This window comes from Lepidochelys kempii, chromosome 4, assembly GCF_965140285.1.
Source record: "Lepidochelys kempii isolate rLepKem1 chromosome 4, rLepKem1.hap1, whole genome shotgun sequence".
Lineage (NCBI taxonomy): Eukaryota > Metazoa > Chordata > Testudines > Cheloniidae > Lepidochelys > Lepidochelys kempii.
Window position 1 is genome coordinate 107,935,838 of NC_136383.1, and position 1,002,795 is coordinate 108,938,632.

At 42.2% G+C, this 1,002,795-nt stretch overlaps 2 protein-coding genes across 10 annotated transcripts; one reads left to right on the top strand and one right to left on the bottom strand.

The window, feature by feature from the left end:
• Positions 1-69,047: 69,047 nt before the first annotated feature.
• On the top strand, positions 69,048-930,563 carry KCNIP4 (potassium voltage-gated channel interacting protein 4). Of its 6 annotated transcripts, none has more exons than XM_073342395.2 (9): positions 69,048-69,385; positions 802,002-802,103; positions 818,151-818,275; positions 893,788-893,857; positions 904,264-904,334; positions 921,355-921,462; positions 922,692-922,796; positions 923,121-923,183; positions 928,385-930,563. In XM_073342395.2, exons 1-9 carry the CDS (start codon positions 69,325-69,327, stop codon positions 928,430-928,432), a joined length of 753 nt encoding a protein of 250 aa, XP_073198496.1. In that variant the 5' UTR covers positions 69,048-69,324; the 3' UTR covers positions 928,433-930,563. The 6 variants fall into 6 exon arrangements, with proteins under 6 accessions (XP_073198496.1, XP_078708703.1, XP_078708704.1 ...); XM_073342391.2 differs by lacking the exons at positions 69,048-69,385; positions 802,002-802,103 and adding exons at positions 814,286-814,717; positions 817,252-817,293; XM_078852577.1 differs by lacking the exon at positions 802,002-802,103 and having other exon boundaries at positions 69,060-69,385.
• Positions 928,072-962,545, bottom strand: PACRGL (parkin coregulated like). 4 transcript variants are annotated; one of them, XR_013635728.1, is made up of 9 exons: positions 962,371-962,538; positions 956,153-956,313; positions 951,629-951,696; positions 946,140-946,230; positions 941,626-941,760; positions 938,280-938,387; positions 932,581-932,661; positions 930,688-930,831; positions 928,072-929,422 (listed from the first exon to the last, which is right to left on the bottom strand). XR_013635728.1 is itself a non-coding variant. In XM_073342397.2 (8 exons), exons 2-8 carry the CDS (start codon positions 956,294-956,296, stop codon positions 930,775-930,777), a joined length of 642 nt encoding a protein of 213 aa, XP_073198498.1. In that variant the 5' UTR covers positions 956,297-956,313; positions 962,371-962,542; the 3' UTR covers positions 930,029-930,774. The 4 variants fall into 4 exon arrangements, 3 of the variants coding, with proteins under 3 accessions (XP_073198498.1, XP_073198497.1, XP_073198499.1); XM_073342397.2 differs by lacking the exon at positions 928,072-929,422 and having other exon boundaries at positions 930,029-930,831; positions 941,626-941,718; positions 962,371-962,542; XM_073342396.2 differs by lacking the exon at positions 928,072-929,422 and having other exon boundaries at positions 930,029-930,831.
• Positions 962,546-1,002,795: the final 40,250 nt, after the last annotated feature.

A 1,002,795-nucleotide genomic window follows, 5' to 3' on the forward strand; every position in this document is an offset into this window, starting at 1 on the left:
GAGGTAGATACGCTGGAGGGTAGGGTTAGGCTACAGAGGGCCCTAGACAAATTGGAGGATTGGGCCAAAAGACATCTGATGAGGTTCAACAAGGACAAGTGCAGAGTCCTGCACTTAGGACGGAAGAACCCCATGCACCGCTGCAGACTAGGGACCGAATGGCTCGGCAGATATTTTTTATTTATATTTATTTATATTTTTTCGATATTTTTAAGGTCAGGCTTGACAAAGCCCTGGCTGGGATGATTTAGTTGGGGACTGGTCCTGCTTTGAGCAGGGGGTTGGACTAGATGACCTCCTGAGGTCCCTTCCAACCCTGATATTCTATGATTCTATGATTTTTGGTGACAAAGGCTGAAGACAAAGCACATGACCCCAATGTTTCAGTCTTGTCTTTGGCTCCTAAGTAAATATTTGGTCAAATGAAAAGCAAAAGTTTGGTCTTCAGCAATAAAGTGGGTCTCAGGATTGGCCAAAGTTACCTGAAAGACTGCTTCAACTTTTATAATCACAATGTCAAGCTACATGCTGATGGGACAGTGGAACCCAACTGTGAAACTCTTATGTGCAGAAGATAGAGCTGTCTTAGCAACTGGCCCATGGTTTAGGATTCTCTCTCAGAAGATAACCAGGGCCTGGTTTTCAGAAGTGCAGCAGCTCCCATTGCTCAACATTTCTGAATATCAGGCCCCAAATGTCAGCATCTTGATTGTAAGCTACAATACCCCCCTTTTTTCAGGCTAGCCCTCTCACAAACACACTGTTACCAATGAATACATAAAGTCCAGCCTGTGCAGACTTGAAGGAACAGAGAGAGTGAAAATATATTTTTATGTGTATACAGGTGAAACCCTAGCCCCATGAAGTCAATGGCAAAATTCCCTCTGATTTCAGTAAGTCCAAGATTTTATTTTGACAGGGAATTGGCTACCACAATGAACTGAGACCACTTGAGCATCTAAAATACACACATTTGCTTGCAGATTTCATTCTCCTGACTGGAGGTAGAGATCACACTATATATTTAGGATTGCTTTATGTTTTATGTTGATGAACCAAAACTGAATACTTAATAATATACAAAGGGATAGGAGATGGAAACCGTTTGTTGCTGATTAGATTTTTTTTTTAAAGGATAGATACAATGGGCTAATCCTCCATTCCACCAGTTTTATGTTGGTATAGCCCCACTGAAATCAACGAAGTTACATCAGCATAGAATTGAAGTGAAGAATCAGATCAGCTAGGTCAAAGCAGTCATTAATTCTATATGGAGCAATATAACTTCCTTCACTGGTACAGAGATATAGACTGTATGTGATGCTGATTATGCATTTCATCTGATTATTTGAAAAAAATGCTTTCTCTTTTATCTCTTATATCTGATTCTCCTGTTTTCATTATATAAATTGTCTTGAATTAAAGCCATACACTGAAGAAAAGAAAAAGCTGAATCAATAATATTGATATTTTATACCGCAATTGTAGCCAAGTGTTTTAATAGAATTAAAAATAGGCTTGGTAAGGTTACTGCAGAAGGGACAGCTTGGATGATTTTTTTCCAACAGAACAGTCTGTAAAGGGCACTGCAAAGAGGACAGTAAAACAACTTCAAAAAGAAAAGCAGGTTAGAAAAGTTCCAGCTAAGTAGTTATTTAACTATGTAGAATAAGCGTTGACTGTCTACGTTTTGGTAATGGGTAATACATTTCTACAGCCAGAAGGGATTGTTAGATCATCTAGTCTGACCTCCACATATAATGGGCCCTAGAATTTCCCCCAATTACCCTTGTTTTATGACTTGTGTTTGGTTAAATTACATTTTACAGAAAGATATCCAGACAGGCCCTATATCTAAACTTTTGTCAATGTCATAGGGCTAAATTTTTACTTTAGGCACAGGCTTGAGCAAGATACAAGCTTAACTGTTCCAGAAGCAGTGCTAGAAGGTGCTGTGACTCAGACAGCCACCACAGCTTCTTCCTTGCTCCAGGAAATAGGAGTTTGCTGCTGGCCTATGCAACAGCCCCTGTGCTGGCCAGCAAACAGGAGAGATGGAGTCAAGGCTTCACCCATTCCCCACCCTTCTCTCCCTGCTTCCTGCTCCAAGAGCATAGGGAGGCAGGTCTGGATAGGCAGTATAATGCTATAAGAGGGGTGGGGGTTCTTACTTCCCCTTCTCTCCTGGACTGGCATGTAATCCAAGTCACAGTCTAGACCATAATTTAAAAATCTCTGGCACTGGCATCCCAAGGCATTGCATATATTCTGTTCTACAAACCAGAATACAGAAAGCAGCTTTTAAAGCAAGTATCCAGCTGTGGAATTGGTCTATACTGTTTTATTTCCTAAAAATTAATTGTATCACATCTTATTCAAGAATGCTTGGAAACAAAAGAAAGCATCTTGCATTTCACATTTGATTATAGAATAGTTTTACACCATGTTGCTGTGGAGTAGGGTTAAATAGTCGTGTTTTAGAAAACTCATTACACCTTATAGGAGATATTTTGACACAGATCTCATAGCTTGTTCCATCTTGAGTAATTATAAAGGTCTTGTTCCATCCAGCTAAAAAGGCAATTGTGATGCAGGAGCATCACAGAATACATTGGAAGACCTCTGTGGGCCGAGGGATGTATAGGGTCCAGCTGAGAATAGGGAGCACAGTCCAGCTTAGTCAGCACAGAGTATCAGAGTGTGGGCAAGAGTGGAATCCTCCTGGCAGTTCCCTAGCCCTGTTCTGTTTTATGACTCTGAGCAGCACTTGTTTTAAAATACAGGGAAGAACCAATATTAAAATGCATACAGCTCACCTACAATAATTTCTACTTTGGACTCTGCTTACGTTTCTATTGTAGTCAAAGGCAAAGTCTCATTGACTTTAGTGGTACCGGATTGATATTTATAAATAAATGTGAACCATGTTTGTCATAAGTTATGTGTAATATGTATGATAAAAAATTATAAATGTCCAAAGCTTTCTTTTGGAAGAGAAAACAAAGCAGTGGTGCTCACTGCTCCTCAGGTATCTATAGGGACATGTAGCATAGAAAGTACTGTAGGAAAATGTTCCCCAGATAAGTAAAGGGATACTCTGCCTAACACAATAGGACCCTAGGCATTACCATAATAAAAATGATTAATAATAAGAAATAGATCTTCCATTTTTTGAATGGTAAATACATCTCTCCTATTCATTCTTTACCCAGTCATTCAGTAGGTGATTACTAATGTCTGCTATGTAATTGCACTATAGAATGCCAGCAGTAGAAGTGGGTTATCCTGAAGAGACCTTGAAATTATGCTCAGTCCAAATTGGGCTGAAACACTGCATTTCCATGGTACTGGTGGGCCAGACAGCAGGCAGCCTGTTCACACTCTACAGTCCACTGTTTTCTATGGAAAAAAACCCTAGTAAATCTTAATATGGCACAGTGAGGTAGAGGGTGGGAGGCAAGGAATTGGGCATGCTGGAACCACAGGCATTGGTTCATGCATGGTGTGACTCCACAAACCCAACTGCACACTGTCAGTGGGGTTCCGCATAGCCACAGGGGTTGGTTCATGGGGATCTTATTGCAGAGCCTTGGAACGTAAGCCTTCCTCTCTGTGTGTAGAGATTGAGTCCTTTTAGACTACAAATTACTAATAATAATGGTACTGAAATTTTTCTGATGGCACTTCAGTGATCTAGGTGGAAAAAAGTTGTGGTGTTGCTCCTACTCTGTATGGGCATCTACCCACATCAAAACTAGCACCATAGTCAATAGTCTCAGCACAGAGGCAAAGAAATTAATGGCTAAACTACCCTTGTACTGCTAGAGGTGGTCTCTCTTCGTCAGGACTGAGACGCATTTGGAATGGGAAGGTAGAAAAGCTTGTACTCTTTCTTGTGCCACCAGTCAGACACTAATCAAAAGAAAAAAATAAAAAGTTTTAAAAAGTAGAATGAAACATTTCTGTAAACAAAATAAAATGATGGCAAGTGATAGAAAGAATGTTCGTACACCATTTCAGCTCTTGAATGTTGTTCTGTTAGAGGGAGAGCTACTGACTGTCTATCACCATAGTGGCTGAGAGATTTCTTGAATTACTGTTACTTCAGTTACAGTGTTGTGGACTACAGCTGATATCTGTTCTCTTTCACAGTAAGCATCTCATTCTACTAATTTATAAATTAAGACAGTGTGACTTGAGGAAAGGCTCTTGATTGGGACATAGGACCACTTGTGTTCTAATATTGGCTCTGCTGTGAACTTGATTTGGGCAAGTTACTTAATATTGCTGTGTCTACGTATCCCTGCCTGATGCTGTGATTTTCTTAATATGGATGTTACTTATTATTTTGATATAATAATTGATATTACTGAAGGTAATATTGCTCAAATTTTATTAATGAAATGAACTACCAAGATGTGTATGCAACATAAGTATCTCCCGATCTTTCATTTTTCCACCCCATAGGTTTCCACCTCTGGTTAATTGTTGTTATCCCTTGCTGGTCATGTCTGAATGAAGCCCTAGTATTGCAACTTGCATGTGCATGGGTGGACTTTTGTGTCCCTCCAGAACCCAGTGAAGTCAATGGAGGGTGGTCTGTGTGAGTACTAAATTCTATCTGCATACATGCATTTACAGGATTAGAACCTTTGCAAGATTTGCTGGGGAGGGACCCTTCTTTCTCACTGCAAAGGACCCTGATTACCTGGGCCCTATTTAAATAAATAATTGTAATACTTACCTATATCACAAGGGTATCTCAAGGGTTAATTATAACATCTGTATAGCACATTTAAGGTATGAAGTACTAGCTGGTCTACCAAATGAATGGTTTCTTCTTTCTTGCCCCTTCAAATTAAATAAAGTTTAGATTGTTTCATGGACTTTTCTCTTATATTAGATCCCTGCTAAAACTGAAACAGGACAGAGTACACTAACTACTTTGAAGCATTAATAACTTAGCCTGGATTTTTTCCAATAGGCTTTGTCCATGAGTCCTTTCATATGATTTTCATTGTCCTTCAGTTTTCAGAGGTTTGAAAGTTGACATTTATATCAATGATCATTAAACATTTTTGTGGTTTTGTTTTATTTTGTCGGTTCTCTCAAAGTCCACTGAACTTTTTTTCAGTTAAGATCTCTTCAGTTTAAACCCATGTTTTGGTTAATCTGCAGTCTTTGACTGGTTTGTCCCTGTTCCTTCAGGGTATTTATTCTGTTAATTAACCCCATGAACAGTGATTCCCCTGCTCTTTTTTGCCCATGTCTAAGTGCAGATTTGGCAGTGTGTGTGCATGCCCTTCATATAGATGCTAAACACCTCCTCACAAAAAATTTTTTCAGCAGGATTAACTATTGAACATATTCGTTTGTTTGTTCTGATGCATTCTATCCCATCTTGTTTCTGATAACTAGTACATTCATCCTTTGCATTTCCCTCAAGACCTGCATTTGTGGTTCTCATCTGTCATGTATTATTTGGTTCTGCATGAGAAACTAACTTGCTGGGCCTCACTTCTACTGGAAAAAATGGATTGGTTCTGAACCCCTCGGAGTGCAAGGAGTTCCCCAAAGTATTGAAAAAAATTATGTTCCAGACCAGTACTTAGCTACTTAGCACAGAAACCAGGTTATCAGGCAATGCAACAAGAGAGAAGAACCTTGTAAAGTTTACTAAGGATAGAGGGGAGAAGTGGAACCGACAATACCCTTCAACAAAACCACTATTTGTGCCTTTTCCCAAGGAAAGTCAAGAATAAGAGGTGGTTACTAATTTTCTGTAAAACTTTTTCAATGGAAAATTGGGTTTTTGACTAAATAATATTTTTTGCAAGAAGTATCTGCTTTCCATGGAAAATATCAAGTTTTCATCAAAAACTGGATACCAAACACAGAAAGTTTGGGGTTATCACTAAAAAGTTGAAATTTTCTGCAGAAAATTTCAGTGAAAATTATCTTTTTCATGGAACTTTTCAGTGGATAAAATCTCCAGCTCTAGTCAGGGAGAGGGAACATTTAAAATTTTTAAGTATTTTGTTCCAGCTTATAGCATTGACAGAAGTTTGGTTTAACTCTCATTTTATCCAAACTTATTCACCAGACCCTGTCAAGAACTTGTTCTGGGGCTAGAATGAATAACTGAATTAATTTATTTTCATCCCTGGTGGAAGTCAATGGACTCTATTGGGGATATACAAAAGATTAATTTGGCTCAGTCATATGTAATTTCATAGTATTCATATCATTTCAATTCTCCTCAAAAGCCTGGTCTGTCATATAGCCTGGTTTCAACAGATTAAGTACAATTATTCAGCTTTAAACAAAGGAAAGTTAATTGCAGTTGCTGTATTAGTTCTCTGGTATAAGTCTGGTCTTGTATAAATCTTTTGAAATTCATTGCTTGTGATTGTGAATAATTGTTTAGTTTGTAGTTTCACAGAAAAAAAATTACAAAATGCTATATAAGCCCTTATTAACGCCAGAAATGTCACCAACATAATTTTTCTGCTATGAATAAAGGAGACGAATATGTAACCAGATGCAGTAAAAATAGTCACTTTTTTGAGGGGTGAGGTGTCTATTTCTGAATTGGTGAGCTCATACCACACTGTCACTTTTTGTAGTACAGTTGTGAAGAATGACCTAGTTCTGTCGTCTTTCTGGTATCATCGTTTTGTAACAAGGACTAAAAACCATGAGTTATTGTATTAACTTACATTACATTTTTTCCCAGTGTGTACTTTTTGTGATTGATAGAAAAAAACCCAAATGTCTGTGAACTTTGAAGGAATTGGTTGTTTTTTTGTTGTTAAAAATTCCTACCCTGTTGTGTAACCGTTTTCAGCATTTACGCTGCAAAAAATCTCTTCAAAGCTACACTTGCAAAAATTGTATCTCCTTTAATCATTGGTGCTTCCAGCATTCCATAGCTACACCATCTGCTGCTAATGAGGGTATGAATGGAAATTTTCCAACAACAGAACTCGTACAGAAAGACAACATATGTCCAGGCTCTATTCCTTTCCTTGAGAATGTGGGTGTGCAGTGCGGTTGGGGCTGGCTTGCCATAAGGTGGTGCAGAGTAGACTTAAAGCAGCTGGAGAAGGCCACTGAAAAATGCTAGTTCAGAGAAACTCTACTGGCATAAGTCTGGTGGAAGCTGCTTTGGTGCTAACTACACCAGCCACCCCCAATGTATAGGGAATGAGGGGACTTGGGGGAACAAAGAGGACCATGGGAATTATAAACCAGTCAGTTTAACTTCTATACCTGGAAAGACACTGGAAGAAATTATTAAATAATTGATTTGTAAGCACCTAGAGTATAATAGGATTATAAGGAATAGCCAGCATGGTTTTGTCAAGAACAAATCATGCCATACCAATCTTATTTCCTTCTTTGACAGGGTTACTGGCCTAGTGGATAGTGGGAAGCATTAGACGTGATATATCTTGATTTTGGTAAGGCTTTTGACACAGTCCCATATGACATTCTTATAAACAAATTAGGGAAATGTATTCTAGATAAATTTACTATAAGGAGGGTGCACAATTGGTGGAAAGATCAGATCAGTCATATTAAAACACACATTATTTGCTTGCACCCCTCTTACCAAACTATCCAAGTTACCCTCTGTATCAGTGACCTGTCCTCTTCATTATTTATTTACCACTCTTGCAATTTTTGTGACATCAGCAGACATTATCAGTGACGAATAAAGATCAATCCTTAAGTGCATAGGTTGCCCTACAGTGGTTGGCCCTCAGAAAATAAGACCCCTGGAACCTCAGATAGCCAGTTGAACGCCTATAAAAGAGACCTACGTTTCTGGAGCCAAAGGTCATGGGTACTCTCTGAGCTGGTGACTCATCTTTGTTTTGCAAAATTAAGTAGGAACATTTGGATGAAATGATCAGAAGAACCCAGTGAAAGGGGAAGAGGAAAGTCTGTCAGACCAGTCAGGAGAAATTGGGTGAAGAGGAAGGGTGGAATCAGGATAGAACAATCAGCAAAATCTTTCCTCTTGGTAGGGTAATCTCCTGAGTAGGGTCGTGGGAGATCCAGACTTTGCGATATTTAAAGTAGACTATACAAATTGTCAAAGAAAATACAGTAGTAAATAATCCCACAGTAGCCATAGTGAATAGACAAAATCCCTCTAATTTCCATTACATATACTGGGATTGGATAAATGGATTAGCTGTGTGTTTCAGCAAACCTCATGCATAATTAAATAGTTAACAGGGTTTCTATTTATATGATCACAGAAAGGCTTCAGAGAAAGTAGCCCTCTAAGGTGGACTGGGAGTAGTTCACAACTGTCCTAGAATTGTTTCACACTGTCTGTATGCAGAATCAGGAAGACATCATTCAATTTGTGCACATTCAGTACATGTTTGGATGCTTATCTTCATGAGGGCTAGAAACGTACTAAAAAAAAGTTATCTGTAGAAAGTGATGGAGCCAATTAAGGAATGCTGGAATGATAAACTGTCCTGTTCTCTGAGTCCTTGATTTTTCTAGAGTAATCTAAACCACCCTATTAAGTGCTGTTTTAGGAATACTCAAATGATTTCCTTGGAAATTAATAGGTTTTAATGCCATTTAGAAAAATGACCAAAATTTATCATGCTGCAGTGGGCAGACTGAGGCTTATGGTAAACAATTTACCGTTTGTATGCAAATACTTTGACATTTCATTTTCTACCCTAATAGAATTTATATACACTACAGAGTAATAATGTATGTTCTAATCTGCTCTGAAATAGTTGTTAATGATTTTGGGTCTGGGAACCTAGTATTCTGGAATTAAATGGTTTCCTGAGTTACTGTTACTGTTAGGAATATTGATTTATGTTTTCCTGCAGAGTCTGGTGGTTGCTAAGGAACCAGCTTGCATTATTTCTGTGACTGTAGTGTTGACTCAATCTACAAAAAGAAAACAAAAGACAAATGTTTGATTATCGTGTTGTCACCTGGAAAGAAGGTAACTGACAAATCTCAATAGAAAATCTGTATTAATCTATTTAATTATTTTTAACTCAACATACATTCTTGTCATAAGTACTTTTCAGGAGGTTATATGGATAGTTAATATTTTCTAGCATTTGAGAGCGTGACTAAAGCTATCCTCTCATCTTTCATAAATTAAGGAGGGTCAGTCTGGTTCAGTGTTTGGGTGGGATGCCTAGGGGATGCTAGTAGTAGTCTAGGTGATCTAATACTTGACACTTTTCCATTTGAGTCTCTGTTAAGGATGACAAAGCGCTGTATTGCTAGAGGTATCATATTTTGGAGGAGAGATAAAACCAAGGTCCTTAATACTTGATCCCTTGGCACTCTTTGGAAGATTAACTCTAGGGTCCTGGACAAATTTCAATCTTGATTAATTACAGTCTGTCTACCTAAAATCCTTCTAATGGTCTTCTTCACTTTGTGCTCTAAACTGTTGTATAGAATGGCTCTGTACTGTGAGGGCCTGATCCAAAGCCCATTAAAGTTATGTGAGCCTTTCCACTGACTAAGAACTTTGGATTAGACTCTTGAACAGCTACTGCGATTCATCCTAGAGGTGGCTGCATTTATGTGATGAGCAAAGCGATTAATGAGTATAGATATGCTGTGCAATCAATTAGTAAAAGTTTGAAACAGGCTTGGATGTATCCACTTGGATAAAAGATGCTAACTCAATAAAATATCATTTTTATTATCATTAAACAGTTTGCAATTCTAAAATTAGGCTTAAAGTGGTGTTTGTAACCTAACTAGAAAAGGAGTACTTGTGGCACCTTGGAGACTAACCAATTTATTTGAGCATAAGCTTTCGTGAGCTACAGCTCACTTCATTGGATGCTCAAATAAATTGGTTAGTCTCTAAGGTGCCACAAGTACTCCTTTTCTTTTTGTGAATACAGACTAACACAGCTGTTACTCTGAAACCTGTAACCTAACTGCTGATCTGATGGCAATCCAATAGTTTACACTTCACCTTCTGGTGGCTCACCTAACTGCGTGCAGCCTTTTACTCAAAACAGAACTCTCCAGATCCAAATGCAGCTGCTCTTCTAATTAATTGAAAAGGAAACCTCTCTGATAGCGTGGCTTGCATTAAACTCAAGTTATTTGGACCCTTTAGTGGTCATAGTGGACAAGCACTCAACATGAGCTTCAAGTGTGATGCTGTGGCAAAAAAGGGAGATTGTGATCTTTGGATGTACAAACACAGGATTTGCAAATAGGAGTAGGAAGGTAATTTTACCTCTACATATGGCGTTGGTGAGACCAATACTAGAATATTCTCACCTATGCTGGTGTTTGAAAAGGATGTTGGAAAAACTGGAGAGAGTGCAGAACAGAAACACAAAAATGATTCAAGGCCTTTCTAGAAGATATGCTTTCAACACATTATGGGCTCAATGCAGTGGTAACTAGGTGAAATTGCATGGCCTGTGTTATACAGGAGATCAGACTGGGTGATCTAATGGTTCCTTCTGGCCTTAAAAATCTATGATATCCTTCAGAAACAATGACTGTACTTACTTATGTCCAACCCCTAGACAAGCTGACATACAGTATGCAATATGAGTTCCCTCATATGTAACTTATATTCAACAGATATCTCCCTCATCCTTCATCTCCATCTTCAGCTCCCCAGCTAATCTTTCTTGTTCATTTAATGTCAGAAAATATATAAAATGTGGGATTTTCTAATTTTTCAGTAGTGTTTATGTGGTGCTGGCAGACCCCAGTCAGTAGCGGCCAGTATTAGAAGACCGGCCTCTGGAGCTTAATGCATGAGCTTCTACTGCATGAGCTAAAAGACATATGTCTCTTAGACAAGGCTATAGCAGACTCATCAATCTCTAGCTAATCTCGCTGCCACTAGAGGGGGACAGAGTGCAAAACCAAGCAAGCGTAGGTTGCAATACACTTATAACTGAACTTCTCTGTACAGAAGTGGTTCTCAAACTTTTGTACTGGTGACCCCTTTCATATAGCAAGCTTTTGAGTGTGACCCCCCCCTTATAAATTAAAAACACTTTTTTATATATTTAACACCATTATAAATGCTGGATGCAAAGCAGAGCTTGGGGTGGAGGCTGACAGCTCACGACCCCCCATGTAATAACCTCACGACTCCCTGAGGGGTCCTGAGCCCCAGTTTGAGAACCCCTGCTGTATAGTATCATTTGGAATAGGCTCAGAAGAAGGGAATGTATGGGTGTTTTCATTTCAAATGCTATAGCAAGGATGGTGCTTATGGTGGTAAAATAGAATCTACCTTCAGATACTGCACATCACTTCATCTATCTAGGTTGAGTACTTATCTGGCTCCCATTACCATAGTGTCTGAGCATCTCACATTCTTTAATGTGTTTTATCCTCTGAACACTCCTGTGAGGTGGGGAAGTACTTTTATCCCCATTTTACAGGTGGGGAAGTGAAGCACAGGAAGGCTAAGTGGCTTGCCCAATGTCACAAAAAAAGGGCCTTGAACCCAGCTTTCCCAGATTCTAGGCCACTGAAACGTCCTTCTTTTTGATGCTATCGTAAATTAACTTCAGTCTTTTGAGGGTTTGCTCTCTTTAGGGCAGGGATTTGTGTGTGTTGATGCAGGAAATCCCACACCTCTTTCAGAGACCATTTCAGTAATATTTTCTGTTGTGTGTTTAACTTTGGTCAACGGAAAACTTAAAATTAACATGTTCCATTTTAATTGGCTATTCAAATAAATGTAGCGATTTAAATAATGGTTTTGTTTTGAGATTAGTTCTTTAAAGAGCACTTTCTGAACTCTGTTCTATCAGAGAGATGCCAATGTCTAATTTTCTTACTCTTTCTTTTAGCTGAGTATTAATTTATAGATGACTATAATAGGAAATGAATGTGATAATGTACAAACAAACACAGGTATTTCTGAGAAGGGTCTCGTGAACTAAGGATTTCTACACTACATAGACACATGTTATTTTCAAATGTGTCCTGATGTTCATGAAAACAGTAAAGAAAAGCAGAACTCTTCCAATTACACAGTCTAGCATTGAGGATAGCGTGGCTCTGTGCTGTTCCAGGCTAGCTCCGAGGGGTTTAGGGCTGTAGTTCTGGACGACACGCCCCACTAAGTCAGTAGAGTATACTCATTGCTCTGCTCTTTAGAATGGTGTATCCTGCTCCCCCTTGGTAGACAGCTCACTCTATGGGAGTGTTCTCACTTCCTCCCCATCCTCTCTGGGATAATTTGCAGTCCCTGTACCCCCTTCAAGCACAGTGATGGTGACTGTCCTCGGAGATGAAGGGTGGTCCAGTGGTCAAACCACTAGCCTGGGACTTGGGAAACTAAAGTTCAGTTCCTAGCACTGCCTCAGACTTCCTGTGTGATCTTAAGCAAAATCATTTAGTCTCCCTCTCTGCGTCAGATCCCTAGTGTAAAATGGGGAGAATAGTAAGTACTTCCCCACCTCACAAGAGTGTCATGAGGATAAATATATTAGACTGTGATGCACTCAGATATCCTGGTAATGGGGGCCATGAAAGCCTAAGATAGCTCTAATAATGTGGCATGTGGCTGGGAGGGCCCTTTGGCCCACCCCCAGTGCATCTCAGGGCCGAAGAGAAACTGGCTCCCCCCTATGATTTACTTGAAACCAAAATGAGCAAAGTGCATCCCATTGATTCGAAATAATTGTGAATGGAGCGTAAGTATGCAAATTTCAACACAAGAGGGGAAGATGCCATTTGCTGATGCACTGTGGAAGCCGGGCTCTTCTGCCCAGCAAAACTGAGAGATCATCACAGCAGGAAGTTTTATTCAAAATCTTCTGAGAGTTTACTGCATCTGAAAGGCGCCTTAACAACTTGGAAGATGCTGAATAACAGGATTATTTGGTAACTTCATGCTTTTCTTCCATGCCATCAAATACACATGAGAGATGTTCCTCATAAAAATCCTTAAAGCCACTGTCCCTCTAATGATTCCTGAACATTTATATAGCTCACTAGATTGTGAGCATTGCTGCATACTGTATCAAATACATTTGTTTCACCATTAGCTTGTATTCCCTCCACCTTACTTATCTGCTCCTGTAATCTCATCATATGTTCAGACTTTAAAGGCTTTGGAGCAAGGTTGTCTCTTTTTTTTTTTAACTGTGTGTGTGTACAGTGCCTAGCACAATAGGGGCCTGATCCCTGTCTGGGGTCTCTAGGTAGTACTACCATACAAATAATTAAAATAAAATTTCTGATATATAACAGGTGGCACAGCATATATGTGCTACTTTCCACCTTGCTCTGCTCAATGGTCCTATATGCTACTGGTTAGCCTCCCTCCTGGAGGAGTCTATGCCATTGAGAGGACACTTTGAAAGGAGACAACACTAGATCTGAGTGAACTCCATTGAGGCCCCTCCTACCCAGCCAGTAAATAAAGCTGAAATCACTATAGCTGGGTTAGGGGGCAAAGCCTCAGGAGAGGACCAGGCAGCACTACCCAAGGGACTGGAGACAGACATGCCTGATTCCCCCCAGGACTACACTGCATGCTGGGAGTGGAGTTTAGCGAATGAGGAAGGAGTATGTGTTGTAGCAAAGGGACATTTGCCTGTTAGATGTTCACACTGGCATGTGGGGAACCAAGTTAATGGACTCCTGCCACAGTTACTGTGGGAGAATGTGTATCATTCATTTAGATATGTGGGTGCTGTTGTTTCCCAAACTGACACTGTGTTCCTTTGTCCCAATAAAGTTTTCTTTGTTTCATACTCAGAGTGAGTGCTGGTAAGTGGGGAAATATTGCCAGTTAAGGACACCTAGGGCAGTGGTTCTCTCCCCTGGGGGGCCACAAACAGTTTTCAGGGGGTCCGCCAAGCAGGGTCACTGTTAGACTCACTGGGGCCCAGGGCAGAAAGCCAAAGCCCCGCCATATGGGGCTGAAGCCCGGGGCCCTGAACCCTGCCACCTGGGGCTGAAGTCAAAGCCTGAGCAACTTAGCTTTGCAGGGCCCACTGTGGTGTGGGGCCCTGGGCAATAGCCCAGCTTGCTACTCCCAAATGCTGGCCCTGGCTTTTATATGCAGAAAAAAGTTGTTGTGGCACAGGTGGGCCACGAAGTTTTTATAACATGTTGGTGGGGGAGGGGAGGGGGTGGCTCAGAAAGAAAAAAGTTGAGAACGCCTGACCTAGAGAACATATTTTGTGATCCCAGGAGTTCTGGGTGGGAGCTCAAGCCAGTGGGCTTTGTTAGTTTTGAGAGGCACCCCTTAGCTATTTGAACATGGTCCTTGTTTCTGCCCAGCTGACAGAAGGGTTACGAAAGAACAAAAACTCCCATGTCAACTCGCCCTCATTCACACCCTAAAAGCCTGCAAGTAAGTTTGCCTTCACATTTATAAGCAACTTTTTCACAGCTCAGCTGATTCATGCTTTCCCTTTGCTTTGTTCCTATGAATTTGAATTCCTTTCCAGTTTCTCCCTCTGCTTTCCACAGTCCCCCCTGCTCACTCCCCTCTTCTTCCTGCAGAAACAAAAGAAAACCTTTCCTTTTAAAGAGCCTGCCTGTGGAGCTGAGGGCATTGACTACATGGAAAAATGTGGGCAAGCCAGTACTCTACAAAAATCTGCTGGCACATGGTGTAAAGTACACCCAAGTCATGACTCTATAGACAGCAAGCAGTTATTTCTATTTCAATATGGCACCTTGGTTCCCTCTTGTTAAAGAGGCTCACGGGTATGCTAGATAGCTTGCTTTTGTGGTAAGGAGGGCCTTTATAGCTCTCTGTTTTCAATTCAGGCAGTCATCTTACCTAGAAGCCTTTATACTGACATAGACTAGTGTAACCACCTCTGTCCATGCAGCTTTGGGCAGCTGGAATATGTATCCTATATTTGTTACATTGAAATTTGTCTGGGTACAGTTGAACTTCATTATTGGAGCTGATCCTGTGCCACTGAAGTCAATAGAAGTTTTTCCATTGGCTTCAGTGAATCCAGGCTCAAGCCCTAGTGCCAAGCTAATGAGCTAGCTAACATATACTCTGATTATTCTTACCTTTGAGATGTCTGGTGACTCTTCTAGTTTGTAGCCTGTCCAAATCATTCTAGTAGCACTCAGTCAATACATAGATTTAACTTTCATACAGAGTAATGTAACTCATCCCCTCAAAAAGGCATCTTGTAGGCTTTTTTTAACCTTTGAGCCATTGCTTTGTCCTCATTGATTGAGAATAATTTATCCTTATTTATATCACCCCTTTACGTAGCTGTGGACAGTTATGCCTCCTTTCAGCCTTCTTTTCTCCAGCCCAAACATGGCTAATTCTTTCAATAGTTGCTTATAGATCTTATTTCACTTCAAAGATACAGAGGTAAAAAAGAAAAAAAAAATCAGGCCATAAAAAGACATGGTTGCTGTTTCATTTGCTCCCATGAGTGAGCAAAGATCAGTAGATAAAATGAAACCCACTAAGTGAGGTTTATAGCAGCAGTTTGTACTTAATACATTGAGTAGGAGTAAGAATAATTTTGTTGGCATTTTTAGAGTAAATCTTACCAAAGGATCCAATCCTTGGTACAAGCTACACCCTTAAACATCAGTGAAAAAGTGATAATATAACTTGGAACCACACAGCATGCAATTCCTTGCTATATTTTTGGAGGGCGGGGTATCTCACTCTAGCCAAAGGGATGAGTTTTGAAAGCTGCATGTTGAATATCCCTAGAGTATCCTTTGTTTTGTTTTCTAGGGGGCCCTCCAAACCCCTGAGGATTCCCAGCTATTGTTTTTTCCATCCAGACATTTTCTGCACTTGCAGCCTTAAGGCAAATCCACCATCTTTGCAGCCAAGGCAAACTCTAAGTAGCCTCACACCCTATATGAAGTGGGAGGCACCTTCCCCTTTGCAGGGACTGAACACAAAGCTTCTCCAGTGCGCAGAAACCCAGTGGTCAGACTAGCAATAATTTGTGCCTAATTCTGGAAGTATTGCACTTTCACTAGTTTTAAAGACTAGACGTGTAGTGTGTTTGCAATGAGACGTTGCTTAGATGAAGCCGCCCTTCTCCAGCCATCTTTAGAAGCACTAAATCTCCCACTACCTATTCTGACTCTCACAGTGGAACAAACTGGCGGTCTTTGTCCTGATGTGGGAGCATTTTAATCCTCCTAAATCTGGAGGAGAGTGGGTGGCTGAGGGGCTCAAATTCTATTTCACTCACAGCCTTTTGTAGATAAATGTAGACAAAGATGCCTTTACAGCTTTATGGAAAGAGGTCCATGAATGCCTAGAATCAGAGGATTTGGAAGATGTGACCACTGAAGAAGCAACATCAGAAGAGTTCCTAAAGCTGCATGTCACAGCCACAGTTCACTGGCTAATAACTCTGGTGTCTCTAATAAATGTAGATAGTATGTTGTGATTGGCTGGTTGGTGTCGCAGCTGGGCACTACTGTGAAGAAGTACACAGCTGGGACCTCATCATGAAAAGAAGAGAGGGGAAGCTGCCTGCTCATTATGTTAAATGGGTAAAACAAAAGTGAAGTTGGGGAGGGAGAAATGCTTTCCTACACTCCACCCTATTTCCCTTCCCATTTAAAGCACCCAGGCTGAAGTGTCCCTCCGCTAGGCTTCCTCTTCTGCCAATACTTTCCTTCCTTTCTCTGTCCCCTAAATTGTTAAGAAACTGAACTGGGAGCTTTAAACTAGTTCCCAATTCAGGTCCCTAAAGTAACTTTAATCTTCAAAGTTGCCAAACTGCCTCTATAGCTCAGCAGCAGGGCTCACGGGGGGCGGGTGGGGGGGGCGAGAAACCAGTGACTTCTCTTGTTCATAGTCGGTGGTTGCACAGTTAAGGCCCCTCTGAATAGGGAAAGGGCTTCAAGCTTTGTGCACTAGGGATCTCTAGCCCTCAGCTGACAATTCTTAAAGGTATAGGTTTACACTTGTAAACTAAGTTGTCATCATCCCTGTCATAAACATACAGCTAAGGGTAGCCTAGAATTCCTCCTTACCTGTAAGGGGTTAAGAAGCTCAAATAACCTGGTTGGCACCTGACCAAAAGGACCAATGGGGAAAGAAGATACTTTCAAATCTTGGGGGAGTGGGAGGCTTTGTTGTTGTGTTCTCTGGGGAAAGCAGAGAAGCATCAGGTCAAAAAACTCCTTCTATAAACCATCCTGTACAAGTCTCTGATATTACAAAAAGATTAAGTAAATAAGGCAAGGCACATTAGATTACCTTTTTTTTTCAACTTGTGAATTTTCCTTTTGCTAGAGGGAGGTTTATCCCAGTTTTCTGTAACTTTAAGATTTTACCTAGAGGGGAATCCTCTGTGTTTTGAATCTGATTACCCTGTAAAGTATTTACCATCCTAATTTTACAGAGGTGATTCTTTTACCTTTTCTTTAAATAAAATTATTCTATTAAGAACCTGATTGATTTTCCATTGTTCTTAAGATCCAAGGTTTTGGGCCTGTGTTCACCTGTACCAATTGGTGAGGATATTGTTCTCAAGCCTTCTCCAGGAAAGGGGGTGTAGGACTTGGGGGAATATTTTGGGGGAACAGGACTCCAAGTGGTCCTTTCCCCGGTTCTTTGTCTAAATCACTTGGTGGTAGCAGCATACTATTCAAGGACAAGGTGGAATTTGTGCCTTGGGCATGTGCAGGAGTAAGTTCATTAACATCTGGAGCAGAGATTCGCATGGTGCAATGCATCCCTGCTTTTCTGGTCCCAGAGTTCAGTGCGGTTCTCCGTTCTCCATTCTGTATGCAAATTGAGATGTCTCCCTGTCCCATCTTTCATGCAGATGAGGCTAGGGGAGTTGTCTCTGTTCTTCATTCTGTATGCTAATGGAGATGTCTTAATCTTGTCACCTTTGTCAGGAGGGGTCTAGGTGTGTCTCCCAATGCCCTTCCTTCATTGCTCTCTGCAAGTTTTTTTCTCTGATGGATTTTGGTTTAAACAAAGGCTGGTGGGGGAAGGTGTCTTTCATGAGTCAGACAGGCTGGATACTGCACCCTGGTTCCCCAAGAACACAGAGCTGAGTGGTATCAATATACACAATAAGATGCATTGGAGTCATTCAAAAATATTCTGTTTTAATTATAAACTAGTATGCAGATAGCTGGGTGATGTTAGTGGCCTGTGATATACAGGAAGTCAGAAGCATGGCGATCCCTCCTGGCCTTAAACTCAATGATTCTAACATACTGTAACCCATTATGAAATAGTACATATCTGCTTGCTATGGCTCCATGAATGCTTGGATGCTGTCAGTATGTAGCTCACTGTTCAGAGTGTATTATGCATTCCCAGCTTGGAGAATTTCCACCTTTAGATCAAGCTGTAGAGCTCTGAAGGTTCTTGTTCAGTCCCCAGGTGGTGACCAGCATGATGACCTGTCTTCACCAATTTGCTCCCAGAATTAGATTTCTACTTTCTTCCCTTAGAAACAGCAGAGTGGGAGGTCCACACGGAAACATCTTATACCAAATGTGTTTAGATTCCCCCTCACCCAGAGGTGGAAAGGGATATTCTGGCATTTCAATTCAACCTCTTCATCAGACCATTTTTGCCTGGTCTTCCACCTTAAATTTTCTCTTTTCAGCTATATTTCTAGTTTAATTCAAAAGCAGCCAGAGCACAGCTCACAAAAGCAATACACTAAAGAGCAGGAGAAAAACAAACAGAGAAAAGACAGCCTTTTCAATGGTAAGTGATTAAACCCAGCCTTAGGTGGAAACTGGTGCTGTGTACAAAGATTTCTTTTCACAGCAGTTCAACACAAAATATTGATTTAATAGCTTTTGTAACTTGTCTCAAATTTTAATTTTCCTAGCTGGTGCCCAAATGAGTGGTATTCTGGATGGTATAGTTACAATCTGCAAAGACCTACATTGAACAGTGTAATACTGAGACAGGGTGCTCTAGTCACCACTGGGCATCATCTCCTCCTGGCAACTAGCTCCAGCCAGTTCAGCACCCCCTTTCTTCTCTGCCACCATTGCTCTTCCAGCTCATGGAGTCACAGTACAGCCGCTTAATGACCTGGCCCTCCAGCTAGGTCATTCTGTGTTTTCCCCTTCTGGAATAGTCTTTTGAAGTCCCTCTGCAACAGCAGTGCCAGGCAGTCCTTACACCTGCTGCCCTGTCACTCCTGCAATGACTCAGCCAGTCTTCCTGTTCACTGCCCCATGCCATAACACTCTTCTACTCTGGAGTCCAGTCCAGGGCCCTATAGTGAGCAATTAAGGTCTGCAGCTATTCCAGCCTTACTGCTGTCCCCAGGACTACTTCCTACCATCCTTCTCCAAGCTTTTCCTTCTCCAGCCTTCCTAGTCCGACTCCTCTCTCTTAGGTCTACTAGGTAAATTTTGTCAGGCATTCCTATCACCTCTTTACCACAGGGAGAGAGACATCAGGCTTCCTCCCTGCCACCTCCCACACTGTTGCCAGCCTCCTGATTTTATAGAAGCCTTGGCTGTTCCCTCACAGGTGACATTCCCTCTGATTAGAATCATCAGCTCCACCTACATCTCCCCCATTTGCCGTTTACTTGGCTTACTGGGCCCACCTGGCCAGTGCTTAATTTGTAATGAAAGAGGTGCTGGGGCTCAAGAATTTTCTTTTTACTGTCATAACTGACACAGCAAGCCCAGAGGTGCCAGGTCTAGAAACTGCCAAGTCTAGACACTGCACCTGGCCTAATTCAACTCTCTCAGGAATGGTGTAGGGAGCACACCACATCCCAAACACCAAGGTTTGACCTTAGAAATCAGCTCAGTTTTAGGGGCTATGTTAGAGTAAAAGAAAAAAACAGCATCAAAATTATGACAATCCAAATCCTAATTAGATTTTTCCAGTCTTTGTTACAGTACATCAGCTATAAATCATACCAGAGGAAAGTGTACGGAAGGCACCTATTATTACCATCACTTTCTTTCTTGAGTTTAAATTACCAGCATTTCTCTTCAGTAAAATATCTGCAAGCTCACATGAACTCATTCATTTATTTCACTGTTGTAACAAAGTTAGCATCTGTGAGGAAGATCTTCTACATTTGTGAGATTTCTCCTCACAATAATTCTCTCTAATGGTATTTTCAGAGTTGATGCACTTACCATGCCCCTTCCCCTTGTTTAATATTAGGGAAATAAATCATATTATTGATTTAATTGAATGAAATAATGACTATCCATGCCAGTGCTAACATGTGTAAAGCCCTCACTCCAGCAAATGCAATATATGATGAGTTTAACTGCTTTAGCACAAACCTGTTATACTGGTTCTGTGGATGAAGGGAAAGCAGTGGATGTATTGTTTCTTGACTTTAGCAAAGCTTTTGACACAGTCTCCCACAGTATTCTTGTCAGCAAGTTAAGGAAGTATGGGCTGGATGAATGCACTATAAGGTGGGTAGAAAGCTGGCTAGATTGTCGGGCTCAACGGGTAGTGATCAATGGCTCCATGTCTAGTTGGCAGCCGGTATCAAGTGGAGTGCCCCAAGAGTTGTTCCTGGGGCCGGTTTTGTTCAATATCTTCATAAATGATCTGGAGGATGGTGTGGATTGCACTCTCAGCAAATTTGCGGATGATACTAAACTGGGAGGAGTGGTAGATACGCTGGAGGGGAGGGATAGGATACAGAAGGACCTAGACAAATTGGAGGATTGGGCCAAAAGAAATCTGATGAGGTTCAATAAGGATAAGTGCAGGGTCCTGCACTTAGGACGGAAGAACCCAATGCACAGCTACAGACTAGGGACCGAATGGCTAGGCAGCAGTTCTGCGGAAAAGGACCTAGGGGTGACAGTGGACGAGAAGCTGGATATGAGTCAGCAGTGTGCCCTTGTTGCCAAGAAGGCCAATGGCATTTTGGGATGTATAAGTAGGGGCATAGCGAGCAGATCGAGGGACGTGATCGTTCCCCTCTATTCGACATTGGTGAGGCCTCATCTGGAGTACTGTGTCCAGTTTTGGGCCCCACACTACAAGAAGGATGTGGATAAATTGGAGAGAGTCCAGCGAAGGGCAACAAAAATGATTAGGGGTCTGGAACACATGACTTATGAGGAGAGGCTGAGGGAGCTGGGATTGTTTAGCCTGCAGAAGAGAAGAATGAGGGGGGATTTGATAGCTGCTTTCAACTACCTGAAAGGGGGTTCCAAAGAGGATGGCTCTAGACTGTTCTCAATGGTAGCAGATGACAGAACGAGGAGTAATGGTCTCAAGTTGCAGTGGGGGAGGTTTAGATTGGATATTAGGAAAAACTTTTTCACTAAGAGGGTGGTGAAACACTGGAATGCGTTACCTAGGGAGGTGGTAGAATCTCCTTCCTTAGAGGTTTTTAAGGTCAGGCTTGACAAAGCCCTGGCTGGGATGATTTAACTGGGAATTGGTCCTGCTTCGAGCAGGGGGTTGGACTAGATGACCTTCTGGGGTCCCTTCCAACCCTGATATTCTATGATTCTATGACAAACTCAACTTCATCTTGCTCACTGGGCTGTCAGTTTAATATTTTATTATATTGCACATAGCAGAAAAATACACGCTTGTCTTATCTTCATCTCTTCTATTTTTCGTGTCAACTCAGAATCACAAAATTATTGGATTTCTCTCTATGGATTTGGGAAGAAAAAAATACTACTTGTCTAAAAAGGACAAGCTTAATAAATCAAGATTGGCCTGATTCTACTTCCATAAAGTCAGTGACATAACTCCCACTAATTTCAAGGTGCTGGATCATGTTCTAGAGCTGTAGAAATCACACCTTTCAGATCTAAGGTCCCAGTTCTGCAAATCACTTTACAAGAGTAATCCTTTTGCAAATGGTTTGACTTCACTATGACTACTGTGAGTAAGGACCACTCATGAGCAAGAGATGCAGGATAGAGACTAATTCAGTCTAATCTAATTCTACACTCAGGCCATGGCTACACTAGAGAGCTCCGCCACTGTAAATTCTCTAGTGTAGCAGCTCCAAGCCACTGGGTGAGACCTCTCCCGTCAGCTTAATTAATCCCCCTCCACTGAGCGGGTGACAGCTTTGTTGGTGGGAAAGCTCTCCAACCAACATAGCACTGTTCACATCGGCACTTAGGTTGGTGGAACATCTCTCACGCAGGGGATAGCTTATTCACACCCCTGAAAGACAGAATTGGTAGTGTACATATAGCCATTAATTTTCTAGAGTGAAGCGCTGTTAGCTTCTGTGTAAAGAACAGCTTCAATTTTTTGTAATCTGGGTGACATAATTCAGCTGATACCTGGCATTTTCTTCATCAGCAGTATTATAAGGACATAAAGGGCTCTGATGAGTCGACCAAATATGTGACAGACTGTAAGGCTTGAAGGTTTTTCCTTCAGATTCTTTAGCAAAAGTTCAAGTTAAATAGGGAACTGGAAGTGATCATTTACTCAGTCAGAACATTAATGTAGGTTTGCTTTTCCTTCGTAGTATCCCTTCTGCTCCTGCTTCATTGGCAAACTCACTACAAAATGGTTTAATGCAAAGTACACCAACCCTAGCAGATATGTTCAAAGATCTCATTTACACGTTGAATTGAAATGGTCCAGTAGGCTTTTATCACTACTGGTGTCACTAATTTATTAAATAGTGCAGTATTTCCCTGCACATACAGTATTACCAGACTGATTACTAAATCTACAATTTCCACACTTTTGGGAAGCACTCTAGTGTAAGCAAAGGATCTCAAAGTGATTTACAAATTATAAAGAGCAGCACGAGGTGGAGATGCACATTCCAACTAGGCTTTGTGGTGGTAGAGTCTTAAGCCAATCACTATGTCATGATTAGTGGAATGGGAGCGAGAGGGCCCAGGTTCCCTGCAGGGGCTACTATTGAGGGAACATCAGGGGAACAGGAAATGAGAGGAGTCAAGCTGGACATGACTGAGCAATATTTAATAAAGTTCCACTTGTTTAGCTTAACGGGCATTCAGCTTCACTCTTTGTTAATGAAACCTGGTGACAGTGTCTGCAGTGTGAGTTCTCTGAAGTGCAGCAGCTGGTAGCATGAGCATGGAATGTGATCTGAAGCCCCCTAAAGCCCTGGATTTTGCAGACAATGGACAGCAATGGACCTGATGGAAGGAGGAGTTCCAGCTGAATACAGACCTGGCCATGCAGAAGGACAACAGCAGCAGGAAAGAGCTCTGAAGCTCTTTACTGCCTCAAGCGTCACAGCAGTCCCAGAAGTGCTGGGACTGATCCCCAAAGGAGAATGAAACTGGGGAGTGACACAGGTTTTTCACTAAGGACCTATCTGTCTACAATGCATACCCTACAAGCTGCCACAAGAAGTATGTGTAGCTACATTCTGCAGCAAAAAGCAGGCTGCACCCATGCTGCAATGTGTAGCTACATGCCAGAGCCTCTCACTGATAGGGATGGCAGCAGGGAAAGGCTTGGCAGCAGGGAACTGCCAGAGCCTTTCCCCACTGCTGGAGCCTTTCCTTTCCCTGCCGTCAGAGCCTTTTCATGTGGGGGAGAAAGACTCCAGCAGTGGGGCACTACACTGATAAAAATAGCAGTGTAGGTCAGGAAGCACTGCTAGGGTGAGTAGAGAGCCTGTAAGGTACGTATCCAGGTACATACCCACCAGGTTCAAGAGTGTCTTTATTCCATTCAGCTAAATAGTGCCTCACTTCTACCTGGGCTGGGGGTGGGTGCAGTGTATGTACTCAACACACCACCAAAAGGTGGCTGATGTGATTAGGCTCTATTATGGCGTCCCCTGAATAGATATGTGGACACAATTGGCAACGGGCTTTGTTGCAAGGATAGGTTCCTGGGTTAGTGTTTTTGTTGTGTGGTGTGTAGTTGCTGGTGAGTATTTGCTTCAGGTTGTGGGGCTGTCTATAAGCAAGGACTGGCCTGTCTCCCAAGATCTGTGAGAGTGATGGGTCGTCCTTCAGGATAGGTTGTAGATCCTTGATGATGCGTTGGAGAGGTTTTAGTTGGGGGCTGAAGGTGATGGCTAGTGGCTTTCTGTTATTTGATTTGTTGGGCCTGTCCTGTAGTAGGTAACTTCTGGGTACTCTTCTGGCTCTGTCAGTCTGTTTCTTCACTTTCCCAGGTGGGTATTGTAGTTGTAAGAACGCTTGATAGAGATCTTGTAGGTGTTTGTCTCTGTCTGAGGGGTTGGAGCAAATGTGGTTGTATTGTAGAGCTTGGCTGTAGACAACGGATCGTGTGGTGTGGTCTGGATGAAAGCTGGAGGCATCTAGGTAAGTATAGCGGTCAGTAGGGTTTCAGGTATAGGATGGTGTTTATGTGATCATCGCTTATTAGTACTGTAGTGTCCAGGAAGTGGATCTCTTGTGTGGACTGGTCCAGGCTGAGGTTGATGGTGGGATGGAAATTGTTGAAATCATGGTGGAATTCCTCAAGGGCTTCTTTTCCATGGGTCCAGATGATGAAGATGTCATCAATGTAGCGCAAGTAGAGTAGGGGCATTAGGGGACGAGAGCTGAGGAAACGTTGTTCTAAGTCCACCATAAAAATGTTGGCATACTGTGGGGCCATGCGGGTACCCATATCAGTGCCACTGATTTGAAGGTATACATTGTCCCCAAATGTGAAATAGTTATGGGTGAGAACAAAGTCACAAAGTTCAGCCACCAGGTTTGCCGTGACATTATCAGGGATACTGTTCCAACATGACAAGTTGAACCATTTTAGCAGTGTGTGCAAGAGCAGAGGAAGATTCCAGAAAGATTCAGTCAGACTTGTAAAAGATGGGGAAGACACATAAGACAGCAGTCGTGACTCTCCTTGAGCATATGCAAGAGCATGTCAGGTTCAGGCAGTCAGAATAAGAAAGCAACAAGGAATAATGCCAACCTCTGTGTATGCAACAATGTTAATAGGGAAACAGACATACAAGTCATGGATCTGACCACAGTGCAATGTCAGAATCTACAGTGCAAGACGCAAAAGGGAAAGTCCTAATGACAGTGGAGACCATTTTAAAAGCATATGGGGATGTTTTCAAAAGCGACAAGTGCCTTGAAGGGAAGCTGCGCCTCGAAGTAGGTCCCAGGGTGGAACCTACGTACTTACCACAAAGGAAAATTCCAGTGTCACTACACAATCTGATACACGAGGAGCTTAGAAGTCTGCAGAGCAGGGGTGTTATAGCACCTGTAGAGGCCAGTGCACCCTGGGTAATCAGCCTGGTGGTGGTAAAAAAAACATCAGGCAAATTACATATTTGCATAGACTCAAAGCTACTGAACTGGGCATTGAAAAGATTCCACTATCCAAAATTGATGACTTCTTGCCAATGGAACAGTTTTTAGCACATAAGCCTGGATAAAGAGTCTACCATGCTGACAACCTTTGCAACACCATTTGGTCACTACAATGTGTGCATGTGCTGATGGAAAAAAACACAGCACCAGAGGTGTTCCAAAAATGATTCACACAAGCACTGGAAGGACTGCCGAGGGTGCAACAAGATAATTGCAGATGATATCTTCATTGTAGGTGAAGGTAACAGTGATAGAAAAGCTGAACAAGACCATGACAGAAAGCAACAAGCTTTTTTTACAGCAGTGCAGGGACAAGAACATAAAACTCAACACAGAAAAAATGTAACTCAAACAATATAAGGTAAGAAAAACTGGACATCTGATCACCACAGTGGGACTGAAAGCAGAGCCCAACAAGACCAAGGCAGTCAGAGACATGCCCACTCCAATAAATGTGAAAAGAGCACAGCACACTGAAGGAATGACACATTTTATGCCCAAGTTCTGTCCTCACCCAGCTGCAGGAGCAGAATCCATAAATTGGCTAACAAGGCAGGACATTTGAGTGGGACTGGGCAGGTCCCCAACAGCCAGCATTTCATGTGCTGAAACAAATGATAAATGATGCCCCCCTCTCCTGACATACTACCAGCCAGAAGAACCATTGACACGCCAGTAGTGTGATGCATTGTTGAAAGGATTGCAGGAGCAGCCAGTTCCTTATGCCAGCAGAGCCATGTTAGAGACTGAACGGGGAACATCCAGCTAGAACAGGGGTGGGCAAACTATGGCCCGTGGGCCAGATCTGGCCTGTCGGGGCTTTGGATCTGGCCCATGGACTTGCCACCTCTGTGGCGCTGCGGGCCCCACACCACTCCTGGAAGCGGCCGGCACCATGTCCCTGCAGCCCATGGGGGAGAGTGGGGGCAAAGGGCTCTGTGCACTGCCCTCGCCTGCAGGCACCTCCTCCCGTAGCTCCCATTGGCTGGGAATGGGGAACCGCAGCCAGTGGGAGCTTTGGGGGAGGTACCCGCAGGCGAGGGCAGCACGTGGAGCCCTCTGCCCCCCCTCCAGGGGTCGCAGGGACGTGGTGCCGGCCGCTTCTGGGAGCAGCGTGGCATGGGGCCAGGGCAAGGAGGGAGCCCACCTTAGCCCCGCTGCACGCCGCTGCCACCCCAGAGCCATTTCAGGTAAGCGGCACCAGGCTGGAGCCTGCACCCCGAACCCCTCCTGCACTCCACACCCCAGCCCTCTGCCCTGAGCCCCCTAACCCCCTGTCGTACCACTCATGGACCCCGCACCACAACCCCCTGCCCTGACCCCCCGCCACACCCCAACCCGTCCTGAGCCCCCGCCACACCCTGCTGCACCCCAACCCCCTGCCCTGAGCCCCCTCCCACACCCCCTCCTGCACCCCAACCCCTTGCCCTGCACTCCCTCCTGCACCCCAACCCCCTGCCCCAGCCCTGCATGCAATTTCCCCACCCAGATGTGGACCTCGGGCCAAAAAGCTTACCCACTTCTGAACTAGAAAAAGAGCTTCTGGCGGTAGTATTTGGAGTGGAGCAATTCCATTAGTACATCTGTGGCCACCCAGTAATAGTGCAATCAGGCCACACATCCTTAGATAATATATATGTGGCAAAGCCCCTTTTTAGTGCTCCAGAGAGATTGCAGCACACACAGATGTGACTCCAGATAGAGATCAGATATTTTTCCAGGACAGTTACTGGTGTTAGCTGACACTCTGAGCAGGGCATATTACCCAGCATCAGTGGGTCAGGAGAAGGAGATCTAGACACTGAATCCATTAACATGCTGCATTATCTCCCAGTTTCAATGGCAAAGTTGGGGGAAATCACAGAAGCTATGGGAAAGGGGAAAGGATATCCAACTACAGGCAGTGAAGGAGAGTGATACTAGCAGGGCAACTACAAGACATAAGCGAAGTAGGGGTAGGAGCATACTTATATTTTCAAATTAAGGATGAGCTGAGTATGCAGACAGGAATGCTATTTTAAGGACAGAGAGCGGCTGTTCCCACCTTGTTACATAGGGGTGTCATGCAAAAATTACATGGCTCACACCTGCGTATTGACAGCTGTCATAGATGAACTTGAGGCAGAGGCTCTGGAACAATTTGTATAGTGGGGTTGCTGAGAACCATTGAAACATATAATGGAAACCACTTCAAGCCAGGGGGTGCTGCACCTATGCTTGAGTGTGTGTTTGCTGGCTGGGAGTGAATACTCATCTCCATTCCTTGATAAAAGGGTACAACATCTGTGGCATGTATGATAACCACTAGCATAAAGAGTCTTGTTTCCACATGAGCTGCCCACCTCACCACGGAAAAAGTAGAAGTAGACTTACTTACCTTCATGGAAAAGCAGTAACTGATTACAGATGACTACTAATGTTTTTGGGAGGTCAATACTCCTCCTCATACAAGAAGCCAGTCCGTGAGTGGCAAACTGAAGGCCCACTTTGTGAAAGATATGGCAACCTTGACACTTCATTCTGTGAGAACAGACCCCAGTTGCCTCAGAAGAATTCAAGGAATTTCCACACAAATGGGAGTTTGCCCACCACACTTCCTCCCCAGCCTATCCACAGAGTAATGGTAAAGTGGGATCAGCTGTGAAAACAGTTAAGACCCTGATACACAAGGCTGCTTCTTGTGGTTCAGATCCCTTGTTAGCATTTTTGACACATAGGAATACCTCATCTCGGGGGTTGGGGGGGGGGCAAAACAGTCCAGAGCAGGCACCAATGGGGCAAAGGACCAAAACTCCAGGCAGACCTGTTGCAGCCAGAAGGATGGAGATACCGTTGAGAAGAGAGAGGCAACAATCAGAGAAAGCAGGCTCTAGTGCATGACAGGTCAGCCAAGAACCTATTGGCCCTTGAGACACACTGGAGGATCCAGTCATTAGAGACACACCAGAAGGAGCAGACCAAAGGAGTCATAAGCAGAGCACTGGCACCAGAGTCGTACGAGGTGACTATGCAAGAGTGACGAGTGATCTGAAGGAACAGGAGACGCTACCGCACACAATATCCAGAGAGAGCCTAAGGAGATAATCACAGAATGAGAGTGTGAGCCAAAGAGAACCCTAGTGCCAGAGGGCCAGGGGCTCCCTGGTATATACCAGTGGGTCACAACTGGCCTGACCAGCTCACGCACTGTTGTAAATATTTATTTAAAAGGTGTCTTGTAATATATCATTGGAAAACTAGTAAGTCACTAATCATTAATATTCTCATGAGATGTATGTATGGTTAACATGCAAAGAACTACACAGATGTGCCGGAAATAGGTGACTACAATGTGTTTAAACCCAGGCATGGCAGGAAAAGTTGATATACAGGTTTTTCTTAGACTGAGGGTTGTGAATTCTGACCTTGCGTGGTATGGACAATGGGTATAAATCAGCAATAGACAAAGCAATCAGCTAGCAGTCTGGGGGTGGGAATTAATTTGCATTATAAAATTGCAACAGGAAATATCACATCTGAGCTCATCGGGAGGGGATACTTCGATCAAGATGGCCTCACCCCCCTGCATGAGACAGGAGACTATATCCCCTAGGGGACCTTCCCGGCTCTTGAAATCAGGACAATGAAATTTGCACAAATATATGGAATTGGAAAAGGACTTTGAGTCATAGCCGCCAACTTACGGAATTGCCAGGGGTTCTCGACCTCCCCGCCCCCCGCTCTGCCCCAGGCCCAGGCCTCACCCCCACTCCATCCCTTTCTCTAAGCCCCCACCCTGCTCTGCCTCTTCCTGCTCTTGTTCTGCTCCAGGCCTTGCCCCCACTCCGCCCATTCCTCTAAGCCCCGACCCGCCTCTTTCCGATCCCTTCCCCCTGCCTCTTCCTGACCCCACTTCTCTCTCTCCCCCCAATGCCTCCTGCATGCCACAGAACAGCTGATCTGCGGCAGGGGGGGAGGCAGTGGAAGGGAAGGGGAGGAGCCAATGGGCAGGGCTGTTGGTGGGTGGGAGGCGCTGGGGAGAGGGGGAGGTGCTGATCCATGGGGGTATGGGAAGTATGGGCTGGATGAATGCACTATAAGGTGGGTAGAAAGCTGGCTAGATTGTCGGGCTCAACGGGTAGTGATCAATGGCTCCATGTCTAGTTGGCAGCCGGTATCAAGTGGAGTGCCCCAAGGGTCGGTCCTGGGGCCGGTTTTGTTCAATATCTTCATAAATGATCTGGAGGATGGTGTGGATTGCACTCTCAGCAAATTTGCGGATGATACTAAACTGGGAGGAGTGGTAGATACGCTGGAGGGGAGGGATAGGATACAGAAGGACCTAGACAAATTGGAGGATTGGGCCAAAAGAAATCTGATGAGGTTCAATAAGGATAAGTGCAGGGTCCTGCACTTAGGACAGAAGAACCCAATGCACAGCTACAGACTAGGGACCGAATGGCTAGGCAGCAGTTCTGCGGAAAAGGACCTAGGGGTGACAGTGGACGAGAAGCTGGATATGAGTCAGCAGTGTGCCCTTGTTGCCAAGAAGGCCAATGGCATTTTGGGATGTATAAGTAGGGGCATAGCGAGCAGATCGAGGGACGTGATCGTTCCCCTCTATTCGACATTGGTGAGGCCTCATCTGGAGTACTGTGTCCAGTTTTGGGCCCCACACTACAAGAAGGATGTGGATAAATTGGAGAGAGTCCAGCGAAGGGCAACAAAAATGATTAGGGGTCTAGAACACATGACTTATGAGGAGAGGCTGAGGGAGCTGGGATTGTTTAGCCTGCAGAAGAGAAGAATGAGGGGGGATTTGATAGCTGCTTTCAACTACCTGAAAGGGGGTTCCAAAGAGGATGGCTCTAGACTGTTCTCAATGGTAGCAGATGACAGAACAAGGAGTAATGGTCTCAAGTTGCAGTGGGGGAGGTTTAGATTGGATATTAGGAAAAACTTTTTCACTAAGAGGGTGGTGAAACACTGGAATGCGTTACCTAGGGAGGTGGTAGAATCTCCTTCCTTAGAGGTTTTTAAGGTCAGGCTTGACAAAGCCCTGGCTGGGATGATTTAACTGGGAATTGGTCCTGCTTCGAGCAGGGGGTTGGACTAGATGACCTTCTGGGGTCCCTTCCAACCCTGATATTCTATGATTCTATGATTCCAATGGGTGCAGAGCATGCACTGTTTTTTCCCCATCAGAGTTCCAGTCCTGGAACACCCTCAGAGTCGGCACCTATGCTTTGCGTTATCCTTCACCTGAGGAGACAAAGAAACCAGGCACTGAGGGCTCTGTGTTGGATCCTAGCTAAAGACTGGCCAACCAGGCTGAAAAAATGACTGTGGTGAGAAGACTACTTTGAACAAAAGACTCGAGTTCGTTAAGTTGCATTTTAGTCTGAGAAGCATTATTCACCCTGTTTGTTTGTAACCATTTTGATCCCTATACCCACTTAAATCGAGGTTCTATTGTTCATAAGCTTGTTTCACTTTTACAAAACCATCTCAGTGCCGTATATTAAATGAATGGGTAAAATCTTCAGCTGATCTAGCAGGCTGGTGTGCATTCTGGCTCTTTGGAAGCAGTAAACTTGATAACTTCTCCGAGGGTCCAGTGAGAGGGACTGGACACTGCAGGGGAGACAGGTTCGGTGAGAATGGAAGGGATGTCAGTGTCACCCTGTGGCAGTAACCAAGCAGGTTGGTAGAAAGTGTGAGGCCACTGTGCTGTGAACATGCTACCGCAGCTGTCAGGGCTTTGGGCCAAAGCTGCACAGAACAGAAGCACCCAAGGTTACAGGGCAGGTAGTGACACAATCCCTTGCATGTGTGGGTGAACCCCCAAAGGGTCACACAGAAACAAAGAGAAAAGGAGGACTTGTGGCACCTTAGCGACTAACCAATTTATTTGCGCATAAGCTTTCGTGAGCTACAGCTCACTTCATTGGATGCATCCAATGAAGTGAGCTGTAGCTCACGAAAGCTTATGCTCAAATAAATTGGTTAGTCGCTAAGGTGTCACAAGTCCTCCTTTTCTTTTTGCGAATACAGACTAACACGGCTGCTACTCTGAAACAGAAACAAAGGACCATCTAGAGGCCAACCCCACCGGGAGGGAGGATACTCCACAGACAGCTTGCTCAACTCAGAGAGAGGTGACAGGGAGTCAAAGACACTCACAATGTGGTCACCTATTGAGGAGACCAAACTATCTCAAAGATTACATGACCAGTTGAATCTATGTTAAAGGCAAGGCTTCAACTCAGCAATGTACTAGCAACCTCTGGCCAAAGGAACTCAGCTGGGGGATCTGGGCATCAATTATTTACTTTTAAGGTTTATATTAAAATGTTTGTAAAATAGGGGAGGAGGATGGAAATGGAGTCAGACGGCCATGTTCCCTGGAGGAGCTGTTATTGAGAGAATAGCCGAGGAACAAGGTGAAGTTAGGCTAGAAGCACCCCAGGCACATGGACAGAGCTGGGCCCAGGGTTCAATAAAGTTCCATTTGTTCAACTTCACTAGCAACGAGCTCCACTCTTTGCTGATGTAATAATCACAGAGGAGGAAATACCTCTTGGCCGTTTGGTAGCTATGTGCTGTTTTATTGTGGAAGAGAGCTGAAGTTCTGTAGTTGCTGCATTTTCCAGTATTCTGCAATACCGCCCTGTAACTGCATTGCTGGGATAGTGCCCCCTGGTGGTCTGTCAGGACACAATTCACATGACCACAGGTCTCCATTGCTAGTCTCCATTTCTGTAGGGTGCAGCGTAGTGGTGCTTTGGACCTGTAGCCAAAATACCCATCAGGCCTACCCCTTTTGGAGCATTAAGGTTCAAAGGTAGTAAGGAACAAAACCAACAGAACTCAAAACAGGGTCACAGATAGTCTGAGCTCCTGTCAATTCTGCCTCCAGACCTTGTTGCCTTTCTAGCAGAGTTGAGGGGCAACCAGGCTTTTCTCCCTTCAAGCAAGGCAAAGCTCTGTCCTCCTTCCTGGTCAGCCCCAAACTGGGCTAGCTCTCCTCCTTTTTAGTTCTCCTCACTGCACCTGACACTGGCTGCAGGTGTAGCAGGGTGGGGCCAATGGGGTCCACAGGCTTTCCGTGACCTTTTCATTGCTAGCGGAGAGCCTGTTAGCCTCCTTTACCCCATCATCAAAGCCGTACCTAGGATGAGGCGAGAGGGGCAGCCATCCAGGGCACAGAGCCAGTGGGGGCACAAAAATGGGGCAGGGTAGGATCAGGCCCAGTGGCGTCAGCCCCTTCCTGCAGGATTGGGCCTAGCAGCCTTGGCCAAAGTCAATGGGTGTAGTTTGAAGTACGGAGGCACTGAATCCCCAAACAGAGGCCTGGGCTGGGAGCGGAGGGTGCATGGATCTGTTTCTCCGGTCAACTGTACCTCTGCAGCTGGATGCCGCCTCCTGGGTCCTAGTGCTGCTTGTCTTCCCCTTCTACACATGTTGGGCACCCTACATAGCTAGTATCCTGTTTTCTGTATTAGGGTGAGTGCCCATGATGGGGGGGAATGGTGGTGAAGGGGGAAGAGGCAGTGGGGTAGGAAGAGGGATGGGATAGGGCAAGGGGAGGGGCATGTGGCAGTGGGGAGAGGTAGGGGTAGGTGACAATGGGGAAGAGGGATGGGATGGGGAAGAGAAGGGGATGGGGAATGGTGAGGAAGCGGAAGCCCCATATGCAGCATCCCTTCAGCAGCTGGGGCTACCCCTTTAAGCCAGCCCATCCCTCCCCAGCATTGGCAGCCCACCTCCAGTGGGTACCTCTGTCGCACGTACCTTCTGCAAATACCACCTCCAATACCCTCCAAATATTCCGCCTGGTACATAGACATCCACTCCAGTAACCCCCTATGTGCCCTCTCCAGTTTCTCCTCCCCCTCCCTTTGGCAGTGTCCTCTATTTGGGAACTTGAAATATGGTATCCCTAGAGGTCGCTCCATTCTCGCAGCCTTGGTTTCTGGAGCTGGCGGGAGCAAGTTCCCACTGCCAGCAGCCCTCCTGCACCCAGTTCTTGGGCTGGGCACCAGGCTCTCATGGCAGAGCTCAGGCTGTGTGACCCCAAGCCCGGAAGCCATGGGGCAGGGCAGCCAAGGGGAGCAAGGGGTGGTTCTGCTCTGCACTCAGGGAGTGTGGGGAGAGTGACCCCGCTGCAATGGCAGGTCTCTGGGCAGTGAGCAGAGTGTGACCAGGCTGCTGAGAGGCAGGTGGCCAAGGGGGATGAGTACTGCAGGGAGCATATCATAGTAACCAAGCTCCATGGGCAGAGCCTGGCTCTAGGAGGTGTCACCAGCCAGTGCCAGGCTCCTTCGGGACAGAGGCAAAAGCATGTCGGCGCAGCCTTGGGAGCATCTGGCCGTGCAGAGGCAGACGGCTTGGGGAACAGGGCAGGGGGGGCTGCTGGGAAGCCAACCAGCACCCCGGCTCCCACAGCACACAGAGCCAGGGGCCTGATGGCTCCCACCAGCTTCTGATCTGCCGGCTCCTTGCAGGAGGCGATGGTTTTCAAACTGTGGGGCACGTCCCCCTAGGGAGGCACTCCCCACAGTTTGAAAACCTCTGTGCTAAATGGGAGGCAGAAAACTGCAGCGGAGTGTGGGGGGAGGCCATATGACCCTGCATGCTCCCCCAGTGTTGCTTCTAGGGGGCACAAATAGGATTGCTCACCCCGGATGCTAAAATGCCTAATTACTGCTCTACCCATCGTTGCCAATGTAGGGTCTCTCTGCCCCATCACACCCTCATTTGTATAGCAGCTGGGATAGTTACAATTTGAGACAAGTAACAAAATCTCTTAAATCAACATTGTAAGTTGTTGAATAGCTCTGCACGGGTGGGGGGGGGGTTGGAATCCTAGTAACAGTTTGCACACGCTGCTTTGTATACGGTATTAGTTTGCGCCAAAACTTCACTCGTGGCTTTTGGGTTTCATGTGGAGAAAATGTGAGCACTGCCGGTTTAGAAGATGCTCATCTACACATATTTGTTGAAGTGCTGTGATAGCAGCTGCTGCAGGCTGCAGTTGTGCTGCTCTGCCCACAAAGTTATTGCTGAAGACTTCTTGCAATCTTTTGTCTGCTTTGAAATTTCCATCCTTGGAAATTATGATTTTCCAATGAATGAAAAATACATTTTTTTGCTTTTAATTTTGATTTACTGGATTTAGTCAACTTGTCTCTTCTTATTTCCACAGTTTAATCAAATTAAGTTTTCAAAATTCCCTTTCTCTGCTGCACTGACACTTAAATGTCTTTACTTTGACACGTCAACTGCTCTAATTCAGTTACATTTCCTTATATTGTTCTCTTCCTTCTTTCTCTCTTGTTATTCTGTTTCTCCTCATCCTGTAAATTTCTCTCTGTAGCTTGTTCTCTTCTAACCCCCTAGCCCAAATGCTAAAAAGACTGAAACCTAAGATCTCGTTGCCCATCAGTGCCCATTCACCACAAGTAAAATTAATTCAAATTAATTTGAATAATGAGAGTGATCACCTCAAGGTTCCACCAGAATGCATAAGGTATCTTTTCTATCTCTGTAACTGACAGCTCCCAGGCCAAGTTAGGACTTTCTTCTCTGCCTAGCCGGAGAAATAGGACTTCCTTCTCCTTGACCCTATTCTGATCAGGGTCTTTTCTGGGGATCTGTGGCTCCCTACTTATACCCAGCCTTTAAAAGCGATGAAGAAAAATGACCAGTGAGCTAATACAATTTTAATTTACTCCTGTATCTGATGGAGAAACTGGCGACAGATAGGTCAGGAATAAAGAGAATGTCAAAACCAGACCATATCTCAGGGGGCAATGTTAAGTTTAGGTGGGCGGTGTACTTCCAGGAGCGTGATAATGACTGATAGGGATTACATAGATCTTTTCTCTTTTCATTTCCAAGGGAAAGGACTAATTTTTACTGTGTCCCTCAATATCTAGAGCAATAGAAGCTTGATCTTGATTGGAGGCTTGTGGTTCTACCATAACACAAATAATACATAGTTGCTAATAAAAACTGTTAACATGGAGTTAAGGTGGAGAGAACGTATCTGTAATTTATGAGTATAAACCTGAGAGGGATGTTGCAATTATCCCTCAAACAAGCATTAAAAACTTGGTAAATTCAGACTTAAGATAAAAATTAAAATAAATCCATAAAATATTAAAATATTATTTTATGGAAATCCACAGTTCAGTTAAGGCTGAACTCTACCCTGTAGTGATGCCGTGCAATAAGCATACAATTATGATTAGTGCATAATAGTGTTTGTACCTAGCTTAGGTGAAACTGAATTTTAAAGATGTTTGATTTTTTTTCATTTGTATTCCCTCCTGGGTCACTACAGGGTTCTATTCCCTGCTCTGTCATTGATCTCTGTGTGACCTTTTCCTCTGTACAGCTGTTTTTCCTCCCACATTTTGTCAGACATCTTTATTTAGCTTGTAAGCTCTTCAGTGCAGAGACTCTCTCTTTTACTAAATGTTTGCACCGTGTCTAGCACAATGAGGCCCACATGTCCTTGGAGCCTCTAGCTCAGGGGTCGGCAACCTAGGGCACGCGTGCCAAAGACGGCACTCAAGCCAATTTTTAATGGCATGCTGCTGCCTGCCGGGGTCCCAGCCGCCAGCCCCACTCAGCCTGCTGCCGAACCCAGGCTGGGACCCCAGCAGGCAGCAGCGTGACATTAAAAATCCTGCCCGCCCCGGCCCACTCTTCTCTGCCTCCCCCGCCCCACCCCCGCGGGGGCAGGGTGAAGAAGCTTGGTCCTGCTGGAGGCTGCTGCAGAACAAGCAAGGTCCCCCCTCCCCGCCTCTCCCCACAGCCTGCTGGGTTCCTGCCCCTCCTCCACTCCCTCCCTGCTGCTGATCAGCTGATGGCCCTTGCGAGGGAGGGGGAGAAGTGGAGCCGGAGCGCGCTCGCTGCTCTGGGGAGGAGGCAGAGAAGAGGTGGGGATGGGGCCTTGGGGAAGAGGAGTGGAATCAGGGCATATCCCCTCCAGCCCCCTGCAATGAGCTGCTCAGGGCAGGGGGCTGGGAGCACCCCCACAACCCCAGCCCACACCCCCAGCCCTCTGCCCTGACCCCTGCACCCCCTCACATGCCCCCAGCCCCCTGCCCTGACTCTTGCATCCCCTACATTCCCAACCCCACCCTGAGCACAAAACAGGAGCTCCTGCGCCCCACCCCCACATTCCCACCTGCACCCCTTGCACCAAATAGGAGCTGCCCAGGTAAGCACTCCACCCCAAACCTCCTGCCCCAACCCTGAGCCCCCTCCCTCATTCTAGCTCCTGGCCCGACCCTACACCCCAACCCCCAGCCTGCTCCTTCACCCCCAGCCCTCTGCTCAGTGCACTCCCACCCTCAGCTCAGTGCAGAGAGAGAGGAAGAGAATGGGCTAGAACCAGGGAGAAGGTAGGTATCTACTTTATGTGGGCATGGCCGGGATCCCAGACTGGCAGCGGGCTGAGCAGGGCCAGCAGCGGGAACCCTGGCTGGCAGGAGCTGGCAGACGGAACCCCAGACCGGCAGCGGGCTGAGTGGCAGCAGGCTGAGCCGCTCAGCCCACTGACGGTCTGGGGTCCCGGCTGCCAGCCCCACTCAGCCCGCTGCCAGTCTGGGGTTCTGGCTACCGGCCCCTTGCCAGCCGGGGTTCCAGCTACTTGCCACGCTCAGCCTGCTGCCGGCCTAGGTGAACGGAACCCCAGGCTGGCAGCGGGCTGAGCGGGCTGGTGGCATAAGATCAGCATTTTAATTTAATTTTAAATGAAGCTTCTTAAACATTTTGAAAACCTTGTTTACATATGACAATAGTTTAGTTATATAATATGTAGACATAGAGAGAGACCTTCTAAAAACGTTAAAATGCATTACTGGCACGCAAAACCTTTATTTAAAGTGAGTAAATGAAGACTTGGCACAACACTTCTGAAAGGTTGCCGACCCCTGCTCTAGCTTTTCTGTAATAATTAAACATAATTAATTAGAGAAGAACAGTGGGCAGAATAGAGTGAATGCAGAATCAAAGCAACTGCATATAAAGTCGTACACCTAGACAGAGGAAATAAACAACATGCCTACAAAGGGGGACAATTATATGAAAAGCAGGGAGTCTGACACAGGTACAATGCCTGACTTTCTTTTCTTTTTAAAAGAAAAAGTCCTGCTGTCCCCTCTGTGGGTGTGGAGGGCTCTGCATGCAGTAGAACCAGTGTGATTCCGATGAAGTGAGCTGTAGCTCACGAAAGCTTATGCTCAAATAAATTGGTTAGTCTCTAAGGTGCCACAAGTACTCCTTTTTTTTTCTGTTATGTAGGAGCCGCAGGCTTTGTCAAGTCCCCAGGGGAGTCCACACACCCTGTGTTCTACAGAGCCTAGCTGAGCAGCGGGATTTAAGCACAGAGTATGGCTTGGCTGATAGGGTTGATGTATCCACAGCATTGCCTCCTACCGAGCAAGCTGCATAGACACAGCAGGGTCTATGATACTGTCAAACTGCAGTTGCAGCCACGGAGGGGTTCCACTGAGAGTTGAATTAATTCTAGGACAGTTTAAATTACTGGCTGATTTTTTCCCCCTCTCAGTTTTGTGACCTGCGGGATGCTTCTGCTGCTGGATGGCCACCCTCAGTATATGCTAACTAATTATTAGGGCACCTACAGATGGGGACAAGCTTGTTTTGTTTTGTTCAATTCAAAACATCACTGGTCCGACACCAGACAGTGTTTTATAGGAAATACCCCCAAGATCATTCCTAGCCTTTTCGCAGTATTTTCAAAACGTTCTGGGAACAGTTAGAAGAGGTTGTGCTCAGAAGCCTTAGCAAACAGATTACCTGTGCAGAGTACGCTAAAGATCCAGAATAGAACTGGTTGGAAATTTTCCAACAAAAAAGTTTTGTTGGCTAATAATGATTCATTGAACCTGAAATGTTTCACGGAGCATGTGGGGTTTAATTAACTTTTGAATCACAGGCATGGTTTCTAGTGGGTTGCCAGGGATACCAGGCCTTTCAGGGTCCATGGCTCCACCATGCAGATATCCCCAGGACCAGAGACCCCAAGCTCCCAGGCTCCTTGTCACAGAGCTGGGAGCCTGGAAGCCCTGTGAGTTCTGGCTGTGATTGGGAATCAGCTCCCAGCTCTACAGCCAGGACCCTGAAACCCCTGAGAACCCCAGCTGCAGCCAGACCTTGCAAGGCATTCAGGGAAGCCAGGAACCTAGAAACCCTTTGGTGCCTCAGGGCTTCCAAGCTCCTTGCACGGAGCTTGAAGCCCTGGAATCTACTGGGGCTTGGCTCTAGGCTCAGTGTCAGGGGGGCCTGGAAGCCCTGAGAACCCACAGGGTTTTCAGGCTCCCAGCTCCACAGCAGGAGGGGGAAGGTCTCAGAGCTTCTAGGTTCCCTGCTGTGGAGGCTGGAACTTGGAAGTCTTGGGATAGGTTTCCAAGGTCTGCAGCTCTGGGGCAATCCTCCAGTGCAGACTGACCCAGGCTGGTTTCAGAGTAGCAGCCATGTTAGTCTGTATCCGCAAAAAAGAAAAGAAGTACCTGTGGCACCTTAGAGACTAACTAATTTATTTGAGCATAAGCTTTCGTGAGCTACAGCTCACTTCATCGGATGCATGCAGTGGAAAATACAGTGGGGAGATTTATATACACAGAGAACGTGAAACAATGGTTGTTACCATACACACTGTAACAAGAGTGATCAGGTAAGGTGAGCTATTACCCGCAGGAGAGGGGAAAAAAAAACCAAAAAAAAAAAAAACCCAGGCTGGGGACTCCTGAGCTTCCAGCGTCCTGGACCAGCTGGCTCTCCAAGCTGCTCAACTCCTTCAGCCTGCTGAGCCAGCTGTCCTGCAAGGTGGGCAGGCAAGGGAACTGGCAGGTCTAGGAGTGCTGAAGGCCCAAGATCCTCCGGGACAGCCAGCATGGCAGGGCTGCCCCATAGCCACAGACCCTAGGAGTCCAGGCAGCTGCATGATTCTTGTCAGTTTTACTTCTGCCTATCATTGGTCTTCAGCAGCAGTAAAACTGGCAAGAATCATGTCATCACTCCACAGCTGCCAGGGATCTGGGAAGCATTTTTTGTTTTAGAAACACCATAAACAATAGGGTTTTTTTTATTTTCTAGTTCCTGGGAAATTTCAAAATGTTGAAATTTCTCATGAACTGGAAATTCCAAGTTTAGGCCAGCTCTAGTCTAGATGAGCCAAGTGGCCTTTTCTTGTCTTACTACCTATGATACTCTGCTACTATTCTACTAAATCAGCATTAGCCCATTAATTAGTTACATGTATTAAAGTATTTGTATTTCCTTTGCAATTCTATTGCTGATTGTAAAATGATGTTAGTTAATGAACTTGAATTCAAACAATCAATTATTTTCTGTGTGTAATAGCACCATTATGTCTCCCAATGGTGCATCAAATTAATGTATTTACATGGTTATTGGATTTTCTTCATTATTTTCCTACTTCATATTAGATTCCTGATTATTATCATTATTGTTATTGTCTTCATTATTATATGTATCATTATTAATATCAGGCAATCAACTTCTCTCTCTACTCTGCTACATTGTTTGTATTGCTAAGTGGTTCCTAATTGTCTGATAATTGCCCCCATAATAGTTCACTATTCTGTTTTAGGATTTTCTGTGTCTGAAGACCTTGGACTTCTTAAGAAGCCTTACTCTGTGTCAATGATATATGTGACTGATGTCAAATGATTGTCTTTGTTCTAGATCAGATTCACTCAATCTTTCCATATAAGATTATCTTTTTCATCCTTCCACTTCTCTATGCAGATTCTCTATTTATTCACAGTATGAGAATATCTATGATGAGACTCTGAAAGTTCATAGTTTCTTCACAAAAGTGGAGTCTGGACTTGCCCTGAGCATTTTGCTGCTCTAGACAAACTTCAGCATATGATCCCCATCCATTGATCTCTCATCCCATATTCCTACTGTTTATTGTATTGTTTAACTTAACAGGGTTGTCATTAACCTATTAAACAATGAAAGTGTTTAATTGAACTGAATTGTTCTCTCTTTTCCTCAGTCCCACTCCTTCCCCTCCTTTTGTGTTGCATTCTCTCTTCCTTTTCCCCATCCCATCAATTTCAAGGTAGTTCTTCCCTCCTCAGTATTTCTCTCCACCCACACCCCACATAGTCTCATCATTCACTCTGCAACCCTCTCCCCATTCCATCTAAACATAGTTGGTAAGTCTAATTGTAGACCTCCCACCATTGCTAGTGTCCCTAGAGATCTACCATCATTCAAAATGCAACATTTTCACATATATTCAGGGAACAATCCAACTTTGTAATGATCAAAAAAAATAAAACTAGGGCTAACCGTTACATTTACATTACATTAATCTTATGACGTTTTAATCTTTCTCAGCACATTTAATGGAAGCACTGTATATCATGTGGCCTTGTTTGTTGGTTCTCAATCCTCACTCGAACTACACTCGAAAATTAGATTTAAGAAATATCCAGGTACCTGAGTGAAGTAATTAAGCTGACCTAAGTGCCCGTGTAGACAGTGCTAGGTCACTGGAAGAATTCTTTCACTAATCAGGGAGGTGGATAAACTACAGCGATAGGAGAACCCCTTCTGTCAGCATAGTTAGTGTCTATGCTGACGTGCCACAGCAGTGCAGCTGCAGCTGTACTGATGGAGGGTTTTAGACAAGCCTTGAGTAAGCATGCTAAAGAAACAGTTTGATAATAGGTCTTAGGGCAGAATAAAGAAAGGTGTAGGGAGTCCATGGGTTTTTCCTTTAATAAAAATTGTTTTCTTGAACCTATTACTTGGGAAAGTTCCTATTTAATAGTTGCTTTTCAATATAATTGTTAGAGGGCTTTCCCTCCACCCACCCACTTCCCTGGTTCTTGTCACGCAGGCAGCAAGCAGCAAAAGACCAGAAGTCTGAAGTTCAGACAATACGATGTTTATTGGGGTTAATTTCCAGCAATCATGATTCTAATTTTTCTGCCTACTTCCCGTTTGATCCCAGTTTATATAGTAATATTCTCAGCTATGCCTTAACCAATCATTTTACTGAAACCAATCCTAACATATTGTAACATAATTCTCTAACCAAGTATATCCCACTACCCTAATTAACTTACACCTAGCAAAATTAATTATACAGCTAGGGTGACCAGGCAGCAAATGTGAAAAATCAGGACAGGGGGTGGGGGTAACAGGAGCCTATATAAGAAAAAGACTCAAAAATCAGGACTGTCCCTATAAAATCGGGCCATCTGGTCACCCTATACACAGCAGACAGAAACAATTAGATGCGGTTGCATCCGATGGAGTGAGCTGTAGCTCATGAAAGCTCATGCTCAAACAAATTGGTTAGTCTCTAAGGTGCCACAAGTACTCCTTTTCTTTTTGCGAAGACAGACTAACACGGCTGTTACTCTGAAACCTTAGATGCGACAGTATCTGCTGTGCCTTCATGTTTTGGACTTTTGATATACTTCATCATCATCCTCTCTTATGATGATTTGTAAGAAGTCCTGTACATATATTTGTCATAGAAACCTTTAACTTCTGCAAACAACACTTTTTTGCTGAAAATCTAAGAATTATAGGTTTGCAGTGAATTGTTACAGCTACAGAGAACAACAGCAATAAAGAACTGTAACTAAGATTGCAAAGAAGTTTCATTAATAACCTCCTGTTTTCACAGGTTGTTAAATTTCTGAAACATTCACCTTTGGGCTGAAATTTTCCATGGTCAAATGTTTGTTTGTTTGTTTATATTTAATTTTGAGCAGAATTCCATCAATCTTGCAAGATTGTCATGAAATTTAATCAGACCAGGTACAAAATCTGCTCTCCTGCCCTTGATCATCAATAATCACAGTAATGAAATAATATGACTAATGATATTTTACTTGACTATCCGAAATAACTCATCCTAGGCAAGTAGAATTTTACAAGGCCACTTCTGAGTTCTCCGATGGCATTAAAGACATCGAGGGCCAGACTGCTTCCTTCTGGGAGAAAATCTGCAATTAAGGCAGAGGAATTCTACTCCATTCTCTCCACATGGAGATCACTCCACAATTGTTCTATTTTTGAGGAGGAAAAAATTTGCCCTTCTCCCAAGAAACGGTTCAGGGGTGAAGGTCCACTGATTCACTGGGATCTGGGAGATCAGTGGGAGGTCTTCTGCAGCTTTGCATTTAATTATAAAAAAAGATAGTGGAGTCTGCAAAAAGACCATTGTATCTAATTTTGGAATCTTCATTATGATATTATTGCTACTATTTATTATCCAGACAAAGAAAATGTAGTACAAAATGATAATGTTTACAGTAGGCCACAGCTGTTTGTATCCATTAAATCCTTGCCATTTAAATCAAGTAATTGAATCATATGAAAAAAGTAATATTAATAGAGTCACTGGCCCTTCTCTTGGTGTTGGGATCACCAAACCTGTAAGCAAGGATGGAAGGGAAACATAAAAACAAGCTCACCTCTCAGACATGTTCCCTTCTGCTTTTTTTATAGGGCCTAATCCAGGCCTATATTTCCTTTGGTCATAGTGACCTAACGACAAACAATAAAGATTCTCCTGCTGGTTTAGTGGCTAAACAGCCCCATTCTACTCAGGGAAGGGGGGGCAAGGGGAAGAGAGAGACCTTCTTCTTTTCCCAAGCACCACCCCGTCTTCTCATTTTGAGTGGAAATTGCCCAGCGAAGAGCATGTCTCAGCCAAGGATGGGGTTCAAACACTCCATCTCAGTATTGTTCTTCTATCAAAAACATGTAGCAAAAGCTTTCTTTTCTGTGTTCTTGCTTTAAGTCAAGTAAAAGAAGGCAAGCTAGTAGAGGACTGACAAGAAGATTATAACTTTGATCTGCCAAACAGTTTCACCACTACACCCCCATTATTAATTGTTGTTATTTCTGCTACATTATGGCTCTATCTTCAAAAGTGTTATTCCACAAAAAGAGGGAAGGGCTGAGAGGAATAAGATTTATAGAAACGTTTTTCTGTTTTGAAGATATTGTACACACAAAAGCTAGTTTCCAAACATGGACATCTGGGGTATATAACCTAAAAATAGCTAAAGCCTGAGAAAAAGGGAAACATTATTTTCATAGAAATTAGATTATTCTCATCGAATAAAATGTTCACAGTTTGAAATAAGTCCTGACATAATGTGGTACAATGGTGAAAACAGGGTAGTAGCATTCTTTACTGCACCGCTTACCCTATTTCAGTAGACAATGCCTTCTTAGCAGAGCTAATTACATACTGAATGAGTCAAGTAGAAACACTGTAGATGCTGCAGAATTTTCAAATAAAGTTATTTTATAAATTAAACCTAATTTTTTTTCCAAATTACTACATTTCTCTATGAAGGTCTGCAAGCATGGATCACGTAATGTCAGTGAAGTAAATGGACTGATGCACTCTTAATTAAAAAAAAATCAATCAGGAGAAAGTATTTGTAGAGGAGAGAACTGGATTAGTTTTTAAAAGGATTGCTTTAAGTGTAAGGCCCTGATTCTGCAATCAGTTCTGGCTGGGGTTTTCAAAAAAGCCTGAGAGAGTTAGGGGCCTGCTCCTGTTCCCATTGAAATCATTGGCAAAAATCATATCAGCTTCAATGGTGCAGGATCAAGCAATCGGGTAAAAGTTTCAAAGGTGCCTAAGGACCAGATATTTAAAAGGTATTTAGGCACTTAAAGAAGCAGATAGATGTTTCTGAAAATCCCACTAGATGCCTAGTCTTCTGTCAACCTAACATTGTCTACACTGGGGGGTTAGATTGGCATATGGGGTACGGAATTTTCACACAGCAAGAGACGTAGCTATGCCAATGAAAGTTCTCAGTATAAAGCAGTCTACAAGCTTTTGAGCTTACATAGAACTCCTCTTTTTCTTTGGATCAAAGACTCACTTGGTGGCAGTTAACATTTTTCAGTGTATCAGCCCCAAACATACCCTGCTGAAGTTAACTACCTAGTCAAACACTTCTTAGCTGTTCTTTGCCTACATTTCCCATGATTCATTTTCACATCATTTTACAAACCTTAATTTTCAATATCGACTAGAGAGTTTCAGAAAACAGACTGACTTTTAGAAATTGTCAAAGACAGTTTGAGTTGCATAAAATCTGTTGATTGCTCTAAACCCCATAATCACGATAAAAATATTTTAAAACCATGACACACTGGCCTATTGTATGTCTTCAGGAAAGCATCAGCTATCTAGTTTGTCAGCTATTTTGGGTGGGGTACCTGTCTTCCTATGGGTCTGTAAAGCTGTTGGTGCTATATAAATAATTCTTAAATCGTGCACTTTAGAACACAACTGAGGGCAGGAAGTGAAGACTATTCTGTCCAGTTGAAATTGGAGGAAAATTTAGTTCCTGTAGACAGAAGGCAATTACACAAGTTAAAATCTGGGCCATTAAATTGGGGCAAATTCTCTCTATTCTTGCAAATAATGTCATGAGAATGTTACAGTCAAATTTCAAAGTCACCTCATCCTGTTCTCCGTTTACATATGAACAACTTCGCACGTGCCTTGAAGATGTTAGTAGAGTTTGCTTGTGCAAATCCTGTCAATTGTACACATGTAAAACAAAATAAACAGAAATATAATGTACAAGAGACTGCACATATTATGAAAACTTGATCTCAAATTACAAATAGACAAGACCTCCGTTTTACATCTTGTTCCAAAAAGGCACCTGAATCAGCATAGTTCCCAGAGTTTTCCCTACCCGACTTTCATCCAGATATCAACCTGGTCCTGACCTTGTTTACCCTATGAGATTTAATGAAATGACAGCTTGAGTTGGTATGGCTACATATGAAATGGCTGCCTAAAGTATGCCTACACAACCATAGTACTGTACTGAGTCACACATCTTCCTTGATTCATCTTAGCAGGATGCTTCACTTTTATGCAATTGTGCAATTTCATGAACCTTCTTCTATCTGTTTAAAAAGATCCCTTGTTGAGATGTTCATCTCTATGCTGCCTGAATAAGTAAAACTTCTTATAAGGGAGGCAAGTTTCTTGGTTAATTACAAATAAGCCTCATTTACATTGAAACAGTCCAGACAATGGTCTTTGTGCTTGTTCCTGCATAAATTATACAGAAATGGAACTTTTCTTGGTGGAATGAGTCTCTATTGAATAACTACTGATTTTGGAGGGTGGTAATTAATGTTTTTCCCCCACTGAATATTAAGTGGCATACTTTATTAGGATAAACAAACTTATTGCCTGTCCCCAGATCCACGCTATGTAGAGTAAAATGATGTGGACTTCAGGAAGTTGCATTATATTTTCATATTTGGAAGCTATCAATTTTTAATTGCTAAACCCAGATTTGTAGAGGAAGCAAAAAATTTGTAGAGGATATGTGAAAATGCAAAAACTCTTAACCTTCTAACTAGTAAAATATACCTTAGTTATAACACAGATTTTACTTTTTATAAAACTTTCACTTTTGATTAAATCTAGCCCAGGGAATAATGGCACCTTTTCTAGTCCAAAGCACAATAAGAACATATTAAAATATCTGTTGATCTAGGTTCTTATAGCATCTATCGCCAAACTGTTGAGCATCTTCTTCGAATACATTTGAAGCAATGTCAGCTCAACCAACAAGGAGAGTCCAATATCACAGTCGTAGCTGAAATACTAAAGCAATAGGAAAGAAGATATCCTGTCATCCAAGATTTTCTTTAAGGCCCAGTGATGAGGTGTTTACCCCATATTTGCCCAGAAAGGGTTAATGCAGAGTGAGCAGGGGGCTTATTAATCCAATTGGCCACAGCTGAGGGGAATCAGGTGGCCAGGTAATCCCCTGACTGAGTGAGGGAGGCTAGCTAAGAAGGAACAAGTTGGGATGGGACTAAAAAGACAGGAAATTGGAAGCAGAAGGGTCAACTTGGAAACCTCCCTGGGAGAAGGGAGGTATATTTGGGCTAGCAAACCCTAAGAGGGAAGGGTGGAAGTCAGGAAGATAGGAAAGGTAGTAAGGTCTAAGAGGGAACAGATCTTGATTGCTGGTTAGAGGATCCCTGAGATGGAACCCAGAGTAGAGGGCTGGCCTGGGTTCCCCTGCCAGCCACTGAGGGAGTGGCACTACAAGGCAGGGAACAGGAAAACTGACTGAGCCTGTTTATGGTAAGAGATTTTCCAACCCCAGAAGCAGAAACCATTCGGTGATCTGGCTGGAGGGCTAAGTCATGAAGAGGCAGCAGCAGCTTGTGGAGTGAGAAAGACGCTGCAGATCAGCAGAGAGTGATGGCATGCAACCCCGGGAAGGGGTGTTGACCTGGCAAGCTAATCTCCGAAGCAACTAGGAGAAGGTGCCATTCTAGCAGTGAGTGGAGCACCCCATCACAGGCTGTGGTTCTCAGCCTTCCTTTGACTGGGGGTTAACTTTGAACTGCTTATTAATTTTAAGTCTTATTGTTCTAATTTTTAAAATCTCCTTTCTTATGCATTTGTGGGGGAGATGAAACTGTCTTGTTGAACAGAGCCATTTGAGTCAGGGTTTGATGGTGGATAGCACAATTCTAAGTTCCTTTTATATTGACTTCAGATAATAAAGTCTCTCCTATTTTACTAAGAGCTTAGGCTGTACTGAGGAAAGAATGTTCTTTCAGGTCTTCCTCTTTCCCCCCCCCCCCCACCACTTAATCTAATGATTTTGGTGGCAACAATGGTACACTCAGCATAGGTAGATGTCTAAGATGTATATAACAGTCTGAACATTGTTTGAAAATTGAGAACCAACAGTTAACTTTAAACCAATACATAGCCTATTTGTTCTCTGTTATCGTGGAGCTTCTACAGATCAAATGAATAAACTCATCACAGGAGATATAACTTCCATTGCGTGGGCCAAATTACTGCCAGCAGCATATATAGTTTGTGCAGAGGTCTGAGCAAAATGGAGGCATAATGGTATAAATAGGCATCAAATGCCTTCTTTCCATTAAGTACCACCCCACAGCACCCCTCTGCAGCACATTTCAAGAAAAGTCTGTCAAGAAGACTGCCTGGATTTGGGGAGAGGCAGAATAGGGATGTCCAATCTGCCCAATGCTCTGTTTTTGGAGGGATTATTGTGGAGCTCAGGCCAGAATTTGGCTCAATGTATCTATAACATCTCAATAAACTTAGCCTCCGGGAATGATAAACATAGTATATTATTACAATGTGCCTAAAAATGAAAGGAAAACTCCAAGTGCTAATTATAATATATCAGTATAACATTGACTGCTACTGCTTTAACAATTACATTCAGCTACACTCTTATGTGGCACGTTTATTCTTCCTTTAGAACGGTCATACTGGAGGAAAAGGCTTTGAATTCTGAAGCCATATGATGTCCTCAATTAGCTATGGAAATCCCATACTGGAATGGGGAACTTGATTTAGGACTGCGTTTGTCTGATGCTCCTGAGATACTGTTGCTGTCACTTCTAACTCCTGCAAAAAGCTTGTTGAATCTACCATATGCCAAGTTTTGAAGTATGCAGATAAAACAGAAGCACAGTGAAATGCTGTGAAGAGAAAAGTGCTGTTGAAAATAAGCCATTCAATGAAATACAGTTTCTTCTTTATCTCTTTATCAGCACTTACAAAAGATCCAGTAGCTGATAATTCTATATAGCTATGCAATACATAACTCTCGTGGTCACCTTAAGAGCTTGAAAATTGCTTTAAATAATTAAATAAACTACCTCAAATCCTGAGCTACCACTATTTATTTAAAGCCAAACTGTCAAGTTTCTAAGGAGACCACTGCAACAGGCCATCCGTTTTCAGTAAGAGTGTATTTCATTCTTATATGATATCTGGCTAAAAGAAGTAGTATTCTGCTTTACTGATCACTCTAATAAAGTGATTCTATTTTGAGTACACTGTGATAATCAAAATAGCAGCCTGAGAGATACAAAAATTATCTTTAAATGTCATAAAGATAATAAAACCACAATGTCAATTGATTATGTTCAGCACTGAAGAGTTTATACGGAAACACACTGGAAAAAATTGTGCAGCAATTATATATCTCGATCCTGCAGTCCTGATTCAGGCAAAAGACCCATTGAAGTCAATAGTTTTATCTGGTTTAGGACTGCAGGATTGGCAGCACATAAGTTAAAGGTAGCATAAAAATACACACAGAAGGATAATGTCCAATATTAATATATTCCTCTATTTAAAAATGAAGTATTTTGTTAAATGGAATACTAGTTCACTCTGAGATTCTGGGTTTAATTGAACTGAACACAATTGTGCTGTGAAATAAGCTTTAAAATTACATTTGCTTTAAACTAAAGAAGTATTTACAGTTCGGAATCTAAAAAGAAAAGGAGGACTTGTGGCACCTTAGAGACTAATACATTTATTTGAGCATAAGCTTTTGTGAGTACAGCTCACTTCATCGGATTCATGCAGTTAGGTACCTGGATCACTGCAAATGGAAAGGTTATTTGCAAAAAATGTATTAAAGCACAAGGGACTGCAGCAGAAAGCAAGGTAGCCATATTTATTTATAATGGGTAAAACAGGCAATTTTTAAGGAGATGTCTGGATAGAAATGATAGGTAAATTTAAAGAATGGGAAATAACTGTTAGTTATTTCATTTATTCTAAAAGTTATCTGTTGACTAGCCTGACCACATGGTTGTAAAATGCAGATCAGAAGTACATTCACAAAGAGCAGAGCCTATTTTTAAAAACTGTCAAATACTTTTATTGAAATGCTACTTATTTCTAGCAATCTCACGCATTCACTTGACTGCAAATCAGGAACTCCAAATGCAAGATTACCCTTATTGTTGCACTGACTCCATTTCCTTGTCAAATGAATGTTACTCCTGTTCTGAACAACCTGAAAGGCCCTGATCATGAAGAAATGTAGGTACATGCATAATTTACTCATGTGAGCAGTCCCACTGAAGTCCTCTCTCTTGTACTTCTTCTTACTTTAGCAATTGCGTGTACTATTGAATATATTCAAGGTTATCTAACAGCAAAGTGAAGCCAATGGGACTATGCATGAGTGAAGTTAGGCACATGTCGAAGGATTTACAGGACTAAGGCAAAGTGTGCATGGGTGTTTTTAATAATAGATTAAGCAGTAGGTCAAAGTGCACTATGGAGTTTTATTGCACAGTGGCAGGATCCAGATGGCCAGTTACTGTGTGGCACACTAGAGTGCTGTAGACTTACACCAGCTTGCTCTAGATTAATGCTACACATAGACATGTCCTAAAGTCCTCTGTGGATAAGGATTTCTCCCCTAATGTCTGACTGGGGAATGTGGCAATACTTTCAGCAAACACAAGGCAAACCATCCGCAGATATTGGGTTTCATACATGATCTACTGCTCACCCACAAGAGCATTCAGGTTCCTAAAATATGGCTTAGTTCATAGAATATCAGGGTTGGAAGAGACCTCAGGAGGTCATCTAGTCCAACCCCCTGCTCAAAGCAGGACCAATCCCCAATTTTTGCCCCAGATCCCAAATGGCCCCCTCAAGGATTGGCTTGAATCTTTCTGCACTGGGATAAAGGAGTAGGGTCACAGTTTTCTAGTAGAGATGTGATTTCAGTATGACAAGTTGTCTTCATTCATTTTCTTTGCTTGGATTGAGTTATTTAACTTTTTAAAACACTAAGCCAAATCTTGCAGTTGTCATGGGGACAAAATACCCACTGAAGTCAATAGAAGTTTTCCTTTCATAAGGCCAAGTAAGGACTGCAGGAATGGACTAACTAAACTGAGTTTATTTTGAAGTTCTTCATTTTATACCAGTAAGTCAGGGTTGTTGGGTTTTGTTTTTTTGTAGCTGTACATTTTCTTATGGTACCCACTGTACTGCATTTTAAAACCTTTAGCACTTGGCATGTTCAAAGTTTAGAACACCCACTGGAGTAATCATGTTAAGAATGATTGGATTCTGATTCTGCTCCGACTTACACCAATATAGCTCCATTGAGTTTAGTAGAGTTCCATTTATTGCAATAGAGAGATTTTAAGGGGTGGGAGAATAGATCCAAGTGAAAATATAATGTTCAAATAAAAAATAAGGCAATTTGGATACACTGTTTCAAATGTCACTTTCTAATGCATTTAAACCTAAACATTATTTGTCACTACTGCAGCAATTACTGATTCATCTGACAAAAATGGAGATTTCACTGCATCCTTTGTTATGTAATGCTGTACACGTTGCCTCCTTAGCTTGTCAAACTTCTACACCTATTACAGAATTCATTTTCTTCAAAAAATACAAGAAAATGCACAATTATAATGACTTCTCCATTTGAATCAGCATGTTGCAGGTAGTTATCACATTGCATTGCCTGTCAGGGAAGCTGCACTCCTATTGATGCTGCTTTCCAGTTACTATGTAGAATGCGCATTGTGTACACTGAAACCAATGTTTTTTGAACTCCTTTCTCAAATAGACAGCCCTAGATGCAAATATACAAGCTGGGACTACAGGTGCTTTTTGTAAATGTCTATTTTTAAAATTCTAGTGATGATAAACCCAAAACAAATAAGCGAAAACACAAGAGGGGATACATTTATCTTAATCCTTGGGCCTAGTTTCTGAAGTTAATAAGCATAAACGACAAGTAGAAATGCAACATACATTTTTCATTCTAAATCCTCTTTTGAGAAATACAGAAGAACAGCACCTATACTTTTATTTATTGTATTGATTGGTACAGAATCTATTTCCAGGGCAGCTAGGTGACGTAGAAAATTGAAGTAAACCTACTTTAGTTTTTACTCCTACAGGCAGGGAAGAAAAAGAGAATTTATTTTGTAATTGTTACCTCATGATAATGAGGGTCAGATAAGTATTTAGAAATGTTCACAGTGTTAGGACTTGTATTTTGGCATCTTCAGTCGATCCATTTTTTTCTAAATAGAAAATGTTCGGAATGTTTATTTTTTGTTTTGTTACTTCATACCACTCTCGATCTTGAGGTTTGACTGGATTTGGTTGGTGGGATGGAGATTACACCCAACAATTTCTTTATCCAGTTTATTTGGATGTGTACCAGGGCTCTACAGGTGGATGCTCTTTGGCTGACAAACCACTCTATCAATAGCCTGTATTGAGAAAGTGGCCCCTAAACATCCTCTTTCCCAGCTTCAAGCACGTAGGTCACCCTGGTTTATAGATGACTTGCAACAGATGGAGTGAGAAGGAAGTCAGCTAGAGTCTCTGTTTGAATCAGCAGCAGAATTCTTAGGCAAAGTCTGCCCAAACACTTTAGAAAGATTTCCTGATGCCTTTCCCCATGACTGTGAAGGAGAGGAAGAAAGGTTTTCAGAGTTTCCAACAGCAACCCAGTTCTGCATGACAGAGAGGCTGGTTAATCTAGGATGTTTCCACTCAGTTACAGAATTGAGTTTTTCTCTCTGGAATTTTCATGTTTACAGGTAAAATTGTTCTGATCTGGACTCAGCTGTCTCCTTCTGGGGTGGGAGAGAAATGTCTTGAGCGGACAAATGCTAATTCTTCTTTGCCGGGGTTTCAGCCAGGGTCACTCACTGATGAGTTTGGGGAACTACAGGCTGCCACCTGTGAGTTGGACCTATGGTCTCCTTGACTGGTGAAAGGCAGAGGAGAATCACTGGTCATGCTGTCGATAGAGACAATGAACTTCACTGTGCCATTTGTTCTTAAGGAAACATTATGAAGCTTCTACTGTTATGTTTGAGTATCTTGCCAACTATCAATATCTTCTCATTTATTCCAAATTTCCTTTTTTGAGAAGATCTGCACAGAATACAGAAACAGTGCTAGTTGCATTAGACAATAATCTCTTTTGGGGGATGGCAGAGTATCAAATGCCCATGCTATTTCTTTAGGTCTGTCAGCTGCCTTTTGATACCATTGATCAAGAGGGACTGTTGAAACATCAGTGGTCCATTACACAGGTAGATGGAGTTCCTTTGAGTGACTCTGATTTTTGTAAAGAAATTTACAAATTTAGTTAACCATCTGTTCAGAAGGTTCTCTTATGTGGTGTACAACAGGCTTCTAATTTGTCATTCCTCCTGTTCAACATGTGTGGTGCCACTAGAAGGGATGGTGAAGAGATACAAGCTTTAGTATGTTGATGAAATCTAGCAATGTGTCTCCATGGCATCTGACCCATCTGGTACAGTTGAGCAATTTACCCAGTGCTGGCTGAATTTGCATCTTGGAGCAAAGCTGACTGATGAGGCTTAACTCAGCATATTCTGAGATAATATTGATAGGCTGGGATGAAGCAACTGAAAGGAATAGTAGTGATTTCCTGAATGAGATTGCACCTGTTGCTAGCTATTCATGTTTATGCTTTATGCTTTGTGGGATTTATTCCATCCTTTGCTTTTCTTGGATGTTCAGGTAGCAGCAATAGCCAATACTGTAATTTGTCTACATTACTGGCAAGGTCTACCCTGGGCTTATGCGGTAGCAATGATGGGAGTGCTAGTGCAGACAAGGCTTCAGGTTGCCTCTAGTGTTTTAAAAACCATATCGTCTAAACTTGCTGAGAGCAGGTCTACATTAACGCCGTGGTAAAAAAAACCCAACTGCTTCAAACAACATTTTATCTACACAAGGGCTCCTGTCATTGGTGGAACTGCACTGGTGTTAACAATGTGCCTTGTTCGTATACCATAACAGACATACTACTTTAAAGGGACCCTACCACTTTGCCAATAGTTTGTTTTCCATGCTCTGTAATAGCAACAGCAGTCAATTTCTGAGGTAATGCTTTTTTAATACAGTTCTGCTCTGGGGATTCTTGTGCTGTGTACGTGTATTTGCAGGCAAAAGCCCATGACAGATTCCAATGTTCTCATAAACTAAGATCACATTCACTCTCTAGGCACCTTGCTCTCACCCTGTCTCATTAGTAGATCCAGAATACCATGCTGCTGTATCCCAGACAACAGTTTAAAAGAAGAAAGCCCTATGGGAAACTGTGAAACTTCTCAGATTGCAAATAATAGATAGGGAAGGAAATTGTCCCAATGGCTGGCTTCGATGGTCATAAATTTGCACAGCATTCCTTTGAATTGCAAAAGGTGACATGTAACATAGTTAACCCAAGCTGCTTATCTCTACTTCTTCTTCTACCTTCCCTGTTTATTGACATGTTAAACATGTACCTATACCACTTTTAAAAATCATGTTGCAGTAACCATTTCCCCCTTATTAAAACAGGATTGGAGAGATGAGACCATCTATAACAGATTTTTTAAAAATACAAAACGGTAACTTTTATCTCTGAATCAATAGTTCAAGTGTATCCTCATGCTATTAAAATCAAATGCACTTAGTAGTTTTAGGTCAATTCAGCCCTAACGGGTGGCTGTCTCCTTCATCACACACCTGTCACTCATACAATGAAAACAAACCTTGTCAGTTTATACTCAAGGAGCCCAAGAGTCGGCTTTCATGGAGAAATAATTGCCTTTTGCTTGACACTTGTTGTTACTTTTGCGTCAAAACTGAAGTGACTGATGTGACAGGGCAATGTGGTGACTAACCATGTGCCTTCAGGCTCACTAGAAAAAGGGATAACATATAAAACCAGGAGATATATTTAGCTTATTCTCTTAAAAATTGTTTTACTCCACCATGCTATACAGAAGCCCTTACTGAGTGACCATGTAAACCACGTGGATCCAGCCAAGGAATTCTTGGCATAAGTTGGATGGAAGCTGCAATGGTTTTCCTTTGCCATCCAGCATCTCCTGGGACACTTGGATGCTGGGCCAGCCCCTGGCATAACTTACAGCATCTGAAAGCTACTCAAAGGCTTGGCAGCTGCCTCTAGCCTTTAGGAGACTTTGTAGCTGTTGGATATCACCAGGGTGGAAGGATGCCCTGACCATGTCATCTTAGCCTATCTTGAGAAGTTTGTGGTGCAGTAGCAGGGGGAATCCTCCAGGGACTGGGCAAACCGGCTTTACTCTGTTCAGCCAGAGGAGCAGAGAATGAGACCAGTTATCTTATTTACATTACCCCTTTCCCTCCTCCTTCTAACCCTGCCCTACTCTTATTACTTATATAACCCCTGCTGGAGCAACCTCTGATTCCCACGTGTGGAGAAGTCCACTTGCTCCTTCCTTCTATGTTGCTCAGTATTCCACCTTTGAACTAATAGCTGTTGGGTTCTTTGCTCCTTGGGTTGATGGCAGGTCTCAGTCAGGGCCGGATTTCCAATTAGGCACAGTAAGCATGTGCCTAGGGGTGCCTAAAAGTTTAAAAGTGGGTTAAAAATGGTTAATGTAAGCTTATCTTAAAAATTATAAACAACCCAGTTCTAATATTACATGGGAAACCGTGGCAACGCTACATCAGGATTTTGTATTGTGTGTGGTATGGCCTCTGCTTGTTTGTGATTGACTAACATTGTCACTGTCTTTAGACGCTCGTGTGTATGCGCTACACTTAGTTACCAGCCTGCATCTGTGCTTGCAGCTCTGTTCATGGGCACATGCAAATGCTATTGTTACCTTTACCATAGTATATTGGGGGCGGCACGGCATGGGGGGGACTGAAGATGCTGTGCCTAGAGGCGGGTAAGATGTAAATCCAGCTACAGTCTCAGCCATCGGTTTACTGGTTGTTGGAGCTAAATTAGATTCTCAGTGAGCAGTGCCTCCACCCAGTGGCTGGATGAATAATTTAATATACAGCCCCTCCAGTCTCTATCACATTGAAAATTAGAAGAAATCAAGGGCCAGCCAATTTAAAAAGAACACTTAATTAGAGGAAGGATAGAATTAAACTAAGAAAGAGGTAAATGAAAAGGCAGGGAAATTAAAGAGAAGAGGTAAATGAACAAAAAAGTGACCTCCTCCTCCCCCCAAAGTCCCATCTAATAACCAAATATAAACAAACCCACCCAGGAAGTGGGCGCAACCCCAGAATGTGTCCAAAGGTCCAGGGCACTGTTCCCTTTAAGTTGTGCACGTGTGCGCACGCACACAGATCCTAAATCCCACGCACACAGCGAAACACCGTGCACACAATTTGCACAGAAGCACAACAATTTGCACAGAACAATTTTTTTGTGCATACGGCCTGTCAAAAATTAGAGGGAACATTGGTCCCAGGTAATCAGTGCACCTGTAGATACTGAACAAACTTAAGTTTGAACAATCAATTAATCAAATACACATTACAAGCCTGTCACTTGTGTGCATTGTGGTACCAACACCTTCCTTCAGGTGAGCCTTCATCTGGTTGTCCACCCATGGACCAGGACTTTCCTTACCTTGGAGCCCTTTCCTAACTAGCTTTGTGAAGTACCCCAGTACTCAGTATAATGACCCAGAACAAGGCAGATCTCTCCCTGGATGGAGCAAGTCCCAGGTGACTCAAACCCTGGCATTCCCTTGACTCCAGCGAGAAACTGCTGAATTGGAATTCATTTGCAAATTGGATACTATTAATTTAGGCTTAAATAGAGACTTGGAGTGGCTAAGTCATTATGCAAGGTAGCCTGTTTCCTCTTGTTTTTTCCTACCCCCCCCCAGATGTTCTGGTTTAACTTGGATTTAAACTTGAAGAGTGGTCAGTTTGGATGAGCTATTACCAGCAGGAGAGTGAGTTTGTGTGTGTATGGGGGTGGGGGGGATGTGAGAAAACCTGGATTTGTGCAGGAAATAGCCCAACTTGATTGTCATGCACATTGTGTAAAGAGTTGTCACTTTGGATGGGCTATCACCAGCAGGAGAGTGAATTTGTGTGGGGGGGTGGAGGGTGAGAAAACCTGGATTTGTGCTGGAAATGGCCCACCTGATGATCACTTTAGATAAGCTATTACCAGCAGGACAGTGGGGTGGGAGGAGGTATTGGTTCATATTCTCTGTGTATATATAAAGTCTGCTGCAGTTTCCACGATATGCATCTGATGAAGTGAGCTGTAGCTCACGAAAGCTTATGCTGTAATAAATTGGTTAGTCTCTAAGGTGCCACAAGTACTCCTTTTCTTTTTGCGAATACAGACTAACACGGCTGTTACTCTGAAACCTGTAATGTATATAGTTTACCATGCAACAGTGAGATGCTTAGGTTTGAAGGAGAAGAGCTACAAAAATTAGAGTGGTTGGTTAATCATCCTCATTGCCCTGTCACATCAGCTACCTTAATTCCAACACAAAATAGTCTCCAATCTTCAGTGAAACTCAATTGTGGTGGTATACTCTTACTTTTTATAATGGAAATTAAATAATTGTGTACCATGGAATTTTACTGTAAGGGAACTAATTAATTATGGGATATAATTCTGGAATATAGCCTAGGAGATCACATGGGGGGATAAATTGAGGGTAGAAACTGGAAGAAAGAGTGCTTCCTCGTCTATAAAGTCATAAATGAAAGTGGGGTCAGATTCACTGATTTATTATGCTTCTAGCTATTTAATTAATCAAGATGCATATGTGTATATGAGGCTATTGAGAGGGTTAGTGAATTGACATTGGTTGGCAGTTTTCAGATGACACAGCTTTATATCTCCATCTCTACTGATGTTATGAAAGAAATCAATTGCTTTACTTGCTGTCTGGGGCAGTTTGAAGGCCTGGATAAAGGCAAGCTGGCTGATACTCCATCTAGATCAAACTGAGAGTGATGTTGGACAAAACAAATGAAAAAGAAGGCACGAATAACTTCTGTCCCTTTAAGCATGTGTGCCTGCCTTTTGCTGACATAGTGCATAGTTTGGGGGTCTGGTCCCAGCAGCTTCACAAGGTCCAGTAGCACCTACCGCTAGATCAACTTTTATTCCATCTACATATGGCCAGGTGGTTTTGATTTTGTTTTTGAGCTAAATCTTTTGTCAACCTTGCCTTTCTCACCTTGAAATTAAGCTACTACAATGTTCTTTACATGGGGCTACTTCTTAAATGCACCCAGAAACTGTAGCTGGTGCAGAATTTGGTGTCTTGCTTGTTTAAATGGTGTTTCTTTCTGTAAGTATATTAATCCTGTGCTTCTGCTCTCTACATGAGCTGCCTATTGGTTTCCAAGATTTTAAGGTGTTCGTTTTAACCTATAAAGCCTCTATAGGTTATTTAAGTCCTATATAAAGCTTACTTTTCCTATCTAAGAAATCTCTCTTCCCATGACATGCTACCATGCTTGTAGTTAGTGGAGGCATCTGACCTGATCCACGTCACTATGAGAGAAGGGAGGCACTGACACAGGATTCTTCATTAGCACCCCTAGCCTTTAGCATTTCCCTCTGCTGGCTTATAATAACCCAAGTTTATTAGCTTTCAGGGCATGCTGGAAGACCCATCTTTTCTCCCTCGCTCCACCTGTAAGAAGATGGGTAGTGATGGGAAGGGCTAGGTAGTAAAGGGGTGGGACTCCAGTGTGGATTCTGTTTTAAATTTTGTTGTAACTATGTTGCCAGGCTTCTTGATCTTGGAGTAATTGATGGGTCTGGCTGTTTTGGTGTATTTTTAAAAGATTGTCCAAGGTGCTGGTTGGATGGACTCTTTTATTGAGAAGTGGTTGAAACCTGAATGAACAGTAGAAAACAAACAACATGATCCTAGATTTACTATTTTAGACTTCTGCTTGTGTCCCAGTCACTGTCTGATTTATCTATATTTCACTTATATATTTTCTGCTACATTTCAAAGTGTTTTGAGATAATGGGAATGAAATGAACAATGTAAATCAATTGGTTCATTGAAATATTTGCCAAATGTTAACATGACAATGGCTAAACAGGTATCAAGTTGAGATTACTGCCCCTGTTTGGCTAAGAATTGCCCACCCCTGTTTTTGTTACTCTGTCTTTTCCACCCATCACACTGGACCACTTGTTTGCCTCATCCACCTGGTAGGTCTTGTCTTTTGCACTGTAAGCAGTTTGGGGCATGGACTGTCATTTTCTATGTTTGTGCAATGGGGCCCCACCCTTGTTGGTTTCTAAGTGCTACCACAATATACATATTAAATAATTGGGGTGCTATTGAAAGATCCTTCAGCAGAAGCTTTCAAAAAATGAGACTGTCACAGGAGTTCAACATATTAACAGCTCAAGAGACACATGGCTACCTGTTCACAGACAATAGCCCCTTCATTCTCTAAGACCATGTCTGCACTGTAGGTGCTATCACTATAGGTATTGTACCATAGCTATGCTGCTGTAACCTCATAGTGTAGATGCAGACTAAATTTTTTTCCATTGCTGTAGGAATTCCATCTCTGAGTGACAGTAGCTAGGCTGGCAGAAGCATTCCTCTGTCAACCTAGCTGTGTCTACACCAGGGATTAGGTCAGCACTGCTACGGCACTCAGGGGTATAGATTTTTCACACCCCATGTGTGTTGTAACTGTCAATCTAAGTTTTAAATGTAGACCAGACCTAAATATTCCATTTACTTCTATGCCCATTAGGCAATCATTGTATACATTAGAATTTCAAAAGGAGGGAAACCATACATATAGAGCATCTGTATTAAGTAAATAAGAACATCAGAATGGCCATATCAGGTCAAACCAATGGTCCATCTAGCCCTGTATCCTATCTTCTGCTGACAGTTGCCATTGCCAGATGCTTCAGAGGGCAGTTAACAAGTGATCCATCCCTGGGTACCCAGAGGATGGGGTTGCATTCCTGACCAACTTGACAAATAGCCATTCATGGACCTATCCTCCATGAACTCATCAAAAAGCTTTTTTGAACCCATTTATACTTTTGGCCTTCACTGAGGCTTCCTAATATTCTATTAGCCTTTTTAATTGCTGCTGCACATTGAGTGGATATTTTCAGAGAACTATCCACAATGACTCCAAGATCTTTTTCTTGAGTGGTAAGTTTATTTAGACCCCGTCATTTTGTATGGACAGCTTGGATTGTTTTCCAATGTGCATTACTTTGCAATTATCAACAATGAATTTCCTCTGACAATTTGTTGCCCAGTCACTCAGTTATCTGAGGTCCCTTTGTAACCCTTTGCAGTCAGCTTTGCAGCATGATCTACAAAGTTCACCACCTTACTAGTTACCCCTTTTTCAAGATCATTTATAAATATGTTCAACAGTACTGGTTCCAATACAGATTTTGTAGGACCCCACTATTTCTCTTTCCACTGTGAAAACTGACCATTTATTCCTATCCTTTGTTTCCTATCTTAACCAGTTACTGACCCATGAGGACCTTCTCTCATCCCATGATGGCTTAGTTTGCACAAGAGCCTTGTCAAAGGCTCTCTGAAAGTTCAAGTACACAATATCTGCTGCATCATACTTATCCATGTTTGTTTGACCCCCCTCAAAGAATTCTAATTGGTGGGGCACAGTTTCCCTTTACAAAAGCCATGTTGGTTCTTCCCCAACATATTGTGTTCATCTGTGTCTGATTCTGTTATTTATATATTTTCAACCAATTTGCCTAGTACTGAAGTTAGGCTTACTGGCCTGTAATTGTCAGGATCATCTCTGATCAAATTAGCGTTACATTAGCTATCTTCCAGTCATCTTGTACAGCGGCTGATTTAACCAATAGGTTACGTCCCACAGTATTTCTGCAATTTCATATTTTTGTTCCTTCATGAGAATTAGCTTCCTCATTTGTTTTGTAGTTCCCCTTATTGAAGTTATTTATGCTGGGTTTCTTTGGTATTTTCCCCCCTACAAGGATGTTAAATTTAATTAGATTATGGTTGCTATTACCGAGCAGTTCAGCTATATTCAGCTCTTGGACCAGATCCTGTGTGTCACTTAGGATTAAATCAAGAATTGCTTCTCCCCTTGTGAGTTCCAGGGCTAGCTGGGTTCCAGAATCAGTTAATAGTCTCTAGAAATTTTATAACCACTTACTGTCCTGAGGTGACATGTCCCCAGTCAATATGGGAATAGTTAAAATCCCCCATTATGAAAACATAAAATCAATAATAGCCTCTAATCTCCCTAAGCATTTCATAGTCACCACCACCATCCTGGACAGGTGGTCAATAGTTTGTTCCTACTGCTAAACTTACTGTCCTACAGATTATCCTACTGCTATATTTTTATTAATTTAGGTAGTTGCAGATGATCCATAGGAGGTTCAATTTTTCAAAAGAAATCCCTTCTGAAAATTGGTGTGGGTTTTTCTGTAGTGTTTATCTTCTAAGGATCAAACTGCATAGGGATCTGGCACAAGTTAGGGCTATCTCCCTTAGATGTGGTGGGAAGATGTATGGGGAACATGAAGAAAGCAGTGAAATTAGTAGATATAGTATTTGGAAACACTGATTAAGTCAGAGCTGGTCTTCAAGGATTTTATGAAGAAGATGATTTTCCATGATAACAGCGTACTTACTTTTTTCTCTCTCAATTTGAATAACTATCTTAAAAAATCAGGAAATATGCCTAAAATTCATAGAATAAATTCAGCCAATCTGAAAGCATTGACTGTGCAGGTGAAATGAGGAAAACTTCTATCTTGACTCAAGTCACTTCTCACATACCAATGCCATTCTGTTTACTTCAAAGAGGTTGGACTGTTCTCACTGAGAGAAGACTTCTGGCCTCATGTCTTCTTATAGACAAACATTAACAAACATGTGACTCCTGTTCCTAAGATGTCCATAGCTGAATCATAAGCACAATACTTGGCATGACTACAGCATCTTTATCTGTAGGATCTTAAAATGCTTTGTAAACATTCTGAAATAGGATGCTATTAATCTACATATATGTGTGAATTATGGGCATGTGTTTGTTTATATAGCCACATATACAGCTATATGTCCTTGTGATGAAGTGCGCACCCCACAACAGCTCTGATAGAGTTAATGAGGGCTTGAGAAACTGATTAGGTTACCTGGCATCACCTGGGAGAGGGAGGCCCCGGCTAAGAGTGAAGCCCACCTGGGAAGAGCTAGACAGTACTATAATGCCAGGAGGCTGAAAGCAGAAGGGGACTGTAGAGGAAGGAGGCTGCTATCACTCCCTGGGGTGAGGGAGGGGATCAGGGACAAGGAGGAAGTCCAGAGGGAGAATATGTCCTGAGATCCTGTCCTGGAGTAAGGAGTCTAGCAAGAGGCTAGAAGAGGGTGAAGTAGCCATAGGGAGTACAGCAGGTTCCTGTGATAAGCCCAGAAACAGGTAAGAGAAGAGTGACTGGGTAGGAAGGAGCCCAGGAAAACAGTAACAGGGAAGGGGACTGAGCAGGCCCGGATTGCTGGTTATAGGGTCCCTGGGCCAGAACCTGGTGTAGTGATAGGGCCAAGGTTCCTCTGCCAGCCACTGGTAATAGTGGCACAGAGCCTTGAGCTGGGGCTGAATACTGTCTGGAGAAGGCATTTGCACAGTGGCCCTGTTTGACTTTTTAACCCTGGAAGGATAAATGGGGACTTGGTCAGAGGCCCAAGTTACCAAAAGAGACTATCACAGAGAGCAGAAGAGGATACATAATGTCAGGAAAGCTACTTTCCCAGATCTAAACACAAGGAGGCACCCTAGCGGTGAGTGGGTACTCTGTTACAGTCCTGTATATATGCATGTCATATGCAATACATATAGCTAGATTTTGCCTGAAAGAGATGGTTTGGGAGCCTAAGAAGTGAGTTTGAAATACCTTGAACTCCCTAGATTTTTGCTCCTCAAACTCTAGCTCTGGTCTCCAGCTCAGCACTAGAAATGAAAACAAATATGCAGTATTGCTTTCCAGTTATTATGCAGTAGCAGTTGTCTTTATAGAAGACTGGGTGCAAATGGCTTCTTTATTTCTGATAAGCTCAATTTTCTGCCAGTCATTGTGCCCGCTCCCACCCCCACTCCAAAGCACTAATGGGTGGAGGCAGCTAGGACAGGGAAATGGGTTGACATGTCAGGCTGGGGTATACTGGACTACAGTGCTGGACTGAAGCACTGATGAGAGCGGGAGAGCAGAAAGCAGTGGAGAGCCAACACATGGCTGAATGGCAAGCTGCCAGAAGAAGTGCTGAGATGCCATGCTGCCACAGAGTGTCTCCATTTGAATGCTGTCCAAATACCAGCAGGGTCAGCTCAGCACTTTTTCCTTCAGAGGTTTATAAACTGAGCTCCTTGCGGACTACTTTGTGTGGGTGTTTCAGATGAGTCCTTAAAACTCAAGGTCCTGTCTGTTCTGGAGCAACATTACAAATCCCATTCATCTTTTCTCAAGACCAGGGGTCTGCCACAGCATCGCTAGCCAAGATTTTCCTAACATCCATGACTGTACAGTGTGCTCTGATCCGGTTGTTTCATGTTGCATTTCAGTAGCACAGGCAACTACTTCATCCATTTATGTATTTATGTTTAAAGTGTTTTGTGATCCATCCAGATGAGGATGAGATGTTAAATAAATACGGTATGTGAAATGATAGTATTGTATCTGTAAATATGAAACGTTACATTGAATAAGATTTACTCACGAAATAACTTCAGTGACAGCCTAATAATGACAGTAAATGATACAGTTTATATTAAGTGATACAGATTACCTCATTATACCTTCAAGCAGCACTGCAGACTGGTGCTGGATCATATGCAATGTTATATTTAAAAAGCATGCATGATTTTGAAATGACATTTTTTAAAATTCATTTCATCTGAACTTTGGATATTAAAGTTTACAGCACTGACAAAAGAAATTAAAAATACATAATTCTGCATAAACTGAAAAACAAACACACAAGTCACCACCACACCATGAACAAAATAGTTAATATGTAGCGGGGCAACTCCACTCAGCAGGCGAATGTATTTCACCAAAGGAAAGCCCACTAACCTGGATTTGGGGGAGGAAACTGAAGCTGGGTGTTTGAGTACCTACGGTAATTAAGCACTCAGATTCCATTGAAATTCAGTGAGGGCTGGGTGCCTATCTGCCTAGGATCCTTTGAAAATCTCATCTTGTAAGAATAAGAAGTAAATCTCTCTCCTAGCTGAGTTATTTGGCGTATCTGGTACATAACTGTAAAGCTGAAGTTTTAATAAAACCATTTGCTGGTCACCACCTTTAAATTCTGATTTGCATACCCATTTATGCTAAGTGGGAACTCTCCTGACCCCTACAGAAATGATTAAAGATGTTAATTTTAGACATGCAATGAATTACACATAGATAGACTTATACTAAAATCCTTCCCCCAGTAAGTAACAAAGCGTAAATGCTATTCAACAGCATAGGACTAGATCCTCTGCTTACACCAGTTCAGGTTGTAGTCCGTATTGTTTATCACCAAATCTTGCTGTACAAGAGTATTGATGCACAATTAAATGCAAAATATTACATTAATATAATGTTACGCTTGAGATTTAACATTCACAGGCAGCAGAACATTCAAAGTTTTTTTTCCTAACCACCAAGACTCTTAAAATATTTTAATATATGCTGTCCTGAGTAGGGAAACTTCTTGAATCAGGGCTGTGTATGATAACTTTTCTGTTTTTAGCCCCAGTCCTGCAAACCGATCAGGATCATTCAACTCATACCCACACTAAATCCCATTAAAGTAAACAGGGCTCCAAATGGGTATAGGAGTCCAACTGTTTGGATCGGATTCAGTTCTTAATATATATGAATTTAGGCCAAATTATGACTAAGAAACTTCCCGACTGTATTGTATATAAACTGTTATCCATAAACACGAATGCAGTGCATTTATTGTAACAAGATTCATCTTCAAATTACTTCATTGGACTATGGAATCATTTAAATCAAATGTAGGTGCAGCATCATAACATTGATTTCAATATTTGGATCTCTAAACACATGTTTCTGTGTTCCTATATATGGAAAACAGCACTCTGGGCCCGAGTCTGATGTCCATACTCCTTAGGAGTTTTGCCTGAGAAAGGCTTTGCAGAAGTGAGGCAAAAATGCAATGACTCTTAAATTGGCTCATGATGGCTGGTGTAAACACACTGAACCATTTGTGCTTAAACTGGTTCTATCTAACCTGTTAAATTACAAATGATTCAGTTCTCTAGTGTAGGTACTGCTTGGGTCTCTGCCCCAAAGCCTCAGCACTTTGCAGCTATCCCAAGCTCAGCAGGGATTTCCCCCTAGAGCTTTGTACATCCCTGTGGATCATTGAGTTTAGAAGGCTAAACCCTTCTGATTCCATAAGTGGGAGTACAAACCATGCCCTCTTTGATAGGATGACACCACTGGAACACCACAAGCTGTAACTCACTCTTATTTTTTCCAGTTTTTTACTCGTGGAAAGGATGATTTGGTCCTGAATTTGTTCTTACAATAAAAATGTCTTCTCAGCCGTAAGTCTAGCTTCATGATACAATTTATTTTACAGTGCATTTTAAACAGGAGTGGCAAAATCATGGTAGCTGGTTTAATCTTAAGGCTAGGGGAAATACATTAATTCAACTTCTAGAAGAAGAAATCAGCCAGGAACCAGAATGACCAATTGTACTAAAAAATAATTAAAAGGGAAGAAATCCCAAGGATATATGTACCTTTCTAAATGATAGCACAGTGTTATTAGTACAAAGGTCCAAAATATAACTATTTGAAATGATCAAGTAGGCATAAGGAAATTGGAAGAGAAATGGACCTCAGATGTTTTAGAAACTGGAAAACACAATACACTTTTGTATTGGTAAAAATGTAATTATGTCAAAAAGAAGTTCTGCCTCTTAATACTGAATAGAATTCTATATCACCAGATATATCAATACCAATTCTATATCATCATCTATATCTTGGTTCTCTGCCAAGAAAACCAAGTACCTTCTGTGTAAAAGGTTCACTAAACATGACCTAGAGCAGAGATACAGAGACTTGAAAAGCTAGCAGAAAGTCAATGGACACTGGAGAAAAATGGATGCTATTTGGGAAATGGTAGATAATTTAGTCTTTAAGAGCAACTGTAAACACACCAAACTTTGAGGTACAAACTTTTGACATATAGGTTCATTTATTAACACTTAACCATTGTAACTGTCTCACATCCCATATTGGTGTCAAGGCTTTCTATAGTCTCAGGCTAGATAAGATTGGATCAGATGCTCAACAGGTATAAATCTTCAGAGTTCTACTATCTGTGTATCTCTAAGAAATCAAGGACGCTACATCCATTTACACCAGGTGAGGGTTTTTCCCAATATGTTTCAGTGCTTTTTCTATTTATATTTATATAACTGTTTCCCTATGTTTTTAAGTTAACAGTATTTTGGACCTGATTGCTAACACTGGTGAGACAAGAAAATCTTCAAATCGGAAGAGAAAACAAGTACGGTTAAATAATCCAGAGAGAGATAAAATCCAAAAAAGTTTGGAAGAGGTTGCAGTCCCAAAGAACTGCCATACATGTAGATGGAGTCTCTTGTGGGCATAGAGTGAGTTCTCATACCTTATAGCTCCTAAGGTCCAGGTACCTGCTATTATAATATAATATTGCAAAGTGCTTGGTTCCCATTTACTTACACACAACTGTAGCTACAGATTAGGAAAGCAAATTGGAGAACACAGTAGTATGAAGCAGATAGCTATGGAATTTGTTTACATACTGAGCACTGTGACCAGTCACAATTTTGGGGATTAGTGTTTGAAGTAGTCACAGTTTGGAGATCATAGGGTAGAGTCAAAGAAGGAATTTGATTATATATGGGCCATTAGTATAAGGAATTAGCTGACAATAGTTGGAGCCAATGAGCTTTTAAATAGATGGTCATAGCAGTGACTGAGGATAGTCTTAAACTCTTTCAATCTTGATTTAAAACTTATCTGCAAGATGTAGTTCAAAGGAAGACTTTTGCAGAGGAAATTGATCGAGTGACTTCAAGTTCCACCAAGAACAGCAGACAAAGGGAGAGTAGGTGGGTGAAAGGAGACAGAGCAAGTAGTAGAAGAGATGGTTGGAGGGAGAAGGTAAAAAGTTGTAGATTTACAGACACAATTTCATTTATCTGGGTCATTTGTGTTTTAATTTATAATCAATTGGGTATGAGGCAGGGTTTTTTTTCCTCTGAATCATGCGATCTTATCTGTACAAGTTTTGTTCACTTTCTAAAAGTTAAACTCTATATTATGCTAATTTGTAATTTTTCAAAAGTCTCTGGCTTAAACTAACAAATCCAAAGGCATTTTGATTTGATTGCCATACTTTCTTTAGCTCACTCTGTATATGCTGCAACAGCTGGTCATAATAGTGTTTTCATAACTCTCTCAGTTCTGAGACAACACTGACATACTGCAATGTGAGCAAAGTAAAGTGGCAGCTGAAGATCAGTATTGCCTTGCTTTTGGTTCATGTAAGATGACTAGCTTTATTGAATAATTTTGGTATACAATAGTCAACAGTTGGACAAGTTTTCTGGCAATGCTAGTAGTATCTGAGTTCAAATCCTGATTATAGGGCCAGAATGGTGCCTGCCCTGTCTGTATACTAGTCTAGTGCTGTAAAGCCCACTTCCACCTACCTGAGAATTCTCATTACATAGGTGAATCTCTAGCTGGGATCGAGCCAGCATATCCGCTCCCCCCTAGTCTTATGTACAGAGGCCATATCTAGAGAAATGGTCAGTTGGCAGGAGTGCCTCTGCACACCAACTGTCTCTGGCTGCCAGTGCGTTAGTAGACTGTAGAATCTCTTCCTATCCTGACCATGCAGTGCTCGGGAAAGCCCTCAACCATTCCATCATCTTAGGCCAATATCCATTTTATCTCTATCTCCATGTACTTGAAGAAGAAAGGAGGATTTTCCTTAAAGGACTTAGCAATTAGGAAGGAGCGAAGTACTGTCCCTTCTCTCTCAGCTGCAATGAGGAGGGAGGAATTGTTCAAAAGTTCCAGTTAGGAAATCCAATGAAGAAGACAACATAATTAATGTTTTAGGTGACTTAGTCTATGCCTGAGTCCTTTCTGCTCCCTAACAAAAAAAAATATAAAAATGGTTGGGATAAGGAGAGAAAGACAATGCATAGGGAGAAAGTCACTGTGGACCCTAAAACAAGTCATATTAATTTAAAGAATAAAAAGAAATAATCAGAAAATCCTACTGGGAAATTTGCCATACTGGAAAGATCTTCTGGTGATGTTTCACTGCGCTGTTTTTTAAATTAGAGGATACCTTAAGCTGCCCCTTTGCATTTAAAAACAAAAAGGAAAGGCTAAATCCAACCTTTGAATACCATGCCCTGGCTGGTCATGTTGACAGTTTGAGCCATATCCAACCCTGGAGCAGCTGATTGGAATGCCACTGATTAATGAACTTGCTCCCACTTACACAAAGTGTCTAAGAGATTTCTTTTGTGTGGTGATATATTATTGCTGTCCTTCTGAGGTGACATGTAATTCCCAAGGACTTCATATTCTGTGGTGGAGCTTGCCATATTTTGATCAAACAAAGGGATTTTGAAGCAAAATGGGGTTCATGTGTGATGGGTCTGATCTTCTAGGTCAAGAACTGGGTTAGTGCCTTGCCTTTGCACGTTACAATTGTTCTTTTGGATTGCACAGAGTTCTGTGCACAGTCTGATCTCCAAACTACATATCTGTTTTGCAGTAGGACTTAGGGTATGCAATAAAACTCCCGCGGCTGGCCTGTGTCAGCCAGATTGGGCTGTGGGGTTATAAAATTGTAGTGTAGACGTCTGGTCTTGGTGTGGAGTCTGGGCCTCTCTGCTCACAGGACCCTGTGAGCGGTGAGTCCCAGACCAGAGCCCGGGCCCAATCATCTGCAATTTGATAGCCCCAAAACCAGAGTCAGCTGACACAGACCAGCTACAGGTTATGTCTAATCAGGGATAAAAAGCCCACAGCTAGCTTGAGTCAGCTGACTCGGCCTTGCAGGGCTCAGGCTCTGGGACTGAAAAATTGCTTTGTAGACATTTGGACTGGAGCCCAAGCTCTAGGACCCTGCAAGTGTGGAGGGTCTGAGCCTGAACATTTAACCAGGGATCTTTGTAGGCCCAGCAGCCCAAGTCTGAGTCAGTTGACCCAGGACAGCCACAGCCATGCTTCAGGGCTTTTATCCTTGTGTAGACATACCCATAGAGAGCCTGACTGATATGGAGGTCCCACGTACAATCTCTCAATAAGAGGGCTCCTGTTCTAAACAGTTTGCTGCCTAGATAGACAAGACAAATGGTGGGAGGGAAACAACTTGCCTAAAGTCAGTGGCAGAGCTGGGAAGAGAGCGCAGGTCTCCTAGATCCTAGTCAAGAGCCCAATGCATCAGCCCACGCTGACTTGAGGTAAGAATGGCAAAGGGGTGTTTCCTTTTAGCTCTGTGGATACCTGCACTAGACTTCTGTGGACTCCTGCATTCCCTGGGTGGGCCCTGTGCTAAATTCAGTTTTATGCTGTTGGCTGATGGTCTCAGGCCAGTTCCTAGGAGCAAGGTGTCTACCCCGGCCTTGCTGGCCAGGGTCAGTAACTGGCTTTCTTGTTGGCAGCCTCTAAGAAGGCAGGGAGCCACGGGACATGGAACCTAAACTAGCCTTTCCCCTCCTCGAGGTGCCGGCTCCCGAGAGCCAAGGTATGGGACAGGGCAGCCACACACAGCGGCTGCCTACTCCCTAGATAGTCTAGCACCGGTCCCTGCACTGGGGTGGAGCCCAGGGCTCCATGTCCTGGGCCGGGCGTGGGAGAGGGGTAGATGCTTTTTGTGCAGCAGCGTTGGCACCAAGGGCCCCCGGGCAGCCATGAAGGGGGCCCTCAGGGAGCTCCAGGCAGCCCAACACGGAGCTCCCAGAACCATCCCAGGGATCCAGCGGGACCGCGAGCTCGCCGCCCGCCCCGCTCTGGGACCCAGCAGCAGGTTGCAGGGGGAGGTGCCCGCGCAGGCTAGGCTGGGGGTGCCACGGTCCCGCTCCGTGGCTGGCTTTGGCGCGTCCGCCCTTGCGCCTCCCTCTAAGGTGAGCGGGCTGGCTCCCGCGCGGCTGCGGCTCGGCTCCGGCACACAGGCGCACGGCGGAGCCTACCCAGCGCGGCCGCTCGCTCTCTGCGCTGGCTGGGGGAACACCGTGTCGCCTTTTTCTTCTCCAGCCCCGACGAGACTTTAGGCGAGCCCACCCCTCTCGGCATGAATGCGAGGAGAGTGGAGAGCATCTCGGCGCAGCTGGAGGAGGCCAGCTCTACAGGCGGTAGGACTGGGCGAGCATGTTGGGCTTTGATTCGTGTTAAGCAGAAACCTTGCAACTTGTCGAGGGACTCCCCCTCTTTGCCGCTTGGCATGAGAGGAATAAACCTGCGCTGGCTTGAGAGAGGGAGGCGATTAATGCATGAGATCCGGGTCAGAGAAATGTTCAATGCCGAGGAAAGTCTATCCTAAGGTGTCCACTGGGAACCTTGCTGGTGCTCTTGCCTTTCCTGAAATTAATGGAGGCTAGGTATGAAACTGCCAAATGCAACCTGCACACGTTCTTTCCGATCGCTAACTCTCACATGACGTTATTTTGATCAGTCACACTTGAACTTCCCTGCGTGTGTTATGTCCGAGTAAAAAACAAAACTATCTAGCTGGAGACAGTGACACTCTTTATAACAGAAACACCAGCTGGCCGATCTCTTCTTGTTTTTCTTGTGTTTTGCAGTTCAGCATATTCCAAAGAAACTGCATGGAGTAACTTGCGTTTTAGAAAAGAAACCAGGGCGTAAGGGTTACAGTTTACACCCACCGTACACAGGAAACTGATTTTATTTAGATATGATGGCTAGAGAGAATGTATTTTTATTTAAATTGCTGGTATTATGGATGATGCCCACTTCTTAACAGCCTGCTGGCTATGGAGAGACGTGAGAATTCATGTAGAACTCTTGCAAAATAACATTCCCTGATCCTTTTGACATGTATTTGTCAAGGAAAGAGGCAAATGTGTTAATATTTCCTGCTGTATTCTTAGACTCCTGCTTGCAAACTGCTTGGTGCCAAGCGTAGAAGAGCATTGGCCTTGAAGTGAGGTTACATAAAGAAAGGCAGCAGAGTCCTAGCCTCTTCCTGCTGCTTCAAAGTAGTCTTCTAAGCAAAAGTCTCTGAGCCACGTGCACTCTATAGGATTGTACCCACCATCCACTCACTGGCCTAGTCCCCAGGCCATGTTCTGCTTTCATCTACTTTTCTCCCGTTCAAAAATCAGGGCTTGCAGTTTTACAGACAGGATATTAGGGCACTTGAACTTTATAAAGGAATCTTGATCATTGTGTGTGTGTGTGTGTAATCCTGTTTTTTAGGCTATATTGTTAAACTGTACATTTGTATTGTATGACAGAAAAAATAAGCTGTGCTTAAAAACAAAGGGTCTTTTTAGTCTGAGAAGTAACTCTGTAGAAGTGATGCTGTGATACTCTATTTCTTGTAAGCTGTGGAAACTTGGCCTGTTAACCACTGAGACACAAGTAAAGACTTTTTCCTGTAAGCATTAGTCTCTACTTGGAATCTAAAAATCAAGTTGGTTTCTTTCTTTCTCATAGTATCTCCTGTAGTAAATATTCTACATGCCACATGATTCCCTCAGTTACACCTGTGAAATCCCCATTCAAGGCTCATAGGGTTAAACAGGTGGAACTGAGGTCATAATTTGGAGGCAGTGGGGTTTCACAGCTGTTACTGAGGCATAATTTGGCCTATGGATTGTTACTAGAAGTGATGTGTAAGAAGGGGTGAATGCAGGTAGAGTTTTCAGAGTTAGCATTAAGGGGAAAATGTTTGCATGTAAACTGAGGAAATAATAAACATGAAATGACTAGATGCTGTTTTTACAGAAATACTTTTTTTAGTTGAACCTGCACTTTAAAATTTTAACATGTATGTTCAGCAGAATTACTCTTTTGGTTCACTTGACATGAATCCTGCTTGCTCATAGAATTTTTAATGGGTATCTTTTTAAGATACATGGTTGACATGGATAAAATTAGTAAACTGCATTTTCACTACTTAATTACAAAAAGAAAAGTGTGAATTTTTACAAAAATATAAGGCACTCAGTGTACACTATTTTGCCAGGAAATCTTAGAGGGAAAAAAGTTGTTGATCACATCTACTTTATTGTAATTACAAGGCTCAAAATAAATGGTTCCTTTTTATATAGGACTATTGTACCTTGGCTCACTGCTCATAATAATTAAGGTGATTTTTCTTGCCCCTGATTGTGCAAATATTACACATGTGTATTACTGTACTCAGCTGGACTTCACTGGGACTATTTATAAGTAAAGTAATGCATGTGTATCAGTCTCTGCTGGATTTTGGTCTTTACCTTTAAAACTCAAAATATCGTAGTAACCAAAGATAAAGCATAGCGTGATATTTGTACTTACAATATTAGGATTTAATGTTGTTTAGAGTAGAATCTTGTAAAACTATTTTGGATAAATATTGTTCAGCATTGCTAAGGGTCTTACAACTTCACCATTTAAAGGGGCAGTGTCCAATCAATTTAGGCCCTTTTTGTAAAACTTCGTTTACCACAAACCGTTTTCAAGAGTTGTTTCCATGATTTCTTTTTTCAAGTTCCAGTGAAAACAGCTTTTTAAATGTAAGTATATTTGTATTGCAGTGCCTGTACCATGAACACTTCAGCATTTTGCTACTAGGGCATGAGAATCAGAAACTGAAACTGTCCACAAAAGTGCTACTGTTCCTCTGCATCACTTTCTAAGCTGAATATAATGTGAAAAGTAAACAAACTGCATTAATGATAAGTCTGTTAGGTTTTAAACTGTTTTAGTGATGTTAACAACAGAGATAAGGACATCTATGTTATGTTTTTCAAACTGACAGTGCCTTTCCATATTTTATTTGGTGGGAAGTTACCACGTTGAATCTTAAAGGCCACATTTTACAACAGATTGCCTACAATGGGAGCAACACTGATTGCTAATGCAGTCAGGAAATGCCCTCACAACTAGAGATTGATACAGATTAAGATTGAGCCATATTGGTAGGGCAGTGTCCATTCCTGTGTTACAGATGTTCTACTGATGAATAGGTTACACTGGTTGTAGCGTTGGAATTCTGGTGTTTTCACGAACAAAACCTTTACAAAATCCATGTGTCTCTTATATAAGATTTTTTTTTAAAAAAAGCTAAATGGAGAGAGAGGACTATGGTTTCTTTTGCAGTTCTCTCTCTCCACCCCAAAATCTATTTTACAATTCAAGAAAGCAGCTATTATGCATATTTAAATATATAGTAGATTCCACAAGAAATATTATGAAGATGTATTTACACGACTTTAAAATTTGGTTAAGGGATCATCTTGTCTGTTTTTTGCTCCCCTCCACGCTTATGGGAGATTCTTGTGCAGTAGTGCTAAGTAAGTAGTATTAACACTTTTTCCATCAAGACCTGATTTCAGCACCTGAAGGCATCTCTGGACAAAGACATTAGAAGAAATTTAAATGAGAGACAGGCAGAGAAAGGGGAAGGAGAAGCTACATGGGGAGAAAGATGAAAAGAGACTTCCTAGGAAAGACAGTTGCAGAGAAAGGAGAAAAGAAGGTAAAGGAGGCCTTCGCAAAGCCCTTCAACTAATACCGTAAGTACAAGACGTCTTGAAAAAGATAGGGACCCAGTTTGGTAGTGCTGGAGCAGGGAGCTGTAAATTACACCCACTGATGCCAGTCCATTCCCCTTGTATCCCAGACTGGATTCACCCCCTGTGGAGGGCAGGCAGTGATGCTGTCAGTATCTTCCATTGATCTTCCCAACAGGGTGGCTGCTAGAGTTTGTTCTGGGCTCTAGGAATTCTGCAGTGGGGAGGAACTGAACCAATTTCTCCCAGGAATCCTTGGTCAGTCTTTCTGCTCCAATTCTCCCACTTTTTTGGGTGCGCAAGACCTCCTTCCAGGATAAGGAAGATTGTGGCTATTTTGTGCTGCTGCAGTCTTGTTCCAGTGGACTTTTACCTTTGGGATCTTCTGCCATGTTAACCTGAGCCTGGAGGAAATCTAGCCCTTTGTGTAGTGGTTTTTATGCTCCCTTTATGGGCACTGAATTGACTTAAATATGCTATTTCCAAGCTGTGCACATTCCTGCAGACATTATGAATACACAAGCAAAGGAACAAATGAAATGGACTCATGACCTGAAATGTGAGGGAGGAAAATCAGTATTTTAAATGGAAAAGTATGCAATCTACAAGGGAAAGTGACATAACATTTAAGGGAGAATGGCAAACAATGTAAATTAATATATAATACTGAACTTGTCTCCTTTTGCTACTGTATAGCAGATATTTCAAAAGCGGGCGATGTTGTACACAATCCTGTGTTTGGCAAACACCTCGAACTCCAGTTGACTTCATGAAGATTTGGCATTCCTTGTGCACCCAAAAATCAGGCTCCAAAAACACTGCAGTAACTACATATTCCATTGAAGAGAAGATGTTTAGTCTTTAGTTTGAATATCCTTTTGTTGGCATAGGTCATAATCTCATGTCTAAGTAACTAACTACTTTTGGATTAATTATGTGCAAAATTCTGTAGAGATCCTCACTTCACATTATACAGTTAAAGTATCTTGGCTTCCCTCTGAAGAGCAATTTTACAGAGTTTGTTTCCTGTCTATTTTGCATTGTTGAGCAGTTACTATGCAAGCTAAGGGTATTGATGAATAAGCAAATATACTTGAAGTTTCTCCAGACATACAAGGTTTGATGCAGTTACTCCTTTCCCAGAGTTTATTCAACTGTTGTAAAATATATTGAGGCAGATCATGTCTATCAGTTAATGCAGCTATAAAAAGACAAAATTGCACACATCATGGAAAGCTTTTATATTTGAATCAGATGTACACTTAAGATTGTCTTTTGGTTAGAGCTGAATATTTGATATGTACAACATTTAGCTGTATTTTATCCAGTCTCAGCCATTCTCTTTACCATTATGATTTATGCTTTGTGTTTGGTGCATGACAAAGAGAGCCACTAAAAATACCATGAAGGCTGGTGATTTTGTTTAATTTCATGGATGTGCATATTCTTGTCATGCTGCCCCCTCCCTTTCTGCTTGTCTCCTCTTTCTTGTGAGCACAAAGTGTATTGAAATACATTGTAGAAAGATCTTGCTCTCCAAATCATTCAGATTGAGGTTTTCCTCTCTTTCACCATCCTCACTTCATACAGAATGGAACAGGCAATAGGGACAGCTATGAGCACAAAGCATGTGTCTGCTTCGGGATCTGCATCAAATGCAAACTCTGCAACTCCCAGGCTCGTCCCGGGTCCCTTTCTATGAATAGGACTCAAGTGGGAGGAGCCACTTATTGCTATACCTTCTTAACCCACCTCCAGCAATAGCACTGAAAGGGAAAGCCCTAACTTCTTCTTTTTCACCACCAAACACTCCTGTCTTGCAGCAGGGATCTCCACAAATAGCAAATTGATGTTGGCAGGCAGGTAGATTACATGGATGCTGTGACCTGGATCTGGAGTTGTTACCACATAATAATGGACCCTGCAGTAACGGTAGTAAATATTTTTAGTGGTAACTCACTGTATGTTTTTTTTTATACCACAACTGCAGTAAAACTCTATTCCTTGGATTTACTGTTGGTGGGTTTCCTTACAGAATAATGTTTCCTCTGCCCCTTCCAAAATGGCTCAATTGCTCACAAGGAAACAATCAACAAAGAGGTGGGTGCAAAACTCTCTGCTTGTCTGAAGAAATAGTTTTCATAAGCAGCACTGTTCATTTAATATTTGGTATTAGTAGTGGCTTCTGCTTTTACTTGACATGAATGAAAAATAGCCCGCTTCACAACCTTGTGCGCCAAAAGTCAACTGTGTTTTAATAACAGCTACAGTCAATACAGCACTCTTATTTATTGGCATGCATTCTGACTGATAGACATGGCGCTCACTCTGGGGAGGCAAGGAGAACATCTGTGAGGCACCTCATCCTTTTCAGTGGGGCAGGATCTGTCTCTGTTTCAAAGCTGTGCAGTAGGAGGTAGGCCTGGCTAAAAACTTGCATGGGCACCAAGTCGCCACAGAATTTGACCTGTGATTTAGCTGGCTACTCTGTACGGTGCTACCAGGAGGTCTGATGATCTGCATATGTTTTTGTTTTTGTTCTAGCCATCCCTGCAGAATCCTACCCTAACTAGCAGGATCTCTGCTTGCCACTGCTGTGCTCGCTAGGGCCAAATTTGGCCCATAGTCTATAGAGTTGGGCAGTGATGAGCTGCCAAAATCTTAACAACCGGTTCCCTCCTCACCCCACGAGGGGGTCGTGGCCCATCCAACCCCCCACATTCTTTGATCTCCCCCTGACCCCCGCCCCATCCACCCCCCTCCCCTGTCCCCTGACTGCCCTGGAACCAGGTAGGAGGTCTCGTAGGCCACCGTAGTGGGTGCCCACCCCGCCCCTAAGAGACAGAGGGACCTGCTGGGGGGTGAGGTGGGGAGTCCCAGCGGGGCTTACCTGGGGCTGCTCCCGGGAAGCTTCCGGCAGGTCCCTCTGGCTCCTAGGGGCAGGGTAGCGAAGCTAGCGGGGGAACAGAGGGAGCAACCAACTCCGTGGGTGCTCCGGGGCTGGAGCGCACAAGGGGAAAATTTGGTGGGTGTAGAGCACTCACCGGCAGCTCCCCGCCCGGACCCAGCTCACCTCATCTCCGCCTCCGCCTCCTCCCCTGAACGCACCACCCCACTCTGCTTCTCCGCCCCCCGGCTTCCCGCGAATCAGCTGTTCACGTGGGAAGCCGGGGAGGGCTGAGAAGCAAGCAGCGGCTTCACACTCAGGTCCAGAGAGGACGAGCTTGGGCCAGGAGCAATTCCCCTGCATGTCCCCCGGGTTACTTGCTGCAGCATGAGTGGCCCTCCTCGTGCTCCCCCGCCTCAGCTTGCCTCCTCTCCGCCTCCCTGGGCCTGAGCGCAAAGCCGCCGCCTGCTTCTCAGCTGTCCCAGGCTTCCCGCATAAACAGCTGATTCGCAGGAAGTCGGGGGGGCGGGGAGAGAAGCAGAGCGGGGCAGGGCGTTTAGGGGAGGAGGCGGAGCTGGGGCGGGGAGCTGCTGGTGAGTGCTCTGCACCCACCAAATTTTCCCTGTAGGTGCTCCAGCCCTGGAGTAAGATCCCCACAGACCAGGACACACCAACTCAAAGTGGCACCAGACCCTGCCAGAACAAAGGATGCAAAATCTGCAGACACATGTCCTCTACTACAATGATAAACACCCCCCACAATACACCTTTTCAGGTCCTACACATGCCTATCACAACATGTGGTGTACCTCATCCAGTGCACCAAATGCCCCAATAACAATTATGTGGATGAAACTAGATAATCACTATGCACTCCAATGAACTCATACAAGCAAATGATTAAAGACAAAAACACCACATCTACCCTTTTCCCCAAAGTGATCACTCTATGTCTGACCCCTGTCCTCATCCTCAAAGGAAACCTGCATAACACTTTCAAAAGATAAGCCTGGAAGCTTACATTCAAAACTCTTCTAGATTACTAAAAATCATGGATTGAATAGAGAATGGATTTATGCCTTATTACAGCAATCTGTAACCTGCTCTGTGTCCTAAAACTGCAGATATTAATGGCCTGCTCTACCTCAAACAGTCTCTTAAAACATGTGCTAGCTACTTATGCTGAAAAATCTGCTCCACCTTGCATGCAGCTGTGACACATGCAGTATCTTTCCCAGACCTGAAGAGCTGTGTGTGGCTCAAAAGCTTGTCTCTCACCAACAGAAGTTGGTCCAATAAAATATATTGCCTCACCCACCTTGTCTCTGTAGGATTGGAGTCATTTGACTTCAGTGAGACTACTTGTGTGACTGTAGGCTTGTCTACACATCAAAATGAGGGTGACTTAAGCTAGGTCAACCTACGGTCACCACAGCAATTAAATTGGCTGTTTGGTGTCCGCACTGACTGAAGTGGGGCATTGTGGTGCAAGGCTGACCACACAGGGCTCACAGCTGGAGCCCCCAGCCCTGGGGCTGACAGCTGGAGCAGAAATGTGAAATAATAGCAGCTGTGAAACTGGTAGGCTCCCTGCTGTGAAATGGAGCCCCAGGCTGGTGGGCTGACAGCTCAGGCTGTCAGCCCCAGGGTGGGGAGCTCCTGCAGTGAGTCTCACATGGAGCTAACAGCCAACAGGTGATGTAAGTAACAGTCTCTACAGACACTGCATCGCTCTAACGACATTGACCTAAGCGCTATGCCTCTCAGGGAGGTGGATCTTAACGTCGACTTAACTCTGTAGCACAGACCAGGCCTAAGCATTTGGAGGCTTGGTTGCCCATTGCTCAGATTGTTAGAATTATGGTCCAGCATATGGATTTTTAGTAACCTTTGTTCACAGGAGATGTGTTTTTATAATACATAGGCCCAAGGTAAAAAAGTCAGGAAAACCAAGGTTTAAAAGAGACTAGAATTAATATCATGTGGGAGAAATGAGGGATTGAAACAAAAAGCATAAGGTTGAGGACTTGAAAGAGTGACATTTAGAGTTTAAGAGTTCAGTTGGATCAGTTGACAGTTTGTGTTTTTCAACAAACTATCTTTTTAATTTCATTTTTTTCTTGGCTTCTATACCAGCTAGCTTAAGTGAGCTCATAGGTGTAATTGTAATGGGTACTTATTTCAAATGTGCTGCATTGCAATTATTTTTAATTAATACTATCGCTTTTTATCTTTCAGTTAAGCCTGGCAAAGTCCATTATAGACCATTAGTAAAAAGTGAAAGAAAAACAGTGTCCATTAAATCAAAAGAATGTAAATGTAGACTGTATATATTCTTACAATAATCACTATTTTGTATTTTTAGGACTCCCTGTTTATTTTCCCATAGGATTTTTATGGGTCTCCATATTTTCCCTGTATGTTTTATGCATGTTTAAGGGATATAATCCCCAACACTGCTATCAGAATTCTGAAGTGAATTTCTTTTTGCTGTTTTGCACTCATATTTCACTTGCAATCTAGAGTTTCTTTAGAGATGCTTTTCACAGTCATGACCCCTCTTATATATGCCTATAATTAACGGTACGGCTGCATAGCATCAATATGAAAGCAATGGTTGTATGTCCATTGAGAAGAATGAGCTATCAGCTGAAAGAGGTTGTCATGCATAATATGGCAGCTAAGGTTAAGATTTGCCCTGTAAAGAAATATTCTTTCTTGTTTAAAAGTTAGCATTGTTTTCACTATTCTCATTTTATACGGAAATAAAACAAACCATAGGCCAGATCCTCAACTGGTTAAATTAGCATAGCTCCATTAAGGCCAATGGAAGTCTGGCCTGGTAAAACACATTACAATAATAATTGTAATTTAATAATTACATAATTAATTTAATGTAATATAATAATAATTATTAAATAGTATGACGTGATAAGGTGCAATGATAAAATAGTATGACGTGATAAGGTGCTTTGTGACACAAGATGACCAGCTGGTCACCTTATCTGTTTCACATGATAACTATGTAAAGGAGGATGTTGCTGCTAATATTAAATTTAGTGGTAGAAAAACCAAAATCTTTTATTTTGTTAAATATTTTTCTTGTTGTTCAATCTCCTCACCATAAGCTCTCAAGCGAAGGTAATTGTGTCTATTATCAGAGTCATGAATTTTTTATTGACCAATCAAATCCGTAGTTGCTAACAAAAGTAAACTTGCATTTACTGAACTGAACAAAGGTATCTAGGGATTCTTTGAAAATACAACAGGGGTACTAAAGCTCCATGGGTTTTATTATGCGCTGCTATACATCTTGTGAAGACATTTACTCCCGTGCAAAGTGAGAGCAAACAGTGTAAAATACTACCAAGCAGAATTGTTCTCCATTATGGGAAGTTGTGAAATCATGAAGTTTTCAAGGCTTATTTCCTTATTCAACCTAAGGGACTAAACCTGCAACACTTACTTGAATCAAGTACAGTCCCACAGGCATCAATGAGACAAGGACAAGTGAATAAGGGTTGTAGGATTTGGTCCTACTATTTGTAAGAAGTAAGAAAGTACACTAAAGTTAGGACTGATACGTGATGGGTGTGAAGGCTAGGTACTGTATATTATTACTAGATACACAAATTTATAACTGGTTTCAGAGTAACAGCCGTGTTAGTCTGTATTCGCAAAAAGAAAAGGAGTACTTGTGGCACCTTAGAGACTAACCAATTTATTTGAGCATAAGCTTTCGTGAGCTACAGCTCACTTCGTCGGATGCATACTGTGGAAAGTGTAGAAGATCTTTTTATACACACAACGCATGAAAAAATACCTCCCCCCACCCCACTCTCCTGCTGGTAATAGCTTATCTAAAGTGATCACTCTCCTTATAATGTGTATGATAATCAAGGTGGGCCATTTCCAGCTCAAATCCAGGGTTTAACAAGAACGTCGGGGGGGGGGGGTAGGAAAAAGCAAGGGGAAATAGGTTACCTTGCATAATGACTTAGCCACTCCCAGTCTCTATTCAAGCCTATTTCCCTTGCTTTTTCCTACCTCCCCCCATTCTTGTTAAACCCTGGATTTGTGCTGGAAATGGCCCACCTTGATTATCATACACATTATAAGGAGAGTGATCACTTTAGATAAGCTATTACCAGCAGGAGAGTGGGGTGGGGGGAGGTATTTTTTTATGCATTGTGTGTATAAAAAGATCTTCTACACTTTCCACAGTATGCATCCGACGAAGTGAGCTGTAGCTCACGAAAGCTTATGCTCAGATAAATTGGTTAGTCTTTAAGGTGCCACAAGTACTCCTTTTCTTTTTAAGTTTATAACTGCAGCTTTTGTATATTGTCATGCTTTCTTGTCTGCATTGACACACGGGGCCAGATTCTTGCATGCATCCATTTTGTGCTCAGTGCAGTAGACAGAGAAGACAGATAACTTGCACCTGCACTGGACAGTCTTCCACACCCTAACCAGGGGTGCAGGGCATAGTAATCAGAATGTTCCCCTAATGTGCACCAGCAGGCTACTGTTTCATAGACCTGGATCCAAAAGATACTTAGATGCTGCAATGCTGAGTGTTGCAACACCTAATTTTTAGGTGCCTAGGAAATCACTGGAACAATAGCAGGATCAACAAAGCCCAAGTTAAGTGCTTGGGTTTCCTATACAATGAATGGGGAGACAGGCTCAGAACAGGAAGGATCCGCAAAAGCCAGCATACACCCCTTTTGTTCGCATCTCCAATGGGAAACTCCTCTTTTGGAGTCGGGTGGTTTAGATGCCTAAGTCAGCTCTTGTGAGAATGAGTTCAGCGCCTGCTTCATTCCACACAAAACAGCTGGATGAGGAGAAGATGGTGCTGGTGCCCAGCTTATGCCTTTTAGCCCAGTGATTAGAGCATTGGCCTGGGATGTGGAACACCTGGGTGCAGTTGCCCCCTGTGGTTTGTGGGGAGAGAATTTGAATAGGGGTCTCCCTTCTCTCAGTAGCGTGCTCTAACCACAGCGCTACTGAACATATTGAGGTGGGGCTCCCTCACTCTCCTCTTGAAACTGTTCCACTTTCAATAATTGAGTCACTGGAATAGGGGGACTGGACCTTAGGTCTACCACCACACAAGTGGGTGCCCTAAGTACTAGGCTGTAGTTACTCTTATGTCTGTCTGGCCCAATGACTTCTTAAGTAGTTATCCGATGGAGAACAGCTTCAGTAGGAGAGACTGAAAGCACCCCATGCTCTCCCCCACAAGAATATCCTATGGCTTAGTGATTAGAGCCCAAACCCCTGAGAGGTGGGAGCCCCCTGTTCAAGTCCTTTCTTCTCCATCAAAACGGGGTTTGAACCTGAGTCTCCCACATCCCAGGTGAGTGTGGTAACCACTGAGTTAAAAGTTATAAGTGGGCTCACATCTCCCAGCCAGATTTTAAATGGGACTTGATGTGGTAGGCAGCCTCTGAGCACACCTTGCAGATGGGGTCTGCAAGTGAGATAGGCTCTCCTTTTTCTACCTTCCCCCAGTTTGTGGGTTGTGCTGGGGCTTAGGTGAGAGATAGGTGTGCAGACGTCTAGAGTGAGGCTGCAGTGCTGTGCCTGGAGGCATAAACATGGGCACCTAGAGAACTTTTACACTCCTAATTTAGATGCTGAGTGAGTTTAAGCGCCTACAGATTTAGGCAGCAGCCAAGTGAGGGTCTTGTGTAGCCAAAAATTGGGACATAGGTGCCTAAAGCTGGGGTTTAGACACCTAAATCTCTTTGTGGATCTAGGCCCTAGGGACTACATACCATCTGGGTATTGCTGTAGTACATTGTATTCTGGACACTCCCCTACATGTACATCACTGCCCCAGTGGCAATAATGAAGAATGCACAGGAGCCAGTTCTGTTGACTCTTTTTTTCTTCTGGAAACTCCTCCTTTCAGGAGCATATCCCCAGCAAGAAACTTGCCAGAGGTTTCTACCCCCTTTTTGCTGCTCAGTGGCAAAATGGGTCTGAGCATCTGGCCCAAAAGGTTGTGAAGTCTTTGAACAGTTTTGCAAAACAGAAAGGAAAGGCTGTGATTTAACCAAAGACGTTGAGTCACTGTGAAGATGGACAGAATGTATGACAAACAATCCTGGGTATATACAGAAGGTGATGAAATTGCTTTTGGTTTCTGCCAAAAAATAACTTCAAAAGTAATAACTTAAAAGTACACCTATGTAACAAAATCTTCTGTTCCATTTCTTTTATTACTAGACTGCACCCTCCTTGAGTGAGACTTTGGATTCCAGGGTGTATTTGTCTAAAACAAATCACTTTTTATTGCTCGAACACATTGGCGGTTATGAAATTCGGTATATTACTATAGCATTTCAGTTCGGGTTGTTCAGTATGCCAGAAGTCCAGAGGAAGACTAAAGCTACACAAAGTTTAAATAGTTTTTATTTTTTTCAGATTAAATATTTAAATATCACCAAAGCTTAAAATATCATGGAATGTTTAATGAAAAACACATCATAAGACAGCACGGGGCCCCACAGTGTAAATATGTAACATGATTAATAGATTTGTACTGAGTTTGCAATCAGCTTTAGATAATGATGTAACTGTTCAAAATGAGTCAGAGGGAATCAAGAAAAAATGCACAAGAGGGACTCAAACACGTACTTTATCTGACAGTGATTGTAATCTAGTTTGGGAGTATGTAAATAAATGTTCTTTTTCTTCTGGGAAGAAATGAAAATGTAAGATGGTTCTCAGCATGTCTATAATATCTGTCAAATACAATCAACGTTGCTTTGAAATAATGTTGAGAACTGGATTTTTCCTGTATTTATGGTGTCATGTCCATGAAATACAGAAATTAGCAATATACATGGTTAAATCTTCAACACAACAGGACTGGTACTATTTTAATACTTACTCTTTCTGCTTGGGCTGTTCCCTTTGATATTACTATGACCCACTGCAGGTATTTATGTAATAATCAGACATGAACATTATTGCTCATGCTTTGAAGAGCAATATTCTTCCAGCAGAGACTGAGTATACGGAGATGGTCTAGTTCATTTTAATCAGGGATAAATATCCACCAACAACAACCTAAAAAATGCTCATCCAGAGCTGTAGTGTTTCCTTTTATTGAATGCTGTTACCAACATGATTGTTTGTTTCCTAAGATCAATCCAACTCTTGGGCTTTGACTGTTTAGCTGACTTTAAAATGAAATAGGCCAGATCCTGATGTCCTTAATCATTTTTTGGTCACTCAAAACTTTAATTGACATTGGTGGAATTTTGCTAGAGTGAGGACTGAATAAATATGTGCTACTCAAAGTGACTGAGTGACATCCTATGTGTGTAACGATTCATCTTTGTGTTTATTTTCCTTTTTTGTTTTGACTCTTCCTGTTGATTTGTGGGCTTATTGATATTGTTTTTTCTCTGTTATGAGATGTAATGCTGTAACAGGAATTGTATGTTCCAATGTTGCCAATAGGGAAAGATAAATGGTTTTCCTGCAATACTGTTTGCTTGCAGCATTCACCTGCCGCCCTATAACTGAAATGTGTATTCAAAGTTCATATTGTCTTTTGAGAAAAGAAATTCTGTAATTGAACACACACATACAACTGAGTGCAGAAGCCAGTGACAGCTGTTAAAACAGAGTGCTGTAGTCTAATGGTTGTCATAGAGTGGGTCGCAGGAAGGTTGTAGTTGGGTCACAGGCTCAGTGCAAAGTGGAGGACCTGGGGTAGGGCGTGGACGAGTAAGCCCGCTTTGCACGCACCCCGCAGCAGCAGCTCCTTTCCCATGGGGCTGGCCTGGCTCCTTACGCTGGGCGTTGTGACTTGGCATGCAGGTTGCAGCACCACTCAGGTTTGGCCTGACTGCAGGGCGTGTGTAGGGATTGGCTCCCTCTCCACCCCACCCTCCTGCTCACTGGGCCAGGATTACAGTTGTGGTGCTGGAGCAGAGGGCGCTACAGTGGGTAATCAGGGCTCTCTTGGCAGGGCGAGGAGCAGGAGGCGGTAGAGGAGGAACAGAATGATGCTGGCCTACGATGTTAAGTCTACTTAAACCAAATGTTCTCTGAAAAGCTGAGAGAGAGAACCAACTCCATGGGTAGGAGCTGTTCCGCTTCCTAGACATCACTACTACTTTCCCACCTGTTGGCCTTTCATACTCTGATCTCTGTTGTATGTGGCTGTGGGAAGCGTCCTGCCCTTGACTGCTGGAAGTGATGAAGCCTCCAACATGACAGAAGTGGTAGCTCCCTGCTTTTCCTTCTCCTTGGGTGAAAATCTTTAGCTAGGTAGATCCCAACTCTTCTGCCTGATAAATTACATCCTGGAGCTCAAAACGACATCAGTTTTAGGCTATGCAATTCTTTCCTAGCCAGTTGATTGTCAGTCAGCAAGGGAAGGACCTGCTATGCCTCCAGTCACCTGTGGGGCCATTATGCACCTTCAATAAAACTAATTTCAACTGGACTAGAGAAAAAAAACAAAGCACAGAAAAACAACACATAATCTGAGCACAGTGGTAGAGCTTCTTGTTACTGCTGCCACCCATGTACTTAAGCATGTGTATAACTTTAAGCACGTGATTAGTCCCATTAATCAGTGGACCAAAGTTACTTAAATACTTTGCTATATCAGTAGCTAAGTACATAGCTTGCAAGGCTCACGTAGCTCATTTAGGAGCATAGAGTTCCTAGAAATTATTGCTTCAGTTGCACCTGCGTGTACAAAATAGAGTAAAATCATTCTATATCTCAAAGTATATTTATCAGAATTGTTTCTGCTCCTAAAGGCTTTGGAATTATCCAACACTCTTTCAAAGTTGAAATTAATGGCTGTTGTGTGGCTAAATTCTCTATTTACAAACAAATAATCTCAACCATAATTAAAAAAAATAGTCATACACACATTTTCACTCTAGCACAGTGAAAATACTATTATACATATTCGGAAAGTGTTGACATGGTTCAAAAGCTAATATCAAGCAAGTTGTGAAACTCCCATAGAACAAAATTTACAGTGATCAGAAAGAGAATAATGAGTTTCTAAGTTATTATTCAAATACGCTTGTCGCTAATTGTCAATCTCTTCATGATTCTTTTTTCCACTAATTAAAGAAATTAGATGTTTATTTCCCATTCTTTCCTCCCTAGCTCTGGAGACAGTACTACTTGCAGGAACACCTAATTGTGAACAACGTGTGCAGTAGCAATTGCCAATTTAAACAGCCTAATTCCTCACCTAAATGAAGATAGTATTATCAAGTAGCTATCTGGCAAGTTTCAGTTTAAAGTGCTGATTATATAGATGTATAACTCATTTTACAAGTACAATATTAGAACAAATTTGTACACAAGAAGCTTACAGTTAATTAGATGAACTAACATCAACTTGTTGGTGTAACAGTAAGACAATACATTGTGTTCCGAGGGAACATGCATTGATTAAGAAGTTTAAGCAATTACTATGAACCTTCTTGATTTTTCCAGTTCCTGTTTAGATGCAAATTAAAGGCCTGATCCTGCAACACCTTCTACTAACAGTAATACTTACTACTATGACTAGTTCCATTAACCTTAAACAATATACTAATTAATAAGTGTTTACAGGTTTACCCTCGCACTTCAGGTTCTGAAATCTGACCTAAAAGGAACAAATGGCAGTAGAACAGGAAGTTTGCCTCTTTCGTAACAAGGTGCACATTTTCTTATAACAAAGGATCAGATTGTGGCTGGGAGCCACTTACTGCACTAAAGATTATGAAGTGCCTTGAGATCTATTGATGTAAAGTGCTATATAAGAACTAGGTATTATTTATCATTAGTACTACCTTGTGCAGACTGTCTGTACTGCTACTCACAGTGCAGAAGGAAAAAGTCTCTTCAGATCTTCTGTATCCCTCCCTGTGTGGGTGGATGGGAGCGGGCAAGAGGGGGTGGAGTCAAGGCTCCACTCAAACCCAATGCATTGGACAGTTGTGCCAGCCCCAAGCATTCCAAAATCATGAGATTTTGAAAAAAATAATAAAATGTGTGGGTGACTCATTTGCCTTCTGATTCTTGAGCCTTTAGGGTTCACATCTTCAAGCCTTTCTTTGCAATCACAAGGGCTAGATTCTCATTTCATCCCATCACTCTAGGAGCAGCGGCTTTAAGAAGAGCCTCAAGCATTTGTGAGACTCGCAATAGACTCGGCAGACGTACATTGTGCTGGCTATAGACCCAGTGCAGTTCACTCCCTCCCCTGAGGAATGGGGAGATAGACTCACAGAGCTGCTTACTCACAACTGCCTACTCAAGGCAGATCGCTGATGCACAATCTAGCCCAAAATGTTTTGAGAGCACAAGTTGCATTTAATTTTTTTTTTCTCAGATCAAGGTAATGCACTTTTCTCCAGGATAACAGACTATGTTAGAACTAGATTTGTGCTGTTTACTCACACTGACCACTACCTTAAGCCATGAGATAGGCCTAGGTGTGGCCTCGGGGTGTACTCAGAATGTATGGTGCTATTCAGTGTGAGTAAGGGTAGAGAACTTAAGCCCTTCATGTTACAGATCTGGAGGTGGAGCTGGAACTGGGCATTTTGAGATGGAAAGAAAAATTCCACTCTCCAGCATTTCTTGCAAACCTTGTCTCTTTTGGTGATATGAGTAGAGTGAGATTCTAGACAACCAGAATACACAGGAGCTGGCTAGAGCCATCAGCCCCTGAAGGATATTGTTTTTCAGAGTATATGAACTTTCCCTTTATAAAGTAGTTAGTTATTTTTTCTGGTATCTAAAATGAGTTAAGGATCATCTCTTGTGATAAATATCTTACCAGTGACCTTGTTTGTTGCCTTTTGTGTTTATTGGTATTCCTTTGTTCTAGAATATCCAGTATGGAGTATTTTAGTGGTTGCTCTTGCTTCTAAAAATAAAGAAACCATTACTTTAAACATATTTTAGAACAGAACATGAAAAACGAATGTCATAGGCAATAGTGGATCTGTTAGAATTTTCAAATGCTGCTTCATATTCAGAATATCATTTTGTGTAAAGTGTTGCAGCAAATGTATGCACTTCAAAAGATGCTGCTTATGTCTTTACAACATTTGTTTACTATCACTTTATTAAATATCATAAAGTGTATCAACCTTGTAGAGCTTTTCTCTTTTCGCTCCTTTTTTTTTTTTTTTTTTTGCAAGAATGATGTATTTAGAAAGTATTTACCAGGCAAATGTGTTATATACTATAGCTTGCTGAGTATTTATTTTAGCTTTTGTTTGCATATATAATACAATTTTATTTTTATGCCCAAGCAAAATTATAGTTAGAAGAATGAGCTTTACAGCATAAGAGACAATAGACTTACGGATTTCTCCCACACCCAACTTATTTCTAGAAGAGGAAGATAATTATTATTAATGCCTAGCTCTTGGTAGTTCAGTAACATTGTCATTTAGGGTGACAGTTCCAGAAAGGCTGTTATCTGCATCTGTAACAAGCCATCTGTTAAACTCATTGGGCTGGAGCCACGTGGTGTATAGCACTGAAGTGATTTGTCCATTAAACCCATTTTAACTGGCCCAAGCCAGGGCCCTGTTATTAGAGTGACCCTTCAGTGGTACAGCACTGATGTAGGGACTCTTACATCACATCCCCTCTCTAGTGCTGGCATAGCTGGAAATGGAGTCTGTTGGAGAAAGCTGGCACAACTCTATGCTGCATTTTTGCCCCTTGTGGCTGTAACAGTCCCACATAAATTAGGTTAGCCCTTACGATGCTTTAACATCCCAAGGAAAATGCCTATACAGAGCAGCACAAGGATTAGGGCAGTGCAAAGGAACACTTTTATGCCTTCATTTACATACACTGTGCATTTTGGCTGTACCTGTGGATCTGGCCCATTGTGTTCAACTTCCAGGATTTTTTTAATTCAGGTACTCTGAACCTTTACCTGTAGTGCTCTGTCAGTGACCATATCATCAGATTTATTTGGGCATAAGCTTTCGTGCGCTGTAACCCACTTCATCAGATGCATGGAATGGAAAATACAGTAAGCAAGTATAAATATACAGCACATGAAAAGATGGGAGTTGCCTTACAAGTCGGGGAGGGGGGGAGGCTCAGTACTAACGAGGCCAATTCAATCATGGTGGATGTGGCCCATTCACACTTCTTGTCAACTGTTGGGAGTATCAACAGAGGGAAAATTATTTTTTGGAGTGACCCGGCCACTCCTAGTCTTTATTCAGGCCTAATTTGATGGTGTCAAGTTTGCAAATTAATTCCAGTTCTGCAGTTTTTCGTTGAAGTCTGTTTTGAAGGTTTTTTGTTGAAGAATGGCCACTTTTAAGTCTGTTATTGAGTGTCCAGGGAGATTGAAGTGCTACCTACTGGTTTTTGAACGTTACAATTCTTGATGTCTGATTTGTGTCCATTTATTCTTTTGCATAGAGACTGTCCGGTTTGGCCAATGTACATGGCAGAGGGGCATTACTGGCACATGATGGCATATATCACATTGGTAGATGTGCAGGTGAACAATTCCCTGATGGTGTGGCTGATGTGGTTACGTCCTATGGTAGTGTCACTTAAATAGATATGCAGACAGAGTTTGCAACAGGATTTGTTGCAGGGGTTGGTTCCTGGGTTAATGTTTCTGTTCTATGGTGTGTAGTTGCTGGTGAGTATTTGCGTCAGGTTGGGAGGCTGTCTGTAAGTGAGGACTGGCCTGTCTCCCAAAGTCTTTGAGAGTGAGGGATCGTCCTTCAGGATAGGTTGTAAATCCTTTGATGCGCTGGAGAGGTTTTAGTTGGGGGTTGTAGGTGATGGCTAGTGGCAGTTCTTTTACAGTCTGTTTCTTCACTTTCACTTTACCCAGGTGGGTATTGTAGTTTTAAGAATGCTTGATAGAGATCCTGTAGGTGTTTCTCTGTGTGAGAAATTGGAGCAAATGGGGGTTATCTTAGGGCTTGGCTGTAGCCAATGGATCATTTGATGTGGTCTGGATGAAAGCTGGAGGCATGTAGGTAAGTGTAATGGTCAGTAGGTTTCTTGTATAGGGTTTATGTGACCATCACTTATTTATACTGTAGTGTCCAGCAAGTGGATCTCTTGTGTGGACTGGTCTAGGTTGGAGTTGATGGTGGGTGGAAATTATTGAAATCTAGGTGGAATTCTTCAAGGGCCTCCTTCCCATGCAGCCAAATGTCTGACCACTTCCTTGTGGCAAAGGTTAGGGGAGACCTGGGCCCGCCCACTACTCTGGGTCCCAGCCCAGGAACCCTGTAGATGGCCACCACTTACTGCATCCCCTCCGACTCCTCAGTTCGTTTCCCTGGGTCACTTCCCCATGGCCCCAGCACCCTCTTCTCCCTTGCCTCAGGGCCCCAGCCTGTGAGTCCCTGCAGCCAACCAGGAGCCATCTTTAGTCTCCCAGGTCACTGCTATCGGCACTGATCAGTCCAGGGTGCTGGTGCTCCTTCCTCCTACTAGGAGCCTGATTTTCCCTCCTCTAGCTCCAGGCAGTTACTGAACTTGATCTGCCCTGCAGCTCTTCTTGTATGGGCCTGATTGGCTGTGCCTCGCAGTCCCTTTCCTACTGGCTGCTTTTCATACCACTGCTCTAGGGCTCTATTAACCCATAACAGGAAGAGGCGCCCCATCACACTAACCCATAGGAGTAATTAATATCAGACCAATGCTAATTTCTGGCTTGCTTACAATCCATTCTATCTTGACTTTGTGCTAAGTCCAGAAAATGCTTTATACTCATTTGATGGATTTTTTAAATTTTTGTTTATTGGGGATTGGGATCAAATATGGAAACAAATAGTGTATTATTTTGCAGTATTGAAATACGTATTTGAGGCACATTAATATACAAATTATTTTTCTTCCTGGTGTGAATGTGCTTCAGCATAGACTTAAACATCTGGACAGTTACTTGCAATAACATTCATACAACGATACATAGGTTTCATAGCTATACCTTTATACTTGTAACTCCTTTCCAATTTCATTTTAGTGTCCTAATAAGTATATAGCTGTCACGTAAGGTATATAATATATATGAATCTGTCAGACAGGGAATGTTTGTTGGAATCGTGGCCACATCTGGGTATTTCAATGAATGCTCTGTTTATAGTGCCTCTTCAGGTATGTCATACCTAATGAGCAAATTACATACACCTGGAAGTGCTATTTAAAATTAGGGAAAGCAAAACAATGCTGGTGCATAGGCTCTAACACTGTAGTTCTCTCAATCAAGGTTTATTACCTTGCCAGATAAAACCACTGGACATTTAGAAGAATAGCCTAGGAGTATATCTAGTGGAGAGATGGGGAAACTGAGTGGAAAAGCCCTGGCAGACAGACCGTTCAGTTCAATCACTCAGGATATGTCTAACCGTCATCACTGGGTGTGATTATCGCTTGAGCTGATATACCTGAGCTAGTTTTAATCTCTCTTGCTTGGGTCCCATGGCAGTGAAGCTGCAGCAACATGAGCATCAGTGTTAGCTGTACAAATATGTCCAGAACCCTGGGAAATTACTTGTGGGGCTAACCTGTGCTGAAGCTCATGCTGCCACAGTTTCACTGTTCTGGGACCTGAGCTATCTAGAGTAAAGCTAGCTTGGGTATATTACCTTGAGCTGTAGCCACACGCAGTGACTGTTGTCTAGACATACCCTTAGATACCGCCCTGAGATCCAGGGAATTTCCTCATGGACTTCAGGAAATTGGCAAGTTGGATGGCTTTTAATCCTGCCTGCTTTGCAGGGTTTGAATCCTGTCCACCCCAGCAGAATGTACTGCAAGAAATGGGAGAAGAAACTCAGGGAATGTCCTGACCCTTGATGGGTATTTACCACCAAATGTTGGACCTATGCATTTAAGATATTTATTTAAAAACGTGCAAAATCATTAAGAATAGATACTATTACCAGAACCACATTCAGTCTAGAATACTAGGGGCCAAATTCTCCTTCAGTGATGATGAAGGGGGTACATGTCATGCCAGAAATTGCCCCTGGCTATTCTAAAGGGGCTGTTTACCAAGTAAGACTAAGTCTGCTTAGCAATTAAAATCAGATGAGATTAAACATATTCAAACAAGTTTGGTCACCTAGTTTTAAACAACCAATCACCATCCATAAGTGTACAACTTCTATAATTTTTTGTTTTTCCCCTTTGCATCAAGGTGAAATTCTGTACTAACCTTACTGCCACTGCAATTGCACTAAAAATCGAGAGAGAAATAAATCAATGTCATTACAAAGAGTGTAAATCCAATGCAGATATTGGCCCTTTTACACCAGTACTTGAGATTGTTATGCCAATTGCATTAAAATTATGTAAACCATTGTGCTGGTGATGTGTGGTCCACCTGAACCTGTTTTGAGCAGGGGGTTGGACTAGATAACCTCCTGAGGTCCCTTCAAATCCTGATATTCTATGAGAAGATCTCTGCTATTTTAAGGATACTAGCATATAAACATACCATACGAATGCCGCAATGGGGGCAGGATCTCCACAGTCTGATTGTAAAGCCTAATAGAATCCCTTGTAGTTGTAGAAATGATCACAAAATCATACGCGCACAAGCACAGTCTTTGTAATATTCTTACTTGCAGATGTTCCAAAGATGACACCTTGGGGTGTCTTTCTGAAGTTAAAGAAGCACATGTAATGTTCTTGCTAAATATGCTATTTTTAACATCCATAACTTTTGTTATTTCAAAACCAAGTTCTTTTGGACATGACAAAACTATTTGTCTCTCTTCAAGGCTCATGGAAGTGCCAAATTTTAACTTTTAAAACTGATATCATCCTAGGGCAAAAGTTTTTAAACCTGTTAACAGGTGCAAGTCTCTTTTCTCCCCTACTGAGAACTATATAAAACACTGTAAAAGATCTTTGTAGGGAAAAAATTACTCCCAAGTGGAAGCCGATCATGGAGAACTTTAGTCACGAAATAATTTCTGTGAAGATTAGAAAGTGACTGAAAACAAAGCTTTCTTTGAAAATGCCATCTTTCATTATAGCCAGGCTCCTGTGTATAATGTGATTTTTTTTTTTTTGGTGGCCATATAAATTGCTGCATATGTTTGCTTCTTTTTAAAATTTGACACACAGTTTTGTTCCCGAATGTTAACTTTATTTAAAAAAAAAAAAAAAAAAAAAAAAAGAAAAGGAGTACTTGTGGCACCTTAGAGACTAGCCACAAGTACTCCTTTTCTTTTTGCGAATACAGACTAACACGGCTGTTCCTCTGAAACCTGTCTTTATTTTTAAAAGAAAGCTAAGCCTTTCCCTTATGGCTGCAAAGGCAACTTCCAAAATGCAAACTGATGCAGTATGTACATGAGTCTATAGACAGCTTGAAAAAATAGCTCTGAGAGAACTATGAACTCCTTCCATTCTCAGTCTTGCTTTAACTGTTCGACCTAATGAGGACGTTTTAAATGTCAAAGTGGTTAAGTTTGTCACCACTAAGTAGTTTAGGGGAAACATCCAGTTAGTGTACTTCATTGTCGTTGCCTGTAGTGAAATTAGATATTTGGATTGCAGCTGGGCAGTAATTTCTGATTAAAGTTTTTTCCCTCAGAAAAAATTGATTTGTAAAAACCAATCTCTAGGAATGTGTTGGTTTAGACAAAACTTTCATCAGGAAAGGTTTCTCAGGTCCAGGATGAAATGTTTGGTCAAGACAGTCCCCAGAATAGCCAGTGGTTAGGACATTCATCTGGAATGTGGAAGACTAAGGTTCAAATCCCGGATCTGAATGAGGCTATTCCAGGATGGGTCTCTCTCAGCCTGTTCCCGAGGAAGAGCAGAAAGCTGAACCTGGTTCTTCAACCTCCCAAGTGAGGGCCCCAACCAGTGGGCTGTTGGCTGTCCTGGGATGCTGCTTTGTCAGGATCTCCTGTTCAATCTTGAGCCAGTGGGTATAAATTCAATTTTCATTGGGGGGAGAGAGAGGCTGACTCTATAGCCCTGTGGTTAAGACACTAATGAGAGAGATGCAGAGACTTGAACCTGGTACCTACATCACTTGTATCAAAATCTGTTACACAGCACATGGAGCTATGGAGGAAAGAGGGGTGCAGAGTGACATAATTTTGTCCCCCAAATTACTAAAATGTATAGGCTAGAGAAGCATGAAATGGTAGGTCAAATCTTAATCCCTTTTTCTCATTGCCAATTTAGGGATGTGAGGGATCATAATCTCCATATAGCGTGTTTGAAAATTACTGTATTTTAAGAGAGACAGTTAAGATGGAGGCAAGATTATAATAACCTATATTTATAATAATTTTAATTTTGTTAACCATTTTTGCATTAATATTGAGTTTTTCTACCCAGCAGGACTGAGAACTTTTCACATCTATGTCACCGTGTAATGTGCTGGCCTGTAGGTATTTCTGTTTACTGTTTCGTATGTTAAAATTGCTCAAAAATATCTGACCCATCTAATCTAGTGAAGTTACCTTACAGCTCACTTGGTAAAAGTCTGCAGTTTTGGAGCCAACTGTCATGAGTTATTTTTCCCCATGCTGTAAACATGTAGATAGTTGATGGCCACCTGTCAGGAGCCGTGGTAATAACTTTTAGTCCCTACAAGAATGTTTAACTATCAAAATGGAAAGTACCATAAAGTGGTTTTGTGTGAAACTGAACGTGAAAGAATGAGGATTCTTAAATTTATGGTAATAGAAGATAGCGCAGTATGGAATTTATATCCCTTAAATGAGAAATGTTTACATAATTTTCTAATAGCTATGCCACTTATGACTTAATAGATGGTTGCTAATTTTACAAATAGGTACATATTTTATTATTGGCCATTATCTCTGCCAGTGTGGTAAAGTAACTGTAATTTACTCAGTATTTAAAAATATGAAAACTGCTGTGACTAATAATTTCCTTTAACATATTTCTTTTGTTTTTGTTTTAAAGTACTCTGCTCTTAAGTGGTCTTCCATTGCACAGGCATGCATCCACACGTTTATCACCTGGGGCGAGTGTTCCATTTTTTATTAGTAATTCAGAATCTAAAGTTACTTTTGTATTTCTGGTCTATTGAAGATCTTAGGTCAAACTCTCTACAGAAGTAGACTTGCAAAACTCCATTTGAGTCAATGGAGCTGTGACATTTACAGCACTAGGGAATTTGTCCTGAAGAGTTGTCTTATGTCATCTCTTTATGAAAGTGGTAACATAGGCCCCAGCATTGCAAATGGGTTTGTCTGGGAAGACTTTTGCAACCACATGGTCTACTTTGGTGGGACTTCATGTGGATGTAAGATTCCAACTACACAGAGCTGATTGCGGGATCAGGGCTATAACAGGTAAATTTACTGGTTTTCTTTATCAGTTTGTCAGTTTTTATAGAAATTGTTCCATTTCTAGTGGGCCAGTAATTGCCTAAGCAGGTATAAATAGAATATTTTTCTTCTATTTACTGAAGATTTGTTTGCCCACTTGAGGTAGCAGAGGGAGGTTTACTGCACCTGTTGAATGTAACCTATTTAAGAAATGTACTGAAAAACAGATGCTGTGAAGATTAATAATTAACTTAGGTGAATAAAATACCTCCAGTCAAATCTCCACTAAGAGATGTGCATAGTAATAGACAAAACCAAGAACAGACTTTGTATTTGAATTTGGGGTGGGGGAATGGGGTGATGTTAAGAAGAATGCTTGATACCTGCATCATAATATAAACTAGAACACTGTCTTTAGAGTTAAAGTATTCTCTTCTGAGTCTGCATTTTGAACTACAGAAATATGGACTACTTACAGCAAAAACAAAGTCCTTGTGTATTCTGGAGCTTGATTTTTATGCTAGGTTACATACTTGCATCTTCTTAAATGTGTCTTTGTTTCCGTTTCTTGCAGACTTAATTCACGGTATGAAAAAAGGGAGATGTAACAATCTTTCTTACAAGTAACTGTTACCAAAAGGGATTTTAAAATGGCTTAAGTACTGTTACTTAAATGGAGAAGAGTGTGGAACATGATTTGAGCATGTTTTTGTTATTCAGTAAAACATCTTCTCTTAGATGCAGAAAGGACACTTCACAGTAATATACCTTCAAGAGTGATGTTCTTTTCTAAAACAGTAATTGGCACAACCTTGTTTCCACGTGTTACTACGTAATCACTTATGAAAAACCCACCCACAGAGTTGACACAAAGTTGTATCTTTAAGTGGAGAGTATTGCCATCCCCAAACATTCAAAACGTCATTAATGAGGCACCACAAAATCATGAGATTTAAAAAGTAATGAATGGAATTCTGTGCTGCACCTCACAGAACTCACAGCCTAGGAGAAGTGGGGATCTTGATAGTTTTAAAGCTACCTTTACATCTCCCAGTTCTGGGCCTCTTCCAGGGATGGAACATACTCCAGCCTAACAACCCACAGGGTGGTTTAAATTAGGGCTGTGATGGTGCCCCCCATAAGGCTTTATGGAAATATGCTTATGAATGTATATATGACATAACTAGAATGTTTTATGCTACATAAGTCATGTAACATATAAGGTTATGATCTACTGAATCTATTAATCCTATTTGTATGCATGTATCATTTTTGTATTCAAAGTTATGAATATCGGGTGTGTACTGGCTTGATTTTTAAGTAGCCTTTGTAAAGCATTTGGTCAGCTTCTTGAGAAAGAAATGTGCAAGTTAAGTGCCCTATCAAGAAGCACTTAAGGGACAATGGATCTTGGAATGCTCCAATCCACATAAGGAGTCTACTTGAGAACGTTCAAGGTAGCATGTGACCCATGGCTGCTAACTGAAAGTTCTGAGTCATGCATGGACATGTGACTGGCCCATATGACTCCAAAACTCCATATTGTAGCTGGGATTCTACACAGGGGGGTGAGGGGTGTCCACCCACCAGATAAAGTCTGTCTAAACCCCGGGGAGACCGCTCCATTTTGTCTTCAGCTGGCTCAAGAGATAGCCTCTCCACCTCCAAGGATATCTGAAAGAAACTGAAAAAAAGGACAGTAACCACAGGGAGTATGAGTGATTGCTGGACCCAGACTAGAAGGAGACTAGTCTGTAAAAGGAAGCTTACTGGGTGAGCTGTTTATTTGTATTCAGTTTTCTTAGACATAGACTTGTGTGTTCTATTTTATTTTGTTTGGTAATTCACTTTATTCTGTCTGTTACTACTTGGAACCACTTAAATCCTACTTTCAGTATTTAATAAAATGACTTTTTACCTATTAATTAACCCAGAGTATGTATTAATACCTGGGGGGGGGCAAACAGCTGTGCATATCTCTCTATCAGTGTTATAGAGGGCAAACAATTTATGAGCTTACCCTGTATACGCTTTATACAGCTTTAAACAGGGTAAAACATATGTATTTGGGGTTTGGACCCCATTGGGAGTTGGGCATCTGAGTGTCAAAGACAGGAACATTTCTTAAGCTGCTTTCAGTTAAGTCTGCAGCTTTGGGGCACGTGGTTCAGACCCTGGGTCTGTGTTGGAACAGACTGGCATGTCTGGCTCAACAAGACAGGGTGCTGGAGTCCCAAGCTGGCAGGGAAAGCAGGGGAAGAAGTAGTCTTGGCACATCAGTTGGCAGCCCCAAGGGGGTTTCTGTGATCCAACCCATCAAAAGGGCATCTTGTCTCCTGGCTGCTAATGGGCTGCAGCATTATCTAAAATCTTTGCAGCACCAAGTGCTGTGGCCCTGCCCTCAACCACTGCTCTGGCACACTCCTTATGCCAGGGCTTACCGGGGGTCCTTGGAAGATGGCTTAGTAAGGGAATCCTTCTTGGGCCTGATCCAGGGTTTTTAGAGCCCCTTTACACCATGCCAGCTCTTTTTTTTAAAAGCATAAAAGGATGGGAGCAGGGATGAGGATCTCATCCAGTAAACTCTGGGGGATTTTTTTTGTCCTTTAATTTTTGAGCATTTAAGGTTCATGTTTTCAAACTTTGCTCTGAAACATACTTTTAATTTTAAATAATCACATGGCTCCAGCCGCTGGGACTTTAAGTAAAACACCAAATATGGTGAGACTTGTGTTAAAATCACGAAGCTTGGTAACACTAAATGGGGGATGCGGAGAATATAGAAATAATCAATTTCAAATGTGTTATCATTTTCTCTACTATGGTCTTTTTCCAGTTTTATATATTACAGGCAGAATTGTGCTAATGGGAATATTGCATTTACTGCTGTAAAGAGTAATACATTGAGCAAACTGTCATAACTATCCACAATCTAGTAAATTTCTGCTGTTTTCAGAATGTTTCAGTATTTTTCAATAGAATTTGCTCTTTTGATTATGAAAACTTTGGGAGAACATGGGTTGTTTGTCTGTGCCTAAAAACTGACTGAGGTTGATGCTACATCCTACAGTCTTTTCTGTGAAAACAATAAAACTGTTATGAAATTCTAAGGTTTAGCTTGTGGAGCTGGGGTCCCCTCAAGGGCATGTTGTGCAGATAGAGGGGAATATAATCTACAACCGTTCATAGATATTGTGCTGTCCGCGAGGATGGCTTTCCCCTTTACACTGCTTCATGGTGTCTCAGCAGCCACCTTATCATTTATCATTGATACTAGAGGCCTCACCATGCTTTGCACTGTACAAACTTATAATGAACGATGTTCCCCGCCCCAAAGAGTTACACTTTAAATTGTAGCAACATAGCTTTCTTTGGAGGTAGCCATTGGCTACTCTGCTGAAAGGTGTACTGGGCTTCATGGGCAGGAATAAGACAGAATATTAAAGGAACTAGCACATGAAATTGCAAGCAAAATAGCAGGGATTTTTAATTAATCTAAATTTGGGGACATACCCTACAACTGGAGAATTGGTAACATAGTACCTGTTTATAAGAGGGGGTGGGGGAAGTGATCTGGGAAACTACAGGCCTGTTACTTTGATCTCAGTTGTATGTAAGGTCTTGAACAAATTTAGAAAGAGAAAGTAGTTAAGGACATAGAGGTAAATGGTAATTGAGGAAAAAATACAACATGGTTTTAAATAAGATATATTGTCCCAGACCAACTTGATCTCTTTGAGAAGATACCGCATATACCCGTTCATAAGCCAAATATTTTTGGTTAAAAAGTGACACATCAAAGAGCAGGGTTCGGCATATAAACGGGTCTACACCAAAATTTCATCATTTAAAACTCTATGGAATCATTGAATTGAATAGCTAATACATTGTCGTTTTGTTTACCTGGAGCATCCATAGGTACAGAGCCCCTCAGCTCCCAGTGGCCACGGTTTGTCGTTCCCAGCAAATGGGAGCTGCGGGAAGTGGCACCACTTCCCGCAGCTGGGAACAACACCTCATCTGGAATGCTGTGTGCAATTCTGAGCTCCCACTTTGAATTCGTCTTTCTTAAACATGGAACAGGTGCAGCTCTGGGTCCTGGTTCGATGGGAAGATCACTCTGCCTCTCCTCACACTCAGACTCAGTCTCTCAGCTCTGTCCCTTCCGTTGCAAGTACTTTCCCAAACAACAGCAGAGGTTACTCAGTTCCCTCACTGCAGGCCCACCTCAGTCAGCTCTAGGCACAGCAACAGTCTCTGCTCCGGCTCCAGTGGAGCCACCAGTAGCCTCTGAGGCTCCCAGCTAGATCAAAGTCCCTGCAGGCTCTCAGCAGCAGCTCCTGGTATGGACAGAGCTCCACGCCAGCAATCTCACTCCTTTTCCCAAATTGGTGTTCACCGCCTCTCTGCTTGCTCTGCCTGGAAGAGAAAGTGTCTCCCTTTTCCCCAAGACATCATGGGACTTGTACTCTCTAAAGCTAGATTGCAGCACACAGGATCTTCCCAACTGGAACACTCCCAGTAAAATTCAGAGGACCCTCTAGTAAAGGGTGCCTATAGTAATATTAATATACTCGCCTGATTTAAGGAAAGCAAAAACATGGTCTGGATACACACTGGTGTAAAACTAGGGTCTGCAGAATGTTCCCTTTCCTGCAGTCCTGAGAAGGCCCCTCCATATGAAGTCCTGACAATCAATCATTCTTTCAGTGGACTAGGGAGAGAGAGAGACTGGAAGGGTTAGACACACAGCATTCCAGGATCCAGAGCTGCTGATATTTGGTGGGGCCAGCTACAATCATCAGAGAGGTTATGCAGCTTGTTGCCTTTTCAGCAGGCAGCAGAGTTGAAATATTTCAAAGGTTCTGCATAGAGTAGCAGAGTGCCTGAAAGTGAAATACTGCTTTTCTTAAAAGCACTTACAGACTCTAGGATCCAATGAGCTCCTACTGTCTCTAATGAATTTTCCATTTTTTAAAATAAATTGAAAAGTAAATTCTGGGATTTTTCAATATTTTTTACAAGAGGAACTTTTTAAAACAAAGAAATCTGCTGCCATGTGCAATGGAGGGATTTGTACCCTCTGCTTGGTAAGGAACTTCAACAATATCTGTGACTAGTACATCAGTTTTTGCAACCTGAGGTAACCTGGAAAATATCTGTTCTTTGCCGTGAGTGTAAAATATTTGCCAGACTGACCAAGGTCTTAACATGATTCATTTATGAAGAGAATGAACATTTTAATAGGGCAGATGATGGCTTTGTTACTGTGGTGAAGGTCTTTTGAAGTAGATCCCCAAAAAGGACCATTAAGTGTGTGAAAAATCTGTATCGTGTCCCCTTCACCAGACTTCCCATTTTTGTCAGAGAGCTTGTAAAGCCCCCTGAAAATCAGTCAGTTCACAGCAAACAGATCTTGTCCTGACTAGGCACAACACAAATTCTACACTTATGGTAGCCCTTGTTCTCCTGGTGGTGCATGTCTTAGCTTGCTTCAGATTGGAGAACCACAAGCAGGATCTGTTGGTCTCCTGACTGTACTACCTTTGCTGCATAGCCTGCCCCTTTTAAAGAATCAGGAGAAGAATCTTGAAAATGCATTTTAAAATCTAAAGAGACACTGTCAGGGACTACAGGTCTTGAAGCCTAGTCCTCAGGGCTTTTAGGAGTTAGGCAATTCTGACCTAACTGCTGCCTGCTCTGGGGAACACTGACAGAAGACTCCACTCCTGGGATCTGATTAGTGGAACACTGGCAGTCCTGCTTGGTTTCCAAGCCTTATTTAAACAAGGAACAGGAAGTTGTCCAAGCAGTGGGGTTCCTCCTGCTTAAGACTGCCTCACTTGTACTACCTTCCTGACTCTGATCTCCTGGTACTTGACCTTGCCTGACTCAGACACCTTACTCTCAGTTTGCTCTCGGGCCTGTCTTGGTATCTGCCCTGGCCTAGTTTCTGACTCCTGCTCCGACCACTAGGTCTGACTGCCCATGTCCCAGTCATGACAGGGCAGTGGAATGGGCTAGCTGCTTGAGTACATAGGCAAATCAAATAAATTGATTTGAGCATAAGTGAAGTGAAGTGAGCTGTAGCTCACGAAAGCTTATGCTCAAATAAATTGGTTAGTCTCTAAGGTGCCACAAGTACTCCTTTTCTTTTTGCGAATACAGACTAACACGACTGTTACTCTGAATCCTATTTGAAAGGTATTGTTCAGTAGACAGATATTTGTATCTGTGATTTTTGTGGTGTGGAAAGCTTTTTTTTCACACAGAACATCTTAACAACTCTTTGGAGTTCTCATGCACTGACATGTTTGTGTTTTTGTTTCTGCAATATATACTTAGTAATATTCCTACAACATGGCAGTGTTCATCTTGCTGAATGTGAAGAGGGGTGTTGGGATGAAGCCCTTGTAAAAGAGCAATAAGCTCTCTTCTGGGAATATCTTTAAAATATCTGTTTCGTGGAGCCCAGTTATCCCAAGGCAAGAAGAATTATTTGTTTATAAATCAGCTCTGAAAAGAATGAATTTAGATGTTTCTAAAGCAGGATGAATTTCCCCTGAGGCAGTTAGTTTTTTTAAATCAGGTGCCAGAATTTTCACAAGGGGTTCCTGAGCTTCCAAGATCTCCTTCCAGCATACCAGTGAATGGATAATTGCAATTGGTTAATATTAGCTTTCTGATTTTTACATGGTTGTGTTGATGCACTGGATTGTTTAGTAATTCTATCCATCTATCGTTTGTCTAGGTTCTTATATGGGCACTCATCACAGAAGTATGTGAGTGCCAGTTAACAAAAGGCATTCAATAGCCATCTAATGGACACAATGTGAATAGGTTTTAATAATGTACATTATGTGAACTAGTACAAGATGATTTTTCTTTGAACTCCACTTATTTTTATGACTATCCTAAATGTATTCAAGCATTAAAAAACATCACTGTCCCTTTGTAAGTCACTTAAAAGGAAAGCTTTGTCCCAGCATCAGACAGTTGGCACAAAGTTAAATGAGTGTGAAATAATAAAGAGCTGACTCTGTGCTCAGATCCATTATGCATATTGCCAAAAGATGAAAAAGCTCCTCCTACTTATTTTCCATCCTTGTAGATCTTTTTTAGATACTAAATTGTACTAAGACCCCAATTCATCAAAGCATTTAAGTACATGCTTAACTTCAGAAACATGCTTACACCCCACTTACCTTATGTAACTTTAAGCACATACTTACCTGCTTTGCTGTGCTGAACAGGAATGGACTCCTGAACTGGTGTCTAATGCTCTAATTCTTAATATATTTGTCTTTACTTTGTGACACAAATCAAAGCATCCTAACCAGTCTAAGTGTGAATATGAGGCTGAAGGTGGAAAGATCCAAAATGTGTGGTGCAGCACTTTCAATGCATGTACAACGAGCACTCTTTTCATGAATTTACGTTAATATTAATTACTTTGTTTAAAAATCACTTTATTCATAGTTTGAAATGTTTGAATTGACTTCATTTTCATAACTCTTTCAATGGGCTTATATTTGAAACATAACATTTGCATTGAAATAGATTTCATTGAAGAACAGAGGAAACTGAGCCTCGGTGTATTGGGTTTTTTTAGCTTCTGGAAAATTGTGCGTTGAGCAGACACACTTTCTTCCCTGAGGCCCTGATTCAGGAAAGCACTTACGCATGTGTTTTGCATGTGGCTTCTATGGGACTTAAGCACATTCTTAAAAAATTAAAATTAAGCATGTGCTTAAGTGAATAGTAATGCTTTCCTGAATCAGGACCTAAGACTGTAAAATGTGAGCTCAGGAAGGTGGCCCATGCTTGCATGTGTAGCTTGGCTAATGTGGAACCTTCCTAAGGTGAACCTCCCTAAGGGGTGTGTGTGTGTGGGTGGAGGAAGTTCATCCTCTTCCCCGCACAAAGCCATAAATCCTCCTGAGGCTTCCGGAAGAGGGTCTCATTGCAGAAGATCTTCAAGCTACATTGGAGGGAGCTTAAATTCTATGACACTTCAAAAGTTAATGGGACTTACACATGTGCTTAAAACTGAGTGTGTGCTTAAATGTTTTGCTGAGTTGGAGCCTATGTGAATAAAACTGAAAAATCAAGTCTTAAGGAGCAAAACTTGAGAAAGTATCTCAAAAAAAGCTCATATTAGTAATAAATTTGAGATGTCATCAGAGCTCATCCAATTAGAAAAGTCTGGAACTCTTTAAAATATTTATTGCAGCAGCAATACTGTTTCATGATGACCATCTAAAGTTTAGCAGATGATGATGATATGACTTTCTTTTGGTAGTTTTATTTATTGCTGAACATTGGTCATTCTAAGTGTCCATGTGTCTCTGCAGAGCATGAGAATAAATCGTTTTTTTTTCTCATGTCCTATACAATTGATTTTCCTCAGACTGCAAAGACAGGCATTGTTTGTTCACAGATAATTTAACCATATTAGTTTAATACACTTTCCATATTATAGAAGAGATTTTTAACTTGAGTGTCAGTGTATAAATTCTTCAGTGGCTCAGATATTAAAACTACTATTTAGTATAATGAAACTGAGACCCAGATAATTACTCCAGTGTAATTACTCTAATCTAAAAGCTTGCCATGATTCTTCTATTTTCAACTTCCAGTAATCAAATGCATCTCTGCTGATGTTGCTGAGACTAATAAATTGAAATGGAAATCTTCCATTCTACTCATAACTTCCTAAAACATGCACCTACCAGGATGAAACTTTACAGGCCTGTTTGCTGCACAATGATGATTCCTTTTAGAAAGTATCAGGGGGGAAACAGTCCAGCCATTAACATTCTCTCATTAATCAAAGATTCTTGCACTGTTTTTTTGACTAGGTCTAGTGCCAAAGTGGGATAGGGAAGAAAGTTGAATTTTTTTTTATGTGAATTATTTTCTATTGCCCGGTACTAGCAATGACTGGATTAAGGAGGCTGACAGGCTCCTCACTGGCAATGAAAATTAAAATAAGTCTGTAGATCCAGTTGACCCTGCAGCCAATGTCAGGCATGAAGGACGGAGACAAAAAGAGGGCCTAGCCCTGTTGAGTGCTGACCAGGAAGGAGGACAGGGTTCTGCTCTTCCTGATAGGAGAGAAGCCTGGTTGAAGCTCTGAGATGAGCTTGCTTGCCAGTTGGCTCTACCCTTCTGGAATGGATGATCAGGTCCTGAGAAGGGAATTGTGGAAGTACGGACTATGTTGGAAACAAACCCTTAATAGAAGGGTGGGGCCCTGCTGATGGTTTGTGTCATTGGCCCTGGATTTCAGTTTTGTTTTTTTGTTCTTGATTACCTTTGAACTTCAGTGCCATGCGCGGGATAGCACTGGAGGGCCAAAGCATCACTGCCTTGACCTCTGAGGGTGTATCTACACTGCAACTAAAAAACAGTGGGTGCCCTGTGCCCGCTGACTCGGGATTGCAGGGCTCAGGCTAAGGGACTGTTTAACTGTGGTGTAGACTTCAGAGCTCAGACTGGAGCCCAGGCTCTAGGACCCTACAAGGTGGGAGAGTCCCAGAGCTTGGGCTATAGCCTGAGCCGGAATGTCTACACTGCAGTTAAACAGTCCCTTAGCCCGAGCCGCATGAGCCAGCTGGCATGGGACAGCCTTGGGTGTCTAATTGCCATGTAGACACACCCTGAGAGACAGAAACATTCCAATTGAGATCAACAGAGGGGTGAGTTGTGCCTTGAAGAGACAGCAAAGGGTTACGGCCCTCACAATCTGGTTACAGTCTAGGAAGTAAATCTCACTGGCAGTAAGTGCATTTAAATATTCTGGTAAAATTGGTTTTAATTTGATTGAATTATGGGCCCCTGAAAATTATACTTTGCCTATGTGCCGTAGAGTCTTGATCCTGCAAGATCCCATTGACTTCAGTGGTGCAACTCATCAGCTTAAGTTAAGCATTTGTTCAGTGCTTTGCTGGGTGCTCAGCACCTTACAGAATGGAACCCTAGATTTTTAACATAGGGTTACCATATTTGAACATTCAAAACAGAGGACTCTCCACGGGGGGGGATTTGCTCACACCCCTGGCCCCACTGCAACTCTACCTCTTCCCTGCCCCCATTCCTACCCTCTCCCCAAAGTTCCTGCCCCAAATCTGCCCCCTCCCTGCCCCATTGGACCTTCCCCAAATCCCCGCCCCAGCCCCGCCTCCTCCCCTGAGCATTCCGTGATCCCCCTCCTTTCCCCTCCCTCCCAGCTGTGCAAAACAGCTGTTTCATGGTGCAAGCGCTGGGAGCTGGGAGGGAAAGCGGACACTCTCTCGAGTGATCAACATTCACTTTCTTTCTTGAATGATCAACTCTTCTTTGGGGAAAAATAATAATGGCAAAATCCCGGACGTTTTTAGATATTTAAAAATTCCTCCCAGACGGCGATTTAAGAACCAAAAAGCTGGACTTGTCTGGAAAAATACGTATGTATGGTAACCCTGTTTAACAATGACAGCCTGCAAATGTACCTAATTTGCAAATGTACCTAATTTGGCATTCCAGTGAAAGCTAGAATGAGCTCTGCCGCCTTCGCTGCACAGAGACATATGTGCATTTTCTGAAGGCAGCAAGGGCTACTTTTGCAAGGATCATGCATGGAACATGCAAGTGTCCTTTATAGGGATGATCCTGATAAGCTCCTTGCATTTAAAGTTTTAAATAATTGATCCTTTCATTCATTGCAACATTCATGTGTATCCCTTGAAGTTTTGTAGTTAGACACTTGCCTCTCAGACCTCCAGCCACCCAGTTAGGCAAGAAGGGCTGCAAAGGGCTGCACTTCTCCTGACCCTTGCTGTTGGAGCAGGCCACGAATTGCAATGGCCCCAAGGGAAGGGGAAGAGCATAGCAGCAGCATTAGGCCTTGCAGGGCTTGTCTCTTTGGAATCCTGAACCATTTTTCATCTGCCCTCCACTCCACTGATATTTCCGTACCTCTTCCCTGAAAGGATGTATAGTATTTCCAAGGTGATCCTTGTCTTCCTACAATGATATTCTGCTGGCTAGAGACTGAAAAATTGTTCACTGATCGGCAGACAAATATCTTTTAATAATCTTTAATTTAAAATTGTATATGCCTATCTATAGATCTGGCTAAATAGTGGGAAAATTTATTCATGAATTTATTCCCTGAAAGTTGGCCAAGAATGGCAATGTATATTATTTGCAGCAAATTATTGGCCCTGCTCCACTCCTGATCCAGTCTTTATCCAGCCGCCCTGCATTATTGCATGGCCTAGCCTCTTTTTTTAGCTCTCATGAAAGGTGCTAGAGTAACAGCACTAGAGATTTGAAATGGACACTTTTGTCACAAGGCTTCTTCTGGCTCTGTTATAAATAGAAGGTATCTGGAGGTTATTTTTCCCCCTCCTATTTTGGGTTTTCCTATTCAGGATGTTTCCTTAACATTTCTTATTTCCAGCATAAATTTGCCTGTAATATGCAGTCTATATGCAGAGCCAGCACTTGTAACTTTGACTAGGAGCTTGACACTTTTGCAGTGATAGCAAGTTGCCTTTTTTTAGGCCTCAGCAGTGCAAACAATGAACATGTAGTAAATAGGGTGTCCTTTCTAGGACTTGCTTTTGAAAATGCTTGGAGCCTAGTAGATTCCATAAGCTCTTCTTCTGGGCTGCCTCACTGTTGCTCCTTTCCGATTATGAGGCTACTTTGCAGCCTCAACAGTAGTGGAACCTCAGAGTACGTCTACGCTGCAATGAAAGGACACTAGCAGCAAGCCTCAGAGTCTGGGTCAAGTGACTTGGGCTTGTGGTGCTTGGGCTGTGGGGCTAAAAACAGCAGTTTGGGGTCAGACAAGAGCCTGGATTGTGAGACCTCTCCCTGTCCTCCTTCCTCCCCCCCCTCAACCCCCCCCGCCGGGTTTCAGATCCTGTATTGACTTACTTCCGTGGGTTTGGGGTTTTGTTTTCTGTGTAGACATACACACCAATTGCGCTGTGTGGCTCTGAATTCTCCAGACAAGTTACATGAATAGGATGGGCAAGAGGGGAAACCAATAATACTTTGTGCTTTTGTGACACCCCCTCTACCCTCTGCTTCCTTCTGAGGCTCTCATAGAAATTGATAGAATAGTACTTGATAGAAATTGAAATGATGAATTAGGAAATTCACATGCTAGATCTTTGACCCTATTGATTGAGAAACATATTATCTGATATCTGCTGGGAGAGCAATACAGCGGTGCATAGACAATCCAGGAAGTTTTTGGAAAGTGTAGGGGACAATTTCCTGGTGCAAGTGCTAGAGGAGCCAACTAGGGGGAGAGCTTTTCTTGACCTGCTGCTCACAAACTGGGAAGAATTAGTAGGGGAAGCAAAAGTGGATGGGAATCTGGGAGGCAGTGACCATGAGCTGGTTGAGTTCAGGATCCTGACACAGGGAAGAAAGGTAAGCAGCAGGATACGGACCCTGGACTTCAGGAAAGCAGACTTCGACACCCTCAGGGAACGGATGGGTAGGATCCCCTGGGGGACTAACATGAAGGGGAAAGGAGTCCAGGAGAGCTGGCTGTATTTCAAGGAATCCCTGTTGAGGTTACAGGGACAAACCATCCTGATGTGTCGAAAGAATAGTAAATATGGCAGGCGACCAGCTTGGCTTAATGGTGAAATCCTAGCGGATCTCAAACATAAAAAAGAAGCTTACAAGAAGTGGAAGGTTGGACATATGACCAGGGAAGAGTATAAAAATATTGCTCAGGCATGTAGGAATGAAATCAGGAGGGCCAAATCACACCTGGAGCTGCAGCTAGCGAGAGATGTCAAGAGTAACAAGAAGGGTTTCTTCAGGTATGTTGGCAACAAGAAGAAAGCGAAGGAAAGTGTGGGCCCCTTAATGAATGAGGGAGGCAACCTAGTGACAGAGGATGTGGAAAAAGCTAATGTACTCAATGCTTTTTTTGCCTCTGTCTTCACGAACAAGGTCAGCTCCCAGACTGCTGCGCTGGGCATCGCTGCATGGGGAGTAGATGGCCAGCCCTCTGTGGAGAAAGAGGTGGTTAGGCACTATTTAGAAAAGCTGGACGTGCTCAAATCCATGGGGCTGGACTAGTTACATCCGAGAGTGCTAAAGGAATTGACGGCTGTGATTGCAGAGCCATTGGCCATTATCTTTGAAAACTCGTGGCGAACGAGGGAAGTCCCGGATGACTGGAAAAAGGCTAATGTAGTGCCAATCTTTAAAAAAGGGAAGAAGGAGGATCCTGGGAACTACAGGCCAGTCAGCCTCACTTCAGTCCCCAGAAAAATCATGGAGCAGGTCCTCAAAGAATCAATCCTGAAGCATTTACATGAGAGGAAAGTGATCAGGAACAGTCAGCATGGATTCACCAAGGGAAGGTCATGCCTGACTAATCTAATCGCCTTCTATAATGAGATTACTGGTTCTGTGGATGAAGGGAAAGCAGTGGATGTATTGTTTCTTGACTTTAGCAAAGCTTTTGACACGGTCTCCCACAGTATTCTTGTCAGCAAGTTAAAGAAGTATGGGCTGGCTGAATGCACTATAAGGTGGGTAGAAAGTTGGCTAGATTGTCGGGCTCAACAGGTAGTGATCAATGGCTCTATGTCTAGTTGGCAGCCGGTGTCAAGTGGAGTGCCCCAGGGGTTGGTCCTGGGGCCGGTTTTGTTCAATATCTTCATAAATGATCTGGAGGATGATGTGGTTTGCACTCTCAGCAAATTTGCGGATGATACTAAACTGGGAGGAGTGGTAGATACGCTGGAGGGCAGGGATAGGATACAGAAAGACCTAGACAAATTGGAGGATTGGGCCAAAAGAAATCTGATGAGGTTTAATAAGGATAAGCGCAGGGTCCTGCACTTAGGACGGAAGAACCCAATGCACAGCTGCAGACTAGGGACCGAATGGCTAGGCAGCAGTTCTGCGGAAAAGGACCTAGGGGCGACAGTGGATGAGAAGCTGGATATGAGTTAGCAGTGTGCCCTTGTTGCCAAGAAGGCCAATGGCATTTTGGGATGTATAAGTAGGGGCATAGCGAGCAGATCGAGGGACGTGATCGTCCCCCTCTATTCGACATTGGTGAGGCCTCATCTGGAGTACTGTGTCCAGTTTTGGGCCCCACACTTCAAGAAGGATGTGGATAAATTGGAGAGAGTCCAGCGAAGGGCAACAAAAATGATTAGGGGTCTGGAACACATGACTTATGAGGAGAGGCTGAGGGAACTGGGATTGTTTAGTCTGCAGAAGAGAAGAATGAGGCGGGATTTGATAGCTGCTTTCAACTACCTGAGAGGTGGTTCCAGAGAGGATGGTTCTAGACTATTCTCAGTGGTAGAAGAGGACAGGACAAGGAGTAATGGTCTCAAGTTGCAGTGGGGGAGGTTTAGGTTGGATATTAGGAAAATCTTTTTCACTAGGAGGGTGGTGAAACACTGGAATGCGTTACCTAGGGAGGTGGTAGAATCTCCTTCCTTAGAAGTTTTTAAGGTCAGGCTTGACAAAGCCCTGGCTGGGATGATTTAATTGGGGATTGGTCCTGCTTTGAGCTGGGGGTTGGACTAGATGACCTCCTGAGGTCCCTTCCCACCCTGATATTCTATGATTCTATGATTACCCAACTCATGAAACTCTAATCACTATCATGTTGAAAGGCAGAACTATCTTTGAATAGATGCAGATGAGTTAGAGAATAGGACTTGCATTATAAACATTATGGTGTTTCATGTCTCATTTATTTCTCGTTGAAGCTCCTTCTGAAATGGTCCCTAAAATGATATTGATACTATTTCTGTTACGTGGAAGGAGTGATTTGTCAAGGTGCTAAGATCTATATATACCCAGACTACTGTGCCACTTAAAATGGAAAGGAGAACTGATAACAATTTGTCAAGAAATTAGTGAGATAGGAATTCAGTCAGTGGTACTCTAGCTAGCTCTGTTTAACTTGAATTGGGATGAATATATTTCTTAACCTTTTCCATGACAGAAAAATCATGGGTATGTCTTAAAAGGAAGTGGAGGATAAATTGGGACCAAAACCAATAGGAGTATCAGATAAGGGTTAATTAAATTCTTATTTTTCTTAAAATAAAAAAAATCACTTCCGTAGCACCATTCATCTCAGCACACTGTATAGATCTTCAGTAATTAAGATTCTCATGCCTCTAGGTCAGTGGTGGGCAACCTGCGGTCCGTGGGTTGCACACGGCCCATCAAGGTAATCTGCAGGCCGCAAGACAGTTTGTTTACACTGACAGTCCACAGGCCCGGCTGCCCACAGCTCCCATTGGCCAAGAACAGCAAACCACGGGCGGCCAGGCCTGTGGATGGCCAATGTAAACAAACTGTCTCCTGGCCCACCAGTGGATTACCCTGATGGACCGCGGGCTGCACGGTACCTAGCACTGCCCTAGGTAGTGTGCTTTGGGTATATAAAGATAATTTCATCCACCTCTTAACATAGCCACCTCTTGAAGTGCAAGGGGAATTAATGTAGGAAAAATGTAGATACCAGAGTTGGAATTTGTCCAGGATTCTATACTTAATATCCCAACTTTTATGAAAATTCCCAGGGCTATTTTAACTACTATAAATTATCAAGGTATCACCGTGCACCTTCATCTGTATACTGCCCACTGACACTTAAGAGGAAGATTGGTTCAGTACTAACTCAAAGGTGTCCACCAAATGAAATCACCCACACCACTTCCTGTAACCCATGTGTGTTTCTCAAAGATCTCCCATTCAAGGACTGATTGGCATAACTCTACTTGTCTTAGGTTTGACAGGGTAACAGCACAGACTGGTGTGGCTACACAACTGGCCTATTACTCGAAAGGGACCATAGATTTTAGTGCTCTCTTGCACAGTATAACATGTAAAATAAACAGCAGATTGTTAATACCACATGTCCTGAATGAGCTCCCTTCTAGGTCTCATCCCTGTTCATATTACCTTTACTGTTTCTCATTGTCATATTCTCATGGTTGTATTTTAATGGTGGAAGGGGGCAGCTTTCTTCACAGGACTGTAGCTAAGCTTGGAATTAACTGAAAGATTCCCGTCTTCTGTTATTGTCAGAGTTAAGACAAGGAATGATCTGTCACAGGAACTGTGAAAACAAGACAAACTTAAAACCAAATAAAGATACCATAAATCAAATGACAGTTTGCCAGAATCAGACACCTCTAGCTCAGCCCATGGTGAGATAACAAAAGTAAGACAACATCCCTCTCGATCACTATATGCCAGTAGCATGAGTCCTCTATTGAGGAACAAACGTACCATTTTAGCAGGAATCTCCATAGTCCTTTGGTACAATAAAAACATTTTAATAACAATAAAGATCTTTAGCAGTGAAATAAAAATTGTTTAATATATTTCCAGTTATCCTCAGCTGGTATCTCAGCTGAAGTTCAAATTCACAGAGCCTAAATCTGAAAGTTATGACAGTTGGAAAATAAATAAATCTGCCAGATGTCAGAACTTCAAGAGGGATCAGAGAAGAGCCACAGTGGTTAAAAGATTAGAAAACCTGTCTTATACTGAAAGATTCAAGGTCATCAATCTATTTAGCTTATTAAAGAGAATGTTACGGGGCGACTTGATTATGATCTATAAATACCTTCATGGGGAACAGGAATTTGAGTCAGTCCATCAGACAAAGGTATAACAAGATCCAGAGACTGGAAGTTTAAACTAGATAAATTCAGAATAGGAATAAGGTGCACATTTTTAGCAATGAGGGTAATTAATTATTGGACTAACTTAACAAGGGTTGTGGTGGATTCTCCGTCAATGGGTCTTTTAAAATCAAGACTGGATGTTTTTCAAAGAGAGATGCTGCAGTTTAACCACAGTTATTGGACTTGAGTCAGGAATTAATTCAGTGTAGTCCAATCGTCTATTAAGCAGGAGGTCAGACTAGATGATCACAATGGTCTCTTCTGGCCTTAAAATCTATGAATTTATCAATCTATTATGTTGAAGAATTGTGAGAAGATGTTAGCTTCAGAATTTTGGTAGGACCCATCAATTTGCTTAGATTGAAGATGGAAAGGGATTGTATCGATTTCTTTACTTTCTCCCTACTTTTTTCAGCCAGTAGCAGGGAGAAGTAGGGGTATGGCATACCTGCCTGCATCCACAGAGTGGATTTCACTTCTTATGATATCCTTTTATATCCATGTCACATGCAAGAAATTAATTACTGGTTATCCATGTACTGTAGTTAAGATATGAATGTTTCTTGGACAGGAATGATCTAAATCTTTGGGATATATAATCTCACCACACACAGTCTTGCACAGGTGCCTATCTATGAAGATGGAGTGTCGTCAAATGGTCACTGGACTGAGAGTCAGGAGACCTTATTTCTTTTTCCAAGTCTGCCATTGACATAGCGTGTGACTTCGGGCAAGTCACTTAACTTTATATCTCCATTTCCTCATCTTTAAAATGGGATTAATAGTACTTACCCACCTTTGTAAAGCATGTTGAAATATATTGTTGACTGTGCTGAGTATTATTACAAAAGGAACAATTGAGATTCATGATTGCTTTACTTCACAGAACATATGTTCTGTACCAGAAGGTGACCACAGGGAGAGAACATTTCTATTTCAATCAGTGGACTTGGACATTCTATCTTCATCTGCTGAGAATTAGGAATTACCCTTCAGACAAAAAGAGAGAAAATATTTCTCATGAGAGACTGCGAAGCAAACGGTATGAATGAATATTTTATAATTGGCTTTTGTCTTAAATCTAAAATGCCGTATATGAGACTCCTTATCATCCTCTTCCTGCACCATCAAGTACATACAGCAAACCAGTGCCAATCATCCTTATCCTGGGCTCTTTTTCCTAGTCTTTTATTTTGCAATGTTGTAATGCTGCTTCAGCAACTATTGTGCTATGGAGTGTGCCTCTACATCAGCCTCTCCGGCTCTTGCCCTAATGTCATCAAATAAATGCTTGTTTAGGTAGCCTCTCAGGCACTCTTAAAACATCATATCCCAAATATGTCAGTTTCTTTTTCCATGCACCTTGTATCGTTGAAGGTAGTTGTGCCCAGTTCTAGGCCCTCTTCATTACTTATTCTATCAGTCTATTTTACTTTGACTAGTCTGTGCAGACACTGTCATTGAAAGCTGTTCAATTTGCATTGGTTGGACTTATTTTTCCAGAACTCTGCTCCATGTTGGAGGACACCAAGCACATCAGAGAATAACATTAGCGAAAATACAGCTGTTTTGCTACACATGCTGATATTTTCCAGTGTGCATCATGCACTGTTTAATATAAAAACATTGAACAGAGAAATCATGATCATTGCAGTTTTGCAAGAGCTGGAGAAAAATATTTATTTCTGAAAAGGAATATCAAAATGTTTTACTCTATTTTGCCTGGCTTCACTCTCCTTCTTCAGTCTCCTTTATACTCCCCATACCTAATTACAAGAGTGAGATGATGACAAAACTGACTGCTTTATGAGTTTAGCAGCAAACTCTGCCTGTGTCAGCCACTCATCAATCTTCATGACACTAGAAGGTCCAAAAACTGATTATTTGCAGTGTTTATGATTACCTTCCTAACCACTAGCTTTAAGAACTGAACTACGGTTGCTTCTACCATCTGATGTATGAGACAGTTTATTAATTTAAACTCAGATATTGCCCTAAGCTGTGAAAAATAGGCATATGCTAACAGAACACTTCTGTCGTTGATTATTCCATTAAGAATCACTTCAATTATTCAGGCATTTAAATCATACTGAGCATTGAATACAGCGATGGATGATGATCTTTTCATCAGATTAAAATATGGTGTGAATCTTGATTCCATATCATTGCTGAAGGACATTGTAGAAATACAAACAAGTAACCATGATCTGAGAATGAACTTCTCTAGAATTAGTTCTTAAAAATTGAAATGTTATCTTGCTAATATAGTTAGAGCCTCATGTATTCTGGAATTTGCTGTGGAATCCACACCAGCTTTTCCTGCAGAATTGTGCTCCAGAATTCACTTTTAAAAATTGTTTCTAGTCTTAATGGTTGTGAAAATAACACTGAAAACACAAATGGAGAGAAACAATGTAGACTGCAAACAACTGACAACTGTTTCTCTGTAAGGTGTGAACTGTGCCATTCATCTAACACGGCTACCGCTCTGAAACCTATATGGAATGTTAACTTTGAATCATATCAATGAACACACAATTAGTTAGCAACATTGACGTTTTAGGTTATGATGCTAGCAAAAATATCTAACTAATGTGCCTATCTTAAATGCTATGATACTACAGTGAGGGGGGCCATAAGTACCCAGAGGTACGATAGAACATACAATTCAAAACTGCCTCCCAAAAAACCTCTTATGCCAAATGTCCTAATTGTTCACTACCCGCCTTTCAAATCTGAACTTTACCATTATACAGCATGAAGGATAAATAGTCTGGGGGGTCTGCCACATCCATCACAAGGACATAAAAACTACATACTACTTGCTTCCGCTTTCTCATTTCCTAGACCATATTATTACAATCTAACTTCAGTTTCACTTCAGTGGAGAAAATAATTAAGTAAAAATAATCTTAGAGTATGGATTGTCCAAATCCATGTTCTGATTGGCTAGAATGGGCCACTTTGATATCACAACTCAGTTCACAGTTGGAACCTCCTTAGCAGAGAAAAATTAAAAACTTTATCCCCATTGAGTCATACCCTGGAGTAGGTGGCTGCATTGAACTCCATTGCAATCAACAATTATGTTTAATGAATGAGAAGATCTTTTTTAACTGGTCCAGTTAGGAAGGTTTCCAAAGCATATAACCCTTCCTCTGCCTCTCCCTCCCCTGCCCGAACCTGACTATCTGTCCCCTCAGCGCACCTATATTGCCTGTCTGGCTAGAAGCAGAAAACTTGAAAGCATGACTCCTGCCCTTAAGCACCTGAGAAACAATCTGTTTTATTTTTCTCTCCATGAACTCCTTGACTTGTGAGACTGCTTTATGGGTCCCAGTTCAGCCTTTTAAATTAGATAAGTAACTGCCTGCTAATTAGATTCTTGCCTACTGATGGGTCAAAGTGACAAAAGCTTTACGCTACCCCTCCCATTCTTGCCAGAGCACAGGTGCCTTTTATGGCCCACTGGGGACTTTCAACTCTAATTTTTCATTATGAAACCTAAGGGTGACAACACTTTTCAGGTGCACAGAGAAGGTGCAAGAATCATCCCCCTTTTTTATTCCCTGTGTACCATCCAGGCACAATTGCAGTCCTTGCCCTCCCTGCAGTACAGACATTGTTCCCCATCAGTCTCTCCAGTGTGTAACACCTCAAGTGGGCCTGGAAGGAAACCAAGCTATGGCCCTGGCTGCCTTCCACTTCGGCCTGTGGAGCTGACCAAGAATGGAGACAAATCTTGAATTTTTAATGGTGACCACTAATTACTTCTGTATATATATGATAGGAAAACTTAAAGGGCAGCTTTAGATGATGTAGTAAGCACATACTTAAAAATGGCATGTGCACAGATAGGAGGAACAGAACATGGTATAAATGCTGCATCTGGAGTTGATGTGACATTTACAATATTTATACTGAAATGGGTTTATCTTAGTTATTCTGAGGGCAAGTCCCCAACCCAAATGTAGATGGGTCAGTAAATACATCCTTTAATTCTAAATGCCTGAGGGGCTATTTAATGACTGCAAATCCATGTGGTCTCACTGGTTACTGTCCTAAGAACTTGATTGATTTGAACTCCTGACTCCTTCCTTGGCACAGCCTGATTGGTCCTGACTCCTTCCTTGGCACAGCCTTTACACTGGGGCTTGATGAAGAGCCAGCACCGGACATACTGTTTACAGCTCCTATATGCAACTGGAGCAATGTCTAAGGGCTAATGCAGTGGTCAGAATCTCTCCCCTAGTTGTGTAGACTCTTCACTGTGGCAGTTCAATTATGAGACAGAACACAGCTTTATGCAAGCAAGCAGGCTGGTCAGCTGAGATGGGCTGTTCTGCCCCCCCCCGCCTTCCACCTTCTCCTTTTATTTCTCCCCCCTAAGCATTACACACTGCTACCGCAAAAAGATACACAAAGGAATGTATGACGTTGATTAATATACTTATTTACCATCCTTTATCTACTACAATCCTGGTTCTCAGGCCTTGAGCCCAGGCTAAGAAAGCTTCCCACAGTCGCTGTCCCAACAATCAAGTTCTCATGGTTCATATCTAGCCCTTGTCCTTGGATAGAGCAATGTGTGCATTGCTTCTACAAAACAGTCAGGGTGTGCCCTGCCTGCTTCCAGGTGGAATAGCTAAACATGAACCCTTCACTTCACACTGAAGTTAGGTCTTAGTTCGAGTTAGCTGTTGCTAATGGGTTGCCAGTCCCTACAAAGTGGCAGTCAGTCAAGAGAATTGATATACAGGAGTTTATTGTTCTGCCTAAGTGAACCAGAAGGCGGTGTGGAGGAATGGTTCCCCAGCACAGAACTGGCTTCAAGTGGCTTCAGCTGCTTTTCAGCATTGAGGGACAGTAGTATTAAGGCAGCACACAGGCCCAGTTATTCATTTTTTCTGGGTAGAGCAGCTGTCCTTCAATAAGAATAACCAATAACCATGTCTAGTTGGCAGCCGGTATCAAGTGGAGTGCCCCAAGGGTCGGTCCTGGGGCCATTTTTGTTCAATATCTTCATAAATGATCTGGAGGATGGTGTGGATTGCACTCTCAGCAAATTTGCGGATGATACTAAACTGGGAGGAGTGGTAGATACGCTGGAGGGGAGGGATAGGATACAGAAGGACCTAGACAAATTGGAGGATTGGGCCAAAAGAAATCTGATGAGATTCAATAAGGATAAGTGCAGGGTCCTGCACTTAGGATGGAAGAATCCAATGCACCGCTACAGACTAGAGACCGAATGGCTAGGCAGCAGTTCTGTGGAAAAGGACCTAGGGGTGACAGTGGACGAGAAGCTGGATATGAGTCAGCAGTGTGCCCTTGTTGCCAAGAAGGCCAATGGCATTTTGGGATGTATAAGTAGGGGCATAGCGAGCAGATCGAGGGACGTGATCATTCCCCTCTATTCGACATTGGTGAGGCCTCATCTGGAGTATTGTGTCCAGTTTTGGGCCCCACACTACAAGAAGGATGTGGATAAATTGGAGAGAGTCCAGCGAAGGGCAGCAAAAATGATTAGGGGTCTAGAACACATGACTTATGAGGAGAGGCTGAGGGAGCTGGGATTGTTTAGCCTGCAGAAGAGAAGAATGAGGGGGGATTTGATAGCTGCTTTCAACTACCTGAAAGGGTGTTCCAAAGAGGATGGCTCTAGACTGTTCTCAATGGTAGCAGATGACAGAACGAGGAGTAATGGTCTCAAGTTGCAGTGGGGGAGGTTTAGATTGGATATTAGGAAAAACTTTTTCACTAAGAGGGTGGTGAAACACTGGAATGCGTTACCTAGGGAGGTGGTAGAATCTCCTTCCTTAGAGGTTTTTAAGGTCAGGCTTGACAAAGCCCTGGCTGGGATGATTTAACTGGGAATTGGTCCTGCTTTGAGCAGGGGGTTGGACTAGATGACCTTCAGGGGTCCCTTCCAACCCTGATATTCTATGATTCTAAGAGCTAGAAGTGGGTAACTCTCCTTTATGACACTAATCTAAAGAACAGCTAAGAGAGGAAGAATAATAAATACATCCATAGAGGATGAACATTTTTTACCTAAACAACAAATCAAGGTAAGAGGTAATGATTTTTACTTATAATCAAAATAGGTTGTAGAATTATTCATGTCATTTTAAGCAAAATAGATAAAGCTGATGAAAATAAGTTAAAACCTGGGGAGTTATTCAGTATGTATTGATTTCTATGCATGTTACAAATAAGAATTTTATTAATATACCAGGTAAATAACTCCAATTAAAAGGGTGTGAATAAAATAATTCCATTTAATTTATTTAATACGAAAGTTTATGTCAGCTGAGCCTAATGGTTAGTGAGACCTTAGCGCTTACCTAAAAAAAACTAACAATTCTGGCAACATGGATATGTTTCAGTAAAATCTAAACCTATCCTAAAGGTTAAGTTGTTGCTTAGTATGAAAATAGGGTGACCAGATACCCTGATTTTATAGGGACAGTCCTGATTTTTGGGTCTTATATAGGCTCCTATTACTCCCACCCCATCCTGCTTTTTCACACTTGCTGTCTGGTCACTCTAGATGGAAACAATAATTCCCGAGAAGAGAAACTGCAAGAGGATGGAAGATTTGCAACAATATCACAAAAACTTGATAACTTTAAGAAACTGCTTAGAAACTGCTGCTTGGCAACGCAAATTATTGCCTGGACAAGCTTAAGATCTAAAAATACATTTCTTATTGAAATTCTTAATGTAGAAGCACCAGTCAACTTATGTATACAGGGCCTGATTTGCCACTGCCTGGTACCTTTTCTGCTAAATGACTATAAAACAGAACTATTTTGCTCTCATGTTGCAAAATAACTGCACAAAGTGAGCATCATTATTTCAAGACCTTGGGCCTCAATCCTGCAACCCATCCTGAGGCAAAATTGCCACTGACCACAATGACATTTTGCCTCAATAATTACAGGATCAGGTCCTTTTTGTAGAAGCTGGAAAAAAAAGGCACCATTGTAAATATTGCTTTATATAGCGAAGTGGTAGTTTATACTGTAATTAACAGCAAACTTTTGCAAGCGTTGTATTGTCTAACTGGAATGGGACAGTTAAATCTCTTGCAACACCTTGAAAATATAAAGATTACTTTAATGAATAATAAATTAAATAGCTTAATCTTACTTCAGCAAAGTCAGTGACAAAATTCTTGACTTCAACAGAAACAGAACTGTCTGCTTCACATTATTTAACCACAGAACATTTTCACTAAGCTACACAACATAAAGGCCCTGATTCTGCACCTTGTGCAGTCACATACATCTATACAGTGTGATGTAAAACACTATCATTCTGATTTGGCAGCTTTTTACTTTCACTTTTCACAGATGTAAATTATTATCCAAGGTGTAAGGCTGTGAAGCATAAGGCTCTAAGTATACTGAATATGTATTTAAGTGGATAACATAGTGGTCTTTAAAAACGGCATGCTGCTGTTTTTGCTTCTTGTAAAGAAACAGTGATGTTACCATGCCAAGAGTGAACTCTTGTTTTGTTTTTTATATATGAATTATTAAGAAAAATGCTCTAATGGCTTAGCTTCAGAATTCTGAAAAAGGAGACAGACACCGTCTACCTCTCTGTGTAAACAATCCTCTTCATTGTACTATCCATTTGTCTAAACATTGGTAAGAAAATATGCTTTTTAAACTAAGCTGAATTGTTTAATTTTCCTTGACCAACTCATTTTTAATGCTTCAGGGGAATATCTCCCATGAATGGCTCCTTTAATCACCACAGAATGTGCTTCACTAAAGATATAATGTTTGATTTGTGATTACTATATCAATTTGAACCTATAGCTGTCTTCAGGTTGTGAAGCATGCACTTTCATTTATTTTCTTGCTTATTACTAAAGTTAATGGAGCAAAAAACAAATTTGCTGTAACGCTTTCAACACTCATCCTTTTGTTTAAAGGAATTTTAGATTTTCTCCCCTCCACTTGTGGTATGAATATGCCTAATCAACAACAATCTGTACAGATTTACTAAGTCTAGGGTTACCAGATAGCAACTGTGAAAAAATGGGACAGGGGGTGAGGGGTAATAGGTGCCTATATAAGAAAAAGTCCCAAAAAACAGGACATCTGGTCACCCTACCTAAGTCAGAATATAAATCTAGAGCAGTGATGGGCAACTTTAGGTCCTGGAGGGCCACACAATCCACTGAAAGCCTTTGGTGGGCCTTGGGGTATAAGATGGAGGGAGGTCCTGGGAAAGTTGTGGTTTGGAGAATGATCCTGCCCTCACTCACATCACAGTGGCAGTTCCTAGCCTGCAGGGCTGGACCTGACTTCCCATTCTGGCCCATTGGCTCTCAGCACAGCATCTTGTCACATGCACATCCCCTAAGATGTCTCTTCTGCCCCATTCCTGACCCTGGCCCCACCAGACTACCTGCCTCAGAGTGGACTGTGGCAGGCCAAATAAAATCATGGATATGGCCCCCAGACCACCAGTTGCCCATCCCATGTCTAGAGTAACTCTACTGCAGTTAATAGGCCTGATTCTTCATAGCTTCAACTTGTCTAGTCATTTGCATCTGTGCAAAATGGGTATGAAATGCTACTGATTCAGAATTGTTGAAATTTTGTACTGCTGTAGTGTTTAGATGATTTAACCACAGGTTCAGAATACAGAATCTTTAATCTTGATAAAACCTTACAATGTCCTGACCCTGAGATTTAATTCATTCCATTAAACATTTCCAGAATTGGAATTGGAAAAGAGTTTTACAGCCTGAATACTATTCTGGTTGCTCAAGCCAATGAATAAACATTTTTAACAAGCATCAAGTGATAGAGATATTGAAAGAGTGACAAATCTGTTACAGTATATAATGCCTTGGAATTATATATCCCGGAGTTCTTGGAGTGGCACCTACTGACCTCAGCTTTGAACATGATTCCTCTGACTTTACGGTAATGTGCATATGGGTTTTTTGAGATTTCAAACACTTTTCATGCTCTACATCTGGTTGAAACTGGGGCCTTTTGAAATTTTACATGGGAAAACAAACACATACAGCCCCCAAAATAGCCAATAGTCCAGAGGTTAGTACGCTCACTGAGAGGTTGGAGACCCAGGATCAAGATTTGGAGCAGTGTCTTCAACGTAAGTCTCCCCATGGCAGATGAGTGGCTTCAAGACTGGGCTATGGAATCTCTCTGGACCAATGAATACTTATTTATAGAAAGTGGAAAAGCTCCATCAAAGAGAGTGAAAAAAAGCCTAGATCAGAATAGCCAATAGCCCAGCAGTCAGGGCACTCACATGGGAGTTAGGAGACCCAAGTTCAAGTCCCTGTTCTACATCAGACATAGGTTTATTCTTCTCCTCACGTATCTTTTTGGTTCTCAGGCCTAATCGGAGTAGTCTTTGTAGTCTCTGCTTTCATTCTGGTTTCCAGCTCTTCCTTCTCCTAACAGAAATGGAGAGCCCCTTTTACTCCCGGCCACAACTTCTTCCACCTTAGAGCAAATGAGATCCTCTCCAACTTGATCGAGTTCACATGGGCACTGACTAGGTTCTCCTATGAAGGAAGGTTTATCCTGTGCCTCTGCAGAACTAGAACCTCATCTGCACAGCCCTGGCTACTGCAAAGTTGCAGCTTATTCAGAAGGTTTTGAAGAGAGACTTCCCCCTGCCAGAATAGCTGTCAGACCCCTAGGTCTCTCTGTGGTGTGCTCCCAGCATGTACAGGAATGTCAAAGTTAGACCGAAGACTAAATTTGCTATCCTTCCCTTCAAAAGACTGAAACTCTTTGGGGAGGATTTAGACCACATTAGGTATTCTGATAGGTCTTGCCATCTTCCATGGGCTCTTCCTACTTGTCTTTCTGCAGATCTCACAGGAGGGGTTTCCCTAGTACTTTGCATGCTCATCCTCCTTGTCCTTGTGTTGTGGGGGCAGCTCTTGCCAGGGTAAATCCCATGCTGGGAGGATTTGTTTCCCTGTTGTAAGGTGGCTGGTCCAGGGTCCCTCTGTCAGGTTCCAGTCGGGTCCACCTTTGGTTCTTTGAGGTGGCTCAGGAACCACTTCTTCAGATGCCTGGGGGATTGGTGATAGCATATGCTGATTATGCCCATTGATCCCTTGCAGGACCTTGCTGCCTGCGATAGGAAATGGAAAACTTCACAAGCCAGTCATTTGCATCCATTTCTTCCTTTTCCCCAACCAGAAAGAATGGGGATTCTGTTCCTGATATTAATAACTATGGAAACTCCCAGGTCCACCCTGCAAGTCATCTACTGGTAGGCCTGAATTCCTACCTTTGTACCGCATTCGCTTATCCTGTCTCTGCTACCTGCATTTCACTCTGGGCAATCTTCATTGACAAATCTTCACCATTATCTTTGGGTTCTCCCTCTCTGTGTATTTGTGTCTTTGCTAGGACACTCATTGTTCTTATAGGCCACTTGGATAACCTCTTGATCCTGCTCCCCATGCCTGTGCTCTTGTCCAGGCCTGGGATAGTGTCATTCAGTAATAAATGCTCATGGCCCATAAGATAAATTGTTAAACATTCCAGCTGTCTCTCTCCCAGGAGGTAACCGATTTGGGCTGGAGAACAGTCTCCAGAGTAGGATTGACACTGAGCTCTGATTTGCCCTGAACCGCTTTCCAGTGGACATTGTTTGGGGGCTATGACCATGCCAGGCTGAATGAACCCGTTTTCAGGAGCAAATCTATCTTGAGCAAGTTTACTTGTATGGGAGCTCATCACTTTATAGTGTGACCACGTCTGTTGTCCTGGACCCAAATTAAACTCCATTGACTGGAGTGTCCTCCTCCAGCAATGCTTTCTTCTTTGGCAGCATTCAGGATAACAGAAAAGAGAATACCACTCCACATTGAAATCAGGATTGAATCCAAGGCATTTTGGTAACCCACAGGTAGGTAATTCACTAAATATTAATTTGTGCACCACTAGGCTCATTTTTGTTTATCCAGTGCCTAGCACAATACTTGTACACCTTCACAATGACAGAAATGTGGTTCCAAACCTTAAGTGAAACAACAGTAGTTTAATAGGGCTGAGAATTTACATACACATTACAAATTATATAGTGCTGATCAATAGCTCAGAAGTCACATGAAATTAAGCACTTAGGTGTATTACCTCTGGTGCCCTTGTCAGTTTTACCTCACATATTTATATTTATTGATATTCTTTGTTTAATCCTGCTTGTTTAATTCAATCCTTAGGACTGATTCTGCTCTGGTGTAAATAGGAGTAAATCTGTGGAGATCTGTCTGTGGCTCCTTTAAATCAGAATCTGGTCATACAAATCTATAAACTGGTGCTAAATTACTCTTCATACATTGATTCCAGGATCACTAATTATACTCCTTCCTTATGCATAAATACTTGCAGGGAAAGATACATAAAATTCCAGCCCCATTCAAACAGGTGAAAATGCACAATTTGTAATAATCCGTTAAAATATGAATTGATAAGACACCAGGAAGCTGGAGATTTTTCACTGAGCTTTGATCTTGGTGTAATCCACACTTACATTGTGTGACTTTTCGTGCCCCTCATAAACCTCCAGCCACTAAAGTCTTTATAGTTCTTGAGCCAAACACAGCAGAGCTATGGAATTCCCCAGAGAGGTTATATAATGTAACAGCAAAATAGGTACAATTCTAAACAAATAGAGAATGTGGTGGGTATGTTATGTCTCCAGGCCATAGGTGAGCTTTTATCAGGTTTTTTTGAAGGACTAGAGAGGAGGAGCTTATCTATGGGGAGTCCGAGAACGTTTTAGTCAAAAACTGGTATTATGAAAGAATGCATGACTCCAGAGTAAGGAAAGGAGGCAGTCATGAGTCAGTCATTTTTTTTTAATTATTATTCTTTGTGTGAAATCCTGGTCCCTAATGAAGTCAATGGCAAAATTCCTATTGAACTCAAGGCGGACAAGATGTCACCTTTTGTGTCTAAGATATTGGTGAATGTGATTGATGTTGGGCTTTTTAGGAATGTGTTTTGGATACATGTTAGCTCTTTAAGCCAGCATAAAACACTAAGCACCTGAAAGTGTTATATTAAGTGCAACCAGAGATTCTTATACTCTAAGTAACTGTACTATATCTCTTAATAGGTGTCTCAGGAGAAAATGAACAGTACTCTGGATCTTTGACTCTTGTGGTTCTACAAACTTGTTTGCTTGAATATGATTTTAATAAACCTTGGAGAAATGTGAGTTCTTGCCTCAGATTCCCTCTCTGGAGTCATTCAGTGGTTCATGAGAATATTGTGAGTGTATTTTGTGAATGGCAGCTGTTTCATTTATCAAGCTCTAGCTAATAAAGCAAAAAGCTGTACAGTATCAAAACACTATAAAATGTTCCATTTTGTTATGAAAGGTTGAAACCAAGAGAAAATGTTTATGCATTTTATTGGACAGAACATATTTTATCTGGCTGAGGTTGTGTGTCAGGTGAAAATTCTGATGAATTGGATTTATTCATAAGGAAGGATGATGCTATTAAATGTCTGCTTTGCTTTATTTGTTTTAGATTTTATTTTCAAAGTAAGTTTAGGACTCTATTCTTGGGCAATAATTCTTCAATATTAAAATGTTTTGTTTCCTTGAATTTATTAATTGTGCCTATCAAATACACAATTTAAAAAAACAACAATAATCAAATGTGATGAAAAGACCATAAACAATCTTCCCTGAAAAGATTAAGGGCTTGTCTAGATGGGGAGTTATTCCAGAATAGTTGTTCCTGATTAATTCTGAGCGTGGATGCTCTCATTACATATGAGTGGCTTTGTCAGGAGTATGGCCCTCAGCTGTGCCTGCTCACTACTTCTGATGCCCTAATGAGTCAGCTAAGCTGCCTGATGGACTGCAGGCTGGTTAAACCTAGCTGCAGCAGTAGCTCATTGGCTGCTCAGTGCACATGCCTATAGAGACTCTGCCTCTGTGTGCTTCTCTCTCCAAGCCCTGTTCCTGCTTTGCTCCTTCACTGCTCCAGCCCAGATCCTGCCCTGAACCCAGCCTTGTTCCCATCCTGTTCCAGCCTTGGTCCTGCCTCAGAACCAGCCCTGCTGCAGCCTTCCCTGACTCCAGATAATCTGGGTCCGATCCTCAGCTCCGATTCCTGACTCTGTCTCTACCTTTGGCTCTGAATGTCTGACTCTGAACGTCATTAAGAGTGCAACTGGAAAAACATGGATTCCCACAATTTAGAATTATTTGGGTGATTTGTTTTAAAAGGAGCTTTTAACGTGTGATTATAAAATGGACTGGGCAAAGTGAGCAATGTATGTAGCTGCCAAGAGTCTGAGCAGTTGCAAGTACTTATGAAATTAATGTAGCATCATTCTGTCGCTGGAACTAGTTTGCCACATCACCCTCCTGTATAAATTTGTGCAAGGACATGAAAACATCCTTGATACTTTTTCCTGATTAATTTTTAAAATTTTCGTTGTAAATATACAAGCAGTAATGTCCAGAAGCCATGGCTGGGATAAAAGGCCCCATGTTCTAGGTTCAGCACAAACAAACACGAAGGCACTGAATAAACATTACATATAAAGAACCAGCACAAAGGCGACTTGGTATAACCATTGCTTTTAAAGCTTAGGGACAACTGTCACATAAGTCTTGATAGCATTTCAATTAAAAAGTGCATTAATAATAAAAAAGATTATTGCCACAAAACCATATAACACAAATAATTGTGTACTTTTAAAATATGCTTACTACAAAGGCGGCAACTGGAGAAGTGCAACCTGGGAGCTCAGATCACCTTAGATTTAAAGTGCAGGGAGCATAGGAATTAAGATCTCCCAAGGTTATAAATGGTCTAAAGGGTTAAAGGCTCCCAACAGAATGTCTCCAGGAAAGATGGCTCAAAAATATCTGTATGCAGAAACTCAGAGTTGCCGCTTTGCTCTTCTCTGGTTAAGAGGGCCTCACACAGAAGGCCTGTCTCACTACATTTCTGAGTCTTGAATCCCTATGGACTTCTGAGCAGCCTGCTGCCATTGTCTCCCTTGCCATTTCTGCACCTCTCTGAATGAGGTTGGACGTTGGCAGATGCAGCATTAACTTGCATGCATGTTGCTTCCTGGAAATCTGTCCAGTTTGGAGGAGAATATGCTATCTAGTACAGCTGCTTCCCACAGGGCTGGCTCTAGGTTTTTTGCTGCCCCAAACTCCGAAAGCGCAACTGCAAAAGCAAAAATGGCCAGCGCTGGAATGCCGCCTCTGGAATTATGCCGCCCCAAGCACATGCTTGCTTTGCTAGTGCCTAGAGCCAGTCCGGCTTCCCAACTCTTATCTTCTGGCCTAACATTCCCAACCTTTCCCCATTCAGCAGAGTTAGCATAAAGCAACTTCCACAAGCTTCCTGGAAGGCAAAAAGCATTATTCAGCTAACTCTAATCGAGAGCTAAATAGAGACCCTCCCACCAATTGTTTGCCTTCGGAGAGGCTTTTTCATAGTGAATGTGTTTATTCTTTCTTTGATGTAATCTGGAAGGGCTGGTTCCAGCAGGGCGTGGAGCCATTAACCTAGACAGTGGAGATATGTAGATCCTTGATGATGCGTTGGAGAGGTTTTAGTTGGGGGCTGAAGGTGATGGTTTGTGGTGTTCTGTTATTTTCTTTGTTGGGCCTGTCCTGTAGTAGGTAACTTCTGGGTACTCTTCTGGCTCTGTCAATCTTCCTGGACACTACGGTGCTAATAAGCGATGGTCACATAAACACCACCCTATACCGGAAACCTGCTGACCACTATGCCTACCTGCATGCCTCCAGCTTTCATCCAGACCACACCACACGATCCATCGTCTACAGCCAAGCTCTACGATACAACCGCATTTGCTCCAACCCCTCAGACAGAGACAAACACCTACAAGATCTCTATCAAGCGTTCTTACAACTACAGTACCCACCTGCTGAAGTGAAGAAACAGATTGACAGAGCCAGAAGAGTACCCAGAAGTCACCTACTACAGGATAGGCCCAACAAAGAAAATAACAGAACGCCACTAGCCATCACCTTCAGCCCCCAACTAAAACCTCTCCAACGCATCATCAAGGATCTACAACCTATCCTGAAGGACGACCCATCACTCTCACAAATCTTGGGAGGCAGGCCAGTCCTTGCTTACAGACAGCCCCCCAACCTGAAGGAAATACTCACCAGCAACCACACAACAGAACCTCTAACCCAGGAACCTATCTTTGCAACAAAGCCCGTTGCCAACTGTGTCCACATATCTATTCAGGGGACACCATCATAGGGCTTAATGACATCAGCCACACTATCAGAGCCTCATTCACCTGCGCATCTACCAATGTGATATATGCCATCATGTGCCAACAATGCCCCTCTGCCATGTACATTGGCCAAACTGGACAGTCTCTATGTAAAAGAACAAATAGACACAAATTAGACTTCAAGAATTATAACATTAAAAAAAAAAACAGTCGGAGAACACTTCAATCTCTTTGGTCACTCGATTACAGACCTAAAAGTGGCAATTTTTCAACAAAAAAACTTCAAAACCAGACTCCAACGAGAGACTGCTAGATTGGAATTAATTTGCAAACTAGATACAATTAATTTAGGCTTGAATAAAGACTGGGAGTGGATGTGTCATTACACAAAGTAAAACTAATCTCTCCCCCCCCACTGTTCCTCATGCGTTCTTGTCAACTGCTGGAAATGGCCCACCTTGCTTATCACTACAAGAGGTTCCCCCCGCCCCCGCTCTCCTGCTGATAATAGCTCACCTTACCTGATCACTCTGCTTACAGTGTGTATGGCAACACCCATTGTTTTATGTTCTCTGTGTATATAAATCTCCCCACTGTATTTTCCACTGAATGCATCCTATGAAGTGAGCTGTAGCTCACGAAAGCTTGTGCTCAAATAAATTTGTTAGTCTCTAAGGTGCCACAAGTACTCCTTTTCTTTTTGTGAAAATTCTAAGCATCTTTGAGAGGATCAAATATTTGTAGAGAGTACGGAGGATCACTGCTTTTAGGAAACTGGGGAGGAGGTGAAACCAAAATAGATATTTATCCTATCTCTGTACTCACAGTATCTTTCAATTCTAGTCAAAGTGCTGCTTTTTAAAAAAGATCTCAGTCAAAAAGTAATACTACAACTTAATGTATTGTATTAAGTGGAGGGATTCTTTTATTCATGGGACACTTAGCAAACTGAATCAATCTTTACATATCTTGCCACTTTCTGTCTGGGCATTACTCTAGCAATTTAAACTGCTAAATATATTGAGAGTATTCAAAATTCCGTTTCTGAATGTCTGTAAATGGTACAGCACATAAAGAACTGATGTTGTTAATGATACTGTACTTGCATTTTCTTTACTGAAGTATGTAGAACACAGACTATTAGTGCATTATAATACAATTGTATTTTCAAGTGCTTTGTGCCAGAAGTTGACTAAGGATAGAAGAACCAGTTCAATATCAAAAGAACCCGACAAAAACAGTGGGTATAAGGAAGGCAAAAGCTATCCAGATTTTTTTTACTTGTTACAAGGAGAGGCAGAGTGACTAGGAGACTTTTAGGTTGCTTTAAAAAAAAAAAGTAGAAGCAAGGGGTTAAGGACCAGTGAAACCAGTACAATTCAAAGAATGAATTGCTGTCTGTTTTGCTTTCTCTGGGTTAGGTCTCCTCTTTTTTTCCTAACCGAATTTGCTTTTCTTTTAGCCTTCCTTGAATAAGTCTCTTCCATCTGTCTATTTCGTAGGCCTAATGGGTCTTGAAGCAGGCAAGCCATCTCAGGGTAGAATCCTCTTGCACAGCTGTTCAGTCAGAAACTGGGAACCTGTGAGGACTCAGCACTTTGTACCATGCAAGCGCAGAAAGCTTTCACAATGTTGTTTTGCTGGGACCTCCCTGCTGTGCCTGTGAGCAGTCTCATCTTATTTGCAAGAAAATCTGTTCTGTGTATTCCCACTTGTTCTGATTTCCCTCACTAGTCGTGTGTGTGTGTGTGTGTGTGGGAGGGAGGGGAATCTATGTGAAAATGGAACCTTTCATTGTGTGGTATAAAGGTTTTGTGGGGGGGCATGAGTTCAGGATGGCTGTATTACTACGTTTATGGCATAGACATTGTCAAGGCTGATTCCCCACTCTGGGACTTTGAGTGCAGAAGGTGGGGGCCTGCAAGGATTCTAAAAATTAATACTGGCCACTCCCAGGGTTACAGCTTCTCTTTGACCTTGGATGGGTAGATGCTGCCACCACCCAAATGCAAACCCCAGGAAGGCGCACTTGGGAATTCCTTCCTGTGGGGTACCCTCAAGCCCTTTCACCGCCCCCCGCCCTACCAGGGAAAAGCTGAGAAAGGAAAACAAAGAAATCGGCTGTTGCCACCAGCTAACTAAAAAACATGTGCCCAAACCTCTTAAGACACAAAACCCCCAATCCTGTTCTTAAAAAAGGTAAATGTTATTAAAAACAAAAAGAAAGAAAATACATCTGAAAACTCAGACTAGTGCTAGATTTTTAAAAGAGCAATTCCAAAAATTAAGCACCCAAAATAGTTTTCTGGGGGGTTCAGCTTAAAAGGTTACAGCAACAAAAGCATCTGGGGTTAGCACAGAGGAATCCGCAAGCCATAAAAATTAAACAAAATAAACCTAATTGCATCTTCCTATACATTTTTTGATCTACTTACATATCTAGGTTCCAAATAAGCAATTCTAGGTATAATTCTGATGATTTTTATACCTGGCCTTCAGCTTCTCACAGCATAACTGATACCCTGTTCCCCTCTTCCCTGGAGAACCACAATAGACAAATTGTTCCCCAATTGTAAGAAGTTCTAGCCCTCCCATTGGCTCTTTTGGTCAGATGCCCACTCACTTCCCTTTACCTGGGCTGCAGTCAGACTTTTTAACCCTTTACAGGTAAAGCAAGTAGAGAACAGCTATGAAGAGGGATTCTAAAGCTAACTGGCTGGCTGGGTGTCCACAAAAGGGAGCTATTCCCTCCCCCCCCCGCATTTATCACAGAGATCATAGAAGTCACGGAATCAGGAATCCGTGACTTCCAGAGACTGCCGTGACAGTCTCTGCTTCTGCCCCAGGGGCTGCAGGACTCTGGAGCTGGCAGCCAGCAGGGCCCTGGCAGGGTTCCATCAACTGGCGACAGGGGGCCCCATGTAAGGTTCCAGTGACAGGTGACAGACTCCTGAGGGGGGCCTTCTCAGGGTTCCAGTGACAGGAGACCTTGCGCACGGGGGGAACGCCTCAGGCGAGCGGCTGGGGGGCATCCCGTTTTCTCTTTGGAAAATGTGGTCACCCTGCAGCTTACAGCTGCTGTGAACGGAGGGGGAATGCCACAGCTCCCAGCCACCACGGTGGCGGGGGAAACCATGGAGCTGCAGCAGCAAGTCCCAGAAAGGTCATGGCTTCTGTAGATTTTTGTTTATTGCCCTTGACAATCCGTGACTTTTACTAAAAATAACCATGAACAAATCTTAGCCGTACTCATAAGTAGCAAAGATTCAATTTAATTATGCAGCTGAACCCAGCCAAATGCCAATTAAAACCTTTATTTCACAGCAAACCAGTTGGTATCCTCTGTTTACTACATATGTCATAGCAAATGACGCTAGAAATATTTTAGGTGGTTTCAATAGTTTTCAGTACTGTTCTCCATATCCCTCCACCTGTGAAGCCAAGATATTCTTCTTACTACGGGTCCAAATGTACAAGCTGTGCAGAGGAAAATTAAAATTAATGCATATGTGGGACCCCTGATAATACCAAAAATCACATAAACATATTGTGATTCTAAGATCTGATCATGGAAACTGTCTAGGCTAGAAACAAGTTCTGTGCATCCCATGGGAAAGCTGGGACCTCCAGTAAATAGTAAACTCTTCTTGCCATAGGTCAATGTTCTCTACATCTGGATTCACTTGGGGCAGCAGAGTGAGGGTAATGCCAGTGGGCTGGTTATAGCTCCCTGATTCCCTGCGTGGCTCTGTGCTAGCCGTCACCTGGGTACAGGGTAAAGTACCATGGTAGCTGCTTTAACCTACGCCAGCTGGCAACACTCATAAGTGCTGAAAGTGGGGTGCTGGGGGTGCTGCCACACCCTCTGGCTTGAAGGAGCAATCACCCAAATACATAGTTTCTGCCTTCAGCATCCCGCATTATAAAAGCTGTTCCAGCACCATTGGCAACAGACCCCATGGGACCAAGTGGAGCAACAAAAGCAACTAATATCAGGATGGAAGAACGTGTAGATTAAAATGGGCCACCTGCTACATTAGTTTACACCTTTGTACACCATCCATATCTTCAGTACATAAGTAACATCAAACCATCTGACTCACTACACTCACTTAGGCTATGTCTTCATTGCAGTTAGAGGTGTAACTGCAGCTTGGTTAGGCATACAAGTGCAAGCTTTAATCTAGCTACCATGGCTAAGAATAGCAGTGAAGATGCATCAGTACAGGGTGCTTTGCCATTAACTTTAGTGGGGCCAGGATTTCACCCGAAATGTGTCTTTTAAAAGTATTAGGGCAAAGTAAAGTAAACCTTAGATGTTATACTGTAAATAAAAGATCACTGTTCTGTTAAATTTAACTTTCTCTAATGAATCTTCAGATTTGGATGGAAACATAAATGGGTTCTGCTTCTATTGTTGTACAGGGATCTGCCAATATTTGCTAACTCCAAGTAGTACCTTAATCTGTAAGCGGTCCTAATGCTTTCAGTGGGACTACTTGTGAAGTAAGTGGAGAACCCATTGCTTTTATACAAAGCAAAGCATGAAGCCTCTAAATAATGGGGGGGATTTTTTTTGTTTTGTTTTCATTATGAAAATCAACTCACAAATAGCAGAAGAGGTTTTTATTTTTATAATTCAGTTAAGTTACAATTGATTTTGTACTAAAAACTAATCAGTATACTATAATTGAAGGGATATTTTTGGAGCATCAGACCAGCTGGCAGCACAGATGGTACAGATGGCATACGACACTCTAATGGGATAAAGATAATGTGTTGGCACAAAGAGATTTAAGTGTATGAACGTGTGAACTTTCTTCCATTTCAAACTATCCAATCAGTTTTACCCTAATTGATACATAATCAACAAATTTGTAAACCACATATCTAGATAAATATTAACAGCAATAGTGTGCAATCAAACTTCATGAAAAAATAATATAGCAGTAATTCACTCTGGAAAAGGTCATGTGCTAAAGCATGGGTGAGCAAAATATTGGTCCGCGGGCCGGATCTAGCCCACCAGCCGTTTTAATCCGGCCCTTGAGCTCCCACTGGGGAGCGGGGTCTGGGGCTTGCCCCGCTCCAGCGTTCCATACGGGGAGCAGGGTCGTGAGCCGCTCCACATGGCTCCCAGAAGCAGCGGCATGGCCACCGGCACTCTAGCCAGGAAGCGGAGTTGGGGGCTGCGCCACGCAGCTCCCGGAATCAGAACCCCCCACCCCCGCCTCCGGTTCCTATGCGTAGGGGCAGCCAGGGGCTTCCACTCTGCATGCTGCCACTACCCCAAGCACTGCCCCTGCCACTCCCATTGGCCAGGAAGTGTAGCCAATGGGAGCTGAAGGGGCAGTGCCTGCGAACAGGGCAACATGCAGAGCTGCCGGGTTGCCCCTTGCATAGAAGCCGGAGAAGGGACATGCCGCTGCTTCTGGGAGCTGCTTGAGGTAAGTACCGCACAGAGCCTACATCCCTGACCTCCCTCTCACCCCCCAACCCCTTCCCCAGCCCTGATCCCCCTTCCACCCTTTGAACCCCTCAATCCCAGCCCATAGCACCCTCCTGCACCCCAAACTCCTCATCCCCAGCCCCACCCTAGAGCCCGCATCCCTCCGCAACCCTCACCCCCCCCCACTTCCCCACCCCAGCCTGGAGCCCCCTCTCACACCCTGAACTCCTCATTTCTGCCCCACCCCAGAGACAGCACACCCAGCCAGAGCCCTCACCTCCTCCCATACCCCAACCCCAATTTTGTGAGCGTTCATGGTCCGCCATACATTTTCTATTCCCAGATATGGCCCTCGGGCCTTGCCCACCCCTGTGCTAAATTGTGTGACTGCCCATATATTAATATGTACTATAATCATCTATGGTATTGTTTTGTAATTTAAGAGAAGAGTTGCAGGATGAGGTTAGTATTAAATACTTTTCTGTCATTTATAGAGAAAATGAGGAAGGGTGTGGTGATAGCTGGACAACTCACACCTCTGATCCTGATTTATGCTTGGGCACAGCAAAGAAACTATGCTGGTTTTATTGGTCATTGATCCTCTTCTGGTGATAGATGATCAGGTATCCATGTTAATTTGTCATTAGTTCTATCAGCTGGCTTAATATCATTTGACTGTTTGCTGTTATTGCTCCTCCAGACCCTTTTGGGAGTAGCACATATCCTTCTTGTGTTGCTCTTTGTTGCTTTTTCTTTTTCATTTTCCTGCGAGATCCTAGAGGGTAGAGTTGGGCAGCTAATTATCAGCCATAGGGGTTCTCTGTTGTGTTCCATCCAGACAACTCATCACCCCTCCTACTTAATGCATACAGTGATGAGATACAGGCTGAACTCTCATCAGTATACAGTGTCACTCAAGTATTTATCTCCAATCTTCTGACCAAACAGTGTGGTTTATCAAGTGCCTGATAGAGATTACATTTTGGATGAGGGCTAGTGAGCTAAAAGTCATTCCTGGAGGCAGTGCTTGTAGTCTGGAGAGCAAACTTGGCCAGAAGAGAGGTTTCTGTTCTCTTGGTTGGGACATGCCATGCCTTACAATATTTCCCACCTGGATGTCTTGCTGAATTCCTAGATGATCCTGGGTACCCTAGGCATTGGCTTCTGGATGCCCATCTTCTTGGGCACCCAAGACGGCTTCATTTCATCAGTCTGGTTAGGAGGTTGCAATTTTTTAATATGGGTAGTCTTCACTACAGTTATCCATGCTTTTGTTACACATAGTTGGATAACTGCAGCACACTTTATATGGTACTCTAGACCATAAAGACAGGTTTTAGAGTAGCAGCTGTGTTAGTCTGTATCCACAAAAAGAAAAGGAGTACTTGTGGCACCTTAGAGACTAACAAATTTATCTGAGCGTAAGCTTTCATGAGCTACAGCTCACTTCATCGGATATGTACAGTGGAAAATACAGTGGGGAGATTTATATACACAGAGAACATGAAACAATGGGTGTTACCATACACACTGTAAGGAGAGTGATCAGGTAAGGTCAGCTATTACCAGCAGGAGAGCGGGGGGTGAGGGGGAACCTTTTGTAGTAATAATCAAGGTGGGCCATTTCCAGCAGTTGACAAGAACCTTTGAGGAACAGTGGGGGGCGGGGGAATAAACATGGGGAAATAGTTTTACTTTGTGTAATGACCCATCCCAGTCTTTATTCAAGCCTAAGTTAAATTGTATCCAGTTTGCAAATTAATTCCAATTCAGCAGTCTCTCATTGGAGTCTGGTTTTGAAGTTTTGTTGAAGAATTGCCACTTTTAGGTCTGTAATTGAGTGACCAAAGAGATTGAAGTGTTCTCCGACTAGTTTTTGAATGTTATAATTCTTGACGTCTGATTTGTGTCCGTCCAAATCACTTGCAAGTGCCATTCGGGATGCTAGTTTGGACTACTTATGTGCTGAAAGGCCTGGGCTCTAGCATTTTGAGAGTCCATCTGTCCCCTCATGTGATACCATCAGAGATAAGATGATCTGAGATACTGGGGCTGATTTAATTATGAGGAGGGGATGCCTTCAGGACATTCTCAGTGAAGGTCTTTTGATTCTGAAATTCACTTCCCACCATGGTTCAGAGCCTGAGTCTGACTGTCAGGTATGATGCAAGGTCCATCTGTTTTCCCAGACTTCTGATAAAATCAAGAGGTATTGAAACAGGATGGCTTGTTCCTTAGGGCCTGGGGCCAGCCAACTCCTGATTACTAAAGAGACCCACTACCTCACAACCTTAATGTTACATTACTGATAGGGGTTTTGAGGAGGGTTGGAAGGTGGGGGGGGGGGGGGGGATTGAGGAGGTGGGAAGGTTACATCTTTCATTCATAATGGTAATCTGGTTATCTATAATTTGAACTGTGAGATGAACTTTGGTTTGAATTTTGCTACCAGAAGGATATTTTATTTCCCCTCATAATTGTGAAGATCTCGGCATTCTAATCTTGATTCAGTCAAGGTTCAAATTAAGAGATGTTTGATATAAATGTTCCAGTGGCATTCCCCTGAAGAGACCACATATCTACAAGATTATCATTTAAAAAAATATAAGGTACCTACTGAGACTGCTGTTTGTACAGAAATTCAAGTGCTTTGACCTAGGCTGAAACATTACTGCCATCTATATGAGAAAGAACTGAATAGCACTGGGATTGTCTTCTTTTCCTGCCCCTGAAAAGTGAAAAGAGAAACATGGTTCCAGATCATCTTATTTAAACATAAGTTTTCTCTACTGCCTGTTGAACCGTTAGCTCTTTTGGGGAGCTTTCATATTTGCATATTATAGTTTGACAGCTTGCTGCAGTTTTGTGTTACATAAATGCAAAGTAAACTCTTGATTGTAGCTTATTTAAACTGCATAGTATTCTTTTGTATGTATGTCTAAGAATACATAGCAAAATGTGAGGTATTTTATTTTTTATATACATTTTGGTTAGGCTCAGCAAGTATGGTTTCAGAAGGTTTGCTCTTTTACCGGATGATTTGATAACTGGATTTCACTGTGTTTGATTCTTTCTGTTATTTCAGTCATGTATGTAACAAAGTATTCAAATAATATGTAAACATCTATCTAAGGAAAAAGATTAGGGCTGTCAAGCGATTAAAAAAATTAATCTCGATTAATTGCGTGACTAAAAAAATTATCTTGATTAATTGCGTGATTAAACAAGAATAAAATACCATTTATTTAAATATTTGTGGATATTTTCTATATTTGCAAATATATTGATTTCAATTACAACACAGAATACAAAGTGTTTTTATTACAAATACTTGCACGGTAAAAAACAAAAGAAATAGTATTTTTCAATTCACCTCATACAAGTACTGTAGTGCAATCTCTTTATCATGAAAGTTGAACTTACAAATGTAGAATTATGTACAAAAAATAACTGCATTCAAAAATAAAACAATGTAAAACTGTAGAGCCTACAAGTCCACTCAGTCCTACGTCAGCCAATCACTCAGACAAACAAGTTTGGTTACAATTTTGCAGGAGATAATGCTTCCAGTTCCCTGTTTACAGGGTCACCTGAAAGTGAGAACAGGCATTCACATGGCACTGTTGTAGCTGGCGTTGCAAGATATTTACAAGGCCAATATTTAAAGATTCATATAGTAATTCCTCATTTAAAGTTGTCCCGGTTAACGTTGTTTCATTATTACGTTGCTGATCAATTAGGGACCATGCTCGTTTAAAGTTGTGCAATGCTCCCTTATAACGGTTGTTTGGCAGCTGCCTGCTTTGTCCACTGGTTGCAGGAAGAGCAGCCCGTTGCAGCTAGCTGGTGGGGGCTTGGAACCAGGGTGGACCGGCAGCCCCGCCATTAGCTCCCCATTCCCCTAAGTTCCCAGCAGGCTATCAATTGCCAGCAGTTCAGCTGTCCCTCCCCCCCACTGCCCTGTGCTGCTCCTGCCCTCTGCCTTGGAGCTGCTCCCCGAGCCTCCTGCTTGCTGAGGGGGGCTAATGTCAGGGTGTCCCCCTCCCTCCTGCATCCCGCTTCCCCATCTTCCATAGAGCAGGCAGGACACACAACAGGGCTCAGGATGGAGGGAGCTTCTTGGCAGCAGCTGTCTCCGCTTGCTGATTAACTTAAAAAGGCAGTGTACATAAGAGTAGGGTCAGCGTACTTAAAGGAGCAATGCGTATCTCTCTCTCACACACACGGTGTGTGTCTCTGCCATGCTGTCTCCCCTCCCTCCATTTGTGCTGCCTTGTTGAGTGTGAGGCTACCTTAACAACGAGTTAACCTTTGAGGGCTCAGCCAATTGCTAGTTCATCATTTAGCACTAAGGTATCCCCTGGGAAATATCCCACCCTCTGACTTCACCACCTCAACCAAGCTTCACAATTATCATCGCTGTGTACCAGTATTAAATTGTTTGTTTAAAACTTATACTCTGTGAGTGTATATAGGTTCCAGGGAAATTATTTATATATTGTGTATGTATACATATACATACACAATATAGTCTTTTGTCTGGTGAAAATAATTTCCCTGGAACCTAACCCCCCCACATTTACATTAATTCTTATGGGGAAATTGGATTCACTTAACATCATTTTGATTAAAGTCGCATTTTTCAGGAACATAACTACAATGTTAAGTGAGGAGTTACTGTATGTCCCTTCATCTTCAACCATCATTCCACAGGACGTGCAGCCATGCTGATGACAGGTTCTGCTCGATAATGATCCAAAGCAGAGCAGACCGATGCATGTTCATTTTCATCATCTGAGTCAGATGCCACCAGTGGAAGGTTGATTTTCTTTTTTGCTGGTTTGGGTTCTGTAGTTTCCACATCAGAGTGTTGCTCTTTTAAGACTTCTGAAAGCATGCTCCACACCTCGTTCCTCTCAGAGTTTTGGACAGCACGTCAGAGTCTTAAACCTTGGGTCGAGTGCTGTAGCTCTTTTTTGAAATCTCACATTGGTACCTTCTTTGTGTTTTGTCAAATCTGCTGTGAAAGTGTTCTTAAAACGAATGTTCTAGGTCATCATCTCAGACTGCTAGAACACGAATATATGGTAGAATGCAGGTAAAACAGAACAGGAGACATACAATTCTCCTCCAAGGAATTCAGTCACAAATCTAATTAACGCATTCTTTTTTTTACGAGCATCATCAGAATGGAAGCATGCTGGACCACCTCTGGAATGGTGGCCGAAGCATGAAGGGGCATATGAATATTTAGCATACCTGGCATGTAAATACCTTGAAATGCTGGCTACAAAAGTTCCATGCAAACACCTGTTCTCACTTTCAGGTGACATTGCAAATAAGAAGCAGGCAGAAGTATCTCCCATATATGTCTTAGCGATTGGCTGAACAAGAAGTAGGACTGAGTGGACTTGTAGGCTCTAAAGTTTTACATTGTTTTGTGTTTGAGTGCAGTTATGTAACCAAAAAAATCTACATTTGTAAGTTACACTTTCACGATAAAGAGATTGCACTACAGTACTTGTATGAGGTGAATTGAAAAATACTATTTCTTTTGTTTTCCATTTTTACAGTGCAAATATTTGTAATAAAAATAACATAAAGTGAGCATTGTACACTTTGTATTCTGTCTCGAAATAGAAATCAATATATTTGAAAATGTAGAAAAGCATCCAAAATATTTAATAAATTTCAATTGGTATTCTATTGTTTAACAGTGCAATTAATCACAATTAATTTTTTGAGTTAATTATGTGAGTTAACTGTGATTGACAACCCTAGAAAAAATGGCTATATCAAGCTCACAATATTAAAATGCTCAGTTAGGAATGGAGCCTTATAGAGCATGCAGCTGTAACCCATAGGGCTAGCTTGCCTTTATTGTATTCACTGCCTTGCTTTTATTATATTATATTCAGCAGTAATGTAAGGAACCTACAGGCCTGTATCCTGTAAAACATTGGCTTCAACACTTAGCGTAAGGCTTGAGGCCTATGAACTTTGGCACAGATAAATGACCTAACAGTCATGCCTAACCTTAGAGGAACTGGAAATAGAGTGTAAGGGGGAATTCTGTCCATAATGACATGAGCTAACACCAGCTTGTTGGATGTTTTTTCCAACACAAGAGTGCCACGGCAATGCATTGACATATATGATGATAAGCTGAGATCATTAATATACTAACCTATAGAAGAAGAACACTTCACTTCAACATTAATAGGGTCAGGAAATACAAATAAGGAAGAGGGGAGAAACCCCTACTGAATATGCATGGACATAGTCGTGTCAGTATAACATATTATGAAAGTTGTATCCCAGCCTGTGGGCAGTGGGAGAGAAAGATATAGCCCTTGGGAGGTACCAGAATGATGGTGTCCTTGGGCAACCTCTCTGTGCTGGGAATAACACAGTGAAGGCAGGGAACAGTGAGCTTGGACGTACCCCAGTCAGAACGTGGAGAGGTGCAGGTCTCCACCCAAGCGAGGCAACAGCTGGGGAGCTGGAAGCCTGAGAGTGGGTGCCTTTGCTAGACCTCTGAGAGGAAATACAGCTGCAGTTTCCCTGAACTGTGACACTGAGTTCTTTGGAAAATCTGGTCGGAAGTATCACTATGCAAACTGTTGGGTGCTGGAACACTTTGGAAATTGGCTCTTACTTAGTGGTGCTCTCAACAGTTGTCTCACTTAGGAGACATATTGCACAAGTTGAAGTCTCTGTTTATTCATTAAAATAGGCTTTGAAGCTCCTTGTTAGACTAGAATAAGTTTATGGAAAATTTTATCTGAGTTAATGACTGGATGGTCTAATGTGATGTATTCACATTACAATGTCTTTGCACCACTGGTTTATGTAAGTTATACCCAAAACTGCCCATTGTCCTCTATTATACAATCCCACTAAGCATCTTTCCTACAAGTTGATCCCATAATACTGTACAAAATAAAGTATTGTGTTATATCACCTCTTTACAATCTGGCTTACTGATTTATTTAGATGTTATGAGTTGAAAAATGATAAAGCTAAAATCATTGGTATCAAATAGCTAGTGTGGACATTTTGGGGTTGGGTCTCAGTCTCAAAGCAAGTAATGTATTTACTTTATCTTTGACTTCAATTTCCTCTTCTGAATTTCAGGCCTCAGGTTTACACTTGTGCATTTCCATTTATAAACAAAATCTCACCACTTGAAGTAATCATATCTATTCCATCTTTGCAGCCCTAAACACTTACTAGAAAAAATAATAGCCTCTTAGGGCCTTTTGTGCCAAACCTATTCAATCTCAATCTAATAATCATAAACTGCAGATAGAATTGCTGCCTGAAGGATTTCCCTGACTAGTTTTCACTTTATCTTCCTGGTATGAAAGCTGAGAGAAGGCAAAGAAAGAGGATCTCTAACTATTGCCCTTCAAGCCACTACATCTCTTGCTTTCTTCTATGCTTGATCGGTGATGATGGAGGCAGTGATTCCTCTCTCTAACCCACAGGATTCAGTGATCATCATGCCCAATCTTAAGAGGTGCTGCGCACCCTCTTTCCTCCTGTCAATGGGAACACAGCATTCAGCTTCTTAGTCTGAGGCAGCAGTAGTCTGACTCTAAATTGCATATTCAGTGAGGTTATTGACATAAGAACAGCCATAGTGGGTCAGACCAATGGTCCATCTAGCCCAGTATCCCATCTTCCAACAGTCGTCAATGCAAGATGCTTCAGATGCAAGATGCTTTTTGAATCTTATTATAGTCTAGCTTTCACAACATCCTCCAACACAGTTCCACATGATGACTGTGCATTGTGCAAAGAAATACCGCCTTTTGTTTTTAAAGCTACTGCTTATTAATTTCATTTGGTGACTCCTAGTTCTTGTGTTATGAGAAGGAGTAAATAACACTTCCTTATTAACTTTCTCCAGACCAGTCATGATTTTATAGACCTCTATCATATCCCCCACTCAGTCATCTCTTTTCTAAGCCCACAAGTCCCAGTTTTATTAGTCTGTCCTCATTTGGAAGCTGTTCCATACCCCGAATCATTTTTTTGCCATTTCCTGTACCGTTTCCAATTCCAATATATCTTTTCGAGATAGGGCAACCAGATCTGCACACAGTATTCAAGATGAGGGCACACCATGGATTTATATAGAGGCAATATGATATTTTCTGTTTTATTATCTATCCCTTTCTTAATGATTCCCAACATTCTGTTCGCTTTTTTGACTGCTACTACACATTGAGTGGATGTTTTCAGAGAACTATCCATAATGACTCCAAAATCTTTCTTGAATGGTAACAGCTAATATAGACCCCATCATTTTATGTGAATAGATTGGGATTATGTTTTCTAATGTGCATTACTTTGCATTCATCAACATTGAATTTCATCTGCCGTTTTGTTGCCTGGTCACCCAATTTTGTGAGATTCCTTTGTAACTCTTCACAGTCTCCTTTGGGCTTAACTATCTTGAGTAATTTTGTATCATCTGCAAATTTTGAAACCTTGCTGTTTACCCCTTTTTCCAGATCATTTATGATGTTGAGTAGGACTGGTCCGAGTACAGACCCCTGGGGGACACCACAATTTACCTCTCACCATTCTGAAAACTGACCACTTATCCTACCCTTTGTCTCCTATCTTTTTAACCAGTTGATCCATGAGAGAACCTTCCCTCTTATCCCATGATAGCTTACTTTGCTTAAGAGCCTTCGGTGAAGGTCCTTGTCAAAGGCTTTCAGAAAATCTAAGTATACTATATCCAGTGGATCACCCTTGTCCACATGCTTGTTGATCCCCTAAAAGAATTCTAGTAGATTGGTAAGGCATGATTTTCCTTTACTAAACCATGTTAATTCTTCCCCAACAATCATGTTCATCTATGCATCTGATAATTCTGTTCTTTATTGTAGTTTCAACCAGTTTGCCTGGTACTGAAGTTAAGCTTACTGGCCTGTAACCCTCTGGAGCCTTTTTTAAAAATTGGTCTCACATTCACTATCCTAAAATCATCTGGTATGGAAGCTGTTAGTACATACCGCAGTTAGTATTTCTGCCATTTCACATTTGAATTCCTTCAGAACTCCTGGGTGAAGACCATCTGGTCCTGGGGACTTACTGTTGAAGTTATCAGTTTGTTCCAAAACCTCCTTTAATGACATCTCAATCTGGGACAGTTCCTCAGATTTGTCACCTAAAAAGAATGGCTCAGGTTTGGGAATCCCCCTCACATCCTCAGCCATGAAGACCGATGCAAGAATTCATTTAGTTTCTCTGCAATGGCTTTATTTTCTTTGAGTGCTCTTTTAGCATCTCGATCATCCAGTGGCCTCACTGGTTGTTTAGCCAGCTTCCTGCTTCTGAGGGTTTTTTTTCGTTTGTTTGTTTGTTTTTAAAAATTCTGTTACTTTTTTGAGTCTTTGGCTAGCTGTTCTTCAAATTCTTTTTTGTCCTTTCTAATTATATTTTCACACTTCATTTGCCAGAGTTTATGCTCCTTTCTATTTTCCTCAATAGAATTTAACTTCTACCTTTTAAAGGATGCCTTTTTGCCTCTAACTGCGTCTTTTACTTTGGTTAGCTACAGTGGCACTTTTTTTTGGTCCTCTTGCTACGTTTTTTAATTTGGGGTATACATTTAAGTTGAGCCTCTATTATGATGTCTTTTTTAAAAAAAAGGCTTCCATGCAGCTTGCAGAAATTTCATTTTTGGCACTATACCTTTTAATTTCTGTGTAAGTAACTTCCTCATTTTTGTCTAGTTCCCCTTTGTGAAATTAAATACTACTGTGGTGGGCTGCAATGGTGTGTCTCCCGCAGGGATTTTTATTGGATTTTGATGAATTTTATTATATTATGGTCACTATTACCAAGCAGTTCAGCTGTATTCACCTCTTGGACCAGATCCTGTGCTCCACTTAGGACTAAATCAAGAATTGCCTTTCCTCTTGTAGGTTCCAGGACTAGCTATCCAAGAAGCAGTCATTTAAGGTGTCAAGAAACTTTTATCTCTGCATCCTGTCCTGAGGTGACATGTACCCAGTCAATATGGGGATAGTTAAAATCCCCCATTATTACTGAGTTTTTTTATTTTTATAGTCTCTCTCATCTCCCTGAGCATTTCACAGTCACTATCACTGTCCTGGTCGGTAGTATATCCCTACTGCTATATTCTTATTATTCAAGCATGGAATTACTATCCATACAGATTCTCTAATATATTTAAGATTTTCATTTCATTTGACTCTACACTTTCTTTCACATGTAGTGCCACTCCTCCACCAGCATGACCTATTCTGTCCTTCCAATATATTTTGTATGCTGTTATTACTGTGTACCATTGATTATCCTCATTCTATCAGGTTTCCGTGATGCCTATTATATTAATATCCTCCTTTAATACGAGGCACTCAAGTTCACCCATCTTAGTATTTAGACTTCTGGCATTTATATATAAGCACTTAAAATGTCACTTTTTAGCTGTCTGCCATTATGTGATCTAGTTGAATAGGACTCCCTTTCATTTCTGTTTCTCATCAGATCCTACCCATATTTTATCATCTTCCATCTTCTCCTCCTTACTAGGATATAGAGAATCTCCATTAATAAATCCTCTTCTAAGGGATGTCTCTGTCCAAACCATGTGGTCCTCCTGTAAAAACACAGGACAAATGACTGACACAGTTTTTAGGTAATGAATTATAGGTATCACTGGTCAGCATGGATTTCCAGTTACTCCCATTTGCAGTTTAAAAAAAGAGTTTTGTTTAATGCAAGAGAAAACAAGTCACGACTATATTGTCTGAAAAAAGGGGGGAAAGTGGGGAAAGAATAATCTCTAGGACATTCTTGAGTAATATTGAATAGGCAAATGTGCTATTATTCTGTCTTTGCTTTTCCTCCCCTTACCACTTATTCATGTTAATAATAGGATTCTGCAGAGTAAAAACAGGTAGGATGTCTGCATTTTGTCCATGGGAAATGAGAGATTAGCCTCAGCCCTTACATCTCCCTTCCTCTTTGTTTCCCACTTCCTTTAGTACATTCTTTATCCCTACTCAGTTAACTAAATGTTTCAATCTCTTCTTATAAGTTCTCTCTTCAGTATTCTAAAAGCTCCTTGATCCACCTTTCACAGTGCGTTTCTTCTAGCTTTGATGTGTCAGTTCTACATTCCAAGCATCTGTAACAGTCTAGTTTTTAGTATATTAAATGGGTCAGAACAAGCAGCTGTTAACTTTCTCTTTTTTTTGTGAGACTAGTAATACAAGTGAATTGAACAAGTAAGTCCATTCCAGACTCGTCAGAGGGACTGAAATACATTCAAAAGTTTATTCTCAGATAACAATGTGGCTTTTTCAAATGAATGTAAATTACTTGCAGCTTTTCAACTTAGTAGCTATGGCTTTAATAGCTGCATAATGGCCTGTAGCCATAACACCTCTAGCTGTAAAAACAATGAGGAGTCCTTGTGGAACCTTAAAGACTAACAAATTTATTTGGGCATAAGCTTTCGTGGGCTATAACCCACTTCATCAGATGCATGGAGTGGAAAATACAGTAAGCATGTATAAATATACAGTACATGAAAGTTGGGAGTTGCCTTACCAAGTGGGGGGTCAGTGCTAACGAGGCAAATTAAATTAGGGTGGATGTGGCCCATTCCCAACAGTTGACAAGAAGGGGTGAATATCAACAGAGGGAAAAATACTTTTTGTAGTGACCCAGCCACTCCCAGTCTTTATTCAGGCCTAATTTGATGGTGTCCAGTTTGCAAATTAATTCCAGTTCTGCAGTTTCTTGTTGAACTCTGTTTTTGAAGTTTTTTTGTTGAAGAATGGCCACTTTTAAGTCTATTATTGAGTGTCCAGGGAGATTGAAGTGCTCTCCTACTGGTTTTTGAATGTTACAATTCTTGATGTCTGATTTGTGTCCATTTATTCTTTTGCATAGAGACTGTCCGGTTTGGCCAATGTACATGGTGGAGGGGCATTGCTGGCACATCTACCAATGTGATATATGCCATCATGTACCAGCAATTAGTCCATACACAAGCATGGTGTAGGCTGGGCACCGCATTGGTGGAGGAGTAATTTTCTGCATGAAACCTAAAATTGAGCCTCTAACCACGTGTGATCATCTAAGTTCCTGTTTCACTGTACGCAAGAGCAGGATGCAGTTTGTTAGAGCCAGTGTTCTGTTCACAGTTATGAACTCCAGTGGCCATTGAGGCTGGAATGACGCTCCTACCCTCCTTTAAAAACCCTGTGAATTTTTTAAATACTTTTCCTGATTGCCCAGTTTGGTGAGCACACCAACAGCTCTCCACTGTTGGGTTCAACGGCCCAACTGACTGCCGGCTACATGTTCCAGACTTGCTCCTGTCTTGCTGGATCTCCTGAGTAGGGAGAAGAGGCTGTGCAGGCACAGATGAGAAGCAATTGTGGAAACCTGGACATCTACGAGCAGATTGCCTGGGGGATGAAGGAGTACAACAGGGATCAGTGCCATGTGGAAGAGAAGGAACTGCAGCAGGCATATCAGAAGGCCAACAGTAAATTCGGTGTGAAGCTGCAGAATGCTGCTTTTACAGTGAGATGCTTGGCAGAGACTGCACCACCACCCCACTGATCACCATGGCTACCTGACTTGGGAGCCCTTGGCACAAACAGCAAGCAGGAGGACATGGATGGGGAACATGTAATCAGGAGGTCCAGCTAAGCCATGGGCCAAGACTTGTTTGAGACTCCACCGCAATCCAGTCAGAATGTTCTTTCCCCTTAAGTTCTGGTCCTTTAATTTATTTCAGAAGTTTGTATTGTATTTGTTTTTTAATTGCACATAGTTCCTGTGCACTTGTTTTGGGACACAATCAAATCTATTTGTTGAGAAATGATTTATCTTTATTACTTCACAACATATGCTACAGAATGCATAGTGCTGCTGAAAGCTCCCTCTGCTTGTTACTGTGCAGGGCAACAGAACTCGTGGGACAAACACAGTGACATGAACAGTGTGATCATTATAAAGATACAGTATGCACTGCAAAATGAATAGGTGCACTAACGGAGTTATTGTCATAAATGTACACCAAGCACCACACAATTCCTAACACCTCCAAAACTTCAGTGCCAGGTGGTCCATCACACCACATTACTGTGTCTGGCTCTTTCAAAGCCTCTCTCAGCTGCTTAGCTCCATGTTGAGCTCGGTTAATAGCCCCTGTGTCTGGCTGTTCAAACTCAGCAGACAGCTGTTCCACCTCCACCCTGGCAGTAACTTTTTCCTCTTTGCCTCATAGCTATTATAGTTGCCTGTTGTATCCTGCATAGCTATTGGCTTATTTTTGCCACTGAGATCCAATCTTATAAGTAAACAACGCCTGTGTCCCTTCTGTCTACCAAAAGTGTATTCAGCTGTCATTCTGCACCTGCTGAGCCAGTAATTGAATCTTTCCTTGGTGCTGTTGAGGCGGCTGGTGTACAGCTTCATGAGCCATAGAAGTAAGAGGTGATCTGGGTCCCCCAGGATCATCACTGGCATTTCAACATCACCAATGGTAATCTGCCGGTTGGGAAAATATCCCTGCTTGCAGCTTTCAGAGCTGTCTTGTCTACTGAAAGATGCAAGCATCATGAATCTTCCCTGACCAGCAACACTGATGACCATGAAACATCTCTGGTGAGCCATAGGAAAATAGCCACAGAGTAAATCAACAGAAAGGGCCAGGTGGGCTTGTGCTAAAATAGGGATGTGTGTGCCATCTATCACCTCACTGCAGTTTAGGAACCCCATTGCTACAAATCCATCCACTCTGTCCTGCACATTGCCAAGAGTCCCAGTCATGAGTAGCAGGAGACTATTGGTGACCCTGCATACTTGTATGACAGTGGTCCTCACTGTGGATTTTCCAGCTCCCAAATGATTTTGCACTGACTGGCAGCAATCTGGTACAGCAAGCTTCCACAATGTGCTCACCACTTGCTTCTTGACTGTCAGTGCAGCTCTATTTTTACAGAGGATCATGTGTCCTTTGTTTGCAATGATCATGACAATAGTCCAGAGTTGTGTAAGCTCCATGCTTCTGTCAGAGATGGCAGACAGTAACAAGTCTCTCACAGTTGTGAGATTTTAAAAAAGGCATGAAAATTATGAGCTAAGGATGGCATTATGGTATGGAGAAAGCTGCATGAAAAGAATACTAAGATTTTTAAAAAAATACACTACTCTACAGGGAGCAAATTTATAAACAGTGTTTGGCTTTAGACAATGAAAATATAGTGTAAACTGAAAATTCAAACAACTGAAGTGATACACCTGAGTAATACACATTTATATATTTACAAATGTATATCCCTGTTTAATTGTGATGTGTGAATTTGTTTGACATCTCAACATGGGGACAAATTCTCTTCCCTCTCCTGGTCCTTATATGCCTCTAAGACTGGGTATAGCAGCCAAAGTTCGAGTTGGAACAAGTCCTGTTATGGGGGACATGCCAGACATAGGAAGTGGCAGCTTGGTGGAGTTTCTATAGTGCATACTGCTGTGGAGATTCTGGGCTGCTCCAGATTGCGGAGTGGTTCACAGGCAGTGCTTGGGAGGCTGCTGTAAACTAGAATCACTCCCCCACACCCAGCTACTCATGCTAGGAGCCATTTATGCCCTTTGAACAGCCCAGAATATTGAGGGTATGTAATGGTGGCCAGAGTGCAATCCAAACCTGTAAGACATTGTCACCACTTGCCCTGCAACCCTAAGTGCTTCACAACCTTCTGCTGTTGTAACTCCCAAGCTGGAAATGACCCCCACCGCACTCCCAATTCTGAATTTCCCCAAAACCGTGTTACTTCTCCTGGACAATTCAGAGAAGTAATATGTTTTGTTTCTCTAAAAACATCCAAACACATCACAACTTATTAACTGGGATAAATACACCCTTCCATTTAAACACAACACTGAGCTGGTTTATAATAAGAATAAAATAAATTTATTATCAATAGGGCATAGGTTAAGTGATGCCAAGTAAACGGAATAAAATAAGAAAGGGTTACAAGTGAAAACATGCACCTGAAAGTCTAAAGCTTAATACAGCAAGGTACAATCTCTGTGTAAGCAGGTTTCTCACCTATATTCAGTTCCCAGAGACTTCAACCCCACCTGCCCTTGGTTGAAGGTCCCATCTTTCCCAGCTTGCAAAAGTTCTGGCCTCTTTTGTCTGTCCAGTGACTGATGCCAAAGATGGCTTCTGTCCTTGCTTCAAGAGGTAGGATGAACTCATCATACTATTTTTCCCTTCCTGTAGGCTTCATAGAACCATAGACTTTAAGGTCGAAAAGGACCATTATGATCGTCTAGTCTGACCTCCTGCACAATTCAGGCCACAGAATCTCACCCACCCACTGCTGTAACAAACCCCTAACCTACGCCTGAGCTTTTGAAGTCCTCAAATCATGGTTTAAAGACTTCAAGGTGCAGAGAATCCTCCAGCAAGTGACCCGTGCTCCACGCTGCAGAGGATGGCGAAAAGCCCCCAGGGCCTCTGCCAGTCTGCCCTGGAGGAAAATTTCTTCCTGACCCAAATATGGCAATCAGCTAAACCCTGAGCATGTGGACAAGACTCACTAGCCAGACACCAAGGAAAGAATTCTCTGTAGTAACTCAGATCCCACTCCATCTAACATCCCATCACAGGCCATTGGGCATATCTACCGATAATAGTCAAAGATCAATTAATTGCCAAAATTAGGCTATCCCATCAAACCATCTCCTCTATAAACTTATCAAGCTTAGTCTTGAAGCCAGATGTCTTTTGCCCCCACTGCTCCCCTCTGAAGACTGTTCCAGAACCTCACTCCTCTGATGGTTAGAAACATTCATCTAATTTCAAGTTTAAACTTCCTAATGGCCAGTTTATATCCATTTGTTCTTGTGTCCACATCGGTACTGAGCTTAAATAATTCCTCTCCCTCCCTGGTATTTATACCTCTGTTATATTTATAGATAGCAATCATATCTCCCCTCAGCCTTCTTTTGGTTAGACTAAACAAGCCAAGCTCTTTGAGTCTCCTTTCATAAAACAGGTTTTCCATTCCTCGGATCATCCTAGTAGCCCTTCTCTGTACCTGTTCCAGTTTGAATTCATCTTTCTTAAACATGGGAGACCAGGACTGCACACACTATTCCAGATGAGGTCTCACCAGTGCCTTGTATAACTGTACTAACACTTCCTTATCTCTACTGGAAATACCTCGCCTGATACACCCCAAGACCACATTAGCTTTTTTCACGGCCATATCACATTGGTGGCTCCTAGTCATCCTGTGATCAGCCAATACTCCGAGGTCCTTCTCCTCCTCTGTTACTTCCAAGTGATGCATCCCCAGTTTATAGCAAAAATTATTCTTCTTAATCCCTAAATTCATGACCTTGCACTTTTCACTATTAAATTTCATCCTATTACTATTACTCCATTTTATAAGGTCATCCAGATCTTCCTGTATGATATCCCAGTCCTTCTCTGTATTGGCAATACCTCCCCAATACCTCCATCTGTATGTCTGTGGATCTTCCACTGTTTTGATATCACTATGCTTAATTTACTGAGTCAGGTAAATCTGGAAGGGAACCTATTTCTCCCTGTTTGGCCACAGACTTTGAAACATATCCATATTTCCTCATATCATTGTGAATTATATGTATTAACACTAAATTAATCACCAGTGTGTCATGAGCTTTCAGAAAAGACCTCACTCTATACACTTTGTATACTACATTACTGTATTATAAATCAGTTGATTCAATTGGTATCGCTTGAGGTTCAAGCCCTTTGTGTTCATAGCCCAGAAAACCTTTGCTGTGTATTCTTTGAAAGGTAAAACCCAGACCAACCATCTGTCTCTTGCTGGGTGTAGATGCCATCCTGTCTTCTCCTGCACTTGCTAGTGTGAGATTTGCTTCCACCCCTTGTTAACTTGATGGTAACACACTATGTAAATATATTCTCATTGTTTTTCAGGGTGCTTTAGAAATAATTCCCAGGTGGGGAAAATATTCCTTTGTCTAGTACAGACTAGTTTACCAGCTCCGCAAGGCATGCCCTGGTTTAAACTCAGTGTAGTCATAACTCTAGCATATATTCGTAACTCTTTATATCCATCACATACGTCCATCCCAAAAGAGTATTAATGATCAGTGAGTTATTCATTTTCAAATGATACCTCATGAGGCATATTTTGTACAAAGCATATAGCATTTATATAATACAATAGCATGTAGGGTCTGAACACAGGGGTGCTAACTGTAACAGGATGCAAGTTGGTTTTAAGCAAAGGTGTCTTTACAGTTTAAGATAGATTAAACAATTAATGGGGATGTGGTCAGCAGCAGATGTTCAGAGCAGGTCAGCTTCCTACTCAAAGATATGATTTTATGTATTACTGCATTCTCTGTAGGCAAATCCTTCCTTCCCTCTGTGACTGGATGGAGGGGGACATGCGCACAGGATCCATAATCCCTCTGTACCACTGAGTGCCTCAGCTTCAAAGAGGCAGATCTCGGAAGTGATGCCATTGGATACCCAACTACATGGGTCTCATGGCTCTTACTCCATGTGGGGGTCGTGCAAAAGTTGTGGACACCAGTATAGCCCTGAGTCTGGAACAGCAGCTGCAATGTAGCCCTTGGGAAGATTTGATCTTCTTTACAAAACCTCCTGTACTGAGCCTGAATGGTTTGCCCTTATTGGGTAATATACACTTTGCTTTCTCCACATCGCTTTTTTTTCCTGAACTATCCTTCATTTATCACTTCCAGGAAAGTATTTTCATGACTTGTGAGAGGTCAGGAAGCTTTGGAAATAAATAAATGGAAACAGACCCATGATTAATAACTTATCTTTGTCTACCTTCATTTGTAGCATGTACTGCACATATTAAAGGTGCTACACAATCAATAAATAATAATGTGAACGGTTCTCACAGAAAGCTGCTTTGAACAAAGATAAATACTAATTAGCAAGAAAGCACAGTGGAGATTTACTGACTCAGACTCGCAGTAAGTCTGTTAGGAGAAACTTTTGGAATGGAATCCTGGTTCCACTGAAGTCCAGAGCCAATGGGGCCAGGATTTCACCCTCTGTTCTCTTAGCCAGCACAAATTTGCACATTCTAAAAATCAGTCTTCTTCAATTGCACTCCGTTATATAACTGTTCCCATTTACTCTTCCAAATGTGAAATACATTTTAAAAAATCTTTTTGTTCTTAATGTTTATATGCTCCAGGTGTGACTCAATGTTGGGGTACATGGCTCAAGTGTTAGACCAGAGGTGGGCAAACTATGGCTAAAGGGACACATCTGGCCCACGGGACCATCCTGCCCAGCCCTTGAGCTCCCAGCCGGGTTGGCTAGCCCCCGGCCCCTCCCCTGTTGTCCCCCCTCCCCTGCAGCCTCAGCACGCCACGCCACCAGCAATCTGGCCCGTCAGTCCTGCCTGGCAGTGTGGGCGGTGTGGCTGGCTCCGGCCAGGCAGCATGACTGCAAGCTCCTGCTGCTCTGAGCAGCATGGTAAGGGGGCGGGGAGCGGGGAGGTTGGATAAGGGGCAGGGAGTCCTGGGGGCAGTCAGGGGACAGGGAGCAGGGGGCGGTTGGATAGGCATGGGAGTCCCGGGGGTCTGTCTGGGGGCGGAGGTGTGGATAGGGGTTAGGGCAGTCAGGGGAAAGGGAGTGAGCGGGGCGGGGAGGGTTGGATAGGGGGTGAGGTCCTGGGGAGCAGTTAGGGGCGGGGGTGTGGATAGGGGTCGGGGCAGTCAGAGGACAGGGAGCAGGGGGAGGTCGGATGAGGTGGGGTACTGGGGGTGGTGGTCGGGGCAGGGGTCCCAGCAGGGGACAAGGAGTGGGGGTGTTGGATGGGTCAGGGGTTCTGAGGGGGGTGTAAAGCGGGAGGGGGTGGATAGGGGGCAGAGGCCAGGCTGTTTGGGAAGGCACAGCCTTCCCTAGCTGGCCCTCCATACAGTTTCACAACGCCGATGTGGCTCTCAGGCCAAAAAGTTTGCCCATCCTTGTGTTAGACCCATAGGATCTCAACTTTTCTTGCTGTGAAAAATAAGACACTCCTGTCATAAATATAAAGGGAAGGGTAAACCCCTTTGAAATCCCTCCTGGCCAGGGGAAAGTTCCTCTCACCTGTAAAGGGTTAAGAAGCTAAAGGTAACCTCGCTGGCACCTGACCAAAATGACCAATGAGGAGACAAGATACTTTCAAAAGCTGGGAGGAGGGAGATAAACAAAGGGTCTGTGTCTGTCTGTAGTCGTCTTGGCCAGGGACAGAACAGGAATGGAGTCTTAGAACTTTTAGTAAGTAATCTAGCTAGGTATGTGTTAGATTATGATTTCTTTAAATGGCTGAGAAAAGAATTGTGCTGAATAGAATAACTATTTCTGTCTGTGTATCTTTTTTGTAACTTAAGGTTTTGCCTAGAGGGGTTCTCTATGTTTTTGAATCTAATTACCCTGTAAGATATCTACCATCCTGATTTTACAGGGGGGATTTCTTTATTTCTATTTACTTCTATTTTTTATTAAAAGTCTTCTTGTAAAACACTGAATGCTTTTTCATTGTTCTCAGATCCAAGGGTTTGGGTCTGTGGTCACCTATGCAAATTGGTGAGGCTTTTTATCCAACATTTCCCAGGAAAGGGGGGGTGCAAGTGTTGGGAGGATTGTTCAGTGTTCTTAAGATCCAAGGGTCTGGGTCTGTAGTCACCTAGGCAAATTGGTGAGGCTTTTTACCAAACCTTGTCCAGGAAGTGGGGTGCAAGGTTTTGGGAAGTATTTTGGGGGGAAGGACGCGTCCAAACAGCTCTTCCCCAGTAACCAGTATTAGTTTGGTGGTGGTAGCGGCCAGTCCAAGGTGTAATATTTTGTACCTTGGGGAAGTTTTGACCTAAGCTGGTAAAGATAAGCTTAGGAGGTTTTTCATGCAGGTCCCCACATCTGTACCCTAGAGTTCAGAGTGGGGGAGGAACTGTGACATGGTGGCACAGTGGTGGGATTAACCTGAAATCATTTTGAGATCCAGTTGAGATTTTTTGAACTAGAAATACAGATTTTAAAAAGGAATTTTTAGGAAGTCCAGAAGCAGCTTTGAAACTGAAAGCAGCTTGGTTTCTCTCTGCTTTGTGGCCAAGCAGAGACAAAAGGGGATTATCTTGTGAATTGCAGGTTTTCTTTGCCTGGAGGCAGGGTACTTAACTCCTGCAGGGAAATTCACAGTCTTCCAACCCAGAGGTTTTTTTTTTCTTTTCTTCCTAAAAGTAAATAGGGGGTGTGTGCTCTACCCATTTGCCTGGAGACAAAAGTGGCAGGGGTTTTTTTTAGGATTTTGATTTTTTTTTGTTTTACAAGGAGCACAGGTTTGAAAAGAATTTTTTTTTCTTTGGGCTGGGTAAGCAGGTTTCCAAGTAGTTGGAGGTTTTTTGCTTTAATTTGGGCCCAGAGCAGAGACAAGGGAATTGTCTTTTTCTGTAGGCTGACAATCACTATCAGAGAATAGGTATTCTATTCCAGCACAGCAAAATTTTACAGCCAAGTTTTGTTTGTTTATTTCTAAACCTCGGGTGTAAAGTTAGTTAAAAACAGAGAGGTTAGAATGGCCAAATCCTCGGCTCGACTACAGCTGGAATTAGCCAAATTTCAGGCTGAGGAAAAACAAAGGGAACATGAAAGACAGATAGAACTCATGCGGCTGGAGAAGGAGGTACAGGAGGCTGCCCACAAGAGGGAAATGGAGGCAAGGAAGCATGTGGAGGAGATGGAGAGGATAAAGGCCCAGCAGAATATACCAACAAACCCTAGCAATCCTTCTCCAGGTACCACTTCCCATCCCAGAAAGTTCCCCACCTACAAGGCAGGTGATGATACTGAGGCCTTCTTAGAAAACTTCGAAAGGGCCTGCCTTGGGTACAACATCTCTACTGACCAATACATGGTAGAGCTGAGGCCGCAGCTCAGTGGACCCTTAGCTGAGGTGGCAGCTGAAATGCCTAAAGAACATATGAACAAGTATGAACTGTTTAAATCCAAGGCGAGAGTCAGAATGGGGATAACACCCGAGCAGTCTCGTCGGAGGTTCCGAGCCCTAAGGTGGAAACCAGACATGTCATTTACCCGACATGCCTACCACATTGTGAAACATTGGGATGCCTGGATATCAGGAGCAAGTGTTGAATCTCCAGTAAATTTGCCCTTCCTAATGCAAATGGAACAATTCTTAGAGGGTGTTCCTGAGGAAATAGAAAGATACATCCTAGATGGGAAACCCAAAACTGTAATTGAGGCAGGAGAGATTGGAGCCAGATGGGTGGAGGTAGCAGAGAAGAAGAAAACTGGTCGCAGTTGGAGCGGAGACCAGAAGGGACCACCCCAGACCACACCCTATTACCGGGGGCCGCCCAAAGCCCCACCTACCTCCCAAAGAACCCTCCAGACCCCTTATTGTCCCACCACCCCGTTCTCCAGCAACCCACCTCGCCCCGGTGACCCGTCAGCTGGACGATGTTTTAAATGTAACGAGCTGGGGCATGTAAAGGCCAACTGCCCCAAGAACCCCAACAGATTACAGTTCATTGCACCGGAATCACACCAGAGGTCCACAGGCCCAGATACCTCCCAGATACCCTTGGAGCGGAGGGAAACTGTGAGTGTGGGCGGGAAGAAGGTCACCGCGTGGAGGGACACCGGAGCACAAGTGTCAGCTATCCATGCTTCCTTAGTGGACCCCAATTTAATCAACCCAGAGATCCAAGTGACGATTCAACCCTTCAAGTCCAACTCTTTCAATTTGCCTACAGCCAAGTTGCCTGTCCAGTACAAGGGCTGGTCAGGAATGTGGACTTTTGCAGTCTATGATGATTATCCCATCCCCATGCTGTTGGGGGAAGACTTGGCCAATCACGTGAAGCAGGCCAAGAGGGTGGGAACGGTCACCCGCAGCCAGGCTAAACAAGCCGTGGGGCCTAGCTCTGTTCCGGAAACTTCTATCAGGGCCCGGTCAGAGGTGATGGACCCGGACCCCAGGCCAATGTCTGCAACAGCAGTAGTGGATCCAATCCCAGATACCCAGACGGAACCAGTCCCAGAACCGGAACCAGCCAAACAACCAACACCAGACCCCGTGCCAGCACTGAATCCAGTACTTGCAACCTCAACACCAGAGGGCCCCACCGAACCTGAACTGGCAGCAGCCGATAACCCTACACAAGAGGCTCAGCCGGAGCCTGAATCCCAACATAGTGCACCAGCGGAGAGCGGTTCACAGTCAACAGAAACAGCTCCATCCCCTATATCGCTTCCAGAGGGACCAAGCCTATGTCCCCAATCCAATGAGGAACTGATGTCTCCAGCATCAAGGGAACAGTTCCAGACCGAACAGGAAGCAGATGAAAGCCTCCAGAGAGCGTGGACGGTGGCACGGAGCAACCCACCGCCTCTCAGCTCTTCTAATCAATCCAGGTTTGTTGTAGAAAGAGGACTTTTATACAAGGAAACTCTTTCTGGGGGACACCAGGAAGACTGGCATCCTCAGAGACAGTTGGTAGTTCCAACTAAATATCGGGCCAAGCTCTTGAGCTTAGCCCATGATCACCCTAGTGGCCATGCTGGGGTGAACAGGACCAAAGACCGTTTGGGGGGGTCATTCCACTGGGAGGGAATGGGCAAGGATGTTTCTACCTATGTCCAGTCTTGTGAGGTGTGCCAAAGAGTGGGAAAACCCCAAGACCAGGTCAAAGCTCCTCTCCAGCCACTCCCCATCATTGAAGTTCCATTTCAGCGAGTAGCTGTGGATATTCTGGGTCCTTTTCCGAAAAAGACACCCAGAGGAAAGCAGTACATACTGACTTTCATGGATTTTGCCACCCGATGGCCGGAAGCAGTAGCTCTAAGCAACACCAGGGCTAAAAGTGTGTGCCAGGCACTAGCAGACATTTTTGCCAGGGTAGGTTGGCCCTCCGACATCCTCACAGATGCAGGGACTAATTTCCTGGCAGGAACTATGAAAAACCTTTGGGAAGCTCATGGGGTAAATCACTTGGTTGCCACTCCTTACCATCATCAAACAAATGGCATGGTGGAGAAGTTTAATGGAACTTTGGGGGCCATGATACGTAAATTCGTAAATGAGCACTCCAATGATTGGGACCTAGTATTGCAGCAGTTGCTCTTTGCCTACAGAGCTGTACCACATCCCAGTTTAGGGTTTTCCCCATTTGAACTTGTATATGGCCGTGAGGTTAAGGGGTCATTGCAGTTGGTGAAGCAGCAATGGGAGGGATTTACACCTTCTCCAGGAACTAACATTCTGGACTTTGTAACCAACCTACAAAACACCCTCCGAACCTCTTTAGCCCTTGCTAGAGAAAACTTACAGGATGCTCAAAAAGAGCAAAAAGCCTGGTATGATAAACATGCCAGAGAGCGTTCCTTCAAAGTAGGAGACCAGGTCATGGTCTTAAAGGCGCTCCAGGCCCATAAAATGGAAGCATCGTGGGAAGGGCCATTCGTGGTCCAGGAGCGCCTGGGAGCTGTTAATTATCTCCTAGCATTCCCCACCTCCAACCGAAAGCCTAAGGTGTATCATATTAATTCTCTAAAGCCCTTTTATTCCAGAGAATTAAAGGTTTGTCAGTTTACAGCCCAGGGAGGAGACGACGCTGAGTGGCCTGAAGGTGTCTATTTCGAAGGGAAATGTGCTGGTGGTGTGGAAGAGGTGAACCTCTCCATGACCCTTGGGCGTATGCAGCGACAGCAGATCCAGGAGCTGTGCACTAGCTACGCGCCAACGTTCTCAGCCACCCCAGGACTGACTGAACGGGCATACCACTCCATTGACACAGGTAATGCTCACCCAATTAGGGTCCACCCTTACCGGGTGTCTCCTCAAGCTAAAACTGCTATAGAACGGGAGATCCAGGATATGTTACAGATGGGTGTAATCCGCCCCTCTGAAAGTGCATGGGCATCTCCAGTGGTTCTAGTTCCCAAACCAGATGGGGAAATACGTTTTTGCGTGGACTACCGTAAGCTAAATGCTGTAACTCGCCCACACAACTATCCCATGCCACGCACAGATGAACTATTAGAGAAACTGGGACGGGCCCAGTTCATCTCTACCTTGGACTTAACCAAGGGGTACTGGCAGGTACCGCTAGATGAATCTGCCAAGGAAAGCTCAGCCTTCATCACACATCTCGGGCTGTATGAATTTAATGTACTCCCTTTCGGGCTGCGAAATGCACCCACCACTTTCCAAAGACTTGTAGATGGTCTCCTAGCGGGATTAGGAGAATATGCAGTCGCCTACCTTGACGATGTGGCCATATTTTCGGATTCCTGGGCAGACCACCTGGAACATCTACAAAAAGTCCTTGAGCGCATAAGGGAGGCAGGACTAACTGTTAAGGCTAAGAAGTGTCAAATAGGCCTAAACAGAGTGACTTACCTTGGACACCAGGTGGGTCAAGGAACTATCAGCCCCCTACAGGCCAAAGTGGATGCTATCCAAAAGTGGCCTGTCCCAAAGTCAAAGAAACAGGTTCAATCCTTCTTAGGCTTGGCCGGTTATTACAGACGATTTGTACCGCACTACAGCCAAATCGCTGCCCCACTGACAGACCTAACCAAAAAGAAACAGCCAAATGCTGTTCAGTGGACCGGAAAGTGTCAGAAGGCCTTTAACAAGCTTAAAGCGACACTCATGTCTGACCCTGTACTAAGGGCCCCAGACTTTGACAAACCGTTCCTAGTAACCACAGATGCATCCGAGCGTGGTGTGGGAGCAGTTTTAATGCAGAAAGGACCTGATCAAGAATTCCACCCTGTAGTGTTTCTCAGCAAAAAACTGTCTGAGAGGGAAAGCAACTGGTCAGTCACTGAAAAAGAATGTTATGCCATTGTCTACGCTCTGGAAAAGCTACGCCCATATGTTTGGGGACGGCGTTTCCACCTGCAAACCGACCATGCTGCACTAAAGTGGCTTCACACCGTCAAGGAAACTAACAAAAAACTTCTTCGGTGGAGTTTAGCTCTCCAAGATTTTGATTTCGACATCCAACACATCTCAGGAGCTTCTAACAAAGTGGCTGATGCACTCTCCCGTGAAAGTTTCCCAGAATCAACTGGTTAAAATCGTCCTTGAGATGTGGAAAATATTGTTAGTCTTTATGTACTTGGTAGTATATTTAGAGATGCATGTGTCTTAACTCTGTTTTCCTAGAGCTCCAGGAAGAAATCCCAGCCAGTGTTTCACCCTAGCTGAGATTTGGGGGGCGTGTCATAAATATAAAGGGAAGGGTAAACCCCTTTGAAATCCCTCCTGGCCAGGGGAAAGTTCCTCTCACCTGTAAAGGGTTAAGAAGCTAAAGGTAACCTCGCTGGCACCTGACCAAAATGACCAATGAGGAGACAAGATACTTTCAAAAGCTGGGAGGAGGGAGATAAACAAAGGGTCTGTGTCTGTCTGTAGTCGTCTTGGCCAGGGACAGAACAGGAATGGAGTCTTAGAACTTTTAGTAAGTAATCTAGCTAGGTATGTGTTAGATTATGATTTCTTTAAATGGCTGAGAAAAGAATTGTGCTGAATAGAATAACTATTTCTGTCTGTGTATCTTTTTTGTAACTTAAGGTTTTGCCTAGAGGGGTTCTCTATGTTTTTGAATCTAATTACCCTGTAAGATATCTACCATCCTGATTTTACAGGGGGGGTTTCTTTATTTCTATTTACTTCTATTTTTTATTAAAAGTCTTCTTGTAAAACACTGAATGCTTTTTCATTGTTCTCAGATCCAAGGGTTTGGGTCTGTGGTCACCTATGCAAATTGGTGAGGCTTTTTATCCAACATTTCCCAGGAAAGGGGGGGTGCAAGTGTTGGGAGGATTGTTCAGTGTTCTTAAGATCCAAGGGTCTGGGTCTGTAGTCACCTAGGCAAATTGGTGAGGCTTTTTACCAAACCTTGTCCAGGAAGTGGGGTGCAAGGTTTTGGGAAGTATTTTGGGGGGAAGGACGCGTCCAAACAGCTCTTCCCCAGTAACCAGTATTAGTTTGGTGGTGGTAGTGGCCAGTCCAAGGTGTAATATTTTGTACCTTGGGGAAGTTTTGACCTAAGCTGGTAAAGATAAGCTTAGGAGGTTTTTCATGCAGGTCCCCACATCTGTACCCTAGAGTTCAGAGTGGGGGAGGAACCGTGACAACTCCCATTAGCTCAAGGACTTATTTTTAACTTACGTGGCTGGAAAGAAAAAAGGTCTACGGCTCAGTTGTATGCTTAACAAAAAACTGAGACTTGTATTAACGGAGACAAAAAAAATCAAAATACATTTCTAATAAAAATGCACTTTTATCGGGTATCAACAATGGTGTCAGTACATCTTGGTTTGCACTAATTATCAGGGCCTGTCCAGGTGATGCTGCTAAACCTGCAGTCACAAAGGGCCTCCAAGTCATATGGGCCCCAGCTCACTGTAGGCAGGTTGTGATGTTAATAAGATGGTTTTTTGTTGGCTCCATTGTCATCTGATGAAGAACACAAGTTGCTTAGTTCTGACTGACTGCTCTGTGGAGATAACTTGAGTGTCTTATTAGTGAAAAACACACAAATCACTTCTGGACATATTCCGGCCCCCCCCCGTCCTTCCCTGGTTTGAGATAGGGGAAGGGTAAGATAAAGCTGCTCTCTGAACTGCGCACCCTCTGGAGAAAGGCCTAGCTGAATGACTTTGCAAGGGGCCAGTTTTGTTAAACTAGCCCTCTCCCTTCTATTTGAAATGGTTCAGAAAGTGCATGCTTGAAGTCTGAATCCGTAGTAGTTCATATGTCTTAGAATTATTCTTTCAGGTTGTTTGCAAACTCATGCAGACATCCTCTTTTTTGAGATCCATGCAGTTCCAAAGCCATGAACATTATCCCCACACCAAGTTCTGAAATCGGTGGATGTGATGGCTAAGAATCTATATGATTGGGTTTCCCTGCACATTTGACCCTGCTTTGGGATTTCTCATTGGAAGGACTGATCAGTTTGTCAGTTAAAATGATCTTGCACAGATCCGGACAAATCTTAAAAACTGTAATACTTATGCTGCAAGGGCCTGTTGTATGGTGCATAGTTTTCCACCTGTGTTGTCTTCAGTGGGAGATGAGGGTTTTCAACATTTTACAGGATCAAGCCATGTGAGGTTTTTGTGGGGAAGTTTCATACAACATAAAATACTTTTTATAGTGTACTATGTATACATTTTTCATAACTGGATGGAAAAGCTCTGTGTTATGGTTCTTCATCTTAGAATGTGCTGTTCCAAACTCCTATTAATGTTTGGAAATATAGTGGGTAGTCTAAAAGAATCCATTGGTGAGTGGAACTGGCCACCACCAGGCATGCTCCAAGGCAGGACCTTTAGGGGAGTTGTTTTCAGCCTCATCTGTGCCTCATTTAACTAGCTCCCAAGTGATATGATTTAGAGGCCAGGTGGTGATAGTGTGGTCAGATTACAAGGTACAAGGAAAAGGCTGGGGGTGAAGTATAGAGGTTAGGGCAGTCTGCTGCTGAGAGGGTAAGTAGAGTGGAAATGACTCTCCAGAACCCTCAGGTAAAAAGGCCTAGGAAGAGAGACCCGCATGAGTCTGCTGGGGGAGGGAAATCCTCGGTGAGAGACTTTTTGGGAGGCAAGAGCCTGCTGGGGAGAAGCCTCAATTTAAAGGTCTGTAACAAACTGTTAGGTATAGCCCTAGAAGAAGGGCTGTGGGGAGACTCTGCACCAGTGGTGGAAATGTAACATGGGCAGATGACGGTTGTCAGCGGGTGGGATTGAATCTGGGACCTCTGGAACTTAGTGCATGAGCCTCTACCACGTGAGCTAACTGCTAACTGGCTGTTAGTTAAGGCTGTAGAGCAGACTCAGTCTGTGTGTGTGTCTCTCTCTCTCTCACCTCCCCACTAGATGGGACAGAACACCACACCCAGAAGGTGTGTGGGTTACAGAAGAATGCTTTAAGCCCAAAGATAGGGCTAAAAGACTTTCAAATGCAACACTTAAAGCAGGGCTACAAAGTATCCTGCACCCAGGGTGGCAACCTGGCAGGGGAAAGACTTGCTTAGAGAAACTTTTTTTTTTAATGTTAATTTAGGAAGGAGAGAGTTAATGTGAAAGAACCTGTGGTGGCAGCTTGATCGATGGGGAAGGAGACAAACTGAGGCAGTTTGCCCCTTGCTACAGGGAGTTATTCAGCCAAAAGAGAAAAGTGTTTCTCTAATATACTCAGAGTGTGTGATTATTTTAAGCTATATTGCCAATTTTACAGTTCACATTTACTTTGGAAGTCAAGAAGCTAATCTGTGTTGAGCTATCACCATCTAGTGGTGTAACCTCTAGAAAATGAGTATGATAAAGAAATTACTGTTTTTCTTTCAGTTTTCTGAAAGAGACCAGGTGGATGAGTTAATATCTTTTACTGGACCAGCTTCTGTCGGTGGAAGAGACTATCTTTTGAGCTTCACAGAGCTCCACTTCCAGGTCTGGGAAAAGTACCGAGTGACACTCTGAAGAAAAAGTTGGTTTTTTTTCTGGACTGGTAGTGTACACTTTATTGACTGGCATAGGCAGATCAATTCAATCAGTGTTGTCTTCAAAGAGCTTGTTATTGCTGTTAACTGTGCTTTTGAATAAGGCTATCCAACTACGATGTTTTACAGAGTTAATGGAACTTTCCCTGTGAAAATAAAATTAGATTATTGGTTCTGTCTAACAAAAAGATGCTGCATATAGTGGGGGGGAAAATGTTTCTGGGGGAAAAAAGTGAACACTTCTTAGTTGTAGTTTTTAAAATATGGTAAAATTAATCATATAGCTGGGATGACATTAAATTTTAAAGAATAAGTTGTACAGAAGGCATGTTGCTGTTTTCAGAATGGACCCAAAGAAAGCAGTGGAGGGTAGGAGTTCATATTTAGAAGGGAAGCCTGCTAAACAAAGATAATAGTGTCAGAGCTGCTTTACCAGGGAATCACAAAAGGAAACAAAGGTCTTGTCTATACACTGCCAGGAAAGTGAGCTAGAGGGGTTTGATTTGTAACGTGCTATTGTGTGGTGCGCTCTAACTGCCCCATATCGACCCTGCTGGCATGCTCTAAAAGGTACCTAGTTCCCCTTAACAACTGTTAACATGAATTAGGTACCTTTTAGAGCATGCCAGCAGGGTCGATATGGGGCAGTTAGAGCACAACACGTTCCAACTCTTTGCAAATCAAGCCTCTTCTAGTGCACTTTGGTGTTCAGAGTTCTAGACTGTCAATCAAAGCCTGAGCTGGCCTCTACTGTCAAGAGTAGAAACCAGGAAATAGCCAGTACTCTGACAACATAGGGATCTATAACTTAAAGCTAATAGAATGAGTTGCATCCAGAAGAAAAGACTGCTAGTGCAGGATTGCTGATTACTTATTTGTTCATAAAAATTTCTCAAAAATAGAATGGGGCAAAAAAGCAATTGGGTGGATTTTTTTTTTAAAATTTCCCCTTAAAATAAAAATTCCCTTTAAAAGATTTTGCTTTTTGTTGGGGTTGTGGGGAGAGAAGGGTAAGGAATGAAAACAAAATCCAAACAATTTTCAGTTTGGTGGTGGTTTTTTTTAATCTTTGATTCTATTTGTTAATCAAAAATATAGTAAACTCTGGCCAAAAAGAAACATTGAAAAACTATTTTTGTGGCATGTTTGTCAAAATATTTTCATCTAATCTCTGTAAAATCATCAAGTTGTACGTAAGGCAAATGTGTAACTGTGATCTCTCTCTCTCAATCTTCATCCTCCCTCTCACTTTCCTGTTGTCTGTTACACTCACTGCTTGTGTCTTGCTGTAAGTTAGAATCTAAAGTTTTGAGAAGTGGGATCATGTGTCAATGTAGCACCTAGCCTGATGCGGCTCTGAACCTCTCAGGAGTTTTGGCTGTTACCATGATATAAATAATAGTGCAACAAACAAAATATTAGCACAACATGCTCAGCACATTCTACATCACTGCACAAGTAAGTTTTCACATTTTACACTAGTGAAACTCCATAGTGGTCTTCGGACAAAGTTCATTGCAGTTATATCATGTTCAGGCTGGATGAACACGGAAAGATCTACATCCTCGAGGGAAGAACCTAGGGTGGTGGCAGCAGGAGGCAAAATGGCACCCTGGGCGATTTTGCATTTTGGTGCCCCTGGCCCCCGTGGGCATTACTTACACACACACACACACACACCATTGCCCCTGGCCCCCATGGGGTCCCCAGGCTCCCCACCAGCCACTGCACTGTGCCCCCTTTGTCCCTAATGCCTGCTCCCCCTCTTGCACTCCTAATCCCTAAACCCCCTTCACTCCCAACCTCTGCACCCCTTCACTCCTACCCTGTACACCTCCCTCCTGAGCCCCTAACCCGTGCACCTCCTGCGCCCCTAACCCCTGTACTGCCTCCTCACCCCAACCCCTGCCCTCCTCTTGCACTCCAGCGCCTGCCCCCTTCTGGGCCCCTAACTGCTGTACTGTGCCCCCTTCACTCCTAACCCCTGCACGGTGCCCCCTTTGCTCGTAACCCTTGCATCCCCCTCCTGCACCCACATGGGGAGACTGACCTGGATGCACAAAGCAGGTGGCATTGCTGCTCACACCCCCACTGGACTGCTGCTCCTTCGCCCCACGCAGCCCTAGGGGGTGGGGGCAGGGGAAGCAAGGAGTGATGTCAGGACTCCCTGCTTCCAGGTCACTTTCCCTGAGGGCTGTGTAAGGGGAGGACAGGAGAGCAGCAGCTCTTGATGCCTCAGTGCAGCCCTGGTGGGGAAGTGACCTGGATGCAGGGAGCCCTGGTGTGTGTCTTGGGGGGGACTGTGTGAAGGAGAGAGAGAGAGTGTGTGTAGAGGGGAGTGTGTGACGGTGTGTGTTGTGTTGAGGGGAGTGCGTGTGTGCCTGATGGAGTGAGTGCTGTCTGTTTAAGAAAGGATTCGGGGTCAGGAGCCTGAACTAGGCTTGTCAGACACAAGCAGCTGCCAGCAGCTCCAGACCCAGAGAGGCAGCAGCATACGCCGATTCCCCCTGTGCCGTCAGCCCAGCTTAGTGGAAATCGGGTACACAGGTTGGGGGGAGGGGGACCCCCTGCCATAAGCCCGCTCACCCCGCAGAGCAGACGGGAGGATGCTCCCAGTCCGGAGGGGCCAGGGACGAATGGAGGGTGCGGGGGTGGAGGGGTCGGGAGGACAGGAACAGCAGCAGCTGCGCATGTGGAGGAGGGGCATCCCTGTTCCTGAGGAGTCACCTGGCTCCGACGGCCGGTCGTCCAACTGCCTCCTGCAGCCCGGGTCTCTCCCCCTCCCACACGCCGCTGCTCGCCTGCCTGCCCTGCCACCTCGGCAGCCCAGCTGGCGCTCGGCAGCCGGTCAGGTGGGAATCCAAACCCTGCGCACGGCGTCCCGTTGGGTGCGCGGCCCTGGGCGGGGGCCCATGCAGCCCACCCCAACAGCCGGGCCTGAACAGGATGTAGATGGAAGTACACTCCTGGAGACACCAGACTGCAAGCTACTCTCTCCCACAGCCATGTGGCCTAGGAGGAAGTAGTGCAGGAGCAGAGCATGACCCTTGGAGCAAAGGACTCGCCTCTCTCATTGCCCTAACTCCTGGCAGGGCCCAAATAGTGCCTGCACACCAATGGTGATAACACCTTAAAATGTGGACTTCTAATGACTAGTTGTCTTTTCCAACCTCTTCCTGCCTTCTCCTTTAGCTTTTGCTCCCCCTGCCAACATCACTGTGTCAGCCTTCTAAACTTCATTCAATGCCTTTATATACCTTTTTCCTTTCTATTGCCTTAAGCTTATTAACTTCCCACTAACTCTGCCAATTTAAATAGATGATGATACCCAAAGAACATAGCTAAACAGAAACTTGCCTGTCATCTCCTCAATCTTTGACTTGTGTTTATATCCTCTTCTCCCACCATTCATCTGTTTGTGTGGCAAACCCTTTTGGGTAGGGACTGGACTGTTCATAGATCACCAATTATATAAGGCGCAGATCGTTAAAAGATTTTCTGTGTAAAACACTGGCAGAAAGAGAAAGTTCTATGACTGAGCTATTGCCAAGGAGGAGAGAAATACTATGCTGGTGCTGTTACTTCACCAGAAACAGCTGAAATTGTCAAGGCTACAATAGGTTTCCCACCTGGGGAGATGGTGAAGGTGATTAGGGAAGCATGGCATCCCAGCACCTCCCTGTAGTGATGTGACTTGGGTTCAACTATAGGTAAGCTGCAAGGCACTCATCAGGCCATAACGTGCGGATGCCTAATCCAACAGAGGGTTGCACTGACAATTTTCCAGAAGCTTGGAACTTGCACCTAGTTTGCATAAAATTGAGCAGATCACAGCTATTCCTAGCACGACCAGGAAGGTCTCACCTGCAGAGATTATAGGTCCCAACACGGAGTCTACCATCTATTGTGCCAATTATATACTTCTTGGGGAGGCCCTAAGTATGCATTGAAAGGACTTGAGTTTATAGGACACTCTTCTCGTAATGTATGACTATAACAACATCCTGATGCTTTGATTAGTAATTTCATTATTTTAATGAATTTAAGTTGTAGTTTTGGAACCTTAAACGTATTAGTAGCCAAACTTTCCGGAAGCAGATGTGACCAGTAGCTGCATTTAGCTTTGGAAACAGAATACAAATGTAGGTCAGCGTATGACAAACGAAAGCCCTTCAGGTGGCCGCCAGTAGCACTGTGTACCATCTGGTAAATTATATATTTCTATTTGAAGCTGTTATAATTTCATCTGATGTCTCAAGTGAAAATTTGTCTGTAGGGATAATTGTCTGGCCTACTGCTTCTATTTCTGACATTTATTACTTCTAGTTATTATGTGACTTTCCCCAGACACGCTGACCTATGCAGTTTCTGCAAGGTCTGTCTACACAAGACTGCTATTGCGTGATAAATATTCTAGCAGGTCAGACGTCAACCTATCAAGTTAGTTAGGACAAAGCTACCCACTGCATGGCTAAAATGGCTTGGTCTTCTCCAGTGTCATTGCTTTTTAGTGTCATTGAGGTTTTATGATAAAACAGAACAACTCAATTGTCTTGGCACTCTAAGGTAGCAAAGGTTTTTTCAGCTCTGGATTAAATAAATTTAAGCCTGTGTATTGATTCTATGTGAGCCCAGAGGTTCACCCACACAGAGTGGCTTCCAGGAGCAATGACTTAGTTTCCCCTAGACCATGTATTCTAATAGTATTTGCATAGTATGGGGTATGTCAATATCAAATTATGAACTCCATTTTATGCTGAACCCAAGTCTCTGCTTTCCTGAGGGCAGCTTATTGTATTACATGCTAGAGAGTGCTCTGCCCAGGGAAGGTGCTTGACACCTCCTGTAAGGATTATCATTGAGAAGCCATCAATACTGAGAAGCCATCAATAGGGCCAATGACTTTGAATGCTTCTCAAATGCAGGCCCACACCATGCAGCAATGTTTTTTTCTACACAGGGCTCTGTAGATGAGGCAAGCATGACTGGTGGAGGAGGCTGGAGTATCCCAGTGGAACATATGGCAAAGAGACAGACTCAACTTAAAACCACAATGCGCTCTGAGCAGTGGGGAGCAACCATTGCCACAACAAGTTATTGAAGGACAGAGTGGGCAGGATGGACTCTGCCAGCCTGAAATACATACAAACTCAATGCAGACAAGTGCAAAGAACAACGCTTAGGAAGGAAAAAATCAACTGTATAACTACACAATGGGGAATAACTGGCTAAGTGGTTGTACTGTTGAAAAGGATTTGGGGGTGATAGTAGATCTTCAATTGAATATGAGTCAGTGTGATGCAGCTGAAAAAAAAGGCTAATATTATTCTGGGATGTATGGGCTGAAGTATTTTATGTAAGACTTGGGAAATGCTTGGTAATAGCAACCATAATGTAATTAAATGTAACATCCTTGTAGGGGGAGAAATGCCCAAGAAATGCAACACAGTAGCACTTAGCTTCAAAAAGGGGAGCTAGACAAAAACGAGAGAGCTAGTTTAATGGAACAGTTACAAGGGTGAAATGCCTTCAAACTGTATGGAGACTATTTCAAAACACCATAAAGAGGCTCAGACTAAATGTATATCCCAATTTTTTTTTAAAAAAGTAAGAGGGCCAACAAAATACTACCATGGTAAAACAGCATAGTAAAAAAAGAGGCAAAGTCAAATCCAGGTGAGGAAAATAAAAAAAGTATGAACTCTGGCAAATCAAGCATAAAAGTATAATTAGGCAGACCAAAAAATGAATTTATTTGGGCATAAGCTTTCGTGGGCTAAAACCCACTTCATCAGGTGCATGCAGTAGGAAGATATATATACACAGAGAACATGAAAAAATGGGTGTTGCCATACCAACTGTAACGAGACCAATTAATTAAGGTGGGCTATTATCAGCAAGAGAAAAAAATCCTTTTGTAGTGATAATCAGGATGGCCCATTTCAAACAGTTGACAAGAAGGTGTGAGTAACAGTAGGGGGGAAATATTAGCATGGAGAAATAGTTTTTACTTTGTAATGACCCATCCACTCCCAGTCTTTATTCAAGCCTAATTTAATGGTGTTAAATAGTTAACACATATTTCAAAGGACCATTCAAGGTGAAATGGCCCATTAACACCACTCCAATCATTGTGAGGAGGGGAGAGGAGTGGCCGGGCGGGGAAGGGGTTGTTAGTGGGTTATAGATTGTTGGAATAGGCCATAAATCCAGTATCTTTATTCATTCCATGATTTTTAGTGTTTAGAAAAGTTATGAATTTAAGCTCCCTGTCTCATCTTTTGAAGGTGTTGTGCAGGTTTCCTTTGAGAATGAGGGCTGAGGGGTCAAATATAGAGTGCTTGTTTTGTGAAGTGTTCACCCACAGGTGATCTGATGCTTTTATCTTTTGTCATTTTTCTGTGAGAGTTCATTCAAGAGTGGCCTGGTTTCATCCCCATAGTTGTTGAGGCATTTAGTGTACTGGATGAGGTACCTACACTCTTGAATGAATTCACACAGGAAAATGATAAAGGACAGAAACATCAGATCACCTGTGGGTGAACACTTTTCATTTTTCTGTGAGAGTTCATTCAAGAGTGGCCTGGTTTCATCCCCATAGTTGTTGAGGCATTTAGTGTACTGGATGAGGTACCTACACTCTTGAATGAATTCACACAGGAAAATGATAAAGGACAGAAACATCAGATCACCTGTGGGTGAACAGTTTTCACAAAACAAGCACTCTATATCTGACCTCTCAGTCCTCATTCTGAAAGGAAATCTGCACAATACCTTCAAAAGATGAGCCTTAGAGCTTAAATTCATAACTTTGCTAGATACTAAACATCATGGACTTAGCAGAGACACTGGATTTATGGCTTATTACAACAAACTATAAACTACTAACAACCCTCCCCCTCTCTTACCCCATGATTGGAGGAGTGTTAAGGGACCACTTCACCTTGAAAGGTGTCTTGAAATATGTGTTAACTACTTATGCTAAACCATCTGTTCCACCTTGTATTTAGTTGTGACCCTCTGAGTATGTTTCCCAGACCTGAAGAAAAGTTGTGTGTAAGCCTGAAACCTTCTCTCGCTGAACAACAGATGTTGGTTCAGTAAAAGAGATTACTTCACCCATCTTGTGTCTCTAAATTAAACAATAAGAAGTTGCCAGGATCAGATGGCATTCACCCAAGAGTTCTGAAACAACTCAGATATGAAATTGCAGACCTACTAACTGGGGCATGTAACTTATTGTTTAAATCAGCCTCTGTACCAGACGACTGGAGGTGAGCTAATGTGCCACCAATTTTTAAAAAAGGTTGTAGAGGCAATCCTTGCAGTGACAGATCTGTAAACTTGTCTCTCTCACCAACGTGTAAGCCTAACTCCAGTGCCAGGCAGATTGGTTGAAACTGTAATAAAGAACAGAATTATCAGGCCCATCGATACGTTGGGGAACAGTCAACACAGCTTTTGTAAAGGGAAATAATGCCTCAATCTATTAGAATTCTCTGAGGGTATCAACAAGCATGTGGACGAGAGAGATCCAGTGAATTTCAAGTACTTGGACTTTCAGAAAGCCTTTGACAAGGTCTCTGAAAATCTCTTAAGCAAAGTAAGTAGTCGTGGGATAAGAGGGAATGTCTTCTCATGGATCAGTGACTGGTTAAAATACAGGAAACACAGGGTAGGAATAAATGGTCAATTTTCACAAAGGAGAGAAGTAAATAACAGGGTTCCCCAGGATCTGTATTGGGACCAATGCTGTTCAATATATTCATAAATGATGTGAAAGAACGGGGCAAACAGTGAGATGGCAAAAATTTCAGATGATATAAAATTACTCAAAATAGCTAAGTCCAAATTAATTGTAGGTTAAACACACTGAGTTATTAATAGATGTTTTAATTTTACTGTATATTATTTAAAACACTAATCTGAAATGACTTCTTTCTCTGCTTGTTTTGATATTGTCTAGTTAGTACTACTAACTAATACTACTTTTCTCCTTATTCAGTTCTGCTCTGTTCACTTTCTCGGTGTCACCAGCCTAACCCAACACCATAGCTCTAGAAACAGAGTTGGATTAACTTGTGAATTTAATACCCTTTTTTTCTGCACGAGGTAGAACACAACAGTTTCCTGCCCTTGAGCCCCACAAAATCCCCCTTCCACATCAGCTCTGCACATTCCTGGACCAGTAGTTCTGGGAACTTTGCTGGGCAGAGAGCCCCTCACCACTGTATCATTCTGAGGTAAATCCTTGGGCACTTCCTTAAATAAGTTAAGATTGCTGCCTTTGGAGTGGGGAGCTAGGTGTTAGGAGTGAGGTATTGGATCTCTATGCAAATGGTTTAGGCCTTTGTGGATGTACCCTCTTCCCCACACATTTCAGGACACCTACAAGTTAGGAGAGCCACGGCCTCTGCTCACTCTTCATGGGTGGGAGCAAACCCTGCCCCCACCCCTCTAGTAAAGTGATACAGAGGAAACTTCCTGTTTTTCTGCATAACATCGGTGTCCTATTGCACACAAGAGATTCATTCAAAGTGTCAGCACTAACACACACTTGCTCAAGAACATCTAAGCGCTCTGTCTACATTTAATCTTTAACTTCTAATGTACAAGACACTCCTTTCACACTGTGTGGTGTGCTGAGGACAGGAGCACTTCTGATACTGGTTAAGTAAGGCCTGGTCTATGCTACAGAAGTAGGTCTCTATAAGGCAGCTTACAATTACCTAACTCTGTAAGTGTCTACACTACACATTGCTCCCACGGATGTAAGTTGCCCACTACACCAATCTAATAGCTCCACCTCCACAAAAGGCACAGTGCTTAGGTCAACGTAGTTAAGGCGATGCAGTGTCTGTGTAGACACTGCATTACTTACATTGCCTGTAGGCTGGCAGCACTCTGAGGGACTCCCAACTGCAGCCCCCCAGCCCCAGGGCTGACAGCTCTGCTGTCAGCGCCGGGCAGCATGGGTGCTGCAGCTGTGAGCCCTGTGGGAGGCTGACAGCTCAGATTTTCAGCCCTAGGGTGGGAGGGACTCCAGCTGTCAGTGCCCCACACAGTTAAGTCAGGGGAAGCGCTTCTGTTGAGGATGAGCACCACCTATAGGGGGCATAGTGTGAACATGAACCACCGCAGTAATTACTACAGTGGCTGTATGTCGACTTCATTTTGTAGTGTAGACTTGCCCTAAGTCAGCAAGAGGTTTACCTGGGGCAGGGATGCTCCTATCCAGGGCTCTTCAGTGGTTGCGAAGCAACAAGAAGTCATCATTTTACCTTCTAATTTCAAAGCTGCTTTCCATCATGTTAAAACTATATTTAAGCTGTTTGTAATGTTTCACACTGTATTATACCAGGCAAGTTGGGGAGAGGGAAGTTAAAAAGAACAAACTTCCTGTGGCAGGGTCAATGGGCTGTACCCTCAGCATGGGAAGTGCAGGGTTTGTAAACTTCATTGCAAGGAATTGAACCCTGTCAGAGCATGTGACAAGCTGTCAGTCCTGACAGAAGGGCTGACACTGCGGCTTTGTTTAAAAATAAGGCCTTTGAAAAGGAAGGGTTCTCAAAGGGAGAGACTGTTTCTCCTACCCTTTTCATTGCAGTCCTCTTTGCCTTTAAATTTGTTCCCCATTCTGCTTCCCCTGAGCTCAATCAGTTTCTCCTTGAAGTACCCATCAGTGATTATTTGCCACTGAAAACTACTCCAGATCCACTTGCAAGTGTTTTATAAGCAGATTTTATTGGCACACAATAGAAATAGAGAAAGGTGATTAGGAAATGAAACTAAACAAAATATATCCATCCAGCAGAGATGCTACAGAAAGCTCCATTCAGAGGAGCCACAACATACATTACAAGGCATGGCTTTAAGATACCTTTGCAATCTCTTATAGTAGAAAAATCTTTGCTCTCACCTCTACAACTTTAGTGATTCTCAGCTCAATGTTGCAAGGAAGTGCCAAGGCCCAAAATGTCTCTCATTTCTGTACCCAACTCCTTTTTTGTGCCTTTGTTTGGTGTGTCAGCATATGCTATAGGGGTGTGTGTGCACTGTTGCTGTTTACTAAGGAAATTTTAGCATTATATCACCTACCAAATCCAGTTGTGCTTGACTTCTATTTGGATTTGCCCCCTCCTTTCCTGACTTTCATCACCTCCTCCAATCACTGCCAAACAAAGTAGGTATGAACATTAGGCAATATCCTCTGTGAGCATCAGCTTGTTGTATAAAACTATAAACCTGAATTATTTCCAATCTCACTCTAAGATAGGCCTTTTGTTAGAAACTTGGAGCTCTCTGTTCCAGACCAATGTTAATTGGGGGGAAAAAAGTGATTCACTCATGTTTGCTATTTTTATTTATACTGTGTTAGCCCCCTAAGGACACAGTCAGGATCAAGATCCATTGGGCAGGGCACTGTATGAATACATAGAAATACACAGTGCCTGACCTGAAGAGTATACAATTGAATATTTAAAATCATTAACAGTAAACTAGCTATTTGGATAAATAACTCTGCCTCGTATCTGCATAGTTAAACTTCCCAATAGCTCAGAATGCCTCTATCCTGTTAGAGCTCTTTTTCACGTTTTAGTTATGATTATTTGGATGATTTCACATATTAGGTGAATTCATGTAAATGGCTCTGTTCACAAAAGCTCTGTGTATGCAGACTACATCATCTTTCACCTTAACCTACTAAAGTCCCTTTCTTCTGGATTTAATTGAAAAATTGTTTTTTGGGGGGACAGAGAGGATACAAATTAAACCGAGTTAAATTTAGATGGTAGAGATTCACTTTATTTCCTGATCAACATCACTTCTCATTTACTCTTCCTATAAAATCACTTGGGATGGACTTTTTAATAGTTAGATATTAAAATCTAGTATAACCCATTTTGAAAAATAACATTACACGGTGTTAGTAAATACTCTGCTTTCTTTTTTTTAAAAAAAGTTAGAGATGAACAGCCTGAGGATAAATTATCATCTTTACATGCTGTAGCTAAGGATTATGGCTAAAGCTTTTAAGGCGATAAAGTTATCCATGAACTTCATATGGAATGGAAAGCATGTCTCTTACAAAAGGTAATGAATACTAGCTGGTGTCTAGGGTGCCTGAATCTGACAGGTGTATATTTATTCTTATTCCTACCTGCTGGTGAAATTATTTTTATTGTTGTGGGAGGAATATGTACCCCAGGCTTATAATAATACGTGATGGAGCATTCGCCTCTGGTTCAGTTGAAAATCTTACTATAGTCAAAACGATTGTTGTCTATGTTATAGAGGAATCCAATATTTACATATTCCCTTTTGGGAATAAAGTTCTTGCTATTTCAGGATCCAAGCTATAGAGATTCCTAAAAATCATATCTGAAATAATATATAGGATAAAATTATTGCTTAAAACATCCTTTTTAAAAGGAAATTTAACATACGTTAGAAAAGCAAGCATATTCTTTTTTGAGATCTCGTTAATGGACAATCAAAAATAAGTTTAGGGAAGCCGTCTTTAAAAAAAAAAAAAAGTCTGGCTTTTCAGATTTCTTCTCAACTGTGTAATTATGTGATCAGTTAATACATTATTAAAAAGCTATTTTGACCTGGATGGGAATATGATAGAAATGTTGCCTGTGGAAGATTTCTTGGATAGTGTGCCATCAAAATTGTATCTGAAAGGGAAATGTACAGATGACTAAATAGTCTAGTGTATCATTCAGTTACCAAAATTAAATTCAAATTGCAGAATGACCTATAAATGACTTTCTCTGAGGTTGAATGAAAAATATGGTTTTATGTTTAAAAAAAATCATATATAAATCTTTACTCAGATTCCTCCCTCACAATGCTTGACTAGTGTTACTGGGCCTATGAAAACTTGTCCAAGGCTGACCTTTCTATACACTAAATTTTTGAGATGTCATTCCCAAAAGAAGGCTGCAGATATAACAACACGTTCTGTTCTTTTGCCCAAAGCTGAAGAAATACTGAAATGACATTTGCAAAAATCTATAGAACATAATCTTCTTTTGAGTATAAAGAAGATTCTTGACAACATGGGTCATAATTTACGTCCCACCTCATTTCCCCCTAGGCAGTTGTATATTGCCTTAAACATTGCCCAGGACATGTTCTTAAGAAAATGGAAAAGCTCTGTATATCTAATCTATATGGAATAGTTTTCCTAACAGTTTACACTTCTTTTACTAGAAGAAATAATGGAAATATTTTCAATGCAAACTGGTTTCATTACAGTAAGTTAACTGAGGCTATTGCATAAGTCTTTCCATTCTTTCTAATTTGTTAATTCCATTGACTAACTATTAGAACAGTATTATTTTTCTTCTTTCTACAGGATAGATACTTTTGTCTGTCCCCTTTGTCTCTTTCTAAATGAAAAACTCAAATAAAACAGTGGTTTAATGCTTTATTTATTAAGAATACAGGGTATAAGGCACAGTTAATGGGGGAGTGGGCAAGGAGGAAAAGCGTGGGGCTGAAGGAAGAATGAGATGAGAGGGGATTAAAGTGGAAGCGGTGGGCTGTGTTGAAGGTGGAGGTGAATGAGGCTTTGGAGGGATTCAGGGGTCTTGAGTGAGTAGCAGATTTATATCCCACTAATACATACACAGCTGAAGCTATCTCTATAGAGAGATGGACACTCACTCTGTTGTTTTCTGGTAGTGTGGTGCATTCTGGGACAGTTTCCTTGTTGGGGAGGATGCTGTGTTGCTCCCTGGATCCCTTGTGTGCTGAGTTGTACACTGGCCTGCTCCCTCAGGATCCCTTTTATTGAGCTGCTCCCCCTTCCTCACCTGCAACTTCCCTCCTCTGTAGGGTTGTCAACTTCCTAATTTTTGAAAACCGGACACCCATGCTCCACCTATTTCCCCAAGGCCCTGCTCCGTTCCACTTCTTCCCTTGAGGCCCTCCCCCTTTCTCGATATTTGATCCTCTCCACCTCTCTCCCCTGCAGCTCGGCTCCCTCTGTCCCAGGGGTGGGACAGGAGCTTCAGCCTGACACAGAGTCTGCTGCCCACCCACGAGATGCAGGTAGGACGTGGCCATGGCTGAGCAGAGGCTGGTGCGGGTTGATGACCCAGTGCCTCCCCGCTCCCTGCCCATGGTAACTGGACTTGCTGTCCAGTCAGATGTACTGACTGGACACTACCAGGTCTCCTTTTTGACTGGACTTTCTGGTTGAAAATTGGACACCTGGCAACCCTACTCCTCTGGCCATCACTGAAGCTGCTGCTTCCTGTCCCAGTAGTTCAGGCAAGGAAGGAGCCTTTTACAATGTTGTTACCTGGGGACTGTACAGAAGACCTCTGCCCTGAGTGGATTTCAGGCCCTGAAAATAGATGGATGCCAGGCTGTCAGGCGGGTTTGGGAGTGGGATGAGAGAGATCTGGGGAATGGGAGGAGGATTCTGCATTAATATGCGACAAAGGTAAATAATCACAGAAAGAGTCACTTTCTTCTAAAGTAGAACAAGACTAATAAGGGCAGGTCTTCACTACCCGCTGGATCAGCTGGTAGTGATCGATCTATCGGGGATCAATTTATCGCATCTCATCTAGATGCAATAAATTGATCCCTGAACGTGCTCCCCGTCGACTCCAGAACTCAAGCTAGCAAGAGGCTGAAGCGGAGTTGATGGGGGAGCAGCAGCGGTCGACTTGCTGCCGTCCTTACGGCCAGGTAAGTCGACCTAAGATACGACCTATTCGCGTAGCTGAAGTTGTGTATCTTAGGTCAACACCCACTCCCGCCCCAGCGTAGACTAGGACTAAGGAGTAAGAAGTATTCCTAAAGATATTTTCTCCCTGCTGAAGATGAGTGAGATGATAGTTTGTGATGAGGTATATGGGAGTGGAGAATAGGTTGGGTCCCTTAGCTATTTATTTCCAGACAGTTTAATTTTGGAGTTGATTAAAACTTGCAGAATTTTTATAAAGAAAGTGTAATGTCATACTTTGGGTGTTAGCAGGACTCAAATGAGAAACTTACAAGCTTAACTCTCATTAACAAAGCTTTGCAAATTTAGGTTGAAGTGAGTTAAAAATAGTGTAGTTGTTTTTAATCTCGTTTTTGCTCTTCTCACTGAAAATGATCACTGGAGGAGAGAGTTTTTTAAGTGGAATTGAATTACAGTTTTAAGGTGCTTTAGTTAAAAAATATTTGTTTATAACTGTTGCTTTGTTTGTCTTAAGTTATCCATCTATTAATTTAGTCAAGAATCTTCAAATTAAAGAGTCTCAGGCTATATGACCCTACTATAGACATAGTAGTTTAGGCTATCTTGTTAATATCCATAATAGATTCAACTGGTAGAAATTTACATGTTAAATGGTAATGGCTCCAAAGGAGCCATTACTGTCGTAATGCATTAATGATCCATGTATTATGGATTCCCTAAGTACTCACTGACAAGTATCATAATCTTCAGTAGGAAAAAAATTGACACAGAACACTGCTTTTATATCAGCTGGGATCATACATTTTTTAAAATGTAAGGTGAAACTCAGCTGTAAATTAAAAAAAAATAAATGAAACCAGAAATATTAAAATTAAATGTATGGGCAAGGAAAACAGGTTGGTAGTTTTGGAGTAGCTTTACATTTAACAAACCTAACCCAACTGAAATGTTTTCATAAAATTGTAAAAATGAAAACTTTGGGTGGGTGTTTTGTTTTGTTTTACATTTTGCTAAAGGGTTTGTAGCACAACCAAACATGTCAGTGTTTTAGTACAGAGTAAACAAAGTGAAACTAACTAGAAACCAGTGTGTGAAAATTACTGGTCTAGTTTTGTTTTCCAAGGTAAATGAAAGATTAAAAAAAATGTCTTAAATAGAGAAGTAAATTATATTATTGGAACATTAAATCAGACTGATTTTTTAAAAAAATCCTTACTTCTGTCACAGATAATACTGGAAAAATTTTGAAGTTTAAAGTCCAGCAGTGTTCCCTTAACTTGTCCTTATTGTGTACACTCAGGCACTGCAGGGGTCTGTAAACCCAAGAATGAGAGATGACTATACAATAAGCTAGAATACCTAAATGCACTCCACTATACGAGTGACCATAAACTTCAATGGAAGCTTTGCCTACATGGGAAGTATGGGGCATGGGAGCAAGCACACAGTGGCAATTTTAAATTTAAAAGGTTAATGTTGTAATCCTTCAGGTTGCTCCATACAGGAGGACACCTGCCCCCTATAGAGCCCCATGCAGAGCAGCTTGCAGGATTAGGGCCTAAAATTGTATTTCTGGATTTTTCTGCTGACAGTCATTTAAGTGAATACTGTTTTTATGGCATACTGGCTGGATGATGTAAGAATTGCTTGGTACTCCCTCAGACACTTGGCCTTCCGTGCTCCCTTGCTATTTCTCAGGTTTGAGTTCATTTCCCCCAGAAGCGTCTGAACTTCATTTCAGAGAATGAATGGTCAGATATCCCACTTCGTTAAGTCATGAAAAGTATTAATTCTGGAGAGTTTTACATATTAGTAAAAGAAATGGAAATCAAAAGGACTGTAAGTTCATACATCTCTAAATACTATGGCAATAAAGGCATTAAACTGAATTATTGAAATTGCGTTTAAAAAAAATCAGTACTGTACCTGGATACGTTGCTAGTGGCCAGCAGATGGCATTATCAACAAGTATTATTTAAGCACAAGGAGAAATAGTATAGGTTTGCTTCTATACATTTATTATGAAGATTTGAATTTCATTCCCCCAGCTCTGTGGCCCCTTCTGGTTCATGTCCAATATTCCTAAAATCTCACACTTCAGGGCTTCAGCCAGTCACCTGCAGGGGTCAGGAAGAGATTTCCCCCTCCATGCCGATGTTTTCTTGTTTTTTGGTTTTTTTTTTCTTTCCTTGCTCTGAAGCATTAGAGATGACCATGGCTGCAGATGGAATATCAGACAGGTTAGGCCCGGGCACGGAGGTGACGCTGAACGTTCTCTCTCAAGTGCTTGGCTAGCTGGTACTTGCTCAGATGCTTAGCATTTAACTGATTGTCGTATGTGGAGTTGCGGGGGAATTTCCCCAGTCAAATTAGCAGTGACCTTGAAGTATTTTTTGCCTACCTGTGTGGTGTGGGTCACTCACCAAGATCGTATATCTTAATTAATTATTCCCTGCCATTGGTGCACCTCAGTCCCTCCTATTCTCTGCCTGTGGAACATAATAGTGTAGTCTCTTGTGAGCTGTAACATTTTGGTCTAATTTTGGTTGTTGGGTTTACTGTGCAGGTGCTGGGTGGTGTTGGTAATCTGTGATATACAGGAGGTCAGACTAGAGCAGGGGTTCTCAAACTTCGTTGCACTGCGACCCCCTTCTGACAACCAGAATTACTACACGACCCCAGGAGGGGGGACTGAAGCCTGAGCCTGCCCAAGCCCTCCCCCTTGGATGAGGGGCCAAAGCCCAAGGGCTTCAGTCCCAGGCAGGGGGCTTGTAATCAACCCCAATGCCCAGGGCTGAAGACTTCGGGCTTCATCTTCAGCCCTGGATGGTGGGGCTCGGGCTTTGGTTTCAGCCTCAGGCCCCAGCAAGTTTAAGCCAGCCCAGGTGACCCCATTAAAAGAGGGTCACGACTCATGTTGGGATCCCGACCCACAGTTTGAGAACTGCTGGACTAGAGGATCTGGTGGTCCTTTCTGGCCTTAAACTCCATGGTTGTGACTTTTTTCTTATGATGTGACATGTATGTGGTGGACATTTAAAATCATATCATTATTCAGACCAATATTGATCTCCTTTTCTAATTATAAAAAGTTCTACTGTTTAAACTATGTGGAAAGCTCTTAATCGTAAAAGTATTGCTTTAAAGCTGTAAAATGACTGCAGAAAGCAGGGATTAAAATACAACTTTTAGTCCATCTTTTTCATTTACAGGTTATTCAGGAAATGAAATATTGTTCATGTTTGTCACAATAACATCTTTGAATATTTGTATAATGCACCTGATATTCCAGGAAAACATTGCAATTATAGATGTAATCTTATACTGTAGTATAAAAACCTGAAGTCTTAATCATGTCTGGGAGCTTTAGGTCTTTTATTGTTTTTTGAGTTCTAGTAACTGGAAATTAAATGTTTCATTTTTTGTGCATGAAAAATGTTTATGGCCTGTGAATTAACATTGGTATTGTTCAATAGGCTACCAAGACTTACAAAGAACATAGCCATTCTGTTATAAAGCATGCATTTTAGATACAAAATTTTCCAAAGCTTTTGGCTCCTCTGTGTGACAGATCCTCAGTTGATCCCAATAGTCATAGTTCCATTAAAGTCAATGACAATTTACACCGGCTGATTTTGGATTGCAATGTAAAATGGGTACTATATCTGCACTGCAGTGGATAAAACGCTGTGTAAATTAGTCTGGAACACCTCTCTGAATCTCCATATTTACACTCCAGACTACAATGGGGTATGACTGGGATAGACTGGTGACCAAAACACCATGTGGTGTCCTGCTCTACTATAGGGTACAGCATGGGAGCTACTCTCACTGTGTATTCCCTTGCCTGTCCTTCCTGATGTATTACACAGGGGCTGCAGAGTCACAGACCTAGCTACTATTTCAGCAATTCTAGAGAAACACACTGATCACCTCAGTGGGAAGAATAATCTTGATGTACCCTACGTTCACTAGTAGAGGAGTTAACCATCCCAGAAACTGATACTTTAGCCCATACAGAAGAAATGTGTTGAATAAATAATTGTATATAATATGAAAAGTATATTTTCAACAATTAAAATATTTCGTATTCTCAGATGGACCCATTTCTTACTTAAATATATATCATATAAGGCTGATATTCACAGGTTTTTGTAAAAGTTGCTTATAATGTGTATATATGTTTTTATTGAAGGATTGCAAGGCTTTTGAAACTTTTTAACTTTTAAAAGCTTTTTAAACTAGGGCTGCTATGGTTTACACCAGTTGCTTATGACAATCTATTGAAATGCTCGTGCTGTGAGTTGGAGCTGGTGTTTTATGATGCAATAGTGCCTAGAAGTCTCAGTCAGGTTTATCTGGTGCTAAGCACCATCTAAATACGTGATAGTATGTCCTCAGATGGCTCATAATCCTAGATTATGACAAAATCACATAGGAGGATAATCACACTGGGAAGTGGTGGCCATGATGGGTGCATTGCATAAAATAATGGCCATAGCACTAAGACACTAAGCAAGTAGACATTAAGCATCCATTTCTCAGTTTTCACAGAGCCAATATAACTCTACTTTCACAAAGTTTAAAACAAGTGTGTAGTCACTACACTTGGACTCAGATTGTGGTAGCTTTTTAAATCCACTTTGCTCAGATTTCATTGATTACACAAGATACAAGTTAGTGGAGAATTGTTCCCACTTCTTGCAAAGTCATTTTGGCAATGAGGTCTGTGTTTAGACATCACTTGTCAGATCCAACTATTTATTCACTAATGTTATTTTTAAAACTGCCATTTTCCTGTTTTCTTTCCCTTATTTACCATAACAGATTATTACTATTAATCAATTTGCTTTGGTGTTTGCATCAGCTGTTATAACAAAATAAGAGATGTCTTGGGCCATAATTTTCTTAGGTGGACACATTCAGAACCTGATGAGATGAGACAGTTTCTGTCAAGGACAGGTATTGAATAGCATCAGCTACTCTTTACGAATTTGTCTGACTTACTAAAAATGCTCTTTTTCTTGTTAGAGGTGAAAGTATTGTACTGGGTTTAGAAAGGATACAGTAGAAGCAGAAGTATTGAGACAGAGTTGTTTGTTCAAAGGCAGTGGATGTTGGGTGGTTTGAGTATTTGTTCGCAAACCTCTTTCACAGTTCTGTATAGTCCATCTCAGTGTGCTTTATTCTTTGTTATAGCATTGGCTGCATCTCACCTTTTTAAATTTAATTTGGATTAACCCACTGAACTCAATGCATCAAAAATGGGACATGATCAGAAACCCTCCTGCTACTGCCTCTCCTTGATTTGTGATTATTTATAGTGCAGTGACACTCAACCTCCCCTCTAAGGATTGTGAGTCCACTCTGTTAGGCACAGTATAAACTTGTAGAAAGGCAAAGAATTTACAATTTAGTTTGAAACAAAATAAAACAAGTCAGGTGAAAGTGTTGTACTGGATTTAGAAAGGATACAATAAAAGCAAAATATTGAGACAGAGTTGTTTGTTCAAAGGCAGCGGATGTTGGGTGGTTCCAGTATTGGTTCTCAATTCTAGTTTTGGTTAGGGTTGCCGGGTGTCCAGTTTCTGACCACAACACCCAGTTGAAAAGGGACCTTGGTGGCTCTGGTCAGCACTGGTGACTGAGCTGTTAAAAGTCTGGTTGGAGGTACAGCAGGGCTAAGGCAGGCTCTCTGCCTGTCCTGGCTCTGTGCAGCTCCCAGAAGTAGCCAGCATGTCCCTGTGGCCCGTAGGCTCAGGGGTGGCCAGGAAGGCTCCGTGTTCTGCACTGAGCACTGGCTCCGCAGCTCCATTGGCCAGGAACCACACCTCAAACCCCCCTCCCACACCTTAACCCCCAGCCCTGAGCCCTGTCTTGCACCCAAACTCCCTCCCAGAGCCTGCACGCTGCACTCCCTCCTGCACCCCTGCCCCAGTCCTGAGCCTTCTCTCGCACCCTGAAATCCTCATTTCTTGCCCCAGCCCAGAGCCCAGAGCCCCCTCCCACATCCCAACCTCAGCCCCCTCCCGTGCTCCAAACCCCTGCCCCAGCCCGGTGAACATGAGCGAGTGAGCAAGGGTGGAGGAGAGCAAGCGACGGAGGGATGGAATGAGCCAGGGGCAGAGCCTCAGAGAAGGGGTGGGGCCTCGCCACCCTAGTTCTAGTAATAAGACCACTGTTACATAAATGGGATATTGCACAACTTGATGGCTCCAAGTTCTTGGAAAACTTAAGTATTGTTTCTGATTAAAATATCAGCTACCTCCAACTAACCTGCAGCCTTTCCAGCCATAGTTGGGGGATTTTTATAGGCATCCTGGCAGTAGTGGGCCTGCAGGTGAGACTTGAAGGAAAAGAGGCTGGTGGATATATTAACTATCTTGGGGAAGGTGTCTCATGTATAAGGCATAAAGTGGAAGATAATGATAAGGGACAGCTGGCCAGCACAGGGGTGGAGGGAAGCCAGCTTGAGTCTCCCTTACTCATGGAGTGTGAGGTTGGTGCAGTCTCTAGCACAGGCTATGGAGCCTTGGGGCCTGCTTTAATCTGTGCCGCTGTGACAAAGCTCCTATGGCTCATAGCATGAGTAGAATCACCTAGGTGTGCCATGTCTGCCTTGGCCTCACCACTTCCTGAAACATGCACATCATCATTTCCAGAGTGCTTTTTTTATTGAAGGATTGCAAGGCTTTTGCAGAGAAGTGTCAAGCAGTAGCAAGAGGAGTTGGCTGAGTCATGATTGGCAGCTAGACTTGTTGAGGCAGCTGCTGGCTGGCCCTCTGAAGGCAGGGACTGCCTTTGTAGGTCAGCTGTGCAAAGTAAAAGTGGGACTTGCTCACTCAGCTTATGTCTACACTGCACACAGAGCCCAGGCTCTGACTCAGTTTGAGCCCAAGTCCCCATTTCATTCATATGCATACACGGGGATGCACACTTGCACCAGTCTGACTTGGGTCAGCAAGTACTTAGGGACCAGGGACCAGGGACCCTGGGGTGCGGGGTCAGAGCCCAAATTCCACTGTGACTTGGGTCCAGCCCCTGTCATTTTGCAATGTGGATGCAGTTGAAGCCACAGACCTGAGTCAGAATGTCTGCATAGTGCAGTATGGATGGGCTGTGAGGCCCAGGTCCAGCAACTGTAAGCCCAGGTTTACAATGCAGTCTGGACACTCAAATGCAAACACTAACTCCACACACCCGGGTTTACAAGGCAATGTAGACATACTCTCAAGGACCAGAGTGAAGGAGGCCATGCAGGGAGGAGCAGCAAAGCAGGGAGGAGGCCATGCAGGGAGGAGCAGCAAAGCAAAAGAGCATTGCGATCACCAGAATTTTACAGTCTTTTGATCTGAGTGATAATATTGGGATTAAGAATAAAGATTAAATTCCCAAACGTTTAGGGTCCATGGTCAGGCTTTGGGCTGATCGTGTCCAACGCGTCATATACTCTGCCTCCCACCGCTGGAAGATATCCCAGGCCCACCTCTTGACCTATCCAGCCCTACTTCTGTCACTTTCTCTCCTCATCCCTTGGATGTGATGTGATGTACACTGACCTATACATCCTACTCCATTGACATCGCCCTGTCTGTTCATTGGAAATGAACACTACCTCCCAGTGGCTGGAGCACCTTGGCTCTCCAACACCCTTTCTGGGGATTTAGGGTTCAAGGAATTAATTGCAGGTATTTAAAATGCTTTCACTCCTCCAGTCCATAAAGCTTGATCTGATAATGTTGACTTTGCTTTTCCTATGGCTAAAACATACATCCCATCCATTCCCAACAAATACAATTAGTACATAATTATCGGATTGCATGAAAGCAATCTGAAGGAGTGTTCCTTGAATGCAAACTCTTTCCTAGCACACAAATTATAAGACCCTTTCAGATGTAAAGCACTTTCTTATGGGAAAACAAACCCATCCTTGCAATGTTAATATTTGGGATGAAAATCCTGACCTACTTTAAAATCAATGGGAGTTTTGCCATTGACTTCAGTGGGGCCAGGATTTCACCTTTGGAGTATTTAAAATGATTTTGCAAATATTTTGTTGTTTGCTTTCTCAGGATTTTCTCCTCATTTGCAGAGAGCAGACCTTAACAGGACAATGAAATAATAGGTTTAAGAGGGAAAATATTAAGCATCACAATAGTAATGGGTGAGGTCCAACAACGCTGCATGCAATGTTAATAGGTGTGAGGCAGCATTTATCACATCTGCTGCCATTTTTATTTTATCTTTGAAAAAAGGACAAAGTGGTATGTTCTATTGTTCTGCCAGGTTATGCGTAGATGGAAAATGTCTTCAAGTTTGATACAAATAAAATTCAGAAAAGTTATTTTCACTTTTAGATTTTGGGGGAGTAGTCCATGGACATAAGGAAAGCTTATTTCAACAAAACCAACAAATAAATTACACTTCTACATTCTTTTAACATTAGGGGATATATTCTGTTGGGGCTGTATAACTACATTGTTCAGATGTGTGAAAAGTCCACACCTCTGATTGATGTAATTATACCGACCTAACCCCCAGTGTAGACAGTGCTATGTCAATGGAAGAGCTTCTCCCATCGGTGTAACTACTGGCTCTTGCAGAAGTGCATTAATTATGCCAACGGGAAAAGGTCTCCCATCAGCATACTGGTGCCTTCAGTAAAGCACTACAATGGCGCAGCTGCACCATACAAGTAGACAAGGCCTCAGTTTCTTACACCATGCCTTTTCCCTGGTATCCGACACTTTCCAACGATGTATTATGTAGTCCTCTAAATCCCCTTGGAGAAAAATAAGAGCAACTTTCAGCTTAGCTTCTTCCCTGAGCAGATGTCAGTTGGGAGGCAGATTATCTTGTTTATCACTTTTCATCCTCAAAGCACTTAAAAGTTAGCTAGCTAATTGTCACAACTCCCTGTAAGGCCGATAAGTAATTTTTCCATATTACTGTGGGGAAACAGAGGCAGGGAATTTAAGGGCCAAGCAAACTTTGGAGAAAGCTAAAACTCGTTGAGAAAGTACTTCAAAATCCTCAAAAGGGGTTGGAGAAGCTACGAAGTACTATTAATTTGGTACCCAGAATTGAAATTTAATTGTAATACAGGAAGGGACATTAAATATACCAGATATGTTCAAACTAAACCGCCCTGTAAACTATTATGCAGTTGTTACACACCAGAAAAGTATAACCAACCCATACCTGAAAGTGCCTTGGAGAAAACTAGCCACATCCTTCATTTTATATTAAATTGTGAATGTGTGGGAAAGCTATTTCAAGAGAAGAATGAGAGCAATCCAAGGGAGCGGTAAGGAACTGTACACACCGAAGACAATAACTTCTCTCTCATTTATTTTTCTGAGCTTTCATATAGTTTTCTATTCAAGCCACTTATAACTCTCATTATCTCCTAAATATCCTAATAACAGTAGCCTGTCAGAAAACGGAAAATAGAAAATAAAAACTTGATGCCAAAAAAAAAAATCCCCCAAACCCCACAATTCTGAAGAGACACTTAAACTTGCTTTCAGGTCATCTTGTCACTTGGTACTGGCTTTTTATTTTAGTCTTTATATTAATATAAACTAGGAAGCTATGCTGGTCCTATGCCTACTGCTCTGAATTTGATAATCTCTGGGTCTAGGACCTCGTCTTTACTAGGATAACACAAGGTAAAATTCTAGTAAAGGCAAGGCATTTGCAATTTTAACACGGTAAACCCTAGGATTCCCCATAGTTTTTATTGAGACTGGCTAACACTTAAATGGTTTAGTTTAAACAGTTAAAAACACAAACCACCTCATCTTTACTAGTGTTAATTTGTGTTAGCATCATTTAGTAGGACTATTTTTGGTGACAACACAGTCTGAGTCTGAGGATAATTAGCACTTCATGTTATTCTGAGGAGGTTCCACTGACTAATACAATATCTTTCAGAGTTGGGGTATGATGTAGAAGCCCCTCCCAGCCCTGTCCACTGGGCTCTTTGCACAGCACACACCACTCAGACGTGCTGTCTCCACACCTACGCTCTGGCTTGGAATGTTGACAAGCAAGGCAGGAAATGGGAGCGGTTGAGAGGCTTGCGGAATTCCGGATGCCTAACAGGTGGGACAGAGCTGTATGAGGCAGGGTGGCAGAGTAGGGTGTCTTGGCTAGGTGAGAGGGCTCCCTTCCTGGTCTGGGACAGGGCTAAGGAGTTGCAGATTCCTGCCCCTTCCTCCCCCACATGGAGCCATTGGAGAAAGGCGATTTAACAGGCATTCTGGTGATTTCCTGTTGGAGTCTCAGTGCTGCCAACTCTTGTGATTTTTATCATAAAACTTGTGCTATTTGGTGTTTTGCTTAAAGTCCATAGGACCATGTGAAAATCTCAGCTTTCAATTTTAAAAGATAAGTCTCTAGTCTTTATGGTTGTGGGACCGAGTGGGGAGAGGGAAGCATAAAAATAGAATAATAGAAATGTAGGGCTAGAAAGGACTGTGAGAGGTTATCTAGACCCATCCCCTATTCTGATGAACAGAGGCAGCGAGTTGTATGAGCCCATAGTGCCCAGGCTCCATGAATATTCAAGGCCCGGGGGCCCAGCTCCACCAATGTTCGAGGCTGGGTCTTTTCCCCCGACCCTGCCTGCCACCCCCACGTGCCCGGGGGCCCCCAGCTGCCGCCACCACCACCAGCAGCGTAGCAGGACGGCCCATGTTACAGCACAGCCACACTGTGATGTGGGAAGTGTAGTCACGCTTTATTGCCGGGGGAAAGCTCTCCCGGCGATAAAAAAATAACCATTCCAAACGAGGGCTGGTAGCTTAGCGCTGTCTATGCTGGCGCTTCTCAGCACTAAAACTTTTGTCGCTCAGGGGTGTGTTTTTTCATCCCCCTAAATGACTAAAGTTTTAGCGCTGAAAGTGGCAGTGTAGACACAGCCTAAGGCAGCTTCCTGCCCGCCCGCTCTGGGAAGCAGCCGGCACATCCCTGCGACCCCAGTGTGTGTGTGTGTCTCCACGCGCTGCCCTTACCCCAAGTGCCAAGCTGCTGCCAGAGGGGTGTGCAGGTCACTTTCAGGAGTTGGCGCCACCTGAGCTAAGCGCTGATCTGCCTCCTGCACCCCAACCTCCTGCCCCATCCCAGAGCCCACACCCAAACTCCCTCCCAGAGCCCGAACCCCCTCCTGCACCCTAACCCCCTGCCCTATTCCAGATCCTGCTCCCAAACTCCCTCCCAGAGCCTTAGGTGGGGTGGCGAGGGGGGGGGGACTCGGACCCATTCTGGACACCACCAAAAATTATCCAAACCTGTCGATAGTGCTGATAAAGGACCAAGTAAACCTAGACCATCTCTGATAGCTGTTTAGCCTCTTCTTAAAAACCTCCAGTGATTGGAATTCCACAATCTTCCTGTTTCAGTACTTAACTGTTCTTACAGTTAGAAAGTTTCCCCCTAATACAGTGGTCCCCAACCTTTCTGTGGGAACAGCCTATTCCTATTCCCAGAAGACTGTGGCGGGCACCAGATACCTCGCCGCCGAAATGCTGCTGAGAAATGGCAACGCTTCTCCGCGGCAGCATTTCAGAGGCATGGTGTTCTGCGGGTGCACACAACTGCCCCGGCGGCTGCCATTGCACCTGCGGGCATCCCGTTGGGGACCCCTGCCCTAATATCTAACCTAAATTTCCCTTGCAGCAAATTAAGCCCATTACATCATGTCTTACCTTCAGTGGACATGGAGAACAATTGATCATCGTCTTTATAATAGCCTTTAACTTATCTGAAGACTGTAATAAGGTCCTTCTTCCAATCCCCAGTCATCTTTTCTTAAGAGTAAACATACCTGATTTTTTTAAATCTTTCCTCATCGGTCAGGTTTTCTAAACCGTTTATCTTTTTTGTTGCTCTCCTTTGGACTCTCTCCAGTTTCTTCTCATCTTTCTTAAAGTGAGATGCCCAGAACTGGACATAGTACTCCAGCTGAGGCCTCGACAGTGGACAGTACAGCAAGACAATTACCTCCAGTCTCTTACTTACGACATTCCAATTAATATACCCCACAATGATATTAGCCTCTTTCTCAACTGCACTGTTACCTCATGTTTAAATTGTGATCCACTGTAATCCCCATATCTTTTCCAGCAATACTACTGCCTGACTGCTTATGCAGCATTTTGTAGTTGTGGACTTGATTTTTCCTTTCTAAGTGTAGTACTTGTCTTCGTCAAATTTCATCTTGTTGATTTCAGACCAAGTCTTAAATTTGTCAAGATTGTTTTGAATTCAAATCCTGTCCTCCAAAGTGCTTGTAACATCTCCCACCTTGGTGTTGTCTGGAAACTGTAAAAGTATACTCTCCACTCCATTATCAAAGTCATTAATGAAATATTGACTAGCATCAGACCCAGGACAGACCCCAGCAGGATTGCTCTAGATACATCCCTGTGAAGGAGAACACTCACCAGCAGTGTCACCTAATGGTCAGGCTGGGGTGTGGCATGTTGCCTTGCTCCTAGACATTCCCTTTTCTCACTATACATTCACCATGTGGGCTGTGTCCTTTTTGCGACTCAGTCATACAGCCAGGTCACATGTTTGAGTCCACTCCTTTCGGGGCACACAAAGATTCTAAAGATATGAAAATCTTCAGAAGTCAGCAAGGGCTTTGGACCCTCCCCCTTGGTTTGGGCTCTGGAGCCTTGCACCTTCAGGGGTTTCCCCACCAAGAGATAGACTTCTGTCTTTGTCCTCTCTTTAGGTGTTGGTAGGGGACCTTGGGCTCATGATCTCCACCAGGCTCCAATCCAGGGTCTAAGAGTAGCCCTTGGGGTGCTGTGTAGCTGCCTCCCTGGATCACTTCCAATCAGTGTTTCCTCTTCCCACAGGGAAAAATAAAGAACCTAACACAAAATTAAAGTTTGTAATCTCAAAAGTCACCAGTCCCTCTGTTGATGGCTTGGTCATATCAGTATCTGCAAGCCTCAAGCAGCAAGAGCTCCTGGGGTACTCCTTCCCAAGAGCACAAGTCTGCTCCCTTCCACTACCTGCTGCCAGCTGAGCTGCTCTGCTTCCCTATTTAAGCTCCACCTCCAACCTGTTCAGGCTTTAGAGATGTGGCTGGGCCAGGCCACCTGGACTGAGAGCTGCTCCTTAACTCCTTCTCCAGTGTGGGGTTTGTATAACCCATCACATCCTCCCTCTCCCCATCTCCTTCTCCCCCCACCCCATTTCACATCAAACCATTGATAACTACTTTTTGAGTACAGTGTTTCAACCACTTATGCACCTCTCTCATAGTAATTTCATCTAGACCACATTTTCCCGGATTGGTTTTGAGAATGTCACGTGGGGCTGTGTCAAAAGCTATATTAAAATCAAGATATATCACATATGCAGCTTTCCCCCTGTTCATTTGGTCAGTAACCCTGTCAAAGAAGGGAAAATAGGTTGGTTTGGCATGATTTATTCTTGGCAAATCCATGTTGGCTATTCCTGATTACCTCATTAACCTCCAGGTGCTTACAAACTGATTATTTAATTATTTGTTCCAGTGTTTTTCCAGATATTGAAGTTAGTCCGACTCGCCTATAGTTCCCCAGGTCCTCTTTGTTCCCCTTTTCAAAGATAGTGGTACTATGTTTTACGTGTCTCCAGTCCTCTGAGACCTCACCCATCCTCTAGGAGTTATTGAAGACAATCACTAACAAGGTGAATTTCATCAGGCCCTCCTGACTTGAATTCATCTATCTTATCTGAATATTCTTTAACCTATTCTTTCCCCATTTTGACTTGCATTCCTTTCCCCTTGTTAATATTAATTGTGTTAAGTAGCTGGTCATCACCTTTGTAGTGAACACCTCAGCCTTCTTGTTATCATCCATTATTAGGTCTCCTTCCCTGGTAAATAGTAGCACTGTCCTTCATCTTTTTATTGCTCCCAGTGTATTGATAGAACATTCTCTTATTACCTTTTATGTCCCTTGCTAGCCATAACTTGTTTTGTGCCTTGCTAGCCATAACTTTTGTGCCTTAGCCTTTTTGATTTTGTCCCTACATGCTTCTGCTATTTATTTTATACTCCTCCTTAGCAATTTGTCCATGTTTTCACTTTTTGTAGCATTCTTTGTATCTTTTCTTCACTTAGGGATAGTTTGCTGTTGCACCTTTAATACTGAACCTAAAGACTGAAATATCAAAAGAGAAATAAAAATAATATAAAAATGAACTTTCTTAAAAAATTCTTGATTTCCAAGCCAATTTTATAATTCTCTGAGGGTTGATTCATGCTTTTTAATGTGTGGTGTTGGTGCTGCTGGAGTCCATGCCAGTAGAAGGAGACTCAGAACAGAATTGCAGTCTTGCCAAGGAATCTCTCGCTCTGCTGATCTATTTTACGCCTTCTGTATCCTATCTTAGATTGATTTCTTTTCTTGGGTCCTTTCTTCTCTTTCTTTCCCCCCTACTCTAAACCTGGACTAGTGAAAGAAGCAGAGTAAGAAAGAGAGGTAGAAGGGCAGAAGGACTGATGCTGAAGAATAAAGGGGCATAAGAAATGAAAGGAAGAGGTGGGCTAGGGCCTCATACACATGCTTTGACTGATGTCTTTTGTCTCTTTGCTCTCTGATGGGCTGAGATATAATATGGTCTGTCCTTCAACGTCTGCTCATTGGATTGGAGAAGAGAGACATACAGTAATAAAATCTTTGGTACCTTAGAGGTCTCATGGGCAAGGCAGCGTTTGCGCAGTTCATCAAGGAGTGAGTTCCTTATGTATATACTCATGTAAATAATGAGCACAGCAGGCATCCCCTAACTAATCATATTACATGCTGAATTTTGTATAAAACCACTGAGACTGTTTTTGATTAAATGAAGATCTTTTCTTTTCAATGAACAAATGGAAATGAATACAAGTGGCTATATACTATTAAGACAACTATACAAAACAACTCAAATTGAGATAATCTGGATATTATTAATAGGAAAATGAAATTCCTGTATGAGCACCAGATGTACAAAGATTGCAGATCAAAATAAAGAACATTAAATAGCTGTTCTCACCAATCCTGTGTAACTGTCTATGAACCAACCACACAATTAAAAGGCTTTGCATCACTTTGAATGGGGGCTATATGTCTTTAGATAGAAGGTGGAGGCGACATCTTGGCCAGCTCTTCAAATAATTTTCCCTTTCCACCAGCATCACTTCAGGCTTGCCCTGGGTTCAGTCTGAGCCTGCTTCTCTTCATCCAAGAACTAATTTCCGGTAGGCATTCAGATATTTCAGTAGTGGCAATGGTTATATCAGTAGAGAATGAGAGAGATGGGTGAGTGTCATCAGCATACCATGTTATCTCACTATTTCTCCCAATGGTCACATGTAGATATTGAAAAAAAGAGTAGATAGTATGGAGGCCTATGGGACCCTGCCAGGGAGGGCATTTGGAGAGGAACAGGCAAATGATTTGACTTCTGAATATGTCACATTTTCCAAGGCTGTCCTACATTTTGAGATTGGTTAGAGATGCCACCTTTCTTCTTTGAAACTAAGCATTACATAGAGTTCCCAAATGCACTGAATTTTGAGGTACCTCTCACATTTCAGCTGAATCTGGATCCCTGTTCCAATGCACTGTCTAGTCAGGTAATGTTCTGCAGACATGAAAAAGGGTGATGGATTTACCTATCCAAATATTTGATTTCCCTGATGTCTAGAGGAAAGTGCAATGGCTGAGCTGGGAGTAAGGAAACTAAGTTCCGCTCTTACTTCTACCGACTGCTATTTATATATCTGTGCCCTTGATTGCCCTTAGTATTGATCGAAGTGTCTTTTACGCTACTGTAGAAGGGAAACAAGTATAATTCCCGCATGTTATAAATAAATTAATTAAGAGGTTGCACACTAGTATAAAAACTAGAAACAGAATCCTAGTCTCTCATTTAATTTAGCAGACCTGAGTCCTTCCCCACACTGACTTGCAGATGGAATGAGCCAAATCTGTGCGCTAGGCTATCCTGTCTCTAACCAATCACAGCTCTAAACGCTAGACTACACTCCCCTCTTGGAGCCAGGAGTAGATTACGTAAATCCTGATGCCCTAGCATTCTATTGGTGTTTAGCAAATAGCTGTGGAATCTACTGCCACAAGACAAGGTATGTTTGCCTCTTGTAATTGGTCCATACCAATGATAATAGCTCTTCCTTTAGATCAAGCAGTAGAGGGCTGTGCTGTGGAACCCAAGGTTGAGGGTTGAAGTGTAGACACCATAACTGGACACAGTGTTGGTGTATTGGTGTCAATAATGCTATATTCAGTGCTAATAGTGTGTATTTACTTCTACTTTATATCCCCCAACTTATACATCTAATGATTGCATTTGCTTTTAGTCACCCATTGCTCTGTGACTTCATGTTCAGTTGGTTATCCACAGTGACCCTTAAGTCTTTGTATTAAATGATACCAGTTTAGGCCATATAACATGGTCAGAGTCCTATCTAGGAATGGCAGTACAACCTTTAATTACTCTATATAGAATGATAGAAATGTAGGGCTGGAAGGAACCTCCAGAAGCCAAATCCAATCCTCCGTGCTGTCACAGGACCAAGCAAACCTAAACCATCCCTGACAGGTGTTTGTCCAACCTGTTTTAAAAAAATCTTGCAATTGTGAGGATTCCACAACTTCACTTGGAAACCTATTTCAGATCTTAACCACCCTTATAGTTTAACAGGTTTTCCTAATTTCTAACCTAAATCTCCCTTGCTGCAGATTAAGCCCCTTATTTCTTGTCCTACCTTCAGTGGACATGGAGAACAATTGATCATATCCTCTTTATATGAGCCCTTAACTTATTTGAAGACTCTTATCAGGTCTCTCCCCTCAGTCTTCTTTTCTCAAGACTAAACATGCCGAGTGTTTTTCACCTTTCCTCTGAAGAAATGGGGGAGCCGTTCCCTGTTGACTGCGCCGAGGAAAAGTCACATAAGACCAACTGAAACCGCTCCTGTTCTGAACATTACTTTTCTCCCTCCTCCAGGAAAAGTATAGACTGGCATGGAGCTGGTGCCAGCATGTGAGATGGCCTGGGAACCTTTTACCTTTCCCCAGTACTTAGTAGGGAGGTTCAAAACTCTGCACTATTGACTCCAGGTCTGGCCTCCAAATATCCATTGAGTCTGATACCAACAAGGGAGATGCTAGTACCAACTGTTTCCACGTTGGCAGCACACTAGGCAGCCACAGACCTCTACCTTTCGGTCTCAATCTCTTCTTTGGTCAATGACTTTGTCAGGACTGTGTCAACGATAGCCCGGTCGACTGAATGAACTGCTGAACCCTCGGGTCTGGTGGCAGCACATCCCAATGTTCACCTTCTACAGGTTGTGGAAATAGGGCCAGTACTGGGATTGGTACAGGAGACCTCGGTACCAGCAACCTCCTCAGCACCACTGCAGTCATCACCGCCACAGTCGGCATGACAGGTGCTTCTGTGGCGACTTTCAGTGTTGGTACGGTCAGACATTCTAGTAGTGCTGTTCACTTCAGGACCAGTACTGCTTCTGGCACTGGCATTTTCAGTGCTGATGGTACTGCTTCCATTGGCAGCACCACTTCCTGCCTTGTTCTGGGCCACAGATGACCCTGACCTCCTACTCACTCCCTCTGATCTCCGGATCAGTGTCCTTATCTCTGGGACCCCAAGGCTCCTCTGCATCATCCTCCCACTCTCAATTGCCCAACCAGCGCCGAGGGCCACTGATGGACTGTTGCTGTATCAGGATTGGTATGCATCTTGTGGTCTGGATGGAGGTCCCTGGCTCGTACCTATGGGCCACAAATACCTTATCCAGGTCAATGACCAACGTGGAATCCGTGGGATGCTCCTCAATTGCAGAGGTCCCACTCTTTGTTTTGCTCAAAGATGAGATTGCCAGCCAGGTCTGTGGTGGTGACCGTCGATCTGCCACAGGCCGAGGCACTGGTGTCCTTTTCCCTGTGGAGACTCCAGAGTGGTCACATCTGGGTTCATCAGCCCGGAACAGAATCCGGCTTTGGCTCAGTTTAGGACCTCATCTTCATCTCTGGACAATGCTGTGCTGCCTGGCTCATCCTCCCTTTTTGTACTTTTGCCGTGTGTAGCTGCTTCCCTTGGTATCCAAGCAGAGTTCTTGCAAGAAAACACCCACAAATTGATGGACATTTTATAGTTGCCCTGCCTATCAATCATGTATTTCCCTGAACCAGGTAAGGCCCTCTGGAGTACATCAGCTTCTGTGCCACCTGTGGCTGTTGTGACCAGGATGTGAGCAGTCTGACCTAGTGGTCAAAGCAGGAGTCAGGCTGGGCCAGATACCCGGAAGTCAGAATCTGAGACAGCCAGAGGCAAACCGAGAATCAAGAGTCAGTAGGCATGCGGGTCCAGGAGACCAGAAGTAGGAGAAAACTTGAGAGCAGAACCACGGATTGATAACCAGAGACAAGCCAGGTCGAGATACCGGGAAGTCAAGTCAGGCGAACAGAAGCACGGGAAGCACAAGGCACACAGTCCAGAGCAAGATGGATCCCAGTAACATGGACAGCTTTCTGTTCCTGTGCTGTGTTTAAATAGGGGCTGTGGACCAATCAGGACCCCCAGCTTTCTGCCAATCAGCTCCCAGGCCTGGGATCCTCTGTCAGAGTTCAGCGCCTATTCTGACAACAGTTGGTAGGGCCTTGAGTGGTGGGTTGGAACTGGCTAGCTCCAAAGTGCTCTGTTGACTAGGGTTCAAGACCATGGTCCCTGACAGTAGCTAGATGTATGGAAAGGCACTATTTTGTTCCCATGCAGGGATTTGAGGAGTTTTATTCCCATCCAGCCCCAAATTCCCTGGTCATAACTGTGTAGAACAACAGAACTAGGCAGGGAAGGATAGAAACTCTAAATGATTGGACCTCTTGGGCAGGAAGATTTATACTTCCTCTTCCTTACAGATGCAGATTGCTAACCAGCAAGCCTTGCTGTCCACGTATGATTTTGTGATCTAAACAGCTATGTCAAAATTCGCAGACCAGCTTCCTGAGGCTTTGTGGGAGGAATCAGGCATTTGTCACTGAGGGCTGATTGGTGGCTAAGATGTCTTTGCAGTCTGCGTTAGACATCACAGACACCTCAGCCAGGGTGATGGTCTCATTGGTCACCAGGAGGAGGGCTTCCTGCCTGCAGAATTCGGGTATTGCCCCTGATATCCAGCAAGCCATTGAGGATTTGCCCTTTGACTTCCAAATGCTGTTCTCAGACAAAACTGACGAGATGCTGCACTGCTTCAAGGATATCAGGTCTACCCTGTGGTCCTTAGGGGTGTACACGCTGCTGGTGCAGAGGCGCCACTGTTGCATACAATAGCAGCAGCAGCCATATTGCCCAAAGTGCATGTTTGGCCAGCTTTTTCTCCTTCAAGACAAAAGGACTACCCCAGAAAGAGAAGGTTCCACAAGAGAAAGCAGTCGGGCTAAAGGTTCCGCCAGTCCATATACCCTCCCCTGGTGCCTTCCAATCATTAGTTTTGACTCTTTGGTCCAGAGCACTCTTCCAGTCATTGCTCCTCCTTCCTCATCTCCCTACTTTGGGCACAGGCTGGCTCCCTTTCACAGTGCTTGGGGCTTGATCACTTTTGACAGCTGGGTACTAAGCACCATCACATAAAGTTATGCCATCCAGTTCCTTTCCACACCTCCTCCCCATCCTCTCCCTCTTCAGGGACCCCCCCCTCACAAGATAATGTTCCTTGAGTAGGTCCACTCTCTGCTGGCTCTGGGGGCAGTGGCGGAGTTTCTGCCGGAACACTGCGGTCACAGTTTCTACTCCCAGTACTTCCTGGTACCCAAATCCAAGGGAGAGGTCAGATCTATCCTTAACCTTTATGTCCTCAACAAATATATCAGGTACATGAGGTTCTGAATGCTCACTCTATTAACTGTCTTTGTCTCAGAACTACTTTGTTTGCTGCTCTGGACCTTCAGGACAACTACTTTCACATGGCAATTTTAATGAGCCACAAAGCGTTCCTTCAGTTCGTCGTGGTGGAACACCACTTTCAGTACACAGTGCTTCCATTCAGCCTCTCTTCTGCCCCTCCACCCATCCCCTCGTTTCTGAAAAATGCATTGTTGTTGTTATGGCATATCTCAGGAAGAAGGAAATTCATATCTTCCCATATTTTGATGATTGGTTACTGAGAAGCAGATCCAGAGGGGAAGTCCTTGCTCACATTAGCACAACCTGCGCTTGCTTGACTGTCTTGGTCTCCTCCAAATCACTGGAATGTCAACCTTGGCTCCCTTTCAGAAAATTGAGTTAATTGGGGCCTTGTTAGGTTCTATGATGTCGAGAGCATTTCTGCCAACTGACCATTTTTGGACAATTCGACATCTTTGCCTTAGTCTGCAATCTTGGCCTTCTACAACAGTTTGGATGTGTCTGAGACTCTTAGACTGCATGTCTGCTTGCACTCAGGTGGTCCAGTTTGCAAGGTTCCACCTTCACTCCCTTCAAATCTGGCTTACGAATCTACAGTCCTACTCTTCATTCTCTAGACAGACTGGTTCTCCCTCCACTTGTCCTAGATTCCTTGCAGTGGAGGATGTGCCCACAGAACACTTGCTAAAGCAGTTGCTTTGTCCAGCCCTCACCATCCAAGTCGGTTGTTACTAATGTCTCCCTGCTGGGTTGGGGGGGCGCACCTGGGTCACTGAAAATACAGGGACTGTGGTCAGAGCAGGAGGCCTGACTCCATATCAACTTGCTGGAGCCGAAGCTTTGGGCCATCTACAATGCATGTCGTGGTTTTCACCACTATCAAAGACTCAATGAGTCACATACTTAATGACAACATTATCATGATGTATTATGTGAACAAACAAGGGAGAGCACATTCCAGTTGGCTCTGTCGAGAGGCGATCAAGTGGCAGCAGTTCTTCATCGAGGAGGACATTACACCGATAGTCATTCATTTGCCTGGGGTTCAGAGTCATCTCTCAGACCATCTCAGTAAGTATTTTTCCTTAAATCACAAATGGTTCCTAAAAACAAGTGTCATCTGGAGCATCTTCATAGCTTGGAGCATCCTGACGATTGACCTGTTTGCTACAAGATTAACAGGAAATATGGCCTGTTCTGCTCTCCAGGGGGCCTCAGTCCATGCTCCATGCCTGATGCTTTCCACCACAGTTAGTGGTTGACTCTCCTGTACCCCTTTCCACCGACCTTGATCATCCCTCAGGTTATCCTCAAGCTCAAGGTGGATTGAGCCAAGCTCATTCTCATTGCTCCAGCCGAGATAGTGCTGGTTCTCTGACCTTTTCACGCTGTCTATGCAACCTCTATTCCTCTTCCTCTCCATCCCAACCTGTTCACTCAGAATTATGGCCACACCTTGCATCCCACACTTAACTCCCTGCATCTCATGGCATGGCTGCTGCATGGCTGAAGGAGGAGGAAGAATGTTGTTCTGTGGCTGTCCAACAAGTCCTGCTCAATAATAGGAAGTCCTCTATCAGAAAGGCCTGCTCACAAAAATGGAAGCAGTTTTTGGTGTGGTGATTAGCCCACAGAATACAACAGACTGTGGCTTCTATCCAGGACATCTTGGAGTACGCGCCACTCCTTCAGATATTGGGGCTTTTGCTTAGTTCATTGAAAATGCATCTGGCAGTGATATCAGCATTTCATCCCCCTCTTCAGAGAAGATCAGTCTTCTCCAATGACATGGTAATGAAACTCTTTAGAGGGCTTCTTTGTCTCCATTCTCCAATACAAGAGCCAGTTCCCCTGTGGAACCTAAACACAGTCCTGGCAGCTCTGATGGGTCCTCCATTCAAGCCCCTAGTTTCTTGTCTCTTTCCATTCTTGTTTCAGAAAACTGCTTTCCTGGTAGCAATAACAGCCTCAAGGAGAGTGTGTGAGCTGCAGGCTCTGATGGCAGAGCCTCCTTACACACTATTCTCCAAAGACAAGGTGACTTTACGATCACACCCACATTTTTTGTCTAAAATGGTCTCTGTTTCATTTCAACCAGGCAGTATATTTACCTGAGTTTTTTCCTAAGCCACATTCATCTCTGGCGGAGCAGTGCCTCTATATCTTAGATGTCAGGTGATGTCAAGCTTATATATGGACAGGACTAAATCATTTCATACTTCACCTTGTTTGTGTCATGAAGGGTCAAGCAGTCTCTTTGCAGAGATCTCCGAATGGATAACATCCTGCATCAAGACGGCATATGAAGTAGCCTTGGCAGTGCCCACTCAGTGGGTGCAAGCTCATCCTACAAGGAGATAAGCAATATCCATAGCATTCCTCAGTGACATTTCCGTATTGCACATTTGCAGGGCTGCCACATGGTTATCGATGCATATGTTCACGAACCATTATGTCATAACTGCTTCTTTCTGCAAGCTTTCTGCAAGCTTTGGTAGAGCAGTCCTGCAGTCCCTGTTGAGATAGACTCCAAGCCCCACCTCCCGGAGGGGGTATTGTTTGTGAGTCACCTAACAGAAATATATGGCTGCATCTACTCGAAGAAGACAGTTTCTTACTGTAACTGTTGGTTCTTCAAAATGTGATTCCATGACCCACCCTCCGTTCCCTCTGCATAGAAGTCTCGTGTCTGGGCTTTCGGTGTGAAAGAATTGAGGGACGGTCAAGGCAGCTCCACCTTATATAGCCAGGGAAGAGGCTATGGCCCTGAGGCCTGAGCACCCCCTCGCCCTTGGTACTCCTAGGCAGATTTTTCTGGCTCCAGCATGCTGGGCATGCACGCACCTAAGTGACATACACATCTGCATCACATCTCGAAGAACCACAGTTACAGTATGTAAACCAGGGGTGCACAAACTTTTTGGCCCAAGGGCCACATCGGGGAATAGAAATTGTATGCTATGAATGCTCACAAAATTGGGGTTGCGGTGTGGGAGTAGGTGTGGGTTCTGGGGTGGGGCTGGGGATGAGGAGTTTTGGGTGTAGGAGAGTGCTCTGTGCTGGGACAGAGGGGTTCGGAGGGTGGGAAGGGGATCAGGGCTGGGGCAGGGTGTGGGAAGGGGTGCAGGTTCCGGCTGGGGGTGCAGGCTTTGAGATGAGAGGTTTGGGGTGCAGGAGGGTGTGCTGAGCTGGAATTGAGGGGTTTGGAGAGCAGGAAGGTGATCAGGGCTGTGGCAGGGGGTTGGGGCATGGGGAGAGGCTCAGGGGTGCAGGGTCCGAGCAGCACTTACTTCAAGCAGCTCCTGGGAACAATGGCATGTCCCTTCTCCAGCTCCTATGCAGAGGCGTGGCCAGGCAGCTCTGCACACTGCACCATCAGCAGGCACTGCCCCCGCAGCTCCCATTGGAGCGCATAGAAGCTGAAGCAGGGCCATGCTGCAGCTTCCAGAAGCCACATGGTGCAGCCCCCGACCCAGCATGTGGTGAGGCTCATGGGCCAGCTTAAAATGGCTCGCAGCCTGGATATGGTCCACGAGCTGTAGTTTGCCCACCCCTGATTTAAACGTTTCTTATTAGCTCTCCTTCTCCACTAAGTTGAGGACCTAAATTTTCAGTCATCTTTCTCTTACTTTTAATGTCTTTAAATAACCTCTTCTTATTGCCTTTTATGTCCCTTGCTAGGTATAACTCATTTTGTGCCTTAGCCTTTCTGATTCAGTTCCTATATGCTTGGCTTACTCTTTTCTACTACTACTTTTGCAATTTGTCCTTGTTTTAACTTTTTGTAGGATTCTTTGTTGATTTTCAGGTCATTGAAGAGGTCCTGATGGCGCCATATTGGCCTCTTACTGTTCTTCCTATCCTTCCTGTAGCATTGGGGTATTTGCATTTGAGCCTTTAATATTGTCTCCTTGAGAAACTGCTAGCTCTCCTGAACTCCTGTTTCCCTTAGATTTTTTTCCCATGGACCTTACTTACCAGTTTTCTGAGTTTGTTAAAGTCTCCTTTTTTTAAGTCCATTGTTCTTATTCTCCTGACACTTGTTCCTTTCCATAGAATCATGAAATATCATTTCATGATCACGTTCATCCAAATTGCCTTCCACCTTCAGATTTACTACCAATTCTCCCTGTCAGTCAGAATCAAGTCTAAAATGACCGTCCTGCTTGTTACTTCCTCCATCTTCTGGAAAAACAAAAAATAAAAAAAAACTTGTTCCCACTACATTGCAAGCACTTACTGGAAATTTTGTGTTTTGCTGAATTACTTTTCCGACAGTTGTTTGGGTAGTTAAAGTCCCCCATTACTACCAGTGCTTTTAGATATTTTTGATATTGGATATTTCTGATGTGGGGCCTCAATGTCAAACCCTAGGGTTTAGAACGCTTACAGTACTGTTAGTCGGTTACCATAATTTTCTCATAACATGGTCCTTCCTGCTCTGCCTACTCCTGAAATGTAAACAACAGCTGTTGCTTTATGCTGTGAAAGCTGTCTGGGGTACAAAAAACACTCTTTACATCTAAGATTAAATAGCTTGGGCAAAGTGGGTGTTGAGGAAAGTGAACTACCATTAGTAAAAACTTCCCACAGACCAGTTAAAGTGTGTGAGTACAGGGAAGTACTAGTCTGGAGAAATCTGTACCTCTTCTCTAGAGACTGTATGGATCTCTTGTGCAACTCACTATGCCTGTAACTTGCCTGTGGCATGCAACATTTCAGCCACTCCAGAGCTGAGTTGTCCCAAAGGGTAGATAATATATGCAGACTTGACTTTCAGGAGCATTCCTATTAGTTTTGCATTTTATAAGTCAAGAATAAGTAGTATCACCCATCAAACATTTTCCAGCTAAGTAAATATGTTTCAATTAACTGTACTTTATTTGTAGTTTAAAGTATACTGCTGGCTGTTGTTGACCAGATCCAGGAATTTGACATTGGCTGTCTCTTTAAAAAAAAAAAAAAAAGAGAAAAGAAAAAAGATGTTGCTTCTATCCCAGAAAACATTCAGAATGGCTCATCCGGTTTAGTGAGTTTTTAAAGTGGTCAAGATAGCAGACTAACACAGTGCCTTTCAGACTACGTGACGTGTGATCCATAGAGAATGGCATTTGAAATGTCTATTGAGAGCACAACTGGTTAAAAGAAGTAGAAGGTCATTTCATACGAGCAGCTTCACGCTTGCATATTGATCAGTATAAAATATACCTGCTTGCTGATTCTAAAGAAATTGCACATCACTAATTAATGAGGTAGAGGAGACCATTTTTAATACAAGCGTTTGTTATGAATCCGTGAAAGATTGGGAGTAAAGGCATTTAATAATCTGAAAAAATATGACCTAGCTATGTTATTGGTAAAGAGACCTACAATTCTTAAGAAAAAACAATTACCAGCAGTGTCTAAGATGACATTTTATGGACTCATCTGAGCCATCAAAACCAAGCCAGATGACATGAAATGTTGTTTATTAAGGACAAATGTCAACACATTGCCGAAAACCTGCAAAATAATAAATTACAAAAACAAAAGGATGACAAACTCCATAGATGCCCATGGAGGCTCAGTACTGTTGTCTCAACAGTCTGCCCATGTGTCATAAATATAAAGGGAAGGGTAAACCCCTTTGAAATCCCTCCTGGCCAGGGGAAAGCTCCTCTCACCTGTAAAGGGTTAAGAAGCTAAAGGTAACCTCGCTGGCACCTGACCAAAATGACCAATGAGGAGACAAGATACTTTCAAAAGCTGGGAGGAGGGAGAGAAACAAAGGGTCTGTGTCTGTCTGTAGTCGTCTTGGCCGGGGACAGAACAGGAATGGAGTCTTAGAACTTTTAGTAAGTAATCTAGCTAGGTATGTGTTAGATTATGATTTCTTTAAATGGCTGAGAAAAGAATTGTGCTGAATAGAATAACTATTTCTGTCTGTGTATCTTTTTTGTAACTTAAGGTTTTGCCTAGAGGGGTTCTCTATGTTTTTGAATCTAATTACCCTGTAAGATATCTACCATCCTGATTTTACAGGGGGGATTTCTTTATTTCTATTTACTTCTATTTTTTATTAAAAGTCTTCTTGTAAAACACTGAATGCTTTTTCATTGTTCTCAGATCCAAGGGTTTGGGTCTGTGGTCACCTATGCAAATTGGTGAGGCTTTTTATCCAACATTTCCCAGGAAAGGGGGGGTGCAAGTGTTGGGAGGATTGTTCATTGTTCTTAAGATCCAAGGGTCTGGGTCTGTAGTCACCTAGGCAAATTGGTGAGGCTTTTTACCAAACCTTGTCCAGGAGGTGGGGTGCAAGGTTTTGGGAAGTATTTTGGGGGGAAGGACGCGTCCAAACAGCTCTTCCCCAGTAACCAGTATTAGTTTGGTGGTGGTAGCGGCCAGTCCAAGGATAACGGGGGTAATATTTTGTACCTTGGGGAAGTTTTGACCTAAGCTGGTAAAGATAAGCTTAGGAGGTTTTTCATGCAGGTCCCCACATCTGTACCCTAGAGTTCAGAGTGGGGGAGGAACCGTGACACCATGTTTTTCATACACTCTGTTTAAAGGCATCAAGTATTCATTTACAGCTCCAAGTGAATTGCGAAAGTCTGGGAAAAATCAGCTGATACTAACAAACCAACCATAAAATAAAACAGCAGTAATCAGCCTTTCCATTCTTTAAAATAAAGAGAGAGAGAGAGAGAGAGATTTAAAAGAAATGTCTAAAATGGTGATTGCAGTTTTTAAACTGGTAGTGGAATTTACATCAAATCAATAGTAATAGTTTAATCAAAGAACTCCTGTTAAGTTCCAGAGATACTTGGCTTTATTGGCCTAATCTCCAAATATTCAGCTCCAGTTAGTTGAGACTTTGAGACAGTCATTACATTTAGGTGGTAGAGAGAGGCTGGGGTTTTTTTTTTGTGTTGTTTTAAAGATATAATTAGATTTGAACACTTATAGCAAGTGCAAACACTTGTACAAGTTTGCACTCTATCCCATTAGATATATTCAGTATAGAGATAAATTACAACTATTTTCTGAAGTCCTGGTCTGTAGGACTGTTAAATATAGTACTGTAAATTTGTTTAATTTCCATCTGTTGTTTGTGAATGTGTCTGTGTTCCTACTTGTGTAGTGTAAATCTGCAGTAACATAAAATTAATTAATATAGCTGTACCAAAATAATCATACTTCATTGTGCAAACTGATAGTGCAATTGTGTGACCTGTTTTATGGCACCATACTCCAGGTGTGTCCATACAGAGAGAAGGAAGCTTGTGTCTTTCCCTAGTCCCCACAGAAGCCTTTATGGGGCTTCATAGGATTCTAGCTCTGACTAGTTGGATGGGATTGCAGAGGCAGCTGGACTCCTTTGGATTCTTGGCCCACCCAGAATCTCTGGTGGAAGCACAGGTTAATGCAGCTTTAATGCTGTTTTTTCCTACTTACAATGGAACAACTCTTTAAGGGATGGGAAGGATAAGTTCCAGGGAGAGCTGCAATAGACAGAGCACCTGATAGTACAGCTCCTGCAGAAAGCAACATTGTCTTGCAGCCAAGCATTAAGCGTTATAGTGGAGGCAGGATGTGCCTACATGACAATATCCTTTGTCTCCTGTGAATCCTGGATACTGGTGGGTTAAGCAGGTGAAAACCCTACCTCCTTCCATGGGTGGGGCTGGGCACAGCGCACCTCTCGTTCCGGAAAAGTTATTAGAAAGTTCCTTTTGTTGGAACTCACGTAGTCTCCTCTCCTCTGTGTTGGTCATTCCTGTGTCACTGAGGTCCTTATTTTGATTTTTACTGTAATGCTAGTTATGTGCCCTATAATTCCTTGTCCTGCTGGTTTTTCAATTAAATGTATTAGGCTGTGAAAAAGGTCTTCTAGGGAAGTGGTAGAACCCAGATTACTTTGTTGCTTAAAACTACACTTGACAAAACACTTGACTATGCATTGTGGGGAGCAATTTTGCATTTGTTGGGAGATGAGTTACAGTGGCTCTAGTAATCCCCCTTGTACAAGGGAAATCCTGAAATCTGAGATCGAAAGTGGTGCAAACATCGTTTTCCAACAGAGAATCCAGCTCCATACCCTTATATTTTAGTCCAACAGTTTGTTCATCCTACCTACTGTAGTTGCTAGAGTTCCAAAGGAAGGTCCAAAAGCAATGGAGAAATAGGAGTTACTCCTGATACATGCTTCTTACCTAGATACATGACTGAGAAATTAGCCCATTTTGTGGTATGAAAGCTTCAGAATTACACCAAGCCACTGCTGCAGTTTTTCAGGTATAATTTTGCTCACTAAGTTTGTCATTTGCTGTAATGGCTTTAAGTACAATACAAATGTTTGAATGTTTACCCATTGTCCATATAGTTTTGCGGGATGCGTGTAAACCAGAATCATCATTTTTTGTTTCCAATATGCTTTCCCTTTACTCTTTTCCTCTCTGGCCTGTTTGGATTTTCCCAGTGGCATTTCTTTCTTTCAAACTCCTTCTGCCATTTAATCAGAAGCTAACCAGTGCTATTACTAACTGAGCTCCTGGGAAAGTGCAAAGCTTCTCTTTATTGAAAGCACTATATCTCTCTGGCACTGTTGTACAAGCAAAACTTCAAACTAGTAGCATTGGGGAACTATTCATAACAACATGATTGGGTAACTTTAGTAAATTAAACCTGTCTAGGATGCACACAACCTTAGAGAATTCCAGTGCTAGCCTATTCACTATAATCTTACTGTCCACATAGATAATTTAGATTGGGTGATGAATAATGTGATAGAGCAGCAGGGTGGGAAGGTCATTTAGTCCAACCCCCTGCTCATAGCAGGACCAATCCCCAATTTTTGACCCAGATCCCTCAATGGCCCCCTTAGGGATTGAACTCACAACTCTGGGTTTAGCAGGCCAATGCTCAAACCACTAAGCTATCCCTCCCCCTTCCCCTGTAAGGTTATTTCTAACTTTAAGCATGACTATGATTAGAGCATTCTTAGGTTGAGAGAGAAGTTGACTCATATAGATGCAACAGTATAGGTGCTTAACGATTTTTACTGTCTTTTAAAAACTAGTCTAAAATCATCTGTTACAGATTACAGTCAAGTCCATATGGAAAGTATGAATAACTTGGTGTTATTGAGTTGTAGAATTTGATTACTTGTGCTGTGCTTCAGAATTTGATCACTATGAACTTCAGCATCGGTGAATGATCTACTCACCTGATTACATCTTTAATATACATTCAGTCATTTCCTAACTGTCAATCCTGCAAACATTTACTACCAGGCATAGTAGTTATTTCCAACTGTAAGCACGCTACCCAGAAGCAGGTATTCAGTTTTTTCAAGACTGGAACCTACGTTTGTAGCATAAATTGATACAGATGTGCCTCTGTCAAACCTCTTTTAGTAATTGCATTCAACGTGTTGTGAAAAAAGCAAGTAAGTGAAGGCACAATATGCCAATTTAAGAGATTGACACCTGGTGTAAGGAATTTTATTAAATAATTCATGCCACAGATAGGGTTAGGAAATATGTAGAGTACAAAATGATGATGATCTTTATAAACTGGTGAGGTTTAACTAGCAGACTCTAACCATACTGTTGCCAAAAAACACATCCAGATTTCATTTCAACTTATTTTGTGTGCAGGGCATGTGTCCCAGGACACTTTTTAAAATGATTATTTTTGTCAAGAAAGAAGGCAATTAAAACTTTACTTCCATTAATGATGGAAATTCACAAAAGCCCTTTTGGAAGATGAGGGATAAAAAAATGCCACTTAACATTTTTAACCTCTTTTCCCCACATAAAATACCAGACTGAGAAAATTCTCACTATGTAAATCTAGTACAGACTATACAACACTTATTACCTGTGAAATTGACAAGAAAATCACAGTCTGAAGTTTTGGAATCCTTCACACTCTCAAAATGATCCTATATCCTTACTAAGGGCATCCCTTAAAGGCATGTTATGACCTCCATTCTCTTTATATGCTCATGTTTTCAGCAGAAAGGTAGGTATATGTCCACTATAGTGATGTGACTTGAACAGGGGTTTGTGTGTGTCATAACCAGTGCTTTTTCATGCTGACCAGTTTTCCCGCATTGTCTCCTTCGTACTTCCCTGTCTGTCTGTATCTATCTATTGCTTCTATTTTATGCTTATGTATTAAATAGAGTTGGTTGGAAGTTCTCTGATGAAGCATTTCTCCATTGGAGAATGTCAATTTGTCAAAAGCAAATTAGTCCACTGAGAAGATTCAGTTTTTATGAAGGTCTGTCCAATGGAACCCTGCCTGCTAGGCCGGTTTCCATTGCAAACCTCTCTAGTTACCTGCCAGCTGATCTGCTCAGGTCCTTGTCAGTCTGCCTGATGAACTGGTGGTAGTATTCCAGCAGCACCTATGGACCCCCATCATTGGGCTAGTCACTGTAAAAACATATCACAAAAAGACAGTTCCCACCTCAAGGAACTTACAGTTAGAGCTGTGTGGAGAAACGTTAATTCTGTTTTGTTTAGGGTTTTGCTATTTTAAAATCTGGTTTTGGTTTGGTTTGGAATGAAAACCTAACATTCAGAAATTCTCCATGAACAGAAAGCTCTGGAGTTCCCAGTGCTCTGGCAGTCCACCTGTCTGGCTGCCCTGGATTTACAGACCCTGAAAGCCCAGAAAGCTGAGGAGCTGCAAGCTTGGAAGATGGTGCTCCCAGGGCTTCCAGGCTCCCAGTTCTTTGTCAGCCCACAGGCCAGTTGATGAGAAGTCAAGTGCCTGGATGCCTTGGGACCTGGCTCCCAAGCTGTTACGTTTCCAAGTTTTTCAGCTCCTCTGAAAACTGGGGTCCCTAGGTGCTGCCACAATACTACTGTTAATAAATAATAGTAATACAGGTGCTCATGCATTTAATTTTGGCTAAAATTACAGGTGAAAATAAGGCTACCACTGGACATAATTATGCAAATGAGCCTATAGTGATTTATTTATTAATTTTTAAAATTATTTGTATTACGATGCTGCTCAGAAACCAAAATCAGGATTGTGGTATCATTGTGCTAGACGCTGGAAAAACATACATGAAGACGAATTTACAATCCAAAGCTTCCATCCTGCTGTTGATAGTGGGTAGTTTTACTGCTGCATCTGCCTGGAAGTCACATGGAAGCCAATCAGGTCTGCCCAGGTAGAGTCAGATGCAGGATCGGGGTTCAATTTGAAATGCGATGCAACTAGAATGTAGAGAGAAGCACTAGAAGGAAAGGAGGATGTGGTTACTGTGAGAATATTAATTTGTGAGAATAAATTGAGGTGAAAACTAAGTGAATTAAATACTGAAGGACAGGTTACGTTGTCCTTGGAAAGTCTGAATAAATGGCTAGTTATGTGGTCTATTTGGAAAAGTAAATCAAATGAAAAAAATATGTATATACTTTTCCAGCTTTTATCATCATTAGAATAACATATTATAAGTTTAATTGGTATAGATGTCTGCAGACTGAGCAAATTCTGAATGCATTACATTGTCAAAAGCATGGATGGGAAATAGCTATGAGCATGTACTTAATATGATTTATATAAGCCTGATTCTTTCTGACTTGGAATCTGATACACTAAAAAGAATCATTTCAAATATAGTAGGCTACAATGAAAGAATAGTTTGTAAATTAATTAAACATAGCAAGATCATTTCCTCCCCCCCCTTTTTTAAGAAGACATAAGTTTGCAGCTTTGTATATAAAAAGGCTTAAGTAGACTGTGAATAACCAGACATTACAAGTAAGGCTGACCAGAAAATAATTCTGTTTCATGAAAAATTTCAATCTTTCAACATTTGTTTCAGTTCCACATCTGAATGAAACTGAGAACTTACAAAGCTTTTTGCAGAGAGAGAGAAAGACATCCACCTACCTCAGCATAGCCAATAGTCTAGTGCCCTTGCCACCAGGCTATTGGCTATTTTGGTGTGGGTGTCTCTTTTATTTTGACCAGATATTCCTGGACTTGAGAAACCTTCCCAACTAAACCAATAAGTTTCTGTGAAAAGTTTTGGTTTCAACAAATGGGCATTTTTAGATGGAAAAACATTCTGTTTAAAAATTTGCAACTAGCTCTAATTATTACTTTTGTGTTGCTAATGTATGCAATTATACAGTGTAATATAAACTGAAAACATCATATCAGTGTTTCTTGTGCAAGGACCTCAAGACACTGTAGAAATATTAATACGCTAAGCCTCACAACACCCCTGTGAGGCCTGACTTATTTTATATCCATTGTACAGGTTGGTTAAACAGATGCTCAAAGGTGATTTAAATTCTTCCTACAGTGGACAGCCAAAGAGAGCAAATCCACTTTGCAAACTGCAAAGCGTGAAAGTAGCTATTTGGGATGCTGATCTGCTCCACAAAGCTACCTTTCCATCTGCCAAATATCTGCCCAGTTCCTGAAGCCTGGGAAAAGTGAGGGCCTGGAAAAAATATGTGGACTGTTTTGGATCCAGTTTTTCTGTCAATTTGTTCCCCTGTCCTTCCTTAAGCAAATTGATCCTAATTATTACTGTGGGCTTGGAATGTGGTACCCTTGTTCAAGCTGAATGTTAGCTTGCACCCTGAGAGTCCTGTGGAAGTAAATGAAACTGTGGAGTAAAGCAGTAGTGTGAGTAAGGTTGTCACAGTCTAACCATAGTATTGTAAGTACACGTGATATTTTACGAATTAAATATAACCCCACGCTCTAGGGAGTTTACAATCTATATGAGACATCAGAAGGCAACGGTTGGACATTGAATGGAATCAGAACTGTTCAATGGTGTGTAATGGACACTATTCAACTAATAGGCAAAGGGGATTCTCCTTTAGCTCAAAGATTAGAACCCAGTGACTTGGGAGCTTAAAGATAGGAGTTCTAGCTCTGCTGTCACCATTAGTTTTGGACTGGCCATTGTGTCCAGCATGTGAAGTGACAGTTGTTAAGTCCTAGGTTGTCACAGATTTATTACTACAGAGGACTTATAAACTATTTTAGCATTATTTGTTTGCATTTCCTCTTTAAATGTTACTGTAGTATAATGAAAAACTGAAAAAAATAGTGATGGACATGTACAAAAGCTGGCATAAAAGAGCAGTTTCAAGTAAGGCATTAAGGTCTGTCATAAATACAAATTTGGACTATTGAGAAAAAATATGTTGTTTTCTTAATATCTCATAATGAATCAGATGGAGGCTTTAGTTTTCCATGTAATTATCTCACAATTAGCATAAATAAGTTTATGCACCAGAGAGAGTTTATTTATCACATAGCTAGAGAGTTTACTTATCACATAGCTCGAGATGTTTGAAACTGCATGGTTTTGCAATGATAGAATTAATAACTTTTCCCCCATATTGAATTAAAATCTCCAGTTTAGACTAGAAAAATGCACAATGCAAATCTGATAACTTGCACACCCCCACGTTGACTTGCCATCCTGGTACAAGTAAAATAGATAAACCTTGAATGTGAGTCAAATACTACCCTCCTCACTCAGGCAAAACTAATACATTCCTTCAGAGTCTCCAATATGAAGGTCTGCAGGACATGGCCCTCTGTCAGAGAAGCAGGAGCTGTTTCAAGTCTTATTCTATGGCATTTTACAAGTCAAATCTATTTCACTTTATTAAAAAGTGGCCATCCAGTCCTCTGTGCCCATGTAAACCTTTATAAAAACTGAACGCTAACTTTAGAACTTGTGTTCAGAACTCAGACCCTCCCAGATTATCTTCTAATCTAAAACTCTCCTGCCAGTCTCATCCCTTCCCTCCCCAGAAATCTTCATAGGAGTTTCTTCAGAAACTTGCCCTGCGATAAAGTTCTGTCATTATATAAAAATGTGCTTGGAATATGTATGACTGTTAGACCCCTTTAGCATTGCAAATTTTAGTTTCTAGATTAAATGTGTTCTTCTGAAAGCAAGTATAGGCTTCACTTTCATCCTTTTCTAGCCTTCTGCATCTAACATTCTTTCGGGTAACTCCTTGGCTTTTCACACATTAATGACACATTTTCCCTGGCAAAAAAATTGTTAAATCAGCTGTCTTTCCTTATAAGTAGTAGTGTTATTTCCCATATGTAAACACATACAGATTCCTGCTAAAACATAAACTGATTACCCTGAATTTATGATCAGATAGTTCTATTTATTTTAGACATCATGATGAATTTCTTCCACTCCAATATCTCCTTGGTAAGAAGACTACTAATGGTTTCTCTATTTTGTGATCAAGAAGGGTATGTCTACACTGCAGCTTCCTAGCCGAGGTAGAGAGACTTGTGCTAGCAGGGCTAGGGGATCAAATAGGCTTGAGATACCGAGCTTGAACCCAAGCCACAACATTCAGAATGCTATTTTTAACCCAGCTAGCATGAATCTGTCCATTGGACTTGCTCCCAGCTGCAGTGTACTTGTACCTGAAGTGACCAAATAAAATCCCCTACATAATCTGTCTCAAGAATCAAAACTAGGTTCTTCTAAGTCTTCTTGAAATGGATTTTTTAAATACACATTTGGTTGCTCTCTGTTTGTAATGTTAATATAGTTACTATTGTTCAAATTAATGTGGTGATTCTTATTTCACACCGGATTTTATATTAGTTTTCCCTTGATATAATTGTCATATAATCTGCATTTCAGTTACAGGCAAATGCATTTTTAAAACTGGAAAAATAGTGTGATGGGGTGCCTATCCCATACAGGTGATGAAAAGTTTAATGTGGGCCGGAGAGCCAATTAAACCACCTGGTTACACCTACCAGGTGGGCCAGGCCTAACTAATGATGAAAACCAGCTGGGGAGAGGGTAGGTGGTGCTATTAACAAAGGAAGTTGAGAGCAGAAGGGGGCTTCAGGGAAGAACTCTGCAGTGACTCTCCTGCTAGTAGAGAGCGAAGCGATCTGTAGGGAATAAGAAGGCTCTTGGAGGATGAGGAGAGAGGCCATTGAAATCCTTGGTAAGAATAAGTCCAGGGAGGTGGCAGCAATGAGTCTGGTGGAGTGAGCCTTGACTGCCTGTCATAGGGTTCCTGGATGGCACCCATTGGAGAGGAAGTGTTTGGGTTCCCCAACCAGTCACTGGGGATGGTGGTGTGCAGACCCTGACATAAGGGGATAAGGATTTTTGTGCATTCTTTTCTAAGAGCTCTCAAACCACATGACCCAGAACTGAGGGTGGCAGGCCGGACAGAGGGATCAGACACTTGTTTCTGCTGGACTTTGATACCCTGGAGCGGGTGAGTCTAAATATGTCCTGGCCCAGAGAGCTGAGTCCTAAGAAGAAGCCGATCACTACAGGCCTGGAACTACTGTCCGCAGGGGGGTACTAGAAAGAAGAGATCGTACTACAGCCCCTCACAGCTGTTGGTGATGCTTCAGTGGTGAGTTCACTCCTCTTCACTCTATTTTCTTCTTCTTGTTCTTAACAGTGGATGGAGCACTCCTAGCTACGGCTGACTTGTGACCTTGGGTTTCTTGCATGTCAGCATGGAGCAGTGGCAACTGGGCCATCCCCAAAAGTAACACGTCAGATTTCTCTTCCTTTTCTTTAATGGGATTATTCACGAGTGAACTGAATGGTACCTGTCACAAGATTTTAAAAGCCTTCTTTATAGTTAACTTTTCTTCTGTATGCTAAATTTTAGCTAATGTTTACTTGATGAGATTTCTCAGGATATAGTACTATCAAGTCTGTGTGCTGTCATTACAGCTGTGAATTTGAGTGCCTTTGACTAAGAAACAATTGCCATCATAAATTGTACTAATCGTTTTTTTTAACCAGACATAATAGGTGATATACCTCTACCCCATAATAGGTGATATACCTCTACCCCATAATAGGTGATATAGCTCTACCCCATAATTACTGTTTGTCTGTTTTCCTAATTATAACCTAAAGAAAAGTATTACCAGTATCTCAAAAGGATGTTGTGAACTGTAGATGTACTACTGCTTGTAAATACGACTCTTGGACCAAGAGCACTGTGTACATAAAAAGGATTGTTATTTATAATCCCATTTGTCTGGCTTATTTATATCTGCCAATTTCTGGTGTTGGAGAACCACTTTTTAACTCTTTTTGTAGTATTCTAGATTTCATCAGCCTGGCAATTTGAGGCTAAAATTGCCATTGGAAAGAACTTTCAGTGGTGATTACTTTAAAGTTTTATTCATATCTTTCTCTCCATTTGCTCTTGGATGAAGATTGCAGGCCTACTGAAGTTTGATTCCAGGTTGTCTTAGTTACATGAGTTAAACCATTGCATTTTAAATTTATCTTTATTTAATGCTGTTACCATAATGATTTGCTCACCAGAAGAGAATTCAAGAACTATAATGTTTTAAATAAAATAGTTTTTAATCTTCTTGGAAACTGAACTTGAATACTTCTAGAAATTCAACTCATGTCTGATAATGAACTGCCCAAACATGTAACAATCACACTGTGAAGATGGTAAGCTCTCTTTTCTGTGAGGTATTTGGCACATATTTGGGCATGGTACAAATAACAAATATTCATTTTTTTCTTCTCTGTTAAAAATAAATGGAACATAAGTGGTCTCTTTATGAATAGCATAGTGGAGCACAATCCTCTGTTTATATGAATAGCAAAAAGAAAAAAGTAATAGTAAGAGATCATGGGCCAGATGTTGTGGCACTGAGACTGCCTGAAAAGCTGGCCCGACAAGCTGTTTTAACTAGCTCAGTAAAGGGTGAGCCCAAGGTGGTGCACAAGCACTGTGTGTGGGCTTTTATGTCATACATTTTTCACGCACAGAAAAGCAGATGGGGTCAGAAGAAAAGGAGGAGTGACCATGATGCCTCTAAGCTATGCTGATCCTCAGCTGTGTTTTCAGTTTCACAAGGCCATTTGTAGATGGTGTAAATTAAGGTAACCCTGGAGCTTTGTTGACCTGGCTTCAGGGGACCAGGCATGAAAAAGTAAGCTTTAAGCAACTTTTATACCTACATGATGCACATGACCTTTGCCCTGTGCAGTTCATCCATACCCCAAGATCTGGCAACGTCATTTTTATCTTGTGGCTTGCAATCTGTATCTCTGCATCTTTGATTACCATCAGTACTAAAACTAAAAATCCAATCTGCAATACTAGTGCAAAGTTAAGCAATCAATCTTTAAAATGTTTCTACCTTTTATGAAAGTATTTACTAGTTTGAGATTCCTTGTATCGTTATGAAGAATACCAAAGAGATTATTAAAATGTTTCTACTGGTTTGAAAATTTTAACTGCAACCTCTGTGGTGGTTACTGTGCAGTTAGCTGAACCAGTTTTTCAAGGACAATAGTATTTTACTTTTAACAGTGTTAGCACTCTGAGTGAAAAATTGCAGATACTTTGTGCTACTAGATTACTAGAATCCTTATCTAAATTGTTTACATGTCAGGTTTCCTTTGTAGCACTGAATAATTTGGATGAATGAGCTTTCAGTTGGTACCACATTTCCTTAACAACATTTAGGCAATGGTACATAAAAAGTAATAAAAGACTTCAGCTGTGCCCTTTGCTGGAGCTTGTCACAGTCTCTGGCTCTGATAGTGTCAGACACTTACTACTCAAGTCATATTTCTCTAAAAGCAGTGGCATTACCAAGCTTCTGTCCAGAGAGATACAATCTCTTTAAAGGGAATTGTTTAAATGAAATAAACTGAAGTTTGAAATGGCTTCTTTTTTCCCCATAACTACTGAAATATTACCTTGTAGGAACTTCATGCTATACCACTACCTTTTCCTTATCAATTATCCGGATGCTTTGAGAAGCTCGTTTTCCAAACTCTGAGTTTTATGTATTAATCTTACACATATTTTATACTGGTGAAATACTTAATGCTGCAGAATCAAATCCACCATAGATGTGTGTATACTGCCTATTTTTATAGTGCTTGATCCTGCAGTTCTTTTTTGGTCAAAACTGCAACTGAAAACACTGGAAGTCTTGCAGGCCTAAGAACTTGAAGATTTGGCCCATAATACACAGTTATAAAGTGAGTTGTAATTTTAAGGCTAAATTGTGAAACCCTTACACTCAATGAGCATTTACTTCCATGATTAGTGGCAGACACACCAGTGTGAGAGGTTCATAGTCTAGCCCTTAAAATTAAAGCCTGTGTCATCATTTGTGTCTTGCAGACAGCCAACTACACTGTCAGACTTAATGACAATATAGGCATGACTTTAGGGGGCACAAATCCCTAAATGTGCAGTTTGGGGCATTTGCATGTCTAAGTTGGTTATGTGCAGAAGAAACGTTGGCCACATAGTATATTCAAACTTTTTGTTGTTGTTAACCATCCAATGATGCTATGAATGCTAGTCCGTAGAGCTCCTATGTGTCTTATTTACCATTTCCACTCGATTTTTCTTGAAAGCTCATCAGAGCTATTTGCTCAAATTTAACTCATGTTTTTGATTCTGTAAGTTAACTCAGACGTAATGCTGTGTTACTAAATCTACTTATTTCCTCATCAATCTTTCATTCATGTCCATCCATTTTACTCCTTCCACTATTCTTTGTTCTACAAAGTGAGAGTGTTTTCCTGGCTTCGTTAATGCTTCCCTAGTTTGAAAATAACCCTAATCTGATTTTCTGTATGATATATGACATTCACCAGAAGACTATGTGCAATATTAAAGATGGTGCCAATTACAAATATCTGCTGCCAACAATTTGTTTGTAATTTCAGGTTGCTTGTACATCTGTGCATACGCAGGCATACATGTGTCATTTAGTCCCTTAAGCTTTGTAAAGTCTCTTGGTTAACCTACTTTTGTTTTTGTTTTTTTCTCTTACCCCCTTATCCTCTCTATCTAGTCTGACTTTAATAGAATATAAGGTCTTCTTTTGTTTCGAAAGCACCTAGCACATTGTGAAACCTCCAGAAACCAAAAATTAACAATAGTGATTACATATGCTTGCTCAAGGATAAAACTGTCAAAAATTTGTTAAATTTTATGATTACTTAGTCATGTTGGAAAACACGATATTGTTTAGTTTAATTCCGAATACGCACGTGCGAACCACCATCCTCACTGGTCATACTTGGACTTCTTTTGGTACATCATGATTTCTGTTCCTCGGTAATATGCTTGATTAGTTTGCTGTTTTGACTAATGAATGTTCTAAAATAAAAGTACCTTAGCATAATATCTGTGTCGTCAGATGCCACCGGTGTGGTGCTCTGCTCTGTTCAATGTTAATAACAGTCTGCTGCATGCGTGTGTTCCCTCTGTGTGCTGCCCTGGCTCTGCACAGATAGCTGACACAGCAGACCCCGAGAGAATCCCCAATGACCACAGACTCCAATAAGGTACGAAGGTACCTGGCCAGGTTTATTGCCAAACGAAGCACAGTCTCTAGCTCCCCGGATCAGATGTCTACACTTCTGCTAGTACATATGTGCTCCCTGACAATGGACCGGCTCAGTCAGTGGCAGGACTTACCACTGCCCCCTAGGCCAGACAAAGAAAACTCTTCAGGGGTACCCTTTTATACACAGGTACAAACAAGCTACACATCACTCCTGACGGATAGAGGTGCAACCCCTCTATGTGTTAGGGTGCCACCTCTCATCTTGTACATGTTGGTTCGAACAAAACAACTCGATCCATCATATTACCCTCCTGCCCCTGTCTTTAGAAGGGGTCAGCCTGTTCCTTGTTATCTATGTGGAATGTGCTCATACCAGAATGTTCTGGTACCATCCTGGCACATGTTTATATTTCTAGTGCTTGGTACCTTTTAGGTATGTATATAATTGCAACATCAGCCACCTTCTTGCCAAACTCTGTGAGCAGGGCCTGCCTCTGGCTCACAGCTTAACTTTGCTTTATGTTAGCAAAGTCTTGACCATTACTTTAGTTCAGGCTTTACCAGTCTCTGAAACAAGGGCTTTTGTTTCAGGGCCTCATCTTACCACAATCTGTACTATAGTCTCTTCATGCATTTTCTCTATCACTGCTTTTGTTTGGTGGGGGCAGGATTTATAAAGAACCGTTATACTTCCAAAGTACTTAGTAGATTGCTGATTGCTGTAAAGAAAATAATTGTACTAGAGTAGAAGAAATCAAAACTTCCTTGTTGCATGAAAGCATTAAGGTAGTTTAGAAATTTATCACATAAGCAGGCATTTTCATCAAGGTTATCAAAAGGAGGACATTGAATAAATTATAAGACCTAGCAATACTCTAGTAATTTCTTGAATTCAAATGTCATCAATGCACTAGAATAATAAACAGCATTCTGAACTAGCTTCCTTTCTCCCAGAGACAGTACAATTTTGATACGTTATAGTACAAAAACTTGGTTACTAAGAGTTATGATAATGACATACTTAAATTGTAGTTGATCTGAAAGTCATACTGTTAATTGCATTCTTATAATGCCAGCCTTCTAAGTAGCATTTATACCAGTATTTCAAATAAAATAGTATATTTGCCCTTTGGTTTAAAAAAATCTGGTGTACTGATTTCCTCATTCTAGAAAGTTAGTCTTACCTTCTGAAAAGTGATCCTTGAAGAATAATTTTGTGCCTGCCAATCAGTGTTTATGAGGCTGTAGAAATTTCTCTAGAAGTACTACTTTTGGAGGCAGTATTGCCATGAATGGCATTACAAAATATCAGTGTACGATGTACTCTTCAGAAACCTTGTGAATTTTGTGATACAATCATTTCCATCTTCAGAAACTCATAATTTCCATATATATTCACTCCATCTCTACTGGCTGGTTAACTTTTTAAAAACTTTGTCAAAGACATTATTTTCTTTCCTTTTTTTTTTTTTTTTTTTTTAGTCTAGATGACACTCTGGGACAAGATCTGCAAGAATAGGGGCCTCAATTTAGGCTCCTGGACCATATCTAAAACACACATACAGATATGCACCCACCCGACTTTTAAAAGTGTGGACATCCAATAGCTCCCATTGACCTCAAAACGTGTGCACATATGCACACAGATTGAGCGCCTGTTTCTGCCAGTCTTATTTACATCAAGTAGCATCTTACTCTCCAAGTAGTCCCACTGACATCAAGAACAAATGCAGAATAATGTACTACACAGTGCAACTAAGGACGGAAGAATTGTTTAGATAAGGGTTGCTGGCTCTTCATCCTTTTCCAGAAACGTAAGTTACTGCTTGCTCAGCGCCCATTCACACAGAAACGGACAGCTGAAGCAAACACCTTAAGGCCATTAGTATATTGACGCCAGCACACACACACGTCAATATACTAAGACTTTGGTAACAAGCATCAAAGTGAATGAGTGGAATTTTTGAAACTGAATAGCAAATACTCCATCTGTCTTCTGTGCCTCTAAAAGCTGCACACATCTGCTCAAGACCCACAAAATTAATATTTTAGTTGTTATGCTGACTTCCAAGTTGTGAAAGTTTTATTGAATCCAGCTTCTTAAATGGCAGTTTTATTCTGAAGGCATGTGGCTTGGGATACACACCACATGGTGTCATTCACAATCCCACTAACATCCACTGCTCAGACTTCTATGAAAATGAGACAGATAAGACTATGCCTGTCTAATGTGGATAATCACTGGGAATCAAGCCTTATAGAAAGACTACTAGTAAAACCCAGAAAAGCTTTTTATTTTTTTTCCATTTTAATGACAGTTGATTTATAACTGTTTTTTCCTCCTTTGAACTGTAATAATTTGTATTTATAGATTATTTTAAAGGGTGCTATAATATCAAGATTTGAAAGGTTTAATTGGTACAGTAACTTATAGTTGCTGATTTCTTTTTAAAAAGTGTTGTCTTAATACTGTAGATTTTTCTCTGACATTTTTGTTGCTTCTTTTTTTTGCCTTCATCACAACTGATCAGCAGTTAATTACCAGGGCAAAATTGTCCTCTTCATTTTAGCTTTGCCTTCTAATTAAGTGTTTCTTCTAATTAACAGTCATAAATATTCTTGAACAGGTGAAAAATCAATTGTATTTTTTGTTTTGAAGTATTATGTGGTTCGTCTAAAACGTTCCTAAAGAATCATAGGAGAGTTCGAAGGGAAAAAGTGAAAAATTCTTCCAGCCTCGCTTATTTCCACTTAAGATTCCCCTGAGAGAAGGAAGCCTGGCAGACGTACTGTTAATGCAAAGATTAACAGTGCTGTAGCAAGGTACAACTAATCTTTAGTATCAGTTGGTTGGTTTTAGTACATGAAGGGCTATAGGCTACACAGGTTTGGGTTTTTTTAAATATATTTTGGGAATATCAGTCAGTTTGAATTATCATCTCTGTTTTCAGAATTCATTCATATGTTCGGAGGAAAGAAAAATTAAACCCTAATTTTCCATGATTTTTTCCTCCCGGCCCTTCTCTATGGACCTGAGTTGTACTGCACTGAGTTGTGCAGGATCACAGGGATTGACCCATATGTAGTTCAGAGCAGGATTGGGGCCTATATTTTCAGAGACCTGTCCCTCTCCTTCCCCCACCCACTAAATTAAAAGAAATCAACATACGTTAAGGTACAGCAACACACAGTTCAGGCACCCAGACAGTCTCAACACTGCCTTATAATGATGTTATGCAATAGCCATATGGTTGGGATTAAGGCATTTTTATAGCTGTCAATTTCTGTGCAGCTCCATGTGTGACATTTTATTCACATTATATAATAAGATAACTTACATATTTCCAAATCATTTGCATACACCTATAAATTTCAGTTTACAATCTACACCAGTGGCTCAACCTTTCCAGACTACTGTACCCCTTTCAGGAGTCTGATTTGTCTTGTGTACCCCAAGTTTCACCTCACTTAAACTACTTGCTTACAAAATCAGACCTAAAAATACAAAAGTGACGCAGCACATTATTACTGAAAAATTGCTTATTTTTTCATTTTTACCATATAATTATACAGTAAAATAAATTGGAATGTAAATATTGTACTTACATTTCAGTGTATAGTATATAGAGCAGTGTAAACAAGTCATTGTTGGTATGAAATTTGTGTGTACTGACTCTGTTAATAATTTTTCTGTAGCCTGTTGTAAAACTACATAAATATCTAGATGTGTTGATGTACCCCCTGGAAGACCTCTGTGTACCCGCAGGCGTATGCATGCCCCTGGTTGAGAACCACTGATCTACACGTCTTATCACCAAATCTTGCAGAGTTAGTACACGGAGTGGCAGAAAACTTAGCAACTGTGGCGATGGTGTTACACTTATACGAAGCACACGGAATCTTTTTCAAGGGGATAAGGCAATAGGCATGTTTATTGAGAGTAACATTTAAGCATCAAAAACAGCATATGCTTCCATTCATATACACACAGACACCAAAGGTTCTGCAGCTGGATCGTATAGCTACTAGTCCTTAGCGTTGCTCAGTCGGTTCCAGTGGCCAGCTGTAACTGCACACGGGGGAGAGGAGCTGGGTCTCTGTCGAATGTGTCCGAAGCTCCGATGTTGATGCAGAACGAACCCAAAGTCCCATGGCAATACTCCCTTCTTTTATAGTAATAAGTTCCCATACAAGTCTGTGGATCTTGCTGTGTCACACTGGAGCTGTTAATCATGAGGTATTCAAGGTTGCTCTTAATCAGCATTATTTTGAGTTGTTACCAGGAGGATCCACAGCTGTTTATCTCGTCCCACTGGCTCAACTCCTTATCTTGTCCTTTAGGTGTATGCCTTTGCTTTAGGGTCGTCAATCTGCCATCCAGGTGATTCTGATAATAAAGTTGGTGCCTCTTGACTCCTCCACTCCCCTCTCGACCATCCGGCCCATCAGTACTGGCGCCTCCTGACTCCTCTCTGATAATCAGTATGCCATACATTTTTCATTCACACACACACAACAGTAAATGATTTCAAAGCCAAGAATTAAAGCCATGAAACTTCTATCCTTCTAAGAACAATCATTGACATAATCAGCAAAGAATAAACCCAGAACAATTTCTTCTTACTAATTCAAGGCTACAGTTTCTTCTAACTAATTCAAAGCTAGCAAACCTTACCTGAGACAATTTCTCCCCATTAGGCTTTTGGCCTACGGTGGTAGGTGGAAGGAAGCATAGAGGGCTGTTAAGGTAGGTGGATGGGTGAGTGCTAGGGAGTGTCCCAGAGGAGAAGAAAGATGGGTTCTGGACAATTCTAATATGCCTGGAGATAGGTGGGTGCTGCAAGGTTTGGGTTTGCTGGGTAGATGTTGGAGGGAAACTGCAATTGCTAAAGCATGTCTGAGGGTCGTAGATGGGGAGCTGGGTAGGATGCTAGGTGGATCAAAGATTATAAATGTCTAACTTAATTAGTTTCTTCTCCAATATTGCATTACTGTGATAAGTTAGGAAATGTTTGAAACTCAGTGAGGTCATAGGTGCCCAGAGTTTGATGGAGAATGAATATGCAGCCAAGTGCTTATTACTAGAGCTGACAGAATTTTTTTTGACAGAACAGTTTTCAATCAGAAAAATATAGATTCATCTAAATGGAGAGGGTTTGTTGAAACATGTTGATTTTTTAACAAATGTTTTGATGGAAAGACTGGTGGCGAGCATTCCTTCTCATCATCGGCCCAGGGCAGCCATCCCACTCCTGCTATCCTACATCGAGGAAGAAGGAGGAGCACTGGGGGACAGGAATACCTGGGATAGGTGGCAGTGGCAATGATACATTTCCAAATTGAAATTCCAAGGTATGACACTTGGTTCTGATATGGAATGAAACAAAATTTTGGACATTTGGAATTTCCCATGGAATTAATTTCCATTTTGTGGCCAGCTCTACTTATCACTTACCCTAAGGAACATAGGCTATTTGCAGTATTAGCCACACAAATTAAGAAAAAAAAAAGTTGAACATTGCAGACATCTGTCATTGGTCTGTCTGAAGGATTAGGATACTAGGATAATAGCACGATGTGATGCCAAATAGAACAATTTGAACAATAGCAGATTCATTTAAAAGGAAGTAGAAATGGAAACGTGATTTCAATGGAATCTTCTGGTCCTTAAAAAAAAATTGCAGGTTTCTAAATAAAAATGTTTTAAAAAAATACTGTTCTGGACTTGCTCTATTAAACTTTTCAACAGCATAAATATCGACCCCTTTCATCCTCTTTGCACCAGCTTCACTTAGCAATGGGCATGGTGACCAACTCTGCTATCTCATTTCCTGCTTAGTCCTTTGGCTTCTCCCATTGCGTTCACTCACTGGAACAACACAGTTAGCTGAAAGAGGAAACCTTTGTCTTCCCCCTATTCAAGGCTGACTGGCATATAGCTTCCAGTAACAGTAAGCTTAAATCAAACAAATTTATTACAGCAGAGAAAATGGACTTAAAGCAAAGGAAACTAACATTTTCAAATTCACATTTCTCATCGGCTAAACTAGGTAAGGCATTCTCAGTTCAGTTACCAAGAAAAAAGAAAAGTGAATTGCTTATTTCCCTTTAAAACAGTGATACTCAATAGGCGGCCCATGGGCCAAGGCCAGCTCAGCTTAAAACATGTTTATAATTAAATTCACAAACGTGATACACGGCCTATCGCTTGCCTTTGACTTCCTTAGTAAGTAACTTACTAGCTCTTAAATTCTCGCAAGAGCGTTGGCTACGACTGGGCGAGGGACACCGCCCATTTGTTTCCTCAGTGATGGAAATAGAGCCAAAAATAAATGCGAGTGGGAGCAAATGTCACACAGCTGACAGTGAGAACCGAGCTTTTCACCCAAACTGGGCAGCGGATTTTCTTTTTATGATGGCACCTCGTTTAAACGCAAAACCCTTGTGTTTAATATGCCAAACCACTGTATCAGTTTGTAAGGTGTTAATGTGAGGCACCGCTTTGAATCAAAGCACAGTAACCTCAACGTGATCTATCCTCCTGGCAGTGCTGCAAGATGTGACAAACCTGAAAATCTGAAGTCTTCGTATCGCACTTCAAATGTCATTCTCACAACATCATCAACTGTGTAGGAAAAAGCAACAGCTGTTTCTCTTCTGATAATGTTTGTACTAGCTTAAAAAGAAGAAAAAGCCTTTTCTGATGCCGAGCTTGTGAAGGACTGCATATTGGAAATGCTGGAGGAGCTTTTTGCCAGTGATGAAAACAAAGATGACATTGTGAACCCTGGGAAGTAAGTTTTGCTGTCAGATTCCATGGCAGTGCAAAGATTGGAGGTAATTTATGAGGAATGTTTGTCAGCGCTGCTTTCTGATTTAAAAAAAATGCCAAATACATGTCTCTTTGCAGTGGGCGAATCAAGCCATTGAAATAACACTGCCAGCTATCACTGTTTGTTAGATTTTATGGTGGTGAAATTTTCAAGGAAGAATTTTTGTGCTTAATACCATTAGAAACCTATACCACAGGAGAGGTCATTTTTGAAACAGTAAAAGGCTTTTTTTTAAAAAATGGTTTAGATCTGCAGAAAGTAAACTTGCTTGTTACAGATGGAGGTCCCTCCATGACAGGGAAAAAGAAGGACTTTGCTTCACGTTTAGCAGTGATGCACCCTTCATTAAATAAACTTGACTGCATCATTGACCAAACTGTCCTGTACAGTAAGTTGTCTGGGGATTTGGGAAAAAAAACAAACTAATGGGTATTGTGATGAGTATCAGTGAACTACATACTCTCAACTTCTAACTTGTAACATCATCTTTTTAAAGCTCTTTTACAAGATGATTCAGCCAAATACAGTGACCTGTTGCAGCACAACGTTAGCTGGTTAAGTACTGGGGAAAAAAGCTAACCATCTACTTTTGCTCTCCATTTCATCTCCCCTTTCCACCCATTCTAGTTCTCTCAGCAGGAAGGTGGAGGAGAGCCGGAACCTTGTGACCGGCCAGCTCTCTTGAGGCCATTACCAAGTAGCCTATGGACCACATTATGGGGTGGTCTGGTGTATAGTAATGTTACAGTACAATTTAGGACAACTCCTCAATACTGAAAAGAAATTAAAGGTCACTTTTAATTAAACAGGGTGGAATTAACCAGTTTGACCAGGACACAAGGGCTAACTGAGAAATACCACATTTGTTCAGGGGTCTTTTCGGTTATGATGCTTAAAGTTGACAAGCAGGAAGCTACAGAGTGGAAATTGTAGGTGTTTTTTCAGGCACGATGTTGGGGATAAAATAACTTGTTCTAATAGATTTTTTTTTGACTGAAGCATCTTATCTTTGCCTTTTTCAATATAACTTCTAGATGAAGCTTTCCTATTTTGATGGGAAAAGTTTGAGGACATAACTTCTGTGACATTTTTAAGGGAATAAAGTCATCCAACAAAAATTGCATGAAGCCCAAATCCTGTCCAAAAATCCTTCCTGAGCATACAGCCTGAGCAGCTGGAATGTGCCGTGGGGATATTATGCAGGACTGAATGGGAAGGAACCCTCAGCCCCAGGCTGTGGAGAAGTCCCGTAGTACACTGTGGCTCCTATTCCAGCATGTGGGAACTTGTTGGGCCTCCTTGCCCTCCCATGCAGAGGACAGCAAGTAATGGATCTGCACTGGTCCTGTCACCATATCCTTTACTAGCACAGACGCACAAGGACCTCCCTCATCGCTTAAAACAGCTCACTGTGGTGATCTATAAGAGATGAGAGAAGAAAAATGCACAGTTTCCAGTCAGTTTGGTAACTTTCCCCTTGTGGGTTGGAGCTATCAGATTATATCTGCAATGCTAGATTCATAAACTACTTCTTAGACAAGAGGTGGATTTTGGCTGGCCAGTCATTTGGGCAGATACCCAAATCTGCCCATTCAGACCATCTTCTTTCAACCCATTGATAATTCTAACATTATAAAAACAGTGTGTGTAATGAAAACATGTTGACTACCATATATCTATAACATTAAAAATGGATGTGAAGCTATGTTTGATATTACGGATCTTTTTAGCAGATCATACTCTCACATTCTCTTTTTAAGAAACTGCAGTCATTCTCTTCATCCTTCTTAAAGCTGGGTGACCTATTGATACCAGATAATTTATCTGATGAATCTTGTTTTTTTCACTTTTAAGAATTACCCAGTGCACTCCTACTGTTGCCAGTGTTTCAGAGCACATATGAAGATTTACTCAACTTCCCAGCCACAGTCCAGATGATGTCTAATTCTGTGTGGGTCACATCTGAGACTGAATTCCCCAACTTCTCCCCTCCCCCTGTCCTTTTCTAAGTTGCATTTCCTGCCTTTTGGGGGGCTTTGTAGGAGGGTTATCATTGGTTAATATCATCTCACAAGCAGATGCAGTTTACCTGGAGCTGAAGGAAGTTGCAGGCAGGTGGGACATGTCTGGATGTCGTATGTGGCGGTAGAAGGTCACAGTTACAAGTAGAGAGGTGTCATGGTTGTGCCCTACAGATGTTACATAGGGCCCACAAGACCTACAGTCATCCCCATCCATATGGATATGTTTCTGTTTTCAGGAACCTCTTAAGGATCTACACGTGATACACTTTCAGGGGTCTTTCAGGCAGGGCCGGCTCTACATTTTTTGCCGCCCCAAGCAGCAAAAAAAAAAACCAAACAAACAAAAAAAATCCTGCTGAATTGCTGCCGCAGGAAACAACGGAGAGGTGCTGCCGCCGAATTGCCGCCAGGACTGCTGCCGGAGTGCCACCTCAGGAACAGCCGGAGTGCCGCCCCTTCAGCAGCGCTGCCCCAGGCACCAGCTTGCTTTGCTGTTGCCTAGAGCCGGCCCTGCTTTCAGGGCTCTTGTTTACTGTGCTCCTGCGGAATGAAATAAATGCAGTGATGTGTAATATGTCCCTAAGGCCACAAAGATGTCACTTTGTTCTATGTTCAGTCCCATCATTTTAAAAGTGTAATGGATTTGTAGCTCCTGCAAGAAAAGTCGTTTGTTATGTGGGGTTTAGAACTATCATCTGTTACTATGTTTTCATGCACTACAACTGAGTTGATGTGCATCACTGCTTCTGTCTTTTAAAGGACACCCTTGTAAATTAAATGTTTCTTCTCAATAGGTCCTTTCGTTTTATATTAATAGGCACCTGTAATATCACTGCTTTCTATGTTCCCAGTTACATACATCAAGAACACACAGTGTTGTTACTGCATAAGGGCCTGACCCTTTTCCCATTGAAGTAAATGGGAATCTTTTCACTGATATCAATGGGCATTAGATAAGGCCGTAAGTAGGTAACAAGCTGCAACCTCCTCTGCCCTATTTAAACAGACAGAAATTCAAAATGAGAGAAATGCAAAAAGAAAGAGATAAAACTTAATATGGAGACAAATACTCAAAGACCCTCAGAATTCTGGAGACATGTAAAGCTTTCTTATTAGCTGGCAGTGGTGTCTAACGATGTATATCGGGTCCTGTAACTACGTAGTTCAATTCCCTTACACTTGTGCATAAATTGCCTTTCATAGTAGAAAGGAGGGGCACCTTCCAAGAAAATTATTTAAGGTACTGATAACACACCTATGTGCCATAGCAGGAGTAGGTGGCCCAGCAGTATAGTGGCTCTAGTTGTTCCTCTCTAGCAGAACTCAGAGAGGTAAGGGGTAACTACAGCTTTTTTCCAAGGGTCCTCACTGCCAAGGTCCCACAAGGTTCCATATTATCCCCAGCTCACCTCAATATGAGACCATTGGGAAAGATGGTGTAATGCTGTGGAGTTAGCAGCCAACAGTGTGCAGATGACCCTCAGCTATATGTCTCATTCTCAAATGATGCAACCACCACCACTTGTAAATTTCTCCAATGTCTACAAGAAATCAGCTCTTGGATGAAGAGCAGATGGCTCAAGCTGAATCCAGGCAAGACTCCAGTCCTGCTGGTTGGAAAGGGAAAATGCTTTGAAGAACTGTCCAAGATGTTGAAATCATATAGCTCCCATTCGTGAAAGTGGTGTGAAGCATCTGGGTCCTGTCTGACTCGTCACTATGCTTGGATGCCCAGATAGCATCAGTATCTAAAAATGCCTTCTTCAACCTCCAGCTTGCTAGGAAACTTTGTTCCTTCTTCCCAGTGAAGGACCTAGCGACAGTAATCCATGCATTCATAAACTCCAGGATTACCGTAATTCAGTGTACATCAAGCTATATGTGAAGGCGATGCATAGGCTCCAGCTGGCACAGAATGCAGCTGTGCACATTCTCCATGGCTTAGGTTGCCATGAGCACATCAGGTCTGTGTTCATCCCACCACTGGTACCCAATCAGCTTCAGGGCCAATTTAAGGGTGAAACAATGAGGACCAAATATTGATCTATGAACCATTGCAACAACTGTGCTACTTTGGGACAAGTGCATGAGTTCTGGGATAAAGCACTCTCATCTGAGTGGATCTGGCTACTAAACAATCTTTCAGAGATCATCAGTGGAATCCAGAGTCTGACCACCTGTAGGAAACATTGCAAAACCTTCCTCTTTGAAAAAGCCTTTCCACTGCAAGACTGGGACTTGCAATACTGACATCTCTTCTACCCAATTAACCTCTACCGACCTACCTACCAACCAACAAAACAATCAAAAAGAGGAAATTAATAAAATGTAAAATAGATACAAAAACACAATTGCAAGCAGAGTTTTTCTCTGGAATAGGGAGACGTGCCAGAAACTCCATGAAATCCCTTAGGGTCTTGACTCTTGCAAATGATTTTACATAGGAGGCTCTCAGATACTATGATGACAAGCAGCAGTATAAAGCCTCTAAATAGAACTAAAAAGGATTATTACCCCTTCAAGGTGATTGATATCCATTGGCCTTCAACCACATACTTCATAACAATTGCTAAGGTATACTTCTTACAGAAGCTTTGCATTATTTGGTCCAAAATGTACATATGTATCTGGTGCACTTGCAGAATCATATCTCAGTGCTGGTTGCAAGCACAATAGCTGATTTAGTACACTGGGCCTTTGCAGGCACAGTGGGGGCATGTGTCAACTCAGTAGTTGGAATTCAGGTGGTATGTCTTTTTACATAGTCTGGTCTCTATTTTCAATGTGTCAATATATTGCTGGCTTCCTTTAAATTGATTTATGATGTTGGTCAGGGCTGAATTTAAATCTCTTCCTTGATGCTGTTATTAAATTTATCTATACTGTGTCAATTTCTAATACTGGTATACCTCAAGCTCCAAAGAGCACTGAGTGTATGGAAACCAGTGATAGGGAAACTAATTCCTTTTTGATTTTTCACAGGGAGCTCTGCTTTCTCTCTCATAGTCAACAATTCCATTTAATAGAAGTTCAGTCTAGTATGATGGAGTTATCATAACTCCAGATACTCTTTCAGTTAGAAATGGTGAGTTTGAATTCATGACATGTAATATTTGTGTGGTGAGGGCTAGCGACATAATTTCTATTAATCGGACATGGGAAATTTTTTAAGTTGAAAGTCCAAAGCTTCAAAAAGTCCACTTGCTGACAATACAAGAGTGATGTTTTGTTCTCCTGGAGTCTCTGCTTGTTTTTAAAAGATTCAGAGTTTTGATCATTTTAAAACATAGAATTCATTTGACAAAGTACACAAAACCATGATTCTCCAAATACTGCAGTAAATATTTTAGCATTCTGCACAAGTAATATTGGTACATCTTTGTGCAGTTAGCTTTTATTGTTAAATTGGCATACAGAGGTTCAATTTATATCACACACTAAAAGACTCTAAGTACTCTAGCTTCTGCAGTGAGAATTTTAACATTGAATGCACAGTACTTAAGCATGTGACATGATAACTGCATTACGCTATTCTGTGTTACAGCAGATACACACGGGTCTTGTTTATTTTCCAACATCTTTCTCTAGCTGCCTCCTATGGAAGGTCAGACCGTGAAGTTGCTTGTCTTGGACGTCATATTATGCTGGGGATGTGAACATTTAATTAAGCTAGTGAGGATGGTGCGGAAGGTTAAGGCAGCAGTTTCTAGTTGACTGTCTGCAATATAATTTGCTGTGTGAAAATGAATCCTTGGAGTAAACTCAAGGACTCTGAATGGACCAAAACAAGCATTCTGGTTATTCAGCTAGTTGCAGAGGAACTAAAAATCAAAAAGTCTAATGTTTTCAGAATTATTATTTTTTAATAAGTCAGGTTTTATGCTTCTAGCAGACTAGCTGCTATATTTATGAATAATATTATGTAAAGGTAATATGTTATATACAATTGTCATAAATATAAAGGGAAGGGTAAACCCCTTTGAAATCCCTCCTGGCCAGGGAAAAGCTCCTCTCACCTGTAAAGGGTTAAGAAGCTAAAGGTAACCTTGCTGGCACCTGACCAAAATGACCAATGAGGAGACAAGATACTTTCAAAAGCTGGGAGGAGGGAGAGAAACAAAGGGTCTCTGTGTCTGTCTATAGTCTGTCTTTGTCGGGGATAGACCAGGAATGGAGTCTTAGAACTTTTAGTAAGTAATCTAGCTAGGTACGTGTTAGATTATGATTTCTTTAAATGGCTGAGAAAAGAACTGTGCTGAATAGAATAACTATTTCTGTCTGTGTATCTTTTTTGTAACTTAAGGTTTTGCCTAGAGGGGTTCTCTGTTTTTGAATCTAATTACCCTGTAAGGTATCTACCATCCTGATTTTACAGGGGGGATTTCTTTATTTCTATTTACTACTATTTTTATTAAAAGTCTCCTTGTAAGAAAACTGAATGCTTTTTCACTGTTCTCAGATCCAAGGGTTTGGGTCTGTGGTCACCTATGCAAATTGGTGAGGCTTTTTATCCAACATTTCCCAGAAAAGGGGGGGTGCAAGTGTTGGAAGGATTGTTCATTGTTCTTAAGATCCAAGGGTCAGGGTCTGTAGTCACCTAGGCAAATTGGTGAGGCTTTTTAGCAAACCTTGTCCAGGAAGTGGGGTGCAAGGTTTTTGGGAAGTATTTTGGGGGGAAAGACGTGTCCAAACAGCTCTTCCCCAGTAACCAGTATTAGTTTGGTGGTGGTAGCGGCCAATCCAAGGACGACGGGTGGAATATTTTGTACCTTGGGGAAGTTTTGACCTAAGCTGGTAAAGATAAGCTTAGGAGGTTTTTCATGCAGGTCCCCACATCTGTACCCTAGAGTTCAGAGTGGGGGAGGAACCTTGACAACAATTTTGAAACTGTACATGCTGGAAATGTAGAACTGGTGAAAGTAATTTCTTGAATGCAGGAACTAGCTACTGGAATGGAACACATAATTTGTTGGCATTATGCTAAGAGTCTGTGATGACAACTTTTTCTAACAGTGTTTTCAGAAGAGCTGTTTGGTTTGTGGACATATTATTCTAAACACAGATATTTAGTGGAATATAAAAAAACATAGACAAAAGGAGTAGGCAGCAAAATAAATATTAATTCTCAATGGGCTAAGTCAACAAAAAGATCCATTAGTATTTGGGGCTACATTCTTAGAGGCATCATATTATGGGTTGGAGAGGTCATAGATCCATTTTAAGCTAACAGTGCAACTTGAAAGGGGAAGGCCTGGGCTCCTGTTGCAGTCACCTTGGAATATTGTAATCAGTTTTGGGTACCTCAGTAACCAGAAAGAAAGTGGGAGGGAGTTAAGAGAAGAGAGAAAAAAATTGGAGGGATTGATGTAGAAGGATAGAATGAGAGTCAAATATATATAACCTGACCCGTGGTGTGCCATGACAGTTTTAATAAGGAATGCAGCAACTCATTTGCATACCTGAGGCTCCTGTTTCCAGCCCAAATGAGCTATTTTTAGCTGTCAGTTGCCAGGCTTTTTTAACACTTGCCAATTACAGTATTTTGGGCTATTTTACTGCCCTGCTGCTGCTCGGGAGTTCTTGGGAAGGAGGGAGCCTCCTGACCTGCCCCACCACTGCCGAGAGGCCCCACGCACTGCTTGTCTCATGTTATGACCCCTCCCCTTAGGTGACATTTGTAGCATGCGGAGTATTCTTGTCCAAGGGAGGGAGATTTTTTTTCTGCAAAAAGAAAAGGAGGACTTGTGGCACCTTAGAGACTAACCAATTTATTTGAGCATAAGCTTTCAGGAGCTACTGTTCACTTCATCCAATGCATCCGATGAAGTGAGCTGTAGCTCACGAAAACTTATGCTCAAATAAATTGGTTAGTCTCTAAGGTGCCACAAGTCCTCCTTTTCTTTTTGCAAATACAGACTAACATGGCTGCTACTCTGAAGCCTTTTTTTCTGCAAAAAATCTGCTGCAGTTCTACCTTTCGCCCACCAGAGGCCACTGTGATGCCAGAACAGCCTGAGCCGGCTGAGGCTGGCTGGTCCGGAGGGCGGAGGCAAACAGCTGGCATGCGGGTGTCGGGTGCATTTTTTCCTCAAGTGAAAAGTCACAGCAGCCTTCTTGGAGCCAGGTTAGGAGGCAGAGCAGGCCCCATAGGGCTGCTGGAGGTCACAGGGCCACATGGGGAGGGGCAAGCTCCAGGTAGTCCCACATGGGGATGTGGGAGGGAGGCTCCAGGCAGGTCCATATGGGCAGGTCCATCCCATGGGCTGGATCTGGCCTGTGGGCCACCAGTTGGAGAACACACGGTCAGTCATGCAATGCATGCCTTGTACATGGCATGCCACTGAACCTGGCTAAGCAACAACTAAAAGGAAAAGTGGTCAACTGTATGTGAAAGGTGTGACAGCTGCCTATTATGCTAATCATCTCATAGTTACCTTGTCCTCCCTCATCTGTTTGTTGTATCCACCTGTTATCTCTTGCCATATTCTTACATTATAACTATTGAAATCACTATGATCTTCAGAAGGGGAATTCTCCTCTGAAAAGTGGGGAGGAAGATTAAAAAAAACATTTTATTACCTTTTGTATTTTTATATTTTCATAGAACATATGAGGGAGTGTACAGGGTAAATAGAAGTCTTGTCTCATCAGAGGCTATCATTTTCTTATGCATTAACTCTGCATATGTAGCCTAAACTCACATTCTCTTTTTTGCTGCCATATTACATTGTAAATTCATATCTTTACATGTGGCCTCCGTGTCCGGTTTTATAAAACTGAATATTACACATTTGTACCCCAATTCTGAAAACACTTATGCACATAGTTAAACACACAAGTATTTCTGTTTGTATCAAATGGGACTACTGTGATTACTATTTTTTTATGGTAGCACCTAAAGGTCTCAGCCCCATTGTGTTAGGCACAAACGAAACATTACATTGCAGTGAATCATTAGAATAACCTTCTGTAATGCAGGCTGTGACAGGGTCAGGCCAGATGGCTACAGGAGAGTGATCCTATTGGGATCCAGGAAGTGTGCAGGTGGCAGCCTAAGGGGAGGAGCCAGAGGACCTGGAAGCCAAATGATTCTGGGGGACAACTAATGAGATAAAAGGGATAGGAATGAGGTTAAAGGGTCAAATGAAGGGAACGTGACGGGGACACCGAGCAGAGAACCCCAGACAGTGCTCACTGCTCCTCGAAGGCGTCAAGGGAGCCAGCAGATGCCGCCCAGAGGAACTCTGCCTGGATGCGTGAGCGGACGGAGGATAAGAAATAGGCCCCACGATCACAGGAGACCCCATCGGCCAACCTCCTCTCCCTGGTTTTATAGATGGCCATTTTAGCTAAACTAGGAGGAGATTGACCAGGAGGTCCCGTGACTTTGTGGGGCCACGGATAGGGAGTGCATAGATAAGAAGGTGAGGGGAAAAGTGCAATCAAAAATGTAACAGGATGTCTAAGAGGAGCCGGAATAGGGGCTGTAACCTGGCACACTCCAGGTAAACGGGGGCCAGGGTCTCCCTCATGCCGGAGAAGGGGCAGATGTCCGGGACAGGGATGAACCGCGCCAAGTACACGCCCGTGCTCACGGCTCCGTGAAGGAGTGCTACAGGAGAGTGATAGAAGGTAGATATATTAGCCCCAGATTAAGCAGGTTCCTTTCCCTGAGTAAGATAATAGGCTGTTCCAGAACAATCAGGAAGTTGCTGGAACCAATTAAGGCAGGATAATTAGGACACCTGGAGCCAATTAAGAAACTACCAGAATCAATTAGGACAAGCAGGCTAATCAGGACACCTGGTTTTAAAAAGGACCTCAGTTCAGTTAGTGAGGTGTGTGTGAGGAGCTGGGAGCAAGAGGCACAAGAAGTTGAGAGTAAGTAGGCGTGCTGTGAAATACATTTGTTACCAGACATCAGGAGGAAAGTCCTGTAGTGAGGATAAAGAAGGTGTTGGGAGGAGGCCATAGGGAAGTAGCCCAGGGAGTTGTAGCTGTCATGCAGCTGTTACAAGAGACACTGTAGACAGTTGCAAACCACAGGTCCCTGGGCTGGAACCTGGAGTAGAGAGTGGGCCCAGGGTCCCCCCAACCCCCTCAACTCCCTATTTGAGACAAGAGGAGGTGACCTGGACTGTAGGTCCCACCAGAGGGGAAGGTCCCTGGTCTATCCTCGGACCCACTAGGTGGGTCAGCAGAGACTTTGGGGATTGTTCTCCTCCCTTTCTCCATGCTGGCCAGTGATGAGGTTAGCTGAGTGAAAGGCAGGTTTGAGCCACTAGCAAAAGTGGCCAAACTGAGGGCTGCCGTGAATCTCTGAGGCGAGCAAATCCGCCAATAAGCGCAGGACCCACCAAGGCAGAGGAGGAACTGTGTCACAAGGCATAAAGATGAAATCCTTGCCCCACTGATATCAAAGGCAAAACTTACATTGATTTCCGTAAAAGAAAAGGAGTACTTGTGGCACCTTAGAGACTAACCAATTTATTTGAGCATAAGCTTTCGTGAGCTACAGCTCAGATGAAGTGAGCTGTCGCTCACGAAAGCTTATGCTCAAATAAATTGGTTAGTCTCTAAGGTGCCACAAGTCCTCCTTTTCGCGAATACAGACTAACATGGCTTCACTCTGAAACCATTGATTTCTCTATGGCCAGGATCTCACCCTTTATTTTGTAATACTGCACCTTCACATATAATTAAAAGGGACCATCTTAATTTCTGTCATATGGGGTACTGGAACATCGAACAAGTGTTAACATAAAGTCTTTGTTTTTTCAGTATTCTGTACTGGGATAGGAAGTAGTAATGCTGCTGCTACTTAGCATATGCAAAACATGCCTCGGGTGGCACATAACCAGGATTCATCAGTGAATTTGGTCCACTAGTTGGATCATTAGCTTCCCCTGCCCGGGCCGGATACAGATGGGGCGTGCAACATGAATGGTGATGCATGCCCCCCAGTAATGCTACTGAAATAATGTTAATTAATTCATCTCCCTGATGTTACTAGTTAGTGATAAGAGAGTGGTTCCAAAGACTTTGTTCAGCACAGTTTGTTAGACAGGGATAGTATTGGAGTATAGTGTAAAGGCCTGATTTTTGCCAGGTGTTGAGCTATTCTCAAGAGATGTTGAGTAGAGCTGGGGGGAAAAATTCAGACTAATTGTTTATTCACCAGAAAATGCAGTTTTGGATCACCTAAAACTATAAGCAAATTTGACATAAATTGACCAAATTTAAATCCTGCATGAAGGCAAGGGGTTAGACAAGATGCAACTTGTGGTCCCTTCTAACCCTATGATTCTATGATAATTTTAACCAGAAAGTTTGTTTTCAGACTTTGGTACCATTTGCAACAGGCTGGAGGAAAAAGAGGTAGTCCTCCTTACAACTTTTAGCCCAGTGGTTGGGGCATTCACCCAAGATGTGGGGAACCTGGGAATTCTACCCTCTGCCTTATGTGAAGCAGGATGTGAATTTGGGTCTCCCACCTCTCACCAGTGTGCACTGGACTGTGGGATATTCTGGGGCAGTCCCCTCTCCATCTCTCCTGTTGAAACTGTTCTGCTTTGTTTAAAATACTGAAATAGTGAACTCACCGTCAGTTGGAATCGTTAACATTAGATTAGATATTTTTCTATCCTTTAACCCCAGCTTCTGGAAATAATTCTATGGCCTGGATAGGTGGGGTGTCAGGCAGGGTGGTCATGGTGGTCTCTTCTGGACTTCAAGTCCATGAATATACGAATTCCCCTGTTCATTCCCTTCCTTCATGGGCCATGGAGAAACCAGGAAGCTATGCATTGCCCTCTACATGCTTATAGCACTTGCAGCTCTGCATTAAGATAACAATTGTAATCTCATGCTTCAGGGCTTCAGCCAGTGGCCGGCAAGGGTCAGGAAGGGTCATTCCCCCACCCGCTCCACCCCAATGCATAACTGGTCAGAAGTATTATGGGTTGGGTTTTTTGCCTTCTTCTAAAGCACAATGCATGACCACAGCTGGAGATGGGATACTAGACAGGCCTGTGCTCTGAGGTTGTACAAAGAATCCTTTTAGATGACTAGTTGGTGTCTTCCTCACACACTCATGGTCCAACTGATCACCAGATCTGGGGTTGGGAAGGCATTTTTCTCCGAGGTCAGATTGGTAGGGACCTTTTGGCTTTTTCACTTTCCTCTGCAGCACGGAGCATGGATTACCTGCTATGATGACCTGGACTGATCCCACTTAATCAATTTCCTACCATTCCAGGGACTTGGGCACAGGCTGGGCACTTCAGTGTTTCCTATTCTCTGGCTATGACACAACAGTTTAGACTCCTGAAGGCTAAAATCCTTTAGGCTGACCCAAGTTATTGGGCTCAACATAGGGGTAACTGTGTAGCATTAAATTTTCTGAGGTACACAGGAAGTCATATTGCGTGATCTGATGATCCCTTCTGACCTGAAACTTTATGAAATCTATGAAACATGATATGAAACACTATCCCTACTCAGAGTTCAATGGTAAAAAATGCTTACAGATGTGCTCACACAGATGTTATGATTTTTTTAAAGAGGAATGCACAAAAATGTTTCACTTGGTCAATGCTGTCATTAAAATTAGATCAGACTGTGATTTTTCCTCTGTTAAGCTTTCCCATAATGGGTTCCATGTCTTTTAACTTTATTAGACATTACATATTACACTACTCTGTAATGCAATATCCAGATAATTTAGTTTTCTGTTTGTCTACATAGTATTGGGAGTTATCCCTGTAAATAAACTGTTTGATACACTAGAAAAAAGCAGTCTGTTTGGTGTTTTCTTTTTCATGTATGAAATACTCAGCAATTACTCTGAAAATTAAACTTCCTAAAAGAGAATTCTTCTCCCTTATGCAAGCTAAAGAATCAAGAATTTGTATCTGGCGGGAAAGGGCAGGTTTTTCAGCAGTTGTGGGATGGTCTCTTTTAGGTCATGGAGTGGTAGCAGTCATTTCACAGATGCTACTGCAGCTTTACACACAAACACACCCAATGGGGGTTTTAGCTGTTAGACCTTCACACCCACAAACCCACTAATCATGCCATAGTCTACCTTCAAGCCATTCCTTTGAGTATGGAGGTTGCAGAGCAGATGCACCCCTGCAGAACACAACTCCACAGTCCTAGGTGGGGGTTCCATACTGTACCCCCTCTGAACAGTGTAACTCACTAGTTTTATAGCAATCTGAGATTTCCACTGCCCTTAGTTGGGTTGAAGGATTTATCCATTAAAATTTAGATCAATTGGGCTGCCCTTGCAAGAAATTAACATGTTGGCAGGTAACTTTCAGCTTAAAATTTTGTTTTCATTCCAGCAGGTGAGGTATTATAGAAAGAACATTGTATATAATTTTACTGTGACTTACTATGTATCTGACCTTGAACAGCATGCTTTCCATATTTTCCCTGTTCATAATATCCAGCACTAGGATATTTTGTAAAAACTCTGTTGCTGTTCAATGGTAATTTTTCCCAGTAAAATGGAAATCAAACAGGGTCCTGCCATCTATCGCTCCCCACCTGCTTACATGCTGATTCATTGATGAGGACAAATCTGTGTGTAGAGGGGACATGCAGGCCCCGCCTCTGACTCAGTGGTCTGTGCGGTTGCAGTATCTACTGAGGAGATTGCTGTGTAAGTGAATCTCTGTTATACTATATCCAGTTTACTACAAGTGTTCATTTTCAGATAGCCTGTCTATATTGTCAGACAAGGAACTGAGTGACCATACTGATCAGCATCCTATTATCAGTTCATTATTGTACTTTCATCTGTATTCAAATCAACTAGCTATTTAAGGAATCTCCTTTTCAGACACCAGAGGTAAATCCAAAGGAGCTTGTTGGCTTTAACAAGGCAAGTTGTAAGACAGACTGTGATATAAACTGGGACGGAAGTTTTCTGTCAGAAACTATTCTCTTTATTGGCTCTTCTCAGAGGAATACCTTATTGCTTAAGATGAGTGGCTGTAGAAAGCGCTGTAAACGTGAAATATTGAAATTTGCCCAGTACCTTCTCAGGCTAATCACAGGTTCTCTTCATACAGGTAATGATTCTTTTTCTTTATAGTCAAAATGTGCAGTGTGGTAACATTGTAGCTAAGTTTAAAATAGTATATTGCTTTGTGCTGTGAACTGTTCATCTTGTAAAAAAATACAGTATAATGAATTTACGGAAGTATACAGCTAAGTATAATAATTTAAGGAATTTATGGCTAAGTATAATGAATTATTATATACAGTTCTGGTTTTGCTACTGTATATATTGACTGTATAATTACATTCACACCTGAATTAGAAGTGTGTGTGTGTGTGTGTGAAAGAGAGAGAGAGATGTAATAGAAAGTACACACACACTGTGTGCAGGGAATTGTTAGGTTTTTTTTTCTTCTCACCTTCTCTTGCTTACGTTGTTTTACCTGGGCAATCAGATGACAGTGTAGAAAACTGACATTAATATTCTCTTACAGGTTACTAGGGTTTTTGCTGATCTTGTACTGTAAATCAGCTAGGTGTTAATATAACATTTAAAATCCCATTACAAAATATCTATACAAAGCATTGACCTTGAGAGCATTTGAAATCTGTGAAATACCTGTGATACATTTGTTCTGACATTACAGTAACTGAAATAAAAATTCATAAGCTTATATTGTTGCTTTTTTTTAATTTGGACCAAATGCTAAATTTGGACAAGTAGCTGATTTTGCTTTTAAAATACAAGGCTCAGCAGACAATGCAGGTGTACTCTTAAATAACACTTTGGAAAATATATTTTTTCCACTGTAATAGGCATTCTTCATATTCGTGCCAGATGACAGAGATACATAGGTTGGCTTGTATAATAGCATGTCATTCTGGAACACTAAAATATAAGTGCTTTTTTTGGATGCTAAATATAACTTTTAATTTACTTCCTTGATCAAAACATAAATCAGAACTCTGAGTACAGTTTAATATGTAATAATTAAAAATACTAAAAACTATTGTTGAAAAATAAATTCCATTCAAATCAGTATAAGTAACAACTTTCTGAATAAATTTTCAAAAGGTACTGATGTTGCTCTTGAATATGTTTGCTTAAAAGTCAGTGCTAGGAGACTTGAAACAAACAAAGATTAAATTTCATAAATAATTGTAACATTGTTAAATAGAAGGAGTGGAAAATGTCAATGCGTGGTTAGTAGCCATTATGGTACAAACATTCACAACCAGGGTTTAAATAAGGGTGTTCTAGCTTTGAACCTCTGTTATGGCCTTTTGGTAACTCTGAGTACTGTACAAAGTTCATTAATAGCAACTAACTATATAATTGTTGTCTAAAGCAGGGTTGGGCAACCTTTTTGGCCTGAGGGCCACATCGGGGTTGCGAAATGGTATGGAGGACTGGGTAGGGAAGGCTGTGCCTCCCCAAACAGCCTGGCCTCTGCCCCCTGACTGCCCCCCTCAGAACCTCCTGACCCATCCAACCCCTCCCCCCCCCGCTCCTTGTCCCCTGACCGCCCCCTCCCGGGACCCCACACCCTACCCAACCCCCCCGCTCCCTGTCCCATGACTGCCACTACCCCTATCAACACCCCCACCCCTGACAGTCCTCCTGGGACTCCCACAGCTATCCAACCCCGCCCTGCTCCCTGTCCCCTGACTGTGCCCCATGACCCCGTCCCTAACTATCTCCCTAGGACCCCACCCCCTATCCAACCCCCCCAGTCCCTGTCCCCCCCGACCCCTCGGGACCCCACCCCCAATCCAACCCCCCCATTCCCTGTCTCCTGACTGCCCCTCTGCCCCATCCAACTGCCCCCGTTCCCTGACTGCCCCCAGGGCCTCCTGCCCCTTATTGAAGCCTCCCTACCCCCTTACCATGCCACTCAGAGTGGCAGAACAGAACAGAGTGGCAGTATTTGAAAGCCTGGGAGGTGGGCAGGCACAAGTCACGTTACCCGCATGGCGGAGTTGCTGCAGGGGAGGGGCCGGGGTGAGCCACCCCGGCCGAGAGCTCAGGGGCTGTTCAGGATGGTCCTGCGGGCCAGATGTGGCCCGCAGGCTGTAGTTTGTCCACCGCTGGTCTAAAGCCTCCCTATCTTTGTATTTAGAATAAATACGATTTCCTGTTCCAGAACTTTCTTAAAGGGTATGTCTACACTACAAAATTAGGTCAAATTTATAGAAGTCGATTTTTTAGAAAGCGATTTTAGACAGTCGATTGTGTGTGTCCCCACTAAGCGCATTAAGTCGGCAGAGTGCGTCCACAGTACCGAGGCTAGCTTCAGGGCGTTGCATTGTGGGTAGCTATCCAACAGTTCCTGCAGTCTCTGCCACCCAGTGGAATATCGGGTTAAGCTCCCAATGCCTGATGGGGCAAAAACATTGTCGCGGGTGGTTTTGGGTACGTGTCATCAGTCACCCCTCCCTCCGTGAAAGCAATGGCAGACAATCGTTTCGCGCCTTTTTTCCATGCAGGCACCATACTGCTTTCAGCAGATGGTGGAGTAGGTCTGCAAACTGTCGTCATCGAATGACCACTTCAGCTGCCACTCTGCTCTCCTGATGCTATGAATCCACCTCACAGGTCCTCTATATGACCGTCGTCATCCACCACTTCTGCTGCCACTCTGCTCTCCTGCTCTCCTGGTGGTCTCGCAGGGCCGCTTCTGCTGCAACTCTGCTCAGCTGCTCTTGTCTCTCCATAATATGGCAAGCGTGCAGCCCACTCAGCTGTTGTGTCCTGGCAACAAACAGTGCAGTGGGTCTGCAAAACTGGTCATCCAACCACCGCTTCCCCTGCAACTCTGCTCTCATGCAGACGCCATACCACGGCAAGCATGGAGCCTGCTCAGATCACCGCAGCAGTTATGAGCATTGTAAACACCTCGTGCATTATCATGCAGTATATGCAGAACCAGAACCTGCAAAAGCAGGCGAGGAGGCAATGGCAGCACAGAGACGAGAGTGATGAGGACATGGACACAGACTTCTCTCAAAGCATGGGCCCCAGTAATTTGGACATCCTCGTGGCAATGGGGCAGGCTCATGCCATGCCTTGCTGATTCTGGGCCTGGGAAACAAGCACAGAGTGGTGGGACCACATAGTGTTGCAGGTCTGGGATGATTCCCAGTGGCTGCGAAATTTTTGCATGCATAAGGCACTTTCATGGAACTTCGTGACTTAGTTTCCCCTGCCCTGAAGCACAAGAATACCAAGATGAGAGCAGCCATCACAGTTCACAAGTGAGTGGTGATAGCCCTCTGGAAGCTTGCAATGCCAGACAACTACCGGTCAGTTGGGAATCAGTTTGAAGTGGGCAAATCTACTGTGGGGGCTGCTGTGATCCAAGTAGCCAACACAATCACTGAGCTGCTGCTATCAAGGGCAGTGACTCTGGGAAATGTGCAGGTCATAGTGGATGGTTTTGCTGCAATGGGATTCCCTAACTGTGGTGGGGCGACATATCCCTATCTTGGGACCGGACCACCAAGGCAGCCAGTACATAAACCACAAGGGGTACTTTTCAATGGTGCTGCAAGCACTGGTGGATCACAAGGGATGTTTCACCAACATCAACGTGGGATGGCTGGGAAAGGTACATGACGCTCGCATCTTCAGGAACTCTGGTCTGTATGAACAGCTGCAGCAAGGGACTTACTTTCCAGACCAGAAAATAACCATTGGGGATGTTGAAATGCCTATAGTTATCGTTGGGGACGCAGCCTATCCCTTAATGCTCATGAAGCCATTCCCAGGCACCCTGGACAGTGGTCAGGAGCTGTTCAACTATTGGCTGAGCAAGTGCAGAATGGTGGTAGAATGTGCATTTGGACGTTTTAAAAGCACACTGGCGGTTTTACTGACTCGGTTAGACCTCAGCAAAACCAATATTCCCGTTGTTATTACTGCTTGCTGTGTGCTCCACAATATCTGTGAGAGTAAGGGGGAGACGTTTATGGTGGGGTGGGAAGTTGAGGCAAATTGCCTGGCCACTGATTACACGATTAGAAGAGCACAGCAGGGCGTGCTGTGCATCAGAGAAGCTTGGCTGACCTGGCTACGGTGTGACAGTTCTGTTTGTTTCTCCTTGATGAAAACCTGTCCCCTTGGTTCACTCTACTTCCCTGTAAGCCAACCGCCCTCCCCTCCCCTCTTTGATAACCACTTGCAAAGGCAATAAAGTCATTGTTGTTTCAAATTCATGCATTCTTTATTAATTCGTCACACAAATAACTGCCAAGGTAGCCCTGGAGGGGTGGGGGAGGAGGGAAGCACCAGGTGGGGTTGGGGAGGAGGGAAGGACAAGGCCACACTGCACTTCAAAATTTATTGAATGCCAGCCTTCTGTTGCTTGGGCAGTCCTCTGGGGTAGAGTGGTTGGCTGCCCGGAGCCCCTCCTTCTCCCCCCCCCACGTTCTTGGGCATCTGGGTGAGAAGGCTATGGAACTTGGGGAGGAGGGTGGTTGGTTACACAGGGGCTGCAGTGGTGGTCTGTGCCTTTCCTGCTCCTCAACCGTATGCCGGAGCATATCATTTTGATCCTCCAGTAGCCTCAGCATTGCATCCTGCCTCCTTTCATCATGCTCCCTCCACTTGTCCTCTCACACGTCCCTCCTGTCCTCGCATTCATTTTGTGCTTTCCTAGACTCTGCCATTGTCTGCCTCCATGCATTCTGCTGGGCTCTTTCAGTTTGGGTGGACTACATGAGCTCAGAGAACATTTCATCGCAAGTGCATTTTTTTGGCCTACTTATCTACACGAGCCTCTGGGACGGAGATGCTAATCACAGTGTTGAAACATTTGCAGCTGCAGGAAGAAAAAAAGGAGATCAAAATTTAAAAAGACACATTGGCAATTTAAAAAGGACGGGCTGATGTTTTCAGGTTAACGTGCAGCACAAACCGACTAAAGCCCCCCACGCACACCCAATTCTCTGAGATGATCGCTTAACCCCTCCCCCCACCGCACGGCTAACAGCGGGGATGATTTCTTTTCAGCCACAGGGAAACAGCCCAGCAGGAACAGCCACCTCTGAATGTCCCCTTAATGAAATTTCCCTATTTCAACCAGGTGACCATGAATGATATCGCTCTCCTGAGGATACCACAGAGAGATAAAGAACGGATGTTGGTTGAATGCCAGCAAACACGGGGACCACATGATGCCATGCTTTGTTATGCATTGATTCCAGACTATGTGTGGCCTGCCGTGGTAAAGTGTCCTACCATGGAGGACGCAGTAAGGCTGCCCTCCCCAGAAACCTTTTGCAAAGGCTTTGGGAGTACCTCCAGGACAGCTTCATTGAGATGTCCCTGGAGGATTTCCGCTCCATCCCCAAACACGTTAACAGACTTTTCCAGTAGCTGTACTGGCCACGAATGCATCCCAAGTCTCCAGAGGATTAAACATGCTTGCTTTTAAACTGTGTATTATATTTACAAAGGTACACTCACCAGAGCTGCCTTCCTCACCTTCAAGGTCCGCTAGCCTGGGTTGGGAGGGTATTGGCTCCAAGGTGATAAACAGTTCCTGGCTGTCAGGGAGAACTGTTTCTCCACTTGCCTGGTGTGCACTATCCTCAACCTCCCCCTCCTCATCATCTTCCTCGTCCCCAAAATCCCCATTCCTGTTGCGTGAGACTCCCTTGCAGGAGTCCACGTACAGGGTGTGGGGTAGTTGTAGGGGCACCCCATAGAATTGCATGCAGCTCATAGAAGCAGCATGAATGGGGCTCTGATCCCAAGCAGGCGTTTGTCTCTTGGGTTTTTTGGTAGGCTTGCCTGAGCTCCTTAAGTTTCTCACAACACTGCTGTGGGTCCCTGTTATAGCCTCTGTTCTTCATGCCCTTGGAGATTTTTTCAAATATTTTGGCATTTTGTCTTTTGGAACAGAGTTCTGATAGCATGGATACGTCTCCCCATACAGCGATCAGATCGCAAACCTCCTGTTTGGTCCATGCTGGAGCTCTTTTGCGATTCTGGACTCCATGGTCACCTCTGCTGATGAGATCTGCACCTTCACCTATGGTGATCAGCTTGCCACACTGGCCAAACAGGAAATGAAATTCAAAAGTTCATGGGCCTTTTCCTGTCTACCTGGCCAGTGCATCTGAGTTGAGAGTGCTGTCCAGAGTGGTCACAATGGAGCACTGTGGGATAGCTCCCAGAGGCCAATACCGTCAAATTGGTCCACACTAACCCAAATTCAACCCGGTGATGTTGATTTCAGCGCTAATTCCCTCGTCGGGGAGGACTACAGAAATCGATTTTAAGAGCCCATTAAGTCGAGAAAAATGGCTTTGTTGTGTGGCCGGGTGCAGGGTTAAATCGATCTAACGCTGCTAAATTCGACCTAAACTCATAGTGTAGACCAGGGCTTAGTCTAGCATGGTTTGCCCTTTGTGTGTTGTATCAAATGTCAGATTTTTTTTAAATGCTGGTTTCATGTTGCTGTGGGTTGCTATGGAAATTAAGTAATGTACTATGTAAGAAGAAAGCTTTTTTGGAAATGAATGCCTGCATTCTCCTACTTTCATAAAGTAGTTTAACCTATTCCTCTGCTTCATACCAGATAAAATGGATTTTCCATTATTTTATTCGGTTTTCAGTTTGTTGTCTCTGCCTACAAGCGTCTTAAATTCATAATTTTGAAACCATTTTCTAGATAAAAGTATAATGAATTATTATGGGTTGGGTTATTATGATAATGAATTTTACATTACATTATCTACTGAAGTTCTTACAGTTAAAATTCACACTCTAGAACAGTGGCTCTCAACCTTTCCAGACCACTATACTCCTTTCAGGAGTCTGATGTGCCTTGCGTACCCTCAAGTTTCATTTCACTTTAAAATGACTTGCTTTGAAAATCAGAAATAAAAAGACAAAAGTGTCACAGCGCACTATTAATGAAAAATTGTGAAATTTTAGTTTGTACTGACTTCACTAGTTCATTTCATGTAGCCTGTTGTAAAACTAGGCATATATCTAGATGAGTTGATGTACTCCCTAGAAGATCTCTCTGTACCCCAAGGGGTATGTGTACCCTTGGTTGAGAACCACTGCCCTAGAAGACGCTTGCTTAGTTTACAGTGATAAATTGCTGGAAAAGCGAGAGAGAATATGAAGCGTGTCTACTTTATTTTTCATAAAAACCCTCTATGGTCGTAGTTCTGAGAAAATTGTTTTTAACGTATGTTAACAGACCTCTTCAACACTGAGAGAAACAAGTATTTGAAGAGTTCACTGCTCATATTTACTACAGATACTATTGCAATAATAAGAACGAGGAGTACTTGTGGCACCTTAGAGAAGTTGCCACAAGTACTCCTCGTTCTTTCTGCTGATCCAGACTAACATGGCTACCACTCTGATACCTATTCCAATAATAATTCCCATGGTGTTCAAAAGTGTGACAAAATAGATATGAAATGTACAGTGCAGTGTGAAATATACCTTACGATTTATAGGGTTCCTTTTAAGTTCTGATAAAGCTAGTCTATACTTTTACTACAACTGTTGCAATAATAGTCACTCTTCACATTTTGGCATCTAATGTGTAATTCATTAGGCAGCTCCTAAGTTCTTTAGCTGGTAACTAATGAAGACATGGGAAGCTTAATGGAAAGAGGTAGAAAATTATACCTTTTGGGGATACTTAAGAAATGTGCTATTTCTATCCCAAAACAATCAGAAAATACACAACTGATTATCAGAAACAAAATGGTTCTCATGCCTTTGGAAGATGAGCCTTTGTGCTTACAACCCGGGTGTTTTTGTTCTTGTTACTTTAGTCATGTGATTGACTGTTTTCAATCTTTAAATGTCCATTAATCAGCACAGTAGCTAGTGTCCTTGAATATCTTTTGCAGTTGCAAGGTTTCTCTCTTGTATTCAGTCATGTTTAGATTATGGTATAAAACTATATATGTAACCAAGTGTATACTGGTATAAAGTCTGCTGAAGGCAGTGCAGTAACAATAGTGTAACACCCTCATTAGTTAGAATTTCACGACACACATTGCTGTTTAAGATACCATTATGTGTCCCAATATTTAGAACATTAAAATAACCATAATGCCTCAACTACCAGTGTGTGTTAATGTCTTAAAATGTGACTCATCCTTGACTTTCATCACAAGAATAACCCTACTCCCATCTGTGGGACTACTCACATGCTTAAAATTAAACATTCACATACATCTTTACTGAATTGGGGCTTCAGAGGTGACCCCCATATGAATAAATCAAAAATTCTCTTTCTTTTTTTCCCTTAGCAAAAAGGATCTTTATCCCCATTTGTTTGTTCGTAACCATACTGGGTCACCAGCATCTGGGTTGTGGAAGGGAGTCTCTACGCAATAGAGCTGTCTTAATTTTTTAACTTTTTTTTAAAAGGAACAATTCTGGGGAAAAAACTTTTTTAACCCAATTCTACGACAGACACTTGATCCAGTTCCATGTATCTAGTCTTCTGTCTAGCAGATTTTCAATTACTTTCAGATAGCCCTTTTCAAATGCCAAGAACACCTGATAAGTTATTTCACCAATTCCTACTGTATGGTCTTTGAAGCATCCTGGCTGAAGCATCAGCCATTCTTCAGGAGCACTGGAACTAATGTAAAGGATTTTGTGGTGCATCTGAGGAAAATGCATTTGGGTATTCAGATGCAACAGAGATTGGCACAATATAAACACCTAGATAAATACCAGTGATTACAACTGTTAGCGCCCCTTCCCCCATGTGCTTTGGAGCAGGAAATTGAAATTTAGCAGGGGGGTTGTCTTGGTGTGAGTGATGTGCTGTTTGCCACTCCTGTGAAAATCCACCAATATTTGGCCAAGATATAAATCACAGTTGACATATGCTCAACAGAGATTTCTTAGATTTTAGCAGCTAAAATCTCCAAAGATTCTGTCCTTACTGAGCATTTTCAGACCTCTCACAGTTACTACATTGGACCCAGACTATATGCATGTTTCTTCCACACAGAATGACTGAGCATGCTCCATCCCCTCATAGTTCTTATGTATGACAGGTCTGTGGATGGTCCAGCCTCAGAGTGACTGAGCATGTTTCCTCCAGTTCAAGGCTACAGGGGTGAAGCCGTAATGGCCCTGCAATGGCTGCATCTGGCTGAGTTAGGGCCAGCTGCCAAAACGGAGAGCAGTGAGCCCCTGTCTTCTGTGCTAAGTCACTCCTTGTCCCAATCTACTTTGTCCTCCTCCTGGTCTGGCTTTTGTCCCCACTGCATTCAAATCAAACTGCTTCTTCTTCCATGCTCCCAGGCAACGTGGAGGAGAAAGCCATTTGATTTGAATGCACTGTGGACAAAAGCCCAGGAAGAGGAAAAAGTAGATTGGAACAAGGGTCCAGTGAGACTGGTACTGGAGGGGTGAGGGAGAGAAACTCGGAGTTGGAGGAGGAGGACTGGGACTGTTGGGAAAGTGGATTGGGACTGGGTGGTGGGAGGGGAAGAGACTGGAAGCTGGGTGGAAGATAGGACAGGTGACAGCAAGCCTGCAGGGGAGATAAGAGTGTCTGGGCAAGGAGATTAGGACTGGGATCAGAACCCAGAGGAGTGGAGACTGGGAATATGTAGACAAGCAAAATGGCTTTTTGTTCCACTTCTAAGGGTGGGGAAGAGACAGGACTTGACGAGACAAGTTAGAAGGGATGGGGCAGAAGGGGATCAACCTTGGGATAAGGGTCTGTGCCCACTGAAGCATGTTTCCCTCTAAAGCCTGGAATGGAACTCAAGATCCTTGAATCGCACCATTCCTCTGCTGTCAGCAAATATCTATGAAACCCACTGGTTAAATGTCTCATCCCCCTCTAGTGCTGGTCCACATAGAGGATAACAGCCGATTACTGCTATCAGTTACTCCATTAACTCTAGTGGCACAGGTCTGTGCAATGGATCTAAAGGTCCCCACCCTGCTGATGTGACCTAGGTGATGCCATATGATGAAAACGAACATTATAGGGGTTGCAAAGTCAAGCACTCCAAAGTTATCAAATGCCGGAATTAAGGTTGCCTGATTTGACCTCCTTGTGTATATGCATTATGATAGTGTTTACTTACATGAACACACAGGACTTCTGCCTCATCCAGGACCCAGGATAGACCTGTTCTGGGAAGAATCAGGGTTGCAGAGTGTAGGAAGATGTCTATAGGACCCTGACTCAGTTGTTGCAGAAGTTGGAAGATGTCTAGTGCATGAGGCAGGGGATTTTAGGAAGAGAAAGAAAGGTCTCATGGTTAAGATAGTTGAATGTTTTTGTGGAGAACTGGATTCTATCACTGTTCTGCTCTAGAGTTCATACATGATGCTGGGCAAGTCACTTACACTAAATTTTTCACGGTTGATCATTAACTGTGTGTTCCTCTGTTCTGGTTGTCTGATTTGAGATGCTGAGATCTGATTCACAGAAGTGCTCGCACTCACAGCTGCAATCAATGAGAGCTGTGTTTGAATATAGAGAGTACATAATACTCTGAAAAATCAAGTCCTATGCATCTCAAGCTGGGCACCCAAAATTAATGGATACTTTTTACCTTAGTCTCTATGTGCCTCAGGTCCCTATCTGTAAAATGGGGATAACATCCCCTCAATTCACAGGGGTGTTTGTAAAGATAAATTAATGTTTGTGAAGCAGTAGGGTACAACAGTGACGAAGGTTTTGAATAGAGTGCAGTAGATAAGGCCGACAGTGTCAGTGAATAATGAAAATAACACAAAAAAATTAATAGCTGCTCATTAATTGAGCATCATCTATCCTCTGCACTGAATGAGGCAGAATTTAAAAAATAGGGGAAAATAGTACGTAATCATATAATATGTCATTATGCATGTGGCCAAGGGGACCAAATTAAGATTACAGAGGCAACGTTAATACTGGCGTTTTGTAATTTTTGAGTGCTTTCTATGTAGTCTTTGAGTTAATTTATAAATTTTAAATCTAGAAAACTTATGCTTTCAGGCACTTTTATCTGGCTCCAGGGTTAGCTGTGTCAATATCAAAGAAAGTGTTTGTGAATTTAAGATGGTTCTTGCTGAGTGTGTGTTTCTTGATGGTTTTTAGTAAGAGAAGAATTTGATAGTTATGCTCTATGAGGGCATGGATCTGTTGTAAACTGAACTATAGCTAGGGTGATCAGATGTCCCCTTTTTATAGGGACAGTCCCGATTTTTGGGTCTTTTTCTTATATAGGCTCCTATTACCCCCCACCCCCTGTCCCGATTTTTCACATTTGCTGTCTGGTCACCCTAACTATAGCCAAAAGATCACTCACAGCCTGCTCATACATCAAAATGAATTGCAGCTTCTCATGCATGGCAGTAAGGAGGAGACCTTCTTCTGATGAATCTCCCCCATCCTTGCAGAAGTGGGGAAAAAGCTGCACCTCTGTCACTGTCTTCCCTCAGACACCCCTGGAATATTTTCTGAGGTCTAGGATTCATACATGGGGCAAGGGGACCTAAGTGGAGCTGGGGGACATCCCCACCCCACAGGGACTGCAAACCCCCCATCCTTCTCTATTCTATGAAGCCCCCTTGGAAGAGGGCTCAGGAGCAGTTTCAGTCTGGGGAAAGCAGTGGGGGCCTTCTTACCAGTGTACAATTAAAGGCTGCTGAACCATGTCCTTGCACCTACAATGGATCCCTTGGTGATATCAATAAAAAATGCTTCGGGTAAACCCTTTGCTTCATGTATGTGTGGAGGGATTCAGAGGAAACTCTGAGGGATACCTCAGAGAGTTTTCACTCCTGCAGTGACCCTTGCCACCGGCTTTGACAACGGGGTAGAGTGGTCTGGGGTTTTAGATGTACAACCCACAGCCTCACTGGCATGCTTCTGTGTTGTCCTCTATTATCAAGTTTTGTTTTTTTTTCAAAATACAGCTCCAAAAAATGATTACATAGTAAACTAAAGATTAATTAAAATAAAACCTTTTACATAATCATAATATGGGTGTAACGATCTTGTTAGTGACAGTAGTTAAACATTCCAGAAAAACTTTCTTTATAGCACAGAGGTTATGTAAAAAAAGAATGCTGGGACTAATTAACTCTAACTTTTACATTTAATTATACAGGCTTTTTCCCTCTTGTATTTTAATGCAGAATTTAACGAACAAAACTTGGAGAACATTTTGCAGTTAATTACTGAATGGTAGATTTAAGTACATCTAATGAAATAACTCCAGCAAATGGTTAGAGCCCTCTTCTTCAAGGGATACTTGGTCCAAGCAAATATTTTGCCTGCTTGTTTTGTGCAAAAGCTGAGAAGTTTCTGGTCAAATAAATATAGTGCCTTTTAAATTTGTCTGACCCTACCTTTGACTAGGCAGGCATTGCCATTATTAAAGTTATAAATGGGTGATGCAGTATCTCAGAGGTGAAATGATAAATTTAATGTTCTAAGTAGGCTTAGGTTATGTCCACACTATGGACCTTACAGCGGCACAGCTGTACCGCTGCGCCACTGTAAGGTCTCCTGTGTAGCCGTTCCGTGCTGGCGGGAGAGAGGTCTCCCACCAGCATAATTAAACCACCCCCAAAGAGTGGCAGTAGCTCTGTCAGCAGGCGACGCTCTCCCACGGACAGTGCTGGCCACACTGGCACTTTTGCCAGTGACACATATATCGGTCGGGGTGTGTTTTTTCACACCCCTGACTCAGAAAAGTTTTGCTGGCAATAGTGCTAGTGTAGACAAAGCCTTAGATTATTATTCTTCATAGATTATCTAATGGTCCCTTCTGGCCTTAACATGTGAGTCTAATGGCAAGAGGGGGGTTTTGATTAAATATTCCCCCAACTCTCCAATTAATTTTACCTTTTTAATAGTATTTTTTCCACAAATGTAGTTGGATTTTCTGAAATTATTCACCAAATAATTTCTGTGATTGATTCATGGCTTGTTTGCAGGCAGTTCATTGTGAATCTTCAAAGCTTTTTTCCTGCCTGATTGGTCACATGGTGTGCTGCTTTCCCCTGACTGGATAGATGCACTCTTAATCCTGGCCTCCAATAAAGGGATTTTCTAAAAAGTTTCCAGTATTGCCAATGCTGATGTAGCAATGGACAGGCTCTATAGCTGCAATCAATTTTAATGTTGGACCAATTAAACCGGCTCAGGACAAGTCTAAATGAGACAGTGTTAAAAATGGCTGTAGTCGCTGGAGTCTTAGCTGCACTAGGGCCCCTCATGCTGCAAGCACTAGTGCAGACTGCATTGGTTGATGTTAGCAGACTAATGTAAAAAAGGGTCCAAGTGTGGGGTTTCCAATGCAAATGCTGCCTCAGACTTTGGGAAAAGGGATGTTTTCTTTCTTAGGGACTGAGGAGTGGGAAATGATAAGCAGAGGTTGAATGTGGTGTTTTGATATTTTTTCCTTTCTGTTAAGCACAATTTTGCTAGGAGGGCAAGGTTTGGAGAGAATATTTCTTTCCTAAAGTTGTTATAAGGGGAAATGGGATGAAGATGACTTAAAAAAAAACTGTTTTACTGCAATTCCTGTAAAAGAAAAGTGTTGGAACATTTTTCCTCTATAGAAGTTTGAGCTCAGGAATCTACCACAGCTATGCAGTAGGTGACTGAGTGTTAAATTAAAAGCAAACAAAAGTAAATAGGGAACTGAAAAGCATTCGGTAAACGGATTTAGCTCCAAGTTATGGCTTTGGCAGAAGGAAAGGAAATCAGTTATTTATTGATTTTTTTAATTTATAAAACTACAGTTCAGCACTTGATTTGTTGGTTGATGGTGAGTGTACTATATAAACATTGACCTGGTTCTCTATTCACTTACAGTACGTCAGTTTAACTCAGTTTACACTGATATAAGTGAGAAGAGAATCACATACCTAGATTGAGGCAATGCTCCCAGATTGAGGCCATCTTCATGAGATGGGTATGTTCTACCCAAGCATTTTCTGAGGCAGAGGCTAGAAATGAGCAAGTATCAAGGATTATAGAGATTCAGTGAGAAGCATGGAACAATACAAATAACTGCCACCAACCCTGCTAAAGCAACACATTTGAAAAAGTACATCATGCACAGTGCAACATAGTAGGTAATGGATTCAGTCACAGTTTCTTTATTTTACACAAGCAAAAGGACTCAGCTAAAGGACATAAATTGAGCACTGTAACCCTGACTCAGGTAAGCACATTGTCAAGGTTTCTTCCCCACTCTGAACCCTAGGGTATAGATGTGGGGACCTGCATGAAAGACCCACCTAAGCTTATTCTTACCAGCTTAGGTTAAAAACTTCCTCAAGGTACAAACCTTGCCTTGTTCTTGAACCCTATGCTGCCACCACCAAGCGTGTTAAACAAAGAACAGAGAAAGAGCCCACTTGGAGACGTCTTCCCCCCAAAATACCCCCCAAGTCCTACACCCTCTTTCCTGGGGAAGACTTGATAAAAATCCTCACCAATTTGCGTAGGTGAACACAGACCTAAACCCTTGGATCTTAAGAACAATGAAAAAGCAATCAGGTTCTTAAAAGAAGAATTTTAATTAAAGAAAAAGTAAAAGAATCACCTCTGTACAATCAGGATAGTAAATACCTTACAAGGTAATCAGATTCAAAACATAGAGAATCCCTCTAGGCAAAACCTTAAGTTACAGAAAGACACAAAAACAGGAATAACCAAAAAAACAGGAATGTACATTCCATTCAGCACAGCTGGGATGGCTAACAGTGGGTCCAGAACTTTTGCATGAAGAAAGCTACACTTCTGGAGCTTTGTGAGCAGCTTGCCCTGACCCTCCAGCACAAGAACACCTGTGTGAGAGTGGCCTTGCCAGTCCAGAAGTGAGTTGCTATGACCTTTTGGAAGCTTGCTACCTGAGACTAATACGGGTTCTTTGCCAACCAGTTTGTTGTTGGAAAGTTGATGGTGGGTAAAGCGGTGGTGGAGATTTCTGAGGTTTCTGAGGCACAGTAACACAATCCTGAAGTAATTGCTGGCTTCAAGAAAATGGAGTTTCCAAACTGTGCCGGGCCATTGATGGGATTCTTGTGCTCATAGTGTGCCCTCCTCAAGGAGCACATGAGTACATAAATCCATTTTATGCAGGCTCTCGTGGACAACAGAGGGCAACTTATGAATTGCAATGTGGGTTGCACTGGGGCGATCCATGATGCTAGGGTTTTTTGACGATCATGAGTCTATATTCGTGGACAGGCTGGGACACCATTCCCACCAAATGACATTATCATAAATGTACTTACTGTCCCCACTGTTATCCTGGGGGACCCCACATTTGCCTTGGCTTATGAAACCGTACCCTGATTTCAGAAACCCTGGCAAAAGGCAATGTAATTACACTCTCAGCAGGTGTAGAATGGTAGCTGAATGTGTTTTTGGCAGATTTAAATCCCATTGGAGATGTCTACTGACCCATTTGGGTGCCAGTATTATCAATGTTGTCCATGTTATTGTGGCTTGCCGTCTTCTTCATAATCTTTGTGAAGTCACAGGTGAGCCATTTCCCCCTGAATGAAGCTATGACAGCCAGGGGCCACTGAATAAGTACACTCAGCCAGACAATTCACCTATTACAGCTGGAATGGATGCACCCACACAACAGCAGAAGACAGGGATACTTTGTGCTCCCACAATGTGGGCTTCTGTGACTCAATGGAAGAGGGGCAATAGTACCTTTAAAATATGCTTGTAGGGGGTGGTGATGAGGCTCCTTGATTGTAGTGGATTTCAGTGCATGGTGAGGGATGAGGAGTTGATTGCCGTGCAATGCACTTATGTATGACGTGACCACGTATGAAATGTGGGGTTGGAGATAGGGGTGATTCACAGTATGGACTGATGTAAGGAAGTGATTGAAGTATGGATTGTGTACCTGACTGTATAGACCAAGGGTAGTCAATTATTTTTTGTCAAGGTCCAAATTTCTTGGTCAAGGTATAGTCAAGGTCCAGACTCCAGAGAAAATAATAATAAAAAACAATAATGATATTAAGTAAATAAAAAGATTTTGGGGTCCATTCAAAAGTGTCTGGCAGTCCAGCTTTGGCCCATTGTCTGCCTGTTGACTACCCCTGGTATAGAGGAATTGTGTTCACATACTAATTCTGATCATGTGTTGACCTTTATTATTTTAAATACACATTGTCTGATGTGATGCAGTGATAGCAATACACTTTCTTGATAAAATAAATAGCTTTATTTATAAACATGTATTGGAAAATTACAACATTCACCCATTGCCAGACAGGCCAGTAGCCATTATCACACCAACACACCAGTAACAACAAAACCTTTTTAAAAAGTGCATGAACAAGTACAAACAGTGGAACTGTGTACAAGTCAGAAATCCTGTACTGTTTTATGTCCCTTGATCCCCTGTACTTTTCCCATTTGCTGCTCACTTGGCACTGGGGAAGTGGGGAGGAGGCATCCACAGGGGAAAGGATCAGTATGGATGGCTGAATGGGGCAAAGTTACCCTGCTATCCCAGCCACTCATGGGGACCAATTGAATGAGCCACACAGCCATGGAGTCTTCCAAGCTGTTTCTGTACTGCATCACAGTGTACTGCGTAGAGGACTCAGGCTGGGTGTGCATGATCCAGCAGAAGTCGGTACTCTGGTGACCATTAGTGATAGCAGCTGCTCAAACAGTTTATTCTGCTGAGCTCTGTCCTCCTTCCTTAGCTGCCAGGAACTGCAAAGCAAATGCCTGCTCCAGCGCTGAAACCCTGTCCTCAAGTTGTGCAGCCAGCCTGAGCCTTTTCTCTTTGGCACTGGACCTGCTTGTTGGCCCTCTCCAGAACTTCAACCATGAGTTGGTCATGGAAACGCCTCCTCTTGGAATGGTCTGGGAAGGTTCATTGGCCACGGCTTCTGCTGCAGTGTGGGGAGCTGTGGGGGTGCTAGAACAGGACAAGACACAGCAGGTTATTGTCTCAACTAGCTCAGTGCAAAAGCACAGAAAAATCCTTGTGGAATGCCAAGGACATAAAATGATACTTTTCCAAATTGAACTTCAACATATTATGAGAGGGATGCTTCAGACCACAGTGAAAGAAGTGCAGAGACAACAGTAAGTTAAAAATGCAAAGCTGCTTTTTGATTTCTATCAATTGCAGAACTTACTTTAATTGGGATGGGGGCATCAGTAGCCATGCTATAAAAGCTGTATTTTTTCAGGCCTTCCACATTTTTGAGGACATAACAGTTCTTATGGTGCCTGACTGGCAAAGGCAGATGTTATTCCAAGCTGCTGCTGGGAAACTTGCAGTGAATGCAACTGAAGTATTCAAACATATAGTGACTGAATAGCACATCTACGAGTGGAGTGGACTGGTCAGTTACCAAGGTAACCCTGGGAAATACGCCCTTCCCAGAATGTGACTACCTATCTGGAGTTCCTGCTTCAAGGAAAGTTTGCAGCTATCAGCACCTGCGATTGGATCAGAATTCATGAGGGAGTCAATAGGATGTTGCATTAGCTTCCACATGACTTAGTCTGATATGGCTGCATGCAAACATACACAATTCCACAGCCATCTTTCTTACCTCGCTGCCATCCCTGGCACATTCCTAGACAAAATTTCAAACCCCTGTCATAATAGGGGCAATTGATTTTTTTCACCCATTTAAATGGACTAGATTTGTAAATGGAGCACATTTTCACCTTCAGTCCCACCCCACAGTTCACTGTCTCCAGGTGGCTTGATAGACCACTGAGCAGTTCAGAGAGGCACACTTACAGACATAGTAATGTAAGGTTGTTGTTTTTAAGAAATGGGAATGTACCTAGCAAAAATCTGTGCTTTTCCTGTAAAAAATCACCCTGAAGGTATTTTTTACCGTTTATATTTTGTCACCATTTTGAACTCCACATGGTGGGATGGGGAAGGGAGATAGGGACACCTGGGCACTGGCATACTAGCCACCATTAGCAGATACATGCTGCTAGCCCTGGCATTTCATAACTTTTGTGTTGGTTCAGAGAGCGGGCATCCCTCCCATTACTGTATTAATAAACATGAAAATGGAGCCAGAAACTTGCTGGGCTAAAGGATAACTTCTGTCCATCCTGTGTCTACTGCAGGCTTTGTGGTGGGCTGTTCCTCAGGGGGAGCAACAAACAGCTCCTACAAGGATGGCTCCAGGATGTGCTGCTGCTTCTGCACCAGAGTCTTGTATGAGACTGGTTTAAGCAGCAGAGTGACTTCATTGTTCTCACTTGATGCCAGCTGCTGGCTGCCATCAGAACTTGTGCTGGATTCTGGGGCCAGGAGGGCACCATCCTGGCTGACCAGGTCATCAGCATCACCATTGGCTCTGTGCTCAGCACACTGCCCAGCACCCAGTCAAAGTCCTCATGACATGGACATAATGTCAGTGAGTTGTCTGAGGTACAGTTGTGGTCCCTGGCTTTCCTTTGCTCAATCTTGAGCTACTTAATCCACTCCCTGTGCTGGTCATTGGTCTGGGAAATTTGCAACATTGCCATCTTCTTTGCTATTTGCTGGTATGCGCGATCATTCCTGATACTCTTACTGAAGTCCACTGTTTTTCTGGCCTTGCACCAGAGACTTACGAAAATCTGGCTGTGCTCCTGTGACCATGAAGCAGTGCGCTATACAGAAGGCTCTCTGAGCCTTTTGAAGGCTTTGTGATTAGAAAACAATGGAAGGGGTAAAGACTGACTCACCAAGCTGCTGCACTATACCAAGGGGGGCTGCTTCCAATTTCACTGAAGTCTATTGGAGATTTGTGGGATAGAGAAGACAAAGGAAGTTGGCACATGGGATTGGGGGATACTTTTGGCAGACTCTCATGACCCGAGTTGTGGGGGGGCTGTGTCTGCACTGCAAAGCAATAGGGCTCGAACCCTTGGTCCTGGCTTGACCCAGGCTCAGACCCTCCGTCCCCACAGATCCCAGAACCCTACATCGAAGCCCAAGTCTGAGAGATTTGTGTGTAGACAGAAGTGGGATTTTGGGCTCAAGGCTGAGTCTGAGCTCAGGCCTACATTGTGGTGTAGACATTGCTGTTGATTAAGATAAGAGCTGTGAGGATGCATTATTTTAAATAGAAGATGGTATGGATACAGTTTAATAGAAGGAAGCACTGACTGACCCCATTACTCTGAGTGCATGTAATTGGTTGTTCACGTGCGGACAATCAAGCAGTACATCCAACGCATGTGTGATAGCAAGGTATGTAAGTGGCTATGTAATCCAGCAGCTTGCAGACTTTCTGAAGTTAACAGACTGATTCATCTGGGAGCCATCAGACTGTTCCAACATTTTGTTTTAGACATAGGACGAGCAAAGACAATGCACATTTCACAAAACAGCAAACTGATTTCCAAACTTCATCCCCCATAAATATCCCATTGATTTCATTGGGGCCAGGATTTAGATTTTGGTTCTTCAATGCACTTTGTTGTGCTTACTGGGAAAGCTGAGTAATGGAGACTATTTACCACTGGTAACATTGACCAGCACAACATTTGGCCAAAACTTTCCATAGTTTGAATAACCTCTCTAATTTCATCTAACTCAGAGACCCTTCAAGATGCTCCCACAAAAGCCTTAGTCCCTATCTAAAGACTTCCTTTTTTTACTTTAATTTAGCGCAAGAAATGTCAGCCACAAATGAAGTTATGATCCTGAGTAATTCTGAGTAATGCTTCTTATTGAAAAGTTGTTGGAGTTTTTTATTCTCTCCTTACAGTTTGGATCTTGATAGAAGATACAATTGAGCTTCTCTTACAAGAGATGTAGGCGAAACACACTCAATACCTATCCCAATGACCTCTCTCTAGAAGCGTGCTTATTATTCTGTGATATACAGCACTTTTGTAAAAATTTCTATTATTGGAGTATTTTATAAGGACATTAAAACTGCATCCATATATAGGACATAGTTTTTTATGTGATTTTTATAGACTGCTAAGTGAAAAGAACATTAAGTGCAAAGTCAAGCAATCAAAAGTTAGGAAATGGCAGAATTAAGGTTGACTGTGAAACTTTAATTCAGCCCCCTTGTGCATATGCATTATGATACAGTCTTCAATTGTGTGATCACATACTATTTTTCCCACAAGACAGCTGCCTCATTCAGTGAATGGATTCTTATTCAATATTTATTTTAATCCTCATCATTCAACGTTTGACTTCAGGCCTGCCTTCAATATGCAATCAAACCTCTCACTGAATACAGGGTGAATATGGTGCTCCCATTGAATATCTTAGTATTTTATCAAAATCTGTGAATTTATCTTCACAATACCCCGGTGAGGTGGTATTCTTACCCCCTGTTTACACATGGGGAACAGATTAAAGCCACAAATGTCAACTAATGTTCAGAATACTTGACATTTCATTACATACTTTGTATGGTCAGAGCACAGCTCCCATTGACATCAGTTTTTTGTACATTCTTTATAATCTTAGATTCCAAGGCCAGAAGGGATCATTAGATCATCTAGTCTGATTGTATAACTGAGACCATAGAATTTCACCCAGTATTGAACCCAATAACTCACGTGTCACTGTCATCCAGAAAGGCATTCAGTCTTGGTTTTAAGAACCATGTTTCAATGGTTAATCACCCTCACTATTAAAAATTCATGCCTTATTTCTAATTTGAATTTATCTTGCTATAACTTCGAGCTGTTGGTTCTTGTTATGCCTTTCTCTGGTAGATTGAAGAGCTGTAGAGCAGTGGTTCTCAAAGCCGGTCTGCTGCTTGTTCAGGGAAAGCCCTTGGCGCGCCAGACCGGTTTGTTTACCTGCCGTGTCCGCAGGTTTGGCCGATTGCGGTTCCCACTGGCCGCGGTTCGCCGCTCCAGGCCAATGGGGGCTGCGGGAAGCAGCGCGGGCCAAGGGACAAGCTGGCTGCCCTTTCCGCAGCCCCCATTGGCCTGGAGCGGTGAACCGCGGCCAGTGAGAGCTGGTCAGGAATTTTTCAATGGAACATTTTTATGTCGTAAATTGTTGATGAATCAAAACGAAACTTTTCATGCAACTGTCAGTTTCTATTACAATTTTGTCAGGAAGCTTTTTCAGAGGGGACATGTGCACACGTGCGAATGCCCAGTGGTTAGGGCCTGCCCTTGGAGTGAGGAAGACCTGAGTTCATGTCCCTCATCTGCCTGATTCAGGTCTTAAACTCAGGTCCTGCCACATACTGGGTTGTTAGAGGGCTTATTCCTTCACACTCTCACTTCCCTGGTCCTTCTCACATGAACAGAGAGCAACAATACCCAAAGTCCGAAGGTGCAAACAATTTGATGTTTATTGGGGTGAACTTCCAGCAAGCAATGATTCTAGTTTCCTTTCTCAGTGTCCCCCTTCCCAGCTCTGATGCCACAGAGCTTTGCCTGTGTCCCTGTTCCCATTCCCTGTTCCTGTTCCCATTCCCCCTCCTTAGCAAAACATGATTCCAATCCCCCCCGTTACTTCCTAATTGATTGCAGACCTAACATATTGTAACGTGATTATTTAACCAATTGTATCCCACCATCTTAATTGGTTTACACCCAACAAAATTAATTATACAACAGACAGAAACAATCACAGAACCAGACAGATTATACAAACAATAGAGAAGTGGGGACTACAGTGATAGAACAACAAAGACATGAGAATTTTATACCCCAGCTATTGATAAGTGAGTTCTTGCCAGACAGGATGCTATTAAACTAAGTTTTCTTTAAATCTTCTAGGCTCTTTCCTTTCTCTGGAGGTGATAGATTGTATCATCTTTCTAACAGCCCCGGATTGCCTTATTTCAATGTGACTAGTTTGGAATGTGAGGATGTGACCATACGTTTCCCAGTTTATGGCTGCCTCTGCTGTTTAACCAAAGGCCTTAGCTTAAGAACAGGGCCTCAGACAGTCACAGTGAGAGAAGGCTCTTACACAGGCAGTCAGTGATTTTGATTCTTTCTTTTATATCTCTATAACTAGCTAAATGATAAACATGTACCTAAATTCTTAAAGTATAGGCCTTTACAGACAGGCCTGAATATCTATATCCTAACACTAGGGTGACCAGACAGCAAGTGTGAAAAATTGGGATGGGGGTGGGGGGTAATAGGAGCCTATATAAGAAAAAGACCCAAAAATCGGGACTGTCCCTATAAAATCGGGACATCTGGTCACCCTACCTAACTCTCCTCCCACCCCTTTTTTTTTCTTTTGGGATCCTTCTGCACAGGTATCACTGGAAAAGCATAGGACATATGGCGACACACTTCCTGATAGAGCCAGGCATCAAGTTGGAAGGTGTCGATATTCCATCTGTCTCACTGCCCCTTGTGTAGTACCATGCCCTGCACCTTCTCTCGTATGGGCATACAACACCTATTCCAATTAGTGTTCCAGACTTCCCATTATAGTGGGCCGATAAGGTTGGGTCCGGGTTGTTTAATACACTGTGGGGGAGGGCTTACTAAATTACTTATACGTTATAATTAGTGGCTGTTCTCTAGGGGGTTGTGCCCCCCTTGATCATTTCCATATGCAATGTAACACAAATACAGTTAACAATACACTAGCTGCTATAATAATCCAGAGCAACACCAAGAGTCCTGACCACTGCAGTATGGTCCAACATCCGAGTCACGGCACCAAGAGAGGAAGACCTGAGTTCAAGTTCCTCATCTGCCTGATTCAGGCCTTAAACTCAGGTCCTGCCACATCCTGGGTGAGTGCTCTAACTACTGGGATATTGAGTGTGCTGGGGTGGGATTTATGTTTCTCATTTTGACCAGAGAGTCCATCCTGAAAATAGGGTTTTATATTTGAAAGCACTGCAAACCTTAACTTTGAGTTGATAATGGTGCTGACTATAAGAATCATCTAGGGAAAAAACCCTACTTCCCAAAGCCTGGAACATTTACAAGTGCTCTCTAGGGAAGTAAAACTGTCTGTCTGGTTTCCTGTTCACTGGACCTGGATAAGGACAATGATGGTGGAGTCTAGCCGGAGTGGCTGAACAATTTGCAAAGGGTCACGTAGGATTCTCCATAATTGACAATTTTTAAATCAAAATTAGATGTTTTTCTGAAAGATGAGCTCTAGGAATTATTTTGGGGATGTTTTATGGCCTGTGTTATACAGGAGGTCAGACTACATGATTACAGTGGTCCCTTCTGACCTTGGAATCTGTGAATCTATATAATAGTTATTTATAATTTTACCCAGAGACTGTTGTATTATTTAAAAACTGAGATTTAACTGAGTATAATGGTATATTGAATTATATCAAACAACCTTCTCTTTCATCCCTCACTCTCAAAAATTTCTAATTTAAAAATCTGTAAGGACTCCAGTTGTTTTATGCTTTATATGTATTTTATTATATTTTCCTCATTCATATATAACTTAAAAAAAGAACACTGGCCAATATTCTAAAGAAATAAGAGCCTAAAATTACGTATAAGTTAATGGGAGCTACTGGGCTTTCAGTACTTCTGATAATGAAGCCACTTATTTGACTGTCCAAACCTGGATTAAGGAGCCCAACTTTAGGCGTCCATTTTAATCGTGAATGTGCTAATTTAGGTATCTTGCATCTTCACCAAAGTCAGTGAGATTGTAAGAGGTGTCTAGCTGTGACTATTACAGTGTTAATATCACATACTATGTTACTTCCCTGTTCTAAATTTCAGTAGTGTATTCCAAGTAGTTTCACAGATAGTGCAGTTATCACACAGCAATATCATAGCAGTGACAACTTTATTTTATGAATGGAACTTTGTCATCCCTCTATATTGCCAACATTTAGCAGTATCAGACAATAAGCATGCACAGTATACTTGGAATAGAGCTCAGGAGATCTATAGCTTTGTACCCTGAAAATAACTTGGGTTCAATCTCCGTGAGATAGGATCCTCTTTGTTTGGTATAAATCATACTGATTTATGGCAAAGCTAAGGTCTTCAGATTTATATTTATAATAAATAATTATATATCTATATTGAAAATGCGTAGTAAACCTAAACATTCTCTCTATACGAGACTCACTTGCTTAGAGTTAGACAGCTGGGAAAAAAGTCACCATGTAAGACCATGTTTACTGTGATGGGAAGACAATGTAATGTGAGGTATTGATCAATAACTGTGCTAAATAATGATTATGTTAGTAATATATAAAGTCAAGGATTATTTTGTTTTACAACATCATAGAAGAATTAGATCAACTAGCACTATATTTGATGTCAATAAGAGGTCCAAATGTTCCGTTTCTAAGAAATACCATATCAACTCACAGAACATTAAGATAATTTTGTTGTAGGAGTTGAGGTGATGTGAAGGTGTTAGCTTTGCACAGAGGGAGTAGGAGGCAAGACTTACCATCCTGAATATCTCTAAAGAACTGAGGAGAAAATTGATGAATATTGGGACTGCTGCATCTTTAGGCCCACGGGAATATTTAAACAAAATTTCTTATATATTCATTCTAATTTTAAATTTGTGTTCATGCCTCTCTTGTGCAAATTGCCTAGCAACTGAATTTACTAGCAGGACTGTTCGTAAAACCAAATCCTAACTAAATATTGCTTAATATTTCTAGAAAGAAACTTTTAATACAAAACTGCAAGAATCTGTTGGAAATCTGGTTCTGGGAATTATGCTAATTTGATCAGTGAATAGAAACATAACATGTACTTTTGTGTCCAGAGAAAATTGATATCTAATATCAAATACTTACAATGATCTGCTCTTAAGTTATAGTCTAAGAATTATTTACAGAAACTATTCAGCAAATAACTTCAAAAAAAGAGAGACAGTTGAGAAAATAGATCATGGTCAGTTCATTAATAGAAGGAATCACAATTCATTAGATTATTTCTTTATTACAAATTATTCACGCAGCTCTATCCAGGGCTTCTGTACTGCACCCCAGCCTTCTGTCCCAGCAGTACAGCTCCCTCTTCACAATATCTGTATTGCTGCCATGGATTCCATACTACTCAAAAACCACTCTTGGTGTATATGGTGGCACAGAATAATGTTTGCGTATGCCGGCATTGCTTTTACAGGAATATAATAAGACGTTTGCACTGTTCTGAGAAGTGGCCAGCTTCCTGAATGCAGAGACTCAAATTGTGATGTATGGGTGAGCAACTTCTTCAGGATAGGTGGAAGATGAGTGTAGGAGACTGCTGTGGGCGTCTACTGATATATCTGACCCGCAATTGTCTTCTGTGGGGTTTGACTTCCCGCACCTCACTTCAAGAGCTAAATATATGAAGCAAGGAGGAGGAAGGAATTGATAATGGAGGAGGAGACGACTAAGGCTATGGCTGCACTAGAGAGCTTTCAGGGGTGCAGCTGCAAGCTCTCTAGTGCAAATGCTCTAAGCCAGTGGGAGAGAGCTCTTCCATCAACTTAATTAATACACCCCCAACGAGCAGTGTTAGCGATGTCAGCAGGAGAAGCTCTTCTGCCAACATAGCACTGTCCACACTGGTGCTTAGATCAGTGTAATTTATGTCCCTCAGGGGTAGCTTATTCACACCCGAGTGACACAAGTAATACACCATAAGTTACAGTGTAGACATAGCCTAAAACAGTGGTTCTCAAACTTTTGTACCGGTGACCTGTTGCAGGGTGGTCACCTGCTCCGGGCCTGAAAGGGTTACAGTCAGCCCTGGGAGCCAAAGGCTAGGCTCATGGGGAAGGCAGCCGCAGCTGGTCTTATAAAAGGCTGTGAGCCAGGAGCTCAGGCAGTCTCTTTCTCTAGCTGTGGAGAGAGATGGGCCTGGCTGCCTGGGAGCTCACCAGGGTACCTAGAGTGAAGCAGGGCTGGGGAAAGGCGAGAGGAGCTGGGGAGCTCCAGGCTGGAAAACCCCCAGCCTGCAGGCCTAAGACAGGTACTGGGGTTGCAGAGGGGCAGCCCAAGGTTAGGCAAAGGCAGCAGGTCCAAACCCTCGTTGCCGATGATGTTCCACTGAACAGACTGCAGTGTGCAGGGGCTAGATGAGGACTGGCAGTAGCCGATGAGGCAAGTTGGGGATAGAGTGTGGGGATTACCTGGGGAGGGGAGACCCAGACTGCAGGGTTACTACAGGGGGCAGAACCCTGATGTAGAGGGGCACCGGTGTCCGGGAGGGACACAGGGGCCTGAGGCAAGCGGGACACTGGCCTGCAGAGGGCGCTCCAGAGGCTGGAGAGCTAATTCCCAGGATGACCAGTGGGAGGCACTGCACCAGTGAGGTCAGCCTTGCTACATGACCCCTTTCAAATAGCAGCTTCTGAGTGTGACACCCCCCCCCTTTAAATATATAAAAAAGTGGTTTTTAATTTATAAACCATTATAAATGCTGGATGCAAAGTGGAGTTTGCGGTGGAGGCTGACAGCTTGCGACCCCCCACCCCATGTAATAACCTCGTGATCCCCTGTGGGGTCCTGACCCCCAGTTTGAGAACCCCTGGCCTAAAACCGTTGAAGAAAGGAGGGAGAGTTCTTTGAGAATTAGGAATGAGATTTGTGTAGTTAGTTCTTAAATTAGTGAGAAGAGAGAGTGACACAGTGAAGAAATGCAACCAATTTCAAATAACAGAGGGGAAATATGTAATAAAATAAATAGTCTGAGGAAAATAAGACTAATACATGTTATTTATTGTGTTATACATAAATAAAGCTTGGCCCTGATCTTTTATGCTTCTCTATACGAGCCGGTTCATGACCTTTGTCACTTGCATATGTGATGGGGGACAATATGATTTCAGTTCATCCATCTCTTGTTCTACTTTTGCACACTAAACCTATATGAAAGAAAGAAACCGTTTGCTCAGCGTTGGGCTAGTCAAACTCACTTCCTCCATTGTCTACTGGCTTTGCATCTCATTAGATGGGGGTATAGCTGTCGTGGTGGTAATGGCAGTGAAGGTAGCAACAGACCCTTGTGTGTGCCAACAAATTTTATATTGCTGGCTATGTCCCTTGATAGGAACTGCATTAGAGGAGGGTTATTTTCTGCTGCTGTGTATGCCTGAAATTTTTGTAAGCTGTAGGGTCTAGATCCTCTTACTGGGAAATAAAAAAGTACAGCAAAATAGCAGTCAAAGGTGGATCTTATGTTGTTCTTTATGCTAACATCTGCAAGTGAGAAAACAAACCAAAAGACTTAATGCAATATGCTGTATTTTCCAGGCTTGTGCAAAACCTGCCAATTTTGGTTCACACAGTGAAAACAAATCTGTAGGATATATGTACTGGGTTTCACACTCTTTCAATCCCTTCAGATCTTCTTTGAGGTTTTTGGTTCACACAAATCCAAAGCTTCAATGCAAATTCCTGCCAAACTGGCCAGTTTCCTATTAACCTGGTGAGTTTTGCCTTGTGCCCTACTCTGCCCAAGACTACCCCTTATCTCATCTCATCTCCACAAAGACTTCTTAAGCCAGGTGGCCTTACACCCATGCCATTAGGGGCCAGTGTCTTAGTGGTGAGTCATTAGGTGGCTGCTACATCTTTATCATGCCTGATTTATAGAGGAACCCCAAGGTTTCCCTAGTTACTGCACAGAGGAGTTCTGAGCACCCCAGCTCCTGGGTTGCTTACTGAAGTGGAAGTATGAGGCTTTCTTTCCCTGCCTTTACAGGGTGAAGGGCAAACAGACCACATCTCTTCAAAACAGCCTTTCACACTCCTTCCAAACACTCAAGCTTGTGGATGGATGTCACCCCCAAGACAACTAAAAGGAGAATGTTGGATGTTTACTGATATCTGAGCCTGGAAGGAGGGGGTGGGGGTTTCTGGACAATGGATCTGACACCAAGAAAATTTATGGTAAGTGAGTTGAGGACCCAGGACCTTTGGAGTAGACAACAACAGCTCTAGAAAAGGATGATGGGTTTGAAGTCTGTAACCCTGAAATACCTTTCTGTGAACCTGCAGCAAGTATCAGATTTGCAACCAAATCCAAAATGAGGCAGATTTTATCTGGTTTTGTGTTCCATTATGAATATTTCTCTCAATCCTAATCTATACAAAATTAACCAACCTAATAGGGAAAGGGAATGATTCCCCTCTATTAAAACAAAATAACTATTTGGAAATAATTTTAAAGGTCAAAGACAGATCAAAAATAGCAAAATAAACCAAGTTCTCTCTCCCCCCCCCCTTCCTCCCTCAGGAAAGGAAAATGATCAGCTTACAACAAAGTTGCAGATATGTTAAGGTTTCCATTGCCTCTTTTGTTTGGTTCTCCTTTTAAAAAAAAATTGATGTTCAGATAGAAATAAAATGAAATTTATATCTGTTCCATGACTAGGTAGTTGAACCATAGATTAAAAATCATATCAATGCTCATGTTTTTCCCTACATGTAAATCAAGTTTTTTATTATATGTACATTGTATTTTGAAAATGTTTAATACGGTGTGTGACACCCATGTTTGCTTATGATATTGCTTGAAGATTTTCCAGTAAGTTCTTGCTGCCAAATTTGGCAGCGCTTCGTGAAACTTCAAGTAAAAAGCCAGGATTGCAGGATGCTAGGATACAGAACAAAGCTTTCAGGAGTTAATTATCCCTGAAGCAAGGTGGTACCACACGCCAATACTGTAGAGAACTGATAAACCAGAGAAGCTTTATAGTTGTTCAGATCGTCAGTTTCAGTGTTACATCTATTAGTGTTTAATACTGAAAATTTTGCAAAGTGCCTACAGGTCTTTCATTTTATACAAACAAGGGCTAGGACTACTTGCTGATTCTGGACATTCTATGTGGCTGGAGCTCTCTTTCGTTATGGCAGGAATCCTAAACTATCAGAGTCCTATAGTCTGCTCTCTATTCAGCTAACTTCTATTGGGATCATTTCAAGCAAATGAGTTAGAGAAGTAAGGCCCTGATCCTGCAATTTACAATGTGCTCGTGTGGAGCTCCTTTGAGTCCTTGTACTCCCCACATCCATCTGTTGTCTCTTACCTTTTACGTACTTTGTGGGGCAGGAACCGGAAAACAGGTTGGAGATATTGTGCGGCTATTGGATTATTGCCATTTTGGGAGTATTTTGGTGTGAGAGTTGTAGCACTTTTTTGGCCATTTTTCTGAAGTGCTTTTTCAGTCTAGAAAAATATCTCATTCTCCTAAATGCTGTCTGCTTTTGACACCAAAATGAGATGCCACACTCAGTAGATCATGCAGATCTACACAACACAATCCTGAGTCTCAGTCTTCTGACCTGGTCACTGAAGATCTTGGTCCTTTTCCGAGTTCTGACACCTGGAACATGTCCCTTAATTTCTCTGTGCCTGTCTATTTTGTAGAAAAACATTTTGGTTTTGTTTCTGTAATGTCTAACTGGAGTATGTTAAGAGTTCAGGAAATCTGAGTTCCAATAACAGTCTAAATGATCAGGCCGTGCTAAGGGAGAGTATTGTCATGGTGCTATTTCTGACTGGCAGTTAGGGATCAATAATGGCTTGTGGAGGAAAGCAAACTCAGTAAGAGAAATCCATACATGACAAATAGGTCACACTGCTGAATGCACATAGACTATTACTTCAAGGTTAGCAGGGACCATCGTGATCATTTGGTCTGACCTGCACATCACAGGCCTCAAAACCTCATCCACCAACTCCTGTAATAGGCCCATAAGATCTAGATTTTAAAAACCTGTAACATCTTGATTTAAAAACTTCCAGTTATAAAGACTCCACTATTTACTGTAGTTCAAACCAGCAAGTGACCTGTGCCTCATGCTGCAGAGGAAGGTAAAAAAACACATGGCCTCTGCCAATCTGACCTGGAGGAAAATTCTTTCCCAACCCCAAATATGGCAATCAGAGACCCCGAGCATGTGGGCAAGACCTGCCAGCCAAACATCTGGGAAAGAATTCTCTGTAGCAACCCTGAGCCCTCCACATCTAATGTCCCATCTCTGGCCATTGGAGATATTTGCTACTAGCAGTCACAAATTCCTGCCATTGTAGGCAAATCTCATTATATCATCCCTTCTGTAAATTTCTCAACTTCCACCTTAAAACAAATTAGGTTTTTTTGCTACCACTACTCCCTTTGGAAGGCTGTTCCAGAATTTCACTCCTCTAATGGTTAGAAATCTTCATCAAATGTCAAGCCTAAACTTATTTATGGCCAGTTTATATCCATTTGTTCTTGTGTCCACATTGGTGCTTACCTTAAATAACTCCTTTCCCTCCCTTCCAGGTATTTATCTCTCTGATATATTTATAGAGAGCAATCATAACTCCTTTCAGCCTTCTTTAGCTTAGGCTAAACAAGCCAAGCTCTTTGAGCCTCCTCTCATTAGGGAGGCTTACCATTCCTCAGATCATCCTAGTAGCCCTTTTCTGCACCTGTTCCAGTTTGAATTCATCTTTCTTAAACATGGGAGACCAGAATTGTATACAAGTACTCCAGAGGAGGTCTCACTAATGCCTTGTATAATGGAACTGATTCATACTATGACTGCATTCAAAAGCATGCACAAGGGCGTGGGGAAGCAGGGGCAGAGTGCCCCCCCAGTAATTGTCAGGGGCAAAGAAGTACCAGGGCCATGGCAGGGAGGAGGAGAGTGAGCTCCTCCCGGGACCGTGTCAGGGGCACAGAACATGTCCCTCCAAAAGGGGTCAAATTTAAATTCCTGCGCGTGCCCCTGATTGCATTTTCTTCTTCACAGCTACATCACAGGATGATTATGAGCTATCTTTGTGATCAACCAACACACACAATACTTTCTCGTCTTGTCGCTTCCAAATGATACCTCTGGAGCTTATAGCAAAAATTCGTGTCGACTTTTTCACTTTGCGCTACTTAATTTCGTCCCATTTCTATTACTCCAGCTTTCAAGGTCATCCAGATTTTCTTGTATGACCATGGTTCTGCACCTGTTTATCATTGTGGGCCATATATGCAGCCCACAATGTGTTACTTGGGCTGCAGGTTGAGAACCACAGCACCCACAGTCCCCTATACCCGACATCCCCATGCAGAGCGGGGCCAGGAGTGGAGCCTGGGCATGGGACCCCGCAGCAGCCGGGTCGTGGGACCCTGCCACACAGGGCCTGGTGCAAAGCACCTGGAGCAGGCCAGCAGCCAGGACTCAAGAAGGGGAGGGCCAGGAGTGGAGACCCACCTAAAACCTGGGGGTGCTGCAGCACTCTGGCAAACCCCTAGTTCGCAGTGCCCCCCACCTCCTCACTGCCCAGACCTACCCACAGACCCACTCTCCCACCCCCTGTGGCACTCACCAGCCCCCTGTTGGCAGGAGCGCTGGTGCAGGCTGCAAGATGCTGTCTCCCCCTCAGCTCATATTTAGCTTGTGATCCGCTATGACCCCTAAATCCCTTTCTGCAGTTCTCCTTTCCCATTTTGTATGTGTGCAATTGATTATTTCTTCCTAAGTGGAGTACTTTGTATTTGTCCATATTGAATTTCATCCTATTCACTTCAGATAATTTCTCCAATTTGTCCAGTTTATTTTGAATTTTAATCCTATCCTCCAAAGCACTTTCAGACCCTCCCAGCTTGTTATCATCCACAAACTTTATATCTTTCTTTTTCATTTATATCAACTGGTTAGAACACTGATCTTCTTAGAGGAAGATACTAACCACGTTTTCAGGTAATCCAAAGTATCCTATGTGGGAAGAGAACAGTTTTTTCAGATGTTCCCATACCTATGAGCTGGGAGGAGATCATGCCTAAAGAGGGCTTGATAGTAAGAATGGAACACAATTTTTGAAAGTGTTCTAATAATGTCAGGGATGACATCAGAGAAATTACCCTGTAGAAGTTAACCTGTTTGAATATTGTTTCATAGATAAGCAGAGTATTGCCAACTCTTGGAATTTTATCATGAGTATTCCATGAGTATGTAATGTGTTGCCTTCCCACTCATGGAATCGTGTGATTATTTCAGAAGTTCACATTTCATTGAAAATGTTTCTATCTCTGGTGGTCCAGCACAGCTCGTAAATAAGAATCCTAAAGCCTCCATAAACCAGAAAGGAAATTTCAATTGTCCAACATTTTTTTTTTTAAATCTCATGATTTTGAAGCCAGTTCTCGATTATTTGGGGGAGAGAGGCTGACTTGCTATTTTTGAATGCCCAGGGTTTGCAATACTGCAATATGAAACATACAGATGGGTGCCTAGAAAAGCTTTTAACAGTGTTGGCTCTGGCTACTTTTGAGGCTTGCTTCTTGATCTTTATATTGACAAGGTGTGAATTAATATACTAATCTGCTGTTTAGGGTTTCCATCATTACCTCAGAAGTTGGCAGGTGACTGTACATTGCTAGATTTGGTCTTAGTGCAGAACTTGTTCCCCTACCCTGAAATCAGTCCCACTTTGTTGTTAGAATAATAAGTAGTATTACCATTTGATTTGACCTTCTCTACCAGTGACTGATTTTAAACCCCACCCCACTCACCTGATAAACATAGCATCACAGTCTTGATAGCGATGAAGGTTTAGAATGATGACTTTTCTTATTCCTTAAAATGAGCACTTCACATAGTGGAAGGCAGCTTTCCATAGTTTAATGCAACTTTGTCCAGTACCATTTTCCTCCTTAATGCATTTCAAGGTCTTTTCTAAGAGGATAAGAATGTTAAGCCTTTTGAAATACAGCAGTGAAATTCTAGAGCATGTCCAATACAATAAACAGCCACTTTTTAATGTGCTGTATCATTAAAAGTATCATTGTATTGAGTAGAAAGAAACCAATACGCAGTATATTGACAAAGAAGGTGATACTGGAGTACACTAAATAATAGAAAAGGGGCAAAGTCTATAGGGTGCAATCTGTACAAAATGCTTATGAAAAGAGTTGTGTGAAATAAGAAACTGTCTGCTTTTGACATGTTCAAACCCCCCCCCCCCTAAATTATACTGACAGGATTTTTTTCTACAGGTTGTTTTGCTGTGTTTTTCTTGCATTTTCTTTTTATTTAAAGAGCAGATTATTAAAATGAGCAAAGTAGTGGCATACAGTACTAATGCAGAGTGCTTTGGACAAGCAAAATTAATTTCTTTAGCAGAGAATAAATAATGGTCCAACACTTTAAGATGTAGGAATATCCTATCATAACAGATAAAAATGCTGTTTTCTCGAAGGAAAAACGAAGATAGAAGTGGTAAATTATGAGCTATTGGGGGAGAAGAAAATCTAAACTGAAAATGATCTTAATTGCTTTGATGCCCTGTGGCTACATAACATGCCCTAAAATCTGAAATTTGTCACCCAAGTAATCCAAAGGCTCCTCAGAACAGCACCTTCACATTCCATTCATATTGCAAGGAATTAATAGAGAACTAAAATTTCTTAAGAGTAAATGTAGTCCAGTGGTAGCATGTTTATCTGTGGCTTGGGACACTCTGCTTCAGTTCCCTGCCCCACCACAGACTTTCGGTGTGGTTTTTGGCAAGTCACTTCGGCCAGATTTTGAAAGGTATTTGGACAACTAATTATTTTTGACTTCAGTAGCAGTTAGGTGCTTAAATACCTCTGAAAAGTCTGGCCTCTACTTTCTCTGTGCCTCAGTTCCCCGTGTATAAAATGGGGATAAAAATACTTCCTTACCTCACAGGCATAGTGGGGATTGTGAGGCACTTGGATATTAGTACAGTAATGGGGGCCATAAAACTGCCTAAGATATTTGGAATTGGTATTTGGTTTAAGTAAACTTAAATCATTACATATCCATATACTAAAGGAAAACTAATGTAGGGCTAGCCTCAGAATGTATGTTAAAAAGGTCAACAACTTTTTTTTTTGCATAAATATTTCAAAATGGATGAATGTCGCGTGCTGGTTGCCTTATTAATCTTTTATTCTGTAAAAACAAACAAAACCTATTGCACAATGCCTTGCCTCCTAGCTATACAGAATATTTTAAAAAGTTTTATAACACTGCTTAGGAACCATTGCACATAGTTTGTTGCCGTTTTTTATTTTTCTTTCCTTCATTGCTGATCACTGCTTTTTGATATTCTGTATGGTTAACTACATGGTGAAGTATGACAAATTGGTCCGTCAGGCACTATACCAACACCTGAAGTAAGAGTAACCTTTTTTTTAACTGTCTGTTGTGCTAATGTGATTGTTCAATATGAATCCCCACATGGATGTTTGTTGCACTTTATTTATTTCTCTGTAAGAGTCTTCAGTGTGTGTGTGTGTGTGTGTGTTTTATATGCGGCAAGAAAAATATAGGAGATTTGAATGAGATGAAAATGTTCTGTAGAATGTGTCTAATAGAAAATGGTTGGGTGTCTTTATTTATTTATTTTTAATCCACATCCAGGTCATTTGCTCTTAGAAGCCTTTCAGTTGGGTGTCTTCTTTTTTTATTCAGTGTATTCTATTTTATTCAATAGCATTCTGATTTATTCTAGAGTTGGAAAATAAATTACATCAACCCCCAGATTTCACCTCTTACCATAGGAATTTCACTGACAAAGTGATAAACTGTTAGCCATGTTTAACAGGGAGTTAAAATGTGTTTTATAAGGTGTTGCTGACTTTTTGGGGGGGGGGGGGGTAATGCTGAAAAATATTGAGCATCTACTGGTTCTCTTACCTCTGACCTGAATAGCTGGTGAATGCTCTTTTAATTTTTATTCTGCCACAAATGTCCTTCATGTTCCAATAGCTGTTGTAATGCCCACTGAGGCTAGGGAAATAAAAAATATGCTTTTATGTGGTGGAGATGGGGGGGAAAGTCTGTCATATATGGGGCTCCACTTAAGACCAGCATCCTGACATTTTCCTTTCTACTGATGCACTAATATAAATACTTCAGTAAAAAAGACAGTTCCAGGGTGATTTCCCTCTCTTCTCTCTCCTTCACCTCCCCAAGAGATCATAAATTTATTTTGTTTCCTTGCCGTCTCTGGAACAGATGTTCCTGTCTCTAGTTACTGTTGTAGCTTTTTCCATGTGAAGCCATGCAGTGGCATTAAGATGACGGATTTCTTTCACTTACCAAATGCCTAATTAATGTGCAGCAAGTCAGAGAAATGTTTCCAAAAATCAAAGAATAGACCCAAAAATGGATGTCAATTACTGGTGCAAAAGGTGTGTAAGCTGTCAGAACTTATGGTCATTTTCCTATGTGGTGGCTCCTATGATGCACAAGGATATGTTCCCAGAGGCACGTCTCAATTCCATAATGGCAAAGAGAGTTTAATGGCTGAAACATTGGTCCTTAGAGTCTTTTCTCAACTTTATCAAGTTTAACTCCCCTAACACTAACTGGACCAAATATTGGGCAAATCCAGGGAGTCTGAACAGAGTGCAGACAGGAAAAACACCTGGAGAAATTACAGCAAATATCTTGAGATACACTTAATGCATTGTTGTGAAAGCTCTGTCAATGTGTCTTGTGTGCCGTTCTCCTCTCCTTCTCATAATGAAGAATCAGCAGCACCATCTTTAATTTAGTTTCGTATTTATAAAATATGCCTATGCACACAGCATTTAAAAAGGGTTAAATCAAGATTTTGCTGCATGCCCTGTGAAAAGGGTGGCAGAGATCTGTGCTGCCCCTGGAGGACCTCTGGGAAGGATCTACCACTCAGTCACAAATACTTCCCTGCTCTCCCTTGTCCCAGAAACTTACTGATCCCTCACAGATTGCAGCTTATTGTCCCTTTGTGCCCCCTCAGCTTCACTCGGCAGCATATAGGAGGAAGAAGGGCAGGGCCTTTCCTCTACCTATTCCTTGCCCCTTCCTCCCTTCTCACCCACCTGCTTGGAGTGGTGATGTAGCAGCACAGCCCTTGCTCTCTTACCTCATGCTCCAGTTGGGAGTGCCAGTGTGGCTGCAGAGGAGGTGCTTTCCTTCCTACATGGTCACATTAGGCTAGGCTGCAATCTTGCCCAAAGCAATCAAATGATCAGTAATGAACTCCTCCACCCCCCCCAACCCCAAACAACGAATAACTTCATGCTTTCCTCAGCTAACCACTTTCTCCAAAGCCTGAGCGCAAACAGGCCTTCCATGAAAGTCAATAGCATCGAGCTTTTCTCCAGACCTTCACTGCAATTCATCCTTGAAGATTTAAATAAAGGAATTTGCTCCTCATTGATGAGACGGGAGATCTCTGGCTGTAAAGAGACTACATTGTTACTTCTAGCAGCTTTTAAAGCAGGAAGTTCAATAACATACCAGGATGGTGACTGCCAAAGCACCAAGATCTGCAGATGAAAGTCTGTATGAGTGCTAAGAAGACAATATAGTTTTAAAAAGTAAATACTGAAGTACTGATAACTGTGGGAACTCTATGCACTAAGGGCATGTCTACACTGGCAGAGTTAGTCACTCAGAGAGCACTGAAGGGGAAACTGCTGTTGTGTTCACACAGTCAGCTGCCTGCACAATAGCATGTTGGCACTTGCAGTGATATTCGGAATGGTGCACTCTGGGCAGCTATCCCACAAAGCATCTTTTCCTTTTCTGCCGCTAAGAGTTGTGGGAAGGCAGAGGGGGTCACGAGGCATCCTGGGTCCTATCCCAATGCCCCGTGATACATTGCTTCGCATCGCAGCAATCCCTGTGTTTCTGTCTGCATTTGGTGCCATCTTTCAACGGTTTGTGTACTGCACACCTTGCCTCTTTGGGCTTCAGGAATGGATCTCAAACTGTTGACCAGTATGCTGCTTGCTCTGACCAACATGTCACAAGTGGCAGTGGAGTTGTTCCTTAAACTACCAAGGCAAGAGGAGTGTGATCTTGATCTCGCCATGTGTAGTAGCTATGACATGAGATTGCTTGTGGCATTTTCAGAGGTGCTGACCAAAGTGGAACACTGCTTTTGGTCTTGGGAAACAAGCACTGAGTGGTGGGATCACATCGTCGTGCACGTCTGGGATAACAAGCAGTGGCTGCAGAACTTTCGCATGAGGAAAGCCACATTCATGGGACTGTGTGATGAGCTCGCCCCAGCCCCACGGCGCAAGGACACAAGAATGAGAGGTGCTCTGTCCCTGGAGAAGTGCATGGCAATTGCACTATGGCAGCTGGCTACTCCAGACTGCTACCAATCGGTCGTTAATCAGTCCAGAGTGGGAAAGTTGACCATTGGACTCATGTTGATGGAAGTCTGCAGGGCCGTTAATTGCATCCTGCTCTGAAAGACCGTGACTCTGGGCAACGTGCGTAACAATGTGAATGGCTTTGCACAAATGGGCTTCCTTAACTGTGGAGGGGTGATAGATGGCACACACATGCCAATTCTGGCACCAGCCCACCTAGCCTCCGAGTACATTAACTGCAAGGGGTATTACTCAATGGTTCTCCAGGCGCTTGTGGATCACAGTGGGCGTTTCACAGACATTAACGCAGGCTGGTCCAGAAAGGTGCATGACACCCCAATCTTTTGGAACACTGGCCTGTTGAGGAAGCTGCAAGCAGGGAGTTTCTTCCTGGACCAGAAGATCACCATAGGGGAAGTTGAAATGCCCATTGTGATCCTGGGAGACCCTGCCTACCCCTTAATGCCGTGGCTTATAAAGCCATACACAGGGCAACTTGACAGCAGCAAGGAGCAGCTCAACAGGCTGAGCAAGTGCAAAATGACTGAGTGTGCTTTTTGTCGTGTAAAAGCCCGCTGGTGCTGCCTCTGTGGGGAAGCTGGACCTGGCTGATGACAATATTCCTATGCTTATAGCTGTGTGCTGTACACTCCATAATATTTATGAAGGGAAGGGTGAAATCTTCACTCCGGGCTGGACCGCTGAGGCTCAGCACCCGGAGGCTGAGTTTGAACAGCCAGAGATCAGGACTATTAGAGGGGCGCAGCGCAGGGCCATAAGAATCAGGGATGCCTTGAGGCAGCAATTTGAAGCTGAAAGCCAATAATATTTGTTGCTATGCTCAGGAGTGCAGTGCATGTAATGCTAGGAGGTGCAGACAATGCAATATGTTGGTTTAACATAATTGTATGTTGCTTTGCAGGGCTCTTTTTGCTTTCAATTAATAGAATAAAGATTGCTTTCAAACCAATACAATTCTTTTATTAAAAAACAACAATCGGAGGAGAGAGTCAAACAAACAAACAAAAAAAAGCAGTGAGGGGGATGAGGGAAGGGAGGGTCCCAGGAGGAGGTGGGGTCCCAGGACGGCTAATATTTGTGTCCAGGGATCATATCCAACCTTTGGAGTACAGTGCAACAGGTACTGTACTTCAGGAGGGCCAAACTGTAGAGGGATGGGTGTTGAGTGCAGTGCGTAGTGGAAGTCCACAGTGCTGGACTGTGAGGGCGGGGGAGGAGTGGAATGTTACTGGTATAGACTGGAGCCAGGAGGTTGATAATGGTATTTGGCGGTGTCTGGGGGGGGGGCATGGGGAAACATTTTGCGACAGCAGCTGCAGGGGAGGGTGGGTGCGGAGCTGCTCAGTTTGCAGAGCTAGGATCACCTGGAAGGTGTCTGCTTGGCGCTCCATAACCTTTAAGAGCTGCTCTGTGGCTTCATTGTGGAGTGCTGTGTTCTCCTTTTGGTCCCTCTTCTCACTGTCCTGCCACTCCTTCAATTCCTGTTTCTCAGAGGCGGAGTGCATCGTAACATCATGCAGAAAGTCCGCCGTAGTTCTTCATGGCTGCTTTCTAATTCTGCACAGCCATTCAGCTGCCGATAACAAAGGGGGAGGCTGGGGTCCCAAGGTCATCCATGTGAAGTTTAAGTGCACCATTTTACAGAAAGAACACTGCTTCATTCATTTTAAAACATAGCCAGTACTCTCACACCTGTCACTAACTGGCTGACCTGAGGCAAGCACATATGAGCCACAAGACCCCCAAAATGGTGAGTAGTCACAGGGGCACGGTAAATCAGTCTTCCCGGACCCTGATGTATACTGGGCACGTGGCTCTTGGGGAGAGCCAGCACTGTAGTGGGGGGGTCTAACGATCATTCCTGTCCACTTTCCTGTACACTTTCCACAGGATGTGATCATTATGAAGATATCTCGCTGCTGAGGGTGAGCTGGGAATCAGGGGAGGGCCTTCTCCAAGACTGTGGCTTCTGCCCTGGCCCCTATGAGGCTCGCCTGTGTGTAGCAATGGTCTTCTCTCCTCTCTTCCCCCACCCCCCGTGACAGCACAGTGCTGTGGGAAAGTTACCATTAATGGGGCAAGAAACAAAGCCACTCTGCCGAAGAACCTGCGGGAGCAGGTTGCCCAGTATCGCCACAAGAGTTTCCTGGAGATCTCTGAGGGAGATTCCCATGAAGTGAGGTAATCAATCAACAGCCTTTTCCACCGCTCAGACTAGGCATATGGTGGGAGACAAGCCTGCTTTTTGAAACCCTCCTGCCCCCAACAACTTGCTGCAGCAATTCCCCAAATCAAATCCACTTACCAGGGGCCTCCTCTCCTGTTTGCACTTCGCCAACATCCGGCAGCTGTGACTGGCTAACCTTCTCCTGGGTAGAGAAGAGCTCCTGGCTGCATGCATCTCTGACCTCGAGTCATCCTCTGCCTCTAGGTCCCCCTCCCCCTCCACATCCTCATCCAAGATTTCCTCCTCCTGGCTCAGTCCACTCTCATCTGGCACGCAAGCCACCGAAGTATCCACAATGGCCTTTGCAGTGGAGGTGGAGTCACCACAGGGTATTGCGTCCAGGTCTTTGTAGAACCGGCAGCTTGTGGGTGCAGCACTGGAATGGTGGTTTGCCTCCCGTGTGGCAGGTGTTCCGCAGCTCCTTCACTTTGACCCTGCACTACAGTGTGTCCCGGTCATGGCCCCTTTCTGTCATGCATTGTGAAATCTGTCTGTAGGTATCATAATTCCTACAGCTGGAGCACAGTTGGGACTGGACAGCCTCCTCTCCCCAAATGCTGATGAGGTCCAGCAGCTTGGCATTGCTCCAAGCGGGGGATCGCCTGGTGCATGGAGCAGGCATGGCCACCTGGAAAGATGCTCTGAGACCGCTGCACGCATCACCGAGCAAACAGGAAGGGGACTTTCAAAATTCCAAAGGAATGTACGGGGTGGGGATGACAGTTGGTCACCTGAGGGCAGAGCAGTAGAGTCCAAACGGATGATCAGAGAGGCAAGAACAGGCATTGTGGGATCTCCCGGAAGGCCAGTCGCAGCGCTATAATTGACCACGGTGTCTCACTGGCACTGTAGCCCCAGCGCAGAAAGCTGTACGTGTCTCATTGCGGTGTTTTTTTTTTAAAGCACTGCAATTGCACAGTTTCTGCGTACTAAGTGGGTTGGCAGTGTGTACACCTTGGGAGTTACAGCACAAAGCTTCTTTACTGTGCAGAAACTTGCATTTACTGTGCAGAAACAGGGCCTAACAGTAAGAAGAGCTTAAAATAGTAGTTCCTCATTCCTGTCCCCACTAAAATCAGTGACACTCTTCCCTTTTTTTATTTAGGAGTTGCCCAACACAAATAAGTAAGCAGTTAGCTTCCAAAGCATGGTTCTGTTCTAGAAAAGTAGTACACTTATTCTAATGGCTTGTAGGGGCTGGATGATTTCACAGGCTCCCGGGTATAACACAATCCTATTAAATTACTCAACATTTTAGGAGAAGATGTTGGATTGTTCTCTGTATGTGATAAAATGCAACCAACTATTTCTACTCCTTTATATGGCAGGAGATGGTAATTTGTAGTTGAATAGATACAAATCTCTCTACTTGGTTCTGCTGAGCCCCGAGGGAGGTTGTTAACCTTGCCACTGAAACCTCAGTGTTAACATAATAATTTTATTGGAAAATAATTTTCTTGCGCAACTTATTAACCCACGTGTCCAGACAAAAATGTGAGATCCATTTGAAAATGGGACTTAAAAATTGTACTATGATTACATTGTTTTCAAAAAATATATAAGAATTCATGACCATATGGTAGTATTTCTTAGCAACTCTGTGCAATAAAACAAAATACTGTGGTGTTGTCTGAGAATACATAACACATTTTTGAGATCTTGATAAAATTCTCATGATAAATATAATATGATTTTTGTCACCACTCCATAAGTTTCATAAAAAATATAATTAGAGGCTCGATGTTTTTTTTATGTGACTAAACATTTGTGAGATAGTGTTTTCTAATTATATCAACTCTTTTCAATGGTTTTATTTTGTTAGTTTGTTTATCATCCACAGCCTTGCTGGGAAAGATCCAGGGTTTAACAATTTTATAAGGTGGGGATGAGTAGGGTTTTCTGGAATTTTTCAATTCATTATTTGCTGCTTCTGGCTAGCAGCATTAATCTGGGTGTATATAATTTAAAGCAGTTGCTGGTGGCTGTAAATTTAATTATTGTTATGGTGCTCAGAGCATTTGCATAGAAGTTTTTTTTAATTATGGCAACATCCAAATAAACGTAAAGGAAAACCCAGCTTGACACAAAGAAAACTAACTAGTAGCACCTTTTTGGTTTTTTTTTTTTTTTTAATCTTCAACTACTAGAGAACCCTTCATATACGTGCTATTCTATTCCGTGCCTTGCTTTCACTAAGCATCTGTCCTTAGAAAATGACCACCTTGTTTATGTCAAATTTTTTTTTCCCTCCATGATGTCCACGCAGACTCCCGTGGTTAAAATCTCGAAGTTTTCAGCTAATTGGCTAGATAACAATTTCTCTACAGTCTGTGGCATGCCCATTCCAAAAGTGCTAGCAATCAGTCACTGCCAAGCCATGACCTAATGTAGTATAGTCATCACACACCGGGATTGCTATTACTATCTGAACATTTTGGCTTAAAGCTTAAAAAAAAAAATTGCGTTGTTTCCTTAAGGACCTATGCTACCAGCCTACTTAATCGCCCCAGATAACTTCCCTCTACATGAGTCAGCCTTGCTGCAAGGACACTTCATTACATCTGACAGTGGTGGCAAATGACTTACCAGTCCCTCTGATTGTACAGTGCAATTTAGGAAGCAGCCAAACAACTGTGACTGTCGCTGCCATAAAATCTATGCTTGGCACTGCTGCAGAGCACTCCAGAGAATTGCAGAAGACAGCACAGAATTCACCAGGGCTGTGTTTGTGCTGGCCATCAAAACACAATTTAATAGAAGAAAATATCACAGAAAATGGAGATTTGAATTAAAATAATATGAAGCTGCAACTAATCTTTCCTTTTATTGAGTACAGTTGAGAACTAAACGTATAGTCTTCCTACATTATCAAAGTTCATATTTTAGTGCTGAGATAATCAATTTCCCCTGTTTCTTATAGACCTTATGCTATTTGGTACTGGCTTCCTTGACCTCCCCAGGTAATCCTTCCTTACTATAGTGAATAAATGTTGCAAGAGCCTTTAATTTTTTTTTTAAGTCTATTGTCCCATTCTCTAGGGTTGGTGGTTTTTTTAGTGGTTCATCTATTCCTGCTGCTGCTTCCTCACTTCTCCCCAATGAGGGAGAAATCTGAGGTTGCAGGAGAAGTCGGGGAAGATCAGGATAATATCCAGAAAAGGGGATTTCCTGTATTGTTCAAGATAAATGGGTTTGATTTGACAAATAGACTTTTGAATTGTCTGGTCAACCCATTTCCAGTATGAGTCCACTGTATCATGAAACACTTCACAGCTTGTTAATCACTGCATGCAAATACAAGTAATGTCTAAGTTACAGATTTTATTTTATGACCTGTTATAGATCTGGCAAGGAAGAGGAATGAACAGGAAATATATAAAAGCCATGTTTATGGAGAAAAATTAATATTGAGGTGGTTGGGAGGCTTAGGCTGTATGATTTAATAGAATTCTTTTTAACAGGAAGATTAGGAATAATATGCCAAGGAGAACAGATGGCACTTCAGACAAGACTGAAAAATGTTAGGGTTGCCAGGGGAAGGGTGACAGAATGATCTATTGCTTACTTTGGAGGGACAGAGGGAAGATGGAAAGAAATCCAAAGCTTAAGATACCTAGGGAACAATAAGGATTATAGGATCAAATAAAGAGAGAGCATCAGGTCAGGTTGGGATAATCTAGAGTAAGATCTCAAGGAGTGGTATGGACATTTCACAATGGATTCTGAGATAATCCAGAATCAGAGGATATCTAAGATGGATATGTGTTCCAGGTTTGAGTGGGGACTTGTGCCAATGCATTTTGGATGGATTGGATAGGAGGAATTTATAGGAGGAGAATAAGGAATTGATGAGGTTAAAGAAGGCAGAAAACTGTAGATATACCCAAAAGCAATTTAAGAGGTTGGATATGATCTGCAGAAAAGTGTCCTCCCAAGACTGAATTCAGAAAGTAGATCATCATTATCAACCTTTCTACTGACTAAGTTCTAGTTCAGAGGCAGCATGGCCCAGTGAGGGTGGCAGTGGACTGTGGCTCTCAGTCCTGGCTCAGATTATTATTAGTAGCGATGCTCATTCACTTTTAAATAGCGATGCAATATGCTCTCTTTGGGTCACCCTCTATTGAGTATCGCTGAAACTATATGGACAGATGTTTAAGAATCTAGCATGGGAGGAGGGTCTCCAGACTTTGCCATATACTTTAATCTTTTGAGAAACATCCCTCTTTCTGGAATTGCTTCTTGTCTAAAAACTTCTAATATTTCCAGTGCAGTGGCTCCTGGATTGCTGTCCAGTCACCTGCCTGCTCAGTATGTTTGGTGTATCCTATTAGCCAGTAAAACACTTTGTTTTTACTTCTATCAAACTAAGCCTTATGTTACATTTTTATAATTCTTCAGGATAAACTAATTCTTCAGGATAATTCTTCTCCTCTCCCTGAATCCTTCAAATAGCAAGTATCATGCCTCTAAAGTAGTGCACTCTAATCTTCATAACACCCCATATAACATAGGTAAGTATTTTATTGCTCCCAATTTACAGAACGGAAAACTGAGGCACTAGATGGGTTTTCTAGAGTGTGTGTAAGAACTAAGAAGAGAACCCAGATTTCCTGCAATAGCTCTGTTCTGTACATTAACACAAAACTACTCTCTCTCTTTTGTATGGTCCCAGTTGTCAGTCCTGGACCTCCATGTCAGAGACCCTAAGCGTCCAGATTTCTCCCTGCCTACAATATCCCTAGACCCTGTAAAGGACTCACCAGAGTCTAATGATCCCTCTTGGTGAGGGGGCAGCTCTGTTGGGGGGGCGGAGCAGGGAAGTGTGCTATGCTTGAGGCTATATTATCTCCTCTTAGAGGAGATCCAGAGGCAGAGGTAGGTAGGGTGGTACCTTCCACGCTGTTCTGAAGGAACTAACCTGCCACAGCTCTGGATGGGTGAGATACTATGTAGAACATATAGATAGGAGTTAGTTGAGGCCACATGCTTCTACACTGGGTTTGGCCTGGTCTCTACTGGATTCTCTGAGATCTATGGGCTCTTGAAAACCTGTGCGTGTTCCACAGTGGGTGGGCGAATAAACCCAGCCCCCACTTCCCTTGCCTGGGGAAACTCTTCAAGGCAAACTTGGGCTGGTTTTCCTTCGCCTACTCACTACTTTAGATCCCTCTATTGGAGGGACCAGTCTAGCCTGTAGACTTTTTTACTGTAGCTACAAAGAAGTTATTCATTCTAAATTTTTAACCTCATTTGAGTTTTCTCTTGATCTCCTAACTGATCTTGAATGGGAAATTAAGTTTACTTCTTATTTTGCCTGCATTCTGGTTCTCTACAGAATCTTTAAATTTTTATTAAAAAGTACAGCATGTTAATGAATCAGTAGTGCTGGCTAATAGAGTTTAAACTAATGTAATTCTTCTCTGCTCTATCTGTAATGTGCAAAACAGGGCACCAGGGTTGTGTATCATGTAGATAAGCCTGTTCAAGCAGCTGAAATATCTATTTAGGAAAAAACTGCTATTAAAGGAATAGATATGCATAGCTCTGTAAAAAGGCTTCATAGAAATTGCTATAATTCAGTCAGACCTAGTTAATCCATGCTTGGGGTAACTATCTTTGGGTAGCTACAGAATGTATGCTGTGACTGTTCATTGAACAATTCTGTAATGATGGCTGAAAAGTTCAATTTTAAGGGCTCTATTCTCATTGCTATCCATTAAATGGATTAACGCCAGAGAGTAGGAGCCTGATTCTCCATTGTCTTGGACCTTGTGGAATCAATGACCCTTATGTAAAACACGACTACCAAATCAGAATGGAAGTGTTTTGCGCCAGCTTTGCACTCACGTCCGTGGTACAGGTGACTCCACAATTTGGAGTATTAGGCACCAAGGCCATGTCTACCCTACAAACTCAGGTTGACACAAGTTACGTTGCCATACAGCTGCAGCAGTTAGTGTATATATATGACTTATTAAGCCATTTACCAGCCAGCAGTACCCTACCACAACCACATTTTAACACCAAAGCAACTGTTAGCCCCTCATATGTACATGGAATTCTGCTTCTCAGAGGTATTCATGTGCAGGACAGGAGTCAGTGAATCTGCAATCTGAAATTTCTTGGTCAGTCTCTTTGTTTACGACTTACTCATTGTACTAAATTGCATACATGCACATTGCATACATGCACACTGTTGAATGTTCTAATAATGACAGCATTTTGCTGGCAGCTACTACATTTTGATGATATATTTATTGCTGTAGAGCTGGGGTGTCAAACCTACAGGCCTACCTTCAAGACCCTGGAATGTTGCAGTTTAATAATCTTTCTTGTGCAGGGGATCTTTTTAGCATGTGAATTATATATACTAAACCATCTTTTTAATTTCCCTTTCTTTAACTCTCTGCAGCATCTGTCCTTCTAGCCCTTCCCAAGGATCAGAGAGGATCTGCTTTTCCGCCTGTTAAATGCTTCTTTTAACTGGTGGGGAAAGAAGAGTCTTCCTCTCTGAAGCAATCAGTCGCTCCCTGACAAATGCTGTCATAGCCCCAGCTGCACTATGATCTAATGTAAAGAATCTCAAGGACCATCTAACAAACTGAGGCAACATATAAGTACTACCTGTGTACAATAGGTTAGAAAAAGAGACCCACAGAATGCATCAGAGCCCCCCTCTTACAGAGCCAGGGAAGGAGATAACCCTGAGGAAAAACTGGTGTAGTCTCAGGAGCAGAAGTCATATAATCCAGGATTCTGCTTGAATAGGAGAAACTACAAAATTCCTTGACTTCAAATTAGTTTTTATTTTTAAAAACTTTCAAGTCCTCTTTGGCAAGACTATCCCAGCCAGTCCACCTACTGTTGCACCTCTTAGTGTAATTGTTGCAGTCCTCTGATAAATTATAAGACCAGCTCTAGTCAGCTCAAACAGCTTCTGATAGCATATCATCCTGGCTGAATTAATTAAAAATCTTCCTTCTTATTTATCCACTTGCACTGTTTCTGAATCCTTTGAGCCATCCTGCAATGAAATAGAGATGTAAAATCAGCTGGTAGGGCAGGGAAGTCAACTCTGGTTTTATAAATATTCTGTGAAATGATTTTTTGAAATTTCTCCTTATAAAACAGCATCTTTACCAAACCAGCTGTTAAATATTTCTCCTCCCCCTGTATCTCAGAGAATCTGTTAAGAGGGATGGAAACAATGTAACAATGTTCAATTAATTTAATTAATCAATAATTAGAATCACTTCCTGGGAGCGAAAATGATGGCAGCTGCTAGACAAATGCTTGCAGAAGGAGAAAACTACAATATCCCCTTCAACCAATTTTGATTGAGAAGTACTGATGAGTCTTGCATGAAAACTTGTTTTCAAATAAGGACGGTTACAGAAGATACAAGTGTCACTGAGGAATTCCCAGAGCCTAAACAGGACATGAACAACAGCATTAATGATTACAGATGCTCTTTCTCTCTGGATTTAAGTTCTTTCCTAGATCATTCAACATTCCAGAGAACTTGGTATGTATGCCGTTGTATAATAGTTAAGGCTTCTTTTACCATGACCCCGTGTCTGTAGAACTCCCATTGACTTCACTGGGGTCAGGATGTCATCTGTGGTGCCTCCACACAATCTAGAAATGTCCATTAGCTGTTTTCCACAAGTAGGTCAATCAGAATTTGTCTTCTGATTGCGACCATTATAATGAAGGTTATGATTTTGTCATGGTTATTTTTAGTAAAAGTCACGGATAATAAACAAAAATTCACAGAAGCCCCTGACCTGACCCTAACTCTTACTAAAAATAACTGACAAAATGGGACTAAGCCCCAGTGCTGCTGCAGGAGGGGTGCGGTGGGGGGGTCCCACACCTTCCCCTGCTGTGACTGGGATCTCCGGGGTCCCCCAGCTTCCAGCAGTGGCTGGGAGCTCCTCCCCCACTGCCCCGGGGCTGAAGTGGAGGAAGTCATGGACTCCGTTACCTCCATGATATATTTGTAGCCTTAATTATAATTCCCTCTGAATTATGGTCTTCAGGACATAAATCCCTGATGTAAACTCACTGACCTTCATGGAGTTACACCGGGGTGAAATAGGCACATGATGTCTAAAGGAAGCTGACTGATCTTTTTATATGTATACATCCTGCAAGAGGCTTCAGTTCGGCCACTGCTGATCTGCTCTTTACTATGGGTTTCAGGGCTGGCCCTCCTAAACTTATGCACTCGCCTGGGCTAGACTCAGCAGTGCACAAATCAGTGCTTCCATTTGCTCTACGAGGCCACGACAGTGTTTTAAATGCCAGGCTAGCCCTCAAGACTCACTGATTTCCTACCTACAGAGGGAAAGAGGAGAGCACCCCTCGCAATCTCAAAGGTGGGAGCAGGGGAGGGCGCTTTGTTTGGACTGGTGCGTGGGTTCCCCTCCCTCAAGACTTTGGAGGGGGGTGGTTAATGAGGCGGGAGAGGAAGGAATCACCTGACCTGGTGTGGGCGGGCTAGTGGAGCTCAGGTAAGCCATTGGTCCGCACATAGGTGGGAGAAGGTGTGTATATATAAGCCTGTCCCTCAAGTCTGAGTTGCCTCTCTTGCCATCATGTGAACAGGTCACAGGAGTTAATGACAGGGTGTTTGGGCATAATATTGTGCTGGGTGGCCAGTTCCCCCTTGAATTTGGTCGCTGGGTCTCAGCGGCGAGGCAGCAATGAGTTGCCGTGAATCGAGGAACATATTCGAGGATACCTCTTTTACATTCATTGGCCAGGGAAGGGGCTTCATGAGCGAATTGCTGTGTACCTGGGGGAAACCAATCTGAAGATTTAGTAAAAGGTTGGGAAAAAATTAGGCAGAAAGTTGGATCCAGTGGAGCCATAAGGCCTTTGCAAGTGGGCAAGGCTAGAAGATGAGTTCATCAGTGGTGGCTACATTACATATTATGAGTAGGAAAGGATGGTGATTTTTATCATGAAATTGCATATGGCTCAAGTGATCAGTCACTGGCCTTCATAGGCATACAGGATGTATATGAGTCCCTTGGTTGAGAAAGAGAGTCCAACAGTGTGAATGTGCTAATTTGGTCCAGTGTCCAAGAGCAAGGGAATGAGTGACGAGTGCTGATGTTTGCGTTTGCAGACACATTATTGTGCATTGAACTGACATGTGGGGGCCAGCTGATGCCCCCTTATGCGCTTTGCTTTCACCCAGGAGTACAATAATAATTTCAGGAGACTGCCAATTTGGGATTTTATAAAGGGGGTAAAGAGAAATTCAGGGCAGATCCAGGACCTTTTCCTGGGGGTGACTGAGAACTAGTCTAAAATGCTGCAGCAGAAGGTATGGTGGGGAGCCACCAGGCCTTCATAGGTGATAAGGGCCGACAATATCTGAAACATTGGGAACACTGAGTTTTAGTCCTCACCCATCAAAAATACCCTGTTTGGTACCAGAGTTGTTCTGAGACAATGAGATAGATGTCTCTGACCAGAGAGGAGATATATACTTTTGCTGATAGTTAACAGTTCCTTGTCTAATATCTGGGAACCTGTAGGGGAGTGATGGCAAAAGCCAGGCAAGTAACACACACACCATTTTGGTCTGCCCAAACTTATTCATTTAGAAATGACCCTTATAACAATTCCCAAAACCCCTCACATGTCGGGAGGTTAATAGGGTCCCAGCAACAGGCCGATGGCAGTTCTCCACCAGGTAAGAAACAATTAAGGAAGGAATCGTGGTCTGCACTGTATGAGGTACTGCCAGCTAGTTCCCAGATGAGTTAATGAAGTTGCAGCCTAATTAATTTACATCCCTTGCATCTTGTCTGTCTTCACATGGGTCTGAGACAGTTCCCTGCTTCATTGGCTCCCCATTCCTAGCATGTCAAAAGGGGAGAGAGAGGACATTCATTTCCAGAACTTTGTTTCAGGGAGGAACAAAGATCTCTGTAGCTCAGGTGATGCCCTCCCCTGGCCGGTGTAGTTACAGTAAGGGAGAGTATGTGGGATTGCAGTTCTCCTACTTCGACTAAAAGTAGAGAGAGCTCCTTCTGCTGTCCTTCCCCTGGAACTCCTTCCCTATTTAGCTAGTGAGGTGAGGGCTTACCAGGCAGAACTTGCAGACATATTTTCTCTGTCTATCAAGGAGGTCAGACACCATAGTGATTGGCACAATATAAAAAAAATTGCTATATTTTCTTCCTCTTGCTGCAGCCTGTCACTATAAGATAATACGACATGTAAGATTGAGACCTGAGACGGGAAGCCATAGAATCTATTGCTCCTATTTTGGTCCATATTAACCACTGGTAGGCCCTATGAGAGAAGAATCTATAATCTCTCTGCAGGGACTGAGAGAGAAGAGCCTGGTGATCCAAGCCTCTCCTGTTCCCCTAAGGGGATGGGGAAAAACTCTTCCATCTATGTGCATTTCTCATCGGTCTACATGATTCCTGGTATCAGGCAATGTTACATGGCAGGGTTATATCTGCTTCCCATCCCTAGGATGGAAAGAGAAGGTTGAGGGACTTGGAAAGAGGTAAGGAAAGAGAGAATTGGAATGAATAGGGAGGCACGAGATTAAAAAGAGATGGGGGGCAGGCAGGGAAGAGATGAAGCAACACAAGGAAAGAAAAGTAATGTTGGGGAAAGAGGAAATAGATAATGAATGACAAGCAAAAAAATAAAGAGAGAAAGTTAAAGAAAAGTGAAATAAGGGAAGAATAAAAACAAGGGGATCTAGCTATGATTTTTCAGGTGGGCCCAAGCTGACTTTTATTGCTGCAGGCACATAAATACGGTCTCAAAAGTTCCTTTTTTTCAAAATTAAAGTTTTCCTTGGGCAAAGATACCTCTAGACATCTTGCAGGGAGGTCTGTTACCTTCAGATTTTGTAAACAGCCGTGATATGGAACAGAGATGAACTGCCCTAACTTACACAGTGAGTCAGAGGTCCATGGAAATTCCCAGACTCGGATTCAGTCCACTGAGCTATTGCAGACTCTTCAGTGTTGCCACATACACTGTTACAATATGGAAGTTTCCATACCAGAAAAATTGGGTTTTGACAGGAAGAGAGAAGTGTGAGAACTCCTTTCAGGGTTCTTTTGAGTCTTCTCCAAGGCCAGTTAAGGGAGAGTCATTAAAGAATACTGTATTTTATATGCTCCATAGTGCATGAATGGGGTTTTGTAGAGTGGGAGCTGTTGAAAAAGGTGTATTGCCTAGGATTACTGCTATACTCCACTGCTCTTTAGAGGAAGTTGTCAGGTCTGAATAGCATATGAGCACTCAAGCTGTGGAATGCCTAGCTATGCTGACCCTACTTTGATAAGCCTTGGAGCCTAACTCAGTGATCAGTACTTAAGGGACTGGTTGAGATTGGTACAGTTATTTTTTTGATTGTATTTTATTAAGACTGGTGTGGAATATATAGAACAAAGCATTTTGTTCCTTTTTTTTTTTTGGCAATGTTCTTAGTGAAGGTCAATCATAGCAACTAATTTATCTGTTTCTCATTGTATAGTGTTGCAGAATGACTTCCTACCATAAAAAGAAACTGCTGAAGAGAGGAGGAAATCAAAGTCAGAGTCAGAAATTGATAGCATAATAGCACTCGTAAGGAGAGAATAGAAAAGAGAATGCACAGCTACAGAATCTGAGAGAAATGGAAAGCAATCACTTGGCATAGCTTATTTTTAATGAATAACTCATTTGTGTTTAATGTAGCAGTAAAATATTTGTGAAAAAGAAGCTTAGATCCATTTCTTTACAAACACTGTTTTATATCCGTGTACTGAAGCTATGCATGTGTCTGTCTAAGGGTGTGTCTACACCTGGAGTTGGGAGTGAGATTCCGAGCTCAAGGAGACATACTTGTGGTAGCTTTCATTGAGCCCATGTGCTAAAAATAGTGTAGTTCTGGTACCACAAGCGGTGGGATAAGCTAGTTGCCCCAAGTACATTCCTATGGGCTTAGGTACGAAAGTACTGAGGGTGGCTAGTCAGTCCCTCCACTTGCACTGCTGTGGCTGAGTACTTACCCATCTAGCAATCTTCTTGGGCGATTGACACATTGCATCCAGGGCAGGACCATTATCTGAAGAACCAAGGCCTAAATTGTGTGTGTGTTCCCACTCTGGTTTGCATTGTAGCATCCTTGAACAAACCAGACAGTCCATTCAGTTCTCAAGTCTTTCAGTTTTCATTATACTAATTTTCAAAAATGTCAAATGTTGTGTGAATAATTTGAAATTATAAGAATGGCAAAATCAACCCAAGCAAATTGCACTTGGGCTCCATTTCTTGACTTCAGGGAATATAATAAATTTCAAGAATGCGATTTCCAAATCCATGTCAAAGAATGGGATTCCCCCCCTCCCCCCAAACATTAATAGAGCTCTTCAGTCTGGTTAAAATTACAGGCATACCACTTTTCTGGCAAGTGAGGGTGTTTACAAGTGGTCAGATGTGTAAAACACACCAACTCCTTATGACTTGAGAGACACTTGTTTTAGTGAACCTTTGCTAAATTCATAGCAGAAGCGACCAGAAATCCATGGTGGAAAAGATAAATGGATAATGAAAATAATGCTTAGCACTTAGTGTGTTTCTTCTCAAAAGATGGATAAGCTCTACAATCTCCATTTCATTTTTCAGATGAGGAATTTGAGACGGAGGTTATATGAATTCGCTAAGGTTGTACAGCAAGTCAGTGGCAGAGGTGGGACCAGAACTCTGGTCTCCTGATTCCTAGGCCTGTGCCCTAGCCTTTGGCTGGCACCTCACAGCCATTCCAATGGACAAAGATCACCAGTGCACGCAGACACTCTAGCCATGCCCCCTCTTCTCCCAGGAATGCCTTTGATGCCAAGAGGCTGGAGAGGGTGGTCTAAAAGTCAAACTCACTCCAAGCAGACAGTTGAATCAGCATTGAGGCTGTTAGGCACCATCATGTTCGCCCCAGGATCCTCCTCAGAGGCCTAACTGTTGAATCCTATTCTGATTGGGCCTTCTTGATGTTACACCCATGTTCCAAGTCTGAACAGTGACTAGCCTGGATCTTGACATCACTGGAAAACAAAACACAAGTGATAGTGTTAAAAAAAAAAATTCTTCATTGAGTATGAAAAACATCCCTTCGTTGGAGACTGAGTTTAAAGTTGCCATTTTGAATTGCTTGGTCTCCACAAAGTGCCAGCCTGTCTGTTCAGTAGCAGTTTGTGGATAATCAGCTCCTTTAAGCTTGTCTTCTATTGTAAAAATCAAAGTACTTGAGTAGCTTCATCAATTTCACTGGACTTTGGTTTAGGCCCTGAGTTTGGAACTCATCTACAGAAAGTGAGTCGAACTTTGAAGAGAAAACGTTTGGGGAAAAAAATAACATTCAGATCAGTAGCATGAGCACTGCCCCTACATATCTTTCAGTAGCTATTAATAGATCACCATATTTATGCACAGTTTATAATCCTTTCCCTGATACTTCCACTTATTTTTCAACTAGAAACTTTGCAGTACTTTTACTGAGGAAGGATAGGTAGAAATATAACATTCTAGAGTCTCCATGACTAGGCCATCGGTGCTTAGATACACACAAGATCAAACTCTTAACCTTCAGTCTGTGTAACAGTGCATGGTGTTAACAGTTGCCATTTCCATTGTTTTCATGGATAAACACAGGATGTAATTTGAGAGAGAGGTTTTTTTCACTATCACAAGAACTTTCTACTCTACTAAATGGGGATAAACTCAAAGATTTAGTCTTTCTTTCATTGCCCACAAAAAAGTCTTACATCAAAATAGCTTTGCCCTCCCACCACCACCAGACATGCTCTTATTCTTTCTTTTTCAAGAAGCAGCTTCCCTCCTGTTCTGAAGAGGGTATTCTAGGGAGCTGGAACCTGTCTGTTTTGCTCAGTGTTGAGAAAACTGCCTGCTCCTGCTGCTTGTGTATACAGAATGAACTGTGGCACAAGATGCCACAGAAGCTATTGTATATTATTCCAGGGAAATTGCTAAAGGAAAAAATCATGGAAACCTATTGGTAAATCAGACAAGCTTTTTTTTTCCCCCCCCAGGGCACCTTGGGCTCGCTTTCTACCCAGCTGCTCCCCAGTAGGCAGAGGTGATGCATGCGGGGGAGCATGTGAGGTCATGTGCCCCTCAATTTCCTGCTTAACTTGTACTGAGCATATTCAGTAACGCTGCTGAATCTGGCTGCCCTCACTCTGCTCCGCACTCTCCGCAGATACGGGCAGTGATGAGCTGCCAAAATCTTAACAACGGGTTCCCTCCTCACCCCACGAGAGGGTCGTTGACTCCACCCCCCACAGGACCCCTGCCCCATCCACTCTCCTCCCCTGTCCCCTGACTGCCCCCAGAACGGGGCAGGAGGGTTTCATGAGCCATGGTAGTGGGTGCCCACCCCACCCCTAAGAGCCAGAGGTACCTGCCAGGGGGCGAGGTGGGGAGTCCCGGAGGTGCTTACCTGGGGCAGCTCCCAGGAAGCATTTGGCAGGTCCCCCTGGCTCCTAGGGGCCGGGGAGCGTAGCTGGGGGGGAGCAGGGGGAGTGGCCGCTCCCCCACTGATCACATCAAAAGTGAAGCCTTAGGCAGAGCACCCACCGGCAGCTCCCCGCCCCGCACCCGACCCCAGCTCACCTCCGCTCCGCCTCCGCCCCTGAACGCACCGCCCCGCTCTGCTTCTCTGTCCCCTCCCCCAGCTTCCCGCGAATCAGCTGTTCAGCGGGAAGCCTGGGAGGGCTGAGAAGCAGGCGGCGGCTTCGTGCTCAGGCTGAGGGTGGTGGAGGTGAGCTGGGGCGGGGAACGGTTCCCCTGCATGCTCCCGGGTTACCTGCTGCGGCGTGGGTGGCCCTCCTCGTGCCCCCTCTCCCCCAGCTCACCTCTGCCTCCCTGGGCCTGAGTGGGAAGCCGCGGCCTGCCCCTCAGCCTGCCCCAGCTTCCCACAAACAGCTGATTCGCAGGAAGCCTGGGGGGTGGGGCGGGGAGCTGCCGCTGGGTGCTCTGCACCCACCAAATTTTCCCGTTATGTGCTCCAGGGCTGGAGCACCCATGGAGTCAGCGTGGAATAACCGGTTCTAAAAGGGCTTCTAAATTTAACAACCGGTTCTAGCTCACCACTGGATACGGGTTATCTCTGCCAACAGGGAAGTGGGGATGAGGCAGAAGTCACCCCAGGCAGATCTCACTCCCTCTCTCCCTCCTTCCCAAAATTAGGGAAAAACCACTCTGCATCCTTCTGAAGAAGCAGGAAGAGGGGGCCAGGCAGAACCCAGATATATTGAAGAGGAAGTTTGCAGTTCAGCTTTCTCTCCCTCAGGAGTTCTGGGGATACAAACACTAGTCCCACTATATTTAAACTGATACTCCTTTTAAGGTGTGATTCTGATGCACTAAAGAAATTGTTAATTTATTCTTTCTCTATCAATTTTCTATTTGTCTAAGTTTGGGAACCATTAGTAAGACAGATTTTAGCTATGTCTTCTTAGGTTAGAGACTCTGTGCATTCAATGAAAATGTACATGACAGGTGTGCTAATGGGTCTCCATGCTTTTGTTCCTATGGAAATATACATCAGTGAAAATGCTAAGCGGAGGTGAGTCAAACTGATGTGATGACCTTCAGATATCGCCGATCCTTGGGGTGTTCAGATGTTTGTAAGTGTGATAAGCACTCTTGCATCAGCTGCTAATAGGTAGTTCAAGCTACTTACCATCTTTAAAGCACAGTTTCTATAGTTAATATTCCACTATGAAACATAGCTCATGCCTCATTAGCTCTTAAAAGCTGCAAATCCATTTTGCTATGTTTATGGAACTGAAAGGCTAATTAAACTGGCAACAGCTACACAGGGGATGGCAGATGCTAAGCAAGCTTCCCAATGCAACTTTATCAGTTTAAGGGACCCTCCTCTTCTTTCCTGTGAGGAATAGATCTATTTTAGCATAAAATATTTTAGGATAGAAAAAAAAACTTTCATAAGTGTGAAAAAGAAAAATGGCAAAATGTTTTGTTCCCTATTCTCAGTCTGGCAGAAATATTCATATGTTGTCTGGTTCCTTGAAGATTTTATAATTTTGAACCCAAAGTATGGTATTTCTCTCTAACATTGTTTTGCGATCTTTTTGTTTAACAATTTAAAAATGTTTTGGTTTTTTATGCTAAAATATTTTCAAAACTCCAAAGCTTACAGGCTAATGTATGCTCTATGCCATATGGGTATGCTACAGGCAGAATATGAGTGTGCTTAACAGGGAAAATGGCTGCTTCCAACATACTCATGCCAGGGCCAGGACTAATCTGATTTCCAGTGCTGAGAGTTCAACAGGGTGCATGCACTTCTACTCTCCTACAAGGAGTGCTAGTGTGAAGCTCTAAATATACCTGCAGAGCATGTGTAACTAATGTGAGCGGGGCAATAGTCCCTGCTATTGTGGGGAACTTTCCTGGCTTCTGCATTGCCCCGGTGAAGTGGGCTAGCGAAAGGATCTGAGTCCTCGCTCCCATTTCCTTTACCCAGAGGACTCCCCTTCCACTCTCCTGTCTGGCAGAGTCCTCGTAACCCCAACAAGGCTGGTCCCAGGATTCCTGGGAGGCTGAACCCCTAACCCTGCTGTGGTCACCAAGGACAGGGGCTAGGGTGTTCCCACTCCAGGGTACACTCTCTGCACTGGGCACTTCTCTGACCCACTGACCATTACATACAAGTTAAAGCAAATGCAAGTTATTTAATCAACAATTAATTTTAAAAAGAATAAGGAAAAATGGGAAAGGTTAAAGGAAACACATCAACCCGCTCTGTGGCAGGGAAATCACAAACAGTGTCTGGAATGTCAGGGCAGTTCACAGTCTGTTCCTTGTAAGTCCCAGGCCTTCTTCTCCGGCCCTGGCTGTGCTGCAGGGATGCTGTGGGTTGGACACTTGCTCTGGTGGCGGCCACATGCTCTCAGGCTCTAAGTGGTAGGACCCTTCTTCCCAGTGTCACCCCCGCCCTGTCAGGGTTATGATTCAAGCCTGGCCTGCAGAGCCTCTTGGCTGAGGGGTCTCCCTGTGCTGAGCCTGCTGCCAGGGTCCCCCTCGCTCTCCCCAGCTGCTCACCGCACCCAGCTCCACCACTCTGTCTCAGTGCTGCTGCTCCTCTGCCTCCAGCTCCCTGGGCTGCTTCTTTGGCCCCTCTGCCTCTGGTTGTTACAGCTCTGCTCCCAGGACAGGTCTGCTCTGCAGGCTGCTTCTGTGACTCTGCTCCCAGCACTGACCTGCTTCCTGGGCTGCTTTTCTGGCCCCTCTGGCTCTGGTTGCTACAGCTTTGCTCCCAGGGCAAGTCTGCTCTCTCTGGGCTGTGCCTCTGGCTTGGGGCTGCAGCTCTGCTCCCAGGACAGGGTCTGCTCTCTCTGGATCTGGCACAGCTCTGCTCCCCCGCTCAGCTTGGGCCTCTGCTTTCTCCGTAGCTCAGCCCCACTCTGTCTGACCCAGGCAAATCCAGCTCACTCGGAGAACGGGACCTCCCTGGCCTCCTGACTCCCTGATTAGCCTGCCCGCTGTGTCATTCAGGCTGACCTGGAGCATTGGCCTCTCCCCATTGTTCCTGGGGACTATCAGTCTCAGGGTCCTGATTTCCTGTAGACTCTTCCCGTTTTAGTACTGGGAACTAGTCAACCAAAACACCCCCACTGAATGTTAGTAAGGGGGCAACAGTCCCCTTACACTAGGACTGTCCCACCCTCTCCCCAGACCATTATGGGAATTAGAATGCGCATCTCAAAGGCATAACACTCCAGACTCCATTACCCAGTCAGTACACCACCTCCCCTTCCCAGCTCAACTCAGGCCAATAAGAGTTGTACACAATTAGGGTTTGTTTATATCTCAAGTAAAATGCTTAGATGTAAGAGATTATGCCAGTTTCAGAAATATCCATAGAGCATTTGAAAGAATGAAACTGACATTTTAAAGAAGTACACCAAATTCAGGGAGACAAGGTGGATGAGGTGGTATCTCTTATTGGACCAGATTCTGATGAGAGAGACAACAAGCTTGTCTCTCTCAACAACAGAAGTTGGTCCAATAAATGCTACCACCTCACCCTCCTTGCCTCTCCTAGCTTGGGACCAACGTGGCTTCAACAACACTGTATACACCGAATTAATGAAAAGTTAATGCTTCTAAAGTTTCCCAGAACGACGCTAAGAAGTTTAAATAAATCTTCCAATAGTGTTTTTGAAATGAGATTTCCTCTAGTTACTCTATTACACTGTGTAGACCTGCTAGATCCCCCCTATACTCTACAAATTGAACTGTCAGACCCAGTGACCCCACAGGCAAAGCACGGCCCTTTTGTCAGATTAAACAGAATCTAAGTGTATTTTAGGCTATGTCTACATGACAGACCTTACAATGGCACAGCTGCAGCTGCTCTGCTGTAAGGTTTCCTGTGAAGATGGTCTACGCCAATGGGAGAGAGCTCTCCACCGCCATAATTAACCACAGTCAACGAGTAGTGGTAGCTGTCGTCGGACGCTCTCCTGCCGACACAGCGCGGTCCGCTCTTGTCAGTGAAACTTCTGTCGGTCAGAGGGTGGGGGTTTTTTTCCACACCCCTGATCAACAAAAGTGTCTACACTAGCACTTTTGTTGGTAAAAAGCCTTAGAAATCACACCATTGTGTTCCTTGACTATACACTGAAGTGAGCCAGATGTGGTGCTGTTACAGGATGCCAACTATAGTGCTGGGTTTTGTGCTCTGAATACTTGTTCTTTAGGAACTACACTGAAACCGCAAAACAATATTCAGATAGGCCACCAAAAAGCTGCCAAATTGTTAATTATCAATTATTACTGAATTGAGCTGAATTTGAGCTATAACCCACACTGGAAATATGTATTGTATTGTAGTGCCAGCCCTGAGTCATCTAGTACCGCAGGAAAAGCAGAGATTAAGGATAACCTATATGGATTCAGTCAGAGGAGGTCATGCCTAACAAACCTGCTGTAATTTTTTGCAGGTATTATGGCCATAATAGAAAAGAAATTCAATGGGTGTAATGTACTTAGATTTTCAAAAAGCCTCTGACAAAGTCCTATGTTGAGATTAATGGCTAAAATAAAGAAACCTGCAACAGGACATAAGGACACTGTTAAAAATAGACGATAGGATGGTATTCAATTACTATAACTCACCAATATAAAGTTTTATGGGTTACCTCAAAGTCAGTCTTATGACCAGTCACCTAAACCAGTGGTTTTAAAACTTTTTTTTCTGGGGACCCAGTTGAAGAAAATTGTTGATGCCTGCGACCCAATGGGAGGGAGGGAGAGAGGGAGGGAGATCTGCCTGGGGTGACTTCTGCCTCATCCCCACTTCCCTGTTGGCAGAGATGACCCGTATCCAGTGGTGAGCTAGAACCGGTTGTTAAATTTAGAAGCCCTTTTAGAACCGGTTATTCCACGCTGACTCCATGGGTGCTCCAGCCCTGGAGCACATAACGGGAAAATTTGGTGGGTGCAGAGCACCCAGCGGCAGCTCCCCGCCCCACCCCCCAGGCTTCCTGCGAATCAGCTGTTTGTGGGAAGCTGGGGCAGGCTGAGGGGCAGGCCGCGGCTTCCCACTCAGGCCCAGGGAGGCAGAGGTGAGCTGGGGGAGAGGGGGCATGAGGAGGGCCACCCGCGCCGCAGCAGGTAACCCGGGAGCATGCAGGGGAACCGCTCCCCGCCCCAGCTCACCTCCACCACCCTCAGCCTGAGCACGAAGCCGCCGCCTGCTTCTCAGCCCTCCCAGGCTTCCCGCTGAACAGCTGATTCGCGGGAAGCTGGGGGAGGGGGCAGAGAAGCAGAGCAGGGCGGTGCGTTCAGGGGCGGAGGCGGAGCGGAGGTGAGCTGGGATCGGGCGCGGGGCGGGGAGCTGCCGGTGGGTGCTTTGCCTAAGGCGTCACTTTTGATGTGATCAGTGGGGGAGCGGCCACTCCCCCTGCTCCACCCCAGCTACGCTCCCCACCCCTAGGAGCTAGAGGGACCTGCCGGATGCTTCCTGGGAGCTGCCCCAGGTAAGCACCTCCGGGACTCCCCACCTCGCCCCCTGGCAGGTACCTCTGGCTCTTAGGGGTGGGGTGGGCACCCACTACGGTGGCCCACGAGACCCTCCTGCCCAGTTCTGGGGGCAGTCAGGGGACAGGGGAGGGGGGTGGATGGGGCAGGGGTTCTGGGGGAGGGTGTCAAGGAACGTGGGGGGGTTGGATGGGGCAGGAGTCCCTGGGGGCGGGGGGTGGGCCACGACCCCCTCATGGGGTGAGGAGGGAACCCGTTAAGATTTTGGCCGCTCATCACTGGCCACGACCCAGTACTGGGTCGCGACTCGCACTTTGAAAAACACTGACTTAGACTGTTTCAGCTCTTTAGAATAGGAGCACATAAGAGAAATACCACTGACCTCGCTACGCTACATTTTTATTGGGCTTGTAGTTAATGAGATGCTCATTACTGCTCCAAATTGGGCCCATTGCCTTTTGTCCTAAGTCATCTTAAGAGTTTGGTTGACTTAGTCAAAATAACATCAATTTTTTGTCTTTTACATTATCCTAAATAAAATAAATTTCGTCCTTAAAGCTATTTCTCTGTGCACAGTATTGGCCACTGCTCTTCTGCCACTAATACAGTGTGAGAAATGGTTATATTGTCCTGCTAAAAGTATATTGCATATTGAGATTCTTGTGCAATATCAAACATTCACTGCAATGTATTATCTGTGAACTTTACTCTGAATTTCACCTGTTATGTTCTCCTTTCCAGATTTTCCTTTACAGTGCATCATTTTAAAATGATCCTTTAAATTAAACCATGAAGTAGCAAAACAAGCTCTATTGCATTCTGTCATTTAAAACGGAGATATGCTCTTGCCATGCATGCTCATATAGGCTGTAGTGTAGACATAGCCTATGTTGGCAAAATTTCATCACTCGGGTATGAATATTTCACGCACCTGAGTGACATGTTACACCAACATAAGTGTTCATATGCACAGCGCTATGTTGGCAGAAGAGCTTCTCCCACCAACATAGTTTATGCCGCTTGGGTAGGTGGTTTTTTATGGTGATGGGAGAGCTCTGACGGAAGAGCACAGAGCAACTTCACCACACAGTAACGCAGCTGTACAGCCGCAGCGCTCTACATATAGACATGGCCATAGTTGTGATCAGACACCATTTGTGGCACTATCTGGACCGTCGTACAGCACAGGTATTAAGCTTTCTATTCTATGTAAGTTTCTTACACCACACATCACGGTACTACGTGAGCGCCTCTCAGTACAGCATTAAGTGACGTGAATAACATCGGTCACATGTTTGTTCTCTCATCTCTTCCCAGGGTGAGGAGTGTGTCCAGTGGAATGTCTTAGTTTTATAAGGTTTTTTAATATACATATGTTCATTAGAGAAGATAAGGTCAAAGAGATGCACCTTGTACTTGGAGTGGAAGGTGGTGAGGTTTGCGATGACTCTGAGTTCATTCCAGCTACAGGGAGGATGTAAAAAGAAAAGGAGGACTTGTGGCACCTTAGAGACTAACAAATTTATTGAGCATAAGCTTTCGTGAGCTACAGCTCACTTCATCAGATGCATTCAGTGGAAAATACAGTGAGGAGATTTATATACATAGAGAATGTGAAACCATGGGTGTTACCATACACACTGTAAGGAGAGTGATCACTTAAGGTGAGCTATTACCAGCAGGAGAGCAGGGAGGAAAAAACCTTTTTGTAGTGATAATCAAGTTGGGCCATTTCCAGCAGTTGACAAGAACGTCTGAGGAATTGGGGGGGGGGAATAAACATGGGGAAATAGTTTTACTTTGTGTAATGACCCATCCACTTCCAGCGTCTATTCAAGCCTAAGTTAATTGTATCCAGTTTGCAAATTAATTCCAATTCAGCAGTCTCTCGTTGGAGTCTGGTTTTGAAGTTTTTTTTGTTGAAGAATTGCAACTTTTAGGTCTGTAATCAAGTGACCAAAGAGATTAAAGTGTTCTCCGACTCATTTTTGAATCTCATATTGTATGTGTAGGTGTCTGTATAGAGCCTCCTTGACTCTGTTCTCTTGTGCAATAAATGAGGCAGGTTTCTATTCAATGCACATCTTTAGAATCAATGTATTGAATTTTGAGATTTCTGCTTTCTCTTCCAATCCCAGTCGACTCACAATTTGCCCTTGTTACTCCTCTCTTCCAGAGTTCAGGAGAACAGCTACAGCAATCCCAGCCTCCTGTGGAGTTCTTGAACTCTGTAAAAGACAGAGGACTTTACAGCTGCTTTCCTGCAAAGTTCCTGCTGAGCTCTCTTAGCATTTGAATTATCAGAACACCTCAAAAGTTACATATTAGGCATGCAACTAAGTTAGTTGTGCACATGTTGAAATGAATACCAACTTTCTCCAGACTGCTCAAAGGCACTTATCATTTGGGACTATTTCCCTGCCAAATTTCAATGTCCTGTTCCTAACTGCTTCAGCTGAACTTGTTCAAGAAAGGCACAGTTCTTTATTATAAAATAGTGAAAGCATTAGCTGAAGGGTTTTTGCTCAAATATTACAAAAATAAATAAATAAATCACCATTTGGGATGGATAAAGGCCACATCTTGAAAAGTTCAGTTTAGCAAAATTATAAGCTACTCAACATAGTGGCATGGCATAGAAATACTTAAGCAATGCTAACTAGGTGGGGCAGTAGCAACAACTATAAAGTCTTTAATATTATGTAAATCGTTTGTCAAATGGATAGGGTCACTTGGAATCCAGTCATTCTAAAACTTGGAAGTTGTGTTACTTGTACATTTTTAGACTGTTTTTTAATTAGGGGTCTACAGTTTCAGACTCCCCAAAGAAGCAATTTCTTAAGGAAAATATCTACTAGCCATTTTGCAGTGACTGACTTCTATTAATAATCTCAAGAGTAAATATTACAAATATCTAGTGTTGGGTTGAAAACCTCTGTCAGGGAAAGGGTAATTGCTCCTGTGTAGTGAGCTACAAAGCACAACCATTATTGGCAGTGCAGTTGTCCGTCCATCACTAGTCTAAAGTTGCTGATCTTCATCCCGAGAAGTCACATCTGGCAAGGTATAATTTAAGCAATGAATAGTGTTCAGGTAGGGTTGATTTAGTTAAAGGTTATTGACTATCATTGTCAAGGTTCCTTCCCCACTCTGAACGCTAGGGTACAGATGTTGGGACCTGCATGAAAAACCTCCTAAGCTTATCTTTACCAGCTTAGGTCAAAACTTCCCCAAGGTATAAAATATTCCACCCTTTGTCCTTGGATTGGCCGCTATCACCACTAAACAAATACCAGTTACTGGGGAAGAGCTGTTTGGAAACGTCTTTCCCCAAAAAATATTTCCCAAAACCTTGCACCCCACTTCCTGGACAAGGTTTGGTAAAAAGCCTCACCAATTTGCCTAGGTGACTACAGACCCAGACCCTTGGATCTTAAGAACAATGAACAATCCTCTCAACACTTGCACCCCCCTTTCCTGGGAAATGTTGGATAAAAAGCCTCACCAATTTGCATAGGTGACCACAGACCCAAACCCTTGGATCTGAGAACAATGAAAAAGCATTCAGTTTTTTACAAGAAGACTTTTAATAGAGATAGAAGTAAATAGAAGTAAAGAAATCCCCCGTGTAACATCAGGATGGTAGATACCTTACAGGGTAATTAGATTCAAAACATAGAGAACCCCTCTAGGCAAAACCTTAAGTTATAAAAAGATACACAGACAGAAATAGTTATTCTATTCAGCACAATTCTTTTCTCAGCCATTTAAAGAAATCATAATCTAACGCATACCTAACTAGATTACTTACTAAAAGTTCTAAGACTCCATTCCTGGTCTATCCCCGGCAAAGCCAGCATATAGACAGACAGACCAGACCCTTTGTTTCACTCCCTCCTCCCAGCTTTTGAAAGTATCTTGTCTCCTCATTGGTCATTTTGGTCAGGTGCTAGTGAGGTTACCTTTAGCTTCTTAACCCTTTACAGGTGAGAGGATTTTTTTCTCTGGCCAGGAGGGATTTTAAAGGGGTTTACCCTTCCCTTTATATTTATGACAATCATTATGGTGATTCATTTTGACTTCTCTAAGTCCTTCTCCTTTCTTAAATTTCATCTTATGAATAAGTAGGCTGGACTGAAATATTTTTAGGCTTCTAGGTGATCTCCTAAAATGTATAGAAATTCCTAAACAGGGAGCTGTTGACTTAAAGGGACAGTGTCCCGGTTGAATAGAAAAATGTTCATTTCATTTAAAGTGCATTTTGCTGTATGGAAAAATTTGTGTTGAAGTGACTCATTGGTATATAATTTCTATTGTGAGCCATAATTGTTTTATTTCCTTTCAGTAAAAGGTTTGTCTGTGTATTTTTAAGGCAAAGGTTTGATTCCTAGATGGCATGTTAAAATGAACTAAACCATTCTTGACCGGTTAAAATATCTGTTATGCCACATGGTGATTTACTCTTAAATACATTTATTTGGGATTCAGCTAATGTAAACCTATTGTTGGCCTTTTATCTGAAGAGAAATAACTGAGCCTAAAATGGTAGCTGTTTAAAGCATGTTTACACCATTTAAGCCAGCAAAACTAGAAAAATAAGATTAGAAATTTAGCAAGTATCTGATATGCTAAATGTTGTTTTAAATTACATATCTATTTGGGACATTAGAACAATGAGGCTTTCAGACGAAGATGCAAATTCATTCATTTGTAAGAAAGATTGCTGTTTGTGCTCTCCGCTTGGAAGCAACTTCAATCCTGAGAACTCGAAATGTTACTAGCATCAATATTAGAATTATAATTAGGAAAGCAGATGAGGGCCAACTGCACCAGCCATGTCTTCTAAAGCATATTAAAGTGTAAATCTGGCTCTGGAGCAGTACAATGTATTGTATTCTCCAAGTATATTTTTCTTTCAGATTGAAAGCAAACAGTACTCCTAGCAGAGTAGAGTGGTAGAATACATTAATATATAAACAACTTACAAGTGTGCTTCACCACTGTCCTATGCTCACCATTGCTTTTCTGCTGTTTATCTAGCACAGCACAGCCAATTTCTCATGTGATAAAAGAATTCTGTAGAGCAGAGGTGGCCAACCTGAGCCTGAGAAAGAGCCAGAATTCACCAATGTAGTTGCCAAAGAGCCACAGTAATATGTCAGCAGCTCCCCCACTCCACTCCCAGCGCCTTCCACCCACTGCAGCCCCACCAATCAGCGCCTCCCCCTCCCTCCCTGCACCTCCCAATCAGCTGTTTTGTGGTGTGCAGGAGGCTGGAGGGGGAGAGAGAGAGGGCACGGCAGGCTCAGGGGTGGGGGCAGGAAGGGGTGGGGTGGGGGCGGGGCCTGTGGCAGAGCCAGGGGTTGAGCAGTGAGCACCCCCCAGCACATTGGAAAGTTGGCACCCGGAGCTCCAGCCATAGGCACCGACTTCCCCACTTCCCCTGGGTGCTCGACCCTTCCCCATGTCCTCCCCTGAGCGTGCCACGTTCCTGCTCCTCCCCACCCCCGGAGCATGCTAACGCCGCCAAACAACTGTTTGATGGCGGCCAGGCTGGAAACCCGTGGAGGAGTGGGGACGTGGTGCACTCATGTGGGGAGGGCGGAAGAGGAGGTGAGATGGGGCGGTGGGTGAGCGGAGGTTGGCTGCCGATGGATGCAGAGCACCCACTAATTTTTCCCCATGGGTGCTCCAGCCCCAGAGCACCCACGGAGTCAGTGCCAAAGGCTCCAGCTCTGGAGTCGGTGCCTATACAAGGAGCCGCATATTAACTTCTGAGGAGCCGCAGGTTGGCCACCCCTGCCATAGAACTTTAGGAGAAGTATAACAATCCTTCAATCCATTCCAGAAATCGTTTTAATCCAACCAGAAAAATAAGTCTAAAATGGCATTGTTACTACAGTCTGAAGTAATATTGTCATGGCTGTCAAATTTCCTCAGTGTCGTGTCTTGTCTTGTCCTCAGTTTAAAGTTATTGATGCAGAGTGTTTGATTTAGTAATACCTGCACACAATTAATGCACCCTCACCTCAACACACACACACACACACACCTTTTATACTTCTTAAGTTGTTTTGTCTGGGTCTGATTTTGATCCCACTGAAGGCAAAGGGAAAACTCCCTTTGACTTAACCCAGGATTAAGCCCTACAATTCATACACAAATGGAAGGTCTGCATGAGATTATAGAATATTAATCATATAGGGGTATACTGCCAATTGATCTTTATACTGTAGATTCTATTTACAAGTTTTAGTCTGAGTGGTTCAGTGCACAGAATCCCCATTGATTTCAGTGTCTGTTCCACATAGAAAGAGCTCACAGTTTTGGAACCATTGTGAGCAGTGGGTCAAATTCAGACCTAGTTTAATCAGGCGCAATTCCAATGACTTTTCATATATCATTCTCCTTTGTCAGATGTTTTACTATTTGCTTATTGTTCTCAAAACAAGTAGCAAGAGTGGCCTAGTCTCAGGACACAATCCACCAATTAGTTTGTTTTGATGTAATTTTTTTAATTTGATACTCAGCTTGGAGTGTTCTAATGGAATCCTACAAAAATGGAATACTTGCTCTCTAAATTGCCCATGTAATTTCAATTAAGATATATAAGGAAATTAGATTGCAAAATTAAGCACTTAAACCAGGAAATGCCCAAATGAAGGTTACCTGTAAAACTAGAATTAGCCCCCTTAAGCATATACTACTCCTGGGGGAATTCTGCACCCAAAAAATCCCAAATTCTGCATATTTTATTTGTCATAATAATGCAATATAATCACACCAATTTTACTTATTTTGGTAATATATTTAAACTACCATACAGGGGAAAAAATCACAATAACTGCTCAGCATTTCCTAAACACATGAAAGTTAAGTTACAAATACTTGGTAACTAAGACCCTGCATTCCAGTTATAATCCTGGATTTTCATTTAAATTACAGTACTTTTATTTTAGTGTTTGGTGTTCTGTTGACTGTCGCTTTAAGTTGCTCAGACTTTCACACATGAAAGTCATACAGTTTTGGTAATCATTGTCCTGCATTTTTTTTAATGGATAAGTAAAGTAGATCCTGAGCTGTAATCCAACCCCCTTGTGCCTCTCTGGCACAGGAAAACAAGCAAGAACGCACATAGACCTTCCTAGCTGAGGATTCTGTTACTGTCATTTACAATAAGGCTCCTTTACACCTCTCTGGCAAGGTAAAGAAGACTGAATTGACTAAGAATGAAGAAAAGGAGTACTTGTGGCACTTTAGAGACTAACCAATTTATTTGAGCATAAGCTTTCGTGAGCTACAGCTCACTTCATCGGATGCATACTGTGGAAAATACAGAACATCTTCTGTATTTTCCACAGTATGCATCCGATGAAGTGAGCTGTAGCTCACGAAAGCTTATGCTCAAATAAATTGGTTAGTCTCTAAGGTGCCACAAGTTCTCCTTTTCTTTTTGCGAATACAGACTAACAGGGTTGTTACTCTGAAACTTGACTAAGAATGGGAACAATTAACTAAGAATGGGAACATTAGCAGCCTGCCTGTTTAGTTGTTACACTTCTGCTCTGCCCTCCAAGCCCAGGATGCAGCAACAGGGAGCTAGAGGGACAGAGTGAGTGTCTCTCACTTATTTCTTTGCAGGCAGGTGCCCAGCCCCACCACCTTAATGTATCTTCATGCATGCATGCCCAGCCTCCCTCCTCCCCCCCAGGTGATCTGCTCTCTGCTGCTGGCTGCTCCCAGCAGACATGCCTGGGCTGCTGCAGAAGGTGTGTGTGTTCCCCACAGATTTCTTTGTTACCCCATTTTTCTGCAGGGAGCCAAGAAATCTGCAGAAGGTATGAATTCTGTGCCCCCTCCCCCCCGGGTACAGAATTCCCCGAGGAGTAATATGCATTAATACACCTTCTAATTACATGATCACATACTAAAGTAGTGGATGTATTGTTTCTTGACTTTAGCAAAGCTTTTGACATGGTCTCCCACAGTATTCTTGTCAGTAAGTTAAAGAAGTATGGGCTGAATGAATGCACTATAAGGTGGGTAGAAAGTTGGCTAGATTGTCGGGCTCAATGGGTAGTGATCAATGGCTCCATGTCTAGTTGGCAGCCGGTATCAAGTGGAGTGCCCCAAGGGTCGGACCTGGGGCCGGTTTTGTTCAATATCTTCATAAATGATCTGGAGGATGGTGTGGATTGCACTCTCCGCAAATTTGCGGATGATACTAAACTAGGAGGAGTGGTAGATATGGTGGCAGGTAGGGATAGGATACAGAGGGACCTAGACAAATTGGAGGATTGGGCCAAAAGAAATCTGATGAGGTTCAACAAGGATAAGTGCAGGGTCCTACGCTTAGGACGGCACCGCTACAGACTAGGGACAGAATGGCTAGGCAACAGTTCTGCGGAAAAGGACCTAGGGGTGACAGTGGACGAGAAGCTGGATATGAGTCGACAGTGTGCCCTTGTTGCCAAGAAGGCCAATGGTATTTTGGGATGTATAAGTAGGGGCATAGCCAGCGGATTGAGGGACATGGTCGTTCCCCTCTATTCGACATTGGTGAGGCCTCACCTGGAGTACTATGTCCAGTTTTGGGCCCCACACTACAAGAAAGATGTGGAAAAATTGGAGAGAGTCCAGCGAAGGGCAACAAAAATGATTAGGGGTCTGGAACACATGACTTATGAGGAGAGGCTGAGGGAACTGGGATTGTTTAGTATGCAGAAGAGAAGAATGAGGGGGGATTTGATAGCTGCTTTCAACTACCTGAGAGGTGGTTCCAAAGAGGATGGTTCTAGACTATTCTCAGTGGTAGAAGATGACAGAACAAGGAGTAATGGTCTCAAGTTGCAGTGGGGGAGGTTTAGGTTGGATATTAGGAAAAACTTTTTCACTAGGAGGGTGGTGAAACACTGGAATGCGTTACCTAGGAAGGTGGTAGAATCTCCTTCCTTAGAAGTTTTTAAGGTCAGGCTTGACAAAGCCCTGGCTGGGATGATTTAATTGGGGATTGGTCCTGCTTTGAGCAGGGGGTTGGACTAGATGATCTCCTGAGGTCCCTTCCAACCCTGATATTCTATGATTCTATGATTCTATTTTTTTCAGCAGGACCCCTGTTCCATTCAGTGCACAAATGGACAGCACTCATTTAATGAGCAGCTAGCTATTCACTAATTTTTCTCTTTATTGTTTCAATGTGTGACCTTAGGCCTATTTACTGAACACTATTCAAACCATTCACTAAAGACAGAATTAGTAATTTCCCAACGGGCTTTTTGGTGGTGCTCATTGCTACGGTATCTGAGTGCATTAATATTAATGAATTTGTCTTCACTACACCCACGTGAGATGAGTGGGTATTATCCCCATTTTACAGATTGAGAACTAAGGCATAGAGATTCAGGTCAAAAGTATCCACTAAGTTTGCATGCCCAATCTGACTAGGACTTGACTACTTAGCATCTTATAGCTGTATATATGTTCAGAGCATGGTTCCCATTGACTTCAGCTGCAGCTGTGAGTTCTCATCACTTCTGCATATCAGACCTCAGCGTGCAGTCAGCACGCAGAAAATGAGAACAAGGGGTTCTTGTGGCACATTAGATATGAACAAATTTTTTGGGCATAAGCTTTCGTGGGCTAAAACCGCTGGATTTTAGCCCACAAAAGCTTATGCCCAAATAAATTTGTTCATCTCTAAGGTGCCACAAGTACTCCTTGTTCTTTTTGCTGTTACAGACTAACACAGCTACCACTCAGAAAATGAGAAACGTTCAATTAGTGACCACTTGGTTTAAGTGACTTGTCAAAAATAACATAGGAATTCCGTGGCAGAGGCAGAGATAGAATCCACTTTTCCAGGACAGCATTCCGCTACCTTAAACATGAGATCATCCTTCCTCTTCCCTTTCCCACATTCTGATCTCATCCCCCTCCGCCCTCGATCACCTTCTGTCATGTGCCTATCCCCACTGGCTCCCAGTCTGCCTCTTCAGGCTCCTCATTCAATGTTTGTCCTCTCCTCTTCCAGATCCTTGTCCTACTTTTTGTCCCTCCAGTCCTAATTCCCACCCCATATGCTCCAGCTCGTTGTCCCAACTGTCTCTCCTCCCACCACCTCTTTCCCTCTGCCTCACTGATTCCCAGATCCATTCCCTTTGTCCTGTCAGTCCCAGCCTCCCTGCCCAGCTCCTCACCCATTCTCAGTTCTTCCTGTAACCCATTGGCTCCCTGTCTCCCTCAAGTTTAGAGCAGCTGGGAGCAACCTTTACAGGGGAATCCAGCTTTCCCCGCCTAACTCTGTGGGGATGGTGGATGCACAGTCTGCTCAGCACTGGGAGCTGTTAACCTCTAGTGGGTCTCTACTCAGCAAATTGGGCAGAATTTCAAGGGGACAAGACCCCCTTGACACTCAGGCCACCCCTTGCCAAATTTCAGGTCCTGTTCCAAAGCATTGGTGCATTGAGCTTTCAAGAAAAGATCACAATAACTTTGCTTTTTCAATGTTTTTTAAAAAAGTAAATTTTCCCTAGCCACATTCTTAGAAACAGCTGAATCATTCTAGCTGAAAAAATTCAGCATGAGCCACACACCCGCATGGGAAGTTTCAGTCCTGAACGGCTGAAGTCTAGCAAAGTTATAAGCAACGGCCTCATAATGGGAAATGTCAGGCAACCTTAATAGGAACCCCGCCTATAATTGTTGTTTGTTTGTATTGCAATCATACCTGGAAACCCCAGCCCTCTATTACCCTTAATGAAAGTTAGCCATTCTTCTAACTGTTCTCTGCATTGTCTAGTATCTTCCCCAAACACACCTCAGTTACACTTCTGGACTTTTATAGGAAGCTTAGAAACAGACCTCAAATCTTCCCATTTGTCTCTGACTCCTATGATGAGGCATCCAATTCGAAAATAAATCTTCCAAATCCTTCCATTGACTGCTCACCACAATTTGTGATGTTTTTCATCCAAAAAAGGAAAACAAAAGAAGCAAGTATGATCATTACTTACATTCCAATAGTGGGCGCTGCATCAATAAAAATGTATGTTTTATTGATCTGAATATGGTGAGATAATATGCCGCTGAAAAAGGGGCAATTATTAAGATAACGTACTGAATTATCTCCAACCAAGATGCTGTTTGTTTTCTCGGTGATTACAGGATTTTTAGTGACATAAGAAAAATGAAGTCTTCATGAAGACTTCATTTTCGAAAAAACAATAATAAAATTGTAGTTGATCTTTATCAGAATTATGGCTGAAAATGATGCATCGTAACAGGTAAAACATCTGTGGCAATGTAATTACTTTTACTTTTTCAGTGTCTTTACAGATTATAAAACCATGTTTGAGTAAAACTTATTCCATGATGCAGGTATGGACAAATTTTCATCTCCTTGTGAATCGTGGATAAATACTCATGAGTAAACCTTAAGAAACATATTCCCAATTTAAATATCCATATTTTCAGACTTATAATAGTTTGTTTCTAAACTTGTGCATGTTTTATGACTTTGAACAATTAACCAACCAATTTTTGTATAAAATTTGCCAAGCATTAAATAACACCACCCCAGCATTATCCATATTTGCAAAATAAAATATAGCTCCATAAAAGCTGTCCAAATGTTTTAGATACCTAGATAATATTACATAAAGAATATTGCAGATACAAAGACATAACACAACTTGATATGTATTAGTTAATAATTGGGCAGGGGGAGAATTGAGAACCTTTAATATAGTCATGTTTTTGTGATCTTGAAATAACAGCACTTATTGTAATGTATATGCTCCAGGCATTAGTTAAGGTTGCCATACAACTAAATTCCTTACTTTAATGGGTTTTAAAGTGTGTGTGTGTGTGTGTGAATCTGATCCTGCAGTCCTTATTCGAAGTAAAACTCCCATGGAAGTCTATACAGTTTCTTCATTCTAGGGTGTGCAGTGGCAGAAACAGAGGACCTTGTGGCACAATATGCTCTGGGGGAGGGCTGTCATAAAAAGGCAGGTTGCTCACACTCCAAATAGAGCTCTGGAGAGCTCTGGCTATGAGACATGGCCAGTGCATCCAGGAGATGCGCTGATTGAATTTATTCCCTGGGCAGTGTCTGTTGGAGCAGCTATGTAAAAATGACCACAATTCAAAGATTTCTTCCCTGTGTGATACCCCCAGGAGGGTTGGTGGAGTGGCAACACTGCCTTTCTTTCAGTGGAAATGAGTTCCCTCAGATTCCTATCAGCTACTTCCTGTTGGGACATGGGGTTGCAAATCACTATAGAGGTTTCAGTAACAATACCAGCGTCCTTCTAAATTGTCCCTCCGCTGCCGCCCCCGCCCCCTCTCAAAAAAGCAAATCCATGAAACTGAAGTTTTACTCTTTTAGTTGCTACTGTAGCTTCTGCAGAATGCAGCTGTTCCAACCTTTAAAAGCCTCTTGAGCCAGGTTCAAGGTAGGTGACATCAATGGAATTGCACCTGTTTGTGCACCATCTGAATTTAGCTTTCCATCTTTATCACTTGGAGCACCTTTCCCCACAGGGAGAGGAAAAGTCTGCTTGTGTCCTTTGTGGACTTGTCCCTGATCATTTGATTGGAGAGAATGGGGTTTTCTCAAGCCCAGGAAACAGCATGCTATAGGATTTATCCCCAAACCTGTGAATCCCTGGAGATGAGTGAGAGGCTTCGTAGGGGACTTGTGCATCCGTACTTTGTCCCCCAATGATTCTGGCCCCTCTCCTTGCCGTCACTGTTTGGGGATTCCCTACCCCACTAAAGGGTGAATCCCTACATTGGAGGAGGCTCCACAGGAAAAGTAATAAAGCCCCAGAATATTATGTTTTCCTTTGTAAACTTGTCTGAGCACATTCAGGAGGATTGCCCCCTGGGCACTGCCCTACCTACTCCCTTTCAATCCTCACCTCTTTCCCACATGGTTTCCCTCTTTCCCGAGACTTGGGAAGAGACTTCTGTTGGGGAAGAAGGGATGAAAAAACAGTGACATGAGCCTTGTCTACTCTTAAAAGGTTATATCAGTTCTCCGAGCAAAATAAACTATGCCAGCAAAAGGATGTTTTAGAATCTACACTAAGGCTTTTGCCAGCATACTGTGTGAGCAAAAAATCATAGCCCTAAATCAACATAGCATTGCTGGCAAAACTTCTAAGACTGTCTACACTGCATGCTTCTTGAGGCTGTATGTAGGTTATGTGTAGGCACACACTCCAGTGAAAATCAGGCTGTGGTAACTAAACATCTCAATGAAAGGTTCTGGCACAGGGGCACAACAGGGAAAGGCTTGGCAGTGGGGAGTTGCCAGAGCCATTCCCTACTGCTTCCCCCCCTGCCAGAACCTTTCTCCACTGCCAGCCCTTCACTACAATGGGAAAAGGCTCCAGCAGGGTTCAGGAGTGTCTCTTTATTCACATAAGCAGTGCCGATGAAGTGAGCTGTAGCTCATGAAAGCTTATGCTCAAATAAATTGGTTAGTCTCCAAGGTGCCACAAGTCCTCCTTTACTTTTTGCAAATACAGACTAACACGGCTGCTACTCTGAAATCTATCTACACTGCTATTTAAAACTGTGGCTGTGTGTACAATGTATGTACTCTACATGCTGCCAAAAGGAGTGTGCGCTCTAACTGTACACCAGGCCACAGTCAGCTGAGTCCTCTGTCGATATGGATGAGGTAGTTCTGTGCTTGGAGAGTCTGGAAGGCATGATGTCCCTCAGTGTAGAGTGCATGTTTTTTTTCACATATTCAGTACCCTAAAGTACAGTACTTTTGTTAAGTAGAAAGAAGCAACACTTTTAGTAGCATTAACATGGGACCAGGAACTCTTCTTTTCTTTCACTGTGTGTGATCTTCAGCAAGTCATTGAATCTTTGTCTGTTTCCCCTCTCTCTAAAATGGGATTTCTTTGGAGGGGGGTCGTGTTGATTTCATTAATGTTGATATAGCACTTGGAAAATGTAAAGCATGAAATAAACGCTATCTATTAATTAAGGGGTAGAGAGGGCACCATTTAAATAACTTAATTCAGTAATAAATGAAGCATGATACAGTGGAAATTGTGTGAATATCTCCTTGTGCCCTAGTCATCAACTATCTAAAATATGTTTTTAAAATTCAAATTGGAAGTTTCATTTAAAATTATAATGAAAAGTTTCCATCAAATCATTGTGTAAATGGATCATCATTGCTAATTATGGAACTCTTGCTAATTATGGAGTGGTTAAATGAGCCATCTTAAGCTATACTTAGCTTGGCTCTTAGGATACTTTTTCTTGTCCTTCTGAATTGAAAGTTAACACCTTAGACTAGTGTAATAAATCCTTCCTTCAATATTCTATCTCACTTTAATATTAGTCAGTCAGGTAAATAGCTGTCTGCTGTTACACTTTAGTTGTCAACTGTATACGTAATTAGTACTCATTGCATAAACACTCCTAAATCAAATTCTTCACAGCAACTAAATGACTTTGAATTTATTACTGAATTCGACATTGGTGAGGTCTCATCTGGAGTACTGTGTCCAGTTTTGGGCCCCACACTTCAAGAAGGATGTGGATAAATTGGAGAGAGTCCAGCGAAGGGCAACAAAAATGATTAGGGGACTGGAACACATGAGTTATGAGGAGAGGCTGAGGGAGCTGGGATTGTTTAGCCTGCAGAAGAGAAGAATGAGGGGGGATTTGATAGCTGCTTTCAACTACCTGAAAGGGGGTTCCAAAGAGGATGGCTCTAGACTGTTCTCAATGGTAGCAGATGACAGAACAAGGAGTAATGGTCTCAAGTTGCAGTGGGGGAGGTTTAGATTGGATATTAGGAAAAACTTTTTCACTAAGAGGGTGGTGAAACACTGGAATGCGTTACCTAGGGAGGTGGTAGAATCTCCTTCCTTAGAGGTTTTTAAGGTCAGGCTTGACAAAGCCCTGGCTGGGATGATTTAACTGGGAATTGGTCCTGCTTCGAGCAGGGGGTTGGACTAGATGACCTTCTGGGGTCCCTTCCAACCCTGATATTCTATGATTCTATGATTCTATGACTTTTCAACTTGATAAGAATTATAAGCCAATGGACTGTTTTATCCCTGCTGTAAATCCATCACATTCAAGGAGTTGCTAGACATTACTTCCTTTAACTTAGAATGATCTCATTTATCCTTCATGATTAAGACGGTACTGGTTTATAGAAAACGTGGAACCTGACCACTTACCCTGGGGAAAAATGTGAAGCTCAAGCTTCCAGCTAGTCTTTTGTTTACAGCACTTGTTCAAAGAAGGAGGGGGAAAACACTCCAGGGTTTATGCCTATGAGTAGCTTTTAGTTCTCGATGCCCTAAGGGGCATTTCTGATGTGGGTAAGCCCCCTGTGAAGTAGAATGGTAATTCTTTACAGGAAAAGGTGATGGGTATGGAGTAGAATGCATGGTTTTAGTGGTTTGCGAAGTGATCTAACATTTGGAAAAGCTCAGTGGAATCAGAGTTAGCAGCTACTATGGCAGTAAAGCAGCAGGATCTCATGACTGTGACCAGTGTGCCTGAATCTAAATATCTGCTTACTTTTCACTGTTGACGTTTGTCGTCTTCCATCTTTCTGCTTCTATCGCAGATTATTAGAAAACCAGAGATCTGTGGAACAATGTTGGTGTTAGTGGCAGTGGCAGGAGCTGGGATTTATCCGTGAAATGATTTTATATGGCGCCACCTGAAAAGTGCGGTTACTTTTGTACCAAAACACTTTATATCACCTCCACCAAAAAGAAAAGAGAAAAATCAGCAAAACATTTGTGTGAATAGTTCTGCTGAAACACTACAAAATCTTGTCTATATTGAGGTGTTGGAGTATTCATATTCATAATGCAGTTTACTGAAGCTGTAAGATGCTATTTCCCCAAAGATTATATTCTGCACAATTCAGCCTATTTTAGCTTACCCACTAATATTTTATCATTTTTATTTGTTAATGTTTTGAACTGTTTGTTCTTTGCAAAGCATTGAATGTCATGCTATTTTATTTTTTTTTAGCAAATATGTTTATGCTATCCCTCAAAATGCTGGCATTATGTTGGTGTTTTGTTCTTTGCATTTGATGATTAAATGATGTGGTTATATTGTCATTAGGATGCTGCAGTTGAATTTGATTTACGTCAAGACTATATAGAAGATTATTTCATGGGCAAGAATGAAGCTGAAGGGATTTTGGTGTTTATGAATTGATTTTATTGATGCACATCTTCAGTCAAATTGTGTTTTAACTAATAGAACAACCTGCTCTTGCTGTACATATGAAGGAAAAGTTACTATTTGGGTTACGGGTTCAAAGTTCAGTTTAGTTGACCATTCTTGATGATCTCAAGAAGTCTGCAGAATTTGGAGTCTGAAAATCAAAATATAATTCCTTCCAATACTGTATTGTACTACCTGCCCTGCTCAGTCACAAGTAATTCAGGCAGATGGTTCTAGCACAGAATATTCCTTCTGGTAGTGAAAGTACATGCTGGCATACTGAAATTGCTGCACTGCTCCATCTCCATGGGACCTATCCAGCAGAAAGCAAGTGCTGGCCCACAGAATCTCATGGGACTGACTGACTATGCAGCTGCTCCCTTTGCTCTACACCAGTGGTCACCAACCCGTTGATCGCGATTGACTGGTTGATCCTAGAGGATCTCCCAGTCAGTTGCGATCTCTGGTGGAGCAGCATGGCTGCTGCTACGGCAAATTGCTTGCCTACCCCAGCCCACGCCACTCCTGGAAGCAGCCAGCATGGGCGGGGGGCCAGGGATCTCACTTCGTGTGCTGCTCTTGCCTGCAAGCACTGCCCCCGCAGCTCCCATTGGCCGGAAGAGCTGTGGGGGTGGTGCTTGCAGAGAGGGACAGCACACGGAGCCACATGCCCCCTGCCCCACCAGTGCATTAGACCCTTTCTGGGAGTGGCGTGGGGAGGGGTAGGCAGGGAGCCAGAGCCTGCTTTAGCCTCGCTGCACCTGACGCGGACCGGGAGTTGCCAGAGGTAAGTGTTGCCTTACAGAAGGCCTCACCCCAGCCCTGAGCTCCCTTCTGGAGCCAACACCCCATTCTCCCTTCTGCACCCCAAGCCCTCTCCTGCACCCCAACACTCTGTCCCAGCCCAGAGCCCCCTCCTGCACCCCAACTCCCTCCTAAAGCTTGCACCCCTCATCCCCTCCAATACTGCGAACTCCTTGGCCCCAGCCCGGAGCCCACACCCTCTGCCAAACCCCAGCCTGGTGAAAGTGAATGAGGGTGGGGGAGAGTGAAGGACGGAGCGAGTGGGGGATGGAGTGAGCAGGGTGGGGCTTTGGGGAAGGGGAGGGGCCTTGGGGAAGGGGCAGAGTAGATCCTGGGTTGCCCTTAGATTCAAAAAGTGATCTTGGGTGTAAAAAGTTTGGAGACCATTGTTCTATAGGGATATCCCTTTGGTAATGGATTTGTAGTGCCAATTCTGGCACTCATAGATTTTCAAGATGAGAATGTTCAGATGCCTGGATATGAGGAGTGGGTTCTTCTCTGGCTGTTTTAGATTATTTTTTCCCCCTAGATGTTAAAGGGCAGCTAGAGGCCTAAAGCCCAATCATTGGCTGACAGCAGTGTTCTGGCACTCATACAAGGAAAAAAGCCATCAGATTGAATGAAAACAAACGTGTGTAACCATTCTGCCTGTCAGAGTTGGCAGCAACAGGGGCTGGTTCAGTATCTAGGGGTTCCATTTCAATAATACAGTGCAAAAGCGGCTCAAGCCCGAATCCAGTGACCTGGGACAATTACATACCACCCCCCTGGGCACCCTTAAGAGGCTATACTTCCCCTGTCGCAAGCACAGAGTCTGAGTTTAGCAAAAGCCTTTTAATAAAGGAGAAAAAAGAAAAGGAGTACTTGTGGCACCTTAGAGACTAACCAATTTATTTGCGCATAAGCTTTCGTGAGCTACAGCTCACTTCATCGGATGCATACTGTGGAAAGTGTAGAAGATCTTTTTATATACACACAAAGCATGAAAAAATACCTCCTCCCACCCCACTCTCCTGCTGGTAATAGCTTATCTAAAGTGATCACTCTCCTTACAATGTGTATGATAATCAAGTTGGGCCATTTCCAGCACAAATCCAGGTTCTCTCACACACACCCCCAAACTCACTCTCCTGCACTTAGGCTTGAATAGAGACTGGGAGTGGCTAAGTCATTATGCAAGGTAACCTATTTCCCCTTGTTTTTTCCTACCCTCCCCCCTCCTCAGACGTTCTTGTTAAACCCTGGATTTGTGCTGGAAATGGCCAACCTTGATTATCATACATATTGTAAGGAGAGTGGTCACTTTAGATAAGCTATTACCAACAGGAGAGTGGGTTTGGGGGGGGGGGAGGGGGGATGAGAAAACCTGGATTTGTGCTGGAAATGGCCCAACTTGATTATCATACACATTGTAAGGAGAGTGATCACTTTAGATAAGCTATTACCAGCAGGAGAGTGGGGTGGGAGGAGGTATTTTTTCATGCTTTGTGTGTATATAAAAAGATCTTCTACACTTTCCACAGTATGCATCCGATGAAGTGAGCTGTAGCTCACGAAAGCTCATGCTCAAATAAATTGGTTAGTCTCTAAGGTGCCACAAGTACTCCTTTTCTTTTTGCGAATACAGACTAACACGGCTGTTACTCTGAAACCTGTCATTAATAAAGGAGGGAAACAATACAGCATTGTGTTGGGGAAACACCACAAACAGGATTCATAACACAAACCATGAGCAAAAGACCCACCCCAAGTAAGTTTGGCAGTGTCCTTTTCCCCTCAGGGTCTTAAGTCCAGCAACCCCACAGTCACCTCACCCACAGTTTCTGACCTTGGTCAGTGCAGCCCCAGAGCTCAGAAGTTCATCGGCAGAGTTTACCTCCCAGCCTGGGTGGAAGTGGAGGGAGGTATGGGGGGCATCTTACATGCTCCACTGCTCAGGTCGGTGGCCAAGTGCCATGCCTCTCCAAGGGGTTCTGCTGCAGTCTTCACCAGCTGCGCCTCTCCACTAGCCACCCTGCTGTCCACTCTTCTCTGCCAATCACCCTGCTTTCCACTTTGCTCTCCATCCTGCTAGCCACTCACCAACTGTCTTCAGCCCCCCTCCCCCCTTAATACAGCTCTTTGTAACTACAGCCCTCAGTGAGTTTAGCTGATAGTAGGGGGGCCCCAGTGCTGGTGCACCACTAGCCCAAAGTAGGTCCAATGCTTAGACCTAGGCATCAGTGATTTCAGCTCTGCAGCAGGTAACAAGACTCCTCATGGAGTCAAAATTAGCTTTGTTATTACACAGTGGAGAGAGGTGGGATCAAAGTCGTGTTTGGGGACCTCAGAAGGGGGCCAACACTGCTAGGTACACATACCTATCCCCAGCCTCCTCAATTCACTGGGTTTTGGAACCCATGTCCCTCGCCTAGCAAGTTCTGCTTAGTTGAGGGCGAGTCCCTCCATCATAAACTGCCAAGTACAGTTCTACTGTCCTTGATTCACATAACCAGGATAACAATGCTTTATTACTCCTACCCCAATAACAAAGAGACTGGGGATCCCGCAGCAGTCAAAGTGACCATTTGGGCAGGCAAGCCATCATGTTAGGCAGGGTGGGTGTGCCCATGCAAACGAGATCAGCCCCTGAAGTCCTTTTCCACAGCTCACTACCAGATGTAAGGGTAGAGCTCATTCTGACTCTGCTTACACATGTATGTGTAATGCCGACAGACCCCAGTCGTTGGTGGGCAGATCGAATCGAGGACCTCTGGAGCTTAGTGCATGGGCCTCTACTGCATGAGCTACAAGCCAACTGGCTGTTAGCTAAGGCTGTAGAGCAGACTCATTTTATCTCTCTAAGTGGTCTTGGTCCCATCTACAGGAGGTTTGTGGGTTTCACACACCCCAACTCTCTTCCCCCACAGCCAGGCAGCAGTTGGAGACTTACAGATCACTTTTCTCTTGAACACCTTAAGGGAGCAATAGAATAGAGAATTGTCTGTCTAGATGTCAGTTATCTTTCTCCTTGTGGTATCTGAGCACCTAATTGGGTTCCTGCTACAACACTCAGGCAGTTGTGGTCAGTGCACCCCACTTCTACATCAGCAGTGCCAAATCAGGCACTGCTTTATGGTATATGACCTCTAAATTAACTGGAACCTGGCCCTCTCCCCATCTTGAGTCTACACATAGGGGGTTGGGGGGGGGGCTTGGGCACTACTCCACCGCAAGGCTTCAGAAATGCCCATTGTATGAGTGGCCCCAATTGGAGGTATTGGAAGCTCTGGAAAGAGTTGCAAAGTCCAGGTGATGGAGACATGATTTTGCATGAACTCTGCTTCTCTGAGCAACTCTTCAATGCCCGTGCGTGTGTGTGCGTGTATAAAATGTCCCTTTGCAAGTTTAAAGTGGTCACTCTTAATAGCTTGCCCTTTGCCATAGATAACTATACCTTACTGATTATGACCGTCTCTTAAAGGGTAAGAAATACTGCCAGTATGGAAGTAACCTTATCTAGTTAGCAAATTTTTAAGAGCAACCACTATACCTATATCTTGTTCATACCAGGATGATGTGAGGCCAGCATCCATGGTTGCCTGCATTTTTGAGAGTCCTGGGAGGCTGTGGATCTTCTGTGCTTGGCCAGATCTTGCATTACTGGCGCATCAGACAGTACGTACAACATCCCGATCAGGCGTTCGTAGTATAATCATAACATGTTCGGAACCTCATGGGTTTAAGATGGTGTGTATATAAAGTTGTGAAGTTTATTTAAAAATACAATTTTTTTATTTTAGAGGTTTTGAATGTCACTTAATCCAATTCAGAAAAAGGTGTCTATAAAACTGATTATCTCCACAGATTTATATTAATGTCAGCAAGCATGATGACAGAGTGTAATGCACTAAATAAAAAATAAATTGAAAGTGTATTACAGCCACAGTACATAAATAACACAAGAGAATGTCAGCTTTAGCTGTTAAACTATAACCTTGTTCACTGAACTGGGTCATCCTCTGAGATGACTGGCACATTTTTAAAGAAACAAGGGAATTTGTTTTACCTTTTCAGTTTTCATAAAATACAAAAAATGAAACACTGTGTTGTATGACAGTTCACTTTTTTTATTTATTATGGCGCTGAGGATGTTCTCAGTTGCCAAAAGAATTAATCAAATGCAGGGAAAATATATTGGTGGAAGTGTTCAAAGTCACTTTGGCATTAAAATAGTAAGAAATCTGTAGAGGCTATGTAAATACCCCCAATGCTGCAAACACACACCCAAATTGACCTACTGTGTTCAACAGAGATACTTGTGAGCATCAAGTTAGTCATTTGCAGGTTTGAGTCTTTAGGAGCTTCAGTGTGCTCTCACAGGTCTTTGACAGATGTCTTAGTGGACTTTTTTCAGAGTAGCAGCCGTGTTAGTCTGTATCTGCAAAAAGAAGAGGAGTACTTGTGGCACCTTAGAGACTAACAAATTTCTTTGAGCATAAGCTTTCGTGAGCTACAGCTCACTTCATTGGATGCATATAATGGAAAATACAGTGGGGAGATTTTATATACACAGAGAACATGAAACAATGGGTGTTACCATACAGACTGTAACAAGAGTGATCAGGTAAGGTGAGCTGTTACCAACGGCTGGAAATGGCCCGCCTTGATTATAACTACAAAAGATTCCCCCCCCCACTCTGCTGCTGGTAATAGCTCACCTTACCTGATCACTCTTGTTACAGTCTGTATGGTAACACCCATTGTTTCATGTTCTCTGTGTATATAAAATCTCCCCACTGTATTTTTCACTACATGCATCCGATGAAGTGAGCTGTAGCTCACGAAAGCTTATGCTCAAATAAATTTGTTAGTTTCTAAGGTGCCACAAGTACTCCTTTTCTTTTTAGTGGATTTTGTTTGATTTGCTATATGCTATTATGCTTTTACCTCACCTTGGTTTGACTCAACCTCTGTATAAGGATGATTCTCCCCCCAGTCACATGTACATTCTTTCGAGAGAGCAAATAAGCACATGGAGTAATCTTTCCGTAGCATCTAACTCCCATTTTTCAAAAGTAACATAATCACTTTTTGGAGTCTAAGGCCTGGTCTCAACCTTAGATCGACCTAGCTACATCACTCAGGGATGTGAAAAATAGTTAGGTTGACATCATTCCTGCTGTAGACACAAATAGGTCAACAACAAAGATTCTGCCGTCAACCTAGTTATTGTTTCTTGAGGGGTGGGTTTATTACAATGATAGAAAAACCTCTTCAGTCACTGTAGTAAGTGTTTTACGCTTCAGTGGCATAGCTCTCTCCTCTGGATTCACAGAGGCATGTTAGTAATTACGCAGTCAAAATGTACATAATTCAGGAAATTATTTTAACATTAAAATTATTAATAAGCACAAATATCACAGCACACCAACAGTTTATCCATAGTTGATTTTTTTTTCTGTTGGCATCGTGGCATAGGAAAGTTTCAAGGAGAAATTTGAAAGAGGACAATAAGATGATTTTTGAGACCGCAAGGTAGCTTATCCTCTTTAAATGTATTGGAAGAAGGAAGCCTAAGTCAGAGAGAATGGGTCTGTTGAAACAATAGGGAGTAAAGTGAGCAATTAAAAAAAATTCTTCAATGTTTGGCTTTGTCTCTTTGGATAATTGCTTTTCTAAATCCTTCTTAGTCTTGTTAACTTACATATTTCCTATCATAACTTGATCCTTTTTATTGGCTTTAGGTGGGCTGGATTTCCTTTTTGAAAAAGACACCTATTTGGCTTAAATAACCTTTTGCATTTTGCCTTTTAGTCATATTGGGGTGGTGGGAAAAGGAGGGGGGTCCTTGCCTTATAGCTTCCTTTTTTTTTCTCCTCCCCCCCGTGATATGCATTACCTCCATATGTATACAGGTGCATTCTGGGCAGGCATAGGAACACACGGCCATTTAAATGAAGTGCCTGCATTCTTAATAGCCTTATAAAGTGAAGGAAACTTTTTTATTCTCAGACTGCTTATGCAGGCACGTTATTTGCCCTTTGGAACTCTCATCACCTCAGAAAGGGAGTGGAAGGGAGGGGATAACTTGTTTTTACTTGATTTATTTAGTTTACTAAGCAATAGTCTGGAAAATATAACCGGCGAGTGAGTAATTATCCCGTGATTATAGGAAATATATTAGTTGTGAGAATAGATTCATTAATGAATATAAGGAACAAAAAATGAAAAGGGCTATATGAATGCATTTCATTATTACTGAAGTTTTAATAATACATGGCACCTTTTGGGAACAGGGCTTTATGGTTGAAAACAATAGGCACTACAAACATATATGTAAAAATGACTTAAAATTATCCTGAACTTCCCCAAAAAGCCACAGAAAAAGGTATGATCCAAATGTTACAAATGGACAAAATGATGACCCCTTCTAACAGGCTGCAGGGTTCTTTCTGCTACCACATTGATAAGCAAGTATGTTTAAGCTATTAGAACCATATAATTACTATGTACATAAACAACTTATCATTACTTTTAAATGCAATTTTTTTTTCCTTTCTGTAAGTTTTGCTTCATGAAATGTTTGTTTGAATACAGTAATTCTTTTCCTTGATCCTTATGGACTATTAGACCTGTAGGTTTTCATTGCTTATGCTGCTTTAACTTAATAAAGCCTGTCACTTTTAGGAGTAGTTGTCCCACGAAAGCTAGTTAGATATACAGTTCTAAATCAGTAGGTGCTGAACTAGTAACTTTTTCTTTAAGTGTTAGCTGTAAAGTGAAAATCCATTAAATGGTAATGCAAGAATCATGTTTCTGAAATTAATACAATGCGACTATATAATCCAAACAACTCATTTCTTTATGAAATGATATTTCTCAATTCAGGACAATTTTTGAAGAGTGTTAGCCTACTAAACCCACAAACTCGGGACAGCTGATCATGTCACTTACAATTTTAGGGCTTACCCTTCTGGAAGTATAGACCATTTGTCAGAGGTGTTAATGACAAGTAGAAGCATTGCTGTCTATGAGATGAAGCACAGGGCAGTGTCTCAGCTACTGATTTGCACTCCACTTTTTCCATTGATTTTCTCTATGGAATTGGGCAAGTCTCACTTCGTATTTCAGATTCTTCTTCCGTAAAATGGAAATAATACGACAATATGGAGTTCTGTGAGGGGGTGTTGATATTTGCATATGCTGACAACATAAAGGATGGTATGATACTATAAATTTAATAATCTCCTTTGAATGTAACATGTCATTTAATTAGTTTACCGCCCTGTCATAGTTAACCGATAAATAACAAGCACTTTCGTACTCAGCAACTTATTATTTTCCTCAATACAATGGTACATTCCAAATGCTTTTTCATATCTTGAATTGATTGGCAATGTCAGTCTTATTGACAGAAAAGGGGATAGTTGAGTTATGGAAAATAACTGCTAAAATTATGAGAAACAATTCATTAAAAGAAGAGATTTCAAACAATTCTGAAATAATTAAATACACTGTGATACAGCATGGCCAGAAGGCAGCAGGAGAGTGATATAGGAGAGATATGTAAGTCCCAGGATGAGGAGAAGCCTTATTCTCTGTAGAGGGAAGAAAGGTTTCTATAGATTAATTAAAAGCACCTGAAGCCAAGTAGAGCACCTGAAGCTAGTCACCTGATAAAAAACCCCTGCTTCAATCTCCTAGGGGAAGGAGTTGGAGCAGAGAGGAGCTGAAGTAGAGGAGAGTTTGGAGAAGTGCTGTGGCCGGCTAGAAGACAAAGACCCTAGGTAAAGAGACACCCGGCTTGTGGAGGGGGGGCAGGAAGCCCCACAAGCTGAAGAGCAGGAAAGGGAAGTAGCCCAGGGAAGGAAGCACTAGTTCAAGTGGTTTACCACTAGCCCTAGGGTCCCTGGGCTGGGACCTGGAGTAGAGGGTGGGCCCGGGTCCCTCCCTCTCCACTAACCTTCTCTGGGTTACTAGTGGGACAGTAGATACCCTAGTTCAGGGGCAGGAAACTGTGCCCTGAACCTCCCCCCCACCAAGAAGAGGAAGCATGGGACCCATCATAATCATATCGGCAATTTGCCACAACTGGAATATTGACTCTGCTTGACTTGACTCATGCCTCACTTTTTGGGTGTCCTGACTTGTTATATGTAGAACTTGAGTTTTCAGTGTACTCAGCACTTGGTGCTTCCACTGACCTTCAGCTAGAGTTGTTCATGTTGGGCCTGATTTAAAGAGGTGCTCTAGATGTTTCAAGCTGGGCACCTGTTATAGCCCACCTATGCATATGGGCCAGGTTAAAAATAGGACCTCTGTATTTAGCTCATATTTGGCTACAAGGCAAGCAACATCATGACATGGCACTGAAGATAAATAAATAACCATTTACAAACAGATAAGGTATTTTTATTATGTTGAGTTGTGACTAGAATACATCCATGAGAGATGATTGGCCTTGTGGCTTAGAAACTGGAGTAGGACTCTGAAGACCTGACTTCAAATTTCAGTTGTTAAACAGGCTTCCTCTGTGTCCTGATGCAAGCTGTTTCATCTTTCTGTAATTCAGATTCCCAACTATAAAAAAGGGGGATGATGATGACTGTCTTGCTGCCTTACAGCAGTGTCATGAGGATATGCTAATGTTTGTGAGTTGCTCATATATTGTGATGAGGGCCATAGAAGAACCTAGGTAGTGTTTGATATGTCTTTGCCTGTGAAGCTGAGGCTGGAATTAAAGGTTAATTATACAAATGAAATAATTATTTTGAAAACTACTTTCAGTGGAGTTTGAGCAATATGTCTGCACAATGCTTAGCACAATGGGGTCTCAGCCTGGTTCAGACCTCTTGGTGCTACTGATTTCCCGTGTAGACAAGCCCTTAGTTTGAGACTGCAAATTAAGTACAACAAACCCTATGCATCCTTTCTATCACTTTATCAAGCTGTGAATGCCTCTGATTATGCTAAAAATATCTTGTTAGGCATATTAACCACTCCATTTTTAATTGTCACTTCAGTTAATGGTTGAGGGGAGAGAGGCTGTTATATCGTCAGAGAACGGGAAGTTGTTGAGTCTTGGATCAGCAACTGCAGCGGCTCCTTCTGACTAGAATGAGCCCTAATCACTGCATGTTACTTTCCATGGCTGATCAGGTCACAAGTGAACTTTTTAATTTAAATGAGTTTGTGGATGAAAATAATATTCAATGTGCTCCACTTACTTGTCCTCATATACTGCAACATAACAAAACAATTCATGTTGATGATCTGTCTAACCCCAAACCAAATTTAACAGCTGAGCAGGGAAACCTGAGTTTGTTTGAACCATTTTTTATTTAACAGATAATTTATTTAGGAATTTACTATGAATTACCTATAGAAGTGTTAGTAAAGTAAGTGTAACTTACTGACCTCACAGATGTTAGACATTTTTTTCAGTTATATTATTGTCAGTGTGGCCAAAGTACAGAATATAGCTCTGGCCCAATACGTAAGTGCACACTGTGGATTATTCGTATGTAGGTACCAGTGCCAATCAGGTGAGTATTGTGAGAACCCCAATCTGGAATGCCCTGCTGCAGCTGCCGACCGTCAAAACCTGCAGAGCATTTTCCCAAGGAATTTTGGAAGGAGCCAGTAGTAAGGAGGATAAGTGCATTTCTGTATCTTTGTAGGCCTCCTGTTGTTCATAGGCTTTCTGGCAGGTGCCCATGAACAATACCCAGTCAAAATTTAATGAATTGATTAGACCTAGATTTCAGATATCAATAAACTGGGCTGGATTAAGACAGACTAGTGTCATAGGATCACCATGACCCAGGGTGCCATCCCCATAGCCCTACACATACACCATGTAGGAGCAGCAAAATGAAGGCTCCTTCTTTCTCTCTCTCTCTCTCTCTCTGCTTTTCCCTGGGAGCAGCAGATGCCCCCTTTTCCTCTCCCTTCCTGAGAGGCATGAATGGCATCGGGGGGCTCCCAATAGTTACCGCAGCAACCAGGATATAGTTACTTGGGTATCTGGGCCAGCCCTTTGCACTTGCTGTTGTGTCCTTTTGTTGTAATGCTGTTGGTGAGGACCCCTCAGAGCTGTGGGTCTTAGAGTTAATGCCTCATTGAGATGACTGAGGCAGTTCACATCTCTTTTATTGTTTCAGGCTGCCTGCAGACTTGGGCAGATATCACTGTTTTGATTACACTTTTTTTTTTCATGTTTTGAAGCTTTTCTTCGTAACTATGAGGGCTAGAAACTCCTCCTGCCCCTTAAATGAAAGCTGAGATTCTCATGTAATTGTGTCTCCAGGAACTAGGACCCTTTGTATTGTTTCTCTACCTTTAATCTGGCCATATTGATAACACCTTGCAGTTACACTGCAAAAAGAGAATTTGGAAATATTTAAAGTGCCTGAGGTGAGCTTGTCAGAATGAGAGAAAACATGAGCTTCTATTAATATTCAGAATGCTGTATACCTTCTCAGTAGAACAATTTGAAAAAAATATTTCTAAAAAGTTAAGTATTGTAATGTATTGATCTTTTTGAACTCTAGAATTATAACTAGCTACTCCTTTCAGGAAAAGATGCATAAATATAAATGATTTGTCATTATAAATTTTAAAGGAGTCAAAACATCTATGAAATATCATGTTGCAAACCAGTATAGAGGGAACATTTTAAACACTGTCAAAACCTAGTTTACATGAGAAATTACAATTTCAGATTTATTACTCTTGTATAATAAATCAAAGGTAAAAGTAATTAAGATAATTGCTCAAATATACAGTACCCAAAATATCTTTTGCAAGTGCAAACAGGTGGAATATAAATTTACTTTTATTTTTATTCTGAGAGATCTGTAACTTGGAACAATTATTCTTGATCTGTAGCATATTCTCACATGCAACATGCTATCAACTGAAGGTGCAGCTACTGATTAAGACTGGTTTTGCTACAGTATGAAATTAGCACTTTTTAAATGAACACTTTTTTTATTTTTTTGTCTGTTGCAGATTTAGTTAAACATGGGAAAGTTTGTTTGCAAAGCAGAGATCTTCATGAAGCTCTTCCTGCTTTTCAACTCTGCTCATTCATTATCATGTGAGCAGAATAAATCCTACTTTGTAAAACATTGATCAAGTTACAAAGCATAAGTGAATCTTTAGTGTTTAATCCCTTCTGAGTATTCAAACCATTTTATTTTTTCATGCAAGATTAGCCCATGTTATGTAAAACTATTTCTTAAACCAAGTTCAAACATGTTTTGATGGACTATTCAGAAGCATACATTTGCATTATACATAATGACTTTTTAATATCAACCACTGAAGATTTATTATCCTCAATAAATTAAATTGTAATACTTTATTCAGTCTGTGGCCTGGCTGCCTTAGAATTAGTATTATAGGTATCTGATGTCTACATGAGATTAAAGACAGAGTTTAAAAAAAATCTTCATTTATATTGATCTAAAATGGTATGAGTATTATGAGTCCCTTCATTCCTGCATTAATTTGTACAGGGTGGAATGTCAGCTGCCCTTTGCTCTGGGTGCTGATTAGAATTGTGTGGGGAATGCTTGTTGGAGTCAATTGGCAATAGCCTAGAAATGGGGCTAAAATGGGTCCGGTAGAGTGATGGCAGGAAGAAGGGGGAGAGTCAGGTGTTGTCACTGTTAGGAGGCAGGGGAAGGATCCAGTGGAGAAGAAGGGTCGGGGACTGGAAAGATCAAGAGGACGGATCAGGGGGTTACTAGAGTTGGGGCAGGGCTGGACAAGGAGCCAGAGACCATGCCAGCTGGAACTTTAGGAAATTAGGCCATCAGGGATGAAATAGAGGGGTTACTGCCAAGGGAGAACCTAAACTGTATAAGATGTGGCAGGCCCAATGGGGAGAAGATGCATCTGCTGACACAAGTAACAACAATCAAAGGGTTTCTGAAACAATGGGAGTTATGTTGCCCCTTGACAAGAGAGTAGTACCAGCAGATGGGGTTGGGGGCGGGGGGTATCCTGTGCTTCTAACTTGATCCTAGTAAAATGCTGCATACTGGCACTTGTCATAATGTTTCAACTTGAGGGATATTCAGTATTTTTCACTGCTAGGTGGGGTGGAGGGAAATCAGTCAGCTAGATAATCAACTAGTGTAAATCAGCATAGCTCCATTTTACCTGGCCCAAGGTCAAAATTAGAGGAAAAGTTTTCTGGCTTCAGACAGCACTGATGCTCATGTTACTTTAAAATGGATTAACTGTTCAAGTGAAATATTGCAGATTTCTGTTTCTATAATATGTATTAAGGCAGAGTATGTGTGTAATTTGAAAAATTTGGATGAGCAGTTTTCTCTTTCAAAGTGGATACAATGCATGTAAGTTGAGTATTCGTCTTAAAAAATATCCAAAGTGATCTCACATACTACTCCAAGGCTTTAAAGCTCATTAAAGTGTTACAATGTATTGTCAACAAGTTGTGGAGTAAGGACTTCCCAAGTGTGCACTAACACGATGGGCTTTAATGACTGCATTTGTCTGTCATGTGTCTCTCTCTATATAACCTCTCAGTGGAAAATATGTCAGCCATGCCCTTCAGTCTGGCCAGTGATTCAAAGATGCCGTACAATGTGGTGAAAGTTAACCCACCTTTTTGCACTGCAAATCCAACTCAAAGCCCAGTGTGCAATAATTTATGTACTTGCATTGGCACTTTATTCCAAAAAAGAGAAATCCTCGTTTAAATAACAAAAAAGGTGGAATTCTATTACCCCTCCCTCACACCTGTGCTGTTTCTCTATTATAATGTCATAACCAGAAACAAAGAACTAAGTTTGAAAGAAGATAGCGGAAGGATGGTGCAGTAGTTAGAGCTAGAGCTGGGAGGGAACAATTTCCTGCAAGAACTTCCAAATTTCCAAGTTTCCCCTCCAAAATAAGATGCAAAGTTGAAATTTCAAATTTTCACAAATTGAACCCCCCCCCCACACACACACACACCCATCCGCCCAAAATTGGTTCAGGTCAATCAAAGCATTTGGCTTTAATTTTTCTTATTTGCTTTTTTACTGTAAATCAGTGGTTTTCAGCCTGTGGTCTGCAGACCAATGCGGGTCTACAGACTACATCTAAGATTTCCAAAGGGGTTTGCCATACAAATTCAAACATTTTTTAGGAATCTGCAAATGGAAAAAAGATTGAAAATCACTGCTATAAATTAACTTGAATTTCAAAACAGTAATTTTGAATTAAAGTTAAGGGCACAAGTGTTTACAGGATCAGGTTCCTAAATCCATACCTCATGTAAGTTCTCCACTCCCATTGGCTCCAGTTGTCTCTCAAAAACAGGCCACTTTTATTTAGGTTTACAAATGAGGATTTAGCTACCTTAATCCATAAACTCAAGTTTGAAAAATTTGGCCTTCATTTCACTGTTCTTCAGTTTCTACATCTGCAAAAATGGGTCATGTCTGTACCATGGATGTGTTGTGACAATTAAGTACCTAATTTTTTGTAAAGTGCTATGTAAGTCCTAAAACTCACAATGCATCCGGTGGCTGCCCAAACCCTCGCTTAATTAGACAATTTTCCCTCAAAAGCCTTTCTAAATGCTGACTACTAGTTCCTATCCTTGCTTCACTTTTTGTGCTCCTTGTGTACGGACTGGCTCTTCCAAAGTCTTTGTTTGCTTGGCAACCTGAAGGTGTGTGATGGGTCTGCGGAAGTTAAAGAACCTCATTGTGTGTCAGGAAACTAATAGGGGTGGGGGTCCTACAAAATTTAACACAAATCTTACTTTGAACTCACCATTCACTGACGCTAACTGTAGTTAATTCAGCCTTAAACTGTGTAACTGCTGGTGGAATGTATGAAGTGTCTGTCCTCTCAACTATTATTCTTAATTACCTTGGAGTCAGCAGTGGAAGAGGCTCATCGTTTGCTCATCGTTTGCTAAGTGAGACTCTCTCTGACTGCACGTGTGTTCCAAGGGCCTCCTTGTACACTGTTTTAAACCATGTGAATTAACATCTCCCTTTTGAACAATGGATTCTTTCTTGCTGTCTGTGGCTGACTCCTGGATTAAAACTGTCAGCCTCTTCCTTAGCAGATTATCAATGAGCTGGAGAAAATCCCATCTCCATAGCGTCCCCAGACACCATTGTCAACAAGCACACAGGCTAGATATAGTTGATGGCTCTGCCTCTGAAAGGGAGTAACTAAGGCTGCCTAATTCTGCAGCTGCAGGGGCTCCTCTTCTCTGTGGAGCCCAAGAGACTAGGAGAGCTTCTATGGGTCAGCAATTGCTGTGCTTGAATTTTGCATAGATCAAGTCCCAGGCTTGTTCAGAAAGCTGTGGGGTTTTGGCATTCAATTAGATGGGGGGAGGGGGGCATGAGAGACTCTTGCAATCCATGTGCTAGTGAGTGAATGTGAAGGATTAGATTTCCCTTTGCCAGTTAAATAGCATTGAGGTAGGAGTCTCCTCACCATGCAGTTTTCTTTTTAGGTGTCCCCCAGCTTACTAACACCCCAAAGTGAGGGGAGCTCCTCTTCCCCTTAGGGCCCCAGGTGAGGTGCTTTAGACCTCAAGGTTCCTTATTCCCAGGGCTTTTCAAGGACTGATCTTGTCCTCCTGTGGAAGCCTTGAAGGTGGCAGTCATCCATGCCTGGTGCACTGCTGCTTGTATTGGCCATACTGAATGAACATGCACATGCTGCTTATACTTATGTTCACAAAGATTTTCAGAACTCCAGCCTGTGGTGTTCACTTGCCAAAATCAAGCATTTCAGAGCAAAATGAAAGATTAAAATATAGATCAAAGGATGGCTCATGGGACAAGAATTCTAAAAATAGTGAGTGGTTGATTTCCCTTTAATCATACATAGTGAGCTGTAACAGCTCAGCCATTTATCCCTGAGGGCTGTGTTTGAGTTTAGTCCTCCTTGAAACTGAGGAGTTATTCACATACTCTTGGCAGGCATAGTGCAGGAAGGTACTTTGCAGGTGTAACTGGTGTTTACTTGATTTCCTCCCACTGACCTGTAAATTTGTTAAATGCTTTCCGCACTGTTTTGTGTGAGATTAACGTGAGGCAGTAAACGAAAAGTGTTTGGAGAACAACAGAATTGGAAGCTGACCTAACAGTCTCCATGGTCTCAGTAAGGCCCATTCTAGACTAGGAAAATAAGTGTGTTTATAAACATGTTTAGTGCAAGAAAAGCTTTAACACCTTTAAAAACATGATCACTGGTTATGGGCAACCTTAGGGGTTCTTGAGGGGGGAGAAAGGAAGTGGCAAAAATGAACTGTTACAAATCAGAATGAAAAGTCAAAATATCTATTTTTTTCCATTTTCCCCCAGAGAATGAAAAGTTCTGAAAAACTTAGGAAATGTTTCATATCAATTTAACAAATCTATGACCCTCTGAACTGCCACGGTGACTCATGGGAGATGTAGTTCAGATGTCTTATGCCCCCATTCTCCTCTTTGAGCCAGGATCCCACAATGGGCTATGAGTCAGATTAGATCTCCCATGATGCACCATGATGGTTCAACCAGTGGACATACCATTGTATATAATGGGAAATATAATCCAGCCAGGGAACCTCACCCCTTGAAGAGAATGGGGACCTGTGGCACCGTAGCATCTCAGGCAAACACAGATTAATGTTAAACTGACTCAAAATGAGACTTCAGATTCAGTACAATACATCACAATATTTTGATTCAGGTCAACTTGATCCAACACAGTATTTTTTAAAATATTTTTATGGAAAATTGAAAAAATTCAGCAAAATTGGAATTTTACTGCAGAAAAATTCATTTTTCATAAACTGAACTTTTTTCCATTGAAAAGGTATTTAAACAGAAATTTCTTGACCATCTCTAATTGTAATGAACTTGTGGATTTGTATGTGTACTCATGCAGTCTTGAGGATGAAATCAGAACTGTTCAGCTTTGTCATAGGTCTTATACATTAAAACACAGATTTTCCTTAAAATCAAATAGTAAGAGCTTGAGATCTATTGATTGAAAAGTACTCTCCATACCTCAGGGTCAATTTGATTGTTTAGAGTTAAGCAGGGTTGGGGTTAATAGAAGAGCTATTTCCAGGGATAAGGGCGGTTTGATTGGAAATGCTCACAGACATTTCATGCAGGAGTAGTCAAATCTGTCCGTATGCATTTCAGGTGAAGAAGAAAGAGACAGACCAACCGCAGAATAGTCATTAGCCTAGCGGTTAGGGCAATCACCTGGGAGAACTGAGGTTGAAGTCCCTTGACTGAATCAGGCAGATCAAGTATTGGAACCTGGATCTCCCACATCCCAGATTGTGCCCTCGTCACAGGGTTATCGGCTTTTTTCCTCTCCCCCTCTGCTTTTGACAAGAAAATCCATCCTGGATTATCAAAAAGGATACATTTCCACAATAGTTTCCGTTTTGACAAATAAGCATTTCTCAACCCCAAGTAAAAGCTTAATTGAAAAGTTTCTGGCCAGCTCTAACTGAAGCAGCATGCTTCTCTATGGAGTGTAGGTAACAATAGTGATAGCTTGGAGCAAATTCTGATTCCAGGGAAGTTTTATCATTTGCGTAAATGTTTTTCTTATGCTTTATTGTGTTTTGTGAAATTACAATTGCCTAGGGTTCAAATAGGTGATTTTTTTTAAAATTAAAAATAAAAATAAACAGATGCAACGCTTTCTGCTGTTTTTTCCTCCTTTTTTTTTAAAGGCTGCTAATAGTTACCATAGTGCCTTTTGTAAAAAGGAAAAAGTCTACTAACCTTTAAAAGATGCAATTTAACTGGTTTTTTGTTTGTTTGTTTGTTTTGGTTTGTTTGGGTTTTTTGCCAGATTTTATCCTACCACATGGAAGGAAGAGCAATTCATTTTTTATCAGGCTGTCAAGCACATTTAGTGTTTTGGTAACACATTATAGTACTGAGATTCATCAGACTGTCATATTTCTGTGAACTAAAGCAAAATCCAAAAAGTGATTAATAATTCAGAAAGTATCCAAGTATCTCATCAGTAAAAAGATAAGTGACTGGATATATCCTAGTACAGAGAGAAAAAATTCATATGTGAAAAATTCTAAGTATTTTAAAACTGCAATATTTAACGTGCATTTGACCCTTGTTGTAAATATTTTTTTTGTTTTGAAGCATTTTAAGATCTCATGATTTGTTGTATAGAATCCTATTTCCTAGCACTTCTTTCTTGAATGAATGTTTGTTTTATACTGAATAAATCCTTTGACTAACCTGCATCTTAACATAACAGACCATTTAAGCTAATTTCTGAACCTTTCCAGGAAAGCCTAGTATATATTGTAGGTTATTCTTATTTTTTTAATATATAAAAAGGAAAGAAAAATTTATTCAAATTTTGGCAATTTTTGTCTGATTATTTTCCTAATAAATGAATTAGCATGCTTCGCTGCATTTGACAAGATGATTTGACAAGAAAAAAAGGGCCTTTCTATATTCAGCAATTATTTAGACATGGTTTTTTCATAACAAAACCAGACATATATTTACTGTGCATAATGTGCAAGATACAAATAATTTCAGTCAGCCTCAGTGACTCAGAAGGGTGCTATAAATAAAGCACTTTGACAATGCTACAATCATTAGTACTATATAATAATGCTATAAAACATTACAATGCTCTGTGCTGTGCCTAGAAAGAGTGGCAATTCAGCTAATTCCGTGTGTTTGTTAGAGAGAGAAAGAGGAGGAAAAAAGGTATCTGCATGAGAGCACTGAAAACTGATGTCCTCTATCCACACAACTGCCACCTGGACAGTGGCAATGCAAGTTTCTTTGTGACATCTCATTGTGTCTCCAACTTGGGTAGAGTATGTCTACAGATTCATTCGAACTTTGACCTATCTACAGAGGCTGCTATTTGAGATGATCAAAAAATTTCCCCCAAAAAGTTACTTAATCAAAAATAGGGTTTCAATGACAATGCAATTTTTATGGGAAAATTTCTTTTTCTGAACTTGGTTTTTAAATATCAATGTTTTGTGAGAACCTGAAATTTTGGAACACTTCTGAAACTTTTTGCTTTGAAATTGTGGGTTTTTTTCCCCTTTCTTACTGTCTTCTGACTTTTGCCAATTGGAAAATGGTTCAAAATGTTTAAAGTATTTATCTCTGAAAGTAACATTTTCACTTTCAATTGTAAATGTTAACCCTTAAAGTGTTAGTTTTAAATGTGAAAAATGCTTTTTCTCCACTATCCCAAATTTTGGGACTATTTTCCAAATGGTAAAATTTGGAAAACAGTAGGAAAGTGTGGGATATCCCACAGTTATGACATTTTTTCACAGGAAAGCAAAAAATTTCACATGACTTTTTGACCAGCTGTATTCACAAGTATATGGCACTATAATTTGTTTTTAATGGAATCAGAATTAATTTGTAATAGGGCTAAGCCAGGTTAAAAATATAACAAAAAATAAGTAGCCAAATGTGTCTTTTTCCCCTCTCCCGCCCCCATGAATATTTCAACTATGAATTCCTACACATGCGCGTGCACACTTAAAAATATTCCAAATGTTCCTGCTGACAGTAGTGGAGGCCCTTTATTCCTTAATCACCTCTTCAGCGAGATCTTCAATACCTGTACATACAATGTTCTTCAAATAACTTTTTATTTAATCTTGTAAAATCTCCACAAATTCTGATGACCTCTTTATTTAACACACACAATAGATAGCTGCCTATTTACTATGTTTGAAAGTAGAGAGACCTGCCCCATCTAGAGATCCCAGATCAGTTTCAACCTTTGGTCTTATGAGATATTGTACTATCCTCACGTTGCTTGCTCATCTTATCAGTAGCGTTCAGTTATGACTTTCATGATACCCAATTCTCCCATGATAATAGAAGCCTGTATCTATAGCAATGCAGTTGGACGCTTTTGCCAATTTAGCCAGACCTCTTCAATCCATGATAGGCACAGCTAGAAAGACTAGCCTTCAGTACAGTGGCAATGAAGATCTTGTCCCATGGAGTTCACCTTTCATTTCCAGAGGTGTCCTCATGCTCATTGGTACTTGTGCTGCAGAAATTCACAAAGTTTCAAAAGATTTCATGGAAAGATGACACAGTCTGCTTCTGACAAAAGTGATACTGGAGTCCTTTAATCCTCTACCCCTCACACTTCGGAAGAGCTCCTCATAAAGATCTGTTAAGCCACCTGATTGTTCTCCTTTAAATCCCTCCCTAAAACTCTCCTCTGCCATGATGCCTACAAAAAACTTGACAACGGTTAGGCTGCTGTACTACTGCCTATCATGCTGACCAGTGCTGTCTTGTTACTTCCTTATACTCTCCCATTGTCTGTCTGTCCATCTGTTGTATTACACTTGGGGCAGGTCTACACTGTCGCTGCTGGTCAATCTAAGCGATGCACTTTGAGTTACTTTAGTAGCATAACTCAAGTTGATGTAGCTTAGATCTACTTACCGTGGGGCCCACATTACTCTATCAACGGGAGACGCTCTCCCACCAACATTGCTTCCTGCACCCGAATGCGCTGCTCCATCCCGGAGTCCCCTCCCAGAGCCAGCCCCCCATATCCCCTCCTGCACCCCAAGCAATATTACCAATAGCGGTAATATTAACAAATCAACCAAAAAAGAACTCCGAGTGTTTAACTGTCTGTGATGGGTACGTGTTCAGTTGTAGGTGTCGGGTTGATGTGGCTCTCACATTGAAGGTTTTTTGCCAAAGTGGCCCCCACTTCAAAAATAGTGAAGAGCACTTCCCTAGGGGCTACAGCAGTAGAAATAAATACTAGCAAAATTAATGCATTTCCCAGAATCCATTAAAAGTCTCTGAAGTAGGGGTAATATGCAAGGTCATTTTTTCCCCCTATATTTTGTTTGCTGTGTTCTCTTCCTGGCAATGGTGTTTGGAATACAAGGTATTTTTCTCACTGTGTGCCATTGGTAATTTTTTCCCCCTGAATGTTGATCCTGTAAAGACTTACGCACCTGCTTAACTTTTACCACAAAAGTACAACCCATGAACTCAACTGATTTAAAATAAAGCATGTGCATATATCTTTAAAAATCAAGACCTACATTTTGTTATGAGCAAAAGAAGGACTACGAGACAAGTTTTGGATAGAACAAGGGAGTGGAAGACAGTCACTGAACTCTTACTGTATAACCTTGGGCAAATCGCTTTGGCTTAAATTTTCAAAAGTGTCCACTAATTTTGGATGACTCCCTCTTTTGGAGACCTGTTCAGAAAAATTTGAAATTTCAAAGAAAAATGGAGAAAACGTCTTGCAAAAATATTGAAATTTTTTTTTCTGGCCAGTTCTAATGCTCAACTTGGGGCACCTTTTAAGCCTGACTTTTCCGGAGTTATGAGCGCCTGTAGCTCCCATTGAACTGGAGTTAAGTGTCCTCACTGTAACCCATGCCTCTGCCAACTCACAGCATCTTTTTGGTCTTTAGACATCTCCCCTCAGTTCACCAACTTTGTGTTCTTCTTTAATGGAAGAAAATTCTGATCAAGCCCCATCTAACAAAGATCATGAGTGGTGAGTTAGGCTCCAGAAACTGCTTTTTCCTTCTGTGCCTCTGTTCAGAGTTCGAGGGCTGGGCTTCTCTTCTCTTTTGGTACAGTCAGTGTGATATCACCCAACACCTGATAAGTGATTAAAAAAAAAAATTAGAGTAAAAAATTCTAATAAAGCATTTAGCCTAATTAATTACAGAGAAGTGGAAAGACAGTCTTCCAGCTCTTAAATACATTTTTCCTTCTGATCAGTGCTGACAATGTTTCTCTTGGATATGGTGAGAAAAATCCTTGCTTATCTCTCACCTGGCCTATGCATCAAGTTTTAGGTATTAGAGTTCATTTATCATGTCAGCGTGAAGTTGCATACACTTTCCCACAAAGAGTAAATGTAAAGATCCAGCATTTTTAAGGCCCTTTGATTTCCACTTTTGTATGCAGTACTCACCAGTCAAGGTGACTGAGTTTTTTCACTGTTGCTCGCTCTCAGGATTTCTTTCTGAGCTATGGGAGTTTATCTGGGGCTGGTCTTGCCATAAGACACACTCTAGCCAACAGGTAAATGTCAGCCTTGCCTGAGTTGGGGCAACCCTCCTTTTGATTGGCGGCTGTTCCTCAGATGGTGGACAAGTGTGGCCAGCAAGCCTGGCAGCCAATCAGGACTCTTCAGAAGGCAGGCAGTGCTTTCTCAGCTTCCCTTGGGTGCCAAGAGAACTTTCTGAGGAGGGAGAGGAAGCAGCCATGTTTGCTGGGGCAGGAGGGAGCAGAAAGAGCCCGGCAGCTCTGTGCAGCCTTGCTGTATCCCTCCTCCCGCCATGAACAGTGGGTCAGTTTGCTCTCTGCTCCTCCCACCTCTCTGCCTCTAACGGCTGGCTTGGGAAGGGTCCATATGTAAAGAACCGCTGGAGCTACAGGAAGAACAGATATGAAATGGGGAGTAGGTGCATGTTCACTGCTCGGGGATGGGGAGGCGCATAATAAATTTTTGCGCTGGGGGCTGGCCCAATACAGGAATATGGGGACCACTAATTAGAATTTGAGGGTTTAGGGAGAAACTGGAAGCTCTGCACCAGGGCAGCTAATGCAGCAGGGACCAACCTCTCCTTACCCAACAAATGTAGGAGAGTTGGCAGCACTAATTCTCTCACACTCCCATGAACAAGCAAGAGGAGTTCATAAATGAAGACAGACCAAAAAACACTTTGACCCAAAAATCATAAGGTTTTTTTTTTTTAAATCTCATTATTTTGAGGTCTTACCCATGGTAATGAACATTTGGAGCTGTTAATAGTCCTTTTGATTTGTGTGTCCATTGTTCTTGGCTATGGGGTTTGGATCACACCTTCATGCTGGATACATGCAGCTACTATCTTAGCTAATAAAAAAGTAGCATGGATTTGCCACTATTTAAATTTCTATTAATTTTGCTTTGCCATGAAATATTAATTGACAGAGTACAGGCCCACTGGCACACACTGCTCCTCTGATCATTAAGTCCTGAGTCTCCCAGATTGGGAGTCTGTTTATTTTTTTGTTTTTTTTTTTGGGGGGGGGTTAAACCTCCAACTAGTGATCACCTCTGAAAATTTAGACTTAAATTTTTGTGCCTTTGTTTACACATCTTTAAAAGGAATATGATCATCTTCTACTTGACAAGGATATTGTGAGGTTGAATAACTTTTATAAAGTTCTTCAAGATACTCCAATGAAAATTGCTAAATGTGATAATATTTATTATTTAATTGGTGTTCCAAAACAAAAGAGCAGGAGTGGGGAAGCAGGACCTATGAAATTTGAATTATTGCTTGGACTCATTTTGACTTTGATTACAGCTGGATTGTTGAATTGATGTTGTGAAAGCAGGATTTAGAATGGATGGTAGTCTTATGAATGTCCTGGGGGAGGCAGCAGATACTTAAATTTTTCAAAATCTTCTACTTGTCAGATACTAGCTAACAATATTGAGCTGAAATTTAGGACCTGATATAAACCCCACTAAAGTCAATAGAAAGACACCCTCCCGCCCCCGCCGCTTTATCAGTGAGCTTTGAGCTACTCCCTTTTAGATTACAAGAAAGTTGATCTAAAATCTTGATCAAATGTCATTTTATAGCAAATTCCATGGCCAGAAACATCCATGCACTTAGTTTTCTGTACGTTTATATAGTTTAGGAAATGTTTAATCCACAAAAACCATTGTGCTGTAACACTTCTCGCTACTGTCCCTACCCATATGCAAAGTATGCAGCTGTGTAGGGGCACCAGGAAATTTGGGGCACCAAATTTCCTGGTGCCCTGTGCAGCTGTGTGCTGCCCCTGCCCCGCCTCTTCCCCATAGCCCCCACCCCTGCTCCACCCCAGCCCAGCCCCCTCTCCCCTAAGGACTGCAGGGCCAGGCCTGCACCGGTGCCGGGAAGTGCAGTGACCTGGCCCCAGCCACGGTGCCGGTGAGTGCTGGGGGGGGGGAGGGGACGATTCCCCCTGTCCCCCAAGCTAGCCCCCCCCGGAGGCCTAGGCCCCCTAACCCCCCGTGGGGCTGGCTAGGGACAGCCCTAGAATAGCTAGGGACCGCCCTGCACTTGCCTTTGAAACTAAAGGAAAAATGATTAATCAATTCTTGCAGTGAGTTAATATTGTTAGTTTTGCTTTTGACTGATTAGGTATAAAAAATTGTCCAGGTAAATTAGATAGTATATGAAGTTTGAAAAAGGCATGCTAGAAGTAACAATTTTAAAAAAACAGAAAATTGTGTGCTTGTTTTACATATTATTGTTAATACTGTCTTTACCTGTATCACTACTAAGGTGATGAGTATGGGGGAAACTAGTAGTGACCTCTGTAATTAGGTTTCCTAATGCTTTCCATTATAAAAATTAAAAAAAAAAAATTTTTTTTTTAGTTCTTAAACCACCATTGTTTGCAGCAGGCCTTTGAAATTTTGCAGGGTGAAAGTGCTGAGGCCAATGCCTTTTCTCCCATCTTGTCTTCACTAGGACAATGGTTCTGTAACAAGTCTTAGCTTGGTCTTGGGGAAGGAGGGGCTGGGGAGAATTTGGCCTAGCCCCCACAACTGTTGGAGGGGCTGTCAGCTCCCAGGTACATTTAGGTGTATTTTTAGGGTTCCAGGTACATTTAAAAGGTGTATTTTAATGCATGTTCACTAACACATTTAAAATCCTAGAATGGACAAGGCAAATTGTAGTTTTAACATATTGCTGGTTGAGGTACAGGCTAGGCTAGACTCTAATCCTGCCTCTGTCCTGATATGTGGTGATGAGCAAGTCACTAAGCAGCATTTTGGCAAATTGCTACTAATCATGTGTTCCTCATTTTCTGCATGAACAACTTGATTTGCAGAAATACTGAACTGTACTTGGAACATATAAAGTGCTATATAATGCTAAGTACTCTGAAAAATTATTCTGTCCTCGGTCTCTCAAATAGGGCACTCAACTGTCACTGTTGGTGCTCAGCAGTTCTGGCATATAAGGACGTGTGATGTGGGTGAATGAGCACAGTTTTAGGAGTCAAGAAGTCTTGAGTTCTAATCCTAGCTTTGCCACTGATTGACTGTGTTGACTTTGGTCAGGTCAGAAAAACAATGTTTTTCTCTCTCAGTGGAAATGTGGAGATAAATTCAAGGTTTGTGGAGCACTCAGATGCTACAGTGCTGAGTAACCTAGCAAAGACTGAGAAAACAAATGATTCTGTACTGACTGCATGCTTCAGGTGGTATACAGCAAATAAAAAGCTGCCACTAACTGAATGATAAAAATATTGAATAATTGCCTCCTTTCTTGAGCACTGTCCATACCTGTGCACTGAAAGAGGCAGGGGTCCTGTGGAAAAACAATAGTATGATCATATAATTAGACTGTCATAATGCATAAAGGGGACATTTCTGGCATTTCCTGACCCTCAAGTGCTTGACTTTGCAACATGACTTTGTTTTCACATAGTGTATGTGGAGTAATATTGAATATATACATAATGCTACCTAATGGGCACTGTGGCTAACTATAAAGTAAAAAATGCTCTCGCTATTCCTTCTCCTCCAAAAAATTTTGAATCTTTTTTGTGTACCACTGTATCCTTGATTTTAATATGTTGTGAAAACACCTGGAGAATACTCCCTGAACCACAGCACTATATTCTTATTGTATACATGTTTGTGGAATCAGCATGAGCTGCTAAAAGAAAATCGCAACCCTTCATTAACCCTCCATGCTCTCTTGCCTGAAATTTTCTTCCTCTGAAGGAATTACAAGGTCTGGTAATCTAATTGTTTTACTCTGAAGTAAACTACCTCTATTTTAGTTTTTCTCTCACACACAATGTTTGATCCCTATTTTTCTTTAAGACAACTTTAATTCATAAACATTAATGTAATCTGCTTTAATCACCACCTTCCTACCCTATGAAATTGTGGTGATCCAAAATGCTTCTGAAATAATCACCCTTGTCGTGGTGGTGGTGGTGATTAGTAAAATGAAGGAAAAAGGCAATTAATGTCATTTATTTGTCTGCTGCCTAACTCTCCTACATATTGTACCATCATAGATTCCTTCTGTTTACATTATAGTAGAGATCATGGAGCTGAAGTTACTCTCTTTACCGGCTGGCTGGAGTAATGTGGTTCTGTTCCAACAGTGTAACATGGAGGACATATCAGATCATGTAGGTAGAGATGAATAGGCTAACTAGCATCTGTCTGCAGTTGAGTGAACTGTGGAGAAATAGGTACTTTAAAAGTCATAAAGTTGGGGTTTGTCAGAGATTAAGGTGCCAAAAGAGCAGATGTTAAACCACATTACCCAGCCTATCCATTTTTAGAGGCCTTGGACTCACTGGGATGTGTCTTGTTCACGGAGGTCCCGCTCTTCATCCCACTCGAAGCTGAAGTAACCTGCTAGGTTGACCATGGTGGTTTCAGATCAGCCACACCCAGGCATCAGCAGTCTTCCTCTCTGCAGAACTGCCAATGTCCTCCCTCCCTGGTGCATCTTCCTGGGAATGAGCCAGTTCTGGCTCATTCCCAGAGCTTCATCCTTCTTGCCAGACGATGCCATGCTGCCTGGTTCATCCTCTCATTCTCTACCGGAGAACTTTAAGGCATACCGAGACCTTTTATGTCCCATAGCCACATCCCTGGGCATCCAGGTGGTGGTCCTTTAAGAGAACACTCAAACTGGGGGACATTTTACAGACTGCCATCACCAGGAGAGTAGCCCACCCAATCAATGATGCACTCCTTGAGCCAGCGAGAGCCTTGCAGGGTATACCGGCCTCAGTACCATTAATGGTGAAACACATGGAAAAGTTCTGCTTTGTTCCCATGCAGGGATTTGAGGGGTTTTACTCCCATCAGGTCCTGAACTCCCAGCTAGTAATGGTGGTAAATGACAGGGTCTGGCAGGGTAGGTTCAAGTCTACCCCCAAGGACAGAGACTCCAACTGAGAAGATCCAGCTGCTTGGAAGATCTGTACCTCACCATCCCTCCAGAAGAAGATCGCTAATCAACAAACTATTCTGGCAAGTATGATTTCCTCAATTGTTCAGCCATGACTAAATTCGAGGAGCAGTTGCCCAAGGTATCACATGAGGAGTTCCAGGCCTTTATTATGGAAGGCTGCTTGGTGGCCAGAACATCTATGCAGTCTGTCCTTGATATTGCTGACACCACTACTAGGGTCATGGTCTTGGCGGTTACTACGAGGAGGACTTTCTGGTTGCAAAACTCTGGGATCACTCTAGACATCCAGCAAGCTTTTAAGGACTTGCCCTTTGACAGCCAAGTCTTGGTCTCAGACAAGATGGATGACACCTTGCATTCCTTCAAGGATTCCAGGGGTACCTTGACGTCCTGGGAGTGTACATACCATCCATCCAACGTCACCACTATGGGGTGTGGAAGCAGCAACCATATTGCCCGCAGCATTCCTTTGTACAGCCTCTCTCCCCAGAACAATGGAACTACCCTAGAAAGAGACATAGATCCCACAAGAGGAAGCAGTCAGGCTTTGGACACTCCTCACACCCTCCCTCGGTGTAAGCCAAGCTCCTATTTTGACTTAGTCTGGAGCACTAGTCCAGTCACTGCTCTGTCCCCTCCATCGTTTTTGGGGACAGGGTGGCCCGCTTTTACAATGCTTGCAACTCTATATATCTCTGACAGCTGAGTCCAAGAAACCGTCAGATTGGGGTATGCAATCCAGTTCCTCTCGACACTCCCTAGTACCCTCCCCTTCCTAGTGCCTCTTCAGGGACCCCTTTCACGGGACACTGTTCATCAAGCAGGTTAGCTCTCTGTTCAAGTTGGGAGCGGTTGAGGAAATCCCACCAGAACACAGGGGCCACAGTTTTTACTCCTGGTACTTCCTGATACTGAAATTCAAGGGCTTTCTTGACCTTCATGGTCTCAACAAATTCATTAAGTACATGAGATTCCTCATGGTCACTCTATCAGCTATCCTCCCCAGGCTATCTCAGAATGAGTGGCATGCTGCTCTGGACTGTCATGATGCTTACTTTCATGTGGCAATTCTGCCAAGCCACAGGAAGTTGCTGCATTTTGTGGTAGGAGATTACCACTTTCAGTATTCGGTTCTCCCATTCAGCCTCTCTTCTGCAATCCAGAGTCTTCACTCAATGAATGGCCATCATCATGGCATATCTCAGGAGGAAGGAAATCCACATCTTCCCTATGACTAGTTGCTGAAGGGTGGCTTCAGAGAGAAAGTTCTTACCCACATTGACATCACATTGCATTGACACCATCTAGGACTATCTTAAATACCACAAAGTCCATTTTGGCTCCCACTCAAAAAATGAGTTTATTGGGGTCGTGTTAGACTCCAAAAGGTCATAAGTATTTCTGCTGACTGACCGCTTCCAGGCAATTCCACAGCTCTGCCTCAGTCTGCAATCCCAGCTATTTATGACAGTTCATGTGTATCTGAGTCTGCTGGGCCACACGTCCATGTGCATGCAGGTGGTCTAATTCACCAGTTTGTCCCTTCACCTCCTTCAGGTGTGGCTCAGAATGGTCTGCCCTGCATCATCTGAACAGGTTGCTTCGCCTTCCTCCACCAGTCCTAAATTCCTTGCTCTGGTGGGATTCCCTGGACACAATGTGTGCCAAGGAGTCCCCTTCACTCAGCCCTCTCTGTCCAAGTCAGTGGTTACCAACAGTTCCTTTCTTGGCTGGGGGACACTTACGGACTCATTGAGGATGCAGGGCCTGTGGTCAGAACAGGAAGCCTTGCTCCATATCAATGTGTTGGAACTTGGGCCATCCACAATGCATGTTGTGTCTTCTGAGGCCACATCAGACATGCATGGTTCCCATACTCACCGCCAATACCACCACGAAGTACTATGTGAACAATGAGGGAAGGGTGCATTCCAGTTTACTCTGCATGGAGATGATCAACTTATGGGAGTTTTGCATCAGACATTGCTCCAATGGGAGTGCACTTGCTGAGGATGCAAAATTGTCTTGGGGACCATCTCAGCAGGGTTTTCACCCCAAGACACAAATGGTCCCTGGAGGAGTATGTTCTCTGGGTTGTCTTTACAATGTGGGGGCATCCCTGTGATCAACCTCTTTGTGATGAAGGAAAACAGGAAGTGTCAACTATTCTGCTCTTGAAGAGGCCTCAGTCCTGGTGCATTCCACTGCAGCTGGGAGTCGGCTCTTCTGTACCCCTTTCTCCCCATTCTGATCATTCGGCACATCAACCTGAAGCTCAAAGCAGATCAGGCCAAAGTTAATCCTCATTGCTCCAGCAAGGCCAAGACAATGTTGGTTCTCAGACCTCCTTGTTCTGTCAGCTCACCCTCTCATATAAGTTCCTCTCCATCCTGTCCTGCTCACTCAGGACAATGGCCTCACCTTCTATCCTGTGATCAGCTTCCTGCACCTTACGGCATGGCTGCTACATGACTGAATGAAGAGGAGGAGTTAGTACTTGGCAGTTGTCCAAGTCCTACTCAACAGCAGGAAGTCCTCCACTATGACAGCCTATTTAGTGAAGTAAAGAGATCCTCAGTGTGGTCCATGGCCTGCGGGACCCAACCAACAGGGCAGAGGCAGATTGAGGTATTGTGGGGCCCAGGGCCCCACAGCAAATGGGGGGGCCCCCTCTCCATCCCTTCTGCCTGCGGTCCCCCCCCACGCTACCGCTGGTGCTCCTGTCAGGGAAATGGGGTCAGGGCGTGGGGGCTTGCCCCACTTCTGCTGGGGATCGGGAGTGGGGTGCAGGACCTTGTCCCGCTCTGCCTGCCCAGCACTCCTGCCCAGGAGTGCAGCAGTGCTGGGTGGGCAGTGTAGGGTAAGCCCCTGTTGGCCCAGTCGCTAATCTGCCATTGAACAGGGGATTCCATCCAGAACTCTTGGAGTACCTGCTACATCTTCAAACATCAGGCTTTGTGCTCAGCTCACTGAGAGTGCATATGCCAGCAAAGTTAGTTTTTTTCCAATGCCATGGTGGCAAGATTTCTGAAGAGACTTCTCTGCTTACATCCTCCGCTCCAAGAACTGCTTCTCTTGTGGGACCTAAACACTGTTTTGGCAGCTCTGATGAGCCCTCAGTTCAAGCTCATTTGCGTTCTGCCCATCGTGTCTCAGAAAACTACGTTCCTGATAGCCATCACTTCAGCAAGGAGGGTGTGAGTTGCAGGCCCTCATGTCTGAGCTGCCTTACACTCAGTTCTCCAAGGACAAGGTAACGCTGTGACCACACCGAGTTTTTATCCAAGGTGGTCTGTTTCATCTGAATCAGGCTGTGTATATACCTGTGTTTTTTCCCTAAGCCACACTCTTCCCAGCAGCGTCATACTCTGGATGTCAGGCAATGTTTAGCCTTTTATCTAGACAGGACTAACCCATTTCATGTTTTGCCTTGCCTGTTTGTATCATACTCAAACTGCATGAAGGGACAAGTGGTCTCTGGACAGCCCATCTCTTGATGGATAACATCCTGTATCAAGGCTCCATATGAGAGAGCTTCAACTAAGCCTTCTCAGTGGATACAGACTCACTCCATAAGTGCACAAGCAACCTAGTGTTCCTCGGTGACTTTTCCATACTGGACATTTGCAGGGCAGCCACATGGTCATACATACATACAGTAATAGCATAGTGGTCTGTAAACATATCTTCCAGAGCAGACCTAGGCCAAGGAAGAGCAGTTATACAATCCTTTTTTCAGTAGCCTCTGAGCCCTAGAGTCCCAATTGGGGTACTGTTCATGTGTCACCCAAGTAGAATACACACCTGCATCAACTAGAAGAAGAAGAAACAGTTACTTACTCTAATTGTGGTTCTTTGAGATGTGATGCAGATTTATATTCCATGACCTACCCTTCATCCCATTTGCATTGGAATCTCCTCTTATGGGCTTTTGGTATGAAGGAACTGAGCGAGTTGGGGTGGTGTCACCTCATATAGCCTAGGGAGGGGCCGTAGCCGCAAGGCGCACGTGCTGCCGCTCTATGGGTACTGCTAGGCAAAAGTCTGTGGCTCTGGTGCACTGGCCATGAACACCATGTGGATTATACCTCTGCGTCGCATCTTGAAGAATCCGTTACAGTAAGTAACCATTTCATACGCTCCCCCTCAAACATATAATTAACCTGTCAAGGATCTTGAGTCAAAGAGTTGAGTCGTCTCAAAAAGTAGCCAGACATTTCTATGAATAATACAAATATCTGTAGTTACAATATATTATGTTTCAGAACATAAACCATACACAATCATGTACTTTATGGCAGGTTTGATTCTAATATAACTCCAGAAACAGCATATTTTGTCTCTGTATTTTTAACAGAAATCAGGCTGACAAGATTTTTAAGTGGCATTTGTTACTAAAGGTAAAGGTAGTAGATATAATTTGTCAGATTATTCTTTTGTAAAATAAATGTAGCTATCCAAGGTTTTCTTTTTTACATACAGCATATACCAAAGACCATCTATTGTGCACCTGTAAATATAATTTCATATGGAGGCTCTAGTGAGTCGTGAATTATTCAAAACTCTGTTTACAGTATAGCTGGAACCTGCCACTAGTTAATCCCGTGTTATATGCAATTGGATGTACATTATTCCTTCTTATACTTGCATTGGAAGTCCAGAATTCTAAAACAGTGTACAAGACATAGCATTTGATCTACACCAAATATTGGGTTAAAAAATAGTTCTCAGAGTATAGAAAGTGTATTTGAACTATGGGAATGTAACAATCAGCCTTTTAACATAACATCCACATCAGTAGGAACAGTGACATGTAATAGCTTGAGACAGCGGACAGTCTCAATTCATTTAAATGCTTTCATTAAACATTTATGAAATTAATTGTATCACTTTATTATAATAATATATTAAACATAACTGCTGATTAGGTATGACCTCATGGTGGTAGTTTTATACCGAATGGACCTTACCTAAGGTAGATTTCACAGCAGGGTTTGGACAAAATTATGAATAAATCTGCTTTAAATTAGAAAAGTGGCCTGGGTCACATTACCCTTCTTGATCTTCAGTAATGAGATAAGAAGTCAGTATTATTTTACCTGAAAATTACAAAAGTAATACTTAAAAAGAATGGTTATTGTTCAGCATAAATGTGAGATGTTAGTGCTGTGAGCTACTCAATATAAATTGGCTTGTGGAACAGCGACAGTAATCCAGCCTTCAGTCAGAGACTTAGAATACAGAACTTGGCCTGTATTCTTATGGTTACTTACTGTCCTCCGGGTTTCAGGAGATACCATTCTAATAACTGAACTATGGATTTGTATTGTATTGAAGTAATCCGCGGAAGGAGGTGTTTGCCTGTTCTTCCATTTGTGAGTTGGTGATACCCAATAATCCACCAGGCCAAGGAAAAGGAGACGGTATTGGTGGATGGGGAATTTAGGCCCTTATTCTGTGAGGAGCTCCTTAGGGTCAAACCCCTGTGACTGCAAGGCAGGCCCTTTGACTTCAGTGAGCATGGTTGCCGAGGTGCATCCACATAGACTGCCTGGCAAGACTGGGGCATTGAATCATTGTTGAATTGTTGCCTATTATAGGTAAAATAGTAAAAACTTTCAGTGCATTAGATTTAGTATATCTTATAGTCTTAATTTAGAACTAATGTGTAAGTTTGTGATGAGTATAATATAGAAGATTCATGTTTTTCAGTTTTTTGAAGTCCTATAGGTCACTACCATTAAAAGGATGAATTTAACATGAAATCTAGTTAATTTTTTGTTACCAGTAGTTTCAGTTGCTGCCATTGAGTTCCCTACCAGCTCCTACTGATGATAGGATTGTATTGTTCTATTTAATATTTTTTGTCTCCTGTTATATGAAATACCCACACAAACAGTAGGGGAAACTCCCCAGCTAAGGCCCAGAATGTGCACACATGATACATGTGCTTAATTTTACTCATCTGAGTAGTTCTGTTGAAGTCAGTGGTGCTACATGTGTGCTTAATGTACAACACATGCGTAAAGGCTTTGCAGGATCAGGACCTAACTGAGTATAAGCAGGAATTAGTGAAAATGACTTTACACAAAGCGCACTCAAAGAAAGTAAACTGGAAAAAATAGATTTTTTTTTTCTGTTTTAGTTATTGTGTTTTAGAGGTGACTAGTAGCCATTATGGGTAAATATTTTCAGATAAGTGGGATTTTTGTAGTTTGTACTTTTTTTTAAAAAACTATTGGTTGTGAGTCCTGTCCATTGTTGGATATAAATCATGATTAAATGTTATTTAGTAAGTTAAGCCCCAATCCTGCAACCTGATTCTCCACCACAGATGCTTGCAAATATGCACAGAGTTCCATGCTGGAAGACCTGACTGCAGAAACAAAGCCTATCTGTGTAGTAGTGTATTGTATAGTTAAAAACAGTACTTTCTTCTGAGGATCTTATTGTAATTGACAAAGACTAAAACTCAGAACACTCCTGTGAGCTAAGAGTTTGTTGTAATATTTTCACCATATAAAACAACTAAAACACATCCGAGGGAGGAAATAAAATAAATGTTAGTCAGCCAAAATTCCTCCAGGGAAGTGCATGCTCTGTACCAGCAACTCTGCACCCTTTAAAAATATACCTTAATATTTGAAGTGGGCCAGCACCAGTCAATGATCCTACTGCTTCCCATACTCTGTTTGGATGCTGATAGTAGTAGCTGGAAGTAGTGCCTTGGTTCTCCAACAGGACGATGTGCAGCCCCTGTGAAATAGTGTAAAGTTGAAGAGAAGGGTCTCTTTACTCCTCTTTAGCCTTTTTCTAGGCTCAATGCAATGTTTCCAAATGATTGTTTTCCTTTCGTAATTTTCAATGTTAGTATTGACTAAACTCTATCTTGAAAATATACAACTAAACCATTGATAAAGGTTTCCCAACAGCAGTTTCTCATCATTGTACCTTAAAACCATGACTCAGTCTCAGATGGGGACTGAACCTGCCTTGTGATAAGGCTTTTGATACTGTCTGACATTACCTTCTCAGAAACAAACTAGAGAAATATAGCCTAGATGAACCTACTGTAAGGTGGGTACAAAATTGGTTGGAAAAATCTTACTCAGAGTAATTACAATTGTTCAGTCAAGCTGGAAGACCAGCGGTCTATCATGATTCTATTCAATATCTTTGTAAATTATTTGGATAATGGCAGAGTGTACACTTACAAAGTTTACAGATGATACTAAGCTGGAGGAGTTGCAAGTACTTTGGAGGACAGGATAAGAATTCAAAATGATTGTGACAAACTGGAGAAATGGCCTGAAATAAATAGGATGAAATTCACTAACACATGCAAAGTACTAACACCTAGGATGGAATAATCAATCAGTCATACAGATACAAAATGGGAAATGACTGCCTAGGAAGGAATACTGCAGAAAATGAACTGGGGGTTATAAGAAAAGGAGTACTTGTGGCACCTTAGAGACTAACCAGTTTATTTGAGCATAAGCTTTCGTGAGCTACAGCTCACTTCATCGGATGCATACTCCGATATTATAGTGGATCCCAAGCTAAATAAGTCAACAATGTGTAACCCTTCTGCCAGGTGGAGCCAGCAGCAACAAGGGCCAGGTTCAATATCTAGGGGTTCCTTTTCACCAATACAACACAAAACCGGCTCGAGCCCCACCCACTGACCTGGGACAATTACACACCACCCCCTGGGCACCTCTAAGAGGCAATACTTCCCCTCTCGCAAGCACAGAGTCTGAGTGTAGCAAAAACTTTTATTACAAGGAGGGAAGTAACTTAGCATCAATTTTGGGAAAACACCGCAACTAGGGTTCATAAACCTAAACCATGAGCAAAAGACCCACCTCCAAGTAAGTTGGGCAGTGTCCTTTTCCCCTCAGGTTCTTAAGTCCAGCAACCCAAAAGTCCCTTTAATGTGCCATCCCCTCTCTGCACCCCACTCACAGTTGCTGTCCTTGGCTAGCACAGCCCCAGAGTTGAGAGTTTCATCCACAGAGGTCACCTCCCACCCTAGGTGGAAGGGGGGGGGAAGGAGGCATCTTACACACTCCGCTCCTCGGGCTCTTGCTCATCACTCTGCCTGCCAATTGCCACACCTCTCTGCGGGGCTCTGCTCTAGCTCTTTCCGCCAACTGCCTGGCTGGCCACTCACCAAGATGTCTTCAGGGTCCTCCACTTAACACAGCTCACAGTGATTTCAGCCATTAGTGAAGGAATCTCATTGCTGGTGCACACTGGGTAGTCTCTTGCAATAGAGACACTGTCCCAGAGTAGGTCTGCAGCATGTAACAAGACTCTCAATTGAGTCTAAATTTACTCTTTTATTGTGCTGTGGAGAGAGGAAGGGTCAAATGGCATCTAGGACCCTTAAACACGTACAAATACCTGTTCCCACCCTCTCTCAACTCATTGGGCTTGGGAACCCATGTTCCCTGCCTAGCAAGTGCCATTCAGTTGAGGGGGAGTCCCTCCATTGGGGTATGCCAGGTACAGTTCTTCTGCCCTTGGTTCGCAAAACCAAGGATAACTACCCTTTATTACTCCTGGCCCAATAACAAGGAGACTGGGGATCCAACACCAGCCACAAGTGATCATTTGGGCAAGCAATCCCATCATGCTGAGCACCTAGGCAGGGTGGCTGTGTCCATGCAAATGAGGTCAGTTCCTGAAGTCCTTTTCCACAGCTCACCATTAAATGTCAGGGAAGAGCTCATTCAGACTTTGCTTATAAATGTAATACTCTTGCCACACACACAAAAAGTCACTCTGGGATGTATTGGCAGGAGTGTTGTAAGCAAGACAGGAAAAGTAATTCTTCCATTCTAGTCAAAACTGATAAGGCCTCAACTGGAGTATTGTGTCCAGTTCTTGGCACCACACTTCAGGAAATATGTGGACAAATTGGAGAAAGTCTAGAAGAGAACAACAAAAATGATTAAAGGTCTAGAAAATATGACCTATGGTTTTTACATTTGATATGATGGTTCAATGACTTCTGAGTTATATGAACAGACTAATTATGCCCCTCACGTGGAGGGGGGGACACTAGAGGAACCTCGTTCTATAAAGCTAGATGGAAACATTAGAGAGGGACACACTTTAGCAGGGGTGGCCAGCCTGTGGCTCTTCAGAAGTTAATATGCGGCTCCCTGTATATGTATATGTATATGTATATGTATATGTATATGTGTGTGTGTGTAATATATATAGGCACCGACTCCGGGGCTGGAGGTATTGGTGCCAACTTTCCAGTGTGCCGGGAGGTGCTCACGGCTCAACCTCTGGCTTTGCCACAGGCCCTCCCTCCACTCCACCCTTTCCCATGCCCTCCCCTGAGCCTGCTGTGCCCTCACTCCTCCCTCTCCCCCGCCAGGGCCTCCTGCACGCCACGAAACAGCTGATCAGGAGGAGCGGGGAGGGAGGGGGAGGCATTGATTAGCGGGGATACTGTGGGTGGGAGGCTCTGGGAGGGGGGGAACTGATGGGGGTCTGCTGACCTGTTACTGTGGCTCTTTGGCAATGTACTTTGGTAAATTCTGGCTCCATCTCAGGCTCCGGTTGGCCACTCCTGCTCTTTAGCCTCCAGTTGGGTAAGCGCTATGGGGGAGTGGAAAATGGTACTTTTCAAGCAATGAGTAGAAAGCAATGTAATTCTTCTCACTCCCAAAGAATGTCTTTAATTCTACCATTGATACAACTGAACAAGGGATAGAGCTTGGTTCCTATAATAGAGTGAACCAAAACCCAGATGTTTGGATCTGCATTTACACTTTGTTGCCTAGGCTGTTCTCTAACTCTGATGTAGATACTAATTAACATTTTGAAACATATTATAGTTCTCCCTTATGTAATAACTTGTCTTGTTTAATCACACTCGGATGAATGCAGTTGTCATGAAACTCTTAATTTACATCTGCTCCTTCTAGATTAAATTTATCACAGTTTAGGGGGCCAACGTGACTGGTTTGCAGCACCTTGCTCTAACAGTCAAGCCCTTAGGGACTTGTGTTGGCCCCTTGGACAAGGATGAATTTTACCCTCTGATTCCAGATTTAAGCAGAGTCAGGATGAGCTCTAACCTGACATCTGGTGGTGAATCATGGTGGGTTGTAGAAAAGAACTTCAGGGGCTGATCTCATTTGCATAGGTACACCCACCCTGCCTAGATGGTCACTTCGGCTGCTGTAGGAGCCCCAGTTTTTCTGTTATTGGGGCAGGAATAAACTTATTCTCCTGATTATGTTGTTATCCTGATTATGTGAATCAAGGACAGGGGAACTGTATTCTGCCTTTTGCTATGATGGAGGGACTCACCATCAACTAAGCAGCACTCGCTAGGCAAGGGTCATGGGTTCCAAAACCCAGTGAAGGGAGAGAGGCTGGGGACAGGTATTAATACTTGGTGGCATGGGCCCCCTTGGTGAGGGCCTTATATGCTAATTGCACTTCCTCCTCTCTCCACTGTGGAATATCAGAGCTAATTTTGATTCCATTAGGAGTCTAGTTACAGGCCGCTGAGCTGAATTCACTTTGGGCTAATGGTGCACCAACACTGAGGCTCCCCTACTACAAGCTGAAATCACAAAAGAGCTGAAATGACTAAGAGCTGAAATCACTGAGTGTTGTGTTAAGTAGTGAGGGAGCCTGAAGATATATGGTGGAGCAGTTTGCGGGACAGCGAGCAGAGTGGCTGGTGGAGCAGAGCAGTTTGTGGGATGGTTGGCAGAGCATTGCAGTTTGCGGGACGATGAGCAGAGTGGCTGGTGGAGCAGATTAGTTTGTCGGATGCCAGGAGCAGTTCATGGGGGTGGCTGGCAGAGCGGAGCCCCATGGAGAGGTGGAGCAATCCGCTTTGGACCACGTAAGGCGCCCCTTAACTCCTCCCCCCATCTCCACCCAGGTTGGGAGGTAAAACTCTGCAGATAAACTTTCAAACTCTGGGGCTGCCCTGACCAGGGACAGAGACTTTTGGGACTTTGGGTGATATTTGGGTTGCTGGACTCAAGAACCAAAGGGAAAGGACACGCCCCAGTTTGCTTGGGGTGGGCTTTTTGTTCATGGGTTGTGTTATGAATCCTGTTGGTGGTGTTTCCCCAACATAATGCCACATTGTTTCTCTCTGTTATTAAAAGGTTTTTTGCTACACTCAGACTCTGTGCTTGCGAGAGGGGAAGTATTGCCTCTTGGAGGCGCCCAGCAGGGGTGGTATATATTTGTCCCAGGTCACTGAGTGGGGGCACGAGCCGGTTTTGCATTGTGTTATTGGAATAGAACCCGTAGATACTGAACCCGGCCCTTGTTGCTGCCAACTATGACGGGCAGAAGGGTTACACAAACATGACAGACTAGAGATGAAAAGTTGGAGACAAGGCATGTGTTGGAAATTGGAATAGTCAAGGCAATAAGACGTTCCTTGCTCACTGATCAAGGAAGTGCTGCTAGAACTTTTGCTATCTCTGAGTCAGTGATGCAGAATATGAAGGTCTCAGAGTGGCACTGAAAGCAGACTTGGCAGAATTCAATTTTTTTTCTAATTTCAACAAAGATCAATGTTTGTGAAGCATTTTTTTATCTATTTACATTGTCACTGTTGTGGGAAATCTATGGGGGTTGTCAGACAATTATTTTAATGACTGTAGACATTGATTTCAAAAGGTTAGAGCTTTATAACTGTTAAAACACAAATTGTAAACATCACAAATCAAAACATCCCGAGTGTTTGATTTAAAGATATTCACTAAGCTCCAAGCAGCATTTTTTAAATTTGACCTATGTGTAAATTTCAGTTAGTGATGAAAAATTTCTTTGTTGGTTTATGTGTGGGTAGGGTGAAATCAATGTTTACTGACACTTACCAATAGCAATCTAATCCTTCCAAGCCCAATTGTAAGGTTATCTGTCTAGATACTTCTGTAATGAAGCAAATAGATTAGATTCCAATCTTCATCATTCTGGTTAAGCTGTCTCCTTTGTTCAGTTGTATCAATGGTAGAATTAAAGACATTCTTTTGGGAGTGAGAAGAATTACATTGCTTTCTACTCATTGCTTGAATGTACCATTTTCCACTCCCCCATAGCGCTTACCCAACTGGAGGCTAAAGAGTAGGAGTGACCAACCTGAGCCTGAGAAGGAGCCAGAATTTACCAAAGTACATTGCCAAAGAGCCACAGTAATAGGTCAGCAGCCTCCCACCCACAGTATCCCTGCCAATCAGTGCCTCCCCCTCCCTCCCCACACCTCCTGATCAGCTGTTTCATAGAATCATAGAATATCAGGGTTGGAAGGGACCCCAGAAGGTCATCTAGTCCAACCCCCTGCTCGAAGCAGGACCAATTCCCAGTTAAATCATCCCAGCCAAGGCTTTGTCAAGCCTGACCTTAAAAACCTCTAAGAAAGGAGATTGTACCACCTCCCTAGGTAACGCATTCCAGTGTTTCACCACCCTCTTAGTGAAAAAGTTTTTCCTAATATCCAATCTAAACCTCCCCCACTGCAACTTGAGACCATTACTCCTTGTTCTGTCATCTGCTACCATTGAGAACAGTCTAGAGCCATCCTCTTTGGAACCCCCTTTCAGGTAGTTGAAAGCGGCTATCAAATCCCCCCTCATTCTTCTCTTCTGCAGGCTAAACAATCCCAGCTCCCTCAGCCTCTCCTCATAAGTCATGTGTTCTAGACCCCTAATCATTTTTGTTGCCCTTCGCTGGACTCTCTCCAATTTTTCCACATCCTTCTTGTAGTGTGGGGCCCAAAACTGGACACAGTATTCCAGATGAGGCCTCACCAATGTCGAATAGAGGGGAACGATCACATCCCTCGATCTGCTCGCTATGCCCCTACTTATACATCCCAAAATGCCATTGGCCTTCTTGGCAACAAGGGCACACTGCTGACTCATATCCAGCTTCTCGTCCACTGTCACCCCTAGGTCCTTTTCCGCAGAACTGCTGCCTAGCCATTCGGTCCCAAGTCTGTAGCGGTGCATTGGATTCTTCCATCCTAAGTGCAGGACCCTGCACTTATCCTTATTGAACCTCATCAGATTTCTTTTGGCCCAATCCTCCAATTTGTCTAGGTCCTTCTGTATCCTATCCCTCCCCTCCAGTGTATCTACCACTCCTCCCAGTTTAGTATCATCTGCAAATCATCATGGCGTGCAGGAGGCTCTGGCGGGGGGAGGGAGGAGTGAGGGCACAGCAGGCTCAGGGGAGGGCATGGGAAAGGGTGGAGTGGGGGCAGGGCCTGTGGCAGAGCCAGAGGTTGAGCCGTGAGCACCTCCCGGCACATTAGAAAGTTGGCACCATTAGCTCCAGCCCCGGAGTCGGTGCCTATACAAGGAGCTGCATATTAACTTCTGAAGAGCCACAGACTGGCCACCCCTGCTAAAGAGTGTCCCCCTTTAATGTTTCCATCTAGCTTTATAGAACGAGGTTCCTCTAGTGTCCCTTCCCCCCCTCATGTGAGGGGCATAATTAGTCTGCTCATGTAACTCAGAAGTCATTGAGTAAAATGTAAAAGCCAAAACATATCAAATGTAAAAACCAAAACATTCTCCATGAGACTTATTACCAGGAAAAAAGTAAAGAATGACCCACAAAATGATGTTTTGTAAATGGGAGGACCTATAGTTATCCAGAATTCTAAAGATTTTCATCCTTTTGGAAACAAATTTGTTTGGTCTTTTTTAACTTCTTATCACCCCCCCCCCCCCATTTCTTATCTACTCTAGCAATGGTTTCTTGAAGTGGCACTGCATTTCTTTTTTAAAGACTCTGCTGCCACACTGTGGGGAAAAATATAAATTCTATATATAATGCTGTCAATTTGATGCAGTCTATTACTATTTTGGAAAAAAAGGTAAATATTATACTTTAGAAACCTTTCATTTATAAGTTTTAAAAAATTATACACTAGGGAAGACTGGAAACTTGGAAGGGGAAGGGTTTACAAGAAATGAGATAAAAGCCAATATAGGTCCCATATTCTATTATATGTCATTATATATCTACGGAAAATGTAAATTGAACCAGAGATCAAATTTCCAAAACTGGAAGAGGTAGCATATAGGAAGAAAAAACAAATTGTAAGCTGTACAGGATAAACTGGGGCAGTCTCCTGCATATAAAGATAAAACTTAATGCCAAGTGTCCAGGCATATATAAAATTGAGCTATAAATGGTAGGGATATTACAATTAGACCTTGGTGAAATCTTTCAGGCTAATAAAAATGCATTTTTGGCCCACTCAAAACTATTGGCAAATTTGACCTGATTAGTTTTGGCTGGGACAGATGTTTTTTCTCAACTCCTTTATAACCTTTAGCAAACTGACTATGGCACTTCCATGGGGTGTGGGAAATCCAGGTGTGCATCTCCACTCCGGAGGAAGAACTTGAACTCAGATTTCTCCTCTCATAGATGAGCATCATTACTACCAGGCTGTAGACTGTCCTGGGCTGGGGCACACTCATTGACTCCTGTTTGAAGTTGTTGCATGTTATAGAACTACTTATATTCATTGGGCCAAAGAGAGAGACTGACACTCTAGCCTAGTGATTTCCTTCTCTGAATCAGGCAGAGAAAATATTTTAATCCACATCTCCTACCTCTCACATGAATGCTGTTATCACCAGGCTACAGAGTCTTTCTCTCTTTGGCCCAATGAATAGTTAATATACAAAGTGGAACAGCTTCAACATGAGAGAATGAGTGCCCTCTACATGGTATGATTGCACTGGTCAGTACTTAAATGTTGGAAATGCCATGAGTTTATTCAATGTGCAACTTGAACTTTGTCCTTGCACCTGGGAGGTTTGAATCATGGTACAGGGAGGAAGAAATTACAGAGAAGGGGATTCCTGTGGGGGGGACGCTGCAGATAAAAAGCCTTTAAATGTGGATTGATGTGTCCTTACCTGATAACTCCCTGGTGAGGTCTAAGCACATAGGAAGTAAACCTGTTTCCAGAACCACACAAATAGTGGTGGAAAAACGACATACTTCACATATTCAATGAAGAAACTGCATTTTCTACCAAAACAATGTTGATCTTGCTGTCTGAGGGTACTATGTTGTTTGCTGGAGCCCATATTTATTCAGTTGCTTTCAGGCATATTCCACCATTCTCTTTTGGGCATTATTTCCATAGTTATGGTGGATAGAAAAAGATCTGATTATTACCAGTGGTAACTTTTTGTCTGATTTCTAGCCTCATGGAGAATTTGCCCTCAATGAATCACAGGAGCTTCATTATTATTGAGTGTAGTTTCGCAATGGGCTTTGATCTGTACCTCATGGTCCTGCTTTGTTTTCTACCCCTGTGTCTGGGACAGAGTCCTTTCACTTTAAGGGAGAAAACATGAGGAGGAAAGGTAGTCTTGTTTATGCCCTTCCTAGCCTTCAGACACCCAAGCAACCTATTGGAGCATCTGTTCCAGTTCTTCCGGTCCATCTTAAAAATTATATTATTTTTTAAAAAAAAATCCGAAAGTGGACTGTATAGCTACATCTTTTTAATGGTTTTAATTTTGTTTTTCCTTTTAAGATAGTATATAATCTCAGAAGCAATCCACCCAAGTTATAGATCTCCTTTCTTGCAATTAATTTATTTGGTAACCATTTGGTAACTTGCTGATCTTAAACACAAAAAGAAGCTTACAAGAAGTGAAAGATGGGACAAATGACCAGGGAGGAGTATAAAAAATATTGCTCAGGCATGCAGGAGAAAAATCAGGAAGGCCAAATCACACTTGGAGTTGCAGCTAGCAAGGGATGTTAAGAGTAACAAGAAGAGTTTCTTCAGATATGTTAGCAACAAGAAGAAGGTCAAGGAAAGCGTGGGCCCCTTACTGAATGAGGGAGGCAACCTAGTGATAGAGGATGTGGAAAAAGCTAATGTAATCAATGACTTTTTGCCTCTGTCTTCACGAACAAGGTCAGCTCCCAGACTACTGCACTGGGCAGCACAGCATGGGGAGGAGGTGACCAGCCCTCTGTGGAGAAAGCAGTGGTTCAGTACTATTTGGAAAAGCTGGATGAGCACAAGTCCATGGGGCTGGATGCACAGCATCCAAGGGTGCTAATGGAGTTGTCTGATGTGATTGCAGAGCCATGGGCCATTATCTTTGAAAACCCATGGTGATGGGGGAGGTCCCGGATGACTGGAAAAAGGCTTGTGTAGTGCCCATTTTAAAAAAAAAAAAAGGGAAAGAGGAGGATCCGGGGAACTACAGGCTAGTCAGCCTCACCTCAGTCCCTGGAAAAATCATGGAGGAAATCCTCAAGGAATCAATTCTGAAGCATTTAGAGGAGAGGAAAGTGATCAGGAACGGTCAGCATGGATTCACCAAGGGCAAATCATGCCTGACCAGACCTAATTGCCTTCTATGATGAGATAACTGGCTTTGTGGATGAGGGGAAAGCAGTGGACATGTTATTCCTTGACTTTAGCAAAGCTTTTAATATGGTCTGCCACAGTATTCTTGCCAGCAAGTTAAAGAAGTATGGGCTGGATGAATGGACTATAAGGTGGATGTAAAGCTGACTAGATCATCAGGCTCAACGGGTAGTGATCAATGGCTCCATACCTAGATGGTAGCTGGTATCAAGCAGAGTACGCCAAGGGTCAGTCTTGGGGCCGGTTTTGTTCAATATCTTCATTAACGATCTGGAGGATGACATGGATTGCATCTTCAGCAAGTTAGCAGATGACACTAAACTGGGAGGAGTGGTAGATATGCTGGAGAGTAGGGATAGGATACAGAGGGACCTAGACAAATTAGAGGGTAGTGCCAAAAGAAATCTGACGAGGTTCAACAAGGATAAGTGCAGAGTCCTGCACTTAGGGCAGAAGAATTCCATGTATTGCTATAGATTAGGGACCGAGTGGCTAGGCAGCAGTTCTGCAGAAAAGGACCTAGGGATTACAGTGGACAAGAAGCTGGATATGAGTCAACAGTGTGCCCTTGTTGCCAAGAAGGCTAACGGCATTTTGGGCTGGATTAGTAGGAGCATTGCCAACAGATCGAGGGACGTGATCATTCCCCTCTTTTCAGCATTGGTGAGGCCTCATCTGGCATACTGTGGCCAGTTTTGGGTCCCACTCCACAAGAATGATGTGGAAAAATTGGAAAGAGTCCAGCAAAGGGCCACAAATATGATTAGGGGGCTGGAGCACATGCCTTATGAGGAGAGGCTGAGGGAACTGGGATTATTTAGTCTGCAAAAGAGAAGAATGAGGGGGGATTTTATAGCTGCTTTCAACTACCTGAAAGGGGGTTCCAGAGAGGGTGGATCTAGACTGTTCTCAGAGGTATCAGATGACTTAACAAGGAGTAATGAATGGTCTCAAGTTGTAGTGGGGGAGGTTTAGGTTGGATATTAGGAAAAAAAATTTCACTAGGAGGGTGGTGAAGCACTGGAATGGTTTACCTAGGGAGGTGGTGGAATCTCCTTCCTTAGAGGTTTTTAAGGTCAGGCTTGACAAAGCCCTTGCTTAAATGATTTAGTTGGATTGGTCGTGCTTTGAGCAGGGGGGTGGACTAGATGACCTCCTGAGGTCCCTTCCAACCCTGGTATTCTATGATAAGCACAGACAGTGTTTTTTCCCCTTAACTTACTTTTATGCCTGCACAACTATCTGAGTCAACAGTTTTAATGATTGTCCAATTAGGGATAGAGTGGTGAATAGATTACTCAACATTCAGCCTTGTGATTAATCCAATTTAAAGAGACCAATAGTAGTTTATATAATATGGAGATCGTGACTCCCTGAGGCTCTGTAATGAATATCTGTTGAGTAAGAATTTTTAAAAAGTAAAATATAAGCTTTCCCCGGCAATCCAAACATGTCATTTTCCTTAAAAGTTTAGTATTAATATTATTTTAATAATAGCTTTGCAATTTTTCCTTACTCAATCCATCAACACTGAAAGTGGCTTGTCAAATAAATCACAATATTTATGCAGTCAACACACTGTAAAACAATTTTGCAGGGGTGGGAGTTCTTGTTATAGCTCTCTGACTGATTCTATATTGATCCCAGACAGATTTCTTGATCTGATTTAGCAATTTTTCTGCAGAGGGGCATACACCCTATCACTGTCCAACATTAAACAGTTTTTCAACAATGTTTGAGGTTTGCTATACAGAGACCTCAGGTTACAGAGACCATGGCAAACCCACCCTTAAAATCTTTTTAACCTTTTATTAAAATTACAGAAAAGGGCGAGGGAGGGTGGCTAAAGCACATTACATGTAAATTATTAAGTAAGGCTTTCATTTAACCACATCCCTTGTTCCATTTCCCTTTAGCTGTGCAGAGTTTTCTTTTAAAACTTCTCCTCCTTTACCAGTCTCTTAGATGGTATTTAAAGTTGGTGGTAACTGTCCCTTTGGGGAAAAGAGAAATAGATCGATATAGATCTGTGTGATTTTTTTTTAAATATTAAATATGTGATTCCCAATATGATAGAGTAACATTTTGCTGATCGATAGAGTAACCTTTTGATGATGGAAGATTATCTATCGATCAGCAAAAGGTTACTCTATCATACTGGGAATCACATATTTAATACTAAAAATCACACAGATTACAATGCCAGGTGCAAATAACTCATTCTACTTTTTAAATGCAGCATGGTTGTAGCTGTGACAGCCCCAGGATATTAGAGAGACAAGGTGAGTGAGGTAATATCTTTTACTGGACTAATTTTTGTTGAGGTGAGAGAGACAAGCTCGAAAAGCCTGTTTCTCTCACCAACAGAAGTTGGTCCAATAAGAGATTTTACCTCACTCACCTTGTCTCTCTACTTTTTAAAGATATTTAACATCAGCATCTTTATCACCTTGCTTGGAATTTGACTTTCCCTCTTTTATAAAATGACTTAACACATTTGCAAATATAGTCGGAGATTTAAAGATATTGCATAGTACTTTCATTCACTTTGAAAGTACACACACATTACAGAGAAAAGGACCTCGTAGGTAATGAAACTGTCAAGCAACCTACATTATACTGATCATTTCAAGCGAAGCTGACCCGGCAGTGTTGCCTGTCTGAAGTTATTGTGGCTCCAAAAGTAGTAGGCCTACGCACGAAGATAGAATGTCAGGAACAGAAAAATATTTATTCACATCCAAGAAAAGCTTTTTGAAATTTTTTAAACTTGGCTTTTATAAAAAAAAATTTAAACTAAGACTTGTGTTTTTGTGTAAGGATTTACTGTTCACCAACTCAGGGGATCCAATCCTGCTCTTTTGATTCAGACACAATTCCCACTGACTGGAGGGAGTTTGGCCTGAGTAACGGGTTTCAGAGTAGCAGCTGTGTTAGTCTGTATTTGCAAAAGAAAAGGAGAACTTGTGGCACCTTAGAGACTAACCAGTTTATTTCAGCATAAGCTTTCATGAGCTACAGCTCACTTCATCGGATGCATGAAGCTTATGCTCAAATAAATTGGTTAGTCTCTAAGGTGCCACTAGTACTCCTTGGTCTGAGTAAGGACTGCAGATTCAGAGCCATTCATATTAAGTAGCATGCAAGCAATATCTGCAGAGCTTCAGGAAAAGACAGGTGTTACGATGGAAACTACCATAGGATTGAGAATCCCACTTGATCCTGAAGATCATTTATTATTTACAGAATAGCTGAAGCTGTAATTTTTACTGTTACTAATCATGTTTATGGTGCCTGAGGACCAACCAAGGTCAAGGTTCCATCATGCTAGGCACTGTACAAACACAGCCCCAAAGAGCTTACAATCTAAATAGACAAGATAGATGCAAGGTGGGGGAAAGGGGTATATAACATAAGCAGAGTGATGACTGTGGTGGTGGCAAAAACCATGTTAGTCCCACAGGTTTTTGTGAGTGTGTATGGCGGGGGGCGGGAGGGGGGGCAGGAATTAAGAAACATTTTAGCTCACACAATCAGAAATCAAGTATGGCTGAACTCTATAATGCAGTGTTCAAACTGACAAGGGTTCACTGAGGACTAGAGTCTCTGGAGTGGTGGGGGGGAGAATAAAATCAACTGAGTTGGAAGCATTTAAAAGCCGGGTTACGTACAAACACAGTAAACTGATGTACTAATTCTAGCACTGAGGTCCTGGTTGTGTCTGCCCCCCTGTATGGATTTTTAAGAGAGAAGTCACAAGGTTACGTCATCCAGTGGTTATCTAAAATTGCAGTGCTGGAGATGGCTCCACAATGTTAATACAGCTCTTAAAGTTAATACAGAATGGTTAACTCTTCTGTACATTTCCTTTCTGCCTCTGGCCTACAGAAAGTAAAATACAGAAATTTCTGGTGGTAACAGGAGTTCCCAGCAACTCATGGAATTGGGCCCTAAATCACCTGAACTTCATCCTCCCTTCTTTTTGCAACTGAATTTAATCCCATAGTTATATGTATGCATTATCCTCTAAGCAGTCTAAGAAAAAATGGCAGATACTTAATCCTGGGGAATGTTACTGTCAGTAAGAATAAACACTAATTGGAGTAAAAAGCATTTGTAAAAATAGCAGGGTGTAATATGTTTCATAATGATACCTATTATCATTATGATACTGTCATCACACATTCGTAGTAAAATGTGGAGCATGTGTAGTTTAGGCAATAGCTGTCAACAATTTAGATTCTACTTTTGCCCTTTAATTTAAATTACTCACTTCCATATTCTACTAGTAATAATTAAGGATGGGCAGTTCTCTCTGATAAAATAAACCATGATCTTAATCTGTCCCTAAAATTCCCTCTAAACATTTCTTGCAAACTGTAATAACTACTAAAAGAAATGTTTGCAAACTACTTTGGTTTCATGTTTAATTTCCATTTCTTAATTTTATGATGCAAAGTAATTTTAAACTGGAGGAAAAGAAAACAAACAGGAAAAATAAGGTTATAAAAATGAATCCTGGGTCAGGAGTAATATGGTTAGATTATTTTTGGAATTGCTTTCAACCAAACCAGAATCGGGAACTGCAAGAAATGTTACAAAACTATGTTTTGAGATATCCAGTTCAGTTACTGAATTAGGCACTGTACTGAGCAACATCAAACCCAGACCTGCAGCAGGATACGACAATATTTTGCCAAAGTTGCTTGGAACCAATGCCCTTCAATGGCTATCCAAATTCCTGATGCAAGTTGTTTAATGAGGATAATCTGCCACGGATCTGGAGGATGTGAAAAGTGATGGCCTTGCTAAAACATAATGCAGCAAGCTACGGAGCAATCTCTCTATCTGTTGTCTTGAAAGTCCGGGAGCAGCTTATCTTCCAGGGTATATCTCCAGAGGTGGAGATAACTCTCAGTGCCAACCAAGCTGGCTTCCACAAGGTCCACAAGGTCGAAGGACATGCAACTAAGTCCTATCCCCCTCTAAATATACAGAAAATGGGTTTCAACATAACTTGAAGACAGGCACTGTTTTCTTGGACCTAACAATGTTCTATGATACAGTATGGCACATTGGACTTCTGGTAAAACTGTCATGAGCTCTCCCAGCATGGGTGGTGAATATAGTTGAACTTCTACTTCATGACCGGCATTTTTGGGTACATATGGGAGATGGAACAAGTGCATGGAGAAGACAATCCAACAGTTTAACCCAAGGCTTCATGCTTGTGCCCACCCTGTTCAATCTGTACACAAATGATCTACCACTGGCTCTGTCACTCAAATTTATCCATGTAGATGACCTATATAGAACCCAGTTGTGCTTTTTGGAGAACATCTTGAACAGTGACCTGGCCAAGATGGCAGTCTACTATAGCAGTTGTTGCCTGCAACCAAGTGTGACTAAGACAATTTTGAGCATCTTCCGGCTCCAAAACGCAAGTGCTAAACATGAGTTAATCTCAGCCATGTGTTTCAGTAGTTTTCCATTGAGGAAATCTGAGAGTCATGTGGACCACTCTGACTTTCCATGACCATCTAAAAAACACTGCTGCCAAAGTCAGGACGAGGTATAATCTAATCAGCACATTAGCCTGTTCGAACTGGGGCGCAGGCACACAGACCCTTTACACATTGGCTCTGGCACTGTGCTATTCCTCAGCAGAATACTGTGCCCCTCTGTGGTGTCATTTGCCTCACACTAAATTGGTGGACATCGAATTGAACTCAGCTATGCATATTCTCTCAGGCATCCTTCACCCTGCTCCTATTCCATGTCTACCAGTTCTGAGCAACATAGCCCCTCCACACTTTCATTGCAAAGAGTCTACGGCTAGGCTGGTGCAAAAGCTACATCCCAGTCCAGGTCTCCCACTGTTCACAGACATTTTCAATCATCACAGTGCATGAGTTACATCGAAGCATCCATTGTGGTCTCAACTGCCAGATCAGAATCTGTCAGCAGCAACCCTATGGCGTGATGAGTAGTTGGCTTAAGATGTTTGGAATGGTTTCCAACTGTTTTGACGGTTGGAGTTGACTTTCCATGTCACCTTTGGACTCTGCTTAACTGGTTCTGAACTGGCCAAGGGATTTGTACAGCCCCCTCTACACCTGAGGTCTGCACGATGACCCACTTTGTCAGTGTGGCCTCCCTCAGTCAATGGCGTATGTTGTCAACAAGTGTCAGCTGACTAGATTTCATGGTGGTTTTAGAGCCCTTCATTGTGCTGATGAAGGTGCTGTTGGGTGGCTCGGCAAGCACTGCAAATGCTATGAGAAGAACTGAATCAATGTGCTTTAGACAAGAATCCAGACTCTTGGCTGCATCCCAAAGTACCCCTCCAAACATTCTGAAAAGTACCCATTGGTGATGATCACATTACATAACCTCTAACAGATCTATTTTGCTGTGATAAAAGATTGGCCTGTTCTGTTCTCCCTGATTTTATTGCTGCCAGAATGGGCAGGGTTTCCATCAGGACTGAAAGAATGTTGGCAGGAGGTCAGACTAGATGATCATAATGGTCCCTTCTGACCTTAGTATCTATGAATGTGAATTCGAGAGATTGGTCTGAACTAGACTCCCAAAACCAAACAAAAAAAGTACGGATCTGAACTTTGCAACATGAGCCCATTTCTAGCATATTCTCAACCTCTGTAAACAGACCTTTGTACAAGTGGATACACCCAGAAAGGGTAGAAAAGACTCTGCTGCCTCCATGGCACTGTCCTCTCATACGCTATCAAATCCACACAACGTGACAACTCTTCTGCAAACCAGGTAGATCAAGAGCAAGAGGTGAGATGAGGGCAAGGGATGTACACAGTCTCCCTGTAGCCCTGCAGCAATTAGTATTTCATAAAATAAAATACATCCTGATGCAATGGAAGTGGACCATTAACCAGTTAATTAAGGCCAAACCATATGGTATTTTGATGAGAGCTTTCACTTGTTTCTGGGCCCCCAGGGTACTGTACATTCAGATGGGTCCTGCCAGCTGTTGCGGGGGAAAATTATAATATGTTAACATCTTCTGGTATTTGAAGAGCCCACTCTCCTCTTGGTTTGTGTGTGTTTGGATGTGGGGTATTTTTGCAGAAGGTTCGTGGGTAATATTCTATTCAGATTCTTTTGTTGCCCTTATCACAATACTATCTCTTTTCTCTGCCAGGCAAAAATTGAGTGTCGTCTTTTTTTTCTTTTTTTCTTCTGATGTATCATTTGCTATCTGCCATGCTGTGTGTGCACGTGGTGGTGTTGAAGGCAGAGTTTAAGAAAAGTGTGTCTTGCGCTTGGATTGGAAAGTGGTGAGGTCTGAAGTGGTTCTTAGATCCTGTGGGAGTTTTGTTCCATTGCCTTGGACTGGCACACAGGAAAGCTCTGTCTTCTGCATAGATGAGCTTTACCATTGTGATGAATAGCTGCATTCTTCCTGAGAAATGGAGCTGTTGACCACTGTCCTCATTTTGGAGTTTTTGGTGACTTTTTTTTTGGGTGTCCTGGCCCAGTCCATTAAGCATCTGGAAGATAAGGACAGAGATCTTGAACAATATTGTATGGGAAGCCAGTGTAGAGAGCAGAGGAAAGTTATGATCTACTCAGGAGTCTCTGCTCCTGAGGAAAAAATTCTGCATGCTGTTTTGGTTAGAGTTTCATAAACTCTGACAGCTTCATACCCGGGTATGTCGTTGCATTGCTGTAGTCCAGCTGGCATGTATTGCTGAGGCCAACTCATTGTCCACCAGGATGGGGTGCAGCCTTCTGCCAAAGTGGAAATGGTATAAAATACTATTAATGGACTCTAAGTGAGAGCATGTAATGTCAGCAAGGAATCCAGGAGCATTACTAACAGGAGACTGACTTAGCCCTTTTGTAGTTGTGTACCTTCAACCAAAAGAGACTGCATTACGGCTGCAAAGTCAACAAATGATTTCCCTCTGCCCACCGCACAACTTCCATCTTGCTTGGTCCAGCTTCAGGCAGCTGCTACTCTTTAACCATGAGCTGAACTTAGCCACATACTGGGTCAGTTTGGTGGCAGTATCATATGTGAAGGATGGATGGATAGATAGAGCTGTGTCATCTCTATATTGAGTGTGCATTGTTTTTACCAGCTCTCCTAGTGGCTGCACATAGATATTGAATAGGATCAGTGAAAGAATTGATCCTTGTGGGATGTCGCAGGTGAAGATCTGGTGGCAGAGGTACAGTTTTCCATCACTGCTATTTGGAAGCATCCCTCCAGGAAAGATTCACGCAATTTTGGTGCATTCCCTTGGATTCCTGCAATTTCCTTCAGGCGGGTTAGTGGCATCTCATGATCAACTCTGTTGAAATGAGGTCCAGGAGGATGAGAATGGATGCATGCACTCCATTCACTAACAGAAGGAGATAATCCAACAGAGTGACTTGTACTGTTTCCATCCCACATACTGGCCTGAAGCTAGATATGGAATATTGGCCTTGGTCAAATGAGCTTCTGGGCAGCCTCAGATTAGCCCTCTATGAGCTTGCCCAGGAATGGACACTGTTCATGCTCCTGTTTGCATTTCTTATCATTGCAATGCATGGAGAGTCACACACGAGGTTCTATTAAGGGAAATGGGAGTTATGCGAAGTATGGTCCTGCATGTCTGTCTAAACTCGGTAGAGCAAGCACTCAACGCATACCTACTGCTTTTGAACTAGGAACACTGAAATCCCTGCATAGTAAAGGTAAAGAATGAAAGTTGCGGAATGTGATTAATTTTTAATTGAACAGAGCTTTTGTACTGCAGTTCTACTTCAAAACAATTAGAATTCACTAAATGTTTCACTAAGACAGTTTATAATTTCAGGGGGGAAATATCATTCTGCAAAATATCATAACCCTTCTATTCTTCTCACATGGATTATGTTTAAAGGGGGCTAAATGTTTATTGCTATATAATAAGCACTAAATGCTTAGAAGTTAGCCATCCTCTATGGTATTTAAAAGAGGGGCATGAGTAATTTAGAATTTCCTGGTAATTTGGTTGTTCTTAATTCCTATTCTGATAGCTTCAGAGTCAACTAGAGAAAATAACAGAAATGAATGAAATTGTGTTGAGATTGTGTAGGTCAGTGATAATTATTCAGATAATTATGGTTGTCTAAACAGTATTTCTCTCAATACAGTGACATTACTGATGGTTTTATTTCATGTGTCTCCTTTATTTATTAAGAATTGTACCAAACATTTTAGAATAATTCCTACTGGGTTTAATGCTTAGAGATGCTGAAAACTCACTGTTCAGGTTGGTTTCAATGGGAGTAGGGAGTACTTAGCTTAAACAGATATAGATCAGGACAGATATTAGCAACAATATTTCAGATGCTGTTAGTGTTTTGAGTGGACATTCAGGTGAAGATTACTGGACAGATGAAAATTGTTTTTTCTCAGCATTGAACTGGATTAATGAAGGAATCTTATAGTTGCTGGTTTGTTCTATTTTATTTAGAGCCTTGAAAGGAGTAGGCTGAGGTGGTCATATTCAGTTAAATATAAATCACTATCAGTCAATAGTACATTTAGAGTTTTCCCTGAGTAAAGACTATAGGATTTGACCCTATAGTTTTTATAAACATACAGTAGGAAGGGATTCATTATATATTTTATTGCTACCTAATTCTGCTTACTTAATTTTGCACTCCTTCTATTACAATATAACCAGCTTATTCTATTTATAGCCAACGAAAATTTGAATCTAATATTTAGACGTATGAGAATTGCATTGTAAATACCGTAGCAGTGCGTAAAGCAGCAGAAAGCTCAATTATTCTAGACTCTCAGACAATAAGGCTACATTGTATTGTATTCAGGCTCTCCCACTGAAGTACTTCTCTGAACTCTAACCTGTGTAGATCACAAGCTGAAATCCAGAGGGCATAGCACTTAAATACGTATATTGCAAACAAATATGATGCAAGTACTTGAGAGGAATGAAGACCAGTAAGTGTAGAATCCTTCTATGTTTACTTTGCCACAGCGTCAGTTTATTTTCTGTGCACTGTGTGACAAAAGTCCTGAATACATTATGCTAGCAAAGGGAAACAGAAGATCTGGAACAGAAGTTTGAAGATGGGGGCTATGATGGTGACCTTTTGCATACTTACAAAACAGAGGAGACACGGTGGAGGTAGGGGGGTAATTCTTGATCCACTTCAAGTATACGTAACTTACCTAACCTATTACTTCTGCAAAAGTGATGGAATGTTTGTATTAAAGAAAGGTTGCTAATATATAAATGTGTGATTTTTATATTGATTTAGGCTTTAAAATATTGTGGAATATATACTGCCATTTACTGAAGACGGTTTTCTTCCTTATGAGGTCACTACTTTTGAGTAGCTACTAGAGTATCTTGACTTTATAGGATAGAAAATAATTTATTTGAACATCTAAATTGAGCTAGTACCAAACAGACCATAGGCAAATTTTAAAATGCCAAATATTTAGACTTATGGGCTAAGCTATCTCTCAATTAGTGTATCTCAGCACTACAGTCATATCATGTAGGGAAGACCCTATCAAGAAACATGGAAGGTGAGGGGGATTTAACAAATAAATATTTCTAACTCATTTGAAATAGTCTGGCATGTGGTGCTCATTTCAGGAAAAACACACACTTGGACTCTTGCAAGTATAATATATATATTCCAGAGTGACTTTATTACAAAAATATATTTTGCTAGCCAGGAGTAGGATTTTTTTGAATCTTATAATAGCAAGGATAGAGGGGAAACCATAATGTCCACAGAATGTTAGGGAGAATTTAGGGCACCGTCATTCTGCTCCACAGTAGTTCAGTAATTGACCCAGAACCAGGAGAGAGAATCATTGTATACAGAGAGAACTATTTTAAAAAATTGTTTTAATTTTTTTATTCTCTCAAACACCAAAAAGTATAGGAATGAATAATCTGTAAAGATTTCAGTTTAAGAAGTGTGTTTTGATGAGGAACTGCAAAAAATGTCTGAAGCTACAAACCATTTTTTTTGCTCTATTAGGGCCTCATCCTACAAGATACTGAGAGTCCCTGGGAGATGCAGAGTAGCACCTATTGTTTTCAATAGCAGTTGACAGCATTCAGCACCCCCCAGAGGCTCTCACTACCTTATAGGATTATATACTTTTAGTAAGAAACAACACAGATAAGGTTCTTTCAAAAAATTCTTTTCAAAATTGAGGGAAAATATGCAGCTTTGGGCCAAATCCTGCTCGTTTTACTTATGGGAGAAGTCCCGTGACTACTCAGTTAAGTTAGGCAGGTAGGAGATGACCTTCTGATAAAATTTCAGTGCTGGTCAAAATGTTACACACACAAAAATATAAGTTAATTAAAGAAAAACTTACACAGCCTTCACTTTAACTGTGCAAACAGCATTGGTGCAATTTAGCTCAATATATTTCCAAATGAGCACTGAGGTATAGGTAGCTTATTTTAGAAAACCATCACACTGACATAAAATCAAAGTAAAATAAATGGGAAATCAAATCAACAGTCTAAATAATATTTCATGCAGAGACAGTTTTTAGCTTCAGGAAACAAAATATACAGGAAACCCAGTTTTCATTAAACAATGGTATGAGCACACAAGACATTTCAAAATAACGTTGACCTTTTAGTTTGTATCTTGTAAGTAAGGAGTCTGACTGAGTGAACACTTATTTTATAGTAAAAATGCTATTCTTTGAACCAAAATGTATTTGCAAAATCATTATAGACCTTATACTGTGAGCGTAGAAATTAGACGTTTGCTTTTAGCCAAAGTAACTCAAATCTATCTGCAGGATATGATTGCGGATTTTTCTGCTTAACTGTTGGGTAAAAATATTGAAGATGCAGATTAAGAATAAAACCACTTCTCAGCACTTACATCTTTAGCACTTTATATCCTCAATATACAGACATTACATAATCCTTCCAAAACCCCTGTGTCTTTAACTATTGAATGGTTGGATGAGACAATCTGGGTCACATGGTCCAAACCTTTGTGTCAAGCAAGAAGTTTGTGCTGACTCTTTTCTCTCCTTCCCTGGTATTTATCAAATCTCATTTTTATTTCTTTCTTATGGACCTGGTTTTGAATCTTTATTGACACAAATAAATCCTACTAAATATAAGTGCTAGAGAATCTGGCCCTGAATCAGCAAATGTTTATAAGCCAAATTCAAAGGACCAGAATTGTGCATAATATTCCAGGTGCTTTATCTGTGTAATGTAAAATATTAAATGGTAGTTATGTTCTGAAAAGTGAATCTAAAATGGCATTGTGGGGGTGAGGTTGACTGTATTTTAATAATTCCAGATCCAATTTTCTTTGTTTACAAGTAAAAGGACTTTTCTTCCCTATAGGTTCTTATATTGCACTCACTGTAGTATCTGAGCAACTGGCAGCAGTGAACTAAACAATGTCTGCTATCCTATCATGTGTGGTTTATTGTCACTTATGCTCTTGTTAGGGGGAGAATTGTGTGCATATTGGAGTGTTTTGTTGTAGTAGGGTTTTTAACTGTTTTTTTTCCTTATGTACATGTTGCTATCTGTTTGTTGAGACAAGGTTGAAAAAGTGCAATTTACCCTTTTGAGCAAAAGCTGGCAAGGTATGTGGTGATCCTTAGTTCCTGTGGGAGTACATTCCATAATCTCAGGCCAGTCTCCAAAAAAGCTCTGTCTGCTCCAGAGATGAGTGGTATTCTTATGGTGGAAAGTTCCATTGCACCGGCAGAGCAGAATTGTCAATCACTGTCTTCAGTGCATAACTTTAGGTTCTTTCAGCTATCCTGAGTGCTTTGAAGATAAGGATCAAGACCTTGAACTTGATCGGATATGCTGTTGGAAGCCAGTACAAGGAGCAGAGGACAGATGTGATGAGTGCACAGTAGTCTGTGTTACTGCAGGGTTCTGTAGCAGTTGGCGTTAAGTGCAGCAGTCTTCATGGCTAGGAATATTGCATTGCTGTAGTTGAGCTGAGAGTAATACATAGCACAACATAGTCTGCTAGGATGGAGTCTACTAGCCACATTGAGATGGTAAAAAATCATTACTCCCACCTAAAACTGCAGAGAACAGAAATTCTGTTTTGCGGAGGATTGAAATGTTTACATTTGTTTTTGTCCCCATTTAGGAATGAAACAGACATTTAGAAATTCCCTAAAATAAAATTATCAGTCTGAAATGTGCTTTTAAGTGACTTTCTTCAACAATCAAAATGTTTTGTTTAGATTCCAACTTTTAAAAAATGTTTGATATAAAATTTAAATATTTCTAAAAGTGGTTTTGAAATGAAAATTGAAATTTGTCACAAAAAAAGCTGAAAATTGGATGTTTTGACATTGTCAGATTTTTTCCCCCTTTTTTCCCCCCTCCAAAACAAAATTTCAGCAAAATTGACACTTTCACGAAGTGTTTCAATTTTGACAGAACTGCATTTTCTGGCAGAAAACTGTTTAATCAAAGTCGAAGTGTTTTCTGGCTTGTTCTATTCCCATCCATGTATTGTCTTGGATCATTCATTAACAGCAGTAAGTTCACTTGTAGGCAAAATTCTGGGGTTGAACAGTAGTAACTAAGGGAGAATCTTTTCCTGAGAATGGGACTTAATTAACAATTCTGTTGATATGAGCCAACATAGAATCCAGCTCACATTCTCTTAGCTTTGTTGGGTTTGAGTGGTAAACCGGAGTAACAAGTAGTAACTTCTTTCTGTCCCTAAGATAAGCAAATATTGCTATGCTGTAGTAGATCGGGCACTCATTGCTGCAGCACCTCCTGCTGGTCAGTCCAGGAATTAGCTCTTTTCCAGCCCCAGAGTGCCTCCTGCTGGCCAGTGTCCCTTCTGCCACAGGGCCCCCTCTCCCTTGCAGACCCCAGTGCCCCATTTACCTTGGGGTTCTGCCCTACAGCAATCCCCACACTCTGGGTGTCTCCTCCCAGGGAATCCCCTCTCCCTATGCCTACCTTGCCTCAGTGACTACTCCAGTTGTCATCTAGCCTCCTTTCTCTGCGGCAGACTGCAGTCTGTAATGGACACTCATCACTGGCAAGGGGGTTGGGCCAGCTGCCTCTGCCTATCCCCAGGCTGCATCTCTGCAGTCCCAGTACCTCCTTAGGCCTTTACCAAGGCCTCAGCCTGGGGAGTTGCCAGACTGGAGCTCCACAGCTCCTTTTGCCCTTCCCTAGCTCTGCTCAGCTTCAGGTACTTTTGCTCTTTCAGGCAGCTAGGACTATATTTCTCCAAAGCTAGAGAGAGACTGTTTGCTTTCTGGCCGGCAGCTCTTTTATAGGGCCCAGCCTGGCCCTGATTGGCTGCCTCCCAGCCTTTTCTTATTGGCTATCAGACCCAGCCCTCTCCAAGGGCTGGCTTTTAACCCTTTCAGGGACGGAGAGGGGGGACCGCCCCAATTAAACAAGCATCTCTGAGTAAAAAGGTGATTTTTTTTCCTCTTACACAGCCACTTTCAGATTAGGAGGCACTTTAATATAACAGCCATAGTATATAGTATCTACATTTTGTAAGAGCTCTTTCATATACTGTACATCCCAGAACTGAACTAACCTTGCTCACAATAGCATCACATTATGAAATCGTGTTCCATTTTCCTGCTATTATACAAAATCTGTCTGTTAAGGTTTGCTTTCTAGATAATCCTTACCTAACATTATACCTATACTATGAGTTTATTTTTCTCTGGCCTATAATCCTGTTCTGCTTTAGACTAAGCCTTATCTCATTTTGATCCAACTAATGTATGAATTATCCAAATGACCTGTAAGGTTATGGACCTGAGTCGTCTTTGCCTCATATTCTCTTTCAGCAGGTCTGGGAATTCAGTGCTCTCACTGTTTCTGCCAACGTCCAGAATTGGTGAATGATCTTTGTTATGGGGCTTATTCCTTCACCCACTTACTTCCCTGGTCCTTCTCGCATGAATAGAGAGCAACAATACCCGAAGTCCAAAGGTGCAAACAATTCGATGTTTATTGGGGTGAACATCCAGCAAAGCATGATTCCAGTGTCCTTCCTTAGTGTCCCCCTTCCCAGCTCTGACACCACAGAGGCTTACCTGTCCCTGTTCCCATTTCCCCCTTTAGCTAAACATGATTCCAATTTCCCCCACCCACACACCCCTTAAGGTTAACCTGTCCCCCTTATTTTCAGGCTTGACTTGTTTTTTCACCTCCTTTCCTGGAGGGCCATAATCTGAGTCTTCTAGTAGCTTGTTTGCTGATCAGATGTATTCATTGTTTGCAGCTCCTTTGTGCCCATCAGCTAGGTAATTTGCATTTACACAGAGGCTTACTAGCTTGCTTTTGGATCCAAAGCTATGAGTATTTAGTAGCTCAGACTGTCTTAAAAGGGAAACATTCCACTTCCACTAGAGTTCTGATTACTTTCCACTTTCATCTCCTGCTCCAAAACACACAGAGATCTGAAAAAGAAAGCACAACCTATTGTGGCCACTTTTGGAGCCCTAATAGGATTTTAATTAAGTACCATGTTTTGTTTGTACTACTTTTACCCCTTCTCCAATATACACTGCACAAGTCCTGGGAAAATGCACATTCCTTCCATATAGTTTAACCTCCATAACATTATATTAGCCATATTAATTTTACACAAGGTGTAACTGCCTCCCATGCCCACAGAGTTTTCATGCACACCCATCAAAGCAACAATCTGACCCCCCAGAGCCACCCCAACGCTCAGTGTTCCCATCATTCCTCCCCTTTTCCTTTTCTTTTTCCAGTGCGCACACATACACAATTCTCTTTTGCCTAATATCCCTTGCACTGTGATTACTCTTTTACACAACTGTACCCCGATTACACTTCCATCTTGTACAACTAGACACAACCAGGGGCAGCCAAGTTAAGTTCCAATAGAAACCCCTTCCATCCTTTAGTGATTTTGATTATGTTACCCAATAGTCAAATAATTTTGATCAGATTCTCTCTCCGCCTGCTGCCTGCAGCAGTCCCTTATAGCCCATTTCTGTGGGAAAAGGGCCCATTTTCCTTCAGAATAGCTGTAAAGGCTTCTGGGGACAGAAGCATAGTGGTGGTAGTAGCCACTCGACCTGACCCCCTTGGATAATTTAATTACCAAGCTTCCATCCAATGTGACTGCACAGAGTTGCACATACAGTTACATTTATATAACTGGGTTTTATTATTAAACAACAACTTCCTTCTTGTAACACCACAACAGTTACTCTCTTACCATTTCCACAACTCCCAAATGTTTACTTTCCTGCAAAACCTGTATCATCAATTTTTGCAAAAGCTATTTGTAACTTTTCACTCACTACACTACATATAGTTCTTTAAGGTAGTGCAATTTGTCTGTAACAACTTAGCCACCAAGTACAATTATTGCCATACAGCTGCCTTAACCTGTGCTCTTTTTACCTTGAGACTGTTCAAAGAGGCAGTAAAACATTTGTCTCCATGGAAGCCCATGGATCTTTTACTCCAAAAATTCCAGTGGAATACAGCAGCCCTCCCTCATACTTTGTCCAAAAAAACCCCAAAACATCTCACATAAGTATCCAAAGTACCCTCCATTAAAACTTCAGAAAAACAAAAGCGTGGAAAGACAGGGGGAGAGGTGCAAAGAAACCAATTAAGCCTGTCAGGTCAGTTTAAAGTATAGGCTACCAGCAGCAAATTAAGTAAACTGAGAAAAACGAACAAGGAAAAGAAGAAAAGGACATAGTTAGCTCTGAGCCAAGAGTAGGTTCCCTGGGTTAAAACAGTTGGGAACCCTTATCACCAGATTCTCATTCTGGCTCTGGAAGAAGAGTGCGGGTTGTTGCCTGCTCCTGCGAGCCCTGCCATTTTGCACTTTGAAACTTTTTTTTTTCCTTCCCCTTCTTTCTCTCCACTCCCCCAGGACCAAGTCCCAGTTCCAGTCTCTAAAGGTAGTCTGTTAACTCTGCTTTTGACTTTAAACCCTGTTGTGCCAAATCATCTTTAACCACCCCTAACTAATTCACAATCCTTCAGCAGCCCTTGCTGAAGCAGCACCAAACTTGAAAGATTACTGGCAGCTTCCCATAATGCTGCCCTTACTTCAAACCTCTCACAAGCAGACTGAAGGGCCTCCTTTCCCTAGAAGGCATTCAGTCCCAATGGGCATGGACCTTCTTCCACTACCCATATACCAAGGACGGTGGGCTCCTCAGCCACCCCCCCATCCCTCTAGGTCCCCTAACACTTCCTCCATTTCCTTTTTAATCTCATCCCAGGTTGACTCCTGTACCTGGTTCTTCCATATCCATTTATCCAAAAAATCCTTTACCCTGGCTTGCCAGAACCCGCAACTACCATCACAAGAGTTCGCAATACCCCCTCCAAGCAGCTGCGCAGGCTGTTGGGGAGGGGGACTTACAGGCTGCCACTCACCTATCCGATGCGATGCATCTGAGTGAGTCACCAGCACCAAGATGTTAGGGGGCTTATTCCTTCACCAACTTACGTCCTTGGTCCTTCTCGCATGAACAGAGAGCAACAATACCCGAAGTCCAAAGATGCAAACAATTCAATATTTATTGGGGTGAACTTCCAGGAAGCATGATTCCAGTTTCCTTCCTTTAGTGTCCCCCTTCCCAGCTCTGACACCATGGAGGCTTACCTGTGTCCCTGTTCCCATTTCCCCCTTTAGCAAAACATGATTCCAATTTCCCCACTTAAGCAGGAATGTAGTACATAAGAATGGACACACTGGGTCAGACTAGAGGTCCATCTAGCCCAGTAACCTGTCTTCTGACAATGGCCAATGCCAGGTGCCCCAGAGGGAAAGAACAGGTAATTATCAAGTGATCCATCCCCATCACCCATTCCCAGCTTCTGGCAAACAGAGGCTAAGGACTAGTAAATAGCCATCAATCTAGTCTGAGAGAAGAGAAGCAAGATCTGAAAGAAAAGATATTCCATTAACATAGAACCAGAGTATTCAAGATTAAAAATAATAGCCAGTTTGAGACTAAGACAAATGAGGATGTGACAAAGTAAAATCTTTTTGATTTGGATTTAGGAATCTGAAGAATGCAAACAAGTCTTAGATTAAAAGGAAAAGAAAACCAAGCATTAGTTTGGGAAGACACCACAACCATGTTCAATAGCATGCAACCATAAACAAGACCCTGATCCCACAGTGCACTGGGCAGTGTCCTTTCCCTCAATTTCCCACCTTTTAACACCTCACTCGTCTCTCCCTCCACTGCACCCCACTCACAGTTTGTTGTCCTTGGTTAGTGAGGACCCAGAGTACAGTGTATGTTCATAAGGATTCACCTCCCACTTCAGAAAGTGGGGGAGTGTCGAGCAATCTCTGGTTGCTGTGCACCACTGCAATTGGCTGCTTGCCATTACCCCCGCTGCTCACGATTTACTCTGCTGCTGGATGCTCACTGCCACTTCTGCAATGCCATGTTCTGAGGTTCTACTGCTTAACCCAGGTGTCATGGGGTGGGACTCACCCCTGTGGCGCCTCCTGCTGGTCTCTTAGGGAATTAGCTCTTCCAGTCTCCAGAGCGCCCTCTGCAGGCCAGTGTCCCACTTGCCGCTGGCCCCCGTGTCCCTCCCAGACCCCGGTGTCCCTTTTACCCAGGGTGCAGGCCCTTCTCCCTCTAAAGGCAGAGAGAGAGTCTCTGTCTGCTCCTAGCCCACTGCCCTCTTATAAGGGCCAGCTGGGCCCTGATTGGAGCATGGCCACTGCTGAGGCTGCTTCCCCAATCAGCCTGGGAGCTGCTTGCCCCTAGCCACAGCCCTCTCCTGGGCTGTGTTAAGCCCTTCAGGGCAGGAGTGGGGTGACCACCCTGCTACACCCAGTCTCTAGTAATTTCAGTTCTTAAGGTTCCCTGCTGCCCAGTGAAATCACTTTCTGCCAGTACAGCCTCTGTATTGTCTTTCATTTCACCACTGTCCCTACACCAGGACAAATGCATAGTCCCTAGACCAGCATATCAGCGATTCACTTTTATCTTCACTGGAATTTGGCATCCATACCCTCACTTAGCAACTGAGGCTCAGTTTAGAGTGACCCTTTCAATCAGGGTATGCTACACACAGTTCTGCTGCCCTTCATGTGTACAATAAGGATAACATTTCATTGCCCCTGCATTCGAATTCTTGAGTGATTTGTAACCCAAAACCAGCTATAACGGATCATTTTGGCAAAGTAGCATCATGCTGCATACCTAGACGGATTAGATGTGACTATGAAAACATGGTCTATTCCAGAAGTCTCTTCTGCCGGCATATCACTAGATATCCAGGGAGAGCTCATTTGTACATCAGGGCTACCCTTGCCAGCAGGCCCTGAGAACTTTTTTCAAGAAGGGTGGCCCAGGGCCATAGCGGTTCCATGCAAACTATTAATCCAGGGCCAATGGTATTAACTGGCACAGATTTATGACTGGTTTCTAGGGAGCTTGCCCAACCCTCTCAGAAACATTCCCATCCTGTGTCCTACACTTATTCTGATTCCCACTCTCATGGAGAGTGCTCTGTAAGGTCCTGAGCAGAGGAAAGAGAGTGTGTGTGGGCGTGCTCGTGTGCACACACACTCACTCACACTCTGGTGGAAATTCACATTGCAGCAGTTCATCTCTCCCCACAGAGCCACGGAACAATCTCCAAAGTAGGCAAATACTTCACTTTTAACTACAGGAGACTCCAAACCAAACCCTGCTCAGGATACTCGTGGACTTTAGCAAACTGTGGATGAGGATCTGGAGTTTACAGCCTTGGACTATCTTTATTTTTATTGCAATAATCAGGGAAGGGGACCAGAATTAAGACCAAGTGCAACTCCAGCAGCAGCAGCCCAATGTTCAGTAGTCATCCTGATGTTCTCTTCAGACACATGCACAGAGCAGGGGGAGCGGACACTGAAGAAAGGCACAGAGGGGAAAAGGGGCGAAATAAGTAGTGGTCGCCAGACAGTCCACAACATCCACCCCAAAGTGATGTACAGGTAACAGAGGGTGGGAGAGAGGTGATGGGATACAGAAAACATGAGACAAACACTGATGACGTAACCACGCAGAAACCCAATGTCCACAAAATAAATGACATTTTTTAGAGAAATTCATCCCCAAGAAGTCTACAGGGACGATGAACGGGGAAAATGAGGTGATCTGAGACTCAGTGACCCAGATGTGCAGTTTGGAGCTCCCACTTCAGAGAAGTGAAGATAACATTAAGGGGTAAATTCTGTTCGTGCACTAACAGGCATGCTGGAGGGGGGTGAAGCATCTGTGTTGAGCTGGAACCTTCAGCATGAGGTCTAGCTGAGTCCCTGCTCTGTGTCCAGGTGTCCTTGTGTTCCCTGCTCTGCAGCTAGCAGACCTGGATCCCTTTTGGAGAGATGGAGGAAGTAACAGGCCAGTTAGCCTCAGCTCAGTCCCTGAAAAAATCATGGAGCAGGTCCTCAAGGAATCAATTCTGAAGCACTTAGAGGAGAGGAAAGTGATCAAGAACATTCAGCATGGATTCACCAAGGGCAAGTCATGCCTGACTAACCTAATTGCCTTCTATCTAATTGCCTTCTATGGTGAGACAACTAGCTCTGTGGATGAGGGGAAAGCAGTGGATGTGTTATTCCTTGACTTTAGCAAAGCTTTTGACACAGTCTCCCACAGTATTCTTGCCAGCAGGTTAAAGTAGTATGGGCTGGATGAATGAACTATAAGGTGGATAGAAAGCTGGCTAGATCATCGGGCTCAACAGGTAGTGATCAATGGCTCCATGTCTAATTGGCAGCCAGTATCAAGCGGAGGGCCCCAAGGGTCGGTCCTGGGGCCGGTTTTGTTCAATATCTTCATTAACGATCTGGAGGATGACATGGATTGCACCCTCAGCAAGTCTGCAGATGATACTAAACTGGGAGGAGAGGTAGATAGGATACAGAGGGACCTAGACAAATTAGAGGATTGGTCCAAAAGAAAACTGATGAGGTTCAACAAGGACAACTGCAGAGTCCTACACTTAATGCATGGGATTCTTCTGTTCTGCTACAGACTAGGGTCTGAGCGGCTAGGCAGCAGTTCTGCAGAAAAGGACCTAGGGGTTATAATGGACGATAAGCTGGATATGAGTCAACAGTATGCCCTTGTTGCCAAGAAGGCTAATGGCATTTTGGGCTGTATAAGTAGGAGCATTGCCAGCAGACCGAGGGACCTGATCATTCCCCTCTATTCAGCATTGGTGAGGCCTCATCTGGAGTACTGTGTCCAGCTTTGGACCCCACACCACAAGAAGGATGTGGAAAAATTGGAAAGAGTCCAGCAAAAGGGCAACAAAAATGATTAGGGGACTGGAGCACATGCCTTATGAGGAGAGGCTGAGGGAACTGGGATTATTTAGTCTGCAGAAGAGAAAAATGAGGGGGGATTTGATAGCTGCTTTCGACTACCTGAAAGGGGGTTCCAAAGAGGATGGATCTAGATTGTTCTCAGTGGTAGCAGATGACAGAATGAGGAGTAATGGTTTGAAGTTGTAGTGGGGGAGGTTTAGATTGGATGTTAGGAAAAATTTTCACTAGGAGAGTGGTGAAGCACTGGAATGGGTTACCTAGGGAGGTGGTGGAATCTCCTTCTGTAACGATGCTGGTTCTGGTGGAACCCAACTGGGAATGCCAATTCAGGACAAACTGCTTAAAGCAGGGCAGTTACAGCCCAAGGCTGAGGTTTCTGTGCACACCAAGGCAAACCGAACCAGCCGGACAGAGAGGACTTTGGTGTCACCCCACTAGCTAACCACAAGTCACACAAGCAATTCCCTTAGACACTCCAGTTTCCCAGTATCCCCACCAGTGCCACTCATTATGGGTACAAATAGTTATGAAAACCAATACTCCAGTAAAAGAAAAGAGGTTCTTTCAATCCCAAAGGACCAAGGCCCAGACCCAGGTCAATATACAAATCAGATCTTACCCACAAATCATGCTATCATCAGTCCCTTGGAATCTAAAATCTAAAGGTTTATTCATAAAAGGAAAAAGATACAGATGAGAGCTAGAATTGGTTAAATGGAATCAATTACATACAGTAATGGCAAAGTTCTTGGTTCAGGCTTGCAGCAGTGATAGAATAAACTGCAGGTTCAAGTCAAGTCTCTGGAGAACATCCACAGCTGGGATGGGTCTTTCAGTCCTTGGTTCACAGCTTCAGTGTAGCAAAGTTCCTCCAGAGATATGAAGCAGGATTGAAGACAAGATGGAGGAGCTGCAGCAGCTTTTTATGTTCTCCTGCCATGTGGTCTTTCTTTCTTTGTTCCAAAGACAAGCTGTCCATTACATGGCATGAAAAAACCTCAGAGTTCTGTCCATAGGCATGTCCCTGCATACCTTGCTGAGCCGCAAGGTGTGTCTGTCTTCTCTCAATGGCTCAGTTGTATAGCTGATGGTCCTTAATGGGCCATCAAGCAGGCTAGGCAGAGCTGACAACTTGTCTGGGGTGTCATCCGGAAGCATAGCATAAGTTTGAAATTCAGACGTATAGAGCCAATACTTATATCTTTAAAAACAAAAATAATACATGCGAACAGATAGCATAATCATAACCAGCAAACCATAACCTTGTTTTAGACACCTTATTTGACCCCCTTTATACAAGATTTGGTGCCACTACAGGACCTTAGTTGCAACAATGTTCTATACGGTCCCAGTTCAAGTCAATAACGTCACACCTTCCTTAGAGGTTTTTAAGGTCAGGCTGGGATGATTTAGTTTGGGTTTGGTCCTGCTTTGAGCAGGAGGTTGGACTAGATGACCTCCTGAGGTCCCTTCCAACCCTGATATTCTATAAATAAGGACCGTCCTACTCCAGGGGGATTCAGGCCAGTGCCTGGGCGCAAGTTGTGCTGGGTGGGGAGGAAGATTCATCTGAAGCCCTTTCTCAGTGCATCTGCGCAGGGACCAGACAAAATTTAGTACCGGTTTTATGAAAAATCAAACCCTAAAGAGAAAGTAAATACAAGAGAATGAGAACATATGTAGCCTGTTAGCAGCTGCTACTATAGCATCACACAAAACCTCCTGACAGCAACTCAGATATCTCACCCAGATACATGAATCGCTTCAGTTTTCAAATTAAAAAGAGAGTGCCTCGTTAGTGAGGCAGGAGCTAGATGTGGTTAGCATGCAGCATTGGAAAATCAATGGGTTTGAATTGTTCAATGAATAAGAGTGCCAGTCTGTATCAGCTGACCTATGCAGTGTAGTTGTCTCCATGGTAACTACTTATTGGGTTAGCTTGGTGATTCCTTGGCAGGCAGCCTAAAGAGGTAAATATAAGAGAGCTGGATCCAAGTCACAGGAACCATGTGGCATGTTCAGATGATGAGCACTGTTTCCAGGTAATAAAAATAAAGAGAATTGACAATCCAGATAGAAAAGCATGTAAAGCTCCCTGACCTAAAAACATTTAGGGTGTGTTGTCACATTTAAGGAAGAGGGATCTTAAGGACTCACAATCCATTTGGAGAATCAATAAATCCTCTAGCCTCTCATCCTATGGCAAATACTGGTACTGCGACCCCCTACCATGCTTGATAGAGAAAATTTTAAGATGGGTTAAGGTTCAGATTTAATAAAAGGGACAGAAAACATTTGAGAGGAGTTAATTAAAATTCATTCCTTATTGTCTCACTAGATTGTTTTATACCAGTAATTCAACAATCCAAATAATATTTATGTTTCAGTATAATGAAAAGTACTCCATGAAGAAGGGAAAAAACTGAAGCCCTTTAAATGGCAGGGGTACTCTGATAGTGTGAGCATGGGATTGATTTCTAGGCTCAGCTCTGCCACTAACTTACTGTGTGTGATCTTGGGCAGGTCGCTTAGACCAAAGTTTTCCAACTTGCTGTCAACTCTTATATGGTCTGAATCAGTCCTTCATGCACCCAATCATTGAGATGGTCAGCCTTCACTTTGTGGAAGAAAACAGTCTTCTCTCTCAGGTTGGTTGCAACAAATCAGAAACGGTTTATTTTTTCTAGCACTAGCAAGGGTTCCCCCGTCCCAGGCAGGTCTCTATTAGATAAACAATTAGGGCAAGCATTTATACCTTTGTTACAGACAGTAATGATCAACAACCGCGTCTTGTTTATACATACACCTTTGTGCTGTCTTACTTTTCTCAGCAGTTCCTGCTACAGTCTGTGTTCCATTCTTATCTAACACAAGGTCGAAAAACAGTATCTCTTACAGTTCTTTCCCACTCACTTCTCAGGCCCTGCTTTAAAGTCTCGCATTATCAGAGCTAGTGTTAGTCTGACTCTTTAGAACTTAAGATATCTGCGTTCAAATTTCCTTCATCCTTTCCTCTACTTCCACACTTGTATTGATAAAGGTTCCTCTTGTTCCTAGTCAAGTGAGTAGCCAGGATATTTTTCAGTTATGCAGGCACAGGTTAGTAACTCACTTTAGGAAGCCTACTTGCCTCCCTGCTATGTGATTAAAGCCACAATGACTCCTAAAAATCCCTTATATTTTAGAATAGCTATTATTAAATCAATATTCTGCTCTTTCCTTCCTTCCCATAGAGCAGTATAACAAGCAAACAAAAAATTAGCTGACCAGAGGCCTGATGCTACATCACTGATGTCAGCGAAAGTCTCTTCATTGATTTCAATGGGAGCAGGATTGGCCCTCTAGACAATATTGCGTCCAGTTTTGGGGCCTCCACTACCGAAAGGATGTGGACAAATTGGAGACAGCCCGGCGGAGGGCAACGAAAATGATCAGGGGGCTGGGACACATGACTTACAAGGAGAAGCTGAGGGAACTGGGCTTGTTTAGTCTGCAGAAGAGAAGAGTGAGGGGGGATTTGATAGCAGCCTTCAACTACCTGAAGGGGGGGTTCCAAAGAGGATGGAGCTTGGCTGTTCTCAGTGGTGGCAGATGACAGAACAAGGAGCAATGGTCTCAAGTTGCAGTGGGTGAGGTCTAGGTTGGATATTAGGAAACACTATTTCACTAGGAGGGTGGTAAAGCACTGGAACGGGTTACCTAGGGAGGTGGTGGAATTTCCATCCTTAGAGGTTTTTAAGGCCCGGCTTGACAAAGCCCTGGCTGGGATGATTTAATTGGTGTTGGTCCTGCTTTGAGCAGGGAGTTAGACTAGATGACCTCTTGAGGTCTCTTCCAACCCTAATCTTCTATGATAATACCACTGTGAGTGTATGATTTCTGTGTGAATCATTAAGAAAAATAATAACAGAACATATCATCTTGCCTCTATATAAATCCATGGTATGCCCACACCTTGAATACTGAATGCAGATGTGGTTGCCCCATCTCAAAAAAGATATATTGGAATCAGAAAAGTTACAGAAAAAGGCAGCAAAAATTATTAGGGATATGGAACAATTTTCGTATGAGGAGAGATTAATAAGACTGGGACTTTTCAATTTGGAAAAGAGGTGACTAAGGGGGGATATGACAGGTCTATAAAATCATGACTGGTATGGAGAAAGTAAATAAGGAAGTGTTATTTATTCCTTCTCATAACACAAGAACTAGGGGTCACCAAGTGAAATTAATAGGCAATCGGTTTAAAACAAACAAAAGGAAGTATTCACACAATGCATAGTCAACCCGTGGAACTCTTTGCTAGAGGATGTTGTGAAGTCCAAGACTATAACAGGGTTCAAAAGAACTAGATCCCTTCATGGAAGATGGGTCCATCAATGGCTATTAACCAGGATGGGCAGGGATGTTGTCCCAAGGCTCTGTTTGCCAGAAGCTGGGAATGGGTGACAGGGGATGGATCACTTGAGTATTACCTGTTCTGTTCATTCCCTCTGGGGCACCTGGAATTGGCCAGTGTTGGAAGACAGGATACTAGGAACTGTTGGTCTGACTCAGTATAGCTGTTCTTATGTACTTACATGATGCATATCATTGTAGTATCTGGGCAACTTCCAAGTAATTATGGATTTATCCTCTCAACGCACTTGTGGGGTAGGGAGGTATTTCTTAGCTCTGGGTTACAGATGGGGGACTGAGGCACAGAGAGAAATGATGTGTACAAGGCCTCACAGGAAATATGTGGGACAGCTGAGGATTGAACCCAGATCTCCTGAATCCTAGTCGGTGCTTTACCCACAAGAAACCTTTCCTCTAACAAGGCATCCCTCTGCAAACAAAGGAGTGATAAAGGGATTCCTGGGAAACCCAAGAGCGAAACAGTTACATTGTACTATTATTATAAATCAAATAATTTATATTTTTTAATCCCCCCCGAGCAACTACAACTATCTTAGTGTTGATGTAATGCCTATTTATTTACATTCTAACTGAACATTGTTTTAGTACCTCTTAATTTTGTACTGTTAGAACCAATTTCTGTTTTTTAAACAAATACTTACAATATAGTCAATTGATCTCATGGTAGAATCAGATTACGTAATTTGGGAATACAATACTGTTCAATATTTGCTGCATTTGCTTGAAAACTTTTATGCTTAAATTGGAAAATACACATACTGTGTGAAACTGGCCCCACTGAAACCAATGTGGGTTGCAAGTACTTTGAAGGACAGGATTAGGATTCAAAACTTTGATGGATTGGAGAATCAATCTGAATTGAACAAGATGAAATTCAAAGACAACTGCTGAGTACTTCACTTAGGAAGGAAAAATCAAATGCACAACTACACAATGGGGCATAACTGCCTACATGGTAGTACTGTTGACAAGGATCTGGGGGTTAGAGTGGATGACCAATTGAATATGTGTCAACTATACAATGCACCTGTGAACAAGGCTAATATTCTGGGCTATATTAACAAATATAATGTATTAACAAAAGGGCCATATGTGAGACATGGGAGGTAATTATCCTACTCTGCTCAGCACTCACGAGGTCTCAGCTGGAGTACTGCAGCCAATTGCGGGTGCCACACTTTGGAAAAGAATTGGAGAGAATGCAGAGGAGAGGAATAAAAATGATAAAAGATTTAAAGAAAAGCGTGCTATGAGGAAAGGTTAAAAAACTGGGCATGTTTACTGTTGAGACTAGAAGACTGAGGAGGGTCCTGAAAACCAACTTCAGATATGTTAAGGGCTATCAGAGAGGACTGTGATCAGTTTTTCTCCATGTCCACTGAAGGTAGGACAACAACTAATGGGTTTAATCTGCAGCAAGGGAGGTTTAGGTTAGATATTAGGACAAAGTTTCTAACTACAAGGGTAGTTAAGCTCTGGAATAGGCTTCCAAGGGAGGTTGTGGAATCCCCATCTGTCATAAACATACAGCTAAGGGTAGCATAAAATCCCTCCTTTACCTGTAAGGGGTTAAGAAGCTAAAATAAACTGGTTGGCACCTGACGAAAAGGACCAATAAGGGAAGAAGATCCTTCCCCCTCAGATTTTAAAGTTTTTGTTTGGGCGCTCTTTGTTGTCCTCTCTCTTGGACAGAGAGGGACCAGCGCAGGAAAAAAACATCTCCTAAAACCCTACCTGAAATAAGCATCTAAGATTACAAAAATTGTAAGGCAAGGAAATGCATTAGATTATCTTTTGTTTTAGCTTGGGAATTTTCCCTATGCTAAGAGGGAGGTTTATTCCTGTTATTGTAAGTTTGAAGCTGAGCCTAGAGGAGAATCCTCTGTGTTTTAAATCTTTTTATTATCCTGTAAAATTACCTTCCATCCTGATTTTACAGCGGTGCTTCTTTTACTTTCTCCTTTATAATAAAGTTCTTCTTTTAAGAACCTGATTGATTTTAATGCCCTAAAGAAAGGGTCTGGTCTGTACTTTTATTAAAGGCAATTGGTTGGCATATTATTCTCAAGCCTCCCCAGGAAAGCGGGTGAAGGGGCTTGAGGGGGATATTTTGGGGAAATAGGAACTCCAAGTGGTCCTTTTCCTGGATCTTTGTCTAAATCATTTGGTGGTGGCAGCAATACCGTCCAAGGACAAGGAAAGGATTTGTGCCTTGGGGAAGTTTTTAACCTAAGCTGGTAGAAATAAGATTAGGGGGTCTTTCATGCGGGTCCCCACATCTGTACCCCAGAGTTCAGAGTGGGAAGGGAACCCTGACACCATCACTGGAAGTTTTTAAAAATAGGTTGGACAAACACCTTTTTAGGGATGGTCTGGGTTTATTTGGTCCTGCCCCATCTTAGAGGGCTGGACTTGATGACATTGAGGTCCCTTCCAGCCCTACATTTCTCTGATTCTATGAAAGGTGTAATTTCGGTCAGTGTGCTTTAGTTCTGAATCGGAATGAAAACAAATTCAAAAATACTAAAACTTTTGGTGAATCAAAATCCATGAGTTTCAGCAACCTCTAGTGCTAAATGCCCTTAGTCCCCCCTGACTTCAGTTTTGAATAAGGGCTGCATTCTGAAAGAACAAACCCTAACAGGTGAAATTTGTGTTCATTGTCACATGTTTGGTCAAGGTTAACTTGATTCCAGTTTTAAAGCCATAGTACTTCAGTAATACAGAAAAATATATATATAAATACAGTTTCCAAGCTCTGGAAATAGATTAAAAGGTCTGGCTGAATTTTTGACTGCACTGAGTTAAAAATTATTTTGTGATGATGTGCAAACCAGGACTGTCTCACTTTGAGCAACCTATCTGAATCTTGTATAAGGAAAAATATTTTAGAAAACTTGTAAATTTTATTTCTAAAAATTCCAATGTATATTCAGAGCTCACTAAATTTAGAGTTGTATGGCTAAGAACAGGATATCATCCACTGTTGTAAATTACTTAGTTTTCATTTTCACTCTTCCCACTGTCCAATTCCTGATGTTTTTTGTATGTGGAACAGAGCTCACAAACATTCATGCCCAATTAACACTTAAGCCTTTGGTTTAAAAAAAACAACAACCAAACAACAAAACAAAGTCCCGGGGTCAGATTCTGAGCTGCCACACCTCTTTCTCTTCAACAGCACCACTATAGTACAGATTAGAGCAGGCCAACAGGTGCCACTGAGATCACCAGGCCATACCTGACTTCCAATATTTCCTGGCTAAGTGGCAGGCTTTAGGCCACTTAGCATGGCTGAGGATCTGCCCTGTTCATATGTATATAAGGATTATAGATATGTATATCTCATTCAGTCAAAGCTGAATGACTGTAAGCCATAGACTTGCTAGAGACCTCTATATGTAACTATGTCATGGACTGGGGTGTGGGTAGTCAGAGACAGTCAGGAACTGAGCAAAAGAGGGGACTTAAGCAGGGCAGGAGTGAGGCTGGGAACAAGGCTGTCTCATAAATTATTGCCAGTGTAAGCAGTGAGCAGCCACTAGCCTAGCTGGGTTTAAGAGCAGAACGGTCAATGCCTCTCAGCCAATTGGCTGATTTGGTCAATCAGGTCCTTCAGTTGCAGGATGGCGAGCTGGTCCCACGCCCAGCTGCAGGCTCTGATTCCTGACAGTAATTCCCCCTTCGAGGGCACCATCTAAGGAGCCCTAGGGTCTGGCTTCTTGGGATACATTCAGTGGAAGTCCTTTAACAGGTCTAGGGTGTGGATGTTTTCCACCAGCTCCCAGGACCAGTCATCTGGGCCATAGCCCTTCCAGCTCACCAAGTTCTGGAGTTTCCCCCTAACTCGTTGGGAATCAAGAATTCATCAGAGCAAGTATTCTTTCTATCCTCAAATGATTATGGGCTTTGACATTGGGTTGGCATGGTTTGGGAATAGATTCTTGGTGTCCAGCTTTAGAAAGGAAATATGGGATGGATCCTTAGGGACTCAAGTAGCTGCAGCTTGAATCTTACTGTGTTGACCTGTTCCAAGATCTTGAATGGGCCTAGGTACTGGTGATCTAGCTTGGCTGATGGGAGGACTGATTGATTATCCTCCCAGAATCTTAAAACATTGTCTATAGGCCAATGTCAGGAGAGGCCTGGTGGCTGTCGTCAGCATGGCATTTGTAAGCTTCTTTAGCAGTTCTCAATTGTTCCTTGAGTTCTTCATGTACTTGGCACAGGTGGGTAGCCAAGTCTGTGATAGCAGGTACCAGGAAACTTGTGGGTTTATCTGGAAGAAAACGAGGATGAACACTATAGTTAGCAAAGAAAAGGCTTTGTTGGGTGGAGGCATGGGTTGCATGAGTATAGGCAAATTCAGCCCTATCCATGTAAAATTCACGCTTCTTGAGCTTCATATACAGGTGGCTTTGGTGGAGTCTCTAAGACACTGTGTACATGTTCATCAAAGTACCTGAGCCTCAGAAAAAATGAGATAAATAACCACTAATTGGTGCAGGATGTCCCTAAAAATATCACTAATGAAATGTTGGAAAGTTACAGGAGCGTTGCACAGGCTGAATGACATACCAAGTATTCAGTGTCCGTACCAGATGTGGAAGGCAGTCTTCCATTTGTCTCCTTCTCAAATCTGAACCAAGCTGTGAGCTCCACAGGACCTTTAGTGAACTCCTTAACAGAAAATAACTCTTCAAAGAGCTCATTGATAAGGGGTAAAGGGTACTGGTCCCAGATATAACCTGTGTTAATGCCCGGTAATCCAGACATGGCCACAGGGAGCCATCCTCCTTACTTGCAAAGAAAATCAGAATGTAGAATGTGAAAATATGGATGAGCTCCCTTTTGCAGGTTTTCTCGGAGATAGCTCCAGACAGCGTGTAACTCAGATTTCAAGAGAGAATAGATATGTCCAAAAAGGACCTCTGCTCTAGGTTGGAGATCAGTGGGGCAGTCATAGCTACGATGGAATGGCAAGATGTCAGCTTTCTTTTTGTCAAACATGTTAGTGACGTTTCGATATTTGGAGGGCACCACCAAGGCTGTTGGGGAGACCTCAGGAGTTATTGAGGTTCTTTGGGCTAACCCCTTCTGTCTCAGAATTTCCTAGGAGGCAGGCAGAGCTGAAGAGGACTTCTGGTCTGTGGCTGGAATTTGGGAGGCAATGTTGCCAGCAGTATGGAGAATTAAAATGCACCATGCCTGTGCACTACCAGATATGTGGGTTATGGGCAATGAATCAGGGAATACCAAGGATGACTAGAGAATGACTTGCATGGATCAACCCAGACTGAAGGATTTCTCCATGACTTTGAAGGGTAATGTCTGCTAAGGGGGTAATCTTATGAGTGACTGGGCACAAAGAGAGGAGAGATCCATGAATGGACTGTACCAAGTCGGGAGAAATTTTGTGCTGGATGAGGACATTACATGCTTCAGCAAAGTCCAAGTCCAAAAAATGACTTGAGGTGTCATAGTCCATTTCTTTTAAGCCTTTCCCATTTTGGCACCCCAGGCATTCACCTCACTTTGTTTAAGGGTAGCACTGGAGGTGTTGGTTTATATATGCAAGGTGTATTTTAAATGAAACTTTACTGACACTGGCTGCCAGATGATAGAACCTCACATCAGAAAGTCTTTTTTTTTCCGAGAGAGTTGTACGATAAGAAAGCACGGTACTTCAAATTACGGCTTTATAACACTACAGTGAAGAAAGTTGTTGTTCACAGGAAAAAGTGTTTTAAAGTGAAATTTGTGGAAATTAAACTCAATTAATTTATAATTTCTTCAATGTCATGAAGGAGTAAACATCATTTTTACAATTCAGTAGCAATAATCTGATCTGTTATGATGATAGCTAATAGTTCTTCAGATATCATATCCTGTACTCTCCAAATCTTTTGTCTTTACATTTGCACTGTAGCTGAATTTGCATTTTAATTAAAGTGCACACATGAGTGGCATTAAACCCTGGAGCAGAGACCATCATTTTCATAAACTCCAAAATGCAGCTTTTAAACATCGTATTTCAGTTACTGAATGGCACTAAGATGCAACCCATTTCCGTTGATTATTTTACATTGCATTTAATAGTTCCATTTTAATTAAGCATGTTAAACCTACAACATAACATTTTATTATTTAGTATAAACTAATGCACTATTAAGCTACATAGCATCATAGCTACATAGCATCACACAATAATCTGAAGAGCTGGGTACAGAGTGCCATATGTCAGCATGACTTTCTGAACACTTGAATAGCCTGCGAGGCTACAATAAGAACACAAATGTTTATGCTAAAGTTTTGTTCAAGTATCAGGGACAGAAATGACAATTCAGTCATACTGACCATTAGAAGTACCCCTTCTGTCCCAAATAGATTTTGGTTTCTGTCTTCTTTACATCTCTGCTAATGGTGTTGTTTAAGCATAAAACCACAGAACATAATGCTGAGATATTACAAAATCAGCTGATGCTCAGCCTTAATACATAGCCAGTATTCTGAGTCTGTGTGTCTAGATGACCCAAAATTGAAGGTTATGTGTGGGAGTTCAGAGTATGAAAGTCCTAGTTAGTGTTTTAAGTGACCATTTTTTTCGGTCATGGATTAGTTTTCATCCCAGATGTGCTGGTCACTTAATTTCAAATACAGTAGTGGAAGAATCCAAAATGACCATTATCTGAATTTTTTCACAATTTATTTTGCAGCATGAGTAGTTCCCAAAAGTGTTAGCGAGAGCATAGAGGGGGCTTGGAACTAAGGCTCTCTCGCTTAAGGGTAGTTTTTTGGAGGAGATGGAGATGCTGTGTGTGGTGTGCCATCCTTTGTTCAGCACGCCCTAGTTTAGCAACTCAAATGGAGATCTGCAGAGCACTTGCTGGCAGTACACAGAAAGCAAGCTGCTCACATGCTGCTGACTCTTCTCATTACATTCTCTACTGACATACTGTGGTCTGCAGCTCAGATGTTCCTGAAGAAAATGGCACTGTTTTTAGACTTATGAGTCATGTCACTCTCTTATTAATGCTGAACAGTCAAGTTGTCCATTTGTGATGTCCTATATGTGGTTAGGGATGAACTATCCTAGAACTAAGTGGGGCTGAGGTCTGCAGATCTTTTAAAAGCCAAGGAGGTATGCACTCCCCTCCACCACGTCTGAATAGTTGGGTTTGGGGGGAGGGGCTTTCCAACAAAGGGAGGTAGGGACAGAATCTTCTCTCTGCTGTCCAGCCAGAGCCTTAATGTTGGGTTCCTTGGCAGCCTTATTGCTGAAATAATGTCCCCAGAACTTGAGTCTCCCATAAGTGAAGGAATGAGTGGTGGATCAATGCACTAGCACGACCCTTGCTCCTCTTCCTGCCCCACTCGGTGTTTGTGGAGCTGCTGAAGAACAGAACTCATAGTACACTTCCATGGAGTACAAATTTTGCCCCACCCCTGATGCAATTGAACCATTAATTTCATTCATTTGCCAGGAACAGCCTCCTCCTGAAAGATTAGACATCTTTGCCAAACCCCCTCCTATCATGGTACAGTATCTGTAAAGAGGGAACGTACTGACTATGTGCACTAGGTATTGGAGCATGTTCCTTATAAGAGAAACACTGACCCCCAAGGCATTGTAGTCTCTATACTCTGAGTTGGTGTGAAGTCAAATTTGAAGTGGTCCATGATGCTGCAGACCTTGAGATGGCCCAGCAACTGAACAGTTACCACCTTGTCAGTCACCATCCTCAAAAGGAGATCTGTATATTATTAGTGAGGCTACTGGCAGCAAGGGGAACTTCCCTGTGGAAGGCTGAGAGCATTCAGTCTTATTGATGGGCCACAACACATGAAGGGCAAGGATCCAACTCTTAGATCTCCTGGATGTCACATGGATGGTGATCTGATGCTGAAGGCCAGAGCCAACTCAGGTTTGTCCACAGCATCCATTAATGTGCCAATTCCAGATATATCTGATCGCAGTCTGAAGAAAGGATGTTGAAAAATCCTCCTAAGCAAATTACTAATGAATCTATATTGTAATGGAGACGTTCCAGTATTTTGAGATCTTTCACAGACAGAAACATCACTTCTTCATGGCATCAATTTTCGATGCCTTTCCATGCCTATTTCAATCAGCTGTTTCTTACCCACCCCACAACATTTTAGAAAAATACTCCATCTGAGATGACAGTTTAAGGATGTAATGTAAGGAGGGAGGGAGAGAGAGAAAAGAAGAATTGTTTGGTTTTTTTTCATATCCCTACCAGGTACAATTTTATCCAGTACCATGGCTGCCTGAAAGGATCCATCCTTCCCTCAGCCTTGAGAACAACATTGCTGTAATTGTGTGTACCAAATCGTAGCCATCTGTACATAGGCACAATGGCCTTCAGCAGAGAACAAATCCATGACTTCAATACCAAAAAACACAGGCTTCTATTACTGGATCTATAGGAGAGGTCCTTTAGCAATAAGATAGTAGGCTGTATAATTTCAGGGACCAGTCACTAGAGAGACACATGATTACATATACTTGGCCAGTGTATGATCATAAAATTGTGAATTGGACTGGAGAAAGATAACACAGTCTCTCATCTCTGATAGCATGGCTCTTAGGATAGGGCACTTGCCTGGCGTAGAAACTTGGAATCTATTTCTGGCTCTATGAATGGCCTGCTCTGTGATCTTGGGTACATTACTTCACCTCTCTGTGCCTCAGTTTCCCTACTGGCAAAATGAGGTAATAATACATACTTTGTAAAATGCTTTGAGATCTACAAATTGAAAGAGCCATGTAAAAGCTAAGTATTCTTTTCTGAGTGGTTCCTCATGTCCATTCAACTTTAGATGTGTGTGCTCGCCACATGCACCGCTGTCAGAAGTTTTTCCCTCAACAGTATCCATAGGGAACCAGCTCTGGCACCCCTTGGAGTGGCGTGCATGTGCCGTGGCATATAGGGCACCGCCAGTCCCCTCCACCCTCAGTTCCTTCTTGCCACTAGTAACAGTGCATGGAACTGGTGCTGCTTCAGCTATAGCTGTTGCTTCGCGTTCATTCAAACTCATTTGCCTCTTGCAAATATTACTGTACAGTAAATCCTCGCTTAACATTGTAGTTATGTTCCTGAAAATGAGACTTTAAGCGGAACTATGTTAAGCGAATCCAATTTCCCCATAAGAATTAATGTAAATGGGGGGGTTAGGTGCCAGGGAAATTTTTTTCACCAGACAAAAGACTATATTATATCTTAATATATATCTTATACACAATATAAGTTTTAAACAAACAATTTCATACTGTACACAACAATGATGATTGTGAAGCTTGGTTGAGGTGGTGAAGTCAGAGGGTGGGATATTTCCCAGGAAATGCCTTACTGCTAAATGATGAACTAGAACAGCTGAACCCTCAAGGATTAACGTGTTGTTAATGTAGCCTCACACTCTACAAGGCAGCACAAATGGAGGGAGGGGAGACAGCATGGCAGACAGAGACACACACCCTGTGTGTGTGAAAGAGATATGTGCATTGCCTCTTTAAGTACGCTGACTCTACTCTAAGTACATTGCCTTTTTAAGTAAATCAGCAAATTGACAGCCCCTGCTACCAGCACGCTACCTCCGTCCTGAGCCCTGTCATGTCCCCCCTTGCTCTGTGGAAATGTGGTAAGCGAGGGGCAGGAGCGGGGTGGGGGAACCTAACATTAGCCCCCCTCTTCTCCTGCCCCTGCACAGCAAGCAGGAGGCTCGGGGAGCAACTCCAAGGCAGAGGGCAGGAGCAGCACATGGCAGTGGGGGAGGGACAGCTGAACTGCTGGCAATTGATAGCCTGCTGGGCAGCTGCCACACAGGGAACTTAGGGGAGCTGATAGGGGGGCTGCCGGTCCACCCTGGTTTCAAGCCCCCACCAGCTAGCTCCAATGGGCCGCTCTTTCTGTAAGCAGCGGACAAAGCAGGCGGCTGCCAAACAACATTATAAGGGAGCATTGTGCAACTTTAAATAACCATGTTCCCTAATTGATCAGCAACGAAACAACATTAACCGGGATGACTTTAAATGAGGAGTTACTGTATATAGTTTCCCTCTAATTTAGTTTAACTTATTTGTTAAGTTAGTTGGTCCCTAAAGGGACTTCGCCTTGGGATGGGGCATGTCCCAGTTCCCAGGCTTTAAACCCTGCGATTGCTCTAAAAGGGCCATGTCCATTAGCAATCCACATAATAGTTGTTTACGGTGCTTGGGCGAAGGTCACATTAGTGATAAGTGCAAAATCTGCAAGTCCTTCAAGCCCAGGACAAAGAAGGAGTGTGACATTCATTTCAAGGTGCTCCTGATGGAGTCTGCCCTTACCCTGATGCTGGAGCAGCGCTCCAATTTAGTGCACCGTGACCTTGGTGTGCAGTGCCCCGCCGGTACCGTCTACGTACTGGCACTGGTCTACTTCCGTGGCTGCAGCCAAGAAGCCCAGGAAGATGGGGGGAGAAAGGTCTCCAGCTTCCCACAAGGGAAAGGACAAGTCTGGGGTGGACGAAAGTCCTGTCTCAGGTGCCTCTTCACCCCCTTTGGGATCCTGGGCCCCAGCTCATGTCGAATGGTGTAGCTCAGCCCTGCTCCGCGCTGGTTACCCCAGATAGTGGCGGAGGTCCTCATCGGTTCCAGGTGCCGTCCGTGCCAGAAGCCCTGCAAGCAGCGCAAGTCATTATGTCCTTCCCTGCAGGGTCCTGGTCCTGGGTTAAACCCACAATGCGACCATCATAGTCTCCACCTTTCCGGCAGCACTTCCCGTCGTGGGGGACGTCCCACCAATGGTTGCCCTCTCACAGCCGACATTCTTCTGACTATGATAGGTCAGCCCCATCTGGTCTCGGGACCTCGGATAAGGGCAGAGAGGCTCGAGGGTAACCGGGCACAGACCTCTAGAGGCACATGCCCCCTGCCAGGAGTTTCGGAGTCGGCGTCCGGAATCTCCATGGCACTGGTACTGCTCCAGGGACAGACTGTGCCAATCCCCCAGGTCGGCGTCACCGCATGCAGCTACATCTTCACGACGCCAAGCCTGCTCTAGTTCCTGATCCTGCTCCACATCCCAATACTGCTCGTTAATCATGAGGTGTAGATCTGCTATTGCAAATCTGCCGAGCACCACCGGTCACTGAGGCCCCAATCCAGATACTCGTCTAGGTCAACCAGATCCAACTCCGGGAGGGGTGACTGGTACCGAAAGGGATAGAGCCACCAATTAGCCCCATCTTGGTTGCAGCGGAGCGACTGCTCGGGCTCTGGCTCAGGTTTGGAGCAAGGTTCCCTAGCAACAGGACAGGCTCTGGCACCTATGGTGCAGACTATGTCAGTGGCACCGTAGCCCGGCCTGTGGCCGGCACAGTGGTACCTATGGAACCCATGGGTGTTCACTCAGCCCTCTCAGGCCACCCGCTCAGTATCCAGAGCTTTGAGAGACCGGCTATCGCTCTCTCCTGCCCCCCGCCAGCCCAAGAGGCCTCGGCTGCAGGCACCCTGCAGGCACAGGAGGAAGTGGGCAAGCAAGCTGCCAGACCACGTAAGGGTGTGGAGGACCCCTTGGTACCGGCTTCTTCCTAGTCATCGCCAGACTATGCCATAGTGGGGCCCTTCCACCGGTGCCCCAGGATGATGCTAAGGCACATTTGGATCCATTAAAGAGGGTTGCCGCCAACCTGGACCTCTGTCTTCAATGTTCTCTGCCCTGTGGCCCTGGCCAGGGTAGTTTTGCCCCTTCATCATAAAGGTTGCTAAAGTTACAAATGCCCTCTGGCAAACCCTCTCCTCCTTGCCTCCGATCTGCAAGAGGGTGGAGTGCAAGGACTTTTGTGCCATCCAAAGGCCACAGGTACCTTTCGTCAGCACTCCTCAGTTGAGGTGGTTTCAGACGCCTCAGACTTAGGCTGGGGGGCGCACCTCAGCACCCTCCAGACCCAAGGTATGTGGTCCCCAGAGGAATCGACACTACATGTAAATGTCAAAGAGCTAGGGCGGTGCACAGAGCATGCGATGTCTTCCTACCTCACCTCTCGGGCAGAGTGGTCAGAGTCCTCACAGACAACACAGCCTTGAAGTTTTATATCAACAGGCAAGGCGGAGTACAATCCTTGGCCCTTTGCCAAGAGGCACTCCATCTCTGCGACTTCTGCATCGACCATGGACTCCATCTGGAAGCATGTCACCTTCCCGGTGCTAGAACGCACTAGCAGATCACCTAAGCAGGGATTTCTCCTCTAACCATGAGGGGGTGCTCCCCCTGGAGGTAACCGGCATGATCTTCCAGAGATGGGGAACTCCCCAAGTAGATTCGCCATGAGGAAGAACAGGAAGTGCCACAGGTTTTGCTCCAGATGGGGTCTGGGCAAGGGCTCCCTCTCCAATGCCTTCCTCCTGCCATGGGCAGGAAGCCTGATGTACATGTTCCCTCCGATTCCGCTCATCAGTAAGATCCTAGCAAAAATCAAGAGGGACAAGGCACAGGTTATCATGATCACCCTGGCTTGGCCTTGCCAGCACTGGTTCAGGCTGCTATCAAGCTTATCAGCGATCCCTCCCTGGCCCCTGCCAAACCAACTGGACCTGCTGTACAGGACCACAGACGACTCTTGCACCCCAACCCACATCCCTCCCACCTCATGGCATGGATGTTGCATGGCTGAACCTGGATGAACGGGCCTGTGCAGACGGGGTCCAAAAGGTCGTCCTGCACAGTAGAAAGCCCTCGACTAGACAGACCTACCTGGCAAAATGGACAAGGTTCTCCTGCTGGGTGACCGAAGGGAGTATCTCCCCTTCTCATTCTTTGGTGCAGTAGATCTTGGACTACTTGCTTCATTTAAGGAGCCAGGGTCTGGCGCACTCCTCTATCAGGGTGCAGCCATTTTGGCCTTTTATCTGCCAATCCAGGGGCAGACTGTGTTCTCCCATGACATGACGGTCAGGTTTATTAGAAGCCTCAAGAGGTTCTTTCCTCAAGTCAGTCCCCAGCCCCTCAGTGGGATCTCAATTTGGTTCTGCCCAGACTCCTGGGCCCACCCTTTGAGCCTTTGGTCTCATGCTCCCGTCTCACCTATCATGGAAGGTAGCTTTCCTGGTGCCAGTGTCATCGGCGAGGTGAGTCTCCAAGCTGCAAGCCCTGACCTCAGAACTGCCATACACAGTTTTCTGTAAGGACAAGGTCCAGCTCCTGCCCCACCCGGCTTCCCTTCCCAAGGTGGTTTCCACTTTCCACATGAGCCAGGACATCTTTTTTCCAGTCTTCTGCCTTAAGCCCCATGAGACTAGTGAAGAGAGGCACCTTCACACTTTGGACATAAGAAGTGCTCTGGCTTTCTACCTAGATCGGACAAAACCTTTCCGCAAGTTGACTCAGCTTTTCATCTCTACAGCGGATCGGATGAAGGGCCTCTCAGTGTCCACACAAAGGATTTCTAACTGGATCACCTCTTGCATTCGGACCTGCTACGAGTTAGCAGGAGTCCCTCCACTGCCGATAGTCAAAGCCCACTTGACAAGAGCGCAGGCATACTCAGTGGCCTTCCTGGCACACGTTCCATCCAGGACATCTTTCAAGCTGTGATGTAGTCCTCGGTACACATGTTCACAGTCCACCATCACACAGCAGGCCAGGGACGATGCTGGGTTCGGTAGAGCTGTATTGCAATCTACATGTCCATGAACTTCTTACCTGGCTCCAGGAGTACTCCTGGGAGTCCCCTAAGCTGAATGGACATGAGCAATCACTCGAAGAAGACAGTTACCTTTTTCCATAACTGGTATTCTTCAAGATGTGTTGCTCATGTCTATTCCGCAATCCGCCCTCCTTCCCCACTATCGGAGTTTCCAGCAAGAAGGAACTGAGGGTGGAGGGGGTTGGTGGCGCCCTATATGCTGCGGCATACGTGCACCACTCCAGGGGGCACCAGAGCCAGTCCCCTACAGATACTGCTGAGGGAAAACTTCCAGCACCGGTGCATGTGGCGAGCACGCACACACACCTAAGTTGAATGGACATAAGCAACACATCTCGAACACCAGGAAAAAGGTAAATCTTTCATTATATCCCAAAAGTTTTAATTTCAGGATGTCCTCATTAAACTGTAACTGCCTCCTGTATTGAGTAACAGTTCGGGTATGGAAGAGAGCCAGAGTCAAGCATTCTGGACAATCACATCGCAATGAGTTAGTTGCTGTCCTGGTATAAGGCAATATTTGGATCATCAGCAAATAGTGTTTATTTAAATTAAGCCTTTATAGTCCTGTTAAGTCTTGAAAACTTGTATCTCTAGGAGCATTTGAGTCCACACTGAAGAGCAATATTTGGTGGTCTGAACTTGAGGTCTCACCCTGGAACAGAACCAACTCCACCTTTCAATGTACTCCTATCAGCAGAGTCTAGAGTTGCAAAAGACTTTACTAAAGCTGATACATCCTTTCAGGTGGTCATGAAACCAGATAAAACTTACCTGATAGAATTGTGTTTTATTTTTCACATACCCCTTTCATCCTTCTCCTCCTTATATTCCACCCTCAGGCTGCCATCTGAGATGAGGTATTTGTCTAAAATGGGAAAGCAGATGAGGAGCAGGAGATTGAAATAGACAGATCTACTCCTGCCTGCAACATTATGTTTCTAAAATTTTAACACTTAACAAGTTGGTGATAGTATCTAGCTAAGAGAGACATCAGAAAAAATTTCAAACTAGGGAGGATGGGAAAAACTTTCACAGTTAAAAAAAATATTAAATACAATACTCATGGCACAACAGATTTATGGGACAGTTAACCAAAAGGTAACAAAATAACTACTTTTTATTAACCAATAGATGAATTATCTAGCTATATATTCTTTTTGTGTCAATTCTTTTTTTTTTCTTGAACTTAAAAGAACACAAATGTGATAGGATTTTGATTTGAGAGGAATTTAATCCTTTATTTTCTAAGAGTTTGTCCCCAGATCTGGTTATAGAGTAGCTTAGAAATATGTACTGTGCAAAGTTCATTAAATGATTAACAGTAGTGATGAAATTATGGACAAGACTGCATTTTGCATAATAGAACAAGTTGTTATTTTTCTTTTATCAACAATGGTTATTCTCAGACCATAGATTTTCTTTTTCCAGCTACCTTGTTGCTGAAGTTTATAATGTTCGTAACTCAGCTTTGCATTCAGTTTTGCTGTTCTAGTAAAGGGCTTTAGAGGGCAGCAAAGAAGCTGCCAGGAGGAAAAAAAATCATTTGTTACAATGAAAAGCTTAGCTGAAATAATCTTTCAGTAAAAGGATTCAAGTTGGAAAGTGACTGAAGAATAATGAAAAATTCTAAACCATAGATACAGTACTCCTTAATGTGTTTTTCTTCAGGAAGCGTTCTCTTTCCAGTTAAACAATTGTGCGACTGCTAGATAGTATGATTAGTGTATAGGCAAGTAATAATGGTCACCTTATACTCATACTGAATGAAAAATAAGGTAGCTGGTAGATTGCACAGTTCAGGTGTGTGGTAATATGATGCAGTAGAACCTCAGTTATGAACACCAGAGTTACGAACTGACCAGTCAACTACACACCTCGTTTGGAACGAGAAGTACACAATCAGGCAGCTGCAGAGATACCCCACCCCAGGGTGACCAGATGTCCCAATTCTATAGGGACAGTCCCGACATTGGGTGCTTTGTCTTATATAGGTGCCTATTATCCTCACCCCATCCCAATTTTTCACATTTACTATTTGGTCACCCCCTCACCCCCACCGCTCCAAAAAAAGTAATAAATACAGGACAGCGCTGTGTTAATCGTAAACTATTAAAGAACTAAAGGGAAAGCAGCATTTTTCTTCTGCATAGTAAAGTTTCAAAGCTGTATTAAGTCAATGTTCAATTGTAAACATTTGAAAGAACAATCACAGCATTTTGTTCAGGAGTTATGGAACATTTCAGAGTTACAAACAACTTCCATTCCCGAGGTGTTTGTAACTCTGAGGTTCTACTGTACAGAACTTTTCATCACTTGGTCAGTAGGTCAGATCCAACCCAGGCCTATAGAAGCCACTGGTCATTATCATAGGAAAATTGTTCAATAACTTATGTGAAATGACACGGTGGTTGTTAGAACCTTACCCAGTGCCACTCTGAAAAGTCACCAGTATGTTGCAAGTGGACTGTTGCTGGGTTCCATGTGCTTCCAGGTTAACTGGGTCTGAGTAGAATCTGGTCTCTGTTTCTAGCTCTAGGTCTATAAGACACGCTGTTGGGCTCCGAGTTCATCTGACTTCCTTGGCATGTGTGGTGCTACTGCTGTGCTGTCCTGAACCCCAAAATCAGTTTCAAACCTCTGAACTTCTCCAGTCATAAATGCCCCCAGAACTTTCCCTAGGCTGTGGGCTCTCTAGGATAGTTTAACCCCTTTAGAGACAATGTGTCAGGAAAACAAGGAATACAAAGGAATTTTTTCTTAAAAACACTCAGGAGTTTCATAGCTTCATAGATATTTAGGTCAGAAGGGACCATTATGATCATCTAGTCTGACCTCCTGCACAATGCAGGCCCCAGAATTTCACCCACCACTCCTGCAAAAACCCTCCCACCTATATCTGTGCTATTGAAGTCCTCAAATCGTAGTTTAAAGACTTCAAGGAGCAGAGAATCCTCCAGCAAGTGACCCGTGCCCCATGCTACAGAGGAAGGCGAAAAACCTCCAGGGCCTATTCCAATCTGCCCTGGAGGAAAATTCCTTCCCGACCCCAAATTAATCTGGGGATGCATCAATTAGAAGTAACGGAGGAGGTGAAGGACCTTGGAGTATTGGTTGATCATAGGATGACTATGAGCCACCAATGTGATATGGCTGTGAAAAAAGCTAATGCCGTCTTGGGATGCATCAGGAGAGGTATTTCCAGTAGGGATAAGGAGGTTTTAGTACCGTTATACAAGGCACTGGTGAGACCTCACCTGGAATACTGTGTGTAGTTCTGGTCTCCCATGTTTAAGAAGGATGAATTCAAACTGGAACAAGTACAGAGAAGGGCTACTAGGATGATCCGAGGAATGGAAAACTTGTCTTATGAAAGGAGACTCAAGGAGCTTGGCTTGTTTGGCCTAACTAAAAGAAGGTTATGGGGAGATACGATTGCTCTCTCTAAATATATCAGAGGGATAAATACTGGAGAGGAAGAGGAATTATTTAAGCTCAATACCAATGTGGACACAAGAACAAATGGATATAAACTGGCCACCAGGAAATTTAGACTAGAAATTAGACGAAGGTTTCTTAGCATCAGAGGAGTGACGTTTTGGAATAGCCTTCCAAAGGAAGCAGTGGGGGAAAAAGACTTATATGGCTTTAAGATTAAACTCGATAAGTTTATGGAGGAGATGGTATGATGGGATAACATGGTTTTGGTAATTAAATATTCATGGTAAATCGGCCTAATGGCCTGTGATGGGATATTAGATGGGGTGGGATCTGAGTTACCCAGAAAAGAATTTTCTGTAGTATCTGGCTGATGAATCTCGCCCATATGCTCAGGGTTTAGCTTGACATCTGTAGTATGCAAGGTCTTGGAAAAAAATTTCTATATCTGGGAAGTTAAAGTCTCCCATGATCACACAGTTTCCATTAGTATTTACTTTATTAAAAACATTAAAGAGGGCTCTATCCATATCCAAATTAGATCCTGGCGGTCTATAGCACACCCCAAGCACTATCCCAGGGGAGGCTCTAATAGTTTTCTTCTCCAATGTAATTTTTGCCCAGACGGACTCTGTCTTACCCATTCCATTGCTGCTTATTTCTTTACATTCTACCTCATCATTGATATACAATGCTACTCCACCACTTTTACCCTTATTTCGGTCTTTCCTAAACAGCACATACCCTTCAATACCCGTAGTCCAGTCATGACGACTATTCCACCATGTTTCTGTTATCCCTAGAATATCTGGTTTCACTTCCTGCACCAGTAGCTCTAGTTCCTCCGTTTTGTTACCTAGGCTCCTCGCACTGGGGTACAAACATCTTAATTTTTGCTGTTTGGCCTCACTCACGCTCTGTACCCTATTAGGTACGGTCATTCTACAGACAGTATAACCTATTAAACTGGTATCTACACTGCCCTTCCTCCTACCCACGGCTGTATCCTCTCTTACTTAGTTTTCTTTCCTCTCAATGCTAAAATCTGGCGTGGAGATTACCTGGACATCTCCCAACCATCTCCCCCAAATTCTTAATTTAAAGCTCTCTTAATCAGTTGTGCCAGCCTCCATCCTAGAAGTCTATTTCCTTTCCTACTCAGATGAAGTCCTTCCAGAGAGAACTGTCCTCTGTGCATAAATGCCTCCCAGTGGCCATACATCCCAAAGCCCTCCTTATAGCACCACTGCCTCAGCCATCTGTTGATAGTCATAATCTTGTCACACCTTTGTTGCCCTTCTCTAGGAACAGACAGAATCCCACTAAAGATCACCTGAGCCTTGATTTTCTTAAGCGTCTTCCTCAGCCTAGCATAGTCTCCCTTAATACTTTCCAGCGAGAATCTAGCCGTATAATTTATTCCCACGTGAAGGATAATTAGGGGATTCTTTCCTGCTCCCTTTAGAATCCTTTTCAACCTCAGGTCTACATCCCGTATCTTAGCACCTGGAAGACAGCACACCCTCCTATTCTCTGGATCAGCTCTGGTTACAGGCCTGTCTATTCTTCTCAGTAAAGGTTTCAGAGTAACAGCTGTGTTAGTCTGTATTCGCAAAAAGAAAAGGAGTACTTGTGGCACCTTAGAAACTAACCAATTTATTTGAGCATAAGCTTTCGTGAGCTACAGCTCACTTATGCTCAAATAAATTGGTTAGTCTCTAAGGTGCCACAAGTACTCCTTTTCTTCTCGGTAAAGAGTCCCTGATCACATAGACCTGCCTTTTCCTGGTGGCGGTGCTATTCTCCAGTCTAACCCCTGTTCCCTCTGGCTGCAAGTTCTTTCCATTCCTGTTCTCCCTTGTAATCCTCTTCAACCCATCCTGTATCCTCCTGGGGCTCATATTTGGTGTAGTCTCCATTAACTCTTCCCCTTTTCCTACAGGACTAGCCATTCTTCTCTTCTTCCTTGCCCTTTCATCTTCAGTGATTACCTGCTGAGCCCCTTCTTCATTTTCCAACTCTGCAAACCTGTTCTTGAGCTCTATTTCTCCTTCACTAGCCCCTCTTTTCCTCTGCCTGGTTCTTTTAGTCACATGCTTCCACTGACCACTTTCCTCACCCAGTCTCCCCTCAGAATTCCCCAGTCCTGCTTCCATCTGCAAGTCTGAGCTTTTCCCTTCAGATACCTCATGTCTTTGCTCCATAATCTGCTCAAACCACTTCCTAAACTCAATCAGACTTTCCGCCTGCATCTGCAAACCTCGGATCTTTTCCTCAATAAGCTCTATCAGACGGCACTTCATACAGACAAAACTCTTATCAGGTACCCCCTCCAGGATCATGTACATATCCCAGCTTCCACATCCAGTCATCCTCATTGTGTCTTCCACTACATGGGTCACTCCCACTGCTGCCTCTGTATCTGTCATAGCCTTGCCACCTAAACCCTGTTAATCTGGGAAACACAAACCACCACAACCCACAGCAAAAACAAACCCCAAACAAGCACCACAAGACAAACTCCCCTTTCAAACTCGCACTCAAACTCCCCTGTTTACAGCTCTGTTTGCTAGCCCCTTTGCCGCTGCAGTTGTCTGTGCCTCTGCCTGACTGGCTGGCTACCTTTTAGGACCCCTTGTTACAGATTTTGAAATATAACAGAGGTCCTGAAATGCATCCTCCCCATGTCAGATCTCATTCCTCCTGTGCATCCAATGATTTGCCAGCATTTCAGGCTGGACATAATCCCCCTGCCTTCTTTCTTGCCAGTCCTGCTTACTTGGCAATGGTCATCAGCTCCCCTGCTGAAAGCAGAGAGCTTTGCCGTTAAATAGAGTCTTTGTCTCCTTGCCATAATCCATGTTCTTCACTGGAAAACTCCAGCCTCCTGCTTGCCCTGTCTATGGGTACCTGTGAGAGGTGGGGGAGAAAGAACACTGTTCCATGGGAGTGGGCTAGCAGTTGAGAGACAAAGTCAGTGGCTCCAGATTATAATCGTGATGGCCTCTCAGTGCGAATCCTTTGAGTAGGTGTCAAGCACCTTCCCGAGCAAGGGGAAAAATAATTCAATGGGCTTGCCTTGGGAAAGTTTAGACACGTGTTCAACACACAATACAAAATGGAGTTCATAATTTGATACAGACATATCCCACCCTGTCGCAGAAGTCTCCATCTGGTTCCTAGTGGACAGCTATCAGCATCACAAAAAGTAGCACCATATTTGGCAACCAAGAATTTATACATTTTATATGACCCCATTTTACAGATGCAGAACTGAGGCACAGAGCGACTAAGTGACTTGCCCAGGGTCACTGGAGATGTTTGTGGCTGCTGAGCAGAATTTAAACCTGGGTCTCCCTCAGCCCAGGTTAGAACTCTAACTGCTGGACCATCCTTCCACCATGAAGACTGAACTAGCTGTAGATGGCAGCATAGAGAGGCTTGTTCAGCTGCTTCCCGTGCCATATATTTAGTGTGCAGAAATCAAACACTGTGGTCACCATGGTTGTCATTCAAGTAGATTCACAATAATCACATTTGTTTTAAAATATTTTACCTTTGCAAAAGCACCTTTCATCCTGAAGGATCCCAATGCAAGCTATATATAATGCCACGAATATGTACCCACCACAGGGTGAGAGTTGACTACAAGACTGAAGCTGCTTTTTTTCCTTCAAGGCCCTTTGCAACTTTCATACTTATCTGGTCTTCTCTCACTTGTGTTACACCATACCGCTTCCGGTTTGCGAACTATACCAGCATCCATCCATGGGTCAGATTCCCCACTTAAATGTCTCCATGTCTTCTTCCATGCTACCGTTTAAGTGTGGAAGCCTCCTTGAACTCACCCACAAGCCTCCAGCTTTTTCCTCCTTCAAAACTCTCCTCAAGACCCACTTCTGTGGTAAGGCCTGTACGAAATCAGCCAATTAGTTATGGCTAGACTGTGGGACAGATGTGGATATTTGCCACTTACTTTATTTTTTATTAAAAGTGAAAATGCAAATATGTAGGTAATGCTTAATCCTATTCACTCACCCTTTATATGCCAGTTCCCATTGTTGCCAAATTTCATGATTTTGTCATGAGTCCTATGATAATTATTGTTTTCCTTAAAGCCCCAGCTCCTGGAGTAAAGTGGATATGTGATGATTTCAGCCCTCATTCTGAAAGAAAAAGTAAAATTTTCTAGCTCTCGTGGCTGTGGAGAAAGCTTCAAAATTGGACCCCACGCACCCTAAAGGCTCAAAAAGCAGAAAGCAAATAAAAAAGAACACCAAAACTATTATTTTTACATAATCGCATGACTTTAAAGCCAATCTCATGATTTCTGATGAGCCTCACTCATGATTTTTGAACATGTGGGATTGGCAATACTGGGACTGTGTCACTGAAGATGTTTGTCCAGGACTGAGCACACTGGGGTCCTTATCTTGCTTGGGGCTTCTGGACACTGCTGTTAATATAAATATTAAATAGTATTAAAGAGAGACTAAGAAAAAAATGCACAGCAGGGAAGAACTTTCTGACAAAAAACAGATCTTGAGATTTTTTTTTTAAATCCCTAATATTTAGTTCACACTTCCCTGCATTTTTATAGTAGAAAATACATGGCACTTCTGAAACTGGAAATCACTTTCTGGGCACAAAAATACATAAATTGTGAGCGGTATGAAGGACATATTTGAATTCAAATTCCTTTTGCACCCCTTCCAAAACAACAAATGGAGATAATGAACCTTAAATCCCACAGGATTTACCCATATCTAATAATAAAGTAGCCCACAGAAAATAATAATAGATGAAAACACAGTGAGTTATAAATATCTCTTTTATGAACCAGCATACTTCTTCATAATTTGAAATTCATAAAGAAAATGATAAATATTTTAGTATAAGAAGCAAAGTTAGGGTATCAGTAGTCTTGTTCAGTTAAATTACCAAGGAATGGGAATAGCATGACATTAATTTGAGTCCCGTTTCTGTGTTCATACTTCGATAGTACAGTTTGTCATTTGATAACATGCTGTAATATTCCTGAATAAGTAATAGGTTAAGGAAGTGGAGGTATAATGTTTTATAAATACTGAAGGATCATTACATGGAGCTTTTTTATCTTTGTATTGCTCTGGTTACTGCAAATTTGCTGACCAAGGAGGATAAAGGGAGCTGTTCTTTAACTTTGGATCAGAGTGTGGCCACTGGCCAGCTGTTGTGAGAGTGCATAAAACCAGAGGGAGAATGTGATGAGCATATGTCAAGGTTCCTCCCCCACTCTGAACTCTAGGGTACAGATGTGGGGACCTGCATGAAAAAAAACCTCCTAAGCTTATCTTTACCAGCTTAGGTCAAAACTTCCCCAAGGTACAAAATATTCCCCCCGTTGTCCTTGGACTGGCCGCTACCACCACCAAACTAATACTGGTTACTGGGGAAGAGCTGTTTGGACGCGTCTTTCCCCCCAAAATACTTCCCAAAACCCTGCACCCCACTTCCCGGACAAGGTTTGGTAAAAAGCCTCACCAATTTGCCTAGGTGACTACAGACCCAGACCCTTGGATCTTAAGAACAATGAACAATCCTCCCAACACTTGCACCCCCCCTTTCCAGGGAAATGTTGGATAAAAAGCCTCACCAATTTGCATAGGTGACCACAGACCCAAACCCTTGGATCTGAGAACAATGAAAAAGCATTCAGTGTTTTACAAGAAGACTTTTAATAAAAAATAGAAGTAAATAGAAATAAAGAAATCCCCCCTGTAAAATCAGGATGGTAGATATCTTACAGGGTAATTAGATTCAAAAACATAGAGAACCCCTCTAGGCAAAACCTTAAGTTACAAAAAAGATACACAGACAGAAATAGTTATTCTATTCACCACAATTCTTTTCTCAGCCATTTAAAGAAATCATAATCTAACACATACCTAGCTAGATTACTTACTAAAAGTTCTAAGACTCCATTCCTGGTCTATCCCTGGCAGAAACCAGCATACAGACAGACACAGACCCTTTGTTTCTCTCCCTCCTCCCAGCTTTTGAAAGTATCTTGTCTCCTCATTGGTCATTTTGGTCAGGTGCCAGCGAGGTTACCTTTAGCTTCTTAACCCTTTACAGGTGAGAGGAGCTTTCCCCTGGCCAGGAGGGATTTCAAAGGGGTTTACCCTTCCCTTTATATTTATGACAGCATATAACTATGGAGGTTATGGCTGCCACAACTGGAGTCCTTACATTAACCTGAGCTCAAAGTCAGTGTGTGGCTAAGGCTGCCTAAAAGCACTAGAAGGATACAGTCACAAACCCACCTCCAACTCCTTGCACCAACTAGCAGAGCTGGCCAGCAGCAGAGGGGCACAACTGCTTGACTTTTTAAGGTTTATGGCAGCTTTTCACTCCCCCTGTATGCCAGGCCCTCTGGGAGTCACATGCTGTGGGCAGCGTTGCTGCACATTGCCCCCTATATGGACCTGAGCCCTTTGTAAATGAGCCTCACCTGAGCCCTTTGCACAGTGTATGAAAACAGATAAGAAGTAGAGGTACAATAGGACACAGATGTGTGTGAAAAATAAAAAAACTAAAAAACTTTGCTAAAAGCCCCCAAAATACCAGGAGTGTAGTTTTTTTGGAAATTCCCACATTCATTGAAAACATATACAGTGGCCTTTAAAGCCACGCAGCTAATGTAAATGGTAATATGAATTGTGTGACTAAAGCCCCATGTATCAAGCTTCAGAACAAACCACAGTACTTATTTTATAATGCTAATGATAGAATTTAGCTGCCAGAAGTAGAGGAGTCTACCTTCATTTTAATCTGTCTGCCATCAGAGGCAACAGGGTTGCTTCTTGAACTTCTGGGGCCCAGCATTAGCATAATTCAAACACTGGATGAAGTTTACTCGTGGTATTAGTGATGAAGTTCCATTAGCTTTCCTTGTATTATTGGACTTGGTAATGTAGGATGAGTTTGACATAGGGAATTAATCATACTGCATAATATTTACTGATGTAGATGAACTTTGGCTGGATTATATCCTGCTGTTTAATATAACAGTATTCAAATATCTGTGTAGGACATGTTGTTAATAATAAAGTGTACTTTACTAAGTCACAAGAGTACCAACTACAATACATAAGCAATGAAAAAGATTCCATTTTCTAGTCACAAAGGGCTAGATTCACAGAGGGACTTAGGTGCCTAACTTCCTTTTTTAGGCACCAGTGACATTCCCAAAGCCACTGCTTGGCTGCCACCTAACCCATACATTTCTGCTGATAAAGTCCTATCGGTGCCTACATTTCCATTGGTGAGCGTACACAAAGCTGCCTAAGGCAATGTCTACACTACAGACTTTGGTTGATGCAAGTTAAGTCGGCACATGGCTGCCACAGTTAGTATATCACTTGTGCACCTGCATACTTGGCTCCTTGCATCATTACTGTGTGTACTCATCAGGAGGGCTTGTGTCAATGCACTGTGTGGTGCACTGTGGGTACGTATGCAACTCGCTATCATCCAGAATACTGTCTTTTGGGAAATGTTGGCAATGGATAGTGGGGCAGAAACAAGTTGCGCAGGGATGACTGTGAGCAAGGGTCAAGCTCCCATCATGCAACTCTGTCCATCCCATAATGCCATCCATATCTTATAATTTTCAAGCCTTTATAAAAAAATCCCACAAACCATGTGGCACTTTTTGCTGTGCACCATCTCTGACAGAAGCATGGAGTCTGCACTACTGTCACAAGCATTGCAAACATAGCATGAACGGTCCTCCAGTACTTGCAGAGCTGCAGGAACAACCACAGCAGTGGGGGACGTGATAATTTCCTGGAGAACAGAGAGTTGTGGTACATAGTGAAAACCAATTTCAGGTTTGCTGGTGGCATTCATGGAGCAGCTGCAGACAGTGGACCACCACTTCTGGGCCCAAGAAATGAGCCCTGTTGAGTGGGATTGCACTGTAATGCAGGAGTGGGATGTCAAGCTCTGGCTATGGAACTTTCAGATGCAAAGGCCACTTTCCTCTAGCGCAGGGACACCAGAATGAGAGGTGCACTGACCGTGGAGAAGCAAGTGGTGATCGCACTGTGGAAGCTTGCAATGCTGGATTGCTACAGGTCAGTGGGAAATCATTTTGGCAGGCCCGCCGATGGGGGCGGGGGCAAAGGGGGCAATTGCCCAGGGACCCGGGCTATTTAAAAGAACCCAGGGTCCCCGGCCACCATCGCTGGCAGTGCAGCAGAGCTAAGGCTTTCCTGCCTGCCCTCGCTCCGCACCACTCCTGGAAGAGGCTGGACCGGCCCTACGGCCCCGGGAGGAGAAGGGGGCAGGAATGGGGTCTCCGCGTGCTGCCCCCAGCCCGAGCACCGACTCCGCAGCTCCCATTGGCCAGGAACTGTGGCCAATGGGAGCTGTGGGGGCAGTGCCTGCGGGCAGACGTGCACAGAGATCCCCTGGGCCCCGCCACTTAGGAGCTGCTGCCAGAAGGGTGTTCTGGTTGCTTTCGGGAGCAGCCGGAGGTAAGCGCCAATCCACTGATCCCTTCCTGCACCCCACCCCCCTGCTGCAGCCTAGAGCCTGTATCCCACACCCAAAGTCCCTCCTAGAGCCTACATTCTGCACCCAAACTCCCTCCCAGAGCCCGCATCCGTCACCCCCTCCCGCAACCAAACTCCCTCCCAGAGCCCACACGCTATACCCCCTCCCACATCCAAATTACCTTCCAGAGCCTGAACCCCCTCCCGCTGCCACACTCCTTGCCCCATCCTGGTGAAAGCGAGTGAGAGTGGAGGAGAGCGAGCACCAGAGGGAGGAGGGATGGAGTGAGCAGGGGCCAGGGCCTCAGAGAAGGGGCAGGGCAAGGGTGTTTGGGTTTGCACAATTAGACAGTAGGCAACCCTGCCAGGCAGGCATGTAGAAGGCCCAGTTGTTCCGGAAGAGCGCGTCCAGCAGCGCAGCCGGCAGCTCGCTGGGCACCAGCCAGCGCAAGCACAGCACAACCCAACTGTCCGGTGGACTGCATCTGCCTGGCTTGTGCGTGCTTGGGGGCCCATTGACTGTTCTGCCCTGGGGCCTGGAATTGCTGTCGGTGGGCCTGCATTTTCGAGTTGGAAAATGCACATTGTCATGCAAGTGTGCCGGGCCGTTAAGTGTCTCTTGCTTTGCAGGACTGTGACTCTCAGTAATGTGCAGGACATAGTGGATGGATCTGTAGCAGTGCGGTTCCCAAACTGTGGTGGGGTGATAGATGGCACAAACATCCCTGTTTCGGTTCCACCCCGCGTTGCCACAGAGTGCATCAACAGAAAGGGCAGTTTTTCTATGGCTTTACAGACTTCGGTGGATCCCTGAGAATGCTTCACCAGCATTGGTGTTGGCTGGTCAGGGAAGGTATATCATACTCGTCTCTTAAGAACCATAGGTGCCAACTTTTCCTGGCACCAGTGGGTGCTCAACCCTCCACCCCCACAGCCCCAGCCCTGCCCCGACTCCACCCCCACCCCAACCCCTTCCCCAAAGTCCCTGCCCCAACTCCGCCCCCTCTCTGCCTCTATTGGACTCCTTCCCCAAATCCCGGCCCCGCCTGTTCCCTGAGCATGCCGTGTTCTCCCTCCTCCCGCCTCCCTCTGAGCGCTTGCCACCGCGAAACAGCTGTTTTGCGATGGCAAGCTGGGAGCTAGGGGTAGAAGCAGAGAAGGTGCGCGCAGGGGAGGAGGCGGATCAGAGGCGGAGGTGAGCTGGGGCGGGGGGCGGGGACCTGCCAGTGGGTGCTCTGCCAGTGGAGTCGGCGCCTGTGTTAACAACAACAGACTGTTCAGAAAGCTGCAAGCAGTGTGACATTCTCAACCAGCAGATTACCTTCGGTGATGTGAACAGTCGTGATCCTGGGGGACCCTGCCTACCATTTGCTCCCCTGGCTCATGAAGCTGTACACAGGACACCTCAATAGCACCAAGAAAAGATTCAACTACTGGCTCAGCATCTGCAGAATTGAAGTTGAATGTGCTTTTGGTAGATTAAAGAGTCACTGACATTTGTTTACTCACAAGATTGGATCTCAGTGAAAAAAATATTCCAAGGCTTATAGGTGCCTGCTGTGTCCTGCATAATACCCTTGAGGCAAAAATTGCCACCGAGGTGGAGGTGCATGGCTATCTACTGAGTTTGAACAGCCTGACATAAGGGCACCAGCAGAGCTTAACAGGGAGCTATGAAGTGGAGGGAGGCCTTGAAAGAACACTTTAACAGTCAGCCACTGTAATGTTGTATGGTGACTGTGGTCTACCTGGGCTTGTAGTTTGGGGAGCTGTTAGGAATTGTGTGGTGCTTGGCATATTTTATCTTGGAATTTGACATTCCCGCATGTACCCCAGAACTTAACTGTACTGCAGTCAGTCATTTTGTATGTTCAGCCACTGCCAGCTGAAAACCACAGGACCTCAGACTTCATCTGAGTAGGGAAGGAAATAGACTTCTAGGATGGAGGTTGGCACAACTGATTAAGAGAGCTTTAAACTAAGAATCTGGGGGAGATGATTGGGAGATGTCCAGGTAATCTCCACGCTGGACTTTAACATTGAGGGGGAAGAAAACAAAGTAAGAAAGGATACAGCCGTGGGTAGGAGAATGTATATAAGGAGGAAGAGCAGTGCGGATACCAATCTAATAGGTTATACTGGCTGTAGAATAACCATGCCTAATAGGGTACAGAATGTGAGCGAGGCCAAACAGCAAAAATTAAGATGTTTGTACACCAATGCGAGGAGCCTAGGTAACAAAACGGAGGAACTAGAGCCACTGGTGCAGGAAGTGAAACCAGATATTATAGGGATAACAGAAACATGGTGGAATAGTCGTCATGACTGGGCTACAGGTATTGAAGGGTATGTGCTGTTTAGGAAAGACCGAAATAAGGGTAAAGGTGGTGGAGTAGCATTGTATATCAATGATGAGATAGAATGTAAAGAAATAAGAAGCAAGGAATGGGTAAGACAGAGTCCGTCTGGGCAAAAATTACATTGGAGAAGAAAACTATTAGAGCCTCCCCTGGGATAGTGCTTGGGGTGTGCTATAGACCACCGGGATCTAATTTGGATATGGATAGAGCCCTCTTTAATGTTTTTAATAAAGTAAATACTAATGGAAACTGTGTGATCATGGGAGACTTTAACTTCCCAGATATAGACTGGAGGATGAGTGCTAGTAATAATAATAGGGCTCAGATTTTCCTAGATGCGATAGCTGATGGATTCCTTCATCAAATAGTTGCTGAAGCGACTAGAGGGGATGTCATTTTAGATTTGGTTTTGGTGAGTAGTAAGGACCTCATAGAAGAAATGGTTGTAGGGGATAATCTTGGTTCAAGTGATCATGAGCTAATTCAGTTCAAACTGAATGGAAGGATTAACAAAAATAAATCTGCAACTAGGGTTTTTGATTTCAAAAGGGCTGACTTTCAAAAATTAAGAAAATTAGTTAGGGAAGTGGATTGGACTGAAGAACTTATGGATCTAAAGGTAGAGGAGGCCTGAGATTACTTTAAATCAAAGCTGCAGAAGCTATCGGAAGGGGAAGAAACAAGAAAGGGGAAAAAATTCATAGGCAGGAGTTGTAGACCAAGCTGAATGAGCAAGCATCTCAGAGAGGTGATTAAGAAAAAGCAGAAAGCATACAGGGAGTGGAAGATGGGATCAGCAAGGAAAGCTACTTTATTGAGGTCAGAACATGTAGGGATAAAGTGAAAGGCTAAAAGTCACGTAGAGTTGGACCTTGCAAAGGGAATTAAAACCACTAATAAAAGGTTCTATAGCCATATAAATAAGACAAAAACAAAGAAAGAAGAAGTGGGACCGCTAAACACTGAGGATGGAGTGGAGGTAAAGGATAATCTAGGCATGGCCCAATATCTAAACAAATACTTTGCCTCAGTCTTTAATAAGACTAAAGAGGATCTTAGGGATAATGGTAGCATGACAAATGAGAATGAGGATATGGAGGTAGACATTACCATATCTGAGGTAGATGCGAAACTCAAACACCTTAATGGGACTAAACTGGGGGGCCCAGATAATCTTCATCCAAGAATATTAAAGGAATTGGCACATGAAATTGCAAGCCCATTAGCAAGAATTTTTAATGAATCTGTAAACTCAGGAGTTGTACTATATGATTGGAGAATTGCTAACATAGTTCCTATTTTTAAGAAAGGGAAAAAAAGTGATCCGGGTAACTACAGGCCTGTTAGTTTGACATCTGTAGTATGCAAGGTCTTGGAAAAAATTTTGAAGGAGAAAGTAGTTAAGGACATTCAAGTCAATTGTAAATGGGACAAAATACAACATGGTTTTACAAAAGGTAGATCGTGCCAAACCAACCTGATCTCTTTCTTCGAGAAAGTAACAGATTTTTTAGACAAAAGAAACGCAGTGGATCTAATTTACCTAGATTTCAGTAAGGCATTAGATACTGTGCCACATGGGAAATTATTAGTTAAATTGGAAAAGATGGAGATCAGTATGAACATTGAAAGGTGGATAAGGAACATTGGTTAAAGGGGAGACTACAGCGGGTCCTACTGAAAGGTGAACTGTCAGGCTGGAGGGAGGTTACCAGTGGAGTTCCTCAAGGATCAGTTTTGGGACCAAACTTATTTAATCTTTTTATTACTTACCTCGACACAAAAAGTGGGAGTGTGCTAATAAAGTTGCGGATGATACAAAGCTGGGAGGTTTTGCCAATTTAGAGAAGGACCGGGATATCATACAGGAGGATCTGGATGACCTTGTAAACTGGAGTAATAGTAATAGGATGAAATTTAATAGTGAGAAGTGTAAGGTTATGCATTTAGGGATTAATAACAAGAATTTTAGTTATAAGCTGGGGATGCATCAATTAGAAGTAACGGAGGAGGAGAAGGACCTTGGACTATTGGTTGATCATAGGATGACTATGGGCCGCCAATGTGATATGGCCATGAAAAAAGCTAATGCCGTCTTGGGATGCATCAGGAGAGGTATTTCCAGTAGGGATAAGGAGGTTTTAGTACCGTTATACAAGGCACTGTGAGACCTAACCTGGAATATTGTGTGCAGTTCTGATCTCCCATGTTTAAAAAGGATGAATTCAAACTGGAACAAGTACAGAGAAGGGCTACTAGGATGATCCGACGAATGGAAAACTTGTCTTATGAAAGGAGACTCAAGGAGCTTGGCTTGTTTAGTCTAACTAAAAGAAGGTTGAGGGGAGATAGGATTGCTCTCTCTAAATATATCAGAGGGATAAATACTGGAGAGGGAGAGGAATTATTTAAGCTCAGTACCAATGTGGACACAAGAACAAATGGATATAAACTGGCCACCAGGAAGTTTAGACTAGAAATTAGACGAAGGTTTCTAACCACCAGAGGAGTGAAGTTCTGGAATAGCCTTCCAAAGGAAGCAGTGGGGGAAAAAGACTTATATGGCTTCAAGATTAAACTCGATAAGTTTATGGAGGAGATGGTATGATGGCATAACATGATTTTGGTAATTAATTGATCTTTAAACATTCATGGTAAATAGGCCTAATGGCCTGTGATGGGATGTTAGATGGGGTGAGATCTGAGTTACCCAGGAAAGAATTTTCTGTAGTATCTGGCTGGTGAATCTTGCCCATATGCTCAGGGTTTAGCTGATCGTGATATTTGGGGTCGGGAAGGAATTTTCCTCCAGGGCAGATTTTTCGCCTTCCTCTGTAGCATGGGGCATGGGTCACTTGCTGGAGGATTCTCTGCTCCTTGGAGTCTTTAAACCACGATTTGAGGACTTCAATAGCTCAGACATAGGTGAGGTTTTTCGCAGGAGTGGGTGGGTGAGATTCTGTGCCCTACGTTGTGCAGGAAGTCAGACTAGGTGATCATAATGGTTCCTTCTGACCTTAGTATCTATGAATCCTGTCCGGCCCTTGAGCTCCCGGCCGGGGAGGCTAGCCCCGAAACCCCTCCCCCGCTGTATGCCAGCTTGCCATACCGCCAGCACTCTGGGTGGAGGGGCTGCAAGCTCCTGCCGGGCAGCGCAGCAGCGTGGCTGGCTCTGAACGAGCAGCACAGCTGCCAGTCCTGCTGCTCTGAACAGAACTAACAAGGGGAAAGAACATTCATGTCCACTTGTGTATGAGAAACTGTGGTTGTCCTTACTATCCTAGTGTGAAGTGATAGAGATTGGGACGTGACCCCTGATGCTATGTGAAATATTGGGGGCAGGGGCGCATAGGGAGATGCTAAAATGGAGTTCTCCACCGACTGCAAAGGAAGGTGAGCCTGTATTTGTGGAGCTTGCAGCTCAAAAAGAACCTGCAGTATTTGTGTTTCCTGCTGGAGAAGCCCCATTACATCCTGGTGCATCTCCCTTCTTTTTTCCTGCTGGGATTCCTGGGCCTTTCTTCTGTCTGCTCTTTCCTTCTCTATACAGTCTGAAATAGTCACTCTCCTGGTCCTCTGTTGCAGTCCAATGCAGCACTGGCTTGTAGGACCTCTCTGAATATATCCTCCTGTGTCCTTGTCTTTATCCTCCTTATCGTGGGCAGGCATTCTGCAAATGTGGAGGGTGGACCTCTCAAGGCTGTAATGGCAGCAGCTACAGATAAAACACACGGTTGTGACAGCTAGGAAGTTTTTCCTAAAATGTCTAACCTAAATTTCCCTTGCTTCAATTTAAGCTCATTACTTCTTGTCCTGTCTTCAGTGGTTATCACCCTCCTATTTATAACCTTTTACATATTTGAAGACTTATCAATGCCCCCTTCAGTCTTCTCTTCTCCAGACTAAACAGACCCAACTTTTTCAATCTTTCTTCGCAGGTCGTGTTTTCTAGACATTTAATCATTTTTGATATTTTCCTCTGTACTTTTTCTAGCTTGTCCACATCTTTCCTGATGTATTTCCTTTCCAGTACTCCAGTTCAGACCTTATCAGTGCTGAGTAGAGTGGAAGAATTACTTCTTGTCTTACTTACAACTCTCCTGCTAATACATCCCAGAATGATGTGTGCCTTTTTTTTTTTTTTTGGCAACAGTATTGCATTGTTGACTCATATTTAGTTTGTGATCCATTATAACCCCTGGATCCTTTTTTTTAGTACTCCTTCCTAGGCAGTCTTTTCCCTTTTTGTATTTGTACAGTTGATCATTCCTTCCCAAGAGTAGTGCTTTGCACTGGCGTTATTGAATTTCATCCTATTTATTTCAGGTCATTTCTCCAGTTTCTCGAGATCATGGCGTGGTTGGTTGGGCTGTTGCACACAACAAGAGAGAGCTGCTAGGTGTGCTCACCAAGCTGGTCAATCAGGAAAACACATTTCTAAAATATACCGGAGAGGGGAAGATGCCTGGGCTGAGAAGTTCACAGTTCTGACCAGAGTGTTCAGTGTGGGGACAGCTGCTGGAGGATTCATGCAGTGTCTACACTTACATTGCATTGATTGTAGTACATCGACCATGGCTCATCACCATTCAGGAAGGTGGTGTTACTGCCATAATGGGGTGCTTACATCAACAGGAGACAAATCTGAGTGTGGACACGTGCACACCGAGATTAACAGAAGGCAAATTCTGCTATTCTAACTTCGTAGTGTAAGCAAGGCCTAAGTCCTGACACACCAAGTGGCAGACTTAGAACAGGGAGTTGAACACAAATCTCTCACCGTCCTGGAGAATGCCTTGACCACCAGGCTACTGGGTATCCTGGGGTGGGTGTCCCTTCATCTCTCCTGTTGAAGCTGTTCCCCTTTGGGTCACTAAATATTAATTGGAGCAGAGACTAGAACATACTGCTCCCACATTGCAGGGGAGTGACCTATCCACTGGGCTATCGCGTCACTCTGTGATCCAGTCACATTTAATTATTTCTACAAAGTGGAGCTTTTTCAGCAGGCTACAAAACAGCCAATAGCCTGGTAGTCAGTGGGTGACCTGGGTTCAACTCCTTGCGCCAATGAAGCAGAGCAGCAATTCCAACCTGGGTCTCCTACACCCAGTTAAGTGCCCTGACCACTGGAATATTGGGGCGGGGTAGCTCTGCTTTTTCACAAAAAAGGGCTGACCACCTTCTAACTCTGAGAGGGTTCAGGGCTGTGAATCCCAAGCAGAGACAGGGGCCTCCTTTTGGCCTGTGAGTCAGGCGCCTAAGTCCCTCTGTGGATCTGAGCTCTAAGCCCCAACTCTTTCCTCTGCATTTCACTACTGGCTGGCTTAGGTGGCCCCTGCTCAGCTTGCTGGCTTCTCTGAATTCCTTTCCTAGGCACTTAACTCTCCCCATATAATGTGCAGTGTGGCTGGGAGTTAGGTGTTATGACACCTAAGACCAATTTATGAATCCACTCCATCAGTAGTGGTTTTACTCTTATACATGTTGCTTAAAATTAAGGTGTGGTCTTTATTCTTTTGTGGAACACCATACAGTTGATATTGCTTTGTGTGTGACTTGGATTAAATATTGTGAAGAAAAAAAAATATCACCATATCATGTTCTTTCCCACGTAATCCATCTTGTTTGTTCGTTGCTATTGTAACAGTACAAACGTTAGGCAATTATGAATCTGTCAAATTATTAGTGGAATAAATAAAGTGTAGGATATTGTTTAGATAACAAATGTGTTTAATAAAGGGTAATTATGTTGACTGAAAATAAGTAAAAGCTCCATCAGGGAAACATGTACATTTTTCCCCCATCACTGTCAGCAATGAATACCTTTATAATATAGTAGAAAACAACTAGGCAGACCTGAAATAACGAAGCAATTATTTTGGATTTGTTTAAAATTCCTCAAGAGACTGGCACAAAGAAACTGATTAGTTATTTCAACAATGAGTAGTATATAGCACTTTCACATGAAAAATAAGCTTGGAATTAATTATCAATTCTCCATTTCTGATATACTAAAATGGCTTCAGCATTAGGTATTCATACATCTGTTGTGAAGATTACCTGGAAAAAAAAGGGCTAAAGCATAAGTATTAAACCAGAATGCCTGGTAAGGAATGTATGCAGTAAAAATTGACCGTTTTATTTACTACTGTACTTGAGCTACTGGACTGCTTGTCAATATCCCACAAATACCCAACCTACTGGCAGGTACTGATTATAATTTTCCCTGCATGTAAGTACCAGAAATACTGTTATTGAAAGTGATGCTTTGAGGGTGTGTAATAATCAATGGCGCAATAAATGTCTAGCCTTTTGTTTCTGGTGGTCAGAGTTCAAATTCAAGGCAGTCTAAACAGACTTGATGGTCTTGTCCTGGCATCTATATTTGTTGTACACATCACAAAAGCATTATGCATAACTTAAGACTGGAATACAAGAGATGAACTCATTCAGGATTAAAGGTAAACTGAATGAGCAGGTGATGGTGGTCGTGGTGTGGTTGCTACCAAAACACATTTGACAGCTTTCTGTCATAGAGAAGTTTGGGAATTAACTTCTTAAAAATTGGTTTTCAAATTTTGGGGGTAAATCCTGTGCCTTCCTCCACAGACACAGAGGTCCCTTTTCCAGTGACAGGGGCAGGGCTGCAAGTACCTGGGGCATGACAGAAGTAGGATTTGAAGAGCTCATGCAGAGGATGCACGTTACCGGTGTGCCACAGAACCTAGCTCTGTAGGGCTCCCTGTTCATCAGTGCACAACTAGGAGATGGCATAAGGAAATGATCAGTGGGTCTGAGATCATTTGGAGCTAACAAGTATTGGAGATGGTAGGCACACAGGGCTAGATCTGCAAAGGGGCTTAAGGTAACAATGCTCAGCATTGAAGCAATTAACTTTTAAGTGCCTTAATACCCAGTAGAATCCACAGCCCTGGGTTGGGTGCCTCAGCTCCTAGGTACCTAGACTGAGGCAGCCATGTTCACACTCAAACGCAGAAACTTAGGTGACTAGGGGACTGTAATCATGGAAATCTAGGTGCTCAGATTTAGGGGGGCAGTCAAGGAGGATCTGTGGTGCCTAAATGTAAGTGCCTCCGTTGTCCTTTTGTGGATCTAGCCCTCAGTGCCTCCAGTGCAGTCTGTGGTCTGGGGAAGAGTAGAAGATTTCTTCCTTGTTTCCCTTTGGCAAAATTCCCTAGAGCTGTGGTTCTCAACCGGGGAACCTCAACCAGAGGTCTTCCGGGGGTGCATCAACTCATCTAGATATTTGCCTCGTTTTACAACAGGCTACATAAAAAGCACTAGTGAAGTCAGTAAAAACTAAAATTTCATACAGACATTGACTTGTTTATACTATACACTGAAATATAAGTACAATTTTTCATTAAAAGTGTGCTGTGACACTTTTGTATTTTTATGTCTGATTTTGTAAACAAGTATTTTTAAGTGAGCGGAAACTTGGGGGTACACAAGACAAATCAGACTCCTGGAAGGGGTACAGTCGTCTGAAAAGGTTAAGAGTGACTGGAGCATAGTCTCAGTAGCTGGGATGGGCAGTGGGGCCAGGATTGGGCCAGAATGAATAACTGTGCCAAAATTCACAACTAAATAAGCATATCCATTATTCCTTTGATTAATTCAGCCCATATGTTCAGTAATGTAGGGACTACATATATTTATAAGACTCTCTTAAAATAATCTATCTCATTTAAACTTTGAGGGGATGATTCCCCCTTCCACAACCCAGTTTGTCTTTCTGAATGCCGTGTTGTAACTGTTATGTGATTCATTATATGCCTCCTATAAGATCCCCATTATGCAGCAGCTTGCCTTAGCAATTAACAGCAGTAACTTGTGACAGCCATCACCTACAGGTAAGAGTGATTGTTTAGATGCTAGTGCTGGAATAACAAACACTTTCATTTGTGGTTTATAAATTATAGAACAATGAGATGGCTGCAACACTCTTCAAGGGCCATCCACAACATGATTCAGCTCAAAGTTTGGCTTGCCTTGTAATTGTTATTTAAAAGAAGCAACATCCTCTTGACATGGATTCACAGGTCCACTACTCTAGCAGGGCTCTGGAACAGTCCCTGGGAGGACCCCTTTGGGATGTTAACCCCTTAGGGTCACACTCTCTCACTGAGATAAGCTGCTTGGCTTCACGCCTTCTGAGATTGAACACTGGAGCCTTCAGCACCCCCTGCTTCCTCTGTGAGCTCCCCTCAGTGAGTTCACTTGAATTGGACACCTGGGGAAGGCTTGCATGCCCAAAGGGAGCAATGCACCCCTGACCATTTTAGACTGAAGTGACTCTCGGGCAGTGCTGTAAAAACAGGAGGGTTTATTAGATGTCTAGAACACAGCCTAGAAAGTATTTGGTTAGCATAGAGAATGGAAAAGTTACCACATAGTTCATCTGCGTATTTCCTAAACCCAGGTGAACTCAGACCTCTCTTTTGAGTCCCCTCTTTTCCCCCAGTCCCGAAGTGTGTGTCCAGCAGACCACGGCCCACATGTCGCCACCCTCCGGGCATCTCCTCAGTCTTTTGTTCCTATTCTGGGTCAAACAGGGTCCTTTGGTCTTCTCCTGCCTCACTCTTTGTTCTTCGGCTGGTCAAACCGGCTGGCTTCCCACATAGGGCCAGGGTTATCAGTTGCTAGGTGACAAATCGCTGGGCCATTGTCAGGCCCACCTGGATCTCTGGATTCTTCTGCAAAGAAAACACCTTCCCCCCCCATTAATCATGCAGCACATAGGGGAAACTGAGGCACACAATATTCATACAAAATATTCTGGAAAAAAAATCCTACTTTGTCACATCTCTCCACGCTTTGAGACAAACTGAGTGGGGTCACTTCAGTGAGGAAGTTCAAACCTACCAATGCTATCCATGGACGCCACAGCATCTTTCCCATTTCCTTGGCAGTTGTTATACCAGGCACTTTCAAGATTTTCTTAGCACCCCTTCTAATCCATCATAATTACAGTTTACAATACACAGTTCAGAGCAGCTTCGCATCCTCGAAAGGATCTGGTCTGCTCGATGACACTCGCAGGGTGCACACAAAGAGCTTTTATGCAGCCCCATGCCTTATTGCCACCCCAATCAGCCTTATACAAATCCTGCAGGGTAGCGACCCCTGCACCCTTACCCCATATGCTGAGATAGTCTCCCATCAGGATGATGACTTCCATGTAGGTGACACCCAGAGTCTTTTGTATAACCCAAAATCTTTGACTAAGTGCCTCAGGGGTCAGCTCAAATGTAAGCAGTAAAGCTTGTTTGAACAGTTCATAGTTTCTATCCTCCACATCTTCGTCACATCTCTACATCAAAATTGTTGGTAATTCCATCTTGTCAATGAAAATATTTAAACCACCAATGTTTTGGTGCGACACAGGAAAGGCCCAGTATAAGCGCTCCCTTGATGGCCTACGTGAAACAGGTAACTAATAAGTGCCACCCATGGAGTGGAGCACATTACTGCCAGCAGCATTGATGATGCAGCTGCACAAACAAAGATGTTATGAAATGAAAGAGAGTTTGTTTGTTTGTTCAATAGTTAATTTTTAGGAGATGGGGAGAAATCTCCTAAGACATGAAAGCTGCTATTACACAGCCATACACCACTGGAAAACAACAACTGTTGGCAAATTTGACCTAAATGCCTGGTACCTTGGAACTTATAGGGTGCATTGTCTTCATAGGAGGATAACATTAATAGGGAAGATGAAAATATAGAGCTGGGCAAGTTCTTCTTTTACTAAACACAAACCTTGTCTATACTGAGCCTTTATAGAATCTTTAAGCCATGGCTGTAGAAAGGTTTTGTAATTATTGGGATGAAAGTAGCCTGCTGAGTGTACTGCGTCTCGGAGGCAACACTGTAGGTATGTCAGCAGCTACAGCTTGTAGGCAGTAGTCCTAGTGGGGTTCCCAGTAACCACTCAGACACGTGGCTCAGGGAAAGGTTTTTACAAGGGCTGGCAGGAAAGGGGATGATTGCAAATACCCTTGGTATGGAGGTTTAAACAGGTATAGTTCAAAGTGAGCAATAGTGGTTCTTGTTCGGGTCCCTGGACAGTCCAGTTGAGAGTCAGGGTTCTTCAGGCCTAGTGCCTCAGATGTTTCTCCAGTCCAGTCTCTGTTTAAATAGATAAGCACTAGTGAGTTTCCAAGCCAGGTTCAGTTAGTGTCTTTCACTAGGACCCCTTTGCAGTGGTTTCCTGCCCAGCCACTGCTGCTCCCCCATAAGGTCTAGACAGACCTGCATTCAGCTGTGATGTCCAGCAGTCACAGCCTCTTCCACATGCAGTTCTGTCCATTATTCCTGGGGCTTCTCTCCATCTCCCTGCTGCCATACAGCTCCCCTGCCAAACAGGGCCCAGACACTCCCTATTTAACGACCTTACCTGGCCAGGGGAAGAGGATATACAATTGGGCGGGAGGCTGATGGGAGCTGTAGTCCCCTGCTTTGCAGATCCATCACAGTTTTTGTTTTTAAGACCAGGCTAAAAAAGTCCTTTTTTCATTTTTAAGTGGGCTCCAAACCCTTGGTGCACATGTCAGTTGGACTGTGAATTTGACTATGGCTTACCTGATTTCTTGTATCCGGCAATAGCACAGGAAAATTAATGCTTTCTTGCAAAGTGATGTGAAGATCACACTTCTGAATACACTTTATTTATAGACATTTCCATGGTGCTCGTAGATGTGGAATTTGAGTCCCTCATGACATTAAAGATGTATCACATTATCTCCAGTGGGAGGAGCTCTCTGCCTTACTCCTTTTTATCATCAAAAAAAGAGGAGTACTTGTGGCACTTTGAGACTAACATTTATTTGGGCATAAGCTTTTGTGGGCTAAAACCCACTTCATCGGATGCATGCAGTGGAAAATACAGTAGGAAAATATATATACACAGAGAACATGAAAAAATGGGTGTTGCCATACCAACTGTAACAAGACTAATCAATTAAGGTGGGCTATTATCAGCAGGAGAAAAAAAACTTGTGTAGTGATCATCAGGATGGCCCATTTCAAACCGTTGACAGGAAGGTGTGAGTAACAATAGGGGAAAAATTATCATGGGGAAATAGTTTTTGCTTTGTGTAATGACCCTTCCACTCCCAGACTTTATTCAAGCCTAATTTAACGGTGTTCAGTTTGCAAATTAATTCCAATTCCGCAATTTCTCCTTGGAGTCTGTTTTTGAAGGTTTTTTTGTTCGAGAATTGTGACTTTTAGGTCTGAAATTGAGTGACCGGGGAGGTTGAAGTGTTCTCCAACTGGTTTTTGAATGTTAGAATTCCCGACATCTGATTTGTGTCCATTTATTCTTTTGGTAGAGATTGTCCGGTTTGGCCAATGTACATGGCAGAGGGGCATTGCCGGCATATATCACATTGGTAGATGTGCAGGTGAACGAGCCTCTTATGGTGTGGCTGATGTGATTAGGTCCTTGGATGGTGTCCCTTGAATAGATATATGGACAGAGTTAGCAACAGGCTTTGTTGCAAGGATAGGTTCCTGGATTAGTGTTTTTGTTGTGTGGTGTTTGGTTGCTGGTGAGTATTTGCTTTAGGTTGGGGGGCTGTCTGTAAGCGAGGATTGGCCTGTCTCCCAAGATCTGTGAGAATGAGGGATCGTCCTTCAGGATAGGTTGTAGATCCTTGATGATGCGCTGGAGAGGTTTTAGTTGGGGGGCTGAAGGGATGGCTAGTGGCGTTCTGTTAATTTTTTTGTTGGGCCTGTACTGGAGTAGGTGACTTCTGGGTATTCTTCTGGCTCTGTCAATCTGTTTCTTCACTTCAGCAGGTGGGTATTGTAATTTTAAGAATGCTTGATAGAGATCTTGTAGGTGTTTGTCTCTGTCTGAGGGGTTGGAGCAAATGCGGTTGTATCTTAGAGCTTGGCTGTAGACAATGGATCGTGTGATGTGATCTGGATGAAAGCTGGAGGCATGTAGGTAAGTATAGCGGTCAGTAGGTTTCCGGTATAGGGTGGTGTTTATGTGACCATCGCTTATTAGCACTGTAGTGTCCAAGAAATGGATCTTTTGTGTGGACTGGTCCAGGCTGAGGTTGATGGTGGGATGGAAATTGTTGAAATCATGGTGGAATTCCTCAAGGGCTTCTTTTCCTGATTATCACTACACAAGTTTTTTTTTTCTCCTGCTGATAATAGCCCACCTTAATTGATTAGTCTTGTTACAGTTGGTATGGCAATACCCATTTTTTCCATGTTCTCTGTGTATATATATCTTCCTACTGTATTTCTACTGCATGCATCCGATGAGGCGGGTTTTAGCCCATGAAAGCTTATGCCCAAATAAATTTGTTAGTCTCAAAGTGCCACAAGTACTCTTCGGTTTTTTGCTGATATGGACTAACACAGCTACCACTCTGAAACCTGTCCTTTTTATCTGGTTTCTTTCAGGAATAGCTATCTGATGGTGAATTCCTTCCACATGGAGTGGTGTCATTACTTGGTTGCTTGGGGAATAGTTTGTTTGTTTATGCAGGGCTATCTTGTAGCCCTCGTAAAGATGGTGAGATTTGGGTTCAGTTTGATCTCCTGCAGAAACTAGTTCCCTGACTCTGGGTCCTTCACAAGAACGCTCATTCCTTTACCCCAAAAATGAAACCTCTGTTCTATCAGCCAACTTTTTCATCTTGCTAAAGTCATTTCCTGTTAATCATTAATCAATAATCATTAATAATCTAACACCAAAGGATGATCAGGCTACAGAAAGATACTCAATAATAGAACAGGTTTCAGAGTAACAGCCGTGTTCGTCTGTATTCGCAAAAAGAAAAGGAGTACTTGTGGCACCTTAGAGACTAACTAATTTATTTGAGCATAAGCTTTCGTGAGCTACAGCTCACTTCATCGGATGCATACTGTGGAAACTGCAGAAGACATTATATACACAGAGACCATGAAACAATACCTCCTCCCACCCCACTCTCCTGCTGGTAATAGCTTATCTAAAGTGATCACTCTCCTTACAATAAGAAAAGGAGTACTTGTGGCACCTTAGAGACTAACCAATTTATTTGAGCATGAGCTTTCGTGAGCTACAGCTCACTTCATCGGATGCATACTGTGGAAACTGCAGCAGACTTTATATACACACAGAGAATATGAAACAATACCTCCTCCCACCCCACTGTCCTGCTGGTAATAGCTTATCTAAAGTGATCATCAAGTTGGGCCATTTCCAGCACAAATCCAGGTTTTCTCACCCTCCACCCCCCCACACAAATTCACTCTCCTGCTGGTGATAGCCCATCCAAAGTGACAACTCTCTACACAATGTGCGTGATAATCAAGTTAATCCAGGTTTTCTCACCCTCCACCCCCCCCCACAAATTCACCAGCAGCCTATCACCAGTAGGAGAGTGAATTTGTGTGGGGGGGTGGAGGGTGAGAAAACCTGGATTTGTGCTGGAAATGGCCCAACTTGATGATCACTTTAGATAAGCTATTACCAGCAGGACAGTGGGGTGGGAGGAGGTATTGTTTCATATTCTCTGTGTGTATATAAAGTCTGCTGCAGTTTCCACAGTATGCATCCGATGAAGTGAGCTGTAGCTCACGAAAGCTTATGCTCAAATAAGTTGGTTAGTCTCTAAGGTGCCACAAGTACTCCTTTTCTTTTTGTGAATACAGAGTAACACGGCTGTTACTCTGAAACCTGTCATTATGCAAGGCACTGCATTTAGCCGTATGGAGTGGAAATCTATCAACTGCATGAAAAAACTTGTACAGAAACAGACAGACATCATCTTCCTTTCTAAATGCAAACAGATGGACATTGTACCAAAAGGACTGAAGGTAAAAAATCCATTACAATCTACATATCACACAGACTATGCTGACAGCTTGTGCCACACGCTCTCAAAGAAACTGCGGAATCACCTGATCAACATCCTCTACAGCAAACAGGGAAAGATTAAGAATGAGCTCTCAGAACTGGATACTCTCATAAAAAACCAACCTTCCACACAAACTTCCTCGTGGCTGGAATTTACTAAAACTAGACAAGCCATTTACAACACACACTTTGCTTCTCTACAAAAGAAAAAGGACACTAAACTTTCTAAACTACTACATGCTACAAGGGGCCACAGCAATGGTTCCCTCAACCCACCCAGCAATATTGTTAACCTATCCAACTATACTCTCAGCCCAGCAGAAGAAGCTGTCCTATCTTGGAGCCTCTCCTTCTGCCCCTCCACCCCCACGAACATGATACAGTTCTGTGGTGACCTAGAATCCTATTTTCGACGTCTCCGACTCAAGGAATATTTCCAAAATACCTCTGAACAACATACTAATCCACAGAGGCCTCCCTACCAACATTACAAAAAGAAGGATTCTAGGTGGACTCCTCCTGAAGGTCGAAACAGCAGACTGGACTTCTACATAGAGTGCTTCCGCCGACGTGCACGGGCTGAAATTGTGGAAAAGCAGCATCACTTGCCCCATAACCTCAGCCATGCAGAACACAATGCCATCCACAGCCTCAGAAACAACTCTGACATCATAATCAAAAAGGCTGACAAAGGAGGTGCTGTTGTCATCATGAATAGGTCGGAATATGAACAAGAGGCTGCTCGGCAGCTCTCCAACACCACTTTCTACAAGCCATTACCCTATGATCCCACTGAGAGTTACCAAACGCAACTACAGCATTTGCTCAAGAAACTTCCTGAAAAAGCACAAGATCAAATCTGCACAGACACACCCCTGGAACCCCGACCTGGGACATTCTATCTACTACCTAAGATCCATAAACCTGGAAATCCTGGGCGCCCCATCATCTCAGGCATTGGCACCCTGACAGCAGGATTGTCTGGCTATGTAGACTCCCTCCTCAGGCCCTACGCTACCAGCACTCCCAGCTACCTTCGAGACACCACTGACTTCCTGAGGAAACTACAATCCATCGGTGATCTTCCTGGAAATGGCCCACCTTGATTTTCATACACATTGTAAAAAGAGTGGTCACTTTGGATGGGCTATTACCAGCAGGAGAGTGAGTTTGTGTGTGAGGGGGTGGGAGGGTGAGAAAACCTGGATTTGTGCTGGAAATGGCCCAACTTGATTATCATACACATTGTAAGGAGAGTGATCACTTTAGATAAGCTATTACCAGCAGGAGAGTGGGGTGGGAGGAGGTATTGTTTCATGGTCTCTGTGTATATAATGTCTTCTGCAGTTTCCACGGTATGCATCCGATGAAGTGAGCTGTAGCTCACAAAAGCTCATGCTCAGATAAATTGGTTGGTCTCTCAGGTGCCACAAGTACTCCTTTTCTTTTTGCGAATAATAGAACAGTCACATGTCTGCTGAATTTAGAAAATGCTTCCCAGAGCAGGTAGATCCACACATGCTAGCTATTCAATGGCTATTAGCTAGGACGGGCAGGGATGGTATTCCTAGCCTCTGTTTGCCAGAAGCTGGGAATGGCAACAGGGAATGGATCACTTGATGGATTACTTGTTCTGTTCCTTCCCTTTGGGGCACCTGGCATTGGCCACTGTCAGAAGACAGGATTCTGAGCTAGATGGACCATTGGTCTGACCCAGTAGGGCCGTTCTTATGGAGGCAGTGCTTGAGGCAGTGCACTAAAAATCGCAGTGTGGCTGAGGTGTCATGAGTGGCTGCTCAGGCAAGTCACCAGTAAGTGTTGTATGGATGACAGTATTAAGAGCTACAGCTGAGTGAATAATTTGTACGGGGCTACACTTAAAAATAAGAAAAAAATCCACTTCAGTTTGAACCAAAACAAAATATTTAAATTTTTTTGTTGAATCTGAAAACTTGAAAAAAAATTCACTTAAAATTGATTGAAATGTTTTGAATAGACCTGAAATAAATTTTTGTTTTGTTTTTGCTTTTTGGTGTTTTTGCGATTCGTTTTGAGTCAACAATATTTTTTTTGAGTTTTTGTTTCAGTTATGGCTGTTTCAGCTGTTTTTCACCCTTTTGTGTGTGTGTGTTTGTGTGTGTTTTTAAAAAAAATTGGCCAGATTAAAAATTAAAATGACAAAAATCAATTCACTGAAAAAAATTCATCCAGTTCTATTAAGAATTGCTATCTTTAGCTATTTGATGATGGGACATAACCAAACAAATGGGGCTTTGAATCTCTGGAAGAGAAGGATAGCAGGACACTGGAAGTTTCTGGCTAGTTGGCTGTACATCTTAGACCCTCAGAAAATAGCTGGATCTCTTCCGGATTGAAACAGAAACCTGATTTATTGGCTATATAGCAGGCTTTACATTCGCATTTTTCTTGTCTCACCAACAGTGAAGAATTGAATGTGTATAGTCCTGTTTGCAGAGTGTGCAATATAGCCTTGTCTAACTTGAGGGCTAGGATTCTGGCCAGAAGTTTGGGGGAGAAACTGCTGGGTATTCTTCTATTTGTACATACTACCATTCCTACTTCATATATGTGCCAAGTATATGAATTGAAATGTATGTTCTTCCTCCCTGTCAGCAGCCACTGAATGGGATGTTCCTGTCTAGCCACAGGACATCTGCCTTCGGAAACCACTTCTATATATGGCCCAAGGCCATTTATATATATGATCAGATGGGAAAATGCCAGCATGAGATGCAGTTATTCACAGGCATGAGAACCATGGTTTTTATGTTTGGTGAGTATATGATATTTGAAACACTATCTGAAGCACCAATCATACAGTGAATTTCCTATTCTGATACCATAAGAAGTCACCTTCCTCATTCTAGTGTTAAAAAAAACAAACAAAAATCTAAAACTAAAATATTAATTATTTTAAAAGTCACACACAATTGGCCAAATTCATCATCTTTGTGTATCTGTTGAGTTCAGCAATTTTAAGCTGACACAGTCTTGCATATTTAATGCCTCTTTCTTCGATTCACTATCTAGAAGTCATTCTCAACATTTTATAAATCACATTTTCTGACTAGTGTTATTTGCAAACTGTTGTAGATTAAACATGGCTGATGCCTGATCATTCCATTTTCTTTTCTTCAAATTCACACAGGTGTTCCGCGCCCCCTTCACAGTTTAAATGATTAACTATGAAGGAGGCTAAAATAGACGAAAGTAATTGCCACTTGTTCCTTTGCCTCATTGTTCCATGCTGTGCTATAAATGTATTTAATCTGGACAGAACTGAGGAGGTAAAACCTAATTTAATCGCTGTCAATCAAAGACAGCAAGCCAGCCAGAAAGACAGTAATGCTATTACTCAGATCTAGCAAAGAAAAAACAAGTTACTTACCATAGAAACTGATTCTTTGGGAATGTTGCCTCTGCAGATTCAAACTTGTAGAATGTGCGCCACCCTCCTCCCTCAATTCTGCTAGGCTTTGGGGACTTTCCTGGAACACAGTGCTTGTCAGGATGTTGTGAGTGCCCTTTCATGGTACTGAACATTCATAGTCAAGGTTGTGAAAAGAGCGTATAGCCCCAAACTCCTCAGTCCCTTCAGCCAAACCAAGTGTTCATGAAAGTGAAACTCCAAGGAAGAGGTAAAAGTGGCCAGGTTAATATGCGCAGGAAATACCTCAGCCCCAGTTACTATGATAAGCAATAGTTGTTTTTCTTCTTCAGGGTGGGTATTTAGAGGTTTTGGACGTTTATTGAGCTGTCCAATTTCCAGGAATGTGGGCTGAGGTATTCCAGTTAACAGGATTAAAGAACTGCACTCCCAAAGCAAGCATCAGATCTAGAGATCTGAGCTGAGAGAGAAGTGAGAGTTCTGTGAATACTATCACATAATAAGCAGTTCTGCAGATTTTTATGATGGAAATATTAGAGGCATGGTATTGATGCCACCTTGGCACTTGTAGAGTGGCTTTAACACCCTAAAGAACTGTAATTATTTTAGGTCTCAGTTCACAGCCTGATCCACTTAGAAAGGTGATAAATGGAAATGGCTATCCCTTCACTATGATTCCCAAAGATGAAAAAAAAAATCCTAGTTGGCTTCCTCGATGCCCTAATCCAAATACACACACAGCCTTTTGACATGTAGTGTATTGTGCTTAATTTCTTCCAACCAAGAATGAAGTTTTAGGAAGAGCACTAATGGTCCAATTCAGGTAAAACTCAGACACCACCTTTTGGTATTGATTTGGATACAGGCTCAAGACAACTTTGCCTCCTAGGAATAAGTGAAAGGATGATCAGACAGTGAAGCCACAAGTGGGAATGTACAAAGGCTACCTTGTAGAGGAATTAAACATTGTGCATAATGGCAGGAATCCCGCATCATTTGAAACTTTTAACACTTTGCATATATACTTATGCCATATGCTAAGATCCTAGTGTTAAATATTTTCTCTAAATATTCAATGAGGGAGAATACTGATTGCACTTCTTACATTTTTATGGCCCTTGTAGATTCCTCATTACATAGATTAAAAAGATTTCTCTGGAGAAGTAATTTTTTATGGATGCTAACCTTAAAACTAAATGACCAAGAAGTCACATCCTTTATGTAGCACACGTTCATTACTGGTTCAGGTAATAGAAATGCCATTATAAACTTGATGGTTTTCGGTCAAGTCATCTAGAAGAACTGCTAAGTGCTGTACAGACAATCTTGGTGCCAGATTTAATGCTTCCTCATCCTTAAGTTCTAGTACAACTTTCCATGCTAATGAATTTGAGCACATCTGCAAGAACAGTACAATAGCTTTACTACCTCAAGTGTTAGCTGAACATATTTTTTAGATTCCAGCAGAAAGCATCTCCTAGAGACTTTTTGGACCTGTTCCAACTCCAGGTGAAGTCTGTGGAAGTCTTTCCATTGACTTCAGTGAAAGTGGGATAAAGCCCTAGATTCACAGTTAAGAGTAGATCACCAAGAAACCACATGTTGCTTTCATCTTTCTAATGCCCAGCTGAACATGTTGTAATGGCCATAACAAGATTAGCGAGAAGTTTACATTTTTTTGACAACCTAACCAAATTCTACTTTTTAGCATTACTTTTGAAAGGGAAGACTAGTGTACATTTTTTTGTCCTCGGCTGTGCAGCTAATACCGTCAAAAAAAGCCTCAAGTTTTATGCCTTGTGTCATCATTTCATCCTTTCTCATTTCCCAGTGGTCTTTGCTGTACAGCTTACTCTTTTCCTTTCAACATTCTTGTTCTGAATTTCTTGTCTTGGGGGAAAAATCTGCTGTTGTGGTAGGAGAGTAAAACTGTAAAAGTAAAACTGCTAATGATTCGGAGACCAATACACATCAAAGAAACGTAACTCATGCTTGAAATTCCAAGATAGCCATAAAGAAAGAGGACCCCTGGTGGCTAGCTCAATATTTAATGGACGAGGACTGGTGAAAGACAGATAGCAGCAGAAGAAAGGAAGGCTATGATGCAGTAGTACTTTGATTATTAGTAGGTATCATTTCCTCTTAGCTGTTTGCACATATATTATGGGCATCAGCATAGTTGAGAAAAACATAATTATCTCAGTCGTAGCTTGCAAGTAGTCCAAATTGAGGAGGTAGAGCGGAGTTTTAAAAATGGGACCTTTTCCAAAATATGCTGGACAATCTTTCTGTAATAAAATTGCTCTGGATGAAAGCACCTCAGTCAACATTTATTAAACATTATTCTGCGGTTGAGTTTCACAGAATTGTTCAGGCGCTGTGTATGGTGGTGATATTGCTGTATCGTGCTCAAGCAATGATATTTCTCTGCATGTGGAAATCAGAGGTAGACTTAAAACACACAGTTACCCTTTGTCTAACAAGCTATCCACTAAGGGGGAGAGAGTCATATGGGAGGGGGAGGATGGGGAAGGTAACACTAATGGCAGTAGAAGGTATATAGGGGTTTTACTGAGTGATCAAACATAAGCCAATATCTCAGTAGTCTTCTGAAAGTACCCTAGTCTTGCTCTTCCTTCTGCCTTCCTCCTATTTCGCTCTCCCCTGCTCATCAAGTGCTGGACTGTAATCCTGCAGTCTGGCTGAAGTGATGAGCAGAGCAGTCTTCAGCTACCAAAGGAGCAGAGTGACAGTCAGGTTGCAAGAGTAACAGTCTGGTTCCTGCTTCCTCCACACTCCCGGGGAAAAATCACCTGTGCCAGCAAAAGGGCTGGTGCAGACTAGTTCGCGGCTCCCTGTGGTGGGTTCAGTATTGGGTGAGCAAAGCTAAGGCTCAACTCTCCCAGCCAGCTCATTTTCCACCCACAGGCTCTGGTGATGCCGGTAGCCCATGCAGGAAAAAAGGAGGCTCCTTATACTCCCTTAATCCCCCACGCAGGCAGGCAGGAAGGCTCATTATTGAGCTTTTGTAAAGTTAACTCTTATACTTCTGTAATACATGATTTCTCTCTGTGTGGGGCTCTATTTACATTGCAGTGAGCGAGGTGATTCTAGCTCCTGGAGACATACCCAAGCTATCTGTCTTTAATCTAGCTAGCTTAAAGCCAGCATGGGCTTCAGTGAGTGTTGTATGAGTCCACCTAGAGCCCTGGGTTAGTTACTTGGGCAGCTAGCCAATGCTGCAGCGACTTCACTGTTCCAGGGCCGAAACTAGCTGGATTAAATCTAGGTCAGCAACAACCTGTGACTGTGTGTGTGACTTTCAAGATGTGTTGATTTCCAGGTGGGAGGATTTTTATTTTGCTGCATGATCAAAAGGATCACATAGCAGCTTCACAGCCACCTCTGGAAAGCTGTTCTCCAAGTACTGTCCGGTGCTGCAGCTGGGAGCTCTGTCTCCATCCCCACTCATTTCTTCAGCCAATCACAGGGAGCAGTAGGGGAGAGTAGATCTTTAGCATTTGTTTCATCTCAGCACTGCAGCAGCCCCATAGCATCCATTTCCACAGGAAGCAGTAGGAAGAAGCTGAGCAGAGGGTCTCAGCTCTTTTCCCTGTTTGGTTCCAACCACTAACAGGATGAAGCAGAGGGATGTGGCTTCAGATCCTCTCTTCTGCCGCAGACTGTAGCAACATGATCTGTAGGGAAAAGGGGACCGAAACTAGGAGCCTCAGAACCATCTTTGCTCTGCTCGTCATTCTGGAAGTTGGGGGAGGTCAGTATTAAACTCAGATCCCTCCATCTCTAACAAGAGCTAAAGCTAACACCAAGAAAGCATTAACAGCACACACAAGTGTTAGCTTTTCTTCTAAAATCCAGTGTTTGAACTGAAGGGCAGATGGAAGGGATTTCCTAGCATTTGGGTGATATTCATCCTTTGACTTGATATTGCGATACCATCCAATTTCAGGGGTGATGCTTATCCCTGGTTATGGCTGACTTTTAAATGTGACCTACCCAGCAGACTGACCAAGAAATCCTTTGGTTTTAAAAATACCAAATTGGGGTTGATTAGTTGCAGCACAGCAGTGTTCAGTCAGAGCTGAATTGACTTGGGGCATTTGCACATATGCCAGAAGATGTTACTGTTTGCACATGTTGTAAAATATTTGTTGGTTATTGTCCTTTCCCTTTCCCTTCTTCTGACAAATCACTGAATGAAAACAACTGTATGCTGATTTAAACTTCCAGGGAAAAATTTTTCGGGGCAAATTAACTCTGCTCTACAATGTAGCAGTCACACAATGACTGGTGTGACACGGAAGCAGCCTGTGTCTGGGATGTCTGGCTTATAGCGTTTTAACTTCCCACCAGTTCTCTGAAGCTTTTCTATCATACTGTGTCTATGGTAGAAAACATGGAAGAGAAACAAATATGTTGTATTACAGTTTATTCTGGGTAGAACACACCAGTTTGGATTGTGTTCATATCAAGGTCATTGAGCCAGCAGCATCAGTCTGAAAGCTCATTTATTACTGAACTTCCCCAGAATGCAAGCCTTAATAGGTCAGCCTCCAAAAAGATAAATTACACCATGTTAGAGTGCCTTTGAAGGGTTCTCATTGAGTTTGATCCTAGGAGGCTTATACAGTGGGACATACCTGAAACTGGAATCTCACTCTAACAACTTGATCCTTGGAGGATTATATAATACTTTTCTTCACAGAGGGCTATCTAAAATAAAGTAATTGTGACTTAGGAAAAGAAATCATTTTTGCCACTGGGATTCCTTGAGGAGAGAGTTGATAAACCTGAATTTTAACCTACCTGAAAAACTCCTTTCTCAAAATATCTCTGTGACCACAAAACATCTTTGAGCTGCCCCAAATTAGGGCTGCAGAATAAATAGTGCAAACCCATGGCAGTAGGTTTCCTCTGATACTGGCATTTAAGTTGCTATCTTTAAAATGTGCTGCAGTCCAAAGTGAGCTTTTACCAAAAGCTTCAAAGCAGCAGGGGGCAATCCAGATGGCTGTAAATTTCAATATTCAGATAGTGTGACGTGCACTAAGCAATGTCATTAATTGTTTACTGCCCTTGTAAACTTCATTACTTGCCTAAAGAAATCCACTGTAAGGAGCATATTTGCCACATCTAAATAATAGAAGAGAAGAAGTTATCTGGCAAGATCTGCAGTTTCTGTAGACCCACCATTGTGCTATACCTTAACTGTGGAAGAACAGGGCTTTTGACAGCACACAACTAATAGGGGGCATGGTCAAAATAATTACATATGCTGAAAAGCATTGGCAAATGACATGAGAACCTCCAACCATAGGTAGGAAACATCTGCTGTCTCTGCATGACATAGCCATATCTTCAGTGATAAGAGGGAGCCCTGACTCCCATGCCATACTCCTCTTGACATCCCCGAACTCATGCATACCTGTGACCCCTCTGACAGGGTGCATAGAACACATGTGGATGTTTTCTGTAGTCATGCTTGGAGAGGGAAACATCATGTAGACCAGCTTTTGCTGGAGTCCTCCATTCCCCTCTAATGTGCTGTCAGGGTTACTTCCCCACTCTGAACTCTAGGGTACAGATGTGGGGACCTGCATGAAAACCTCCTAAGCTTATTTTTACCAGCTTAGGTTAAAAATTCCCCAAGGTACAAACTATTTTATCTTTTGCCCTTGTACTTTATCAGTGCCACCACCAAACGTCTAACACCGGTTACTGGGAAAGAGTCCATTTGGAAACTTCTTTCCCCCCAAAATCCTCCCAAATGTTACAGTCCCTTTCCTGGGGAAGGTTTGATAAAAATTCTCAATTTGCATAGGTGACCACAGACCCAAACCCTTGGATATTAAGAACAATGAAAAAGCATTCAGTTTCTTAAAAGAAGAATTTTAATAGAAGAAAAAGTAAAAAGAATCACCTCTGTAAAATCAGGATGGTAAATACCTTACAGGGTAATTAGATTCAAAACATAGAGAATCCCTCTAGGCAAAACGTTAAGTTACAAAAAGACACAAAAACAGGAATATCCATTCCATTCAGCACAGCTTATTTTCTCAGCCATTTAAAGGAATCAGAATCTAACACATATTTAGCTAGATTACTTACTAAGTTCTAAGACTCCATTCCTGTTCTGTCCCCGGCAAAAGCATCACACAGACAGAGAGAGAGGCTTTGTTTCTCCCTCCCCCCAGCTTTTGAAAGTATCTTGTCTCCTCATTGGTCATTTTGGTCAGGTGCCAGCGAGGTTATCCTAGCTTCTTAACCCTTTACAGGTGAAAGGGTTTTTCCTCTGGCCAGGAGGGATTTTAAAGGTGTTTACCCTTCCCTCTATATTTATGACATGTGCCATACCTCTCCCACTCCTCACACACTGCTGTGTTAATGAGTTTTTGATGCAGTGGAGCTTTTGGTGGCTATGCAGTGATGAGGGAACATTGTCATATAACCCTTCTGTGGGGCGTTCAAGAACCAATTCCTGTGTGATTACCAGCCATCAATAGTTTACTAAAATTAAAGCTTTCTTGCAGGTTTTAAGGATAATACAATAGTGGCAACTCCCTAAGTAGTCAGAGAGAGAGAGAGATCATTTTGTACGGTTTAGTTAATAATTTGTGCTTTCAGAACAATAGAGCAGAATCATGGAGTGGTATGCTGTACGCTTGTTCCCATGATCTAAGACAAAGCCAGTACTCCAGCTCTAATGGCCTACCACCCTTGTCAGTGCAGCTGATTGAATTCATGATTGAATAACTGATATGATGAATTCTGCCTTTTCCCCCCTGTTTATGAATTATTCACCAATAGATTGTATTTGTGCAAATTAAATTGTCCCACAAACAGTTTATGCAAACAAATTTCAAACTATTGTCTGTTTATGATCTGTTCATGTCAACTATTTGTGATGTTTAATTGGTCAGCTAAGCCACCTTGTATTGTTTCTGCTCTGTGCCTGAAACTTTCTAAGAAGAATAATGAATTGGATTTTGCACGCAAATATCTTTGCTCACACACAAATATAGATTCATAGATTTTTAAGACCAGAAGGGACCACACTCATCTTGCCCAAACTCCTGCAAAATTTAGGCCAGAGAATCTCATCCAATAATTTTTGCATCAAGCCCACAACTTCTGTTTGAGCTGTAGCATATCTTTTAGTCTTAAATTAAAGACTTCAAGTGATAGTGAATCCACTATATTCCTATTACGTAAGTTTTTCCAATGGTTAATTATCCTCACTCTTAAAAATTGTGCCTTATTTCTAATCTGAATTTGTGTAGCTTCTGCTTCTGTCCATTGGATCTTATTTTGCCTTTTTCCACTAGATTAAAGAGCAATCCACTGTTGGAAATCTCTTCTCCATGCACGTATGTGTATGTATAGACTGTGACTAAGTTACCCATTAACCATCTCTTGGAGTTTCTAAATAGATTGAACTTTTTAGTCTCTTCTATAAGGCATGTTTCCCAGACCTAGAACAATTCTTGCAGATCTTTTCTAAACCCTTATGGGTATCTTTTATGAACAGCAGGCATTCCTTAAACATTTATGCAAAAACGTGCTTACATGAATGGTCATGAATGGGGTCATGAAATCAGTTGAAGCTCTGAACAGGATTTTTCACTGGTTTCTTAAATTCAGTTACTGAGAAACTTACTCTAGCACAGTATTTGTTACCTTTATCATGCATTTTATAGGTTGGTCAGATAGGATAGGACAGGATAGGTCAGATAGGACAAAGAGAAGCCAATAAGAGGACACTATATTTAACAAAGCATAGGAAGCCATTGTGAACAACTGCATTGATCAGCTATCTAATGAGATGCAACAGAATGGCACAAACACAAACAAATAGCATGCATATAGGATTTTGTATCTGTTTATAAGAAAGCAAACATTAAATTAAACATAAAACATTAAACATTAAATATAAAACAGAATTTACATGTTTGTTCTATTAGAGAAGCAACCTTGATAGTAGGTAAAGCTATGGGCACTGATTCTTCAGTGCATTAAGTCTTCTTGTCCATTCTCCCGATGCAAAGTACACCTGGTGCATCCAGCTTGTCATAAAAATAAAGGGAAGGGTAAACCCCTTTGAAATCCCTCCTGGCCAGGGGAAAGCTCCTTTCACCTGTAAAGGGTTAAGAAGCTAAAGGTAACCTCGCTGGCACCTGACCAAAATGACCAATGAGGAGACAAGATACTTTCAAAAGCTGGGAGGAGGGAGAGAAACAAAGGGTCTGTGTCTGTCTGTATGCTGGTTTCTGCCAGGGATAGACCAGGAATGGAGCCTTAGAACTTTTAGTAAGTAATCTAGCTAGGTATGTGTTAGATTATGATTTCTTTAAATGGCTGAGAAAAGAATTGTGCTGAATAGAATAACTATTTCTGTCTGTGTATCTTTTTTGTAACTTAAGGTTTTGCCTAGAGGGGTTCTCTATGTTTTTGAATCTAATTACCCTGTAAGATATCTACCATCCTGATTTTACAGGGGGGATTTCTTTATTTCTATTTACTTCTATTTTTTATTAAAAGTCTTCTTGTAAAACACTGAATGCTTTTTCATTGTTCTCAGATCCAAGGATTTGGGTCTGTGGTCACCTATGCAAATTGGTGAGGCTTTTTATCCAACATTTCCCAGGAAAGGGGGGGTGCAAGTGTTGGGAGGATTGTTCATTGTTCTTAAGATCCAAGGGTCTGGGTCTGTAGTCACCTAGGCAAATTGGTGAGGCTTTTTACCAAACCTTGTCCAGGAAGTGGGGTGCAAGGTTTTGGGAAGTATTTTGGGGGGAAGGACACGTCCAAACAGCTCTTCCCCAGTAACCAGTATTAGTTTGGTGGTGGTAGCGGCCAGTCCAAGGATAATGGGTGAAATATTTTGTACCTTGGGGAAGTTTTGACATAAGCTGGTAAAGATAAGCTTAGGAGGTTTTTCATGCAGGTCCCCACATCTGTACCCTAGAGTTCAGAGTGGGGGAGGAACCTTGACACAGCTACTTGAGGATTCCACTTTCATATGAAGTGAATCATAGCTTGATGTAAAGCTGCCTTAGTGACCTCTTCCCCTGGCCTTAGTCATGACCCGTATTCTATGGAAAAGGGGACATAAGATGTAAAGATGCTCTGGGTACCAGTACCCAGCTGCAAAGACAACTCCTCAGGGCCAGTGGTAAATGGTGCAATTGGCTGCTCTAAGTTGTATTTGGAACTGGCCAAGCATTTGCCAACCCTGGGATCAAGGGTCACAAAGTGGCATTCACACCACTTTTGCACTTACTCCCTCCCAGTTGTCTAATGCTTTTCAGATGCAGCCCACGACCTAAGTCACAGTAATTATTACACTTAGCCAGATTCCCAAGGCTGCGTACTTTTTTCTGCTTACATGACAGGTCGGAGCTGAAACTCTCTATCTCTCTCTCTCTCTCACACACACACACACACACACACACACACACACACACACACACACACACACACAAATCCCTAAGTGCTTCTTGAGTAGGGCACCAAAAAACTGAGGAACCCAAAACAAATAGAAAAGACTAAGATAAATAGAAAACAAATAGAGACTAAGGTGCCACAAGTACTCCTTTTCTTTTTGCGGATACAGACTAACACGGCTGCTACTCTGAAACCAAAACAAATAGTCACTTCTGAAATTTTTTGCCATAAGCAATTTGTTCCTCAGCTTCCAACATTACCTGGACTGATTATATTATCATATAGTTCTCTGGGTTTACATGGCTTAGGGCCAGATATTTAAAGGTATTTAGGCTCCTAACCCCTTTAAAAGTCTGGCCCTTAATTCTCTGCATACCCCAAAGCACATAACTCAAAATGAGCTGTGTGGTCTTAATTAATAATGAGCTGTGTTAACTGGAATTAAATGACTTTTTTATCTCCTCTTTGTGAGTGACTCTTCAGTCTTAGGTTAATTGAAAAAAAATCTCACAAATCTTCAGGTAGGCAAAGAAGATTTTGTTGCATGCCAGTGCCACACAAAAGATAAACAGTTATTGAAGTTGTGCTTCTGAAAAATACATTCTCCTCTAATGAATATAGCTTAGGTTGAATGTCTGCCTATTGATTAGCTACTTTTAGGAAATGGTTGCTAACAATTCAGTTGAGAGGAAATCCTTCAAGCAACGTATTACAACAAATTTGATTGAGTTTCATATTTCTATTTCAGCAACAAGGCTAATATAAAAATCAGTGTGAATATAAAAACCACCACAAAACCTAAAGTCCCTTGCTATGATTGATTGCATTAGTTATAGTATTTCTTCAGGTGTAATCAGGAATATTTGTCTTTGTGACATTGCAACAATGATATGGGGTAAAATATGCTAATATGCCTATCTTGGTTTATGAAGTGTTATTAGTCTTTTGTTTTTTTCAATCTCTTAATTAGTGACAATTGTTTGAAGTCATCCATCTTAATACACATTTATGCAAATTTTGCAGATTATTAACTATACTTTCAAAAGAGTCGCATTTATCAGCTGTTATCAAGAAATGTTTTGTAAGGCCTGATTCTGTCACCTTTACTCACATGGAGTAAAACCTTAATCTGTGAATAACTCCACTGGTATTGAAGAGAAAGGCACTACTTCTGCTTGAGTAAGCAGGACAGAATTGTGCTCAGTGGGACTTTAAATAAAATGTTTTATACTAAAAGTATGTAAATGAACTCTCCAGCCACCTAATTCTTCAGAATACTCAAAGATCATTTCGCAATGACACAGAATGCAGAAAACAAAATAGCTGTAGACTTGCTAAGTGACTAGAGGTAAATAAAACTTTGCTTCTATTATAAATACTTTATTCTTAATGATGTATAAAAAGAGATTCCAGAGTTAATACCAAGGGAAATCAAAACACACTATAAATATGTAACAAATCTATTTTCTGAGAGATTAAGAAGATTTTCTCGGTTCTGTATTAAGGAGTGGCTCATAGTTGTGTTGGACTACAGGGATTTCCGGAAAGGACTCTAAGATACTCCTCTGAGGGCATATTTTCCCTGCAGACTTGGCCCGGGTTCTTACCTCGGTGTTGCCTTTAATCTTCTTCCCACCCATCCATACAAAAGCTTCTCACCTGAGTTTAGTGTTATGCCAGATATGGAAATTTGCTGTAATATGTTGGGAGATCTTATTGCATTATGTTTTAAATAGCTTTGGAGTCCATTGTATTATGAATGCAAAATGTATATATTATGGGATTGTAACAATTTTGGGAGGAGGGGGATGTGGCCAGTGTAAACTCTGAAAAGTGTCATGAGCTTCAAAGGACTATTTTAAACAATATGCTAGACAGGGAGGCATTTTCGGGATAAACAAAGTTAAGTGGGTTTCCCAGGAAATACCAGGGGGAGGAGAATTCAAATTCCCACCTCCAAACCTAACCTTATGAAGCTACATCTTGAGGAGAGCACAGTTGTCTGGTTGATTGCCTATTAACAGTCTGTGATGATCAAAGACCTGGCTGCATAAAGGAGGGATTCACAGACTCATGGGTGTGCTTGTTCTCCGCTAACAGCTATTATGAATTTATAACAATAGAAAATCCCTTGGTGGGGTTTGAAGGATTGATCACCGGTCAGAGCCCTTGTTGGAGTTCGAGGGGTGATCTCTGGTAAACTTATTAGCATGCATATAGGTTCTTTTATTGATTTCAATATACTTTCTCTGTAATGCTTTCACCTTAAGAATAAATGTGCTTGCTTAGAGAGGGTTGTGTGGTAACTTCTAACTGTAGGCAATTGTCCTGTTTATCGTCTCGGGGGGGGGGGGGGGGGAAGGCCTGCTGGGTAGTCTCACTTGCTGGGAAACTCAGTGTAGGAAGGGAACTATGCTGCCTGGGAAAACCCCAGTCGGAAGGGAGGGAGACGCAGGTCTCTCCCCAAGAGAGGTGATGGCTGAGGACCCAGGAGCCTTGAGTGGGTGCTTTTGTTGGACTGTGAGGGGGAAAATACATTTGCAGTCACAGAAGATTCTTTCCTCCCCATACTAGGGATGGGGGGAACAATCTAAAACGGAGGTCATGTGACCACTCAACATGTCTCCTCTGCCCAGTGACCCCCACCACACCCACACACAGCCCACAGCCACTGTGCTCTCCCCACCCCATGTTACCTCTCTCCTGCTGCACCCAATCCCCAGCACGTTCAGCCACTCTCCCTGGCAGCAGGGCCCGGGCAAGGGATGGGACAGAGCTGCTTCTCACATGGCTGAAGCTGGCCACTCCTGGTCGCTGCTCTGTGCAGTACAGCAGCTGCCTGAGACAGCCTGGCTGGTGAAGTTGCAGCAGCGGTGGCAGGGCCCCCCACCTGGGCCTGGCTGCCAGGGACAGGGGACAAGTGAGCTGGAAACATGCCAGGGAGGAGGGCCTGAGAAGATTCCAATTTGCTCAGCCCCTGTTCCCGGCAGCCTGGCCCAGGTGCGGGGTGGTCTGCCCCTACCACCCCAGCCTGGCTCTCGCAGGCAGCCACCACATTGCACAGAGCAGCGACCCGGAGTGGCCGGTGTGAGAAGCAACTGCTCCTGCCCCTTCTACTGCCTCCCCAGGCCCAGCTTCCAGGGTTGGGGGCTGAGCATGCTGGGAGGCAGGTGCAACAGGAGAAAGACAGAGCCCCTCTCTATTCCCCCCGGCAGGCCAAGCAGAAATCTTGGGTGGGGTGGGGAGGGGGCTTGATTTCGCATGCCCCCCTCCACGTCGCCTCTGTTTGCAGTTGCTCTTAACTATAACAAGTGTGCTTTCACGCTTTGCAAGTATCATAGTTGCATGTCATCTACATTTGACATCTAATTGAGTAGTCTGGACCAAATATGATCCTCTCTGGATGCATGTATATGGGTAGTACTCAGAAATGAGGAACCCCTCTCACTCCCTTGTGCTTGCCACCTATGTTGCAGATAATGGTCATGTGGGGAAGGGAGAACCGCAGCTGCATGGCCTGTAATCCCCCCTCTGGGCAAGAAATGGATGGAGCTTTGGCTCTGCCACGTCCCGATCACATTGGACAGACACAGATGGTAGTAAGCTACACCAAGTAATGGGCTAGTGTAGCTTTTTTTCTTCCAGAAGCAAGGGAAAAGCAGGGACCAAATTGTGGCTGAGATCCCTAGACTTGGGTTCCATCCGGAGATAATTTAAGTGGGACAGTGTACTGAAGCCAGCAGGGTCATTCTCTTTGCTGTAGATTTCCTATGGATTAATAGGGGGCTTTGGTCTCTAGGATTATCTATCCTGCATATTTAAGGCCTGATTCTGCTCCACTGAAGCAAAAGACATTAAAGTAAATATAAAACAAAAACAAGGAAAGAGCTAGCATGGATGTTTGATATCTATGCAAGGCATGTTCATGGCTAATACTCTGGAGAAATTATTCCAAATAAACTTATTTCTGTGCAGACATGATCCCTGTTATGCTGTCAGGGTCAGTGACCTCAGCTGTGATATGCTGAGTGAGTGTTGCTCACAGAAGGAAACCTGTTGGGGGCCAGCATGAGTTCCAAGTTTGGGAGAATAGGGGAGGAAATAAATAAAAAGAGAATCGATATGTAAGTGGCTTGTTTGGATTAGTTCTTTTGCTTTTTATACTTCGCAATTTTATCAGGTTTGCCAGGATGCCTCAAGAGGAGAGAATAATGACTGAAATTTCAAACAAGAAACCAGCTGTGCATTCAGAGTAAACACATGCAAACCTAAGAAAGAGTAAGGGCTGGATACAGCTCTGCACATGTTTTCTGTGTAATGGTCCAGATCATGCCCCCAGACAAGGGCCCCTTAGTTCTGCTTTGGCTACACACAGAGGAAATAAAGCTGGGTTCCTGAGAATTCCTCAGTTCAAGGGTTCCCTTCCCTACCTAGTGTGAAACTGTTTAGCCTGGCTTAGGGGTGTGCTTTTGTTCTCTGGCAAACACAGCCAGTGTAACAGCTCCTTGAAGGCCATTGCAGCAGGGGGTAAGTTAGTGCTTCAGGGGTCTGGCAGCAGGATTGAGTCTAGTGTCCTGTTATGTCCTGAATGTGCCCATTTCTTTTATTCGAAGTGTTTGTGGAGGTATTTGCAAGGAAGAAGCAACAGACTTTTGTGGGAGAAGTCCTACTTTTGCCCACCTTTAGGGCAAATGTGGCTTGGCTGGATCCAAGGCTAGGGTATTTTTTTATGTCATAAGAATTGTAACATGGTGGTACCATACAAATATTAATGTGGATGGGGTGGGAGAAAAGTAATTTGACACAGTAATTGTACTCTTTTATAAGGTAATGTATTGTTGCTAGGATGGCATGGACTTCATAGATTTTAAGGTCAGAAGAGACCATTGTGATCCTCTAGTCTGTCTCCCTGCGTAACCCAGGAGGATAACCATAATTACAGTTAGCTTTGAAACAAAGCTGGGCCTATAAAATATTAGTAAATATTTTAAAAGATGCATTCATCATTCCTGTTATGAAATTGTTTTTGATCCTACAAACTCTTAATCACCCAATGAAGGATTACTCAAATGACTAAGTGCATGCAGCATCCTTGTACCAGGCAGCCTGGAGCGTGGAATGGCCTTTTGGCTAGAGCATGTGGTCTCCAGTCCCCGGCTTGGTTGCAGAGCCTCAGGCTCGGTCTACACTGGCAACTGAACGACAACACTTTTTTCTTTCAGAGGTGTTTAAAAAAACACACACCCCCAAAAAGACCAAAGTTTTGCTGTGGACAAACAGCGCTTTGTCCACAGAAGTGCTCTCCTGCTGACAGAGCTAACACCGCTCGGTAGGGGTGGAAGCTTTTTGTCAGCAGGAGAGCCAACAAACAGTGGCTCCCTATGCGCCTTTTAGCAGCATGGCTGTAGTGACACAGCCATGTCACTAAATGCTGCATAGTGTAGACATACCTCATTCTTTAAGGCCGGGGGGAGAGGAGGAGGAGGACCAGACCCTTCCTCTCCGCAGGATCCCAGCCCAGGGCCCTGTATTTGTCAACTCCTGAACAGGGACAAGCTCCCCTGGCAGAGATTAATAGAATTAATACATTCACTGCCCTGGGCTACTTTCTACCAGTCTGTTTAGTTTGGGGCATGGCCCTGCCATGTCTCTGGGCTTCACCACTCAGTTGCTTGCAAAGTCAGCGGCTCCTAGGCCTCCTTCAGAGTATCCTATAGCTCAGGAAGAAACCGTGCTTCCTTTCAGGTGGCTGCCTTGGCAAGCAGGTTACTGTCCCTTCCCCTCAGTTAGGGAGGTGGCTAGCTCCTGCCCCTTTGCCAGTCATCCCCAAACTGAGCCTGGCTCTCTCCTTTTCTCTTCCTTCCAGGTCTGGCACTGGCTGCAGGTATAATGGGGTGGTGCTAGCTGGGCCCAGAAACTCACTTTAACCCTGGCTGGGCTGGCTGGTAGTTGCTCTGCCTCACCACAATCCTCTTAGTCAGGGTAGCTGCAAATGAACTGCTTTCTTGCAGTATCCTGTGTACTTTTCTAGCCACGGTGCTTGCCTGCAGCATGGATTCGAAAAGAGACCTTTTCTTAAATGCTAAAATGGGTTGTGTTGAAAAGTTAAGGGTACGGTTGGATAGGCAGTTCTATAAGTACTGGGAGCATGGGTAATTGACTGAAGTTACATTTTAAGCTTCTCTCTAATAGATGGGAAATGTGCAGTCCTCCAAACTTCCAGCTATTTGTTTTTAAATTCCTAAATCTTTGAAAAATAAATACCTAGAAATTTCTCACCAAATGTTCACTTTTGGATAATTTATATGCACAGACACAGTAAAAATGACAACTCCATGATAAACAGCTTTGTTTTCCTTCTAGAGTTGTCAGCATCAAGGATTAAACTGTGGAACAATTCACATCATCTTGTTAAAGCTCTGTGCTGTGACATGTACAGGCTGCTCAACAGTTAAAATATAGCAACTAAATAATGTTGTAGGGTTTATTTTCAGAGAAAACTGTCTATCAGGACAACCACTCCAAAGGCTATAGTTTACTATGCATAGTGTAATATGAAGTGAGCAAGTATGTTTGTCTTTAAAACATATTAGCCCCAGAAGTAAAATTACTGTTAACTAATGACATTAATTATTTATTATTTATTGTGGTAGCTGCCAAAGGCCATGCTGTGGATCAGGCCTCATTGTGCTAGGCACTGTATGAATATAGGAAGATACAGTCCCCGCTCCAAAAAGTTTACAAACTGATGTAAATTGTGAAAAAAATCATGACAATATTTGTTGTCAGAAAGTGCTAGTTCAACAAAAATAATCAGTATAATATCTTTACATAAGAATTTGATTAACTGGCTGATTTCTTATAGGAATGGTGGCCAAGGTGGGTCTTCAGAGGAGATTTGAAGGAGGAGAAGGTAGTAGCCTTATGGGTCAGTCCAGAGTACATGTTTCATATATAAAAGGCTGTCCGTAAGATGCAGAGATGTTTTATAACATTCTGGGAGATGAGGCTGGCATCCTTGTTGGAACAGGACGGGGGATGAGGGGTGTTGAGAGTGATAAGAGAAAAGATCAAATAAGTAGAAAGGAATAAGGCTATGAATGGCCTGGGGAATGAGATGATGCCTCCTATCCGTTTGTGTTGTGTGTCCATTGGTGGCACTACTGGCACACTGGTGAGGGCTTCATGCTTTGTTGCACTGTCTCCTTGGTTAGTCAGTAGGGCTTCCCCTATTATTTCTGGGTTTAGATCTGACTGCCACAGGAAGGCATCTCCTAACTTTTTCTATCCACACATGAATCTCTAGGGGTGTCTCTTTGCCTTCCTTGAGGGATGTTGGGGTTTGGTGCAGCAATATGTTTGTGGTGCAGCTTACCTGATTTGATTTTACTTGTTTGCGTGTGCCCATTGGGTGCTCTGTGCCAAAAATGCATGATCCAGGGAGGCAACTGTATCAAGTGTCCTGCCCTTGCAATGCTTGCATGGTGTGGGGAGCTTAAACATATTTAGCAGCCCTTACTATGTAATATCTCATAGGAGGTGGGGCTCTTGTAGGCAGAGGCCAACTTACCTGTTCCTTGGCTATCCAATCCATGGGTAGGATTCAGCAGTGGCACCTACCTCTGCTGTTCCCTCAATGGCTACAGCACTCGGTCCAGTTTGGTATTGGCTTCTTGCCTGTGGGTCAAACTGTTGTTAATAAAAATGCAGGCACTGTGGCAACACACCACATGTATGTCACCTCACATATCAGGTCTGCTGCTTAGCCATGTTGTTTCCCTATAAACTGCAGATTACATTTCAGATGGAAACAGTACCTTTCTTGATCACTGGTAATAGCCCTCCCTGAATGTGTATCATTTACCATTTTATTTGTAGCAGCTGAGGATGATCTATAAATAGATGTGTGAAATGATGGACAGTTCATGGTTTGCTGGCATGGAATCAAGACATGACAGAAGGGGCTGTATGAGCCAATTGCATTACCATGGAAGCTTTAGCACTTCATAACACCTTTGCCTCCCTTGTCTGTCTAATTTTCTCAGTTCACTTTAATTGTTATGGATGAAGTGTATTTCATACTGTAAAACCTACCTGCCCATGTTAAGTGAAAGTGTCAGACATGATTTAAATGGCTATATAATCATAACATCTAATGAGAATGCACATACACCTGCTGAGGTTTTCAAAGCAAAAAGTAGTAGATATGCAGAATTTTTAAATAAATTTTCAGCCTGTGTGTAAATTTGAATATACGTACATAGGTTTGCTTAGAACATGAGAATGAGATGCACAGAGAGAAAGGAAAATGGAGGAAAGGAAAAGAGGAGAGAGAAAATAGGAAACAGTGTGACCCCAGCATTTAATTCTCTTCCCCTTCCTTCCCTGCCTACCAGCAGCATTTCATTTTTCTCCTCCCTGGAATTTTATTTTAACCCTTCTAAAACATGTTTTATTTACACCCTTTTCTTTCTCTGTCATTTCAATTTAACTCCCCCCCCACACACACACAAGTACACCATTTCACACAACTGCTCCCAAGTGTTTTGTTTTAACTATGCCCCACAAACACAAGCCCCACCCCCGAGGCACCACCCCACAACATCTTATGTAAACTACCCTTCCCATACTCCCACCCCTGGACATTGCATTTTGAACTCTTCCCTGCCCATCATTTCATTTTAACTCCCCCCTTCTACACACACACACCCCACTTTGTTTTAAACCCCACACCCCCTCAAAGCATTTCATTTGAATCCCTCCCTCAGTATTAGATAGCTGGAGACTGGGAAGCGATGGGAGTCTTCTTCCTCCTCCTTTGGTCACAGTGGTGGGAGAGTGAGAGCACAAGCTGCAGAGCTGGCAGGATCATCAGCTCTGTAAGTTCCCCACACCTTTATGAAACTTCTTGCCTCCCACCCCTTTGCCTTCAGGAAGGGAGGGAGTGAAGATGTTGGACTTGCCCCTTTTCTGAGAGCCCGGTACCACGTTATGAGGCCTCTGGGCTACCCACCTTGCTACCCAAAGCCTTCTCTCCCCTGACTCCCCTTCTCCAGTACTGTGCTGCCCAGGACCCTCCATCTCCTGAAACCCCTCCCTTCACCCCAGCTCTCAGGTCAGGGTTGCACAGTTTAGTAGCACTCTCAGCCCTTTGTTTACACCGGGGGAAGGGCAGCTGGAACCAGCAGCTCTGCCTGCTACACATGCTGAGGGGCTGGGTTGTTCTGTGTATGTGGTAGCATTGATTGGCTGCTGTTTCCTAGGAAGTTGGGGAATGGAGAAAGAGCAGCCCATCAAAGGGGATTTCACCATGAACTAGGTGATTTCACCCAGAAACACAGATGGGTCAGAACAGCTGCAGTCTTCCAGGGGTAACCCATGGCATTGGCAGGTCTGCAAATGTGTTTTTTTGCAATTAATTTTTTTTCCAAACATATCTATTTCTTACAGCAAGTTTCATTTTGTAGGGAAAACATCACTTTTTAGCTTCTAACTGTACTTGGCCCTGCTTAAAGAACAGTTGCTCAGTAGATCACAGGAAATCAGGATATTGTTAAATTGTAGCATTTAATGTATGTCACTTCTAATGCCTTACAGTGGCTTTCCTTCTTTTGCCACTACCCAAACCCAGTAAATTCATTCCCTTCTGCCTTCCTTTCAACCATCCTTAACCCACAAACTGGAGCCAGAACTCCACTGGGCTAAGCTGTTGTTACACCTCTCTGGGGGTGTACCGAGAGACCTTGCAGGGAATAGAAAGGGAGCCCTCTCTGTCCCCAGGATTTTCCTCCTGCCAGATTTCCAGTTTCTGCTCCAAATCATGTAGCTCTTCAAGGAAAGTTTTAGGGGAAAATATAGCATTGGCAAAACTACCTAATTTTCACTAGCTTCAGTCTCAGAAACAACGGCATCATTTTCACTTAAACTTCAAAAGGAAACTTCAACCAGAGGCAGAGAGCAAACATGAAAACATTCAGCCTGAATGGATAAAGTTTATAAGCCACTGAAAACAGGGGCTTATAATGGAAAGTGTTAGGCAATCTGAACCATGAGTGTCCCTACCAGATCTACCCTACCCTATTATTGGATGAACACATTGTTGGCATATGTACTGCTCCCTTTATCTGGAAAGTTGTCCTTACCTTTGGTATTGTGGATAGAATTTCACAAATCTTGGACCATCTTCAGTTTAAAGCATAATTCATTGATTCACTATGTTCAGTTTCAGGAAACAGTAATCCATGTTTTTTATGATGTATTTATTATTGTTGTTGTTTTATTTTATAATGCATCTGTCAACAAATATCCTAGAAACATGTTCAATTTAAAATAAAAACATATCTTCTAAATCTCACACAGTGTCATAACATCAACTAAATAACTCACCAGCCTCCAAACTCTAAGACTATTCCCTGTCTACCTTTCCCCACTGAAAAGTCTGTGGAAATAGACAGCCTTTTATTTGCCCTGAAGGTAATCAAATAAGGGTTCTGACGCACCAAGGGGGGATAGGCATTTTCAATTGAGCACACTGAGCCCTGATGTATTTGCCATTCCCCAGACCTATAAATCTAGAGCCTTTCTAGTGTCTTAGCTAATCTCAACTTCTGTGATATGACATGAAGAGAGAGGGGGTTTATGTCTCATGATAGGTGCGGAGGAGCCGGGGAGAGATTCTGTGCTGCATCTCTTAGGGTGTGGGCTAAGATGGCTTTAAGCCACATTTCTGTCCTTCTCCTGAGCTGCTCTGGGGGCTGTAGAGGTCCCTAGCGTAGCTTACTGAGTCCTAGTTGCCCTGTTGGTGGCAGAACTGCCTGGAATCTCTGTGGTGCTGTGTGCTGAGTCCCTGCCCTTGTCACATTCCCTATACCAGGGCAATCCTACCTCAGATAGAACTGAGACTTTTAAGGCCCTTCTACACCATTCTCCGCTGTTATTTGGCATAAAAGGGTTAGAGCAGGGGTGAAGATCTCATCCCAGGTTGGGGTGAGTAGCAGCATAGACTTGGTGAGACAAAGTATTGCTGTGGTCTTGAGATATAGCGTCTGGTGGAGAAATTCCTTTATCAGAATTGCAGTGTCTTTCGCAGAGAAAAAATGCTATTAACCTAATTGTATAAGAAATATTATCCTAGAGGTTACAGCTAGGTAGAAATCTGTCAAACTGCCTAATCAGTTCATTGACACTGCCTTGGCTTTAAGGAGCTTGTGGGCCTCATCATTTTATGGATAATAGCTGATGGAAATTCCTCATGAATTAATTCTTCATCCTTTGTATTCCTTGGAAACCTTCATGCTGTTCTTACAGCTTCTCTACATTTATAAGAATATTTTATGCTGAGATTAAAAGGTAGGAGAGCCTGCTTCAAAATATCTCTTCTGTCTTATGATTTTCTTCCAACAAGTTTGTGGTGAATAGTACTGTACCTAATCCGTCACTATGCACTGTAAGACACACAGTAGAATTCTCCAAATTATAAAGTAACAATGTTGGAGTCCTCTCTATAAATATACCTCTTAGCTTTGATCTAGTGAATTGAATGTGGGGCTGGATTGAAGAAGACTTGGACTATACTCTTGACTCTACCATTGTGTGACTGTAGCGTGGTGGCTACCCTGCTCCTAAAATAGAAGGGGTTAAAAGCAGCCCTGGAGAGGGCTGTGGCTGGGGATGGCTGATTGGGGAAGCAGCCACATCTGGGCCATGCCCCAATCAGGCCCCAGCTGGCTTGTATAAAAGGCCTGTGAGCCAGGGGGCCCAAGGAGTCTCTCTCCAGGCTGGGAGAGAGCAGGGCCTGGCTACCTGCCTGACAGGGTACTACAGTTCTGGGGAAGGAGTAGGCTGAGCAGGGCACTCCAGGCTGGCAACTCCCCAGGCTGTAAGGCCTGGTCCAAAGCCCATAGAGGCATTGGGAGGCAGAGGAAGGCAACCGGTCTGAACCCCCTTGCCTATGATGAGTGGCCTTTTACGCTGCAGTCTGCCCCAGGAAGCGGGGGCTTGGTGATGACTGGCAGTAGCTCAGACTGAGGCAAGGTGGGGATAGGGGGTTGGAGGTTCCCCAGGAAGGGGAGACCCAGAGGTAGAGTGTGGAGGTGCTGCCAGAGGGTAGAACCCTGAGAAAAGGGGACTGGGGTCTATGAGGGATACGGGGGCCAGAGCTGTGTGGCCTGCAGAGGGTGCTCTGTGCTGGAAAGAGCTAATTCCCCAATGACCAGCAGGAGGCATTACAGGGGTGAGTCCAAACCTTTACATTGACCTTGGTCAACTCACATAGCGTCACTGTGCCTCATTTTTCCTACCTAAAAATGAGAATTAAAAATACCTCTCTATTTTGCAAAGCACTTAGATATTTCTGGATGAAAGTATTAAGGACATTATTGTTATAAAAATAGATTCAGTCTACAGATTGAAGTAAAGGAATTTCCCAAACACATTAGGCATATGCTGGTGAAGTTAAATTCAATTTTGCAATTAAATTTTTCTTTAGATAATATTTAATGAATAGAAAAGAGTATTTACCCCAATGAGTGATAGTTGTGAATAGCCTTGTCCAATGAAAAATATTTTACCTTCCCATCTGTACTAATGAACTCCATTTCACAAAGTGGCCCATTACTTTCCACAGAACTGTAGGTATACAATTCAGCAGAAGCAAAATTAATTCTGTCCCACTTTGATAGGGATGCAGGAACCAATACAAACAAGGGAGATTTTTATTTTTAAAGAGAGAGATGAAAAGAAGTATGATTGGGGAGCCATGACTCATGAAATCTGAGGTAAGTATCCATTCATTTGCTTCTATTTTTGAAAACTTAACGATCCCTCTGAGGCATTCCATCAGATCACTTTGAAACCAGGAAATACAAAGCTGAAGTCTTGTTGCGAATTCCTAATTATGTTAATGTTATCTGTTCCATTTAAAATATCCCACTCCATTTGTAGCATTCGCTGTCAAGCACAAGCTCTCTGAAGAACTGAATCAGTCTTCTAGCCTTTCTCAATGCATGAAGTATTGTATGTAATTGGCTACATGTAGTAGTAATAGTTCAAAATATAAGGTGAGTGTTTTCAGGGTTATTAAACATGAAGGGGCTGATTTTCTTTCTTGCAGCCTAGTGATTTACCCTTGGGCAAAATGGGTGGAAAATTACTGCTAGTGTGAGTGGAGCATTCTGGTTAGCAGAGTTTTATTTCTACTTCGTAGAAGTGTAAAGAACTATATAGGGTGTAAAGTAGTGGACAATCAGGCCCAAGGGACTCTTCTGCATTTCAATGGGTCACAGCCATGATGGAGGTGGGAGCAGAGGTTCCCAACACCAGCAGGGGTATCCTGTCTGTAGGTCAGATGGGGAGAGAAAATGCCCCCTTTGGCAATAGGGGAGCATCCTGAAGATTTTTATTTACACTTCTGTGCTGAGGTGAGGAGTGGGGTAGGGAAATTGCCCAGGTTGCTTCCAGCCACACTCATTTTGAGATGTCTGCTAATGCTACTGGCACTGTGATTGCCTTCTTCTGTCTTTGTTAGTGATTGCAAGGGCTAGGATTGTGGCTTCCCCCTGCACAGGTGATTTAGAAGAAATCCCATATACACACCTTGCGGAATGTATAGTAGACATGGCAACATTGATCAGTCCCTAACCTGTATACTCCAGGAACACAGAGGTGCTCCAGTGAAAGAAGCTCCTTATGACCCTTTTCTCCCTACAGCCATGTCTGCATGCACATCACAGCCACAATAAGCCCAGAGGGAGCTGCTTTCATTCTCATACATAACACAGTGAAAATTAGAGATATAGGTATCTGCTGTCGTCTTTTCACTTTCCTCAGCAACTGGTTTAATTATAACATAAATCACAAGTTTGTGGCTAAAAGCTACTGCCCATGTTGGGAAGACACTGGTGTCACACTGGCAGACATTGTTTGGCAGACATCGTTTGTGTGGCAGACAATTCATTATTGTCCTGCTCTTTGTGTAGCCATTTCCACCAGGGCAAAGTGGGTGTAAAACATGACTATCCTCATTTAGTGGCATATTGCTCGCACTTTACACTGGTATAGATGACTATACATGGTGCAGGACGATGGCAAATCAAGCCCATTGCCTCTAGGAGTGCAGGCCTGACCAGCCTCTGCTATTTAGAGCCGTTTTTTCAGCATGCATTAGTCACTATGCTGACTGAGCCCCACAGATTGGCTCAGGAAAGAGCAGGGTTTCACCCATCGCTCCCTGTTCCCTCTGTGGAACCCAATGCCAAATTTCAGGCTAGACTTCCCTAGTAATTTGGACTCTAGCATGCAGTAATGAGATTGTGGCTGGCCTCAGATATTTCAAAAAGAGTTTTGGTCTCATTCACCTCATTACCAGGACTAGACCCAACTCTACCCAAGCTGTGTCATTCTCCAATAATAGAGGAACCAGGACCCATCTCTCCTTTAAGATGCTATAACAGATGTTTTGCCGCTCTATTGTATCTTTTTGAAGTCTCTGCTCATGAATGACACACTCATTTATGCTTAATTTTCATTTATCCTGAAATGTGTAATATCTCCTGTGGACAGTAAATTACATGGCATTGAAATTCATCCACATCAGTTACAAGTGGGCAATGGGATACTCATTTAGAGCTCAGTTGTGGACTCAGATCTGAACATCCAAGAGTGGAATAATTTGTGTTGAGTATTTGGCAGCAGCTGCCTCAGCATAGAACTGTTGTTCTACTGTGATACTGTCATTCTTCAGAAAAAACACATTAGATTAGATACTTGTACTTAATGTTCCTATGCTCAAAATTCCCTAAAATGGGGTCTGATTTAACTAGAAGTAGGATATGTTAAACCATGAACTCTTGTCTGTTCACCTGAAGCTAGCATATTAAAAACAAATTTCTTTAATGTGACTAGAACAGGAGTACTTGTGGCACCTTAGAGACTAACATTTTAGAGCATAAACTTTTGTAGGCTACAGCCCACTTCATCGGATGCATAGAATGGAACATATAGTAAGAAGATATAGATATATACACACTGTGACAAAGTTCTTCCTCTGCCTTGGTGGGTCCTGCGCTTATTGGCAGATTTGCTCACCTCAGAGGTTGACAGCAGCCCTCAGTTTGGCCACTTTCATGGCTCAGATCTGCCGTTCACTCGGTTAGCGTCATCACTGGCCAGCATGGGGGAAAAGGAAGAAGAACAATCCCCATAGTCTCTGCTGATCCACCTAGTGGATTGGGGAACAGGCCAGAGATCTTCCCCTCTGGTGGAACCCATGGTCCAGGTCAACTCTTCCAGTATCAAGTAGGGAGTTGGGGGGAACCTGGGCCCACCCTCTACTTTGGGTTCCAGCCAAGGGCCCTGTGGATTGCAGCTGTCTACAATGGCTCCTGTAACAGCTGCGTGACAGCTACAAGTCCCTGGGCTACTTCCCCATGGCCTTCTCCCAACACCTTCTTTATTCTCACCACAAGACCTTCCTCCTGTTTGATAATGCTTACGCTTCTCAGTCTTCCAGTAGTACACCTTCTTACTTGCAGCTTCTTCCGCCTCCTGCTCCCAGCTCCTCACACGCATACCACAAACTGAAGTGAGCTCCTTTTAAAACCCAGGTGCCCTGATTAGCCTGCCCGTCCTAATTGATTCTGTCAGCTTCTTGATTGGCTGCAGGTGTTCTAATCAGCCTGTCTGCCTTAATTCTTTCCAGAAAGTTCCTGGTTGTTCTGGAATCTTCCCTGTTACTTTATCCAGGGAAAAGGGACCTACTTAACCTGGGGCTAATGTATCTGCCTTCTATCACTCTCCTATAGCCATCTGGCCTGACCCTGTCACAATACAGACATAGAATCTATTTCCCCATGTTAAGTATCCTCACATCTTCTTGTCAACTGTCTAAATGGGCCATCTTGATTATCACTACAAAAGTGTTTTTCTCCTGCTGATAATAGCTCATCTTAATTAGCCTCTTACAGTTCGCATGGCAACTTCCACCTTCTCTGTATGTATGTGTATTTATATATCTTCTTACTATCTGTTCCATTCTATGCATCCGATGAAGTGGGCTGCAGCCCACAAAAGTTTATGCTCTAATAAATTTTAGTCTCTACAGTGCCACAAGTACTCCTGTTCTTTTTGCAGATACAGACTAACATGGCTGCTACTCTGAAACCTAACATTTAATGTGACTAACTCCTGTTAATCTTATTTCATGTGGACATTTTAACAAGTGTATTGTGTTGTGTTAGCATATTTTTTGGTTTGTGGAAATAATGCAAATTAGTACTTGTGGGGGGGGGTAAGAGTGACCCCAAAATAATCCTGTTTATGGCCCCCAATGGGCTAGCATGATCTCTGTATGGATGAATGAGTATTTAATTATTTATACAAAATAGAACAGCTTTAACTGGAGAGATTGAGAGATCCGCCTGGAATACGTCCTGGGAGGTTCAAATTCCAAGTTCAAATATCTTCTCTATATTAGGTGGAGAGGGGAACTGAAACTGGTTCTCCCACATCCCAAGTGACTAAAGGTTGTAAGAGTGCCATCTCTTCCTCCAGCCATTTTGTACGAGTTTAGAGATACCAACACATGCCTCCTGGATCAGGTTCTGAAGGAAAGATAGGCAGAGGAATGCCTACTGTGTGAGTTCCATTGAGGTTTACGCATGAGTTAGATACCGAGTGGCGGGTGGGGTGACTTTTTCATCAGACATGAATACATTGTGGATATTATTCTTCATTAAGGACCAGATTCTAATCTCAATTACACAGTGTAAATCTGGAGTCACTCTACTGACTTCAACTGTTTCTGAACTCCATTGCTCAGATGGGTTAGGTGGATTTATACCAGCTGGGGATCTGGCTCCAAGTGTCAGTCAAGATAACAGGGTAGAAATCATGATATATGGCAACCTTTAAGCAAAATGTCATTAACAGGCTTTTGCGCTAATGCCACAGCTGAAAAGATGGCCTGTAAGATATGCCTTTCACCATTTTACTAAACGTATTATTTAGAGTGCAGTAGCACCTAGGTGATTTCCAAGTGCATAGCAAGTCGTAGTCACTACCCAGAGGACCTGGGGTCGGGGGAATTAGGTATAACATATGAGCAAAGTGGTCAGAGTGGTGATTGGCAAATGTTATGTTCCCCTCAAATTCTGGGTGTTTTGTTTTTAAGTATATTCTGGAAGACACTAATGTTGTATTGTTACCAGAGCTGGTTTGAAATGGCTTTTTATTTCCTATGGAAAATTTAGACTTTGTAAATAAGTAAATATCCTGAAAACCAAAAGCCTGAACATTTTTGGTGATCAGTTTTCTTATGAAACATCAAAAATGTTCAAGGACAGCACACAGTTTCTATGGAAAATATAGGTTTAGTCTAAAAACCCAGTTTTCCAATGAAAAGTTTTCAACCATCCCTAAATTTTTACACCATAATGCAGTTTATACAGAGTCTGCTGTAGAGTAATTGTGAAATGTTAGTTTACTTTCTCTGATTCAAGTTTTGTCTAACTCAGAAAGAACTACAGGTTGGGTCTGTTATGATATCTTCCACTTGACAGCTGAAAATCTGGGGATCATCTTGACCTATTACCTAAATTAATGCAAAATCGTCAGCAGCTATATTTAGAGATGACCCAACATTGAGGTAATATACTTTTTTTCTGAATTCCCCAGTTTGTCAATGTAAATTATACACACATCCCCTTTAAATATTGCCTTAGAATTTGATCCACTGAGTTCAAATGAATGTAAGAGTCTGGGAACCAGAAGAGGAGTCTAAAAAGGAAAAAAACAACAACTAATAAAAGGGTATAAGAATGTGCTGATTATAAAAAGACCTGTTCCACCAAAGTGTAGACCCCAATGGAAAAAAAAAATTAGCTAAGACTGAAACAATGCCACCATGACTAAAAAGCAGAGTAATAGAGGCTGCTAGAGGGACAAAAGGCATACTTTAAAAATTGGAAGTCAAATCCTAGTGAGGAAAATAGGAAGGAACATACATTTTGGGAAGTCAACCTAAAAGTACGATAAGGCAGGCCAAGAAAGAATTTGAAGTACAACTGGCTAACGACACACAAACTAATGGCTTTTTTTTTTAATTAATCAGAAGTAGGAAGGCTGCCAAACAGTAAGTGGGGGCCACTGGATGATCAAGTTGCTAAAGGAGCAATCAAGGAGAACAAGGCCATTGTGGAAAAGCTAAATGAATTATTTGCATTGGTCTTCACTGCAGAGGATAGGAGGAGATTCTCACACCCAAGCCATTCCTGTTAGGTGACAAATCTGGGGAGCTGTCCCAGATTGAGGTGTCAGTAAAAGAGGTTTTAGAACAAATTAGTAAATTAAACAGTAATAAGTCACCAGGACCAGATGGACAAAGTGTTCTGAAGGAACTCAAATATGAAATGGCAGAACTACTAGCCATGTATGTAAATTAGCATCTGTACTAGGTGACTGGAAGGTAGCTAATGTAATGCTAGTTTTTAAAAGGTCTGCAGGTCTGATTCTGGCAATTACAGGCCGGTAAACATGACTTCAGTAGCAGGCAAATTGGTTGAAACTATAGTAAAGAATAGAATTATCAGACACATAGATGACTCTTCCTCAACATAGCGTGTTCAACAGGACTTTTGTAAAGGGATATTCTGCCTCATCAATCTATTAGAATTCGTTGTGGGTGTGAACAAGCACATGGGCAAAAATGGTCTAGTCAATATAGGGTACTTAGAGTTTTCAGAAAGCCTTTGACAAAGTCCCTCACCCAAGGCTCTTAGCCAAGTAAGTAATCATGGAATAAGAGAGAAGGGTCTCTCATGGATTAGTAACTGGTTAAAAGATAGGAAACAAAGAACAGGAATAAATGGTCCATTTTCAGAATGGAGATAGGTAAATAGCGATGTTGTGGTGATGTACTCTATATGGTTTTATGAAAATATGCTAATGAGTGTGAATATAATGTAATTAGAATATGCTTCATGCAAAAGGTCTCTTGTAAGGTATCATTATAAAGCTTATAATCTATTGTGTGTGGTCATCCTATTTGTATAGATGTATCACTCTTGAATATGAAATATAACTTTGAGGGCCTATTGTAATTATGAAAAGTGTGGGCCCATAGTGGGTGGTTTGGAATCTTGATGGCTCCCATCAACTAGGACAATTGACTGTAGATGGCTATGTTTACGTGTAAGTTTTCCTGTATATCTCTGTGCTGGCAAGTGGGTAATGAAGTCTTACAGTGACATGTAATCATGTCAGCTGAACTGGAATCCATCTTTAATCTGGTGCTTTTCCATTTAGAAGGAGGGGTGGGAACCCAGAGAAGGACAAAGGATTCCCACCTTGTGCAAAAGATATATAATGGGGTGGAACAGAACAAAGTGGCTGCAGTCATGAGAAATCCCTTAGCTACCACCTGAGCTGGAACAAGGGCTGTACCAGGGGAAAGAATTGTGCCCAGACTAGGAAGGCATCCAGTCTGTGATAGAAGCTTATTGGGACATCTCTGAGGGTGAGATTTCATCTGTAATCATTTTCTTACTGTATTAGGTTTAGACTTGCATGTTTTATTTTGCTTGGTAATTTACTTTGTTCTGTCTGTTATTACTTGGAACCACTTAAATCCTACTTTTTGTATTTAATAAAATCTCTTTTTACTTATTAATTAACCCAGAGTATGAATGTATTACTAACAGCTGTGCATATCTCTCTATCAGTGTTATAGAGGGTGAACAATTTGAATTTACCCTGTATAAAGCTTTATACAGGGTAAAATGGATTTATTTGGAGTTTGGACCCCATTGGGAGCTGGGTACCTGAGTGTTGGAGACAGGAACACTTCTTAAGCTGTTTTCAGTTAAGCCTGCAGCTTCTGGGGGATGTTGTTCAGACCTGGGTCTGTGTTTGTAGCAGCCTAGCGTGTCTGGCTCGAACCAGGCAGGGCACCGAAGTCTCAAGCTTCCAGGAAAAATGGGCTCAGAGGTAGTCTCAGCACATCAGTTGGCAGTGATCCAACCTACCACAGCGGGGTCCCCCAAGGAACCTGCATTGTTCAATTATTTATAAATGTATCTGGAAAAAGGGGTGAACAGTGAGACGGCAAAATTTGGAGATGCTACAATACTACCCAAGATAGATAAGTCCAAAGCTGACTAAGAAGAGTTACAAAGGGATTTCAGAAAACTGGGTGACTGGGCAAGAAAACAGCAGATGAAATTCAGCATTGATAAATGGAAAGTAGTGCACATTGGAAAACATAATCCCAGCTATGTATACACATTGATGGGGCTTAAATTAGCTGTGAAATTAGCTGCTTAAATCCCGGATTTTTTTCCTAAAATCATCTTTTCAATAGACAGTTGCAGTCAAAATAGCTAACAGAATGCTAGGAACCAGTAGGAAAAGGATAGATAATAAAACAAACATAATATCTCTATGTAAATCCATTGTATGCCCACACCTTTAATACTGCATGCAGTTCTGATCAGCCCATCTTAAAAAAAAAAAAATAGAATGGGAAAAGGTATAGAAAAGAGCAACAAAAATTAAGAGATTAAAAAGACCAGGAATATTCATCTTAGAAAAGAGTCAACTAAGGGAGGATATAATAGAGATCTATAAAATAATGCACGATGTGGAGAAAGTGAACGGGGAAGTGTTGTTTACCCCTTTCATATATACAGGAACCAGAGGTCACCTGATGAAATAAATAGGCAGCAGGTTTAAACAAATAAAAAGTACTTCTCCACACAATGCACAGTCAGCCTGTGCAACTCTTTTCCAAGGAGGTGTTGTGAAGGCCAGAAGTAGAAGTGGGTTAAAGAACTAGATAAGTTCATGGAGGATAGATCCATCAATGGCTATTAGCCAAGATGCTCGGGGACATGTGTCCCTAAACCTCCAACTGGCAGAATCTGGGACTGAATGATGGGATGGATCACTCAAAATTACCCTGGTGTGACCTGGTCTGGCCTTATGTTCCTTAATGTACAACTTCTTTTCAGTTCCTTGGCATGTAATTTACATTAATTTTGATTCACTTACAGTTCCTTACACATTGGTGAATGTGTATAAGTAAGTCTAAGGGAGGAGTTTAACTTGGGGTATGTCTACACAATGGGGACTCTACTAGCATAGTTATGTCAGCCTAGATATGATGGCATAATCCCTTAGTGTAGATGCAGTCTAAACAAATAGAGGGTTATTTTTCCATTGGTGTAGGAATACCACCTATCTGAACAATGGTAGCTATGCTGACAGAAGCATTCTTCTATCAACATAGCTGCACCTACACTAGGGGTCAGATCAGCATAGCTATGTTGGTCAGGATGAGATTTTCTCTCATCCCAGATGGATGTGGCTATGTTGACCTAACTTGTAAGTGCAGACCAAGCCCTAGTGTAAAGGATTCTGAATGTACAGGAGTCTAAGTTCCACCATCACGTCTGACTTAACCTCATTAGTACAGAGTTCTTTGGAAAATATTTTCTCCATGATGCGTCTCTCAACTATTCCAACAGGATCTTGCAAAATATTTTCACTTTAAGCTCTCCTTCCCCATAGCATCATTCTTGTTTTATTCTCAGTGCTGATCATGCTTAAGCTTTGTTTTCTAAATTCATCACTCAAGTTCAGTGGACCTGCTTTGTAAACCTGAAGTACCAGTACTGCATGTAATTAATTCTATAGTGAGCTACATGTCTCATTAACGTCTTCTGCAGGTTCCCATCGCAGATAATTATTTCAGATAAATTATTAGCTTAATCCCTTTACCATTTTTGCCACATTATAAAATAGCTATACAAAATAATTAAAATTAGAGGAGGAAAAATGGAGGTATGTGTCCAAGCTCAACCCACAAAATAAGCTCTGCCCATTTGAATCGTCAGAATGAGAAACTGCTTGCAGTAGATTGGTCATATTTTGAACAGCTAAACAGTCATGCTCTCCAAGTACCACTGGGATCCTAGAGGATGGTTCTCGCTTGGTGGGGCTGTATTAATCCCATGGGCTCTGCTAAGCTCGTTCGGCATGACACCTTCTTGATTTACGGGAAGAAGTGGTAGTATCTCCCAAATCCCACCCATTTGTGGCATCAAAATGAGACATCACTCACAGTAAATTGTACAGCTCTGTGATACTCCCCCTCTTCTTACAATGCAGAATGAAATAACTAACCCTGACACTTAAAGTAACTCAGATGCTCAGTAATGACACCTCCCTGAGAAGAATGGGCAGCCTGCATCTCTGCAGACCCATGTAGATCTCTCTGCAGAAGTTATACCTGATTCACATTTCTAAGGTTTTCTTCACAACCATACTGCTAGAGACTTATTTTTAAAAACATAAAGGCTGAGGGCAAGTCTAGGCTACAGCACTACATCGGTACAGCTTCACCGGCGTAGCTGCACGGATGTAGCATGTCTAGTGAAGACATGTTATGCCAATGGCAGAGTGCTCTGCTGTTGGCATAATTACTCCACCTTGGTGAGAAGCTGAAGCTATGTCAGTGGGAGAGTGTCTCCCACCCACATAACACTGGTGTGGACAGCATAAAACTTGCGTCGCTCAAGGAGGCTTTTTCACACCTCTGGGCGATGTAAATTATATTGACTTAGGCTGTAGTGTAGACCTGCCCTGAGATTATGGAGAATAAAAATGGCCTCAGGTGCTGTGCAACTATGTATCCGCTCTGTCCAAGTCCTGTGTTTAAAGTAGTAGAGGATTAACCTTAACTGTGACCTCAGCAACAATAACACATATTTTGTGTTGACACATGTATTGCTTAAAGATTTGTCTTCGCTAGACTTTTGTACTTTGAGTTAATTTAACTCAAGGTATTTAACACATTTATAAAGGCCAGCATGGATACTCCTTACGTGTTTGATCCAGGCTACAAATATTTGTTCTTTAGCAACTCCAAAGTCTTGTATTCACTCGGGAAAAAAGGTTTGGTGTTACTTAATGTCAGCTAATACATGGGAACTAACGAGGTAAAATTCTAGACAAACAGGGCAGTTTGTAGTTTTCACGTATTAGCAGGTTTACCTTGACTTGCTCAGACTCTGAACATTACAAACTGCCTTGTCTTTACTAGGATTTTACTGCATGTCAGTGACACCATGTTAGCTTACATGAGGTAAGATGTGAACACCCTTTTATTTCCTAGTGAAGACTCACCATAAGTGTCTGTGTTTGTGGTGTAAATGTGAGACTGGAGTCAAGGTTGCAGTGTGAATGAAATTAATATGTTCTGTGTAGTGTGTGCATGTCAGTTGGAGCTCGAAGGAAATTCTTTGTGAAGTTAAGGAATCTGTCAATGAAAATACAGTGTGTGAATATAAATGCATTGTAAATAAGATGGACACACTTCACTGGTCATTGCCTTGTTTTTAATGATTTCTGATTTTAATGATTGTTTTTAATGATGAGGCTGAACTTTGCCCTTATTCCACTGTAGCTATTTTTTAACTTTTTAGTTGGAATATAAAATGAGTCGCATGTGCTGGTCTGATCGCTGTGGACAAGAATCAGTTATGTTTTGTCATAGGTGGGGATGAGGGGAAGGGTCTCAAAATCTGTATTGCAAGTCCACCCCAAAAGTGTGGAGACCATCAATGCAAACAGATTGGGATTTCCAGTCAGACTATTCATCCAGTCCTAGATTTAACCATGTTGTGGGCTACTTTTTTAGAAGAAATACCAGCAAATGCCTTTAGAACAGTGTGGGTGATCAAATACGCGCTGCTACTTGTATTATGGATGATGTGTTTCTGAGTGATTAGTCAACCTATTTTTCTGCAGAAGTCTGATCATATGTTTGCACTTGAACAATTATCAATTTAATGTCTCGGACGTCAGCAAGAAGAAATTAGTGCATTTTTCTATCGACAATTGGAAGTTTTCACACCAGCAGCTAACATTTGGAACTATGGAAACCCTGCATTGGATATCCGCCCCATATTTACATAATGAATTGCAACAACATAGCCTAAGTCGTATTTCATCTTCACCCCAACTAAGCTCCACTGAACCTGCTGTGGGCAAGGTGAAAGAAACCTCCACTTTGCCAATATAGTAGGGAGGGAAAAATTCCTTCCCAGCCCACCCGAGATGGAAGCAACTAGTGCTGTGCCACTCGCAGATCCTGACAAAACCTGGTTTCCTCACTTCCATGGGTGGGGGTGGAGGGCTGCTTTGCCTGGTCCAGGTAAAAGAGGGCTTTTCCTGCACTGGCATGGTTCTATTCAGTCCCCCCTCTCTTCCAGCTAGCTGGGAGAGGAGGGGTAGAAATGGTCAGCATTCCCAGGCTGACCTGGTCTGTAGCTGCAGCAGAATGTCACACTCTGGGCCTCTAGTCCTTAAAGGGCAACACACCTTTTCCAACAATCCAGACAGCGACATCCATTACTTAAGTCATTTGTATTCAGAAGGTGTTTTAGACAAATGTTCCAATCATCATTGCTATGGCTGTCTGACATATGACAGTGATGGAATATCTGGGTATTAGATAAAAAAAAAAATGAAAAACAAAGACCAAGAAACAAAAGACTAGAACAATTCTGTAGCTAAGAATTTAAGGTAGAAGACAGCTGTTGGAAAACTGTATATAAAAGCAATCATAAATGGTAATTTGCATGGATACAGGGAGGGGATCCAGACTCACAGAAAGGACCATGCATAACCAGTCAAAACCCTTTTGACCAACCTCATTTCCCCTAGTAGAACCATGCTAGTTTTACTATCAGTGCAACCTCTACAGTTAGAGAAGCATGGACAGGATCTGTCCCTTGGTGTATGGTTTTAGTAGTCTTATAAACCACAGTAAAGTGATTGTTTATGCATGTGGTTTTGCAATTTGCCTTTTAAAAATAATCTAGGTATGCCTCCAAAATGAAACACCTACTTTCTCTTAGTTTTCAATAAGGAAGATAATATGGAATGCATGAAAGTAGTACAGCTGATGGAAATGAGTGTTTAGATATGGAAATTACCACATCTGAGGTGGAAGAGAGACCTTACGAGCTTAATGCATTCAAATCAGGGGGACTGGATAATTTCCATCCCAGAATACTGAAAGAACTGGCACATGAGATTGCTTGTCTGGTAGCAAAGATTTTTAATATATCTATTTGGGGGCTCTACCACATGACTAGAGAATAGCAAACATAGCATCTATATTTAAGACAAGAAAATAATCCAGACCTGTTAGTTTTGACCTCAATAGTATGCAAGGCTTTAGAACAAATTGTGCAGGAAATAATTAAATTCATGGAGGTAAACGGTAAATGGGATGTAATGCAACATAGGTTTACCAAACATAGATCATGCTAGGCTAACCTGATTTCCTTCTTTCAGAAAATAACTGTTTTTTTTATAAGGGAAGTGCAGTATATGTAACATACTTGGACTTTAGTAAAGCATCTGACACAATACCTCATGGAATATTATTAGTTAAATTAGGGAAGATGGGCATTAATATAAGAATTGTAAGTAGATAAAAAACTGAGTGACTAAAAGGGAGATGGTAACAGGTTGTGCTGAAAGGTGCATTTTTGGACTGGAGGGAGGTTACTAGTGGAGTTTCAAGGATCCGTCTTTGGAACCAATCTTAGTCACTATTTTATTAATGACCTGTGCACAAAACATAAGCATGTGCTAATGATATTTACTGATAATACAAAGGTGGGAGGCACCGTCAATACAGAGGAAGGTCAGATTATACAGGATGACCTTGAAGAAGGGAGTGACAGAAATGGTATGAAATTCAGTAGTATGAAGTGCAATATCATGCACTTAGGGCCTAATAATAAGAATTTCTGCTACAAGCTAGAGACTCATCAGTTGGAAGCAACTGAGGAGGAGAGAGACTTGGGTATGCGAGTAGATTCCAGCATGACTATGAGCTACAAAAGTGATGCAGCTGTGCAAAAAAGGCAAATGCAATCCTAGGATGTAACAGGCAAGGCATTTCCAGTAGAGCTAAAGTAGTAGTAATGCCATTGTACAATTCTAGTCACCCATGTTAAAAATAAATATCTAAATAAACTGGAACAGGTGCCAACAAATAGCTACTCTGAGCAGGGGAATGAAGGGCCTATCATATGAGAGAAGACTGAAAGAGGTTGACTTGTTTAGCCTAGCAAAAAGAAGGCTTAGAGGGGATATGATTGCTCTCTATTAATACATTAGAGAAGGCGAAGAGCTATTTAATCTAAAGGACAGTGTTTGCACAAGAACAAATGGATATGAAGTGGCTATGGACAAATATGGGCAGGAAATTAGAAGAAGATTTCTAAGGTCAGAGGAGTGAGGTTCTGGAACAGTCTTCCAACAGGAGTTATGGGGCAAATACCTTAATTAGTTTTAAGAGAAATTGACAAATTTATGAGCTTAATTGTATGATGAGGTTGCTTGTGAGGAGGCAGGGATCAGGTGCCCTTGGGCTCGCTTCCAGTTTGTGTCTTATGTTCCTAAAAGCTCATGCTGCAGGGTTTCGGCTGTCTACTGTCAGAGGTCAGGAAGGATATCCCACCAACCCATGTATTTTTTTTTTTATTCATTCATTTAAAAAAAAATCTCCTTCCTCTGAAGCATCAGGGGCACTCACAGCTGGAGATGGGACACAGTCTGGAGAAAGCCAGAGCTCTGAGATGGCACTGATCATTCTCTCTCTCAGGTGCTTGGCTGGCTAGTTCTTCCTCACATGCTTAGGGTCTAACTGATTGCCATGTGTGGGGTCAGGAAGGAATTTTTTCCCAGGTCACACTGGCAGTGATCTTGGGCTTCCCTTCCCCCCCCCCGCCTTTTTTTTTTTCTGCAGCATGTAGATGCAGGTTGATTATCTGGGTATATCTCACTCAATTGTTTCCCTGCCACTCTGTGGGCTACAGGCATCAATGCACCTCCGTTGCTTCTAGTCTCTGCCTGTGGCACATAACAGTCTGGTCTTCTATGGGTGGTAATACTTTGGTCTAATTTTGGTTGTTGAGTTTAGCTGCAGGTGCTTGTTGGTGGCCTGCGATATACAGGAGGTTAGACTAGATGATCTGGTCCCTTCTGGTCTTAAACTCCACGAGTATTTACACACATGCCCAGCCTTCTGTGGTATTTTTATTTATTTATTTTGGAGCCCTTTTCCCTATCTTTGCCTCCTGCATGTTTCATTTCAACATTATCTATCTTTATCTTTTCCTGCTCTTTTGTGTTTTTCCATTAGCTCAGCCTTCCAAGCCTATATTGCTAAACATGTACTGTTTTGCAACTTCCTCTGTTTGGCAAGCAAAGTTCTCATCTTTCCCCTTCATTGTTGACCTAATCCTGAAAGGTGCTGAGCACCTGCCTTTCCCAGGGCTTGTCACTAGGAGCAGCAGGTGTTTAGCATTTCTTAGAGGTCAAGCTCCATTTGGAGCCTTTAGTCCTATGACTATTTTTCTCACTATCTATTTATCACATACTTCCCAATCTGCATAATTTTCTGATAAATGATATAGAACTGCTGTAAACATGTCTGCCATCAAACCCCTCTTTGCATCAGATTCAATTTTGCACACTTGTTTGAGTTTTAGCTGCTGTTAGATTGTAGATAAATAAAATATTATTTAAATCAGTGTATTATTTGTGTCTTCTCTGCATTCTCTCATAAATGTGATACCAGTCTGAATTGCATAGGTGGAAACTAAACATAAACAAATTCAGACTAGAAATAAGGCACACATTTTTAACGGTGAGGTAATTAACCATTAGAACAATTTATCTAAGGTTGTGGTGGATTCTCCACCACTTGGTGTCAATGTAGGAATTAATAGGTGAAGTTCTATGGTCTGGGTTATGCAGATTGCCAGATAAAATGATCACAATGGCTCCCTCTGCACTTAAAATCTAAAGGTCTAGGAATTTCTCAAATTCTCACATATATTTTGGGGTGTTCATGATTCTTAAAATTGAAATGTCCAACGATTTCCTAGCTTCAAATTCTGCTCAGTTTGGTAATGAGCCACAGGTAGTTACCAACTGGCTGATTAGTTATATGAGAAATGTTAGTGACTTCAGACGAGTGCCCTGTGAAGAGGTATCTACATGACTGGAGAACCACTGCATAACTGGCAAATCTGCTCACACAGTGCCTCAAATGACTGAAGCTGAATCTCAGTAGTGGAACAGGGTAGGGACAGATACAGCACTGCTGGCATCTATGCTAAGTCTGCTTTGTAGCAAAAGTTAGTCACTTTCCAGTGCTGTCACTCCAGGACCTTTTACAAGTATTAATGCCTCTTACAGTAAAAATCAAGTGCTATCACATCTGAGATTTAGCCCTTTTTATTTGGGGGCGGGGGCAGGTGGCAAGCTAAAGAATTTTCCTGGAAGAATTAGAAACAATATACATACTGAAGTAAAATATTTCTACTGTAACTTAAACCAAAACAATTAGGCCCAAAGACTAAAAAACAAAACTAAAAACTTTGTGGGACTGGATCACAATTGGTGGCTAGCTGATAACTGGCTCTTTTCAAGTCGGTTAAGTTTCACTGTGTGTGCTGTATTTACTTTTTGATTTAATATAGTGCCTGTAAGCTTTGGCTATTAAGCAGAGATGACAGTCAAAATTCCCCATATGTATTAATCTTTAATCACATAAAGCTACCTTTTCTTTTTTTTATGTTAAGTGTTTCTTAAATATTTTTCAGGAGTTATGGCCAGATCTTCACCCCTGCCCAGCTGCTTTGTCTTAATGAGGGATGTTGCCCTAGAGGGGCATCCAGGGATTTCTCTGACCATCCTTGAATGTCATAACACCTGCATAGCTGGCTCTGGGCCTCCCACTGCTGCCCAGTAGAGTACAGGATGTATCTGGGGGTGAGGATCACCAGCTGGTGTACCAGTCCCTATGAGACTAATTTACAGTAGCCTTTAGGCTGTTTTAAATTATTCTGGGGACCTTTTCAGCCCCTGCCAGGTGCCTGATCGGGGAATGGAAGAGTGGCTTAGAGCCACCACCCTCAAAACTTTCCTCCCCACACCTACAGTTCCTTCAGCAGTGTTGAGCCTTACTCCTTACTGTTTGATGTGAAATTGATCTGTGTCAGAGAGATCAATTTAAAAAGGTCTTTTTGTTGATATATGCTTCTCATCTTGAGAATTAGATTTAGTGCCCTTCCCATGGAAGGCAAGGATGGCACCTGCTATGAGTATATTTTATGTCCCCATGTGTGTACTTTATGGTCCTCAAGTAGAGAAACCTTCCTTGTGAAGAACCATTGGCGAGTACTTTTTCTGTTTTACACTGTGAAGTGTTTAATATACTCTCAGCATAGAGAAACTAACCCATTTCTCTACCTGTGCGTGAGACAAGTCTGATCCTTTTTTCTGTTTCTAAAGCAACACAAGCTAATGTGTTCAAGCCGTGTTATTCAGTGATACCAGCAATGCTGATGGCAATGTAAGCAGCATTTCTGTGGATCACAGTTTATCAGTTGTACTCCCTTTGCTTCCTGGCAATCTAGCCTTTTAGTAGCAGGGCACAAATAGTGAGAGAGTAATGCATACAGAATGAGGGTTTACCATTTTACAGTAAGATATTTAGACAATAGAAATAGTAGAAAATTAAATTTCTCCAAAATACTAGGTACTTTTAGGTAAATGAAATTTTAGGACAAAGTTCGTGTAATATACCCTTTTAGTAACAAAGTGTACGCTCAGATCATTGTCTCTTCTTTATTCCTCCACTCTAGATAAGCTAGTGCAAGATGTAAATGTTCACTACTAAAAATTCAACAGGGTTAAAAGAATGACTTGTGGTAGAGTGATGATACACAAAAGCAGCCCCTTACTTTGGAACACTTCCCTTTGTTATTGCTTGGTCAGTATTGATTCTCCTCACTGTTAAATTGCCCTATAAGAACTCTTTTCTCAGCATGCCTTTATGGGGTCTCAGCCTTTGGCAGAGACAGGCAGCAGCAACCCTAACATGGGGCCTTTAGATGTGAGCGGGCTCGTGCGCTCCCATCTCCAGAAGCTCAATAGATGCAGCCCTAATATGACCATTTTGCCTCTCACTGGTGCTCCATAGTCAACCCTCTTGTACTTTGGTAAGTATTTTTAATTCCAGTTATGTTTTTCTCCAGTTTCTCCCTTTTCATTCCTGAGCAGTTTGGCACAGTCTAACACTCATCCTACCCAGATCATTGGCTTCTCTTCTTATGTAAACTGTAGAAAATATAGTTGCTTATGAGTGCAAATTCTCCATATTAAAGTTCAAAGAATCATACAGATCATGGTGACATTTTGAATGTAGGTCAGCATATATAGCTTGACTAACAATTTTATCTGTCAAAAAGTTGATGAGGCAGTTAGGGGAAACAATAGGTGAGGAAAATACCTAGTAGAGAGGTCATGCTTGTTTTAGTGCATGTTGCCAATTGAGGTATTTCAAAAATTACATTTCTTATTATCTTATGTTGTTCTAATGTCTCTGAAGTATTCTGAGCCCCATTTGTTACACACTGCCAGTAAAGATAATAGCAGATATTTTTTGCTTTCATTAAAACCTTTGTATTGGTCATTAAAAAGACAGGCTTCAGAGTAGCAGCCGTGTTAGTCTGTATTCACAAAAAGAAAAGGAGTACTTGTGGCACCTTTAGAGACTAACCAATTTATTTGAGCATGAGCTTTCGTGAGCTACAGCTCACTTCATCGAAAGCTTATGCTCAAATAAATTGGTTAGTCTCTAAGGTGTCACAAGTACTCCTTTTCTTTTTAAACATAGATCTTTTGCAATGAGTAACACAGATCTTTTGCAATGTTAAACAAAGGTTTTTCAGGTTTCAGAGTAACAGCCATGTTAGTCTGTATTCGCAAAAAGAAGGTTTTTCACACTCTGCATTACCAAAATGACAGGAGACCATCTGACAGACCTTTTAAAGGTGAAAGGACACATTGTCTGTTTACTTTTTTCATAAGAACAGGCAAAATTCTTATGCTAATAATACTTCCAAGTCACTGTGTATCAGGAAATCTCAAATTGTATTGTATGTCCTTAGCTATTTGTCTGTAATGTGTGGAAGGAAACATTGTGGTGTTATGGGGGACTTCAGCATATGAGTGTGATGGGGTATGGACCCCACACAGGCTCCAAAAAGGTTAATGTGGTCTTGAGAGGCCAATTAATATATCGCAGGCTGAAGGACGTACTGACTGCCCTTCTGACAGCCCCCATTGGCCGGGCACAGCGAACTGCGGCCAGTGGGAGCCGCAATCGGCCAAACCTGCGGACACAGCAGGTAAACAAACCGGTCCGGCGCACCAGGGGCTTTCCCTGAACAAGCACCGTTGAGAACCACTGTTCTAAGAGCTGAGTTACTGGGCGGGCATTGGCCATATAAGCTGAGCTAAATTATCAGGTATCGACAGAAACTATGTTCTTGCTTCTCAGCAGTTTCTGTCTTTTCTGCCGGCTGAATTTTAACTCCTTCCTGACAACTCCATATGGGCAAAGAGGGGACAGTCACAACTAGTAAAATATCCATATGTGCATATTCACATACCCACAGATACACGCTTGGTACTTCAAAAGGGCTAATTTATTAAAGGTAAAGAAAGCTAAGTGAAATTGTGTGGAAGGAAAACTTTAGGTAAAAAAATGGAAAATTGGGAGCTTTTTAAGAAGAGTTTATTGGATGGTCAAATAGCCACGATTCCATAATTAAGCAACAGAACAAATTTGGAAATTTGGCTAAAAGTTCACTTTTGTTCAGTGGTGAAATGAAGGCAGCAATTAGAAATGAAAATGTAATATATTAAACAATGGGGGAGAAGTGGATTTAAATAACAATCAATATAAATTTGAAGTTATGACATGCAGAAAATTGATAAGGGCAGCTAAAGTAATCGGGGAAAAAAATCCATGGCTGGGAGGGCTGAGGACTATAAGGAGGGAGTTTAAGGAAGAAAAGAAATTCTAGCAGTGGTATAGGCCTATTAGGTGGAACTGGTACAATTATTATTAATGATGCAGAAATATGCAATACATATTTCTATCCTGTATTTGGAAAGAAACAAGATGATATACCCGTATCATATGAGGATGACATACTTTCTAGTCTATTAGTAAAGTAGGAGTATGTTAAACAACATCTGTTAGAAATAAACATTTTTAAATTAGCAAGCCTGGATAAATTGCACCCAAGACTCCTAAAAGAGCTGACTGAGGAAATTGCTGGACTACTAGTCTTAATTTTTAATAAATCTTGGAATACTGGGGAAATTCCAAAAGATTGGAAGAGGGCTAATGCTGTGCCAAAGTGCTAAAAAGGGCAAGCAAATTGACCCTGATAACTCTAGGATAGTTGGCCGACATCAATCCTAGGCAAAATAATGGAAAAGCTTATACAAGAGTCAATTGACCTAAAATTAAAGAATGTTAATATATTTAAGGCCAGTCAACACTGTTTATGGAAAATGCCTTTTGTCAAATAAACTTGATTTCATTGTTAGAGAAGATTAAAAGCTTGGTTGATAAGTAACTACAAAAGTCTAAATACATTAGAACTATGTAAAGCGTTTGACTTAGTACTACATGACTATTTCACCTAAAAAGTTAGCCCTATACAATATCAATAAAGCACATGTTAAAAGGATTAAGGACTGGCTAACTGACAAATCTAAAAAATTGTAAATAGGAAATGTTACTAGTGGGGTTCCACAGGAATCGGTTCTTGATTGTATAAACAGGGAGCAGTGAGGCGACTTTTACCTCTGTATATGACATTGGTGAGGTAATAGAAAAATGTTTACTGTCTGCTGTCAACACTTTTAAAAGAATGTTGAAAAATTAGAGTTTTAAAAGATCTATAAAAGTAATTTGAGGGCCAGAGAAAAGCTCTTCCAGTGAGGAACTTAGATCTATTTAGCTCATCAAAGAAGATTGAGAAGTGACTTGATTAGTGTGCTAAGACCATAATGGGAAGAAAATACTGGATATGAAAGGGATCTTAAATCTAGCAGAGGAAGGCATAACAAGAACTGATTGGCTGTAAGACAAAGCCAGACTAATTCAAATTGGAAATAAGGCATACATTTTTTAACAGTGATGAGGATTAACCATTGGAACAAACTGCCAAGGGAAATAGTAGATTCTCTATTTCTTGATGTCTTCAGTCAAGATGGGATACCTTTCTGCAAGACGTGCTGTATTCAGACACAAGTTATTGGGCTCAATACAGGGGTGCCTGAATAAAATTTAAAGCCTTGTAATATACCGAAGATTGTACTACATGATTTAATAGTCCCTTCTGGCCTTAAATGTTATGAATGATAATAAACTGGGCTTAATAAACTGGGCCTAAAGCAATTATCATTAGTACACAATTACTGTTATTCTTGTGTTTGTCACATAGGCCCTGATCCATCTTGCAAACGCTTTCCCAGGTGCTTAACCTTAAGCACAAATGATCCCAGCGACCTGACATGGCTTCCTTTCATACCTAAAACTAAACACACAAATGTTTGTAGGATCAGGGCCTAAATCTGTGACTGGACCAGAAATAGAGCTTAAATCTCTTTGCTTTAGGTCTTGTTCTTTAATTTCTAATATACTTCTCCATCAAACCTAGTATCAAAAATAGCATACCGAGAATCCTTATTCATGAGAAGGAAAAGTCCATGGCTCCAATTGTCTTTCTTTCTCAATAGCCTTCTGAACAGCTCATGAAGGAAAAGGGGTGTGGCAATGACTTTATAAGCCACCTTTGTATTCTATAGGCATGAAGCCACTCAGTTTGGGCTGGTCTAATACTAAGGCAGGCTGAAGGCTGCAGTAGCTTTTGTTGGCTAACTGTCGCTCCAAGGATCAGTTGGGGATCACAGGTATGCTGTGGTCATGACCACGTTTTGTAAATCTCCACTACTAATGTGCTTAGTGCATTCATAATTTATAAGAGGTAACAGGTGTAAAAGAGAGGATTTTAAAATATATTGTTCTCGATCTTCAGTGGAGTTGTGCTAACTTTTGCCTGGAGTGAATGTGACCCCAGATTAGTAAAGTGCAAATAAAATATGCTGCAATATAAAAACAATTTACCCTTTAGCTTTTTGTTAATGCCAGTGTATGCCCTTGAAACCAGGGGTCAAATATTGCTATTTTCTGTGCACAGAACTCCCTTTGATAGTAAGGAGAGCTTTTACTGTGGATCAGTGGATCTGTTATCCTGCCAGAGAAAGGTAGTGTTTCATAGTTTATCTGCTTTTGAATATAAGTGAAGCTGTTCACCTAGAACAAAGAGTAAAAACATTGGAGGGAAGAGTTTTTCTCTGGTGTGCAAGTAGAATAATTTTACTGTCAAATGATATAGCTGGAAGAGTGCAAAAACCAGGGTCATGCTCACCTTCAAGGTAAAAGAAACATGGAAATTAAGGAAAAAATTAAAAGCTTATTTCTAGCTTGACTATTTTGATAATGGCAATGGTAAGTAAAATGGGAGGAAAGGAGAGGGGTGGCAGCGGTGGCAAACTTGTTTTTGCAGCATATCAGGTCCATAATACAACTGAGAAATGGAGACTGTATGTGTTGATTACCACATCTGTTAATGGGCTATTGAGGAAAGCAATGAACTTGCAGGAGTTAGAGTGAAGAAAGGGGTGAATGAGTAACCAATGAAATTTAATTAGCTCACAATGTTAAAGGATCACTGAATTTGGGGCAGGTTCTCAGCCATGCTGCAGAAGCTTTGCCTGGCAAAGCGGCCCTAAAGCTGACTTACCCAGCTAGCAAAGTGTTCTCTCCTGCATGGAGAAATCCTCAAGAGGGGCAGAGACACTAAAGTGTTTTACAGTAAAAATATCTGTGTATTTTCACTTTCTTACATCCAGCTCCTTAATGAAATTTTTTTCTAGGCTTTTTCAATTATTTCCCACTCTTCCTCAGTCAGATAAGTCTGCTTGCTAGATTTAGAAAGTGTCTGAACCAAAACTACCAAAATTTCCATCAGACTACGAACTGAAGGCAAGATGTGGATTTTTTTTTTTTAAAGGAAGCATCACTGGTGCTTTTATATAATGCCAGAAAAATGGCTTCAAAATAGGTGCTCGTATTCTTGCCATGTGTCGGCAGACTTCATGCTGGTTATAAACAGTTTTCTGAAGCATGTAATCACTTTTGAGACTATTTTAAGATTTATAGGTAAATCAAACTCAAAGGCAGCACTATTGTATTTCTCAACATCTGAGAATTACAAACCATTTTGAGAGAGTGTTCTGGCTCATCCAGACATGTGCATATTCTGTTCCATACATTCCAGAACCAACCAGAGATGATATAAATCAAACCCTAATCTTTCAAGTGCAACACATCTGAATTTTAAATAAAGGCTGCTTTCAAAAGGTTTAGAATGATCAGAACTAAAGAACCAATTAGAGTGAATAATCTGATTCAGATTTACATTTTTGGAATGCAAATGAACTGGTTATTGAAGGGAAGGAATTAATTTTGACAGAATCCCAACAAGTGTAATAGTGTAAAAATCTGATGATAAAATAGAAACATCTCACAGAAAAGAGGAGAAACAAGTGTATGAAGACAGATTTTACTATTAATTAAAATTTTGCTTTGGTGAATTTAGTGCTGTGGAATGATGCAGGACTCACTGTTCTGTAGGATGAAGTTTTCTCTTCAGTCATGTAACAGATGCCAACAGTTCAGGCTTCTCCATACTGTCCCACCAATGTGCCTCAACGCTAATCTGAAAAGACCACTTCCAGAGCTGAGAAGTTAGTGTAGTCTTCCTGCCTGTCCTTGGGTGCCTCTGCTGAGACTGCTAACAAAGGTGGGTGTGTGTGTGAGGGAGGTGCATGCAAAGTGGCCACCTGACCTTGTAACTGTTAACTAATTTTGATAGATCAAACAGCCATCAGATAGTGCAAGGCCATATTATTATTACTTACATCAACTCCATATGCAATATCTGATAAATTTTACTATGTGAAGGTTGGCACAGACCCTTTGGGGGTGCTGACTGCTCTGTTGCACCCATGTTTCACTTCCCATAATAAAGTGAAGCAGCATCAGCCTGGATATTGAGACGAGAACTCCAGGGAAACTAGAACTCTGGGTCTTGATACTGCAATGAGGTCTGCCTGCACAGAAGTACTGCAGCACTGTGGCCCAGATGGGTTCTTTGTATGACTCAGGGATCAGAGAGGGAAACCTGAATGCCTTTGGGAGTCTGACCTACTAGAACAAAGACAACTGTGCAGCCTTACTAGTGGAGGGGCGTCATAGTTCTCTGGCAAGCTCAGGGAATCTGTAGGGGCAAACATGGGAATTAAATCCTACAGTCTAGGTTTTGTTTTATATTCAAGGAATTTTTGTGTAGCCAGCCACTAGGAACTGGTGAAGATGTTTGATCTGGACTCCCTCTGGTGCTGTTGTGATCCTAATAGTTAAAGTCCCTCTGAAAAAGCAGGTTATTTCTTTGAAGCATAGGTGCCTGTGGTGTTCTGGGGAAGTGGAACTGAACCCTGACCACATGCTGATATTTGACTCAAAGTATCAGGCGGTTCAACGGATACTGCACTCTAGACTTCCTTGTTGGTTTTTTAAGCTGGGCTTTATAGAATGCTGTCTGGTTTCAGTCTCCCCTGTTGGTTCACATGGAAGTATGAGCTAGAATTTTTTGGGACTCCTACTGTTGATTACCATGAAAGTCCCTTGTTATCTGTGGTGAGCTATTAATGAGCTAATAAGGGATTACAAGGAAAATGCCTGGCTGTCATCCACATGCTGTATCAGCTGAACTAAAGGAACTGTTCTATCTTATTTGTATGTAGACTTTTTTTTTGCTAAAAGTTTACAATTGATATAAACATTAACTAATAAAGCTGACAGGGAGCTTTACAATCTTTCAGTCTAGAGCAGTGTTTCCCAAACTTGGTATGCTGCTTGTTTAGGGAAAGCCCCTGGCGGGCCCGGACGGTTTGTTTACCTGCTGCGACTGCAGGTTTGGCTGATTGCGGCTCCCACTGGCCTTGGTTTGCTGTGCCTGGCCAACGGGGGCTGCAGGAAGCGTCGGCCAGTACGTCCCTCAGTCTGTGCCGCTTCCCACAGGCCCCATTGACCAGGCACAGCAAACCGCGGCCAGTGGGAAACGTGATCGGCCGAACCTGTGGATGTGGCAGGTAAACAAACCAGTCGGGCCCGCCAAGGGCTTTCTCCAAACAAGTGGCATTCCAAGTTTGGGAAACACTGGTCTGTAAGGATAAAAATACAGCAAAAAAACAAATATTTTCCTATCTTTGAGGTATCTTCTCCCTTTTGATAACCAGAGTAGGGTATAAACTGAGAATAAATGTTCACATTCAAATACCAATTTTATTGTGACAAATGGTCTGGACCTCTGTCTCTGATAACTTGGAAAATGAGCATGGTGGGATTGGTACCAGGGAAAATGCCAATCTGTTTGCATGTTTCTGCCCCATCCATTGCCTTGTCAGAGTGGTCTGCAAAATGTGATCTGTTAGCCTAGTCCCTAAGCCTTTGAAAGATGACGAATAATCATATCATTCAGGATCTTTGTATCGTCAATGGGCCATATCTTAGAAAAGTCAGTGAGATCAAAAGGCTATTGTAGGTATCAAGTAACTGGAGAAAACTGATTTTGAAAATGGGGGAGGCTGACCTAGATCAAGGCAGATATCTGGCCATAGCAAGAAGTTGGTATCTGGACAGCAAGTGTTGTAGGCAGGTTGACCAAAGAGTGATAAGAGAATTTCACTCACAAGATGTATGCTATTCACTTTTCTTTTTCTCAATCATTATGCAGAAAATTCTGTTTTCTGGCATCTAGATATGTTAAGATCCATTTTTCTTTTCAGACTATTTTCTCCCTGGCTTTGGCTACTCTTCTTCTTTTTGTTAAGATTACTGTTGTAGGGCTAATTTTACAGATGTTCCTGGAGGAAAAAAAAGACCTCTGCAACATCTAAGGAGAGACAGTAAATCGTAAAGAAGCAAAGCTTATCAAACCTGGTCTTTTCTTAGGAGCCAAATGAATTTTGGGGGTGCAAAAAACACTGAACATTTTCAATATTCACATTTAAAAATCTCTCTTTCACTATTCTTGCTGTCTTCATGACAATGTATATAATTTTAATCAACACAAATCTTCAGTGATATTTATAATTCAATACTATTTTTAGTTGCTTTATAGCTGAGCACAAAATGCTTTTGAACTCCTTATAGTAAATGATCCAGCGGGGACTGATTTTATCATGTCGCGTCTAGATGCAATAAATTGATCCCCAAGCACTCTCCTGTTGACTCCTGTACTCCACTGTCGCGAGAGACGCAGGCGGAGTTGACGGGGGAGCGGCAGCAGTCGACCCACTGTGGTGAAGACCCCGTGGTAAGTCGATCTAAGTACATCAACTTCAGCTGCGTTATTCACGTAGCTGAAGTTGCATAACTTAGATTGATTTTGCCCCCCCCTTCCCCTCCAGTGTAGACAAGGGCTTAGTTACCCATTCTGGGATGGCAGGTGCAAATGTAACCCACATGCCTAATGAGGAGATAACTCTTTAAAAGTGCTAGAGAGAGAAGGGAATTGTCTGGGTCCTGGCAGCTAAGCAGATGCACAATTAGCATTCCATGCCCAGAAGCTTCTGGAATTGAGTGGGGTAGTTCCCTGGGCATGCTCAATAGGTTCCCTGTTGCTGGGCTCACAGATTCCATTGAGGGCCAGCAGTTAGGGCTGCTGCTTCACACGAGGCCATGTGACCTGCATGGGTTGGGAGAAGCTCAGCCACAGGATCAGAAAGCAGGTGGCTTTCCCCTAACTCTGAAGCAATTTGCAGCAGGTTAGTCCTATTCACTTTTTAACGCAGGGAGGCACTGGCAGTGTTAGTTATAGTTGCCCCCTCCTGTTTCCTTTTTTCCAACTTTTCATGTTAATTAGTATCCCTTGAATGTTTTTAGCCAGACTGTTTTTAGTTAAATGGTTTTAGCCGGTATGGTTCACCGTTTTCTTATTTAAATGTGATGGTGGGGAAAGAGTCACTTATATGGTGCTGTTTTCAGTTTTGTTTTTTTTCCTCTTATATACTTAGTACTGATTGGTTAGCTAATTAGTTCGCTGACTCCATAGTCCAGCAGAGGAGTAGAGAGAGTCTGCCTGGGTTTCAGATATAGATTTCTGGAATGCAAGCAAGAGGAGGAAAGATTATTTTGCAGTGCTTTTAACTCTGTGGACTTTAAATAGTCAGTGGATAAAGATTCTAACTGAAGCTCAGGTGAACTCCAGCTCAGCTTTTGAAACTTTGCATTGCTTTTCACGGTGTGTTTGTGGGGACTAACCTGTTTAAGTATAAACCAAAGAAAAATTCACATTTATGTATAACTGTGTATCTGTATTAAGATGATGTATATGGCTGATGAAGTAGCCTTGTTATGTAGTAGAAATTAAGCTTCTATTGTTTGTCATAAGATTTTTATAGAACTGGTTCTTAATTCTTAAGTGTCCTCCCTCGCCTTCCCCCTAGACTTGTGGGGAAGTTGACACTGTAATCCTTGCTGAAAATCCCCAATGACTGAATTCTGAGTCGCCATATGCTTTTCTGTAGGGACATGAGTGTTCAAACTGTGGCTTGCAAGCCACATGTGGCTGTGTTACAGTTAGCATGCAGCTCAGCTGTTTGCTCAGGGAGCAGTGCTTCCCCCCATTCTCCGCCTACCAGGCTGGGAGGGAGGAGCTTGAGGCTTCTGTCCTGTGGTGGGGCTAGGGGCTTCTGCCAGAGACTACTGGTGTCTGCTCGTAGTGGGATTTAAAATTTACAATTTAAAAGGTTTGTGCCCCCCCCGCATGTCCCCCCTCTTACCCTCGGCGGCCCCTCCCTGCAGCACCCATGTGTTAGCTCTGCATGGAGAGGCAGCTGGGAGCAGCAGGGAGGGGCCACTGATTTAGTTCCACAGGGAGAGGCAGCAGCAAAAACAATGTCTCTTTCTGCAGCTCCCAGCTGTTTGCCACAGTCTCTCCCCACAGCTGCCACACCCAGCTTGCCAGCTCCAGTAGCTGCCGTGGAGGGCGGGGCCTTGCGGTGTCATGTGACTGAGTGGGGTCAGCAAACCCTGGCAAAAATCTGTGGGGGCACACGGCATTCCCTCCATGTGTTGTTTCTGGCTTCTGCCCAGTGGGGAAGGGATTCAGGGCTTCAGCCCCATAGGGCACACTTGCTGGGGCTCAGGGCTTCAGCCTCAAGATGACACCCCCTCCCCCCCGACTGAAGCCCGGAGCCACGACAGGCACGCTACAGTTCTCAAACTTCTGAAGATTGGAGGGTCCTTAACTTTGGTGACCCCTGCTATAGGAGTCATGTTTAAGCACTAGGAAGAGGGATAGCCATGTAAATTCTAGCGGCCCAAAGATTATGCGGACTTGCTCTATCATCCTCCCTGAGGGTCCTGCTGTGGAAGAACAGCCTTCACTTGTAATCAGGATTCCATAAGATCCCTGACTGTGTAGGTTTCACTCACCCTCACTCACTCACCAAGTATTAACTCCTCTTTTGGCTGTGCTGGTAAGTGCCATGAGGTCAGTGCTGGCCTGCTGCAGGTCTGCCAGCAGAGTAAGAGATAGAAACTGCCATGCTGAGTCAGACCATTGATCTAGCTAGACCAGTAGCCAGGGCCAGATGCTTCAGAAGGAGGAGCGATAAACCTCAAAAGGCATAAGTGTGTAATAACCTGCCTATTAACACAAGTTTTTCTCTAACTCCTGTCATTTAGGGTTTTGCTAGCCATCTGAGCCTTGAGGATTTATATTGCTTATATATTCTTCTTCTAGTAAGGTGACTGTAGATATTTTTACTAAATACATGTCTACTTTATTTAAGACTCTCTAAATTTTGGCACTGACAATATCTTGTGACAGGTGAGTTCCAAAGACTCTGCATTGTGTGTGCAAAATAGAATATTTCATTTTATCTTAAATTTGTTGCCACTTAATTCCATTTGGTCTCTTTCTGGTAGTATGGAAAAGTTAAATAGGAGCATCTAATTAACCTTCTCTGTTCATTATCTAATATTCTTCGGTCCTGATCCCAGGTAATCCTCTCCTGCCAGGACTAGAGAAACCAAACTCTTTTAGTATTTGCATTTAGTATCTCTAATCACTTTCATTGTGCTTCTTTTGATCCTCATACTTTCTTTTTAAGATGGGTTGGTGAGAAAGGGGCACAGTATTCAAAGTGAGGGCATAATTAATGATCTGTAGAATGACATATTTTCATTTTTATTGTCTATCTCTTTAGTATAACCTAACATTTTGATTGGGTGGGGGCTTGCTTTGCTTTGTTTTATTTACCACCACAGGACATTAAGTCTTGTGTTGCTACAAACTTGTTTAGGTGAAAATATTCATCAGGTGATGTTAGTGTGATACTCTTCAGTCTTCAGTGGGTGTATCAATGAATGCTTCAGGAATTACTCTGGGAATGTTTTGAGAGAGAGAATCAAAGTCACAACTAACCAAAAAAAATATATATTTTTTTTGGAAGAAAGGGGGTTACGGATGAGTTCATGCCACTTGCCCTTCATTTACTGGTTCCAGGCTTTTTAAGGTGACCCTAGGTAACATTCAGCATTTTAGGCACATCCTGTACTGTGGTCTCCATTAAGCCATGAAGCAACTTTCTGTGAGACTTCACACCATAGCATCTCCAGAATGGCTCTGTATTGCTATAACAGCATATAAAACTGCACAATGAATCCAGTAAAATGTGGTTGGTAGACTTACTATCAATGAGTGGGATTTTCAAAAGCACCTGAGGGAGTTAGAAGTCCAAGTCCTTGTGTTCCTAACTCCTTAGGTGCTTTTAAAATTCCACCTTCTATTCCTCCAGCCTTGTTCTACATAACCAGGAATGTTTCAGAGATGCTCAGCATTTCTGATAATAACAAAGGATAATAATGCATAACCAAACTAAGAATACCATAGTATGTATTTCTGTTAAGTTCAGCACTTTGAGTCTCATAGTGCATGACTAATTTTATAATAGCACCCTAAGTTTGGAATAAACTTGGTGGAGATAAAAAGTTAAAATACTTCTCACTTTTTGGGAGGTAAATGACTGAATTAAGTTTCATGTAATCTAAAATCAGTTCTTCATAAACTATCAAGCTAAAATATAGAAAAATTCTAGGGGTCAACCCTATTTATACTTCAGTAGCATCTAGAGCCTCCCATCATGGATCAGGGCCCCATTGTTCTTGGCACCGTATACATGTATAATGAAAAGATGGACCCTGTCCCAATGAGTTTATGATCAAAGTATAAAATGAGAGAACAGATGTGATGTGATTACAATTAGCGTAACAAGCAGTGGTGGTAGCACCCAACTGCCAGCGCATTGACATGAAGTTTATAGATTCTACAATAGAGGAGAGTTTAGAGGAGGGATTTTAAGGAGGATAACAGTGGCAGTTTTGTAGGTTTTTTGTTTATGTTAAACCCATGTAGAAGGAGCTTCATGAGAGAGCAAAGGTGCTTGTAGGCAAGGCTTGCTTAATGTGCAAAGAAGGCTGGAATCAGGTCTAAGTCATGACCAGCCTTGACAGTGAAGACCGGTATTTGGTGTTTGATATAGAGAAATGTGAAAGGAGGTGGTGACATGGCTGGATTGACAACCAGAATGATGATTTTCACAGCACAATTTTGAATGGCTATAAGAGGGGAGAACAACATGGCATTTTTCAAGGACAGAAAGGAAGAGGTTACAGTAGTCCAGTTGTGAGAAAATGAGTGAGGTCTGAACTGAAGTTTTATTAGGTGTGTGGATTGTGAGGAAAGGATGAATCTTGGGTGTTGTGCCATCAAAATTTAGCCATGATCTAGATGTGTGGGTCTAGAGAGAGCCAGATCAAATATGACACCCAGGATACAGGGCTGGGTGACAGTGAAGGCTGGAAAGAGTTGAGTTCAATGGGACTAATCATGTGACTAAAGTTACTCCTATGCTTAAATCTTTGCAGGATCAAGCCCCAAGGTTGTTGGATAAGTGTATAATATGATAGCTGTTTGCCGCTTCAAACTTAAGGCGTGTGTGTGTGTGGTAAGCATAAATAAAAGCTCAGTTTCCTACTGCTTTAGATGTTCTGTCAAAGAAATATTTCGCAGAAGCAGTATGCTGATTTCTAAATATTTTAGATGTGTAACTTCACATCTGTATGGATCTATTCATTTGTGTCTTTGTAATGGTAAGTGTAAATGACTTGTTCAGCAGTCTGTGAATGTATGGGTGGTATTTCTTCTGTAATTATTAAAAAGGCTATTAAAGAGCTCCTTGTGTGGACCACAGCACTACTGAAGATTAAGAATAGCAGATACATTATTTGCAAATGTTTTAACACTGTGTCGAGATGCAGCAAAGGCAGCTACAGAGCTCTTAAATAGCTTGCTTAGTCCAGTTAAAGCTAGATCCCTTGTTCTCAGTCACTTTGAAATTTGGCTTTCAAACAGCTCTTCATTGGTGTCCTATATTATGTCTGTTGTAGAGACTGCAATTCATATATTTTTGCTTTTATGTGTGAGTATGGGGCAAATTCAGCTCCTTGCCATAGTGCACCCATACAATAGCACTTACTAGGAAGAGGTTCCAGTTAATAAGGGCCACGGTGCACTAAAAGGCCCAGCGGGACATGGTTAACTAATTGGCTTGAGAGCACATGAGGACACCTAGCCTCCCATAACTATGCAACATACTGACAACTCAAAACTTGAAGTTATGTATCACTCAGACAAAATGAAAGCATGTTGTAAAACAGATTCCTCTTCCCCAAAATTGTTTTAACACCATCCCTGGCACAGTCTACTTTCTGTACACCCACAGTTGTGTCATTTTCACGTGATAGCATGCCGTTATAAGCTCTTCATCACTACAGGTGCACAGGCTTTTCCAAAGGATAGTTAATAAACCATTTAAAGCAATATATGCCTGGATTAAGCCTGTGGTTTTGCAAATGATCAAGCTGTTCTCACAACAGGTTGCAATGGAAAGTTGCTTTTTAAATCTGGCTGAAAGGGCGAGTGGAAGATTTCCCAGGATGGGGAAATCTCTGGATGATGTAGCTCCTAACATGTATGCTGGCAGCAGGTGGCTGTGAGTAAAAACAGTAAGGTTTGGCCCATAGTAAAGTCTTAAATCTCATAATGATTGACTGCATCAGAGGATTTAATGTTTTATTTGCAATTCTTAACTATTTACTTAAGAATAAAATACAAAGGATTAAAGATACAAATAAACATTTGACAGGTTTCAGAGTAACAGCCGCGTTAGTCTGTATCCGCAAAAAGAAAAGGAGGACTTGTGGCATTTTAGAGATTAACAAATTTGAGCATAAGCTTTCGTGAGCTACAGCTCACTTCATCAGATGCATTCTGTAGCTCACAAAAGCTTATGCTCAAATAAATTTGTTAGTCTCTAAGGTGCCACAAGTCCTCTTTTTCTTTTTGCAGATAAACATTTGGTAGTGTAATGGTTTTGTGTTAGCTTTTTTTAAAGCTAGAACTATTACTGGATTTCAGATTTTTATATTTTAAAAAACTGCATCCTGTGTTGTGTGTGCGCTATACTTTTTATGCAAATGGATAAGTTTAAGTAACAGAGGTAGCTGAATTAGCAAGAGTCTCAAAAGTGAACAGCCTAGCCTGTTGTATGTTTGCCCCTCTACCACTCCTTCTGCTGTGTCCCTCAGATCCCCATCTGTAAAATGGGGGATAATTCTTCCTTTATCTCTTCCATTTTTACAATCAATTTTAGACAAGACCAACAAAACTCTTCAGGCCAAAGACTCTTAATACCTGTGTACAATGGATAGCACAACATGGACTCAATTTTGGTTGGGGCTTTCAGGTGCTACCCATAATAAGATAGTTGATACCTCTTATAAGATAATAAGATAGTCTGTGACCTCTTTGTCCATTAGTAGGGCGCCCTGGAAGAAGAAAACTTTAGCATAAGTGGAACATCTTTAGAAAAGCACCTGCCCTGAGAAAAAGGGTGGGTGGGGAAAGGATATACAAATAACTTGGGGAAAGGTGGCTTGAAAAGTCAAAGATAAGGTTTGCAAAATCATTAAGCCTTGCAGCATTTTTTAAGACAACCAGTGAGACTCTCATGTGAATTCCCTTTGAGAGGGAGCTCTCTGTACCTTGGGATTCTCCACATAATTTTTTTTTCTCTTTACCATTCTGAGGGTGGAGAGGAGATCTTCTTCTCCAGCAGATAATACTTGTCAGGCAGTAACATAGGGTGATATGTGCTCATCAAACCATCAGGCTTTGTGTAAATTAGAGAAAATTAGTACTCATATCATATAATTTGCCACCATCAATGCAGTTGCATTGGTGATACACTAGTTCTTATACTGTTGCTAACAGCGGTTTACCTGTCTTAACCATTTTCACAACAAAATGTTAAAAAATCCTTGATCCTGTCTAAACTAGGGATGAAATTCTGGTCTCACTGAAGTCAATGGGAGTTTTGCCATTGACTTCAACAGGAGCTGGGATTTCACCCAGCAGGCTTAGATTTATTGCAGCTCCAGCCCAGGCACTGTTGCCCATGGTGCTGTAATACAGCCCCAAGTTTTTCTGATGCATGCTTAAGTTATACTGTATGCGACAATGCCAGTATGGTAAGATGTAATAAAAATGGACCACCATATCTTTTGCTGTGGAAGCACTGTAATTCTGTCCTATGGTTAACACACTGGTATTATGTTGCTGCTGACCACGTAGAAAATACTTTGTATAGCTAAATCTCAAAATAAATAAATAAATAAAAAATAAATAACTTTTTTTTTACTAAAAGCTTTGCTAGTGAAGTCTTCTCTTCCCCCCTTCATGCTCCCTTTATCTTTTTTCTTTTTAATTTCTTTAATCTCACAAAGTTGGACCTAAAGCTGAAAAAGATAAACAGACAAAATGGAACAGGTTTGTACTTGGTTTTTTAAAGTACAAAAATGATTCTCTCTCTCTACACTCCAGGAATAAAATATAAATATACGTGGTAGGTAGAGCAGTGAATTCATAATCCTCAGGCTCTCTTTTTGACAAGAGAAACTAATTGAAAAGTCGTCTTAAGCTACAATATCTGTTTACAATTTGATTAATTTGCAGGAGACTATATAGTACTAGTTTTCTAGAAATACACATTTCAAGCCATTCAGATTTAATAATAAATCCTTCTGATTATTTTCATGTTCCCATTCTTATTTTGATATGAGGCCTTTTTGTCCCGTAGTGTCCAATGTGAGTCCACATATTAGTTAGCTTCTGTTACCTAGGCAACTGAATATCCACAACAATGCTACAGTACCAGCAGCACTGGCACAAGAAGCAGCATATTCCCAGATGTCTAGCTGTCACTCTAGGCATGTCATTTTTACAGGGGACATTTACTCTGTGACCTCCTGGGTCCTTGGGTGATCGGCACTTTACTTCATGCATGCCTGTCTTTCTGTGTAAGAGTGATAACGAGCAAACAGATAAACCTGACAGGCCTGAGTTTATCTGTCTGCCACTCCTGGCCTCTGTTAGTGTAGACAGGATGTATTCACTCTCTCTCTCTCTCTCTCTCTTCCCCCCTTCCCTTGCAGTAGCCTTCTTAATGTAGTTTAATGGCTTTACAAAGCCAGGCAGAGAGCACTTTTCTCAGTGGCTGTGGTCGGATCATGACCTCTCACCATGAACTTGGAAGGGCTTGAAATGATAGCAGTTTTGATCGTGATTGTGCTTTTTGTCAAAGTGTTGGAACAATTTGGGCTGATTGAAGCAGGTGTAGAAGGTAAGGGAGTTTATTTCAGTGACTTCTAAAATATTTTTGTTATGATCTCTTGTAACAATGCAAGGGGCACCTGTAAACTAGATGTAAGATACTACCTGAGTCACCCAGAGATCGACATGCACAACAGGAGCTTTGTGGCTTAAACATTACAAGTTGTAGTGATGGTTTTTCTTTTTACAGCAAAAATTGCATTAAAATACTTTCAAGTACTGTACAAATATAAAACTAGATCTTTAGCAAAGACATTAAGATTTTAACTCCTTATTCATGTTTATAATCTATAGTTGTAGTAATATTTGATCACAAATCAGATTTCAAAATAGTTAACATGCAAATATTTTTATAATCTGTATAAGAACATCATCTGGGCTGGGACTGTTGTAACCAGCTATACATATTTTATAATATTTGCCAATCTGATTACAATATCCTTCATTATCAAAGTAAAACAATGTGTCTGGAGGAAATAACTGCAATCCTTGGATTCAAATGAACAACTCTATTTGCAAGTTTGTATTGCTTGATGCTGTTTATCGTAGACAATTGTATCTTATCCTTATTAGCAATAAAGTTTGTATATAAAACAGTAAACAAAGGAAATCAGGTGCTTGCATTTCTTAAGTATGGCTTTTCTGAATGCATCTTAGTAAACCATTTGATTATTGTGATCTTGTTCTTAAAGCATAGTTACTCTTTCCATTTAAGTTTTTACTCTACCCAGGAAGCTGGCTGCAATGTAGTACACAAATATTCAGATATTATTTTCCAAAATTTTACAAGGTCTTTGGCTGAAATAATCTATTTCTTAAATATTCCCGTAAGCCTGCATTTTAGACAATATACATGTGCTTATACACATTTGGGAACTCTGTCTATGAGCAGATTATGGTTTTATAGGCTAACAAGTAAAACAAATCTCAGCAAAATATATTTGCCATTATGACCAGGCTTAAAGTAATCCTGTGTGTGTAACCCTTTAGAGAAACTCATTCTTTTCTTCAAATGATCTTTTTAAGAGTGTTCCCTGAAAACTGTGTTTGTTTTTTCTCTCATGCTATATATGTTTAGAAATGTGTAGACTTAATCACAGCTCCTGAAAACGATGGTGTTTCCCACAGATATGTTATCAGATGTATTCTTGTTTAAAGCTTGTTTTGGATGGTTTGTAGAGTCCATGAGAGTGCATTATTATTGGTATACATAACTGAGACCTTATACTTTTGAATATATTATTAGAACCTGTTTTTTGTCTTATTTCAGTTTTGTAATTAACAAATTTATCTCAACTTCTACTTAACTTTTACCATTATATTCATCTACAGTCTGTTTAGTTGGTATATTTCTATATGGTCTGTTTAGGTATAACTGTTGTACCCTAGTGAGTTTCTACGGTAAAATCCACTATTGGTGTGTTTTTAAAATTATTATTTTATATATAATGGTGGTAATTGGGAGACAGACTATGGGGGTAGACTTGCTTCCCAGTGTCTATAAAATTCCTGTAAGAAAGATAGATAGATAGGTTTGTAGAACAGCTGACTACTTTGTTAAAAAAATTCTGGAGTTCAAGGAGAACTGTCCATTTGCATATGCACACAATCTGTTTGGTTTTTACCCCTTATAACAAAGCTTTCTAGAATGTCAGCTGAAATCATAAGGGAAAAAATATAAAACTTATTGCTTCGTGGTATTCAAAGTGCTATCGGCAACAATATGTATGGAATAAATGCATATTTTATTGAAATTGCTCATTAGATTTATAAATGATGAAATACACAAAAACAGGGCTTACACAGAAAGTATGAATGGATGTCTTGGGTTTATTCATGAGCTGCAGCTTTACTCTCTGCATATTTCTCAGACCTGGAAAATGAAGGTTTTGAATGAAGCAAGAGAGAAATTAGTGTGGTGGTTCGTTGTTTTTTTGCAGTATTACTAGGGGGATTTAAACAATTGTCTGAGATGGTTTTGATAAAATCTATTTAACTGTGCTCTCACACATATGCTCCTTTGTGATACATACATTACATGTGTAAGTGCTGAAAAGTTCTTAGAACATTTAAAAAAAATTAAATCATACACCGTTACAAGTCCATTCATGATGCTTATATGGTTTTCTAAAAATGTTGGTGGTGTCCTTAAAATATTATTCTTTGTGGTATTGCATCGATTCAGCTTTCATTAGGTGACATCTCTTTCCCTTTTCTGTGCTCCAGGATTCAACTTTCCTACTTAGATCTCCTTGCATGTTATATGGAAAACTAATAGCTCACCTTGATTGACATTTGTAGGCTTTCTTTTCACAACACCAAGAGTTGTTCTGTGTCCTCAGATATTTTTTTTTGTAGATCTGTCTGGAAGTTACTTTTAAATTCAATAATTATGGATCCAAACTAGGACACCAAATCAAACACTCCTTTAACTCTGAAGTTCAGAACCATATTTGAACTTCAGAGTTCGCTCCTCCAGATGGAACGGAACAAAACCAACCCTTGGATCTGAACTCCCTCAAATTTGAGGAAGCTTGGATCTTGTGATTTTGTGATTCAATCAGCTACTTAATCTAGAAGGATCAAATACTTACCCAATTTAAATCAACTGCAAAATTCCATTTATTCAATCGGGATTCTGATTTAGCTTTAACTATATAAATATATGCATTATTCAGTATCTTTCTCAATATTGTGGTATTTATTTACTATGCAATGTTTGAATACATGCCATTATGCATTAAATGTAGTTCAATACTACGGTTCTTTTTGTATGCAAAAATGAAGTATTGTAATGGCAGAATCAGAATATTTTTTTATTTTCCAACCTGCTGCACTCAAGTAATTGGATATTTTGAATGGGCCTTTCCAATCATCCTCAGTTGCTGAAAGATTCTGCTGTGATTATAGTAGGAGTATTTCCAAAGTAAAAGGAAAGGTGTTTTTAAAAATGTATGACTGATATTAAAGGGAAAAACAGTATAATTATACAGATCACAGAACTTGATACTTGTAATGACTCTTCAATTGCTTGTGAATTGAACAGGTGCCTACTGTCCTGCTTAAGTGTACCTTATTGGTGGTTTTTCAAAGGTGAGTATCTACTGTATTGATACACTAATATTGGAAACATTTTAATGTTTTACTATGGTACAAATTGAAGTTTGAGATGTTCTTGATAAATTGTCCATGACCCTCTGGGGGAGAGGGGAGACAGGCTTGTTAGAGAAGAACAAGTAAATCAAAATATTCTAAAATCTTAAGGTATAACAGTCGTCAGAATATCAGTTTATATTTCATAATGTTTGTAGTTTTCTTATGAAAGGTGGTAATCTGTGTACAAGTTAGTCAAATTAACCTGGTACAGAAAGTTTTAAATATTTTCTCTCTGCATTTTCATTACTGTGGGTAAATTATTAAAGTTCAGGTGATCTAATCTAGCTTTTTAAAACAAATACGTAAGAATAAAGTTGATGTGCCTTATAAAGAGATCAACCCCTTCTCAGTTACAAAAATTTAAAATAGTTTTCTCTTAACAGTATGTTGTCAGAATTTGAATCTCCTTTCTAAAACTAAATGTATAATAAAAGGTTGTGAAATGACCCTGTTCAGTCAGATAAATAATAGACTATACACTGAGGGTTGATGTGGAGTGAGAACACACACACATAGCAATAGATACCGCTCAAAGCAATAAGTTGACACTAATAAAATTCACCAAGACATAAAAGCTGGCATAAAGGGTAGTTAATGTTGCACTGAAACATGGTTTGTTTCTTATAATTGCCCTGGCTCTAAAATGTTAATTTCATGATAGCAGTAATAGTTTCAAAAACTTCCTCATGAGCCCTGAGAGTGGCAGCAGTAGGTTGCACAGAACTTTACAGCTGAAATCATTATAATGTAGATAAATCCACTGGATCACTGTAATATGCCAAAGTTTCTAACCCAGTCTTAATGCTGGGTATTTTGATGAATTGCTTTCAGCTGGAAAACCATGCATGACCATGGATATATAGGGTGTTGCTGAGTGATGTCCTAGTGCTTTCTTTTTAACAAGCACTATGTGTGACTTGTAATGACAGTCTCTTGAGTTACTTGTGGCTGCTTTTTTGTTCTGCTCTGAAAACAGCAGCTATTAAACCTGTTTTTGTGACCCAAACTGCAGTCTGCTGGGAACTTCAGCGTAATCATGCTTCATTGTGATGTCCTGTGTGTGGTGGTGGTGGGGGATTGTCACATCAAACAATTATTATTGATGAGCACTAGCCTGTAACAAACACAGAGTTGTGCACCATTTTGCATTTCTTAGGAATTATACTGTAAACTTCTCCTTGATGTCAGATGGTGTTGCATGCATGGATGTTTTAAAATACGGTCCTAAATTAGAATGTGAATAGACCTAGCTGAATGTGTCATTAGGGAAGGGGGGGGGAATCTTGGACATTTTAAAATTGGTATTTTTGGTTACTCGCTTAGAAATAGTTCCTACATTATATCTTCAGATTTTTCAAGAGAAATTGAACAATAGCTGTTAAAGCAAACCCCTTAACAATACTCAATAGCTGCAGTGCAAGTAGATGGAAATCTAATATATTCAGTCAAGGAAAATTGTACTGTCTTTGTTCCATATACAATAAGAATAGGTCATCTGTACGTTTCAGATATTTATCACAATGGAGGTATAAAGTTCTGAGTACAATGTCTGAAAACTAGAAATGGGCAAAGTGTAAGAAGAGGGGCTAGGTAACCCAGGAAATTAATAATAATCCTTTAACTTGTAGCTCATTGTTATGACTAACATAATGGCTGAGAGTCATTACTTTCTGACAGCTGTTCAATTGCCTTTGTGAAATGTGTTAGTGGCCTCAATTCAATGCCCAGTGAAGAACTTAGCTCCTGGGACTAATTGCTACTTTTGAAGATGATACTCTGCATTTCTTTAGTGCGCTACATCCATAGATCTCAAACATGGGTAAATATTGCAGTTGATGGCTTCGGCAAATACTGCAAGGGTTTAATATGTATGGAGACTGCACCACTCTGTCACCCATAATTGACTGGGCTGGCCAATTAGAAATGATGCACACTGATAGAAAAACATCAGGATACTTACACAGCCATTGTCATGTAATTGACGGTACATAAAGAACATTAAGCTCCTGTGCTGTTAGCCTGATGCCTTTCACAAAGCTAAATATTTAAAATTAATCTTCAAAAAGTAATGGGAAGGCATTAAAACAGACTTCATCACAAGCTGATATGTAGACTGTCAATAACAACTTTCACATATGCATGTGGATACTGGGAGAATCTATTTTTTTTTCTTTCACTACTAGAATTATAGTTTCTAAAAGTATTTTGAATTAACATAATAGTGCCCATAGGTGCTGGAACGAGGGGTGCTGTGGGTGCTGCTGCACCCCTTGCCTTGAAGTGGTTTCTATCATATACAGGGTTTTCAGTTTGGTTCAATGGCTCTCAGCACCCCCACTGTACAAATTGTTCTAGCAACACTGATTGAGTAATACCAATTGCTTGACGCTAACTATTCATAAATTCTTGGGCCACAAGGAACCATTGTGATCCACTAGTCAGACCTCGTGAATAACACAGGCATTGAGATTCCTTGAATTAATTTTGGGTTTGAACTACAGGATATCTTTTAAAACCCATCCCATCTTCTAATAGATGGACAATCCACCATAAGCCCTGGTAAACTATTCCAGTGGTTAATTATCGTCACTGTTAAAAATGTGTGCCTTATTTCCCGTCTGAATGTATCTAGCTCCAATTCCAGTCATTGGATCTTTTGTTATACCTTTGTCTGCTAGATTAAACAGCTCATCAGTTTTTTCCTCCCATGTAGGTACTTATAAACTGTCAAGTCACCCTTTAATCTTCTCTTTAAGGTAACTAACTAGCTGTCTTTCACTCTGACATGTTTTCTAATCCTTTAATCACTTTCATAGCTCCAAATTTTCCTTTGAACCCTCTCCAGTTTTTATCAACCTCCTTCCTGAATTATGGAAACTAGAACTGTACACAGTATTCCAGTGGCACTGATGCTCAACAGAGGTAATAGAGTATGGAGGCTATTTCTCCTTATCCACTGTTCATCCATCTAAGGATACTACTGGCCCTTTCAGTCACAGTGGGAGCTCATATCCAGCTGATTATCCACCATGACCCCAAAGTCTGAGTCACCTCTTGTAAGTACATTGTACATTCTTTTTCCTAGGTGTGTGACTTCACATTTGACTGCACTGAAATGCATATTGTTTGCTTGCACCCAGCTTACCAAGCTATCTGGATTGCTTTTTATCCAGTGTGTGCCATCATTTTAATAGCACACTTAAAGTAGCCTATAGTCCAGAGATTGAGTAGGTGTCCATAATACCAGATCTATTCAAAGGCTTCCAAGTAGCCCTGTTCTGGGGGGCACTCGTAACTTGAAAACTGTATTCAGACATCTTTACCAAAAAAGCAGGTGTTATGCATACTAAATCAGTTTATCTCTTACTATTGTGAGGATTTTAATATTGATATTTTTTTACTCATCCTTCAAAAATGTATTGGCCTTAAGTGGAATTTTGCAAGGTTGACTTACAATGTATGGAACAGAGCACAACCTTGTACAGTTTATAATTAATGAGATGAAAATTAAACCCATTGGCGAGAGTCCTAATTACTGTTTAGTGCCTTCCAAAGAAAGGTAGTGGCTCTTCTCAGGGAGAATTCAGTTATGAATGACAATTGCTATCCTCCTTGTTTCATTAACAGTAAATGATGTAGCAAACAGATACAAATGAAAGAAATAGCGCTTTATTGATTATGTTGAGAGGATGGTGTTACAAGCTAAGACTCTTCTGTATGTCTCCCACCTGCCACTCCCCAGCTTCTGGTCAGTTCTGACTCCTGATCCTCTCTCTCCAGTTTTGATTGAAATAATGCATTCCTTGAGTGATCTCCGTGAGATGGTTTTATCCTGTCCCACTGTATGCTGATAATATTCAAAGTTCCTTCTAACACATCCACTAGGTCTGGAGATTGCAACCTTTCCTCTGATATGGCCATTGCCACAATTCCATGTGTTCTTCAGGATGTCCCAAAATAGACCACATTACAGCTGAACTATTGAAAGGTGCTCTGCTTTGGTATACAGTGGAAAGCTTCGGTTAGTGAAGAATGTGGCTATCCACCCCTTAAGCAAAGGAAGTCTGTGAACATAAAACACCTGAGTTTCAATCCGCAATCTTTGAAGGGGTGGGTTATCTTCTGAAAAGCGTACTAGGATTCTATTAAGCACATAAGAACAGCCATACTGGGTCACACTAATGGTCCATCTAGCTCGGTATCCTGTCTTCCAACCGTGGCCAATGCTAGGTGCCTCAGAGGGAATGAACGGAACACGTAAGCATCAAGTGATTCATTCCCTGTCACCCATTCCCAGCTTCTGGCAAACAGAGGCTAAGGCAGAGGTTTCAAACACGCAGCTCATGGAGTTATTTCCTGTGGCCGCCAAGCTCCCCTCACCCACGGTCCCCCCAGCATGCTGTGTCTCCGGTCCTCTGCCTACCTCCAGGCGTTTCTCAGCTTAGCACTTTCCAGGATGGAGGGGGAGGAGCAGGGAGCCGCGCGCTTAGGGGAAGAGGCGGGGCAGGGATGGGGATTTGGAGAAGGGGTTGGAATAGGGGAAGAGAAGGAGTGGGAAGAGGCAGGACGGGGACTCATGGAAGAGGTGGAGTGGAGGTGGGCGGGGGAATGGGGCTTTTGTATCTTTATATGAAAAGGTGTCAGTGATGTGGCCCTCGGGCCAATGTACTAGTCCTTATGTGGCCCTCGTAGCGATTTGAGTTTTGAGATCCCTGGGCTAGGGACACTTCAGAGCATGGTTTTGCATTCCTGCCCATTCTGGCTAATAGCCATCAATAGACCTATCCTCATGAACTGATCTAGTTCTCTTTTGAACCCTGTTATAGTCCTGGCTTCACAACATTCTTTGGCAAAGAGTTCCACAGGTTGACAATGCGTTGTGTGAAGAAATGCTTCCTTTTATTTGTTTTAAATCTATTGCCTATTAATTTCATTTTGTGATACCTAGTTCTTGTGTTATGAGAGGGCGTAAATAATACTTCCTTATTTACATTCTCCCCAGGCATGATTTTATGGACCTCTATCATATCCCCCCTTAGTCATCTTTTCCAAGCTGAAAAGTCCCAATCTTATTAATCTCTCCTCATATGGAAGCTGTTCCTTATCCCTCCTCATTTTTTTTGCTCTTTTCTGTAACTTTTCTGATTCCAATATATCTTTTTTTGAAATGGGGCAACAAGATCTGCATGCGGTATTTAAGATGTGGGGGTACCATGGATTTATATAGAGGCAATATATTTTCTGTCTTACTATCTATCCCTTTTCTAATGATTTCCGACATTGTTTGCTTTTTTGACTGCTGCTACGCATTGAGTGGATGTTTTCCGAGAACTATCCACAATACCTCCAAGATTTTTTCTTGAGTGGTAACAGCTGATTTAGACCCCATCATTTTATATTGCTCAGTGTCAGTCTCTCATCTCTTTTAGAGCAAGTATGAGAATATCTTTAAGGGGAAGGGTGCAGAACTTCCTGCAGAATTCTTACGGTCTCAGCAAAGAGGTGGCTGCTGCTTATACACCTCTACCCCAATATAACACTGTCCTCGGGAGCCGAAAAATCTTACCACGTTATAGGTGAAACCGGGTTATATCGAACTTGCTTTGGCCTCGAGCATTTCTGTTCTTGTTAGTCACTTCCCCGCCTCCTGACTGACGCCTCAGAACCTCTGAACCGTCCAACCCCCGCCCCCCCCGGTCCCCTGACCACCCCCTGAGACCCTCTGCCCCTTATCCAACCCCTTGACCTCGGCCTGGCACCCTTAACACGCCACTCAGAGCAGCGTGTTGGAGCCAGACATGCTGACACACTGATCCACCGGAGCGCGCAGGCCCGCCCCCCAGAATGCTGCTTTACCGCATTATATCCACATTCGTGTTATATTGGGGTAGAGCTGTACTCTTGTGTTACTTAATATAGCACTTACATTTTGTAATCCAAAAGACAAAACTATTAATTCTAGTCCCAGATGTGTTGCTGCCAAAGGGCACTGTAGAGGATGTCATGTGAACACACACTTCTGCTTCCTATATGCAAAGTTGAATTCCATTCTGATGAAAATCTTCATGATCATTTGTAAGGCATATTTAACTGACTATTTTTTCTTAGTCTTGGACTACAGCCACTGGATGCTTATTTTGTCAATGCATGTGGTTGACACAGGCTAAGATGGGTTGGATTTGTACCAATTTTTGGGAAGGCATGTTTATCTTTAATTCCAGTAGTATCTGTCTAAATGGACACAATATAAATGTCTTGTTAGTTAGATTTCAGAGTGGTGGCCATGTTAGTCTGTATCAGAAAAATAATGAGGAGTCCTTGTGGCACCTTAGAGACTAATACATTTTGTTAGTCTCTAAGGTGCCACAAAGACTCCTCATTATTTTTGTTAGAGGGAATAAGAGTAATGGGTTGTTGAGGATTTTTTAAATCCAGTTTTTAATAAGTCATTCTTCAGTTTACAGTATAGTGGGTAAAATAGCTCAGTAACTTTTTTCATATTGTAAGAGTATAGTTGTGGTGGAAGAGAAATTGTCCTGTAACTCACCTTGAGTTAACAAATTAATTTTAATCTGAGTAGTGTAATCCCGTCATATTTCTAACTAGTACTGAGTATCTATTATTACTACTACTACTGGTTCTTACTGTGCTTTTCATCTATAGATCTCATAGTGCTTAACAAAGGAATGTAAATATCCATTATTCCCATTTTACAGGTGAGGAAACTGAAGCAGTGTGCAAAAAAAAAATGCACAAGCATGTACAGATGGCTAAGGCACAAAATGAGTTACATCTAGGAAGAGAGAGAAGTCAAGAAGAGGTTCTTTAAGTACTGTTGGAACAAGAGAAAGATGAAGGAAAGTGCAGGCCCTCTGCTTAGTTATTGTCTCTCCTTCTCCACTGATTGCATTGTATTAGTAAGAGCATTGCTAACAGATTGAGGGAAGTGATTATTTGGCACTGGGTGAGGCCACCTGGAGTATTGCGTCCAGTTTTGGTCCCCCCACCACAGAAGGGATGTGGACAAACTGGAGACAGTCCAGCATAGGGCAACAAAAATTATTAGGGGGGCTGGGGCACATGATTTACGAGGAGAGGCTGAGGGAACTAGGTTTATTTAGTCTGCAGAAGATAAGGGTGAGGGGGGATTTGATAGCAGCCTTCAACTACCTGAAGGGGGGCTCTAAAGAGGATGGAGCTAGGCTGTTCTCAGTGGTGGCAGATGACAGAACAAGAAGCAGTGATCTTAAGTTGCAGTGGGGGAGGTCTATGTTGGATATTAGGAAACACTCTTTCACTAGGAAGGAGGCACTGGAATGGGTTACCTAGGGAGGTAGTTGGAATCTCCATCCTTAGAGGTGTTTAAGGCTCTGCTTAACAAAGCCCTGGCTGGGACAATTTAGTTGGTGTTGGTCCTGCTTTCATAGAATATCAGGGTTGGAAGGGACCTCAGGAGGTCATCTAGCCCAACCCCTTCCTCAAAGCAGGACCAATCCCCAATTTTTGCCCCAGATCCCTAAATGGCCCCCTCAAGGATTGAACTCACAACCCTGGGTTTAGCAGGCTAATGCTCAAACCACTGAGCTATCCCTCCCCCCAGGGAAATTTTTTTTGTTTGAGCAGGGGATTGGACTAGATGACCTCCTGAGGTCTCTTCCAACCCTAATATTCTTTGAGTCTACAATGACATTGAGAAGCCTGAGATACTTAATACCTATTTTGCTTCAGTCTTCCATAAAAAGGTTAATGGTGGCATAAATTCATTCCCCCTTGTTAATTGTAAGTCAAAATAGGGAAAGAACAGGTTAAAAATACTTAGATAAATTAGATGCATTCGAGTTGGCAAGGCCTAATGAAATTCGTTCTAGGGTACTTTTAAGGAACTAGCTGAAGCAGTCTCAGAACTGTTAGTGATTACCTCCACACAGGATTGTATCCCAGGGGACAAGAGAAGGGCAAACATAGTACCTCTCTTTAAAGGGGAAGGGGGGAGAAAAAGGACCCAGGGAATTATAGACCCATCAGTTTAAGATACCTGGAAAGATATTGGAACAAATTATTCAACAATCTGTAAGTAGGGGATGATAGGGTTATAAGGAATAGCCAGCATGGATTTGTCAAGAACAAATCATGCCAAACCAACATAATGTTGTTATGACATAGTGGATTGGGGAAGGGAGGAGTAGGCATAAAGTATCTTGGTTTTTTCAGTAAGGTTTTTGACACAATCCCACATGACATTCATATACGAAAATCAGGGAAAGGTAGTCTAGATGAAGTTAGTGTACCGGTCCACAGTTGGCTCAAAGATCAGAAACCATAATTATCAGTGGTTAGCTGTCAAAATAGGAGGGCATATCTAGTGGGGTCCTGCAGGGGTAAGATCTGGGTGTGGTACTAGCCAATATTTTCATTAATAACTCTGTTAATGAACTGGAGAATATTCTTAAAACTTGAAGATGACACCAAGAGGAGGGGTTGTAACCGCATTGGAGGACAAGATTAGAATTCAAAATGACCTTGACAAATTGGAGAGTTAGATTGATATTAGCAAGATGAAATTCAATAAAGACAAGTGCAAAGTACTTCACTTAAAAAGAAAAAATCAAATGAAAAACTACAAAATGCTATATCACATCTGCAGCACTTCTCCTATCCAGTAAACCTTGGCTGAATAATTGGCTAGGCAGTAATACTGCTGAAAAGAATCTGGGTATTATAGTGAATCAAAATCCAGTATGAGCCAGCAATGTGATGCAGTTGTGAGAGAAGCTAATATTTTGGGGAGTATTAACAGGAGTATTGTATGTAAGACACAGGAGTTAACTGTCCCACTTACTCAGCAATGGTGAGGCCATAGCTGGAGTTTTGGTGCCATGCTGTAGGAAAGATGTGGATAAATTGGAGAGTGTCCAGAGGAGAACAATAAATGATAAAATGTATAGAAAATGTGGTGCAAGCAGGGAAAAACTGGGAATGTTCTTTCTTAAGAAAAAAAACTGAAGGAGTATCTGCTAAGTCTTCAAATATGTTAAGGGCTGTTTTTAAAAGAACATAACTTTTTCTCTGTCCACTGAAGGCAGGACAAGAAGTAATGGGATTTATCTACAGCAAGGGAGATTTACATTAAATATTAGGAAAACCTTCCTAACTATAAGGGGAGTTAAGCATTCAAATGCGCTTCCCAGGAGGTTATGGGAAGCCCCATTGTTGGAGGCTTTTTAAGAACAGGTTGGATAAGCCCAATCAGGGATGGTCTAGGTTTACTTGGTCCTTCTTTAGTGCAGGAGGCTGGAGTTGATAGCCTCTCGAGCTCCCATCCAGTCCTGCGTTTCAGTTAGCCTAAGTAGCTTTCATTGATTTATTCAAAGACTTTAAGAACAGAAGGAACACTAGGTCATCTAGTTAGATCTTGTATATCACAGATCATTAACTCTCACCAGTTACCCCTGTATTGAGCCTAGTAACTTGTTTGACTAACTCATATCTTCAAGAAATGCATTGAGTCTCTTGATTTTTGGAGACTTTAAGAAATGGGGAATTTACCATTTACCTGGTAGCTTGCGCCAGTTATAGTCATTGTTAAAAACCTCTGCCTAATTTCTCACTTGTCTGGAAGCTGAAGTCAGAAATTCAAGTTATGACTTTCTCTGCTAGATGAGCTTTTTTAGAACCCAGTATTTTCTCCCAGTGATGGAATTGGTACACTTTAATCAAGCCACTTCTGACTCTTCTTGGATAAGCAGAAATAAACTGCAAAAAGAACAGGAGTACTTGTGGAACCTTAGAGACTAACAAATAACTGAGCTCTTTAAATTGCTCACTTTAAAGCATTTTCTCCAGCACGTGAATCATTTTTGTGGCTCTCTTCTGCACCATCTAACTTTTCAGCATCTGTTCTAAAATACAGACATCTGAACTGTATGTAACGCGGTCACATTCTGGGGTACAATTCAGGCCCATGAGGGGTTATTACTGCCTGCCCTGTAACCCTGGGTGCCTTAAATGCTCTGCTGCCATGGCTTACAACCTGTACATCTACGGCTAGCAGACAAGCATGCACTGAGTGTGAGTTAAGTGGCTCAGCGCTTTAATTCCAGCAGCCTGCTTGTTACAACCCAGCTACATGCTGATATCCACCAGTCTTGGTTACTAGTCAAGTGACTCCACCACACTCCCAGTCCTGAATTTTCCTAAAAACCATGTGCTCTGCAATGTCCAGCCCTTTTCTGGACCATTCAGAGGACTAATGTTTACTTGATGCTCTAAAGAGTCAAAAGAAAAGGAGGACTTGTGGCACCTTAGAGACTAACAAATTTATTTGAGCATCGGCTTTTGTGAGCTACAGTGCACTTCATCGGAATGCATCCGATGAAGTGAGCTGTGGCTCACAAAAGCCGATGCTCAAATAAATTTGTTAGTCTCTAAGGTGCCACAAGTCCTCCTTTTTCTTTTTGTGGATACAGACTAACACGGCTGCTACTCTAAAACCTGTCAAATGTTTATTTGTATCTTTAATCCTTTGTATTTTAATCTTTTAAGTAAATAGTTAAGAATTGCAAATAAAACATTACATCCATTACAGTGTATCATTTAGAAAAACCTCACATGTTGACTTAAATGCCAGTGATGGAAAGTCCACTATGAGCCTTTGTAAATTGCTTCAATGATTGATTATTCTCACTCTTATGTATGTATTTTTTTAAAAAAACAAAAATTGTGCCCTATTTCCAGTCTGAATTTATCTAGCTTCAAGATCCAGCCTAAGGAGGCACAGAGAAGTACAGTGACTTGCCCAGGGTCACCTAGCAGAGCTAGGAATAGAACCTAGGTCTCTTGAGTCTCAGTCCAGTGCTGTATCCACAAGGTTGCATTGCCTCCTAACTTCCAGTCTGCTTTTTTAGGCTTGGAGAGAACCTCTTTCTCCTTAATTCTTTGGGTTTTCTAGTAGATTAAATCTGACCAGTCTGTCTATCCTTCATATGATTGTCCTCCAGTATTTTTTCATCAAAAATATATTTGACACAGCTGTGAAACTTACTCAGGCATAGGGCATATTTCTAAATGTTTATAAAAGCAGAGTCTGCTGCTTGTGTTGATTCCTTCCTCAAGTCTGAAACTTAAATTATATTTGAAAAATGTGTGGTGTGCTCTCCGAAATGTTCGTCGCTGCAGATCTAAGAAAGACCTGAAGGATAATAGGTGTGTCATAGAATATCAGGGTTGGAAGGGACCTCAGGAGGTCATCTAGTCCAACGTCCTGCTCAAAGCAGGACCAATCCCCAATTAAATCATCCCAGCCCGGGCTTTGTCAAGCCTGACCTTAAAAACTTCTAAGGAAGGAGATTCTACCACCTCCCTAGGTAACGCATTCCAGTGTTTCACCACCCTCCTAGTGAGAGAGTTTTTCCTAAGATCCAACCTAAACCTCCCCCACTGCAACTTGAGACCATTACTCCTTGTCCTGTCCTCTTCCACCACTGAGAATAGTCTAGAACCATCCTCTCTGGAACCACCTCTCAGGTAGTTGAAAGCAGTTATCAAATCCCCCCTCATTCTTCTCTTCTGCAGACTAAACAATCCCAGTTCCCTGAGCCTCTCCTCATAAGTCATGTGTTCCAGACCCCTAATCAATTTTGTTGCCCTTCGCTAGACTCTGTCCAATTTATCCACATCCTTCTTGTAGTGTGGGGCCCAAAATTGGACACAGTACTCCAGATGAGGCCTCACCAATGTCGAATAGAGGGGGACGATCACGTCCCTCGATCTGCTCGCTATGCCCCTACTTATACATCCCAAAATGCCATTGGCCTTCTTGGCAACAAGGGCACACTGCTGACTCATATCCAGCTTCTCGTCCACTGTCACCCCTACGTCCTTTTCTGCAGAACTGCTGCCTAGCCATTCGGTCCCTAGTCTGTAGCGGTGCATTGGGTTCTTCCGTCCTAAGTGCAGGACCCTGCACTTATCCTTATTGAACCTCATCAGATTTCTTTTGGCCCAATCCTCCAATTTGTCTAGGTCCCTCTGTATCCTATCCCTGCCCTCCAGCGTATCTACCACTCCTCCCAGTTTAGTATCATCCGCAAATTTGCTGAGAGTGCAATCCACACCATCCTCCAGATCATTTATGAAGATATTGAACACAACCAGCCCCAGGACTGACCCCTGGGGCACTCCACTTGACACCGGCTGCCAACTAGACATGGAGCCATTGATCACTACCCGTTGAGCCCGACAATCTAGCCAACTTTCTACTCACCTTATAGTGCATTCAGCCAGCCCATACTTCTTTAACTTGCTGACAATACTGTGGGAGACGGTGTCAAAAGCTTTGCTAAAGTCAAGAAGCAATACATCCACTGCTTTCCCTTCATCCACAGAACCAGTAATCTCATCATAGAAGGCGATTAGATTAGTCAGACATGACCTTCCCTTGGTGAATCCATGCTGACTGTTCCTGATCACTTTCCTCTCATGTAAGTGCTTCAGGGTTGATTCTTTGAGGACCTGCTCCATGATTTTTCCAGGGACTGAGGTGAGGCTGACTGGCCTGTAGTTCCCAGGATCCCCCTTCTTCCCTTTTTTAAAGATTGGCACTACATTAGCCTTTTTCCAGTCATCTGGGACTTCCCCCGTTCGCCACGAGTTTTCAAAGATAATGGCCAATGGCTCTGCAATCCCAGCCGACAACTCCTTTAGCACTCTCGGATGCAACGCGTCCGGCCCCATGGACTTGTGCACGTCCAGCTTTTCTAAATAGTCCCTAACCACCTCTATCTCCACAGAGGGCTGGCCATCTCTTCCCCATTTTGTGATGCCCAGCGCAGCAGTCTGGGAGCTGACCTTGTTAGTGAAGACAGAGGCAAAAAAAGCATTGAGTACATTAGCTTTTTCCACATCCTCCGTCATTAGGTTGCCTCCCTCATTCAGTAAGGGGCCCACACTTTCCTTGGCTTTCTTCTTGTTGCCAATATACCTGAAGAAACCCTTCTTGTTACTCTTGACATCTCTTGCTAGCTGCAGCTCAAGGTGCGATTTGGCCCTCCTGATTTTATTCCTACATGCCGAGCAATATTTTTATACTCTTCCCTGGTCATATGTCCAACCTTCCACTTCTTGTAAGCTTCTTTTTTATGTTTGAGATCCGCTAGGATTTCACCATTAAGCCAAGCTGGTCGCCTGCCATATTTACTATTCTTTCGATACGTCGGGATGGTTTGTCCCTGTAACCTCAACAGGGATTCCTTGAAATACAGCCAGCTCTCCTGGACTCCTTTCCCCTTCATGTTAGTCCCCCAGGGGATCCTACCCATCCGTTCCTTGAGGGAGTCGAAGTCTGCTTTCCTGAAGTCCAGGGTCCATATCCTGCTGCTTACCTTTCTTCCCTGAGGAAGAAGCAGCAGAAGAACAACCAGTCAAAGGCCTGGTTTCCTCCATTTTGTGACCTGAGGTGGGGGAGAGGTGTTTATAGTCTAATACAGAATTTATTTCAAAAGGAGCAACTACAACAGCATCATCCATAGTTTTTAGTTAACCTGAAGTACTGGATGTCATTTTACAGCCCAGGTGCCTGATTGTGCACCATAGAAGTCAATAGGAGTTTTGCCAAAGGTATGATTCAGTCTGACAAATGACTGTAAAAATGACATTGTGGGCTTCTGTGCTTGTCAATGATTTCCATATCCAATTTTCTCCATTTATGGGGTCATGCTGGAGATGGAAAATTAAGTGCCACATTTGTAAAGTCCAGCTAGGATGTGAAGGTGAAGCTGGGTTCTCTTGTCTCATTAAATATCACCGGCAGAGAGAAGCAACAACTCCATTGTCTTCAGATTGTGGGCTCTTTTAAACCTGGGTAATTCTGAGGTAAATTGGATTACAAAGGTGTAAATAACTGTCATCAGTGGGGTGCCACATGTGTAACTGAGGGTGAATTTCAGAGGAACAGCCGTGTTAGTCTGTATTCGCAAAAAGAAAAGGAGTACTTGTGGCACCTTAGAGACTAACCAATTTATTTGAGCATGAGCTTTCGTGAGCTACAGCTCAAGTGAAGCTTACTTAACAGTGCTGATTGAGAAGAAACAGACTCCAGCTCATTCTACCACAGCTCTGTAGTGCTAAAACAAGTTGTGTGTTTGTGGGTTGTGTTTATCACTAAAACTTGTATTCAGAGTCTCTTCTGCAACTGGGAAGTGAATCTGTTCATGAGAGGGTGCCATTTTTATATTACTCTTAAATGTTCTACTGCTAAACCTTATTGAAATATTACTGGTCCTTCTGCTTCTTTACCTGCCCTCTCTTTGAGAATAGATTTAACCAATCTAAACAAGTAAAACAAAATGGTTTCTGGGTGCTAGTAATTCTTAGCTCAAGCTAATAATTAATTAAAACTGGGGCATTTTCTTTTTAAAAGAGACTCAGTCTGGATTTAAAAACTTGAGTGATGGATAATCCATCGTATTACAGTATTTGATACATTGATCTAATGGTTAATTACCTTTGCTACTAAAAACATGAGCCATATTTCAGTTTAAATTATTTTAGTTTCATTTTCTAACCATGGGATTTTACTATGTCTTTGCTAAATTAAAATGCTCTGTAGCATCAGATATCCTCCCTTTGTAAGTTTGTTTTAGACCAGGATCAAGCCACCTTTTAACCTTCTCTTCAATAAACTAAATAATTTGAGCTCTAGTGGTCTTTTATTTTAAGGCATGTTTTCTAGACCTCCTCATCCTTTAAGCTCTCTTCTGAACTCTCCTCAGGTTTTTCAACCTTCTGTTTAAAGTGTTGACACCAAAACTGCACAGGAGCCTTAAAACTAGTCTCATCTGTACCAATACACAGAGGTAATATCACCACTCTGCTACTACTGAATTCTGTGTTAATGCACCCAAGGATTGTCAGTCGTCTTTACATTTTCATGTAAAATATGTCTGTATGTATTGTTTCTATGCAAAGCGGTGGAGAAGTTCAGATTCTACTATTTCTTTAGCAGAGCCCATTAGGAAATCTTTGGTAATTGTAATTTCAATGGAAAAATTCAGTGTTAAGTGTGTGTGACCTTCTGACGTGAAATCTGATATGATAAATAAATATGTTCAGCTTTTTATCCGTTTTGAAAGGATTTTAAATTAATCTGCTAAATATCATACCATGAAAGGTGAAATAAAGCACTGAGTTAGAAGAGGTGCTTTAAAATACTCTCCCGTTTGAGACTGGATTCTCAAACTACTTTTCAGAGAATCTTCTCTTACGGCAATTTTGAATATTGGTGAACAGACTCTTCCCTCCCCCCCCCCCCCATCCTCATTGGAGAACACACTTTCCTTCACTTCTTTCTTTATTCTCCCTTCTCAAAGGCTCTGTACTGTGGCACCTTCCCTGAAGTTAGAAGATTCTATCACCACCATTCCTAACTCAGATGAGGGCAGTCTTTGTAGAGAGATGAACCAGAAGTCTACCATGTTCAAGGAAATCTAAGTTCTATAAAGTTGTGGGTGGCCACTAAATGAATATTGGTGTAAACAGTAGCGGTATAGACTATGTCATGAATACACAATATTTTAGAAAGTGTACTTCAGGTGGTTTAGTGAGTAACATTAATCAGCAAGCTATAGTTTAGGTAGCCTTGCTCAACATCATAGTAAAGTAACAGGGTTATTTTGTTGTAGCGAGTAACCAGCAGGAAAGTCTAGTTTGATTGGAATAGGACACAGCTCTTTAACAGATGGGGAAAGTATTTTCCAGAACAAAATCCAGCAGTTCAGAGGGAGGGATGTTTGTCCAGTGGCTTCCCAATGCCATGCAAGAAGCCTGGGTTTTGATTTCTGGTCTCGTGATCTGTAGAAGGTCATCTGGGGCTGGGAGCATTATGGAGATAGCACTTCCTCCCTCCCCCAAAGGCTTATTTTCAATTTCTCTATGCTAGTGTAAGGAAGCCTTTTCAGAGACCATTTGAATGATTCAAAAGTAGTAGATCAGAGATCGGCAACCTTTGGCATGCAGCCTGTCAGGGAAATCCGCGGGCAGGCCGGGACGGTTTGTTTACGTGCCGCATCCGCAGGTTCAGCCGATTGCAGCTTCCACTGGCTGCGATTCACCGTTCCAGGCCAATGGGGGCTGTGGGAAGTGGCGGCCACCACATCTCTCAGCCTGCGCTGCTTTCCACAGCCCCCACTGTCCTGGAACAGTGAATCGCAGAACCATCTCGGCCCGCCAGCAGATTTCCCTGACAGGCTGCATGCCGAAGGTTGCCGATCCCTGCAGTAGATGCAGTGCATAAGTTAACTGAGCTAAAGCATAGTCTCCCTCAGTTGTCAACAATAGTAGCATTTATATCCTCCCTCTGGTCTCCATCTTGTTGAAATCCTTCAATTAACCATCCATCTTTTTTAAGAGTACTTCAAAATATGATTTCACAGTAAGAATAAATGGATAAAACAAAATTGGAGCTACAAAACAATGTTCCAAGGAAATAACTTTCCAAAAGTTGTAAAACCTCTCATTTAATAAAAACATACAGAGAAACAACCCCCTCCAACATCTCATCTCTCTGTTCAAAATGGCTTGTCTGACAAACAAAAAGAGAGCCTCTGGCAAATCTCAGGAAGAAAAGACTTCTTCTTGTACATCAAAATATATCCTAACATGTTAAAGCTGCAACTAGCTTTCCCATGGAGATGCTATTTTTGGCTCCATAATTAAGTGGTTCCCATTAAAATCCAGGCATTTCCCACATAGTGATTTAAAGCTAACACAGTATTCCCTGATAACTTCAATTTATTGCAAGTAGCAAATACCAGTGGGGATCTTGTAAGCCAGCAGTTTATTTGCATTAATTTCTGTGGACAGTATTTTGGTGACTGCTCAGTATGGTGGTGATATCAATGTGAAAAAGCGGAGGTTCCCCCCTCTCCCCCCTGGTATGTAATGTGAGATGTATGTTAAAGGAATTACTTCATGATGGAATATCTTCCTAGAGTAGATGAATACATAATCACAAAAAGCACTTTCCAGACTGTTCTAGTCATACTGTTACTATACTTTGGTTTTTAATTGTTAATTTCCTTTCTTTAGCATTATCAAACTCTGTATGGTGTTTTATAGCTCTTGTTTTCAGCAATCTCTCATGTTGGTATGGTTTTGTTTGTTTTGTTCCCCCCCCCCGCCACCACCACCACGGGTACACATAATTTTACAGCAATTTAGCACTATAATCAACAGATTAGGTTTCTCCCTGTATTCTGTTCTACGAAGATTCTGCAAGTTTACACAGAGCCAGGTTCTAATTTGTCTTCTGTTTTCATGCTCAGTGTAATTATGAGAATGTCATGTCTGGTCGTCTTCTGTTTAGTTTTTCCACTCACATGTATTATATATAAATGGCATTTGTTGCCATTTACAAAAGCTGACCTGGTGTTGTGAATAAATAACATTTGCATGAGAGCTTTCTGGTAAACTATGCATTTTGGATTTATTATGCATAATATATAATTAAATAGTGTTCTGACTAAGGCCTCAGCTGTGGCAGAAGAACTCAGTATTTTCTCAATAGAAATAGAAGCAGTGTTCTGAGTTTTGGAAATTGGTCCAGTTTTAGCTCTTCTCTCTGGATTTACTCTGCATATTTAAAGGTGGTGGAGGGAAGTACAGCATATGTCCTATTTTAAATTTGTTGTGAATAAATCTATATATAGTGAAGTTAGGAACTGTGACCACAACTTTTAAGCAATGTACCATATTGATTTCAACCCTTTTCCTATTAAAATCAGCTGAGAGTCCTACTTTAAAACTGATATCCCCAATATAGCCCACCCATTTCCACTTTGTATGTGAAAGTTGAAAATACTGACATGATAAATCAAGGGATCACATATATTCATGAGATAACGCACAATAAAGCAAAGCACTACCTTAGTTAGCACTCTGTGATAGAACTACACAAGGAAGAGTGCAGCAAACAATGTAGAAGATCCTCAGGAAATTACAAATATGGACATATGTAAGCATGAACTAGAAGACTATTACCACATATTGAAAACAAGTTGTGGCTACCGTACATAGTTGTATCCTGAAATTTAAAGTAGCAAATTAACAATTTCTAATGAACAATAGACTACAATCTGTGCACTCATATACTTAAGATGTCCTGAAGCAAAGAGCTACACTAGACTTACTGGTTTCAGAGTAGCAGCCGTGTTAGTCTGTATTCGCAAAAAGAAAAGGAGTACTTGTGGCACCTTAGAGACTAACCAATTTATTTGAGCATAAGCTTTCGTGAGCTACAGCTCATGCTCAAATAAATTGGTTAGTCTCTAAGGTGCCACAAGTACTCCTTTTCTTTTTACTAGACAGACTGTCTCCTCCAAGACAGTCACCATTGATGTACTCCATACCATTGTTGTCTCTGGGTAAGACTTCAACCCATACGTTATCAGCCAGGAGCTGACAAGGCAAGATTGTGATAAGTTACAATAATAGAACCGCACTAGCATGCATTTATCTTAAATTTAATCTAAGGAATCTATCCATGCTCGAGTTAATGCTAAAGTGAAATTAAAATAAAAGGCTCATTGATCAGGTTTGAATGCTAACTTTCAAAAAACAGTATTGTTTAAGATGAAATTATTTTCTGTTATTGCTTTTAAATTATTTTCAGTTAGTATAATTTTAAAGCACTTTGCTTTCTTTCCAAGGGCTATGACCAGTGTGTTGCTGGTAGTTACAAGTGACTACATAGCTCTTTCTGAGCAATCACTTTTATTCTTAGGTAAAAGCGTTAGAGATCAAATGCACACAAATAAGTTCCTATATACATGCTTAAAAAGCTTAACAGAGATCACATTAATATTCAGGGGTGTTAGTAGGCCAAGTCCTTCCCTTTCACAAGGATTGGGGTTCTCACTCAGACAGAAGGTCCTGTCCATTTGCTGGATCAGAAAGAAGGCACTCAATCACCTTAAACTCAAGCTCTTAATCCAAAAGTCCTTTCTTTGTCTGTCTGGTCTCTGGAGAATTTAATCAGAAGTAATATATGTGAGCCTCCCCGTAAAGGATACCTCCCTGGGAGAGTTACAACCTGATTGATTTGCTTTAACCACCCACTGTCTTTAGTTCCTGGAGGAGCTGTGGTAATCCTCCCACATGACAAAGAACATAATCCTGCATAAACCATACATTTAAGACAGTGGACCCTGAAGATACTACAAGGAGTTGCAATATCTGTCACAGCCATTATGACTTTGCTATAGGCCTTTTTATGTGGGATGTAGAACATACTATATACTCCAAGAATAATTAAAAAAAAAAAGTCAAATGCTGTGGGATGGGCCCAAACTTGAATACTGCCCTAAATATGGAAAACAAATAGCATGTTAGGGCTCAATTCAGTGAACCCGCCACACACAGAATGTTTGGCTAAAGCTGCAGGAAACAGACCTTTGCAAACTTGCTAGATGTACACTATCTGAAGTTTTAATTTTTTTTCCCATTGTGAAAGATTTTGCTGGATTGAGAGAGATTCTTCCTTGTTTTATGCAGCAACCAAGTAGGGGAAAGACATGGGTGGCAGTAATAAGAACAGAACACAAGGCTGAATATGCTATCTGCAGTTTTTAAAAAAGTGAGCTGATGATGAATCCCTTTACAGGCCACTGCCTATCCATTATAATTAGGCAGATTAGCAATGATAACTAACTGCTAAAGTATTTATTTGGCTCCATTACTATAATTTCTGAAAGCGTCACCATCTTTAATGCTTTAACCTCACGACACCCCTGTGAGGTATCGAAATACTGTACATCCCCATTTCACAGATGGGAAGCTGAGGTACACCGAGACTAAGAGTATATTTACAAAGCAATGGGGAAGTGTAATTCCCAGTTTGGTAGACATACAGGCCGCAGCTCAGCTTGAACTAGTGCCTAAAAAAGTAGTGCGCCACCATGCCCACAAGCTAGTCGCTAGTCACTAGTCACTCAACTACAGTTGCGCCCAACCGCTTTGGCACATATATGGGTGGCTAGCCCGAGCTGCCACTGCCACTTTTTTGTGCTAACTCAAACAGAGCTAATGCATGTACGTCTACCTCAGCTGGACATGACATCTAGCTGCTGTGCAGGCACCCTGCATGAGTTGTCCAACATGTCACAGGAAGTCTGGGGCAGCAGAAGGAATGCAACCTGACCTTCTGAGTCTAAGGTTAGTACCTTAACCACTGGACCGCTCTTCCTTTTTTGGGATGGGGTATCTTGGTAAAGGTGGGCTTTAAGAAGGGCTCTTAAAGAGACCAGGAGAGTAGCTATTTGCATATGGACTAAACTGCAGAGCTTAATAGTTTCGTTTTTTCCAAAGTTTGAGTATGTTTGGATTTTATTTCAACCCAGACAAGGGGGGCAGCCCCAAAGTTCATCTCTGCATCTGAATTATACCAAAGTTGGGGGATCTATTGCTTTTGTTCAGACTCACTGGAAACTACGTATTTTTAGTGTTGTGCTTTTGTATGTTGAACAGTGTTTTCTGTCAGGTTCCTGTTCTTGTTGTTGATTTAAAACATGAGGACATTTGGGTAAGGTGTGTTTGTGGGGAGTGTGTGTGTGTGTGTGTGTGTTTGTTTGTTTGTTTGATGGGGGGTGTAGTAAAATGCAATAGTTCAAAGTTGTCATGTTCAATCCTATCTTTTTTTTTTTGACTGTATGGAATTATCTGCTTCAGAGCAACACTTTATTGCCATTTGATTTGATTGAATATGAAAGAGGAACATTAAAGAGGTACATAAGCAATTGATTTTTTGATTTCAATTTGATTTTGAGCAAGCTATGGCTAAGTGACCCATTCAATAACTTGAAAACCAGAAAGGGTGTTAAAAAGAAGTAGACAGTTATTCAGAAGCAGCTGTGAAGTTAGAATTCTTTTTAAGAATCAGTAGTTGGCTTTTTATTCCTTGGGGCGGGGGAGGGAACGGGGAAGGTGGCGTGTATGTGTGTGTGTGTGAGAGAGAGAGAGAGAGGCGGGGGGAGGGGGAATCTTCAGAAAAATAATCGGTTGATGTGATAGGCTTTACTGGAGACTGCAAGTAATTTCAATATGATCCTAACAGAAGACATAAATGTATTCTAAAATCTTCTTGTATTTGATTCTATTTCATCAAAAGTAGTGAAGCTGAAATAGTTAAAATTGTTTGCTTTTGAGATGTGCTTAATTTTCAGTAAAAGCTATTCAACGTTCAGATCAGGCGGTCTCAAGTGAGATTATTTTACAAAAACAACATGGGAAAAAATGTATTAATTATTTATAAAATGTAGTGTTTTGTTTCAGGATTTTAACATCCAGCTTTGAATGTGAGTTTTAATCAAGCATTTGTGCCAAAGGTTGATTATATGTTAATCAGTTCAAATAAACCAGAACTTGAGTGTCTTGTGACACATCAAAAAGGCTATTTTTAGACTGAGTCAGTCAAGGTTGAGGTGGAATTAAAATTCTGTAGCTCATCTGCTAGAAAACTGAACTGGAGACGCAGTTTCCTCTCTGGGAGATATATATATTTTTTTGCGGAACATTATAAATACAATCAACTCATAATAACAAATGAATGCTTTTGTATTCAACCTTCCTTTAACATTTACTCATGATAGAATTCATGATAGTATTTACTGTGAGATACAGTAGCTGACTAAATTAAACTAAACGTAATATTCATAGTGAGGTGTATTGCAGTGGTATTTAAAAAGTAGCCACAAATTGGATGGATGGATGAATTTTTTTTGTAAGCTGAATCTGGATCTGTACCTATTTCCCTTGAAGTTGATAGACTGAAATAACTTTACCTGATTTTTGACAATAATTAGCATCACATTGTGGATTCTTTTAATTAATAAAACCCAAATCTCACTTTACCAAAAATGCTGGCTAAATTTGTCCATGCTGAGTAAAAAATGGAGTCCTGTCTATGAAAACACACTCACTGAAGGGTTATATGGGTACATGTTTCCTGCTGCTATGTTGGCATTAATGACTGGGTTAAACAGTAGTTGTAACAACACTGTGGAAGAAAAACTATCAGGATTATTTTTACTTACAAAAGGCTAAATATTCTTGACTCCACCCAAACTCTACAGGCTGCGTCTTTACTCCCAGGGCTTTCCCCCATAACTTTATTTTCTGTAAAGCAATTTAGGAATTACTTAGTTCACTGGAAGGTGCTCAGTGCTGTTGACAATGTAGCAGTTCTGCACTGGGGTTTTAGTATCTCTCTATTCATGGTTGCGCTGGTGCGTTTTGATGTGCATAAAGAATTTCAGTTTGTTTTTATGTTCCTCAGATGGAAACTATCTTGAAAGCTGTAAATGCTTTTCTGCACTGGTCCAGGCAATGTTGCCAAATTGGCAAAACACAAGCGATCTGTCAGCTGTCAAGCTATTGCAAGTGGTGATCAGCAGTTCACTATTAACCATCTGTCAAAAAATTCTCAAAACCTGTTATAGTTGCTTCATGGATAATCTTTAAATCTGTCATTAAAAACATTCCACATTAGGTCAGTAACTAATGGCTGAATTGCTGAAACCATATGTTTCTGATACAGGAAATATTTAGGACTTTGTCGTGGATACATTGATATTTGACTGTGGCTAATTAGGCAAATTTGTTAGTCTCTAAGGTGCCACAAGTACTCCTTTTTCTTCTCGCTATTAACAAGAGTTTACCGCTTTTTTTTAAAAAAAGCTCACCATACACACTAAAATGATTATAGAGACTGTAGAAATGTGTATTAAAACCTTCTGGTATGTCTGAGCCAAATACTCCAGAGCCACCTAAACTTTGCCTGCATCATTTCTGAGCTAGCAGTTCATGTGTACAAACCCCTATATTTGTGCATGCAAATGCTTATTTGTAGAGCCCTGCAAATCCATGGATATCTACTTTATACGCGCAGATAAGGATGCGGTTGTAATGTTTACCATCTTTGCAGATTGCAGATCAGGTGTGGATCCAAATTTCTGTATCCGTGCATGGCTCTAACAGTGAACTAGGGTGCTAGTATGGGTTTGGATGCAGATACATATAAAAGGTGGTGGAGTGTGGATCGTGGGTCAGATAAAAGTTAATTATCTTGGATGCAGATCCAAATGTTTGTATTCGAGCAGGGCTCTTTGTTTATTTGTGCTCCCAAATGGACACTTAAAGTGGTAGTTATTCTGGTTGGACACAGTGATTTGTTTGTTCATGTTAAGTGACTTATGTGAATACTTTGCAGATTCACTTTAGGAGGCTTCTTTGACAATATTAACATTCACACCTGTCATAAATATAAAGGGAAGGGTAAACCCCTTTGAAATCCCTCCTGGCCAGGGGAAAGCTCCTCTCACCTGTAAAGGGTTAAGAAGCTAAAGGTAACCTCTCTAGCACCTGACCAAAATGACCAATGAGGAGACAAGATACTTTCAAAAGCTGGGAGGAGGGAGAGAAACAAAGGGTCTGTGTGTCTGTTTATATGCTGGTTTCTGCCGGGGATAGACCAGGAATGGAGTCTTAGAACTTTTAGTAAGTAATCTAGCTAGGTACGTGTTAGATTATGATTTCTTTAAATGGCTGAGAAAAGAATTGTGCTGAATAGAATAACTATTTCTGTCTGTGTATCTTTTTTGTAACTTAAGGTTTTGCCTAGAGGGGTTCTCTGTGTTTTGAATCTAATTACCCTGTAAGGTATCTACCATCCTGATTTTACAGGGGGGATTTCTTTATTTCTATTTACTTCTATTTTTATTAAAAGTCTTCTTGTAAGAAAACTGAATGCTTTTTCATTGTTCCCAGATCCAAGGGTCTGGGTCTGTAGTCACCTAGGCAAATTGGAGGCTTTTTACCAAACCTTGTCCAGGAAGGGGAGTGCAAGGTTTTGGGAAGTATTTTGGGGGGAAAGACGCGTCCAAACAGCTCTTCCCCAGTAACCAGTATTAGTTTGGTGGTAGCGGCCAATCCAAGGACAACGGGTGGAATATTTTGTACCTTGTGGAAGTTTTGACCTAAGCTGGTAAAGATAAGCTTAGGAGGTTTTTCATGCAGGTCCCCACATCTGTACCCTAGAGTTCAGAGTGGGGGAGGAACCTTGACAACACCAAAAGTAAGTCTGGTATGTCTTGCCCGTGTGTGGGAAAAGATACCGATAGAATTGAGTATTGCTTTGGGCTCCTCAGAACCCAGGGAAGTAACATTCAGTAGGTCCCGCACAGTTGGCACCAAAGAAAGGTATTTGCAGAGTAGGGCATCAGGCCCTAGAAATTCCCTAAAATATTTGGATTATCAGGATGTATTTTTTTTTGTCTGCTCCATCTAGTGTCTTTAACATTACAGCTGAGAGCCTGGTTGAGTTACTAACTTGAAGTCTAATCAGTATTCACCCTTAAAGCTGGTTTAGAAAGGAAAACTGACGGGCAAATGTTGATGATTTTTTTTATATCAAAGACGTTTGTACCACTCCTAATTTTCAGAAAATTACACATCAGCGTATTAAGCAATTTTATGCTGGGGATAGCCCAAAATTGACAACTGGGAGTGACCAGATCATTAGCTTCCTTTCAAAATCTCTCTTGTTGTATTCATCAAGTGGAGAGCTGTCTTTGCATTTATTTTCCAAGTAGCCCCATGAATTGTGTGTTTTTAAATTCCGTCCCATGTAGAGATAAGCCCAAGTTATGACACTCAATCGTGATCTGGCTCCAAATTTTCCCGAAGCTCAAGAGGGTTTTCTGCTAGTTGCTCTTGAGTCAGGACCATCTCTAAGTACATTGTTGCTTATTATTTGAATGTTGTGCAGTTGTACCAAACATATAAAGCCTGCCATACAAACAAGTGTCTTATGTCCTCTCATTAGTACCAATCAAGCAACTTTTTTTCTTTGAGCCAGAAGCCAGTTGATACTTAGGACAGCTTCATTCTGGAGGATAAGGAAATAAATAAGGTTTTCTTCAATTTTGTATCTGATACACTGAAACTAGTGGTCAGATTTCCACTCTGTTTCCATGGGCAACAGCTGAAAAAGCTCATATCAATAAAAGAGGACAGGAGAAGAAATGCAAAATCCTGGATGAACAACTGAGTGCTGCCTGAAATCAGATATTGGGTGTTTATTGCACTACAGTATAGTCAGTGAAAGCCAGATAGAACAAAATGATTAGACATTCATGGCTACCACTGTCATATTGATTAGGAAATACATGCACTTTTTGGGTATCATTTACAGTATGTACACTGGGTGCCATTTAAAACATGAATATTCATCACCCAAAGTAGTTACATTTATTGTAGTTCTTCTATTAAGTCAACAACCATGGTGTGGTAAATATCTCTTTCACAGATAAATAATATACTTCTGAAATTCAGGTTTATTCCCAAATCAGTAAATGATTGATGCAATTATTAAAACAACGAGGACTCTGGTGGCACCTTAAAGACTAACAAATCTATTTGGGCATAAGCTTTCATGGGTAAAAAACCCACTTCTTCAGATGCATGGACTGAAAATTACAGATGCAGGCATTATTATATTGATCTGTAATTTTCACTCCATGCATCTGAAGAAGTGGGTTTTTTACCCACAAAAGCTTATGCCCAAATTTTAGTCTTTAAGGTGCCACTGGATTCCTCATAGTCTGTATCCACAAAAACAAACACAGCTACCCCTCTGATAATTATTAAAGCACATTTGCAGCTTCTGGTTGGCACTGGAATTATAAAACAAAATCCTAATTTCTAAAAGCTAAATCTAAAGTCTTTTTAGTCTTTCTGTATATTAATTACAGATGCTGGACTTACCTGATGATTAAAAAATCAGATCAGCCATAGTTGATAACTTTATGGAGGGGATGGTACAGTGGGACTGCCCACGATGGCGTGTGGCTCATCGGCAGGGTTTAAATTCAGAGAGATTATTTTCAGGAGTGCCCCCACCTGAAGATCTGGGCTTCAGCTATGGGGCGCAGGAACTTGGGGCTTCAGCCCTGCAGGTTTGAAAATATTTACCAGAGCTCTGCTGCAGTGGGCTCCAGCTGAATTTAAGCCCTGCCCATTGGTAATGGCCAATAGCAAAAATCCCCAATGGTTGGAGATGGGACACTAGCTGGGGAGGGCTCGGAGTTACCTGGGAAATAATTCTCGATAGTATCTGCCCACGTGCTCGGGGTCTAACTGATTGTCATATTTGGGGTCGGGAAGGAATTTTCCCCCCTAGGTCAAATTGGCCAAAACCCTAGAGGTTTTTCTCCTTCCTCTGCAGCATGGGGCATGGGTCACTTGTAGGTTTAAACTAGTGTAAATGGTGAATTCTCTGTAACTTGAAACCTTCAAACCATGATTTGTTGATTTCAGTAACTCAGCCAGAGGTTGAGTCTATTACACGAGTTGGTGAGTGAGGTTTTGTGACCCATTAAATTTTGTTAAAATGTTTGTCTGAGTATATGATGTCTCTTCAAATTGAATCCATCCCTGCTCATAAGTACTCTAAGTGAAATCCTGGCGTTGTTGAAGTCAATAGGAGTTTTACTATTGACTTAAATGGATTTGATGCTGGATGACATAGCAAGTACAAAAAGACAAACACTTGCTTGACATGCTACTTCCTCACACTCCACAGAGACCGCCTTGTGCTGTTTGTTTTTCATGTGCGTATGGTGAATGGAAAATAGTATTTTGCTAGGGCTGGGCAAAACTTGGAATTTCTGTTCTATGGAAAATTCCAATATTTTGAAATCTTTCCATTCTGAATTGAAACAATGTTCTAAATTTCTTGCAAAACAAAATTTTTGAAAATTTCATTTCAACTTAACTGAAACAACTTTGACTTTTTAAAATTTTATATATAATTTCAGAACAAAAAAATCAGAACATTCCACTTCAATAATGTCAAAATGGAACATTTGGACCTTATCAGAATACCATTTTCAATTTTTTTCCTTTTTAATAATTATAATAATAAAGGCAGTGCTGACATGTTCTCACAGAAAGCTTCGATTTCTAGAAATTGGCATTTTCTGACACAAAATGTTCCATCAGAAAAATTTCAATTTGCTCTAGATTTTGCTGAGGTATGAATAGCTATGTAAAGTGCAAGGCAGTAGAGAATCAAGCTCTTTATTTTAACGCTAGTTTCACATATCTGTATGTGGATAGCATGAGTATGTACCCTGAGTTTCCACACAGTTTCTTCTGAATTGTTCTGTGTGTGGGGAGGCTGGATTTGTTCCTCTCTCAGGATCAGTCTAGCATCCATCCTTTTATGTGTACATACCTTGGAAAAACTGAGAAAGCAGAGAACCAGCGTCTCTGTGTGCTTTCTTGACTCCTACCTTCTCATGGTTTCCTGGTGATTATCATGACATCATGGATGGTTACATTTTCCTACTTTATCCCAAACTTTAAAAAATGGGGAGGGAGGGGACCTCAGCACTCTGCAGCAGTGACAAGAGTTGAAGGGGAAAGACTACAGAAAGGGCCTTCTCTCCTACATCCTCTACCACTGAAACTCCAGTGCCAAGGTCATGTTGGCTTCTTGCTGCTCTTTGAAGGTCGCCCCACCAATTCCTGAATCTTTGCACTGTCTTCTCTCTCTCTGCATCAAATTCAAGCTTCCCCTCTTCAGGTTCAAATGAACCCCGTGGGTGAAATCCTGACTCTGAAAGTCAATAGCCAAAATCCCACTGACTTCAGTGGGGCCAGGATTTCACCACTTAGCCCTTTTCCTACCTATACCTCCTACGCTCATTCTACTCTGTACATTCCACCAATGCCACTCTCCTCTTTGCTCCCTTTGTCTTCTGCAACTCTAATCTTGGCGGCATCTTCTTCAAATCAGGCGTTACATTTGGATTACCCTCCCAATTCATAAATGCCAACCATCTACCTCTCCTTATTCCAAAAGTCAAAAACTCACCTGAACCATGACTCATTCCAATTATAATGACCATATGTCACTGTGGTCTTTGTTCTTTACTGAGGCTGAATTGTTTTGTACTCTCACCAGTGCCTCTAAGAGGTCTATCTGCTTTTTACTGCTGGAAACTGTTTTGGATTCAGCATAGTACAGCATTTGCACAGTGCCTTGTACAATCATACACTGCAGTTTAAGCACTATCTGTATAAACGGGATTTTTATCTGGCCAGATCAGTGCAGCTGCCATCCACAAACTTTTTCGCTCAAAGCATTCTTGATATTACAAACTACATTAACTTTGTGATTAAAAAATGAACTAGATGGATGGTTGACCTCTGAAGGCTTGTTAATTAACATTGTTACAGTGGCTCTTTTCAGTAATGTGTCTCTGCATGACTCTCAAGTCAAGGATACTACTCCTTTGTTCTGACATTGATCTGTGCTTTGATTTTTTTTCATGGGTTTTAATTACACGTTAACATTCATTTACTCTTCATTGTGATAAAGTAAACGTTTGGTTCTTGTGAAGTTTAAATAATATGTCCCCATTCATTCCATGAGAGGTACCAAATGTGTATGTGTCACTGTGTGTCAAGGTTCCTCCCCCACTCTGAACTCTAGGGTACAGATGTGGGGACCTGCATGAAAAACCTCCTAAGCTTATCTTTACCAGCTTAGGTCAAAACTTCCCCAAGGTACAAAATATTCCACCCGTTGTCCTTGGACTGGCCGCTACCACCACCAAACTAATACTGGTTACTGGGGAAGAGCTGTTTGGACGCGTCCTTCCCCCCCAAATACTTCCCAAAACCTTGCACCCCACTTCCTGGACAAGGTTTGGTAAAAAGCCTCACCGATTTGCCTAGGTGACTACAGACCCAGACCCTTGGATCTTAAGAACAATGAACAATCCTCCCAACACTTGCACCCCCCCCTTTCCTGGGAAATGTTGGATAAAAAGCCTCACCAATTTGCATAGGTGACCACAGACCCAAACCCTTGGATCTGAGAACAATGAAAAAGCATTCAGTTTTTTACAAGGAGACTTTTAATAAAAAATAGAAGTAAATAGAAATAAAGAAATCCCCTCTGTAAAATCAGGATGGTAGATATCTTACAGGGTAATTAGATTCAAAAACATAGAGAACCCCTCTAGGCAAAACCTTAAGTTACAAAAAAGATACATAGACAGAAATAGTTATTCTATTCAGCACAATTCTTTTCTCAGCCATTTAAAGAAATCATAATCTAACACATACCTAGCTAGATTACTTACTAAAAGTTCTAAGACTCCATTCCTGGTCTATCCCCGGCCAAGACGACTACAGACAGACCCAGACCCTTTGTTTCTCTCCCTCCTCCCAGCTTTTGAAAGTATCTTGTCTCCTCATTGGTCATTTTGGTCAGGTGCCAGCGAGGTTACCTTTAGCTTCTTAACCCTTTACAGGTGAGAGGAGCTTTCCCCTGGCCAGGAGGAATTTCAAAGGGGTTTACCCTTCCCTTTATATTTATGACACGCCCCCCCAAATCTCAGCTAGGGTGAAACACTGGCTAGGATTTCTTCCTGGATCTCTAGGAAAAAAAGAGTTAATAAGACACATGCATCTCTAAATATACTACCAAGTACATAAAGACTAACAATATTTTCCACATCTCAAGGACGATTTTAACCAGTTGATTCTGGGAAACTTTCACGGGAGAGTGCATCAGCCACTTTGTTAGAAGCTCCTGAGATGTGTTGGATGTCGAAATCAAAATCTTGGAGAGCTAAACTCCACCGAAGAAGTTTTTTGTTAGTTTTCTTGACGGTGTGAAACCACTTCAGTGCAGCATGGTCGGTTTGCAGGTGGAAACGCCGTCCCCAAACATATGGGCGTAGCTTTTCCAGAGCGTAGACAATGGCGTAACATTCTTTTTCAGTGACTGACCAGTTGCTTTCCCTCTCAGACAGTTTTTTGCTGAGAAACACTACAGGGTGGAATTCTTGATCAGGTCCTTTCTGCATTAAAACTGCTCCCACACCACGCTCGGACACATCTGTGGTTACTAGGAACGGTTTGTCGAAGTCTGGGGCCCTTAGTACAGGGTCAGACATGAGTGTCGCTTTAAGCTTGTTAAAGGCCTTCTGACACTTTTTGGTCCACTAAACGGCATTTGGCTGTTTCTTTTTGGTTAGGTCTGTCAGTGGGGCGGCAATTTGGTTGTAGTGCGGTACAAATCGTCTGTAATAACCGGCCAAGCCTAAGAAGGATTGAACCTGTTTCTTTGACTTTGGGACAGGCCACTTTTGGATAGCATCCACTTTGGCCTGTAGGGGGCTGATAGTTCCTTGACCCACCTGGTGTCCAAGGTAAGTCACTCTGTTTAGGCCTATTTGACACTTCTTAGCCTTAACACTTAGTCCAGCCTCCCTTATGCGCTCAAGGACTTTTTGTAGATGTTCCAGGTGGTCTGCCCAGGAATCCGAAAATATGGCCACGTCGTCAAGGTAGGCGACTGCATATTCTCCTAATCCCACTAGGAGACCATCTACAAGTCTTTGGAAAGTGGCGGGTGCATTTCGCAGCCCGAAAGGGAGTACATTAAATTCATACAGCCCGAGATGTGTGATGAAGGCTGACCTTGTCTTGGCAGATTCATCTAGCGGTACCTGCCAGTACCCCTTGGTTAAGTCCAAGGTAGAGATGAACTGGGCCCGTCCCAGTTTCTCGAATAGTTCATCTGTGCGTGGCATTGGATAGTTGTCTGGGCGAGTTACAGCATTTAGCTTACGGTAGTCCACGCAAAAACGTATTTCCCCATCTGGTTTGGGAACTAGAACCACTGGAGATGCCCATGCACTTTCAGAGGGGCGGATTACACCCATGTGTAACATATCCTGGATCTCCCGTTCTATAGCAGTTTTAGCTTGAGGAGACACCCGGTAAGGTTGGACCCTAATTGGGTGAGCATTACCTGTGTCAATGGAGTGGTATGCCCGTTCAGTCAGTCCTGGGGTGGCTGAGAACGTTTGCGCGTAGCTAGTGCACAGCTCCTGGACCTGCTGTCGCTGCATACGCCCAAGGGTCATGGAGAGGTTCACCTCTTCCCCACCACCACCACATTTCCCTTCGTAGTAGACACCTTCAGGCCACTCAGCGTCGTCTCCTCCGTGGGCTGTAAACTGACAAACCTTTAATTCTCTGGAATAAAAGGGCTTTAGAGAATTAATATGGTACACCTTAGGCTTTCGGTTGGAGGTGGGGAATGCTATGAGATAATTAACAGCTCCCAGGCGCTCCTGGATCATGAATGGCCCTTCCCACGATGCTTCCATTTTATGGGCCTGGAGCGCCCTTAAGACCATGACCTGGTCTCCTACTTTGAAGGAACGCTCTCTGGCATGTTTATCATACCAGGCTTTTTGCTCTTTTTGAGCATCCTGTAAGTTTTCTCTAGCAAGGGCTAAAGAGGTTCGGAGGGTGTTTTGTAGGTTGGTTACAAAGTCCAGAATGTTCCTTCCTGGAGAAGGTGTAAATCCCTCCCATTGCTGCTTCACCAACTGCAATGGCCCCTTAACCTCACGGCCATATACAAGTTCAAATGGGGAAAACCCTAAACTGGGATGTGGTACAGCTCTGTAGGCAACGAGCAACTGCTGCAATACTAGGTCCCAATCATTGGAATGCTCATTTACGAATTTACGTATCATGGCCCCCAAAGTTCCATTAAACTTCTCCACCATGCCATTTGTTTGATGGTGGTAAGGAGTGGCAACCGAGTGATTTACCCCATGAGCTTCCCAAAGGTTTTTCATAGTTCCTGCCAGGAAATTAGTCCCTGCATCTGTGAGGATGTCGGAGGGCCAACCTACCCTGGCAAAAATGTCTGCTAGTGCCTGGCACACACTTTTAGCCCTGGTGTTGCTTAGAGCTATTGCTTCTGGCCATCAGGTGGCAAAATCCATGAAAGTCAGTATGTACTGCTTTCCTCTGAGTGTCTTTTTCGGAAAAGGACCCAGAATATCCACAGCTACTCGCTGAAATGGAACTTCACTGATGGGGAGTGGCTGGAGAGGGGCTTTGACCTGGTCTTGGGGTTTTCCCACTCTTTGGCACACCTCACAAGACTGGACATAGGTAGAAACATCCTTGCCCATTCCCTCCCAGTGGAATGACCCCCCCAAACGGTCTTTGGTCCTGTTCACCCCAGCATGGCCACTAGGGTGATTGTGGGCTAAGCTCAAGAGCTTGGCCCGGTATTTAGTTGGAACTACCAACTGTCTCTGAGGATGCCAGTATTCCTGGTGTCCACCAGAAAGAGTTTCCTTGTATAAAAGTCCTCTTTCTATAACAAACCTGGATTGATTAGAAGAGCTGAGAGGCGGTGGGTTGCTCCGTGCCGCCGTCCAAGTTCTCTGGAGGCTTTCATCTGCTTCCTGTTCAGTCTGGAACTGTTCCCTTGATGCTGGAGACATCAGTTCCTCATTGGATTGGGGACCTAGGCTTGGTCCCTCTGGAAGCGATATAGGGGATGGAGCTGTTTCTGTTGACTGTGAACCGCTCTCCGCTGGTGCACTATGTTGGGATTCAGGCTCCGGCTGAGCCTCTTGTGTAGGGTTATCGGCTGCTGCCAGTTCAGGTTCGGTGGGGCCCTCTGGTGTTGAGGTTGCAAGTACTGGATTCAGTGCTGACACGGGGTCTGGTGTTGGTTGTTCGGCTGGTTCCGGTTCTGGGACTGGTTCCGTCTGGGTCTCTGGGACTGGATCCACTACTGCTGTTGCAGACATTGGCCTGGGGTCCAGGTCCATCACCTCTGACTGGGTCCTGATAGAAGTTTCCGGAACAGAGCTAGGCCTCACGGCTTGTTTAGCCTGGCTGCGGGTGACCATTCCCACCCTCTTGGCCTGCTTCACATGCTTGGCCAAGTCTTCCCCCAACAGCATGGGGATGGGATAATCATCATAGACTGCAAAAGTCCACATTCCTGACCAGCCCTTGTACTGGACAGGCAACTTGGCTGTAGGCAAATTGAAAGGGTTGGACTTGAAGGGTTGAATCGTCACTTGGATCTCTGGGTTGATTAAATTGGGGTCCACTAAGGAAGCATGGATAGCTGACACTTGTGCTCCGGTGTCCCTCCACGCGGTGACCTTCTTCCCGCCCACACTCACAGTTTCCCTCTGCTCCAAGGGTATCTGGGAGGTATCTGGGCCTGTGGACCTCTGGTGTGATTCCGGTGCAATGAACTGTAATCTGTTGGGGTTCTTGGGGCAGTTGGCCTTTACATGCCCCAGCTCGTTACATTTAAAACATCGTCCAGCTGACGGGTCACTGGGGCGAGGAGGGTTGCTGGAGAACGGGGTGGTGGGACGATAAGGGGTCTGGAGGGTTCTTTGGGAGGTAGGTGGGGCTTTGGGCGGCCCCCGGTAATAGGGTGTGGTCTGGGGTGGTCCCTTCTGGTCTCCGCTCCAACTGCGACCAGTTTTCTTCTTCTCTGCCACCTCCACCCATCTGGCTCCAATCTCTCCTGCCTCAATTACAGTTTTGGGTTTCCCATCTAGGATGTATCTTTCTATTTCCTCAGGAACACCCTCTAAGAATTGTTCCATTTGCATTAGGAAGGGCAAATTTACTGGAGATTGAACACTTGCTCCTGATATCCAGGCATCCCAATGTTTCACAATGTGGTAGGCATGTCGGGTAAATGACATGTCTGGTTTCCACCTTAGGGCTCTGAACCTCCAACGAGACTGCTCGGGTGTTATCCCCATTCTGACTCTCGCCTTGGATTTAAACAGTTCATACTTGTTCATGTGTTCTTTAGGCATTTCAGCTGCCACCTCAGCTAAGGGTCCACTGAGCTGCGGCCTCAGCTCTACCATGTATTGGTCAGTAGAGATGTTGTACCCAAGGCAGGCCCTTTCGAAGTTTTCTAAGGAGGCCTCAGTATCATCACCTGCCTTGTAGGTGGGGAACTTTCTGGGATGGGAAGTGGTACTTGGAGAAGGATTGCTAGGGTTTGTTGGGATATTCCGCTGAGCCTTTATCTTCTCCATCTCCTCCACATGCTTCCTCTCTTTTTCCTTCTTCTCCAGTTCTTTGGCCCTTGCTTCCATTTCTTTGTCCCTTGCTTCCATTTTCAGCCGCATGAGTTCTATCTGTCTTTCATGTTCCCTTTGTTTTTCCACAGCGTGAGATCTGGCTAATTCCAGCTTTTGTCGAGTCATGGATTTTGTCATTCTAACCTCTCTGTTTTTAACTAACTTTACACCCAAGGTTTAGAAACAAACAAAACTTGGCTGTAAAATTTTGCTGTGCTGGAATAGAATACCTATTCTCTGATAGTGATTGTCAGCCTACAGAAAAAGACAATTCCCTTGTCTCTGCTCTGGGCCCAAATCAAAGCAAAAAACCTCCAACTACTTGGAAACCTGCTTACCAGCAGCCCAAAGGAAAAAAAAATTCCTTTTCAAACTTGTGCTCCTTGTAAAACAAAAAAATCAAAATCCTAAAAAAAACAAAACCCTGCCACTTTTGTCTCCAGGCAAATGGGTAGAGAACACACCCCCTATTTACTTTTAGGAAGAAAAGAAAAAAAAAAACTCTGGGTTGGAAGACTGTGAATTTCCCTGCAGGAGTTAAGTACGCTACCTCGAGGCAAAGAAAACCTGCAATTCACAAAGATAATCCCCTTTTGTCTCTGCTTGGCCACAAAGCAGAGAAAAAAACAAGCTGCTTTCAGTTTCAGCTGCTTTCTGGACTTCCTTTCCAAAGGAAAAAAAAAATTCCTTTTTAAAATCTGTATTTCTAGTTCAAAAAATCTCAACTGGATCTCAAAATGATTTCAGGTTAATCCCACCACTATGCCACCATGTCAAGGTTCCTCCCCCACTCTGAACTCTAGGGTACAGATGTGGGGACCTGCATGAAAAACCTCCCAAGCTTATCTTTACCAGCTTAGGTCAAAACTTCCCCAAGGTACAAAATATTCCACCCGTTGTCCTTGGACTGGCCGCTACCACCACCAAACTAATACTGGTTACTGGGGAAGAGCTGTTTGGACGCGTCCTTCCCCCCCAAATACTTCCCAAAACCTTGCACCCCACTTCCTGGACAAGGTTTGGTAAAAAGCCTCACCGATTTGCCTAGGTGACTACAGACCCAGACCCTTGGATCTTAAGAACAATGAACAATCCTCCCAACACTTGCACCCCCCCCTTTCCTGGGAAATGTTGGATAAAAAGCCTCACCAATTTGCATAGGCGACCACAGACCCAAACCCTTGGATCTGAGAACAATGAAAAAGCATTCAGTTTTTTACAAGGAGACTTTTAATAAAAAATAGAAGTAAATAGAAATAAAGAAATCCCCCCTGTAAAATCAGGATGGTAGATATCTTACAGGGTAATTAGATTCAAAAACATAGAGAACCCCTCTAGGCAAAACCTTAAGTTACAAAAAAGATACACAGACAGAAATAGTTATTCTATTCAGCACAATTCTTTTCTCAGCCATTTAAAGAAATCATAATCTAACACATACCTAGCTAGATTACTTACTAAAAGTTCTAAGACTCCATTCCTGGTCTATCCCCGGCAAAGACCCAGCATACAGACAGACACAAAGACCCTTTGTTTCTCTCCCTCCTCCCAGCTTTTGAAAGTATCTTGTCTCCTCATTGGTCATTTTGGTCAGGTGCCAGCGAGGTTACCTTTAGCTTCTTAACCCTTTACAGGTGAGAGGAGCTTCCCCTGGCCAGGAGGGATTTCAAAGGGGTTTACCCTTCCCTTTATATTTATGACACTGTGAAATAGGGAAAAGACAAGACCTTTGACTAATCACAGGTCTGAAAATAATAATAATATTTGAACGTTTTGAGACCTCTATCCCCTCACTCCTGCCCATTACCATTGCACATAAATCCAAAAGCCAAGTCCCTAGTGAACTTCATGAAGTCTCTGGCATTTTCCTTTTTGGGGTCCAAATTAGAGCTGGGAAAATATTTTTGGTGAATAGAAAAGTCATCTAAAATGCATTTTTCAGCAAACTGAAACTATTTGTGAATTGGACACCAATTTGCTGAACAGATACAGCCAAACACATTTTTATACTGAGGCACAATTTACAAAAGGGCGGAGGAGGAGATGCTGTCTCCCTTATAAGCCTTAGCCCAATGGTTGGGGCAGTCAGCTCAGTGGGATAGACCTGGGGTCAGTTCCTCCCTTTGATGTGGAGAGTACACATGAACTTAGATCTCCCATATTGCAGAAGAGTGTATCCAAGTTACAGAGTAGTCTGGGGTGGGTCTTGCTCAATCTGTCCTATTGAAGCTCTCTTCCTTTATGTAAATACTAAAATAGTCATTTGGCCAAAGAGAGAATGACTATAGCCCAGTCGGGTACTCACCTGGGAGCTGAGAGGCCCAAGTTTACATATGTGCTCCAATGATTGGTTATTTATATAGAGTGGAACAGGTGAGATTGTGAGAACCCACTCTGAACTATCCATAGCCTAATGTTCAAAAATTCCAAAAAACTACAGCAAATCAAAACAGTCCTTTGAAAGTGGAGGGAACTAAATATTGTGTTGCACTTTAAATGTTTTGTTTCTGTGTGTTTTCAAAGGGCTAGATTTGCAAAAGAGTCAGAATAGAAGGAGGTAGGGATGGGTCCCTTTATAAGATTTAGTCCATTAGTTAGGCACTTCACCTGGAATGTGAGGGACCCATTTAAAATCCCTTCTCCACATTAGGGAGAGGGTAGAATTGAACCTGGGTTTCCCACATCCCAGCTAAGTGCCCTAACAACTCGCCTAAAGCTTATAAGGGAACTCTGCTGTCACCGTTGCTACCACCTACTCTGGCCTTTATATGAATCTAGCACTTTGAAAAACATCCCAAACCAAAATGTTTTGGGTGGAGTGAAACATTTACCCAATACTGACTTTCTTTAGTTTGTTGAAATTTTTTGGAATTTTCAGATTATGATTCAACTTGAACTGATTTTTTTTTTCAGAACCATCAGTGAACCAAAAAATAAACTGTAAAACTCTAGAATTTTTATTTGCTTTGGTTGTTTTGTTATTCCTAAATTCCTCTTTTTTTTTTTTTTTTGGTTGGTGGTGGTTTAGAAGTAGATTGTCAGTATGATTCTTATGAATATTTTTTTTAGAAGAGGGAAAGTCCTGAGAGGAAAGGCACAAAATGAATATAGTGATAACACTGCTACTGTTTGTTTCTTTAGCATTTTATTAGGCTATGTCAGTACAATATCATAATCAGAACATTGTAGTTAAAATGCTCTAACTGGAATTAGTCCTAGTTACTGTTGACTTTGCCAAAGAAAACTGAGCTGGAGACTCTTAAATAGGGCTGAATGTGTCGTCCTGTCTTCTCCACATAGCTGGTGGAATTAATAGTTTTGGAAGACTAGGACTTAAATTTTCTCTAAACCCCATTGTGGGTACATTTGAGGTTTGTCATCACACACTTGCCAATCATTCAATTGCAGTTTATTGGCTCTTTGGCTTCTAGGTTATATTATTAGTTTTCATGCTCTTTAGAGACTTATTGCAGCATAAATCAGTCCACTTCCATGTGTAAGATTTCCCCCCCTTTCTTAAAGTCATGCTTACAATGCTGCCTTCTTATTTTGATCAAGCCTGTCACTTTGAAATACAGTGTGACCCTGATCTCGGCATTCACATTACTACCTGGGGGAGGCTGGGATGGGATATATAGGACCTTTCTGTGATGTGCTTGCACATAACCCTTCCTCACTGACCTCAGTTTGGGGTAACTGTCTGTCTAAAAGAAAACCATACAGAGGGCCTACCCCATCCTTTTCCCAAGAAATGAAGAATCTTCCATCTGAGTCCTTTAACACCATCTTCTTTGCATCTCTGCTGTACAGACAGGTCCATGAGGAAAGGAGGAAGGGCTTACTCTTTCCTCTTGGTTCAGGGAAGAAACTAGCCAGGAAGCTTCCAGACTAAGCAGATGTTGGGAAAGCGACTGCCTTACCCACCCAGAAGGGAAATGCTGCTGCTCACCAAAGCCCCTCAGTTAAGGGCTGTATAGTTCTCTTTTCAGTTTTCTCTTGGTGAACCAAGCTATCCTTTGTTTGGCATTTTGCTCCCATGTTGGACCAGACTGATTAAAGCTTGAATCTTCATATGTGGCCAGGGTGAGGAAAGCCTCTACGTGGAAAGATGAAACCTTTAAATGAGCCAGATGTGGTACAGTAACTCCTCACTTAAAGTTGTCCTGGTTAACGTTGTTTTGTTGTTACATTGCTGATCAGTTAGGGAACATGTTTGTTTAAAGTTGTGCAATGCTCCCTTATAATGTTGTTTGGCAGCCACCTGCTTTGTCCACTGCTTGCAGGAAGAGCAGCCTGTTGCAGCTAGCTGGTGGGGGCTTGGAACCAGGGTGGACCGGCAGCCCCCCTATCAGCTCCCTGCTCCCTTAAGTTCCCTGTGAGGCAGCCACCCAGCAGGCTATCAATTGCTGGCAGTTCAGCTGTCCCTCCCCCACTGCCATGTGCTGCTCCCGCCCTCTGCCTTGAAGCTGCTCCCAGGAACTTCCTGCTTGCTGTGCAGGGGGAGCAAAGGGGGCTAATGTCAGGGTGTCCCCCTCCACCCTGCTCCTGCCCCCTTGCTTACCCCTTCTCCATATAGAGCAGGGTGGGGACATGACAGGACTCAGGATGGAGAGAGCTTGCTGGCCGCAGCTGCTGTCTCAACTTCCTGATAATAGTGTACTTAGCGTGGGGTCAGTGTACTTAAAGGGGTAATGTGCATCTCTCTCTCCCACACAGAGGGGGTGTGTCTCTCTGTCTGTCTGCCATGCTGTTTCCCCTTCCTCAATTCGTGCTGCCTTGTAGAGTGAGGCTACATTAACAATGTCTTAACCCTTGAGGGCTCAGCTAAATGCTAGTTCATCATTTAGCAGTAAGGTATTCCCTGGGAAATATCCCACCCTCTTCCACCCTCTAACTTCACCCCCTCAACCAAGCTTCACAATCATCACTGCTGTGTACCGTATTAAATTGCTTGTTTAAAACTTACTTTGTGTGTGTATGTATATATAAAATATAATTTTTTGGTCTGGTGAAAAAAATTTCCCTGGACTCCGACTCACAGATATTAAGGTCAGAAGGGACCATTATGATCATCTAGTCTGACCTCCTGCACAGTGCAGGCCACCAAATCTCACCCACCGACTCCTGCAATAAACCTCTCATCTATGTCTGAGCTATTGAAGTCACCAAATCATGGTTTAAACACGTCAAGGTGCAGAGAATCCTCCAGCAAGTGACCTGTGTCCCATGCTGCAGAGGAAGGTGGGAAAAAACCCCAGGACCTCTTCCAATCTGCCCTGGAGGAAAATTCCTTCCCGACCCCAAATATGGCAATCAGCTGTACCCTGAGCATGTGGGCAAGATTCACCAGCCAGATACCCAGGAAAAAATTCTCTGTAGTAACTCAGATCCTACCCCATCTAACATTCCATCACAGGCCATTGGGTCTATTTACCAGAGTCAAGGTTCCTTCCCCACTCTGAACTCTAGGGTACAGATGTGGGGACGCGCATGAAAGACCCCTTAAGCTTATTCTTACCAGCTTAGGTTAAAACTTCCAAGGTACAAACTTTGCCTTGTCCTTGAACCGTATGCTGCTACCACCAAGCATGTTAAACAAAGAACAGGGAAAGAGCCCACTTGGAGATATCTTCCCCCGAAAATATCACCCCAAGCCCAATATCCCCTTTCCTGGGGAAGGCTTGATAAGAATCCTCACCAATTTGTACAGGTGAACACAGACCCAAACCCTTGGACCTTAAGAACAATGAAAAATCAATCGGGTTCTTAAAAGAAGAATTTTAGTTAAAGGAAAGGTAAGAGAATCACCTCTGTAAAATCAGGATGGTAAATACCTTACAGGGTAATCAGATTCAAAACATAGAGAATACCTCTAGGCAAAACCTTAAGTTACAAAAAGACACAAACAGGAATATACATGCCATTCAGCACAGCTATTTTACCAGCCATTAAACAAAAGGAAATCGAACACATTTCTAGCTAGATTACTTACTAACTTAACAGGAGTTGTAAGGCTACATTCCGGATCTGTTCCCGGCAAAAGCATCATACAGAGACAAACCTTTTGTTCTCCCCTTGTCCAGATTTGAAAGTATCTTGTCCCCTCATTGGTCATTTTGGGTCAGGTGCCAGCGAGGTTATCTTAGCTTCTTAACCCTTTACAGGTGAAAGGGTTTTGCGTCTGGCCAGGAGGGATTTTATAGCACTGTATACAGAAAGATGGTTACCCTTCCCTTTATTTTTATGACAACCATGTATAGTTAAAGATCAATTACTTGCCAAAATCATGTTATCCCATCATACCATCTCCTCCATAAACTTATTGAGTTTAATCTTGAAGCCAGATAGGTCTTTTGCCCCCACTGCTTCCCTTGGAAGGCTATTCCAAAAGTTCACTCCTCTAATGGTTAGAAACCTTCATCTAATTTCAAGTCTAAATTTCCTGATGGCCAGTTTATATCCATTTGTTCTTGTGTCCACATTGGTACTGAGCTTAAATAATTCCTCTCCCTCTCTGGTATTTATAGAGAGCAATCCTATCTCCCCTCAACCTTCTTTTGGTTAGGCTAAACAAGCCAAGCTCCTTGAGTCTCCTTTCATAAGACAGGTTTTCCATTCCTCGAATCATCCTAGTAGCCCTTCTCTGTACCTCTTCCCGTTTGAATTCATCCTTCTTAAACATGGGAGATCAGAACTGCACATAGTATTCCAGATGAGGTCTCACCAGTGCCTTGTATAATGGTACTAACACCACCTTATCTCTACTGGAAATACCTCGTCTGATGCATCCCAAGACCGCATTAGCTTTTTTCATGGCTGTATCACATTGGTGGCTCAGTCATCCTATGGTCAACAAATACTCCAAGGTCCGTCCTCCTCCTCCGTTGCTTCTAACTGATGCATCCCCATTTTATAACTAAAATTCTTATTAATCCCTAAATGCATGACCTTACACTTCTCACTCTTAAATTTCATCCTATTACTATTACTCCAGTTTACAAGGTCATCCAGATCCTCCTGTAAGATATCCCAGTCCTTCTCTAAATTGGCAATACCTCCCAGCTTGTTATCATCTGCAAACTTTATTAGCACACTCCCACTTTTTGTGCCGATGTCAGTAATAAAAAGATTAAATAAGTTTGGTCCCAAAACTGATCCTTGAGGAACTCCACTGGTAACCTCCTTCCAGCCTGACAGTTCACCTTTAAGTAGGACCTGCTGTAGTCTCCCCTTTAACCAATTCCTTATCCACCTTTCAATTTTCATATTGATCCCCATCTTTTCCAATTTAACGAATAATTCCCATGTGGCACCATATCAAACATCTTACTGAAATCTAGGTAAAATTAGATCCACTGCATTTCCTTTGTCTAAAAAAATCTACCTGCTCAAAGGAGATCAGGTTGGTTTGACATGATCTACCTTTTGTAAAACCATGTTGTATTTTGTCCCAATTGTCAATTAGCATTGACTTCAATGTCCTTAACTACTTTCTCCTTCAAAATTTTTTCCAAGACCTTGCATACTATAGATGTCAAACTAACAGGCCTGTAGTTACCCGGATCACATTTTTTCCCTTTCTTAAAAATAGGAACTATGTTAGCAGTTCTCCAGTGAAACCCCGGAGTTTACAGATTCATTAAAAATTCTTGTTAATGGGCTTGCAATTTCATGTGCCAATTCCTTTAACATTCTTGAATGAAGATTTGGGCCCCCTAATTTAGTCCCATTAAGCTGTTCGAGTTTTGCTTCTACTTCAGATATGGTAATATCTACCTCCGTATCCTCATTCCCATTTGTCATGCTACCATTATCCCTAAGATCCTCTTTAGTCTTATTAAAGACTGAGGCAAAGTATTTGTTTAGATATTGGGCCATGCCTAGATTATCCTTGACCTCCACTCCATCCTCAGTGTTTAGCGGTCCCACTTCTTCTTTCTTTGTTTTTGTCTTATTTATATGGCTATAGAACCTTTTACTAGTGGTTTTAATTCCCTTTGCAAGGTCCAACTCTACTTGACTTTTAGCCTTTCACTTTATCCCTACATGTTCTGACCTCAATAAAGTAGCTTTCCTTGCTGATCCCTCCCATCTTCCACTCCCTGTATTCTTTCTGCTTTTTCTTAATCACCTCTCTGAGATGCTTGCTCATCGAGCTTGATCTACAACTCCTGCCTATGAATTTTTTCCCCTTTCTTGGGATGCAGGCTTCTGATAGCTTCTGCAGCTTTGACTTAAAGTAATCCCAGGCCGCCTCTGCTTCTAGATCCATAAGTGCTTCAGTCCAATCCACTTCCCTAACTAATTTCCTTAATTTTTGAAAGTCAGCCCTTTTGAAATCAAAAACCCTAGTCGCAGATTTATTTTTGTTTGTCCTTTCATTCAGTTTGAACTGAATTAGCTCATGATCACTTGAGCCAAGATTATCCCCTACAACCATTTCTTCTATGAGGTCCTCACTGCTCACCAAAACCAAATGTAAAATGGCATCCCCTCTAGTCAGTTCAGCAACTACTTGATGAAGGAATCCATCAGCTATCGCATCTAGGAAAATCTGAGCCCTATTATTATTACTAGCCCTTGTCCTCCAGTCTATCTCTGGGAACTTAGTCTCCCATGATCACTCAGTTTCCATTAGTATTTACTTCATTGAAAACATTCAAAGAGTGCTCTATCCATATCCAAATTAGATCCCGGCGGTCTATAGCACACCCCAAGCACTATCACTGGGGTGGCTCTAGTAGTTTTCTACCCCAATATGATTTTTGCCCAGACGGACTCTCTTACCCATTCCATTGCTTCTTATTTCTTTACAATCTACCTCATCATTGATACACAGTGCTACTCCACCACCTTTACCCTTATTTTGGTCTTTCCTAAACAGCACATACCCTTCAATACCTGTAGTCCAGTCATGACGACTATTCCACCATGTTTCTGTTATCCCTATAATATCTGGTTTCACTTCCTGCACCAGTAGCTCTAGTTCCTCCATTTTGTTACCTAGGCTCCTCGCATTGGTGTACAAACATCTTAATTTTTGCTGTTTGGCCTAGTTCACATTCTTTGCCTGATTAGGCACGGACATTCTATAGTCAGTATGACCTATTAGACTGGTATCCACACTGCCCTTCCTCCTTTTGTCCATTCTCCTACCCACAGCTGTATCCTTTTACTTTGTTTTCTTCCCCCTCTATGTTAAAATCGAGTGTGGAGATTACCTGGACATCTCCCAACCATCTCCCCCAAATTCTTAATTTAAAGCTCTCTTAATCAGTTGTGCCAGCCTCCATTCTAGAAGTCTATTTCCCTCCTTACTCAGATGAAGTCCATCCCGAGAAAACTGTCCTCTGTCCATGAATGCCTCCCAGTGGCCATACATCCCAAAGCCCTCCTTATAGCACCACTGCCTAAGCCATCTGTTGATAGTCACACCTTTGTTGTCACACCTTTGTTGCCCTTCTCTAGGAACAGGCACAATTGCACTGGAGATCACCTGAGCCTTGATTTCCTTAAGCATCTTCCCCAGCCTGGCATAGTCTCCCTTGATACGTTCCAGCGAGAATCTACCAGTATTATTTGTTCCCACATGAAGGACGATCAGTGGATTCTTTCCCGCTCCCTTTAGGAGCCTCTTCAACCTGAGGTCCACATCCCGTATCTTAGCACCGGGAAGACAGCACACCCTCCTATTCTCTGGATCAGTTCTGGTTACAGGCCTGTCCATTCTTCTCTAAGGAGTTCCTGATCATGTAGACCTGCCTTTTCCTAGTGACGGTGCGATTCTCCGGTCTATCCCCTGTTCCCTCTGGCTGCAAGTTCTTTCCATTCCTATTCTCCCTTGTAATCCTCTTCAACCCATCCTGTATCCTCCTGGGACTCATATTTGGTATAGTCTCTATTGAGTCTTCCCCTTTTCCTATGGGACTAGCCGCTCATTTCTTCCTTGCTCTTCCACCTTCAGTGACCACCTGCTGAGCCCCTTCATTTTCTAACTCTGCAAACCTGTTCTTGAGCTCTTTCTCCTTCACTAGCCCGTCTTTTCCTCTGCCTGGTTCTCTTCGTCACATGCTTCTACTGTCCACTTTCCTCACCCAGCAGTCTCCCCTCAGAGTTCTTCGGTCCTGCTTCCATCCGCAAGTCTGAGCTTTTCCCTTCAGCCGCCTCATGTCTTTGCTCCATCATCCGCTTGAACCCCCTTCTAAACTCAACCAGACTTTCCACCTGCATCTCCAATCCTTGGATCTTTTCCTCCATCAGCTCTATCAGACGGCACTTCATGCAGACAAAACTCTTTCCAGGTACCCCCTCCAGGATCATGTACATACCGCAGCTTCCACATCCAGTCATCTTCGTTGTGTCTTCCACTATATGGGTCACTCCCACTGCTGCCTCTGTATTTGTCATTGCCTTCCCACCTAAACCCTGTTAATCTGGGAAACACAAACCACACCAATACACCACCACCCACAGCAAAAACAAACCCCAAACGAGCACCGTAAGACAAACTCCCCTTTCAAACTCCCCTGTTTACAGCTCTGTTTGCTGGCTCCTGTGCCGCTGCAGCTGTTTGTGTCGCTGCCTGACTGGCTACCTTTATAGGACCCCCTATTCAGAAGCCCCACCCCCTAATCAGGGCTCAGCTTCTCTCCCAGCACAAAGCCCCTACAAGCCTCTACATGTACAAATAATACAAATACAAAACCAAATAGAAATACTTTCTCCTCCAACAGAACTCCCACTGAAATTCCCATTTACAGCCCAACCCCCCCATTTATATTAATTTTTTATGAGAAAACTGGATTTATTTAACATCGTTTCGCTCAAAGTCGCATTTTTCAGGAACATAACTACAACATTAAGTGAGGAGTTACTGTATTTTCCCAGTTGCTGGTACCTTTACAGTATAACCCTGGGCCACACCCATCTATTCATGTTGTATCTCTTATGGTACTAGTACTGTAATGTCAGGAACAATATCTGAATTAGCACAGATTTTAGGAAATAAAACTTAGGACCCTCCTCTGTTAAAATGCAGGTGTTTGCTAACTCGCATGACCTGTCCAATAGATACATGCAAGTGAGGGAGTATGACACCATCTGAAGGGAAGCAGTATACAAACCCACTAGCCAGTACATCATGTACAAATGCAAATTTAAGATAGTTGCAGAGTGTGTGGGTACCTCAGAATTCAGGGCCCAGTTGCCAATCTGAACAATTCAAGGCTATCATGAGTTATGCTCTCTAGTCACCAGATGTTCTTTTCCCTTTCTTTATCTATTATAAATGAGACTATTGAAACAGCTCTTCCCCTCTTTTCAAATTTCTTTTTCTATTGACTATTTCTTGTTTTCAGCTCTTTTCCTTGCACCAGTTAGCTGACTATTTATACAAACACATTCTGTAAGAAGGCAATATGAATTCCAAAACCAACCTTTCAAATCGGGGTCCACACCCATGAGGTCTCAGGAACAGAATCCTTGATCTTTGGTTTCAGAACAGAGATTTTTTTTTCCCCCCATGTGAGTTAAGAGCTTCGCTAGCTGGAAATGTTATATATATGAGAAGTTCTGATGTATATTGGACTAGAAGTAACAAGTGCCATTCAGATAGGCTGGTATATCATGGAAAAATAATAATCTTTGGTCCTGAAGAACTGGGGTTGTAGGTGGGCTGATATTTTGTACCTTGTGCCACACAGTTACCCACAGCAGCATTTTAACTCAAGGGCTCCTGCACTTTGGCTGAGGAGGGGAGAAGTAAGAGAGCAAGGAGGAATGAGGAAAGGCAGGTAATGTTGATGGTCCCTGCCCTGTGATGATGTGGGGGAATGCACCTTTGCTGCCTTCCGTGGAACTGGAAAAGGGGGCATAGCAGGTAGGAATGAGGAAATTTGCTAGTCTCTTGGAGACCTAGCTGGTGTGGCTTCCCTTTTTCCCCATCTCAGAGCCACCCTAACTTTTATGGTAACTCTGAATTTGTGCAAGACCTGAAATGGGTCTGATATTTGCAGAAAGTTGTTTCCATTCAACTCTCATATAATTGTGGTTGGAGCCTGGACCGTCTGTTCTACCGCCTCAAGCAAGGCAAAATATTTTGCAGACCCTGAAGTTCAGAGTAGAAAAAGTAAAGGGTTTTCAAACATTTGAAGTGTTGCTTTGTTTTGCATTTTCTAGATGTTGTCAGTAATGCAGACTTAGGATTTTATTCATCTCCACTTTCACCAACTGTAAAGCCCTGTGCTAACAGAGAAGCTGCAACCTAGAGATGATGGTGATAGTTGGAAAGTTTCATCAGGGAGGCAGCTTTAAATTGTGGCTGGGATTTCCCCTAGCAGTTCTGCTAGAAGCTTCTTCTGCCTGGGAGACCCATGGAATTAGCAGATCTTCCAGGTGGTCTGGTTATGACCCCACTAGGGCCAGTAACACCCATTGATTGAGGTGGCACTGGCTAGCTTTAGGCCCTTACGAGCAGTGGGGATAGGAGCAGATGATCCTGTAACATCCCTTGTGGTGTAAAGTTCCGTTGCAGTGGCTCCATGCTCTGGGTAATATAGTCAGAAGCCAGTGTTAGCGAGGGCAGATTAAGTTCCCCCTTCTTTCCCTTCTTCCCCAAATCGGGTAGGTATTTCCAAAGGTGCATGGCATTAGTAATACTTTGCATTTATCTCATGTCTGAAACTGGTCTCTATTTACCTTGTATATTTTGATCAATTATGATATGGATTGTATTTAAGGAGCCAGCCTTCTCATTTTACACCCAGTCTTCTTCCTAATTAGATAAACTCCCACTGAGTTTAGTGGGATCAGTACTTTAATCCATTTCCATGAAACCTGATATGTAGAAGTTAATGTTAATAAAGTTAATAAAATTATCTTCTTGTGTTTCAATGTCATAGCCTTGAGCAATAGAGTAGCTTTAACAAAGAGGAAGTAAAATAACATATGGTAAACAGAGGGTAATGTATCAGAAAGGAAAATACAAAGTAGGGGGAAGTTCTTGGTGTCACACAAGCAGGATGAATGCAAAATAGGAGATCTAGAATGTGTACTGCAAAGGGAATTTTTGCCCTAGTTTTAGTTGCTCAACTTGAATTGAAAATTTTGGCCTACAGGAATTGTAACAGAAATATGGAAAGAAAAGCTCAAACGGTCTGATCCATCCTATTTTGCTGTGGTTACATCTCCATTATGTATCCTACACCTTCAATCCCATACTTTCTAGCTCAGGTCTGTTTGCAGCATGTCAAGATTTTTTTCCTCTAAGATCCTACTTTTTAGCACCAGATCTAGTACGCAAAATTTTCAACATGCCTGTATTCCTGAAAACACTTTATTCTGAGTCCTGGGATCAAATCCTCAACTGCCATACATTTTTATAGCTTCACTGAGGTCATTGGACCTACACCAGCTGAGGACCTGGCCCCTGAAATACTTAAAATGCTTTCAAAATAGAAGGGACATATTGTAGCAATGGATGCAAGTGCTTGAGGTAATCTTGTCTAGTTTCACACCGCCCTGAAATTATATAATTCATGTAAATTCCAAAGTTTTAGCAGCTACTGTCGTCTGTGGGAAAGCCTGAATAGTCTTCCTGCATATAACAACATTTTAATCCTCAAGCATGTGTTTCCCATTCTGCTACTCTCTGGCGCCTATTGTCTTTGTTGCTGTAGTGTTTAATATGTATCGACCTTGGGCCTCAGGGACACACAGTTGCTAAGACTTGGCACTTTTAACACTTGCATCTTGGCGTAGCAAGACAAAGTGACAGTGGTTGGTCACCAGTGGATAGGGTTCCAAAAAGTTCATTCAACAAGCACCTATTGTAAAAACGGAAATTATTAACCAAGAAAGTGGGGGGGGGAAACCACAAGCCTTTTTAGGTGATTTTTAAAGTTAAATTCTTTCATCTTTTTGCATCTTTGATTAAAAATAAGTGCATCTTCAGTTCCCATTTTTCTCCCAAAATTTTTTTAACTGTTACGCAAAACAGCATAACGTGCCTAAATTTCTGGGGGAATTTATCTGCTGTGTAATCTGCCAAATTTTCAAAAGTGGCTTTTCAATTGGTCTGCAAAACTGCAGCTGACACTGCAAAATCTCACATTTCTGCATTTATAAAGCTGCAGACCTCATATCTGTTTGCAGGTGACACTAAGCTGGAGGGGTGGCAGGGGAGGTAGATAGGGTCCAGAGTGACCTAGACGAATTAGAGGATTGGGCTAAAAGCAATCTGATGAGGTTCAACAAGGACAAGTGTGGAGTCCTGCACTTAGGACGGAAGAACCCCATGAACTCCCAGAGGTTGGGAATCAACTGCCTAAGTGGCAGTTCTGCAGAAAAGGACCTGGGGATTACAGTGGATGAGGCCTGGTCTACACTAGGGATGGGGATCAATCTAAGATACGCAACTTCAGCTACAAGAATAGCGTAGCTGAAGTAGACTTATCTTAGATCGACTTAGAATCACTTATTTCGCGTCCTTGTGGCGCGGGATCGACGGCCACCACTCCCCCGTCGACTCTGCTTCCACCTCTCGCTGTGGTGGAGTTCCGGAGTCGACGGCAGAGTGATCGGGGATCGATTTATCACGTCTACACTAGACGTGCTAAATCAATCCCGAATAGATCGATCACTACCCACCGATCCAGCAGGTAGTTTAAACGTGGCCTGAGAAGCTGGATATGAGTCAGTGTGCCCTTGTTGCCAAGAAAGCTAATGGCATATTGGGCTGCATTAGTAGGAGCATTGCCAGAAGATTGTGGGAAGTGATTATTCCCCTCTATTTGGCACTGCTGAGGCCACATCTGGAGTATCGTGTCCAGTTTTGGGCCCCCCACTACAGAAAGGATGTGGACAAATTGGAGAGAGTCCAGTGGAGGGCAGCAAAAATGATTAGGGGGCTGGGGCACATGACTTACGAGGAGAGGCTGAGGAAACAGGGCTTATTTAGTCTGCAGAAGAGAAAAGTGAGGGGGAATTGATAGCCACCTTCAACTACCTGAAGAGGGGTTCTAAAGAGGATGGAGCTAAGCTGTTTTCAGTGGTGGCAGATGACAGAACAAGCAGCAATAGTCTCAAGTTGCAGTGGGGGAGGACTCAGATGGATATTAGGAAAAACTATTTCACTAGGAGTGTGGTGAAGCACTGGAATGGGTTACCTAGGAAGGTAGTGGAATCTCCATCCTTAGAGGTTTTTAAGGTCTGGCTTGACAAAGCCCTAGCTGGGATGATTTAGTTGGGGTTGGTCCTGTTTTGAGCTGGGGGTTGGACTAGAAGACCTTTTGAGGTCTCTTCCAACCCTAATCTTCTCTGATTGTATGCACAGATCACAGAATCAAATAGCCCTTTGCATGTGCAAATCTGGTACTGTTGTATAGTTATGCAATTTCTGCACGCAAAGTGATTGCATATGCAAGCTCTGTAGGTACTAGTGAAAATGTGGTCCTACTTGGAAATAGAACAGGACTTTCAAATGATATTACAGGCTTTGGCAGGACATTATAAATGAAATCTGTATAAGAGCTCCCTTAACTGTTCAACTTGTCCTGCTGCTTGACTTTTGGATGCCTAATTCTTCCTTGCAGGTTGTCATAAATTATAAAGGAAAGGGTAAACCCCTTTGAAATCCCTCCTGGCCAGGAGAAAGCTCCTCTCACCTGTAAAGGGTTAAGAAGCTAAAGGTAACCTCGCTGGCACCTGACTAAAATGACCAATGAGGAGACAAGATACTTTCAAAAGCTGGGAGGAGGGAGAGAAACAAAGGGTCTGTGTGTCTGTCTATATGCTGGTTTCTGCCAGGAATAGACCAGGAATGGAGTCTTAGAACTTTTAGTAAGTAATCTAGCTAGGTACATGTTAGATTATGATTTCTTTAAATGGCTGAGAAAAGAACTGTGCTGAATAGAATAACTATTTCTGTCCGTGTATCTTTTTTGTAACTTAAGGTTTTGCCTAGAGGGGTTCTCTGTTTTTGAATCTAATTACCCTGTAAGATATCCACCATCCTGATTTTACAGGGGAGATTTCTTTATTTCTATTTACTTCTATTTTTATTAAAAGTCTTCTTGTAAGAAAGCTGAATGCTTTTTCATTGTTCTCAGATCCAAGGGTTTGGGTCTGTGGTCACCTAGGCAAATTGGTGAGGCTTTTTTTACCAAACCTTGTCCAGGAAGGGGGGTGCAAGGTTTTGGGAAGTATTTTGTGGGGAAAGACGCGTCCAAACAGCTCTTCCCCAGTAACCAGTATTAGTTTGGTGGTGGTAGTGGCCAATCCAAGGACAACGGGTGGAATATTTTGTACCTTGGGGAAGTTTTGACCTAAGCTGGTAAAGATAAGTTTAGGAGGTTTTTCATGCAGGTCCCCACATCTGTACCCTAGAGTTCAGAGTGGGGGAGGAACCTTGACACAGGTGGGTAGGTTCATCTAAAGATCTCCTGTCCTTGCCTGCTCTGCCTCTGGATCATCTTCCAGGCTTCTTCCTTGCCAAGGAGTGTGTCTGCCCACTTTCTGCTCCAGTGTTGATTGCTGTCCCAAGATTCATCAATTACTTTCAACCTCACAGTTCACAGAGGCTGCCTTCAGTGGCTATTTTCCCAGTTCAGGGCAACTGCATTCCCTTTCTGTGGTCCATTCTCAGACTTCCAGCTCCCCAACTGTCACTTCTGTGGTGAGAGAACCATGTGTCTTGCTCTCTGCTTCATGGGGTTTTTCCAAGCTGCACAGTTCTCTGACTATACTGTGAATCGCTGGAGCAATACAGGCTGACTCCACCTGCCAGTTCTCAGAGGCTATAAACAGTGTAATTATCACACAGTTGAGTTAAATTATCATACAGTCCTTCTAAGCAAGCACCTTTGTTCTTAAGGTAAAGGGCTTACATTACAAACATACTAAAAACGATAAAAGAACCTACATGCATTCTAATAAGCCTACCCAAGATCACCAACTGACTCAGGCAAGGGCTCTGGCAGGTGAGCAGTCCTTCAAACCTGACCCAGGGATTTTTCAGTGGTCATAAGTTCATAACCAGCACACCCATGAATCCGAGAGTCACTCTTCTATCCAATTTGGGTCAAGTCCTCATGTAACAGGCAATTAGCAGACAATGGGTTTCTCCTCAAAGCACAACTTAAAAAACAAAGCATTCAGAGGTGTGAAGTTGCTTTCCCCTCCACCCAATTTAACTGTTTGTCTAGCACAGAGTTTGTTTCAAAGAATCCGTTGACGCTCATGACACTTCCTAAGGTTTGCATTAGTCACATCTCCTAGAGAAGTTACATACAATCCCACAGTAACCCATGAACACTTGTGTATTTTTAATATAATAAGCTCATGTGCAGTGGGTGAAGCTTCTACTGGGGGAGGCCAGCCCCGTGCCCCACCTCTTCTGGCTGAGGTCACGCCCCTGCTCATTGATCTCAGCTGACGGGGGGGTGAAGAGCTTGGTCAGGGCCATGGCCGGGGGGAGAGGCTGAGAAATTGGATCTGGCTGGGGTTGAACTCTCAGCCTCGGCTGGCGCTGCAGTGGAGCTCTCTGCCCTCTCTGGAGCAGTTGAACCTGTACTGACGCACCGTCAGGGAAAAGGGTTCTACTCCCACTACTTTCTGACCCAAAAGAAAGGCGGTAGGTGAGACCTATTTTAGATCTATGCCAACTGGGCTGGTTTGTATGTGCACAAAAATTCAAGATGGTCACATTAGGCACAATAATACCCATGCTGGAACAAGGGGACCGGTTCACAGCCCTCGACCTACAAGACTACTATTTCCATATATCTATTCATCCAGCACACGGACGCTTCCTGCAATTCATACTCTGACACGACCACTTTCAATACAGAATACTTCCATTTGGTCTCTCCACAACACCTTGGGTATTCTCCAAGACCCTAGCTGTCGTTGTAGACAACCTCCACAAACGTGGGATTATACTTTTCCCCTACTAAGACAACTGCCTTATCAAACCCAGCTCCTACGACGAGACCTTAAAACTAACACGCTTTACCATCTCCCTTTTCCACAGTCTAGGCTTGCAAATAAATTTCCAAAAATCCGCCCTAATACCTATACAGCAGATAGAGTTCATTTGAGCTCACCTGGACTCTATTCAAACCAGAGCCTCACTTCCACACAGCAGATTCCTCACTATTATGCATCTCATACACACAATCTCCATTTGCCTCTGAATACAGGCACAGACCTGCCTTCAGCTTCTTGGTCACATGGCAGCCACCACCTTCGTGGTCAAATACACCAGGCTGGGTTGGCTCAACTCCAACTACAAACCCAACAGATACAGTTTCTGCATAACACAGACTCCACCATTGAACGTATTGACCTCCCTACATTGGTGGACAAAACCAGAGAACTTATGCACGGGTGTTACCTTCCATCCACACTCTCCAATACTCATGCTGACCACGGATGCTTCCCTGATAGGTTGGGGAGCGAACCTAGGTGACCAGAAGGCACAGGACTGCTGGTCCCTATCAAGACACGTCTGCACATCAATCTTACACTCAGCAGACACTTCTCCGAGGAACACAAATGGGAATTACACCCCGTGATACTCTGACAGTTCTTCTCCTACTGGGGGCACTCCATCTATAGACTTGTTTGCCACTCCTCAAAACCGCAAATGCCGTCTATTTTGCTCCAGAGCGGGACTCTGAAATGCATCTCTAGGGGATGTGTTCCTCATTCTTTGGAACAGCTCCCTCAGGTACGCTTTTCCACCGATTCCACGGATATACAGGGTTCTATGCTAGCTCACAGAGGACAAGGCCCAGGTCATACTTATTGCCCCAGCTTGGCCCAGATGGACATGGTATCCTTACCTGCTATGCATGTCCATCCGTCCTCCCCGGTCTCTCTCCGACAGACCAGATCTCCTCTCCCAGAACCACGGTTGGCTTCTTCATCCACAGCTCCGGAAACTCATCTGATGGCATGGTTCCTTCATGGTTTCAATCCCTTGAATTAGCCTGCTCAGAACAGGTCCAACACATCCTCCTTAACAGTAGAAGGGACTCCACTCGTAAGGCTTACCTGGAAAAGTGGAAATACTTCTCTATCTGGTGCTTCCACAGACACCTGACACCTCAGACTGCAACCCTCCCAGACATCTTAGACTGTCTTTTCGGACTAAAACAGGACAGGCTTTCACTCAGTTCTATCAGAGTACATCTCTCAGCCCTTACCACCTTCCATGACACTCTGGACGGCTATTCACTTTTTGCCCACCCCACCACCCCACTGCAGCATCTCTACCCTGAGATTCATTCACCAGTAGCCTCCTGGAGTCTCAACCTACTTCTCTGCGCTCATCCCTGCTACACATGTCCATGTAAGTGGCTTCTTGGTTACCATAATGTCAACAAGAACAGCTGGTGAAATAAGCGCCCTGATGACCTACCCTCCCTACACGATTTTCTCTAAAGACAAGGTTACTATGTGACCCCACCCCAAATTCCTCCCCAAGGTGGTGTCTACCTCCCACCTTAACCAGCCAATACACTTACCTGTATTCCATTCCAAGCCTCGCACGACTCGACAGGAAACAGGGTTACCTACCCCCGACGTCCAACTGGCTCTTGCATTCTATCTCTAGGCAAAGACTCTCCAGGTGGATCTCTGACTGCATCAGGTCCTGCTATCAGACCCAGAATGTTCAACCACCAGAGAGTGTTAGGACTCATTCTACTAGAGCAATGTCAACATCCATTGCCTTCCTTCACAATGTACCTATTACAGACATGTGAGGTGGCCACGTGGGCATCTGACCACACATTTGCCAAATATTATGCCATCACACAGGATGCCACGGCAGACACCATAGTCAACCATATGGTACTGTCTATCATTGTCCCTCACGCAACTCCAAAATCCCACCAACTGCTTCACATTCACCTAGAGTGGAGCACCCACAGGGACAGCACTCGAAGAAGAAGAGAAAGTTACTCACCTTGCACTAACTGAAGTTCTTCAAGATGTGTGTCTTTGTGGGTGCTCCACTCCCCGGTTGACTGAGTGAGTAAACTAGGGACATCCAGCATCACAAATAGTTATAGTGGCAGTTACTCAAGAGAGTACACCTAACTGCACTGGGATGCTTCAAACCCCAGGAAGACTTGATCTCTTTTAAGAAGCAATAAGGGAAACTTCAGAAGGCTCCCAGCTCAGTCAAAGTCTTGGTGCTTAGCTTGGCTGCCTGACTCTCTCAAATCTGCAATATTGGGCTGGAACCATGCAAAGAGACACCATTGTGGTGAGTGTTCTACTTTCTTGCTGCTTGGCAGGCCAGCAGTAGTGTACCATAAGTATAGCCTTTCTTGTATTTTGGCAAACCTACTTCTGAATCCAGCCAGAATCAAAAATTGTAGAGACCCATGAATATGTGGGGGTAAAAGGAGTTTAAGCCTTTTCCCCTGCAATAAACTCTCCCATCCATACTTAAATCTAGATAGTTTAATAAAGTTTTATGGATTCCAAGCCCCAAAGCGACCATTGTGCCTAGCTTACCTGTCCTCTTCATTAGTTAGTTACCACTCCCCCAATCTGTGTCATCTGCAAACTTTATTATTATTTTGTTTCCTTCCAGGTAATTCATAAAAATGTTAAATAGCATAGGGCCAAGAACTGATACCTGCAGTACCCCACTAGAAATTGTGACAAAGTTCCTGCTCTATCTTGGTGGGTCTTGTGCTTATTGACGGATTTGCTCGCCTTGGAGCTTCATGGCAGCCCTCAGATTGGCCATTTTTCTGAATTCACAGTCCAGGTCGACTCCTCCTGTGCCCGACTAGGAGTTGGGAGGATTTGGGGGGAACCCAGGCCCGCCCTCTACTCCAGGTTCCAGCCCAGGACCCTGTGGAATGCAGCTATCTAGAGTGCCTCCTGGAACAGTTATGCAACAGCTACAACTCCCTGGACTACTTCTCCATGGCCTCCTCCCAACACCACCTTTATCCTCAGCATAGGACCTTCCTCCTGGTGTCTGATAATGCTTGTACACCTCAGTCCTCCAACAGCCTGCGTTCTCACTCTCAGCTCCTAGTGCCTCTTGCTCTCAGCTCCTAACATGCACACCACAAACTGAAGTGAGCTCCTTTTTTTAAAACCCAGGTGTCCTGATTAGCTTGCCTTAATTGATTCTAGCAGCTTCTTGATTGGCTGCACGTTTTCTAATCAATCGGTCTTAATTGTCTCCAGAAGGTTCCTGATTGTTCTGGAACCTTCCCTGTTACCTTATCAAGGGAAGAGGGACCTACTGAGCCTGGGGCTAATATATCTGCCTTCTATTACTCTCCTATAGCCATTTGGCCCGATCCTGTTACAAAATATATACATTTGATGATGATCCCTGTAGCGAAGCGATGACTCACCGATAAGGCACCTCCTGCTGGTCATCCTGAATTAGCTCTCCAGCCTCTAGAGTGCCCTCTGCAGGCTGGTGTCCCACTTGCCTCAGGCCACTGTGTCCCTCCCAGACCTCAGTGCCCCTTCCCTCAGGGTTCTGCCCTCTGCAGTACCCCCACAGTCTCTGGGCCTCCCCTCCTCAGGGAACCCCCACCCTCTATCCCCACCTTGCCTCAGTGGCTACTGCCAGTCACCATCTAGCCCCCACTCACTGGGGCAGATCTGTTCCACTCATCATCGGCAAGGAGGGTTTGGACCTGCTGCCTTTGCCTAACCCTGGGCTGCCCCTCTGCAATCCTAGTACCTGCTTTAGGCCTTCAGCAAGGCCTGCAGGCTTGCGGTTTTCCAGCCTGGAGCTCCCCAGCTCCTCTGGCCTTTCCCCAGCCCTGCTTCATGCTAGATACCCTGGTGAGCTCCCAAGCAGCCAGGCCCGTTTCTCTCAAAAGCTAGAGAGACACTGCCTGAGCTCCTGGCTAACAGCCTTTTATAAGGCCAACTGTGGCTGCTTTCGCCATCAGCCTGGCCTTTGGCTCGCAGCCCCAGCCCTCTCCCAGGGCTGGCTGTAACCCTTTTAGGCCCAGAGCGGGTGACCACCCCACTACAGCCCCCCCCCCCTCACCTGGGGGTAGGGGGGACTCTTGTCTTGGGCTCCCCAGAGCTGCCTCTTCAGGGCCGGCCCTCCAGGGCTGCCTGCCTCATCTGTGAGGCCTCCCAGCCTCGGACCATCTCCCAGGCATGGGCCTCTGCCTTCCAGCAGGACAGCTCCGCGGCCTCCAACCGTGCCCGCAGGTCAGGGTCCCCCAGGCCCTCTTCCTTCCGGGTCTGGGTTCCCACTGCTACCTGCTCTACCACCGCCTGGGTCCATCTTCGTCGCTACCTCCACCCCGTCTCGTGGGTGGCCTAATGACCAGTCAGCCACCACTTCTGCTGCCTCCACCCTGCCTTTGAGGGGGCAGTGTCACTTAATATGGCCCGGTTCCCGGTGGCCAAAGCGGGCTCACCACCCCTTTGCTGCCTTGGGCCCCGGCTTCTTCTGTTTGTCCTTCTCAGGGCCAGCCCTCCCTGGGCTGTCCTGGGCCATGCTCCTTAGGACAGGGCACTCCCTCCATAGGTGCCCCCACCGCCCACAGGCCCAGCACCTTCTTTTCCTCCTGATTTCCCTTGCCAGGCCTCTCATAGGGGCTTGTCCCTTCCCCCATCCTGGGTGAGGCTCCCTGCCCCCATCCCAGCAGGGACAATTCGCCTGTACATGTCTGCGCCACCCACAGGTGTAACACGCCCGGCGCTCTGCCCTGGGCCTCCTGGCCCCAGCGCTGGGCTTCTCCCACCAGTCTCTGAGGTCTTTTGGGAACTCCCTCCGCAGGAGTTTCCCCAGGGCCTTCTGCTCCTCTGCTAGCCACCCAAACTGTGCTTGCAAGGCCCACTGTCCCTCCCACTGTCTCTGGTAAGTCTCTCCAGCTGTCGGACTGCCCCTTTCCTCAGGGGACCAGACCCGGGAGCCCAGCCTGGAACAGCACAGGAACCCTCTGCATAAACACCTCCATGTATTGGGGATCCATCACCCCTCTTCTTCCCTGGTTGGCAATAGTCCCAGTCCTTGCCTTCTCCACCACCTTGTAGCAAGGTGCGACTCATCAGTGCAGTGCCTCCTGCTGGTCGTCCTTGGAATTAGCTCTCCAGCCTCCAGAGCGCCCTCTGCAGGCCGGTGTCCCGCTTGCCTCAGGCCACCATGTCCCTCCCGGACCCCAGTACCCCTCTACATCAGGGTTCTATCCTCTGCAATACCCCCACAGTTTCTGTGACTCCCCTCTGCAGGGAACCCCCAACTTGCCTCAGTGGGTACTGCCAGTCACCATCTAGCCCCTGCTCACTGGGGCAGACTGCAGTCTGTAAACCACTCCTCATCGGCAAGGAGGGTTTGGACCTGTTGCCTTTGCCTAACCCTGGGCTGCTCCTCTGCAACCCCCAGTACCTGCTTTAGGTCTTCAGCAAGGCCTTCAGGCTGGGGGGTTTCCAGCCTGGAGCTCTGCAGCTCTTCTGGCCTTTCCCCAGCCCTGCTTCACTCTAGGTACTCTCGTGAGCTCCCAAGCAGCCAGGCCCGTCTCTCTCTACAACTAGAGAGAGAGAGAGATTGCCTGAGCTCCTGGCTCACAGCCTTTTATAAGGCCAGCTGTGGCCTGGTTGGGACATGGCCCCAGCTGTAGCTGCCTTCCCGCTCATAGAACATGTTTTTAATATAGCTGAGGTTGGGACAGTAGATAGCCTGGGCACAGTAAATTCAAAAAGGATACTTGTTACTGAACAGAAAGGCTAACCATGCCATCGCTACTCTGCATTTGCAATACCTACTCTCAGAGCACTGTTAAGGCAGCATTTTCAGATTGAACATCTGAGTACAGCAGACTGGCACATACATTGGGCGTCTTTGCCATGATGAGATTAGCATATTTATTTAATAATTGCATATTTCTAGGGCTATGGGCCTGATCCAAATCCTACTGAAGTTAAAGGAAAGTCTCCTGTTCATTTTAATGAAGTTGGGGTCAGGACCAAGGTATTCAGTTAATGTTGTGATGGGCATGATATAAAAACACAGATACAGCCTGTTCAGGGCAACTGCATTTGTATTTCCCTTCTGTGGTCCAGCAGGGGCACCCACTATATGGTTTGAGCTCCCCAGCAGTTGCCTCACTTGGGTGGAGACACGTGTATTTCTCTCCCTTCTGACCAGGCTATTTCCAGGGTGCACAGTTCCCTGACTATCCTGTGACATCCCCAGCAAAAGACAGCTGCCTACGCCAGCTTCTTTTGCAGTCTAACTGTGTAATTTCCACCATTACAAGTTACCACACAGTTCTTTCTAAGCCAGCACATTTGCTTTTAAGATCTAAAGCATTACAGAGAGAAACCTATTAAAAACAATTAAAGAGCATGTACAGTGAATGCATCAGATGAAGTGAGCTGTAGCTCATGAAAGCTTATGCTCAGATAAATTTGTTAGTCTCTAAGGTGCCACAAGTACTCCTTTTCTTAATGCTAATAAGATTACCAGAGATCACCCCAATTTAAATTTGAAATGTGGCAGGGGAGCAGTCCTTCAAACCCCCACACGGGGTTTTCAATGGTTTCTCAAAACAAGAACCCTAATGAGTTTGAGAGTCACTAGTATGGTCCTTTTGAAGAGACCATGAATCCACTGTTCAAGGTGTATCTTCAAAAGTCTGGATTTGGAAGTGGGACATTTGCTTTCCCCTGACCAAGTATTTCCTGGAAACCTACCCAATGGTTTATTCTTGTTTTAGCCCTTGGTTCTGAGAGTCCTTTGAAGCTCATATGTATGATTCCACAATAACATGTAAACATCTGTATTTTTAATACAGTGAGTTCTGAAGCACCTAAACCTTACTGAAGTGGGGTTAACTTAATTCCATAAGGTTTGTTACGCAGTCATAATTGTAACAACAGAATGTTAACGCACTATGACATAACCACTTCTTTCCTCATCCACATCAGTCTCTTCATCTCTTGCTACCACAACAAAATTTCTTATCCTCCTCCCCTTATCTCTCCACTTCCCATTTACCCACTCTTCCCAACTCCTGGACTAACTTGATCCCAGTGTCACCCCTTCCCTCATCCTTTGCCTTGTCACGCTGTCTAGAGTGGCTCATGATCGTGAGTGTCTACTTCAAGACAGATACCACCAATTGGTGGTATGTTCTATTATTAGATTTTCAAACTGAATAACAAATGTGAACTCCTGGATCGTTATACCCATCTTACCATGGAGTCACAGACAGTTCCTTTAGGCTCTCCAGTCTCCCTTGCTATCTAGACAAACTGGACTTAGTGATAAATGGTCAGTTATACAAAAATTACACAATATTCAGGTTGTTTCCAGTCCCAAGAGACCAGTCACTTACCCCAGATCAACTGGTATCCTAGATCTTACACCACAAAAAGTGCCTGGAGCCAGTCCTGTAATAAACTATCTAAAGGTTTATTTATTAGGAAAAAGAAATTCGAGTTATTTACCGGTTCTCATATCCAAGGTGCGATAGGGCCATTAACCAATCCTTTGTATTGTGATGTTCCATTTGATTTTGATAGCCCTTCAGAATGAGCGGAGGGATGATTCTCATGCCTGGGTTCACAAGGTCAGAGCATCCATTTTCAATATTATAAAGCAAAACTTATTGTATGGAATACTGACACTACAAATGAGATTAATACATGTAGCAACTTGCAAGCACTTCCTAGAGTCTAAGCTCTAAATACATTCTGATAAGATTAATATCGATTTTGAACAAAATTAACATACAGGTGAACTAGTGTGGTCTCCAGCTAGGAATTTGTTAGTTCTTAGCTAATGCCTACAATATAGGCAAGAGTTGGCACCTGGTTTGCCACCATCACATGCCTCATCCTCACTCTGCAGTAATTCCTTCTGTTCACAATAAAGGCACACTGTTTCTTCCTCATTCAAAAGAAACTTTAGGCTTCTGTAGGTGGGTGAGAGGGTTTTTTTTATGTAGCCCTGGACCAACTATATTTTAAGGAAGGCACTGTTCAAACCATTTTGCAACAACTTAAAAACAGTCATTAGTATATTTTACATACAGTCGGGTTTGGGAATTTAAGAGCAATCTTTTCTTGTTTATGTTCACAGCTGTAACATACAAAAAGTTTAAAAATAGCAAATGCAATTATAAAGCAAGCAATTAGCAAATTGGTCCTAAAAATTGGCTGTCACTAAAACAAATAGAATAATCACAACCATTTTTGATGTTGAATAAGAGAAGAAATTTAAGTTCTCATATTTGAAAATTATAATTATATAAATGGATCTGGATTTGGTAGCTATTTGCACTCTTTTGGGGATTGGTCATTAATCGTATTCTGTCTCTTCCTAGCAGCAGGCTTTTGCTGGTATTGGGATGAATAACTTTTTAGAATACAAAATAATTTTTATGGTTTATAAGCCATAGAGTATTCCAAGTTCATATTGATGCTGGTATACAATGTAAAGCTCAGATACACCGTCAACCTCTCAGTAAGTGGATTAGCAGAAACAGATGTATACTCTTTGCTATTAATGTGAGTTATGGTGGCTCATTGATTAGTATTTGTCCACTGTACCCACTGACTCAAAAATAATATTTTGTGAGTTGTTTGTATGCATTATTTCATCATGTTTCTGATCTAACATTGAGATTCATTCTCTGTATAGTTGTGTCTACTTATGCTGTATGTGAAATACAATATAAACATAATATTGCTTGTTTCAGAAAGGGGAAATGTTGCTACAGTGTTTGGGCAGATGTGGGATCTCTGTTAGGGACCTACAGCAGCACCCACTTTAGAACACTCTAGAAAAAAGAGTTTAAGATAGTCTAAACATGCCCTCTCAGAATCATAGAATATCAGGGTTGGAAGGGACCTCAGGAGGTCATCTAGTCCAACCCCCTGCTTGAAGCAGGACCAATCCCCAATTTTTGCCCCAGATCCCTAAAGGGCCCCCTCAAGGATTGAACACACAACCCTGGGTTTAGCAGGGCAAGGCTCAAACCACTGAGCTATCCCTCCCCCCCTCTTGTTAATCTAATTTTAAAAAAAGACTTGTCAATTATTTGGGGTAGGGACTATGATTTACCATATGTCAGTGCATAGTACAGTGGTGCCCCAATTGCAGTTGGTGCCAGTAGTTATTGTAATACATGTAATAACTCTACTCCCTCTTCTGTTTTCCTTAGGCAGATACTATTTATCTATTAGACAGTATGCAGTAAAAGTTTACTGAATATGTATTCATTTTAATGGATACCAATTGCAGACTATAGCCAATAGTTGTGTGGAAAATCTATTTTTTCGGGTAAAATATTGTAAGTGGGTGCGTTAGGTAAGGAGATGAAATCAGAGTGAAGTGTTTGTCAGTGATATATTAAGCTGATTGTCTTCTCTTGTACCGTTGTATTTGTGTTTTAAAAGAAGACAAAAGTGATAGCTACTGACTACTACTTGAGGGCCCAGTCAATTAACATTTATTAAAAGGTGAGGGTGTTCTACACTTAAAAGGACATGCTCATACTAGGATGGAGTGAAAAATGGATTTTTCTGTTCACTGTATCTTTTGAAAAATTGAAAAAATAATAATTTCTAGTCAACCTGAAACCATTTTTTAAAAATTTTCAGCAGATCAAGAAGTTGGAAGATATTCTGTTTGGTTTGTGCAAAACAATTCCTTTCGATTTTGGGCATCTTTGCCCATCTTATTAATAAAAGCAAAAGAAATGAGCACCATTCACAAAAGAGAAGCAGTTTCTGTCACCTGTATAGCTCAATGGTTAGGGCACTCACCTGGGACATTGGAGCCCCAGATTTAAATACCCACTGTGGTGCAGGGAATTGAACCCAAGTCTCCCACTTTAGAAAGTCATTCTTGCTCTCTGTCCCAATGACTATTTAATTACTATGCAAAGTGAAATAGCTTCAACAGGGGAGAGTGAGAACCCCATGCCAGAAGAGCTAATAGGGTCTCGGCATTCACTTGGGATAAAGGAGACTTGTGTTCAAGTCCCTGCTCCGAAGTTGCGTGTCCCACATCCCAGGTGAGTGCACAAACCACTGGGATATGGATATTGGGAAAACATCACCACCATTTTATGAGTAGTGCGTTTAACTCCCCCTGTGAATCTGGCCCAAACAATTGAAACATTTTGCTTCAGAAATGCCAAATGAACCGTTTTGACATATCTGAATTCCTTTCCTTGGACTGAAACAAGTTGCCAAAATTGATGTGAATTCGCAGAGCATTTCAGTTAAACTGAATCTTCATTTTTCAGTGGAAAAATTATTTTAGCCATAAACCTTTGTTCACCTGTACTCAATACCTTTCTTGATTGGGTTCTTTATGAGCATGAACATATGTAAATTAAACTCAATTTGTGAACATACCATCTGCTCATGAACAGGCAAGAAACCATATTCTTTTCCATATTATAAAAGCTTCTACTTACAACATTTCTACATCCTCTTAAGGGTCAGTCACACATTGATACCACATCTCTCCATTCTTCCTTTTGAATCAGAGCTTTGTATTTGACTTGAAATCGAGTAGTTCAACACTGAACTGTTGTTCTGATGCTCATCCATATATATACTCTAAATAAAATGTCAAGTTCTTAATCAGTGAGCTGTTGTCTTTTGATTAACATCTGATGAGCTGAGGAGGCGAAAGAGCAAAGCAGGGAGAGAACAGTGAGAGGGGAAGCACGTGAATGGCTAATGGGTGGGCAGCAGGGTTGACACGTAACTGGCCGCTGCGTGGTGCCTGCCCGCACTCATCTGCCATCTCCAGCCGGAAATGGGATGGGGTGGGGCCCTGCTGGCTGAGAGCCAGCACAGAAGTGGCTGGCCCCATACACTGCATCTTTACCCTGCCATCAGCCTTACACACTGTCAAGGTTCCTTCCCCACTCTGAACTCTAGGGTACAGATGTGGGGACCTGCATGAAAACCTCCTAAGCTTACTTTTACCAGCTTAAGTTAAAACTTCCCCAAGGTACAAATTAATTTTACCCTTTGCCCTTGGAATTTCCACTGCCACCACCAAACATTAACTGGGTTTACTGGGAAATGTAATTTGGACACATCTTTCCTCCCAACCCTTGCACCCCACTTCCTGGGGAAGGTTTGGTAAAAATCCTCACCAATTTGCATAGGTGACCACAGACCCAAACCCTTGGATCTTCAAACAATGAAAAAAGCATTCAGTTTTCTTACAAGAAGACTTTTAATAGAAGTAAAGGAATCACCTCTATAAAATCAGGATGGTAGATACCTTACAGGGTAATTAGATTCAAAACATGGAGAATCCCTCTCGGCAAAAGCTTAAGTTACAAAAAAGACACACAGACAGGGATAGTCATTCTATTCAGCACAGTTCTTTTCTCAGCCATTTAAAGAAATCATAATCTAACACATACCTAGCTAGATAACTTACTAAAAGTTCTAAGACTCCATTCCTGTTCTGTCCCCAGCAAAAGCAGCATACAGACAGCCCCAGACCCTTTGTTTTTTCTCCCTCCTCCCAGCTTTTGAAAGTATCTTGTCTCCTCATTGGTCGTTTTGGTCAGGTGCCAATGAGGGAACCTTTAGCTTCTTAACCCTTTACAGGTGAGAGGGTTTTTCCTCTGGCCAGGAGAGATTTTAAAGGGGTTTACCCTTCCCTTTATATTTATGACACGCCCCCCAAATCTCAGCTAGGGTGAAACGCTGGCTGGAATTTCTTTCTGGAGCTCTAGGAAAGACAGAGTTAGTAAGACACATGCACCTCTAAATATACTACCAAGTACATAAAGACTAACAATATTTTCCACATCTCAAGGACGATTTTAACCAGTTGATTCTGGGAAACTTTCATGGGAGAGTGCATCAGCCACTTTGTTAGAAGCTACTGAGATGTGTTGGATGTCAAAATCAAAATCTTGGAGAGCTAAACTCCACCGAAGAAGTTTTTTGTTATTTCCCATGGCGGTATGAAGCCACTATAGTGCAGCATGGTCAGTTTGCAGGTGGAAACGCCGTCCCCAAACATATGGGCGTAGCTTTTCCAGAGCGTAGACAATGGCGTAACATTCTTTTTCAGTGACTGACCAGTTGCTTTCCCTCTCAGACAGTTTTTTGCTGAGAAACACTACAGGGTGGAATTCTTGATCAGGTCCTTTCTGCATTAAAACTGCTCCCACACCACGCTCGGACGCATCTGTGGTTACTAGGAACGGTTTGTCAAAGTCTGGGGCCCTTAGTACAGGGTCAGACATGAGTGTCGCTTTAAGCTTGTTAAAGGCCTTCTGACACTTTTTGGTCCACTAAACGGCATTTGGCTGTTTCTTTTTGGTTAGGTCTGTCAGTGGGGCGGCGATTTGGCTGTATTGTGGTACAAATCGTCTGTAATAACCGGCCAAGCCTAAGAAGGATTGAACCTGTTTCTTTGACTTTGGGACAGGCCACTTTTGGATAGCATCCACTTTGGCCTGTAGGGGGCTGATAGTTCCTTGACCCACCTGGTGTCCAAGGTAAGTCACTCTGTTTAGGCCTATTTGACACTTCTTAGCCTTAACAGTTAGTCCCGCCTCCCTTATGCGCTCAAGGACTTTTTGTAGATGTTCCAGGTGTTCTGCCCAGCAATCCGAAAATATGGCCACATCGTCAAGGTAGGCGACTGCATATTCTCCTAATCCCGCTAGGAGACCATCTACAAGTCTTTGGAAGGTGGCACGTGCATTTCGCAGCCTGAAAGGGAGTACATTAAATTCATACAGCCCGAGATGTGTGGTGAAGGCTGACCTTTCCTTGGGGGATTCATCTAGCGGTACAGTTAAGTCCCTTGGTTAAGTCCAAGGTAGAGATGAACTGGGCCCGTCCCAGTTTCTCTAATAGTTCATCTGTGCGTGGCATTGGATAGTTGTCTGGGCGAGTTACAGCATTTAGCTTACGGTAGTCCACGCAAAAACGTATCTCCCCATGTGGTTTGGGGACTAGAACCACTGGAGATGCCCATGCACTTCCAGAGGGGCTGATTATACCCATCTGTAACATATCCTGGATCTCCTGATCTATAGCAGTTTTAGCTTGAGGAGACACCCGGTAAGGTTGGACTCTAATTGGGTGAGCATTACCTGTGTCAATGGAGTGGTATGACCGTTCAGTCAGTCCTGGGGTGGCTGAGAACGTTTGCGCGTAGCTAGTGCACAGCTCCTGGATCTGCTGTCGCTGCATACGCCCAAGGTTCATGGAGAGGTTCACGTCTTCCACACCACCAGCACTTTTCCCTTCGTAGTAGACACCTTCAGGCCACTCAGCTTCATCTCCTCCCTGGGCTGTAAACTGACAAACCTTTAATTCTCTGGAATAAAAGGGCTTTAGAGAATTAATATGGTACACCTTAGGCTTTTGGTTGGAGGTGGGGAATGCTATGCAATAATTAACAGCTCCCAGGTGCTCCTGGACTGTGAATGGCCCTTCCCACGATGCTTCCATTTTATGGGCCTGGAGTGCCTTTAAGACCATGACCTGGTCCCCTACTTTGAAGAAATGGTCTCTGGCATGTTTATAATACCAAGCATTTTGGTCTTTTTGAACATCCTGTAAGTTTTCTTTAGCAAGGGCTAAAGAGGTTCGGAGGGTGTTTTGTAGGTTGGTTACAAAGTCCAGAATGTTAGTTCCTGGAGAAGGTGTAAATCCTTCCCATTGCTGCTTCACCAACTGTAATGGCCCCTTAACCTCACGGCCATATACAAGTTCAAATGGGGAAAACCCTAAACTGGGATGTGGTACAGCTCTGTAAGCAAAGAGCAACTGCTGCAATACTAGGTCCCAATCATTGGAGTGCTCATTTACGAATTTACGTATCATGGCCCCCAAAGTTCCATTAAACTTCTCCACCATGCCATTTGTTTGATGGTGGTAAGGAGTGGCAACCGAGTGATTTACCCCATGAGCTTCCCAGAGGTTTTCCATAGTTCCTGCCAGAAAATTAGTCCCTCCATCTGTGAGGATGTCGGAGGGCCAACCTACCCTGGCAAAAATGTCTGCTTGTGCCTGGCACACACTTTTAGCCCTGGTGTTGCTTAGAGCTACTGCTTCCAGCCATCGGCAAAATCCATGAAAGTCAGTATGTACTGCTTTTCCTCTCTTTCGGAAAAGGACCCAGAATATCCACAGCTACTCGCTGAAATGGAACCTCAATGATGGGGAGTGGCTGGAGAGGGGCTTTGACCTGGTCTTGGGGTTTTCCCACTCTTTGGCACACCTCACAAGACTGGACATAGGTAGAAACATCCTTGCCCATTCCCTCCCAGTGGAATGATCCCCCCAAACGGTCTTTGGTCCTGTTCACCCCAGCATGGCCACTAGAGTGATCGTGGGCTAAGCTCAAGAGCTTGGCCCGGTATTTAGTTGGAACTACCAACTGTCTCTGAGGATGCCAGTCTTCCTGGTGTCCACCAGAAAGAGTTTCCTTGTATAAAAGTCCTCTTTGTTCAACAAACCTGGATCGATTAGAAGAGCTGAGAGGCGGTGGGTTGCTCCGTGCCGCCTCCAAGCTCTCTGGAGGCTTTTATCTGCTTCCTGTTCGGTCTGGAACTGTTCCCTTGATGCTGGAGACATCAGTTCCTCATTGGATTGTGGACCTATGCTTTGTCCCTCTGGAAGCGATGTAGGGGATGGGGCTGTTTCCGTTGACTGTGAACCGCTCTCCGCTGGGACACTATGTTGGAGTTCAGGCTCCGGCCGAGCCTCTTGTGTAGGGTTATGGGCTGCTGCCGGTTCAGGTTTGGTGGAGCCCTCTGGTGCTGAGGTTGCAATTACTGGATTCAGTGCTGGCAAATGGTCTGGTGCTGGTTGTTCCGCTGGTTCCGGTTCTGGGACTGGTTCCACTACTGCTGTTGCAGACATTGACCTGGGGTCCGGGTCCATCACCTCTGACCAGGTCCTGATAGAAGTTTCCGGAACAGAGCTAGGCTTCACGGCTTGTTTAGCCTGGCTGCAGGTGACCATTCCCACCCTCTTGGCCCGCTTCACATGATTGGCCAAGTCTTCCCCCAACAGCCTGGGGATGGGATAATCATCATAGACTGCAAAAGTCCATGTTCCTGACCAGCTCTGGTACTGGACAGGCAACTTGGCTGTAGGCAAATTGAAAAAGAGTTGGACTTGAAGGGTTGAATAGTCACTTGGATCTCTGGATTGATTAAATTGGGTTCCACTAAGGAAGCATGGATAGCTGACACTTGTGCTCCGGTGTCCCTCCACGTGGTGACCTTCTTCCCCCCGACACTCACAGTTTCCATCTGCTCCAAGGGTATCTGGGAGGTATCTGGGCCTGCAGACCTCTGGTGTGATTCCGGTGCAATGAACTGTAATCTGTTGGGGTTCTTGGGGCAGTTGGCCTTTACATGCCCCAGCTTGTTACATTTAAAACATCGTCCAGCTGACGGGTCACTGGGGCGAGGCGGGTTGTTGGAGAACGGGGTGGTGGGATGATAAAGTGTCTGGAGGGTTCTTTGGGAGGTAGTTGGGGCCTTGGGCGGCCCCCAGTAATATGGTGTGGTCTGGGGTTGTCCCTTCTGGTCTCCGCTCCAACTGCGACCAGTTTTCTTCTTCTCTGCCACCTCCACCCATCTGGCTCCAATCTCTCCTGCCTCAATTACAGCTTTGGGCTTCCCATCTAGGATGTATCTTTCTATTTCCTCAGGAACACCCTCTAAGAATTGTTCCATTTGCATTAGGAAGGGCAAATTTACTGGAGATTGAACACTTGCTCCTGATATCCAGGCATCCCAATGTTTCACAATGTGGTAGGCATGTCGGGTAAATGACATGTCTGGTTTCCACCTTAGGGCTCTGAACCTCCGACGAGACTGCTCGGGTGTTATCTCCATTCTGACTCTCGCCTTGGATTTAAACAGTTCATACTTGTTCATGTGTTCTTTAGGCATTTCAGCTGCCACCTCAGCTAAGGGTCCACTGAGCTGCGGCCCCAGCTCTATCTATCTATTGGTCGGTAGAGATGCTGTACCCAAGGCAGACCCTTTTGAAGTTTTCTAAGCAGGCCTCAGTATCATCGCCTGCCTTGTAGGTGGGGAACTTTCTGGGATGGGAAGTGGTACCTGGAGAAGGATTGCTAGGGTTTGTTGGTATATTCTGCTGAGCCTTTATCTTCTCCATCTCCTCCACATGCTTCCTCTCTTTTTCCTTCTCCTCTAGTTCTTTGGCCCTTGCCTCCATTTCCCTCCTGTGGGCAGACTCCTGTACCTCCTTCTCCAGCCGCATGAGTTCTATCTGTCTTTCATGTTCCCTTTGTTTTTCCTCAGCCTGAAATCTGGCTAATTCCAGCTTTTGTTGAGCTGTGGATTCTGTCATCCTAACCTCTCTGTTTTTAATTAACTTTACACCCTAGGTTTAGAAATAAACAAACAAAACTTGGCTGTAAAATTTTGCTGTGCTGGAATAGGATACCTATTCTCTGATAGTGATTGTCAGCCTACAGAAAAAGACAATTCCCTTTGTCTCTGCTCTGGTCCCAAATCAAAGCAAAAAACCTTCAACTACTTGGAAACCAGCCCAAAGGCAAAAAAAAATCCTTTCAAACCTGTGCTCCTTGTAAAAAAAAACAAAAACAAAATCCTAAGAAAAAAACCCCTGCCACTTTTTTCTCCAGGCAAATGGGTAAAATACCCCCCCCTATTTACATTTAGGGGAAAAAAAACCTCTGGTTTGCGAAGACTGTGAATTTCCCTGCAGGAGTTAATTATTCTGCCTCCAGGCAAACAAAACCTGCAATTCACAAAGATAATCCCCTTTTGTCTTTGCTCTGGCCCCAAAGCAGAGAAAAAAACTCGCTGCTTTCAGTTGGACCTCCTTTCCTGCAGCCCCAAAGGAAAAAAAATATTTCCTTTTAAAATCTGTTTTTCTGGTTCAAAAAATCTCAAATTGGTCTCAAAAGGATTTCAGGTTAATCCCACCATGCTGCCACCATGTCAAGGTTCCTTCCCCACTCTGAACTCTAGGGTACAGATATGGGGACCTGCATGAAAACCTCCTAAGCTTACTTTTACCAGCTTAGGTTAAAACTTCCCCAAGGTACAAATTAATTTTACTCTTTGCCCTTGGAATTTCCACTGCCACCACCAAACTTTAACTGGGTTTACTGGGAAACATAGTTTGGACACGTCTTTCCCCCCAAAATCCTCCCAACCCTTGCACCCCACTTCCTGGGGAAGGTTTGGTAAAAATCCTCACCAATTTGCATAGGTGACCACAGACCCAAACCTTCTCTCTAAGACGCCCTTGGATCTTAGAACAATGAAAAAGCATTCAGTTTTCTTACAAGAAGACTTTTAATAGAAGTAAAGGAATCACCTCTGTAAAATCAGGATGGTAGATACCTTACAGGGTAATTAGATTCAAAACATGGAGAATCCCTCTAGGCAAAACCTTAAGTTACAAAAAAGACACACAGACAGGGTTAGTCATTCTATTCAGCACAGTTCTTTTCTCAGCCATTTAAAGAAATCATAATCTAACACATACCTAGCTAGATTACTTACTAAAAGTTCTAAGACTCCATTCCTGTTCTATCCCCAGCAAAAGCAGCATACAGAGAGCTCCAGACCCTTTGTTTTTTCTCCCTCTTCCCAGCTTTTGAAAGTATCTTGTCTCCTCATTGGTCATTTTGGTCAGGTGCCAATGAGGGAACCTTTAGCTTCTTAACCCTTTACGGGTGAGAGGATTTTTCCTCTGGCCAGGAGGGATTTTAAAGGGGTTTACCCTTCCCTTTATATTTATGACACACACCCACCCTCGCTGTCAGCCACTGAACCCCCACCCCCACACACACATACACATACACACTCACCGCTTGTGGCTGGCGAGCAGGGATCCAGCTAGCAGCAGGAACAGCCAGTACGGATGGGGGTAATGGGGGGGAGAAAATACAGGACAATTTGCCCATTTTAAAGAAAAAGTCGGGACCCCTGCTGGAGAGCTTAAATATGGGACTGACCCTTTAAAAACAGGACATTTGGTCACCCTGCCGAGAACTCAACTAGACTCCTAGGTTGAGAGTACTTGGGTGTTGGGACAGCTGGTATAAGGCAGAGTGGCTAAGAGCTGTGCTTTATGCTGGAGAGAAGGATGCCAGGTGGCTTAAAACAAACCTTCCCCATCTCTCAATCTCCCTGGTCTTGAAGTGGTTTCCATCATATACAGGATTTACAGTTTGGTTCAATGGCTCTCAGCACCCCCATTATACAATTTGTTTCAGCACCCCTGAAATAAAAAGGTACCAGGGGGCTGGTTCTGCTCTCACCTCACCAATGCTGGTTTTACATGCATCCTTTAAACTCCTCTAACTTGAGTGGAGTTACTCCTGATTTATACCAGTGTGAGCAAGATCAGAATCAGGCCCACTGTGTCCTGTTACATAACAGCCAGTATAGGGACAAGTGCTTCCATCTCTGGAGCTCTGCGAAGACTCAAATAGCATTCAAATCTCCATCACACTGCTCAGGATTGCCCTTAAACTGTGAAGGGCAGTAGGAAAGTTGTACCTTACATAATCAAACACCAGGTTTTGGAAATAAGCATCCAGACATATTGTACAGTAGATCACTTCAATTTTTTCCCAAGCTCCAGATGTTTGGCTTTAGGTGCAATGAACAATTTCTTATGTTTCAGCTTCCTCTGGCAAACGGTAACTCATTTATTTAGTTGAAGCTCCAAAGGAAAGACATGCCAAAGCCAATAAAACTCATACTTCCAGTTTGTTTCTATGCTATCTATACATTTCACTCACATCCACAGAATTCACAGCACCATATATTAGCGATTCTGCCTTAAAAAAACTACCTTACCTAGCCTGCCTTTACACAAGTGGAATGGCAAATCAAATAAAATTTTTTAAAACCCTGAAAATATAAATTTTTAAAAACCCTGAAGACTGAACTCATAGTTGCATAGAGGAAAGCAAAGAGCTGACAATATTGGCTAAAATAACCTGCATGCCCCTTAAAAATAATTCAAACAAAATGTTATAGATTTGCCTTGATTACAAATTCAGTAATTGAAGTGGTTGGAGTCAATATCTAGTATGCTAAAGGAAGATCAGTGGGCCAAACATATCTCTTGTGTAACTCCATAGAAATCAGTCAGCTTTATCTTTGCAAACTAAGTACATCTCCTTTAATATATTGTGTTATAAGTTCAACATTAAGTGCAAAGAATGTGATTTTTTTCAAACGTATTTTTCATCTTTGTTGGGATCACAAGCCTCTGAAAATAACTATTGAGTTGGTGTCATTCAGTGCTTCTAAAAAGTTTAGATTAGAATAATCCACCAAGAAAATGTAATGGAAAAAAAATCTACAAAGTCAGCATTGGGACTGAAGAGAGTATGAAGGCATAAAGGTCTAGTGATCTGCATTCAGACTTTTAATCACCATGGGCCAAACCTAGCTGTCCAAAGCCATTGAAATGAAGATTTTTGCCTGAATATTAACTGCAGAATTTTATTCCTGTCTTGAGAATGATTGATGTCCTGTTGCACTTCTTTAAAAAAGTGAAATGTATGAGTTATTTTCTCCATGTACTTGCTTTGAGTACTTCTGCAAAAATGATAGCCTAATTCAAATTAGTTATATGAATATTTGACATTTATTATTCTAGTATTTAGTAGCAGAGCTGAATGTCAGGAAGACAGTCCCCAGAGATAATGGACGCAGTCTGGAAGTACACATTCCATTCTAATACAAAAGAGAAAAGTGTTGCCTTTTGAAAAGAGAGCCAAATTAATTACTAGGCTATCTTCTGTGAAATTGAGGATGAATTTGGCCCAAGGTATTTCATTTAAGAAAACAAGTATAATTTCCAGCATTCCCTGGTCTTCTCCCAATATTTTGTTTTGGTTCCATATGTGAAGTTACCATTACGGAAGTTAAAAAAGTAACAAGATTTTGTGTGTGTAAGTCATGTGGAGTACTATTAAGAAACTAAACACCCAATGGCCTTTAATACAGAAAGCATTTGTTTACATATTTCTCTACCCACTCTAATCCTAAAGAAATTAAAAATGTCATTACATTTAGAAGATACAGCTGCTTTTTCACTGTTCTCTGCTTTGTTTGAAATGTTTTATATAGGATTGATGAATAAAAAGAAATATTGGGAAAGCAGTATTGGATTTTGTCACTAGTAATCCTTCCATAAACAGAGAACAAGTTCAGTCCTAGCATATAAAAGAATCATGGTTTACAAGGATGAATGCATTTGCAATAAATCAGTCTTCAAGAATATTTTTTTTTAAATGTAAGTGATTGCCATGTGAATTCTATTTGTGTCATTTATTACACTCAGAAGCAAAACTCAATAAGGAACCTTTTGCAGCCCTATTTTCAGTATTGTCTCTCTATCCTCAGAGAGTGTTTAAAATATAATTAAACTGAGTGTTCAAAGGGAAAACTAAAATGGAAGGCATAATTCCAAATTGGACCATTGTGGAGAGCTGTTTGTCATGGTTCCCACTTGGCAGACCAACAGTACCACACTGGGAAGTAAGAAAGTAGGATGGGACAGAAAAAGCAAACCAGGAAAGGAAAAAGAAGAGTAAAGGTGGGGAGACAGTGCAGGGGTGAGGAGGCAACTGGTTCTTTCAAAATGACTGGGAAAGACTTCTCCATTTAATGTTGGAGAGTGAGAGAAATCCATTCCAAAGGGAATTCAGGGTAAATCCAAGTTCCAAGAGTTCTGTACAGAAAGTGAGTCCCTGCCTAGAGAAACAAGGAGAAGTTATATTCATCTTGCAGTCATATGGCAATATAGTTCTGTTCAGCTTCTCAAACTAGTGTCTTTTGTTCTTATATATTCCTCCCAATTCCATTCAGAGTAAAAATGCACATGCAGGAAAACAGTGCTACTTACATTTGGAAGGTTTTCTTCACAGACTTAATTTAAAAAAAAATGGTGGGTCTTATTTGCCCCTTCCTTACACCTGTTTTACACTACTGTAATTCTGAATTCAATGGAATCTCTTCAGTGTATAGTAAGTTGCATAGTAAGTTTCAAAAACAGCAGTTATGCAGCACTATAATTGCATCACACAAGAGCCTATGAAAATAAATGGGGAGTTTGAACTATGAGAAACAGATGACATTTAATAGGATAATAGTCTTATTACAACAATCTGTAACCCTTTAACAACCCCCCTGCCCCATGGCTGGCGGGGTGCTAAGAGACCATTGAAAGTGAAGTGGCCCATTAAAATGTTTTAACTATTTATGCCAGTAGTTTGCAACCTTTCCACACTACTGTACCCCTTTCAGGAGTCTGAAGCCTGAGCCCTGCTGCTGAAGTATGTAACTTAGTTTCATGGGGCCCCAGGCAGTTGCCTTGCTTGCCGCTCCCCAATGCTGGCACTACAAACCCCTAAATCTGTCCTGCGATGCCCCCCTGCCTCCCCTTGGAGTGTGACATCTCAGGGTTGAAAAACACAACTCTAGACGAGTTTATGTACCCCCTGCAAGGCCTCTGTGTACCACCAGAGGTACACATACTCTTGGTTGAGAGCGACTGACTTATGCTAAACAGTCTGTTCCACCTTGTATTTAGCTGTGACACTGAATAAGTTTCCCAGACCTGAAGAAGAGCTCTGTGTAAGCTTGAAAGCATCTCTCTCATCCCCAGAAACTGGTCCAATAAAAGATATTACCTCACCCGCCTACCCCATCTCTCTATTATCCTGGGATCACCAAGGCTACAACAACATTAATAGTGTCAATTCAGTTTCCAAGGGGTAAGTGCCCATATCATAGTTGGCAATAAAGAGAAATCTTGTTGCTAGTCTCTGCAGAGAAGCCATGGTATGAATGGATATGGGGACCAAACCACCCTCTTATCATTAGCATTCATCTCTCTAAGGTTACAGCTTATGCTATATCTATCTATTCTGGGAATAAATCCAGGACTTCATTCCTGAGGACAATTATTCCTAGTATCTTTCTTGGTGTTGAGAGGGAAACCCTGGTCTCTGTCTAGTGTGCCCAGGTTGTAACCCCTCTTTCAGATACTCCAGAACCCAGTGCAGAGGTTCTGGCTGTACTTGTTTTACATATCTCCTTATTTACGCCCCCAAAAGTCCAAAACCTGCTTGTTAGTTTCTCGTGGCACTGACCAAGATGGCAGTCCATGCTTCCAGCATGAAGAAGTTTGATGGGGAGTGGAGTGGGGTGGGCTGGGGATGGTGTTCTCTGAGGCGGGATGGGGGCGGGGGGCTAGTTCTATTCCTTCATTGTCTCATGCATCTGGACATAGCTCCCCTGGGTAATTGTGAAACTGTGTGTGACATCCAGGGCACTCTGCTCAGGGTCCCCATCCAGTATCCTTATTTTGAATGTTTGACCCTCATTCCTGTCTCTGCTTTTTTTCATTTGTTGTCTCCTACAATATGTTGCCTCCTGGTTTCTGTGGCCACTCCCCTCAATTCCAATAAGCTAGGACTCTTCCTGAGTATTAGAATTCACTTAGAGTAAAAACAAAAGATGTGTCCAAGATATCAACAACCTAACATTTGAATTCACTATGAGCAGCCTAAGAGAACATCAATCTGGGAGATTTCTAATGGCTTCAATATCATAGGCCCAATAATTGAACTTGGATGCCTAAAGTTAGGCACCTGAATATCAATGTAGCTGCCTAAATAAAGATTTAGGTCCTGATTCTGCAAGGGTCTCTGCAGAATCCTCTTCATTTCAATAACACTCCAAGCAGGGGTTCATTGGCATGGAGCAGCTTCTAGGACTGGGCCAGCTTAGGATCCATAATGTTTCTTGATATTCAAACAATATTAACAATCAATAAAATTTATACTTAAATCTCTTCATATTTGATACTGTTTTTTAAATTAAGAATTGTGACTTTATTAAATATTTTCTGTACAAATCTAAGCAAAAGCCTACAAATGAATGGGAACATGCATGTACAGTTTACTTTAAAGATTTTTTTTGTAGGTTGAACATGTGTTTAAATCAACTCAAAAGTAATAGATGCCATACTACACACCCTTGCTCATGTGAACAGTCCTTACTTGTATGAGTAGCCTAATTTCCTTCAGAGGGAGGCTGCTCAGATTAGGAAAAGGTTGCGGCTGAGCCCTAGCCCATTAGAAGCTGTAGATGTAAATGATGATCTTACTGTTTGGTACATATTTAAGGAGGTTTGGGAAGGCACTTGCATTTGGCCTTAACACCTTTTTACAGCCTTCTCCGATTTACAGTCGCAAAGATATTAACTTCTGTTAAATCAGAGTTTGTAATGGAAAGCTTGATGGATCTTTAATGATAGGACTGTGACATTAATGAAAGCTGACTCTGTTAACTGTAAATATTTCACTGTTAATTTGGTCATGTTTTTTTTTCTAAAGTGCTTAATGTCTTGATTACAAGAGTGCCAGTTAATGATTTCTTGTTATCAGAGCAGCATGTAAAGAAACAAAAAAGTAACCTTCCTCAGGCAAATGGCTGCATAACTGCTGCATGTGTCATGGTTACAGGCAAGTTGTATTTTTAGACCTGTTTTAGTCCTTTCACATGCACCCTTCAGGTGATAGGCTTAGCTTCCTTTACCTCTCTCATTGGTGGAACCCTGAGGCTCTACCACTATTGGACTGGATCTCTGGGTGGCAGCCCCACTGTTTCCCATCTATGTTAACAGAAAAAGCCCAGTTGTGTTTGGCATCTTCCTCTGGGGAATGGCTGATTTTAAAGTGGCTCAAAAACAGCTTATTTAAAACAAAATATTTATTTATATATTTATTCACCTAAAGATACATATCAAACAGAGAAAAGGGTTACAACAATAAATGCCTAAATGCAGACTTCCTCTTATCTAAACTTCAATCTTCCTTCAAAAGCTTTGGTAGATTGTACTCAGACAAGTTATTTCAATCTCTGCCTGGAAGAGACAGACTGTCTCTGAAGCCTCAGTGTCTCTCTGTCAGTCTCTCCTCCTGCAGTTACTGATGACTAGAGCTGACTGAAACTCAGGATTTTTGGTCCGCAAGAAACTTTGAGATTTTTAAATTTTAGTTTAGTTTTGGTTCAGTATAGATTGAAAGCAATTTTTCTGAAATTTCCTGCAAACTAGATATTCTCAAATAGTTTCAGAAATACCAATTCATGGTGTTTCCAAAACAAAGATGACCAGTGGTTACTGAGTATAACTGATAAGAGCCGGAGACAGAACAGGAATGGAGTCTTAGAACTTAGTAAGTAATCTAGCTAGGTATGTGTTAGATTATGATTTCTTTAAATGGCTGAGAAAATAGCTGTGCTGAATAGAATGAATATTCCTATCTCTGTGTCTTTTTTGTAACTTAAGGTTTTGCCTAGAGGGATTCTCTATGTTTTGAATCTAATTACCCTGTAAGGTATTTACCATCCTGATTTTACAGAGGTGATTCTTTTTTACTTCTATGAAAAGTTTTCTTGTAAGAAAACTGAATGCTTTTTCATTGTTCTAAGATCCAAGGGTTTGGGTCTGTGGTCACCTATGCAAATTGGTGAGGATTTTTACCAAACCTTCCCCAGGAAGTGGGGTGCAAGGGTTGGGAGGATTTTTGGGGGAAAGACGTTTCCAAACAACGTTTTCTCAGGAACCCAGATAAAGTTTGGTGGTGGCAGTGGAAGTCCAAGGGCAAAGGGTAAAATAGTTTGTACCTTGGGGAAGTTTTAACCTAAGCTGGTAAAAGTAAGCTTAGGAGGTTTTCATGCAGGTCCCCACATCTGTACCCTAGAGTTCAGAGTGCGGAAGGAACCTTGACATGGAAATTGAAAAACAATGCTCAAATAAATTGGTTAGTCTCTAAGGTGCCACAAGTACTCCTTTTCTTTTTGCAAATACAGACTAACACGGCTGCTATTCTGAAACCTGATAAGAGCCTGTTCTGTACTAGAAAGGATTTCTGCCTAGAAAGTTACAAAAAGTAGCTTTAATTCAGTAGCCCTTTTTGGGCTTTCAATATTGAAAGCCTAGTTGTTTAGAGTGTATTAAATCGGTAGAATTTATTTGGCAACAATATTTTTCGGTAAGTAGTTGGTTTTAATCGTTATTTCATGAAGTATGGTATACAAAAGCTATGGTAAATCACTTAAAATCAACACTAAGCCCAGGACTTTCTTTCTTCTGCCTGAGTGTACTTGGAGGCTTTTTAAATAGATTAGTGTGAAAAAATCAATGTTGACGCAAAGCATGGCTACCATGGAATGAATTAAAGGTAAATTTTAATCTTTAACTCTAAATCTTCTTACTCAGAGTCCAGGCTCCCCAGCAGCCCTTCAGGAGAGCTGGTAGAGGGCCAGGCAGGTTTGCATTCTTGTGATTTGACAAAATTTAGTTGAAAGCAACTCACTTTTATGGTACATTTCAGTTCCTGTGAACTGGCATTCTTCTGATGAAATTCTGTTTTTTGTTGGAAAATTTCTAACCAGCTCTACTGAAAACTCACTCACCCTTCTTTTTTTCCCTAGAGGGTCTATTTATGATATTTTTTTTAATACTTAGGCTTTCACGTAATTCTGGTGCCTGAATAAAGCCTCTTCCCCATTAATGGCCTAGCCATTGTTATTTTAACTCCCTTAAGTTGTTTACCCCATGTGCTGTTTCCCTACTAAGAGCTTCCTTTGATTTAGCTCCATGCAGACAGGCAGGATATTATCAAGCAGGTAAATAAGACAGTCATAAAAAATAATACAGATGACTCCCTTATTCTCTATTATCTGCCCAGGATACCAGAAACCGGTTAAAAGAAAAAAGCTTCATTCACTTTCACTGTATCCTAAATAGTGCTGTGAATAAACACTGGATATTAAATAAATAAGCAATAAATAAGGAGTTCAATGACAAATTACAGGTTTCAGAGTAGCAGCCGTGTTAGTCTGTATCCGCAAAAAAAACAAGAGTACTTGTGGCACCTTAGAGACTAACAAACGTATTAGAGCATAAGCTTTCGTGGGCTACAGCTCACTACATCAGATGCATTGCCTCTGCTTAGTGTGTGTAAATGAATTAATAACAATTCAGGATCAAATTTGTTTTCAAGATAAACAAGATTACTCATTTTAATATTGTCTGTCTATGCCCAATTCTTATACTTAGGTGTGTTTTGATACTTCTGAAGTGTTTCAGTCTTTATTATTGGAGCGGTGTGAAATATTCCCATTTAACTTCAATCCACCTCAGCCTGACCCTTGGATTTGATAATGCTTTTGTTTGTGAATCTTATCCTATGCTTGTGACAGTTTGCAAGTAACTATGAGCTGAGGTTGTGTGCACTTAAGAAATGCAAGAAACTCACTTCTTTTGTCCTCCAACAGCCATCTCACTTTCCAGTAATCCTCAAGACTGCCTCTTCTTACATTAATACCTCTGGTCAGTTCAGGGGGGGATGAAAGTGGCCTGCCCCCTTCTTGCTTGCTCCTCCTGGGTCTAGCTGGCTCTAGATAAGGAACCATTTTGGTTTCTCATCAACTGCATACCAGGGTTAAGGTTTCTCTCCTAGATTCAGGGTTTCTTAGCTACCGATTTTACGGAGCTATTGTCATCCTCTGTTCAACAAAGCCAGCTAGCACTGAGAGTTGGGAGAGGAGATGGTTTAGGAAGAGCTTGTGCTAGTGTTGTACTATTGGGAAGCAAGGGTGGGAAGCAAATGTGTGAATATGCATCATGCCATCATGGCTCTTGATGAGATGCTTTAAGGAAAGCCTGATGGAGAGTTAATCTATCGTGAATCACCAGATGAATCTGTGGGCAGTTAGTTTCCCTTCAGAATCAAACTCTGCAGAGTTTGCACAGCTCTGTTTATTAACTGGTGAATCAGAAACCAGAAACAAATGCAGACATGAATAAACTTTCATTTGCAGTTGCCAGTGCTTGAGCTGATAGTATGCCATACTTTCTGGCTACTTATCTTAGACTATTCGTCTTTTAGATCCTACATCATTAGAAATGGTCTCACACAATGGATTGTGAGATTTTGTGCTTTTTGAAGAATAATTTAACATTTAACTTACTAAGAATTGAAGAGTGTAATTCAGTCGATAATGCAAGTGTTAGGGATAGCAGGAGATAATGATACAATTTGGCATGTAGAATCCTTTACATCTTCAAAGAGATTTACAAATGCTAAGTAGGAGAATTCTGCAAAAAAACCCAAACCTTTCAGTGACTATTCATTCACGTCTTCTTAAAAGAAAGTTTTGTGGCCATGTTTGTCTCTCTTGTGTTCAGTATCCAAAGTAGCATTGAAATTTTACTGGCATAAATGTTCACAGAATCCAAGTTTCAAGATTGCATGCACGTGTATTAGTGGAAACAAAGGTGTTTTTTAAAAATTTGCGTTAATGAGTATTCACGCTAGATGTGCTTTTGTGCTCATCTAACCAGTACCATAAGTCTCATTTGCTCCATTATAAGCAAACTTCACAACTTCATTATTAGTATTACCAGTATGATAGTGTCAAAAGCCCTAGTTGGGAATATTCCTGATTTACAGAGAAATAGTCAAAATCAATACGTAAAAATCACAAATAAGTAATTGAATAATAAATCTATTTGAGTAAATTGCCACCTGTTTTCAGATACCCCTCTCACTTACTGTCCTCCACCATTTAGCTGCTCCCTCAAAATTCAGTGGAGGCACAGAGATGTGGAGAAGCCGTGGATGGGCTGCTGTCAGTTTTGAAAAGGAGTGAATCATGCCACATAGCATTCACTTTTTCATTTTCTTCCATGTCCCTTTGCCACGTTTGTCTGTTTGCATACATTTATTTCTCTTCATATAGGGCCTTGAGAGAGTTAGCACATCTCTAGTAAGATGGAACTAATGAGTCTAGAGAATGATAATGTAAAAAGCACTCATTTGTGTTCTTTCATAATGTCCCCTGGGTTATTCATGTAAAACTACAGTGAGTCCTCTGACTTATGACACAATTCATTCCTCAAAATTGCATTGTAAGTCGAAACATGGTAAGTCAAAACCACTTTTCCCATAGGAATCAATGGTATAAAGGGGGGATTTGTTGCTGAACCCAAGGCTTGATACACTATTTTCACCACAATAACCCAGATTTTTGTACTAAATGAATTATACATGACTAATGTAGCAACATGAATGTATTTATTTGGTAAACAGCATTCAAATAAACATACAAAATCACATATGCTTTGACTTTCTAGAACTTTTTGAGGTTGGAGGCTCTTGGCTGGGGTCTTCTCTGAAGATTGGGCTGCAGGTTTCTCTGGAGTCTTAAAGAAAGTGTCCAAGGAAGTTTGAGCAGATGTTCTTCTCTTCTCCTTGTAAATTTCTCTGTAGCAGCTGTACATGTTGGATATGCGCCTATTCACAGATACACTGTTGGGGTCATGTTCCTCAAAGAGGGACATGGCAGCTTCCAAATGTTGAAATGCCTCAGCCAACACTTTTGTTGTCAAGATTTTTATGGGCTGAAGTCTCAGAAGTGGGCACATAATTTTCTTTCTTTGCTACCTTCTGCTTTTCCAATTAAGTGAGGTCCTCATTAGTTAATTCCTCACAATGTGGTGCTAGGAACTCATCAACCACCACTGATGCAATATCTAAGTTGAGGTCTTTGCCCATCTCAACAACTACTTGGGTCATGTCATCAACAGTGTCTGTGAATCCTGGGAAATCAGACACAAAGTCAGGACGCAACTTTTTCCAAACTCCATTCAAATTGGATTGTTTCACCTCATTCCATGCCTCACCAATGTACTTAACTGCATGGTGAAGCCCTTCTAGAATTCCTTCAGAGTTGGTCTACCTTGCTTCTCAGTTGCCCTGATGGCCTGGGAAAATGTGCTCCTGAGATAGTAGGCCTTGAAGGATGTGATTACTTCCCGGACCAGGGGTTCCAACTATGAAGTGGTGGTGGGAGACAGAAACACCACTTTGACGTGTCGTCAAGAATGACTAGATGACCAATAGCATTGTCGAGGATTAACAGTGCTTTAAATGCTGCAATAGGTCCTGACACTTGGCATGAATAATGATTAAACCAATCCTCAAAAATGTTCTTATTGACCCATGTCTTAGGATTGTATTTCCATATCACTGGGAGAAATGCCTTGGAATATCCCTCGAAAACCCTGGGGTTTTCCAACCGGTAAACAACCAAGGGTTTGCGTTTAAAGTCACCTTCAGCAATTGAACTGAGCAAAAGAGTGAGCTTATCCTTAGTAGCTTTGAACCCTGGCATGGATTTCTCCTCTTTGGCTATGTAGGTTCTGATGGCATTCTTTTCCAAAAGAGCCCAGTTTTGTCAACATTAAAAAACTTGATGAGCATAATAGCCACCCTCCTCAATGATTTTAGCCAATGTGTCAGGAAAAGCACAAGCTGCTGCCTCATCAGTACTGGCAGCTTCGCAAGACCCTGATGTTGTGCAAATTGGTCCTGGCTTTAAAACTCATAAACCAGCCTCTGCTTGCATTAAAGTGCTCATGAGTAGAGCTCCCCCTGTTGTTTCTTTAGCTCTTCATAAAGACTCCTAGCCTTTTCCTGAATTATGCCTAAACTCACAGGAGGGCTGCTTTGATATTGATCCTCCAGCCAAACAATTAACAGTTTCTCAACGTGAGCAATGAGTCTAACATGCTGCTTAGCTATCACAGTTGACTGCATAGGAGCTGAGTCCTTGACAAGTTCCTGAATTCTAATTTTGTCTTTCAGGATGGTCACGATAGTCGTTCGGGGGATATCCAAAGCTCTGCTGATTACAATTGCTGTCTCTGGATCTCTTAATGACATCCATTTTTGTTTCTATAGTAATTGTTCTGTGTTTCTTAGAAGAAGAAACGTCACCTGTACTGGATTTACGTTTTTCTGCCATTTAAAATTTTTTTTTAGAACCACAAAGAACAGCAACTGGGCTTCTTAAGTCAGGCTGGGCAGAATGCCAGGGAGACAGGCAGCAAGGCAGGCAGCTGTACAGAATGCCAGCAAGATACTACACAGAATTGGGCTTGCTTTTTACAGAGTTGCTTGTAAATAACTTCGTGGTCGCGTTATAATGAATGGAGCTGGAAGGGGATCCTTTGCAGTCACTTGTCTGATTGGCGTCCACAGCCAGGGTAGCTTGTTGCCGGGTAGCTTTGCCATTTGTTTTTGATTGGCCCCTGGCCCCAGGCTAAGCCAGTCAGAAAGCTTGAACAGTGAAATCAGTGGTTGGCTGAGGCTCAGCATGTGATGTGTGCTGTTCTCCCTAGTCAGCTTTTGTCATAGGGGCGAAATGGGTAGTCAGTTGGAAAGCGTCATAAGTGATGTCTGACGTAAATTGGGCATCGTAAATCCGAGGACTCCCTATACTGAATGTAACCCACAGTACAATGCTTTTCACGCAGCCTCCTCCTTACGTGCCAAGCTTCAGCCTCCCATTGCAATTCCACACTGGATGGCACGAGGTTAAAGGTGGATAGGTAAGCAAGTGAGGATTAATTATCAGTATGGTGGATAGAACCCTTTCTTATTTGTTCATCCAAATGGGGATTAAGTTATTTCATGTGCATATAGCTGATGAAACAGGCAGCTTGGATTAATCCACCTCAGGAGTAAATTCCAGATAAGCTCCTATCACCAGCCCTATCAAGTCATAAGGAGGGTATGTTTCACTACTCGCCGGATCGGCGGGCAGCGATCGATCCAGCGGGGATTGATTTATCATGTCTAGTCTAGATGCGATAAATCGACCCCCAAGCACTCTGTTGACTCCTGTACTCCAGCGCTGTGAGAGGCGCAGGCAGAGTCTACGGCAGTAGTCGACTCACCACAGTGGAGACACCATGATAAGTCGATCTAAGTATGTCGACTTCAGCTACGTTATTCACGTAACTTAGATCGATTTTCCTCTCCCCCAGTGTAGACCAGGGCCATGGTACATGGGTCCCAGATTATTTAGGGCTTTAGAGACCATGAGCAAGACCCTGTCTTACATCCAGAAGTGAATTGGCAGCCACTGAAGTTAGAGTAGTAGTATGCTATCCCTTCAATGGCCTAGTAAATCTAGAAGGTGGGCCACTACTTTATACAATAGCTGCAGCTTCCTGATGAGACTTCAGGATAATACCAAATGTAGTTTGCTGAAATGTTCTGAAAGTGACGAAGGAATAGATGATCAAGGTAAGGAGTACATTGAGAAGAAGGGGTGCAATCATTTTGACCATCTGAAGAATGGGGGCAAGCATTTCTGGAAATTACTGCTATTTTAGAAGCCAGGAACAGAGATGACTTCAGGAAGAATGAAAGATTGCAAACCACCTTGACAAACAGAGGACAGAAACCCTCAGCTGAGTTTGAGGTCAGATCCCTGGACAGTTCCTTAAAATGCATACCCTTCATTTTACCTGGATTGAGCCTGAGCTTTCCATCTCAGTCCATACCTCAGTTACACACTGGGAAAGCAAAAAGAAACATTAGGGAAATAAGGTGTGTTGTCCATGTAATCAAAATTATTTTTGTGGCTTTTTTTTTTAAATAAAAGGCAATGAAACTGGATCTGAACCACAAAGGGAGTTGCAGTAGTCTCTGCAGCAAGTGATTGGAAGATCTCTAAGAATCACAGTTCTCAGTCACAAACCCATCAGTGAAGGCTAAACTCGGCCATTTTTATTTTTGTATTACCTATTTTATTTTTGTATGTCCTATTTAACATATCAAGTATCAGAGGGGTAGCGGTTTTAGTCTGTATCCACAAAAACCACCCCCACAAACATGATACCGTTCTGTGGCGATGTGAAAGCCTGCTTTCGCCGTCTCCGACTCAAGGAATATTTTTAACACACCACTGAACAGTGCATTGACCCACAGGAACCCTCCTGCTAACACTACAAGAAGAAGAATTCTGCATGGACTCCTCCTGATGGTTGAAATAACAGACTGGACTTCTACATAGAGTGCTTCTGCAGACGTGCACAGGCTGACATTGTGAACAAACAGCATCACTTGCCCCATAACCTCACCCATACAGAACGCAACGCCATCCACAGCCTCAGGAACAAGTCTGACATTATAATCAAAGGGGCTGACAAAGGAGGTACTGTAGTCATAATGAACAGGTCGGATTATGAACAGGAGGCTACCAAGCAACTCTCCAACACCACATTCTACAGGCCATTACCCTCTGATCCCACAGAGGGTTACCAAAAGAAACTACACCATCTGCTCAAGAAACTCCCTGCTATAGCATAAGAATAAATCTACATGGATACACCCCTAGAGCCCCGACCAGGATCTGCTACCCAAGATCCATAAACCTGGAAACCCTGGACGCCCCATCATCTCAGGCATTGGCACTCTTATAGCAGGATTATCTGACTATTTGGACTCTCTCCTCAGACCCTACGCTACCAGCACTCCAAGCTATCTTCGAGACACCACTGACTTCCTTAGGAAACTACAATGAAGAGTGGTCAGTTTGGATGAGCTATTACCAGCAGGAGAGTGAGTTTGTGTGTGTATGGGGGTGGGGGGGATGTGAGAACCTGGATTTATGCAGGAAATAGCCCAGCTTGATTGTCATGCACACTGTGTAAAGAGTTGTCACTTTGGATGGGCTATCACCAGCAGGAGAGTGAATTTGTGTGGGGGGGTGGAGGGTGAGAAAACCTGGATTTGTGCTGGAAATCACTTTAGATAAGCTATTACCAGCAGGACAGTGGGGTGGGAATAGGTATTGTTTCATATTCTCTGTGTATATATAAAGCCTGCTGCAGTTTCCACGATATGCATCTGAGGAAGTGAGCTGTAGCTCACGAAAGCTTATGCTCTAATAAATTGGTTAGTCTCTAAGGTGCCACAAGTCCTCCTTTTCTTTTTGCGAATACAGACTAACACGGCTGTTACTCTGAAACCTGTTACAATGCATTAGCAATCTTCCTGAAAACACCATCCTGGCCACCATGGATGTAGAAGCTCTTTACACCAATATTCCACACAAGTATGGACTACAAGCTGTCCAGAACAGTATCCCTGATGAGGCCACGGCACACCTGGTGGCTGAGCTGTGTGACTTTGTCCTCGCGCACAAACATTCAGATTTGGGGACAACTTATACCTTCAAGTCAGCAGCACTGGTATTGGTACCCGCATGGTCCCACAGTATGCCAACATTTTTATGGCTGACTTAGAGCAATGCTTCCTCAGCTCTCGTCCCCCAGCGCCCCTCCTCTACTTGCGCTACATTGATGACGTCTTCATCATATGGACCCACAGGAAGGAGGCCCTTGAAGAATTCCACCCAGATTTCAACAATTTCTATCCCACCATCAACCTCAGTCCACACAAGAGGTCCACTTCCTGGACACTAGAGTGAAAATAAGTGGTCACATAAACACCACTCTATACCGGAAACCTACTGACCACCGCACTTACCTACATGCCTCCAGCTTCCATCCAGGGCACATCACATGGTCCATTGTCCACAGCCGAGCCCAAAGATACAACCAAATTTGCTCCAATCCCTCAGACAGAGGCAAACACCTATAAGATCTTTGTCAAGCATTCTTAAAACTACAATACCCACCTGGGGAAGAGAGGAAAAAGATTGACAGAGCGAGACGGGTACCCAGAAGTCACCTACTATAGGACAGGCCCAACAAGGAAAATAACAGAACGCCACTAGCCATCACCTTCAGCCCCCAACTAAAACCTCTCCAGCACATCATTGACTATTTACAACCTATCCTGGAAAACAATCCCTCACTCTCACAGACCTTGGGAGGCAGGCCAGTCCTCTCAGACAGTCCCCCAACCTGAAGCTAATACTCACGAGCAACTACACACCACGCCACAGAAACACTAACCCAGGAACCAATCCCTGTAACAAACCCCGTTGCCTACTCTGTCCCCATATCTACTCTAGCGACACCATCTGAGGACCCAACCACATCAGCCATGCCATCAGAGGCTCATTAACCTGCATATCTACTAATGTGATATATGCCATTGTGTGCCAGCCTCTCTACCATGTACATTGGCCAGACTGGACAGTCTCTATGTAAAAGAATAAATGGACACCACGAATGGCAACATACAAAAGCCAGTAGGAGAACACTTCAGTCTCCCTGGACATTCTGTAACAGACTTAACAGTAGCCATACTACAGCAAAAAAACTTCAAAAACAGACTTCAAAGAGAAACTGCAGAACTAAAATTCATTTGCAAATTTAACACCATTAATTTGGGCTTGAATAGAGACTGGGAGTGGCTGGTTTACAACAAAAGCAACTTTCCCTCTCTTGGTATTGACAGCTCCTCATCAATTATTGGGAGTGGACTACATCCAACCTGATTGAATTGTCCCTGTCAACGTTGGTTCTCCACTTGTAAGGTAACTCCCTTCTCTTCATGTGTCAGTATAATAATGCCTGCATCTGTAATTTTCAGTCCATGCATCTGAAGAAGTGGGTTTTTTACCCATGAAAGCTTATGCCCAAATAAATTTGTTGGTCTTTAAGGTGCTACCGGACTCCCCGTTATTTACCGTATGTTGCATTCAGATGTTTGTGTTCCATTTGCACTGTACTTTGTTTGTAGAGGAGAGAGTTAAGAGGATTGTTAATTTTAATTAACAGCTTTGGCATTCACACACTATTTCTAGCCATGTGTAAGTCACTTTGGCTAATATTTTCAAAAAGGGGCCATTGATTTTCGGTTATTTCAGGTTTTTAGGTACCCTGCTAGATATACCTTGGGCATGATTTTCCACTTTTAACACCCACATCTCCCAATTGAAGTAAATGAGAATTGGAAAAGTGAGTGTTCATTGTCACTGAAAATCAAGGCCAAATTGTCTCAAGTTAGGCACCTAAAATCAATGGTCATTTTTTCGAAATTTTGAGTAACTTCTGTCTCCATTTCATTGTAGTTCAAATTGATATGATGATACTTTGCTGCTCAACATCTCTGTAAGAATGGAAAGTACTTTCAGATATTTGAATGAAAGGTATTGGAGAACTGCAAGTATTTGTTCTTATTTTTTATTTTTCAGCACCCTAAAATGTGCTAGATGTTTCAACCTATGGTCCATGTCCCAAAGAGCTTCCAATTTAATTTTAGATATGGGAGCAAAAAGAGGTGATGAAAAGACAGGGATGACAGTAATAAGCTTCTTTGCTGACTTAGTTTGAAATTAACTTGCTTAAATGTTATGGCAACTAGTAAGTGCTAGTAAAATCTATTCAGAGCTCCTTTCTGGAAAACTGGAAGTCACCTCAAGTACCTTTGTTATTTAAAAGAGACAGACCTGAGCTGTAACTCTTTAATCCAGACTACGAAGGCTTTAAACTGTTGTGGTGTTCAGATCCAGAGTTTTAGTGCTTCGCATTGCAAAGCTGGGACCCTGATCCTGTTTAGACTTTGAATCCTTCACACCTCAAAGTTCAGAAATGTTTGGATCTGGGTTTTGATGCTAATATTAAATTTGAAAATAACTAATAGGCAGTTTTCAGGAAACAAGTTTTGAAAATCAGGCTTCTATGTCTTGAGACTACACCAAAACACTTGATTGCAAGAAGAAAATATTAATCTTTATTCACTCTAGACAAGCATGTTTTAATAATCCATTAATGATCTGTACAGTCAACTGAAACTGAGTTTACTTTGTAATATAAAATATGGACATTTACCATTGCAACGATGCATCAGCCATTAGCTCAGATACTCCAGTATCTCTTTATAATCTCCGTAATTTCACATGGAGTTTAAGAAAATAGGCACAGAAATCACAAAATGGTTTTTTGCATCCTATTTTGATTGTATTAAATGGATTTCTGTGACCTCAGGTGAAGCTCCTTAAGCCATTTGGGAATTTATTTTTTAGATGACAATTCTTTTAATGCAACATGCTCAAAGCCAGTTCAATGTGTGTACTCCCAGGCTGTATCTAGATGTGTCATTTTATATGTGCTGAGATTTTCCATTGAGGAAAAATGTGAGGCTTGAATCAAGGCATAAATTATTCACATTTCTGTACTATACAAAATAAACTGATTTTATTAATTAAACAAATTGAGCTCAGTTTCCTTCTAGGTAAAGATCTTGATGTGACTTGTCAAAGGAGCTCTATGTTTAATATTTTTTTTTAAATACTGATTGGGGCAGATATCAGAATGTAAAAGCGCCCCACTTTGCAGTTAAATGCTTTGGTGAAAGAGATATAGTTTTCACCATGTGGTAATTTGATTGCCTTGTTTTGGGCCTGATTTTGCAACTTTAACTCATTCTGAGTAATACTTGCCCATTAGGACTAATCAATTAAATTAACTAATTTAGGATTCCATAACTAAGCCTTTTATATAAAGGAGAATTGAAATTAAAGGCAAACAGTATACCAGGGTTTTAAAGATGTTTGAATTTGGAAATTATCAAGATTCTGTATATGTACAAAGTTTTCTGACCAGTATTAGCTAATGAGATGCTTTCTGATTTGGCAAAAAAAATGAGGAGTCCTTGTGGCACCTTAGAGACCAACAAATTTATTTGGGCATAAGGTTTCGTGGGCTAAAACCCACTTCATCAGATGTATGAAATAAAAGATACAGGAGCAGGTATAAATACATGAAAGGATGTGGGTTGCTTTACTAAGTGTTAGGTCAGTCTAACGAGATAAATCAATTAACAGCAGGATACCAAGGGAGGAGAAATAACTTTTGAAGTGGTAAGAGAGTGGCCCGTTACAGACAGTTGACAAGAAGGTGTGAGTAACAGTGGGGAGAAATTAGTATTAGGTTAGGTTTTGTAATGATCCAACCACTCCCAGACTTTATTCAGGCCTAATCTGATGGAATCTAGTTTGCAAATTAATTCCAGTTCTGCAGCTTCACGTTGGAGTCTGTTTTTGAAGTTTTTTTGTTGAAGAATTGCCACTTTCAGGTCTGCTACTGAGTGACCAGAGAGATTGAAGTGTTCTCCTACTGGGTTTTGAATGTTATGATTCCTGATGTCAGATTTGTGTCCATTTATTCTTTTGCGTAGAGACTGTCTGTCTGGTTTGGCCAATGTACATGGCAGAGGGGCATTGCTGGCACATGATGGCATATCTCACATCAGTAGATGTGCAGGTGAATGAGCCCCTGATGGTGTGGCTCATGTGGTTAGGTCCTGTGATGGTGTCCCTTGAATACATATGTGGACACAGTTGGCACAGGGGTTTGTAGCAGGGTTTGGTCCCTGGGTTGGTGTTTTTGTTGTGTGGTGTGTAGTTGCTGGTGAGTATTTGCTTCAGGTTGGGAGACTGTCTGTAAGTGAGGACTGGCCTGTTTCCCGAGGTCTGTGAGAGTGAGGGGTCGTCCTTCAGGATAGGTTGTAGATCCTTGATGATATGCTGGAGAGGTTTTAGTTGGGGGCTGCAGGTGACAGCTAGTGTCATTCTGTTACTTTCTTTGTTGGGCCTGTCTTGTAGTAGGTGACTTCTTGGACCCTTCTGGCTCTTTCAGTCTGTTTCTTCACTTCAGCAGGTGGGTATTGCAGTTTTAAGAATGCTTGATAGAGATTCTGTAGGTGTTTGTCTCTGTCTGAGGGATTGACGCAAATGCAGTTGTATCTTAGAGCTTGGCTTTAGACAATGGATCATGTGATGTGGTCTGGATGACAGCAGGAGGCCTGTAGGTAAGTATAGCAGTCAGAAGGTTTCTGGTATAGGGTTGTGTTTGTGACCATTGCTTATTAGCACTGTAGTGTCTAGGAAATGGATCTCTTGTGTGGACTGGTCCAGGCTGAGGTTGATGGTAGGGTGGAAATCGTTGAAATCATGGTAGAATTCCTCAAGGGCTTCTTTTCTATGGGTCCAGATGATGAAGATGTCATCAATGTAGCGCAAGTAGAGTAGGGGCGCTGGGGGACGAGACCTAAGGAAGCATTGTTCTAGGTCAGCCATTAAAATGTTGGCATATTGAGGGGCCATGCGGGTACCCATAGAAGTCCTGCTGCCTTGAAGGTATAAATTGTCCCCAAATCTGAAATAGTTGTGTGTGAGGACAAAGTCATAAATTTCAGCCATCAGGTTTGCCGTCATGGCAAATGGAAGTCATAATACAGATGCTTGGACATGAAGTGCATAGGATGTTCAGTAGCCCAAAGGAATGGGGGACTGAGGTGAAATGGGTATTACTTCCTACAAGAGTCAGCTTACTCTTCCGTCACAAAGAGTTACTTGGCCAAAATCAGGATTCAGTTTGTTTCTGGCCTTATTTGTGCTTTTGAATGACCAGATATTAACAAAATATATTTGAAATAGTATCATTTAAAATGTGTCATGTTTGACACCAGAGAGCTTTCTAGCGTACAGCAATATAAAGAGGGCCAGGGTTTGGCTGATCCTAAACAGGTGAGACAGGGACAGAGTAAGGGCTCAGAAATCCTGTTATGTTGCTTCCTCTATGTGCTCCTTAATACTTAGATTGCCCATTTCAACCTATACAAAATGCTGCTACTAAGATAATCTTTCATATTTCTAACAATACCAATCTTTGAGCCTTAGGAAAAGATCAACTCTTAATTCCCTGAAGTCACATGAGGACATAACGCAGGCCATGTTGTTCCAAGTCCTAGTTCCTTAAAAAATTCCTCCCTTCTCTTTATAGTCTGTCACTTCAACTATGTTAAACACACCTTCAATCCTTGAAATCCCTCCACTGGTTGCCCTTCCACTACACACAGATCAAGCTTCTTGTTTCACATTCATGCTATCTGTCAACTTCACCCACGTTTGCCTCCACATATACTTCTGGACTACTCCTTGAAAGTATAATACCCTTTCCTCAGTTGGTCCACAAAGCCACATTAAAATCCCTCCTGAAGACCCAGTTCAACTCTGATGACAAGAAAGAAAACAAAAAACTGTAGATTAATGATGATAAGGTTGAGGCAAAATTGGAAATATCCTATACATCTTAACAAACACAAAGGATGATTTTTATCATACATCTTCAAAACATATCCAGTGACCCGCTTGACTACTTTATTTTCACTTTGCACCTCCATCCCCTAACGTCGGTCTGTCTATTTTGTCTTTTAGTTTGAAAGCTCTTTGAGGCAGGAACTGTGTGCCTTGTTTTGTGTTTGTACAGTGCCTATTATGCTGCTGGTGCTGTCAGCACTAGCTATTACTAATAATTTATTTCCGTTAGTACCACAAGGCGGTAGGCATTGTCCAAACATATACAGTCTTGGTGTTGTAGAACTTACAAAATAACAAGAAAAGCAACATACAAAGGTAGGGAGGGATGAAAAAATAATCCATATAGATATAATTTTTTTTAAATGACAGCAGCTATCTCAAAATGTCTCTGTACTTCACCATACTTAGATGGCAAGTTTCTTGTTGGAGTCAAAGTTCATGTTGGTCTCAAGGAAGCACTTGAAAGTAAAAGCCAAATGATTGTTGGCTCAGAAATGAGAAATTCAAAACATTTTATATTTCTCCCAAAACAGTAGCCTTGAAATTTTTCATCTTCACTCACCAGCCCCAGGCAAGGGAGTCTTCTGATGTAAAGATGGGTCAGGGGTCAAGCTATGACAGAGAAGGATACTTCTCAACAGAGAAACTTTTTAGTTCAGCCTATTTTAAGGTTTGACTTCCTTAAATCTGGAACCTACTTTCTCTAGGTTTAGGATTTTCTGGTTACTCGCATGTGTCCTTTATTAATAGAAGTAAATGTCCACTAGGAGTGCTGCATCTTGAACTTTAATAACTGGCAAAGAGTTGCAAGTAAAAAGAATCAGTTAAAATTACAGACTTTCAAGCCAAGATATTTTACCTTGCGATATGCCTGGTCTGGTAAATCTATAATTGTCTCTCATATTTCCAACAATACCCATCTTTTAAGGTTTAGGAAACAATCAACTCTTAATTCCCTGATGTCAATTCTAGAGACAACACAGGTTCTTCCAAATCCAAGCTCCTTAAAAGTTTCTTCCATTCACTTTACAGCCTGTGCTAATTGTGTCTTAAATCTTTTAATTCTTCATTTCCTGCTCTTTACAGTTTGTGAGTCCATGAACCCAGTCTTGCTTCAGTGGAAGCAATCTTGGTTCCTTTCAGTTCCTGAATTCTATAGGTCTGCAATGATTTTCATTCTCAAATTCTGGATACTTTATATGCAATTTATGCAAATTAGGAATACTCAGCTGGTTACTCTGATTTGGTTTCTGAACAGTTCTCTTTTCAGTTCCCTTGTCAGTTCATGTTTATTTCTATAAATGCACTCTTGATTACTTGTTTGTGTTCTTTAAAAGATTAAGTCAACATAAAAATACTGAAAACAAAAGCATTTTTCTTTCACACAGCCAAATGAAACAAATCAGCTATCTGAATATAAATAAAATATAAAGCCACATATTTTAAAATCACATACAAATAAAAACAATAAAATGTTATAAGAAAACAAAGCAATTTTTGCTTTGACTTTGGTGCAATACCATAGAGGTGCAAGAGTCTGTGCTAGAGAACCTCAATGTAGGATTGGACTTATGTTTTATATGGTAGGACATGGTGTGCAAATGAGGGACCAGTTTGTTTTTTTATTAAAATAGTTAATTTCAATGAATATTAAGAACCTAAAATAGACAAAATTTTGCCCTTTGATCTCCAGATTGAGCCTCAGTTCCAATATTCTACTCTACCTTCAAGTAATCATGTCTAAATTTAGGCAATCAAAATTATCTAATTTTGGATACCATGTTTTTACATCCTCCAAAACTTGGAATTCTGTAAAAACCAGGGACTCATACAACCTGATTTGAGAGATTTAATGCTGTGTGTGAATCTGAATTTTGGGACAGGTAGATTTGGAACCTGAGTTGACACCACTTACTATTTGATGATAAATCGTGCAAATGTGGCAGCCAGTAAGCTACATAGTGATAGTATGTATGCACAGGTCACTGATTGATTGCATTTTTTATTAATGTTATTGGTCTGAAGGATACTGATGAACACTATATCATGAAAAAATCACATTAGACAAAACATTTTATGGCTGAGACTGCGGTATAACTGCAAAAATATTTCCTGTTCCTGTTTACACGTGAGATATGCATATACTGTATTTCCCCCCTTTTGACCAGCAGAGAGCAGCAATGATATACTTTATAATGACCTAATATTGAGCCTACCCTTGCAAAACTTTTCAGCAATCTGTCCCTGAAATTTCAGCTTCTAAACTGGGTGTAAATATCTTATATGATTGCCGTGAATATGTATTTACTGAAAACACTTTGTATTATAATTTAATCACTAGCTGCCAAAACCTGGGTACTGATCATGTAATTTGTACTTCTGCTTCATTTGAAAATAATTTGAATTGTCTCTCTATTAGTATCTTTGACTATGTGAGAGTGCTAAAGATGAGCTAGCTATTTTATTTAAAGTGCTTCTTATGTCATCCTCATTTCTTGCAGATGGTGGTATTCACACTAAACAAAAGCATTCCCGATGGAGGCTTCCTGCTTTTTGTTTGGCAGCATCAATATTTTAGATGCTTAGGGTAAAATCTTGACCCATTTGGCAGTTTTGTCATTGACTTCAGTGGGGGCCAGGATTTCACCTTTGGTGTATAACACAGAATTATAGATGAGATTGGTAGTACTGCTTTATTATTAAAATTACTCAACATTTCTCTTTATAAGACCTGTTTTCAGTCCCTTATAACTCTGCCAGACTTAAGCAATTTCAGCTGAAATCTTCTATGCTGGGTGTAATGCTGATTTATTTAATTTTTTTTTTAATTTCAGCCAGAACTGTTGGGGAATGCCAAACTTCTGAGTGCTTGACATTGCAACCTTAATGTGTTTAACAGTTATTCTATTATAGTGTAATGTAGGTACAGAATTAGAAAAGGAGTACTTGTGGCACCTTAGAGACTAACAAATTTATTTGAGCATAAGCTTTTGTGAGCTACAGCTCACTTCATCGGATGCATTCAGTGGAATACAGTGGGGAGATTTATATACACAGAGAACATGAAACAATGGGTGTTATCATACACACTGTAAGGAGAGTGATCACATAAGATGAGCTAATACCAGCAAGAGAGCTGTGGTGGTGGGGGGTGGGGAGAAAACCTTTTGTAGTGATAATCAAGGTGGGCCATTTCAAGCAGTTGACAAGAACACCTGAGGAACAGTGGGGGGAAGGGGGGATAAACATGGGGAAATAGTTTTACTTTGTGTAATGACCCGTCCACTCCCAGTCTCTATTCAAGCCTAAGTTAATTGTATCCAATTTGCAAATTAATTCCAATTCAGCAGTCTCTCATTGGAGTCTGTTTCTGAAGTCTTTTGTTGTAATATTGCGACTGTTTATTCCCCGCCCCACTGTTCCTCAGACGTTCTTGTCAACTGCTGGAAATGGTCCACCTTGATTATCACTACAAAAGGTTTTCTTCCGAAACCCCCCCCCCCACGCGGCTCTCCTGGTATTAGCTCATCTTAAGTGATCACTCTCCTCACAGTATGTATGGAAACACCCATTATTTCATGTTCTCTGTGTATATAAATCTCCCCACTGTATTTTCCACTGAATGCATCCAATGAAGTGAGCTGTAGCTCATGAAAGCTTATGCTCAAATAAATTGGTTAGTCTCTAAGGTGCCACAAGTACTCCTTTTCTTTTTGCGAATACAGACTAACACGGCTGCTACTCTGAAACCTGTACAGAATTATGTAATTATTCCCTGATTTGTTTGAGGGTGACATCTTAGGGCTCCAATCAAGATCAGGACCTTACTGTCTAAAATCATCAGGCAGGAAACAGTCACTGGCCTGAAAAGATTACATTCTAAATAGACAACACAAACAAAGAGTGTGGAAGGAGAGATATCACTTACAAGCAGGCAGAATAGTGTGGTAGTCTGAAAAATGTCACATTGATTCCAGGACAGTAGTTCTCGAACAATTTGTATAGTGGGGGTGCTGAGAGCCATTGAACCAAAGTGTAAGCCCTGTATATAATGGAAACCACTTCAAGCCAGGGGGTGCGGCAGCACTTCAGGTACCCCTAGTTCCAACACCTATGTTCCAGCATATTTGGGGGGCTTTTAAAATTTATTTTTAAAGTGAGGTTTTGTTCAGAGGAGACTAGTGAAACAGAGACAAAAGAAGGAAAGGGGAGCAGGGTAGAGCATATGTAAGGGGAGTAAAGGGATGAAAGAAGAGAAGCTTGGAGGGGCAAGTAAAGTAATGCAAAGTCACAGTTTTGGCACGGGGGAGGGGCTGGGAGAGAGAAGCAAACAGTGCAGGGGAGATTAAAAGCTGTAGAAACCAGTAAGACATATATCTTAAGGTCCGTGTTGGGTTGTTCCTCTGCATCTCCTGCTGGTTTTGAGTTTCTGTGGCTCTCCCAGGGGTTTCTTTATTTCTTGAGCTGGTGGTCAATGTTATGATGTAAAATCTCATTAATAATTTTAGAGTTGAGTATAAAAATGTTAGCTGATAATCAGGGTAACATGTCCACATTTTGCAGCAGTCTGTGTACAGTATGTATGTTGTATATGATGCAGTACAGATCTAAATAACAGAATGATTACTTCACGGACTGTCAGCCCAGATTTTTAGCCTTATTTCTGAATTTTCTTGCTTTTTGGAGCGTCATTTAGACCCGTAAGGCAGTTTTACTGTAGCCTACTGTACTTTAGGTTCTGTCTTTGTTTAAAGGCTTTTGAGACTGAGTAATTGCTGACATTTTAAAAATCCATTAGTACGGTGAATGCATCCAGATTGATCTCCAGGAGGAACAATAGGGTTGACTGTCCCTAAACTCAATGCTTTGAAAAGTCATGTACTTTATGGAGGTGCCTCATCAGCATTTGCACTCTCACTTGTTGGAGACCTCTCACAGCTTGGTAAAAGACATTCTTCCGTGAACCTCTGCAACTCACTATGTGCACCTGTGGAGATCCTTCCTACCTTTTAGGCTGAGTAAATGGGTCCATTTTAAATTTAGTTTTGGAGTGTTAAAGCCCAAACTGTGGAGAGACCAAAAATAGCAATTAGCCAGAATGGCTCAGGCAGGAAGTAAATATGGCTCTGTCACATTACTTCGCAGAGGACTCCTGTGAATGTAGGGCAAGCCACGGGTTAAGCAGTTTGGATAAAATGAGAATCATGTTGAACTGAACCAAATTAACATTTTCCCATTTTGGTTTACTTTTTATTTGCTTGGTTTTGCTCATAGCCGCACACTTCTGAGGTGTAACGAGAAAAGGAAATGTCCAACTACGTAAAACGGGATTTTCTTGCCTCCTGCTGCTCTGGCAGTACTCTGAGAGAACTGAAAAATCTCAGAGATTTTTCTCATGAGATTTCCAAACCAGTTTAGCTGATCTTGTATTCTGGATAAGTATCTGAGGATTTAAAGTGGGTAATATTAATATATTAATATATCTTGCATACTGGAGCCAAATCACAACTCTAACACTTGGGCAGTTTACCCATCACTGCTCATTGGTTTGTAACTTCTTTTGAAGAGGAACTGTTATCAATTATTAATTCTTAATTACAGAGTTTCAGAACTAGGTATAATTTTACTTCAAAATCCATGATGGTATTCTAGTCAGTCAATACCCACCACTTGTCCAAGTCTGCTAAGGTGAGTTTTGGCCATTTGATATTGATCGTTGTATTTGATGTGACATCACTAAGTGTTTAGTGATACCATATCAAATGTAAGATTAATATAATTGTAATCCTTCTGCCCATCAGAGTTGGCAGCAACAAGGGCCGGGTTCAGTATCTAGGGGTTCCATTCCAATAGCACAATGCAAAACCGGCTCGAGCCCCCACCCAGTGACCTGGGACAAATATATATCACCAATAACAGAGAAACTGGGGCTCCTACAGCAGCCAAAGTGACCATCTAGGCAGGGTGGGTGTGCCTATGCAAATGAGATCAGCCCTTGAAGTTCTTTTCCACAACCCACCATGACTCACCACCAGATGTCAGGGTAGAGCTCATCCTGACTCTGCTTACATAATGTTTCTGGTTTTCTTTTTTATTTAGTCAAGGTGACAACTTGTATTTTTCCTAATGACACTGCTTAACACAATGAAGGTAAAAACTTGTGCATTGAAGCCCTTCTGTAGCATATACTTCTTAAGTCTTTATTTTTGGCACTATTGTGAACTGATGAAAGCAACCAAATTTATGTTAACATTTTTCTCTGCTTTTTAAATTTATTAGAAAAGACTTTAATAAAGTTGGTTTAATAGTTTTGATAATTTCAGAACATGAAACTCAACATTTTAAGGTACAGTATGAGGTAAACTCTAGTAAGCAAGAAGACAGAGCTAAACTAAATTATAAAAACCCTTAGAAAATATACAATAAGAAAAGCTTAAGGTTATTAAAGGTACAGAATCACATGGTACATCTGCCAAATGCTCTTTGCTGGATAATGGCATAGAATGTATATAACATTCTCTTATGCTGGATTTTTGTTTTAGTCTTTTATTATGCTTTCATATAACAAACCCCCAACAGAAAGTCTAATAATAGTGTTTGCACTGGACTGGCCTCAGTCACCCATCAAGGTGTTCCAATTTTACAGTACAAGTTTTAGTTTGTCTTTAACCTGGAAATAACTTTTTTTTAATATAATGATCAGTTAAATACAGTCCCAAAATACAGTACAAAATAAATACCCTGTTTTTCACTGCGGAAGAATCAAACTGAGTATTTCAGATGAGTAGCCGTGTTAGTCTGTATCAGCAAAAATAACAAGGAGTCCTTGTGGCACCTTAGAAACTAACAAATGTATTTGGGCATAAGCTTTCGTGGGCTATAACCCACTTCATCAGATGCATGGAGTGAAAAAAAGTAGGTAGGTATAAATATACAGCACATGAAAAGATGGGAGTTGCCTTACCCAGTGGGGGGTTAGTGCTAACGAAGCCAATTCAATTACGGTAGATGCGGCCCATTCCCAACAGTTGACAAGAGGAGTGAATATCAACAGAGGGAAAATTACTTTTTGTAGTGCTAACGAGGCCAATTCAGTCATGGTGGATGTGGCCCATTCCCAACTGAGTACTGAAACTCAGTAAGACATTCGTTAGATGCTCATGCTTTTCATAAGTTTCTGATATACTGTTCACCTTGAAATGAGCAAAAGGAAACTATATGGAAAACAAATAATTACAGAACTATAAGCATATATATAATGTTCTTCATAACAAACTTTATGAAATATTTGTGACCATTCTCAAGCATTTGCAGAATAGCTATTTGTTTTTATCTAAGACAACTGAGAATTTTAATAAAAATAAAAGCTTGACAATTACCTTTCTAGGCAGTTTTGCATAATTTTGGTTGATGAGTGAGTTAGTGAAACTACAAGAAAGTTTAACTTTCTGGAGTCCTACAATTTTGTATAATTTAATATGTTTGTGCTTAATTTTTCAAAATAGCAAAGATGGAGGTAGTATTGCAGATTCTAGTTAGGTCTGCAGTTATTGCTGTTGGTTTTAACAGCTTCTACATTTACATGTATACTCAGACATGAACAGTTAAGTTGGCCATTTTAACCTCCTGCTAACTAAACATCTGTTTGTTTGAAGTGGTATTGTAGCCGTGTAGTCCCAGGATATGAAAGACGCAAGGTAGGTGAGGTAATATATCTTATTTGATATGTATTGGATCAATGAGATATTAGCTCACCTACCTTGTCTGTCTATTTAAACATTTATGTAGTGGTATACCATCGTGCACACGTGTGTGTGCATGCATGCATAATAGACTCTCATAGATCATATGGGAAGAAATTAATAAAAAGCTATTGTCACAGTTTCAGGTAACTGCACCTATATCTCATCTACATGGTCCTATCCAACAGTGACCGGTCAGGTCTCAGGCCTCCAGCTGTCACCTGTCTCTGGGCAGGGACCCATGTCCCATTCCCTTCTGACTGTGGGTTATAAGGCTCCACAGCCCCTTGCTATACATTGTGATATCCCCAGTCTGCCTACAGCCAGCACCTGTACTGTGTTTTTTCTCTGAGGACAATGACTGCCTTTTTACCAGTTACCACACAGCTCTTTCTCAGAAGAGTACATTTATTCTTAGGGTAAAAGCATCATATAGAAAACATAACCAAAAAACCAACAACTAAATAAGGAATCCTGCATGCTTACTAAATGTACCGGAAATCATGCTTCAGTATTATGGGCCCCTGGTAGGCCAAAGCCTTTCAAACCCTTAAGGAGGATTGGGGGCCCTAGGACAAAAGTTCATGTCCATTTGCTGGATCAGAAAGAAGCCCTGAGTTTTTCGTCCAGGAGGGCAAGCTTCAAAGCTGGCCTTGGGAGTTTGCACTAATCCCCCAGATTTTTCAGGAAACACCCCACAGTGAGCAGAAACACACAAATACACATCACCTGTATTGATAAAGGATCTGAATATTCTGCAGATCATGCTTTTTGAGGTTTTTGTGGTTTAAACATAATATACAGTTTGATTCCCAGAGATGCTGAATGTGGTTGCAATATCTGTCACATCTCTCTCATAAAGAAGTGGGTGTAAGTAGGATGGCTGCAGTGTTCTTGTAGCTTTGTTGGCCCCAGGATATTAGAGAGACAAGGTGAGGAGGAAACCTCTTTTATTGGACCAATTTCTGCTGGTGAAAGAGACAAGCTTTTGAACTACACAGAGGTCTTCTTCAAGCTTGAAATCTTGTCTCTTTCACCAATAGAAGTTGGTCCAATAAAAGATGTTACCTTCCCACCTTGTGTGTCTAGGTTGCCTATACTCACATAGATTTTATGGCATGGAATTAATAAAAGCCAACAGCAGATATATTTTATCAGATGTGATAGACTGGCAGCAGTAGCTGCTTAATCAAGATAATTATCACATGAGAGCATATAATGAGGTAGTTAGCATTCTACAAAAGGCTCCCAGCCTAAGGCCTGATTCAGTTTTTCCTATATCTTGTCTTTTGCCATTGATCTCAATATGAGCAGTGCCAGATCCACTTCCTATACAAATTGTCACCTTACAGCTAGATGGTTGGCGTCCTAAATTCAGAGATACCAACTGTAGTTTTAAAACCTGATACTGTTCAAAGTGTGTTTATGGTAAGAATAATTTTTTGAACAAAATACCTGAGCTGACCCAATCTGAACTGGAAACTATGTATATTTGTGTCCATTTTTTGGAAATGTGATTGTCTGTTTGTCCTTATTACATAAATTCAGCAGAGAAAACGGTTTTTTCTTTTGATTTAGAAGATATAAAAAGGGCCCATGTGTAGGATCTGAGAGCCTTGCAGATTATTTAAAATTACAAAAACTAAATCCAGTTGAATCAGATCACCCTTTCTGCAGACAGTAGAACATAACATAATACTAACACCCCCATTCATCAGCCTTTATCCCTGTCTCTCTCTGCTTCTCTTCAAAGACCAGCAGAAACAAATTGGCTCTGCAGTATGTCCTGAAAGTCAGCAAATCTCAGCTATTTCGGACTAGGCTTGGGAGGACACTCCAGAGTCCTAAGCCCTTACAGAGAATGCCTTTGCAAGCTGCCCCCTCTCTATTATATCAAGGCCAATCTAGCATTAGCACTTCCACTGGTCACAGCTCTGTCAGTGTGTTCTGAATTGAAAGGCAATCTGACATATACTGTGATATAAAACATTCTCTATCTGTAAGACTGGATCTTCTCATTGAAACAAGTTGCTTAAAATCAGGAAAGAGTCTGCAAATTGTACAGTTTTGGAGGTGTCATTTGCTTATATTGTATACGAGTATAGCCTAATTCCTTTAGACAACAGTTTGTATGTTCATCTGCAAGGCTGCGAGTTTGTCATGGAGATCACGTATTCCATGACTTTCCATGACTTCTGCAGAGGCTGGTGCACCTGGCCCAGGGGCTGCCTGAGTAGCTCAGGCAGCCCCTGGGCAGCTGCACCGGCCACTGCTGGGGCAGTCTTGGGCTCCCAGTAGCAGCAGGAGTTTAGATGTGGTAGAGGGCTCAAGGCTGGGGGTTTGGGTGTTGGAGTGGGTAAGGACTCCAGGCGGCTCTTACCTCAGGCGGCTCCCCAGAAGCAGTGACATCCCTTCCTTCCTGGGGGAAGGCTCAGCTAGGAGACTCTGTGCACTGCCCCTGCCTGCAGGCACCACCCCGCAGCTCCCATTGGCTGCTGTTCCTGGCCAATGGGAGCTGTGGAGCTGACACTCGGCATGAAGGCGGTGCACAGAGATGCCTGGCCACATCTCCGCCTAGGAGCAGATGGAGGGGGATGTCTCTGCTTCTGGGAAGGTAGGGAGCCTGCCAGCCCCGCCAGCTGCCCTCCCACCCAGCACCAGTAGGATCCCAGGCTGCATACCACCATGTCCACCCCTCCCCACCCCCCAGCACCTGTGGCACCTCCGGGCCCGTATGCCCTTCTTCCCCCCCCCCCACCAGTTTGTCGAGGTCTATAGTACAAGTCATGGACCGGTCACAGGCCATGAATTTTATTAACTGCCCATGACCTGTCCATGACTTTTACTAAAAATACCCGTGATTAAAACGTAGCCTTAATCATCTGATACGCACAAAAAGGCACAAAGCAGCACAAAAAAAGCAGTGAAATCTTAAAATCTTTTGGTTCATTTTTCTTTTAACTAGTTTCTAACCTTTTCTCTTTCACACGCACACTTTGCTTTATCTCTTTTATAGACTACTTTTGCCTTCCGGCTTTATTTTATATTGTTTTAATTCCTTCTTGTAGTTCTTTCTAACCTAGATGAATGAACAAGCCACAGTGATTAACTTTAATCCCCAGCCTATTAAACCTTGCACTTGAAGGTCAAATTTAAGCAGAGGCAAATCTATGCTACTTTTAGTAAACTTTGGTTCTTCAAATAAAGCGTGATTGATACTGAATGGCAACAGAATTTCATTTTAGGATATTTCTTGTTCTTCTGGTAAATATTGGTTGTAGGAGGATAATGAGAATCTAAAGTTACTTGTCCCCTTGAGTAGAGGCATAGTTTTCATATGGCTTTGCTGGAATGTTATGAGATTATACCTGGTAAAAATAGTAAAACCATGAGTTCATAGTAGAAATGGAAAAACTTCAGAGGAACTTAAGTGTGAACTTCAGTGTGAGGACAAATAGAAAAGGACTTCTTGCTCCTATCCGTAATAAAAGTCCAAAAGCAATGTAGTTTTTTAACAGTGAGGATCATTAATTATTGGGACAACTTAGCAAGGTTTAAAAGATGTTCTCTAGTTCAACCAGTAATTATGGGTTTAAGAATTACTGGATGAAATTATATGGCCTATGTTATGTGGGAGGTCAGACTACATGATGATGATGGTCTTAAAATCTATGAAAAAGATAAAGAAATTATGATGAAAAGAAAAGGCAAATGCTGTTTAACCATGTATTTTTTTTTACTAAAATGTATAGCTAACTACTATAGAGAAGGTATGAGATGCAAGATACTTAGGCAGATAACTTAGTTAACTGGAAGAAGTTGTTTGGAAGTGATGTGAATCGGAAGTGCTAATCTAGCTACGTAGTTTGGAACACATTCTCAAAGAGGAAACTTCAGTTTAGTGAAATTAAGATTGTAAATACATAATAAACAGGATTTAAAAAATGATCTAACCTTGCTCCAATTAAGTTGATGGTCAAATCCCATTGACTTCAACACTGAGCACTTTTGAAAAGAAAATCCCGAGGATTTAAGAATTAAAAAAACTAAAATAACATTTAAATTATAAAAATGAAAAGTGAAAATTGTAAAGTAAAACTTTCCATTCTTCTTCGACTGCTTGCTCATGTCAATTCCATTCTAGGTGTGTGCATGCCCACGTGCATGGTTGTCAAAGATTTTTGCCTTAGCGGTATCCGTAGGGTCAGCTGTGCCACCCCCTTGAGTGCCACGCTCGTGATTCAGTATATCAGGCACCTACAGCCCCTGTTCTTTCTAACCGCCCGTGGTGGTTAGTCAGAGCGCCTTTCCTTGCATAGCAAGAGCTAGCAGTTTTGTCTCTTCTGACTTTGAGCCTTAGGGTCTTGTAAATAGTTTGTTTATAGTAGTTACTGTTAAGTGGTTAAATATAGTTAGAAGTTAGAGTCCCATAAGTGGACTTCGCCCCAGGTGGAGCATGCCCTGGTCTCCGGGATTTAAGCCCTGCTCAGACTACAACTGTCCTATACCTTTTAGTGACCCCCACAGCAGTGCTTGGGGGAATCACATGTGAAGGACAAGAGTTGTATCTGTAAAAAATTTGCTCCAGGACCCAGAAAGAGCATGGGGGGAGGAATAGCTCAGTGGTTTCAGCATTGGTCTGCTGAACCCAGGGTTGTGAGTTCAATCCTTGAGGGGGCCATTTGGGATCTGGGGCAAAAATTGGGGATTGGTCCTACTTTGAGCAGGGGGTTGGACTAGATGACCTCCTGAGGTCCCTTCCAACCCTGATATTCTATGATATCTGTTTGAGGGCTCTCCTCATGGAGGCTGCCCTTTGGCTGGCTTCTGAGCTGTCCTGGCCGGACTCTATCCCTAGTTCCTCTGCCTCGGTGCATAGCTCACCCCTGGCGCTGGGCTCTGCCCAGCACCGCTCTCTGTTGCCGGTGCCCAAAAAGAAGACCAAGAAACTTGGCTCCCCGGCACCAGGCAAGAAAGGCCATGAGGTATCAGGCAAATGACTCAGTTTGGGCTGCCCGTCCACACTGGAGCCCTTAGCTCTCCAAAGGATCCACTGCTGACTCCCTGGAGCAGTAGGGGAACCAGACTTTGGCAGGATTGACACCTTCCTTGGCCTTTACCAGCGCCGCTAGCACTGTGTTTGCCACAGGAAGTGGCAAAGGCTCCCTACAAGGGCAAGCCAGCTGCCAAGACCCCCCAGAGGGCAGTTGAGCACTGCTGATCTCCTGAGCCGAGGCAGCGCTCTCTGATCACGCACCACAGATCTCCGGCTTGCCCTAGATCACTGGAATCATGTTCACGGTCTCCACCCTCTCAATGTGGTTTGCATAGGGGGAGGTGCTAGGCTCTGTATTACCAGCACCATTCACCCTCCCACTGGTTGTCTTCTCAGTGTAGGTCCCTGTCACCCACTCTATGGGAATGATCTCTGTTGTGGTACAGTCCTTCTGGCCCTGGCACTGGTCCTCCCATTCACAGTGCTGATCTCCAGCGGTGCCAGTCAGCTGACAAACACACACATCGACAGCTCCACAGTGGTAATCTGGCACAGAAGGCAATTTAGCCCCTCTCCAAGGCATCGCCGGCGTGATTGGGCAGGAGGCTACGTCGACTTCTATGGTGTTGCCTTGGCAGCATGGATGGCATTGGTCTACATTCCCAACAGACATGACCTAGACCTAGACATGATCAAATCCGGTCATCCCTGGATTAGTGGTTGGACCAAGGGATACTGTTGGAGGGGGTTCCCTTCATGGCCTCATCCCTGTCGCGGACACTGGTCTCCGATGCCTCGGACCTGAGCTGGGGAGCCCACCTGGGTGATGGATGGTCTAGCCCTCCATATCAACATCAGGGAGCTCAGAGCTGTTTGTCTGCCCTGCCAGGCTTTCTTTCCCCACCTGAAGGGCAAGGTGGTGCAGGTCCTGACAGACAATACGGCTGTGATGTACTACATCAACAGACAGGGCAGAGCGAGGTCTTCAGGCCTTTGCCAAGAAGCTCTACACCTTTTGGGACTTTTGTGCATGGCATGCCATTCATCCGGTAGCCATGCACCTGCCTGGGACCAGGAATGTATTAGCAGATTACCTCAGCAGGACCTTCTCGTCTCGCCACAAGTGGTTGCTCAATCCAGAGGCGGTCTGTACAGTCTTCCAGAGGTGGGGGACTCCCCAGGTGGACCTATTCAGGTCCAGGCAGAACAGGAAATGCCACTTGTTTTGTTCAATCTGGGGGATAAACAGAGGCTCCCTGTCAGACACGCTTCTCATCCTGTGGTTGGGGGCTCTGATGTACGCCATCCTGCCAGTGTCATTGATTGATTCACAGAGTCCTTGTGAAGATCAAACAGGACAGGGCAAAGGTTATCCTAACAGCCCCCATGTGGCCTTGCCAGCACTGGTTCGGCACGCTGCTAGACCTTTCTGCAGCTGCCCCTCTGGCCTGATCTGCTGTCCCAAAACCACTGCAGCCTTCTGCACCCAAACCTGGTGACACTATATTTGACAGCATGGCTACTGCATGGCTAAACACGGACGAATGGGAATGCTTGGCCTGGGTTCAGAAGGTCTTGTTGTGTAGCAGAAAACCCTCCACCAGAGCGACCATACCCGGTGTTTCTGCCCAAAGTAGTTTCCCAGTTTCATACTGGCCAGGGCATACTTACCTGTCTTCTTTCCAAAACCTCATGCGTCTGATGAGGAACACAGCTGCATGTCCTGGACATCAGGCCTTTTACATAGATAGGACAAAGCTGTTCCGTAAGTCGTCGCAGTTGTTCGTCGCAGTGGCAGACAGAATGAAAGGTTGCCCAAAGGATTTCTTCCTGGATCACTGCCTGTATCCGCTACTGCTATGAGCTGGGAAACATGCATCTGCTGGCAATAACGATGGCACAGTCATCTAGGGCACAGGCATCATCAGCGGCCTTCCTGGCCCAAGTTCCAATCCAAGAGATCTGCAGGGCTGCTACCTGGTCATCTGACCACACATTGGTGTCTCATTATGCACTTACCCAGAAAGCTCGAGACAATGCTGGCTTTGGCAGAGCAGTACTGCAAGACCATCGTGAACTCCGAGCCCACCTCTACGGACGCTGTCTATGAGTCACCTAGAATGGAATCGACATGAGCAAGCACTTGAAGAAGAAAAACGATTACCTACCTTTTTGTAACTGTTGTTCTTCAAGATGTGTTGCTCATGTCCGTTCCATTACCCTCTCGTCTGCCCCTCTATTGGAATTGTCATCAAGAAGGAATTGAAAAGGCTTAGGGCCAGCAGCATCTTTTTATATACCGATGCATGAACGTGGCACTCAGGGAGGTGCCACAGCCAACCCTACAGATACCGCTAAGGCAAAAATCTCTAATGATCACGCACGTGGGTGTGTACACACGAAGAATGAAATGGACATGAGCAACACATCTCGAAGAACAACAGTTACAAAAAGGTAGGTAATTTTTTTTAAAAACCAAAAAAAGCCCAAATGCTGGAGAGTATGGACATTCAGAGCTACAGTACCACAAACTTTATTTTTCAGGCACTTAAAATGTGAAGAAATGTAGAAAACCATGGATGTTGCTTTTTTGTGTGTGGAAAATAGGGCTCTCAAATGATTAAAAATATTATTTGCAAGATTAAAAATTAATTATGATTAATTGCCATTTTAATCGCACTGTTAATAATAGAATGCTAATTTAAATTTATTATAAATATTTGTGGATTTTTTCTACATTTTCAAGTATATTGATTTCAGTTACAATGCAGAATACAAGTGTAAAGTGCTCACTTTATATTATTTTTTATTACAAATATTTGCACCCAAAACGAGATAAAAGTGCAACTACAGGTTGAAGCATGAAGGGGCATATGAATGTTTAGCACATCTGGCATGTAAATACCTTGCAACACCGGCTATAGAAGTGCCATGCAAATGCCTGTTCTCACTTTCAGATGACATTGTAAATAAGAAGCACGTAGCCTTATCTCCCATAAGTGTAAACAAACTTGTTTGTCTTAGCGATTGGCTGAACAAAAAGCAGGACTGAGTAGATTTGTAAGCTCTAAAGCAGGGGTCGGCATCCTTTCAGAAGTGGTGTGCCAAGTCTTCATTTATTCACTCTAATTTAAGGTTTCGCGTGCCAATAATACATTTTAACGTTTTTAGAAGGTCTCTTTCTATAAGTCTATAATATATAACTAAACTATTGTTGTATGTAAAGTAAATAAGGTTTTTAAAATGTTTAAGAAGCTTCATTTAAAATTAAATTAAATTAAAATGCAGAGCCCCCCGGACTGGTGGCCAGGACCCGGGCAGTGTGAGTGCCACTGAAAATCAGCTCAAGTGCCGCCTTTGGCCGGCGTGCCATAGATTGCCTACCCCTGCTCTAAAGTTTTACATTGTTGTTTTTGAGTGCAGTTATGTAAAAAAAAGTTTGTAAGTTGCATTTCATGATAAAGAGTTTGCACTACAGTACTTGTATGAGGTGAATTGAAAAATACTATTCTTTTTTACAGTGCAAATATAATAAAAAATAATATAAAATGAGCACTGTACACTTTCTGTTCTGTGTTGTAATTGAAATCAATATATTTGAAAATGTAGAAAAACATCCAAAATATTTATAATAAATTTAAATGGGTATTTCATTATTGTTTAACAGTACAATTAACATTGTGATTAATTGCAATTAATATTTTTATTGAGTTAATTTGTTTTGAGTTAATCGCTTGAGTTAACTCTGATTAATTGACAGACCTAGTGGAAAACATGTCCTGTTCAGTTACTTCTTACAGCTAACTTTGTGGGCCTGTACGCTTGGCCATTTTAATTCTGTGATTCCAGATATCAGGGTGAATTTCTGATCCTATTGAAATCAATGGCAAAACTCCCATTTCACTACTTAAATTCAGAATACTCAGACTGCTCACATTGTCTTTATGCTCCATATTCACAGTGACAGGGTTTGTTCCTAAAATAGTTTGATATTACGATGCTTCTCTTGGACACATCACAAACTTATTTATACAAAGCCTTTAGTGAAGATGTCCCTTTCCCAGGCCTTGAGCCATCATCTCACTCAGAAAGGAATCAAGAGGTTCACCCATTCTTAGACCCTCACCCACGTTGCAGTCCCCTGGAACTAACTTTGTTTGCCTCAGAATATCTGACTTTAGGCCCAATTCTGTTCCCTATGAGGAAATAACAGTGGTAATCAGCAACTGAAGCCTGCTGAAAGCAAAGTATTTTTATATGTAACAAAAGTACTTCAAAAAAAAGGAGTACTTGTGGCACCTTAGAGACTAACCAATTTATTAGAGCATAAGCTTTCGTGAGCTACAGCTCACTTCCTCAGATGCATATCGTGGAAACTGCAGCAGGCTTTATATATACACAGAGAATATGAAACAATACCTCCTCCCACCCCACTGTCCTGCTGGTAATAGCTTATCTAAAGTGATCATCAGGTGGGCCATTTCCAGCACAAATCCAGGTTTTCTCACCCTCCACCCCCCCACACAAATTCACTCTCCTGCTGGTGATAGCCCATCCAAAGTGACAACTCTTTACACAATGTGCATGACAATCAAGTTGGGCTATTTCCTGCACAAATCCAGGTTTTCTCACATCCCCCCACCCCCATACACACACAAACTCACTCTCCTGCTGGTAATAGCTCATCCAAACTGACCACTCTTCAAGTTTAAATCCAAGTTAAACCAGAACATCTGGGGGGGGGGGGTAGGAAAAAACAAGAGGAAACAGGCTACCTTGCATAATGACTTAGCCACTCCCAGTCTCTATTTAAGCCTAAATTAATAGTATCCAATTTGCAAATGAATTCCAATTCAGCAGTTTCTCGCTGGAGTCTGGATTTGAAGTTTTTTTGTTTTAAGATAGCGACCTTCATGTCTGTGATTGCGTGACCAGAGAGATTGAAGTGTTCTCCGACTGGTTTATGGATGTTATAATTCTTGACATCTGATTTGTGTCCATTTATTCTTTTACGTAGAGACTGTCCAGTTTGACCAATGTATATGGCAGAGGGGCATTGCTGGCACATGATGGCATATATCACATTGGTGGATGTGCAGGTGAACGAGCCTCTGATAGTGTGGCTGATGTTATTAGGCCCTGTGATGGTGTCCCCTGAATAGATATGTGGGCAACCTATCCTAAAGGATGACCCAACACTCTCACAAATCTTGGGAGACAGGCCAGTCCTTGCCTACAGACAGCCCCGCAACCTGAAGCAAATACTCACCAACAACCACATACCACACAACAGAACCACTAACCCAGGAACTTATCCTTGCAACAAAGCCCGTTGCCAATTGTGCCCACATATCTATTCAGGGGACACCATCACAGGGCCTAATAACATCAGCCACACTATCAGAGGCTCGTTCACCTGCACATCCACCAATGTGATATATGCCATCATGTGCCAGCAATGCCCCTCTGCCATATACATTGGTCAAACTGGACAGTCTCTACGTAAAAGAATAAATGGACACAAATCAGATGTCAAGAATTATAACATTCATAAACCAGTCGGAGAACACTTCAATCTCTCTGGTCACGCAATCACAGACATGAAGGTCGCTATCTTAAAACAAAAAAACTTCAAATCCAGACTCCAGCGAGAAACTGCTGAATTGGAATTCATTTGCAAATTGGATACTATTAATTTAGGCTTAAATAGAGACTGGGAGTGGCTAAGTCATTATGCAAGGTAGCCTGTTTCCTCTTGTTTTTTCCTACCCCCCCCCCCCCCCCCGATGTTCTGGTTTAACTTGGATTTAAACTTGAAGAGTGGTCAGTTTGGATGAGCTATTACCAGCAGGAGAGTGAGTTTGTGTGTGTATGGGGGTGGGGGGATGTGAGAAAACCTGGATTTGTGCAGGAAATAGCCCAACTTGATTGTCATGCACATTGTGTAAAGAGTTGTCACTTTGGATGGGCTATCACCAGCAGGAGAGTGAATTTGTGTGGGGGGGTGGAGGGTGAGAAAACCTGGATTTGTGCTGGAAATGGCCCACCTGATGATCACTTTAGATAAGCTATTACCAGCAGGACAGTGGGGTGGGAGGAGGTATTGTTTCATATTCTCTGTGTATATATAAAGCCTGCTGCAGTTTCCACGATATGCATCTGAGGAAGTGAGCTGTAGCTCACGAAAGCTTATGCTCTAATAAATTGGTTAGTGTCTAAGGTGCCACAAGTACTCCTTTTCTTTTTGCGAATACAGACTAACACGGCTGTTACTCTGAAAAGTACTTCAGTGCAAACATATCTTAAAAAACCAATAAGACAGACTACATAATTCTAGCTTAGATCTTACCACTCTCTAGATCAGAGGTCCCCAACACGGTGCCCGCGGGCGCAATGGCACCCACTGGGGGAATTGTGTGCGCTCGCAGGACACCGTGCCACCAAAAGGCTGCTGGAGATCTGGCTGCCGAAAGGCCGCCGAGAAGCGTTGTTGTTTCTCGGCGGCATTTTGGCGGTAGGGTTTTTGGCCCACAGTCTTCTGAGAATAGGAATATGCTATTCCCACAGAAAGGTTGGGGAGCACTGCCCTAGATCTATGAAGGCCCCATTTCTTTAGATCGGCTAGGCAGTCTAAACCATATTTAACAAAGTTGTTTGCTAATAAGAAGGGATGACTTAACCTTCTTCCAAAGAAATAAAAACAACCCCAATCTTAAACCAGACTGAACCTTATTTAGGATGGAAATAATTTGGATATTGGTAGGTTACTTGTATATATGTATAGATTCTTAGCAGATTTAGTATGTTCTAGTGGGCCAGCAGTTGTCCATCGATCTCATGAGATCTAGTACATGTATGGCAAAAAGGAGGGCAGTGGATTATGGGACACACTAAAATGTGCAGGAGCCGCATTATAGAGACCTGAAGAGACCTTCCTCCCAGGTGATAGCAGGAGAATCTGATAGTTATGGATAGGGGATTATTGTGTTTAGCTTATCTATAAGAAGACAAGGAGAGGGAATTCTGGAATCAGAGATAGATGGGTCAAGAAAAATTGGAATAATGGAGTTGAAGGGTCTGATGACTTGGGAGACAGGAGGAGACCTCAGAAGATTCTGAAAAGTTTTATCTACATTACAGAACATTTATCTGATCCGTACTGAATCTTTGAACTATTTGAAGTTTGCGCATAACCAACAAATAAAGTTGAATTTGTCTGGATCCTTCTGAATATTTTGGTTGCCTTTGATCAGGGTGTTGAGTTGAATTGCCGTTTATCCTGTGTTAAGAATACTGTTTTACTTTTGTTAAAATCTCATTTTAGATAAGCCCTGTAGTACATTTGGTAATCATGGTTTTTATGTTTGTCCTGTGTTAGCAATGATATTCCCATGCTCCATAACCTACCACAATTCCTGTTTTAAGTTAGTATCACTTCGGTTTATATAGTGGATGCTTCCTTGTACAGTAACTTATTTGCATCAAGTAGGCTTCCACCTCTATGCTAATTTATGAGTGATCATCTTATTTTAAGATTTATGCGAGAAATCTTTGGGATTTAAATGACTGATGTCTGATAACTTCTCTTTGGGATGTCTAAATGACTTTTGACAGGATCTCAACATTAGCTACGGAATATCTCTTCTGTTCCTATTAATTTTTATGATGGTGCATGTTTTTAAAAAAACTTCAGCTGATGCAAAATGATGCAGCTACAGTTCCCACTGTATGCCAGTTATGTGGTCATACTGTATTTTACTGTGGTCCTGAAATCCCTTCATTGGTCATCAGTGAAATTTTGAATTGATTTTTAAGTACTTTTTCTCACTTAAAATCTTTAATATTTTACAACTCATCTTGACAAAGCACTGGCTGGGATGATTTAGTTGGAGTTGGTCCTGCTTTGAGCAGGGGATTGGACTAGATGACCTCCTGAGGTCTCTTCCAACCCTAATCTTCTATGATTCTATGATTTATTGTCATCTCCTAGCTGTTTACTGAAATTAAACCACATGAACTGACTCCCAGAGTATTTTCTAGTACCAAAGCAGTTTGGATTGGATTATTATAAATCCAATTACAAGGACAAATTAATAGATCCAGAAATCTTCCAAATATAGATACAGTAAATTGGGGCATGGCATCTCTTTAAAATGGTCTTCTGATCATTGTTCCATGCATTCCTTCATCTGTTCCACAGGCCCACAACCTCTCTTGTATCCCATGGAGATTATAAAAAAAACAAAAACAAAAAAGTAAGAAAACCCCCAACTAAGTTGGTTGAATTTACCAAGAAAATGAGTTGTCCTGTAGTTTCCCTCAATTGAATTACAATATGTGTGACTCGGAGTACTTGTGGCACCTTAGAGACTAACCAATTTATTTGAGCATAAGCTTTTGTGAGCTACATCTGATGAAGTGAGCTGTAGCTCATGAAAGCTTATGCTCAAATAAATTGGTTAGTCTCTAAGGTGCCACAAGTACTCCTTTTCTTTTTGCGAATACAGACTAACAATGCTGTTACTCTGAAATATATATGACTGTGAATCTGATTTCAAGTAATATACTTTGCCATACTGTGATGGAGGAGACCACTTTCATATGGCTTCCTGCACAGACTTAGATTAATCATTCTAAGTATGAGGACTATCCTATTCTGGCATGGTTACTGGCTAACGTTTACAGATTCGTTTTTATATCCTTTTAATTTATTTCCTTTTAATAGAAGCTTTTGTGTTTTTGGCCTCATATCAGAAGCAGTTGTATATTCTTAAGATTATGTATTTATAGTGGTTTGTATGTGTTTGGTTTCAGAGTAACACAGAGTCTGTATTCGCAAAAAGAAAAGGAGTACTTGTGGCACCTTAGAGACTAACCAATTTATTTGAGCATAAGCTTTCGTGAGGTACAGCTCACTTCATTGGATGCATACTGTGGAAAGTGTAGAAGATCTTTTTATACACACAAAGCATGAAAAAATACCTCCCCCCACCCCACTCTCCTGCTGGTAATAGCTTAGGAGAGTGATCACTTTAGATAAGCTATCACCAACAGGTGAGTGGGTATTCCTATCATTGCCCTGATCTGTTCATTACCTCTGAAGCATCTGCCACTGGCCACTGTCAGAAGACAGGATGCTGGGCTAAATGGACCATTGGCATGACCCAGTATGGGAATTCTTATGTTCTTATTACTGTGGTCTCTAAGCACAAGACAAAATTAAATATATCATTGAGTGAACAGAATGCCTTTTGGGATGCTTAATGTCTCTCGATTCTCAGTGTATTTTCACTTTCTCTTATCTCTCTTCTTTTCTACGTGTGTTCCCTCTTCCTCCCCACAAATTGTGTACTGGTCATGGTTAGGGTTGCCAAGTGTCTGGTTTTCAACCGGAACACCCTGCTCAGCACTGCTGACCGGGCTGTTAAAAGTCCGGTTGATATGAGGCTGGCAGGCTCCCTACCTGGCTCTGCGTGGCTCCTGGGAAGTGGCCAGCATGTCTCTCTGGCTCCTAGCGTAGGGGGGGCCATGGAGGCTCTGTATGCTGCCCCTGCCCTGAGCACCAGCTCTGCAGCTCTCATTGGCCCGCCCACAGGTGCCATCCCCACAACTGCCATTGGCTGCTGTTCTGGCACCTGGGAGTGATGCGCGGAGCCTCCTGGCCATGCCTCCACCTAGGAGCCGGAGAAACATGTCACCCCTTCTTGGGATCCATCTGAGGTAGGTGCTGCCCACACCTGAACCCCCTCTCACACCCGAAGTCCCTCCCAGAGCCCGCACTGTACACCCCCTCCCACACTCCAAACACTCAGACCCAGGCCAGAGCCCCTTCCTGCATCCCAAACTCCTCATCCCTGGCCCCATCTCAAAGCCCACACCCCCAGCCAGAGCCTGCACTCCAACCCCCTGTCCCAGCCCAGAGCCCCCTCCCACACTACGAACCTCTCGGCCCGACACTTCAGCGCGGCACCCCCTCCTTTCCCCAAATCCCTCAGCCCCATCCCAGAGCCCACACCCCCTTCCCTGGAGCCCACATCCCCAGGCAGAGCCCTCACCCCTTCCTGCACTCTAACCCCCTGCCCCAGCCTGGTGAAAAAGAGCAAGTGAGGGAGAGTGAACGACGGAGTTAGGGGGGATGGAGTGAGCAGGGGGTGAGGTCTTGGATAAGGGGTGGGGCCTCAGAGCAGAGCAAGGGTGTTCGGTTTTCTGCAATTTGAAAGTTGGTAACCATAGTAATGGTGGGAGATGCTGTTACAAAAGAAACTTAAATGAAGAGATTAAGCCTTCCATTTAGAGCAGAACAATCACTTATGGTGAGGTGAATGTGTTCTGCTCTAATGCCATGGCCTTGCTGTTGAGACTGCCCTCTCCACCCTAGAGTCTGATTCATGGCCTGTGGAGCATAGATTTTTAAGTAGCTTATGGATAGATGGATACTGCTGATTGAGGTCTAGCTTTCTTTCCTCTTGCTCTCTTTGGTGTCTGTAGACTCAGTAATTTTAACAAGCTTCCATTAATTTTGCTTTGCAGCCACTTAACCTCTTTGTTATGGTTCCATATTCCCTGCACACCTGCTAAGGAAAATGGATGTGTGGATCTTTGCCAAGATCTTTAAAACTGGCTAATGATTTTTGGGTGCATCAGATTTTGGGTTCCCAATTTGGGACATCTTAAAGGGTCCTCATTTTCAGAATCCAGGTTCTGCAAGAGTTGTCAGATTGGGCACCCAAAATCATTCCTAATTTTATAAAATATTGTCCCTTGGTTCCATCTGAGTGATGCTGGCCAAACTGCTTGATTAAGCCTCCTGGGACTAATGCACTCTGTCAGTTATCTAGGTATATTAGTTTCATTTCTGAACAGACATGCTAACATCTGTGATTTTGTCTGAAGATAACAACCCGTTTTAGTATAACCTATGCAGTGTAGTAGTTAAAAAAATCTGTTGGCTGTCTGTGATTGGATATATTAATTTCCCCAAGTACACAGTAATTGTAGGATTGAGAAAACTGATCTTTTCTCTTACATTTCCCATTTTGATTCTGAAGGTAGAATAGGAATTGTTGAAAGCTTTATGGAAACTTGTTTAATTTATCTTCATGGTCTACCCAGATAAGGATGTCTACTTTGAATGGATAGTATATCAAAGGACTGGTAGTGCATTGTATTAATGTGGTTCACTTCATTGTCTATCATGAGTGAATTTCATTGACTTTTATTTCACATAATAAAAGCCTAAAATATGCTTTCTTCCTTTAATTGAAAATCATGTTAAAATCACTTATATATACCCTTTTTAAATAATGCTTTGTCATTCCAAGTACACAGAAAAGGCAGTAATATATACAACCCCGTCAGTTGTGCCCTGGTCTTGGATATGTGACAAGTACTGTAAAAATCAACTTCAGATAACACAGACACAATATAATTTGTCACTCTGTTTTCACACGGATAGCTGCTTTTGTTTGTTGTTGTCCTTAAATGCCAGTATAAAGAACCAGTTGCTAGGATTTCTAATCAACATAGGTTTAAATAGTTGGATATTTTTCTCAGCTGGTAAATTTTCAGAAATATGTGGAGATTTAAATGCACACCTCCCATTGCCATGAAAGGATGTTGTGCAGCTACATTCCCACTCAGTCCTTTTGAAAAAATATCCCCAGATGTGTTCCCCTTCCTCATGTTCTCTTCCTGAGCTCATGATTTATTTGTGACATTCACAGAAGGCAGGAAGACAAGTAAAGTTCTCAAAGATGGGCTGTGAGGTAAATAATGTGCTGTAATATTGCAATTTATTTTTGTTAGGTTTCGGGTAAAGTGTTCCTTTAAGGCAGAACCCCAGTCGGAGCTTCTGTTGGATATTGTGCTTCAGACAACAGTTTCAAGAATATAATGCTTTGGGAACACTGGCAGTGTGCCACAATTTGACAGGATACAGCATGCAATATTGCACTCCCCATAAGCAGAGCCACCTTGCAGATTGGGGAAGGGATACGTTACATCTCCTGGTCCCTCTTTTTCCCATGCTCCAGGAAATGCAAGAACTTCAATTGCCTGACCTTTGAACAAAGGTAGGCATGGGAGGAAGACTGCTCCTTGTGTCCACCTATTCTTCTTGGACATCCACATAGGGCTGAGTACAATATTGCTCTTTGGATATAAATTCTGGTTATACACTGTGACAGGGTCAGGCCAGATGGCTGTAGGAGAGTGATAGAAGGCAGATATATTAGCCCCAGGTTAAGCAGGTCCCTTTTCCCTGGGTAAGGTAACAGGGGCTGTTCCAGAACAATCAGGAACTTGCTGGAACCAATTAAAGCAGATAGGCTAATTAGCACACCCAGAGCCAATTAAGAAGCTGCTAGAATCAATTAAGGCAGGCTAATCAGGGCACCTGGTTTAAAAAGGACCTCACTTCAGTCAGTGGGGGGTGCACAAGGAGCTGAGAGTGAGTGGGAGTGCTGCTGAAGGACTGAGGAGTACTAATACTATCTGGCATCAGGAGGAAGGTCCTGTGGTGAGGATACAGAAGGTGTTGGGAGGAGGCCCTGGGGAAGTAGCCCAGGGAGTTGTAGCTATCACACAGGCGTTACACGAAACACTGTAGACAGCTGTGATCCACAGGGCCCTGGGCTGGAACCCGGAGTAAAGGGTTTCCCCCATCCCCCCAACTTCCTATTGGATACAGGAGGAGTTGACCTGGACTGTGGGGATTGTTCTCCTTCTTTTTCCCCATGCTGGCCAGTGATGAGGTTAGCTGAGTGAACGACAGGTTTGAGCCACTAGCAAAAGTGGCCAAACTGTGGGCTGCCATGAATCTCTGAGGCAAGCAAATCCGCCAATAAGCACAGGACCCACCAAGGCAGAGGAGGAACTTTGTCACAACACATACGTTCTTTATTCATTAAAAAGTAATGTCTGCACAAGCAATGCTATACTTTAAACTTAACAACTGGAAAATAGTTGAAGGGTTGAATAATTATAGTAGTTGCAGAGTTTTTGATCAACATCTTTGTGAATCTTTTACTGCAAAAGTTATGGAAAAGTGTCATAGAATTTAATAGGGGGAAAACGAATTGAGTTTGATAAAAATTTCAGAACGTTCTACCGATATAATACTCTAAAAATCTGTAGAATTAAATAGTGATCTTATGTTTATGAACCATTCTACATGTATTCTATGACAAGGATATAATTCTCTATTCGATTTAATAGAAGGGTTAAAATCATAAAAGGAAATCAATTTTCTGTTGAATTCTTAGTTTTTTCCCATAGTTTGTTCAAGTACTGTATCATCAGCTGCCTTGTTCAAAGGAAGTTAATGTCATACTTGCCTCTAGACACTCATACTGTTCAAACTCCTATCTCTTCTTCCAAGTTTTACCTTCACTTATACTGCCACAACCCCACTTACTTTTGTGGGATTATTAAGTGACTTCAGACTTTGACTCTCTGAATTTTACTAAAGGATCAGCACTTAATTATATGAAGCTAGATCAGTGGACCAGAAAATTTTGGTTTTCCTCACCAAGTTTCTTCCAAATTGTTCGATTAGAGGAGGTGGCATGAGAAGATGAGATTTTGTTCCCCACATGTGAACACCTCAGAAGAAGGCAGAGGTGGTAGTGCTCCAAACTCTGCAGATCTTGGAGCCAGGGGGATAAGAGCCTTTTATGCTGGCTCTAGTGTCCTCTAACTCTTACCTTCTCCTTGTGGCCATATTACCTTTGGTGGAGTTTCTACTAGGTGCTGATGGGACAGTGTGCGTATTCCCACCATCTCATTGTGCAAAGCCCCATACTTATGGAGGATATTTTTTAGAGACTTGGGCGTGTGGATATGGTGCTACAGCGGTGGACAACCCCACTTTTTTGCACAGGAGGGATAAGAAATTGTGCGTATCTAGAGTTATTTCTATTCATTATTGCAGTTGTTTTTTATATTGTGCTCTCTGAGTCCATAGCTGAAATGTCTCCCTTTGTCACATATAGAAATGCACATGATCATTATAAATAAAAGGCACATAGAAGAATGTGAGATAGAAAAAACAATTTACATGATGATTCAGCTATTTGTATTGATTAAGATAAGAGAAGAACATCAGTCCTTTGAAGATCAGTAGGTTACTAGAGTTAAGAGGGACAGCTATAGTGGATGTTTGGCTTTTTGGAAGATGTGTATTCTGTACAAATACCTATTTCTCAAAAGGCCTATGCTCTTCATATAAAATTCAAAGCATCTGTTCTATATTATTTCTTTACCTAGAGACCAACTTTTAGTCTCTTCTTCCCTACCTGTGTTGGTATGAATGCTGCATTTTTCTTTGTGAAAGCCCGCAGTTCTTGTATTTTTTTCAATCCCTACAACTTTCTGTCATTGTCTCTGGCCATTGCTATACAGAACTGTTCTATTCCATACGCTGTCCTTCTTTGGTAAGGTTGCTCGGATGCTTCACATCCAAAGAGTTAATTGTGTTTAGAGACCTTTTGCAGAAATGTTTCAGTATGTTGTGGCTTAGGGGAATCAACAGACAAAATAAGGAAAAGACCGTAAAAATCAGACCTGTAAAACAGATCAGAGAATAAGGATCCATCACCATTTCCCTATAATTAAATATCTTGAAGAACATCATCCCTGCCATGATTTATTCAGGAGGTCACTGTCATTTCTCCATAAACAGCAGCACCAGGAGTATTAGATTAGGGAGATAAATAGATGCGTTTCATTCTCATTTGCTTTTATAGAGATTCTGATATGGTTTTGCTTGGAAAGTAGGCAGAAAACTTGGTATCTGTTTATACATATTCTGACAACAGAAAGTATACATTATGTATGAGGATTGTTGCACTTAATTTCTGAGCGTTACTTATCTGTTTTTCATTATTTGTATTGAATTTTGTTTTTCACTGTATACACCAAAACTCTTCTCTCTGAGAGCCGTGTATCCCTATAAGCCCTCCTGTATGAATTCAAGCAATAAAACAGTCTGCAAAGTCTCACAACGCTGACGTTTTATAAATTCTATTCATACTGTTGGTTTGAGGTGTCCTCTTGACTGTTGATGCTGAGTGTTAGATAAGTCCTCTTAGTTTTATGAAAAAGTCTTAGGGATCTGTGTGTGTGGAGTAGTCATATTTCTGTTTTTATATAAAGGGTCAGATCCACAGATGATGCAAATTGTAATCTCTCCCTTAATCTCATTTTATTTCAGGTAGGTGATCTTCAGAGTATAAGCACAGAGGTATTACTGCTTTGCTAATTACTTTACGATCGAAAATCCTATATCTAAAAGCAAATTCTAAAATATATAAAAGCAAATTCATTCAAATCATGTGTTCAGAAAAACAAAAATACTTTATAGCAAAGCAACCAGTGAAAGTAGGCTTCCTCTTATGATGTTTGGAAGGACATGAAAAGACAATCATCTAATTATGGGCAAGGTTGGTGAAAACAAAAAGTACAAGAAATCTTTCTCTGAATATTATTTATCTTTCAATGGCATTTTTCTTTTTTATTTCACTGAATATCAACTTTTCAAAGTGACTTATGTACACCTCTGATGGTTGTTTTTTTCTGACTGCGAAAATAGGCTTTAAAATATCACTGCCATTTTTGTAATAATACCTGAGAAGAAAGAGGCAGACTCCAGGGATTTTTTTAAAAATACATTTCTTGTGGCTTTAATTTTTGTTCTGAGGATACTATGAATAAACATTGAGTTCCTTCTGTAGTAGATGGTACTACTTAATACAGTAGTTGCCATAAAAACACTTATGTTACCCACCATTACTATACAGTGGTACATGAGATGGCACCTGATTTCCATATCCTTATTGCAGGTAATAGCTGTGTAGAGCTGAGAAAATAACTTGTAGCAAGTAACTTGACAAATTTGCTAAATGGCAAAGTTCAAGAGCTCTTTGAGCCAAACTAAAATCCTTTAAAACGTGGACATTTGACTCTAGTGAGGTCAATACATAGGAGTCAGCAGGCAGTATGTAAGGGCTTGTCTTCACAGCATTGTTAGTTCAAGCTGTGACTTGAGTTACCCAAATCCCATGCATTTCCATGAATTTTTAGTTCCAATTAAGTAGTACTTTAAACTCAAACTCACTAACTCGTTAGGGTGGCTGGGTTGAAACTCAAGTGTTGCCGATGCTGAAACTAGTGATACAGTGTGGACATAGCAGCACAAATTACAACTCCTCATCAACTACACTAATCTGATTTTTCTGCTAATCCAACCACTGTTGATTGGTCAAAGTGAGATGGGAGAATGTAAGGGAAAGAAAGGATCAGGGAAGGAGAGTGAGGAGATACTGAAGGATTCATTTGGAATTGGGGAAGATCAGAGGAAGGAGGAAAGATTGAATGTTAACGGAAGTGGAAGAGAATTGTGGTGTGTGTGTGCATGTGAATAAAAGGAACAAGAAAGAAAATGGCTTAGCAATGAAGAGCAGATATTTTAGATAGGATCAGATTCAGCAAAATAAGCATCTCTCAGAGCAAATACACAAACTGATATAGATTCTGGCCTTCCTCTTTGTCCCTGTACAATTGCCTCATTGTGTTCTCTTTTTACCCTTTGGACTGGGTCCTTTGAAAGGGAGCTGGTCTCATTAGCAGACTCTCAGTGGGGCCTCATAGAGTACATCTACACTGAAAAAACCCAACCCCATGGCAGGTGGGGTCAGCTGACTTGGGCTCACACTATGGGACAAAAAATAATAGTGTAGACATTACTGCTTCGGCTCTGAAATGTGGTGAAGGGGAGTTCTGATCCTATTGGATCAGAATACTCAGAAGAATCGAACGAACGTTCTGCAAGGGACAGGTGGTCAACAGTACAATGTGCTGCCTTCCTAAACCGAAGACACGAGACATCCCTCTAAGATTGGGTTTCTGATGTCTATGGGCAAGAATTCATTGGTACATTATATTAGTACTAATGATGCTGTGTCACAGAATATCTTGCAAATCATAGATGACCACAGGAAACTTGAAAATGTGCTGAAGAAGAATTTCTAGACAATCTTATTTGACATCCTTAGAGTTTCATGAGCAAAGGAAGACAGAAGGCATATGGTTTTGGAAGTGAATCACTGGCTACATATGTGATGTAGGGTAGAGGGCTTTGGTTTTGTGGACCACTTGCCCACCTTCTGTGGGGAGAGAGGGTTGTATAGTTTGGATGGCCTCCACCTCAGTAGAAGGGGGACCAATCCTTTTGGTGACAAGCTGCCTGGAATAGTTAGAAAGGGTTAAACTAGTAGCAAAAGGGTAGGGTAAGAAGATGGAAGATATTAGCACTCAGTACAAAATCAAGATGTTGAGAACAAAATACCAAGGAACTAAAGAACACAGAGGGAAAAAATTCATACAACTGGAATGTTAAAATCCATGGTTATAACCTATTTAGGAAGGATCAAGTAAGCAAAAGGAGAAGGGGAATGGCACTCTGTCAAAAATGGCAATATTTCTTTGAGTCATTGATAACTCAGCAGAAAATTATCTTGAATACTGATGGATCAGTGTCCTAATAGATAAAGGACAAGATGGGGGGTACTAGTTGCTTTGTCTGATACAGGCCACCGAATCACACGAGGGAACAATAAAGTGCATAAGGAAGCAGCCAATCTACAATGTGTCAGAGAAAAAGCTATGTGATCACAGGGGGAGTTCAATTTGAGTGACACATGCTGGAGGTCTCATGCTGCCAGTACTAAAACATACTGGGAATTTATATATAGTGCACTAAGGAAGTTCCGGAAAACTGGAAGAAAGCTAATGCCAATTTCTAATAAAGGTAAATGGGATGAACCAGATAATTATAGGCATTTCAGCCTGACATGGATCCTGGGCAAGATAATAGAGTAGCTGAGACAGGTCTTCACTAATAATGAACTAAAGGAGAAGGTAATTAATACAAATCAACATGGGTTTATGGAAGATGGGTCCTGTCAAACTAACGATATATTCTGTTTTTTAATGAAATTATAAATTTGGTTGATAAGGGTAATAGTGATGACATAATATACTCAGACTTCTGTAAGGCATTTAGCTTGGTACAGCATGATATTTTAATAAAAAAAAACTGGAATGATATAAAATTAACATGGCACACATTAAATGGATTAAAACAGTGGTCCCCAACCTTTCTTGTGGGAATAACATATTGCTATTCCCAGAAGACTGTGGCGGGTGCCGGACACCCTGCCGCCGAAATGCCGCCGCCAAAAAGCAGCAGCGAAAAGAAGCGTTGCCGCTGAAATGCCACCGAGAAACGGCAACGCTTCTCGGTGACATTTCAGCGGTGGGATGTCCTGTGGGTGCACAAAAATGCCCCTGCTGGTGCCATGGCACCCTCGGGCACCATGTTGGGGACCCCTGGATTAAAAACTGGCAAAAATCCTCACTGATTGGCAGGTAACTCATTCTTCTTCGAGTACTGTCACTGTGTGTGCTCCCCTGTAGGTGTGTGCACCCCGCACTGTCAATCAGAGAACTTCAATAGCAGTCCATCCCGCCCGCGCTGCCCCTCGCCTTCCACCCAGCATGCGCCGGCATTTATCCCTCAGACCCTTCTCGACCTCAGAATCAACCAGTGGCAACGCCAAAGTAGAGGGGAGGAGGGGAGGGTCTGATAAGATGGGACTGATGGATATTATACTCATTTAATATATATCATTGGTTGATGTCATGGTTCCTAAAATGTTTTTGTGAAGTTTTATTTTAGCTGCTTCCATTTGTACTCGTTTTGAACTTAAAATTAATATTTCTGAAACTCATACTGATCTATAATTGATCAAATCTCTACTTCTTATTCATTTTTGCAAGGTACAGGGGTTTTCAGCTTGTTATATGGTTTTAATAAACTATGCAGCTGCACTGTCATTTTTTTCATAGCTCAGGGAGGCTCACAATGACAAATTTTGACAACCCCTGCTCTAAGGCATGTTTTCTAATCCCTTAATCATTCTTGTGGCTTTTCTATGAACCCTCTCCAATTCATTAGCTGCACCAATATAGCACCTGTGGTGAAGACACGCTACGCTGACAGGAGAGTGTCTCCTGCCGACACAGAGCAGTGTGGACACTGCTTTAAATCGATGCATCATACATTGCTCAGAGGGGTGTTGCTTTCACACCCCTGAGTGGTGTAAATTACAGCGACTTAAGCGGTAGCGTAGACCAGTCCTAAATTCTTCGTGGGGGGGTGGGGAGGAGGAAATAGGCAATGGGTGTCTGACATGTTACAGTTTCTGAAAGAGTCCAGCATGGGACTAATGAAGAACCCTGCAGCTCCCTGTCAGAGTGGGGTGGGCTGGAGCTCCAGCTGTTTCCTTTACCACATCCCCTCAAGTGTGCATGGCCCTTGTGTATGAGCTCCAGCTGACAGCTCCTGCCTCCTTTACACATTCCTGTGCCTCCCATAGTTTGAGAACTGCTACCTTAGGGTGATTAGACTCAAGGAGCTCAATCTATTTAGCTTGACAAAGAGAAGTGTGAGGGGTGAATTGATTACAGTTTATAACCATTGAAGATTAGAGTTGGAAGAGACCTCAGGAGATCATCTAATCCAACCCACTGCTCAAAGCAGGACCAACCCCAACTAAATCATCCCAGCTAGGGCTTTGTCAAGCCAGGCCTTAAAAACCTCTAAGATGGACTTTCCACCACCTCCCTAGGTAACCCATTCCAGTGCTTTACCACCTCACAGTGAAATAGTTTTTCCTAATATCCAACCTAGACCTCACCCACTGCAATTTGAGACCATTGCTCCTTGTCCTGTCATCTGCCACCACTGAGAACAGCTGAGCTCCATCCTCTTTGGAGCCCCCCTTCAGGTAGTTGAAGGCTGCTATCAAATCCCCCCTCACTCTTCTCTTCTGCAGACTAAATAAACCCAGTTCCCTCAGCCTCATCTCATAAGTCATATGTCCCAGCCCCTTAATAATTTTCATTGCCCTCTGCTGGACTCTCCAATTTGTCCACATCCTTTCTGTAGTGGGGGGCCCAAAACTGGATGCAATATTCAAGATGTGGCCTCACCAATGCCGAATAGAGGGGAATAATGTCTTCCGTCGATCCGCTGGCAATGCTCCTACTAATGCAGCCCAATATGCCATTAGCCTTCTTGGCAACAGGGGCACACTGTTGACTCATATCCAGCTTCTCATCCACTGTAATCTCCAGGTCCTTTTCTGCAGAACTGCTACATAGCCAGTCAGTCCCCAGCCTATAGCAGTGCATGGGTTTCTTCCTTCCTAAGTGTAGGACTCTGCACTTGTCCTTGTTGAACCTCATCCTCTTTGGCCCAATCCTCCAATTTCTCTAAGTCACTCTGGACCCTATCCCTACCCTCCAGCATATCTACCTCTCCAGATTAGTGTCATCCACAAACTTGCTGAGGGTGAAATCCATCCCATCATCCAGATCATTAAAAAAGATGTTGAACAAAACCGGACCCAGGACTCTGCTTGGTACCGGCTGCCAACTAGACATCATGCCGTTGAGCACTACCCGTTGAGCCTGATGATCTAGCCAGCTTTCTATCTACCTTGTAGTCCATTCATCCAATCCATACTTTTAAACTTGCTGACAAGAATACTGTGGAAGACCATCGCAAAAGCTTTGCTAAAGGCAAGATATATCACATCCACCGCTTTCCCCATATCCACAGAGCCAATTGTCTCATAACAGAAGGCAATCAGATTGGTCAGGCATGTCTTGCCCTTGGTGAATCCATGTTGACTGTTCCTGATCACCTTCCTCTCCTTAATTTCTGTACACAGGAAATTAATTATTGTTTCGACCTGCCTTTTTCCAATCGTCCGGTACCTCCCCAATCACCATGAGTTTAAAAAGATAATGGGCAATGGCTCTGCAATCACATCAGCCAACTCCTTCAGCACCCTTGGATGCATAAGATCTGGCTTGATGGACTTGTGCATGTCCAGCTTTTCAAAAGAGATTTGCTTATTAGATTTCTTAGTAGGTTTGAGTGGATTATAGCCAATAAGGATTTTAACATATCTCTTTATGAAACAGTTATTTTCTAGGTAAATTTGTGTGTGTGTAGATTTGTTGTCATCGTCCTCTTCTGAGTCTTGTACCATTTCATTTTCATGGCTTGGGGATTCCTAGTCAGAGCTGGTTCAGACAATGCTGCCATATTTCAGCGTCACCACGTTAGAAACAGACTAAAATTCCAGTGTGACGTTTGCTGCTCATGCTCTGCAGCCACATTGCATGAATATGCACTACTTCATGGTGATTGAGTTCTGTAGTGATAACTTGAGTCCTCTCTGGAGTTAAACATCTCTGACAACTCCACAACGTACCCATTATTTGTTGGCCAGTTTCATCGGTTAAGGCCACTACCATCTTCTCTTACAAATACCTACTCAGGCACCAGAGAAGGAATGGATCTTGAGGAGGGATTTGTAAGAGAGCATGGAAGTGGCCTTATGGATCAGTTCATAGACTTTCTGCTTTAGCAGGGCATTCTCTCATCCAGCTGTCAGTGGTCAAGGATCCTGGTTATGGGTATACAACAGAAAGAATGACTTATGGTAAAATGCAGGACTACAGGGGAGGAAGGTATGACAAATAATTTCCAGGGCTGACCTATGTTAGCGGGATCCTTGGTGACTCACAAGAAATAAGCTTATTGTAGTTTTTAATAAAATGTCCATGGGGATGCTTTGCAGTTGGCAGTGAGTTGTCGTGTCGGCTGCCGTTACTATCAGCAATGTGGAGAGCACAGATAGTGCTAGCCCTGTTCTGTTGTGTTGCCTTTCATGCTAGTCTGCTCTGACAAGGCTTTGTATGTTGTCAAGGTTCCTCCCCCACTCTGAACTCTAGGGTACAGATATGGGGACCTGCATGAAAAACCTCCTAAGCTTATCTTTACCAGCTTAGGTCAAAACTTCCCCAAGGTACAAAATATTCCACCCGTTGTCCTTGGACTGGCCGCTACCACCACCAAACTAATACTGGTTGAAACACTGGCTGGGATTTCTTCCTGGAGCTCTATGAAAAACAGAGTTAATAAGACACATGCATCTCTAAATATACTACCAAGTACATAAAGACTAACAATATTTTCCACATCTCAAGGACGATTTTAACCAGTTGATTCTCGGAAACTTTTATGGGAGAGTGCATCAGCCACTTTGTTAGAAGCTCCTGAGATGTGTTGGATGTCGAAATCAAAATCTTGGAGAGCTAAACTCCACCGAAGAAGTTTTTTGTTATTTCCCATGGCGGTGTGAAGCCACTTCAGTGCAGCATGGTCGGTTTGCAGGTGGAAACGCCATCCCCAAACATATGGGCGTAGCTTTTCCAGAGAGTAGACAATGGCGTAACATTCTTTTTCAGTGACTGACAAGTTGCTTTCCCTCTCAGACAGTTTTTTGCTGAGAAACACGACAGGGTGGAATTCTTGATCAGGTCCTTTCTGCATTAAAACTGCTCCCACACCACGCTCGGACGCATCTGTGGTTACTAGGAACGGTTTGTCAAAGTCTGGGGCCCTTAGTACAGGGTCAGACATGAGTGTCGCTTTAAGCTTGTTAAAGGCCTTCTGACACTTTCCGGTCCACTGAACAGCATTTGGCTGTTTCTTTTTGGTTAGGTCTGTCAGTGGGGCGGCGATTTGGCTGTAGTGCGGTACAAATCGTCTGTAATAACCGGCCAAGCCTAAGAAGGATTGAACCTGTTTCTTTGACTTTGGGACAGGCCACTTTTGGATAGCATCCACTTTGGCCTGTAGGGGGCTGATAGTTCCTTGACCCACCTGGTGTCCAAGGTAAGTCACTCTGTTTAGGCCTATTTGACACTTCTTAGCCTTAACAGTTAGTCCTGCCTCCCTTATGCGCTCAAGGACTTTTTGTAGATGTTCCAGGTGGTCTGCCCAGGAATCCGAAAATATGGCCACATCGTCAAGGTAGGCGACTGCATATTCTCCTAATCCCGCTAGGAGACCATCTACAAGTCTTTGGAAAGTGGCGGGTGCATTTCGCAGCCCGAAAGGGAGTACATTAAATTCATACAGCCCGAGATGTGTGGTGAAGGCTGACCTTTCCTTGGCAGATTCATCTAGCGGTACCTGCCAGTACCCCTTGGTTAAGTCCAAGGTAGAGATGAACTGGGCCCGTCCCAGTTTCTCTAATAGTTCATCTGTGCGTGGCATTGGATAGTTGTCTGGGCGAGTTACAGCATTTAGCTTACGGTAGTCCACGCAAAAACGTATTTCCCCATCTGGTTTGGGAACTAGAACCACTGGAGATGCCCATGCACTTTCAGAGGGGCGGATTACACCCATCTGTAACATATCTTGGATCTCCTGTTCCATAGCAGTTTTAGCTTGAGGAGACACCCGCTAAGGGTGGACCCTAATTGGGTGAGCATTACCTGTGTCAATGGAGTGGTATGCCCGTTCAGTCAGGCCTGGGGTGGCTGAGAACGTTGGCGCGTAGCTAGTGCACAGTTCCTGGATCTGCTGTCGCTGCATACGCCCAAGGGTCATGGAGAGGTTCACCTCTTCCACACCACCACCACATTTCCCTTCGTAGTAGACACCTTCGGGCCACTCAGCGTCGTCTCCTCCGTGGGCTGTAAACTGACAAACCTTTAATTCTCTGGAATAAAAGGGCTTTAGAGAATTAATATGGTACACCTTAAGCTTTCGGTTGGAGGTGGGGAATGCTATGAGATAATTAACAGCTCCCAGGCGCTCCTGGACCGTGAATGGCCCTTCCCACGATGCTTCCATTTTATGGGCCTGGAGCGCCCTTAAGACCATGACCTGGTCTCCTACTTTGAAGGAACGCTCTCTGGCATGTTTATCATACCAGGCTTTTTGCTCTTTTTGAGCATCCTGTAAGTTTTCTCTAGCAAGGGCTAAAGAGGTTCGGAGGGTGTTTTGTAGGTTGGTTACGAAGTCCAGAATGTTAGTTCCTGGAGACGGTGTAAATCCCTCCCATTGCTGCTTTACCAACTGCAATGGCCCCTTAACCTCACGGCCATATACAAGTTCAAATGGGGAAAACCCTAAACTGGGATGTGGTACAGCTCTGTAAGCAAAGAGCAACTGCTGCAACACTAGGTCCCAATCATTGGAGTGCTCATTTACGAATTTATGTATCATGGCCCCCAAAGTTCCATTAAACTTCTCCACCATGCCATTTGTTTGATGGTGGTAAGGAGTGGCAACCGAGTGATTTACCCCATGAGCTTCCCAAAGGTTTTTCATAGTTCCTGCCAGGAAATTAGTCCCTGCATCTGTGAGGATGTCGGAGGGCCAACCTACCCTGGCAAAAATGTCTGCTAGTGCCTGGCACACACTTTTAGCCCTGGTGTTGCTTAGAGCTATTGCTTCCGGCCATCGGGTGGCAAAATCCATGAAAGTCAGTATGTACTGCTTTCCTCTGGGTGTCTTTTTCAGAAAAGGACCCAGAATATCCACAGCTACTCGCTGAAATGGAACTTCACTGATGGGGAGTGGCTGGAGAGGGGCTTTGACCTGGTCTTGGGGTTTTCCCACTCTTTGGCACACCTCACAAGACTGGACATAGGTAGAAACATCCTTGCCCATTCCCTCCCAGTGGAATGACCCTCCCAAACGGTCTTTGGTCCTGTTCACCCCAGCATGGCCACTAGGGTGATCGTGGGCTAAGCTCAAGAGCTTGGCCCGGTATTTAGTTGGAACTACTAACTGTCTCTGAGGATGCCAGTCTTCCTGGTGTCCCCCAGAAAGAGTTTCCTTGTATAAAAGTCCTCTTTCTACAACAAACCTGGATCGATTAGAAGAGCTGAGAGGCGGTGGGTTGCTCCGTGCCGCTGTCCAAGCTCTCTGGAGGCTTTCATCTGCTTCCTGTTCGGTCTGGAACTGTTCCCTTGATGCTGGAGACATCAGTTCCTCATTGGATTGGGGACCTAGGCTTGGTCCCTCTGGAAGCGATATAGGGGATGGAGCTGTTTCTGTTGACTGTGAACTGCTCTCCGCTGGTGCACTATGTTGGGATTCAGGCTCCGGCTGAGCCTCTTGTGTAGGGTTATCGGCTGCTGCCAGTTCAGGTTCGGTGTGGCCCTCTGGTGTTGAGGTTGCAAGTACTGGATTCAGTGCTGACACGGGGTCTGGTGTTGGTTGTTCGGCTGGTTCCGGTTCTGGGACTGGTTCCATCTGGGTCTCTGGGACTGGTTCCACTACTGCTGTTGCAGACATTGACCTGGGGTCCGGGTCCATCACCTCTGACCGGGTCCTGATAGAAGTTTCCGGAACAGAGCTAGGCCTCACGGCTTGTTTAGCCTGGCTGCGGGTGACCGTTCCCACCCTCTTGCCCTGCTTCACATGATTGGCCAAGTCTTCCCCCAACAGCATGGGGATGGGATAATCATCATAGACTGCAAAAGTCCACATTCCTGACCAGCCCTTGTACTGGACAGGCAACTTGGCTGTAGGCAAATTGAAAGAGTTGGACTTGAAGGGTTGAATCGTCACTTGGATCTCTGGGTTGATTAAATTGGGGTCCACTAAGGAAGCATGGATAGCTGACACTTGTGCTCCGGTGTCCCTCCACGCGGTGACCTTCTTCCCGCCCACACTCACAGTTTCCCTCCACTCCAAGGGTATCTGGGAGGTATCTGGGCCTGTGGACCTCTGGTGTGATTCCGGTGCAATGAACTGTAATCTGTTGGGGTTCTTGGGGCAGTTGGCCTTTACATGCCCCAGCTCGTTACATTTAAAACATCGTCCAGCTGACGGGTCACTGGGGCGAGGAGGGTTGCTGGAGAACGGGGTGGCGGGACGATAAGGGGTCTGGAGGGTTCTTTGGGAGGTAGGTGGGGCCTTGGGCGGCCCCCGGTAATAGGGTGTGGTCTGGGGTGGTCCCTTCTGGTCTCCGCTCCAACTGCGACCAGTTTTCTTCTTCTCTGCCACCTCCACCCATCTGGCTCCAATCTCTCCTGCCTCGATTCCAGTTTTGGGTTTCCCATCTAGGATGTATCTTTCTATTTCCTCAGGAACACCCTCTAAGAATTGTTCCATTTGCATTAGGAAGGGCAAATTTTCTGGAGATTCAACACTTGCTCCTGATATCCAGGCATCCCAATGTTTCACAATGTGGTAGGCATGTCGGGTAAATGACATGTCTGGTTTCCACCTTAGGGCTCTGAACCTCCGACGAGACTGCTCGGGTGTTATCCCCATTCTGACTCTCGCCTTGGATTTAAACAGTTCATACTTGTTCATGTGTTCTTTAGGCATTTCAGCTGCCACCTCAGCTAAGGGTCCACTGAGCTGCGGCCTCAGCTCTACCATGTATAAGTAGGGGCATAGCGAGCAGATCGAGGGACGTGATCGTTCCCCTCTATTCGACATTGGTGAGGCCTCATCTGGAGTACTGTGTCCAGTTTTGGGCCCCACACTTCAAGAAGGATGTGGATAAATTGGAGAGAGTCCAGCGAAGGGCAACAAAAATGATTAGGGGACTGGAACACATGAGTTATGAGGAGAGGCTGAGGGAGCTGGGATTGTTTAGCCTGCAGAAGAGAAGAATGAGGGGGGATTTGATAGCTGCTTTCAATTACCTGAAAGGGGGTTCCAAAGAGGATGGCTCTAGACTGTTCTCAATGGTAGCAGATGACAGAACGAGGAGTAATGGTCTCAAGTTGCAGTGGGGGAGGTTTAGATTGGATATTAGGAAAAACTTTTTCACTAAGAGGGTGGTGAAACACTGGAATGCGTTACCTAGGGAGGTGGTAGAATCTCCTTCCTTAGAGGTTTTTAAGGTCAGGCTTGACAAAGCCCTGGCTGGGATGATTTAACTGGGAATTGGTCCTGCTTCAAGCAGGGGGTTGGACTAGATGACCTTCTGGGGTCCCTTCCAACCCTGATATTCTATGATTCTATGTATTGGTCAGTAGAGATGTTGTACCCAAGGCAGGCCCTTTCGAAGTTTTCTAAGAAGGTCTCAGTATCATCACCTGCCTTGTAGGTGGGGAACTTTCTGGGATGGGAAGTGGTATCTGGAGAAGGATTGCTAGGGTTTGTTGGTATATTCTGCCGGGCCTTTATCCTCTCCACCTCCTCCACATGCTTCCTCTCTTCTTCCTTCTCCTCCTTCTTCAGCCTCATGAATTCTATCTGTCTTTCATGTTCCCTTTGTTTTTCCTCAGCCTGAAATTTGGCTAATTCCAGCTGTAGTCGAGCTGCGGATTTGGTCATTCTAACCTCTCTGTTTTTAACTAACTTTACACCCAAGGTTTAGAAATAAACAAACAAAACTTGGCTGTAAAATTTTGCTGTGCTGGAATAGAATACCTATTCTCTGATAGTGATTGTCAGCCTACAGAAAAAGACAATTCCCTTGTCTGTGCTCTGGGCTCAAATTAAAGCAAAAAACCTTCAACTACTTGGAAACCTGCTTACCTAGCCCAAAGAAAAAGCAAATGGGAAGAACACACACCCCCTATTTACTTTTAGGAAGAAAAGAAAAAAAAACTCTGGGTTGGAAGACTGTGAATTTCCCTGCAGGAGTTAAGTACCCTGCCTCCAGGCAAAGAAAACCTGCAATTCACAAAGATAATCCCCTTTTGTCTCTGCTTGGCCACAAAGCAGAGAAAAAACAAGCTGCTTTCAGTTTCAGCTGCTTTCTGGACTTCCTTTCCAAAGGAAAAAAAAATTTCCTTTTTAAAATCTGTATTTCTAGTTCAAAAAATCTCAACTGTTTCTCAAAATGATTTCAGGTTAATCCCACCACTATGCCACCATGTCAAGGTTCCTCCCCCACTCTGAACTCTAGGGTACAGATGTGGGGACCTGCATGAAAAACCTCCTAAGCTTATCTTTACCAGCTTAGGTCAAAACTTCCCCAAGGTACAAAATATTCCACCCGTTGTCCTTGGACTGGCCGCTTCCACCACCAAACTAATACTGGTTACTGGGGAAGAGCTGTTTGGACGCGTCCTTCCCCCCAAAATACTTCCCAAAACCTTGCACCCCACTTCCTGGACAAGGTTTGGTAAAAAGCCTCACCAATTTGCCTAGGTGACTACAGACCCAAACCCTTGGATCTTAAGAACAATGAACAATCCTCCCAACACTTGCACCCCCCTTTCCTGGGAAATGTTGGATAAAAAGCCTCACCAATTTGCATAGGTGACCACAGACCCAAACCCTTGGATCTGAGAACAATGGAAAAGCATTCAGTTTTCTTACAAGAAGACTTTTAATAAAAATAGAAGTAAATAGAAATAAAGAAATCCCCCCTGTAAAATCAGGGTGGTAGATATCTTGCAGGGTAATTTAGATTCAAAAACATAGAGAACCCCTCTAGGCAAAACCTTAAGTTACAAAAAAGATACACAGACAGAAATAGTTATTCTATTCAGCACAATTCTTTTCTCAGCCATTTAAAGAAATCATAATCTAACACATACCTAGCTAGATTACTTACTAAAAGTTCTAAGACTCCATTCCTGGTCTATCCCCGGCCAAGACGACTACAGACAGACACAGACCCTTTGTTTTTCTCCCTCCTCCCAGCTTTTGAAAGTATCTTGTCTCCTCATTGGTCATTTTGGTCAGGTGCCAGCGAGGTTACCTTTAGCTTCTTAACCCTTTACAGGTGAGAGGAGCTTTCCCCTGGCCAGTAAGGATTTCAAAGGGGTTTACCCTTCCCTTTATATTTATGACATATGTCAATTAGCAAAATGGAGCTTAGATCAAAAATAGTGGAGAGGGATAGGTTTGGCAGTGGCATAAAGCCCTATTTGGCTATAGGTCCTGCAATTTGAGAGACTGTCTTTCTCTGTATTTACCACCATGACAGTTGAGATCTGGTTTTCAGGTTTAAACACCAGAGCACTTCCACAATACAAATGACTAGTAATACAGCATTGTTGCTTCATAAAATCTTCATTGATGGCTGTCACCACTGTAGGTCATAACTCATTAGTAACTGGGTTGGAAGCCTTTTAATAATTGTGTATCTCTGACAGATAATCACACTATATGTCTGAAAGATTCTTTGTCTGAAAATGGGGTAGGAAAAGTGAAATAAAGAAATGTAAAACTTCCCTTGGGGCCTTTTCCTTCATACTTTCTTCCTTGGCTTAAGTGCCATAATGAAGCTCTCGTGATAAAACTAGAAGTACTTTGTTTATGCCTACGCATAATTCAGCTGAAAACATGTAGGGGGATCTGTAACATTTCAGTGGTTTGAGCTATCCTGTTTGCTTTTTTGTGTGTGTTTACTATAGATACTTAACAATCAGCACCAAGAAAAACATAATTACAGTTCCTTGTTCTAACATACCCTCTAAGAAATGTGGCTCAAAATGTGAATCTGAAAAAAATCAGAACAGAGGAGAACATCTAAGTGTGCATTTTCTTAAGCGTAGTAAATTGCTGCGATATATAGTTTTGAAAAGATAATCTCTAATCAGTAGTCAGTTTGTTTTGTTTTTGCCATCAAAAGGAATGGTGTATCCATTTTGTTGCTTTAGTTAATGAAATGCACCATTTTCAGAGTAAAACAGAATGTTCAGTATTTTCCTGTGATATAAATTCTGTGTTAATTGCTATTTAGAAATGTGGAAAAGTTTCCATTTGCCCTTCACTACTCCAGTGAGCTGAAAAATTCTGAAGTAAATGAGCCACCCACATTCTGGATGGAAGGTGATATGAGTGATACTTCATATTAGCATTTAGTTAAATTGCAAATGTTATGCCAAAATAAGGAAGTGCTGGAAAAAATTAAATAACTGGATTAAAAGACACCTTATTTAATGCCAATAAATTAAAAGGTTAACTAATCTGGAAAAAATGAAATCTTTAACTCTCTCAGCAATTAACTTGTGCTCCTCTGCTAAAATGTTATCTTGATCCCCCAACAATCCTACTGAAACTCATGACGGCTTTGAACACTAATTTCACAGCCTTCTCGTCTAGGTTAATGGCATTTGACTATAACAATGAAGATTAATTGGGTTTTATTCATTCTATAGTAGTAAGGAGATAATATACTTGGAACAATCACAGATGTCTGATGTCTACAAATAAATTTTAGATTAGTGTAATAGTATGTTCATTCCAAGGAGGATATTAATTGCAATTTATTAAACAGTTGATTCCATGTCAATTTGATTGGGGAACACTGAATGAGTCCTATTCATTGTGTACATAGAAAGATTGGCAGAAGCCTTTTTCTGTGTTTGTGTTTGAAACTGCTGGTTATCATTCATTTCACTCATAAATTGCTGGCTATTGTAATCAGCAATAGAGCTGGCCAGCAAATGGTAATTGCTTTCCACAGGAACTTTCATATGAAAAATCCCAGTTCAAATTTTTCTGTTAAAAAATAATTGTTTTCCAGAACAAGGGAAGTATAAAAAAAATCTAGTTTTCTACTTTCTTACTGTTTTCTAAACTTTGACAATTAGAAAATTATAAGAAAGTTTTGACAAGTGCTCTTCCACACTCACTCACACTTTCCAACTGGAAAATAACTCCAGGTTACTTTCTCTTACTTAGAGCATTTGAAATGTGAGAGCAAGTGTTACTTTTTAAAATTGAAGTGTTACTTGTTAGCATTTTTACAAAACTTTTTTCCTGCTTCTCTAAGTAAAAAAATTAAACTGAGCAAATGTATACATTTCCCTCATTTCAAAATATTTTGGTAGAAATTAGTGACAAGTTTTTCTAGGAATGTTTAATTTTGAAACTTTTGGAAAAATGAAAATACTGGTCAGATGAGATCTTTTGCAAAAAAAAAAAAAAAGTTTGTCAGCACTATTTTTGAATATATACTTTGTACAAAAAAATCAAAGCTCTAATTAGTTGAGGCCAAAATTTAAAAAATGGTTACCTAAAGTAACTCTGCTAGAGTGAGTTTTTTTAAAGGAGATGGCAGGTGCAGCCATTATTATTATTAATTATGCATATTACCATATCACCTAGGTGCCCTAGTCATGGACCAAGAACCCATTGTACTAGGTGCTATACAAACACAGAACAAAAAGATGATCTCTTTCCCAAGGAGTTTAAAATCTATGTATGGGACAAGAGACAACTGATGGATACAGGAGAGTAAAAGGCAGTGCTTCTATATCCTGGGAAATTTCCCAAAATCTGGGAGGTTTTTAACAGCATGTGCCCTGCAGTTTCCCAATTTGCCCTGCAATTTCCCAAGGTGAAACATTTTACTCAAAAATTCCCAGATTTGGGGAAATTTCCCAGGATATAGAAGTACTGGCTAGTGCCAAAAATTTCCCAAACTGGTAAAAAATTCCCAGAATCTGGGAATTTTTCACCACATTTGGGAAGTTTTTAGCGCTAGGTTGGGAAAAGTTGGCATCATGATATAGAAGCACTGGTAAAAGGAAACAATGAGACAATACTGGTCAGCATGATAGATGTGGTCTTTGCATGTCAATAGCCAAACTGTGGTCAAGTTTTTTTGTAGGCATCATGGCAAGAGAAAACTTTGAGGAGGGATTTGAAGGCAGATAAGGCATATGGCTCCCATTGAAATTAATGATAATTGTATGTCTAAATATCTTAGTGGACTGGAAGATCTCAGCCCTAAATCTATATTTAGTCATCTGAATAGTTGGCATGATTTTCAAAAGTGCTTAGCACCTATCAGTCTAACTAACTTTAGTTTCTGGGTACTCTTTGCATTTGAAAACCAGGACTTACGGTCTAAAGTTCTTTAAATGACTAGTGATTTTTGGTGCATCAGTTTTTGGCTGCTCAACTTGAGACACCTTTTAAAGGGGGCCTGACTATCCAAAGTGGGTGTCAGTACTTTTGAGGTACCTCGATTTGAGCAGCCAAAAACTGAAGCCCATGGTTTCACTGGTCACTTCTACAAATTTAGTTTTAGGAATGTGCGTTCAGGGTATTGGCCTAAGTATGTTTAAAACTGTAATTATGCACAGATCTATGCTGTTTGCTATGATGGGGGAATGACAGGCTTTAATGTTTTAGTTTTTTTTTTTTTTTAAATTAGAACTCCGGTAAACTTTCTCCCATTAACCACTTGAATGTGGGATATTCCCATTGTATCAAGGTAGAAAGCACCATTTGTGTTGGTTGTACCTTAATATCCTTTGCTTTTGAACAAATATTAATAGATGAAGGAAGTATGAGAGGTGTGGGAGAGGATTGCAGGAAAAGGGTTAACTTTTCTTATAGCATATTAAATGTTTCATATTTTAGGGGAACTTAATTTCCACACTCTCCTGTTTTTCTCACGAAGACTTCAGTATTAAAGTTAGATTTATGCATTTAAACAGTAAAACTTTGACTGTGATAATGATGGTGATCACTTTTATCCAAAAGTGAAACTTGACAGCTATGTAACAGTGCACAGCAACATTAACACGGCTGTAGATGGCAAGAGAGGAAGAATACTTTTAACTATCTGGAGCTACAAGGGAAATATATATATATGTAGTAACTATATTCTAAGCAGTTTTACTGAATTTATACCCTGAGGTCCCACAAATTTTGCAGTATAAACTTTTTTTTTAAAGAAAATGAATTTATCTCTAAAAGTTCCAGAAAGGCACCCTTGAAGATGAAATCCTCTAGCTCTTATTTTGAAGGAATGGCTCTGATTTGAAGGAATAACTCAGACTGCCTGATCCAAAGCCCATTGAGATCATTAGAAAGATATTCTTAGGTTTTGGATCAGGTCCAGAGTAAGAAGGTAGTTTGGTGTTCATGTCCATTCCCTCTGACCTCTGTGATTGCTAGTAAGAATAATCAAATGAAATGTTTCTTATGAATGTAGACACCTGTCCATTAGAATCTGGATTAAGATCAGCAATTAACTTCAGATAAATCACTGAATAGCCATCAGACAGTAATAATTTTTGGTCACTACTTGAGCTGGGCTAACTACCATAGAATATGAAAATTTGCAGTCGTAGCACTCTGATGCTGACAAGGTGAAATTAGTTTTTAGTTACCTTAGGGTTATATTGAAGTTAACACAAAATTACATATCAAGTACCCTATTATAATCAAACAAACTTATACTCTGCAAAATAAAATGCCATGTGGTTTTATCAGCATAAAAGTTAGGATTAAGAGTTCAAAAAGTTCTTGCTATAAAAACATTATTTTTTTGAATTTTTGTATTGTTTTAGTGATCTGTTGTGATAAGAATTGCTGATAAAGATTAACTCTATTAGACCAGCCAAGCTATCTGAAAATCCATGCAGTAGGAGCAACTATTACTTCTTTATGTATTTAAATATATTTGAAAATATGTTTTTTAATTACAACTGATATTTCTGTGCCTGTTACTGCAGTGCTAAAAGCATTTGCGTTACTTTGGGGAGCCCAGTGTTGCAGGTCAGAAACTGAACTGGCCATGACTTTGGATGCCAAAGTCTGAACCCTCTTGAACTTTGAGGTAGTTTAGATCCAGATCCAAACATTTTGTTCCTCACACTTTCTCTAAAATGGGTTAAATTGGAACACCAAATCAAGTAACCAGTGAACTTCAGGGAAGTTTGGATTTGGATCTAAACTCAAAACCAAATTTTAAAGCTCAGGCATCTCTCTTCTATAAGGTAATTTCAATCCTACTTTGCTGCTGCTTTAACACCCAGAAGAAAAACTGTGTTAATGTTCAAAGTCTTCAGGGAACTGTCATGGTTTATGGGTTAATGAGATGTTACTTAGTGCACCCCATGGCTAGTGCTAAAAACTTCTCTCTGCATTTATTTAAATAGGCAGGAAAAATTGCAAATGAGAAAAGCTGTTTTAACCCTTTTTGTATTGTGATAAAAAGTATTAATTGGGTTATAACCAAAAAATCCTACACTTAACAGCTGCTGTTTTTATCAAATCAGTTTCCAAAAAACCAAGTGAACACACTTAAACAAAGGAACAGATAGGAGGGTCAAAGGACATATTAGGAGAAAATAATGTTTGTTTATAGTCAAATGGTTCATGAGTGGTGGTTATTGTTATTACCTCCGGGTAAAAAAAAGACAGAATTCCTTTCTTAAGTAGGCAGTATGTCTCCTTTTGATTCCCCTAAATTTTAGATGGCTGGATGATGAGAGAAGGCCCGATTCTCAGATGATATGTAGTATTTCTCTTTACAAGTGTGAGGTGAATAGACAAGGACGGTGTATGATATGTTGTTAGATTCAAGAAACACCATGTCCATATGCTCAGTAGACTTTAAATAATTAGACTTGGAGTGGAAATAAAGAAAAGGAAAGACAGTGCAAAGAAAACACAACCAACAAATAGAACTTCCTTCAAGGTCTCTGCATTTTTAGTCTTTTCAGTTCAGGGAAAAGTCCCTAGGCTGTTGTGGCAGTCCTTTCTGCACTTCCAATGCTGAACTCAAAAGAACACAGGCTCGGACAGTCTTGGAACATACCAATCAGTCTCCTATGCCAAATAGAGTTCATCTGGCTAACAGTGGTGTGTCTTCTCCAGGATCAATGTTGTAGTGCATAGTTCATAAGGTGGTAGCCACTTTAATGACCTCTTTGCCATAGGTATGCCAAGTCTGTCAGTTACACTATAATGATGTCTTCAGAAGGAGGCCCAGAAATGCAACTTGAAACCATTCTTTCTTTCCATTTTTTTTAATTTCACTTACTTTTTAAAATCTTTCATTTTGCATGACTAAGTAAAATGAGCAGGATTTGTTTAAATACTTTATACTAAACAGAAAGCAGTAACAGAGTGAATATATAGGAGAATTATGTCCTTGATTACTCAAAGAATAGCTTCAGTGTTAGGTTAAAATTTCATTGACGACAGTTTATATATTTGTCTCCCTGGAAATAAGTGGTGTTGTCCTAATGTCATCTCTCTTCACATGCATTTTATTGACGGTAACAAGGCACTTAGGAATGTGTAATCAGACATGGTCAATAAGCCCAACTTGATGTTTTGATGTTATGTCCTGTCACAAATCTAATGCATTTACTTAAGCTTTGTGTTTACATACCATACTGCAGACATTGGGGTTCTATTGCTTGGGAAATCATACCACTTTCACTGGGTCAGATTGTAACTGATTTCCACATGCAGGACTTGGGGGCAGAAGCACCTATTCCCTTCTCTTTTGTGCTGCCTAAATTGGCATTCTCTGCTATATCCTCCTCATGTGAGTGAGGAGTGAGCAGTTTTTAAAAGAGCTGTTTTAGTTTTAGACAGCAGTGATTTGCAAGTTGTCGGTTTCTGGTTCTTACAAGACATAATCCTCAACACATCTTATTGGACTCCTGAGAGGCTCCATCTGTTGTCACTGTAGATAGAAAATGCTGGAGATGCAAGTCTGCAAACATATCACACTGCATACATGTATTATAATCACATTCAAAAGTAAAGACAAATTGGATTGATAAAAGCAACACATTGTTCTAGTTATGAATAGTGCCTTTCTCATCTGATGTTTGCCAGGCTCTCTGTACTTGTATAACTTGCTGACACTCCTGGGTGGGTCATCAGCAGTGAGGATCAAACTGGGGATCTCTGGATCTTAACTGAGGAACCACTACTATCTGAGCTAACTCCGCCCCCGGCTATGTTAGCAAGGTTCTATTGCAGATTCCTCAATCTCTAGTTGTCCTATCCACCACTAGAGAGAGACAGAGTGCCACAACAAGCAGGCATAGCTTACGCTTGTCTGAGGGATCAAAATCTTTCTGAAGGCATCTTCAAATTACCTTCCACTGGCTTAACAGTAGCCTAAACAGTTATTGGACCTGCCATAGTTCAGGTAGTCTAGTGTCCTGTCTCTGATGGTGACCAGTATCAGATGCTTTAGTGGGAGGTGCAAGAAACTCCATAGTGTATACCTGGGAAACAAGTAGCATCAGGAAAAATGGGAAAGCACCTCTTATTACTAGCAATGTTGGCTTTAAAAAAAATAAAATAAAAAGAATATCATGGATAAGCTACAATGCTTCTGTATAACAGATTTCAGAATTAATGGGTCTTTATAGACTTGCTATTTGCTAGTGTGACTTAGGCCTTGCCTACACTAATCAGGGAAACCCTGGTGGAAACTATAGCAATAACCTGTGTTCTAGTGCTGTTTCTGTAGCATGGTAAATGGGGCCTCAAATGAATGTTTTGCCACATAATTTGCAAAGCAGATACAGTAAGTGCCAAGTACCAGTTCAGGGCAACTGCATCTGTGGTTCCCTTCAGTCCTTCAGCAAGCGGTTTCAGTTCCCTAATTGTTGGCTTTCTGGATGGAGACGTGTGTATCTCTCAATCCCAGCTGGGGTATTTTCAGGGCTGGATTAAGACCTTTAGAGGCCCTAAGCACTGAAAAGATTATGGTGCCCCCCCCATATGTAATTCAAAATAAAAACAATACTATACCGTAAAATAAAATTTTATTTTTTAAAATGACACAAAACTTACATGTATGCTGAAATTAAAATAGCTTCTTTCTAGATTTTCTGATTGCAAAATTCTGGATAAGTTCATCAAAGCTGACTCGACATGTCCACTTCCATACACAATAGGGAAAGTGAATCAAGTCTGTCCTGACACATCGTTGTTCTCTGAGGGTTTTTTATTCTTTTCAGTTGAGAAAAAGAGTGTTCTGCGGGTTAGTTAGTAATCATCAATGTTAGAAAAATACATAGTGCGATCTCTACATTTGGAAATACACATTGTATTCTGTTTTTCAATATTGTGTCAAGAAGATCAATGTGACTGAATTTCATTTTTCCTGTTTCATTAAACTTTGCACCCATATAACAGTGGAACTGCTGTACTTCTCCACAGAGTTTCATGTTCAGGCCAACAGGGTATGAGTCAACTAGCTTTTGGGAACCTTGTGAATATTTTTCGTCAGATAAGTCCATATCATTTAGAAAAGAAAATCTACTTGATACTTCTTTGTACACTTCACCTCTCCTCTTTATATGAGCTTCAAGTGTATCAGTTATAGCGTAGTAAATAGATACGTGAAATTTGTCTCTAGGATTCAATGCTGTTTCTGTTGCACTGCTATCATTTGCTTGTTTTTTCCTGATTCACTTGCGGGACTGGGCTTCTTTGTAGGTAGTATCAGGCAAGATATCTTTTGATACGTCTTCAAAACTTTCGAAATCATTCCTCAAAGTGTGTAAGTGATCTGCTAATGATTGACAGAGGTCTGCGCATGTTTTCAAAACCAATTCTTTTTCTTGGAGAGCTTGACTTGTGTGGTAAAAGTGTTGTAAAATTTCATTCCACATGGTCAACATGAATACAAACTCTAGTTCTTGCATCTTGTTTTCAATGTTTTCTGCCTCTCGTATAGTTTCTCCCTTTTGTGATTGGCCTTCAGCTACACTTTCTAAAGCATCCACAATCTTGGAGTAGGACTCCAGAATTGCACTTGTTGCCACTGCATGTGCCTCCCAGTGAGTATTAGAAAGAGATTTCAACACACGATTATTGCCCAAATATGTTTTAAGAACTGCCCATCGGTGTGATGGTGAATACAGTAGCCATTCTCGAGTGTATTTCTCACCATTCGCTTTCATTCTGAAAAATATTTTTTGTGGACAATATCTTGTTTGTTTGCCATTGGTAAAAGTCTGACATGATTTCTCAAATAGCCCAGTGTGGTGTTGACAGTCATTTGGTCCACAATCTATCCAGTCAGCTACATCATCGGTACTAAAATCAACCCACATACCAGGATCTTTTCTCCTATTATTTACAGCATGAGCAGGTTCAGTCTCTGACACATCCACACCTTCTAGAACAATGTCCGTTTTACCACCAGGAGTAGGATGATCAGTTACAGTCTCTGACACATCCACATGTTCTGGAATGGTGTTTGTTTCATCGATAGAAGAAGGGTCAGTCTCTGAAACACCTACAGGTTTTGGAACGATCTGATTTCCTCGCATTATTTTGATATACATTAGTAGGATGCCCCCCTGGTTTAGGTGGGGATAAGTAATAAAAAGAGAACAGAAAAACAGGGGAAGAGTGTGTAGTGGAGTGTAAGGAAGTCTAACAAATTTCTTATTTTTCTCATGATTACTACTTCAATGCTTTTTTTTTTTGAAATATCAAATATCAAATTTTTTGCTGGTACCCTAAGCATGTGCTTAGGCTGTCTGTTGGGTAATCCAGCCCTGGGTATTTCCAAGATGTACAGTTCACTGTTATTCCCAGCAGAGAAGGTTGCGTAAGGATATCTGCTTGCTTTCTCTTCAGAAACGGTTAACAATTGTAATAGTTCCAGTTATAAGTATCTGTGACAGGATGTACTGGTTAACTGCATGTTAACTGCGCATTGCAAGCTGAGGAAGCCACGCCCCTCTGCTTCTGCTGGGCATGCTCAGCCTGGAGGCAAAATATAAAAGGAAGCAGCCCAGCTTCAGTCTGGGTAGGCTGCTGAAGGGGAAGGATGCAGACAGCAGGTTCTCTCCTAAGAGATGCTATAGGCCCCGACCGCAGAGTCAAGACATGCTGAGCCCCAGACAGATTCCAGACTGCCTGCGGAATCCAGAGAAGGGACTGAGCTGTCAGGAGCTGTGGTTCATCGCTGTTGAAGATGGGTAGGAAGCAGCTGTGGGGACTTAGATATTGCTCCGATTGGGGAATCAGGGAACAGGTCAACCTGTTTTGGGAGGATCCACGCTGTCTCAGTGGAGAACATCCTCGCCACTGCCAGGGCCGTGGGCTGGGACTCAGAGGAGCAGGGAGCACCCAAGTCTCCGTACTCTGGGCACCACGCACCCCTAGTTGGTGCCCCATTTCCCCAGTGGCCCAAGAAGCCAATACAGCCACTCAGAGGTGCACAGCTTTATTGACTCCAGCCATTGAGCCACGCTACCCTGAGCAGACGGGCTGCTCTATTGACCCCGGCCATTTGGCCACGCAGCTCAGTGTGAAAAAGCCATTCTGTTGACTCCAGCCACTAGGCCATACTACCACATTTTATAGTAAGGGTCACCAGCATAGTACCTAACCAGCTGCAGTACAGCCTTTCCCTTTCTTTTGCGCATACATCACCCGACACCCTGTGATGAGATGTACCTACCCTGCATACCACATAGTTCTTCCAATGCAAGCCCATTTTATGCTCAAAGTAAAAAACATTACAGAGAAATCACATTAAAAACAATTAAAACCTACACACATGCTAATAAACTTATTAGAATTAACCCCAGCCATAACATAGATTCTGGCAGGCCCAATCCTTCCACTTTACTCTAAGGATTGGGCCCTTCTGTGGACCAGGGGTCCTGTCTGATTGCTGAATCAGGAAGAAGACCATGAGGCAGTTTGAAACCAGGTTATTTATCCAAAAGCCCTATCTTTGTCTGTTGGTCCCTGGAGAATCCAGTATGAGCTCGTATATATGTACTGCTCCTGGAGGATGGCCTCTCTGGAGATGTTACAACTATTTGCCTAATCACCCCCTGCTATTCTCCTATTTACCCTTTCCATGAAAATACATAGAATAACACACAACAGCATTTTTAATACAATGAACTCTAAAGAAGTTAAACCTCTCTGAATTAGTTTTAACATAATTTAAGTTTCATTCAGGATATTGCAGAAAATTGACAGTCTGTTACACTGTTATACTTTATCCAGTCAAAGGACTATACAAACATTAATTCATCCTCACAATGTCCCTGTGGAGTAGGCATTTATATATATTATCTACATTTTACTGATTGGCACACTAAGATGCAAAGGTGAAGTGATTTTTAGAGCTGCTAGGAACATTTTCAATGCAACTTTTTGTTTTGTCAAAGTCAAAACATTTTGCATAGATATCAATGAAGTTTTTGATGAGAGGGTTTCTGAGGTCCAGGTGGATATGGGGGTGGGGGAGGTGGAGGAAAACGGAATTAAAAATGTTTTAACAGAATTTTTAACAGAATTCCATTTTTGGAAAACCATAAAAACTGTTTTCTTTCCATTGTGGAACAAAAACAGATCTTTAAACCTTGACAGTTGTTGCAAAATGGAACAGTCATTCTCCACTCTCCTCTGATGAATTTCCCAAGGCCACACAGAGAATCTGTGACAGAGCTTGCATTAGAAGAAATACTTTCCTCTGAAATAACCAATTTGGTTGGTCAATGTAACTCTGATGTAACAGACTTAGACTTCTGTAAGCCATTTGACCTTGTGGCATTCTCATTAAAAAATTAGAACTATACAAATCAAAATGCACCTAATAAATAAATTAAAAACTGGTTAACTGATACACCACAAAATTTAATTGGTAATGAGTAATCTTCCACAAGTGGATATATTTCTTGAGGAATCCTCAAAAAGTTAGTTCTGAACCCAATAACAGTATTTTTATCTGGAAGAAAATTTAAAATGTCGTTTGTAGATGACATGAAGGTTGGTCAAATGGTGAATAATGAAGGGACACCGTTTAGAGTCAAGCACAAGAGTTTATTACGCACAGCACTGGCGCAGTGTCACTTTGCTTATTAGGCTCTGCCAAACAATTGATTACAATAGATTATATAGGGTGTTCATGGGCGGAGGGAAGTGACAGTGTGGGAGGTCCCGAGCCCCTAGATAGGTTCTAGCAGCAAGACAAGATTAGCACAATAAACCAGTAGTCTAGAAGATTACATAATGGCTCCGCCCATGGCTCAGATTAACATGTTGCTAATACACAGGTGTTTTCCCTCAAACTTTTCCTATTGCAATGTGTAGGTTAAATCCTGATTTTGGGGTCCATAGGAATGAGGTAGCTCTTCCAGTTGTCCAACAGGTACGTTCCTGGGGGTTTAAAGCAAAAGACAGTGAAAAGTATACATCAAATAGCAATTTTTTTAGGGGGCACCATTGTGTTTCTGAGAACTAGAGTTAGCATCTATGAAGGAGGATACATCTGTGAAGTGGGAGGATGTCATATCTCATACTGACATGTTGGGCCTCTCCATGAACTCTAGTAGGCATTTGGGGAGGGTATTCACTATCCCCTTCCTGCACTGGGGGTGTAAACTTTGAGACTCTTCTCAGTGCTTTGTGTGTCTGTAATTCATTATAAGAACACCCAGTTACTGCTCCCCATTTGGAGTTCTGCTGACTCTTCTTATCTAGCAGAAACAAAGCAAGGTTGTCTCCTGTTTATCCAGTTTTTCTTAGCCATTATTGTTCTCTCTTAGCTAGGCCCCAGGGCTCAGATAAAGCTGTGGAATTTAGGCCTGTGCGAAAAGTTCTTAACAGAGACTTGAGGTTAAGATCTTACATACACACTAATGGATTTTGGCCCTTCACAGGTCTTGACTAATAAGGAACTGAAGGAGAGGGTAATGTAATTAATACAAATCAAATTAATACAAACATGGGTTTATGGGAAATAGATCCTGTCACACTAACTTGACATCTTTCTTTTCTTTTAAATGAGATTACAAGTTTGGTTGGTTATGCTGGCATAATATGTCTTTTCATATGCCATGTGTGTGTGTAGGCCATGTTTACACAGGTGTGGGGGTGACTCTATATTTGGAAGCAATGATCTGAAAAGATTTGGGGGTTGTGGTGGATAATCAGCTGAACATGAGCTCCCGTTGTGACACTGTGGCCAAAAGAGTTAATGCAATCCTGGGATGCATAAATGGGGGACTCTTGAGTAGGAGTAGAGGGGTTATTTTACCTCTGTATTTGGCACTGATGAGACCGCTGCTGGAATACTTTGTCCAGTTCTGATGACCACAGTTCAAGAAGGATGTGGATATATTGGAGAGGGTTCAGAGAAGAGCTACAGGAATTATTAAAGGATTTGAAAACATGCATTAGAGTGATAGACTCAAGGAGGTCAATCTATTTAGCTTAACAAGCAAAAGGTTAATGGGTGACTTGATTATAGTCTATAAAGTATCTACATAGGGAACAAATATTTAATAATGGGCTCTTCAGTGTAGCAGAGAAAGGTATAACATGGTCCAATGGCTGGAAGTTGAAACTAGATGAATTCAGACTGGAAATAAGGTCTATCCTCTTAATGGAGAATAATTAACCATTGGAACAATTTATTAAGGGTTATGGTGGATTGTCCATCAGTGACCATTTTTAAATCAAAATTGGATGTTTATCTTAAAGATATGCTCTAAGAATTATTTTGGGGAAGTTCTATGGCCTTTGCTATTCAGAACGTCTGCCTAGATGATCGCGCTGGTCGCTTCAGGCCTTAGCCTCTGTGAATCTAGAGCAGTGGTTTTACTTCTGTAATGCTGACACCCTGTTGGCACACTGTATCGACTTCTGGCATCCACACTTGAAAAGGGATATTGAAAAATTGGAGAAGGTTTAGAGAAGAGCTACAAGAATATTCAAGTACTGGAAAACACATGTTAAAATAAGAAAAAAACAAAGCTTAGTCTACTTAGCTGACCAAAGAAAGGTTAAGAGCTGACTTGAATCACAATTTTATAAACAGAAGATATGGCACAAAATAATTCTTAAACCTATCAAATAAAAACATAGGAAGTTCAAATGGATGAAAGATTAAACAAGAAAAATTCAAAATGAAAATAAGGGCAATTTTTTGCCCAGTGAGGATAATTAACCATTGGAACTGCTTATCAAGAGAAATAGTAGATTCTCCATTACTTGAGGTCTATAAATCAATATCAGTTGCCTTTCTAAAATAAGCAGTGTAATTCAATCACAAGTTATTGGAGTCAACACAAGATTCACTTAGTGAAGTCCTGTGGCCTACTTTATGCTGGCTGTCCGACTAAATTACTATGATGACCCTTTTTGGCCTTAAATTCTGGGAGCTAGCAGTCCTGGCTTCTGGTCCTGTGCTCAGTCTCTACTTCTACAAAACATATCATCCCTCTAACATCCACAAAGAACAGATCGGGGCTTCAGTTACCAAGGTGAGTTCTGAAAAATCGTCCCAGTAAACGGCATGGGACTCCGTTTTTCAGCCTCGAGATTGGTTCTGCCTTTTCAAGCTGTTCATAGATTTTTATCTGTTGCTCTGGGGAGAATAAATTTTAAATGTGATATTTAGATTACTGAGCCATTCCTTCTCATGGAGGATCCAGGACTTTATTTCTCTTGTTCATTTCTCTCATTTTCTTTTAAATTCTACTTTTTTCCCTGCAGAAAATGCTTCTGCTAAGTAGCCTGAAGTTCTCCACGTTACCCACTGATCTCTGGAAGGCAGAAGAGCTAGTATACAGGGAGGGATATTTCTTATCCCCTCTTCTCTGCTCTTCCAAGCTTCAGAGGACACCTGATGATGATAACCCAGTACTTTACATTTTACTTAGACATTTTTCACCCTTTAACATATCACAACTTTGCCTGTACAAAATGTGCTAATTAAAGGGAAAAACCCCTCATACATTACCGGCTAGAAACCAATTTTGTTATTTCTTTTGTAAGTGGCATTCTGTGTTCACACTTGACTTCATAGATCAATTTTCTCTGCAGTCCTACCTAACAAAGATGATGAAAAGAAAGTATAACACTACAGGAAAAAATTTTAACCATAACTATAATGGTGCCACATGCTACTTCCTTGAGGCCAAAATTAACTGTTGGAGGGAGTTCAAGGAGCATGCTGATGATAATGACACTAAAATCTCTTATTGAGTATAAATATCCTCTACTGCCCAAAAGACATGCAATACCACCTAGGCTGTATACTGCAAGCTTGTTCCTCTCAAAATGCTCATATAATAAAGAAATGATGCTTGAAGGCACTGCTGCTACCTTATGTTTTAATATTAACAAATAGCCCAGTGATTTGGTAGTAACTAAATCTTAATCGGAGTTTTAACTTTCATGCTAGCTTCCTCATTTTAAATATAGGACATAGCGGTTGCCATGTAGAGGAATGGATTGCTTGGTTTGTTCGAAATCTTTAAATCAAAAATTGCTTTTAAAGAACAAAGATCAGATAATATCAAATTGCAGTTTGCATCAGAGACAACACTGTCTTTTGTTTAGAATATAGGACTGGGAGTTAGCAGGTGTGGGTTCTACACCCAATCTCTGGCACTTTCATGCTATTTGACAATGAAGAAGCCTCATAATTTGTGCCTCACCTTCCTTATCTATAAGTGAGGGGTGAAGAACCGTACTTGGATACCAATTTAAAGTGTCTTTAGTTCCTAGGATGAAAGATGCTGTGTAAGTGCTGTTGCGCTGTTTAGAGTGGTTTGTGACCATGAGTGCCTGCCTTGGGGCAGACTGTCAAAAAGCGGGGCAGACAGTCCAAATTGGTTGTGTCTTCTATAATTAGATTTAACCAATCCAGTAACAAATGTGAATGCCTGAAGCACCATAACATTCGTACAGTGGAGTCACAGACAGATCCCTTGAGCCTTCCAGTCTATCTTGCCACCCAGGCAAGTTGGACTTAATGCTCATTGGTTGCCATACATCAAAGATCACAAAAGATTCAGGTTCCTTCCAGTCCCATGAAATCAGTCACTTACCCCAGGTCAATTTGTACCTCAAATCTCACACCAAAGACTCTTGTAGCCAATCCTGTACTGAACTAACTAAGGATGTATTAACTAGGAAAAAGAAATGTTACGTATAGGTTAAAGCAGGCAACATATATACATAAATGAGTGACAGTCTATGGTTACAAAAGGTGGCAGAGTGGTAGTAATCTGTCAGCACTAAATGTCTTTTAGGGCTACTAACCCAGGTTGACCCTGGGGATCTCTGTTTCTATTTCCCAGCTCCAGCCCTGTGAGTTCAGAGAGCAATAGAGATGAGAAATTTTCATGTCACCTATCTGTATTGTCTTCTTCCAGAATTCAAGCTGATGGCACAAGCTTTCTTCTATGTAGCACCTTCATGGGTTTGGGAGGGCCATTATGGTTAATGTAGTCTTTGTATTGGGATATTCCACAATGGCCCATTTAGTTTTGATAACTCTCCTTGATGGGCAGTGAACCATTCCTCCCGACTGCGTTCACAGGTTCAGAGCAAGCATTTTTACAGTTATAAAGCAAAACTTATATATCACCTTATAGCATGGGCTTCAGATAGTACAATTTAAGCATGCAGTAACTTACAAGCATTCCATAGAGTGTAAACACATTTTTGTAAGTCTAATACCTATTTTGAACAATACTAACATATAGGTGAGCTGGTCAGGTTTCCAGTTCTGAATTTGTCAGTGCTCAGATGATGGCTATAGCCTTGACAAGAGTTGGCACCTGGTCTGCCAGCATCACAAGTGTGAAGTATTATTAATTATTATTATTAAGGCCATATCACTAAGCATAACTATGGCTTGTGCTACACCCTCTTTTTCTTCTTAGGTGAGCTATAACTCATTCTCCATTTGTAAATGTAACCTTAAGGGTTGCCTCAGCTAGGTGCTCCAAGATAGGTACTTTTTTCCCCTTGTCTGCTTCTCACAAGAGGCCTGAAATCTGCCTTTTCTTCAAAGCTGTACCCTTGAAATACTGTAAGATAAATGATCGAATAACAAATCAAGGGGCATTAAGAAAAGAGAGGGGAAAGGCTTTGATTTCATAGTTATGTCCGATTTACAAAATTGTAGCTCTTCATCTCCAAAACAGGCTACTAATACTTGCACTGAAGGAAATTTTCTGTTCTTCAACAGTGAATTGATAATACTGATTTGTTTGTGAAATCCTACAGTCTGATTATGTGACCAATGGTTGTCTTTAATGTTAGTTAGAACAAGTGCAATTATTAATTCCTTATAGACCGGGCATGGGCAAATAAATAAATTTGGAGATGGCTGGCAACTTGACTATTTGTTCTTTTTTTCAGTTTCCTCCCAAATTAGTCTGATATTTTGAAAGCATTCCTGGGGACTTAGCAGTGGTGCAAGCAGGGCAGTCTGGTCCGGTACGCCATACCAGTAAGATATTTATTGCTGGTACACCATACTGGAAAGACACAGGAGCAGAATGTGGGGCTGCCCAGTGGCCCCACGCTGGCAGCTCCTCCAGTGGGGCTGTATGGACCCTAGACAGGAAATGCAGCTGTGTGGAAGGGCTGGAGGCAGTACTGCTGTGCTGGAGGAGCTGCCGGCATGGGGCCGTCTGGTGGCCCCATGGTCTGCTCCTTTTGCTGCTGAAGTTCTGGAGAGCCCTGTGGTTCAGAAGTCTGCATCCAGTTCAGCGGGAGGACAGAGCCCCCCGCCTAGGTAACATGGGATGGGGAGAGTGCAGGGGCCCCGGGCTGGGGGCAGGGCGGAGTCATGTGGGGGGGGTCACATGCCCCCCTCTAGCTGGTGCCTCCCCTTGTGACCCTCCCATGAGTCACCTATGCACAGCGTACCGGTAAGAAATAAATTTTACTCACACCACGGGGACTTAAGAACACGTTCCATTCATTTTAAATGGAAGCAGTGTCAAAATTTCCTAAGACTGCTTCAAAAATCTAAATCCTACAGTTTAAAATAAGACTTGCAAAGTTTTTTTCTATAATGACAAAACTAAGTATAAACATAAACTATATTCATGTGACAATTGTACTAACAGTTAAAAAATTACTTGGGCTGTCAAGCAATAAAATTAATTGCGCGATTAATCACACTGTTAAACAATAATAGAATACCATTTATTTAAATATTTTTGATGTTTTCTACATTTTCAAATATTGATTTAAATTACAACACAGAATACGTAGTGTACAGTACTCTATATTTATTTTTATTACAAATATTTTCAGTGTAATAAAACAAAAGAAATAGTATTTTTCAATTCACCTAATAAAAGTACTGTAGTGCAATCTCTTTATCATGAAAGTTGAACTTACAAATGTAGAATTATGTACCAAAAAACTGCATTAAAAATAAAACAATGTAAAATTTTAGAGTCTGCAAGTCCACTCAGTCCTACTTCTTGTTCAGCCAATTGCTCAGACAGACAAGTTTGGTTACAATTTTGCAGAAGATAATGCTGCCTGCTTCTTGTTTACAAGGTCACCTGAAAGTTTTAGTTGCTAGAAAGTTTAAAACAGGTGTTCTCGTGGCACTGTTGTAGCCAGCATCACAAGATATTTACATGCCAGAGGTGGTAAAGATTCATATGTCCATGCTGATCATGGGTTCTGCTTGATAAGAATCCAAAGCAGTGTGGACCGACACATGTTCATTTTCATTATCTGAGTCAGATGCCACCAGCAGAAGGTTGATTTTCTTTTTTGGTGGTTCGGGTTCTGTAGTTTCTGCATTGGAGTGTTGCTCTTTTAAGACTTCTGAAAGCATGCTCCACACCTTGTCCCTCTCAGATTTTGGAAAGCACTTCAGATTCTTAAACCTTGGGTTGAGTGCTGTAGCTATCTTTAGAAATCTCACATTGGTACTTTCTTTGCAATTTGTGAAATCTGCGGTGAAAGTGTTCTTAAAAGGAACAACAGGTGTTGAATCATCATCCAAGACTGCTATGAACATGAAATATATGGCAGAATGCGGGTAAAACAGAGCAGGAGGCATACAATTCTCCCCCAAGGACTTCAGTCACGAAGGTAATTAATGGATTTTTTTAACGACCCTTATTAGCATGGAAGTATGTCCTCTTTTTTCCTTAGCATCTTACAGGCCAAATTGGGACCAACTTTTTGTGAACATAAATGGGTTAATATACATCTCTTCTTATTAGGGCAATACCAAATTCATGGCTGTGAAAAATGTGTCACGGACCATGAAATCTGGTCTTTTGTGTACTTTTACCCTATACTATACAGATTTCACTTGTGTTTCTCAAACTGGGGGTCCCCACCCAAAAGGGGGTCATGGGAGGGGAGCAAGGTTATTGTAAGGGGCATCACGGTATTGCTATCCTTACTTCTGTGCTGCCTTCAGAGCTTGGTGGCTGGAGAGTGGCAGTTGCTGGCCAGGTGCCCAGGTCTGAAGGCAGTGCCATGCCAGCAGTAGTGCAGAAGTAAGGGAAGAGCTGCCGTACCTTTCCACCCTTCTGCGCTGCTGCCTTCAGAGCTAGGTGACCCGGGCGTGGGGGCTGCTGGGCCAGAGAGGGCCCTGCTCTCAAAGCAGCAGCACAGAAGTAAGGGTGGCAAAACCATACCATGCTATCCTTACTTCTGCGCTGCTGCTGGTGGTGGCGCTGCCTTCAGAGCTGGTCTCCCGACCAGCAGCCACCCAGCTCTGAAGGCAGCACCACTGCCAGTAGTAGCACAGAAGTAAGGGTGGCAAATACCATGATCCTCCACCTACAATAACCTTGCAACCTCCCCTTGCCCCGCCCCCCCCCCCACCTTTTAGGTCAGGACTCCTACAGTTACAAAACCATGAAATTTCATATTTAAATATCTGAAATCATGAAATGTATTATTTTTAAAATCCTATGACCATGAAATTGAGCAAAATGGACTATGAATTTTCAAGGGCACTACTTATTATTAAATACCTACTGACAGATGCAAAGTGAATTCAGCACTTAGAGAGGAATACAGCCATTTGCAGAGGGGCCAGGAGAAAGCCTGTGCACCACTTAAGTTCTGTTTTGGCTAATATGTGAAACAAGCAGTGTATGGCCCTTGCATGGGGTGAATTTCACATTTTTATATGACAGTGATAGGGAACTGTCATTTTACAAATTCCTAATGGAGGTACTATAGATAATCCCACGTGGATCACAGTAAAATATACTGCAATATGTTCTAAAACATTGATTTCTAATCATTACTATTCGTCTGTCCTTCATTGACGTTCTGCATGAGAAAAGTAGATTCCTTTGAAAACCTGTAAAAATGAGAGCACAAAGAGAGAGACGAAAACAAATCTAAGGGGAAAAAAGGTAAACAAAACCTCATATCTTACCATTTTTATTTTAACTTTTTGGTCACTGCAAACAATTTTTTTTTCATTTACAGGTTTTACACAGGTAACATTTTGAATGATGTCAGTATGAGTCATTCTAAAAGGGTTTTTTAATTCTATCAAAATTTGGATCAGTCATTGTTACAAACAGAATTGTTGCAGTGTATGTATACAGAGATTGACTGCATTTCTTGAGGAGCTTTATCATAACCTTTCACATGAGTAAGATCGTATCTTGCAGACAGGAAATAAGGCTGAGGTCACAATGTTTAAATAATGTTAAATAATGCCTGAGGTCACAATGTTTCTTCATATGAGCTGTGCTCACATGTAAATAACATGGGGCTTATTTATTTGATCCATGTATCTCTTTTTTAAGAGAGGAATTGAGTTTTGGCTTCAGCCTGTAAAGGACATAATTGATCCATTTGCCTCTGGACACAGCAAATCACCACTTGCAATTTCTTTGGCTATTACTCAGTGTGCATGTTTCTGCTATTTATTTACTAAGTGCATTTATAGACATAGTATATAGCAGGGGTTCTCAAACTTTATTGCACCACAACTCCCTTCTGACAACAAAAATTACTGCACGGCCCCAAGATGGGGGACCAAAGCCTAAGCCTGCCTAGCCTCTCCACCCTGGGCCGGGGGCCAAAGCCCCAGGTCTTCAGTGTCAGACAGGGAGCCTGTAACCTGAGCCTTCTAATTCAGCCCAGGGCAGTGGGGCTCAGGCTTTGGCCCTGTGTCCCAGCAAGTCTGTCAGCCCTGGCGGCCCCATTAAAATGGGGCCACGACCCACAGTTTGAGAACTGCTGGTATACAGAGAACCATTTTGGGTTAAAAGCCAAGGTTAAAGAATACTTAGGTAATTTTGATATATTCACGTCACCAGGGCCTGACTAAATTCATCCAAAGGTACTAAAGGAACTAGCTGATGCAATCTCGGAACCATTAGCAATCATCTTTGAGAACTCAATGAAGACAAGTGAAATCCCAGAGGACTGGAGAAGAGCAAACATAGTCCATATCTTTTAAAAGGGGAACGAAGAGGATCTGGGGAATTGTAGACTAGTAAGTCTAACTTCAATACATGGGGAGATACCAGAACAAATTATTAAACAATCAATCTGTAAGCACTTAGAAAATAATACGGTAATAAGCAGTAGCTAACATAGATTTGTCAAGAAGAAATCATGGCAAATCAACCTAATTTCCTTCTTTGACAGGTTACTGGCTTTGTGAACAGGAGGGAAGCTGTACATGTGATATGTCTTTATCTTTAGTAAGGCTTTTAGCACAGTCCCACATCATGTTCCCATAAGCAGACTAGGGAAATATGCACGCATCTTAATGTAGGCCACAAGTGATTGAAAGAGTATAATCAAAGAGTAGTTATCAATAATTCACTGTCAAACTGGGGTGCAGGGTCATTACTAGTGAAACCCAGAGGACTTTGTCCTGAATCTGGTACTAGTCAATATTCTCATTCATGACTTGGTTAATGGAGCGGAGAGCAGGAGGAGTTGTTTGCACTGTGGAGGATGGAATTTAGAATTTTAAAACAACCTTGACAAATTGGAGAATTGGTTTGAAATCAACAGGATGAAATTCAGTAAAGACCAAGTACAACTGCTGAATTACTGTGATAGGTGGTAGTACTGCTGAAAAGGGGTTACAGTGGATCAGAAATTGCATATGAGGCACCAGTGTCATGTAATTGTAATATCACTTGGGGGTATATTAACCGAACTGTCATATGTAACACACAGGAAGCAACTGTCCCACTTTACCTGGTACTGGTGCAGCTTCAGTTGTTCTGGGCACCACACTTCTGAAAAAGTTTACACTGCAAAAAACAACAAAAAAATGGAAACAAGCAAAACACAAAGAATGGGGGGAAGTGAGCAACAACCAAGCAAGATGGACAAGAGGTGATTGGCCATATCCTGCTCATACAAAATTTGAATATGCAATTATTATTTGATAAAAAGATACAGTTATTTAATGTGTGAATGCATAGACTATCCCCAATTAGCCTTCAACCATACTACAGTTGTTGCCTGTAGATATGAGAATAGATATGGATCTTTAGGAGCGATTTGAATGAGGAGTAAGAGTTCTCCATTCATAAGGGGATAATATTGAAGAAGGTATGGAGATGTTTGATGAAGAAGCAGACAAATACTAGGTCAAGGCTGGCATTGTTGGTGGAATGGAGGGGATGGGGAATGACATGTAAAGAGACAATGACCGAGATGTAGAGAGGATCAGAAGTATGCTGGCCTTGAAAGCAAGGACCAGAATTTTGAACTTCATGCAGCGGAGGAAGAGAAAAGACTCACTGGAAAGATTCAAACAGGAAAGAATTATAGATGTGAAAGATGGGCCTGTTTTCAATTAAAAATGGTGCTATTTCTTAGTAAAACTTTCCAAACTGGAAATTTTATTTAGAGAAGATTAATTTTGTGTCAAAACACAAATACTTTACATTTTCTATCTATCAGTATTAAACTTCATTTTGCAAAAATTCACAAAGTAATATTGAGTCAAAAATTACTTGAAATTAAACTATGAAAATATGCACACATTTTTTCCAGTAGGTTTTTAACAAATTCATGACAACCTTGCAGCTTTTTGTCATGTTTGAATAGATTTTTAAATGGTGAGGATAATCCGGTTTGCAAATGAAAGGGAAAATTGAAGTTGCTCAGTTATCAGTAAGACCTGCAACATTCACGTGAATAAACATAGTCTCTAGATTTTATTACTAATTTTACAAGAAGAAATGGTCAAGTTCACAATTTGTTCTGAAAAAGAAGGGATGTCAGTATTTTTTGTGGCCTTCCCTCCCTACAGAAGTTTTATGTGGCTTGTTTAGATAAACTTCTCCTGATTATATGTGTAGGCCAGGCACTTAACTCAGTTTACTATAACAGCAGTATTTATAAGAACACCAATTTTGTTTTCCTGTTTCATCCTTGCAGCTAATGGCTGCATCTAATTCTTTGTAAATTGTCAAGAACTGCACTTTCACTTTTTCAAGAGAAGGCATTGTTGGAAGTGACAGGAGCAAGTACTTTTGCATCATTGTGGTTAGGGATTGCATGCAGTGCTTAACTTCTATTACTGAAATTCTATTTGATAGAGACATAAGCAACATGTTAAATATAACTGTATAAATAAGTGGATATGTGGAACAGAAAGCTGTCTAACCCAGGTGATCACTGATTAGGCATTATGGTATTGAAGATTCTGAGGGGACAAGAAAATAATCCAAATGTGTGAGTGGAAGTCACCAAAACTAATAGAAGGGTTTAATAGCTCCTAGGAGGGGAGTAGGAAGAATTAAGTTTGGTCAAACAAGGTGACTGAAATCAATCAGTCAGATCAACTTTTTTCCCCTTATGAAAAATTTGTACAGAAATTTGCATTTAGTGGAAACCAGAATAAATTAAATCAGGTTCTTTATAAATTACTCTAAAATACTGTATAACTAAATAATGAGTTCTGAAGGTTTTTTCAGAAAATTCTAACCCTGCTAAAGCTTGGTTTAAAAATTCTGCCGAAAGATTATTCTTTAAGTTCTGTATGATTTTTTCCATAAGGCTTATTTCTCTTTGGCCCAGCTTCATTCCTACTTTAATGCTACTCATGTCAATTAGATTTGTTACACCAGATTTTTTGTTGTCCATTTATAGTGAGTGTGAAATAATATAGATGATTGCAGTATTTGGTGTAAAGTCCTCAGAGAAGATCAGCATATATGAACAGGAAATTAACTTTTAAAAAAGGCAAGCAACAGAGAAAAGTTTCATACCCAATTAATGGTACACTTGCAGTATTTTGAATAAGTAAAATTTGCTTGATGGCACTCTTCTGAACTTACCATCCAAATGAATAGATGTTTTCTAATGTTTGTTCTCTTCTGATAGTGATTTATTTTTATCAAATCTTAGCACACTGTTGCTGTAGGAATTGTTTGAACTTGCATCTCCAGATACACTGAAAAGTAACTTCCATCCTTCTGTATTTCATTTTTGAGCCACTTTTTAAGAATGTGACTAGTTGGTGGTACCCTTCAAAGCTTGATGAAAATATACAACTGCTGTGCTTCATGATAGTTGCCTGTGATTGCAATCTGTTCCTGGTCAGTACCCCACTTCGATTTACATTTATAAAACCCCATGGGATATCTCTGCTGATTTTTGGTGCCTTTGAGAAGAAGGAACTCACATTTTTTCTGTCATATAATTGAGCAGCCACTGATGTAATTTGCTATTTAATAAATACTTGCAATTACTGGAATAAAAATTGTGCATATGCCCATCTGCTTCAAGATGCCACTGTAAAAAGGGAAAAAGACTGGTCAAAAACTGTCTTCTTATTTTTCATACATTTGCAGATATTTTTTCAAATTAAACATTTTTATATGCAGTTCTTTAAAAAAATATTTTGATGGACTAAACATGTTCTGTTAGATCTTCTACCATTTGAATATGAACATAGTTTTTAAAGAGTAAATAAGTGTCACGTAAAGAGGAAGACACTGAAGGAAAACCAATTTTTCTCAAGTGTATTTTAGGTAGATTATGTTAAAGTACCTAAGATTGTATTAAACAAATCTTAAAACATTAGAGTATGTCTTTACGGTACACTATACATCCTTCTAAATGAGTTACATTCAAGTTAGAAAACAGCAATTTATGATTAAATTGAATTAAAAACACTGGTTGAATTAAATGAATTTTAATTGAATTAAAAACTCAATTGGTACCAATGTTCATAACACCATTCATTGCAAGGGATCTACACTAATTTATACCAACTGAAGATTAGTCCTATATTTGATTATGTTTTTTTTCCCTCTGGTGGCACCCAAGTATCTGTAATATAATCATAGGCCTGATGCTGCAGTCCACCTACAGCTATGCCATAATTTAGAAATGCACTCTGGGTAACTTCAGATGATTGCATATGTGCAAGAGAAAAAGAACTAGAATTGTAATAGGAAGAACAAATAGCATAAGGACTCTGTGCCCTTGAAACTTCTCTGCGTACTCAAAGACAACACTATTTTAAAGGACAGTGGATCTCATGAACTATGAAATGAAAAAAATGCAGATCAAAATTCATTACCCAAACTGCTAGCAAGACATCTGCAACAAAAACTTGGCTAAAGCAAGTTGAGGCAAAGGTTAGACACTTTACCAGACCACACTGTGTTTTGAGGAGTGCTGTTAAGTTATTAAACTATGCTCCTAATCTTGCAACTGAGTCACCTCAAGCAGACTTTGGGCCCCATATGGAGCCCTGCGGTTTTAGGCAATAGCTAGTGATCTGGCCATACAAAGACAGGATCAGGTCTGTAACTGTACACTTACCACCATTTTATTTACTATTACTATAGTAGAACTCAGAGTTACGAACACCAGAGTTATGAACTGACCAGTCAATCATACACCTCATTTGGAACCGGAAGTATGTAATCAGGCATCCAAAAAAGCAAATACCTAACAGTACATCACTGTGTTGAACATAAACTACGAAAAAATGAAGGGATTTTTTTTTTAAAAAGATTTGACAAGGTAAGAAAACTGGTTCTGTGCTTGTTTTATTTGAATTAAGATGTTTGAAAGCATCAAAAGGAAACAAGAAAACATTTTACAAATACATGAGAAGCAAGAGGAAGACCAAAGACAGAGTAGGCCTGTTACTCAATGAGGGGGGGAAGCTGGACCAAGCTGGATGAGCAAGCATCTCAGAGAGATGATTAAGAAAAAGAAGAAAGCATAGAGGGAGTGGAAGATGGGAGGGATCAGCAAGGAAAGCTACCTTATTGAGGTCAGAACATGTAGAGATAAAGTGAGAAAGGTTAAAAGTCAAGAGTTGGACCTTGCAAAGGGAATTAAAACCACTAGTAAAAGGTTCTATAGCCATATAAATAAGAAGAAAACAAAGAAAGAAGTGGGACCGCTCAACACTGAGGATGGAGTGGAGGTTAAGGATAATCTAGGCGTGGCCCAATATCTAAACAAATACTTTGCCTCAGTCTTTGATGAGGCTAATGAGGATCTTAGGGATAATGGTAGCATGACAAATGGGAATGAGGATATGGAGGTAGATATTACCATATCTGAGGTAGAAGCAAAACTCGAACAGCTTAATGGGACTAAATCGGGGGGCCCAGATAATCTTCATCCAAGAATATCAAAGGAATTGGCACATGAAATTGCAAGCCCATTAACAAGAATTTTTAACGAATCTGTAAACTCAGGGTTTGTACCGTATGACTGGAGAACTGCTAACATGGTTCCTATTTTTAAGAAAGGGAAAAAACGTGATCCGGGTAACTATAGGCCTGTTAGTTTGACATCTGTAGTATGCAAGGTCTTGGAAAAATTTTTGAAGGAGAAAGTAGTTAAGGACATTGAGGTCAATGCTAATTGGGACAAAATACAACATGGTTTTAGAAAAGGTAGGTCGTACCAAACCAACCTGATTTCCTTCTTTGAGAAAGTAACAGATTTTACTGTCCCTGCTCGCTGTGGAACGAAAGGGATGAACTTTTTTGGGGGGGAGGGATAGCTCAGTGGTTTGAGCATTGGCCTGCTAAACCCAGGGTTGTGAGTTCAATCCTTGAGGGGGCCATTTAGGGATCTGGGGCAAAAATTGGGGATTGGTCCTTCTTTGAGCAGGGGGTTGGGCTAGATGACCTCCTGAGGTCCCTTCCAACCCTGATATTCTATGTTTTTTTAGACAAAGGAAATGCAGTGGATCTAATTTACCTAGATTTCAGTAAGACGTTTGATATGGTGCCACACAGGAATTATTAGTTAAATTGGAAAAGATGGGGATCAATATGAAAATTGAAAGGTGGATAAGGAACTGGTTAAAGGGGAGACTACAGTGGGTCCTACTGAAAGGTGAACTGTCAGGCTGGAGGGAGGTTACCTAGAACGTCTTGGGGGGGGTAGGAAAAAACAAGGGGAAATAGACGTTCTGGTTAAACTTGGATTTATGCTGGAAATGGCCACCTTGATTATCATACAGATTGTAAGGAGACTGGTCAGTTTGGATGAGCTATTACCAGCAGGAGAGTGAGTTTGTGTGTGTATGGGGGTGGGGGGTGAGAAAACCTGGATTTGTGCTGGAAATGGCCCACCTTGATTTTCATACACATTGTAAGGAGAGTGGTCACTTTGGATAAGCTATTACCAGCAGGAGAGTGAGTTTGTGTGTGTGGTTTTTGGAAAAAAAAAGGGGTGTGTGTGAGAAAACCTGGATTTGTGCTGGAAATGGCCCAACTTGATTATCATACACATTGTAAGGAGAGTGATCACTTTAGATAAGCTATTACCAGCAGGAGAGTGGGGTGGGAAGAGGTATTGTTTCATGGTCTCTGTGTATATAATGTCTTCTGCAGTTTCCACAGTATGCATCTGATGAAGTGAGCTGTAGCTCATGAAAGCTTATGCTCAAATAAATTGGTTAGTCTCTAAGGTGCCACAAGTACTCCTTTTCTTTTTGCAAATACAGACTAACACGGCTGTTACTCTGAAACCTGTCTTATGAAAGGAGACTCAAGGAGCTTGGCTTGTTTAGTCTAACCAAAAGAAGGTTGAGGGGAGATATGATTGCTCTCTATAAATATATCAGAGGGATAAATACTGGAGAGGGAGAGGAATTATTTAAGCTCAGTACCAATGTGGACACAAGAACAAATGGATATAAACTGGCCATTGGGAAGTTTAGTTATGAAATTAGATGAAGGTTTCTAACCGTCAGAGGAGTGAAGTTCTGGAATAGCCTTCCAAGGGAAGCAGTGGGGGCAAAAGACCTATCTGCCTTCAAGATTAAACTCGATAAGTTTATGGAGGAGATGGTATGATGGGATAACATGATTTTGGCAATTAATTGATCTTTAACTATTCATGGTAAATAGGCCCAATGGCCTGTGATGAGATGTTAGATGCGGTGGGATCTGAGTTACTACAGAGAATTCTTTCCTGGGTATCTGGCTGGTGAATCTTGTCCATATGCTCAGGGTTCAGCTGATCGCCATATTTGGGGTCGGGAAGGAATTTTCCTCCAGGGCAGATTGGAAGAGGCCCTGGGGGTTTTTCACCTTCCTCTGTAGCATGGGGCACGGGTCACTTGCTGGGGGATTCTCTGCATCTTGACATCTTTAAACCATGATTTGAGGACTTCAATAGCTCAGACATAGGTGAGAGCTTTATTGCAGGAGTGGATGGGTGAGATTTGGTGGCCTGCATTGTGCAGGAGGTCAGACTAGATGATAATAATGGTCCCTTCTGACCTTAATCTAACCTTAATCTGACCTGAATCTAAGACAATAACAGAAAATGTGGAAATGCCAGAGATGCTTAATGACTTGTTTGTTTCTGTTTTCACCAAGAAGGTTGGTGGTGATTGGGCGTCTAGCATAATGAATGCCAATGAAACTGAGGTAGGATCAGAGTCTAAAATAGGGAAAGAACAAGTCAAAAATTACTTAGACAAGTTAGACGTCTTCAAATCACCGGGGGCTGATGAAATGCATCCTGGGATACTCAAGGAGCTGACTTAGGAGAGATCTGAGCCATTAGCAATTATCTTTGAAAAGTCATGGAAGACGGGAGACATTCCAGAAGACTGGAAAAGGGCAAATATAGTGCGCATCTATAAAAAAGGGAAATAAGGACAACTCGGGGAATTACAGATCAGTCCGCTTAACTTCTGTACCCGGAAAGATAATGAAATAAATAATTAAGGAATCAATTTACAAACACCTAGAAGATAATGAGGAGATAAGTAACAGTCAGCATAGATTTGTCAAGAACAAATCATGTCAAACCAACCTGATAGATTTCTTTGACAGGGTAACAAGCCGTGTGGATACGGGGAGAGCAGTAGAAATGGTATATCTTGACTTTAGTCGCTCTGTCTCGCATGACCTTCTCATGAATAAACTAGGGAAATACAACTTAGATGGAGTGGGTGGGTGCATAACTGGTTGGAAAATCGTTCCCAGAGAGTAGTTATCAGTGGTTCACAGTCTTGCTGGAAGGGCATAACGAGTAGGGTCCCACAGGGATTGGTTCTGGGTCCGATTCTGTTCAATATCTTCCTTAATGATTTCGATAATGGCATAGAGAGTACGCCTATAAAGTTTGTTGACAATACCAAGCTGGGAGGGATTGCAAGTGCTTTGGAGGCTAGGATTAAAATTCAAAATGATCTGGACAAACTGCGGAAATGGTCTGAAGTAAATAGGATGAAATTCAATAAGGACAAATGCAAAGTACTCCACTTAGAAAGGAACAATCAGTTGCACACATACAAAATGGGAAATGACTGCCTAGGAAGGAATACTGCAGAAAGGGATCTGAGGGTCAGAATGGATCACAGGCTAAATATGAGTCAACAGTGTAACACTGTTGCCAAAAAAGCAAACATCATTCTCAGAGGCATTAGCAGGAGTATTGTAAGCAAGACACAAGAAGTAATTCTTCCACTCTGCTCGGGGCTGATTAGGCCTCAACTGGAGTATTGTGTCCAGTTCTGGGAGCCACATTTCAGGAAAGATGTGGACAAATTGGAGAAAGTCCAGAGAAGAGCAACAAAAATGATTAAAGGTCTAGAAAACATGACCTATGAGGGAATATTGAAAAAACTGGGTTTGCTTAGTCTGGAGAAGAGAAGACTGACAGGGGACGTAACAGTTTTCAAGCACATAAAAAGTTGTTACAAGGAGGAGGGAGAAAAATTGTTCTTTTTAACCTCTGAGGTTAGGACAAGAAGCAATGGGCTTAAATTGCCGCAAGGGTGGTTTAGGTTGGACATTAGGAAAAACTTCCTAACTGTCAGGGTGGTTAAGCACTGGAATAAATTGCCTAGGGAGGCTGTGGAATCTCCATCATCAAGGACTTTTAAGAGCAAGTTGGACAAACATCTGTAAGGGATGGTCTAGATGATACTTAGTCCTGCCTTGAGTTTAAAGGACTGGACGAGATGACCTCTTGAGGTCCCTTCCAGTTCTATAAATTTATATGGATCAAATGCATCTGGATACCTGCATAACTTCCTTTGATTTCAGCGGGATTCAGTTTTTATCCTGTACTGGAGGGTAGGATTTGCCCCATAATTTGTTAGACATAGAGTGTCTAGATTGTTCCCCTCTATTTGACATTGGTGAGGCCTCATCTGGAGTACTGTGTCCAGTTTTGGGCCCCACACTACAAGAAGGATGTGGAAAAATTGGAGAGAGTCCAGCGAAGGGCAACAAAAATGATTAGGAGTCTGGAACACATGACTTATGAGGAGAGGCTGAGGGAACTGGGATTGTTTAGTCTGCAGAAGAGAAGAATGAGGGGGGATTTGATAGCTGCTTTTAACTACCTGAAAGGTGTATCCACAAGGAGTAATGGTCTCAAGTTGCAGTGGGGGAGATTTAGGTTGGATATTAGGAAAAACTTTTTCACTAGTAGAGTGGTGAATCACTGGAATGCATTACCTAGGGAGGTGGTAGAATCCCCTTCCTTAGAAATTTTTAAGGTCAGGCTTGACAAAGCCCTGGCTGGGATGATTTAGCTGGGGATTGGTCCTGCTCTGGGCAGGGGGTTGGACTAGATGACCTCCAGAGGTCCCTTCCAACTCTGATATTCTATGATTCTATGAACTCTTAACCAGAGCAACCAGGCTTTATAGAGTCTGGATGAACTGGTTTTGCACAAACATGTGCAACATGGATTTGAAAGTTATGCTTGAACTTAAACTTTGTTGGGTTTATATTCTAAATAGGGCAGTGTGTGAAAAAAGAGTAAAATTTGTCTAAAATTCCGTTGTGACCTCCAATAACCTACTATCTCAAGAGAACACTTGAAAGTCCTCCCAAGCAATTCTAGTACAATTCTTCTCCATTATCATCAGAAGACCCACTCTGTAACAACCAAGTTTTACTTTCTGTGTTCGTCTATGACCAGTTTCACTATAGAATTGGAATCCACTCGTGTACAGTGGTCACCACAACAAATTAATCCATTCTTTCCATAACATACCCCACTGCTACACCTCTCCCACCACACACGCTTACTTCCTGCAATAAGGGTGTGATACCGGAGTGCGGATATGGGATTAATCATTTATTTCTTGATCCAAGTCATATTGCATGAGTCAGGGGTACAAAAGCTTATATCCTATCCCATGGCATTGCTTACTAACCAACTCTAGGGGTATTGTTATAAATGCAAAAGAAAAAAAAGAATTGGCACCAACCAAAAAAAAACCCAACCCATTTCTCCTTGCCCCCCTCCCCCCCCCGCTCAACACACTTCTGCCCACACACATACTGCTCCCTAGGAATTCTTAGCTGCTTCCTCTGCTCCCCTACTGAGCTCAGGCTGGATCTACTTCTTTTTCCATCCATGCTTTTTCAGATGTTTTCACATGGAGTTGTGTGCACATACTCGCACCTGAAGAAGCATATGAATTCATGCACTCCTGCGTGCATAGTAAGCCAAGCAGAGGGCTGATGGATGTTGCTGCTCCAGAGCCAGTCTTTCTACCCAGTGAGCTTCTGGCTACACTCCTAGGCGTGGGAGAGTAAAAGATAGAGCATCAGGATAGATGCTATTGGACAATGGCTTCCTGAGAGCACAGAGCAAGCAAGCCTTGATCTAGCAGGAGACAGCAGTGGAAGGAGAGAGGACAGCAACAGGAGTCATCAGTTGAGCTATGGGCGCTCTGTTTCTGCTTAGCTCAGCCCTAATAGGCTGGTCCCAAAGCACCAGGTATGGCAAGATTTGCCAATAGTTGCAGCACTTACACCCCTGCATCCACATTTCAACCTTGCTGTTGGGTCATTTGGTTTCCCAGTAGCTTTTATCTGAACCATACTTGGGTTTAAGTTATAAGCGGGGAGAAGCAGCCCATGAACTGATGCTTGTTTTTCATAGACAAATATTATTTTGAGATGCTGACAAAGCGTCAGCTGAATTTGGTGTATTCACTACCTTTTATACTGTACTCTGTAAAGAGTGCTGTTTCATTAGTCTTCTCAAGCCATCGTCAAGGCAGAGCAAAGTGTAACGAAGAATGAGATGTTACAAGCAGATGAGCTACACCTCTTCAATTTTACTATCATTAGTTTAAGTTAATCAGGCAGGCTATTTCTGAACCTCTTATTCAAAAGAGAGAACACAGGGTCAGAATGTGTTTTATAGATGAGCTTTATCATTGTCAGAGTTCTATGGCTAGCATAGACTATTTCTTACCACCAATCAGGTGCAAAATAATGAAATGGCCATCTTACTAACAGTCACAGAAAAATAAATTTGCCATGGCAGAACAAAGTATTCTGGAACATGCACTCATATATTCCTTTGACAACCTTAACTATTACAGCAAAGATCATTTTGAAAGTAATAATTTTGCCTTACTTCAATGCTTTACATTCAGAATGTAGGTCTGTTTTTATTTTGTAGAAAAACAGTGCTGTCTGATTTTTGCTTTTAAATTTGGTTGAACCTCTGCATCAGTGGGTTCCATTATCAATGTTTTTTTATCCAAAAGGACCAAATAAGTGTTTACTATGGTTAGAAAAGAGTATTGTATGTATCTAACTTCCTTCTGAAGTTTTCTTTCCATTTTTCTCCCCACTTGTTTGCATTAGATTTTCATCTCAGTTGCATCAGTGTGTAAATCTGGTGTAATGTCAGTGAAATTATTCCAGGTTTACACCACTGTAACTGATATCAAAATCTGATCCATTCATCATTATCCTGGTCTCTTCCATTGCAGATGGTGCAGCTTGTGTAACTCATGGCATTACTGTACTTTATTTCTGGTTTTATTTAGGAAAACCTGGATTCCTTTTTGAATCCATCAGGTACTTAAATTTATACTTAAGGGAGTTACTACAGACTTTGGGGTCATTGAAACCCCAGGGATCTCTCCTGACCCCAAGAGCTCACCAGATGTCTGCCATTAGACACACAAACACTTTCTGAGTGACTGTGGGGATTTTCCACCCCCCTTGTTGCCGTGGGATAAGGAGGGCACATTGGGGCAGCAATGACCCAGTGCCCCAAATAACTTGTGATAGAGTGGATGTGGGAGAGGCAAGAGACAGAATTTTGGAGGTGTGGGAGGGAAGAGAAGTTAAGATGTTCCTAATATCACCTTAAATATTTAGACTGTACCTTTTCTGCTGTTGTCTGTTTTGTTGTCTTGGGCTGCAAGTTCTTTAAGGCAGGACTTTCTCTTACTGTGCTTTTGCTGCACCTAGCACTACAAGGGTCTGTGAAGGTATAAGGAATATCATTCCTCTGAGGTCAGAGGCCTGTAGTTGGCTGCCTGATTAGCCCTGCCTGCTGCTCCTGGGAAAATGACTTGTCTTGCACTAATTCAGTTCATATTATCCTTTGACTGAATCCACTTTTAACTGATCAACAGTAGACTTTTGTTATTCTGGGGATACATTCCAAGCTCATCAAATGCAATGCAGGCTTCAAACTCCTTGGACTTTGGGCTGTAATTCCTAAAGGGAGAAAGTGAGCTTTTAATAAATCCAATAACTCATCACCGCTTTGAATTCTTGTTCAATTGGTTTATTGCCATGGGCATGATTAAATAAAATGAACTATAGAAAATTGCTACTGTGGTATGTAGTCCCAGAACACCATAACATTGGTCTGCACAGTAGGTATGTCTTCAGGATCCTGTCAAGGAGAAATGCAAAATAGGGTTACACAACAATTTCACAGAAACAAGAGCTCAGAACTTTAGTTGTCCTAACTCATTATTAATATTTACTGTTTGTATTAGAGTAGTGTTGGGCCTCACTGTGCAGACATATAGTAAAAGTAATCACTCCCCTGCAGCACATAAGGCTTGTCTATACACTCAGGAAAGTTAAGCCAAATTAACTAAAGGTGTGAATTTTAAAATGCATAAGTTAAAGTGCATTAAGCCCCTGTGTGGGCACTTCCATTCACAAGTAAAGTGGTCTTAATTCAGTGAATTAAGCTAAACTGAGCTTTGCTTTATGTCTGAATGAGTGTATCCGAACAGGGTTTAATGCGCTCTAACTAATGCAATTAATGTGTAAGCCCTCAAGGTGGGAATTTAAAGTGCAGAGATGAAATCCACCCTGCGTCAGGGCCCAGGGCAGCAGCATAGTTCTTCCAGAGCTACTACATTAGCATAGGATGGAGTGGTAGGTACTGTACTTCTTAATCACTTGCTTATTGTATCAGGACCAATGATTCCATGAAAATAAAGATTCTGTGGTCTCGACCCTGGTTTACCCATAAGCACACTTCTTTCTCTGCTGGTCTCCACAAAACTGCTGCTGAGACCTCCTTTTGACAATGCACAGGAGATGTGGAACTGTTCCTCTCTCAGTTCCCCCACTGCCTCAGTGCAGGGTTAATTGGTGCAGGGGGTCTTGTGCTGGCCTTTCACACCATGGCTGAATTTCACCTTTATTCTCTGCCCCCCAGTTTCCTCATCTGTAAAATGAGGATAATAATCTACCTCACAAGGATGTCCTCAACCTTAATTAATTCACATTTGCATTGAGATTCTTAAATGAAAGACATTGTATAGAATGGCAAAGTGATATTATTTATTGTATGTTTTACACCCATATGCATGTCTATCTGAATCTTTTGATATTCAGATATACTATTCTCTTAGATCAGGGGTAGGCAAACTACAGCCCATGGGCCACATCTGGCCCATCAGACCATTTAATCTGGTCCTCAGCTCCCTCCAGGGAGCAGGATCGGGGGCTTGCCCCACTCCATGTAGCTCCCAGGAAGCAGCTGGCATGACCCACCTCCGGCTCCTATTTAGTACGCAGAGGTGTGGCCAGGTGGACAGGGCAGTATGAAATGCTGCCTGGCCGCACCTCAGAGTTGGAGGGGGGACATGCTTCTGGGAGCTGCTTGTGGTAAGCATCTGGAGCCTGCACCCCTGACCTCCCCCCCCGTGCCCCAATCCCCTGCCATAGCCCTGATCCCCCTCCCATCATCCATACCCCTCAATCCCAGGCCAGAGCCCCCTCTTGTACCCCAACCCCTCATCCAAAGCCCGCACCCCAGCCCTTCCCCCCGCAACTCAACCCGGAACCTCCTCCTGCCCCTGAACTCCTCATTTCTGGCCCCACCCAAGAGCCTGCACCGCCAGCCATAGCCCACACCCCTACCCCCAATTTCATGAACATTCATGGCCTGCCATACAATTTCCATACCCCAATGTGGCCCTGAGGCCGAAAAGTTTTCCCACCCTTGTCCTAGATATTGGTTGATGTTTACCCCTAGTTTTTCTGAGTAAGCAGAGTTGTTTTTGCTTAACCACTGTTTTGTTCAGTGACTGAATCTTGGGTTCTTGAAGTACAGAAAGGATAGAATTTACAAATGAAGAAGAATAAGTTGGTTCATTACTTCTGCTGTTATTGTTGTTCCCTTGTGCTAGAAGTTCCCACTTGGTCAGGTCTGATGTTTTCACTGGGTCACTGAGTCACTTTTTCAGCTGCTTTGGAGAGATTTGTGCCCTGGGTGGGCAGGCTTAATAAAAAAATTCTCACAGCTACGTGCACATCAGATAGAGAAACAATACCCCCTCTGGTTTCTGCCTCCAAGGACTTAATAGTGTTTCCTGAACTCCTCTCTCCTTTTCTCTTATGCACTTTTAAGCAACCTGTTTTTTCCCAAATACTGCACTTTTATTTCACATGGGACTGGCATTGGACTTTTTTTTTTCAGATGCTATTTCTCTGTCTCATGCTACATGTTGTCAGCTACATTCTGATTTGACTTGCACACTGGTATAACTCTAGAGCAGCTGTTTTCAAACTGTGGGTTGCGACCCAGTAGTGGGTCGAAGAATGGAAGGTACTGGGTTGCGGCGGCTCTGGTCAGCACGACCGACGGGGCCATTAAAAGTCTGGACCTGCTGCTGGCCGCTTCCAGGGTGCAGCGTGGTCCTCAGGGCAGGTGGGAAGCCTGCCTCTGCACCCAGGCTGCGCTGCTGACTGGGAGCCGCCAGAGATAAGCCCCTGCCCCAAACCCCTCATCCCCAGCCCCACCCCAGAACCTACACCCAGAGCCCTGACCCCCTCCTGCACCCCAACCCCCTGCCCAGCCCTGAGACCCTCCAAACCTGGAGCCCCTTCTTTCACCCCAAACCACTCCCCAGAGCCTGCACCTCCAGCCCAGAGCCCTGACCCCCTCCCACGCCCCAATCCCCTGCCCCATCCCTGAGCCCCATCCCACCCCTGAACCCCTCATTCCTGGCCCCACCCCACAGCCCTCACCCCTGCACCCCGACCGACTGCTGCAGCCCTGTGCCCCTCCCACAGCCCAAACCCTTCATCCCCAAGTTGCAGGCCCTAATGGCTGAGCCGCCTTACCTTGAGTTGTCCAAGGACAAGGTAATACTACAACCACATGCAAAGTTTTTAGTGAAGGTGATCTCTCAGTTTCATCTGAATCGGGCATTGTATTTACCTGTGTTTTTTCCTTAAGCCACACTCTAGCCTTTTATCTACAGAGGGCTAAGCAGTTTCATTTTTTGCCTAGCCTGTTTGTGTCATTTGCAGACCTCATGAAAGGAAAAGCAGTCTCTGCACAAACCATCTTTAGATGGATAACATACTGAGTCAAGGTTGCATATGAGATAGCTTTGGTTACACCGCCTCAGCAGATATGGGCTCACTCCATGAGAATGACATTGATGGCATTCCTGAGTGACATTTCCTTAGTGGATATTTGCAGGGCAACCATGTGGTCATCCATGATCCATTTACAGACCATTCTGCTATTACTGTATCTTCCAGAGTAGACGCAGGTCTCGGAAGAGCAGTCCTGTGATTCCTATTTCAGTAGACTCTGAGCCCCACCTCCAGATTGGGGTACTACTCATGAGTTAGCTAAGTGGAATACACATCTGCACTGACTCTAAGAAGAAACAGTTACTTACTGTAACTGTGGTTCTTTGAGATGTGATGCAGATGTGTATTCCATGACTCATCATCCGTTCCCTCTGCGTCGGAATCTTCTCTCATGGGCTTTTGATGTGAAGGAGCTGAGGGGGGTCAGGGCTGTGCCACTTCATATAGCCAGGAGAGAGGCCAAAGCCATGAGGTACGAGGGCCGCCCCTCTACGGGTACTGCCTAGCAAAAGTCTCTGGCTCCGGCATACTGGGCGCGGACACATTTAAGTGGAATACACATCTGCATCACATCCCGAAAAACAGTTACAGTAAGTAACCATTTCTTTTTCATAATATTATTTATTATTTGCGTGATGCGTCCACTCACCACTGCAGCGCCTCCTGCTGGCCATCATGGGGATTAGCTCTGCCAGACAGTGTGCCTTCTCCAGGTGGTGCCTCTCCTGTCATCTTTTCTACCTGCAGACACACCTCAGTCCAAGTACCTCAGCATCCTCTTCATGACTCAGCCCTTCAGCCCTGTCACCACCTGTGTTTCCCACTTCCAGGGTTAGGTATCAATGTCTAACGGTCAAGCCACTTCCTTAGTGGCAAATGGGAGGGAACCCGGGCCTGCCTCACTACTCTGGGTCCCGACCGGGTCCCAACCCAGGAACCCGATAGATAGCAGCCTCCTGCTATGTCTCCTTAACTTCCTTCAATGCTACTTCAATTCTCTATGTCAGTTCCCCATGGCCCCAGCACCTTCTTCACCCTCTTCTCCTGCTAGTCAGCTAGGAGCTCCTTGTTTGACCCCCACCCCTGCCAGCAACTGCTCTGTCCAAGGTGCTAGAGCAACCTGCTAGGAACACAGTCCTCCATCCTTGGGCTACTAGCTATTAGCCAGGACGGGCAGGTATGCAGAACTGTGCTCTGAAGTGTCGCTAGCCTCTTTTTGCCAAAATCTAGAAATGGATGACAGGGGATGGATCATTTGATGATTACCTGTGTGTTCATTCCCTGTGAAGCACCTGGCATTGGCCACTGTCAGAAGACAGGATACTTGGCTAGATGGACCGTTGGTCTCACCCAGTATGTCCGTTCTAATATTCTTATGTTCCTGCAGCAACTCACTCTGCTCTTCCCTGTAGTTCCTTTTGTACTAGCCCACTAAGCCGTGATTGGCTTCTCCATGAAGCCTCCCTCCTATTGGTTGCTTCCTCCACCTGCTCAATAGCCTTCTAGGAGGACTCACCTCCCCTGCTCCTTTCTGGGACGGGGTGTGGCAGGACCCCCAGGCCTCCATTAACCCCTTCCACTTGAGTGTGGGGTGAACACTGGGTCACTGAACTGTATTTTGCTCATTTTATTTAGAGCTGCATAGAGCTGCTTTTTGGTCTCTCTTGCTTTGAATTTGAGACTGATGGCACAAAATGTCCTCTAAAAAAATTAGCAAATAAAATGCCATGGAATATATGTTGGGAGATTTTATTCTGCCCTAATGTGGAAAGTTATTCAAGGGACTCTTGGAGATGGCAAATTTGAGTGAACTGTGAGTATAGAAAAGAATTTGATAAGGATCCTTTTTCCCATTACATTATAGCTATGGGCAGTATATATTACCTGTATTTTCTGATCATTCACAACCCCTGATCCAGCACTGAGTAGGAGAAGTGAATTTAATAACTGGCTTCCCACAAAACAACATTGTTATCAAAATGCTAAAACAAATTGAATATTCTCCAGATAATCTAATCTATTTTAAACACATGCCAGATATTAAACTGATATAATTGTCTGATAGTGATAGGTGAATTCAGAGTTGAAACTTAAATGAAAAATAATCCCGTTTTTATGCAAAAGGTCACTGGCAGCATTTTTTACTGCAGTGATAATCCATATAAAACATTTCCCTTCAAAGCTGATGTGGGTATGGCATTGTTAATTGTCCTATGATTTCAAAAACTCTGGTGGCTGCTCAAGAAATTTTTTGTTTTCAGATTCAAATTTTGTTGAACCCTTGGTAAATTGATGTCAGATGAGCTATTGGTTGTCAAATCATAAATATGCTTTATTAAGATAAAAAGTAGTCATCTAAGAAATATGTATATAATGTGATCTGTTTACTCCCTTAGAGCTGGGGGGGGGTTCAGTATCATGTGATGCAGGAGGCTTTCATTTTTTTGTTCAATAAATGTGATCTGGGCACTCCTCTGTATTTGGCTGCAATTAACTTTTGGTTAGCTATAGGCATACAGAACCTAAGAATAAAATTCCTGATCACTTGCCTGCTCATGATCACTTGCCTTGTTTTTCTTCTTTTAGAAATAATCCTCTACTGTTGTATGAGTTGTCAGAGAAACAGATGTACAATATTTATAATTATTTTTTCACATACTCTGTTTTATGTATATTTTAGACGGACATGAAATTTGGAGAATCCAATTCATTCCATTATATATAAACATTTTATTGAACTTTATCCAGTTTACAATATAATCTAATTTTATATACATTGTGATGTGACGTTAAATAATTGGTCAGTGGTTGTAGGCTTGTAGGTTGTAGGTCAGTGGTAATGAGGTTTACATTCTAATCTCTTTGAAACTCTATCCTCAAAACTGCTTGCTGCAGTCAAAATACTAGTTGTTTGCCAAGTTTAGTCAAAAGAATTTTCAGAAAATTCTGGGCTCAGTAAATCTTAACACCGTTAGAAGTACTGACTGAAATATTACTTGGCATTCCATACAAGTTCATTTACAAGTCATCTTTGATAAATATGCCTGTCTATAGTTATGTTACTTAAAAATAAATCTCTCCCATGAGGAAATAATTAACTGACAGGTTTGATACTTATATATGAAATTATATGATAATGAGGCCATGTACAGATTAAATATAGTAGCAACTTCATAATAAATTGATCTAATTTGAGAAATTGTCTGAAATCTGTTATTCAAGTATCACTTCCTATAAAAGATTACGTAAGAGTATTTGCTGTAAAATACTACCGTCATCTTAGTTAATGAGGTGTTTTTGATTGGTTAGAACATGAAACTTGGAGCCAGAATGCCTGGTTTCTATATTTTACTCAGCCAGTGATTTCTTATGTGATCTTGGACACGTCACTTAACATCTGGGTATCTCTGTCTACCCCTCTTTAAGATGAATACCTTACTTTAGCAGGTAGTAAGTCTTAACAAACATTTGGGAAGTCCTTTAAGATTCTTATGTTAAAAGTGCTCTATATGAACCTGTTATAAAACACAAACAAAACTTCAGCAATTCTGGTTCACAACTCTGATCTTTGGGTCCTGGGTCCACAATACAATATAGATGTCTGAACTGGAAAAGAGGTGGGAAAAGTTCTGGTTGGTTCCCAGATTGCACTCTCTGGTGGGCTCTTTCAGACTTTGAGGGGTTTTGGAGAAAGGTAGGAAACTTCTCTCTAATTGGTCTGTTCATCCTGACCTGCTTTTTAGGTAACGAAGTACATTATAGGTTTCTGAATTGCATTATTCACATTATCCAATCGATGACAATATGTGTTACAGATACTTCTTACTACAGTTTTAGTGGAAGAAAATGCAGTTTGTGATTCCAAAAACAGCTGCATATATGTTTAGTAAAGAGTGTCAATCCATTTTATTTTAGTCATGGGCATTCTGAATAGATGGAATTTTACCTTTTACCTTGTTTTATCTTTTTGTAATAGGACTCGGGTTTCTAAAAGAATAGTTTTCCAGCATAGCACTTCAAAGAGCCTGCTGTTAAGTGAGCTTCTTTTAATGAAGTGAATGATTTTAACTGCTTCCTTCAGTACTGCCATAAGATCAGGAGGAATATGCTTGGACGCCAAAGCTTTGCGGTGAATGAAACAATAATTCCAAACAATGTCATTGCCAGCTGCCTCACAGATTTTTTTCACAACTCCACTGTTCTTTCCAATCATATTTGCTGCACCATCACTTATTATTCCTTTGCAGGTACCCCATTCCAGTTTGTATTTTCCAACTATGCAGTCATTCAATGCGTTAAATTTCTGTGCCCCCATTGTATTCGTTGGTAGGGTCAGACAGCACAGCAAATCCTCCTTAAAATCATCGTGCCATACAAACCTCACATAAACTACAGCATTGTGCAATCTGAAATATCAGTACTTTCGTCAAGTTGTGTAGCAAAATCCCCACCTGACTGTAACCGCACTACAAGTTGAGCTTCCAAATTCTCTGCAATATCATGTATTCACTGGAACACTGTGTTATCACTGAGAGGAATACTTTTCAATTTTTCAGCAAACTTCTCGTCAAAAATTGTCCGCACCATATCCACAGATGCTGGAAGAATAACTTTTTCAGCAACTGTATGGGCCATTTTCTCTTTTGGCACACGATATGCAACTAAATATGATGCCAGTTGTGCTTTATTGTTCAAGGCGGTTGACCAGCTGAGAACCTGACCTGATAAGTTAAGTTCCCGTTGCTTCCTTTGAAAATAGTCCAATGGTTTATCCATGGGTTGTTTCTAAATGTCTCATCAACTTCAATGGCTTTAAACTCTTGTTTGCAAGCACTTCAGTGCAAGTAACACATCGATCCTTTGGTTCTTGGTTTGCTTTAGCACAACTGATGAAGCCATATTTCAAGAAATCAACACTGTGCTGCCTTGACCATGATTTTTTCATTTTGGTTCGCTATTCAGATGAAGTGGAAGCAGCCTGTTCATTTTTACTGCTAGAATTTTCGGTTGTGCATGACGTACTTACTCTTTCCCTCACAGATGTTGATGGATTTGATGGTTGTGTTTCCAATCTACTTTTTCTTCCAAAACGATCCATATTTTCCAGCTTTTTTGGTGTTTATCAAAAATTGTGGAAAAATCTTAGTCTCCCACAGGAGTGGGTGAATCAGAAAAGCAATTTAGCTTACCTCTGGCAGCTCCTGGGCAGCAGCACAGTGTGGGTACTAAATCTTATCATAAATCCTTTTTTAAAAACTTCTCTATGAAAGAAGAGAAGGGTGGAAGCTATTTATCTGCATGCATGACTATTGTGGAGGCAGATCCTCACCTGGTGTAAATTGACATTGCTCCATTGAGTTAAGATGATTTATGTCAGCTGAGGGTCTTGCCCATGTGTTGGGTCTATAAATAAATAAATGCCCATACAGACAGCTAATTAAGGACACAACTAGCCTTTTGTATAAAGGTAGGATTTTCAAGAGCACCTAAATAACTTAGGAGCACAAGTCCCACTGATCTTCACTGGGGGTTATGTTTTGAAGGTGCTGACAATTATGAATACCCCCATTTTAAGTCAATTTGCATGTATATCACAATAACTGAGCATTCAATCAGCGGGACACTTTTATTGCAGTATTTACTGAATGAATTTGAGCTTCCGACTTTAAAATTTGGCCCATACAGTGGGGAGCATGGACAATTTGATTTGATTAATGTAAGAACTCTTCTGGATCTTCATGACTGGAATTCTAGTTAGCATACATGATATGATGTGTTTTATTCATTTCTACCCTGACTTTCATATAATAATAATACTTTGCACTTACATGGTACCTCTTCATCCAAGAATCCATTGCTTTACAAACTTTCATCAATTGAACCTTTCTTTCAAAACCCATGGGACATTAACTAAGGGCTAAGAGTGATCGTGAAAGGAGGTGTGGGGAGGATAATTTAAGAGGGGGAGGATTCAGAGCTCTGTTTTATCCTCTTTGAGTTTGAGCTGATGGCCAGACATCCTCAAGATAAGAAGATGTCTGAAGAGATTTTAATTTGGACAGAAAGGAGACAGGTCTGGAATAGTGAGGCAGATCAGAATATGAATCTTGAAAACTTCACCACCTGGTTGAAGTACAGCATTTTGACAAGGTAATAGGTACCAGTATGAAGCAGTGTGCCTTTGAATTAGATACATAGTTTACACAACAAACCTAGCTTCTTTTCTATTGGTGCAAAAATGCATGAACTGAATGCAGCATCGTCGCGTATTCTGTCCTTTGAAAAAGTCCCTTTCTGCCACCATGCAAGTCAAACTTAGTGGCTCAAATGGTAGTAGAAAGTGAACACAAAAGAGACAGAAACCCTGCCAAGGAGAGTTCATTGAAATATTTGAATGCATGTCGCTCCCCTTATCTAGCTGTCCATGCTGCCTCTGACTGAATCCTATCCTAACTCAGAATTACCAGACTCTTGAGTCAGAGCCAGGGCCGGCTCTAGGCACCAGCAAACCAAGCATATGCTTGGGGTGGCGCTTTTCAAGGGGCAGCACTCTGCCCCCCCCCTTTTTTTTTTGCACTTGGGGCGGCAAAAAGCTAGAGCTGGCCCTGGTCAGAGCAGAGCCACAGGGCCTGGTTTCTCACTCCCTTGCAACTTGTGTATTCATTGGCACCTGTTCAAAGTGGGGACACAGACTTCGGCAGTATTTTACACCTACCTTGCACTCATCTTCTGCAGGTGTAGAAACTACTCAGGGTGCAAATTGCAAAGTAGCAGAAAAGCAGGCTTGCGCTGTTGCTTTGACACCTGCAGTTAATTATTTTCACAGGCTTGCAGTAGGAGAGCAATTATGAAACAGACTGCCTCTCTTCTAATCTAAGCAAGGTATATGTGCGTCTGTCTCCATGGTATCTAAGCTCCAAAAACCATAATTAAGATCCGCAGAGATGTGCACAATATGTCCCTTCCAATCTAGGCGGAGGCACACAGCGGCTTTACGCAGCTCTTGCCTGCAGGGCACCACCACCACCCCTGCAGCTACCATTGGCCGGTTTCTAGACAATGGGAGTGCGGAGCCAGTGCTCAGGCTCAGGCCCTGTGGCCCCCCTGCCCAGAAGCCAAACCCACTTCTGGCCGCTTCTGGGGTGCAGCGTGGTGTTGGAAAAAGTAGGTGCTAGCCTGCCTTAGCTGGGCAGCACTGCCGACGGGACTTTTAATGTCCCAGTTGACGGTTCTGACCAGAGCCGCCGTGACCCAGCACCTTATACGCTGCAACCCAGTGGGTTGCGACCCACGGTTTGAAAAACACGGGTTTAAAGCTTTCCATAAATTTTTTCAGTGACAGTAGTGCTTTCCATCTAGTGACTCCCTGGATTATTGGGACACTTGCTCGGGGTAAATTAACGTTCTTAGAATCTTTTCAGTCAGTAGCACAGGAAACAACGACTCTGTGGAGAATGCTTTGGATGAAACTCTCGTATCCATATTGGCATTATGTCAGTCTGGAAAGCACTGAATGCTTAACTAGAAAAAGAATAAATTAGGATGAAAAGCAGTGAAGGGTTGCTTCCAGTTCCAGCTAGTTTGTCAGAAGTTACTTATAGACCAACAAAAGAAGCAGTAATAAGGCTGTACCAATAATTAATTAAGGAATATTTGTTACGAATCATGCTCATAATAATATATGTTGTTGCTAATACAGTGTCAGGAAAATAAAGGATTTTAACGACTTAGTTTACATATAGGAAGAGCCATGGAGAAGTCAAGATTCATCAACAGAGAAAAGTTAACAATAATGATTGATTGTTTCCCAACGGATAAGGAGGAGATACCATGGTTATGGTCGTGTATAAACCTAAATAATCTAGAGATTTGTACCCAATTGTTGTATCAAAGGCTCCATGAAAACTCGGCATCCTCATTATTCCCTAGCAGGATGACTGCAACATCTAGTGGCTATCTCCAGGGTTCCCTTTAAGGAAGGTTCCCATATGCAATGGCGGGGACCAAGGAAAAATTATTCAGTTTAGGGCAGAATTAACTTTCAGAGGGTAGGGAGGGAGGAGGACGGTATTTCCTTGGGCCAGTGAAGGAATAATACTTTCCCCCCATCCTGCCAATTTACCTACCTATTCTCGCAACATGGGTCCCTAGCCCTACAGTTGTATCTTAGCTGTACATCTGAAATTTGTATTGGCAAATGTCAACTTTTTAATGGTGACCACTATTTAAGTGCTCTTTGTTAATACATAGAAACACTCTTAAATGGGTAACCACCAGTAAGGTGTTCCCATGTTTAAGAACTCTGTTGGGGTACCATTAAAAGCTACTGAATATCAAAGCCCTGAATTTGAGATACCCCTCAAAATGCATTCACAGGAAAATTGCTAATGACATTTCAGCAATTTGTAATGAATCACAAGCAAAACTGAACTTTGAATGAAAAACCCATGTTTAAAGAAGATCGGAAATATGGACATTAAAGAATCATCATATTTTTTATAAAACCCTTCCCCTTTTCTAATAGATTAAGAGTAGCACAGAATAACATACACTAATCCGTAGCATTGAAATATAAAATGAAGAATTGTTAATGGTCAGATTAGGAGCTTTGATAGCTATATTTTAATGATTTGTGATTATGTATAGTGAATGAGTACAGATGAGGTAACACTTAGGCCAAGGCTTTGCTGGCATAAGTGTTTTTTTGCCAATTCTTCTTTTATAGTCTTTCTAATATGCTGAAAATGTTGTTGCTGACAGAACAAAGGTAACATGTTGTGCAAACATATAATAATAGATTAAAAAAATACAACCTTTTTTCTGGAAAGACCCAAGACAGGATGACACAAAACAACATGACCCAGAAACTCAGACCACAGGAAAAAATATCAAAGTGGGTAATTGATGCTTGTGTAGGCATTATATATTGGTTACCTAAAATCTCTAGGCTTGATGTACTAAAAGCCAGTTGGGTAAAGTTTAAATAATCTATAATGTCTATAAGACCTAAGTGAACATAGGCCCAAATTGGAGAAACACCAGACCAGAAACTGAGGAAAGAGACTGAAATAACAGATCAAGGAATCGGAGAAGGTGATGACTATCATGGATGGTGGAAGAGCTTCCTGGTGCCCTAGGATCATAACTTAAGCACATTTACCGATTCTGTCTTGACAGTTATTATCTGTCAGACATAAATGTATGTCCAGACACTATAAGTGACAATAATTCTGTCTGAAATTGTACAAATAAAGGTGAAAATTGATTAAACCTAACTTGGGGGGGATTTGTGATTCAATTTCCCAATTCCCCAATACTCACTGATAAATTTTAGAGATCTGGTCAGGCACTGATAATTTGGAGAGAAAAGGCTAAAAGAGAATTAATGTACTATGCTGTAATTCTCTGCAGTCTCTCACACAAATGATATTTGTCTGATTTCAGGTATCTTTCCATTGGGCCAATTCTTCCCTGACTTGCACCCTGTCAGTGGGACTGACTAGAAAGTAAGAGCAGAATTTCACTTAAGCTGTACTAAGATTCAAGAAAGTACTCATTTTAACTTAATATGGCGTCACACATTTTGTAGCTTGTGTAGGTCAAGCTCAGTGCACTCACCAGAGGTTTTTTGCATTCTTCCATTCCCCCACCACACTCCCTATATACCACCCTCCTCTCCTCCGCTTTGTCAGGGATTCCCTTCAAATCCCTGCAATCTTCTCCTTCCAACAGTTGTGTGTGTCCTCCATCCCCTCTCCTCTCAGGCCACTGGCTCTATGTGCACGACATTTCCCCTCCCACAAGCCCGCCGTGCAGGATTGTTAAAAATCAATTATATTTTACAAAAATAGAAAAATCAGATTTATTTTACTTAAATCGGATTTTTTAAATTTAAATCAACTAAAAGTTTATTTTTTTAAAATAAACCATTTAAAAATAAATTTGAAATTTTGACAGCCTATGTTACTCTAAATTTTCTGCAATCTATTAATCACTTAATTAATTTAAAATAATATTAAGTAGTGTATGTTTGACAAGTTTTAAAGCAAGCCAAACCACTGAACTGGTGGAAGTCACCGGCTAAGCACCTGACAGCAGTAGCCTGTTCTACAAATGCAGAGAGAATATTATCTTCATTTTAGTTTATTCAGGTAGTTTATAGACTAGTTCATTCAGAGTTGAAAAAGAAGGAAACCTGTTTTTTCTCTTCCAATAGATAAAAAACACCTAGTTGTTAGAGGACGTGATTTACTAGTTCTACAATCTTGAAAGACATGTTAACTTGAAACAATCAGTTCAGTTCACTAACTACAGATAATAGTTATTTAGTTTAATAAATCAACTAGTTTTAAATGCAAAATGTGTTTTGATAAACTTTCTGATTAACCTTCTATGCGTCCAGCACATTTTAAAATGCAGATTTTGTGCATTTTAATTTAATTTTAATTTCAATTCAAATCGAACTTTACGCAAATAACAATGAATCATTAATCATCAACTAGTAAATAAACAATGCCAACTTTTCTAGCATTATAAAAATTAAGAATCTGAATAAATGTAAGTTAAGACATATAATTGCTTAAATAAATGTGCATAGATAGTGTGCGTCCTCTGGGTTGGCAGAAAGAAGCACCAAATTTAGTGTAAAGGCCATATTTAGTTGCAACTCAGCTTATTTTAATGATTATCAACCAATGGGAATCAAGTTGGGTTGGAGTGGTTTTTTTTTTTTTTTGAAAACACCTAAAAAATACAAATGCAAAACAAGATTGATGATTTAAATCAGGTTTTCCTGCTTGTCCGTTGAACTCATGATTAAAATTGGTGAGTTAAATCATTTTGATTTAAATCAATCTACTCTGTCTCCATGGCAAGTGTGACGAAGCGGGACTGTTCTTAATGTTTCCTCTGAGCAGTGTGGGGGTGCCTCAGTTTCCCCTATGCAGTTCTTAAGTATCTAGGTGGTGGGATAAGGGTATATGAACATTGCAGAGCCCTAGAGGGCAGGTGTGTGCAGCGGTCTGGACACAGAGAATGGCCAACACCCTGTTTCCTGGCAACTGATGGCCTGGCCCTTCCCTCCTGCAAGGTGAGAGCTAAAGGTGTTGGAGAACAAAGGAATCAGGTGACCTCCTGGCCTGGGAAAGGGACAAAGCCCAGAGGAGGAGGGACTGGAGAGAGTTTCAGCTGGGAGCTGGCTGAGGATGAGGAGTGAAGTGCAGACAGGGTTGTCTGGCTCACTGCCCCCCAAAATGGACCCAGCTGAGGGGTCCTGTTCTCTGCACCTACAAGCTCTGTTTTAGACCATGTTCCTGTCGTCTAATAAACCTTCTGTTTTACTGGCTGGCTGAGAGTCACGTCTGACTGCGAAGTTGGGGTGCAGGACCCTCTGGCTTCCGCAGGACCCCGCCTGAGCGGACTTGTTGTGGGAAGCACACAGAGGGGCAGGGGATGCTGAATGCTCCGAGGTCAGACCCAGGAAGGTGGAAGCTGTGTGAGCTGTGTGTCCTGAAGACAGTCTGCTCACAGAAAGGAGACTTTCCCAGAGTCCCGACTGGCTTCGTAGGGAGCAGTTCCAGAGCATTGCCCAGGGACTCTGTGACAACTGGTGGTAGCGGTGGGATGTACTGCACCCCGTGGGTGGCGCTTCCTGCAGTAAGCGACTGGGGAGCAGTAAAACGAAGGGGGATTGACGAGGACCAGGCGTGCTGAAGGCTCAGAGAGGAGTGGTTTCAGGGGGTGGATAACCCCTGGGAGTGTGTGACCAGTGAGAAAGACTGTGCAGTAATCGGGTCCCCCTGGGGACTGCGGTGAGCAGTCTCAGGGGCGGAGGAGCCTGCAGCTTGGCCCTGGGAGAGCGAAGGACTTTTGCAGTAACAGGGTTCCCCTGGGGAATGCAGCGAGCGGTTCCAGGGGCAGAGGAGTCTGCAGCTCGACCTTGGCAAAGAGGTGGTGACCTCGAGAAGGGCTGGCACACTAGGGGTTCTCCCTGGAAACCGTGGGGAGCTGAGAGCACACAGGCCTGCGAGTCCACAACAACTTGGGAAGAGCGGAGTGATGGCCTATCACCATCTCCTTAAGAAGGACATTATAACCCTGTGCAAAAAGAGAGGGTTACGCACTGGAAAGTTCACCAAAGCACAGTTAATCGTTCAGCTGGAGGAGGAGGATCACTCTAAGGAGCAGATTTCTGACCCAAATGGGGCTATAGCAGGATCTGGGAGCAGCTGGAGTGGTAGCCAGACATCCCCAAGACTCCTGTCCCCAACCAGACGGGGGTCTCCATGATCGGGTTCCCCATCAAAGGATCTGTCATAAATATAAAGGGAAGGGTAAACCCCTTTAAAATCCCTCCTGGCCAGAGGAAAACTCCTCTCACCTGTAAAGGGTTAAGAAGCTAAAGGTAACCTCGCTGGCACCTGACCAAAATGACCAATGAGGAGACAAGATACTTTCAAAAGCTGGGAGGAGGGAGAAAAACAAAGGGTCTGTGTGTCTGTCTATATGCTGCTTTTGCTGGGGATAGAACAGGAATGGAGTCTTAGAACTTTTAGTAAGTAATCTAGCTAGGTATGCGTTAGATTATGATTTCTTTAAATGGCTGAGAAGAGTTGTGCTGAATAGAATGACTATTCCTGACTGTGTGTCTTTTTTGTAACTTAAGGTTTTGCCTAGAGGGATTCTCTATGTTTTGAATCTATTTACCCTGTAAGGTATCTACCATTCCTGATTTTACAGAGGTGATTCCTTTACTTCTATTTACTTCTATTTCTATTAAAAGTCTTCTTGTAAGAAAACTGAATGCTTTTTCATTGTTCTCAGATCCAAGGGTTTGGTTCTGTGGTCACCTATGCAAATTGGTGAGGATTTTTACCAAACCTTTCCCAGGAAGTGGGGTGCAAGGGTTGGGAGGATTTTGGGGGGATAGACGTGTCCAAACTACGTTTCCCAGTAAACCCAGTTAGGGTTTGGTGATGGCAGTGGATATTCCAAGGGCAAAGGATAAAATTAATTTGTACCTTGGGGAAGTTTTAACCTAAGCTGGTAAAAGTAAGCTTAGGAGGTTTTCATGCAGGTCCCCACATCTGTACCCTAGAGTTCAGAGTGGGGGAGGAACCTTGACAGGATCGGAGATGCACGGGATTGGAGCTGAGTTCGAGAGAGCAAGAGGACTGTGAGAGACAGCGAGAGTCCAAGAAAAAGCTGCAGAAGCAGCAGCAGGAACTGACGATGGTGGAGCGGAGAGGCATAGGGGACCTCCCCAGGGTGAGTGGGGATAGATCCCAGGATGCAAGTTCCGCAGGAAACCTCGAGACTAAATTGCTGCCCCTGGTTAAGGGGCGGGGGGATATGGATGCCCACCTCACTGCCTTTGAGCAGGCTGGCGATTTGAACCAGGGGGACTCTGCAGAAAAGCCCTGGTGTCTAGCTCCCTTGCTGGGTCCCAAGGCCATAGACTCCGTCAGCCAGATGGGTGGGGAGGTGGACAGGCTCCCACTCCTGGTCCCAACCTATATATCTGCGTGGAGTCTCCTGGGGTCAGGCCCCTCGGACCCCCAGTGGGAGTGGAAGGTGATGGTCAATGGGGAGACATTCCTGGCATGGTGAGATCCTGGGACAGAGAGAACTGTTGTCAGGCCCCTGGTGGTGCAGCCTCAGATGCTGAGGGACTGTGTGATCTGGGTGAGAGTCCCACGGATGAAGCCCCTCGCCCTGCCTATGGCCCAGATCCCTGTGCTGACACAGGAGGGGTGGGGCTGGCTGGTCGTTGGGGTTCTCCAGGATATCAGCTGTGAGAACCTGTTGGGGAGTGACTGTGTCTCTTTGGGACAGGATCCAGGCTCCTGTAATGACCAAGGATTTGAATTTGAATCCAGGGAACCAATCGGCAGAGAGGGAAATGGTCAGTAAAAATGCAGAAGACCTGGCTGGCAGGGGGAGGAGCTGCTAGGCTTAAGCTACCTGCCTGCCTGTAACCAGACCCCTGGGGCTGGGTGGGACAGAGAGATGTTCCCCGCCCCTTGCACACCAGAGAGGGGCCTCACGCTGGCTCTGATGCAGTGAGGAAAGCAGCGAGATCACTGCCTACCCCCACTGGGACAGCAAGGGCAACGCTGAGCACAGTGGGAGCTGAGACCCCAGCTGATTGCGGTGAGACACACGCAGGGCAGGGTATCTGTTGGGAGTGGCAAGGTGCTTGGTAAGGAAAGTTTGGATAGGCCTAGGCAGGCTTGTGAGCTGTGGCTTTGTCTAGTCAGCAGAAGGCGAGGATAGTGGAAGATGAGTGTCCCTGTACCTTACCTGTTAGCTGGGTGGAGAATTGTGACAGTGAAGGATATGTGCCTGTGTCTGTCAGGGGTATTGACTTGCCTATGGAGGGAGCTACCCCGGTCTCCAAGCAGTTGTCTGTGAACAGCCCTGTGTGCTGGGACCAGGGGAATGAGATCCCAGGCTGTGTGTCTGGGAAAGGAGAATGTGTTTCTGGTTCTTCTTTGTCTGTGGGGCAGACAGAAGGGGCCTTTCAGCCTGTGATGGCTGAGAATAGTGCAGTTGTCTCAGAGTTGGTTCTGGATTCAGCTAAAGCCCAGGAAGGGAATGGTCCTAAGTTTGTGTCTGCTAGGGAGAATGGCATGTAACTAGGTCGCATCCAGTTAGTGTCTATGCAAAATCCCAGAGACCAGACAATTCTGGTGCTTGTATTTTGCCTGTTGCTAGTGTGTTGTTGGGAAAGGGTGTAGCAACTCTGTCTAATCACGGTGAGATCCTAGCCAGGGCACAAGGAGAGCAGAAAGGTGATTTGATTGTGTTACCTACTGAGGGTGTGTAGCAAGAAGGAAAAGATTCCTGAGCTTGTGTGTGGCAAAGGGAAGGAGAATGCTTCTAACCTTTTATCTAGGAAGTCTGTAAGTTTGCCTGAAAGGGGAATTGTGTAGGAATTGTGTAGGCCAGAGGCGATTCTGGATGTAAGTGAGACCCAGAAAGAGTCTGTTGTTGCTCAGGAAAGTGTTCCTCTAGAGCAAGCCCTAGGTGAAGAGGGTAAGGGCAGAATTTCTGTGAAGGGTGAATTGTTGCATAGAAAAGCCCCTAGCGAAAGGAATCCTCATGGAGTCTTTGCAAGCAGTTTACTGCAATTGAAGGGTGTGAAAGTGATTTAATCAAGAAAATTTCAGTTCCTAACAGCTAGAAATTTTCTGTTGTGAATGAAGCCACTGACTTTCCTGTTGAAAGATCCAGTGTGGATAGCTTTGAGAAGATCTCAGATGGAGTGAAAGCTGTTAAGAAAGTTAAACAGTCCTATAACCAAGTGGCTGTGTTTGGCCAGCTTGTTGGGGAGACAAGGTTGTTGAGAGAGGAATGTCTCTATGCTAGTTCTGTAAGTAAACAGTATGTGGCCCAGGTCAAGATAGGGGCTCTTAACCAAGAGAGCCCGAATTGCATTCCTCCAGACTGGAGCGCTGGGAGAAGACCTGATCCCAGTTTGACCCCCAGGGGCTTTGGGGTGGCAAAAGGGCAAGGGCCGCATAAACCTTCCCACATGCGGCATGCGAGTGCTATCAACCACCCCCGACCTAAGGGAGGGCATGAAACTGGAAGGGCCTGGTGTAACTCTCACCAAGGAACGGGAGAGATGCTGGGGCATCCATGGGAACGTTGGTGGCTTCGAACTTCCCCAGGTCACCGGCTAAAGTGACGCCGCTCGGTTCGGTCTCGAAGGAGGGAGAGATGTGACAAAGCAGGACTGTTCTTAATGTTTTAAAGAAAGCCAAACCACTGAACTGGTGGAAGTCACCGGCTAAGCACCTGACAGCAGTAGCCTGTTCTACAAGTGCAGAGAGAATATTATCTTCATTTTAGTTTATTCAGGTAGTTTATAGACTAGTTCATTCAGAGTTGAAAAAGAAGGAAAGCATGTTTTTTTTTCCAATCGATGAAAAACACCTAGTTAGAGGACGTGATTTGCTAGTTCTACAATCTTGAAAGACATGTTAACTTGAAACAATCAGTTCAGTTCACTAACTACAGATAATAGTTATTTAGTTTAATAAATCAATTAGTTTTAAATGCAAAATGTGTTTTGATAAACTTTCTGATTAACCTTCTATGCGTCCAGCACATTTTAAAATGCACAAAATCTGCAATTTAATTTTAATTTCAATTCAAATCGAACTTTACACAAATAACAATGAATCATTAATCATCAACTAGTAAATAAACAATGCTGACTTTTCTAACATTTATTCAGATTCTTAAATTTTTATAATGCAAGTTAAGACATATAATTGCTTAAATAAATGTGCATAGATAGTGTGCGTCCTCCGGGTTGGCAGAAAGAAGCTCCAAATTTAGTGTAAAGGCCATATTTAGTTGCAACTCAGCTTATTTTAATGATTATCAACCAATGGGAATCAAGTTAGGTTGGGGTGGTTTTTTTTTTTTTTTTTGGAAAACACCTAAAAAATACAAATGCAAAACAAGATTAATGATTTAAATCAGGTTTTTCTGCTTGTCTGTTGAACTCATGATTAAAATTGGTGAGTTAAATCACTTTGATTTTAAATCAATCTACTCTGACTCCATGGCAAGGACATATCTATGTGAGCCCCTTTCCTTACAGCAGGTTCCCCTAATTGTTCCCTCTGCCCCAAGTGTTCTGTGTGCTCTTATTCCCAGATACCTCTTCCTCACCTCCATGGCAGAGGTTCTGTGTATCCTGGTCTCCTCTTTACCCCCACCCCATGCCAGGAGCTTTATGTGCCCCCTTCCTTCATTCCCCTCTCCTTGGCAGGGGCTCAATGTGTGCCTGTATTCTCCCCCACCGCTTTTTGCCCTATTTCCTTCTCCCCACATACCAGTGTCTCCCATTCTCCCCACCACAACTTCATGCCAGGGCTGTACATACTCCCCCTTTCCCACATTATTCTTTGTGTCTGGGAAATTACACATTCAGGGTGCCAACAGATTAAACTCTATTGGGAAGATAGCCAGAGCTGAGATCAGAGTTGTTATGCTGGAAGGTGTAAATGTGGTTGTGTGGCTTAAGTACTGAGCTATAAATCAGGAAACCTAGTTTCTCTTTCTGACTCTGACACAGCCTTGCTGGATGGCCTTGGGCAAATCACTTTACTTCTCTGCCTCAGTTTCCCCCATCTGTAAAACAAGGGTAAAGATACTGACCTGTACTTTTAGATTTATTCATGAAAACAGCCATGTATGTATCTTAATAGGTGCCATCAACCAGTTGTTTTATCTATTTACAACAGCAGAGGCGCTTGAGGCTGACTGTGGCTGGTAGTGGTTCCATGCAGCCTTGTCAAGGTTCCTTCCCCACTCTGAACTCTAGGGTACAGATGTGTGGACCTGTATGAAAGCCTCCTAAGCTTACTTTTACCAGCTTAAGTTAAAACTTCCCCAAGGTACGAATTAATTTTACCCTTTGCCCTTGGAATTTCCACTGCCACCACTAAACTTTAACTGGGTTTACTGGGAAACGTAGTTTGGACAGGTCTTTCCCCCCAACATCCTCCCAACCCTTGCACCCCACTTCATGGGGAAAGTTTGATAAAAATCCTCACCAATTTGCATAGGTAACCACAGAACCAAACACTTGGATCTTAGGACAATGAAAAAGCATTCAGTTTTCTTACAAGAAGACTTTTAATAGAAGTAAAGGAATCACCTCTGTAAAATCAGGATGGTAGATACCTTACAGGGTAAATAGATTCAAAACATAGAGAATCCCTCTAGGCAAAAACCTTAAGTTACAAAAAAGACACATAGACAGGAATAGTCATTCTATTCAGCACAACTCTTCTCAGCCATTTAAAGAAATCATAATCTAACACATACCTAGCTAGATTACTTACTAAAAGTTCTAAGACTCCATTCCTGTTCTATCCCCAGCAAAAGCAGGATACAGACAGACACAGACCCTTTGATTCTCTCCCTCCTCCCAGCTTTTGAAAGTATCTTGTCTCCTCATTGGTCATTTTGGTCAGGTGCCAGCGAGGTTACCTTTAGCTTCTTAACCCTTTACAGGTGAGAGGAGTTTTCCTCTGGCCAGGAGGGATTTTAAAGGGGTTTACCCTTCCCTTTATATTTATGACAAACCTTCATTTTCCCTCTTTCAGTTTTCTGATTTCCCTTAAAATCATTCCCTTAAAATCTGGCCACTAATGCCTAGAAAATTCCCTGAAGTTTTGGAATTTATTGAATACGGCATTCAAAAGTTACTGCATTACAGACAGACAGGTTGAGTGTAAGGCCTTTACAAGCTCAGCTAATAATTGTTACTGCTAGTTGGAGTCACATCTCTGTTATTTTAGAGATCTGAGAAAAAATTAGAGGTTTGTTGGGCCACAGCAAATGGGTCAGACTCTAGTGTGCAAGACCTATTTTTTGGTGTCCATAAGAGGTCCTGCATAAGCACATGCAGAATTCCTCCCTATTGTTCATGCAAATAAAGTATGAACTACTGAGTTCATGTTATTAAAAGCATTATTTCCTATTATTCCCAAATAGCTGGCCTCTTTTTCTCTGTCAGAATACAAGTATATTATTTGAGGTTTCAGTCGATACTTGCTCAAATGAAAACAACAATTTTTCACTAGTTTTATGGTTACTACTTTTCTGGGTAAGTCCTGTAATTATTTTGTACATGGCACACCCACTAAAGTCAATAGGAGCATTTGAGTGTGGCTGTAACAGAGTGATGGGCCCATTAAATGAAACTGGGCTTAGCTCTCCTGTTCCAGTCCTGTTGCTCCCAGCTGGGTCAATTAAGAGGGCTTGGCAGCACCTGGCGGGTTATAAAAAGTCAGTCAGGAGAGGGGCAGGCGATGAGAGCTGCCAGAGACAAAGGCTGATTCCTGGGAGAGAGCTGAAAGCAGAAGAGGAGCATTAGGTGTGTTACCGAGCCAGGGAGGGAGCAGAGGGAGTTGCATGCTGGCTCTGAGACAGAATGCTAGAGCTCCGGAGAGGGCTGAAGGAAGGAGCAGCAGCAGAGGGGCTTACCTGCTGAGGTCTCCTTGGTGGAGACCTGATCCCCAAGAAGCAGTGAGAGGGCTCAGTGTATAGTAGCCCAATTGGGTAAATATGATATAATATTTAGATATATTCTTGTGTAAATAATAATAATAATAACAAAGATATAATCTTGTGATTAAGGTACATGCCTGGGTGGCAGAAAATCTGGCTTGTATTTCTGCAAACTTACTATGTGACCTCTTACTTATCCTCTTTTTTTAGTGGGTGCAGTTCCATAAACTTAAATGGATTTTATAACGGTTCTTAATTCATTAGGACCAGATTTTGTACCCCATAAACTGACTAGCAGATGCCTCTTGAATAATATCTTTGATTTCATTGGGAATACTCACGTGAATGCATGATATTCAGCATGAGTAAGGGTCACACAATATTGGCTCTTAATGCTTGTGTTGTGCTTGGATACTATGGGGATGAGTTCCATAGATACTAATTTATTGGCGTCTGATTCTCCTACCGCAAGGCCTTGTTGGTTTCAGTGGAAGTTGCTCATTTCCTGCAAAGGAAGAATAGGGCCCCAAATTTTCATGTGTATCAACTGCTTGAATTTAATAAGGGTTTGCTGAATCAAACCTCTGTAAAAAGAATATTTTATTGTTATAGAAAGTATTGGTGTTTTTCTCAAGGAAAATGTGATAGAAACACAGCAAACTTCCTTAATCACTGAGATTGAGACAAATGAAATCTAAAACGCTGCACCAGCTACTAATTTTGTAGCTCATTAATTTCAGTTAATGGATACTTTCAGAAAGGCTTAGTACAGTAGTTCTCAAACTTTTGTACCGGTGACCCCTTTCACTCAGCAAACCTCTGAGTGCAACCCTCCCCCCTATAAATTAAAAGCACTTTTTTATATATTTAACACCATTATAAATGCTGGAGGCAAAGCAGGGTTTGGGGTAGAGACTGACCTCTTGCAACCCCCCCATGTAATAACTTGATGACCCCCAAGGGGTCCCAACCCCCAGTTTGAGAACCCCTGGCTTAGTAGAACACGTTCTGTACTATACTTTTATCACTTCCAGTCCAGCCTTTAACTTCTATGACATCCAGTAAAACAAAATTCTATTGATTTACTTTTTCCAAAGGTCTGTATCTACAGAATACTGTAACACAGTGAACTCTGCATCTTACTGTTCAAGCATTTTTATTAAAAAAGCTAGCATGAAACAGCCCATATAGAACTATTCAAGATTAGTTTTACATGAGAAATTGTTGCACAAACAAGGGAAAATAAAATCTTTAGTAATTTACTTCCCTTTCTCAAAAAGAAAAGGAGTACTTGTGGCACCTTAGAGACTAACAAAGGTATCTGAGCATGAGCTTTGAATGCTCATGCTCAGATACCTTTGTTAGTCTCTAAGGTGCCACAAGTACTCCTTTTCTTTTTGAGAATACAGACTAACACGGCTGCTACTCTGAAATCTTCCCTTTCTAGATACTTTAATTCCAAGAATATTCCCACTTATTGCTATCGCTCAAGCGCCCGCCAGAGATATCTGAAATGCTTTTTGTGCAAAACCTTAAGGGATGCTGTGTTTTGGATCGCTTAAGAAAAAAAAAAGAGTTAAAACTCTCTTGTTTTGCCATTGTCGTTAGCATTTTTATTTGTGTTCCAGTAGCACAGAGATCAAAGCCCCATTGTGCTAAGCACTGTGCAAACACATGCTAAGGGGCAGGACCTGTCCCAGTTGCTTAACTCAGAACTTAGCGTCAAGGCAGTTTTCCCACTGACTTCAATATACAAGACATGCATGGGATTGGAAGGTGAAACTGAGGTGAAGTGACTTCTCCAAGGCCATAGAGCAGGTCAGCAGCAGAACCAGGAATATAATACCTAACTTGCTTTTCATACCTAGATCTCAAAGCACATTAAAAAGCGAGTGAGGATCGTTATCCCTATTATACAGCTGGGGGAACTGGTGCATGGGGAGGAGCATCTTGGCCAAGGTCACGCAGCAGGCCGGTGGCAGATCTGGAAATAGAATCCAGGTCTCCTGAATATTAGTCGAGTTCTTTATTTACGAGACCCAAGAGGTGGGCAAACTATGGCCCGCGGGCCACTCCTGCCCGGCCCCTGAGCTCCTGGCCCGGGAAGCTCACCCCTGGCCCTTCTCCTGCAGGCTCAGCTCACTGAGCTGCTGGCGCAATGCTCTGGGCGGCGAGCTCCTGGGGCAGCGCAGCTGCAGAGCCCGGGGGAGTTTAGGGGGTTTGTCAGGGGTGGGGTTGTGGATAGCGGTTGGGGCGGTTAGAGGGTGGGAAACAGGGGGATTGAATGGGGTCAGGAGTCCTGGGGGGGCAGTCAGGAGGGGTGGGGTTGGATGGGATGGCAGGAGGGCAGTCAGGGGTAGGGGTTCTGGAGGCAGTCAGGGGATGGGAGAAGGGATGGTTGGATGGGGCAAGGGTCCTGGGGGGGGGCATCGGGAATGAGAGGAGGGGTTGGATGCAGTGGCAGGGGACGGGAGAAGGGATGGTTGGATGAGGAGGAGTCCCAGAGGGGCTATCAGGGAACAGGGGGTGGGGGGGGTTGGATGGGGCAGGAGTCCTGTGGAGGCGGATAGGGGGTGGGGTCTGGGCCCCACACCCCTCCGCTAACCGGCCCTCCATACAATTTCCAAAACCTGATGCGGTCCTCAGGCCAAAAAGTTTGCCCACCCCTGTATTAGACTGTGCTCCCCCCATTGTTTGTTGTTGGCCTCAGTGTTTCCATGGGAAGGGATGAAAGCAGAGCAGCCTGAGCTGGTGAAAACTGTTTCATCTTAGTGCCACATTTTTCCTCTTAGTCCATTCATCAACACTTAGAGGCCCGTTTTTTATTAGTTAGAAAGCAAATGGAACTTCTGGTGGGGGAACTTCACTTCACCCAGTGATCCTGCAGAGATAGTAGCAGGCTCCATGTGAATCTAGCAGGGAGCATTTATGTCCACACTACTAATATGCTTGCAGACCCAGCATCCTTGGTAATAATGACCATCATATAATTAAATTTAATATCCCTGTGGCAGGAAAAACATCAGTGGCCTAAAACTGTAACATTTAATTTCAGAAAGGAGGTTTAAACAGAAACTAAAATGAGGAGGTTTAAACAGAAATTTTAAACAGAAATTAGTTAACAGAAATTAAAAGGTACAGTGCCAAAAGTGAAATCTCTGCAAGCTGCGTGGAAACTTTTTAAAGACACCATAATAGAGGCTCAACTTAAATGTATACCCCAAATTAAAAAATATAGCAAGAGAACCAAAAAAGAGCCACCGTGGCTAAACAACAAAGTAAACGAAGCAGTGCGAGGCAAAAAGGCATCCTTTAAAAAGTGAAAGTTAAATCCTAGTGAGGAAAATAGAAAGGAGCATAAACACTGGCAAATGAAGTGTAAAAATACAATTAGGAAGGCCAAAAAAGAATTTGAGGAACAGTTTAGACAAAGACTCAAAAAGTAGTAGCAAAAATTTTTTTAAGTACATCAGAAGCAGGAAGCCTGCTAAACAACCAGTGGGGCCACTGGACGATCGAGGTGCTAAAGGAGCACTCAAGGACGATAAGGCCATTGTGGAGAAACTTTGCATTGGTCTTCACGGCTGAGGATGTGCAGGAGATCCCCTTAGGTGACAGATCTGAGGAACTGTCCCAGATTGAGGTATCCTTAGAGGAGGTTTTGGAACAAATTGATAAATTCAACAGCAATAAGTCACCAGGACCAGATGGTATTCACCAAAGAGTTCTGAGGAACTCAAATGTGAAATTGCAGAACTACTAACTGTTGTCTGTAACCTATCATTTAAATGAGCTTCTGTACCAGATGACTAGGGGATAGCTAATGTGATGTCAATTTTTAAAAAGGGCTCCAGAGGTGATCCCGGCAATTACAAGCCTGTAAGCCTGACTTCAGTACCAGACAAACTAGTTGAAACTATAATAAACAATATTGTCAGACATATAGATTAATATAATTTGTGGAGGAAGAGTCAACATGGTTTTAGTAAAGGGAAATCATGACTCACCAATCTACTAGAATTCTTTGAGGGGGTCCACAAGCATGTGGACCGAGGGGATCCAGTGGATATAGTGTACTTAAATTTTCAGAGCCTTTGACAAGGTCCCTCCCCAAAGGCTCTTAAGCAAAGTAAGCTGCCACAGGATAAGAGGGAAGGTGCTCTCATGGATTGGTAACTGGTTGAAAGATAGGAAACAAAGTAGGTATAAATAGTAAATTTTCCAAATGGAGAGAGGTAAATAGTGGTGTCCCCTAGGGGTCTGTTCTGGGACCAGTCCTATTCAACATCTTCATAAATGATCTGGAAAAAGGGGTAAACAGTGAGGTGGCAAAATTTGCAGATGATACAAAATTACTAAAGATAGTTAAAACCCAGGCAGACTGCGAAGAGCTACAAAAGGATCTCTCAAAACGGGTGACTGGGCAACAAAATGGCAGATGAAGTTTAATGTTGATAAACGCAAAGTAATGCACATTGGAAAGCATAATCCCAACTATACATATAAAATGATGGGGTCTAAATTAGCTGTTACCACTCAAGAAAGATCTTGGAGACATTGTGGACAGTTCTCTGAAAACATCCACTCAATGTGCAGCAGCAGTGTGCGCTTTAAAAAGGAAAGCCAACAGAATGCTGGGAATAATTAAGAAAGGGATAGATAGTAGGACAGAAAATATGATGTTTCCTCTATGTAAATCCATGGTACACCCACATCTTGAATACTGTGTGCAGATCCTCTAGCACTACTTACAGAGTTTGTTTACTCTAGTATTTTTTCATCAAATAGTTGACTAAGTGAAATATAGTAACTGGGTGCAGCTACTGTGTTTAAATACTTGTTCACATGTGCAAACAGTCATTCATCTTAACAAAACAAAACAAAAAACCCCTCTCTATCTTTTGGGTAGGTACAGATGTCCCAATCCTGAAGCCTTTTCTCTAGCCAAATTCATGCCCTTGGTATCGTTCCATGCATTGGAATGGTTTACAGGAGGTTTTTATTTGCCACAGGAGGAATTCTGTCCAACTCTTCCATCACAGTACATTTGAAGTCCAGTGCATGGAAATTCTTCTGGAGGGTGGATGCTTTGTTTGACTCCACTCAGGCTCAGACCTCTGTCTTAATGAGGAATTTTCTAGTTACTTCACAAGGTTGATTTGGATCCGATTAGCTGCTTTTGTGGTGGCAGATCCATTTGTGAGAAGCATTGTCTTTTCCTGGAAACTGACTGAATCTTTGTCTGTGGATTTATACCCCTCCAGGGTAGCACAATTGAGTGGGGAGACACTGGTCCATGGCTTAGTGCAGATGTTAATGCCTTCCTATGGGAGGGAGATTGCCAACCTCTCTCAGATTAGAAGTTGTAGGCCCTGGCTCAAGAAGCCATCTATCAATGATGTTGTGTCTCCATTGTGGGGGTGGGGTTTTTTTTTTTGGGTGAATATTGAGTTGGTTGTAGCAAAGCAACTATGGCATAATTTGTAGTTTCCTTGAACCTTTTTACTCCAGTTTTATGGCTTAGTTTGTTGTTGTGCATGCACAAGTTAGCTTGGTTTGTTCTTCTCTTATTATAGATTCACATTTCCAGGCTAATCCTAATAGGTTTATCAGCAGCTTTCAGGACCAGTAACAACATTTTGTTGACGCACCGAAGCTGGGGGGTGATAGATTCCACTTTCTTCCCTTAGAGATCCCCAACAGTGAGTTGCTTGTCTGCCCCAAGCATTTCTTGGGCAGCTTTCCATGGGTTTTTGTTGTGTCAGCTCTCCTGTTCAAAATGTATGTAAATTCATGCCATGAGCAGAGAATACACAATTATGCCCAGATGACATACAGCTAACTGTCGTACTATCATCACACAAATGATGTGATACTTTGTTTTCCCAGTGGTGACCTGAAACAATGAATCTCTGGGGAGTGAGTTAGTATTATCTCAATCTTATCTGAATTAGAATAAAGTTAACAGGTTGCATGGTCTTGAGGTTATATCAGAAATATATCCATTATATTTAGGGGTTTATTCCACCCTCTGTCCAAGGCAAAATTTCTGTGTGAATAAAGCAGTATACTTTACAATCCCCACTGCATCTATACAAAAATATTGACTGAAGATACTGAGCATTGATACTGAGAATATAATTTAAATGTAATGCATCTCCATTGGATAGGAACAAAGTCCAAAAAAAATGTGATATTAGAATTTTCTGTCCTTGAGGGGGCAATGTTTCTTTCACTTCTTCACTACTTCTGCCAGTACAACCTCAGCCCTGTGTTTTCTAAATCTTGTATTTTCTATATCTAGTATATCATACCATCTGCTTCAGAGCCTCTCTGGTCAAGCAGTTAAATTTCTGTTTACAAATATTGTCAAAAAAGTATATAAATTATGCAACAGACCAGAAGGAAGCATTCTGTTCATTCATCTAATTACATATTTAGGATGCATGCTATAGTTTGTACAGCAAATACCTTTTATGAAAAATATTTTAATTAGGAAACAGTACTGCATATATACTGCAGATGATTTTTTAACAAACTTTATAGTTACTACATTTTTAACGGTTAACAATTAACAAGTGATTAGCATTGTAATAATTAAAAGATCATTTAAAAGATATGAAATAGCATTGCAGCTGAGGATCTGATATATAGCAGAATTTAGTAAAATCTAGCCTTCAGTTAATATAGTCATACAATAACCAAGCAAAGAACTTATTCTAGTACTGTTCCAACCTGGACTTAAAACGTCATGGAACACATTAGATTTGGGGGTTGAGGAAACAAATTAATGCCATTTAAGTGATTCATGAGCCCAACTTCTATTGAAAGTCAATGAGAAAAGGAGTACTTGTGGCACCTTAGAGACTAACCAATTTATTTGAGCATAAGCTTTCGTGAGCCACAGCTCACTTCATCGGATGCATGTAGCTCACGAAAGCTTATGCTCAAATTGGTTAGTCTCTAAGGTGCCACAAGTACTCCTTTTTCTTTTTGCAAATACAGACTAACACGGCTGCTACTCTGAAACCTGAAAGTCAATGGGAATTAGACACCTACTCATGTAGGCACATCTGAAAATCCTACCCTTAGCATTTTCTTTCTCAGCACCTCAAAGTATGCTAGCACTTTAGAGAAATATTTGAGAAGTTATGTTTTCTACCTTGAAGAGTTCACAATCTAAAGGCTTTAATCCTTCAGAAATGTACAAATGTGTGTACACTCATTGGAGAAAATGTGGCTACTGTATGTAGTAAATACTACACCCATTGGTAAATATTTGCAGGCTTGGGCTCTAAAATTCTCCATTCTGTGACAAGACTACCAAGAAATGAAGTGGGGTGACAGGAAGTACAGTGGGAAGTGGGTGTATGGGTGCAAATTAAGAACACATGTTTTTTAGATTTTTAATGGTTGTTATGTCAGACCCAAAACTACAATGGATAAAATCCTGGTCCCATTTAAAAGTCAATGGCAAAACTGCCATTGATTTCAATGAGTTCAGAATTTCACCCAGTATCTCCAGAAATTTTTCTTAGATTATGATTTAAGATATTCTTCAAAAAAATAGAGTATCAGGGTTGGACTCTTTCCAATTTTTCCACATCCTTCCTGTAGTGTAGGGCTCAAAACTGGACACAGTACTCCAGATGAGGCCTCACCAATGTCCAATAGAGGGGAACGATCACGTCCCTCCATCTGCTGGCAATGCTCCTACTTATACAGCCCAAAATGCTGCTAGCGTTCTTGGCAATAAGGGTACACTGACTCATATCCAGCTTCTTGTCCATTGTAACCCTAGGTCCTTTTCTGCAGAGCTTCTGCCTATCCACTCGGTCCCTAGTCTGTAGCAATGAATGGGATTCTTCTGTCCTAAGTGCAGGACTCTGCACTTGTCTTTGTTGAACCTCATCAGATTTCTTTTGGCCTAATCCTCTAATTTGTCTAGGTCCTGCTGTATCCTATCCCTACCCTCCAGCGTATCTACCACTCTTCCAAGTTTAGTGTCATTTGCAAACTTGCTGAGGGTGCAATCCATGCCATCCTCCAGATCGTTAATGAAGATATTGAACAATTGCCTGAGCAATATTTTTATATTCCTCCCTGGTCATTTGTCCAATCTTCCACTTCTTGTAAGTTTTTTTTTTTGTGTGTGTGTTTAAGATCAGCAAGTTGGTCGCCAGCCCTATTTACTATTCTTTCTGCACATTGGATGGTTTGCTCCTGAAACCTCAATAAGGATTCTTTAAAATACAGCCAGCTCTCCTGGACTCCTTTCCCCTTCATGTTATTCTCCCCGAGGATCCTGCCCATCCGTTCCCTGAGGGAGTCAAAGTCTGCTTTTCTGAAGTCCAGGGTCCGTATTCTGCTGCTCTCCTTTCTTCCTTGTGTCAGGATCCTGAACTCGACCATCTCATGGTCACTGCCGCCCAGATTCCCATCCACTTTTGATTCCCCTACTAATTCTTCCCTGTTTGTGAGCAGCAGGTCAAGAAAAGCTCTGGCCCTAGTTGGCTTCTCCAGCACTTGCACCAGGAAATTGTCCCCTACACTTTCCAAAAACTTCCTGGATTGTCTTTGCACTGCTGTATTGCTCTCCCAGCAGATATCAGGGTGATTGAAGTCCCCCATGAGAACCAGGATCTGTTCACAGATCCTATCACAGACTAATAACTTAAAATTTTATTTATTTTTTTTATTCTGTAAATCAAAGATTTTTTTTGGCTTTCTGTAGGCATAGAAATGTCCAGAGCAAATGACTTCTGCTTTATTTTGTACTCCTATTAGTTAAAATAGCCTTTTAAACTTTTTTCCACTAAAGTTTCTCCACTGAAAGTTCTTGCTCCCTGGTTATATCTTGTATGCCATTCTTCAGACTAGAGGAAGCTAAATGGATGAGTCATAAAGCTCTAAATTTTGGGTTTATTGTGAAATTGCCAATAGTTCTTTAGCAAAAAGCCATGTTTGGAAGCTTTGATTTTTCTAAAGAACAGTGCATCAATAACGGACATGCAATATTTATTTGTTCTACTTGCTTTGAAAATAGCTCTGCCAACAGTGATTTCTCTTCTCCAACTCGACAGCTCAGCATGGGACTTCTCTTGACAAGCATGATCCACAGAGATATGATGTGTGTGAGATAGGGCTGGAAATTATTTATTTTATGAATGTGTATATGTCAATGCATTGTGAGATACAAATGAACTCTCTTGGCACTGCTGAATTTAGTAATACACTGTAGTCAAAGGGCTGCAGAAGGGCACAAAAAGGTAATTTCTTCATTCATCTGATTTTCTGTCAATAAGAATGTAATGTCAATTATGTTCAATTTATTCGCAAACATGGACTTTGATACGTATTATTGGGTGGAGTGATAGCTCAGTGGTTTGAGCATTGGTGTGCTAAACCCAGGGTTGTGAGTTCAATCCTTGAGGGGGCCATTTAGCGATCTGGGGCAAAAATTGGGGATTGGTGCTGCTTCAAGCAGGGGGTTGGACTAGATGACCTCCTGAGGTCCCTTCCAACCCTGATATTCTATGGTAAGGTACAGTGTAAATGTACAGGACAAATGTATTTTAACAAATGTGTCTATACATTTGCTGAATTTATCTTGATTCTAAGGGTGAAATGGTAATCATTTAGAATCTTAAACATATTGCTGCAGCGGGAGGGGGTCTGCATTTGGACTCTTATCTAATCAGATTGTTACATTAATAGCAATATGGATACAAAGTAGTGGAAAAGGACACTTGAAACAGTGCAGTTAGAATTCTGTTCACTACAGTGTGAAGTGTTGGATGGGATTCCTGTCCCAGAAGCCTCAATACAGCATTTATTCACGTAATGCATACTTGTAGCTTAACAGATACTGTGGTACATTCTAAGTCTGTTTGCTGATAATTTGCAAAGGGGGAAAAAGAAACACCCAACTCCCTCAAGTAATTGTTTTGAGAAATCTACTCTGTTGTATTGATCACTCTGGATTCAATGCTAAGTAACTGTAGAAGAGACAGAAATGATATCTGAATAAAATGCACTTGGATGTACACAAAATCCTCTAGTGGATGTGTGTGTGGGGGGTCTAGTGGGTGGATCCAAAATCTCAGCTTGTTACAGGACTTCTGTGAATCTGAAGCAGAGGGTGGTTCGTGGATATATTTATTCATTATTATAAATTAAGTTGCGGGGTACAGGGCACAGAATCATCTTCTTGGTTGATTATTCAAAAATTCTATCATGGGTTTTCTGCATAATGGCTTAATAATGGTTAAAGTTGCAGAGATGAGGAATTGCTTCACACCCTAAAATACCAGACCCCAATATACACAGGCACCAAAGGGAAACATTTCTCCTACAACCATAGTCTTTCTCCACTTTTTATCTTTTGTTTGTTGGCACTGCAATGGTTTAGCTAGAATGCTAAATGCATTTCTGTATTTAATATACTGTGGTGAGAAAATATCCTTTCTTCATAGATCATATTAAGATTAATTTTTTCATTCTAAAGTAAAAGCACTGAATATTACTACCTTTTTAGAATGTACAATAATAGACAAAAACAATGCAACCCACATCAACATTTGCGGGAAACGTATGGGACCAGCGATGAAAGGGGGCCAGCCCTAGTAGCAAGGGAGGGAGGCACTTGCCAAGGGACAATGGAGAGCTCCTCCCAGGGGAATCTCTGGCAACCATTATCTAGGTGGGTGAGAGGGGTGTTGATTGTGTCCCAGGATTTAGCCCAGCACAGGGGCCACGTGGAACTCTTTCAGCTCTGTTCCAGCAGCTCATCCAACCCACCCAACTGGGGAATGGAACTCAGCCTGACGCATGCTGTGGGGTCTAGCTGATTGACTGTTTAGGGGGTCAGGAAGGAATTTTTTCCCCATGGGTCAGTTGGTAGAGGACCAGGGAGGTGTGTTTTGCCTTCCTTGCAGCATCTGCAAGCCACAGTGCATGGTTCCGAACCAAGATATTGGGGTGGTGTAGCTTACTCATCACAACTGGTGGCCAGGTTCCAGTGCAGTTAAGAGAATTCAATGAATGTTCCCAGAGGTAAAAGATGTGAGATTTTGGTAATGGGCCTTGGGCTCATGTGATAGGGCCAAGGTCCCTACTTGCTGCACTGTCCCCCTTTTTTTTGGGGGGGGTAGGGTGCTAGGACTCAGAGCTGAGTCCTGGGGAGTTGGCTGAGGAGAGCCTATATGGTGAGGAGCCCTGTAACCCTGGCACCAGTTACAGTTTATATGGTGAGGAGCCCTGTAATCCCTGCACTAGATCCCATTAAATGCCTGGTCTAGGGGAGTATGGGTGAGTAGTTCCCCTCCCTCATGTTAAAAGCTTAATAAAAGTTGCAGCCTGCTGTTTAATTCCATGCATGCGTCTGCCCTCACTTTGCCCCTGTGTCCACATCTCTGAAGTACAGTGACAAATAATATAAAATCCAATGGAAATATTGTGGTTAATAGGATTACTAGGTTGACTTTAGAAAAATATTTATGTAGCTTCCCCTCTTAACCCTACTGACAAAGGGGAGAAAATCAAAGTGGCAGTGGGAAGAGAACTTCCATTTGAGAGTCTGTTGCAATTATTCTGAATTATGTTCCACTTCACTACATCCAGGTTGGTTCAATTCTATGAAAAGATTGAGATTTGAACTTCCCCCCAGAAAATACACTGATCTTGAAGGCAGAAAGAGACTTGCACGCTGTTTCCTTGGATTTGTGCAAAATTATCTCCAATCAATAAAAGATTCGGAGAGTCTCAAAGTGACAAAGCAACACACTGCATGCCCTGTGTTCTTCTATCCGTAGTTGATTCAAATAATAAATATTAGTGTTTTCAAGCTATTTTATGGCACAAATTTTAAGTCAAAAGAAGGTTAATATGCCAGTCTTGTATTCAGCTGCAGTAGCTATATCATCTAAATTTTGGTGTTTATGTTGATTCTTTTTAAAGAAGCTTATCAGTAAATGAGACCAGAGAGGGAGGGCTTTAACTATTATTTTACTTGTGTCATAAGGGGTGGTAGCACCCAAAAACCCAGTCAGTATTGGGAGTCCATTTGTATTATGCTCTGTACAAATAAACAAACATAAGAAAAAGCCTTGAAGAGCTTACCGTATAATTTGAAACTAGGTGCCTCAAGTGATTATGACAAACAATATGAGGGAAGACAAGGAGAAGGTAATAATATCACACATTCATATAGGTTAGCTGTTGTGTAACTTGATGGCTTCAGATCATTTAAAAATGTGTGTGTAAAAGAAAAATCTTGCCACACAACATTTATATAGGTATTTGACATGCACCATTTTGGCAAAACGTTTTTCTGATGGTTTGGGTGCAGAATAATTAATTTGAAATGGTGTATACAGCCCCAGGGTACTGTGTAGTTGTCAGATGGATTTAAAAGTTGAAGTAGGAAAATATCTTTAAAGATTACAAAAATGTGAGTCTTGTTTGGTGACTTACTGCTAGCTCAAAGCATCCAGCTGGAGATCCAGGGTGGGGGCTGACCTTGATTCCAGAGCCTACAAGGTGGTGATAACATTGTGGAAACACATCCAGATCCCAGTTAGGAGAGCAACACCTAACATTTCTATGGACAACCTTTGGTTTGCAATCAGTTGTAAAAACTGTCTGTGTCTCACCATCCATAGCTAGAGAAGTTTGTTGGTCACAAGCTGTTTAGGTAAAAGGTAAATGTGGAGAAAAGTGCTGGAGGCTGGAAAATGCTCCTCACAAATTATGTAAAACAAAGGTCAGAAAATAACTGCATATAGTTTGTCTTCTCTAAAGAATACACTGATCATAGAAGATTAGGGAACATAAGGAAGAGACCTCAAGAGGTCATCTAGTCCAACCCACAGCTCAAAGCAGGACCAACCCCCACTAAATAATCCCAGCCAGGGCTTTCTCAAGCCGGGTCTTAAAAACCTTTAAGGATGGGCATTCCACCACCTCCCTAGCTAACCCATTCCCGTGCTTCACTACCCTCCTAGTGAAATAGTTTTTCCTAATATCCATCCAAGACCTCCCCCACTGCAACTTGAGACCATTGCTCCTTGTTCTCTCATGGGCCACCACTGAGAACAGCCAAACTCCATCCTCTTTGGAGCTCCCCTTCAAGTAGTTGAAGGCTGCTATCAAATTCCCCCCCCCCGTTCTCTTCTGCAGACTAAATAAGCCCAGTTCCCTCAGCTTCTCCTCATAAGTCATGTGCCCCAGACTCCTAATAATTTCCATTTTCCTCTGCTGGGCTCTCTCCAATTGGTCCACATTTCTGAATGGGGGAGCTCAAAACTGGACAATACTCCAGATGTGGCCTCACCAGTACCAAATAGAGGGAAATAATCACTTCCGTTGATCTGCTGGCAATACTCCTACCAATGCAGCCCAATATGCAGTTAGCCTTCTTGGCAACAAGGGCACACTGACTCATATCCAGCTTCTTGTCCACTGTAGGTCCTTTTCTGCAGAACTACTACATAGCCAGTTGGTCCCCGGCTTGTAGCAGTGCATGGGATTCTTCTGTCCTAAGTGCAGATTTCTTTTGGCCCAAACCTCCAATTTCTCTAGGTCACTCTGGACCCTATCCCTACCCTCCAGCATATCTACCTCTCCCCCCAGCTTGGTGACACAGGCGAACTTGCTGAGAGGGCAATCATCCCACCATCCAGATCATTAAAGATGATTATGAACAAAACCAGTCCCAAGACCAATCCCTGGGGCATTCCGCTTGATATTGGCTGCCAACTAGACAACAAGCCATTGATCGCTACCCATTGAGACAGACTATCTAGCCAGCTTTCTATCCTCCTTTATAGTCCATTAATGCAATCCATACTACTTTAATTTGCTAACAAGAATACTGTGGAAGAGTGTATCAAAAGCTTTGCTAAAGTCAAGTTCTGTCCCATCCACTGCTTTCCCCATAATCACAGAGCCAGTTTTCTCATCATAGAAGGCAATCAGGTTGGTCAGGCATGACTTGCCCTTGGTGAATGCATGTTGACTGTTCCTGATCACCTTCCTCTTCTCCAAGTGCTTCAAAATGAATTCCTTGAGGACCTGCTCCATGATTTTTCCGGGGACAGAGGTGAGGCTGTCTGTAGTTTCCCAGATTGTTCTCCTTCCCTCTTTTAAAGATCAGCACTATATTTTCCTTTTTCCAATCGTCCAGGACCTCCCTTGATCACCACAGGTTTTCAAAGATAATGGTCAATGGCTCTGGAATCACATCAGCCAACTCACAATTCATCTGAGGATGCTGAGGATCTGGCCCCATGGACTTGTGCATGTCCAGCTTTTCTAAATAGTCCTTAACGTGTTTTCACCACTGAGGGCTGCTCAGCTCCTCCCCACACTGTGCTGACCAGTGCAGCAGTCTAGGAGCTGACCTTGTCTGTGAAGACCAAGGCAAAAAAAGCATCGATACATCATACTGTTTAGAAAACTTAAACCATTAATACTATAAACAATAATCAGTGTCAAATGAAAAGGCTACTCACAGATTAATAGTTTAGTTTCCTTACTTTATATACAATTGGTTCCAAGTTTATCATTTATTGTGGGTTTAAAAAAAAGTCATGAAAATAACAGTGAATGGCTTTGTCTAATTACAGAACCCTATTGTACTGAATACAATAGGTGGAATCATGGTACCAAGGCCAGTATTTTCCACAAACAATACAAGAAATGTCTTGCTCCTTCAATTATAATCACTGGGCCTTTATTTATTAACAATTTTTAATGTTGTAAAGCATTTTTTTCAAAGCTAAAGGAATACTACTGTTATGATGCACTGTGTATCAACACTTGAATTCATTAAATATCTACAGTATTGTAAATGACACATTATAGGCGAAATACTGACACTGTTCTAGTCAATGGGAGTTTTGCCATTGACTTGAATGGGACCAGGATATTAGAATATATAGTAGATATGGTCCACTAATTTGATTTGATTGAATAGTTTGTTTAAATTGTTTATTTTTAATTATTTATTATTATTATTGTTTATTAATAGTTTAAATTAAACTGATTATTTTAAACTGCTCTTTCTAGAATTTGCAAAAATGAAGGCTTCATTACATAAGTGAATTTCTATTGATCTTTTTAAAACCGTTTCAAGAGTACTCCAATTTACATGCCTACATTAAATTGAAAATCATATGGGAGTCATGAATACTGTATATCAAACACTTATCATTAAATCACCAGCCTCTTATTTGATTCATGAAACCGGTGTGGGGAAAATTAATTAATCCAGTAAGTTAATGTTAATTTTGTGCCTTGTACTAGCTGATGTCTGCTTAATCTTTGATTAGTCTTTTTGCTACTACTTTAATGAGTCCACTAGAATACTGTTGATTTATGAATGATAAATGTGTGGCAGTAAATTCAGGATTTTGATAAAGGATTGTTAAATTCATGTACAGTAGTTTAAATTTAGAACTCATTTTAATTGTTTAAAAAATTCAACAGCACTTTAATGTTTTTGTGAAACATTAATTTTATCCATCAATTGTAATATGAATATACAAATGAATAGAAATTTCTTTTGAAGACCAGAATAGATCAGTTATAAAATGATCTAAAATATGCTATGAATAAACACTTCATCATAAAAGAACAAAAGCACTATAATATATAGTTGCTTTCCACTTAATTCAGTCAGTTGTTAATTAGATCATGTGTTTAATATGAGAACCTATAAACCAAACCACTTGTATTAAAATCAGCATGACTTCCACTCTTTTGGTTAATCACTTTTAAGCAGGCATAAGGTAAGATTTAATAAAGAGAGAGAACTCTGGATGAGGTTAAAAAACAAGAGCCCCAGTACAATTCCTCATAACAATTGCTTAGAAATAAGTGTGGTGTTCAGACCACGTTGGAACTGGAAACATTAGTAAGTGGTGATATAGATGACAAGATAGCAATAGTTTACATTTCAGCAGCTTCCATTAAAGGATCTGAAATCACTTCACAAATATTAATAAATTAAGCCTTACAATTCTTTGTCAAATATGTGAATATTATTTTCCTCCACTTTGTGCTCTGAGGAAAGTAGAAAAGGCAACTTCCTCAAGGTCATGAAGTCTTTGGTAGACCTGGGAATACCATAAGAATCCTCCTGACTTCATCCTGGCAGTTGAAAAATTAGGAAAAGATTATATAATTTAAACAAACTTTACAGAGCATAGCTAGGGTCTATCTTTAAGTGCATGAGCATTTGTACACCTAACTTTTATGCATATGTGTGATCTACATCTGGCTGGCTAAGTCAAAAAACCTATGATATGCCAACATGGATATTGCACATTCAAAATAAAGCCAGATTTTCTGCCCACATTGGTGAGGAGTTTTCTTTTTTGATGGGCATGGTGGCCTGTTTGATAGAACCCTGGATTGGGACTCAGAAGACAGATTCTTTTCCTGGCTCTGCTACTGGCCAGCTATCTGACCTTGGGCAAGTCATTTTGTGTCTCAGTACCTGTTTTCTTTCTGTAAATTTGGGATAAGAACACTGACTTCCTTTGTAAAGGGTTTTGAGATCTATAGATGAAAAGTGCTATATGAGAACTAGATTTTATTTTTTGCTGGTAGGATTGGAACTCCTCCACTTCTGATTTTCTCTAAAACCCAGTTTGATTAAAAAAAAATACTCAAAAGGTCACTTGTAACATGAACAGGATAGATTATTTCTGCTTTAACTGCACAGCCCTTCATGCAAAATTTAGTTCCAGACAAGTAGAACTGAATGTAACAGTCTGCAATATACAAGTAGAGCTACTAATGCCCGTTAATTCCACTTCTCTAACTCCAGTGTCACCTATTGTTTACTGCAGCCGTATGGGACTCACCCCTGCGGTGCCTCCTGCTGGTCATCCAGGGAATTAGCATTCCAGCCTCCAGAGCACCCTCTGCAGGCCAGTGTCCCACTTGCTACTGGGCCTCAAGTCCCTCCTGGACTCCAGTACTCCCTTTCACGCCGGGGTGCTGCCACCTTCAGTACCCCACACAGATCTGGGTCTCCCCTCCCCAGGGAACCCCCAACCTTCTACCCCCACCTTGCCTCAGTCTATGGCCACTACTAGTTATCACCTAGCCCCCCTTCCCAGGGGCTGACTGCAGTGTAAGTGCCACTCATCATAGGCAAGGGGGGTTTGGACCTGCTGCCTTTGCCTACCCTTGTGTAAGCAGGGGAATAGTCCTGCTATTGTGGGGAACTTTTCTGGCTTCTGCACTACCCTGGTGAAGTGGGCCAGCGAAAGCATCCGAGTCCTCACTCCCACTTGAGGACTCCCCTTCCACTCTGTCTGGCGGAGTCCTCTTAACCCAACAAGGCTGGGCCCAAGATTCCTGGGGGGCTCAACCCCCCAACCCTGCTGTGGTCACTAGGACGGGGGCTAGGGTGTCCCCACTCCAGGGTACTCTCTCTGCCCTGGGCACTTCTCTGACCATGACATACAAGTTAAAGCAAATGCAAGTTATTTAATCAACAATTAATCTTAAAAAGAATAAGGAAGAGTGGGAAAGGTTAAAGGAAACACATCAACCTGCTCTGTGGCAGGGAACATCACAAACAGTGTCTGGAATGTCAGGGCAATTCACAGTCTGTTCCTTGTAAGTCCTAGGCCTTCTTCTCAGGCCCGGGCTGTGCTGTAGGGATGCTGTGGGTTGGACACTTGCTCTGGTGGTGGCCACACACTCTCAGGCTCTAGGTGGTAGGACCCTTCTTCCCAGTGTCGCCCCCGCCCTGTTGGGGTTACAATCCAAGCCTGGCCTGCAGAGCCTCTTGGCTGAGGCGTCTCCCCAGCTGCTCACCACACCCAGCTCCAGACTGCTCCAGCCCCAGCTCCACCACTCTGTCTCAGCACTGCTGCTGCTCTGCCTCCAGCTCCCTGGGCTGCTTCTTTAGCCCCTCTGCCTCTGGTTGCTCCAGCTCTGCTCCCAGGGCAAGTCTGCTCTCTCTGGGCTGTGCCTCTGGCTTTGGGGCTGCAGCTCTGCTCCCAGGACTAGGTCTACTCTCTCTGGGCTGCTTTTCTGATCCCTCTGGATCTGGCACAGCTCTGCTCCCCGGCTTAGCTTGGGCCCCTGCTTTCTCCTTAGCTCAGCCCCACTCTGTCTGACCCAGGCAAATCCAGCTCACAAGGAGGACAGGACTTCCCTAGCCTCCTGACTCCCCTGATTAGCCTGCCCACCATGTCATTCAGGCTGACCTGGAGTATTGGCCTTTCCCCATTGTTCCTGCAGGCTATCAGTCTCAGGGTCCTGATTCGCCATCAACCCATCCCCCTTTTTAGTACTGGTAGCTAGCAACTAAAAAAACCCCACTGATTGTTAGTAAGGGGGCAACAGTCCCCATACACTTGAGTTGCCCTGTTACAACCCCAGTACCCTGTCTTAAGCCTGCAGCCTGGGGCTTTTCCAGCCTGGAGCCTCCCAGTTCCTCTAGCCTTCCCCAGCCCTGCTTCACCTCAAGTACCCTGGTACTTTCAGACCTTTTATAAGGGCCAGCTGTGGTCTGTTAGCTGTGGCCACACCCCAGTGCCTACTTCCCCCAATTGGCCTGGGAGCTACTTGCCCCCAGCCACAATCCACTCCTGGGCTGTCTTAAGCCCTTCCGGGCAGCGTGGATGACCACCCTACTATACTTACAAAGAGTAAGTGATGAGCACAAAAAATTGATTCCCTTTTGACCTATTCAGGACAATAGCTAAGTACTGCTGCACTTACCATATTATTTGAGTTGTATTTTAAGTTATGTCAAGGGAAGTGAGAGCTTATGGGTATGCACTCTTTTTAACATTCGTTAAATCTATTAGTTTTGTACTTCTTGGGTCCTGAGAAGTTACTTATTAAGAAATAATTTTACCCCTGGAAGAAGATTCTTTTTGAACAGTTTGTCATATAGTCAGTCTTCTCCTGTTTTACATTTATTTTCACTAAACCACTTCTGGGAGCCTGTGTGGAACTGGCTATGAGAAAATATTAATTCCAGTTTTATCTGAAAGGCCAACAGTAACATACTGTTAGTTTTTATTAATGCTCACCAAGAATGTTTCTTAGATCCTCAAGCATCTCTCTGCAACTTAAATGGTCATAGTTGTAGTGTTTCTTTGTGTACTAACAACCACATCACTATTCTTTCATCTCATTTATTTTCTGAATCACATGGTAGAGTTCTTTGCTTGCTCATACTTTCCCTGGTGGAGAATACTGAAATTGCTTATAAGAGTAGGAGGTGCTGTTAATGGCTGATGTTCCTCTGGCTGCCAGCAAGGGTGGATTAAAAGTCTATAATTATAATAAAATGGATTTTTTAAAATTAGAATTGGATTTTTGTTTAAATTAAATATAGATTTACCCTAAAAACAAACCTGTATTTAAAATTAAATTTTGACAACCTATGTTAAGGCCTAAACTCACTATAATCTATTAAAATCACTTTAAATTAAAAAAAATATGCAGTACTTGTTGCTGAAATGTTGAAGAAAATCAAACCACTGAACTAGTGGAAGTCATTGGCTGAGCTCCAGGAGTTTGCTGAAGTGCTAAACCAGGTTTTGACAGCAGTAGCCTCTTCTGCAGGTACAGAAAGAGCATTTTCTTCATTTTTAAATTTATTCAACAAGTTTAGCTCTTCTTTGAGTGGAGTCTTTGTGTGTGCTCCACTTTAGGTGATTGTGCACCCTGTGCCTCTAGTCAGAGAATTTTGACAGCAGTACTTGGCTGGGCCGCATACGCACTCTCCCTGCCTTGCACCTGCAGCGGCAATTAACAAGTGCTGTGCGGCCCCCTCCTCTCCCAGTTCCTTCTCAACTGCCCTTGGTCCAAGGCAGAACCCTTTATTTCTTTTTCTCCCCTCTTAAGTTTTAAGAAGACTTTTTTTTTCCTTTCGTCCCCTTAAGGGATGTTACTTTTCCTCAGATTGCCAGGTTCGCCTGGCTTTAAATGCTGCCTCTCCTGTCATGAGGTGATTCTGCTTTCTGATGGATACTTGCAATGAGTCCGGTGCCTGGGGGAAACTCCTGTGCCCCAGAAGTGCACCCGTTGCCACAATTTTAAGACCCACACAAGGAAAACTGAAACTTATCCTAATGGAGAAGTCCCTCTATCCCACCTCAGACCCAAGCTCGCAAATTTCTCTTGCCATCCTATCAACACAGGCAGCTTCCGACAGACCCCACTCCTTCACCCTGAAAGGAAAGGACCTGTCTCCTAAAGGACATGGAAAGAGGTGAGCTAACGCTCCCCCTACCAAGATCACGTCAAAGAGGAAACATTCACGGACTCTGTCCACCACATCGGTACTGACTGCCTCGGCTTAGTACCTTTGAGTCAGCAGGGACCTCCAGTATCGGCGGTACCGTCACAGCCGCAGGCCCTAGGCAGGCAGGCTCTAAGAAGGAAGGCAGGCAGAGACCACCTCCTCCACCTTGGCACCTGCAGCACAGACAAAGTGCTCTGAGCAGAGTGACTCTGCAGTACAAAAGGTAACAGCACCAGCTGCTGGCCCTACATTGAATAGCACAGACACTGCACCTCAGATTGCCACACCATCCTTGGCATGCTCTCTGCCTGCTCCTTTCCTACTGGTACCACCACAGTTTCCTATATTGCTTTTCACACAGGAACTTCCATCGATACCACAGCCTCAACAGTTCCTTGCTGTGAAGGACCTGAAAACTGCCCTGGAACCAGAATCACCTCTCCTCAGTACCAATACTACGTCAGCACTTTCGCTACTGCTCGCTCCACCAACGACAGCCACTTCTCCTTTCTCTACCGGGGAGGATGAAAATGACAAAGTGGGGGTTTTCTCCTCCCAACACTTCACCTGTGCAAGGCAGTGTTCAGTCTGCACATCAGGAGTGCGCTAAGCCTCCTTCCAGGTCTGAATTTCAAGGGTGGCATGGTCACCGCTGGGGGGGCCCCACTATGCCCTTCCCACTTCAGTGGGCATTCTGGGATCCATGGGCAGCTTATAGGCCATTTTAAACTAGGGCCCCTAAGTGGAACCATGGAGGTACATTGGCACGCTGCACCATGACCCACAGTGCCACCAGCTGTCCCTCCCAAACAGAGCATTGAGGAGACAGAAAAAGTCTTAGCTCAGGAGATGGCTCCTGCACTTCATTCTCTCCAGATGAGACTATTATGCCCCTTATGCCTACTGCTGGAGATGATTTCAGGATTTTCCAGGAGCTCTTCAAAAGAATAGCAGAGATGCTCCAGATAACCCTAGAGGAGGTCTCCGAGTCACGTCACGAACTCTTGGACATACTTCACACATCCACCTCCTCCAAGGTTGCCCTTCCGATTAACTCAGCAATCATGGAACGCACCACAAACATCTGGCAGTCCCCTGCAATCATCCCACCCACATGTGAGAGAGAGAGTGGACAAAAAACCTTATGTCCCTCGAAAAGGGATGGAATTTCTTGTCACACACCCTCAGACAAAATAATTGGTAATCGATGCAGTTAACAAATGGGACAAACAGCATTACTCAAGGACCACCCCTTATGATAAAGAGTGGAAAAGACTGGACTTGACCGCAAGCCCTGTTCATCAGCGACACTACACTTCTGGATTGCTAGTTATGAAGCACTTATGGTGAAGTATGACCATATAAACTATTCCAAATTTTCTGACTTTGACTACATATCAGAGGACAAAAGAGAGCAGTTTACATTGCTATTTTCAAGGGCCACCTCTTGGCTAGAACTGCCCTCCAAGCCTCTTTGGACTCTGCTGACATGGTAACAAGTACCATCACCACTGCCATAGTAATGTGCCGGGCCTTCTGGCTTCACCTGTCGGGCTTCCCTAGGGAGGTCCAAGCCACGGTAGAGGACCATCCATTCAAAGGTCCAAAACTGTTCACCACCAAGACTGACCAGTTGCTCCATTCATTGAAAGATTCAAGGGCCATGCTCAGGTCTCTTGGCATCTATACACCTGCAACAAAATAAAAACAGAGTAGGTATTATACATCACAGCATACCAGACAGGCCCTGTACACACAGCGGCCAAGAAAACACAATAACCAGAGGCATAGACAGAGACCTCCCAGATGCAGACCAAGCTCTTCCCAACACACAATATCTCAACAATCAACCCATAAACAGCAGACTTGAAGGTTTGGTCGAGGGCTTGCCAGACCTCCACCAACTTTTGCTGCTAACATTTCCTCCCACCAACCATCCCTTTACCAATCATCTGATACCATTCTATCCAAACTGGTGGACCATTACTTCCAACAGATGGGTACTGGAAATCATCAAGACCAGCTGTGCTTCAGAGTTCCTCTCCTTCCCACCCTCCCTTTCCGTCTCTCTTCAGGAACCCCTCTCACAAGCCCTTCCTGGAGCATCTCCTACAACTTGGTGCTGTAGATCCAGTTCCGGTACATCAGAGGGAAGGGCTTCTATTCCCATTATTTTTAACCCAAAAAGTGTGGAGGCTGGAGACCCATCCTTGATCTCAGGAAGCTAAACAAAGCTAAACAACAATTCAGGATGGTTACATTAGCTACAATCATTCCAGCACTGGAACAAGAGGATTGGTTTGCAGCCCTCAACCTGCAGGAGTCATATTTTTATATGTACTGTACACCCTATGCATAGGAATTTTATTTGGCTCGTACTGGAACAGGACCATTTCCACTAGTTAATTGCTGCTGCAGGTGCGAGACGGGGAGAGCGCATGTGTGGCCCAGTCAGGTACTGCTGTTGAAATTCTCTGACTAGAGGTGCAGGCCGCACAAACACCTAAATTGGAGCACCCACAGGGACTCACATCTCAAAGAACCTCAGTTACTGCACAAGGTGAATAACCCTCTCTTCATTCAAAGGCTTGGCGTAAACTTAAATGTTAGATGGATATAACTACATTGGTCAGGGGTGTGAAAAAACACACCCCTGACTGACATAACTATGCCAACCTAGATGCTGCTATGTCAATGGAAGAATGCTTTTGTCCATGTAGCTAACTTGATTCAGGGAGATAGTGTTTCTGTACTGACGGAGAAACCTCTTCCATTGGTGTAGGCTGCATGTATGCTATGGGGTTGTGCTGGTGTAGCTATGCAGGTATAGTCTTGATAGTGCAGACACAGAAAAAATCAAGAGATCATTAGGACCTGAATAATTAGGAAAGTTTGTTTTCCTCTTCCAGTCTGTGAATAAAACTAAGTATGAGGATGAGATCTATTAGTTCTAAACTCCTGAAGGACCCGCTAGTGAGAAACAATCAGATCAGTTCACTTCCTTTCGTTTTGTAAATCAGTTTTAAATGCAAAACATGTTTTGATAAACCTTTTTTCCTTATATATCCAACACATTTACAGTAGTATTAATTAATAAAAACAACTTTAAAATGTTTTTGTGCATTAATTGAATTCAATTTTCCATCCAAATAGACTTTTGGCACAAAATCCCAAATAAAACTTTTAATCATCATAGTAACTAAGAAATGCATTGGTCACCATTTTCTATCCTAATAGAAATGTAAAAATTAAGAATTTGAATAAATATAAGGTAAGCTATATAATTGCCTAAATAAATATGTATAGATGTGGGTTTTTCTTTAAGTATTATATTTGGTGTAAAGACTCTATTTAATTGAAAATCAACTCAATAATAAGACTCAATCAACCAATCTGTCTTTAGGAAAAATAACTAAACAGTATGAATGCAAAGCATGATTAAAATGGATTTAAATTAAGATTTCCTGCTTACTGATTTAAATCATGGTTAGAATGGGTGATTTTAATCACTTTGATTTAAATCAATGCATGCTGCTGCCAGCTAAGAGAAGATGGCTGCTCCCAGAGAGCCAAAACACAAATGCACAACTATGTTCCTGTAAATAAGTGTCTTGGGAGGTTACTCTTCTTCATTAGGCTGCCAGGGAAACATTTTCAGGCTATAGATGGTCCAGGTCTCTAAGGGGCAGATGCAGTGTTTTCAGTTTTCTCTGTACATCTATAAACAAGAGAGTGGCATGTAGGATGGTGGTTAGTTTTTTATAAATCTGAGTGACTGACACTGATCCCAGTAGGCCATTAATTGATGTCCTTTTCATTCACCCACACAACAAGCATAGCCGTTTACCTCTGTTTGTATGTTCTACAGATACTAACAATGGACAATTGCTAATTTTATACTGTTTTCAGTTTGTTCGTATTGAATGCCAATATCATGATTTCTAGAAGTACCAGCTAGAGTGGACATGGTTCCATTGTCGTGATGGAGGATACATGGAGTATGTATAATGTACAAAGGGTTACAGTGGTCCAATCATAGTATCTCCCAGGCTATCTGCCTCTCCTGGTCCTTTCCTCTTCCTTCCTATGCTCTCCACTATTTCTCTTCTCCCATTCATGCCTCCCTCACAACTTCAGCTTCTTCCTCTTTTATTCTTAACTTTTTCTCCTTGGCCCATCAGATGCTCATCTCTTTTACTACTCCCTGAAAATTAGATACAATGTTAAACTGTAACTTTGCATTTTCTAATTTCTGTGTGATTTAATTGTGCAAATAATATTGCTTTGGCTGAGATTTTTGGATAGAATTTTCTTAGGATCTTCTCATACAAAAATAAAGGGGGAGGAAAAAGAAGGGGGTGAAGTTTCTCGCAACTGGTTGACCAAAATTAATGATTTTAGAGCAGAAACACCACAGTATAGTATTCAATGCTAATGTCAGCTATATACAGAAGTAACTTTCCTTGATAAGGAGCAGCTATCCTGATGAGGCCTGGTCTATACTTAATGTTTTAATGGCATAACTTTGAAATTTATAGGTGTGATTTTTTTTTCCTGACATAATTAAGCTGATAAAAGTCCTAGCATAGATACAGTTATACTTGTATAGGATGCATTATGTCAGTAGATTTTCAGCAAAGCAAAATAACCTGTATCAGTATAAGCACTACGGCTGTCAATTAATTGCAGTTAACTCAAGGGAGTAACTCAAGACAAATTAAGTCGATTAAAAAAAATTAATCATGATTAATCAATCACAGTTTTAATTGCACTGCTAAACACTAATAGAATACCAGTTTAACTATATTATAAATATTTTGTTTCTACATTTTCAAATATATTGATTTCAATTACAACACAGAATGTAAAGTGTACAGTGCTCACTTTATATTATTTTCATTACAAATGTTTGCACTGTAAAAAAGATAAAAGAAATAGTATATTTCAATGCACCTCATACAGGTACTGTGGTGCAATCTCTTTATCAGGAAAGTGCAACTTATAAATGTAGCTTTTTTTGTAACATAACAGCACTCAAAAACAAAGCAATGTGAAACTTTAGCGCCTACAAGTGCTCTCAGTCCTACTTTTTGTTCAGCCAATCACTAAGACAAACAAGTTTGTTTATATTTACAGGAAATAATGGTGCCTGCTTCTTATTTACAGTGTCACCTGAAAGTGAGAACAGGCATTTGCATGGCACTTTTGTAGATGGTGTTGCAAGGTATTTACATGCCAAATATTCGTATATCCCTTCATGCTTCAGCCATGGTGTTTAATTGCTGTATAGGCATAACCTTAGCATGCAGCAGGCTAGTGCAAGGTAGATTTACATTCCAGCTTGCCACAAACTAAGTGTTCATGTAGACAAGGCATTTCTTCCATGCCATTTGCAGGTTTTCACTTGTCTTAAATTTGAAATAATTACTTTCTTTATGATTTCACACTTTTAGTGTAAGTCTTTTAATTAGAAAAAAGAAAAACATTTAATTTGAATAAGGCATAATCATGGGCTTGTAGCCATTTAGGAGTTTTCACTGTTTAGATATGCGTTAGATTGTTGGCATCCTTTCGTCTGCGAGAGACCATGGGAATTGCAGCCTATGGTTTAGATGGTTTGCAATGTCTCATGTGACCCTTAATACACTCTTTGGACAGTTGTTGCATGACATCTTTACTCTTTCACTGAAAACATTGGTATCCTTAATGTGCAAGCCATTAGCACTTTGCCATAACAATATAAATGTTCTTAAAAAGCAGTTCGAGTTTTTTTTCCCTGTGAATCTGAATGTTTGTAGCACATTCACTTGTCATTTGGCAACCAATGTATCTCGGAGGTGAGGAATGAGTATGGGCACAGGTTTTGGAGTCAAGAGACTTGGGTTTTATTCTCAGCTCTTCCCAAGATACTGTTCTGAAGCTTAATTCGCTAGTGTTTGTAAGGCGCTCAGATATGGAGGTGATGAACACCATTGAAATCTTACTCTCTGATAAAGATGATTATAAATTATGTGACACATTTGTCCTATCTCGTAGGTTGGGTTAATCTGTCAGATCTTACACACTGAACTGTCTGGAGATGGGTTTTTTTTTGTCTTTCATGATCAGCACATGAGGCAGCACAACCAGCTTGTCTTCACTATGCTGCACAAGCAAATGATGGAATTAAACATGTTGAGGAATAAATGGAACTGCTGACTGCATCAGCAGGAGCAGCTGGCATGGCTGGTGATACTGCAATGGTGCAGAATGGAAAACAAGGGTGCTCTGATCAGTTAGCTGGAAAGTTTTAATTGGATTGATGACTGGCTAACAGAGAAAAATATGGAGGAAAAAATTTCTGATCACCCAATATAGTGGAGGATTTTTCATCTGACTTTACAAGTTAAGATTCATACATGGTATTCATTATAAGTGGATTTGCAAATTGGCAAAAAGGCATTATGGAGACATAGCAAACTTAAGATGTTACACAGTGCAGCTGCAGGCACAGTAAAAGCTACTACAGCTTGGATGACAGAGTTTGCTATTAATTCTAAAGGAAAATGTAAACATCAGATAACCCTTTCATCAGTCTGTCATCTTTTATGTATTGCCAGTTGCTTATGTGTCTAGATTCCTGAGCAGTTTCAATACAATTAAAATATAAATCTTGTTTGACTTTTTGTTCTCCAATTGGGAAATATTCCAGAAATTAGAAAATGTATTCAGTTCGGTCTGTTGTAACCTATGCAAACAGATCTTCACTGATGTTTAACAGATGCTTTGATTACATCTTGTACAAAAAAGGCATTGGTTAATATGGATTATTTTTCTATTGTTGTAAACTAGATCACTGGTGTTTGTCAGTAAATGCAAGAAAAATTAAACTCTTACATCATTAAGGATGATCATACAGTAGAAAACCTTTCCTTTGTTTGCCCTGCTACATTTAACAGCACTCAATATGCAATCTTTACTACATCTTTGAGAATACTAATCTTGATTTAATATCTTACCTATTAAATATTCTGCTGTAACTCTGTTTGTGAGATCACATGATAGTTCCTATAGAAATGATGAAGTTATTGAGTGCCAACCGTACAAGAGAAAAGAAGTAATGACTAAGGTCACATTTCACTAATTTTGTGTGCCTCGTGTTTTTAAGTGCCCAACTTTTTGAGACCCCTATATCCTGAGTTTGAGCTGCAGAGTACATGCAATTCCCACTGAAGTAATGATTCAACTGTGTTCCACCTTGTATCCCACACAAGGCACACACAAGCGGGCTAAAGGTTTTCTGTGCTACTTACACATCATTTCTCTGGAGTATTGTATATTAATAACAAATTTTTTTGTCATTTCTAATTCATGGTTCACATTGCCCACTTTATGTATTACTTACATACTATGTAGGAGAAAAATGTTTGAGCATTATTTATTACCAGGGTTGCAACTGTCTGAATGATATACTCCACAATATCTTTGTCATATCTTCACATGATTAAAAGAAAGTACTTTAGACAAAGACAGTTTAACTATATACTCTCACTGAACTGTATCATACCTTAAATGGAGTAAGCTCTTGATTAGAAATATCCAAGTTGATTGTGCTTGTCTTATGTAATATTGCATCTAAAAAAGTTAGATTACAAAATCAAGCACTTGAAAGTTAGGAAATGCCAATTTTAAACTTCCCTGTCTCATCTGAATTCTGTCCTCTTGCTCTTCTATCCTGAATGAGGGTGGGGTGTTTGCAGGGAGAAAAAGTATGTGATGATGTCAAGCTGTCCTGCAGTGGCTGAAGGCCATGAGTATCAACCTCAAGGCAGACTGACAGAAAGCAGGGCACAAACCCCAAATCAGCTGTGAGTTCTTTACTTAGATTTCACCAACCAAATATCAAGAGTAAACTCCTCAGCACTATAGCAGCCTTAACATGGAGTCATAGACAGTCCCTTGGGCACTGTGGTCTATCTTGCCACCCAGGTAATCTTGCCTTTGTGATAGATGATCCCTTACATCAAAAAAATCACAGTAATATTCAGGTTACTCTCATTCCCAAAGGCCCAGTTAGTTGCCCCGAGTCAACGGGTAGTGATCAATGGCTCCATGTCTAGTTGGCAGCCGGTATCAAGTGGAGTGCCCCAAGGGTCAGTCCTGGGGCCGGTTTTATTCAATATCTTCATAAATGATCTGGAGGATGGTGTGGATTGCACTCTCAGCAAATTTGCGGATGATACTAAACTGGGAGGAGTGGTAGATACGCTGGAGGGGAGGGATAGGATACAGAAGGACCTAGACCAATTGGAAGATTGGGCCAAAAGGAATCTGATGAGGTTCAATAAGGATAAGTGCAGGGTCCTGCACTTAGGACGGAAGAACCCAATGCACAGCTACAGACTAGGGACCGAATGGCTAGGCAGCAGTTCTGCGGAAAAGGACCTAGGGGTGACAGTGGACGAGAAGCTGGATATGAGTCAGCAGTGTGCCCTTGTTGCCAAGAAGGCCAATGGCATTTTGGGATGTATAAGTAGGGGCATAGCGAGCAGATCGAGGGACGTGATCGTTCCCCTCTATTCGACATTGGTGAGGCCTCATCTGGAGTACTGTGTCCAGTTTTGGGCCCCACACTTCAAGAAGGATGTGGATAAATTGGAGAGAGTCCAGCGAAGGGCAACAAAAATGATTAGGGGACTGGAACACATGAGTTATGAGGAGAGGCTGAGGGAGCTGGGATTGTTTAGCCTGCAGAAGAGAAGAATGAGGGGGGATTTGATAGCTGCTTTCAACTACCTGAAAGGGGGTTCCAAAGAGGATGGCTCTAGACTGTTCTCAATGGTAGCAGATGACAGAACGAGGAGTAATGGTCTCAAGTTGCAGTGGGGGAGGTTTAGATTGGATATTAGGAAAAACTTTTTCACTAAGAGGGTGGTGAAACACTGGAATGCGTTACCTAGGGAGGTGGTAGAATCTCCTTCCTTACAGGTTTTTAAGGTCAGGCTTGACAAAGCCCTGGCTGGGATGATTTAACTGGGAATTGGTCCTGCTTTGAGCAGGGGGTTGGACTAGATGACCTTCTGGGGTCCCTTCCAACCCTGATATTCTATGATTCTATGAATTGCATCTTGCATCATATCAAAGACAATGCTTGTAGCCAATCTTATAATAAACTGTCTAAAGATTTATTATTGGTAAAAGGAAATTAGAGAGTTATTTACAAGGTTAAAGCAGGTATACATACACACACAAATGATTTAAAGTCTTAAGTTTTAAAAGGTAGTTATGATGTGTTGGATCACAGAAACCCCCTTGGGCTGCTAACTGATGTGCCAAGACTACTCCTGCCTTCCCTGCCAGCTTGGGAATCCAGAACCCTGCCTGGTTGTGCCAGACACTCTTGCCGGCTGCAAACCCAGACCCGAACCACATCCCCTAACAGCTGCAGGTTTAACTCAAAGCAACTTAAGAAGTGTTCCTGTCTCTAACACTCAGATGTCCAACTCCCAAAGGGGTCCAAACCACAAATAAATCTGTTTTACCCTGTATAAAGCTTATAAGGATAAACTCATAAATTGTTCACCCTCTATAACACTAATAAAGTGATATGCACAGCTGTTTCTCTCCCCCCCCCCCGGTATTAATACATACTATGGGTTAATTAATAAGTAAAAAGTGATTTTATTAAATACAAAAGGTAGGATTTAAGTAGTTCCAAGTAGTAACAGACAGAACAAAGTAAATTACCAAACTAAACAAAATAAAATAAAACACGCAAGTCTATGCCTAATATAGTAAGAAAGTGATTACAGATGAAACCTCACCCTCAGAGATGTTCCAGTAAGATTCTTTTACAGACTAGTCTCCTTCTAGTCTGGGTCCAGCAATCAGTCAAACCCCCGGGGTTACTGTCCTTTGTTCCAGTTTCTTTCAGGTATCCTTTGGGGGTGGAGATGCTATCTCTTGAGCCAGCTGAAGACAAAATGGAGGGGTCTCCCAGGGATTTAAATAGACTTTCTCTTATGGGTGGATACCCCTCCTTCCTCTGTGTAGAATTCCAGCTACAAGATGGAGTTTTGGAGTCACATGGGCAAGTCACATGTCCATGCATGACGCAGAACTTACAGGTAGCAGCCATGCTTCATATGCCTCCTTGAACGTTCTCAAGTAGACTTCTTATGTGGATTGGATCCTTCCAAGATCCATTGTCCATTCAAAGAAAAGGAGTACTTGTGGCACCTTAGAGTCTAACAAATTTATTTGAGCATAAGCTTTCGTGATGCAACCGATGAAGTGAGCTGAAAGCTCACGAAAGCTTATGCTCAAATAAATTTGTTAGTCTCTAAGGTGCCATAATTACTCCTTTTCTTTTTGTGGATACAGACTAACACAGCTGCTACTCTGAAAATTATCCATTAAGTGTTTCTTGATTGGACACTTAACTTGCAAATTCCTTTCTAAATAAGCTGCCCAAATGCCTTACTAAGGCTACTTAAAATCAAACCAGTACACAGCCACTATTCATAACTTCGAATACAAAAATGATACGTGCATACAAATAGGATGAATAGATTCAGTAGATCATACCCTTTACAGAGATATGTTACCTGGCATATGTAGCTTAAAACATATTCCAGCGATGTCATATATACATTTATAAGCATATTTCCATAAAGCCTTATAGGGTGCAACATCACAGTAATATAACAAGCAAGCTCTACGTGTCCCATAAGGCTAACCCAGATGAATCTCTTGCTTATGCCTAGAAAACCTTGTTCTTCAGGGTCCAAGCAACATAAAGATTTTTATTCATTTTCCCCCCACTTCTCTGAGCTGCCAGCTCAGCTGATGGGAGGAATTCACTTGCATGTCTCTTCTTCGTGGTGGGGAGGACGCAACTGAGAGCAATCAATAAAGTCTTTTGTTCTCTGATGTTCAGCAATATTTATTCTTCTGTTGAAGGTCCTGCCCAACGGAAAAGGCCCAAACACCTTCTGTTGGAGGCAAGTATTTCACATGAGTTCATGTCTTCTTCTCTGTAACTGTGTAAATCACCAAACAGGAATTACAAACACAAATGCTCAAATATTATTTTACAATGTGGGATATAGATGTTATAAGTGAGATTAATATATGCAGTAACTTACAAGCATTCAATAAAGACTTGTAAAGGCACATTTTAGAACTCTAAAACCTATTTTAACAATACTAATGCACAGGTGAGCCAAACTAATTCCAATTATGTATTTGTTAGTATCCAAGTAAGGCATGGGGACTTCGGCATAATCTGAAACCTGGTTTCCCAGTATCTCAAGTGCAGTCAAAAATTTTATCCTAATGGTGCAGAATTAAGGTTGCAAAAACATTTTATTTCTAAACTTTTAGAGCGTTTCACTTTGCAACAATGGTATGTGGCAACACAGATTCCCTCTCTACTTAAATGATCCCGTGGAAATTGTTGAAACTCTCCAGCAAATGCTGGCTTTTTAATGACAGTCATCATACCACCCCAATTCTCCCCTCCCCATCTCAGATTTTATGGGATCATCCTCAAATTCAGTCCAACTTTAAACAGTGTAATGCCTCTGCCTCATTTTCATTTGTTTAGTAAACCAACTCTTCTGAGGCTCCCAGAGTAGAGTACATTTATCTGTTTCTAACCTACTTCATAGAGAGGCTATAAAACATGCTACATGCAAAGCAGAAAGTGTCTTGAATGTTTTTAAGGAAAACATTTGAAAGCCCCCAAAGCCCAAACTAAATAGATACTTGTTAAGAGGAATGACTGAACTATAAGGCAGAAGACCTTTCCAGAAACTATATTGTGTGTGGAGGGTTGGAGTGAGGAGAAAAATACTTGGCACTGGTTTTTGTTTTTCCTCTGCAGACAGACGGAGACTCAGAAGTAATTTGTGAATACTGTTGAACAGCCTTCTTTGGAAATTTTGAGATTTCCCACATACAGCTAAATGGGAGGCTTGATACAGCTGACAAGAATAAAAAAGATGGCAAGTGTAGCTTGGTTTATACTTTAATGGCACTCCCCTTCCCCAAACAATTAAAATTAAATAAAACAACTCTGTCCTGGTGGTACAGAGATAGCTATAGTTAGCTTGAGACTCAGAATAGGTTATCATCTCTGTATTTTTGTTGTATTAAGCCTTCTTAGTATAAAAAAAGATAACATACTTATAATCTAATTCTCATGGTGGGTTAGAGCTCAGTCAGTTAAGCAGGGCACAAGCTGGCTAGATCATCAGGCTCAACGGGTAGTAACCAAAGGCTCCATGTCTAGTTGGCAGCCGGTATCAAGTGCAGTGCCCCAAGGGTCAGTCTTGGGGCCAGTTTTGTTCAATATCTTCATTAATGATCTGGAGGATGGCATGGATTACACCCTCAGCAAGTTTGCAAATGACACTAAACTGGCAGGTGTGGTATATACGCTGGAGGGTAGGGATAGGATACAGAGCGCCCTAGACAATTAGAGGATTGGGCCAAAAGTAATCTGATGAGGTTCAATAAGGACAAGTGCAGAGTCCTGCTAGGACATAAGAATCCCATGCCAGACTAGGGACTGAGTGACTAGGCAGCAGCTCTGCAGAAAAGGACCTAGGGGTTACAGTGGACGAGAAGCTAGATATGAGTCAACAGTGTGCCCTTGTTGCCAAGAAGGCTAATGGCATTTTGGGCTGTATAAGTAGGAGCATTGCCAGCAGATGGAGGGATGTGATCATTCCCCTCTCTTCAGCATTTGTGAGGCCTCATCTGGAGTACTGTGTCCAGTTTTGGGCCCCACACTACAAGAAGGATGTGGGAAAATTGGAAAGAGTCCAGCGGAGGTCAACAAAAATGATTAGGGGGCTGGAGCACATGCCTTATGAGGAGAGGCTGAGGGAACTGGGATTATTTAGTCTGCAGAAGAGAAGAATGAGGGGGGACTTGATAGCTGCTTTCAACTACTGAAAAGAGGTTCCAAAGAGGATGGATCTAGACTGTTCTCAGTGGTAGCAGATGACAGAACAAGAAGTAATGGTCTCAAGTTGCAGTGGGAGAGTTTAGGTTGGATATGAGGAAAAACTTTTTCACTAGGAGGGTGGTGAAGCACTGGAATGGGTTACCTAGGGAGGTGGTGGAATCTCCTTCCTTAGATATTTTTAAGGTCAGGCTTGACAAAGCCCTGTCTGGGATGATTTAGTTGGGGGTTGGACTAGATGACCTCGTGAGGTCCCTTCCAATCCTGATATTCTATGATTCTACAAGTATGCCCCTGTACCCAGAGATGCAATTCTGAGTAACTGTTTTTTTGTTGTTTTTTTTTTAGTGTTTCTTGCTGGTGATGTAGTTTCCCTTTAGCTTGTCCTGTGTATGTTCAAAGACACCTCTCTAGTGCTGGAACACTGGATTTCTGTAAAAAATCAATTACCAAGACACTTGAATAAAATATCCTGCCTGTATGAGCCAGATCCTTTGGGCTCAATCATCAGTCTTGCTGGTAGCCTGTACAGGGGAATAATGGGGTATAAGGTATTCACGTATTCCTACTACATGGGCAGCCTGCAGTATCAGAAACTGTGGTGGGGAGAGCAACTGCTGCCTGGGTACTATTCTCTTCCCACACATGTGGATGATGTTTAGTTGGTAGGCAGGGGATAGGAGTAAGCAAAGCCTTGGCTCTACCCTGTCTGTGTGCCAAACAGCACGACTAAGCCACTGCAGTGTGGTAGGTAAGACTTACACCACACAGAGCAAGAGGGAGAGAAGGGCTGAGACTCTGACTTCTCAATCACACTTTAGTCCTGTTCTGTTTCTGAGGCAGCATAGGTAGGCACTGCTCCTTAGATGGGCTGGATAAGTAGTGAAGTCGAAGCGAATCGCAATCTGGCCTTGCTGCTGTTATCAACAAAGAGAGGCTGAGAAGAATAGGATTACAAATAAACATCACTGGATTAAACACAGTTTTTCCTCAATTCAGATTATGGGGGGTGCACTTTCAAGAGAGTAGAGCTCCGATAGTCCACAAACTCTGTGCACGTTCAGTGTACTGTATAATGTTTCTAATGCTGCAAAGAAATCAGAAAAATAGTGTTTTTTGCTTTTATTTGTTTAAAATATCAGACTGACTAATAATATTAAGGTGAAATTTAAATATAATTATTTTTGAGGGATTTATTTTTGTATAATTTATTGCCTAATTGCAAGGAGTTCAGGGAACAGTAAAATGATTTAGGAAGCTGGGGGAATGGCTTATGAGAAGGTTAGAGGAGTTAAAATGCGCAGTCTGGATAAGAGATGATAAATGGGGGAAATAACTGTGAGAGTATTTGAAATTAAACATCAAGGACCAAATCCTGGACCCTAATGAAATGGTAAAAACAGCTGTGTAATCCCATTACTGCCACTGTTGAACTAGGCCAGCCATTCTTTTAATAGTTGTCCTAGTGTGGAATAGGGTATGAAAGGGGTGTTTTTTCCAAGGGAGTTGGGTGCAGAGTCTTTTGAATGTAAAGGAGCACATCAAAATGAGCTTCACATCCACGTAAGCAGCCCACTGCATCCTGCACTATAGCTACAGAAACTATAGCCTTAGTGTTTGTGGTAATTTCTGCAGAGATATAACGAGAGAGAGGAAGAGGAGCTGGTTATTGAAATAGTATCTATTCCAAACAAATGTACCTTTTTGGAGACTTGTTGGGGAGGAGTTTTACTTGCCTGTTCTGTCTACACCTCCCGTGGCCATGAAGCGACTTGAGCCCAGGCTGTATATCAGAAGAGACATACAGATGAATTTGGCCTATTAGACTCTAGAGTAATTTCCCACGGGAAGTGTCAAAAGACCCATCATTTGGCTTACTTAACTAGACTGGACAACGTACAAGCAAATGGACTGTCAGGAACAATCCTGTACTATTCATTCCTATGTTTCCAATATTGATTTAAAAGTTTTCAGTGATGGGGAATCCACTATAACCCTTGATAAATTGTTCCAATGGTTAATTGTTCCAGCTGTTAAAATTCGACACTTTATTTCCAGTTCGAATTTGTTTATCTTTAACTTCCAGCCATTGGATCGTTTTACATCTTTCACTGCTAGATTTAAGAGCTAATTATTAAATATGTGTTCCCCATTGTTGGAGGGTGGGATTTCCATTATCCTGTATTCCTTACAGCACACAGTCCTCACACACAACTGGTGGCAAGTACAACACCCACCCACAAACATGTGAATCTTCCAAACATGTGAATAAACTCTGCATTAGCTCTGGGCCCTCTATCCTCTGCCTCATCTACATTTTCCAGGGAATCTTCAAGCGGTAACTGTCCCTGAGATCCCCTTTAAGAAGTTCCTGAGATTACTAATGGACAAGAACCTCTGCATGAAAATTGATACAGCCTCTCTTCCCTTTGATGTTGTGTGTGTGAAGTGGAAGATGTACATCTCTCTGGCTACTTCCCTGGCCTCCATCTGGTCCCTACAGCTATCTACTTGTGCCCATCCCATTCATGAATTCATGCATCCACAGAAAGCCCTTAATGCAGAGTGACTTCTCTGCAGGCTGAGAGCATGATCTGGCTCTAAAAGTTCTTTTTCGAGAGCTTGCTCATATTGATTCCATTCTAGGTGTGTGCGTGCCCATGTGCACAGTTGTCGGAGACTTTTGCCTTAGCGGTATCCTTAGGGTCAGTTGTGACGGCCCCTTGAGTGCCATGCTCATACATCGATATATTAGGCACCACTGACCCTATACCCTCTCAGTTCCTTCTCACTGCCCATGACGGTTGGTTGGAGCACCTTGTCTTGCAGATCGCAAGAGCATTAGTGGTTCTTTATAGCCTTGGTTCTCTTCTTTGTATATCGTTTGTAGCCATTAAGTTAAGTGTTAGGTTAGTTGGTAGTTAGAGTCCAGGCTGTGACGAGGCCACAGGCGCAAGTCTCCATCTCCATGGCCGTGGATCCCAGCACTGTATCTTAGGTCTCCTACTAGAAGGCCCAGGTCCTCAACGCACTCCCCATCTACAAGACATGGGACACCGGAGTCAAGATGCTGGTCACCATACCACCAGTACTAGCGAGCTTCCCATCAGAGATAGCCACGGCCCAGGTCATCTTTGCCCAGACAGTCTCACAGATGTCGGTCCCCACCCAAGCGGGGAACACTCCTTGTGATTAGCACTGGTCCAGTTCCCGCCATTACCATTTGTCAGGCAGGCAGTATTTCTCACCCTCGCCTCGCTATTCGCCAACCAGAGTCAGTTGGCAGACTCAGGCCTCGATGACTCCACCCTCGTCACTGGAAGGACAGTGGTTGGAGTTGAACTGGGAGTTCAGCCCCTCGCAAAGAAGGGGTGATTCGCTGCCAACTCATGAGAGTGGTGGGGCACCCACACTGACAATGTGGCAGCAGGCACAGTGGTCCACTCAGTAGTCGTATTGTACGACATACGAGTAACACCGGTCCCATGTTCCCATCAGCCCTCCCTGGCCACCTTGGACAAACCGGCCCCGGTACCACCAGCACTGGAGTCAGAATGTGGTGCCAAATTCCACACCGGGCAGTGCACCGAACCCCAGCACCGAGAGAGGGAGGGAGAGAGAGAGAGAGAGAGAAAGAGAAAAAAAAAAAAACCCTGCTCCTCTATAGCTGGTGTAGTCATCGGCGTCATTCCCAGATGAAGAGGTGGCGAGTCCCTCCCAAACAGGTAGTTCCCCCACCCCCGATGACTTCAAGGAGCACCAGGCCCTCCTTAAAAGGGTGGCTGCTGTCTTGATTGAGGAGATTGTGGAAGAGTCCGACCTCCTTAACGTTATATTGTCCACTATCCCAGCCCGGGTCATGCTGCCTGTCCACCCAGGGGTCCTTAAAATTGCCAAATCTCTGTGGCAAACCCCCTCTTTCGTCCCGCTGACTTCTAATAAGGCGAAAAAGAAGTATTACATCCCTGCAATACCTCTACATGCACCCGCCAGCAGCATCACTGGTCATGTCTGCTGTGAATGAAAGGGACAGGCAGGGCCACGTTAGTGGCACACGAAAGAATAAAGATGCCAAGAGACTTGATTTATTTGGCAGAAAGATCTATTCGACGGCCAGCCTACAATTCAGGGTGTCTAACCACCAGGCCCTGGTAGGCAGATACAGTTTTAACCTGTGGGACTCCCTTAATGAGTTCAAAGAGGCCCTCCCACAGGATCGAGCCCAGGAGTTCGTCACTTTGGTGGACAAAGGCACAGCGGTGGCAAGGGGAGCCCTCCAAATGTCCTGGGATGCTACTGATTCAGCAGCCAGGGCGGTCACCACCGCAGTAGCCATGAGGTGCAGCTCCTGGTTGCAGCCCTCCGGGTTGTCCCAAGAGATGCAGGCCACTATTCAGGACCTCCCATTTGAGGGGGTGGGGTTCTTCTGCAAGCTCATGGACTCAAGGGTCCATGGCCTTAAAAACTCCCAGGTCACCCCCTGCTCCTTGGGCCTTCATGCTCCTCAGGAGGCCAGAAAGCTGTTCCATCCTCCACCTCCTCCACCCCCACAATTTAGGTCCTGGGGAACTCTCCAATTGGGTTCCTACAGGAGAAAGGATAGAGACAACGGGTCTAAGCAACAACACCTGTCTGTCTGCTCAACCTGACCCTCTAGGGAACCAGGGATGCCAGAAGCAGTCATTTTGAGTGTGCATTCGAGGATGAGACTCCAGTCACTTCACTGGATCCACCCTCCCTCTCTTTCCTCAACCGCCTCTGCCCCTTCTGATTGGCCTGGTCTCAGCTAACCTCGGACCATTGGGTGCTCGACACAATTTCTTCGGGCTACACCCTGCAATTCACCTGGTGGTAGAATCCTACATCAGTGTTGGAAGGAGTCCCCTTCACAGCTCCATCCCCATCAGTGACCCTCATTTCCAATGCATTGCATTCCCATCTGCCACTCGAGGGTACATCAGTTTTCACCCAAAACATGATGGTCAGGGCCTCAAGCGCCTCTGTCTGCATGTCAGGGACCTCGTCCCGCTGTGGGACCTGAACATGGTGCTGTCGTAGCTCATGGGACCACCGCCCCCCACCTTCGAGCCTCTGGCTTCCTGCTCTCTCCTTCTTCTGTCCTGGAAGGTTGTATTCCTGGTTGCAGTAACATCTGCCTGCCAGGTCTCTGAGATTAGAGCTCTCACCTCAGAACTGCCTTATACGGTCTTTTACAAAGACAAGGTCCTGTTGGGGCCACACTCGGCTTTCCTGCCCAAAGCGATCTCAGTTTTATACGAGCCAGGACATTTTTCTTACCTGTCTTTTTCCCAAAGCTGCATAAGTTGGAGGAGGAGCATAGGCTGCATTCCCTAAACATCAGTAGGGCGTTAGCCTTCTACATTGAAAGGACCAAGGCATTCCTTGAGTCAACACAGTTCGTCGCAGTGGCTGACAGGATAAAAGGTCACCCATTGTCCGCTCAAAGAATTTCTTCTTGGATCACTGCTTGCATTTGCTACTGCTATGATCAGGCAAAGGTGCCACCCCTGACGATTGTAATGGTCCACTAGACCAAGGCGCAGGCCTCTGTGGCAGCTTTTCTGGCCAAAGTGCTTGTCCAAGATATCTGTAGGGCAGCCACCTGGTCTTCTGTCCATAAGCTCACGTCCAACTATGTACTTACCCAACAGGCCCGGGATGATGCTAGCTTCAATAGGGCAGTACTACAAGCTGCTAAACTGTGAACTCCAAGCCCACTTCTGAGTGTACTGCTTGTGAGTCACCTAGAATGGAATCGACATGAGCAAGCAGTCAAAGAAAAAACAGGTTTCAGAGTAGCAGCCGTGTTAGTCTGTATCCGCAAAAAGAAAAGGAGTACTTGTGGCACCTTAGAGACTAACAAATTTATTTGAGCATAAGCTTTCATGAGCTCCAGCTCACTTCATCAGATGCATTCAGTGGAAAAGCAGTTACCTACCTTTTGTAACTGTTCTTTCAGATGCATTGCTCATGTCCAGTCCATTACCTGCCCTCCCACACCTCTATTGCAGTCACTAGCAAGAAGGAACTGAGGGGATGTAGGGTCAGTGGCACCTAATATACCGACACATAAGTGTGGCACTCAAGGGGGTGCCACACCCGACCCTGCAGATACTGGTAAGGCAAAAGGCTCTGACAACTGTGCACATGGGCGCGCACACACCTAGAATGGAATGGACATGAGCAACACATCTCAAAGAACAATAGTTGCAAAAGGTAGGTAATTGTTTGGTTTTTTTACAGTAAGGAGGGCTGAAATGCGGTTTAAACCTAAAATTGTTTTCCTAAAAAAAATAAACATTTGTGAAGCATGTTTTCATATTATACAACATGTAAGTTAGAGTTCCTTAAAATGTCATACTCAGGAAGGTTTTGAAGATGCTGTTTCACTGAAAAATAATATAAATGATGTTTGGTCTCTGTAAGGTAAGAATTAGACAGTGATGTATGCTTTAGCAGCTATTAATAAATCAAATAAATATTAGACCATGCAGGAGATGCTACAGAGCAGTTCTGAATATTACATTTTTATGTATTATTATCCCATAATGCAATTCTGTTGTCAAATCAATATGACTGTTAAATATATTCAAAGTAATTATTGTATAATTACTGTATTGTATAATCTAAGCAAGAGAATTTGGGCTCAGGTACATGTTTTTTTTTCTTATGGGAACTCATTTTGGGTCCTCAACACCTGCACAGTCCACAAAAAGGTAGCTGTTAAGATGAGTGGTTGAGAATCTATGAATGTATACTTAATTCAGCTTTGCAGTTGAACGTGGAGTAAACTTTTCTGCTTCTGTGTTCTACCTCTTCTGCCAATTTGTTCCTGTAGATTTCTCTTGAACTCCTGCATATGTAAGGAATATAATTGATGATAAAAGTCAGCTAACTCAATAGGATATTTACAAAAATAGCACCCAGCGTTGCATTGGGAGCTCAGGCAGTGTTGTGTACCCTGGTCATACTAAATGCTTAAAGGTGGAGAAGGGAAGCAGAAAAATAGTATCATGCTGGCAATGGGAAGAGCAACTCAGACATTCAGTAGAGCAGAATAGCTAATAAGAGAGTGTTAGGCCTAGCTGGCTATACAATTTACATCTTCAGAGAAGGGGTGGGAATAGAAATATATTGATAAGCCTTCAGTGAGCCTTTGTTGGAATTGTATTTATTATTTGTATTACCATACTACCTAGGAACCCTAGTCATGGATCAGGATTCTATTGAGCTAGATGCTGTACAAACACACAACAAAAATATGGCTCCTGCTCCAAAGAGCTTACAATGTAGGTAAATATGAGACAATAGATAACATAAATAAGATAATATTAGTCAGCTTCATGGGCAGTGGTCTCAGCACACCCGCAGCCTAACCAATGTCAAGGTGTTTTGGTTTTGTTTTTTGGTAGGGATCTAGACAAAGGAGAGCATTTGAGGAGGTATTAGGAGGATGATAATGACATAGCTTTGCAGATGTTTATGGGGTGTTCCTCCCAAGCATGAGGGGCAGCATGGGAGAAGGAATGAGGGTACTTGTTTGTATATTTAACCAGTGGGCAAGGGAAGCTGGCATGGTCTGATTGGAGGCAAGTGTCATCAGCTCAGTAGCAAATGACAGATAAGTAGAGAGGGGACTGACCATCAAGGACTTTGAATATGAATATAAACAGTTCATGTTTGTGGTGATAAAAGAGGAGTCAATGGAGGGATAAAAAGAGAGAAGTGACATGGACAAAATGATGGGCTATGAGATTTATATTTGTGACAGTATCCTGTGAGGGGCAAATCTGCATTTATCAAGGCTAGAGAGAAGGATGTCGTAGGAATCGAGATGCTAGATGAGTGTTAGCTGTGTGGATAGATGGGAAAGACCATGTCTTTGAGATACTATGCAAAAAAAAAATTGGCAAGATTTAGACATAGCCTGGATCTGAGGACCTAGAGAAGGGTTCAGGTTGAAGATGATGCACAGGTTATGGCCTTAGTGACAAGCAGGATGGTGATGTTGTCCACAGTGATGAAGAAAGAAGGTAACAGGGAGGGCTTGTGAGGGAACATTGGGAGCTCTGATTTAGCCATGTTGAGCTTGAGCTAACAGCTATACATCCATGAGGTAACACCAGAGAGACAGGCTAAGAACTTGGTTTGGATAAAAGGAGACCGTTCTGTCGCAGAGGAGTAGTTCTGAGAGTCATCAGCATAGAGATAGTAGTTGAAATTATGTTTGCATATGAGATAAGGTATAGAGGAGAAGAGAAGGGGACCAAGGACAGAGACCTGTGGGAACCTGCCACAGAAAGTTGGAGGGCAAAAGGAGGACACTGGAAGGAGTGATTAGAGAGATATGAGGAGAACCAGGGGAGAATATAGTGACAGAATCCAAGGGAGGTCGAGATCTCAAGAAGAGGAGCATGGTCCATGGTGGCACAGGCAGCTTGAGAAGTCAAGGAAGATGAGAAGGGAGTACTGGGTTTCTGCACGTTAGCTAGGAAGAGGTAATTCAAGACTTTGGCAAGAGCAGTTTCAATTGAGTGCAAGAAATGCAAACTGGATAAGAGTGGGTCTAGGATGATTTTTTTTTTTTTTTGTATTTTGAGGGGGAAACTCTGTGGGAGAGGTTGGAGAGAAGAGTAAGGAAGGATATGAGCATGATTGCAAGGGAGATCAGGAGATGGGATGGCTGGGGTCACTGCAGCAATTGAAGGGTCTGTGGCAGGGTAGGAGTCAAGAGTTGTGGGGGGTAAGGGAGAAGGGAAGGCAAGCTGAAAGGAGAGGGAAAGTTATGAAATATTTTGTCAGTTTTCTGTAGGAAGAATTTGGTGAGATCCTGGTCAGAAAAAGAAATGGAGGCAGGAAGAGTGACTCATTCAAACTTTCCAATGGTGGCAAAAAGGCAGCTGAGATTGTGGGCATGGAATTCAAATGAGCTGGAGAAGTAGCGTTGTTCAAGCAAGAAAGAACTGAAGGAGAGAATAATTTGTAGTGGAGGAAGTCAGCCTGACCCCAGCATTTCTGCCAGTCTCTCTCTCCTCAGCACAAGAGTAGAAGTGGAGGAAGCAGATATTGTGGGTGAATCAGGGCTGGGGGGTTGGCAAAGCAAACCAACTAAATAGACCTTGGGGTGGGGAAGAGAGTCAGAAGAATCGGGTGGAGGATTATGTTGTTCTTTAGTGCTGTAAATAGACCTCTTCAGAGGGAGAAATTGAGTCTGGGTTTTTGATCTGCATTCACATAGTTCAAAGGCAAAGAACAGCAAATTTTCTGGGCCATCCAGAGTAGGTTGTGTGGCAAGTTTTACTCTTGCAAATTTAGCAACAGCAGCTTTTGCTATTGCAAGACCCAGTTTGATTTGATTTCAAAAGGGAGAGTAAGGTTTGTGCGCTATAACCCACTGCCAGTTAGTTCAAACATAGTATTTTTGCCAGAAGTGACAGTATAATTTGCCAAACAAGTGGGTTTTATAGGCAAATAAACTACACTTTGATTATTAGCTGCTGCTGCAAAAATCATTTAATATGATTTTAGGAAGGAGCTGGCCTTTTTGTAATACTTTGTATTAACCTTGTAAAGTGCAAATTTCACCACTGATTCCTAAGTGAGGCAGTTTAATTTGCAAACCACTTTGTGTCTTATCCGCTATTTTAAACATAATGGTATAAAAACAATATACAAATTATTTTAAAAAGAATTGGCTGCAGTACCTCAAACTACCCCATAGGAGCATTTGGGGGTGGAGGGGTTGCTTTAAAAAAAACCCTGAATCTGCCTTAATCGGCAGACTAATGCATCGGGATTTGGGCCAAGTGAAAGTTAAAGTATATGCTGAGGAATATGAGTAATTTGGACATACACTTTCCAAAATTCTAGGAAAGGTATAACTATCCAGAGGTTTTGTTTTAGAAAAATGAAATGTTTCTGTAACTTGCGGAAAACCTGAGAAGCTTTCCTATGAAGGCAGTTCTCTCGTAAATGAGAGGGAGCAACGTTTAGAATTGATGTCCCACGGATACTAGATCCAAATACAAGTGAATGGCTCAAGAATACATGATTTCCTCCCCTATCAAGCTATTCTTGCCTGACCTGAAGGGAGACCATGCACAAAATGCATTCAGGGACATAGTCACAAGAAGCATTCAACAACATCAGGCAGCTCTAGTGGAGGACTAGTCTAGTGCCACTGGGTATTGATCAGTTCTAGATTTCAAACCAGATGAATGATTACCCTTTATATTTTTATGCATTAGAATTTTTACATGAACTTGAAGTAGATTATTATACAGTCAGAGTTCTAAATCATGATCTCAGACTGGTGGTAGCTGTGGCATTTTAATGTATGTTCAAGGAAGGTCAAAAGTAAACGTTTAAGACCAAGTAAGAGTCAGACAAATCAGAAACAGAAGAATAAAAATAAGAACTCTGGTATAATAGCTCAGTGCAGAAAAAAAATCTTTAGACAATCAAAGCCACAGCAATATTTCAGTGTAATTTACTTAACGACAACAACAACAACAAAAAACAACAACCAAAAAGACCACAACTTGAAAACTGGGGCAAACCATGTTTTCTTGTTTCCAGCTCAGGTAATTGAATTCTACCTAGTTAAAGACTGTTGGCAATTTTGATTGAATATATTTTTCTTCTAATGTGGTATTCTGTTGTTAAATCATTGCCATATTGCTGAGATGAACAAAGGATCCTATGTATCCGTCTCTTGTTTTTTTAACCACTTTGGGATGAATGTGTGATATTCTACGATTATCAGTAGCAGAGTACACAGGGGATGTTGTATCCAGAAATATGAATTCATTTCCTCTGTGGATAATCCTTGTCTGGACCTGCATAATTAAGAAAATTACTTCCCTGGGTTTCAGCCATACTTTCTACTGAACAAGTTTTCTGCTGCAAATCTAAGATCCCCAGTCAGTTTTCCATGTGCATAAAACTGTGGATTATTACTGATGAATAGAATCTTTACCAGAAATCTAACAGGAAGGCTAAGGTCATTACCAGCTCCAGAACTTCTATAATAAATTCTGATCTGGCACTCAAAACAAATACAAGAAGCAGTTCAGTATGTATTATACTTAGGTTTTTTCTATGTTTACTTAAAAACTTCGTTCTTTTCTGGCTGACTGACATTTCCCTGTGAAAAAGCAGAGTGCAGAAAGAAGGGCAGCTAATTAAATCCCTCCAAACTTTTGTCTCTCTTTCTAACTCATCAGCAATTTCCTTTTTTAATTACGTTTGGGGAAAAAAATCAAATAGCCAGTTTCTAATGAAGGACTGTTCCTTACTAGTCAATTATGTCTCTTCCTTAAATTAGTTATAACACTAAGCAGATTCCATCACTTAGGAAAAATTATAATGTCTTTATATGTATATTGATAGATGCTCTCACCTTGAAAAATGTGTTCAGTTTTGGTCACCCCATCTCAAAACAATATAGCAAAAATAGGAGGTATCCAGTGAAGAACAATGAAAATGATTACAGGCAAACTTCTATTTCAGGAAAGATTGAAAAGACTGCAACTGTTCAGTTTAGAAAAGAGATGAATAAAAGCAGACATGATAGAGAGATATGAAATATTTAATGATATAGAGAAAAACAGTTGAGCATTCCTATTTACCTTTTCTCATAAGAACACAAGAACAAGGGGTAACTAAAAAGCAGCAAATTGTATAACTTGGATTATAAGGTTTTTGGGGGGAATGCCATCTTTTTTTCTCCTATGTTGCCTAGCACTGCCTAGCACAATGGGATCCTTGTCTATGTAGGGTTCCTGGGTGCTGTGGTGGTGGTAATAATTATAACTAATAATAAATTTTAAAACTGATTGAAGAAAATATATGTACACACTATATAATTAGTGTGTAACTCACTACTGCAAGCTGAAATTGAAGCCAAGAGTTTAGTAGGATTAAAAATCAGAATTAGATGTTTATATGGATAATGAGAATGTCCACAGTTATATCAGATATAATTTTCAAAGAAATTCTGTGGTCTTATAAACCTTCAGGGAATAAATCAGCCACTAACTGATTGGGCTCGGGGCAGTTACTTTCTATCAGCTGTTTATGCCATAATTATCTGCTTCAGGATTCCTTATACCTTCCTCTGGAGCAATTGTTACCGGTTACAGATAGGATGTTAGACTAGCTGGAGAACTGTTGTGATCCAATATGGCAATTCCTGTCTTCTTGTTCCACTTCAGTTGTATGACATAATTGAAACCATTTTCAGTTTTGGTTTTCTACTTCCAAACTGTACAGACAATGCACTTGGGGGGCAAAAATCCTGATTAACATGTTAACATTTGTTGTTTGTTTTGCAGTAACACCTAGAGACACATCTACAAAGCTGAAAAAAAAACAGATCAAATCAAAATCACAGCAGTGAGTCTCAGAGTCTGTCTTAGGCTCACCCTATGGAGCTAAAATCAGCAGTGTAGATGGCTCTGCTCGAGCTGGAGCCCAGTCTCTGAAACTGGAAGGGGGTTTTAGCCCCATACCACAAGCTCGAGTCAGTTGGCCTGGGCTCTGAGACTTGCTGCCAGGGATTTTTTTTTTTTGCATGTAAACATACTGTAGAAGACCAGATAAGGGTACGGGCTCCATTGCATTAGGTACCATGCATGCGTGCACACAACAAAGATTTAAGTGCTTGCACTCTACACAGTCCAGTCTAATATCTAATACACCCTTTTTACACATGACATAAATGATGTTACTTCTAATATGTATAGAAATAAGTAGTATATTGAAAAAGAAGAATGTTTTTTTTTCCTGTGGAAAAAAGTGCATGTAGGAGTTTGGGGGCTGGATTGGTCCAACAGACACTGCCTCTACTGGGGAAGGTACAGAACCACAACACTACATGGGAGCTCCAAGAGGCACTGTGCCTCAGGAGAGATGCTGCTGCCTCCAGAACTGTGACACATAGGTGCCTCCATGGTACTATTAAGAGGGAAAATCTTGTGTTTCCTGTGTGACCAACCAACTGCTCTAGCCTACAGGGAAGGAGGAGGGTGGGGCAGGGTCAACACCTCAATCGCCTCTTCTTGACCCTTTTTGGGGTTTCTGGCTCTGCTAGTAATGCTAGGTTTACACAGCCCTGGGGCTTGGCACTTACATGCAGCCTTCCTACCCTCCCTCCTTGCACACCTGTGAGGGGAAAGAACAATTTAGTCCTGTGCTACTTTTAATGTACATAAATTATTTTAAGAGTAATCTGGAAGGATACTAATAGGAGTTTTTCCAGGCAGAGTGGACTTTTAAAGACTCCCATACCAGTTTGTGAAACCCAGATCAGACTGGTATTAGGTACCTGCATATGCAGTGCTTAGTAGTAATTTTAATTGCTTTAAAAAGTGATCCTTGTATTTATAAGCAGGAGATTCTCGCGTAGGAGTAAAGTGCTTATTTTACCTCTCTGTTCGGCACTGGTGCGACCACTGCTGGAATACTATGCCAGTTCCAATGCCCACAATTCAAGAAGAATGCCGATAAATCAGAGAGAGGGCTCAGTGAAGAGCCACAAGAATGATTAAAGGATTAGAAAACATGGCTTATGATGATACTCAATGAGCTTAATCTATTTAGCTTTACAAAGAGAAGCTTAAGAAGTAATTTATTGAGGAGTGGGGCTCAGGCTTCAGACCTCAGCCCCAGAAAGTCTAAGCGAGCCCTGGCAACCCCATTCAAAGGGGGTCGGGACCCACTTCTAGCAAAGAAAGGTGTATATAACACAATCCAGTGGCTGAACATTGAAGCCAGACCTATTCAGACTGGAAATAAAGCATAAAGTTTTATCAGTGAGAATAATTAACTATTAGAACAGCTTAACCAAATATTGTGGTGAATTCCCCATCACTGACAATTTTTAAATCATGATGGGAGGTTTTTTTTAAATAATGTGCTCTAGTTCAAACAGGAATTACTTGGGGAAAATTCTGTTCAGGTGTTAGATCGGTGGTGGCCAGCTTGTGGCCCGCGGGCTGCATGTGACTCATCAGGGTAATCTGATTGTGGGCCACAAGACATTTTACTGACGTTGACCATCCGCAGGCATGGCCCCCCGCAGCTCCCAGTGGCGGGCAGAGAAGTGTAGGCAGAGAAGTTTCTGTTTTTTTTATTGGATATTTTACTAAGTGTTTTTGTGGTGGTGCCTAGAAGTCTGCTTTTCTAGAAAATAAGACTTTTTAAATTTTGCTTGGAGTGCTCGTACAGGCACTCCCATAAAGACATATAGTAATGTTTCTTAAGTGGTTCTCAGGATGTAAAAAAAGAGAGAAAAATCACACTTGGTTGTGGATTCTAAGAGTGCTCAAAATCCAAACAGTGGCTGTACTTGAGTGATAACCTTGCCCAAATTCTACTTTACTTTCAAATGCTATGAGGCAGGAAATTTTCACTTCTTATTTATTTTTAATGAATTGTTTACAGGAGGAATTCAGCATATAGTAATGCCACAGTTGAAAGTGTTGCATGGTGCATTAAATATAATGTGCTTTCTTTTCACCTGCATGCACTTTTGTGTCATGTCCATATTGCATTAATTTGCAGAGCATGGACTTTGAGGCTCACCAAGTCCATGGCTCTGGGCCCCCTGACTTTGAGAATATCAATACTAACTGTAACTGTCTTTAAAAATAGCCAAAAAAAGTATGTGTCTAGCCCTTTTTACTGTGGAGATCGCCTTGGAGATGTAAACTGATTTTTAGAACTGAATCATAGAAGTGTAGGTCTGGAAGGGACCTCATAGGTCATCTAGTCCAGTCCCCTGCACTCATGGCAGGACTATGTAATAACTAGACCATTCTTGACAAGTGTTTGTCCACCCTGTTCTTAAAAACCTCCAATGATGGAGATTCTGCAACCTCCCTAGGCAATTTATTCCAGTGCTTAACTACCCTAACAGTTAGGAAGTTTTTCCTAATGTCCGACCTAACCCTCACTTACTGCAATTTAAGCCCATTGCTTCTTGTCCTATCCTCAGAGGTTAACAAGAACAATTATTCAGCATCCTCCTTGTAACAACCTTTTGAAAACTGCTATCATGTCCTTCCCGCCCTAGTCTTTCCTTCTCCAGACTAAACAAATCCAATTTTTTCAATCTTCCCTCATAGGTCATGTTTTCTAGACCTTTAATCATTTTTATTGCTCTCCTCTGGACTTTCTCTGGTTTGTCTATATCAGCGGTTCTCAGACTGTGGGTCAGGACCGCAAAGTGGGTCCCGACCCCCTTTGAATGGGGTCACCAGTGCTCACTTAGACTTTCTGGGGCCGAGGTCTGAAGCCCTAGCCCCACTCCTCAGGGCCGAAGCCAAAGCCCAAAGGCTTCAGCCCTGGGCGGCAGGGCTCAGGTTGCAGGCACCCTGGCTAGGGGCTGAAGCCCTTCAGCTTCAGCTTTGGCCCCTCTTCCCGGAGCGGTGGGGCACAGACTTTGCCCCCCACTTCCAGGGCAATGGGGCTTGGGTGGGCTCAGGCTTCGGTCCCCCTTCCTGGGGTTGTAAAGTAATTTTTTTTGTCAGAAGGGAGTCATGGTGCAATGAAGTTTGAGAACCCCTTGTCTACATCTTTCCTGAAATGTGATGCTCAATAATCCTGCTGAGGCCTTATCAGTGCATAGTAGAGTGGAAGAATCACTTCTTTTGTCTTGCTTACAACACTCCTGCTCATACATCCCAGAATGATGTTTGCTTTTTTTTTTGCAACAGTGTTACACTGTTGACTCATATTTAGCTTGTGATTAACTGTGACCCTCGGATCCCTTTCTGCAGTACTCCTTCCCATGCAGTCATATCCCATTTTATATGTCTGCAACTGATTGCTCCCTCCTAAGTGGAGTATTTTGTATTTGTCCTTTATGAATTTCATCCTGTTTGCCTCAGACCATTTCTCCAGTTTGTCCAGATCATTCTGAATTTTAATCCTATCCTCCATAGCACTTGCAACCCCTCCCAGCTTGGTATCATCCACAAATTTTATAGGCATACTTTCTGTGCCATTATCTAAATCATTAATGAAGATATTGAACAGAACCCGATCCAGGACCAACCCGTGCAAGATCTCACTTAATATTCCCTTCCAGTTTAACTTTGAACCACTGATGATGACACTCTGGGAATGGTTTTCCAACCCTATAGAACTTCATCTAGGTTGTAGTTCCCTAGTTTGTTTCTGAGATGGTCATGCGAGATAGTATCAAAAGCCTGACTAACATCACAATAGACCACATCTACTGCTTCTCCTCTATCCACAAGGTTTGTTACCCTGTCAAAGAAAGCTGTTAGATTAGCTTGATGCAATTTGTTCTTGACAAATCCATGCTGACTGTTACTTATCACCTTATTATCTTCTAGGTGTTTGCAAATTGATTGCTTGATTATTTGCTCCATTATTTTTCCGGATACTGAAGTTAAACTGTCTGGTCTGTAATTTCCTAGATTGTCCTTATTCCCCTTTTTATAGATTGACACTTATATTTGCCCTCTTCCAGTCCTCTGGAATCTCTCCTGTCTTCGATGAGTTTTTGAAGATAATCGCTAATGGCTCAGATATCTCCTCAATCAGCTCCTTAAGTATTCTAGGATGTATTTCATCAGGCCCTGCCAACTTGAAGATCTCTGACTTGTCTAATTTTTAATTTGTTCTGTCCCTATTTTAGCCTCAGATCCTGTCTCATTTTCACTGGCATTCACTATGTTTGATGTCTGATCGGAAGTAACCTTTTTGGTGAAAACTGAAACAACCATTTCCACATTTTCTGTTGTTGTCTTTTCCCCCTCACTGAGTAATGAGCCTACCCTATCCTTGGGCTTCCTCTTGTTTCTAATGTATTTGTAGAATGTTTTTTGGTACCCTTTATGTCTCTAGTAGTTTAAACTTATTTTGAGCCTAGACCTTTCTAATTTTGTCCCTGAATGTGTATGGTGTTGGTATATATTCATCCTTTGTAATTTGACCTACTTTCCACTTTTTGTGAGACTCTTTCTTGAGTTTCAGATAATTAAAGATCTGTTGGTTAATTCAGGGTGGTCTCTTGCCATACTTCCTATATTTCCTATGCAGTGAGATAGTTTTTCTCTTGTGTCCTTAATAATGTCTCTTTGAAAACCTGCCAACTCTCTTGAACTGTTTTTTCCCTTAGACTTGCTTCTCATGGAATCTTACCTACCAACTCCCTGAGTTTTCTCAAGTCTGCCTTCTTGAAATCCATTGTCTTTATTCTGCTGTTTGCCTTCTATCATTCTGTAGAATTGTGATTGTTTTGTGATCGATTGTTTTCTTAAAGAGTCTCTTTTCACTCTCACACAGCTGCCAGGGCTGATCAGTGGGACCCATGAAATACATGCCTTTTGGTCCCTCAAATGTTTAGAGGGACTCCAGATCAGTTTGATGACATGGGAACAAGAGAGTAAGGTTCTACCTGGGCTGCTGGTAACTGCGCTCCCTCTCTTCTGGCACATCTGCTGAGCAAGTGGTGGGGCTTCTGGTCCCATTTAGGGGAAACTCAATAACATGAGGTGGCATGATCTAGGAGACTAAGCCAGAACTTAGAGTGGGAGAATCCTTTATTCTAATAGTGTGTCTAACGCTAATTAGTGGAGATAATAATGCTTATCTCTTGGGCTGCAGAATGTTAGGATTCGTTTGTCAATGTCTTTAGAGCACTATGGGTCACATTTTCAAACATGCTCGGCTTTCACTGGGACTCAGTATGTTAGGTGCTGAGCAGTTTTGAAAATCTGACCATAACTAAATGTTAAGCATTATTTGAAAGAGAGAGGAAGATGGGGAGAAGCCCAAAGAGACAGTGGGATAGAAGAGAGAGCAAAGAAGCCAGAGAGATGAAAATAAGGAGAGCAAAGGTAACGGAGACAAAAGAATGGGAAACTGTGTGAAATGGGAGAAAGCTAAGGGGTGGAAAGCAAAGAGGGGTCAATAGAAAAATGAGAGAGGGAATGAGATGCTACTTTTCAAAGAAACAAGAGCTAGCGAATAAAAACCGTGCACAGACATGAGAAAGAATAGAAAATGAATAGGGCGATGGATCAAATGGATCATTTATGGACAATGAGAACTAAAGGGGATAAATATGAGGAAGATTAGAATAAGCAAGAAGATGCACACAACACATTAGTGAATTTAGTTTATTTATGATCCACTATTTTATTGTGCTTCTTCTGCAGATATCCTATATCTAAGTTGGGGGGGGAATGAAAAGTATAGCTATTTTATTTACCTGACTATGGCTGAATACTCTGGATTCTATAGTTAAACTGTTGGAGGGAAACACCCTCAACAAAACCAAAGAAGATAACTTTAAATTAACTTGAATATGCACACAATTCTTCAGTGAATGAACTCTTCAGCTCCTAAACTTCTGGTTTATATGGAGGGGAAAAATGATGGGTTTTTTTTTAAATTGCGACTCTCTATAGCATTAAGTCTGACAGACTTAAGGTTAAGGTGACAGACTCCTTTTTCCTGCAGCAAAGGAGACTGTGGTAGCCTGAAGACTATTTTCCCCTGTGCTTTTATTCGCAAAAAGAAAAGGAGTACTTGTGGCACCTTAGAGACTAACCAATTTATTTGAGCATAAGCTTTCGTGAGCTACAGCTCACTTCATCAGAAGCTCACGAAAGCTTATCCTCAAATAAATTGGTTAGTCTCTAAGATGCCACAAGTACTCCTTTTCTTTTTGCGAATACAGACTAACATGGCTGTTTACTCTGAAACCTGTGCTTTTATTATCTAACAACTTGAATAGATTGTTTCGTAAAATTTTCAGTGACTTCCTGCAAACAATGGAGGTGTCAGAACTTCTCAAAAAAGTTAGCAAGCATCTTTTCTAGTGAATGTTGTTAGACAACCAAAATATAGGGGTCACTACCAGACCCTGATAATTTTATTATATAATAAGACATTACTGAGGATGGTCCAAGATTTACCTTATGGGCCTTCCCTTGATCCTTATTGTGTTGCCTTGTATCCCAGTGGACAAGACTTCATTAAATTTGGAGGGTGGAAGTGGAAGTAATTGTTTCACAGGCCCAGCCTTAAAATGTGAGAAGGCTGGTTCTGTATAAATAATTCTTACAGCATGCACTGTACGTTATATACCTTATTTCTATTCATTTGAAACACTGAATAGATTAATTTTATAAAAGCCTAATGATAAAGCAGCCATGGTCACAGAAGAGCCTTTTTCTTGATGTGTGGTTCGTGTTTGATCCTGGAAGTTGCTGTGTTCCTCATGGAAGTTGAGCATCGTTAAATTTAATTAAAAACTGTGAAAGTGCAGGCTCAAGCCCTTAGTCAAAAAAGAAGCACTTCTGGTTTCTAAAAGACATACTGTACCTATGTTGCAAAAATTGGGGGTTGGGAAGGCATGCCCCTTTTATAACATTACATTTTATTAAGCAGGGACACTAAATCATCATGTCAAAATGTTATCCTTTAATTTCATTGTCATTTTCATTAGAAATTCTAACTAGGCTCTGGTGGTGTTCAAGAAGAAGGAACATGGCATTTGTAAATACCATGCACTAAGATGCAAAGGACAGTATTTTTCTGATATGCAGAGTTTGACACGTGAAAACAAATGTCTTCAGTAAACTGGCATTTGTCAAATTTAACACCCAAAAAAGAAGAAAAAACTGTTAAAATAGGTTATTGGGTAGAATCCTAAAGCATGAGTCTAGGAGCATTAGAATGCACAGTGCTCGTAGCAGTGTGCTCCCTACTGCAAGTTTCCTGGGAGTGTTTCTTTTTGAACTGACACAGCAAAGTCTCCAGTTCTGAAACAGATGTTCTTCCAGCAGCTCTGAAGTAACCTTATTTGCTGGATACAATGTCATATCAAGGGGTTAGTGGTCCACCTCAGCGTTCTAAGAGGACTCACTGCTAATGAAATCAAATGCTTAGAGAAGCATGAGATGCAGGGCTTTAGCTAGTATTTTGCCTCAACTAGGGTGGTCAGTTAATTTCCACAGTACAGCACAAGGTTGCTTTTCACCTTTGCAACTTTTTTCAAAACAAAATATTGGTAAAATCCTCTAATTTCCCTCTAATCACGAACTGGCTTGAAGACTGGAATGATTTGTTTGTTTGAAGAATGTTGACGTTAGAGTGGGAGTCGGAGGGACTGCAAACAGTGGGTATTGTTGTGATTATATTTGCGTCTCTGAAGCTGCTTCATTTGCTGGGACTGATTGATTTTTCAGAAGGTAAAGTGGTCAATCACTGTTTGTGTTGTTTGTAGTATCTAGTCTGCTTAAAAGCTGTCTACGTAAAACAGACTGCTAGTCTGGTATAAAACCTGTAACGTGAAAATGCTTGAAAAAGTGAGAATAACCTGTGGACTATGAAATCTTGTTTTTGTTTCTGTTTCCTTTATCTGATATTTTAAAACAGAAGTAGAATCTAACATAGGGTTTATTATATAGTGTATTACATTTTACAGCCTGTCTGCATTTTAAGTATGTTGGAAAGGTTGAAAACACATGTATTCTAACCTTTGAAAGCTGCTCACTAGTATCAAAACTTAATACATCGAGATTTATCATAGTTTGTTTCATAAAACTGAGTGCTCCTCTGCTTTGATATATGTTCTAAAAATAATTATTCTGGGGTGGGTGTGTGGGTGTGTGTAACCTGTTTGTTTGATTAGACTGTCTGTTCCCTATGTATATAGGGCCATAACATGCCATCTGTTTATAAACAGAACGTCCTATTAATTTCAATACCAGGTTCTGTTTAAAACTCAGTGGCACAATGCAGACCTTTGGTACAGATACTAAGCATTGTTTCATGATACTGAATATGTTAACTTCACATTGCTAATTAAATTTAGTTCTAAAAATCAAATTATACTGTCATCTACTCTAATTCCTGTCTGAATGCTGTAGTAAACAAAAACAATTTACAGCCTAAGGCTTGATTTTGTTGCTGTGCAAATATACCAGATATTCACTGTAACTTCGGCACTTTCTGGTCACAGTCAGATATCTAAGAAGAACACACTAATTTTCTGAAGCATACTTTTTTTTCTTCATAGTGGGAAAAGACTGATGGAGATTTGAAAAATCACCCCATAAAACTGTTCAATGTACTGATGAAATGTGAAATATTTAACCTAGCACTTTTACAGTTACTGAACTATTTAAATAAATCATCCTTAAAACTGCATGTGAGAATTTACAACATCTGGCAACAGCAAAACTTGCTACTAAATACTTTTTATGGAAGTGTGAAATTCTTTTTCAAAGTTCTAAACTACAGGTTAATCTGTCCCTCATAATACTCACATTTCTTTCTTTTAAACTCTGGGCTGTGTAGATTTGCACATAAACATTCAGTGTTTTTAAACTTTCATCTTGCTTCATTGCATGATAACTCCAGCTTTATAATTGATGACAATAAAGTATTTATAGAAAAAGGATAAAATACAGAATTCATGAGCAATTCTGAGTTTGTCCCTTTCCTTAATTCTTCACAAAATCATATTGTGATTAAGTTTTGAGAAAATCTTCTATATGTTACAGCAAATGCAGTAAATCCCCCTAAAAAAATCTGCTAGTAACAAACCAACCCTGTAAGAAATAAATAGTGCAGTGTGATATACAATAGGAAGCATAACTATTCAGGGTTAGGACTATAATTATGTAATTAACTCCAACCAATAGTGTCATGGTATTTCCTCACATAATATAATAATTGTATTTAAAATCACCCAGCAACGTGGAACTGACAGATCTGTACAGTAGAAAAACAATAACATTATAAAACACAGCAAAAACATTATAAATATTACTAGTTTGAAGAGCAGCAGTAGTTAGCAGGATTTCTTACTCCATTGTGGCCTGTTTCGTGCTCTTTCACTTATCACTTACTCCAGCAAAACTTCCCCTAAAGTTAATAGGAATTTTGCCCGTGTAAGAAATTAATAAGGAGTGCTTTGCAGGACATCTATAACTTAATGGCATTCACTGCAGCTTTGTCATTGACTTCAGTGGGACAAGGATCAGGTCCTAATAGCCAAATACTGATCCATTGGACAAAAGATAAGAAGGATTGTGTGTTTAGATCAAAATGGAAGATAAAGGACTACCCCCCAGATCCTGCAACCAGGAGGCAGGGCATGAGGCACCTGCACAAGCAGGCCAGTGCAGCAACCCTGTATTTGTTTATATTTATAGGCTTTCCTATGGCATTCATCAATGTAAGATATAAGCATCCCATCTACACTAATGAATTTGTCTTGACAACACTACTGGAAGATAGGGAAGCATTTTTATTTCTATTTTACAGTTGTGGAACTTGAAACACAGAACCTCAGCGGGTGTACATTGTCATAACTCCACTGAAGTCAATGAAATTATGATAGTGATGCATGACAGTTTATACCAGCTGATGGTCTGCCCCGGAGAGACGTGGCTATGCTCACTCAGGAAGTCTGTGCCAGGGGTGGGATCAGAAATCAGATTTCCTGAGTCTCAGCCCAGTGGTTTACCCACAAAATTATCCTTCCTTTCTGTTTGAGATCAGTGAATTTGCACAGTTCCTGGAACAGTCAATCATACACTTACCAATTCCCCAAGCTTACTCTCTCTCCTCTCCCCCGTCTGCATGTAGCTGAAAAGGTCTTTGCTGTCCCTTTACCTGCCTCACTGCTTCTTAATCTATCCACACTGTGGAACTTGCATAATGACAGGTTTCAGAGTGGCAGCCTTGTTAGTCTGTATTCGCAAAAAGAAAAGGAGTACTTGCGGCACCTTAGAGACTAACAAATTTATGCTTATACTCAATTAAATTTGTTAGTCTCTAAGGTGCCACAAGTACTCCTTTTCTTTTTACTGTGGAATTCTAGCACTTTATTGATTATTTAATTACTACCATTTATAATAAGATAAAAAGGCCCTTGCCTACTATTCCAGGCACATTGGACATTATTTAAAGTAACTGTCCAACAAAAACAAAGCCACAGCATACCCCTGAAAATACTCCACCAAAAAGTAACGTGAGACTGGCCATATGGGTCAGACCAATGGTCCATCTAGTCCAGTATCTTGTCTTCTGACCATGGCCAATGCCAGATGTTTCAGAAGGAATAAACAGAGCAAGGCAATTATCAAGTGATCCATCCCACGTTATCCAGTCCCAGCTTCTAGCCGTCACAGGGTTAGAGACAGCCAGACCTTGTGACTGTACCCCTGACCATCTTTGCTAATAGTCATTGATGTACAATGAACTCCATGAACTTATCTATTTTTTATCTTATCTATAACCTAGTTATACTTTTGCCTTTCACAACATCCCCTGACAGCGAGTTACACAGGTTGACTGAGAGTTGTGTGAAGAAGTACTTCCTTATGTTTTTGTTCTTCTTTGAGTGCTTGCTCAGTTTGGAGCCCCCCGTTCACAGTAGTCTACAAAGACAAGGTCCAGCTGCGGGTCCATCCGACTTTTCTGTCTAAGGTGGTGTCGCACTTCCATGTCAACCAGAATATTTTTCCTCCCTGTGTTCTGTCCAAAGCCTCGCTCCACCAACAAGGAGAGGCGGCTGCACACTCTGGATGTCAGGCATGCCCTGGGGTTCTACCTTCTGCAGATTGACACAGCTCTTTATCACAATAGCTGACAGCATGAAGGGCCTTCCGATGTCCTCTCAAAGAACTTCGAATTGGATCACCACCTGCATCTGGACTTGTTATGAGCTGGCCCATGGTGGAATGACTGATCATAAAAGTTTTCCATATTATTAGTCACTTCTAGTCTGTGACTTCTTAATTTATCTAGTGTGTCATTGACACCGTTCTCCATAGTAGTCTTTGGGATATGTGATGTTAAAGAGGACATGGACACTGCTCAGCATGTGGATTATGTAGGGGCTTGTATGCCTGAATTGGTCATGTACAGATCTATAAATAAATGTCAAAGTTTGTAAATCAGTTGAATCGGTTCCATACGAGAACCATAACAGATTTAAAAAATCCATTATATCATCCTATTATCCAACATACTCCTTTAGTACATTATAAGCATGTAGGTGGGTTTGGCTCTTCCTCACTGTCAGTCTCTGAGGGATGCCATGCCCCTTTGCTGGCACACTTCTGAAACCACAGTCTAAGTAACGGGGGAACTTAGTGGTCTCTGGCTCCAACCTTTAGGCACGGTGGGCCACTGAACTATTTGTGGCTCTATGCCCTCATCCAGGGTGGGGCACCACACGGCCTAAGACTTTAACCCTTAGGCAGGCTAGCTGCGAGTGGTCTGGGGGGTGGGCAGGCTCTCAATCAGGGCACGGCACCCAGCAAACAGTCTAGGGGGGCCAGCAGGGGTTAACACCAACCCAGTCTGTCATCTTGATTCTGGTGGACCACAGACACCCACAGGCCTCTTCCCCTAAGGAGGAGGAGTACTGCCACCCAAGGGGTAGGGTGACACAGGCCCATGACTCCACTGCATCCCAGCCCACGGACCTAACAGTGGCAGCATGGTCTGCCACTGGATCAGCAGGGAATGCCACTGCAATACGCTGACTGTGTTTTGGATGCCCCTTCAGCCACACTCCAGTCTGCTATCCCTGGGCTCCTTCCTCCCCTCCCCTCCGGGTGTACCTGAACCCCGGGGTCATCCTCTGTCTCCCCAGGGTATGCTGCCAGTGGCAATCCCAGCAACTCCTCAGCGTTTGGCAGGTCCGGCAGTCCTAGTACCGGGGAGGTGTCCTCGGGGCAGCAGAAGTCTTCCGTGGGTTCCGGCTCCAGCAGCGGTAGCTTTGTTATGCTACCGTAATTACTCTGTGTGTGTGTGTGTGTGTGAGTGTATACATGTATTTTTAATTATTATAGTTCTCAGTAAGTCACTTACAGTATATAAAAATCTTTATCTATAATTACTCCATTGGTGGTGGTTTCACAAAACAAACAAACAAACAAACAAACCATAATTGCTGAATAAGAATCTGGTACCTTCTTATAATTGCAATCCATTCAAAAGATATTAAAATTTTATTTGGTTGTAAAAGGGATGTTGGCATGTGTGTATTTGTCTGTTTTTGAATAAGTATATAAACAAACATATCATGCATATTTGCCACAGATAGCTGCACATGTTGTGTATGTATATTTTATTTTCAACCTTGCTTTATTCACTTTAAGAACAAATAAATGATATCAAATAAATAATGGTGCATATGAAATGGTTTTAAAACATTAGAAGTAAAGGACTTAATAGGAATAATTTAAGCTTAGCTGAAAATCTGACAGTTCAGTTAATTTTTTTGTGGAGCTCCTAGAGGTAATGTGGCTGTTTCCTATATGGTTATCTTGCATGGGGATCAGGAATATAGTCTAGTTTGTGCCATGATAATATTGTTAGTTTTTAACGTGTTACTAGCTTAACCATCAGTGTAAGCCAGGGAGGAACCCCATCCTGACAATCAGAGAACTCATGACAGAAGCTCAGAGAATTGTTTATATAATTCCCATGAGCTGGGTTGTCTAGGATTATATGAAATCACACACCTTTGGGAATGGAGCAGCTGGAGAATGTGGCATTCCATGGTCACTAAAGAGACCCCTTTCAGCTGATTGGGAACAGTTTACACAGCTGTGGGAACAGGACACTGGAATTTGCAAGGGATAGGAACCGCAGGTTCATTAAGGCTGGATATGAGCCTTACAATTTCTAAAGTCCGAATTAACAGAAACTTGGAAAATCCTGCCAGTATGTTTTAACTAAAACCTATGTATTGTACATTTGTATATGTCTGTAGGTTGATTGCTGTTTCAGTGAATTCCTGAGTTTTCAACTGTTCAACCTATAGCCATGTCACCTTGAGCTGTGATCTCACCAGGTTTCATGAGTTACACAACATTGGGCAGGGTAGGCCAGTACTTGGATGTGGGTCATAGAAAGTGTTTTTGTGTATCATTAGTCAGGATTCTTCCCTCTGAAGCAGTAGTGAAAAGAGGGGGTTGGCATGATGTTAGATGTTTTATTGGAGACGTTATCTTTAGGATGAAATGTAGAACCCAGCTACAGATGGTCACTTAAAGTCCTGTAGCACTTATAAGAGTAGGGTTAACCCTAGAATCCTAAGCAAATTCAATTGTAGATAGTAACATTCAGCTTCCCTAAATTCCCCATGTAGTTTCCACTGGATATAGTTAGAGCCCTGAGCGGATACAAAAATCTGCCAGAATCAACCCATGATCCAACCAGTGATCCGCTAGCCGTCTTTTATGTGTATCCACATCCACAGCAGCAAGCCATGTCACAAGGACTAGCAAAGGGGGAGGGAGAGGAGATGAGTGAGCGGGGACAGGGTCTTGTAGAGAAGAGGTGGTGCGGGGCGGGGTCTCGAGGAGGAGGGGCAGCGCAGGGGTTGGGGGGGAAGGGGTGGCACATTGTGTGTTGCTCCTGGGGGCTCGCAAGCAATGGCAACGGTAGTGTGTGTTGCACCACGGTGGGAGAAGAGGTGAGGCAACAGGGCCCCACCCCCTCTAATTCCCGCGTCGGGAGCAGACTCTGCTGCCCAGAAGCCGGCAGGCCAGGAGTGCAGCCATTGCTGCATGGTGGGGACGCTGGTGCTGCCCGAGGGGCCCAAGCTGCTGGACAGGAACCAGCTCAGCAACCAGGTGCTGGACAGCTGACTCTGGCCTGCTGCCCAGCCCCAGCCACTGGCTGACAGCCCCGAGCATATGTGCCCACCAGGCCAGACACTGGAGGCCAGGTGCCACAGGTGAGTAGATCCATCTGTGGGTATATTGGCATCCAATCCACTATCTGCAAAAATTGTCCATGGATAGGAAGCGGATATCCACAGGGCTCTAGATAAGGTGGGCCTTATTCTCCTCTCAAGCCTTGTCTACACTAAAGGGAAAAATTGATCTAAGCTATGCAATTTGAGTTATGTGAACAGCATAACTCAAATCAACGTAGCTTAGATCTACTTACCGCGGGGTCCACACTATGTGACATCGACAGGAGTCGCTCTCCCGTCAACTCCCCTTACCCTTCTCGATCAGGTGGAGTACAGGAATTGACAGGAGAGTGATCAGCGGTCGATTTAGTGGGTCTTCACTAGATCCTCTAAATGGACCGCTGATGCATCAATTGCCGCAGCATTGACCCTCTGGTAAGTGTAGACAAGCCCTCAGTTTCACAAGTATAAATTAGGAATAACTCCATTTAGCAGGAGGAAGAATAACCAAAATGGTCCAGTATTTGGGGTGGGAGCCTGGGACTTGGGAGACCTGGGTTTGATTCCCTTCCAGTATGCAAGTCTCTGTTTGTCTCAGTCATTCATATGTGCAATGGGAATGATAATATTTCTCTACTTCCGAGGGGTGTTGTAAGGATAAACACATTATATTTGATGTGCTCAGATAATGGGGCTTATATAAGTACCTAAGATAAATGGAGTTCCATTTAAACTTTCATGGAAACCAGGAGATTACCAGCTCAAGCATTTCATCTGATCTCAACAGGGGGAGAGATGTATCTCCTGTAGCCAGGACCTGCTTTGAGCATTACAGATAAACAAATATATACACACTTTAAATTCCACCCAGAAGTAAATTGGCATTGGGGATAACATACTGTCAGCTTTCAGAGTAACAGCCATGTTAGTCTGTATTCGCAAAAAGAAAAGGAGTACTTGTGGCACCTTAGAGACTAACCAATTTATTTGAGCATGAGCTTTCGTGAGCTACAGCTCACTTCATCGGATGCATACCGTGGAAATGGTATCCACGGTATGCATCCAATGAAGTGAGCTGTAGCTCACGAAAGCTCATGCTCAGATAAATTGGTTAGTCTCTAAGGTGCCACAAGTACTCCTTTTCTTTTTGCGTATACTGTCAGCTGTTCTTCTAACAGTGCTTCAACCATCCATATAACGAGTATGTTATAATACCAAAGTCTTGTATCTTGTGCTATGTGTGTTAGATGTAGTGACCAATCAAAAAACAAAAGCTGATACTCGTGAAGTTTACTGTGTAAAACTTATTAGTCTGCATATCTTTCATGGTTGGTGTATCATGGACTATGCCTGCTACCATTATCACCCTCTGAGGGTTTTTAATTTTTACCTGCAGTATTTCTGCTGCTGCAGAGAAAATGTGTGTGGCCTTATTTTAGGTTGTTACAAAAAGCTGCTGTGAAGTAAATCATATACTAATAGTTTTGTCGTTTCTGTAACCTAACCTTCATTTTCCATTGTACCTCCTCCAGCCATAGATGCCCTCTGTTTAACCATTGCATTAAGCCTTCATTAGACTTTGATCTGTGCACTACTTTCTTCATTGCATGGTTGCTATGAGCAATCTGCCTATTATTCCTAATTTTTTTAAAATAACATCATTAGTGGAACAGAGTGTTCTCTTCTTTCTGAACAATGTGTTTAGCAAAGATGTTGCAAATGCAAATACCAGTTCACAAGCAATCTGTATTCCCTTTTTAAACACTTCAAAGCATAGGCCCTAATCATGTAAACCCTTTTGCATGTGAGTAGTCGTACTGATTTCAGTGGGTCTGTCATACAGATAAAGTTATTCATGTACTGTACATTAATTTCCGTGAAAAACACAACCCTTTTAAACATTCCTGTAACTTGACTTGTTAATTATACTTTGCCCTTCTGCAGGTACAAGTTGGAGAAGGAGCTCTTTTTGTGTTGCAAACATGCACAGGTTCTGCTCTCAATTTGACCCTGTATTATATGGACAAGTTCACCATTGCCATGCTCCTCCTTCAGTGTTTCATTGCTTGCTCAGTATTTAAGAATACCGAAAAGCCATTAAAAAGTAAACATTTGCCATTTCTTTCCAAGTTACCATAAATATTTCCTCCCTTAAGAATAGGGAAAGCTAGTGATATCCCAGATGTTGGCAAATGTTGACTTTATAATGTAACCACTATAAAAATGTTTCTTGTTGTTGAACTCATAGACTGCAAGGCCAAAAGGAACCCTTGTGACCATCTAGTCTGGCCTTCTGTATAACACAAGCCATAGACCTTTCCCAACATTTTTCCTAGAACATATATTTTAGAAAAAGATCCAATCTTGATTTAAAAGTTGTCAGTGATGGAGAATCTACCACACGCTTGGTAAGTTGTTCCAATGATTAATTACCTTCATGGTTAAAAGTGTATGCCTTATTTCCAGTCTGAATTTGTGGAGTTTCAACTTCCAGGCATTGGTTGTGTTATATCTTTCTCTGCCAGATTGAAGAGCCCATTACCAAATATTTGTTTCCCATGTACATATTTATAACTGCGGTGGAAGGCACAAAGGGAGCAATCCAATAGCTTGTTATACTCTTGAATTGATTGGAACTGTAGGATTGGGGCTTTGGCATCAAAGCTAACATTGTTTCTTTCATCGTTTGGTATGCCTTAGCTCTTTTCATGGCTATGGTGTGTTTTCTTGGGTGTTTTTTTTCTTGTTTGTGTGGAGTTCTTTTTTGCTAACATACAAACCTAATTTACATATACGCAGACTAAGAACAATTTTTCAAATGGTAGTGCAATGGGTGAACTTGCATACATTTGCAAAATATGTATATTTTAGACACGCTATATGATTCTAACATTTTGAAAAAATATCACTACTTTTCCTTTAATTTTGTAAATAACATTTTCAAAAAATAATTCCAAAAGAAAATATTGTATACAGTAAGTTGATTACCTATGTACACTTGTGTGTGTGTCCTTTGAATAATAATTATCTGACTTAAGTTGCAGCAGAAGTTTTTTGTTCCCAGCCTTTCCTCCTTTTCTTGGGCAACCTTTCATCCTCCTTACTAAAGACATTAAATGGAGCACAGTCAATTAATTCACAGTAATCATTTTGGGATTTGGGTTCCACCCTGATTCTCACATATTGTACGATGATAGAATTTCAACTTCTCAGATGAGTAAAATCAATGAGCAACACTGTACAAGAGCAAAGCTAATTTCTTTAGAGGTTGTACATGTCGACCATTTTAATCCCTTAGCAGGATATTGTGTACAAGATGGCAGTATTCATAGTAAAGTAATCAACCCACACAGAAGTATAGATTTATTTCTATCAAAGCAGCAGCACCCCAGAATACTAGTGATTAAATGGATATTTCTACATGTACTCTTATATTATCATTTTGTACTGTTAGGCTACTAGCTTTTTGACATTTATATGTATCCTGTTTTAAAGTTTGAATGGGGATGAAATTATTAAAAATACTGTGCTAAGACTTTCAGTTAAATTTTTTTCACCAGGTTAAACTTATATCTCATGGAAAAATGTTTAAATAAAAGTGGCTGAAGAATCATGATCAAGTCAAATCCATAGTCCCAAATCCTTGCTTTTATGGGCTTTATTCAATTGCTTTTGTCACAGTTTCATGGTAACTTCACCTGTATTCCTCCATGGTCCCTCAAGAATCCCCACTTAAAGGATTCCTACTCCCAGCTGTTATCTCTCTTTGGCAGAGAATTGCATCTCACTCTCTCCTGACCAGGGGTTTTCAGGTTCACAGCTCCCTGGATTTACACTGTGATAGCCTGAGCAAGCCAGATTGCCTAAGTAGACCAATGCCTGTGCTTTGCTTTCTCTCTGAAAGCTAAGTCCAGTGTATTGCCCATAGTTATAAGTTACCACTTAGATCCTTCTAATCAAGCACATTTATTCTTAAGGCAAAAGCATTACAGAGATAACATTTAAATCAATAAAAGCCTGCATACATACTAGAAAGCTTACCAGAGGTCATCCCCAGCTCCAACCTAGGGCTCTGGCAGGTTTCAGTCCTTGAAAAAACTCATCTGCGTTTCCCCATGGTTATAAATTCATCCCTCTCAGATCCAGAAAAAAGGCCGGGCTGATCAGTAATATCTTTATACAGCTCTGGCCTTTGATCTTGGCCTTCTGTAACAGGTAATCTGCAAACAATACCCCCTCTTCAGGGCATTGCTTCAGAAGGTTGAGTTTTTTTAGAATGTGAGTTAGGGGATTTGCATTAACATCTCCCTAGGCATTCCCTAGGTAATCCACTTAACACTTATTGTCTCAAAAGTTGATACTTGTCTGGCATATTTTCTGTGTAGTCTTTTGAACTTCCAGGCCTCACATATGTTACATTTCCCCCCATAGAGAGTTGCATATAATCCCATCCCACAATAATACATAATTTGATACAATTAGGTCTTTCAAGGATATTACCCTATGTGTCGCTGTTGTTGCTTTGTAATATTTATATAACAGTAGCACCCAGAGTTTCTAATCAGGCCCATTATAGTAGGTGGTTTAGAAACATACAGAAAGACACAAATTCCTGCCTCAAAAAATGTATAGTCCAAACGCTACCTTTAGTTTATACTAAATTGCTTTATTGCACTGCTCCGGGATCAGCCCATGATGGAGTTTATGATTCAGAGAGGTCACAGTCTCCCTCTTCGTCTCCTTGTGGCTCTGGAGGGGGGATAAATGGCAACAGAACAATATCGGTAGCAGCATATGATCTCTGACAATATCTGCATAAGTACGTCATTGGGAGCATTGGAGTTAAGGAGAAAAAATTAAAGGCAATGCCCTTTCCTACCAACCTGCAAGAGGAGAGGGATACAGAGGTTCTACAAAGACAGCTTTTCCCTACACCTAGGAAGAAGTAGGTGGCATACCAGCACAAGGGAGCATGGGGGCACCTTACATGCAGGATGGGCCACAGTCAGTCTCTAAAATGATAAATGAGTGGCACGGGAACAATCATAATATACAAAAACAACGAGGAGTCCGGTGGCACCTTAAAGACTAACAGATTGATTTGGGCATAAGCTTTCATGGGTAAAAAAACCCACTTCTTCAGATGCATGGAGTGAAAATTATAGCTGCAGACATAAATATACTGACCCATGAAAAGAATGGAGTTACCTTACAAGTGGAGAACCAGTGTTGACAAGGCCAATTCAATCAGGGTGGATGTGGTCCACTCCCAATAATTGATGAGGAAGTGTCAATATCAAGAGAGGGAAAATGGCTTTTGTAGTGAGCCAGCCACTCCCAGTCCCTATTCAAACCCAAATTAATGGTGTTAAATTTCCAAATGAATTGTAGCTCTGCAGTTTCTCTTTGAAGTACATTTCTATAGTTTTTTGTTGAAGGATGGCTACTTTTAAATCTCCAGGGAGATTGAAGTATTCTCCTATGGGCTTTAGTATGTTACCATTCCTGATGTCTGATTTGTGTCCATTTATTCTTTTATGTAGAGACTATCTGGTTTGGCCAATGTACATGGCAGAGGGGCATTGTTGGCATATGATGGCATATATCACATTCGTAGACATGTAGGTGAATGAGCCCCTGATGGTGTGGCTCATGTGGTTGGGTCCTCTGATGGTGCTGCTAGAGTCGATATGGGGACCATATATAGTGATCAAAATCATTCCTATACTAACCATGCTAAAATATTCTGCTTATAAGAATCATTTCAGGGCAAACTGACTACATATAATACAATACTCAATCAAGTGCAATGACATGTAATAAGTTGTTAAAGCTGTTTTGAATTTGATAATATCTCATGTTGTTAGGCATATAGTATAATGTATAATGCCTGTGTAGAAAAAACAATTTGTGCTGTTTATGTGTGAATTGACGTATCAGGAAACGAAAGATGCTTTCTGCAGATGAAATACACCACCTTCTGGAGTCCTACAGTAGTCTTCCCAAGACCAGCCAAAGAAATGCAGCTCAGAAATTGGGCATTTAACAACCTTCATTATATAATATTCTCAAAGACAGGGAGAGCAACATACAGAATGAAGGAAAGAATGTGGTCAGGCAAGGCAGCTAGGTTCGAGGTGGTTTTTATGAAGTTAATCAGAAATGCCAGAAAGAGAATTGCCGCCCTAAGAGGACATTGGTGATGCAGAAAGTGGAAGAACTGCCGGAGGTCCTGGATGTTACTGGCAGCACTGGCTGGTTTGAGCGCTTTAAAAAATGAGGGGATTGTTTTTAAGAAAATGCATGGAGAAGCCCAAGATGTGGACATTAGGTCAGATGAAGAATGGTTCAAAAATGAGTGAATTGAAATAAGACATGACTTCGCTGAAGAAGACATTTGGAATACAGATAAAAGTGGAATTTAATTTCAAGTCCTGCCTGATCCTTCAGTCATGTGATCAGGGAATTATCAGAACTGTCAAGGTGTACTTTCGCAAGCAAATGTCTCACATGGTGTTGTACCACATTGATGAGAACAACAATACTACTGCTGTGGAAACTTGTCTCTGATGAGGACATTGTGACTGATATCAGAGACCACTTTGAAGTGAAACTCGAAAATGATGCAGAGACTAACTCTAATGCTGAGGTAATTGTCCCATCCTCGACCCAAATAAAGGATGTGATGTAAACTTTGACAAATGACCTATTGTAGAGGGGCTTCAATTATTTTAACCTCCTGTATCACCTTGAAAAGGAGCTTGACAATGTTGTGGATTGTGCAATGATCCAGGGAACACTGGACAAGTTTGTAATCAAACAGTGACTGTGTCACTGCATTGTGAATTCACAGTGCCAGACATGCAACTCCAGTGACAGACGGTGGATGGTGACACTCCAAAATAAACATTAATGTGAGTCAATGCTGTTCAACAGTGGGTTTTGTTGTTTTACATTCATATTTATGCTATAAAAGTCAGTTTAATGCACTTTTATATGTTATGTTTGTTGCAGTTTATTTGACAGACTTTTAAAATTTGTATCTTTGTATCCTTAAGAGGTAAATAGCTCCACTAACTTGCACTTTGTGTAAAGTTGTAACATTCCGTACAGTATTAATTATTGCCTTGAATAAAAGAACCAGCCAAATAATTGGTGGTGATAATAAAATTAATAGCCTGTTGCTCAGTTAGAATATTGGTATGATTTTGTTCCATGTTGAATATATCTAAAGTCTAAAGAATTTAGTTATGGTAAATGAGATGATTCTCATTTAAAAAAAAAACAGTTGTTTAAAACGTAACGCTAGATTTCATCCATTCTTTGCTAGTTCACTTGTAAGAATCAGCTGCTTATAAAAATCAAATAATCCGGGATGGATGTGATCCTTATAAAAAGAGTGCACTGTATATGCATTTATTTCCCTGTATGGAGCATAAAAGATTAAGTAAATATTGAGTGTTCCATGTGCCCTCTATCTAATCATCATTAGTTGGGTGATTCCCTATAAGTGTCACAACAGAGGTTTCTTGAATAGAGATTTGACTGAGAGGGTGGAAGAATTTGGGGAGGGTGTCCATGGTGTAAGGAGCTGCATGGAAGAAGGTAGAGCAGTGCTTGTGGGGGGAAATGATCAGATGGGTAGTTGAGGTTGGCATCACACAGGAACACAGTAAGTGGCCTGATTTCCACAGGGAGCATTTCTGAAAATGAGGCCACTTTGATTTAGGTAACTAAATATGGATTTATATGTCCAAATTTAGGTACCCAAGTGTAAAAATGTGGTGTAAATAGTGATGGTTCTGAGTACAATGTCTGTTCTCAACAGAACTTTGTTTCTTCTCTTTGTGTTGCCATTTCAAAATGTGTAGTTCAAGTGGGGTAAATATTTTTGATTTCTCTTTAGTTATTCAATTCATACATCTACCAAACTTTACCAGGCCCTAAAAAAAGGTTACAAATCAATCTATCCCCTCCTTTTCTGATCCGAGCTTTGGCAAACCTGTTGGGGAATTAAACTCCACAGCCAAAGACCGTCCATCACGGAGAATGCCCAGCCACTGGGTCCTCCAGTTAAAGCATAGGAAGCTGTTGCCTCTAGCTCTTCAAGTAAGCCCAACTACCATGATATTCAGAGGGAGAAAAGTGGACTCAAGTATCCAGGACCCTGTTTTAAGCCACGTCATACAGAGAGAAGAACTTTTATTGTCTTGCCTCTTGAATAATTTCTCACTCTTATTCCAATAAAACCAAAGCTTTACCCTGCAGGTACTTAGAGGCTGTATTTGACACAAAACAAATCATATTGTACTATTACTAGATTACAAAATTGTACATTTCTGAGGAAAAATGAACCTAATAATGGCTTTATTACTTTCTGCCCATTATAATTAAATTAATAAAATAGGGCATCACTCTCTGCTTAAAGATGATTTCAAGGTGATTAAGAGAGTTTAATTCTATAAGTGAATGAGAAAATGAAGTACTTTCTCTGCCTTTTAGAATTTGGCAGGGGGGGTAAACAAAAAGTAATAGCAATAATATTTACTGCTCTTTCTTAAGTCACAGCCATTTTGCAAAGGGGTGAAATAGGTTATATTGCACCTTTCGTGCTTTATATAGTATAAATATAATTTTTGCCAGAAGAGGTGTGTGGGGCGGTGTAAAACATAGATTTTATACACACGCACACATAAACTACAAGTGATAGGGGAAAAATATTTCAGAATAATGGAACTCAGCAATCTGTAGAACTAAAATGGTGAGTTTGGGAAATACGGACAAGCTTCATCTATCTTAAAATTGTTCATTAATAAATATTTTGCATGTATATAGTGCTTTCCAGCTGAGAATTTCAAAGCTCAGTGAAAGGTGGCTAAGTAACAGTATTTTCATGTAGAAATGGGGCGGCTGAGGGAATTAAATTCATTTCTCCTAGTACCTTTCTCTGTTATAACATAAATGAATGCTGTTAGCCCACATAAGTAATTAGCACTTGCCTTAAGTAGATTGGGAAAGGTAGTTGAATTATATCCTTATAAACCTCCTATCATGCCAGACTTGATTTTCAAGTGTTCAGCATTCCCAAGTGGGACTAGATTTTCAAAGAATTTACCACCTGGCAGTTCCCAGTGGAGAAGCTTTAGGTGGGAGCAGAGCTCTTTGAAACAATCTCCACTTATTCAGCTGCCTAAATGGAAGTTGCTGGGTGATGAGCTCTTTTGAAAACATGACCTCTAGATTTACAGTGAGTGAAATTCAGCCCACTGCAGAAGGCCTGCAAAAGACCTATGCACAATTTAAATCCCACTTATGACCTCATAACAGGGCTTAAGTGGTGCATAAGCCTTCTTTGCAGAGTTGAATTTCACCCAATTAGATATTGCATAATGCAGTGTTTGCCCGCAACTCCTTCCATTGTAAAGTTGTTTCTACCCTTAAAAGAAAGTTCTTCCACTCCTGAAACATCATTAGGTGGTGACAGCAGAGAGCAACTTTGATAATTTGTATAACTGCATGTTAAGTAGTTTCAAGACAATTAAAAGCAGTTCCTGATGGGTACAATTTAGGGAAATCATTAACCTTCCTCTTAATAGCAACTCTCAACATTAATTCCCATCAGGTATATAATATGAATGATGCAACTTTATATTTTTAACAGACTAGAGAGAACATATTTATACTATGGTGAAGAATTGTGATTCTATGATTATGCTCTTTGGATCTGTGAGGAAAATGTCAAACAACATTTATTTGTGCAGGCAATTTTAAAGTTGTTTTATTTGTAAAATTTCTTTAACTTCAAAAGATTTTAAGATTCTATAACCATTTTAGCTAGTAGTGAGGTGCTATGGATTACCTTGTGGGAAGAAATAACTACTAAATGCTCAGTAACTATTCCATCTCATAAAGAAAAGGAGTACTTGTGGCACCTTAGAGACTAACCAATTTATTTGAGCATTTTAGTCTCTAAGATGCTACAAGTACTCCTTTTCTTTTTGCGAATACAGACTAACACGGCTGTTACTCTGAATATTCCATCTCATGTCTGTCAATTCTGCATGTGTTTGGTGCTGATCAGCTGTGTGTTGTGTAACAGTGAGATTCATTGAGAGAAAGTACATAACTGAATTCATAACTATGGAATCTGATTCAAAGGTTATAATCCTTGTTGGTTTAAAATCACATATTCTGCAGCAGTAGTTTTCAAACTTTTTTCATATGTGGACCCTTAAATGTCACGTGGAGGTGCAGACCCCTTTGGAAATCTTAGACATAGTCAGCGGATCCCCAGAAGTCTGTGGACCGGAGGTTGAAAACCACTCTTTTGTAGTTCTCAGAAAAGCAATATCTGTGAATCACGAGAGATGGGGAGGGGAGCACCATTGCACTAGCTTTTATTAGTATTCTCTATTGTTTAGATTGGCATATTAAGTTTAAGGCCAAGCTATTACTAAAATATTTTTTTTTGTCGGCTCTGATTCTTGGTGGCATGAAGCAGGTAGGATTTTATGTTTAACAAATAAAAATAGCAGCTTTGATGCACATACATTCTGCGATCAGTTTCCTTCCATTCCTAAATTATTAGGATATTACAGAATAAAACTCTGCTAACGCTGTAGATGAATTCAGTGTTTACATTCTACATTGGTACTGTGAGGCAATGGCACCTCCTCTGCCCAAGCATCTGGGCAGCACCTGGGCTCACATAGCCTAACGAGGCTGTCAATCTATTCCTGGTGCCTGGGAGTCTGAAAACACTTTCTTCACTCCCAAGTCCATCAGGTGGTTAGTAGGGGAACCCAGGCCCACCTACTCCACTGGGTGCCAGTTCAGGGTCCTCAAGCAAGATAGGCAAGATAAGCATTCTTTGATTCTGACAGTGTCCTAAGCCTCCTACCTTCCCCTGGGTCTCTGCAGGCTCTCTAGCCTATCGGTCAGTTCGTCCCCTCCTGGGCTGTTGTCTCTGGTCAGCTCTTCAGTAGCTTCCTGGCGGGAGCTCCTTTGTCCAGCCTGTTCACTCCTGATTGCCTTTTTTGTCCCTTGCTTGCTATAACTCATTTTGTGTCTTAGCCTTTCTGATTTTGTCCCTACATGCTTGTGCTGTTCTTTTGTTCTCATCCTTAGCAATTTGCCCATGCTTCCACTTTCTGAAGTATTTATTTCTGATTTTCAAAAAAGTGAAACCACAGGGAATGCTCTGATTGAGCTCAGCTCCACTGCAACCTCTGCCAGCAAGGTCACTGTGGCGATCCTGCAGGAGTTTAAAACTGCTCCCTCAGTGAAATCCTAGGAAAGCATCTAAGTGAAGGGTGGACCATTCCAGTTTCCTGAACCAATGGTGGTGAATACATTTAAATCATGTTGAAACAGATAGAGAGATATTAAAAGTAGGTGAGATGTATAGTCAACCAATATAGGAAGTAAAAACTCAACAAATGCATGTCTATCAAAGTCACTGTGCAACTACATAGCACTGATTGCAGCATAACATATTAGCAAGAGAAAACCTAGGTATTACCTATGATTTTAGAGGTACGTTAATGTCACTAGTTAAGCATTTATTGACAGTAGGTTCATTCAGGATTATTCCTACTAGCTTTCCAGGGTGAGCTATGCTGATTGTTGTTGAAGTAGACTATAACACAAGGGGGAAAAAATCGAAAAGCCTCCCAGATCACGTATGCTGTAAATATTTAAAATGTTCGCCTGAAGGAAGATATATCACAAGCACAGTACTTGCTTACAAATTCTTACAGCCCCACTGGGGACTTTAATTAAGAAACATCATGTAACAAAGATGCCAAAACCTATGACTAATTATTTATCTCTAGGGCTAAACTCATTTAAATGAAGAATAAAGGTCATTGTCAAAGCTGATTGAAAAGGAAGAACTTCTGTCAATATTTATTGAATTACACTTGTCTGTGTTCTCCAGGATTCACATATTGCACAGTGTTGCACTGACTTCTTACACTTTCTCATTAGTTTGTCTACAAGGTGCCACTGTACTCATTTAAGAATCAAAGATAAGAGTACGTTATCACATAGTATCCATACAACCAGAGGTTTTAGGTCTGGTCTACTCTCTTGTTTTTCTTTCTTTTGTCTATCTTAGCTTTACTTATGGTGAAAGCCCATTCATACCTAGAGCTCCAGTATTTGGGCCTTTCTGTAGTAGAAGGTTGTCGAGGAGATGAAACCTACCACCATCTAGCTCAGGGCTAGGATGTGAGGTTGTCTAGGGCTACTCTTCCAGCTGCTGGATTTGAGTAGTGGCCACACTCTCTTCTTGCTGGTTGCATATGATAACGGGGCGCCTGAATCTGTGTAAACATGTGTAGGTGGCGCCCTCCTCTGGCCTGCCACTAACTCGTGTGATCTCCAGCAATGGCCTATGTGGGTTTGGCATAGTGACCATGGTGTGCACAGGACGCACTTCTCAGGAGATGGGACCTCTGCCTCTGTTCAGTCCTGATGCAGAGCTTTTGTGATGCATAGGGCTGTGCATCAGCCTGACCCCTGGAGCAAACATCAGACCACATACTGTTAAGAATACTATTTACATTATAATTGAAGGAACATTAGGCTAAAAAATCTAACTCGTACAATTTCTCCCGCAATATTATTTTAAATTAGGTTAATACACACTGAGGCATTTTACCTGTCATATTTAAATGAGTGCAGTGAACCTTATGCCATTTTTTTCTGAATAGCTATTTAATTTGAAAGCTATTTTTAACTGGAAAGTAATTTGGATAGTTGTGATATGCATTCATTATGTAGGGCTATTTGGGGCCCATCCTGTATGCCTCTTCTATACATTGCTCCCCATGAAGTACTGTTGACAATAACATTCATTTTTAAAGTCAGTAAGAGATTTGGGTGTGCAAGAATGAAGAATCTGAGCCTTTTATTGTTGTTCGCAAAACAATGACCTTCAGATTATATCTATATAGATATTGATATAAAATAAAAAGATAATATGATTCATATATGTGAACAAATTGCAGTTTTACCCATTTGCAGAGGTCTACTTTTATCTGCCTTTTTTTCCCCCAGGGTAAAATTGCTCTCTTATTGCTAAGAATTAGTTTAATGATCCAAGATCCATCTCTGATGAGACAACTTAGGAGGAGGGAGCGGCAGAGAGACACTGAAATGTCAGTGGCAATTTTATTCTTCTTCTTGTGTCTAGTGACATGAAAAATTCTCAGTTGCCAAAATTAAGCTTTGGAATTGAGACTTTTTATCATGGTAAAACATTAGTGGCTTGTTTTTCCAGGAGACCTAATAATATGAAATCATCTTTATTTTGAGGAAATTTTTCTCCAAGTAAACTGCTGTGGCTGCCCAGTGTGGGAAGGAGTTTGAGTGATGATTGGAGAGAAAATATACCCTTTTAAGCTAGATGGGCAGCTCTCCCTCTCCTTTGGATAAAGGCTTCAATAGTTTCTGTGATTCTTAAGCATCAGTGGAGAATGAGAGAAATACCAATATTATTTTTATAATTATCATGTGCACCTCAGTTTACCAATTTGATATTATCCTATATAACTGCATAAATCAAATGAGGCTGTAAGGGAGAAACCAAGAGGAAACAGAACAATGAAAAGATAAAGTATATCTAATACTGTGGGGCCTTGGGGAAACAATTGGGAAGCTATCAATTGGGCCTCTGCCCTGGTTTCAGTTAGGCTAGCAGGGTTTATTCATCACAGGCCAAATGTAGGATTAAAGGGGTACCAAAAGTGAAGGATCCTAGCTGAGGTGGGAAGTGGGGATTGAGTGGTCAGCAGTAACAATCAGAGGTGATTCTCTGACAGAATGGCACACACAGCATGCTGCAGCTGTGCAGTTTGCTTCTTCCAGCCTAGAGATGCACGTAACTGGGCTGAATGGAACTTAACTGAGGAGAACTTTCTTTGAGGGCTTGGGTAAGGTTTAGATAAGAGAAAATAATCATGTAGGCCCTTGTCTCTAATTGTTATATACATTGGGTAAGAAATTAGTATTGATCTTTTTTTAAAAAAGCTATCTTTGAGTCACTTTAAGCAGCTCACTGGTCACAGGCTCCTGGAGGAAAAGGGCTTAGAGGTGCCAAATGTAGTTAGGTCTGTCATACTAACATTGTTGGAAAACTAAGGGGGCTGCCACTCCCAAGATCCAGCCCAAAATTGATTGGGCCACAAGATTCTACCCTTTGAGAAAGGTCAGGTCTGTCACCTGAAGAATACACTCAAGAGGGGCTACAAGGGGTCTAAAGCACAACTTGGCTTACAGCACTGACAGCACACATTTTGTGGAGGGCAATGCCAGTGGATCAACATAGTTTCTTCCCCAGACCCACTCCACTCTCTTAATTTCAGTACATTGGGATCCTCTGCAGGGTTGGGCCATACAAGGGTTGTGCACCTACACTGCCTCCCTTACTTTCCTGTTTCTCTCCTTCCACAGTGGAATTGAACTGGAACTATAGTTCTTCTACATCCTGGGTCCTCTAGGCCAATAGATGGAAGGAATCAGGATTTTCCTCATGCATTCCCTGAAAGCAGAAGGTTAATCTAACAAGGAATCATAAGTAATCTAATTTTAGTCTCTGCTGCTCTGTGGAAGACACAACTCATTTTCCCTCAGACTTTGCTACACATTTAAACTGTTCAGTTGATTTTACTCCCCACTGACCAGTTAATGTCTTATAATCATTTCCTGATCGCCTGCCAGTCATCTTGAATAAAACTAACAGAATTGTGTTTTAGCAGCCCTCTGTTTCTCATCTTATGAAAATGCAGCTGAATTTGCATTAACATTTTCACCATTGTCTTAATCTTTTTAAAAATCAAGACTAAAGATGGGACATAATTGCTTTTAAAAGCCACATACCACTGAATGCAGCATGGCAAGACAATATGGCACATGCCATTTCACAAAACTGGACCTCTAATCTTTATCGCAACTACAAAAATATTTATGGAAATACTTGCTACATCATCAAAGCCTGTTGAAAACACCTTACTTAACCCTTTGGAATAACGTGGTTGTAAAAGACTACAGTTCATGATATTCATGACAAATTATCTGGGTGATTGGAGGACTCTGATGTTAGATTTCTCAGAGACATATCTGTTAAGTCTGAGAATTCCTCTCAAATTGGTGAACTGTATGAATTGCTGGTAAAGTCCTTACAACCATATGTCCCCTAACAAATTGATTTTGGTTTTAATTTTTCCCAGAATTTTTTAATGGGCAAAATGTCTTTCCCTCAACTTGTTTTCTGAAACAGTTGAACTATTTTGGCTGAAATTTTCCAAAAAAAGGCAAACACCCAGCATGTAAAAATCAAGCTCAAAGGGTTAACCTTTGGCAAAGTTATAAACAACTGAAAATAGGGTCTTATACTGAGAAGTGTCTGGCAACATCAGTAATACACTACCAGAGCTACCATAAATAAAGAAAATGTTACTAAAAGTTCTATTTTTATATATAACACAGCAATTAAAATAAGGGCCCAAGGACAATGTCAGAAAAAAGTGCACTTTTCATTTTTCCCCTCTTATCTGACATAGTGACATAGATATTATATAATGTATGGAGAATTTTAAAATGCTTGCTATAATACCAGTTCCAGACACCCAGAATTGATTGCAGAGTATCCCAAAGTAAGTGGATGAGCAATAGCTGTCACATATCAGAGTGGTTCTTCATGTCTCACCAAGATCGTTAAGTATGTGGAGTGTGTGGGAGAACTCCGTGGATATGCTTCTCAAGGGCATATTGGATCTTTTATCATTTCGGGAGATACTGTGTCCAGCTGTAGATGTTTGTTGAACTGAAACCTTTTTCATTATAAGATTTTACTTGTTTTTCAGAATTGCTGAATCTTGTCTTTTATGTTCTTGTTGTTTTTCTACTCTTTTGAAAAATGAATATGGAAAATTGCTATCTGTAGCATAAGTAGCCAATTTCTGTTACAGCAACAACTGGTGTTGTGACAAGAGTAACTATGCAGGAATCTTTAAATTCTTCACATTGATTTGTAAGATGGTATAATTTCTTTACAAATGTTCATTGCAGAAATAAAACTAAATAGGTGCCTATATGATCGAATAAGGTTGTAAAATAATGTGATTATAATATGTGGTGTAAATGTAATAATTTCCAGATGTATATGTGATGTGTTTAATAGTTACATAAGAGCTACAAACTGATGGGCAGCTGCTTACTGACTGAAGATCGAGAGCAGTTGGTTCCAAAGTAAGGCTCTACTCTCTTCAAATATTTGCCAGCTTCATAGTGAGATAGCCCATAGAAAACTGGCTATTCAAATGTTTGGTTGATTCAGCAAGAAATCAACTTTCCCATGGAATCTATTCCTGCTTTGTTTTTTAAGAATGTTACTAAAGCTTCACAGAAGTGCATAGAGGGCAAGGCACATTAAATCTTCCTCTGTAGCAGTCCACAACTACGTTTTTCAGGCTTGGAGATGACCCTAGTTTGGGTTGCAGAATTAGAACTATCTTGACTGTCAAGTAAACATCTATATAAAAAAAAAGATTCTATCAGTTGCAGTTGTCAGTGAGCCAGGGAACATTCATCCATCAAAAGAGAAGTGAGTTATCCTCATTCAGGGTCACTCAAAAGGTACAATGTACCAGGTGTCTAAAGGCAAAACCTAATTTACTTAAACTTTTTTCATCAAAGGTAAGTGGGCAGAGCCATAACAACTGCCAGTATTTAGATCCATCCCCCTGGATAGATAAATGGGAATTGCTTGTTGTTAGACTTCAGTAGTACTGGAGACCTGCAATTTTTCAGTTCATCAACTCTGTTCTCATTGTGCTTGTGTTCCTGAGACAGGATAGCACCTTGTTCCCTTAAAGCAGATTTCCTTATGTTATCGGCTGTCATGTGTAGGAGGAGTCACTACAAATGAATAGGGAAGCCTTGTGGCAGCTGGGGAACACCCTGTGCGAAGTGCTACCCTGGGCTGCCAGGGTAAGAGGTTAGATCATAGGTCAAGCTCTATGTCCCCCACAAGTGGGCCTCTTGTGCCAGAGTATTCTCTGGGAGCGGAAGGCTGAGGGGTGGGTGTGGATTTGTGCATGTTTTAGTAGTCCCTTTCTGCAGGTATAGCCAACACAAAGAGGCAGAGCAGCAGTGAATTCCCCATAATAGGAAGAGGATCAGGCCCATAATTTTTAAAAAGTTGGTCATATACAGACCTGGTGAGGGTGTATCTCAGTTCAGCTCAGTATCTATTGTAATGATCTCGTGTTATAAATGGACTTAAAAATACAGATGATATCTGATAAAGAAGCTACTGCCATGAAGAGTTGCAATGATATATTCTGTTTGCTTTAGTTAGTGGCTAGTCCCTTCCCATCAGATTAATGCATGCGTGTCCACACATGCAGTAACACACACACACTCACTCATCATCAATTGTTTCAAATCACACACAAACTTAATCCTAAACTGCAGTTGTCATCAAACCTTGTGATTGCTAACAAGATGCTCAATTACGGTGCAGTTTTTGAAGGACATTCCTGCCAATGGAGAGGCCAGCTCTGGTGTGGGACTTGATCTTGGTCTTATTGTCTCTGATGGGAGCACTGTTTTAGCTGTTGGCATTGTGCTTTCTGCTGCATCTGTCCAGGGAGGTAGGGTTTCTTGTGGCAATCAAGGGGATTGGAGAGCTCATGACGGACCCCTCCCTAAACAATCTTCCACAAGGACAAAGTTTCCACTATGCTGCATCCTTAAGGTGGTGTTGGCCTCCCACACCAACCAAAGCATCCACTTACCTCTGTTCTGCCCTAAGCCACACGCTGGCTAAGGGGAGGCAAGGTTGCAGACATTGGGTGTATGTAGGGCCCTTGTCTTTTACCTGCAAAGGACAAATCCTTTCTGGAAGTCGCCAAGACTGTTTGTGTCATTTGGAACAGATGAAAGGGGAGGTGTCAAAAATATAAAGGGAAGGGTAAACCCCTTTAAATCCCTCCTGGCCAGAGGAAAAACCCTTTCACCTGTAAAGGGTTAAGAAGCTACAATAACATCGTTGGAACCTGACCAAAATGACCAATGAGGAGACAAGATACTTTAAAAGCTGGAGGGAGGGAGAAACAAAGAGTCTGTCTGTGGTCACCTATGCAAATTGGTGAGGATTTTTACCAAACCTTCCCCATGAAGTGGGGTGCAAGGGTTGGGAGGATTTTGTGGGGAAAGACGTTTCCAAATGGGCTCTTTCCTAACAAAATAAACCCAGTCAGACGTTTGGTGGTGGCAGTGGAGGTCCGAGGGCAAAGGGTAAAATAGTTTGTACCTTGGGGAAGTTTTAACCTAAGCTGGTAAAAGTAAGCTTAAGAGGTTTTCATGTAGGTCCCCACATCTGTACCGAGGCCATTTCTGCTCAGAGGCTGTCAAAAGGGGTCTTAATAGTACTTTCCTATGAGCTGAACAAGATCCCACTTGAGAGCACGGTGAAAGTGCACTTGACAATAGCTCAGGCAGCCTCAGTAGCTTTCCTTTGGGATGTACACATCACTGATGTTAGCAAAAGGAGCTCAGTTCACATCTTCACAAAACACTGTGCTCTGAGGCAAGTAGGTGCCTAGGATGCCTCCCTGGGCAGAGCAGTCCTGCATTCTGCAGTCTGACAAAGCTCCAGTGACCCACCTCCCATGATAATACTGAGAGCATCCAGGACCGTGGGTCACCCTCCCAGGACTGGAGACATTGGGTTTCTTGCAGCAGCAGTGTGTGAGGTCCCTGATACTACCAGCTTTTCAGCCACTCACGCATTCTCGTATGGGCTATGCCAGCTTGAACGTTGCCTTGCAGGTTAACGAAAGGTGCACTCCAGTCCCCGAGTCCCTTTACATCATTCTCCTATGATATCTAGCCCCTGACAATGGCAGTACTATGCTGATTGGACTGGGAGGGAACGATGATGGGGAGTGCATTTGGGGAGCAGGATTGCATATTGTCTTGGATCACTGATGTGTAGTTATGGACTCCAGGATGCATTATGTAGGTGAAATTTGCCACATATACAATGGTGCTTTGAGTGTAAGACAGAGCATATTCTGTAAAGGCCTTCACCTGCAGCCAGCATAGCTGTGTGGGGATGGGTAGAGTAAAGGAGATCTTGTATCTCTCATAGAACCAGGTTCTCTTTGGTTTGTTTAATTTTATTTGTATATTTCCTGTAAAAATATGGGTTTGATCTGAAGGTAAAAAGGTTTGTGGACTTGAATTATATTTAACTCTTGCAAACTCAAAATAATTCATGAGGGCCTCATTCTCTAAGAGGTTCACCTATCAATATGCAACACAATATGTTTACAGAGTAAATCAAAAGTGTTCTCATTCTGAATGGCCAAAAGTAAATTCACTTCTCTGATGCGTTGTTTAAGAGAGAGTCATTTTTTCAGCACTGAATACAGCTGAAAAAAATAAAAGCTGTGATGCCATTAAATATAGTGTGAAATAGTTAGAATCCTTCCTTGTTGCTGTTTACAACAGACTTATTGTTATAGGTGCAAGTCTTCGCTATTAAGAACAGCAGGTGATCAATATTTGACATTTTCTCTGGACACTGGGAAATGGAGGTTGGATGAACCCTCTATCAATAACAGTTGGTATCCTAGAGCTCCAAAGCACAGTTTCCCTGCACAAAATAGCCAGATAATTCCTTTATTTTTCAGCATAAAGCACAAAACCAGGTATAAGTGAATAAGAATCAAGATTCTGCAGATGATGCAGGCACAGTTTGGACACAAAGTAGCCATGGTGTGCACGTGAAGATGCTGTCAGTATCAGTCAGTGAAATCAATGCAGTTGTACCAGGGATGAATGTGGCTCACTTCAGCTTATTCCTAACAAGATTTAGATGGCTTGAGGAAGGCTTTTATATATGATGATAGTTAGCTTTCCTCAAGCCATTTGTAGCTTTATATGTAATATATATGTTCACACCATAGGCTACGCACACACAAGTCACAAAACTGGTCTAGTTCTGAGCTTATTTTTGTGTGTTGTTTTTGATTTCTGTGGTATCTTTACAGAGTTCCAGGTACTTCCTCAAATTTAAAACAGAGTTAACAAATTTAAATATTTCAGTACAGTATTTTGAGGTTACTAGTTCCTAGTTACATTTTTTTTCAAATTAGTTTTTGTAAGAGGACTTACTAACATCATTTTACTCAGCTGTATCATAAACCCTCTTTCAAACTCCAACCCCTCTGCTTATGAACTATTACTCATGAAATGATGGGAGTTGCTGTGTCTGGTCGGTTACTAAATCCTGATGGACTAAAAAAGGAGTATTTCAGAGACAAAGACCCCTCATAAAGAATGCCCTATCAAAAGGTAAGTTCTTGACAGCATCTGCGATGTCTTCCTGGGCCTCTTTTTGACAGAAGACCCAATGTTAGGTATATTCTAAGCATATGGTGTGGATTTGCTTCAATTACCCACTAGAGCACAATGTAGAAATGTTCATTAGCATTCACAATTGAATTAATTTTAAATATTTTTTCTAGGTTGCAATAATTATAAAATACAAACAGCAACAAAATAAAATATGAAATCAAGTTGTTTTGGAATATGTTCACAATGTTAATAGTCGCCAAAGAAACTAACCCTTCACTGTGCAGTCTCCTGAGATGGCTGCTTTAGAAAACAAGTACACGGACCCTCACTAGAACGCAAGATTTGGGATCCATGCGTGGTACCGCGTTAACGCGGGGACTGCATTATAGTGCGGACTGCATTAAAATGAATTGCAATTAAAGTAATTAAATTTGGGATCCATGGCTGTAACCGCGTAATATGTGAATTTGCGCTATATAGACATGCGTTCTAGCGAGGGTCTGGTGTACCTTCAGGCTGCTTTCACAAGTTCACAACAATTTTTTCCAAATTCACAACAATTACTATAAGATTAGGTGCCAGCCAGAGGCTTTTATCTTCAATCAGGGCAGCCTTAATAAGTTGTGCTAAGAGCCAATGAGATAATACAGCAGCAATAATTTTTACTTCCATTTTGGAGGCAAGACTTTGAAGAATAGAAGACACTTCCTAAATCTTTGTCTGATAAAGTCTGGGCACCTCTTCTTGCATATTCAGCTGCAGAGATGTAGACTATGCCTCTCTCACTCCACAGTCCCTGTCATCCTCTGACAGAATATCATATCAATCCATTTTTCCATGGCATTGCTTCCTTCCACTTTCAGAAACTATTTCATTCTGTAAATTGCCAGAGAATTTTAATGGTATTCATGATAACATCTGGGAGAGAAGAAATGGAGAAAATAGGTATTTTGTTGAAAAACTGAATGGAATTCAGAGATGAAAAGGAGCAGTGACAGATGAGGAAAGAGTATGAGAACTAAAAATATAGTTTGGCGAAATGGCAGCTGCATCATCACGTGCAAATATATGAAGGATGTAAATGGCCATACGGGGATTATTTAGGGTGCTACAAAAATGAGGGGAGGAGGATTTTTATAGCTAAAGGTAGTGGTATGGAAATAAGGAAAGGAGAACTAGCACAACCTTTTTTTTTAATAAGAGTACCCACACATGGAGTTAATCCACTTTAAATTCACACCCAACCCTGTTTTGGATTAATTTTCATGAATAGACACACTCTGAATATCAATAAATGTTGCTAGTAAACAGGATGGACTATTAATCCATCAGGCTTGTCTACATTTAGCGACGAATGGCAATCAATGCATTGGTGGTCAATTTAGTGGGTCTAGTGAAGACCCGCTAAATCAACCATAGATCACTCTCCCATTGACTCCCGTATTCCACTGGATTGAGAAGAGTAGGGGGAGTCGATGGAAGAGCGTCTTCCGTCAACATTGCATAGTATGGACCCCGCGGTAAATAGATCTAAGCTACGTCAATTTGAGTTACACTATTCATGTAACTCAAATTGCATAGTTTGGATCGACTTTCCTTTGTAGTGTAGAAAAGGCCTGGGTATTAGCCTTGCGAGGGGAGGAAGTTGTGGAAGCCCCATTGAGTAAATTAAAGCTACGTTGGACAAAGTATTCATAAATATACTGTGGAGAAAAAATGTCCTACTGGCAGGAGATGGGTAAACCACCTTGATACAGCACACATTTCATAGCCCATAAAAATAACCAAAGGATGAGCCCTTGTGGGGAGGTTTCCTTTGCAGGAGGTCATCTAAATCACTGTCTCAAGAGGGCAAGGTTTGCGTCTGATGGAACAGGCTGTGGTTTTACCCTCAAACCTGGCAAGTCCCTGAGTCATCAGTGGAGACACCTAATACCTCTATGCCAGCATTAGGGTCTCCCAGCCCCATTGGATAATGTACATTCCTCAAAGCTCCATACCAAACCCCCTCTCCCACTCCACATGCAGTTTTGGTCTCACCTTGGAGGGCTCTTTTTGGGAAAGGGGGATAATGTTGGAAAGGCAGCTGTCCCAAAATACAAACCTTCAGCATGGGAAGGACCAGATTGGGTGGAGAGGGTCTCTTCCATGCACAGATCACAGAAAGATCTGTCAGGAAGTTCTGCTATTTTAGATTTTGACTGCAAGCTACCAAGGGGATAGTTCTGTTGAGGTACTGTTTTTGTGGTCTGCTTTCATCTTTTTATCACTAAGTTTTGGTTCCCTTTCTCTTTCCTTTTTCTTGTTTCCATAGTAACACTAACTAGCGATGTTACAGCAGGTTCTTGCTACAGAACTTTTCCAGGGCTGTAGGCTGACCAAGCCCAGACTCCTGTAGCTATTTCATTTATATTTAAATAATTTCTATTTTCCAAATTCCGAAGGAAAAAATGGACAGTTGATGTTGAGATATTTTAGGCAAATAAATTGGCTACTGCCCATGCCCGAATGTCGGTCTGCCTATTATGCCCAAACAATGCATTTATTAGTTATTTCAGTCTTTGAGAGCACACAAGCTAAGTGAAACATTTATTATATGTCTTCTTCTTTTCAGTTAAACTTGCCTGTTTTCAAGATAGATTAATGGTTTCTGAGCCTCAGTTTATAAATCTGTAAAATAGGGATGATAATATTTATCTAAGTACCTCTGCTTGAAGAGATCTTAAATGCTATGTATTTTCAGATTTAATCTGGAAAATATAATTCCCCCATTTTACATATAGGTAAATTGAGGTTCTGAGGACACAGAAAACATTTCCTTTAATTTTGAGTGCCTCTTAATTTTGGGTGAGCCATTTGAGAGACATGCTAAGAGACTGATATTCAGAGTTGTTGAACAAATGTAACTCCCACTAAAGTAAACTGGAAATGCAATCTTATTGTCATTGCTCAAAATCTTTATTGCCAGAGCAGGTCCAGCCTGAGCACTGAATGAGGCAGAATGGTGTGCAAATTAGTATGTGATAATGTAATTAAAGATTGTGTCATAATGCATACACACAAGGGGCAGAATTAAGATTGCAAAGGCAACCTTAATTATGACATTTCCTAACACTGGAGCACTTGACTTTGTAACCTTAATGTTGTTGTAATATAGGTTTCAGAGTGGTAGCCATGTTAGTCTGTATCAGCAAATACAACGAGGAATCCTTGTGGCATTTCAACTGTTTGAAATGGGACACTCTCATTACCACTACAAAAGTTATTTTTCCTCCCTTGGTATCCTACTGTTTAATTGAATTGTCTTGTTAGACTGACCTCACACTTGGTAAGGCAACTCCCATCTTTTCATGTATTTATACCTGTTCCTGTATTTTCCATTCCATGCATCTGATGAAGTGGGTTCTAGCCCATGAAAGCTTATGCCCAAATAAATTTGTAAGTCTCTAAGGTGCCACAAGGACTCCTCGTTGTTTTTGTAATATAGGGTTTTTGTGTCTAATTTCTTGGATATGTTATAGAATTTTGTTCTTAAGTCCCCCTCACCATTTTCCCCCTTAACTCACATTTTGGATTCAGTTTGGGAATGAAAAAGTATCTTTAGCTATCTGCACTTCGAATCCTCAGGAAAAGTACATGAAGCCCTAGAAGAATCTGTCAAATTACTAGGCAGTGAGGGGTAGGGGAAAGATTTTCAGAAGTGCCTTGGGAGCACAAATGCCATTGAATTGTAATGATTTATGCTCCTAAATCCATGAGGTGCTTTTAAAAATCTCCCCCTACATTTCTTAATGCACTTTTTTACAAAAGCCAGGAATTGGTGTTTGGTGTTAGTTAAATATAATGGTGGGTGAGAGCAAGGTGCAACCACACCTCCCCAAATTGGTTGCTAGGAAATTGTTGTGGATTTTGACAGTTTATTAATAGGCTAATAGATTCCAGTGTATTCTAGTATTCTTTAAATACTGATTTTGTTTTGAAATTGACAATTCCCATCTACTGTATCAGCAAGAAATTACTTGCTTTTCAGATGTGATAAATTAAACGTTTTGAAAGTGTTCTCAGATAATTATTTGATTCTTTAGTGGAATATAGGCTAATTATTTTTACTGATTCAAATTTCATAAATTTTGAACTTTGCCCCTCCTAATGTTCATTTCCTGTGGCTATAATTCCCTTTGTTCAGATGGCTAGCAGATTTCACTGGACAATGATTCTTTAAAATATGCTGTAAAGAGAGAAGTCATTTAGAAAACAGCTAATTAAGGACATAATCCTGCAAAGTAATCCATGAGGTGGAAGTTTGTACCTACCCGGAGTCCCATTGGCTTCAATGGTATGTTGTGTGAGTGTAAGGATCTAATCTACTAAAATAGATCAGTGGGCAGGATGAGGACTGAACAGTAATAAGAAAATAACTAGGGTGTTCTCTAATGTCAGCTGTATGGTAGAATATTCATTCATCTAGGGTGATATTACACATTATGTTTTACTGTGGCCGTGACTGCTAGAGCAAATTCCTGTCTAGATTAAAAGCCACCAATATAATTGGTGGTGGTGGTGGGTGGGTGTGTACATAATCGTATTGGTAGTTTATTTATATTTTTATAAAATATAACCCCCCACCAATGTTATCATACATATAAACAATTATATTGGTAGTTTTTAACCTGGGAGTGTGGAGGGCAGGTATGTGCAGCTGAGTGGGGAGAGGTGTAGGTAAAAAATGTATAAAAATCTCAAACAAGGTGTGTTTTCTAATGTAGTAAAAAAGAAGACTAAACTACAGAAGTATTGTATTGAGGCACTTTTAATGGTAACTTTTTAGTTGCATCCATTTGAGTTAAAAATATGCGGTATGGGAAGAAAACTATTTTTCTCTTTCACATCTGTCTGAGATAAAATTGATCTTTGTTGGCTTTAAATTGGACGTTTTTAGTGTTACTTCTGAAATCAAAGGAAGAATTTTTTAAATTTTTCATCTCTGCTAGTATGAAAACAATGGACTTGGATTTCATCTTCACAGTAATACTGGTTAACACAAAGAGGTAAACCTGCCATTTTCTGCAATAGGAAATGCTTTTCTCTCCTCTTCTTCCTCTCCACCTTGACTAATCACATCTCCACATTCCCAGCATATAACACACTACACTTTCCCTTCGAAGTGTATCCAGTGCTCATCTCTTCTTTGTCCCCACCAGAAAGCCAGAGCTATTCTGGCACCATAGAGAAGAAGAGAAAAGGAAGCTTGCAGGAGTGGAGAGGGGATCCAAGGCTACTCTGATAGCTGACCTAGGTATTTGCCAAGAATAGCCACAAAAAGTGAGATCTGAAAGACCCTCTGAAGGAAAGCTGGGATGCTTGGTTCGAGGAGGCATGGGAGGAGCCATGGTACAGGTTTGAAGATTTGCCAGGATCCATGTAGTTTCTTGCAAGATGATTGTTTGTTTGTTCTTAACTGGTGTCTCTCATTACGATAGCTGAATGCCATGGGTGAGGTCAGGCTGGTGGGTAGCTAGGATGCAAGCCTCAAGGATGAAGTTTAGTGATGGGAAAGAAGAAGCTGTGAAATGGTTACATACGAGGCAGTTTGGTCTTGGCCAGAAGAGTCCAGGTACTCAAGAAGATGATGAGAGAAACACCAGTTTCCCTGCCTGAAAAGAAGGGCAGCTTCTGTGCTCTAAGGTCAGAGTGGTCCACCCAGACACAGTAAATCTTGAATATTTCATAAGTATTTTTAACTCATATTTAACACTTTTTCCAATTTTAATGCTCTTTTTATTGGAGCATATATCTATACAATATTTATTACAAAAGCACATTCCTTTCCCCATAGCTTTCCTTTCACTACTTTGAGAATGTGCCCCTAAATCTTCACAGTGCTATTCTTGAACTCTTTTGTTGATAGTCATATTCTGAATACTTGTGCAGGCCATCAGGGTTGAACAGATATAAATAAGGCACTCGAATTGCTGGGAAATGGTAATGCAGTGAAGATGTAGAGCGGGGTGCCATCCACAATGACCCTTATCTCTGCTGGCAAGCTACTAGGATATCCTATAGCAACCATCTGACTAGTGGCTGACTTAGGACGTGGTTCCCAACAGCTACAGGGCTACCTTTTGGGTTCCACCAGCTTATATTTAACTACTAAAATTCATGTTTGTTTAAAAATACACATTTTTTTCTGGATTCAGCAGCAGGGTGACATTTTCCATGTGGTTCCGTTAAAAGCCCACTCAGGAGGGAAAATTGGAGTTTGCTCCTAGGTTCTGGACAGTGTTTGCACTAAGGTGGACCATACCAATAAACTGTTTAAAAATACCCAGTTTGAGTTAGCAGCAAGTCTGCCCTACACCATTTTGTATTGCTTTTGCAGCTTCTTGGAGAAGGTTACTATAAGAGCAACAAAGCACTGACTAGTATGTATTGCTAGTGGGAAGCAAACTGGTGCAACGTATTGTACCACAAGTTTGTGCCATACATTTTATATACAGTGATATTATAAATTTCTTTTTCTGGAAATTCTTTTTATAGATTTAGTTTGCTGTGGAACTTGCAAGCCTGTTGATGCTAACTTGGATTGGTTTGGATCCCATGCATTTTGTGCTTTTACAGCTTTCAAATGTCTAAATTTTGCTTGTACAATTAAAATCATTTGATGGCATAAATATTTGCATTTCAGTGTCTAACCAGCTGACTTTGTCTTGCAACCGGTATAGAGCAATGAGTCATTGAAATGCTAATATTTATGCCTTCTGCTGACTCTGCACACCGAACTGATGGTGTAGATGTACACATCTGGTGGCAGTCCCTTTAATTATTTGGCCCCAAACTGAGAATAATACAGTGCTGGAGCTGCACCCCAAGAAGGCCTTTTATGAAAGTAAGAAGAGAAGGATTCAGAAGAAAACCAGCGGTATGTTACTGGTATATATTAACACATACTGTCTGATTAGCGTGTATCTGATTAGGGTGCAAGCATCTGTTGTTAGATACTGTAGCCTCACACCACAGTTGTCCTATCGGGCCAAGCTGTTATGAGCAATATCACTACGGAGCCAGCACAAAAGGGATGTGATGGATGATAACACAGATCCTGTTTAGAGGAAATTAGATTTTCAGCCTGCTAAAGAGAAACATTAAACTCAGACACGATAGTAAATAACTGCTTTCTCCAGCCTTTGCTCCAAAGGAAGCCAACATTTATTTTTTCTCAGTCACAAAGGAATGTAATTTTAATAACTGACATCATATACTCAGTCTTACATAAGTATATGGGCTATGATTTAATTAGCCTGGAAGGTAGTTGGGAATTCTAAGTTTTGCTTTTACTATTTTTCTCTATTATCAGAAATTCATATTAAGGGGAATTGTGGTGTTTGGGTATTTTTTGTTTGTTTGTTTTGTTCTTTTGCAAATCTGCCCAAATGTATGTATCTTGTGGATATTTGTGATACTGTCAAACATGCATCATTGGAGAAGTTCCAACTACCTAGCATACCTCTCTTCAGGACTATCACTTGGTACTTATGCTTGAAGTTGAAAAAATGCTGTCTCATTGAATGTGGTAGTGTCTGACTTATTGGAGTACAGAATACTCTAAAGAATCCAGTTTACCCACTCAATAACCACGTGTCAAGAAGCTATTCAACGTCTGTAGATCTAGCTGATGCACTCTAAAAGGTGCCTGGTATGCACTGAGGTACTCCCATTTCAAACAGTACCATGTTAATGTATGCTAGGAACTTTTTAGTGTGTGTCAGCAGGGTCTACATGGGGCAGTTAGAGAGCAAATCTTTAGAATGTTCTACAGTGTACACTCCTCTGGTGCTCAATGCCCCATGGTGTAGACAAGCCCTAAAGAGCTAAATAAGCAGAAGGGTACAAGGTCAGATCACAGATGTGTAATAGCTTCTTTTGTTGACACCTGGCTACTGAATGGTTAAACTGGATTCTTTAGGCCATTAACTACTCCATTCAGCTGGTCCATTAATCCCAAGAAAATGCCTTGTATCATTATTTACTTATGTTTTAAAATTTGTTGTCTTGCAGGTTACATTAAATGTTGTAAAACAGTTTGTTTTGTGAAAATAAAACTTGCTTCTGCTAAAGGGAAGTGGGTACAAAGACAATGTTGTTAAATCCTCTTGTAATGTGATATTTACCTCTCTTTTGGCACAATGTCTAACTTTTCAAAGCTTTGAACTTTGGAAAATACAATTTGGATCAGATCCTAAACTGGTGCAAATCAGAAGAGTTTGATTTCAGTGGTACTATATTGGTTTATATCAGCTGAGTATCTCACCTTTTGTTTTTATGTAAATATAAATTGTTACTACATAACAATTCCATTGTTTGTGATCCCCATCTGTTGTTACACAGGTATACATCATGAGTAAGGCTACGAGTTTGTCAGGGAGTTCATGGAAGTCACCAATTCTTTGACTTTCTGTGACTTTTGCAGCGGCCGGTGCACCTGGCTCAGGGGCAGTCTCGGGCCACCGCACTCCCCCACAGCAACAGCAGAGTTAGGGTGTGGGAGGGGATTGGGGCCCGGGACATGGTGAGGTGGGCTCTGGGTGCCACTTACCTGGGAAGTTCCCTGGAAGCGGCAACATCCTCCTTGCTCAGCTGCTAGGTGGAGGCATGGCCAGGCAGCTCTGTGCATTGCCTCCACCTGCAGGCACACCCCCATTGGTTCCCGGCTAATGGGAGCTCCGAAGCTGGCATTCTTGGCACATCTCCGCCTAGCAGCTGAGCGAGGAAGATGTTGCTGCTTCCTGGGAGCCCTCCAGGTAAGCGCTGCCCGGAGCCCACCTCACCCCGTCCCGTGCCCCAACCTCCTGCCCCCTTGCACACCCAAACTCTGCTGCTGTTGTGGGGGGAGGCAAGAAACCAGGTAGGGAACCTGCTGGGCACGCCACACCCCTCTCCCCCAGCACCAGAGGGGGTCCCGGGCCGCACACCACCACCCGCCCTCCCAGCACCCGGACTGCCTTCCCCCATTGCCCCAGGGCAGCCCCCTCCCCCAGTTTAGTCAGGGGTATACAGTAAAAGTTATGGACAGGTCACGGGCTGTGAATTTTTATTTACTGCCCATGACCTGTCCGTGACGTTTACTAAAAATACCCGTGACTAAAATGTAGCCTTAATCATGAGCAACTTTACTGGCAGCGGAGCTACAATGGCATAAAACGGGCATAACTCCTGATATATACCAATCCAATGCAACTGGAATCAGGGCCTGTATCTTCCTGTATACGAACTTGAATAATTTTTTTAAAACTTGGCAAAGTACAAATCCTTTTTAATGAGATCATCAAGATTCAAAGCTCAGCTTCCTATGCCTCTCACAATAGTTTCTGTCTATATGATTTAGTGTTTGGTATGCTTATAAAAAATTCACTTGTTCTGAGTCATGATTTCACTCGGTGAATAACCATGTAGATGGGTTTCAGCTTTTATCAGTATTGTAAATTTACCACTACTCCTAAGTTATTTCTCCCAATATTAGAACATTTTAATGAAATGTTCCTAGTGGCACATTTTCATTCCAGATATTATGCTGTTATGCTTATTAAAGTACCAAGTACAAAAAGGGATGAGGTAATTGTGCAAAAAACCCAGTGAATGATGTGAACTGGGAAAGTTTCATAGATGGTACAAAAGCATATTATTTTCTTACTTAACTAAAGTTGTTGTTTTTTTAAAAATAAATTCTGCTAGTCTTAAATGCTTTCTGTCAAAAGGGACGGTATTTATTAATAGGGCACTTCTGTTCTCCAGAGACAATCCTACAAAAATCAATTAACTAGAAGCATATTTCATTACTCATTATTGCCTATAACAAATTTACTAAATTGATCACTACCAGTTTAAGTAAAGTTAGTGATTTGCCTTGGCCAGGTAGGTTTTGTTCTAGGGACCAAAGAAATAGACAGTTTTTAAGAAGGGTTTTACATATATGTTTGGAACTGAAAGATGCAATCATTCTAGTAGCCACTATAATATTTTCTGTTTCCAGTGCCTTTGATAGAACTGAATGGGATATTTTACTATATATTCACACCATTGCTTTTTGCTTTAAATAGTATAATACATAAACCACAGCTAGAGTCTTTAATAATTCATTGAAGTCTTTGTCTATAAGCTTATATACAGGCAAGGATGTTTTGTTTGCTTATCCTTGCAACTGATATTGAAATTGCTCAGGAACAGCTTTGAGCATTTAGATTTACTAACTGGTGAAAATTCCCATAAAAACCTGTTTATGCAGAGGACATTCTCTTTGTTGTTGAAATCCCCATATCTCTAATGGTAAATTTTCTGGAAATAATGATGAGCTTTAGTATGATATGGGTAGAGCCCTATGCAGATACAAAATTTATATTCACAGGTGTGGATATCCACGGAGCTGCAGGGCTCTCCCAAGAACTGCTGCGGTGAAAGCAGCAGCATGTTGGGCCACCGCTCGCAGGAGCCAGTGCCCAGCTTGGGCAGCTCCTCTGGCATGGCTGACTGCCCCCAGCCCTGCCCACTGGTGGGGGCAGCAGGCTCACTAGCAGCTGTCCCTGGTCGCGCTAGTGTGTGCAAGCGGCTCGCTGCATGGAAGTGAGTCCTGCCAGTGAGCTTGGTGCCTGTCCCAGTGGGCAGGGCTGGGGGTATGTCAAGGTTCCTTCCCCACTCTGAACTCTAGGGTACAGATGTGATGACCTGCATGAAAACCTCCTAAGCTTACTTTTACCAGCTTAGGTTAAAACTTCCCCAAGGTACAAACTATTTTACCTTTTGCCCTTGGACTTTATCGCTGCCACCACCAAATGTCTAACCGGTATATTACTGGGAAAGAGTCAGTTTGGAAACATCTTTTCCCCCCAAAATCCTCCCAACCCTTACACCCCCTTTCCTGGGAAGGCTTGATAAAAATCCTCACCAATTTGCATAGGTGACCACAGACCCAAAACCTTGGATCTTAAGAACAATGAAAAAACAATCAGATTCTTAAAAGAAGAATTTTAATAGAAGAAAAAGTAAAAAGAATCACCTCTGTAAAATCAGGATGGTAAATACCTTACAGGATAATTAGATTCAAAACATAGAGAATCCCTCTAGGCAAAACCTTAAGTTACAAAAAGACACAAAAGCAGGAATCTACATTCCATTCAGCACAGCTTATTTTCTCAGGTTTCAGAGTAACAGCCATGTTAGTCTGTATTTGCAAAAAGAAAAGGAGTACCTGTGGCACCTTAGAGACTAACCAATTTATTTGAGCATAAGCTTTCGTGAGCTACAACTCACTTCATCGGATGCATGCTGTGGAAAGTGTAGAAGATCTTTTTATACACACAAAGCATGAAAGTGGGGTGGAGAGCGGGGTGGGGGGAGGTATTTTTTCATGCTTTGTGTGTATAAAAAGATCTTCTACACTTTCCACAGAATGCATCCGATGAAGTGAGCTGTAGCTCATGAAAGCTTATGCTCAAATAAATTGGTTAGTCTCTAAGGTGCCACAAGTACTCCTTTTCTTTTTGCTTATTTTCTCAGCCATTTAAAGAAATCAGAATCTAACGCATATCTAGCTAGATTACTTCCTAAGTTCTAAGACTCCATTCCTATTCTGTCCCCGGCAAAAGCATCACACAGACAGAGGAGACTTTTTCTCCCTCCCCCCAGCTTTTGAAAGTATCTTGTCTCCTCGTTGGTCATTTTGGTCAGGTGCCAACGAGGTTATCCTAGCTTCTTAACACTTTACAGGTGAAAGGGTTTTTCCTCTGGCCAGGAGGGATTTTAAATGTCTTTAAATTTTATATTTATGATAGGGTGGTATAGCTACACCAGAGGACCTGCCAGGGCTGGTCACTGGCTCCTGTGAGCAGTGGTCCGTCATGCTGCTGCTTTCACCACTGCGGTTCTGGGTAGAGCCCTACAGCTCCATGGATATCCACTTTATATCGATGGATATCTGCATCCACAGATATAAATACTGTATCCTGTGATGTGGTGGACTATGTCCTGAGGCCCCCTCCTGGAGGCCTTGCAGCCCTGCCACATCTTACCCCAGAAAAGGGCAGTAGAGAGGCCCTCCGAGCTGCCTAGTGTGGCTGTGTAGGAAGCAGCCAAACAGGGCCTAGCAGGCTAGTATAAGAAGAGCTGCAGGGTTAGACTGAGAGCAGTGCCTTGCAAGGAAGAGCTGGAGGAGAGTGGATACGGTGCTTCAGGCTGGGTACTGGGACTCCACGAGGACAAGGCCCAGAGATCAGGGTGAAGAATGTGTGGGAGCCACGGAGAAGTGGCCCAGAGAATTATAGCAGCAGTGCAGTTTATTTAAAGGGACATTGCGGATGGCTGCTATCTATAGGGTCAATGGGCTGGGACCCAGAGTAGAAGGTGGGCCCAGATAAGCAGCCACTGGGAAAGTGGGCTGGACTTCAAGGTACCCCTAGAGGGAGGGAACTGAACTGCAGCAGCCCAGCTGGAGAGTTGTGGACAGAAAGGCCCTAAGAGGGCAAAGACTTTGTCACCAGGGAGGGAGCCCTGGGACACTGTTCTATCCCGGAGCAGGGACAACTTGTGGGAGACATTACAGGGGGCACTGAAAAAGACTCCTGTTGGACTTTACCCCAGAAGGGCTTTTGTTCTGCATTCATCACAGAGACCTGTGTGTGATTCAGCCGGAGGGCTGAGTCACCTAAGACACACCACAGAGAGAGAGCAGACACATGCACTCAGTCAAGGGGGTGCTTACAAGAGGTGAGTGCACCCCATTGCATATCCATGCAGGGCTCTGAAAAGGGGGTTATAAAATTAATTAGGCAAAATACTCCCCATCATAGGTGCTGACTCCGTGGGTGCTCCAGGCCTCGAGCATCCATAAGAAAAAAAAAGAAGAAGGGGTGCTCAGCACCCACCAGACACAGCTTTTTGGTGGCCTTGGGGCAGGCCACCAATCAGTTGTTCAGCAGCTGGCAGAAGGCACTCGGGGGAAGGGTCAGAAAGAGGTGGAGTGAGTGCAGGGCGTCGGGGCGGGGCAGGGGATGAAGAGGCAGGGCAGGGGCATGGCCTCGTGGAAGGGGCAGAGTGCAATGGGGTGGAGATGGGGTAGAGCACCACCTGGGAAAAATAAAAGTCCAAGCCTGTGTTCCCCGTATCTCAAAATTATCCCAGAACCCTGTTCAGTTTCTGGAAGATGAAAGTTAAAACTTTAGTTGGCATGGTGATTTATCTAAACATGAATAATAGGAACTAGAAATGGAAAGTCAATTGATTTGCCAACTCCAGATTGTTTTCCAGATTATATTTCTAGTAATATTGCCACTATGCACATAGATAGCATCTTTCCTCTCTGGTTTTGAAGCACTTAAACTTTAAGCTTCCTTACAGTCCTATGATGGAGAGAATTATTATAATCCACATTTTACAGATAGGAACAAATATTATAAATGGAGAAAAGTTTAAAGGCCCGATTCTGCAACCTGTATATCAAATAGCATTTGTGCTCAAGGACTTGAACTTGTAAAGGCTTCAGCAGATGAATAACCCCATTGATTTCAGTTAAGCACATGCTTTAATCCGTTGGTGGATTGAGGCCACAGTGCTCAGTATCTGGCAAAATCGAGTCCCAAGTGATGATATACGCTCTTCTGATTAAATCATCTTTTTAATGCATCATATGCCTCTGACATTTTAGATTAGTGGTTTTCAACCTGTTTCATTTGTGGACCCCTAACAATTTAAAATGGAGGTGTGGACCCCTTTGGAAATCTTAGACATAGTCTGCGAACCCCCAAGGATCCACAGACCAGAGGCTGAAAACCACTGTTTTAGATCATTATTTGATTTCATCATATGTTTCCCAGTCTGCAGTAAAGGCTGTATCACTGCAGAGGTGATTCATTCTTTCTCCAAGGTATCAGTGCTGCTACCTACTGGAAGCAAAGTGTAAGGTAGATTAGCAAATTCTTAGGCAATCGGCCAATGGAGGGATAAGCATGTCACAGAAGAGTCTACAGCTCTAAAATCTGCATTGCAGTTAGCTGCTTTGAACATATCCCCTTGGTTATACTCACAGCTAGAAACAGGCACATATGCCAGCAGCCCATTATGTGAGGAAGGAGAAGAATAAAATAAATATCAGTTCTGCATATTTATGATGGGTGCTAGACAAGGACAGAGATGGGCTGGAACCAAACTGTGTTATCACAACTGTTACATAGATAGATCAGAAACATTTTTGAACAGATAAGGAAGAACATTTTACCATATACCATGTATTACTTGATATAGAAAAATAGCAGAGTAGTATTAGTGGCTGCCGCTTACGCGTTTGGGAGGAAATCCATGCACAGGATGTGCCTCTGGTGCTATTTCTTTCTGTTAGCAATTATGGAATATGAGCTATGTATGTTTCAAAAAAAAAATGTATTGGGCATTTCATCAAAAAATCCCACTCTTGTCATTCAGCACATAAACTGTTAAATTACTACAGGGCTATCATTCGGCCACATTTTGAAATCTATGGCTTTTCCAATCTTTTTAAACTATAAATTGCAGCACTGTATGAGTAGATTCTGTTTCTGCTGTGTGTAATCTTGAATTTACCAAATGCAATGGCTTATTTACTTACCTAAGGGAGAAAGTATGATCCTGGTTACCTCATTCTGTAAATCATTTTTTCAAGCTTCTTGTGAAATATCAGCCTGATAATACCACATTGCTCTTGACCTACATGGCTTCATTATCTCCATCTATTTTAAATCTTTACATTGTAATTTCATGCCCTCTGCAGCAGACTTGCTTGTATAAGTCACTCTACTCTTTGGAGCAATTTATATTGTGGGTAGCATTCTGTGAAATTTTCAACCCAAAACTGAAAAGCCCTTCAAAATGACCTCGAGCTGCTTCCATGTAAGGGTTTCATTAGAAAAGTTCTTGTTTTTGGCACAGTTTTTGTCCAAATTGAACATCATGGGCCTCATTCTGATCTTACAGTGTTTTACAGAGTCTAAGTCTTTTAACTTAGTGGAGTTACTCCTGGTTTACCCATGTGTAAGTGAGAGCAATATCAGGCCCCACGTTTTCAGACTATTTGGGTGTGCTGTCTAAGATTTCAGTTATAAAGAAAAGTCAGAAAAATCTTTAACTCCTCCATGTCTGTCTCTCAGACTCTGAAAGGCAGTAGCCTAACATTTCTTATATTTTTCTAATTCCCTCAGTTAGTGGGAAGTGCTAGCTTGTTGTTGTTGGTCTTGTATTACTCTTGTCTTATTTTATAAGTGTTCTCTGAAAGGAAATCAGAGAGCAAGTCGTGTGTGCAGGCAGAGATTTACACTTGCCTATGTTTGTTTTCCTCTCTTCTGGAAATCTCTCGGCCATTACTGCCTAGGAACTGCCTTGCAAACTCTATAACTATTAGAGATTTCTAAAACAGATTCATATAGCTTTGCAAGAGGATATCAAGAAAGATCTGAGTTCTTTTGTAACTTCACACAAGATTAGTATGTGCTCCTGGTAGAGGCCTTTGCACAATCTCCTAGGCTAGAATGCTCTCATTTATATTACCGCCTGGAAAGTGAGCTGTTTGATAATCTTACATCTTTTAGAATCACAGTATGGTCATTTGGGAGAGTTTTGCAAGGAAACATGTCCCCTGATAACAGTTACTCCTTTTATACTATTGCACACAGTTTCCAGCAAAGGGGGTTTTAACTCAAAATCACTGTTAGTATTTTATTTGCTTAGTGGCAATGTGTTCCACACTCTACAAGACACAAAGATAGAGGAAGTCACTGACCCAAAGAGTTTACAGTATAAAAAGGCGGACTCTAGACAACCTTGAGGAGAGAATAATTTATGAGTTATGATCTCAGAATTTCAGGGCATTATTGAATAAATGACATTTTAGGAGAATAATGAGGAGGATAGCTGTCATAAATATAAAGGGAAGGATAAACACCTTTAAAGTCCCTCCTGGCCAGAGGAAAAACCCTTTCACCTGTAAAGGGTTAAGAAGATAGGATAACCTCGCTGGCACGTGACCAAAATGACCAATGAGGAGACAAGATACTTTCAAAGCTGGAGGGGGGGAGAAACAAAGGTTCTCTCTGTCTGTGTGATGCTTTTGCCGGGAACAGAAAAGGAATGGAGTCTTAGAATTTAGTAAGTAATCTAGCTAGATATGCGTTAGATTCTGTTTTGTTTAAATGGCTGATAAAATAAGCTGTGCTGAATGGAATGGATATTCCTGTTTTTGTGTCTTTTTGTAACTTAAGGTTTTGCCTAGAGGGATTCTCTATGTTTTGAATCTGATTATCCTGTATAAGGTTTTTACCATCCTGATTTTACAGAGGTGATTCTTTTACTTTTTTTTCTTCAATTAAAATTCTTCTTTTAAGAATCTGATTGCTTTTTTCATTGTTCTTAAGATCCAAGGGTTTGGGTCTGTGTTCACCTATGCAAATTGGTGAGGATTTTTAATCAAGCCTTCCCCAGGAAAGGGGGTGTAGGGTTTGGGGAGGATTTTGGGGGGAAAGACGTTTCCAGGCAGGCCCTTTCCCTGTTACATATTTGTTAGACGCTTGGTGGTGTCAGCAATAAAGTCCAAGGGCAAAAGGTAAAATAGTTTGTACCTTGGGGATGTTTTAACCTAAGCTGGTAAAAATAAGCTTAGGGGGTTTTCATGCAGGTCCCCACATCTGTACCCTAGAGTTCAGAGTGGGGAAGGAACCTTGACAGTGGCTTTGCAAACATGATTTGGAAGGTCATTCTCTACATGGAGAAGAATTTTAAAAAGGCATGTAAATGGGACTAAGAGAAAGAAGGAAGGTCATGTCAAGTAGTATCATTGGGGGAGCAGAGAACAACAGGGATATGGACATAAGAGAAAGTCAATTATGTTGGCCAAGCAGAAATGTGTAGGACCTGGAAGATGCACAAATGGTTTAATAATGATGGTTCAAAGTCTGCCATGATTCATACACAATGTGAAAATACATAATTTGCATGTTTCTGTTGTGAGGAGAACCATTTTGAAGAACTTCAATGGAAAAGTGAAATTTCAGGTGTTTAACATTTCCTGAAGAAGATACGAGAGCAAAAACTTTAGTGGATAATTTTGTCCTGCAATCCCATCGTTTTCATATAGCTTTAATCATGGACCTTCTATGCTGCCAGCATTAAAAGAATAAATATTTTTAACAAGATGACTGCCACCATCATTTGGTTCTGAATTCAAGAGCTAAGAATGGGTTATCCGTATGAGAAAGTAATCTCCTGAATATAAATGATAGCTAATGTTAAAAAGATCCCTTTTTTTAAGTAACTTTAACTGTGACAATTAGTAGGAACCTTTTACATGTAACCTTGAAATTATCATCAGCAGACAAGAGTGGTTCCTTGAATAATATGTATGGCCTACTAGATCACATATTAAAAATACTTGCATCCATTTAGCTCAGCCCAAAGGCCTGAAAGCTCAACGGATGAGAAACTTCTCACTAGGAATAGCCTGGAAAATAAATATATGTAGTATTGTTTTTATATATATATATATTAGTAGTAGTGTCCCAAATACCTCAGTCATGATCGATATTCCACTGTGCATGAGCTATGCATATATAATGTTTTTTAAAGTTTCTAATTACTATATAAAAAGAAGAGTACTTGGGGCACCTTAGAGACTTTTATTTAACACATTTATTTGAGCATAAGCTTTCGTGAGCTACAGCTCACTTCATTGGATGCATTCAGTAGAAAATACAGTGGGGAGATTTATATACCCAGAGAACATGAAACAATGGGTGTTACCATACACACTGTAACGAGAGTGATCAGGTAAGGTGAGCTATTACCAGCAGGAGAGCGGGGGTGAAAAATCCTTTTGTAGTGATAATCAAGGTGGGCCATTTCCAGCAGTTGACAAGAATGTCTGAGGAACAGTTGTGGGGGGGGATAAACATGGGGAAATAGTTTTACTTTGTGTAATGACCCATCCACTCCCGTCTTTATTCAAGCCTAAATTAATTGTATCCAGTTTGCAAATTAATTCCAATTCAGCAGTCTCTCGTTGGAGTCTGTTTCTGAAGTTTTTTTGTTGAAGAATTGCCACTTTTAGGTCTGTAATCGAGTGACCAAAGAGATTGAAGTGTTCTCCAACTGGTTTTTGAATGTTATAATTCTTGATGTGTGATTTGTGTCCATTGATTCTTTTACATAGAGACTGTCCAGTTTGGCCAATGTACGTAGCAGAGGGGCATTGCTGGCACATGATGGCATATATCACATTGGTGCATGTGCAGGTGAACGAGCCTCTGATAATGTGGCTGATGTGATTAGGCCCTATGATGGTGTCCCCTGAATAGATATGTGGACACAGTTGGCAATGGGCTTTGTTGCAAGGATAGGTTCCTGGGTTAGTGGTTCTGTTGTGTGGTGTGTGGTTGCTGGTGAGTATTTGCTTCAGGTTGGGGGGCTGTCTGTAAGCAAGGACTGGCCTGTCTCCCAAGATCTGTGAGAGTGATGGGTCGTCCTTCAGGATAGGTTGTACATCCTTGATGATGCGTTGGAGAGGTTTTAGACTCTCAAGACTCTCTTTTCTGAGACTTTTCCGTATTATGATTCTGTCACTTTTAAAGACAAGTCCAGCTTACTCACTCAGTTCTTCTCTATATGACCAATAAGTACGGATATCCTTTGGTACTTCAGGTCTCTGGTCTAGCCATGCTTGCCAAATAGTTTATCCTAAGGTTTGCAGGACAACATCGTTTCCTGAAGCTGTTTGAAATTTCTTCAATATCTATTCTGAAAAAGGCAAATAAGACATTATGAGATATATTGCAACATCAGCTTTTCCTGAACATATTCCTTCACCATGCAACATGCATGCTCTGGATAAAGCATCAGCAATTACTAACTCTTTCCCATATCTGTATCCAAATTCCAGCTGATATTTCTGGAGTGTTAGCAACCATCTTTGAATCTTTAGTCGAGCACTATGTACAGATTTTCTGCAAATGACCTCAAGGCTTGTGGTCTGTTTCATAGCTACTCTTTTCCTGTAGATAAAGTGATGAAATCAAGTACAGCCAAACACTATTCTCAACATTTCTTCTATTTGGGCATAGTTCTGTTGTGTAGTTGTCACAGCTTTAGAGGCATAAGCAGCCAGCACTCCCTTTTGCAGCAATACAGCCCCTAATCCGGTAGAACTTGAATCCACTGACACAGTTGTTAGGGGGCTTATTCCTTCACCCGCTTCCTTCCCTGGTCCTTCTCACATGAACAGAGAGCAACAATACCCGAAGTCCAAAGGTGCAAACAATTCGATGTTTATTGGGGTGAACTTCCAGCAAGCATGATTCCCGTTTCCTTCCTTAGTGTCCTCCTTCCCAGCTCTGACACCACAGAGCCTTACACCTGTGACCTTGTTCCCATTCCTGCCCTTAGCAAAACATTATTCCAATTTCCTTACGCACATTCTCTGTTCCCATCTCCCCCTTTAGCAAAACATGATTCCAATTTCCTCACCCCCATTCCCTGTTCCCATCTCCCCCACCCCCACTCACCCCCTCCTACCCATACCCACTCACTTCCTCATTGACTACAGATTATATAGTAAAACTTGCTTAGCTATACCTTAACCAATCGTTTTCCTGAAATTTAACTAACCAATCCTAACCTATTGTAACATGATTATGTAACCAATTATATCCCACCACCTTCATTAGTTTACACCCAGCAAAATTAATTATACAGCAGACAGGAACAATCACAGAACCAGACAGAGATTATACAGACAAACAATAGCAAAGTGGGAACTATAATGACAAAACAATACAGAAGTGAGGATTTCACATCCCAGTATTGATAAGTGAGTTCTTGCCAGACAGGATGCTATCAAACTAAGTTTCCTTTTACATCTTCTAGGCACTTCCCTTTCTCTGGAGGAGATAGGCACTATCAGGACAGGATTGTATTCCTAACAGCCCAATAGCACCTGATTTCAATGTGACTAGTTTGGAATGTGAGGATGACTGTTCACTTCCTAGCTTATGGCTGCCTCTGCTGCTTAGCCAAAGGCCTTAGCCTAAAAACAGGGCCTCAGACTGTCACAGTAAGAGAAGGCCCTTACACCAACAGACAGTGATTTTGATTCTTTCTTTTATACCTCTAGAACTAGCCAAGTGATAAGAATACACCTAAATTCTTAAAGTACAGGCCTTTGCAGACAGGCCTGAATATCTATATCCTAACAACAGTAACTGGTTAGTTTAGTACACTAAAGTACTTAAGCATGGGTACTGTGACAGGGTTGGGCCAGATGGCTATAGGAGAGTAATAGAAGACAGATATATTAGCCCCAGGCTAAGTAGGTCCCTTTTCCTTGGGTAAGGTAACAGGGAAGGTTCCAGAACAATCAGGAACCTTCTGGAGACAAGTAAGACAGGCTGATTAGAACACCTGCAGCCAATCAAGAGCTGCTAAAAAGGAGCTCACTTCAGTTTGTGGTGTGCGTGTGAGGAGCTGGGAGCAAGAGGCACTACGAGCTGAGAGTGAGAATGCAGGCTGTTGGAGGACTGAGGTATACAAGCATTATCAGACACCAGGAGGAAGGTCCTATGGTGAGGATAAAGAAGGTGTTGGGAGGAGGCCATGGGAAAGTAGCCCAGGGAGTTGTAGCTGTCGCACAGCTGTTCCAGGAGGCACTCTAGACAGCTGCATTCTGCAGGGCCTTGGGCTGGAACCCGGAGTAAAGGGCGGGCCTGGGTTCCCCCCAAATCCTCCCAACTCCTGGTCAGACACAGGAGGAGTTGACCTGGACTGTGAATTCAGAAAAACGGCCAAGCTGAGGGTTGCCGTGACACTCCAAGGCGAGCAAATCCTCCAATAAGTGCAAGACCCACCAAGGTAGAGCAGGAACTTTGTCACAGTACCCTTGTAAGAAATTCTATCAGGTGTTCTTACGCTACCTCATGTATTGGCATCCAGGAGAACGCGACATCTTTTCCCAACAGTTGTCTTCATAGAGTCACTACTGTTGACCTGTGCAGGACCAATTTCCCAAGCTAAGTAGCCATTCCAAGAAATCTTTGCAATTCAGCCTTGCAGGTTTGTTTGTACCATTGCAGCAATTTTTTGAGTTGTCAGGTTTTAGACCTTCTTTTGTCAAGTGAGGCCCCAAATATTTTATCTCTGTCGGAGCCAATTTGCATTTGCTCTTGTTCAAGGTTCCTTTTATGACACACATCTAGAACACTCGAGTCTTTCATCATGTTCTCATCTGGTATTTCCCCACATCAGTATGTCATCTAGTTAACACTCAACACCTTTCAGACCTTCAAAAGTTTGTTGGATTACTCTTTGGTACACTTCTGGAGCTGAACAGATGCCAAAAAGTGAACCTATGCCTGCCAAATGGTGTGTTGAACATAGTATCTAGAACTTTTGTCATCCAGCTTTGCCAGAATCCATACTGGCAGCTAAGACAGCAAAAGCTACAATTTTCACTAACTTGCTGGTGATTTCTTCTACTGTAGGCAATTGAAAATGTTCCTTTTGTATGACTTCCTTAATATCTCCTGGAACTATATTCTTATTTCATTTCAACCTGGTTTGGCAACCGTTACTATAGAATTGACCCATTTTGCAGGTTCTTGCATTTTTGTTATTACTTGCAACTGTTCCATTCAGTACAATTCTTTTTCAGCTTTGTCCCTTAATACCACAGAAGATTTATGAGGTACTTGTGAGTTCATTTTTATGGTGTGCTTACCTGGCAAGCACTCTAAACCTTCAAGTGCATCGTTGTATTCTTTAAATATATCCCAGTCACCTTCTGGTTCTTCCTTTTAACATATTGACTCTTTGTACCAAGTGTAAGCTTGTCAGTCTTGTAAGCCCACCTAAAATCCCAGCAATGGTTTCTTATCCCGATACTCTGTCCAAGTTGCATTCACCACACACTTGCAGACTTTCCCCTGAATAAGTTATCACCAGGATATTTGAGCTGTGAAGTGGTTTGGCCCTTGTAGTGTTGTATAACTTTAAAGGCATCACATTGACTTGTGCTCCATTATCAGTTTGAAAACTCCTGGTTAATGAGCAAATCCACATAACACTTGTCATACTGAGGAACAGATCTTGCGAGTGCTCATCTCCTCCTATGAGGGTAAACGTGTTTCCCCTGGGACTTTTCCTTTCCAAAGTTGCACATTTTGGCAAAGTGATGATTTGCCACATCTTTGGCATTCTTGCCCATGCTCAGGATAATTCCTTACGGCATGGATCTGGCCACATTTATAACAACCATTAGTTGCTCTGACTGCTCTTTTTCACTTCTTTTGCTCACAGGTTTTTATTAGCAGCAGGACACCCCCTAGTCCATGACTGCAAGTCTGGGTGCTTACTATAGACAGACTTTTATTGCAATGTGTGCACGAGGTTTTCTGCTTCACCCAGCTGTAACTGTGCCTTTGTGGGTCACAACTGAGTATACCAAATTCAGGGCAAACTGCTGAGAAATAGGGCAAACACATCCCAAAACTGGTGGTTATTCTTCCATAAGATATACCAAACCAGCAACAAAAGAAAACTTCTGTTTCACCACACTGGTTAACAAGAAGTCATAAAAGCAGTTTCTCTAGGTATTCCAATCCTTGTATCTCCCTCAAAAACACTGGATTTAAAGATGAGTGGTTCTTTACAACCAAAAAGAAAAGGAGTACTTGTGGCACCTTAGAGACTAACCAATTTGAGCATAAGCTTTCGTGAGCTTATGCTCAGATAAATTGGTTAGTCTCTAAGGTGCCACAAGTACTCCTTTTCTTTTTGCGAATACAGACTAGCACGGCTGTTACTCTGAAACCTGTCTTTACAACCAGTGTCATCAAATAAAAGGTTCTTCTAATCTCAAAGGACCAGCCACACACCCAGGTCAATATATAACTCAGATCTTACCCCAGAAATTTAAAGGTTTATTTATAAAAAAAGAAGAAAGGTGAGTTAAAATTGGTTAAAGGAATCAAATACATACAGTATTTGCGAAGTTCTTGGTTTAGGCTTGTAGCAGTGATGGAATAAACTGCGGGCTTAAGTCAAGTCTCTGGCGGCTTCCAAATCATTGGAAGGACCTTAGTCCCTTGGTTAGAATGTTCCCATTCGTGTAAGTCCAGAGGTTTGAGCAGGAAAGAGGCAAAATAGAGGGATTTCCGAGGCCTTTTACATCTTCTGCCATGTGGAGGAAAACCCATTGTTTCAAACAAAGCCCTCAGCACAGCTAGTGGAATATTATGTGTGACAAGATAGTATTTGGAGTCACATGTCCATGCATGATTCCACTTAGACATAGTAGGAAGCTATTATCAAACAGCACATTTACAGGAAACTTCCTGCAGGGAAGATGGGCATCTTCCATTGTGAGTTAAATGTTTTTTGAGCCACTTAATTTGAATAGTCCCTTCAAGGTGTGCTGGCTAATTACCTTGTGGGCATTATCCCAGGAGCAAACATTTTGAAATACAGGTATAGAGCCAATACTCATAACTTCAACTACCAAAATGATACATGCATACAAAGAGCATAATTCTATTGAGCAAATCCTAACCTTTCCATAGACATCTTACATGCCACATTTTTATACAAGATTGTTGCAAATATATAACAGTGGTTGCAACAATGATCATTATGGTCATATTTTAATTTGATAATGCCACAGCAGTGCTTTCAATTGTTTTGAAGTCATTTCATTTGCCTGACATATGTCCACATCATGTTCAAGGGTTAGTCTTCCTCAGTAACCGAGCTTATGCTGCGTCTGACACAATACCACATACGAGAGGTCTTTTAAGAGGGATTCACACAGTTCTCCATATTCATAAAATTGTGCTCTCAGTTTTAAATCAGTTACATATTGATCTGAACTCTCCCTATCTGTTTGAATTCTGGTGAAAAGTTTGTGCCTCTCATACATGATATTTCTTCGTGGTGGACAGTTTGCCTCAAACTTATTCTTTAAGACCTGTATTTTTTTTCCTTTATCTGGTGCATCATCAAATTGAAAAGTATTAAATACCTCTTGTTTGTTCAACTGCCACATGAAGAAATAATGCTGTTTGCAGACATTCTTTTTTTTTTCTTTTCTGTGCCACATGCATTGCTAGATAGCTCAAATCTTTGCTTCCACTTTCTCCATTTTTCTTCAAACAATAACTTTCCTGGAGGCTTTAGTTGGTCCATTTTTTTCTTGCTTTGTTCTAATCTTTTCTTACTTTTAGTTTTGTTTTGAGTCCATGTAATAGCTGTTGCCAACCAGCTATTAAATCATAAGAAAAGATACCGGAGACTTTTAAAGTAACTGTAAACAATTTACTTAACTTGTTGCTGAGAACTGTACAGACAGGTGCTGCTGGCTTGCCTGCCTGGCTCCCCAAGTGCTATCAATGTGCTTCTGCTGATAAGGCTCATTACATAATGATTCCCTCTTTACAACACTATGGGTAACTTTGATTCCTAGTCCAAAAGTTCCTATGATCATTACAATGGTGTCCCTTTAATGTACCATCAGTTTATTCATTAAGAATTTGTTAGTAGACCTTTGAAACCTATTGAATTAAATATTCTGTAGAAAAATCAGAAGTCTTATGTCTGGTTTAAATAAGAATTTTTTAATTTTAAAAAAGCCTCCTAGTAGTGTTCTTTTCATTAAAATTGATAAGCCAGAGAATATAAAACTATAAACCTGTCACAATAGTCACCTGAAATTGAGGCCCATTTTCTTGTAACCTGCTACAAATACCGGTCATGGATATCTGTCACTGCTGCAATAATGGCATGGATATGAATTAAATTATTGAAGTACTAGGTCAAGAACTTTCCTCCATTTTACTGATGATAAATTCTAATTAATTCTGTATTTCTCTTTCAAGTTTGTATTGTCTGTGAATAATACTTGATGAGCTGCAGATAAAATATGGATTTGAAATCAGACCCTTGCCTGGCTGCAGTGTGCCTGTGTACATGCTTCACACCTATTCTTTTTTACTTCCTGCAAAAGGATAAGGGTCTATCTTATAGCAACCTCCTCCTATCAGATCTGGCTTTGATCTTACTGAGTCAGCTCACTTCCTGGGCTAATTCTGTCTGACCTTTCTCAAGGAATCTAGGGAAGCAGTTTCCAGCAGGGTTAGTTGTTTTATTTAAACCTTCTTAACAAACAAAACCTTGCAGATTTTCCCCTCAAAGTACACGCAGGCTGAGCAGTCCCTTCCCCAAGTCTATCCTTTATGCCAGAGCAGATTAATTCTGCTAACCTGTTGGAGGACTCGGATACAGCACTCTGCTCAAAGGATTGATATTCAAGCAGTAATTATTTGAAAACAAAGGATCATTTGTTTTAAAGGAAATAATCAGTTACAATACATTCAATAAAGCAAGAACGAATAATAACAATACATAAGACATAGTAAAACCCTATTAACTTACTTAGAAATTATACATTAAAGCAGCACAATAAAAGAAGCATTCACAACCAACCAGCTGAAATAAATAAGATGGTTTTCAAAACATTTGTGAACAATGCCAACTTTAAAAGCAATTTTTAAATCTAAGAAAATGGTTTGAATAAATTAAACTTCTTTCCTTGGCTTTATATTACCAGGAAATCTTTTTATTCATTTTTAAAAAATGTTAAAAAGAAAATACTTTCACAGGGGGGAACCCCTGAAACTTTAGGATTTGCTTGAGACGATTAGAGATGCAGTTTTTAAGTCTGGTTCAGAACTGGTCCTTATTTAATCTATCACTTTGTAAACTATAAACATTTCTCTTGATAAACATCTTTCGAACAGCTATGAGTCATCCTGCCCATCCCCCTGCCACTTCAAGGTTGTTCCTTTAAAGTGAAATCTCCAGCAGTTTGTGTCCTATACTTTAGAATTTCTTGTTTCAAAATTACTTCCCTAACGCTGACTTCCAGAAAGAAAGTTGAAAAGTGAACAAAGTTACACCTGAAATACACTGCAATATTTCCATCTTGTTCTTATCTATTTTCCACAGTGACAGTGGCAGACTGTATTACTTCATAAACTTATCTGGGATTACTTATTAGTCTCAGACAACAACACTAATCCAGGTAGACTAGAAAATTCTAAGCTGAAGCTCCCCATGTAACATGGGGTCATCATCAGACTAATTAATTACATTTGTGGTTCTTTCAGAGTGTTTGACATACCTGCAAGATGTAATTGAAAAACTGGCATAGTTAGTGTCATAAATATAAAGGAAAGGGTAAACACCTTTTAAATCCCTCCTGGCCAGAGGAAAACCCTTTCACCTGTAAAGGGTTAAGAAGATAGGATAACCTCGCTGGCACGTGACCAAAATGACCAATGAGGAGACAAGATACTTTCAAAGCTGGAGGGGGGGAGAAACAAAGGTTCTCTCTGTCTGTGTGATGCTTTTGCCGGGAACAGAAAAGGAATGGAGTCTTAGAATTTAGTAAGTAATCTAGCTAGATATGCGTTAGATTCTGTTTTGTTTAAATGGCTGATAAAATAAGCTGTGCTGAATGGAATGGATATTCCTGTTTTTGTGTCTTTTTGTAATTTAAGGTTTTGCCTAGAGGGATTCTCTATGTTTTGAATCTAATTACCCTGTAAGGTTTTTACCATCCTGATTTTACAGAGGTGATTCTTTTACTTCAATTAAAATTCTTGCTTTTTCATTGTTCTTAAGATCCAAGGGTTTGGGTCTGTGTTCACCTATGCAAATTGGTGAGATTTTTATCAAGCATTCCCCAGGAAAGAGGGTGTAGGGTTTGGGGAGGATTTTGGGGGGAGAGACGTTTCCAAGCAGGCTCTTTCCCGGTTATATATCTGTTAGACGCTTGGTGGTGTCAGCAATAAAGTCCAAGGGCAAAAGGTAAAATAGTTTGTACCTTGGGGACGTTTTAACCTAAGCTGGTAAAAATAAGCTTAGGGGGTTTTCATGCAGGTCCCCACATCTGTACCCTAGAGTTCAGAGTGGGGAAGGAACCTTGACAGTTAGCCTCCAAAAATGTATTTTAACATGCTAGTTAATCTTTTATTAACTGAATACCTGTTAAGGCTGTAGTGTATAACGTAACTAAAATTGCAATCCACTGCTTATTCACTGTAAGATCTGCAGAAATATGCATATGCACATTTGTGGAATCATGTATTTTTCTTCGTCACCAGAATATTACTGCATTGGAGTAAGAAAAATATTATCTCAGTACTTTTATGATATTATGAATAGTACACTGTCTATTTGCTGTTCTAATTAAATTTTCTATAATCACCCAGCTCTTTAATGATGTACTGGAAAATTAAGCACTACCCACACTGTACTTGTTTTTTGAGTTAGTTGAACAACAGGAAAAACTTTCATAATTTTTTAATGTTTTTCATCTAAACCATTTTGGTCACCCATGTAAAATTAGTTCTTAGCATTGATACAATTCCATATGGACAAGTGTCAGTATTACACAAATCACAACCAAGATTCACAGAAAAAAACAACCTTGTTGGCAGCCCTAGCAGGAAGGTGAAGAATAAGACCATTAGAGGCTGGACAGCCATCTGTCTTGGATGGTTTACACACCACAAATCCTATATCTTGGCAGGGGGTTAGACTACATGACCCTTGCAATCCCTTCTATCTCCATGGTTTATTATTCTAACCCTGCACCCTGAAATTAGTGTGAGTTTTGCTATTGACTTCACTGAGTGCAAGATCAGACTCTAAGTAAGCATTGAGACTGAGCTATCACCTGATGGATACTCTTAGGTGGGGCTGAGTCTCACTGCCCAACTTATATCCGAAGTGGACAAGTGTGCACTGGCATTGCCTTCACTGTATCTCTTCTGTGAAAGTCTTCAGGGCTCTCAATTAAGGCTCTTTCATGAGAGCTAAATTCACACAGATACATTTAAATAATAGCCTAGAGCACTGCAGGTTAATTATTTCCATCTAAAATCATTGAATAATAGTTTGAAAGCTAGTGAGAAAAACTCCACAAATTATTCATGAACTCTTTGTGGTTTTATCTCAATTTTCTAATGACCATGAAGATCTATATTTTTTAAAGTACAATAATAGTGATGGGAGTTAACCTGCTAGATTATTTTAAATGTATATTATGTTTTTTAATTAAAAATAGTACTGTAGATAGCCACATACTCAAATGGCTGATTAACTATACATCTCAAAGATACTCACCATTGGCTCAAGTCAACAAAAATGATACATAGCCTTCTGTGTCACACGTGACTGCCAAAGCCTAGGAAGGTCAAGTCTCCTAACTCCATGATTGGCTGACTCATGCAGCTGAGAGATCAATAAGTCTGCTCAGCAGCTACATTGATTCTCAAAGGAAGGTCATTGGGATGAACTCTCCTCCACCCGACAACTTTTGAATCTGATTAATTAATCAGACAATACCTTAGTACCCACAAATAGAAGTGTTAAGACTTGACATTAAGATCAAGAACACTGCTATCAGTTTTCAGAGGAAGCATGATAAATTCTTGATACAATACAGTAATATTGCCAAAGAGCAAAACCAGTAGTTGACATCTCCATGTCCAGAAACGGACATGCTCCCAGCCCCCACACATATGATTAAATAAACGCTATCTATGGAGGAAATAAATATGGTCATACCCGCTCTCCTCTGAAACTTCATTCCTGGTTCCTCCTTCACATTCATTCTTTCACCTTAATTTGTTCCTCCTCTCTAACCTTGGTCCCCCTTTCTCCAACTTCTTTTTATCAATCAGTTCCTTTTCTTTATCCCACTCTTCTCATTCACTCTCTCACTTCATTTAGTCTTACTTGTCTCACTTCATTCCATCTCTTTCACTCACTCTCCAGGTGCAGACACAGTGGTGCCCTCACCACCACTCACTCTGGTGCTACTTTTCTGTTCAACTGCTCTTTCTTGTCTTTCTATAACAATGCTTTCTTTTCTCCTCTTTTCCAATCCCCTAACATGCTTTCTCCATCACAAACTCACTCTTCTAAGCAGTGCTGGCCCTTCATTCCAATTAAGATATGAATCAGTTAGTCCCCATCAGAAAATATAAATTCAGTACCTCCAATCCAAATAAGCTCAAGTCACTTCTCTTGACCCCAAATCAAATTTGTTAACATCTAGCCATTCCCATATTCTTGCAGGTTTTCCTTAAACTATGATTTGTAGTGGTGGCTGCCTGCTACGCCATCCTCCACTTCTCTTTCTCCCTCTTCCCATGCTGGGAGGCGAGTCATAATGAACATCTCTGGTCCTCTCCCTCTCAGCTGTGAGTCAGAGAGCCATTGAAAGCATAATCACCACTACCTGAATCTGGGGTGCAGTGATGCTAGCATCTTCTCTTGCCTGTCAGGCCAGGGGAAACAGCACAGAGACTGAGCATCTTCACCTCCCTATTCAAGCCAGGAGAGAGACACTGAGAACGTTTTTACCACTACCACAGACCAAAGGGAAGATAGCACAAGGATGCTTTTACACCTTCCTGCCCAGACTGGGATGGGGGATGGTCAGAACTTTCATAGATTCTAAGGCCAGAAGGGATCTCTTATGATCATAGAGTCTGACCTCCTGTACAACACAGGCCACAGAACTTTCCCAAAACAATTCCTAGAGAATACTTTTTAGAAAAATGTCTAATCTTGATTTTTAAAATGTCAGTGGTAGAGAATACACCATGACATTTGATAAATTATTTCAATTGTCAATTACTCTCACCATTAAAATCGTATGCTTCATTTCCAGTCTGAATTTGTCTAGCTTCAGCTTCCACTCATTGGATCATGTTATATCTTTCTCTGCTAGATTGAAGAGCCCATCATTAAATATTTGTTGTACTTATAGACTATTCAAGTCACTCTTTAACCTTCTCTTTGTTAAGCTAAATACACTGAACTTCTAGAGGCGATCACTTTAAGGCAGCGTTTCTCAAATGTGGCCACTGTGGCCCCAAACGGCCACTGGGGGTTCTTCTTGTGGCCATAACAGCCTCCTGGGTGGTGATTCGGGGGAGGGGTGGTAGAGAGGAAGCAGCGGAGCCACAAACACCAGAGGAGCACACAGGAAGTCTGAGTTCCCCACCAGGGTTTAATTTGTCCTCCGGCTTACCAGGGCTGAGTAAGTCTGTTGTGAAAAGTGGTATTTGTATGTTTGTTAATATCACTTTTCACTGCCTTCTAGCTATCAAGTCTGCTGCTGTGAAAAGTGATATTAACAAACATACAAATACCACTTTTCATAGAAGCAGACTTACTATCTAGCAAGTCATAAAAAAGCAATAAAAAAAGCAAAAAAAAACAAAACCCTAAAACCCACCCAACAAAAGACAAGAACATGCAAAGCACCTTATTAGTGTTTCTATTCTGTTTAGGTCAAGTAAAGAATAGAGACAGCTGTACATTATTTTTATTATTAGGTCTGCCAAAAATCCTACATAAATAAATTATACTGATTTGGACCTATATATGTGCATGTTTATTTGTTTTTCCTAATGCTAATTAAGTATTTTAGGAAAAATTGTCAGAGCAGCCACCAAAAAGAGTTGGTGGCCACACTCTGAGGCCACCAAAATTTTTGTTGTGAGAACCCCTGCTCTCAGGCATGTTTTCTAATCTTTTAATCATTTGTGTTGCTCCTCTCTGAATCCTCTCCAATTTAACAACATTCTTCTTGAATTGTGGGCACCAGAACTCGAAGCAGTATTCCAGTGGATTGCAGTGCTAGATAGAGGTAAAATAACCTCTCTACTCCTACTTGAGATTCCCCTGTTTATGCATCCTAGGATCTCACTAGCTCTTTTGGTCACAGTGTCCCACACTGTGTGCTCATATTCAGTTGATTATCCACTATGACACCCAATCTTTCTCAGAGTCACTGCTTCCCAGGACCTAGCCCCCATCCTGAACTACATTCTTTGTCCAAGATGTATACATTTACATTTAGCTGTATTAAAATACATATTGTTTGCTTGTGCCCAGTTTACCAATCAATCCAGATTGCCCTGAATTCATAACCTGTCCTCTTCATTATTACCTTTCCCATGATTTTTTTGGTCATCTGAAAACTTTATCTGTGATTATTTTGTTTTCTTCAAGGTCTTTAATAATAATGTTAAATAGCATAGGGCCAAGAACCAATCCATGTGGGACCCCACTTGATACAGATGTGCTCAATGATTCCCCATATACAGTTAAATTTTGAGACTGATCACTCAGCCAGTATTTAATTGATTTAATGTGTGCCATGTTACTTTTATATCATTCTAGTTTTTTAATTAAAATATTGTGCAGTACCAAATCAAGTGCCTTACAGAAGTCTACGGATGTTACAACAACATTATTATCTTTATCAACCAAACTTGTAATCTCATCAAAAAAAGATATTGAGATAGTCTCACATGATCTATTTTCCATAAACCCATGTTGATTTGCATTAATTACATTATCCTCCTTTAGTTCTTTATTAATCGAGTCCCCGTATAAGCTGTTCCGTTACCTTGGATTGATGTCAGACTGACAAGCCTAAAATTACCCAGGTTATCTTGTTTACCCTTTTAAAAAAATTGGCACATTAGGTTTTTTTACAGTCTTCTGGAACTTCCTCAGTGCTCCGAAGCTTACTGAAAATCAACAATCGACCAGCAAGCTCCTCAGTCAGCTCTCTTAAAACACTTGGATAGAAGTTAGCTGGAACTGCTGATTTTAAAATGTCTAACTTTAGTAGCTACTGTTTAACACCTTCCAGAAGTACTAGTGGGAGGGAATGATGAGACCATATGATGAGAGTATATAATATCCCCCAGATGCAGAACAGAAATATTTATTGAACATTTTTGCTTTTTCTGCATTATTATTGATAATTCTACCATTTCAATCTAGTAATGAACCAATATGATTGTCATTGTTCTTTTTATTCCTACTATATTTTTAAAACTCTTGCTTATTTTGCTTAACTCTGCTGGCCATAGTTTTCTCTTTGTGTTCCTTGGCTTCCCTTATCAATTTTCTACAATTCCTAACTTGATTTATATTCATTACTATCAACTTGCCCTTTCTTCCCTTTGTTACATTTTTTTTCAGCTGTCTTCACTTCCCCACTAAACTAAATCAGTTTTTTTCCTACCACCAGTGCAGTCTTTTTCCTCAATTTGTGGGATTGTGGCTTTTGGGCATCTGTTAAGGTGTTCTTAAAAAACACCAACTTGTCCTTCATGCACAAGAAGTCCCCTCTGACTTCAAGCAGGAAAGAGAATATGTCATATCCACCAGGTCACCAGTACTGTTCTATCGCTGGCTATCTTGATATCACAGGTTGCACTGAGCCTGTCTCACTCTCTTTCAACTCCTTCTAAAACTGTCCTGTTAGCTGCCTCTCTTCACGACGCTTGAGTTTGCCTAGCAACTGACTTTTTATACCAAATCTTCCCTGCTTCGCCCGTCTGAGCTTCACCCCTCATCATCAGGGAGCAATTAACCACTCAGAGACTTCAAACATCTGGGCTAATGAAAGCTCCAAGGGCTCGAGCCTTGTAAGACATTGATCAAAGCTCCAACTTGATCCTTTTCACCTCCCCAAGCTAAGCCCATGAGGTCTCAGGCATTGTGCAGAGCAGGCTCTTGCCTGAGCTCCCATTGCTGTCCCTGCTTTGAAGCCGAGCAAGAGGCTAGCAGATCAAAGTTCCTACTCTGTACCTGCTCTTTGTTTCCCTCCCCATCTAAGGAATGATGCCTGAGAGAGAATTGATGGCTGGCTCTGGTTGGGACCAAGGCCTCTTCCTGCTTCCTCTTTCTGCTGGTGGCTTTGGGACTTTCTGGGGTGGCAGCAGTGGCCACGTCAGGTTTCCCTGGCTGCTCCTCAACTCTGCTGCAGTGGCTGGCTGGGAATGAGGGATCTCTCCTTCCTGGAAGCTTGGACACTTTTTGGGATGGGAGCAACAAAACTGATCAGACTGCTCCTTCTGCTGTGTTCCTTTTACTTTCCTCCTCTGGTAGATGTCTGTTGTAGTGACTGGCTCTTTTACGGAGGGGAAGACAGGAGGTAGGAGACTGGCTTTGTGTTCTGGCTTACACATTTTCAACACTATTTAAAATTGTTGGCAGAGTTGGGAGTTTCCCTACGTTTAAGACTTTATTTTTTCATACTGAAATTTTCCCAGTGGGCATAAATAACCATCATGCATTGTTTACATCAACTTAGAAAGGGCTTAACCTATGATAGAATATTGAGGGATTTCTAGACACTCACTCAGTGAAGTTCTTCTATGGTGACACCTAGTTTTCCTAAAACCATGACATCCAGAGTATCATTATAATTGATCATCATATTGATAAATCATTATGAATCTGTGTTTTTTTCACACCCTATCTTAAACTCTCCTGCCTAATTGCTTCTTCTGCTAAACTCCTTCAGCATGCAGTTCCTCATGTTTTGCACATTGAATGCCAAATCTATGCAATTTATGCTTTGTCATTTATACCTCTGTTTTCAGACCAACTCGCTCCTGCTGTTTAACTTAAAGCATGGTTCATCACTGCAGAATTGGGCCCAGAATGCTTACTTCAGCAATCAGACTTAGGGCCAGATTCTGTCATCACTTAATGGTGTAAATGGTGTAAATTCAGAGTTACTTCATGGATTCAATAGTCTTAATCCATTTTGTGCCAGTGTAAATGGTGGCAGACTCTGGCCCTTGTCTATGTCTGAGGATCCCATACGATTCAGAAGCCACAAAAAGTATTTTTTAATTGGACTATACCTGAAGGGCCCAGTTCTGCACTGAGATGGTACAGCATCTACTTTGCACAGGTATAGCTGACAGTGTAAGTCTCTGAAAAATCAAGCCTTCACTATCTAATTAAATAAAATAACGAATGGTCATTTTTACTGAATCAGATCATTAAAGCAGCAAGCATTTTTGCATGAAAGAATAAATAACGTCAGAAACTAAGTCAAGGTGAAACAGCCAAAGGGATCATTGTGCCTGTTTTATTTTTCTTGTTTCCACTTTTTTGTTGCCTTTACTTCTCTACTATCCACCAGAAGAAATGTTTCAAATTCTCTGCAGAACATACTTCTTTATGTCCGTTTGTTGCTTTTCTTTTACTATTCCATCTAGATTAGCTACTTCAAGTCTTTACTATACCCTGTATAAGAAATAGTTTTCTCAGCAGCAAATTCTTCTCTGCTCCCAATTTTTTGATTATATTATACCCTTCCATTTGGGAATCTTTTTTGCCAATAGGAGTAGTTTGCATTTTTATGGTCAATTTTAATAATGCTTTAAATTTTAGCTTCATCATCAAGGCCATTTGCAGTTCTCAATGTTTTAGCAAAATTCATATTGAAGCTGAATTCTTTAGGGCTTTTTTTTTAAAAAAAGAAACAATTACACGTTATGTGAATATACAAAAAAAACCAAAACAAAACAGGTTACCTCAATTCAAGTACTGGGATGATGTGATAGAATATTTCCCAAATGCTTTCAAGAGTTAAATAATAATAACACAGGGGAGCACAATAAAAAGCAAGGAACAAAAGCTATTTTGAGATAATCTTAGAAATGAGAGAGAAAGCCGATGAAAGGAAAAACACAGAAAGGCAGTTACAGATAGCATCATTATGTAGGAGAAGGGTATCACACCATTGGTGACAAGAGTGTGTGGAGGGATGGAGGTGAGTTTCGGGAGTGGAGAATAAAATAGAAAGAATTTCTGTGAAATAAGCTGGACAAAGTCCATGGCAAGTTTAAATATCAAGAGGTCATAAGTGATCCTTACCCACTCTGAAAAACGAGGACTGATGCTTAACTATATAACCTCCATTGGTTGCTTAGGAACTCTCTAGGTAGAGGGTAGCAATGAAAATGCTATTAAAGCTGTTCTGCTGTATATTGAACTACAATATTCTAGTTATCTTTAATGAGTCAGAGTGTGATTTGGCAAATGACCCATCTTATCCCACTATATTTATCTATACCTGTATCATGCATCCTTTCTGTAAAATGTTGAAGTGCTGGAATAAAGCTATCACAGTCCTCTTCTGGGAAAGTGGGCATTCCTGAATATGAAATAAAACTATCTGATATGGTTGGTATCAGGGAGTCCTGATTCTACCAGATATTTGTATTCACTAGTTTGTCTTTCAAAAGAAGTCTACTTTTAAATATTTTCTTTTCAGAAATACAGTACAATTATGTCCCAGTCAGAGCAGAAATTGAAAAGTAGGCTATGTAGTTGTCTCAGGCTATTGAGAAAGAGCATTATATTCAGAGGGTTGTTGGCTATTAAGTTCTCTAGTTCAGTATTTCAGGTTTTTTCCCCAGAATGCCTTTGAGCATCCCAGACTGAAAATGAAAAATGGAGATTACTTTGCTTTGGAGAAGCTTCAGAAAAGGAACCTGCCCTGAAACTATTATAGGGGCATAAGTTACTTTTACAGTTTTTAAAATTACATGCCTACCGCCTTGCTCTCCCAAGATTACTTTTGTCTCATATTGCAATTTCACCTCTAATTTGGAACCTTCTTTTTCTTCTTAAGTCTATTTCTCCCTCCTCCCCTTCCCCTGAGAGAACTTTCTTGATGTTTTTATAGGTCTGTCATGATTTGTATCTGTTACAATTGGTTGAATAGCTTGCTTTATATTCATCCAATACCTACCAGGAGCAGAAGGTGATGAAACTGGATGCTACTACAATGTCCAAAAGATTAATTCGATGCAGTCTGATCCAATGTGAACCTCGCCACCTGCTCACCCACTTCACATTTAATTCAAACTAGACTTCCAAGGTTAAGCTGATTAAATATAGCCATTGCCATAATAAGCCAGTTAATTTTATGCACATGCTCTGTGTGTGTGATAAAATGAATCCCATATTATCAGGGCATTGGTACATTTCTCAACTGTTTACTTAGTGATTGCTCTTAAACTCTCAGCTGCCTAAGTTCAAGTGACAGGAAACATCTCTAATACTTTGAGATGGGGTTTATATTCAAAAATATTAATAGTTTATTTATAGGATGACCAGATTTTCCTGTTTAAAAACTGGATGTTTGTCCATGGTAGGAGGGGACTATGTGGTATAGTTAGAAGGCGGTTAGGGAGTTTTGCATAGGAGAAGGGAAGGCAACAAGGATAGCCATTTTCCCTCTTCTTCTTCGGGTAGTATCCCTATGGGTGCTCCACTGTAGATATGTCTCTGTGTCCCTGCTCTGCTGATCGGAGAATTTTGGTAGCAGTGTCTGTTTGGTCTGCGCATGCATTGCCCTCCCCCGTGCTCTGCCATGAGGCTAACCAATGCTGCACAGTCGAACACTCCTCAGTTCCTTCTGAATTGCCCCTGGCTAGAGTTGGAGCTTTAGCTGTCTATTAGCGCAGATCATTAACTTCTTCAGAATTGTTAATTTTAGCTACCTTTTTGGAGCTCTCCTTTCTTTACTTTACTCCTTTATCTTTATTACCAAAAGAATCCCCCTTTATTTTAGACTTTGTTTTTGTTTGGCACACACACACAAACACACCCGATCTGGAGACACCCTCCCCAAGATGGTGTATGCCTGGTTCACCAGGTTCCTAGGAGTGTCTCAGAAGCAAGGAATCTATTTCGGTGACTGATGGATACTCTTGGTGCATCTGCTGTCTAGGAGAGAACCACATTCTACAGAAGTGTGGTTTGTGCCAACAACTGAAGCCCAGATCCAGAAAGGATAGAGAACTGAGACTCAAGCTTCTCCTAAGGGAGGCAGCCTTTGAATCACCCTCTGAGCCACTCCAAGACCCCAGATGGTGGGAAGCCTTACCACAACCCTCTACTCTAAGGGAGGTGAGCCCAAGAAAATGCCCATGAGCCATTCACATAAGGCCTCTAAGAAAAGGGCCATGAGTCCCCCAGCAAGCCCTGACTGAGCTGAAAATGATCTCTGGCTCACTCGGTCTCATCGGTACCAACAGCACTGAAGTCATCTAAGTCTAGTACCTAGGCTTGCGTGGTACCACCCCACCTAAGCATGTTGGCCTGCCAAAGTACCCAGTGGGCATGGACAAGGAATCATCAATAGTGACTGGATTTGAGAAATTCAGAGAATCCACCCTGGGGAAGTTTCCTTTGGTACAGACATTGGTGTCGGTACTGTCTTTGGCTTGCCAGGTACTGGGGGACCGCACTATCAGGTCCAAATCACCGACTCCTTTGATGTAGACATCTGTGCACTGACAGCCACCACCAGTGCTGACACCTTTGACACCGCCGGACTTCCAGTACGTGACAAACCTTTGGTGTCTGATGCACCGGATTCACATTTACTCAGTACCAGGGCCCCGGTATCGAGTCCACTCGGAACTCCAGACTTGCTGGCAACATCGTGCTGTACATCCACTTTTTCATCCATTGAGTCAGATAGTGAGCAAGAAGACATGGTTTCTTGCCTCTTCTCTCACCCAATTCCAGTATGGACCTCAGTTGTACTATCCCACCACCCAGCCTCCTTGGTATGGGTAGCCATGGTACCAAGCACCAGGCCCCTTCCTACCCTCTCAGTGAAGGAGACCATTGGCAGGCACCATGCCTCCCGTGGCTCTAGTGTGGCTTATAAAGAGCCAAAGAGACATTCTACTTTGGCTGCTGCATCAAGGGCATGCAAACCCCCTGAACAATTGAGAGGAACAAGAGGCTGAAGTCAAAGAGGAAGCTACCCCCCACCTGACTAATTTCTCATCGTCCTCACCAGATGAGATGGTGATGCCCCCTCTACCATCGTTGGTAGATGACTTTAAGATGTTTCAGGAGCTGGCCCAGTGAGTGGCAGAGGCACTGCAGATAGCACTACAGGAGGTAACTAGTCACACTACAAACTAGTGCACATTTTACATTCTTCTACCTTGTCCAAAGTAGCTCTCCCTATTAACAAGGCCCTCTTGGACCCTGCCAAACTCATATGGCAGAACCCTGCATTAGTCCTGCCAATATGCAATTAGGCCAACAAAAAGTATTACATCCAAGCAAAAGACGGAATTTCTCTTCTCCCACCCACCTCTCAATTTGATCATCATGGACGTGGAGGCTGCCAGCACATTTCAAATCCACTCACTACAACCAGGACTGGAAGTATCTATATCTTTTGGGGAGAAAAACATATTCATCAGCCACTCTTCAGTTCCATATTGCAAACTATCAAGCCTTAACAGCAAAATACAATTTCTTAAACTACTCAAAACTCAATTCCTTTATTGAGCAGCTCCCAGAGTTGCACAAAGAGCAATGTAAAGCCATTGTTAATTAAATCTAACTGGCGGCAAAGACATCACTTTAGTCTACACTTGACGCAGTTGACATGGTGGCATGCTCCATCTCGATTGCCGTCATGATGAGACAAGCCTCTTGGCTGCACTTATGTGGGTTCCCCAAAGAGGTGCAAACAACTGGGGAGGACCTTCTCTTTGAAGGTACAAAACTGTTACCTCCCAAGATGGACACTTCTCTTCACACTTTAAAAGACTCCTTGATGGCTCAGAATCTGGGCAGAAGAGAAATATAATCCTCAGCCTTCATTCAGACCTTGTTCACCATAATATTCATCTCAGAGATCATATGAACCCCAGAGAAAGAAGTCCCCAAATGGAAACTGTTGGGCTCTAACCTAGTTCTTCACAGCCATCCATTTAAAAATGACAGTTTTGTCAGGTTGGCTGAGGTCCCCCACAGACCACTCTCCTCAATAACATCCAATGCTGGAAAACCTCTCTCATCCCTATGGATGCCGTCTCACCCCGTTCTGCAGCACCTGGGACCAGATAACCTCTGACAAATGGAGGTTGGAGATTATTCACGTCCCTCCCCCACCCATTCACCCTTCCCCATCCCTCTTCTCATAAGAGCCTGCTACAAGAGATAGACCGTCTCTTCAGCATAGGAGTCATAGAGTTGGTGCTCATACATTTAAGAAGCAAAGGTTTTACTACTTCCTGATACTCAAGAAAAAGGGAGATTGGAGATCCATATTAGACTTCAGAGCACTCAACAAATTTGTCAAGGCTCAGAAGTTCAGGATGGTCATATTGGCGACAATTATTCCAGCGTTAGAAAAGAGAGACTGGTTCTTGGCACTTGACCTATAAGATGCTTACTTCCACATGTCAGACATACTGAGTCACAGATGATACCTCAGATTCATACTATGCCAAGACCACTACCAGTACAGAGTACTCCCTTTTGGCCTCTCGTTGGCCCCCACAGTATTCTCAAAGGTCCTCTCATGGTGGTGGCTCACTTACGCTCCCAGGACATTATGATTTACCCTTACCTGGACAATTGCCTCCCCTGGGTGCGTTCTTTTGCCGAAGCCCAGTGAGTTACTCAGACTACCCTGGATCTTTTCAAGAACCTGGGTCTGCAAATCAATGCACAAAAATCTACATTAAAACTGGTACAAAGACTAGAATTCATAGGAGTAGACCTCAACTCTGTCCGAGCAAGAGCGCTCCTCCTACACACAGATTCCTCCGTTTCTTCACGCTTAGAGTTCAATCCAGCCCCCAAATATCAGCCAGACATTGCCTTCAACTTCATGGCCATGGGCACATTGGTGATACCTCATGCCAGATTCTGCATGAGATGCCTGCAATCATGGTTCAGTTCGGTTTACAGAATGAACAAGAACAACCTAGACAAACTGCTATTGATGCCCACTAAAATCAAACAATCCCTGAATTGGTGGAAAGACCCAGCAAACTCTTGTATGGGAATCCAGTTTGCTCAAACTTCCCCCATCACTAATTCTCACCACCACAGCATCCCTCATAGGATGGGTTGCACATCTCAATGATCAAATGGTCTCCTTCCAAGACATGCCTTCACATCAATTTACTCAAACTCAGAGCAGTCAGGAATGCCTGTGCTCACTTCTTGCCGATGATCAGAGGTACACACACAAAGGTCATGACAGACAATATAGCCTATATGTATTACATAAACCATCAAGGAGGTGCCAGTTCACCCTCCTTTTGTATGGAAGCACTAAAGCTATAGAGTTGGTGCATTTCCCATAATGTTACAATATCAGTGGCTTACTTACCAGGAGTACATAACATGATAGTGAACTGTTTCAGACACAAATTCCTACATGACCATGAGTGGGAGATGGACTCCCACTTCAAAACATATTCCAGTGATGGGAGCCACCGATAATAGACTTGTTCACTTCTTACTGGAACAAGAAATGCCCACTGTACTGCTCCAGAGTGGGTATTGGCCAGCATTCCATGAGGGACTCTCTCCGCTTCTCACGGGACAAGGGCCTCCTTTATGCCTTTCACTCATTCCCTCTATTGCTGAAAGTCTTGTTGAAAGTAAAAAAGAGAAAAAGCAAACATCCTACTGATCTCTCCCACCTGGTCCAGACAGACATGGTACCCTTACCTGTCACAAATAGCTCTGTATCCACCAATGACTCTTCTGATCATTCCTTACCTCCTCTTGCAGAACAAGAGATGCACTCTCCATCCCAACCTGTGGATAATATAGCCTCAGAGTCTTCAGGTTCTAGCTCATAGAGACATCATGCTCTGAAGAGGTACAGGAAGTGTTATTACACAGTAGGAAAATGACTACATGTCGTACTTATCTACAGAATTGGACTAGGTTCCAGATCTGATGCCAGTCCAAAAGATATGGCCACACCGGATATGGCTACCCTACCCATAGTCCTAGACGATACGTTGGATCTCAAGAAATTGGGACTTTAGAAGGGTACTCAATTTTTTCCCCACCTGATTACAAAGAGGTTTCTCAAAGGCGTAGTTGGACCTCTTTCCCCAACCCAAGCTTCCTACCCCACAATGGGACCTCAATCCAGTGTTACAATGACTGATTAGACTCCCCTTTGAACCCATGGCCACTTGTTCTTTAACTCGCCTTTCCGTGAAGATATCATTCCTGATTGCCATCACCTCGGCAAGAAGGGTAGGGGAGATAGTGGCCCTGATGGCACATCCCCCATTCACAGCGTTCTTCCCCGACAAAGTCACGCTTAGACCACATCCAAAGTTCACCCCCAAGGATTTCATGTGAACCAACACATTTACCTGCCAACCTTTTATCCTAAGCCTAAGCAGGATAATAGCCATCCTCCATATGCTAGATGTAAGGAGAACATTGGTCTTTTCTTTGCACTGGACAAGATTTTTTAGAAAATCTCTGAGACTCTTCCTCTCCATTTCAGACGGGTCCAAAAGCACAGTGATTTCAGCTCAAAGACTCTCTAAATGGCTCTTGAACTGTATTAAACTCTGTTACCAGGTTCCAACTTAGTACCTCCATCTACAGTCTGCACACACTTTACGAGACTGGTTTCCTCATCCATCGCCTTCTCCAAGGGTATCCCTATATCAGAAATCTGCAGAGCAGCTACCTGGGTATCGGCACATACCTTTCCAGAACACTATGCAATCCTGGGGGACTCTGCTGCAGATGCCAAATTTGGCACCACAGTACCATCATCCATAACAGACTTGACTCTGAAGCCCCAGCCTTCAGTGAGGGGCCAAACAGACACTGCTACCAAAATTTTCCAATCAGCAGCGCAAGGATGCAGACACACCTACAGTGGAACACCAATAGGGGGACACATCTCGAAGAACCATCATTACTGCAGAAGGTGAGTAACTTCTTCTTGTGCTTTGTCTTTTTTTCCATTTCTTCATCTTTATCATGCCTTCTTTCGTCCTCTCTCTTTCCATCATTTCCCTTTTCCTCTTGCCTTCCTAATTCAAACCCTCATATCTCCCACTTCCTCTGTTTGGCACATTTAGTAATTCTCAGGCCTTTCTCTCAACCCACACATAATCTTTGTTTCCAAGCCCTCCGCCCCACACCATCTCATTCTCACCTGTAGTTCCGTGAAGGTGAGCAGAAAAGTAGATGCCTGTCTCTCATCTAGGTCAGTAGCAGCATTGTACAGCTATGCTGGCTGTAGGCTTGCCTTTCAATGCCCAGGGTCTTAGACTGCACATGACTGTGACTCTTATAGAAGGCTGATTTGAAGTGGGTGCGCACAGACAGGTTTCATGGGTGGGAGAGCAACTCCAGTGTTGTATGACCAATCTCTGCAATGGTTCCTAAAATGCATATGTTTGCCCATCTTGCCATTAGTTTAATCAATTCAGCTTCTTAGTGGCTCCTTCAGGTGACAGATTTTCTGGGGTTTACACAACTCTGCATTCTATGAAGCTGATGGGGACATACTGTGTGCGACCATTGTTAGTTTTCTGGCAGGGGAGGAGAGGACAGGAATTGTTTTTTAAAAAAATACAGGGGATATATAACTGGTGGTAACTTGCAGGCCTGGCAAAAAATGCTTAGGCTGGCCATAGTTATAAAGAACAGCCAGCTTACAGCTCTAGGAGCTCTGTTTTTGCCTCTACCATAGAGACTTGGCTGGTCAGGCATGATGATTGTGTTGTAAACTATTATATTGCTTGTCCAGTTTGGTTACATAAGTAGTCCCTGTGAGGATTATGCCTTGGCTGCCTGCACAAGTCATGAACTGTGAAAATGAAACTAAACTTTCTTTTGTCCCCATCTCCTCTCCATCTGAGCTTATCCCTGACCACCATATTGGGACTGCCAGCTGTTTTGACTTTGGGAGAAAATGAGTTGTACAGCTGAAATTGAGCCCACTTCAAGGTGCCTACATGAGACACCACTCATTTAATTATTGTACAAGACTGTCACCTGCTAGTAAAATATTAATTTGGAAATGTGACCTGTGCAGCTAGGCATGATTCATTAACTGCTTGGTTTTATGGGACTTGTACTAACCATCCTCCAAAAAAATCACATTTGGGAGTGTTAGAGCATGGGGATTTTCCTCCTTACAAAGAAAAATGACCCAATTATTGGTACAAAAGGGGATGTACCCTGAGCCTCATTGCCTCCCCCACCTATCATGACTTTGTGATAATTATTATCCAGAGGAGACATAATGTCTAAGGGAAAATATTATTTGCTATTTTATTCACTTGCCATCTGTAGACTTACATGCCAGGAAGAAAAACAGTAACTATAGTTCAAAAACATGACTTGTGATCTAAACAGGGCTGTAAATTATGAAACAGTACTCTGCTTGATTTCTCTGCCCAGGAAAATAAGTAAGAAAGATTACTCTGTACACAACTTTTCCAGACTGAAACTGAGAGAAATAAAGGCAGAAAGGGACCATCATTATAATTTCGATAATGTTTTTCCTGTGAAAAAACATTTATTGCCATCAATGCTCACTTCACCCAGAATTCATGTCTCATCTTCTGCTGCTGCTATCTGACATTTATATGTAATAGCATCCTTGGTATGAGAGAGTGTGTGTCACGAGAGAAAAATGACTACATGCTTGTAACACTATTCTCTTCTGGAGGGTCTAAAATGGAGCAGCACAGATGTATGAATCTATGATTTATTTTCAGGTTTCAAGGTTTCTAAAGATGAAATGTATTCTTGATGCTTTGAAACAATGTGTTTTCTTTCTGCCTTTCAACTATTATCTTTAATCTTATTTTGTGTGATTTTTTTCTCATTATTTGCTTTTGTATTTGTTTTCCTTTATGTACTTAACCTGTAATTAATATTTTAAGCTAGGCTGGTAATGCGTTGGCAATGGCAACTGGTTTGCTGGTTAGGTGACTTGAAACCTGTGAAGTGGACAGAAATAGAGGGCAATTTAGCTATGGATTTGGTCACAGAAAGTTGAGAACATTGCCCTCACCAGCTGGTGACAGCAGCTACTGCCAAGTGAAAAATGGAACAGGATTGTAATTGGGAGCTGCTCACATACAGCCTTTGCCAATGTTAAGATGGTAAATGAAGCCTACAAAAAGAGAGGAAAGATGAGGAAAGTTAAGGAAAAAAGAATGTAGAAAACATTGTTGATACCAATGGGTTCAATTCTTTATTGATAAGATGTCAGATAACTTGGTTCAATCAGATTATATAAATCAGCACAATAGAAAAGGAGTTGATAATTTACCCAGTCTTCATTATTCCAAATTTATTACAATTACTATCTGTTTTTTATACCTCAGCTGTTTACAACAGATAGAAAATTCTACTTGATTAATTAAAGACCTTAAACACCTGTTCTTATCTAATTTCCAATTATTTTGCACATCACAAAGGCATCTTATACCTGTTATCCCTAAAACATATAACTAGCACTGCTCATATTTATCAAATCTTGTTTTTCCCAGTTTCTACATGTACAAGGAACAGAGATTGCGCACGGTTTACTACAAATATATTTCCACTATATGCTTGGCATGATTTGCAAAGCATACTTGGGAGTATGGCATGTAGTATAGTATAAGTATAGTATAACTTTTAGAAGTATAGCAGAATCCCATTTATCTGATCTAACTGGGACTGGGACCAGGACCAGGACCAGATCGGATAATAAAAATCCAGATAAACTGGAGAACGGAAAAGTGCAATGTTGCAGCGCCATCTAGTGACCACAGGAGAATTTGCCCCCTTATGGACCAGTGTGCCGCTGGTTGTGGTTAACATGGAGGATCAGATAAATGGAGTTCTACCTTATATGATATTGGCTAACCATGTGAATAAATTTTCAAGGTACTGAAATTAATTCATCACCACCACTAAAGGGAGAACCGCCTGAGGTTTTGTGGTTTTGTTTCTTCCATTACTGCCTTGATGTCATCTGGTGAGTTGTTTTTGAGTTGGATTATAAATAGGGCTGTCAAGCGATTAAAAAAATCATGATTAATGGCACAATTAAAAAAAATTAATCACGATTAATCGCACTGTTAAACAATAATAGGATACCACTTATTTAAACAGTTTTGGATGTTTTCTACATTTTCAACTATATTTATTTCACTTACAACACAGAATACAAAGTGTATAGTGCTCACTTTATATTTATTTTTATTGCAAATATTTGCACTGTAAAAACCAAAAGAAATAGTATTTTTCAATTCACCTAACACAAGTACAGTAGTGCAATCTCTTTATCATGAAAGTTGAACTTACAAATGTATAATTATGTACACAAAAAAACTATTCAAAAATAAAACAATGTAAAACTTTAGAGCCTACAAGTCCACTAAGTCCTACTTCTTGTTCATCCAATCGCTCAGACAAACAAGTTTGTTTAAATTTGCAGGAGATAATGCTGCCCGCTTCTTGTTTACAATATTACCTGAAAGTGAGAACAGGCATTCACATGGCACTGTTGTAGACAGTGTCGCAAGATATTTATGTGCCAGATGCACTAAAGATTCATATGGCCCTTCATGCTTCAATCACCATTCCAGAGGACATGTGTCCTTGCTGATAACGGGTTCTGCTCAATAACCATCCAAAGCAATGTGCACCGATGCATGTTCATTTTCATCATCTGAGTCAGATGCCACCAGCAGAAGGTTGATTTTCTTTTTTAGTGGTTCACGTTCTGTAGTTTCTGCATCGGAGTGTTGCTCTTTTATGACTTCTGAAAGCATGCTCTACACCTTGTCCCTCTCAGATTTTGGAAGGCATTTCAGATTCTTAAACTGTGGGTTAAGTGATGCAGCTATCTTTAGAAATCTCACATTGGTACCTTATTTGTGTTTTGTCAAATCTGATGTGAAAGTGTTTTAAAAACAAACAACATGTGCTGGCTCATCATCTGATGATGATATAACATGAAATATATGGCAGAATGTGGGTAAAACAGCATAGGAGACAAACAATTCTCCCACAAGGAGTTCAGCCAGAAATTTAATTAATGCATTATTTTTTTAACGAGCATCATCAACATGGAATCATGTCCTTTGGAATGGTGGCCGAAGCATGAAGGGGCATATGAATGTTTAGCATATCTGGCACATAAATACCTTGCAATGCTGGCTACAAAAGTGCCATGCGAACGCCTGTTCTCACTTTCAGGTAACATTGCAAATAAGAAGCAGACAGCATTATCTCCCATAAATGTCAACAAACTTGTTTGTCTTAGCGATTGGCTGAACAAGAAGTAGGGCTGAGTGGACTTGTAGGCTCTAAAGTTTTACATTGTTTTGTTTTTGAATGCAATTATTGTAACAAAAAAAATCTGCATTTGTAGGTTGTACTTTCACCATAAAGAGATTGCACTACACTACTTGTTTGAGGTGAATTGAAAAAATACTATTTCTTTTGTTTGCCATTTTACAGTGCAAATATTTGTAATAAAAAATAACCATATAAAGTGAGTACTGTCTAGTTTGTATATTGTTGTAATTTAAATCAATATATTTGAAAATATAGAAAAACATCCAAAAATATTTAATAAATTTGAATTGATATTCTATTATTTAACAGTGTGATTAAAACTGTGATTAATCACGATTAATTTTTTGAGTTAATCACGTGAGTTAACTGCGATTAATCGACAGCCCTACTTATAATCATAGAGTCAAATTCTGCTCTTACCCAGTGTAAATCTGTAATAACTCCGTTGACCTTTGGACTTATGCCATTGTAAGAGAATATGGTTTATAGTAAATAACAAAAGCCACTCTTAGAATATGTCTTTATAGTAAAGTTAACCTGGGTGATCAGTACCTGGGTTAGCCTTGCTCAGGTCTGACCAGCCACATTGCAAAGCCATCTGAGTTAATGAGTCCACACTGGTATAGTACTTACTGTGTCAGGCATTAGGACTTCTGGAGTCATATGGTTCTCTAGTGCTGCAGGAGGCTGAACTGCTGTATGATTCTTTCCTAGTGAATTGTGGAAGAACTTGTCTGTCCTGGGCACATGGGAGGAATTGTGGGGAGGCATTGGTAGACTATCAGCACTCCAGTGGTTTAGCTTGTATCTTCATTGCAAAGTGGGTGAATTATCATCCCAAGTGTAAGCAGCACATGAGCTTTAGCCTAGCCCTAGGAAAGGCTAGCTAGCTTGAGTATAAATGTGCACCACAATCAGGCCAGAGGGTTTGTGTATAGATGGCAACCCCTGAGTAAGACCCAAGCTAACTTTGCATTGAAGATAAGCCCTTAAATAAACCAAACCAAGAAGAGTTGAGAAAATCAGGCCTATGAATCATTATAGATATGCTAAGTAGTACTGTTATCTACTAGCACTTCAGTTTTCACAGCCTATTTCGCAGTGGGGAGATGTCTACAGTATTCCACAACAAAATACTATGATATTTGGCCTTAACTGGTTTTTTTTCCCCCACAGTCTCAGCAGAGATTAAAAAACTGAGCATGCATATGGCCAGATTGACATACTGTGTTGAATAGTACTTTACTCTATGAACAGATCCATTGAAATCAATGGAGCTACTCATGAAGTAAGGTGAAAGAGTGAGTTTCATAATCTGACTCATAATGATTCTACTGTGCTTTTCAATGCAGAATCAGGGCACATGGTAGGGCAGTGAACAACCTTGCTCTGTCATCTTCTAGGTTCCTACAGGTTATGTTATGTCTGGCTGGGCAGTGTGAGGAATTTGTACTGTATTCTGTGAGTAAATAATGGCCACTCTGTCAACTTTTACCAGCACTAAATTCACTTCTAAAAATTTAATAACTTAGACACTTTACATTTTCCTCTACAATACTAAAAATGGTTACCATGTTGTCCATTATAATTACTTATTGAACTCACTGACCTGTCGTTATGGAGCTGGACACCTAAATTTTCCTGTCTGTACAGTCCCCATCCTCCATTCTGAGGGTACGGACTTGCGCTTCTTCATGAAAACTGTTCCGTATGTCATCTCAATGTTTCAGGGAAGCAATCCTTCAGGTTAAGCATTCACAAAATGTGGGTGGAGATTCCTTGGAGGTTGCAAGGATTGTACTGGGTGGCTGTACCATCACAGATGCCTGTATAATCCCAGGATGAACTCATTGCAGCCACCAGAGGGTATAAGCTTGCTTGCTGATTCACTGTGCTATGAGAAGATTGGCCAACCCCTTTACTTTATACCCATTCTTAGTGTAAAATCTTTATAAACAAAAACGTTCTTTGTAACCCTGAAGATATATGCAGTAGTCTTCAATGTGAGAACAAAATTATGCTGTTCTACCTCTTGTTTACCCCTTCTTGTATTGTCATCTCTTCCAGTTTTTCTCAATTTACCTTTGGCATTGATGATGCAAGTAGATGAGCTACAGTTAAGCTCACATGGACTCCATTGAATTCTATGGTCACAAGGGTAGCAAATCCAGGATCTTGGATTGCAAGTTCTTTAGGAGAAGGAATACATCTTTTATTGGTTTTGTAAAATACCTCACACGTCTGCAGAACTATATAGGTAGTAAATAGTAATAAAGTTGATGAGTTAGGATTAAGTTTCACTGGAATGCATTGTTTCCAGAATTAGTAACACAAAACAAAATAATAAAGATAAAACAAGACTCTTCAGCAAGCTAGATCTATATCTAGCTCACAACACAGTTGTTAGACAGCCTAGCTACTCTGCCAGTCAAAAGAAAACCTGAGTTTCATAGGTCACTTTTATATTCAAAATAATCTTTGAAGCTTGAGCTGTTCCTTGAGGCAGGGACGGTCTGTTACGATGGGTCTGTGCAGTGCCTCGCATAGTGGGGTCCCTATCCTGAGTGGCGCCACTGGGCACTACAGTAATACAAATAATAATGCATTAATTGTTGTTGTTAAACAGTTTTTCAAAATAGATTCCCTGAGAGTTAATTCAGACTTCCTTGGCCCTGTGCTGAAACTGCCCCCCCCCCCCAGCCACTCACAAAAGCTGACATTGCCTCAGATTTTCTCCCCTATCTGCTTTCCCTTCAGGACTGTGACTTGCATCTTTTGCCTTCTCCCTCCCTTCCTCTTCCCACCCCCATCACTCCCCACCAAAGCCTTTCCTTCTTTCCTCACTTCTTTCAACTTTTTAAAAACGTTTTCCCAACTTTTTTCTTTGTTTGTTTTTAATTTTTAAAATCTTTTTAAAAGATCAACCTTTAAAAATACTTTCATTTCCTCAGATAGCACTGCAGGCTCCACAGACTGTTTCCGCTTGCTGGCGGTGGTAGGATGGACAGTCTGTGTTCTAGTCACTCAGATTCAGGAGACGAGAGGAAGTTACATGGCTTGTCTTCATAACGCTTTCCACTCAAGCGTTCAGCACAAGCACAGAACCCCAGTTGGAACACCCCAAAATTATCCAGTTCACTAGGGTGTAGCAGCTGTCCTGCCAGAACCATCAATGGGCTTCACCACACCTCATTCCTTCCCCACTCATTCTTCACCCCTGCTACCAGAACAGGAACTCTCAGGAAAAGTGCTGCCCTTTGTCAGCTGAATGTGGTAGAGATGAGAAGTGTGGGAATTGCATAATACCCAGATTGAGCACTACCTTGCTCAGGAAGATAAATCAGTTATCTGCTTTACAGTGCTTAACTCTGTCTCTTGCCTTAAACATCAGTCTAGAAGATTGTCTGTGTGTGTTGTACGTTTTGTTTAACATGTACCCAAGAGGCTTGAAGTCGCAGATATCTATTCTGGCCACTCCTTTTCCACTAATGCAGGCTAACATTCGTGCCAGTAATAATCTTCCTCATTTCTTAACACTTATTTTGACTAAATAGCCATATCCTCATTTCTTGTCATTTATATATAAAAATGTGTAATGAGTAGTTATAATTATTGATATGTCAAAGAACAAAGAACGGAGGAATGGCTGGGTATGGAGTAGCATTGTAATTTTCAGGAAAGGCAAAAGTGCCAGCTGGTGATCACAGTTGCTAAATGAATTATATGGTCCAAACATTTGATGCAAACTCATTTGTGGAGCTGGAGAACCTTTACGTGGGACAACAAAACAGTTTTTTTTTTCATATTTGAATCACATGGCAATTAAAATAATTACAATAAAGTGAAGTGCTTGTAAATATTTTGTAACTTAAATCTTTAAAAACACCCACACTTCTTGTTCTCTGTTAAAGACATGAGTTAGTGTCTACATTTTGCACCTTATTATGCTAGACAAACACTTTTAAAGAAGGGCATGCTCAGGAAAATGCCCCGATAGAAAATATGCAAAGACAAGCAATTTTGTTGTCCTGCTCAATATTTCTGATTGCCTTTTGCAAGCTGGAATTGTCCCTCTGCTATCTGTCCCTTTTACCCACCAGAATTTTGGCATGATGAGTTTTGCAGCATGCACATAAGCTGTGCTTAAGGCCATGTTAACAGTCCTGATAATATATCTTCTAGGTTTCCTCTACGCTCAGAACAGTACCAAACGCAGCATTAAAGAGCGGCTTATGAAGCTCTTGCCCTGCTCGGCTGCCAAAACGACATCTCCCGATATTCAAAGCAAGTTTTATTTTTCTCTTGATTTTTGTTTTTAGGTTTGCATGTGTCACAAGCTATACTTTTTAAAATGATGTTGTTAACTGCTCATTTGGGAGACAAGATATCTGCTAATGACTCACACGATCTCCTGATGTTTAAGAGGTAATTCTGGAGGGGTATGTCGACTCCCAGCATTTTTCTTTGCTCACATTGACGTCAAGGTGTCATTGCCGTGGGTAGCTGCGGTGTATTTTTCCTATGAAAGCTAATTAAGAATTAGAGAGACAAGGTGGGTGAGGTAATAACTTTTTATTGGACCAACTTCTGTTGGTGAAAGAGACAAGCTTTCATGCTTACAAGTTTGAAATCATCCTCCTTTCACCCGTAGAAGTTGGTCCAATAGACGATATTACCTCACTCTTTCTAATATCCTGGGACTAACACAGCTGCACCAACCCTATAAACAATGAAGAATTAGTTCACTGGATAAATGAAATGCTTGGTCTGTGTGTGGGACAAAGGTGTTATGGTTTTTAAACTGCCATTTATGGCCATCCCATAGAACAATACCAGTATAACTGGTTCTGGGGAAAAGGAATTGTAACTACTTACCAGTGAAGTGCTTTGGAGGTAACACTTTACAGTGCGTGTGTGAGAGAAAGAGAAAAAGAAGTACTGTGACTCTATCTGTGAAAGACTAAATTGCTCAGAATCACCTCATCCTGGTATAGTATATGGGCTAAATTGAATAGAGGTAAATCCACTTTAACAACAATTGGATCTTCCTCTATAAATTGGTCAACATAATAACGGGTTTAAGAGTAACTTTTTGGCCCCAGTTGTGAGTGGTCCAGAAGTGTAGACCTGGGGGTCCCCTTAGCCACACCCAGAATTTGAGACTTGTAGAGCACCTACACTGTCCCTGGTGTAACTGTAAGCAGCCTCAGGGGCTATTCCAATTTATAATAGATTTCCACAGCCACCAATGGGCTACTCTGGCAGCCCAAAATGGCTGGAGCACAGGGCAGTCTCTCTGTGCTTCCTCCCACACACAGAGCTTTCCCCTACACTGGGGAAGGCCATTATGCTAGTCCTGTGTCACTTAGGAGAACCCTTTGTGATGGGTGGAATTCCCAGCTGGAGGGTGCTGGGATGCTTTCTTGCCCCTTTATGCCATAGGAATAATACAAAGTTTCTGGAATGCAGCACAGAATCACAGGCTGTGTGACTATTGTATGGGACTTGGGTAAGAAATCTAAGGGTCAGCACGGAGAGGAAAGGTTAAGACCAACAATTGCAGAGGGGGTGATACTCAATTGGAGTTTAAATAGTATAATTGGAGAGGATAGAAAGTTTATAAACAAACTGGAGGAAACAGACAAGAGACAACAGGAAAGAGAGAAATAAAATCAAGTGAAAATAAGCAAAGGTTAAAAACCATAAGGAAGAAAGAAAGAAAAAAGTGAAAACAGAATATGGATGAAAAATAACAAAAAATAAATAAAAAGAGGCAGTCAAAACAACCAAAAAGAGAGGATAAAATAGTTGGAGGTTTAATACAAAGAGAAGGAAAAATAGGTGGAGGTTAAGAACAATTAAAAGTGGAAATTGTTCAGAAGAATCCCATGCACCACTACAGGCTGGGGACCAACTGGCTAAGCAGCAGTTCTGCAGAAAAGGACCTGGGGATTACAGTGGATGAGAAGCTGGATAGGAGTCAGCCCTGTGCCCTGGTTGCCAAGAAGGCCAATGGTATATTGGGCTGTATTAGTAGGACCGTTGCCAGCAGATCGAGGGAAGTGATTATTCTCCTCTATTCGGCGTTGGAGTATTGTGTCCAGTTTTGGTTCCCCCACTACAGAAGGGATGTGGACAAATTGGAGAGAGTCCAGGGGAGGGCAACGAAAATGATTAGGGAGCTGGGACACATGACTTACTAGGAGAGGCTGAGGGAACTGGGGTTATTTAGTCTGCAGAAGAAAAGAGTGAGGGGGGATTTGATAGCAGCTTTCAACTAACTTAAGGGAGGGTTCCACAGGGGATGGAGCAAAGCTGTTCTCAGTGATGGCAGATGGCAGAACAAGGAGCAATGGTCTCAAGTTGCAGTGAGGGAGGTCTAGGGTGGATATTAGGAAACACTGTTTCGCCAGGAGGGTGGTAAAGCACTGGAATGGGTTACTTAGGGAGGTGGTAGAATCTCCATCCTTAGAGGTTTTTAAGGCCCGGCTTGACAAAGCCCTGGCTGGGATGATTTAGTTGGTGTTGGTCCTGCTTTGAGCCGGGGATTGGACTAGATGACCTCCTCAAGTCTCTTCCAACCCTAATATTCTATGATTCTATGAAATTAGGTTTGGAGTTGAATACAGTGTGTTAGAAAACCTCTTACATTGTATTCATTCATAAGTTGTCTCACTACCGACTGATCCTGAAGAGTATTACTCACTTGAGGAGTCCCATTTAAGTCAAGAGGAGATGATGTGGTCCAATGGATAGGGCCTAATCTGAATATCAGGAGACTTGGGTTTTATTCTTTGCTCAAAAACAATGAGGAGTCTGGTGGCACCTTAAAGACTAACAGATTTATTTGGGCATAAGCTTTTGTGGGTAAAAACCAGATGCATGGAGTGAAAATTACAGATAGAGGCATATAAGTATATGTATATGTGTGTGTGTGTGTATATATATATATATATATATATATATATATATGAAGAGAAGGGAGTTACCTTACAAGTGGAGAACCAGTGATGACAAGGCCAATTCAGTCAAGGTAGATGTGGTCCACTCCCAATAATTGAGGAGGAGGTGTCAATACCGAGAGGGAAAATTGCTTTTGTAGTGAGCCAGCCACTCCTAGTCCCTATTCAAGCTCAAATTAATGGTGTTAAGTTTGCAAATGAATTGTAGCTCTGCAGTTTCTCTTTGAAGTCTGTTTTTGAAGTATTTTTTGTTGAAGGGTGACTACTTTTAAATGTGTTATTGAATGTCCAGGGAGATTGAAGTTTTCTCCTACTGGCTTTTGTATATATGTTTTATATGGTAACATACAAAAGCCAGTAGGAGACTGTGATACTTTCCCATCTTTACAAAATGCTTTGTGATCTAAAACTGAAAATAACTGAACATTAGTATTAATCATGACTATAGGTTTGCAATTTAAGCTGTTAAGAGAGCAACCTTTCTGTATACCTGTGAAGAGCCTAGCATGCTTCTTGCTAGGCTAGGCTTCTGTTTTTCAGGGTTTATTAATTTCATTTTTCAGGGGTTATTTTTAGCAATTTTTGAGGTTTTTTTGTAAATGTCAAAAAATCAGGGAGTTTGGGGGCTTTCTGTGTATATACTGTAATGAGTAATCTCTTTGTAATGTTCCCTAGTGTGGTTTAGCATGTACTATTTCAAAAAGCAGTATGTTAAAGTGCACTAAAGAACCTTTAGTGTCTAGCAGGGTCTACATAGACCAATTAATGAGTAATATGTTAGTGTGCTTTAGAATCACACTCCCCTAGTTCACAATACTGCTCCATGGAGACCAACCCTTAGGTACAAGTAATGATTTCCAGTGTTTTTCTGGTGTTTATTGGATAAATATCGATTTTGGTGGGCGTTTTTGTATCAGGGTGTCTTTCAATATTTATCAGTTAAAACGTAAAATTATAAACCCTATATACAAGTAATAGTAATCTGCCCTCCCACCAATAAAATGGATTGTTGCACAAACAATAAAAAAAGTATTTACAAAGAATTTTTTAGCATGATACTTGCACTTGCTTGCTAATAAGTGGTGTTGTACACCAAGTAAGGTAAGTTGAAGTAAAACTTACATAACTTAAAACTTACTTACTCACATCCGATGAAGTGAGCTGTAGCTCACAAAAGCTTATGCTCAAATAAATTGGTTAGTCTCTAAGGTGCCACAAGTACTCCTTTTCTTTTTGAGAATACAGACTAACACGGCTGCTACTCTGATAAAAGTTAACTGTATTTGGGAACAGAATATTAAAAAGGGAACTTGGAGTCAGTATCTTTCTTTGTGCTTTAGTCAGTAATACAGCACTAATTTTAAGTTTCAAGGCAATTGAAGACACTCATCATCACTATTTATTATCACCTTTTGACATAACTGCTATTGGGTTTGGCCAGACAGCATTTCAGAGTACTAGAAAGAAAGTGAGCATTACCAAAACATAATTTGTTGTGTATATTGTGAACTCTTAACTGACTGTAAGGGATATAATTTCAAAACAAGTACTTGATGACCATAAAAACAGGCATGCACACAATTATGTACATTAAATCTTAATTTCTTTGCTCAACTCAGATAATATTGCATGGAAAATGGATAGGTACTTGCATGCATAAAGGCCCCAATTCAGCATTCTATCCATGTTCAGCAAAACATTTAAATATGTGCTTTATTTTAGCTATGTGCTTAATTCTCATTACCTTCAATGCAACCTAAACCCAGGTTTAAAGTTAAGTACACATCCTTGCCAATTCTCTGAATTTTTACGCTAGTGACATGCTTTTGGATGGAGCTGGAGCCATTCTAGCAATGACCCAAGAAGATCCAGCCCTCTGATGGACTTGTTGGCCTCTTAGGGCAGAGTAAGAAGTCGGAGATGCTGTAGACAGAGCTTTCTCCCTCCCTATAGCAACCCAAAGCATTCTCACATGAGCAGAGAGGGAGCAAAATAAGCCCAGCCAGCTCAGGGTGGCTCTCCTTCCTTCCTTCCCTCCTCCTTTGACCAACCAGTGCTTCTACTCTGACCCTCTCCCTCCCCTTCCCTGCAGCACCCTGTCTGGGAAGGGGTAGAGTAGAGCAGTGGTTCTCAAAGCCGGTCCGCTGCTTGTCCAGGGAAAGCCCCTGGTGAGCCGGACTGGTTTGTTTACCTGCCGCGTCCACAGGTTTGGCCGATTGCGGCTCCCACTGGCTGCAGTTCGCCGCTTCAGGCCAACGGGGGCTGCGGGAAGCGGCGTGGGCCAAGGGACGTGCTGGCCACTCTTCCTGCAGCCCCCATTGGCTTGGAGCGGCGAAACGCAGCTGGTGGGAGCCGCATTCCACTGAACCTGCGGACATGGCCCTGACCCGCCAGGGGCTTTCCCTGAACAAGCGGTGGATCGGCTTTGAGAACCACAGGAGCAGAATGAAAAGCTGGGGGAGCTGCCAACAGCCTAGAAGAAGGAGAAGAGATCCCACTGCACCATTCTCCCAGGCATCGGAGAGGAGCAGAAGTGAGACTGGGGAAGTTGAACTGATGCTGGGAGTAGAACTAATATGGGTGGGCTGAAGTAATGGGGTGAAGGCTGGATAGGAGATGGGTAAATGTGGGAGTGATTGCTTCTGCAGCAGGGGCCAAAATCATCTGACCCAGTACATTTGGGAGAGAGATCCATGTGAATTGTCACACATTGGGAATAGGTAGGGGAGTTCAAAATCAAGACAGATTTCCTCCCCCCCCCAAAAAAAAACCAAACAAAACAAAACTACAAGATAGTCTTCCTTTTAAAAAATCTTATGAATTTTTGGGGTCTTAAGGTTGGCAGTACTTAAGTGCTTTGCTGAATGACTTAAGTACGTGCTTAAATGCATTGCTGAATTGGGACCAAATTGAGGGATGATGTACAGAGAATAGATAGTTTTTGTGCATGCTGTCTGGAGAGACTCACAAGCAAGAATACCAACCTCAGGACAGTCTGTCAAGAAGCAGGCCACAAACCCCAAACTAGTTGTGAGTTTTCTACTTAGATTTGATCAACCAAGTAACAAGTGTAAACTCCTCAGGCAATATACATGGAGTCACAGACAGTCCCCAGGGGCATTTCAGTCTATCTTGCCACTCAGGCAAGATTGACTTTGTGATAGAACATAAGAACGGCCATACTGGTCAGACTAAAGGTCCATCTAGCCCAGTATCCTGTCTTCCGACAGTGGCCAATGCCAGATGCCCCAGAGGGAATTAACAAAACAGGTAATCATCAAGTGATCCATCCCCTGTCATCCATTCCCAGCTTCTGTCAAACAGAGGTCAGGGCCACCATCCCTGGCTAATAACCATTGATGGACCTATCCTCCATGAATGTATCTAGTTCTTTTTTTAACCCTGTTATAGTCTTGGCCTTCACAACGTCCTCTGGCAGGGAGTTCCACAGGTTGACTATGCGTTGTGTGAAAAAACCCTTCCTTTTGTTTGTTTTAAACCTGCTGCCTATTAATTTCATTTGGTGACCCTTTGTTCTTGTATTATGAGGAGTAAATAACACTTCCTTATTTACTTTCTCCACACAACTCATGATTTTATTGACCTCTATCATATCCCCCCCTTAGTCGTCTCTTTTCCAAACTGAAAAGTCCCAGTCTTATTAATCTCTCCTCATATGACAGCCATTCCATACTCCTAATCATTTTTGTTGTCCTTTTCTGAACCTTTTCCAAGTCCAATATATCTTTTTTGAGATGGGGCGACCATATCTGCATGCAGTATTCAAAATGTGGGCATACCATGGGTTTATATAGAGGCAATATGATATTTTCTGTCTTATTATCTATCCCTTTTGTAATGATTCCCAACATTCTATTTGCTTTTTTGACTGCCGCTGCACATTGAGTGGATGTTTTTTACAGAGAACTATCCACAATGACTCCAAGATCTCTTTCTTGAGTGGTAACAGCTAATTTAGACCCCATCATTTTACATGTATAGTTGGGATTATGCTTTCCAATGTGCATTACTTTGCATTTATCAACATTAAACTTCATCTGCCATTTTGTTGCCCAGTCACCCAGTTTTGAGAGATCCTTTTGTAGCTCTTTGCAGTCTGCCTGGGACTTAACTATCTTGAGTAGTTTTATATCATCTGCAAATATTGTAACCTCACTGTTTACCCCTTTTTCCAGATTATTTATGAATATGCTGAATAGGACTGGGCCCAGTACAGACCGCTGTGGGACACCACTCTGGGACACCACTGTTTACCTCTATCCTTTCTGAAAACTGACCATTTATTCCTACCCTTTGTTTCCTATCTTTTAACCAGTTACCAATCCATGAGAGAACCTTCCCTCTTATCCCATGACTGCTTACTTTGCTTAAGAGCCTTTGGTGAGGGACCTTGTCAAAGGCTTTCTGAAAATCTAAATACACTATATCCACTGCATCTCCCTTGTCCACATGCTTGTTGACCCCCCCTGAAGAATTCTAGTAGATTGCTGAGGCATGATTTCCCTTTACAAAAACCATGTTGACTATTCCCCAACAAATTATGTTCATCTATGTTCATCTGACAATTTTGTTCTTTACTATAGTTTCAAGCAGTTTGCCCAGTACTGAAGTCAGGTTTACCGGCCTGTAATTGCCAGGGTCACCTCTGGAGCCCTTTTTAAAAATTGGTGTCACATTAGCTGTCCTCCAGTCACTTGGTGCGGAAGCTGATTTAGATGGTCACTTTACACCAAAGATCACAAAATACTCTGACAGGTTTCAGAGTAACAGCCATGTTAGTCTGTATTCGCAAAAAGAAAAGGAGTACTTGTGGCACCTTAGAGACTAACCAATTTATTTGAGCATGAGCTTTCGTGAGCTACAGCTCACTTCATCGGATGCATACTGTGGAAACTGCAGAAGACATTATATACACAGAGACCATGAAACAATACCTCCTCCCACCCCACTCTCCTGCTGGTAATAGCTTATCTAAAGTGATCACTCTCCTTACGATGTGTATGATAATCAAGTTGGGCCATTTCCAGCACAAATCCAGGTTTTCTCACCGCCCCCTCCCCACACTCTCTCTCTCTCTCTCTCTCCTGCTGGTAATAGCTTATCCAAAGTGACCACTCTCCCTATTACCAGCAGGAGAGTGAGTCTGTGTGTGTGGTTTTTGGAGGGGGGTGTGTGAGAAAACCTGGATTTGTGCTGGAAATGGCCCACCTTGATTTTCATACACATTGTAAGGAGAGTGGTCACTTTGGATAAGCTATTACCAGCAGGAGAGTGAGTTTGTGTGTGTGGTTTTTGGAAAAGGGGGCGGGGTGTGTGAGAACCTGGATTTGTGCTGGAAATGGCCCACCTTGATTATCATACACATTGTAAAGAGAGTGATCACTTTGGATGGGCTATTACCAGCAGGAGAATGAGTTTGTGTGTGCGGGGGGGGAGGCGGAGGGTGAGAAAACCTGGATTTGTGCTGGAAATGGCCCAACTTGATTATCATACACATTGTAAGGAGAGTGATCACTTTAGATAAGCTATTACCAGCAGGAGAGTGGGGTGGGAAGAGGTATTGTTTCATGGTCTCTGTGTATATAATGTCTTCTGCAGTTTCCACAGTATGCGTCCGATGAAGTGAGCTGTAGCTCATGAAAGCTTATGCTCAGATAAATTGGTTAGTCTCTAAGGTGCCACAAGTACTCCTTTTCAAAATACTCTGAGTCCCAAGGGACCAGTCACTTACCTGAGGTCAATTCGCACCTTTGATGACACGCCAAAGATAGTGCTTGTAGCCAATCCTGTAACAAACTAACTAAAGGTTTATTAACAGGGGAAAATAAATTAGTTATTTACAAGGTTAAAGCAGGTCACACACACACACAGACACACACACACACAAATGAGTTAGTCTTAAATTCTAAATGATGATTGAACTTCTATAATAAGCAAACTTTATATGTCTTGGGCTAACCCAAGCTAAATAGCTGGGGAATCCTTGTTTATGCTTATGAATTCAAGCCGTATAGGAATAATAAGCTGTCTTCAAATGACATTTTTATTTCCTTCCCACAGTATTCAAGCTGTGATGGCACCTTCTTCAGGGCTGTGGAGGAAGCAATCAATGAAGTCTTTTGTCCACAATGGCTTCTCTAATGTCTGTAGACCTCAGAGATAATACCTCTTGTGGTGAACTGGTATTTCACACTTGGTAATTCTTCTCCTGTGACTGTGGGGTACTTATAGTTTTAACAACCATTTTTATAGTTACAGAGCAAACATTAAGTATTCCCCTATTCCATGGGATACAGATATTATATCTTTCAGAGTAGCAGCCGTGTTAGTCTGTATCCGCAAAAAGACAAGGAGTACTTGTGGCACCTTAGAGACTAACAAATTTATTTGAGCATAAGCTTTCGTGAGCTACAGCTCACTTCATCGGATGCATTCAGTGGAAAATACAGTGGGGAGATTTATTTACACAGAGAACATGAAACAATGGGTGTTACCGTACACACTGTAAGGAGAGTGATCAGGTAAGGTAGCTATTATCAGCAGGAGAGCGGGGGGAGGGGTTGAGGGGGGAACCATTTGTTGTGATAATCAAGGTGGGCCATTTCCAGCACTCTGAGGAACAGTGGGGGGGAGGAATAAATGTGGGGAAATAGTTTTACTTTGTGTAATGACACATCCACTCCCAGTCTTTATTGAAGCCTAAATTAATTGTACCCAGTTTGCAAATTAATTTCAATTCAGCAGTCTCTCATTCCATAAAGTCTAAACATTAAATACTGTGGTAAACCCAGGACAAACAGCTACAAAAAAAGAGAGGGGTAGTAATTAGTCCCAGGGGATTAAAAGGCCTCTCCCTGTCCATGGAGGAGATTAACAGGGGGAAATAAGGTTCAGCTGCAAAAGGGGTTGCTAGGGAGCTAATTAGGTTCAGCTGGCTCCAACTGCTGGAGACCTTTTTAAACCCTCCCCAGGATGGAATGGGAGAGAAGCTGCCAGTAGGCTAAGGGTAGGAAGACACTGAATCCTTCCAGGAGGGGAGGCTGCACTCCCTTGCCGGAAGGGAAGGAAAACAAACACAAGCGACTGATCAGGGAAAGGAATAACTGGATCCTGTGCTACCTGTAAGGATTTTGCCTTGCCTAAGTCGGTGTCTCAAAGGCTAAAAAGGACTGAGTCTGCTGAGGAGGACAAGGTACTTTGCCACAATACATACATGATATCTATTTTAATTATACTAACATACAGGTGAGACAGATTGGTTTCCAGCTATGTATCTGTCAATATTCAGGGAGGCCCAGGGACTTGGCATGAGCTGGCACCTGGTCTGCTAGCATCACACCTGTGCTTGAATGCTTGACTGAATTGGGACCAAAAATGTACCAAAAATCAATAGTTTTTGTGCATGCAGTTACTTGATAGCAATATACACATTTGGATTTATGTACCCAAATGTGTGCATATGTAATTTGGGAGGCACAACTTATTGCCCAGCTTTTGGAAATATTTCTCTAAATGCCACTGTTTAAAGACTAAGTTTGTGTTTTATATTACTGTTAACCTTTTCCCTCATTTGGTGAACTGAAAAATTTTCAAAACATAGTTCATCTGGCAGATAGTTTCTGAAACCAGTGTAAAAAACCACTTTAAAAATAGAAGAGCATTACAACTGTAAGAATACTTCGCATAAAACTTTAAGTGGTAAATGTGCGCCAGTTTCTCTCTCTTAGGTCATTTAATATGTATCCTGACATTTCCTGTACAAAAACCAATTAAATACTTTAAGACGTTATGCTCTAGAATCTAGAGAATTGATATGGGCAGTTTTAACTTTTATTAATGCCACTAAAATTGTGAGCCCTTTGTATATAAATACATGTACTTTCACACCTTTTCACTGCATATTTAAGAATGTAGGTTTTCTGCCTCCGGCCAGGTCTACGCTCTAAACTTACGTCGGTAGCACTACGTTGCTTGGGATGCAAAAAATCCACACCGCTGAGCGACACCGTTATATCAACCTCACGCCCAGTGTAGATAGCACGGTGTCAACAGGAGGGCTAAGTAGCGTCTTCACGGAAGCGCTAAAGCAGCACAGGTGCACCAGTGTTGCTGCACGACTGCAGTGTTTTAAGTGTTTAAGTGCCCTCAGACTCCAATTTGTGTGATTCTGTAGCCAACATATGCCCCCCCCCAAAAAATACTGAATACTAAATGTAACACCAGATAAGTAATATTTCTGAAATACAACGCTTCCAATCAGTGTAATTTGTTCTTTATAAAGAAGTCTCACTGTGGTCTTGTTTACTGAGAAGTTATTAGTATAAAAGAATACAGAAATACAATGTGACAAGTGTATTCGACTAAATTTCTTATTAATATAGAGCCCATCACCACACTATTGTCAAAATTATATTTTGATAAATCATTAAAATGCAATATACAGTTTTAGTGTTAAAGAAGAACCCAGACAGTGTTCAGTATTTCAGTGTCTGTGTTTGCCTCTTGCCTTACCATTTACTGTATGGATTAATTTATCTTGTATTAAAGCTAGTAAAGTCTCTTTAGGCTGTCAAATTGTTCACAAATAGCTGCTTAGAGTGTGCATTTCTGGCAAAAGTCTGTAACTGCCTAAGGTATGGCCCATTTAAATGTGTAAATCAGGACATAAAGTACTGGTAACTTTTCAACAGTTGCTTGTTCTCAGGTTGCTTCCTTAGTCAGTTAATCTAAACACTAAATTTGACATGCAATTAGTGGAAGATTTCAGTAGTGTGAATGAAGGTGACCTTTAAGGCCTGGGCCTCTTCTTCCACTGCAATAATTAGTAAATATACCATTCATATACAGTATAGGTAAATTTTTACATATAAGGGAAAGATTTGTTTTTATGCGAAATTATAATATTCACTATTAAATCCTTGTAGTTGGGGATGGGGAGGCACAAAAGTAGCCTTTATGTTCTCCATTCCTTGGCCAGCTATATGCCAGCCCCATCTTTTGGGGTTCATTTTTCAAGCTTTTCTGTGCCACCATGAGGACTAGAAACTTTGTTTGAAAAAGGAAGCTGAAGTTCTCATTCAATCCCATGATTCCAAGAACTGGGGCTTTAAGAAAATGACCACATATCATCAGACTTACGATAAAATTATGAGTTAGTTACACTGATGATAGGCTGCAAAGTGGAATTTCTTATAGAACTTTATGAACAGTAAGAGTAATAAGTAGCAGAGTAAACTTCTAAGGAAACCCTTGGGTGCTGCAAGAAGTATTTTTGTGTCTTGTCTTTGAGTAAAATGCCCCAGAATGGGACAATTGGGAACCATGTTGTTGATAATTCCATCTTCCTGATGAAAAGTAAAATCGAGGCATACCCTACTCACTTGTGTTCACTGAAGATTCCTTGGTACTAGGGTGTTCACTTGAGTATGTTGGCTAAATCTAAACAGGGTGATGTTTTTATTTGTTGTGTAGCAAAATTCTTTCTGTAGATTTGAATGACTGTGTTACTGTTCATTTCCCTTTACAGACACTTTTGTGTAGCGGTGCTGACACAGATAAGTAATGGCTTGGAGAAACCAAATATGCAGATTCCTGAAACCCAAACACATGCTTCTCAGAGTCCCGTTATAAAATGTGGGAGTTTTTAGGAATAGACTGGATCTGCTGTTTGATACAGTCATGTTTTATTATGCCACTGGAAGAATACAAAAGTCCTGCTTCTCAGGAACTTATCATGTGATCCTTAGCCATATTCAGCACCCTTACCTTCCACTGAAGTCAGTGATTGCTCAGCACCTTTGACAGTCAGACCCTTAATGATCAAACTGACATTGATTTCCATGCAAGAAGGACGAGGCCCTAGAAGTCCTTTTGCTGAAGTAATTCCTGTGCACAATCTTCATACTGCAAACCACTGTAAATAAAATTTGATTTTTGTAAAAATGTATAACTTAGGCTTAGACCTTGCATGGCAAGTTCCAGCAAATTTTCACAGGCCATTTATCGAGGAAAATTAGGGTTTGTAATGGAAGTGCCTACAAACTCCTGAATACTGAATGGCGGAGTTAACTGTTTCTTGTATTGTAAGAATGCAAGATTTAATTTTCAAATGCAAATTAAAAGATTTGAATTGTATTGGGGAGAAAAAAGCCTTTAATTTTTAATTGAGAATATTCTAATCTTCAGTGTGCCATGCATAATTATTGTCATAAACAAGAGTAACATATGATTGCACTAACTGGATATAATGGCATCTGTAAATAAGTGATCTAAGTAGAACAGTTCTTTGCTTCTTAGCATGATAAATCTTTCTGCATACAATGAGAACTGGAAAGTTTGACATGAGCATCTTCAATATGTAAAGTTAGTAGAGAATAGAGGATACAGACAGGAGAACAGTGGAGCAGGCTACAGTGAAGATATAAACAGCTTATGAGAATCAATTTTTGATGTCCCATACCGTTTCTGTCCTGCATCACTGACATCATATTTGAATCAAATCACAATGTCTAGAAAAAGTCTTTGTCTCCATCATGATAATAATGGATTCTAAAATACTGGAGTTATATTTTGGAATATAATTCCTTTCCTAAAAAAAAAAAAACTACTGATGCAGTAACTCTTTATTCTAGGTGTATTATCACCTTAGATATCTCGCACAACTGGGTACTCCTAGCATCACACAATTTAAAAGGCCAAAATCATCCTTCATTTACTTCTATGCAAGCCCAATGACTGTAAAGGTATAGACCCAATGAGCCAAATCCTAGGCCCAACTGCTACTGTAGCCGGTAGCCCTCAGAAATTGCAGAACTTGATTTGGCATTATGCTCAACAACTTGCAATTTGCTCTATTTTAAGCAAATTAGTTGTTATGCTCAGACTCTTTGCAATCATCCTCATCTTTGTTATGGAAATGCGGTTTGCAGAGACACTGCAGATTCCAGCATACAGTAGTCCATCTTGATCTGAACAGAGGCTGCTCGGAATGAGATGTATCATTGTATCCTGAAAGCCTTAGTCTGTGTGTGCCTCATTTCAATATTTCAGATGTTGGTGGCCACACAGTACATGGTATCTTTTGGCTGGATTTGGGCTTGGAACCTGCCTTTCAGCTTCCCTTGCTATAAGTCTTCCCTCCAAGGCATCACCAAAAGAGTTATGTCTGATGTTACAAAACCTTTTTTTTTTTTTTAAATATCTCTTTGAGGCAGCAATTCTGGAAATGACCCCAAAAGCCAGACAGCAATAACCAGATGCAAAAAGAGAGGAATCTTGGGAACTAGAGCTGGATAAACAGTTTATTTTCAAGCAATTATCTAATGAAGGTCACCCTTGTGAATCATTCTGGACAGGATTGTCATTTTGAAAGGATTTTAATTTCTGTGAATTAATTCTTTAACTATAGGTAGTCACTAAAGACTTCAGACATTGTCACCTAAATCACATCATGACTGGATGACTGAAACGTTTAAGCAGAGGAATAATGATGAGCAGTGAATAATGAATACTCTTGTTTGCTCACAAATATCCTTATTTCCGTGATAATGCTGGGCAGTTTATATGAAGAACGGCCATTCCCCTAAGTACAGTGAATGCAAATTTGTCCATGCAAATGTTCCAGAACAGTGGAGAAAAGAGGGCATGAGCATAGCTGGAATGATCAGCTGTTTGAAATGTGAACTAATGTTGTGAACGCTGTTATTACAGCTCTGTCTAAGGTTACCATAGCAGCTGAGCACCTCATAATCTTCAATGTATAATATCCCTGTGAAGTATTCTCATTTTGCATATGGGTTTCTGAAGCACAGAAAGACTAAGTGACTTGCCTGAGGCACAGAAAGGTCTGCAGTGAAGCAGAGAATGTAACCCTCATTTCCCAAGATCTCAGCTAGTGCCTTACCCACTGGACCATCCTTCCTCTGGTGGACACCAAACATTTCCAAAACTATTCACATTTTTGAAGCATGTTTTTCTTTTTCTTTCCTTCTCCCAAATTCTTCTTTAAAAGTTAGATCTTCTGTTCTAGTGCCAGCAGAAGGCTTTTCTGCCGGAAGGCTTGGGCAACACAGTGCAATTACATTAAGCGGTACAGCTGACTTTACAGTCATCTTGTGTGTGTTTATGTATTACAGGGGATGGGCTGTTTTTTAAACTGGGTTTCATTTTTATTGTTTGGTTGAAATCAACCTCCTAATGTCAGTTTTCAGCCTGGCAACTGGAAGTCACTGTTGTAGCAAATGTCAGAACAAAAAATGGCCTGGCAGTGAGAGCTTCCTAAAGTGTAACAATACTAAAGTAATGTGTTTAAAAATGTTTGATCATGGGGAAAAATAGATTTATTAAAATTTCCCACTAATACTGTAAGGGCCTTCTGAAACAACGATGTCTCTGCATTTTGTGCTTTCTATGAGCTAAGAATTGTTATGTATGTTTGTTTTTTGGCTCAGATTACGTATCTATAGAGGGATCAACTATTACACTAGAACAAGGTAGTGAATTTAATAAATTTGTCCCTAGAGCACTACAGAAATAACACTCTGCTGTGATTATTTCAAAATATTGTGAAACAATTTTTTTAAATATGTCTGTTGCTGGGATCAGAGGCATGAAGCAACAATACAACTCTCAGCACAGTATTTGTCATGTAAAGGCCTTTTCTGCAACTTCATTGAACTTTTTACTGTAAAATTGTAACTCAAACAAGTTAATCAAACGGTTATCTGCCAGTTCTCACTCCTTGTAATCTCAAGATCTACTGGAAGCCTTGAAGGTCTACAAGTGCTCAAGTTGGCAAACCCCCAACTAGCTTCCCACCCATGTAAAGACAGGATTACCCAGGAGGCTACCTTATACCTATATACAGTGGTGAGGTCTACCTCAGTTATGAAACGCCAACACGTACATGCTCCAGCCCAAAGCTGAAAACCCCCATTCATTAACTAATCAATGGGTTAGAAGATTCCTGTAACTAGATCCTGGTGACAATGCTACTTTGTGAAACTTGAGTTATTTTTGCTATCATAAAATCATAAGCATTAGAGACAGAAAAAGGCCTATTAGGGAGGTCATGCATAACCTTGCAGGATTCTTTCTTGCTGTGCATTATTATTATTTAAAATATTTATATAGTCCCAGCGTACTCATCAGGATTGGGTCCTCATTGTATGAGGTGCTGTCCAACCATAGAAGTAGACACAATCCCTGCCCCGAGGAGCTCACAATGTCATCTTTCCTCAATGCTGTAAATGCCTTTTTCGTAAAGAGTCTAATTTAATATTTCTATTTATGCAATGAGCAGGTATTTGTGTCACATATATTCTTGTTGAGCTTTCTTTCTGTTCTGTAGACAGCATAGAAGATGAAATGGAAATAGCCACTGTGCGGCATCGGCCTGAAGCTCTTGAACTGCTGGAAGCACAGAGCAAATTCACAAAGAAGGAACTTCAGATCCTGTATAGAGGATTCAAGAATGTAAGCACTTTCTTTCTGACTTTATTGTCACCTTAAGTAGCACACAACCCACAACAAAATCAGAAAAGGTATATGAATGGAATGCTTAATGAAAGTGTTTGTGGGTTTAAATAACAAGATATTATGTACATGGTCAATTTAGTAAAATAAAAAAATACTGGTTTGCCATAAACAAGATAAACTTATGCATACATTGAACATCTTAACTGTTCAATTTGTAAGAGGCTTTTATTGTTTATGGTTAAGTATTGATAGATATGCTCTAGATATACAAAAGCTTGCTTAATGAGAAATAAGTCCATGCCAAACTCTGGATAGGAAAACATCAGAATTTTGTGGACGTTCTGATCCAAATTTGGCTCCGGCACCAAGTTATGGTTCTTATCTCTACAATAGACTAAATCACAAACCTAAATCTGAACGTCTTCAAACTGTGTGAAAGTCTGGAAATGGGTTTGGATCTAAACTGTGCACCTTAAGCCCATCTCAAAGTTTAATAGATGTACTGATCTAGAGACAAAAATGGAAAAAAGTGTGGTTAGACCATAGACTCATATTCTTGTTCTCCTAACTCTGCCATTGATTTGCAGTGTTATTTTTGGCAAGTTATTTAACGTCTGTTTTCATCGGTTTACTTAGCAAGATGATAATATCTACCTCACAGAAGTAATGTGAAGCTTAATTATTTAATGTATGTGAATCATTTTGAGATTCTTACATGAGCCACTATGTAAGTGCAAACTTCTATTATTGTTCCTAAATAGTAAATTGTTGTAAACCGTAGTATGAAACGGGTAGTGGCTGTAACTCTGATGAACAACTTTTTGTGTTTCTTTGTGAATTTCAAATAGGTTTCTTTTACATTCACTGGATTACATAAACTATCCTCCTACTAGCTATTTTAACATGCACAAATGAGTCACTTTTAACCAAAGACATAAGGCTTGTTTCTCCACTATCTTCTTTCACCTTATTTTATCATTTAAACCTGGTTTATCCTTTACAAAAGTGGTTATAAAACAACATCAAATCAAAATGGTAATATTTTGCACAAACTAAATCAGAGGGAGTTACATGTGCATCTGAAAGCAGTTATTGTCCCACAGTTATTTCTGAATCAAAACCCTTGAGTGTCTACCAGAAAGTATCAAAAGGTGTGTTTTTGTTTTGTTTTTTTTGTTGGTTTTTTATTTTGGATTATTTTATTAATGCTTTTATATGGCATTATATGCAATTAACATTGAGCCAAGATGGTTGATTTTGAATGAGCTTGAATAATATGAATTGGAGTTGTTCACCAGTGAGCAATTTCCAGTCACTGAGCTGAGTCCTGTGTTTAGATGAATGCAAAAATATATGCAGCCTTCTTTTATGACCCTTTTAATTTAGTTTTTCTTTTGACCTTCACTTGGCATTTACTGTAAAAATGAAATATAAGAAGTTAGATGTAGTACCACTAAGAGCATACTGATAGCACAATGACAAAATGTAGTATAATTTTTTTTTAATGGCAGGCACTTGGAAGAAACAGTAAACTTAGATTTTTTAGCTTTCATATAATCTGTAATGAAAGAAGTCTAGCTGAAATTTCTTCTTAAACAAAATTTTCACTGAAAAATCCAAATACAGATAAAATACAGTCAGACCCTGTACAGGGCATCCTGATTGAATATCATGTCTGACACCAGTGGGTATCTGACATTGGTATTGTAGTGCTCTACAAGCTTGCTCTTACAAGCTTTCCAACTTCTTTAGATAACTAAAAAACATTTCCTTGTTCTTCACAGTATTCTCTAGCTATTGCAAATCCTGAGGTAATGTTCTCTATCTGAGGCAGTGGTTCCCAAACTTGTCCAGCCGCTTGGGCAGGAAAAGCCCCTGGTGGGCCGGGCCGGTTTGTTTACCTGCCATGTCTGCAGGTATGGCCGATCGCAGTTCGCTGCTCCAGGCCAATGGGAGCTGCTGGAAGTGGCGACCAGTACGTCCCTCAGCCCGCGCCACTTACCGCAGCCCCCATTGGCCTGGAGCAGCAAACCACGGCCACTGGGAGCCGCAATCGGCTGAACCTGCGGACGCGGCAGGTAAACAAACTGGCGCAGCCCACCAGGGGCTTTTCCCGCACAAGCGGCGGAACAAGTTTGGGAACCACTGATCTAAGGCATAATTGGAAAGGTTTTAAGAACTGTAAGGTGAGCAAATTGAGGCTTCCTGTATGTTACCAAAAGAGCACTTTCTAGCTTTTTTTTTTTAGTCTTTTTGGATCTGAATATTTTTCTTGAATGTAAACATGTATGTAGAAAGTGTTGGTTATAAGGAAATATTATGAGCTTTTTCAGTAAAGCCTAAAATGGGAGTTCCATCCCTTATACTTATTTTCCTCTTTTACATTCCAAGATGCATCATATGTTTTTATCATGGTAATACAGCCTTCCTCAGATGTTTCATTCCCTTATCGTCCATGATAATCCCAAGAGATGCAAGTTTTGAATATCTGGAGTTAATGAGCATGAGCTGCAGTTTTTCTTTATTCAGTTTATCGTGGTAAACTGATCAGTTGTCTCCAAAACTGCTGCAATGGATGTTTCAATCTTACAGACTGTTAGGAAAGTAACATCTGCCACAGCAACAGAAGCTAGCCCAAGCCACAGAATTCAGAACTGGATTCTTTCCAAAGTTCACAGTTGAATCTGGGGTTTCGTTTTTATATATTGCAGTGATAAATTCTAGCTGCAAAGTTTGGTGCTAGGGCCAAAGATCCCCAACTTTCTTGAAGCATGAGTGGGTCAAATGCACCTCTACTACACAGATATCTCACATGTACTGAGCCACAAATATTAGTCTGTCTATTCTATCATCCTTACACATTTTATCAAATGGAATTCAAGCAGCCTTAGCAGGTACAGGACACCAATGTTGTAGTCAGAATGCTTTCTACAGATTTGACTCTGGATGTTTTTGCCCCTGTGCTGATTGGCTGTTTGTTCCAACTACATCCCACACAGTCGTTGTCTCACTCCACCTGCCCTCCATGCTCTCCTCCTTTCTTGTCTCCCTCTTCTTCCCTGCCCAATCCCCCTTACCTAACTCCCTTCCTTTGTCTCTCCCTTTACCAAATCTCCTCCCAACAAAACTACACTCTCAAACTCACACACACAAATGTGGCGCTAACATGATTTTTGTGAACCATCACGCTGGTTCTTTTCATTTTCCCCACGCCTTGTCTGTTGTGTATACTCAGGGTTTGTCTGATTGGGAAAGTTATATTGGTATAATTATGTGAATTTAAATTCACAACTTAGCTTATACCAATGTAACCCCCCTCCCCAGTGGAGACTCTTAATCTTATAAAAAGGAGATGGTTCCTTTTTCAGATTAACTTATGTTGCTTGTGGACCCTACATAGAGAGGAGGTAAGTCAATTTACTTAACAATTCTGTGCTACAGAGTCCCTCTTTCTGACTTAAAGTATTTGCAGAGACCATGAATTCTTATCCTGGCAAGAGCTTGATTTACTATAGGAACCTTCTAAATACAAAAAGTTGAAATTGTAATAGGATTTACTGTCTTTTTCTTAGGAATCCAGTACCAGCCTTTACCATAAGACAATTATGCACACACACAATTAATAATTTCAAATTCCTTTTTATGAGTAACATTCTAAAGATAAACTATTACAGCACAGCAGTTACAGTGTTCCCTAGTGAGACTAACATTACTGACTAGAGATTTCTTGTTTTTCTTTAACATGAAGAATGTATCACGGTGCCTAGTCCCTTACAAAATAAATACCGGGACTGGGACTTCTGATAATCCGCGATCTTCTGCTTCCTCATAGGCCCACCCTAGGTATTATAGTGAGAGTTAAATAAAACATTTAGTTGTACCACATAAACAACGTCAAATAAGAGAATAAAAAACTTGGTGATCGTGTGTGAGCCCACAGCTAGTTATCTTGAGTTCAATGATGTAATAATACACCTCACAAAGACATTTGGCCTCCGATCTGCAAGTCTTCCTTTATACTGTTTTCCCAATGTCAATCCCACTGACTTCTGTAAAATTATAGGAAGCTGTATTGAGATCCAACCCTAGGATGACCATATTTCCCAAAAGGGAAAATGGGACACTGCATGGGGCTGGCCTGAGCCCTTACCCCAAACCCCCTTCCCCATGCGGGGCTGGTGTCACTGCTCTCCCAAGCTCTGCCTGTCCTCCTCCTCCTCCCTCTGCCCCCCACCTCCCGTGGCGAGGCTGGGACTGGCATCACTGCTTGCTCGCACTCTGCCTCCCCCCACTCCTGTGCAAGGCTGGGGCTGGCATTACTGCTCGCTCGAGCCCTACTTGCCTCTCCCCCGCCCCCACCTCCTCCACAGGGCTGGCATCACCACTGGGCCCCCCCTGCATGTTCCTCCACACATCACTTTTTTGATGAAGTTGGGCATTTGTCCCATTTGCTCTTGCCAACTTAATCAGTTCTCTCTTGTATTTCTGTTTATCCGAATGACACAGGAGGGAATACATCATTGGGTCCCAATCATTAAAGGAATAAAAAGTGATATCCTGTATAATTATGCCCAGTGTATGCCTGCAAGCTACTTCCATAGTTCTGCTTGAGTGTAGATGAGAAAGATGTTATCTGAATCAAGTGTTTTTGTAATGTGCATGACATTTAAGAGGTTTGAGCAATTTGTTGTTGTTTAATTAAAAACTAAGTAAGCCTTCAAAGACATTTTAATCAATTGGATTTCCTTATGCAAGCAAATTACATTGGGCGGTACGATGATCAGCCGAGTTGACATTCTCACCATCACAGCACCCATCACAGAATAGTTCATGCGGTAGAAGCAGAAAGTCAAGGAATGAGTCTTTGAGTTTATGTGGCTGCTTGGATTGCTTTAGAGAGGGTTACCCTGATAGAACATCACCTCTGCTGCAATGCTCGGGAGAGAGAAATAGAGGCTGATTGTAGAAAAGGAGCTAGAAGCACTCATTTAGCTTTATGGGGATGGGTTGTTTGGGTCATGGCCATGGCTGCTAGGGCAACACTTAAAGGACGAGAGGCAAGAGATGAAAGGAAATGTTATGTGAGGGGGTGGGAGATGATCCTTCAGATGAGCTAACAGCTATGAAAACGATAAGCACTATGGGAGGACTTAGGCTTGTGTTCGGTAATTTAGAAATTGTAAATCTTTCCCATTATTATTTGAAAAATGGGCTTAATGGAAGTCTCAGGCCTCTCCAGGCTCCAAAGATTTTCCCCAGCATTCTGGCTTCACAGTCTTCCTGGAGTGTTGTTGATGAATTGTTGCTCAGCTACCATCACAGTGGGACCCCTCCATTTTCTATTTGGCTTCTTGTCATCCCATTTGTTGTAAATCGAAATTGTGATTGCTGCAATCATTAACCTTTCAAACCAATGGCTCTGTGGCATGCCTAGTACAAATGGCACTTCACAGTGAATTGCCTAGACTATCAAGCATGCACTCAGCATGTGGACTTGCTTTTCCTTTTGTCTATTAAGTCTCTCACAGCTTTAAGCCACTGCACATTTCTATTTAAAAAATACTTAGAGCTGGTCTACACTGGAAACTTACATCTGCATAACTATGTCTCTAAGCAGTGTGACAAATCCACGCCCCTGAGGAGAGAGCTACGCCAGCCAAACCTGGTGTAGACTGCGCTATGGAAGAATTCTTCCATCAACCTAGCTACTGCCTCTTGGGGAGGTCAGATTACTAACAGCAACAGAGGAACCCCTCCCATTGCTGTAGTGAGTGTCTACACCAAAGCATTACAATGGTACAGCTGCAGCTGTGCTGCTATAGCAGCTTAAGTGTAGATATAATCTTAGATGATGCCTTCATCACACAAAGGAGGTTCCTGTGCAAAACTTAAACATGAATGACCCTTTAATTTGGTCTGTTCTCATCGTAAATTCTGTTGTACTAATAAATATATCAGAAAACTAACAGATGTTCAGGGAAATGTGGATGGATTTTTTTTTTTTTTTTTAGATGTGTGTCAGCACTGAAACGCATATGCAGGTTAGGGGCACATACCCCCTCCCCCATCCTTGTACCATGGAAAGTGTGAATTGATTCCTTTGTCTCTGAAACTATCCACCACTAAAAATTTCCTTAGAAGTGAATGTGGACACTTTTATGAATGAGGAAGATTTAAATAGTCACCTTATGTATTTATATTTTCTGATGGGGGGGGAGGGGGAATTTAAGACACCTTTCATTCAAAGTGCGCATATTGCTGTTAGTAAGTATATAAATCAAGCACACAGACAATATGTTGAAATTCAACATAGTGTAAATTCTACTGTAATACAAAATATTTAACTTGTACACACCCAAAAAAAAAAGATTCAAAAGCATGTGGATGCGCCCCCCCCCCCATCCTGGTGCAACCTTGCTGATAGCAGTGCCCATTAGAGTGCTCCTGCGCCCCACCAACTCCTCTGTAACTCCTCTCCCCAACAACTCTGCTGTAAGACTTGGGGCCTCCAGCCAAGCGTCATAAAAACAGTCCCCAGTTTGTTCCATCTTCATCACACCAGCGCAACCCAAGAACTGAATGTTTATCTGAATGGTCAGAAGGTGAAGCATGAAGTAGAACCAGTCTAAGTGTGACTTTAGACCACACACTGAGTTACTATGACCACCTGAAGAAGACAGCAGAGAAAGTTGACATGCAACAATCTTCTTAGCAAACTGTCAGGTTCGTGATGGGGTACTCGTGCTCCAACTTTACGGACGTCAGCTCTTGCCACCTCATATTTGGTGGCAGAGTACTGTGCACCAGTTTGGAGTTGATCATCACACACCAAACTGGTGGATACGCAGTTACATGCCACAATGTGTATCCTCTCCAGCACCCTGTATCTGACTCCACTCCCATGGCTTCCAGTTCTGAGCAATATTGCTCCTCCTCATATCAGACGAGAGGTTGCCAGTAGCAAGTTACTGCAGAAACCCAAGCCTGCTGCTGCACAATGACCTTTTTAAACTACCAGCTGAACGTTTGCCATCACATCGCCCATTATGGTCTCATTCACCATGCCAGGATGTTAGGGCAGAAAAACTCTGGCGAGAGAAATGGATATCTGTTGTTATCCCTAACCAGTCCCTCATCGCTGACCCCACAATTTGCCCACCTGGTTTTGACCTGCCCTGTCACCAGTGGTTCCTGTTGAACAGGTTCCGGACTGGCCAAGGTCTCTGTGCAGCCAACCAGTATTGCTGGGGCCTTCGTGACTGCCCTTTGTGCACCTGTGGCACAATACAGATGACACGCATTGTCGATGAATGCCTGCTCACTAGGTTCAGCTGTGGACTAGAAGAACTGCATCACACCACTGAAGATGCCATTCCTTGGCTAGACGACTAAGCACATGCTAAATAAATAAATATCAATTTCTCCCCTCAGCATTCGAGCATGTGCTGAAGGTGTGGCTGTAACATTGGTCAATGCTATGGATCCAAGAAATCTGGAGATGTCTAGATCTGTCTGATTGCTACGGTTGGAAGGAACTGAGGTGGCAACATGACTCAAGTGCCTTACTTAAACATTGTTTGTTAGATTACTTAGTGTTAGTGCTCTATTTTAATTTGTGTTAGGCTTTTCTTCAAGTGCTTGCTCATGTCAGTTCCATTTAGGGGCATGCACACTTATGTGCAGGGCTGTTGGAGATTTTTGCCTTAGTGGTGTCCGTCAGGTTGGCAGTGGTACCCTCTGGAATGCCTCGCTCTGGAGTGCAGCGCCTTCCCTACGCCCTCTCCAGTCCTCCTTACTGCCCTGATGGTTGGTCGGAGCACCTTTTCCCCTTGCCTCACAAGTGGACAGCAGTTCTCTATATACAACGCTAACAGCGAGAGTGAGTTTGTTTACAGTAGTTGGTCAGTAAGTAAGTAGATGTTAAGTAGTGTTAGTAAGTTAGTGTCCCAGAAGGGACTTAGCCCTGGGATGGGGCACACCCTGATCCTGGGTTTTAAGACTTGTTCTGCCTACAATAGGCCTATGCACATTAGCGACCCTCATAGCAGCTGTCTAAAGTGCTTGAGGGAGTCGCATGTGAAGAGTCTCATTTGCAAGAACTTTCGTCCTAGAACTCAAAAGGAGTGTGGCATTCGTATAAGGACCCTCCTCATGGAGGCTGCACTTCGCCCAGCATCAGAGCCTTCCCTCTCCGACTCTGTGCCCAGCACCTCTGCATCAGTGCAGAGTGTACCGCTGGCATTGGGCTCCACCCGGCACTGCTCCCCTTCACTTGTGCCCAAGAGTGTCTGAAGAAACGAGACTCCCCGGTACTGAGCAAGAAGGGTTAAGGGGCTTTGAGCAAAGGACCCTGTTCAGGCCGCCCACCCACTCCGGAGCCACAAGGGGGTATCTCTCTCCAGCTGGACCCCCCAGCCCTGCTAGGGATCTGCCTCCGACTCCCGGGAGCAGTAGGGGACCCAGGCACTTGGCAGCGATGTAGACATCTGAGACCCTCCTGGCAGCCAAGGATCTGAGACCTCTCCCAGCACCACCAGTGCCACGTATGGCTTTGAATCCAGCTAAGGCTTCCCAGGGGGTAAGCCAGCCATGAGACCTCCTCAGAGGACAGCAGAATGCCGTCAGTCCCCGAAGCAGAGACAGTGTACCCTGTCTCCAAAGCCAAGATCCCCAATTCCGCAACCTGGGCTGTCAGATGGCCCAGGTCGCCAGCACCGCACTTGCGGTCACCATTGATGCGGCGTGGATCGCCAACCCCTTGACATAGTCCCCCTGGGGGACTAACATGAAGGGGAAAGGAGAGCTGGCTGTATTTCAAGGAATCCCTGTTGAGGTTACAGGGCCCAACCATCCCGATGTGTCGAAAGAATAGTAAATATGGCAGGTGACCAGCTTAGCTTAACGGTGAAATCCTAGCGGATCTTAAACATAAAAAAGAAGCTTACAAGAAGTGGAAAGTTGGACATATGACCAGGGAAGAGTATAAAAATATTGCTTGGGCATGTAGGAATGAAATCAGGAGGGCCAAATCACACCTTGAGCTGCAGCTAGCAAGAGATGTCAAGAGTAACAAGAAGGGTTTCTTCAGGTATGTTAGCAACAAGAAGAAAGCCAAGGAATGTGTGGGCCCCTTACTGAATGAGGGAGGCAACCTAGTGACAGAGGATGTGGAAAAAGCTAATGTACTCAATGCTTTTTTTTTTTTTTGCCTCTGTCTTCACTAACAAGGTCAGCTCCCAGACTGCTGCGCTGGGCATCACAAAATGGGGAGTAGATGGCCAGCCCTCTGTGGAGAAAGAGGTGGTTAGGGACTATTTAGAAAAGCTGGACGTGCACAAGTCCATGGGGCCGGACGAGCTGCATCCGAGAGTGCTAAAGGAATTGGCAGCTGTGATTGCAGAGCCATTGGCCATTATCTTTGAAAACTTGTGGCGAACGGGGGAAGTCCCGGATGACTGGAAAAAGGCTAATGTAGTGCCAATCTTTAAAAAAGGGAAGAAGGAGGATCCTGGGAACTACAGGCCAGTCAGCCTCACCTCAGTCCCCGGAAAAATCATAGAGCAGGTCCTCAAAGAATCAATCCTGAAGCACTTGCATGAGAGGAAAGTGATCAGGAACAGTCAGCATGGATTCACCAAGGGAAGGTCATGCCTGACTAATCTAATCGCCTTTTATGATGAGATTACTGGTTCTGTGGATGAAGGAAAACCAGTGGATGTATTGTTTCTTGACTTTAGCAAAGCTTTTGACAGGGTCTCCCACAGTATTCTTGTCAACAAGTTGAAGTATGGGTTGGATGAATGCACTATAAGGTGGGTAGAAAGTTGGCTAGATTGTCGGGCTCAACGGGTAGTGATCAATGGCTCCATGTCTAGTTGGCAGCCGGTGTCAAGTGGAGTGCCCCAGGGGTCGGTCCTGGGGCCGGTTTTGTTCAATATCTTCATAAATGATCTGGAGGATGGTGTGGATTGCACTCTCAGCAAATTTGCGGATGATACTAAACTGGGAGGAGTGGTAGATACGCTGGAGGGCAGGGATAGGATACAGAGGGATCTAGACAAATTGGAGGATTGGGCCAAAAGAAATCTGATGAGGTTCAATAAGGATAAGTGCAGGGTCCTGCACTTAGGACGGAAGAACCCAATGCACCGCTACAGACTAGGGACCAAATGGCTTGGCAGCAGTTCTGCGGAAAAGGACCTAGGGGTGACAGTGGACGAGAAGCTGGATATGAGTCAGCAGTGTGCCCTTGTTGCCAAGAAGGCCAATGGCATTTTGGGATGTATAAGTAGGGGCATAGCGAGCAGATCGAGGGACGTGATCGTTCCCCTCTATTCGACATTGGTGAGGCCTCATCTGGAGTACTGTGTCCAGTTTTGGGCCCCACACTATAAGAAGGATGTGGATAAATTGGAGAGAGTCCAGCGAAGGGCAACAAAAATGATTAGGGGTCTGGAACACATGAGTTATGAGGAGAGGCTGAGGGAACTGGGATTCTTTAGTCTGCAGAAGAGAAGAATGAGGGGGGATTTGAGAAGTGGTTCCAGAGAGGATGGTTCTAGACTATTCTCAGTGGTAGAAGAGGACAAGACAAGGAGTAATGGTCTCAAGTTGCAGTGGGGGAGGTTTAGGTTGGATATTAGGAAAAACTTTTTCATTAGGAGGGTGGTGAAACACTGGAATGCGTTACCTAGGGAGGTGGTAGAATCTCCTTCCTTAGAAGTTTTTAAGGTCAGGCTTGACAAAACCCTGGTTGGGATGATTTATTTGGGGATTGGTCCTGCTTTGAGCAGGGGGTTGGACTAGATGACCTCCTGAGGTCCCTTCCAACCCTGATATTCTATCATCTCTGTCGGTGCATCATTCCCCTCAAATATGGGACTGGTCACTGGCACGGCACCGAATTCCCAGCCTCCAGCACCAGTCTTTGGGAAGGCCCTGGTCCTCCTATTCGAGGCATCGCTCTCCCCCATTTACAGTCAGCCGCCAGACACAAACTTCTGGCGGAGCAGGATTAGATACTGGAGTAGAGCAGCGGATGTCCACTCCAAAAGAACCTTCCCCCATGGGGAACAATGTCCCAGGCTCTCTCCTCGTGGTCCAGTCCTCATCCTCATCACCAGACGATGGAGTAGTGGGGCCCCCACGCGTCTGTCCATCCATCTGATGACTTTAAGGAGCACCAAGCCTTGCTCAGAAGAGTGGCTTCAAAATTGGATCTGGAGGTGGAAGAAATGGCAGAGCATCTATTTATTCAGCGTGCTGTCGGTGGCAGCCTCCTTGCTGGTCGCGTTGTCTGTGCACAACGGGGTTCTAAAGATAGCCAAGTCCCTCTGGCAAACCCCATCCTCCATCCCACCCATCTCCAAGTGGTCTGAAAAGAAGTATTTTGTTCCTGCTAAAGGATTCAAATACCTTTATACCCACCAACTACAAGGGTCACTGGTTGTATCTTTCAGCTAATGAGAGGGGCAGACAAGAACAAACGAGTTCTACCCCAAAAAATAAAGATGCCAAGAGTCTGGAAGAAAGTTTATTCGACGGCCAGCCTTCAGTTTAGGGTGTCAAACTTGTGAGGCTTTATTGGGGAGATTTAATTTAATCTGTGGGACTCCCTCAAAAAGTTTAAAGACTCGCTGCCCCAGGACTTGACATAAAAGTTCACTGCCATCTTGGAGGAGGGTACCGCAGTGGTGAGGAGCTCCCTCTAGATGGTGGCTGATTTGGCAGCCAGGGTTGAACCTTGGCCATGGTAATGAGGCACAGTTCCTGGCTTCAGTTTGTGGGTCTGTCCCAGGAGATGCAGTCCTCTACCTAGGACCTCCTGTTGGATGAGAGCAGACTCTTCTCCGAGCAGACAAATGTGAGGCTGCATGGACACTCGAGCCACCTTCTGCTTGCTAGGCCTACGTACAGCACAAAATCAAGAAAGCAGTTCAGGCCACCCCTGCCTCTTAGGTCTTGGCCTCCCTGTCAGGGCTCCTCTAGGAGAAGGGACTGAGACACTGGGTTCAGTCGTTGCAACCTCTACCTCCAGTTCACCAGCTCAGCCTGGCCCGGTGAAACAAGGGGGCCAGAAGTGCTTGTTTTTAAGGTGCACTTGAGGATGGCACCCCAGCCAATTTTCAGGATCCACCCTACTTCTTCCTCCACCACCTGCATCCCTTCTGGTTGGCTTTGTCATGAGTAACCTTGGATCGTTGGCTGAGTGGCATAATATCTCTGGGCTACACCCTGCAATTCTCAGCTGCCCCTGCCTCTCACCCCCTTTCCCTGTCCCTCTTCAGGGACCCTTCTCCCAAGCAACTTCTCACTCAGGAAGTGGAAAACCTCCTACAGCTGGGGGCAGTGGAGGAGATCCCTTGGGAAATAAGGGTAAAAGCGTTCTACTCCCACTATTTCTTAATCCTGAAAGGTGCCTAAGACTCATTCTGGACCTGTGAAGCATCAACAAATATCTCAAGAAGTTAGTTTCACATGGTCTCCCTAGCCTCCATCATTCCCTCCCTGGATCCCGCAGACTGGTACACCACCCTTGACTTGAAGGATGCATGCTTTCATGTCTCCATTTTCCAAGGGCACAGATGGTTCCTCCATTTTTTATGGTGGGCCGGTGCCATTTCCGATTCACAGCGCTGCCCTTTGTGGTCTCATCAGCCCTGGAAGTGTTCAGAAAATGCATGGTCACAATGACCGCTCACCTGAGGCATCAAGGTGTCCAGATTTATCTGTACATAAATAACTGGCTTATCAAGGGCGAATCTTGGGATCAGGTACAAATGAGCCTCAATCTAATGCATTCTATCTGCCACAATCTGGGCATGTTAATAAATTAAAAGAAATTGCCCTAATACCAGTGCAATGGATAGTGTTCATTGTTGCTGTCCTCAACTCCATGTGGCCAGAGCCTTCCTTCTGGAAGTCCGTTTCCAAGCCATGTCACACCTGGCATGGTACACCTGATCACTCACCATCATTCAAACTTGCTGAGGTTGTTAGGCCACATGGGGTCTGTACTTGCGCGGTCTGTCACATTCAGCTGCATCTCAGACCCGTGCAAGTGTGGTTGGCATCGATCTACTTCTCCAACAGGCATGATCTGGACCATTTAGTCAAGGTGCTGGATCATATACAGACATCCCTGGAATGGTGATTGGCCCCTGGATCGGTGTTTGAGGGAGTTTCCTTAGCGGCCCCGGCTCCATTGCTGACCTTTAATCTCTGAGGCCTCGGACCTGGACTGGGGAGCCCACCTGGGTGATCTCAGCACGTAAGGCCATTGGTTGCTAGACTCCACATAAATGTCAGAGAGCTCAGAGTGGTTCACTTGGCCTGCCAGGTTTTCTTGCCCCACCTGAAAGGCAATGTGGTTCATAGAATCATAGAATATCAGGGTTGGAAGGGACCCCAGAAGGTCATCTAGTCCAACCCCCTGCTCAAAGCAGGACCAATTCCCAGTTAAATCATCCCAGCCAGGGCTTTGTCAAGCCTGACCTTAAAAACCTGTAAGGAAGGAGATTCTACCACCTCCCTAGGTAACGCATTCCAGAGTTTCACCACCCTCTTAGTGAAAAAGTTTTTCCTAATATCCAATCTAAACCTCCCCCACTGCAACTTGAGACCATTACTCCTCGTTCTGTCATCTGCTACCATTGAGAACAGTCTAGAGCCATCCTCTTTGGAACCCCCTTTCAGGTAGTTGAAAGCAGCTATCAAATCCCCCCTCATTCTTCTCTTCTGCAGGCTAAACAATCCCAGCTCCCTCAGCCTCTCCTCATAACTCATGTGTTCCAGTCCCCTAATCATTTTTGTTGCCCTTCGCTGGACTCTCTCCAATTTATCCACATCCTTCTTGAAGTGTGGGGCCCAAAACTGGACACAGTACTCCAGATGAGGCCTCACCAATGTCGAATAGAGGGGAACGATCACGTCCCTCGATCTGCTCGCTATGCCCCTACTTATACATCCCAAAATGCCATTGGCCTTCTTGGCAACAAGGGCACACTGCTGACTCATATCCAGCTTCTCGTCCACTGTCACCCCTAGGTCCTTTTCCGCAGAACTGCTGCCTAGCCATTCGGTCCCTAGTCTGTAGCTGTGCATTGGGTTCTTCCGTCCTAAGTGCAGGACCCTGCACTTATCCTTATTGAACCTCATCAGATTCCTTTTGGCCCAATCTTCCAATTGGTCTAGGTCCTTCTGTATCCTATCCCTCCCCTCCAGCGTATCTACCACTCCTCCCAGTTTAGTATCATCCGCAAATTTGCTGAGAGTGCAATCCACACCATCCTCCAGATCATTTATGAAGATATTGAATAAAACCGGCCCCAGGACCGACCCTTGGGGCACTCCACTTGATACCGGCTGCCAACTAGACATGGAGCCATTGATCACTACCCGTTGAGCCCGACAATCTAGCCAGCTTTCTACCCACCTTATAGTGCATTCATCCAGCCCATACTTCCTTAACTTGCTGACAAGAATACTGTGGGAGACCGTGTCAAAAGCTTTGCTAAAGTCAAGAAACAATACATCCACTGCTTTCCCTTCATCCACAGAACCAGTAATCTCATCGTAAAAGGCGATTGGATTAGTCAGGCATGACCTTCCCTTGGTGAATCCATGCTGGCTGTTCCTGATCACTTTCCTCTCATGCAAGTGCTTCAGGATTGATTCTTTGAGGACCTGCTCCATGATTTTTCCAGGGACTGAGGTGAGGCTGACTGGCCTGTAGTTCCCAGGATCTTCCTTCTTCCCTTTTTTAAAGATTGGCACTACATTAGCCTTTTTCCAGTCATCCGGGACTTCCCCGGTTCGCCACGAGTTTTCAAAGATAATGGCCAGTGGCTCTGCAATCACAGCCGCCAATTCCTTCAGCACTCTCGGATGCAACTCGTCCGGCCCCATGGACTTGTGCACGTCCAGCTTTTCTAAATAGTCCCTAACCACCTCTATCTCCACAGAGGGCTGGCCATCTCTTCCGCATTTTGTGATGCCCAGCGCAGCAGTCTGGGAGCTGACCTTGTTAGTGAAAACAGAGGCAAAAAAAGCATTGAGTACATTAGCTTTTTCCACATCCTCTGTCACTAGGTTGCCTCCCTCATTCAGTAAGGGGCCCACACATTCCTTGGCTTTCTTCTTGTTGCCAACATACCTGAAGAAACCCTTCTTGTTACTCTTGACATCTCTCGCTAGCTGCAGCTCCAGGTGCGATTTGGCCCTCCTGATAACATTCCTACATGCCCGAGCAATATTTTTATACTCTTCCCTGGTCATATGTCCAACCTTCCACTTCTTGTAAGCTTCTTTTTTATGTTTAAGATCCGCTAGGATTTCACCATTAAGCCAAGCTGGTCGCCTGCCATATTTACTATTCTTTCGACTCATCGGGATGGTTTGTCCCTGTAACCTCAACAAGGATTCCTTGAAATACAGCCAGCTCTCCTATGGCTGTATGTTGTCCATATCCTGATGGACAACACCACTGCAATGGTTTACATCAACAAGCAAGGTCAGCCCTTTGCCAAGAAACTCTCCAGCCTTCTGTGTGCAGCATACCATTAATCTTGGGGCTGCGCACCTGCCCGGGGCCAGGAACATGTTAGCAGATCACCTCAGCAGGTTCTTCTCATCTCACTACGAATGGTCACTCCAACCGGAGGTGGTCAGCATGATCTTCTAAAGGTGGGGAACTCCTTGGGTGGACTTGTTCATGTCCTGTCAGAACAGGAAGTGCCACGTATTCTGCTTGATTCGGGGGATCGAGAGAGGCTTCCTGTCAGACGCCTTTTTACTCCTGTGGTCAGGGGCTCTAATGTATGCTCTGGGCGGATCTGCTATCCAAGAACCATGAAAGAACCAAATTTGGTAGCGCTGCAACTGACGGCTTGGCTGCTGTGTGCTTGAATGCAGAGGAGGAGGAGTGCTTGGCCCACATCCAACAGGACTTGTTGGACAACAGAGAGCCCTCCACCAGGGTGACCTACCTGACCAGATGGAAACGGTTCATGTGCTGGGCCTCAGACCAGGGTATCCAGCCCGAGCAGGCTTCGCTGCATCCATCTTGAGCTACTTTCTGCATCTCAAGCTCCAGGGACGGTCTCTTTCATCAATTAAGGTCCACTTAGCCACCATTTCGGCCATCCACCCTCCATTCCAAGCCAGTTTAGTATTCCCTCATGTCATGACAGTCAGGCTTTTGAAAGATCTGGAGCAACTCTATCCGCACATCCGTGACCCTGTCCCTCCTTGGGACCTGAATCTTGTGCTGGCGCAGCTCATTGGGTCCCCACTTCGAGCCTCTGGCTTCCTGCTCCCTTCTTCTACTCTCCTAGAGGGTCTCATTCCAGATGGCGATAATGTCTGCCCACAGGGTCTCTGAGATTAGGGTGCTTACCCTGGAGCCGCCTTATGTTAGAGGGCTTTCCCTTCACCCCTGCACTTCCTGGGTTCTTGTCACGCAGACAGCAAGCAGCAAAAGACCAGAAGTCCGAACTGCAGACAGTGTGATGTTTGTTAGGGTTAGTTTCCACGCAAGCATATTCCAAAGCCCTTCACAGCAGTCGGGCTCATCTCTATATGCCAATAGTCTGTTCCCCAGTTTTCCCTTCCTAGCTCTGATGCCGCAGAGCATTTACCCCATGTCCCCGCTTCCCAGCTCTGACACCACAGAGCCTTGCCTGTGTCACTGTTCCCCATTCCCATCCCTACCTCCCCTTAGTATGATTCCAATTTCCCTTCCACTCTTTTGACCCCAGTTTATATAGTAGTAATCTCAGCTATACCTAAACCAATCTTTTAATGAAATTTACCTAACCAACCCTAACATTTGTAACATAATTCTCTAACCAATTATATCCCACTACCCTAATTAACTTACACTTAGCAAAATTAATTATGCAGCAGACAAACAATTAGAGAACCAGACAGTTTAACTATAGAAAAGGGAGGGCCATAAAGATAAAACAATACAGAAATGAGGGTTTCACAACCATTGATAAGTGATTTCTTGCCAGACAGAATGCTATCAAACTAAGTTTTTTCTTTATCTGGTGGTGATGGGCACTATCAGGACAGGATCATCTTCCTAACAGCCCAATACCACCTTATTTCAATGTGACTGTTTTGGGATGTGAGGATGTGACCTGCTTCCCAGCTTATGGCTGCCCCTGCTACTTAGCCCAAGGCCTCGACTATCCTAGTGAGAGAAAGCTGATACACAGGCAGACTTGTGATTTTTGATTCTTTTTTTTTAATACCTCTATAACTAGCTAAATGATAAAAATACACCTAAATTCTTAAAGTATAGGCCTTTACAGGCAGGTCTGAATATCTATATTCTAACACCCTATACAGTGTTTTACAAGGTTCAGCTGCGGCTGCACTCTGCTTTCCAAGGTTTGTTTCAATTTCATACAAGCCAGGACATATACTTACCTGTCTTCTTTCCAAAGCCTCATAAATTGGATTAGGAGCATAAATTACACTCTCTGGATATCTGAGCTAGCCTTTTACATTGGAAGAACCAAGCCGTTCCGTACGTCAACATAGTTGTTTGTCACAGGGGAGGACAGGATGGAAAGTCTTCCAGTGTCCGCCCAGAGGATTTCATCATAGATCACTGCCTGCATCCATTTTTTGCTATGATCTGGCGAAAGTGCCTCCACTGGCGATTGTAACCACCCACTTAACTAGGGTGCAAGCCTCGTCAGTGGCCTTCCTGGCCCAAGTGCCGATTCAAGGTATCTGCAGGACTGCTATCTGATGATCCATTCACATGTTCAAGTCTCATTGGGCACTTACCCAGCAGGTCCAAGACGATGCTAGCTTTGGTAGAGCAGTGTTGCGAGCCATATGACTGACTGTGAGCTCGGAGCCCATCTCCATGGATACTGCTTGTGAGTCACCTAGAATGGAATTGACTTGAGCAAGCGCTCAAAGAAAAGCGGTCCCCTATCTTTCATAACTGTTGTTCTTTGAGATGTGTTGCTCATATCCATTCCATTACCCACCATCCTGCCCCTCTGTCAAAGTTGCTGGCAAGAAGGAACTGAGAGGGTGTAGGTCTGGTGGCTCCCAATATACTGACGCTTGAGCGCGGCACTCCAGAAAGCGCCATTGCTGACCCTACAGATACTGCTAAGGCAAAAATCTCTGACGACTGTGCACATAGGGGCGCACACATCTAGAATGCAATGGACATGAGCAACACATCGCAAAGAACAACTGTTACGAAAGTTAGGTATCAGGTTTGTTTGAGTAGCTTTAAAATACTTACAAAACCTAGGTACTGTCATTGATGGTGGATCCAAACAGAAATAAACCTGGCTTTAAAAGATGTGCATCATGCCCTGCAGTTTTTCTGGCACTGGATACATGTGCCAGGTGCCTTAAATGTTATGGGGAAGGATGTTACCCTTCACATTGTGCTGTTTGTAGCACTTTGACTCCTCAGGCTCATAAGGAGAGACAAAATAGACTTCAGGCCCTCCTATTATAGGAGGCTCTGTCTGATAAACTTCTGGGATCAGAAGTTTCTAAGCAATACAGAGGAAGAGATAGGACACCTGTATTGGCTCTAACAGGACTACCATGTTGAAGGCTTCCACCTCAGTACTGAGCTCCAGACCCACGTCAACTGAACTTTCAGTAGTTAACTCCTGCAGTCCAGCTCCGAGACACTTAAGACCTCTTATCAAAGACAGTTCCAACTCAGGAACCTAAAGCACCAGATGACATGCTGGAACAAATTACTTTTGGTTTTAAGGAAAAGAGGCTAAATTAAAATATTTTGGGTGATTCAAGAGATCATTCAGATTATTCTGTGGAGTTGAGACCTAAGGATATAAAAACTCTAGATCATTCTAAAGTGGCAAATCCAAAGAAGTCAAACGAACCGAGTATTTCAACTTGTGCAGTTATGGTGCAGGTTCATATTGGTCTGCAACACATCTTAGATCCAACTAATGAAGGTACATCCCCTCTCATTCTTTTCTTCCTGACGAGGCTCAGTTGGGAGGCTGTGCAAGATAAGTCTCCAAAGACTGTACTCCCATCAGTTAGGACTGCAACTGGTTCTCTAAAAAGACTATTTGCCATTATCCCTTCAAATTCCAGCTTTGATATTTCACCTATTGTTTCATTATCGGATCTGGAGTCAGTTCCTCATTCTGAAGGGAAACCAAATTTGGAAATGATTTCAGAAGTTCAACTTCTTCCTTTGTGGCAAGGTATTCTTTCTCAAATGGACACCTGGAGACTTCCTGTTCATCAAGCTTATGAAGCTTGGAATGGAGTAAGTGGCAAGATTGGTATATGCCACCTTGGATGCTTTGGCAGTAGTGGCCAACTCAGTTATCTTTACCACTCTTGAAAAACAGACTCTGGTTCCACATCATCATCTTGGATCTGTAGATTTGGGTTTTCATATGATCGGTTCCTAAACACTCAGAACCAACAGAGAACACTTTCCTATCGGTACAGGATGCACTTACAGAATGGTGGCATACTAAAATTACCATCAGTAACTTGGGAAGAGCCACCCACCTGATTTTTGATATCTGATGCATGATTTCAAGGAATAAGGTATCTTTGCCAATATTAGAAGAACTTTAGCTGCCAGCTAAAGCAGTATGATCCAATACATCTTAATGTCAATTTCAAAGAAAAATGACAAATTATACCTGAGTCCTTACAAGGGATTTCCTGCTTTCATGTTCCTCTTCTGCCCAGTTCTCTGTGGCAGCAACAGTCCAAAGATTTAAGTCTGCTCATTTACATTCCACTCCTTATAAAAAAGAACAGAAAAAGTTGGACTCTTTAGGATGAGATTTTTTTTCTTCAGCTTTTCTGAATATGAAAGTGGCCAATTATCAAACGTGGTCAAGTTATCACTTTTCACCAAAAATCTCCCAGAGGAGCTAGTCAATGCCCTTCATAAAAGGTCAGAATGTTGCTAAGCACAAACTTAGAGCATCTTTTGATGATAGACACAGCTTCTAGATCAGTAGTTTCCCCAATACATCTGTCTGCATACATGGTTAAGATCATGTTTATCTCTAGAGTCAAAGTCTAGAATAGAGGACCTTCCTTTTGAAGGGGATGATCTATTCAGTGCTAAAACTCATGAAATTTTCAGGGGGAAAAAGAAACGGTCTACTGCTAGATCGTAGGGGCAGGTGACTTCTTTCTGAAAGGTTGTAACAGACCAAATGTTTAGATTCCATAGGAAGTCCTATCCAACTTCCTCTTCCTACTACACCAAAAAAACATAACCAGGCCAGCAGCAGCAACACTCCTCCTCTCAATCTCAGCAGAGGAAGAGACCCTTCAAACCTTAGATGACTATGAAGAATTTTTCAGCTACATCTTTGTTGCCTAATGCCAGGCATCCAGTTTGATGTAGAATCATAGAAATGTGAGGCTGAAAGAAACCGAGAGGTCATCAAGTCTAGCCCCTGAGCTGAGGCAGGACAAGACCTGCCAGGTGTCTGTCCAACGTGTTCTTAAAAACCTCCAATGCTTGGGATTCCACAAGCTCTCTTGAAAGCCTATTCCAGAACTTAATTACCCTTATAGTTTGAAAGTTTTTCCTCATATGTAACCTAAATCTCCCTTGCTGCAGATTAAGTCCATTACTACTTGTCCTACCCTCAACAGACATGGAGAATAACAGCCTTTAATATATTTGAAGATGGTTTTCAAGTCCGTCCTCAGTCGTCTTTTCTCAAGACTAAACATGTCCAGTTTTTTTAACCTTTCATCACAGGTCAAATTTTCTAAACCTTTTATTTTTTTTCCCCTCCTCTAGACTCTCTCCCATTTTTCCACATCTTTCCTAGAGTGGTGTGCCCCAAACTGGATACAGTACTTCAGCTGAGGCCTTGCTAGTTCTCAGTAGAGAGGGACAATTACCTCCTGTGTCTGATATAAACCCTCTTGTTAATACATGTCAGAATATTAGTCTTTCTTGCAACTGCATCACTGTTGACTCATATATTCAATTTGTGATATACTGTAACCCCAGATCCTTTTCAGCAATACTCCCACATAGCCAGTTATTCACTGTTTTGTAATTGTTCATTTTATTGTTCCTTCCTAAATACTTTGCAGTTGTTTTTCAGACCAATACTCCAATTTGTCAAGAACTTGTTGAACTCTAATCCTGTCTTCCAAAGTGCTTGCAACCCCTCTCAGCTTGGTGTCATCTACAAGTTTTATAGGCATACTTTCCACTCCATTATCCAAGTCATTAATGAAAATATTAACTAATACGGGACCCAGAACTGACCTCTGTGAGTCCCCACAAGATAGTCTCTCAGTTTGACAGCAAACCATTGAAAACTACTCTTTGAGAATGTTTTTCAACCACTTTATAGTGATTTCATCTAGAGCACATTTCCCTAGTTTTCTTATAAGAATGTCAAGGGAGACTGTATCAAAAGCTTTACTAAAATCAAGATTATCATGTCTACTCCTTCCCCCTGTCCACTAGGCCAGTAACTCTCTCCAAGAAGGGAATTAGGCTGGTTTGTCATGATTTGCTCTTGACAAATCTATGCTGGCTATTCTTTATAATCCTATTATCCTCTACCTCAGTGGGTCTCAAACTGTGGGTTGGGACCCCAAAGAGGGTTGCAATCCCATTTTAATGGAGTCTCCAGGGCTGGTGTTAGATTTGCTGGGGCCCAGGGCCACAGCCGAAGCCCAAGCCCCACAGCCTGGGGCGAAAGACCCTGGGGTGGCAGGGCTCAGGCTTCAGCTTTGCCTCCCCAACTCAAGGTGGCAGGGCTTGGGCTTCAGCTTTGGCCCCACTACCTGGGGTGGTGGGGCTCATGTGGGCTGAGGCTTCGGTCCCCCATCCTGGGGTCATGTAGTAAGTTTTGTTGTTAGAAGGGGCTTGTGGTTCAGTGAAGTTTGAGAACTCCTGCTCTAGCTGCTTACAAACTGATTTTGTTTAATAATTTTGTTTCAGTATCTTTCTGGGTATCAAAGTTTGACTGACTAGTATATAATTCCCAAGGTCTTGTTCCCTTTTTAAAAGATAGGTAAAATATCTGCCCTTCTCCAGTCTTCTGGAACTTCACCCATCCTCAAACATAATTGCTAATGGTTCCGAGTTTGCTTCAGCTAATTCCACAAGTACCATAAAATGAATTTCATCAGGCTTTATCCACTATCTAAATATTCATTAGCCTGTTATTTCCCTATTTGGCTTGTGTTCTTTCCCCTTGTTGCTGCTATAAAGATACTATTAAATATCTGATCACCATTAATCTTTTTAGTGAAGACAGAAGCAAAATAGGCATCAAACACCTCAGCCTTCTTAACGTTATCGGTTGTTAGCTCTCCTTCCCCACTACATAGTGGACTTACACATTCCTTTGCCTTTCTCTCACTTCTAATGTATTTATAAAACCTTCTTCTTCTTGCCTTTTATGTCCCATGTTGGTGTAAGTCTTTTTTGGTGCCTTGTCCTTAGACCACTGATCTATTGTGATTTGTGAATGGTGCCCTCACACTACAGTGATGGGCAGCATTATAAGAACCTAGATACATGTATTCAGTGTTTCCTTTTTGATCAATGACAAGGTGACCTACAGATTACATGTGTACCAGAATTTGAAACATGACCCCTTAAATGTAACCAGTGAAGCATTTGTAATTTAAAGAAAAACAATATCCCTAACGTTAGCAGAATATACATGCATAGATACAAAAATTACAAATACAGTTACAGTTTAAAACAAAATGTTTGAAAATCAATTCTTCCTGAAACTATCTGCCAAGAATAGGGCTTAGGCCTCCATGTTTTCTTAACAACCGGCATTTTTTGATGTCCCACCTGAAGTTGGGTCATTGTTTTACATCAGAAGTTTTCAAAATATTTTAAAAAGGGAATATCTTTCCTTCTTTAAAGAAAATAAAATGGAAAAAAATGGACAGAAGGACTTAAAGTAGCAGTACAGAGGTAAGAAGATGGGGTCACCAGTGATGAAAATACTCTTTTTAACAGGTATAAAGTCTTTCTCCTGTTCTGTCTCCTCTTCTCTGTGGGGGGAGGGTTGTTTTGTTTTTTGAGGATTGGGGGTGGAGGTGTGTGCCTAATATTTGGAATCTGGTGTGAACTTTTTGATGTCTGGGTGGCAGTCTATACAGTGTCCTTTTTTTGTGGACAGAAAAATACCTCAACCTCCCTACAGAAGTTTTAAGGTTTAAGTTTCACATTTGTTTGTCTTATCTCGAATACTTTTTTAAGGTAAAAAGTAAATCTGATCTGTGTCCATTACATTTTAGGATCAACTAATTCTTCTTTTACATCTCTAGAGTGAAATTCTCCCCAGGGTAGAGTCATTTTGATGACATAAGTGAGATTTCAGTGGTACATAGGCTTTATGTTTCTCCTCTGCACAGGGGTGACTTTCACCCTTAAAGCAATTTTCAGTTTGTGTAACCACTCTGACCAGTGATTAATAGGCAATAATTTTCATTCTCCCTTTCGAGTGTGGTCTCCAAGACTATCTGTTTCTTGAGTAGAATTTATGTACTGTAGTATAAATAGAGAACGTGTCCCTTAGCATTATATTTGTCAAATGCTAAAAGCTGATCATAACAAGGGAAAATGGCTTTTGACTGTTAGAGGAAAAATAAAAATGAATGATGCTAGAGAGGTTGAATTCCTCTGATGTTCTAGGCACAGGTTTTGAGGGTGAGTCTCTATCCTGCCTTCTTAAATTAGCATTTGTTACAGCTATAAAAACAGCAACAAACAAACCTTTCACAAAATGAGAGGAAAAGACAATGGTCAGGTGGGGTTCCCATGGTTGGGGAAGAGATCTTAGATCTCAGCACAGCCTAGATCTCAGCCTCAGCACAAATACCAACCCTCCCTCTTAGTGGGGTCAGGGTTAACCCCTGGAACAAGCACCACACTTAATAAAGGAATAACACTTGTATCTAGCCCAAGAAGAGCCAGGAACTGACCCAGGCCAAGATCTCTAGCAGAGGGTACACAAACTCTCTCACTCGTAGGATGGCATATAACAAAACAGCTCTTCCGCACTTTGTGCCTGGCCAGGCACACGCAGACTCTGCCCCACACCAGTGCAATCCCCTCCATCCTTTGGGTCAGTCCAATTATCCGGGTGTTCTGGTCTGGTGCTGGTCTGAACTCAAAATGGTGTGTCAGTTACATGGTCTCAGCTGTCCTGTCACTTCCAGGTTGAGAGTTTACAAGAGTCCCTTTTTGCAAGCTCCTCTCCTCCCAGCAGCTTCCCCTATCTCCTTGCTCTGGGCTCTTTTTTTTTTTTTTTGCTTTCTTTCCAAATTTCCTGGACTGGTCTTCCATCCAGTCCCCCATCTGCTCATTCGCTTCTACCCTCCCAAGGGTCAGCGTTAACTCTGTATCTTTGGCTGGGTGGGACTGCCAGACAATCTGGGTTCTTCAGAGTAGCTGGGAGGGGGAGAAGAAGCTCCCTCACCAGCTCCACGTCCACCACCATGCAAACACACCTGTCCCCAGGTAGCGGGCATACCCCATGGCTTGGCCACTCTCAGCATTGCTGTATCAGTCCGATAGGGGGAACTCCTCCTTCAGCCTTTGAGAACATTGGGGTGATCCTGCCTCTTTGTTGTGTGTCCCTGCCCTCCAGGGTCAGGTTTGGGTACCTCCTCCCTGCTCTGCTCCTTCCCCACCTCAGGGCCTGCCTTGGGTACTTCCTCCATGTGTCCCTTGATCCCCTCACTCTGCCTTTCCTCTGCCTTGGGGCCAAGACCAGTGTAGGGTGCCTCCAGTGGGGATCTCCCTTGTCTGATCCACCCCACTACTGGGAGCCCAGTGACTTGTTCCAGCCCTGCCTCCTGGCTACTAGGACTAGAATCTCCTTCCCCACCCGCGCAACACACAAACATGCTGTTTTGTGGCTCAGGCTCAAAGTGGCAAGGCCTGAGTATGCTCTGGTGAACTGCCTTTTCTAGTCTATCTGCAATCTCTCTGCTCAGCAGGGGTGTCATTTAGGGAGGGCATGGGGGCAGAAGCCCCCACCCCGCCCGAGTTTCATACAGGAGATGTGCAAGCTCCCAAGTGGAGCTCTCAGATGGAGGTCTTAATTACAGCACAGCGTTAGTGAGAAATATAAGTTCTGCAGCTGAGAGGTGCCCTGGACAGGAAGTCAGTATTATGTTTACAAACAGAGGCAGGGTGGTTAAAATAAGAAGGGGTTTGTGATTAAATTAAGGATCTGGAAGTTTATTCTGTAAAACAGAAATCCCTCTGTGGAGGCGGGGAGGGAGGAGGGGTTGCTTTAGATAGAACACAGGAGACTCAGTGCTGTTATCCCCATTTGTACAGATGGGGCACTGAAGCACACAGACTAAAAGCCAGATTTTCAAAGGTATTTAGGCACCTTTGTAGAATTCAGTAGAATTTTCAAAAGCGCCTAGAATGTTAGGTGCTTTGTAAACCCCACTAGATGCCTAGCTGCTTCTTTGGGTGCCTAAAAGGTTTTGAAACGCTGTCTTTAAGGGACTGGCCTGAGGTCATACAGAAAGCCCATGGTGGGGAGTAGAACCCAGATCTTTCAGGGCTAGCTCCTTATCCAGCAGACTAGTCTCTTGGCTGCATGCTGCAAAAAAAGAGAACTCTGATAGATGGGAACAAAAGCAAGGCAGCCAGTTCTCTGAGACTTCAGCAAACAGTCCCAGGAGGTTGGGATAGATGTCATGGTTGACACCATGAAAAGCAGCACAGAGGTCAGGAAGGATGGAGACTGAGAGGCAGATGAGAAGAGATCACTTAACTCCCAAGAGGTGCCAGGTTCTGCCCCGTGCTGGGTTGTAGAGCAATGGCTGCTGTGCCATTTTATATTTTAACTGAAAACCATTTTGTTTTGTCATTTTTTGTTCTGAGTTGGCGAAAAGAAAGGAGTCATATGATACTTTCTTAGTATCACATGTGTTTATGCCTCAAATGCTTAGGGTTTCAGCTGTATCCAGGACAATTCCAGAACAAAGAACAGAAATTGCATCCACAGAGTCCATAAAGTCAACAATTATTGTCATGATTTGTATTACTCACTAGGCACCATCTGTGTGCTCAGCACTGTTGAGAATATGCCAGAAAATGTAGTCCCTGAGCCAATGTGTATAAAAATGTGTAGCCCTGGGTAAGATGGCTCAGATATTTAAGTATGAAGTGTATAGTTATTAAGCAATAGAAGTTTTACTGGATTAAGGACTAGAAGATTTTGACCCTCCAAGTTTCTTTCAAGTGGAAGAGCTGCCCGGAGCTCCTGTGCCTGTTTGGTTTCCTTTCCTGCCTGCAGTGGCCCTGATATACCGCAGAAGTCTCAATTTTTTTTCTCAACTTTAAAATGTGGAATTTTCTTGGTGTTTGGTTTTAAATATTCTCCTGTGAGAATTGTAGTGTTGTGTTTTAAGAGCCTCCTGGAAAGTAACTAGCCTTTTAAACAGAAGTGAAAGCAGTGTTGCCAACTCTCATGATTTGTCATGAGTCTCATGATACTTGTGTTCCTTAAAACCCCAGCTCGTGGAGTCAAGTGGATATCTGATGATTTTAGCCTTCATTCTTAAAGAGGAAAGATGTTTCTAGTCCTTGTGGCTGCGGAGAAAGCTTCAAAATGTGACTCAAAAAGCGGAAGGCAAATAAAAGAAGACCAAATCTGTTTTTACATAATCTTGGGATTTTAAAGCCAATTGGATGATTTTTGGTGTGCCTGATCCATGATTTTTGAACATTTGGGATTGGCACTACAGTCAAAGTGACTTCAAAATGTCAGCTTCACTCCTATTTAAGGTCTGTTTCTAGTCTATTATTTGTAGTGAGGTAACACCCTTAAAGCCCCAGGCATGTGCAGTAAAAACTCATGGAGCCTTGCCCTGGTGGGATGTTTCCAAAGTTAAATGATCTATTCCAAACTTGTTGAACTGCAAAAAAGTGATAAAAAGTAATCTAGATTTTTCTACAATTGTTTCAATTTTTGTGTTCAGGAGTTAGTAACAAAGGAAGAATATACATTAAAATTTTAAACCTAACTATTGTCTCTCAAGTGAATTGACACAAGACATGAGAGCATGTTAGACCCACTCAGCTCTAATAGTAATATTTATTTAATTCTCTTTTTTTATATATAGGAATTAGATACAGTGCTCCATCAGCCAATTTCTAAGTTATTACCTGGGGAAAAGAAAAAACAAAGTTTTCAGATGCTTAAGTAGCCCCTGGAATCATGGTTAAAGTTGCCCACCCCACAACCAAAATCTGAAATGGCGCCCCTGCTAAGATCTTGTACACCAGCCGTTTGGAGGTCAGAAGCCCAAGATAATGGACTGTTCAGGGCTCCAGGCTATGTCCAGTTTGGAGTGCCTCTGCTGCTTGAGTAGGACCTGATTTTTTTCCCCTCCCCCATGCTATTGGTTTGGCACCAGCATGTCTGTCATAGCTCCGTTTGTCTCAGGCTTGGCCCATGTTAAAGGCTACAGTCTAGCCTGTCTCATGGAGATGTTGGTGATGATCATGGACCCATTCTGGGGTCCCGGTACCCTGGTTCCTTGAGATCCCCTGTCAGATGACCAGGGTCTTGTCTATTGGCAGCTGGCCATGCCTGCAGAACATCAGAAAGTAGGGGGGTGTACTTCATGGTGGTGTGCACCGTGTTCTATATAGATAGATCAGCTCCATCAGGTAGAAAGTCTTCCATCCCTCCAGCAACATCTGTTTGGTTCGCTCACAGAGGCCATTGCCTGCTGGGTTGTAGGCTGTCCTATAGACTGCATACTACTTTGCTTCTGTGGTTGCTCTAGCCATGATCTCCGTGAGTGGTGAAGTGACCAGAATTTGGTATAATCCACTATGGTCAGGATGTAGGATGCACTGCTCTGGTTTGGTTCCACCTTCAAGTGGTCCAGTGAGACCAACTCCAAGGGTGGTGCGTTTGTCTCTGTTGGCTGGAGCAGGACCCATCCCCTACTTCAGGGTTGTTTCTGATGGTGCAAACCAAGCACTTGTCATACCACTTCTGCATGGCTTGGGCAATCCCCATCCAGTAAAATCTCCTGTGGACATTCATGTCAGTCTTTTGGGGCCCAAAGTAGCACAAAACATCATGGTAGGCTTGGAGGACCATCTCGCCTGCTGTCTGGGGCAGCACCATCTGGGTGATAGTTTCATTAGTCCCAGGGTCTGTGGTATTATGTACCAGTCTGCCCTCTTCCTCACATAGATAGGCCCACCGCTTCAGCAGCTGGGTTACTCTCCGGGGGAAAGCACTCCAGGCCATGGCGGAAAGCCTAGTGCCTTGCCTGGTGATCTCCAGTACTCTCCAAATAAAAGACTGTGTGTCCCTGGATCTGGACCCAGATGCCTCACCCTCTTCAAACCTTCCAGAAGTTCCTCATGAGCCTCAGGGGTGATTGCAGCTGCCTGGCAGCATGCCTGGACCACTTCCATGGGGATGGCCGTAAATGGTAGCGTCTCTGATTCCTCACTGTCATCAGGTGCTTCTGGGTCTGTTGTTGGCAGCCTGGACAGGGCATTAGCTTGGTGTTGCTCTGGCCATACTGGAATTCCACAGAGAAGTTGTAGCTGGCCAGTCTTGATGCCCAGCATTGTTCTAGTGGTCTCAGTTTGGCAGAGCTGGTGTGCTCCTGGGGTGGTTGTCCATGGACACTATGAGGGAAATGGCTGCCAGGTAGCCCTTAAACTTCTAGGTGATCGCCCAGACCAGGGGCAGGAATTCTCATCTGAAGGAGCTGTAATGCTCGTCATTCCATTCAGTCCCCAGCAGGCATACGCAATCATCCTCTTCTGCCTGTCCTGGTCCTCAGAGAGTACAGCCCTGAACCCCTGGTTACTGGCCTCTGTATACAGTTTGAAAGGGAGGGTGTGGTCTGGATAGGCCATTGTTGGTGCATTTACCAGGACGGATTTCAAGCATTCAGAGGCCCTCTGGCAACCTGCATCCTAGTTCAGAATACCCTTCTGTACAGCCCCTTCCTTGGACAGCCCTCATAACAGGGCATGTAGGAATGCAACTAGCTTGGCCAAATCTTTTATGAAACATCTACAGTATCCAACAAACTCCAGGTAGTTCTTGATGTCTTGTACTGTGGTTGGTGTCAGACGCGTCTCAACAACCTGCACCTTCTCTGGCCCGGGTAAACCACTTTCTCCTTTACCAAGGGGCACCTGGAAGGTTTAATCTTCAGACCTTATTCAGTTGGGTGAACACCAAGTCTGGATGTTTCAGGTGTTCCTCATATGTCTTCAGATATACAGTGATGTCATCCAGATACAGGAGAATCATCTCAAAGTTGTCATTGGAGCATCGCAGAGGCCAAAAGACACATACATGGGTGTGATGAAGCCCTTTTTTCCCAGTTCTCCAGCCCCATTAGTATCCGCTAATACTCACTAGCGAGGTCAATGGTGGAAAATAAGGAGGGCAGTCAATGCCTCCTCCATGCAGGGGAGTGGATATGCATCCTTATGCGTAACTTGGTTGAGTTTCTGATAGTCCACGAAGAAGTGGTGTTTCCCATCTTTTCTTTTCTTTACTAGGGCAATAGGGGCTGCCCATGGACTCTAGCTTTCTCTGACACCTGCTTCCTTCATTTAATTGACTATATCTTCCATTGGTTGGGATAAGGCAGGTGGGACTAGCCAGAACCTCTCTTTGATCGGGGCATGATTAGTGGTGATATGATGCTGGATGGGGGTTTCACACCTGAAGTCAGCGTAGTGCTGGAAGAAGGTGACAGAATGCTTTCAAATCAGCTGGGTCAGATGCTCGCTCTGTTCTGTAGTAATCTGCACACTACAGTCTATGTCTATGTCTATTTCCTGGAGCTGGCCTCTCCCAAGCCTTCACTAACACTGCTCTGCAAGGCAATGGGGGTACTCCTGGTGTCTGGTCTCCCTGTGGGGATCACCACATCTTTCCACTCAAAGTAGAGGAGCCATCTAATGATGTGATTGCAGTACAGCCGTATGGGCTGATGGGTGTGGTTCAGGGCTTTCACTGGCAACACTACTCTCCTGGCAGTGACCAAGCTGCAGGCCACCACGAACAGGCTTGCACAGGTGCCAGGGTATGGACAGTACAATCCTTGACCATTTTTGTCTTACACAGGATGATGGTCTTGGGGTTCGGTCCTATCCACAGACAGCCGGTGTCCTGGAACTTGTGAGTGCTGGCAAAGCACTGGTACTTGCATACTTGTCTAATGGTGGTGTGCATGCTCTATTCCCCTGAGAAAGTAACTGAGGCTTGTGAGCCCACTGTGCCTATAGAAGTTCATCATCTTAATATTGCTGAAGCAGATTCATGCCTAGAACAAGAGGGGACAGAACATCAGTGTTGCTTACAACGATCCCCTATTGTTAAAGGGTCCTGGAGCCCTGGACTGTATGTCAGCAAGCATGTACCCAGCATAAGGGTTGCTGAGCCTGTTCCCAGCAGCTAGCTGGATCCAGTTGTTGGAAGGATTCACTAAGTCCTGCAGCTACCAGTGCCAGAGAAATGTCCTTTTCTGGATAGTAGTCACTTGGGAACCAGTGTCCAGCAAGGCATCTACACATCATGGAGGATGATGGGAACGAACGAGCACTTGATGAATCTGGATAATTTCCAGTCAAGGGTTTGGACCTATTGGTTGTCCCTTTGGGGTTTGGTCCCATTCCCTGAGGACCCCAGGTTAAAAGCCACTGTCCCTTGGGAGCATCTCCTCAGACAAACTGCCTGTCTGTGTGCTCAACTCCTCTGTGTCTGGACAACTTGGCCAATAGGTCCCTTGGCCAGTGGGTCCCAGGTCCAGGCGGAGGGGAGAGCGCTAGTCCCAGTGTGGGAAACTGTACCACCACTGCCTCTGTGTCTTGTGAGATGGTGATGTGGTCTTTATGCTGGTTGGGAAACTTCAGTCCATCCCCAATCAGGCCCCAAGGGTCAGGTGCAGGTAACCCAAGTCCAGCATGTGGGTGGCAGTCCAGCCCTGGCTCTCAAGTGTTTGCAACCCAACTGCATCTACAGCCTTCTCTTTAAAGTTCTCAATGCCCATATCGGGGTATTGGACCTGAAGGGAGTGCAAAGCCAGCTGAGCAACAGGATCACAGGCCCCTTCTGCCAATCATTGTGCCAGGTCCTGAACCAGGGACAGTCTCATCTTTTGATGGAGCAGAAGATCACTTGAAGAACATAACATAAGAATGGCCATATCGGGTCAGATCAAAGATCCATCCAGCCCAGCATCCCATCTACCAACAGTGGCCGATGCCAGGTACCCCAGAGGGAGTGAACCTAACAGGTAATGATCTAGTGATCTCTCTCCTGCCATCCATCTCCACCCTCTGACAGACCGAGGCTAGGGACACCATTCCTTGCCCATCCTGGCTAATAGCCATTAATGGACTTAACCTCCATGAATTTATCCAGTTCTCTTTTAAACCCTGTTTATAGTCCTAGCCTTCACAACCTCCTCAGGCAAGGAGTTCCACAGGTTGACTGTGTGCTGAGTGAAGAAGAGCTTCCTTTTATTTGTTTTAAACCTGCTACCTATTTTCATTTGGTGGCCCCTAGTTCTTATATATGGGAACAAGTAAATAACTTCTCCTTATTCACTTTGTCCACACCACTCATGATTTTATATACCTCTTCATATCCCCCCCTTAGTCTCCTCTTTTCCAAGCTGAAAAGTCCTAGCCTCTTTAATCTCCCCTCATATGGGACCCGTTCCAACCCTCTAATCATTTTAGTTGCCCCTTTTCTGAACCTTTTGTAACGCCAGTATGTCTTTTTTGAGATGAGGGGACCACATCCATACACAGTATTCAAGATGTGGGTGTACCATGGATTTATATAAGGGCAATAAGATATTCTCCGTCTTATTCTCTATCCCTTTTTTAATGATTCCTAACATCCCGTTTGCTTTTTTGACTGCCGCTGCACACTGCATGGACGTCTTCAGAGAACTATCCACGATGACACTAAAATCTTTCTCCTGATTATTTGTAGCTAAATTAGCCCCCATCATATTGTATTTATAGGTGGGGGTTATTTTTTCCAATGTGCATTACTTTTACATTTTCCACATTAAATTTCATTTGCCATTTTGTTGCCCAATCACTTAGTTTTATGAGATCTTTTTGAAGTTCTTCACAGTCTGCTTTGGTCTTAACTATCTTGAGCGGTTTAGTATCATCTGCAAACTTTGCCACCTCACTGTTTACCCCTTTCTCCAGATAATTTATAAATAAGTTGAATAGGATTGGTCCTAGGACTGACCCTTGGGAAACACCACTGGGTACCCCTCTCCATTTTATTCCTACCCTTTGTTCCCTGTCTTTTTAACCAGTTCTCAATCCATGAAAGGATCTTCCCTCTTATCTTACAACTTAACTTACATAAGAGCCTTTGGTGAGGGACCTTGTCAAAGGCTTTCTGGAAATCTAAGTACACTGTGTCCACTGGATGCCCCTTGTCCACATGTTTGACCCCCTCAAAGAACTCTAATAGATTAGTAAGACATGATCTCCCTTTACAGAAACCATGTTGACTTTTGCGCAACAATTTGTTCTTCTATGTGTCTGACAATTTTATTCTTTTACTATTTGTTTCAACTAATTTGCCTGGTATTGACGTTAGACTTACTGGTGTGTAATTGCCAGGATCGCCTCTAGAGCCCTTCTTAAATATTGGCATTACATGAGCTATCTTCCAGTCATTGGGTACAGTAGCTGATTTAAAGGACAGGTTACAAACCATAATTCCACAATTTCACATTTGAGTTCTTTCAGAACTCTTGGGTGAATGCCATCTGGTCCCGGTGACTTGTTACTCTTAAGTTTCTCTATTAATTCCAAAACCTCTTCTAGTGACACTTCAGTTTGTGGCAATTCCTCAGAATTGCCACCTACAAAAGACAGGTCAGGTTTGGGAATCTCCCTAATATCCTCAATCGTGAAGACTGGAGCAAAGAATTAATTTAGTTTCTCTGTGATGACTTTATCATCTTTAAGTGCTCCTTTTGTATCTCGATTGTCCAAGGGCCCCACTGGTTGTTTAGCAGGCTTCCTGCTTCTGATGTACTAAAAAACATGTTGTTATTGCCTTTTGAGTTTTTGGCTAGCTGTTCTTCAAACTCCTTTTTGGCTTTTCTTAGATTTTTACATTTAATTTGGCAGCGTTTATGCTCCTTTCTATTTACCTCACTAGGATTTGACTTCCACTTTTTAAAAGATGCCTTTATCTCTCACTGCTTCTTTTACGTGGTTATTAAGCCACAGTGGCTCTTTTTTACTTTTTACTGTGTTTTTTTTTTAAATTTGGGGTATACATTTAAGTTGAGCCTCTATTATGGAGTCTTTGAAAAATGTCCGTCCAGCTTGCAAGGATTTCACTCTAATCACTGTACCTTTTAGTTTCTGTTTAACTAACCTCCTTATTTTTGCATAGTTCCCCTTTCTGAAATTAAATGCCACAGTGTTAGGCTGTTGAGGTGTTCTTCCCACCACAGGAATGTTAAATGTTGTTATATTATGGTCACTATTTCCAAGTGGTCCTGTTTATAGTTACCTCTAGGACCAGATCCTGCGCTCCACTCAGGATTAGATCGAGAGTTGCCTCTCCCCTTGTGGCTTCCTGCACCAGCTGCTCCAAGAAGCAGTCATTTAAAGTATCGAGAAATTTTGTCTCTGCATTTTGTCCTGAGGTGACATGTACCCAGTCAATATGGGGATGATTGAAATCCCCCACTATTATTGAGGGTTTTTTTTATTTTGATAGCCTCTCTAATCTCCCTTAGCATTTCATCGTCGCTATCACTGTCCTGGTCAGGTGGTCGATAATAAATCCCTACTGTTATATTCTTATTAGAGCATGGAATTACTATCCATAGAGATTCTATGGAACATGTGGATTCATTTAAGATTTTTTTCATTTGATTCTACATTTTCACATATAGTACTCCTCCCCCAACATGACCTGTTCTGTCCTTCTGATATATTTTGTACCCCGGAATGATTGTGTCCCATTGATTATCCTCACTCCACCAGGTTTCTGTGATGCCTATTATATCAATATCCTCCTTTAACACGAGGCACTCTGGTTCACCCATCTTATTATTTAGACTTCTAGCATTTCTGTACAAGCACTTTAAAAACTAGTCACTGTTTGTCTGCCATTTTCTGATGTGTCAGATTCTTCATGCGACTGTTTCTCATCTGATCTGGCCCATACTTTGTCCTCTTTCATCCCCTCCTCCTGCCTAAAACCTAGAGAATCTCTATCAATAAACTCCTCTAAGACAAGTCTCTGTCCAATCCACGTGCACCTCTGCAGCAATCGGCTTTCCCCCATCTCTTAGTTTAAAAACTGCTCTGCAACCTTTGTAATGTTAAGTGCCAGCAGTCTGGATCCACTTTAGTTTAGACAGAGCCCATCCTTCCTGTATAGGCTCCCCCTAGCGCAAAAGTTCCCCAGTTGCTAATAAATCTAAACCTCTCCTCTCCACACCATCTCATCCAAGCACTGAGACTCTGAAGTTCTGCCTGCCTACCTTGCCCTGTGCTTGGAACTGGTAGCATTTCTGAGAATGCCACCATAGAGGTCCTGGATTTCAGTCTTTCCTAGCAGCCTAAATTTAGCCTCCAGGATATCTCTCCTACCCTTCCCTGTGTCATTGGTACCTACATGTACTACGACCACTGGCTCCTCCCCAGCATTACACATAAGTCTATCTAGATGCTGGAGAGATCCCCCAACCTTCGCACCAGGCAGGCAAGTCACCATACAGTTCTCCCGGTCATCACAAATCCAGCTAACACCTGCCTTTTCCTAATGACTGGAGTTCCCTTCCCCAGGGAGGTAACCTCAGTGCGAGAGGATACCCTAACATCATCTTAAAGGAGGATCCCAACTATGGGAGGGTTTCCCCCTGTTCCTGTTGACTGCTCTCCTTCTCTGGGTCTTTCATCCTCCTTAACAGCAGAGGGGCTGTCTGACCGGAGATGGGACAAATCTACAGTGTCCCGGAAAGCCTCAACATACCTCTCTGCCTTCCTTAGCTCCTCCAGTTCCGCCACCCTGGCCTCCAAAGCCCGTACATGGTCTCTGAGGGCCAGAAGCTCCTTGCACCAAGTGCACACATACGCCACAGGCCAGGTAATCATACATGCTACACTGAGCACAATAAACAGGATAGCCCCCACTCTGCTACTGGGCTTCTGTCTGCATTTTCTCCTACAGTTATCTAGGTTAATGAGAGGGTTTTTGATAAATCAAGAAGTTTTGATTATAGTTTAGTGTAAAGACTTTAAAGAATGGCAAGTGTACCAACTCCCTCTTGAAACTCCTTGTTAGCAGTTCCTGTTCGCAAAGCTTCCTCATGGCTGGCTCACAGCTTTATAAATCCCTGGCCTCCTTGATAGCCCCGCCCCTGACTAAGACTCAGCCAATGAACAGATACTTCTAGATTTCAAACCTTAATTTGAAGCTCACAGCTTTCAACAGCCGGCCGCAGCTCACAGTACTTCAGACAGACAAGCACAGCATGTAACCCCCAAATACAAACACACACTGGAGGCAGCCACTTACCCCAAGGGTCCTGTATTTGTTCCTCCTTCACCGGGAGAACTCCCTCTCAAAACTCTCTGTTAGCAGCCCCTGTTTGCCCAAAAAAAAGGGGTGGTGGTGGTGGGTGGGCAGGCTATTGGCAAAGTCCCCGAGTCTCTCAGTAGGTTTTTGGGCTTGAGCAAAGAACTCTTGCATCTGTGGGAGAGTGGCAGGAGTCCATAAATCACAGTAGACATTTTAAAAATATTTTTGGTAGTATTCTGGTCATCTGACCAGGTCTGCACCTCCACGAGGGAGGCTCCCTCCAGCTAGCCCAATAGGAATCTCACTCCTATCCTCTCTGCTCATTTGCTCATACCCTCCCAAGATCAGAGTTAATTCTGTGTGTTTGATTGACAGTCTCCCCCAGTCAATCAGGTTTGTGCAGAGAAGGGGTGGGGGGAGGGAGAGAAAGGAAGGGAAGGAGTTCTCACCATCTACACACACACACATATACATGCTTTAGTCTACATCAGTGGTTTTCAAACTTTTTTCATTAGCAGACCCCTAAAAAATTTTTGAAGGAAGGTGTGGACTCCTTTGAAAATCTTAGAAGTAGTCTGCAGATCCCTGGAGGGCCACAGACCACAGGTTGGAAACCACTAGTCTACATCCTTGGGCTATATCCATAGAAGCAGGAGTGGACGATCAACTATATACACTAAAATAGAGCAAACACACCTTGACTTGCATTAGGCCTCCCAGATTCATGCACTCAGATTCATGAGCCTCCTCAGCGTCACACAGGAAGGATGAGGTCAGTTCCTTTTGTGATACCTCACCCTATTCAGTACCATACAGAATGCACTCTGTGGTTCTGTGATCTATGCAGGTGGGGAAGTATAGTGTGATGCTACTAGGGCACATGTATTTTTCCCCACCAGACTTACAGAAGTTACTTTGGAAAGATAATACAGCCTAGGCAGGTGTGTACTGTGTGTGCTAGAGCAGTGCTACTCAAAGTGGGGGACTGGTGCTGGCCTGCGAGACATCGGCTGCCAGTCTGCACACACAGTGAGAGAAAAAAATTGCCAGTCCCCTACATCAGATAGCTTGAGAAGCACTGTGCTAAAAAGTAAGTCCTCCAGCAAACGCAGAGATGACCCACTTCCTGTATACTATAGAGGCAGGTCTTTGGTTTGCTGGGGCAGAACAAGAAAGCCTAGGATGGGGCAGGCAGAGGCTGCAGCTACACAGAGTTGTAGAAAGTTTTGTTATCTCATTCTGCACATAAACCCTTTATTATTAACGGGAACTATCTTGATACCAGTCTGCTCATCACTAAGGCACTGCCTGGGCTGTGGTAATCCCTGAGTGGCTGGTTTAACTGAGAGCATGTGGCCTAAATTGTTTCTGACAGCTGAGAAATGCAAAAGTGGCTTAGCACTACCTTCTCCCCCTCCTGGGATTATGGGCTAAGCGCAGCTCCACCACACCCAAGGATCAGTGCCTATGTATTACTGGAAATTCTAAGAAACTTTGGAGTCTTCGTCAAAGCTTGATCTCATTTAATCAAAGCCAAATACATCTCAATTTTTTTCATAAAGGATTTAAGCCCTCCTCACAGAATCTTTTCTTGAATTCCACAGAAACACTGTCAGGTAGGATCTTTCTAGTTGTTCTGCATTTCTATTAAAAATAAATACAGAAAAACACAAATAGTGAAATAAACAAGCAAGCCCTAAGTTCCAAAGCCCCAGGATCTACACTTGTATCACTTGAGTATTGAGCCAACCTGGATTCACTCGAGTGCAAATCTAAAACCGCAGAGCTCTGTTCGATACAGATCCACTATTCATTGTTTCTTTGCTCAACTTCTGTTACATTCAGATTCTCATATTGTTCCATTTCTTTGCATGTGACCAATTTTAAAGTTAACACATTTATCCAAAACTAACATCACATCCTAAAATAAATTTATAGACAACTGAACAGGATGATTATAATAATGTAACAAATAAACTCAGGAGACAGTATGATCAAGTAAATGTAACCCTTCTGCCAGGCCAAGTTGATAGCAGCAAGGGCTGGGTTCAGTACACAGGGGTTCCCTCTCATCAAAGCAAATGCAAAACTGGCTCGAGCCCCCACCCAGTGACCTGGGAAAATCCTACACACCCCCTGGATGCCTCAAAGAGGCAATACTTCCCCTCTCGCAAGCACAGGGTCTCGGTGTAGCAGAGAATCTTTAATAACATGAGGTAAACGACATCAGCATTAAATTGGGAAAACACCACAACTAGTGTTCGTAAACTAAACCATGAGCAAAGACCCACCCCAGCAAATTGGGCCACATCCTTTCCCTCAGGTTCTTGAGTCCCACAACACAAACGTCTCTTGAGTCCAGCAATCCAAAAATCCCCCAAAGTCCAGCCCCAGAGTTCAAAAGTTCATCTGCAGAGTGTTACGCCCCAGTCTGGCTAAAAATGTGCCTGGGGGGGGGAAGAGGTAAGGGGCACCTTATGTGACCTGAAGCTGACTGCCCCGCAGGGCTCCGCTCCGCTGTCTCACAAACGGCTCCGCTCTGCCGTCTCACGAACGGCTCTGCTCAGCTCGGCTCCACTCGCCATCTCACAAACACTCCGCTAGCCTATCCACGAACAGCACCACTGCACTCTAGATCTTCCGGCTCCCCACTACTTGACACAGTGCTCAGTGATTTCAGCTCTCAGTGATCTTAGCTCTTTAGTGATTTCAGCTCATAGTAGTGGGAGCCTTAGTGCTGGTGCACCATAAGGCCAAAGTGAATTCAGCACAGCACCTGTAGCGAGACTCTTAATAGACCCAAAATTAGCTCTGACATTCCACAGTGGAGAGAGACAGAGGTGCAATTGGTGTTTCAGACCCACACCACCAGGTACTAATGCCTTCTCAAGCCTCTCTCAATTCACAGAGTTTTGGAACCCATGTCCCTTGTCTAACGAGTGCTACTTAGTTGAGGGTGAGTACCTCCATCATAACAAAAGGCCAAGTACAGTTCCACTGTCCTTGATTCCCATAATCAAGGTAATAACAATTTATTCTTCCTGCCCCAATATCCCCCAATAACACTGGGGATCCCACAGCAGCCAAAATGACCATTTGGGCAGCTATGGCCTCATTCTAGGCGGGGTGGGTGTGCCTATGCAAATGAGATCAGCCCCTGAAGTTCTTTTCCACAACTTGCCACACCTCACCACCAGATGTCAGGGTGGAGCTCATCCTGACTCTGCTTACATCCATAGAGCATAGGACTAGGAGTCAGAAGACGTAGATTCTATTACTTACTCTGCCACTGACTTATGGCCTGCCACACACCTTAAAATATCCAGCTGGCACAAAACAAAGCCTACCATCTGTCCAGCAACACAAGTGGCCATGAGCACATTACTCGGGTTCTCCGCTTTCTGCACTGACTCTCCATTGACAACAGAGTCTAATATAATGTTTCTGTCCTGACATTTAAAGTCCTCCCTGAGATTGGCCTGAGCTAACTGAGATCCAATTTCCCATGATGGTTATATTCCTCCGTTGCGCAACAGAGAGACGCTTGTGAGCATGGGAAACAGAACTTTCTCTGCAGCAGGATCTATACCAGTATCTTCACACATGCAAGAGAAAAGAATGAACAGTAACTTCATTGTGCTAGGAACTAAATAAAAGTTCAGGTCTTTATATTTGCTTTCCCTTAATAAATTTCTGACTCTCACCCATGCGCACACACACATACACATATATTAAATTTTATATCATTTATAATATAAAAATTAACAATAAACTAATGCAGCTACTTTCATACAGGCTGGGAAAGAAGAAAGCGTTCATTATTATTATTTCTGTCTTTAAGTATTTGGGAGAGTCTGTAGTGATGAGTATGTACCACACGTACCAGTATGAATAGACTGTAGGACCTTAAGCAAGATATTTAACCTTTCTTTGCTTCAGTTAACATTTTCTTCTATTTGACAGGTATGGATTCTTCCTTTGTAATTATATCCCCTTATGTGGTATTATGCAAATTATATGTAAATGTCTAAAAGTGATCAAGAATAATTTTCACCAACAACTGGCTATAGCAGTGTTTGCATTTGGCATTTTATTTGTTATCGATTGCATGTAGATACCAAGTTGTGAGTGCATTAGTTTTGCCTAAGATTAGACAGTTAGATCTTGGTGGGGAGGAGTGCTGCTGCAAAGGGGAAAGCATTAGCTCTAGTTGACCAGGAAATATGGTCTGTAGTACGTGGGACAGACTTGGCATCAGAAGACCTGGGTTCTGTTACTGGCTCTGCACAAGCCATTTCACCTCTCTGTGCCTCTCCCCCTCCACACACACACCACCTTGTCTATTTAGATTGTAAAGTTTTTAGAGTAGGGAACTATCTCTTGGTAAGTATTTCTACAGTGTCCAACCCATTGGGGTCTCAGTTAGTGTTACTGTAATTCAAAAGTAACCCTTCTGCCAGTGGAGCCAGCAGCAACCAGGGCCGGGTTCAATATCTAGGGGTTCCTTTCCATTGATAGAACACAGAACCAGCTCGCGCCCCCACCTGGTAATCTGGGAAATTTACACACACACCCTGGGTGCCTCTGAGAGGCAATACTTTCCCACTCTCAAGCACAGTGTCTGAATATAGAAAAGAAACATTTAATTAAAGGAGGGAAGTAACTCGACATTAATTTGGGAAAACGCCGCAAACAGGGTTCATAAACATAAACCATGACTAAAAGACCCACCCCCAAGTAGGTTTGGCAGTATCCTTTTCCTCTCAGGTTCTTAAGTCCAGCAACCCAAAAGTCCCTTTCACATGCTCGACACTTCTCTTCACCCCATTCACAGTTGCTGTCCTTGGTCAGTGCAGACCTAGTGTTCAGAGGTTCATCTGCAGAGTTCATCTCACCCACTGGGTGGGGTAAAGAGTTGTCGTCGTCTTGTTCTGCGTCCACATCTGTAGAGTTTCCTTCGTTGATTGTTTTTCTGAGGAACAAACTAGATGTCAACAGTTTCTGTTGAACTCTCCACTGTTGGTCTTGATCATATATGATCTGGATGATGAATTATTTTTCTTTATGACAGCTGGAATTGTCCACTCTTTTTCTCCATCCAATTTGACGCAAACTTCACTGACTTCAATATTTTTCAGTTACTTCTAGTTTACACCTATAAGTGCTAACTCCAAGCTAAGTTCTGTAACTTGCATGTTTAAAGTCCTGTGCATTTATATGGGTTTACAGGATCAGGTCCTTGCTCTTCAAAGGAAATGTTTCTAGGAGCTCTGAGGAGGAGGAGTGCTTTATGTCTGATATTTATACTTGGGACATTTATCTTTGAATAAATAATTGGTACAATATTGAAACTGCGAGCCCTATGGCATAGTTTTAACTCTGTTTCCCTTTTCTTCCCGAAGGGATTGGTTTTTATTCTTTTCATTTGTGCAAGTTGACTATATTCTCTAACAGCTGCGCTTCCTAATTGTATTTGTTCATGTTTAGTATTTAACTAAATACTTACTTTTCCTCCTCTACCAATGAACTTCTTTGAGAAACAAAGAATGATTGCTCTTTGAAACGTTCTGAAATAACATGAGGATGATAATAGCCAGACTCTGTCACTGGCACAATTTCAAAACAAACATTTTGTAAATATAGATGTGTTCATTAAACCCGAATTGCCTGTTCATTGTATTTTGTATTTCAGGATTGAAATGATAAAATTTGAATTCAGTGTGGCAACTCCAGCTACTAACATATGTTTGTCTGCCAGATACAAAAAGCCTAAACAACATTTTAGACAGTATATAACACTTTCAGTTTATTTCTGTTTTAAATCCTAAAAAACAAACAAATATCTGCATCTGTCTAGTTCCTAGTACACGGATGTCTGTATCAGAAAAACCACCATTGTAATTGCCAACAATGATCCACTTAGTATCATTCTAGGAAACACATTGTGCTGAATGGGGAAGATCTTTTCAAAAGGTGGATATGGATTTGTGTTCATAATAAAAAGTGCCCATTTGACAGCTCTAAAAAATGAAGCCATCTCTCTACAACTTCTCTGCCTGTTCCATGCAGGGTTGTTCCCTACAGTCTTTTCTCCAGTGAGTTGTCCACTCTCATTTAAAATGGTGCAAGAGATAGAGCTAGTCAAACTAAAATAAAAACACCAATTAAGCTCCCAACCTACAACACACTTTTCTAATAAAAGAGTAACAGGAAGCATTCAGGCTAAGGGCTAAGTTTGAACGGAATGCCACAGAAACATAGAATCATAAGAGTGGAAGGGACCTTGAGAGGTCATGTAGTCAGTCCCTTGCACTCATGGCAGGACTAAGTGTTTTCTAGGCCATCCCTGACAGGTGTTTGATTAATAAACCCTTAAAGATTTCCAATGATGGAGATTTCATGACTTCCCTAGGCAATTTATTCCAGTGCTTAGCTGCCCTGACAGGAAATTTTTCCTAATGTCCAACCTAAATCGCCCTTAGTACAATTGAAGCCCATTGCTTCTTGTCCTGTCTTCAGAGATTAGGAACAACAATTTTTCTCCTTCCTTTTTGTAACAACCTTTTATGTACTTGAAAACTCTTATCGTTGCCCCTCTCAGTCTTGTTTTCTCTAGACTAAACAAATCTAATTTTTTTCAATCTTCCCTCCATAGGTCATGTTTTCTAGACCTTTAATCATTTTTGTTGCTCTTCTCTGGACTTTCTCCAATTTGTCCACATCTTTCCTGAAATGTGGTGCCCAGAACTGGACACAATACTCCAGTTGAGGCCTAATCAGCGTGGAGTAGAGTGGAAGAATTACTATTTGTGTCTTACTTACAGCACTCCTGCTAACATATCTGTCACTGTTTCTCAGTGGGTCACAACTGAGAATACCAAATTCAGGACAAACTGCTGAGAAATAAGGCAGACACACCCCAAAGCTGGTGGTTATTCTCCCATAAAATATACCAATCCAGCAACAAAAGTCAACTTCTGTCTCACTGCACTGGCTAACAAGAAGTCAGAATTGCAGCCTCCTTAGGTATTCCAGTCCTAGATTCAACGCCCAGACAGTAGACTTAATGCTGAATGATTATTTAAAACTAATTTCATCAAACAAAAGGGTTCTTCTGATTCCAAAGGACCAGCCACATACCCAGGTCAATATATAACTCAGATCTTATCCAATAATCACGCTATTTCCAATCCTTTAGTATCTAATACTAAATACTAAATACCAACATGGGATGGTGTTCCATGAAGGAGGAGTGCTGGGCAGAGACGGGCTCCATCTTACGAAGAGAGGGAAGAGCATCTTTGCCAGCAGGCTGGCTAACCTAGTGAGGAGGGCTTTAAACTAGGTTCACCAGGGGAAGGAGACCAAAGCCCTGAGGTAAGTGGGAAAGCGGGATACCGGGAGGAAGCACAGGCAGGAATGTCTGTGAGGGGAGGGCTCCTGCCTCATACTGGGAATGAGGGGCGATCAACAGGTTATCTCAAGTGCTTATATACAAATGCACAAAGCCTTGGAAACAAGCAGGAAGAACTGGAGGTCCTGGTGATGTCAAGGAACTATGACGTGATCGGTATAACAGAGACTTGGTGGGATAACTCACATGACTAGAGTACTGTCATGGATGGTTATAAACTGTTCAGGAAGGACAGGCAGGGCAGAAAAGGTGGGGGAGTAGCACTGTATGTAAGGGAGCAGTATGACTGCTCAGAGCTCCGGTACGAAACTGCAGAAAAACCTGAGTGTCTCTGGATTAAGTTTAGAAGTGTGTGCAACAAGAGTGATGTAGTGGTGGGAGTCTGCTATAGATCACCGGACCAGGGGGATGAGGTAGATGAGGCTTTCTTCCGGCAGCTCACAGAAGCTACTAGATCGCATGTCCTGATTCTCATGGGTGACTTTAATTTTCCTGATATCTGCTGGGAGAGCAATACAGCGGTGCATAGAAAATCCAGGAAGTTTTTGGAAAGCGTAGGGGACAATTTCCTGGCGCAAGTGCTAGAGGAGCCAACTAGGGGGGGCGCTTTTCTTGACCTGCTGCTCACAAACCGGGTAGAATTAGTGGGGGAAGCAAAAGTGGATGGGAATCTGGGAGGCAGTGACCATGAGTTGGTTGAGTTCAAGATCCTGACGCAGGGAAGAAAGGTAAGCAGCAGGATACGGACCCTGGACTTCAGGAAAGCAGACTTCGACTCCCTCAGGGAATGGATGGCCAGGATCCCCTGGGGGACTAACTTGAAGGGGAAAGGAGTCCAGGAGAGCTGGCTGTATTTCAAGGAATCCCTGTTGAGGTTACAGGGACAAACCATCCCAATGAGTCGAAAGAATAGTAAATATGGCAGGCGACCAGCTTGGCTTAATGGTGAAATCCTAGCAGATCTTAAACATAAAAAAGAAGCTTACAAGAAGTGGAAGGTTGGACATATGATCAGGGAAGAGTATAAAAATATTTCTCGGGCATGTAGGAATGTTATCAGGAGGGCCAAATCGCACCTGGAGCTGCAGCTAGCCAGAGATGTCAAGAGTAACAAGAAGGGTTTCTTCAGGTATGTTGGCAACAAGAAGAAAGCCAAGGAATGTGTGGGCCCCTTACTGAATGAGGGAGGCAACCTAGTGACAGAGGATGTGGAGAAAACTAATGTACTCAATGCCTTTTTTGCCTCTGTCTTCACTAACAAGGTCAGCTCCCAGACTGCTGCGCTGGGCATCACAAAATGGGGAAGAGATGGCCAGCCCTCTGTGGAGATAGAGGTGGTTAGGGACTATTTAGAAAGGCTGGACATGCACAAGTCCATGGGGCCGGACGAGTTGCATCCGAGAGTGCTGAAGGAGTTGGCGGCTGTGATTGCAGAGCCATTGGCCATTATCTTTGAAAACTCGTGGCGAACCGGAGAAGTCCCGGATGACTGGAAAAAGGCTAATGTAGTGCCAATCTTTAAAAAAGGGAAGAAGGAGGATCCTGGGAACTACAGGCCAGTCAGCCTCACTTCAGTCCCTGGAAAAATCATGGAGCAGGTCCTCAAAGAATCAATCCTGAAGCACTTGCATGAGAGGAAAGTGATCAGGAACAGCCAGCATGGATTCACCAAGGGAAGGTCATGCCTGACTAATCTAATCGCCTTTTATGATGAGATTACTGGTTCTGTGGATGAAGGGAAAGCAGTGGATGTATTGTTTCTTGACTTTAGCAAAGCTTTTGACACGGTCTCCCACAGTATTCTTGTCAGCAAGTTAAGGAAGTATGGGCTGGATGAATGCACTACAAGGTGGGTAGAAAGCTGGCTAGATTGTCGGGCTCAACGGGTAGTGATCAATGGCTCCATATCTAGTTGGCAGCCGGTATCAAGTGGAGTACCCCAAGGGTCGGTCCTGGGGCCGGTTTTGTTCAATATCTTCATAAATGATCTGGAGGATGGTGTGGATTGCACTCTCAGCAAATTTGCGGATGATACTAAACTGGGAGGAGTGGTAGATACGCTGGAGGGGAGGGATAGGATACAGAAGGACCTAGACCAATTGGAGGATTGGGCCAAAAGAAATCTGATGAGGTTCAATAAGGATAGACGATAAGGATAAGGATAGGACGGAAGAACCCAATGCACAGCTACAGACTAGGGAACGAATGGCTAGGCAGCAGTTCTGCGAAAAAGGACCTAGGGGTGACAGTGGACGAGAAGCTGGATATGAGTCAGCAGTGTGCCCTTGTTGCCAAGAAGGCCAATGGCATTTTGGGATGTATAAGTAGGGGCATAGCGAGCAGATCGAGGGACGTGATCGTTCCCCTCTATTCGACATTGGTGAGGCCTCATCTGGAGTACTGTGTCCAGTTTTGGGCCCCACACTTCAAGAAGGATGTGGATAAATTGGAGAGAGTCCAGCGAAGGGCAACAAAAATGATTAGGGGACTGGAACACATGAGTTATGAGGAGAGGCTGAGGGAGCTGGGATTGTTTAGCATGCAGAAGAGAAGAATGAGGGGGGATTTGATAGCTGCTTTCAACTACCTGAAAGGGGGTTCCGAAGAGGATGGATCTAGACTGTTCTCAGTGGTAGCAGATGACAGAACAAGGAGTAATGGTCTCAAGTTGCAGTGGGGGAGGTTTAGATTGGATATTAGGAAAAACTTTTTCACTAAGAGGGTGGTGAAACACTGGAATGCGTTACCTAGGGAGGTGGTAGAATCTCCTTCCTTAGAGGTTTTTAAGGTCAGGCTTGACAAAGCCCTGGCTGGGATGATTTAACTGGGAACTGGTCCTGCTTTGAGCAGGGGGTTGGACTAGATGACCTTCTGGGGTCCCTTCCAACCCTGATATTCTATGATTCTATAATATATAAAGGTTTATTTATAAGAAAGAAAGGTGAGAGTTAAAATTGGTTAAAGGAATCAAATACATACAACAAATGCATGGTTCTTGGATCAGACTTGTAGCAGTGGTGGAATAAACTTCTGGCTTGTTAAGTCTCTGGTTGCTTCCAAATCATTGGAAGGCCCTCAGTCCTTTGGTTAGAATGTTCCCATTAGTATAAGTCCATAGTCCAGAGGTTTGAGCAGGAAAGAGGGAAAATGGAGATGTTTCCAGCACCTTTTATAGCTTCTGCCAAGTGAAGGGAAACCCATTGTTCTAGTTTGTGGGAAATTACAGGTAACAAGATGGAGTTTGCTGTCACATGGGCAAGTCACATGTCCATGTATGCCTCATAGCAGAGGCCATTACCCCTACTCCAGTTAGAACATCACAGGAAAGTCCATCAGGTATGGATGGGCATCATCCATGCTCCATTGTGAGTTAAGTGTTCCCTGATGGGCCATTTAACTTGAATAGTCCCTTCATGATGTGCAAGCTAAATACTTTGTGGGTGTTACTCAGGAGCAAACACATTTGAAATACAGATACATAGTCAATATTCATAACTCCAGGTACAAAAAGTGATATATGCATGCAAATAGCATAATCATATTCAACAAATCATAACTACTCCATAGACCTCTTACATGACATACTTCATACAAGATTTGTTGCAATTATACAAACAGTGGTAGCAACTATGATCTGCATGGTCATATTTGGGGCAAAAATTGGGGATTGGTCCTGCTTTGAGCAGGGGGTTGGACTAGATGTCCTCCTGAGAGTCCTTCCAACCCTGGTATTCTATGATTCTATAATCAGATAATGTCACAACATCCCAGAATAATGTTTGCTTTTATTTTTTTGGTAACATTTTGAATTTTAATCCTATCCTCCAAAGCACTTGCAACCCCTCCCGGCTTGGTATCACCCACAAACTTTATAAGTGTACTTTCTATGCCATTATCTAAATCACTGATGAAGAGAGTGTACAGAACTGGACCCCGAACTGGTCCCTATTAGACCCCACTTGATATGCCCTTCCAGCTTGACTGTGAATCGCTGATAACTACTCTCTGGGAATGGTTTTCCAACCAATTATGCACCCACCTTATAGTAGCTCCTTCTAGGGTGTATTTCCCTAGTTTGCTTATGAGAAGGTCATGCGAGACAGTATCAAAAGCTTTACTAACGTCAAGATATGCACATCTACCACTTCTTCCTATCCACAAGGTTTGTTACCCTGTCAAAGAAAGCTACTAGGTTGGTTTGACATGATTTGTTCTTGACAAATCCATGTTGACTGTTACCTATCACCTTATTATCTTCTAGGTGTTTGAATTGGTAGCATCAAGTACAAATTCCCCTCCCCCCGAGGCTAAGTGGCCTGTGACTAACAACGTGTTTACAGAAGAAACAATCACATAATCCATTGGGAGCCTTGTTTTTGCTACATTAAACTTAATAATAGTTCCTGCCTATCTTTCTGTTCTTAAAGTCAGTGTCATAGAATCCCCTCCTGTGTTGCTGAGCAAGCACAAAAATTTCAAGTACCATTTGGATCCCATAGATTTGCCTACAAAGTTTGGCAGGCTTGGGGTTTTTTTGGTTTAAGTTCAAATTGTAAGCCAAATTGATTACAGTTGTTTCAGTGCCATCGCTAATAATAGGTAACTAAAATTGCGTTAATTGGCTTGCACTGCTACGTAAAGAGCAACACAGATTTAAAACATTGCTGGTACCTGTAGCCAATTTGTTAAAATTGTTATTTAGTTCATCAAGTCACACAGGCTGGATGTGAACCAGTTCCTTTGTTACTATTTATTTTGGTTTGAGACTGTAGAAGGCTGTTGTAGTCATTAGTAGTGGGTGGGAGCAGGTTTCTATATGTAATAATGCCTTGCATAGGAAGGTTCAAAACCCTGTCCTAATATTAAATGCATCTTTACCGTATTCCAGGATGTATTATTATATCTGTTACACAGAGGGATAAAATGAGGCACAGAGAAGTTTTGGGGCTTAGCCAGGGAGACACAGGACCTGGACAAAATTATTTAAAATAGTTCACAGCTGGATGGTGGTCTGAGAAGAAGGATGATTCATTTATACCAGTGTAACTCCATTAACTTCAGTTAAGTTACTGCTGATTTATACTGTTGTCAGAGTAGTATAAATGTTGTGAGCTCAGAATCACACAAATTATAAGTGGTAGAGCTGTGAACTCAACAGCCCTGCTTCCCTATTGACCTGCACCTGGAACGATCGCTTACAGCAGTGCAAAGTGTGTATAAAATGCTACTATTTAGATTTTGCAATATTTAATACACATTTTCCACTGACGTAAATGAATATTTAAAAGGTGCAAAGCAATGGAGACCCCAACCCCGTTTAGCTAATCCCTGGACTAAGCAGACATTGTACTACTTTCCCTTTGGTTTTATATTTCTTTTGTTGGTCATTTTTCTTCTGTGTCTGTGTACATTCCTGTTTTGATAAATCAAGATAAATAAACTTCTCTTCAAGAAGAGTCTGGCAATCTGTTGCAGAAGGTTCAATTACAGTAACATAAGAGCCCTCACAAAAGAATACTACCAATTCTCTGAAGCGAGAGATGGGGTGAAACAGAAGTCAAAGCATCCTACTATCTCTTTACATACAAGACTGACATCTCTCATTATTATTTATGATTAGTAGTTTAGTAACCAAAAATATATATTTAATTCCCTGCCCTGAAGAGTTTATACTGTAAGGCCCCAATCCTGCATGTGGGTCTGCAAGTATATCCGTGCAGACATATTGGGACATATCCTCAGATGGTGTAAATTGTCATAGCTGAGGTTCTGCCTCAGTGACTTTCAGCAGAACTCTGCAGAGGCACAAAGGACTGCATTAGCTTATCCAATTTCAAGGTTCACGTGTCAGTTCAGACATTGTGTATAACATGAAGGGAGAAAGCCATAAATAAGGAGGTAGAGGAAGAGAGGATTAAGGTGAAAACCATGAAATGTCTCTGCTTAGGTTTTAGGATAGACAAATATTATTGGTTCCACTTTCTTATCTAAGTTTTTAAATACATTTATGTATTTTCTAGTTAAATAGGATGGGGAGTTCTTTGCGGGGGCTTGTGTGGGGAATATGAGAGCAGGAGGGGAGGGGCTGAAGATGGAGGGTAGGAGAGCTGGGATGAAGGTGCGGAACGGCTGGATGGGTACAGACATGGGAAGTGGAGAGAGAAGGGCAATAAGGAGAATGGAAACACCAGTGGAGATGGGACAGGGGGCGCTCATTAGTCCAAATAGGTGATGAATGGAGAGTGAGTCCAAGTGAATAGAGCAAGCCCCGTTACACGTTGATTGGACTCTTTACAGCTCTTCAAGAAGAATGGGGACTTTTAAAAGGTGGCCTGAAAGAGATACTGCCCTGCGGCGGGGGGGCCTGCCTGGATGGTGAAGCTGGTGGTCCTCAGGCAGCTCAGTGATGATCTGCTGGAGGACCTTTTTGGTGGGAATGTGCTTAAGAAGAACAGATTACTTCCTCTGAGGGTTAAGCAGACAGTGAGGTTATGAGAAGGCATAGACTTTCATTAATTTCAGGCTGTTTCAAGCCACCTCACTTGCAAATTCCCTGCTTCTGTGTATTCATGTAACAATACTGTGGGAAATAAGCATTGGTATCAGATAAAAATGGTCGTTTCGGCATTAGGGAGATAGCAGAGGACGGGGTTCTGAATAAATATGGGACATCTCTGGGGAAGAAAAGCATAATGAGCACATAATACTTTAAAATGGAAAATAGACTGTTGGAAAATATGTAAAAAGCACTCTATAAATTACGGTCTTGATCCTGTATCTCCTGAAGACAATGGCAGAGCTCTTTTGGGATGAAATCCTGGCCTATTGAAGTTAAGAGACATTTGGACATTAGCTTCAGTGGGGCTAGCATTTAGCCCATAGTCTACAGTGGTATTGGTTCAAACCATGTGTATCTCTGACCAGCCAAACATGTTTCTATGAGTCCATGTGCTCATCATTGCTCTGTAGGTTAGCAATAAAGCATCTTTCCAAATGATTGCACAGTTTATTAAAAAAAGAATCAAAAACAAGAACCCTTTGGCAAAGCAAAGATACTGTTAAAGCTTTCCTTAGATCCATGTCTTGGCAAAGATAACATGAAAGAAGAAAACAAGAAATAATTCAGTTTAAACAGGAGATTAAATTAATAGCTCTATTGCTCCTGATAACACTCCAAGTAGAATTTAATTGAAATTAAAAACACCAATGGTTTACAACATAATTGAATCAAACACAAATTATTCAAGAGGGAGAATTAGGGAAAATCCATCAATATAGAGCCAGATCATTATAAACACACTCTCATATATAATGTATATACTTATACATCGCTGGGATAACATCACACTGTTGAAAAGAATATTAATGCTGGTCTTATAATTACAAACTTCAGGAGCATTATTTAAAGCAACAAAGTAATAAAAATTAATATTTTGGCACTTATATAATTCCTTCCTTTTCAGAACTTCAGTGTATTTTACACACATTAATGAACTGGGCTCCTGTGAAGCAGGGAAGTACTTTGCTAATATTCTAGGTAATCTTCATTTTTACAGTAGGAAGCTGCTTTAGCAATACAAAATTCAATGAAATCCCTTCAGCTGTAACTACATTTTAATTGCTAGTCTGTGGATACATTTTCCTTTAAATAGACTCATTAATATAATTAGGGGGCATGAATTATGGTATCATAATAAGTTTATATATATTACAGGATAAAATATACATGGCTATAAAGGGGCAAATCATCAGCTGGTATAAATCAGATGATTTATGGGACATCTCATAAATTGGATGATTTATACCAGGTGGGGATCTGCCCAGGGTCTTTAGGAGGATTCTTAACTGTGAAATTAGCATTGTTGCATCTGAACAAAAGTCCACTTGGGGTCCAAAACTGCATATCTTGCACACCAAAACCTACCAGCTATTAGCTTTAAAGATAATTCTGTGTGTGCATCAACCCACCTGAGAATAATCTCACTGAGCATTTTTTAAGACCGTTTACCAACCTCATGAGTTTAGAGGGTATATAATTAAATGTTGAAAATAATTTAAATATAAATTAGGGAAGTTAGAAAAAGCACAGAAAATTATCTAAGGAAATCTCATAAATTGGTAGTACAGAGAAAATATGTTTCTGAAATTGGCTGTGGAGTTTCTCTCTGCCCTTCCTTTCCTTGCTGAGAAAATCAACTGGCACGTTCTATGGATGGATCAGTGGTGGCAAACATAGAGCTGTGTTCATTGCTTAAAGTAGATTGAAACAGGAGGGGAAGCATTCACTGCAACAGTAAAGGAGGAGATGAAGCTGTAAAGCATATTGCTTATTCAGGCCAGGGTGAAGACAGGGAGCTCTCTCTTTCTTCTAGTAGAGGAGAGGAGGCTGGGCTCACCCCCATTTACACTGTGTGCTTTGTGTCTTTCTAGTGAAGCAAGGGGGAAAGCTTTGTAAAATATCCGACATTAAAAAATGAGATTTCATAAAACGTACAGTTGCTCCTGGGTCACAAGAATGTAGCCTCAAATGTTCTTTCAGTCCTTGTCTATGAGGATCTCACTTTTTGTGTGAATACCCCCAATTTCAGAATTTTCTAATAAGCAATGCTCAATCAGGCTATGCCCATGCCCTGCACATCCTCATACCCCCCCCAGCTGAGGACAAAGAGGGACACACAGACCTGATCGACCATCAGTTCCCTCTTAACTCCCATGGCAGTGAGTTGGAACTGCAGTGTCCTTTCTGCACAAGTCCTCTCACTTGTGACTAGTCACACAGGTGTTTTTTTTTTAATCAGTGATTATACATAGATTTAGATTAGTAGTTTTTATAGTGAGTTAGCAATTTTTCTGCCCCTTTGGCAGCTTGTCCTGTCCCTTTTTATGCCGGTGAATCTCCTCAGGCATTTGCACCTCACCACCCCAAGGCAGACTTTAAGCCCTGCCTTACTGTGACAAACTGATCTGTTTAATTGATGGCCATAACAGATGCTTTTTCTGCTTGAGGGAATCTCATATCTCCAATCATGGTTCAATCTGTAAGGTCCTTTCCTACTTGGACCAGAAAGTCAAGGGAATCTCCCCTAAAGCTGTACCTGTTAGAACAGTCCATGAGGGGTACCTCAGAGTCCAAGAGACCTTCCCTGAATTCCAAACAGTGTTCCCAAGCCAACGTACACCAGTGGTCCTATGAGTAGACAGTCCACTCCACTCCTTGAGCTCTGATTTGCTGTACTAATAAAATTCTTCAAGATTGACACTGTCTTGGGGACATCATCCTAGTGCTGCTTGCAGCTCGCATGTGGGACTCTGGTGCTGACCCCCTTCCTCCCTGGTATCAATCTCCCCAGCACTGATTCCATCAGCACCTCCTCCCGAGTCCCTTCCTTTTCCTCAGCTTCCAGTAGAGAGCATTCCCCCGCCCTTAAAAGTCCAGGTAAGGTTATCAACCCAGTCTACCCTAGGGAAAAGTACCTTCCCTCCCCAATTATAGGTTTGAAAGGCTTGGAACACTCCTCCCTGGGCTCTCCACCACCCTCTCAGTTTTTCTACCCCACGTGGCCTTATTGGGCATGCTAGGGACCTACCAAGTGCACATCTAAGTCTCATTCCCCTGCACCTTCAATTAAAGAGAGATCAAGATCCCCTTCGTTGCAAAGATCAGCCTCTCTCAAGCACAGAAAGACTTGTAGTGAGAGCCTGAATATGAAGAAGAGGCTTCCACCAGCCATCCTGGAGATGCAGTGACAGAGCAAGCAGTGGTTTGTTTTTCATCAGCTCCTGATAAGACAGTCTCGCCAACTCCAGTTCCACCTTCAGGTTTTTGTAGGACTTTCCAGGACCTGGTTGGGAGAATACCTGAGACACTCAAGACACAGAAAAGACCCCATAAGCTCTTCAACATTCTCCACTTCCAGATACCAGCCAAGACTGGTCTTGGCTGTCTATATAGTGTTCGTAGAATCATAGAATATCATAGTTGGAAGGGACCTCAAGAGGTCATCTAGTCCAACCCCCTGTTCAAAGCGAGGACCAATCCCCAATTTTTGCCACAGATCCCTAAATGGCCCTCTCAAGGATTGAACTCACAACCCTGGATTTAGCAGGCCAATGCTCAAACCACTGAGCTATCCCTCCCCCCTAGAGCCAGGGAATAACTTATAGTAGACACAGGCCTCAATCCCTACAACCTCAAAAAGGGCTGAGAGGGAGATAGTAAGCAGTTAAAGTCAGGCTATCTGCATCAGTTCCTCTCCAAGTGGGTTACTCACTGCATATCTATTTGTTACAAACTGACAGATATGCCTCTTCTGGGAATTAGGGCTCATCCAACTAGGGCTCAGGCAACCATTCTTAGAGTTCTCAAGAAACATTCCCATGTCAGAGATTTGTAAAGTAGCTATGTGGAGCTCTCCACATACATTTTCTTTAACCACTGCCTTTGACCTGGCTGCCAGATCTGATGCTTGGTTTAGAAGGGCTTTCTTCAACTCTCCCTTTGACTAGTTAATCTTCTGTAGTTATTTAGATAAGACTTCTCAGTTCTCCCTCCAGTGTGGTGACCAGCAAGCAGTGATACAATAGTGGGATCCATATAGACGAAGACTCAAAGTAGAAAGGATGGTTAATTACCTTACAGTGAGATTCTTCTAGCTGTCTTGTCCATGTAGATCCCACATATCACCCTCCATCACCAGCTCTGTTCCTTTGGAGTCCTTATTCTGGGATTCCAAATTAGCAAGGGAATTGAAAGTTGGTTGGGTCCTTTATGCCCTTGTCACAGGGAGGGTGAGGATGTGCAGGGAACAGGTGTTGCCCCAACAGATGCTGCTTTCTAAAAAGTTCTGAACTTGCATGCACAGACAAGACATCTCAAAGAACCATGGTTACTGTAAGGGTAAGTAATATTTTTCTATTTACCAAGAGAAATAGCTACAGCAGCCCCTTCTCTATCACCTTCTTCCCAAAAACCCAATAATTTTGAATTAAAAGTCCTATTGTGATTTTAACCATGCCCTTTAAATCCTTTTAAAGAAAATACTGAAGCATTCCCTGTACTCAGTTCAGCAGTCCCAGAACTTTTAGTCATTTTACAAGGATGGATTCCACTGTGTGGATGATTATATTTTTCTTGACAAGAAAGTACCACTTAAATTACAATGCTCTCTCATATCTTTGTGAAGGAGCACTGGTAGAACAGTGGTGATTAGTAGTAAGCTATAGGATTGTTTTCATGATGGCTTAAATTAATATACTTACTCTCCACCATCCAAGACATCCTTATCAAGTTTAGGTAAACCTTAAATAATCAAGAAAGCTTATTTACTTGAGCAGTAGATGAAATAACCAATTTCACAAACTTGCAACCAAGTGAAGAGGTTTTTGGAAAACTTTGTTCTAACAGTTGTGTTGGTAAATTGGAATGTTGAGTGCACTAGTAGGAATTTCTCACCCTTGCCACATTAAGTATTACTTGAATATAGTATTACTTATATTTAGTTAGAAGCACAGGCTACTAGCTTACTAACCTCTGTACCAGTTAGGAAATATAGCATTCCTCTCTGAATAAGTGGCCTGAATTTTCAGCTGATTTTTGGGTGCTCACACTGAGATATCTGAAAGGGGCCTGATCTTCATAAATTGCTGAGTACCTGTCCTCTGAAAATCAGGCCTCCTTTAAGGTGTCTCACACTGAGCATCCAAAAACTTAGGCTCCCAGAATCACTATACATATTTGAAAAGTTAGGGCAGATATGTCTGAAGACAAGGGGCCAAATTCACTCCAGATTGTCTGCTTCTGTAGGTGTAAATGCAGTACAGAGCCCTATAAGTGGAAAGTCCACCAAAGGAGAGACTGCAGTAAGTTTAAGTGTCCACATCTCCCTACTTGCTAGGGTTCAAAACTGCCTCAAAAATTGGTGGTGTTGCTGTGGAGAGAAACTAAAGCTGTTCTCCTAGCATGAAACTCCAAAAGAAATCTGTAATAGAAACGTCACCTGCCCTCCCCTAGGTATGTATCAGTCGGGCTGAATCTGGCCCTATTTTCAAAAGAGCAAATGTTAAAATAATGGGGAGTATGGAAGAGCACAACTGCTTCTCTTCTTCTAAAAGCAAAGAGAGTGCTGCCCTCCCTGTCTCTTTTGGCTTGGAGGAACTCATTTCCCTAGAACTCGCGCTCATCCATAGCTGGTACAATGAGGACTCAATAAGGAGGGAATCATAAATCGGAGCAGACAAGTTGTTTCTGGGCTTCCCATTAGTTCCTTCTAGTAGATGGAACACAGCGCTATCTCATGGGAGAAGGAGTGTCCCAGGTGGTAATAACCTATTCACCTTCTCTTTGGAGGATGGGGGTCAGATCTTTTAATGCTGGAATCCATCCCCACTCGGGGGAGAGGGGAAGAATAGCAACCCCTTCTTCCCAGTATCCTACTTCTCTCTTGGAAATGTGAGGGTGAGTAGCTAAATTATGTAATATTCCTTTTGTTTTGTCTTAAAATCTTGTAATGTGCATGACTTTTTATGGGGTATTTCAAAAATTTTAGAAGGGGGAAAAATAACCTTTGAGACCTCACAATTGTATTTGTTTTTGCATCAATACAGATTCCTTATCCTCATCAAATTCTCAATCCTAGTAGAAATGGGGGGAGGGGTGGGAATAACCAAGGATTTTTCTGTACATACATCTACTTTTACCTGGCATGCTTGACTTTTTTTCTTTTAGCCCCATTTTTCCTTTTTGCTGAATCCCACCTCTGTAACTTTCTTCAATGCTGCATAACCTCATGATGTCAAGACCTGTGATGACAGACACAAAAACTCGCTCTCCTATCTTGATCTACTTTCACTTCTGTGAAAGAGCATGTTACCATAAAACACTCATGGTGAGAATTCTGCTTCTTGAAAAACTTCATAATTCATCATAAAAATCTATAGCAGGAAGTGGAATTAAGTGTTGGAGGGCCATTGAACAGTGGATTTTTCAAATAAATCATAATTAGAGGACTGTATTAGACGTGATTAGGCATCTGTGCCAAGGAACTTTGCACTGATCTACTGTGAATATTCACTGAGCATTCAATAGCCCTTAAAGTGTCTCATTTCTTATCTGCTCTCAGGAGGTCAATGATAGGCCATCAGACACTAACATAAAATATGAAAGAATACTACAGGTCAGCCATTCCAAATACATCAGTGCCAGTCATGGTAATGTCTACCTGTTCCAACAATGGGACATAATGAGGCTCGAGACCTTTCACAGTTCCAGCTGGGAAGAGGAGTGGGAATGAGAGAGATACTGGGTGGGTTGGAGGAAAGAGGTTGAGAGTGGGTTTGTACAAAGCTGAAATTCAGCAAAAGCTTATAAACCATATAGACAACAGGACTGCATTTTTCAGCATCACCAGTGAAATGTGAAAGCAGGTGGGTTGTGAATGAGTTCAACCGCTGAGTGTTGGGACTGGCACTGCTGGGGAAAGTATTTGGACATTGGACATTTGTGATTGGGCTTGACAACAGTGAGTTAGGCTCAATTTAGATGTAGGTAAGTCCAGCAAGTGGGAGGAGATATGGTGGTTGTTAGTGATGCATGTTGTGGTGGGTACATCTAGCTCTCTCTCCACCTTTGATTGTGTGCTTTTTCACCTCTCCTATATACCAATACCATCTCCTGTGTGCCTATGATTCTCATTTTGTCACCTGTTCAACATCACCACCCCAAATCTGTTTGAAGCTCTGTGACCTCTGGTGACCCGTATGGAAAGCCAGAAGTGAATGCAAAGCATAATTTTACAAATAGGGAGCTGAGAAGGGAAGGTGGGCAAGCTGTGTCCAGAGTTAGACAGGACTGCAGATAAGGCATTGGGTGAGGTGCTCTGGCTGGTAGATTAGGGCTATGTGTTATGTGGAATGCCTGGAAGATGAGGTCCCTGTGCAGCTGCATACCTTGGGATGATTTATTGATTCATGTACTGGCCCAAAGCACAACTTCAAACTGCCTATCCTTTAATAATAAATCTTAAGTGCTCCATGGCACTGCTGCTTATCCTACCCACAACATCCTAAGCAATATAGTTACCTGCTACCTCTGTAGGTACCATAATTAGTTCCTGGAGTGGAGAAGGGCATTTCTGGTGGCACACAAAGTTAAAAGCAGATCTGGCTGGGGTTGAACAGGAAAGTGAGGGAGAAGTGGGGTGAGAGGAAGGAGAGGATCTGGGTAGCGGATGAATGGTATCTCAGCAGTCCTGGTGAGTTAGAATTATTAATATTTATGCAGGGTATTACCACAACATTAATTTAACCATAAATTCCTTTATTAAATCCAAATGCTAAATGGTATTTCTACAATTGTTCTAAATGTGTCTAACAGCCTAAAAATAAGCAGTCACTGCACCCAATACAGTAACAAAACATTTATAAGCATTTGATCAAGATACTTACAAACAAGCTAAACTCAGAGCTGCTCAGACCCATATTGGTTAGCTCCAAAGTGGTCAGGCAGGTATTAGCAATTAACCCTTTAAGGTATTATGTTTATACCCTTCAACAAACAAGTGATGTCATTGCCACTTACTGACTTCAGCTAAAAACCAGTTTGAGACAGTTCTTCCTTATTTCCAGTCTTACTCCAGATACGATTTACAACCTCCTGTCTGCCCAAGGCCTTTCCTCCCCTCCTCCTTGCTCACCAACAGTTGTTTCATTGCACCTGGGTTCACATAGGCTTTAACATGGGTATGTGGGTTGGGAAGGACCACGTTGTCTCATTTTAAGACAGATTATCTTTGTTTTATTTAAAACCGTCTGCAGTCATCCCTATCAGTCAGAGGTCTTCCTTTTAGAAACTTTCCCTTCATTCTTTGAACCAGACATCCTCCCTGCTTCATTCCTTCTGGCCATATAATTCATTGTCATCAAGGGCTTCCTTTTACTTGCTAGTCAGAGCCTTTCTTTACAACACATATATTTTCTTAACCAAACTTAAACTAACTCTAATTCTTTAATTTTGCATTAATCCTGTATGCTGGAAGATGTGACTTCTCAACAGCCATGATGACTTTCTTCCCAGCAGGGTCCCCTGAATATCTGAAGTATCAGCCAGAAGGTACAGGAGCTTCCCATAGGAAACTGTACTTTCAGCTACCATACTGAAGAATAAGACAGCTTCTCTTTCCTCTATTACAGGCTGTTCCTCATCTTCCCCTGCCCAGCCAACAAATTTCTGGGACCTCTAGAGCTCTGGGCTACCAGAGACTTGGGGGAGTGTAGGGAAACGTGTGTCTTGGATAGTCCTGTTCCTAGCCCTGCCTCTTGCCTCTGGCTCTATAAAAATTGTAAGTTAGGACACTTACTGAAGGTCTTTCTTCCCAAATACTGCCTAGGTTACACAGATAAAAGCTCTATTGGAGAAGTTATCATCATCATTAAACGTGTATGATGGTAACACCTAAAAGCCACAACTAGGTTGGGCCCCATTGTGCTTGGCACTGTACAGACATATAATAAATAATAGTCCCTATCTTGAATAGCTTACAGTCCAGGAGGCAAAATGCAAGTAGATGGAACAAATGCACCATGATAAGATGGGGAGATGGGTTAGCAAATAAAAACAGTAAGATGTGCAAATTCTTAGCTGGTCATGTGACTTATACTTGCTCTGTTATATACAGTGGTGTTTGATCTAGCAATAGCAATTATCCCTTATGTTAAACAAATATTAAACATTTTTATCAAAATTACATTGAAGAGATACACAGTGACCAAAACCTCCAGCAGGCCTGGAATCATTAACTAACTCTAATAGTTGTTGTTAGCTTTGAAAGAACAGGCATTTGGGATTTGTAGGGTTTTCATAAAATATTAATATAGCCTATTGGTTATATTATATTAAAGAAGTTTAATGATTTAGTTTCCTCTAGGGCATTTATTTTCACAGACTCAGGGCAAGAATACAGGGTCTGATTCACCATTACATTTCTGCCTTCGTACACTATATTTTCCAGTGCAAGCAGAAATAGCTACTAGGGAATTCCTCTAGCATAGTTATTCTGTGTCTGAGTTGCCCCCAATCTCTAGTGTATGGGCATGACTGGAGTAAGGAGAGCAGCCTGCATACTTCTCTGTGACAGTCATCTCCAGTTGCCTTAGGGGCTCCTTATAGCCATAGGTAGATAGATGCACATAATGGAAGAGCTGAGACTGCTCTTGGGAGATGTAAAGATGGCATAAAGATATAACTCACATACTTAGTGGAGTTTGGGAACAACTAGGAATCAGGCCCATAGAGTGCAATTAGAAAAGTTCCGTAAAAACAGAGGGATGGGGAAGTAATATAACTGACTTATGAGAAAAGCAAAAGCAGAAACCTCTTTTACAGTCATTGCAACCACCTCACACATGTACCAGTTTTTCCAGATCATCCTCAAAACTCCTATTTGATGTGGAAGAGTTGAAAGATCTGTCAAGAAAAAGGAAATTAAATATTTCTCTTGTGCATTTAACTTCAAAAAGAGAGGTGTTAAAATCAGGGACCAAATGTTAGCAGTTCAACTACATGGAAAGGTATATTCAAAGAGAGAGTTCAGAGAAAATTCTGTCTGTAAGGAAGAAAAAGGGTAGATACTTCTGATGCTGATGAGAAATAACTTATTTAAGTTTTATTAACTTCTAAATATGATGGACAAAAGTTTGCTCACAGTTACACAGGTGCAACTCCACTGATTACAATGGAGTTATATGTGTATAACAGTAAAACCATGTCTTCTTCTCTTACTACCTTTTCTAGAATTAGAGCAGGGAGTGGAAAGGGAAATCTAAGTATGATGATTGCATGTTAATTTTTTTTTTGTTATGTATAATAATCCCTGTTCCTACAGCATGTATTTTCTGTACATAAACATTGCTAGCAATCTTGGAGAAGTGACTGTTGGAGAAGTGCAGTATTTATACTGCAAACCTTCTGTCTGTTTTCAGATACAAAAAAGATCATATGACATTACATATTTTACCTATCCTATTTCTCTTGGAGATAAAGAAGTGTTTGTGCTATATCTCCAACTGGTGTAAATTGACATAGCCTTATTAAGTCAATGGAACAATGCTGATTTACAGTAACTCAGGATCTGGCCCTCTAGGTCTATTACCCACTTTAGGGTTTTGGAGCTTGGCCAAAAAATGGGAGTCTAAGAAAAGTACGATCTTCTTGTAACACCTCAGCGTGCCTAGGAAGGTCTGTTAGGCCTTGTCTACACTACAGGGGTAAATCGACCTAAGTTACGCAACTCCAGCTAGGTGAATAACTTACCTTAGGTTGACTTACTGTGGTGTCTACACCAGGCTGGGTCGACAGGAGACACTCTCCCATAGAGTTACCTTGTGCTTCTTGTTCCAGTGGAGTAACGGAGTTGATGGGAGAGCGATCTCTGGTCAATTTAGCGGGTCTTCATTAGACCGGCTAAATAGACCCCCGGTGCATCAGTCGCCACAGCATTGATCCCCGGTCAGTGTACACATGCCCTTAGAATACAAGAGGTCAGCATACTCCAGGTCCCCAAATCTGACCTGCCGCCATTTCCATCACACAGAACTCAATAAGTCAGGGCATCTGTGTTTGGATTTGTGGTTTTGTGTTCATCCCTTTCCCAATGGAGAATTAATTTTCACAGATGATATGTTTTAGTGCTTTAGAAGAAAATACATTAGAAGAAAATTGTTTATGAATAAACTGACAAAAGATGGAATGCATGTGATGCTTCTTTGGGAGGGACAAAGAGAAGCTAGTAAAACTAAGTGGTACAGAGTTAAAGTCTATGTGACAGTTTAAATACCTTGGTTCAGAGTTGAGCTATGATGGGAATGTGGATATGGATGTTAGGAGTCGCATAAAGAGTGGTTGGTGCAAAAGGTGGGAGTTGACAGGAATCCTCTGTGATATGATTATGATTATTAGTGAAGGAACAAGTGGTACAATAAGGATGGAAAAAAGTTCAAAATAGAAAGTAGGGAGGTAGAACATAGATTTATAAGTCAAAAAGGAAGAAAAATGCCAAAGGGGCTTAGGTAGGCATCATACATTTTAGTCATTCAGTAGCCTTGGGGTTGCAGTGTGGAGTCTGGAAAGTCCAGCACAAGATGAGAAGTCATCTAGTAGTTGTGCAGCATCCTCAACCACACCACCACTCTATAGAAGGCTGTTATGAGTCCCAAGGTGTGGTCATTTGCTGCACACCTTACCACTTGCATCTGAAGCAGTTGATCTTACACCAGAAATAGTACTGCAGCTCAAAGCCAGGCTGTATCACATCAGGCTGAGTAATGAGTTTTTTGTAGAGGGAGCAGCTCATTCCCATGAGGCTCACCACAATGTGGAAGCATGTCAGGAGCCATGGATCTTGAACCCAGGCCCACAGTATTGCTCAGCCCCAGACTCCCTTTACTGGAAAGATATGATGGTTCTTGCAGTAAGTTTCCTTGGTTCCTTACCTAATGCAGCTTATGCTCCAGCCACAGGACTATGTCACAGAACAAGCTAAGGTGGGGCTGGTACAGAGCTTGTGTTTACTGGGAACCCCCTAGCATGGACCTCTCCCCTTCTAGAGTAGGGTCACCCCTTTTGACTAATTGGAACTCATTCTTACCAGCATTTGCTACTATTTTCAATTATCCTCACAAACACCACATGGTAGAGACTGCCTTATGAAAGTATTGGCAAACCCAGGGATCAGCCCCTTATTATGTCTCCTAGTTCAGGCCCATGGCCAGAGATTGTGCCGGGAACAAGGCTGCTCTTCTCCATCAGTTTCAAAATTGTCTTTGCAAAGAACTAAAAGATAAGCTGGCACAGGTGGACTCCTCCCCCACCAGTCTAGAAGTCTTTATGGACCTACATATCCAGATGGACACCAGACTTCATGAATGGCAAGTGGAACAGGAGGGTCCTGACTACCTCCTGCACTTACCCAAGGTTCAGCCCTCAGGCACAAGAAAGATCAGCCTCAGTTAGGGAACTGGGGGAGGCCTCAAGAGCCAGGGGCGATGGGGAGGAGTGGAGGTCTGGGGAGGCACCAGCAGCTTGGGGGACCAGGGAAACAGCAGGGGGCAGGGGGCCAAAATACAAGTTTGCCAGGGTATCATTTTCCCTAAGGCTGACCTTGACAAGGCTGGCCTTAAGGATGAGCAATGCGGGCGACCTCCCAGTGTACCATGGTTGGGGCATGTCGTGGTCAAGAAGGTGTTGCTAGAGGGTGCCTTGGCAGCAGGGCCGTCTCCAGCTTTTTTGCCACCCCAAGCGGGAGGGGGGAAAAGAAAAATTATTGAGCTGCCGCCAAAATGGAAGGGAGGGAATGAAGGACTTGCCGCTGAAGACCCGGACGTGGCGCCCCAATAACTGACGGAGTGCCGCCCCTTTCTATGGGCCGCCCCAGGCAACTGCTTCCTTCGCTGGTGCCTGGAGCCAGCCCTGCTTGGCAGTCACCAGGAAGTTGACTGTAGCTGTGGTGGTGGTGGGGGAGGGTGCCATTGCCCCTCCCCCCCCATCAGCAGTTACCAGTCACCTATGGAAGACGCACTCAACAGGAATGGTTGGAGATGGAGCACAAGAGCTGCTGGCTGTGACTAATGGGACAAAGCAAAGGCGAAGGTATGTTTTAGTGTTTTGTTCAACCAAATGTGTCAAGAGATAGCGTTTCTATTACTTTCCTTGAGAGGTTATTGTACAGGTGATATATAGAATCTCCCTTCTAGGTAATTTTCCCTATATCCAGACTGAATGTTCTTTTCCTCTATACTTCCTTGACCTCAAAATATCCTCTTCTCTAATAATAATAAAAAACCATGATTTCCCTAATGTCTTTTCAAAATTACTATCTCCAGGATGCTATCATTCTTGTACTCTCTGGTGTTTCTTTTCCTACCTTTTCAGGGTGCTGGAACAATTTGTATAATGGGGGTGCTGACAGCCATTCACCCAAACTGTAAATCCCGTGTATGATGGAAACCACTTCCAGCCAGAGGGTGTGGCAGCAGTCCCCAACACTTCTAGTTCCAGCACCTATGTGCCTTTTGATGTTCTTTCAAAATTGTGCTTCTGATCTGTATTCTAATCTTCTATTGATAATATCCATGTCACGACCCAAGCCGTTACCCCAAGAATGTGGCACTATTGACAAGGGATACAATATTAATTTTTATTTTCTGATTAAGCAGCCAATTCTACTTTTACACTATTAGAAATATACTATTCTGAGTTTAATGGGTGCACTTTTGCATCACAGCTCATTTACGTTCAGCTTCCATGGCCACAGATCAGCAGCTGTGTAGCAGAATTACTATCTTCAGCAAACCAGAGGTCAAAAGTTTCTCAAACATTTTTCCCCGATTTGCCCCTCCCTAGGGACAGTTCCAATATTCAGGGATTTTTCTTATATAAGTGCCTTTCCCCGCTAACAAATCCTGTCCTGATTTCTCATACTTGCTATACTTGCTATCTGGTCACCCTCCTCCACCTCCAATATCTCAGTCCCACACAGTATCGCTATCCTAAAGGGGAGCAAGCAACATATCTTTTCCCAGACAAAACTACTGAGGCAAAGGCTGTAATATATAGCTAACAGAGTAGTGGATTAAAAATATCAGGTATTTAGGCGGACATTCTCTATTAGATTTTTACAGTGTTAAGGAACGTCAAATTTTGAGCTTAAAGTACTTGACAAGTATCTCATTAATACCCTTATAAACCTAATACAGTATCGAGGAATATACCTTTAAGGGTGTTGTCTTGAAGTGCAAAAATCTTTAACTAACCATGAGTTAATCTATGTTGCATGATTGGCTTATTAACTGACTCGTTTGCATTTAGTTTTTTTATCCTGCCTGAGACTTGGAAACTCTCTGAATGACTTACTCGGTGAATAGATAATTTCATGCCTTGTCATCTGTAAACCAGCTGTGTTCATAACTGAAGAGTGTATAGAGTGAAATTCATAAAGAGTGAAATCCTGCCATGGCACCGGAAGGAATGCTAAGCAGTGCTTCCTCTGCTTGAGAGATCCTGCTGACTGGTGTAGTATTCAGTAGAGTGATCTGGGAAGCTGCTTAGTTAGTATAAACAGCTCCCTCCTGGCTAGCAAATGGGGTAGATGGTGACTGGACAGACTGACCTGCTGCACACTGTGGGACTGTAGGGCATCACTAGTGTGAGTCTGTTTTACTAATGCTCCCTCACATGCTGCATTCTGCTCTGCTACAGTGGACAGGGAAGAGGCTCTCTATGCAACATTCCTTGTGCTTTCTACACCCAGACAGCAGGATTTGACTCAAATGAGGATGCAAAAGAGGATTCTTAGAATGCTACAGGGTAGACACGGCCCTTTAGGGACAGATGGGTTCAACCCCGCTTGTGCCTAGTTATCTGCCTCCTAGGTGATGGGTTTTGGCATGGGCTTGTGATTGGGTCAGGTGACCTGGCATCGTGTGATGGCATGGATTTTAGCATGGGCTTGTGAGTGGGTCAGGTGACCTGGCATCACGTGTTGGTAGCCTGTGGATGGGGCTTCCTAAAAGAAGAAGCCTGCTCTGTAAGCAAGGGGGAGATTTGTTTCTAGGAAAGACCAGGAAGAGACCTCTCTGGAGATGCCTAGACTGGGCCTGGTAGAGCACCCCTCCTCAAAGGGACCTGGGGAACTGAGGTCTGGGGTTCTGATACAAAGGTGCAAAGGAGAGATTCCTTCAGGGAGCAAGAAGGCACCTAGAGGGGAATGAGGGTCAGAGGAGACCAGGAGTGAAGCTCTCCTTCCCCTGGCAGAGGGAAAGACATGGCTGGAGCTGCCTGTAGCCAGGGTCAAGAGCAAAACGCTTCAGAGGGAATTAGGAGCCCAAGAGGGGCATAATGGAATGCTGTACATGGAAAAAGAAGGCTAGGATAGTCTAGCTTTGAGTGGAACTGTTATTTTATGTTAATAAACCAGACCCTAGAAGGGAGAGTAATTTTGTTTGATGAAGGAAGGAAATTGAGGTGGTTGCAGAGTCTGACACCAGATGAGTCAAGATTCTACTATGTCCATGATGAAAGAAAAAAAATGGAACACTCCAGAAATCTTGACAAATTACTGCAGTAACAAACAATCTTTTAATGTGTGCTCTAGTTCTGTGTATTTGAACTTTTCAGTATCTATTACTTTACTTGCCTTCTGCTGTCAGGATCTCATCTTTCTATATTTCCAAAATTGAAACATGACTAGTCCTGCAAAGCCATGACCTCTATTAGAGATAGTGGGAAGAAGGGACATTATTATCTGAAGTGAATTGACAAAAAATTCTTCCCTACAAAAAGCCCAAATTTTTGCCTTTTCATTAAATCAGTTAAAAGATAAAATGTGCTATTCTGGCTTTGGTGTGCTCCCATTTTCACACAGTTCTGTTTTTTTTATCTCTGAAGAGAGACAGTTCGACAATAGTTTGGCTACTGGAATCAGATATTGGGAGAGGGGAGGGAGAAAAGTTTTGAGAAACTTTTGACCAATGGTTTGCTGAGGATAATTATTCTCCTAAACAGCCACTGATCCTTCACTATGGAATCTGAATGCAAATTTACCATGATGCAAAGGTAGACCAGTTAAACTCAGAACAGTCTATTTCTGAGCAAAATTAGAGTTAGATGCTTAATCAGAAAATAAAAATTAATATTGTAACTCCTAGTTGGACGATGAATTTGGTGTAGTAAGAAAGTGCTGTGAATAGAAAAATTATCACTTGGCTCAGTATATTGCAAATATAAAAATCATGAGGGCATCTGTATTTCATTCAAATTAGTCAGAGGTGGAAGGAAAATTGTACAAATTATCATTACTCTAGTCTCTTGAAGCATTTCAGATATAGCAAGTACCTGAACCATGCAGATTTGGAAGTTTAGAAACACATGATTCAAAGCTGAGTCTAGTTAACATGAAAAAGGTTAAAAGACTGTAACCAAGCACAAGATCCCTCTCAGTAACAGACCACAGGCTCCTCTGTCTCAAGCCTCAGACCCACTGTTTCTTATAGCCTTTAAGGTCACCACTTATAACAAAATCAGTATTATTAATTCAAGGAATAAGATGATCACCTTTCCCAACTGATTTCAGAGTAACAGCCGTGTTAGTCTGTATTCGCAAAAAGAAAAGGAGTACTTGTGGCACCTTAGAGACTAACCAATTTATCAGAGCATAAGCTTTCGTGAGCTACAGCTCACTTCCTCAGATGCATATAGTTAGAGTCTTTACTTGTGGACTGCTTAGTTGATCTTTACCCCTACAAAAGGAAGTATTTTTTCACACAATGCACAGTCAACCTGTGGAACTCCTTGCCAGAGGATGTTGTGAAGGCCAAGACTATAACAGGGTTCAAAAAAGAACTAGATACATTCATGGAGGATAGATCCATCAATGGCTGTTAGTCAGGATGGGCAGTGATGGTGTCCCTAGCCTCTGTTTGCCAGAAGCGGGGAATGGGCGACATTCCCTCTGGGGCACCTGGCATTGGCCACCGTCGGAAGACAGGATACTGGGCTAAATGGACATTTGATCTGACCCAGTATGGCCGTTCTTATGTTCTTATGAGATAAACCAGTCCTTGGGAGAAGCGAAGACAAAAAATTCACTGCAGGGTGAATTTAGCAGGGTTTTAGGAGAGTTGAAGAATTAGACTTGTATTGGATCTATTTAAGAATAAGTAAGAGTATATTGGATATCCGAGTGTACAACAAAAGAAGGCCACATTCTGCCCTTGAGTATGCTCCCACAGGGTTCCAGTTGATTTGTATGGTATACCTGCATGCACAAGGGCAGAAACTGGCCTTTACATGGCAGATGGATTGCATAGTCCCATTGATCGTTTGAGTATTGTCACTTGCACATTTTTGATTGTCACATGTCACTGTTATAGAAAAAGAGCATTCCAGCAAGAGGCAACCTTTAGCAATACCATTTCTGATTCAGCTTCATCAATGTTTCATATAGAGCACATTTAAAAGGTGTTACCCTGTCTCCCCATTTAAATTGACACTAGAATGAGATTTCCCTGCTAAGATGAGATAGAATGATATTCCATATACAATTAGTCGAACAAGGTGTTTGAATCCAGTCTGTCACAGTGATAAATTATAATGCTATTCCTGTAGTCATCTTGGTCACTTCAGCCTGTGTGACTGTAACTTCACTTGTACTGCAACTAAACTCCAGCTCACTATTCTCAAATCTGAAGTTTGTATTCAAGCAGCATTTTGGACTCCATTATGATATTTGCACACAGTTATACAACATAATGTTTTATGCTAATGCCAGTTCCTAGAAGGATGTGCACGATAAAACCATTAAAGGTACAGCAAAAATGCTGTCTGGAGGTGCCACAAGTACTCCTTTTCTTTTGCGAATACAGACTAACACGGCTGCTACTCTGAAATATAATAATCAAGTTGACTTTAATTATCTTTTCATGTAAACCACTGGGTCTTTAACCTTGATGGTGATATATTTTCAATATCAGTTTCAGCTAAAGCAGGCTCCCCAGGTAATAGCAATACACATCAGACAGAAATATAAACTAATAAAATCTAATTCTGCTTAATTATATGTATTTAACATTACTAAAGATGTTAAAAAAGCTGTTAGTTTTGTGAAATTGCATACAAGAGGAGATTAGAGTTTCAAACAAGCAAACAAAAAATCCCTCACTCTTAAATGAAAGATGTTGTGTATTGTTGTTATTAGAGTAACAACCAGAGACTCCAACTAATATCAGGGCTAAGTGCTATATAGTACCTTTCCCCAAAGAGCTTCTAAGCTAAATAGACAAGACAGACAAAGAGTGTTACATGAACAGATCTGTCCACAAATGAAGTTTGAATATACAAAAAATATTCGTCTAATTCTGTCTCTAATTAAGTCATGCTCAGATTCTTTCATCTGGTTGTATCTATACAATCAGAGGGTATCACATATTTGTAGAAAACTCTTAAGTGCCTGATCTTAATAAGTGACTACAATGGGAGTTGAATGATAGATGTGCAGCATCAGTCAGGATCAAATTCTTGATAATTTTTAAATTGCAATTTACAAAAATTACTATTTGAGATTATATTTTATCTTGAATATAAATTATATCTAATCCTATTTTATTACATAAAGCATCATTCCTACAAACTGTTTCAATATGTTGAACAAAGTAAGGACCAGATATGAAGATGTATGCATGTGAGTAGTCCCACTGAACCCAGTTAACTGAATTAATTAATTAATCAGTTAATTAAGGGGCCAGTTCTACAAACCTTACTCCTATAGATGAACCAGTAATATAGTTAAAGGCAGAGGTTCTAGGATCATAAAGATTTCCCCTGTTCTCCTACACTCAACATTGCTATTCTTTGTGACAATACCCAGTTATTTTCAGTTTCTTTCAACTCACACAGCTGGAGGGATAGTTTTATGATAAGGCACAACACTAAAGCCAGGAAATGTGTGTTCTGTTCACAGTGCAGTCTCAGACTTTCTGTGTCATCTAAGGGTGAGATGCTAACCTCTGTTGCTTCACTGATAAACCATGTTCCAATATATCTACTGTACTGGGGTGCTGTCAGGCTTAATCTGTAAAGCACATTGAAGTCCTCAAATGGAAAGGACTTTAAAAGTACAAAGTCTTTCTATAATTTTCTTCAGCCTGCAGATGAATGATAGCATGGAAAGGAAGTAGTGGGCATAGAATCATAGAATATCAGGGTTGGAAGGGACCTCAGGAGGTCATCTAGTCCAACCCCCTGCTCAAAGCAGGACCAATCCCCAACTAAATCATCCCAGCCAGGGCTTTGGCAAGCCTGACCTTAAAAATATCTAAGGAAGGAGATTCCACCACCTCCCTAGGTAACACATTCCAGTGTTTCACCACCCTCCCAGTGAAAAAGATTTTCCTAATATCCAACCTAAACCTCCCCCACTGCAACTTGAGACCATTACTCCTTGTTCTGTCATCAGCTACCACTGAGAACAGTCTAGATCCATCCTCTTTGAAACCCTCTTTCAGGTAGTTGAAAGCAGCTATCAAATCCCCCCCCCATTCTTCTCTTCCGCAGACTAAACAATCCCAGTTCCCTCAGCCTCTCCTCATAAGTCATGTGCTCCAGTCCCCTAATCATTTTTGTTGCCCTCCGCTGGACGTTTTCCAATTTTTCCACATCCTTCTTGTAGCGTGGGGCCCGAAACTGGACACAGTACTCCAGATGAGGCCTCACCAATGTCGAATAGAGGGGAACGATCAAGTCCCTCGATCTGCTGGCAATGCCCCTACTTATACATCCCAAAATGCCATTGGCCTTCTTGGCAACAAGGGCACACTGTTGACTCATATCTAGCCTCTTGTCCACTGTAACGCCTAGGTCCTTTTCTGCAGAACTGCTGCCGAGCCATTCGGTCCCTAGTCTGTAGCGGTGCATGGGATTCTTCCGTCCTAAGTGCAGGACTCTGCACTTGTCCTTGTTGAACCTCATCAGATTTCTTTTGGCCCAATCCTCCAATTTGTCTCGGTCCCTCTGTATCCTATCCCTACCCTCCAGCGTATCTACCTCTCCTCCCAGTTTAGTGTCATCTGCAAACTTGCTGAGGGTGCAATCCACACCATCCTCTAGACCATTTATGAAGATATTGAAGAAAACCGGCCCGAGGACCGACCCTTGGGGCACTCTACTTGATACCGGCTGCCAACTAGACATGGAGCCATTGATCACTACCCGTTGAGCCCGACAATCTAGCCAACTTTCTATCCACCTTATAGTCCATTCATCCAGCCCATACTTCTTTAACTTGCTGGCAAGAATACTGTGGGAGACTGTGTCAAAAGCTTTGCTAAAGTCAAGGAACAACACGTCCACCGCTTTCCCCTCAACCACAGCGCCAGTTATCTCGTCATAGAAGGCAATTAGATTAGTCAGGCATGACTTGCCCTTGGTGAATCCATGCTGACTGTTCCTGATCACTTTCCTCTCCTCTAAGTGCTTCAGAATTGATTCCTTGAGGACCTGCTTCATGATTTTTCCAGGGACTGAGGTGAGGCTGACTGGCCTGTAGTTCCCAGGATCCTCCTTCTTCCCTTTTTTAAAGATGGGCAAGTACTGTGTTAGTGGTTTTTGGAGAGCTGGAGGGAACTATGCAGTAGCAGTGATCAAAAAGGAATGCAGATAAGGTATGGGGGAACTGGAGCAGACTTCTAATTTGATACAAAAGAAGGGAGGCACTGCAGTTCAGGGATGGATAGAGGGTGAGGGGAGAAAGACTAATAAAGAAATAGAGACAGACATGCTTGGCTTTTTGCTCTGTGTTAAGACTCAAGAGTTAAGCATTCTTTGGTAACCTGCTTAGAGTCCAGTCCTGCTTGCACTGAAGTAAGTGGTAATGCTCTTATTCATTTCAATTGTATCAGGATCAAGCCCTAAATACTATATTCTAGAGCTGGTTTTCACTCTTGAATTGTAAAAAAATCTCTCGCAAAAGGTACAGGTTTTATTTCTATCTTTTGGTTCTTTTTTTCGCCTCTCATGTCCTTTATAACAACCTTCTCCTTTCTTCTCATCCTGGATTCTTAGCTGACTATTCAGTGAAACATTTTCTCATCGACATGAAATATTTTGATAAAGTAATACAATATTGGAATAATTATTTTTTCTTTTGGCACATTCTTTCATAGTTTATTTTATTTTATTTCAACTGTTTGAGATTTATACCCCATACAGGACAAGTATGCATAGGAAAGCCAATGTGAACGGGACGGCTTTTGCAAATGGTGAAGTTCCATTCCTCCCTCATTGCTGTAAAGTGTCAGATAGTGTGTTGAATGGACTGTCTTACAAGGATAATCAGAACAAAGATCCATGGAGCATAATTCACAGAGCAATATCTACTTTTGTTTAACATAGTTTGCCCTTTAAGTTTAAGTTTCGTTTGAGCTCTTTCAGCACTTTGTGGAGATTAGTTCTAGTGACACTCTTCCACGTGGTTCTGAATTAATTAAGTAAATCGATTTCTTTCACTTGGCTGAAAAGCAGCTTAATCATCATTTTGCTCTAGTTTTTTTCCCCTATTCTCCTCTCTTCTGCTCCTCATAACTTATACCAACACCTAAAGAATTTTCTACAGAAAGATGACTAATGATTAGCCCCTTCATGATTCCCCATTGGTTAGAACAGCTACATGTGACTTTTAGCAATTATAAAGCCAAAAAGATTCAAAGAGAACCGGAAAATACTTGATGTGCAGTGTCCATATGGTGGTGCAATGTTTTAGTCATGACATTGCAGCTCTGCATCAGTACATGATGATGCTTGCTCACAAATCGCACAAACCAATGTCAGAATGTCAGCATGTGTCTATCTGTGACTTTCATATACTCCATTCAACACTATCACCCCTCTCCCACTCTTCGTTTCCTCTCACACCTACCTGGTTGATGGGAGGGAGGGACTGTTCCTCCTCTCTCCCGTCCTGTTCCTCACTTCTTTCTGCCTTCTGAGAAGGAGATTTCTTTCCTCTCTCATTTTACTACTTTCAACTACACATTCCGCCCCCCGCCCCGGCTGCTTAGGTGGATGGTAGGGAACCTGGTTCTTCAGGTGAATTTGATCAGTGTTCCCCATCTATATCAGTGCAACATAGAGAGTGTGTTCCACCTGATAGGAGCCACATTCAGATCTTTGGACTCTACAAGTCTCTAAGAGCCTTCTGTGGCTTATAAGGTCCTAGATTGAGCTTCAGCAAGTATCTCTGGGCTAATGTGTGCTGGAAAGCTGATAACTAATCGTTTATCTGGAATGACAGATCCAGTTTTTGTCTGATCTGTGATATTAGAAGGAAGTTCATTGTTAAACTCTCATCCTATAAGTATCAGACTAAACATCTTATCCAGCTCCCATTACAGCTGTTTTTCCATTAGAAAAACATGCATTGCCTTTATTAGGAGTTGGTTGGGCCCTAAGAAACCAATTCATTTTTTTTATTTGAAGAATCAGAATAAAAGGCATATACAGGTGTTTCTCCATTATATTTTGGGATAATAGTATATACTAAATTCAAGTTTTCAGTGAAAATGAAAACAGACACAGAGGGACAAGATGAAACAAATTAAACATGCACAGCTTCTAAGTAAATGGACATGAACAGATTCCTGAAACAAAACAGGGTAAACAAAATTATTCAAGGGTTTGTGAATAACGCATGTGAGGAGAGATGGAGAGAGCCATTGTGTTAAATTATCCAAGGTACAAAGTCCAACTCAGCCAATCATATACCATCATTTATAAAAGTAAACAAAAGTTGGAGATAAATAGACTGGTACTAATTGGATTTTTTAGGTTAGCAACAAGTTGAAAGATTCTAGAAATGGGAAGTAATGTCTCACTGAAGTGCTTTTGGCTTCATTAATTTCATTGGGCTGAGGTTGCCATCATTCTTGATATTGTTTATCTGGGAGCCACTGAAAGGGCCAATGGGATGGGTGGGCTGGAAGGAGCAAGTTCATCATCATGGCTCCCATTATCCTTATCACTTCTAGGGGCCCCAGGATCCATGACAACACCACTGGGCCTTTATTATCCTGATCCTGAAAGATGTGCTAACCAGACAAAGCCATAGAGAGGGAAGCTTAATGGCATCAGCACCTCCGCCAGCTCCGGCTAGCTCCTGAACAACATCTAAAATGTGAACCTGAGGTGCCTACTGTTATGCCCTTGTTCATGTGTCATTTTCTTTCCTCTCCTTATTTCTCCTCTTTTCTGTCTTTCTCTTTTTGCCTTCTGGCTAAAAAGAGCCTGCCTTAGTTGGACAAGACAACTCCCCCTTTTACAACACTGCTGTGAGCCTGTGCCCAGAAAGACCAGCTGAAAGCAATGCCTTAGACGGCCTGACACTGGTAAAAGTTTGCCAGGTTTAGGAGTGTCTGATAAGACCATGAACTGTACCTGTAATTTCACAATTGAGAGTGATTGTCGGAGACAGAAGCTGTATTTTCTATGTCTGCTATTCTTTTGTCTCCCCTTTTGTGTGAGTTTATCTTGTTTTCTTTTAAAGAAAACAGGATTTGACTTCAATGACCACAGCTCAAGACCATTTGAATGAACTTTCTTTTATCCCCAAAAGGAACAGTTAATACCATCATTCATTCAATTTGAAAAGACTATCAAACAGAGGCTTTCTCTGATAAAAAAAAGTCCTTAGAGCTAAAGGGAAACAGAATATAGGAAATCGTTCAGATGAAAGGCTTATTTACTTCTTAAGTTTCAAATGCTTTGCTGTTTTCCTTCCCCTTCTGTGTGTGTTTAATAAAAGGTTTAAAAGATTTTTAATTGTGGTTGTTACAATGGGAATAAACCAGCGATAATATGGCACAGACATATTCAATGTTGTAACAGTAAACAAGGGTCTTCTTAATACTTATCCCTTGGTGGGTCAAAGACACCCCCTTAACACAACAGAGCTAAATTTATAAGTCTAGAAAAGAGAGGACTCGGGGGGCACATGATCTTTGTCTATAAATATTTTTAAGATAAAGATATTTAAAGAAGGAACAGAACTGTCCACGATCTCAGGGAATGTTAGAACAAGGAGAAGTGGCCTTAAGCTAAGGAAAGGAATATTTAGGCTAGACCTGACAGGGAAAGTTTTTAACAAGAACAACTGGCCAGTAGAATGGCTATGCTTAAGATGCCATTACTGCAGATATCCAAAGACAGAAGCAATAAGACATTAATGGAAATGATGTAGTGAAGAGCCCAGCAAAATTAAGAGGGTCAGATTAGGTGACCCAAGTGGTCATTACTGGCTCTACTGCTAAACAATTCCATGAAAATGGATTGTTTTTCAAACAGTATTTCTTTCAACCGGTGTGTTAATACGTTAATTCATTAAGTGTCAAAGAAAAGTATCACAGTTTTAGAGAACGCATGGACAAATCCTGTTATCTATGGTAATTGACTCATGTCACAAAACCCAAGCTGCATGGCAGTTGCTAACTTATAATTGCGCTAACATAAAATATAATTCAGACAAGTTTTTCCAGGGTACATTTGAATCATCTTCTCTGTGACAGCATTATTTGTAACAGTTAACATGTAAAGTTTTATGCTGTCATAAACGGCAGTTTTATTCCTGACACTTCTGTCTAGCCTAACCTAAGGACTGATGTAACTGGAGTTGCTAATATTTACTATGCCTCTTGTGACCTACCAAAAAGAGAGCAGATTGCACATTCAGTGAAAAGGGCTTACTCTGGATGTCTTGCTCTATAAACGAAAGAAAAGGGAGAGAAATCAGCTTACAGACTCCTATTTGCTATCGTTGAACTTGTATTTGCTATCTAGGATGGATTGTTAGAACTATGAATGCATTCAGTGTTCTCCATTTTGATTTTTATGAGCCCACAGGAAAAACCATGTTGTTCATGACCTTCATCTCATCCTCCAATACCTCACATGTCCCCTTTCCTGAGTCTAGGTCTATGAATTCCTAATGTCCCATCACTCCAAATTGTAGGCACATGAATAAATAAAAATTAAATGTGTTAATGTCAAAGTTTTGCTTTTCTTTCCTTTCGGTTTAATAAAAATACTGTGTGTTTGTATAGTGCTTTCCATCCAAGGATCTTAAACATCTTAGCAATGTGGATCAGTTTTCTTAGCCTCATTTTATAGGTGGAGAAACTAAGGCACAAAGAAGTTAAGTGAATTGCCAAGGTCAGCCACTGAGTCACTGGCAAAGTGAGGAATTGAACACAGATCTCTCGGATCTAAGTTGCCTGCACTAGCCAATAGATAACACCATCTACCTTCTATTTCTTGTCTCCAGTGAGCATTTTTATAAAATCACCATTCTATTTTTCTTTTTCACCTTGCCTAGTTTGCCTTCCTTCTAATCTGCCTTCTAGTCCTCTTGTTTCCCTCTCTAACTTGGTTCACACACAAGGAATAATGGGACAGGAGGATCTTCAGGGCTTGATTTTCCTCTTCTGTGCTGTGTTCTTTTGAGTTCAGTGGCCACATCCTTTATCCTTGAGGTGCAGTCTGAAGGAAATATTGCCTCAGTGCTGTGTAGCTGGCTTCTATTCAGCATGAGAGCTGTCTACAGCTGTGAGGTAGCCTATGGCCAAAGGTTACATTGACAGCTCCATAGAGGAAGGACTGCAGCAGAGCTTAGTGCAGCTTGTGTCAGTCACCCAGCTCTGTGAAGATACGGAAGTTTAGGTGTGGCATAGAAGGAACCCTCATCCCATGGGAAGTTCATTAAAAAGTGGCTTTAAAGTGATAAATTATTAATATTTGTTTTAAAATGCAAGAATCAGATTTTGTTTTTTCAGTATTTTAATATCCCAGATTCACCTATATCAGCTTTATCATTTGGTTGTATGATCTCATGAACAACTGATTTGTTTGCACTGAGGTAAAGGACAGTTTATTCATATGTCTTGTCTGTGACTTTCCTTAGGAGTGTCCCAGTGGGATTGTTAATGAAGAGACCTTCAAAGAGATTTATTCTCAGTTCTTTCCACAGGGAGGTGAGTACTTTGCAGACATAATTAGCATTGCTAGCATTTACAGAGAACTGCGCTTGTGAATTTCTAAATTGGATTATCAGCCCATTGTTCATATTAATAAACTGTTGTATAAAGTTCTGTAGAGAATTGTAAGTATCTTAATGAATAGAAGTGTTCACAGGCATGTATGACAGTAATCAAAAAGAGGAGGTATTTACAAGGTGTCAGCATATAGTTGTGATACACAATCTGAGTATCTTTGAAAATCAGGATTTTCTCAGCATGTCATCTCCTTGTAAGCTTTAATGCAGCTATATCTTTGCTACTCTTTGTCCCCTCCCCCCAAGATCTTACACAATAGGAATTTGTGTAGGAGGTAGTTTAAATGTGTGGGCCAAATTCAAATCTAGTGTAAGAGGGTGAAATCCCATTAACGTCAGTGGGATTTCTTTCCCTATTCCAGGTCTTTTTTCATCCTCTTTATTCAGTGAAATAGTTTCCAGTGATGTTCAGTAATTTCTCAATCTTCCCCATATTTCAGTGAAATGAAAGTACACAATCACTTATGACTAATGTTTTTTCTTGAACCTCAGATTTTCCTTTAGTGTTTATTCCCCCCCCCCCTTTCCTTCTACTGTTCCCTCCCCACTTCTTTTCTATTCAGTTCTCCTTGTTCATCTCTTCCTAAAATGCTGGAGAGTGGAAGATTTCCATGGAGCTACCTGGCAATGGCTGTTGCTTTTCACTTTTATGTAAAACCTTAATTAGTAGCAACCAAAACTCCCAATTAGTTTTATTTTAAATAAAAAACTAGAAGGTAAAGGGGTAGTAAACCCAAGTAAAGGGGTTACCACTGTTGAAACCCACAGCAAGCAGGAACATTCAAAAGGAAGAACAAAACATTTAAGAAGAGTAGAACTGCCTGATGATTGTCTAACTGTCTAGTTTTTTATTCCAATCAGTATAAAACTGTAGTATCAGTTATAAGTTATCCTGGTTTGTAAAAGGTAGCTTTTCCCACATGCTTTAGCAAGTTAAAGCAACAGAAGAAAGAAACTATGAACATCCTATCTTCCATATTTTCACTAATAGGCATTCTCCAATCTAGACCAATATAACAGAACTCACCCTTTTTTACTCTTGCTTCATATGATGTTGGTAAAATACATGAAACAAATGTTACAGCCATATAGGGCTTGTTACTGCAAAGCACTGTGCATTCTCAGTTCCAAATGATTTTAAGAACATAGAGTGAAATCCTGACCCCACTGAAGTTAATGGCAAAGCTCTCACCCATAGCATGTAGGCTTTCCTGAATTGAGAAACTTCTTTTCTACATATTTCTCAAAGGGGCTCCACATATACTAATATCATCTTTTAATGTGGACAAATATAGAGGTATCAAATCCAGTGAATTCATTCATCAATAATAGGAGGTGTTATGGAGAGCTAATAATGTGTTTATCCTTCAGAGGTTTTTATAGCAGTTCATCAGAATTTCATGATTGTAACTCCACTCTCTACCTCTCATATCTCTGCTCATAATTCTCCTTGAACCACGAGGAATATAAATTACATTAATTAAAAAAAAATTCAAACATGTGAACAGCTATCACCATAAATTTAGTATATGATCTATTGGGATTGTGAGAGAAGATAGCATATAAGGCCTGCTTTTTCTTTTGGTTAGACCAGTTTTACATCAGTGTAACTCTATTGACTCCTATGGAATTAGTTATGATTTGCACTAATGTCAATAAGCTCAGAATCTGTCCCATGATGTTTCTCTTTTCTTAGGGCACTTCACATTGAACAGAGGTTCAAATGTATGAATGAGACCACAAGATTCTTTGAGGACATTGTTAATAGTGGCTCCGTTATAAACCACATCCACATACATAATTTCCTTAAACTCACTGTTCCCAGTTCTAATATGCTTGATTGTATTCTTCATTAGAGCTATCATATTGTTAACGTGCAAGATTCAAGTAATTCTTATAAAGTATATAGGAAGGATAGTGATCGATATGTCAGTCATATTTGGGGATATATGTTCCTATTTCAGTGCATGGCAGGTGGAATTTTTAAAAGTGTCCAGCATTGACCTAACTCTGCTCCCATTAAAGCCAGTGATAAAACTGGCATTGATTTCAATGGGAGCCAAGTTAGCCCAATGCAGAGTTGCTTTTTAAAATCCCAAACAGAAACATCACTCATTTACAAAAGTCAGGCCAGTTATGTAGCCAAATTTTCATTGCAAGAAGCACATACTAAAGAATGTCATTTTGCTTCCCTTTACACTCACATTTTGTATATTCAGAAGACTCAATGTCCTAATTATTATTTTTAACAGTAGTTTGGTATTAAAAAAGTGAACTATTCATCAGTGACTGTCTACTGAAACTTTATTCTTCTAGTCAGAGATAAAATACTTATGCATGTTAGAAGATCAGGTACAACACAAATTCATGCCTCCCTTTCAATTTTTGTTGTGAAAGAATATTTTCATTCTTTTTAAATTATATCAGTATACAAAGGAAAAAATAGTGATTTGATAGTGTAATCCTTACTCGGGCAGAAAACTGCACAGAGATTTGCTTGGGTTAGGATTACAACATTCAGCTGTATTAGGAATTTCCAGTAGTTTAGAATAAAGACTTTGATCCTACTCAGAGAGCCACAAGGGCTGCATGGAGGTTCATTGGTTTTATTTGGGCTCTGTGCAGGTGCAGGGGTTGACCTGTGCAGTTCTCTGTGTGGGACTGACACTAAAGTCAATTCTTTGCTCCTCAGGTATTCAAGATGCCTTGTTAGTGCAATAATTTACAGATACCATGCATACATTTAAACTGATCCAGATTATCAGATGTAAACTCCTAAACAAAGGGCGAGATTGGGTGCTGAGCTCTTTTGAAAGTCTCGCCAAAACAGTCCATGTATTTAGAGTCAGAGAGGTTTAGGCAAGAAGGGGCCACCAGATTATCTAGTCTGACTTCCTGCATATCACAGGCCACCAACACCACACAGCACCAGCACACTAAACCTAACAACTAAAATTAGACCAAGTATTAAAGCTCACAGGAGACTAAATTGTTATGTGCCACACACAGAGCGTGGGAGGGACTGAGGTGCATCAATGCCAGAGGTCCCTGCAGTGGCAGGGAATTGATTGAGTGAGCTATACCTCGATGATCCCAGCAAGTGACCTGCATCCCACAGAGGAGGTCACTGCCCATCTGACCTTGGGGAAAATTCTTTCCCAACCCCACATATTGCAATCAGTTAAATGTGAGCAAGAACCAGCCAAAGCAGGATGCCATCTCAGAGAACCATCCCACCCTGTCCAATGTCCCACCTCTAGCTGTGGCCCTCTCTGCTGCTTCACAGAAAGAAGACCAAAAAAATCTGAGAATACACTGGAGAAAAAAATTCCTTCCTGACTCCTGCAGATGACCAACTGTGAAACCCTTAAGCATGAGATTTCAGTAACATAAGACATAAACCGGAAGGGATTTCGCCCAGGGCTGCTGAGCCCTACTCTCCTCCTAACCCCACATTTGAGACCTTCAGTTAGTTTGCAGTTAAATTTTCTTGGATTGTTTTTATGTATATCGGATTATTCAAAAGAATACATTGATTAGCTAACTATAAAGAAATAGGTGTGGTATACACCTAAAATCATCATTCCTGTATTATATGTAGCTATGTGCATCAGCAGCTCATATAGTATAAACCAGGGATCAGCAATCTTTGGCACATGGCCCGTCAGGAAAATCCACTGGCGGGCTGGGATGGTTTGTTTACCTACAGCGTCCACAGGTTCGGCTGATTGCAGCTCCCACTGGCTGCGGTTTGCCGCTCCAGGCCAATGGGGGCTGTGGGAAGCAGCACGGCCGAGGGATGTGCTGGCTGCCGCTTCCCGCAGTGCCTATTGACCTGGAACAGTGAACCGTGGCCAGTGGGAGCTGCGATTGGCCAAACCTGCGGATGCTGCAGGTAAACAAACCTTCCTGGCTCACCAGCGGATTTCCCTGATGGCCGTGTGCCAAAGGTTGCCGATCCCGGTGTAAACAATACAAAAAATGAGACAACTTCTTGTTAGATCATCCCATTCCATTTGAGGAAGCCAACTACGGTGTAACATTTCCTCTGTACAGTAATCAAGCAACTTCCACCAGTCCTCAGGACATTAGTTTCACATGTTACCAGGCAAGTCATTTCATTAAAGTGCAGGAGAAGTGGGAAGGAGGGGTAGAAAGGGGACAAGAGAGTGATTTGGGTTCCGAATAACAAATGGATGATGAAGAACTATAGTAAAATGAACATGTTTTATAAGGCAAAAATAGTTTTCAGAAAAGCTTTTTACATTATAAAAGCACTCAATTAAGGTAGCTGCATTAAATTCTCTAGCATATAGGAAAATCATTGCAGTATTTGTGAAGGAAGGGGGGCACACTGCCTCCCAGCATTCAATGTTCAATTCAACGGTTGTGTTTACATGCCACCAAAAATATAACTTAGGACTTGATCCCTAACCTTTCAGGTCACAGATAACAGTGGATTCACTGGGCCATTATTAAATTGTTTACCCTTGATGTTCAATGGGATGCTGGTGGGTGCATAGTAGCTACCCCTTCTGTTTGTATAATTAAGATGTTTTAAGGTACATGATATGAATCTCAAACAAATGATGACTTTTATATCTGTCCCTTCTGCAACCTGCCAAAATGTTAATGTATCCTACTAGTTATGATTCCTGGGCATTGAAGAGAAACTGTATTTCATTAAAAAGTCAAGCTCTGTCTGCAGTGAATAATACTCAAGATTTAGTGGGAAAGAGATCGCATTAAGTAGCTCTACTTAAAACATTAAAGTACCTCACTCTGCAGTCTTTTTTCAGGCAAAATTCCAGCCATCCTCAGTCAGTGTTTTACCTGCACAAGGACTGCAGGAACAGGGACCTAAAGAATCCTTTTAAATATACAAACAGATCACTCTCAAGAAAAGATTCTGCAAACATGGGATTATTTTTATTCATATATCTTGATACAAATGAGAATTAAAAATAGAATTGTGTCCCTTCAGCCATGTGTGGTCTGAATAAGGCTGTAAACCATAGAAAATCGTTCCTTTAACACATTTATATTCACTCTAAACAGACAGTAAATAAACAGGAACACTTTACCATGATAGCGAGAAAATTCATTGTACACAGTGTACAATTATAATTCTGTAATAAACAAAAGTTACTGCAGACAGTTCCCATAGCACCTTCCACAGCACAACAAATCTTCTCTCAATACCTTCCAGAAATTTTGCGTATTAAAATCTCAGATCTATTTAGGAGTCTTCAAACTTCCAATACCAGAAATAATAAAGAAATAATAAATTAAAATGGGGATTTAACTGGTGGGTGGTACTTAGCCATCCATCCAGTGTTGTGGTCTCCTGTGTCTCAACAGTATGTTCTTTTTGAATTCAATGAAAATGCATTAGTAACATATGTTCAAACAGTGCAGGGTTTGTTCTTACAATAATTAATGTATATAATACCAAATTAACATATTGTAATAAGACTAAGACTATTTGCAGTCCTTATTCAGATAAAAGTCACGAGTATTTTTAGTTCAAAATGGGATTTTTGCCTCTATTAGGAGTGCATGATACAGCCTAGAGCAGTGGTTCTCAAACTGTGGGTCGGGACCGCAAAGTGGGTCGGGACTGCCTTTGAATGGGATCACCAGGGCTGGCTTAGACTTGCTGGGGCCCAGGGCTGAAGCCAAAGCCCGAGGGCTTCAGCTCTGGGGAGCAGAGCTCAGGTTGCAGGCCCCCTGACTGGGGCTGAAGCCCTTGTGCTTCAGCTTTGGCCCCTCTACCCAGAGCGGTGAGGATCAGGCTTTGGCCCCCCTCACCCGGAGTAGTGGGGCTCAGGTGGGCTCAGGCTTCCTGGGGTCGTGAAGTAATTTTGGTTGTCAGAAGGGGGTCACAGTGCAATGAAGTTTGAGAACCCCTGGCCTAGAGAAAATGCCATTGATAGATCCAATGCAAGAAGATTGTTTTGGCCCTGCATAGTGACCAGCTTTTCAAGGTTAATATGATTTTGATAACACAGAATGCAAATAGTGTACACAGAAGCCAGTGGTTTAGTCCCCTGTAGATCCTGCTAGACAGAAAAGGACTTCTTAGGCAGTAACAAGGTCGTTCCCTGATAAGACCTTGTGTTGTTCTATAAGCATGCCACTCAGGAGTGCTGCCACTAACGACAGAAGATGTGCCATGGAGTACAAATTCTGATGTGATATGATGTGGAAGGTGATGAAACAGAAGGGTAACAGAATAGTGTAGAGGGTTACTATCATAGAATCGGAGGACTGAAGAGGTCTTCTAATCCAGGCCCCTGCACACAATGCAGGACTAAGTATTATCTAGAGCATCCCTGACCGATGTTTGTCTAACCTGCTCTGAAAAATCTCCAATGATGGAGATTCCACAAACTCCCTCATGGTTTTAATTAGGGATGAACAAGGTGGAGCAGATGAAAAATAAAAATCTGAACATTCCCTCCAAATTAATATCATTTGGGAGTTGGAAAACTTTGGATAGCTGTGATTAAAAGGTGCACGCCTCTGCACTCACTGTATTGCCAGGACCAGAAGAACCAAAATACGGCAAAGAACAGTTTCCTCGTGCTATTTCTGGATTGGCTGGATCAAAATTAGGTAGAGGAGATCCTGCTTTTATAGGATTGCATAGTCTTTGCAAGTCCCTTTGGGAGTGAGGCTGAATAAGCTTTTGATAAGCACCCTAACTTGTCAGTACTTGACCAGACACAAGTTTACCCATCGCTTAGTTTTAAAATCTGCTTACATACACAATTCCAGTCCTTAACAATTCCTTCTGTCCTGGAGGGAGGACGTGCCCAAGCTGAGCTCCTACCCTGTGCCCAGTAGAGCACACAGACTCCAAGATGTTCTTGTTATTTTATTATTTAATACTTGTATTGTCATAACCCTAGTCATGGACCTTGACCTTGTTGTGCTCGCTGCACAAACACAGAACAAAAAGATGGTCCCTGGTTCACAACTGAAGTATAAGAAAAGAGACAGCAGATGAATGCAGACACACCACCAGGGGAGTATAAGGAAACAATGAGACAATATTGGTCTGCATGATAGGCAATAGTTTCAGCACACCAGCAGCCTACCATAGAAGAAAGCGCAAATGGACTTGTTTGAAAAATTAACAAGTGGGATAATGGAGGCTGGAACCATGGGTTGACTGGATGCAAGAGTCAATCTCTCGATAGTGAATTAGACATGGTAGGTAGGCTGTAATAGATCATGAAAGGCCTTGAAAATGAGACAAGTAGCTTATATTTGAAGGGGAAGCCAATGGAGGGATGCAAAGGGTTCAGGTGTCTAAAGCGACAGGCCACAAGAGCATTCTGAGGATATGTCTACACTGCAGCTGGCAGCTCCTGAGTGTCTGCTGGCTTGGGTAGACAGAATCACAGTAGTTTCACTTGAGCTAGCACATTAAAAATAGCAGTGTGGATGTTGTGGCCTGGGTGGCAATTTGGACTAGCCACCCAAACATGAACCCAGGAGTTTGGGTAGGCTTTGACTCAGGCAGCTAGCTCAAAATGCCACATATCCGCACTGCTATTTGTAATGTGTTAGCTTGAGTAAAGCTAGTACGAGTGTATCTACCTGGGCTGGGAGACATGGTCCCAGCTGCAGTTTAGATATACCCTTAGTGGATCCGAGCAGATAAGATTACATTTGTCAAGGCCAGAGTAAAGGATATTGCAGAAATCAAGACACACGATGAGGGAGCATGTTAGCTGTGTCACTGGATAGGAAAGGCCATATCTTAGAGATATTCTGCAAAAAGATTTGGTAAGATTTAGACATAGCCTGGATGAGAGGGCTTAGGGAGAGGACTGAATCGAAGATGATACCAACGTTACAAGCTTGAGTGACAGACAGAATGGTGCTATCATCCACAGTGATTGAGAAAGGAGGCAGCAGGCATGACTTGGGGGGTAAGTTTAAGAGCTCAATTTCAACCATGTTGTGCTTGAGCTGATGGTGAAATATCCAAAAGCCAAGAGAGGCCAAGATTTTACTTTGAACAGAAGGAGACAGGTCTTGAGTAGAGAGGTAGCTCTGGAAGTCATCCCTATACAGATGGTGGTTGATTTCTGCTTGCAAGTGAGATTATCCAGAGCTAAGGTGTACAGGGAGAAAAGAAAAGGACCAAGGACAGGGCCCTGTGGAACCCCGCAGAAACCTATAAGGGTGGATGAAAAGACACACTGAAGGATTGATTAGAGAGGTAGGAGGAGAACCAGGATAGGACAGAGTCACAGAAGCCAAGGGAGGAGAATATTTCAAGAAGAGTATGGTCAACAGTGTCAAAGGAGGATCAGAACTAGTGCTGTTAAAAGGCCAGTTCCCCAAAGTAAAAGACATGGGATTTTGCTGATGGGCCTTGTGCTCATGGAGTAGGGAGACAACTTGTGGCTTTGGCAGGCCCATGTCCCTTCCCTGCTTTTAGTTCCCTCTATCTGTGTCCTGGGGATAGTGGGGGCAAAGGATTCAGTAGAGAAAGCTAATCTGAGGGGTAGATTGAGAAGAGTCTCCCTCGAGTTATGGGTTGTATGGTAGGAGCCCTGCAACTCCCACACTGGAACCACGTAAAAAGCCTACTATGAGAGTCTGGGTGACAGAGGGTGCAATGCCCATCCCCTGTATTTAATAAAGTTGTGGTCTGATGCTTAAAATCAGTCCCTATGTCTGTCCTCACTCACTGATATGTCTGGATCAATAACAACATAAAACTGAGCCTAAAATTCTTCCCTAAGGTGGCTACCCATAGGGTTTCCTCCAGGACCTATATCCTAACTTCCTAGTTTCCACTCTCCCCCAAGATCCCCACTCACCCTATTCCAGGCTGGAGTTAATGAGCTGCACCTGCCACAATGAGGCCGCAGAAATTTATCACCTTCAGGCAGGATCATCCCTTCTCCCAGAGGAACACCCAGGATATGTTCATCTTTGGTTTTCCCTGCATGACCTTGGGCAATTAGCTTCCAGCTCTCTTTGCCTTAGTTCCTCATCTATAAAATAATAACACTTCCTTGTCTCGCAAGGATTTTCTGAGACTAAAATTAATGCAAGTTTGTGAGGTTGTTAGTTATTAAGGTAATGAGCACTATAGAAAAGCCAATGCAAATACAAAAAGCAGGGAGGGATTACATATATAAAGTGTGGAGAGGAAAGTAGGGCAAGTAAATAATACCTCAGGCAGTATTAACCTGCATGGTGTTCTAGCACAGGTTTTGGGTGTGTGTTAGGGTGGGAACGGAAATCCAAAGAACTCTTGGGAGCTCAGAGAGAGGAAGGCTAGTGTTATGGTTAAGGCAGTAGACGAGGACTCTGGTAAACTGAGTCACATATCATCTGATTTTTTTGCTACAGGAGCTCTCATCTCTTAAAATGAGACCTCTTAGCTCTTTGTGCCTCAGTTCTGCATTGATAAAAAGAGGAAGATGTTACCTTATGTTACAAAGAAGCTGTCAGAACAAATTCCTTAGTGCTTGTGCTCAGGTGCTATGACGACAAATACCACAGAAAATCCTCCAAATAAAACAATCTCCACTTTTTAGCTTATGCAGTCCCTAACGGGAGACAGCCATATGTAAATATTGAGAGGTTTGGCACATTTTTATTGTTTTCTACATTTATTTTTCAAAGCATGTCAATTTAGCAGTAGCCACGAAACTCAGGGAGAATAAAACAGTTGTTTAATAAATGGATCACTTGTTTGAATGCTCAGTCATATTTTTAACTTACTGATCACACCAGAAAATCAGTGTCCATCTCCAGTGCTCATTCATGTAGAAGCCTGCTGGCAAGTTCAGTTACAAATTGGATAACATGGTTCCCTTCGAAATAAAAACAACCCACCAAATCCAGTGACAGTTGTACTTTGTTTCTTCCTTAGAAGTGAACAAGTGAACATCATCTTCTTCTGCAGCTCAGTTATGGTCCCTTATCTGATGAGCAGAGCCCTGAGCAAATACAGACTCTTTTGTAAATACTGAGCATATTATACTAGTCACAATAAAGTCACACTACAGTGAATGATCCCTTATGATGATGAGAGTACATAAGGATAGTCTGAGCCAGATTTTTAGAACATAGCCTCTGTTTTTGAGACTATTTTTGAGGGTGTGATTATTTGTGTAATAATAACAATTTTGTTCCTGCAAAAAGGGAAACCTGATTAAGGCTGGAGTTAACGTTTAGCTCTGTTCGTGGCTAAAAATTTTCACTGTAGAAAATTAAAGAAAATATGCTTTACGGTACAAGATAATTTTTTAAAATGCACTTACTAAGGAACATTCTGTTTTTAAATTTTAGATTCTACAACCTATGCACATTTTCTCTTTAATGCATTCGACACTGACCACAATGGATCTGTGAGTTTTGAGGTAAGTGCTTTTATCCGTTTTTAATTCTAGGACTGAATGTATTTTCCTCTGTTGCTCACCAGGTTAGCTTTTTTAGCTGTGGTCCAGATTTCAGGTTTTTCCAATGCATTGGCAATAGCCACTATTATTTTAGAAGGGCATCTCTCAGCATTGTACCTCAAACTGTGCTGCTGATATAATGTTCATTTAAAAGGCAACCTGAATTAGATGCAAGTGACATATAAGAACATCTGATCTTGCTTGAGTGCCTCCTGTGAGATGACAAGTGCTCTCAACTCCAATTGAAGTTAATGGGACTACTCAAATAAATAAGGATTACTCGCATGCACAAGTAGTTTCCAGGAGCAAGCTTTATATTTACAAAATGTGGCTTCATGGCAAATGTACTGTACAACATAAGCATTTAAAATAAGCTCTTCCTCTGCTCAAATTCTGACACATGATTTCAAGGTTCTTGCACTTTGCCTGCCACAACAGATGACATCATCAACAGCATGGTAAAGAGCACAACTCCCTGGTGTGTTTTTTGCAGTAGTGACGTGTGTCATCAAATATTGAACAAGAACCATGACCATAGGTCATGGAATTTAAAAAGCCTTTCAATTCACCACTAAAGACTGTATTTATTTTATGTCACGTCCGTCATGGAGAGCTGCTATTCTCTTCACCGTTAAGGTCATGATTAGCTAAAATAAGCCCAATTTTAAATTTGTCTGAAATTTCTCACATGTGCAAGTTTGTAAGAGAATAATTTCTCTCAGAGTCTGGCAATGATGTGTGATTTTACAAATATTTTCACCCTTTTATTATTGATGCGTTCTTGTAATCTGAATAACATGGAAGCAGGTGCCTTTGCCAAGGAGGTGTTCTGTGACTACTGTATGTAAAAAACAAATTCATTGGGATTTTCCTATACTTAAAAAGAAAACAGCAACAATATTTTGTTTAGGCTTTAGGTTTATTTGAAAACACATGGGCCCTTATTCTGCATCTGGATTCATGAGGTGAACCTCAGCCAACTGAAGTCAAGGAGGTTCTGTGCAGTGCCAATAGCAGAACAAGGGCCTTAATCTGTATCTTTGATCCATGGACTGATGGGTTGCTCCTCCTTTCTCCTCAAACTGACTACAGAAGAGGTTTTGATAGTGCATAGTCATTTGCTTGACCACACTTTGGTTCTTTACGAAATTTCCTCAAGAGACCAAATAACTCATGTCAGTCAGCTTTATTGCTATAAGCCAATAATAATAATATAGTACAGGAAACAGGTTCTATGTGATGCCAGTCTCTGGGAAGCTTTCTCATGTTGCATTGTTACATTTACATCACAAAAGGTGAACTCCCCAGGTTACACCCCTAAAGCCATCTTTTTACACCCTACCTGTTCACAAGTAAAAAGAACTATGTACATCATATGAAACTAGATTTAACCGATAAGCTTTCTATCTTGTTTTTCTGGTACCATGGTGTACCACTTATCTCTTTGTTCTGAACACATGTATTTCAGGTACCAAAGGACATGAAGGCACCGCCTTGGTTTGTACTAGGGTAGAACAATCAGATGTCTTGTCCTCTTCCTTTGGGACATTCCTGTACAGGCTTGTGAGAGTAACTCCCTTTCTGTTACTATGGTAAAGCACTCATCTGTCCTTCTCTTGACAGCTTACCTATTTGCTGAAAACAAAACTTATTTCAGTGAATGCAAGGGAAGAATATAAAAATGGCCATTCTGGGTCAGACCAATGGTCTATCTCGCCCAGTATCCTGTCTTCCAACAGTGGTCAATGCCAGGTGCTTCAGAGAACAGAACAGAGCCGTTATCAAGTGCTCTATCTCCTGTTATCCACTCCCAGTTTCTGGCAATCAGAGGTTTAGGGACACCCAGAGCATGAGGTTTCGTCCCGGACCATCTTGGCCAATAGCCATTGATCGACCTATCCCCCAGGAACTTACCTAATTCACTTTTGAACCCAGCTGTACTTTTGGCCTTCACAACATCCCCTGGCAATGAGTTCCACAGGTTGACTATGTGTTGAGTTACGCAAAACTTATAAGTGAGCAAGGTTTCAAAAAAATCATAGGCCAGTTTAGGCAATATAACTGCTATAATATTTGTGCTTAATGCTATTTGTGCTTAATGTATACTAATATGGTGTGGATAATGCATATTATAATATAAGCAAATATTATTCAACACAGACAACCCTGGCAAAGAATTGTTTGTACCAATTTTCTAGCCACATTTCTGCTGTTATTGTCTGTTGTTGAAAAAAGTCACAGCAAAAGGAGCTCCTGCATCTCTCCCATGCCATTTTGTTGTTTTTTCATCATGTACGAAATAAGTCCTAAAAAAGGCAGGGCTTGTCTGGCCTTATTCTGTTATAGTTTCTAGGGCAGTGGTTCTCAACCTTTCTTTTTCGCAGACCATTTGAAAATTGCTGAGGGTCTGGCAGACCACTTAATGATCTTTCCAAATGTTGTTTATACTGTTAGCTAACTATTGTAAAGCACTTTGGATAAAAGCGCTAAATAAAAAAAATTATAATAATTAATGTTTTTTGTTCTACAAATGAAAGCACACAACTCATATTTTAATATCAGTATTCTTACCTTTCTAATGCGATGGATGTACCATCTCTCCCTTCCCACGGCAGCCCCCAACCTAGGGCTGGGAAGGAGGACCATCTCTCCCCAGCAGCCACAGCCCTGGAGCTGGGGAAGGTCGTCTCTTTCTCTGGCTGCTGCAGCCCTGCACATCCCAAATTCCAAACTAATTAGGTGCCTGGACCCTGGAGAAGACGCACATATAACGTGAGATGGTGGCCTTGGGGAGCCATGCCTGCGTGGCTCCACTATTAGGTGGGTGGCCCTTCATTTTTTTGTGTGCGACCACCCAGGCACGCGCCTTAGAGGGAACTATCTGCAGACCACCTGAATGGAGCGCACGGACCACAGTTTGAGAACCTCTGTTGTAGGGGATTTGAACACACCTAAGGGAAGTCCGATGTACACTAAGGGCTTTGAAAAAAGGAAATAGAAAAACAAAAATGAGGTTCTGTTTTGTTCATTTCCAGCATAGGTTTTCAGGTTCAATTTTGTACAATATTAACCTAGGTAGAGTGATCCAGATCTCATTTATACTGGTGTTAAAACCAGAGTAGCTTTATTGCGGTTAATGGAAACTGGCCCAACGTTCTTTTAATATGTAGCAGCATAATACCTACAAACTAACTGCAGAATATGAATACCTAAGTAATTCTTTTTATTCTTTAAAGTAGTGTAAACAATTTCTAAACATATTACCCAGTAGTTAACTATAGACAGCATGTAGATTCATTAGGCAGTGTGAAGAAATGATTCTAGAAAGAATAATTTTTCTTACTCATAAATTGCAACTTTGCCAAGTTTTTTCTATACCGATTCATATCGTAGGTATGGCTGTCCTCCATTCAGTAAAGAAAGCAGAGAGGAAAAGCTCTAGAAAGCTGGAGCATAAATACTCGTTTGTCACCATCTATAGTAAACTGTATTTACTGCTAAAATGCTCGCTATCTATAACCTCATCATATCAAGAACAAATCACATGGGCTTTTATGTAAATAGGCTGTCTGGATTGGTATAGGAAGAGCCAGAAGAAGTGCAATTTCCTTTCTGCTATGTTCTCCTGTACCAACCTAATTTGTAAGAATATAATAAAAAACATGGATTTGCTGGAATTGTGGAGAAGGGAGGAAGCAATCGTGTGCTCCAACTTTTTCTAGGCATTTTCACTCCATTTTGCAACCAGCAGCTGCAGTGAGGAGTGAGGATATGGCATAACTATGTATTACACCCCATTTGAGCCCCAGTCTTGCAAAGGTTTATGTACATGCTTAAATTTTAAGCCCTTGAGTTGTCACTTTGAACTCATTTGAACTACTTGTATGCTTGAAATTAAATACATGCATAATTTTGTGCTGCCTTAGGGCCCAAATTGTCTGAGTTATAGCTGAGTGAGCAGCCCTGATCCGACTTTGGGTTTGTCTCATAGCCATGGCTTATCTCCCAAAGGCGAGGCACCAAACTATAGCCTTCCTTTCCCAAAGCCTCAAACCCAGCCCAGCAAAAGCAGTGTGTGCCTGTCTTCAGCTCCTGAACAATGCATCTGAAAACAAGTCTGAAGTGTCCAGAAAAAATGTGCATGTGGTAAACCTTTAGAATTCTTTCAATTTGGAGCTCTGCCAAAGGTTCAAGTAGAGTTTATTTGGGAGGGAAAAAAAAAACCCTGCAAAGTTTTAAATGAGTGTAGGGCTCATGACAGGTGCAAGAGTCAAAACCAAGAATCTAAAACATTGTTTTTTCTTCGAGTGATGGTCCCTATATGAATTCCAAAGGTAGGTGCACATGTGCACCATGTACTGGAGCTGGAAGTTTTTCAGCAGCAGTGTCCATTGACCTGTATGACTGCCTTATGTTGCCATATACTCCCTGCGAGGTTATAAAAGGCCATGCAGGGCAACGTGCCCTCAGTTCCTTCTTACCGCCTGGTCGGAGTTGGAATGCTCCCTTCACACTCGTACACTCTATGAGAACTATGGTAGATAGTTCTGTTTCCTTTTTAATTTGTACTTCTGTAATACGTTAGTGTATATAGTAGCCTCTTCCTCTCCCGACCCCTTTGGGGGATTCTGCCCCGCATTCCGAGGTGCAAGAACTGCGCCTCATGCCCTCACTCATTCTCCGTGAGTGATGAGGACACACGTTGCCTCTACTGCCCAGGCGAGACACACCTTGTCACTCACTGAGATATCTGCAAGTCCTTCCCGTCAAGGATCTGTGACACTCAACTTTTGTGCCGCCACAAGTTCCTCATAGCGGAGGCACTCTGGCCCTGTGTGGAGTCTGATCCCGGACCGGTGCCTGGTGATGCACTGCCCATCACTGGCAATGAGTGCTTTGCCCTTGACTTCACACCTGGATCCATTGGCACCACCAAGACTTGAGAAGGTGCACAAGGACAGTCACAAGTGCTCTCTCAAACGCCATTGCAGATCCCCATCGCAGACCGCTGTGATGCACTGCGTTTCCTCCCTGAGGTGGGCTCAGTTGGGTGAGATGTTGAGTGACGACCCCACTGGGCCACCCTCTAAAGCAGGGGGCAAGGCGAATCAGAAGCGAGATCCACCAGCACTGCCGGTTCCTGCAATCACTGAGGATCCCTACAGCCCGCTGGTGTGAACTCCTCCGCCACGGCAGGATTCTTAGGGTTCCACTCCACATATCCTCTGCTCTGAGCAGCAGACAAAGTGATGTGCCCTGGACATTGGACCAGACGGATCCACTGGTCCCCACATCCCACCTTGAGCTATCGTCCCTGCCCTTGCCGCTTCTTTTAGCCTCCGGCCCACCTATACCAGCGGATGAGACACTCCTCCTCAGCTGTGACCCATCCCTGCTGGTCACGGTACCACCCGCACCAATGGTTCTGCCACTTCTGGGGGCTTTGTCAGACTCGGAGGTCTCCTCAACAGAAGAGTTGTCCTTCTCCCTGGTCTCCCAGCGTAGTGCGGACTGTGGGCATCCCCACTTTTTCTGGCCCACCAGCCTGGGTGGTACCCATATCCATGGGGCCTGCAGTACCATCAGGAATCGACCTCATAGCACCACTGACCCACGTGGGACCCTTATTGGAGCCCATATCCATCATCAGTTGGCCTCATAATAGCCCACCCTAACCCCTCTGCCAGATCTGATCACTTAGGACCAAAAGGAGGATCTGGAGTTCAATCCGGCACCACCGGTCCCAACGGCAGCACCCTCCTCTCCAGATGAGGCCTTGATTCCACCGACCCTCTCGCCTCCTAACAATCACCATCAGTACCAGGAGCTGCTACAGAGGGTGGCCCTTGATTTGGGCCCCCCCTGGAGGAGGTCCAGGACCAACCAGACAAGTTGCTGGACATTCTGCAGCTCCGGGGCCTGACGCGTGTAGCTCTGCCCATTCACAGTGCCAACCTACAACCCACATGAGTGGTGTGGTACACACTGGCATCCTGTGCCCCGACACTCAAGAGGTAAGAATGCAGGTATTTTGTGCCAGCTAAGGGGGCTGACTTTCTGCTTTCCCACCCTCCTCCAGCCTCGTTGGTCATGCATGCAGCCATTGAACAGGAGTGCCAGCACTCCACCACTTCCACCCCCATGGATAAGGCAGTGAAACGCCTGGATCTCCTGGGCCACAAAGTCTACTCTTCTGTGGCCCTTCAATTCCACATGTCTAACTATCAAGCTCTGCTGGCGAAGTACACTTTTAACAATTATACCAAGCTGGCAGAGTTCTTAAAGGACACCCCAGAGGACAAGCACCAGTGGTTTCAGGCCCTGATGGACAAGGGCCACATTATGGCCAAAGTCAGCCTCCAGGCAATAGTGGATGAGGTAAAAATGTCTTCCCAGTCCCTGGCCACCGGGGTGGCAATGAGATGTGATGTGTGGCTCCAGTTGTCTGGTTTTCCCAGGGTGGTCCAATCCACCATCGAGGACTTCCCTTTCGACAAGGATTAGCTGTTCTCCACAAAAACGGATGAGGCCCTGTATTCACTAAAGGACTCATGGGTGACCTTCTGGTCCTTTTGGATCTACACCCCCGGCCCCACCACTGACAATCTAAGCCACAGTTCTGGCCGCGCCCGTACCCGCCATACCAACCCCCATACACGAGGTACCAAGAGCTGGCCCGCTGGTGCCCTCACTCCCAGCACCCATGGCCATCTGCTTCCGCTGCCAGACCTTGCCACCAGCAGAAGGCCCAATTTTGATGTGACAGTCAAGAGCTGTGAACCCCCCATGTCACTACATGCAGCCCCCTGTGGCATCTTTGGGGTCTGTCTTGCTGTATTTGCCTACCAATGGTGGAAGAGCACCACTAATTGATGGGTATTGGAGATATTATGACACAGCTACTCGATAGAATTCCTCACATTCCCACCTCACCAGGGCGCCTCCCCCCCCTCGGGAGCTCTGCTTACCACACCCTGCTGCCAACCCCCTTCATCGGCAGGGGCTTCGACTCCCTGTACTTTCTCATCCTGAAGAAAGACAGGGGCCTCCACCCTATCCTCAATCTCCATTTACTCAATACTTTTATGAGAGTGCACATAGATTCAATCACAGTACAAGCCTTTCATCCAGCAGACCGCTTTGCCACCCTCACGGCACCCTGCGCCAAAACCCGCACATGACAGTGCACTGTTGTCTCTGTCTCCTCGGTCATATGCCGTGTGCATGCCTCCATATGTGCTGCCTACAACTGTGGCTTCTCTTGGTCTGAAGGCCCCATATCAATCACTTGGACTCAGCCTTGACCATTCCTAGCTGGGTCCAGGCATCACTCACCTGGTGGACCAATCCTACCAAAGTGCTCCAAGGCACCATGTTTGCCACCTCCGTCCCCATGACCATCCTCACCAGAGATGCCTGGTGGGATAGGGCGCATACTTGGCAGGCCACATCACGCAGGGAAGGTGGACTCTCAGGGAAGTGTGCATACACATCAGTGCACTGGAGCTGCATGCGGTCCAATGGGCCTGCCACATATTCCTGCCTCTTCTTCGTGGCTGGCACATTCAGATCCTCTTAGACAACACCGTCACTATGGCATACATAAACAGACAGGGTGGCACCAGATCCCGGTCATTTTGCTCAGGGGCTATCCACCTCTGGAACTGGTGTCTCTGCCACAACATTGTGCCCCATGTAGCATACCTCCCAGGGGTGCAGAACTCTCTGGTGAACACACTCAGCAGAACCTGGTACCTCAGCCACAAATGGGATCTCCATGACCCCATGATCCATGCCATCTTCTGGACCTGGGGCACCTCCCTATGGGACCCCTTTGCCACCCATGCAAACCTCAAGTTCCCGCTCTACTTCTCCAGGGTGGCTAGGGGTCAGGACTCCAGAGGTGATGCCCTCCTTCTTCCATAGTGTATGGCAGCTTGTGGTATGCTTTCCCCCAGTCTCACTTTTCCACCAGGTCCTCTGCAAGATCTGCCGAGATTGGGCCACAGTCATCTTGCTAGCGCTGCGCTGGTCCCGACAGTTCTGGTTTCCCAAATTACTCAGACTGTTGGCCTGCCCACTGATCAGCCTCCTCAACTGGCCAGACCTTCTCACCCAAGACAATGGCAGGGTTTTCCACCCCAACCTGGGCTTGCTCCAACTGACGGCCTGGTTTTTGGATCGGGCTCAGCCGGAGACAATGCCTGTTCATTACCGTCCACTGTATTGTTACACAGAGTAGATGGGAGTCTATGAGGGCATGCTATGCCGCAAAATGGAAGTGTTTCACCTTCTGGGCACAATGATGACATCTCCCCCTCCATGCTGTCTCTGTTCTCATCATCCTAGACTACCTCCTGGAGCTCAAGAACTGAGGCCTTGCGTTCGGGTTGATCCATGTCCATCTTGTGGCACTCAGCGCCTTCCTCCCTCCCCTGGATGGCCAGTTGGTATTTGCTCACCTTACCAATACCTAGGTACTGAGGGGCCTGACATACTGCTTCCTGCCGGTACTAACACCATGCCCCCGCCCCCCCAGGACCTCAATCTCATGCTGTCTGCCCTCACCTGGCCTCCATTCAAACCCCTGGCCATATGCTCCCTGGCCCACTTATCAAGAAGGTCCTCCTCCTGGTGGCCATCACCTCTGCCCGGTGGATCAGTGAATTGGTGGCCATGATGGCTGACCCATTTTCCATAGAGACAAGGTCTCCCTGCACCTTCACCCTAAGTTCCTCCCAAAGGGCATCTTGAGTTTCATCTCAACCAGTTCATCCATCTCCTGGTCTTCCATCCTAAACCCCACGCCACTCCCGCGGACAACACACTGCACTCCCTGGACATCCGCAGGCCTTCTACTTGGACGGAACTTGTGCCTTTTGTGCCTCCCCATGCCTCTTCGTTGCCATCACGGAACAGTCAAGAGGGCAGGCTCTCTCCTTGCAGCACACATGCAGTTGGATCTCTTACTGCATTACAGAATGCTATGCGCACTCCAGTGTGACACCGTAACTGTACCTGCAGGTTCTTCAAGATGTGTAGTCCCTATTTGTATTTCAGTGCCCACACACCTTCCCTCTGCTGCAGATGCTCTATGCTGTGGTAAGAAGGAGACTAAAGGCACGTCACCCTGCATGGCCTCTTATAACCTTGCAGGGAACATATGGCAACAGCAGGCGGCCATGAGGGTCAAAGGACACTGCTGCTGAAAAACTTCCTTTGCTCACATTTGGACTACAAATAGGAACTACACATCACAAAGAACCTCCAGTTACAGGTAAGTAACCGCCTCTTGGTCCTGGCAGAAATCACCAGAGCCGGAGACCTCCTGGACTACAGCCAGGGAGACTGGCTGGATCCCCTGATGCTTGCTCGGCGCATGAGGCTCTCCAGGCCTCAGACTCCCTGGTGCGTACTTCAGGAGGTTAGGGCCATTTTACCGCCCACTGCTCAGGGTTTCCTCAACCGAGTCCTGTGAGAGGGCACTCCCTGCCCACCCTCCAACCAGGCCCTCTGGACCTTTTCATTGGGCCCCTGCCCCGTGGACCTTACCGGCCATCCCGCCCCTTTATCAAGAGCCAGCTGCACGAGTTGCAGCCGGTTCGGTTCTGGACCGCGCCATGGACACATCTATGCATGCTCGTGCTGCACACCCTTCACATCTTCACCCTCACGTCCTGCCCCGACACAAAGTGGTGGGACCTCCTGCCATCTCTGGAGGGTGAGGAGCCCCAGTGGGCCAGCCTATATTCCACCCTAGTGCCAAGGCCTGCCAGGGACATCAGCTGGCGGCTCCTTCAAGGAGCTGTGAGCACGGGCATGTACTTGCAGCGGTTCGCTCCCCTCCCAGAGACCTGCCCCTTTTGCTGCGTAAGGGAGACCCTGACGTATGTGTACCTGGAGTGCGACAGGTTGCAGCCCCTATTCCGGCTCCTCTTGGATATATTTTTATGCTTTTGGTTGCACTTTTCCCCTCACCTGTTCATCTATGCACTCCCTATCCGTGATCCCACAAAGTCACGGGACCTCCTTGTCAACCTCCTCCTGGCCATCTACAAAACCGGAGAGAAGAGGTTGGCCGATGGGATTTCCTGTGACTGTGGGGCCTATTTCCGTTCCTTATTCCGTTCATGCATCCAGGCAGAGTTCTTCTAGGCGGCATCCGCTGGCTTCATTGACACCTTCGAGGAGCAGTGGGCACTGTCCAGGTTCTCTGCACGGTGTCCCCTTCAGGTTCCCTTCGTTTAGCCCTGTGACCTCACTCCCATTCCTGTTATCTCGTTAGCTGTCCCCCATAATTATTTGGAATCCTGGACCTGTGGATCCTTAGGTTAGGGGGAGGGCCTTTAGCAGTGGGCAGGCTCTGCCTGCCCACTTCCTGGAGCCCAGTGAGACTACCCTTTCTGCTTCCTTGAGATTAGTTTCTTTGGGCTAGATTCACAAGGAAAACTTAGATGCCTAACTAACACTTTAGATGCCTGAGTCCAACATTTAGGCTTCACTAGCATTCAGGCCCTAGCCACCTGAAATTCCCCTAGGCATCTGAATTTCTGCTGCTGGTTATGTGTACAGCCGAAGTCCTGACACCTCTGAGCATCTCAGTGCCTCATACCTAAGCCCAGGTGGGATTCACTAACTGTGCATTCCCCTCATCTAGCTTGCCCATGGACTCCAATCTGGTAGGAGTGCTCAGAGGCTGCTTACCAGATTGGGCCCTGCAGAAAACACAGCTGGCAAAAGCACTCCCAGTATCCCAGTGGTTTGAGCACTTACCCAGGATGTGAGACACCTAGGTTCAAATCCCTACTTCACCTACTATAGTGCAAGACTTGAATCTAGGTCTACTGCCTCCCACATAACTGCTGGGGTGGGTGTCTTTTCATACTCTCGTTGAAGCTGTTCCACTTCGTATAAATAATAAAGTATTTATTGGAGCAGGGACTGGAACCTGGGTGTCACAGGAAACTATGCTCTTCTCTCACTGGCCCAGTGAATATTTAATTATTTATACCAAGCAGAACAGCACTAATAGCAGAGACTGAGCCATACCCATCTCAGACTAGCCTGCTGGTTAGCACATTCACTGGGAGGTGAAAGACCTGCATTCAAGTTCCTGCTCTGGGTGAGACAGAAGGGGGATTCAGTCGCCCACAGCCTAGGGCCTAAACACTGCGCTATTAGGTCTGGGTGTATGCAAACACCCTCCATTTTTGTCTTTTGTGTAGAGCCTGAGCTTGTAGTGTGCTTTGACGTAAGCAGCTTTGCACCTGCCCACCAGCAGAAACTTTGGCACCTAGTGACCTTATGCCCCTGTGGCAGTAGGTGGCTGAGCAGTGTTTTTTTGCGAATGTCAGTGAGGTCTAAATGTTGAACCTAGGTGCTTAAGTACCTATATGAATCTGGACCTTTTGAGCCTAAATTCCATGGATTGTTTTCAATGAGACTTGCCTCCTCTAATTGCCTACATTGCTTTGAAAATGGGATTTAGCTGTCTAATTCACTTAGGCCCAGATTCTCCAAGGTATTTAAGTGCCAGTGGGAGGATCCGTGCCTTAGCCCTTGCAACTCAGAGGAGAGCAATGCGTAAATACCTTTAAATATCAGGACCCGCCTTCAATGCTTATTGAAGTCAGTGCTCCTGACCTAGAATGACTTCTAGCATCCTCATGGGCAGACGATGTTGCTCAGCAACTTACAGGATCTGGGCCAGTGGGCACTGAGATCACTCAGTAACCTCCAAGTAATACTCATCACTGGCAGGGCTGAGGTGTTGTGCACTAGATCCACACAAAGATTTAGGTAGCCAAATGCCCTTTTGGGTACCCAGTGGCCTGGTCTTCACTGGTTGTGGTTGGTAGGGTATGTGGTAGGGTATGCAGCTGGACACTGCAGTGAAAGGCTCTGGTGAGGCAGGGCAGGGGCAGGCAGCAGAGAAAGGCTCTGGCATTGAGGCAGCAGTGGAGCACTAAAAATAGCCATGGGAGGCACAGCTTGGATGAGTAGAAAGCTGTGTAGGGTACATACCTGTAGGTTCTGGGGGTGAGACACTGCTTAGGGGAGCAGAGTAAAGCTACATCTACTTTGCTGTTTATACCCATACTAGGGTGTGTGTGCAGTTTTTGTACTCTAAGTGTAGCCATGGCCTTAGGTGACACTGAGACTCTCCAAGACCCCACTCAACCGCTGCCTAATCCTGTAGCGGCATACGTTTTTGCCAGAGAGCATGGGCACTGCTGCCTCAAGCTGGGTGCCTATCTCACATTTTAGCCCCAGTGGGATCCTCAAAGTAGGCTCCCTCTGCGTATCTCATCTGCAGGGCCTGATCTGTTATGTATGCTCAGAGCTGGCCTAAATCCTCACAAAATTGCTGGAGGTAATGGGGAGAAAAAGGTAGCCCCCTTAGTATAGTAGTTAGGAGAGACAGGTTCTAATCCCATCTTTGCCAGATGTAGTAAAGGGATCTGAACTTGGGTTTCTCACCTCTGAGGCAAATGCCCAAACCACTGGCCTGTAGAATGATTCTGACTCTCTCTTTGGCATATTGCATAGTTAATTAGACAGTGGAACTGTGTCAACAGAAGACGCCCCACACCAGAATATGCAGGTGAGACTGAGAGGGTGCTATCCTAGCATCTCTCATGGGTTAGGGCTCTCATTTTAGAGATGGGACACCCAAATTCAAATCCCTTCTCTACATTGGGGGATTGAACCTGAATTTCCCACATCCTGAGTGAATGCCCTAACCACTGGGTTAAAGTATGTAAGGGGTCTACTGCCGCCATCTCCATTTCTTGTAACACCTCCCTCCTCCCCAAACAATCAAACAAACAAACCAGCTAACACGCAGTGCTTAATTGGTAAGGAAAGAGGTGCTGGGGCTCGAGCAATTAGGTGCAAGGGGGGGGGGGGGTCAAGCAACTTTTTAAAACTTTAGTAACTGACGCGATAAGCCCAGAGGTGCTGGGGCTATGAACTGCCCAGCGTAGAGGTGCCAGGCCTCAGCCCCGAAATAAGCACTGCTAACATGCCAAACTCCAGGAGAAAGATTATGGCTGAGAAGCTCTGGAGTTAGGTGCTTATCTCCCTGAGAATGGCAGGTGTAGACCAACCTCTCTTGTCAAAAACCTAGGCAGCTCAGCATGCTGGCTTTTATGGCTCCCATGCTTATGCACCTATAGCTCCTTATATATTGTATAGGGTACTTAAAAGTTTGTCCCTTTGTGGAGCTAGCCCTACCTGCAAAAGAGCTGTTTAAAGCCTTTGGGCATGCTCTATGAGTAACTTAACTTTTATTTGTTTTTCCAAAGATGATTAATTATCTCTTAACAAAGTTGTCAATGACTTTCTGATTGCTTTTGTCTCAGTTATTCCTTGAGGAGATCTAATCAATTAAGTAACACCCTTAAGAGTGCTAACATAAACTCAAAATTAGGGGAACTGAAAAGTAAAGCTCCTAATCATGTCTTCCTCTGTATCTTGTTCAGGGCTGGATTAACCTTTTGTGGGCCTGGCACCAAACATATTTGTGGGCCCCCATGAGGGCAATGGAGCATGGTGCAGGGAGGTCAGTCCCCGGAGCGAGGGGCCAGCGAGAGGCAATGGGGAATGGCATGGCAGGGGCAGCCCTGCTCCACCCAATGTGAGGGCCCTATTTACAAACCGGCAGTTGCCAGACGCACAGTGGCCTGCCCGGCCCTGTGCTGCCAGCATGACCCTTTCCCTCGGGGACAGGCCCATGCCACACCACACAGCTTCCCTGCACAATACCCCCTGACTTCCTATGTCCACAGGTGGTGGAAGTGGAGACTGCCCAGAGCTAGAGGTGCACTGGGGTCCGGCCAGGGGGCTAAGAGGAGCAGGGGATGGGGCCAGGGGGCAGAGAGGAACCCTTGGCCAGCCAGTGGACAGGCCAAGAGGAGCAAGTGGTGGGCAGGGGAGTCAGCAAAGTCTTGGGGCACAGTAGAAGTGGAGCAGGCTGGGGCCCCTTCTGAGCATGGGCCCGGCTCCATGGAGCCATTGTCAACCAGGCACTGGGCCAAATGCAACACTGGCACTTAATAATACTAATAAAAAGCCACTGTATGTAAAAAAGTAACATGCATGGAATGGCTGCAGAATTGACTCCAAGGATGTGTCTGTGGCTCATACCCAAAAGGAACTCGTTTGGTGGTCTATAGATGGTATTCTTCCATTTCTGTGGTTCACCTCAAGAAGACCACAGTCGCAGCTGGCACTTTTGCTGATAGTTTTAGCGTGGTGACAGTGCTTAGATACTATGGGGATGGGCACTAATTGAAAACGCAAGGAGGTGGAGAGAGAGAGTTTCTTCTTACCAAAATAGTTTCTCAAGGACACAGGTGAGCTGCACGGATGCCTGTATTCCTCCTTATGTGGATTAATAATGGATTTCATGTTCCAGCACTCATAACTTGGCTAAATTTTGCACACACACAATTTAAATAAAACTAATAGGAAGTAATTTTAAACTGGATTGGCCTCCATGAACAAATGATGGATGAAAGTTCAGGAAGAAGAAATGCTACTGTTTTGAGTGATTTATATTTTGAACTCATATATTATGTATGTCAAGGGCACCCAGAGTTTGGATAGGCATCCTCAAGTTTTTAGACTGAAATCTACATAAATAAATAATATATACAGTGAAGATTGGCATGAGCAGGCTAAAAATGTACGCTATTAAAGATAAATTATACTTTTTTTAAATGGAAAAGATGAATCAGCTTTTTCATCCCTCTAGGCTTTGCTTTAATTTCAGATAGCCACAACACAGCAATCATATACATAGCAAAAAAACTCGGTTCTTAGGCAACACGTCACAACTTCCTACCAGTGTTAGTCCTTATTAGCAGTTCAGAGATGGACTTATACCTTAGGGCAAGGTGAACATTCAACGAAAAAGCAATTTACTTTCACAGTAGCGTCTACTAGTCCCAAGGGTAATAGAGCTGAAAATATGACGCCAAGCTAGGGGCTGATCTTGTACGATGTGGAGCACATCCTGAGAGCTGAGTCTTGTCAACACCCGTGAGGCTCAATGTGCACTCAGCCCCATGCAGGAGGTGCTCCAAAATATGCTGTTAAGCCTTGAACGCACAACTATTTAAGATGGGAAGATAAAGCAAGAGGAACATTTTTCTGCCGCTCCCAAAATGGATAGCTAATTTGGTCATCAGCCATGTTGTTGCTTGGCCTCTGAGGAAGTGTAGCTTGAGTACAGGCGGTGAAGGAGCGCAAACAAGAGAATGGTGAAGCACCAGAAAGGCGTAGAATGGGGAGGAAATGCCTGCATGAAAGCTGACACTACAGCATTAGACTTTTCAGGAAAAGATCCATCAAGATTTAGAATAGCAACATAGGAATGATGATTGTTAAAAGTATATGATCAATTTTTTTCTGAATTTCCTGAAGCATAATGGTTTAATATTTGGCAGTATGCTATCAAAGAGCTGTATAGTGCTTTAGCCCTGTGATGCTGAAGCTATAAGTAAGGTCAGTAAAATGTTTTTCAGGATTCATATCTTTAAGATGCCTCATGAGGCGAGTGCACTGATGCATTAATACTGGAAACTATGACAACGTCAGCAAGCCCCAGGGCACACTAGTCAAGAAAGACAGGACTTTAATAGAGCTGTGCGGCGTTAGCTGAGCTTGTCCTCAGTAGGTACTTGGAAGGGTAACTGTAATGGCCATACAGGAAAAAAAACTAAAACATGATGCATCAGCCCCTCTTTGTCCCTGATGCAACCCCTTTGGCTGTTTTCCCCAAAATACTGGCTTTTTTTCAACTCTGAATAAACATGTAAACCTGGCCTGTGTCAGTACAGAATTATTTAACCCTTGTAGCTAATGGGTTTGGTGCTATGGTAGGACTTTGAGCCTTTACAACAACATTTGGTTATGAGCCCTATGGCAATAACAATGATGTCACAAAATCAGGTCAGGACCAACAAGGGACTGGGAATGATAAAGCCCTGCTTTCACCAAGTCTCTTTAAAAATATGAACGAAATACAACTAATAAATGTTTGACTTTTTTGTCAATTCTCCGTTTGAATGAGGTTCATGTTGCTATAAAACCATATTAATTCTGAAACACAACTCTAGTTCTAGGACTAGTGTAACACGAGTCTATTAATCGTTAGTCTTCTTGGCCTATAGGGAAGTAATGTAGCCTGACTAATTTCATTCTCTGAAAGCTCACTACACGTTAATGCGTCAGAGTTCTCTACCACCAAGGATCAAAGCAATGGATTCAGATTTTGTTGTTTTACTTCTGTAGACTCTCTCTACAATATTTTAATTTACAATTATCACTGTGTTTCATATAGCGGAGGTAAAAATAAACTTACGTTTCTCTAATGAATAGTTTTCTCATAATTGCCTTTTTTTTGTTGAGCTTCAATGCATAGAGCAGCCAGCCTCTGAAGAAAACCTCTGCAGAGGTGTAAGAGCTGAGAATATTACCTTTCTTATTGTTCTTGTGTGTGACATTTACTCCCATGTAGCATTCCACAATAAGTTATTACCATTTAAATTCCAGTTAAGCCCTAAATCATGTGTTTAAGAAGTACATAGACTTTGTTCTGGACCTGTGCACAGCAGTGATGTGTTTTCTCCCCACACTGACTTCAACAGAAACGGCTTGCATGCAGCATTTTATAAGGTTAAGTCATAGGCTACAGTACATTCAATCCATTAACAGAAGGAGGCTAGAAAACTGATTATTGCTTGTACAATAGAGCAATCCACCATGAATTGGCAGTACTACCTAAAAAGTCTAGATGTTTTTTTAAAACATACGACTAATTACCAAAAACAAGACGAAGCAACAGTCCTTCTTTCCAGCCTGGTATTACACTGGAGAATTTATCACATTGGAGTCCAGGATTTGAAAGTTGCATATTTAGAAATATATAGTTCAGCTTCAAACTACCTAGGGTTTTTTTTTGTTTTCTTTCTAGGATTTCATTATGGGTCTCTCAATTTTACTCCGAGGGACAGTACAAGAAAAACTCAACTGGGCTTTTAATTTGTATGATATAAATAAGGATGGATACATAACTAAAGAGGTAAGAATTCATTTTGTAGCCACAATAACTGAAACCACAGCATGTACGTGTCCCTTTGAGTTTGGTTTGAAAGGAACATGGCTTTAGAGAAACTGCTGTCAAAACTGAGTTCGGTAGCAAACAACTAGATAATTTTTTTTCTTCCCACCAACTTTAAAATAAATGTATTTTATATAAACTTAACTCTTTTTTTTTTAAAAAGAACTAGCCACAAATTTATATTTTATTAGTAGTCATAGAAGACATAGCTGGCCAAATTTCTTAAGGAATGGGCACAATGGGCATGCCTTTGAATACCTACATTTGCCCACAGAATTTCAAGAACTGTGTAGGGTACTTATACATAAAAATGTGTATCCAGAAATGCAAGTGAACACTTTAAAATGCTATTGTTTTCTAAAGGGCCTTACTCTGCAAGGATTAGGCATATGCTGAACTTTACTCATCAAAGTCAATGGGACAACTCAAATGTGAAGTGAGCATGCACATAAGTTTTTGCAAGATCAGACTCAATGTGTTTACTGTAAATGGTACTGGTACTAACAGTTTCAGCAAGACACTACATAAAGATTACAAAGGGTTTGTTTTTTTTAAAATACAGCATTTTATTCAATGTATTGGCAGATGAATTACATGGTTATAATAATTCTTATAGAGCACTTTTCAGCGACATATCTCAAAGCACCTTACAAAAGCTGGGGAAACTCACACACAGGAAGGCGATGTGATTTTGCCCAATCACCTTCTACTACAAATTTTTGTTGGTTTGTTTCCACTTACTGATCCACTGGAGCTTTCTTTCCACAATATCATTGGACTTTTAGATATCGTAAAGTATTTAAATTCAGAAGCATAAATCTGCATCTACTTAAGAGTTTTCAGTTACAGACGCCCCTCAACTTACACAATTGTTCTGGAAAGCCTTGTGTAACTCAAATTTTGCATAAGTCAGAAACGTATACCCGTACGTTACACAAAAATTTTCACAACTCAAAAATCCTATTTCCAGTGAATTTGCGTAAGTCTGGGTTGCGTAACCCAGGGAGTGTCTGTACATAGCGTCAGTAGCTAATTTAAATTTCAAAGTGATCCAGGTGCATTATACTCATGAAGTTGTTCAATCACAATTTGACTGTGGCACAGTCTTAAATATTTCTTCTAAACTATAAATGCTCAAAAGATTTTGAGCATGTTCTAAAACATTTACATAAACATGTTTTTCTCTTCAGGAAATGCTTGATATTATGAAAGCTATATATGATATGATGGGAAAATGCACTTATCCTGTTCTCAAAGAGGATGCTCCTAGACAACATGTGGAAACATTTTTCCAGGTAGGGCAAGACAACAAAAAAGGATGGTCTACAAGAAAACTCCCATGTTTTCACTGGCACATCCTATTATTTTTGTTACTCTATCTTCCCTGTTCCCCCATCCCAACCTACTCGTCCAACTGATCTGTTATGTCTAGACTTTTATAGACTGGAAGCTCTCTGAGGCAGGGACTGTAATGTACTTATAGTGTCTAGTAAAATGATACCCTGACCTGGGTGGCCACCAGCCTGCAATATAACTCTGAAATAAGTAATAAATAAATTCAGTGTTTTTAAGTAGGATTTTAACATGATTTAAGCAAATGTTCTTATCTTTCTGGACAGAAAATGGACAAGAATAAAGATGGGGTAGTTACCATAGATGAATTCATTGAAAGCTGCCAAAAAGTAAGTAATGATAAATGTAAGATATTTAGTTACTCCTATCAGCTGGCTAAAGGGTTGTCACATGGTACTACCAATTAGAGGATTTGGGTGTAAAGATGTAGCTTACACTTCTAGGCACCTTTACAAAAAGGTATGTCTGGCGACCTGTTCTACAAAACAGTCAGTTACATGTGCGAACATATACAATATTTGTATTCATAGAGGTGATAGTTTTTGAAAAGCTAATGTTCACCTATTCCACTAGTGTGTTTGCATCGTCTCTTCCTATGCAAAACTACCATGTAGTAGACAAATTGTTATGTGAATATTTGAGTCTTGTGCTGGGTATATCTCTGCCAGAATTCACATTTATTCATTGTAGGATAACTGAATGAGCTATTATTTAAGAACTTGTCTACAGTTAGACAAGACAGCCTTATAAAAATAAGTTCTGCAATTTTATTATGAAAAAATTAAACACCAAAGCTTCTTGTTATTTGTACATTGTACAAGGTTACAAGCTACTAGAGGAGCATGGTACATACCGAGGGTGTCATACTACATTAGATCAAGTGTTGAGATCCAAACTGGAAAAAGGGCTAGCAACAATTGATTAGATCATGCAGATTGTTGTAGCCATTGACAGTTCTTTTCTCAAACTAAAACCATCAATTCTGTCTAACAATAAATACAGTAAAATACAGTAGATTTCAATGGACATACCAGCTCTATTTGGATTGCCTTAGATAGGGGAAAGGCGATTAGGAAAATCAACAATAAGAGTCAATGTTTTGCCCTTTTGGTATATATGAAAAGGGGGCCAGCAGACAAGAATTCGCAATACAGGTATGGGTAAGCAAGACTAGGAAAAGCATGTCTATCCATGAGCAACAATTTATAAACACCTTGTAGCCCGAAAGCTGCACAGGAAATATAAAAGATGGTACGGACTTTGTCAGTTTTTTTTTACTTGAACCTCTAGGTATTCCATTGGAAATTCCGGTTGGATCAAAGACAAGGAGACAGTGAGACCTAGCCAATGATGTACTGTTCTTAATAGCACTTCTCATGGTGGCTAATAAGCTTTGGATACCATTGACCATAGTATCGATAGTATTCTTTGCAGTGGATCCACTCCTGTCTAAGATTGCAGTGTTGCTGAGTAAGTTTTCTTTCCTGGAGAGAGCTGATATAGGGTGCTGTAGGGTTTTATCTTGTCACTTCTCTTGTTCAGTATGTCTGGAAGGCTGCTCAGGCAGATGGATCACCAGTAGGCAGATGGCATTCATCTGTCTCCCTCTCATTAAATGCCAATTCTGCTATTTCCTCCGTGCCTAACTGTGATTTGGATAAGTCTGGGTGTAAAATTACAGATGGAATCTGGACAAGTTGGCAATGATGCAGATGGGTAGGAAAATTCATCTATAGGAATGGAGGGGTATTGTGCAGTAAGGGCTACAATGTGGTTCTTTTCCAGAATGATTCACAACTTCAGCAGGCTGTTACAGCCTTTGCTGTTTCTGAGTAATCAGATATGTTGGCACTGAGTAGTCCATCTCTGATTCATAGCATGAGTGACAACCTTTAAATCCCTACATACTTCAGGGCCCAATGATTTGGAAACTCATCTCCTACATCTTGCCGTGGCTGTTCAGGTGTGTTGGGCATCAATGCCTGGAACTTGGCCTTTCAAGACTATAAGCAGATATTCTCAGTGTTTTGTTTTTCCCCTGACTCCTTAAAAACCCACATTTGATGAGCTTCAGATTACTCAAAGAGACCTTAATGATAAGCATGGTTGGGTTAGATATGGACACTTTGTTTAGGCCAACACTAAAAATTACAGGTGGCAACATGGAAGATGACACGTCAAGCATCTAATCACGCTTGGCCAAAAAACATCTTTTTTTTAAAATTTCCAACTGTATATAACATCTACAGTATTGTAGCCAGACTTAATTTAATAGATTCTATCTTTATTATCAAACAATAGAATTTCTCAGTGCTCATTCTACTTCTTGCAATAGGTTCACTATGGTATCTTTTATTCATCAATTTAAGAGATAAAACAATACATAAAATGAACCAAAAGCTGAGAGAAATTCTCTTCTGCAAAATTACTCTGTGTAACTGTGTTTCCTACAGTGTGTTCCTGAAATACAATTATTGCAGGATCAAAATCAGCCTTCAAATGCCAGTACCAGGTCCTTGTTTTATTTATAAATGGTTTTGTGTGTGTGTATATATTAGCCCATATCACCAAGATAAATATGTTAATTAATATGCACACAGTGTGAAATGCAGTTTTTCTGATACTTTTCCATAATTTAGGAGTTGGTACTGTAATTGTGTTTGCTACACTTGCAAACTAGTTATTAGTTGGATAATTGTACATAGAAGAAACTAATGTAGTTAGTAGCCTTCTACACTAGTTATCACACTAGAACTTAAAAAAAACCCTGTAGCTTCCAAGGCCAATAGCACTGATTACAATTCCAATATATCAGAGTCTGTGGTCTTGCATAAAGGATAAAATGGGTAAAGGGAGCCCAAGAGTATCAGTAGATTTAATTGCATTGACCTAAAAACCTATACTAGCACTATGTCAGTTGCCTAACACAATATCTGATTGTTACTAGCTCAGATTGAATAAATTCTTTCAAACAGCTACTGATTTATAGTTGAAGTACAAAGCAACATCACACTGTTGATAGAATAGGAAGACTAAGAACAGATTCATTTCCTATTTTGGAACTGAAAAAGATGTTGAAAGAAGCTTTTAAAACACAGGCTAAACCTATGATTAGCTGTCAGGCCCAAAGTTTTCCTGAAAAGAGACTGTAGGAACTGGGACAGCTATACAGTGCAGTGGGTAAAAAATGGGCTTGCTACCATTAGGAAGACTGGTGTTCTACCCTATTATTAGAGAGGAAATTTGGACAGTCTTCCACACAGCATCACAACTCTAGTAGTGGAGACATTTTTTGCTGGTAGGTAATTGGTATTTACTGATTCTGTTTAGAACATCATGTGAAGATGGGTTTTGTTGTTGGATTTGTTATGAAGTATTTTACTACTGTTTATCACATCTGACCTCATTAATAGAGTAGAACGAATAATCTATTGAAGGGAGTGGAGGGAGGATCTATTGGCTGCAGTTCAATCCATATAAGACAGAAAATGCTTGGGGGAAGGAGCCATGTGATTATACAGACAACCTTCAATGAGAGAGTACAAACGCCATTTGTTAAATACAGCTGCAGAACCATGTGGTTTTAAGAAGATACTCAATTGCTCCTAGATGCCCAGGTTATGGACTTGGTCAAGTACACTTTCTTCCAGCTGCATTTGCTGAGACAAATTCACCATTTTCACTCTGATGTGTCCCTTGCTACAGTTGGCCTCGAGATTGGTTTATGGTAATTAGCTACATGACAAGACCACTTGGAAACTAGAGCTAGGGAAGAACATGGGCTAGTTTATTAGGTGGAGTTTCATGCTGAGAGTTTATCATCAGTAAGCTTCTGGGTGGAATTCAAGGCAAGGATTTTAACCTATTAAGAAAGCCCTGAATGATTTGAGCCCTAATTACTTGAGAGATCACAGCTGAAATAAGCAGTGGAAAAGGAGCTGGAGCTACCTTGGTCTAGGAGACAGCACTCTTCATAAGATACTCACTACTGAGAAAGATGTAGTATTAAATTCAAGACCAAATTATTTTCTTAGAGGTGGAGGTTAAGGGGTAGTTTTACTGTGACAGCTGTGAGTCATCATTATTATGTATATTTATTTAGTGTGGGGGATGACCAGTACATTCTGATGATTCGAGAGAGATACACCTCTACCCTGATAGAACGTGATCCGATTAACACAAATTCGGATATAACACGGTAAAGCATTTCCCTTCCCAGGCTTGTGCAAGCCTGGGAGGGAGGGGGGAGAAGCCGAGCAGTAGCGCGCTCAGGGGAGGAGGCAGAGCGGAGGTGAGCTGTGGTGGGGATGGATGGGCGTGGAAGGCCCGGGGGGGGGAGGGGAACCACTCCCCACCCACCTCCGCCTCCTCTCCAGAGTGCGCCGCTGCTCCACTTCTCCCCCTTCCCAGGTTTGCCGCGCCAAACAGCTGATTCACGGCAAGCCTTGGAAGGAGAGAGGGAGGGGGGAGAAGCGGAGGGGAGGAGGCAGAGCGGAGGTGAGCTGGGGCAGGGCGCAGAGCTGCTGGTGGGTGCTCTGTGACCACCAATTTTTCTCTGTGGGTGCTCCAGCCCCGGAGCACCCACGGAGTCGGCGCCTAGGACGGCAGCATGTCTGGCTCCGACACACTACTCTGAGCAGCGTGTTAAGGGGACCGGGAATAGGAGAGGTTGGATGGGTCGGGGGTTTTGAGGGGTCAGTCAGTGGGCAGGAAGTAAGTGGGGGGTCGGATAGGGGACAGGGCCAGGTTGTTTGGGGAGGCACAGCCTTCCCTACCCGGCCCTCCATAGCAAGTTCGATATAATGCGGTTAGAGTTTTTGGCTCCCGAGGACCGCGTTATATCGGGATAGAGGTGTAACTGTGTAAGGGCACTGCTAAAAGTTTAAGTAAAAATGGATTAAATTAGTTCCCTATTTAATATCAACAAGCAGTAGAATCAGAGAAGACTTGCTATGTCGTACTGCCAGTGGGGAAAATCTGAGCTGAGGAGTCAACAATTTTAACAATGTATTTGGGGGAATTATCGTGCTGCATGCACGTGCTGACTCAGTTTTAAATTGTTCTTGAATCTACAAAATAGTCTCCGATAATGCCAAAGGGTTTTTTGGGGAGAATATGCTGTGCCAAGCAACAATTTCAAATATATGGAAATTACTGACTGTACTCAAACTGCACGTAGGAAGTTACCACATATTTATATACTATTTTTTTTTTTTTACAGAGTTTCAAGAGTTCAATTGATTATCTCCAAAACAGTGTAGACAGTTTCAACAAAAACACAAATTAACTTAATATGCTCTTTTCAGTTTAATTTTTTTAATTTCAGTAATTATTTATTAATAGTTTTGGTATTTTTTTCTAAAATCAGTACCAGTTTCAGTGTTAAATTTTATCATCACTTATTAATTTTTCCAAACAAGTTGCTGCTGTCAGTAACTAACATTAGTGACTTCTACCCACTTTTTTCCCCTCTATACACTTCTGTATAGGAAATATAAAATAATCTGACGTATTTTTTTTCTTCTTACAGGATGAAAACATAATGCGTTCCATGCAGCTCTTTGAAAATGTGATTTAACAATGTGGTTTAGTCTGCAATTAATGGACAAATGTGAACTATTCTGCAACATTACTTAAAGCTGGATTTGCCACATTTACCATATGTAGGATTGCTCAGCTTTACACTGAGACATGTATTATGCAAATAAGTTTTGTTTTATTATAAAGACCTTCCTCCCAAAAATGATTTCCCAAAGGTTAGGATGTAATAATTTGTCCTTTATCGAATGGGATATGCTAAAAGTATTAGGTTTTACCCCACAACTCCCCAAAACAGCACAGCATCTGCCATTATACAGCTTTATTACCATTCCAACCCCTAGATAAAAGAGGCTTTAACACAAGGAGATCAGAAATAGCTGTTTTTGATACTTGTTTGTATTGGATTCAGCCCCTGGATTTTAAGTGTCTTAAAAATCCTTAAAAAGTGTCTTAGCCTCTCTTTTACAGAGAAATCATCCTGCATTTCCTTTTCACATTTGTATGGTGTAATGCTCATTTTTACATAATACTTTGAGTAAATATTGCTACAGTTGATGAGCAATACATATCTCCTACAACAACATCCAATTTTATTTGGCTTTCTTTCCTCTTTGATTGAAGCCCAGCTAACTTACATAAGAGGAAGAAATCTTTTTTATAATAAAAATTTTTATGATTCAGATAGACATGTACCACTGGTAGGTATTAAACAGATCATCCTTACCTAATAAATCTGCATTTATGAATTTTTCATGAAATGAGTACCTGAAGTCTTATATATTGTATGTGTAATTCTGGTTGGACTGTCAGCAAAGTTTTCTGCTCAAAATTAAGGACCTGAAAAGGTTTTAAGTTCAAATTTCTTTGTGAAGAAAATCTAGTTTTACCATTATTTCCAGAAGTACGTGTCTTACCGGTTTTAATGAGGAAAAAGGAGATAATGGTCTTTTGAAGCTTCCATCTCACTTCAGTGCTCAGAATGCAGTAATATCTAGACAGTCTACTATCTGTTTCAATGGTCTGTTTACTATGAAAAGGGAGTAAAAAAGAAGCAGAAACTTTAGCTATACACCAGTGTTGTTTATAAGCAGTACTACTATTACATTCTTGAGGAACATTAATTCTATCAAAGTAGGAACAGCTTTAATTCTGGACCTAAAAAACCATAAGTGCACAGATGTGAAAGATTAAAATGGATTATCTTTTCCCCATCACAATTAAGAAATAAAAATTATTGTACTATTGTTTTGAGTGATTCCAGGCCAATACTTTGAAACGCTACTGAAGATATGCCAATCTTTATTGTGACATTTCTGCACAAAGGATGTGAAGGGGCTACTGGCGTAGAAAGAATGCTGCAACCATTATTTTTGCAAAAATAAATCAGGTATCTATTCTGGTGTAGAGATGGAATGTTGAAGGCTGCTCTGCTATCACCAGTGTAGGAATAAGAGTAGTACAATACATGTACACCTGAAATTTGCTGTAGCATGTTTGCGTAAACTAAATGTGCACATTTTGTAAAAAAATAAATAAATAATAAAATAAAATTATATATATATAAAAATAAAATACAAGAAAGAAAAACAAGCAGAATGTTTTTGTTTTTTGAAAAAATACTAGACTACAGGCATTTCTTTAACCAAATGGATTTACTGTTTCAATACACGCATCCTGAATTAACTGTTAATTCAGTACTGTGCTAAGATTTAAGTTCCCAATGTGACAGTTTTCAAAATGAAGGGTTACTGGGATAGAATATGAAAAACAGTATTCCAATATCAACACCTGGTGTTTTTATCCTATTTACGGTACTAGAGCAACACTGGACAACAAGTTTGAAATCAGTTCTTTTGTAACAGAAAACTCACATTTTCATCTCTAACACTCATCACGGAAAGAAAGCGTATAAAATAAATATGTATATGCACTTTAGCAGTGAGTTAGTTACTGCTTAATTAATAATTACAATCAAATTCTACCTTTTATGTAACATTTGATAAACACAGTAAGTGTGGCAGAAATATTAAAGGAAATAGGAATGTACAGCAAAAATGAATTAACATTTACTTTGTTTACAGCTGAAAAAATGGATGGTAGATAACCAATTATTGACTGTAACTGTAAACATAAGACTGGATACACAAAAAGATATCTAATAAAAATGATTAACTGTTTGCCATAATTATACTTTTTCACAAGATGTTATGGGCACACTTCACTTAATCTTCATTTTTTCTCCCAAGCAGATTACAGAATGTTTGTGGTTAGTTTTACTAGAATAAGTTGTACCATAAGGAAATTCCAACAGCATCCACAGTCAGCTTCTGATGCCCACAACGACACTACGCAGTGTAAATGACTATATGGTTCTCTCATTCAAAAGGAGATGGAACAATAGGTTGGAATTTTAGATTTGATGATAGTTACACTCTCCTGTTGATAAAAATGAAGTTTACACAGTAAGAAGCACTTAGTTCTGAAGGCAACCAAGTGGCAATCTGTGTTACAACATTTCCTTATAATTATACATATCTAAACACCCATCATGCAAACTAAACTATCAAAAGAAGAGAGTTGAAGACAGAAAAACATTAAATATTTTGAGAGAGATCAGATCTCTCTCTCTCTCATAGGAAAAGTAGCAGAGACAAATAACTTTAAAAAAAAAAACATGCAGAGAACTGGTAAAATAACAGAAGAAAATAGATGGGAGAACTACAGGAGGGTAGATTCTATGTACCAATGGCTTGTGGGTTATCTATTAACTACCGCTAAGTTCTTGCTGCTGTCATTCGAATAATATTTTTTTTCTTTTAAAAGGCACTCGCAGAAAAAACATACAGGGTTTAAAAATTCCATAAGCCACGTGTTCTGCTGGGAAAATTGTTTTTAAATAATACCATTTACGGGGCATCATTATTTTCCTCTTCAATATTTGAAGTGAGTACCGAAGAAGGGGTGCGTAGGTGGGAGGGTGAATGAAAGAAAATCAAATGCCCAATTTGAAAGCCTTCTTACGTATGTAATTCTCAATTAAATCAATAGAAGCTGTGTGTTTGACAAAGGCAGAATTAATCCTCGATAAGGGTTAGGAGATCATTTAAAGACAACAAGGGAGGAATGAGAGAACTTAAAGAAGGGTGCAATACTGGTTAAGAATTTCTCTTAAGAAAAGGGAACAGGAAGAGAGGGTAGAAAACAGGATAAAAGAAGAAGGAGAGGGAGAAGTGGATATCAGAAAGTTGAATATAAAAATGTATAAAATATCTCTTACTTTTTTATACAAAATTTTAGTATTTCTTAGTAATTGTTTTATTATTGATTTGGAAAAAATCCTGTTCGTTTGGGAAGACAAAATGTTATTACAGATAGAACATGGATCAAACTGATGCTTACTGTCGGACATTTCAATACTTTAGGTTAGCTAACAAAGCCAGTATTTTAAAAACATTACATGTCACTGCAGTAGGTAAACTTTTTTCCTCACAAATTTCAAGCCCTGGAAGTAGAACTATAGACCTCTTCTAGTGTCTGGGGAGGAAAAGAATAGCAAATGTTCCGTCTCACCAGTAAGGTTGCACACACCTCCTAGCAGAAACAGTTTAATGTTTTACACGGTTATCTTGCAAAGGGCATCTACGTGGACAGGCAGTTACTTCTCAATGGAGTCCCACTGAAGGGGACTCAGTGTGGGACTAAGAGGCCTGCTGTGTGGATCCCTATGTAGGTGTGGATCCTTGGAATGTCATGTTAAGGTGTGCACCTAAGTTTCTTATGAAGGAGCACAAGAAATTAGTGTGAGGATGTTTGACAATTTAGGTGTTTAAGTATTCTCTATAGAAATGTAAAATAAAAGGCTATAAGTGACTGTATTACATGAAGTAGATTCTATTTCTCTTCTATGTCACAATTCATATACAGGAAAAATAAAGCTATTTTCACATTATGAATCACTACACAACACCACTAGGCCCCAACCCTGCAAAACCTACACATATGATTAATTTTACACACAGTCGTTCCAGTGTGTAGAGTTAAGCACATACATAAGTCTTTGCAGGAGCAAAGCTTGAAGGATTCAGAGACTTGAAATCAAAGTCTTCTTGACATGATTTAAATTCATGTATATTTTTATATTTTTTAACAAAATGTAAAATACAGAGAATAATCTGTTCAACTCACCTTTCCACCATACTGCTCTAGCTTTTGTAATACAACAGTGATTTGCTCTTTGAATTTCTTGTCCATTAACCTCTTTGAAATCTATTGGAATAAAATAAATATAAATATAACTTGGAAAAAAGATGATTGAAGTACAATGTATGAAAACCGACCACATTTATTTTTGCTTTAGAATACTGCTTCACCTTAGTTCAGGAAAGGGAAAGCAAAAAGAATCATTACTTTACGCATAGTAGGTAATGCCAAAGTAAGACACATGGTCAAAAGCAAAAGGGGAAGACAAAGTTTTCTGAACCAAAAAACATAGCTTTGCAGAAATGCCCAGTTTTTGCAATGATGGGTGGCAGTATAAAATCCATAGACAGATAGCTTTTATATTTGTTTGCAACTATTTTTGATGCAAAACAAGAGTACCAGGAGGAATATGAAACAGTTGTTGGGAATAGTCTAGAGAGTTCCTTTGCCTGTGCCCCTGTTTGTTAGAACTCTCCCTCCCTGGTCTCTTACACAGGAAGCTTTAGTAGTCCTTGCCCTGATTTGTCAGGGTTTTCCTGCCAGGCCTCTCTGCCTGGAAAGATTTGGCAGTTTCTCACTTCAATGGATGCGTGTCTTCTACCTCAGAGAGTTATTCACTTTCTGCCCTGATTGCTCAAGAACTTCTCTCCCAGGCCTCTCTCACCTGGAGAGATTTTCCAATTCAGGCTCCTTCCTTAAGTAGCTCTGTGACACACCTATTAATTTTGCACTGCTGCCTCAGAGTACTTCTATCCCAGGCATTTCTACCTGGAGAGCTTTTATAATCCTTTTAGCAGGGCTTATCTCCTTTTTTAGCAGGGTTCCCTCTCAGGCCTTTCTACCTGGAGAGCTATTCATGGTAGTTTCTGCCTTGGTTCTCAGGGTTTCTCTCCCAGGCCTCTCTACCTGGAGAGCTTTTAATATCGCATTGCCCTAGTTAGGGTTCCTCTCAGAACTCTTTGTTGTTAGGATATAGATATTCAGGCCTGTCTGTAAAGGCCTATACTCTAAGAATTTAGGTGTATTCCTATCACTTGGCTAGTTAGAGGTATAAAAGAAAGAATCAAAATCACTGTCTGCCAGTGTAAGGGCCTTCTCTTACTGTGACAGTCTGAGGCCCTGTTCTTAGGCTAAGGCCTTTGGCTAAGCGACAGAGGCAGCCATAAGCTGGGAAGTGAATGGTCACATCCTCACATTCCAAACTAGTCACATTGAAATAAGGTGCTATTGGGCTGTTAGGAATTTAATCCTGTCCTTATAGTGCCTATCACTTCCAGAGAAAGGGAAGTGCCTAGAAGCTGTAAAAGGAAATTGAGGTTGATAGTTTTCTGTCTGGTAAGAACTCACTTATCAATAGACACAGCTGGGAAACTCTTATGTCTTTACAGATGTAGTTGTGAAATCCTCACTTCTGTATTGTTTTGTCATTATAGTTCCCACTTTGCTATTGTTTATTGGCATGGTCTCTGTCTGGTTCTGTGATTGCTTCTGTCTGCTGTATAATTAATTTTGCTGGGTGTAAACTAATTAAGGTGGTGGGATATAATTGGTTAGCTAATCCATGTTAGGATTGGTTAGTTAAATGTTAGTAGAATGATTGGTTAAGGTATAGCTAAGAATATTACTATATAAATTAGGGGCAAACAGGAAGTAAGCTGGGATTCGAAAATAAGGAAAAAAGGAACTTGTATTTAAGCTTGCTGGAAGTTCACCCCAGTAAACATCGAATTGTTTGCACCTTCGGACTTCGGGTATTGTTGCTCTCTGTTCATGCGAGAAGGACCAGGAAAGTAAGTGGGTGAAGGAATAAGCCCCCTAACATTTGTCTGGAGAGGTTTTCATTGTTCAGGCTCTCTGGGAGCTCCTTCTATTCAGAGCAAACCAATCTCAAAAGGTAGGCTCAACCAAAGGTACCCTTTAGCCATGTTTCTCAGCTGTGGGGGGACGACGGACTTCTTGTTTGGCTGACATTAGGAAGTCCACTAGGTCCTTGGCAATACCCTTATCTCCCTCAGAGAAATATGAAGTGACCATAGCCCGAGGTCCCCCTTTTTGTAGGTAGCCCATACAGTGCACGTAACCCTCCATGTCAGTGACATGTCATGATTTACCACATAGGGGGCATTCAGATGGTAAAAGCCTTTTACTGCCTCTAGGCTGGTTAACAAAGCCAGGATTTCCCCAGAAATAAACTCTCTTACTGTGGCCTCCTGATCTGGAGAGGAGTCCTTCTGAATGCATCTGCACGTACACCCTTCAGAGTTAAAAGATCTCTCTATCCAAGCTCAGATCGCTCCCAGGACTTCCAAAGACCAGGGACTGTACTGTTTTGCCCACTGCTTTCAATACCTGGCTTAGCAACACTCACTTTTGTTCTTGCTATACCCACACTATCGTGTGGATAATATTTAGCAGGTTAGCACCATTTTTAGCTTCCTTTTTCCTCCAAGAAGAGCTCTTCTTTTTAGCAGAGGTCCAGTTGTTGCCCTGCTTTGCCACTATATCATGATCCTGGATTTTTAGACGCATGGTCAGGCAGCTCTCTGTTTCATCAGGTGGCTGTATGTCCCTATCCAAGCCATCTTCCTTCTGTACTGGCTTCAGTCTACAAAACCCCAGCTTTCTCCTTAGCCAAGTTGGACTTTGACCCTGGCTGGACCTTGATCAGGTTTTGGAGCTTGGTCAGCTCCTTTTGCAGTAGTAAGCACTGCTGGTCTGCTGTCTTCTTTTCAACTTTGAGATGGGTCAGTTCTTGCTCCTATTTTAGTGCTTACCCTACAATCCTTTCCCATGAAGAGCAGATCTCTTCCAGCTCCTGCTGGTATTAAGCTACCTATATCCGTAGTTCCAGGATTTCAGCCTGGTTCCGATCAGCCGTAGCAGTCCCCTCTTCTAGCTTATCCCAGTCCTTTACTGTAGAGGTCTGCTGTGTAGCTGAGGGGCTACGCTATTATTGCAGCCTCTGTTGTACATGGGAACTTACTGTTTATGGCACAGGACACCCACTTCTTTATTAGACTGCTACTCACTCCTTTCAGGAGGCCTTTCTGGGTGCCTAGCCCATCAGCCAACCCACTGGTATCCACACAAGCCTTGGGGTAATCTCTGGTCTTAGTCTCTGGCTCTTTTCCCAGTATGGTAAGCTGCTCCTCTAAGGCTTGCTGGGTCCTCTCTCAGGTCAGCTTCTGTTGTTGGCTTTCTTTCAGAATTCTGCTCAAGGAGAGGGTTTCTCTCTTCTGTATCTCTATTTTTGTATGGGCCCACTGGTCTCTATAATAGGCAGATGCTCCAACTCCTTCTATCTTTTAGGCTGGAGACTTCCTACTCCAGGTTTCGGTTCAGCTCACCTCCTTCACCTGCCTATCATCTTTTGTGTAGCCAGTGTCTCACTCACTAGGCAGACACGTTTTGCTTGCCTTGGATACCTCTTTACATTTGGCTGCCAGTGCCTTCACCTTCACCTTCTCAAGATCAGCTGTCTCCTGCTTGGTCTGTCCCCAGCTCCTTGGCCAGCTCTTTCACCATTTGAAAACGGGTCTGTTCTATTCCCTGGACCTGGGTCTCATAAGCCTTTAGCCAGTTATTTAGTTCATACCAGAGAGCATTCATCTGGTTCTGCAGGTTGCAGGGGTGCCTGGTGCCCAACCAAGAGTCCTGACTATCCGTCATTCTCTGAGCTCCCAGGCCCTGTGAAACAAGTTTCCCTCGGTCTCCAACACCTCCTGTCAAGGAACCCTGCTGTCCCTCAGAGCTTCTTTTTGGGCTCTTCTCCACAGAAGTCATTTCAGGGCCCTGGCCTTGCTTCAGTTCCTGCAACACATTAGGTACATTCCCCATGTTCTCTTCCCTCAGGACAGACACTGCAGGCTGGGTCTTCCCTTCAGAAAAAGGGTTGTTCAAGACACACAACTGCTTTCCCATTTCTATCACATGGGCTTCAGTCCTTCCTTGTCTACCAGGTTTGCCAATTACAGGGAGTCCTGGGACTATGATAGTACCAGTACTGACTTCCTGAGTTAGGGGGGGCAACACCTTCTTATGTGGCCCATTTCCCCACAATGGAAAAAAAACTATCCGTGGGTAGTCTTCCAAGCCCTAAACTGAGTCCCGACAGTCCTCTGTTCTGCCTTAACTATAGCCTGGGCCTCAGCCATTCATGGCTGAGTGTCTTTATCCACCTGGCCTTCACTGGTCCCAGCAGCCCTCATGGCAACCGGGCTGGACTTACAACCATGGCTTGTATCAAGCTGAATCCATCTCACCTGACCCCTTGCCCATACTACCTAAAGCTCCACCGGGGGGGGGGGGGTGTCTTCTGACTCTTTCCTCTGTGGCACCTGCAGCGGCCGGGCCTGGGTAGACGCTGTTTTAGCTGCCAGGCTCCCTGCCAAGCCTAAGACTGGTGATCCTGGAGTTGCTGCTGTTGAAGCCCCTCCTGGGTTTTGCCGTGCTGTTGCTGGGTGGCTTGCTGAGGCTTTGAAGCTGCCACAGTTTGCTGCTGCTGGCCTACAGCTCTTATCAGCTCTTCCATGGTCCCCTTGTTTGCAGGGGCTGGTCCGAACAATCCTACTTCTGGTACCAGTGTAAAGTGGTTGAACTCACCTCTCGCAAGTGCCCCCTGGCCAACTGCGTGTGCCTGCACTCTCTCTCTCTCTCTCTCCCCGTTTGTGGTGGGTCTTCACTGACTCAGCCCTCCAGTCAAGTCATACACAGTATGTCTGTGAGATAAAAGCAACGCAACCCCCTTTTGGGGTACTCTCTCAGTGCCCTCCGTAATATCTCTCTCTGTTTGTCCCTGTTCCGCAATAGAGCGGTGCTCCAGAGCTCTTTCCCTGGAGGCAATGTCTTCATCCTCTCAGGGCCTTTCTGGCTCCAGCTCTTCAGCTGGGCCACTACAGTTCAATCCCACTTCTGGGGTGCCTCAAAGTCCAGGCCACTTTCCCAGTAGCTGCTGGTGAGGATCCGGGCCCGCCCTCTACTCTGGGTGCCAGCCCAGAGACCCTATAGATAGCAGCCATCTGCAATGTCCCTTTAAATAAACTGCATTGCTGCTATAATTCCTTGGGCCACTTCCCCGTGCTCCCGCACATTCTTCACCCTAATCTCAGGGTCTTGTCCTCGTGGAGTCCCAGCAGCCAGCCTGGAGCACCATCCACTCTCCTCAGTCTGGCCCTGCAGCTCTTCTTCTATTAGCCTGCTGGGCCCTGATTGGCTGCTTCCCACAAAGCCACTCTAGGCAGCTTGGAGGACCTCTCTACTGCCCTTTTATGAGGTGGGGTGTGGCAGGGCCATAAGACCTCCAGCAGGGGGCCTCAGGACCTAGTCCTCCCCATCACAGCAACTTTAATGGGTTTTGTTACTAAATATTAATATTTAAAATTCACAGGTAATTTTATAATAAACAATGTCCCTTCAAAACACAGTAACTAATATGTCTCAGTCTTTAGGGGGGTTTATTGTACAAATTGTTCTTTGGTCTAGTAGCATATACTGAATGTTAGAGCTCTATAATTCACCATATATTATAATAAGACTATGGCTCTCTGCTAAAGCTTATCAAGAAATGCCTTTCATGGAACAGCTGAAAGTTCCATCATCTTTGTGTGAAATGACAGGAAGTCTCTAAACAAAAGTAACATAAAAAATGAAGAGGCACAGTTACTGTGTCAATTTTTTGTACTTACGCTTGTGAGTAGATGTTTCAGCTGATCATTAAGAGCAGGACCAACAATGGCACTCAGCTGTACCAAAGCATTCAATCCTCTTTCAAATACTTCACTGTTTGAATGGGCCTTGTGAGGGGGGAAAATTAATAAACTGCTGTCAAACAGTAATTCTCGATCAAATGTGCAAGCTCACTAAAACAGCAATCTCTTGAGTAGAATAATTAGTACCTACACAGTGCTTTACCTTTTCAAAGCACTGAAACTAATGTTTGAAGAGGTTTAGAAACACAAGTACAGCATTATTGAATATGTTAATATCAAGCATGTGTCATTTAAATGCCAATGTATTTTCAGGGGGGAAAAGGGAAACACACCCAACACAGCATCCAATACTGGATGCTGATGGCAAGTTTCAGAAGTTTTTCAGAATGAAACAGACTTTCATTTATTCTGTAGTGTGACAACTAATCATTTATTTATTTGATGGAGAGCAAGCTAGGTAGTTAAAGAAACGATAGTAATGTGACTGTTATTGTAACAGCATGCAGTATCTTTGGGGGAACATATTTTATTACATTTATGTAACCTGTGGGACAGGGAATGTGATTATGTTCTACTTCCTGGGGGAGGGTTACCACAGCTCCTTCACAAATTAAAAAGGGGCCCGAACCATACAAAATACTCTGGCCTATTAGGGCCCCATAAGACTGATGGGTGACTCCTGGTATGTCTAGTGTGTGTTTAAATCAGTTTGTTGTTTTCATTATGTCTTCTCTGCAATGCTTTCACCTTAAAAATAAATGTGCTTGCTTAGAAAGAGCTGTGTGGTAACTTGTCACTGCTGGCAATACATTGTTCATAGCCCTTGGAGAGAGAAATTAATTTTACCGGTGCTGGCCATTAGGCAGACTAGCTTGCTGGGGATATCCCAGTATAAGGCAGGGCTATGTGCAGGCTTAAAACACCATGTCAGATGGGAGTGGGACAAGGGTCCCCCCGCAGAGACTGGTGATGGCTGCACACCTGAGACCTGACTGGGCACTCCTGAAGTGAAACATAAAGAATAGAACACAGGTGCAGTTACTCAAACTGTGACAAGTCCATCTACAGAATCTCAGTTTTAGTCAGGTGTTTACTACATTACCCTATAACATTTTTAAAAAGCATTCAAGAAATGTGGATTAGCTGCAATTATAGTATAGTAAGTAATTTTAGCTACTAAATTGGTAAACCCAGAGTAACTATTAATGGTAGTGTTAGGTTGGAAGAAGATATTGAATGAGGTCCCTGCCAGGATCTATTGTGGATCATTAACAAAATGTGTTACAGAACACTAATGACTGTCCTGTGTAAGGATCCACTATTTGTTATACTGGATTGTAGTAGTAATGGATGTATATTAAGTACTTCTTAGGCCTCAATTAGAGAAATGCATTTAGTTTTCAGCATTACATTGTAAGAAGATAACTGGGAAAAAGTTCAGACAAAAAGCATAAAAATTTGAAAAAGTTTGAATAACTAGAACTACCAGAATAGGCCCAGGGAACTGATAAAGGCTATAAATATTACTTGACTCATCTGTAGTGCCCATAACGTGAGGATCTCAAAGAATTCTCGAGTATTAATCCATCCCCGTAAAATCCATGGGGTAAATAACAATTACTACCCTTTTATAGGTGAACAAACGGAGGCACAGCAAAATAATAAGTAATTTAACAAATAATTTAACTTGGCTGAATTCACACAGCAAGTCAGTGGGAAAACCAGAAATATAATCCTGAAAAGAGACCTGGACACAGATCCATAAAGAGAGCTAGGTGCTGCAATGCTGAACCTCTGAGCATGCCTACCAGATCAGGCCCCACAGACAAAACAGGCATTCCTCCGCCTATCTTCCCCTGGCTCATGGATAACAATAAGGCTTAGGTGGGAGAGAGGAATCCAGATGCCTAGAGTGAGGCAGCAGTGTGCTTGCTCAGAGGCAGATACTTACATGCCTAAGGAACTTTTAGTGGAAATTCAGCACTGAGTTTAGGTTCCCACAGGGCTGGATGGCAGCCAAGTGGGGGGTTTTAGGGATTGCAAAGGAACCTAAATCTGGAATTTAGGTACCTAAGCATCTTTTCAGATCTGGCCATTGTATTAAGAGTCCCCATACAGGTCCATTCCAACCTAAGACTTCTGCCTTGCCATAACCTTTCAATTCCTTCGAATGAATTACTGTAATACACATTTTAAAAAGTATGCTTAGTCCCATTTTCTAATGTTATTCGTCTTTCCCCATTGATCTATTCCATTTCATCCTTTGAACCCCTTTAATTTTATTTCAATCCTTCCATAAAACAGTCTTATCTATTTGCTGTGGGTCTGTGCATTTTACCTCATATGTCCCTTTACCTTTGATTATATGCATATTATACATAAAGCACAATGATGTTGAAGTTCTACTGGTGCCTATTTCCCACACTCTGAGTATGTCTACACTGCAACGTAAGACCAAGGTTAATGGGAATCCAGTTAGCTGACCTGTGTTAGGGAACCTTAGGCTTGAGTGTCTACATTATATTTTAACCCTAGGTTAAGAATTTTCTGACCTGTGCTCGAACCTAGTGCTCTGGTGTTCACACTGCAGTGTGCAGAGCCATATCAAAGTAATTATATCTCAGAGTCCCTAGAGCACTCCCCCTCCCAAAATGTGGTCACTCTAGCCTTAGGAACATGATGCACTGTAAGAAAACTTTACTGCCCACCCTGCACATTACCAGGAAGCACCCCACTTTGCAAAAGGCTTGATGGACTCGCTCTCTTTTGCACACCCAGGAGGCTCTCTGATAATTTGCTTGCAGATTGGTGCTCAGAACAGAATAAGTTAACGCTGACCTGAGCTGCCTCCGTTTGCCAACGGGGAGGGAGGGAAGGGACTTCTGTTTTCAATAGAGTGCAGATTCTTGGGATAGAGAGGACTAAGGAAGATGTCCCATGGAATTGTGGGATACTTCCAAATGACTCCCAGGACCTGAGTCAAGTGGGGTAGTGACTACACTGTAAAGTAATAGGGCTCAGACCCTGCTTGACTTGAGCTTGGACCCTCCTGGGTCCCAGCCCTTGGCTAACACAATTGCAGTGTAGATGCAAGGAGTGGTCAGCCTTGAGCCCAGGCTCAAGTACAGGCTTACACTGAGAGTAGACATTCTCTCAGAGCCTGAAGAGTCATTCGAGAGCTGCCCAACTTCTCATGGGTTGCTTCTGTCATCCTAGGACTCAGATAGTTTCCCATCTGCAACACTTGTACCAAACTGTGACTTTTTTTCTTTGTAAGAAAAGAATCCAAGACTATAATAAATGAAAAATAAGAGAAACATACCAGAGTAGCCTTTAACACTGGAACGAGTCGAGGCAACAAGGGAATTGCTTTTTCAGGAGCATCTTCAACCAAGAGTAATTCCTTAAAGCCCTCCTTTGATACAAATGTATATGGGTGTTTTGTCTCTCTTAGTCCCTGTTTATATATATATATATATGGAAAATATCTTTTCTTAATATGTAACTTTTAACACAACACTACATTAAAACATCAAAAAGTTCCCTCTAGTAGCAATATATTGCTTATGTTTTATTGCAGCAGCCATTCAAAAACATAAAAACACACTTACTCCACCATGTGGATTCATTGAGTATACCTCTGCTCACTAAATATTCAGGTTTTTTCCTTGATACGTGAAAGAATACTTTTACCCTTTTAATATGGTCATTTTCATCAACAGATGTACTTCTTTATCTTCATTCCATCTTCCCAAAGTAATTTCTCCACAGCCCCATGAACAGAAAATAGATGACATTTCTAAGGGATTTCCCCTACTCTTAATGAAAAACAGAATGCAGTACAAGGCTGACACTTTAAAGTGGTGCAGGCTTGTGATGTCCTGAATCACAGGAACTCACAATCTATATGGCAGAAATCTTTGATTTGTTCTGTGAGAGAAGGTCCCTCAGCCACTTCAAATATTAAGAGATTATTTTTTCTTTCAAAAGCACCTAAACATAGCTCAGGTTCAGCCTAGCACGTCTGATACAGGACTCTAAGACCTGATCTACACTAAAAAATTAAGTCTATCCACCTTCATCACTCAAGGGTGTGAAAAATCCACACCACTGAACGGTGTAGTTAAACTGACATGATTCTTCTGTAGACCTAGCTGCTGCCTCTTTGGGAGGTGGATTACCTACACTGATGGGAGAACCCCTCCTCTCGGCGTAGATAGTGTCTACACTGAAGCGTTGGAGCTGTGCTGCTGTAGAATTTCAAATGTAGAGATGCCCTAAATTTAAGTTTGTAGAGATTCTTGGAATGTCTTTTCAGGCAAACTCCCTGCCAAATGTTGGGAAAACAGGAAATAAGACTGGACACAAAGTAACTTATAGTGACCAGTACAAAGAGCAGAAGGTAAGGATAAATTTGAGCATATTTTCGACTAGGTTTCCTGGCTGCTTACTGACTGTAATTCATTTTGATTGACAAGGCCCCACTTCCAGTGAGTAAGATTAACTCACTGAAGAGAAGGTTCTCTTTACATAGTTGGGATGGACCTAAATTTACACACAGGAAACTGGTGACTGACAGGAGAATCTCTGAAACCACAAAAGAATCAAAGGATTCTCTACAGGAGCTGGAGCTCTGAGACCCAAATTCAGCTCTGGATGAGCTATTTTGGCAAATATGCCAAAGGCCTTCCTCTTCACACCACAATGCTATATTCATAGATATTTAGGTCAGAAGGGACCATTATGATCATCTAGTCTGACCTCCTGCAACACAGGCCACAGAATTTCACCCACCACTTTTAGAGTCCTACCAAATTCACGGTCCATTTTGCTCAATTTCACTGTCATAGGATTTTTTAAATAGTCAATTTCATGGTTTCAGATGTAAACATCTGAAATTTTAGGATGTTTTTGCTCAGTATTTTAGAAAATTTACCACTGGACAGAGCCCTAGTCTGAAATATTTCAGGCCTTAAGAATGAAAGTGCTGAAAGGTTGTAAAGGGACTGAAAACAGGATTTGAATTGAAATCCCTGTGCAACTGTAATTATAGTGGTCACTCCCCAATAAAACAAAGTATTATTATGAACAGCAAAATCCACAAATCTTTTTGGTTCTTGTTTGTTCAGCAACTTTCCATTACTCTCTCCCATAACCCAAATTACAGAGGAAGATTATTTTAAAAAAATGTTCAACTGCTCAAACTGATTGACCATCTTCAAATATTATCTTTGTTTATACTATGTTTATCAGTGTGAAATGTAACTTGGTTAGATTAGCTTCTTGGGAGCTGTAATTCACTCCAATTTGAGGGCTCAAAAACAAATATATTGCCGCTAAAGGTATCTATAGAAACTGACAGTGACTAATTGTAATAAGATAACTGAAAAATAACCGTTTTGGCTGAACATTACCCCTCAGTTGAAAGTCTGTTTCACACTAGGGATGTACTATCTTTTAACAATGACATTTTACAATATCTATGTGGGTTTATTAAAAGCTTACTCGCTTTCAAAATATTAATTCTCTTAAAATATTGCTGGAAATCCATCACAGAGTTCTCATTCCCTGGGAGAAATGTCTCCAAGAACAATTTAAAATAATATTAAGACACAAAACTATTCAAATAGAGCAATACATTATCACAACCTCCATAAAGAGCTATACTGAAATTTTCCAGTTCTTCAGAAAGCATTATTAGGACAAGTATTTATTGGGCCTATATAAGGTCAAAAGGAGAGTTTAAACGGATTACAGAACAGCATTGTCACCATTTGATGTACAATGCATAAAATACAGATTCTAATCTCTAAATCATACTCAAAATAGGCCAGATGTGGCTATATGCTGGGAGTTTATGTATTAATTTAACTCCCACGATAGAATAAGATTGTACACAATTTAAGATTTCTAGCCCTTATAATTGTGAAGAAAATCTTCCAAATAAGAACTAGTAAATCCCTGTCTTCCCGAGTTTGTATACAGATAAAACAAAGACAAATGGATTCAAGGGGAAGTTGCCTCTGAAACATAATGACAATTGAACACCACTATTATTAACTACTGTTCTTTTCCACAGAAACATTTAGCTAACATGCTTATTTTTTGTTCTTAGACTGATGGGAAGGAAAGCTACAGCCCTCTATAGGCAAGAAAAACGCTGTACTGTAACAGTCCTTTCTGTTCCTGATTTACCCTCTGACTGAATCCTATTCATGTGATGTTTGCAAAGGGTAGAAAGGAAGAAAGAATGAACAGCTGTTCCGCTTCACTTCTCCTTTCATACTGGATTGGGAAGGTGGTTTTACTTGAAGTTTTCCCTCTAGCCACTAGCATTTTTGGTTGCAATTGCTAATCAGCAGCCATTAGGTGCTTCATCTTCTTTCCCCTCTGCCTTTCCTAGTTAGTGTAGCAGAGAGTATACAAAAGAAGAGAGCTGGGAGGAAGATGAAGAGAAGGACAAGATGATCCAAAGCCCAAGGATAGAGAGAAAGGCTTCTGCTGATGCCACTAAAACCTATCCCTTAGGCCTTCGCTGGGGAAGGTGTGATGGATTAGTGTATGTCCGTACATAGCTATATCAAAACTCCATCTCGGAGTGGGGATTCCAGAAGTGTTAGTAAAGGGCTAATAAAGCACAGAAATCAAGAGTCATTAATCTGGATGGTCTCCCATTCAAATGGAAACATCCTAAGACAATAAGCTAGCTGCTACCCAGTGTAACTAGTTCTCCTAGGTGAGTCTGTAACCAACCATCAGATCACCTGATGAGGAACTCAAAGCCACTGAGGAAAGTCACTTGAAAGGGGGGACTGCAACCTTATAATGGGAAGGCTCTCACTGACTTTTGTTGCGGGCAGGGAAGGAGGGAGTAGAAGAAGACAACAATGGGACCCTGAAAGGACTGACCAAAGGACTCCTGGAGTGGTGGGGGCACTGGAAGGAGAGTTTTGCATAAAAGTTTTTATTTTCTATAGAGGTATCTCTCATGTGCTTTGTTTGTGAGTAAAGCACAACTGATTTAGCAATTCTGTTGCAAAGTTTGTGTGCCCCTTGCTTTCACTGTCCTATTTGCTGAAGAGGGGAACAGTAATCCAATGGATCCACAACTTCAGTACAACTCTAGGAACATGAAAAAGCTATGGGGGAGGCTTGGAAGATTCAGGGCCTAGGCAAAAGGACCGTAGAGTGCGCATAGACAACACCCAGACTCTCTCCAGTCTCAGCCTGCCTACGAGCACCTGGGATCCAATGATTGGATCCAGATAAAGGAGACTAGTGAATGTCCACCAGACGCAGCTCATCCAGTAATCCAGAAAGATCTACTAGCTACAACCCCTAAGGAATGTAACTTTTTGGATTCCACGCTGAGGTAAAGATGAGGTATAACAATTGGGAATAAAACTAAGAGGGGTAAAATAAGTGTTCAAGTTCCTTGGAGGTGTTTGGAGGACTACAAAGTATCTGCTTCTATGCAGGTCCTCTGTTCCTCCCCATCTTTCTTCCCGTGAAGGTTCCCACTATCCAGCTGGTCTGGACACTGGGAACTGGATTTGCCTTTAAATGCTCAACATCTTAATATTATTTATTCTTGTAATCTGTGTAAGATTTGAATTTGGGTCTCCAGAAAACCACCAATCATGACAGTTTCTAGATATCGGCGTGAGTTGGCACTTGACATATGAAGTAATAAGTAAACAACTGTTTTAGTTATTGTAGTTATCAACATTCAATTACCCACCTATTTGAATATTGCATGCCAATTTCATTTTTTGACCTTTGCATGGCAAAAAAGCTTTGTACTATTCTATAATTATTCAAGAAAAGCAAGTTTACCTCAGCTAAAGTAATAAGAAGAGGATCAAATGGAAGAGTTTCAGGAAGACATTCCCACTGTAATTTGTGTTTTACTGAGCCATGAACCAACCTATCATGCAGAACACAAGTTAGTAAATGGTACAGAGAAACAAACAGCATATAACAGTAAATTTCTTTAACATGCTAGTCATACCAAAAGATCCACAAATGTTTTGAAAAAATCACTATAAAGGTATATATACCCATCTAATATGCACTGCCTTCCCAGTGAAATGCACAGCCCTATTTGGGCAGAACGCTATAGCGTTTTGACACACCATTACAACTCCTGAAAAAGGCAACATCTGAATTCTTCAACAACCTGTAAATAGAGGCTAAAAATAAAATAGCTGTAAATAATAATAATTACATTGTATTTCCCATATATATATCAACACCAACTGTTTTTCCTGCAAACTTAATGTACTGATAAAAACAACGAGGAGTCTGGTGGCACCTTAAAGACTAACAGATTTATTTGGGCATAAGCTTTCATGGATAAAAAACCCCACTTCTTCAGATGCATGGAGTGAAAATTACAGAAACAGGCATAAATATACTGGCACATGAAGAGAAGGGAGTTAGTTGCCTTACAAGTGGAGGTACCCGTCTCTTCATGTGCCAGTATATTTATGCCTGTATCTGTAATTTTCACTCCATGAATCTGAAGAAGTGGGGGAGTTTTACCCCTGAAAGCTTATGCCAAAATAAATCGGTTAGTCTTTAAGGTGCCACTGGACTCCTCATAGTTTTTGTAGATTCAGACTAACATGGCTACCCCCTGATACTTAATGTACTGATATTTATCAAAACAAAAGTTTTCTGTTTATATGGATATTTACAAGATCAAACTATTTTTTTTTAAACTAAGTCTATCTGTATTTATGCTAGATCTAATTGGTTCTTCTTTAAGTAGATACAATCATGTATTCCACTTAGATGTGCATGCACTCAGGACACCAGAGCTGGAGAATTTTGCCTAGCAATACCAGCAGAAGGCGGCGTTCATGCCTCTTGCTCAAAGCCCCTCCTCTGGCTATATGAGACAGCACCACCTTGACCCTCCTCAGTTCCTTGTTACTTCCGTGGCTAGAGTTGGAGCTCTGTGTGGTACTTAACCTCACAATCTCTCTCTCTGTGACTTTTTTCTAGTTCTATATAGTTAGTTAGTAACCTTAGTATTAGTTAAATTTAATGTTAGTTAATTTAGCTAATTATTTTCCTTGGGATGGCCTCCCCAAGAATGATCCCCACACCCAGTGCTTGGGCAACGCCCATGTCAAGGAGTGGTGTTCAATTTGTAAATCATTCACAAAATGGACTCAGGTGGCTAGAGACCTTTTCCCAAAGCAACATCTGCTCGAACAGGCCATGTGGCCTGTTCCAGCACTGAGGCCCATGCTGGATCAGTCATCCTTAGATTCTCAGAGTGCTGTCGTTTTGTGCTCTGGAGTCAGGACCTCTCTAAAACGATGGAGGAGCCATTCCACATTGAGTGCACAGAGGAAAAGATCACATAAGAGTCTCGTGGAGATTCTTCTGCTTCCTCCAGAAAGAGCATGCACTGGCATGCAGGATGGCACAGGTGCCTCTAACTACTTCCCGGGACTGCACAGGAAGGTTAGAGACGCTGTACTGTCAACACCAGTTCTGGCCCCAGCGTATCTGTTGAGTCCGGCACCAATGAGGACAATGCCAGCACGGACTGTTTCCACATTGACAGCATATCAGGCAGCAAAGGACCACCTCTGCCTTTCCTTCCCGACCTCTCCCTTGGTCCAAGACTTTACCAGGGCTACATCATTTATAGCCCCATTGGCTAGGCAGACTACTGAACCTTGTGAACCTGGGAGAATAACATGAGGGGGAAAGGAGTCCAGGAGAGCTGGCTGTATTTTAAAGACTCCCCATTGAGATGAAAGGGACAAACCATCCCAATGGGTAGAAAGAATAGTAAATATGGCAGGCGACCAGCTTGGCTTAACAGTGAAATCCTTGCTGATCTTAAATACAAAAAAGAAGCTTACAAGAAGTGGAAGATTGGACAAATGACCAGGGATGAGTATAAAGATATTGCTCGGGCATGCAGAAGTGAAACCGGGAAGGCCAAATCACACCTGGAGTTGCAGCTAGCAAGAGATGTTAAGAGTAACAAGAAGGGTTTCTTCAGGTATGTTAGCAACAAGAAGAAAGTCAAGGAAAGTGTGGGCCCCTTACTGAATGAGGGAGGCAACCTAGTGACAGAGCATGTGGAAAAAGCTAACATACTCAATGCTTTTTTTGCCTGTGTCTTCACGAACAAGGTCAGCTCCCAGACTACTGCACTGGGCAGCACAGCATGGGGAGGAGGCGACCAGCCATCTGTGGAGAAAGAAGTGATTCAGGACTATTTAGAAAAGCTGGATGAGCACAAGTCCATGGGGCCAGATGCGCTGCATCCGAGAGTGCTAAAGGAGTTGACGGATGTGATTGCAGAGCCATTGGCCATTATCTCTGAAAACTCATGGCGACTGCGGGAGGTCCCAGACAACTGGAAAAAGGCTAATGTAGTGCCCATCTTTAAAAAAGGGAAGAAGGAGGATCCGGGGAACTACAGGCCAGTCAGCCTCACCTCAGTCCCTGGAAAAATCACACAGCAGGTCCTCAAGGAAAAGGAGAGGAAAGTGATCAGGAACAGTCAGCATGGATTCACCAAGGGCAAGTCATGCCTGACTAATCTAATTGCCTTCTATGACGAGATAACTGGCTCTGTGGATGAAGGGAAAGCGGTGGACGTGTTGTTCCTTGACTTTAGCAAAGCTTTTGACACAGTCTCCCACAGTATTCTTGCCAGCAAGTTGAAGAACTATGGGCTGGATGAATGGACTATAAGGTGGATAGAAAGTTGGGTAGATTGTCAGGCTCAACGGGCAGTGATCAATGGCTCCATGTCTAGCTGGCAGCTGGTATCAAGTGGAGTGTTCCAAGGGTCGGTCCTCGGGCCGGTTTTGTTCAATATCTTCATTAATGATCCGGAGGATGGTGTGGATTGCACCCTCAGCAAGTTTGCAGATGACACTAAACTGGGAGAAGAGGTAGATACGCTGGAGGGTAGGGATAGACCTATACAAATTAGAGGATTGGGCCAAAAGAAATCTGATGAGGTTCAACAAGGACAAGTGCAGAGTCCGGCACTTAGGACGGAAGAATCCCATGCACCGCTACAGACTAGGGACCGAATGGCTTGGCAGCAGTTCTGCAGAAAAGGACCTAGGGGTTACAGTGGACAAGAAGCTGGATATGAGTCAACAGTGTGCCCTTGTTGCCAAGAAGGCCAATGGCATTTTGGGATGTATAGATAGGGGCATTGCCAGCAGATTGAGGGACGTGATCGTTCCCCTCTATTCGACATTGCTGAGGCCTCATCTGGAGTACTGTGTCTAGTTTTGGGCCCCACACTACAAGAAGGATGTGGAAAAATTGGAAAACGTCCAACAGAGAGCAACAAAAATGATTAGGGGACTGGAACACATGACTTATGAGGAGAGGCTGAGGGAACTGGGATTGTTTAGTCTGCGGAAGAGAAGAACGAGGGGGGATTTGATAGCTGCTTTCAACTACCTGAAAGGGGGTTCCAAAGAGGATGGATCTAGACTGTTCTCAGTGGTAGCAGATGACAGAACAAGGAGTAATGGTCTCAAGTTGCAGTGGGGGAGGTTTAGGTTGGATATTAGGAAAAACTTTTTCACTATGAGGGTGGTGAAACACTGGAATGCGTTACCTAGGGAGGTGGTAGAATCTCCTTCCTTAGAGGTTTTTAAGGTCAGGCTTGACAAAGCCCTGGCTGGGATGATTTAATTGGGGATTTGTTCCTGCTTTGAGCAGGAGATTGGACTAGATGACCTCCTGAGGTCCCTTCCAACCCTGATATTCTATGATTCTAACCTTTGTGTTGGCACCACACCTCAATGTTTCCCTTCCACAGTCAGTGGAAGTGGAGTCGGTGCTGAGCTCAGGGCAAGGGACCTCCTCGGCATCAGTGCATCCTGTGCCACCCATTTTACCGTGGTGGTTTCACCACCTTCCACTTCAGGACCATCAGCTACTTCAGTACCAACGCTGACTTCAGGTTCAACATTGCTCCTGGCACTGGGCACAACAGAGGCAAACTCAGCCTGTGGTATTGTTCCCACTGTCGGCACCAGTCTCTCCCTTGTTTTGGGCAATGGATGAGTTGGACTGGTTGCTCACCCCCTCAGGGCTTGTTCCACCTTTATCCCGAGAAACCTGAGACTCCTCAGCATCAAGGTCGGGATCTTTTTTCTCCTGCTCTCCATTGCCTGGCTCACGGGGGGCTGTTCATGGAGCACCATGAGTACCAGGATAGGCACTTGTCTCAAGGTTGGCCCTGCACCTGTTGGCCACTAATGCCTTATCCTTTTGCCCAGTGGCCTCCATGGAATCCGTGGGATGCTCCTCAGTCGCAAGAGTTGCACTCCTCATCTTGTTCTAAGGTGAGAACGCCGGGCAGAATGGTGGCGGGAACTGCCAATCCACCACAGATTCAGGCACCAGTGAGAGCCTTCCCCTTCCCCAGGGAGCCTCTGGAATCATCCCATCTGGGTCCACAAGGGGGAAGATCTGGCCTTGGCTCCTCTTCTTTGTCCCTGGACGATTTGGCAGTGCCTGGCTCTTCCTCTCCTTCAGTGCCTTTAGACTTAAAGACATACCAGGACCTTTTGCAGCATGTGGTGGCTTCCCTAGGCATTCAGGCAGAGTTCCTAAAATACCCATAAGTTGTTGGATATCCTGCAGCCATCTGCCCCTGGGAGAATGGCCCTCCCTATTAATGATGCACTCCTAGAGCCTGCAAAGGTTCTTTGGAGCATATCAGCTTCAATACCACCTACCACAAAGCGCTTGGAGAAACACTTTTTCCCACCGCAGGGAGCTAAGGGCTTTTTCTCCCATCTGGCCCCAAATTCCCTGGTTGTAACTGCGGTGAACAACAGAGCCTGGCTGGGCAGACTTAAGTCCAATCCTAAGGACGAGAACTCTAAAAGGATGGACTTCCCTGCAAATGCAGATTGTGAACCAGCAGCCAATCTCTGTTCAGCTGATTGGGTCGCAAACCACAAGATTGCAAAATGCCAAAAATTTCACCAGTGAAGTACACCCCAACTCCATCGGAACAAATTCGTCAGATGCAGAAGTAGGTTTTTTACCCACGAAAGCTTATGCCCAAATAAATCTTTTAGTCTTTAAAGTGCCACCGGACTCCTCGTTGTTTTTGCTTCCTTTTGAGAAGAATTAAATATCAGAGGCACCTTCAGAGATCAGTAAAATCAAATAGCCAGAGAACATACAAATTAGTGTATAGTTTTCATCCTACACAAACAGTAATAAAGAAATGAGTCTTGATCTATTTAACTGCACCTAAGACTACTGTCTGAATAGATTCAGTTAAATTGTTTTTAAAAATTCATTACCTGCAAGGTATACCACCTTTAGAGTAAATGGCAGAAAATGCAGAAGGAGCTTTTGAACGATCCCCAAACTGGGTGGACAAAAAAGTGAAATGCATTATTTACTCACTATCATAATATTTCAGTTATAACCATTATAAATGTACTTCAGTATTGCAGTTTAGAGAGAAATGTGACAAACAATCTTGTGATCAAAAAACAACTGTAAAGATACTGCAGAGACTGGATGGAAAAAATTCTAACATTTAATTAAATAATAAAGTAACCTCACAGCAGTATGTTACTACTGTTTTGTTAAGAAAAATAAGTAAATATGCTCATCCTTAATGAACTTTTCATTTCCCATCCCATTTTTCTACTTTCTCGTGCAAGTAGTCCCACTAAAGTCAATGATGGCCCCATGGGGATGGAGGGGTCTCTTCACATAAGTGGGGAGGGAGCATGGCTCCTGGGCTCTCCAGCTCCCCCAGATGGCACACAGACATCACAAAGCCTGACTTGACTGAAGAGGAGATATGAGTTGGACTGGGTGGGGAGGAGAAGAGAAGGAGGATATTGGGACAAGGAGACTGGGAGCCAGTGAGGGTGGGAAGATGAACTTGATGAGGAGCCAGGGAGGAGACTGGGACCGGCTGGGCAAGAAGACTTGAGCAATTGAGGAGGGGTTGCTGTGCAACCATAATTTGGCCGCCTTGTGCATATGTGCTGTGATACAATTTTTCCCCACATGACCCCTGCCTCATTCAGTACACACAACGGACCTTCAGTGAAGATGAAGCAATGTTATGCAATGAAGGAGGCTGGAGGTAGGATCCCTGCCTAATTTTTTTCAGAAATGTAGTGAAGGATACAGAAGATTAGAAGAAGATAAAAGATTGTCTCACGGTTAAGGCAGTTGAATGCTACATTGGAGAACTGGATTCTATCCCTGCCTATTCCTGAGAGTTCCTATATGATGATGCTAACCAATCGCTTAAGCCAAAACTTTTCCTAGATGTTCACTGACAGTGTGTTCACTGATTATGTGTGCACAACCTGAGACCCTGGAATGCTATACACTCACAGCTGCAACTAAAGTTAATGGGGGCTGTGTTTTGATCATATAGAGCAGTAGTTCTCAACCAGGAGTGCATGTACCCCTGGGGGTACTCAGAGGTCTTCCAGGGGGTACATCACCTCATCTAGATATTTGCCTGGTTTTACAACAGGCTACATAAAAAGCACTAGCAAAGTCAGTACAAACCAAAATTTCATACAATGACTTGTTTATATTCCTCTATATACTATACACCAAAATGTAAGTACAATACTTGCATTCCAATTGATTTATTTTATAATTATATGGTAAAAATGAGAAAGAAAGCAATTTTTCAGTAATAATGTGGTGTCACACTTTTTTATTTTATGTCTGATTTTGTAAGCAAGTAGTTTTTAAGTAGGGTGAAATTTGGGGGTTAATTCACCACCTGCAAAATGGGGATAATACCACTTCACCGGGTGTTGTGAAAATAAATTACTGTTTGTGAATCTCTCAGATACTATAGTGATGAGAACCACAGAAAAGTCTCTGAGAAAGTTAGTAATTTTTACTTCAGAGCAGGGTTTTGAATAGTGAGGAATAGAGAAAGTCTAGTGTCACACGTTTAACAACAAGACTAAAAAGTAATATCAAATACCTGCTCACTCAATGACACTATCCATTCTGTGCACTGAATGAACCAGGAGTCTTGTGAGAAAAAAAATAGTATGCAATCATGTAATTAAAGATTGTATCATAAAGCATACACATCAGGAGTCTGATTAAGGTTGCAGTCTCCCATTTTCTCCCTCGAGTGCTTGATTTTGCAATGTTAACTAAATTTTAACATAATTGTGTGTGTAATTTCACTGTATGTTGGCTTGGATAACAGTGAATTGATGAAACCATGATATTTTTTCACAAAAAGAGATTCTGTTTTAATAAAACTGTTCCTTGTTGACTGAAGCTTTCAATTTTTAGTACTGACAAGATGGCACCTTTCATAAGCATTATGCTTGCAGTCTCTCACTGGCTTTCCGTTCAGCCTACGATGTTACCTACTGTAAACCGGTAAGCTAACTCATCAGCCCACGCACCACAGAACAGTCTCCAGCCACAAGATTTCAATCCCTTTTTCCTCAGGGTTTTGGCTTTATTTCTTCAAAACAACATAAGTTCAGTATATTGAATGCTTCCCTCTCCACTAATCCAGAGTCTTCTGCAGGGGTCTAACCATGCCATGACCAAGTCACAGCAAGCTTCTCTGCTCCCATCTCATTCAGACGTTGCTCCTTGCAGGATTACACTCTACAGGACTATTACCTGAAGATTTCACATGAACTGGATTCTCTTGCCAGGGACTCCTGCTTCTGACAACTGTCACCAGCAACTTTTATGAGTACTAGATGATCTTCCAGCTATCACCTGATCTCTGCCTCAGCTGGGAGGCAGCTGATCAGTCAGAGGGGGCTAGACCCATCTCCTCTTAAAAGGAGTGACAACTACCTTGTATTGAAAACCCTGTAGCCCTTTGCCTGTGTGTATGTATCTTATTTTTTAAAAGGAAAAAAAAATAGGTGAAAACTGAAGTATTTCTAAATAGAAAAAACAATCCTAGAAATGGAGAGATTGCTGTCAAATACCCTTGTGAAAAGGATAAGGAATTAGATACTGTTTACCTCAGGCATTAGGTCTTGCAGACCTTGGAGACTGAATGATTAATAACAAAAGTTAAGAATCTAAACTCACAAATCAGATGAAGTGTCTCCAAGCATAGAAAACATATTTTAGGGAATAAAATGCTTTCTACAGCAATTCTCAAGTTAGGAAGAAGAAAGTCTTGAAAATGATGCGGATACTCACAATAGCTTTGCCCACTTTTTCTAGCTCATGCTACCTCAGAACAGTCAGGGCTGAAGGTTTTAAAAGAAAAAATCATAGTTTCTTATCCACTTATAGTCAGTCTAATGCTGACAGTTCAGTGAAGACAAGAATCTTAAGTATATTGGCACTACATCTTTTTTGCTTTAAAACAAAAAAGTAATCTCTAATCTAACTTCAAGAAAAATAGAACTTTCCCAAAGTAATTCCCAGAGCATATCTTTCAGAAAAAAAATCCAATCTTGATTTTAAAATGTGCGGTGATGGAGAATTCAACATGAATCTTGGCAAATTGTTCAATGGTTAATTAATCTAACTATTAATGTCCACTTATTTCCAGTCTGTATTTGTCTAGCTTCAACTTCTCGCTATTGAACTGTTTTATACCTTTCTCTGCTAGGCTGAAGAACCCATTATTAAATATTTGTTCCCCATGTAGGTACTTATAGACTGTGATCAAGTCACCTCTTAACCTTCTCTTGGTTAAGCTGAACAGATTGAGCTCCTTTAGTCTATCAGGGTAAAACATGTTTTCTATGCCTTTAATCATTCTTATGGCTCTTCCTGCACCCTCTCCAATTTAATCAACCTTCTTAGTGAATAATGGACAAAGTATTCCTGCAGTGGCCACATCAGTGCCTAACAAAGCCAAAATAACCTCTCTACTCTTAATTGAGATTCCTATTTGTACACATCCAAGGATTGCATGAGAGCTTTGGCCACGGCTCTGGGAGCTCATGTTCAGTTGATTATCCACCACAACCCCCAAATCTTTTTTGGAGTCACTGATTCCCAGGATATAGTCCCCTATCCTGAAAGTATGGCCAACGCTCTTTGTGTCTAGATGTACACATTTATATTTAGCTGTATTAAAATTCAATTACTTCAACTATTTGTATGTTCAGAATTGGCAACCTCTTTCTTCAGGAACATTAACTGAAAAGAATGCAGTGTCAAAATTTGACAATTATGTCCAGCAAGTTTTGACAAACACATTTGATAGATATTTCCAGTAGGTCAGCACCAAACTAGTAATCAATGTTGGTAGTGATGTTCAAAATCAATAACCCAGTAAAAAAAATAGTGGAATTTCTAACATATCTTGGTACAATTGTTTAAGTCAGGGGTTCTCAAACTGGGGGCCGGGACCCTTCAGGGGGTCACGAGGTTATTCCAGGGGAGTCGCAAGCTGTCAGCCTCCACTCTAAACCCCGCTTTGCCTCCAGCATTTATAATGGTGTTAAATATATTAAAAAGTGTTTTTAATGTATAAGGGGGGGTCACACTCAGAGGCTTGCTGTGTGAAAGTGGTCATCAGTACAAAAGTCTAAGAACCCCTGGTTTAAGTTTTTCAGGCTGGGTGAACAAGACCTAGTAACCTTCATATCATAAATAGATCCACTGTTGTTTCTGCAATTTGAAGGGCCTGCAACTTACATTTGAAAAAGTTTACTTTCTGGAAAATATAGGACAATATAAAAGAAGATCTAAGCCCTAGAAAACCATAGATCTTCTGTGCTCAAAGATTTCTGTTGTCCCAATTGAATGCCATATTTTTTGTGACTCTCTCACTTTCTGTTTGGCCCTACTCATTTATGCTGGTACAGAAAAATACCATCTCTACATACCGGATCAATAGTTTTGGGGTTAAGTTTATCACTGGGCCTTGGTTGTGGCTTAACCGCAAGATCTGGAGAACTAGATGAAGGAGATGAAGATGTCTTGCTTTTCTGTATTGCAGTCTTTGGTTTTATTTGGAAACCTGATGACATTCTTTTATCATAAATTCCTAGAATGAAAAAAGCAAACAAACCTAAAAACAGAGTTCTCATTCCCGCTTGACAGCAAATTAAGAACTTTAATCCTGATTTTTGTTGTACCCAAATCTCACATTCTAGGTTGTGCAAGGAATGCAGGAAATATGAACCAATGCATATAAATCATGTATTGCTGAACACCCAAAACAGTGCAGGGTAAATACCAATCACTCCATTTTTCAAACACACGCCTCCACATCTCTTTGTTTCCTGCATTGTTGTCCTTTACCACTCTGCTAGAGCAACACCTGCAGTAAAGTGAAATTGAGTTTAGTCAGTTTCACTCTGCTGCTAGTGCCGCACTTAAAGCGCAAAGCTGTTCTCTGGAGGGAAGGAGAGGGGATGGGTACAAATACAACAAAAGAGGAAGCAAAACATTGGAAGGGATAGGAAAGATGGGGAAAAAAGAGAATTTAAGTGCAAGGAGTGATCAAAAATATTCTGAAATAGAGCAAAATCAGAGAACAATAAATAGGGTGAAAGACAAAATGGGAAAAGAACAGAAAATGAAAAGAAGATTTCAAAAAAGATTTCAAATGTTTTAACTTTTTGAATACAGAACACTTTAAAAACTAACAACTAGAAAACATGTACATATAGTGTATTAAATAAACAAAATATTCAAAGTTTAGAAAAAATAGTTATAATGCAGAAAACACAACTCTAGTATCCTTTTAACAGGGGAAATTTTATTTGTAATGTAACATATCAAATCTTCAGTGTGAAACTTTAATGAAGAGCCCAGATTACTACTGAGGAAAGATATACAGTCTCAGATATCACCTCATACTTAAAGAAAGATACGAGAGTTACAAGCTCTTCAGAGATACATGGTGGGGTTTTTTTACAAAAATATTTAAGGTGATTGAATGAGTTATACAAATTAATTTTGAATTAAATAATTGTATTAATTGTGTTGGTCCTGCTAGGATAGTCCAAGTTCCCTTGCTCACAGTGTACACTGTTAAATGACTCAATCATTGAGTCACTGTCTACTGAGAAAACATTTATCAAAATCAATTCTATTCTTGATTTACACCTTGGATTCTCCTCCATGTTTTTTCTTTTTTTTCCCCCCTCAGAACTGTGGCATTCCATGACTAAGGCTCCATGTTTGTCACAGAAGTCACGGATTCCGTGACTTCTGCAGCAGCCCCGGGAGCCACCTGAGCAACCCCTGGGCCAGTCACACTGGCTGCTGCTGGGGTAGTCTAGAGTGGGCCCCCCACGCACCAGCAGCAGGAGTTTGGGTGTGGGGGGCTCAGGGCTTGGAGTGCAGGCCAGTGCTTACTTACTTACTGTGTTAACTTACTTATTGTAAACTACTAAAATAATAAAGGGAAAGTTTAAAAAAATATTTGGCAAGGTATGGAAACTGTTTCTGTGCCTGTTTCATTTAATGTATGACAGTTAAAAGCAGCATTTTTTTTTCTGCATAGTAAAGTTCCAAAGCTGTATTAAGTCAATATTCAGTTGTAAACTTTTGAAAGAATAACCATAACGTTTTGTTTAGAGTTACGAACATTTCAGAGTTATGAACAACCTCCATTCCAGAGGCATTCGTATCTCTGAGATTCTACTGTAACTTGCTAATGCAAATTTATTATCACCAAACTTCTTATTACCACATCATACTTAATGTATTTCTCCAAATGCCAGAATAATTGATCTCTGAATGGTTTCCATATTATAAAAGCTCCAAATAGTAAAACAACAAACTTTAAGATTAACATTATACTATATGTCAGGCAAACAATTCAGTATTGCTGTTGGTGCCAAAATTCAAAATCTACATTCAGCCATAATGATGGTCTTCTTGCTAAAAAGTAACATTAGCAATAAAACAAGAAACCATATTTAGTATGAGAAATGTGGAATTTATTTTCCTCAGCAAAGTATTCAGGAAGTTCACATAATTAGAAGCAGCCATGGGATTAGAGGGAAGGTTCTCTCATGGATTGGTAACTGGTTAGGTAAACAGTGAGGTGGCAAAATTTGCAGATGATACAAAACTACTCAAGATAGTTAAGTCCCAGGCAGATTGCAAAGAGCTACAAACGGATCTCTCAAAACTGGGTGACTGGGCAACAAAATGGCAGATGAAATTTAATGTTGATAAATGCAAAGTAATGCACATTGGAAAACAATCCCAACTATACATATAAAATAAGGGGATCTAAATTAGCTGTTACCACTCAAGAAAGAGATCTTGGAGTCATTGTGGATAGTTCTCTGAAATCATCCACTCAATGTGCAGCGGCAGTCAAAAAAGCAAACAGAATGTTGGGAGTCATCAAGAAAGGGATAGATAATAAGACAGAAAATATCATATTGCCTCTATATAAATTCATGGTATGCCCATCTTGAATACTGCACGCAGATGTGTTCACCCCATCTCAAAAAAAGATATATTGGAATTGGAAAAGGTTCAAAAAAGGGAAACAAAAATGATTAGGGGTATAGAACGGCTTCCATATGAGGAGAGATTAATAAGACAGGGACTTTTCAGCTTGGAAAAGAGGCAACTAAGTGGGGATATGATAGAGGTCTATAAAATCATGAGTGGTATAGAGAAAGAAAATAAGAAAGTGTTATTTACTCCTCATAATATAAGAACAAGGGGCCACCAAATTAAACTAATAGGTAGCTGGTTTAAAACAAACACAAGAAAGTATTTTTTCACGCAACACACTGTCAACCTCTGGAACTCCTTGCCAGAGAGTGTTGTGAAAGCCGATAGTATAACAAGGTTCAAAAGGGAACTAGATAAATTCATGGAAGATAGGTCCATCAATGGCTATTAGCCAGAATGGGCAGGAATGGTGTCCCTAGCCTCTGTTTGCCAGAAGCTGGGACTGGGTGACAGGGCATGGATCACTTGATAACCTGTCTGTTCATTCCCTTTGGGGCACTTGCCATTGGCCACTGTCAGAGGACAGGATACTGGGCTTGATGGACCTTTGGTCTGACCCAGTATGGCCATTCTTATGTTCCACTAGGTAGCAAACATAGTGAAAATATAGTATCTGCAATCTGTTTTAATATAGTGCACAGATCATTTAGTTTAATATTGTTAATTAGTTTAACATTTGAACATGTGCTTACAGACTATTGGAAGAGCACATTTTAGACGAAAAATATTATAATGTAATAACTAGCATAGTCATCCATAGTAAGACACTCTAAATCAGTTTCTCTTCTGAGAATTAATAAAGCCACATGATAAAGATTTCAGCAGAGAAGAAAGTAGTCAACAACAAATTCTAATATTCCAGATATAATGACCTTACCAGCAAAGAGGAACAAAAATTAAAATAAAATATGTGGCTGTGGATAACTGAAAAATGTCAGCACCTGGGGACAAATCAAGATAGGAGTTAAAGACGACAGTAACAGAGTTAGAATTACAAGAAGGGGGGGAGGGAGAGTACTTTACCCAAGAAGACTTCAGTCTTTCTACCACTGAATTTGATATTCATGCAGCCAGGAGTCGACTGCACAATAGAAATGTATAAATGACACACATTTAGGAGAGATCAGAGAGCAGAGGTACAGTGAGATGCATAGAAGTGATGTTCAAGATTGAAACTAGAAATAAAAGCATCCCAATGGCAGAAAACAGACCTAAATTAAAAATCCTTAAACAGAAATAAAACAAGTAAGCATGAGGAAAGGTTTCAAAGCAGAAGAAGAGAGAGTTAGAGTCACAGACTTGTGGAAAGGTAGAATCACAATATCCAGGGCTTCAAATACCAACTTGCTCCTTTACCCATCACAAGTAGGAATTCTCCCTGCACGAGTGGGGACTGGAAGCCATTAGCCAGGCTATAGAAAGAAAGGAGCAGAGTGGCCCAAGCAACACTAAAGGAGTACTTGTGGCACCTTAGAGACTAACCAATTTATTTGAGCATGAGCTTTCGTGAGCTACAGCTCACTTCATCAGATGTTTACCGTGGAAACTGCAGCAGACTTTATATACACACAGAAATCAGGTATTGTTTCATGATTTCTGTGTGTATATAAAGTCTGCTGCAGTTTCCACGGTAAACATCTGATGAAGTGAGCTGTAGCTCACGAAAGCTCATGCTCAAATAAATTGGTTAGTCTCTAAGGTGCCACAAGTACTCCTTTTCTTTTTGCGAATACAGACTAACACGGCTGTTCCTCTGAAACCAAGCAACACTGGCTTCTTTAAAACACCCAAAGGAAGTACTGAGCAGAATTGTAGTAGTGAGGCTCTAGCGAGCTACCACAAAACTGTTGGAATCTACTCTCAGGCACATTCTGGACACTGTAGAAATATGAAGGAGGAACATTAGCATAGGGGCTATCTACACCCTCATTCCTATTCATAAATAGTAACCTAATAATCTTGGAAGTGAGGGAAGTTAAGGAACATTTCGGAAGTTCAGGAAAATGAAGTGGAGGCAGAGGGGGAAGCAGTATTGCTTCCCACCCTTTTCCACTTGAAGAACCTTCTGTGGTTCACAAAGCAGGACTCCCACCTGATCGGCCACAGAAGATTCATCAGATGGAAAGGGGATGCTTCAGGTGGGGCTTTTTGTCTAGGAGTGGTATATGCAGAGGAGTGAAACTATAAGGTCAGGTGGAGAATTATAGTTCTTTGGAGGCACAGAGGCGGGACTATTGGTATATAGAACATATGAAGAAGTTAAGGTCTCTGGAGTGCACATACAGGGGATTATGTAATGAGTACGCACTCTCTATACACCATATTTGAGTGTTATAGATTTATGGGAGGTACATGCAGGGTTATATGAGGAAATCAGCAAGGGCATCAACGGGAATGTAAGCAGAGCTTTGGGGGCATATGTGTCATATAGGTCTACGAAATTTTTGCATGGTTCTATGGAAAGTATAGCTCTATGTAGAGGGTTGAATAGGAAATGTAGGCAGCTGGGGGTGTATGCACGGTACAGGGGAGAATGTGTGGCATGGGTCCATGGGCTGCATGTGGGCTCTAAAGGGGTATGCAGGGTTACAGAGCTATAAGGGGCATTTTCAGGGCTCTGTGGGGTACAGACCAATTGGGATGTATGTCGGGCTCAGCAGAGATATGGAATTTGGGACTGTGGGGATGTTTGCAGGGCTCTGTAGGATATGGGTAGGGTGACCAAAAGTCCTGTTTTGGCAGGGACAGTCCCTTTTTTAAAGCCCTGTTCCAGCCGTTCTGAATTTTTGGCAAAGGTGGATATTTGTCCAGTTTTCTCTTGCCAACTTGATCAGCTGGCAAGAACAAACAAAACAAATGCCCATTTTTTGTCAAAAAAGGTGGGATGTGGAGGAATGTGCTGGGGAACAAGCTGCGATACCAGCTCCACGCAGGGAAGGAGTCACGGCTTGGGCGAGCAGCAACGCCAGACTCGTGCAGAGGCGGGGCTCAGGCGAACAGCTTGGGACAGCCTCACGGGCGGCACTTGGGCTGGGAACCGTTGGGAAAGGATGGTCACCCTAGATGTGGGTCTGTGTGAACAGGTGTTTGCGGGGCTCTGGAGCAGATGTGCGGCCAAGTCCATGGAGGGTGTTTGCAGGGCTGGGGAGGATGCAGGGTTCGGGTCCCTCGGAGGTTTTTAAAAAAACAACAAGGAGTGCGGTGGCACCTTAAAAAGACTAACAGATATATTTGGAGCATAAGCTTCCGTGGGGAAAAACCTCACTTCTTCAGGAGTTTTTAAGGGGCTCTGCGGGACGTGGGTCCATGGCGGCATCTGCAGGGCTCTGGGTGGGATGCAGCTTCCAGGCCGCGATGGGGTGTCAGCAGCAGGGCTCTGGGGTATTGGCGGGATTCGAGTCCCCGGGGGCGTCGGCAGGGCTCTGAGGTGTTGCTGCGGCTCTAGTCTATGGGGCCGTGTGCGGGGCCCCAGGTCCGAGGAGGAGCGAGTCTCGGTCCGTAACTCTGGCGGTTACAGCCTGTCGGCGGAGGAACTCTCGGACGAAGCCCCCCGGCCCGCCGGGGTAGCCCTCCGCCCTAGCCCAGCCCCTTCCCGGCTTCCCGCCGCCACTCTTACCAGGTCCGCCAGAGGCCGGGGCTCCGCAGCGCCTCGCTCTCAGCGACACCTCCAGTCCCGCCGGTTGCTAAGGAAGCTCCGCGGTGTCTACGGGTTGCGGAAAGGCCAAACTTCCTGTGAAGAGACTGCAGGCGGGGCTGGGGAGCATGCGCGGATGTGGGGGGACTCGGCAATTCGCGGGGCGGGGGATGTTCCGTCACGAATCCCCCCCCCCCCAGTTCTGTGCTATAGTCCCGTCCGTCGTAGCCGCGTGGCTGGGCTGCTCGCCCACGCTCACTGTGCTGGTGGGGCCGGGGATCGCTGCGTGGCACAGTCTGGCTGACCCGTCTACACTGGGCAGGGTCCCCACCAGCTCAGCAAAGCCTTGGCCTGGCTCTGGGAATAGGGCGCCCGTGTCCTTTCCTCAGCTGTGTCTGTTACATTGCAATCATTGTCCCCCTACAGGGGATTGACCTTGGCAGCTAATGGCACCTCGCTCAGGCGGGCGGCTCGGGCCTCTCCCCACCAGCCTCGCAGCTCGCCTTTGGCCTCCTAAGCATAATCACTGGCAGTAGGATACTCTCCCTGAGGTCCTAACCTTGCAAGGATCTGGGCAAGAGCCCCTGTGCCCACGCAAAACCCACACATGCCTGGGCTGCCGCTAACAAGAACCACTAAGAAGTCAAAATGGGTGAACGCAGGGCCCGGGATTCTCGTTTTATTCCCACCACTTTGTTCCACCAGACCAGATGGCAATTTTAAATGGCATGAAGGTAGGTTGCTAGTTGAACTAACTAGCCATTGCTGTGCGCATTGGTTCCGTGTCCAAAGCCCAATGTCTCATTAGAAGTTATCCTGCAGTTTTAGATACATTGTGTTACCTGTGGCACCTTAGAGACTAACCAATTTATTTGAGCATAAGCTTTCGGGAGCTACAGCTCACTTCATCGGATGCATACTGTGGAAAATACAGAAGATGTTTTTATACACACAAACTATGAAAAAATGGGTGTTTATCACTACAAAAGGTTTTCCCTCCCCCCTCCCTACTCTCCTGCTGGTAATAGCTTATCTAAAGTGATCACTCTCCTTACAATGTGTATGATAATCAAGGTGGGCCATTTCCAGCACAAATCCAGGGTTTAAGGAAAGGAATAAGCAAGGGGAAATAGGTTACTTTTTATAATGACTCAACCATTCCCAGTCTCTATTCTAGCCTAAATTAATTGTATCCAATTTGCAAATTAATTCCAATTCAGCAGTCTCTAGTTGGAGTCTGTTTTCAAATTTTGTTTGTTGAAGGATAGTCACTTTGAGATCAGAAATCGAGTGACCAGAGAGATTGAAGTGTTCTCCAACTGATTTTTGAATGTTATAATTCTTGACATCTGATTTGTGTCCATTTATTCTTTTACGTAGAGACTGTCCAGACTGAAACCAGACTTAAACTGTGAGCAGTGTGTATTCCTTCTCCCCCAAATGTGGAGTTCCCCCAATCTCACACCTCCTGGAATACCAGTATGGGCAACACCCGTGACAATTTTTCTAAACCTACATTATCACAGTTTAAGTCTGGTTTCAGTCTGGACAGTCTCTACGTAAAAGAATAAATGGACACAAATCAGATGTCAAGAATTATAACATTCATAAACCAGTCGGAGAACACTTCAATCTGTCTGGTCACGCGATTACAGACATGAAAGTTGCGATATTACAAGAGAAAAACTTCAAAACCAGAGTCCAGTGAGAGACTGCTGAATTGGAATTCATTTGCAAATTGGATACAATTAATTTAGGCTTGAATAGAGACTGGGAGTGGTTAAGTCATTATGCAAGGTAACCTATGTCCCCTTGTTTTTTCCTGCCCCCACCCCGGTTCTTCAGACGTTCTTGTTAAACCCTGGATTTGTGCTGGAAATGGCCCACCTTGATTATCATACACATTCTAAGGAGAGTGATCACTTTAGATAAGCTATTACCAGCAGGAGAGTGGGGTGGGGGGAGAAAAACCTTTTGAAGTGATAAACACCCATTTTTTCATGGTCTGTGTGTATAAAAACATCCTCACTGCATTTTCCACTTTTATGCATCCCATGAAGTGAGCTGTAGCTCACGAAAGCTTATGCTCAAATAAATTGGTTAGTCTCTCAGGTGCCACAAGTACTCCTTTTCTTTTTGCGAATACAGACTAACACGGCTGTTACTCTGAAACCTGTCATTAATTGTGTTGTCTGTCAAGCTACGTTAACAAAAAGAAAAGGAGTACTTGTGGCACCTTAGAGACTAACCAATTTATTTGAGCATAAGCTTTCGTGAACTACAGCTCACTTCATCGGATGCATACTGTGGAAACTGCAGAAGACATTATATACACAGAGACCATGAAACAATACCTCCTCCCATCCCACTCTCCTGCTGGTAATAGTTCATCCAAAGTGACCACTCTCCCTACAATGTGTATGATAATCAAAGTGGGCCATTTCCAGCATAAATCCAAGTTTAACCAGAACGTCGGGGGGGGGGGTAGGAAAAAACAAGGGGAAATAGCCACTCCCAGTACCTATTTAAGCCTAAATTAATAGTATCCAATTTGCAAATGAATTTCAATTCAGCAGTTTCTCGCTGGAGTCTGGATTTGAAGTTTTTTTGTTTTAAGATAGCGACCTTCATGTCTGTGATTGCGTGACCAGAGAGATTGAAGTATTCTCCGACTGATTTATGAATGTTATAATTCTTGACATCTGATTTGTGTCCATTTATTCTTTTACGTAGAGACTGTCCAGTTTGACCAATGTACATGGCAGAGGGGCATTGCTGGCACATGATGGCATATATCACATTGGTGGATGTGCAGGTGAACGAGCCTCTGATAGTGTGGCTGATGTTATTAGGCCCTGTGATGGTGTCCCCTGAATAGATATGTGGGCACAGTTGGCAACGGGCTTTGTTGCAAGCATAGGTTCCTAGGTTAGTGGTTCTGTTGAGTGATATGTGGTTGTTGGTGAGTATTTGCTTCAGGTTGGGGGGCTATCTGTAGGCAAGGACTGGCCTGTCTCCCAAGATTTGTGAGAGTGTTGGGTCATCCTTCAGGATAGGTTGTAGATCCTTAATAATGCGTTGGAGGGGTTTTAGTTGGGGGCTGAAGGTGACGGCTAGTGGCGTTCTGTTATTTTCTTTGTTAGGGCTGTCCTGTAGTAGGTGACTTCTGGGAACTCTTCTGGCTCTATCAATCTGTTTCTTCACTTCTGCAGGTGGGTATTGTAGTTGTAAGAATGCTTGATAGAGATCTTGTAGGTGTTTGTCTCTGTCTGAGGGGTTGGAGCAAATGCGGTTGTATCGCAGAGCTTGGCTGTAGACAATGGATCGTGTGGTGTGGTCAGGGTGAAAGCTGGAGGCATGTAGGTAGGAATAGCGGTCAGTAGGTTTCCGGTATAGGGTGGTGTTTATGTGACCATTGTTTATTAACATTGTAGTGTCCAGGAAGTGGAGCTCTTGTGTGGACTGGACCAGGCTGAGGTTGATGGTGGGATGGAAATTGTTGAAATCATGGTGGAATTCCTCAAGGGCTTCTTTTCCATGGGTCCAGATGATGAAGATGTCATCAATATAGCGCAAGTAGAGTAGGGGCGTTAGGGGACAAGAGCTGAGGAAGCGTTGTTCTAAATCAGCCATAAAAATGTTGGCATACTGTGGGGCCATGCGGGTACCCATAGCAGTGCCACTGATCTGAAGGTATACATTGTCCCCAAATGTAAAATAGTTATGGGTAAGGACAAAGTCACAAAGTTCAGCCACCAGGTTAGCCGTGACATTATCGGGGATAGTGTTCTTGATGGCTTGTAGTCCATCTTTGTGTGGAATGTTGGTGTAGAGGGCTTCTACATCCATAGTGGCCAGGATGGTGTTATCAGGAAGATCACCGATGGATTGTAGTTTCCTCAGGAAGTCAGTGGTGTCTCGAAGGTAGCTGGGAGTGCTGGTAGCGTAGGGCCTGAGGAGGGAGTCTACATAGCCAGACAATCCTGCTGTCAGGGTGTCAATGCCTGAGATGATGGGGCGCCCAGGATTTCCAGGTTTATGGATCTTAGGTAGTAGATAGAATATCCCAGGTCGGGGTTCCAGGGGTGTGTCTGTGCGGATTTGATCTTGTGCTTTTTCAGGAAGTTTCTTGAGCAAATGCTGTAGTTGCTTTTGGTAACCCTCAGTGGGATCATAGGGTAATGGCTTGTAGAAAGTGGTGTTGGAGAGCTGCCGAGCAGCCTCTTGTTCATATTCTGACCTATTCATGATGACAACAGCACCTCCTTTGTCAGTCTTTTTGATTATGATGTCAGAGTTGTTTCTGAGGCTGTGGATGGCATTGTGTTCTGCATGGCTGAGGTTATGGGGCAAGTGATGCTGCTTTTCCACAATTTCAGCCCGTGCACGTCGGCGGAAGCATTCTATGTAGAAGTCCAGTCTGCTGTTTCGACCTTCAGGAGGAGTCCACCTAGAATCCTTCTTTTTGTAATGTTGGTAGGGAGGTCTCTGTAGATTAGTATGTTGTTCAGAGGTATTTTGGAAATATTCCTTGAGTCGGAGACGTCGAAAATAGGATTCTAGGTCACCACAGAACTGTATCATGTTCGTGGGGGTGGAGGGGCAGAAGGAGAGGCCCTGAGATAGGACAGCTTCTTCTGCTGGGCTGAGAGTATAGTTGGATAGGTTAACAATATTGCTGGGTGGGTTGAGGGAACCATTGCTGTGGCCCCTTGTAGCATGTAGTAGTTTAGAAAGTTTAGTGTCCTTTTTCTTTTGTAGAGAAGCAAAGTGTGCATTGTAAATGGCTTGTGTCAAGGTTCCTTCCCCACTCTGAACGCTAGGGTACAGATGTGGGGACCTGCATGAAAAACCTCCTAAGCTTCTCTTTACCAGCTTAGGTCAAAACTTCCCCAAGGTACAAAATATTCCACCCTTTGTCCTTGGATTGGCCGCTATCACCACCAAATACTGGTTACTGGGGAAGAGCTGTTTGGACACGTCTTTCCCCCCAAAATACTTCCCAAAACCTTGCACCCCACTTTCTGGACAAGGTTTGGTAAAAAGCCTCACCAATTTGCCTAGGTGACTACAGACCCAGACCCTTGGATCTTAAGAACGATGAACAATCCTCCCAACACTTACACCCCCCCTTTCCAGGGAAATGTTGGATAAAAAGCCTCACCAATTTGCATAGGTGACCACAGACCCAAACCCTTGGATCTGAGAACAATGGAAAAGCATTCAGTTTTCTTACAAGAAGACTTTTAATAGAAATAGAAGTAAATAGAAATAAAGAAATCCCCCCTGTAAAATCAGGATGGTAGATACCTTACAGGGTAATTAGATTCAAAACATAGAGAACCCCTCTAGGCAAAACCTTAAGTTATAAAAAAGATATACAGACAGAAATAGTTATTCTATTCAGCACAATTCTTTTCTCAGCCATTTAAAGAAATCATAATCTAACACATACCTAGCTAGATTACTTACTAAAAGTTCTAAGACTCCATTCCTGGTCTATCCCCGGCAGAAACCAGCATACAGAGACAGAGACCCTTTGTTTCTCTCCCTCCTCCTAGCTTTTGAAAGTATCTTGTCTCCTCATTGGTCATTTTGGTCAGGTGCCAGCGAGGTTACCTTTAGCTTCTTAACCCTTTACAGGTGAGAGGAGTTTTCCCTCTGGCCAGGAGGGATTTCAAAGGGGTTTACCCTTCCCTTTATATTTATGACAGCTTGTCTAGTTTTAGTAAATTCCAGCCACGAGGAAGTTTGTGTGGAAGGTTGGTTTTTTATGAGAGTATCCAGTTCTGAGAGCTCATTCTTAATCTTTCCCTGTTTGCTGTAGAGGATGTTGATCAGGTGATTCCGCAGTTTCTTTGAGAGCGTGTAGCACAAGCTGTCAGCATAGTTTGTGTGGTATGTAGGAACAGAGGATGCATCTTGAACAAATCAAAACTTAAATACTTGGCTTCCGGCTTGTAGATGCACACCTATGGGAAGAAAGATTAAAGAAAAGAAAAAGGAAGACTTTCAACATGTGCTGTGCTATGTAGTTGTAACTTCAATTAGGCTGATAAAGCCAAGCTCCCATTTTTTCTCCAGTAGGAAGAGAAGATAACACCAGTGACTGGGAAATGCTTTTAGTTTAATTTTATTTTTTAGCTACAGAGTAGCAATTTGCAGACCAGGATACACATTCTATTTGCAGGTACTTTTGAATAAAAACATTCCAGTAAAGATATTATCTGAGCCACCAGTTTTATCTTCCAGCTAACAGTTCTCAGGGTATCAACATCTGACAGTTATAAGTTTTAAACAATATTTGCTGGTAAGCCTGTGTAGTGAGTAACCTTTCCAGTGAAGACTACAATTTTTCTTTCCCAACAGACCTCATTAGCTATGGCATGTTCACTGCTCTTTAAGAGATACATTTGTTCTTTTGAACACATGGCAGTGAATTCCCCAAATAGGAAACTTTTTTTTTGTTATTGCTTAAATTGTGAAAGGTGTGTGTTATTCCTTTGAACATCAGTAATACACAATAAGGGACTTTATGGGACTTAAAAAGAAATTGGATTAGACAACCTATTCAGTTGGTTTTCTGAAGTAATAGATGGGAAAAGGCAATAGCAATGCTGAAACCTAGTTATGGTCTGTCTGACAACTAACACAAGCCCTAGATTTTGGTCAGCGCTGGCATTTTGGAATAAGCTTTATCCAACACAAATGATTTATATCTTCCAGTGACTGAAAGTTGGAGAGAAAAACATAGGGACACGTCTTTTTAACTCATTTAAAACACACTGGCTGAGGAGAGGTTTTTATACAGAAGAGGGAGATGATGAAAATTCTAAATAAAAATAAAATGGTCCATCCCAAAGCTCCAATTCCTAAATGTTTAGTTGAAACTAATCAGAAAGTCTAATAACTTCAGGTAACTGCTTCATGACTCCACATTATTTAGTGAAATTTTAAGTTGAGGCCTAAATTTTCAAAAATAGTAAGCAGCTGCTCTCTGAAAACTAGATTTTTTTTAAAATGCCTCAACTTGAACACCCAGAATTGCTACTAGAAAATATAGGCTTAAGTGTTTATCCTCATTAAGAGTCACCAGTGCTGCCTTTCTGAGCCATTATTCTTTTTTGCTTGGTGTTGGTGATATATTTCTGAACAGCATTATTTCTGTAACAGCTGCTTGAGGTGACACTACCATCTATAGGTATACAATCCCTCTTGCAAAGGGAAAGTTGCTTATTAAAAGGCAAGGCAAACTTCAATTAAAATCCCGTGTTTAGGAAATCTAAAGGATCACTGAGGTTCTGCCTAAAGCACAACACAGCTTTCCTCATCAACAACGCTAGAGATAACTATTGTGCTATGACTATTTTCTGGTCATGTGGGAATTCTTATTGCACTCATTTTAGAATAGATTATAATCATTTATAAAATTACCTGCATTCTTTAACATTTGCATTCCAAAGCCATTATATTTTATGGATATTTTTCTAATTTATGTTATTTTTCATGAATCAGAAAAATGTTTGGAGGACACACATGGATGCCTTCAGACAATTTTGTTTCTTCACATATGATCTTTACTGTGGTATATTGAGGACTGTGTTGGAATTGTGAGCCATTGCTTTACGAGTGAGGGTGTGAGGGAGGGGCAGGATGGACTCCAAAGACTCTGTCTTTGCCTTGAAGAGCTTACAAAATATGGCAATTGACAGAGGAACTGCAATTTGTCTCTCTGATTGAAAAGTATGCAAACTATAAAAGCTCCTATTTGGATATGTGAATGCACTGTGGGCAATGTTACATTTAACTGAGGTTGGTAGATATCTCTGCAAAGTTGAGGAGAATGAGTTAGGGGAAAAAAAGATGGGAATATGAATAATTGCAAGTAATCTTCTTGGGGGGGAAGGGGTATGCATGCACACAGAAGTCATGCCAATGCAACTCAGCACGGGAGCCACTTCTAATGTACACAACTCTTTACTTTGTGCAGGCTAATGCTTTACTTGCTTTCTCATAATGAATAAGATATCTGGCCAGACTTAAAGTGACCGATAACTGCCTATACAGTACAATCGTAGACAATCATTCGCTCTAGTAGAAATAAACTGTGTCAATAAGGACACAACTTGCAAATATCAATAATAAATGTGCTCTTAATTTAACCTGTACACCCATGAGGGCAACTGCACTGGAGTGGGGGATTCAATACACTGTCTTCTACTGAAGAAAGCACTACAACAACTACCTTCTGCAAAGGAAAAACATGAGTGATTTACAGGCAGGGACCCATAAAAATCCCACTAATGGAGATTACCTGAGAGATATACTGAATCAGTACATCCTTGTGGTGTGCTGGCCATGTTCCTTTCCAAGATGGCTCAGCTTCAGTTCACTCATCAGAAGAGAGAGTACAGGAAGCTTGGCCATTTTACCACTCTCTGAGCATACTTTGTGGGGTTGGAGGCACAGCACAGCCTGCATTTCACTAGCAAGAGTCAAGCGTTACAGTATTTTGTAATACTCCATTTAAAACTATATTTTTACACATTATGTTAAAGAGCCTTAAAACAACTTTTCTTCCAAAAATTATTGAAGTTACGTATCCTGCAAGCCTCTCCATACACACACACAAAAAATGGGAAAAAGTAACACAACACATATTAAAGTCCAGCCTTGCAAAATTGTCATGAAAATGTATCAGCCCATCTTCCCTTTACAATCAAGAATGAAGGCAATGGGAAAAAATTATTTGTAATTTTCTCACCCATTAAAATATGCTTACAACATTTTTATATGAATTTACTTATGTGTTACATTTTTTTGTGTCGGGGGAGGAGAGACTGCTTGGACAGCACCTAGCATAATTTGGCCTCAGTACCTCTTTGGGATCTCAAGGCACCAGTACAACAGAGCCAAATACATTTTCCCAACTCCCACCACTCTCCATCATTCCCTGATTCTCTTTTCCCCAGTTCTTATAGAGATAACACACTTTTTTAACGTAGTTAAAAATTCTCTCTAGCTTCAGGAGCCATGCATTGATTTAAATGTAACACTATTTTTATTTGTCACATTCAAATCTCATCTCACCATGGTTATCCTGGAGTAACCACACAGTAGTTTGAGACTAAAAAATAGAATATAGGCACATAATTGTGCAAAGGTTTAGATGCACATATATCTTCAAACACAGTATCAAGCAGTTCAGCACCTGTTCAAAATTTGTGGAGCTGTGAATATGAATATAAATCTTCAAGGAAAATTGGTGAGGAAAAATGCCATTCTAGCTGAGCAATGCTAGATGACTAGAGTCCCTGGGTATTATTAGATTGCCTAAAACATTCAATAATATAGCTGGTATGACCTGATTGAGTGGCTAAGATGCTACGAGAGTTTTGGATTAGCGGATCAAAGTCCCTTATAAAACTCAGGAGGCAAATTCCTGGGGAGGAAATTGACCCATAGTGATACTTTACTCTTTCAATGTGGCAAATTAAGAAATGTACATGCATGTATGACACACATACAGATTTAAGATCTGAATGAGAAGTTTAAGGGCTGTTGAGTTTACTGACAAAAACAGTTGTGCATTGCTATGATATTTACTCAGAACATGTTTGTCTACGGGACATTAGTTTAAAATTAGCTTTAAAAATATTTCATGAGTGTGGTGCTGAAGATTATTTAGATGCACAGTCTGAGCATTTAAGGCTAAAGATAAATACTCAGATTGTGCATCTAAATATCTATATAAGGATTTTTGAGATATGTGATTTTATAATCTTCAGCAAATGGGGGGTGTTAAATCCCAGCAGGAGTGCAGACTTGTGTTCCCTGTAAGCTGCGCGCTTGGGCAGCCACCCAGGAGAAATTCAAGTGCTGCCCAGTTGATTAGCAGAGCGTGAACAGCAGGCAGCATGTGTTTAGGTGTTCCTCCTCCCACATTGGTCCGTCCTCCTGCTGGTTCTGCAGAGTGTGTGTGGAGGGGTGGGGCTGGAGAGGAGGATGCTGCCAAATCAAAACAGTAGTGTTTTACACTCACTTTGCCCTCGTGTACATGACTACACAAGGTGTAATGCAGTAGAGCATTGGGCCAAAAGCTTTAAAAATGGACTAGTGCCCGTTGCCAACTGTGTCCACATATCTATTCAGGGGACACCATCATAGGGCTTAATCACATCAGCCACACCATCAGAGGCTCGTTCACCTGCACATCTCCCAATGTGATATATGCCATCACGTACCAGCAATGCCCCTCTGCCATGTACATTGGCCAAACTGGACAGTCTCTACGTAAAAGAATAAATGGACACAAATCAGACGTCAAGAATTATAACATTCAAAAACCAGTCGGAGAACACTTCAATCTCTCTGGTCACTCGATTACAGACCTAAAAGTGGCAATACTTCAACAAAAAAACTTCAAAAACAGACTCCAAGGAGAGACTGCTGAATTGGAATTAATTTGAAAATGGATACAATTAACTTAGGCTTGAATAGAGACTGGGATGGGTCATTACACAAAGTAAAACTATTTCCCATGTTTATCCCCCCCACGCCCACCCCCCACTGTTCCTCAGACGTTCTTGTCAACTACTGGAAATGGCCCACCTTGTTTATCACTAGAAAAGGTTTTTTCCCCACCCGCTCTCCTGCTGGTAATAGCTCACCTTAAGTGATCACTCTGGTTACAGTGTGTATGGTAACACCCATAGTTTCATGTTGTCTATGTATATAAATCTCCCCACTGTATTTTCCACTGAACGCATCCGATGAAGTGAGCTGTAGCTCATGAAAGCTTATGCTCAAATAAATTGGTTAGTCTCTAAGGTGCCACAAGTCCTCCTTTTCTTTTTGCGAATACAGACTAACACAGCTGCTACTCTGAAATCTTCCAGGAACGAAATAGATGGAGTGTGATACCTGCTTAGAAGCCAAAATAGGGAGCTCCAGAGGCACAAGAGATGTCCTGTCTGTGTTTTTAAAATTCAATAGCATGTCCCTTCTGATTTTGGTATGGCATGGTACTATCCTAACAGTTCTAAGAGCTACTGAATGACCTCATAATAATTGCCTCAGCCTCGCAACAGCAAACTTGTCAGGATTGGCCATTATGCCTTAAGGTAGTGTGGCTACATTGCAGCGGACTCAGGCTCATGGGGCTTGGGCTGCAGTGTAGGCATCCAGGGTCAGTTTGGAGCCTGGGCTCTGGGACCTTCCCCCCTTGAGATGTATTCATTTCATGTGGCATACTTTAGATGTGTGAGCTTTAGGTATGCCATTATCAAGCACTCCTAACACCCTACCATTTTAGCTGTTAGTATGGTCCCATGTAACATAGTGGCTACCTGATGACAAATAAGCTAGAAACCCATAGTAATACAATAATGGTATTTTAACTTTTATTGTGCCTTTTATCCAGAGACCTCAAGGCACTTCATAAACATTCATTAATTCAGCCTTATACCAAACCTGTGAAGGTTCACAGATATTATTAGAATCCTTGTAAACAGAGGCACAGGGGGATTAGATTATGCCTGTCATCACAATAAATCAGATACAGAAAGGTTTGTGACACCTAAAGTCAAACAAATTAGTGACAGAGCTAAGAACAGGAAACCAGTGTTCTCAACTCCAAATTCTCTAGTTTAATCAAACTATCTGAGATATTGTCTGCACATTCAGAGATGCTTGGTTTTCTCTCACATATTTCTCTAATTGGATCATTCAGAAATGCTTGATTGCTATTTCAAATTTGAGGTTTGTTACTTTAGAACATACCTTAGTATATTATGGGGGGAAAAACCTGCTTACTTTACCTTTGATCCTGCTCCCACAGATTTCGGTAGTACAAAATTTGTTACTCACAGCACAAACAGCTTTTGATGCTGGCTGTATGCTTTAGAGGCAGGTATTCACATCTGATATACTTACTAGTTGGGTAAAATTACTTTCCTACAGTTATTGAAGATTGAGCTGGTCAGCTCTAACTAGCAAATTACTGCAGACTGTTTTTTTTAATTGTCATATTCACCCTTATATTCTTCTAAACTTGATACTCTGACATCAGAGGGAATGTAGTTTACACACTACTTAAGCCAACCGATATAGAAATCTCTTTACAGTTGGTGATTAGGCTGATAGTGTGAGTACAGTCTGGTCTGATACATTTTCTCTAACAGAGCACCAGAAAAAGAAGTAGCCCACAGAGGTACTTTTTTTTCAGTTTTGTATTTTGTCCACTTGGTGGTGATGATTCACTGTCTTTTGTTCGTTACTTTTCCTGTGCTAGCTCTGTGTAATATTACCCATTGCTCATCCTTCTATTGCTGCTGCTGTCAGAAGATTTTATTTTTTCCGTGTTCAATTCCCCAAACTGTTAATTCACATATTAAAGGTGCCAAAATAGAAGAGATTGCTGAATAGGAAGGAGATGCATTTCCTAGCTCAATTGCCCGAGAAACTGTTTTATTTACTGACAAATCTTTTTCCAATTTTATCCCAGACCAGGAAACAGAGCATATATGACATATAAAATGCTGATTAAGGGCAGGCTCATTGAACTTTATGGCCCCTGCATGCAAGTAATAATAAACAGGGAAATAAATGCTTTGTCCATTTATAGGAGACCATGAAAGCCCATCCCTCCCCAGTGCTAGAAGTAATCCATGTGGCCAGGGCTCTTGGGTCTGAAGATAGCATGTTGGGGGCAGGAAGTGAGCAGGGCAGGGAAGTTGTTGCTCTGCATGGCATGCTTCCCCGCCTAACTAGGGTTGCGAGGCCTCCCGGTTTTGCTGGGAGTCTCCCGGAATCAGGCTCTATCTCCCAGAGACTACTAAAACCAAACCAGGAGATTTTAGGCTCAAAAAGTCCAACAGCGCAGCAGAGCTAAGGTAGGCTCCCTACCTGCCCGGGCCCCACGCCTCTGCCAGAAGCAGCCAGCATATCCCTGTGGCCCCTGGGCAGGGACAAGGGGTCTCTGCGGTGCTGCTGCCGCCTCGAGTGCCAACTCTGCAGTTCCCATTGGCCAGGAGCTGCAGCAGGGCTCCTGCTTCCAAGCCCCCTGCAGGGACGTGCCGGCCACTTCTGGGAGCAGTGCGGGCCCAGGGCACGCAGGGAGCCTGCCCTAGCCCCACTGTGTTGCCAAGCAGGAGCTGCCTGAGGTAAGTGCCTCCCGACCGGAGCCCTCACCCCCTCCTGTACCCCAACCCCCTGCCTCAGTCCTGAGCCCACTCCTGCACCCAAACTCCAACCCTGAGCCAGCACCCGCACCACCTACCACACCCCAAACCCCTACCCCAGCCTGGAGCCCCCTCCTGCACCCAAACTCCCTCCCAGAGCCCTCACTCCTCCTGCACCCCAATCCCCTGCCCCAGCCCCTCAACTCCCCCCCCCAGAGCTTGCATGCCGCACCCTCTCCTGCACCCCTACCCCCTGCCTCAGGCTCAGCCCAGAGCCCCCTCCCATACTCCGAACCCCTTGGCCCTAGCCAAGAGCCCACACCCGCTCCCGCACCCCAACCCACTGCCCCAGCCTGGTGAAAGTGAGGGTGGGGGAGATTGAGTGATGCAGGGAGGGGTGATGGAGTGAGTGGGGTGGGACCTCAGAGCAGGGACAGAGCATGGGCGGAGCAGTGGGTGGGGCAAGAGCATTTGGGTTTGCGTTATTAGACAGTTGGCAAACCTATGCCTAACAAGGAGTATTTCTACATGGGGAACTAGCCAAAATACATGCTGCTATGAACATTAATGAGAGAGTACAGCAATGGTGAGGTGGGGACACCGGATAGGGGACAGGAAGCTAAATTGATGGGCTGACCCTCCAAGTGAAGTGGAGGCCCCAGGATTCATGAAGTTGGAGCTCTCTTTCCTCATGGGGCCATAGTCCCCAGGATATACACATAGGGAAACTTATTCTGACTTCACTTACTCTGGCTTTACACTATATACCTTCAACTGTGAGACGCTGTCAGGGGTGAAAGTGGCTGCTGGCACCAGTCCGTATGCAGATGATGTTAAAGTGCTACCACGGCAGCACTTTAACGTTTAATGGACCCTACCAGCAGGGCCGCAATGGGTGGGGGGCGAGGGGTAAAAAGGGCAGTTGCCCTGGAGCCAGGTGATTTAAAAGGGCCTGAGGCTCCGGGCTGCTGCTGCTGCTACTGTGGCAGTGGCTGGAGCCCCAGGCCCTTTTAAATTGCCACCGGAGCCCCGGGTGGTGCGGGGCAGGCAGCGTGGAAGGCCAGGCAGCTGGCTGGGGGAGGCTGACCCCCAACCCTGCCCCTTCTGCCCGAGGCCCTGCCCCTTCTGGGAACCTGGAGCCAGGCCCCCATACTGGTAAGTCTTCTATGTTACTTTTACCCCTGGACTATGTACTGTTTCTTTAAATCTGTAGAAGAAAACTAGAGACAGGAGAAGCTGGGGAAGGTTCTAGGAAGAAGCTCTACAGTGAAGCAAAGATAGCGTGAAAGAGAGAATAGTTCAATATACATTATGTTTTCGTTGTCATCATAGAGCTCCTTTTTCAGTATTAGAAAAGATACTCTGTAATTTTTACAAGTAACAGCATTGAGTTAAATTTAGTGCTATCAGTTAATCGCAGTTAATTCACATGATTAACTCAAAAAAATTAATCGTGATTTAATCGCACTGTTAAACATAGAATACCAATTGAAATTTATTAAATATTTTTGGATGTTTTTCTACATTTTCAAAAATATTGATTTCTATTACAGCACAGAATACTAAGTTTATGGTGCTCACTTTATATTATTTTTATTACAAATATTTGCACTGTAAAATGATAGAAATAGTATTTTTCAATTCACCTCATACAAGTACTGTAGTGCATTCTCTTTATCATGAAAGTGCAACTTAGAAATGTAAATTTTTTTGTTACATAACTGCTCTCAAAAACAAAACAATGTAAAATTTAGAGTCTACAAGTCCACTCAGTCCTACTTCTTGTTCAGCCAATTGCTAAGACAAACAGGATGTTTACATTTACAGGAGATGCTGCTGCCTGCCTCTTATTTACAACGTCACCTGAAAGTGAGAACAGGTGTTCACATGGCACTGTTGTAGCTGGCGTTGCAAGGTGTTTATGTGCCAGATATGCTAAACGTTTGTATACCCTTTCATGCTCCAGCCACCATTCCAGAGGATATGCTTCCATACTGATGATGCTTATTAAAAAATAATGCATTAATTACATTTGTGATTGAACTCCTTGGGGGAGAACTGTAGATCTTTGGCTCTGTTTTACCCACATTCTGTCATATATTTCATGTTATAGCAGTCTCGGATCATGACCCAGCTCACGTTTATTTTAAGAACACTTTCACAGCAGATTTGACATGTCCTATGTAATGGTGGTTGAAGATAAAAGGACATATGAATCTTTAGCACATCTGGCACGTAAATAGCTTGCAATACCGGCTACAATAGCGCCATGCAAACGCCTGTTCTCACTTTCAGGTGACATTGTAAACAAGAAGCAGGCAGCATTCTGTCCTGCAAATTGTAATCAAGTTTGTTTGTCTGAGCAATTGGCTGAAGTAGGACTGAGTGGACTTGTAGGCTCTAAAGTTTTGCATTGTTTTCTTTTTTAATGAAGTTATTTTTTTGTACGTAATTCTACGTTTTTAAGTTCAACTTTCATGATAAAGAGATTGTACTATGGTACTTGTATGAGGTGAATTGAAAAATACTATTTCTTTTGTTTTTTACTGTGCAAATATTTGTAATAAAAATAAATAATAAAGTGAGCACTATACTCTTTGTATTCTGTGTTGTAAGTGAAAGCAATATATTTGAAAATGTAGAAAACATCCAAAAATATTTAAATAAATGGTAGTCCATTATTGTTTAACAACGCAATTAATCACAATTAATTTTTGTAATCGTGCAATTAATCACAATGTTTTTAATCACTTGACAGCCCTAGTTAAATTCAATTACACTACATCAGAATCAAGTTCAGGAAAATGTTCCTGAAATGGCATTACCTTCACCATAACCAGGAACCAGCTTAGTTTTTAGGTGAGGGGACCAATAAGGGCACATCTTGTTGGCCCTCTCCAAAATCCCATTTCTGGCCCTGACTGCACTGGGACATCTTGTCTATTTACATTTGAATTTCTGTCCTTAAATCTCCATACTTTACTCCCACAATTCATGATATTAACTTAGATAAATCTTGCTGACAATTTACTTCTGTTCATGGTGGTGTCTTTCCTAAATGGCTAATACAACACAATCCTGACCAGTATATACTGAATTATGAATGTTGTGTATTTTTCTGGTGCAATCAATAATTTTAGCCAACTCAGAAGATGTCTCCCAAGGTCTTCCTCCCTGATGGTGTCTTCCAAGAGTTTCTGCTAAGTATTCTCACATCAACTGTTTTATTTGTAAATTTACATCCACATAAATGAGAACAGTATAGTAATTACAAGTGCAGTCAGTTAAGCAATGTGTATTACTAACAGCATATTGTTTCAAAAGCAATAAGGAATGATCCTTTGAGTACTTTTCCATTCATAACTTATCAGTTTAACTTAACATTAACTACATTGAAGTGGGTGCTTAGGAGCTAAACCACAGAAGCACAATCTGTAGTATTCTGGAGCAATTTTAAAATAATGGATGTAATTCTGAACTCATCATGTAAACCATCAGGTAAAATCATTCTTGCAAATGGTACTCTGTCCTGTACTCTAAATAGTTGGAATTCAGCAAATAATTAATAATTAAAATATGTAAAGTGAAGCAATTGATGAAGATTGAACTAAGTTGTAAATTAAATATGAAATGTGAAACACATAGGTGATTTTCCAGGCACTCTTCAAAAGATATCTGTTTAATAGGGGTGAGGGTATACTTCCAAGAATGGTAAAGGAGTAGAAAGTAGTTTTTTTGTAGATGCATGGCTGAATTCCTGTTGAATGATTATTTTAAGGCTATTGTGATTTTGTTTATTACTGATTATATATTAGAATGTCTAGAGACTTGTAGGTGTATCTTTTTATTATTTAAATCTAAATAAATGAATAGGAAAGTAATTTACAGCATCATTGTCCAACAAAATGAAAGTTTTTACATAATTGATTGTATGATGGCTTGCAACTGTTAGAGGCGACACGACGTTACCAGTTAGAAATCTATGTAATAATTTATTTATTTAAGTTGAAAAGGCAATGACCATTTATTTTTATTCCTTGTTTTCTATCTCTTAGCCAGTTTTTGATCCAAAAACAATACTGTGTCTTTCTACTCTTGCATAATGACAGGTTTCAGAGTAGCAGCCGTGTTAGTCTGTATCCGCAAAAAGAAAAGGAGTACTTGTGGCACCTTAGAGACTAACCAATTTATTTGAGCATAAGCTTTCGTGAGCTACAGCTAACATCACTGAATGCAGCCAATGAAGTGAGCTGTAGCTCACGAAAGCTTATGCTCAGATAAATTTGTTAGTCTCTAAGGTGCCACAAGTACTCATTTTCTTTCTACTCTGTTTCTTTAGCAGCCTGTTGTGAGGGATCTTGTCAAAGGCCGTTTGAAAGTCTAAATAAGTGGCAACTGATTCTCCATTGTCCACTACCTTGACACATTCAAAGAGCTGTAACAGATTAGTCAGACAGAATTTCCTTTTGCAGGAACTGCTGGTTAAACCCTATCATATTATGATCTTCCAGATGTTTTATTATTCTCTTTACTTTATTGTTTCAACCAATTTACCAGGTACATATGTAAGGTTTACTAGTCTTTAATTCCCTGGATTACCCCTGGAGCATTTTTAAAACACAGGTGCAATTTGTATTACTCATCAAAACACCAGTATAGTAGCTGTTTTTAATGAGATTGCTTATTTTAGCTAGCAGTTCAGCTAATTCATACTTAAAACTTCTGCAGACTCTTTACTGTAATCTCATCTATGTTTGGTGATTTACTGTTTTTTTAAATTTATCAGTTTGCTCTAGTACCTCTTCTTGCAACCCCTCAGTTTCTAACAGTACCTCATCTTTATTACTAGGAAAGAACAGGTATCTCCCCAGCATCCTCCATGGTGCAAGTGATGCAAATAAATCATTTGGTCTTCCCATCAATGTCCTTAACTTTTCCTTTTAGTTCCTGGTGATTTAGTGGACCAATTCTTGTGCAAGCTTCTTGGTTTGTTTGTTTGTTTGTTTTGTGATATACCTAAGAAATTCTTGAAGTTTGCTTTTATATCTTTAGCTCTTTGCTTTTTCAATCTGCTTTCACGGGCTATCCACCACAGCCCTTGTTTGAAGCATAAAGTATGTGTGTTCAGGAAAGTTCTAGTTCACCTGATCATTTTAAGGGAACATTGTTACATAGACCTTTCTGTTAGACCTTTTTTTTTTTTGTTTATGTAATGAGGCACCTCTTGCTAAGGTGATAGGCATAATTTGGAAAGCGATGTATAGAAAAATGTAAATAGAGAGACACCGCAATCTCCTGTAACTAAAGAGATAAAGGCCTCAGTTCTATTTGCCAGTGTCACATGCAGTATACACAGCTTGAGTGATAAATATATAGCCATAGATTCATTACAAAATATAGAAAGACTCAGTACCAATAATATAGATGGAAATCAAATGATCAGTAAGCACATTCTGATAGGTGAACATGGGACATAAACTGGGAACCACTCCTAACTTGGAAAGATAAACAATGAAATACAAATTCTAGTGAGTTATTTTAAAAAATACTTTAGAACATGAAAACTGCACATAATGAGCTAACTATAGTCCATTTCAGGCAATGGAAAAATTGGGCCCAACACTCAAAATGGGATTGTGACTGAGAGATCTGTATAGGGGAGAGTGGATGGAGAAAAAGCATTCAGTAAAAAAAATGTGATTAAAGAAAAAGTGGAAGGTGATAAACCCAGAGGCTTTGATACAGTTCTTAGCAACAAAGGAACCTGCAGTCCACAAAACTACACTTGATCACCTTGAAGAATGGAGTATGACCATTTTATATTAAAGCAAGTAATTGTATCTTCAAGGTAGAATGCAATAAAACAGATTCTGTGGGGCCTAATTCAGTGATTTTATGGACCCTCTAGGCACCATTTGTACTTGACTAAAGTGAGTGTGTGCATTGAATATTAAATCACCACAATTCTTTGCTATTTGTATTTTCAAAACCATAAATCACTAATATGAAGTCCCAAAGTCTAACCACAGAGCAAAATAAGGACTTGACACCTCCAAAAGCCATATTTATGATTTGTATGAAGTAAAGAGATTTTCTAAGACAAAGTCCTTATTTGAATAGCAAAGGTTTTAGCTCGGTTTTTCTGCATGTAGTGTAAATTACATTGTCTCCAGAAGAATCAACTTTCAGTTACTGTACAATAACCCTTTCTAGTAAAACAAATCCCAAGGGACTTGACAAAATCAAGGGAAACTATTTTTTTTTCTGATTTGACTGTCCAAGAGTTTTTATTTTACTTGAGACTATGAATAAAACTCTTCTTTTCCAAACAAAGGCCTACCTGGAAGTGTCTCAGAAGGCATTATCTCAGAACATAGCAGTTCCCCTTACTCAAAGGTTCTTAGTTCACAGTGACCCCAGGAAAGAGAGACGATCAGTTACATAGCAAAGCTTCCAATGGGTCAGCTCAAATAGGCTGTTTTTCTCTTACCTTGGAAAGCATTAGGTCCTTATTTGTGCTACAGCAGGGGTTCTCAAACTGGGGGTCAGGACCCCTCAGGGCATCACGAGGTTATTGCATGGGAGGTCACAAGCTGTCAGCCTCCACCCCAAACCTGGCTTTGCCTCCAGCATTTATAATGGTGTTAAATATATTAAAAAGTGTTTTTAATTTATAAGGGGGGTCGCACTCAGAGGCTTGCTAAGTGGAAGGGGTCACCACTACAAAAGTTTGAGAACCACTGTGCTACAGCATGAAGGTCTCAGTGGGAGGAGCAGCAATGAAGTGGGATGTTAGCCTTTTTTTTTTTTAAAGTGTGGAGTGACAGGAAGATCTGGCTAGTTGATGAACTGAGATGGATATCTTCACATAAATAGAAGAGAGTCTAGTCAAAGTATGATACTAAGACTGGAACACGATCATCAGCCATGTGTGATTGGGAAGACTGCTCAATTTTCCCAGAGTGGGGGGATAGCTCTAATTACTATGGATCTGAGTGCTGGAGAGGTTCATGGGTGCCTGTACCAATGAGGACTCACGCTTTTAGGGAATAGGGATCAGTCCCACCCATGCCTCATTTTCCAGCCCCCAATGATGAATTTAGGATTGGGTGGGTGGGTGGGTCAGATGACCAGAATCTCCTGATAATAGCTGCGGGGGGAGGGCTGGATTTCCTGTGAGGAGTCTGTTCCATCACTGAGGAGGAGAGAGACCTGAAGGGAATCCTGGGTTAGAGAAAACTGAGGGAAAGGCCTCGCTGGAGATACCTGCAGTGAGGGGCAGGAGCTTTAAGAGAAGGGTCACCAGATGTCCCGATTTTATAGGGACAGTCCCGATTTGGGGGGCTTTTTCATATATAGGCACGTATTACCCCCTACCCCTATCCCAATTTTTTACACTAGCTCTCTGGTCACCCTATTTAAGAGAAAGAGGCTTGTGGAAATGCCAGGCAGCAGGACCAGGAGTTTGGAAAAAAAAGGCTGACCTCAACAAGGGGCTGGAGAAACTGTAGAGTCAGAACAAGACATTTTCTCATTTAAGTTGATACTTGAAGTGTGTTATTTTAGTAACACAGATGCTAAGAAGGGTATGTGTGTTTGACTTGACAGCAAGGAAGTGCAGTTTTTGAGAAACCCAAGCATGGGAAACACTAAGTAGGAGTGGAGTCCTATATTGTTTTGGTATAGAAAGCCATCTTGTGCCTTAACTATATATCTACTTACCTTCATGTTGATGGGAAAGTATGAACTGGCTGAGGGTAGGATGGTCAAATGGATAGGAACTGGCCTGGGACCATATGTTAAATTCCTGGCTCAGCCCCAGACTTCCTTTGTGACCATGGGCAAGTCACTTAAGCTATCCTGTGCTTCAGTTTCCCATCTGTATAATGGGGATAGTACTTCCCTACCACACAGTGTTGTGAGGACAAAATCCAATAATGATTGTGAGGTGCTCATGTTCTATAATGATGGGAGTCAGATAAGTAGCTAAGTAGACACATTTTTAGGTGATTTTCTTTTATTTCCTTTTTTTTTTTGAGCTATTTTAACAATTTCCTCCCTAAAATATTCAGATCCGTGAGCCAAAGAATGATGCCATTAAAGCATGTTGAATTTTGATGCTCAGCAAGTAAATGACCCTTGGGCATCTCCCTCCCCCCAAAGTACTCTTCATTATGGGCCTGATTCTAATGGGGTTGGTTGAGAAGGCTCAACAACTCACAGGATCAGGCCCTGTATGATGATATTGCCCCTCAGCTGTGTTTTTTTTAAAACTGTTTTCCACTAATGATAAGGCAGCTTGTTAATTTGATTTTGTCAGGGAAAGCATATGGAAAGTGGCCAGTCTTGTTCATTGTATTTTTGTGCTGCATCACCTAAAATGATAACAAAATGTAACCTGTCACACAGCATTGGTGCAATAAAACAAAACACACATATTCTTCTAAAGGAAATAAGGGTGCCAAAGCTAAATAAACACAATATGAGGTTTGGGACTTTTTAAAAATTGCCTGTTACCTCATTGCCCAAGGTCACCCTTGTCAGACCAGTGGACTGACAGTTCTCTAAAGTAACATAAAACCATTAAGTTGCTCTTTGATCTTGCACCTTCTTTAGAACATTTTAATCAATTAACCATAAAGCTACTCAGCTTGTCTTATTTACTACACATAAAACTACTTTGGTCTGGCTGACATGTTACTACATTATAGATCAAAGATAGTAAGAAACTCTACATCCAACCAGGATAATTATGAGCCACTTTTCAGAACCTCTTAGATATACTTTTATCCTAGGGATGGAGGAGAACAGCATTTTGATCTAGAGTGAAATGAAAAGCTTCATGAGTGTTTAAATAGGTAGCCCAAACTGATTTATGCATGATCTAGCTGTTATTGGCTGGGGTTGGGGTTCAGGACTAGCTAGCTTAGCCTGAACAGAGTCTATTTTAAACACTGACAATATATATAGTTGATAAAAATAGAAAACATTTCCTAGTGCATATGAGCACCCATCTCTTGTTTAATACAAAAATCAGTTCAGTGTTTGAATACTCATGTACTGGGATACAGGTAGTCCCATTAGTCCAGTGCTTCTCAAACTTTTATACTGGTGACCCCTTTCACATAGCCAGCCTCTGAGTGCAACTCCCCCTTACAAATTAAAAACATTTTTTAATATATTTAACACCATTATAAATGCTGGAGGCAAAGCAGGGTTTCGGATGGAGGCGAACAGTTCACGACCCCCATGTAATAACCTCGTGACCCCATTTGAGAACCCCTGCATTAGTCCATTAATTAAAATTTGATAAAGTAATCAGGTGTGACATTGTTTTCAGGCTTTTAGGCCAAAATTTCAGAGGCCACACTTGTGTATACAGAAGACTTTCATCTACAGAAGAATTACTGCAGTCTCAGTGAATATTCTCACAGATTGGAGAGTAAAAAAACCAAACCAAATCCTACATTAAAAATAATCTGGTTTAGAATGTTTACATCATTCTTTATGGCCAAGTCCTGGAATCAGTTGACTGTCCAAGCTGCTCACCAGAGATCTCTGTGTGGGAACCCTCCTCCCATTTGAATCTGCTTAGCAGCCACTACTCTACTCTTTCTTGTGGGATTGGGGAATGGTGAATGGACCAGTGTAACTATAGATTCATCAGCTCTATCCCACTTCTGTCCTGCACCCCATCTTACTGCATGCTGAGGTACAAAATTAAGGTTGCTGACACAACAGTATTTCTGCTCCCTTGTGCATCTGCATTAGAATATGGTCTTTACATCTAGAACTATCAAGAAGTCTGAGGGAGTGAGGTGGAGGAAAACTTGTCACTAAATTTCCTTATAACTAATCAAAAGGCATTCCTTGAAACATCCAAGTGTACAGAACCATGATGTAGAGAGCTCTTTGCAATCACTATTATTCTGTGGGAGATGACACCCAGCATCCATGATCTCTAGATTTTAAAACTGATTCAAAAAAATGTGGCAGGAAAATGGGAAGGTAGGAAACCTTGCTACTGTAATCGATAGCTGACATTTCCATGCAGTATTTTCAGCCACTCTCGCTTATCTTCAATTACAACTCAAAATTGATTTATCTGAACATTACTCCTCCTTTGAGTAAACTGGCTCTCTAGTGATGCTTGTCATCACCATTTTAAGAACTGATAAATGAGAATTAATAGGCTTATGAATACCATGAATAAAATGCTACTTGATGGATTTTATTTCTCTATCTTCTTAACAAAGAACAATGTTCTTAGCTCTCAGAACATGGGGGAGAATGTTGTTAATAAGAACATAAGAATGGCCACACTGGGTTAGACAAATAGTCTATTCACCCAAGAATCCTGTCTTCCAACTGTGGCCATTGCCAGAGGCTTCAGAGAGAATGAACAGAAGAGGGCAAGTCATTGAGTGATCCATCCTGTCATCCAGTCACAGCTTCTGGCAGACAGAGGTTTAGTGACACCCAGGCAATCAGGTTGCCTCTCTGACCATCTTGGCTAATATCCATTGATGGATCTATCCTTCATGAACTTATCTAATTCTTTTTTGAATGTAGCTATATTTTTGGCCTTCTCAACATCCCCTAGCAACGAGTTCCACAGGTTGACTGCACATTGTGTAATGAAGTACTTCCTTCTGTTTTGTTTAAATTCTGCTGCCTATTAACTTCATTGGGTGACCCTGATTCTTGTGTTACATGAAGGTGTAAATAACACTTCCTCATTCACTTTTACCACACCAGTCATGATTTTATAGAACTCTATCATATCCCCCATAAGTAATCTCTTTTCCAAGATAAACAGTCCCCATCTTTTTAATCTCTCCTCATATAGGAGCTGTTCCATACCCCTAATCATTTTTATTGCCCTTCTCTTCTTTTCAGATGGGGGCAACCAGAACTGCATGTAGTATTCAAGGTGTGCACATACCATGGATATAGATAGTGACATCATGATATTTTCTGTCTTATAACCTATCCCTTTCCTAACATTCTATTAGCTTTTTTGACTGCCACTGTACCTTGGCTTCAAATTTCGCTACCTCACTGTTTACCTCCTCTTCCAGGTCATTTAAGAATACATTGAACAGCTTAGGTCCCAGTACAGATCCTTGGGAGACGCTGCTATTTACCATTTTCCATTGTGAAAACTGACCATTTATTCCTACCCTTTGTTTCCTATCTTTTAACCAGTTAGCTGTCCATGAGAGGACCTTTCCTCTTATTCCATGACTGCTTATTGTGCTTCAGAGCCTTTGATATGGACCTTGTCAAAGGTTTTCCAAAAGTCCAAGTATACTTGGATCAACCGGATCACTCTTGTCCACATGCTTGTTGACATCCTCAGAATATTCAAAGAGATTGGTGAGGCATGATTGCCCTTTACAAAAGCCATGTTGACTCTTCACCAACATATTGTGTTCATCTATATGTCTGACAATTCTGTCCTTACTATAGTTTCAGCCAATTTTTCCTGGTACTGAAGTTAGGCTTACTGGCCTGTAATTGCCGAGATCACCTTTGGAGCCTTATTTAAAAATCGGCATTATGTTAGCTACCTTCCAGTCATTTGGTATAAAGTCTGATTTAAGCAATAGCTTACATACCAGAGTTAGTAGTTCTGCAATTTCATATTTGGGTTCCTTCAGAACTCTTGGTTTTAAAATAACCTCAATAACCTTGGTCCTATTGACTGTTATCATTTGTACCGTTTATCAATTTGTTCCAAAACTTCCTCTATTGACACCTCAATCCAGGCTAATTCCTCAGTTTGGCATCCAAAAAGAATGGCTCAGGTGTGGGAATCTCCCTCACATCCTCTGCAGTGAAGACTGACGCAAAGAATTCATTTAGCTTCTCTGCAATGGCCTTATCTTCCTAGAGTGCTTATTTAATACCTTGATAGTCCACTGGCCCCACTGATTATTTGGCAGGCTTCATGCTTCTGATGCACTTAACCCATTTTTTGGTGGTTAGATTTTGTGTCTTTTGCTAGTTGCTCTTCACATTCTTTTTTGGCCTGCTGAATTATACTTTTACAGTTGACTTGCCAGAGTTTATGATCCTTTCTATTTTCCTTAGTAGGATTTGACTTCCATCTTTTAAAGGGTGCCTTTTTGCCTCTAACCACCTCATTTACTTTGCTGTTTAGCCATTGTGACTTTTTTTTGGTCCTCTTACTTTTTTTTTGAATCAGGGGCACAGATTTCATCTGAGTCTCTATTATGGTATTTTAAAATAGTGTCCATGCACTTCGCAGGCATTTCACTCTTGTGAGTGTTCCTTTTAATTTCCATTTAACTAGCTTCCTCATTTTTGTGTAGTTCCTCTTTTTGAAGTTAAATGCTACTGTTGTGGGTTTCTTTGGTATTTACCCCCCCAAAGGATGTTAAATTTAATTACCTTATGATAGGTATTACTGAGCAGTTCACTTATTTTCACCTCTTGGACCAGATCCTGTGTTCCACTTCGGACTAAACCCAAGATTTGCTTCTCCCTTGTGGGTTCCAGGACTAGTTGCTCCAAGAAGTAATCATTGATAGAGTCCTGACATTTTAATCTCTGCATCCTGTCCTGTGGTGACATGTACCCAGTCAATATGGGGGTAGTTGAAATCCCCCATTACTGGTTTTTCAGCCTGATCATTTCACAGTCATTGTCACCACCCTGGTGTTTGGTAGTATATTCCTACTTCTATACTCTTATTATTGAAGCATGGAACTTCTATCCATAGAGATTTTATGGTACAGTTTGATTAATTTAAGATTTTTACTATATTTGAATATATTTAAGTTTTTTACTACATTTATTCTTAATTTTCCCTCTCTCCAAACTCCTCATATTTCTGTAATTTAAATTCAAATTTAAATTCAGAAAATGTAAGATGGGGAGGTTTTCTGTGAGACTATTTTACATTGCAGAGTTACTTGTGCTAGACATATTTTGTTTTAATTCAGATGTGCTGAAGTTTGCTTAGAGTTTTGGATTTGAACAAACCTAAAAAGCCAAAGTGAAACTAAATCGAAACTACTGTTATACCTGCTTTTGAGTCTAAACCATGCAAAACCTTTTTTGTTTTGTTTTTTGTTTTTCAACTGAAATCATAAATCATCCGAGGTTCATCAAATGGGTTGCAAATATAGACAAATTTGGCCCAAGTTTCAGGTTTATAGCAAAGCTTGAAATCAGGAGAGAATTTAGATTAGTTTCATTACACAAGTCTTCAAGTTTCATTACAGAAGGTTTTACACAGTTTTGATCCCTTATATAACTAGAATAGATATGCTGTCACCCAGCGTGAACTACAGTGTGTTCTACACAGAAATGTTGCACAGTCAAGATGCATTAGGTTAAACTTCCGGACTCCTAGTTATCTTGAATATCTAATCATACTTGCTATTGTTCAGACCTACTCAGGGAAATCTAAAAGCATGAAAGTTCACTTCTGGAAAAATAAATGTGAACGTTCCACCCTGATATGAATATAACTAGAGAGAGTTATAATATTACAAGGACAATCTGTTTTCTGTAACCATTTATTACTGAATCACAGTGAAGTCCTTTTTTTATTTAATTTTTTAAAAATGACCTCACTGTAAGCAATTTCACTATAGTGGAGTCTGTTTACCCTCCCTCACTTCCCCTTAAAGTTGCTCTAGTATTTAGTGTCGTTTTGACCCCTATTCCTGGAGCAGGACACCAAAAAACCTCTTCACTCCTTTGGAAAGGACCAACAAAGTTGAAGCATGTTCTTTTTTTCGCTTCCCTGGGATCTTAGGCAACCCCAGGACCGGGGGATAGCATGATCCTCCTCTTTAGTCTCCTGAAAGTGGAGCAACAAAAAGATCTTCAGTTGAGGATCCCCAGGGGGTAGGGTTGCCAGTTTTGGTTGGACATATTCCTGGAGGTTTCATCACATGACATAATCTTTAAAGATTAAATCTTTAACTCCTGGAAACTCCAGGACAATCCTGGAGACTTGGCAACCCTACCAGGAGGAGCAGCATACAGTTGTATACACTGAAATCTTTACTTTAACTCAGCTTCTAGCACACAGAAACTTTAGTGGCTTCTGGCAAGTTAAGCTGGGTTCATAGCTGCTTTGCATCACTGGAGCAGCTCAAACCAGCTTGAGTATGGCTAGTGAATCTGACCCTAGGTTTCTTAATTGCTTGTTCTTAATACCCTGGTTCCTCTGTATTTAATGAGCTTATTAATTACCTTGTGGAATTCAAATAGCTTGTGGTCACTAGTTCCAAGTGTTCCTTTAATTTCTCTATTCTTGATCAATCAATATAAAGTTGATCTAGGATGGCTTCTCCTCAGGGTGCTATTTTCTGAAACCTAACAAAATTGCCTTTTGCATAACTTGGAACTCTTTGGCTGTATTTATTACCCAACAGCTAGCCTGGTGGTTAATTCTCTCATGAGTACAGTATGCAGTAGCTTGAAGTATCTTTAGAGTGTGTACCTCTTTCCCCCATTCTCATTTTCCTTTTCTCCTGCTGATCTGTAGTGGGTACCTATAATTTGTTTCACTTTTTGGTTTTTATTCCTTATGCCCATATATAAAGAATGTATTTGACTGTGTTTGACGTTAATGAGAGAATAAGCAATCACAGCACATGAATTATATCTTTACCTGACTTATGAGATAGGGAAAACACATAACAAAGCTAAAAACAGAAAAGGGATTTAATATATTGGGGCATAGAACAATATTTTCCCTGATACAAGTGCACAGGCAGGAGATACAAACTAGGTGCTGCAAAAAAGGCAATTTTGAGAAGTAGTTCTGGAAGTCTCCTTATTTTTCCACAGCTAAACGACATGTGCTGCAAAATGGAAAAAATCTTTTGGGGAATCCAAATCAATGCTATGCCTTCTTAATAAAATTCAGGAAGAGAGTAGTAGACTTAGTAAGGACTTTGAGGGAGAGACTCTGAGGGAGACACCTAATGAATAGTGAGAAACAATAACGAGAGGTAGCATCTTGGTGAGCTGTAGGACTTTACATTTTGGTTTTTTTGCTTTTTAAAATATATGAATATGCACTGATAGACACAAATAAAATGCTTGGGAAAGAGTTAATATACTGCCTTCCTAGTTATAAGAAGAAAAAGAATTCTAGTCTATTATACATGTTATCTGCTACTGTGCATAGCTGGAACTGAGGGTCAACTGAGCTATGCACTCCTTCTCTTCCCCCCGCCCCAAGGTAAGTCCTCTGTTCCCTAAATGGTAGTGCACCCTGGAAAAAGAGCATAAATAAAAGTCTCTGCTGCTTTTGATGGACGTCCTGAATTTAGTGGAAGGCAGCTAATGAGATTAAACAGGGAGGCTCAGTACAGCACTCTCTTTGGCTGGTTTACCTCTGAGGCAAAATGAAATGTAAAGACATTGCAAAACTTAGAGGGCAGAAAACACTGAAAAGATCAGCATGCTGAAATGAAGCTATGCACCTGGGAAGCAATTCTGAAGCCTGTTCCCAGGGGTGAGAATTCCTGCAGCATGGGTATCACTCTGCAGACCTGGAGCAATTTTGTGGGAATGCTAGAAAGTCAAAGGTCAGGGTGCCGTTCAAGGGATGACAGACTGACAAATGGCTTTCAGCACTGACAAAATAAGTTTCCTGGGGACATGTTCTTTTGCTGGCTATCACCCCATGGACACTGGCCAGAACAGAAGCAGCAGGAACCTGCAACCCTGAGTTAATCTCATGAGAATAGTGAATATAGCTGTTAACTCTCTATTTGGGTTGCTTTTTCCCATCTGTGTTTTATTACACTGGAGTGAGGAATTTCTTACCTGATAATTTTCTTTTTTAGCAGCTTCTCCCGATTTCATTACTCATGGACTAAAGCCCCCAACTGTGGAATTCGGAGGCAGTCCATTGTTGCTGGAGGCTCCTCCCTTCAGCTCAGGCTACCAGAAGAGCTCGGTTGTAGCTGAAGAAACACTATGCAAAACTGTATATAATTCTCCCTTTCAAGAAATTTTCTATTCTGGTCATTTACCAGACTACCAGGGTGGGTTGAATTCAGAGAGAAGTGCTAAAAGAAAAAAAATTACCAGGCAAGATATTTCTCATTCTGTTGCAGTTTTACTCCTCTTTCATTACCCATGGGAAGAAGCAAGCAATGAATCCTGGAAGTAGGGAGGGAAAGGACAATCAGAGTTTAAATATTATACTACAATAATAGGCAGGAATGGAAGTCCCTCCCCCCGCAAATAAAGCAAGAGCTTTGTAAACTAAGGAGTTATGTGGGAACTGGAATCTGGAAGCACCTTCCTATCAAAGGATGCCTTTGCAAAACAATGGTAACTTTACAAAATGTTGTCTGATCAGGCTCATATATTTTTTCTTCCGGTGACTCTAAGGACTGCTGTGAATAGTTTCCCAGATGCCTAGCATGCCAGCTGGTGTATGATTTTTACATCTTGCTATCAGCAACCTTGAGGCCATAAGGCCTTGGCATTTTGGATAGAATGAGATGAATAGGATACAACTGGCATATGTATTCCATATGCTTGAGATGCTTCTTTAGAGCTCTAAGAATGTCTACTTATGCCACAACCTTCCAAGAGTTAGACCAAAATGACTGGAGAACTGTTTTCTAGGAATTGTGGAAAGAGGAATTTATCTTGACCAGAAAGGTTTCTGGAGCTATATGAATAACCTTTTCTGTATACAAAGGCAAAGAAATTCTTGTATGACAATGGAAACTAATTCCAAAATGTTCCTTTTGGAGGTAATGGCAACTAGAAAGGCCAGCCACATCTTATTGTCTAATTTGTCATTGTGATTAAACATGATCAGGCCCCCATTTTGCTGGGCACTGCAATGAGTTTTTTGTTTCTTCTCATACCTGAAATGTAACTTTTACCAGATCAATGAATGAAATCCTGTTTGAGTTCTGTCTGGATACCAAATTATATGACAGGCTAATGGAGACTCCATGCTGAACTACACTTCTTTTCCAATGCCCAGACTGTTAACTGTAGGTGTTCCCAGTCTGGATGACAGAGTCACTTCTTCAAGAGGTCTTTGTTTTCTTCAGGTATAACCTGGGATCCTTGGTTGTCTAGCAAGTCCAAAGTGCCTTCTGGGCCAATGGAGGACTAAAAGGAGGACAACAACTCTCCCTTTTCCTCTTTTCTGTATTCTATATATCAGGGGTGGCCAAACTTACTGACCCTCTGAGCCGCATATGATAATCTTCGGAAGTTTGAGAGCTGCAAGACACAAACAACCTTTACACATGCATTTAAAAAAATATTAACATCCTACTTACTGTATCATGGCTAATTACTGCTAGAGCTAGAGGCCTTGTGGGTCTCCATCCTGGTAAAAAATCTTTGGAAATCTGGTTGATATGTTGTCAAGGCAGTATGGAGGAGCTCGTTCGGATGTTGATTTATAAGGACTGCACGATGTTTCGATTTTACGAACTTCATCACGGAGTACAGCAATTCACAGCAGTATGTTGTACCAAAAATTTAAATGAATCACACACTAGTCTTGGTGCCCCATTACAGGGGTGAAGCCCCAACTCTTGCCACCCTGCTAAGGGGCTGAAGCCACGAACAGTGGCTCGCCCCGCTGCAGGGGGAAGCCCCAATCGTCACCCCCTGCCACCATGTAGCTGGAGCCGCGAGTGCCCGCTCATCTCCTCTCCTCCCCCACGGGGAAAAACCTCCAGCTCTGCAAGCCGCAGTTGATCCCTTAAAGAGCTGCATGTGGCTCACAAGCTACGGCTGTTATATATGAACTGTCTTGAAAGGTGGCAGATTCTTTTCTACCAGGACATTATTTCCATTGCCATGGCGAAGGTTTGACCTTGGGTTACTCCTAGGTTTTGGAAGAAATATAAATACTCATGCCTCAGTCATTAGCCAACCCCTATTGGGAAGCAGAAGGAAACTTCTCTGAAAGCAACATAATTGCCCACTACTTGGGTGTCTTGCACCTTTTACTGATACAGCTGATAATGGTCACTGTCATAGACAGGATATTGGACTAGATGGCAAATTAGTCAGATCCCCTGTGTGCATGGTTGTGGGGTTTTGTTTTTCTTAAGACATGCCCTGACAGAGGTGTGTTGACATGAAGTGAAAGGATGTGTATTGTGAAATTTTGCATATTTTCTAAGTATGCTTGCTTTCATAGAGCGTATGCAAGGCTCTAGAGTGGAAATTTGGTTGGCTTTCAGCATGTAGTTTAAACTTACTAGCCCACAAAAAAGTATTTATGTGTTGTATGAGAATGATGCCTAATTTTGTATTGCACCGAGTGCATAGTTCTAGGTCCTCGGAAGGACTTTCAGCAGGTACATTTTGAAAATCCAACTCAATGTTAGAAGTAAGGACTGCAGCTAGCGTGCTTACCTGCTAACTTAACCCCCCCAGGCAGTCTAATGAGTGCAACGAGGCCCCAGTTGAGCTGCGTGATTAGCCAACCCACCTCACTGGCTGAGGGGATCAGCAGACTTGCTATTAAAACCAACAGCAGCAGCAGCAGTGTGCTGGCTGGGCTTGGCTCAGTCTGAAGGAGATGGAAGATGTAAAGAAGAATACTGAAACCAGTCTAGAAAATGATGAAAGAAATAGCGGAGGAGAAGACTGGTCACAGGTTAGGAAAAAGAAAAGGGTGGACATGCTAGAGCTAAACAAAGAAACAACAGGCAGAAAGACAGGAAAGAGTAAAGAGAAAAATCTAACTGTAATAATAATAAAAGCACTGGTCAAGGATGTGAATCTAGGGGATATAAACCCTCTGAAAGTGGCAGAGTGGGTTAAAAAAAGTGCTGGAGAAATAGAAAGAGCTAGAAAGCTATATGGAGGAGATCATTTGATTAAACGTAAAAGCAAAGAACAAATGGGAAAACTCAAGATTAAATTATTAAGCCCTGATCTACACTAGGACTTTAGGTCGAATTTAGCAGCATTAAATCGATGTAAACCTGCACCCGTCCACACGATGAAGCCCTTTATTTCGACTTAAAGGGCTCTTAAAATCGATTTCCTTACTCCACCCCTGACAAGTGGATTAGCGCTTAAATCGGCCTTGCCGGGTCGAATTTGGGGTACTGTGGACACAATTCAACGGTATTGGCCTCCGGGAGCTGTCCCAGAGTGCTCCATTGTGACTGCTCTGGACAGCACTCTCAACTCAGATGCACGATTGTCTGCCGTTGCTCTGACGCAGGGAGGGGCGACTGACGACATGGCTTACAGGGTTGGCTTACAGGGAGTTAAAATCAACAAAGGGGGTGGCTTTACATCAAGGAGTATTTCAGGCAGGACTTCACGGAGGGTTCCAATAAGAAATGGTGCACCTAAGTTATTGTTCTTATTGGAATTAGCAGGTTGGTCTGGCCTCTGATTGATACATGGCTAGATTTACCTCGCTGCACCTTCTCTGTGAGTGACTGCAGTGTGACCTAGAGGAATGAGGAATGTGACCTAGAGGAATGGGGAGAGGTTGCAAATGAGTACAAAACAAATCTGGTCTATTTCTTGTTTTGATCCACTCCATCTATCTTTTACATCTTTGGCTGGCAGCAGACGGTGCAGAAGGACTGCATGCCATCCACATCTCATGGCTGCCCAGCAGAAGATGGTGCAAGAGGACTGCTAGCAATCTGTATTGCCTGCCTGCTCACCATAAGATGGTTCAATAGGACTGACTGCAGGACTAAAGAGAATGACCTGATCGAGTCACTCCAAATTTAGTCCCTGCGCCCACGTCTGCCCAGGCGCTCCTGATCGACCTCACACAGGCGACCAGGAGCACCTCAGACATGACGATGACGGCTACCAGTCCTACTGTACCGTCTGCTGCCAAAAGGCAATGGGTTGCTGCTGCTGTGTAGCAATGCAGTACCACATCTGCCAGCACCCAGGAGACATATGGTGACGGTGAGCTGAGCGGGCTCCATGCTTGCCGTGGTATGGCATCTGCACGGGTAACCCAGGAAAAAAGGCGCAAAACGATTGTCTGCCCTTGCTTTCACGGAGGGAGGGAGGGAAGGGGGGCCTGACGACATGTACCCAGAACCACCCGTGACAATGTTTTAGCCCCATCAGGCATTGGGATCTCAACCCAGAATTCCAATGGGCAGCGGAGACGACGGGAACTGTGGGATAGCTACCCACACTGCAACGCTCCGGAAGTCGACACTTGCTTTGGTACTGTGGAAGCACTCCGCCGAGTTAATGCACTTAATGCACTTAGAGCATTTTCCGTGGGGACACACACACTCGAATATATAAAACCGATTTCTAAAAAAATGACTTCTATAAATTCAACCTAATTTCGTAGTGTAGACATACTCTAAGAAAACTGAAATTAAGCGGCCAACTGCTTAAGTAGTTTATGGCGACAAGACAAGTTGTATATGAGTTGCCATACAAAATGAAGTAAAGGAAGGCTTACGGGATGATAAGGTATTATATGCTAATTAGCTAATTAGCAAAAGGGGGGGAGACATCAACAGTTGTGTTAATTGCATTTAAAGGAGAAACCCTTACAGATAGGGTAACAATAGGATATCAGATTTTTTTTTTTGACAAAACCATATATCTCACCCCCAGTGAGGTGCTACAGATGCCAAAGGTTTGGCTGTGTGGAAGATATATATAAAGGGAACATTAGATGCAGTAAATGGTGAGAACAGCACTCCTGTGACGATTGTGTGGAAGGGACAGAATTAGAATGTAGCAATTGTGGAGGAAAGCACAGTGCAGCATCTGGAGGTTTTATAGCAGCAAAACAAACAAGAGCGTTACAAAAAACCAAAAATTTCAAATAGAATATCATATGTGGAAGCCACTGGGAGACATCTAAGACTAAAAGGAGATAAGGAAAGGAAACTCAGTAAGGAGAAACAGCTAAATACACAACAGAATAAATCAAAGGACAATATGAGTGATACAGTGAAAATAGAAGACACTGTGTATAGACAAAGAGAGGTTGAAGTAATAAAACTTCCCATCACAGACAGAAAAAAACAGAGAAAATGAAAATTGTACTTAAAGTACAAGTAGCAGCAAAGTACCTAAGTGTTAGCAACTTATGAGTAGAGAGACTCCATGCTTTTTTTAAGTGAAGGAAATCCTGAAAGATAAATAGAATAATACTAATTATTGACTGTTGGAATGCATACAATCTAATAGCACATGGATAGAAAGTAAAGAAAAATATTCTTGATAAGGATACTAAATCTGTTATCATTTGCATACAGAAAACATGGTTAATAAGAAAACTAGATTTCAGAATCCCAGAATATGGCATCTATAGGCAAGACAGAGAAGTAGGAAGGGGAGAGGAAGTTTGTACATTCCTTAAGGAAAACCTAAATTATCTTGAAATTGAAGTGAAGAAACTTAATGTAGAGTATAACGCTATCAAGATTCCAATGCAGAATAAATCTGAACATACACAAGCCCAGTGGAAAACTGGAGATGAAAGTTTTGACAGATATAGGTGAGTATGCAACAGGCCTATATATTATATGTGGAGACCTAAACAGCCAGAAGAGATTGAGCAGACGTGGAAAAAATGGTAAGAATGGCAAATGTCTAGAACAATTAATTGAAGAAAAAATTTTAGTAATACTGAATGATGGTACACCCACTAGGTTTAATGCAGCCAATGGGAATCTCTCCTGTCTAGGCCTCAGAAACGTGTCAAGTAGTATAGCAAGCAAATGCAGCTGGAAAATCAGTAAAGCGGAGAGAATGGAAAGTGAACATTTCCCAGTACTTATAGTTTATCAAGGTAAAAGCAAGCTTGAGATGGAGAATTCCCCTACTTGGAATATAGAAAAAGCAAACTGGAAACTGTTTAGAAGCAAATGTAATGAAAATATTAATGAACAATGTATAAATAATGACACATCGGAGTTTAGTAGCACTATATCTGATGGAATTGTGATGGCAGCAAAGTTAGCTATACCTAAGGTATCAAATCCCCCCACAGGTGGAAACCATATACAATGTTGGAATGAAGAGTGTAAATAAGTAATTAAAGAAAGGAACAAATATAACAATAAGAAAGGAAAAAAAATATAATCAATGGTGACGACTTAATGAAATGTAAAAGAAACAAGGCAATTGTGCAAAGAGTATTAAAAAAGCAAAAAAAAAAAGAAGAAGAAAAGAAAACTGGAGAAAGTACTGTGGGAAAATAAAGCTACTAAAACATCAAGGGAAACTGCAGATCGGAAAAAGAATGGAATACCGAGTAACAGCAATTCTATACCAGGTTTCATTATAGAAGGTCAAGGGATTAAAAAGCTGAAATGAAGGAAAAGTGGAAGCTCTAGCAAAAATATTCCACCACATTATTAATGATGAAAGTCAGAATATAGAAATCCATCTGAGGGGAAAAATATTAAAGAGAATCATAAGATCTGGAAGAGGTGGGAGGAAAAAGAGGCTACAATATTAAACAAAAACTTCTAGATGAGGGAACTTCAAAAAAGCTACAGATAAAAGGAAAAACGCTGCACTGTCAAGGATGGCATATGCAATGAAATGCTAAAACAACCGGATGAAGAGAGTCTGAAAATACTACTAAACCTATAAAACAGTACATGGGGACCAGGTGAGTTACCAATGGAGTGGAGACATGTGGTTGTAGTCCCAGTATGGAAACCAGGGAAGCTGTGACGAAGCCCTGAGGCATACCGGACAATTACCCTTACATCATGAGTAAAGCCGTGGAAAGAGTGGTGACTGAAAGATTAACACCAAATCTAGAGAGAAAGGGATTTATAGACAAAATTGGCAAAGACAATTCAGGAGGGAAAGGAGTACACTGGATCATATAGTAAGACTAGAGACCAAGGCACAGAGATGTATGAGAAATAAAAAACATATAATAGCTTTCTGAGATATTGAAAAAGAATATGACAAGTTATGGACAGAGGGATTATTGCATAAAATAGCTTCCCTGGGCATAAAAGGATGACTGTATAGGTGGATAAAGGATTTCTTAAGTAAAAGAACTACGCAGGTAAGAGAAGGGAAAGTCTATTCTAGCATATATACAATCACAAATGGCACTACCTATTTTACTCAATGATCTTCCAAAAAGGATGAGTGCAGGAATAGGTGCATCCTTATTTTACAGATGATTGTGCCTTTTGGGCTAAAACCAGAAACAGGCGAGAAGCAAATTAATGAAGCACTTAGAAAAGTGTAGAGTGGGGAAACATGTGGGACTTCAACTTTTCAATTCTCAGAACTAAAGGAATGATATTCACTAAAAGAAAAATTAAAAAAGAGCATAAACTGTCTCTCTATGGATAAACAAAGAAAAAATAGAGCAAAGAGATATAGTTAAAACCTACAAATTCCTGGGTGTGGCATTTGATAGCAGACTAACATGTAAGGATCACACTGAAAATACTAGAGATAAACGTAAAAATAAACTCAATCTACTTAAAAGTATTTCCAGAACTATTTAGGCCATGGATAAGAAAGCAATGGTAATGCTTTATAGAGCATTAATAATACCAAATATTGAGTATGGATGCCAAGAGTTTAGTTCAGCATCAAAAGAAACCTAAGGAAGGTAGACTCAACCCAAACCCTGGCATTACACATTGCATGTGGTGCCTGCATCACAACACCTGTGTAATGCAGACAGCTGCTGGTGAGATGCCAGTAGTGTTAAGAAGGAAGTTATTGGACTTCACCTGCTGGGCAAAAGTTATAGGAAACAGTGAAGGTGGAAACACTAAACAAATATACAAAGAATGCTGGGAATTCAGTGGACAACTTGTGGGGAAAGCCCCCCAAAATGCTTCATGTCAATAGGATTAAACTGTGGACAAAGGAGCTCAGAGAAAAGAAAGACAAAAGAAATGAGCATAAATCACCATGGGAAATTGCATTATGGGTGGAAAAATCACAACCCCTCATGTAAATGTGGAACTATATAACCAGGGTGGACAAACTTACAGACCCGCCGAGCTGCATACAACAATCTTCAGAAGTTCAAGAACCAGGGCATACCTGCCAGGGCTTGTGGCTTCAGCCCCACTCCTGCTGGAGCCCTGGCAGATGTGTCTCACGGGGCTGAAGCCCTGAGACCCCGGTCCCCACTGGGCAGAAAACCCTACCTCACCACCCTGCTGCAAGACAGAGGTCCCAAGCTCCCCCCAATCCCAATCTGCTAAATGGAGAATGGGGAGGGCTCCACGAGCTGCTCTTTAATGGTAAACGAGCCACATGCAGCTCACAAGCCATGGTTTGGCCACCCCTGCTATATAATGAAATTAAAAGGGGGAAAAGAAGAGCTAAATGTATTTTTTAGCAAATTGATATATATGTGATAAATGGGGAAAACATTGCCAAATATTTACAGATGGGTCTAAAGATGAAAGAAAAAAAAAAAACACAACCCAGGAGAGTGGGGACAGCATTCTGCATCCCAACACTTGGAATAAAGAAATCCATAAAACTATCAATGTTTTAGCCATTATGATGGCTAAACTAGCAGGAATAACATTGGTGTTATACTGGATACGTGACCTACCTCCACTGTCATCTTGTCGGATTCCCTATCAGGACTACTGGTTATCAAAAATGGAAATTCAGAGAGCAGAAATGATATAATGAATGATATATGGTTACTAACTACAGAACTGGCACGGATGGGAGTAAACATTGAAATAGCATGGCTCCAAGTGCATGTTGGGATAGCAGGAAATGAGGTGGCTGACAAAGAAGCAAAAATGTTGTTACAAAATGAAAACTGACACACAGATCGCTCTAAGTAAACAGGAATTTAAAGCTCTAATTAAAAATGAGCTAAGAAAGGAGCGGCAGGACGTATGGATAAATGAAACAAGGGAGAAAAGATTTCATAGAATCACATTTCATAGAATATCAGGGTTGAAAGGGACCTCAGGAGGTCATCTAGTCCAAACCCCTGCTCAAAGCAAGACCAATCCCCAATTTTTGCCCTGATCCCTAAATGGCCCCCTCAGGAATTGAACTCACAACCTTGGGTTTAGCAGGCCAATGCTCAGATGCATGTCCTAGAATAAAAAATTCTAAAAATATTGCAAGAACCTGAAAGAGAGAGTGAGGTAACTGAGCTCTACTCCGACTTCTACCAGATTCTGTGGCTTAAATAGTAACTTTGCCTTAATTAACAAACACAAAGATGGGCTGTGTGAGCCATACAAGGTCAAATAAATAGTTGATCACATCCTCTGGGAGTGGAAAGATGTGATACTGATAAGAGGATTTCCTATGAGAAACTCAGACACCTAAAAGCAACAAAGTTTACATTAAAATACCTGGTAAGAGCATTAGGAGAATGGGACACCATTAAGAAGTAATATTATAATTTTTTTAAAATAGTGGGGAGAGAGAGAATGTAACTGTATATCATGAAATCCAGCATCTGGTGGTCACAGACTCAGAACTGAGTCTGTTACACCATTAAATACAAGCAGTATTAGTAGAGTGCTGGCTGCTCAAAGCATTCACCCACAGCTGTGTTAACTTCTGTTCATGCCTTGTTCCAGTCCCATTCCTGCCTTGTTCCAGCCATTGCCTGATCTCTGGATTGTGTATTATTATATTGATTACTTATGAATTCCCAGTTAACACACTAAGGTTTGATAGGTTCTTGTCTCAAGATCAGGCCCAGTATTATTAAAATTACTGTTCGGTTGGGAACCCCGATGTGCACAGTTGAACAACTCACACTTAGGAAAATCCTTTTGTATTTGTAATAGCTTTTATTAGTACAGTTAGCAAAGTCACTAACACTGTAACCCAGGAAGGTAGATAGAGATCATACAGAATGTACATTTGAACATTCATATATTCATACCATCCTTTGCAGAACAATTTGAAATGTTGGCCATTATCTTCCTTATCACCATCACCAATGACTACCATCCTGGCACCTCTACATCTCTGCCTCCCCAAAAAACACAGGCTGGGATACAACTTTTATAATGGGTTATACTGATGCCATTATATCTAATGCATATTTAGTAAGTGTGTCTCCCCTCTGCTTTATTTGTATTTCCTCATCCTACTAACGGTGAGGTGCCTGTATCCTATATGTTAGTGTATTAATGATCTGAAATTATTATCATGTACATCCATTCATTGCCATGGTTCACTTGTAGTGAGACATCTGCGGATGTTTCTGTCCAAAAGCTGGTATGAGTTCAATGTTCTTGTGGTTGCCTAGTATAAACTTCCTCTTAAACATACCTTTCCCAATTCTCCAAAACTCAAGATGACTATCAGGCCATTTAACTATGCCACAATTCACAGACCTCAAGGCCTATGCTAACAGCTTAAACCAATAAATTACAAGATACAGGTCTGTAGGCTCATTGCTTTACTGCCTTAACTTATGCCCATATCTTACCTAGCAAATACCTATACCTATAGGCAACACAGCCCTGTCCCAGCCTCACTCCTACCTCGGATCCAGCCCTGTTCCTGCCTTCTCTGGCTGCAGATAATCCAATTCTGACCCTTGGCTCAAATTCCTGGCTCTGGCTCTGGATTAACCCTTCGTTTTGCCATCCGGCCTCTGACTCTGATTCCATTGTTTTTCCATTATTCTGACCGCAGGTCTGTTTCCCTTCTCCCAATGGCTACTCTGATCACTAGCCCAGCCACTCACTTCCAGTTCCCTAACACTCCAGGGATGAAACTGATGCATAGCACCACCAAATCTAGCCATTGAAAATAAATGGCTACTCATGATCCCTCAGGAAATGATTGATGCAATGAAGTTTTGGATCTTTGCAAGTTTTTACCACTATGGTAAAATTACAGACAGACCAATGGCTTTCTTGATCTTTGGTGAGCAATTTTCTGCACTGGGATCTAAAGCTTTTAATTTTGAAGAACTGGTGGCTATGAGTCCTTTCCAGCAACTGTTCATTTATGAATGGGTCTGTTTCTGTTGACAGCATACTTATTGGCATGTCGTCTATGCAAGGATATAGGTGCACAATGGGCAACCTATCTCTTGCTGTGACTACCATCAGCCACTTAAGACTCTGGGTGGAGAGGGTGGATATGAAGGAAGAGTCTTGCACAGGAATTCTGAGCTCACAGACACACATGCTCTTTTTGTCTTTGTCATGCTGAGGATGTTGTTGGTTGAGAAAAAAAATGTATCTAGGCTTCTTTGGAAGCTTCTGCTCTAGATTTTCTC

Excerpts from the sequence above, each read along its gene's own strand:
- KCNIP4 (XM_073342395.2), top strand. The coding sequence starts at position 69,325 with ATGAATGCGAGGAGAGTGGAGAGCATCTCGGCGCAGCTGGAGGAGGCC. Across the intron at positions 69,386-802,001 it reads GGAGGCCAGCTCTACAGGCG|GTTTCCTCTACGCTCAGAAC; the intron begins GTAGGACTGGGC and ends TATATCTTCTAG. Across the intron at positions 818,276-893,787 it reads TGTATAGAGGATTCAAGAAT|GAGTGTCCCAGTGGGATTGT; the intron begins GTAAGCACTTTC and ends GACTTTCCTTAG.
- PACRGL (XM_073342396.2), bottom strand. The coding sequence starts at position 956,296 with ATGTCATCAGGTTTCCAAATAAAACCAAAGACTGCAATACAGAAAAGC. Across the intron at positions 951,697-956,152 it reads ACCCCAAAACTATTGATCCG|TTTGGGGATCGTTCAAAAGC; the intron begins GTATGTAGAGAT and ends TTGTCCACCCAG. Across the intron at positions 946,231-951,628 it reads AAAGGTGGTATACCTTGCAG|GTTGGTTCATGGCTCAGTAA; the intron begins GTAATGAATTTT and ends TCTGCATGATAG.